Genomic DNA, 993,218 nt, shown 5'->3' on the forward strand with positions numbered 1-993,218 from the left:
TTGATTTACATCCAAACTTCTCTCACCATTTCCCCCAATTTCCAGAAAAGTAATACAAAGCTGCTGTAAAAGCCCTTGCTGCCTACAGAGACCTAAAGTACAAATTAAAGTTGAGGGCCAGGACGTTTGCAATGCAGTTCCTCGCAGAATCTGTCTCATTTTGCATTTGAGAAAAGATATGCTAAGATCGAAACGTCTGGTCTTCTAACTTTTTTGATTCAAAACATGTAATTGACACTGGTATAATAGAACGTTTGTACGACTGGACAGAGATGCCCATTTGTGCTCAGTCTTGTGTGTCCAATTTCCATTAAATATGTATTTGCATAGTTAACACTGCTATGCAATATTTTGCTTGCATAGCAGTTGCATAATTTTGTTCCAAGTTTTTGGGCAATATAATTGCGTGAAATCACTTAATATCCACATAAAGGAACACAGTGAAACAAATTCTTCAAATTGTCCTTTCAAATCATTTTAAGAGAAAAACGAAAAAATGTCCTAAAATAATCAGGATGGCAGTGGGTTCCTGATTACCTGAAGTGCGCTGAAAATTGAATAAAAATGGCTGTATTTTTACCCCCTTTTTTCTGAAGGATCTAAATTGTGTGGTTGAAAAGAATCTGGCCTTTTGTGTAGGCTCACCAGCAAACAGATGGCATGTACATAAACACTGTGCTTTCTGTAAAAGCATAAGTACATTAGTCCAAAAACGAAGTATCCATCACCAGTGTCAGTAGACCTTTTTTTTACTCTTTCCTTGATTAATTTCACATTTGCAACACATCCCACTTCCACTTTCCACTAACAAAATATTTCATTTACAAAAATGTGATTGGCTGGGGAAAAAACTCTGACTGCAGACATAAACTAGAAGGTCTAAAAACATGTATGTACTGATTTCATTTAAAATTTGTCATTGCTAATTTGAGATATTTAAAATTGAATTTAGACAAAAAATTGCTTTATCAGTAGGGAAAGGTCACTATGCCCATATATGGCAATACTCTAGACTGATAAGTGTATTTCAAAGGACAGTGTGCCCAGCTGAATGTGTATTAATGTCAAATAACTTTCAAGCATATAAGGCAGTGTGGAAATCAGAAATCCCTGTGCATTTTGCATTGTAACATGAGCTATTTATATTAGAAAGTGTTGTAGCACAATGTGATATTGTGTCGCAAAAAGTGATGTGATACAGGGGAATTGAACACACTTCATTGTTGTGGACACGTGTCGTCAGTGGCATTTGATGGTTAAAGTGCAAGTGTTGACAATTGTTTTGACTGATCCACTGGACCACTTCAATGAGGGTTTGACTGGCATTTAATCACCAGACCAAATGCTTGAACCTTTATTTAATTTTAATCCCCCCTTCCTTGTTCCTCTCTTGTTTTGCTCTTCACCTGTAATCAGCAAGTGTTCAGTGTTACATGTAGGCTTTTGTGTCAAGTTTTCTCTGTGTTAATTGCACCAATAGTCCTAACAGAGAAAACAGTCCTTAATCCTCCGATTTCACTATGATTTTTACATACACCCTTGGGGTTAGGATTAGACACAAACCTTCTAACAAGTTCTTCTGAAAAAGTACTGGTACATTTGTAATTGTAGATTTTGGGTCAGCTCGTAATTCTGACGCCTCATAGGTCCGATACCTCATAAGTCCAAAAACTGCGTTGAAAAAAGTCCCTAAGTCTGATCTGCGTTTTGTTAATTTGTCCTCCATTCTAATTGCTTTCTTTTCCTGGGACAGAAATGAGTACTTAGTTCCTGGACTCCATTATTATAACCACGATATGGGCGTAGCATAGAGACTTTTTCATATTTGTCCCCACGTGATGCATACTTAACGTTGCAGAAGATGTTTATCCAAGTTTGGTGCTAGAACCTGTTCCAGAAACCAGCTTGCTTTTATTTTGTTTTTTAAGAGTAGTTATTGAATACACATTAATAAAAAGCCCTTTCCTCATCCCTATTCTTTCACAGCGTATTTTTGCTGCAATTTCAAAAGTAGGATAAGAACCATTTTGGCTAGTAACATTTTAAGATAATTTATCATTTGCACCATTCTGCAGTCAGTCCACTTTGTGGGATGGGAATTCTAGAATCCATTGCACTTTGATACTTTCTCAGTGGATTGTGCAACATTATTTTCAAGCTTTTTCTCATCAGCCACTGCAGATAGTGCTTGTGGTTTCTTTTCATTTGAGAGAAGAGTTAATGAGTCTTTAAAAGATCAGTCACATTGCTTTTATGTAAAATGGTCTTTCTAACAGGCAGTTTGTCATTATTACCCATATCATGACTAACTAACGTGGCGAGCTTCTCTTTGCTATTATAAAAATCGTCATTTTGGGAGTTCAGTTCCACAGCGAGATTGCTCAGAGTTAGAAGTGTTAATAAAGGCAGCAAACAAATCTAGCAATTTGATGATGTCATAATATGGCTCTCGTTCCTACAGAGTTTCTTGACCTTGCGGCCGTAATAGGGGTTTTATAGCACAAGAACAGAGATAAAAATGGGTAAAGTACTCTGGACCAGCAAAAGAAACTTGCCACTTCTGTCAAAGGCCATACATAAAAACTCATTCCATAGAAATAGGTATGCTGCAGTACCCCTTACTAATCATGCCCAAAAGCAAGTGATTATCTTTATAACAAAGAAGAAATTGACATGCGCAGCAACTTGGTTACTGAATCAACAAAACATCCAACCCTAACGGTCCTCAATCCCTCCAAATTCTGGGGTAATTTTTTGCAGTCCTGTAGGGTCGGGATTCATTTACTTTGAAAAGGAGCTTGTGCTGCACCTGTGCATGTAATCATCAGTGTGTTATGTGTTAACATGTATAGGTCCAAAGGTTTAATATCTCCAGTCACCAGCAATTGCTGCCAATCTAAAGATAGCCAGATGTACAATATGTAATTTGGATCAGTGACAACTAGCAGACCACGTCCTTCAGCACTGATGTATTGTATTCACTATTTCAAAATGCTAAGCTTTTTCTTTGTTTCTTATCCACTTTGTTTAATTTAGGGACTCAACTTTTAGGGCACTGTACTGGACTTAAATCTTACATTTCTCTACTGAGGATTTTGTGTGATACTTTTTACTGTGGTTTTCTCTTTCTAGGTAACACCACTGAAGGGAATGTGGGAAGAAGTGGTTCCCACCCTCAAGGATGGGCAATTTGATGGTAATAAGTTCCAAACAGACTCTCTTCTTTGGGACAGAAAAATAGTCCTACTCTGTCCTCTCTCTTAAGAGAGTTTTTTGTGTGTTCACAGGTGTAAGAGGGAAAAAAAGTCATCTGTACTAAAACTGGCAAATGGTAAAAAGAGCAGTGCCCTAGAAAACAAAACACCCCCCCCCGCAAAAAAAATTCCATTCGTAAACGGGGCCATGCTTGGGCCACAGGCTATGGAAGACCAGGTGAGAACTGTGGCATCATATTTGCTGAGGTTTTATTATTGCACAAAGCAAATTGGTACTTTTTTTTGGTTTGACTCCAATCTTGGAAAGTGTGAATATACAGGTCTACCAGACTGTCAAGAAAATTCTTGTTTGCCATTGAATGTACAGTACCACACACAGTTCAAAGTACTGATTCTTGGAAGATAGGAAATAGTACAACTAGAAACAATTATTTCAAAACAAAAGAGGGAAAAAAACACCACTTTTAAAACATTGGGTTTAAACAATGCAGATGCATTTGAACGCGTTTGTCACTAAATTGGTTAATTAACAGAAAAATTGGCCTTGCATGACCTATTCCAGACTTGCTGTGATTCTTTTCCAAACACAAACCGCATCAGTTCTGACAGCAGGGCTGTCACTTTTTTCTTTAAAATGAGGAGAGCGTTTTGTGTGATTGTTATTTTTGACCCAGTCACCAGTGTTGCTATCATTCAAGGAGGGACGTTTGCTGCTAAAATTTGCTGAACTTTTTGGCAATTTTTTTTTTAATGTCTCCTCAGGGATTCTGTATGACACGTATCCATTATCAGAGGACACGTGGCACACACACCAGTTCCCCTTCTTGAAGAACCACGCCTATCGGCTGCTAAAACCAGGTGGAGTGCTGACGTACTGCAATCTGACATCCTGGGGCGAATGGATGAAATCAAAGTATCAAGATATAGAGGTCATGTTTAAGGTCAGTGGGATTTTTTCCCTACTCGCGTCAGTTCATATGACTGTATTGATATACGCAATAAAGCTTTAAAAACCCTTTACAAACTATTTACAGTGATGGCATTATGCAGATACCAAATGCTTGGACAAAAGTTGGACTTCGGAGTCTTGTATTTTTGATTAATAATACTACAGTGGTTGTGATCTTTTGCCTGTCATTACGCATGGAGAACCGAAGTGTAACACAGTTATCATGGTGTTACTTCAATACACTGACTTGTCACAAACGTTCATTGACTTGAAACATCCATTGCAAAAGCAGAGGAAAACAGTTTAGTGACTTTTTGTGTTGAGCTGTTACCTTGGCAACTGACAAAACATGACCTAGTCACTTGGCTCTTCAACATTGTTTTGTCATGCATAACTTTGCACAAGAAAAAGCAAGCACAGTCAGTGAATGTAGGGCCTCATTCCAGAGCTGTGAGGGGACAAATGATAGATTAGTTTTTTTTCTTGTGAGGAGAACAGTGCATTGCTAGGTGTTATACTCTGTCAGAGCTTTTTTACACCAAACATAGTCGAATTTGGGAGATGCTTCATGCAATTTTGTAAAAAAATTGTTGCTCACCTGGAGACTTCCAGCTTAATGTGTTGTGACAAATACCTACCTAAATTGAATGGAAACCAGTCTCAGAAATCTAGCAAAGATGGTGTGGAGTCTATATTTTCCCTCAAACCTCATGCATCTCCAGCATTATATTAATAAATAATGAATAGGTGCTTTCCTGTGGTGTTTTATAGACTCTTTAACCCTCCTCCAAAATAACAAAAAACACTCAAAACAAAAGTGAACGCATGTATTATTTTTAACCCTCGTGAATAAGTCATAGTAGTGCTCTCAACTATAACCATCTCATGGAGCAAAACCTGTCTCTGCTTTATTTAAAATCTAAAATCTTTGTCTAAAATCTAAACTTTGCATGTTTCCTTGTAGGAGACCCAAGTGCCCCACATTGTTGAAGCCGGCTTCAAGGCAGAGAATATCACCACGGAGTTGCTTCCAATTACCCCTGAGCCTGGATGCAAGTACTACTCCCACAAGGTCATGATTGCACCCATCATCCTCAAGTAAGGAATTTGACCCTCGCTTCATTCTGGTCGGCTTGAATGAAAGTGTCCATTAAACTTATGGGTGTTGTTAATTGGTGGTGGTGGTTGTGGTTAGTGTCAAGGGAGAGAAGAATTCTCCCCCCCCCCCCGATTTTAATTCAGGGTTTGGGTCTGTCATTATGCTTGAGATCTGTTGGATTGTGGCTGAATTGGAAGAGGTTGAGTTTGATGAAAGAATTTTCATATTACCACTCAGAGTTTATGAAGAAATAATTCAGTAAACAAAAGCTGCCTTTAAAAAAATCAGGTTCAGCAAATGCTGCTTCAAAAGGGGTTTGAGCTGATTAAGAACTTTCCAATGTTATGAATTGGAAATGTAGTGTACATTTTTGGCTGTTTTATTATTAACAATGCCTCACTGCCACATTTGTGTGTTGAAGCAGGATTATATGCACTGCTGAGACAAAATGATATGAACTTTTCACACCATGGTTGGTCTTTACAAAGCTGTACAGATGTTGTTTGTAACCCTTGATACGTTTTTCCTGCCAAAAATACATCGGGTCAAACTGAGCTTTATTCATTATTGGGATTATGAAAACTCTTTTGTAATGGTTACTGGGGCGCAACCATTTGTTTTGCTGCTGTTTGTGAATTTCACAGAGTGAGAACTCGGGGGTCGGAAATTCTGTTTCTTGTTTGCCATTCAACTTTGGTTGGCTACCTGCCAATCTCTGTGGAACTCTATGAACTGAAATAATCTTTCAATGAAATTTTAGCATACTGTACATGTATGTGTATTTGATAGCAAAAAGGGGAGTCACAACAGCTTGTTTTGCTGTGGATCAGGACACTGTAACACTAACAGGTTGTATGAATGCCAACACATTTAGTTAATACAATTATGTATTTTCTTGCTTCAGTCGAACTTTGTTAATAAGAACACCATTAATACATTCTGCTTGTAACAAGGACTTTTTCAGACACCGAACTTTGTTCTTCATTATTTCATTCCTAATAATACAAGGCTCCTCTTGTAACAAGGTAATCTGCCAAGTTTTCAAGGACCTCTTATTATTAAACCAAATTTGACTTTTTCCTGGCATTCAGCTTTGTTTTACTCCATTTCTTGAATCCACACTGAAAACAAATCATTGTACTACATGTATGGGTTCTGAACTGCCTGTATTTTCTTATGAAAGACTGCAGACACGTATTTCTTGCCAAAAGATGTCCTTTTTAATTTTCTATCAAGTAAATGTTTTATATTTAGAATGAAGGATTTTAAGTGCATATCCTACAGAACAAAAATGACTAAACTGCTTCTTTTGGTAATGCAGTGAATTTTGAAAGGAAACACTTTACAATGACCACATTATCATCCCCTACCCATGAAGGTTGATGCACCTTAAGCTTGCAGAAAGGACTTTGATGCTTCAAACCGTAACATTTAATCTGTGAAACATGCACAGTGTTCACCGAAGACTGTCATTTTTTAGGTTGCCGCACTCATAGAGAATGAATGTTTAAATGAAACTTGTCATGTTTATGAATTTCACTCACTTTTCTAGCATGGCAATTAAGTACAAAAAGTGACTTGGAGCATTCTAAAGGTCATAGCATTCCACGAATGTAGCGTATAAAGTGGACTAACTTAATTCTTAATCGCGCACCACCCAAAAGGAGAGACAACTCCAATTTGACTAGTTAAGCCCTTGAAGTTCTTGAAGAAGTTCTTAAAGAAGTGCTGTGCTGGAAAAGTGTGTTGGCATATGCACCGTATTCCAGTAATCATGAGACATTTCATAAAGCAGTTTTTTCTTGAACACATGTAGAGATACTTTCAGTGACAAGAAAAGGTTTAATCTAGTGATAGTTGGCATCAGAAGACAAGATAGTCATGTGTCTTGGAAGGAGAGTTTCTGTCCACTTTTTGGGGATTTTTAGGCAATACTAATTACTAGTACATTGAACTAAACCTGCATTATTTAAATTAAACGTTACAGGAATTGTCTTAAAATTTTCGCAGATTTTGTAAATTGGTTAGGAAAGAGTCTTTGGAAAAAAGGTGAAGGGCACTGACAGAAGACAGAGGAAAGGAAATCTGTCAAGTGCTGTTGGGGATCAGATATTTTCTCAAGTCTATAATATCTCTGCCAGGAGAGAAAGAAAGGTGACAAAGTCATTATTAACCGGTTCTTCCCTCTGAAAATGTTTTATTTAGACAAAATAGTGGCATCTATATTGCACATTTTGGGTAGACTCTTGGCGTCCTTTAAAATATTCAGGGAATTGTTTGAATTGAATTAAACTAATTGCACATGTCAGAATGTGTCGAGTATGGATTTTTTTGTAAGGTGTATTTCAGCTTAGGGTATTGCAGTGAATGAAAGACTGCGTATAATACAGACTTGGCGTAAAACAAGCCAACTGGTGGTTATAAAAAGTGAGATGTGGAAGACTGGGTCCACATCATGACAGCCAACATACTACTACTAACCTTCAATAGCCAGTCAACATGCTTATATATTAAACAGATACGTGTTACATACATGTGAGTAAATGTAAACTTCTGTCAGAAAAAGAGTTACTGTACATTTGTATGTCAAAAAAACTTCCTTGTAAAAATTCAAAGTTTTTTTGGTCCTATAGATAAATCACACAAACACCCATTGCAAAAGACTAAAACAGATGAATAAAAATATTGTGCGATATACAATACTTTCATATGATCATGTACACAGATAAGGCATGACCTCATCAGGTCAGTTGTACAGTGCGTAGGATATTCTAAAAAAAAAATCTACCGCTTAAAAGTACAACACCAGAAAACTTCAAATTGACTTTAAGTTGCTTCTCAGAAGTCCTGTGTTGACTTTAAGCAAGTCAAAAATTCTTAATTTGCAACACGCAAAAGTAAAAGTTTGAAATCAACAATGACAAGATACTATGTTTAACAAATTCCATGGTATCTATTTACATTATGCTGTTGCTCAAGGAATAGTTTAAGAAAGATAAAACACACCATTCATATCACAGAAAAATGTGAGGGCATATTCTCCAACTATTAAAAGTCTCTTAAACAGGTTGTTCAATTGTCAACATGTCAGTCACAATATGCTAATAAAACACAATTCTCTAAAGATGACCTTTGACATTATATACACCTTCATACTGTTTGACCCACATTCTACATTAGGTCATTCAGACTTATTCCCAAGGAAGCACACAAAACTCACTTGACTTGGGACCACAGAAGGCAGGAAGGATTCACTGTTGTCCTTTCAAAAGCTTTATTGTATTCTGAAAACACAATTCTCCATTCAGCTTGAGAGTGTATGTAAATTTAATGGGAAATTATTTTTTACTGCTTTAACAGAAATGGCAAAAAAGAATTTCACACAAGTTCAGACTTCACCTGACTTTTCACCAAAAACAACTGTCTCAACCTGTGCTGTATGTCAAGTTAACATATTTTCCAAAGTTGCATAACCCAAAAATATTACATGATGCTGCAAAAAAAATTCCTTTTGTCACTGTCTTCATAAAAAAATCTTCAAATCTTGTTTATACAGACAACATAACTGAACAATTCTTATACTCCATTTGTAATTTTAAAGAGCCAACCCTTCATTACCCCTCTCCCCCGGCCCATCCCACCCCCACCAACAGCAATAAAAACAAACAGAACAATGATAAATGCAACCCACACTAACACTGGAGAGAAATGGATTTTCAAAACCTCAGCTTTATGTGAAACGTCAGGTTTGAAGGTGATGAATTTATTCTAAGTTGAGACCCTCCTGTTCACAAAAATATAACTGGATGAAGAGCGGATTGAAATTTTGAAAGCAAAACTGTCGGAAGGTGACCATCAAAACTGGGACAGTGGAAATGTTTTTAAACAAAGATTCCACTTTGCAATGTGCATACAAAACCCGTGCCAGGTGCCTTCAAGCTGACTACAAGCGTTATTTTCAGCTACATCAGGTTGGAGAAAATGGACAACTTGGTATGTTCCTGTTGACAGGGAAGACTTTAACGCATTTCACCAATTCAGACAATGAATGGCTGAAAACCATTATGTAACCAGAGAGGGAGGCGAGGCCAGACTAGAAGCTGGAAACCAGAAAGCAGCTCAGCAGTGCTGCATTCAAACTGTCCACAACTTGTATCAATTTCAAACCCAGGTAGTTGATTTGTTTTTCATTAAGTTGCCTAGCTTCTTCAGAATTCTTTTCGGAATTACTGATGAGCAAGGGAATTTTTTTCTCAAATAAAACAAAATCACGATGCATCATTGCCAAAACAGGTTTGGGTATTCTTGTAAAGGTCCTGTTACAGAACAGGAAACAGAGTACAATAGGGACAATAGACCCCATGACAAATAATCCCCTGCCCCACAGGGAACACAATGAAGTTTGGAGGTTGAACAGGACAAAGGAAGAACAGAAGAAGGATGAGGGAGGGGGGTGAGGGGAGTTGCTGATTTGTCCCCTGCTTGCACAATGCTCTTGGCCATTTGTCAGCTTCTCTCCACTTCATTTTAAAGATTACTGGACTGAGCTGGGATGTCCCCCACAAACAAGGTCATATCTGTCTGGAAAGAAAGAATAAAATGAAACACAAAAGAGACCATTAAAGAGTACATGGTTCACTTCACCATTGGGGTGCATGGTCATTTGTTATTTAAATTGTCCATTGACAGACTATCCTTGATCAAGGTTTGTGCATGTATGCCCAGCACAAAATGGGGCCGAGGGGTACCCCCCCCCATGTCCAATCCCTCTAGATTATTGTTACCTAGCACATCCCCCCCCCAGAAGTCTGTAAAGAATTCCTGAGATTCCAATCAAACAATGACCAACACAAAGGCAGGGAGGGTTCCCTCGGCCCCAGGCCCCATATCGTGCTTCACATGTGTGCATAAGGCAGTACCTACTGCAGCTGGCAAGGACATTCACTTCATCCATTATGGTCATGGTCTTTTGTTATTTCAATTGTCCATTGACAGAATCAGTGATGATAGACTATCCTTGATGAAGGTTTGTGCATAAGGCAGTAGATACCTACTGCTGCTGGTAAGAACATCAACTTAACACCAGAGGTGACCGGCCATATGTAATTACACCAACTACATGTATATGGGCGGTGGCTTCGTTCAACTTCCAGAACTACTCTCACATGAGAGTAATTCTCAATCCTGATTGGCTGTGAAGTTTTTAATGGAAGTGTCCCTAGACAGGTCTGTGGCTGAGGGGCAAAATTTTTTTAGCAGTCTGAAATAGTGGGAATTCTTCAGTTGTCAAGCATCTTGAGCCAAAAGGCATTATCTTCAAGTTGCTGTCCACTCGGTTTGGCTTGTTCGCGATCCACTTCCATTCCAAGCCAAATCCACCTAATGCACCCAGTGCAGACAATCTATATGTAGGTAGCCACCACTGTCCCTCAATTACTCAAATAAATTGTATATTGACACCTGAAATAATTATAAAGATTCAATCTACCTAATTCTGTCAGACTCCAAATTCCTTCAAAAACCAATAGAGAAGAGAAACCATTGGAGCTATTAACTTTCAAAAGCTTTGAAGAACCTGAGGAAGACTTTCTCAGTGACGATACTTTACACTACCCCTTTCGAATAAAAAAAAAAATTGCCCATTGAGAATTCATGGTTTAACCTTTATTCACAACACCTGAGAAATTCCATCAACACCAACACAGATGAATTTTCATGGTGATAACGAGGATCACTTTTTTTTTCTTTCAAAAAAAGGTGGTCCCCACCTTTACAGAAAGAAGCTCCACCCCATTTTCTCCCTCCCCAAAGCTCAAACTTCCACTATTTTTCTTGAGTCTGCGACTTTTCCTCTTGACTATGCCCTTCGGAGGCAGTGGGTCAGGGGATGTGCGCTGTACCTGCTCCATGGTGGGCGCCGGCAATTTCTCCCCGGTGTACTGCTCATTCTTCTCCTTCTCACGGTCCTTAAGCTGCTGCTGGCGAGCCTGCCAGCTCTGGTTGATTTGGTCGCAGAGTTCCTGCGAGAGGAAAGAATAGGAGTTGACAACTCCAACAATAAACAAAAGAGGGTACTTTGCTATGTACATGCAGCAACGGCTTCCTGCTTTGCCAACATATCGCATCAGTGCACCAGACCATCTTTAAGAGCTCAACGTGGATGCATACCATCAACAATTAAGGCACATGAATTCAAAATTGTTTGGAGTCAGATGCCCAGCAACATGGCAAGTGCTCAACCTGTCTCCTTTTCTGTTTTACTTTTAAATTCAGACCTGTTTCAAGAAGCTTTTCTCGAAATAATTAGAGGTCACATTTTAACTGTAATAATGAACCGTTATAATAATGGACATTTATATAGTGCAGAACATAGCCACCATAAAGGTGTTCAAGGCACTTTGCAGAAACAAGCAAAAGTTAACAATTTATATGAAATAAAAACAAACTGTACAGAATGGGAGCAGACAAATACAACAAAACTGGAAATAAATACTTTTATGTCATTGCATATCATAGTGTACAATGCATTTTAGTGTTTAGTAAGCATGCTTTTCAAATTATTTATGAATCTTCTCAAGCAAACAGGTGCCTTGTTGTTAAAGTATTCTGAAAGATTAAGTTTATCTGATGAACACAATGAGATGAGTACATGTACATCTTTTGAAATTAACTGGACAATATTTGTCACTGAAGTCCAGATTAACATGTTTTCTCTAGAGGACGGTGAAATATTCACCGTTTATTTCAAATTTTAAGCACATCGCCAGTACAATCTAGAAGGGGTCATTATGGGACCAAGAAATGGGTTTGATCCAGTGTAAACCTGTGAGAAATCCTACTCACTGTATACTGTTTGGTGTGCTTCTGAAGCTTGCTGGTAACTCTTCTTGACTGTAAAGAGAAACACCAAACAAAATTTTTTTCTATATGAATTTTTGTAAAATCCCTAATACTAGTTTTGACAAGTGGGTGGTTCTACCAGCAAGCAAGGGGAAATCACATTAAATTCAACGACACCTCTGTCCTTGGAATAGGTTTAAAAGGTCACCCATAACCCCCCCCCCTTTGTACTGAATCTACCAACCGTAGCGTCCTTCTGTCAATGTGCAAAGTATACAGTGGTAACATTTGGGGGCATTCTTGTTGTAGAAGGTTTCAATAAAAATGCATTCACAGTTCTTCATTGACTGTACTGCCTATGGGGTCAGGTTTTTTGGGTTTTAAACAAATAGAAACTGGTGAACAAAATCATGCTCTTTGACCTCAAAGTGGTATTGCTAGTAGTCACAGGCGTTGGTACAAAAACTTAAATTGGGCTGACTGTGGCCCCAAAGATCTGACAAACCATGCATGGAAGAAATATGACCCCAACATATTGTTCTTGAAATTTTGTCAACTGCCACCGTGAAAAATTCAAAACCTGGGGGGCTTAGGAGGTTGTATCCCATCTGAATCAAGCAGTTACATATACACTTCAAAAAACAGATGGTAACCTCCACATGATGGCTAAGCTTCTTCAACAGACGTGATTTTGCAGAAAATTTTGCCAAAAAGAATAATGAACAGGAAATAGATGAACAGCATTTGTGGTGACAGCGCCCTCAGTTGGTACAAATTACCTAAACCAGTAAAGCAGGCACATACCTTCACAGCACTGGCAAGTATAAATATAATTTGCACCAGCAGCACCAGGGTAGCCAGTACGCAGATGGAGATGATGTCAAAGAGAGCAAGATCTTGGGGATCAAACAGTGAGGCCACAGCATTCTGGCTGACAATCAGACACTGCAGGATCAGCCCGCACAGCACATACTTGTCCTGTTTAACAGTCAAAAGTTGAGGGCAGTTTAAGACGTAAGCATTTAATGATTCACAAAAGCCGAGCATCCATGACCATTGATATGACTGGATATTGTCACACCAGAACCAAACTGATCACATAAAACAAGTGGTTATGTAAAGTGGATGTCAAACAATTTTTGGTGAGGTTCATGGTGGTCTTGGTGGATGAAATTGAAATGAGAAGAGACAAATACTTTACAAAATAGAGAACATAAGCAGTGAGAGTGTATCACACCCCAACATCTCTTCTGTAGTCACACATATCCCCTGAATGGAGAAGCATGCCATAATGACTTGATTCACCAGTACATAGACAGAGACAAGGGAGGAAGGGCAAAAGGGTCCCTTGTTTTCCCTCAGAAGAAAAAACAAAAGAATGAAAAAAGAAATCACAGAGGATGAAAGTTACCAATTTGAAGAAATCAAAGTTGAATTGGACCTCCTTCCACTGTTAATTCTGTATCGGTTCATCGATGTTGAATGCTTCCCCCCTCCCAAAAAAATTCCATTCCTTGGAAAATTGTGCTTTGCCCCCCCCCACACCTAATCCTGGAGACGCCCAAGGTTGAAGACCACTACAAATTAGGCCTACTGAGGTTAAACAGGAGTCCATGTTAATCTACAATATTTTTTGCCATTTTGCTCTCAGCTGGCCTCATGTGGAAAACGACAATGTGAAAAGAAGTGATGGCCCTTCTATTTTCCGGTTGAACCATAACATGAGGGAGGCTTTGTCTTGACCAACGGCATAGTCAAATTTTTTACGTGGGGTTAAAACATTTTTGGGTGGGGGCTATAAACAGTTTAATAATTTCAACATGTAATATTTATGGTTTTTTCTGAGGTCTGGGCTATTAAATTTGGGAGGCATTTGAACACATTTGGGGGGAAAAATTAAATAGCACCAAAACTACCTACTTGCTCTTTGTATTTAGAGGAGGGGAATGGTTCCACTTCCCCCCCCCACTACCTTTAGTAAAGATGCACCGTTGATCTTGATGCACAACAAGGTGACAGAATGTGCTCATACCTTCAACAGTTTGCGACATGTCACTTTCATACCTACAACTCTTACACTACAACTAATAACTTGTACCTTCATGTATCTATTCATCTATCTCCTTACCAGTAGTGTAAGATATGAGATGGTTGGCAGGCTCTGTGAGACCACGTACTTGAAGGCTATGGCAGTGAGCAGCAGAGTCACTGTTACACTCAGTCTATCTGCTGGCTCTTCAGGACTGACTGCGAAGCATGTGAAGCACAGCATCAGAATCAGCATCTGCCAAAAAAAGAGGACAGTTCAAAAATTCATTTAATCTGATTACAAGCATAACCCTGAAAACACAGGTACTGCCAAGGACAGATCCGGAACCAAATTTTCGGGAGGAAAGAGCAAATTTGTTTTTCAGGGAGCCCAAAAATTCGACCTTTTTTCATGTAACCTTTTATGGCCCTTCTGAGAGGTGAGACTTCATTGTGGAGGTTTACACACTTTTAAAGGACAGGAAACAAAACAGACCAAACAATTCGCCTCTCATTTTCAAACAACATTTTTGACTCCATCTGAGGGTGTCATGGCCATCACTGGATTCGTCCTTAAGTGTCACAAGGAAGGCAAGGGGCCACTTGCCCACCCCTTGGGGCAATAAAAAGAAAAAATGACATGAGAGGAGAGAAGGGGATGAAAATCACTACATTTTGTGAAAAATATTTTCCCCCTTCTATTGTTGATGGTTTATCAATCTGCTGTTAAGAGGTGCTGAACCTTTCCCCAATCCTGACTAACACTTAAAACCTACTGAGACATTAGTTTTAAAGAGAGGCTACAGAAAATCAAAAGAATACTAGTGAATCATGAATTCTGAGTGCAACAGAAACTTGTAAATTCACTTTTGAAATGTTCCATGAATGACTGTTATACAGTAGTTTCAAAGTTCTGAAATTGGAGCCATTTTAAAGGTGATTTCTTCTTTACTCTTACGATAATTTCTAACACTGTTGGTGGTCATCGAATAAAAATTTAATTGAGAAGCAGGTGATCAAAAATACTGAAACCTTCTTCAGTAGGTGTTCTCACTTACATGTAAGGTCTACAAATGTCACACGGGGTGAAGACTTGAAAAAGCTTTTAAAACTTGGAGGACGTGAAAAAGGCCAAACGTCCACATTTTTAAAAAAGTTTCGAATCTCCAGATTGAACAAAAATATCACTGGCACTGTTTTTTCTTCACAAAATGTCATGGGGAATGGAATCAGTTGTGCAATAACCCTCAAGGCATCATGACTCAGAGAGACTCGACATCACCGGATTTGGATTCAACGTACGTGTACACAAAGTTTGAGTATTGTCACCTCACCGACACGGAAATGAACTGTTAACAGACTGGTGGCACTTGTTGCTATTAAAATTCCTATCTCCTCCGGATGTGAGTGGCTATATTTAGACCTAGACTGAACAGGAAACAGCCCAGGTGGACTGATACACGTCTTCACCATCACCTTCAATGTAGCTCCTGTGCCAAAATGTCATGTTTGGGGTGTGGTGTCTGAGTGTCACCAAGCAACCAGTAAAAACAGTCTTGGAAAAGCATAAGTTACCACAAGTCGTGGTCAAAGTGTTACATGAATACAGCTGTGAATCCAACTGCATTACCACTCATCCCGCCATCCTTTGCTACTCTCTCCAAAATGAGTCAAAATGTGCTCAAAAGTCCTATCTTCCCCTCCTGCTCTGACACAAAAACACAACGTAAAATAAAAAATAATGAAAAATACCAAATACAAAAAAGTTTAGTTATAAAAAAATAAGATGGCATTCTACATCTATGAAGGTGCATCAATAACAATGTAAGGCATTACCCATGTGTTGGCCTGCCCACTATGATCAGACATTTTTAAATATCTGACGGGCCTGACTCCCCTTGGAAAAATTCCTGGATCTACCCTTACAGAGAGAGACAATGTGCAGATTTGAGGGGTCAGTCCAACTATTCAAGTACGTGGGAGCAAATAGAATTCTGAGAATGATATACTCACAAGAATGAGTGCCACGTTCCAGAGATAGAAGCCGCTCTTACGCCTGACGTGCATAGAGAGGTAATAGAGAGGATACTGCCGGTGCGAGCCCGTCTTGGCCTTGTCTTCCAGGACTGGCTGGGCAACGACATGCTTACTCAACACCCACTCCTCATCAGCTGAAAGACGGACAGAAATATTCATCACATCAGTCCAGTTTTGTGCTTCAGATCACCATTTGGTGATAATGTGTGTACAGAAATTCACATACCACATAAAGAACCCTTTACAGATGTACAAATTTGTAAAAGACAAAATTACTTGTTGAACAATTGCTGCTACAATTGGTCAACACTCCCTTGTACAAGGCCACATCTTGAAAAGATTGAGCAAGATATGATGGGGTTTTGTCCCATCTTTAAAGAGTTGAAAGAATGTTTAAAAACTTGAGCAAACTGCTTTGCAGGCATCAAAACTAAGTTATCAATGGTGCCACACTGCCAAGTGACATTAACTGTAGCCCATAGCAACTCTAAAATGCCAAGGTAGAGGATCTGTGGGAAGTTACTGAAGAATATAGTATATTCTGACATGCTGAATCAACTTTGCAATTTGCAAAAAGCCTTGGGATATCTACATGTACTTGAACTATGGACTAAACAAAACAACCAGGATGAACTAATGCTCACGGCATGTACATCTCTCACAAAAACAAAAAGTTCTACTAGATATGGCCGAGTGCAATCAAGTACTTTCTGTACAACCAAAAGATCAGTGTGTTTGCTAAATTAATTTACCAACATTGATACCACTCAACTACAGCAGCAATGCAGTAAGTTGTAAATCTATTTGTATGTTGCTTTTTCAAGAACATGTAAAACAAAAACTGCCACGAACTGCTTGCTGACTACAAGGACCTAAAATACAAATCCAACAAATAAGAGGGTCTGACATTTCAATCCTAACACAATCTTTCTTAAAGGCAAATGACAACTGGACAAAGACGAGCAAGTGAGGAATCTGAACTTCAGAAGGACAAATGGAAGGGGGAGATGAGAAAGCTTTATCAACCCCTCCTTTTTTGCTTGTTTATCTCTGTTTAGTTGTCATTTTGCCTTTGAGAAAGATTTCCCTAGGATCAAAATGTCAAGCCCTCCACATTACTTTTGTGAGAACTGGATTCTGAGCTGAGAAGAATATAATATGTTTATAGATTAATGTTATGTCTAGATTACAGACCTTGTGCAAACCACTGAACTTGGACTTACCAGTGAATGTGTCCAATCGAATGGAATCTTTGATATTCATGTCCTTGACAAACTCCACATCAGTAAAAGGCCAGTCTGACATTAACTTGATGGTCAGTTCCTTGAAGAACAAATAAATAAATAAAAATATAAAGTGGTTTAATCAATATTCAATGGTGAAATCTTTCTCAAAGGTATGAGAATTGTCATCAGTCTTCCACTGAGAGAACAGCACACTAGCTTGCACCTCACCATTTTTCATTGTATCGCACAGCACAGATAAAGATCCTTTCATTCACATTGAACGCCACAGGTTACTAAATGCGGAAAAATCTCGAGTTGATAGGTCATCATTTCTACAGCTTATACAGAAAGTGCCTTCAAAGTCTTTGGACTTTTTGAAGCATATCAAGAGTCTGAAGATTTTTGAACTGATTCCATACCTGTTGATCAAAGGGAAAGTCATGTAGTTTCATGCTAGCCTTGAAGGTGGCCTTCATCCGGTATGACACCTGGGCATCTGGGATTCCATCTGGCTCCCCCTCGGGGTAGATGACATTGTGTTTGCACACCATCTTGTCGATGCTCATGGCATTGAAGAAATACACACATGGGTTCCACTGCTCCTCCCAGTCCACATCCTTAGCAAAATGAATAACCACAACAACTCTAAAATGATCAATTTATCTTCTGAATGCTTTTTATCCATGTGTGTTATCTGCTTGTATTATTTTGCTATGTTTGAACTTCCCATACATGTTCATGTTTACTTTTATCCTTTATCCAGCACGCCCCACGTGTAGATTGTTTCAATTAAAATGTACATGTATATTAGTTTCTGTAGAGTCCTTTAATTTGTATTTTGATGTTCTATTGAATCATATTTTTGTAAGTTAACTCTTTCCCTGCTGTTAGACCTTTTTATTCCTGAAAATTAACAACAGTGATCTGGGAAAGGGGTGATGGGATCTTAATCCCGTCATGCCCCCCTCCCATAAAAAAGGGGAGGGGTTGCAAAATAACTGAACATTGGAAACAAAATTGTGAAGACGTATGTACTGGTACCATACATGCCATTGATCAGTCAAGACTTATCTGGTGATCATGACTGTTGAGATGATGATGACGTGGCACCATGCTTTCATGCAAAACGCAAGAATTCCTGAATCTGAGGTCTGGCTGCATTTTCATCATAATGGTTTTTCTTCTACCAGTTTAGTGGTTTTGCTCTTAAAATTGCTGTCCCAAATGCCCCTCCCCCATCTTGTATGTGCATGTGGCTTGGGACCCCAAAGAACTGAAGTATCCTGTAATGAAGGATGGCAGAATACATGTTAATGCACCGAAGACCGACCTCCCCTTTGCTTGTCCAGCATCTTACCTCCCTTGTCAAGCCCTTGACTGATGGCTCTTTCCAGGTCACGGCAAGGTAGATCTCAGCCGAGAACTCCTGCTTGACTGTGTCGATCTCACCAACACGGATTACATTGCAGCGGACACGGGCATAGATCTGGGAGACAATTAGAAAAGTTAGCAGCATTTCCACGATCTGTTCTAGGTAGAATAGATGAAATAAGTATATTGCTTCCTATCCCCCCCAAAAAAAATTGGAAATGTCATGTGCCCTGCTGCTTTCTTTTTTTTTCTCTCTCAAAAATATGATTCTCAAAGTTCTCATGAGGGCAGATTAAGGGAGTGGTTGCAGTGACTCACAGACCATCATCCTCTCACAACACTTTTCACTTTTGAGCTGGAATGCGATAGTGTGAATGTGTCATCAAAATCTTACGCTTAATGGTTTCAACACCTTGTTACATTCTGGACCTGATACTGCAGTAATCATGTTCAATTTAATTCGTCTGAAATAATCATTTGCAGAAATGAACACTATTGCGATTCTTCTAACTTATTTATGGGCCTGATTCAAAACTAAAGCATGCATTTTTTTCTCCAAGCCAAACTGAGCAGTTTCATCAGTACACTAAGCCCGTATTATATTGGGACAGGGTTGGATAATGGAACTTCCTGAAGACATGCATGTGTCATGCTGTCTAGAGGGTTAACTTAAAGAGCAGCCTATAGGACATGTTCCAATTAAAAATCGACCTAGAAAAAAAATAAAATGGTTCAAGCACTCGAGGCCACAACATAAGTCACAGAGTGATGTGAGGATTTTGTGAAACATTGCTGTTTGAGTATATTAGGTATAAGTGACATAAACTTGAAGTTTCACACTTGATAGTTATTCTTGCTTGACAACTACACTGTTCTTACATCTGTAACCTCCCCCTGAAGTTAGTTTGGAATATACAAGATCTCTCTGTGCTCAAACACTGAAGTTATCAAATATCTGGTGAGGGGTTTGTGTATGGTGTCAACCATGACTGTGATTATACAAGTCTAAATATTTGACTATGAAGGGGCCAGTATTGAAGTAATCATGCACATCAGAATCCACTTTTAAATAAAAAAACCTTCCTGATTAACTTGTCATAAGTTTTGGCAGAACCCTGGGAAAAATTGGAAGGAGTTAAAAGGAAAGAAAGGAAGTGACAAGCTGTTTTCAAAATTTTAGAACTTACTAACCTTTCTGCCGTCCTTGCGAGGCTTGTGCCAGACCTCAGCATCTTTGCTCTGGCAAGTCTTTTCTATCTCCTTCAGGGTTCCTTCGAGTCGGTCCAGGCTCTCCAAGACCTTGTTGCTGCATCCCGATTCCTGCGCCGGAACCCCAGACGACGGGGGTACCAATGGTTTCAGACTCTGATCCATGGGTTTTAAGTGGGTTGGGGCCCTGAAAGTGCTTTCAGTAACTTTCACCACTTCTCAAAACCTTCACTTTCAAGACTTTGACAGGTACAAGGTAATAATCTTTGATTCCAAGACAGACACTAAAAAACAACGCTTGCATTTGTAATGGTTCTTATCTTCTGTGAACTGCAATTTAACTTCAGAAAGTGCACTCACTGAAAAGAACCATACATGAGTTGCAATACTTTGATGGCTTGTTCACAGAATAAACTAAGATTTCTTTTGAACATGCAGGCTTCAGTGGCTTCTCCGGAGACAAACATTTCCCTGACGCCAGCAGTGCCACGAGGACCTGTCGTCCACACTCCTTCAGACTATCTTCTGACTTCTGACAAGGCGGGTCGTTTACCCAGTCTGCGCAGTTGCACTCTGCTGGGATCACAGCAGGACAGGTTGCGCTGGATTTGGCTCACTGGGACAAACGTCACTAACTTAATTGGTAAGATCCTTGACGTGAGTGCAGGAGACAGCAGACAGGATGTTCTGGTTTCTTGGCATTCAATCGAACCTCCCCTGAAAAGTTGGTGTTGCTACGTCTACATAAAACAGCACAGGGGAGGACATGGCTAAACGAGACATAGCACTCCCTCAACCTTCTGTTGATCCATTGGAACAACATCATGAGTAGCTGAATAACTACTGTCCCCTACAAAACCTCTCTTCATCACTAACCCCTTGCTCAAATGCCATTTTAAGCATTGCCTCTTTTTTAAAATCACCATACTACCAGTTTACATGTAATTCTAGATCACAGTCTTCAATCCCTGAGTAAACTGACTGGCCACCCAACTTGGCAACTTGGAATAAGATCATTGGAATAAGAATTGAATAAGATCATTGGATTAATAACTATGTTGGACAAGGAAAATAAGAAAAATTTATGAACAGAATGATTAAATGAGCCACTTCCTCCTACTACAGGGTGGTTAAATGATGATGGGAGAGTGACTCAGAAAAAGATAACAGCAACTACAGCAACGGCAAATGGAAGCCAAAAAAAAAGAATCAAAACATTCAGCTTGAAAATACTAAACTGCCTCATATTGGTTGTATACTTAGTACAGTTGAAGAAAAAATTGACAAAAACTCTGGTGACGCTTTGAAAATACTAAACTGCCTCGTATTGGTTTTATACTTAGTACAGTTGAAAAAAAACCTTGACAAAAATTCTGTTGACGCTTTTAAGGGTCTGACATTTGAGTGGTTTTGTATTGAACTCATGTTAACAATAGTAGTTACTTTATTGCTGGCATAATGCAATTTTCTTAAATCTGGCTATAAGTATTACCTGTGGCATCCAGCTTACAGGCTGAACTATTCTGGAATCCTTCACATTTTTTTCAAGAACAGGATGATAGAAGTTACTCATAAATGGTGGTTTCCTGGGCAGGGAACATTCATGCACTGCTACATGACATGCAAGTAAAACAGTTCCCATTTGGGAATTCTTCCCAAATGCTTCCATATTTGGCAAGCCTGTCAAGATGTCTGCCTGTCCCTGTACTTGCATACATGTAGGAAATTCCAAGTTTTCAGCTAACAGGCAAATTTAACTGTTGGCTCAGAGCATGACAGTAACAGGGCGCTGAGCAGCCTAACCAGGAGGGTCAAGTCCAAAGTCACATCCATGTCTTGTGTCTACGGCAATGTCTTAGTTTTAAGCGAGTGGAAAGTTTTAAGGTAGATTCAACAGACGGATTTCACATTAGCGCCGTCTGCGCATATCTGCATCGAAACCGAGGATCTCTGTGTTGAACTTGACCGCGCGCCTGCGGAGTCCACACAGTACATGGAGTATCCGGTTCGTAAGTGTGACGCCACTTCAGTTTAAACCATGCCCAGTGCATAAGATACACGACCATCACTGGTACATTAGTTCGCGGTCAATTGTCGTTATTTATTCTTTTGATTTTACGTGTCGAGTCATCCTGAAAGATTCTTCCACAAAACTTTGCAGCCTGAAAAGTCTGAATTTAACATACCTTTGTGTATTTTGTGTCTTGACTCCTTACTTTCGATCGTCTGATCATATTAAGAATTGAAGCTGACACATACAGCCTCGTTTTCAAACGCAGAAGTGCGCAGATCGACGCTAAAAGCGTCGTATTGGGATCCATCTATGCTTAGCTGCAGGTGACAAGTCCATTTCAAATTTAGCCCCTACGCATGAGCCTATTTCCCATGTATGTACATGTCCTTTCCAACCTACATGTATTTTCCCACAGGTGTATATGTCCTTCCCAACCTATTTTCCCACAGGTGTACATGTCCTTTCCAACCTATTTTCCCACAGGTGTACATGTTCTTTCCAACCTATTTTCCCATAGATGTCATGCTAATTTCAGCCTGACCTTTCAAACACAGCTACACCCCCTACAAGTGCTTCCCCCTATGGGGGATACACTTGTAGGGGTTTTATATCATATAAGCAATATGTCAGACTTCTCCATTAAATGGAAAGAGGAAGCAAGTATTTCACAGCATGGAGCACATTGTCTAGAATGGACATTTATTGCGGCCGAAGTCTTGGCTGCTCTTGACTCTGCAAACAGCAGAAATTGACAAATCCTAAAGAGATTCTTTGAAACACTGCAAGCATGAGAAAATACCTAAACTTGGTGTAAAAAAAGCTTAACATCTGTCTGAAATGTAAAATCTTATTTGGTTAGCTTCACGTTATTCTGTACAGTTCATTTTTGCTACCCACTGCTGTTTGAACCTTGTGAATAGCATAACACTCCTAACTGGAGGCAGAATTCCCGGATCTCTTCAAGATTTTCGTCACCGTCTTCAACATGAAAATTGACAACAGAAGACTTTCTGCAATAACAAAATGATGGCAACTCAAGCAAACTTCTATTCCTTCCTTTCTGCCTTTATTATTGTACATCCCAAAGGAAATTCCTAGACAGAGAAACACTGATATTACAAACCACTGAAAATATAACAAGTCCTGTTGTTCAATAAGTTACGACACACTGTTCTTTCCATAATTTGAGTCTAACTGGTACACTTGTGCATATAAATTTCACAAAATATAGTTCTCTATTATTTATCCTGAATCGATAAGAGATACATATATTGGTCAACTGAACCTCTGTCTACAAGGCACAACACATCACATTATGTAAAAGTGGACAGATAAGTACATTGTATTACAAATGCAAAATGAAAAGAAGTAGTCATAAATAATGCAGAGGGCACTGTGAAAGACCTGCTTACAAACATCTCCAAACCTGTTCAGGTGCGATCTTTGTTAAATTTAAGTGTCAGTTTTGGCATGAAATAATATATGCAGCCTCTGCTCGTAATACCATACTGTCTCTTCCAATTGTGGACAATAAATCATAAACACATTACATAAAATACAAAATTCCAGTCTAACAATTAAGTGAATTGTATACAATGGGTTGTTGAATTGATGCATTTCTTTGCAAGAGGATGTATACCATGTAATATTTATCTGAAGCTTTGTTATAAAGGAAAGTGGAAACAGTGCATGGACTGATAAATTCTTCATTCCATGAAAGCACACAGCCAAAATAGTGCATGTGCATGTACTTACAAATCCTCCTCAGAAACTACAGTTTTGGGGGAGTTCCTTTTTAAAGTTTACCCAAGTCATAATTTGCACCTGGTGCTTTCTCTAATTAATGGAAATTGGCAGATATATGTTTTCTATCTCTATTCTTAAAGTTACATATATGTTACATCATGGAGGAAGGACACAGAAGGAGTTTGAACTGTCCAGACTACAACATCTGGCCGATTACCACTTTCTGGCATGCCCGGTATGTCCATAGCCAGAGCGCAGCGCACGCCTGCTACCCACCACCTGTTTTGCAACCATAAGCTCCCTTTGTACCCCATGATCGTCGCCGCAATTTTTCGTTGGTAATCTGCATCCCTAAAACGTTGTGTACTGCAGTATAGGAAGTTGAATATTCATGCCATCGTTGGTGCTTGATATGAACCGACAACATCATCAAATGTAGTGTTTGCGCAGTTGCTTTTATTAGGCTGTATACCCGAAGTGTTCATGTGCAGTTGTTGCCCTTATCGAACGCTTTCTTCTGGACTTCTTTTAGGAATAAATAGCCAAGCTGTTTGTAAGATTTTGTGTTTTGTTTGAATCATTTTTATTATGGCATTTGTACAAAGGTGTATTTTATGAGATTTCACGATCACTCCTTGTGATGAAATAGCGCATTTTGTTCCCAATGAGCTGAGCTTTCCAGAAGTAGTGAAGATTTTGATGGCCAGTCTTAGCCAAATTCGTACCTCGTCTTTGACACTGATGTATATTGGATGGAGGAGACTAGAATTACAAACTTTGCATGGATAATGAAACAGTGTGTCAAAATTTAAAAAGTTTATTTATGCTGGCAAAAGTAGGTCTAATATCAGGAATTTTTCTCTCTATTTCCTGGTTACATCGATAGTTTGTATTTAATTGCAAGCAAAAAACTACAAGTATTGCCAGGATATTACTGGCCCCACTTGTCCAGCTAAGATGCAGGCAGCAATAAGGCATTTTTGGAATGTTTTCTGTTATTCGGCAGCGACCATCATTGGACGCTTTGAAGTGCATGAGTTACAACTCCTTCTGTGTCCTTCCTCCATGGTTACATATGATAATTTCTCAAGATAATGCCACTGTGTTTAATCCCTATTAAGAAGGGGATGTTTCCAAAGCTAGTTCATATGAAATGTCACCATCATTAACCCTAACAGTCCTGAATCCTCCAATATCAATATGATTTTGCACACACCCTAGGGAGTTAGGGTTAAAGAAGCACTTTAAAATAGAGACATCAAAGAAGATGACATAAGATGCATAAAAAGGAGGGAGCGGAAGTTGCTTAACTGTTTCACCAGGAAAAGTGTAACAATTTTGGAGCTCAAGAGCAATTTTCTGCCAAGAAAAGGGACCAAAAGTGAGACAACATACCAGTACCTATCATCAGCATAGAGATGACATGTCAGAAAGTGATTTGATTTTCTTTGTTGACAGTCTACAGACTGAAATTGGCTGTAGAATGGTCAATTTACTTATCAGGTAAAATAAATTGAAGGGAGTTCATCCATCCCAATGAAAGAAGTCTTTAAGGAGTAGTTTTTCCAACGATATACTGACTTGAAAAAAGGAAAAGAAAAAATAGATGCCAGTAGTTGAGGGGGCCTGTCTGGTACAGTTTGACCTTTGGGTTAGAAATATGAAAAGGTCACATGAATGTGCATAAGCAAAATAATATGATCATATTCATATGAATGATGGGTCAGGTACAAATTATGGTACAGGATGACCTTTTGTAAGGGATAAATAGGAATATGAATATCATAGGGTCAGAAAGTCTGGCACAAGTTGACTTTTTCTAAGGAAACGATGACACAACCAGTGGAAATGTGTGAATATAGAAGGCGTTTGGGTAAAAATTATGGTGCACATTGGCCCTGATTTGAGTAATGCCAAATAAATAATAAATAATAATAACAATTGGGGCCTGGCCAGAAGTGAGCGTCGATCAGAGACAATCCCTAGACAATGGTTGGTTGGCTGCCTAGGCAGGTAGTAATGATCGTATTGTGTAGAATGAAAATCAAGGGTACTTCAGGAGAAAGCGTCAATTACTTGGACAATATTGACTCCTGGGAGATCTTAGATAATCAGAACTAATTGAAGTGCGTGTGTGTGGAAGCGGCAACAGGGGAAAATTACCAAATATACACTTTGGATGATCTTGGTGAAGATTTTTAGAGTTGAGGAAATAAACTAGACAATTTTGTGAGAAAACAACATCATAATGTCTACCAGAAAACCTATGCAATCAGATTAGTCGAACCAACTGAAGCAAACCATGGTTTTTTGCGATTACATTATTTGGTCGCACAAGTATCGAAGTTGCAGCTCTGTCACTCGCGGCAAATCTTGTGAAGGAACACAATCACGAAAAAGTAGAACTTGTATGTGAACCACGGTAAGAACTCCTAAAAACTCTTGGTTTTACAGTCACTAATTTACATGTATATCGACCTAAAGAGGAGAACAAATACAGTCCAAAGGCACAGTGCTTTAGTGCCCTTATTCAATGGAAAAATCATCATTAGAAAAATGCTACGGTCGATACGTTGATCGTAGGGTGTCAACAACGTAACATTACTTACAGCGTGTAGGAATTTCTGTGTCCAAAGTAATTCAGTGATCCATAAGCTGACAAACGAATTATGATTAATAAGAAAGTAAGACTTGTAAATGAAGCAGTGTTATCATAATAAAAGCTTGTTTTTCTATTAATCAATCAATCTATTTTTAGGGTTGATGTCATGATCTATGTTAAGAAATGATATCTTTTTTTTTGGCAATGTGCAACATGTCAAAATACCCCCTTCTAAAATGGGATAAAAGCCGTGTCAGAGGCGAAGGGACATCATTCTGGTCTGGAGTAGATGAGAAAGATGGCTTGTCTCAAAAAAACAAGCAACAGGTCGCCAAAAGTAACGCATTACCTTCATATAGAATGAGTTATAGCTGGAATTCGGCCAGTAGTCTTCACGCAGTCTCAGAATTTCGCAATGAATTGGAACAGGTTCCAAAGGCTCAAGTGCCCATAGACTCGAACAAACCAAACATGATTAAATTGGAAGGATAGAAGAAACTGGCATTGTTAAAAGAGAAAATGACAATACTATTGAAGGCACCAGAGAAAACTATTATAGATTTAACAGTTTCTCAGAGACTGAAACTGAATGATGATTGATACGTGGTTATCAAAAAGTTTTGGGATACGTAAAGATAAGAGATTATCATCAGACCAAGCAGAAGGGCATCCCATTGGCTCCCGGACGAGGGATTAACCTCATGGTTCCAGAGTGGGAGTGTCTTAAAACCTTGATACGGGCCATTGATGATGCCGTCAAAGAAGTACATGTAGATGATGCTTGTATTGGATAGAATAAAGCTGAAGTGGAAGATGTGCTAATTGATAGCGTAAAGTTGGTGGGAAATTTAACAAACGACAAAGACGAGGAGTGTTGACCCCTGGAGACCCATTTCGCTTTAATGCCTTCATCACCATCGTTATCTCAGCTGCACCTTCAACCTTATCATTCCATCATTATATACGCCATGGCGTAGAAGTTTTTTGGCCCAAACTTTGACACGGTGGAGGATCGGAGGATTTCAGAAGATTCAGGATGGTTCCTAGTGAAAATGCCTGGGGGGTTAAGGGTTAAACTGCCAACAATTCAGCAAGAAGTGGAAAGAAATGCATCGATTCCTTCATCTAGACTTCGAGCCTCAGTACTACCACAATTCTGAAACTGCGGTGTTCCGCTATTCAAGTGAGATGCTGAAGTACAACACTTGAAGTACTTGGAAAACAATTACAATTTCCTTTCCCAATTAATGCAAATACATGTAGCTAAAAAATATTTTGCCAAACAAATTGAACATATGGTTAATGCAGTAGAGAAATGTCAGTTCAGGCATTTTTACATACAATAGGATATCTCTACAAGCATGAAAACAATCATATGCTCTACAGTTCCATAAAAATTGGACCCAGTGAATTCCAACTTTCAATATCTCTGGTTACATAAATATTAAGAAAAATCAAAACATTGCACCAGTAGCAAATGGAACTTTTTTGGCATTATAGTCATAATTCTTGGGCTCTCACCTCAGCTTGAGCCGATGTCTTCCTTGTCAGTTGACTCCTGGTTCTCTTGAGTAGAATGGACCTTGTTCTTCTTGAGTCTATTTCCTCTCTTGCTCCTCACCTCTGCCGTCTGTTTGTCATTTCCTTTCTTTGCCTGGGCTAGACGTACTTCCCGGTTCTTGTTGATTCTAGCATTCAGCTCCTTTTTCAACAAAAAAGTTAAATAAAATTAGTCAGAAGCCAGCGTACATGACAAACTCAATCAGTTTGTAAAAGTTGGGGAACAATTACGGTGTAACGACAGATTGATGAGGCAGCATAGTACATGTACTGGAGTAAACACCCCTTGAAAACATGGGTCGCACAACATTAATTAGGGAGGCAGCTTAGAGTGTCACTTAAAGAGCAACCCCAACGGTGGACGAAAATAAGAAATCTGACCGTTGTATGTTTACTTGGATCCCATTATAGACGTCTATTCCACATAATCCCTATTTTTTTCACTACCAGTCAGGTTGCTCTTCAAACACCACCTGCAAGTGAGCTTTTACGGAGGGAACATCTGAACAATTTCACAGAAGGAACACTGGATATTTAAGAGGTAAATCCATCAGTTCAGCTCCAAACTGAACAGAAAAATGACCAACTGCTAACATTTCATTTCTAGGACATTTTGTAAAGGTGTTCTAAAAATCAGGTGAAACTTCCAGTGTTCTTGAAATTCAAACTTTTAAATCTGGTGGGAACTGAGAATAATACAGAAATGCAAGGAGGGAGGCAATACTTAACAACGTAACATTCGCGGAACATTTATGGATCACCTCCCTAACTTTTGAGTTCAGGTCTAGCACAGTTCTAAGCACCTTAAAAGGTAGATTTGTTTCTGTAAAAATTCTAAGCAATGTGACACATCTGGTGACAAATTTTTTTTTTATCAAGATGACACTGCGTAACAGAGCCAGACTTTGAAGCTTGGTGGATACGTTTTTAACGTTAAGGGGGAGCAAAACTTAATGGGCAGCCAGGCAACATTTACAGGTTGGAGAATGCCAATTTCACTCAGCCTCAATCTCCTGTCAGTACAAATGAACAAAGGTACTGATGCAAGAGGGTTGTGTCAAGCCAAAGAACTAAAGACAGAGATTGTTTCTCCACCCACCTCATATTCCTTGACTGCTGTTTGTATAATATGGTCTGATCTCCTCTTCTGTTGACAAATTAAGAATGAAAATAAAATCTGCGATAAGATCAAATACATCCAATACCACATTCAAAAACAAGAGTTCAAGAACCATTTCTGTAGTCACCCAGGGAAGGATTAAAGGAATACTTTTTAAGAGGACATAACTCCAGACTATTCCTGCAACAAACTGCTTGGAAGTAATAAAACTGAAGATATTTTTCTATCCCACGGATATCCCTCTCAAAGCTACCACAGTAATGAAAAAGAAATAAAGATGCTTACGACAATGCACATGTAGATTACAGCACCAACATGGACAATGACCAAAAGACCAACCATACAGTAGGCTGAGATGGCATCAAATAAAGCTCTGCTGTCTGGAGTAGCAAAGGCCGACGCCACTGCATTTTGGCACACTGCGGTACATTGGAATACTAGACAGAATATCACATACTTATCCTGCAACAGACAGAGAGAACAGGTAGAAATGACTTGTTGATTCATGGTATTAACAGAAAATGCAAAGCTGCATTGCACAGAGTGAATTCAGATGCTAAAGTTGCTGGGACATACTCAAATTTGAATTTGCCAAGAATCAAGTTGCACATTATTGAAAATGGCTGTCAGTGGAATGACTCTTGACTTCACCTCAGCATGCAGTACCTGAGACTATTTTATGTAACCATGCAGATTGGTCTTCCTATTTAAATTCCCTCTAGTGCTGATATTTGGATAACTTCTCCATACAGCGCATGTTCATATTCCACCATGAATGAAAGGGTCCATGCAAAATTCAATTATTTTACAGCCACAGAACAGAAACGTACATGAACCTTTGTGTTTCATTATTTCCAATTTTTGTTTTCCTATTATGGATAGGTTGGAATCTGAGCCCAATGTCACAGCATTGCTTAGCACACAATTTCACACTAACAAATGCTCCATGTATTTCATGGCGACCACAAGCAGTTAGCAAAGCCAAAGGCATGCTAACCTTTGAGGACAAATTTGCTTAAACTTAGTGACATAATAGGAATCTCTATACAGACAACCATTACCACAACCACGCCTAGCACCATCATGAAATAGAGCTAAGGTTAGCAAATTTGTCTGCTAAAGTTAGCATAACCATTTTGCTAACTGTTAAACAGCTCCGTGAAATTGGGCCCTGTTTACATGTTTACTTGTTCCGATTTCTGTATTCATGACAAAACTGATGACGTCTCAGGCACAGAACCTCCATTGTTCATTGGCTTGTTCACAAAAACTGTTGGAGATGTTCATATTTTGCTATATAGTAAATTTTGGCTTCTTTGTTTATTTATTATTGTGTGTAAGTGTGTGGCAATATTACAAAGATCTTAGGTTTTCAACAAGCAAATGTAAGATTCAAAATCTGAGCATCAAAGGAAATAAAACTGGAAGAGTGTTTTCCTTGATACATCACATTGAAAGTGCCCTCACTTGTTCAGAAAGCTGGGAAAATTTGTAATGTTTAAATGGATGTCAAACAATTCCACAAAATGAAGAAGAGAATAAAGACATGCATAACAAATTCAGCGCACAAACCCTTCAAGTACAAATATGAATGACCAAAATGTTGAAAATGTCAGCTTGGAGGGGACTGGAAAGGCACTAGAGACGTTGTGGCATACGCCAGAAATCAAATTGGCTAGACTCACCAGGAGTGTGAGGTATGAGATCGGTGGCAGGGCTTGGGCTGCAACATACTTGAAGGCTACGGCAGTGAGAAGCAGGGTTAAGGTCACACTCAGCCTGTCTTCTGGTTGGTCAGCACTCACGGCAAATGATGCGAAGGACAGGCACACAATTAGCATCTGACCCCCCCCAAAGACACCAGAAATAAACATTGAGGGTATAAACAGAGTTAGAACATCTGAAGCTTAGTGAAAAGTTAGAACTAACTTTAGAGGATTGGCTCTGAAAGATCTCATTTTGGTACAAGAAACATGGCTTGAAATGACATAAATATAATTAGTACTTGTACCGTTTCAGTCATGTTGAAATTTGTACACAATTATTTGTAGGAATTTGCACAATAAACTTTGTTCATGTACAGGTACATCACTTGATGGTAAGGTACCAGTACTTAATGTTTGAGGGTACAGGGAAACAAAGCTATGTAATGTGTGAACATAATGCAGTAAACAACAGCTTAACATGAAGGACTGGCAGTTGGTTTTTTTCAGAAAAGGAAGGAGTGGGTTGAAAAAATGCAAAACACTTCTCTTTCATGGAGCAACACTGCAAAACAAGTCTTACCAGCACTAAAGCTAGATTCCAGAAGTAGTAGAGAGCTTTCCTCTTGGCGTACATGGTCAGGTGGTATTTGGGGTATACCCGATGAGATCCTGTGTGAAGCTTGGTTCCTCTAATTGGGGTGGCTGCTACAACAGGGCACAGTTCCCACTCATGGCAGCCTGTTGAAGAAAAAAAATGACATTTTATGAACCCATTCAAAGGATGCGACTGTTCTCAATGGTAACACCTGAGACTAATATGCATCCACCTCAGCCAATGCGGGTAAGAGAAGTTACAAAGGGCATCACTTATTTTTTAGGAGAAACAAAAAAGAAATTCATTCGCTTCATTTTCAATCCAAATAATTTTTGCTAAAGAAAAAGAAATTGACTGGATCAGGCTTGCTCCCACAACCGTTTACGGGATTTAGGTGGTTTAACATTCAAATCCTACTCCAGTCAATTCATCCAACCTTCATACTACACATACTTTTTACTGAAACAGGTGGTCACATGAGGTCAAAATTACATTTCTCCATACAAATTTGCAACTTTTAGATTCCGCTCTTTAATCAGCTCTGAGTGGCTCTGAGCGTGTTTTTATGTGAAGATGACGTTCTTTTGGTAGAAACTCACCGTGTAGGTGTGCAAGTTTATGCATGTTTGGTGCAGGGCACGCTGAGAACATGCAATGAATTTATGTTGGAATATATGGTCTCTGCGTGTGCACTGAACGTGCACAGGAACCCTGTTGGAAAACGTCTTACCAGCCTGTCTTTCTTTCGCCGGTGACGGTGCACTTCAACTCAGGGCGGATTGCCTTTGAAATTCTGGTTTTGCAAAGAAAGAAGCTTTACCTGAAAACACATCCATACGAATGGAGTCTTTGATGTCCATGTCTTTGACAAATTCAACGTCTACCTCCGGCCAGTCAGACATTAGCTTGATTGTTAACCTCTAAGAAAAGGACGAGAACGATAAGTGTGACCAACCATTCCAAAACCAAATTGAAGTAGTCACTTCATATCCCTGAAGTTGAGGAATGTCCACTTTTAAGTTCCAAAAACTGTCACTGCCCATAATTAAAGCTTTCTGCTGACAGAATTTAGACTGTACTGATCACTTTAGAGTTTAAGAAAAAGAAATTGGAAAAGAGGAATTGTCAAACATCACAATTACCTACTGAGTGGCAAGAAAAAACACAAAATGAAGGTGGCTGTAAAGACACGTTCATTTTGCCAATTTAATTGGCCACTGTGTAAAAGTTCCACAATTGTAACCCTGAAAGGGTGGTAAATTTATACTTTTACAGAAAATGGCAGAGAAGTAGCCTGATTAAAAAGAGACAATTTTAATTACAGGTTTTGCCCATACAGTTTAGCTGCCACAGGGGTTGGTTGTGTGTGAAACTTGCAACGAGTAAACTGCCATCTGTAGGGGGGATATTTCTTACCTGGAAATCCACAGGGAAGTCGACCAGGTCCATCAAGGTCTTAAACGTTGCTTTCATTCGGTATGTCACATAGGCGTCAGGCACCCCTTCCACCTCGTCCGAATGATCCAGGATCCGGTGCTTACACTCCAGTGAGTGAATGGCTTCGGCATTAGCAAAGACAATCCTGGGGGACCACATCTTTTCCCAGTCCACATCCTGCCATACAGGTTGCCACGGGGAATAGGTGGGTAAGTCATTAGAGAATGCCGGACAGGATAACTTAAGTTCACACATTGTTAAGTGGTGTACATGCACTGTACATGTGCTGCTGTAATCTGAGGACTCATGATATGAATGCTGAGCAGCAAATCTCAGCGTTTTTCTGAGAACTTTCAGTTATCGACATTAACAGCTTCTGGAAACTGTTGGGTGCAATCTTTTAAGGTAGTATTAAGGTTTTGCATACTGCCTTGGCCAATTGATTACCTTGGAATTTACAATGATGTATCTCCTACATTCAATGGGCCAGAAGAGCAGGTGGTGGGTAGATCCATTGTGTTAAGGGAAGGAATAACACAGGTACATGATGATACGTGACCAATATGCAGTGTTGTACAGTATTCAAGTCCATCACAAGTCCTTCCACAAGTCCCTTTCATTTGTATAGCTTGTGAATTGGCCTAAGACTGAATGACTTTTGCTGGACTTACAGGGTTTTGTGATGGGCTTAAATACAACACTACCGATGTGTGGAGTCACTTGCCATGGCCCTGGTTCTAAAGTGACAACATATATTTGGCTAAAACATCCACACACATAAGCACTTTGGCTCTCCATCCTTATCCCACTGTTAGCATGGAGTGTAAATCAATATCCAATTAATTCCTCCAACAATGAGTAACAATTATTGATTTAAACTCTAATCCCTTGCACAATGCATGCTAAGGAGTTTGCTATTCAATGCACTAAAAGCTGAAAAACAAGCCCAAGATCACAGTACAACCTCAGCCATCATCAAGTATGCAAATATCTTCTTGCATGTTCCTGCACCTGTTTTTATCTCAGGACTTAAACTGAACCCCAGTTATATGATCCAGCAAGAAATGAGACCGAGGGGTATCCCCCAACATGCCCAATCACTACACACACTCTAGACTATTGTTACCTAACACATCCCCTTAGATGTCTGAAAAGAATTCCTCAGACTCCAGTGAAACAATGACCAACACAAAGCAGGGGGGGGTTCTCTCTTTCTCGTACCTCACTTCATATGACCCCAATGGACCACTGATGAGTGGAAGAAATCCCCAGAACCTAATCCAACAACCTTCAGATGGTGAAGTAAAGACAAGACACCCCCTCAAAAAAAATTGTGGCACAGGGCAAAAAGAAAGGGAAACACAATGCATAGAGCCACCAGAGAGTCTCTCTGGCCCAGTGCATATTTGGGAGTTCTTTGTGAGCTCTTTGTAAAGTTACAAAAGCTTTTCTTAGCCACAACACAGTACAGGCATACATAAATTAAGAAATCCTCTTTTCCTGCAAACACATACATGTATGCAGCAAGGCATGAGACGGAGAGAACCCCCTCTGCTTTGTTTTGGTCATTGTCTCGCAGGAATCTGGGGAATTCCTTTCAGACATCTTGGGGGGGGATGTGTTAAGTAACAATAGTCTGGAATGTGTATAGGGATTGGACATGTTGGGGGGTACCCCTCGGTCTCATTTCTTGCTGGGTATATGCAAACACTGGGTCTTTGAATAGACTGGGTCACAATCAAGAGCCAAGCCCAAGAATGGCACCCCATTGCTTGTCTAGTCTCTCACTCTCTCAGTCCCCAAGGAGGAAGCTCATGTACAGAACCCGTTTTTTCTTACATCTTCTGGTGACAATGTGTGTGGCTTCTGTGAGAAAATGTGGCCCAATTCAGTGGCATTTGTCATCATTGCTGAAGGCGATATAGCATTAAAAATTTATTTTAAATGTTGAAAGATGACAGGAGAGTGAAAGTCCACTGATGCATTCAATCACACTTTTGGGACAAATCACACAGCAGCATCGTTTTGTACTCATTTCCTACATCACATGACAGGGTCTTGGGTAAGAGTTCCATACATATGTACATGTATGGACATCACTTATATTCCAAGCAGTGGTAAAACAGCCATCAGAAAGCAACTGCATGTCCTACAATGTCAAATTTAGCAGGAAAAATATTGAAATGTTTATAAATTAGAAAATACCTAGAATTTTTCAGACGAGTCTCGTAGGGTTTGTGCACAGGGTGTCATGCGAGGTCCAAGTGTGGATTTCTTTCTGGGCCTTGACACTTACTTGTGTGCGCCCATTTTACTTGTCACAATCACCTTGAAACCGTGAAATTTTTGAAACTATTTGGATGTCAAACTTTGCCCAACTGTCCTACCAGACCCAAATATTCATGTAAATGTTTAAATACACAGTTCAAGAACACTATTGGTCCCCTCACCTCTCTAGTGAGTCCCTTCAACTCTGGTTCTTTGTACTTTACTCCTAGAAAGATCTCTGCATCAAACTGCTGTTTGACGGTGTCAATTTCCCCAACAGAGATGACATTACACCGGATACGTGCATATATCTGGAAGAAAAAAAATAATTCAGAGTATTTCAACAAATTACAAGTTGGTCAATGTACAAATTGATCGCCAAACGAGTTTCCGGAAAGTAACCACGCGAGCGGCAAATCTATTTTCAGCCAGAACCATTGCAAAAAGCTTATTTTCTAATGAAAAATTCTTCAATTTAGATCACTTGGTTCATAAATAAGAATTCCAATGAATTTTTTACAAATTGGATTTTGTGTAAATTTCGACTCAACTTTTTCAGCTGCACAGCGCGAGCCATCAACAATACTACTTCGTGTTGCACAGCTGACGAACCTATTACGTCACATACAATTCAGCAACGTCAATATTCTCAACCTTATCCAGGTTTACGAATCGCACACTTGACACAGTTCATCTGAAATATGGCAAATTCATCTGTGACATGACATTGTACACGAACATGCTGGGCACAAGCACAATGGACCTCTGTGCTGTAGTTGGGCCGGCCCAACTATAGCACGCTAGTTGGGACAGGCACAACTGACACTCAGACTTTACCGTCACTGGCCTGGCAAGGTCAATCTACCTTTCGTTTGTCCAGCCGGGGTTCATGCCAAACTTCGGTGCTGGAGGTCCTTCCGTTCGCTTCAATTTCTGTCAGTTTGGACTTAAATACTGACAGATTCTCTAACACTCGATTCCTGAACGAAATGTCCACATTTCCCTCTTCGTCAACCATATTTGAATGAAGTTATATCCGTGACTTTAATAGTCTTGCAATGTCTAGAATTGTACACGTTGTCATGTTGTAGCGGCGGACCAAATAGCGAGTTGTGGAAACCAGCCGGGCGGCGCTAGGCGACAAGCTTCAGGGCACGACTGTAAGGCTAGACTGGCTTCCTTCCCTTTCTTCTCCGTTGCGAACTCGGACATTGTGCGTACACTCCAGGGGGGGGGTCCCCTCACCCTCTCATCCTAGGCACCAGCTTAGAGTTTGAAAAAGCCTTGCACTTGCAAGGCGATAAATTCACTTGATTCCTCCTCCACAAAAAGGATTTCCTGCTTGTGCCCCTCCGTTGCCAGAGGGCGCCGCTCTGCCATCTGCAACGTAAAAAGTGAAAGGGATCTGGATCTCGATCAGTGGTCCTAACGCTGCCACAAAAATAAGAAACATTGGAAAACGTGAATGTTCCAACAAAATTCATTTCCTTCTACTGAAAAGGCGAAGGATGTGAACAATCGCTGTAGGTTGGGATGAGCTGCTTGGCTACTTGCAAAATAAATGCACATGCAGTTATAGGAACTACATGTAGTTTGCATAATAGTGATGTTACACTGTTACATGTATACTGTCGATAATCAACTAAAACAGCAGGTAATAGGTCTTCTGATAGTTAAGTGGACAGGCGTTGGACGTTTTCGTCTCCTTGTGTGTGTGTGTGTAAATCAAGACAGTAGAAAGGGGGAAAGGCATACTGAGCAAGGGAAGGCAAAAGGTTACTAAAGAAGGGGTGGGGAAAAAACAGCCTTGATGACTTACAAAACGACATGAACAGAGCACGAATGCTGAAAGCGAAGGGGGGTGTCAGATAAAGACCTGGCCAGGGAGGGAGGAAAAAACACCGCCTTGATCAATTACCCTGGGTGGAGGGAACATTAAAGGCACCCACAGCAAGATGATGATGGCAAATTGGAAATTATTAATATAACATATAATGTTGGCTAGTGGTAACAGACCGGGGAATTCGAAGTTTACGTTGTTTCTGTAACTGAGGGGATTTTCTCCTTACCCGACAGCTTTTCTTACCCAAATAAAGACACTTAAAAAAAAAACAAGGTTTCCTCTATTTTTTGTTTTACTCGGTGAAGTAAAGGACAAACTATGACACAATTTTAGGAGAAGACAACATTAGCGTTGGCGCACTAAGCCTGAAACTTTGTTACTTATAGGCCTAATAACCATTTGTACGAGTAGAACATTATACTGGTTATTTCAGCAGTCAACATTTAGGATACAAAATGGTTATTAGATGGTCCCTAAACTGAGGACAGTAACGATTTATGAAGAAAGGGTGATGACAGTGTTATGTCAAGGCAATCCAAGATAATGCTTTAAACAAAAAGTACAATCATGAATGTTTTTTAAATACCCACGCACGAAAAAATTACTCGGCTTTTTTTTCTGGATTGGAGTCTTTGCAACCAACACTTTCAGAATTCTTTTATCACTGTTGTTTGATAACACGAGAACACCGACAACACAGAAATTCCATAGGGGCCGTCCATAGTACGCATGAATTGGGGGTGCCGTTGCATACACCATGCGTCAAGAGGGGAAGGGGGGGTCAAGCCACTGCGTATCGCGTATCGTACGCAAACCAAAAATTTGCCTCTGATAATTTTGTAACACGTCTTGTATTTCACATGCACGCAAACAGGGGGAGGGGGTCTGAAAAGTTCGTGCGTAGGCCTTACTTTAATGGACGGACCCTTAATGGGCAAAACGAGAATTTCTGCAAGTTTCAGCAACACCAAATTTGAAAATGATGCATGGAATAATGCCCATCACCCTCAAACAAGAATCATACACACGACTCCTTATACTTTCAAAGAACAGCCATTAGTTAGGCCTACACATTCGTGAGACTACGTTTCTTATTTATTGTGCTGGAAGCAAAGGGCTTTATGTAAAGCATCTTTCTTGAAATTCACACCAGATGTGGTTTCAGGGCGTTGGAAGAAGATTCGGTGTTGCAGGCCGACTCGCATAATAATGGCTGCACTCACCGATGTCCAAGTCCTTGGTTTGTGTGGCATATCATGAAGTTCTTCATCATCCGATCTGCCTAGCTGGCAATTGATGAGGTGCTATGATTCATCAGCTACTTGTTTATAACTCCGCCCATTTTGAGTCAAGGTTTTGGGAGAAAAAAGGTGAAAACCTCAATACATTAAGATTGCGTCCCAACTGCACATAAATCAGCTGAGATCATGCATGTGTGTTGTTCAGTTATTCGCGAGACATGGACGCAAAAGGAGCTGTTCACCTTGTTGCCGGTTAGTAAAACTACGATGTCTGTATATTGAACTCAAAGGTAGTATTAAGCCTAATTTAACATTTTAGTTCTGGAAAAAAAAAACACTTCAGACGCATGCGTGATCGATGTCAAGTGGCGTCTTGGCATGTTTCGTGCAGTGGCGCAATTATGGTGAGTAGCCTTCGTCATTTTAAAGGGACCATGTAATAGAAATACGCTAAGAAAATCCTTGATTTTGATTCTTTGTGTTTCCATTAACCATATTTTCAATTTTTGTTTCGCTATTTTTTGCATGTATTTTTGGGCGTTTTTGGTTTTGTACTAATGTGACTTTGCATAATCGTGAGCAAAACTAATAGAATCCGAGGCACTGAACCTCAGTGTTGCATTTTTGCATACATCATGCTCGATTCTTTACACTTCGCCATCGAAGATTTCCATTTCTGTCAGCACTTTATTATTGTATAAGCACATGGAAATCAGCCAGCTAGTAACATTTGTCAGGAATGTTTGCAAAAATTCAAATTTGGGGTTCAAACTTTGAACATAGGAACACGCAAACTGATGAACAGTATCTTCCTGGGTTTATAACACAAACAGCGCCTTCATTTGTTCCGACAAGCTTACTCCATTTTGAATGTTTAAAAACGTGCACTCAACAGTTCACTTAACTCCAGAAAGATTTCAAACAGTTTAATTACACTGAAGAAAAGTTTAAACATGGGAAAAAAGTGATCTAAAAAAAACTTCATTTGACTGTTCCTTTAACATTTCAAACTAAACATCAAGCAGCAATGGATCCCAAGTCTCCTCTGGTGACAGCCCTTATAATGTGACAACCATACGCGTTTTTAATTCGGAGGCCCATTCTTGACAGTTTTTGTACGCCATTGTGTTTTTTAAAACTCCAGATGAGAAGGCCCATGGAAGGGGCCGCTCTTTTTACAATAATTAACGTCCAGGAATACGTTTATGCCCATTTAATGTTTGAAGTTATCTTGGAAGAAGCATAACATGTCACAAGCAATTATCGCCGACTGTACACAATGCTACCCGTCATTGTGGAACTCCAGTCATCAGCCCCGTTACCAGCTTCAGGCATTAAGGGGGGGTCACAGTATCAGCTAGGGGCCACATCACATGAACAAAGTATATTTTTCGTGCTTCTGCTTCTTATTGGTGGGGGCAGCTTCCCGCCGGGGGGAGCAGCCCCCTCCCCCCGCCCTTAGTGACGGGCCCGGCGGGCATCCGACCTCGAAGGCAAAGCAGGATAGATGTCTACGGTTAGTACCCGAGAACATTTACCGTAAAGAGGAAGAGGTGTGCTGTTAAAAGTCCATTAAATGGGGCAGCTGACAGTTGGTGGCTATTTTCATGATAACCTAGTTCCTTTAGCCGACCGATCCGCAATTTTGCCAAAATTAGAAATGATGAAATTGGCGAAATGGGGAGTACACAACGATCTCACAATGCACTCCTCCAGCGACGCTCACATAAAATAACGCTCACATATAAAGTGAAGTATTTTAAATCAAACATTACTCCAAACCTCATTGAATTTTAAGGAATTTAAAGCGCCAACATTACCAGCTTTCTTTTAAGTTGATTCTTTCGCAAATAAAGAAAAAGGGCTATCATTTTTAGAAAAAAAACCGGACTCAAAACCCGGAAGCGCAACGAAGTGGTGCCACATTTTTTGACCATTTTGTCAAACTTTTTTAAAATCCATTTTGCGATAGCATTAGCAGCTTCCTTCGTTTTGTCATCATTTCACGGTGTTAAGAACTCCGCTCGGTAGATCTTAATCGAAGCAGCAGGTTACACGAACATAACATACATGTGACTATGACTCGTATCCAGTAACAGGCCGTCTCCATCTTGCGGACTTTCGAAGTTTAAAAAAAATGCCTGCAGTCTGACGCCCATTTGAAAATGTCGTAATGCTCAAACTTTTCTCATTATAATTTCCTCTTACACAGCACTAAAATAATACCAGAGAACTGCGAACAAAGAACGCCTGGCCAGATGCCATGGCTCTTCAGCAGACATTATCATGAGTCACTTCCCAAACCGTCTGAAAGTTTCTTCAACCCAAAAGCTCCTCTACGTTGTCTTTCTACCTTTTGCCCAGGTAAGATACAAATTTCACCAAATTCCTGAAAATGAAGTCAGATTTTGAGAGGCCAGGGTGAGCAACAGTCCGTGATACCGATGGCTGAGGCGTCAGTTCACAGCACTAGCGGTGTACGTGGAGAGGTCGTCGAAGAGCCTCATTCACCAGAGCTGGAGAAAACATGTTCGAGTTCTTATCCACCGGGGGAAGCGAAGAATCTGCGTTGCGGTTGGAAATCATGGAAACCTGCCTGCTTCCAGCGATGCAACACACCTCCTTGGTTGCTAGCCTGCATTTGTTGCGCTGCCATGGTCCAAGGTGTGGCTGTCAACGGTCTCATCAACTCCTCCATGAGCAGTTTGGAGAGACGCTTCGAGCTATCATCCTCCAAGCTGGGGCTCCTGCCGTCGTTCTACGACGTCGTCGCTGCGCTCTTGCTCGCTCCGGTGGGCTACTGCGGAGCGCGGGGCAACCGGCCCAGGTGGCTAGCTGCCGGTCTGGTCAGCCTGACCATCGGCTCTTTCGTGTTCGCCTTGCCGCATTTCACTACCGACCTCTACGAGTTTACAATCAGCAATAAGAGCGACGTTTGCTCATTGAGGACCAGCTACGGCGAGATGGCTCAGCGCCAAGTGCATGCCTCGGGGCAGTGCCTTCCGGAGGACGAGTCCAAAATCTCCAGCTTGTCGCGATATTGGTATGTCTTCATCCTTGCCAACCTGTTCTTCGGAACAGCATGTGCCCCTCTGTACTGTCTTGGACCAGCTTTTATTGATGAGAGTGTCAAGATGGAATCAGTTGGTCTTTACCTCGGTGAGAAATTTATTACAATTTCACGGACGTTTCTTCGTGCTTTAAAAATTCCCAGTGGAAACCAATAACCCATCAAACAAATGAGACCTTAGATTTTTTCCGTTTAGTTAATATCCATAAAAAATATGCAAACATGAAAGAAAATACACCGGAAGAAAATAAAACTATTAAAGTTTCAATTTACAAATTAAGCCTAAAAGAGGCCCTTTTGACCTTTTCACAGCCGAGAGCAGATTTCGCCTCCTTCAGATCTGGGCTATCCAAATACAGAATTCTCTTTTTGAACGAATGATTTAGTTTTGGTGATTTATAATTCACATTCTTTCTCACGTCAGTTTTTCCATGTGTAATGTACATATAAATTATTCTTTACAAAGGGGATTCAGAACGTTATGCTCACCCGTGTTTTCGAAAATTGGAGATTTAATGACTACAGCGAATGGACTCAAAGTGAGTAATAAAGGAAACTACAGTGGCCATTATTCATAAACGCCACCAACTCCTTTTCCCGATGACAGGTATCTTTTCGTTCTGCTGGGCACTGGGACCAGCAATCGGTTTCACGGCAGCTGGTATCATACTTGACAAATTATTCACAGATTTCTTTGAGACAGACACATCGAGGTAAGTTACCTAATAAATTTCCACTTTTTCACAGCAAACTGCCAGTATTTTTCCAATTTCGACAAACATCAAAAACATTTTCTCGTAATCATCAGGCAAGCACGTTTAAATTTTCAGCTGACAATACTAAGACTTACGGATCAGTATAGGATTTCCTTTTGGAAACATTTCATCAACGTGACAGCCACTGTTACAGCGAAGACAAATACAAATCGTTAGTCATGCTGACTGTGACTCATTCTTGCCGTGGCTACTGCAGACGACGGCGCAGACGACTCCGTCTAACTAAAAATGTGACAGAGAATCTGAAAATCGGGAGGGGGATTTGCATTAAAGGCGTTTTGTTCCGGGACCCAGAAAAATCTGAGGGGAATTGGAGCTTTCTATCTGTTGGATGCTGTTCTACTTTAATCTCTGGACTACTCGTTCAACTTGAAAAACTTTTTTTCTGGTTTGCTTTTCTCCCAGTTTAGGAATCGATTCGTCCAGCAGAGAATGGATAGGGGCTTGGTGGGTGGGATTTCTTCTTTGTTCCATGTTCGCTCTCATTCTTACAGTGCCAATTAGTTGCTTCCCAGTCGAGCTCCCAGGTAATTGTTGTTTCTTTTAGTTAGAAAATTCGAAATTAAAACTAGTTGCTTATGCTTCCCACTTTCGTCTCTTCCACAATGACAAAACATTAAAGGCAAAATTGTGCAAGACATATGTTTTACACTTCAATTTCCAAGTGAAAAAAATTCTATCCGGAAAATTGACTTAAAGAGGGAGCTGAATAACGCTAACCGCAACACCATGAATTTGTCTGCATTTTCCCCCCAGGGTTTTTTTTTGGGGGGGGGAGCACTCATCAGTGATGAACTGATAAACCATTAACAGTGAATGGGGATCAATTTTGATTTTTATTTCAGCAAATGGGTGTTTTCATCATCCCTAACAATGCCCATGTTCAACACTGACATTATTGGTGTTAGGTTTGGCCACATGGCATCCTTACTGGATGATGAACCCACCAAATTCAATTTTTCTCCTTTGCCTGCTACTCTGCAGAAACCCAGAAACACCGAAGCAAGCGCTCATCTCAGGCACACACAAAATCCGGGGTGGAAATAGTCAGCAGGGCAGACTTCGGCCTGACTTGGCGAGATATGCCCACGGCCACCAAGCTCCTCTGCCGAAACCCCACCTACATGCTGCTCAATCTAGCCCTGACAGCAGACGTGATTTTCCTCTCCGGCTCCCAGGCCTTCCTGCCTAAATTCCTGGAGAGCCAGTTTGGAGTCAGCTCTGGGGATGCCAGCCTTATAGTTGGCAAGTTTTTATGTTGGGTGGAGGACATGGATTCCCTTTGTATTAAATTATCCTCCACACGCCTGTTCAACCTTTTCTAATCTCTCAAGTCTATTGGTCAGGCAGCACAGCAGTACAAAACAAACTCTTTTTTTTACAGGAGGCAATCTGTATTCTTAATATATAACACGTTAAGTGACATTACATGTACTAATAAACTTCCCCTGGATAATATGGTGTTACTGCAGTGAAGCAGGATACCTTGCAGTTGCAGAAATGGAGGCCCGATTATAGACAGGTACTACAATGCCAAATACAGGTGATGCAGGGGATACCAATAAAAACCAAGAATATCTATTTTGAGTTTGAGTCCACAGTGATGTCTTTTCTAACACCACATTTCAAATTATTGCGATGGTGTCACTGATGGATGAAACTTTGTCACAATACGGATGTTTCACAATAGCGCACCTCCATGAGTTTGCAAAGCGTTGGCCAATCTTGAAGCACAAAATCTGTTGACCCAATGCGCATTTGGAATGGGTTGACAGAATTTGTGAATTGTGCTGGCCAACACGTTGCAAACTCTTGGAGGTGCACTATTGTGAATCGCCTGTATCGTACACAATCCGGTTCCTAAGTGACTTTGTCACAAAGGCAGACGCGCCACGATTTGCAGGATCCAATTGGACGATCGCTGAAGTTGCGTGTTAACTTCTGGTTCCATGGTTCCATGTAAGCAGCGATCAATGCATGTAACTCTATGTGCAGTGCATGTGCAATGGGCGTGGTTTAAACTGAAGTGATGTCACACTTACGAATCGGATACACATTACAAATATACTGGGCATTTGGAACCAAGCCAGCATGTGATGGCTCATTTGTACATTTCAGTCATGTCCTTACATAATTGTGAGTTAATGTCTCTCTTTACAACAGAGTAGAAGGGAACCTTCCAAGGGTTTATTTTATGTGTAAAAATACACACAAGGATTTCCATCCTGGATGCCTCAAAATGTCTGATTCTTTCCAGGTGTAATTGTCACAATTGGCGGAGGTGGCACAGTCCTGTTCAGTGGCTGGGTAATCAAGCGCTACAACATGAAGATACCGGCACTGCTGAAGCTCTGTGCCATAGTCACAGCCGTGGACGGCGCCCTCATGCTTGGGTTACTTCTGAGATGTGATGAGATACCACTAGCCGGTGTCTTCAAGGATTACCAAGGAAACGGGTATCACTCATTCTACACAAACTCGTATTAAGTGTTGTTACTAACCATGGGAGGGCACACATACAATGGCGCACACTGCTACATTATGGATGGAAGGCACTCAGAGCTCTCATCAGATTGTTTTGGTAAATCCGCACAAACCCAATGCAGACCTCTTCTTCACTGAACTCTCCTGTCTCAGGTCATTATCAGGTGTGTCGCTTGACAGTGCCTGCAACGCAGCATGTGACTGCTCCACCGAGTTCTATGTGCCAGTATGTGGCAATAACGAGATGATATACTTCAGCGCTTGCCATGCAGGCTGCAGGAGCTACAATGACCAGGTAACTTCTTATGTCTTGGCCAGAAAGTATTCACTTAGGGAAAGGGGAATGCATGAAGAGAGACAAATTTCTGTGCTGAATGTCCTCAAATCCGAGGCAAACCTATATTGAGGCACTAACATCAGAACTTTTAAATATTCTCTTCCCAGTTTCCTTGATAAATTTTTCTCACAGAAAAGATGAGCTGATACGAATTTCCCCAACACACACACTGGAGTTCAACAGAAGGTTTAATGCTGATTTGATCCCTTTCCAATTGTCGTAGAGGAGAAAACTGATCCCAGTTCAATTCCTGTTGAATCCTTACACACTGGAGTTCAACTGCAACCTTTGGCCTCACTGAGTGAAATCTTTCCCATGCCTTTTATTTTTAATAAATAAAATACCCACAACTTTTATGTATGTAAGCAAAATAGAACACTGAGTATTATGCATATATGTTGGTGTAAGGGCAAAACCCGTTATTAAAATAAACATCTCCCTGGTATAAAATACATCTTTGAAGAAAAATATGGGTACCAAAATGCGATTGAAGTGGTACAGTTTCTAAAGAGCAATACCTTATCCTTTAGATCTTCCAGTACACAACATTCTGCATTCCAAGAGAAAACAGAAGGGTTCCTGGTTCAATCCCTGTTCAATCATTGCAGTGAAGAAAACTAATCCCAATGCAGTTCCTGAAGTGAAAAAAAGACTTAATCCTGGTTCAATGCCTGTTCAGTCCTTACAGTGGGATAAACAGAAGGCTTAATGCTGATTTGATCCCTTTCCAATTGTCATAGAGGAGAAAACTGATCCCAGTTCAATTCCTGTTGAATCCTTACCGTGGGAAAAACAGAAAGTTTAATCACGGTTCAATTCTTGCTCCATCATTGTAGGGGAGAAACATTAGAAGGCTTAATTCCGATTCAAACTCTTTTCAGTCCTTAAAGTGGAGAAACAGAATCCTTAATCCTGGTTCGAAACACCAAGCTCTGATTGCTCTTGTATCAAAAACAGAAACTGGGATATCCTCTCCGAAAGGCTCGCTTGCGCTTTCTACATCGCTATGAAATCTGATTCCTCAGTGGTTACTTTATTTCATTCAGACTAACAGCTACGTTGACTGTGCATGTACAAACTCTAATGGCTCTATTGCTGGGATGGCAACACCTGGTCTGTGCCACACAACTTGCAGTCACCTCTGGCTGTTCATTGTGGTCCTTACTGCTGTTATAGTATTTTACGTCTTTTGTGGTGTTCCAGCGTTGAACATTATACTGAGGTAAGACAGGTGCATGTACACGAGCTGGCAAGTTTGGACATTGTTCGGATAGGAAGAAAAATGTCACTTTTTTTTTACAAGGGGTGTCTAATCAGGATATAGATTCTGTACATTGTAGCTGTTCATTGTTTGAATACACAAAGTACAGTATTGATTGCTTTGACTTCTATGAATTCCAGTATTAATGAGGCAGTTCATGTTTTAATAGTTGGACAAGATTTAACACATTAACTGCTAACTACGAGCATACTCGTAGTAACAGGTGTACCATATTTTGCCACTATGAGTATACTCAGAGGAAATAAAAGGCGATTGTAATTTAAATTGGCTACACTGGCATCACTGAAGAACACAACAAGTATGCTGCTGGCAGTGTGGAGGATCTGTAAAATGCTCATGTTAGAGTAGACACCTGAAAGGTACCTATTAAATATGCTCACATGCGCACAGTATGCTTGGCAAATGGGAACGGCCATTTGAAACTATGTGCTGCAGTCAACGTGTTAAACTTACAACCTTTCAGGTTGCTAGACCATGCTGCTTTGGTTCTGGATCTGTCCTTAACCAGCACAGAGATTGTGCTGGTTGAGGGCAAATCCAGAACCAAAGCTCCTTTGGGGAAGGGGAGTGGGCCATTTTTGGGGGAGCGGGGTGGAAGGTGGGACCAAAAATTTGAGTTTTTTTTTTTTTACTTTTTCTGGCCTTTCTGAGGGGTAAGAAAATTTGGGGGGCTCTTTACATACTTTGGAAAAGAAGTGAAATAGTCTCCCAAAATTTCATTTTTCTCATCCCCCACCCAAGTATGCTTCTGGGGTTTTTTTGGAGGGGAGGGGTGTGGCATCATTTACGCCCCCCCCTTTGTCAGTCAGTGATGCTGTTTGGCTTCAGATGCACCCTACAGCATCATCCTAAAATTGATCAGAGAAAAAACTATACAAATAATTCTGAAAACTAGATCATTTACTAGCAACAGCAGTAGATGACACAGTGCTATGACACAGAGTACTACATGCATGTACTGTGTACCACTCATTTTGTTCCAGATGATCTCCAATGTTGCAAAGAAATATTGATACTTGAGAGATGTGTGTCCACTGTACATGCAACTACATGTACATATATCCAACATTGTTATAAATATTGTTCCCAAAAACTCGTTTATCATTACATGCATCAGAGTGCTTGTATGAATTGCTGGTGTCTACAGTATTAGTTAGAGCCAGGATATCTAGTCACAAGCAACATGCCACAAGTTAACAACAAAATATCAGCGCTACTTCTTCTGTTTCAGATGTGTGCCAGATGGCCAGCAGGCATATGCTCTGGGACTGCATGGCTTTCTAGTCAGGTCTTTGGGTAAGTGCAGCTGGCCCGTGATTAATCATTGCCATCACTGCTCCAGGAAATGTCTCTGGGTGGACTTTGATAGCATGACTCACAGTGGAAACAAGCCACATATTTCTGTATCCCTCGTACGTACGGTACCGTATGGGAACCCGCTGCAGTTGACAGTCATGACATTTTTGGCTGTTCATGCAGGTCTCTGGTTCAACATTCAAGGGGTGACTGTGAAATCCACACTGTCTTCCCTCATTCACGATAGTTTATCTTGACAAATGACATGAGTGGCTGCTGTTACTTTAATATGCTACGGCCTCGGCATAATGTACTGTGGCCTTGGCACAAAGTGCTGTAAGTCATTCACGAAACAACGTTTTTACAGCAAAACCTTCTCCGAAGGTACATGTTCAAAGATTACTAGGTAAAAAAATTACTTCCACTGAAACATATATGTATCATTTCCATTTACAATGACACTCTTTTCATTACTAATCTGATTCTCTTGCCACATCATAGTGATAAATGTATACATGTACATACACGTACATGTGGGTCAGCAAAGATAGTCCCCCCCTCCAATCATTTCCTGGTTTGAAGGAGCACTCCTGTTAAAATTTTATTTTCCTGTCACTATTTTTGTATTGTTTGTTTTGACTTTTTTTAAAGATAAATTGTACTCCTGGCAAAAATTGTTTAATAGACATGAAGTGACATGTATTTGGCTTGGCCAATTACAAAAAGTCCATGTTATGCAAGTGATTTTGTGATCCTGTGTTGTTGTGTGTTGAATCTTAAGAAGGTTACTGCGAGGAGTGAGAGTGTGTTTTTAAACATCAACTTTAAATACTTTTTCTTGATAAAGAAGCAAATCCTGTCTCACCTGTTTTGGGGAAAAATTACATAGATAAACCAACTTCTTCATATGTATTTGTTTTAATTGTAAGTTTGCTAACACTATGAAAGTTTGCAAAATTCTAAAAAAGTTTGCTAGCACTAAGAAAATTTGCAAAATTCTAAAAAAAGGGGGGGGGGAATTAGGATATTTAGGATTAAAGGGGGTAATCACAGGCTTTCTGTTTATTGGTGAATGCCTCTTAAAGCCACACGTATGTACATCATGGACGATGGAGTGCGACTGTAACATATAATACAAAATGCCCAAGTGTACAGTGTTAGCTAATTGAAGCAATTTATCTCCTTTCAATGATCTACTTTCTAAGGATCCATCCCCGGACCAATCATATTCGGGTATATCTTCGACACCGCCTGCACGCTGTGGCACCAAGAATGCGGGGAGAGGGGACAGTGTTGGTTCTACAATCGCGCTGATCTCTCACTTTACGCCACCGTGCTGGGCATGATCATTAAAGGCGTGGTCTTCATCTTCTACTGCCTAGCTTTTGCTTTCTACACCCCAATCTCATCTGAGGATGCAGCGGACAATGCGAGTAGACAGGATGCTTGTAGACAAGTTGCTCTCCAAGTCAGTGTGTGACATGGGCATTCTTGAGGGAGGAAAAACTGTTTGAAGTTCCGTACAAAAACTTCCTATTACAAATTACTTCATATCAGTGATGGAAGAGCAGCCTAAGAACTGGCACTATGCAGGAGTTCAGAGAATTTATCATCTGATGAGGATGAAGCTGCAAGCCACCCTCTTCAACTTTTTCCAGGGACGGTTTTCTCTCCTCTGCGAAGTATTCTTAAAATGAGCACCATGGTTGGGTGCAATATTTTATTAGTCATTTTAGCATTGAGTACCATTTGACATAACTGGAAACAGTAATTCACCGGTCAGTCTTATGTGCCTTATGATGAATGCATACGGCAGGAATTCATTTGATTAATCTTGATCACTTGGAAAAGTTGAGAGAGAAAAAAACCCAGCACATATCATGGAGTAGGATCCTGTGTACACATGTTTGTGCTTTATAATTGGTGTAAGTTTTCAGATATCAAGTCAACTTATTGTCTGAAAAACTTATTGTCTGAAAAAAAAATACATCTTGAAAATTATTGTCTGAAGCATCATTTCTGCATCACTGCAGGTTAAAATACATTGTGTCGTTGGCAGTCAGAGGTTTCATATGTATACTTCACTTTGTTTCTAAAAACAATTCAGAAATAAACCAAAATATGCAATACACTGGATGACGTGCTTGTACATGTATGTCCTTACCTCTCTAATTTTTCTTAAGGCCAAGAACACAAACTTTTTGGTGGTATTGAGTGGATTTTAGAAAACTTTATTTTTTGTAAACTGTGATGACCACATTGTCATTGAACAAAGAGAAAAGCACAAGTCGGTGACACAATACATGTATATAACTATCCAAATTCAAGAAGGAACTTTCTATAATGTTGGTTCCTTGGCAAACATCAAAATTGTGCATGGCTTTTCAGAAATCAATTGATTCTAGTGTGACTGTATTTAGTGAGTAGAAAACACTTCACATTCAAAGCATAATTTTTGCGGCATACCTCACAAAAGTAAGCTGATTAATTTGAAGTTTTATCATGCTTTGGTTCAGAAAAACAAAAACAAATAAAAAAGTATAACATTAGGCCCCCCAAAAGTCTCTGGTTTCTGGTCAGCGCACGCAACTGCCATAGACCTGCGTGACGGCAAAATAAAAAAGTTTTTATTTGGTATAAAATGATGTCCACAAGCTGCCCAACTTGCTACACTGACCGGAATCCTGCTACTGCGTAATTTTAACGTGTTTTTGATGGGGTATGGTTGAGCAATATGTCCAGTAAAGGAGTCCCTTTAGTTTCCCCATACATTTAGTTGGGCACTCTTTTTCAGATGACGTCATTTTTGTACATCTGGGAACCAGACAAATGATGTGGTCTTATGTCCTGTGCACATGTACAAACTGAAAATGCTTTCAAACAATAAAAGCGCAGGGGCCAGTCTATTTTAGTGTTGGTAGCGGCAGGCGTTTCATGTGCATGCAGTCGCAATGGACATCGCGCATTATACATGCATAATTTCCAGAAAAAAAATTTTAAAAAAATGCAGGTAAAAAAAAATCTACGTCGCCCCACCACTTTTAGAGCCAGCTCCTGACTAGAAACTGGAGACTTTTTGGGGGGACCTTAATGGAAGATTGATGGCACTTTCTTTCTATACTTGGGACTTTTTTTGACGATCTTTTGGGGAAAAATGAAAACCTACATGTACAGATGCTTTATGGGCCAAACACTTGGAAAGCATCGGAAATGGCAAACTCTTAATGCTGGTGGTTGGTCCATAGAGGGTGCTGTTACCTCCGTATTTGATGGTGTAAATCACTACAGATGGAGCCAGCTGACTGGACAAGCGGAGAACTCCAGAACAGACACATCCAAATGGAAGAGTCACAGGGAGATATCAAATGTTTGTGCAACTCAGGGCTACTCCAGCAGGGCCCTGCTGAACCAAGGGGGTCTTTTCTTTTTCATTTCAACGATCAACTTCTCCTTGTCCTCAGGCCTTGCCGTTTCTCCCTCGTACACGACGACGCTTTCCTTCTCTGGGAGCATTTGGGTCTCGTCTAGCTGGCCCATGAGTCGATCCCTGATTTCCCTTGTTTCCTGCCTTATTCTGATCAAGCAGTGTCTGGAGAAGGAGCAAGAAATATAGCGTTTTATAAAGGTCCCATATTATGCAGGTTGGTGTCAGATCTCCAGGTTATTCCTAGCACTTTGGGCCAGGAGGTGGGTGTAAGGAGGCTTCCCAGGAGAACCAATTGAAAAGAAACAATGTAACCAACAAATTGTTACATTTCCAATAAAAACTTAACTTCTACATATGGCTCTTGACGACACCTCCAATGGATTTCGATAACATCTGTATAAACAACTTTGTCCCATAGGCATAAAATCCAAGTTTATAATGATTATCTACTATGCCGAGTGAATTCCTGGCAAAACAACACACATACACAATTACCCATTTAGATATTCAAGAGTAGACATCAGTTGGGATTTCCATTCCATCTGCATTTAGCAGTTTGATTTCCTAGTAAGCAACACTGCTACAAGTAACTAGGTTCCCTTGTGGATTTTTAAAAATTATGCTTCTCGCTTGAACAAGTGTCATCCCCAAAATTTCTCTAGAGAGCAAACAAAAATGAACATTTGGACTTGCCCGCAGAGGCCCCCAGTTATCTTGCTATGGCTACAAACTTTCCAAGTAGACAACTTCTCTTTTGACATGTACATGTATTCCAAATGTTGAACTCACCCACAGAGAAACCCGATCATCCTGGTGTGACCACAGACTTCACAAGTAGTGAACCTCTCCTGGGGTATGTGTTTAATCAGCTTCTGTGTGTCCCTTCGTCGGGTGCGATTGCGCTGGATGGAGCGTCTGTGCTTGGGTACTGCCCACAACAGGCCATCGAAGATGCTCGCTAGGCCTCCACCACTGTCTGCTGCTCTGTCCTGAATTAACGCTGGACCTTGGATTGCGAGAGCTGGGCCTGAAGTAAAAAAAAAGTGCTTTAGTTTGTACGACTAAAACCACAATGGAACCCCTGATTGTGGGAAAATTTGCAGAATAAAATCACACCAACTTCACTGGCTCTTCAGCTGACAGACTTCTCTACATGTTATTTTTCATGCTCAAGGGAAAGGCAAAGTCCTCATTACTACCTCACTAGCCACGCTTGAGATCTCAATTCAATTGACTTAACCACTCACCAGCAGTATTATTTTTTGGCTGAAAATTCACATTTTTTTCAAATAAGCCAAGTTATAGCGGAACACTATTACTAAACAACCAAATGCCACAAATAGGCCCTACTGATTTGTAAGGGTCATTTGAACAGTATTTCTGATGTGATTTGCAGAAACCCTTTACACAGTGAGCTTTGTCATTTGGGTGCAAATATACTGCAAATTAATATGGGCAAACTCGTTTTCAGATACACTTATATTACATTAACGATTCCAGGTTGTCTACAACATGAATCTAGGCTGTCTTCAATCACGAATTAAACAGATCTGAAAACACAACAGCGTCCAGATCAATTTGAAATTGATTTGGACCAAAATGACGAAACTTATCACGTGAAGGGTTTTTGCAGGTCACATCACATTTGAACGAGTACATGTACAAGTACATTATATCTAACGTAACTTCTTATCTGTCAACAGCCCAGGATGCCTCTGTAGAGTGTTATTAGCTATCACAACAGGCTTTGCACGGCCAAGAAGTTCAGGTTTAATACACAGTCTGCCTTCACAGACTCCTCAGGCTTTGTGTGTAGACACACATGTACAAGACAAATGGGGGATGAGTGTGTTGAGACATTATCCGGACATGTGTGGAGGAAAGCTTGATGCTCAGCAGAGCTTGTGTACATGTATATCATGGACAGCTGGATCATGTTTGCATGATCCCCCCCCCCCCGCATGAATTAGTTGATCAGACAAAGCTGCACGATCGGTTAGTACGGTGTATTGTGACACCACCTGTCAATTCTTCCATCCAGCTGATTTCTCTAATTCACACTACATGAAGTGCTTAATTGTTTTCAGGTCCAAGATTTCTAACAGAACGGACCCATAGGGCAGCTTAATTGACCGTTCATGCATCACAGTTTACTTACTGATAAAACAGCAGTATGGTCAATGCTTTTATTGCTGTCTGGTTCCCAGACCAAAGACATCCAGACTGCTTATCACCCGTTAAATGATCAAGAACGAATCAGTGTAGAAAACGAATGGCCATGTTGAGACGACAGAATAAAGACCAAAACTTCACAAGCATGTCCTAAAAAGTGACATTTAGCTAAGGAAATTGTGAAGCATTTACTTAGAAAACATTTAGTTTTTTTCAGAAAAGTCTAGGTTTGTTTATAGGGGCATCAAGCGTTTTCCACAGGCCCACAGATGGAACTCTTTCCTGGTGATTTAATAAACAGATTAATCAGGTCAGTGAAGCCGGATACCAAAACTGAAAAAAAAATACGAAAACAAAATAAGAAAAATATCATAAAGCTTTCTCATCAAGTTCCCCATTTTTTTGGGTGGGGGGAGAGTTCCATAATACAGACACCAGTTATAATTCCCTATAGGCTACAGTGACCTATTTGCCATAAAGCAAAAACATACATCCAGAAGAGTTTAATTTAGGAAGGAAAATACCACTGTCGTTTACTGAGTAAACACGTCTCATAAGGTTTGTGTATGGGGTGTCAAGTGGCATCCATATGCAGAACTCTTTTCCGAAGGTAGTCTAGAGGACTGGCCCTCGTCTGGGGCTAGTCTCCGGGCCAAACTAGTGGGGGAAAGAGTTCCATATACACGGATGCCACTTGACACCCTGTGCTAAAACCCTATGCCTATGAGACTGGTCCGAAAAAGAAGTGTTTTCTTGGTATACAATGTGGTATTTTCCCTCATAAATTGAACTTTTCTTGACATGTTTTTGGTTTCTGAAGGCTATTAAGTCACTGTAAGGAAGAACTACTGGCGTCCTTATATGGCACTCTTCCCCTCGTGGGGTTACGCATGGTATTACTAATACGTTTGCTTAATGCATTGTAAAGTGACAACGGTTCCCAAAAATTCCAAATACTGACCAAACCTACCTTTATTACTACCTAAATGCCAAGTTAAACTGTTGGGGCTTCAACGATATTTCAGACTCCAAAATTTGTCAAAATCTGAGCATTTTTGATGCCTCCTCCCATTCAAATACACGTGCCTAGATTTCCCTAGCGCAATAAGTGTATGGGCGATCATGGTCCTCCAAGACACATGCATGAGTGGCCTATCCATGGTTTGAGCACAAGACTCGTTGATGTGACGTTTGGGAGTTCTACCAACGACTGTTTCCCAATCAACTAGTCTTTTGCCCAGACAACGTGGGAACGGGGCGAACGTCGGACCCCACAGTTCCAGGGGTACTATAATTCCACTCTAGGCGTGGAACGTTAGTATGACAATCCCGTCCAAAATAAAAAAACAGGAATACTAATGCTCCACTAAGTACAAAGTAGAGCTAGGCCCTATGCTTGTAACACACTCGAGCACGGACGGGGCGATGTGGGGATGGGACGAAGTGGAGATGGGGCGATGTGGGTATGGGGTTAAGTGGGGATGGGACAAAGTGGTTAGGGGGTTACGTGGAAATGGGGTGAAGTAACTGTAGGCCTAAAGCCTAACGCTCCAATCAGTATAGCCCCACTAGTGTGGCACGGACTCTCACTCCCGATCCATCCTTAGCCACACATCCGTATGCGCAATTTCGTGTCGGCGTACTGAACATTTTCGGCGGACCCACTTATTATCATATCAAGACATACGTAAACTGTTTGACATAGAAGAGCCGTCGAGACGATGAGGGGTCAAGGACGTATTGTTCAACGATCTTATTTTAAAGATGGCGACTGAGAGAGCGAGCCTGTTAGATTGAATGGATAAAGGCAAAAAGACTGTAAAATACCTGAATAATGTGAGTGAAATCATTCAATAAATGGTTTTTAGAAAATGGAAAGGTCAAGGATCATGTTCGTGTGCAAAAGAAATTGCGCCCACGATGATAAGTGGGTGCGCCGAAAATGTTCAGTACGCCGACACGAAATTGTGCATACGGATGTGTGGCTAAGGATAGACCGGGAGTGACTGTGCCACACTAGTGGGGCTACACTCAGTTGAGCTAGACTTTTTGATAAGAATGAGCCTAAATCATTCTGGAAACAATTATAAAAAGTCCTTACCCAAGGGTGGATTACCTCCAAATCTCTCCCAAAATCTTAATTCCAACTCTCGGAAGGAAAGGTGAAATTTTTGAAGGATTCTAGACAACTTATTCATTTTCCAAATTACAGCTCTTTGAGTCTTTGCAATCAACCCGGTTTGTGGTTACAGCGCCCTCACGTGCTGAATGGAGAGTCAGGTTCCCTGCTTTTTGCTCGCATGTTAACTATAGTTGAATGCGTCTGGTAGCGTCTGGTTGCAGAGCAGTTATAGCAAGATCATTCATTCACACCATGACTGAGCGATACAGTTTTTCCTTGACAACTTTTAGGTAAATTTCCGATAAACCGATTTTATAGTTAATCCAGGCTGGAAGATTGTATATCATACTTCTTTTAATTTCATGTGGAAAGATTATATTTCTTTTTTTTAAGTTGGTTTTTTTTCTCTTTAAATTTTTTGTCATTAGGCTATTTGCAAAGTCATGAGCACGGCTGTGCCTAGCCCAATGGACTCCCTGACCGTACTACGTTACGGAAGGAAATGAAGACAACGTCCAACCATGTTTTATTCCTCCATGGTCCAACCTGGGCTAGGCTGTGCCCTGCTTACCTCATGATGTGTAATATTTTCTAATAAGCCTTTTGTGAGTTAAATTTGAATAAAATCTGGTGTACTGAGTTCTTTAAATTCACGTGAACATAACAGTAGGGACAGAAATGGGATTTTTGAAGTTGCTCTATAAGCTTTATGACTGTGTTGTGTTGAAAGAGGGGATAATTCTGAGCACATTGATACCAATATGTCTGTATTTGGTCGAGGCGTTGCTGAGATATGGCGATTTGAATTTTCTGAAAATGGGAATTTTTCGTTCTTTTTCTTAATGGAGATCTCATTTCAATGCCTACATCTGTATCTTTTGAGAAAGTATCTTTTAAATGGTTCAAATTACATTTATTCAAGGAATCGTTCAGTAATTTCTCTCATGTGCGGATGAAACAATCTCATTTCTCTCAATGCCTACATCTGTCTCTATTTTCCCTTGCAGCCCATCTGGGAAGCTAGTACAGATTGAGTATGCCCTAAATGCTGTGGCAGCAGGTGCCCCCTCTGTGGGCATCAAGGCATCCAATGGCGTCGTCATAGCAACAGAGAAGAAGCACAAGTCAGTTCTGTACGACGAGCACAGCGTGTGCAAGATTGAGAAGATCACCAAGAACATTGGCATGGTCTACAGCGGCATGGGCCCAGACTACAGGTATGGTTGCTGCCTCTAACTTGAAACTTCTTTATTTTAGCGAGCCAACCTTTCCTACCTTACCTGCCAGTTTAAAGGGGATGTACCCTCCCAAAGTCTTCAAGTTGAAGAAATGTCATACCTTGTCAAAAATATTAACATAAAATAAATGATTGGATTAGAAAAATTATAAGATTGAATAAGAAAAGTGCAATGCTTCTTGGGGGCGCTTGGGATTTCTGGCAAACACAGATGCTCAGCTCTCAGAAAAATTATGGTTTTTCAGATTCCAGGATACAGTTACAGTCACACAGAATCTGGCTGCAATTTAGGCATAGCTAGAGTTCAAGGCCTTCATAGTAGCAAGGGTGATTCCAGTTATGTTTTATAAACATCACCGTTCTTGAGTCCACCAAGAGTGTGGGTCTTGAGTGGCAGTCCGCCACTTTTAAACACTCTGGAAGCAAGTTGAGGGCATTCTTCATTTCTGATTATATCTGAGAAAGACTGGAGACCTGGCCTCATCCCGCATACAAAGAGAGGCAACACCATCAGGGCGTCCAAAGTCGTGTTGGTTCTGTTTCTGTTTGTTTCTGCTTGGTCTAGACCTTAGGTACAGTAGGTATATACATGCTCACCAAATGCACTGCCATTTTGTGTGCACATGGAAAATTCCCTTTTTATAAGTTGACTCCCATCAAAAGTTATAAGAGCGATTCAGACTATATAATATGATTGGGATATTGAGGGCCATGTTCAGACTATAGCTGGAAGAGATTCTTCAGTGGAGTGGTCACACAAACTCTCTTTCCAAAGAATGGTGACAGTGGAAGTAAAATTTCACGAGCACGTGTGAATTTGGACATTGCTGTGGACAGGTTATTGGTGAGACAAGCTCGGAAGTTGGCCCAGGGTTACTTCTTGACGTACCAGGAGCAGATTCCAACAGCTCAGCTCGTCCACAAAGTGGCAAATGTCATGCAGGAATACACACAGATTGGGTAAGTTACTCGACTGGAAGGCTTGTAGTCCTTCCACAAGTACCCTTCATAAATCCTTTCACCAAGAGCAGTGATAAGAAACAGAGCAAACAACAACGAAGAGATGCTTTTGTCACAGTTCATGTCAAACGCAAACTTGCAGTCATGTCCACTACAGTGCTGCAGACTGCAACACTGTGATAGTTACTATGGGGGTATATTTGTAATGGGGACAACTTTGTCCCCACGACTCTGTCCCTAATTTCCTAACTGAAGAAAGGGTCCCCACAAGGCGAGGCCACCCAGACATAGGCGCACCTACACACCCCATACTTGTTCCGTTGTCATGGAGACAAACACGATAATATTACCTATTTTGTGGCAACCGAAAACATGGGAACAGAGACATGTCCCTGCAACTTGGTCCTAATTTGTCCAACAGAAGAAAATGTCCCCTTAACGTCGTGAAGGCCTGTCCACAAATTCCTTCAACAGTTAATATATGCAGTGCCATAACTTGGCAGTCTTTGTTTTTATCCTCATCCAGCGGTGTGCGTCCGTTTGGCGTGTCCCTCCTCGTCGCTGGCTGGGACGAGGACGATGCCAAGCCCTTCCTCTTCCAGTGCGATCCTTCAGGGGCCTACTTCCCCTGGAAGGCCACGGCCATGGGCAAGAACCACATCAATGGCAAGACCTTCTTGGAGAAGCGGTACAACGAGGACTTGGAGTTGGAGGATGCAGTCCATACCGCTATACTCACTCTCAAGGTAGGAGGGTTGTTGTCGTCAAGACACCGTAACCCTAAAACAGTGTTTTTTTCCAGGTTATCTGGCAGCTGGGGGGGTCTTGCCTGTTTTGTGTTTAAAATCTTTGAAACTTCACATGCCCGCAGCCTTTCATCAGGAGTACATCATGTAGAGTTCAATTGGTTCAAGAGTTTTGCGCTGCAGTATCGCAAATGTAATTTCTTGGGGGGCGGGTTAGGTGTCAGTTTTGACTGTATCTGCAGACACTGGACCAAATTCATTTCATAGTTCAATTTCCCTTTTTTTTTTAATCTGACAGGAAAGTTTTGAAGGGCAGATGAACGAGGATAATATAGAGATAGGAATCTGCAACGAGAGTGGATTCCGCCGACTGGAACCAGCTGAAGTAAAGGATTACCTAGCATCAATAGCATAGCATCATCATAGCGTCAATTATACGACCAACACCTGTAAAGTACGTACATGTAATGTAGACACTTGCACTACTGATGTGAGTTGCCTCAGGGAACCCACATCCTTGTTACTCAGTAGACCCCTGTACTGATGACGCCACACTTTGTGTGTGTGCTTTACTATGGTTGTCAGTGGGCCATGGGTCCCCACTGGCTCCATAGGAAGGTGCGTGTAAACCACAGTGCGATGCCATCTGCACTTACGCCTATTCCTTTTAGAGATTTGATTTTGACATTTTAACAACATATGATTTTTTTTTCAACTTTGTCAACACAGCTTCAAGTGATATTTGACCACTAACTCATATCAGTGTTGTATTCGAATTGTGTCATACCGAGCCATTCTCGCTAGACAAACACGAATATAGATTCTTGTTTATAATTTTGTTAAACTGATGCAGCAATGACCTGAAATCCCTGTCATTATGAAGTTTGATACATTTTATTTTTGAAGACGCTTACCTAGGCACAGATTGCTACGTTTAGGAACCTGTCTTATTTTGGCCTGTTCAGCTTTTTTAGCCTGTAGGCACATCAACAAAGATGCCAAAACGTCAATATGACCTAAACCCTCAAGCCATTGATAGCTGAATCCACAGACAAGTAGTCTGCTAGACTTTCTGCCACTGTCAGTCATCAGTCACATGCAATGTAACCTCAGTTTTTGTATTTAAATGCTGTTCATGCGAACTAAGGAGCCCACTTTGGTTTGTAATTTTGTCATCTGAAAAGTTTGAAAGAAAATAAAACTAATTAATACAAGATGATTTTTCGTGCTTTATTGCTTTCTTTATGATAAACTGCCAAACTGCTCCAAAGACGCTTTTGAAGCACGCACAACATTTGGACACGTGATTACAAAAATCAGTAGTTCTAAGTGATATTCTGAAACTTAGTTTTCCTTTGTAAATCACAGCTACCAAAACAGTCGATTTTTGCACAGACTGGCAGCATGCTGTTGGAAAATGTCAAACAGTGGGGGGACTGGATCAGGTCAACATCCCTTTCTCTTCCGTTCATCTAAAATACATTACATTTAGTTTGGTCCAAATGGTGATCGCTTTACAATCACTAAATAAAGGAATAACTGATGTAATGACCGGTCTGGCATTTTTCATGCCCTGTCTATCCTCAGAGGCGGAGGTAGCAAAATGTTTTCATGACGACGACATTCAACCAAATGTGACTGGATCACGCAAACATGAGTCTTGATGCCACAATTAGGATAATTTTGTTTTAGTATCCAGGAGACAGAACAAATTGAGTTCTATGTCTTTGATCTATTGCCTGTTCTGGCATCCTGATGAAAGTGGACAATATATTGGTGAAAAATGTTGAGGGTTCCTGATGATTTACACGGTGCAGGATTCTCTCCTGGGCCTTTCATTCAAAGTTGCGCTGGCGACTCGGTGCTCATTTTGTTAGGTAACCTAGGTTGGGTCACAAGTGAACTGAGGTTAAAGTTTTGAGTGCTGTGAGCTTTTCTGGAGGACATGAGATTGTAGCAATACTTCGACAAGGGGCACACCCCATGTGACGTGCCTTGTGGCATCTAAGAGATGCAAGTGACCTCACATTCTGTTTGAAAAATCCTGTCACGCTACATTTAGACCAATAAAAATGCATCATGAAAAACATGACACATCAACCATGTCAAGGTTAGTACTTCTTAACTGTAAACTCGAGAACAGGCAAATATGGGGAGGCATCACATAAAGCTGCAGAGTCTAACATCTACATTTAAAAGCAACAGTTCTTTCTAAATTGTAGCATCAATATATCTGTATTAACCCCTTCGCTCCGGGAGACGTCGACAGCCGCGGCTTTGTGTGAGGATTAGTGCATAGCACACATATATTCTATTCATCATGCACCTGCGGTTTCAATGTGGGCCTGCGCTGGACAGGGCGTTGCATACTGGGCATACCACAGCCCAGCAGTCCCAGTCAAAAGAATCCCGGCATGAAGGGGTTAAAACAGCAGCACTTTTAATTAAGTACAAAGGTAGACTTTGCTCTTGATTTTTACTAATAAGAATACAGAAGACTTCATCAGCCTAAAGATACTAGCACCATTAATTTCCTCGGCAGCCTTTAAAGGGGAACACATTATTGAAATCAATTATCAGGCAGTTGTGATTTTCTGTCATGGCAGTTGACAAAGGAGACAAACGATCCCAAATTTCGCCTGGATCCTGTCAAATGCTGATGAAGCTTAGTTCACTGTGAAAATGTGCAACGTTCACCCGGCCTACCTTGCATGAGCAGGAAGGCCTGATTCCCCTGAGTGTGTGCATGTAGCAAAGCTACACAAAGAGTTTTCTCTGTCTTTCTGTGTGTTTGTTTAGTTTGTATCTCCCCACCCCATCAGAAATGACTGCCATGACACAACTGCTGAGAAATTGTCTGCCTCTATGAGAAGCAGACAGGGCCGACTTCCACCCCGAATTGTTGCTTGGCTCTGCCCACATCCAACACGGCAAAGTCAACCAAGGGTAGACGTTCGGTTTTCTTCGTGGTGAAGGAGACGGTGGTCTTGCCCCAGGTGTTGTCGTGCATCTGAAACATTTGCAAACACAACGGGCAGTTAGTGGTGACTTTGTCGTGAACCAAAGCCATGGAGGAGTCATATTAGGAAGTGAGGCAGACACAGATACCTACCGTGCACCCGTCTTCTCCTTCCACTTCATACTGCAAGTCTTTCCGGGTGTTCTTGATGTTCATGCGCACGTCATTGGGTCCCACTAGGGTCAGAGCTTTGACCACGCTACCGGCTTTGTTGGCCACGGCGTGGGAATTCCTGCAGTGATAGGTGAGGTTCTGCTTGGCCTGAGAGTAGATGAGTCGCAGGAGGGTCAGCTGGACGGGCTTGACGCTGTAGCTGATCTGCAAGGAGAGTTAAGTGAAGAGAATTTGAATTGAGTACAAGCTAACGGGTTGTGATCTGAATGCATCTCTTTCTACACGATATTTTAACAAGCAATGAATGAAATCCTGGCAAAACTGGATGGGAAATCTTCAAGACTAAAAAGTACTGCAATTACCACCACCCCTTTTTAAAACGAGTTGTGGTTACACTTGTAACACTCCTCTATTTATATCTGAAAGAAAGCCTTTAGGAATGCCCCAGCCATGACTAAAAAAATTGACAGTTTGCAAGCTTTCTGGAGTAGCACAAGCACAGATAATTTTGTAGTTTAACTTGGGTCTCAGCTGCCATCTCCACGTATATCAGGGAGTAGGTGGACAAGTATGCCAAGTACAGGTTTTTCAATTGTGAATTTTCTTTCATCTCCCGGCCAGATCTCTGTCTGAGAAAAGCCCCGACATTCGAACACTGAAGCAAACTTACAATGGAGCCATTCCTCATGCTGGAGAAGTCGACTGGTTCCTCTGTGTCGCCAAGATAGTAGGTGGCCTTGGGGATCTGAAACAAAGCCCAAACACAAATAACTGCAGTGAAGACCCCAAAAGACCATCACAAGACCGCAAGACCTTCACAAGACCTCCAGTCTGAATTCAAATCACAAGCTATTCAAACGAGCAACACCAAAGCAATCCTTTGTTATGATTCTTCATAAGTGATAATGATTAACCACTACCTGCCGGGGACTCCGGAATCGGAGACGTATGGTTTATATGCGTGGCCGGGGTCTCCGAACTCGGACAAAGGAAACAGGGCCCTGTAACAAAAGACCGTACTCCGAACAAAAGACCAGGCTGCTGGGCATTACCGACATTTTTCACTCTCAAAAAAGGTGATTATCCAGCCTTGTTTTGAAACCGTATACCAGGGTTTGGGGCATTGAGAGCGAGGGGATTACCACCAGGGACAAAAGCGCTCCACCACCGCAGCGATGAGCCACACAGCACCGCTGCACGCTAATCTGGCCCCTATTGAAAAGAGGTCAGCAGTGCACTGAGCCAGGTTCGTGAACAAAAGACAATTATACAACACCGCACAATCCGGGCTCTGTTTACAAGGCTGCTGGCCTGGCTGAAATACTTGGGAGTCGATGAAGGTCACCTGTCAACTTAGAGTAGTGCCTAAAGATTACTTCGTGCAGCTATAAACAACCGTTAAATAAAATGAATTTTTGAAAGATTTTGAAAATGGTAAAAATGATAGTCATGCCGGACCAGCATCATCAACATTGAAAAATGCCCCGGCATGAAGTGGTTAATACGAGATAAGTTACCTTCGTCTCATCAGGGAAGATACAGGTGCCATTGGTCTTCTTGTCGCAGTAGGCCACAAACTTATCATAGTCGGAGCCTCTGCTGGGATCCAGGGTGTAGTAACCTTATAGTCAATACAGAATAGAGTTTTGCATTTCTTAAATATGCTGGCCATCTATGCAGCAGGCACTGCAAGCACTGTGCCTCAGGCTAATGACAAGATTGGGGGCCTACAACACACACACACACACAAGAAAAGTTTCAGCATCTCCGATTTTTTTTAGGGCCGAGTCAATTGGAATAATTCACTATTAAAATATTTGTCCTTCAATTTGATTGAATAGCCGAATATTCAGTCGTACCGACCGGTAGATTGTAGATGAACAAACCACATACAAAATCTGTTGCAATAACACAATATTACATTATGATCAATCTAATAGCTTCTCACATCTAGGAGTATCTCCAGCCACGATTTAGCAAGATTTAAGAGATGAACAAGACTTCTTGCCCTGTACAAAATTTCTATTCCTTTTAGAATTGTTTAAACGCTTTTCATTTGAATCTGCTCGATACAGGCCTCCAAAGTGCAATTTTTCTCATTTAAAACTAAAGAAAATTTTCCCTTCCTTTTCATGAACTAAAGCAGTGCATGAGCTATGACAGTCATGTACCTAGGGCTGACTTTACCGGTAGGGCCTACACCGGTACTTTGGCTTATAAAACAATCTTGTCTATTGCCTGCGGAATATTCAATCCAGCCCTAAATCCTTGTCTTGGGATCCACAACTTCTGGTACACTGTTACTAGACATTTCTGAACACATGGTGTTTCGTAGTGTGTCCATTTTTTTTTTCTGTCCTGAAGTTTTGTTCTTGATGTCAGGGGAGAAAAGTATTGAGTATAAACCCACGATGATGTATAAACTTCATTTTCTAATGTAATCCCACAAGAATCTGGCAGTTTACAATTGAGACTGGTATATTCGCCCATGGCAATTTTAAAGGAGAAGTTCTAAACTCTTCAAGCAGGGGAGGATTATTTCTTGAACCAGCACTCACCACTTGGAAGTATGGGGTGGCACCTGAAGAGATCCTTGCAGGAGCGGGCTGGATACTCTGGCTCACCGTTGGGTAGCAACAGCCTCTCAATGCGGTTCCTCAGCTGGATGATGCGGGCCTCATAGTCATCCTCATCAATGGTGGCATCATCTCCATAGTACTGGCAAGACAAGAAATTACATTACTGAATGGCAGAAATTGCTGGCCTTGAAAATTCCTCAATCAAATTTTCTCGCCTGACTTAAAACAGATGAATTCAATTTCTGCTTGTAAAGCACATTCTTTACAACCCAATAGAAAAGTGACTTGCAGAATTTTCATACATATTTCTATTACTTTGAGATAGTACTCTTTCCAACTAATTAGAGCCCAGTAGACCAGGCGTCACAGCGGGCCCACTGCGTATATCAACAAAAATCCTTTTTGCCTTTCCACAAAGTTGTGAAATTCTTTTATAATATTAAACTTGCTTGAAAAATTTTTTGGTCTGTTGGTTTGGTATTAAATATTATATGGTATTCAAAATTGGGAACTTATTAAACATGAATTTCAGCATCTAAGGGACATACAGCGCATTTAAGCACCATCATACATCAAGTTAATTCATGTTCCCAAGAGGGACTTTGCAACAGGTCTTGCAACTTACAGTAGCGTATGGGTTGGGTCCCTTGTCGACCTGGGCAGTGGCATACGAGCCAGAATAGGCATACTGCAGGTCAAACGATGAAACAAAATCCACACAGTGAGAAAGCTGACAGTGAAGTTGTGAGAAGGAACTTCCACAAGTGATTAAACAATGGTAGTTTGTTTGGAATGCCAGGGGATGACGGTTGACCCAATTTTGCTTTCTGAGAAGTATTTTGCGCACAGAAACAAAAATTCATTGAGAATTTTAAGAATAATTTGAAATAAAAAATAAAAAAGTCAATATCCCTGGTGATTTCTGTCATTTCCTGCACATTTAGGTTGAAAACTATTACAGAGAATGTAGGCCAACTGATAATTTCTGCACTTTTACATATAAAGATGACCTTGACATTTTTGTTGAGACAAAAGTAAATTCTGATGTGCAGTAAATTGCCCACGTTTACTTACCCCTGAGTAGCTGAGAGCTCCCTGTGAGGCAAGAAAAAAGAATTATGTTTGGCTTTTTCCTAAGAAATAATACAGTTTATACCAATATGTGCCACTTTCACATAAAAATTGCAAGAAACTTCGGCTTTGATCATTGATGACAGTTAAGCAAATAGGCCAGCAGGGGTTTATGTGTCGATGGAAAAGAGGGGGGCTTTGTTACAAAGTAATGACATCGTGATAATTAGGCCGACATCCTACATACATGCTCATCTGCATATGGTGCATAGCGCCACACAGCGCACATGATCTGGGTGCAATCAAACCCAAAGGGTCTTTGCATGGGTACCGAGTTCATGTTTTAAAAGCAATAGCATTCCAAAGTCCGCCATGCCTCTCTTGTTACACATGAGGGATGCTATATCCACAGAGCCCATGAGCAGAACAAGAGTTGGTTCAAAACCAAAGGTAAGTTCAAACCCTCCAATATATGTAGTTACCTCCCAGAACCACTCTCAGCTATGCCCTACCACTTTGTGACTGTAAGAACCTAACCATACACTGCTGGGGAACCCTGTTTTGGGTACCTTGGACTTATATGCAAAGCCAGGCTGCCTGAAATCGGACAAAAGAGCTGGGCCTTGTAACAAAAGACTGTACTCGGAACGAAAGACTGAGTTGCTGGGAATCACCAACATATTTTCAGTTGTCAATAGTGGAGGAAATCTGTCATTGTTTTCAAAGATTATATCACTGTTTGTGGCATTCAGCACGAGTGGATTACCACCAGGGACAAAAGCACTCCAGCCCCCCCCCCAACGATGAACGATACAATATAGCTGCATGCTAATCTGGCCCCTATTGAAAAGACGCCAGCAGTGCACTATGCCGGTTTCGGGAACAAAAGAAAATTACATAACACCACACAACCTGGGCTCTTTTTACAAGGCAGCAGGCCTGGCTGAAATACTCAGGCGTCAATAAATGTTGTCTGTCAGATTAAAGTAGCCACCATACAGTCATTTGTGTGGGAGTAAATGAAGTTTAAATGATTTTTTAAAGAATTTTAAAAACGGAAAATCTTGAAAATCCCCCAGTTTTACGTCATGCAACTTCAATTTACACCCGGCAGCAAGTGGTCAAGGTAGCAAAGCTTATAGGTAGTGAAACAGCATCAGGAAGGAAGGCTTGACTCACTGGTGCTCCGGCAGGTCCTGGGGGTCCTGGGGGTCCAGCTGGTCCAGACCTTCCAGAAGGACCACGTTGGCCCTAGAAAAGCAGATTGACATTATGATTTCAATGAAGGATTAAACATAAAATGAAACTATTTTTCTTGATGTTTGCATGTTGTTATCTCACGAGCTCTTTTCTTCTTTCCTTTTATGTAGCCTCTAACTTTTTGAGTAGTTTTTGTCTTGCTCCAGTCAGGCATGGCTGCCATTACAAGACTGAAGTAGCTGACAACAGTGTTTCAGATTTAAATTCAGCCTCAACCATTTTAGAGCAGTTAGACCAATGGTTGATTCAGATCTTGGGGCAAACTAAATTCTTTAAAATACTTTTTGAAATGCAGAACTGACAGATTCAAGCGTAGCTTGTTTCCCTTGTGTGGCAGTTGTCATTAGAATTAAATTAAATAGTACTTTTCAAGGCTGAATAACATTGATGATCAGATCAGACTAATGACTGTTTATTTTTTTCTTTGAATATGTTAACGTGAACCAAATTTGTAACTTCTGGAAACAAATTCTCTCAAAGTTTGAGTTCATTGAAAATATCATTATTTCAGTACCATCACTGTATTCCACACTGTAATTGAATTTCATGCACAGATGTGTTACGTAAGCAGTTAAAAGAAAAATGAATTAAAACAAGCAAAAACCATCACCAGGACAGGGAAGGCAACGGACATCCTTGCTCCCACTCTGCGGGTAGATTCCAACCAGTCTAAGTGGAGATTACGTTACTGCAACACTTACCCCTGGTCCAGTCATACCGCGGGGACCTTGCACACCGTCCTTACCGTTCCTGCCGCGAGCACCATCGATACCCTGAAAGAAGAAAAGCAGGTATCATCAGTGAAATCATAGTGGAACATGCCAACCAGGCTCCCGGACGATCACAGTAATGATAACAGAGGGTTCTGAATAGACGAGAGACAAGTTACTCACTGAAGGTCCAGCAGGGCCAGGTCGTCCGTTCTCACCACGGGCACCAGTGGAGCCCTTGCCAAGAGAGGGGGAAAAAAACAAGAGAAATAATCCAGAAATGAAGACAGCATCTCAGGGATTCACAGAGAAAATAAGGCAGTGAGCTGAACCACTTTACCGATGGCATTATTTTGGCCCAAAATTTCGACCTTTGAAAAAGAATACCAGCCAACTTTTGATATACAGCCCAAAACCACAACTACTGACTTGTTGGAGTCATTTGAACAATTTTTTTACATATTTTTTACAGCAACATTGTATTTCTCAATACTCCGGGGTACGCCCACAGACCAATATGTAACCAGCTCATCAGCAGGAAAGGTGTATTGTGTCACAAATTGCTAATATCCTAAGCTTTCATTTGATATATAATTCATCACAGTGGCATTTTGCATTTTGGAGTTATTTCTAGCTGCATATTCATATAATTTCACTTTATCACGCATGCTTTTTTAAATTATGCCCTTTAAACATAACGAACAGAAACATTCAACTTAAATTAGACACTCTCTTGGTTTTCCTTAGCAACAGAGGCTTTCTGGTCAAGCAATTGGCTTCAAAATATTTCCAAATATTTTCACCATTGGCACATGGAATAGGCCATTACGCCTTAATACACCTGTTTGCAGAGCGGGTCATATATTTGCTACCATAACAGGCTGTGTGCGGAGGCAAAGTCTGCATCCACAAACTTTTCTAAACTTTGTGTGAGTGTGCAGAACAAAAGGAGGATAAGTATGTACAAAATATCAGCCACAAGTGAGTCTAGGTGTGCATGGATCAGTTGTCTTCGTATAAAACAGATTGCCTGGTCATGATCACACAATCATGATCACACGATCACAATGACGTGGCATCGCCCTTGCAACATTCATCCAAATTACTCTGTATCTACACGAGTTGCTCTATGATGTAAGAACTTTTCTTTAAGTATAAAAATACCTTTTCTTGAAGTATAAAAATACCAGTGTGACAAAGCAAGTGATAATGAGATCAACAAAGCCGAATGCTGGCATTCTGAAGGTTCTCGACTCACTTTAGGCCCAGCGGCACCTGGTCTGCCTGGAGGTCCACCCCATCCCTTATGTCCCTACAGATGAAAATGGAATAAAATGAGTCAGAAAATGAAACAAGTAACAGGCATGCAACTTCGTCTTTGACCAAAAAAATAAGGAAATTCCAATCTGTACAAGACGTTGTGCAGTGTTTTACAATTTTCAGTGGAACAAATGTAAAGTGAAAATGAAGAAATTAGCTGACTCGAGGAAAAGCTGCATGCCTGGAGAAGAAAAATCATCCCAAAATATGTAAGGCAACTATCGACATCACCCTTTTCACATGCTACATTTTCAACAGCGTATCTCCTGTAGTCTTTTTCAACACTTATGCCTCCAATTAAGCGAGGTATTACACAGCTTACCGTTGGCAATGTTTTAATGCATAAAGCAGATCATATCAAGCTTACCTGGACTCCTGTGGCGCCAGTCTCTCCCCTGGCTCCAGCTGCTCCAGCTGGCCCCTGTGACCACGATAAGAATCGGAACAAAGTTGGAGCAAAATGCCAAACAAAATAAGAACTTGGGGAGACCTGGCTAATGAGGAACAGTTGAAAATAGCCAGGCATGGTCATCAGACCCAGCATTGTCCAGGTAGATGCAGAACTAGACAAAGTTGGTTTGAGGGAGCCCAGCTATTTTCAAATTGTTTGCTGGGAAGGGTCTTGGTGGAAGTTTGTTAGAGGCCATGTTTCCCAGACCTCAGTTCAGTTCAAATCTTTTATTCTCCCCAACACATAGATGAATAGAAAGAATTAGTGAACACGTTATACCTCCGTACAAAAGCACCTGATCCCACTGTCGTCAAAAAAATTAAGCGATCAAAAACGAGGTAGAATTGAAATTGAAAATGAGACTCACTGCCGGTCCCATGTCACCGTCAGGTCCCTGGCTGCCTCTTGATCCAGCGGGTCCAGCGGGTCCACGAGCTCCACGCTCACCTGGACCGCCACTTGGTCCTTGTCGGCCCTGGCAAGAGGAATGTCAATAAATGCATTTCCTCCATGTCAAATTCCACTGAGTGGATTGGGCAATGCGGTGCCCCCACCTGTTGCTGCACCTTTGTTACTTTCGAGGCTTGCAGTAGAACAAAGACAGAAATAAATCTGCTCCACGCAGGGATAAGGGATGGTGTAATTTTACACAGCAAGGACCCCCTTTGATGGGAACTCACCATGTAAGCTTACAGGCTCAGGCACATTTGGCAGGCGGACGCACTAAGCATGCACGGCCAATTTCTGTTGGAATATACAGTCTCAATGTGTATCCAGCACATGTCATGAAACCTCTCTTAAACTTTTCTCTTCTTTGGCAGAGAGGGCCGGGGATGCCTCTTGCAACAGCAGATAAGAAATTTGCAGATAATATTCATGTTGTGTTCTCCCAGAACTGTCCATCGGTGACAATGCCAAAGTTCTCAGGTTTCCTCAGTACCGGCAGCTGATTGGCTTTTCTGACTACACTATAAATTACACCGAAAGTGCTTTGAAATACTTAAACATACTTGAAAAATTACATAAAGTAACATTTCTCCGTCAGCAAGCGGCACAATGTCCAAGTTAATCTTACAGGCATTCCGGCACTGCCAGCTGCTCCCTGGGGTCCTTGAGGTCCTTTGTCACCTTGAGGTCCTTTTCCTCCCTTGGCACCCGTTGCTCCATCGGAACCGTCTCTGCCCTTTGGGAAGCAATCATCAGTAGGTTTAAACAATCAAAAAATGTTGAGGGATAATTTCCTTCTGGGCTTCTTATCAATGCAAATTCATTGTTTGCCTTATTCTCATCTGTTCGCATTATTATAGCACAAACAATTATTCAGGGATAAAATGATTAGCCCATTACAACACAGATAAACATTCCAACTTGCTTGTGACTGGCTCTTAAGTGATTTTTGCATAGAACAAATTTACGGAGATGTATTTCCACTATGCAACAGCTCAATGAAATTTTACAATTATGTTTATGTAAAACTTCCTGCTTTTAGTACACGAACAACATCAGTGTTGTTCTATGTAGTTAGGGAATGTTCGGTGACAGTTGGATACACTGGTAACTTCAAAGTGCTCTGAAACATTTTAAGATAACTGCATAAGTCTTAACTAACATCAACAAAATCCAGCTACTCAGGGTTGCCCACTTACAACAAATGTGCCGAAAAGTTACAGCCATGTCTACGTTTTATGGAATGACCTTTAGTTGAGTCTGGGTATATCTGCCTCCCGGTTGTGTATCAGGAAACCAAAAAAGTGACCATCGAGGATAAACTCACGTCAGATCCGGTGGGTCCGCGTGGTCCCTTGAGACCCTGGACTCCTGAGGATCCAGGAGCACCGTCTGATCCTGGAGAGCCACGTTTACCTGGGGCTCCATCAGCACCCTGGTTAAGACCAAAAAAAAAGCACAGTCATCAGTCATGGACACCAGGCAAGATCATAACCTGCATCACTTCCAAGCTGCGTGTTTACAATTTGACTAGATCCAAAGAATGAGATTTATTTCAGTGAAGTTACAGCGACAAACTCCTGTGGTATGTACCAGTTGTAGGACAACACACAAACTGAGCGGTGTGGACTGATAGACTACTGAAGCTGGCTAAGAATTAAGAAGGAATAGAACAAAAAAACGAATGCAGGACCACTCTGCCACTGGAATATCAAAACTCAGCATCTGATTCGTGTGTGTTCACACAGCTGCATAAACCACTTTCTTTCAAGTTCAATCCCACATAAAACACATCAAGAACAATCTAAAATACACTGGATTCCAAACTAGAAAATCAAAATTTTCAAATGACACACACCCTTGTTAACCACTTCATGCCGGGGTATTTTTCAATGTTGATGATGCTGGGCCGGCACGACTATCATTTTTTCCGTTTTCAAAATCCTTCAAAAATTCATCATTTCATTTAACGGTCGTTTGTAACTGCACCAAGTAATCTTTAGGCACTACTCTAAGTTGACAGGTGACCTTCATTGACGCCTGAGTATTTCAGCCAGGCCAGCAGCCTCGTAAACAGAGCCCAGATTGTGCAGTGTTGTATAACTGTCTTTTGTTCACGAACTTGGCTTAGTGCACTGCTGACCTCTTTTCAATAGGGGCCAGATTAGCGTGCAGCGGTGCTGTGTGGCTCATCGCTGCGGTGGTGGAGCGCTTTTGTCCGCGGTGGTAATCCGCTCGCTCTCAATGCCCCAAACCCTGGTATACGGTTTCAAAACAAGGCTGGATTATCACCACTTTTGAGAGTGAAAAATGTCGGTAATGCCCAGCAGCCTGGTCTTTTGTTCGGAGTACGGTCTTTTGTTACAGGGCCCGTTTTCTTTGTCCGAGTTCGGAGACCCCGGCCACCCGTATAAACCATACGTCTCCGATCCCGGAGTCCCCCGCAGGAAGTGGTTAAAGTTTGAAAAAAAACATGCAACAACGTACATACGCATCAATTTGAAAAGTGTAAGCAGTACTTACAGGGCGTCCAGCAGGGCCAGTTGGTCCTGGGGCTCCCATTGCTCCCATGCCACCCTAGGGGAAGGGACAGGGGAACAAGAGATTACTATTCATGAAACAAACGTACCAAGATTAAGAAATGAAACCAGTGATTGTGTCTATTTGATTAATTTATCACATGCACTTGCACTAGCAAAACAGATATGCAATAAACAATAAAATAACAATGCATTTCCATGCAAACAATTGATCTTATTTAGCCTCCAAATTTCCTGGAACTTTTGAGCTATGATAAAATTTAAAAAAAAAACCAGTGAACTGTTTTTGAAAAGCAAACAAATATTTCCACTGCTTGAAATTATTTGTGCTAAACCGCCCTCTAAACTTTGCCTCTGGATTTTATACATCATGAAAATGTTCACACACACAAAAAAAATAATAGAGCTTATGAAGGCATCTGTGCTGGATACTTACAATTTGTCCGATTACACCAGCAGGGCCTGGTGGTCCAGCAGGGCCAGGAGCTCCCTTTAGAACAAAACAACAAACTAAAATGATCACTCAAACCAACTTGGGGTAAATGCTGCTCACATTTGAATGCCGAGTCTGTTTGTCCATGCCAGGTTCAACTTTGCTAGTGTTCTGTCAGCATTTCCCAATGACAGCTGGTTTGCTACAAAGCCTAAAAAGGAAATGACACTTGACTGTCCAGAATAAGAAATAGTGATTTCCGCTGGTCACTTGTGAAATCCATTCGAGAGAGCAAATTGGGCAAGGGACAATACTCACGTCAGCTCCATTCCTGCCGTCATCACCGCGTGCACCCGAAGGTCCTTGGGGTCCTGCAGCACCACGGATACCTGCTGGGCCTGAAGAACCAGTCTCACCACGTTGACCCTAGAAAGACAGTTGTACACTGTGTCTTATATTCAAGTGCCAAAGAATAAGATTTCAAAACAGGAGATCAACAAAACTGTGACTCGCTTCTGGGCTGATAATGACGATCACAAGTAATGCAACTGCAGGATTCAAGAATGCGACCTTTGGAATGCCATACTGCTGCAAAATCTGACACAGAAGAAGGTATACTTACAGGTGCACCTGGTTTGCCACTTGGTCCAGGCGGTCCAACCTCTCCTCGTGATCCCTGAATGCAAAGACAAAAGAAACGAGTGACGTTGTTGATTGTGAAACAGGAAAACTCATCCTCTACCAAATCCTGCCACTTTATGCAGCTTCATGACATCTGAATGGATTTCTAGATTTCTACTTACGGGTGCACCACTGGGTCCAGGAAGTCCCACTGGTCCAGAATTTCCACCGATGCCCTTTGAAATTCAAAATCAAGGCTAAAGATTAGAAACAGTCAGCATTATGGGCATTAACAGACAGACTATGGTGAGCAATTACTGACAATCCAAAATTCTCAGGTATGAAATGACACAAATGATTGATGGGAATATCATAACACCCTAACAAAACCAGCAAAGGCCATGACAGGCACAGAAATGGCAACCTGGCCTATGACACCCATCGTTCATCTTGTGCATTGACTTCAACAGGTTCCAGCAAGAGGTATGTACATACCACTGATCCCGATTCGCCTGGTTCCCCGCGTGCTCCCTGGGCTCCGGTGGCTCCCTGAAATCAAGCGATATTTCCAGTAATACCACAGAACCTTAGTAAATGGCTTCTTAATGAAGCACAGTCTCTTCTCATTCAGCTCAGAAGGGTTTCTTTTCTCAGTTTGGGAATTCGGGGAAAATTTTCATCTTATAAAGGAGTGGGGGCCTTGAATTTCATCCCAGGATTTACTTACCGGAGCGCCAGTACGGCCTGGTCCACCCACTGATCCCTGGACTCCCGGATCACCAGGATTTCCTTTGGGTCCCTTCTCTCCACGAGCTCCTTCTGCTCCTTGTGGTCCCTGTGAATAAAACAACAGAAATGTCAGGTTGAGGAAGATGCCGCGATGATTCAAACAAAACACTGCTTGCATAAGTTGAAGTCAAGATAAACTGTAAGCAAATACATGTTCTTAAATTAAGGATATCATCTGACAGGATGAGTTTTACCTGTCCTCCTGGGATGCCTTGGGCTCCACGATCGCCTGCTCTGCCTCTCTCACCCTGTTTTAAAGGATCACAAGCAAGTCGGTTTGACTGCAACACTCTTTATCTCCGCAATTTTAATCAGCCCCTACCTTTTTTTTATCCATTATCCAAACCTGTCCTCAATCCTCCAATTTCAATACGAGTTTACTTACGTCCTAAGGGGTTAGGATTAAGAGTAGCCTGAGCGATTCTACTGGTCAATATTGCCATTTGGGTACAAAGTCAGCAACACAGAAGACCTAAGTTCAGGCGTACAACTTGGACTTTGACAAAAAACGAGAAAATTCCAATCTTTACAAGACTTTGTACAGTGTTTTTTCAATTTTTTATGGCAAGAGCGTGAACTGAAAAATGAGGAAATCAGCTGATCTGAGGAAAGGTTGCATGCCCGTGAGTTTCAATACTTGCACAGATGGAAACCCTATCAACAGTGGAAATAAGGGGAGGGAGGCCCCCACTGAGAGTTCGTGGCATCCTTGGATGACCCCCATTAAAATATTGGAATGCGGAAGCCACTGTTCATTTGCTTTCCATGTCTCCTTGAAATATTGTCGGGTTTCCTAGGTGACCCCTCAAAAATTTCACTCCAGTTACATCACTGCCTGTCAAGGACTAAATTCACCCTAGAAGCCATGCCTATCGAGTAATGACTGGGAAACCCAATGAACAAGTTCAGGAACTAAACTAGATTTTACTTCAACAGGTGGAGGACCAGTTCAGAATACAGCCTGCATACTAGGTTGAATGTGCAATCCAAGCTTCCATCCATTACGCGACAAGTGAGGCACCAAAAGAAAATCGGGGAAAGAAAGTGTTCCCCTTTATGCAAACAGAACGTAAGACATGAGGCAAGTTGACCACAGAAAGATGTTCAATGTTGAGACTGCTGCGAGCTTACGGGATTTCCTTTGGATCCAGGAGGGCCAGTTCTGCCAGATCTTCCAGTACCTCCCTGCGTATTAAATACAACAAACATCCAGAGGGAAAAAATAAAGCCAACACAATATGTCCAACATTCAGCGACGGGGCAGAAGTGGAATAGGGCCAAGTTCACACGCTGCTAATTTTGTAGCACTTTGCCATACTAACTTTTCTTGCGAGCAGCCTGTAGATCAGCAGACGTTATCGACTAGTAAGATTTATTCAGATTAGACGTCATAAATGAACTCTTTCGTTTTGAGATTACCTAAAATGAATACCAACCAACACCAAGAGTGATAGGAACCTCGTTCTCTGCCCCACCTGAGGAGAATACATGTAAAACAGCAGTATATGGTGTATGACAGCCATCAATGATCATGCTACACTGTGGGGGGATATTGTACAGGGGTGCAGTTGGTGTCAAGGCACTGCATTTCCCTGATGTGAGAACGTACCGCTTCACCACGCAGTCCGGGAGATCCCGCTGGACCGGGAGGGCCAAGACTTCCCTGTGAAGGGAAAACAATCACAGGAAGATGAATCATAAATCTCCTCTAATGAGCATACAACTGAAAAACCACAAATGTCTACAGTTCTTTCAATGCAAACCAACCCTCCCAAACGTAAAGTTGTTTCTAGTGCCCTGGTGCACAAAGGCACTGTGAGACGAGAGGGATTTGTAAATGCCAAAAGTTCAAATGTTGCTTCAGTAAATCTTTTCATTTCCAACTATATACATGTACTGGAAATTACAAAAAAAAAGCAATTTTTAGAATTGCTAAATGGGAAAACTGCTTCAAAATAGATGCAGTCACATGAAAACTCTCAAAATGTGATGTCACCAAAATAGAACCAAAACTATTTCTGTGCCCTCATCTCTATGCAAGAAGCAGCTCCACACACTCAGCTATTATGACTTATTATGATTAATTTACGACACATCTGCAAAACAAAGTACAAATTTGATACAGCGGACTGGACTGACCTTTTCAAATCTATACACAAAAGCATCCTGTTGACATGTTCTATCCTGAGCACTGTTTCAACTAAGTGGGGTTGCCTTATATGCTACATTTTGACAAGATATTTCCTCGAGTGAGCCGTGAGCATGCATTAGACATAAACTCGGCTAAAACGTGAGAAACTGCAAAACGTAGGTTGATTTTTCACAGGAAAAAGTAACAATCTGCCGATCTCTTTCCTACTTGTTTATCTCTGTCTACTTGTCATTTTGCCTTTGAGAAACATTCTGCTAAGATCAAAAACTTGCGCCCTCTGTCCATTGCCAGTTTGTGTTTAAAGTCACTGCAGCCAGCAAGAAGTTTGCGGCATTTGTTGGATTTTATATTTCTGGAAAAAAGTCAAAGAAGAAACTATCGGAAGAGTCATCAATGACTTACCCTCTGCCCTTGATTTCCTGCATCTCCACGCTTGCCTGTTGCTCCTTTTGCACCCTGCGCAAGAAACAAAAAATTGTTTTCACCATCACTGGCCATCATTCTTGTCAAGAGTCAGACCAGGATTTTTTCCATGGGGTAGCAGGACTTCTTTTATTTGGGGGGAGGGGTGGGTAACGTACTGATAAGTATCAAAGTGATAAACCACAGATAGAAAAAAGAGGATCAATTCCAAGGTGTTTTGAAGCAAACTGGTGATTTCCATCAACTTTTGTCCTTTGTTTGTTTCGCTCACTTTGCCTTTCGATTCTACTCTTTTTTTCCTGTTTAATTTTTTTTATTTCCAGGGGTGGGGGGCTGGAGGGAGGGCCTTCCCCCTCCCCCTCCTCCCCATGCCTGTGATTCTTGTGGCCATCACAGTTTCTGTCCATCTCACCGTTACCATCACTGTCAACATCAACAGTGGATTCACTCAGTTTTCGGGCACCAGTGAAAGCAGAAGTCCATATCCATAGAATCCAATAACAAATTTGATTCTTCTGAAAAGGATAAACAGCAGGTACTTACAGGTGCTCCAGCATTTCCAATAGCTCCAGCACCACCTCGGTCTCCTGGAGCACCCTGCCAAGTAAACAAAAATAAATTCATGATAAATGTGAAGATAAAAGTGCCACATTGTACACACACTCTATATTTATTTGCTCTAAGGAGTCCATAGCGCAGTCCAAAAAGTAAGTCAAGATGAAGGCCCATGCTTTCTGCATGGTAGGTATCATTTACTTTCCACTCGCAGTCCAGTTTCCCATGCACACCCATGAGAAAGTAGTTTTCCAACCATGTGGTATTCCTGCACACTACAATCATCCAGTAGTCTGACTCAGTAGGCACAAAAATGAGCGACAGTGCCTGTTCCATGGCTCTAGCTTTGAGTAAAACTGTGACACTAACTAGTGTGGCAGCATTTCGCCCACGATATAAATGTCACCAACAAAACTTGACGCACTTACGGGGAGGCCTGGGATTCCAATGCGTCCTACATCCCCAGCAGCTCCCTTGTCACCCTGGAAGATAAAGAAAAGGGCAGTTGATCCTATAAGTTGTCTACTGAAAACAAAAATCACGGACCTTGATGATTTTCAAATGGCTTAGTCCACACAAGCTGGCATTTATGCAGACCTTTTTCTTCACGGGTCCGTAACAGGCACGTAAGGTTACTGTTCGCTGTGTCTACAACCCCTGGATACGTCCTGCAGCAACACAACTGCCCAGATGGCAAGTTTCAGCAGTTTCTGGGCTACAGCCTCCAGAAGTGCATGTGCCGTGTTAAGCCACAGCCAAAGATTTCAGGAAAAGCCATGACTTGGTCTTCAAACTAGCTCTGTAACATGTGGAGCCTGGAGCACACATCAACTGTGCTTCTCTTGGGTTGACTATATTTCTGTATAAAAATGCCCACTGAAACCCACAGAGTGGATTGGGTACAGTGCCCTACCGGTTCTCCGTCACGTCCATCACGTCCATCAGCCCCAGCATCACCGTCTGGTCCTGTAGCTCCAGCCAAGCCCATTGGTCCTTGAGCACCACGGTCACCCTGAAAGAATTTCAAGTCACTTATTATGAAAATCGCCAACTGCCTTAGTATGACACTTATCTAAACTAAAAGATGTTGGATAGAAAAAAATCTTTAAGTACATACTTTAATTTAAGGTCAAACGTATCAGTGCCAAACAAGACAACAAAGAATTTCTTCTGAAACACTCCTTCGATGATTTTAAGGACATTTTGACCAGCCAGAATTGGTCCCAGGGCACTTCCAGTGAGTATAGACAGACTTACAGCCATTCCCTGTGGTCCACCCTGTCCTGGGGGTCCAGCTACACCGGCAGCACCACGTTTACCCTGGGCTCCACGTGGCCCTGGTGCTCCAACTCCACCCTGGCCAAAAAAAATCAGTGCCAAACAGTACCAACAGTCAGAACAGAAGTCTTTCAGAATACTCACGGCAATATTGAGAGCTCCCAAAGTGCTCAAAACAAAGGGGCTCATTTGAGTTCTTAGCATCTGTGAGTTCTGTATTTCTTGGGAAGTGAATATTTCTTGACATCCGATTACCATTTTTGCAGACTAAGGAAACCCTACCGGTGTCCAAATCAAGTATTTCAACTGTCCTTACACAAATTGACGTGAAATGTTTGAATATTCCAACAACTTACGTTGGTTCCTCCAGGTCCGATAGCTCCCTGTGGTCCGGCATCTCCACGCGCACCTTGAGCTCCAGCAGGTCCAGCTGGGCCCTGAGGTCCAATGTCTCCAGGGGTACCCTGACAGATCAAACAGAAACCTACTGATCTCAGCTTACAAAGAATGACAACTTTTGTACAGGCAATGTCACTGTCAATAGTTGGCATTTGTATCAAGACACTGAGTGGAAGTCTGGTAACTGAATTACTAAGTCTCTAGCCTATCCATTGCTGACGGTGAGTGTAGGAGTCCAAATACATCACTCCACTGCAAAAATGGGAGAAGTCACAGAAACTTGATTGTGAGATCTAATGTCACTGTTGACTACAGTGAAAGCATCAGTTTAAAAAATGTTACAAAAAATTTTAAAGATTGAAAGAGACAAAGACCTGTTCCAGTAAGGATTTATCGGCAATTGATAATTATTCACTTTTCCTCACTTTACAGGAATACATCAGGAGTAAACTATACAACTTGGGCCCAACGTATCAAATCAAAGCAAAGTCATGTTTTCAAGGATCATATTAATGAACCCGGTCAGCTGCGGTCAACTTACACTCGCTCCTCTTGGTCCAACTGAGCCAGGGTTTCCGGTCCTTCCTTCTTCACCCTGTACAGAGGTAAACCAATCAGCATAAATGGATGGACACTGACATCGGGTTCTGCAGGTGGGCTCAAGCTAGGACAACTACAAGTGTGCCGAACACAGTAGATATCACTAATCATCAACCCGAACTCAACTCAAGCAATCATCATTAATAGGATCTGTTCAGAAGATGTCAAAGTACCACACGACCACAGAGTTTCCTCAAGACCGGCCACCACCAGAACAGGCAAGCAGTTGGTCAGCAACCGTACATCTTACATCATAAGCTGGACAGTGGGACTTATTTCCTCACAAAATTACCATGAATTCTTTATCCAATGGCATAATGGTCACTCATCACATTTTTCTGCTCAGTGCAGAGTAACTTGGCACAAACAGCATGAAATGTTGTGTAATGTGAGAACTGGCTTCACCTGATGTTGACCCAACAATCTACAATGAGCATCAACATGGACAAGCAAGCATATTTGTGAACATTTAGAGGGTAACAAACCGTTCAGCACGACTTTCCCAATCAGAACAAGAAGACATCTCCAAACAGATTTCAATATATGAGGTTCCGATCCTGTTTTTCAAAGACTCAATGAGCTGGATCAACTCACATCTGCTCCTTGGGCTCCAGTTAGGCCAATGTTGCCTCTCGCCCCCTGAGGACCCTGTTGGCAGAAATGAAAATGCAGAAACTTGGCCAATTTGGGTATTGCAATTGCATGCCAACACAAGATTCAAAGATCAGAAGTACTAAGATTGAAGCTGCAAGCCTACATGTCAATGAGAAATACTGATTATGCACAGTAAAGTGTGCAATGTCTTCTTTCAAATTTTGAAAAAAATGCAAAAACTAAAACAGATGTGTTAGAAGAGTTTGAGCTCAAAACGAACTGGAGTTGTTGCTTTCTGTTCACGCTCAATTAAAGGGCAGGATGCCAAAAACTTGTTCCGTTTGGGATGACAAAATTATCTGCACTAAACTTGATTGCACATTTCCAATTTCATATCACTTGCCAAAAGCAGACAACAAAACACAACGAGCGGATAGAAGTTTTTTAAACATACATTCGGCCCAGGTGGTCCGGGCTGTCCATCGCTGCCAGACGAACCCTGTGAAATGAATCAAAATACAATCCAAACGATGAAATGAAATGCAAATGGATGTGTCAAGTAGTCATGCAAGTTTTGTTGGAAAAACTGACTAGGAAGGCAAACAACACTACCGGTAGACAGAGATCTGGAGTTCAGTTTCAAATTACAAAATATTTGTCCAACAGCTCAGAAAGCTTCAAAACTGATGTAGCAAGCATAAAGTTCTGGTCTGACATCTGAGGGAGTTGGTGATTTTCAAGGTTGATACATACAAACAATGGGTCAAGTCAAAGTGAAAATGGTGGGAATATTAAGTTAAGCTCCATGAGAAATGTGCAAACCACTGTAGTGGCAGCAGAGGAGATATACAAGCAATATTTCCATTTGAGAAGGATTCAGCTGCAATAAAATGTCAGGTCCTTGAACTTTGTACAGTCTTGTATAAAACTACTGCTGTTTTTTTTCAGTTAATAGAGAGGGTATTAGATGTTTTTGAGCACCAAATCTCTATTGGTCCATTGTCGAGAGGAAAAAAAAAGCAAAGAACAACTTACAGGTGGTCCTGGCTTTCCCGTGTTGCCATCTCGTCCAGAGCTTCCGGGTCGGCCCTGCGATAAAAAACACAAATCAAGGTAAAAGAGTGAGTAGGGAAAGAACTTGCACCAAAGAAGCTGAAGGAGAAAAACAAACACCTGCCAATAACAAACACTAGCGTTAAGTACAAAGGTACAGACACTGAAATACAAACAACAAGAGGGATCTACCTGGGCACCGGGGGCTCCGGCATCTCCTGTACTTCCAGCCTGACCCTGTAAATCAGTTCAGAAAAAAAAATGATGTTTATTTTCAAATTACAAGTAGGGAAAACAATTGAACTCTCTCTTTGAATTGAACAGAAAATTACAGACGGATTTCATTTTGAAATTTTCATAATTTTTGAAGCCTTTTATTCTTTTTGATCTATTTGACTGCTTTATTTCTGCATCTGTGTTTCACTGTATTTTGCAGTCATTCAAAGAACAAACGAACCGGCCTTTGGGTTATTGTTACCACCAAAGGACCCAAAAAGTTAAGACTGCTTTTTCTAATCCAAACCTATTTCGAATGGCCTATTTAATTGTCTTTTTCTCCACACTATCCAAATAATTATTTTACTTATCGTATTTATGACGTATTTGCCCTCGTATGAGTGTTCTTTTTTTTTAGTTGTATAAAATTATGACAATGTGTAAAAAGGAAACAAACTCCCTACAATTTTGTGATCTTTTCTTTACAGCCAGTCTCTTCTCACAAAGATCAACATGTGACAGTTATTTTTTCAGTGAGTAAATTTTAACATCTAACATATATGAGACATCTGCTACTGTCCTTGACCCAATCTGCCGTGCTGCTTCACTCCACACTAAACCCCGTCCAAAACAGAAATTCAAAAACAACACATCACTGTTTACACGGCTCAGGGCGACATTTGTCCAAAAGAAGGCTTAAGGTTCCTCACCCCGTCTCCATTGTCTCCGGGAGCTCCAGTAGCGCCTTGCGGTCCAACATCACCCTGGGAGACAAAATAAAAACATATACATGCATTTGATACTGACAAGTCTTGGTGCACACACTGGTCGTGCTGACCACTGCACTGGCTGAAGTTAGGAGGAAGTCAATGGACATAAACAGATGCAAAGGCTGAGAAGGGGTGCTGGAAAAAAAATTGCAGCTGAGAAGATTGATTTACTGACTTACACTAGCTGACTGAAACCTTCCAACACTTGAGATGACCCAAAACTATAATCACTGGGTTTGGTACTAGAGCCATCATATCAGAAGGCTGTATCACTTGTCACTTCCTTGGTCTTCCAAATCATCTCTTACATGATAATATTGCCAGGCAACACCAGACCACCCACTATTTCTTTGAAATTCAGTTTCAACTGATATATTTTAAGGAGATCTTGTTCTTACAGACTATGATTTTTGTTGTATTTCTATTCTGAGCACTAAGAACTGTTGGAGAAACTACAAGGTCTCAAAGAAAGCACTGTACAATGCTGTTGAGAAGATGATTGTATTTGAAATGAATCTTCTTATTAAAAGGAATAACTTGCAAATTACAACGTCTGAGGTATATATTTACTTTCTTTTCAACAATTGAATTATTTGTAACCAACATTCAAACACATAACAACACATTGTTACACTTAAACATTTTAATCTGAAATTTAAAGATGAAACAAATGTCACTGAATCTCTGATACTTTTATTACAATACTTAAATTAGTCGAACTCATCTACCTTGGAAACTTCTGTCAACAAAGACAAAATCTGATGTTTATTGTATTTGATCAGATAGCCAGGCCCCAATTTTACTTCCTTTCAGCTGAGAACCAGTGCAGAGTGAAATCAATCAATAAGGCATTTGGGTTGGTAACCTGTTTTGTTTAGCAACAGTTTCCGTGCTAAGTAGATTTGTTTACTCAGTATTTTTCAAGACACTGGACTAAATTCAACTCACCCTCAAGCCAGGAGCACCAACAGCACCTACAGGACCTTGTGAGCCAATACTTCCCTGCAAGAAAGTGGTGCCACAACAGAATCTGTCGCTATGCTGGTTACAATCTTTTTTCAATGTGTAAACGTCTAAACTAGTTCTTTTAATGTTACTTTGAGGGGGAAGAACAAAAAAAATTCCAGAAATGAAATATACAGAATGAAGTGAAATCAAGTAAATGGGTTGGTGCTTAAGATTTATGCTGAGCGAGGAATGCTTGTGAAAGATTCTTCAATAGGGAAGTGTTTCTGACAGGAATTCTTTCACAGGGTTGACATTTAGATATTGAAAATATCTGCTGAAATGTCTGTCATATATTATAGGAATAACCCAAAACAGCACAGTCATCTGTTCTGGATTTACCTGTTGATTTCTTCTGTCGAACAAGATTACCAAAAGACAGATACGAAAATGAGGTACTGCAAACATTCAATTATAGTTTACTTACTCGGGCTCCCACTGGCCCTCTTGGGCCAGTTCCTCCAGCCGGTCCATCTGGACCCTACCAAATGTGATTGATAGAGGAAAGTGTCACATTAAATTGTGATTATCCGTAGTGCAATTTCAATACTCAATGAAAGAGATCAGGATGACAAGAATAAATTTAAAGAAAATAGAAGAAATCTTAGAAAAAACGTTCCAGTAAATGTCAAATAAGATGGCCACTACACATTCTGACTGTAGTGGCAGGGTCACTGGGATCTACCAAAAAACGGAACAATTAAATCCTTCAGCGTTGTAGGATTCTGATGTTTTGGTGACTGCAGATTCGCCACACAAACTCTATAAATAATGATCACTGACAGACTTCCCCAGCAACCGAGCTGCTATCTGCTGTACAATTTGCCAAGAGAAGGTAAGACGGTTATGTCCACAAGTCTTGGCCATGGCTGGCAGGGATGCACGAGTCAGCAACTTATATCTGTTGCAAGGTTGCACTCAGTCAGAATTTTACTGAAATACACTGCCAAGCTTCCTAAGCATGGAAAACTGCAAAGGATCCAAAGTACACATATACAGACATCAGATATAGGCTTAACCATTCAACGAAAAAGGAAAACTTCCTGGGCAAACTGACGCTCCAAGATTATTTACTTACCGTAGCGCCCTCGGACCCATCAGCACCAGACTCCCCAACAGCACCAGCAGGTCCCTGTCCAGAGAAGAAACATGGGTGCATCTTTTTATCTCCTGGGGGTAACTTATGACCAATCATGCACAATTTTTCTAATACTGGATAAATGTTACATGCAAATATAGACACTGCCAATTAAGCACAACTATCATAAACACTGCACACAGAAAGTTTCCATTATTGTTGACATTCCAGATTAAGATTTTACCAAGTTCCAGTGCGTGATGTTTTCAATCCAAGAAATGTCAATCCCAGAGGCCAAATAATTTCTCATTGACTATAGCATTTTACACAATGATTCAATAATTGTTACTCTTTAAGTAATCTTGAAGAGTACTCTAAACATTGGGGGATGGTTACCTTGAGACTCAGTATGACTATCTTTAAAGCACACTAAAAAGGGATTTTAGGTGTGTTATTATTAGTATCTTGTAATAACAGGCTTCGGGTTCCAAGCATTAATTACAAACGATTCCGGCCAATTTATCAACGCTGAGTGGGCACCACTGCGCAAAATGTTCGAATAAATAATGCAACTCACAGTCACACCACGAGAGCCGTCAGCACCACGAGCTCCAGCCAGTCCAGGGTAGCCTTGGCCACCGGGCTCACCGCCGGGTCCAGTGGCCCCGCGGGTACCCTGTGTAGAGGGAGTAATTTTGCGAGTCAATTAGCTCCATACTTCACAACAATGAACAAACAGAGAGACAAAATGAGAACAATTTAACTAATTCTATCTGTTTAAAACCACATGCGCCCCTGATGTGGAGTTACAGCAAATTCCATGTATAAGGGTACTGGAACCCAATCATTCAGTGACTTGCATGTGAATGAATGTTCGTGTTACCTAAATTTATACTCGCCTCTTTACTTACACCCAGTTTTAATAACTTCTAATTGGCAAACCAATGAAGAATACCAGTTGACCAATCTTGGAAGCACCGAATATTAAAAAGTCTTGCCGAGGCATAACCCAGCAGCAAACAAAATTTCATTCAATTCTTTGTGAAGCCATGAGCACATCAGGGGTGCTACGAAGGGATTTCTTCCTTGGATTGGTAACCTTGTAAATTTTATACGTCTGCGATCACTTGTAATACACAAGTTGGAATACTTTAACAGTTTCTACAGTAATAAACTAACTTACAGCAGATCCTCTTGCTCCTGGGGCACCCACTGGGCCAGAGGGCCCTGTACCACCCTGTAAGGAGAGTACGTATGAAGAGGTTGATTTAAACTCAGTGCAAAAGCGAGTACAAAAGTGTGACAATCACTGGGGGGGCGGGACTACTCTATGATCACAAAGTGTTGAAGTCTTTCACACTTTTTTCTGCAAATATGAACTCCATGAGTGGACCAAATAAAAGGCGGCAAAAAAATGAGCTTAAAAGCATGAGGTCAACCTAGCTAGCAATCAGCATTTTGACTCTGCAGTTGTGAACTTTTGAGTGGGGTAACAAGATGGGTTAAAGGAACATGCTAGGCTCACCACATCACCAATTTGTCCGGCAGCTCCATTCGTTCCGTCATTCCCCTGGAAAACAACAGATGGCAAAGATTTTTATCAGGATCAGACAATGGAAAGTGAGAAGGGATGGACTTTCTCATGAATCCTTCAACTGCGCAAGGACTATGTGTTGAAGCTATTGGCGTCCACACACAGAGAAAACACACACATGGCATTTTTATAGCACACACAAATCTCTTCATTTATTAAGAATAAATTCCGTGATAACGTTCAAAAGCACTGTACATTTAAGACACATTAAATTACAACATGATTGAGCCCCACTACATGTAAAATGGGTCTCAGGTAGCCATCAAATGGCCCACATTTGCCCATGGTGCAAAGCCAGAGATGTAAAGTGTTGATTTGGAACAGGAAAGAACAAACTCTATTCGCATATGGACCAGACATGAATCAAAACCCATGACCACAGTTGTGAGAGGAAAGTGCCGTACCAACTACCCACCCAGGCCACCCAGTATAATAAACTGCTTTCATCTTTCTCCTAGATTTTATAGTTTTTCTCCTAGATTTTATTGCTTGACTGCCTTTTTGACTCCGTCTACAAATCCCTGTAAAATCTATGGGGGAAAAGGGACATAGGACAATCGAAGCAACTTTATGTCTGTGTAGTCATTAACCAACATGCTATTTCTTAATATGCAACACAGACAGAACACAAAGAGAGTAAACAGAAAAATTGAGTATGTGATTCAAACCTTTAGTAAACAACACATAAAAAGTCAATGTGGAAAACTTACAGAGGCACCGGCTGCTCCAGGGGCACCATCGGATCCACTCTCACCACGCTGACCTTGGATGCCTTGGATGCCCTGATCACCCTGAGGTCCTGCATCTCCCTGTCGGAAGGTCATCACAACAATGTTGATTCACAAACAACGGAGTATAACCACAAATGATGTCATACTGACCATCTGGCTGCACAAACCACCACTGATTCCATTGTTGCCGATTCCTCTTTGTGAACATTGTGGCATTTTCACCTGTCTCAGCTTTGTTAGCATCTCTGGATTTGCCAGATTGTGATTTTCATTACCTCTCCTACTGACTTTGGGGGTCTCAGATCGTTGTACTAGACGAGCAGTACATGATCAACCCAAAGATTGATGGATATTTGTAAAGGCCAAACAATTGTGGGCTTAAATGCACTTCTAATATGAAAAGATGACTGAGATGGGACAAAGTTATGATTTAAAAAAATCCCATTCATATGCTAACAGGCGAATAAGACTACTGCTGTTTCAGACATTATGGGGCAAGTTTGATGGACGACCAATTGTCAGCTACATACTTGTTGATTTCCCTGGTAACCCGAGTATAAAATATATTCTGAGTACCAAGCAAAACTGACCGGGGGTTAACAAATGATCGTCGCTTGAGCTGCTCTTTGGTGATTTTTCCGAACCTTGCCAGAGAATACTGACCAATGTTACACACTATTAAACATTAACCCTCTTTCCTTTCTTATCCAAATCATCCATCCATGCTTTCATTTCCAAAGAACTACCATACGGTGCTGCATTAGCCCTTTGTAATGACAAATAACGTTGCCAACAGTATGACAGTAAATTACATAGAGAACTTTAATTTTAGTGTTTAGTATTTCCAGTATGATAACGGGATGTGTAATTCAAACGCCAGCAGCCGATTTCCCAAATGTGGTAAAACTTTGAACCGTGCATATGCCTTGCACCACAAATTTATGCAGTAGCTGTACAATACACTTACATTCGATTTCATGAAAAATTGCATAGGTGCACTACGTTTTTAATAATATTAAATTTCTTGGATGAGGACAGAAACAGCTTTTATGATGGCTGTTTCTTTCCAGTTTAACAGCATTCATCACACAGTTGTTGAACTGCAGTTCTCCAATAGCCAAATAAGTTTTTTATTACCTTCTACAACAAAGGTGTACATTCTCAAAAAAGCCTTGTTAAGTTCGGCAGTGATGAGGCTTAACCGAACATGATAAGCTCGTCAAATTGTTCATTTTCACTTCAACTTACACCACCTAATATGATTGCATAAGTTACACCATAATCTGTCGTGTAAGTCATGGACTTATGCAGTGCATAAGTTCCGTAAAATTTGTTGAGCAACTTACGCAATAAAATGTGGCGTATAAAGTGGAGTTACACCACTGTGTAAAGTTTCATGAATCGGGCTGCAGAACTAATAACCAAACATTCAAATCTCTGTACATTTTTGATAATCCTTAATTCAGAGACTCACAAGAAGTCATCCACTTGAACAGAATGTTATGAATACTTTGAAGAGAGCATTCTGAATACTTCCATCTTTGACATGACAAACTGCACTTTAAAATGTTCACCCACTTTAATCATTCCTTCTAAGCCAGTGTCTGTCAATATTTGTTTACCTTAGCACCAGCCATACCCATTGCACCCATGGTTCCAGGAGCACCCATTGGGCCCTAAAATGGAAAGAGGTAAAGTTAAAAACAAGAGCAATACCATTAACAGCAAAAAAAGAAATGGGGTTGTATGTCTACTAAAAGTTAGGGTTGCACTGGTGTTATGTCCGAAATGTTAGGGGTGCTTGAACACCTACAACACCCCTGTTCCTCTGGGCCGACAATTTTAGCTTTACATATAGATGTTTGCACATCAAACACTTTCCACTAAGAGCACGCAAACAGTGTTTTTTCTTTCCACAATGCAATTCATTGTTCAAAAGGTGAATTAATCCTCCCTCCTCCTGGCATTATTTTCTCCATTTTCTTAGTTCTGTTTTCTCCTTTCACTCATTAACACAGTGCAAACATTGAGGGGGCTTGATCAGATCACAAAGATGGCAGGTACAATAATATTTTCTACTCACAGCATTGCCAATATCGCCATCACTTCCGTCTTGGCCCCTCACACCCTGAATGACATAGTCAGGCGAACACAAAGCATTAGCGCAAGTACCAGAGAGAAATATTTTTACGTTCAAATTCAAGCAGCATCCGTATTGGCAACGACAATGCATCACTGATTTGAGATTGGCTGTGAAGAATTTCAAATATTCAATTTTCAAAAGAATCCAATCCAGAGTTACCTAAACTTAGGGAGCACTCTTTAAGTGTAAATTTATACTGTTCTCAATACAACTAAAAATTCTATCATCTTCTTCAGTGATAATTCCAACATCTACAATGGAGCAAAGGTGCACTGCACGTATGGAAAGCAAGGTGTCCAAACAAACAAGTGGGTCAATTTTTTTTCCGGATGAAAATGTCCCTTTTTAAAATTTAATAACTAACCACTTGGGAGCAAAACATGAAACACATAAAAGGTATTTTCTAATACATCCGGATAATTAAAAAAAAGGGGGAGGGAGCGTGCCACTATTTGATAGTGGTCTTTCTTGTCTTGAACAGTTTCAGATGATAAAAGGTAATCCTCTGAGGTCACCGTCAGCACCAAGTACTGGACAAGTCACTTACAGCCACGCCTCTGCCTCCACGCTCCCCTCTCTCTCCCTGTGCACCACGGTCACCCTGAGGAATAAGCCATGAAAGATAAGGAATAAGTAACAAATAACGGACTACAGGGATGGTGCAGGCGTCCCTGTTCTACACAAGAATACTGAAAAACATGCTTACTGTAACTGAGCATCATTCTTTAACTTTCTAAAATGACTTTTTTTAACCGCATCTTTAAAAACGTTGGAAATTAGAACATTTTCCAGACGTTCTTGTTATCAACCCCTCCCACCAAACAAAATAAACTGATAAAAATTCAATTTTTCTCCATAATTTTAGTTTTAAAAACACGTTTGGGTTTTTTGTTGATGTCCCCTAGATATGGCTGTGGTTTCCGGGAGGGTTGTGTTATGTGCGTGGGACGATACAAATTCCCTGATGACCCCACAGTGTCACTGTTTGGCACTTTCCAAATGCTGTTCACATAGGCTGTGCCAGCACAGCTTAACAGTTGACACAAAAAAGTCTCTTTATAAATGACTGTTTTACAAGACCTTTTGGTGTCTATGGCTGTCACCATGACACAAAATTTCACATGCCTGTTCTTCAGAGACATAATAAAAATAATGCATATTCCTGAGTGCAACGGTAAGAAAAATCTCATGAGATCATAGACTGAATGTGGTATTCCATGGTGAGAAACCAAGGGAATGGAACATTCAATCTGTCACTGAATGAAATTATTCTTTCCAGTGCACAACAATCATGTTTTTGTGCTGCGTTATGCAACACCTGAATAAATCTTTTGTAAACTCCGAACAGGTTGCCACTTTTCCAGTCGGACGTAAAATCTTGACATGAAGTTTCCATGTTTCTATTCAGTTCATGCACGGATGTTCCTGCCTGTCACGGCTTCCAGTTTGCTCTAATAATTTGACAACCAATTTAATTTGAATCTGTCTGGCAAAAGTACAACCTTCACTTACAAGTTGAGATATTTCCACAACAGACAGAAAATGGAATGGTAGTTTACGTCTATTTATCAATATCACCATAAATGTTGTGCATTTGTGTGACGAGCCAAGATGGTGCCTACTGCAGTACAGTGGTACATTTCACAGCCTGCCACTGATTATACCAAATAATACATGACACATGATCCACAACCCACCAATCATATGATGGGAATTTATTCAGGTGCTGCATGAGCACTGGTGTCATCCTCACTATCTAAGAGTCAAGCCAAACCACGTGGATAGTTGTCTTCTCAGACTCACTCTCTGTCCTGGAGCTCCAGCAGGTCCAACTGCTCCAGACGCTCCGCTGTCACCAATGTCACCGGTATCACCGCGTGCACCCTTGCGGCCGCGAGCACCCTGTCCCCCAGGAAAAACCCAGATTAAACAGACATTTAAATAACAAAAAGGACATTACTCGTGAAAACAACCACCTTTTTGTGGGACCAAAAACATCACATCTATGCAGACTTATCTCAATAAATTTGTGCTTCTTCTGCTCTTTAGAAGGACTCAAGTCTTTCTTGAGCTGACTAAACTCACTCTCGGGAAGCTTGCTACACTGAAATACGGGATGCTTTGTATCCGCTTCTTGGATTGCCACGATACCGTTGTCGAAAGTTTTAGACTTTTGTTCTTAATCAGTTTTCTTTTGGCGAGACGAAAAATCTTTTTGATTCACTAAAACATCAGTTCTTACCCGCCAACCTTTGTGTCCCTGCTGTCCTGGATTTCCGGGCATTCCCTGGGGACCCTGCTCAGAAAAGAATTTTGCAGGACAATTGTAAAGAAAACACAACATCTGAATTCAACATTCAATCACGGGAGTTGCCAATTTGCTTCCAACAATGCAACGTCTGACTAAACATTATTCCAGTGTTGGGCTGATGTTCAAAACTTGCTTGTTTTTTCATACCTCAAAATGGACATCACAATCTACATGTTCTTACCAAAAGTCGAAGGTGTTAATTCATTGTGACTCATGTTATCAATTTTAATTTCTTAAATGAACTCAAGCATTGACATTATGCGTCAAATAACACTTGTAACTGTAAAGATAACCATGGAAATTGACTCAAACAGGAACTGAACTTGCAACCTATGGAATACAGCACTGGTGCACTACCAACTGGGCTATCAACCATATGTTGCCGGTTCCTCCTAATGTTACTTGGAATAAGTTACAGTAATGGATGAGGCCAAAGAAGAGAGATACGAAATGGATGTTATAGAAAAGAACCTCAAGGTCCTAAAGTTTCAGAGGTACTGTTGCATACAACAAACTGAATGCCTGTCAGTCCCACTGGCAACTGATTACGACAAGTGCGTCTCACCAGGAGAAAGATATTATTGAATGAGTTCAGAAATGGCATTAAGTGAAATAAAGAATCAAATTCAGAATCAGTGACTAGATAAGAAGCCTTCAAAAAAAAAGAAAGAGATGCGGGATAAGAAATTGGCCAAGAGGAATTCTACGCACCTGGGCTCCCACTGGACCAGCAGCACCAACAGAACCAGTGTTTCCATTACTTCCCTGAAAAAAAAAGACTCTGTTGACAAATTCCAGCTACATGTACAGGATTTCGGTTGGCAGTCATCAACATGGACAAAAGGCAAACATTTACATGTGCTGACTCTAATGCCCAGTATTGGTGAGAAAAAAGTTACATTGGAGCACTGCGTGAAAAAAAAAGGGGACCCGAAAATGTGCATTTAGATGAACCTCAGGCCATAATGTAAAATTTACCACCTGGATATCTTGCGATAAATTCATTACATCATGCAGTGACAAACAAGACAGTATTTCATTGTAGCCCCAAGTTCATTCATCCTAGCTACGAGAATGCCATCGTCGGCTCTTTTTCTTTGCCCAAAGGCATAAAGAGCACAGATTCCTTGCATCTAGCATTCATTACGTTGGCCCTCCAGCTTTAGGGATGTTCTTTTGGTGGAGCAGTATATTCCAAACTGAAGGGAATTTTGATGGAGAGAGACCACTGTTTTCAGGTGGGAATGTTCAGCGGAGCAGAAGGCAGACACAGGACAGGGCCGAGATACAACTTTTCATAACAATAATGCTGAAAAGTCATCCAGTGGTCTGTGGTCATTCGTTATTTGTGCTCCTACCTGACATACAAATTGGAATTCTGGCTTGGGATAGTTTGAGCTGCTTCTGTACAAGTTTCACAAAATGGTTTGATGCAAGATACAACTAAGTAGGAGGGGTTTTCAACTGTGAGGCTTACATCTCTGCCATTTTCCCCGTCAGCTCCTCTCGGTCCTGCAGGTCCAGAAGGTCCCTGCATGAAGATAAAAAAGACAACACACAAATTGGCATGTTAACCACTTGCTTGCGGGTGGGATTTGAATTTGCATGACGCAAACCACGGGAGATTTTCAAGATTTTCTGTTTTCAAAATTCTTCAAAAATTATGGCTTCATTTACTGGACTTTTACACCCACACGAATAACTGTCTGGTTACTGCTCTAATCTGACAGACAACATTTATTGATGTCCAAGTATTTGTTTCGTCCCGAAACTGGCACAGTGCGCTACTGGCGTCTTTTCAATGGGGGCCAGATTAAGCATGCAGTGGTAGGTATTGCTTATCCAGGAGCGCCTTTGTCCCCGGTTTAGTGTATTGAGCCTATGTGCCCGAAACCAGGCTCCCCACCAGCATATGGTTAACTGGTGAAATGATGATGCCTGATGCCCCTTTTACTCAAAATTGCTGCTTACATGAAAATTATTGTGTTGTAAATAAACAAGAGGTCGGCAAGAAGTCTTCTCAGCACAGATTTTTTTCCCTCGTGTGCCGTGTCTCAACAATGACTTAGCCGTATACAACTTCAAATTCAAAGACAGAAATGCAAACTGGGTCACCCTGATATACTTACAGGTCGACCAAGTGGGCCTGATTCACCGCTGATTCCCTGCAGTCCAATAGGTCCCTAAAACACCAGCAAAAGCAGTAGTTTAATATTGGAATCTGAATCATCTTAAAATATATCAAAACGATACGCTTCCCAGAAGAGTATAGGGTTGTGCTGAATATCCAAATATCCGAACATTTGATCGATTATACGATCGAATACTTGAACATAATTTTCTGAATTTGAATATTCAAATGCAAAAACCATGAAAAGGAAGGGCAAATTTTCTTTTGTTTTAAATGAGAAAAATTGCACTATGGAGGCTTGTTTCAAACAGATTCCAATGAAAAGCGACACTAATCTTACAATTCAAGGGGTAAATTATTCATTTAAAAAATGTGAAAGGAATAGAAATTTTCAACAGGGCAAGAAGTATTGTTTGTCTCTTAAATCTTGCTAAATCATGGCTGAAGATACTCCTAGATGTGAGAAACTATTATATAGTGATTATAATGTACAATTGTGTGTGTTATTGTAACTGATTTTGTACATGGTTTGTTCATCAACAATTTGCCAGTCGGTATGACCAAATATTCGATCAGGTTGAAGGTTGAATATTCGAATAGTGAATTATTCAAATTGACTCAGCCCTAGAAGAGTGCAAAAACAACTATTACAAAACATCCAAACAAGTTGAATAAGGAGTCTGCTTTTAATAAGAAACTAAAGAAAAGAGATAAAAATCATTTAAGGGGGGGAATATTCATCTTATTAATTTTTTTACCAAATCGTCAAATTCTCTTTGAATTAAAACGTTCCAGAAATGTCTCAAGACATGATGTGATGGGAAAATCCCTACTTGCTCATTTTATAAACCAGAGGGCTCTGCGTCTTTGTTAAAGCCAAACTCTGCAAACTGTAAAAACAAAACCAAGTAACTTCTTTGTTGCACTTGTACCAAAAGTCCTTTGGGAGATGTACAAGGAGCTATGCCAACTTACCCTTGCACCTGAGGCACCGGGGAGGCCCGGGGGCCCAGGAGGACCCTGTCAAGAAACAAGTAATAAAACAAATCAGGATTAAAAACCACTGACAACTCTGAAGAGCCTTTTTCAAATACACACCAATTACATGATATCTATCTTGTGCATGCACGTTTGGGTGTGGATTGTGAGAATGGCATTGAAGGTTTTGATCCTACTTCTGAACTCTAGAGGAATAATCTGAAATGGGTCGTCTTATATGAAGAAACTGGACAGTCAAAACAGCAGGATTAAACGAATCAAATTAAATAGACCTGTGCAAAGGTTGATGCCAGAGGACAGTTCCATTTTTTACAAATGACATTCCAAATGTTTCGTAATTTTTTCATCTGTTTTGGTTGTGCTGGCATCCTTGCCATCAGTGAAAATTAAACCTGTACGGATAGCGTGTATACGCAAATGTTTTCTGGAATATGGAGTAGAACATGCATTGCTTAATTCCTTCAACATTTAGTGTGATCAATTCCAATTAATACAACCACCTGAAGGTCCTTTAAATACGAGGCAGGTGTGGAAGAAATTCACCCTGCCATTGTTGGGATGCTCTATCAAAGAGGCCTCACGCAGAAACTTGCAAGCAGAGATCATTCTCCATGCTTTTTTGAAATTACATTCGTTCGTTTTGAACTGTGTGACACAAATAGTTACCATGTCAATATCACCAAAATGAGACATTTAATTTTTAACAATTGAAAATATCTAGTTGTAGTATAATTAATTAGATATAATTAAACATGTGATAACTGAAGTTTATGAAACAAGCAGAATTATTCTGAATGCCAAACATTGTAATTCCAAATAAACTGTTAATATAAATTCTAAATAAATTGCAACTATAATGATACATACAGGCAGGAACAGCCTGTACAAACAGTGCTTCCAATTGTTTTTTTCAATGACATTTCAAATGTGCTCCACCGTTTCCTGACCTGTACAACCTGCTGAGGGCCAGATCCATAACCGTAACCATAGCCAGTCTTTTTCCCAGAGATGGATCCGATGTTGGCTGGGGCAATTGCCTGCAGACAGAAATGGGGGGGGGGCGAGAGGAGGAAGAACAAATCAAGCCTGTGAAACACCTTCCAAGCTGCCCTGATGCACGGTGCCCAGTGTGTGGCTGCATGAACGGAGATCACTTGAGGGATCTGTGCTACGAACTTTCCTTGGTCTCTTTCTGCACATCTTCGACCTCTTCATTAACATATGAAAACTCTTGGAAATCCTTTTACAGTTAAGTGAACAAGTAAATTTAGTTTAACATGAAAAATTTGCCAAGCTTTGCCAAGGAGTGAGGGTGCTGTTGCTGCGATGTAAATTACCGGAGATACTACTCAGTTCACATACTTTCGCGTTCGAATTCTGAAACATTTCTGAGAAACTGTTTACTGGCTTATTGCCATATACTTTCACAATAAATTGCCAAAGAAATGGAAAATTACCACAGTAAAATAAAACCAAATTCTGACAGTTTTTGTGCACGAATCAATGCAATATTGTGGTTCAGTGCCAAGGACGACAGCACAGTTTTCATCATGAATATACAAATTTGCATTAGCACAAAAAGATTAAAAAAAAACAGATGAAGTTACCAAACATAAATCACAAATAAGAGTAATTGAAACACACAGGTGTAATGTCAAGGATTTTAGTTTAAAAATTGCATTTCTTGGTTCATTTAAATGTGTGCTTCCATGTTTGGGGAAAATTTCCAGGTTTTGCTCCGTCTACAGAAATGATAAAATGGAGTTTTCAATTGGTAGCGCATCGTGTTGTTTGCAGAAAAAGAGATTTTGGGGCAAAACTGCCAGAGAATTCTGTGTTTTACAGAGCTAATGCAACAAAATGATTCTACACATTAAAGCTCCCAATTAATCACTGTTTTTTTACAGACAACTTGCTTAAATGACTGAAAAACTCTTTGGGTAGCATACATTGCATTCGGTAACTTTTATGAATTCTCACAAAAGTAATACTTGCTCACATTAACTCAACTGCATGATCACTATGATGTAAAAAGTCTCTCATATATTTGATGTTTAAATGCCATGAATTTTATGCACTTTTTCAAGGCCTTCTTGTGCAAGGTTGTTTTTGTCGGATTTTTCTTGTGGCTGGTGTGGATAAAAGCCACCAACAGGTTGCATGCTCTTACCTCTCCAGGGGGACCAGGAGGGCCTGGTACGCCGGGTGGGCCAGGGTAGCCGTTTGGTCCGTAATCTCCATCTGGGCCCTGCAGAGATGCAAAAAACTGGTTGGAGTATCAGATTGCATGCAATGTTCAGAGTTCAACAGGTGCTGGGAACATGCAGGAATGGCCTCCACGATTCAGACCACTGAATTTTTGGTTGCTGTTTAAGGAACTTTCTCCAGAATCTCGCTACATTCTTTTAAGTTTACACTTCTTCACGAGGCATCTCCAAGCTGAGATAGACTGGAGATGCCTTACAAGTCTTACAAGTCTGGCGAAGGTATTGAAAGCAAGCTGAGTACCTTGCTGACATGGGCTACATTTTTTTAAAGAGCCAGCATGTTGAATTGAAAGTATTTTCTATCAAAAATGGAGTTTTAACACTTTTAGGAGTCTGAAGTGTTGTACTTGCTGTACCGGCATAGTTTTCAAAGAGTTGGAAATGGTGCCCCCCATCAATGTATATCTCATTAAAACCTGCCTTAAATCCTGGTGCTCCCATGAGTCCTGGGTAACCTGTTGGTCCTTTGTATCCCTGAAAAACAAGACATTGTCACTAATCAGTAACATAAAATCACCATGACAGCAGTCATTACCTGAAAACAGAGTTGTAGACTCGAGTCACTTGACTTAGACTTAGTTGCTATTTTTGTGACTCGTGACTTGACTTGTAATTATCAGTTTTTGACTTGTGACTTAACTTGGACTTGCACATTATGACTGGTTACCAAAGTAAGTCAGAAAACTATTCAATCGAACCAATTACAATTTTAAACTAGGCCTACGTCTTGGGTCCTTAAAATAATGTTTCATCTGCCGAAGGCCACGTCTGAATCACTTAGCTGTTGTAGTCTTGTATATTATTTTGTTTGGCAATGCGTATGTTTTTCATTATTTTCCCCTCGAATTCCCGGGGAGCCAATCAACAGCTTCGTTTGAGCCTGAAATGAATTACTTATATCGGCTCATGATGCCACTCATCCAGATCTCGAAGGTGGAAAATTTCAGCGTAAAATGTCACGTTCAGGTGGTTGTAACATGCCTTCAAGATACTCTAATAGATAATTTTTATAACAACTACCCACATTCAGATATCTGTAGAGTATTCATCCTGTAAATTTTCAGTATGGGGGAGAAATGGGCCAAATTCACTGTACTAAACCAAGTGAAGACTTTGTACATTGTAACCGTACCGTTTGCAACAATGTGCAACCCGGAAAAAATTTAAAATGGCTCAAATTTTTGGGTTATCTGGGCACATCGGAAGTTCTTGGCTACTGCCCCAGACTTTGGAATGATATTTGTGTTTAACTCAAAGTGTTTTTAAAAAAGTTACACATGATGTTGGCTGATGTTTCAGTTTAAATCATCTTTTGTGAATGAGAAGCATATTAACAGGTTGAAGGTTATTTACATAACTTCCACTCATCATTGCTCAAGTGATATGAATAATGCATATCCTATCATTATTACCATAATCTGTTGCCACCCCTGGTAAAACAAATTAATTATCCAAAACCTTCCTGTGTGGTTCGTGTTGCAGATCGCAGAATATGGAAGGTCTTGGAACCAAGATTAGGCTGTGACTTGAAATCACACATAGCGCAACTTGACTTGTACAAAAAGACTTGTGACTTGCTTGTGCTTGGACCAAATTAACTTGTGACTTGACCTATGATCAAATTACTTGTGACTTGATTTGTGATTGGACCAAATGACTGTCTTGTGACTTGACTTAGACTTGCAAAATTAACTTGTTAACACCTCTGCCTGAAAAGAAATCTCACAGCAATGAATGGACCATACTTTCGAAAGGCTGCATTTTCCAGATAAATACAAACTCAGAGGAGAGACTTATGTACTAATGAAAGTGCAAACATTAAAGTAAAAAAAAAATATTTTATGTCACCTAGTATCTTTCTCATAGGTCAATGAGATTTTTTCAGACATGTATCTACATATTTCCAATGCTAGATGGTGCACTTGAAGCATTAGACTGCTTAACTTGTTCTTCTGACAAAGGGGTATTTTCCATTTCCGAAAAGGACAGAGCCTAGTAGTCTACACTCTCAATACAAGTACCATTAGTCTATTCTCATAGGAAAAGACTCAAATGGTCGAGTTCTCTAAAATATTTACCAACAATAAGGCAAATCAAAGATGCCTCTGTGACTGAGTGCGTAGAGTAAAGTTCACTGTAAACTTTGTAGCAGAAATATTTTGGCTGTGAGTGGTTTTCTTTGGAGGGAGGGTTGGGAGTGAACACTGAAGACATAACAATACTGAACTACACTTATTGTCCATTCACTGCTGATCATGGAAGAGATGAAAGTGAAAGTTAACCCACATCAGCATTCTCTGCCTTTAAAATACATCTGTGTTTGATTGGTGTATGAGTCAATCAGCTGGATAAAATTAGCACCAGGGCCCAATTTCATGGCACTGCTAAACAAGTGATTTCATCCCAATGGAGGCTCCATTTATTTCATAAACAGTTAGCGTAGCAAAGGCATGCTTACCTTGGAGAAAAAATTTGCTTAATGCAGTAACAGAAAAATTAGATTCTCTGTGCATGCGGAGCTGTAAGCTCATCCAAGCTAAGCACTGCCACAAGATATTGCTATCAGTAACTATAGCATTTCTGCTACCTGTTAAGCAGGGCCATGACAGTGGGTCCAGTCAGCAACTGTGTCATGTTAGCCTAGGCCTTGGGTTTGAAATAAGAGCAATTCTCAACTTACTGGAGGGCCTGCTCTTCCTGGAAGCCCAGGTGGGTATGGGCCAGCAATCTATGGATGGGGGCAGGGAGGAATTGAAAATAAAATTGAAAATTATACATCAACAAAGACAAGCACAGCAATGTGAAAAGAAAGACTGGTTTACTTCCGTCAATGGACAAATTTGACCTATATTTAAATGTAGGATAAGCAATATGAAAAGACATGGAAAAGTGACTCCAGTTGAATCTGATCTTCCATTTGATATAGGCCTATACTTGAATATGACACTTCTTCCTATGTTTAGCTTGCCATCATCAGTAACACTGGAAAACCATCCATGGGCAACATCCACTCGCTGAGTCTGTCTGTTTTAAAGTCTTACCTCTAATTGCTCGTGTTTGAGGTTTAATAAATAAATGAAACACTTCAAATGCAATTGACCATACGAAGAGTTGAAATGCAAAAACTGATTAACATCAATTTAACACCCCCCCCCAAAAAAACAGGAAAACCCATCAGAAGTCTGAAGATATGATGCAATAGAAAGTGCCCAAAGCAATGAATGATTGTGTCTGTTTAGAGCTGGTTCTCTCAAAAAGTGAAAAATGAATTGATCTATTTTTGTAGGTAAATTCTTTGCACTGTCCTGAAAACAAAGCTTTCTCTCATTTTTTTTAATAAACTCACAGGTGGTTGAGCCGATTCTCCTGGGTACCCTTTTGCTCCTTTTGGTCCCTGTGATGCACAACAGATCAACAAAAACCATACCTTAGAATCAACTGTAACTGACTACGATCTATTATGTTGCTTTCTTTTTGGCCAGTGCAAAAATTTGCACTTCTCGGCAGTTATTGACAGAATTTTTGTTTGTGCCTTGTGCTGGTGAGGACATATTTGAAAACACAAATTTTTCTTTGGCAAAAAGTCAGTCAACTTATATGAGAGGGAGATATCAACATATCCCATGCCAACCTTAAGTCACAGCTGAACTTCAAAAAGAATCTTTCACACTGTGGATGAGGCCTTTACAAAGAATACCACCTTCACCTTGATTTCAAGATCTGTACGATGGACCCTTAAGCTTGGAAGTATCCTATTATTGCAGTCAGAAAACCTCAAAGTAATGGCAAACTTTTGGTTGACTTTTCGCTCATCTGGGAGCACTGGGGCAGATTTGACATAGCCATGAGAAAAACGTTCATTAAAAACTTTTGGCCTTGGAAGTGGACAGAAAATATGGGGGATAGGGTATCACACAATTCGGTTCTATGTATTTGGTCATTCCAGTCACAGCTGGGGAATACTTACCTTGACTATTTCAGCTGATTATGATTACAGAGAAGTACAGATGGGCAAGGCAAAAGAGAAGCAAAAGAACAAAAACAAGGCAGTTATGAAAATTCAAAATAAAATGGAACAGTAAATGGAACATCAAGTTACAGCCAAAAAGTCTTCAGTAAACCTAGAATAGATTCATTCACAACAAGGACTGTCCGCCAGAGGTTGCACTGATTCCAAGATTACACAACAATCACAACAAATGTTCTTTCACTTAATATATGATGAAGTATTTTGAACTTAACAAAATGAAAACCTGCTCATTCTCAGGGAGGAGACCCACGCTTTTAACAAAAAAGATCTAGTATAATAAGTAGGTCCAGTGATTGCATGCACACCCGCGGTTAAATTGTAAGATTAATCAATGGGAGGCTCCTAATGATAAAATATCTAACTAAAAAATCTAAAAGAAAAAGCAGGCAAATCCACAAGACACCAAACACCACTCCTTCCTGGAGCTCACGTCTACCTTTTGCACACTTCAGCTTTTACACCTCCTAAGGGAGTCCTCTCGAGCTCCATCAAGAGTGGAAGTCCAACGAGGAGTATCGAGCCTTCTGGATCTCCACACACAAATACCCGCCTCCTCTTCACAAGGAACGTCGTTCCTTGTTGATGGCGGGCCGCCAGGTTGTTGAAGGTCAGCCGGGAGCCAGACCTCAGGTCACGGCTGGCCATCTCGGGGGTAAGGGTCTGCCTCTCCAGGATCCGGCGTCGTCCACTTCCCTCGGGGTCGTTGGAGACGTATGACTCCAGCTGCCACAGGTTTCGGCCCGTGGCATCGCCGCTGTTGGGGTTAGAGGTCACCGACACGTCAAACTCGATCTCGTTTGTTTGGTCGTCAATGGTGAAGTCACTTCCAGCCAAGGTGGTAGTGTCAATCGTGACGCCTGAACATATTAAACAGAGTGAATTACCATTTTCAGGGGAATGAAGTAAACATTATGATGCGAGAAATCCGGTAAAATTGCTTTCACTTGAAATGCGAGTATTAAAAGTACATCAGTGTGGTTAACGAGACTACAGTAGATTCCTGTTATCGCACTCCTAAAGGAACTGAACTGAAGTGAGTGCTATAATCGCACAGTGCTATAACTGACTGGACACGCAACATGTGCAACGCACATGTGCGTTTATGTACATGTACATAAGTGTAGTATAGTTTGCATGCGATGATGGGAACTTGCTCTTTATTATTGTTAATTTGTTTCGTTGCAAATGTGGGATACATGTAGAAGATCGAAAATTACCATACTCTCTAAAACCAAATTACATGTGCGTGTGTTACGTGCAGTACAGATACAGGCCGGCTAATTGCGGCGGCCTCGCGATGCAGTTTGGCAGATTTTCAAAGCATCTGACTTTCCATGGTAAGAAGCGTTGCAATTGGAATTGTTTTACACGCTTAATATGGTTCATGGGGCCTAAAATAGCAAGAGCTATATCCTGAAAAGCGTTATAAACAGTAGCGCTATAACCACAGAAAAATGTCCACGGTGAACGAGTGTGCAGTTGGGGAAATGGAAAAAGAGCTTTATATCAGCAAGAATGTTATACTAAGGAGTGCTATAATAGAAATCTACTGTACCATACCTCTCTATGTTTACCATTTTCTGTTCCTTCTTAGGGGGCAAAAGATGTACGTCTTTTCAGTGGTTGCCCTGAGTGAAGGTTGTTATCTCAAAAGAAGCCTTGCACTCAGGCATTTGGTCCGAAAAATCTTTCTGAAAATGCAGACATTCACACTTCGAGTGTGAAAGAAAATGAATTATTTGGTGGATGCAAGTTGAATCCACAACAAGCCTTCACCACCCTCCCATCATCTGAAGTTGATTCAAGGCGTAAGCTATGCAAATAAATTGATATCACAGGATTGCCCCTGTCATCGTTTATCCCCTTTGATGCTTGCGACTGGACATGTAAAGTGACTTGGATTGACTTGTGGTGGCCGTCACCACAAAAGACTGCTGATGAGTCATTGGCATTCCAATAGATCGTACCATCACCTTTGGTGCGGAAGCATTTCCTCAAAACACTTCTGTCGGGGACGGGTGTGAACTGGAAATCTGGATACGCCCTTGGGTTCTTCCTCAGCTCCGAGCACAGGTAAGGGACCTCCTGCACGTCAGCCCCCTCATGTTGAAGTTGGCATCCACCATCTGGAATGGGATGTCCTCCCCTGGCGTCACCTCCTTGTCCTGCTGGTAGGGGCTGAAGACCTGCCGCTCCTCGTTGAGGCGCGGGCCCACGCCGTTCACGTTGCTGCTGCCGTACAGCGACATCTCCCACAGGTTGGCTCCCATGGCCCCCTCCACTGTCCGGAGTGGTCAAGGCAGTGACATCGTAGATGACACGATTGGATGGGGGTGTTCTCTTTCAAGGTCGTCAGATAGCTGTCAGAGATTTCGAGGCACGCACTTTAACTCCTGCATACAATGAAGTTGAATGGAACTTGCACTGTCATCCACTCCATCAATCATTTTGAATCAGACATCTCTATTGACAGCTATGGAGACTCACAGCACCACTTACTCAATAGCCACAGCCGAATATGCCATGATTGAAACTCAGACTCGACAATTCAAGTACTCCTTTTGAAGGTGACAAGTGTATCATGTACAGTTAAACTACCATTTAAAACCAGCCAAAGGTGCATATTTATAGGGTTTTATTTGATTGCCCCATTTGAAATCCTAAGAGTGTCTGTATAATCCATACCTAACCAGGAGTTTGTTCTCCACCCTGGAGGCTCCGGTGCCACCCCGGTGGTCTGCAAGCTCTGTCATTACACTATATAAAGTGTTTTTTTTTTAATTTGCTCCAGGTGGGTTTTGTGGGGATGTTGGGACATTCTCAGTATATGCCCACATGAAATAATAGACATGACCAAATGTGTTTGACTTTGCCCAAACAAACCTTTACGACACTCTTCATCCTTGCACTTGACGATGACATCATCCCCGCCGGCAGTCTGGAACTTAAAGTCTGTTGGGCCCGCCGACCCTTGGCAAACTCCACGCACAGGTACTGGAACTCGGACTCGCAGCCGATGGCCGACAGGTCAAACTCAGTATCCACCCCAACAAAGTCGAGGGGCTGGCCAGCCGTCAGGTCACGGCTTGACTGGTCACGGGTCAGGATCTGCTGCGTGAGTCCAATCTGCTTGCCCTTGCCGTCGGGCCGGGTGGGAGCCGAAGATGCCCACTCGCCACAGGCCGTCCCCACTGGCACTGCCAGCTGAAGGTCTAGACTCCACGCCCACGTTCAGCCTTATCGGTGTGGGGGGTGCCAGGGGTGACTTTGCTGGTGGGTTCCTCCATGGTCCAGTCCATATCCTCAATGATCACACCTTAGGTTGGGAAAAAAGGCGCACAAAAATGAAAACAATGGAGAAATCTGCATGTCCATTTCAATAATCGGACGTTATTTCCAATCAGATTTCTCAACACATCTACAGAATCTGAGCAGCTGATAAGGTATAACGTTTAAATCTTTAATAGCAACAATTTTCTCAGAGGCTGGGTAAAATAAGAACAGTAATTTAAAAGCCAAAAGCTGCAGATGAAGAGAATGCTCGATAACCAAACGGAGATGCAAAAGCTGGGTTTGGCAAAATACAAACTAAAGAAAAAATTTTCATGGAAATTATTTTATATCCTCTCACTGTATGACTGTCTTTAAATAAAAACTGTATTTTAAGTTACTCTAGTATCTGCAACTTTTGCCATTAATACGGTAGAAGCTTTGCAGAGATACCATTGTGAATTATCTCTTTTGTGGGTATGTGTGGTTCTGAAAAGATTCAGTACTCTTAAGTTTAGGACAGTGAGCGCTCTGTCCGTTGTCGCCATTAAACTCACCATTGCACATTTCATCAGGCACCTCCATACAGTCTCTGAGTACTCTCTCGTTGGGGACGGGGGGTGAGCTCAAAGTTCCGTGAGGAGCTGGGGTTGCGACTAAACTCGGTGCACAGGTACTTCAGTCTCTTGCAGTCGACGTTCGTCATGTCATACTCGGCGTTTGATGGGCTGGAAGTTCAGGGCATCTCCCTGGTGTGGCCAGCTCGCGGCTGCTGAAGTAATCCGACAGGACTTGCTCTTGTGGGTTGAGGCGCTCACCCTGTCCATTGGGCCGTTCGCTGCCATACAGATTCAGGCGCCACATGTTGCGTCCGAACATTGGTACACTTTGATCAGTTGGTCTGCACAACGGTATCGAACTGGACGAGGTTGTTTGGCTTTCCCTCGTACAATTCTGCATTGCGGAGAGTGGAGTCCACACCAGATACGTACACACCTAGCAAACAAGCACAAACCCATCTTTCATCATGTAGTCATTTGAAATGGAAGTCAGTTTCTAATATTAAACATGCCCCTGAGAAAAGGCACACATCACACATTCCCACTGCTTCACTTACAATCTTTAATACAGGGCTGTAAATGTTCACCACATAATTCTTTTTGAGACAATTTGCTGGGCAAACTTTGCCTCTGAATACCACACCTACTCAAGGTCACAAATACCTTGATGGAGTCCATTATAAAACGGAATCTCACCTCCACAATCAGCAGACTTGCAGTTGATGAGGGTATCCCCGGGGCCGGGCTGTTTTCAAACTTGTAACTGGGGTTGGCGTAAATTCCTTTCTCGAACTCCAGGCAAAGGTACCCGTACTCCCCACAGCCCAGATCTTCCATGGGGAACATCGTTGTTGACGTCATTGAACTGAATCGGCCCACCTGCCGGTGAAGGGGTTGCCTGCCCAAAGCCATCGAGAATCTGCGAACGCTCCGACTGCCTCTGGCCCGAGCCGTCCGGATTTCGACTAGCAAATAGGTTCATCTTCCACAGCCCCGTGCCCTCCAGCTCACGGCTCTCTGGTGTTGTCTGGACATTGGCATCAATGGCAAGAGGGGTTGGCATTCCCATCTGCATCTGACCAGGCTCATAGGACCAATCCATGTCGGTGACAGTCACACCTTAAGATTAAAAGGTTCCATGTAGTGGAAATTACTTGTCTAAATCTGAATTGAATGCAAAGCTTCAAACTAAAGAAACAACTTAATAGCAGCTTCCTTAAAATGCAACAGAACCATAGGTGCTTGGTGAGAATATGCACAAAAACTTTCATTATAAATTTGTGTCAATCTCTTTAAACAAAACAAGAGATGGAAGTTTATCGTCAATAAGAAATCATACCGTTGGCCATGGAGACAACGTAAGCAAACAGACCTGTCCTAGGTTTAGTTGAAGTGGGAGGTAAACAGCCACACAGAACAAAAAACAGAAGCTCATGGCCACTGCAAAAAAACAAATATGCAGGTTGTAGTCAACCCACCTTTGCATTTGTCTCCAAGCTCGGTACAGGAGACCAGGGCCCTCTCGTTGGGCACGGCTTCAAAGTTGTAATTGGGTCTGGCATCCGGGTCTTTCCGCAGTTCAGTGCACAGGTACTTGACATCCTCGCACTGCAGGCCATCCATGTTGAAGTTAACCTGGGTGTTGGGGAAGGGAAGGTCCGCGTCCATCTCTAGGGTCTGATCCCTCTGGGGCTGGCTCAGGACCTGCTCCTGGTAAGCAAGCTTGCGGCCACCACCATCAGGGTTAGCGCTGCCGTAGAGGCCCACCTTCCAGAGATTGGTGCCGCCCACTTCGGTTGATCCCTCGCCCGTGATTCCGGTGATATCCATGGCGAGGTTGTTGTCTGTCCTGCCCTCAACCACATAGCTATCATCCGCGATGGAGGACTCCAGTCCAGTGAACACAGCACCTAGGACACAGTAGAAAAGTTTAGAAGTCATTCAACTGAGAAAGACCTGCAATAGCTCAATAGAAAGTGAAACATTACATTGTGTAATTGTTGGAGCATAATTACTGTCAACATTTATAATGTACCTCTGGCAATGTATTCCCACTGAAATTTTACTGTCAATATGTAAAACATGGACCCATTCGCTAACTCACTCCCAACTTTTCCTACATTTTAACAATACAATGGGAATATTTGTTTTGTTTAACGTCCCCACATAAGGAAGTTTGCATCTTACGTGCTGAACACTCCTGTTTCTTGCAAGATGTTAGAACATTAGTAGATGGCACATCAGAGCGGCCAACAACCTTAAACTTGTAGTCGGGGTTGGGACTGTCCCCCTTGGTGAACTCGGCACAGACGTAGCCATACTCATTGCAGCCGATGGAGCCAATGTCGAAGTCCACCTGCTGGTCTCGGATGGCCATTGGGGTGCCACCCATGAGTGTGGTGCCTGCCCCGGCCGGGTTGAGGGCCTGGCTGACGTAGCCAAAGCGGTCCGAGGGATCGCCATCGGGGCTCCTGCTCCCGTACATGCCCATCTTCCATAGTCCTGAGCCAGACAGGTCTCGGCTCCTTGGACTGGTGATCAATTCCCCATTGAAACTGACCGGTGTTTGTCGGCCAGGTATAGGACTGCCAGGGTCGTAATCCCAGTCAAACCTCTCAGCCAGAACACCTGAGCACAGCAAACAAAAATGTGGAACAGAAAATTAACGGTGAACATTGATGGGGTTAGTTCCATTAGTCACACCACCAAGTGACACATCTTGATAATTTCATGTCAACAAGTGAGATAATATCTCACTCATTGGCATGAAATTATTGTTGCATAGATTTTATGCAAGAGACAAGTTACTTCACATATGAATTTACCCCAGCAGGTCAGTTCATGGCTTAAAGGACAATTTCCCCACCTACAAGATAACTATGAGGTGTCACACTTGTTGTAGATGAAAGGAACTAACTGAACCAAAAATCTGTCAAGAAAAAAAGAGAGGTTAATGCATAGTTTGTACTGTAATGCTGATGGCCACAGGTGGTGCAATTGTTACTTCACGGGCAAACTGTTTGAGTGCCACGCTGGAATGGGAGAAGCACTTCAAACCCCTATCCCATCATCATTCATGGCATGTGAAACCATCTTGACTGAATCTGTGAGGGAATCTGGGTTTCAGCTAGATGGGTTTCTCCACATTAAATACTGACATCTGGTAGGCAGTATTGGTGTTAGGGCTAGGGGTATCTCCGTCTCGTTTCCGGCAAGCTTTTAGGTTATCAAAATATATGCACGAGAAGTGCACAAACCTTCAACAAGTGAGGTGCCAGTTTTTTTAAATTGAAGGCAGATTTGGACACCCCTGTGCTCCAAAGCTCGGTAAAACCCAAAGGGGGAGGGGGAAGAAGGGGAGTCATCTCCTCACCCTGGCAGAAATCCTCCGGTACCTCCATGCAGTCCCGCAACACGCTGGGGTCATTCGGGACAGGGGTCACCTCGAAGGAGACAGAGGCTGAGGGACTGCGGCTAAACTCTGTACACAGGAACTTGACCTTCTGGCAGTCCACATCGGTCATGTCGTACTTGGCCTGTATGGGCTGGAAGGATAGGGGGATTTCCAGGGACCCTCAGCGGGGCGCCCACTGAGGGATCTGCTGAGCACCTGCTCCTGCTCATTGTAGCGAGGACCGAGGGGCCGTCGCTCTGCTCGTTGCCGTACAGGTTCAGCCTCCAGAGGTCACTGCCAACCACCGGCCGGCTCTCGTCTGTTGTCTGGACGACGGTGTCAAAGGTGATGTCATTGTTTTGCTCCGCCCTCAACAAGACCACCACTGCGAAGAGTCGAATCAACACCAGCCACGTATACACCTGGGCAAAAAGAAAACAGTATCAGAAAACTACACGTAATCGCCATATCAGTTTTAATAATCACTTTAAAAAACTACAACCCCAGCCCATGTCCACAATGAGGATGCCAATGATCAGAGGAAACATTTGCGAATAATGATACAAATGACTAAATGAGGATTCTGTCATGGGATTCAGAGCATAGGCTGGACAACTCAGGGGACAGGACAAATTTATCCAAGCAGCAATACCAGGATCAAGGGTAAAGTCTGAATATTTTTCTTGAGAATTGCTTTCTGTATCACTTTATACTCCCTGTTATTCCCATCCCTTTTGGTTAAGCGTGACGGAAGTGCAGTTTTAAATGTCTTTAATATCTGTGTTAAAATTGTGACAGCGAAATTTGAAAAATTCCAGCATTGTTTTTGTATATAAATTTAATGCTATACCGAGGTTCTCTCTCTGGGAAGACATCACAATTTTGTTTAAGTATATGGAAATATTTAGTGTAATAAACCAAAGAGGCATCCGTAGACCCTTTAAAACATCAAAAGAATTAACATGGTTAATTTAGACACTTCCAGGGCTGCATTTTAAAAAAAGGATCTGCACAGACCCTTCAAATGTGATTAAAACCTTTTATTCAACGCGGACCTTGATATTCTCCAGAAGTTGATTGCACAGTTTATTGTATGATGCAAGAGTAATTATTTTTAGGTTTTTTCTTCATGCAAACTCACCTCTGCAATTTTTCCTCTCTGCACTTAATGAGAGAATCCCCACCATCTGCCGTGCCAAATTTGTAATCCGGATTGGGACTGTCCCCCCTCTTGAACTCCAGACAGAGATACGGCAAGTTGGGACAGCCGACCTCCTCGATTGGGAAGCTCGTGCTCACATCTGAGAACTGAATGGGATTGCCGGGGCTGCTAAGAGGTGTGGCCTGGCCCCCCTGATCCAGGATCTGTGTCTTGACTAGCTTTCTTGGGCCGGTGCCGTCCATGTTGCTGCTGCCAAACAGGTCCATTCTCCACAGACCGGACCCAGACAGTTCCCGGCTGTCAGCAGCAGTGGACACAGAGGCATCAATGGTCATGGGGGTAGGGACTCCGTACTGCATGTTGCCAATGTTTGGAGTCCATTCCAGGTCGGTTACCTTTACACCTTTGAATGCAGACCACAACTTATACATGTACATGTATGTAGGTGCCCATTTGCCTGGGGCCAATTTCATAGAGCTGCTTAAACACAAAATTTGCTTAAGCAGGAAAAAACTTTGCTTAATAAACAAAGGTTGCCAGCTCAAACTCTATCTGTTAGTCATGCTAACCAAAAAACAGCTAAATACGATCCCAAAACAATATACGTAACATGGAGTTTTGGCTGGTTACCTGATTCATCAAGTAAGGTTTTTTAGTGCTTAAGCAAATTTCATGCTTAAGCAGCTCTATGAATTGGCCCCGATCACAAGCTGAAACAGACGGTGACGTATCTCAATGTATGTGAATTTAGAGCACTAAGCAGTTGCGGTTGTTAGGAGAAGTTTTTATACTTCAACCAGTAACGAATGGTATTATTTCACAACAAACTTGTCCAAGGTGCAATATTATTTTGGGCAAAAAAATACCAAGTTTTTTTAACCAACAAGGTATCAAAAACCCGGTCCCTCATGAAGTTGGAATTTTCAACAAGAGCTAAGTCTTGGTGGTCATTTGTTTAAGATTTGGGTGACATTCAACTAAGGTACATTTTGTTTTTACACTCTCAGACAATATTGCAAAGTGAAACCTGATCATTACAACACCTGACTGGTGCAGGGCTCCACGCACGCTCAACCCTCCCATGCACCAGGTAGTTTTAAGTTTAATTCCACTTTTATACTGACACATGGAAGTTTGACAAGGTGAACACAATGGAAAATTCTAGGACAGGTAAAAAAGGAAACAATTTCAAGAAGTTGACAGCGTATGATAGAGTCAACCGTACCTTCACACTGCTCAATCTCGGTACAGCCAGTCAGGGCAGGTTCCCCAGGATCACCCCTTAACCTCAGTTCGGTGTATTGCTGAGACAACTGAGGTGCAGGACCCTTGTCAAATCTGGCACAGAGGTACCTGGCCTCACTGCAGGTGCGGCCGGTGAGGTCCACGGCATACCGGATTCTGTTGAAGGTGAGGAGCTCACTGGGATCTTTGTCCAGGTTTTGAGACTGCTGCCCCTCGGTCAAGACATTTTCCACATTGGTGCCCTCGACAACACTGGCCCCATTCTCGTCACTGCTCATCCACATCCTAGCTGTCCACAAGCCCTGGCCGGAGACGTCTGTGGTTTCTTCCGTGTCCGCATAATTCACGTTCAGATCCAAAAAGATGCTTTCTACTGCATTCTCTCGAATTACAGAGCCGCTTTCCATAACTGGCTCGACATTCTGTACAATCACATTTGCTGGACCTATTGCAGGGCAGGTAAGAAAAGAAATTGCAAATTTTTGACCCAAGCCAATGCCTCTTTCTGCAGAACTGATTTATTCTCAGCACATTACATCACACTGGCCGACTCGGTGAAGTGAGGCATTGTGCACAAAATAACCATTCCACAGAATAACAATTAGACATTTAAAAATTAAGATCTTGAATATAACCATCTGAAAACCAAAGAGCAACCTACCTCTGCAGTCGGTCATTTCAGTGCAGCCGGTCAAAACTTCCTCCGTGGGAACAGCTGAGAAATAGTACTCTAAATAGTCTTTTTCCACTGCTGGGCTTGGGCCTTTGTTGAACTTGGCACAGATATATTTGGCCTCTTTGCAGGTGTGATCGGTCAGGTCAAACCTGTAGCGTATGCCACGGATGGTGAAGAGCTCATCTGGGGACTTCTTCAAGTCCTGAGACTGTTGCCCTTCCGTCAGTGCCTCCTCCACTACCGTGCCGGAGAGTTCATTGGACCCATCTGCGTAGGTACTCATCCAAAGCTTGGTCGTCCACAAGCCTTCACCAGCTATGCTGGTGGTTTCTCTTGTGTTGAGATACATCACGTTCAGGTCAAGGCCAATCTCATTCTCGATTCCCTCCTCAATAGAGGTGCCAGATGCCACCTGCGGTTCCACATCTGTCACCGTTATATCTGGATTAAGTGATAAAGGGAAATGGTTTAATGCAAATTCTGCCACATCCGATGGGCTTCAATTGTAAGAGCACATTACAGAATAAACTCCACTGACTTGACTAAATGCAATAAGCATATTTATTTGCATATAATTGCAATGGAAACTGCCCTTAATCTGAGCTTTCCCAAAGTTGTGACCAAGGTTAATACATCTAGCTGCTGTTCAACCGGTTATAAATTTGCAAGGCTGGTCCCACAGTCCAAACATATGCATCATACAGGTACTACTTTGACAAAGGACTGCATTCCCATTGTTTCATGCACAAAAAAAATATTAGCTGCTCGCTGCTATGGACAAACAATCTCGTGGGCTTATTAGCAACAAGCAGGATATCCTGACAAGTTGGCTGCATATTAGACAAAACACAATGCAACCAGAGTCACCACAGGTCACAGTCACAACTGTCCAGAGCCAAATTTCACTTAGCTCCTTAAAGTTAGCAGAAAAGTTGTGCCAACTTCAGCACAAAAATTTGCTGACCTTAAGCGCTGTTTCGTGGCGGGGCTATAGGCTTTGTGCTAACAGTTTTGCGTGCATGGAGATTTCTACTGTTTCTACTGTTCTTCCTCAAAGGTTAGCGTATTTTAGCTGTGCTCACACTGCTTACAGTCTTCTTGACTTCATGGAGATCGTAAGCAGTATTTACATGGAGCCTCTGCTTATGGAAAATCATGTGTTGAGCAACGCCGCGACATTACGCCCAGGTCTCAAAAGAGGTCATACCGCGGTATATGTACACTATTGGAACAGGTGAATTGTGACAAAGACATCACTTTGGATTATTTGGCAGCTCCTGTTCCCAGAGAAGTGAGAAGTGGCAATTGACTTTTATGATCTGACTTTTGATCATTAACTTTCAGGTTGTAATTTTGACTATATAATGTCTAAATAGTCCTCAGACTTACTAATGTCACAATGTGGATACTGCACGCATCATACCTTTATGTTGCAATTTTATGCAAAAGAGGCTGCATGTTGCAATTTTATGCAAAACAGGCTGCATGTTGCATTTTTATGCAAAACAGGCTGCATGACATAGTCTACAACAGTAGAGTATAAGGAATGTGAACATCCTGTGACATATATCTTATTACTTGTACAAATGCATACCAGCATATGAAAAAAGACTTGGGGCATTTACATGCATGTCATTGACATACACAGTCCAGGGGTTTAGACAACATGCATATTGGCGTACCGGCATATAGGCCTACATGTACGCTTCCCGACTTGGAAATGTAGTCAAAATATGCAGCGTAAAACCTGATGCAGAACGTAAAATACGCAGTGATTTCTACTACAGAAAGAGTACCTTAAGTTTCCATATTTTTCGTGTTTTATCAATTACGCCCAGCCCAACAGAGTAACATTTGTAGCGGACACTACTGAAATCAATTTGTTCATGTTCATCTGTGTAACTTGGAAAAATGGCACGCCAACAGGGAACTCACAAAAATAACCAAATCAAAAATCTCAAACTAAACCGAGGATCTTTGAGGGAAAGGTCACAGGAAACTGAATTAATAGGGACTCAGTCACCAAGATTTGACTTTAAAAAAAGGACAAAAAGAATTTATTAATGAAAAAGTACTGGAAAAAACAGGACAGAAAAACCAAAAGGACTAAAAGACTGAAAAGACTTTAACACCAAAACACTAAAAATTTTAAAAGGACTAAAAACGAACACGGTGTGCCAAAATAGATCTAGTGACGAGAATTTGGCTTTCGATCTCTTACTCTTTAGAAGCAGACAGAAACCTGACTTAAGCAGAAAAGCACACTCCAGTGAGGAGGAACAAATGAACAGTGATAGTGTCTCTGCTGGTCTGCTCTTCAACTATAGTGGTCAGAGCACGGGGGTTCAAGTTATGTGGGATGAAGCAAGGGCCAAAAAATGCGAAGTTTCGATCCGCTAAAAACGGGCATTTTTTCAAGTGGTATTTTAGAGGCTTTCCGGTACACCAATAAGAAACTAGCTTTTATTTTTGGAAAATTTGGGTCAGAAACACCTTAGAAAGATTGAGTTTTAGACTGTGAGTGTAAGAGCATTTCACTGCCAAGCAATGAAATGCACCGTAATTTTCCGAATGGCCACGGCACCGCCAGGTGTGTGCGCACGGCGGCCGGTCAACGTGACATCTGCACATAGTAGCCTCACATGTGTCGCTGCACATGAGTGGATACGGACTAATGTGATTTTGTCTTTGGTGCCATGAGTTCATGGTTCAGCGCTGTTTTTTACTATGTTTTTCAAGAGAAATAGCAAGTATTCTTATATTTACTATGGCAAAAGGCCTAGTTGTTCTTGTTGTTTTCTTTTAATGGCGCTTTCAGCAACTCAGGCTATTTGCGGCAATAACTGTACGTTTATTCATACACTTTATTCATCAGCATCACATTACGAAGTTAGGAAGAAGGTCCAGTTTTAGAGGCAGGAGGAAACCGGAGTACCTGGAGAAAACCTGCTAGAGCGAGTATGGACTGGAAACCAAATGCTCTTAAAGCCTGGGCCAAGCCGGGACTCGAACCTGGGCCTCATTGGTGCAAAGCGAGGAAAGAACCGCTACGCTAACACGCTAACCCGCTCCCCCTTCAAAAGGACTAACTCGCATAATATTGGTACTCAGTTCCTCCGCCTCTTGGGGAGTACAGTACTCTCCCTCTCATGAAGAAGAGTACAATACAAAACAATGCTGAGGGCAAAAGAGTACTGTTCTCTACTCTAAGCAAGGAAGTGGGTGTTGTACTCATGGCTTGAAGAAAGTTATCTAAACCCCTGACAGTCAGTTCAGTTTTTTGTGGACCGTTTTGCAAGCAAACGCCGCATTTAGTTTTTACAATGCCAAATGTCCGTGATGATGTGCTCCATTTCTTGAGCAGGAGGGGAGCTGTTTAGTCTGCAGGCCATGACCTTGCATCACAGGTGCATCATCATGGAAGAACACAGAGACGTCAGCAATATGTCTTCCAAGCTTCTGCAGTTGCACTTGGAGCACTTATATTGTGCATGCTGAGACAATTCTCCCTCCAGCCTGCTTGGCCTGACATTTCTCCAGTGTTTAAGTGCTAGAACCTATTTGTGCATGCATACACCGGCATGCATGGACAGGTACATGGGTATTTAAATAAGTCAACTTCTGCATCACAGATTACATACGGACAGTATAACAATAGGCTGGTCACTGTAAGACTTAACCAGTAATCTTCGCAAGCGACATTTAAACCAACTTGCCCATTTGCTCACTCTGTGTGTACGTACATGCCATAGTTTATTTTAATTTTTTTTAAATGATATTTTAAAATGCAAATTATCATTACACTTTCTTTTTGTGCCACACTTGCATCTAGCCTCCGGGTAATGCTGGTGTGTCGTGCTATATCAAATCTGAAACCTACACCCAAACAAGACCAGGCATCTTGAAATGCATTTCAATTAAACAGAGCAAAACGTTAGAAAATTCAAGGGCTTAACACAAGTCCATAGATTAAGTGCAACAGCAGACACTTGCTAAAAACCTACTTACATGCATCTATTCTGCATCTATCTGTACTATTCACAAGCTTGAATTCTCTTTAAAAAATTACAACAAAAAGTTCCAACACAGACAGAGGGAAAGGTCAGGAGCTTGGCAGGTACCAGGATATTCACCAAGACACCTGCTGACATCGTATCAATTTACTGCATGGTGTTTCATGACTGCCAAAGCCGGCTCAAAACTTGTACACAAGTAATGCGTACTATGATAATTGGCATCACCAGGATAGGGTTCTTTTAAGGGGGGGGGAGGAGGAGACAACATTTTTCTAAGAGGGCAGAACTCGGTCAGGGGCAAACTGATAAACTCTCGACAGTAAAAGTAGGTCAATTCCACTGTCTTTTCAAGAAAGTTGGGGAATTTCACCCTCTTTTCTACCTTTTTCCATTTCTACAGCAAATGTACATGTAAGTTCTTTTATACTGCATGAAAGAATCACTTTGTCATATTGTACATTTTCTAGTAGCTACATCTATGACAAAGAATCCCAGCAGTGACTCTTGGTTACATTTCTAGGATCATCTCAGGTGGACACTCTCCAAAGTGCATAAACAGCACAAGTAAACAGATTTTATTTGTAATTCAAGAACACTGCTGTGTTCTGTGAATTGTTAGTTTTCAGGAGGTTACGGTGAAAGATTTGGGGAGGTCTCTTTGGTTTGCCAAACATTAGATTCCAGTGTACGAAAAGTGTGTTTCAGCCACAAGATGTGATTGACCTGGGCAGAAAACCACATACACTATTTAACCCAAATTTACCCCCTAGGGCGTACATAAAATCTTACCCATATAAGAGGATTGAGGACTGTTAGGATTAATGTTACCCCCCTTACCATCTTTAAAGGTACAGTCCATCATCTGCTCTTATCCAAAATGTAGCTGTTGAAATAATTGTTGAAATCCATGCTTTATTTTAAAGATGGGTTGTGGGCCAGACTAAATTCCCTGTGAAATTTTGTCGTTCTGGCAAGCTGTCATGTTGAAGAAAATAATGAAAGAATGGCCATTTTGGACACGTCATTACAGTAATCCATCGGTTCAGTACATGACATTGTGCGGCTCCTCTCAACTAAACATGAGATCTCGCCCAAGATCCTGAATTCAGGTGCAATTCGAAACACAACTCGAAAATCAAAATGCTGGAATAGTGTTTTTCTTTAGTTATAGTTATAACTGAATACAGTTTTCACTCAGCTGAAACTTTATCAGGTTTGTTCTTAGTCACTCTCCTTTAGATTTTGAGTAATTTTGATGCCTCAAAGGAACAAAATGCACAAATGACAAATGGACTGTACCTTTATACATATTGTATAAACTTACTATAAGGGCAGGCTGCACAGCATACGTCTTCAAATTCTAGTGGATTGGCACAGGTCGGGGGCTGACAGGACACAAACCGGCAACTAAGTGTGGAATTGTTGCATGTGCATTCCGAACATTTGTCCATAAAGTAGGTTTCACCATGGAGAGAGATTCTCTGATTGTTGTCCTTGCATGGAAGTCGCTTCGGATACCCATCCTCCTTAGAGCTCGAAGCTTGAAAATCAACATCAAAAAGCAAAACAGTAAAAAATTTTTTTAGCATTTGGTGTCATTACAACATAAATTGTTGATTTCCACTACGGGCGCCAATCAGTTATTACAAGGGCCTCTTTGGTGAAATCAAATTAGTGCTTGAAACGAAACCCAATAGGCATCTTTGACGGAAATCTAAAAATGGCATGAATACACTAAAGTTCCTACTGTGCAAGTGCTAAATACACACAGAATATATACGTTAATAGTATACTGAAAACTAATAAGAAACAAACAGCCTCGTGCCATTTCCCTAAGACCACAAATGGCACTGTAGAGGAAGAAGTCTTCCATCCTTCATGATGGCAAATAGCTTGTCCCATTTTTGAAAATGGTTGCCCTAACCCTGCTACACTGTTACAGTACCATTTTTTTTCACACTGCAATTACAACTAGAAGGCAATTTAGTCATGAGCGTTACTTAAGCATCAGGGTAACCTTTTCTTTTTTCTTCGACTTCCCCCAAGCGTCAGAAAGGTGAGAGTACACATAACAATAAATGTTCAAGTTGACAGCCCCAGGAGCACAATAGGGGTGCAGAACACATTTAAGCATTGCCAGGGTCAGTAGGTGAATCCCCCAACCAGAAGTGGTCATGTATTTTAACACAGCCCCAAACTTACACGAGGATGAACTTGAGACATCGTCCTGTGCCTGACAAAGGGCTAGCAGCACCACAAACAGCAAAAGCCAGAGGCATAGGCCTTTTCGGCCCACAAAGCTATACATGGCCAAGCATGTACAATCTCTGTGCACCGGAACCAAAAAGTGCAGGCGAGGCAAATTTTCAGCAGCTAATACGCTGAATCCCCACTTGTTGTGGCTCACCTTTTATAGGATTATTATGGGATGGCCTTGCACAGATCAACAAAGTTCTAGCCAATGAAAAGGCTGCTTTTCCTCCCTTGAGGGCAAGTACATCTGATCATTTCACTACTTAGCAGACTACTGATGACACGATTGACCTGAAAGATCAAGACACCCGATGCGAGTATCATTAAATTACTTTCTGGAAGTTTTATCCTAGTCTTTTTTTCCTTCTCCCGTGCTACAAGCTAGGAGGTAACTTAAGTGCTGTGCCAGAAGTCAAAGTTTGCACAAATGCCAAGGAATTCAAAACCTTGACACTTCCAGGCCATAAAAACACCAGCATATTGAAAGAAGAAACCACAAAGCAAAAGGTCAAAAACATGAAAATGAAGAGTGTCTTTTATGTTGAAAGGAAATGCCTTTCCAGTGGAACTATATGATACAGATAACATTCTGAATGATGTACTTGCCACATGGGAAAATGACAACAGTGTAAATCTATTAAAAATGGATCGTGCATTTCATACTTCAGTCATTTTATTTTCAAATTGAGTAAAGGGCCTGATGTTTCAATCCCTGCAGCATTTTCATAAAGGCAAAATGACAATTGTTCTTCTGAAGGATGTACTTGTTGCTTAAACTCCCTGTTTGTTTGTATCATGCATTCCTCTGATAACAAAAACAAAATATTATCAGTGATTTGCAAACTTCAGTTTATAGATAAAAGCAGGGGATATGTTCAGATGCAAAATACACAAATTATCACTAGACTCACGTGACTTTAAATTATCTCTTCAGGAGAAAGCATATTAGGATTCCAAGATTGCATTCTTCAAATCACTGGCAATGGTTTCATGGGCAAAAACCACAAGCAGGCCCTCCCTCCTATAAGGGTGCAGTGTCCCAATTCAAGGAAAATTCTCCGCCAGGCCGAGGCGCACAAAAAGTACCCCCAGAGATTGTTTCGAAAAGAGAGGTCTGTTTGGGCCAGGAAATGGTGGGATTGTGTCAGTATGGCTCAGGATCATCTCTGTAGATTCAGGGGCACCCATCTGGGGGCAAAGCAGACAAAAATGGGATTGAAAATTAGTCAGAAGAGCCCGAGGAAGGTGACGGATGTCATTTGAAAAATGGCCGCTGGGAGGGCTTGGCAACATTCACTTTTTGGGGGGTTAGTTTGTTTTGGGCGGATAATTAAAAAATTCATTGGTTAACCTACTAAAAATTGAAAATCAAATGAAACCTGAAGGACCAAACAACATTGTTTTTTGTTGAGAGGCCTCAGGGACTTCAGTTGCCTGCCATGGGGCTCCAAACTTGGTTGATTTTACACTATTTTCAATGGAGCTTGAATTGGTTCAGTGCACCCATAAGATGACAAGACAGCTGCGGTGGTAATGTGGTAATGGGCAAAACCACAGATATTTACCCACTGGCATCTAGGGTTGTTGACAGAACAGAATGCCCAAGTCAGCACAGACACTCAACCACAAGTCATTAACCCGCCCAGTCCACACCTTAGACATCCTAACTCACAGGGGGACTTCTATGATAATAACAGCAACTCATTATTGTCCATTCACAGCACCTGTTGCAAACTATACAAGGAAGATTTCTGCAACAGATTACAGACCAACATTTACAACTACATATTTGCACCCATCTAGCACTTTTATTGCAGATGAAATGATGCACATAAATTTGAAAAGAGTCACTTCTTGAGGAAACTTAATTTATGATTTCAGTGTTGCTGCAGTATCAAGGAACAAGCCTGATGGTATGCAGAATAACTCGCTGAAATTGGGGGGGGGAGAGGGAGCGTTGCAACCCCCTTCAGCTGGCAATAAAAAATTAGGATGCTAAAAGTTGATGTGACCAAAACGGAAATAAGTCTGTAGAGGCCAAGACAGTTACAATGGTTGGTCTTGGGGGGGATTAGTAGCCTCATGAGGCTATTTGTCCAAAACTAGTCTGAAAAGCCAATCCTTAGGTTGGGCACAAAAAATACATGTGAAGGCGAAGCACGTGAAATGAAGTAACAGCACAATATTAGTAGGTCTTGTAAATCAATCAACAAATTATCTATACCTAAATTATCTATACCTTGTCAAATTTTGCAACCAACTACAGAGCAAACTGCGTGGGCATATGTCGAATACATCTTGGGACATTTGGGTGGTTACAACGTCCCCAAATGTACGGTGTCTTGGGTTAAAGCGCATGATTCCTCACATTCATTTGTTCCCCCCCCCCAAAAAAATGTAATTCAAATATTTTTGGAATTTTTTCTTCCAAATGCCCTTTATAAAAATAATAACTTCACAGTGAGTTCAGTACTGCAACCACTATATCTTCAACATAAGATATATTTGAAAAAAAAAATATCAGTTTCTGAAAGCAGCAATTGATCCATCCTACATACCTTAGATAGGAAACCCTAACCCTAAAACATCACCCCCCCCATTTACTGACAGTTTGATCCACAACTGTGAGACATTTGATCTTTCAACATTTTATTCAAATGATTTTAAGTACCATCAAATGACTTCCAATTTCTTCTTGAGTATGTGACAGCAGGTTGTTTTTTTGTGTGGCCTTTTTGCCTTTGAGAAAGGTTCTGCTAGGATTGAAACATCAGGCCCTCCTACTTTTGTGCAGAGTGCACTTCGAAATTATCACTCCTCCTGCTTAAAACTACCGCAAGACAAGACAAATTCAACAGGGTACATCAGATTTCACTGAGTTTCCACTTAAAGAGGTTACTTTCAAACCCTTTTTTATCTGAAGTTAGAGTGATTTTCACTCTAAAAATGTCTAGTCCCTGCTTTTACTCATTGGAATGAAGAGAATATAGTGTCGCCATCCAAAGAAAATCTGGACACAGCATTTAGGGGTACAGTCCACTAATTCAAGCCCCACTGAAAACAGTGTGAAATCAGCACTGTTCAGGGCCCAATAACATGCACGCTAACATCCCTGAGATTTCTGAAATACAAATGAAATTCTTGTCTGGTCACTAATCTTTAAAGTTCTTTTCAAATTTTTTGTGGGTTAACCAATTACATATTTAATTATTTCCACAAAACAAAATCACCCCCCAAAAAGTGATTTTTCCGAAGTCAGATTGCAGCCATTTTTCAAGTGGCAACCCTCAACTTTCTCGGGCACTTAGGACCATTTTTCAACTGCAGCTTTAGCCATTCTGCTCTCATATGAAAGCTCAAAGACCCAAGGAGTTGATCCTGGCAACGATTTACACAACCTCACCACTCTTGGGGCCAAACAATCTCCTTTTTCAAAAAATACAGTGGGGGCACTTTTAATGCAAATGAGCTGGCCAGAAATTCTCACTTGAATTAGTGGTCTGCACCCATAGGCTGCCCTTGTACGACCTTAGGGGTTGTGACTTTGCCTTGGACCCTAGGGCATAGGGTACATCCCAAAGTTCATGGTGTTAATTATTTTGAGAGGTAATGCAAGGTTTTTCTCGTTAATCTGTCCACTCCCACAAGTGCTAGAACTCGGACAGCTAAATTAGGAAAACACCTGTTTCAAATCGACTAAATCTTTTTAAAATCTTAATAGTTTGGTAAAGACCAGTGTTATGTACACACATACACATTCTTACTGGGTTTGACTACTGTTCAGTGTGCTGGAAGTTAAGATGACACACTTTTGCATGCAATGTTGCACATCCACTAGAGTGATTGTCCGGTAATTACAGTTGCATCTGACATGTATTTTTGAAAATTCACAAAATTCTGGTAAGCATGCACACTTGCCCAGTGCATAAATAAGAACAGTAATGCTGAATAAAACTGCAGTATTTCAATAGTTGTTGAAGGACACCTAAATTTGATAACTTGACTTGCAACCCCTATTTCGCTTTATTAAGTTCGTGTACATTTACATAAAGCAATGGAAACACATGCCACCCTGATGGCATGTGTGGGCAACATCACAGGAAATTTGGGTGAAAACTTAATTTAACGACATTGATTTCTACTGAACTCTAGAACTCAGTAAGGAACCACACAGCTGCAGAATTTCAACTCATATTTTGGTTGGGTCAATTACAGGCAGGATCACGTAAAATCCGCAAGTGCTGTGTGTAAGCCCATGGTTTATATCACAGGGCTTGTAGGCCTCTCAGTGTCCAATTCAATTAGATTACATTTATGTCTTCCTCATGGCAAAATGTAACTATTAACAATGTATGACATTAGTAAGATTGGAAGCTTTGAAGATTTGAATGTATGAGATAATAGGGCACTAAAGGAGGCAAAGCCTTGAGAGCACAGCTTGTGTCAAGCACGCCATCACAAGAAACAAACCAACCAATACAAATGAGGAAACAACAAAATACAGACAGGGAAAACACTACATATGTACAACATGAGCATCAAATAATGAATTCATCAAATGATGAACGCCAGGGCTATGGCAGGGGATTACATGTATACCATAGAGCTATCAATCACACAATAAACAAGGACCCTAGAGATTACTGATGCATGAAATGTATTACATTGATTTGTTTCAAGATTATTTGTAACTTTGAGGTGAAATTGATTACAAATGCAGCACTGAAACTGAACTAAGTGAGACAAGATGTGTTTGTGGACAAACACAGAGCTGTTTTGGACTTTTTCCACTTCATCATTTTTGTAAGGGAAAGTTTCCTCTGATTGTCTGAAATTTTCACAGTAATCCCCAGGCGAACCACTGAAAACTGAAGTCTTTCTCCGTAGGATTTGGATAAGACTTTAATCTCATGTCATGTGGACCCTGATGACGTAAGCATGACAAATTTATTTTGACAGCCCCACAGGTTGAAGGACTTCATATGCTCACAATACAAAGTCACTCAGATGTTTGAATGCACCAGTCTTTGACTTCAGAAAAACGTGTGCAAAACCTATGCAGAAAAACTGCAGCTTTAAAGTCATGTCACGTGATTTGTGAAAAAAGTATGAAATATTATTTGATATTTGGACTCTTGGTTGTATTTGTAACCGAACGAAGACAAAAAAATATGATCTCTTTTTCGTTCTCATAGTGATCCTCAGCTGAAGTTCAGGACTACTCATTAAGATCGATAATACTGCGTTTTCCAAAAACATGCACAAAACCTATGGAGAAAACTGCAACTTTAATCTCATGTCACATAACCCCTACCCCTGATGTCACCGTGACGATTTTATTTTAACAGCCCCGCAGGCTGATGGACTAATACAAAGATTCCCACTACTCGTTAAGATCGAGTATTGCATGGTACAAAAACATGTACAAAACCTATGGAGAAAAATTAAATATTCAAAATTCAAAAAAAAAATCACATGATGACATCATCATGACATCATTTTTTAAATATCTTCTTAGCCTTAGGGTAGTTCCTTATTGTAACACTGATGAGGATCTAAGATTGCTAAGTAATAAAAATGGTGCCTCGAATTTATTTACAAAGTCAATGAGAAAAAACTAAATAGTTAAAAATCAATAATAAAACAGTGACGTCATCATGCCAAATTTCTTCTAGGACCGTCCTTGGATGGTGTTTCAACATTGTGGCAAATTAGAAGTCGATCGGATTTATTATGGTACCAAAGTCGACTGGCTGAAGAAATAGTCTGAAAAAGGAAAAAAAAAGGGGGCGAAAAAAAAAACTTTGCCGACGCAGCTTTAAAAAAGATCAGTTGGAGGCAACATTTTTTTTCTTGTTTGCTTTTGAACATATGGCGTCCCAATCATCGGGACATCAGATGAAAAAGAAACACTTGGGGGCTTTCGACAGCAAACAGCAATGGCACGTGCATGGCTAGTATCCGTCTGGGTCGAATGCTGAAACATGAGGTCAAACATTGGGGTGATGAAAGTCAAAAAAATATGTTCAGAGGGGCAGAGGTGGACACAAAAGCAAGTATGTCCCCTTGCTAGCAGCAAGGTATTTCACAGGGCTTTACCAGAAGTGTGCATGTTATGGAGTTTGGTTACTGACAGAACCGCAGCTGTATTTTAAACTCAGAATTAGCCCGATGTAAAGAATTTTGCCAACATTTCAGTAACAAATCATGATCTAAGTACTTAGCATTCACAGGGGTAGCGGATTTGTTTGGTACACATGCACACAACATCTACGTCCATCTAAACAGGTTTGCTAGAGGACTGGACAGATAGGAAACAGGGTTATTCCCTGTCCTTGTCATTCTTTTGTACTGAACTGCCTGTGGGTAAGCGAGAGTATTACATTTGTAATACATCTGTACTTAATCCATCGTTTGAAGGACAAACACTCGTCACAATGAATGTGTGAGGACCAAAACACTGTTGGAACACACAAAGTCCCCTACGGTCGTAAGTTTACTGGACAAAAGCAATTCTCCTCTTGATGCGGTGAGGCCTAACTTGACCTACACACGGGTCTTTGCCTCACGATGAGGCCTTAGAGTATTCATCAAAATGAGGTTGTGGTGAGAAAATTCAGAAATATCGCACAAATGACACTCAGAGTCATTATTCCTTCACTTGGCGGGAATCTAAAAGTCTGAAATACATCATGCTTTTTTCAACGTTTTGGTTTTTCGGCCAAGAATAATATATCACACAGGTGCTTAGAACCCCCCCCCCACCTTCAAAAAGAGAACAAGGTACGCACTATTTCCAGTCAGACATTAGGTTTCAGGATACATGTTACAGCCCTATTTGCTCAAAATAATGATTTATTTGATGAATGATGTGAGGCCGACTGCATAAATTCATACCTGATTTTTCGGGGGGGGGGGTGTATTCTTGCAGTAGAACAGCTGTTGTAGGTCAAACATTATAAATAAATCAGAGACTACCATATTTTTGGGGCAAGTTTCTCCTCATACCTACTTGAAATAAAGTCCCTACTGCATAGATTTCAGGGTACCTCTTTTCAAGCTATTAATTAATATAGTGTTTCTGTCAACAACCCTCCTTGGCTTGAACATACATGTACAGATCTGTCACATCTGTTAATATTGTTGAAGACATCAAATTCTTGCTTTTCCAGGGACAAAATATGAGAAAAAACATAACCGGTTCAAGGTTTTGTATTTTTATACCAATCCTGCCAAAAACCAGCTCCCTCTTCCAACTAGTGACATTTGCTTTCATGAACTTTGGTATGATAAACAACTGCCTTAGGACTGTACTGTTGAAGGACATTCTCACCCTGTGTCATGCAAGGGCAAACATCATTGGGCTTTTTTTTAACAACTCATATTCAGCACCCATTAAAGGGAAATATTACTTCCCAAAACTATCAATCTAATTTCTTGTTTCATCAGTTCCCTAGTGCCATCAGGATCAAATGACTGTTGTGGATGTTTTGGACATGAAGGGAATATTCCACATTCAAAACACACAAAAACCAACCTGTTGGGGTCCAGCAAACGTCTCAAGTCCAACCCAAGGAGAATGAGTGGAGAGCATAATAATGTTATGCAAAAGAGACAAGAAATGGGAAAAAGTGCTCAGCATAATTCAGTGCTGTAAAAACGGAGATCCCAGATGTCACTCTTTAACTGAAGTAACTGAATGCGTTCTTGAATTTCAAGCCTCCTGCTGTGATTCCTAGGGTTGACCTATATACCTCCACTGTGAAAAATCCTCGATCGAGCAATTCCAAGGCGCACATAAAGAGAAATGCTGATTGGAATAAAAAGCCACTTCCACTGACTGACCTGTATTTCCAGTCAATGTCCTTTTCTGGTTATTACTATAAGTGTAACATAATTGTCTTACTATGCTCCCGCAAAAGGCAGCCATGAAAGCGTCACATCAAGAGACAAGGGAAGGTCACAGAAGAAAGTGCATTCAAAAACTTAGACTACGAATATGTTTTTTGGAAAGATTTGCATGCATTAGTTTTTGCATGTGAATTCATACTTGGTTAGAATAAAAAGAGCATGTTACTACTAGTACTAGCTCCCCTCCCCCAACTTAATTAGGGCATAAGGTTTTCATCTGTTTTCTTTAAAGTAGAAAAAATCAGAATTTCTTAACAAAGATCGATATTCCGACAGATTCTGCACAGAAAAGTAGAAGGAAAGTTGTGGTCTACTTCATAGAACCATTCAAGTCAGACTTATCGGAACTTTTTAATTTGCACAAACCTCTGGTATCCTTTTCTGCACACTACGCACACTGAGTGACCTCTGGATTCCAATGAATGTAGTCCATTTTCATACATGTATAAAATTGAGAAATTTGAAGCCGAATGGCCAAAACCACGGAGAGTGTACAAAATACATTCACATACACAAGAATTACAAAAAACAAACTAGACCAACACACAAGTCATGTTTCAAATTCAATACATGTATTTCCATTTGAGTTGACTGAGACAGAGCCGACCACTTACATCTTTCAGTGTTGCACGGTTGTACGTGGCCAGGCCCAAGACTAGAGTGGGGATGGGGGGCCTGAATGGACCGGCCAGTCTCCTCCCTCCCCTAGCAGTTGGCCCCTCCATCGGCAAAAATCCATAAGCATCAAAATCATCCATTTTTCTGGTGATGTACCCCCTTTGCTGGTGCTGTAGCCTCCCACTACCCTAAGCTGGTGACTGGGCTGGCTTTTTTAAAAGCACAATCTGTCTTAACACTTAACACTAAGGTCACTACGTGGCTCAGTTATAGCATACTACGTGCCTAATAGGCAGCCACCAATTCACCACATGTCCATGGAGAACAGCCAGAGTTAAGAAGTGTTGTAAAGAGGTGTTAACCCCCATTACTTCATCCCAGAATTGCTCAAGGGTTTCTAAATTTTCAACTTAGTCTTCTGGATCTATATGTGAGGGGAGTTGAAAATGGAAGGTCTTCCCAACTTTTGAGACACGTTCTTCTAATATTACATTAACCCTTGCCACCTGGCATATCATTTGGCTTACAAGACTCGTCAGTACTACAAAATACTACGTAGCAGTCTGAGCCTGAAGGACCTAACCCAAAATTACTACTTCTGGCTAGGGCACTTACATTGTTGCTAGTACAGAGAATAAAGTCACAGCATCGAATGGTACATTGTCTTATCTGTTGTATTTCATGCCTTCAGACAACAGTTATATTAGGTCATTTCTGCATACAAGCGACAGCACTATAGTTATATGCTACATTTTACTACTAAGTAGTGATTTTTAGTATTATGTAGGGTAAGGGTTAAAAAACTTGTCCCTACTAAGAATTCCACATGCATTTCTGTGTGTCCTCCACAAAATGACTACCATCTTTAAAACATCTTGAGAAACAAAGGTTTCCCGGAAGGTGAAGACACATGTAATTCCAGACAAGATATTAAATAAGAAATTTAATAATGAGTGGAAAAAAGTAGACTGGAGATATGTTCCAAAAGGACTGCAAATGAATCTTTAACCTGCAATTACTTTGTTGGGTCTACAATAGCAAGCATGGACAGAATATTTGAAACTCACATAGTTTCTTTGCTTCAGTCTCCAACAGTCCAAAGAAAACCTATTTGTAACTTTTACAAGGCCAACACAAACTGTAGTTGGTGCCCCACAAATCACGTACAAATTGCGAGGATACAGCTGGTCTCTGGCCAACTCCTGCAATGTCGTGTGAAATCGGTGCAGCCTTCAAATGTAATTTCAGACCTTGTACATGTTCAGGATTGACACCAGTCATCCAGGTCAAGAACGCAGCTTTGAAACTGGAACAAACACATTCTCAAGTCAACTTGGGAATTCCAAGGGTTGGTTCTGAAGGACATGATAATCTGGCTTGAAGCCATCCATGTACCAACTACCCAGTGTAGATTGATCAGACTGAATTATATCCAAATGTTGGAACTGCTGGCTCACTCTGGGCCAAGATTGATTGTTGCAAAAATATATCATGTAATATGGACATGTAAAGATACACATTTTGCAACAAAGTCTTGGACAGTATGGTTTATGGGTACCCCTAGAACTATGGCCTTATTAATTAAGTAGTGCATATGGGGTTCGTCAGCTTCTAGGGGTACTGTTCGTAGCTGCAAGGAAATGGTATCCAACTCGGACTGTGGCCTCCAGTATTTTGTTGCCCTATAAATGTAGTTGGGCTGAGCAGTCGGAGGTTTCATCTCTAAATTTCAGTGAGAGACACTTCCAAGTGGCTGCTTCTGAATCACTTGGCTACAGCTTGAAATCAGACACAACCATAACACAGCCACAATGCTCTTTTGTAATCCTTGCTCTATGACTCAAGCCAGAGGTGTAACAAGGACTAAATGTCTGGCGGGGGTATTCGTGGGAAGCCCCATTTTTCAAGCAGGCAGCACAAGAAAAACCAGCAGCAGCTGAGCTACATCAACCCCAACAAACTAGAAAAATAATAATAAGGCCCTACTTTATTCGGCATGGATAATGTAATTACACATACCAGATATAAACATAACATAGCATAATAAAAAAACAGTGAAAAACCACGGAAAGACACATCGCAGGGAAAATGCAAGTACAGTGTAGGACTGCCAAGGATAAAAACAAAATTGAAACAAAACACTGTCCCCAATGGGGCAGGTCTCTCCAATCCTACACAAGGACTTGATCTGGAGAAACAAATATTGCACGAGGAAGGTTCCATGGCAGAATTATGGGAAAAGGATAGAGTGAGGTCATGGGGGAGAGAGGTGGAAGGGATTGAAAAAAGTCAGCAAGAGAGAGGGAAAGAAGAAAGGCTACAAAAAGGGAGGTGAAAAAAGGAGAAGGGAAAGAGTTTCATATACAACACCACTTGACATGTTGTGCACAAACCCTGTCGGACTCAAAATTCTGAGTGTTTTAAACTATGTGGTTTTCCCCTCCTAAATTGAACTTTTCTGGATGTTTTTGCATTCTGGTGGCTATTTAGTCACTGCACGGATGAATTACTGGCGTCCGTATATGGAACTCTTCCCGGGAAAGGAAAACAGAGCGATAGTCATACAGGTGAAGCATAAACTCAGGCAGCAAGTAAGTAGGCCTAACATTTATCGATATCAGGAGTAGGTCTAGCCAGAGTAAAAAGGCCAACCCCAAAAAGCAGATAAAAAGTTAAAATCCCATGTTGTCAAAAAGTAGGTCACTGGAAATGGGACAACATCCAAAACTGAGACAACAGACTACAAGTTAAATTAGGTTTTAATTCCCACATAAAAAAACAACAAAACGGGGCACAGGCATTAACAGGACAGGTGATCCATTTCCTAAACAAAATGACACTTGAAACAGGAATAGAATGTCTATGGCGATACAAAAGGGTCCCCGCTGACAGGTATAAATATTCTATTCCCAGTCTCTTTTTCACCTATCCTGAAAATGAAACAGAAAAAATCCTAAAACGACTTTTCAAATTTTCACTGAAAAAAAATTGGCGAAGAACAAACCATGCAGCCGACTATTTGACGAAGCATCCAGCCAGATTCTGAATGTGTCGCTCTGAAAAAAAAAAACACGTGGTAATGGAGAGGGCGCTGTCGTTAAACCACTGACCTAAATCTTGCGCGTTATGCGCAGTGATTTGCGGGAAAGCGTACCACGGCGACGGGTCCGGTAATTCAAGTTTGGGTAGCCTTTGATCAAGGCGCCTGCGGCGAAATGGTAGTTGCTCGACTGCGAGGCTAGGAGCTGGAGGAGACGAGTTTAAGCGCCAAACAAGCCCACGAACAAGTTTGGCGCCGTATAGCCTTTCTTCGTGCGTTGGTTCTTAAACTAGTCTAGCGCCGATCCTCGCTCTTGAGTGACTATCCATTTCGCCGCAGGCGCCTTGATCAAAGGCTAAAGTTCGCGGGGGGGCCTAAATAATAACCCTGGCAGGACGTTATCTTTTTGAAAGAATTCCATATACGAAAAATTAGTGGAGTCCGTATATGAAATTCATTGCAGCAATTCCATTTCCATCTCAATAAATAAAAATTAAGTGTGCGCAAAACTCATGAAAAGACATTTTAGTACGGTCAACGTAGTATTCGCACTCTGGAAAATATTACGCTAACAACAAAAATGCTGTACTTCAAGGGATGACTTGCCGGGCCATGAAAATTTGAAAAGGGGGGGGGGCACCATTGTTCTCAAAATTGTTTTCCCTTTTTGAGTGATATTGAATGCATTTTAGTCATAAGTCTGAAAAATTCTTCACAATACACTAGAGTATTTCGCTCAACACAAAAAGTGTGTGTGGCCGGGGGGAGAATGATTCAATAGCCACCCCCCTCATCCTAAAAAGTGGATATATACCTCCTATCTCCCTCAGAATTACACCCGTGCTCACTAGTACAAAGATCACAATGGTCCAGTGGATACTGCTGTTGACATGTGAACAAGAGGTCCTGGGTTCCAATCCAGCCATAAAATATTACTACTATTATAATCTTCTTGACACTAGAATGTTCAGATGTACCTCATGACTTCCCAGTAGAAAAAGCATTGTGGTCTAGTGGATACAGCGACTGACTAGGGACTGAGTGGTCTTGGGTTTGAATTCCAGCCTTAGAAAATACTTCATAACCTCCCAGCAGGAAGTACAACTCGGTGGTTAGTGGATATGGCTGTCTTGAGAGGAAGAAGTCCTGGGTTCAAATTCAACCTCAGAACAATTGTTCATTGCTGTTATTTTGAGTAAGTTACTATCAGATCGTTTAAATATAACCTCTTGACAGTATCAAAAACAGAGTACTGCGGTGTAGTGGATACAGCTGCTAACTCGGAAGCAAGAGGTCCTGAGTATCTTATCAAACTTCATTACTATTATTTTAAATTTCCTGTTATTAGAGGATATACTTCATAACCTCCCAGGTTTGAGAAGAGCTTGGTGGTGTAGCCAATAACGCTGCTGGCTTGGGCACAGCTGGTTGTGATGGCCAACATTTCTGTTTTCTTGCACTTTCCCTTTTAAAAGCTATCTGCAGTATATTCTGTATGATGACATCACCAATATTTTGTGTGTGGTGCAATGAAATTGAGGGCGCTAGAATTTTAGGATATTTGACAGCAGTCACTGATAAAAAATGAATATTCACTGATATCATCATGTTATAGGGAAGCTTTATTAACTGAAGACAAAAACGGGACAGAACACAACAAAGCTTAGAATACATGTGTGCTGGACTGAAGTAATGTGAATGCTACAGTAGACAGTCAATGTTCTCTTCACTGAAACAGAGTCTCCAAGACAGAATGTTTCAGAAAGCTAACACAACCTTCCAAAAATTTTTTACAAATTGGAAATTTACCTGTTTTATGTTATTTTTTTAAATCCACGTTATGTTCATTTGGAAAATGACGGGAAAAAAAACAGGTCTCAAAATTGCCTACTATACTTGAAGAGGGGTCTTAATTTCAAAGCACATTTTTTTTTTACATATATTTTCCAAAAATAAGGCAGGTTATAAACACCTTCTTCACGGTTGGAAAAGTGAAAAGAGAACAGAGGCATGTTTTTTGCACCCCCTATTTAAACAGGAACATTTAAACAGGGGTTACCCACAAAAATGCAAAACCAGAAACGTTTACATCTTGGATGGACAAAATAATAGGCAGCAGACAACACTGTCGACAGATGTTTTTACTCCATATTCAGAAAGTTTTCCCTTCTGCTGCTCTCTCTCTCTTTCTCTCTGTTTACGTTCAAGGAAAGAAAAAAATTTGGTTCAATGCATGCAACAATATGGGGCTAAGGGGATAAGAACCAACGGTTTTGTTGGTTGGATTACGAAAGGACCAACCTGAAGAAAACTGCTTCAGAAAAAATATAAAAATGGACAACTTTACAATAGTTCATTCCGAAGCAGGTTATTTAATGTTTTGAAAAGAAAAGGACAGATTCTATTTCACTTTTTCCTGATGAAGTCTTTCGAGTCACCTGAAAGATATTGACGTTATTTTTGTTTTCTTGACTCATTTTTTTATTACACTATGAGTGTGTAGAAAGTATGCCCTGTGTGTCTAGAACATCGTTAGAAGCAATCGTGAGAGGAGAAATTATTTTCAAATGATATTTTCAAGAACAACTAACTGATAAAAGCTATGAACTTTCATTTAAACATTTAAAGCAAACTGCTCTTAAAAACTCTGTCTTAACTGCTTAAAAACTGGACGTTCCTGATTTGAAAGCAGTATTACAAAATGCAACTCCAGGTAAACAGACAGATGAGCTTGAGCTATTTATCCTAATGTTTCGCAAAACTTAAGCTTAACACTGCAATGGAGTTAACACTTGGTAGTGGGTGTCTATCTACGAGAAGCAGACAGGGCCGACTTCCACCCCAAATTGTTGCTTGGCTCTGCCCACGTCCGACACAGCAAAGTCAACCAAGGGTAGACGTTCCGTTTTCTTCGTGGTGAAGGAGACGGTGGTCTTGCCCCAGGTGTTGTCATGTACCTGCCAAGACAGTGGGTAAAGATTTGAGGAAATCAAGAGGAAGATAGACTTTGGAAATATTGTTTGCGAAGTTGCTCGGATGCAATCTGTCTCTTGCTATGAAGACATCCATATCCAAACCGATTCACGAGGTATGTCACAAACAGGAGAAATGGGCACTGCTAGGAATGGAGCCTGATTTTATTGATATCAGGCTTTGGAAATGTTGGAGTCAACTGATGTTTAAAAACTCTCTCTAAAAAGTCATAATGAAATTTCAATTACAATGTTTTCCCACTTAACTCAAACTTTAAAAGTCAAGTCAGAAGTTTTTTATTTGAAAAAAAAAAATTAAAATGGTATTTGAAATGGCCAGGTCTATATTTTACAACCTTAACAAAACCCAAAACAAACAAAACCCAAGACGTCACAATCGATGTTTGCCCTACTCAAGTAACCAAAAAAAATGTAAAAAAAAATCTTTTTAAAGGTACAATTTTTCTTAGAAAAATTGCTCACCAGTGAGGGCGAGTCAATCAATAAAAAATCTTGCTTAGACAAAACTACTTAAAAAAAAAAAAGTAACAATGGCGGTAGTGGTGTTAAGTGTCACCATCAACAAGGTAGCTTAGGTACTCTCGAAGGAATGAATAGATTCTGAAATAGTTTGTACTTTATGAGGCTCCACAAGCAGGCCAACAGCAGAGGCATAACCAAACGGGAAGATAAAGAGGTCTGCCCTCCTCTCTCATCAAGGCATACATTCCTCCATCTCCCAACCAATTTGGTTGAAGCTTTGTACGACCGACTGAACGGCCTCTTGATCACTTCACACTCACTTCCATCTCCTGTGTCCTAACAAGCATGGTGTTCAAATGCATTCTAGGCAAATTCTGCATGCAGTACGGTGGGGGGGGGGCATTTATCCTCATGCCTATTTTTACACACGGATGTTTGAACTAGTCTGCAGAGTCTGCGGCCGTGGTTACAACAAATATCACTCCACAGCATTGAGAGGATTCAGAAATGTGCGGTGGGGATAATGTTTGGATCCTCTTACACAAGAAAATGATGAAATGATGATGTGGAAGACCGTAGAAATTCCCTTTGTGTTTCATTTATGGAAAAATCTTTAAATAAAACTGATCAGTTCACAGATTTCCTCCCTTCTGACACCGTTGTCTGGACCCTCAGACACAAAGCTGAAATTCCTGAATTCCACTGTCAAACCAACAGGATGAAGAGTAGCACCTTACCACACCTTGTCCATTGTTTAAATGTGTGTTGATCATTAACACTATGATTCTTTTTGTTACTGTCGTGTTTTAATGTCATGTCTCATTGTTTTGGTTTTTTTTGGCCCTTTTAATTCCTTTTTTTGTTTTTCTTTTTTTTTTCCTTGTTTGCCCCTTTTTATGCATGTAAATTTATAAATACTTTTATTAAGATGCCTTTTTGATTGATTTAACGATATAAGTTTGTTTTATATATCATTTATAATATTTTGATACTGTAAATTCACCGACAATACGGCCTTGTGTTGCTCAAGGTGGATATATTAATAAACAGTCATTGATTGACTGATTGTCTAAGAGTTTTTTTAACGATGATGTTGCGAGAAATCTTGACTGAATGACCGCCAGGGGTCAGCATTTCTAATGTCCATCTCTGTTCAAAGACTGTGGTTGTGACATCTTGGTGTTTTGAAATTAAGGCAGAATCCCCTAATTCCTATTATTTACCTGACACCCGTCTTCTCCTTCCACTTCATACTGCAAGTCTTTCCGGGTGTTCTTGATGTTCATGCGCACGTCGTTGGGTCCCACTAGGGTCAGAGCTTTGACCATGCTACCGGCTTTGTTGGCCACGGCGTGGGAATTCCTGCAGTGATAGGTGAGGTTCTGCTTGGCCTGGGAGTAGATGAGTCGCAGGAGGGTCAGCTGGACGGGCTTGACGCTGTAGCTGATCTGCAGATACAAACGGATTGAATGATGGATTTCGGATCACCCAGTTGGCAACACCATGGAAAAAGGTGGCCCAACATCAACATCATTAAGGAACACATTTGTCCCAAAGTGAGGAATGGTGTAAAGAAAAAAAAACAAATCTGTCTTAAGTCAATCTAGCTCATCAGGCCAGCATTTATCTCCAATTTCAGAACCATGAAAAAAATGAAAATATGTATGTTTCCCCTAGATATGTTAGCTCGTCCAATTTGACAATGGGATGGGGGCATATTTAGTGTTCTGAGCAAATGTAAGACTTATTTGTGTAATTTTATCCACGCAAACTTGTGTGTAATTTTATTATTTTATAATTTGATCCTGTATTTCAATTTAGCATCTTCGGAAATCTGACTACAATGAAGGGTTCCCCTGGGTAAATAACAAAGAAACAAATCAACTTTGATCACAGAGCAACAAATGAACTCCCAAAGCTTTGAAATTATCTCTCCTCACCTACATGTACATGTAATATCAGTCTACATAGAAACTACTGTAGTTAACAAAAAACAACACTAAAACAAAAACACGAAACAAGAAGGTTGCAATTTAATTCTCCCTGACCGTCTCCAGAAATAATCTGTCAATGAAATGGTTCCTGAACACGGCAAAACAATTATCATCGCCTCACCTCAGAGCCATTCCTCATGTTGGAGAAGTCGACCTCCTCAGGTTCGCCAAGGTAATAAGTGGCTTTGGGAATCTGCAGATTGCACAACAAATGGTACAGCAAAACAAGAAAGAATTCATGAAAGTTGCCTTTGTTCTTGTTCCTCAATGAAAAGGGCCTAAATGCTTCAACTTCGTGATAATGAATCCACATGTTCCTGTTTCAGAAAGTGGAGGTTTGAGACCAAATTTTTGTTCATTTCCTATGTTCTCTTCAAGTACATGCAGGAAAATAAATGCATCCGACTTTTAATTGTATTCAAAAGCCTGTGTATTTGCCAAATGTCTAGTTTTCCAGACTTGAGGCTAAGAAAACCCCGCAATTTCTTGTCAAATACTTGTCAAATCAGTAATACCCTCCCTTTAGAATGAGGATTGTTAATCAATCGAAGAGTTCTGAGGAGAAGCAAAAGATTCATTTTAGCGGGTAAATGTCGTGACTGCGCATCTCACCTCCTTAGTATCTGGGTAGATGCAGGTGGCGTTGGTCTTCTTGTCACAGTAAGCAACAAATTTGTCATACGGAGAGCCTCCGCTGGGGTCCAGGGTATAATAACCTAAGATTTAGCACAGGAAAATTTTAACCATGCTTTTTTCTTGGACAAAAGAATCTTCTCTATACTATTTACTTAGACGCCAACCTGCCCATTCTCAGTGGGGAATAAATCAATAAATTGTAAAGTGTTTCATAAATAAACAGGGCCTTGTATTAGTAAATATACACAAAGTCATTCCTTATGTAAAATACTAAAAACCTACCGAGCTCATAAGCAACATTTGTCCAACAAACAGGTATTTTGATTTCCACAAGGACTCTGCTGATTTGTTGACATTTTTCAGCGAATGCATGGGATTTAAATGTAGACATTTCTGTCACTGAACAAAATGAGTTTGTTTACTCATGACGAAGGTCTGAAATGCATTTGTACCTGTGAGATACTGCATTTACACAACAAAGAGCAAAGAAATATAACTAAAGCCATCAGCAAGGCTCCAGTGAGCATCTGAGTTATTTTTTCCAATTTTTTTTCTCATTAACCAACTCACCACTTGGAAGTATGGGGTGGCACCTGAAGAGATCCTTGCAGGAGCGGGCTGGATACTCTGGCTCACCGTTGGGTAGCAACAGCCTCTCGATGCGATTCCTCAGCTGGATGATGCGGGCCTCATAGTCATCCTCGTCAATGGTGGCATCGTCTCCATAATACTACAAGTCAGCAATGAAGTTTTCAAAAGTAACAGATGTATCAAAAGTGCACTGATGCACATGCACCGATGTTCAACAGTGACTGTTGAAGTACACAGAAATTGACAAAGAAACACATTGTAATAAGAAACCTGCAATGCTGACACAGCTGGAATCGGAACAGTAGACTTGTGACCGAGTGCCCTTGGCGGTGTCCACTGCATGCCACACACTATACGTGCACACTGGTTCTCACGTATATCATGCCAAGTGCACACAACTGCTTTTCAGTTGAATAGGCACAAACCTGCAGTGTCTTTGCATAGGTATTTGGGAGGGGATCTATTTCACACTATGAGCAATCTTAAAGACTCAAGAACTAGAATCTCCTAGAGTTACAAAAAGAAAAATTGAGACGTAAAGTGCTTACAGTAGCATATGGGTTGGGTCCCTTGTCCACTTGAGAAGTGGCGTATGAACCAGCGTAGGCATACTGCAAAGATGGACAAAAATAATCACATAATGAGCAACCAAAAAAAATGCAACTTTAACATGAACTCCATGGTTAAACTCACATTGCATCTTTTTATATTTCTTTGGGGTCTGCACATTTCATTCAAGACACTTCCTGGAGGTTAAGTTTGCATTTGAATAAATTCTTTGATTTCATTTACAATCTCAGGGTATTGTGGTAGACTGTGTACTGATACATAATCCCCTGCATCGAAAGTATCATAAGAAAAACAGGGGAACAAAAATGAGACGACTCACCCCGGAATAGCTGAGAGCTCCCTGTGAGGAAAAATAGAAAAAGTATGAGACTGCTTGTTTAAAGCAAAGTGCTTCATCATTATATCCTTGACAAGAAAGTATACCGTTCAAAAATAAATTTGCTAAATAGCATTTATAACCGATGCAACAAGCTAGTCACTCACAGGAGAGAAGTTCCAAGGATTCATCATGCAAAGATGCTCAGTAAAGACCCGATGGGCCTTATTCACAAGGCATCCATTTTTGATCATGTTCCCTGAATGTATCTTATTCAATGTAACCTTTCAAATGGGTCGGTGCCAGACTGTTTTGGGTTCCATTGCCTCACTTTTCCTTTTAAAATTACTTAAACATTTAGATAAAGTCTTAACAAATCACACATTTCAAATTATCTATCACTGAAAACAAAATTAACCTGCTGCTTTGTTTTTATTCTCATGTTATCAAAAAAAAAATGTTAACCTCACTTTCAATTCAATATGGCCGACTCATAAGGCCAATGAAGGGATTTTAAGTCTTGCACTTGACTTTGGATAGTGACTGGACAGTCAGGAGGGTAAACTCTCTCCACCTATTATATCCAATGCATACAAAGCAAGTGGTTCTGCAAGATGTATTGAATTTCAATTGGTTGTATTTATTGTCTATTTTAATTTCATGCATCTATTAACATTAGTCGCCACCTCCAGTCAAATTTTTTTTTTTAATCCGAGGTCTTGGGACACAATATAACATAATTCTAGTGAGCAAAGAAAAAGCAGTCTGTACTCAGGTGGCCAAGTTGACTTACGGGTGCTCCGGCAGGTCCTGGGGGTCCTGGAGGTCCAGCTGGTCCAGACCTTCCAGAGGGACCGCGTTGGCCCTGAAAACAAACAATTTTGATAAGAGATCGTCAAATTCTATGTTTTTCTTCACACATAAAAGAAACAGAAGATTTTGGAAACAAACCAAGCTACAGGATGGAGCTGGACTTCAAACCAGCCACCTAAACCAGCAGTATCAAACAAGTTTACACCCACTGTGAGACACCTTGTGCAGAACAACATCTGTGGGCTCCTATAATCTCAATTAAAGACTGACGACTAAATATTCATTGCCTTGCTGGGAGAGCACGCCAGTTGTACAGAAACACAAAACGGCAACCTGTGCAAGTGAGGATGAACTCATACAATGATTAAAGAACCTCTACAAAGGTTTCAAGAAACAAAAAATGACAAAATTCTGCCTTAAAATTTCATCACAGGACTGGTCTACAAATATTCTTCTTTTCTAAAGTGATACCAAGCACTTACCCCTGGTCCTGTCATACCGCGAGGACCTTGTACTCCATCCTTCCCATTTCTGCCTCGAGCACCATCGATACCCTAGAGTAGACGGAATGTCGACATCAGTTAATCTCTTGCGCCATTAAACACTTGAAGCATAGATAGATCGGTTCAAAGCCCACAATAACAACAAGCAATAAAAGTGACCGATTTTTTAAAAAAAATTCCTTGAGATGGTGAACTTTTTTTTCAGTGTTGCCAGTCACTACACAAAACACTGTGATACAGAAAATGAGACACAAAATTCAATTTATTTTAGAAATACCAAATAGATAATAAAGCAGCAAGCTGAATAACATCAATTAGGCATGAGGTGAGGTAAATGCACGTTACCCTAACCTACAGACAGGAAAGCTTTGAGCCGAGTTACTGCAACACAGATTGGAAACAAAACTCAACATAAAAGCAGACCACTGTGAGACAGGCCACAGTTTACTTCACAGGGCCACTTTAAGCTTATGTGAAAATAAATTTTGAAATCTAGCCTTCAGATTTTTAAATAAGACATATAAATGATATTGATAATATTACAAGTTTCAAAGCACTGATTTTATATTATATTCTTGTCAACACTCTGATCACGGTGCTACGCAGCCCTTCCACATTACTTCTAGATGTTAGTACCTGAACCACAACATAAGCAACAGACTTTTGTAAACTAGTTGCCAAGTCTCGATGAAGTTATGCGTAGAGAAAGAAAACTTCACTTACCGGGGCTCCAGCAGCACCTGTTCGTCCGTTCTCACCACGAGCTCCTGTTGGGCCCTGAGAAAGAGAAATAAGACATAGCATTCCACGATTAATCTTACATCATTAGATATTTGCCATTTCCTTTAGTTACCTTATTCAGAACATTCCCCCAAACCCTGGACATCTTTCCAGTTTCCGCCTAGTTATGATTAGCGCTGTCAGCAAGACACAGCTCTTTCCAACAAGGGGAAGGAGAGAACTCTGAAGACAAATGACACTGTGTTCAATTTGGAAGCTTGCATATTATGATCAAATCAGAGGAAACATGTTTTCCTTAGAGGCACTCTTTAATAGTAACAGACTGATCAACTGTGAACAGGACGAGTGCATACTTTTTACTGGCACGTTCCGTCCCCTAATGCCTTTCTTTTCCCTTTTGTTTCCTTGTTTTTTCCCTCCCCCCTTTTTTTTAAAAGGGGCCACGGAGCCCCTCCCACCATGACTTCTTCCACAACCGGAGCAATGAAAAGCAACATCTGTCAAATGCAACAGATGAATTCATCTGGCAAAGAAGCCTGGTTAAATAATGATGTCAGAAATGGCCTTGCACTGCTTCCCAACCTTATGGCTTGTCATAGGTAGTTTAAAGTTGGGATTGGGTTCAATAACTCACTTTGGGTCCCTGAGGTCCTGGGGCTCCAGGAGCACCACCCCATCCCTTGTGGCCCTGGAGAGAGAGAAATGAAAAGGCAAATTGTTACTCAATATCCCAAAACAACTCAGAAGGTGAACGCTGAGGTAGTACTCAATTATGGCAGGACATACTTATGCAACCTAAGTATCAAACCCTGCACCTTCTATGGTTTTTACAGGACTTCCAACACTACTGCTCGTCTAACTGAAACTTTATTTTGGGTTTTCTTTCTCCTTGAAGGTTTTCTGTTTTATCAAAGTACATGAGCCACAAGCTCTTTTCAGCAAATTACGGTGTTTATGCTTGTAAGCAAGTCTAACTGTTATTTTGGGGGCGTCAGTGACCACAGAGCTAGGCTTATCGGCAGTCGCGCAGAAACTGCAACAATCCCAGTTCCCCACTGTGCTAACTATCTCCATTGAGATGTTGAACCCACCTGGGCGCCAGTCGCACCTGTCTCTCCTCGTGCACCAGCAGGTCCAGCTGGTCCCTGTGAACGAACCAACAGACGAACAAGTGAAAATCTATTCTGACCAACAAATGTAGGCTGTCGCAGCAACGTAAAAGAAACGACAGAATAATTCTGCAATGACGACAATGCTTACAGCCGGTCCCATGTCACCATCGGGTCCCTGGCTGCCTCTTGATCCAGCGGGTCCAGCCGGTCCACGAGCTCCACGCTCACCGGGACCACCGCTTGGTCCTTGTCGGCCCTGGCAAAAGGAATCACAAAAGTGGCACAGCATGACAATCAGTAACAAAACATTGAAATTATGCATCGTTATTTGCTCTGCAAGTCAAGATCACAGGTCTACTTATCAAAGGGCGTATAGTCCCAAAAGTTTGTCCCCCAGTTAGTTCCATTCCAGCATTCACACAGAAGTATTCTTCAGTCTACATAGGTGCTGCTTTCGTCCCTACAAACTGTACAGGAACAGATCCAGGCATTTTGAAAACGAGGGATGGGTGCAGGACACTGCTGTAGAAACATACTCCCCACATCCATCTCTGCTCTATAAAACCTAATTTTAAACAAAAGATACGACTGTGATTTATGTATACAACAGAGTACCGAAGTGTGACGTCACTGTGAACCAGAAAGTGCAGTGCAAACGAATGGAGTACGTGCGCGTGTTGGTTCATGCGCTGGTTATCGCGCTAATGCCTTTTACACATTAATTGTGTGCGTGACGTATTCACTTCGGTACTCTGTAACACTTTCTACTCAAAAAGCGAAATTCAAGTAACTCTTACAGGCATTCCGGCACTTCCAGCTGCTCCCTGGGGTCCTTGAGGTCCCTTGTCACCTTGAGGTCCTTTTCCTCCCTTGGCACCCGTTGCTCCATCGGAACCATCTCTGCCCTTTGGAAAGCAATAATCAGCAGGTTTAAGCGATCACAAAAATGACAAATTGATTGCAGAGTCAGAAAATAAATGCGGTTGGCAATGCCAGATTAGGGCACTTATTGCTTCAATTATTTCAAAGCTAGTCAGGAAGGGAGTTATACAAATGTTGCCAAGCTGCTGACAACAAATTTTATTTTGTGCTGAGGTTTCTGTGCTTAGTGGGTTAATAAAACTAGACCCTCATCTCATCAGTTGATTTTTTGCAAAGCAAGAAACTGTGCCAAGTTCAACAAGTTTAGTGACTCCACATAATGAATTCAAGCCATATTCACGGGTGGCCTCATGACAAAAATGTAGCCCAGTGAACAGTGCCTGCATCTGTGTATCATGTGAGGACTGTAAGGTGCGCGTACTGTTCAGATATGTTAGAAGATATTCACTCTCAGAGTAAACTCACGTCAGATCCGGTGGGTCCGCGTGGTCCCTTGGGACCCTGGACTCCTGAGGATCCAGGAGCACCGTCTGATCCAGGAGAGCCACGTTTACCTGGGGCTCCATCAGCACCCTGGTATAAACGCAAAAAAAGCAAAGTCATCATTCAAACCAATCGCTGTTGTAACTGTGTATCCCTGCCACCTTCACTGTCCACCGTTTGAACCGAAGCACATAGGTGCATGTGTTTCTCAGAAGCGTAATCACAACCTTTCTGGCGCTTACACCATCTACAATAGGTGGAAAGATAACTGCATGAACTCGGCATCCACTAATGTATCTTGGAGCTGGCTATAATTATAAAACAATTCAGGAATTGAAACAAGTTAAGTAAAGAAATGAGTGGCAGGCCATAATTCCAGATCAAACAATTCAATACTACTGAATTTCAATCTGGAAAGGTTTAAGAACTTGTTCGTAAAGTGAAAAAAAAAGCCAATTAACCATGAGTAGTACTTACAGGGCGTCCAGCAGGGCCAGTCGGTCCTGGGGCTCCCATTGCTCCCATACCACCCTGGGGGAAACATTTGAAGAGGAAGAGTGATCAATACAAGTTTCATCACTCAGACATTCCGTAAAGAAACAAGTCAATAAAAAGAATCACCTGACGTTTCTTGATTTGCTACAGTAAAAGGATAAAAGAAATATGCAAAGATGTGTCTTCTCTACTTTTCTAAGGTTCCTCTTCCTTCTGCTGTAGGTAGCTCTAATCCTCTAAAACTACTTTCCTGAAAGGGGATAACCTTGTGTGCACAACCTGCATTACACAGACATAGGCTGCATCCGAATCTGTTGTCTAGAGATAGGTCTAGGTCTTCGCTCCATTGGAAATGCGGGGAGACGAGCAGACAATAGACCTAGCTGAAGCACTGGAAGTCCGTTTCAGACACGGCCTTACATACATAGAGGTCCACACTCGGTTTGCTAGGTTGGCACGTCACAGTTAATGCAAGGACATTTCTATGATGGAAAAAAATGAGATACTTACGATTTCTCCGATGATTCCAGCTGGGCCTTGTGGTCCAGCAGGACCGGGAGCTCCCTGTAGAGTTAAAAAAAATTAATTTGAACCGTTGGAAGAAGCACAGATTGTAGAACCAGTTAAGTTGTCAAGTTAATAACAAGAAGTATTTACCTGCATAGTATTAACTACTTGAAGTCACTGGGATTTTGCCAGGTACAGAACTGTTTCTATGAAAGGCAGAAGTGAAAGATTTGTTTTGGCTACTTCACAATTTCACAATGATTCGTTTTGGCTACTCCACAACTTTCATCCCCTTATAATATGGACGATTCACAATAATGCACCTCCGGGAGTTTGTAATCTTTTGTGAGACACCCAAACAAAAGGCAACAACTCCTGTTTATTTTTTACTGCAGTTCATTGGCAATGTCCCTCTCACAAAGCAACAGAAATGGTGGCAAGTTCTTTACAATGACTTAGTTTTTAATAAATATAATTTGCGTACGTGATTGGTTATGTACTCGCACAGACGGCGAATGGGTCGTATACGTTTATGGTTCCACGTTCGGCCTTCTCTTTGTCAGAACCGTATTTCTGTACCTTATTTTAACGTTTGTGGTAAGTTAACTTAAAGGAGTTTTTTATTGAATACTGTTAATCGAGTACGAGTACTTTGATGCTCGAGTACAATTTTTGCATGTGGAGTTCCGAGTATTTTATAGCCCAAGTACAAGGACTGTAGTTCAAGTATGAGTACTTGGATGTCTGAGTACAAGTATGAGTACTCTGAAAACGGTACTTGAGTAGTACTCGAGTACGAGTACTACAACACTGCTTTTGTGTCACATTTGCACGTTTTCTCTATCGGACTATATATTTCAGAGATTTTTTCTAATGCCTAAAAGCTGGTTTGACCTGTCCCCAAAGGAAGTACTTACTGTGCATAAGAGAAATTCTGGCTTTGCAGGAACTGCTTCTCGCATCAATTTAAACCGGGCATCGAACAGTACTTACATCTGCTCCATTCCTGCCGTCGTCACCACGTGCACCGGAAGGTCCTTGGGGTCCTGCGACACCACGGATACCTGCTGGGCCTGAAGAACCAGTCTCACCACGTTGACCCTAGAAAGACAGGTGTACATGTACTTATCTTTAGTCAACAGCTAAGCAAGGATCACTGTCTTCATCAGCAACCATATCTAAGGTGAAAGTGGCTTCCAAAAGGTTCTGCCATCACAGTGGAATGCATATTAAGCTGCCAATTGAGAACTTATAGGTTAAACTGTCTCAAAACAACACGGATTTACTTGGCGCGGGTTATCAGAAAAATAATGGCAGTAGGACTGCAAGCGAAGCCATGCTCATTTATGCATTTGTTGTTTTAGATTCAACCTCTCATATTTTTGGCAAACAATTGGAAAGAATTCTATTTTTCTCCACAGATCAAGAACTTGCAAATGTAGCGCACTCTCAGTTCTTGATATTTGCATGGCTTGATCCTCCACTAATAATCCATGCTGAGCTTGAAAAAGGCTGAATTTCAACTTGTCATTAACAGAGAGATTTGCAGTGAAGCTGAAGCAGGCCGTCTTTCTGAATATTGCAGCATTTGGTCCCTCACGCAGACTCTGGACAACGCACCCTGCTTCCCATTCAATTTGTATGATTGTTTGTTTGTTTTAAGTCTCAATCACAAAACCAAAACACACCCAAGAAAAAAAGACAAAACAAAACACAAAATAAGGTCACACTCACAGGTGCACCTGATTTGCCACTTGGTCCAGGCGGTCCAACCTCTCCTCGCGATCCCTGAATGCAAAGACAAAAGAAACGAGTGACGTTGTTGATTGTTAAACAGGAAAACTCATCCTCTACCAAATCCTGCCACTTTATGCAGCTTCATGACATCTGAATGGATTTCTAGATTTCTACTTACGGGTGCACCACTGGGTCCAGGAAGTCCCACTGGTCCAGAATTTCCACCGATGCCCTTTGAAATTCAAAATCAAGGCTAAAGATTAGAAACAGTCAGCATTATGGGCATTAACAGACAGACTACAGTGAGCAATTACTGACAATCCAAAATTCTCAGGTATGAAATGACACAAATGATTGATGCGAATATCGTAACACCCTAACAAAACCAGCCCAGGCCATGACAGGCACAGAAATGGCAACCTGGCCTATGACACCCATCGTTCATCTTATGCTCTGACTTCAACAGGTTCCAGCAAGAGGTATGTACATACCAATGGTCCCGATTCGCCTGGTTCCCCGCGTGCTCCCTGGGCTCCAGTGGCTCCCTGAAATCAAGCAATCAGATTAGTATTTTCATCAATACTGTGGAACTCTGCTTCATTCCCACAAAAGATTAAAGGTACTACAAAATGTTTGCCAGCACATTGAGACCATCTGTACTCTGAACTCGAATGTCTTGGCCAAGAAAGGTGAAATGGTGTTTGTCAACCCAACTAGGAGAATCTTCCAGGGTGCTGAATACAATTCAATGAAGAACACGATCCTGTGATATCCCCTCACATGCGAACGAGAGCTGCTTGTCCCTCTAAGAGAATTCTCAGAAAGCGATGGCATGTCATGTTATTTACTCACAGGAGCGCCAGTACGGCCTGGAGCACCCACTGATCCCTGGACTCCTTGATCACCAGGATTTCCTTTGGGTCCCTTCTCTCCACGAGCTCCTTCTGCTCCTTGTGGTCCCTGCAGACAAACATTCAACACAATTGTCTGGACTGATTAGGGAATGGAAGGTTTTACTTAAAGACTGTGACAAGAATCAGCAGCCATTACTGCGGTGTCTCCACGTGTGTGAACAAAAGAGATGCACGTTGAATGTTTCCTCATCAGGCAGTGGGAGCAAGATGTGTCGTTTAGGAATGCATGGCTGAATGTTGGAGACACAACAAGTGATAGCGTCAGCGAATCGGTCTATAAAGAATGAGTTCCAAGTGCTTACCAGCGTCCCCTCGTCTGTTCTTAATTTTCACTAGTGTGATTAAACAGTTCTAATATTATACAGGTCAGTTTCTAGTTTAAGACAATGACATAAGAAAGGGAATTTGATGCCATAAACACCAACAATAAAATTTTACCTGTCCTCCTGGGATGCCCTGAGCTCCACGGTCGCCAGCTCTGCCTCTCTCACCCTGTATTGAAAAATAAATAGTCCGAAAATAAACAGATGGTCATACAGCAGGAAATGAAACAATCCAAAAAAATTTGCTTAGCAATAGCAGGTCATGGGCCAAAATGCCCTTTCCGGTTCCAAGGCCAAAAATTATTTCAAGGTCTAGTAGAACCAGCATAAATTTGTTCCGGAAATTGGTGAATTTTGAAAGGCGGGGGAAGGCTGGCACCAAATGTGACTATATAAGGCCAATGTGCATTTAGATATACATCTGTAATGTATATTACATTCCTTCGGAATCTTAGATCAGAACGACATATTTATTGCTTTTTTAGTGTTCTTGCTTTTTGATTTTGACATTTTGGTTGTGGGAAGTCCAAAAAATTCTTCACACACCTCCCTAATTTTTTTCCTTGCAATGAAAACAAGGGGAGATGATTCCATAGCCCATTCCTCCCCCCCCCCCAAAAAAGTGGTGGAAATATACCCCCATCCCCCCGGATTGACGCCCATGTCTGGTAGCCACCACAGTCAGGCTAAAAATGGGAGGAATTCTTCCCATTTCCGAAATTTTCCAAAACCAGCCTATTTTTTCCAAACTTATTTGTTGATTACTAAGTGGTGTCCTCAGTACTCACGAAAAGTGGCGTAATGAAATTTCAAGGTTTACAGTTCAAAAAAGGTTTCCGAAATTTCTCCGTTATTTTGCCTGCGGATCTCCGCTCTTACAGAATTTTGCTTACCAATTACATTGACGTTTCTATGATCATAAACATTTCAACGTGACATATGCATGCTGCATCTAAAATAGAAAGTGGGTATCTTAAGAACGCTGAAACTTTAATGATATAGCAGGGAACCAGCCAACCAAATGCCATGCAGTATATGATGCTTGTGACTGGCTCACTGTTGTCTTTTGGCTTAGGGTATAAGTAAACCCAGTGGCATCTTCTGCTTAAAAGTGCTATGAAAGAATTCCTAGATTTCTTTGTTTGGTTGTTTTCTTTCTTAATACTTCTCGGTATTTAATCATTTATTCATTCATTGGTTTCTAGAGGTCCCTTTAAGAAATTTACTCACAGGGTTGCCATCAGGTCCAGGAGGTCCAGTTCGTCCAGATCGGCCAATGCCTCCCTAGAGCAATACAAGAACTTTTGTGAACTCTCGGCCAACTTTCAGCATTTCCTTTTTTCTCACTTTTCAATTAAATACAATCATTTCCATTTCTTCTTGGCGAAATGATAAAAAGGCAGTTGCTGCTCTTCCACTTTGCTTTACATTGGCTGTTAAAAATTTGTCACATCTCTTGTTTGATCAAGTAACTGCAACTGGCATATTACAAACACTGTTTAAAAAGCAAACAAATGTAGGATTATTATGGATTTTTCAAGCTTCCACTTTACCAAATACCAAAAGTGATGCTCGATGGAAAGGTTTTCCTAAGAGTGGCATGCATATAAGTAAAATGTTTGAGTTTATGGAGACTTTTTTGGGAATAAGGACATTAAACCGAAATTATGGCCCTATAAAGGGAGCCAAAACAGGAGAAAACAACAGAGAGACCAGCAGAGAGCATTTGAATAAGGAAGATGCAGACAGACAGATATGCAAAATAGACCAATGAACATACCGCATCTCCTCTCAGTCCAGGAGATCCACCTGGTCCGGGGGGGCCAAGGGGTCCCTGAAACAAGACAGGGAACAAGACCAATTAAGTGTTGATGTTAACATGTACAGCAATGTCACCGCAATCATACATGTATTGAAACAAATAAAAACCTGTCCAATGACTGTGTGACCGGCAAATGAATGCACAACTACACAGACACAAACTCTGTCACAGATTCAAATGTGATCCTTTCACAAGTCAAAAATGTAACGTAGCAACGGCATTTTACCAAGGCCTTGTACTTTTCATTCTGTATCTAACCACTGTTTGAAATCTTTTTATTGGCAAGACCTGTTGGGAAAAGAATGCAAATGTACTTGTATTCAGCTTTGAAAAGTTTTGTAAAGTTTTGGATTCAAAAGCGAAACAACTTGCAGCAAGACTGGATTTTTGTTTTGGATTTTTTTTTCCACATTTGCCTCACTGGGCACAACTGTCTCCGATATGTGTCCGTTGTTTTTTTTTGTATCTATCTTTAAAAAACCACATCGTTATTCATGTGCAAGCAGATGCCTGGCTAGGCTAGGACAAAAGTCCACTTCAAAAAGAAAAGAGAAACTATCTTAAAATCTTCCTTGATCTATGCTTGAACGTCACACTAGGATTGAATTCCCTGAGACAAGCAGACTGGTTCAAGACAAAAGCTCCATCACGCGGATGACAAGACAGGACTCAAGAATGCCAATGTCTTAAGTCAAGTTAGTTAATGCTGGGGGAAAAAAATTTCTTCTATCTAGGTTGATGAACAAACAACGGATTCCACTGATCTGTTGAGCAGTAGAACTTTTCAGATTGGTGCTTAAACCCCTTCGCTACAGATGACCGTTACTACAACACCTATGTGTGAGCATTAGTGCATACCACACAGACAGTCTATTCACCATGCAGCTGCTGGTTCAATGGCGCCGGCTGCTGGACAAAGCCCTCCATTCATGGCACGATTAAACCCAGCAGTCACGGTCAAAATAATCCTGCCATGCAGGGGTTAAGGACTTACCCTTTCACCTGGCTGCCCGGCTGATCCACGCTGACCCGTTGCTCCTTGTGCTCCCTAAGAACACAAAAGATCATTTGCCTCAAGTTCATCATGGAAACACAGACACAGGTTTAATTTCAAGGGCAACCTGCTATAAAAATTGACATTCCCAAGGCAAAGCCGAATAAATACCGGATATATATCAAGTTTATTTGCAGAAAACGTTTTTCTTTTTACATATATAACATTATAAAACACTTCTGAAATTTCCAATCAATTACTCGTTCTTGCATCTCTGATCTCAAAAGAGAATATAATTTCGTGGACATAGCTATGGGCATTTTGGGGGATAGTTTTCTGACGGATTCAAATTGGTACTCACAGGAGCTCCGACATTACCACTGGCTCCTGCACCACCTCGGTCACCTGGGGCTCCCTGCAAATTAAAATGAACACTCATGAAAAGAGGAGGATTTTAATTCACTAGAACATCTTATCTTTCACATTTTTACAAAACCCCCAAATGATCTGAGCATTAATTGACAAATGCTGGAACAGATCATGGAAATTTGACTTCTTGCTCATGTGAAATGGTGAGTAATGCACAGAGCCTGTCTAGGCCACCCGGCCACAGAGATTGACCAGTAGAAAGTAGACACTAAAATCTCTATCCCTCAGGAAGTTGGAAACCAAATAAATCTGGAAGAAATCGGTACATCAGTATTTATTCTTCCACAGATGAAAATCATTCCAAAGTGGTCATCAGAGGCAAACATAAAGGTGATTTTTGAGAGAAACGTGGAGGGGACCAAATGCTCTGTAAAGAAAGAGAATCAGTGGCATATTCGACGTTAAAAAACATGCTGATGTAAGCTTACCGGAAGGCCCGGGATTCCTATACGTCCAACATCACCAGAGGCTCCCTTGTCACCCTACAGAATGAAAAACAAATTATCCTCTGCAGTGAAAGCAGATTCTTCACTGTCCCCTATTTTTGCACTCCATTTGAGTTTTCAACGACTAGCGTTCCTGATTCAGCTTTTTTCTTCTCTTGTAAATGCATTTGTCCCTGGGCCCTCTGGGAGAACACTCAGGGCTGCCCAGGGATAAAAGATCATTGACAACTGATGGGACTACCCTGGTAAAATTTTTTAAAAAGTTAACTGACGTGTTAAGATTGTCAGTACTATCGTTTGAAAGATTAACCTTCCTACTTGACAAGCACCGTCACAAATTCAGTCCTCTTCCCCTGCTACAGTACATACACAAGTCACATTTACATGTCAATTTTGCCTGCAGGTACAGACTTGTCTACGTTGAATGCTTGCATACAGAAGGGTTAATTAACAATTAACCCTAACACTCCTCAGTCCTCCAACAGGTGAAGGATTGAGGAGTGTTAGGGTTAACAATGAGATTGTTGTCAGCGGAAAGCAGGAGCTCTGATGCTTTGTTTGAACGTTTTAGGGGAGAGTTTTTGCGGTCAAGGATAATTTATGGAGGCCAAGTGTGTTTTTCCAAGAGGCCCCATCACTGCCTCCCCTCCCCCCCGAATTTTAAATCACAAGAAGGTCTTGAAAGGTATGCCATCTTGAGGGTGTTAGCCAGCGTAAGGGGTAACAGCGATGGATGCAAGTGGGTGCCAAGAACTTAAACCAGAGGTTTCAGACATGTTTAAAGGCATTGGAAAATTTACGATCTGGATCTGTGTGATATGTCTAGGTTTGGGTTTGCATTGTGTTTTACTTAACAGCATCAGATATGCACCCTAGTTTGGTACCAATCGGTTCATATTGCTGTGCAGCCCATACGTGTTAGGTAGAAGCAGATCACGAAATCACAAGAGCATAGGGTTAACTTACTGGTTCTCCATCGCGTCCATCACGTCCATCAACCCCAGCATCACCGTCTGGTCCTGTAGCTCCAGCCAAGCCCATTGGTCCTTGAGCGCCACGGTCACCCTAAAAGAATGATAAGTCCCAAGGAATATTTTCAGGCAATCTTTGTAAACATTAAATATGATTCAAGCTAAATGTATCATGCCTACCAAGGCAAGCGTTCGAGGCAGTTCGTGGAATTCTTATAAAACAATCCTGAGATATATCCGATTTTTTTACAGGTGACAATCAGTCAAAGAACACTTCCAGTGCGAAAAGATGGACTTACACTCATTCCCTGAGGTCCCTCCTGTCCTGCGGGTCCACCGACACCAGGAGCACCGCGTTTGCCCTGGGGTCCACGTGGCCCTGGTGCCCCAACTCCACCCTGGCAAAATATGCGACACAATGTGCTTGAGCATAGGATGTAAGTAATATCACAACAGGCCTCACACATACCATCGTTCAGTAAAGGAAAATGCTGCTCAGTATTTATATGACTTATTCTCTCTTCACACGTAGTAAGGCTTTATGTTCAGACAAGTAACGACTACTATGTGAAAGTTCCACAATCGCTTTGCAGAATGGAAAAGTAGATTACAAAATAGTAGAATAAAAGAATAAAAGTAGAATACAAAAGTAGATTATAGTGAGGGTAAGCCAAGGGATGGTTTACAACACATGCATAGTTGACGTGTATGTTGATCCTTACGTGTGAGCCTGGTGAATGGACCAATAGGAATTTGACTAGCAATCCTGAGTGTTGTTAAAAATAGAGTAGAAACGACTGAAAACACAGGCAGACTAATGGAGAGTCCAAGTAACAAGTGAGAGAAGCTTTACGTTGGTTCCTCCAGGTCCGATAGCTCCCTGTGGTCCGGCATCTCCACGCGCACCTTGAGCTCCAGCAGGTCCAGCTGGGCCCTGAGGTCCAATATCTCCAGGGGTACCCTGATGAAACAACGAGCAAACTTTGTAAGCAATTCATCCGGAAATCTTTGCAGCCTTACAACGGCACCTTTGAACAATACATATCAGTGAGTAGTTCATCTGAACCGATGGCGCCCACTAAGTCACGTGACCTATAGTGGGTAGTACATATCAACAAACATGGCGTCCACAAAAACTGAAGTGTTTCATTGTATCATTTACCAAAAATAAAGCCCACGGCTGGTACTGTACTCAGACTACTGATGTGTTGGGTACTACACCTTAACTTGACTTTATTGTTTGTCAACAACACTCAACACACACATAGCTATGGGGTTGACATCCGTTATAGGTCACATTATTTAGCGGGCACAATCGGTCTATTTGATTGTAATTTTGCAAATGAAGTGAGCCATTTTTACCTCCAGAAGGCATCCCAGTGAACTCCCTAGCTACAAGCTTTGTTTTTGACCAATATGAGTCAATACCTTTCAAAGAATACCTACATGTGCATAGATTCTTATAACTTTCTCCTGCAATCTTTGTCCAAGAAAATCACCATTTGTTGCTTTAGATTCTATTTCTTCAATCCAATTACCGAATATCAAGATCCTTGGATGACATGACGATAAAAAAAAACCCAACTCTACTATACTCAGTTCCAAAAAGCTTTAACGACAAAAAAAAGCAGAAAATTGGTGAATTCTGAAGGAATCTTACAGCAGCGCCTCTTGGTCCAGTGGCTCCGGGGGATCCCGTCCTTCCTTCTTCTCCCTGTCAGAATAAAAGGGCCAAAAAATAACATTTACAACATGACACGGGTAAAGTCAGATTGGGTTTGGATTATAATGTTGTTGGAAATATGAAGATCCGTTTTACACAATTTGAGTATTCTTTAATATGGACACAACTCTGGTAAAAATTAGTCAACAAGAAAGGAACTTAACATTACTTGGTGAGATGCAATTTGAAGGAAACACACAACTGACCCAGAGAAACAGTACAGGGTATACAAATGCTCATTTCTCAAAAACAAAAGGAATAGTGAGACCCCCCTTCCATGATTGATTCACCCTTAGATAAAACCTGAACGACACCCATGCCTCCAGACGGGATGGAAAAGGTACTTACACCTGCTCCTGGCGCTCCATTGAGTCCAACTGAACCTCTTGCCCCTTGGATACCCTTTTACAAAGACAGAGAATTCTCAAGATGTCATTGCTTGATACAAATATTTACTGGGTGCTGTTCTTGTGTTTGGATTGGGGAGCAGAAGTCAACCTGAAATGTGAGATTCAAAAAATCTAACCCCATCTCTTGGAAGGAATTTCCAAGTTTTTCGGAAGGGTTTGAGACGAGGAAAAGGGAGAGGGAGGGGTAAAGATGAAACGAATCTGGGTCGGGGTTCTATTCCATGACAGCTGCTTAGAACCCAAACCTGGCTCAGTTCTGGGGCCAATTCATAGAGCTGCTTAAGCACAAAACTGGCTTAAGCGGAAAAAACTTTGCTTAATAAACTAAGGTTACCAGCTCAAACTCTATCTGACTGTCATGCTAACCCCAAAACAGCTAAATAAAATCCCAGAACAATATACATCACATGGAGTTTTGGCTGGTTACTTGATTTATCAAGCCAGTTTTTTTCACGCATGAGCAACTTTTGTGCTTAAGCAGCCCTATGAAATTGGCCCCTGAACCCATGGAACTTACATTGGGTCCTGGTGGTCCAGGCTTCCCGTCACTTCCTGCTGACCCCTGTAGAACAAAGACAGCCATTGAACAACATGCTGCCGTCAGTCTTACTAAGGAAAACAGAGGCCAGCTTGGCCTTTCAATAAGCTGAGTTGGCATGTTGGTCTCTGTTCAGATGTTGATCACAAGTGCAAAATCATAATAAATTCTACAGACTTATTTCAAACTCACTTTTCTAAAAAACCTCCTAACATTACTCAGCTCAGGAGAAGGGCAGAAGCAAATTTTCAGAAGGGGGGGGAACTTGTTTTTCTAGAGAGCCATATCCTTGGAATTTTTTTCAAACAACCTTTAATGGCTTTTCGGGGGGGGAAGGTTGCATGTGGGAGGCTCTGTACTCTTTTGGAAGGAAAGTAACAACCAAAAAATTGCCTCTCAGTATTGGCAGGAAGTGGTTTCCTATTATAATATTCCTGATTATAAGCCTATCACTGATTAGCAAGTGAATTTACTGAGCTTTATCACTTCCTGATAATCAGCCCCTTGACAAAAGACTCCAAAGTGCCCTCTGTATGCAAAGGAATACTTACAGGTGGTCCAGGCTTTCCGTCATTTCCAGTGCGACCATCCGATCCTGGAGAACCCTGGAAGAAACAAAACGTCACTCAAAGAGGAAAATCCCATGCAATAAACAGTGTGGTGATGCCATGTGCTCAGTGCCAGAACCAAAGGATGATCATTCAGGGAAGTGTTCTTTGTGAGCACACTATGAGTGCATGCTTCATCCTCATTCCTGAAACTCTTCCAAATGAAGAGAGCATCCTTCTCTCCTCCGGTTCCCCTCTGAGCCAACATCTCTGCCTGAGAGAGACTATTCCTTTGCTGTACCCAGGAAACGACCCATCCCTATATGCGGCACCACCATGCAGAACTTCAAACACTTGACATCATTTGTGGGGTCTTTGCTCATTTTCCTCTGAACACCTGCGAGACTGCAACGTCATTGCTTGAGTGTTATTCATGCGCCAAGAATGGCACTTAGCCATCCCTTATGTCTCCCTGTTTCTCACCTGGCTTGGCAGTGCGGGACGCAACTTGGTCTTTGACAAAAACAGGAGGCAATTCCGATCTTTACAAGACTGCATACAGTTTTTTTCATTTTTAGTGGCATGAATTTGAGTTGAAAAACGAGAAAATCAGCTGATTTGAGGAAAAAGTTGCATGCTTGAAATCAAGGGAAAAACTTTAAACACAAGAAGACAGTGCTATTAACTTTTCCCTCTGGAAAACTGCTAAAACTTTTTTAGCAAATTAGAATCATACCATTTGTCCGGGGGCTCCAGGATTTCCAGATTGTCCTGGGTTGCCCTAAAAGCAAAAAAAAAACACATGAGGGAAAAAGCATGGATCTTTAGTCAAATTTGTAGCCCCCAAAAATGCCCACTTTTAAAGAGGACATAATTTTTGAAGTATCTTTTCGTTTCAGACAGCATGTGCATTTTCCTTTTGTTCAATGGATAACACTCTTACAAGGTTCCTGCCCCTCTGATTGAACTAGAGAACAGCACCAGACAACAATGGTGGGGTGCTTGAAACACCCCATCCCATTCGGGGTGTTGGAACTGTATTCAGCTACCGCCAGCCCGTCACTTCGACTTTAAATTGAAGACATGCACATGAAGTCGGGAAAGCATTAATTTCATAGAAATCTCATCATGAAAAAAGCACTATATACAATTAATCTTGAGGGACAGGTGTTTGTATCACTCCAATTATAACTTCATGAATAATATCCATTATTTATCATGAAACTTTCTTACCGCATCTCCCTTTTCTCCTGCAAGACCGGTGCTACCTTGTCCCCCGATATTGCCCTGCAAAGAAAAACAAGAAAGGAAAAAAGAAAGTGTCCGCAATAGTACTTGCACAGAGCAGACAGCATGGACACTTTGGCAGTTGGCAACATGGACCGTGAGAGAAAAAAGCGTTTTCTCCTTGGTATTGATTCAGTAAGGTCAAATTTGTCTTTACATATTAGTAGAGACATTCAAGGCGTGTAAGATGGTTCCAGAGATGGTTCTGATGAAACATGTTTTCTTCATCAAAGGCCCAACGGAGATGCACCAAGGCTAATGTCTTGGAGTATCTACAAATATCTGCAAGTCAGCTCAGCTCTTCAACAGTGGCTTGTCATCTGGAAAACCAGACTTTCAATGCTGAATCTTTTCTGAGAGGTCTACCGTTTCTCAGCAACCAACTGTCGTTCCGAAGTGCAACTTTATGAGCACAACTGAAGGAAACAGTTACGTACATTTTTCAAATGGGAGAAAAACAAGTTATTTGTTGCATTTCCTAAGAAGGCATTTCGGGATTCTTGCTGATTTGATTCGCATTAATACATCTGTATGTAAGGGACAAATTGAAAATTAAGAGGGAACTTGAAGTTTTACGAGGTTTACAGGATTTTGTGAGGTGCCTCTGGGTAAAACCTCGAGTTACCCCTTGTTTAATGTTGCATTCTTTCCTGATTGCACATCTTTAATGGTCACAGCCATCACAACTAGATTGCAAACTAATTCACAAGTGGAGCACGAAATAGGAGAAAGCAAATAAGAGGGAAATCCCTTGCAGCTTGTTAAGAAAGCCCAAGATTTGCCTCAGGACTGGGCGACTTGTCACTGACTTGGGAAGATTTGTGCTCTACTCAACCATGACACTGGTACACGATAAACAGCGCAATAAGATGCAGCCTTACACAAAGATTAAAGAGAAAAATGCACTTGAAAACAGACGTGTGCACAATTTAATTGACCAAACTCTTTAAAATCGAACAGCTCTTGGGAACTCTGCTATTAATAAAAGTCGCATGGCAAATATCAAAGAGCCTGAAATCTCACCCGCATTCCCATCGCACCAGCAGGACCACCCGGGCCTGGGGATCCAATGCTACCCTATGAAAATACAAACAAGGAAAAACTGGATCGTCAACGACAACTCACATAAACCATCTCTGATGGAGAGAACTGCCTTTTATACTTATCCTTAGACAGTTCCCTCCAGTTAGAAGTTTTCAAAAGCCAGACATGGATCTACTTCTGTTTACATACTTCGAGTAGGGGCAATGGCCAAATTCCCAATATATATTAAGTAGAAATACTGCCTAAAAATAAAGCTTCGGAAAAAAATAGGTTTAACATTTATGTTAGAGTTAAGAGCAACACCATTTGATATTTGGGATGGCAATGTGTTTGTGCCATGTACAAGTTCAAGTAACAACCATGGGCCGTGTCCGAGACGGGCTTCCAGAGCTATGGCTAAGTCTACTGTCTGGGCGTCTCCAGGTGCTTTCAATGGAGAGAAGACCTAGACCTCACTTTACACAACAGATTCGGATGCAGCCCATACGTCACTTACTGGTTGATTTTCCCTGGTTACCTGTTCACTTAATAAAACCTGGGTACCAAGTCCAATTGACATGTGGTGAACCAGGGTGGTTTAACAGCTTGGTAAAACTGGCCCCTGATGAGGCCTTATTAACAAGCTGAATAATTCTTCCAAAAGGTTTTCCCATGCCATACCACAGGGTATGGACCAAATTGTTATACACAGCAGCATGAGGCCGGACTTAGAGACTCCAATGGACAAAACAAATACACGTACATTACAAGTCCTTGACATAATGGTCCCAACCCTCTAAACGCACAAGGCGCTGGTTTTTAAAAGTCATAAGAGTGACAGCTGATTATGATTAACTTGCTTGGCCTGTGTTCCTTTTAATGTACATACTGTGTCCCATTCACAACCCAAATTTCAATGATGATTTTGCCACTTTTTAAGGGTATTTATGTGCATTCAGAGTTTTGTACAAGTTCAAATTTGCATAGTCGAGAGCACCAGTGAGATATCATATAAAGTACACCACTTGGAGTTGGTGAGAAACTGATTCTTGCCAAGTTAGCACGACAGCAGTGCAATTCACATTGGTCCAAGGCCCAAACAGACAAACGCCAATTCTGTGTGTTCGCTCTCCTCATCAACACCATGGCGTCAACTCTCCAGATTAATTTTCACAGTAATTGGGAATTCAGCAATGCAAACAGGATAAATGATCAAGGTCACTCCAAACCATAAGCGACAATGAACAAAAGTCAAAATGCTAAGTTATAACACGTTGTTGTCACTAGATAGGAAACTAAAGCAACACTTACACGGGCACCGGCAGGTCCACGGGGACCAGTAGAACCAACAGGACCGTCAGGACCCTGTGTGAAGTGAGACAAGCATCAACATGGAGACTTATCAATGGAGATGCTTCAGGTATGACATGAGAATAGAAATCCAACTGTCACAACAACTGTGGTGTATCATTACAGGTAATTATGGAGATATTTTTTTCCAAACACCCATTGTGGGCTTTTTCTATGCCTTTGACTCTTGAATGATACTTCCATAAGTACCTTTACTGACATATTCCGCATCCATGTTTGTTTTCCACTTTTTACTCCTTTGTAATTTCACTGGACATTTTCTTGAAATGGATGCACGTGGACACAAAGCATACTAAACATGTCTACTTTAACCTCCAAGGCACTTAAACGTTACTCAGAGGGCTATTGAGGAGCAAGAGGTAAAAAAGAAACGAAAGTTTGTCTGGGCCCCCCCCAAAAAAAAACAGATATTGTGTTAACCCTTTGGTGGCATTACCTCAGCACCTTCGGAGCCGTCAACGCCAGGATCACCACGGGGACCTGGGCCTCCCTACAATCACAAAGGAGAACGAGGAAATGAGCTATTCAGTTTCTTTGAACCCTTTCGGCAAATTACTAAAGAAGGACGCACATCTTTGGCAACAGTTTAAACAACAGTAATTGAAACAAAAGCGGCAATCAGAATTCTGGCACTAGATTACTAGCAACTGACCCAAGAGCACTGACAACACTCTTAGAAATGAATGAATGATCCAAACCGTTCCATCCCTTTGCAAGGTGGAGATATTTTGGGTGGGAACTTCAGGCTGACAGGTTCATTAGCAGGACAATGAAGGTATGTTCTTTACACAACTTCATGAAATACTATAGCCAGTTTGAATCACACGTGCTCCAAGCACCAGGTAGTTGCGCATTTCATCAGCTAACAGGTTACTGGGGCAGCAGCCTTGGGAGAACACTACAGAATGTAATCTGCAATGGATTGTTGGTATGAGCCACAAACTGAACCAAGAGAGGGTGCAGTTTTCTCAGCAACGGCGGCTCCTTTGGTCAACACTGAACTTCGCTGCTCCACGAATAACTATGAAATGCATGCGTTGCAGTCATATTGCTACCAACAAAATGAACACTCCCCACCAACATGGCTCTTGTCAACCAATGAGGGGGAGCTTCTCCTCAAGGTGGATAGGATGTGAGCTGTCTAGTTCTAGAGGTTCCATGGCTTTGGGTGTGACTTGGAAGAACAGACATAAGAAGACCCGGCTTCTGTTCTTGAACACTGGAAGTTACTGCTCTTACCAGCAGCTGTGGATGTCAGTTTGTTTGTGGTTTTGACATCCAATGCACATTTTTTCTTTCTTCATAAAATGGCAAATTATGCAACCTGCTACAAGTGTTGAGACAAGCAGCCTTCTTACGGCTTGTCACAATTCTCATTTAATACTACTCACCGTCACGCCACGAGAGCCGTCAGCACCACGAGATCCCACCAGTCCAGGGTAGCCTTGGCCACCGGGCTCACCGCCGGGTCCAGTGGCTCCGCGGGCACCCTGAGTGCATCAACAAAAGTAACACACTACTGACTGCATCAAGTGAAGTATGACTGGCATCATACTTCACTTCTGATACAGAAACATTAAATTACTGCTAATTGCGAGTGGGGCCTGTCACCTATCGTACTACACACAACCACACGGAAGAACAAATCACGACTCTTAGTTTCAGTGTTTCTGAATTAAAGACAGATCCTGGGCCTGATATTATGGAGAAACTTTTAAATCTAACTACTACAATTATCTCAGAGCGCATCTAAAGAATACTGTGTAGTTAGATTCTTCATGTACAGCAATTATGTTCTGGCAGATCAGGTGGATTGCTGTACTTATTTGACTATGATCCTGAGAAGTTTGCCTATAGTATGGGTAGGTTTCATTTCCCTGACCTGCAAGAGGACTTCAACAAAGTCAACATCTTGCTGAAGTCTGAAAGCATTATAAAGATATACTACAAAGCGAGTTTATAGCAGAAACTGACTCATCTGAGTTTTCATTGAAAAAAGCTGGCAGTGAGAAATGTTGACTTACAGCTGAGCCTCGAGCGCCAGGTGCACCGACAGGTCCTGCAGCGCCTACTCCTCCCTGAAAGAGAAATGCAGGGATTGGGTGTTATTCATCTCCCAGGATTTAAAACAAGTTGAAGTGATTTAAACCTGGGCATTCATTATCTAGGATAAACTGGGTCAAGTCCACTCTTGAAAGGCATCTGATTAGAAGCAAGATTAGAACTCTGGCACTTGCAAGCAATAATCATGTGCTCGTCTTTGTGAGTTGGGCACTGTGTACAAACCAGTACCTTTGCAGATCTGAAGCATCATTGCTTGTGCCCCAGCACACAGTACCAGCGGCATCAAAAGTTTACTCTATCAGTAATTGGAAGCCTCTTGTGAGGTAGTACTTGTAACACAAAAAGAACACTGAACTAGTAACAACGTTATTGCAGATGTCTAGATATCCAGACGTTATGCAGGAACAGCAAATATAATCTTCTCGCAGCAGCAAGGGAACTGTGCTATATACCAGCACCATAGGACGTTACCACGCAGGACAAGATTGAGAAATGCTTACCACGTCACCCACTGCTCCAGCTGCACCATCCTGGCCATCGTTTCCCTAGAAAATAACACAAACAACAAATAATAAGAGTAAAACGATCTCTGAGCCAGAACTGCCTTTTTGGGTGAAAGAGCAAGTAAGGCGGGCCTTCATAAGATAAGCAACTTTTAAAAGTGGATTTATTGTCTTTGACGGTGAAAGAGGTTGTTCAAATAAATTACAAACTTACAGAGGCACCATTTGCTCCAGGGGCACCATCGGATCCACTCTCACCACGCTGACCTTGGATGCCTTGGATACCTTGATCACCCTGAGGTCCTGCGTCTCCCTGTCGGAGAGTCAATGAAGGAGAAATTGGATTTGTTTTTCCACAGGAGCAAGCTCAGCATTTCGACAACGAAAGAAACATTTTTTGATTTCAAGTGGGGATGCACATTATCTTTTACAAATCTTTGCACTGGGTTACACTGCATAGTTTTCTGCTTTTTTAACAACTTTTGACGAGTTTATTCAGAATTAAAGTCTGATCATGAACATTTTTGCGTGAGCAAATTCGCTAAATTTTTCCAACAAAATTATGCTTTGTGTTGACTACTCAGAAAATGTACATCGAATGTAAAGATGAACATGAAAATGACTATTGTTTCAAATGGAGAAATTTAACAGAGATTCATCCAATCACCTTGGCACCAGCTGCTCCCATAGCACCCATTGGCCCAGTACCACCTTGGGGTCCCTGTATACAACCAATACCAAGAAGATTTCTTTGTTATGTTACCGAAACATCCTGGATTTATACTTGCTCACTTGAGCGAAGATGAACAAAATTTGGAAATATCACCCATTCAAATTCAAATTTCCCCCCACATTACAAATGTGATGCCCTTAATAAATTAGTCAGAAAGTGTTCCATTTACTGTGAGTACATCTGGCAATGTCTTGCTTTCTTGTTTTCTGTAAGCAGTCCTTACAAACTCAAGAACAAAACCATCAAGGCAAACACATACCATGCATAATACATTCTATCCAACGACCCCCCCCCTTCACAAAGTCTGACAATATCCAGTAGTTCAATTCCGGTGACCATTTCCAGCGAGTATAGGTACGAGAGCCACTGTCACCTCCCATTCATTTACCGAAATCTTTTTAGATCTTCAAAACTATTCTTTTTCAATAGATATGTCCTAGGAAGTGGCCTTGTGAATTAAATGTTTGAATTGGTTGATTCAGAATCATAACTGAGGGCACACGCAAGGTCTGTTCTTACAGCATTGCCAACATCACCATCTGAGCCATCTTGTCCTCTCACTCCCTGTTTTGAGGAGAAAAAAAGAGAATTTAATCCAACATCTAAAGCTACTGTACGAGGCTTGATGGCAGTGAAAGTGATAAGAATGCTCCATAGGTTAGTTTTTACAGAATTCAGGAAGATTATTGGAGAGATAGGGGTGACATTTAAATAGTGAAGTTCTGAGCTTGATCAAGCCTAACCTTCAATGCTATTTGTGCTGAAAAATCATTTCTGTAGGAATTTACAGGTCAGATCCAATACAAGGAATCCTGTTACTGACAAGAACTTGGAGTTTTTGGAACAATTCCGGCAAATAAACATCTTTATTCATTTTCTATGTTTGTGAAAAGGACATTCCAACAAAGATGTATGTTAATGAACTTTTCAACAATAAGAGGTAGACAAATGTGAACGTACAGCAACACCACGGGCTCCACGCTCTCCTCGTTCCCCAGAGGGGCCAATGTCACCCTGAAAGAACACAAAAAGATCCATATACTGAGTTTCAAAGCAACACATCATGAAGCGGTTGACACAGGTCATTCACTGTGTTGTCCAAAGAGGTTCTTAAATTGATTGAAGTTTTAATTGGCCCAGCGATTGTTTTTACCACAAACTGTGCAACAATAGTGGCAGGCCTTCGGTATCAGAGACACAGACTTTTAAGTTTTTGACGGTTTACTCAGAGACCTTTTTATAATGACAGTTAACTTTATTAGACTAAAGAAATTGTAATGTCCAGTCATTCTGACAGTTTGGAAGTTTTGTGTCGACACCAACACAGCCATCTGAAGTCATATCAGTTCCTAGCCATTTCAATTTTTCCCACATTCTAATTGGCCTAATTTTCAAGCGCGTGGACAATTTATACATGGCAAATGGAGACGTTTATTTATTTTTCAAGCACGAACACATCTAAATTAGTTCATAACAAGGTCAAGGGTCATCAAGACACTGACTCTCTGGGTTTAACTGTACATCTGAGTATGATAAGATACAGGCCATGCCCAAAATGACTCGGCCAAAGCTGTGAGAAATAACACACATGCATACAGAAGCCACAAGATAGCTGCTAAATATGCGTCTGTACCATGGCCTGACACTGACGTATTTCAGACTGAGCCACAGGGTTTGATCATGATGGCTTCTTCTCTCCCGACTGCAAGAAGGAAGAAAAAGCCTCACCCTCTGTCCTGCGGCTCCAGCAGGGCCAGTGGCTCCGGATGCACCAGAGTCGCCAACATCTCCGGTATCCCCCATGGCTCCCTTTCTGCCTCGAGCACCCTGATCATTGACACGAGCCAAACACAGGACGGTTAATTATTAAGGCTGTGTTGAATACTGAACAATGATCCTTTCTTTGTCAAGACTTCAATTCTGGTCACATCCATTAACGGTATAAAGCACGATTGTAAACATTAGTGTGAGCTCTATCCGTTCTTGTTTTTTACTTTTATTCCCTACCTGATTGTACGGAAGCATATTGCTGCCAACACAAAAAAATTATTTTCACTTGTTTTAACAACTTCTTATGTCATTTAAACAACTTATCATTTCATTTAAACTACACAGCTATCTCATTTGAATGCAATATCACTATCTTGTTATCTCTAATTATAGCTCATTTGAGATAATAAGACATTCAAATGAGACAATAAGTCATTTAACCAAGATAATAAGTTGTTTAAATAAGATAAGTCATTTGAACAAGATAACCTTTTTTTTTGGTCTCCATTTACTTGCATTTTGCCTCTCCAGAAACACTCTGCTCGGATTGAAACAGCATTACCTCTGTCTTTTTCGATGAGCGTATTTGGGGTCACTGAAACCAGCAAGCAGTTTGTTACAGTTTTTGTGCTTTGTAAAATTAGGTCTCCTTTGTGGCAATGGGAACTGGCATAAGTTAAGGAGCTTCAAGTTTGAATAGAAATGTAGAGTCATATTTTTATTATGTACTAAATTGTTTCCTGGGGTCCTTTTCTTTTCAAGGGTGATCATGAAAATGGAGGAGCTGTTTATGTCGTGGCATACAGTAGCAGACTATACTGCTTTGACACAAAGGACAAAAGGATGTTGGGAAAAAAAACAAGAAAATACACCCAATTTTGGTGCCAACAATTCTGCTTCTGTATTGGTGAATGCTGCTGCATTAATCCTTGAGGGTAACCACCTAGGAGACAACAGTCATTAAACACTCATCCCCAAAAGATGACAGCAGAGGAAGAAAAGTTCAGTCACCTCTTCCCTCCCCCACCCCCAGGGCTGCTGATACTCACCCTCCAGCCTTTGTGGCCCTGGGCTCCTGGGGCTCCTGGCATTCCTCCTGGACCCTGCCATAATCAGAGGAGGAAACTACTTTTTAATTGAACTCACTTCCACTAGGTTCAGGCTGCACTATACAGGCTCGACGTATGAAGAAAAAAAGAGTGCATTGTTCACAAGGAGTAACATCCTAGCAGGCAGACTCCCTGTCTGGGCGAGCACTATGTCAAACTTGTATAGTATGCTAAAAAAATTGAAAATACTGGCTACCGGCAGTCAGAGTGAATCACAGGCACAGAATCTTTTGGTATTGTCAGCAAAGATTTCTTCACTGCTGTGAACAGAGTCGAGAAATTGAACCACTTATTACGCTCAAACCTCCAAAGTCTTCACATGGGGGTCCCACCTCTCTGTCCTTGATTGACATTTCAACATTGCATAGTTGAACCATTTTTAATACGGCCAAAACCAAGTAACATCCAGCGTCATAGATTCCTTCTTTTGAAAATAACCCAAAACAACACACTGTGATGAAAAGTACCACTTAAGTGACAATTTAATTACTGAAATAATCAGGTTGAGCTTACCGTTGCTCCCAATGGACCAGGAGCACCTGCAGAACCACGGTTGCCATTGCTTCCCTGAAAGAAAAACATCAAACCAAGCCACAAAGTCATTGAGCGACCAACTGTGCTACTCCATCATAACTAATGTTCAGATAAAACAAGAATACTCGCTTCCAGGGCACCTCATTTTTGAACTCTGATCTCCAAGTACTGAAAGGTTTCAGTAGATGTTATGCAGTTGTTATGTCTTTGTGTGTGTGATGTGCAAACCTACTCGAGTCCCACGAGTTTGACTCGGGTAGGTCTGCACAGCACACACACAGATATAACAACTGCGCAACATTATACTGAAACCTTTCAGTAGTTGGAGATCACGACTGAGACCACTGGGTATCAAGACCAAGACCTAGACTGGCCTTGAGACCTACAACACTGGTGCATACATCCTACTCACATCTCTGCCGTCTTCCCCATCAGATCCACGAGACCCAGCTGGACCTAGGGGCCCCTGGAAATGAAAAGATACAAAGCATTCCAATCACAAACCTGCTGAGAAGGAAATTCTAGTGTCACCCCAAGAGACATGAACAGGCAATTCTGGCCTAAACTGAGAAATAGTGCCCAATACCTTCTCTGATTTTTGCACAGTCAACGCAGGGCACTCCCAAATGCCACATCCCGACTAGCAAATGGATCCAATCAACGCGAGCCCAGATGTCCAGGGGATTATCCGGTTCGTAAGTGACTTTTTCATACACATGTACACACTACTGATTGTAGGCTCCCCACTGGACGGACACATTAACTTCCAGTTCCATGGTTCCATGTAACTCTATGGGCATCTGGGCACGGTTTCAACTGAAGTGACGTCGCACTTACTAACTGGATAAATTGTGATCCGTTCAATAAAAATGAGTCACGAGTCTCCAGAGCTACTTTTGACTTTTCCATTGTATTAGATTGAGGAATTTGACCTCTTTCTTTTGATGCGTCACTCAGTTTGGTATGATGAAAATGGGCGTTGTGTAGATGTCAAAATGTTGAGGATTCCTATTGCTCAAATGCTGTGCAAGATTCTTTCAAAGGCCTTTGACTCAAAAGTGGCTGTGGAGACGTGACTCATTTTCACAGAGCGGGTCACAATTGGGTCATGATTTCAAGCATGAACTTGGTAATAAGTGATGTCCAAAGTTGTGACTGTGGCTTGCATTACCACATGAGCCCATGAGTGCCACTGGGCAGCCACTTCAGCCACTTGACATACATGCTGTGGCTTGCATTCCACATGAGCCTATGGGTGCCACTGGGCAGCCACTTCAGCCACTTGACATACATGCATGTGCTATTCCAGCCGCAGCAAGAAGATCTAGATGTAATACTCACCACAGGTCCAGGGGGACCGGAAGATCCCTGCACACCACGCAATCCCTGAGGACCCTGCAATGGTACAAATTTTACTTAAAATACGGGTAAGAGCTGGAAACAAATTGTCATTCAAATTCACAACTCTATTTTGTTTAAAAACAATCTGCAAGAGTCAATTCAGCATTACTGCAGATTTAAAAGGTAACAGATATAGAAAAAATTTAGTTCACGTGGAGTATTTTAAAATAACAATAAATACATAAGCCATTTCAAAAACATTGTGAATTTAATGTTTACCCCATTGTGACCCCAAAATGAATAAAAAGATCCAGCATTTCCCCGCCCACAAACAAAAACCCTTTTGGCCGTTCACGCTCCCAGGCTGATTGGATGACGTTAATGCCAGAACAATGACTGGTACAGTGTAAATGTACGTTGCGCACAGTACATGCAGTATCGCACGCTTCGATAGACTACGTTACGTATGGTGTAGCTTGGCCCACAGGCAAACACTGTCTCAGTTCAAGAAATACATGGCAGGACTGTGCCTTTCAATTTCTACCTTGTACTGCAAAAAAAAAATCTTCCTTTTTAAATTTTTCCTCAAGTTGTTTGAAATCTCTGATGCAATTAAAGCAAATCCAAAAAGCACATTTTGAAATCAATCTATATACTTCAATATTTTATCAACCAATTCAAAAAAACTTTTTGCAAAATTTTCATTGCTAAACACACTTCAAAATCTCTGGCCTGTGTCCATTTTCACATTTTTACAGAAAAATCTCGTTTTCACTCAGTAAAGTCTCTAATGAAATAGGCAACATATAATCACTGAACCAAAATACTCACACGATCACCAGGACTGCCTGGTGGACCAGCTGGACCAGGTGGTCCCTGAAAGGAGAAAAATTTGAAGAAATCATGAATAAATTAGGACAATATGAACCATGTGAGAATATCCCCAAAAAGTTTCTGCTGTGGTCTCCGTCTATCAGAAAAAATCCAGATGAAATGCAAGTCTCACGTGGAAAAAAACATAAACAGTCTAGACAGAACAGGGAGAAAGATGATAGAACTTACTAAAATATTTGCAAGATACACAAACATACATCTGGCAATATGAGCACAAAACTAAACATATTGGCAACACCTGCACAAATGAGTAGGGTGAACAACTCTACACCTCCTGTGCATTAAACAAGAAACCCTGAGTGAACTTTATCAACGTTTCTTAAACTTACTCAAATCTTTAAACAGCACTCAAAAATGATCAACAGTTACCTGCACCACTTGCTGGGGGGCGTAGCCAGCACCATAGGGAAGGTTCTTTGACCCGTATCGTTGTTGGTAGGTGGGAGCGATGGCCTTTGAGGAGGGGAAATTAGATATCACACAAGATTAGAATTCCCTTTGACAGAAAAAACAAGACTAAAAGCATGACTCCAAGATATTCATTTCCTGGGCATCCAGCACCCTGAGGTTTGCACATTTTTCTTGGAATTTGAAGTGTGAACCTCAGAGTGAACTTCATATGTTTAACAACAAATTCTGCAATATACTCTACAAAAAATAAGATTATCTAACGCAACAGTTGATCCCCAGTGCTGACGTTTGAGAATAGTGCTCCAAACAGTGAAATATGGAACAAAACTGAAACACAGATCTGCATATTTTCAGTGTATAAACAGTCTCATAAGGATGTCCTGCCACACTGCAACAAAGGACATGAGCGGCAACGAACGATTAATACTTTTTCAACAGTTAATTTAGAACAATATTTAACGCTTCTCTGTCAAGTAAACAGGGGATTCTGAATCTTATTCTAACGCTAACTTGGCATAAAACTGTCAACCTGTTCCCAATGAGACAACCGATGTAGTGTACATCAACACAGGACATTATTCAACAACCGATACATGCGCTACAACTATATAATAAACCTTGTCTTTCCTGTACACTCCAAAAGACTTTTTTATCACACATGCGAGCTGACAGCCTCTTAGAAAACTGGAACTTCTTCAATTCTTTTGGGGGTATTTTTAAATTGATGTAAAAAGCAGACAGAAATCCAGTGCACTTCTTACCTCACCGGGGCGGCCTGGTGGACCAGGTGGACCTGGTGCGCCAGGGTAACCGTAGAGACCTGGGTCCCCTTGGGGTCCCTGGGAATCAATGAGTTAACAGGAGAAAGGGCTTCATTCGAGAAACGGCCATATTGGATTGTGACCCCTTAAGTCCAAATCAATTTACTGGCCATTTTAAAATCATACGTCCATCCTCACTTTGAAAACTTTGAAAACTATTTTTCACTTGGGACAATAAAGGAGACATGATTTCTTACTGATATTTCGCACTACTTTTCAGACCGTAAGAACGATAACCTTTGACCTTTGTTTTACAACTGCTGCATCACCTTCATCCCAATGCATATTAAATTCCAAGCGTAAGAATATAAGAAATTTTGAAACGTGAACAATACAATGTTCAAGACCCACCCACCAACCGCTGTTTGGTTCTGTCCGGAGAAACTATGAGCCCCCCCCCAAATACAAATTTCATCCTAGTTTTCACACTGATCTACAGGGGCATACCTTCAGCCCAGGTGCTCCACGCTGGCCAGGATATCCATTGGGTCCCTTGTATCCCTGAAGGGGAACAGAAAAAGCAGGAGTGGTTTGTGTTTCCCACTGCTTCAAAATCTGATTAGGGTACGATCAGTGTTAAAGGTGAGACCTCGTAACATCAACTTAAGACCTACAGTATGAGTTCATGTCAGAAGCTATTCAAATGAACTGCAATAGAGAGATTCTCTTGTCATCTTTCACCTTGCTAATGCTTGTTACAAGAATAGGGCTAGCTACAATGTACGTTTACATAATCCACTGGACTTTAGTTTAGCATTATAATTTCATTCTGATTTAATTTCAGACGCGTGAACACTGTTTGTCATGATTAAACAAGTGATCCGTTAATGAAAAAAATAAATCAGACGACTCATTGACTTGTGACTGGCCATGTGAATGGTCTTTGTGAATGGTACTGTGACTGGCTTTATGTCAGGTTTTTCTGAATAGTCTTATGATGGTCTTACTTACAACGATGGGTACAATTCAAACGTGAGATAATGTATGGTTTTTTTGGTGTACATCTACAGGCACTTATCTGGAACCAAGGAAAAGTCTTCAGGGGAAATGTCTTTAGAAGCAGTTAACAAATCAAGTGACCTGTTTGAAGTGTAAAAAAATGCAAGAACACATTGCAGATATAGTTGATTCTCTCAACTTACTGGGGGTCCGCCTTGACCTGGTAGTCCAGGAGGTCCTTGCATGTACTCCCTCTGTGGAAACATTTTAGGAAAAAAAAGAGAAGTCGTGTGCAGGTAATCTTGAGTGGCCACATTACAAGAATACAGCCAACATTTGTTTGGAGTACAGAAAAGTTTTGAGGAACTGACCATGAGAAATTTCGAAGGACAAATCTTTTGATAAGCTCTGAAAAAAATAATCTTACTTTCTGGAAACATTTCTTGAACAACATGATTATACAAACATCCTCAAGGAAGCATGGGAGGTTCTGTATATTTTCTGGAAGTGCTTGCAATGTCAGCATAATTGCAGATACCCTTTGGAAAATTTTCTTCAAACAAAATTCCATGCAACTGCATTTAAACCAAGAGGGCCAGTTTTTGTAAGGGGAGCAGGTGCGGGACTGAACTGAAAGAGCCGAGTCTGTGAACTTACAGGCATAACAGCTGGCTCACCAGGGTATCCTTTGTCTCCTATCGGCCCCTTGACAACCTGAAACAAAAGGAGGGTAATATACATTAATTTATTTATCACACTCTACGGGAAAGAACTACAGGTCTATACCACAACCTCGTGAGGACACGTGCCGGAGAAATGATGAAGAGGCTGATGAAACCATCGGGAGATATTTCTTTTTTTTTTTGTGATTAATTCTTAATCAAGTGCCACCTCCTGCTCGGTATTTATTTGTCCCTTTCTAACTGGAAAGGGGGCATTAGTGTCGGAGTAAAAGTTATTCAAATTAACTGTGACAAATAATCCATCTTTATTAACCCTGTGCTGGGCACTACTGATTTGTTGCACTAGACTAATCTACAATTGTGTTGCTGCTTTTCTGTTTGGATCAAACATCATCGTTGAACATTCACTCTTTTCCAAATAAATGTCTTCCTCTAATCCTGCACGTTGACATCCTTTTCTTCCCTTTCTCTTTCCACCTGTTAACGATTCACTCTACAGTTACTCACCTCAGGAGCTGATTTGAGCAAATTGGATGAGAACAGTCCGGGGAACATGAAATAAGAGAAAGGAAAAGAGGTACCATGTAGAATTAATGACAGCAATCAATTGAATGTTGCTGCATTCACAGCTACGAATACATGCCCCTTGACACAAATTCTCACAGATTAATTTTTGCTCACAGGTTTCAGTTTCTAACACGTATGCATAAGAGTCATGCAAAAGTTTCATGAGGCTTTTTGAAAATTTTAAAAACGTATGATAATGCCGTTCCGAAGTATTTTAAAAAATTCTATGATGGTGACTTCTTGCAAGATTTATGTACACACAACCGTAGGGCCTAGGCTATGAGCTGTGTTGAAAGTTTTGCCAAGCCGAATTAGTACTAAATGCCATGCTTCTGCCAAGCTGAACTTAAGGAACTCGGCTTATTTAAGTTCGGCACGGCAGTAGCACAGCGTATAGCATAGCTTAACAGTACTATAAGACTGCATAGGTTGGTAATGATCATTCTTTTTTATTGCATCTAAGTGTAATATGCTCTGAGGAGGGGGAGCTGATCTGCTTCAGGACTTGAAATATGCACAAAGAGGTGTAAACACAACAGACAACTTATTGAGCAAAACTATGACTTGACTTAAGATGATCCTCAAAGAAAGAAACAGTATACCTTTCACACAGTTCACCTTTTGACATCTCTGCAGAGAGCCTTCTCGTGCTCCACTAAGAGAGTAGTCAATGGAAGGGTTGTCCCCTCGCTCCACCTTCACGCAGATGTACCGCTCACCCTCATCGCAATACAGGTCATCCTTATTGATGCGGGCTGCCAAGTTATTGAAGTTCAGCCTTGAACCTGACCTTAGGTCACGGCTGGCCATCTCGGGGGTCAGGGTCTGTCTTTCCAGGGTCCGGACGTTGCCTGTGCCGTCTGGGTAGTTGGCCAGGAATGTCTGCAGCCGCCAAATGTTCCGTCCAGTGGCATCGCCACTGTTGGGGTTAGAGTTGACTGACACGTCAAACTCCACCTCATCTGTGTTATCATCTACGTCAAAATCACCCCTCAGGTCGGTGCTGTCAATTATAATGCCTGAAAAGAGCAAAATCTATTTCAAACATGTATGAGTTCAAACCTTTCATCATAAAAGAAATGACGCAAGATATATTTGAATTTTATTTGAAAAAAGGAGGTAAAACAACAAGATGCTGAAAACACGATCTCCAAACTATGGTTGGTGTGATGGTATGATTCCTTTCACTTGCTGGTTGTATGCCAATTTGAAGGAATCTTAAAACTTGCTGTAATGGCACTTATCCCCATTTTCTCCAATTACTCTCCACCTTTTGGCAACTGTTGTTTCCTCTCTGTGCAAATTTGTTTCACAAATTGAGTGTCATACCGTCGCATTTTTGGCGGAAGCACTTTGTCAAGACGGACCTGTCCGGCACAGGGTTCAGCTCAAAGTCAGGGTCAGCCCTGGTGCCCTTGCGCAGCTCGGCGCACAGGTAGCGCACCTCCTTGCAGGATAAGCCCTGCATGTTGAAGTTGGAGTCCACCATGCCAAAGTCGATGTCCTCGCCGGGGAAGGCGTCCTTGTTGCGCTGGTAGTTATTGAGAACCTGCCGCTGTTCGTTGAAGCGACGGCCTACCCCGTTCTCCGAGCTGCTGCCGAAGAGGGAGAGCTCCCACAGGTTGTCCCCATCAACGCCACCACTGTCGGGCGTGGTTTCAGCCGTCATGTCAAACATGACCCGGTTGTAGGGGTCATTCTCCTTCAACACGGAGTAGTCATTGCCCACAACATTCAGATCTTCAATCTTAACACCTGAAAGGATTTAAACAAGACTGATGCTGTCACTGCACGGGGGAAACTACCCATCGTTCCAGATGGGAGAATCTGATGGCTTAATCATGCTTTTATCACATGGGAGGTGAAACTAAAAGTTATCCAGAAGTAACATTATATGCTGATCACCTGCAAATGTACCATTGATAAGATATACGTGTACATCATTTTGGAATGAACCAATCCTTTTAGCCCCTGCACCATGGCAGTTTGAAGATTCACAGTCACAAGGCTTGTTGTACTGCCTTTGAGACAGACTCTGCTAAGATCAAAATGTTGACCCTTTCAATCTTTTAGAAGAACGTTTTTAATGTCTTAAGTTTTTCATTAGAACCTCCTTGGTGCACTGCAAAACACATGAACTGAAAGAACCATCCAAAGCAAAGCGTATGAAAGATTGACCCTCCTTGTGTTGGTCATCTCAAACTCTCCATTCTTTCACAGTCCCAAAAGCTGCCGCAAGAAACCCTTAAAGCTATTGGTGCAAGATTACCGACAGGTGAAGCCTTCTCAAGCACCTACCCTTGCGGCAGTCTTGGTCTTTGCATTTGGTGATGACCTCTCCCCCATTAGCGGCTTGAAACTTGAAGTCAGGCTCAGCTCGCAGGCCCTTGGCAAACTCCAGGCACAGGTACTGGTATTCTGTCTCGCAGCCGATCGAGGTCAGGTCAAACTCGGCATTGATGTCATCCAGCTGCAGGGTCTGGCTAGCGGTCAGGTCTCGGCTGGAGAGGTCTCGGGTCAGTATCTGGCGCTGGGGTCCGATCCGGGGGCCCCTGCCATCCGGCCTGGTGGAACCGAAGAGGCCAACCCGCCACAGGTTCTCTCCACTGATGCTGCCAGCAGACGGTCGCGGCTCCACGTCCACGTCAAATCTGACCGGGGTTGGACGGCCGGCTTGTACCTTGTCGGTTAACACTTGCATCTCCCAATCCATGTCATCAATTATCACACCTTAACAATGCAACGGAAAGGAAGAAAAACCAACGTGTAACAAACGCCAAATAAATGAAACCAAAACAATCAATCAGTGCTGTGACAACTTACTATGCAACTTCAAAAATCCAACTGTAAGGGTACTGAAAATATTCGCTTAGGGGTAATTCAAGATATTAACGGTCCATTTTTGTGTCACATTTGACATATGATTTTTAAGTTTTTAAGAGTGATGAATTAATGCAAATTATCTGCCAAACAAATAGTGACAGTTCAAAATCAGTTCCGGTGATATTTCCACGTCAAACAACAAAGGTCAGACGTAACAAGGACACAAAAATTCACACTTTTGGGCCCCTGATTTCTGGAATTACTCTTATTTATGTTCAGCAAATTGTATCTTTTATAAGGTGCACTTCATAAACATCTCTGTATTGGGACTCAATATCCATCAATAACTTTGGCAACAAGGTCCTATGGTAGATCAAAGAAAAAGGCTCAGATGTAGCAGAAAAGCAACAGGCTTTGTACCCAAGAATTCTCTCTCCCAGTTTTAAGTAGAGGCTGGCAAAAGCCAGGCTGGACCATCATCAGACTGTCACTGATTCTTGTTGGGGCCAATTTCATAGAGCTGCTTAAGCAAAGAGTTTGCTTAAGCACAAAATAACTTTGTTTAATAAACAAAGGTTACCAGCTCAAACTCTATGTGATTGTCATGCTAACCAAAACACACCTAAATACCATTCCAAAACAATAATACATCACAAGAAGTTTTGGCTGGTAACCTGATTTGTCAAGCAAGGTTTTTTCATGCTTAAACAAATTTTTCACTTAACACAGCACTATAAAATTGGCCCCAGTGCTAGTAAAGAGACACCGTATGGTTTCTGTACTTTCAGTCAAACACTTTGCGGAGTGCATCTGAGAACCCAGAATTCAGATGTGGGATTACCATTGCACATTTCATCGGGCACCTCCATACAGCTCCTCAACACGCTGGCATCGGGTACGGGGCTGAGCTCGAATTCCACGGGGGACTCAGGATTGCGGCTGAACTCCGTGCAGAGATAATTCAGTCGCTTGCAGTCCACGTCTGTCATGTCGTACTCGGTGTTGATGGGTTGGAAGGTCAATGGGCTGCCAGGGGTCGTCAGCTCCTGGCTGCTGTAGTAGTCAGACAGGACCTGCTCCTGGGGAGCCAGGCGAGGGCCCGAGCCGTCTGGCCGCTCGCTGCCATACATGTTCAGCCGCCACATGTTGCGTCCGACCAGCGGCGAGCTCTCATCGGTGGTCTGCACAATGGTGTCAAACTGGACCATGTTGTTAGGCCTACCTTCATACAGATCAGCACTGCCGAGGGTGGACTGCACACCAGAGACGTACACAGCTACGTAAATATGATGTCAAACAGGGGCAAAGATGATACCATCACAGTCATTACTTCAATGGCAGAGAAGGACAAGGAAAGTGCCCATGGCAACAAATAAATGACTCTACAGAGCGGCATTTAATCTTTCCATCTACAGCGCATGGTGGCCTACAACTGACCTACTGCACTAAAAAGGAGATGAAAAACATCCAGAAATCATTTCACATACTTTCCAGCTTGTCGAGAAAGATTGCAAGTAATCGTACGGCATTATTTACATACATTTAATAGAAATGATGCAGGTGGGTTATGGTTTCAAGTCCGTCAGGAGGACAGAGTGATCTTACTTCTGCACTTTTCAGGCAAACAGTTGATGATGGATTGTGCTCCCGTTGTGGTGGCATAGCTGTAATCTGGGTTGGCGTTGTCCCCCTTGGTGAACTCCAAACAGAGGTACTTGTACTCGCCACAGCCCAGATCGTCCAGTGGGAACCTGGTCTGGATGTCGCTGAACTCCAGTGGACCGCCCCCAGCTGAAAGCGATTTGCCCTGGTTGAAGCCGTCTAGGATCTGGGTCCGCTCGTTCTGGCGGACGCCGCTGCCGTTCATGCTGCGGCTGCCAAAGATGTTCATCTTCCACAGCCCAGTGCCATCCACCGAGGGGCTGTCGGGGGTTGCAGTAACCTGGGCATCAATGGTCAATGGGGCAGGTAGTCCATACTGCTGCTGTCCCACCTCACGAGACCAACTCATACCAGAAAAGGTAGCTCCTGTTTACAAAATGAATACAGAACCCATTTTTCATTGACACTCGTACAATTTGACCAATTAGAATTAGTTCAAAAATAAATTTGTCTAATCCTGCTCGCTAGCCATTATTTTAACTACGAGCAGGCCTTAAACTTATTGGATTTGGATCCGCTGTGTGAAAGAAAAAAAGGTGCAAAATTCCCTTTGAAAACTTACTGATCAAACATCATTTCCTGACTGGTTTCCTAAATCTAATAGATGCCAAACAATGACATTAAGATCTACCTGGATACTTGACACACATCAGGGCTCAATCAACATATTTCAAAATAGTCCTGTTCCATACCTTACCAGATTCTTAAATAACACACTCATAGATTGATTGCATTTTTTAAAATATAAAAATATAGTACTTGTTTTATCAATGTTGGTCTTATTTATAGTCAAAAATAGTGGGACATTTTGTAGGTTTTTAGTTTCTTTGTAAAATGCAGCTGTAAGTTTCAATGTGATGTTTCCTGAACTTTTTTTCTAAAGAACATTTGTTGTGTATTTTTAAATGTAAATGTATTTATTGTACTTGTATGTTGGATATAACCACTTCACAATTTAACCAAGAAAGAAAGTTGCAATTAAGTGGAAATAAACCAATAATAATAATCATTCATCCCTATTTTTATACTAAAACAAACAAAATCTATCCATTAAAATTATGTCGACTACAATCACCTGTCATTTCCTTCAAAACTTTGTTTTTGTATTCTGTTCTTATAGTGCAGGACTTTTTGTAAATGCAAACACGAAACATCTGACAATTTTTACCCTCAGAGAAAAGTTAACATTTTTACAATCGCCAACACAAGTCCCATATTTCTGGTTGACAATGCTATTCGATTGCCACTGAAATGTAACAGGGAGAACATCTTGCAGGGTCTTCCAAGGTCATTCAAAACTGCCCTTCCCTCAGCCAACACACAAGAAACTGCACTTTGTGAGCCTCACCCTGGCAGTTTTCCAGCGGGGAACAGCCAGTTAGGGCTTTCTCATTGGGCACGCCCTCCAGCTCAAACGACGAATACTCTTTGCTCGGCTGGGCATCCTTGTTCTTGTTGAACTTGGCACAGAGATACTTGGCCTCTTTGCAGGTCTTTCCCGTCAGGTCGAAGTTGTAAGGGATGCCGTTGAGGTTGAAGACTCCCGAGGAGTCCTTCACCAGGGACTGGGAACGCTGCTCGGGGGTCAGCACCTGCTCCCGCAGGGTCCCCCTCAGAGGACGTGAACCGTCCATCTGACCGCTCAGCCACATTTGGGTCGTCCACAGGTTTTCTCCATCGACGTTGGTGGTCTTTTCTGAATCCACGTAGCCCACAGCCATATCCACCAATACCTCGTTGGAGTTTCCCTCCTTCACTACGGTGTTCTCTTGCATCCTCGGAGTTACACTGTTCACTTGAACCAATGCTCCCCCTACAAAAAAGAAAAGAAAAAAGGTCATTTGATGAAGTAATCTCTGAATGAAAGAAAAATCAAATTCAAGTGAAACTCATGCACGGACTTTAAGTGTTCAAGACAAGTTGAATACTTATATGAAGATCTTACATCGAAAAAGCAGATTCACAAACACAATCAAGTGGTAGTAAATTTAAACCCATCACAAAAAATTACTGAATTCATGAAATGTTGTATTAGATCCTAAATATAAAAAAAAAGAGGTACGATTCATGTTTGAATTCTATGACACAGCTTTTTCACCACTGGCATTGTGATAAAGAGAAGAAAAGTGAGGATTTTTGTTTGCTCATTGTAATCGATGAACCAACCTTTGCAATCTTCAATAGGACTGCATCCAGTCAGCACATCTTCAGAGGGCCTCGCCTCAAAGTGAAACTCCAGGAATGACTTCTCCACCTGAGGGTTCTCCCCCTTGTTGAACTTGGCACAGAGGTAGCGGGCCTCGTCGCAAGTCAGGTCAGACATGTCCACCTGGTACCTGATGTCATTGATGTAGAAGTTGGTGGAGACAAGCCCCTGTTTCCTCAGATCCTGGGACTGCTGGCCCTCCGTCAGGACGTTTTCCACATAGGTGCCCGGCAGCTTGACCGACCCATCCTCCTCACTGCTCATCCACATACCCGTCTGCCAAAGGCCCTCGCCAGTGACGCTGGTGGTCTCTCTGGTGTTGGCATACAGCACGTCCAGATTTACTGCCAGATCATTCTCTGCTCTACCTTCTTGAATGGACTGAGCTCCAGGAAGCACGGGTGTCACCTGCTGCACAGTCACATCTTAGGAAAACACCGAAGGAAAATAAAGCAATGTGTCCTTGCATTACAAATACATTTCACAATTACCTGTAATTGGCTAAGCTTTCCTATTCATCCTTAACAACACTAACTCAATAAAGCATAATCCTCCCACGTATTAATAAAAGTGAAAGTGAAGTATTTTAATCCAAGTAGCAGTTCCCCATAGAGCAACATACATTTACCATTTCCTCCTGTTTGCACATCCATCACGGTACTAAATGTACACATCCCTAATTTGATTGATTTGTAGGTTTTCTTTGCATGGACACCAGGCATGTGGCAACAGCGGCATTTGATTGGAACCTAGCAAATAACATCTAAACCCATTATCACGTCATGTAGGGTAATCTTGGAAATGAATGCCACATATACTGAATGGCCAAAGGACACATTCATTTCCAAGTTTACCCTACATGACGATGTTCAGATTCAACCGATGCCACATGCATGTATCAGCACAAGACCCTGACTGCAACACCCTTTTTTGGTAACACTGTTTTTGTTTGTATGCGAAAGAATAACCTGAGCCTCATTTTGATTTACCGGTATCAGTTTGGCGTCCTGATGAACAAGACCATTTTGTTGATAGTCCCTAATGGTAACTTAACAAGTGTAAGAGTCTTTCAAGGGCCTAGCTCAAAGTTGTGCCGACAACTTTGGACTCATTTTGCTAGCTGAGGTCACAAATATTCCACTAAACTTACTGTATTACGTCTTTGGCCTAGTAATGAACAACAATGGAATTTAGGGGAGAGGGAAAGAAGCTTGGCTTACTGTACGGGCAAGCTTTGCAGCATTCCCCGGGAAACTTGTACGGCTCTCTGCAAGTTGTCGGCTGGCAGGACTCGAACATGCAGTTGAGAGTGGAATTGGTGCAGGTACAAGACGAACACTCAGTCATCTTGTAGGTTTCTCCGTGGAGGGATATCTTGCCTGCGTTGTCCTTGCAAGGCAAGTCATCAGGTGGTTTCTTTGCTCCTCCTCCTCCATCCTCTGGAGAACTCGCTGGGAGAGAATTCAAAACAAACCGTCAGAAAGAACTCTTGCACTGTGAGAGAGGCCACTTCAAATTAAAACTAAAAACAGCTGGCAACAAGCTGAAATGTAAAAAGTTCCCATACTTTTGTACAGACCAGGCATCCAAAAAAACTGATATTTAGGGTCAACATCTCAACAAAAAATGCTGAAATCAGCTAAAAAGCTGAATTCTCACACTCCTGAACAATATAAGAAAATAAGAGGAATTTGCTGATAGTATCCCATCATCCCGGAATGTGAAATATTTCACTAAAATTGAGCAGTTGATGTCACAATATACATGTGCCAGAATGGCAGTGGTACCATGTGTACGAAAATACAGACCAGACACTGTATCCACTTGAATAAGAAATTTGTCCATACTGAAAGCAAATAACCACTGATTTGAATTGTTGGTTTTGAAAGGGCATTTTCTGATATTCTCGGTCATTTGCAGAGTCCACTGCAACAGAAGAGTGTTGAGCAGCATCCAAACTTTGCATCCTGAGCCGAGTCTAGGGAGCTGAGTCTAGGTCTTGGGCTAACAGATGCCATTATAACTTTGAATGCCTTTTTGAGATGATGTCCAAGATAATGTTCAGTCTTGTACGTTTATGATTGCCATTAAGACCAATGGTGGATCAAGGAGTGCCCACGGGAGCAATATGACCCCCCCAAAAAAACATAAAATTATGTTACCTAAAAAAAAAAAGAGAAAAAAAGCTTTGTTTGCCTATTTGATTTCTCTTCCTTCAAAGAGTGTGTAAAAAGTCCCTACATGTTGCCCCTAAAATAGAGACTATAAAATGGTACCAACAAAATCCAAAATTGTTTTAACCCCCTCCCTCCCCCCCCAAAAAAACCACATTTTGTTCTGGATGTATCTTTAACACAAAGGACAAGCTGTTGCTGCAATTCTTGACTCCAAACCAGTAGAAGGAAACTATGATCATACTCTCAAGTACCTAGCCCCTCTTGCCAGTTCATGCTCTGATTATAAATCACTGGCAAAATTGTTTTCTCAAATTGAGAGCTACTTGTATGATGCACGTTCAGACTAGGTACCAGAACACCAGGTAGTTGATGTCGCAAATCTTACCTGGTACATTGTAACTAACTTTATAAATTAACGGTGCTTTTAGTATCCTGAGAGAGTATCGATGAGAGAGGGAGTGGTTATTGGGAACATTTAATTATAAACCAGACTACGTGGGACACCACGTATATGTTCATCTCTTTTTTCTTTCTGGTTTTTTTTCTTCTGTTTCATATTAGAGTGTACCGAGTTTTGCCACTTTCTATAAATATGATAAAAAAATGTGACACCACATGCTAACCACCTCTATGGCTATGCCCGTCATGTCCGAATGACCTGGCAGAGGCTTGATATTAAACACAAACCAATGGGTCTGGCTGCAGCCACTTTGCCATCCTGATTGACCTCTGTCAAGCCCCCACCCCAAAAAAAAGTGCTTCACACAACCAGAAAACTGACCCAAATGTAAACCAATTTAGCAATAATTTTCCAAACTCACAATAAACAGATGGCAAAGTTGGACCCCAACAGCAGTCAAACAGTTTGTTTACAATTTGTTTGCCCACCAATAACTTAAGCTCTGAACAGCACAGCTGATACACTAGTATATGTCACTACAAAATCGGAATCAATAAATATTCAAATCACTGCACTTTCATGAACTCTTCAAAATCGTTTACCATGCAGGAAAACTATGTTGTGTCGATAGTGACTAGACTATACCTTCAATTTCATGCATTTCATCCAAACCTCCCATCCAACATTGCAAGATCTCGAAATGTTAGGGCGACACATTTTATACCTATTAAATGCTTTTATTTTTTAAAGAATCAAATGTTTCTGTAATAATAATGCACATTCAAAAAATATGTCCAAAAAAACTAAAAACAGAAATCCCTTACAACTGAATCACAGGTACTTTCATCCACTAGCACATTTTCCCCTGTACTTTAAAAGTCCATTTGATATTTACCCATGGCAGTAGAATGGCATGACGTGCATTCCACGTTGGCAGGGTCAATCAGTTGCATACAAGTGAGCTAGCTACTCCCCTGCCATTTCTCGTTCAGTCTTTCAATCACCACATCTTTGAGGTACATGTACTTTTAGGATCAAACTAAAATGACCCACTCGGTGCAAGTTTTTTTTTAACCCTCATATATACGCACATTCCCTTCCACACTTTGCCCATAGTTGTACATGTGCTATAAGAATAAACACCAGGGAATCTCAGCATGAAACATCATAACCATTTAGCACCAGCATCCCCTCAAGAATCTTATTTGTTAGCAAGTGTAACCCGGGAAAAATCTCCAGTGAAAGCGAAGAAGTCTCAGCCGAGGAAATCTTTATAGCGCATTGCCACGCTGGATTGCAAAACCTGACCAAAAACTGCAAATAAGCAAATCTGTACTGAGTCTCTTCCAAGGCAGACTGTATTCAAATTACGTCTCTGCATTTGTGTTGCTGACATATGCAGTTTTTCTTCTTCCGACTCTCCTTGTGCGCGACCTTAGTGCACTGTGAACTGCTGATAGTGCTGGGTCAACCTCAGAGACAGTGGAGGGTTAAAAAAAAAGTTTGCTTCAAAGATTTAAAGGGGTGGCCCAGGCTGTAATGGGACAAAGTTTATCTACAAATGTTGCAATACAATGCTGTTAGTATTAAAACTATGGATTCTAAATGAAAACAAAACTGCATTATATCACTTAAAATAAACTACATAGTCCACTCCTTTTAACACCCTGACCAATTCCTCTTGCATTTACAAAGACTGTAGAGTAGTGAGACTACATGAATAGAGATTATTCAAGTTCACTACTTACTTGAGTCCTAATATAACTTTCATTTTTCAGCGATCCATTTAGTATTAAAATAGACTAGACAATTTATTTCAATTAGTTGCCGTTATTAGGAATGGAAAAGAGTTCAGATTTAACAATACTAAAAAGATGACAAAGCAACATATGTAGTTTACCTAAAAATGCAGAACTTGTATGTACCTTTTATGTTAAAGACAACCTTGAGCACATGTTGCATTTTTCCTGGTAACATAGAAAACAGTGTTATACAATGTGCTTCTACTCTGGGGAGGAGGCATACAATCAAGAAGTACATTGTAAAACAGACAGATTAAGCAACCAACTTACAGGATGAAGATGATGATGATGATGCAGGTGATCCTGGAGACTGGCAGCTGATCCTCATCACACAGAAGACAGCCAAACAAAGTAGAAGCAAGCCCCACCTTGGGCGGGCACTTCGGCCCACAAAGCTATACATGCTAGCTCTCATGTACAATCTTTGTGCACCCTAAAGCTGAGGCAACTGAGACCCAATTGCCTCCTCAGACAGCTAGGGGACTACACAGCCTTGGCGACAAGTCAGTGGGCCTAAGAGTGAGCTTTCGGGGCTCATTCAGCCCATGTCAGCCCCTGGTCTTTTAAGGGACCATTAGTATTATGGGATGGAGTGACACTTAGGGGGGTCGGACCTTCAGCCAATGAGAAGGGATCTGCTGTCTTGGCAAGGGGAGCAAGCCAGTTGCTGAGAGCATGCAGAACCCAATGGGCAAGGCTGCACTCTCCTCAAGGGGGAGCAGCCAAGTTGTTCCAATCCCTGGTAAAAATGACTCTGTTTTTTAATCCCTGAAGTTTGAGGCCCAGGTCAAGGAAAGGCATGTCAAGCCCGAGAATTAATGCTTCTCTGCTTACCTGCATTAAGGTTTGGGGGGAAAGCACATGTAGCAAGGGCAGATGACTGGCAACTGAAGTTGCTTCAAAAGCCAAGGGCATTCATGTTACATCGAACAGTGGCAATATAAAATAACAAATATGCTTTTAGCTTCGGGACAAATCACAAACACACATAAAATCGACAAGGGAATATATGTAAAGGTTGAAGATGGACTTTGAACAAAGTAATTACGTGTACCTAAAGAGAGGGTGTTTCCAGAGTAATTTTTTGTACGTAAAAAATTAACTCTTAAAACATTACCTTCGCCTGATATGACTGTTTAGATCCTACACCCTTTTTGCAAGTGGTCTTTTGTTTCCAAAACAGGAGCAAAAATGTCCGATAGCATTACGAACCGTGGTGCCAAATGGGAAATCACAGTAAATTATATGAATTAGGCACAAAAGTACTGCTTTCCACCCAAAAAGAAACTGAATAATGATTTTAAAAGCACCTTCCCAAAGGTATCGTGCAGTGTATGGTGTACCCAAATGATATGCATTTATCACTGAAAACAGATAAACACGTGAAGCGACATACAGCTGGGGCAAAAAGTTAACATACACTTGGTCGAAAACAATGATTTTCCTAAATTTTTTCACTGTTTGAACTTTTTTGTGCTCGCTAATTTTTTCTCTACGAGGTCAGACAAACTGTATCCCAACTTAATGCCCAGGCATAGTGTGTACTTCAATCGAAAATACACAGAGACATTATTAGGCTTCAAAAATTAATATTTCTGAAAAGTCATTTTTTCAAAGAAATTTACATCTACCCCCCTCCTTATTGTCGTTCAAAAACACTTTAGAAAGTGGTCCACAGCGACTATGAGACGTGACAAAAAATACAGACAGTGGCACTACTAAATATTAGGGTCGGAAAATGTAACATGTTGATTTTTGGGTAAATATAAATATGAATCATGTCTCTGGGTGTTACTTGATGCCCACAACATGTACATGTACATTATTAAGTAGAGATCTATCCTGTCTGTCCTCATGAAAAGAAAAGTTGGTAAGAATGAGTGAAGTTGTGAAATTTAAGGAAAACTGTGTTTGTTCTACCAGGTGTATACATGCCCCAACTGTACCGGTCGGTGTGTGTACATGTAGATCAGCCAAATTTTGAGTACAACTCGCTTGGAATATGGAAATGGCAGTTCTCCTGATGAGCACGCAGGAAAAGACTCATCTTATAAGTATTCTGTTGGTCATGGAAGGTCATAGAAGGAACACACAGCAAAAGTCCAGGACCGCATTTGTACTTCAGCAGTGTGTCTGAAGCGAGATGATCGAGCTCATAATTTGGAGAAACAGAACAACAATTTCAGAAGTATTACATGGTGTCCTGTTGAGGCAAACCTCCTGAGAGTGAGGCCCAGTTTGCACCCACCTGTCCCGCTTTTATTCAACTCATCTGACAGGTTTTAACAGAGAAGCTAATTTCTCTACATGGCTATCCAATTTCAAATCATTTTCATACAGTGGAAGAAACATATACATATTAACAAGAATTCAATTATAATTAAATGAAACACTTGTACCGTCCACATATTTCTCACCACTTCACAAATCAGGACTCCTACTGAGTAAGTACATACAAGATTTTGGCCTAACAACACCCCTCCCAATAACATGTAATTAGTGGTTAGGTGTGAAACTAATCAAGGTTACATCATTAAGTTTATGGACTGCTTTAATTTCCTGACCAATGACCAACGATGCAAAACAATACAGTTTTTCTTTGTCTAAATTTCAAGTTTACGTTTTTCGCAATACTAGTATGTCCACTAACTGTGAAAATTGTTATCTCTAATGAAATCAAACATTGAACAAATAAATAAATAAAATATTCAGAATCACAAGCTTTTCCTTCACTGATAAAATGTCCAGAGTTGTGCAATTTTCAGTTTATGTTACAAGTGCACGTTTTAACTAGGAAAATACTTTCTTGCAATCCCCACTAGCATTGATGTAGCTTCTAATTTCCAACTGAAGGAAAAAAATAATTGGGGTTGCCTACCAAGAAATCACACCGGATTCTTTATAGAACCATAGTGCCAAACCAAAGATATTTAATTTCTTAAGCATCTTTGTACCCAGTAAACAAATTCCAGTGCCTAAGAAAGTGTCTTCATCTCTTTTTTCGCACCCCAAAAACACCAATTATAAATTTCACTGATCCAAAAATGAAACCAAGCAACCTGACCTTAAGAATGCCTTTACTAAGGTAGTTCCCTGCAAGGCAAGGCTAGTCCCAGAGGTACATGTACATGTACACCACCACTATACGAAGAAAAAAAAGCCAAAAAAAAACAAAAAAACAATTGCAACATGTGCAGAAGGGACCTTGTTTTCTCACACAACCAACCAGCTACATGTGATAGTATCACACACGTAAGTAAGTAGACTCGAGGGAACACAATTAAAGTCCCAGACTGACCTCCAAAGTCTGGTTTTGTTTTCTTTGCATGAAAATGCAGCCTTACAAGATTGAATCATGTTCTATGGAATTTTACTGGACTTCATGACCATCAGTCTTTTTGGTCACAGAAATTTGGCAAAGCTGGGACTGTTGATGGCACCACCTGTACTTTCCAATCAAATTCCTGGCAACCACTGAAGTCAATGATAAAATGAACATTATGAACGTGACATTCATGACCCACCTCCAAACTTGAGCACAACTGTGGCAATTTTATGCTTTTCCCCTGGTGATTCTGCTTGACACTTTGGGGTGCCCTGCCCAATTCAAGGGAAATTGTCTGCAAGGCCAAGGTGCTCAAAAAGTACCCTAACAGTTTATTTGAAGAAGAGGAGATTGTATGGCCCAAGAAATTGTGGGATTGCGTAAGAATTGCCCAGAATGAACTCCCCAGATTCAAGGGCTCCCATCCCAGGGCAACACAGAGAAAAAATGCCATTGAAAAATTGTGCCAAGAGCCAGAAAAAAGTGGAGGGATGTCATTTGAAAAATTGCTGCTGACAGACTTGGGAACGTTCACTTGGGGGGGGTGAGTTTGTTTTTGGTGGATAATTAAAAAATTTACATTTAACCTACTAAAAATTGAAAATCAATTGAAAGCTGAATGACCCCCAAATACATTGTTTTTGTTTGAGAGGCCTGAGGGACTTCGATGACACACACTGGGGCTGCAAACGTGGTCGACTTTACACTGTCTTCAATGGGGCTTGAATTAGTTCAGTGGGCCCTTTGGCGTGAACGGAGGTCAAAAATCATCATCAATCACCCACCTACCACCAGCCATTAAAGGGTAATTTCATGTGCTGGGTTTATGTACAATCAACCAGGGTGGGAGGGTGCGCTTATGAATACACCACAAAAAAGGTACAAATCAGTAATAAGTGAAATTAAAAAGAAACGAACGGAAAACCTTAATAGTGAGAACTTAACTCTGGAAATGGTGGTTCACAAAGTTATCATGGCAGGGAAGACTGACCTTCTGGAAGCTTGTTCAAGGCAAACATGTGAAGACTTATCATTTAATAAGGCTCATCAATCAGAAAAGAATAAAGTCCCAATTGCCAACCCACACCTCCTTTTTAGTCCTGCCTTTATTTGTGTTCCATGTGGCACATCAAGTAGAATGCTAAGTACTGCTCAAGTTTAGTTTGAGTGCAGCAAAACCTAAGGTGAAACACTTGAGGCACAAAGCTTGGTCAGGAATTTGATGCTTGCACTGTAACAAGGGACACAAATGTTAGGTGTCGCATTGCACAACTGTAAATCAAGTACTATAATTGGCCTGATACCTAGCCAAGTCTACCTTTTCATGATGGTGAATTTACAAAGTGTGATGTTACCCAAGAAATCAGGCACATGGAGAAACAAGACAGGAAAGTGTCATTACAGAAATGGCTTGAACACATTTATTAATTGAGAACAATCAATACCATATGCAGGGAAAAACTAACAGTTCAACCACATAATTCGTAAACAAGAAATATTGAAATCTAGGTATTTTGTCTCATTGTTTCCCACTCTACCCCTGAAAAATTGAAGGTACCATATATAAAAATGCCATGTCTCACATGAAAGCAGACATTACAGGGATGTGGTTTAGTCTGTGCCGGGCAACTGGCTCAACGGAAATCGGATGTCAATGTCCATTACTGAAATCAAGCAATGCTGATTGGCAGCAGCACTTAAATGGAAAACTGTAAATTAACGCATGTTACAGGTTTGAATTTGTTCCTTGCTAACACTGATGCAAGTTTGTCTAAAGAAGGGAAAAGCCCCTCCAATTTTTTTTTTCAACTCATGGGTCTTGTCCTTTACTTGGGAGATTATTCGGCCATAGACCCCGCATACTGCATGTGAAACCATGCAGGAAGGAAAAGCCCAACCCTGGAAGTCAAGTCAAGTGACCTACATGTATAGTGGGTATAGAACATCAGCAAACACAGTGTCATAAGTTCATCCCAAGTGTCATTCACCGAAGACAAAGCCAAAATTAACAGTTGGTAAAATACTCAGACTACTGACGTGCTGAGCTATACCAAGAATCGGCATTATTTTGGAAAAAACACTTGTTATTTACATATACCAAAATAAAGCTGACAGTGCAGTGGTGGAGTACTCAGACGACTGATGTGTGAATACCAAAAATCAGCATTCTTTTTGGTAAACAACATTTATGACACACTTTGCTGGGACGGACACCCTGTTTGTTGATGTTTGATACCCATGAGGTCAGGTGATTTAGCTGGAACAATTGGTCTAAAGAGCTCTTTTCGGACCATCCCAATGTTGGGGAATGGAATATGTCAGCTGTCCCAAGCCAAATGCACGTAACGACATTCATTGTAAGTACATCAGAAAAGTTTCAATTTTCTGCAATAAAAGTTTTGTCTACCAGTACAATCATTTACATGTATAGTTCCCGCATCATGAGTGTCTTTCTGAGTGCAATGAGCACATTAACCCTAACTCCCCAGAGTGATTTACTAGTAGAACCTTACTCATCCCTGCAAATCCGGACACCATAAACTGTGTACATAAACAGTTGGACTCAGTTTATTTGTAGTACATCATGCATGCCTAATCCAACAGCAGTGCAATACCCATCTGAACAGGGGAATCATTTCGGTTACAGCAAAAATGTCATTTATACCTGTCATGGAAAAATGGACATTTCAAAAGAATGGCATTAATATGTCTAATTTTCATAAACTTGTGTCAAAGTAACTGTATGACATATAAACTGGATAAACTCTTGCAGGCTTGTTGTGAAAAAGTACTAATATCAGAGAACTGTCCAGGGTACTTCCCCCTCAGGTCTCCTTCCTCCATGGTTAGAGTTCACATGAAATTGGAGTTCATGCTGCGGAGAGTAGACCAATGATGCACAAACAAAGCACTCTATGTCTAGAGGCAAAGCTACTTGAACAACCAAAGCCTGAATATAGTGGACAATTGCAACATGGTCTAATTCTCTTTGGGAAAAATCATGTCAATTTTTTTTCAATAGGATTCCTGTTCCTGCCCTTTCAGTTCACACACGTGTCAAAAGGCTGGGGCTTTGTCGGGTCTGAAATGAGGGGATTATGAAAACGTCAACTGGTTATGGATGAATTTAAGTTTCCTCCATTTCAGTTGGGTCAAAGGCATCAGTCTGGATTACGCCTCCAGCTCAGTTTGTTTTTCTAAATGACTGATATAGGTTTGCCTCAAACTGCATGATGCTGCATGTACATGTACAATTATTGCAACTACAGGTAGCACACACTTATGTGAGAAGTTGCAAAAGTTGCAGAATCTATGTGTGCAGAGGTGGTTCCTCTTGATCGTGTTGGTTGGAATCAAGTTTCTTGTTCATCTGAGCTCCCTTGGGTGAAAAAAGGGTTAAGGGCATGCCAGATGATGCATCCAACAGACAGGTGGGGGAAGGGGATTAACTACCGGTGCTCACAAGACCCATGTAAAATATAAGTGGGAAAGCTTCAGGCACGTACATGCGTGCACAACAACATTTTTTAAGAAGCACCGGGTTGTAAAAGGGTCATCCAAAATTTGTCACGTACTGAAAAGCAGTAGGGAGGATCATACTGTTCGCATACAATTACACTCACAAACACGCAAATCGAGTTAAACTGGCTATTTGGACCAACTTGTGATTAAAATGGGCATGTATGGATTTTTTCACTGTAAAATATAAAAAGCAAACCTCAAAAAATGATTTTTATGAAATTAAGACGTGTATTGATACAGATTTACTATGTTTTTCTGAATATAATCAGTGCTGCATAGCACTGAAACGTGCTTGCTTGAGGTCCGAATGTAAAAAGAGTGGTAAAGTAAATTTATATGCAAGTGAATTAATTTGTGTCCTGATCATAGAATACAGCTGTGACAAGAACCTGTGTACTTTAATTTTTTTTCATAATTTTCACATTAAATTAATTGTTTATTTTTTAATTTTACTGTTTTCAGGTAAAGTTTGGGACTGTGAATAAAAAGAAGCCTCATTTCAAATAAAACATAAGGAAGAACAACATTTTGTCAAACTTATCACAGTTTTACCTAAAAGACGATACAGACCGAAGCAGGGTGAACACCCACACAAATGTTACCATGGTAACCTCTTGAAAGTGTTGAGAATTAAGGTCACACTTCTCGGTCCTCTAGCATGTGTTAAAGCGGTTTGGACTCAAGGGAATATGTATATTAACACCTCTGCTTTGGATTGTCATTTGCAGATCAACAGGACTATGAGGGGACCAACACTGTCCTGACCTGCACCTGTTTCAGAGAAGCCAACCAAAACAAGTTTGATTTCCCATTTCTTTTTCTTCATTTTTCCCTTCTTTTTCCACAGCAAATCCTAAGGGATATGTACATGTTTCATCCGGCATATCCATGCACCAATCCAATTCCAATTATACTCATCATCCAACCATCTTAGATGGAACTTCGACCATCATCTAATTTCTCATCGATTTGCGACAAATGGCTTGTTGAGCCATATTCTGTTTAAAGCTACATGTATCTTCCAGCAGGATATTCCCCACCCTGTCCTATGTTGATTCAGACATACATGAACAAGTAACCTTACTATGTAAACTGGATACAAAAATTTAAGGGTCAATTTACAATCACAGCCAACTGCACAAGCCTGGGCTTTAGTTAGCAGTGTATACAGTACGCTGCAGGACAGGAAGCATGTGGAATGACCCATACTACCCATAGAGGGAGTGCAACAGTTTTGGATCTCTTTTTAGGTCAAACAAAAGAATAGCTGTGTTTCTTGTTCTCGACCCAACCTGGGAAATCATGCGAAACCTGTGTCTTTTAATTCGACAACTCAATAAAATATAAAAACTTATAGCGCCTTGCCCCGAGCCTAATTTTATGTACATCGTCCTGTACATTGTATTGTTTTAATTTTTTTTTTGGCATGAGATGGACAGCTCTTGTGTGTTTGTATTTCAACAACCAGCTGCTTTCCTACTCAACCACGGCACTGATAAGTAATATTGACGTACACATGTACAGTATTAATCTGACACTGACTTAGTACCTGCTAAAAATACACATCCCCCTTAACAATACAGACCATCATCCGACTCTTATTTCTTGGGCTATAAAAATTTAGAGTAACAAACAGTTTACCCAACCAACCACCCTAATATATTTTCAGTGTAATAGGAAACAGAACTAATGTTTGTTTGGCTTTACACAAACTACTGTACTGTCCTGTCCACGGTATTTCTATTACCAAGAGGCATCATTTCATCATTTCCTCTCCTTTCTCTTGACACCAAATATTACACAGACTCAATTCAAAGGGACAATTCATCTCAATTTTCATAGAGGCAAGGAAACAAAGAAGTGGAAGTTAACGGCCGGTGGGCAGGAGAAGATGCTTGTAAAATCGTAAGTTTATGGTATTCCCGATACTGTGTAAGCATCATCATGCTCGCAGTCTTCATAATGCATTACGGCATCACGGACATTGGTGACCTGGAGCTGCCTCACACATGAACAAAATTTTTACTTATATGAACAAAGTGATATACGGGAAGAACCACCAACATAGGGCTGGGTACCGGTAGGTCAGTTGGTGAAGCACCCGAGCAGTGTCTCAGAGTTAATAGGTTCAACTCCCACTCCAATAAATTTCTCGGCTTACCGGTGGCATAGCCACAGGGGGGACCTGGGGGGGTACGTGCCCCCCACAAATTCCCGGTGCCCCCCAGGTGCCCCCTCCCCCACTGAAAAAAAAAAACACAGAGAAACGGATATTGAACGAGGCTAACAAAAACTTGCCCCCCAAAAAACACCACTGAAAGCTGGTGCCCCCCACAAGTTGCTGGTGCCCCTTTGTGCCCCTTCCCCTACCTATAAAACCCTACCTATGCCACTGCTGCTTACATGTGTCTTTATAGTCAAAATATTTACTGGTTGATATTTGCAATTGTTGCTAGTTACAAGTAACCTCATGTGAAGGGGCAATTATTTCACTCACTGCAAATGTACATGTGCTTTTTTGCACTTCTTTGCAACATTTATTACAAAAGAACCAGAAATTACATGTATGCCAAATTCCACTGTGCTCTATGATTCTGTTAAAGCAAAAATACTACTTCTTTAACAGACATTAGTTTTTTTTATTGCAAACAAACCTCTAAAAAGGACTTGGTTGCAGCAGAATTATTTATGTATACATGCAATGATGGGCTGCCCAGATGGACACATTCTAGGCCTACATTTCAAAATGCCTGGCGTTGTGGGTGTACAGAGTCCCCTAAGGTAGTGTACTTAGACGCTTCCCTCAACTTTTCTCATGCATTGTTGCCAAAATTCTACACTGAAAAACACCAAATTCACTCAGTTCGACTTCAGTACTGGTAACATTACAAGAAAGAATGCTGCGTCCTACCTCAACAACTTTCATCTAGGCCTAGCAGGCTAGCACCTCAATAAAGATTAGTCATTGCAGAAATGCTGAGAAGACATGAATCTTGGACAGAGAAATATTTCCAATTTTTTGCTAACCATGGCACTGGAGTCCGGCAGGTAGAATTCTTTCCCTGAATACATAGGCTACTGTAGAATCTTTATGACTGCGCTGGAGTCAGGAGGTAGAATTCTTTCCCTGAATACATGTACATGCTGTTCAAAAACAGTGGTGTCTGAAAGCAAAGCATGTAACTCAGATCAGTGAACATTCCCTTATGTGGTGCACTTTGATTGAACAAATCTCTGAAAATCCTACACTAAGATAAAGACATTGTTTTAGTTGTTGTCCATTTGCATTCTCGCGGTCGGACGTTGTCGCATTCTTTGCACTCACGCTTAGGCATAAGGGCAACTCTCCATTCACTTTGTACAGGGATTTGCATGTTTTCCTCCTTTTTTGCTCCAACAGGCTAAAAACAACTGACACTTTCCAGTAGTGTGGGAGATATTCATGTTATCATTGTGTATAAACAGTGAAATTTCGGGCAGATTTGATGTAAAGGTTAAGAGTTTAGGCCCCCTGTCAATTATTCAAATTTTCCCCATAGACAGCAAAAAGTGTTTTTGCCCCTTTCAGTTTCGAATGTGAAATATGGAATAGCCACCAACTGACCAATCAGAGAGAAGAATAAAGACTCGCTGATGTCATCCCAACTGCGAGAATACCATGAATAGGCCTACCCAATAATAAGTTAACAAGAAACTATATTTTATTTTGGGGCGCATTTAAACGAGTTCATTGGGAACTTTCATTTAAAAAAAATCGGAAAATCAGGCTAAAATAGGATTTCATTGCAACTTTGAGTAGCAGAATTGCTGACTCGAGTCATGTGACTTGGACTCAAGTCGGACTCGAGTCGCTATTTTTGTGACTTGACTTGTAAATACCAGCTATGACTTGTAGCTTGGACTTGCAAAACACGACTTGCTGACACCACCGTTGCGTAGCAAGTAGGTAAACTCAAGAATTATGAACAGAAATGTTGAGAGCTTCATGAAATTTCACATGTTGTGACATCTGAGGTAACAAATGCTCCAGCAAGGCACTAACGTTAGAGGGCAGCAAAAATCGCAGTGTGTACATGTGGCTGGGCGCCGTCGCGTCCAAAATGAACAAAATGCCAGTGGTAATGCCACACTGTTGTCATCACCTGGCCATGTTGTACCGCAACTTTAGTCAGATATCTTGTATCTTTACCTGTCTTAGGGTCTCACCCACCTTGAAAAACATGGAAGTCCCGTGAAAAATAACTGAACAACCATGAAGCACCTGAAGAAAGCTGAACTAAAGGGCGAAACAGACCACTTCGTGATTTACAGACATGACAAGTGGAATCGATTTTTTTTATCTTCACAATAGAGGGCGTCTTATCAAGTAGATTCGCGCGCAGAAAAAAATCCATTAATTTGATTGGATAAAAGTTTATGTCCCTCCCAAACCCCTACCTCCACCCAAAAAGAGTGTCCCTTCTCCCTGGTTTTAGCCCCTTTTGTCCTTCCATAATGTTGTTTGAACTTTAGAAATTCTGCTTATTCGGACAGGTTTTCAGTTTTGGAAAGTCATGTGATAGCTGACTCTCCCACGGAGATCAATAGGTTCGCTTTACACGGAGGCTATCCATCCCATCAGGCCACTGAAGTTCAGTACGGGATTTCAAGGACCTAGGTGAAAACTCAAGCTCACCAAGTTTCCCTTTACATTTATGTCAGCATACGACACGATTTATAGTCTTCCATTGGAAAACTCTTCTCCCATTACTCCTCTCGATGAAAACCATGACTTGAAACTGAAAGTTCTTGAATTCTTCCTCAAAATTAACAAGCCCTTTGTTTGATTGCGTTTCTGTTCCCTCTGAAGTACAGTACAGAACGCATAATTATCAAGTATGTAGACTGGTTTTCCACAATAGACTTGGTGAAGTAGCATTTGAAAGACACTGAATCCCTTCTATCATGGGCATAAACCCAGGGGGTATGTATCACCTTACACTTTTGGGCAGGTGGCTATTGAATCATCCTCCCCACACTTTTTGTGGCAAGCAAAAAATTAATGCCGATTGCCGCAGAATCTTTCAGACTTCCATGACTCAAATGCATTCAACATCACTCAAAAAAGGGAACAATTTAAAAAGCCATAAATATGCCATTCTGAATACATACCAAAGATGCAATAAATATCACGATCGACCTCTGTGGAGTCACCACCTCCCCCTTTTCAATTTGTCAGGACCGGGCAACTCTTCTCCCCCCACCTTTCCTGTCTCCCATCCCTCCCTCCCCCCCCCCAATTTGTGGCACAGATTTGCTGTACTGCCCTCTGTGTAAGCTAAGCAAAGAAAACGCCAGATTGACATGTATAGTATTGAACAGAAGCATCACACCAATTTTTTTTTATCATAGGGAAGCTTTATTCTGACTATATAAAACAATGAAAGAAAGAAAAAACACAGAAAGCAGCAATGAAATTCAAAAACTCACTTAACGCTGAGCTGAGCAGTTAGGGACCTTTCAAAGCCAAAGACCATGTACTTTGTATTACCCCAAGCTGGAAAAATAGGGTATGTTTACACAAAAAAGTGCTTTTGTTAATGACAATGCTGTGCTAAATGAAATGTTTAATTTGAGGTTTAAATGCAGTGACCTGAATGACACGTGCATATGTGTTGAGATTACTTCAACAACTTCAGTTGCGGTTCATTTGATGTCTTGAAGTTTTTCTAGATGGAACCAGTGAAACCTTCCCAACCAGAGACTTCCGACTGCCTTTTGAGGAAGCAAAGACACAACTAGGAACACAAAAGAAACACACACGGGAGAGAGAGACACGCACACAGTTTCTATTATCTATTCAGGGACCACCCCCAAGCATTCACAGTCTAAGCTACATTTGCCAGCCTGTCTGCCGAGGGATTCTAGCACCAGTTTTTTTCGGTTTTTTCTTTTCAGAAGAAAATAAACAGGGCATAGGAGGTTCACAAAACACAAGTTGCTGTTGCCCGACGTGAAATTTTCTTCACAAAACACGAATACCTTCAAAAAAGTTCTTCATTATTTTTTAATTAATGATATAAGAAAAGCACCATCAGTCAAAAACCTCACTCGTTTGTCAATTTTTTTTAAAAAGCAAATTGTTTTCTCAAAAAGTGCGACTCCATCACAATAGTGAGAGGTTACTAATTTCCTACAGGCAGGGTTTGTTTTTTTGTAAATAAAGACTTCCCTATGCATTAATGCTGTGATTTAAACTCTACACTATTACGGAGTCAGCACTTGGTGGTGGATGTCCATCTACGAGAAGCAGACAGGGCCGACTTCCACCCCAAATTGTTGCTTGGCTCTGCCCACGTCTGACACGGCAAAGTCAACCAAGGGTAGACGTTCGGTTTTCTTTGTAGTGACGGAGACAGTGGTCTTTCCCCAGGTGTTGTCATGTACCTGATGTGCAAAAAAGGTGCACATAAGTTCATCGCATCCTTGACAATGATTGATACTACGAGATGCACTCACAACATTGATATGAGGTTGCCATAATTTGGTAAAGTGTGAATCCTGTGAACAGCAATATTTTAGAACTGTTTACATTTACTTCATCGAATATTATATGTATTCTCCCATAAAATTCACCGTTTATATGAAAAAAGTGAAGTTATGTGAAGAAAAGGATTATTTACCTGACACCCGTCTTCTCCTTCCACTTCATACTGCAAGTCTTTCCGGGTGTTCTTGATGTTCATTCGCACGTCGTTGGGTCCCACTAGGGTCAGAGCTTTCGCCGTGCTACCGAATTTGTTGGCCACGGCGTGGGAATTCCTGCAGTGATAGGTGAGGTTCTGCTTGGCCTGGGAGTAGATGAGTCGCAGGAGGGTCAGCTGGACGGGCTTGACGCTGTAACTGATCTGTAAGGAGAATGCAAAGAGGAAAAAAAATCAGTCAGCAGAGTCTGGGGACCAATTTTGGGCCTCGTCTTAATCAAAAGGATGAGTCCATGGGAAGTGGCTGTAACTGCTGGGCCATGATGTCCTTAAGTATTTGTCATCTCCAGCTGCAGCTATTAATTTAAAACAAAAAATTTAAGCACTGCTGTCACTGCAAACAGAAATTGTGCTGTGGTACGGCAGCAAAATTTCATTACCTCTAGGCATTTGTTACACATTAGGGATATGTTTTACCATTTATGCTAATAGTCATTACACACTAGGGATATGTTTTACCATTTATGCTCATTAGAGGTTAACTACAGTTCATGTTTTTAACCTGTGTAAAAATTAATGGATGCTCTTACAGCAGAAACTTTAATGCAGAAGAAAATTTAACTTGCAGGTATTAAATTTGTCCACCTTACCATTGAGCCATTTTTCATTTCAGAGAAGTCAATTGGTTCCTCAATCTCGCCAAGGTAATAGGTGCCAAAAGGAATCTGGAGAAAAAGAAACAAACTCAATATTTGTTTTATTCAAAATGGGATGAACCACTTTCAATGAGTAACTGTGATCAATGCAGCTGTAGAATACCCCCTCTGATCTCATTATCCATTATACTTTGAAAGAAAAACTGACGACTCTGTCATCTTTTCCTGCGATGCGCCTTACCTTCTTGTTATCTGGGTGGATGCAGGTGGCGTTGGTCTTCTTGTCACAGTAGGCAACAAATTTGTCATAGTGGGATCCCTCACTTGGGTCAAGAGTGTAGTAACCTGCATAACACACAAGCACGTCGGCATTGACAGTGTGCCGTTATTAGGGCTTTTTAACCCAGTACCAGTCTGTGGCAGTGATCAGGGGCAATTTCATGGAGCCTGAACAGAAGATAAAGTGTTTTGCAACTTTGTGCCAGGCAGTTGAGATAAAATTGCAAGTAATGACCACCACATTCTCTTGTTTATTTTGCTGGTTAACCCTTTAACCTTAGTTTGTTTCAATTAAAGCTTTTTTGTGCTCAGACATGTTGGATCCAGGGTGGATTGCAGTTGGATCCAGGGTGGATTGCAGTTGGATCCAGGGTGGATTGCAGTTGGATCCAGGGTGGATTGCAGTTGGATCCAGGGTGGATTGCAGTGAGGGTCTTAAAGTTGTCTTTGTGTTCTTTAAGGGCATGTTATTAATTAGTCTATAAAGTTGGACTACTGAAAGTGAAGATGTACAGCCAAATTGTTTACGGCCAATCTTAAAATGGTAAGACAGCCTGAGGCTGGCTTCAAATGGTCTGTGTTTGGGAATTTTCAAACTCACTCTCTGGGATGTTTAATTTTTCAGCTGGAATGGAGGTTTAATAATTTTGAATGGAAGAACACTGCATCAAAAAGGAGATAAACGATGACAATAAGTTGTGCTGCAAATACAAGTTTCCTTGACGTGGACTCTGCATTTTTGACAAGGCAGGAATACCACAATCACACTTAATACTCTGTACATATGCACCAGTGGATTCATCAGCTGGTGCTGGTGAGCACATAACTCGCACATACTGTACATTAGTACAAGCGCAGTATTTACCCCATTCACGAATCATTACTCCAAAGAGGCTAATAATAACAACAGGGTCGGCTGTAATCAAATATATACAGTTAGCCATTTAAGGCTTTACTTTTGCAATCTGCCCATGGGCTGAAAGTAACGACTGTGGCTGGAGATGACACATGCCTTGACAGAGATATGGGCTATAGCAGAAGCCACAGCCTGTTTCTACAGGCATGTGCTTGGCTCCTGGCTGATTGAGACGCAGCCCTGAAAAGACTTAAGGGAGGTCTGTAAAACAAGTCCAGTTCGTAAGAATGGACTTGCAACTTGAGAGTAGACCTTACCACTTGGGAGTATGGGGTGGCACCTGAAGAGATCCTTGCAGGAGCGGGCTGGATACTCTGGCTCACCGTTGGGTAGCAACAACCTCTCGATGCGGTTCCTAAGCTGGATAATGCGGGCCTCGTAGTCATCCTCTTCAATGGTGGCATCGTCTCCATACTGTAGTTACAGATGATAAGAGACAAGGATCAGCCAACTGCAAGCTAATTTAGTCAGTTAAACTGTGAAGGGCGTCTGTTTTCCCCAGTCACATTGACTGCATTACACACAGATGCAATCGACACCACTTCATGACAATTAGAGCAAAATCAAGTTAGCCACCTTTCCACTGGTCAAATAGACAATTTGCTCATAAAAGCCTAAAACAACAAAGTGCACTGTCAAGTACGAAATTGAGATGGTACAGCCAGTACAATGGCTAGGACAGAGTGTGCAGAGTGCAGTTTCAGGAAGTCCCTTAAAGTGGCTATCAAGTGTCAATACATCCATAATTTTGTAGAGGCTTTGACAAGCACTCTAATTTAGACCCGCACTGATGTGACCCATTTGTTTTTTTTAAACAAATGACCCAATCTCTCATTGTGGGGGGAAGCCTTTAATTAAGCGAGCAGTCAAAAGGACTCACATAGCCAGCGTATGGGTTGGGTCCCTTGTCGACTTGAGAAGTGGCATACGAACCAGAATAGGCATACTGTAGAGAAAAAAGAAGCGTAGTTATAGTAACTTGCTGCATTTCAATAAAATGGTACGGAAGAAAACAAAATTTCTTATCATGAAAAACAAATCTTATTTTGTTGGACTTGATAATCTTGACGCTTGCGAGAGTCAAAACGCTTTGTTGCTATGTTACAAACAGGAATGACTTCAGTCCTTTTCAGTGTAATGAGGTATGATATTGCTTGTGTGCACGGGATGTGATCAGCCAGAAATAAGAAGAACACAAATACTTCATAATTTAAATTTTTTTCTGCATAGAAAACAACATTGGCAGAAACACTTACTCCTGAATAGCTGAGAGCTCCCTGGATGGGGGGAAAAGGACAAGAAACATGTTAAAATAGAACATAATTGTTGCAATTGGTGCATACATGATTACTAAAATTGCTTTGCTTAGTTATTATTTGAAATGTGTGTAGTGCAAGCACAAAGTTACCTCTAGGACAGCTAAAACCACATACAGGTTGAAACAACTTCTTGCAAAAAAATTGCAGTAAGCAAATGTAAGTAACAATCAAGTCACGTTTTTTTTCTGAGCTTAGTAAATTTACTTTCTCAGCAAGAAACAGACAACTGATCATAAGGCCACCAAGAGCACACTCTGTTGCTATGAAAGTCCATCTAACAAAACATATCATTTGAAGAACTAGAAGCATTACTGCAAACTGACTTATGGGTCATTTGCGGTTTGGCAGCTTTCCAGAAAGAAAGATTTTGCAAGTCAAAGTTGTGCAACTCTCTTTCAATTTAGCTCTTTGGGCAAAGGATTTGCTTTTTTTCTCTTTGACCAACTAAAACAGATCTTTATCCACAGCCAAGGTTTCACTTACAGGTGCTCCGGCAGGTCCTGGGGGTCCTGGGGGTCCAGCTGGTCCAGACCTTCCAGAGGGACCACGTTGGCCCTGAAAGAAAAATCCGATGAACTCTATACTTATTATGGCCAATGCAACTATCCTCCATTTTGATGTTCAGTAGTACTAAAAGGTTTTTGAGCCTTTACCAACCATTTAGTCCCTGGTGTTTTTGGAGTCACTGCTACACTTCCAATACGTTCTCCAGTTTTAAGTTTATTTAGCCGCCCTGATTGAATGCTCTCTGAAGACTTAAATCTTGTTTTTTTATATTCTTTTTTAAGAAGGTGAGCTTCTACAAAACCAATGTTGGATAACTTACTGCTGGTCCAGTCATTCCACGGGGGCCTTGTGCACCATCCCTTCCATTTCTACCACGAGCACCATCAATACCCTATTCAGAGAAGACAAAAAATTGCAAAATACATGTAGATTACAAAAAGTATACAAATTTGATAGGATCACTGGATTAAGAATATTCAAAAGATGGAAACCTCATCTTTTATATACAGTTGCTTTTTTATTCAAGCAGGACATCTCAATAAACTTGTCAACATAAAAATAAACTCTTGAAAGCATGTCAAACATTACAACTGGATTCAAGTATAATCCAGCATGCCATCTTTATGATTTTCAATTTTTTTATTATCACACCAGTTGACCAAGGTACTAGCAAAGGTTTGATGATACACCAATTAAACTTTTGTGCGCCATCCTCTTTCAAAATCATTATCTGCTTGAAAGCTATTTCAGCATGCCTTTACGACTGAATCAATCAAGGCTTTGCTGTATATGATTCATCCCTGTCTCAGCTGTACCACCTGTCTTGCAAATTAAGAATTTGGAAATTTAAGTACAAATAAAAGTCTCGTCTGTGTCATCTTGAGAGAGATTTGTACAGGTTGGGACTCACAGCAGGTCCTGCAGGTCCAGGCCGTCCGTTCTCGCCAGGAGCTCCAGTAGAGCCCTAGACAGAGGGAAAACGAAAATCACAAGGTTTTGCTTTTAGGGAGTTAAGACAGTTCTTTTCAGACATCTATACATAAACAGGGTTTCAGTAGACATACATGCTGCCTTTACCCTGATCCGGATATTGTAATGGCAGCTGATTATTTCTGAGGCACTGTAAAACAGCTACAACATTCTTGAACTATTTTGCCAACTTCCAATTCCTTGGAGTGCTCAAATTTATGATCCAACCTTAAACGATGTCGTATTTGGATATTATCCTTCACATCTATTTACTGTGGCAAACGACAGCATCAGTATAAAGCCACACACAAAACACCTGTCATCTTTTGTTTTTAACACTCCTGCTTTAAATTTTGATCATCCTAGTACTGAGTGAGCAAGAAGTGAAACTCGACCTGTGTACTCTTTTGAATCTCTACTTACTTTGGGTCCCTGGGGTCCTGGGGCTCCGGGAGCACCTCCCCATCCCTTGTGGCCCTGAAGAAAAAAAAAACAACACCCCCTGATGAAATCAGTTCTCCAAGCTAAGCTCTACATTTCCATGTGACTGTCATCAATGCTGCACATAATCCGAGTTATGGTGATATACTCAAACGCAGTTTTCAATCGTGATCAGTGGCAGCAGATATGGCCTTGGTATCACTGCAAAGTTTGCCAATCCTTGCGCAGCGGTCAATGGCTGAAAAGTCAATTATGCAAAGATCAAGTAGGAGCAGAGACTTGGGGGACTGCAGTTTACCTGGGCGCCAGTTGCACCTGTCTCTCCGCGGGCTCCTGCGGGTCCAGCAGGTCCCTGTAAAGAAACAAAAAAACAACCAAATGAATGTAGGGAAAGCAAGTAGGCAGTGATTGCCACTGAGCAATTCTACTCATGTCATTCAGTTTCCTCACAAAAAATTCAATTATTAAAATGATAAACGAAACATTTTCCCCTGATCTGAAACAAAATGATTGACAGTCAACCCCTGATCTGAAACAAAATGATTGACAGTCAAATAAAGCTGCATTGCACAAAAAGCCTTTTTTACTAATTTTCAGAAAAGTGCCCCCCTTAAAATCTTGTCTACTGGTCTGGCTGCCGACTTGCCTTTCAAAATCTACAAACTTGGGTTTTGTTCTTAAACACTCTTATTTAAGATTTTCATATTTTTTGTTCGTTTCTTAGCTGGGAAAAAATACACAGACACCTATAGAGTGCATGAAAACTCTCCTTCACTTGTTTAAGACACTATAATATGGAAAGGCTGAAAAATCATGTACTTACAGCTGGTCCCATGTCACCGTCAGGTCCCTGGCTGCCTCTTGATCCAGCGGGTCCAGCGGGTCCACGAGCTCCACGCTCACCTGGACCACCGCTTGGTCCTTGTCGGCCCTGAGGGCAAAAAAGGCCACAGGAAACTGGTTTGGAAATTGGTCACAAGTAATCTCAACCTTCAAAGAGTATTAAAGAAAAAAAAAACAGAACCTGGCGAGAGCATGCAACATTAACAAAGAGTATTTTTTCATTCATGCCATCAGTACATTGAGCAAAACCATGAGCTTTCTTTGGTGAATCTCACTGCATGCGAGATGACATGGAATACTTTAAATGATGCTTGCAGAAAGAACCAAAAAGGCAATTTCTTGTCAGCAAGTGGCAGAATTTTAAGTTAATCTTACAGGCATTCCGGCACTTCCAGCAGGTCCCTGGGGTCCTTGAGGTCCCTTGTCACCTTGAGGTCCTTTTCCTCCCTTAGCGCCAGGAGCTCCGTCTGAACCGTCTCTGCCCTGTGATAATGGAACAACAGTTTTGGAAACAGTATTACTCTGTGCTAAGAATGACACAATCACTTTGATTTTTTTTGGGGGGGGGGTGGAGCTTTGTTTCTCCTGTAAATTATTACTAAGTGCTTATCGAGAGTTTCTTAAAAAAGAAAGGTCTGAGGTTCGGAGCTGAATCAAACAAGTCTTTGCACGATGTGATTACTGTCCTTGGCAAAAAAAAAATGCACGACTACAAACTTACGTCAGATCCGGTGGATCCGCGTGGTCCCTTGGGACCCTGGACTCCTGAGGATCCAGGAGCACCGTCTGATCCAGGAGATCCACGTTTACCTGGAGCTCCATCAGCACCCTGTGAGGAAGGAAAAGATGAAAGTTATCCAAGTTCTCAATTTATTTGATTTCTGCTTCATGTAAAATTCCCCCCCCCCCAAAAAAAAAAAAACACCAAAACAAAACATTGTGAGAAATGGGAAGGGGCAAGAGAAATGTTATCTCTCTTTAAGAATTTGAAACAGCTTTATTTGCAACGATGCCTGTGAGGAAACAATACAAAAGATGTACTGCAGTGAATTTGGGAGTCGGGTTGGCAACATAGTTCTTTCCTTGTCTTCCACCTCTATGGTCCGGGGTACAATTCCTGGCCCGGTCCATACGTCGATTGGGTTTTCAGTCCCTACCTGACTCTATGGGTTTTACCCAGACTGTTCCTCTGGGGTTTTCCTCCAACCTCTAAAACTGTAACTGCTTCTTACTGTCTCCCCTTTACTGATGTTGGTGAATGTAGGTCGTTTGGCGGCTGCCCTAGGTGCCCTTGTATGCCATCAGCTCCACCATGTTTAAACGTATTCATTATTCCATGTCTTTCATTGTACAGCACATTTGATCGTATCTACATGAAAGTTGCACTTTATAAATGAATAAATTATTATTATTTATACTGCAGTGAAAGGGTGGCAGAGAAAAGACAAAGCGGAACAACTTAGGAAGTTAAAATAAACATGTGAAATAAAAACAGTCTGAATAGTACTTACAGGGCGTCCAGCAGGGCCAGTTGGTCCTGGGGCTCCCATTCCTCCCATGCCACCCTAGGGGAAACATTTGAAGAGAAAGAGTGATTGGTAAGAAGGAGTTTCATCATGAAGATATTCCATCAAGACAAGGGAAACTGAGTCACCCAAAGTGTTACCTGAATAATCATGATTTACCACAACCCAAATATATCAATGGTTTAAAGAAAACTGGTTCAAGGTCTTCCCAGTTTATTGTGGCATGTGCAATGTGTGGTGCGTCTGTGTGCAGTGTAATGTTGTGGAGCAATGTTGAACAAGTTGCTGTCTACTCAATCACAAGTTAAGTTGCATATTGAACCTCAAATCGGGTCTTAACCACTACCAGCCGGGGACTCCGAAATCGGAGCCGTATGGTTTATATGTGTGGCCGGGGTCTCCGAACTCGGACAAAGGAAACAGGGCCCTGTAACAAAAGACCGTACTCTGAACAAAAGACCGGGCTGCTGGGCATTACCGGCATTTTTCACTCTCAAAAGTGGTGATAATCCAGCATTATTTTGAAACCGTATACCAGGGTTTAGGGTATTTAGAGCAAACGGATTACCACAGGGGACAAAAGCTCTCCACCACAGCAGTGATGAGCCACACAGCAAAGCTGCATGCTAATCTGGCCCCTATTGAAAGAGATCAGCAGTGCACTGAGCCAGGTTCGTAAACAAAAGACAGTTGTATAACACCACACAATCTGGGCTCTGTTTACAAGGATGTAGGCCTGGCTGAAATATTCAGGCGTCAATGAAGGTCAACTGTCAACTTAGACTAGTGCCTAAAGATTACTTGGTGCGGCTATACAGACTGTTAAATGGAATGATGAATTGTTGAAGGATTTTGAAAACGGAAAAAATGATAGTCATGCCGGCCCAGCATCCTCAACGTTGAAAAATGCCCCGGCACGAAGTGATGAAGCACCAAATTTGCAGGATGAACAACAGGTGTCCCAAGACATCTGATAAAAAATGAATTCCATGACTTTTCCTGGACTTTCCAGAACTACAAAATGACAATTTCCATGACATTCAATGTCACAAGCTGGATAACTGCCAAAGTCACTGCTAAAGAATAACACCAAGACTTGTAAATTTACCCTTCTTCTGTTACAGCATAAAAACATGTAAGTTAAAAATGCCCCTTGCATGATTTTGATTTCCATGACTTTTTCCATGACTTTTTTCCTCTGACTTTTTTAGGGCAACTTTTCTCCAGGGTTTGTCACAACTTTCCATGACCCTGGGAACCCTGGAGAATGGCAATAATTCATGCTACCTTCACTAGTCATTTGAGAGGCTTGTGTGACATGACTCGAGACTCTGACTTGTAACAATTTGATTCAGAGTCTGTCTGTTGGGCCCATTCATGTGATTTTTCCAGCCCCCCCCCACAAAGGAGATCACCGTAGTGTTGTTTTCAAACTGTTCAACACAGCGGGATACTTACAATTTCTCCGATGATACCAGATGGGCCTTGTGGTCCAGCAGGGCCGGGAGCTCCCTGTAGGTTACAAATTTTTTTGAAATGATGAAGATTTGAACCATTAAAATAAAGCCAAAAAGCCAATGTGTCAATCACTACTTCAAGCCATACCGCAGCTCCAAATTGTGTATACATGTATTAGTTCGAACAAGGCTCGAATGATGGTACAATACTTTTGCCTTAACGTATTTGCTCAGAAGAGTTTTTAACAGCCTCTTGATCAAATGCAGCAATTCACAGTATGTCAATGCCAGGCAATTTGTTATTCAAACTTTGGTATCAAAAGTAAGTTTAGAAATCCTAAAGGATAAGGAAGCTAATATAAGATTTGGATTCTCCGTGAGGTTCTTTGAATCTCTTGCATCAGTTGTAACACTGTGACGTTTCCCTGTATCAGCGCGAGGCACATTTTGCCATGGGCCAAAAACTTGCGAGTCGCACGATGAATTCTTGCTTTCTATTGACCCATCAACAAGGCATTGAGCCTGGCTAACTTACATCAGCTCCATTCCTGCCGTCGTCACCACGTGCACCGGAAGGTCCTTGGGGTCCTGCAGCACCACGGATACCTGCTGGGCCTGAAGAACCAGTCTCACCACGTTGACCCTACGGTGAGGAGCGAGACACATTAGTGAACGATGAGACACCTATTTTCTTATCGCCTGCTAGCATGGGCATCACCAGGTTTTGGGGGGAGGGGCTTAGGACTCTGCTGGAACCTTTCTAAAATAATTTCCGACGGCTTGTCCTCTTGAAATATTGATTTCGTCCAATTTCAAGATGACAGGCAGTACATGGGAAATTTTATTCTCTGTGGTATCCCTTTATCTGTGAAAATTGGACTCTGAAAACATGGCTGTGATCTACGAGTAGTTTGTCAGGGTTTGTGCCTTGCAGTCAAGATGCATGGCAGGGTTGTGCTGAGGACTACACCTTTGATAGATATTCACTTGGTGAGCTATAAAAAGGGCTCTTGTTTCCCTCTTGGTCATTTCGTGATGCATTTTGTTCACACAAACAAATGTCTCTGTAACAACTGACTTCTCAAAGTTTTTTTGCTCACTGGTTACTTAAGTTACCTACCGGAGCTCCAAGCTTGCCACTGGGTCCTGGGGGTCCAACTTCTCCTCTTGATCCCTAATTTTTTTCAAGTATGAGGAAAGATTTTTTTCAAGTTGAAACAAGGTTGCAATTTTGCAAAAGACATTAGATTTTACGTTATTAAAGCCTTCTTGTTAGTACCCATTTTGTGGACTGAATGATCTCAACCAGTACATTTGACCATTCAACAACAGTTTTTTATTTCAAAGCAGTAACACTACCAAAGTTAAAAGAAAAACACACTGGCTAAGAAGTGAGTGATTTGGAATTAAGTTCAACGATCAGCTGCACAGTTTACTTACAGGGGCACCAGTGGCTCCGGGCATACCTATGGGCCCAGAAGGTCCTCCTGCTCCCTGGATGCAAGAGACAGAAACAGGTCGGTTAAAACTGATTGGCATGTCGATGTGTTATCACAAAAAAAGGGAGAGAAAAGGAACTACGGAAATAAGAGGTTCTCTATTGAGTGTTTTTCTCTTTTATCTGTAATGTTTAAGCAGGTTGGCGAGGAACTCCTGAAGCAGGGATATCTCAGGAAGAGGTACTGTAAACTATGTCTTGATTTTATACTTCTCAAGGCACTACATTCTTTGTGCTGAAGTCATTTGTGGTTTTTAGTGCAACTCGGAGAGGTGATGCCACTTGTTTGGGAAATGTTGACATATTCAAAGCACAAAACTTTGATATTTTCAGAGCGCCAAAAAAAGACCCAATAAAAACATACACCAGAAAAAGCGGTTGCTTTTAAATGCCGACAGAAATCTTCTTCTAGCGACAGTTACGCTTCCTGCCTTTTTTGCAAGTGTCACACATTTGTGCTTTAAATTGTTGAATGCAAAATAGTGGCGAGGTTGGTTCGGTGACTCCATACATGACAGGAAACCTAAGTGTTTCTGAATGACAAGCTAACCTTTACTGGACTTCCAAAGACCGAGAAAAACACTGTTATCATTAACAATTACAAGGACACAAACCTGGCTATGGAGTGAAGGGAGGTCAATCCTTTAGATGTTACTTACCACTGCTCCTTGTTCACCCACATCTCCGCGGCTTCCTTGGGCTCCTGTGGCTCCCTGAAAATTCAGGAAAGAAACAGTTCAGAGAAAAAGGGAGCCAATAGAAATGTGGGGAAACGGTAGCTGAGTCTCTAATCCAGGGTGAAGGGTACAAAAATACACGATACGCAATGAAAGTTTGAAATTGGGAGTAGACCAAAAAAACGTGTGGGCTACACTGTGTGGGAGTTACGGCCATTTTTCCACCTCAACTATTTTCCCAGGACCTCTACATTCAGGTAAACGGACAGTCTATTGTATCAGTGGATTTACTCACAGGAGCGCCAGTACGGCCTGGAGCACCCACTGATCCCTGGACTCCTTGATCACCAGGATTTCCTTTGGGTCCCTTCTCTCCACGAGCTCCTTCTGCTCCTTGTGGTCCCTGTGAATAAAACAACAGGAAGGTCAGGTGGAGGAAGATGCCGCGACGATTTAAAACTAATACTGCTTGCCTGATCCTAACTCAAAATAAGAAAATAAGAAATAAGAAATGAAAGAAAAAGGGAATTTGTAGATGGGATGTGATAATTTTTACCTGTCCTCCTGGGATACCTTGGGCTCCGCGATCACCTTGTCTCCCTCTCTCACCCTACAAGGAGCAAAACAACGCAAATCAACTGAGTAGAAAATAACTTTGCAAAACTTAGAACTCTTGAAGCAGCGTCACTATCTGAATGCTCGCAGTAATTCCCCACAATGCAAGTAGTAAAAAAGGCAGTCAAAAGGGCTTCAGTTAACAAAGAATTTCAATTCATTTTACTTGGTTTGAACAAATCAATAGTTGAGATACTTCAAATTGCAAAGTATTTGTAGAAAACTAACTATAACATGAAGTATTTCACATTTTGAAGAAGGAAACAGTTAAGGTTTTTACTTGGGTATCTTTGTCACTTCTGGGAAACATGCAGGGATGCAATCTCAACATTGAGTTTGAAATCGAGGGATGAATCTTCTTCGTTACTTCACCTAGCAATGCACTAGGCCCTAAAGTTATATCATATATATGAGAGATATTTCAGAAGAAAAATCTTCTTGCTGTTGAGAGTTTGAAACACTTACAGGGTTCCCTTTAGATCCTTGGGGACCAGTAGCTCCAGATCGCCCAGTACCTCCCTACAAACCCAAAAAGAAATCCAGATATTATCTGTTACATTCTGAATGGGACAAATAACAAATTTAGTCAACACGTATGTGTATGAATGCACTAAATGACTGACATGTTTATGTAATGAAGACCGTTTTTCTCTATCTTCGCCAGCACAATTTTTTTAGCGAATGGCACAAAAACCACTTGTTTGTTTGCCTCTGAATACGATTCACAGCTGGAAAGTATTTTTCAAAGGTTTGAAACTCTGTAAAGACAATTTGAAATGCAAGATGGAATAGACAAAAGGATGACGGTACTTCAATGATGCAATTCACCACGTTTGAAGGGAGCACATGTATGAGATACAGTAGTCAAGAATTTTCACAAACGCAACAGAAAAAAAAAGTGTAATAACTAAGAGAGGTTTGCGGGTGTGCCATGTGACTTGATCCCTTCTAGAAGTCTGGTGGTTCTGAAAAGAACCTACGAGTAAAACCTTGACGTTTCAATGAGGATGCTCTCATCGTCCTCAGGAGAAGTGTGACAAGAAAACAAAGGACAATTGTATGGAAATGCTCTACTTACAGGTTCACCCCTCAGACCTTGGGATCCTGGTTGTCCTGGGGGACCAGAGGGACCCTAGAGTAACATAGCAAGGAAAATTCCTATTGTGTAAGAATTAGGCCTTGGAACAGGAAGAACTGTGAAGTGTTCAAAAATATTATTACACAGAAGATGCAACTAAACTAATTTTGAATGTACACTGTACATGTACATGCAACACAGCATGTACATGTACAGTGTACATCACAATTTAGGCATGGGCAGAGATCCTGGGGGGATGGGGTGTACACCCCCCCAAATTTTGACAAGGGATTACCAATATAATTAACCTGCCCACAATATTCAAGCCACTGACTATGCGCACTCTTAGCCTGCACCATCGACTCCAAACTTGCCGGCAACACGATCTCACCTGGGATGGAGGCCATGCTGAGCTTCTGCAATCACACCCCCCCCCTTATGTGACAAGAAATCTCTGCCCATGTTTTTAAGATATGAAATCAGTGCTACATAGATTTGTAGACATGTTTAACTGATCAAATATTACCTGCAGATTTTTATGCAAATCAGTATTTTTCTCTTTTTTAGATCTATCCTTTAGTCAAAAAAATTGTTTACTTACTCTAGATCCTGGACTTCCAGATGGTCCACGCTTACCAGTTGCTCCTTTGGCACCCTAAGAAACAAAAGTTGGCATTGATGAAAAAAAAAACAACTTGCTGCCACCCACACCTAATTGGCTCACACAAACCGGTCAGAATGATATATCATCATCATCGACATGGGCAGGAAGGAAAATGAAATGAAATTCCTGGAATGGACCCAAAATGCAACATGAGAACTGGAAAATTCCTACTTACAGGCGCTCCCACATTTCCAATGGCTCCAACACCACCGCGGTCTCCTGGGGCTCCCTGTCAGAAAAAGAGAACGACGGGCGTGAAGGCGCACTGTCCTAAATCATCTTATCACATTCACAGATAATGAATGTCTTGGGGAAGGCATATACACTCCTTCAACCCTCAGCAGTTCTGGCCAAATGAGCATCTTTCTTTTTTTCATTTTCATGCAACACCCTGAACAAAGGCTTTAAAAGATGGCTGAAATATTGCTCTCTCAACACTGCTTGTAAAAGATCCATTTTTTTCATCTGTCAAAAGTACCAGTAGTGTGGTGTTAACAACAAATGTTGTTTATCAGACTTACAGGGAGGCCTGGGATTCCAAGGCGTCCAACATCACCAGCAGCTCCCTTGTCACCCTGAAAGGCAAAAAAAAAAAAAAAATTTCATTATTTCTTGATTTCTTTCTTCCTCTTTTTCTCTAATGTGTCTAACATTATTAAACTCAGTACACATTAGGCTAATTTTTTTTACAGGTTAAACTGTAGAGTCAACAGTCGGGTCAAAATTTGTCCAGAAAATTAAAAAAAAAGTGAAAAACACTAGCAAGCAATGAAACCAAGTAACACGAGAGGACGGTGTCTTTCAAACCTGGCCACTGGTTTCACAATGCAATCGTGCTGTTTCAAGTACATGCACACTCAATAAGGCTTACTGGTTCTCCATCGCGTCCATCACGTCCATCAGCTCCAGCGTCGCCGTCTGGTCCTGTAGGTCCAGCCAAGCCCATTGGTCCTTGAGCACCACGGTCACCCTGAAAATTAGGCAAATAAAAAAAGCCTCCTAGCACTCTCCCTCTGACCTTTCAACTAAACCTGATTTTAAACAAAGCAGATATTTTGCTGTTTTAATAAGAGGGGTTATTGCAAGCCTAACATTTTGTACTTTGCCTCATCAGGGATATATTGAGATCTCAGTCATTTCCTCTTTTGAAACTTTTAGTGTATAAAAGGCTTTTGAAAAGGAACACTTCAAGTAAGTCCAGCAAGGGCAGATCCAGAACCAAATGTTGTTTTCTGGTTTAACTGTAACGGCGGGGGCCCAGAAATTGGGAAAATTTTTTCATGAGACCTTTTATGGCTTTACTGGGGGGTAAGGCTACATTTGGGGATTTTTATATGCTTCGGGAAGACAAGAGAAATGAAATATAGCAAAAAACTGCATTTCTCTCAGGTGTTTTATTTCTTAATTTGTTGACTCCTTTTTTGGGGGGGGCCTGAACCCTGTGGCACAGTCCCCTCATCAGACCTGCCCTTGATGTCCAGACTGTGAATGCCATCTGAGACAAATGATTTCTTGGATTGGAAAATCTTTTACAAATCTAAAAAATGAACACATACGGTTGCTCTAACTTCTTTCAAATGATATCACTCGATGCAGGAACCAAAGACAATAGCACGAGGTGAGACTTCTGAAATAAAGTAAACATTGTCCTTACAGCCATTCCCTGTGGTCCACCCTGTCCTGGGGGTCCAGCTACACCGGTAGCACCGCGTTTGCCCTGGGCTCCACGTGGACCTGGTGCTCCAACTCCACCCTGGGGGGAAAAATGCAACACGACTGTGTTCAAATATACGTGGCAGGTGATGTTACGTGGGAATGCTTCTTTGACACACCAGCTAACGTACTATCGCAACACACCTCACACATGCATATGGCATCATTTACAGCATGAAAACACTGCTTTATTCCACCCTGGATATATTTGAGATATATACAAACTGAACACACGTTTGGCCAAGTGGTTAGGGTTTGTAGATCCTGATCATAGGGTCAGGGGTTAAAATCCAGCTGGTGGCAGCATGTTGTGATCCTGGGCAAGTCACTTTACCCCTATGTGCCTCTCTCCACCCAGGAGTAAATGGGCATCTGTGAGGGCAGACAAGGTTATGTTTAGCCATTTGCACAGAAATGGCAGCACTGGGCTAGTATACTCCTCAGGGAGCCGAGATGGTTTCAGGAATGTTCAGATGATGTGTGAGCCTAATGTGCAGGGATAAGAATGGGGCTTTGAAACATTGTGGGAAGCACATTACAAATGTTGTTATTATTATCATCATCTACTGAGATGTACTTGCAAAGAGAAAATGGGTAAGCGTATCCATCTCTCTTCAACAAGGGCAGCTGTTCATAGAATTCCTTCCTATCAGGTAACCAATGAAAAGCAAGACAGACAAATCCAGGATGTGATACGGGTGTATGTATCTGTTATACATAATGCAGCTCTGTTGAGAAGCGTTAAGTTTGGGGTCACTCAGAGGTCCACTTGATCCAACACAATGCACATGACATAGCATTTTCTTCAAATTCTTTACTTGGCTGATGATGACACTACTTAGGAGCTATATAATTGGTCATTATACAGGGATCAGACCTCAATCACATGCGACAAGGGTCTTGAAATCCACCTCTGCCACCTTTTGCTTTGCAAACTGGCATTCTTTCATCGAACGGTGAGACAGAATGAGACATGCAGCTGGGAAAGACAGACCAACTTACGTTGGTTCCTCCAGGTCCGATAGCTCCCTGTGGTCCGGCATCTCCACGCGCACCCTGAGCTCCAGCAGGTCCAGCTGGGCCCTGAGGTCCAATATCTCCAGGGGTACCCTGACAGATCAAACAAGGTTGGGCAGGATCAGAACCATAATGTAGGGCCCCTCCGAAAGCTGAGAGAAAGTTTTAGGAAATTCCCCCCCCCAAAAAAAATTAGTCTTTCCCGGTATGTTTGCCTCATGCACTTTCCCTGTGCTCTTGTGGCTAGCACATGCTCACTTTTAGCCTGTACAGTTGGTCAGCTGGGCAGTGACCCAGTTGCCATGGTCACTTCCTTCTGATTGGCTAAGGCACCCAGCAGGAAATGGAACTTCACCCTCTTTGTTCACCTTGGCGGTCTCAAGCATTCCTTGATGAGCAGCCAGTGATTAAAGACGTTGTCCAGTTTTGCAACAATTACTGATGTTTGCATAACTTTGCTCATTTTCAGGTATGTTCATTTCCTTTCACTATACATGTATCTCATATTTTAGACTTAGTTGTATTTACGTAATTGTAGGATTGATACTGTTTTGTCTTTCTTGAACCCAGTGATTTCAGTTAAAATTTGGCTTAAAAGAAAGCAAAGCAACTAGAGAAATGTTTAACTTTGATTTGTGTTTTCTGAAACTTCCCAAATGATAGTTTCACGGGAAACAGGAAAAACAAGGATTTTGGTTCCAGTTTTGGAAAGTTTGAGGAAGTTTATTTAAGTTTCCAGTAGGAGATGCCAGATGTTGATTGAGTTTATATAACCTTAGAAAAGTGACAGGTTTTAGAGTGCCACTTGCCAGATTATTACGTTGATAAGAGCGATTTCTCATACTTAGAGGTATTTCTTTACGTGCATAGAGGATGTGGACGAATGTGTAATTTAGTACTTTTCCACTTGTTCATAACTTTTGAAAGTGTTGAATTGAGTGTCCGCTCTCGTCACTTTCTGGAGAAACTCAGTAGAGTTGGACCATGCATTTTATATTGCAAGTATATGTACAGTGTCTGTGGCTATCGTACATTGGACAGGAAATGGTCCAAGCAGAGATGAGTCACGCATTCCTGGAACCAAGCCCTAGCTCATTAGTATGCGGGCGAGGGTAGGGGAGACAGGATGTGCCCATGTGGTTCACTGGGTAGTGACCACAGACACTGATTGAGATAAGAGGTCGTTTATCTTCGACCATGTGCTTATATGGCAGCAGCTGCAAGTGCCAAACCATGTGAAAACTAGTAGGGCCAAGAACACACATTTTTCTTGTGCATATTTAATAGGATTGACTTCACTCTTATTTTGGTTCACTTACTTGCGCAACTCAGCCCGGTGAAAAGACACAGTATAGTTTAAGGATCTAAATGAGTATTTGACAATTGTGCTCTTGCCATACTTCTATGCATGTATGAAAATTTTGTGTATTATGTTTCTTTCGTCCATTAGTTAGAGTTTCATTTCTTTGGGATTGAATGTACTATTTAGACCTTCTGAATGGTTATAAGTTTGAGCGATAATTTGTTAGTGCGAAAGAAGGTGTTGATTACATGATGAAAGATTGCTTGATGAGCAGCCAGTGATTAAAGACGTTGTCCAGTTTTGCAACAATTACTGATGTTTGCATAACTTTGCTCATTTTCAGATTACCTTTCCACCAACCCCTCGGGGCTGGCTTACAATAAGAACCAAAACTTATTCCCTCAAGCCTGGTCTTCTCAATACAATGCCCAGTTTCAACAAGAACCCCTCAATCAACCACTCTCCAGAACACAATTTCGCAATTTACATACTGTATTTTGTATTTCACTTTCCTGGGAAGATGGTGAAGGAGAGAGGATTTCCCTAAATGTTCCAATGAATTAAACGAAAACATGTCTTGTCACCTGACTAAAAATAATACAAATCTAGCATATTCTACCGAGAGATACAAATAACTTACAGCAGCGCCTCTTGGTCCAGTGGCTCCTGCAGGTCCGGTCCTCCCTTCTTCTCCCTGCAACATAGGACAGGTAATCAAGATCATCATTTCATGACCTTCAAAATCGCGAGTTCCTAAATCTAAGCAGCTGCTGCTACCCTTCAACTCCTGGTTGAGCATCATCGTGAATAGACAGTGGCATGAGACCTCTGTCTTTACCCTGCGCCCACCCTTTTTCATTCACCGGTTGCTTCAGGGAGGGACACAGAGTCCTGACAGAACGATGCATTCACAGCATGAAGTGGCTGTTGCTGGTCAAGCCGCTAGGCTCGACTAGGGTATGGAAGGAAATTGCTTGTGTTAAACCAACTAAAATCTGAGTTCAAGGAGGGAAAACTACTCACGCCTGCTCCTGGGGCTCCAGCTAGACCTACGGCGCCTCTAGCTCCTTGTAATCCCTACACAAGAGATCAAGAAAAAACAAACGCAGGGTCGTTACATGAAGCTTAACCATGCCAAGCAGTGACAACACAAGTGCAACAATCACAAATTATCCGACGGTGCACGTAACTAATGTTCGAGATACATCACACATGCAGAAAATACATGTTTAAGATAGTTGTAAAGAAAGGGCTCTTGTTTTCTGCCAAGTGATAGGTATTTTGAAATAGTGCAAAAATCTTACACTTGGGCCGGGGGGTCCTGGTCTTCCATCACTTCCACCAGGTCCCTGTGGGAAAAAACATAAGAAAATCGTAATAACTGAAGAGGAAATAATGTAGGCATCTTTGTTATCAGGGTTGATGATTGGTTACCAAGAAAACTGGGTAACCAACAGGAAGGAAAGGGCAATAAAATTAAAACACTTAAACAATTGATGACAGTTGAAAGTCAAATTATTCTTTATTTCAAAGACTAGTAGAAAATAAATTATTAGGGATAAAGTATATTCCTCCGAAGTATGACAAATCTCCCTGCAAATATGGATCTTTTGAAGGATGGGAAATGAACTGCCCTTTTCCGTAAAAAAATGGCCCAAGCGTTTTACAAGTTGGCATGACTCTCTGGGATGAAAATACTTACAGCTGGTCCTGGCTTGCCGTCATTTCCTGAACGTCCATTGGATCCAGCAGAACCCTGCAAGTGAAAACAACATTGATGTAAAAAAAAATGGATTACTTTTAGCATTTCCGGTTCAATATCTCCCTGATGGCTGAGCGAAGTGGATACTCTTGGAATGTAGGCACATGAGCTGAAAGGAAGGCACTGACAGACTGAAGAAGGCTCCTGATGTGACAACCTACGCTTTCATGAGCTGGAAGGAAGGCACTGACAGACTGGGGAATGCTCCTGATGCGACAACCTACGGTTTTTAAACTTCTGCTACATAAAATGAGGTTGCGTTACCAGTGGCTGAGGGTTTGAAATCATAAGACCAACTATTTGTTTCTTACCCTTTGTCCAGGTGCGCCAGCATCACCGGTACGTCCTTGAGCACCCTGGTGAAAGAAGAGAATGCAGAATTCAATTTTTTTTCTACAAAGTGCACAAGTGTCTAAAATGCAATTAAATTGTCCAAGCCATACCCTCCACCCCAAATTAACTTCCAATAAAAACAGAGGCACGTTGCTGTTTTGTAATGGAACTCAGCACTGCTTGACTGCAGAGATTTAAAGGAAAGATCCCCCACCCGTTTTCTTTCTTCTTACAAGACAGATATAAGACATCTGAGAAAAGATACTCACCGCATCTCCCTTCTCTCCAGGAGCACCTCTTGCCCCTTGTGGTCCAACATCACCCTAGAAAACAAAACAGCAATCCCAAATAAATGCTACCACCAATGAAACCAACAGCGGAGGAAAAAAACAGTAGGGGCAAAAAATTGGTGAGTGATATACAAAATACAGCCAACAATTTGCGGATAGAAACATGTTAATGGCCAAATTTTATTAAACTGCCCCCTCACCAGAGTTCCAAATGATTGTTACTGGTTTTCTGGTGAATTTGTTCTTATAAATATTTATTGGGCAACTTTCCCTTCCGTAAAACTCCTCTGAATCGACGTGGCAGCTATCATACCAAACTGTGACATGAAGAAGGCAAATCCAATTAATGTAAAAGGAAGATCAACGTACTCGTATACCAATGGCACCACTTGGCCCAAGAGGTCCACCAGGGCCGATACCTCCCTGTTAAAAAACAGAAAACACAGAGTTTCAATCAACAAAATGGTGGACTTGAAAAAACTTTTGGGTAGATACGACTAGGGCTTAAAAAACATCTGAGTGTACTTACACGGGCACCAGCAGGTCCACGGGGACCAGCAGAACCAGCAGGACCATCAGGACCCTAGACGGGAAGAAAGTTAGATAAAATGTCGTCAATAACTGGTACAAATGAAATACTTGTTCCTCAATTACGATTTCCTTTTAGCAACAGTCAAATATTTCAATTGACATGCCAGTGTTCAGGTTCTGGTTCATATGACCTTTGTATTTATATCAGTGTTTGGATTCTAGGTATAACGAACATTTCATGTGGGAATTTACAAGGGAGATTACTTGTATGTCGCACGCTGGCAAACACAGTTGAGCTTGCACTGGCAATTGATAAAAACTTGAGCGGTGGAAAGTAACATAATGTTTTGTCAATGGTCATGGACTTCTGAATATACTTACATCACCACCTTCACTGCCGTCGGGACCAGGTTCACCACGAATTCCGGCTGCCCCCTAAAACCACACACAAGAAACGTTATCAATAAACCTTTCTCTTGCTATGTCACAGCTGAAGTTTCTGCCTATCCGCGACAAGTAAAACTTTGCCAGCCATCAGTGCAACGGAACAATCCAGAAAGTGTGGAGAAGATACAATCATGAAATTATCAAACGCTGATGAATGCTACGACTAAATGCTCAGTGAAAAGGAGGCCCTCACAGGAAGGAATGGGACAGATCAGTCATTTCAGGCAAAAGCTGTGGCAACAAGCCAAGGGTGGTATTCCTGCAAACTTTGCCTACCCCACCCCCTTACGAACAGAAGGCAATGGAAACTGGTTGGAGAGGGACTAGAACTTCCAACTACCCAGTTTGCTACTTGGTCCAATGCGGGCAGCCTCACAAGAATAAGTCAAGGTCTTTGCTTAAGGAATTACAGTCATACTTATGGAGAAAAAAATTCAGGAAACTGTAATTGAAAATTGTGCCCCCCCAAAAAAGCCACTTGAGATAGATTTGGCACCACTGCAGTGCAGCTGTGAGTCAACTCTGATCGTTTGTTTCTTTCGATTTTGTTTCTTCTGATTTAACACTTTGATATGGCAAAAGATCAGAAGAATCCATAAGTAAAACCGGCTCGGAAAAAAGTATCATACCTTGTCAACCTCCAACCAAACAGCCCCACAACTATACGTAGCAATGCATCATGGCTACAGCCACAATTCAAGGGGAAAATGGAAACCCAAATGCAAACCCTGACCAGACACTTGTCAATCCAGCAACAGGTTAAAGCACCAAAACTTACAGTCACACCACGAGCACCGTCAGCACCACGAGATCCGGCCAGTCCAGGGTAGCCTTGGCCACCAGGCTCACCGCCGGGTCCAGTGGCTCCACGGGCACCCTGTGTGGTACAGATACAAAACGTAAAAAAATTGGTAGATAAACAAAAATTAACAACCTGCTTTTGAAAAGTACAAAGACTGAATTTGATACTATGACAATTCCTATTCTTTATATAAACCAATGACTCCATATGATGGTGCTTTCTAATCTAAGCATCAGTGTTTGGGTTGATTTAACACTACCTTGACAGCATTCTAAAATCAGTTACCTGCTGTAACCAGTCTGGTGATAACCCAAAAAAATCAGTCCAGAAATTAAAAAAAATTAAAAAAAAAAACCTTACCATCCTATGATTTAAACTGTCAAATTCCTTCATAAAGCCCATTCACATGAGAAGAAAAGGAAATATGTCACAGCACTCAGTCACTAACTATTCTCTGTTATTCCTCAATACACACATTGTTGCGGGTATCTACATAAAATAGTAGAGCTGGTTCTGAGGAGCCATTTCTAGCCCCTTGTCAGTTACAATGGTTAACTTACAGCAGGTCCCCTAGCTCCAGGTGCACCAACAGGGCCAGGGCCACCAGCACCGCCCTGTTAAGAAACCAAAAGGGGAAGAAACAAATTAGCAATCAGCCTTTGTGACCTTGTCTTTCTCAGGGCACAATGTTGTATGCCAGCAAGATTCCCTAAGCAATGAAAAAATTCTGGGACTCTTCGTAATTTTGTTGTCAAGAGGAATTACCGAGCAAGCTTAAGACACAACGAACACTGTGGTATTCCTCTTGAAAGTTCCACACCAGATCAGATTTCACAAAGCCTTCAACTTGTAATTAATGAATCTTTAGGTAAAATCCTGGCCATGGCCAACAGTCATAATGGTCATTAAAGGCAATAACATTTGTTTTGAGAAACAGATTTTCATTGTATCAAAGCAACAAAAGAGAAACAGGGGTTATGTGTTAACGCATCCTCAGGGGGCAATAGTTTTGTATCACTGGAAAAGGCTCAAGCAAACTTTTTGTGCATTCACTGTAATTAAGTTGACATAACAAAATTGCCTCCAAGATGCCATGGAGACATTAGCAATAAATAATTTCTATAGTTTCACTACAACGAGAGAAACTTTATTATCAAACTGGCAATGCCTACCACATCACCGATTGCCCCAGCAGCACCATCCTGTCCATCATTTCCCTGCAAAAATGAACAAGGGGAAAAAGAGACAAGATAAATAGTACACAACAAAAAAAATGCTCATAAAGCGACATTTTATCTTTAAAAAAGTATACCTTGAAATAGTTTGTGGTTGCCTGCTGCTACATCCGACTCAGACGGGCTAATCAGCCCTTGCAAGCTTGCCGGTTTTAAGTGGTTAAGATGTCTGCACAAGCAGGAGGTCATGGGTTCGAGTTCCACGTAAGTGAGCTTGTAACTTTATTCACAAGCTCTTTGACAAACAGTAGGTGTACAGTGTTTTGAACATGCATCAGTTTATGGACAGAACTCAATATTAAAATCGACACTTTATCTGTTGCTTCCAAAACTCAGTTTATGCTGATTATAAGGCTGTGTTTGATGATGCTACTCATATTAACAATACTGCACTCCTGCGTGAACCAGCTCCAGCACAGACCTTTATGATGAAGCTGCCATGTTTGTCTAGTTCCATGTAGACCCTTGGCAACAGTTATACAACTTACATCTTGATAAAAGGGAACAGACTATTATTTCCTTATAGCCTTAGTTTGCTTGCGTTGCTTAGAATGGGAGAAAAGCAGCTTGGCTGCCCATTGATAGAGGTTTATGGGGGACCACAGTGCCAGGTATGGGACACATCACAGGTACAATACATGATTTTGATGATTATGGCTGTAGTCAATAGGAAGGGGGCTGCTCGCCTGGATGGGGCCTGTCCCCCCTGGGCCCTGTACTACACCTAACCTGTGACATCATAAAAAGGAATTTTTTTCACCACAAAGCTGATCGAAGCTGCGTTTGCAATCGATATATAATCTCTGTCCAACCCCCCCAAATGGCCACCAGGAAACAAGCTCTCTGGGAACAGGCACTTACATTAGCACCGGTTGCACCAGGGGCGCCATCAGAGCCGCTCTCACCAGCCTGACCTTGGATGCCTTGGATGCCCTGATCACCCTGAGGTCCTGCATCTCCCTGGAAGGAGGTGAGAAAAAAAGCATGAAACGTGATCACACCAAACAAAAGAGTATGGAGTACTTGCAGTTAAGTTCAGCTGCAAATATGAAAACTTAGAAAGCAAATTATAAATATTTAAGTTAGTAGCCTGGTGCCAGAAAGACAATTTTCAAAGATTGACACACGTGCATTTGCATGTGAAGATATACCAGTACTTACAAGACTTATGTGGGCCTCATCAAAGTTACCAGGTTAACAATCATCTGTTGATAAAACCTGATTGATTCTAACTTTGACCTCATTTTCCCTAGTCCTGTTGTAAATAATGAAGGTTTTCATTCAAACATAAATTTGGAATATAAATTTACAAGAAGTGTCTATTTTCTATCCAGATTTTGACCTTAGAACTGATTTTTAAGTAAGATTTACTAATATTATGAATAAACAAAAAACAAAAAAAACCCAATAATGAATCAAACGCACCTTGGCACCAGATGCTCCCATAGCGCCCATTGGTCCAGTGGCTCCTTGGGGTCCCTATAAAACCAAGAGACTTCTGTTACTATTCTGTATTTGATGACATTGCCTGTGAGACAACATGTACAGGTCACTTGGATGAACCTTCCTGCAGAAATGCACATGTCTGTCTGCCACGGCTGTCCTCTGACCTGTAGCACACTGTTTGAAGTGTGTTACATGTACATATAAATGATGGAATGTTTTCGAAGGTATGGAGGAAATTGGGTTGAAAAGAGTATTTATGTCCAGGTGAGTCAGCTTGTTCTATTAGCTTTCAAATATTACTGATTGTTTGTCGTGAATCAAATATAACTTAACATTATATCTTATTCACAAGCAAAACTTTTTGGAGGTGTACACTGAGGATTAGTGAATGATTGTGAAAGTCTTACTCAGTTTTCAACTATAAAAAGCATCATTGATTTATTTGGCCTTTCCCTTGGGGTGGCTAAAAAAACAAGATTTTGAGGATAATGGCACCCAGTCCCACTGTAATGAAAGTCGTCCAACATGACTTAAGAAGACACTAGAAATTAATACTTACAGCATTTCCAATATCACCATCACTGCCGTCTTGTCCTCGGACTCCCTGTTTGAAGAATGGAGGGGGGGAACGAATGAAGATCATGAAATTCTCTGGAAAGGAATTTAATTGAAGAATGCATATGAATCCACTTATATTTTCAACAAGGAATGGCGAAACTGTCAGACTTACAGCAACTCCACGAGATCCACGCTCCCCTCTCTCTCCTTGAACTCCGCGCTCACCCTGATAGAGAAAAGGAAAAAGTTTCAAGTTTGACGTGAAGCAACATCAAGGGATCCATTGACAATGAACTGTCCACTAATGATGCATTTGCTGACATGGGTTTTGTAACCGCCCCATGTTGAAAACACCCCTCATCCGCAGAGAAGAGACAGGCTAGTGAGACGTTTTTCCATCAGGCTTGTTTTCACGCGTTGCGCACATGCAAACACAATGCCTTCCAACAGATATCGCGTAAGCTTGCTGCATCCTGCGCCAAATATGCTTAACTAATGCCCATTTGTAAAAGATCCCCGATACTATGCAAAAGCATGCCCTCTGTCGTTTCCGCTGGGAGTGGAAAATTCTTGGCTGACTTACTCGTGCTCCAGCGGCTCCAGCGGCTCCAGCTGCTCCACTGGCCCCGCCGTCACCAACCTCACCAGTGTCACCACGTGCTCCCTTGCGGCCGCGAGCACCCTTTGCAGAAAGCAAACAAAAACAATGTAACATTCTGCACAAGTGGTGCACCCACAGCTAGCTTGCCACCACTGCATTCCACACTTGTAAAAGGCAAATTGCAAATAATGACTGGCCGGCTTTATGGCGAGGAGTCTCTGAATGACAACAGGAAAAGAACAGTTTCACTGATGTCCAATCTATCCATCTCGGTTGTAACAACAGCCATAAGGGCATGGCCGACTTTTAAAGCATGATGTTCAACAGACATACATTCAAGATTGAAAGAGTTATTTCCCTAACCCATCCATTCTTTTGTACGAAATACCAACTATGGTAATATTGACCCTAACCCCCTAGGGTGTATGTAAAAATCACATTTAAATCGGAGGATTCAGGAGAGTTAGGGTCACAAAAAAAAAAAACTTCCATTGCTACTCTAGCTGATTATTTTTACATGCATCTCCTATGCTTGGATTATATTTACTTCAATGACTGTGGGCGAGTGAAAGCGTTGGCATCCAAGACACTGGACAGAAAGTCCAAAGCTTGAAAACCTGAAATCGTCGCTGAGGATGCATAGGTCCCACAACAATGGTAATGCCAAAAACAAGGCATCAGACTTACTCTCCATCCCTTGTGTCCTTGGGCGCCTGGTCTTCCTGGGTAGCCAGTGGGACCCTGTAAACCAATAAGAATTCATGCTCGTGATCAGTGGTAGTTCGGCACCTACCGTGGAATTCAACAATTCCATCGTCCAGTTTCCAATTGACGACAACTGAAAAATTGGCTTTTGTCATTCACCAACACACGCTCAGAGGAGCAAATGGTACCTCTTCGAAATAACTACCCATGTGAAATATTCACTATTTGTCAAAACAGTACAGATCTCTGATCACTTTAAAACTCTCTCTTTTTTTTAAAGGCTCAGAAAATTCCCCAGTGGCTCGCTGCAAGGCCTTACCCGTCTTCCAATTGCTCCAGCAGGGCCGATTGGACCAGAGCTACCGTCACTTCCCTGCAAGAAAATGAGGGACATTTTACTCAGTGGCATCTCAGTTTCCACCTCAGGAAAATCACGACAAAGACATGACTTACCAACACAATCAGCATCATCGTACCAACGTACTACTGTACTTTGTCCTCTTAATTTTCCGAACAATATGATTTGAGTAAGAAAATCAAAATGGCAATAAGATCACAGAATATATTACGACAAACAGCAATAACTCTTTCCCACCTTTGGTAAATTATTGACTAAACTTTGCTCAGATGAGCCGGTGTCTAGTAACAATGACTTGTCAGACTCTTCTAATTACAAGATTTAAAAAAAGGTCTTACGTCTCTGCCGTCATCACCATCTTCACCTCGTGGTCCTGGTGGTCCTGAAGGTCCCTGGAGAGAAAATAATCAAATTTCGTTTGAATTCCCCACTTCATTCACAAGGGCAGATCCAGGAATTTCAAAAGGGGGCGTGAGTAGCAATGGTATAATGCCCGTGAGCATGTAGCATAAAGCCCTTATGGCTGATTCACTTCCAAGGTTCAATGTTTATTCTGCACATCTGGCTTCCCTTAAATAGCATTTTCCAGATTGAAATCATGGAAAATCAAGAAACAGAATCAATCCTATTGAAAGGAATGGTTTCCTATCCCAAACGTACCAAATAACCGAACATTTAAAAAAACTTGTAGCAATTTATTATTTTTACACAATGTGAATATAATGGCAATGCCAATGATTCAGGCAAGTTCCTTTTACATTACAAGAATACATGACACTTCCCATAGAAACATTTTACAACACAAAATATCGAGGTCTGAAGCAAAAACAGGATGACAGGGTGAAAAAGGGTAAAATGCAGCTGTGGGGATACTCACAGGTGAACCAACACTTCCAGTGTCTCCCTGAACACCCTGGAGTCCTTGAGCACCCTAATAAGGAGAAAATAACGAAATAATGAAAGATGCAAGCTTGCTTACACATTTAAAAAAAAAAAAGACAAAGGGATATCTTGTTTGTTTGTTTGTTTGTTTGTTTGTTTGTTTGTTTGTTTGTTTGTTTGTTTGTTTGTTTGTTGTGAGCGTAATGTAATAAACTATTCTGATGCACTTGTACATTAAGGATACAAGATTTTAAGGGAAAACTTGACACCTGAAGACAGAGAATCGCTGAAAGTTGAGGGGAATGTCACTGGGGATGAAAGTGTTTTTAGAGGTGCTGCCTATGTCAACAAAGAAATCCAGAATGGTGAGGCAGAACAGAAGAGTTGTTTTACTTCAAAATTGGAACTGATCAGTGCAAGTCATGGAGTAAGGTTTGGTTAGTTTTGGTTGTCTTATCAAGCTAGGCAGTTTTTTTTTTGACGGCATTTTTTTATTGGAGGGGTGTGTGGGGGTGATCCAGGTTGGGCACTTGGGAAAAGAAGGACCTGTTCAGATGCCATGCACCCTCAGGTTTGTCTTCCCTTAGGAATTCACACAGAGCACACTTGAGTTCTATCTCTCCGAAGTTTAACACGAGTTTGTTTCACCCTTGACAAGTTAAGTGACATGCTGTGAACATGACAAACTTACACGTTGTCCTGGGGCTCCCGGAGCTCCGGGGGGTCCTGGTGGTCCCTGACAAAGACGAAAGCAAGAACAAAAGAAGAAGGAAGTAATTCTTAACTGTATAAATGTAACTGGTCATAATCCTAGAGTATGCTACTGCTGTATAGTGGTGTAATTGTAAAGCCCCCAAGACGACAGGATGTTTGCCCCTATGAATTTCATCCCACAAGACCAAACTAGAATTCAACGTTTCTAGGCCAACTGGGTGGTTCCAATTTTGTATGAATATTAATAATAAAATACCAGAAAAGTTCATTCTGATCCCCTTGCGCCATATCCTTCCTAAATATTACTCTGTGCCGAATGCAAAATTTGCCCAACCATATTGTCTTTAGTATTCAGCCACTTTTTGAAGCAACCAGCTTATTCATGCTAGTGAATCTTTTGAGTTACTCAAAGAGAACATCTCACTTGGATGAGTTGTTGTGGTGCATATCCTCCAGCCGCATATCCGTAACCTGGTCCCTTGCCGGCATAATATCCTTGCTGATAAGTTGGGGCGAGCGCCTGTACATTAATCAAAGAAAAATTAATATGTTCTTTCCCTTTAAGAATGTAATGAATTTGGTCACTTTAAGAGAGTTACAATTTTAAATGCTGACACCGCCTACTGTAGGACCTTCAAAGTCCACTTGGTCACTCAGTTCAATGTAGTTCAATTCCTGATTAAAACGATGCCGCAATAACATTATGTACTGTAATTCTGTTTCCTTGTTGGAAATTTGGCTTTCTTGCAGTGTTGCAGTGCCCTTTGTTCCAGTAAATTTTGTACATCATTTACACGTATGTAGTTACACTTGTCAAAATGAAACCTGTACTCATGGGAATTATCCATGTGTATATGTAACTTCATTTAATCAAAGGACACTTGCTTTACTCACAACACATCCAGTCTTTGGCGACTCGGTCTTTGGCGACTAGGTCTGTCATAATTCCATTGTTAAGCACTGGAGACAGAACTAACTCTCATGGACTGAGGGCTTTGCGAGTCAGATTTGTTTACAGAGTAATTTAATGCAAGCATGTGTCTCATACTAGGAGAACACTCTCTTGTGACAAACGCATTCTTAAGTTGAAGCCTGAGTGCATATTCTGGCAAGTTGTAAGCATCACATTGGTACAAAGAACGTCCTTCAACGAGAGAGAAACAACCCGCAAGCTTCTTCTAGTAATGGCCTCTAAGTCTGGTTGCTGGATAATAAGAGCCCCTACGTTATGATTTTTACCTCGCCAGGGGGTCCAGGGGGTCCGGGGGGACCTTCCACTCCGTTATATCCCTGTAGTCCAGGATCACCTCTTTGTCCCTGTCAAGAATGTCATGAATGCATACCGTTCAATAGAAGCAAAGGCATTTCTTTTATAAAAACTACTATTTGCTGGTTGACTTCAAGATGTACAAGAACACTCGGTTTCTCGTAAAATCCACGTTTAGTCTTCCTCGATTGAAGCAGCCGACTGTAAAAATCATGAAATTAAGTTGAATTTGTAGTTGGCGGGTAAAGCAGCAGATTGTAGGTTCAAATCCAGCCTGGGGTCATGGTGTGAGTGCCCTTGGGCAAGGCACTTTGTCACTCACTGCTTCTCCCCACCCAGGAGCAATTGAACATCTAATTGGAAGAAGAGCCCAACTCTAACAAACCCTTTTTTTGAGTTCAGAGCAAAAAAATGAATATTTTTGAAGGAGTTGCATCAATTCACTCTCCTAAGCCAAAATGGTGGACTTGGGCCTTTCTATCAATGAGGCATTCAGTTGGGTACCTGTGAGGGCGGAGTTGGTTATTGTGGTTGATTTATCTGATTTGTGCCAAAATGGCTTCGTAGAGCTGTATACTCCCCACGGAGCCGAGATGATATTTGAAATGATTAAAGGGGCCCAGTGAGCAGGGGTAATAATGGAAAATACTTTGATCTTAGTTAAAAGTGTTATATAAGAACCCTGTTATTATGAATGGATGAATTTTAACAGAGTGTATCACTGGTTCAGATGAACCTTGAGTCAATAAATGTACCTCCAGAAAACAAATAAGTGTGTTCCAGTGGACATGCACAATGTGTTAAACAAATGATTTTAACAATGAACTCCCATCCCTTACCGCCCACAGTGGGACTGGGGGAAAAAAGGATGTGAGAGCTTACCTTGAGACCACTTGGTCCCATACGGCCAGGGTAACCTTTATCGCCGCTAAATCCCTGAAGAGAATGGAATTTCAGATTGTGAACATCTCAACTGTTTCATGCTGCGGTTTGTGGCAGACCTCTAAAGCTTACAACTGCGACTGAACCCCAGTGATGAACAGGAAAGGTCTTGAGTACACCACAAAGTTAGGTATTAAATTCTGTTGTTACAATACTTTTTTGTCTTTTTGTATAGAGTTCAATTAAAAAATCAATTCATCTAGAATGGAAACGAAAATAACCCTTCACAAAAATTCAGCTTCCTAAAACAAAAAACCCACAAAAATCTCAGCTTCCCAGGAACAAAAAACAAACAAATCTATGAAACTCAACAGGTCTGGACTTTCTGATTTCAATGTAATTTTTTACATCACCTTGGGACAGGGCTCTTAAGAGTGAGCAAATAAAAAGAAATTAATCTCAAATTTGGAGGCAAAATTTTACATACTGGTGGTCCAGCAACACCTGGTAGGCCGGGAGGACCAGCCATGGGAAAATCCTGTTAAACAAATAGAAAAATTACCTTCAGTTACAGCGCAATTTATTGTTTCCAAAATGTAAAAAATCTAGAAGGCTGGAAATATCCAGCGTTCCTGTCGATGATTTCCTTACTTAAGGACAAAAACGGGGGCACTTCAAACATAATCAACAGAACAATTTTGAGCAAATCTTTAGAGGACAAAAGCAGGTTAAACCTGATGTGACTACACTTTTTGACTGGTTCTTGCACAACTTGTACTAAATGCCCAAACAAATATCTTCTACAAATGGGCACTGTATCATTGGATTTGGGTGGCAAGAGGTCTGGCAAAGCATTGGCATTTCTTTCAGAATGGGAGTGACAATTTTGTGGTTTGCTTTTTCAGATGCCATGTCAGGCTGCACAATTGGTGACCAACAATCAAGTTACAATCATATCAGGGTGGAGAAACAATTCTTAACGTCACTGTATACTTACAGGTACACGAGCTGGTTCTCCTGGATATCCCTTGTCTCCCCTTTGTCCTTTTTCGGGCTAATTTGTAACCAGGGGAAAAAAAAGAAACTATCAACAAACATAAATTGCAACAACAACAAAAAAAACTACCAACAAACATGAGTACTTTTTTTCTACAGGGCAAACTTGATTTGTCTTATGATTTCAACTGCTTGTTCAAAATGGTATGGTATAGATTCTCAAATTTGCTGTCAGTTGAATTTGAAGTGCTTGATACTAATAACCAGTGATGTAGTCAATTACTTTTTGAGAACCAAGTTCTCCACCAAATATTGAACTAGTTAGGAGGGAACAAAGCTGAAGTACATCGGTATTTGATGGTACATGCATATAAGTAAGATTACAAAGCAACATAATGACTTCAGACTATCACTGTTTGATTAAAATTAACTTTTTAGGACAAAAGTACTCGGAAAGTACTCGGCCGAGTACTTTTCTCCTTAAAACTTGAATTTTACACAACTGGGAGTGTCTGAAGTCTAACATTTATTTTGTAATCTTACCTTTGCACATTTACCATCAAATGCCTGTGCACTCTGACTTTGTTCCCTCTTACCCAGTTCAGTATTTTGCGGAGAACGTTGGTATTCGGAAAGTACTCGACTACAACACTACTAATAACTGCAAGTGAACTGAGCAACAACAAGTTTGTTTCCTCGTATTTCATGCCGTTGGAGTTAGTTTATCTTTAAATGTTGATGATTACTTTACTCGTATGTATGAAACAAAGATACCAATGGCCTACCTTGACAGCTGTGATCATTTTAAAATTGGAGCAATCCACGAAGAAGGTTTGAAGGACATGAGAAGAAAATAAATAAAAAGTCACAAACACAATCAAAGAGATCAATCAGACAACCTGAAATATGACTTACACTGTATCGACATCAATCAACGTACTGACTTTGATTTGTCAAATGCTTTGAAACTTGTGCTAACTTCATTACAAAGTGTGGTCACACTAGAACACGTTTTATACACTAAAACACTTCAGATCTTCATAGGTGACCTGATGACACTCTCGCCTTGCGGACGCCACGTTAGCCTCTTACCCTTGACACAATTTAGTTTTCGACACTTCTTCAAGGCACCTTCCCGTGATCCCGCCAATGTGAAATCAAGAGTGGATGTATCCCCCTTGGAAAGCTCAACACACAAATATCCACCCCCTTCTTCACAAGGCAGATCCTCCTTATTGATGCGGGCTGCCAGGTTGTTGAAGTTCAGCCTCGAGCCTGACCTAAGGTCGCGACTAGCCATCTCAGGGGTCAGGGTCTGTCTGACCAGGTTGCGGCGAGTCCCTGTCCCGTCGGGATAGTTGGAGACAAAGGTGTTCAGCCTCCAGAGGTTCGCTCCGGTGGCATCACCACTGTTGGGGTTGGAGGTCACACTGACATCAAACTCGATCTCAGTGGTTTCTTCACTGATGTCAAAGTCATCCCCTCTCAAGTCGGTACTGTCAATTGTAATACCTGGAAGATTGCAAGAAATTAATTACGCTGAAAAATATTCATCCCAAACACTCAATCCTTCTGGCTTGGAAGAAAGTTTTACTTGTTTAACGACTGACTTTAATTTCAATTTAACAATGAAGAGCACGTGACTAGCGCACTCCTCGAAACACACTTCACAGAAGAAAGAGTACACGGCAATACAAAATGAGTTGAGAGGAAAAAACATAAGGAGACACTGTTTGGCCTATTGCTAAGACATGAATCTCATGCATGTGGTAGGCACTTTTTCATTTTATGCATGCACTCTATCAAATTTGATGTGTTGGTCGAAAAGCACAGCACCATAACATTAATGGGTTCTGACTGTGGTTACCTGATTCTAGAAAGGAAAAATTGCAGGGCTTTTCCATTTTGAACAATGCTTTTTACACTGAATAGCACTTTGTTCTAAACAATATCATACCATCACATTTTTGACGAAAGCATTTCCTGAGAACGCTTCGATCGGGCACAGGTGTGAACTCAAATGGCGGGTCTGGTCTGGCGCCCTGATTCAGCTCAGCGCACAGGTAGCGCACGTCGTTGCAAGTCAAGCCCTTCATGTTGAAGTTGGTGTCCACCATGCCAAAGTCGATGTCCTCCCCTGGGTAGGCATCCTTGTTGCGCTGGTAGTTGCTGAATGCCCCTCTCTGCTCGTTGAAGCGACGGCCAGCACCGTTCTCGAACTGGCTGCCGAACAGGGTGAGGTCCCACAGGTTATCACCATAGACCCCACCGCTGTCGGGGGTGGTGACAGCAGTCATGTCAAACATGACCCGGTTGTAGGGATCATTCTCTTTCAAGACTGAGTAATCATTGCCAAGGACATTCAAACCTTGAACTTTCACCCCTTGAAAAGTAAAAGGAACAATTGTTTTTTATGAAAACTTGTACAAGAAAGCAGTATCCACAGAAAACTCAAGCCTGAAGATGAAACGTGACTTGGTCTTCAAAGAAGGAAAATATTTTCAGGAGAAAATTTTAAACTGGGATAACTACAAACATACCATCCTAAGAGACACAGAACTTCATCTAGTGATAAGGTTTGGTTGTCATTTTTGATGACATCCAGGATTTACAGAATAAGAAAACTGAGCAACAAAGATTAGATCAGACTTGAGAAACAAACTAAGAACTGGTACTCTATCCGCTTAGAGCTGGTACAGGAGAGGGGGTGTTTTGAAACGGCTAAGATGGTCCTATGTTGGGATGTCCTCAACAATGCCAGTTAATTTCTATATGAATGTACGGTTTACAAGTATGTGCCTGCGTGACTGCATGCATGATAAGCCCTTTGTAAAACTTCCCACTAAGCTTTCTTGTCTTTTCTGGTCAGAATGCACTTCAACGTGAGGCAGATTAGAGAAATAGAAGAATGTGCTAACCTTTACGGCATTCTTGGTCTTTACACCTTGTCACCACCTCTCCACCACGAGCATTCTCAAACTTAAAGTCTGGCCGAGCCCGTAGACCCTTTGCATACTCCACACACAGGTACTGGAACTCTGAATCACAGCCAATGGCCGACAGGTCGAACTCTGTGTCAATTTCAGGGAAGGACAGGGTCTCGCCGGCCGTCAGGTCCCGGCTGGATTGCTCACGGTTCAGGATCTGCCGCCTGAGTCCAATCTGCTTGCCCTTGCCATCAGGCCTGGTGGAGCCGAAGACACCGACACGCCAAAGGCTGTCACCACTGGCGCTGCCTGCTGACGCTCTTGGCTCAACGTCAACAGAGAGTCTAATCGGTGATGCCTGACCAGAGACAACTTTGTCGGACAACACTCGCATGTTCCAGTCCATATCGTCAATAACAACTCCTGATGACAATTTTTGAAATGACAAGAAAATGCTTCAAATAACTTGCTCCCTAAATGAAGATAGGACAACAGAAGATAGAAAATGACAACTTCAGGGGTATGGTAATTGTCTTGAATCTCTGGCATCATCAAAGGAGATCATTTTTCTGAGATGGCTTGGAAAATCTAACTAGTGTTTTGTTTTCTTAGACCAAGGGTCCCAAGTAAGATTGCAAGTGATTTATCTGTGATTCATGGTCATCAGCCTAAATCTTTCTCAACGTGACTCAAATGGACTTACCTCTACACATGTCATCAGGCACCTCCATACAGTCTCTGAGCACTCTCTCGTTGGGGACGGGGGTTAGCTCAAAGTCCCGTGAGGAGCTGGGGTTGCGGCTGAACTCAGTACAGAGGTACCTCAGTCTCCTGCAGTCCACCCCTGTCATGTCATATTCGGTGTTGATAGTCTGGAAGGTGAGAGCTTCTCCGGGAGTCATAAGCTCCCGGCTACTGAAGTAATCAGACAGAACTTGCTCTTGAGGGTTGTAGCGTGGGCCCTGTCCATTGGGGCGCTCGCTGCCGTAAAGGTTTAGTCGCCACATGTTGCGGCCAACCATTGGGATGCTTTCATCAGTAGTCTGAACAAGGGTGTCAAACTGAATGGAGTTGGCAGGTTTGCCTTCGAACAGATCGCCACCAACCAGCGTTGAGTCCACACCAGACACATACACACCTGTTGGCCATCATAATAAAGCACTTACACAATAGAAATCAACAATTTGCCATGTAGTGTTACTGCCTTTCATTGCTGATAAAACTACCTTCAGGAGTCTTCCATGATTGAAATCACTATCACTCGACCAAAACATGCAACACAGCACTTGCACAAAGTTTAAGCACCAGCTTATTCTGAATCTAATCTGCGGGAGGTTGATACTCACCTCCACAATCCACTGATTTACAGTTGATGATGGAGTCTCCTGGACCGGCTGTTCGGAATGAATAGCGAGGGTCAGCATAATCGCCCTTCTCAAACTCCAAGCAGAGGTACTGGAAGTCCCCGCAGCCCAGATCCTCCATGGCAAGTCTGGTGTTGACGTCATTGAACTGAACAGGTCCCCCAGCCGGCAAGGCTTTAGCCTGGTTGTAGGGATCCAGGATCTGGGTACGCTGCGGTTGTCTCTGGCCAGAACCATCAGCATTGCGGCTGCCGAACAGGTTCATCTTCCACAGCCCGGTGCCCTCCAGCTCACGGCTCTCCGGGGTTGTCCGCACTGTTGCATCGATGGACAGGGGGGTCGGCATTCCATACTGCATTTGGCCAGTCTCGTAAGACCAGTCCATGTCAGTAACTGTCACACCTGAACAAAGGACAAGGTGAGCAGGATGGGGGAAGTTTTAATATCTTTATAATTTACACCTCCCACTGCCTAAACAAACAAGGTGATCAAGCGAGTTTACACTGGTGAATTGGAGGTCATGGGTTCAAGCCTGTGAATTTGTCCCCGATCTCTTGGCATAGCTGAGTACAAAGAGCTAATTTAACTTCAATCAACAGAGGGGTCAAATCTAATGCCCCAAACATCATCATTTGTTTCATACGATGCCAAACATGCTTAGCAAGAAGACTCTACAACAATTGCAAGAGTTATACTGTACAAAAAGAAAATAATGGGTTACAAAAATGACTTCAGTTTTGCAAAAATGCCTACCTTTGCATCTATCTCCAAGCTCAGTACAGGAAACAAGGGCCCTCTCGTTTGGCTCAGCATCAAAAGTATAATCAGGATCAGCGTCACGATTCTTGCGCAGCTCTGTGCACAGGTATTTCACATCTACGCACTGCAGCCCTCTCATGTCAAAACTGACTTGGGTATTGGGGAAGGGAAGGTCCTCGTCCATCTCTAGGGTCTGATCCCTCTGAGGCTGGCTCAGGACCTGCTCCTGGTAAGCAAGCTTGCGGCCGCGGCCATCACGGTTGGCGCTGCCGTACAGGCCCACATTCCAGAGGTTGGATCCCGACACTCTAGTGGACCCTTCACCGGTGACACCTGTAATGTCCATGACCAACTGATTGTCTTGCTTCTCCTCAATGACTGGACCATCTCCTCTAATGGAGGACTCCAAACCAGTGAACACAGCACCTAAAATGAAACCAAATGCAAATTTTATTTTTTATCCAGTCAGACAAGACATATCTCACCTTTATGTTTAACATCTTTCATTTAATACCTCATGTTTCACTCTCTAATTGAAATAATCAAAGCTTTGATTCAACATTTAACTTACGAGCTGAGCACTTCTGTTTCTTGCACGATGTCAGAACGTTGTCGCTCACGTCAGTCCGGCCACTGACCTCAAATCGGAAGTCTGGTTCAGGCATGTTTCCCTTGGTGAACTCAGCACACACGTACCCGTACTCGTTGCAGCCGATGGAGCCTATGTCAAAGTCTGTCTGCTGGTTCCGAATGTACATGGTGGACCCACCCGTGAGTGATGTTGACGCCCCTTCTGGATTCAGGGCCTGGCTGACGTAGCCGAAGCGGTCCGAGGGATCACCATCGGGGCTCCTGCTCCCGTACATGCCCATCCTCCACAGCCCCGAGCCGGACAGGTCTCGGCTACCACTCCGGGTGCCGAGTTCGGCATTGAATGTGACGGGTGTTTGCTGACCGGGGATGGGATTTCCGGCATCGTAACTCCAGTCAAATCGATCGGCAATGACTCCTGAAGAATGTAAACAGACAAAAACTGTTTCAAAGGATCTCAATTGAGACCAAGCAGATAAAATGCTAAGTGACGCTTATGGGCAAACAGAATAACACGCCAAGCCAAAAACACGCCAAAACACTAACCGTATAGGTCACACCAGAGTAACCAAACATGGACAGCAACAATTCTGAAGTAAGGGGTAAATTAACAGGTGTGTTAGAATTTATAAGGTCCTAGATAACAAACAGTAACTGTGTACATATGGACTGTACATGCATGTGACCAGTTTCTCTGTTGAAATGTATTTGTGTGTGCACTGTGCACCAAGTTGAAATTTTTCTCCCAACCTTTTTTTTCTTTGTTGATGAGGGTTGCCTCTATTCAGAGCAGACTTCCTCATGAATTATAGTGATGTCACTGTGAACCAGAAAGTGCAGTGCAAATGAATGGAGTACCCGCGCATGTTGGTTCACATGCTGGTTCTCATGCTAATGCCGTTTACACACTAATTGTGCACATGACGTATTCACTTTGGTACTCTATAGACTGTTTAATACAAACCTGAGCATTCTGCTGGTACACAACTCCTCATGACATCCTCATTGGGTTCGGGGGTCAGGGTGAAGTCAGGCTGGGGGTTATCCCCCTTCCTCAGCTTCAGGCAGATGTACTTGACATCCTCGCAGGTCAGGCCCGTCATGTCAAAGTTAAAGTCCACATTGCCATAGTCCAGCCGGGTGCTCTCGGCCGGCAGGAAGTCCATGTCGGCCTGCTGCTGGGTGAAGACCTGGCTCTGCTCCCCGAGCATCTTGCCGGAGCCATCAGCGTTGGGGCTGCCGTAGGCACTCAGCGCCCACATGCCATTCCCGACAATGCCTGTGCCGCCACCTGTGGCAGAGTAGGAGATGGAGTAGGGGTTGCTGGTTCTGCCATCCGCTACCTTGCCACTGTTGAGACGGGCGCTAGTACTGGATATTGTGGTTCCTGTAAAGAGAAGTTCAATCGAGGCATTCATCATTATCGAACAAAATCGTCTACTTTAAATGACCTGCCAACAATTACAAGCAATAACACCACTCATTCTTTTAAACACTATGACAATTAAATGCTTAAAAACAAACATAATATCAAAGTTGCTTGTGCAATGTCAGTAATACTAATACACACAGTAAAGACATCAAACACAACTCCCCATGAATCCTGTACTACATGGCTTCATGACAGGCATGAACATTTCATCCTAAACAGGTTCAGTTGAATGATTTCTACAGTCTTGTGGAACAACAAACTCAAGACAATGATGTTTAGTTGGATAATTAGTTTGTTTATTTCACAAATACTTCAGTAGGATGAAAGAGAGTACAATGCATTTTGACAAAGGTTACACTGACTGAACAAAGTGTCATTCGTGCGAGTGAAAACTTGCTGGGTGTACATGTTCTTATAAAATATCAGACTTGTAGCTTTTAAATCTCTTTAGGAAACTTAGAGGTTTCTGCTGCATAATACATGTGCTCTGGTAAGTAAAAAAAATCAGTTTGACGAATGGAGCAGTGGTGAATGCAGTGAACAATACCATGATGTTAAGTTACCGGTATTTATACAGTGATCAAAATTTCTTGGGCAAGCTTTGGATGATCTGCAACATGGAGAGTGCAGAGTAATCCACGATATAAATGAAGTGAATTCCATGCAAGACTAAATTTCCAATAACATTTTAGAAACGGTGCACACATTACATACACATACAATACAGAGCAATTTAAATTCCTGCAAATGATGAATAACATAAAAGATAAAAAGTTTCTAATGTGCTGGTAGTCCACAAATTATGACACGGTCACGATGCAGCCCTGAGGTATATGTACGGACATTCATAACAAATTCAAGAAATTTCAATCACTTCAGTCAGACATAAACACCAGCAAGCCAAACACCGTCAATGACTGCATTGAAACTCACCGCACATGTCCTGTACCCATGTACATGTACACTTAGTGGGGGTTGGCAGTTAATGTATGTAGGTTTTCAGTGCCAGAATCAACTTTCACCATTATATATGCAAAGTACTTGCATTTGACCCAATTGCACTTGTTGGTAATAACATGTATGATGTCAAAGACAACATAAAAGCTCAAGGGAATCTTACTTCACAGCAGTGACAAGTAGATTGAAAATATACACATTTTCGGTTTCATGTTAAAAGCGACAAGACCCGTTTTTTTTCAAAAATATGAAATAGAACAAACCTGCTCTGCATTCCTGCTCATTGCAGAGAGTCATTGTGTCACCTGAGGGCAGAGCTGAAAATGAGAAATCGGGATTGGGCGTGGGGCCCTTTGAGAAATCATAGCACAGGTAGTTGAAATCGTTGCAGCCCACGGACAGCCAATCAAACTTGGCCTTGGCACCGGTGAAGGTCAACTCGCGGGATCCCCCAGGGGTCAAAGGTCGGGCCTGATGGGCGGCGCTCAGGGTCTGGCTTTGGTAGTCAAACTTCTCCCCTGTGCCGTCGTCATTCTTGCTTCCAAAGATGCCCAAACGCCACAGCCCGGATCCAGCGATGTCGCGGCTCTGGTCGGTGAATGTTGCAGTGGCGTCGATGGTAACATCCGCCTGCCGGCCTACCACTAGACTGTCAGTTCTCCCACTGGCCCTTAAGCCACGGATTGTCACTCCTGCAAACACGTTGGGATAAAAGTTGTCTGGCTGTTGGACCAAGTTTCTTTTTTGATCAAATAAAAATTATACTAACATACTTCATGATACTTATGTTTGGCATGTATCTACATCAACATAACAGAAATAGTACAAACATTTGAAGGCATAAAACTTTTTTGTGTGTGCCATTTCATAAGAAACCAAAAACAAACGGAGGAGAAAATAATCAAAACTGAAAATACGTTAAAACAGATGCCTCTTTTACTGAGAGGAATCAAACATTAAAACTGCTACATACTTGTCATCATAGTGCTCCAGTATAACATTAGTAAAATGAACATGTCGAACAATGACAATTATTCATTCCATTTGTGGTTCATGAATGGACTGACAATTTCATGAATGGATTCACAGATCTCAATGAACATGAGTTGAACCAACATGAATTATGGAAAAAACAAACAGATGAACAACTGTACATGAATGGCATTGGTACAATGAACACATGGAATGAAAAAGAAAGAATCATGGCCTGATCAACCAGTATCGAAGCTCTACACCTGCAGTTCCCGTTGCAAATTATGTGCACTTCCCCCCAAGCAAAACCTAACAGAAACTTACTCTGTAGGCCTAGGTACTGTAGCTCAAGAATGCTTCCACTATTCCGTTTCTTCTTTTCTTAACATTTTAGTTCTCATGTCTTTTTACATCAAACTCACCAGTCGATAATGATGCTAGTCAAACGGCTTGGCAGTATTGCCGCTTTGGTTGATTCGCAAAGATAGGATAAGCCCGTGCATCCAGCTATAGCAGAGCAAATTAGAATAGACAATCTGTTGCCTATTGTCCTTGAGGAAAAGAAACTCTTGGCAAAGAACTTATACATTTTGCTGCAGATAGTCTTTGGAATTTCTTTCCCTTCTGTGAATTTCCCTCATTAAAGATTAAAGAAATTTCTTGTGAATGAAAGTCGTTGGCATTTAGTCAGTGAGAATACTTCTTGGAGGTGAAAGTTTTCAAAATATGAAGAGTGCATTTAAATGTGGAAGAGGGCTACTTCCTACAAAAAGAATGACCAATGTTTCTTTTATCTCCTACATTACATGGGAAAGTGATAACACTAACATAGTGACAGTGGAAAATGAATTGAAATTATTATTTGTGATCGGATATCTTTTATTATAGACATGATACATGGAGTTGAACCATAATGAATGGACGTGTTGAAGTACAGATACAAAAATGTACAAAATTCATGAGGCGACCCTGTGTGTATGTGAAAACTAATGAATCGAAATGAACAAAATGACAATGGAAAAGTGGACACATGAAATTGTGTTTCTAGAACACATACCCAAGGTGAAACAAAACCTGTCAATACTTATCGCAAAGACCTGAGTCCCAAGACTGTCAGGTCGATGGTGAATGGATGGTGTGAAAGTGCATTTTGAATCTACAATCGGGTGATCATGGGAGGTGACGTCATGGGAAAAATAACATGAAATGAAGTGAAATACTGTGATGTTAATTACTCATAAAAAGAGCACCTGAAGGACATTTGAGATGCAACTTGAATCATGGGTATGATTTTATTTTGTGCACTTTCAAACACTTCAAAGGGGCAGAATCATTTATTAGTGCACTCCAGAACATTTCCTGTGCGCGAAATTATCTTGAGCGAGCATGGAAAATTTAGTCCGAGCACGGCAAATGGCTTGGAGTGCACAAACCAATGGATGAAACCCTTTCTTCTTGAAATCCTCTATGATTGGCTCTACGCAGATGACACTTTCAGTTTGAAGTTGAGTAAAAGACATTTCCCAAACGTGGCTATTTGACCACCAAGTCTTTGATTTACTTTCAGGGTCTAAATTCATCATTTACGCATTGACTTTAGTTCTCTCTTTTTCGTTTTTTCTGACTTTCCTTTTTTTGTGTTACAATAACAATTGACACAAGTCAAAGAATGAAAATGTGTTGAAAAAAAAATGAAAACTCAATTTACGTTAAGATCATTTGATTCGGATTCCTTGAATATAATGCAGGTATCAAAGATCAGCTGATGACTTAACACATGAAAATGACACACTGGCAAACAACAGACCATTTAACTGCAAGGTGATAGAGTTATATGGAGTGGTTTCCTTACCTTGACAGTTCTGTATTTCAGTGCAGCCAGTCAGCACATCCTCCGATGGTCTAGCTTCAAATGCAAATGGCAAGAAGTCCTTGGCCGGCTGGGGGTTTTCTCCTTTGTCGAATTTGGCGCAGAGGTACTTAGCATCATCGCAAGTGTGCCCCGTCATGTCAAATTGGTACCTGATGTCATTGATGTAGAAATTGGTAGCCCCTCCAGCCTTGGACAGGTCCTTGGATTGCTGACCTTCCGTCAGGGCTTGCTCCACCACCGTGCCTGACAGTTCACTGGACCCGTCTTCATCGCTGCTGATCCATAATCTAGTTGCCCACAGGCCCTGGCCTGTAACACTTGTGGTCTCTCTGGTGTTGGCATACAGCACATCCAAATTCACAGAGAGTTCATTCTCTGCCTGACCCTCCCTGACAATACCACTCCCACTGATGCTTGGTGTAACGTCATTCACGGTCACATCTTCGCAGAGAATAAAAATGGTTACACGGTACATGAAACTGGATGTGCCACTTTGTGACCACACCAACAAATAACCTGCTGCAAGTAAAAGGTGTGGGTGTGCAGTGATTCTCTCAGCTGTACATAATTCAATTCCAATTACACAACGGTTTGACATTCTTGGAGCCAAAATATTTTCTACAGATTGCAAAAAGCAGTCACCAAAGTAGAGAATTCCTCATATTTTTGAAGAGGCTTATTAATGCATTACTTTGAGACAGTATTGTCGTTGATTTAAAACACTGCTTTCCTGGGTTACTTTTCCAAGTATTCACCTCAAAATTTGTCTCTCTAAAATCATATCCAGAGTGTTTGGAGGAAGGGGAAACACTTACTGTATGGGCATAGACGACAGCATTCACCAGGAAAGTTCTTTGGCTCTCGACACGTTGGCGGCTGGCATGATTCAAAGGTGCACTTCAGTGTGCCATTGTTGCAAATACAGGAGGAACAGTCAGTCATATCAAAACTTTCCCCATCACTATAGATATTACCAGAGTTGTCTTTGCAAGGTAATTTTTGTGGATACGGTGAAGTATTCGAGTCAGCTAGAAGAAAAAATACATATTAACAGATTAATCTTAGGGAACACTGTAACATTAGCCTAACCTGAAAGCCAACAACTGGCCTTCTGCACTGTTTCCAAATGTGAGGATTGTTCTCATCCCTTTGATTGATGACAATGAATGATAATAAAGAACACTTTAAGTAATGAATACCATTATGGACTCCGAGCACAAAACAAAGACTAGGGTGACACATCAAGGCCATATGGCTACAATGTGTGGTGACCCATGTGGTCTTGCATACCCACTGTCCCATCAGAGGGCACTGGATAAGGAATTGTGGGTAGCTTAATCTCCCTACCATCAACAAATAATATCACATTGATTAGCTGACCCACAACCGAGCTGTCAACAAAATCCCTCCAGTGAGAGCTCAAAGAATTGAGAGGTCATCAATGCCTTTGGATAGGGTGGCAGTGCATGTGACCTGTGTGTACATTCCGATGAAAATTTTTTTGCCTTTGTGTCTTACATGCTCTGGGCCGGGTGTGTGTGAGCCCCTTTGTTAATGCATGGAGTTCATGATCGCGGGGTTATTGTACCAATAGCAGCGTTTCCCTGGCGGTTTTTACATTTTTGCCATGCCTTGATACAGGTACTCCACAACCTGTTCCTTATGAGTGTAATCGGTGTGGGGGCCATACTATTAATATCTGTAAGTAAAACTTATTGGTACACATAGTTTTTATCTGCCCATTTTTACAGCGAGAGCGGGTAAAGTTATCTACTGTTTCGTTTGAATTACAACTTGTATGACAAAGTATAAAATATTTAGGGCGTTGAAACATTTGCAGAAATTATAACCAAAGGAAGAAGACTGCTAATGTGACTGGTCTCCATTACTCTGTTTTGTGTCATAATGCAGTTGCAGTAGTACAATTTGAGTATAGTAAAAACTGTTCATTGTTAACTTAGTCAGTAACTGTCGCGATTTTTTTTAAATCAAACTTGTGACCCTTGAAGATTTAAAAAACCAAAAGAACTGTATAATTCCGAGCAATGAAGAATCATATCTTGCAATAAATTTCAAGGTATTCACTAATGCCTTTGCTTTTAAAATGCAACATATCGTGATGTTGTGTAAGACTAGGAAAACTGTAAGGGTAAATTCCAGACTGACAAAATGGTAAAGTTGCTTTCTTTCCACAGAATAAAAAAAAATGTAAAATGTCCAACTTACCTTGAACTTGCATCAAATGGGTTTGCAACATGAAAAATCACAATGATGAAAGTAAACAGAGCCCTACATTTTATAAATACAAACACAACTTGCTTCAGTCTTTACAAAAGACTGTTAACATTTCAAAAAATGTAAAACTGAGTTATTTCAGTCTTGAAAGATAAGTTTTTCATGTAACTGGTTACAGGTACAACCTTGTCTTTTCTAGTTCTGTAAAACACAGTTAAGCGAGCGTTTATTATTAGTTGGTGCTCCTTTATTTCTTAAGAAAAATATTTAGAGGGCACAAAAAACAAAAACAAAAAAAAACAACTTTTTACACAGGTCTCAAGAGAGAGAGACACAAAGAAGGGTCTTTAAGTGAGGGAGGAATACCAAAAGCTCTTTTTCCAAAAAGAAAAATGACGTATACCTTATCGCTAGCACTAGCCATTAAGGATCAAAGCTCACAAAATTGAATTCGGGGACAATGCCGCCTGTCAGACACCAGAGAACAAAATAAAAAACTTTTTTCCAGCTCCGAATCCAAAAGGTGGCAGATCCAAGCACCAACTTCAAAAAAACTCTCCCCTTTACAGGATAATCCTCTTAAGAATTTATGCTGATTAAACTTTCAGAGAATTAAAAACAAAGAGTCAGGAAGTACATTCTGAAACACTAGACACATTTGGTATCAAAATGCGCCAATGTACAAGTATATATTGTAATGCAGATCAACTTCTAGTTTGCACATGTATGCCTAGGCAACAATACAGTATTTACACCTTTGATTCATACGCATGTTTGCTTTTTTGGAAGCTAAAACATACTGCAATTAACATTTCCCAAATACCACGATTTCAGCATTTTTAACCTTGCGAGGGTACCCTATAAAGTCTGTCCGCTTTCAATCGCACAGTTGTTTTTGTAATTGGCCACTAAGTTTGTACCCAATGAGATATGAATAAAATTACTCAAGCGAGTCCACACATAGACAAAGACATACATGTGCATGTATGACCTTCCCAAGTCGGGCCAACTTTGAAAGATGCACTGTTCTCACACAGCTATAGGTCCAACTTGAAATTACAGAAACACACTGGCAAACTTACATTGTAAAACTGACCCTAAGCACTATGTGCAAATGGTGTCATTTTCTCCAACTACATTGCATTATGCTGAACAAGAACTGAGAGTTGAGAACTGAGCAGTGTACTGTGCTGAAATAAGCAGGATTCTGACTTTGGATCTTTGACAATCCAAAAAGATTACAACTGAGCCAAAGTATCATCCCAAGAGAAATAATACTGCAAAAAAAAACAGATTCTTTCACAACTATTTTTCCCCGGCTTTTGGAGTTCCACACTATTTAAACTTCTGCACTTTCCAACATTAAAAGAATCATTGCTGGAGCAATGGGAAAACACAGACGAGGGCAACAGTGTGCTTTCAACGTCAATGACAAGATACTGTAGAAGCTTGGTCAGTTTTTGTTTTGTTTTTTGTTATTTGTATTCTGATGGAGAAATTGCCAAAACCAGTGTGCCACAGCTCAGATAAAAACAAAAAACAATTTGAGGAACAGTTTACTGTTCTAGAACCTTGTTTGTCAAGGTGTATTAACTCTGACTTCCAACGTGCACCCAGAGCAACTTCATTCAACTCGGTCCTAGTTCGACATTTTCCAGTAGCTTTAAGATTAGAAAAACTACCAGGCTGATGAGACATTTACAATCAGTCTAAAAATATAGCACATTTTTACCACGTTTTTAGTACAGTTTCAAAGCACAACTTCCATATGAAGAACCATTACATTTTAAGCCTAGTTTTCATATGTTCGTAATGAACGCAGAGAGCTTGCAAGATGTCAAGACATACACAGTCACTGGTCAGAAAGTTCATAACTTCAATTGAAACCTGCCCCACCCCCAATATTAAATAGAAAATTTGGCATCCAAAACTCTTAAAGTTTTGTTTAAAGTGCCTTTTCAGGTGGTTGTAGTACTCCTTGAAGGCTATTAATTTGATAGTTTCATTTGCGGCCAATTATAGTAGGCCCCTATACTGCTGGAACAAAATGGGCAAAATGCCTAGTACTTTAGGGACATCCTTGTTTGCCTGTCATGCCAGTGTGTATATTTCTATGGGGATATTCTTTGTGCCAGCTATCCTACCCCTAGAAGCTTAACACAATTAGCAAGTTGAACATGATCCAACTTCCAAACATTTCCATATAACTGTGTATCACTGGGGACAGTTCAGCACTGCTCACTACATCTCTTTACACTGACATGTAAACTAGGCTTAATAGGGCTAGCTGAATTGATCACAATGTTTATTTGCTATTATTGTTTTTTGATCCTTCCATTTTAAAGTTGTTTCTTTTTTATTTCCATCACAAATAATTTCCAATTGTAAGTCAAGAGATACATATGACATACTACCTACTTAAACTTTTTGATAAATTTCCTTCATGATTTAATTACCACATCAATTCTAGTGTGACCACATTTTTGCAAGATGTTACACTGATTTTCAATGCAAGGAGCTATAAAATTCAGTATCGGTCATTCCATCAAAGCTAAACCAAAACTTTTGAGAATATCCAAAGCCCAGTTGCTGATCTAATCAGGAAAAAAAATAGGTAAAACAGAGAGTAAGTGTTAAAACCACAAATTCCATTAAAAAACTGGCAGAGCAAAAGATTGAGAATGAAATGCCAAATTTATTATCTTAATTTAGAAATATGAGTACGTATGAATGGTTAGGTGAAATGCAAAGCAGGAGACTGACAATGACATAGAAGTGCTAGCAACAACGAATATTTGTGTAAAGATATGAGTAATTGAAAGTGAATAATCAGTTTTAAAGAGCACTTAAATAATACTAGTATTTTAATATATCAGTGAGACAGCCAGAAGAGTACTTTATGTATAGACACAGGCACATTCAGGTAAATTTCTATTTTCTTTACTAGTACTTCCGTTTCTTCTTCCTTGTGAACAATTTAAAATAAAAGGACTGACTGTAGTGGTCTTCTTTGATGCAAACCTCCAAAATGCACTTTTATGTCTCTGTTAACTTCACTTCCAATTTTTGTTTCACGATTTCAAATAACTTTTTGGTGCTTTTTTTGTTTTTATGCCGGGTGTTTCCATATTCATGAACAAAACAGTGATGTCATGCCAGGAAGAAACCTAAATGTTGCATTAGTTGGTGCGAAAAAAATCTTGCATTTTTAAAAGATATTGCTGGCCTACATTTATTCTTCTTAAGTGATTTGTTTTGTAAGTACATAGCAATGAGCAAGCAATGATCCATTCTTTGTGTTTTCAGCGAGTCACTTCTGGGTTCACAAGTTGAACAGAAAACTTAAACACTGAACCATGCCTTCCCTAGATGACATCACAGCAACAGCGCCCTCTGAAAGCACGAATTATTGTCAATGTTAAAAAGTGCACTCTTCAATGCATTTAACCCTAGAAGGATATCAAATTAGTTTTCACACTGTGAAGAAGAGTATAATATTTCATTGTGTGTGACAGAAATAAGTCAGTGCGGTATTTCAAAAAGCCAAGGTCTTTGGGGAACAAAGCGAGCGCGAGTCAGCATATGGCTGCGCTGATAGGACAGACTTCCATGCACGCGTGTAGCTGTTCCCACATAGCCTTGTACTGGGCAAGCACTGTTAGAATACAGAAGTGCTTCATTCATTGCAGCTACACTTTAACTACGCGCAAAATATTTCATGAACAGGAAAACAATTGGATTTGGGGTGTGAACTCAGCCAATCAGTCACATCAGTGGTGAACGTCAAAGAAGGCCAAAGATGGACTCTCAGTGAAATAATTCAACCTCTGCAATCAACTCAAAGAAAAAGGAAAACCTATAAAACCTTTAATTCTGACTTCAGTATTCACTTATAAACAAAGAAGGCAAAAAAGAGAAACACGTAACTATGGTATTGGCAGATATTTACCATAAAAGAAAATGCTGACATGACAAATAAACCACCAAACCAACAAAAAGGACATGGACAAATGAGCAGAAAAACAACAAATAGATAAATGGACATGTAAACAAACAAAACACATGCACAGAAAAACACTCCAGCAGAAATATAATGAAAGGTTCAAGCAGATTAAAGGGCAGGTGCTTAACTCTTTTAAATGGTTGCATTATTCAATAAATGAAATACTTATGTTAAAAATGATGAAGAATTTGGAGGAATTGCCCATTAAAATCATGGTAAGGCATTAAAAGTCAAAGAATATTGGGCAATATTGGCATTGTGTACCACACTCAAGCTCACACGCGAATGTGAGAAGATTGGTGCGACTGTTCACATTCACAACTGTAGCTCTTTGAACAGGTCTTCTCTACATAAAAATCACAGCCGTTCAGAACGTTCAAAAATTTTCCTCTCATACCGAGAATACTACTGCAAAAAAACATGCAAATATGTAAGATGGCAATTGCTATATGGCATGCAAAGCTCATAGGGTAAGAAAAGTAACATGCAAAGAAAACTTTGAATCTGAATGAGAGAATCACCCATGCATGAATGGTACAGTCTTGAATCAACCCTTTACTTTGCTGAGTATTCAAAAAGACATCATACAAATGTTTATAAATTAAAAATACAGAGAAAATAACGTCTGAATAAAATGTTTATCCAGTAACCTGTATAATCACTGCTGGACAGCAGCAGGCTTTTACTAAAAGCTAGCCTGGCTTTCCTCTCCTTACATTTTGACTTAGTATCTTAAGAGACACTCAATGAATGCTGGATAATTGTCATAAACTGTTTTAAATACTACTTTCTGAGGTTCATCAGGAGGTTTAACAGCTATAAAAGGGTTGAAAGACAGGCACAAGCTAACTTGTATGTCTACTCTCATGCATGCTCATGCAGAATCATTGAAATTCACAAGGATTTTGAATATTTCAGAATGAAGTGTAGACGTAAGAAAATCTCAAGACTCAAATTGATCAAAGAATAGATAGCCGACAGAAAGTCTAAACATACAAGTGACAGTATAGAGCTGATGCAGAACAAACTGTTGCAGTTAAAATGAAAAAAAGTACAAGCCAGAAAAACAGAAATGTTATGATCCAGAAAAATAAACTGAAAAACAGAGGAAAAGATTCAGAGGCTCAGAGAAACAATGGCATTCATTCTCAATCTCAGTCATCTCAAGAAATCAGCACAATTGTGTTTTGATTCAAAAGTAATTCTCATTCAAATAGGAAGCTAACTTGTCCCAGTCTTACAATGCTGCACGCTGCTGTTTACTGGGGTTGTTTAATTGTTTTGGAGAGATTTCTATTTTATTCAGTAGTTTTAAAGGTGGAACTATTAGAGATGCACCTTGAAAGTACACATTTACCAATTTTAAGCTTAACTTGAGGCTGAAATCAATTGCCAAAATATAATAAAAATTCATGAAAAGCCTTTCTCATTATAAGGGTAAGAAAAACCACTGATTAAATAAGATCTTTTAACTTCTCTTCTGCATGATATTGCTGCCACCACAGAATAAAAATGTTTATATTCATTTTTGAATTTGTAAAAAAATTTGAAGTGCATTTTCTTTTTGTGACAGAAAAATAGCTTTAAGCATCAGTTCATCCAAAAGAATGTAATTATAGAGTGAGAATGGCTTCTCATTTGAGGTTTTACTTTCTGTAGCACTTAGGCTGGGTCTGAAATGGGCTTCCAGGGCTATGGCTAGGTCTACTGTCCGGATGTCTCTGCATATTTCCAATGGAGCAAAGACCTAGACCTAGCTCTAAACAACAAATTCAGATGCAGCCTTAGTTGCCAAGAAACATGCACAAGTCAGTACGCTCATTCAAAACTCAAAGTATTGCAAATTAAATTTACCACCATGTGCAACTTAGAAAAATAGACTATAAATCCCATGCAAATTCAATGCAACTCAATACAAAAGCTGAAGTCTAGCAATTACAAGCTGTCCATGGTTCTGTTTAGTGTTTAAACTAGTTTTAGACATATTTTCAGTAGGCCCACCTGATGCTGAACAAAAAGAAGACATTCAGGTTTTTTATGTTAATTAGGGTTCCTAACATGATTTTTCAGTTTCACATAACAAGGGCAGCCACTGTGAAACTGATTGAAATTGTTGCAGTCCCCCCTCTACCACCATCTGAAGTACATGTACATGTGCTGTACATAAACAGTATATGTACTGATGTTTTTAGTTTCACAGCTTGCTCACTTTCACCATCTCCCCCACAGCACCACCAGCATTGCTCATGGAGTCTCCTGTGATTGGCTAATGGTGGTGGACTCCAGCAGAGCTCCTCCCCGCTAAACTCCTGATGCCAGTCAATCAGGAAGCAAATGCCAGGGTCAACAAGTCAGGCCCCGCCCACATACCACTACCAGTGACTGCTTCATTCAAGGTGACGCCAGTGAACTATTGGGTCATACACGAATACGTGGAGATTTGAGGCTTCCCACTGCCTCTGTTTGTAAGGTGGATTGGAATTTGCTTTGCTGTACTCTTCCTATCATTGTGAAGACATTTTTCCTTTCTCATTTCGATCAGTTTTCATTAATGTTATAGTCACTTAACTTTTTAAGATTTAACTGTTGGCCTATGGTTGATTATGTACAAAGCTTTTTCTGTCCAACACCTGCCTGTGCGTGATGAAATTTAACACTTTTTCAATCCTGAATTACTTTACATGTAAGTGATGAAATAGCAATCCTCAGAGGATATAACAGTGTAATTTCCAAGCCCTTCCTATTTGTGCTAATATAGCAAATTCCTGACTATTGCAAGGCTAGCAGTATGACCAGAGAATCTGCAGGAGTCAGCCATTTTTTATCTCTTGCCTCTAGCCTGAAGCCCCAGCTATGACCTCAGAGGAAGGTCAACTGTCACACAAACAAAAAAGAGGGGTCTGAAGGTGGCTAGGGATAAAAACTGCAAGCTGGCAATTTCTGTCAACAGCACAGGTTGTTTAAATGTTTCAGATGGCTGTACAAAAATCAATGACAATAACAATTACTTCCAAAGGCACCAGACAACAGACTCTGATATTGCATGTTTTCAGGTTGAAAAACTGCATTCATCTTGTTTATATTAAAGTTTACAGAATGCAAAATCTTTCAAATGAGAGAAAATCTTAAGAATTACAGTACCCAGTTCCTCATTATCTTAACATTTAAACTGCATAATTTATTCACAGAGCTTATTTCGTATCCTATACTACAAGATCAGAACAAGGCCACAGAAGAACAGTTCCTAGCTCAGTCTTACGAATAAAAGTGGCACAAACTTATTCCCTAATTAGTGGACTTTAATTTAAACACTTTGATCGGTGAACAAAATGACTCCTGAGTTTTCACAATACCAACTTTCAAAGGCAGTGAAAACAAACCAAACATGCACGTATGATGTAGCCAACCAAAAATCAATTGGGCATGGAATTGGAGAATATAAAGTCCACGCATGTAACAAAAGACAATTTAATGCCATTTCAGATGTTGGCATTTTTAAATAAGTACTTTTGCAAGAGGCAGTCAAACTGTAATTTATACCTCTTCCTTAGGTTTCTTAGGTTACGGTGTGCGACAAATCAATTTAATAACCAAACCACGGACAGCATGAATTCACAATTTGAAAATAAATGTGACCTGCCACCTAAGTATTTTTAGTTTTGCATTTTTTTTGTTTGTTCAAAATGCAATGACAGAAGAGTGTCATGTATTCGGTTTTCTAGTCACTTAAATTTGATTTTAGTGACTTTTCCATAGTGGCAGGTGACAAATGTTTACAAAAAATAAAATTTCTAAATATACATGCCAGATATAAACTCAGCAAAATTAACTAAATGGAATACAAGTTCTTCAAGAACTAAAAACTATGTTCATACGATGGTGTAACTAAATATGAAATGCTCTGTTACAAGACACCAAAGAAAATAATAAAATAAAATAAATAAAAGTGATGCAAGTTACACGCAGGTAACTGAAATAAAAATTAACTATTCTACATGTACTTCTGGTGACATTTCTTATTCTTAAATTTAGAAAGAGAGCATGTACACACAAGTGAACTTAAAAGACCATCATGCATGAGGGAAACTCTGTCAAATTTTGAACAAAATAAGCAGAAGAAGAAAAGGGGAAAAAAGAAGACTTTTAAAGGCAATTAGAGTATTTTTTCAAAGAGTCTTCATGCAATGTGATTAATATTTTCACCAAAAAAATGGTTAAAAACTTACATGAGCTGACGCTGCTGCTTGAGGATGAACCCTGGGCCTCAATTGTCACGAAAAGTACGGCGGCAAGGACCAGAAGGAGTCCCCACCGATGGTGGGCTGCCTGGCCCACAAAGCTATACATGGCTGTACAATCTCTGTGCGCCAAGAATCATGCACAATCTGGTTCGCCAAAAAAACTTTCAGCTGCTCCAAGCTCGGGCAGCAATGTTGGCAGCCTGGTTTTATGTGGCTATTATGGGATAGCTCCACTGCCACATGGCCAGACCTTTCAGCCAATAGGAAGGAAGCTGGTTTTTTTTCATTGTGCTGATGAGCGGGGGCATCTGATGCCTTGGCAGTGCCCTGCATGCTGCTAGTGGGAGCCTGACTGGAAGGGCTAGGGAAGCTAGCCCTACACATTTCACACTGGAAGTTGACACCTGTGGTGGGGGTCATCCTGCCTTTATGGTGCATATCCTCTATTCAGTTTGCGTGCCTCTGCCGTTTGTCCAAGACTATCTGTCAAAGAAAATTATTCATGAGTTTGGAATCATCAAGGCAGTTTTCTGGTTGATTTCAGTTTGGTTGATTACTGTTGTTTTAAACACTTAACCTGAATTGTTACCATAGTGCTACCATGCTCACTTGAGTGCAGACCAAAAGACACACATTAACTTCACCACATATTCCACCTGACAAGAAGGGGAAGAATGCGGCTGGTTTGCTAATTTCTAGACTGTCTTTGTTAATTAAAAGAGGTTTTTATTTTGTGATAAATTTCATCTTTAATTTCTTAATACACTGCTGGGGTGAATGTCCTCTACTGTTTTTTTTCACAAAATATATACTCTCATACACTGACAATATATACAGGCCCACAACACAATTAGATCACACAATTTTGAAGAAACTGAAGACAAGGTGATACTCGACATTAGAAACACCACCAGCTTCTCCCCATAATAAGGCAGATTATAGACATGAGCAGAAATGCACTGTAAGACACTCTCTTTTGTTGATGGCGATCTGAAAGAAAATCTGGGAATTTCAGTTTTGACAAACTAAATGACCTCACTTTGTCATCTCCTCACTGTAACATCACGTCAGTTGGTTCTTCATTTTCAGCCACCCCCCCAAAAAAAATTAGGAAAAATCAGGTAATTCAAACCAAAAGGGAAGAAAAAGTAATTCTAAACTGCCCAGTGCACAGCTTCAAACATTTCCAACGTTGCTGTTCAATCGTTTTAATCCCTTGCCTAACTGTTGTAGTTTGGGGTTGAAAGAAGTGTCCGTACACAGGTATACCTTTTTAAATTATAGTCTTAAAAATAATGGTTCATTTTATTAAATATACCTGCATTATAAGTACTATATTTGTACCAAGTTTGAGCAGAAAACCATAAGTCAACCATTGGTTAAATTTGCTCGGTAAACCAGGATACATTCTGTAAGTTATTCTCTAAGGAAATGGATAAGTGGTCGACAAATGGCTGCAGAGTGAACTTGATGCTAGCTTAGTAGTACTACTGTCAAATGAGGAGCAGATTCAGGATTGTGGAAAGTGATCTAACTTAACATGTAAATGTAGTTCCGTCCCTACATAACAGATTGAAATTATACCATCTCTTTTCCTCTTGTTTTACATTTCAAGACTTAATTTGTGCACAAAAAGTTTCTCAAGAGGTTTTAATATAACCTCTTACCAGGTCTACACCTGCCAATTAAGAGGTGAAAAAAAAGACAAGCAAAATGCTACCCATGTTAAATTGTGTGCAGTGTACATGAATTCTCTCAGTATCGACTTAATCACTTTAACTGGTAGCTGAGGGCCTAAATAAAATGATGTCATTTCTAACTACAGAAAACAAGGAAAACTTTCTTGTATGCATGTTTAATAGTTTACAGAATTTGAAAGTGTTTGAAAGAATATCAAATGCAACAATTCAAAGGAATACCTGTCAATGCATACATTGGAACAACACAGAAATTAATTTCCAGTAAACATGGGCAGGCCTTCAGTGCACTGAGGGGACAATATCTTTTGAAAGGAAACTTAATTTAAGCAGTTAATAATCAATTTCAAGCTGCAAAGTTAAGTGACCATTACATTACTGGTTGGTAGTCAAGTTTAAACACAATTCCTACAATACCAACTTTTATCCCAGCTTACGTGTTGAACTTGGACAATAGGCTCAGATCTACAAAGGTGGGTCGAATTAATCAAATGTTGGAATTTTGAAAGTCTCAAAAATTGCTGACTGGATTCAGAAGGGGTAAAAGCAAATTGCATCATCCCACTGAGGACTTAGTTGAGTATGCTCTTTTTAAATATTGAGAGAGAAAAAATTACTTGAAAGTTTTACAAAATATTTGAGAGTTGCCATGCACATAATTATCAGTTCACCAAGCCAGACTGGCTGACTTCAGCAATTCTAGAAATGGCTGACATATACATGTACACTGTGTACCACCTACCACATTAACCTTCCCAAATCTCCACATGTGCAAACTGCTGAGGTACCCGCCAAGGCCATGACCCCAGCGTTTTCAGCAAGGTGGCATAAACTGCATTTAATGGCAAAGCCATGCATGATGTCTGGGAGCTGGGGAAAAAAGTTTTCAGGAGCATAATCGAGAGGGTGTTTAATCTTAAGTTCCTTTTTTTTGGGGGGGGGAGGCAAGTAGGGTAGGGTGAGGTGAGTTCAGTTGGGGAATCCTTCCTTGACGAACAAGGGCAAAATTAAGAACCAAGTTTTTGAGGGAGGGGACCATAACTTTGATGGGGGGGGGAAGTTTGACAATTTTTCCAAGTACATGTACATGTAATTGTCATGGTGTTTCTGAGGTGTGAAGCCGAATTTGGGGCCGTCTTTTTCTCTCTATATTTATACCATCTATTTGACCCAAAACAAAAACAAACACTCTGCAAGGAAATCAGTCCCAGGTATATGGTTATACTTGTCAACTTTATTGCCCTGAATGTGTGCTTGTTTTATAATTCTCAAACCAAAATTCTCAAAGCATGCTTAATTCTATTGCAAATATTGAATTTTGTCTTTGAGTAGTCAATGAAAATATGATTCCCACACATGCACAGCACACACATATTATGTTTTAAATCTATAATGACTTCAAGGAGAGATGTGGAACAAAGATCACAGGTCTTTTGTAACCATCTTTAAACTACTCACATGGTTCATAAGCTTCCAAGTTGCAGCAAAGACAGACCGATCCCAATAAAGAAAATGGCAGTAGAACGATTTTCAAAGTGGCAGGCCTTTTGAGACCATCAGGCATCAGCCATTAATAGGCCGATCCATTAAGCTCCCCCCTCCCCTTATAAGGCCTGCAAAAATTGTCTATGGTAGCGGTCCTAGCCAGTTCCCATAGAGTTGTGTGTAAATTCAAGCCACAGCCAAGTGAGTATGACACGGCCTGGTATCCTATTCACTGTAATCGATTAAACAGGGTGGTACCAGACTATTTGTGGTTCCGTGACTTTTTTATTTTCTAAATGTGGCTTCAAATATTTAAACACACCAACATTTTAAATCCTTCATCAGCATAAATGACATTGATTTGTAATGAAGTTTTATGTCAGTGCTTTCATGTTTCATTCTCTGATGCTAAAATAAAAAGTTAACCTCCCTTTGAACTCAGTACGGCCGACTCGGACACTCGTGAACAAGACCAATTGAATGAAATTTGTCTTGCGAAGTCATTAGTGTTATGACTTAGTTCAAGTCTTCCTAGCTTGCCCTTAAGTTTTTCAGCTGATCTTCAACCCGGACTCGAACCCTAACCTACTTCAGATAGCCTCAACACAAACAAGAAAAAGAAATTGATACATGGTTAAGAGAGTTCTAAAATGACATGTAAACAATTAAGCAAATCTGTTTCTTATAGCTAGATCACAACCTGCCCTACTTTTCAGCATTACTTTATTAATGAAGCCTGTGTGAACTTAAAGTGTCTGAGGTCACATTATTATGTAGACAACGATGTAAGTGTACTGGTACCCTTCGGCAATTCTGCTACAAATGTTATGCCTCTCTGACAACAACCAAACTTTGGTCACCCACAATATCAAAGGTTTATTAAAAAATCACAGTGCAACTAATAAATGAATTGAGTGATTAGTTAAAAGGAAGAATCAAACACTTAACATGTAACATTAAAAAAACACTACAAGACGTCAATTGTTAAAAAACATACATTTCAAAAAGACCCAAAATTGACAAGATGAGAAGATAAAAATTAGAATTTAAAAACAGAATTAAAATTAGTTAAATAGTTGATCACTTAAAAATTGAACATAAAATATGTTCTACAAAAGAATTCAAGCGCAGCTACTCTTATAAACCCCGTAAGAGCCAATTTTTTGGGATGATCTAACCAAAGAGGGCCGAGTTCTTATGTTTAATCCTTTGTTTCTCTGTTTTTTGTCCACAACATGGCATGGTCATGGTTAGAATTAGCACTACATGTTTACGGTTTCTGCTCAATTTGCCAAATTTTCTCTTATTTAGTGAAGTAGCAAGCAGGGGTTTCTCCTTTTCTTGCAATATATAGGTGGCCTACCTCAGTTAAGTCTTTCTGGCCAATGCTACCACCATACACTTCTTACCAAAAAAAAAAAAAAGAAAAAAAATCTAAGAAAACAGAGACACAAATATCAGCAAATTTGGAGAATTATTTTATCTTTGGATTGTACTGTCTGCCCATGAAGGCCACATTGATGTAATGATTGAAAAATGGTATAACTCCTCTAATAATGTTACTCTTTCAACATGATATGGTAATGTTGGTATTAATTTCATTAACTGTTTGCTTACTTGTTTTTAATTTAATGTAATGTAAAGGTGAAATGTAAATTGGCTGTAATGTAGGATGATTACAATGTAAACACGGGCTAGTGTCACGTCTTAGTAATAAAGCCAAACTGAATGAATTATTGGTTAAAGAGGAGATGGGTTCAACTTGAAAGTACCCTGTAAATGCACCACAACAGTGCTTACACAGTGATAGAACTTGCACCACAACAGTGCTTATACAGTGATAGAACTTGCACCACAACAGTGCTTATACAGTGATAGAACTTGCACCACAACAGTGCTTATACAGTGATAGAACTTATCCCTACACCCTATCTTATTATTATTATTGATCATGTATAGTAATGGTACCGAGGATTCCTGAAAAGCTGAAGCCTAAAGAAACCTGTAGAGAGGAGTCAATGAGAAGCAGTTAGAGTTTAGAGCTGGGAGGAAAACACCATAGGAATATTCAGGGTGAAATCCAAGGAATCAGGAATGGACTGAAAATCCAATCCACATGTAGGCTGAGCCATGATTCGAACCCAGACCACAGAGGTGGAAGGCGAGGAAAGCACCATTACGCCAACTTGACTCCCCTAGAGACAGTCAGCAATGCTCTTGTTCATACCCTCTCATTGTTTTCATAAGGATCTCATCAGCACCTCAGGAGGAACTTCCTGTCAGTAAAGGAGTTCAGGAGATGTAACATCTGTGACCGTCCATGTAGTTGCCAAGTCCCTTATTTTGCCTCTTACTGTCAAAACAAATCTGACTTAACAGGTGGTGAAATGGGGAGGGGGGCATTTTTTGACGGGGGCCTGGCCTTCCACTTTTTTCAGGACGTATAAATTGGGTGGGGCTCCATGGATTGAGCTATTAATGGCTGATGCCACATGATTTAACAACTACCCCCCCTTCAAAAATCATTCCGCCACCAGTGAGTGCCACCCTGCTTTTGGTCATTCACTGTCTTTTTAATTCTGTATAAATCTCACCTGGACTTTACTGGATGGGACAGACTAGCACTGTATTTTTATGTGCGTTTTATACCCCCATAAGATATTAGAGAGAAGTGAATTTAATACATCCCCTGTCATCAGTGGCGTGGCCGGGGGGGCATGTGCCCCCCCAAATTCCTGGTGCCCCCCCCCCAAAAAAAAACAAAACAGATGAATCAATCGAACAAAACAGTAACAAAAGCTTGCTCCCCATAAAAATGCAACACTGAAAGCTGGTGCCCCCCATAAGATACTGGTGTCCCCACCCCCACCAGGCAAATCCTAGTTACACCACTGACTGTCATGCATCTGAAGACTGACCAGATTGTCTCAAAGAAAGGGGTGGGGGAGGGCAGCAGAATCCATCCCCCCAAATCTAGGCTGTCCAATGTCTGAGCAATTGACGCTTAATATGCATGTAAAGGCATTCATCCTGAGAGCTTCTGTGAAGACCAAATTCAATCCAACAAAGGTTTGCTGTTATGATTGATTGTCCATGTCCACCTGTATGCACTGAGCTAGTCAGTGGGAAAAGCTGACATTTTGGGGCTGACCTGTCTCTGAAAATTGGACGTTTTGCGAAAATGATATGTATGATTTTCATAAAACTGGTGTCAAAATTATTGTTAAGACATGACTGGAGGAACATATGAAGACTTGGCTCAAACATACAAAAAATTATGACAATATCAGAGAGGGTTTTGTGCACTGATTTTCAGATGGCAGACAAGCAAACTGATTCCTAGAATATTCCTCTTGGGTCAGAGATGCAGGCAGAAACATCAGTAGACCCGTACGGTGTAATGATGCTACTAATTTATGTGGCTTACTGTGATAGGAACAGTTGTTATATTTTGCATGTTTAGGGCCTCTTTTATATCTGGTATATTTTCTTTCTTTAGGACACATGTGGACTATTATATAAGTTTAATAGTTGGCTACGACACTAGTCAGGTTGGCGTAGTTTCTTTCCTCACCTTTATTCACCTTTGTGGCCCAGGTTCAATCCCACCATGGGCTAGTGCTTTCAGTCCCTACCCGATTCCGTGGGTTTTACCCCAAATATTCCTCTGGGGTTCCTCCCACCTCTAAAATTGTAACTACTTCTCATTTTCTCCTCTCACGAGGTTTCTTTTTAGATTTTTTTTGTCTTGTTTACGGTGCCAACCTTAACAGTATCAGCCCTGGAAAATTCGTACACGCGCAGTTGTAGTTCGTCCACAGTGTCACCAGCTAGCTTGCTCGAGTTGTTCATCCAGCATTCACTCTTTGAAGCATGCAGAGCTTCGTACCTTTGAGCACTAGGACAGTACAGCGCCCCCACGTACATGTACGTGATACGCCCCGCCGCGCCTTCACATGATGACCTCTAGGTTCCAACCAGGGTTGACGAAATCCCAGGCACAAGTTCTTCCACGAACTGTCATAGCTTTATCATGGGGATGATGCAATATTTTTATCTCAACATTTCCAAGATCAATACATGTACCCAGAAATCCAATGGCCTGGTGTACTTTATACAGTCACTAAGACCAGTGAAAAGGGGGTTACCATAGGCATCGTCAGTGAGGGGGTAAAGCTCTTTTTGTTTAGGGATAAAAATTTCAGCGACAAAAGGCTAACACATCAACAGTGGTGCATTATCAAATGAACTTGTGACAATCTATCAGTCTATCCTTTTTGCTTTTCTCAGAATATATTTTTCCTTTCTGATATTGCTCGGTTGCTTGGTTGACACAGATACGTGCTGTTAGTATCATGTATAGAAATAACTGATGAGATCAAACTATTTTTAATTTTTGGTTTGCTATGGCCCCTTTCTATTTTTCTAACTTTTTAGTTACACTTTTTTGGTTAAATTTGTTGATATACAGCCAATCAGCTGAAGCCAAGCCATTTTATAGCAGGTTCAATCCTACTGGCCATTAAAGAAAAAGTTGTGGGGTGTCTGTTTCTTTTCTTTCTTTTTTTTTTTTTTACTAATAACAAGAACAGGTGGGCTTCTGGCTGCTAAACTTGGCAAATGACCAGATGATAGACATGATAGGAACACCTTTTTTATGCAGCCATGTAAACCATTCAACATAGAAGTATTATAAGCTTTGAAATGTTTCATTTAATCTTCTCGGGGAGGGGGGGAGGGCAGGGACGGGGGTCACAACTTTTTCCATTTTTACCTCACATGGTGTAGACAGCAAAACAAATACAATGATTTCTTTAAGGATAAGCAATGACGACCAAAATAAGAGGAAGCTTGAACAGCTTTTCTTTTTTTTGCAAGCAATGAGCAGATACTAGCTGGGCGTATATATTCATGCAAGAAAATCCTCCCCAGTTCACACTCTATTTTGGGGATTTCAAGAAACACACACACACTGAAGTCCTTAAATGGACACAGTTTCAAGACTTGGGCCAAACGACATGGCTGTGGTGCTAGCCTGCAATCAATAATACGTGTTACTGCCAGTGGTGATGTTTGCTTTGCATCAGATTGAGGAAAGACGTCACTAATATTGTTAACCCCTTAAAACCTTCAGATGAAAGAAGTGATAAGTGAAAACAAATAGTTTGTTCTCCTTCGCTACACATGCCAACACTTGAAACTGATCCAACTTCTCCTTCGCTACACATGCCAACACTTGAAACTGATCCAACTTAAAAAGCAACAGCAGAGAAATAGAGAACTAAGAAATAAGAAAGGCAAATTTCAGACTTTGTAAGAAGCACCAAAGGTCATCCTCGTGGAAGACATTTGCATAGTGTATTATTCCCCTTTTTTTGCAGCAATACTGTTCACCATTAAAATTACAAACTTCCACTAAACCCACTGTACATCATGCATGCTCTTGTTCTTAACGGAATGAGGATAAAGTTGATTGTTTTTATGAAGGTGTAAAAACAAATGAATTGGAAAACGGGTATAAAAAAAGAGGTTAAATTACTTTGGATTGTTAGAACAAATCCATAATTGAGTCAACCTGAGTCTCCAGTGGCTGCTTCTATGGTAATATGTTTTTGATAAAAAAATTACAATTGTTTTTTCTTATTGGGCATAAGTTGGCAAGATTTGGGACACTTTGGCAAGATTTTGGACACTTTGACCTGCACTTTGAAATCCAAACACTGAAACATCAGATTGTAATGAAAAACCATTTCATTTTTCTTCTCATAGTCACTCAGGGTTAAGTTTCAAAGTACACATCCTTAATGTAACAAAGAGTCTAAATTCTAAAGAATCTCCCTAAGCAGAAGAGATTATTTTGTGTTAAATCTGAGCAAAATTAGTTTATACAAGAACAGTTTTAGTTTTCGTTACTTCAGTACTTCTAAGTCTCCTTGGCAGGCTGGGCAACTGATATATATATATGATTTCATTGTTCAGAGATGTCTCCAACTTCAACTATTCTGAAAGGAAGTGTTGCATTTTGGTGTTTAATGATCTACAGTACACTGTTTTGGATTCTACTTGACAGTGATGAGGTATGGGGGAGATTGAATACTTAAAATTAAGAGAACAAATACTTAAAAGCACCTTTGGAAAGATTTCGCATCCAATTCTTTCGAACGACAGAAATGCACATCAATCTAAAGGAAAATTGTTTCATTTTCAATTTTGGGAAGGTCGGTCCACATTGCGCTGATCTACTCGCTTATCACTACATTACTGAGTTCACTTAAGGTGGTGTGTTCTCTAAAAGAAGGGGGGAATTAACATCAAACAAACAAAAAATTGCCTAAAAGTAAACAATGACCGCTAGCACCGAGACACATTAAGTTCCCTTTTTTTTTGAGAAGCTACTATTCACACAGAAATTTATGTGGTTGAGGTTTTTAAGGTAGCAGTCTACACAAAGCACACAGGCTCTATCTCCCAACCGAACTGCTGGTCTGCTCCACCGACATCACTGGTAGCTACATCAATGATTGGTAGACGGCTGCTCCTTGTTGATGTGGTGTAGCTCACTCTTGTCGCATGCCATTCCCCATCCTTAACCTGAGTTAAAGTTGCAAGATATAAAAAGACATAAATAAAAACAGTAGAATTCCCAAGTCTATGCATTGTTTTGCTTCTTGGTTTGTAACCACACAACAGAACAATTCAGAGAATTATGCTGAAAGGGTTAACTCAGAAACAAAAAAGGATTCCCCCAAAAAAAGCTGGATACGCCACTGATTCCCCAATGTGTCACTGCAGTTTACTCAAAGGCCTCCATGTCTGTGGAGTTGGCATCTGTGTTTCAGGACCCACCTTGATTTATTCCTTACGAAATGATTCAAGGAAGTGATTCCAATTGAAGGAAGTTTCAGCCCGACAAACTCAGATCAAATGAATTTAATCGGCTTTGGGCTCATTCAACGCGATGTTGTGATAAAAAAAATCAAAAGCCTTAAAGTCCCGACATCCTTGTTTTTAATTCATTGTGTTGTTTCTTAAGGTTCTGGTGCTAATATCTAATAATTACCAATGTTTTCGTTCCTATGAAGTACTGTTAGTAAGGCAAAAAAAATCCCAGCTCTTGGATACACCAGCTAGGGGCATTATCACCTCTGTTACAGGCCCCAAAAAATAAAAAATACAAGAGAAACCCAGAGAACACGTACCGAGCATCCATCCTCTTCCACCTCGTACTGGTTCTTGGGATCTTCACTATCTTCCGTAAGTTCAATGTTTTCTATGCTGGTGAGGAGCTTCAGATTGGCATTGGAGTTCAGGCAGTGGTAGGTGAAAGCCTGGGAGACTGTGGTGGTCAGTAGACGTAGGAAGGTCAGCTGAGACAGGTCGGTTACGTTGTACTCGATCTATAATATGAGATGCAGGAGAGATCAGGCATCAGGCACAATAGGTGACCGAACTGTAATGCTGTAAGGTATGGCTATATGAATCTTTGTATTTAGAATGTTTGTAAGACTCATCCATGGGAAATGGATGTAGGGACTGGCTGGTGGCCTCGTAAGGTTCATGTGCTATTTCTGGACACAGCCGAGTCATTCAGAAGAGGCCTCATGTCGTTTGATGGTGAAAGGTTGCGCATCAAGAGTTTCACTGCAGTGCCTCTGTGGTTAGGAATTACTACACGTGGAAATAAAACGGAAGATTCTCTCACCATCTTGCCATTGTTGACGGAGTTCATGTAGACAGTCTTGGGAGGACCTACATGCCATCTTCGTTTTTCATACTGAGAGCGAGCAAAAGGAAAAAGCTGACAGTGAGACCTATCTGAAAAGCCTCCATACAGCTACAAGGTTGCTTGTAGAGACTGACATGAAGTGGTAATTTAAGAAAGCAAACTTTCCAAAAGGTTTCTTCAAAAAAGACACAATACATATCCATAAGGGTCCACACATTTTTGTTATAATCATACATAACAAAACAATTTTTCACATTTTTACCCTTCAAGTAACATCACGTGTTCAACTGTCTACTTTCTCTCACTGGAAAAACAATTGTGCAGGAAACAAAAATGTATTAAACCTACTTCTGCAACCTTTGGCTCCACACATGATTCGCTGCTTGCCTTGTCGCAATAAACCCTGATGGCATCAGCAGTGCATCCCTGGTTGGGATCAATGTAGTAATAGCCTGAAAAAAAGAGAGCATATGGCTGATGGCCTTGGCTCAACTTTTCCCTGGTTCCCTGTACTTCAATGTACACTTTACTTTTAGGGGAGGTGGGGGACAATGAATATGATGGTACTTCTGGTGAGAGAAGACAGGTCTTTTCAGTCCATTAATCACCCTGTCCCTAGCTCTACAGTCCCTAGCTGCACCCTGTTGCATCAAATACAAACATCAAGGAATACTTTTCACTCGAGAAACAATAAAGCATAGTAACTTGTGTACTTTACGGGACTTGTCCAGCAGAGCTAAAAAGTGCCCCGCTGATGACATAAGCTTGCAAAACTTAAACTCATAACAAAAAAAGAAACAGAGAGCAATAGCACAAAACTTACCACTGGTGAATTCGGTGTTGCACAAGAACAGGTCCTTGCAGGTGCGTGCTGGGTTGGCCTTGGTGCCGTCTGGCTTCTTGAGGTCGTTGATCTGCTTGTCCAAGGAAGCCAGGACCAGGCTGATCTCCCTGTTGTCCATGGGCTTGGCCTTAGCTTTGGTGGCAGCATCTCCATACTGGGGAGAGGAATAAACCAGTGTGCAAAGGGTTTAGAATTGATGTCAAGAATACTGAGACAGTTCCAACTCTTCTCTTCAAAAGTGAATGCTTGAGATTTCTAATATGATTTGATTTTGTGTGGTTTACATTTTTGCTTCTGGTAAGAAATTCATTGACACCACAAAATATGTAGAATGCCACTGGTTAACACTGTTGCATATAGCATACTTCATGTGCTCATGGAATACATAAGCCGATACTTTTAGGCACAGGGCAAAGGAGAAAACTGCAAGAATTTAACCAAACTTGCTCCAGGCAGAAAGCTTCTCAAAGCATCATAGGCAAGCTTCATCCAACTGTCTATATATTAGGTGTATTTCTATCGACAATCAGACCAGAAAATACATGTGCTTGTTACTTACATATCCCGCATATGGGTCAGCTCCCTTTCCAACGCTGCTGGCAGCATACGGGTAGCTCAATCCATAGCTAGCTTGCTGTATTTAAAAAGCAAACAGGGCAACATTGAAAACAACCATGCAGTTATTTTGCTTTCCCTCCCAAGAGGGTGACACTTTATAATCCATTTTCAATACGGTTGTTTCAAAATAGTGCACCACCAGGAGTTTGCAATGCGTTGGCCGATCACAGTGCACAAAATCTGTCAACTCAATGCACGTTTGGAAAGGGTCGGCAGATCATTTTGAGCGTTGTGATTGGCCAATGCGTTGCAAACTCTTGGAGGTCCACTACATGTATTGTGAAACGCCCATGTCTCTGGTCATCCACTTTTTACTATATTTGAAATGAGTTAATCTACAAGAATCAAGGGTAATATAGTTGGTCATAAAAAAGTTCAATTATATCCACTGTTGACAAGTTAGACCAATGGCAAGCTTTTGTAAGTTAAGAAAAACCATGTAATTAATGAAACGGATATGCCGTATGCTTGCACAAAGTCTACTTACCACTTCACCAGGAGGTCCCTGTTGAGGAAAGACAGGTGAGAGAAGATATAAAAATTAGTGACATGATCTGGTAAAAGTAAGTCGAGGGGAGAATTTTTCTTCTGTGATCAGAGTTTACAAGGGTCTCCCAAAAAAATTTCAGGCTACGAACGAGTTTGTAATGTATATCTAAGATATACATGTGTACATGTGTTTAATGGTTGTTGACTGAATGGGGCAATGCATCTGATAGGCATTTTTGGGAAATGAACAACTTTTCTTTACCCATTTCCTGTTCATGTAGCATGCAGCACTATGAGCATTTTGGCAGCAGAACTTAGGTTGAGGAAGGAACTGTCAACACTGTAAACTGACAGTCTGTTTCTTACCACTGCCTATTCAAATCCTAACGGAAAGAAGGTATAAGCAAACTTACTGGTGGTCCAGGGGGTCCGGGAGGTCCTGCAGGTCCTTGAGGCCCATCCTCACCGCGGGGTCCGCGTGGGCCCTATCCAAAAGAAGAGAATATTGGATAATTAGTCATTCAGTTGTACTCTGGAGATGATTATATTGTGATATAATTGCCCATTTGAGATAAAGAGAGTTGAAGAGCTGGATTCCTACCCAGTGCTGTGCGGTGTGACCAAAACAGTTGTATTAGCACCTAATGTTTAATTCTTATCGCCAATGGCAACCATGATATGTGCCCGTTAGTGGCCCACCTTCACAGTTACATTTCACCAACGATCGCTGCCTAGTTTTCTTCTACGTGCACCATGTCTCTATAATCACACGTTTTTTCTCTGTCTAACTATAAAACACAGCATGAGCCCACGTTAACTGCAATGTGGCTTGTGTGTACACACGTGCATGTACAGGTACTAGGTAACCAAGTCAACTGGTTTGCGGTCACCGGTCACACGCTGCAAAGATTGTGTGTGGGGAGCTGAGACCTTTCGCGTATTCATGATGCACTAGCAGTCTATACATGCCACAATTCCAGGTCCGGTCCCAGGTATGAAATGCTCAAATGAAAGAGAATAAACATGCCTAGTCTTATCTTTCAGCTTTTTTTCACATATTTGGTTACCATTTTTTATTTATTCCACAAGACAAAAATCCAAAGCCTGTCTGTCCAGCAGATAATTAACAGAATGTTTCTGTGTGTTTTGTCAGATTTTGCACATACTGTAGGCCTAACTTGTTTATTTTGCAAATGTGTGTACAGTGTGTACAAGAAATGGACCTGGTGCCTAACTTTTTTTTCTATGAGCCAGTGGCTCTTCAATTAAGCTCTGTGTCCACCTGTTCCAAGTGTTTTGGGGGCCTGACAAGCTTTTATTATGGTGTGTTCACACGACTATTGAAGTTGGAGTACTACGGCAGGCTTTTAGGAGTAAGCAGTTTTTTGTCACGTGCAAACATGGACTTTCGTGTTCTTTACATTTTGAAAGCAACACTCTGAAAGTAAAGAAGGCACTTTTTCATTGGGAAGGATTCAAGGAAACTGAATTCTCCAGATTTGGACCATGTGTGGGAATAAAACAAAACTACATGTACTTTAATTTCCACATGCAGTAGCATGAGAAGAAATGAAACATTTGAAACATTATCTGAGGAAGATATACTTCCTTCGGACAACCTCAAACAGATTGTTATCTGCTCTTTAAGGAACACTCACCTCATTTCCAACATATCCACGGCCACCGGGTGCTCCGTCCTTACCATTGGCACCTCTCTGTCCTGGGGCTCCCTGAATAACAAGAAAAATTGAGGGAAACAATGAAATTTAACATCTCAGGAAGTTCTGCTTACCAGGTAATCTCGCTGACGCCCTGCAAAGCTAAATTTCTGAGGAACTGCCAGCTTTGCATCAAAATAATACTGAACCTGTTTTATTTTGGCAAAGCTAGGAATTGGTCACAGGAGGTCAATTTTGGATGGCATGTTTTGTTTTGTTTTTTTTCATTCGGAACTCTTTGCTTTACAAAATTTCCAAAGAGGGCGTGAAGAGTTATATTGAAATCGGAGGACTGCTGATAGATAGGATGAAGATCCAAGTCTGCAACACCTGAAAGAAGTGTGACTACGGCTACTTACTCTTGGTCCGGGAGCTCCTGCCTCGCCCGCTGGGCCAGAATCACCAGCAATACCAGGAGGTCCTTGGATGCCTGGCAGACCGGGCATGCCGGGATGTCCCTTTGCTCCTTGGGCACCAGTTGCACCACGGTCACCCGCTGGTCCAGCTGGACCAGCAGGTCCAGCAGGTCCAGTGTTTCCACGCTGTCCGGCGGGGCCAGCTGGTCCAGCTGGTCCTGGGGCTCCAGTGTCTCCGCGATCTCCTGCAGATCCAGCAGGTCCTGGGGCACCGGCGATGCCAGGAGCACCGGGTGCACCTTGTGATCCTGTAGGTCCTTGGTCACCCTTGTCACCACGAGGGCCGGTGGCTCCAGTGGCACCATCATTTCCATTCTCACCCTGATAAAGAGAGCACAGCTCAGTCTAATCACTTCAGATGATGCAAAATCATTGACACAATTTAGTAATTACATGGATGATTTTACCAGTTAGAATAGCAAGCGACATGTAGGGACATTATTTCATGTGCCCTCTCTATCCACACCACCAATTAAAGAACTACCCAAGCCACTGATTAAAGAAAAGAGTGTTGAGACTTACAGGGGCACCAGCATCTCCTGGAGGTCCAGCAGGTCCAGGGGCTCCGGGGGCACCAGGAGATCCACGCTCACCAGGAGATCCATCATTGCCTGAACGGCCAGCCTCTCCTTGAGCACCAGGTGCACCAACAGGTCCACGAGGTCCAGGAGCTCCATTAACACCCTGTATTAGGATTGAGAAATCATCCAAACTAGGAGGATGAATTGTCTGGAACACAGTCACATAGGCCCCAAACTAAAGTAACAGCTGTTACAAAACCTGGCTTTCCAGAGGACTTACGTATTAAAAATCTAATCCTACGTCATTTAAAGGATCATTTGGAAAAATTTTTAAAAGGTTTTCAATTTGTCTGTTCATAACTGTTGACCTTGGGAAAAAGGACAAACATCCAGGCTTTATCAACATCGCACAGAGATGTATTCACATATCACAAGAGATTGTAGAAATTATCAACATCAGCCATGGGGACTATAAAACAATTAATATATTTTACTTACAAGGTTTCCAATCTGTCCTGCAGGTCCAGCAGGTCCTGGGGGTCCTGGTGCACCCTGTGATATGGCAAGAAATGACAATTCTCTAAACACAGTCCAAAAATGCATGATCATTCACCTGATACCAGGAGGAAAACGTGCAGGTAAATGCTAGATCAAAGGGATTATCATGTGATCAATATGCAGGAAACGGTGCCTTACAATATTTTCAGTGAGTCAGGTTGCATAAATGGTCTATAATTTTCTCCAGTTGGATTGAAGTATTCCTTACAGACCTTTTTCAATATTTGCCACTACTTGCCAATTTTAGGGTAATCAACTGGGCCATATGGACACCCTCCTTGTGAAGTGATTACTACGAACTATTAAACAGAATTGGGAGCTGCACATGGGCAATGAGTATTAGGATCAAACTACAAAGCAGTGGCAAAGTTTGATCCAATTTCAAGGTTTAATTCTAATTTTTAACTCACAGTGGCACCATCGCCTCCTCTGTCTCCTCTGTCTCCTGGAGGTCCTGGAAGACCCTGAGGTCCCTGTTCACCTGGGCGTCCAGTGGCACCAGACTCACCACGTGGGCCCTGACAGCAGAAAATTGAACACGGCAATATAATGTGAATTTTGAAGAGTCCAAAAAGTATTTAAAAAACCAGTGCCCGTCTTTTTTCCCTGACATCCTGGGTTACATTTCGGCTGTAAGAAAAATGATTGCCACCTGATATTTTTTTTTTGTTCAGTCAAACAGCATATGCAGACTAGACAAAAAAACTGCTGTTGAAATCAAGTTGGAATTCAATCTCAAACTTACTGGGGCGCCATCATTTCCAGCAGGTCCTGCGGGTCCAGCCGAGCCTTGGGGTCCCTAGGTAGACAAACAAAAAAGACACAGCTTCTTGACTCGGAGGGACTGTGAAATGTCCAATTATGTTCAAGGATTTTTTGCATTCAACTAACGGCATAAAAGAAAAACAGCATTAGAAATATTGAATTCTTTGTACGTTTTTTTCATTTCAGGGACCTGGGCATCGAAGCCTTTGCCAGTGTATGAACTGACAGTTGTCTTCACTGTCTCTCATTAAAGTCTGTACATCAATTTATGAACAAAACTGCAAACAATCTCCACACAAATCTAAACAAACAGTTTATTCATTGTCTCTACTAAGACAATAAAAAGGGCAAAGCAATGGTGACTCATTTCAAACACTTCGGTGTTTCAGAGATCATGGCTGAATACAAGACAAGGTGTCCAGAGCTTGGGCTAGGTCTATCCATAGCGTGCCCCTGTGTAATTCCAATGGGCAAAGACTGAGACCTAGCTCTAGGCAAACAGAGTCTGATGCAGTATCAGCCCACTGACAGGTTTTTTTGGGGGGGTGCAGATACTTACAGCTAGTCCAGGAGCACCGACTGGTCCCATTGGTCCTGAAGGTCCTTGGGCTCCCTGGGAGATAAAATACATAGAACAGATTATAATTTTCAATGCAATAATGTCAAAACTGGTGGGTTTGATGAGAGGCCTCGGACTGTCGGAGTGATGAAAACCAAAGTGCCTGAACGTTTTGTCTGTTGGAGAAAATGCTCAAGGTAATGGCTCCTCTCATGGGTGTATTTACTCACCTGTGCTCCAGTCTCTCCACGATCTCCAGGTGCTCCAGTAGCTCCAGGGGCTCCCTACAGTGGAGATAAAATCAATCAATCAATTGAGAACAATTCAATTTTTTCTAAATTTGCAAAGTTAATGGTGATAGTTTTCAAAAGAAGTGCCAGTGAGTTTTAAAAATTGGAAAATTTACATTTGTAAAGACACTTGGATGCTATGGCACACACTTGGTGCACCAACAGTAAGAATGTTTCGTACTGGCATATTTCATTACGGTTTACAGATTTCACCTAGGTTGAACATCTGCAACTTACAGCAGGTCCAACATCACCAGGGGCACCAGCAGGTCCTGCAGGTCCTGGTTCTCCCTTGTCTCCAGAGGGTCCATCTGGTCCACGAGGTCCTTGGGCCCCGGGACGTCCTGGTCCACCTGCAAATCCCTGAGGTCCGGGCGGTCCCTGTGCTCCTTGGACTCCAGTATCTCCGCGGTCACCCGGGGCCCCAGCCGGTCCTGGTTCACCCTGGTCTCCTGGTTCTCCTGGCATGCCCACAGCACCAGATGGACCTACGGGGCCCATGGGTCCAATGGCGCCATCAGATCCTGAGGGTCCTGGGGCACCGGTAGGTCCAACAGATCCAGTGGGTCCAGCTGGTCCTGGAGGTCCGGCGGGTCCTCGGTCACCTGGGGCACCCTGTGGTCCTGGTGGTCCCTGCAAGCCTGGGTCTCCCTTGGCTCCAACATCACCCTTGCGTCCATCAGAACCACTGCGTCCGCTGGTACCCCGCTTACCTGGTGGACCAATAGCTCCTGGTGGCCCCCTCTCACCCTGGCTTCCACGCTCACCCTATGCATGCACAAACAAGCACAGGATTTAATGAAATGCTGGCTTTAGTAAAGGCATCTGGTGGAATTAGAAATAAAGGCTCACAATGAATACAACATGCAAATATTTAGATAGCAATTCAACTGAGGAACCGGAAAATGACATCCGTGCGGGCAAGAGTTTACAACTTAATGTAAACTCAATCAAAAAGTTGGAACAAATGTATGGGACCAGAAAAGATGGGAAAATTGCAAATGTGGGGAAATTGGTTAACGAGAAAAATGCTCTTTTTTGAGGGGATTGGGCTAGTCAAATGCCCTTTCAAAAAAGGTGTCAGATAGGACAGTTACTTACTCGTGGTCCAATAGGTCCAGCTGGTCCAGAGTCTCCTGGTGCTCCAACATCTCCTGCAGGTCCTGCATCACCTGGAACTCCAGTTGGTCCAGGTGGGCCCTACGTAACAATTGAAACAAAAAAGTTTGAAAATCGTTCACAAAACCTTAACAAAATTTCACCGTGTGCCAAAAAAAATGGAATTTTGCATTCCAAGAACGCATACATGTTACACATTTGTTTAAAAAATAATTACCTTATAAATGAAAAACAGTTTATGGTGAATTCTTTGGGTAAATTGTACATCAGCTGACAAACGCATATATGCACTATACACATATTTTGAAAGGACAGTATGCCGGTAGAAATTCAAAGGACATTATGTGAGTGGAAACTATTTCCCTCGAGGATTCAACAAAGCAAGCTCAACATACCATTGGTCCAGCGGGTCCTTGTGCACCAGCTGGTCCTCTATCTCCAGTGGCACCAGTTGCGCCAGCTGGTCCAGCAGGTCCAGGGTTTCCTTGTTTGCCCGGTTCACCCTGGTATTAAGAAAACACTTTATCAAACAGGCAACAGTTCCATGTAAGGCAATACTGCTAGCAATTAAACATGTCTAATACAAGTGAGATCACATTTTTCACTGGTCAATTCACCATCATTTGTCCGATTGTACAGGACTATTCAGTCCACTTAATGAAATGTGATGACCGGGAAGTGGGAAGTTGTACAAAAAATCCTCTTTCGTGATACCTCTTTTGCGATACTGAAGAGAGGCTTGTGCATTTTAGTTGGAACAGTGGTACGGGTGGCGTAGCTAGCCTTTGCTAAGGGATGCACGGCAAGGGAAAAATGGTAGTAGGGCATTCAAACTTTGCACTTACTGTGGCTCCTTGAGCTCCCTGGGGTCCTGGTGCACCATCAGCTCCACGGTCACCCTGGCAAATTGGAAAGAAAAATTGTCATTAAGAAAAAAATTTCCAAATTTCAAATGGTAGCAACCTCTTGACCCTCTATGCATGTGCAAAATGTTGACCCTCCTATGCATATGCAACATGTTTACACCCCCTATGCATATGCAACATGTTGACACCCCCTATACATATGCAACACGTTGACACTTTCAGCAGCTGCAAAATTTAAAGTCATATTTTCCAAACACTTGTGCATAATTTTGCTTAAACTGTTTGTTCCCTCCTACCAAGAGCTGTTGAATGGTTATACCCAATGTGGTATAATAAGTTATTGGTAGAGCAGCTGCTCATTAAACTGAAAGTCGTACGCTCAAAGCTGTTACGGAAAATACAACAGACTTGAGAGTTTAACTTACTGGTGAACCAGTAGTTCCTGGTAGACCCTGGATGCCTGGAAGTCCGCGTTGTCCCTGTGCAAGGATTAAAAAAAGGAAATTGAGTCTTAAAATTTTTAATACTTAGTAGCCATGTTTAGAGCCGAAGGCAATTTAAAAATATTTTCAATAAAACCTTGGATATGTTTTGATTTTTTTAAAATACTGCCTGCCATTTAATATAGACAACCCCCCCAAGCTAAAGCCGACACAATCTGAGTAACTTATGGTTCTGAAAGAAAGCTGTACAACAAAACCAAAAATCAAATAGAACAAAATTAACATACCTGGGCACCTGGGGCTCCTGGTCGTCCGTCATCACCAGATGGGCCCTACAATTCAACAAAGTATTGAGGAATGAGAAACGGTATCAAACCAAATCCTTGAAACTAAACGTAACCGTCGTATACCGTTTAATCGCGAACACTTTTAACAGTACTTGGTTTCTACATATGTGCCATGTAAACGTGCCAATCTCACAGCATTTCACAGGATGCCCCCACTATGTGCTGACTTTTTACAGGCAATCACTGAGCTTCTGCAGTCCACCATTTCCTGTTGCCAAGTGACATGACTGCATGATAACAAGTGCATGGAAGCTGTAGACCAGTCCCACGTGCACAGGTTGATCGAGGATGAATGTGGAAACCAACAGAGATTTCTAGAGGGGCGTTCAGACCGTTTTTTCTGTGAACAACTCACAATGCAACTAATTGCAACAAATGTGCAAACTTTAACTTAATTCCAGGTTCTAGAACCAGGACAGTAACGGGCACTGAAAATCTCAAAAGCTTTTGATAAAGTACCACAAATAAATAATGAGAAATTTTACTAACGGGTGGTCCTGGCTTGCCATCACGTCCCTCCTTTCCTGGGGCACCGGTCAATCCCTTTGGAAATTAAAAACAAATGAAATGATTGAAAAATATCATGTTACACTTAATAACAATTTTGACTGAAAGTTGCTTTGAGGAGAAAAAAACATGATTCTCACAATCACCCAAAAATCATTCCAAGTTATTGCATTCAATGGGATAAAAAGGTCATTGATACTTACTCTTGGTCCTGCTATTCCTGGCTCTCCTGGACGGCCTGGCTCACCCTGTTTAAAATGCGAAATAAGTGAACTCGAAGTAAATGAAAATAGACAAGCCGAAGTTTTTTACTAAAAATGTCTGTCATAAACCAAGAATATAAGACCAAATTTCTTGACTGAGGCTCCCTACGACAACCAAAAAGCACCATTCCCCCCATTTCACTCTCAAACTCTGCTGCATCATTTGTGGTATAAGGGTTAGAAAAAAGGTACAAAATGCAACAAAATTGATAAAATAGATATTACAGAACTTACATCGTTACCCTTGGCTCCCTGCTCTCCCCGTGGGCCTCTCTCTCCCAAGTTGCCCTAAAATCAGAGAAGACAGCCACGTCAATGTTCATAATTCAGCAAGCTTCAGTAATTAGACGATGGACTGAATTTTGTGGACGTAACTTAAATACAAAGGAGAAACAGTCCATGCAAAAGCACTGATCCATGCCTGCTGCAGATCTACTAACCTCATGCCCGACCAAAACTAGCTAAGATCACTTGAATGCTTTTGACATTACATTACAGGACTTGATCTGAACAACAGCCACGACAGCTAGTGGTGTTATCGCCCTTCTTACAAGCCAATTTGACTGACAAAAAATTGCCTTCTTCACAGCCAGTTTTGCCCTGCCCTATGACCTTAACCGTCCGCACCCTTTTTGCAAAAACATCCATTAACCCCATAATACGCCTCGATTCCAGTTAAAATACACACTGGCACTGCATTTTTTGGATGTCATGTAAGCGTGATTGATGTCTTCAAATTTCACTAAATCAGCCACACACGGGTGGCTGACGAACCGAATTTAGCTTTGCAATCCCAAGTGCAATGTATGAATACCAGAACTATACTGCACAACTTGCACATGTTCATGTACATAGCTGTATGCACTACGCATTAATTTTGAGTGTGTCAATACTTCAGGAAGCGCCACCCATGCAGCAGAAATGAATGTCTACATTGATTCACTCACATTCTAGTATGTGTACGAGTGGCAGATCTTATTTGTATTAAAAGTTAAGTCACTTAACAAAATACACATTGTACAAAAGGCACATTGACGTATGCGCTAGGAAATCAAGAATAATCGCAATATGTGAGCACATGTGTGGTGTTCCAACTGTCAAAAAGTTTTTAAGAACAACATATTGACTTCTGTGTTTTCTGTGTTCAGAAAAAATGGAAAAATACCCTTGTGCCCTAGTTGTCAGCAATGATGCCCTCTGTAATTTTGCACGATTCAAGGCCAAACAGCCACTTTCCCTAAAATTACCGAATTCAAGGCCTGACATCATATGTGCAAGTGTATGTAACTTAAATATCTTTGAAAAACTGCAAAGAGCATGGAAAATTGAGTCCGAATTGAATAAAGAGAAATTCCTTTAGCTTTGTCTGAAAGCTATGGCTGTGGTTAACACAAACACACAGGCACCCATAGACACCACCAGCTAGTGGATGCAGCAGCAGCTCCCCATGAATGCCTACATGTACATGTACATTTCATGCAGCCATAGCCAGATGAGATGAACAAGGCCTTACCTTTGGTCCAGGAGCACCAGGGGCACCAGCAGGTCCCATGGGGCCAACAGCACCCTGATAAAGGGGAAAAAACAAAAACAAATTGGTTCAATTGTGCCACACGCCTTCCATGAGTCTTCCACTACTTGAAGGGTTTCTAAATATCATCTGAAAGCCGATTTAAGTTAAGAGAGAGAGAGAAACCTGGTTCCAATTTCATGGGAAATCGATTTGAATTTGAAAGACTTTTTTGTCTACGAGTCGCTTTAGGTTTTGACACAATTCTAACCTCCTTTTATGCTCAGTTGATGTTGCATTTGTGTATCCATACACACAACTCTTAGGTTCTGATGAAGCTTTCAGCTGGTAAATTATGTGTTTCCAATAAGCGTAAGCCTTCTCATTTACGAATCCCTCCCCCAAAAGAAAATGCAAAATCAATAAGATACTCACACGTTCACCAGGAGGTCCAATGGGGCCAGTTGCACCAGGAGATCCCCGAGCACCCTTGAGACAAAGGAAAGGTGAAAAACAAAGAATTAAAAGATATTTCGTTTGATCGCTAAATGAGTTCAACACCTCGCACCTGTAACTCACATCTTTTGTTCCTTTTTGTTTTGTTTTGTCTTGTTAGTGATTACATTTACCAATGGATTTACAGGTTCATTGCCATTGCCCTTCCCCTCAAGTAATGACTCATAAACTGTGGGGAACTAAAATTGTGGCAAGAACATGAAAGACACCATGCCAACGCTAAACTTCTCCTGTGTTGTTGCTACGGGGTATATGCCATGGCAAATATGAAATTTCTCTTACTCTTGGTCCATCCTGTCCTGCTTCTCCAGGGGCTCCTTGAGGTCCAGTCGCACCAGCAGGCCCTTGGGGTCCATCCTCACCACGATCACCTGGTGCACCAGGTGCTCCTTGGTCTCCCTTAGCACCTGGGGCTCCTACAGCTCCAGCAGGTCCTGGGGGTCCAGTGGGTCCCTGGAAGCCTGGCGCTCCCATTGGTCCAACAGCACCAGCAGGTCCTTTAGCTCCAACGCTGCCATCACGTCCTGGGGATCCCGGAGCACCAGGGGCTCCAGGAGAACCATCAGATCCACGTTCACCTCGTACGCCCTGAACACCCTGAGGTCCGCGGCCTCCTTGGCTGCCAGCATCCCCCTTGGGTCCCTGAATTCCTGGCATGCCGGGAGCACCGGTGGGTCCTGGTGGTCCAGATGGTCCCTGTGATCCTGGTGAGCCATCTGCTCCGGCTGGTCCTTGCTCACCCTGAGATCCTGTGCGTCCTCTCTCTCCTTGTGGTCCAGCTGGTCCAGGTAGTCCTGGGGCTCCGGAGGGTCCAGTTGCACCATCTGCGCCGCGGTCTCCCTTTGAGCCTGTGTCTCCCTTCATTCCGGGTAGACCAGCAAATCCAGCATGTCCCTTCATTCCTGGGCTGCCAGGTCTGCCTGGAGCACCACGTGCTCCTGTTCCTCCTGGTGGTCCAGCAGGTCCTGGGGATCCATCTTTGCCATCATCACCCTTTCACAACCAAACAGACATACATTACAGACCATGAAAACTTCAAAGGCACTGGAACAGGCAAACTGAAAATTGCTCTTTCTACTCTTCTGAGACAGCCTTTATACCACCTTCAAGTATAAGAATGTTACAGTTAGCATCATGTGCCCACATGCACAAGAGCCACCAAGAATCACAATAAAAAGTGACTTTCTCATGCACAAGCCCTCATTATCAAGAGTTTAACTGCATTTCACTTACATCGTTTCCATTTCTGCCTGGGGGTCCTGGGGGTCCAGCAGGTCCTGCCGGTCCCTGAAAGTAAGAAAAAGAATACAAGATGTTTCATGACTGGTATCCTATCAAAGCAGTTGCAACTGGAGCAAAAACCATTTACACACAAAAACCGTGGCTAATTAATCCTTGAATATCATTTTCAAACAATCATTTACTATCCAAGAATATCTTAATCTAGTTGTGTTTGTGTGTCTGATCTTTCAGGGATCTCAGGGAAGGGAGTGGGTGGGAAACAGGAAAGCAAGGCGGCCTTGAAGACGGGGGCCCCTATAAGTCTCCACCATTTCTTTTTGTGCCCTCCAAGTGGGCCATTTCCAGCCAGCCTACCTACCAAGAAGGTCCCCCACAACTGTCTTAACTTGTACATGAAAAGTAGGTTTCTTAAACTATCTCTGAAACTACGTCCAACTTACAGGGGATCCTGGTTCTCCAGTTGGGCCAGCGGGTCCTATCATTCCTTGTGCTCCCTGAAACAAAGAAGTGGCAGAGGTACAATAACATCTTGCTTTCAGTTGCCCAAATGCTGAAATACAATCAATTTTCTTACACACTTGCCTATTTCTTGTTGAGAAAGCATGTGGGTTCTCAATTTTAGGGATTTTAATTATTGTTCATTGATAATTAATTATCAATGAATAAGAAACTAACAGAGAAGAATCTGTATTGCACACCATAACTTGTGTAAATTACAACAGGTAGACTTGAATGCAATTCAAGCATCCTTAAGAAGATCTTGTATATAGTACTTTTTGTCAAAGATCTCCTTAAACTTACCCTTTGACCTGGGGAACCAGGGAGACCACGTGGACCAGGGGGTCCCTAAAAATAAAACAAGAAAAAATGAGTACACAAATAGTATATATTTATTAGGCCAATTTCTTCTTGCCAGGAATTCCTTGCTGAAATATTTCCATTCCGCAAAATAAATACGAGAAAAAGTTTCTAGCTTTGTGCAGAGAAAAGGTCCACTACATTTTGCCCAAACAGCTCACCTGAAGCCCAAAAGCATACATCATTATCATGGGGATTCTCACATTTCAAGGACTGCTAATTAATAAAAGGTGGGATGTTGCCAGGGTGCTATTTTTCAGCTGCAAAGGGCTGACATACAGGTGAAAGCCTGATTCAAGCTAGAGACATCAACTTTCTGGAAAAGATCACGAAATTTCATTCGAAACGGAGGAAGTAATTTGATGAACCATTTCGAGACTTGAGCCGGGTGGGTGAGGAGCCGATGATCACCACTTATGAATAGAAATTAACATGACTCTTTAACGGGAGATTTCTGTATTAACTCACCTGAACAGAGGCTTGAGGATACTGGTATCCACCAGGTAGAACACCCTTGTAGGCTTGCTGTCCAACATTAGCACTTGCTGAGATCTACAAAAAAAAACAAACAAAGAACAAAAAATAATATTAAACTACAAATGAGTATAAAACGCTTAAATCCAAAGTGATGTTATAAAAAAAGCCAATAAAAAGCTTTTGAAGGCATTTCATTATGATTTTTTTGTAATAAAATCAAGGATTCCTAAGATGTGCCCAAGGCATTGTAGTTCCAAGCCTGAAGAAACCTATAGAGAGGAGACAATGTGAAGCAATAACTCCTAAGAAGCAGGAGGAAAACCCCAGAGAAATATTCTGTGTAACACCTACAAAATCAGACAGGGACAGAAAACCCAATCCACATGTGGAATTATTCAGGAATTGAACCTGAACCAGAGGTGGAAGGTAAGGAAAGAGCCACCACGCCAACCTAAATCCCTATTAAACTGACCGACATTTGCACAATGCTGGAGAGAGCTTACCGTTCCTGGGCTTCCTGGTGGGCCTGGTTTGCCTGGGGGTCCAGGCAAGCCAATCATACCTCTGACACCAGGGTCTCCCTACAGGACAAAGAACAAAAGATTAAACACATATCAAGGAGTTTTTTAACAGTGACATAGGATTCAACGTTACTGAAAATGACTATTAAAATTTGTTGTCATCATGAGCAGTGAAGAAGACATCCAGTTTTTGCTTTTCTCCTTCCTTATTCTCTTGAAATAAAAGCCTGAGCAAGAAAAGACTTCAGTGTTTCTTTACTCCGCTATTTTGTTGGTTAACTGTACTAGGCTCATTGAATTTATGTGTGAAACTGACAGCCACTCAACATTGTTGAAGTTTTCTCGCTGAATTAAATCAAAGCGCTTTGAGATGTCCTGAATTCGTCTTTGGAGTAAATCATTTAAACAAACTTAACACAGAAAACAAATGCAGAGGAGTCCTCTTGACCGCATCAGAAAAATGAAGAAAGATTCTTAAAACCTGTAACCACATACCTTCATTCCCTGTGGGCCTTGTGGTCCTGAATTCCCAGAGTCACCACGTGGTCCCTGAATGAAAGTGACAAAAAATTCTCAGAAAATCTGTGTCTAAACTCTGCCGTGGCTAATACTCAATCTTGGGTTTTTTTTAGGGCGAGGGGGTGGGGAAGTTACTTACTTCTCCACTTCGAGCTCAACCAAAAACCACGTTGGCCACGTCTTTGGATTGAACTTGGTTTGATGAATCAAAAGCTTATCAAAACTACAGTAAATTGTCTTTGTATTGTTTCTATAATGTACATGTATACACTATTAAAGTACTAAAGCTTACAGTTGGACCACGGGGTCCTGGTGCTCCGGGAGGCCCGGTGATACCTCCGCCGATCTATTAAGAAAAGAAATAATTTAAATTAAAGTTCTATCAGACAAATGCACAGACCAAATTCATGTGTCAGCCATCTTGAAATGAAAGTGAGGTCAAAAAAATCCTTTCACGATCCTGAGGAATAAAAGTTCATTACAAATTGAAGTTTCTTTGCATATTTTAACTCACCCCACTGCCAGCCACGAAGGGGGCACCGGGCTCACCCTTCTGTCCCCGCTCTCCCTTCTGTCCAACCTATCAACAGTGGTAAAAAGGGGGGAAAAAAAGAGAGATTAGTTATCCAAGGAATAAAATTACACATAACAGTTTGTGTTTTACCATGGAAATGCAACCCTAATTTTTGCTCACAATTTCTGGACAAAAAGAACAGAAAGATTAGGGAAAGATTTGATATTTCACATTATGTGAGAAAGCAAAAGGATGTTAGTTTTCCTGAATCTTTTTATCCAACTATTTTCAGCATGATAAATTAAGACAGTATTTAGGCGAGAGACTTACCAACTTACTGGGAGCTGCAGACAGTAGAAGTGAGGTAAAAAAGCACCAACAGGAGAGGGGAAATCGGAAACGGAAATACAAAGAATGTTCAATTTGAGAACAGAATAAACTACAGAGAAGAGGAAAGCTCTTCCAAGACTCTGGCTTCCAATTTCTTTTGTTCATCTCAAGGAGGGGCTGGGTATCTTTTTTATCTTGAAGAGAATAGGATTCAGGGCATGATATTTCACATGAACATGGGAGGACACACAAATACATGCAGAATTCGACAAATAAAGCAGGAGTACGGTGAAATTTGGGGAAAAAAAATCTTCTGTCTCACAAATATCTTGCATTCAGCCACCATGTGACACTGTTAGTTCACTGCTATCACACAACCATACTTTCACCACATTGCTCAATGTTTAGACAACCAAGTAGGCATTTAGATCCAGCTGAGCCACGAAGTGTAGCTGCTCTGATCCTATGCCACAAACTAACGTTTTTTTGCGCAGCTAACTTTGCGGCAGTGGACCAGGGCCTCTGGCGAGGCCCCCTCCAGGGTAAACTCTCGCGAGGGCCGGTTTGCCTTATGCAGGTTGACACAAAGATAGTTGTCCTCCTGGCAGAGGATCTGGTCGCGATCCACCTGGGCGGCTAAGTTTCTGAACGTCAGGATGGAGCCCGCTCGTAGGTCCCGGCTAGCCATCTCGGGCGACAGTGTCTGGGTATCAAGGATGTTCTTCTCCTCTGTTCCCTGCCTGTTCTTGGCAGTGAATAATTCCACCCGCCATAGGTTGTTTCCACTGACCTCGGCACCATTGCCACTGGATACCACAGTCACATCAAAGTTAAGATCATTAAGACCAACATCCAATTCACTGGGTCCAGATAGTTCTAAACGTGTACCCTCAATAATGACGCCTGAATATATCACAAAAATAAGCAAAATATCTGTAAGTTTGATTTCAATTCAAATTTTAAAGATATCATCTCCTAATTTAAACTCTTTTTTTTTTTAAGTTGTTCATGTTTCGAAAAATGACTGATATATCTTTTCTTACCATCACATTTTACTTGAAAACAATCAGTTAGAACACTTTGGTCAGGAACGGCCACCAGGTCAAAGTCAGGGCTTGGATTGTCATGTTTCCTCAGCCTGGCGCAAATGAATCTGACATCAGCACACGCTAATCCCGTCATGTCATAATTAATGTCCACGTAGCCAAACATGACGGGCTGACCTCCGACTGCAGCTTTCCCCTCTTGGTACCGGGAAAAGGTATACAGCCGCTGGGGGTTAAGTTGGGTGCCCGTGCCTGTTGGGTTCTCACTGCCAAATAGTGTTAGTGCCCACAGCCTGTTGCCTTCCACAGAACCACTGTCTGGGGTAGTGGCCGCAATGAGCGTGAACATGACACGATTATAGCGGTTGCCCTCTACCAAGTGTGCATTGGTTCCAACAACCTGGGTTTGTATTCCTCCAATTTTGACAGCTGTTGGAGAAAAATAAAATGAAAATTTAATTGTTACAACCCAAATATTCCGCATCCTAGGAATTTGCTAGGAAATGACACCTGATGAAACAATGCATTGCCACCCGTAACATGCTTTAAGATTCTCTAAAATACATGTTCCAATTATGACTTTGTACCGTAAGGAAAGGTGTAAGTTGACAACATTCATGCACTTACGTTTTTTGCACTCAACCATCTTACAGTCCACCAGTGCATTTGACCTCTGACCTTCCACTCTCATATTGAAGTCAGGGTATGCCCTTATCCCTTTGGCAAACTCCACACAGAAGTACTGGTATTCCAAATCGCAACCGAGACGGCTGAAATCGAACTCGGCTTGTACGTCACTCATTTGCAGGTAGGAGCCTGGTGTGAGACTGGCAGAGGCTGTTCTCCTGTCCAAGATCTGAGCCCGGTAGCCGAGCCTGTCACCTGTGCCATCCTCATTTCGACTACCAAAGATGCCGACACGCCAGAGCCGGTTGCCCGAGACTTGTGCACCGCCCGGCAGTGAGTCCACACGGACGTTGAGGGAGAAATCTTGGTTTTGGTCGTTAGTCAGCTTGCCACTTTCCATGGTCCAGTCCATGCTGCTCAAAACCAGACCTACGTAAAAGACACCAACAACGCAGTGAAAACAAATTCCACATATGCTGCATATCTGAATGAGGCAGTGGAGATCAATTAGGATTTCCATAAAGACTTAATCGGCATTCAAATGTAACTAAACTAGATTCATCACCTGTGCATGCTCGTGCTGGTATGGGAAAGCAGCTGGTCAAGACTTCATCATTTGGTACGGCCATTAGCTGGAAGTCTGGGGAGGATGCCGGGTCCTTACTCAGCTCAGTACAAAAATGTTTCATGTTGGTGCACCTGACCCCTGTCATATCAAAGTCCACCCTGATGGACTGGAAGTCAATGGGGTCTCCAGCGTGAGAGAGAGGCAAACTTCCATGGTAACCTGCCAGGACTTGGGATTGGAAGCCGTAGCGCGGGCCCTCACCGGTGGGCTGGCTACTTCCAAAGACGGCCATGCGCCACAGATTAAATCCCTGGACACCCCCACCCAAAGGTGAGCTGGTGGCCTCGGATGAAAACTCAATCGTGTTTGTTGGGCTACCTTCTCTGAGTTCAATGACACCTGGTGTGCTGGTCAACCTAGTTAGATACACTCCTGACAGATTAAACAATCCCATATATATATGCGATTAACCAATGGATCTTACTTAACATCTATCCTTAAAACAACACTGAACTAACAAAACAGAAAATAAACCACATTTTAAACCATTTTTTCCCCTTTAAATCTTTCAGACAAATGCAGCTTATCATAAACATATCTCTTACCCCTACAAGGTTGAGGTTTACAAGACACTAGTGTGTCCTCTCCTGACTGAACCTTGAAGGCAAAATCAGGCTGGGCTGATTCCACCTTGTCAAACTCCAAGCACAAAAACTGGAAGTCAGAACAGCCCAGCTGGCCCAGATCAAAGCTCACTGGGACGTCAGTGAATTGTAAGGGGGAGCCACCAGTCAGCTCCTTGGCTTGCCGGTAGGGGTCCAGAATCTGATCCATGCTAGCCAGCCGCTGGCCGCCTCCGTCAGCTTGCCTGCTGCCAAACAGGCCAAGGCGCCATAGCCGCAGGCCGTCCACGTCCCGGCTTTTCTCTGTAGTTTCCACGGTCACGTCAAGGCTCACCATGGCTGGCTGGCCAGCTATGTAGTCTCCCACCTCATGGTTCCATTCCAGCTCCGTGGCCACCACCCCTGGTGTCAGAGAAATGGAACAGTTAATTGAAATGGGATGCTCGACTTTCAAAAATAGCCTAACGTGGAAGTTTTGACAGGTGTTGTGTAGCACTGTACTCTCTTCTTAGAGGATAATTTTACTAGGTTTATTGGCAATCTGCTGAAATTGATTACCAAAATTTAACTGTTTAAGATTTCGAAATAAAACTGCTTCCAATGAAAAAACAAAAGCAACTGTTACCTTCACATCTGCTTGATATGTCCACACAATCAGTCAATACATCTTCATTTGGAATTCCAACCACCGTGAAGTCCATTGTTGAATCATCATTCTTTTCTAGTGTTAAGCATACATATGGTGTCTTGGAACACTCAAGTCCTGACATATCCAGTGGCACCCTTAGATCCATCCAGCTCAGATCACCGGCTGGCTCCAGTGGTTCATTACGCTCCTCTGGTGAAGTGAGGACCTGCTCTTGGACAGCATACTGCCGGCCTCTACCTTCTTCATTTGAGGAAAGGTAGGACTTCAGTGTCCACAGGTTTTTCCCCATGATGGCACTGCTCTGGAGACTGGCAAGAGCGAGGACAGACATGCCGACCTCATTGTCTGGACTGTCTTCAAAGATTGGGTTGTCATCTGTAAATGCTGCATTCAGGTTGATGAACTCCGCTCCTTTGCAAAAAGAAATAAAATGTTTAGCATTTAACCATTTTTGAAAGTCTGCAACGAGACTTTTCGTGATAACCACAGTGACTGTTATCAACAAAAATGATACAGTTGCTTGGAAAAGAGAAAAAAGTTGGGACTCACTAGCTTTGCAGGGTGCTTTCTTGCAGGACACCATTCCTTCAGCACCTGCATCACTTCTGTGGTCTGTCACACTGAAGGTAAAATCCGGATCAGCTGCATCACTTTTTGCAAACTCTAAACACACATACTGGTAGTCAGTGCATCCAACTGTTCCTGCGTCAAACTGTGTGTTAATGTCAGTCAAGTCTAGATTGGCTCCGGATGATATTCCAGTGCTGGACTGATCGCGGTTCAGTGTTTGTCTGACATAGTCGTGCCTCTCTCCAGAACCATCTGGGTTCCTGCTTCCAAAGAGGCCGAGCCGCCACAGATTTTTGCCACTGAGGTCACGGGTGTCATCAGTCGTAGAAATGCTCGCCTGTATGGAGAATGGGGTCTGCTGGCCTGGAATGATATTACTGGCTTCATAGGACCAGTCGATACGGTCTACTCTCACGCCTTTGCACTGCAAAGGATTGCAAGCCTTCAAGGAGTTCCCCTCTGGCACGGTCAGGAGGTTAAAAGTCGCACTTGGTGAGGCTCCTTTGCTGAGCTCGACACACAAGTAGTGTGCCTGACTGCACAGAACATTGATTAGGTCATGCTTGTACTCCACGCTGCCAAAGTCGAGGATCTGTCTAGGTCGGAGAGTAAGATCTTCCTGAGGCTGAGTAAGAGTCTGCCTCTGCAGGGCTAGCTTTGTATCTAACGAAGGGTCAGGGGTCACGTAGGCAGACAGCTGCCACAGCCCTGAACCGGCCACACCCTTCGAATCCCTGCCTGGTGTGGCCCGAACGAGAAGTCTCAGCTGGTTACCAGAGCCTTCCTTAACTTCATTATTGGTCAGTACTGCAGAAAGGCCACTCAGGATCACATCTGTTGGTAAAGCATAAAGTAACCAGCAAATATTAGAGCAAATATACCACGATGTATATATGATGCAGTGTAATTCCAAGGCTACTGATACAAACAATGTATTAGAATTCTTAAGCATTACATAATGTCTTACCTGCAGTACATTCAACTTCTAAGCATTCGGTAATTGTTCTGCCACCATCTGAAATCTCAAACTTGAATCCTGGAGCTGGACTGTCACCTCGGGCAAATTCAGCACAGAGGTGTGTGAATTCTGAACAGCCGAGTGAGCCGACATCAAAGTTGGTCTGTACGCTGGCAATGGATAGCGGCAAGCCACTTGCAAGGGGAGTTCCCGCTGCCCTGGCATCCAATATCTGCTCTGTATAGTTGAGGCGTGGGCCAGAGCCATCGCTTCTTTGACTAGCGTAAAGGCCCATGCGCCAGAGTCCAGAGCCTGACAGCTGCCGACTGTCCGACATTGCAACGGTGGCATCGACGGTGAGAGGACTTGGTTGGTTGATGATGGTGTCACGAGCAGAGTAGCCCCAACTCAGAGACTCAGCTAAAACACCTTTTGAAAATGACAAATGTAAAAAGCTTCATTAATGAAAACAAAAAGAACTAGCATAAAATCAGGTGAATATCAACTTAAAAGAGCTGATGTTGTGAAAGTTGGAAGTACCTCTGCAATCCACAGGTTGGCATTCTGTCAAAACACTGTCATCAGGCGTGGCTTGCAATTGGTAATCAATGCTTGCTGAGGGATTCTTGCTGAGTCTGGCGCAAATGTAGCTGATGGAGGTGCAATCCACGCCCATCATGTTGTAGTTGACGTTCAGGGGTCCAAACTCCACCCGGCCACCCGGCTTCAAATCCATGTCTGCCTGCCTACCAACAAGAGCTTGCTCTTGTGGGTTGAGCTCGGGCCCCTGACCGCGATCGCTGTTGCTCCCGAACATGGTGACCCGCCAAAGGCTGGAGCCAGAAAGGCCGGAGGAGACCAGGGAGGAGAGGGCAGACACATTGAATGCCAACAGATTTATAGGGCGCTCTTCCACAACATTACCAATGATGGGAGTGGACACAACATCAATAATATCGACAGCTATGAAGAGAGAATGTAGAATAAGCTATGAATTTAGCAATCCTTCCACTCTCATTCAATGGCAAAACATTTTGATGCAATTTCTAGACTTGAAGTCATTTCATTTAATAGCAAGCATTGAATACGGAATAATTCTTACCCGACTGACAGGGCTGGCGTTGGCAGTTGATGAGGGTGGGCGTTCCAGCTGTCGTAAACATGTAAAATGGTGGCTGTGGAACTCTCCCTCTGGCGAACTCGAGGCAGAGGTACAGATAATCAGAGCAGCCCACCTGGCCCAGGTCAAATGAGGTCTGGACATTGAGCAGGTTGAGTGGAGTGCCGCCCATCAGAGGCTGGCCGGCAGTCTGTTCATCAAGAATTTGCCGCTTCAGGCCAGCTCGCTCTCCACTGCCGTCCTCGTTGCGACTGGCAAAGAGGTTGAGCTGCCACAGGCCCTCACCCTGGACATCCTGTGTGCCCTGTTTGCTCTGGATCATGGCATGGATTTCCATACCTGTCTCTTCCCCGAGCATGACAGGATCACTTTCGTACAGCCAGTTCATTGACTCAAAGAACACACCTTCAACAAAACACACCGATAAATACTTTTTAACAAAACATTTTGAAAATTTGGGCTGATATTTGACATAAACTTGGCTGGATTTCAGATTATTAACTGCAGCAGCATCTGAATTCAGGAGAGAAATGTAGACAATACATGCATTGCAGCGTTAAACTCACCATCACAGTCCAATCGTTGGCAGCTTGTGAGGGTAGTCTCGTTAGTCTCAATTTCAAATTCCACAGATGCCCTGGGGTTTCGCTGGAGGGATACGCAGACATACTGCACCTCTCCACAGCCCCGCCCTGTCATGTCCAGGTTGAAGTCTACATTTCCAAAGTTCAAGGGCTCGCCCGGGAGCAGAGTAGTGTCTGCTTGCGCATCATTCAAGACTTGCCGGTTCTCTAGGTACTTCTTGCCCGAGCCATCCGGGTTGCTGCTTCCAAATGCAGAAAGCTCCCACAGACGATTTCCGGTTACACCCACTGTACTGCCATCAATTGACACGCCTAGTTGAATACGATTCTGGGGGCGGTCATCAACTACTGAGCCAGAGTTCAGTGTGGTTTGCAGTGGATTGAATTTAATTGCTATTCAGAAAGAACAAACCACAACATCTGTGAATTCACTATTCACTTGAACAAACTTCAAATGCGGACTTCATGAAAATCATTTTGAAATTTCTAATTGCCAAAATGCTAACAGTATGGCAGGCATCAAATCTTTCATTTAAATGAGAAAAATCCATAAGCCACGATAAAAATGATATGGTTCTCCTACCAGACGAGCAAGTTCTTTCTTGACATGTTATCAGTGTGGGCTCCTGGCTGACTGTGAAGAAGTAGAACTGTGGTCTGGGTCGGTTGGTTTGCCCAAACTCCAAGCATACATGCGTCCACTTCTTGCAGCCGATGGCACCAATGTTGAACAGGCTGATGCTGTCGGGGAAGACAAGCGGATTCCCGCGCCAGTAGGCTAGCCCCTCCAGCTCTTCATTCAGAATCTGTGAGTCACTGCTGAACCTTTCACCATTACCATCAGAGCTCTGACTGCCAAAAAGGCTGAGTTTCCACAGCTGCTCACCAGACACGTCCACGCCAATGTCTGCGAATGTAACGTTGGCATGCACAATGACAGGACTTTTCTGGCCGAGGATGATGTCCGTGGTGTCAAGCCTGAACGAAAGGCTCTCAGCATACACACCTGAGATACGGGGAACAAACATTAGACAAATTACTTTTGAGAATTATTTCATAAATACTCATACAACTGTTTCCAGAGATGATTAATGATGGCACCAGCAAGTTGAATTTTTGAAACAGTATTTCAAGCGTACCTTCACAATCTACTGGTTGACAGCTGGTAAGTGCCCTTTCATCAGGCTGGGGTACCAACGTGAAGTTGAGACTAGCACCAGGGTTACGGCTGAAAGACAAGCACATAAACCTGACTTCGGCGCAGCCGAACTCTGTCATATCAAAATTGAAATCTACTGGTCCAAAGTCCATCTCCCTGCCATCAGGCGGGAGAGTTTTGTCCTGCTGTCGCTGTTTCAACACCTGAAACTGCTCACCATACCGCATGCCAGTCCCATCGCTGTTGCTACTGCCAAAAGACGACACACGCCAGAGGTTGCTGCCAGCTACACCAAGATCTACACTTTGTATGGCTGCATCCATGCGGATCCTATTAATTGGACGGTTATCAACGATTGATCCACGGCGCAGTTGGGTAGTTAGTGGCTTGACCCCAACATCTGTGATCATCAAAACATACAGACAACTTTCAAGTCATTCTAAAAATTAAGAAGATTCTTGAATGGATATCAACAGAGGGCATGCTTCTGAATTGCAATGAACAAAAGCTGAAAAAGAGAATTAGGTAATTCATGGATGTAATAAAAAGTGTGAAGATTCGGACTTACTGCCTGTGCAGGCTCGTTTCTGACACTGTGTTAGTGTTGAGGTGCCAGCTTTCGTGAAGAAAGAGAATTGCGGCCTGGGGGACTCCGCTTGGCCAAACTCCACACAGAGATGGGTGAAGTCAGAGCAGCCGATTGCTCCTATGTCAAACGTGATGCCGGTCTCATTGAAGTGTAGCGGGGACCCCACAAGGCTGTACTCCAGACGTGCCTGCCGCCGGCTCAGTATCTGCTGCAGACGGTTGTAACGCGGCCCCTCACCCGTTGCAGATCTGCTACCAAAGAGGCCAAGTTGCCACAGGCTGGACCCCGAGAGGGAGCTGCCCATGTCAGTCATTTGCACAGTGGCGTCAATCATGAGGGGGCTGTCCTGCCCAAGAGTGATGCTTACAGGCCGGTACTGCCAGCTTAAACTCTCTGCATAGACACCTAGAGGTTAGAAAAACATGTACAAAACTTTTCAACTGCAAAGTAAACACATCAATTTCAAGAAAAGCCTAAAGCAGGGAGTCATCAAGCTCTGGTTTTAAAGTTTGAACTTTCTGATTTTGAAGGATTTCAGTAATGTGTGGAAGCAGTCAGCATGAAGTGTAATGGCAGTAAGGCCATTCTCAGTTGATGAACTCACCTTCGCATTCAAGCTCCACGCATCTGGTGAGCCCATCCTCTGTGGCCAAGGAGAAATCCACTGAGGATCTGGGGTTCTTCTCCAGTGTAAGGCAGAGGTACTTCACCTGGCTACAGCTCAGTGCAGTCATGTCGAAGTTGAACCCCACATTACCAAAGTTCAGTTCCTGGCCCGCCTCCACCCCCATGTCTTGCTGAATGTTGTCCAACACCTGGGCCTGTTCGTAGTACCTCTCACCACTACCGTCTGCATTCTGGCTCCCAAAGGCCGTCATGCGCCACAAGTCATCACCTGCAATGCCTAGTTCTGGGCTGTCTACAGAGCTCTGAAGTATGAATCTGTTGGAGCGACGACCATCCATAATAGAGCCCCTCACAAGCTCAATTCGAAAGTTTTCCAAGTTCAAAACTGCAAGAAACGAAAATGGTGCATTAATGCATCATTGAAGGTTCTGGGTACTAACATTTATATCACTGCAAAATGTAAGAGCTGATTATTTCCATAAAAAATGCAGCAACACTAACCTGATTCACAGGTGCTTCGTTTGCAGACAACCAGGGAACTGTTTCCAGTCTCAAACAGCAAGTAGAAATCTGGTTGGGGATTGTCACCGCGTGAAAACTCAACACAAAGGAATTGGAATTCTCCACATCCTAGCCAGCCCACGTCGAACTCTGTGGTTAAGTTGTCAAATTGGAGGGGAGACCCGGAGCGCATCGCTGTGGCAGTTTGTTCGTCAGTCAGCAGCTGTTCAATAGGTGTGAATCGATGCCCGGTTCCCTGCTTGTTTTTACTACCAAACAGGGACAGCTTCCAGAGCTGGGCACCCGTGACGTCTTTGCCAGTGGGTGTGAACTCCACCACACTGCTAATGGTAAGGGGACTCTTAAGGCCCAGTGTTACTTTTTCAGACAAGTAGTCCCATGACAACTGGCGAGCAAACACGGCTATGAGATAACAGAAAAAAGTCCAGTTCACTCATTTAAACTTTGCGAGATTGGTCTTTGTAGACAAATACAACAAACCATTCACAAATTTGTTGATCTGCAGTTACTACAAAGCACAATTAGTGGAAAGAATTGTTCCATGCCAACTTCTTATTGTAATCAATTGTAATTGTAATTGTGTTTATCCAGAGAAAAAACATTTCACTCACCATCACACTCCGTAGGTTCACACTGGGTCAGAACTCTTTCATCTGGGACTGGACGCAGGCTGAAAACGGTCGTTGCCTCCTCCAGTTTGTCAAACGACAGGCAAATGTACCTCACCTCACTACAGGTCAGCCCGGTCATGTCAAAGTTGAAATTAATTGGACCCAGGTCCATCGGCTGCAACAGCTCCAGAGTTAAGTCTCGCTGTTCCTCACTCAGAACCTGGGACTGGTAGTTCAGTTTTGGGCCAAGGCCCTGGGGTGAGCTGCTGCCAAAGGCACTGACGCGCCACAAGTCTTTCCCAGCTGCCCCGACATTGCCCCCATCGACCTCCATTGTGATGCTGAAGAGGTTGATGGGCCGGTCATCTACTACTGATCCCATCTGAAGTTCTGTGTCGATTCCGATAATATTAGATACTAAAGCAGACAAAGAAAAAAAAAAGATTTCAGGACTATTACTTTGTTGCTGATATGCACATATTTCAAAACACAATAACAGTTAATTTGGTTAATCTGACACAGCTGACAAGTAATTTTGAAACTGTGTTACCTGCTCTGCAAGTTGCCATCTCACATAATGTTAAAATGTTGTCATCATCCAGGTCATCCAAGACTGAAAATGTGAAATCTGGAGTAGCATCATTCCCCTTTGTTAATTCCATGCATGCATAATTGAAACCATTGCACCCAATAGCTGCGATATCAAAGTGTGCCATGGCCTCCGCGAACTGAATGTCACGCTCTTCACCAGGCATCAGGGGCATATCAGCGTCAAGAGCCTTCAGCGTCTGATTCACATAGTTGAATCGCTCCCCTGTGCCATCTGCGTTCCTGCTGCCAAAGATGCCCAGGCGCCACAGGCCTGTGCCAGACACGCTGCGACTGGTGGATGTGAAGTGAGCGATAGCATTTATGAAGAGAGGGTTTGCTTGACCAGCAATGACATCCGCAGCTCTGTAATTCCATGTTAGACCTCTGGCAACAACACCTGATAGGAAAAAAGAAAAGACCATAATAACTTTGATGCTGGACTTTGCTAAACACTGAAATTTCCACATATAAAAGGATGCCGTGTTTATAAAAATTTTATTTGCATATTCTGCTTAAATTCTTACGTCAAGTTAAGGTAAGTACAGTCTGACTAACAAAACAGGAACTCAACAATTTTTTTACTTTTTTCAGAGAATCTTAAGTTGTTATAAGTAAATTTTCTGGGAAGAGGTTTCTTCTGAAATTTGTTTGAATCAGGAAATAAAAACTTAATTAATCCTGAATCCTCTGATTGGCAGATATGGATTTGTTACAGGGCTTCAAACTCTCGCGCCTTGAGCACGAGACTGATACGTTATTTTCAAGGTCTCGCATTCGCACTGTCTGCTCTTTCTCAAAGTTGGCAACTATGCTCTGTTTGGAGTAAAAATCTGTGACTGAAAAAATTTGTGTCACACATACCTTGGCAAGGTGGGGAAGGAATACATTCAGTCAACACTTCGTCATCTGGCTCTGCACTGAAGAAGAAACTGGGATTTGCTTCAGGTCCCTTCAGAAACCTCACACAGATAAATTTAGCAGAGGAACACATCTCGCTTGCCAAATCCATGTCATAGTTGATGTAACGGAACCGGAAAGGACTCTTCTTCAGCAGTGAGGTGGACTGCTGTTCCTTCGAAAAGGCCTGCTCAACAAATGAGATCTTTGGCCCCTCACCACGGGGGCTTCGACTCGTCCATACATTTAGCTTCCAAAGCTTCTCTCCACGGATTGCGGTGGTGTCCTTAGAATTCACAAAGCCAACCTCCAGGTTGAGCTGTACGCGGCTGCTCTGTGATTCAGTGACAGAGGCACTTGCCCCGGTGAGTTCAGGATTTAAACTGGTTATAACAGCATCTGTATTAATGCAATGGATCGTTAGTTAATTGGCAGTCAGAAATTTACCCATGGGGAAAAAGTAGTTTCACAATGCATGACAGTGAAATAACTGTTTAACATCCACTGCAGATATATGAAAACTTTAATTAAAATGTCGAATTTTAGAATCATTCTGGAAATGTTAATGCATACTAATGAATTCTTGTTTCAAATTCAAATGTATTATCATGTTGATATAATGCCAACACTGAATCAACTACAGATGGGTTCAAGTGTCAACACTTACAAAAGGGGCACATTCTGCAGCATTCGCCGTCCAGTTTGATCGGGTCTGAGCAAGGCAGATCTTGGCAACTTTCAATTACGCAATTGGTGGTGGAATTGTCACAAGAGCACGTTGTGCAATCGTCGTATTTCCATACTTCCCCATGCATGTAAATCTCGTTCAGATGGGGGCACGGTAGCAAAGGCTCAACAAACGAAGAGCCAAGAGAGAATGACAAAGTGGATGCCAGTTCGGAAACGGGCACGCCCCCTGTGGATCGTATACAATGAAGATTTTTGGGCAGCCATATGACAACAAAATGTTGCCTCATACTCTTCTTGAGGAATTCAGGCAAACAAATACAAGTACACACAGTTAGCATGTTGTTCAAAATTTTTATTCACTCTGTATCTTTTTTGTACCTAAGAGTTTACACAAATGATAGAAGCCTTGGAGTTGTAATTCCTGATTTTTTGTGATATCTCACTTGTGTAATTTTAAGGAATGGTCTTTACCAATAAAAAATCAATCAGAAAATCATTTCTCTATAATTCTTTGAAACCACTTCATCCAACTGCGGATGGGTATACTAAAGGTACTTTTGTAGACGTAATATTTCCCATGGTAATACCTTAAGCAAGTGTGAGTGACTAACTCCAACAAATAATAATCATTTCAGATGCAGTTAGGAACATTATATTTCAAGTGAAATTTTCAAATATTGAAGAATACCTTGCCAAATACAGCTTTTGGCATATTGATACCCCCCCTCCAATAAATAAACATCTCACTTTCACACATTCATAAGCACTCACACTGCACTTTGTTTTCTCTCCGAAAAAAAGGCAATATGGAAGAGGCATGATTGTTGCAGACGACAATGGGGTAAAACACAGAACAAAGACGAGTCCGGGAATCAACAAATCCAATAAAACAACTAAGGGGGAGGCATGGGATGCAAGGAGGGTGGATTGGGAAGGATAACGTGCATGTTGCAGTGACCCCACTACATTTTACTTCCTTTGCTATGCCTCTCAGGATGTGACCAAGATTGTGCAATGCAAAATGTGAATTGTAATGGTGTTTAAAAATGTTTGGTATGAGGTTGTACATTCCAGTGATAGAAATTTACAGCTTGAATGATTAAGTTTAAAATCCAATGATTTCTTTTATCAACCCCCCCCCTTCAGTCATCTTTCACACTAGGATCAAGAGTAGAAAGAATTATTTAAAAAGTAAACTTCAATTGAACCAAATTGAAAAGAAATTTACAAAATGGGTACAGCTGACCACAAGAGGGCAGATGCGACAGGTTGGAAGGAATCAGTTTGGTTGGGAGGAAGTGAAGGTAAAACAAAACAATTAATATTGTGGATTTAAATCACCATGTACCAAAGCCTTGATCCACCAGCTGAGGAAGAGTAAGAGAGAGCAGTCACATGACTAGGAACAGACAGGTCACATGATGGGAAGCCAGAGTCTTGGAGAAACATTCCTCTAAATTTAAAGACTCATTCAACAGCTGCTGTTAAAAGTCAACTAAAACCAACAAAAATAACAGTGAAAAGGAAGTTCTGGTATGAGATAATCCATCTTGTTTGTAACACATTTTATTATCAGGCGTAATGGTATTTTGAGTTCAAACATGATACTTCAAATTTATTTGAAGATACGTGTATCCAGAAGTTAATACCAATTTTGTATGGCAAGAGGCCTCGTTGTGCAGACACCAATAATTACAACTTATCATCACATATTTAAGCAAATCCTATTATGAAATAGACATGCTCAAACAGCGCAGGTTTTTGTTAACCAAAACAGAATTTATCAGATTTCACACTTTCCATGGAAACTTTTGTTGACCATTACAAAATTTGTTTGAATTTGCACTAAACTAATTTGTAACAAGCAGACAAATTTACAGCAATGATTACAATGTCTGAAATTCTTTTATTGTTTAAAAAGATGGATTACCCACCAACTTCAATACTTCAAGCGTGTAAATTTGGGGTTAATAACGATGCAGAAAGGAACTTAAAGTGCTCATTGGCTGACCTGCTTGTGAATCACATGATTTTTTCCCCCAATCAGAGTAAAGTTCATGAATTCACTGTGTGAATCTTGTGTTACTGGTGGTTTGTTATCAAAAGGATAGAATGGCAGAGTTGGGCTAAGTAAGAATTTCGGAAAAATTAGAAATCTTTAATCTCCTTTGGAATTAGGAGCTGTAATAATAAAATTCCCAAATTGTGCAACAAATTCGGACAAGCTGATGATGATAATTATTTTGAGTTGCTGTTGCCAGACAATCAAAACACTGTAAATATTTATTTTTGTATGGCAAACATATTTTTGAGAAGTCGTGCTTTTCAAATGTGAAATTCATGCACTTTGCAAAGACATCACATAACAGACACATGCAGGTCACATGCTTTTTTTTCTTGCTTTTTTTTCCCATGCTTCACATTTTAGCAAAGTGAAAACTATAAAGTTAAATTTTCATTTAAATTAAAAAAAAATTTAAACATGCCTATCAGATTTTGCATATTCATTACTTTACTAAACATATAGGACAATACCAAGCAATTTTACACGCAATCATGCACAAATTACATCGACAAAAATCATAATGTAAATGGCAAATGACTCAAATAAAACTGATGACATAAAACAAAGAAACAATACAAGTCAATCTCATGCATGGCAGATACAAAAAAGGAAAGTCTTGCTTTTGGAACAAAAGGCTAAAATTAAAGATTTTAAAAACATGCAATACTTTCTGGTCCGTAGAGAAAACAAAGACAACAAGCTTACTTGTATGCTCAGCATGCACAATCATGCAAGGGGTCAGTGGAACACAAATCAACACCAGACAGTGAACATTTGCCAGTGTTAAGTCTTGTAAATAGGCCGCCAAGCATGACTGACGATATTTATCAGTCTTAAAGTTGAGAAACTGACCAACTTATAACGTGGCAAATGTCCACTGCACCATTTTCAGCAATGCAACATCAAACCAAATTATCATCTTGACACTTGTAGCCAGAATATAAGAAAAAGGCTCTTTTAAGCAGCATTTTTGGGGGAGGGGTAGGGGAGCCATAAGGATCCTCCCTAGAGGAGGCAAGCCTGGCATTTAATGTTAACATGTTCCTCTCTTCGGTTCTGAAATCTCACATCAACATTGTTTTCAAATATTTTTGCTTGAAATGTTTGAAGAAAGTTAAGAGACTGAAACATCTGATTGCAAATTTCTAGAGAACTTAATAAAAACTATCCATTTGTCAACTAAAGAAAATGAATGGAACAAGAGCTGTTAAAAGCTGCAGACAATGCTACAAATTAACTGAGAGAAACAAAGTCATTCAGCCCATCACAAGAGAAGTCAGCCGACTTCTGTACTGAACTTAACACAGACATCCTATCACAGGCCCCATAATTATTGAACCCCAAAAACTGCTGAGAAAAACTGCTGAGAAAAGCTCCTTCATTTAGCAAGGTGCTGACGGAGCAACCCTGGTAGAAAAGAAGAAAATCCTAAGTCCAGGGACTTTTCCTTGGTGTGCTGACCTTGCACAGCAGAGGTCCCCCCTAACTCCCCACAAACAGCACCATTACCTTTACCTTGAGCTCCTCCTTGAGTTTATTTTATTGGTTTATGCCAAGTCAGCAGGGTTGCAAAAAATGTTTCCTGATTGGTTCTTGGGCTGAGGTCAGGGGTCGGGGTTTGGGGATCCCACAATCTGTCCGCATTAATCATATTCCAGTTTAAGTGACAGGTTTAATTCGTTTCCTGTGCACTGAGCACATTGTCAGTGGGAATTCAAAAACCTGATATTTCCAAATGCAAGATCAATATTACCCTGTTTATTATGTGGTAAACCATCATGCTTCCACTTTGACTTACTGAGTTGAAAATATTTCAAGTCTAAATTCCAATATGAGGTGACTTAGGTAAGGGATTAGTGTTTTTCATAGGTGCTTGAACGTTTTTGAATGGGCCAAAAATATCCCCTGCAGAGCTCACATAGACACTTGTCCAAAAGAACAATCAACATCAAAACTACCCAGATGGTTGAAATACTTACAAGGTCAAGGGTCAAAGTAAAGCCTATCACAAGAATGTACAGAGGCCCCCAAAAAAGCTGATGCAGCTGAATTTTGCAGTATTCTAAATTCTTATTCAGGTTTACACAATATTTCTCAAACAAGCGAGTAGTGTATTAGAAAAGACTGGAACTGCAGGCTTAAATTCTTTGCCTGAACAAAAATTCTCAAGGATTTCCCAAGATTTTCACAAGTTTCATATTTCTAGTTTGGAAAAGAAACATCGACCTGCTGCAACTGCTGAGCAAGCAGATTACTACTACCAGACATAAAAAGAGTGGGCGTCAGTGAATGAAATATGTCATAACTCCTCCCCCTCATGAATATACATGTAGCCACAGCCACAAGCAACAGTTAGTCTTCACTTCAGCACATACAATTCAAGCATTGTTTTACCACTGTGATCATGCCCTTAGTGATCAATAAAATCAATGTCTGCCTTGGTAGCTCTGTTTTGTCATCACATTTCTGCTAGAATCATGTCAGCCTCAATACACTCTCACTTAAATAACCCATTTCCTGATTAAGGAGCTTAGAACAGGTTGTCTCATGTTAGATTTGTAAGGAGGTAAATGTATGACTTTTAACTTGCTACATTTATATCATGATCTGATGGAAAGTAAAGTTTAAGGCTTTGCTCTTAAAAGATCGCCTGATTTCCACACTACACTCATTATGTAAACAAAGTGACAATAAATCCTTTACAGTCACATGCAAACTTGGCAGAAATAGGATACATTCTTTACCATTGCAATACAGATGTCATTAAGTACAAACTTCAATTTCTCTTCTCAAAACAAAATGGCCGACATCTTTGAGAGTGTTGACACATTATTTGCTTAAGACTTTTCTTAAAATTCCCTGAAAGTTTGTGCTTAAAAAGACAACAGGCTGACGATCAGGGCAAAGTAGCAATTGACCTCCATTTTTCCAACTGCACAATCCTACTGTCTATTTTGACAAACCACTTGTATATAAAGTCTACTGCCTAAGCTAGAGTATACCCAATCACACTTGGAATTTATGGTATCAAAGTTACTTCACAACACGAATAGTTATGTTTAACTAGCCAAGGCTTTTGGGGGAATAGGGGTTGTTGCTGAGGCCAGGGGAAAGGAAAACATGCAGATATAATTTTCCAACATCCCTCGAAAGACCAGGTTCTTTAAGCATGCAATTATCAAACGGTTTTAAAGCATTATTAACACAGAAAGTAAAGGATTATGGGGTGGATGGGTGTTTGACACACAAGTAAGCTCACTTCAACTTTTTTTACATCATCATGCATGAGATTGATTTTTCACCAAATTCTGCCAAGCATTTTTATTAAAAAATCTGTTCTTCAGCTCTGAATTTTTCATAGACGGAAAAAGAACTGACTTACCTCTCTGAGCATTGGCTACCATGAAGAGGACAACAAAAACCAGAAGTAACCGCCTGTAGCGGGAGGTAAGTTCCACAAAGCTATACATGGCTGTACAATCTTTGTGGAGTGTTCACTTAAAACAATAACTGAGCGGCCTCAGTTCACTTCCCAGGCTGGGGCTCTCAGACACAGGGAAGCACCGCTGGGTTTTATCCCGCAATTATGGGATAGCTGACATGGGGGGTCACTCTTTGGACCAATCAGAGTTGCCCGATTTTCTCCGGGCACAAGGCTTGCACAGTGAAGACCGGGGCAGTGGAGCTAGCTGGGTGCAGTATGTTGCACTCTTTCAATCGAGAGACTCTACCAACTGGAGTCGAAGAGCAGAGCACTTGCTCTTGTTGCCCTTGTCAAGTCAGCAGTTCAGATTTGGCCATCTAGGCTATCTTGTCTTTCTATTACAGCTGATGCAATTCAACACTAATATGGAGTCCCATACTGTGTTTAGTGTGTTTAGATATAGATTAGTGACTCAGATTGTTTCCTCCTATGTGTCATTAAGGCATTACTAAAAGTAGCACATATGGTTCCCCAGATATTAGAGGATAAGATATTTAAAATTTAAAACAAACACAAACTGCTTTCAGACATTTTTGAACTTTTTTTTTCTTGTAAGTCATTTCTAGAAACTTGTCTCTTTAGTTGATATTCTAATTTTGATACCCTAAAGTCATTTCCATATCAAGTGTGGTCTCATGTCATCATGTGTCATACTTATTGGCAGTCAATGAAAAACGGAAGTGGCTAACAGGACCCCCCCTGAAATTTTTCTTAGGTTGAAATTTTATGAAGCACTTCCATGTAACCTCTCGGCACTGTGAGAATACACTGTGGCAGTAGAATGCCCATTTCAATGGCAAGGAATGACCCCCCCCAAAAAAAATTGTGAGGGAAAAAGGAAAACGAGTACTGTTTTGCACTGGTTTTGTGAAATTTATTTCACCGTTTAGGTTTGCTGCTCATACTAGTCACAGACCAATTGAAAACAAAAGTACAAATTGGGTGGCAACAACTTTTGTGTTGATTGATTTCTGCAATTAGGAAGAAATAATATTTGTATGTCTCTTCTAATTAACTAGGTGTTTTAATTCTTTTTTAATTTCTTGAATTCAAAGAATTACCTCCTTCTAATTCCCAAAACAGATACGAGTTTAGAATGTGCTTGCTTTGATTCTGTGTTACTTTGAAATATAATTTTTGTTCTATTGTTTGAAACAATTTTCAGATATTTTATATGTGTAGGTTTTGTTCTCAATGTTCTTAGTTTAAATCATTTTAAGAACTTTTCTTTTTAAATAAACCATCACCAAAAATAAAGCATATCAGAATATTGAGTCATTTTATGAAAGTTAGAACTAGGTTATCATTTCATGAACATAGAAGTCCCTTAGTCTTCCTCAAATTTTCAAAATCCCAGGGTAGTTCTTTCCTGGCCACGGAAGAGATAGAGGAATTTTGACATTGAAAAGCCACCACAGTCCATCATCCCCTGGCTACCCTGTTTGAACATGAGAACCCCCCCCCAAAAAAAACTAAAAGACTGTCCTCTTTCTCGTTTAGACCAATCTATATCCCCAACTTTTCCCTGATGTGAAGCATTTTTCTCAAATTCCCTTCCTTTCTGTGACTGAAAAGGGAAAAAGTAATTTTCCAGGTTTTCCCTGATTTTTAGGATGACTTGTATGGAACCCTGCAGGAAGTCAGCCACAGAGTTTGTAGAAGTTAAAGTTTGTGGAACACTGGCCACTTTCCTCTTTTATCTGGATCCACCTGGATCCCGCATTCTGCTTGGACTTCTATGGACCAGGTTGAGGAATTTTAACTCAAATCTGCACAGGTCTGGACATCACAAGTCTATTCTCTGCAAAATACGCAGTTTCACACTGTGTGTTGAAGTGAACTGTTTGTACATGTACATTTTTGTACATGTACAGAAATGTACATGTACACAGGAGAAACCAAAGTTGTGCATCAAACATTTACATGGGTGCAGTCAGTGACCACTCATTGAAAATGTCGAATCCAATCTTTTAAATGGATAAACCCAGCATTTTAAATATCACATATAAACAATTACAGAATTAATTCAACATTTTGAGTGTTTATTAAGTATTTTCCCTTGATATTTTCATTATTTACAATATTGAATAAACAGTTTACTTTAATGTTGAATTTAAACTCTGAAATGTTGGATTTTACATTTGAAATGTTGGATTCAACACTTTAGAAGAGTGATCACCGACAGTAATCTTATAAGTGTTAATCTGACCGTACTCTTGTAAGTGTTGGATTCAACACTTTAGCATATAGAAGGGCATGTCTGACACTGAAACCACTGTCTAGGGTCAGCATAAACAGATTCGTAATGGGAAAATGTAGGGTTTGGAACTGTGGATAATAAAATACCTACAATTATCTTTAGTATGTATGACTATGTCTGAAATTCTGAGTTTCAGACACTCTCCTGACATTCAATTCCTCTGATTCATGTAAGAATTCTTGTGTTAGAAGATGTTGAGTTTCAGCTATCTGTGCATCTTTAATTAGTACTGGAAAAATTTCAATGGAACACAACAAGTCTGATCATTACTGAACATTTAATTTGACCGTTTACGAAACTCTACACAAGTTGCCAGTTTTTTCACGGGTGGGCCATATCATATAAGGCAATTCGAAAGTGACTGCACTGGGAAAACTTTACTTTGATATCATTTTGTGAAGAATCATCTAAAATTGGAGAGGGAACATGATTTTTATTCTAACTCAGTTCCTCAAATCAGTTACAATCATATCTGGATTCAAATCAAGTCCAAGGACAAGAAAGTCCATTGGATGTTTCTCGTATGGACATCAACTTGTAATCCCTCTCAACATGGTCAAAGCAACTACTGAACATATACATATGTAAGTCAGTATTCCACTGCATCAAATCCTCCTAGAGCTCAATAATTCAATTTCCTTCTACCTCTCATAACGACATATTCCTCATCAAACTTGAACTTGAAGGCATTCACATGGGACATTATGGGCTGCCACTTAACTTGCAAGGAAAGGAAAGTAATCAATTTGATTGATAAAACACGCCTTTTCTTCTGCTTAGATTGCTAAGTGAGCAGAATTTGTGACCATAGCCCGTTCTCTTGAGAGCTTGTCAACTTTTTTTTTTCTCCCACTTGCTGAATCGGCCATTTTGATCTTGTTCTTTTCGTTGCTCTGGTTTCAGCTGTTCAACCTTACACCTGACCTTGAGAGGAAAATGACAGCCCAACTAGCAGGGAACACATCTGAATAAGAGGCCTGTGCAGAGGGTATTCTTGGCTATCTATGGCTATCAGTGAAGATGTGCTAGTGATGTACTAAAATTAATCGAGGATTGGATAGTAATTTAAATACACACTTACAAGGCCATATCCAGAGTAAATATTTCGGGGGTCAAACTTTCTTTCGGTGGGGGGTGGGGGGGAGCCAAACATTTGATCACCTCTTCTAGCCTTACTGTGTTGTGAAGGGACATTTTAGAGCTTTTTACAAGCTTTTGAAAGATAAAGAAACGATATAGACCCACCAAACACTGTCTTTCATTATTAAAAAACTGGGAGGGGGTGCAAGGCCCCTGTTGGGCCCCCCTTCTGCCCTTGCACACATAAAACAAGAAACTAGTTACACAATGATAAATCTTAGTGTTAAAATTGGTGCTTGAAAAGTAAAAGCTGCTAACAAAGCACAGAATCCCAGATACTTGACTCCGAAAGACAGCAATCCTTCAAAATCCATTAAGTGGATTTTTGGGATTTTTAGGGATTTTGGTTGAGGAAGACGAAGTGCAGCCATTATTTATACTGCACATATTGGACTTGGCTTGGAAGTACAAACATTGTGACAGTTGCTTGATACAGACAACAGTAGTTTGGAGGATTCAGGAAAGTTTCTGGCAAAAAGAACTAAGCAGCTACGGTTCTAGGAAATTCTCTTGCTTAACAAATATTTCTGCAGGATAACATCCACTTCATAAAAAAATACACTTCAGGAATTCCATTTGAGAGGGGCATAGAAAAAAAATAGCAAGTCAAGCTCAACACAGACCTCTAATGGCCTTACACTATGTGTTCTAGGTTCGAATCCTAACCAGCCAAACAAGCCGACTGAGATTTAATGCAGTTCCCACCTGACTGAATGGATTTCATTTTTTTAAAAATCTGAATTTATTCCCCCTTTAAGCATTTTCTTTACTGTCCTCTCTCTGCACGTCTCTTCAGAATCATGACCCACAATGCCATGAAAACTTTACAAGGAATTCTTGGGTTTCGTTACCGGAAAGTTGGTTGTTCATTGTAATTGTTTGAAGTCAGCCAATAAATGTGGGAATGAAATGACATCTTAAAAATCCAGATTGACCGAATAAAGTTTGCTTGCTTCTTAAGTATTAAGTAAGTGCACTTTCACAAAGAAAAAAAAAGAGGTTTATGAAACAGGAGAAAAGAGCTGCTGAAAAACAGCCCATAAACTAGCACAGAAATATTTACAATGGAAGACTTTTCCAACTGTGATAGAAGAAACATTGGCAACATACCAGTAAGCCCAATGAGGGCACCCACAGACCCAGTCCCACACCCACCAACTCAACACTAACACAGGTTTAATTGGATTAAATGTCTTTAGCATATATTACAAAGACACAAAACTACAAGTATCACGGAGGAGATTGGAAAAAATTGAAATATGCACAAAGTAATCGGGGGGGGGTTGAGGGCTCCACAGCAAATAAATGTGTTTGCCTACATGTACCAACACCCCTTACAATACCCATTTCTTGTTCTCAATATCAACTTTAAGCCTGAAATCAGGACAAATCTGATGAAAAAAAATCCTGAAACCAGGAAAGATCCTAACAAATCTCTTCCTGACTATTGTGTCTGACAACAATCACTGCTTCATCCCAGTGTTGTTTTTAACAGGTCTGTTAGGATCAGACAATGTAGGATGAACACGGAGAGGCTGAGGAATTCCTTCATACCTACGGCCATTAGAAATTACAATAGCAATTTTTCAAGGTAGGGCTACTTCTAGGTTTTTAAAGGGGATGGTATTCTGTGTCTAGGGGTATTGCTTTAGTGCTATATATTTCAGTGTATAGGTAAATATGGTTTTATTCGGACTGTGTCGTTGTCTATCTTTGATTGCATTTTTCTTTTTATATTTTAATTTAGTGGTCTAACTGTGACTTCTTGCTGTGGATTTTGATCTGTGTTTTTATTGACTGGGACAACAATTTCATGTTTCTTACATGACTTTTTAATAATTGAATGAATGAATAGATGGATGAAGTACGACCCAGACTGTACTAATTTACTGGCACTGAGCAACACATGCTAACAGGTCGGGTCAAACCCAACTGTGCTGCAATTCAAAGTCATCAGAGTTGCAAAAATGCCTTTCTAAAAAGGTCACCCAAAGGTCAGAGAGTGAAGAATTGGTGAGACATCAAGCTAGGACAGATTCACCCTTGACCTTGGGACAGACTATGGTTCTTTGGTTGGCTAATTTACAGATCCAGTTCAAGTTTCTTCTTTTTTTAATTACCTCAAAAACTTAAGAAAAATCTGTGTGATTAAGACTGATTGAATGATTTAAGAGTAACATGGCAATCCTTAAAAATAAACTCCATGTTTTATGAAGGGCTGAAGAAACTTCATGTGTGGGAATGAACTTCAGCTGGGAATGATTAAGGTAAGCAGGCCACTTTCAAAAACAAAACAACAGCTTCTGTCCTCCCGAAAATAACCAAATTCAGCACACTGCAGAGCTGAAGTTTATAAAGTTCCCAAAGTTTTGAAGAGAGCGCATGTACAAAAAAAGCTGACATTCAAAAATTGTAACAAAAAAGCTGAAATCAGCTAAAAAGCTGAATTCTCACACCCCCGAGTTACTTTAAATGACAAAACCAAGTCAATGTAACCACCACCCTCTCAAAGTTTAGGTCATGGTCTGGTATCTTGACCCATACAACTGGTCATCCAAGCACATTACTCATTGCTGATCCCTTCCTGAACTTCAGAGTGAAATAATCAGTTCCTAAATTAGCAAAAAGACGGGAGTAAGTGTAAATTCATATCAACCTATGGCAATGAAGTTAAATCCATCTTCTATCGAATCTTCAATCAAATCCTGATCCTCCTACCAAAATACTAACTCTGACATCATTTCACACTGCTGATAGAACAAAATTGTAGCAATGAAACCTAGTAGGCCTATACACGTCATCAACCTTTACTTTTGGGCAGAAGGAAGAGATGATAAAATGTTTAACACAAACAAGGTACACCACCTCCCGTACCGTAGTTGTGGGGACATACACTCAGACATTTCACCTATTTTGTGGGGACTGAAACTCAGTTCAAATTTCCCTAACAAAAGAACTTGTCCCCTGAACTCGGTGAATGCCTACCCAACAGGGAGAGCAAATGGGGTGCACTAGGGAGGAGATTAAAGCCAAACAACATTAACAATTTCTTCATTTCATAGTTACGGTCTTTCTGAAGCTAAATTTTTAAACACTTGGGAGAGGAAAGGAAAAACTGTCACAAAGTCACTCTTCCCTTTTTATATTTAAATCCCCCCAAATTGGGCAGGGGGAGGGGGGATGGCCCTAACACCCACCCTACCATGTCTGCCTGTGTGGCTGGCGGAAAGGAGGGTATGGTGGAGTTCTTAGAGTAGGCCTAAGGGTTCCCAAATCTTGAAATACTATAGGGCAATTTTTTAACCCCTACTTATGACAATACCAGCTCCAAACATATCTAGAATTTCTGCTGACAATAAAGATTGTGATTTTTGATGTGGCAACCGCCATGAAATACACAATGATATCCCCAAAGGCAAAAACTGCAAACTTACGCAATTATTACCGATTGTCCGAGGCAGATTTTTTTTTAACATCTACGTCAGTGTATTCTACACTTGTCATTTACATGCACCTCTCAAAAGTCAATGCCTTTCTGCTACAAAGCCTCAAGATTTTGTCACAGAGAAAAAGTCAAAATTAAGATAAAAAGAATTTAACATGATGCTGAAAAGTAAGGAAAATACATGTACAATACATCTAAAGTGTCACTGCTATAACAATTTGTTGCTAACAACTGAAATCTTTAAAATAAAATGCTGTATTCAAGATCCTTTAATAATGCTAACAAATTCTAAAACCATGTTCTACCCTTTCAAATAAAAGGGCCAAAAACTTATACTGTACCCACTCAAGGTTTTTTTAAATACTTTTGAACCTTTCCAGTCACTGAAGAATCCTTGCTGTTGGATGGCTCATGCATGGCTGCCATCTCTAATAATTATGTTATAATTAAGTTTATTAGTGAAATCTTCTAAACCCTCAAGTAGAGAGATCACTGCTTGTCCCATAAACCATTTCAGTATACAGCACAGGAAACTGTCAAAATGCAAGAAAGTAACATCACAGCCCCAACAAGACTTCTTTTCTGACATGGTGATTCTGCTTTCAGGCCAGTACGCAGGCCCTAAATTGCCTGTGTGGACCAAATCACAATATACATGTACTTCTGTCAAATTCTCTGCTATGAGACCATTTTGTGGCACATGGACTGGGTGGTTTGTAAAGGAGGAGGGAATCTACTGGCAGGACTGCCAGCTTGTATTTCTGAAAGTATCGGACCAAATGGGGCCCTCCAACTCCTTCTATTTTGCGATGGAGTGTAGGCATAAAGTTTTCAAAATTGCATTGGGCCTCATGACTGTTTTGAGGATGATCATCTATGGAGAGAAATATCTTCATAAGTCATCAGTTAAGCCACTAAAAATTGAAGGAAAAATGAAAGATGATGAGATAAGCTTTTATTTAATATGTTTCTTGATGGAACATCCTGGGAAATTTGTATTTTTCCTGATGTTTTGAACTGGGGGTTTAATCACTGTTTCCAACCTTTTCTGGCTCCTTGCCACAGACAAAATGGCTTGGCTTGTTCCATATCAACCATTTGTGCATGCTCTTTGTCAAAATGCATGAAGCAGTATTGATACCCACAATAAGCCCCTATTTCTGACACGGTTAATGCTAATACATGTACAACATTTCTGGCTCCTGGCCTGAGACAAAATGGCATGTATCTTTATGTAGAGCAGAACGTTAATGAGATGAGACAAGAGTTTAGCTGAGTCCTCCCCCTCACACAAACAAAGTCATTACCTCCTCTGGCCTGCTATCTTTATGAGATTAAATGAAACACAGCTTGTTGGGTATGACGGTGTCCGAAGTGGGCTTCCAGAGCTACGGTTAGGTCTATTGTCTGCGCATCCCCGTGTACCTAGACCTAGCTCTACTGGACAACAGATTTGGATGCAGCCTGAGTATTTATCTGCTGACTACATATTCTTTTGACTTCACTTCATGAAATTGTCTTCAAATTTCTTCATTTACCAGACTGAGGCTTCCACCCCTCCCCTAAAACTGAAAATAAAACCACAGTAGCTTATATTTGTAAATTTCCTCCCTCCACCTCATCCACCTCTTCCCTGTAGTCCACTTTTCTGAACAGAATCAATTTAAAGCACTTCTGACAGGTTGAATTTAATCCAAACTACAGGAAAATAATAAAACTCATCTATACTGCAAGACCGGGACTTTCACTTGGTACTAATGACGAAATAGTAATGAAGCCACCACTATCAAGTGAAGATTTCCTTTTCTTTCAAGGTTCTTTTTTGTTGTCCATGCAAGAGCTGATCTAATGCACATCAGCTTGTCTTTTAAATTAGTTACACAAAAAGCGACAGACTGATGACCTATCGGTATTAGCCAGGAAAACTAAACCCTCATTGAAAGTACAATGACATCATTAATTACCTTTGGCCAACACCACGGCAATGCAATAGGAAGGCTGTAAGGCCACATGGGGCAGAGTGCCAAATTTCAAGGATCACATCAGCAGTTAAACTCCCCCAAAGTGCAAAACTTTAGAAATATCAGTTGGGACTGGCATTGGAAATCATTTCAGGATCTGCACCTAGATGAACTTTTCCCCCCTGATTTCTGAAACAGGCATACAAAAAAGCCACACATGCAATATCTACAGGGCTGCTGTGGTGATGTAACCCAGTGCTAAATTTAAACCTTAACTGCTCGCAAGGGATGGCAAATCAACCTTAAAGTGAAGCATTCGGCATAACAAGATTTGCATGTGAGGTACATATGGGGCTACGGTGTACTAATCGGAGTGTAGCCTGCTTTTGGGCACCTGTAGAGGCAGGTATGAAATTAGAATGTGGGGGGGGGTTGGCAAATGTCTGGGAGGGGGATCCTGGGGTGCAAGGGGGCACCAAAATATCCAATGACATAAAGCTTACACATAGATTGTGTAAATTTTAGAAGGATGGCTGGGGGGATGGGTGGTATGGAGCTCTGCCAAAAAGCCCTGTTGGTGCTCAGTAAGTGTCCTTCGATCAATATCCACTGTCTCATTTTAACATTACTAACAGGTGTACAGTACTTCTGCATTAATGTCCATTACTAGTATAAGAATGCTCAAGGAGAGGATAAAACCTATGGTGTCTGAAAATAGATCTACTGCCTTTTAGTGCATTTAAATGAAACAGTGCTGAATTATCCAATTCTCATCAATTCTTTAATTACACCTGTAGACACAGGTATGTATTTAAAAGGTAGAAGGGGGACACTATTGCAGTGACATGACTAAAACACCTGTGTGGGTTAATAATCAATTATCGGTCTACTCTGAGGTGCACTTTAAGAACCTACACAAGACAGACCGCTACACTAGTCTACAGAAACTGTCTTGCCTTGTTTCAAGCCAGAGACAGTGACAATATGCTGAGGTGGCCCCTGAGGAGAATTCACTGCTGACAGGGCCAACTTTTTTTTTTTTTAATAATTCTAGATCGTCCCTTACAGGATAAAATTGCTGAAATAAGCAAGATCTCTGTCTCCCTCTTCAACTCAGAGACCTTCAACTGGGTTAGGGAAAGGTGACTTCCAGAAAGTTAGTGGTGTAAGTACCACAAGCTTGCCCACTAGATTCAACCACAATGCAGAGACAGTAATCCTGACTGGGCGGCATTTTTAGTATTTGTTCCAACAGAAATATAGAACGTTCAAAGTTACTGAAGTCCCAGTAACAAGCAGCAGAGCAGTTAATTATCACAGGTCTGTGTAACATTTTGCTCATTTTAAAATTTTTTGGGGGTTGGCATTTATTCTGAATTAAATCCGAAGCGCAGGATGCTAACAAATTAGATGTGACCATTCTACACTTTTAAAGTTTTTTTTTACAGCGGAACATGTCTTCACCACTGCCAACAATCACGTATTTAAGGAATTCTGTTCTTCCCAATATTCAAGTCTTCTTCAAAGCACCAATGTTAATAGCTGAAATCAGTCCAACTCCAAAATGGCCTTTGCATGGTACCAATGACATGTTGAAAAATCAAGTAGCTTTGTCTCTATTTTGAAAAATAAGCAAAAATATCTAATGGTCCAGGACCTTTGATCTACCCAAATAAATGAAACACTGAAACAGATATCTTAAAAAGTTTAAACAAAACCCTGTAAAAACAAAAAGTAAAAAGCATGTTCTACTGTGTCCTGTCACTGCCTAAGGGCACCATTGAAAAATTGCATTAAAGGATCTTTATTGAAAAATGCTGGCCACCCAAAAAACAGTTTTGGAAATAAAATAGTCTGGAACATGGTCCACTTCAATGAAAAAAAAAGCTTTTTGCTCAGAATAAGGCCCCAGCAGTATTATCAAAAATAAGCAACTGCCGTATCAACCTTTTAACACTGAGCTGATGATTGGAAAGTTCAATCTCATTAACTGTTGCTATTCCTGGGTACAATCTTATCTACCTCAAGCAGAACGTGACAGTTCAAAATGACAGACAATTTATGCAAGGAGGGAAAATTTCAGTAAGCAGTGGGGCAGTTCATGACCCACTTTGTTTGCCTCCACCTGCAGTATAAATCTGGCCAAAAACCCAAGGACTAATCAAAGTCTGGTGGGCTGTGAGTTACATGCACCATCAACCTGCCAGCTGTGTCTGCAAATCCAATCGGCTCCAGAGCCCAGAGCAAAGTCAGCAGAGTTTTCAGTTTTCTTCTTGTTTGTTTATGGCAGGCAGTCAGGTTGACTTTTCTGTCTTCCTGACCTCCTGCTTGAAATCTCAGCTGGTGTTAAAGCCAACAAGAGAGACAGAGACGACATCAACTCCCAGGGTACTAACTGCCAAATGGGCAGACCATTACCACGGTAACGCCCGAATCCCGTCCTTCTGGAGACCTGTGGTTTCTGCCAAATAGTGAGACAAACAACCTGTAAGCTCTGATCTGCTGTGGTTTGGGCTAGGATGGCTCCACCGTTGAGGGCGCAATAGGGCTTTGATGGTGACACTTTTTTGCTAAACAAAGCACTTAAGTTAATTGTAAATCCACAACTGGGCTCAAAGAGTCACCCCAAAAATCCAGCCAATTTTTGTTTCTTCTTTTGAAGTTTCAGATGGAACTTCTCTTTCAAAAGATAATGAATCATGTGGTAACAACAAGTACGTGTATAATATATCAAGGTTTACACATTGAGTATGGGGAAAGACAGACTATAAAGAGGAAAGTGAGTGTGAAGGGTGAGGATATTTTCAGATAGCTTAAAATCCTCAGTCCTCAGATGAGGGAATGAGGACTGTTAGGGTTTATGGTATCCATGCACATTGAAGAATCCCCCCTCAAGCCAATCAGCAAAAGAGAAACAGGTGGTTAGAATCAGGTTTTTGCATATGTTCTGTGTGTACGCAAAGGCCATACATGCCGGCGTTACTTATGCGTACTCAGCGTGCTCGGCATCAAACGCGCATATACTTGCACGCCTTATGCCGTGCCTATGTGGTGAGTACCAAAAAAGCACGCCCTCTTTAGTTCCACTAAACTACAAGCCAAGAATTACTGTGCTCTATTGCAGCACATACATCTTTCTCCACTTGACTCTTTGTGCCTCATCTCCGTTTAATGAAACTGTTCTCCCTTCTTTAAGTCTCAAAAAAGTTTTGCAAGTGAGTTTCTCACAAATCACAAGGGACTCTAATCATAACAAGAGGCCTCCATCGAATGATCCCCCACACATTTTGGTTAACCATTAATTTTTACTGGAAGCTCATGAGTGTAAAATAAACACACCTTTAAACCCCCCAAAAAGTTTGCTTTTACAGCTGATGAATGATGACAACTCAACATTACTGCTCTGTTTAACACCATACTTAGAGCTTCGCTTTAACAACAAAGAAATCCTTCACTAAAGGTACTTGTTTTGGGTGCCATAATATGCCAGAATTTCTTACTTTTCTCTACAAGAATATCCAGATCACCCGATTTCATCCAAGCAATGAATTGACAGATGAAACACGAAACTGTTCTTATTCCCTCAGCAGTTTGGTAGGCCAAGCGAAGGCAGGACTAAAAAGTTGCTGACTGAAATGTTAAATTATGCACGCCACTCATGTCAAAGATGCAAATGCATGAGTGGGTGTGAATAGATTACAGAAGGTACCACCCCCACTGTTCCTGTCACACAGCAATGCAGGGATCACGGTCATATGGAACTACATGTACATGTACATGTACATGTACATGTACATGTACATGCAGAGACTGGATTTTAAAATGTTTTTTAAACTCAAAAGGGATGAATTTTTCCATTCTACACTCATCAAAAGAATACCTGTTGTTGTTCCAAAATGCAATAATTAACGACACTAACATTATCTTCCCAAAAGCCAACATATTGTCAAAAAGATTATGATTTTAAGTACTGATTACATTTGATCCGAAGTATAGTGAATTACAACTGGCAAACACTACAAATTGTGATATATATAAAACATTTCAATGAAAAGTTTCTTCAGTTCATTAGTAACTGTGAGTTAGCACCATCCTTAACAAGATCTGAGCTTTCTTTCCCAGCCCTCTCACACGGTCTCTGGATGAAGAAATTTCAGTTGCAGTTATATGTGGGATTAATACAAGAAATCCGCTCCATAAACAAGATTATAGAGTCCGATATCAATGATGACAGAAAAAAGATGGTCAAGATTTACCGATTTCCAATAAAATGTGATCTTTTTCTTTGGAGGTGATGGTGGTGTAATGTACGTGTACGTATGGTGTACGTGTATCTGTATGTTCAAAATCAATAGTAAAAGCTATAGAAGGTACATGTACATGCAGTAAAGTTTACACAAATGTTAATTTTGCTGACATGACAAGCAGAAACACCCAGGAGGTCAGGTTTGTTCCACAGGGGACCATAAAAAATAAGCTGAAATTCCCAACGATTTCAAATGTCACCATAAATCACATCACAGAGTGGACGGGGGTCATATCCCAATGACCCAGCCTTCTGATTGGCTCTTTAGTTATTGTTCTTCCTTGAGAGATGAGGTTACCATGGAAACCTAGGGACCTGTGACCTCTTTTGGTTGGGGGGAGGGGGTAACCCTGGTGGGGAACGTGATGGCCTGAAGGGATGTTGCTAAAACAGAGGACTGGTTGAAGCCTGGAGGGTTCAAGGTTGAAGAGGGGGAGAGGAAGAGTAATACACAGCTGAAGCTACAGCTGAAAATTATCTAAGCCACTGGCTAACAAATGTAACCACTTCCGGCTGTAGCCTGTTGGTTTGCACCCAGAACTGTCCCCTTCCTTTGAAAAATTCTCTTCTTTCATACACACTACTGGGCCAAAAGTTACTAATATCCTTTCCTGTAGTACAGTATTGTAAGTTTGGTTCCTAACTGCCTCAAGTCTTTAGTCCCTAAAGGCTTTGTCTTCAACTCTCTTGGCCTTTAATAATGAGGCAATGCCCCCCACTCCCTCCCCACCCCCACCAATAGAAATCCTCACTATATCACTGGAGCTGGCGGTGGTGGTTGGGGGATTGACTTTCTCTGAGTTTAGAGGGAAAAAAAACGTGTGTTCACCCAGAGTTGAAGGACAAAGCTGTGGCAGGCTGCCAGGTTAGAGGCTAGCCTTTACAAGCCAAGGCTTTGACCAGTTCCTGGCCATGATTGGCTAGGGTTCAGTGGCATTGTCAGGGATGTGCCAACTTTTCAAAGTGCTGGGTTTCCTTGATAAGGATCCTCAACGACCAGGACCCTGGAAAGGTAAACCAAAGTTCAAATGTTCTTTCCAATAAAAGAGAAACTGAAAGGAAACAAAGAAGATTCCATCAAATCTCACTTCCGCTTTCTTTTGCGTTAAACCTAGTCTAAAACCTGAACTCAAGAACAACTGTCCAATTATGATTCTTTGGCTACTAATTCAAATTGAATTATGACTCAAAGTCATTACTCTTTCCCATTACTGGCCATGATCATAGCCATATATTAACCCTACTGTGGACACATGCCAAAGAATGTTGACAGGATGATGGAAATATTCTGCCTGCAGGCAACCTGATGACACATCCCATCAAAGTTCCAGCCTAACGTCACAAATTTGGTAGACAGGGTCAACATGGGGTGTCCTAAAAAGTGCTAGAGGGAGAACAGGACCCAACAAATTGGAAGTCAAAGAGCACCAATCCTTCAACTTATTACTAAAATGACCAACACAATACTAAAATGACCAATCCTAAAAAAAAAATTAAAAAACAAAAACCAAAAAAATTTTGAAGCAGAAAACAATTTATCTTAGAGGTCTGCAACTTCACACCAGCACTGTTCATGCATACAACTCTAGGCAGGAAAGTTAGTACAATGAGATACTGCCAGTTCAGACCAGCTCAATTCTATCCCTAAAATCAGGTGATCAACTCAGACACGACAAAGCCTCACCATCAGCCATCGGTCAGGGCCGACTCTCTTCCACTCACTTCCTCTTTGACATCTCACGTTGGGGATAAATGAAAATCCAGGTGACTCTCAACAATGCAATTTTTATCATCAGAGAGCATTTCTTTGGTGTTGGAGGGAAATAGGTAATTTCAAGAAACAGAACAATGTCTGGCCTCGGTGAAAAGGTCAGCTATCAGAAAAGGCCGTCCCCAAAAATTGTAGAGAACAAGGTCTTTATGTTTCCTGAGCTAGAAGTAGCCATGGGTTCAGGGCTTTCAATCATTTAGTCCATGTGGTAAAATCATCAGTGGGTACATGTAGATGAATAAGGATGGCTCAATCTGCCTAACTTTTCATCAAAGCTTGTGGTAGTACATAATGTTGCCTAACTCTGCATGCATGGTGATCATCCGTGATCTGCCTAACTATCGTGTGTTAGTACACACTGTCATACAGATTACCGTAGCTTGTATGGGTGTAAGCACAGCAGTTCAAAATACACACGTCTTTTCCCACCAAGTAATCAAAAGTGCCATGCATAATATGGCCCAATGACTACAAGAAGTTGTGCCTGTGTTAAATTGGAAAAAAAAAAAAGAATCATTAATTTGTACAACACCCTGGCTTTTATAACTGTCAAATTTGATCCTTACAACAAACAGTGAAATTTTCTGTTAGAGAATCAGGTATTAAATGTCCTGCTTGTGTTTGTTGTTGGAGGAATTGGCAAACTGGCTTTGCAATGAAAAGATGAAACATTCAGCCCCCAAAAAACAAACAAACTCCCAAAGCACTACGTAGCAAACAATTTAAACAACACTGTTCACATTTATTTGCCTTTAAATCTCACAGTTTTGGTTTCGGATGAGAGCAGTATTCCAGGCATTTTGTAGTCCAGAACGCACCAGGACTTCACAGCAGGTGCATATAGGAACTGGCTCGCCTTCGTAATAGGTGGCCATTGGAAGTAAGTAATACAAAACCAGCATTGCTCAGTATCAGTTTTTGTTTTATCATAATTTTTTTGACTGTTATGTACCAGAAACTTTCCAGTGTTTGCTCTGTTGTAATTTCAGAAGTTCAAATTATAAAATAATCAACCAGAAAGATTTCCTGAGCAAAACTTAAATTGAGAAATCTGCTCATTATAATTGACCGTCAATTATTTCAGTGAAACAAAGTCAATCACAGAGAAAGCACAGATGAAAATGCTGACTCAAGACCCAAGGATGTTCCATTTGCAACCTCCATGACCTCACCATTTCAGAACAGACACTGACATATATGATTCGGTTCCTCATATGTTGTTCTATGTTTTGAGACGTCCTTTGTGTTTAATGACTACCGATTGTTCCCTGCAGACATCAGTTTTTCTGTCTGGTTTAGGAGTTCACTGGCAAGAAAACAAGCCCAGTCCATTTAAGTTTCTCTTAACCATAACCGCAGAGTCTATAAAAGTCTATAAAATCATGGGATGATTCCCTCCTGCCACTCTACCATCCTAGATTGATTTCCTTTCACAAAACAACCCGGAAAATTAATTCCACTGCAGTGCGATTTAGCCTGTTATCATTTACAATTGGCGTCCAATGGTTAGACACATGGGGGCGGAAGTACGATCAGTCTGGGCTAGTTGTGGGAAAGTCTTGTTCCAGACCCAAATGTGCCTGCACTTCTGACCTAAACCACTGTGGGCCAGTGTCAAAGGTCAACAGTCCTATGAATACCAGCTGGAAAACATACAAACTACAAAAAGATTTTTAAAATGACCGATTGAGAAATTCAAGTCTCCTTTTTGTTGAAATTGTAATATGCATATGGGTCATTCCATGAAGTTCAGGCACAGCCTGTTATGGCGTCCCTTGTTACATCAGCAACTTTTATTGCCCAATATTTTCACATTTCAACAGATTAAGTCATTATTAATTCGGCAAAGATGAAGCACACCACTACAAGAACCTAGCAAGATTTGTTTGAAGCACACCATTACAAGAACCTAGCAAGATTTAGAACAATGTCAATTTAGAATCCACATGCAGGGAGAAAAGATGTTTATTTTCATGATGTAACAAGGGACGCTGTCACAAACTGTGCCCGAACTTCGTGGAATGACCCATATACTTGTAGGTCTTTGATGGATACAGATAAAAAAAAGCTGAAGAGAACTTGGGGAGAGGGGGCGGATAAATAAATCAGTGATGAAAATAATATGCCATATGATAATTTGCCTGATCAACCCCAAAAGACAAATTATGTTGAATTTTGAACATGAGGATTATTCTGAGAGCACTTAAAAAATACAATTCCCATCACAATTACAAAGGATGGTATTACTCCGAGCACTTCTTCCCCCACATGTACATGTAGGTATTTTCAAAGGTTAACAGTGATTGAGTAGCCTTAGGAGTGTGTTGTGGTGGAAAAACTGCTACGGGGGACAGGGCAAAGTATAAGATTTTCCCAACAAGAAGTCTGCTGTACCAATGCCAGAGTTTGAAATTCAGCCAGAACAAGGAAACCCCCTGATAATGTTGAAAAACCTCTGTTATTAAATTTGTTCTAAACTTAAGCACAGTCACATTTTACAAGCTTGGTTCCAGATTGAACAAAGCCTGTCTTTCTTTCTGTCTTTCTCTTGCAAGCTTTCAGAAAAAAACTCTGTCTAAAGCCTGGGTTCTGTATGAAATCCCCAAAGCAGCTGTGCTTACGATCTGCTGTTGGGTCACAGAGAGGCATGGGAATTAAACTTTAAAAGCTGTTTGGCATTTGTGGTGGCCTCAAGATTAATAGGGTCAGAGTCGAATGCTGCCCTCAGCTCCTTGAGGCAGATGTGTGGGGAGTTGGCTGCCACAACAGGTGGAGGCTAAAACTCGTGCTTCTGTGAAATTTGGTCAGGCCATAGAAAAAACTGATGCCACAAGTTAAAGCAGTAGGCTTTGATATTGTCACATCAACAATTTTTTTCTTCAGAGGTTTCAAATAAGCTTAATTTGATTTTACCAGAACAATTTGCCAAATATTACAATTTCATGAAGCGCTAATGCCATTTAGATTTTGTAAGGTGCTGTAGTGTCACTTGTGTATCTACCTTCACACGCTTTTGACAGGAAAAAAATAGCTTTCACAGACCTGATCATTTTCTTCTCCAATCCCGACTATTAATCTCTCAGTAAGTCTTTACAAGAAGCTAGAAACAGGGAGGGAGGGAGGCAGACAGTAGCAGAAGGCAGAATGGAGATTCAAAGGGAAATTTAGGACACTGAAAAGAGGTAAACTTGGAATTGCAAAATGGATTAAAAATACAACACTGGGGAGGTTGAAATCAGAAGTAGTGCAAAATCAGGATGATGAAAATATAAGAGAAAAATTACTGAATAATTGGTTACGGAACTATCACCAGTACAATTCTCATTGGTGTCTACTGACCTACAGTTTTGATCTGCAACAAGATAAAAATCCTTCTGCCTGGGGGCACCGAGACCTTTTGGGTGATCACTAACAAACAGTCTTATCAGCAATCTTGATGAGCTTTTCAGACTGCTGGCATCTGGGCAACAGTCTACCAATTTTTATGAAGGTACTGGCACTTCCTAGTTCAACCACCGGGGATAATTGAGCCGAGGTTGTTTTTTTCAAACAGGTCCTCAACCTTTTTTGTTTTCCAGGAAGGGTGGACAGGTTGGGAAGTCCTATAGATGCTTCATCCTACAAGAGTATCATATTACTTTTATTTAATCCAGACAGTGCAGGTTACATATTTTGCAAAATCTGCAAAACTGGAGAAGCTCGATTCTGGCACCAAGATAAGATCACCATTGTTCAGTCCACCCCTGTATATTTAACCTACATGTCCCACTTTCTTCCCTGGTTGGGAAGATGGAAATGAAATTAACATGAATTTGCTATTTCTGAGATAAAACTGGATTCAAAGGGTCTTAAAAGCAAGGTCAGAACTGATGGCATGTCAAAGAAAAAAAACTCGTACAACAAACCTGTTATAGTGTTAAATCGTTCCAGATGCTGGCAATTATTATGGAGAAATCACCCCCTTGGGAACTCACATGATGACAGAAGAGTGTAATATACTTTCAGCATTATAGCATCTGAGTTTGTGTTTCCTACTTTAAACAACCTGTCTCTGTCTTCTACATCAAGGTGAGAATCAATCACAATCGTTGTCTGTGGAGTATTCCAAGCAATTTAAATGAAAACCTGCCAGAGGGAGCAGTGGTGTATCCACATCCTGATGGGGGGGGGATTTTTTGGGGGGGAGGGTGAATATTTATCATCTCTAAACAATCCTATCCCTCTCTTCCAAAAAAATGTGATAGAGTTGTTCTTAAAACTCCTGCACTTTCAATTTCTATTAGAAAAATGTTTCCATGTGTAACTCTCCCCAGAATACACCTCTGGATGGAGACGAAGGAGCAGGTACATGTACAATGCTGTGTAGCCAAAAAGACAAACAAAATATCAGTCAGAGGAGATTGTTTGCGAGATCCAGAAGAGCAAGAATAAGGAGAAGATCGAAGAATGAATGTGAACTGGCACATTCTAACGGCAGACATTAACAGTGAGGGAAATATTGTAAAAGGTTGGGAGAAAAGTCCCATTGTCTAAATAAACAATATCTCTACTAAAAGGCCCCACAGGATAATACGCGTGTGCTAAGACCTTAGCGGCAGACAAACCTGAACAATTCATCCGTCAATAACTAGTTTTCATTTCCTGTTCCATTTTCTGGTCTCTGAAACGTGGGCCAACCTCCTCTGCAGTATTTCCTTAATAAAGTTTTTCAATAAACAAATCCAATTTTCTTTTCAAGGTAAAAGGGGTTTTCCTCCCACCTCCAAAGCTGTAGTTGTAACTGCTTCTCATTCAGTTATTGTTTCCTGTCCACAGAATTCTTCAGGTTTGCGAGCTACAGTGCCTAGGACACTTTTGAGGAATCCTTGGTGTCATCATGGTGTCATTACCAGAAATTAATCACAATTGTGACTTTTCTTCATCCAGAAAGAAATAATGAGACGAACCAAAAACGGACTTGGGCTGGATTCAAACCCATTATCTTATAAATACCGTTGCAACGTCTAACCTAGGAGAGACAAACAGGCAAAACATTCTGACCCCAAGCATGTATTCAGCAATTCCCACAACCAATTACCACCTTAGGTGGGTGGTGTCTGAATCAGTTACAGTGACGCCCACAGTAAATGTACCAATACTAGCAAAGTGCACAGGCTATTAACTTGTTGGTGGAGGGTAAAACAAGTCACAAAGTGCTCCTGGCAAGGAGTTGGCAAACACAAAACATCTTGAATGGTGGACCATAGACCCCCTTCCCCCCATCTGAGATCAGCCTTGCATGGGTTTGACAGACAAATTCAGGATCAACACTTTTTCGGGTGTATAAAGACTGGTCCTCCTCAATTCAAACTGCATTAGCACACAAACAAGACACCTGTTTCAACACAGCCAGGAGCTGTAATGGTGGTTGCAGAAAAACAAAGGGCTACTAATGACCGGTCATTTAAGTCCACATTTCAATAACTCCCTGGTGCAAGTGGTGCACCATCAAGCAGCTGATGATGACTGATATTTTCAGGCCAATGGGTATAACCTCGGAATCTGTGTGGGGGAGGGGGGGATGGGATGGTGGCCTCATCAAGAGGACATCATGACAAACAGAATGTCCAGGTGACCTGACGAGGACAATTCTGGCAGGCCAGCACTACTGTCACTCTGGTGACAACAAACACCTGTGTTTTTCAACCGAGTTATTCTTCCTATCTTCTAGGGGATTGAGGAGTTTTGCCAACAGTCTCTGGATTATGATTTTGGGGAAACTGATGTGTACAGGTGGCCCATTTGATTTGCTTAATTAATCATGAGAGTTAAGACATGACTCTCTATGAAGGCTTTAAAGAAGCATTAAAAAGTAAATTCCACTGAAAAAAAAAACCCCATTGACAGGTGCAGAGTACTCTTTGTCCCCTGCTACAAGAGTTAGTGATTCTAGTCTGAACTGTACTAAATCCCCAATGCCGCAGACTGATTCTTCTTTTATCCGCCTGGATTTTCCTTTCACAATTGTCTCCATCACCAAAAACTGACATTTTTTTTCAATGCCTCTGCTCACAATTTCTTGGCTGCATTGAGGTGAGGTGATAAATTTACTCTCCAGGGTGTTTGACTTATCATGATGACAGTACACAGAATATACAAAGAAAAAGAATGGACGGATGTTGGAATTGGATGATGGTGCAATAGATTTTGTACAAGCACAGAAGATTAAGGGAAGAATTACCATTGTCCTTTTTTTCTCACAAACAAGTAAGACCACCACTGGAGGCACTATTGAGTTGCTTACCCCCTACAGAAAACATGAAATTCTAAGAATTTCTAGATAGCTTATTTAGTCATATGTTTGGTATTGGATGCACTGATGAACAAACCATGGGTGGCAGTGCTGACAGATCTGCCAATCCGCACAAGAATTCGAGACGATTTCGAAGAATCTCTGAATCCCACAACAGAGCAGACAAAACAGGTACATGTGGCCTCCTTCAAATGGCAATGCACTTGAGGTTCAGACCTCTTAAAACAACAACGGTGGAGGAAAACATTTGGTCATTACTGTCCCACCATTCCGGAATTCGAGTCTGTTGAACAACTGCATTGAGAACGTGGCACCGCATGTAGGATTGGCGGTACATGCGCTCTTTTTGCTCAGGATGAGAGTTAACAAACGATCAAGCATCCAGGAAGAGTTACCGACTTCTGAACTTTTGATGTTGAAGAGTAACAATGGAACAAAAGAATGGATAAAATTGATAAAAAGAGACACTAAATGTATAAAGCAACCCAAAAAGTATCGGGACCTGGACCTGAATTAGGTGGTTTGAAGAGTGCTGGAGACAAACACATTTCTTCTGCTTAGAAACGTCCGGTAGCAATCACAAGCATCGAAAGGTTATTTCAACAACTATTGAAATGATGAATTTCAGGCATTTTTCTCAATCATCCATTTAACTCAACTAACATTTGAGTATCACAGCCCAAACGACAATTGTTTATTTCAACGGCATTCCAGAGTGTTAAAAGTTTCTTCAAAAATGGGGCTCAAGAGAAAATATACTCATGGTAGCACTGATATTTTTTCATGATAGCACTGATATATATTAAAAAAAAAACCAGACTAGGACCGTTTTCCAATACTCAACTTCATCCCTGTCTCAGGCTTCACCTCCAAAACCAATGCCTGATTGTGGGCCTGAAGCATTTAACTAAATCGAAGTACTGTAATGTTTGGTTCTCTTGTCTTTTATTTGATGTTTTGTGGCACTATCAGGCTAACTATTGTGCTTACAACTTCAAAGTCAGGTAGTAAAAAACAGTTGAAGCCTGAGACGGAGCCGAAGTCAAGTATTGGAAAACGGCATAGGCTAACATTTGTTGAGATTAATGCTTAAAAGTGAATTTCTGAGGGGAAGGGGTGGATTGTAGAGACATTCCATTTATATTGTAATAGCCCGACTCCAAGATTTTCTTGCGGAGAATGTGGTAAACATATTTTATCCAAAGTCTCTGGGGAAAAAATCAAGTTAGTTACCACATAAGACATAACACGAAGGACACAAAGTCAGCCGGGGCATGTCGGCATGCCGCCCTGTTGAACTTGAAACCCAGCCAGCAGGAGGTGGGAAGAAATATGGCCATCTAATTGATCATTACCACCAGAAGGACAAAGAGAGTTTTGACAACCAGAGGGGAATGGAGCCTCCCCCCCCTTGTAAGCTAATGCTTTCTTGCCAGATATGAAGGAACTTGGACTCGGATGTGACTCCCATCTACATTCAACCTTGGCCAATACCCACATACCTCCATTTCTCCCATCCCAATGAAAATGTTCAAAAAAAGATGAACAGAACTTGTTTCCAGACACTGTCAGTTGTGTATTCAGCAAGGCACACCCTTTCCCGTCCGGTTATGCCACTGCATGTGATCCAGAAATTGTGCCTCTCTCAGCTTGAACATTCCAGAAGGGTGCAGGAGTTCACTCCATTAAAAAAAAATGCTGAGTGTGTTGTGGCAGTGTAAGGTCATTTCCAAATCCCCAGGAGCAAGGCTGGTCTGTCTAGACAAGGCAAGGATAGGAAGAGAAAACTGAAGGAAGAGTGGTAAACCACTTTATTTTGTACAACATGCAAGATCAGCTTGGCCGAGAACACTTCGAGCGTAAACAACATTGACAAGGTCAGCCTTAATTCTGATACACAAACTGATCTTAAATCTGACATTCCATTACACCGAACGAAGAAAAATCAATGGTTTGGACCTATGAAAATTCACCAATGAAATCTCCAACAGTCTGAGACTAATGTAGATGGATAAATAAGTCGTTTGCCCGGAGAAGTCGTTTCCTATGAACAACTCATTTGTTTCCTGTTCATGCATACATTTTTTGATGTTCTATATTTTCCCCATCCGTGGACATCTTGGAAGTTCTTAATTTCTTCCCAAGAACCTTCTACTGGTTTCAAAAAAGGACAACAGGTGTGGGGTGAGGTGGGGGTTTGGCAGTGATGAATAAGGTCATCCCACATGCTTTTCGAAATATCACCCCCACTTGTCAAAATTCAATCAAGGAGCTGCAAATATTGGCTCCCAAGCCAGCCAAGCAGGTTTAGCCTTCCTTTAATCCTCACCACCAGTGTGAGCTCGGGGAAGGAGGGGAGTCCGTCTCAGCAGACATACACCACATGTTGCAGGGTCCCCTGAAACATGAGCCGCTCCAGCATTAAAATCACTCAGCTTGAGTTTCTGTGGCTGTTTTTTTCTCTCCCTGGGCCAGCTGCCCGCCTTCTGTCAGAACAAAAAAAATACTGTCTGCATTTTTTCCTGTTCTTTATTTCTTTTTTTTTTCTCTCCCTGTCCAGTAACAGTATACCCTGGAGCCAACTCCAATTAATTTTTAAGGATTTTTTTCCCCTTCGTTTTTGAGTGCTTTTTTTTTCTCCCTCCCAGATGGCCCGGCCCTGCTGATTTAAATCAACTTTGACCCTGATGTGAGAAAGTTGCAAAGCTGGCAGGAAATTTTTTCCCCAACTCCTGGCGCATGAATTTACTGATGCTGACTTCATCAAGTCAATAAATTACATCATATTTGGACATTGCTACAACTTTCAAATAAAATCTGAAAAAAAAAGTTCAAACTCATTTTTTTCAATTGTTGATGGAAGACAATAAATCTTTGAGACATCGGGCGAAAGCCTTCAATTTGAAGTACACCTGAAGAGAGTCAGGCCCAATTCACTTGCTCACATTTCTGCTATATTTGTTACAAAAACTAATGCTGCAACAATGCCTAACCTCAGTTTAAGCCCCTTCATAAAAGAAGAGGACTAAGCTTTGGTAACTACATTGATTTGTTTCGTCAAACAATTTTGTTCTCACTTTTTCTTTAATTAATGAACTTTGAAACTTGTACAAAAATTAACCGGTTATCACCAGGTTTGAACAAAAGAGGGCAGCAAACAGGAATTTGGATTCCTCACAAGTTTGGGAAGATCATAATACTTTGAAAAATGGAGGGCAGCAAACACAAAATATGGTCTGCCAAGCTAGTTCCACTGGTTTAAAATGCTGTTGGTGAAGATGAAGTGGCTAAACTCCACGGAGAACAATTATATTTACAGCATTGTGACACTGTAACAGAGCATTATTAATACCATAATTTCAGGGCGTTGTAATGTCGTAATGCAAATATTTACTGTGTTCATCCCTTGAATGTGAGTGCAGAGACAAGCACACATATGTAAAAAAATGCAGGCCTACAAGCAGAATTGAAACAAGATGGATGTATGCCCAGTATATGTTGTAATACAATGTTATAACGCCATGAAATTACGGCATTTATAATGCTCTATTACGGCTTAAACCAAGGCTGTTACAATACCATATAAGGGCGGTATACTTCCTTAGGTTTCTACAAATGAATTCTAAATGCCGTATAAAGGCATTATCATGCCGTAAATTTAGGGCATTATAAGGCCATATTAAGGTATTGTAATACTGTGAAATTCATGGCGTTAAAGTAACAGGGCATTATAATGCCTTGATGAAAACAATTTGTTCTTGGTGGAGATCAGCCATTTTGAAGACATCGGTGAAAAGAAATTAAATAAATGGAACATGCTGGAACATTTCAGGAAGAATCTCTTTGCATTCTTTGCTGATCTTTTGCCACACCAAATTGTTGTTTCCATTTTCTGGTTTCGGATTCTGTCCAGAATGCTGGTTTGGCCGCTTTTTTTTTTCTTGTGGATGTCTTAGGGATGAAAGAAATATTTGCTTAAAAATCAGAAAATAATTCTAAAACATTTTCCATCTCCAAAAATGTGCTTTAAAAACTGTAGACCTTCCATGCTTGTACTTTCCCCGAATTGGTGTGAGCACAGAACTCACAATGGAACAGATGGATTTATTACTCCAGTTTTACCAGACAGCAGACAAGATTATATCTGCAGTAAATGTAAGACATGCCAAAGCTGCGCAAGATTTGAGAACATGACACAGACCACAAAATAACCCCCCCCCCAAAAAAAACACTTCCAAGTACGAACAAATGGACGGCTAGACAGAAATGTTGAGAAAATAAACAGAAGGCCCACCAGAGAACCATTCAACAGACCAACTCTCCAAAACGGAAGACCACCATGTAAAGGAAATTCAGCTTGACTATCACAACATCAGCAACAAAATCCAACCAACCTGAAAGACCATCATATTACCCATTTCTTGCAGTACTACTGACAACACACATAAAAATGTAAAAAAAAAATCTCTTCATCTTCTGAATATATTTATTGTTGAGCTGATTATTTGAAAACTAAACATTTGGAAATTCACTTACTTTTATGAAAACTTGTTTATGATACTTTTATGAAAACTAAATATTTGGGGATTCGGTTACCTTTATGTTGAAGTGTGCCTCATACTTGAAAAATATTGTAGAAAATGTTGATATTTCCAGGAGAACACAGTACTGTTCTTTAACATTTAACAAAAATACAACATTATTAATGTGCTAGAGTACAAAAGTAACTGTTACATGGTACAGATATCTGATTTTACAATGGATATGAACAAAAAATGAAACAAGGCCTTTTCATAAGAACAAAGTAACAGTGCAGACAATACATGCGTCAAAATGTCTTAACACCGGACTTAAGCTAGGGAAAGTTGGAGAAATTGGAGAAACATGATTCTGTGTGTGTAAGGGCTACGTAATGCTGTTGGTGTTACTTCTGAGAATGCTTTTTGGAAAATGCTACTACCAACAAATATTGGAGAACTGATAGGACATATTACAGTCACACGCTATTTCATTAAGAAATATCTCCTGACATCTTATACTGTGACATTTCAGTACTGGTGCGATACGTAGCATACAATTTAAGTGCTTAGAATATTGTTACCCCCGATTGAAGAGCTCTCATTTGACTCTAGATGACTCATACATGGCCCCATTTCAAAGCTTCAACAGACATTCCCAGGCAATGATCAACCATTTTCAAAACTCTTTTTCTGCCCGCATGGGCAAGTGTCATATCCTAGACTTGAGTAAAGTGCCTTGCTTGAGAACACAACAGCTGTGATTCATGAAACAATTCAAACAAATTCCTGAAGACAGTAACACAGGAGGGAAATCATACCTCCCAATAATTGCATAATTACAACATCCAAGCAAGGAAACGTTAGTACAAACGCCATGGAAACCCAACCAAAAGGATTACCAACACAAAAAGTTAACAACTTAACCACTTCCTGCTGGGGACTCCGGGATCGGAGATGTATGGTTTATATGCGTGGCCGGGGTCTCCAAACTCGGACAAACGAAACAGGGCCCTGTAACAAACCACCGTAATCCAAACAAAAGACCAGGCTGCTGGGCATTACCGGCATTTTTCACTCTCGAAAGTGGTGATAATCCAGCCTTGTTTTGAAACCTATACCACGCTTGGGGCATTGAGAGCGAGCGGATTACCACCGGGGACAAAAGCGCTCCACCACCGCAGCGATGAGCCACACAGCACCGCTGCATGCTAATCTGGCCCCTATTGAAAAGAGGTCAGCAGTGCACTGAGCCCGGTTCGTGAACAAAAGACAGTTACATAACACCGCACAATCTGGACCCGTTTACAAGGCTGCAGGCCTGGCTGAAATACTCGGGTGTCAATGAAGGTCACCTATCAGCTTAGAATAGTGCCTGAAGATTACTTCGTGCGGCTATAAACGACCGTTAAATAAAATGATGAATTTTTGAGGATTTTGAAAATGGAAAAAATGATAGTCATGCCGGCCCAGCATCATCAACGTTGAAAAATGCCCCGGATTGAAGTGGTTAAGCAGCCTGTTCCAGTAGCACTGCCCCCCCCCAATGCATCCACTGAGTAGTCTTCAAGGGCTTCCAGCATGGATTATCCCTTTCAGATTTCACCTATTTACAATCCAACAGAAATTGATTCCCCATTTACATTGTAATCAGATATATAAATACCCACCATCGCAAAAGTGGTGCATTTATGTGGAGTGGCCGGCTCAACATGTACGTTTGTCAATAACCTTAATATTGTCGGTACAATCTTACAGAAGTGCACATAGAACTAAGCCAGTAAAGTTAATGATATACCAAAAAAATTTACTCTACAATATTAAAGGAGCAGTACACTCGTTAGGTAATTGTACAAATTGCATTGCATCATATTGTATTCATAGCGCAGCTTTAAGTGAGAGGGGTACAACAGTATTCAAGAGTAAAGTTCTGCATGAACTTTAAAGTCAAGATCCTGCTTAGGAGATTCCAAATTTACCAGTCAAAATGACATACATTTGTATACTGGTGACGTTGTAGACTTGAAGTATTCTAGAAGATACTGAAAACCGTCGTTAACCATCATTTGTCATTTACAGATCTATAAACTTTTTTTGTAAGTCTACACTTATCTTGGACCATTTTAGGGCATAACCAGATGTTCTCTTGATTTAATTATCCTCAAAATTAAACTTACCTAGGCATCTTCCAAGCCTGAAACATCCCCCCGACAAAGAAAAATACAAAAGTACAATTTCCTTCAGAATACAAGTCTGTTATGCTCTCAGAGAATATATAAATATAAAACTTTGATTATGCATAGGTTAATGTGATAGTCTGAGTAAACAAGTGCATAAAAATTGATGAGAGTGACGGTTACAAGGGGGTGTGGGAGTACCTTTGGTCAGTTACATGTATTTGTAAAATATATAGGTATTCTCTTGTACAGTTTTGCTGTTGGAATTTACTATCTGCTGAGAGTGGGGCACAAAAGGATTTAATTAAGGCACAAAAGACCCCGTTATCGCCCACAAGCGTCAAGACCTTCAAACACAGCACCCCTCCCATATTCAGGAAACTTTGTATGAAAGAGGTTCACCTTTAGTACTTCTGGTTAGCAAAATGATACACCAATGGGGTGCTTTGGGCCTCAGGAAGGTGTTACATAATAAAACGACATCATATACCGTATCACTAAAAAAAATAACCAAGTTGACATTCAATATCCCCCTTCCCCACAGAATCACGGTCTATCAAAAGTGATATGAAAAGTTGGAAGTCAAATTGATTAGTAAAGAAAAAAGGTTAATGAACAACATACATTATCATGATATAAAAGCACAATTTAAGGCAAATAGTTTATTTTCCAATATTGGCTTAAGAATATGAGATGTCACTGAAAAACTGATTGACCAGTGATGAAAAAACAAAATGTTTATTCTGTTCTTTCTTTCTTAACTTTCTTTGAAAATACGGTTTCCTCAGACTTCAATGCCTACCTGCTCCCACCTATGGAGAGAGAACTTACTTGATATCAATGCTCCCACCTATGGAGAGAGAACTTACTTGATATCAATGCAAGCTAGGCAACTCTGCTAGCAACGGTATGATCCTTTGAACAAAATGTTTTCTGATCGAATCAAGCCAGCATTGTTGACAAAGTCTGTAGCACAAGAATGATGAATGGTTCTGTGAGGCCCGCTCACGAGTCCCAGGCATAGTAACATCACAACCTATGCACATTCACTATTGTGCGTGTACAGTAAAAAGTGCACTTGAATTAATTTTCAGCACGACCGAACCATTGGGTGCATTCGCGCGGTTACTCCTGTTAACACGAGCAAGATGCGTGCACATTACACTCGGGTACAGCAGTATATTCTCGCTGACCCTCGGGTCGTACTCCAGCCGTTCAAGCACTCAGGAGTATGCTTGTGTTCATGCGAGCAGCTCGCTCTAATGCACCCATTGAGTCTTCGCATCAGGAATACAGGAGAGCATGGGCACATGGTGGATACATTGCTAAAAGTGTCTAGCAGTTATTGTCTGTACTTTCGCCAAAGATGAAACTATGACTTGGGTCCAAACTAGAAAGGAAATCCCTTCCACCTTTTTTTGGTGGGGGGAGGGCTATAGCTAAAGAAATATAAATCTTACAAGCCATTTTCCACCCCTCCTTTTTTGGGGGGGTGTTACAGGTTCGATACTGGCAACTTCTATTATTGCCGAAAATACACTTTTGATACCTTCTACGTTGACAGTCAACATTTCAAGGAACAGCGAGTTAATAATGTTCCATCATGAGTTAGTACAAAATTTGTTACATTTTAGAAACTTATCAAACTTAACAAAAAATGATGCTATCTAAATGGAACATTTAATAGCAGAAACAAAATAATCTTTCAAATTTCAACAGGCTTCATACAATGTTCTCAATTACAGAACAAACTTTACAAATGTAATTGTGCACACATCCGGTGCAAAAAGGTCTTTTGCAGCCTTTACTGCAACGTTTTAAATTTCTTTCAAACTGTTACCAACCAAATCAAGTTGCTGCGGAGTTACATTTCAGGGTGAATGAAAGCATGCATCAACGGATAAGATGTTGAAAAATGTGAGAGCAGGTCACCTGTGACTGCCGCCAGGGGTGGAGAGCGCCCTCTCTTGATTAACAGGAGCTCAGATTTTTCAGGGGATCCAAATCAGCCAAGGACAGATCTGCGTTGCCAATGGTCAACCCACTGGCAAAACCTTCCTGTTTGTGTTCAGGCAAAAATATCAGGGAGAAATTTTCACAGAATAATTTGATTCGACAGGCTGCAATGGATTTCTTTTGTTCAACATGATTTCAGATTAAATATTACGTGCACGGTGTGGGGCAACCAATAGCTACATGTAAATGTCTTGCAAGTAAAAATGTTAAAATCAGTGCAACAGTGCCGTTTTCCAATACTTGTCTTCGACTCCATCTCAGGCTTCAACTGGTTTTTTTACTACCTGACTTTGAAGTTGTAAGCACAATAGTTAGTCTGATAGTGCCACAAAACATGAAATATGATGCAAGAGAGCCAAATATTACATCACTTCAATTTAATTTAAACGCTTCAGACCCAGACGAAGCCTGAGACGGAGATGAAGTTGAGTATTGGAAAACGGTCCAAGTTTTGTTGGACTCCAATGTTCACAATACGGGCACCCCCTTGACAACTTTTCTGACACTGTTGTAATACATTCACAATTAAAAGCTTGCTTGGGAGGGATTCACATCCACAAAGTCCTGCTTAGAAGTGCAGACATCTTAACCACTCGGCCATTGAGCTTGCCGGGATCAGATGGCTAGCTTGAATCCAGTGAACCAACGCACAGCAAGTTGTCAGAGCATAGACCTGGAGGAAACAAAAACAATGGACTGCCTACTCTAATGGGCGCACTGCGCATTGCGTGTGTACATGTTCCGTCGGCCGGAGTTGCCTGCACAGGAAACTTCTGGTTGATCTTTGAAGTGTTGTTCATGTGTAATTAATGATTGCGACCGTCACACTCATAATTTTGCCTGGGAATTTTTAGTTTTTCATGTTTTCCGTGGAAAAAAATTGCAATATGGACATGAATGGATGAGACAGACATCATACAAGTATGGTATGATATTCGGTATACCACAGAAACTCAACCCCCTTATTTGTGTCTTTAGGCACTGCTTCCAACAACTGCACAATTATTACTTGGAAATTTATGGCATTTTGTGTAGTTTTTATTTGCACAATGTGTGCGCAGCACAATTTAATATACGGACGACAGCAAAACGGAAGTTGTCTGTGTTGGTAACTTCAGCACTTCCGGTTGACGCAAGATCGACGTGCGCTCACTAGAGTTGGCAGTCCACTGTTTCATTTTTCCTCTAGGTCTATGGTCAGAGACATTACATCAATTATGAGTTTGTAACAACCCTCTGACAACAATGACAACAGTGTGCTTATTTGACTGGTGTAAATGCATAGATGGATAGCAGGGTAATAGATACATTCAAGGGCAAAACCTGGTATAAAATCTGTAATGTGCTTTGGAGATTCTTCATTTTCGTGTTGACTTTGGCCTTCAGTTCTGCTTACAGATGCAATGATAGACGCAACTCTTAAACCCAAGCTGCCGTGCGGGGGGAGGGGGGGATCCAGAGAATGTTCTTTACCTGTAACTCTTGGAAGTGTTGGACGTCCAAGTCTTGGGAGGACCCAGACGAGGCAGTGGAAAGGAAGGGATTGCTCCTGGCTACCCCAAGAGTCTGGGGCTGGTTGAACGGTGCCTGACCAAATGGGTCATAACTGCTGTTACTTCCTTGAGAATCTGGAAGAGAGCACAGAGAAAATTCATTAGGCCACGGTTACTTTCATATTTTATCTCCTCAGCAATTATGTTCCCAATTTATGTCGGGCGCACAGTTGACTAGAGCAGGATTTGAGCATTCTATCGGTGCTGTAGTTCAGACTATCAAAACAGACCTAATTAATGGTGGAACCATATTGATTGCGTTCCCTGAATCTATTTTATTTGATGTAGTTTGTTACATGGGAGGGTTCAAGAGTTTGGGATTCCAAGGTTCATTTTCATTTTTTTCAGTGTTTTGGCTTAAAACACTGAAATACATTTAGTCACAAATATAAAATTATTAATCGCCATACACTGATATTAGTTTGTAATGAGCTTTAATGTCGTTCGTTTTATTTTTAATCTCAGGTTCAAAATGAAAGGTTAACTCAGCTTTCAATGCCTCATGAATAAAGTCTATTCAACTCGAAGAGTGAAAAAAAATGCATCTCCCCAACTTCTGGATCCACTACCAACAAGGAACCATAATGGAATCGCCCATAACACTGCCTGCAATCTTCAGTAGGGCAGTACAGAGTTGCGGAAATAAAATCTCACTCCAATAAAGGTTGGCGTCCAAATTATTGGCCATCGCTGGAAACTGCACGTTCACCTACGGACGCCATCAAGTAGTGACTTCATCCTATTCCTATAGGCACCTGTGTTATGGTTAGCCATTGCCATAGCCTAATGTTTGTTCAGTCTTACGTTTCAGTACAAGTGAATCGACTTCGTTTCCCTATGCGGTTTGTTCAGCACTCCTCACCTTGTCTAGATACTGGAGTGGCTCCTGTGGTGCTTCGTCTTGCTCGACCCAAGGAAGGAGGCGGGGCCAAACTCGGCACTGCTGAATCTAAAAGAAAATAAGGAACAATTGACAGAGATGTCACGTCTAACTCTGATGGAAATATATCATTAAAATTATTGCCATCATAACATCTCTGAAAAGTCTATCCACCAAGGAACCTCCCACCCGTCTGTCTCTTCTTTGCTGGAGAGGACACACGTCAATTTGAGGCTGGATAATCCTCTCAAAAGCCTTGGTTTAACAAAAAAACGTGTCTCCTGACCAGACACAGCAATTAGCCTATGCCTTTTTGTGACTCAAATTCTGTGTCCAAACTAGGGCAAGCTTGAGCGATGACTAAACTAAACTTTAACTAACAACGCCCGAGTGATGCATGCTTTGGATTATCCAAAATCAGGTCCCCAGGCATAGTCACACCAATATTTACACATAGCCCATTTCATGTATCAGCTTGGAGGGAACCATTCACATGCAACTTCCACAACAAAAGTTACTTCCAGCCACAGATGAGTACGGTCAACTCAGCTAATAACTTCCAAAGGCACATTAGTTACTTACAGCCACAGATAACTAATTCCAGCATGGCAAACTTAACTAATAACTTCCAAAGGCACATTAGTTACTTACAGCCACAGATAACTAATTCCAGCATGGCAAACTTAGCTAATAACTTCCAAAGGCACATTAGTTACTTACAGCCACAGATAACTAATTCCAGCATGGCAAACTTAGCTAATAACTTCCAAAGGCACATTAGTTACTTATAGCCACAGATAACTAATTCCAGCATGGCAAACTTAGCTAATAACTTCCAAAGGCACATTCGTTACTTACAGCCACAGATAACTAATTCCAGCTAGGCAAACTTAGCTAATAACTTCCAAAGGCACATTCGTTACTTACAGCCACAGATAACTAATTCCAGCATGGCAAACTTGGCTAATAACTTCCAAAGGCACATTAGTTACTTACAGCCACAGATAAGTTACAAATTTGAATTGAAATATCCCCCATAAAAACAACTGCTGAAAGTCCACGCGTAAAAGCTTTAATTTATTCTAAAGCGTTCTTACTTTGGCTGCTAGGCGATGCAAGGCCATGTGGTCTAGGTCTACTTGTTACAGAAGTTCCCATTGGTGCAGCTGCGGGTGAAAAAAGAGGATGATTCAGATTCTCAGTGTCCAGCAATACAAATGGGGGTTGCTCTTTTAGCAACACTCCAACTGAGGAGCAAATAAAACATATGAGGTTAATTCTACAGACCTTTTCCAGTGATGTCGCGATCGTGCTGGACCTATGATGAGTTGTGATGGTACATGAAAGGAATGCATAGTGTTGTGATGGTAATCTACCTATTCAAGATAAACTAGTCAAGCATGCAGTGCTCGCAAAGTGCCCTGTCTAACACATGCAGAGAGTCAATTAATGAGGGTGTGAAGACACTTTAATAATCACAATTTTGAATATTTCCATCATAAGACCCATTTGTAGCCAATCATGCAATGGTCAATCACGCATTAGAAGTATGTCGGAAAAAAGTGCTACATCTACCGGTATAGGATCATTATACATGTCGTTTATAGTTCGACATCGACACTACAGGTATTGCAAGCGATCAAGTGATTGAACTTGAAGATGGTCAGCGACCTATAACCTTTCATGTTTAAAGCAGAGACAGTATAATATGATAAATAATATTAATATATGTAATATATATGATGAATGTGTTGTACATTAGGTCAGCATGAACAGGCAAAATTGAGTGAAAACATGATAGATAAAATTTGAATCTGACCCAAACCTATGCCCGATTGTCTCCAAACTGTATGAATTCTTTTGGAAAAAAAATAGTTGTGAGAACTCAAAACTATTGCAATGTAGGAATGCTTATTTTACAATTCCGATTTGAATGTAGAAATTAACCCTAACAATCCAAAATCCTTCAAAGTCCTCCACGCAGTTTTGGGGGATTTTGGAGGATTGAGGCTACATGGCAAAACTGCACTGCTAATTGCGAAGGATGCACTGTCTCAAGGTTGTGGGTTAGACCTTGTGTTGTTTATGTTCAACCATGCATAAATTCATGCCCACTTTGCATGTGAAATCCTCCACACTGCTGGAGGATACCATTCACACTGCATCAACATAATGAGAGGAATTGAAAGAGGAATTTTAAGGATCGAGACAGTGGGCATCCCTCCACAGAACATATTCGAAAAATATAGGAGCATTTTGGAGGATTGAAGCTGTACCCAATTTTACATGGTGGCAGTTGGAGGATTTTGAAGGATAGAGGGTGTATCCTCTGAAAAGGGCCCAGGTGGTTAGGGTTAATACAGTCATGGGAAAAGCATCATGCATCTTAGTCATACAGGGCACTCTGACTCGGCAGTAAAAATGCACCATATGAATTTCAAACTGAACCAAACCGATCCAAAAATTGCAAAAACAACTCTGAAATCAACCCGCCCCGGTGAGAGCCTACATGTACTCAACACAACTTAATGATAGTGGTGCATCTGCGACTTCTAGTTGTACAGTGCTTGTGAACACCCCAAACTGACAAGTACTGGTAATTAAGGGGAGGTTAAAAAAACCTTGAAGCTTCAAAACAGGGGTGATCCCAAAGCAAAGCTAATGTACATTTTCAGCAAGCAAAATTCCCTGAAAATTTCGGCAACAGTCAAAAGATTAATCCATCCCTCCTCCCATTTCTGTCCATGAACAGCACCTGTTTAAAAGATGTCATCTTCACCAATCAAAAGCTGACTAAAATCCTGTTTTACATTTCAGTGACTTAAGTACACTGAGCTCCACCAACACTACTTCACATGTGCACAGGATTTCAAGGTCCAATCATTCTTTCGAGCAGATCGAGTGCATGTTTCACATTACTGTAGAGCAATGCACCTTGACAGAGGAAGATTCTTCCCCTAAAAGGAATGGAAGTTAAGGTTAGCAGGAGCAACAGACAGACAGGTTAATAGATGAAAGACAAACTACAAACAAACAAAACAACAGAACTAGAAAAGGCCTATACTTAACGGGTAGTAGCAGTACATGCAGGCACTGTGAAAGAGCGTGGTCTGCCCCTGGAACCAAGGGATGGAGGGTGCTCCCGCGGTATACCTTGGGTTAGTACAAAAACAATGCAAGAGTACAACGAACAAAATCTACAGGTGCAGTGCTAGTCAAGAAAGGAACTTGGAAAGTGATGTTTTTTTTTTAACAAAACATCTCAGTGATTTCTGTTGAAAATGCTTTGCACTTGTTTGGCAACTTTTATCTGATAAGGTCTTGTATACTGACTGTTCAAAAATTGAAGATACCATTACAAACACTCTGTTTACAACGAGTAAAAAAGACAAATGCCACCAGACCATTCCGGAGCAGGAGAGTAGCTAGCGAAAAGATTGCGATGCAGCAACAACAGGGTAAGGAACTCATATTAAAATGAGCATATACATGTAAAATAAAGTCAGGATACTAGACATTCTACCAAGTTAAACTTGCAATTTTTTTTTGCAAATGCCTTTTTTAATGAATGTTATACACAAAAACTTAATACAATGTGCATGGAAGCTAAGAATCTGCTTGTAGCAACCCAGTCATTCTGCCCCCCCCTTCAAGAATGACAATTTCTGCAGACTGGTTATCCTTCCCAAAGTGATGAGTGCACCCACAATGACCACTCAAACAATGTGGCTATTAACGTCAGCAAAATTGGGGTAAATACAACAAAACACAGTCAACGATTCAATGTTAGAGAAACGGAAATGTTAAGTTAAAAATGAAATTATACAAATAGCAAGAAGTAAGATTGTCAGGGGGTTTAGAAATTCATGCAAAGCCTTGCTGTCTCGGGGTATGAGAATGACCAATGTTAATATCATCATCCACCTGACAGGGCAAAGAGTGGTTTATTTTAATATCCGAATGCACGGAGAAGGGTATGACACTCTAGGTGTACACGTACACGCATTTGAGGGCTAAACCGGTCTGGTTACCCAGAGTGCAGGATCTGTAATGCGCACAGCAAATTTTATAAAAGAAGTGATATATAATCAAGAGTGTCACCAAGAGCTTGCCATGGTGAGGCCTAATTAACGGTGTATTATGGGAAAAAAGATCTGGGTCAACATGATGTTTAAGGGCAGGCCAATTTTACCCCTTTTGGGCATGCACAAAAAATAAGGTTGGATTTTTTGTGGGTACGTAACAATTTCAGGCTTTTTCATATTTCAGACTGCTGAGAGAGTGAAGCGAATTTGACGCAACAAAACATTTGCAGTGAAACTCGCATGCGTTGAAATGTGTTCAACCTTTGCATATTCGCAGGCAGGAATATTTGATGTCGTAATCTGGCATTCGTGTTCAATTCAACGCCACGTACTGCATATACTAGCTTTTTTGTGTACTTAAAAGGCTCCAAGTGCACTTGTGCTCGTCCGACAGTGTACACAGACAACGAATGGGCAACAATCGCAGTATCATCAAGATGCCGACTGTGAAGTTGAAAATGGCCTCTTTAGGATAAACATTTGGCCGCACACTGTACTACAAATTGCCCATATTTCAGAAACTCTGAAGAAGTTGCCCGACCTCAGAGGTAAAGTCAGTCAAGATTCCGAGTTTAGTGGATGGTTGGAATCATTACCAGGGCTCTGGACTATTTCACCGGAGGCCACTCCATTGGTTGTCGCGGCGTCGGATGTCATACTGGTGGGGGTTACAGCCTGTGCTCCCACCGTGGCTGCAGCAGCTGTGGGAGGAGAGGCAAGAGGTGGAATGGCTCCAGCCGGAGGGGGTGGGTTCTGATACAGGGGCGGTGGCTGGCTGGGTGAAGCCATGAGATCCTGTTTGATCCCAAAAATAGAGAGAAAAAAAATTAGTCCAGGGTGTGATCTGATACTGGAGTGAAAGCACCATATTTGTGGATGTACCATGGAAGCAGATTCTTCAAGGTGTTGGTCCTGAGGAGAAACCGTGGTGGGAGAAGGTCTGGAAAGGGTGCTCTGTTTTGTCTTCAGCAAACTACTGGAGTGATGCAGGCATAGCTGGTTATATCAGGTGGCTGGGGTCACTCAGGCGTGGAGCAAAAAATGCTTGGATACTGAGGCGGCATGCAAACTATTGAGGCACATAGGGGGAGGCTGGTTGTTTACTGGAGTGTGTCATTATACACAGTTCCGTGAAGAACCAAAAACTCTACATATTGCACATTAGCACTTTTTTGTTGTAACGAGACACTGTAACAGTTACCCCAACAATCACAGATTGGGGTTACCTAGTTGAACAAATCAAGCACGAGTGAGTTTCAGCACATGTAAGAGATTGCACAGTTCATGTCCCACCAATGTAAATCTGGTAATTTCCTTCTCATTACTGGAAAGAGTTCGAAATAAAAAGCTGATGAGATGATATAAGATTATGAGGTCAGGAAAACTAGGGTGTACAGAAACCTTTAAGTATCATGCAGTATTTCCTGAAAAACGTGTCTCGGTAAGAAGTTTTGAAATAACAAATTGACAAAATTGTGCATTTTCCTTATTGAACAGATTTCCTAGCCCTTGGCTTGAACTTCTATAAGCGTTATGAAATTTCTTGTACACATCACTGTGAAATGGTCAATTGAACGAATACCTCGTTTGGAACTGTAACTGAGTTCCGTGCATTAGTCAGTCTAAAGGGCAGTTGCGATCAATTTGTTTTGGTATAAACCTTCAAAAGACACCTTTGTGTATCAGTTTAGCTAACCGTTATTTCACTGCCTTTATGTTACTGCCTTCTGTTTTATACTAATGAGGATGTCCATATTAATGAGCAAAAGTGTGATGTCATCCCGGGGGAAAGCCTCTATCTTGCATTGGTCTGTGCACCAAAAAGTCCTGTATTTTTGAAAATTTTGCTGGACTAAATTTTCTCTTTTCAGATTAATTGTTGCTGATGTGCATACTAATAAGCAAGCATCAATCCCTCTCAGAAATGCTTTAGTACCTAAATACTGGCTTCACAATTTGAACAGAAAGCTATGCACTGAACTTTATCTTCCCTGAATGACATCACAGCAAGAGCACCCTCAGGTGTCCTGGAAAGCATGGATCATTATCAGTTTTTAGAAAAAGTGCCTTTTTCAATGCATTACCAAATGGGAATGGAAAACAGTATCCATACACTGAAGAAAAGTACGAAGTTGCAGAAATTGTCAAAACAAACTCATTGCAGCTACGCTTTAAGTAAAAAAATGGTTTGCAACAGCACTACGCAAGAATATTTCTTTTGTGAGCAAGCGTGGTTCTGAAAAGAACTAGAGGCTACACAACGTTTCAGACAGTACGCTCTGCCCATCGTCAGATTTCCCCAATTTCCGGCACAAATTTAAGCCACTCTTCTACATATTTTGAAAGAAAGAAGGTTTTGTTTCCATCAAAACACAGAAAAAAGACAGCAAAATGATTTAACTCTGCTCTTTGCACTCGGCGACAGTGTCCAAAAAAAGCCACTGGAATAACTTATCCTTGTGCAGTCAGGTGTTTCAATGCTTAGTTTTCGGTTTTGTTCTTACTTCACAAATATTCAGACAGACTGTGTAGTGTTTGCCCAAATCTGTGTTTAACCCTCTTAAGCACCTTTAGGAGTGTTGGCTGTGACAATCCTGCTGTTGTTCCTCCCCCTCCTGCTGCTGCTGTTGTCGCTGAGTTGGTTTCACTGTAGGGTGGCGGTTGCTGTCCCTGCCGCGCCTCCAACTCCACAATGCGCATCCTAAGCTGTGTGTTCTCTGTCTCCAGCTCCCGCACCTGTTGCAACAAGAAAGCAAAAACGGTCTACTGGTCTGAGATATGTAACTGGGTTCTGAGTGAGGAGCTACATCAAGGTCACTGAGTATCACTGACTGACGGTCACTGACAGGTGCATCCTCCTCCGGAGGAAATTGTTTTCACTTTAACTTTTACTTGAGTTGGTCAAGTGCACTCAGGTCTTGACTATGTTGTGTGAGAGCAAATGCGTTTACGAGATGCATCCTCACTTAGCTCTGACGGGCAGATCACCAATCTGATCATTCGACTGAAAATTTTATCAGGTATCAATAATAAATCTGTTTCATTTGACATTTCACAAATACCTGGATCATTTTGAGATTTGGATGGCCGGGTACGGTAACTTTACGACAAAATCTTGTTTGGGGATTCAGGTTTTGAAAATGCCATCGAATGATATCTGAAATATATGTCTCACCTTCTTCTGCAATGCTTGAACTTGGGAGCCTATGCTTTTGCCAGTTGTCTGTAGGAAATGTTGGTAGGCCAAGTCAAAGGCCTGACCGACAGTAAGCGTTATCTCCTCAGCCTGAAAGATGACCCCACAGGGTCAAGAAAGACAGGGGACGACAGAAGGAATAAACTTTTCAGTTTAAAAACTGACAAAATATGGATAAAGCATAAGTTATTTCATCTGCATATCTCTATATGAAAAAATTAGTGCTGGCTTCCGTATGCCAACCTTCCAATCTTATGCACGCTAATCTGGCCCCTATTGAAAAGAGGTTAGCAGTACACTGCGCCAGTTTTGGAAACAAAACGAAATTACATGACCCCCCACAATCTGGGCTCTTTTTACAAGGCTGCAGGCCTGGCTGAAATACTCGGGCATCAATAGATGTCGTCTGTCAGATTAGAGTAGCCACCAGACAGTCATTCATGTGGGTGTAAACGTCCAGTAAATGAAGTTATGAATTTTGAAGAATTTTGAAAACAGAAAAAAATAAAATGTCACCCAGCCAAGCAGAATCAAAATGGATAAATGGGCCCGGCACGAAGTGGTTAAACTTTTCAAAATCTAAACAAAACTGTCACAGTACGGTCCACATTCTTTCGTAAAGGGAGGTCAAGTCTAAAACCTATTCTACTGCTGCATGGCCATCTCAGTTCAATGATTTATTTCTGCAGCAAAGGGTAATGAGGAGTTTAGAAACTGCAAACCACTGCGAGCGTTGGAAATTAAGGTCCTTGGAAAATGCTAGCATCACTCCAGAGGAAAACCAGAAACCAGTTAGAATAATGAACCTGTTCCACTACCATAGCCAACAGAATTCTCACAGGTACTACACTATAGAGTACCAAAGTGAATACGTCATGCGCACAATTATTAGTGTGTAAAAGGCATTAGTGCAAGAACCAGCATGTGAATCAACACGTGCATGTACTCTATTCGTTTGCATACTTTCTGGTTCAAAATGACATCACACTTTGGTACTCAACAGACAAATGAAGTGAAACGAATTACAAGCCATTACTGTGGACCATCCTGTGCGCATGCAGGAGACACATGTACATGTTCACGCACGTTACATTCCTCTCCGACCAACTGAGTGTTGTGACTTGCCAAAGCAGCGTGCGCTCTAATGTCAAGACGTGCGCGAGTGCAATGACCCCACAGGAATGGCGTCTCCTCAGATTTGTCCATAGAGCGCCTACTCCTCATTCCCACATGGAGAACCGTTGACACCTTCCTGAGTGCAGACATTTTGAATTCATGTGCATGTTTGTGTGGAACATACCGTAAGGAATCAAGATGAAACATATTCTGAATAATGTACTCTTAAAAACAATGTGCAAGTACAACATTCAGGAACGACGTATGAGTGTATTTTCCACAGCATGACGCATTACAACGCCTCAGCAAAATTCATCACCAGCTTGTAGGTGCAAGCATTTTGTATCGACTTTGATCATGCATCCTTTTAGAATACAGATGTGTATGCAAATAGTTACACAAAACCTTCCAAATTTCAAGTACTTCCATAGGTTTGTACACAAAAATATGAGCATCTAGCACAGCGAGTCCATGCTCTAGTACACAAATATTGACTGCTTCAAGTGGTATATAGAAAAACTAGCTTCCCGTGGGGGCCCATGAAGCATTCTTTTTGCCAAGGCAAAATAATATGCTTCATGTATCACTGAGGAGACTAGTTTTACTATACCAAGAGATAAAGCAGTCAATGTTTATTTTATACCAGTAACGTCTCCCCAACAGGTTTACGCTATGAGCTGCAGAGGTGGTGACAAGTCCAAACCAAGTCAAAAGTCAAAAACTGATAGTTACTTCACGTAAAAAAATTATAATCTTTCATCAAAATAGTGAGGAGAGTCTAAGTCAATTGACTTGAGTCAACAACTCTGATAAGCCAAAATACATGCCTGGGTACCCCTGGGTACAGTTCATGCCGTTTCGTTGCTACAGACAAAGTTCTTTGGTGGTCGCTACGGGTATAGCTCTTTTTCCAGAGCGAGGCTGCATGTGTACAGTTTTTTGGAGTGGTGGTGCAAAAATAGTACAACTAGTGTCATGTGATGCACTTTCAGCCAATCAAGACATACAATGAGGTGTAATGATAAAAAAATATCTATGTACATGTAGCTCTGTGGCACTTACACATTTTTCACTGTCCATGACATAGCAGACATTCTTGTTCGTCGCCTCCTGCTTGCAGATGAAGGCACATATTCTCTTGTCCTGCTTGTCGTCAGCACAGTAGGAGATGCGATGCAGAGGGAATGTTTCCAATCTTACCTGCCATGACAAAGAAGAACATTGGGTCTACTGCACAATTAACCCTTACCCTCCTCAATCCTTCACCTGTTGGAGGACTGAGGAGTGTTAGGGTTAAGGTACAAAGAACACCGAGCACTGTCTGGCAAGCAAGGACTGAACAGCTGCACATTGTATGGTAGGAATCTGGAGACTTTTGGGGAAAAGACTTCACTGGATGAGTTCCACAACTGTAAAAGATGGTGTGGTCTCCTTAAGAATGCGAAGAGAAGGTGCTCCCATGGCACGTTAATAATATGCTTGGTTCAAGCATGAATCTATTACAAGTAAAGAATGCTAACTACATGTCATGACCCGTACCCCAATTCACAAAAGATGTTTTAGATGCCTTTGTACGATTTACGGTCATCATAATCTTACAAAGCACTGCATTCATGACAAATCTTGCAAGGCATTTACCATGATTCACGGTAGATGATGCCATCAGTGCAGTTTTAGCACAGAAAATGGCTGTTAAATATCACACTGTACATGTAAATGTCTAAATTACGGTAACAATGGAAATGAAATTACTCCTTAATTTTATGCCTTGAAATGGACACTCAGGTCTCTTGTAACACTTCTTTACAATCTCTGGTGGTCAACGTGCGTAATGTACAAGTTGTACCATGAAACCAGCACACAGCGCAGAATGGCAATATTCATCCATCGGCAGCTCTGATCTCTACACACTGACCGAGGGCTGGACACCAATGGGCGTCGTTTTCAGAGGCCTAAAAGAGCTCATGAGCTAAACAAAGTCCCACAGGAACACTCAAAAACCTGAATCATAACTGGCTCTCCTCCTTGAGCGGGACCAAGACAGGGCGCATTTTTAATGGAGGGAACTGTGCTTTGCTGTTTCACAAACCACTGTGAAATGCTCGAATTACGGTCACATTGCTACCAACGAAATCAACACTCCCAACCAACATGGCTCTTTTCAACCAATGTGAGGGTGCTACTGCTCAACTTAAGTTGTGTCGGGACTCTCGAGGGCACTCAATTCATGTTAAATTCATGTTAAATTACGTCAGCGGCGACTAGGTACCAGTACCTTGGACTGTCTGTCTTGGATGGTGACGCCCATGGAGGAAATGGTTAGCTCAACTTTGGGGGGTTTCTCTCCCTCGGCCCGTTTCAGCTGCTTGGCAAACTACAAGGAAGAGGGTAAAAAAAGGAATGTGTGCTCACTTCCTCTGCTATAAACTAGAAGAACCTCTCACATGAAATGGGATACTCAAGTACAATTTTAAGCATCCAACCATGCTGTGTCATGTTAAAAACAGGCTGTGATCATGCACAAACGGTATATTGCATTCCATTCAGTTTTTTAAGTAACCCGACTATCTGAATTTTGGTATTTCTTCAGAGCACTAGCACGTAAGAACAGTTAATGATGCTCTGAGACTTATGCTTTGTTTGGAAGCTCGGATAACCGCTAGTTTGTGAGAGACTTGGTCACTTTCTGTGCGAGCATCTTGCATGGTGTGTGCCACAAATGACCTCCTTGCATGGTGTGTGCCACAAATGAACCATCCAAGGAAATCAGAACAAACTACACTACCGGTACATGTACTTGATGTTTACATCCGTGTTTAAGGAACAATTGGAAATTAAACAGTAAAACTCACATGTGACACTCTCAGCAAATGACAAATTAATCACAACAATATACATGTATCTTTGTGAGTGAATGGTATTACATTAAAACATTTGTATTAATATGCAAGTGACATATACATGTAACTGTGGCAGAAAGTGGTATAAAGACATGACACCAAGTGTAAACTGTAAGTTATTGTTATCATGGGTAATCAGTATGTGAAGAAGGCTTGAAGGGACATGTACACAACCATTTTATGAAGAAGCGCTGGCTCTGAACCAGTGCTCCTTCCATCAGGTTTCTCGACCAACCTCCACCTAAAAAAAATCCCACAAGCCCCCCTCCTCCCAGTTTTTGGCTACGATTGGCATTACAATTTGCATTCAGAAAAGATTAACAAACATTCCTGTCCGAGTTTGCACAGACAGCAGCCCTGTCACCTACTTTCTGACAGGGCACAATTTGCAGAAATCTTGCCATTTGTATATTAGTCAACAGAAGGCACCATCTGCCAATATTTGAAAGGAATTATGTTCATTACATGATGCAAATATGAAGTGGTTGTGAAGTGTCCACAGATACCAGTAACAGCGACATTATTAACAACCCGAGGATGTAGGCACCATAAAATGCATCTCTCTCAACGGTGATAAAGTGAAAGGAGCGACAACACTAAGATGTCCCCGACACCTGTCGCTGTCACTGACAGGTACCTGGCCAAGACTAAAAACAAAAGGTCATGCTTAAACATTTGTCCTGTCTTATGAAGGCATGAACAGTGGCTGCACTAATGACACATGTACATAGCCTACACAAACACCTACGGTACAACTACTGTACAGAACAAATACTACCTGTATGTAAACAACAAAGAAACACAACGAAAACAAAACAAAAACACACAACGTAAAGCAGGAAGTGAAAAAAATAGGAAATTTGGACTATAAAAAAAGCAAATCTTATGAATTTTTTTGTACACAGAGTTTCATGAGATTTTATGAACAATATCGGTTGATTCTTCACATCAGTTAAAAAAAAAAGGGTAACGTTCAACTCTGCCAACATACACATTGTGTTACTTCACTGCCAGCAAACACATCTGTATTCAACAAAATCTACACAAACAGAGGGGACAAAACAAATGGAATGTTTAGAGTTGCAGATTAACGGTCGTGCTTATCTCGATGGCTTGCTGCAGGAATAAAATCATGGTTTACAACTTCACTCATCCACGTACATATATGGCAATAAATATGTGCCAAGAGTTGCACTGGACTTTGAAACACTGTTAAGCGCATGAAAATTTCACATACATGTATACACATACATGTTATCAAACATTCTGACCTGTAAACTTCTGTCACAGAGGATACACAGGTACAATGTATGATGCATCCACACTTTGCAATCCATGTACATGTACTTGTAAACCAACCCCATTTGAGACTATGGATTGAGATTTATGTGAAGTTATGAACAGTCATAGCATACATGTATGTGCATGTACCAGTATTTTTTTTTTGGGGGGTGGAGAAAGTGGGTAAATTCTTGGAAGGGCCCTGGTGGGGTGAATTTTTTTCCACAAAGTATAAATACTTCATCACCCCTGGACTTTTTCACCTTGTAGCCAGGGAGCGTCAGGGGCTTCGTTCTGCATTTTTTTTCTCACAAACTTAGACAGAGAAGAGAGCGAGAGAGAGACGCTAAGAAGGACTTGTTAGTGGCAAATCACTGAACAGTTTCAATGAGGTCACTCAGGCGTATGTTACACTGAATGCATGCGAAACATTCATGAGATAACAACATGCATACCTGCAAGCATGGGAAAGTAACAACTGCTGCAAATCGTACTGCAAGAAGTTATCCTTCTAATGAAACTTATTGAAGTTTCAACTTCCTTTCATCTATGGCATCAGTTGTCAACACAAAGTTTATCATTAACAGGTAGGGGTACAGGTAACTTCCTAAAATACATGACACTTGATCCATACACATACATGTAAATTTGTCATCTTTACTGCAACCCCCTTCAAATCTGAAGACTCCTCTTTGATAGTGAAAAAAATTCCAGCCTATACATGCAGCAGCCAAGGTACTGTACCTGTAACTGATTTCCAGAACTGTTTCATTTTATAGTTATGGTTTCAGTTGAAAGAAGTTAGTGATGTGCTTAAAACATGCGAGTACATACACAGTCACAGTTCATAATTTACGTCAGGCATGCAACTTGGACATTGAATAAAAAGAAGAGGAAATTCCAATCTTTACAAGACTTTGTACAGTGTTTTCCATTTCAGTGGCATGAGTGTGAATTGAAAAACCAGGAAATCAGCTGATCTCAGGAAATATTTTATGGCTGACACATGTACTACAACTGAACTCATACTGATACGACAATGTGTTTGTACATTCATGGACAACATCCCCCTCCCAACAAAACAAATTCCCTCGTTAACAGTTGTTCTTGGACAAAAAGATTTTATTTCAAGGAAATGGTAAGAAGAAAGGTTACAGGTGCATTTCAAGGGAGACATGTTTTAATTGTCAGGGTGGCTTGAGTGGAAAGTATTCAAATTGAGGAACGAGGACTTAGGTTCAGCTAGTTGAGTGACAGTATTTTTAGTAATTTTTTTACATTTTGCAAACAGTGGCACTTGAATGACTTTAAACATGGTGACCTTTAACCTTCTGTAGTTGGTTATTACATGTACAAAAATATACATGCTGATTCTCAGACTTACTTGCATCATCCGGGGCAATCCTTGAGTGTCTTGCTACAAATGAATGCGGGTTTACCACAAAGAAATGAAATGGAGTGAAATTGAATGGAAAAAAAGAAAACCACTTCTGCAGGCTGGCATTGAAGTCCGTTATCTGAAACTGCTAAATAGCTATCTTCCAGACAGGCACTTGGTTAAATGATGGGAAATGGATGCTTCAATGGCTGTTGTGTCCTTGAGCAGGTATCCTCACAAAAAACTGCGTCTTTTCAGCTAAGAGCAATTGACCTCAGAAGTAGGGTTCTAGAGATATTTCTCGTGTCATTTTTGTCACCCGGGATGACTTCAGTGCCCACTTTTTATCAATTTCTTCCACAGCTGTGATTACAGACAAAGATTTACTAAGCACATTCTTAGGAATAAGATCTGAAGCTTTGCACGGTAGACGTGTGATAAAGTAAGCTTTGCTGTAACACCATGTGGGAATAATAAATTAAGAAGTGTGGTCCTGAACCAAAACATTCTACACCACCAGTTCTAATCAGAACAACACTTCTGAACAAAGATTAATCCCATACAGTGTCTTTGCAAAGCTTACCAATCGTATTGCACTGCATTTCTGAATGAGTACAGCACTAAGCTGGCTATAATAACAGTAACCACTTTAGTTCATCAAAAACTTGATTGCTAGAGATACAAAGCAATCAATTTTTTACAACTGAACCTACAAGTATAGTCGAAACTACTGAACAAAGGATTTCTCATTTCTTGTTCGTTGGGGTGAAAGAAATTTTGTGAAACTTCCAAACAAATTTCAAAACATAGTGAAGGTGGACATGGTACTCGACATACATGTACGTATGTATAAGAACACGTCTTGTTTACCAACAATTTACCCATACAAAACAGAGTAATGCTGGGTTAACATATCCACATTCTTAGAATTTAAGCAGGTTTTTTTAAAAAGGAAATCATACCCCATTGACTGCAAATGTGTGTGTGTGTGAATGACAGCTATCCACAGAGACTGAAACCTTGAAAAAGCCAAAACAAAGGTTTTAAAGACCCTGTTAAGAATGTCCCAAGCCTAAAAGCAGAAAGTAAATTGAACAGGAAACACTACAAAAGTAAATGTATGTGTACGCACAGTATTAAATGGACCCACAATTGTTGCTGTATTTCTCTGGGGCACTGGATTACAATGGTTTGAAGTACATGTATGGTCAGCCGAGGACGACTTTCCTACATACCCTGGGCACGTGCATGCAGGGAATAGTCAGAAAGGAATTACCTATTGGTGTAGCCATATTTTGCAGTTTGTTCTATAAGCCTGTGCACTACCCGAGCTGAGTTTATTTTGTCCGGGAAGATGATGTAAAATTTTACCCATTAGTCTTAATACCCTCAACCAACAGAATATTGGAGTCAAGAGTTTTTCTCATAGGAAAAAACTAGCAAGCAGCAAGAAATGCACTATCCATGCCAAATGCAGCAAGATTTCCAAAGCACCCCAAGGGTTAGGGTTAAAATGGAATCAAATGGAACAGTTGACACCAAAAAAAAACAAACAAACAAATGCACCATAATCATAAGCAAGAAGAGAAACAGGCAAAACATGAAACCCTCAACCACTGAAGGAAACCATAGCACTTTTAAAGCCCATTTCAAACACGCCATAAAACATGAAATTGACCAAAAAACTGATCACTTACATCAAATTAGCAAACAATAGCATTGTGCATAAAGAGGCCGTCAAGAAATAACCCTTGAAATGTGCTTATTTACAATACCCCTTAGCATTTTCACAAGGAATCTTCCCCTGTGCCAGTAATAGATTTCATCTTCTTTGTGTTTAGTCTTTCAAGGACATCATGCCCTCAAGTAAAGTACTGTAAAAATTGGTTAGTCTCTAAAAATTCCACCTGCATTATGCCATGTCTTTGAAAATTTTGTGGTCGACAACCGTACGAGTCTGAGGTTATCAAATGCTTCATTGGTTCAGCAGTTCAGATTATTGGTATGGTGCATCTGTCAACTGCCATCTGCTTTCGTGCAAGCATTTTAATTTTCATCTGACAATCTCTTTTGGAATTTCACAAGGTGTGCGCATTCCTGAACCTTCATAACAAGTATGGTACACACTCATTCGATGATGTGATTAAAGTTACATGTACATGTACCGATATATCTGTAAGCGGCAAGACCTGTACATGTCCTTTCATTTAAGGAATCAGTTGAAGCATTTTCATCATGTACCTTTAGTTTCCGGACAGCTTCTCTTACAACTTCAGCACCTTTTGGTTGGTCAACCTCCATGTGTCCAAGGAGCTGTAAAAGAGGTAAATATTGTTCATCCATTACTGAACACCTATCTGAAATCCCTTGTTTTTTTTTTACTGAGAACCTTCAAGAACCCTTCCAAATTTATCACGAGAGTGTATAAAAACTCTGAGGAATGACACTTGCATGGATTATCAAGCCCCAACTTATCTCCAAGTAACATAAAAAAAGGCCTGGTTTGTGTCTCTGCGAGTCCTGTAAAATATTCCCCAACCCCCCCTTTGATTTTGAAGGATCTTTTGAGATCAGGGTGACATGATTCATTAAATGAACAAAATACAGTTTTTTTGGGGGGGGCATGGTGAAACAAATGGTAATCCAAAATTACCTAGGACAATCTGATTTTTATTCACTTATTCACTGTGCAGTGAACTTTTGTACCTTTTTCACTTTAAATATGTGAGCTAATAATGCACTGACCTTAAGTCAACATGAAGAGAAACAGAATCTTCTTGCTCTTCAAGCATTATTTTTTTTACTATTTTAAGATTAACAACTGGACTTAAGTTTCTGAACAAAAACATTTCAAGTACATGTATATATTTCTGGCTTACTTTCACTATTTCAAGTGGCAAATGGTTGAAGCATTAGTTGCCGTTGTTTTCATGCCCAGGTCATGACGATCCCAAGTGACCCATGTATGTGCCAACCATATCAATTCCACTTTGCCTGTTAAACATCCTGCCCAGCTTATTTACTCATACAAATACCTCTCACATTACAAGTTGTTACAGCAACGGAAGCATTGTTCAGGAGAGACTACCGGTACCATCTACCACAGAGCAGTTATCAGTCGAAACAATCAGAATAGTCACATTGGCAAACAATTAAGATTAATTGTTCTTAGATTGGAAGTGCCAATTTATTGCCAGAATCAGATGTTGACATCACTGGCCCTAACATCTTGGGTTTTTTGCCAGTTTTCCCGCAACCTTCAAAATTCTTCACATTGAGGAATCAAACCCCCCTTTTTTTGGTTCATCTGTCAAGCCCCTTGTTTTGGTATTCTCTCAAGGGAGAAAAAAATCTTCACATGCACTTTTTTGAAAACAGAACAGACTTTGGAAAGATTTTTATACAGACTCTGCATGTACAGACCTACATGTATACAATGTGTCATACCTTGACATTGTAGACAACATGGCCATTTGTTAACGATGATGGTGGATGAACCCATCTTTTTCCTGGACAAGTAAACAAAAAGATACCGTAATGATTCAGATTCCATGACTACAGCAAAAGATATTATTAAGCCTAATGACCAGCATATACATTCAGGTTAGGATTTTTTTAAAATTTAGATAAAGGTTTACATATATTACTTAAGCTTACCCTCATACATGTACATGGATGTAGGCAGTTTACTTTGAAACCTTCACGATGCTGCCTAAGCTGAACCAGTAGTTACCCACAAAATGCAACCATGTCCGTGTCGGATATTCCAGACTTCTCCATTACCAATTTTTAATTGGTGATGGAGGCTTCGTCCAGGACAATTTACTCTGGTTGGCAGTACCAAATTCAATGTGCTCCAATCATGAACTCATGATTCTAGACAAATCAAGGAAAATCTAGTCGGTGGAGTCCATCACGAGTCTAGTCACGAGGGTCATTTCAGTTGTAACAATAACAGAGTAATGCTTTTGTCGCGGTTTATCCTACATTTACCCAAGATCAGATCTACCTCAAAGATGCAGTGCAATTGATGTTTCAAGTTTCCTTTTCAATGGTGACTCATTTTTGTTAAGAACACGGCAACACGGCAATAACTCAAAGAGAATTCCTTTCTCAAAAATGTTCTCAATGAACAAATTATGGGTTCATGATTTGTACAGAAAACATGCACAGCAATCAGTGCCTTTCCTGAATGACAATACAGCAATTCATATCCCTTATGCGGTGGAACTTCCACTGTTTGTGTTCAGGGCAATTTCACTGTTGTCACTGCACATTAACACCAAAGCTTTCTGCAGACAGAATTTAGACTTGGGATCACTATGCGGTTAAACTGTGGGGCAGATAAATGGTCAAACACCTGTCTCAACCTGGTTTTGGAATGATGGGTCAAAAATGATTCCATCAGACCGCACTAACACTGTAACACTTTGAGTTGTAACATTTGCCGCAACTCTCTTTACCAGAAAAAGTGACTCCCACATATTCGGTTTGGTAATATCCATTATGCTGGCGTTTATGGTTGGTTTATATGCAATGAGCTTCCATGCATCGAAGATTTCTGAGATCCATGTACAGGGAACCATTACTCCCCTTTCCATACCTGTCTGTTTGGCAGAGCTTTTCTTATTCATCATCACTCTTGTTCCCGACGCTGAATTTTTCAGGCTCTCCAAGAAGGTCTACATACATGAATAGTCAAATCAGCATCTGGATCAAGAAGAAAACAGAATGATAACGATTGATCAGAATCAAACCAATCACCAGATTTTTTCAAAATTAAAAACATTCTGAATGCTATATTTAGAAACCTTTTGTACTTCTCTGTCCGTTATAACCATGTGTGACTCTAAGAGATCTGAAATCTGCAACAGATTAATCAGAGATGCTGAATGCATAATAGTATTTATTCATGAGTCAGCCGTATTTAATTAAAAGTGAGATAAATCTTCATTTTGGGAACCTGGGAGTAAAAATAAAAGCAATTAAATTAACAAGTTCATTGCAAACTAATGACAGTTTACACTGATGAACAGTGAAAAATGAAAATTTGTGATTAAAAAAAATGAAAGTACAGTAAGGCTTGGAAAGCAGAAATAATCTGGCACCACCCCATTTAAAAGATAATACTGAATAAGACAGATTGCGGGAACATGATTAAAAATGGCTTCACTACAAATGAGGTTTACTCCACACCCCTCGCCCTTTGGCATTTTGACTGGGAGTCTTCCTAAACCCTCCAAAATCTACCACTCTGCAGAACCTCAAAAGACATTTTCTATGGCCTGGTAAAGAGCCTTCTGTTGTAGTCAAACCCAAACAATTTTCAGCATATTTGTTTAAAAAGATCTGAATAACTCTTCATTATTCCTTTGCAGACCACTGTGGGAATAACAGTGCAACCAAGGTTAATCTAATGTCAACAAGTCTGCACTTCATTAAAGAGCGAGAGAAAAAATGTAAATTCATTTCAAGTGAAACTGGAGAAAAGCATACCGAATACAGAATGAAATTGGTCAACTCCTTGGTTAGTGTACAAGTTGCTTAGTTTATATGCAAATTCTTAGCATAACTACACACATGTGCACCGTAACACTATTCTCCAATTATGGGCTGAACAGAAGTCTGTCCTGGGCCAATTGCACTTGATACAGTGTCTGAACAGACCATGCAACACTTGTGATGAATTATTACACATGTTCACATCTGATAGCATTTTGGATTGTCTGAAAAAAATAGAAGGAAATAAACATTCTAGAATATCCGAATAACTGCCTGTGCAAGGTAAGACTAAAATGCTGGAAATCTTGTCATGGAAAAAGCAATCCACCATCATGACTCATGACTAAAATGCTCCACTATTTGTGACTAAGTCGGTAAAAAAAAAAATCATAAGGCAATTTTTTCCCCAGATTCCCTTTAAGGCCTGTTACTCAAACATGGCTCTGGCAATTGTGACTTCATTTCATGGAGGGGGTCTCACAGGTACATGTATTGGGTAAGTCCATTTTCAATAAACAAGGAAGTACTGGGCTTTGGTTGCCATTGACCTTTTGTATGGAACAATATGAAGTCACTGCACTGTACATGTTCTACATGTAGACATAGTCCAAGTTGTGACAAAGTCATGTAAAAAATGAGCAAGCACAACTCCTCAATAAAGTTCTCTTCTTATGAACTTCTCCCCTCTCTCCTGGTCAATTTATCCAATGAAAGCAAGTTTACATGTACATTGATTAACAACTTATGAAATTCAGTCTATACACCTAGTCTTAAGACTTGCATTTGAACTTTGGTTCATGAACTAAGATGGGCTGGGGATGTCCCTGTCCCTGAATCAGACCTTCCAGCTGCAATGACCCTTATGCTGAAATGTATGTATACAGCACTGTTTATCCACTTAAGCCCACAACACCAACTTTAACTGGGTTACATGTATATCAAATAGATCAGTTATCTGTGGTCAGGTTACATTCACACTCACAGCCTCAGAAAACCTGCAACTGGATTTCCATGATTCTAATATCCCTTTCAATGAAGCCTAATACGAGTACATTACATGTAGCACTGTTTATTTGATAGCATTGGGACCTTGAAAATGTATGTCGAGTAAAACCAGGTTTACAAGTTCAAAGTATCGGTGTACCCCTACAGGCTTACATAACACTGCCCCTTTAACCGGAACCATGCTCTCCTCATACAACACTGCACTGCCAAAACAGGCACTTTGTCCTCTCAGCTACATGTACATGTACACATGTACCAAGGTCATCCAACCCATTGACCCTGAGACAGCACCATAGAAACTGCACCAATTCCTTCCCTGTTCTAAGACCACAACATCTATAAATGTACATTAGGTCAACCTCTGCAGCCTGGACCAGGTCAAGCCCATGTGGGTGTCAGGTTCGGAGCTGCCCTGCAAAGGTCAAAGGCCTCTTGTGGGATCAGCCCGAACAGTCAGGTTTCTAAGGTTTGCATGTGTACACTGAGATCAATGCACAAGAATGACTGTGTTGCTTTTCAATTCAAAACAGTATTTGATGATGGCGATAGGTACAATAACATGTTTACTCTTCTTTTTCCAGTGCATGTACCGGTACATGTACCTTCAGCCATGAATAAATTCCCTGCTTAATTTAAATGAAGTGTTACCCTCCTCTGGCACACCAGTGATCCTCATTAAGGCTGCTTCAACTGAGAAAAATCCAGATGTTAAATCATTTATTTTGCTGACACCAAGCAGTGGTGAATTGGATTGAGAGCCGCACTTTAAAAAATAAATCCTGAAGGTTATTCACCATGCCAATTCATAATCAGTTAACCGACCCTTAAGCTGTGCACTGTACCAACCTTTGCCAGTTACTTTTTAAGCTTGAAGGGAAAACATGTTGTCAAATTCAGGCTGACAATCCTGGGCTCTCTCCAGTATATATCTCCAGTATATATTACTAACATGTACATGTATAATAGGCAGGAAGTATGTGTGGGAAAACATTTTTACAAAGGGATGGGCATATTGAATTGAACAAAAAGTGGACTCATATTTTTTTCATTTTTTGTAGTTTCAGTTAAACAGTGACCAATCTGTGTAGGGGTTAGATGATCCATGTTTGGTAAACTGAAGATATTTTGAGATCTGAACATTCTCACGGTGAAGGGTAGAGCACGCTGCCAAAAACACTGCCTCTGTATACCGGTACATCGGTTCTTTTCACATCACAACCCTACTTGCTCACAAAATGGATATTTCTTCCATGGGCGTCACCGCAAGCTGTTCCACAAAGAGATCTTTCATTTCTCTTGCAGAAGATTCGGTGAGATTCGGCAGGCTTTAGAACTTGTGGCACCGAATTTTGCTGGGACCGGAAGGATACATGCAAAATGCACGTGGACAGATCAAGTGTCAAGAGGTCTGCCCTAGTAAGCAGGTTATGGGTTTCAGTTCCACCTGATTAAGCTTGAAATTTTTCCCAGGGTCTTCCGACAATTGAGTTTAAATTAACATATGTACATGTATCTGTACATGTAAAATACATGCAACTGTTGTGTGATTAGAGTTATGTAACAGTACCTACATATTCAAGCAGTTCTATTTAACCCATGCTTACCTACATCATACATGTACTGGTATACCTTTTAAAACTGAGCAATATTTGCTTACATGAAACAGCATACTGTACACGTAACACAGCAAAAGGTGACATGATAAAAGTACATGAAATGAAAATGTTCCAGCTTACAGTGATGCCCTCAACGATAATGATACCGAACGTGATATTGCAAAGAGTGATGCAAAAAAAACATAATTCTGTTCGTTCATCATAATTACTGAAACTAGAAACTATACCCACTTTTTTTTTTTAACTGACAATCATGAACTGGCCGAGAAGGTCAAAGAATACCAACATTGGGATTGCATAGTGTTCCGATTGAATTGGAACTTTTCCGGTTATTTGAGTTTCAAGGCTTAAAATTCGGAATGTTCTTATTTCTGTAAAAAGGGAAAAATTTTTTTTTAAATGGGAGGGGAACCATTTGTCAAAATGGCAGTTGTTACCACAGAAACGCATAGATCACCATATCACTTTCAGAACTACACAAGCATTTCATTATCGCACGGTGCCCAACTAAAAATCAAAACTATGGGCAAATTCACCCCTCGGCAGGGAATTTTGAATGCACAGTAGAAGAATTCCCATCACAAAATTCTATAAAGGATTAAAGCTACATGTATTTCCGTTACACGTACATGCTTAATTTGGCCCATTCAAAACAGAGGAGAAACAGGAATGTGGCATGTAAATTCACAATGACAAGAGAAAATTTTTGAAATCCCTTGCCCTAAGGCAGGGCAAATATGCCTGTGACAGGTACTAAGAAGAAAGAGTAATGTTTATGTATCCTCATGCAGAGTTCTAGCCCAGCTACCTGTACACCGTAACTCTATAGGGAAAAATACTCTGGTAAGCCAAGAACATACACGTACATAATGTGCAGTAGTTGGCAGGCCTTGGCCATCTGTTTTGATGATGGGAGTTGGGAAAGAATTCTATTCGAATGGGCTTGTTGACAGTTAAAGAATGACATCAGAAAGAAGTAAATCAATTACAAGTCAACTCATGTTTATAAAGTGTTTAACCCTGACCATGCTCTATCCAACAACGATTTCACAAATAAAAACTTTGTCCAGTGGGTTGGGGCTTCAAGTGTCTCAGGGCACTGAAAAAAATCATAATTCCAAAGGAAGGACCCTAGTACGTGCACATGTAGGATTGTATTTTCAAGAATAACAAGTTCGAGTCAGCAGCAAAAATGCAAAAACAGACTTCAATACCATCTTGTTTTTCAGTTTTCTTTGTTATGTAAAAAAAAAAATGAAATGATAGCCAGGTTTCCTTGTGAGTTACTAACAATGCCACTTTCCGTGGCTGCCTGGAAGGGCAATTTTTTCCCAGGCAAGGTTAGGGGCATTATAATAAAATGGGTGTATCTTAACCGTGCCTGTGCATTTTTCATCAAGGAAGGTTGGGGGCAATTATCTTAAATGGGGTACACAAACTTTCAAGCATAAGATACAACAAAATCGCCCTTTTGGCAGACTTGCAAGGTAGCTCTGTTAGAAGAGCGTTATACTTAGAACCAACAAGCTGGGGGTTCGAGTCTGTATGTAGTAATTTTTCTTGGTAAGGAATTGGTTTGTTGGAGGATGTTTTTATAATAGTTAAGTAAAGCCTGACATTTACCTTAGCACTTAAGTTTCTAAGTGTCCACTAACCTGATCGAGCTTGCAGTTAACCATGCCCGCATATGATAATTACCCCTAACCTTCCTAGGAAAAAATTACACCGGACGGACCTTTATAAGCCTAGCAGAGACGCCATGATCCCTGAACTACATGTAAACTCCTCCCCAAAGTCTATACCATCCACTGCTTACTGTGCTGCACACTTCAGAGAACTACGTACTTCCAGAAATGTAACATTTTTGCAAATCTTACAGACAGTGATGCACAACTTGCCATCAGTTTCAGCTATTGCAATTAGGCCTATGCCAGCTTACGCTGTCCTCACAATTATTTATGCAGCAAGATTTCATACATCATATCCAGATGAGGTTAGATGTCTGCTGGGAAGGTTTAATCACCTTTTATATCAAAAAAATGGAGGAAGTTATTATGTATTTTGCCCATCCACACCATAGAAATTCAAAAGCAGGTACCCTCTCATTGTCAGCAGCATGATAGCGTAGCCAATATTAGAACAACTCCCAAACATTTTTTTGTTTTCCTGTTACCAGCAAATGAAAGCTGTACTATGATTGGCTGGAGAAATTGCAAAAAAAGACCCCTGAAATGACTGCTTACATGGGTGCAAGGTAAAAATCCCATGAGAAGAGTGTGACAGTTTGACCTTTACCTGGCTAAGAGACTGATAATGTGGGACGGCCTAAATGCATCTATTCCAGTTGACCAATCAAGATGAATAAACCTCTCCGGCTGACACCTGTCCTCATCAAGAAGGATGTACGAGTTGCATAAAACCTTGTACTGCAAATATTTGTGTCAGCAGAGCAAATTGGCACAATCAAACATATCAAACATGTCAAAATAGCCAAAACTTGGAGAGTGACTCTTGTAAACGTAGTGTATGTAGGCATACACCATCTCTTAAAGTAAGGAAAACTAAAAACCTTACAGTTAGGTTGGGATAGAAAACCAAGAAATGTTTGATTAGGCCTATATTATACAGCATGTGAACAGCACCTTTGACATGTTTGAGAGTGATTTACAACCCAAGCTGTCCTATATTAACATGCCCAGTGGCAGCAGTGTTATTTACTGATGACGATAACGGAGGCAGGCATGAACAAGGCCAAGCAAAGCTACAAAACTAGGCCTACATAAACAGGCCTGGTACAAAGCCAACTCGACATCTTCATGACATCGACAACTCGATGGCCAAGGCAGCCCAACCACTGACCACGTTATGGTCAAAACCATCAATCTTAATCATCCACAAAATGTCCCCAATTTCCGAAGAAAATCTGTGTAATTTCCGCAGGATACAGTACCTGTACTGTAGCTTCTGCCAGTTTGGACTTCCTGCACCGGATCTGAACATGCGTCAAACGTTTATTGATACAAACATGTTACGACGACATCCGGATCCGAGCACGAATAGCACACGCCTCCACCTACACTAACATGAACCCCAGCAGAGCTAGAGCTACTTGACCCAAACGCAAACCACATTGCACATTGAGTCAAGTGCGCGTAGTCTTGGCCCCCAGACCCTGGTGCTTGATAAGAGATCACGAAAAGCGCGCCCTCTAACGACCCCACGCATAAATGACAGAAAGTAAAATACTGTATACGGCAGTTTTCGCTCGTTACCCAGCATCCGAACAGGCGACGCGTGACACGCTGGCACGTTAGCCATCATCAGTATTTCACACTTGGGATATCACAATCATGGCCAACAACGTGGGCGCCCTTTACGACTATTAGTAAAAAAAAAATCAAACAAAAATAATACATACAGTGTATATGACTAAACTAATACATATATATATAGAGAGAGAGAACGAAAGTTAATTAAATATATATATAAAAACGAAAATTCAAGAACTTCAATCAGCACGCATACTCCCTTATCGTATTCAATCCAGAACTGGCGCAGTAACAGGCCCATAAAATACTTTGTAAATGTTACTATTATTTTCATATTTATTTAAGCGTTCTATTATAATTATTATAAAAGACGAAACTGGCAGAGTGAGAAAAGTATAAGAGCTACAAGTTGCCATCCGGCAACCTACACAAACCTGAAGCGTCAAGTACATCGCACCATCCAAACGGTACAACTGTACTCGGTAAGAAGCATGCAGCGTTGGTTCTGGTGCAGTATCTTTTCCGCCGTAGACTATGCAGATGCAAAGTAGATGATAGATCTAGAGATGTGCCTCCAACGGGCACACAAGGCACATCTGGAATAGAAATGCATAATGGAAGGGACGGATTGGACAATATCTTATACAGCATACAGAGTTTGCTGACACTTCGACAGCGACTCGGTTGTACAAAACCCTGCCACCAGAAAGAAAATTGGTAGTTCGAGAAACTCTGTCAATGAGATGGTGAGATCGAGCAGCAGATGACCAAACAGGGGCACAATTATAGTCCAAATGAGAAAGGTCAAAATATCGGAAACAAGTCGCATAAATAGTTGTGCCGCCAAACAATTTGTAAGCTTTCCTCAAAATCCCAAGCTTACAAGAAGCACGACCAACACTTTTTTGGCCTGAGTCACCGTATTAGACGGGACGGGTTGCCGGTGAAAAAAGGGGATGCGAAAAGGCTGAGAAAGAGATGCGGATTTGTTGGCCCGAGTCACCGTGGCAAACGGGGCTGATTGCCAGTGAAAAAAGGGGATGCGAGTAGACTGAGAAGGGGATGCGAATTCGTTGGCGTGAGTCACCGTGTTAGACGTTGAAGTTGACGAATGTGGCGCTCAAAATTTAACTTTGGATCAAACTTAACTCCTAAAATGTCAAGATCACCACACTCGTCAAGCGCTGAACTGCCAATAAGCAAAGTCCCGTGTGCAGGAGGGCAGTGCTGGATCGCGAAACGCACAGAGTTTTCGGACTTGGACGCGTTCAATTTCATGTTTCACTTATCACACCAGGCTGCGACGGAGACCATTAAGTGACTCACAGACAGCGCCTGTATCGAACTCTCTAAATGTCTAGTATACATGTAGAATATCATGAGAGAATAACCTGCTGATATCGGCAGACGAATTTTTGACTTGTATTAACGTAGGTGCAAGTTTACAAAAGGGATAGGGTCATGCCATGTGGAAGGGCAAATTGCATCCTCAGGGGTGGTACGATGGGGATGTGACCGCGGATGTTTGAATCGATCGTTTTACATAGATTTGTACTGATCATCGGAGCTCGAGTGGCATTTCATCCTTGTTTTTATCAGTTTTTAATTTCTTTTTAATGGTGATATTTTCACTTTTTAAACGTAGCAAACTGGACGAAGCCGGGTTGGCCGACAAGGCTGAGTGTCAACAGACACGTGATCACGTAATCATGGCATGTGCACAGACACTGCAGGTGTTTAATTTTTACTGGGCGTCGGAGCTCAAGTGGCGTGTTATCGTTTTTATAATTGTATCCCTTTTTATTCATTTGTAATGCCGGCATATTAACTTTTCCAACGTTGCGAACTGTGGAGGAGGCTTGGAAGCTGCAGGGCTGGGCTGACAAGGCTGAGTGAGTGTCAACAGATACACGATCATGCATGGGTATATTACCGACAGGCAAAATGTTTGGCTAAAGCAGGCCTGACGTAATGGCATGCGCAAACGTAGGTGTTTAAATCGATGGTTTTACATGTTTTTTTTTTTTTTTGCTGAGCGTAGGAGCTAAAGTGGCGTTCTACCAATATCATATTTTATCCTTTTTCAATTTATTTTTTATGCCGGCATTTTAACCTTTTAAACGTTACAGACTGTGAAGGAAGCTCGCCTTGGCTGACAGGGCCGAGTGAATGTCAACAGACATCCGATCATGAGGAATGACAGGCAAATGTTTGGCTAACGCTGGCCCAACATGATGGCATGCACAGATACATTGATGAGAATTAACGTCAAGGATCCAAGTTGTAATGGTAGGCCTACCCGGTTGTTGGTAGGAGGGATGGTGGTAATGTTGAGATGCTTGGTTTCAAGATTGCCGAGGTCCACGTCTGTACTCTTGCTCATTCTTCTTGCCCTGCCCTTGCCATTTCTTGCCCGTGCCCCTTCTTGCCTACGTGCTATCTTGCCATTGCATCTTGTTTCTTTGCCTCTTCTTGACATGCCACGTTCTTGCCAAAGATTGCTCAAATCTTGCCATTTCATGCGTGTTTTTCAGGCCCGTAGGCTGGTGGGGGGTTTCGAACGAACCTCCCCTTCGCTTCCGAGTTCCGCTCTTTCTCTTTTATTAAATATATAATTGTAATTTACCGTAATTTTCGGAATATAAGCCGCAGTTTATACATTGATTTTCACGCGGAAAATGTCTCTGCGGTTTATAATGAACTGTGGGCGGTTTATACGGCAACATTTAAGAATGAAATCAGTCATTAAACGCTGCGCCATGCCTGCAGCGCAGCCGGTCCCCGGGCCGCCGCCGCCGGCCAGCCACGCGTACCAGCGGCGCAGCGTTCCGGGCACAGGGACAAGGACAAGTTTTCATTGGTTACCGTTCACATTGGCTCTACTCACGTGTTGGAAATGAAAGAAACCAGTCCAGAAAGACTGAATAGACTTGTAAATGCACCGTAAGTACTGCTCACACCTCACAAAGTGGCGCAGACCATATGGGCACTTCGAATTTTCGCTTCGAACGTCTGTGTATGGAGCAATATTTTACCTCCAGTTTCACAAAAGGTGAAATTTAATCAGACTCCAAATATTCTGATTCATAAATGTTGATTTCATATAACCACTACAAAGTTCCAATGACATATTAATTAGGTCCGATTTTATTTCCGAAGTGCAAAATGAAATGCGCCTCAAAAATTTTTTTTTACATTTTTAGTTGAGTATTTAGTTTAGGTCAGTGGAGGTAATTATGATTTACTAGAATTTATCACTTTTTTAGAACTTCTGAATTATTTTTTTTCTGATTTTTTAAAATAATTACAGTCATACCATTCACTCGTCACTCAGCGCCAAATTCAAGGTCCTGAGTGAAGAGCAAATTCATATAACAGGCCAATTTACAACACGCCGTGAATATTGAAAACTGAAGTAGGGGGACTTTGCAAGTCTATACATGCGTCCTTCGGTTCACGACAAACATGGAACTTTGATTTTGTGTTCCAGAGCACAATATGATAGGCCTTTGTATAAAAATATGTGTTCACAGTACCAAAAGTTCCACTTTTGGGTTTAACCCCCTCCCCCCGTCTTTGGTCAGACAACGGGCCTGTTTTTGCCATGTCATGTTCTTGCCGAAGAACGCTCAAATCTTGCCATTTTTATGCCCACTTTACCATGTCACGTTCTTGTCACAGAATGCTCAAATCTTGCCAGTTGTATGCCCATTCTACCACGTCTCGTCCTTTAGATTGCTCAAATCTTGGCACTCATGCCTGTTTCGCCACATTGCTATATTCCTGCCAAGAAATACCCAAATTTTGCCATTTTGTGCATGCTTTTGCCATATTGCCGGTTTCATACGTTGTCATGCACTGTCTGTTCTTGCCATATTAAAATGTTCTCGTCATTCTTGTCATTGTGTCTATATTCTTGAAATGCATGTATTGCCTATATCAATACATGTCTTGCATGTTGGCAGTGGGCATATGTGATATTCTCCATACTGTTCCAGGATATCATTCACACTGTCATAAGAGTTCCTGGAGGCTATTGAAGAATTGAGGCAGCGGGCACCCCTCAAAGGAACATATTCAAATGTTGAGGATTTTGGAGGATAAAGGCCGAATACATTTGTTTGCAAGGATAATTGGAGGATTTTGAAGGATTGAGGATGATATAGCATAAAGGCCAAGCAAGGAAGTGAGGGTTAACATATACGCAAGACAAAGCTTGTCAGGTACGGCAGTGGATTGGTAGATAGAGGATGCTTGCTCAGACAAGAAGGATGCATGAGGCATGGAAAAGAAAAAAAATGCAACATATGGAGGTACAGTTTCACTAATCCGCAGGGCATGGAAGCAGGAGTGGGGGGATGCCAAAGATCCTCCAGACATGCAGTGTCGCTGGTGCCCTGCAAGGTTGGACCGTGTACCGTGCAATTTAAGGGCCCGGGCCCCGCCGGGTTCTTCGCAGGTCCGCAACACCTTCAGGTGATGAATAGGCAACACTGTGTCCAGCCAACCGTCGACACGCCCCTCTCCTGCATATGTACATCAAGAGTCATAGTTACAATGAAGAGATAAATATGGGTTTTCCAGGCCAATCCCAGCAAAAAATCGTTCAGTTTAACATAGGGCCCATTCAATTTCGTTTTAAAAAGAATGATCCTTTACACGAGCTTCATTCAATAATAAACAGCAGGCAATCGATATCGCAATGGAGCATTCTTCACGGAAATACGTTCATTCAACTTCCAAAGGTTGTTTCGTTCATTCACATTCGCCAAAGGCCTAGAAAGAGTCAATAAGTAAGTAATTAGTCAATAAGTAATCTAGTTTCTCTTTTGTCAATTCAAATTTGTTCCAGTGATAAGGACTTTTGGGATATATAAATCTGATTTTCAAGGAAATTCAGGTTTAACGATGGATCGTGATTTGTCAACGCGACTTTGTGCCCAAAAAATGTGGGTTCTTACAAAAGAGTGAGGTTCACAGAAAGAGAAAACTGGTTAAAACTTGTTAGGGTAATTACGCAGAGAAAGGCCTTTTAGTGTTTTAGTGTTAATCCTGAAGTTTCCCCTGAATTTTTGTTAACTTTATAGGCACTTTTGGAACTGCATCAGTGCTAATAGGAAACACACACACAAAACGCATCAGTGCACGCCAAAAGAGCAAAACAAAACCTTTCTTATTTAACTCAAGAAAACAGGAGTAGATACAAACACAGAATAAAGGATACCAAGGAATCATTCACAACCATCAAAAATGATTAAGGAACAAGCTGAGCATCATACACATGCACAATGACTTGCAGTAGAAGACCAACGGCATTAATATTCCTAAATTGAACACTCTGAACGCGAAAGAGATTTACTGTAAACGAAAAAGAAAATCACGCGCAGGTAAAAGAACCCGTACGCGTCGCTTAGTTTTAATTTGACTTCACTTATTGGAAAAAAGTGGCAGAGATTACGCTGAAGAATGGTGACAAACTGTGCCCACGAAAACGAATTTGAGTATCAGAAAAAAGAAAAAGAAACCCCCATACAAACAAAACCGTAGCATCAGTGCAAAAAATGAATAGGTAATGACGAAGATTAGTGGAGTTTGCTGAAATTGGCCGGGAAAACCTATTTACGAGTTGTGGATGTACTTGGGGATTTGACGGCAAAGCTGTGTTTGCCCCAGTAAATGAATGAGGGTCATTTGAGTATCTGTTAAACTGAGCACCTTTTGTGTTTTCTTCCACTTAAGCATGAAAAGGTCAACATCATTAGTAGCATATACTACATGTACATGAATCACAGGTCAGGGTATTTGCCTGTTTTATGGAGGCAAGTATTGAAGACCTTTGCAGAAAATTAAGCGAAGTCTATGTAGAAGGGTTTCTTGTGGGTGATAAATAAAATGTATATGTTCAGTTTTTATTTTTGGATTTCAACAATGTGATTTCGCTGCACTTGAGTGAAAGGTGGAAACACCAAACAAACGGGCCCTGTGCATCATATACGGCAGTAAATCAAAATTCTACAGAGAACAAGGTTTTGGGCCACAAACAGCAGACGAAGTGAGTAACCAGCAGTTACTAAGACGGGGGTTGGGGAACCATCATTGCAATTCAGAGAAAGTAAAGTGCATGTGATTTAACACTCCAAAGTCAAAGTGCGTATGAAATTTTTACAATCAGAAGAAATCACCCGATTCTTACAAAAATATGAAGGCCCGATGTACATAAGAAATAAACAGGATACCGGGTTGCTCTGTTAGCCGAAGAGTGCAGGACAGGTAGTCAGGCCTGCGGTCGTACGTCGCTACTTGCGTCCGATTGGTTTGCTGATGGGGTGTGGCTGGCCGACTTGGCGGGTATCAGGGCTTGAACTTAGGCAGGGACTTGCTCGAAGAGTCGTGATGTTGGCTGAAACCGCAATGCCTCACTCAAGTGAAGTGCCCAGGGTGTATGACCACACCCAAGCAGAATGCCCATGTAGGTTCGAATGCGGCAGCTTGGCCTTCAGCGACATCAGCAGTCCACAGGCCCAGAGTAGTTTGGCTAACAAAGGCCTTGACATGGGAGGGTCTACCCAATTTATAATGTACTTATACATACCATTTGTTCACTCAACTTGGCTCGATACAAAGGAAATAGTTTTAGGGATTTTTTGGCCCTGGCAAGGGGCTGACGCTGGCCCAGCCAGGCTAGGAGTGAGGAATTTCAATCCCCGACTGTAACAATAGTTATTTTCAATTTGTCACAAACGGTGCTGGTACATGTATGGCAACGGCACATTTATTGCCTTGTACCAAAAATGTGTCATGCATGTTTGGAGCTTCCAGAGGGTTGTACTAAAACCAACCAATTTTAATGAAACCAGGTTGTTGTCATGAAATGTAATAATTGGCAAACTCCGCAATCTGCAATTCTGTATGCACTGGACTATGCAAGACTATGTAAAATCACTTCTCAGGTATGGTTTGCTCTCTCAAATAGATTTAATTACGGTCAACGAGGTTTCCCCTGAAGAAACATTTTTATTTCCAAACTAATTTGGAGGGATCAAGTCAACACGAAACAATTGTGTGCTAATCTGCTCCTATGCACTCTATCCTTCGGCTGAAACAATTTCACTTTTGAGAAAAGCAAGATGTGGTACAATGTACGCTGTACTGACTCATGAGAGTCATTCGAATTTCGAACAATATTTGCACTCTATTTCTTAATTCAATTTCATATGTTGCAATGTACAGAGGGATATTTGCTACCACAGCAGGCTGTGCACAGATTTCTTGGACTTTGTGCCTCTTCCAAACAAATGGGGCGGTGACTTGGGGAATGTGTGGTGGCTTAGCCCCTCACCTGTCCGTAAGATGTAGACTGGGCCACGTATACAAACAAGATCAAATATATTGCGTTCGTTCCTCCCTCCTTTCACCAAGAACTACGTGGGCCTACTGACGGTTAGTTCCCATCAGTTTGCTACGCATCATCTCGCCTGACGTTTACGTCAGCCAAAATTTAGATTTGCGTCAATTACCTTCATGATCATGACAACATAGCATAGGCCCACTGCATTTCTATTGACACACAATCAGCCTTGTCTGCTAGGCCCCATACTTCCACATGCAGTAAAACAATTCAAAGTACGCATCCCGTAATTTACACTGACGCATAAAATGGTGCTTGTCCCCATGGTATCCGCCGAGAAGGGAAGGGGCACACGCAAAAAAATGCGTAAGAAATACGTGTGCGTAAGGCATTGTGGGTAACTTGGTAAAATCACTGCACACGTTGTGCACGTGGAAATTTTGACGCGCGTTATTTCAACCTACTTGGCTCGATAAAAATGTCACAGGTCAAGTGAGCAATACGCGATCTGCATTATATGAAAAGTGCGATGGGAACCAGCGAATTCTTTTGCAAACGGTCGGTTTGTGCATGTACTTGTTCCCAGGATCATTGAGGTGAGTTGTTATGTTCAACGTGGGTTTCGCCGTTTTCAACGAGGTACGGTCAGCGTCTTTAATGGTGCCTTGTATGTGTACGGAATTCGCTCGATCGTTGCCCAGTGCCCGGCTGATGGTACGGAGGCGTAAATAGGACATCACTGAAAAAACGTTGTGCCTGCTATTTCGCCCGGGCGAAATACTAATCCGCCCGGGCAAAATACTAATCCACCCGGGCAAAATACTAATCCGCCCGGGCGAAATACTAATCTGCCAGGCGAAATACTAATCTGCCGGGGCGAAACAGGCGAAATATATCCTGGATACGCTTCCGTACTTAACGATTTATTTCAAATCTTTGGTTATCTTGATCAATTTGAATGAATTATGAAAGAATAAAGTGTAGTGAGAATGTTTTCAGCAACGAGGAAGAAACAGAAAAATATTGAATTGATGACCGCCGCTTTTGTAACTCATTAAGCTCGCACGCCTGGCAGATATTTACCTGTAATACCCTGTGCGTTGTTAGCTGTGCATGTGACCCCGTATTTCCTTCACAAAATTCTTTGCAATTAATGCCATCAGCCCTTCCGCTGGGCTCCGACTACAAGCACCCCCCACATCGTTGTCCCAACTGTTGGTGGCGCCCTTTCGTTTTTGTAATTCACCAAAGTCTTAAACCCAGAGTGATAATTACGCATAGTGAAGCAATATTTCCGTTTGGCTGCTGACTACAGCCATGCTCGAATAGATCATGCATCGTGATTCGTATAAATGAATATCACTGATGCAAAGCCGGTTATTCACAAAAGCACTTTCAATTCCCTAACTAAAAATGCCCGGCATTCCGAAAGGATTGTTACGATTGTGTCGGCTGGGGGGGAAAGGGGGTCGAGGGCCGACAGTTAATCTGCGTAACAGTCAAAAGGCAAGTCATGAATCTGAGGCGACAAAAGATTTGGCCAACGGGGCAGCAGCTAGTTTTATGCTGGATAGAGCTGCAAAACAGGACTCGAACAGTGAGGCGGACGATCCATCGACGAGCGGTACATCTGCGGGCATGGCATTTTCTTGTGTTTGGCGGCCGCTAGCTTGTTTTGAGAGACAGCACAATGGTAACTACGTAAAAGAGAAAAATGCAGCATCGTGACACCTGTCAGTCATTACATTTACACATGTACTTACTACACCTGTCTGCCTGTACAAGCCTACAAGTACAACTACTAGCCCAACACGTAGGGCTGTGGTGGCTCTCTTTTACAATCTGTCTCTTATCTGTTGCCACCACAGCCCTACTTCGAGGCATGTCTTTAATGCCTGAATTTCAAATTTGAATCCTAATATCGTCGGAAATGAAAATAACTCGACAATTTTACTTATACCGGCGCATTCCTCAGAGTTTGGACTTTTATACAAGCACCCTAAGCCCTCCCAAACCGTATAGTTTTTGATGAATCGCACCTTGAAAACTGGGCCTATAATATTTATATGCTGACCATGGGTGGTGGCCTTTGAAAAAGCGAATGCAGCACTTCTTTCGTCGGATTTCAAGGCACACCTTGCGTGACAGAAGAACAAGGAACTGGTGAAATTAATTTGAATAACATTAATATGCATGTCACTGTATCATGCTCCACACACTTGCTGTGGCGGACTGTACACTAGCAAAGTGCATGCACAACTAAGCAATACTATGACAACTTGAATTATGCATCTACAGCACCTGTCGAGTGCCTTGACTTCAGGTGCAAGAAGCGCTGCTTTCGTTTTTCAAAATGGCGCCGTCCATGGTGAGCATATAAATATCACAGGCCAGGTTTTTCAAGGCGCCATACATCGGAAAATATAGGGTTTTAGGAAAGCTTCAGGATGCTCATATAAAAGTCCAAACTCTGAGGAATACGCCAGTGTAAGTAAAATTGTCGAGTCCTTCTCATTTCAGAAGATATTAGGATTCAAAGTTTGTGACAATCCTGCAGTTTGCATTTCAGGCATTTAAGACATGCCTTGAAGTAGGGCTGTGGTGGTGACAGATAAGAGACAGATTGTAAAAGAGAGCCACTACAGCCCTATGTGTGGGGCTAGTACTTACAACATGTACAACTTTTAAGTTTATTCTCCTAAAGTCTGGAAGTTGAAACATCATCCATGATTATTCCGAGTAATTTGGACCCTACAAATCACTTTTCAAACACTTAGGCATAGTTGGGCGATAGTAGGGTCCAAGTACCTTCCATAGGCTTTTGCTTCCATTGATTCATTTTTCTAAAAACAGCTCATACCCTGAATCAAAATCCTTTGAATTCACCTCCAAAATGATCCTTAAACTGTCTAATCACCTGGCTTAGGATCAAGCGAGAATCAGAGATTCCAATAATGATGATAAGGTTTAATCACATTTAGAAAGAAAAGAGAAATTTACCTTTCAAATTGGAAACGGTCTTGTAATTGAGCGCAATGTCGCCATCTTGTTCAAAAAGCAATTTGAATTGTGCATGTATATGTATGTTCATGTCCTGGAGACGACGTCATGGCACGCTGGCCTAGCGGACCACTCACAAAGAGCATGGCGTGTTGGCACACAGGCACCAACAACTAATTCCTCAGCGCCTCATGTCTGGTAGCTGTGATCACATGGAAACTGACCATGTCATGTAGGATCATGTGTAACTTCCATCACACTGCTCTGTTGTACACGCTCTTTGATAAGAGCTCTTTGCATGTTAATTTGTAAAAAAAAAGAAGACACCCTAGGATGAGTGTTTGAGAAAAGAAGTTGTGCATCCCAGCAGTAAACGTTACATGTCATCTGAAAACAGGGTAGCACCCTAGGTAGGGAGGAATTTTCTTTTTCTTTTTTGGGAAGCACTTTTTTATATTGATTCAGTTTTCAGCAAAGTGTTAACTAGTTAAAGATAACAACAGGAAAGATTGAGTGCCTTTTGTTTCAAATGAAATTAACCACACTTAAAAGGACAGTAGTTACGTGCATTAATAAATCCATTAAAACTGTTTGCATGACGTTCAGACTAAAGTGGACACACTTTTTCTTTTTTAATTTCAAACTCTCAAGTTCACTCCCTTAAAAAATAGGGACACTCTGACAATGTAGGATAGGTACAAACCCTCCAAAAAACAGGAAGCTCATTTTATGGCCTAATCACATTCCATCTGCATTTTGCAAAAGCTAAAGCACTCGTTAATTTTCCTTGCTTGAATTTACATACATGTAACAAATGCTTGTAAATCTGAGAACATTTTTGTACTCTTTTTCCACTCTGGTTCAAAATTAGTATGAGTTACAGTCATTTATTTGCAATATCTCAAATACATGCCCAAACAACATTTAATTTAAAGAATTCAATTTACATTAGAAGTCCATCAAGGAAATTAAGAGTACATTCAATCCAGTTTACTTTACTCGCCTATCAAAAAAGTTATATTTGTTGACTGGTCCACTGAAAAATTATAGTATCACAATACGTAAAACCATAAGACATTAAAATCACATTGAACCTTGTACACATAAAAACATAGAAATTATTCAAAAGTTTATGCCAACATATTGAAAATATGCACCTATACTTTAACAAATTGACCTTTTATTCTCTTGACAGATTTGAAGTTTGCATTGATTCTGCTAAATCAGCCCCTGACTGAGCTACGGCAACAGCTCAAACTTGTATGGAGTCGATCAGTCCTGAAGGCTGCAGCAGATGGTGGCTCAAATAGACTGTATGAGTGCATGATGGGAAATCATCAGAGGTGTGTACACATGGTGGTTATATCCGGGCGATTATTTAGAAACGTTTTGACAGGTAGCATGGCGAAATGTAAAAATGATGGATAACTGTGGTAATATATTAAAAATCCGTGCATTCATTGCCATAGCTACACGTATTACTCCATATACCTGTTCTTTTGTTTTTCAGTGAAAGCAGAACTTCAAACTGCAGCGTAGAGATATCCAAACTTCATTGCCTTTTTGTATTGTTACACGTAAACATCTGCAAACCCTGTGGGTGCTTTAGAAGAAAGAAATTGCAAACTGTAAACCAGCAATACACGGCTGGACATTTACAATATACTGGAGGCTGTAAGTTTGAATTCATTTTCTGTGATCAACCTACATGTAATAATGCTTTGCACGCCAACTTGTTTTTTTTAATTCCTGTTTTGCTTCTAGCTATATCCCAGATTTAGTAACGGGAGACTTTGACTCGATAAGACCAGAAGTTCTTCTTTACTATCAGAGACGGGTAAGTGTCCATTGATGGATGTACATAATAGATATGTGCCACACTTATCCAGAAAACCTACAATATTGTTATCATTCCTGCTCACCAAGCCAAGAAACGTACCTAAATCCATCTCAGCTCCCTGAGGAGTATACAGCTTGTTGCTGCTTCAGGCTCAAATGGTTCATCAAATACAAAAGTCATCTCTATCCCTCCCAGGTACCCATTCATACTTCTGGTTGGAGAGAGACAAATCAGGGTAGAGTGACTTGCATACCCTTTTCCCAGCTGCTGGATTCAAATCTATGAACCTTTGATTGGGAGTTGCTTAAAGTGATAGCATGACAAAATTTGATGAAGTTCCCAGACACTCAAGGTGGTGTATTTATTCAGCCATAATGATACAGGAGAGTGGCCACCTGAGGCACGGTGTGTTAGTGCGCAGTGTACAATATAGTTCCTTGCTTAATATTACAACATTGCTAACCTAAACCACTGGGCCACCCCCCCCCAAAAAAAAACCAGCAACAAAAACAACAAAATAATCTCAGCATGTGATCAATTTACCAAGGAAACCCCCAAAGTCGTAAGAGAAGCTTTGTGACCACGAGGAGTTTTGGCTGCCATCATTGGCTGCCCACATTGGCCTTGCTTCAACCCAACAAGAATCTGATAGTCACTCAATCTTGAAAGTTTCAAGTTAACCTCATTGGCAAAAACAGAAATTGAAAGTGCTATGATTCATCTTTCCAGTGTCCAGTTTTGGGAATTACAGAAAATCTTTTGTGTTTGTCACGTTGGAAATGCTGGAGATTTTCTTGTGCAAAATTTACCCTTGCTTTTACAGGGAGCAAAAATAATTGAAACCCCTGATCAGAACTACACAGATTTCACCAAGTGCCTAAGGATCGTCCTGGATACGCTAGAGTGCAATACCCTTAAGGTGAGCATGTCTAGATTCAAGTACCAGTTTTGGCACGTTCAATCGTAAGGGGCGTAAGAATAGGGTCTGCTCTAAAAGGCAACATACCTCATGACTACACGGTTTCCCCAATTGCAGCAGGCGAGTGTTTGGTCAGCAACGTTATGCTGCAAAGCAAAACAGCGAGGCTTGTTTCCACACGGAATAACCAAAAAGTCTTCATCCAATTGCGTATGTGGTCACCACTTGTGCCATGTGATTGTCACTTTCATGCCGATCTGGAACTTGGTTCTGGGTCCACTGTTGTCTCCTAATGTTTGCTACTATGTTAAGTTTGAAAGGCTCGCCTGTAGCCTAAATACTCTGTGCGGCAACACGGTCTGTTGGCTGAGATTTTTTAAGGGACAGAATAAAGTCTTCACGGCTGACTGTTCTCCTTCGCCCATCTTTGCTCCAGGTTGAAGCTGTAGTGGTGCTTGGCGCCATGGGTGAGCGATTTGATCAGACCCTTGCCAGTGTGAACACGCTGTACGAGGCCAACATCAACAGTGAGCTTCCTGTGTATCTCCTTGCTGACAGATCACTGGCATGTCTACTCAGGCCGGTGAGTAAGAATGACCCTGTGCTTTGTTGCTTCTGAATTTCCACTATTTTCATCTCCTTCCTATGTGGACAAGAGATGGGGTGGTTTCTCATGGCAAAGGTGTCCCTTTGATTTGACCATAGTTGTGGGATTACACACTTGTTGAACAATAGTTAATTTTCCCTGATACTTATTAAATGGCATTCAACCTCAACATGAGAGTTAAGTACTTATGCTGAAATTGCACTAGAGTAAAATTCTGCAGACAGTCTGCTATTCCGTACTCTTAATATTCTTGGGATTCGTGCCTTGAAAATCTGAACAGAAATTGCTTGGTGTAGTTGGGGACATTTTCTCAAGAAATTCTCAAATTTTATTCTGAATTCCTGACTAAAGAGTCTCCCAGGAAATGATTTTATCTTCCCACAATTAAAGACCTTTGTTTTGCTCTTCTGCATTTCTTCATTTGATAGGGGAAACATGTGATTGAGGTCAACACGGGCCTTGAAGGCCCTTGGTGCGGTTTGATCCCCATTGGCAACAAGTGCCGACAAGTTACTACCACCGGGCTGAAGTGGAACCTAGGTGAGAAGGCCGGCACGTGATAAAATGATTCTTCCATCTAAACGAGCCCTCCATTAAATTTCTGATGCATCACAGTTCTTTTTCACTATGCCTGTTCCATCCAACATGTCATTAAGAAAAGAACAGTGATAGTGAAAATATTTGGTATTGCGACAGCACATGCCCAAAATGAAGAGCGTTGGAGGTCATTTGGGAACAGCAGTATGCCGAACAGGTTCATGCCTGCTCGATTTGTTCTGGAATGACCTTGCCTCACTGACACTTTACTGCAGGCTGCTTATAACCAGAAAACTTGGTTCAGAACCGTGAGAGTGTTCCACAGCTTTTACCTGGATAAAGCAATGGATGCCTTTGAAGTTGGCATGCTTGCTGACAACGTTTAAAGATGACTCTAGTCCTCCACCGACATTGGTTCGAGTATGGGTCCCAGTCTGCTGCTGAGTGGAACTTGCCACTCACAAAATCATACAGGTCTCGTTCAGAGATATAATGCATGGGTTTCCATTGTATCCATGTAACGTAGGATGTTTATTTTTTTAATAACTTCCTATCTTAGCACTGCGAGACAGCATTTGGAATCTTAAAAAATTGTCCTGTAAATGATCGTGTGTACCTGTTAGAAAATTGTAATTTCCCATTCATGAAATCTTTGGCCTTCGAGTCTCAGTGCGTCTGTTGACTACTTTTCAGGTTCATCCAATGCACCTTTCTGCCAGCTGTCAGATTATCGCCAAACAGTGTCCGGGGTGGTCGTTAAAGTTGTTGTTACTGTCTGCTTGTCTTTCCAGACCACCAGCCGATGCAGTTTGGAGGGCTGATCAGTACGTCCAACACTTATGCCGAGGGGACTGAGACAGTGACTGTCCAGACTGACCAGCCGCTACTCTGGACAATGGGATTCAAGGATGACTTGTCTGTGCCCAATACCAAGAAGTCAGACTCCTTTTAGGCAACAATTCATATGTACCAAATTCCTGGGAGCTATTGTGCAAATTTGGCAAGCAAAGTGAGAGTGTTGCTTTGCCAAAACAGGTCTTTCATCACATGGCTGTGGTATTCTGTGTTTACATATCTTGTTTGCTGGAATTCCCAAGTTTGTGTACATTTCTTTATATTTAAAAGCCCCTTGAATTTTGGTGAAAACAAAAAAATGAAGAAAAATTAAGGAAAGAATTGTTGGGGAGACATTCTTGCGGTTGGCATGATATCATTGCAGACGTTTAACACGCGGCAAAAGGGCAAATTTACCCCTCTTGCTATTCAATAATTCCCGGATGTCCGACTGCAAGAATTAAAATCATTAACAACATCCGCTATGGTCCCCGGGTTGTGGTGTAAAATGCAGGTCACTGATTTTGGCCTGGCATTCTCTGGTATGTCAGGACACTCAGGGAACATTGAAAAGTTTGCTTTGGGAAAACCTGTGGGTTAAAATTCCATTACATAATGGACAAACTTGCATAAAATTATGAAAACCTGCCTTTGAACCAAATGAAGTTTGACTAAAAACTTGTCTGCACTTTCCAGGTATGATGTTTAACCTGTTCTGGTGTTTGGAACGTTTAATTTCGTAATCACATGTCACAAATCATGCAGTGCTGTACAATCTTTTTTTCCCCTCACATTTGCTGGGTAATGGTCAGACCAGTGTGTCACACTTTGATGTAGCAACTCAAGAAAGCTATGGTAGCCTTGGTTTGTGTGCTAGAGTGGGCCTTTGGGTTGCTTTGGCATCCATTTGAAAGTCTGGGCACTTTTTTGGCATGGCACTACTCAGCCAGTGCAGTGTTTCCTTGGTCATGTTACAAACGAAAGTGATTGGGCCTCTTATTTTTTCACAGGTGACATGACCATTGAAAACTGAAATATGTTAAAATAATTAAACAAAATGCTCTAGAAGAAAAAAAGTTAATGGAAAGCATTTTTTATATATATTTTATTTTGATGGTATATAAAAAATTTCAGACAAATTTCCTGAAAACATGATATATCTCCTGCTAGACGTAAAGCACATGTTCATATTTGTCATGTCTGTATCAGAGAAAGATTTTACTAGTTTATTTTATCCTAATAGGGGATATTTTTACACAACAGGGTTGCAAGTTAAATACTTGAGTATGTTTTCCATTATGCTATTTGTTATTTTCTGTTTTAAGATCCACTTTTGAATTGTGGCACTTCAGACAGATTCAAGTGTTGTCCACAAAATAAAAATTGCTGCTTTACAACTAACCGGTCAAACAATCAGGGCCAAATTTCATTGCACTGCCAAGGACACGATTTCACACTTACAGAGGTTCCATGTATTTCATGAATACAGGAAGCAGTAAGCACGGCAAAAGGCATGCTTACCTTGGAGGAAAATTTTGCTTTAGGTAGTGACAAATCAATGGAAATCTCTCTAAGCCAACTGTTAAGCAGCCACATGAAATGGGCCCTGATGTCAACTTTACATTAAAGCTCGCTCAAACAGTCAGGTTTCCTGAATACAGTATTTGCCAAGGAGTAAGGGGTCCAATCAAAAGGAGCTGGAGTACCATGTGACTTCACATTTTCCCTGAGATAGACATGGGCAAGCTTTTTGTCAGCAAGCTCACATCATATGTTGTAAGCCAAGGGTAGGGCTCATTGTCACTGAACAGTGAATTTTTATCGACTGCCATGCCAGTCACCACTTTTACAGTTGTTGTTATTGTTCCAATCCAGTATTGGATGCTATAGCTCTCTGGTTTTGTCTGACTTCTGCCATTTGTAAAGCTTCAAAGGCTTGCCTACTGGGCCCAATTTCACGGCATTGCTAAGCACTAAAGTTTACGCTTGCAGAGACTCTTGTGTATTTCATGAAGATTGTAAGCAGTATTCACAACAAAAGGCATACTAACCTCAGAGGGTGAACTTGCTTAACTGAGTGAAGTAACAATAGAAATCTCTGCGTGCGTGCAACTGGAAGCCCAATCACGCCAAGCCATAAAATAGAGCTTAAGGTTAGCAACTTTTTCTGGAATAAGCACTTTTCTGCTGTTAAGCAACTCTGTAGAATTGGGCCCTATTAAGTGCCGTGCGTGGCACCGTGGTCTTGCCTCATAACAGTGACAGTGCACACCAGATCGTGTGTCATTGAGAGCGCCCTGTATTTGTCCCATGAAATGGGTCTGTTAACCTGTGACTGATATATATATATATATAAACTTTATGTAAGTGTACTATATTACATGTAGTCTCCAAAACCTCAGGGAATTTTGTAGCACAATAAAATGCATTTTGAGAATCTTAACTTGTGACAAAACAGTAGTACATGTGTATTACTTTGGTTAACCAATGCAGCATTTCTGGTGGGACGTGGTTTTTAGTTAAAAGGTTGCACCATATGTGTTAGTGCTAAGGTTTTGTTAAAGTAATTCTCATCAATCCAGATGATTCAACTTTGTACTTTTTGATTTGAATGCTTAATAACCGGCTACTTTTGGTGTCATTTGTTCCTGGTTGCAACTACATGTACTTGTCAATATCTGAACAAACACAAATAAAGCATCAATTGATTTTCTGACAGATGGGTTTAAGTTCAAAAGAGTGTTTTATTCATGTGACGTTCTACATAGAAACAAACTGGTTTTATGATGTAAAACATGTAAGGGCAACATCCAATGCACCTGTAGATTCCTCTGCCCGACCTAATTGTCTCAGGTCTGCTGTTGGACTACAGAGCAACAATGCTGCCTTCTTTCCTGGCAAAGTGAGAATGTGCAACCCTCCCCCAAAAATTGATTTGGCAATATACTATTTAACAAGGACAGGAAAAAATGTAATGGACACAATTTAAAAATTGGAGTTATTGATACAATTATTTCACTAATAATCCAGGTTACAAACAATGAAATACCACAGATTATGTGTGAAAGTGAGCTGCCAACCATGTTTTGCCTGTCAACAATGGGCCATTATAAAATAAATCTGAGATTCAGCTTAGTGTTTACGACTCTCGAAGCCAGGGGCATCAGAAGCCAGAGTTCCTGCTTTAGCCCAGGTGTGCTTTTCATTTGAATAGTAGAACCAGAACCTGCACAGATGGGTCAGAGCCTAGACAGGCACAGGAGTTGGATTATACAGTTTGAGCCAAGGCTTCAAGACAGTGGCCCCTTGCTTTGGTCTAGTGAACTTTCACGTAATCAACATCGAAACATCACCAAAATGCTGATGTCTTAAGATGCTAGCTAAATTATCAAAATCTGTTTGCTAAGGGTTGCAGTGGTGTAGGGGGTGTGTGGCAGGTGAAGCGTGGCCAGCTGCCATCATGACGTCGAGATGCTTGCTCAGGTATCTATCTTATTTAACAGGTGGCGTTCTTCACGTCAGATGCTCTATGATCCTCTGAAAGGTAAAAAAAGAGAAGATTCAAAAAATAAATGCCTTCACCCTTTTTTAGCAGAACTTGATCAGTTTAACTACTTTGCGCCAGGCCCATTTATCCATGTTGATTCTGCTGGGCCTGGTGACTTGTTTTCAAAATTCTTTGGCCGGGATTCTTTTGACCGTGACTGCTGGGCTGCGGTATGCCCAGTATGCAAAGCTCTGTCAAGCAGCAGGCCCACATTGAAACTGCAGCTGCATGATGAATAGAATGTATGTGTGGTATGCACTAATCCTCACACAAAGCTGCAGCTGTCGATGGTTCATGGGATGAAGGGGTTAAAAAATTCATAACTTCATTTACTGGACGTTTACACTCACACAAATGACTGATGGCTACTCTAATCTGACAGACAACATCTACTGACGCTGGAGTATTTCCTTGTAAAAAGAGCCCAGATTGTGCAGTGTTATGTAACTTTCTTTTGTGTCCAAAACTGGCACAGTGCACTGCTGACCTCTTTTCAATGGGGCCAGATTAGCGTGCAGCGGTATTGTATTACTCATCACTGGAGAGCTGAAGTATGTTTTGTCCCCGGTGGAAATCTGCTCATGCTGAGTGCCACAAACAGTGGTATAATCTTTCAAAACAATGGCAGATTTCCTCCGCTATTGACAATTGAAAAAATATTGGCAATTCCCAGCAACTCAGTCAACTCAGTATGGTCTTTTATTACAAGGTCCAGCACTTTTTTCTGATTTTCGGCTCCCCGGCTTATACCCAGCAAGAAATGAGACCGAGGGGTACCCCCCCAACATGTCCAATCCCTATACACATTCTAGACTATTGTTTCTAAACACATCCCCCCAAGATGTCTGAAAGAAATATCCCAGATTCCTGCGAGACAATGACCAACACAAAGCGGGGGGGGGGGGGTTCTCTCCGTCTCATACCTTGCTGCATATGCCCCGGCTTTGTGTATAAAGCCTATGTGCCCAAAACTGGGTACCCTGGCATGAAGTGATTAAAGATCTCCTCATGGATGGCTCACACAAAAACAAAAGCAACCCGGTGATGTCAGATCAAAGATTCACACAGCGACTTTGAAAAGGTTGATCACATTGAAACTCCAGCGAATTTGCCGCAATGGCTTCATGACATCATATTCGCTTTGCTTTCATATTTGCTCTAAGTATGACCCAGCCTTCATTCTCAGCTCTGATAACATGCACTTATCAAATGGTCATTTCTGGTCATTAAGAAATGCTTACAAGTATCACCAGAAACCACGGCGCCATTTTGAATTACTGCAGCACACATTCCTCACATTCATACACAGAAAACTTCACAGATGTGACAGGTGCAGACATTTTAAAGTTACACGGTGTATTCGTGGAATACAATTGAAACAAGATTAATGAATTGTGATGGACGATGTGCTCTAAAAGCAACGTAAGCTTAACATTTCCACGGAGAGTTACTAATTTTAAACTCCACCGTGAAAAATGCTTCAACTTCAGGTATTTTTCATATCTATTTTTCATGTGACTAGACTGGGTAGAAAACACTGCAAGAACATCTCCACAAGTGCAGATATGACAACAGTGTCTGCTGTGCTGCTTGAGAGTAAACTATCGTATCACAGATGCCACATTTTGGAAACTCTGTGGCTTTGAGCTGAAAGATACAGCGGGATGTCTAAAGTAATTTGCAAACTTACACAATGATATTGTTGATTGGAATGTGTATTAGCTTGACAAAGAACCCGATAAAGCCCATGATGCAGAAACCAATGGCTGTCGCGATGGCAATCTTCTGGAATTCTACAAAATACAAAGAATTTTAAACGAAGAATGCACTTTAATTTAATAAAATTAAAATCTACATTGAGGAATGCTCAGTGTGATAACAGAGTCTAAGTATAAAAATGACACAAAATATTTTTAAATGTAGCTCTTCTAATGCCAAATCGTAAAAAAATATAAAAATAGATTTTCATGGCACATAATGAAATATAATGAAAATGCTGGCATTGCTATGCTAGTGCATGAACCACTGAAGGGTTGGAGCTACAAATCTGATTGCCCAAGGTATCTTGCTGCCCACCTTTTCTGTCCGGCTTGGTACATCTTTTGACCAGCCTGACGGAGTCCTTGGCAAACTGTCTGGCGGGGTCCACCAACTGCTGAATTTGATCCATGGCTGCTGTTCTGTTTGATGTGGCCAATCTAAACATAACAGTATCACACCAAGAACAATTTATTACTACATGTATCTTAGGCCCGTGAGTTCCCAGGTAGTAGAAATGCACTGGCCACCAACATGACAAAATAATAATTAATGTTCATTGAGAAAAAGGTTCTTTTCACATCGGGCAAAGATGGGACTTTAATCAGCGGTGCATCAACCCCGATGACTGTTTTCAGTACATGTAATGTGTTAGCTGATGAAATTTTCTGTCTACGTGATGTAATGGAATAGGAGCCGCGCTGAAGTTGGTCATGGTCATCGACACGCAGTTTGACCAATTAAAATTCATATTTCATTCGAGATCAAAAGGAAACCAAAAGAAAGAGATGGAAGCCACGTTGTCATTGGTAAAGCTGCCATACTGACATAATGACCTTTCAACTGACATGACTGGGTGAGCAGCTGCTGTCAGTGTTCCGTGGTGAGGGTAAGGAAAATTCTTGTAAATTTTCACTATTTTAATGGGCTGTAATGTAAACGACCCCCACCACCGATATGAAAACGTATCCTGGAATATCTCGGGAAATCTTACGGGGTAAACAGCAGTAACAGCAGAGAAATTCCAGCTCAATTGCGGAATACCCGGCCACCCCCTTACTTTTTTCTTTCTTACAATTTAGGATATGCATATTTTTAATTTTACATTTTCTTCATATTTGTCTGAAATTCCTGAAGAGGCTATAATTAATGGAAAGAGTTACATACATGTATATGGACAACATTAATTTTCCCTTAACATATTATAACAGACATTACAAAGTGAAAACATCCTAAAATTGAAATATAGCTGAGAAAATTCTGAAGCATTTACTTAGAAAACTGGTTCTTTTTTCAGAAAAGTCTTGTAAGTTTGTGCACAGAGGCATGAAGTGTTGTTCGTAAATGGAACTCCTTCCAAATGAACTAGTACTAGGTATGCCAAAATTGTGAAGTCCACGAGGTTTGTAGAGTGAGTTGGCACTTTTCCCTCCTGATCTGAGCATACACGTAGTTCTTGAAATAATGCACATCGCACGTGTACATCATGTACATGTACACTGCTTGACAGGCATTTGGATTCTCCGGGCGCCGACTGGGTGTTATGTTGCCTGCCTGTCACGTCTACGGTCCATTTCTTGTCTTATCAAAGGCTCTACCTGAGTCAGAACCTCTTTGGACAATTTGTACATGTGTTGCACTGATATTACAATGACTTTATGTCCAAAAATAATTTGAAAGTCCATACAAAACGATGCAAAACCACGCGAGAATGCGTGACACAAGAACTTTGCATGCCCCACACTGGTTGTCACAAAGCCCTCTGTCAACGAAAGCAAAATGCTACTACTAACCTTACTTCAAGCTGCAAAGTTACAATAAAATGTATGCTACTATGAGTTATAGTGGAGCTTGTTTGCCAATAGTTCTGCTCACATAGGAACGGCTGCAACGAGTCCCACTGACACACATATGAATATTGATATTTCACTGGCAGCCAATCACAGCACAATGACTGCATGGTAAGATCTGTATACACTGTACGCACACACGTATGGGGCATACACGTGCAAGCACATTTACATGTACGTGCACCATTACAGCGTTCGAGTACTGTGGCATGTCGGTCGATAGGAAATGAAAAGAAAAAACAAAAAGGAAAAATCAGCACTTGCGAAAGGAAGAAAAATAAGGAAATCTGGCCCGTCAATTGCTAAAAAGTGGAAAGTTAAACTTGTTTTCTCTGAGTTGCCAACAAAAATTTTAGGGTTTCGCTGAAAAACTAAGGTCAGGTAGTTTTGGCCTTTGCAAGTACGATTCTCCTACTGTTATTTGGTTACTCAAACGTTGATGTTTTTATTTGTTGCAAGTCTTATGCCTCTGTTACTAAAGAACAGAATGAACGATAATCGGTGGGGTGAAGTGGAAATTGGGGAAGTGGAAATTGGGCGAAGTAGGGATGGAGCAAATGGAAATGAGAAGTGACCGACACCCCGCCATGCCGCCTAGGAGCTAGCCCCACTAGTGTGGCACGGACTCTCACTCCCGATCCATCCTTAGCCACACATCCGTATGCGCAATTTCGTGTCGGCGAAATGAACATTTTTGGCGCACCAACTTATAATCGTGGGCGCAATTTCTTTTGCTCACTAATATGATTCTTGACCTTTCCGTTTTCTAAATACCATTTATTGAATGATTTCACTCACGTTATTCAGGTATTTTGCAGTCTTTTTTCCTTCATCCATTTAATCTAATCTAATCCCCTCATCGTCTAAACGGCTGTTCCATGTTAAGACATGTAATAAACGGACTGAGCGATAAGATACTACATGTACCAATGGACTCTTCCAAAACTTGGGCAGCAGTTCAGATGTCTTGACATGGAACAGCCGTTTAGACGATGAGGGGTCAAGTGACGTAATGCTCAACGACCTTATTTTAAAGATGGCGACTGGGAGAGTGGGCCCGTTAGATTAAATGGATGAAGGAAAAAAGACTGCAAAATACCTGAATAACGTGAGTGAAATCATTCAATAAATGGTATTTAGAAAACGGAAAGGTCAAGAATCATGTTAGTGTGCAAAAGAAATTGCGCCCACGATTATAAGTTGGTGCGCCAAAAATGTTCATTTCGCCGACACGAAATTGCGCATACGGATGTGTGGCTAAGGATGGATCGGGAGTGAGAGTCCGTGCCACACTTGTGGGGCTACCTAGGAGCCTACACTGACCACAGTCACGCACTTACGTTACAAGCATGACATGTAGGCTATGCCAGCTGTGCGAAGACTGGGAAATTAGGCAAATTCTTTCAAACAAACACAAACAATTCTAACGAGTTCCACAGTTCAGGTACCTTTGTCTGGTATCCTCCTTATAGAGTTGCTATTACACACAAATTAAGCATGAAATTTGAAAACTAGGACATTTCATAGATATTATTTGATACTAACCTCCTCAGGTCAACAAGTTACACAGGGCAGAGAACATCGATGACGTTGCACTGAAGTGCGCCTCCAATCGGTCAAAAATTTCGAGTCATGTTTCCCTGGTACACGCCCGAAACATAAACGCGGATGACATCAATGGGTTTTGGATACCAGTTTTCAAAAACCGATCATATCCGGCCGGCCAGGAGTGCGGTGTGTGCATAGAATAATTCAAAAAGAATTAGGATTGACAATTTGTAGCTAGTATCTTTTGAGAAAGGAGATTGTCTGGCCGCCAAAATGATGAGATTGTGTACAATAAATCGTTGCCAGATCAACTCTCTTGGTATTTGGGCTTTCATCTGAGAGCAGAATGGCAAAAAAGTACAGTTGAAAAAAGGTCCTAAGTGCCCGAGAAAGTCGAGAGTTTCCACTTAAAAAATGGGCGAAAATAGACTTCAGGAAAAATCATGTTTTGGAAGGTGATTTTGTTTTGTGGGAATAATTAAAAATGTCGCAGGTTAACTCACAAAAAATTGGAATGGAAAGATTAGGGACCAGACTATAATTTAATTTGTGTTTCAGAAACCTCGGGGATGTTGGTAGGTATGTTATTGGGCCCAGAACAGTGCCGATTTTCAATGCAATGTTTTCAATGGGGCTTGAATTAGTGGACTGGATCCAGAAGGCGCTAAAGAGGAGGAAAGGTTATTAAATGTATTCTCATTTGAGAAATCCTCCAAGGCCACGACTATAGCCTTTATTCAAGTCGGTGTTCAAGAGTGTTCAAAACATTTCGCAGTCCGCGCCTGATGATTTATGGTGTCTGGAGTAAAAACGGCTGCTCTTAATTCTCACTAGCGAGGAACAGACACTGGATGCCTTCTGGCTATGAAAAGTGGATTCCTAAGACGTATCAGAGGAAGATCTCATTAAGAAAGAATATCAGAAACTTACACAAATGAAATACCATTTTGACTGGCTAAACGGGCTAGGACATGATGGTTGTTGAGCCCATAGTGCCCTTTTTCTTGGAGTAATTATTAAGCAAACGATAAAGCAGACCAGGGGAGGGGTTTACAGATGGGGTCAAGTTTGGGTGAAGATAAAATGAGACGACAGGCAGTGTTCAAATGTTACTTAATGTAATAATGTATTTTCAATTCTGTAAATACCACATTGAGTCTAGGATGAAAATAAATTCCCTGCATTTCAAGTTAATCCAAGTACAAAAATGAATCCTCCAAAAAGAAAAAAAAAAGTTCAACACATCAAGGTGTATCCAGTATAACAAAACCAAACAGAATGGGTGAGGAAAACAGGTGTTAACATCACACTTGAGAAGGTTGGCATGTTTTGAGACCAAACTTGAGGCATGCACACCCCCTAAATGTGAAAACTGTTCACAATTTATTGAAATAACGCAAGGTTTGCTGGTAGATGTCTTGGAAATAATTCAGCAAAAGCGACTGGACCACAGCAACTAAATATGTGGAACATTCTTTCCTGTCATCCCCGAATAATTTCTGTCATGCAGTTTCAATGCATCAACTCTCCACATGTCACATACTGCCTGCCAATTTCTTCATGGCTTCTTCCTCATGGGCCAACCCTGGGGACAGAGCCAATTGAAGAACAGAAGTCAGAAAGTGATTGTCTCCTCTTACTTTGATATGGCAACAAAACCAAACCCTGTTGTTTGATCAACCTTTTGGGGGCTTTTTTTGGGGGGGTGCAAAAAGTTCGGCAGTTCAATTGCTTCTTTGAAGCTCATGCCTTCTAGCTAAACTTCAAGATTGTCAGACACAACTGTCATGGGTGAAAGAACCACATAACCAACTAAAAAACAAACAACAAATCATAACAGAAAACAAACAGTATCCCTCCAACATCAAGGGGCCACGGGTATAAAGCAAGGGTGAAAAAAGGAAACAACATGACGGTTATTCTGACTTCAGATTACGAGCAGAATTTACAGTGACAACCTCAGAGGGGTTGTGACGTGGTAGGAGCTAGCAAACTTGTCAAAAGGAGCAAATAAAAACAGCAATACTAAAAAAGAGCGACAATTTGTGTTGCACACAAAATACAGTTGAACAAATGCTGGACACATCTACATGCATGTATGACTTTGCAAAATGGGCCTTCTCATGTTGACAGGGGATGGATCAATGTGTCTTCACTGTGACAATTTCCTTTTTTGTTCAAATGTGCAGGAGAACAATCCTTATTGCTACCAAAGTTGATGCATTACAATATACATATATATTTTTCATATAAAACGTAATTACACAAAATACATTTTTCTCCTGAACGAACCAATCATATGGTTCCCTAATTCCAATACACTGGTTTTTCCCCCCCAAATATAACAAAAATACTATCAATTCTTATGTAAATTCCCTCCAACATGTTGCATCAGTGCAGAAGATATAAGATGAACAATTTAAAACAGTTTGTACAGCTTTTTTGTTGTCTGTTAATAAATGTATACATTTCATTGCATTTTAGACAATCTTGCAGCAAAAATAGTATATGTGATATAAAAAAGCGCCATGTTGGAGGCATGTAAGCTCTCAGTTCGACGGACAAAGTGAACTATGTTCATTGCTACCTGCTAAGGTATAACAGCATACCTTCTGGTAAGTCTTGGGCTCAAGTGTCAAAGAATTAATCAGGCAATGTTCATCTGAAACAGACCAATAAAAGCCCCCACAATTACCACACAACTGTTCAAGTTTTTAAATACGTGAACATGCAACCTTTTTTTTTGGCAACTAGACTCTATCGGGTTAAGTTCAGTTCAGAAAGTGACGATTTCTTGAGGGTGGACAGGAGGGACCGTAAATTCAATCAAATTCATCTCAAACTTGCTCAACTGTAACAGTAAGGGCTTAAAATTCGGACAGAAATTGTTGACTACCATTACATTTTTCAGCCAGCAGATTCTTCCAAAATCTGTGAAATACTTTTTTAAAAAACTTTCTTCAGTTTACTAATGAATACAATTTGACAAACAATGCGTTGCACAGGAATACCGAAATACAGAAGAGACTAAAAAACCCCCACACAGTCGACAGAACCTTTTCAAAACTCAACATACCTACAATATATTTGAAAAAAAATACACAACTGAACATTGGATTTTAGGAGCTGGAAGATTTTATACCCAATGTGGAAATTACATGTGTAAGCAGTCACCAATGCCAACCCCCTTCCAAGTGAAGCACGTGTATAAGGCAAGAGACAAGTTTAAATTTAGTAGAAATAATATCTCAACAAATTCAATAACATTGGCAAACTAAAAATATGAAGGTTAAAGGTCACACACTGCACTCCTATCAGTAATGGGGACAATCTGTGAAGTAGAGAAGGTGCTCTTTACTTTACTACGATGAGAGAGGAGTAGAACCGTGCAGCGTACATATTTACCCGGAATCAGCTGAAAATGACTCACTAAGCATGATGGAAATGCATGTACATAATTTCCAAGCGCACGTCTCACTTCAGCTGCTGCAAGGTTATTCAGACACTAAATACTTATGAAATCACTGGGCATGGGCAGAGCTGTTTTTATAGGGAGCGTTATGACATGGGTGTCACAACTGTTCCAACCAAAATGGTGGATTAGGTGTCAGTGCAAGCTGAAAGCTGTACTCAACACATAATGAACAGCCGTTCTGGTTCCAAAGTCCGAAGGTGGCGCTACTCTCACTGTAAAGGGCTATGGGCATGGGTGTACGACTACCACGTCCATGCCAAAATGGCGACTTCTGTTTTTTTTTTCAGCCAAACAGCTTATGATTTCAAACCAATGTACATGTACAGAATGTGATCATTGTGAAGACATGGGGCCAAGTAAACAGAAATATCATTGCTTTTTAATGACAGCTGGACAGGCAAGTTATGTGAAAGAAACTTTTACCAACACTTGTCAGCATACATACATTCCTTTCTGGTTGTATTCACCTTGAGAAAAAAAAGGAGAAACCTTTACACACGCAAGCAGAAAAGACCTATAAACAAATAATACAAAAACATTGGCTTAATTTGAACATAAACAAGAGAGACAACAAACATGTTTATGAAACACTAGTTGATGAATCTGACTCTAAAAAGTAAAACATTTCCAACAAAGCAGACATCAAATTTGGTGAGGCCTCCCCAATGTACATGTGTACCCATATCAATGTCCAAATAAGCTCAAGTTTAGACTCACTAAATACTTAAGATCTGTTCTTCTTTCCTTTTTTTAAAGAATTCAATAGCTGCTCTTGGATGAGTTACACAGGCAACAAACGCATGTATGTGTCCAACTGAGAGATAAGCCAGTGGATTTTCTGCACATACATTTCTTGTAACAGAAGATACAGAATCAAGATACAAATCCAAGCCAAATCTGATTGGATCTAAGAATGAAAAGGACCAAAGCAGCTTGTTTGAGAGATTGGCAAACTCAGAATTATAACCCGGGTGCCATTTTCCAGAAACTTTTATTGTAGCACAATATCGATTTCCTAGTCTTTTTTTTGCTCACAGAATTATTTCTACAGTTGCAATCCGAGTATGCATTTTGGTTTGTTCTGCATACACTCTTTCAGATATGGCTTCTTCGGTTTTGTTTCCTATGGTCTGGCTTTTCTCAGATCTAGTCAGAAGTGTTTTTAAGAGAATCCGTTAACATCAGTTGATGCAGTTTACGACCAACAAGAAGTAGTGTGGGTCAGCGCTGTATATCACGTGACTGTACTCGCTTTCGTTGTGAAGTTTGATGCCACTGAGCTGGTGGCCACACTTTCAGTGCTGCTTTCGTGGGTGTGTGCTAAACTTGTAACATAACTGAGGTGATTCTGACCGGCAGAATTGATGGTGGCCGAGTTGTTTGTGTTGAAGGCAGTCCCTAGTGTTTTGGGCAGGGCCAGATCAGTGGCACTTGTTGGGAAGCTAAGCTTCTGGGTGAAATTCATCTGCGGGTAGAGGGTAGGGGCATGGTTCGGGGTGTGGCTCGGGGTGGAGTCTGGACTGTGCTGATTCATTACACCCAGCAGGCTGCTGTTGCCCAGCAGGTGTGCTGTAGGGGAGGGCGCCACGCTCCAGGTCTGTCGGAAGCTTGGGAGTGACATCTGCTGGTTGTTGCTGGAGGTCAGCGAGATGGCCGGGCTGTGCATGGGGCTGGGCTGCCCGGCCAATGTTCTGGGCTGCTGCAGCATGGCACTGCTGATCTGTGCACCGTGGGGTGTCAGCACATGATGAGGTGACATAGGGTTGCCGTGGGGTGACTGCGGCGAGTTGGCTATCTGCCGCTGCAGGTTCAACATTGCACTATTCATCTGGACTATTCCATTGCCCATGAGGACGGGGTTGGGCATTCTCAATGGCTCCAACTGCTGGCCGTGCAACTGCCCCACTGGCAAGGCATTCTGATTCTGACCCATGAGGTCTCCGACTCCGCCAAAATGACCCCCGCCGTCATGGAAACCAGCCTGTCCTGACATGTTGGTCATCACATGCAGCGGGCCAGCTGCTTGAGTCACCACCATATTACTCGTCGACACGCTGTTGGCAAGGTCTACTGGGTGGTGCATAGAGGCTCCCATGGCGTCCACCGAATTCTGGCGCATGGTGTCCTGCAGTAACCGGTTTGCAGCTGACTGGAGGTCTTGCGGCAGCCCGTCCATCCCATCCTGGTCGCCCGAGTCGCCGCCGTTGTCCTGATCGTCAAACATGGCATTGCTGGTGGGTAAATGCCGGTCCATAGAATGCTTGGACAGCTGGTCCAAGGATTCCTGCACTGAGTTGACTGTATTTGAGACCTCCAGGATTGCCCGTTCTAGTTCCTCCTGCTCCTCCTTGGTGGGCATTGGTATGGGCATGTAATCACCATCTCCATTCTTACCAGCTGCAGATACAAACAATCAACGATTCTGGATTCATTTTGTAGCCCATGGCAATGTGTTCAAATGGAGTTCCCACGTGTAAACGTATTCTTTGAACTGTCATAGGGCCGTAAGCCAAACACTTAAAATCAAATGCAGAATGGCAAAAAACTAACCTCATTAAAAATTCCAGCTCAATTTACTTTCCAGAAAGCAGAGAAAACCTACGTGCCCAGTGTTTTAAGGTCTACAAATTCAAGCCAATGGGATCTTCAGGCTTATCTTCGTTAAACTGTCAGCGAAATTCTTATCCCCAAAATATGACTGACAAAGAAACAAACATACAGTAGTACAGGTGATGGCAAATGTCAATTTCTCACCTTCTTCGTGCTCTTTGACGAACTTTGTGAACTCCTCCGACTCAAACAGAGCCAGATCGGGGATATCCATTGGTAACTTGGGCAAGATCTCCGACAGGTCACTGCCGCCGGCCTCCGAGTTCAGGTCCGAGTTGTCAGCATCCGAGGTCATTCGCAGGTCCGAGGTGTCAATGCCCAGGTCAAGGTTCATGTCGCCGGGGTCAATGTCTTCTGGAAGGCTCGGGCGTGACATGACGATGTTGAACGATGGTGGCAAGCCGCTGTTTGACTGGGGAACTGGTAATTTGTTTGTGTGGCAAAAAAAAGGGCATGATCAGATTGCCATTTTCCCCCTTAAAATTAAAGGGTTGGCCACCAGTAGGCACAAGAAGCCACAAGTAATTACATGCATGTATAGCATTGTCCATACTGTGACAAAGTAGGAATTGACAACAGTAGGCAAGTTCAAGTGACAAATCATCTGTTGACCACTTATCAACTTTCCCCAGTAGCCTGCCTGCAAAAGATAATCCTGGATACCAAACAACATCTGCAAAAGGTTAACAAGCGATCACTGCTCAAACTTGCCTGGTGTTAACTCTGTCCCCCCTTGGGTATGTGAAGATTTTATTGAAATTGGACGAATCAGGACTGATAAGATTAAGTGTTGGGTTGTAACAGTGACTATCGACAAGTGTGACCTTTGGCATCTGCTACTGAGACCACTTCCTTCTATTCCCCCTTCCATTTTGAAAAAACAAAAACAAAAAACAACAACAACATCCTTTGGATTTTGGTACTGGAGTGTGGTGCCCTACTTACCTGCTGGAGGTATTGGCTTCTGAGGTCGCACGTTGCGACGAATCTTCTTCTTCTTGTTGGGTCTTGTCAGCGCAGAAGGTTTTGTCTTCTTTCGAGGCTTCTTCTGCTTCGGCTGCAGTCGCTGCAAAGGTCAGGAAGACGGTGGGGTTAAAGTTCAAAAGACCTCACAGCAAAAACAAACCTTTACCATGTCAGTAACCCTTCAAGTAAATCTGGGAATCAAGGGAAGCAATAAGATAGGTGCAACTCCGCAAAAAGAATACAACAGTGCGCTTCAGTGCCAGTGAAACTATTAGTACTGTAGTACAATTACTTGGCCACTGCGGTCAAATTCTATGGGCTCTGGGGGAAAAAAAAAGTTGAGATCAACTCGACAAGTGCAGAGGACTGGTGGTGAGGAACACTGATTGGCAATCTTATGGCTGAAGCAATTTTGTGGTGTGGATTCAAGAACATGCTTGGACTCGGCACATTATCCCTCGGGTCAAGTGAACACTATCACTTGCCTTTCTCCCCTTCTCTCCAGCATCACATGAGCATAATGGGAGTGGGGTTTGTGATCACTGTGCGCATGGACGATTACAGAGGGACGTTGCCAGAGGCATCCACTATGTGCTATGTGTGTTCCCCCGGGGAGCCCAGATGGATCCAATATTAAATTAGCCCATCGATTAGGAGTAATGGCATCATGTGCAGTGCTTTGGTACACCGATGAAAGCACTATGTAATTTACTGATTTGATTACCGCATGCTGCAGAGCAGGAGCAGGTTCCTTAAGCAAGGTCAAGCCCAAAATAGGCTTCCAGAGCTACACCTAGGTCTACTGTCAGTGCCCCTCAATGTATTACCAATGGAGAGAAGACCTAGACCTAGCTCTAAACAACAGATTCAGATGTGGCTCAAGAACAGGTTACCAGCCTGAATGTCATAGCCTCAAGACTGTGCTCTATTTCCGATCAGAGAATGCTAAATCAAGAACTAGTCATTACTTCAACTACTTTCATTTCCCTGTTCATTATATGTAGACATTTTTCTTCAGAAAATCTACACAGAATGAGGTAAGAAGAGCATGCCTTATTTGTTTCACAAGGCCTCTGGCATCCCATGCTCTCTTATCAGAGCCTGTATCATGCGCATTACACATATTTTGCATCAGTGAAATAATGCCAACCTACAGCCAAGATGCTCACTTTTAAGCTAAATCGTATACTTCCAATGTCAAAACATTGACAAGGCCATTAAGCAGTCAGTGCCTGGCAGAAGTAGGTTTACCAGAAAGGAAAGAAAGCATGTGTGGGCTTTGATAAGAACCAGTCCATGACCTGATGTGGCTCCTTCCTACTTGGAGTGAATTTGGAACCCTCAAAAAAGAAAAGATTTCCCTAGGCTCCCCCAACAAAGCTCACCATTCTCTTGCTGTGTTCAAGACACAAGGGGTTGTCGTTCTGCATGTCGAAGGCAGGCTCTATGCAGCGGAAGCCCCCTGGAAACTCCGCTGAACACTGGTGGAATAACTCCTGGTGCTCATCCTCCAGTATGTCTGAGAGACGGTGCAGTTAAGGAAAAGGCCAAAAAAAAAACCCCAAGTCTGGTGGAAACAAGACTGACAGGAAGTCACACCCTGTGATACAAAAATCTTTTTTTGTGTGGATTTGTGTGAGTTTGAAAAGAACCTCGAACAAAAAACCCTTATGCTCTGGACAGTAGGCTGTCTGTCATCAAGGGACTAGTGCTAAGAACTTAAATGATCTTCTTACATATAATCCTGTAATTAATCATTCTTTCTTCAGTGTTAACGTGCAGCACACAAGAAAACAATTCCACTTTGAAGACTCACTTACAAGCCTATCTCACTCTGATTCACAAATCCCTCATCATAGAATGATAACGAGAGGTAAAACCCCAATCCTAAAAGCAAAGCTCTGCTGGTGCACTACATCATGCAGTGCTTCTACTGGCTATCATCTGGATAAGGATACGTCTATAGCAGTGTCTCGAGTACGGCATGGCCTCCTCCTGACATGCCTCCCCGCCCTCCTCTTTGCTGATGCAGGTCCTGTCTGGTGGGAGCTCTACCTTGGGTCTGGTAGAAGACAAAATAGATACAAACTGAGTATGCAATGCAGGCTCTCGGTAACAAGACACAAACACCGTTGTAGTCTAGTCCATCGCACGTCCTCTCACAAGTCCAGTCACGAGTAATATGGTGAACAAATGCTTTTGGCTTAAGATTGGATGACTGGTGAAGGACTTGCAATGGGCTTGACTATAAAACAGCAAGCGCGAAGGCCAATGGTGGTCTATTGAAGTAAGAGCACACCAGCTTGAAAATTCCTCAGTACTTTCTAGGGGCTGTTCAGTTAAGAAATTTGTCAAGCCTCTTCAGAAACGAGCAGCAAGGTACAGTGTTAATGCAATGCATACCACTTGTGGCTTTGCTCAGTGCATAAATTTGATAAGCGTTCTACTTGCTTAGGATGGCAATGAAACTGGGCCTGTGTCCACATTCACAGAGCTAAGCACAAATCAGTGCTGAAACAATTATGCTAAGACAGGCAGTACCACCCAAAGGGTAAGAATTACTAGCCCCAGGAACATGTTTCGTGAAGTTTGATTTGTCATAAAATGCCCTCTGTTGGAACAGGATGCCCACCGGAACCAATAGATTTATTCGGTCAGTGGTTAGAGCACTTAGACCTTTTCTTAGACCTGAATGAATATTGATTTTTGTGAAATATAAAAAAAATTGGGATGGCATCACTGCCCATAACTTTGGTACGCTGATGGCATTAATGCCCTCATGTTTGGCATTAGTGCCCTTTATTTCAGCCAGTCCACCAATGCCCTAAATAAAATGAAATTCGAGGCCTGCTACAAGTGACTTCTTCCTGCAATATCGCTTCGCCAAGTCTCCATCCCTGTTTGTTTAGGGTGTCCATCAATCCCTAACTGTCTGACTGGTCGGCACCCACCTTGTCAGTGGCTGCCTGCGCAGTCCCAGCAGGGACACTGCAGTGCCAAAGGAGTGCTCCCTGGCCGCCTTGATGAGGGCCAGGCACAGCCTCTTGGCCCTGAGCCGCTGGTTGCGCTGGCCGCGGTCTGACTGCACTAGACAGGCACACTGGCTCCTCAAGCGGGCACTTAGCTCGTTCAGACGCTCCTGCCTGGTGGGTCTGTCTGGGGAATTACTGCAATGCAAATCGAACCAAGATATCCATTAAAAAACACTCACATCTGACAAAGTTTCAGTGAGAACAATAAACATTAATACTTCGGTTGTAGATAAATAGATTTGACATCTCTTCTTAAGAGGTCCTTTGCGAGTGCTTTACCCTGAACATGTTTTGCCTTCTTTGAATTACAGCACTCAAAACAAATAATATCTAAGTAACATGCTAAGTACCGTATATTTTAAAATTCCACATATAAGGCATTTATTTGTTCTATTAACATGTGTCTCTGTGGTCAAGATCAAAAGGAACACAAATTCCTTCTCGTTTCTTAATTCTGAGCATGGCTAGATCTCTGCTCAGGATGACCTCTGTCTATTACTGTGAAAGATGTAAAATGGTATAAGCAAATATTTAAAGACTCAGATTTAAAGACTCAATTTTAAAGGAAAGGAAAGGCCACAACACACGGGGAATGACACAGCAAGCTCCTTGTATGAGCACAGCAAAACAGGCTTCCACATTTAGTTACGTTACACACCGCTTAATTACACACCGCTTAATATTCAGCCGCCGTTGAATGAATACATGTGCAGTCTGTGTAAAGTTCAAGTTGACTGCTGTAGGTTTCCTGGCCAATTTCAGCAAAAAAGTAATTCAATTTAACACAGGGCCCATATAATTTTGTTTTAAAATGAATGATCCTTCACACAAGCATTTGAAAATTCAAAGCAGGCATTGGATTTTGTCACTGAACATTCTTTCGGGAAATATGTTCATCCAAATTCCAAAGGTCATCTTGTTCATTTACATTCGTCAAAGGGCTCAGAAAGAGGTTGATCAGGCATTCAACTTATTCAATAAGCAATCTTATTTCACTTACAAGTGGGAATTCAAATTTGTTCCAGAAATAAAGGCATTTGGACTCCTATATAAAATCTGATTTCCAAGGAAAAAAAGGTTTATAACGGTGGACTGTGGGACAGCTTTTTGTCAAAGTGACTTCATTAAAAAATTAAAATTGTGGAGGCTGGGTTCTTACAGAAAAGTGAACACTGCAGAAAGGGAAAAACTGATTAGCGCTTTCCTGGGCAGCAATGCAGAGAAAGGCCTGTAAACAAGTTTTTTCTTTTGTCTCTTTGCGTGTTATAAGGTTTGCCCTAAATTATTTTCCCTGAGCTTTTGTTAACTTATACTTTTTTTACACACAACAAAGAGCAAACTGAAAACCTTTCTGATTTGACTCAAGAGACAAATGTCCATACAAATAAAAATTAAATGATACAAAGGAATCATTCACAATCATAACAAAAAAAGATTATGGAATAAGAATATCATACACAAAGACTTGCAACAGAAGAATGAAGGAATTAACTTCTCTAATATGCCCGAACTTAACGTTCAGAATGCAAAATAAATTTACTGTCAATGAAAAGGAAAATTACACGCAGGTAAAACATCCTAAGCCTATATGCCTTGATAAGTTTTAATTTGACTGTACCTATTGAAAAAAGGCGGCAGAGATTACACCGAAGATAGTTCAGCTCTGAATGCCAATCAATGAAGTGGAATGATGGAAATGAAATATAATGGCAAAGCTAGAAAAAAAAAAGAGTGCACGAAAAACGAATCTGAATGTCGGAATAAGGAAAAAGAAACCCCCAAAACAAACCAACCGTAGCATCTGTGCCAATGTGAAAGCATAAAATGCTAAAAAGGAGTGGATTTTTGCTGAAACTGGCCGAGAAAACCTACACAAAAGCCAGATACCGGTATGTACCTCATACTGATTTCACTACTGCTACAGTCAGGGAATCTGGGCATGTATCTGTGTGGAAAGCATCTGTCCTCTTCATCTTCATCTGATGAGTGTTCTAAACCTGTAAAAGAGAGATAAAACAAACTTTAATGACACCCGAACAAGCATTCTTTTCAAAACATCACTGCCCTATGGTGTATGTAAAATCTTACACGGATGACCCCTTTTTGCTTGATGCAAAGGTACTGAGGGATGTATACTACGGTAACACGAGCAAGAAATCGGATCTGCTATGATTTTTTATTTTCTCATACATACCAGTTCAAGTACATGCATGTTGTGAGTTTGGCCTCCTAGCTTTGTAAACAGGGGGACAGTGTGTCCAACCAATATCAACCTCGACCCGATCCCATGGTTGGGGCCACCCTGTGACAGGAGCAAGCAAGGACAGGAACGGCATCCAAGCCCAAATATTGTAACAGCATTCTTGCCTTTCCAATGCTGGCAGACCACAAGTATGCATGCATGCATGCCATCACTTCATACCCACATGTTTCCATGTGCAAACCAGTCACCCAAGTAGGTGCTGCCATTGCTAGCCTTCCAGTTTGGACAGGAGGAAACTATGAAGTCACATACATTATCATACAAAACATTTTTTTTTCTGGGCAACACATACCTATTTTTTGCTACAAAAAGCAACCAAAAACTAAATTAATATTTATAGCCTCAAATGATGAATTCAATTCAAGTGGATCTTTCCAAGCGATTTGACTGTCATAATGGCAGAATTGACTTTTTGCCATGTCACTAATTTCATGGGAAGTAATTTGGTTGATTGGTTTCAGACAAAGTATGGATTTCCAATTTTACCGCAAATTTGCTGATAACAGCAGCAACAGTGGCAGAACTCTCCCACACAAGTGCAGGCATACATGTAGCTGGGAAAGTCAGGTTCTTCATGCATCCCCTACACAAATGTACATGTATGTACCAGTATGTACATGTACATACAAGGTACTGCAAATATATATATATATTTATATAAAAATGAACAAACCATGGATGGCAAGGCATCATTCCCTTTAATCAGTGCAAAAGGAGCAGCAAGCAAATGTATGACTTTCCCACATGTAACTCATGTACATGTTCATAAATTTAAACTGGCACTTACTGAATGTCATGTTGAATTTGAGTTCCTAATCTTAACAACAAGTAGAACTGACCACAAACAGGGATTTTCAACAGAAGCTGCAATTTTGGGTTTACACTCTACTTCAATCACTGCACAGCAGCCACGTTAGCTGATTAAACTGTTGCAGTATACATGTATGTACATGTATATTGTGGGATGCCTGCACATGTTAAACATGTTGTGTATATGTTACACTGTACATATGAAAGTGAAACACCTCTTTGGATCACTAAGTCCTGTGCACATGCACAGGTATACAGTACATACATAGTACTTTTCAAACCCACCCCTTGTCGGAGTGTTTCCAAGCCCACTGCTAGCTGGGCTAAGTGCCCCTGAGTGATGACCTCAATGACCTCCAATCAAATGACCTTTGGGTTTATTCACACACCCAACCAGACAGGGTGAAAAATGTGCACTATCATGAACCACAGTTTAGCATGACCTACTTTCTGTATACATGATACGAGCGGGTTTCACACTTGTTTGGCTGTACCCCTGTAATTTATTCACCAGGGTTGTTATTCATACTTGGGTATAAACTTACCCAGAGAATCGGTTTCACACTTCCAAACTTCACCCAGGATATTTAGCATGCCCACTTTTGTGCAAAGCTGAGTAATTTGTAACCGTGCTCACAATTCAGTCGGGGCAGCCCGGAGATAATAATAATAAATAATATGTACACTGTCCATGTGCATGCAATTTAAGTACAGACACATACCCGTGACATGTCATGCGTGCAGCATGAGGTCACAACTTGTGCCTTACAAATAATAATGGCGTTTGTATACAAAAAGACTGGTGTCCTCTATATGAAATACATGTATAAAAACGACAAGATACCAGCCACAGTGGACATCAGCAGCACCAGGCCTGAGGCCATGGAGATGAGGGCAGCGCTGGTTGCGCATGTGCCGTCCTATCTATTTGATGAGAAAATCTGCGTTGACGGAAACCCAGCGAACGTTCATACTTCCGAAGGTAACCCGATGAATTGTCTCAAGGCCACTGTTAACCCCGAGATTGGTGGGTTAACCCACGTTGCGAGTAGGGTTAAAACATAACCAGGTTAATTAGTAGGATTTTGAGGCAGTTAACCTGGAGAATTTCTAACCCCGAGAAGGGCAGTGTGAACACTTAGAATTACCCAGGTATTCTCAGGGTTATTTTTTTTTTATAACCCCCAGAATACCCCGGTAGAAGCGTAGTGTGAAACCAGTTACAGGTACCTTGTTATGTTTACACGGGTAATTCCAGAAATTATGGGTCCAAAAGGGTGACATTTTTGTGTCCATGTTACATGTACATCTGACCTTTGTTATTTGACATGGAAATATCAAAGGAATTGATTTCAAACTATTACTGTTTGTTTGGTAGGTAATTTGCATTAATTCATCACTCTTGAATTTCCAAAATCATATGTCAAATGTGACAGGGACACACAAAAAAAGGACCCCTAATTTCTGGAATTATCCACAATTTACATCATGTGCATGTACATTTACATTGTACATCACTTGCCTACTAACTGACGAACTTTAATTTGTTAAAAAATACCAAATCAGTTCCACAAGGCCCTCCAAATACTTGTTTTCTATTTTATACCCCCCAAGTTCAGGTTGGTAATTTTATATATTCTTTATTTTTTTGGGGGGGGAGGGGGAATGGTTCTGTTGTCAATAAAACATTCTTTAATAGGGCTCCCGAAATCTCAGGGCGGGGTGATTATGATAGCCAATGTTTCTTTTTTCACACATGTACATGTGACAAAATCAGATTCAATATTCATAAAGAAATAAATATGATGTGCTAGGTCGGTCTTAAACGTTCATTTAAGATAGGATCAGGAGAAAATGGACATTGATAATGCCAAAGGTGAAGGCAAGGGACATTTATTATACTATTTTGTCTAACAAATTTTTAAATGACCGCAACGGATAAGAACTGGGACTTTTATATGTTTATTTTTTATACGAGACCATTCCAGCGGTAAACTGTAAGGCGTGCACAAAACAAATAGTGATACATGTACATGAACGTGCGTATTCACTGCAGTCTAACAAGAATATTAACTACAAGTACATATACTGTATTATACGGATACTTTGCCCTTGTGTACATGTATTGCATATATACATGCAATATGTCATATTACCAAAAAAATCTGTTGTACATGTATACTACATGTACATGATGTCCAAGGCAGCTTCCTGGAACTGTTAATACACATGATCAGAGTTGACATTTAAAGGTGTGAGGGAATATAAAAACGGGGAATCCCCTTGAGGCTACTACAGAAAACAGGCACTACATGATGCAGCACAAGTAGCTCACTATCTAATTTTGGCATACACAGTATGCCACCTGTTCACCACATGTTTACTGATACAGTCAACGTTATAAATGAATGTGCATGGTAGGGGATGTTGAAGTCATGAGATGACATTTATTTATGAAAAGGTCACTCGAACGTGTGTGACTGAGTCTGCGAACTGTAAGCAATGCAAAAAAAACTCAAAAAACCAAGTGCCCAGACATACATGTACATGTATGGTAGCGACAGGAACCCCACATGTCCATCCATGTACACTGGTACCTGAGTACATCTGTGACCAACTGTCCAATTTGGATGCACATGTACATGTCGGCTGCATACATGGACATGCTGGCAATATACATCTACGTGTACACATATTTTTGTACATGTACGGGAGTTGATGTACACACACAAAGTACATGTACAGCACTTGTACATGCATATTGTGTACACTTTACAACATGGAGGAATAAAAATTACATGCACGACATAAACGTACATGTACATGTATTTGTAACGACAAAAATGTTATGTCTAAATGTGAACAAGAACTTTGAAGAACAGCTGTGTTCACATGTACTGGGAACTAGAAAAATAATAATAAATAAAAAGATTTTATAAAATAACAAAGAGGTCCTTTTTAAATTAGGGACCTACACGATCGGTATTGCATTCCATTTGAAATAATTTGGCATACAGGATAAAATGACAATCTGAAATACATGTCAGACAGTTTATGATTAAAAAAAAAGGTTTTGCAACAGGCACATGGACATGTGCATTTTGAAGTGATCATGTAACCAACCAGGGTTTCCCCTGGGATGCTGATAAGTACAAGGTGGTGAAAGACACTCGGGGCAATTGGAAGTATTGCCAACTGTGGCAACATGGCTAAGATACATGTACATGTACATGTATGTACTCCCATGGTACATTGACTACCAATCCATTTCCTGTAAACAAATACCGGTAAATCTTGTATTTGTAAGCCGAACGTTAATTATTCCAACTCATTTTCTTATTTCTCTGTTTGCTCTCTCTTTTTTTTTTGGTGTGAGGTGGCAATACTGGCCCCCAAAAGGCTGAGGTGGTCAGTGGTCACTTACACGTACATGTACATCTCTGAGGTGGACTGCCTGCTTGAGTACGAATTGGGCAGTGGAAATCCTGTCATCAACACTGACAGATAATTCTTGTTTAACACTGAGGCGCATATATACGGTACACCAATAGTAGCATGCAGCACATAATTATTATGTTAGGGAGTAGGCCAAGCATTTGTTCTAACTCTTGTTCAATTACACTACATTTGAGTGACATAACAAGCCCATGCAACTAGGACAAGTGCTCTTAAACGTGTCTAACCATCTGTTCTATTTTTAGGGAAAGAGGCAATTATCTTATCAGGTTGTCAGATCTCGGGCGTGAATTTTTGATTGTCCCCTACACATTTTGATGTACAGGTATACTTATTTTGGATTAAACACATGCCATTTGGTTCCAATTTACATGTATATTGTATAATAATGGTATTTATCACATTTTGTGTGTAATTACATGCAAGTTAACATGTTGTTTGAATAATCTCACAGGAGCAAGGTTGATGAGGATACTAGGGTTTCATTTTTGTTCTTGTTTGGAATTTCGGTCCTTTTCTAGACACTTAGTTAATTATGCCTTTTTTTCTTGCGTTGTACTGTATCTAATCACACTTCTTACAAATGGTTGTAAATTTTTCCTGCTGAAATAAATAATGAATGAATGAAACTACTGCCCACTTTCCACACTAAGGATAACTCCGGTACATGTACAAACATACATGTACATGTATATGTATACACATACATGTACATGTATATGTATACACATACATGTACATGTATACACATACATGTACATGTATATGTATACACATACATGTACATGCATATGTATACACATACATGTACATGCATATGTATACACATACATGTACATGTATATGTATACACATACATGTACAGCGTATACGCATGCTCTCATGACTTATTTTTGAAAACTGTTGCAGTGAAATCAACACATGGTTATAAACAGTAATTTCACATTCATTAAAGACTCCCCCCTCATTCCCTGAAAAAAAATCACCTTGATCCAGATATTATGATATATGTACACGTACTGGTACAAATGTACATGTATGGTACCAGTATGGTTACATATGCTGGCACTGGAAGAGACTGTGACCCAAGCGGGACATCAAACTAGCAGGTGTACAGTACATGTACGTGCACTTTGGTGACCTACACGTAAGGTAATTCACAAGCACAAAGACGAATTAACCCAATAAGACTGCTTTTTTTTACAATCCTGTTGATGAATGGGTTGGACTGACTGAATCGACTGCTGGATCACACTACTCTAGGCAAAATTTTCACAGATCACAAATTCTAGAATTTGAAGGTAGGAAATTCACGTTTGTTACTGGAGGTTCTGTCTTGCAAACGTACATGTACATGTATGAAAAACAGCTTACATAAAGAAGCCCTGCTTTTCAAGCTGGAACAAATTTGATACATCTAATTCTCCATTGCTGGCTGAAATCCAGACTGTTGGACAGCACACCGCGACATGTCCATGGAACTTCCCCAGAAGTTTGCTCTACTAGCAAGTCTTAGTCCTGGTCTACTCTGAATGAATATTTGAATTACATTGTAAGAAAAACAGATCTCTTGAACATTTTTATGTAGTACTGACAACTGTACATACATATGGCTACATGTACATAAAAGGTGCGTCAGGATCAACATGATTGCAAATTATTTTGGCACAATCTGACAATTAGGCACTTGCTTTGTGGAATTGGGTTAGTATACAAACTTCAGATTTTTAACTGTGAACTTTGCAGAAATTCAACAACGCAAATAGCACAAGATTTACAAGTATCGTACCGAAGGAGTCTAGTACCGGAGTCTGGATACAGTACGTGCCACTTTAAATGTTTATGTACACTGGTAGTATCAGTGTCCATGTAAAGTATCAGTCTGATACCCTGAACCTATTTAAGCACCATTTTACTGTGTACATGTACATGCGCCTCAAGTCAAATCTTAATTCTTGCTGTGCTACGCCTTACAAAACACCTCGAAGGCTTCAAAGAATACCCAGCTACATGTACGATACATGAAATTGATCCGTATTGATGTTACAAAAACACAAAAAAGTCTACATAACGTTGGTTACTTACCTAATGAAAACAGATCCAAGCGTCTCTCTTCTTCCTTTTGATAAATTTCTCGGAGACTGTCCACAGATTTCAGTCCTAACTTCTTTGTATACAACGTCCTGGGTTTCTTGGTTTGGGCTTGCACAACAGAGGCACTTAGTGGTGGGAGGTTGGTCACTGCAAACGGCAAGTTGGTGGTGTCTGCTTTCGTCTTGGAATGTGCTAAGTGAGGCGGCATGGAGGGTAGATGGTCACTGAAGTCCGTGAACAGCGAGGGCTGGGAAAGACTGGAGGATGGGGTTGCCAGCGACGGGGCAGGTGAGGTAGTGCACTGATCGGGTGACTGTGGTTTGCCAGGCTGCTGCAGCCTGGCCTGCAGTTCCCGGTCCCGCTGCAGTTTTAACCGCGCCTTGTTCTTCTCCAGCTTGTCCCGCATGCGGTCCTGCAGTGTGGACTGCCGGGAGCGGGATCTTTTCTTTGGCTTTTCGGTTGTGCCGCCATCTTCGGGACTATCGCGGGCAGCCACAGGGGGAAGATTCACCGTCTCTGCTACCGGTAGGTGAGGCGAGGACCTCAACAGCAACTCCAGGGAATCGACAGTCAGAGAGTTGTCGTTCACTTCCGTATCAGCCTGGGTCACATCCAACTTCTTCGATCGGTTCTTGTGTTTCTCGTGCTTGCGCTTGTGCTTGTCTTTCTTCTTCTTCTCCTTGGGCACTTTCGGCCTGTTGACACGTTCTCCAATCATGACATTGTGTTCCTCTGTCCTAGTGTCATCATTCTGCTCCATGGGAACATCTCCCGTCTTGCTCTTTTTGGCTTTTTTGGGGACCAGGCCCAAAACCTGCAAGTGGCTGACACAGTATCTGCAACAGAAAACATGCCAAATTGAAGCTTTTTATGCCTCAAATAAATGAACGAATGAAATGAATTGTGTGACCACAGCAGGAGAACACTCACCTGTCAATGACCACACCTGATCATGTGCGTTCAATGTTACGTAAAGTTCCCAGCATACATGCATTTCACACACATGCAGGACATTTGATATTGAAACTGGCACTGTGCTTGAGGGTCAAATACAGTGCAAATGCAGTGATGTCTTTAATACACACTTCCGGAAATCTTGCACAAACATCTGCAGAGTTGGTCGTCACAATGTCTCGTGTGGAACTGTGCAGTGACAACAATTTGTACATGTATGTCCAGGGGCCATTCTTCTGAGGCTCTAATGAAGTAAATCTGATGTCTGCAGAAAACTTTCCCATCACACTTACCTACCCTTTTGATGATTGTCAGTAGAAAGACTGTAAGATGTAACGTGGGAAAAGTGCAAAGTCATGCTACTTTATTTTTCCAATGTGTCACCTTAGTCTACGACAGTGAAGTTGTGACAATGTCCTGACTCAGTGTCACTGAATGCATCATGAGAGCAAGGCACTGCCAAGTAAAATAACTTTAGTGCGATATAAATCAATGTGCTGTGTACATAGCCGCCATTCAAATTTTTTTTTTCTTTTTTCCAAATTTTTTTGACCACCCACCCAAACCCATTTTTGATCAACAAACAAGTGATTTTATCATCTAGTATTAAAACTCCCGGTCATTGCATTGCATGCATGTACTGTACATGTACACGTATCTTGGCACATGGGAAGTAAATTTATACATGAATGTGTCTCTGCACATGCGTGTCCAGTTCGTACATGTTGTACCTGATTGCATACCACAGTTCAGGCTAGTCAAAGTTTTTTGTTGTTGTTTGTTTGTTTGTTTAAATCAAAAATGATCTTTTTTCAATCTTTCAACAATATTGATCTTGCAAGAATCTGTTCGACTTGAAACTACCACTGTAAAACCACTGCAAAACGATGGGCCCTACTCTAACCCTAACCCTCCTAAATCATTTAAAACTCACCAGGACAATTGAAAGTATTTCATACGATTGAGGGAGGTACATGTACATCCTTGTGAATATTACTTTACATGAGGCTCAGCACTCTTGAAAAAAGGAGGTACAAAGAATTTGTACTGCTTCCTGTAAAGTGGAAGAAACGTCAGAGAGGTTCCTGACAAAATTCCCCCAACTTAGGCTGGTGTGTACATGTATGTGTAATGTCTCTTACTTTGGTCATTTCATCCAATGAAACTAGGTACAGCAAGACTAAACTTTTACCTTGGAAGCAATTATGGCACAGAGTGCTCAATTCTGTCTATTCACAGTGGTCCAATTATGCAGCTGATTCAAAATGGACTTCAAGGAAATTATCACTGTAGATACAGTACAACATCTAAAAGTTTAAACAAAACACATCACAACTTACAACGGAATTAAGTCCCTGTTTTCAGCTCTACCTACAAACTGTGACAATGCCCCCAGTTTTGTCATCACTCTTAACACCCTACGCTTTTTTCTCGGGCCCTTCTCCTGTATCATCCAAAAAATCGCACGTGCAGTCCCACATGTTGCTGCTAGAATGCAGCTCCTTCAATCCTGCAAAATTCCTGCAAACTCTGGATAAGGAATAAGTGGTCAGTTACGGGTGGGTCATAATTCTTGCACTCACGGGCCATTTGAGGGGAACCCTACATTATGGAATACGTACTTGCTGTCTCCCCCTCGCTTTATCGGGTTCGTGCAAGGCAGTCCGTTATACCGGTTGACAAATTCACACTGGTAGTAGGGGGCCGACTTATCCTCCAGAATGTGACGGATGCAGAATGCGTAGCCATTGAGACGGCGCTGTTTGCAGACTTTGGTACTGCAAGAGCACAGTGGTTTCTGGTCTTCTGAGAAGTGGATGTGCTTGCCTTCGTACATTACTTTCTAGTCAACATTGGCTGTAAAATGAGCATGAAACTGAATTACAGAGAGTTACATGTAGTACATGATAGCGGTGACAACCTCCGTCAATATTGCATTGCAGGGCTTCATTTGTACATGTACAATACTGACTATACTGTGCAACAGCTGGGAGCAGATTTTGATTTGGCATTACAAGGTTTACGTGTAACACTCAGATGTTTGAAGAGTGTCAATGGAAAGAATTCCATGTCAGATCATAACCAGGTCACAATTTTTGAGTTAACTTTACTTTTTAATCCTGGTTCCTTGAGATACTGTATCCCTTTCCTCACTAAAGTCCCTCAAAAATAAGCAGGCTCCCCTTTTTAAACTCTGTGGTGTTTATTACAACACTAAAAAATGGTGTTGGTCTACTGTGGTATTCTTCCTGTTTCACTAGTGATGTAGGGAGAGAAAGAAAGTGCCATCAAACTGACTGCTTCTAGTTCATTTGGAATGAGTGGTGCACTAATGTAATAAAGCGTCAACAAGTGTCACCAAGTGTCAAAAAGTTATTCAAGCACATTTATGCAAAAATTTTATATTTACAATATTAATTAGGCTTCTTCATATCATATCCAATATTTATCTAAAATGATATTTGAGTGTGGAAATTCGACCGACAAATTCAAGCCTGTTTGTGCAACCCAACCAGCTGCCATCTTGTTTTCCCGTGGACAGCAGAGAAAGGAAAGATAGTGGACCACATACATTGTGAATATTTTTCATTTTCATGCCTGAATCTGGAAGCAAAATCACTGTCTCTTTCACACAGTGGCGTGTGCACATTAGAGTCTGTTAAATATAATACAACCACTTTAAAATCTTTAAAGGAGATTTTCAAGTTGTTGACGCTTTGGTGACGCTACTTGTGTGTGTGTTGACGCTAAATAGCATGACTGCCATTTTGGTCACAAATTATCGCGACAGAATCAAGCATTGCATGGCACACAGGGCATGGCACAAAAATAATAAAATTTCTCAATCTCATCCCTTCCGATGGATATTGTCATCAAAATGTTTGGCCTGGATGGCAGAATCATTAGAATGGAACAATGAGGAATTACTGCTGACCCTTTATTTTGCATTTGAAAATTATGAGTTGTGTAAAAGGTACCAAATACTTCCTCAGAGATGACAGAACAAAAAACTACTCTTTACAGTTCTCAAAGACTTTGATAAAGCTCAAATTTACCTTTTTTATAAATACACCTTTTTCACCAAATTTGGACAGAAAAGTTTTTATTTCTCCCCCAAAAGTTTGTTACACAACCAGTAATCCCTAGGTAATTATATGTTTTTTAAAAATGGGATTCAAAATAACAATCAATTTATATTAAAAATACCGGTGATACTTCAGGCTGCATTTGTAGGAGAAGGGCGTAAGATATTTGAAAAGAAAATGTAACCACATCCCCACGAATTTACATTCATTCATTATCTCGCGCGCGGAAGTCGGACCCCGCCACCACCAGACTAATGTTCATGTACGTGTTTGACTCCGCGTCACGCACTTACAAACTGGCACCCAACTAATCCAAACGCAAGGCAGATTATGTGTGAAATATTCTCTATTATCGACTTCCTAATGTTTAATTACTTCCTCAAATAAGCATTGGTTAGATTACTGACGTTTTATTTTCAAAATATTACTGGAATAGGGCAAAATATCTGCAGCCAAACGTTCAGATCATGTCGAGTAAAAAATACGGGCGTGGACACGGGAATTTCCACGCAAATCATGTCCGTTTATGGGATTTTTCGCACAAATAACCTTCATTTTCCTGACTTTACAATGACCATAATCCCCCAAATTGTGACTCTACTTAAACAATAACATTTACCTTTTAACTTACCGTTGAGATTATGTGATATTTTTGGGAGGTACGGTGAAGAAATGTGACGGAAAATTTGGCACAGTCGGGTCTTTCAAAATGGCTGCCGTGTATGCGTGCTGCGTTTGTGCATAATTTGGCTGGCGCAAGGAATGACATCAAACAATGCATGTGGCGACACACAACACACAAGACTATCCAGCCGTCATCGACATGTGGCTTAGGCAGGCTTAACATGCACATCCATGTTTCACTTCCTTCGTGTATTTCAACTTACTTTTGCATCAAAAAAACACTTAAAAACCGAAAATTCGCCAACAATGTTTCTTAAGTGCATTTTAAAGACAGCCATGCTAAGTTTTGCAGGCGTTTTTTAAGCTCAAAAGGGATTAATCGGGATAAAAAAGTTGTCTTGGATGATGTACCCTTTCGGTGACCCTAGGCATCACAGCCTCAACCATAGTAGATAACAACTTTGTACTTAGCGGTTTTGCGGCAAAAACGTCCAACTATTTGTTAAACCCGTGATGGTAGCTTTGGTTTATATTCTGAAATCTGAATTCGTGGCATGACATAACTGAGCTCGTCAAAATAGCTACACAAAGTCGAACTGGCATGTTTATAATGTGTGCAAAATGTGTTCCAATTAATGCTGTACTGATATACTGCCAAAAACACCATTTCACCACAACACTTAATCCAAAGATGTATCTAACAGAAATAATGGATAGTAGTAAAGTGTTCTTGTGATTTTTTCATCAAAAGAAGTGATTCAATTTGACGAAAACATTATCTTTTCTTATCTATTGTATCTAAAAGATTATAGGTCATGGGTGAATTGATAATCTCCATGCTTGATTGCGCTACACGCACCCCATAACCGCCACCCCGTTATCAATATGCAAATTACATTTTGAGACTAATGATTGGACGAAACCACAATAGGAAACAATGTCATTGGTCGCAGGAATATGTTTGATGAATATTCAATAGTGGCTAAGAGATAGACTTCGCACACGTCTGTTCATGTTATCGTAGTGGGCCAACGAGAGTGAAATACAATGTAGTCCGTGGCGAAGTTTTTTCCTATGACAAATGCTGAAACAGCGTTCTTTTACGCATTTTCTATTCTGCAGAATAACCACATATCCGATCAAGGAATAAGAACAATATGTGAAGTAATGATTAACATATGTTAAATAATATTCAAGCCTCCTGTTTGCCGATGACCCTTTAGACTTTCATTATATTTATTGTAACTGTTCTCTTCCGGTGTATCTCTCTTACACATGTATTATTTTGTATTTATTGTGTCTCTGGCAATTAATTTAAATTTCAATTAATTAAAATTCTTATTCAGTTATGCACATTAGTTTATTCATTTCCAGTAATTTTATATTTAAATATTTATAAGTTCTAACTTTTGGCTTCAAATACTTTTATATATTAATTCTTTTATTTATATTTATTTACTTTGTATACAACTTGATGAGGAGCGACAGATCTCTAGCAAGAGTGATTGTTATCGCTTTTGCCTCCCCTAAGCCCATCTTGTATGTGATGGAAAAGAAATGGCATGAATAAATAATAATAATGATAATAATAGTTGCTAGTTTTTGGAAAGTTGAGGCTGCGGCTAGAAATAACACGTACGCTTGTACATGAAGAAGCCAGTAGCTCGCTAGCGGCTGCAGCACATTCTCCTCCAGCTACGTACATATACATGTACATGCACATGCACAGTACTGTACATTTTAATTAAAATGTATAATGTACATGTACATGTTCGTGTATACATGTATGTGTACATGTACATATACACACACTGTTGAGCTATGCATGGTGTGCAAAATCTGACCCTCAGACAAAACTGGCAGCATTCGAATCTGTTGTCTAGAGCTAGGTCTAGGTCTTCACACTCCATTGGAAATAGGCGTAGACACAATAGACCTAGCCATAGCCATGGAGGCCCGTTTTGGACACATTTCGTCCAGCCATTCTGAAGCAGCGTTGGAAACCACGTGTTCAAGCTCCGACTGGAAACAGCGAAACCGAAGTCTAAAGCGAACCGACTCGTTTCGAAAACGCTCTAAGCGTACGAGTAATAAAGGATCTCAATACGACGCTTTTAGCGTCAATCTGCGCATTTCCGCGTTCGAAAACGAGGCTGTATGTGTTAGCTTAATACGATCAGACGATGGAAAGTAAGGAGTCAAGACACAAAATACGTAAAGGTATGTTTGATTAAGACTTTCCAGGCTTCAACTTTTTGCGGAAGAGTCTTTCATTTGACTCAACACGTAAAATCAAAAGAAAAAATAACAGCAATTTACCGCGAACTAACGTACCGTACCTGCGATGGTCGTGTATCTTGTGCAGTGGGCGTGGTTTAAACTGAAGTGGCGCCCACACTTACGAACCGGATGCAGCACGTGCTGTGTCGATTCCGCGGGCGTGCGATTAAGTTCAACACAGAGCTAGAGAGCCTCGGTTTCGATGCGGATATGCGCAGATGGAGTTAATGTGAAATCCCTCTATTGGGGTACAGGCAGTCCACTAATTCAAAGCCCCTTTGAAAGCAGTGTAACTTTAGCACTGTTCACAGCCCAATAACATGCATACTGAAATCCCTGAGATTTCTGAAATTAAATTATTGTCTGGTCCCAAAACCTTTCAGTTTCTTTTATTTTTGGTGGGTTTACCAATTAGTCTTTTAATTATTTCCACAAAACAAAATCACCTCCCGAAAAGTGATTTGTCCGAAATCTGATTGCAGCCATTTTCCAACTGGCAACCCTCAACTTTTTCTTGGGCACTTAGGGTATTTTATGACCGTATTTTTTAGCATTCTGCATGAAAGCCCAGAGACCCAGGGAGTTGATCCTGACAACGATTTACACAATCTCATTATTTTGGGGGCCAAACAATCTCCTTTTACAAAAGATACCGGGGCGCACTTTTAATACTAATGAGCTTGAAAAAAATTTCTCACTTGAATAAGTAGACTGTACCCATATAAAGGGCCCGGAAAGAGCGGGAGCTTATGAGACGCATGGTGACGTCATATTTCACGCGATTCCCTTGCCACTAAAGATTTTCACTTATTTTACTGAGACCCATCACTATGCAAGCTCCACGCACGGCATAGACGCATAATGCACTGAAGAGCACCTATCAATTTCCCTATCACTCCTCGGCAACTGATATCCTAATTATTTTTCATTGAAATTCTAAAATGTAAGTCATAACCACATGCAGAAAATAGAAAATATAGTGTATGCTAAAATAGAAATATAGTTTGTGTCGTATGTGTTTTTATTCATTTGTTTCCTGTCTGTGATTTTTTTTCCACCGCCAAGAACCACAGAGGCAAGCCGTGCTTTCTGCGGGGGGGGGGCCGCAACCTTGGACTTTTCTTCACCCCGGCCCCCGAAAAAAATAATAAATACCTAAAAACTGGTAGGCGCCTCTGTCTTTATACACGGGTACTCACTCGCTGTGCACTTATCTGGTTTTTATTTTTTGTTTAGACGTTGGAAAATTCCAATTATGCAAGATTTGAAATAAGACATCTCAAGCTAACAAGTGGGCAATCTCTGTAACCTAGCTACTCCCCCGGCTATGGCGCGCCTGGGGCTTACTCCTTCGATGTCCCTCCCCGCATGCCCCACTGGTCACCATCAACATCACCGAATTTATTGACATACATGTAGACGGATGCAAACTAGGCTTTATGACCCCAAAAATGATTTAGTATTTGAAATATTGAATCGCTTTCCTTTTTTTACCCTCCAAACCATTTTAAAGTCATACCATTAATCTTCATTTACATAACACGTCATAGTCATACCCGACATGCCCGAGGCAGATCCACTTGTGCACTTGTGTTTACAAAATTGATCGCAGTCAGGTGCCCATCCACTTGAACTTGAACACTACACGCACTACGTAAATTGCCAGTAATGTCAACGACGCCTGGTATCATGACGAGGAAAGGGGTTGAAATACAGTCTGGTACCGTTCTCATATGGGGGGAAATTATCAGACTGGTATATGGGATCAAGACAAGCTTGCCCAATGTTTTTTTTATCAGCGGTGCTGTCGATCTCTTGCGGGGTTTACAGTAGAAATTGTTGTAATTTCTTGTTTGTAAACTACCTGTATTAGGCCTACGTACTTCTTGTAAGTACAGAGCTTTCTTTCACTATCATTGTGCTTTTTGTAAAATGGATGATCATGACAGCAATAGGCCTATATTTGGACGGAAGCGAAGCGCGAATTCCTTCCTCCATTTTTTAATAATATCAGATTGGCCTATATTCATCAATTATTTCTGGTAGGCCTAGGCCCTGTTGGTAATGACAGTTGACACCAAGGTTCCCAAGGATTCCTCAAAAGTGCATGAGGCACTGTAGCTCGCAAACGTGAAGAAAGCTGTCCTATCGTGCCTAAATTAGCTTGCTACATGTGTCGTCATGGCCATGCATTTCTGTCTACATGGTTTAGGCACAGTTAAACGCAATCTTGACTCTTGTAAGTTTTTTCACAAATGCCTGCCCTTGCTTTGAGTAGAAATAAAGTTACATGTAAGTTAAGTTAAAGTTAAGATTTAATGTAGGCCTAGTCTCTCCTGACTTGATAATCCTACGGATGGATTTCATTCAAAGGCACATCGACTCCGGATGGAGTGCAATAAATTTGTGCAGATTAACAGCTCAGAATACCCTGCCACCCTGCATGATCCACCTCATAGCCGGTCGGCGTAGAGGTTAACTTTAAATGTCACACTGTTCTCGTGGTGATTTCAACCTCATACCCATGTAGCCAGTCATGCAAGTGATTTCAAGTGGTGAGGTGTTCTGCAATCACTTGGAAACTACATTTACCTTCTTTCTAGTGAGAGAAGGGAGAAGCTGGGAGAGATCATCATTTGGATGATTATTTGTGGCATTAATAATTGAACATATTAAAATTAGTAAGGTGTGTCAGGGATTGAAGAGAACAATGCACAATCATTTTTTTTGAGGAGTCCAGATCTGTTTAGTTGCGATGTATGCAATATTACATTTTTTGTACCTTGGAATGTGCCTCATTGAAGCACTTTATTCAAATAGTGTCATGTGAAAGATCTTTGAACGGCAGATTAGGCGTGTTTGAAGTCGCTGTTTAAACATTTGCATGGCCTCCAGGACGTCCAAAGGGTTTTTAGACAACACTCTCGCCCACACTTCAACCTTGTTAAAAATTCTAATATTTCAAGTTCTCCTCAGGTGTTTGAGAGTGATGCCCAGCAATGCCGACCGACCAGACTAACCTCAAGAAGGCCAGCAAGCAGCGTTTGTCCATCCGACGCAGCATGCGGGACAGTGAGGCCGCTGCCAGACAGAGAGGCTCGGACGCAGGGGACAGCATCCTCCCCCAGGTCTACCGGGCCCGCCTCTTCAAGCTGTTTGGGCAAATAGAGCATGAATTTGAGGGGCTGTATGCTGAGAACCTTCAGTGTAAGACTGAGAGATTTCTGTGTCTGTGCATCAGAACTGGGGGACCGTGGTACCCATACGATGATGTCTAGAATGGGGTCTAACTTATGGAACTGGGTACCTGTGACCACCAGTACAAATCACCTAGTAGCTTTTTGGACAAGGGAAAAGGGAAAGGCTTTTTAAAGGTTTTATTGGAAAAGAATTCTAAATAGAAAAGCAGGTTATGAGATGCTGAAACAGATTCCTTGTTTATGTCCAAACGCTGTTTATGAATGTTATTTAGGTTGAATTTGATGCCGGCTGACATTTTCATAAATGTCTTATAAGCATTCACCCATTAATACTTTTATCTGCAGTGCAGGACAAAGTGGAAACATTGACAGAAAAGCTGGAGGTTCTGCAGAGTGGCAAAGTTCCAGTAGTTGAAGGAGCTGATGGCATGGATGGGGGTACTCGTGCAAGTGTCAAGAGCAGAGGTTTGCTCAATTTATGATGTTCATCAGAGGCAGCTTTTGAGCTAAAGAACTTTGGCCAAAAATGTCCGTATTATCAAATGCTATCAAACAATAGGCAAAATTAGGCCGCCTTTTGAAGGTCCATACCACCCTTTGGTGCCTCCAATTTGATATTTTGAAATGTACACACCTTTTGTAAAAGTCCCAGTTCATCAGCTTTCAGTGTTCGAGAAAATGGGTGCACCCCCTAGAAATTTACCCAAGCACTGGGCAATATGTCGCTTTTTTTCTTACAGCAAAATTATACTATGGTCTAAGGACTCTCATAATGATGTGATGCCCCCAAAGTAACGGGGTCTCATTAGATTTAAGTCTGCTTGGTAAATACTCGCATTTGTACCTTGAAGAAACCCTTTATGGGTAGATTTTTGTGTCTGCGCTATTCTTGAATTGCAGCATCCAGTCAGTTGTCCAGTCTGATTCTGAAGCCCAAGCACAAGCCAACCACAGGCAAGGTAGGTCCCCAAATGATACAGATGACTATCGGCTTACACCACCAGCTTAGCACAGAATTTTACCAAGCAAAAAAAAACAAAAATAATATAAAACTTGCTTACTATTAAGAGTAGGTAACTGACCAAAATGTCATGTATTATTTGTATTTTTGTGACTGGTTTCTAGTAGATTTTAGCTTGGCATTTGCTGAACAGTTAGTGTCAACTGAGCACTTCCTGAGTTTGGGGGCCAAGGAGTGCATAATTAACATAATTGTCAGTGATTTGTACAGGGGAGATGCTAATTGTGAAAGAACTTGATTTGAAGGAGACCTTTGTTCAGTATCTCACCCTGTTCCTTTATTATTGTGCCACCCTAGCAAAATGACCAGTTCATATAAGAAAATCTTTCATTGCGATAATGCAGGCGGGTGGAGAGGAGCAGGGTTGCTTTCGGCCCTATCTCTATTTCTCATCAAACTTAGAAAAAATGACTGAGATTTGATCCAAACATGCCCTCTAGAATACGGGACGTTTACCCCATCAAATAGTCCCTCCAAAACAATGCAAGTGATGTACTTGTTTGTACGTGACACATGATTCCTATGTACCGGGCACGTATACAAGGGTTTCATAACTTTTGAACAGAGATGGAGGCTGCTTTGGAGACTACCAATGTTAGGCTAGCTTGATCACTCGGTCAGTGCTGCTGGGTTTTTCAAATCTGGGTTTTCATCTCCATCGTTGGTCTCAAGCCACAATTTTGTTAACTTACATGTGGTCCCTAGAGTTGAGACCCACATGCTTAACACAGGGCCATCGTCCACCACCAAAAAATCAAGTCATCTAGTATGAGGCCAAGGTTTGGAGCTCTTTATTACATTTTAACAGCAAATGCTCAAAACTGCTCGTAGAGCTCAAGATGAAGTGGAAGACAGACAATATTTGGAAAACCTCTTTAGTTTGGCATTATGGATGAAGTACAAATAGACTTAATATCCAGCCTGTTGTCAATTTCCTGTGAAATGAGAGTTGTAACAAGTGAATCTAGTCTTTTTTTTTATTCCTTACCTTATTCAGCCTTTTTATGCTTGTCACTGAAAGCAGAGCTGTTTTATAAATTTGGTGAATTGGTGTTACTACAAACAGAATGTATTCAGCTTCAAAGGAGCGAGCACCTCAGGCTGTCAGCTGGTGCGTCACTTCAGGGGTCATCGCGATGGTGTTTGGGAGGTCAGCCTGTCCAGAGGGGAGACACCATTGCTTGGAACAGCCTGTGCAGGTATGTATTTATTCAGAACTCTGTTTGAATGTCTCACAGAGTGCCAGATTTATAGTGGTGTATTTCAGCTTGATTGAGATTGTGCCATTACATGGTCGGTGTTGTTTGTTACAGATCGAACAGCAAGACTGTGGTGCATTGAGACAGGAGCATGCGCCCTTGAATATGTCGGCCATCTTGGATCTGTTAACTCCATTCGGTTCCACCCTACAGAGTCACTGGTCCTTACAAGTATGTTTTTTAAAATACCACTTAATGGTGGTTTTTCTACCCAACAAAACCTTTCCCAAGATCTTTGGCAAAAGTTGAATGCTATTCTAACCATAATTTGACATTCATGAACTAACTGGGAAATTTTGATCACTCGTGGTGGTCAACAGACCCTTCCCTGGGTGGAGAAAGCAAGGCAGTTCAAAAATGCTTGACTTGTTTTATGACTTTTAGACCAACAAGGTTTTTATGAATGAGGATAACAGTACGCGGGAACAGTTCTGGACACAGTGTTTAAGAGTAGTGTGGGGTTTAATCTCTGACGACAGGCTTTACCTTCAACTAATGGCATTATCAGTGACCAGACCCAAAGCTAGTTAAAAACCACGGTTGCAATCATTCTAGCACAGTGTCGTCCCCTTATTTATTTTACATGTCATTCAAGCCAGTATTGAAGCAGTGTGTAGTGCCATTTTGTATCTCGGATGAATGGAATTCAGTTGGTACTCCACACTGTCATTCTCACAGGTTCAGGTGACTGCACAGCCCATGTTTGGAAGTCCACTGTGACATTACCCCAGCCCACTCCGGCTTCCGATGTCAGTGTAAGTTCATTCCTATAGTGGTAGCATTCCAGCATAAAGTGGCCGATGGATAGGTGCTTTGTTATTTCGACAGCGTGAATGGATACAATTGAGCAGTGGCCAATTATTACAGTGGGAGATGCCGTGTGCACAATAATTTGGGACTTAATATGTGCAATAGATTTTCATTTGAATGTGCACAAGCTGCCAGCATTTTCTGTCGGCAGCAAGCCTATGGCGGCAAGGGCATTCAAGCGACTTAGTCAAAGTTGAGGGAGGACTTTGGCACATCAATGTAGTTGTATCTGCCAAAAAGATTTCATATTGTAAACAAAGTGACATGATTTTAAGCTTTGTCTTTATTTGGGGTTTCCGTCTCAGCAGAAATCATGCCCATCTTCAGGTGATGATGTTGATGGATCTGATAAAGAGGAACCTGATGGTAAGTATTAGATGGAAACATCAGCAAACCTTCCCAGTTTGTTGTCTTCTTTTACTTTTCTTGTTTGACCTTACATTCTCAGTAGAGTCTGCATGTTTTATTCCGTAGTAACTTAGTTTTATTTACAATAACTTAGTTTGTCTACTTGCTGTAGTTTCCAAGGACACAGTTTCAATGCGGGCACCTTCCAACCCTATTGGTGTTTACACATATCCTATTCCATGTGATCCAAGTAGAGCAAAGACCACAGTATTGTAAACTTAGTAGTTCCCCCCCCCATTCTTTGTACAGGACTACAGGATGGTTGCAGCCACTGAAAAGCTGCATCTGAATGAAATCAAGCTAAAACCACTCCGTGCCGGTGGCAGTTATCAATGTTGATGATGCTGGGGCGGGATAATTATCATTTCATTCTGTTTTCCAAATTCTTTAAAAATTCCTATCTTCATTTACTGGACGCTTACACCGACATGAAGGACTGTCTGGTTTCTACTCTAATCTGATAGACAACATCTATTGACGCTAGAGTATTTCAGCCAGGCCTGCCACCTTGTAAAAAGAGCCCAGATTTTGCAGTGTTACATAATTTTTTTTTTTGTTCAGGAAACTAGCACAATGCGCTGCTCACCTCTTTTCAATGGAGCGCTTTTGTCCCTGGTGGTAATCCGCTCACTCTGAATCCCCCAAACCGTGGTATACTGTTTTAACCCTAACACTCCTCAATCCTTCACCTGTTGGAAGACTGAGGAGTGTTAGGGTTAAAACAAGGCTGGATTATCTCCACTATTGATAGCGAAAAAATGTTGGTAATGCCCAGCAGCCTGGTCTTTTGTTACGAGCACAGTCTTTTGTTACAAGGCCTAGTTCCCTTTGTCCGATTTCGGAGACCCCGGCCACACGTATAAAGAATAAGTGTCGAGTACGGGAAACCCCGTTGGCAAGTGGTTAAGGCAAATGGAAATGTGAAAACAGAGCGAATTTGATGTCGCAAAACATTTGCAGTGAAATTTATTTGAGCTGAAATGTGTTCCACTTTTGCAAATTTCCAGCATGGATATTTGATCAGGTGTCACAATTTTTGCGTTGGTGTCAGCTTTCATGCCAAGCAGGATGTGGCCTTTACTTACCTGCGGCTACTGGTAGCACACTTCTATGGGAAAAAGACTGCAGCTACCAGCCAGTGATTTTCATGTTACTCTATATTGGATGCACCTATCTGCCTTGAACGGAAGTGCCCCCTCATCAGTTGAAAAGAGTCACATTGGTCGGGTGTATTCATTTCATTGGTAGTGATGTGACTGTAACAGTTGCATTTCCTAGTCATTTGTGAACCAGCAAACTTCAGTTCCGACCAATGGAACCTCTGTTGCTGAGAAAATAGCGCCCTCTCTCGATCCATCTTCCCAGTTGGGAATTTTTTTTGTGCCCAGTCGTGTGCCTTTTGTACTCTTAGTTAAAGAGCCCCCATTCAGAATGATCAAAATGTTGTCTTGTCATTCAGAAATTGTTAAATGCCAATTGAAAATTGCTATTCTTTTTTACATAAACTGCCTAACTTCTTGATCTGCACTGAGTGTGTACCTGGATATGTAAAGATAATGATTAGCAGAAAATTTAAATAGGGAGAATGGAGATACATATTTCTGGTTGTAATGGATCAGAACTTGTTAATTAATAGTAAGAATGGATTTACCTGCTTTCTTTTGTCCTTGAAGGTGTTGAGAATGAAAACATTGTCTACGTGAAGTCGCCGCAGGCGCAGCTGGAGGGCCACTCGGGGGCGATCATCTCGGCCGATTGGCTGGCTGGCGGCAAGCAGCTGGTGACAGCATCGTGGGACAGGACAGCCAACCTGTACGACGTGGACACCGGTGCTATAGTACACACCCTCACAGGTGCGTTGCATTCCTTTGCACGTTCCACTCTGTGCATGAGCAATCGAGGGCGCTGTTGTGTATTTGAAGGGAGGATTTCCTCTTGAAATGATTCAGTTGCTGTGTGTCGTTGTAGGGATAAGTACATGACAGAGCTTGTTATTTTGTTTTGGTCGAATAAATAATATTATTAATTATAATCCAAATCATGTTGATATCCTACAAACTCAGATACCAGGAATGACAAAGAATTTTTTCTTAAACTTGGCCACCTGAAAAACCCTGAAAAAGAATATTGGCTTAAAAAAAATCTTCCCCAGAAAGATTCAGAGACGTACCGGTACCTTACCAGCCCCGGATGTTCAATTGAAAAATTGAAGCAGATCATTTTGTTGATGTCCATTAGGCCATGACCAAGAATTGACCCACTGCTGTGCATCTCCGTCCCAGAAGCTGGTGGTGACCTCCTCCGCTGACACCACGTTTAGACTGTGGGACTTCAGGGATCCCAGCATTCATTCTGTCAACGTCTTCCAGGGACATACTGAGTAAGCCCCGCCCCCTCAAGAAAATAGGGGCCCTTTGGCATATTGTGAAGTCTAGAATAAATTTGGTATGGACCAAATGGTATGGAGTTCAGGGTACATTTGGTGTGTTCCAAATAGTATGAAGACCAAGGAACAGTTTGGAAATTCTCATTCCCAATGGTTGCCAGTGTAGCATCAGTGTTAGACCATGTGGATGTACATATGTCATTGAAATGTTGCAGAACTTTGTGAAAAAAACAACAAACTCCACTCATCTTATGAACTAAATTGTCTACAATTTTCCCCATCTTTTTTGTCTCATTTGAAGTGCTGTTACATCGGCAGCATTTGCATCAGGCGACAAAGTCGTAAGCGGCTCAGATGACCGATCGGCCAAAGTCTGGGATCTGAAAAACATGAGAACGCCCATCGCTATGATCCGATCGGATGCAGGGATCAACAGGTGAGGAAATGGAAAATTGGCCACATCCGAATTAAAGAAAACGTTGTGGAAATCAAGATCATGCAAGGGGTTTTTTGACGGGCCGCTTTTGACGTGATAATAGATTGATGATAAATTTACAGGCCAGATATCGTTGTCAATCTGTAGAAGTGGCTATGGCAGTCTTCTAGTTCATATTAACATCAAACACTTTTGCAACATTGCAGTAAATGTCATAGAAATTGTCATTTTAGTCGTGGAGAGTTGTGGAAAAGTCATAGAATTTTGTTTTCCGATTTCTGTGGGAACCTTGGTGGAGGTCCAACAAAAAGCGTCCAGTATGAATGCTTGGCTCAGGATGGGTTGTTAGGTGTCCTCACAATCTTGTGTCGTAAATTACCGTAGATCCATCTTACATTCTATGTGCATGCAGGCTTTCCGTCTCCGCAACCAACAACGTGATTGCCATTCCACACGATAACAGACATATCCGTCTGTATGACCTGAATGGCGTGCGCCTGGCCCGGATGCCACGAAACAACAGACAGGTGAGAAAGAACAAAACACCTTGTGAAAGATGTAACAAACATGTAACAGGCATGTGGAAGACATGCAGAGAATGAATGTATGTTGAATTCAGGATATTTGGACAGGGACATGTTCAGCACAGCGTCTGTGGCGATATAACATTTGTATATCTTGACTACTTTTCAAACTGTTGCTGCTAAATTTTGCGGCCTTTATTTTCACCTAGGGACACCATCGTATGGTCTGCTGCACTGCTTGGAATGATGAAGCAGCCTCCTGCAATCTCTTTAGTTGTGGCTTCGACCGACAGGTCATTGGATGGAAGGTCGGTATTCTTGCCTCTTAATAACTTGGAAGGTGTCCAATCAGAAGACATTGTCCAGTGAACTCATGATCTGTCAAGCCTACAGTTTGCTTGGTGGTTGTTGGACGGGAAATTTGTTGGTGTAGCTTGAATGGTGATTGACCAAAGAAAAATGTAGATCCTAAATGTGATCAACCAATTATTAGTGGGAAAGGTTGTTATAGCAAGTAATACTGACCAATAACCGAGTAGTGTTGACCGGCTATGCAGGTCCATTTGCACAGGTTGTTGAAAAATTCACCATTTGGCCAATTAGCAAAAAGACCCTTCAGTAAATTAGTTCACATCTTGTAGCTTTGATTGTCCAATGAGGAAGAAGCTTGAATAGATGAGGTTTCAATTAGCCATCTAAGTAATTAGAATCAGCATAAATGACGAATCACTTCACATCTTATAACTTTGATTGTCCTATGAGGAAGCAGCATAGATAGTCAGGTTGTTGATCAGCAGTCTAAAGTGGTCAGGTGCAAGTGGTAATACAAAGCTTATGTTCTGGAGATGAGCAAAAGCTTGAAATTAATGTGTATTGTGCCCAAACCTTTTGCCATTCAGTGAAAGAGTAATGCCATTGTATGGAGATGTATTGTGTTGGATATATGTATTGAATGATCATGGAAGGACATCTGCATTTCAGGTTTTTATTGGGTGGGAAAAATGTTGGGATTGTGGTTTCCTTACAAATTTTAGTCTGCTGTTGACTTTTACCATTTCCAAAGTGAGTGTGTACATGTATTCTGTTTTGCCTAGTGCAGCTTGTATGTGCTTTACTGTTTTAAGTTGAAAAGTTAACCCGCACAATATACATGTATTTCAATACAAAACAGAGGAAGCAAGTGCTTCCAAGCAATATTCCTAATATCCGATGACCAACTTTGAAAAACCTGGCAAAATTGTTACGACACGAATCACAGTTCAGCACTGAGAATTTTCTGAAATGCTCATGCAAAGAACCCCTTGCTGTTTTTTTTTATTTATGAAAGGAATTCTCGTCAAGTAAACTTTAGGATGAGAATAATCGACCTCTGTACTGATGATGCCACATGTTGTTTATGTATGTGCTTTCCTGCAGTGCTCAGTGGACCGTGAGCCCCCACTGGCTCTGTTGGAAAGTGCACGTGTGAACAAAGTGTGAGGTCATCGTAAATAGGCCTTTCAAAGATACCATCACTGCCTTGGCGGCCCGGTAATGAGAACTACCAAGCGACGATATGAATTGCTTCACATTCATCAAATATCATGCCATCCAAGGGTTATGGGATTGGGGTTAGAAGCATATGCAACCGACTTCCGTAGAGAGTGAATAAAACCTGTTCTTGCCTCAGTGTCTTTTTCAAAGTTGGCAAATCCCATTATGAAGAGTATGACTTCAAGAATGTCCTGTTGATGTATACTGTTGCGTAATGTTAGACAGTCCGCTGAGGTTGGTCACTCAAAAGAATTATTTTAATAGCAACTCTGTCTACACATTTAAAAGGCAGCCCTATAAACCCAATAAGATGCAAGTTTCATTTCATGAAATCTTGCTGGAATAAGCATGGTTATGGTGCATGTGTATTCTTAGTGTGCAGAATTCGTGCAGAAAATCTGGTAACATTAGAATAAGACAAAAAGTTTAGATCTACGTGTACAAGTGGAACGAGATGAAGGAAAAAGGCAAAGTACATTTTTGAAGTCCTGTAGCTCAGGAAGGCCAACTTTTCTTAAATTGAAGGAAAGAATGGTAATTTTTATTGTTTATCGAGCACTCTCTGTCAAATACATATGAACATGTATGTGTATTATACACCAGTGGCTTGGAATAAGAATATTTTTATTTTTCTGTTGCTTTTGTTGCAAGCCAAGGAGAAATAATGACTTTCATGTTGTAATCGATTTGAATTTATTGTGCAGAAAAACACATACAGAAGCCCAAAATGTAGTCTTTCCTTTTTCATTTGGCATTTCCTGTTAATGGGGTTGAAGGTATCTTTCCGAGTTATTAAAATGAATTGTACATTAAGCAAATCATTTGCAGCATTGTGATCTTAAAATATTCTTCCACCTACAGCAACGTATTTGAAATATTTGACACCAAAAATGTAAAGCACTTACCGTGATGGGGACTGAGAAACCAGGCCAGGGGTGCAGGAATTGAAGAAAAAAACCCTGAATACCCTGTGCAGATATACGTCCAGTAAATTGGCTATTCTGTTAGTTCTGAGCAAGGTTGGAGGTACTATCCCTCCCCCACATAGAGGTACTTTGTCTTTTTTGAGAAAGGTTCTGCTAGGATCGAAACGTCAGGCCTGGTATCTCATATTTTGAGATTTTTTTTAATATGAGAGAACCATTTTTGTGGACCATTTGATTGCCTGTTTTCTCCAAGCACATTCGTATCTCAGAACAGTTTCATTAAAAATCTCTATTTGTTTCATGTACATTGTGTAGAACTGTAGTGAACAGGTGGAGAGGTTCGGGTAAGACATCCTTAAGTATTTAGAGGACTTTTTGGGCCAGGGCTGAGTCACAAAATGTAAAGGAACATCCAAAGAAAGTGTGAGCAAAAAATTTAGATTGAAAAAGATTCCACATTGTAAGTGAAATGATTCCCCCCCCCTTTTTTGTTTCAACTGCATGAACACATGAAGTCTTTTTCAAAATCAAAAGGCTTGCAATTTGTTACAAATGAGGTTTTCATTTAAATGAGGTCTTTTTTCTATTCGATTTTCCAATTCCAACCTTGGCCAGGTTTTCTCAAAACCAGTCAGAATTTCTTTGGTGTACATAGTGAAAAACTTTATTACTGTATATACGGTGAATAAATTAATCTATAATGAAGGTATGCAAAAAAAATCTGTCTATTTAGATTTAACTGCTGAGTGCACATTTAAAAGAACTTATTTTGTGGCCTTTAATACACTATACAGGATTTGATGTTAGAATAGCTCTGTCACCTCAACGCTAATGCGAAAATATGCTGTTTCAGCTGCTTTGATAATTGTTGTTTGTATTAAAGATACTTGGACAAACTAGAGCTAAGAAGTTTCCGCCTATTTGAATATTGTCTCAAACCAGTCAATCTTCTTTGTAGAATTCATACATAGTGGGTATACGTGAATTAGATATTAAATTGGAAGTTTTCTTTTTCAAAATTTAACCATACTTTTGGTTAATGCCCTGATACAATATTCTCTGAGAAAAAATGACTACAAATACAGTAATGACAAACTAAAACACTCTTGACTCGGCTTAAAAATTTAATATCTCTATGTACTTAATAGTCCTGTTGCTCTACAATATCCTCTGTAACAAATAGACATTCATGACAATGGCTTGTGAAACGGCAGGAGGTATAGAAACTACAGACGGTTAACCTTTAAACTAAAAAAAGGACAGAAATGAACACTTGAACATCCTGGACTGTTCGACTTCACAGAATCAACAAACATGCACTTGAGGCTTTGCAATTAACCAACCTTGTACAATTCCTAGGCTAAACATGATTGAACAATCACATGGAACAAAAATCCTCTTTTTTTCATGTTTATAAAAGATACATGCAATACGTGTTTTAAGGCCAATTTTACGGAAAAATATAACAAGATGAACCTATAATGCTGAAAATATTAGAATTCTGTTTTAACCTGCATTGGTTTTTATTACATGAAGTACCAAGGAAAAGTTTTTCAAAATGTTTTGTTTTTTAAAAGCAACTCCTATCAAAATAAGATAGTTGTAGTGGTTAAGTTGTTGGAAATCAGTATTTTGTTACTAGAATGCAGGTCGGAATTTTGATTGGAACTTTCATCATTTGCGTCATTTGTTTCAAAAGGCAATAATCTTGTCCAATGCAATTTGACTATCTACCTGTGTTTCCTGTGTGCCAGTAAGGAAACACTATTTATTCAGTGAGCCTGACTGCACAAGTTGGTGACTCCAATAAATGCAGCAGAGAGTCATGTTAGAGATTTATTGACAGAACAAGTCACACTTGTTCATCTGCTGCAAATCAGAAACATTTTGCAGCCGAATGGTAGCGACATTATACTGGCTAGTCTCTCACCAATGAAAGTCTGCCGCACATGTACGTACAGATGCTGCATTTTGTACAGGGTTATATCCAAATCCAATATTGTTCAACTGTTGAATCTCATTTTCAATTTGATCCGCAAACCATTTTACAGCAAATGTTATGAGGGTTGTCTAAAACACCTTACTCAATCATGGCTTGGTGTGATGCTGAGGATTCACTTGCTGATGCAAAAATATTCATTAACATGTCGGCAAGATTGTCTTTTAATTTTTAAACTTGGAAGTTTTCTGTTTAACATTGTCAATTTAAAATGAAGGATCTGCAGCACTCTGTTTATTTTCACACTAATTATTTTACAATTAAATGTACATGCAAATACACAAGATCTGGTGTTCTAACATATACATGTGATCAGTTTGCAGTTGCTCTCAAAATTAACATGCACCATAAACACAGACTGGAATTTCTCTGAGGCATAAATTTCCTTTGCGATATATACAAAGTTTAGTGTTGTTATTCGTTAATGGTTCAATGACTCAACTATCGCTGTCAAGGTTACAGGAAAAAACATGTTACCAGCACGCACCACATGCACATGTAGAAAGCATACAATTGTTGCCTGGTTGTGAAAGGGTCCATGAGATTTGTACACCTGAGGGGGAAAATGGCTCCCTCGGCTTCACCTCGGCTGCCCTTTGCCCCCTCGGGTGTACAAAAATCATGGACCCCCTCACAGCAGTGTCCAACTAAAATATCTCTCGTTTTTACTGTAAAAAAGAATGCACCATCTAATCACAGGAAAATAAGAAAAACTAAAGCGGGAAAGAAAATAAGGCCCCAGGGATATCCACATTTATAATTGCTAAAGAATTACTGAGAAAAGTATTCTTGTTTCAGGTTGGACTAGTACCGGAGATCAAGAAGAAAATTACCTCTAAATAACACTCGTTTCAAACGAATTGAAGCTTCCCCAAGATTCCCTGCCAAATCAAGTCTGATGCCTCGTGCCTGAGTCTGAATTATTATATTCAAGTATTAATTTTTATTCAGGCCTGGGATCTTAAATCATACTGATTTTTTTCCAGGGAGACCATGCTTTTCTCCAAACTTTTTTTTCTGAGTAGAGCTGACAATTAAATAAGATTTTGACTGATTTTATTTCTGGAATTGGTCAGCAAAATCAGTGCAAACACTTACCAGTATATTTGCCCTTGAAGTCTCACTACAAAAACTGACCGAGTATTATGTAGTATGTGTGAACGTCAAAACTTAAAAGAGTAACAGGTGACATTGCAAAATTTATCTGCAGTTCTGAGTTATACAAATAAAGAATATGTACAATGTATACGTGTCTTTGCATTGGCACTTACACACACAGAGGGTGAACACTAGACACAAACATAATTATGGCCAACATCAAAATAACTGATACACGGTGTACAAGAACATGTTGAGCCAATGCTTTGCACAGACAGCTCCTTATGGAGATTAAGTCCAGCAGTAGCTTTGACATGTGTGATGAACTCTAAAAAACTAAAAGCATTCAACCCATGCATGAATTTCAAACTTGACCAATACCGAAAACCGACAATTTGGGAAAAACAATTCATTTTTTGTGTCAAAATGTGGTACTTTTTTCACAATCACAACTTTTCATGTTCATAAACAAGTACACCAGTAAAACAGAAGTAAAATTCATTTGGTCCCCCTAAACTGACACTTAGACATCAGCTTTAGAAAAAAATTATATTCCCCACTTGGCCCGCAACAAATCTGATTTACCATAAAATGTAAATAAATTCTGTGCACAAAAAACAGAATCCAGGAGACAATTGCCTTTTTTTGCACATAATGACAAAAGGACACATTACTGCAGGTGCCCTACAGCATTCATCAATTCTACATGCATCAGACAATTTAAAAACCACAAAGGCAAACATGTAAACACGGTACATGTACCATTATTGCCAAAGGTCCGCACACTAAAAAAGAACACTAAGGACAGATTACGACTGGACAGTATTTTATCCAAGACTAGACATAAAATATTCTTTTAACGTTTAAAATGTGCTCTTCATGCTTCAGTATTGCTACGGCCCTGATAATAATGAAGACTAAAAAAACAACAAGAAAATAAAAACAAACATCGGTAAAGATTGCTACTTTGCTTAGTGTTCAAATTACACTGAACACTTTCTGTCCTTGAGAGAAAACGTAAGTGGTGAATGCTGTGGTTCTGAGTGCCTAATGTATTGCCAGTGCATGTACTTGTCAGTAACTCACCTTAGAACAAAAAGTGAAAAAAAAAACAAACTTTAGTAAACAAACATGTACATGTATTTACAAAAATGCCCATTAACTAAGGGCACTGCAACCTTCTTTTGATTAGCAAGTCTAACATGTACGTGTACCTCAGGATTCCAGGTTGAATTTAACTAAAGAAAAAAAAGGACAGTTGAAATCTGATAACACGAAGCACAGCCGCGGAATTCCATCAACAAAGACTGGACAAATATGAGGTTGCTTAAGGTCACTGATTACTGATCAGTGGTGGCGGTGTGTCACAATACAGCAATGTACAGCAGGGGACCAGCCACAGGGCATTCATAGAGCAGTGGCACGGTTCCAACTCTCGGGTAGATGGAGTTTGCTATTGGAACATGAAGGACATTTTCTCCCCCAGCAGAACTCTTCAAGGCCAAACTTAGAGGAGTTCAGAAACCAAGCGAGAGCACCAATGGGCATCAACATGTATCTTGTTATGCATCCTCCATGGTTTGTGGTAATCAAAGGTGAAACATTCAACATGCACAGGAGCATGTACACTGCCTGTATTGGTTCATTTACATATCACTTGTGTTTTCTCTATAGCTATATTTTGGCACAACACATGCCAACTTTTCTCAATAGTTTCCAAAATGAGAAGACTGTTCCAAAAGCTGAAAGTCTAAATAGTTTGTGCTACTACACGAACTCATGTAGAAAATGAATTCATCTACAGTGTATGTGAGGTGACATTCGTGTGCATTATTTACATGTACTAATCACGTACTCCAAAAGAAACTAACATTGTCTGTTTCTGTATAAACATATGATGATCATAAACACATGCATCTGCAGTAAGACGTGTGTGTGCATGTATGTACGTGTACAAAAAGCAGCAGGAACATAAGAAAGACCTCTGTATCTTTGTGAGAACACATGGCAGAAAGGCAGCACAGAAATCAATGCTTGTGACATCTCTGTAGAATCTAATCTAGGGTAATGCTGACAACAAGCTCTTTTACTTTGTCCATTCAGCAGAATAAAATAAGGGACTTTTGCCTTAAGCCACCAACAAATGACAAAAAAAAACCTCCGGGTAAAAACACCAAAAACTACACAAACAAAAACTGTAATGCTTTTTTTGTGTGTCGCTAGTTGCAATAATCTCTTTGGTTCCATCGTACTCAAAGCTTAACGTCTACAAATTTTCCCTTTGGTCCCCAACATGTGAAATGCTGTGAATTCATTTCAGTAATTTACCAGTATGTACACATTCTCCCAAACAGCTACTCTCTCCTCAGTAGCTGAAAAACTTTCAAAGATGCCAGTGCCTGTCATCAAATATGGTACCTGCCACGGGTTACAACCACAACTGTTGCTAGGAATTTGGGGGGAGGGGAGGAGGGAGCTGTGTGGCTACTACCCCATGTGCTCTATCTGGCCTCTTCCCGTCCCTCTCTTTCAAGATTTTGTCTCTCTTCTCAAAAGGCATCTGTACTGATGATGCCATGCTTTGTTTACATGTGCTTTTCTACGGAATCAGAGGAGGCCCAAGTTCTGTCAAGTACAAGAGAAATGTGCGTACGTACACTAAAGCCCCTCGTCATCAGTACAGAGGCCTATTCCATTAGAAAAGGACAGCAAAAGTTGTCCCCGACATTCCAGAAATTTCTCCAAGCCAGAAAAATCTCGTCCCAAGAGTCATTACCACATGAAAACTAATCATAGGTCCTCCAAACCAACAGTTTGGGTCCAGTACTACACCTGTTGTGACAACAAGCCATTTACAAAAAAGACAGTAAACAAGTCACAGTGTTTTGTTCGAACAGACGGACCAAATGACAGTCTGGGCTAACGGAGATTGAGAAGATATGACCTATTTGAAATAGCTGGCCCCGTGCCATCCCCTCATATCGGCTGAAAGGATGGTATTCATTACATGGTGCAGGCCATGCTGAAGAGAGACCAGTTGTCGTTCTTGCCAAATGATCAAATGTTCCAACGGGGAATTCGTTGACATTCGATTCCCATTCTATCAAGTCAAGCCATGGAGCTCCATAGTCAAGCCCATGCCTTAATATGGTCGCAGTGTGGGATGGTATAAGCGGTGCAGATTGAATCCGAAGAAACAAATACATGTAGTTTAATCCTCAAATACACGAAACACCCCCCTCTCTTTGGATTCATCAGCTCGCCACACAAAACAAGATGTCAATTGTCATTTTGTGAGTTGTTTGCTCCATGATTAAATGCCAAGCAAGCAGTTTTACTAGGGTTGCGTACTTTCCATGGTCTCTTTAAGCAACTGATAACTTCAGGCAAAATGTCATAATATAGGAGGAGAAATTTTACACCTGACCCTACATGTACCAACTGATTTGATTAACCCCTTTGTTGGCTCGGATAACCGCAGGTGCTAATAAACGGTTCTTTGATGGGTTTCCCATATCATCAGTAGTGAAGGACCAGCATATATGAAGCCTGTATCAGTGTCTGTAAACACAGAACATGCAAGGGAAAAACAGCCCACCCACACTGAAACATACATGTACATGAAACTTCAGAACTCGAGAACCATGGAAATTATTTTGATGCTGTTTTATATAAAAGTAAAGTGGGTATTGCAATGAAGAAATAAATTTGCTCATCAGAGACAGCATTTCTCTGAGCCACTTTTAGGGGCATAACATGGGTTGTAACAAACACAGAAGCTCAACAACAGGTAATTTCAGCTGACAATCGGTTGCAGGCAATTTAAACCGCGACTTCTTTAGCTTGTTAAGCAGTAACCTGTTTTAGAAAGGCATGTGCTTTCAGTGCAAGTAAAGTTGTGTGATTAGCACACTTGCGAGATTGACTGCAGGAATGAGAGAGAGAGAGAGTGAAGTAAGGTATCTTACAGAAATTTACAGAAATTCAAGCTTAAGGGGTAGGGGGAAGGAAGGATGTCGAGGGTGGGGCCAGGGGAGGTTTACTCAAACAGGTCTTGTTCCATGGGCTTCTTGATCCAGGAGCCAAGCCCGGCCTTCTCAAAAGCCTTCACCATGACCACCTTGGCCCGATTGTAGTCCACTGCCTGTGTCTTGGCCTCAGCGTAGGTCTTGGGAAGGGAGGCCAGCGTCACTGCACCACCGGCAAGCTTCCCGTGCAGTTCCTTGAACTTGGCAAACAGGGCGCTCTTGCAGAGGCGAGAGGGCTGGCCGCCCTCCTGCTTGCCCGTGGTGGCGTTGATGACCTCCAGCTCTGGGTCGCCCAGGGCCCAGTTGACGCTGAAGTTGGGGGCCTTGCCTGGCATGCGGCTCTGCGTGTTGCTGACGCCGCTCAGCAGCGGTCGGTTGAGGCGGTAGGTGGCCGGCAGCTCCTCCAGGCAGCCCAGACGGGAGTAGAGGGCCCGCGACAGGTGGTCGGAATGATAAAGGGAGCCCAGGATGACACTGTTCAGGTAGATGGGCTCCACAAAGTGACTGAGTAGTGACCCTTGAATGCCTAAAACATTCCACCTGGACAGAGAGAATGAAAAATAAAAAAAATCCAATTAACGTAAATACAGATTAACTGGGATTGGTAAATCCCAGGAAATTCAGGAAACAAAAGTTGACTCAACGAGCAGGGTACATGTAAATTTGCATCTTTAACATAGATGTACAGAAAAAATCAGGTGGGTTAAATTTAACAGTGCTGCTTAACAGTATGCATGAAAGTCGTGCTTATTATGTGACTGAAAATGCTGCTAAAGCACTATTTCATGGTGTGGGTGTGCTCATAGTGGCATGTACGGTACATGTATGAAGGTTGGCATTGTTGTCATGGAGATGAGCAACCTTTCCTCTGGGACATGCTTTTGTAGTGCCTACTGCTTAACAGTTTCTGTGAAACAGACGGAAGCTCTGTTATCGCCAACTCAGCTGTAATGCAGTGCTATGAAAGAGGGCCCAAGTCTCTATGTTTGCCATTAGCAAGCAATCTTATAAGTTGGTATGTTACATAGTAAAACCTCATTTTTTTCAGGAAAAAAATACTCGCACAGCAGGTCATAGGTACATGTACATGTAGTGTACATGTACATGTACATGCACCTGTACATGATCACGCTTTACAGCAAAGCCAAATGTTCTTCTCTCAGAGACACAAAACCCCCTCCCAAACTACATGTATGTACCGGTAGATTAAAGCTGCCTAAATGTAACCTTGTACAACGAACCCCATGTTTGCACCTTCTGTACTTGAAACTGTTTTCCAAAATCGCACCGTATCTGTCTTGTTTTTCCAATGGAGTAGGGAGCATCACAATAAAAATATCATAGAGAGCTGAGATCTTTGTGCTGTCTGGCCAAGATCAATCTAGAAATCCCTAAATACCAATTCACCTCACACCTGCTTTGCTCTGGCTGGTATCTAGACATTAATCTGTCACTTGGTAAAGAGCCATCAACTAGAAGTTCATCAGAGGGGTGGGTGCATGCCGGTAGATCTACCTGACCATGTTCATGGATAATACGTTGTGATTAAGCCCACGTGTGGTGATGGTAAGCCCCATTAGGCGCCACGTCAATATTTGGGCCAGGAATTCTCAGCATGAGCTCATGGGAAAAAAAAAATCTGACAGTCAAGATGCAGTCTAGTTAAGCCGTTGATATTTCCAGTAGAAGTTTGGAAAAGGACATCCAATGAAAGGGCAAAAAAGACAGTGCCTGTAACTACAAAGAGACCCTTCTTTGAAAACACCTGTCACTCCATGATGATCATTTACCACAATGTCACTGACATCAATTAAAACATTTTACTGGATCATAAAGAACCCTGCAAGTACATATAAGTAGCAACGCCTAGTCGTAAAGATGAAGTGCCATCAAATTTCAGATGTCCTTTGCTTCTTTTAAAACTGACAGGTAATTTTGCAAGTTCTGCTGAGGCCCTGGAAGATAAAGTCTCGTGCACAGACTGGAAGGACAGGGCACTCTCACCATTCCTTGAGTAAGTTCAAAGATGATGTGGGACGGCCTGGCCACATGATCTTCTTTCATGTACATGTACCTTACGATCAACAGAGGATGCTCAGCCCTACACTGTAGCTCATGTACAATATACGTACTGGTACATACATGTACATGTACATGTATGTACATGTGTATGTGTAGCACTGTGCAGATTGGAAACTGTACCGTACATGTACATGTAGTTGCGTACATGCATGTATATTACATTAGCCATACATGCACAATTTTAAAGTTCAAAGCTCAATGTCTAAATTTTATACATTTGTATTTGTCTGGTTTATGTGAGAATTTAACATGGTATGTCAGCCAATGAATATGGAACAAATCACACGTTCTTTAAGTTTGTTCAACCTAACCCCCTAGGCTCCTGCACTAGAAAGCATACTGAACCTCACAAAATCCAACAGGTTCATGTACTTGTCTATGTACTTGTACATGCAGGTTAGTGTATCAAACCTGATAAACTCCAACAGAATGAGCCTGTTGGAGTTTGAGTGATATGGTATGGATGGGTCTATGCAGTAAAGGATGACTTGCACTGAACAGTACCAAACCTGACAAAATCAAGTGTAGTCTAACAATTGGTACAGCAAGTCAGACACTGCACACAATGACTCCTGTGTGTTCCAACTCACATGGATTCCAATACCATCTCCCTGGGCTTTTCATCCCAAGTCTCACGAATTTCAACAAGTTCATCAGGTAAGGTACCAAACCTGCCAAAACCTCCTGTTGGAGTATGGCAGGTTATTTGGGGTAGTGAGGGTTAAAAGGCTACATGTGTACCAATACTGATTTCTGTGGATACTGGTCCGATTTGGAAGAAAAATATTACAGAACTTCGGGGACAAAAAGGAAGAGGCCTTATGTTATTACTTAACTGTAAAACATCTCCACCATCAGGTATACAACTGTACCAGTAAGTACATGTACCACTTGGAAAAAGTACATCCCGGCACCCGTAATTCTACATGGAAACCGAGCCCGTGCATGAAATACCGGTAGACAGAAAATTAAAAATAAGAAATGTCAGGATAACAAAATGGAATTATGAGGAAATTCTTGAGTACAGTAATCCAAAAACTGGGACATTAAACTTCAAAGACTGAGAAATATGCGCAACTGCACAGCAGCCCGTAAATCTCAGTAGGGATCAACACTATAAATGTTTGTGCAAGATTACCAGCTTCCCCACAACATGCTGGGAATTTTTTCTCCTTTTTGTTTGAGTCACATGGCTGGTGTACCTGCATGCACATGGCGCACATTTGTGAATGCTCTTGCAATATATTACACATACTTGTATATCAAATGTACGTGTACATTTCGAACAGTCAGATGTTTCACATGATTTTCTGGTTTGGGCGGCAATATACATGTACAAGTTCGGCTTTTGGAAAAATGCCAGACAAGACAGGCCCCCTGAGACAGTCAATCACGAAAACATCTCTATTAACATATTTGGGGAAAAAATGCTTGGTCCCAGGTGACCCGCAAATGTTTAGAAATTATTGGCAAGCATGTTGAGCCTTCATGCATGCCCACATATTCTTCATGTGCATATCCCATGTACATATGCACCTGTACCATGTGTACCGTACGTACACGTACATGGACTGGTATAATCATGGAAGTGGGATGAATGTTAAACTAGTGATCACGTTTCCGCACTGAATCCCAAAACTATATTTTTTTAAGGATTTCTTTGCAACTCTGTTATGAAACAAACAATGCCAATAAAACCTGATTGACTACAAGGCAATTAGATTCATGATCCAGTGTTCTCCAACCTACATGTACATGTACTTGGATGGGAATATAGTCTGGAGGCTCAACAAGTCTTGACTCATCCCCAACCAGCGGTACCGGTGGTGGTCAAGATCTAAAATCTGGCCCCTAAGTTCACAACTTTGGGTGCTACCGATACCCGGTACATGTCCACTAGACATTTCAAAATATTTTCATTTATTTAACATTAATGATGAAATTATTTGAAATAATGTACATGTAGTTGTCTGTAAATAATGTACATGTAGCTGTCTGCATAGGTTTAAAAATTAAATTGCTTCAAATTTTCACTGGAGAATATTTTTTTACCTCTTACTGGTACACCCCAAGAAAAGTACCTGATTTTAAGTCTAAACAATGGTAGCTTCCTTATTGGGCCAATACACCAAATGCTTTTGCATCCCGCTAGTCTGCATTGTAATTTCTTTTTTGAACAATTCCCAGCATGTTTAAAGTTTTGAACTTGGAGAACACCGTGATCATATTAAGTCTGTAACACAGGTATGAACATGTACATGTACACGTAATGTGCAAAATAACAAAAACCGTCTGGAGTGGAGAGTCTGTTGACTTCAATGAGGCCATCAAATTGTTGGAACATGTACATGTAACCCTAACTTCCCTCAACATTAAATCGTAAGAGTAGAGAAAGACGCATGACGAGACAAAACAAAATCACATACATGTACAAGTATGACTTGGCACCTCTTAAAAATCTGATGCACAAACATATTCTGCCACTATGGAAAATTCTGGACGACCAAGGGATATTCCAACATGTAAACCCCCTCCCCCAAATTCAAGATTTATAAGATTAATGTGTACACATGCCAACATGTACACTGGCCAGTAAGCTAGGACTTAAGACTGCATGTACACATACATGTACCCTGTACATCTGGTGCCTGTACTGTACCTTGCATCTTTGTATTTGGCTTAAAGCAGGGATGCTAAGTTTGGAGGAAATCCCCCAGTCCGATATACCAGTAGCTAGTGGAAAATCATCGCATAATCACATTATGCCCCCCCATTGTGGCGGATGAACTGTGCCAGCTAATGTACATGGTACATGTACACATGACCAGTAACAAGTGTGCAATTTAATGGCGAAAATCTGTATGTTGACGTGATGTTTCAATTTGAATGTTTATATATGTGTACATGTACATGTACGGTATGTAAACCTTCATGTTTGGACTTGTACCGGTGAGTGCATGTACATGTACAGTGTATGTCCTGAATACAAGGCAAATTTGTGAAATCAAACAGTTCTGAGGATCGACGACCACAAGCTTGTGGTGATACAAACTATTCTAAATAGTCAAATGATTTTTTCAAAAATTAAAAAAAAACTTCCACTTAGAATTTAGGATTATTTCATATTGAAAATGTACCGGTACATCTGTGACCTTGAAAATCCCAGCCATGTCTTTCACTATAACAAATGTGGACAAATATTGGCCAGGTACCGGTATACGGCACCAGCGTAGGGCTGAGTCAATTCGAATAATTCACAATTCGAAATTCGACCTTCAGATTGTTGACGATTAAACCATGCACAAAATCAGTTGTAATAATACACAACTGTACATGTACATGTACACTGGTACATGTACATGTCTAACCCATATAATATCTTCTCACGTCTAGGAGTACATGTCACTCCAGCCAAGATTTAGCTAGATTTAAGCGACGAACAATACTTCTCACCCTGTTGAAAATTTTTATTCCTTTTAAAATTTTTTTAACCCTAACCCCCCATAGAGTACAGTACATGTGTATGAATATGTACAATCATATTTAAATTGGAGGATTTGGGACTGTTAGGGGTGAATAATTTGCTTTTTGAATTGTAAGATTGCTGTCCCCTAACATTTGAATCTGCATGACACAAGCCTCCACAGTGCAATTTTGTCATTTATAACAGAAGAAAATTCCCCCTTTTCATGAATTTTGCATTCAAATATTCAAATTCTAAAAATAATATTCAAATATTCGATAATCGATCAAGTATTCGGCTATTCGGCACAGCCCTGCACCAGCGATAAGACACTAACCAATTTCCATCAGCAATGCCCTCTTCAGGTGCCCGGCATCCAAATATTAAATCTTAGTGAGTCTGTATTGATGGATGGGCTAATACAGGCAACTGGATTGGCATGGCAGGCTCGTTATGAAAGGAATTTCTCATCTAGCCATCTACATCTACATGTATCTACCTATCCTGGGGACGTGCAAAAACAATACTGGGCATGTAGTTTTGCTCGTACAACATCTACCTGGTACTTAAATCTTAAAAACTGATTGACAAATCTTTTATGCCTTCTTCAAAAATAACGGGTTCAGTAGAAATAGGGTCTCAGACATCACCAAACATGCCAAAGGGTATCAGTCCCAAAACGTTTATTGTAAGAGGGAAGGCAGCTTCTAACCTTTGCTATCAAGGGGCTGTCGGACGTTTTTCATTGTTTTGATCAAGCCTTCCTTTCCATACAGGAAGGAGAAGATTAAAGCATGAGGGTTGAGGAACAGGAAAGTTCAATGTATTATGGCTTGTATGGATTTCAAATGGACATTCAAGAGAAAAGAAAAGTTTGAGCTTACCGAGCCAGTTTGTCACTACATGACATGGTTAAGAGCCGTTCTCCTTGTAGCACACCGTCCCACGTCTGGATGACCGGGCCAGACCTGACTGGAATAGTGCCCTCCCCTGACTCAATCTTGGTGCGTAGCTGCCCCCGAGCCTTGCGGTTTGGGTGCTTGTCAGTGGCAGGGTTGTCCTCCCCTGTCGCCTCATGGGGTGAGAAGATGCGAGCATCTCCGCAGGGTGAGGTGCTGATGTATAGGTGGAACTGGATCCCGGCCTGGAGCGTGTAGCCCCTACCGGAGGAGCTGGGCACAAAGATGGACTTCTCCCCCTCGTTCTGGCTGACGAGCTCCAGCTGGGAGTAGAGGAACCTCAGCAGGCAGCGACGGGAGACGATCTCGGCGTGGGAGTCATTGACAGCCAGGCCCTGATCTGACATATATTCGCCATTGATGCACTTGGTGCCTGAGCTGATGCTTATGACCTGGGCATCCTCAATGCCTTCCCCCTTGGTCATGACGAAACCAGCTGCCACTTTCCTCCGGGCCATGTGGCTGGACTGTCCACTGGTCAGGTCCGTAAACTTACCCTCCACCAGCGAGTGCACTAGGTCGGCCAGCACCTGGGGGACGTGAAGCTGGAGGCCATCGCTGGGTATGGGCTGCAGGCCAGGTGCTATGGCTGGCGCAATGTTGAACAGTGCTGCCAAGGCAGCCTGGGCTGCCCGAGCCTTTGCCAGTTTCTTGCTGCGTGCTGAGCCCTGGAATTTCTGCCCATCCACAGAGACGGCCATGATGAAGTTCTTGGCATGGCTTTGGCCCGACTCAGAGATCATCTCAAACTTTACACCCTGCTTGAGTTCATTCAGCATCATGATGGGATTCTTTGTGGTGTCTGCCTGGAGCTGGCCAGAGGGAGGGGCCAAAATCCGGCTCCCATTGGGGGACGGTGGATATTCCATCCCAGGGGGCGGGGCAGGGGGTGGGGTGTTAGGCTTATCATTCTGGAACATGCTGAATGTTTTGGGGGTCTCAAAGCTGTCCGAGGTGAAATCGGAATTGAACACTGGCTGACCTACCACCCTCAGCACCTCGGATGGGTTCCGGTGTTGCACAAAGGACTGAAGGACCACCTCTGCAGCGGTCATCTTGGCCAGTTTCTTGGACCGGCCCACGCCTTGGTATGTCTGTCCATTAACCTCCACTTCAACGGTGAAGCTGGGGGCATGCACTGGCCCCTCCTGCGTGACCAGTTTGAAGACCAGGCCTGGCTTGATCTCGTTCAGCTGCATGAGGGCATTCTTAGGCATGGGCGGCCCCCGAGCCCGTTTCGATTTCTTCCTCTTGCTTTTTCCCTTCTGCAGTAAGGTGCTGACATCCATCATCTCTTCGTCGGTGTCTGGGAGACCCCTTTTAATCCCCTTCAGCTCCTCCCCATTCTGGTTAGCCTTTTCCTCCATCCCGGGGTTGTCTTCTGCTACCTGCATGGTGTTGATGTTCTCCTTCATGTCAGGGTCCGACTCAACCTTGACTGTTACTACAGTGGAAGACAACAAACCAGTGAAAACAATAAGTCTTGTGTATGTTAACACCTGTAGGTTAAAATTCATTCCAAATTCAGATTTTTAGCTTGTTAGCTGTTTCCTACAAAGTACATGTACCAGTACAATCTAAATGTAATCCACGCACTGTAAGGTGAATGCAACTCTTTCCAATATTTCCAGAAGGTGCTGTGAGGTAATTCTTGCACTTTGAGAATAAACTTACCGGTATTTTGAAGAATTTTGAGTGATCCATTAAAAACCTCTTTTTTCTAACATGATTCTTTTCTTAGAAAAAGGAAGGACACTTTCTACTCAATCCAAACACCACAAACACATTCGTACATCTTCAACATATGTTCAACTAGAAGACATTTCCACTAATGTTGGTCATACATATATTTCCAAGTCTTCACATTTATGCCCAACACACAAGTCCAAAGTGTGCTTCTAAAACTTCACGTAACATGTATGTACATGTACATGACGTAGCTCCCCCAATTTTTAAACTAGAATCTCTCTATGTCAGCTCACAGAACATTCAGAGCATCAAGAGGTTCCTGTATATAAACTGATGCCAGTTGAATCGTCCATAAGTAACGCAATGGAGAGGAACATGATGCCAGCCGTGAACTCTGTGATAATGTCAGCTACGATGACTGGGGCCTAATAATGATGCAGCTGGCCTCACTTTTCAAGTGGAATATTATGGTAGAAACACTGCATTTCCCTGTGCAATTAACAACAGATGTCCATCCGAGTGTACAAGCAGAGGCGTACTTATGGCGTGCCAGGGAGAACGATTCAAACAGGGAGATGAAGTGGTCCCTGCAGTGCACATTCACACCATCAGGTTTGGAGTGCATGTGTGCATTCTCAAAGCCTCCCACTTGCTCGTTTCACATGCTGCAGATACTTCAACCCACCTAGCCTGTTGTCATGGCTGCGCACAGTTATCGTCTGCAATCAGAACAAACTGCGCCAGTTATCAGCCCATTCAATGCCCAACACTTTTAGGCCCGTATATACATGTACATGTGTGCTAGTGAAAGCTCACTGTGCAGGGTAGTCTATTTTTAGATTCTCCACCACAGACCACAGGCTGTAACTCATTCAAATTGGCAGGTGCATGAATGAATGAATCGTGCTCCTATTCGTTTGGGATAAGACTATTTATACATTACAGTAAACACATCAGCATCCATGCATGGAATCAAACAACAGACCAAGTACATGTAAAAACTGGAACATTAAACCAGGAAATGGATGAATCACATCAAAACATGCAAAGCAGCAAAACATGTACATTCTCTGCAAGGTGATAGTTTGTTTCTATTTCAGGCACTGAACTGAAGCGCAGGCCAGTAGCAACAACTCTAGTCAACTAGTGAACATTTGGTACATTTGTAGTTCGGATTGCAAGTTTCTGTGATCTGTTCCAACAACTACCGGTACATGTACTGGTAAATCATAAATGTATTTACCGTAGGCAACAATTACAGTCCATTTTTTCTTGTCAATTACATTGTACGGTAGCTGCAGCACTTTTCACATCCAAATCACTTTCCAACACTGCTATCTGCTTCTTCCATTATATTGACTTCATGTTAGCGACAGAAAGTTTAAACCACTTTATAGTAAGGACTACAAGCACATGACAGCTCAGCATGCAGTATGTACATGTACATGTATAAAACTTACCATTTGACTTCTTATTTTAGACCAAAACAGCATAAGTACATGTACCGTACATGCACATGTGCATCCAACATGCACTACAAGTGGGATACCTGTAGATTCTCAAGTTCAACGAACATCAGTCCCGTTTCCCAATTCCATTTTTTGTTTTCAAAGTTAATTTCCACTGAGAACCCGTTTGGTTTGGTCTCATTTTAAAGTTTCCCAGCGGGTCTTTGTTTGACTCTGTTCACGCTGATTTTCAGGAACACAAAACCGTAAGAATGCAATTTATGAAGCTTGGTTGGAAGCCTTTACAAAGTTGCTCATCCGGGTAATACCCTTGTTTGCGGTCAAGGACCACTTCCAAAACCCAATTTCTTTTTTTTCCTTCTTACCTAACCTGCTTACCTTTCTGTTGTTCCTAAAGAGTGTTGCACCACTATTATTGAATACAACATGATAAATTAATGCAACCAACCTTGTAAGTTCATGTACTGTACTGTACGTGTACAAGTCAAGTGTACTGCATGGAATTAAATTTCAAACTTCCAAGGCTTCACACTTCCAGTTTTTGTCCATACCAGAACGTGTCTCACTTCTGACTTCCTACTACCGTTCCTTTTCTAACATACTGATACAAGCTGAAATTTCACTTTCTAGATCTGCTGATTAACAGTGTACTTCCAATATGACTGACTTGCCTCAAGGTAATTAATTTTAATTACTTGATTTTGTTTTAGGATATTGATACTGTCAAAAGATTTGCTACATGTACATGTATGTCATCATTTAACTCAAGACCAACAGAACACTACATTTTATGAGAAGAAATTCCTCTCATCCTTACATTACGACAGTGCACATGTACATCTATGTACATGTAATACATGATCGTGTTGTCTGAAGAATTACCAATGTACATGTATGTACATGTAATACATGATCATGTTGTCTGAAGAATTACCAATGTACATCTATGTACATGTAATACATGATCGTGTTGTCTGAAGAATTAATTACCAATGTACATCTATGTACATGTAATACATGATCGTGTTGTCTGAAGAATTACCAATGTACATCTATGTACATGTAATACATGATCGGTGTCGCCTGGAGAATTACCAATTACGTACATGTACATGTATGTACATGTAATACATGATCCGTGTTGCCTGGAGAATTACCAATTACGTATATGTACATGTACGTACATGTAATACATGATCGGTGTTGCCTGAAGAATTACCAATTACGTACATGTACATGTAATATATGATCGGTGTTGCCTGGAGAATTACCAATTACGTACATGTACATGTACATGTAGATGCGCTTGCAAGCTGTTTTCTCCAAGTACTGTAATTTGACAGGGGCTGTTTGATCAATGTGTACTGTAAAGGTGCACATGTACTGGTAGGCTGACCTTTATAGAGTAATAAAACTTAATTGAAGTGCAGTATACATGTATACAAATCAGATGGCTATGTACTGTACATGTAATGTACAAGTACATGTACATGTGGTTGCGTATAGTACATCTTTATGTGTTATACATGTACATGTAAATTTGTACTTTGACATGCCGTACATGTTTGTACATGTACATGAACAAATTGTCTGGTCAGATGCCCATTAGTTCAAACAGTACATGTGCACATGTTGAGTGTACATGTACCTGTACATGTATAACGAATACTACCTACATGTACATGTGCATGTATGGTACATGGTCATGTACATGTATATGCATCCCTAGAACTACAGCACATGTACCAGGCTCCTTGTTCTGCCTTGGTCTAGAGACAAACAACGAGAAGCCTCTTGGTTGCTGGGGTGGGAGTCTATACTTACAGCACAGTATAATAATCTGTACAGAAGGTTAAACCAGAAGCAACATGTACCGGTATGTACGTACCTATCAATCATCTCACCAAACTTACTCCTCGAAATAAACTTACATGTTCACGTTAAAGACTAAACCCCTCTCCTCTCTCTCTCTCGCAAAAATCATCCAACGCCGTTACAGATACAAAATGGTTATCAACCAATACTGCAGGGCACGCTGGTTGACTTTGGATCCTGCAAACACACTTAAGTTATAAAAAAAGGGATGTTGAGAGCTGCTCTGAAGTACTTCCAGCAGATCCAGCTTTTATGACAGGGACGCTCTTCCAAATAATCCTGGGAACAGAGCAAACATATAAACGACCTTGACAACCAAATGGTGCAGCTCTCAATGTTTGACCATACAGGCTTCTTCACACATACACACACTCACACCGGAATACTGTACATATGGTTGTTTTTAGCGTGTGGGTTGGGACAGGAAGCTAAATCAACATGACTGTGGAAGACATCTGACCTCAGATGACCTTTATATTGCAATCAAAACTAAGCCTACATGTACATGTACCGGCACAGCATCTGGATGACTTTTGTAAGTGGTACCATACATGTAAGACAGTTTTGTGGTACGGATAACCTAGTCAACTAAGCTTTTTGGGGGGTTTGTTTTTTAGTCAAACGGCCAACGTCAAATTTTCTACAGCCACATTCGGCAAAATATGTTTGAGTGTGGTACACATTCTGGTATAAATAATGAAAATGGAAAATGTAGAACTACAATCTGTTAACTACTGGTAGGTTTTTACACATATACTAATAATAATAAACTCAACACTTACCGGTACAGTACCCTGAAGTATAAAAACCATCACAGGATCACTGTTGCAGAAGACATATTTTTTGCCTAGCTAAAAATCTCCACCAGGAGATCCTACCGGGATAATATTGCAGGGCATTACTACAAACACAATTATTTCTGGGGCCTAATCAATAATGAAATTGACGAGATTGTGCATCCCAAGAGGTGGAAACCATCACATCAGCCATTAACATTCTTATGACAAGAGTAATTCATCATGCTGATGTTACACATATGGAAGCATTCGTCAGTAGTTCTAGTGTGCTGGTCTAGGCTTTGAACCATTGTGTATATGTACATTGTAGTGCATGGCGTACATGTTACTGTAGGTCCCTAAATTGTTACATGATTGGCTACTTAACTACATACATGTACATCTGTTAGACCACAAAGCTACATGAACGAAACTTGCGCTTTGTAACGGTGGTAAATGTCAAAGTCATGGAGAATCAACACAGCAAGGTTATAGCTAGAAAATACTTGAATGAGATGCACTGTGAAAAAGTGATGAACCGATGGAAAGACAGTGAAGTAAAATTTGATGCAAAGTTTAGAACAAGCACTGCAAGGTACAACCGTTAGATACCAGTATTGTAACGGTCTCATCCATCCGCCATGCTTTGATCTTCGGATTGTAGCCAAACGAACCCAAACTGTGACCCCCCCAAAATGTACATGTATGTGCGCAGTAATGCCCCGTCTTGTGTTCACTTTATGGATGTGCTGAATTCAGACAATTGCGTGCATGTACGTTACACCACAATTGGTTGCACAAGTAGCAAACTTCCGCAGTGCATTGGCACAGTTTTCAAGCTTTAAATTGTTTTCCTGCTTGCGGTTGGAGATACATGTAGGCAAGTGGGGTAAAGAGATCTGTCCAAGATCACTGCATACCAGATGCTGGCTTTGAACCGCTGACCTTATAATCAGGACTCAAAAACCTTAACCACTAAGCCAAATGTTCCTACATGTAACAGTCAAAGCAACTTACACTGTACAAGAGGCAAAAGTCAGAATAACATGTGGCCCAAAAATGCTTGCATCCAGGGAGCCTTAGCATCTTACATGTAGCTTCACAGTCAACATCTTGCTTACAAGTACATGTCCAATGTACAAACACATGTACATTACACTGTAGTATAATGTATTACATGTTCTTTTTTGTTTTTGCCACGAGGCACCATTCAGAGAAAAATCATACACTGGGTGCCAAATACTGGTCCTGGCAAACTGTCTGCAAAATACATGTACATGTATATACTCACTGTTGTTAACAAATCAGATTACCTGCATGTACATGCACATGTACCGGTACTGTCCCTAATCCTCAAGGGCATGTGAAAAATCATTCTGGCTACTGACAGTCAAAAGTTGAAGGTTGTTAGGAATACTTACAGCACATGTACATGTACGTCAAACTGTGATTGGCTTATGCCCAAATACATGAAGCACTGGCTACTCTGTCCCATAAAGCATTCCCTTCTACTCACATCATGTGAAATGCACATTTGTGTTAATTTGAAGGCCGTTTCATATTAAGCATGAAAGCGAAAGTAAACATAAATCCAGGATCACATGATATTAGATCCAATAAACCTTTCTGATGTTTGCAGTGTATCATGGGTTTGGATGACAAACAAGAAATGCATTTTATGCAAAACCCTATGAGAAAAGTGTCCTAAAATGTTTATCTACTTCCATTTTTATCACACACAATCAAATTCAAGCCATCCTCTTCTCACTCATTGTGACACTGTAGATTTGGGATTTAGAGATATTCAAAGACTTCAAATTTTAAGGCTTACCAGAAAAAAGTAAAAATTTATGGAATCCCTTTACGAACACCAGTTTTTGTCATGGACCATGTCTGAACTGAGATCGTGAATATTGATGAGCTAATATTGGTCAATCAGAATCACCACTTGTAGCTCATTCATCCCATATTGACCAATCACGTTCGTTTCCAGCATTGAGTGACTGATGCCCTGAAGAGAAGACAATTAAGGGTGATTTTTTTTCCTCTTACATTTGAAAATTTGTTATTTTGAAAATGTTTCCTGCATTATCTCAGTTTTTCCCAATGCTTGTTTTTTCTTTGTGCGTGTTCCACCTGTTTGTATTAAATGTGTCTGCAAAGTGTTGTGTCAAGTCGAATAAAATTTTTGTAATACCAATACTATGCCAAATTGTTTTCAACAGTTTTTTCTCACATTTTTACCTGACAAAGACAGCTCAAAATGTTTTTCACAAGTGCCTTGTATCCTAAATTCCATAAATGCTGTGTTGAAATAACTAAATACGCCCGTGAACAACACATTGTTGAGAAAAATTCCGCATAGTAGGACTTTCATACCCTGGATGGTAGTCGCAATGCAATGTAGACGTCGCCCAACCTGGGCTAGGTACATGTACATCAGACAGTTAAGGCCCATTTGGGAGATTAATTCGGAAGATTTTGATTCCCTGCCTACATGTAGGCCTGTGTGCTATTGAGTGAAATGAATTAATGGAAGAAAAAGCCTATGGATGGTACTTGGACCATGGAGATTTAAAAAAAGACAATCACCCGACCATATCCAAATGAAAAAAAAATGCGATTTGTGGGTTCCAAGTTACTCGGACTAGCCAATTCCGGGAATCCCCGGCCGTGCACAAGATTGCAGGAACTGAGGAAGGAAAACATGCAAACCGACCAACTTGAGTGAGAGTCTTTTACTCTTTTTCGTCCAAACATATCTCACCTTGCTCAGCTTCTGCCATGAATCTGTCAACGTCTCTGCCTGTATAACGAAAAGCCTAAAACGTAGATTTTCACTTTATTCACAAAAGAAAGAGAAGAAACATGGAAAAATCCTTCTCTAACACTACAGTAACAACAAGGTCCACTAGTCCACGCGTAACGTGCTTTCTAGTCTGGCTCTCAGAGTTGAGAGCGCATTGTAATATATTCAGTGCGTCAGAGACCAGACTATGGTGGCCGATAAACAACGAACAATAAATAAAAATAAGATACTATTGGACAAACGCCATCTCATTTGGTAAAAGGGTTTGCGGTAGCACCATGAAACTATCACTTTTGAGCTGGCGGTAAATGGAGCCAAGCTAAACTCATTACCAGCACTGAACACTGGTACCTTCACTGCATCAGAGTTCTAAGCCATCTTTGTAGGCCTACCGCAAGACATCAGTTTCAACATTGACAGCAGCTTCTCATCCTTGATCCTCACATCCCAGTCCAATGGGTCTCCTATACCCTATTGGACAAGTCCCCTGCCTATGGGTCTCCTATACCCTTGGCAACCTTCACCCATCCCACGCTCCCCTCATTCAGACTGTCACACCTCACTAATCTGCTATTATATTCCTTGTTCTGCTTGAATATCTCCCCTTAATTGGTTATTACTAGATTTAATTTCCGTAAAGCAGATGCATGTGATCTTCAGATGACCTTACAATACATCCCATGGTGCTTATTAGAAGCAACTGTGAAGAAGCAGCTTCCCTTTTTAATGATTTTATTGATGCAGCTATCACAGATGTTGTGCCGAGAGTATGTTGCCCAACTCCTCCATGGTTTGATGGTGAGGTGAAACGCCGGCTCTAAAAACTGCTGTTGGTGATTTAAATAAATCAACAAATAGATCCTAAGTTGGCATCCTTTCTACACCTTACCGCCTCTAGACATCGTATAAACTGCTTCATCATTGGAACCTCTGCAGTCTCCTGACGACCGACAGAGCATACAGTCTGTAACGTATATTGAGTAGCCTCCGATTCTCTTCACAACACACTTAATACTCAAAAGAGGCTTGCAGATATGGTGCTACCACATAACATGAGTAACTATTGGAGTCCGTCCAACAGACAGGCTAACTTAGTTTGCTCCCCTCAATGTGCAGGTCACATATTCATAATCCATGAAAAAAAAATGGCATGTATGCATTAAGCTTGAAAACAGTGGAGCATTATCTCACATTAATGAGTGAAAAGTAAACTCTGTACTTGATCATTTAGATGTGGAAAATTTCAAGATCATGGTTGTTTTCATGAATTCCTGCAGAAACTATCGCCTAACTATTGAAAACAGTGGCCCTCTGCAATACGAATGAAAACTTGAGTTGTCCCACTGGTCGAGTTGTCAGATACCAGAAGAGTCCATACGTATAATGTGTACATCGGTGGGACAGTTGTTAAGACTCGACATTGTGCTCTGGGATGTGGGGTTGAACATGGGTTGGAATCCCATCCAGAAAGAATGCATGTGGACTGTTTTTCCCAGAGCACTCCGGAAGCAATGAAAACACATTATCACACAGGAGTCGGGATAACATAGAGTATATGCATGTATGTTTCATGTTAGACAATGAAACGAAGGAAAACGTGTCCCCACCAGTGCAAAAAAATGGTGCATGTGTATATTTCTAATAGAGATATCTCTATTTCATGATTAAATGCTAACTTTGCATGTCTTCAATTTGGGATTAATGTGAACTTTGAACGCCATAACACCAGACGTGCATAACATAATCGTATCAATTAATTAACCCTAACAGTCCCAAATCCCCCAATTTCAATATGATTGTGTTTTTTTGTGGTTTTTTTTTTTTATGTGTTTTTATTGGAATGCAAAGTTAACATAAAACGGTGAGATAGAGATATCTCAATTTTGGTAACCCTAACCCCCTAGGGTATACACCCTAGGGGGTTAGGGTTACCAATATTGAGATATCTCTATTTCACAATAAAATGTTAACTTTGCATGCCATAAAAACACTCAATCTTCACATATCAAGTGCATTAAAACTTAATGGTTGCTTTCTCCGTAAAATGCAGGGTGAAAAGCAATATCATGGAAATGGTCAAGTGGTTTACTAGTATTTTTGACATACGTGTAGTTAGATAGTGGGTTTAATTTCCAATGGTGACTTTTGGTTTCTCCTCAATACTCATGCTGTCAGGGAGTAGCCACGAGAGACAATCTGAGGCCGTGTCCAAAACGGGCTTCCAGAGCTATTGCTAGGTCTATCGTCTGCATGTCTCCACGCATTTCCAATGGAGCGAAGACCTAAACCTAGCTCTAGACAAGAGATTTGGGTGCAGCCTAATTCACCCTCTCTGCAGCTGGAATACAGCCGTTTCACAATAGTGCGCCACCAAGAGTTCACAACGCGTTGGCCAATTGCAATGCACGAAATTTGTCAACCCAATGCGCATTTGGAAAGGGTCGACAAATTTCGCACGTTGTGATTGGCCAACGCGTCGCAAACTCTTGGTGGCGTTGTGAATCGCCCGTATTGTCCATAACTAGCTCCACTGTATAGGTTCTGGACTCATGGCAGACTAGGAGGCCAAGGCTTAGGGGTCCGTCTTGGGTCTGTATAACAAAATCTAGCAACTTTTTGTGTATGAAGTTCAGTGCCCTGTTAATAAACATCATACATGTACCTAAACACTAAAATTCCTTTAAAATTACAATAACAATGGGTATAAAATTTAAAATGATTTGGTAAGATTTATTTTTACTTATTCATTTCTGCATAGAGACATTCATACAAAACAATCCAAATATCATTGAGAGGACACATAAAACTGCAATGGCGAGAATAAACAAGGACATGAGCCCCCCCATTAATCAGCAGGAATGTACACAATCACAAAGCCTAACAAAGGAGGATTACAATTAAAGAAAAAACAAGACAAAGAGATCCTTGATAGTTTTCTCTCAGAGTGGGGTGTGCAAACACGCTTACAAATGGAAGTCACAAAGATTATAAGAGAGGGAAGTGCTAATTAATCATAGATTGGGCAAGTAGAGTGTAAGGGTTATTAAGGTTACCCTGCTGCCTAATTAAACCCCTACTGCCAACTTCTACACACACACTACATGAGTAATAAAAAAACCTTCATCTTCTTAAGACAAGTCTTTTTTAAGTTATCATGAGTGACCTATGGCAGAGTTCTCTCCCAAGTTCAATGGAAATAGTTCCAGGAAAACAATTTCATCTAAAATTTAAGAAACTTAACTAAAACTAGGCCCAGTCATTACTAAATGGCAACAATAGTAGTGGTCCCGGCAGTACTTTGTTGCATCAAAAAGATGTAAAAAAATCCCTCTTCAGCAAGTCTTCTTTCTACATGTATGAGTGCAACTGATATATTCAATGAATACAGTTCCGGATATGTTAATCCATTTATTACGCTTCTCTGCGCATGATAAAAGATGACCTCTGCTGTTTTTCACTGGGTAAGGTTTATTGAAATCTTTTAGCATAATTATACAATGAAAAACTGAAAAAAGGAGACTTTCAGGCTCATGAGAATCAAAGGATTCAATCGATTTTTGCTTTCCATGATACACATTGTTTTTAAAGTACACAAAAATCTATTCAACTCTATGGGCACGCACTAAATGAATTAAAACTGGTATATCCATACAAAAATACATCTCAAAATATATATATACCATTCAGATACAAAAAATTGAAAAAATATCGCTAGTAATATTTTATAAATGAGAATCTGTTGACACATTTTCCCAATCAGGTATTTAGTACTTAGTTATTTCAGTCAGTAATTTCAGTGCAATTTCAGTGTCTAGTATTCAGTGTCATTTTCGGTCACAGTTCTTTAGCAGGTACCCAGCTTTATCAGGGCCACAGGCAGAATTTTATTACACAGAGTCAAACACAAAATAGGTCCTGTGCAGTGTCAGTTGTTTGTACATGTTGCTTGACTGAGGCAATGGGAGCCATTTGAAATGAACGACATGCTCTAGCCTCATGAGTAAACTATAGGCCAAACACCTTCAAACATGGAGGTACATGTACATACATGAGTCTGTTGTCAATATAGCCCTTCTCATTTTGCTATTTCAAGCAGATTTTGTCCGCAAGGACATTCCAATATGGTGGGGTAGATTTCCAGAGGCTAAGACCATGTCTGAAAGTCAAGGCTTCGGCTTGGAGTACCACAGCTGGGATGGGCAGGAAGAGCCCCAAGTGCACAAAATTCCTACAAGGCCAAAGATGGAAATCTAACCATTCTGCAGCATATGGTTGCTGATCAAACCTGCCCCCCCCCTTTGTGAACATCATGATCTGCATAGAAATTGGATGTAAAGACATCAAGTTGTCAGTTTTTATGGAGCACCACACAGCTTACACTATAAATGTTTTGATGCCTTTGTCACAACAAACTTGAACAGGCGCATTCCAATGTTAGCAAGAGCTGGGTATCACTTTGTAAAATGGTAATTGTCTGACAAACATCACTATCAATCACTTACATGTACATAAACACTTTCAAATAAAATGAATACGCCGTAGTCGTATTTTGCCTACCATTGGCTGGTAAAGCTACTGCTGGTGGTCAGTGCAATGGCAAAAGAATAATTCCTAATTCTGTATAAAACAACCAAATAAGAGTCAATATATTACTAAAACATTCCATATAAATGAAAATACAATCTTCTGTGTAAAGTCGATCATCAAAAAAAGTGGTAAACTTTGAAGCAAATCGGACACTAACTGATATTTATGTAAACAGATAGACGGCACGAAAAAGGTTGGCAAGAAAAAAAAATTACATTTAGCGCTGCAGAAAGAAAGTAAATTTCTTAAAATTTTCCTGAAGGTGCATTCTTAAAGTACAGTGCAATGGCACACGTGGATTCTATTACAGGTTTTAGAGAAGACAACATCTTCTGTTAAGAAACACTGGACAAGGCTGTGGGCCCCATTACAGGTCCTCCAAGAAGCCATAATTCAAAACTACATCCATGTAGAATACCAACAAAGGCCTTTCAGTTATTTTACACTGCACCTGGTTATAGATGTATAGGTTTGCATTAGTACTGATGTGAAGAAGGACCATACGAAAACAATTTCTTTGTCGCAGTGCACTGAATAGCTTGTGGGGGCCATGCCGAGACCTGACAAGGAAACGTCAATCAACCCCTGACTAATTAAGCAGGACTTGTAAAGCAAACAAAGAGCTAACTGGAATCAAAACGCTGTTCCCTGTCCCTCACGTCATTTTGCTTTGCTACTCTCAAGGAAATTAATATTTATACTGAAGATTTTTATTATTTTGACATCAAATATAAAAATACAAAAATTGCAGCATTATTTTAGTGCGATTTGAGCAGTTCAAAATCTGCACGGTGAGTTGCGAAAGAAAAAAAAACTTCATATGAAAAGATGGGATTAACGAATCAAATAAGTCCGCTTTTAGTAATTGAAATACCCAAAATTCATGTTAACAAAGAAAACTGGAGAAAAAGATTTTAGGTGTCATTTTTGTTGAACCAATTACTAAAATTAAACAAACGCAGTTCAAATACAACTTGGGCTGCTTTCTAGAGAGTGGCTCCCACATATTGGGTGATTTTAGGTAATTTACTCTAGATGGCTTTGGCTAATGGCAGTGATGTGTTTGTGGCAAACACGTAAGCCATAGCTAGACGGCGTATAAAATATGCAAAGAATACAATGTGTCCAGGGCAAAGCGTACGAGTTGCTGGTTGGATCACAAAGTAAATGGTGGACGAATCACTATTAATTAAGCATACAATGAACACGTTCTGAGATCTTTCTAAATTTGCTTAAAACAGTTGTTGAACTCAATTCGGTGTAATTTTTGGGCTAAACAATGTCTGAACGCTTCAAAGTTGCACTGAATCAGTTTTATGTCACAACAAAAAATGGTGACTTGACCTCGGAGGGCATTGTTTAACGCCAAAATGAAACAGCTTCAAAATTTAGTACGGTATCTGGACAGCTTTAGCTAAAACACTTCAAGAACTCTCACAAGACGGTTCCCTACTAACAGCAGGTGAATAGCAAGAAATGCTTTTGTTACAGTTCATGACTGAACAGTTTGCACCTTAAATTAGACTTGGATATTTGTGACTACTTATGAAGATTTGTGATTACTCATGAAGCAAGATTCATGAGACTCCTGAGACTTGTGAAGAACTCTGAAGTTCCAGACTATGACTGGAAACCGTAGCGTTCAGGCATTGTCTTAGCCCAAAAAGTACACCAAATTGAGTGAACTCTGAAGTTTCAACACCAGTGGCAGGTTGAATGTGTAAATTCCACACAACAGAATTCAACACACATTAAACCAACATTTGAAAGTATAACACAACTGTACATGGACTCTTTGTTGCACGGCAGTATCGGTGGGTCGATCAAACGTATCCCGAGATTTCTTTCAGAAAGAGTAGCCAACCTTTTGTCTTTACAGGATGCTGCACCCCCAGCAACACTTGTGAGGGTAGTCCGGGGCGTGGACCTTGTGCTCAAAGCCATAAACCCAGAATCGGGTGCTGATGTTTTTCCAGTCATAGTGGGCCTCAGTCACGGGTACAGAGCGAAGGGTCTGACGCTGGGATAAGAAGCAGAACACAGAAATGGACAGTTGCAACGACTGATTCTCTAGCAATTTAGAATGCTGCTATTCATTACAATCCTCCAAGATCCTTTAAAAGTCGACTGGAAGGGTTAGGAGGACGTCGCAGGATTAAGGAAAAAAGAGCCCGACGGTTACAATATTCCATGGAGCTCAAGTTTGGGGTTCCTTGACAATTAAAGCCAAAAGAATATGCCACTGGTTTACAGGCAGGGGTTTGGGGGATTAAGGTAGTCTCCTTACCTCCACTGATGAGACAAATCTGCAACCATATATCTCCAGCAGGGGTAACGTAAGCAAATGAAATGTGAACAATCTAGTTACCAATCTGATGCCCAAACACGTACTGAGCTGTTACTACTTCAGGCTCAAAACAGACCACTTTAAAGTGGACTGGCCACTGAAATGTGGGTGTAACTTGAATTAGGCTTAGAACAGCACACTTTAATCTTTTCAGCACTTTGTTCATGTCCTGCGACACTGGCCACAGATTCAGCACCTGTTGTCATCCTGTCAGTCATACGTCTGTCATACAGTTGTCACAAGTCAAACCACAGGCACATTAGTCACGAGTCAGTCAGGGTTTCTCCTGACCATTCAACTGTGAGGCAGTCAGCCTCACTGATCTTAGTGACCAGGTGACCACTTCAGGCTTTTCTGTTGAATTTCACCACCTCACACTTAAAATAGACACAGATGGAAGGGAAATGCCAAATAACTTAAGATATTTGGAAATAGATCGGTTTCAAATTGTTCAGAACGTTAAAGACAGACACAGAATGCGAGATCAATTTTTTTAGAGGGAAAATTTGGAGTGAATGTACAATTAGACTATATAGAATTTACCTTAGGCCTTTCTGACAACACCCCCTTTTGTTTTAGGCACTAAAATTTTGGCAACATTTGTTTGACCACCTCACACATACCAGTACCCCAGGAGAAACCCTGAAGTTAGTTAATAAATCGTGTGCTGAAAGTCAGTCAAACGTTTTTCAAGTTAAGTCAAATCATATATCAATTAAAATTCAAATATTTATTAAATAAAGTTAAATATTAAGTCAATCAAAATCCAATAACACCTTAACAGCCCTGAACCGCGCATCAATTGTTGTTTGCATGAGTCCATCTGAAGTCGAGCCACTTTGAGTCAATACTCCAGTGCATTACAATTTAGAGAAAATATAAAGGGGCTTTGTTGAATCACACTGTGGAACTGGGGTCGGTATTAAAGATAACATTCTCACCTGTTGCAGAGTCCGAGCATTTGGCCAGGCAGAGCGATGTCTTTCAACAAGACAAGCTGAGTTCTGGTTAATCTCTTGGACAGGGTACTGGGAAATAGGCCACACCTATTAACAAAAAATCACAATCATGTTATAAACATTGTGAAAAATCTCACTGTATACTATTTTAGATAACAACCTTTGGTATTTTTATTTCAAATTTCTGTGTTAATCCTTCAACAAAATTTGCTAACTTTGAAAAGACTAAGCCACAGGAATACAGGTAATTGGTTCGCTATAATTGCTACTAGTTATCAGATTTCAATGTTTTTGGAATAAAAAAAGAAAAAAAGCAGAAAAAAGATTATAAAACCTCCATGATAATTTCAATGAGACATGTGAAGGTGTAGTTCTAGATTTTTTTTTTACAATGGGTGACTGATAGTTGCCAGTAACTGTCGATCCCACTTTAAGATTTGCTTAGACGCATCTTCCCAACACTTACATAGGGCAAAGTCTGCTGGAACACAATCTGTCCACTGACTTTCCTGATCAGCTCATCTGGCATGTCCGTGTGCTCCAAGATGTAGTCCTCTAAATTGTTGACACTGGGCCATAGTGAGAAGAAATACAAAACTCTGAGCCAACAGTTAAACACCAGGACAAAGAATGCTCCGTACATCTCCTCTATGCCACGATAAAATGATCACTTCCAATACTTGACCAACGTTGATAGGGTGGTCCCCAATAGTGGACCGCACAGTACACACTACCGTCAACTTGCTTGCTTTGGATCAGAATTTGTCAAACTGTATAACCAACACCCCCCCCGCCCGTTTTTAATTAAAACTTTCTCCTTGGAAATGAGCCTGTCTGGTATTTCGAAAAAAGCAATGGCATTTCAGAACAAAGTCAGCATGCAAAGTCATGCATGCAAGGCGTCTCTTATGTTACTAAGCAAAAACTTGCTCCGAATCACGAGGTATAGCAACAGTGTCTTTTGCATGGCAAATTCAAATTGTTATGTTCACTTGAATTTAAAGAACTCAGTGTACCAGAATTTAATCAGACTTAACTTGCGAAAGGCTTATTCAGCATCTGGGACACTTTCTCATGTTTGGTCAAACGCAGCTACAAGATTTTATGCACTGAGCCGACAAACTGCAGTTACTGTGTGTGCGTCATGGCAATGCTTGTAGGCTTTTCTATTGGCAATTTTCCAAACATGCATCTTCACAAACGTTGTTGGAAATGGCCTTCTATCATTGTTTTCTACCAAATGACAGCTTACCAGAGAGAATCATTTCACATGGAGTTTAGTCCCTTAACTATCTTGCAACAAGAATGATTTTCGACACTAATATCGTCCCTTACTTTATGGATGACTGCAAATGATGGCCGGTACCAGTAAATTGCCTTTGCCTAAAGAAAAGGGAAACCAGAAACTTGGAACTTACTAAGAGATGGTCAGAAGGATGAAGTGACGCAGCTGTCGGTAGCCTGTGCAGGTGGGGCACCTGACCGTACCGCTGCCCCAGCATCGGCTACAACTGAGAAACGGGATTGCAAAAACAATCAAGAAATGTGACCTCCCTCGCAGATTGGCATAGACATAGGAAAAAACAAATGGATGGTCCAATTAAATCAGAAGCCTGAAAATTCTTTTTGATCCACCTGCAACTGGCAACTTGCCAGTCGGTTCATTGCTGAGGGAAAACCAATATGTGTAACTGTATTTTAAATATAAATTGGGGATACCCAAATTATTTTTCTTCTGGGCATCTGCAGAAATTTTACACCCCTTCTGATTTGTCAAAGCTTTTGCATATGGCAACAGCTGCAGCTGCACAGGTCAAATGAAATCCAGCAACTGAAGTTTACCCAACAGTGCAGCAGTGCAATATAACAGCTTAATGATACCAACTGACAGCAGGATCTCAAGGTTTACAAAGATTTTTTACAAAAGGTATGAAACACTCTCACTACCTACCTGCGCGTTCCACTCCCACTGCACACGGTGCAATTGTCAGAATGAGATTCACCGTCACGGTAAACTGTCTGATGGCCACTTCCATGACAGAAGGTGCAACGATCCTAAAACACACGACACGGACACTGTTAGATGTCGATCAGTGTTTGTTTGGGAGGTCGATGATGGACCCCTTTGCACCTCTTGGCCAGCCCAGAGGCATGAAAGTATGACAAGGAGTGTGGGTTCCTTTGCCATTTTGCCAACCCAGCCCTAGGCAAGTTCCTCTAGGCATGTACATGCCAATCAGCAGACCTACCATTGGCCAACGTCTCATGCCCGGTAACAATTCAATAAAGTGAATTCGACATAAGGTTTGCAGTAGAATCACGTTAGTAACTCTCTTCTTGGAGTCATGTGGATCTCTCTAAAATGGACCAGTTCTTAGAAGTGCTGCATTTGGAAAAGAGATTTAAGTTCACTTGTATAATGCTCCAGCAAGCTTTTCCTCTTGGTCTAGGACCAGTCCCACTGTCTGTTAAACATCACGCTTGCCAAACGAGATGCTTGCCAGTCTATTGGAACATCTAGTGCCAACATCAATTTGTGACCACTTTTGCCCCTGTAGCTTAGTTACAAAATGCATCCTTACAACACTGGGCAAAATTGACTGGTGGTTAATTACCAACAGTGGCTTATAGAACCTTGATCCAGTCTGCCAGCAAGTCTACCCCCTAGCCCACTATTAGCCACCTTATATGCCATGAGTTGAAATATCCCCCTCATCTGTGAAGAAGAGAGAGGCGGGTGGGAAATATTTCAACTGGGCCCCTGCACACTCCCGGTGCACAGATGAAGACTGTACATTCAAACAGTATCGGACGTGTGACCATTGGACAGCCAAATGTGAATGAATCTGAGTGTATGCTCATCAAAAGACCACAGCTGACATGTATAAACTCACTCTCTCTTGTTCCTGCTCAGAGGAGTCAGGAAAGTTGGCCTGCCAACCCATGCAACTGCAACATAAGCCTCCTAAACATTTTGCGAAAAAAAAACCCCAAACCCTCATGTTGTCTGGCTTCCCAAGCAATTATATGCACACATTTATGCTTACACGTCCCTGTCCGTGGCAGATGCTGCACGTCACAACACCACGCCCAACACAGTAATGACACACCTGTGGGCAAAAAAAGGACCCAAACAAAACCATGATTTGAAGTCTCTCTGGTTTCATTGGTTCTTATGTTATATGATACGTTAGAAACCCACAAAATGGTACTGGCGTTCTACCAATTAGGGCTCAATCGTCAACATATTTCAACAAAAATTATTTCAATGGCATTGGATCGACCCTTTATCGCATGTAAAAGTTCCTGGGATATCCTCTGCCGAGGGAGACGTTTTGAAAACTCACCAGCAAAAAGGGATATTCTTGTGACAGAAGTTGTGCGCACAAAGGTCTGAAATCTACTTGCCTGGAACTGTGCTCTAAAAAATCTTTCAAAACTGCATATAGATGTACATCATATAGATGTGGGAGCATGTGGCCAAGTGGTTAGGGTTTGTGGCTTTCAATCATAGGGTTGGAGGTTCAAATCCAGCTGCTGGCAGTATGTTGTGGCCCTTGGCAAGCCACTTCACCCCTGCTTGCCTCTCTCCACCCAGGAGTATAAATGGACTGGCATCCCATCCAGGGGGGGGGAATAGAAACATTCTCAATCGTTTCATGCCAAATAAACAACGGCCTGATGAGCCAAATTGGCTCGGACCAGACTTGCTTTTATAGATGTACATAAAATGCCACAAGTAATTTTAATGCTTCAACATGATACCAAGACCAATTCCATCAAACTTAAGACGCATTCAAATTAGATCAAATCAATCGCTTAAACCAAGCTGAATCTATGAGCAAGATACTGTAAAACAAATATTGACCGCTTTGTCTCATGGTGAAGTTAAACTAGACTCCCCGAATGATCCATGGAGGGTTATATTTTCCTGAGGTGAACACGGGAAGCCAGTTTCACTACACTACTTGAAACAGTCGGTAACAGCATATCTTGTCATAAAATCTATACGTTGTCCTCCCTGACCCAGCATATTTGTATACAGTTAATGAAACTTTTAAAACTGTTAGTCGACCCAAATCAGAAATGTAGCATTTCTCGAAAACAGGACATCCAAATTTTACCAAATTGACCCTTTTGGGGTTCTGACTCACAGTGACGACAGAAGTGTGCGGGACCTCTAACTTCTTCTTGTGAGTTGAGAACATCTCGTCCGGCTGGCATACTACGGACCATGGAGGCGGTGCTGAACCGTTCTCAGGGCCGTCCACAAAACCACCAGAGTAAGGCTTGAACTTACGACTGGTGGACCTCTCCTCATTGAAAGTTTCCAGCTGGTACTGCGAATGACAAATCCGGCAAAAACAGTAAGCAAGTCTGACACGTTTCTACCTAGACCACCAACAGTTTGGGAAACGTGCCGTACATTATTCTAGCTGGGAAGTATGTAGGAAAGTAGATATACATGAATGTACTAGGATTGACTGTACAAACATGATAGTCATTCACGAACAGCAATATTCCAAGTTTTCCAATGTCAATCGTGAAGCACATTTCCTGCAGAGCACACACTTCTCAACTAAAACCTCTCCAAATTACTTTCTTTACTTAAACAGATTAAACTCCCTCACGCTGCCTCTTGCTCTGTGCCGTCTCCACCAAGAGGAGGTGGTACTTTTGACATAGCAGTGGCATCCCTTTCATCTGAGAACTCACTGATTGTGCACAAAGGTTCAAGCATGCCTGGTGCAGGGTACTCTGAGCACACGGCACCCAACTTCTGTTGAAAAGTACGGTTTTCAAGTTTGCGCCGAACACATGCAAAGCCCAGTCAAAAGACTGGTGAGAGGGTGCTTTTATTCGGAAGGGATGTCCAACATCCCATGAAACTCAGGTAGTGGTAGAGATGCCAACTTACGTGGAGCGCGTGGGTTGGTATGATCTTGGAGATGGTCATATTCTTGGCAGGTCCGGAGCCGTAGCAGCAGTGCTTGCCAACATGGTCCAAGATGGCTGCCCTCACAACCTCTTCCCCGATGCCTTCATTTCTACAATGCAAACAGTATATCCATCAGATTGAAAAAACATTCTGTGCACTGCAAAAAAATTCACAAGCTTACTCGGGTGGAACTCGAACCCATGACCTCCTGCTTACTAGTGCAGATGTCTTAACCACTTGATCACCGAGCTTGCCGGGTCGGCTGGCCGGCCCGAGTCTGGTTCCAGTTGGTTCGAGTCCCACCCGAGTAAGCTTGTGAATTTTTTCGCAAGCTCTTGGACAAACACTGAGCATACAGTGTTTATCAATATATACGTTGGGTAAAGGCAAAACCCGTTATATAAATTAACATCTCCCCAATGCAAAAATACATCTTGAAAACACAGAGTCCTGTTAGCATAAAATTTCAATGCTCGGCAGTGCTGTTACAATGGGCCCTGTTGTTGCCATTTAGTGTTTACACAATGCATCGCATGATGCCCCACACAACAGAAAGCAGAATCGGATTGGGGGGAGGGGAGTGTAGGGTTTTTAGGAAAGAACACAAAAACTTGCTCAAAGTTCTGAAATATATTCTGAACTTGCTCAGGAATGCAGGGGACAGCTTCATAACATTCATCACAGGGCACAGGAAGGTCCCATAGGAAGGATAACTGCAGTCAGCACAGGCATGGGAAAAAACTTACATGCCAACCCTCTTTCCAACTATTTCCTGAAAACTAGATCTGTGCCTGGCAGACCAACAATTGTTCAACGTACAGAGAAACTCCACGTCAATCTTTAATGGCTCATATGATCTTTAGGAAATAACCCTGAAAATACTCAGTGACATTGAGTCCTTGCACAAGATAAACATGACACTACTATTAAACAGCCCATGCTGCATATTGTTGATGGGAAAAGAGAGAGCAAACCCGGTGATGACTTTCGGTGTTTTTGTTCCTACCATTGACACTCATGCATCTATAGACCTAATCCTCCAAGATCCTTTAAAATGCAACGACAGCTTTTTGAGCTTTTTTTGCTGGAATGAGGAAAGAAAAGACAGCACTCTATTTGAATGCAACATATTGAATACAGCTTCATTGTTTTACTTACGATTCAAAAACTTCGGTGGGACGGTCTCCTGATGGCGGTTCAACTGCAGGGGGTGGCAGAGGTGGCCCTAGAAAAAAAAACAAGTTACCCAAAAGTTTCATTTTGACAGCACCTTGAAAGACAAAAATAAGTCAGGTCTAAAATGCCCAAGCAACGTAGACTGTAGCTGGATTGATTGAAACTATTGGGCATTTGATAACCTGGGATATTCATATGGCCTGGCTTAAATCCAATGAGGTGGCTCTTACCATCACTGAATGCCACAGTCTCATACCCTCGCACAGACTGCAATGAATTCACATCTGGGTTCCCTCCATCGCCCTCAGTGTCAATCTTAATGCCCTCCAGGTTGGTGGCACCTTTGTAATATCAAAAAGTATTTAGTCAAAAACTCCAAGACATTACTTCAGATTTTCTAGGCTGGTAATAAGCAAAGACATTGGTTTCCAAACATAGAATTTGCTCTGTAACAGAAACAGACAGACTGTAGGAATGTGAAAACATTGACCCTAAAGTCTCATAATCTGGGGTTCCTGCGGTGTTCAAAGACTTTGTTGAAAAATTACACCAAAAAAATGAAAACTTGTCCTTCGCATAAATAAAATATACCTGGAGGAGGTTGCTGTGGAAACCCCTGCTGTGGTGGAGGTGCCCCATAGCCTTGCTGTGGTGGAGGTGCCCCATAGCGTTGCTGTGGTGGAGGTGCCCCGGGGCCTTGCTGTGGTAGAGGTGCACCGTAGCCTTGCTGTGGTGGAGGTGCCCCATAGCCTTGCTGTGGTGGAGGTGCCCCGGGGCCTTGCTGTGGTGGAGGTGCCCCGGGGCCTTGCTGTGGTGGAGGTGCACCATAGCCTTGCTGTGGTGGAGGTCCACCATAGCCTTGCTGTGGTGGAGGTGCACCATAGCCTTGCTGTGGTGGAGGTGCACCATAGCCTTGCTGTGGTGGAGGTGCACCATAGCCTTGCTGTGGTGGAGGTGCCCCGTAGCCTTGTTGTGGTGGAGGTGCCCCATAGCCTTGCTGTGGTGGAGGTGCACCATAGCCCTGTGAAGGTGGGGCACTAGGAGCTGTCCCATACATACAAAACATGATTTCAAAGAATATCCACAGAGAACAAGCATTGGACAGCCTTGTGAAACCATTACACTTTAAAGTGCTGGATAGCGCATGTTTAATTCAGAATCAGCAAAATTGGTACCATTACAGCAGTGCCAACCAGCCAGTATTGGCAGGTTCCTTGATCAATTTTCATTTCTTGCCCAGGTGGATTTCTTTCAAATGATTTCTACACAGTACATTTATTCATCACATGGTTTTTACACTAATAAATAAGGAAAAACTCTAAACAAATGGTACAGAACAATATGCCATACCAAATGACTGCCGTACACACTGACCATAGTTTACGGCCCTCACGTGTTTGTCATAGCATGTTCTAGTGCACTACAGTGCCCTCTATTGGCAGGTACATGCACGTGCAAAGACAATCTGAATATTAAAGACCTGAGATATGTATTTTCTTTCTGGGTGTTAATCGATTTACTCTCCTTTCTCCCCCACCCCCCCCCATTTCTCAGCAGTCCTGATTATTTTCTTTTATGTGGGCTGAAGGTACTTACGCAGATAACCCTGATGGGCCATATGATTTTCTCCAAGTCTCAAACAAAAGGGGAACGCCTGTTTGTCTCTTTTCGCAATTTAAAAGTAAAGAAGTTGAACGGCCAAACGAGAACCCTGGTGGAAGGGAAACACAAAAAGCAATGTGACATTACACAGCATACTGTCTGAAGCCTGAAGAAAACTGCCTTGACCAGGCAGTCAGAATCAATATTGTTATGCATCTCTCTGCCCCAGAATGATAATGGGACCGGTCAATAGAAATTACTGGCATATTCCTTGTGCACAGCACATTGTGATATCATACACGAGTCCCTAAATGCAGGGATGTCTCACCAACCTGCTCTCAATCATTGGTACCCGTGCTGTTTCACCACTACAGCTGATTATGGTGGGAACAGTGAACTGGCATGCACGTACATGTTTTACAACAAGGTGTTGAAGTCCTTTCATTTTTGTGTCAGCAGCTAAAATTTGTCATGGCGATTCTATGTGTACATCCAATCCATAAGTTCTTAATTAACCTTCGGTTAATATTGAGCATGATGCCACAGTCATCTACCAAAATGATTCCAAAAGTTAAAATGTAGGTCTCCCTTGGAGTCCCCAAATATACAATCCCCAGACTAAGACACTCATAGTTTACACTTAATTCAAGACATTTCAGATGAGAGTATTGCAAAAAATCAAGACAATTAATGGTATATCACAATTATCAAGTCAACTGCCTTGATTTTGGGTTTATGATATTTTAAAGTGTAGCAGCAATGAATTTCTTTCTTGGACACAATTTCTCCTCAGCTTTACATGTATACTCATGGAGAGTCAGGTTGGCATAATTCTTCTTTCCTTGCCGTTCACCTCTGTGGTCCGGGTTCGAATCCCGGCCTGGTCCACATGTGGATTGGGTTTTTCAGTCCCTACCTGGGTTTTACCCAGAATATTCCCCTAGGGTTTTCCTCCCACCCCTTAAAACTGTAACTGCTCCTCACTGTCTCCTATCTACAGGTTTTATCAGGCTTGCAAGCTTCAGTGCCCAGGGTACTTTTGAGGAATCCTTGGTGTTATTTATTAAAAACTATCAATGACATCCCTTGGAGGTTAAATACACTGAAATGTGCACAAGTTTCTTAAACACTTTCCTGGATAACTGAGGGCACTACTGCTTTGATGTCATGCAGGCTGTAACAATAATTCATTTGTTTATGAAGTGCAAATTTCATACAATTATAACAATTTTTATAAAACATGCCGTACAATGCAGACACTGAACTACAGTGTGGCCAAACTAAAGCCATAAAAGGGCACCTTAGACAGCCACAAAATAGCCCACACCTGTAGAGAGGAGACAATGAAAGGCAGTTACCATTTTAGAGGTGGGAAGAAAACCCCCGAAAAATATTCTGGGTAAAACCCCCGGAATCAGGTGGGGACTGAAACTAGGGAAGGCAGTCACCGGTTCAGGCTCTGTAGCCGGCAACGAGGTGGGATTTAGTGGCCGGGTGTGACGTACATGTATTATGCAACTGTGCCAAAGATAGTGTTCCACTTGATGTTGCCTCAAGGAATATAACATTCAATCTGTTACTTAATGAAACTAGTCTTACCACTGCACTCATAAGCATGTTTTATTTGTATGATATTCAGTGATAAATTGGAAGTTTTCCTTGATTTTTGAGAGTTTTCCTTGATTTTTGAGAGTGTGCTAACCCTAGGAAATTAAATTCAATGTGCACCTGTCCTAAACTGCTTCTCAATCCAGCCACCTGCTACATGTAGCTATTGCACTTTATGTATTAATCTACATGTATGCACTGCAGTTAGTTGCAATTTGCACGAGGTAACATAGTCAACTCATCAATCATCTCTTCCCTAAGCTTGCTCTTGGCATCAATTAAGCAATATTTCAATATGTACCGTGTTCCTGACTTTGTGCCAATTTATTGTACCGCCTAGTCCCTCCTGAGTTGATTGTATCAATGGATTTCCCTCAAAGGCTAATCAACCATCCTACCTCCACGAATCAAGTAAGCTTAAGCATGGAGTATAATAAATTTGCTATGATTCAAGACTGTGCTTAAGTCTTAACAGTTGAATCCCCAACTGTGGTCACAGCCTAATGTCCTAATTTCGCCACCTACATGTAAGTCTAATTGGTTGTCACAGTGTGTGACAAAATTAAGGGACCTGGCAACTATATGATCACAATTCTTCCATGGGCCTATAGACCAAGCAAATAACCCTGTCCTGTACTATGGGATAGTCCAAATAATTTGGACTCTACAAAATGCCTTTTTTAACATTTGGATATGGTTGGGCACTTTTTGGAGGTGAATTTGTAGGATTTTGATTCGGGATACAAGTTATTTTGAGTGAAATGAATTAATGCCATGGGATTAAAAGCCTGTGGAAGGTATGGACTCTACTACTCGCCCGTCGCCCAACCATGTCCAAATGTTAAAAAGGCGATTTGTAGAGTCCAAGTTACTCGGACCATTGATGAGCCCAATCTGGCGCCGGGTACAGCCTCGGCCTTTGCCCTTGACATGCACGAGCATGATGGGCGCGCAGGTAAATGTACACGCACGTAGACCTACGGTACATGTACCTCGGTCCATGGAGGAATGCCATAACCAGGCATAAATTAAGTAAGGTTTAAGTGTTAATGGTTAACCTGGTGAACATGGTGTGAATTAAGGTGGGCCAGGCATGCTAGGGCCTACTTCCTCAAGTTCCTGAACAGGAACGGTGCCTTACTGTTCATGAAATGATGCAGGGTTGAAGCCTGAACCATATGAAAAATTAAATTCACATTAGAAACTGTGAAGACATCTGCACAAAAAGACAAGCCCCACTTGCGAGAGAACTGTTTTCATCAATTCTGACAAACTCACCGACACAGTCACTCCGAATTCCATGCGTAAACTAGACTTGCAAGCGGAAGTTTCCGTTTCGATCCGGCACCGGCTGCGCCGCGCCGCGCCGGCGCCCGACGCGACCTTCGCATGCGCAACAGGGCGCGGCATTTGGTACATACATACACTGCACATTGTACACTTCATGTACATATACTTCGAGTTCATTTAAAAATTTTCGAGTGGTGCTGTAAATGTATGGCGAGCAAAGTTGACATTTAATTCCTAGACGTGCAAAGTTAACATTTATTCCCGAAATAGAGTTATCTCTATTTTTAATAGAAATATCTCTACCAGGAATAGACATATCACAAATAGACAAATGTACATCACACATGTAGCGAAACTCAAACGCTATGAAACTTTTTGTCGCCAGGATTTTTCGAGGAAGGCTATCCACTTTTCTCAGGGGAAATTTTTCGGGGGATGGCAAAGCACTCATCAGCTCCGAACTGACAAACCACCAACAGTGGGAGGGAGTTAATTTTAAGTTTGGTTGTTTTGTTTGTTTGTTTGTTGGGGTGTTTGTTTGTTTGTTTGTTTGTTTGTTTGTTTGTAGCAAATTGGTGATTTCCATCCCCTCTCATCTCTTTTTCTCCCTTTTTCTTTCCCCTCCCGCCTTGATTTTTATTTCAAATTTCTTCCATCCAGGGTAAGGCCCCCCGCAACACCCATGCGGTGAAAATGCATCACTCCACTAAGTCGTCAAACACTCTGGGTTCTTCTGTTCACTTTAAAAGCAACCGACACAAAAGACTTACAAATTACCCAAGAGTTTATTTTCATTTTATATACCCCGCAACACCCATGCGGTGAAAATGCATCACTCCACTAAGTCGTCAAACACTCTGGGTTCTTCTGTTCACTTTAAAAGCAACCGACACAAAAGACTTACAAATTACCCAAGAGTATATTTTCATTTTATATACCAGAATTGCATTTCAGACGAAGCTTAATTGTATAAATTTAAACAGACAATATGACATGAATTTTTTTTTTCAATCATGCGAAAGGCGAAGGGTTTGCAAAATAAATTCTAATTTCATTTGTTCAGCAAACTTTGACGAGAACACCTACTATTTTAAAAGAAACTCGTAGGCCGAGAATGGGAAAAATTGTAGGATCTCAAGCACACTTTTAATAAATTGAAACGGGCGTGTTGATCAACAAACAGTTATTTTCCTTTAAGAGAATTGTTTCTTTTGTATAAAGAGTTACAATGTAATTAAAGACTTGAAGGGCCCCAAATTCAAGCTTGGTCTGGTAGGTGACACTGACGACGATCCCAGGCCCAATGCTTCAGGTGTTTAGCAGATGTTTCTGGCAAACAGTAATGTGAGATTTAAGAGGACAAAGACACAAAGCCTTTTTTTGTTAACCATTTATTTTCATTACAAACTTTCTGTAACGTGTGTTGTATGCATTTGGAGTAGGAAGCCAAAGAAAACTTGAACCTGCATAAACATTGCCACTGCTCTTGAGAAAATTTAACAGATTGGTTCATTTGAGGGTCAGTTTCATTTTCATATTTACTCAACTTAAAGGATTCTTTTGAAAGGTCAAAGGTACATGGGATACCCATGGATGTCGGGGGAAATCAATTCAATCTATAAAATATTGTTAATATCGACATTGAAAGCAACTTTATGTTTTTCATTTAGGCCTGCATGGCCTCCCATTTCATGTTTCAAATGTCCGTACTTAATGCATACATATTACACAAGCTTGGTCAACATTAAATCATGTTAAACAGTATCAACATGATAAAGGAACGGGTGAAACAAGCAACGGCAGAAGTAAATCATGTAGAAAGTGAATATCTCTGTGTTGGTGGGTCGTTGTTATGCGCTTGTTTACACGAGTTGTTCGTGCGCGCAACGTGCAGTTGAGTCTTAGATTTACTACTGTACCCGGACATAATTGAGTGGCCGTACACTACACGTTAATAAAACTCGGTAATCAGTGCCCGGAATATCGATCGTCGACGTCGTCGGAGCATGCACTGGCATGTGTGTGATTGTGTAGACTGGAGGTGGAATTCATTGGTGAGTTTTATCACAACTATTCAGTGCATTTTCGCGTTTTAACAATCGTAACGAGCGTGTGTGGATTTTATGGTGTATACATTTGGATATGTGTCGATACATAACATATATTAAGAATGACGGGCTCACGTGCTTTGACACAGACTTGCCGCGCCTTGACAAGTTGATGGTCCACTTGATAATTGTCGATCACGTAGCCCGGGTTGGACGACGTCTAAATTCAGTGCATTGCGAGTCGCGATGCCGTCCAACCTCGGGTAGTCGATCACACAATTGTGTAATGTTTGCTTGTGGACGCAGTTTCGGATATCAGTCTTCGCAGAATTGTATAGGAACGGATGTAACTTGAAGCATGAGAGAATGCAGGATCAGCGTATTGCATTACTATGCGCAGAAATGGAAAATTTTGGTAGAACATGTTCAAAATAATTTGCCTCGCTGATTATGTGTCCTTGCTCTATGTGAGTGACATTAAAATAAAACATGAGGAGTGGCTCCTGTTCGCATGAGTCATACTGCAGCGTAGCAGAAGCTAGCCAGTGGCTGGGTTGAGATGCAGTGTGGGATGTACATGTATGTTTGTGTGCATTTACAATTTACAATTTCATGAATTTTACTCAGCAAAGTCAGTTTTTGGCAGATATCGGCGCATTACAAGTGTTCTGTATTATTATTATTAAATATAAAATGATCTGAGACATCAGATTTATCATTTGATTTTTTTGGTTATTGATAATTTGTTCATAACAAGAAAGTTGGGCCACGCTAATTAATCTATATGGGCTCAGTGTCCATCATGTACATGCAGTGGTTTTAATTTAACTCTGCCACCGTAAAACGTGGCTGAGCCAGAGCTGTTTAAAAAAGCCTAAAGTAGAGTAGCCTGGTTAAAACTAGCCCCACTCGTAGGGCTGTAGTGGCTCTCTTTTACGATCTGTCTCTTTTCTGTCGCCACCACGGACAGAAAAGAGTCAGATTGTAAAAGAGAGCCACTACAGCCCAATTTGTGGGGCTAGGTTAAAATCTACCCCATCCCACTTTTCAGGGGCAGATCTATCTAGCTTTCTGGAGACAGAAGTTGATATTTGAGCGCTGTGTTCTTGCTATAGAGGGGACAAGGGTGTTGTTTCCTTCCTCCCCCCCCTTCAGAAAATTTTGAAATCTATGATTCCATTCCTAGGGTTCATAGGTAATTTGAGAGTAAGTATGGGACTTTTTTAGTCAAATATTTAACCTTTCATTTATTATTTATGGTCTCGTTTTACATTTGTCCTGCAATATTGTCGTTGATTGAATTTAGGAACACATTCTACAAAATGTACTAAAATGAAGGGTATATTGCAAACATTTAAATTTAAGGGGTAAAAATAGTGTCTAGCAGCATCTATTCACAGCGGACTGCTGTGGACATCTGATGGATACACATGTATAAGTCCTGCTTGTAATACAGTGGCCTTGCTTGCTGAATTTAACAGGATTTTGCAGCAAGGTTGGCTATAATTTACGTATTTAAGTACAAATCCCCTTCAATGAGACCTTCAGTACCTAGTATTGATTAGAAGTATGTGTGCATATGTGTTACATACAATCTGGGTTGGCAGGATTGTTTCTTTCAATTCAAGCCACTTTAACCACTTGCTGCTGAGTGGAATTTGAAGTTGCATGACGTAAAAATCAGGAGATTTTCAAGATTTTCTGTTTTCAAAATTCTTCAAAAATCATAGCTTCATTTACTGGACATTTATACCCACACAAATCCGTTGGTTACTCTAATCTGACATCTATTGACGCTTGAGTATTTCAGCCAGGCCTGCCACCTTGTAAAAAAGAGTCCAGATTGTGCAGTGTTATGTAACTTTCTTTTGTTCCCGAAACTGGTGCAGTGCGCTGCTGACCTCTTTTCAATAGGGGCCAGATTAGCCTGCAGCGGTATTGTATTGCTCATCCCTGGAGCGCTTTTGTCCCCGGTGGTAATCCGCTTGTGCTGAATGCCACAAACAATGGTATAATCTCTCAAAATAAGGACGGATTTCCTCCGCTATTGACATCTGAAGAAAATTTTAGCGATTCCTAGCAGCTCGGTCTTTTGTTCCGAGTATGGTCTTTTGTTACAAGGTCCAGCTCTTTTGTCTGGTTTCAGGCTCCCTGGTTTCGGGCTCCCTGGTTTTGGATATGAAGTCCGAAACCGGGCTCCCCGCCAGCATATGATTAAATTAGCTTTTGAGTCACAGTGTATGAATTACAGGACTTATTATATGAAAATTTTTTAAAAAATTAAAAATTTGATCCGAGTATAAAAAAAATCGGATTTAAGTAAAAAACATAATTTTTTTATAAGAAATGTGCCAACCTTGTTTTAGGCAGTAGTATTTTCAACGTAAACATAGAAGGGGCCTGCATTTTCGCATCCTTCGCACCACCCACAAGCTTCATCCCTGGCAGAATGTCATAAAGATGTCTCTTCTGTGAAGAATATCGCTTATGAAAGAGTTGATATCAAGAGAGTTTTCTTGATGTTTCAGACAACATGCTTTGTATGTTGACATGGTAAGCTTACAGTTTCATATTGTGTATCCTTTCTACCAGGGTTCTTGTTTGGCTGTTCATCCTCTTGCCTTGAAACTGCAACAGGAAATAAGGAAGAGTTCCTCTTTCCTTTGAGACTGAAAGTGAAATCATGGCCCAACAAGGTTATCCACGTAAGTACTTAAATAAAAAAGGAAAGTAATACAGAAATCTGGGGGAGATGGTCTGGCTCTGCATTTTTCACAGCCGGCAAAGAGAGAAGTATCTCCTGTCTGCTTGATGGTCCCGATAGTGCTGTGTTCAAGTCCATTACTAGTCCTTGCATATCCAAGTATATTACAAGTCCATCACGTATCCATCACAAGCCATTCAGTCTTAAGCCAATTCACAAGCTATTCAAATGAACAGTGGCAAAATCTTTTTTTGTCGTTTTTCGCCCTGTGACGTATTACTGGCATTGTGAAGGGACTTGTGAAAGGACTTGCAATGAACTTGACTCCAACATTGGGTGTCGATTTTACAAAATGCCCTTGCAGCACTTACATAGGCCTCAAAGCAGTGGTTTCATTCTTATTGTCTATATCTGGATTTAAAACTGCCGGAATTGAGCTTTTGTTTTGTTTTCATTCTTCAAGCAATGTGTCATAGGAAGTGAACGCTGCATGTGTATGCACAGCGCCTTATTGAAATTTTATGAAAGAAATCCACAACCTTGAGTGGGTGAGACTTGAAGCCAAAACCTCACTCTCACCAACAATACTTGACCAAAGAATTTCCTGCTTTGTGCTGCTCTGTTACAGTTATCTGATACTCAATATGAACTGTTAATTCAAAAAGAAAGGCAATTATTTCTTTAGATGGGTATCCTTACTCACAGTTCATCTTTACATTCCTGTGTTTCATTCTGGGACAGCTCCTGGTGCCCCACCTCCACAGGGGTATGGTGCACCTCCACCACAGCAAGGCTATGGGGCACCTCCACCACAGCAAGGCTACGGGGCACCTCCACCACAGCAAGGCTATGGTGCACCTCCACCACAGCAAGGCTATGGTGCACCTCCACCACAGCAAGGCTATGGTGCACCTCCACCACAGCAAGGCTATGGTGCACCTCCACCACAGCAAGGCTATGGGGCACCTCCACCACAGCAAGGTTATGGGGCACCCCCGCCACAGCAAGGTTATGGGGCACCCCCGCCACAGCAAGGCTATGGTGCCTCTCCACCACAGCCTCCTCAACCCCCAGGGGCCGTTCAACAGGGATCTCAGCAGCAAGGTACTTTTTCAACATAAAGAATACTAGTATATTGCTTCCAGATTTTTTCAAGGTTCTGCAAACAATTTCCCTCATATTACAAGACCATGGGGCTACTGTTTGCCTGTGCATACGGCCCATTTGCTGTTAAAGGGAATCAATATATCTTGAAATTTCTGCAAAGTATGTTCTGTGTACCTTACGAGGTTCAAAATTCGAGGTAATGCTGTCAAGTTATTGTCTAAAGACATTTCAATACTCTGACAGCCTGGACTCCAAACGCTGTCCCCGAAGGTGCCGCCCCTTACAAATTTGACAATGCAGCGGAGTCTGACCCCGAGGATGATGAGAATGCCACCGAGGGAGATGAAAAGAGCCCAGATGTGACTTCATTAGAGCCTGTGCCTGGGTACGAGACCGTGGCCTTCTTTGACGGTAAGGATCACAGCACTGGAATTTGAGTCAGGCTATGTGCAACCCATTTGAATATTCACTGAACAGTTGAGAGAAGGCTTATTTGAATGCTTTCCAATGCCTCCAAAAATACAATTATTGATTTAGCAATTGTGGTCTTGTCTGATCTAGGACCTCCTGTGCCTCCCCCTGCGTATGAACCCCCTTCAGAAGAAGATCGTCCCCAAGAAGTCTTTGATTCGTAAGTAAAGAGTGACTAGAGGGCCATCTTCTCTTGCCTTATTCTAGCCTTGTCCTCCATAAAGTTCTGTGGATTCTGAAGGATCTGGGATGGTTGATTCCATTTTTGTGTAATGGAATTACAGAAGTGAATACACATTTTGATAATAGACTGTATCCTTGTGTCGGCCATTTTGGATTGAAAGTGAGATTAAGTTTTTATTTTGGGATCCTGAGAGTAAAAATAACTGCAACAACATGAAAAGTTCGCGACAAATTTATACTAGTGTACATTTAGAATATTTTGAAATATGTGATAAATGCCAGACTTACTAAAAGTGAGGTGTGGATCCTGAAAATAGTCTGGCATCATTCCATAATAGATAACAGTGAATATGATAGAATCAGGGAACAAGATCAAAATGGCTTCCCATGAATAATGTCTTTTAGAGATTGCAGATTTTGAGGCCCATGGCTACGATGAGCAGCACGTTTTCAATCTGATGGTTGTTTCGTCTGCATTGCAGAAAGGAAGGTATCGGGGAAGAGGCCGTGAGGGCAGCCATTTTGGCCTTTGTTGACAAGCACTGCTGCTACGGCTCCAGACCTGCCAAGAACATGACCATCTCCAAGATCATTCCAACCCACGCACTCCACGTAAGTAGGCACCTCCACCAGTGGGTATTGATGCAGTGGGTGGAGCTAGGCGAAGGACTGATGAGGCAGTCAAGAATTTTAGTGATTTTCTAGTCATCCAGTTTTTGTTTTCTATATTATAGCAATATTTTTTTCCTGGAGCACTCATTGGGGTTTCCAAATCTTTGGATGCATCTGAAAAAATGAGTGATAAAAAATTGGTAATGCTTTTGATCTTGTAAAACAAACAGAAGGTAAACTTGTAATTGTGAATAGTGTGTTTTGAGCCCTTCAATAATTGTGCTTCTGGAACTGCCTTTGAAAACTTGAAATGCCTCTGTTTATGTTTTTTTGTTGTTTTGGCTGTATTTGTTCCGCAGTACCAGCTGGAAACCTTCAATGAAGCGAGATCCACCAGCCGTAAGTTCAAACCTTACTCAGGTGGTTTTGTGGACGGCCCCGAGAACGGTCCAGCACCACCCCCCTGGTCCATAGCCTGCAAACCGGACCAGCTGTTCTTCACGCACAAGAAGAATCTAGAGGTGCCACACACTTCAATTATCAAGGTGAGGCCAAACCACCAAATAGCCAAATTTGTAACACGTTGGTGTCCTGCTCCCACGAAATATCACATTTAATGTGGGGTGACCAAATAATCTTAAATGTTTCACTGATTGGACACAAACCTGCTGGTTCATGGAGGGAGGTTTCCCAGAGCCAATGACATAATTGTACATTGCTTTATCTTCTTGAGCTGAAACATTGGAGATACATAAAGGATGAATGTGTCTAAGTTTAAGCGAAGGGCAAGTATGAGTGATGAATGTTTGTCAACCAGTGGTCGAATTTGCCTGGTACCCATGATACAGGTTTATATGCTGTGCCCAGGTTTCCAGGTAAACGTGGATCAGTGGTCAACGAGCAGTCATTGTTCCAACTTGCCCTAAGTGTCAGTAACATTTGTCATTGCATGGCAAGGAGAGTGTTGGGTGATGTACACTTGTTCACATTGCAATGGTGCTATACGAGAAATATTGCAGGGTTTTGAAGTATCCCTTAGCATCAGGATAGAAGAAATCAAAGAGATCTTAAAATATTTATTTGTGCTTGTTTTGTTCCACAGATTTGCCACCGCTGCGGTGGGTGTGGCTTTGTGATGTGTGGACGATGCCGTGGACGGGGACGGGTAAGAGGATCAGCGTACATGAAATTACTTGGGGAGCAAGAGAATTCAAGGGTTATTTGTGACGTGGTTGGAAGGCTTGAAGTTGTTGTTCTATTGGTTTTCCAGCCAACTCGTTTGTTTACTGGTTGGCTACGTGACAGACGTGTCAGTCACCATTGGTTAACCACAGGTTAATTTTAGCTAGTACTGTGAGGGAAAGAGTTTTGCTTAAGTTACCAGGCAAAATGGATGGGTGATTGCTCAGTGGCTTGTGATAAATCTTGGCCGTAGACTCCCCCCAGTAGTCTGGTAAATAGCTTGGTTTGACGTGCCTGATGGCTGTAACAGTCTGGCTCCTGTCTCGCAATACGTTTTATAGCACTTCTTGTGAGTCTCACTGAACCCAACTGGAAACTGATCATCCTGGCCCAAACAGTGTGAACAACATGGACTCCCAAAGGATGTTGATGATAACAAATAGAAGTTGCTGAAGTCTGTGAGATTGAAGATGTTTTTATTTCTCAAATTCTGCCTCATTAAAAAGCGTTCACAGTCAAACAGGAGGTTGGTGAGAAAAATCCTGCTGTTTGCACACAAGTATCTTTCCACTGCAAAATACTTCCCAATGATGAGCATTTACTTCACTTGAAATGCTTCACGGAATCAAAGCATTGAATGCTGGCTCCATCAGATGGAAGTTGGTAACCTCCATGGTTCGAAGTCAATTTTTTGAAAAGATATTCTCAATACATACACTAAAGGTGTACCATCTGAATTTGATTCTTCACAGAAGTGCCCACTTAGAATTCTGTATGATTATATCACCTTGTCTTATTATTACTTCTATCTAAAAGTGTTGCCCCTCACTTAAAAAGTCAACCTGTGGGTGTATTACCCAGTGCCCTCACTTTCCAAGGAACTTGGACAAAGTTATACCAATGAGCCAACTTGCCTTGATGACCGCCTGGCATTTAACTCAACGACCACTTCATTTTTTTGATACTTAAAAGTGCATCCTGAATACCTTCATCCACCTTTCAAACTGGGACTGGACTGCAAGTCTAATGTCTGTGGGAGGTTCACACTCATGCATCTCTTTCATGGTTTATGCAGTATGTGAAGAACCGTGCCATCTGAAAGCCACGTGTAACGCACTATAAAGAGAGCTGTGTGCATGATTCTATTGCAACCTAAATGATTGCCTTTGTTCTAAGTGTTACCAGGCACAGGACTGGGGTACTTGGTGAGCCTGTGGATTTGCATGTATGCGCTGACAGTTTGCCTTGTGGAACCGGTAGCTGGGTTGCATTGCTGAATGGCGAAAGGAGCCCACAATGGAGACTGTGCAGACTTTTAAGCAGGCATTTTAAAGCCAACTGGGCTGGCCCAACAGGCTTCATCAACCTCGGGAAGAAAGGCAGATCAATATCAAACAGTTTTGATGTCATTATTTGCAGGTTCGTTGTAGCTCTTGTCATGGAAGTGGCCGTCGGACTGTTCACCGCGATGGTAAATCCCAACGTGTCAGCTGCACCTGGTGCCATGGATCAGGACGGCGTAGGTAGGCTAAGATGAAACTTTACGCCTTTTGTAAACACTGTCGTAACTACACAGTTCTTCTGCATCAATTTTTGGCAACATCTGTGCCAGGCTAAGAGGAAGGTCACCCATCTTGATTTTTTCTGGGTTCCCATTCCTCAGGTGCACCCGTTGTGGGGGTGATGGTAGGGTCACATGCCCCACCTGCACAGGCTACCGGCAGCTTCGTCACTTCATCCTTCTGACTGTCTCTTAGTAAGTCCCAAATGTCTGGTTCCCTTTTCGTGAGGAAGCAGTAATCAAGTCTCCTTCAAAAATGAATCCAGTCTTGCATTAGTCCAAACAAAATAATAGTTGTGCTTCTGGTTACCCACCCTAAAGTAGCACATTGTTGCTGATCCTCGTGCTTATTTCAGAGGTGTGAAATCTCCGCTTTTTCGTTAAGTATGCCAAATTTCATTTTCCACTTTTTTGCAATCGACAGGCTGGATTTTCCTTGTTTTTCTATCTTGCGTAAATGCCGAGATTTCCATGTTTTTTCTTTTTCTACCGACGCAACACGATGGCCAGGTCAAATTTTGCAAGTCCTCGTTAGGACACCAAACAGTACTGGAGCTCCATAATGCACGCGACTGAATCTACTGTACATGCACACGTACAGTATGTGAGTACAGTGATACATATCTTTGCGGCTCAAAGCGCAAGCCTTGTAAGTAAACAGCATCCGGGGACCATCCGGTCATTGTGTTGTGATTGGCTGCCTATGAAACATCAATATTCATACACATGTCAGCGGGACCCATTGCAGCCATTCCTGCGTTAGCGGAAGTAGTGACTAACAATCCCCACTATAACTTGCGGTAGCACATATTTCACTGTGAGTTTAAGGCTTGACATAAGGTTAGTACATTTTGGCTTGTGCCAAAAGAGGGTTCTTTGAGAACTGGCAGGGGGCGTGCAAAGTCATGCATCATCGCACGGGTTTTAAGTGCTCTATATGCATTGTTTTGTATGAACTTTCAAACAATTTTTGGAGATTAACTTAGCAAAATGTCAGTGCAATACAAATGTATAATTGTCTGGAGGGGCTCTGACTTAGGTACAGTCTTTTACTAGACTGATCCTCAAGTTACGAATCCGCGGGAAAAACAAAGAGTGGATGGAATACACCTTCCACCATCAAAATCACTTTGAATTTAAAAAAAAAATAAAAAATTTCCCACCTTAAAACTTTTGACCCTAAAACTTTAGAAGAAAAGAAAGATACTACCCATGTACTTGACCATTATTTTTTCAATGCAATAAGAAGCACAACTATTATTTTTTTTGGCCTTAGGTATCTAAGGTTCAGTATTTCAACAGTGCATGTCAGGAAGCGTGTCCAAGGTCATCCAGGAAGAATACACAATTGATCTCTGCCCCATCAGCATGCCATTCATGTTTGCTGACTTGTGCACATACTTTGTACTCAAATGACCTTGCGTTTTAAAATACTGAACTGGCCCATTATCAAGGAGCATGATTAATAAGCCATTTGCGAGTTGAATTTGAATAAAATCTTTTGCACACAAAATCACTGCACATAAACATAACGATTTGAACTCCCCAGACTAAACACACTGTTGCAAAACCCCATGATTCGGGGCAAGCTTTCGCATAGCGACCACCATCTCTGGAATGGACTGGTTCCTTTGTGCCCTTCTTATCCATTGAGAATAGTGTATTGTTGCAAGGCGTCTCTTATGTAACTAAGCAAAGCTTGCCCTGAATCATGAGGTATAGCAACAGTGGTTTAGTAAGGAGAATTCAAGTTGTTATGTTCACGTGAATTTAAAGAACTCAGTGTACCAGATTTGGGTCAAAGTTAACTCGCAAAAGGATTATTGAGAACAATGGTCAACCATAGTTTGACAAAATTGCGCACGTTGACAATGGTTGGTGCACTCAAGTTGACTGTTTTGGACCAACCTACTGGAGTTGATAAAATGTTCAACTTAATCCAAACAAGTAGATACATTGAGCAATCTTTGACCTATTTGTAACCAGTGGCTCTGAATCTTCTATTCCATCTTCTCTTTACTGACTAGCGTCAACAATTTAGAGGACTATATCTTGGAGCGCTCAGACATGCCCGACGAGTTGATAAGGAATGTCAGTGGACAGACAGTGTTCCAGCAGACGTTGCCTTTTGTAAGTGTCAGGAACACATCTAAGCAGTTGGGCTGATAGAGGATTTTGGATCAGTAGCCCCTTCTCCCTCCCATAAAAACTTGCTCCTCCCTCCAGAATTAAACAAGAATGCACATCTTCTCAAGAATTTTGAACAATGCAAGGCATGTTATTAAAAGAAATATCCTCAGGATTTTGTTACCCCCTCCCCATACAGTCAGCCCCTGGCAGTGGAGGGGGGGGTGGCCCCAATACTTTTCCAACGGGGGCATGCCCTGTCCCCCTTTTTGTTGCAAGTCCTACAGTAGAGTAGGGCTTGATACCCGATGGTCTCACAAGTGCTCCCCTACTTTAAAAATCATTGTGGTGCTGTTGTAATCAGTCATCAAAACAAAAAGGTCTAGAACTATACACGCCAGCGTGTTTCAGTGGAGAAATCGAGGTTAGAATCTTTCCATCATCATATTGTGGGAAGTGATGAGTGTTCCAAAGAAATCTGAAAACTAGCAACCAGTGGACAGGAGCCAGTTATGTGGCTTGATCTTTTTAAAGCAGATTTCTGTGGAAGATCAAAAGAAGAAAATGATGAAAAAAATACAGAAGATGCACATCAAAATAAATGTACATGTAAGATAGTTAAAGAAATTTGTAATGATGTGATTGTGATTTTGTGTGAACAGGTGTGGCCTATATCCCAGTATCCTGTTCAAGAGGTTAACCAGAACTCGATTCGTCTCGTCGATAAACACCGCTCTGCCTGGCCAAATGCTCTGACCCTACAACAGGTAAGGATGCTGTTCTATTGAGAGTTATTTCTCCCAGTCTTGTAAGTGAGAACGCTTCCCTTTCATGCATTCTTGAAATCAAAAATGTGCTAGAATATTAACTTTTAAGGGAAGAGGCTGGACTGTAGCATTATGCAAAATGACTACGTGGTTCATGGTGATTGACAAGTCAATGGATTGTTACTCCTGCAAAACTGTCCCTGTTGACTTCAAAGGATCTTGTACGGTTAGAAGTTAACAGAACCATTCTAAACTGCACTGCTGACCTCTGATCAGTCGTTGTAAGTGTCCATTCTGTTATCTGCTTCTTATCCCAGCGTCAGACCCTTCGCTCTGTACCCGTGACTGAGGCCCACTATGACTGGAAAGACATCAGTACTCGCTTCTGGGTCTACGGCTTTGAGCACGAGGTCCACGCCCCAGACTACCCCCACCAGTGCTGCTGGGGGTGCAGCATCCTGTAAAGACAAACGGTCAACCAAAAGGGTCATCTGGGGTCAAACACAGGTCAGTTAGACTCTTTCTCAAAGGGATTTTGGGATATGTGTCGGTATGCATGGGCAGGCTTGTATTCGAGTCACAAAACATTGATTCCACGTCCGATTCACATAAGTCCAAGTTTTAAGTCACAAAGGCCAAGTCCAAGTCCCGAGTCACCTTTATTGTTGTATTGGAAAAACATATTCAGGTTCTACAAATGTTTCATTTGTAGAAATGCTTTCATATATACACAGACCAAACTGATATCAGATCTTTGTCAATTTCTACGGTGTGAAATTTTTAAATTAAAAATGCCGTTGGTGTTGTCGTTTCAGAGTTCTTCACAAGTCTATGATTTGCTTCAGAGATAATCCCATATCTTCATGAGAAGTGAAAAACGGCCAAGTCTGAACGTGAACTGGAAGCTGTTCAGTCGTGCACTGTAACAAAAGCATTTCTTGCTGTTCGCCTGCTGTTAGAAGGGAACCGTCTTTTGAGACTCTCTGTGATGACTTTTGAAATATTCTTGTGAAGTCTTTTTGGAGGAGTCAAATTTATTATTACTTTCTTGGTTTTCATGTGCCAGGTTCACAAAGGATAACCCTGGACAAATAACGTAAGTCATTAACCTTGTCCTTAAACCTGGTTTAGTTGTCGGTATAGCCTTGGAGCCAAAAAGCCCTAAAGTCACCCAGTGATGGGTGTCCACTCTCTAAAAGCAACCCAAGTTGTATTTCAGGTGTGATCTTTTACAGTGTTAGTAATCAGTATAACAGTCCTAGTATATTGTCAGTACAAATGTATATGTTGTTTTTCCATTCTTTCTTGTTGCCAAAGACTTACTATTGTCATGCATTTCAGATACCTATTTTAATTATTAATTTGAAGACAAGTGTAAATATTTGTTAACCTTGTACATTGCTGAACAGTGCCTTTTTAATTTGCTAAAATCCATTGAGTTGTAGCATTAGTGGGTGCTATTGAGTACTTCTGCGCAACTGTAGATTTAAAATATCTCTAATTGTTTTTAAGTGATGCTGTGATGTTTAGACTTGTAAAATTAATGTCAAGATGCTCCAAGTCTTCAGTGTAAAATATTGAATGCCTCAAGAGTAGCTAAGCTAATTTTGTGACAGGTATAGGACGGTGCTCCACTGCCTACACTACTACCTCCACTACTATCTCTTTCCTGTTTTACAAGCACTGATTAACAGTGATCGATCCATGTTTCCTCACCAGATTTGTGCCAAAAAAAAAAAATCAAAATCCATCCACCTCCGACAGGCTGTAATAGCATGGAGATCGAGGACAGAACCCCTAGTCGTGGTCCTGTATATCTTTTACTGCAAGATCCAACAGACTTTTGACTTACAAAACTAGTCAAAGTAAGCTTGTTCCAAGGCCGGCTGATTTTACATCAGCCAGTTGATTGGTCAACCCTCACTGACGAGACCATTTAAATTGTCGCTGTACATCTTCAGCTCTCTTAATCATGGTAGTACTTGTGCAGTGGAAAAAAAAAAGTATGTAACCGAGTGCAGTGTAAAAATACAACCTGGATTATTGTCCTTAATTAGTAGCCTTATCTATGGTGGTCGATCTCGGTTTGGTTTGTCTTAGGGAAAGAGAACCACAGGTGCAGATGTCTGTAGCAAACGAATCACTTTACCTTCCATGCATACACAAACCAGTTGTACGTCTTTGTAAAAAATACCTATTCCAAAGTCGTTTGGGGGGCAGTTATTCATCTCCACTGCTCGCTCCCAAAGAAATTGTCCTCTCGGTGTGGGGCTGACAGAGCACCCTGTCATTGGAACAGTTTTGCAGTGCTGTGTTGGGACTGTTCTTAGTGTGAATGCAAGTCACTGTTGGAACATACCAGAGGCTCACCAATCCTGTTTAAATATTCCTATCAATGAAATTTGTCTTTTCAAGTTTTGAGACTGTGCCATTGTACCCAGACACTCAACAACTGTATACACATTCTACATATATCAGGATCCATTATTGTTCCTGTTATTTTTTCCCCCAATTATCTGGCCTTAAGCTTTCTTCCGAGCATACCCCGGAGGACTCGACTCAAGTGTCTGAGTTCTTCAATATCACAATACCACTTGTTTGTGCCAAGTCCTCGGTCATAAGGAAAAAGTCAAATGCAGCTTTACATGGCCTTGAGTTTATGATCCCCACACAAGCCATTAAATCTGAGGTTAAAGCTCTTACTGTTGGTGTGCTGTTCAAATCAATAATGATAACATTCCAAATATGTTGGTCAAGGCTACTTTACTGTTTTGGTTCTTTGTTTTCGCAGTACTAATATCGTGGGTAGTTTCAATGTGCATTTGCCAAAACAAATACATTTAAAAGTAAATGTAATATATCTTTTAAGTGTGCTGTATCTTTCAAATAAATATGTAATAGTACTGCATATGTCCAGCATTTGTAGGGCATACCAATTTGTAAAAGGTTTACGCATGTGGTGTTGTGCACCAGTATGGCTGGGTCCTTGTGGTCTGTTTTAGTAAATTGTGATGTTGCATAGCATGCATTTATATTGGTCATTGGCATTCATAGTAAACAAGGCGTCTGCCTAATCCTGAAAGATGCCATTTGGGGTTACATGTATATTGACAGCTTTTCGGCTATTGCTGTGTGTTCTTGGTGTGTACGTCAGACTCAATAGCCGTTCATTACCAACATTATTGGCAGGCACAGGAGGTTGTTGTTGAGTATTAAACGTAAGACTGCATCTGAAAGAATTTGCTAAGGTTAGCAATAACATGTACATGTACACCTAGAGTGGAAGCCATGTCTCCATGTTTTCAAGCGCATCGATTAAGCTTTAGCCACTAGCACGCCACTGCTCATAGCCATTTAGAAAATCTCAAATCTCTGAACATTGAATGCCCACTTTGAAAGCAGCTTGAGTTGTATTTGAACCATATCTGTATTATCTTCGTTCATTGTACATTGTGTGATGACCTTTATTAAAGAAGTTTCATTTCTATAAAGATCATTTTCAAGTATTTTAAGATTAATTAATTTTTGTGCTATACTCTCTTCGAAATATAATTTTTAGCAAAGGTACTCCTTTAGAAAATGGCGGTTGTTGATACTTTCTAACTTTAAATTATTACGTTTTTACATTTTAATTTGAATCATTTTAGAGTGGAGCAATTTTGTGCACTTGTGACTATTGACTTTAAGACACTCCAGACTTCCAGACGTTACTTTCTAACACATTCTTGGCCTCTGGAAATCTGCCCCACCGTATAAGGATGTCATTTGAAATAATAAATGGGTTGGACGTATGTACATTTTCCTCCTTGCAAGGTGTTTGGCCGTTTTACTCGTGAGACAGAGTGAGAGCGTTTCTGTCACTCAAAGTTGTTTACTTCTCAGTCGAACAAAACGTGCAAACAGCTGACAGCGTGCGGGACCAAGTTGTATTTGACTTGGCGCACGGGCGTCCTTGCCAAAGGTGGCACCAAAAGTGCAAGTGTTTGAAGACACGGACGAAAACGGACACTGAAATTACCCCATTTCCTCTACGGGGGCCTAATGTACATGCAAGTGAGTGCTTGCTTGTTTGCTTAGTGCTGAATAATGCCCTGATTTATACAAAATAGGCCAAAACTAGCAATATTTTCGCAGCTTGTTCAAGCATATTTTACTTGGCGGTGCACTAAGTTTAATAATGCGTGACATAAACTTGAACAGGTTTTGATAAGGGAATATTCGTTTTACTTAGAACGGGTGAGGAGAATGGACGCTGATAGGCCTAATGGTCCGAGCCGAAGGCTTATTTCCGTTCATAAATACCTTTTTGACTATGATAGTCAAATAATGTTTAAACTGTAAATTTCCAACGACTTTTTCAATTATCTATTCTTTTTCGAGCATTGCAATAGCCACAATTTGTCACATGTACCGCTAGCGAGTAGTAAAAGAATCCCTTTATACTAAAATATAGATTTATTCGCACTCTCCAAATGCTCATTGATATTGCCGGTCATTTATAGGAAGCCTGCGAGATTGTGAACGCAACCAGTACCACGCGTCTTTGGCGATATATTTCAAATCATCGGTTATCTGATCAATTTTGGAGGAACGAATAAGTGAAAAAAATTCAGCAATGAGGAAGGAAAAGAAAACTATTGAATTGATAACTGCCGCTTGTATCTATATAACGCATTGAGCGAACTTTTGCACCAGGCAGAAGTTCACCCATATTGCTCTACGCGTCGCTAGCTGTGACCCTGTGTGACGTATTTCCTTTACTAAAATCTGTGCAAGGCCATCAACCCTTCCCATCCCAGCGCCCGCTTCGGGCCGCGTTGGACGATGAGTGAATTAACATCACAATGGCTGGGTTCGGGCGGCTTGTTCTCGTATGTTCACGAATCGCTCGATTTGTTGTTCGTTAGTCGGCCGCTCGAATGCCGGGAACGTACAACCGGTTTCGCTGGTTGTTGCATGCAACATGGTGGCATCCATGTGCGTTCTTGCAGAGTAAACTTTAGAATGCTGGGCTGAACTCTTTTCTAGTTAAAAAAGAACATTCATTTCTTTGCTACGTAGAATAATTATTGTTATTTTTGTAAAACTTCCCATTGTCTCCGGCTTTGTCATGTTTGTGAGCCATCTCGCAGTTTTTTTGCCGTTGTTCAAAAATCAAAATCTCACGAGGTTTTGCTTGTGTTCCTGTAAAACCCTGACGAGGAGGTGGTGTGTGATCCCGTTCCGGGAACAGTGTTCTTGAGTCCTGTTCCCGCCGTTAGACCGCGAGAACAAGAAAACCGTGTCAAAAACAGGCCGCCCGAACTCGACCAGTTAGAGTGGAGATCCATTCTGAATCTGAAATTAAGTGTCAGTAAATGCATGCAAAAGCTGTAAGTGGTTAAAAGGACGTCATAAGAAATTTACAATGCATTGTGCATGGAATGAAAAATTCAGTTGATACTGGATCTTTAGATTAATAATGAAGTAAATGTGTTGCAGTCTTTTGGAGTGCAATCCGTCAAATACTGATTATTAGGACGTGAATAATGGCGTTTCACAATAGTGCGCCTCCAAGAGTTTGCAACGCATGCGCGAAAGCTGTCCACCCAATGCGCGTGAAAGGCACAGACGTGTATAATAAAATCTGGACTGTCAGCTTATAGAGTCATTGAATCCACTCGCGGCCATTTTACCGAGCCGAATACAATGCCCGCCTTTGTTTTTCCTGACGTCAATAGAAGGGAGCCAACCCACGCATTTGTATTCGGCTGGTTGGCTGGTTGGCTTCTTCTTCATACAAAGGCGTTGCAAGTCCAGGTTCTTTTATATACGTCCGTGGTGAAAGGGTTGACAGATGCGCATTGTGATTGGCCAACGCGTTTCAAACCCTTAGAGACGCACCATTATGAAACACCCGTATTATGGGCACAGACATATAAACGCACAGACCACCAGATCATATTAAAAAATACAGAAGTATTCTGTGATCTGCGCAGTGCCCGACTAAAATCAAAACTATGGGCAAATTGACCCCTGTGGTGTAGGGAACTTATACGCACAGTTGAAGAATTCCAGCCCCAAAGTTCCATGAAGCCGGTTTTCGACTTGTGAAAAAAATCCTCTATTTACTTCATCTGTAGATTCAAAATGATACGTTTGCAACATCTGAAAATAAGAGACAGTAGTGCCGAAGAGCAAAAAAAGTAAACATTTTGGGAACAAGTGTAAACAAGTGCGTTCGATTAGCCTCCCTGAATACGCCAGTGTTACACACAAGGGAAGCCTCGAAATGAGGCTAATCGAATGCAGCAGTATATTCGCAAAGGCATTCTGGGAAAAAGGTCAAGTCCCCGCCACGTTCCATCATGCTCATGCACGAACTGTCAATCCGTGACGTTTTACACTCGAGCAGCCTCCAGAGACCCGCTCGCCAGAGTGGCGGCTGACACCAGAGCAGGCACAAAGATCACGTGATGGCTAAACGAACGCTCTCGTGTAAGTTTGACTTACACGTGTAAGCTAATCGCACGCACTCAAAGGCAATTGTTTCGTTGCGAGTAATGCGCATGCACTTAACGCGCTGCTACCATTGTTTCGCCCATTGTTTGCCCATACTTTTCAAAATCACGGTTATACGCGCATGACTGGCGGTCTGTGCGTTTATGTGACCGTGTCCAAATCACTTGGCTAAGGCCGGAAATTACACACATCTCCATGGTAAATGGCCGCGGCCACTACCATAGAATCGTGCGTAATTTCAAGCCGCAGCCAAGTGATTCGGGCACGGCCTCTGTCAGTGAGTTTGAGCCAGTTCACTAACGTAACTGACGTTACGTTCATGTATATTCATCCCGAATAGCCAATCAGCGTCATTTTCGTATTCTACACGACCAGGGCTTGTGAAGGAACGCGCACGCTGCCTACGGAGTCGAGGATGCGAATGGCCTTGCTCTTTGAAATAGGCCTACCGAACAGGCTCATTATGCTTTCGACTAATAAATTGCTCTCGAGATTCTCCACGGATCGGATTTGTGCATCTAAAGAATGCCTTCAGAAACTGATCAGTGGAAAAGGTGCATTCGACAATTTCTGTGCAAAATGAAATCGAGTCATAACTTAATAACAACTCGAGTGTGAGGTTTTACCTAGTCTTGGTTTCAAGACGTTAGTGCTTGATAGCGGACACCGTGCATAGTGCGCCCCCTAACGACTCATAATTAGACTGTGCGTGGGAATTTTGCAGCAGCGTTTTAACTTGTTCTTCATTTTCCCCTCGCTTCCAAGGGAAGCAATCAGCACTCGCTAAATTGCATGCATGATAAATTTTGATGACCTCAATAATACAGCATGGTAAGGTCACATGCATCATGGCTGTCTGCAGTCGGCCGACAACACAGACGTTCGTACGGAGTTAGCACGGAGTACAACAGGTGATACTCAGACCATGCTCAGACTAGCCCTAGATTATGACAGAGGATGCTGTTCTTGGTGACCCATAATCATGTACAGTCAGCATGCCCTCCCCAGCTAACTAAAGCGTCCTTAGAGACCCATTCGAGGACGGAGTATCCGGACTGCAAGTTGGTTGTCGTTTTCTTGCTGCACGTGTAGGTTTATTTGCCGCCTGTGTGAATAATTTGGCCTCAGGCAGCACAATTGAGTTGCAAAAAAAGAGAACGTACTTCTTGCGCGGTGTCAGACAACGATTTTGTTTTCCCAGCTTTTCTGCCACAGATATCGCAAACATGATGCGATGCAGAAACAACTGTAGTCCCCGATGGTATCTTTTAGAAGAGTGGCAATTTCATGTCCAGCATGGAGTGAAAAATATGTCTTAATCCCTTCCCTCAAACCAGACACCATCGACAGACGACAGGGTACTTACTCGCGTGAAGCCGACATGTTGTTCGAACTTCGAAGTACATGTACATAATTATAGTACCAAGGCTATATAAATATTTAAGAAGATCGGTCATTTGCATATAACTGCCGCACCCCCATTCCTGCAAGATTCCCCAGACGTTATTGAGAGTAAGTAAAAACTAGTTGGGCGAGGGCTCCGCACTCTTCAACAGAAATAAGACAACTATCGATCACTGACGTCTTGGGCCAATACTAGGTTTTACCTTGTTTTCCACCGCTTTTTCTGTCCTTAACTTTATTGTTTGCTCACGATGTCGCCATCGCTTTCTGCATCCTCGTCTGAAATATCAATGTCGCCACCTGCATTATTTAAAAGGCTGCGGATGCTTCCACTCTCCATGCTTCAGTTATCGACCGACGTGTATGATACATGACTATCCTTACAAAGGCCGCGCTATATTATGCCTGTGCTTTCAAAACCAGGACCAACTTAATGAACGCTCACTTTCCAGAATGACATGCCTAGACCCTGAAATTATTTTCACTCAACAGTGCGTTGGAACATAGTTGTCGATCGCTTCACTCAGTTTGGGGTGGTGTTGGTCATGCATTCCAGCAAAGACCAGCACAGCTCTGTGATGAAATCAAGTCTGCACTTACGTTGCCGGTATCGTCCCCACTGATCAACGCGATGTGGGTATTTTTTTTGCATTATGAGAATATTAATACTCCCCAAATAAATATTATTTATATTTAAAGTGCAATTGAATAGGATGGTCTGCTCATGCGTGGAAAAACTTGATTTGCCACTGACGTCGTGACGTGACAACCGTACACACGACAGAGCGCAGTGACGTTTTTAAAAAGGCGTACATATAGCTCCCACCGCACGGAAGGGCATTCAGTGGATGGATGGAACAGGTTGTATTTTCATCGAACGTGAGTGAAGATATCAACCATGACTCTGTCGTATGCTGTCTGTGTATTTTTCGTCTTCACCGGTGCTGCGCTGTGCGCTGTTCCACCGGCAGCTCAGCTGTCGTACGCTCGGCAAGGCGACATTATTTTGGGTGGGCTCTTTCCTCTACACTTCACCGACTGTGATGCCATCCCGACAATGTGGTCTCTACAGCAAGCCGAAGCGATGGCTTACGCCGTTGACGAAATCAACAGCCGAATTGATGTGATGCCAAACGTGACCTTGGGCTTCGACATACGAGACAGCTGCAGGAACGAAGACCTGTCCCTCTGGTCAGCCCTTTCTCTAGTCCAAGGGAGATACCCTGCCAACGACGAGTGTGCTTGTGCAAATTCGTCCCTTAGGCTCCCCGGGCATGTGGTCGGCATCGTCGGTCCGATGACGAGCATTGCTAGCCTCACCGTGACGACGGTCGCCGACCTGTACGACGTACCGATGATCTCCTTCGGTGCCACGAGCGACGAGCTGAGCGACAAGAACCGATTCCCGTATTTCCTCCGCACAGTGCCCCCGGATCGTCTGCAGGCCCAGGCCATCGTGGATCTGATCTCCCACATGGGCTGGGAGTACGTGTCCATCATATACCGGGCTGATACCTACGGAATTCGAGGGGCTCACGCCCTGGAGAGTCTTGCCGAGGGGAGAGGGATATGTGTGGCACTGTCCCTGCCCGTACAGAAGTATCCGACGGACTCTGAACTCGAAAAGGTCGTAGCCAAAATCATGGAGGTCCACAAGGCTCGTGTGCTCGTTGTCTTTGCCGGACTAGCCACCGCGAACGCGGTTGTTGCAGCTGTAAGGAAACATGGCATGGAGGAACATTTCATTTGGATCGGCAGCGAAGCATGGGCACACGGTGTAGGTCGTGACGACTCCGGCAATACACCACCCCTGGGCACCATTTTCGTTCTCCTTTATAACCCAGAACCAAAAGGGTACTTTAAGTACTTTTCGAGTCTGGAGAGGAAAGCCGTTGTGCAGAATCCTTGGTTTGAGATTTTTCTGAACAACTGGGAGTCAGTCAATAACTGTACGGTGTGGGTGGATGAAAGGTGTCGGATACCACATCGGGATCTCTACACAACAACGTCCATCATGTCTCCTGTCATGGACGCGGTTTACGCATTTGCACATGCTTTACACTCCCTGCTTAATTCGTCGAGTTCCGGTCTTGTGAACGGGGAAGACCTTTTACGCCATCTCAAAGCGGTCACTTTTCAGGGGGACAGGGGGAGGTTTGAATTCAATTTGGATGGATCCGTAGCAGGCAAGTACCTCCTGCAAAATGCTCAGATAGTCCAGGGAGAGTTCCGACTGGTCACGGTCGGTCTTTGGGACGCAACAGCTCCTGAACGGTTGACATTTCACGGTAACATCACTTGGGCGAGCAGTTCTTCTTCTGTTCCGGTTTCGACGTGTAGGGACGTCTGCCCCACTGGATCCAGGGTCATTCCGTTGAAGGAGAAATGCTGCTTTGGGTGTGCCGCGTGCGCGCCGCACGCCGTTGTGTTCAATCACACGGAGTGCATCGAGTGTGAGGAGACAGAGTGGCCCGACGAAAGACGCTTATCTTGCATCTCGGTCATCCCAGTGAGAGCTGGATGGACGCATCCACTGCAGCTGACTATCCTCATCCTGTCGTCCGTGGGTTTTGCGCTGGCTGTGACCATCGTGGTTGGGCTTTCCTGGTACCGTAACCACAACGTCATCAAGGCGACGAGCAGGGAGCTCAGCGGCTTCAACGTCGTGGGTCTCATCCTTGGATTTGTGGCTCCTTTCATTCTGATCGCAGAACCGGCTCCCTCCACCTGCTGCCTGTCCCAAGCAGTAGTTAGCCTCTGCTTTACACTGGCCTATGCTCCAACCCTGCTCAAAGTATGCAGGATCTATCGCATCTTCAGGGCTGGTAGAAAGTCGGCGGGAAGGCCAGGCCTGATTTCTCCATCAGTGCAGCTCGCTATCGTCTGCCTGTTGATTTTAATACAGGTAATTATATCCTTTACAACTGCCACATTAATCCCATCTGGCAGTGGTATATACCCGTTGTCAACATGGATTTTGTTTGATTTCTCTTCATCTTGAGTCACCGCTTTAATTCTATAGTAGTTTTCGGTTCACTGTTACATGAGACCGAAGAATATACTGCAAAATGATCTGCAAATGGCATTTATATCGAGCGAATAAAATGGAAATAACTAAGACATTTAAGTAGCGGCCTATCCAGCGGGGCCTGGGAAAACTCTCTCCCCCCTCCCCTTCGGCACGCTGGCATTTTTTTTTAGAAAGAGAGAGCGGCAATTTTCCAAATGCTACGTCTTTCTGGTAGGGAGATTTTGTCTATGGATAAAACCAATTGAACTTCAATTAAAAAAAATGCACCCCCTTCTGGATTCAGAACCTTGGTACTCTATTACATCCAAGTCTCACAAATCTACAAATTCCAGGACATATGGCAAGAAAGTGAAACACTGTCGCTGTATGAATGACCACCAGTCAGTTGCTACTGTATTTGCAGAAAATGAACCGGTGATCAGGTTTTCGTAAGCAAATTTGACGAATAGAAGATGTGGACAAAATAAAAGATGGTGCGTGGTACAAACTAAATAAGGAAATTCAATCTTCTCCCTCTTCTTATGGGAGTTCGCGTATTTCCTTGAATGTTTTTAATCATTTACTGTCCTGGCAATATTTAGTAACATCTACGCGTACCTCACAAAATTTCCTCACGGGTAAATTTATCAGAGAGCTCCAACCAATTCTTCATTTTCAGATTTTCCCAAATTCAATTTATATGTATGGCCTGGAAATACTTGGTTTCATTTTTCTTTGGCCAAAATTCATTACGAAATTTCCTGACGGTAAATTTCCCAGGCAGTTTGTGTGGTTTTTCCAAAAACTCCGCGTGACTCGCTTCGAGATTTTTTCCTGCCCTCATGCAAATCCACACGCAGTAGCCACCAATGTAGCCCTGTAGCTGCGGTATCATACTCAACGTGCGTCTTCTGCCCATGATATTGACCATTTTTGTCCAAACACTACCTGACAATGTGACTCAAGATAAGTTTTTCTCATACAAATGCCCATATTATAGTATTACTCTTGCGTCGTTCATTTTAGCCGATTTACGATGCATGCTGACTTCACATTTTCCAAACCTGATGGAACCTTCTTTGAATAGCCACGTTTTATGCTGATTTCGAATATTCTCAATAGCTCGACGGTCACGTTTCTGTAGCTTTTTGTTGGTATAACTCGAATGGCTGGGATTGCTTTCGAAATACAGAGCTTGGCAATGGAACCAGGTGTAACTCTCAGAACAGAAGACACGCCTTGCACTTGATTATTCTCGCAGAGGGCCTTTGTTGCCTTTCTCCTTATTGAATTTTTTTTTTCTGTTTAAAGCGCGGTGCTTTGTCCTTGTATCTGCTGTAAGTAGGGCCTATAGAGTCTGTCAGTCTTTGGGTGGTGGGGCGTTATGTCGTGTTTTACCCTCAGAACTGCAACGTTGTTAGAAGGGGGGTCGCACGCTTGTTTTTAACATGTACAAATTAAGTTTGGTGGCCTGAAAGCAATAGGATTACGGGCGCCCTCAAATCAACCAAGTCCTGCATTCTTTAGTTTGGGAGTAGATTATGGTCTTCGGTATTTATTCCAACTTATCCATAATCTTTATTCGAAGAGGAATAGACTCTACCCAAATCACACCTCTATCTGTGATATGAATAGCTGTCACTATATGTACCATTGCCTAATAGAACTTCATGTCCATCGACTAAATCAGTCTCAGTGAACAATCATTCTTCCGAATGAGGGGTCACGTTTGCCGTTATTACCAAAATGGTTAGAGGGGGTAAAATGGATTTGAGAATCTCCCTCAATCGAAGGAGTAATCACCGTAGCTCTGAAATTTCCCAGTTGTGAGCACGTATCACTTAGCCCTAGCAATTCATTGAAGATATTCATGGCGCCCTCATTGTTGGTCTTACTCACGCCTAACGCTCGTTTGGTTTGATCTGTTGAATGCATTTGTTTATGGTCGAAGCAGGAGATTATTCGTCGACCCCTTAACTTACCTCAAAACATACCTGTCGACAAACCGTCACGAAAATTCACCCCTACCGTTAGGACCCCACTTACCCCTAAATTTCCATTGGCAACAAAGGGTACAGTTAATGGGATAACGACATGTTGTAGCTATCAATGATATTGTCCCGGGAGAATGTGAAAATGTTGGGAGTTTTAATCAGTGTGCTATCGTGGATACCCGAGAATGTCAAAGGTGCTGTGTTTCGAACTCGTTCATTTATTTGTTTGCCATTTTGTTTACTTTTTTCCTAAAGGTGTTCAATACTCAAGACACAAAATACACTGAAATCAAACTTAAAATGCACTCCAGCTTGTGATACATGCATAGTCTCAAAAGAATAGGAGCTAGGGTATAGGTATCTATTTATAGAAACCGTTAAGTAGACTTGTTCAGCTATCTTTAGCCATGTGAGTCTGCGCACTGTTGCTGTATTTTCTCGTCTGTGCTGTTCTGTTACTGTTATGTTGGTGCATCTTATTCGAGAGAGCAAAACAACTGTTACAGGCCAAACAAAATCCCCCGCGTTTCCATTCTCTCAGCTAAAGGTATATGTTAAGCCTGCATCCCACTATTTGTTCATTTATGTTTGGGGCCAATGTAGAATGTATAGCCTTTTTAATGCATAAAATGAAGTCTGTGCACGCCACACACAGTCACTTGTGGGAAAAATGTTGCTTTTTGAAAATTCTTCTCTCAGTTTTGTATGACTTGAGGAAGATGTGCCAACTATGAATCACTTCTCAGCGTATCCCCGCGCATGCCACATTTTAAAATTTCATTTTTTCCCCTGTCGCTCAACACGATGAGGACTTAAATCACCAGAGTCTATTCAGACGGACCTGCAAGGCACATGAGATCTTACGTCTTGGCTTCTTGAACCAGATGAAAAAAAATGCTTCGATTGCACTCTGGCTAAGAGCAAGTGAAGTTATCATTGTTTACAGACTGGAAAAAAGGTCTATGACACCCGATCTCTGTCACCCATCGCCGTAAATAAACGAGGCTTTTACAGCACTATGCAAACATTTGAAATGTGGAAATAACGTTATAATCGTGTTAAGTGATATAAATTGGCCAGGCTAATAGCAGAATGTACTTCAAGCTTAGTTTCATCTGGGGAAAGAAATCAATTAAGCTTTCCTAATCGATCGTTTCCAACAAGAACGAAACTGAGAAAGAAAGATCTGAAAATTAAAAATAAGAGCTACAAATATCTCTGCTATTTCTTTACGTTCTTTACTTCCGTTCCACACAAGCCATTGGATTTGGGTTAACGAATACATTTAAGCACTTTGTGGAATGGTTTTCTGAGGCGCTTGGGCCTACGTATAAAGTTGATGTTCCGACGAATGCTGAAGAACATACCAACACCCACAATCAGTATCTTTAAAATAATACTGATCGACATTTTGTTTCTAGTAATATTTTTCTATTACAAATCTCACTTAAAAGTTTGCAACTTTATCACTTTGAATAAATAGCGCAAGTTGTCTCAGGGTAAATGCTTCTCCAGCGAACACGCCAATAACATGCGAGAACAGGATGGACAAACTCCATCTGATACGAGAAACCGGTACTCGCAGAATGCACAGGTGTGTTTACATATCTCCGTCCAAGCAACATTTCCGGGCTCGTGTAGATTGTGGTAGGGATGCATTTCCAAGCTGGGGTAGTCTTCTCCGGGGATCGCACGGAGAACGCCTCTAATTGGCCTTTATGCGTGTAAGTTGAACAAAAACGCGATTCGCTACGTTTAGTGAAATAGAATGACGTCAGTTGACTTGCTAGCAACCAGTTGGCACCCTTGGTCTCTTATTTTGATCCTTGCCGTTCACTGTGAGAATTATTTTGACGTCTATTCCAATGCGCAGGTCATTTGCGTCATCGTGACGTCAACTGTACACCCCTGCCAGCCCCAACTCCTGGTCCACACGCCTAGGGACGGCCGTATCGAGTTGTACTGCTCCATCGGCAGTGGCTTTCTGGTGTCCAGCTCCTACAACTTGGTGCTGATCCTGACCTGCTGCGTGTTCGCGTTCCTGGCCCGCAAGGTGCCCGACAACTACAACGAGTCCAAGTTCATCGGCGTCAGTGTGTACTCAACCCTCGTGGCGTGCCTGGCAGCCATAGCCGTTTACTACACGTCCCATGATGCCTTGCAGAAAGTAGCCGCGATCTGCATGGCTGTGCTGCTTAACGCATACCTGACGGCAGTCTGCTTGTATGTCCCCAAGCTGTACGCCATAAGATTCCTCCCGACTACACTGCAGTCTATTGGCGAAGACCGCAGGGCAGGCTCGCGTAGGCAAGCGTTCCTTTCGCAGTCTATGAGCGTGAATAGTGTCCACCCAGGTCGAGAATAAAACCATCTAAAATATGACTAAAGGCAAAAGGAGCTGGACTAATTTGGGTTGTAAAAACGTCCCCGAAGTTATGCTCACATTTTAGGCCTATAGTTACAAAAAAGAGTTCGTGAATCTGGTCAAAATATAATGTATAATATCACAATGTTGTCAAGCTTGCTCTTTGGAACTCTTGTATTCACGACATTGCACCCCTCAAGCACTCTGTCACTTATTATATCGGATAGGTAGGCCTTTTGAAAGCAGCCAATCAATTAACAACTGGCTATTCAATCATTGTCATTTGGTTCGATTTTGCCTCCGCAAAATCCGTATAAGGAAAAGAAGAACCCCTAACCGTATCTTGACAAAAAGAAATCAAACCTCTCCTTCTGATTAAATAACTTAGCCCTAAAAGTGCCCGGGATGGATCCCTCCATCGTTTCTCCGACATTGTCCCATTGCAATATACTTTTGCCGTACCGAGTTAGGAGTCTTTCTGGTGATGTCATTCCCCCATTCTGCCAACAATTCTTTTGTGAAAATCGGACGTATACCTTTCTCGTGACCCGCCCATCGGCCAAAAGCTTTGTCCAATGGCGCGCTCAAGCAGGCCGACAAGCGTGAGAATGCATAAACTACATGTAACCCAATAACAACACTCCGTCAAATTAAATTGAATCTTTGCAGATGGACTTATAATGAGTGTTTCAGACTGTGACATGATCCGAAAAAAAGTCACGGGGTTCCCTGTCACCCCCCCCCAAAAAAAAAAAATTGAAAAGATATAAAAGAAACTCTGGAGAGCTGTGACCTAACAGAATTGTATAGTCACTCAAATAGACGCTTAAGTTGCGATGTCTCGGAGCTGCCCCAGGCTCCGTTGAACAACGGGAGACAACTCAGACCGTAACTAATGTGGAACTCCCTCCAGAATATAAGCCCCTCCCCCACCTACAGCACCCTGGAAAGTGGAAGCAAGTAGAATACCCCAGTAGGAGAAAGGGGCGACTTAAGTTGATTACACAGAAGGCGAAAGATGGAGACAAAATCACGATGTCTATTGTATCTCCTCCTATAGGATTGCACTTCATGGCTCTCTGCCATGTAAAAAGAACTATTTTCTGTCACCGAGCCCCAACAAAGGGGTCTGTTGAACTCAAGCCCTATACAACACCCCCGTTCCACAGACACGCTCGAGCTTGGCTAAAAAAAATTAAAAAAACCAAGAAGCGTGCCGCAGAATTTTCTCCTGCACCGCAGAAGCTTTTCTGGAGTTTCCCGAATCGCCACAAAATTCACCCCGCAAAAACGTTGCTAGAAGTCCATTATCTTAGCTCAATTGAGGCGGCAACGCGGATGATCGTATAGGTGAGGCAACAGAAGCGCCTCAACAGCGCCTGTGAAGTGCCTGTTATTTCTCTCCGGTTCCAATAGCTGTTGCTGGACAACGGTAACCTGAAGAAGGGCCACCTTATTCTTGACATCCATCTCGGGCAGAGGCTGGGGCCGGACTGACAGCGAACCATGGATTTCTGCCGCTTTATATATACAAACGGCTTCAGATTGCCCCCAAAGCCCACTATGAGCGCAGCTTAATCACTCCGATCGTATTGCAATCGAAGCAATATCTTTATCATCGTAAATACACCGTATCTGGATCGTGGGTACTGTATCCGCAGCGCCTGTGTGATCGCCTGCGATCACCTACGCAATATGGCGCGATTGTGGCAAAAGCACCGCGGAACTGAGGCAGCATGCGCGTCCCCAGAGCAGCCCAATTGTATTACAATAACATCTCAGAGCCAAAAATTGGCTTTTCGGGGTGATTCCTCGGCGATTTACGAAAATTGTATAGAGCGCCATGAGTGCCAAGAACGCACTGGAAGCGTGTCGCTGTGGGATGGAGGCAAGGTCGTATGTCCCATTGGCGTTTTAGAAAACAAATCTTCGGAATATTCCATTGTGCAGCACAGGATCTTAGGATGTCAGAAATGCACAAAACCGAACCACACGAAAGCCTTAAAATCTTTGTCTGACTCCCTTATTTGATGTTTTTGATATTAATTCTGTTCTCCGTTTATCCTATTCTATTCTATTTATTTATTTATTTTATTATTGTGCTTTACTTACTGTCCATTTTATCTGAGCCAAAAAGTTCCAAGGGCAAACGTCTGAAAAGAAAACTGAGTATAAAGAATTTTCCAGTATAGTTACGATGTTGGAATGAAATGAATATATATGTGGTTTAATTATCGTCTTATGCTCTCAATTCAGAAAGTGGGATTACTGATTTTACTTTTGTTCAACGCCTTTTGCCGCTAGGAAGTCTTGACGAACCGTGGGGGTATCTAAAGACCTGAAGAAGACGACAAGATATATTAAAAGACAGGCGCTGATTCTTTTCACTTCAGACATACAACTATACCTTCCAGTTATTTGTGCACTACACTAATGTAGAGAATATTGTAACGGCAGCCGCCAGCTGCAGGCTCAGGGCCACGAAAAGGATGTAAACTGTGTTTTTCAAGTGCAAGATGGTCTGTTGGGAAAAGGGATTTTCCCCTTTCATTGTTCAAGTCTGTTTGCACAATGGTTTTAATGTAATTTTAGCACAGCATCTAATAAAGTCACTGCACTGCTGGGTAAAAGAAAATTTGTCTTCGTGTTTTCTGTTAAGAAAGGTGCCGCTAAGTTTGAGTTTTCGAAATCCACAAAACTTTGGCGCTAAATTTGGAATTAACTTTACTTTGCTCAAAACAGACCTTTAATATTTACATTTGTAATCATCTAACAAACCATATAGGAAAACTGATAAATGTATTATTATTATAAAGATTATTATTATAAAGATGAACAAAGAAGTTAACAACAGCGGGATTTGACCCTGCGACCTCTGGAGCGTAGTGGTGCTATACCAACAAGTGGCCCATCCAGCTTTTGTGTTGAGGAGGGGGAAAATTCAAAATTGAATGCGGCTTTGGGCTCATTCGACATGATGTTGGGTATGCATGGTGTTCTAAAGCGGACAGGCAAACGTTGTGCGTACGAGTTCGTTTCGAAATATGGTGCCTTGTGGAGACTTACGAGAATCGGTTGAATAGGTCTCCACAAGGAATTTCTAAAGGTGTATAGGTCTCCGTAAGGATTTCAAGAAATGTATATTTGGAAACTGATCAAAAAGGATTTTTATGTCTAAAAATCTGTCTCAAATTGTGTTTTATATGAGGGACATTCGGTCCAAATTTCAGTCCAGGAGAGTGATTCATGTTGAAAAAGGAGCAGTTTAAAAACACCTTTTCACACGCGACCGATTAGTACAAGCACGCACAGTCACACACGACGTTGGAACTCACAAACAGGACGTTCAAATTCACACACACGACGTTTGCCAGTCCGCTTTAGAACCCCATATTTAGGGGAGAAAAATACCAAAAGCCTTACTCGCGGTCCCGACATCCTTACTTTTATTTCACGGTGTTGTTTTCTTATTGTGTTGGTGCTAATATTTGATAAATAATATACCGATTACTCTCCTACCCATGAAGTATTCGTTGTGTAAAAAAAAATAATTAATTAAAAAAATCTGCGGGGGCATGTTTCATAGGCCCCAAAATGCCAGCAGAATCGTAATTTGTAATGTTGTGAAATGCTCCGTTATTTTGAGCACTTTGTGGCCCATGAAATTGAACATTTGTAGCGAAGAAAGGTGGAAGTTACCAATAGGAATGTCAGCTTGTGTCTGATTGCATTTTGGATGAAGTCGAGGCCCTAAAATGATATTTTTACCATGGAGTGTAGGCATCACTTTTCAAAGTGGCGGTGGTCTTCACGACTTAAAAAGTCATCGGTTAAGCCAGTAAAATACAAAGGAAAATGAAAGATGAGGAAATGAGTTGTAACTTGATGAGTGTCTTGAACATCTCAGAAACTTGTGTTTTTCATAATTTTTTTAAAGTGGGGTACGGGACTTTATTCACTGCTCTGCAACCTTCTGCCCAGACATGATTCGAAGGGATGAAGTCTCACAGCCCGAATACATAAACTCATTCCAGCTTCCTTGTTTTGGAAAGAGCAAAGATGTGACCATGAATGAAAGTGAGCAGTTTGTGGCATGATATTATCTGACAAAGCCGGCAAAAACGCTACAAATATATTCACAGTAAGTATGGCTTGGGTTTTTAATGAGCATACATCGGATCCCTTCGAAAGAACCGTTTTCAGAAGAACCGTTTCAACCCGCGTGTACTTTCTTGAAGATTTATTAAATTGCAGGAGTGAATAATGTGCTCTGTGGTTAGGCTCAAGTTTTGATGGACATGGAAAGTCACTTCATCTTTAAATTCCTTAATGCAATAGGCCTATTTGCAGATGTATAATGTTGCACGGACGCCTAACTTGCGCGTGCGGAGAACATTACAATGTGATGTTTTGTGCAAATTATGGGTATCATTTCCATGGGGTTCATTTACCGGTCGTGCGGGACAATCATGTTACTGCCAGGAAAAACGTGATAGACAAATTTTCGAGAAGAGGCAGAAAATGTGGACGTCAGCGCCGGAATAATATTATTGTGTGTACTGAGAACAGCGATGCGTGTGGGCTCTGGTCACTTTGGCAAGAACTACGCTTGTCAGTAAAAAAAAATGCTTTTGTCATTCTGCTCCGTTCGTCATCCGAACAATATTTTGACAAGATATTTGTAGGCTTATGGTGCTAAACAAGACATGATTGTTTCCCTGAAAACTAATTCTTGTCTTGTCACACTAACAAGATACTGACGCGCATTTCTTAAATTCCTAAATTGCGGGGCTCTTAGAACTCTCTTATACACAATATCTTAAGTGTAAAACTTGTTATCAGTGAACTTGGTGGACAAAGTTTTAGCCGATTTACGTGGGTGCACCCTTTAGTAGGTTCACGAATGACAAAACGCACGCGTTATGGTCGCATTGCTATACCGACAAAACGAACAATCCCCATCAACGTGGCTCTTTTTAACCGATGAGGGGGTGTTTCTACTCAAGGTGGATATCGCTCACTCTTTTGGAGCCCGAAAGAGTGAATATCAATCAAAAAGTGGAGCCACGTAAAGGACAAGTCATTCCCAAGTGATCCTTTATGGCTCCTTGGCAGAGTAGAAATTTCACTCTTTCGAAGTGGTTTTATAAGGGACTCACTCTTTTGGAGAGTGGGTTTTTCAATCTTTTGACTTTAGCGACGTGAATAGACAATCTAAAGTGTGTCTATACGGTTTGTCTTCAGCTAGCTGTTACTATTGGAAAGTACAAATTCGCATTTGTTCGCATTTTCTCGCTTTATGGACTCAAAAGTTTGCGCATTTCCATGGTCGAAGCCGATCCCAAAAAACTCAGGCTGTTTGTTTTGTCGCAGATTCTGATTGCAGATCCAGTGATCCAGATTCGAGCAAAAACAAAAAGCTGTTTTCAGTTGGTGGGGGTGGGGGGGACTGCAGATTGTTACACGGCATGCCGGCAGAATGAATTTATTCATGTATCGACGACAGGTGGAAATAAGATGTCAAACTGCAGGAACGAACGTGGCAAGTCCATCTTTCGATGTTTCAAATTACTGAAGAAACTCAGGTTTTTTCGCTCTATCCCGCCATCCATTAGGCACCTCGCCATTTTGTAATCCTGCGTACCTTTCTCACCGGCAGGATCCGTTGCCTAGAGCAGCTATCGGTGCGTCAGATCACCAATCTCGACCGGAATCTGTGCGAAACAAACTTGAGATTCATATTATGTCAGAAAGCATTTTGCTCTACCTTGCAAGGCACGTATTTATATACAGAGTGGAATAGAAGGGGAATTGAACTGAAGGAAACAACATGCTCATATCAAAAGCAGCGCAGTCGAAATTTTAATCCACCAGGGCGAAATTGGTGGAGTTTGAAGGACTGGACATGCACTTAAGTCTTTGTCAACTGTCTAGCAAAGTACGGCTCAAGAATTGAAAAAATGACGCACAAGAAAACTGGCATCAATTTTATCAATCCTTCACGAATTTCAAGAAAAGTGACCAAAAACTGACAGCACAGAAATTCACTTCAGTGTGAACGTAACAATTGATTTGTACGTATCCAAATTATACTCCAATAGGAAAACTAATCATGCTCGTACAAAAAGGTGCGGATTCTTTCCTCAGAAGATAAACAAGCTCGGCGTCTATAGGCTTCTATTAAGTGTGTGTTCAATACAATGACAATGTATACACACGTGCCATAACTTATTATTTTAAGGATTTTGTTTACACATGTACCTCGTACCGTCATCTCCTCGTTGCTAAGTTACTCGAGCACGCAACACTGATCTTGACCGACGGAAGAGAGGGAGGAGGGTTTGAGGTTTCTGAACCCGTAACTGATGGAAAGTCGCGAGAAAAATCGTTCCTAATCGAGTCGAGCGAAGGCTTCGTCTGCAGGCTCTGCACTCTATTGACCGACGTTTAATTGCTGCCTCCAAGAATTGCTCACGTGAGCTGGTACATCATTGATGGATCGGTGATAGGATGGGTTGTTCAAATATCGCATGCGACCAAAAATTCACAGACTTGGTTCGTGAGAATAATTACCATTGGTGTGTTTTAATTGATTGCAGGAGTTCAGCGTACCTGTAATAAAGTATCAATATCGCTTCAAATCCCGCGCTTTCCCGCCCTATGAGATAAACTTGGGCCTCTTGTGAGGATCGGATGTGCACAGTACTAGTTAAACTAGTAAGCACAATCTTTGCGAATGCAGAAAACTTTGCTACGGTTTGGGAAAGTGTACGGGGGGATACACAACCAGGTTGAGAGGCAAGGGGCAAGACTACCGGTAGCCCCGCTTCCCCCGTTCGGACGTCTTTGATGGCCGGCTTCAAGTTATTCGGAGTTAACTGGAATGTTTACTGAGCGAGCAAAATGTAAGACCATTTCCAGCAAAACTGTCGAAGTAAGACAACGGGGGTAGAGTTCACTAAAAGTTTTGTTTCGGTCCCCTCCTCAATGGGTACATGCAGCAGGATGCTTCTTTATCAACACACGAGGTGATCGATGCAATGGGCTTGGAGCAGAATTAGATTTCTAATAGTTTCTGAAAAATAAAGAAATTCCAAATTGGACAAAATGTTCTGAGTGGGAATGAAAATCGTACTTGTTTTCAAATGGGTTAGGGCTATATAACTTTTCTAGCCGTAAAATGTTGATTCTGATTTCAATTCTGCATTTTTTACAGACTTAATGGCGAAACAACCCGGGCAACAAAATAAAACTATAAGTCTTCTTAACATCAAGGCCCAGGCTACACGCCGTATCGCTGCCATGCCGACCTGAAATAATTTGAGTTTTAAAAGTTCAGCACAGCAATTGTACGACGTTTGACGCCAATTCGGTTAGGCAAATGGATTCATCTCGGCAAGTCCGATAGGTTCGACGGAGTATACTGCCTGTCGTTCCCAACGGCGACGGGTCGCTCTCAAAACTTGCTCTTTATCAAGTTCGGCACGGCAGTATAGAAGCCTGCGTAGCCCAGGCCTTAATCAAATTAGTCAAGTGCCAGAAAGAAAAGGCGTTTTCAAACCATCAGTTGAACTCGTTCACTACATAAAACTGATACAGATTTGATCAACGTCAACAGTAGGACAAGGAAAATAGTTTAGAAGCGAGTTTCCAGAGGCAGTTTCCGTTAAGACTTCTCTGGGATTTTGACACTCCCAGTATAGTAAAAGCCTGCTGTGCTTCCTTGAAGGCCAAGTACAATAAAAGGGGAAAAGCCCTATGCCGCGTGCATTTAACTTTAATTGATTGATGTTGTGATCCACGGTTTGAGTCATGGGTTGTGCGATAGGGCTCTCAGAGGGTAAGGAGGCACTTTAATAGTCCCACCCGGAAAAATGACAAATAGCAAAAGAAAGGACAAAAAATGAAAGGTGATGAAAATCACCGATTTGCTATAGAAACTTCAAAATTAATATTGATTGGCTTTTAACTGTGTTTGGCTCATCGCTATGAGGGATTCTCCCGGAAATGCACCCCCTTGAAAAATTGCCTCAATTGTCAATTCTCGAGAGTGTGCATATCAAGAGAAAAAGCTAGAAAACGAATCTTTAAACTCTGACAAAAGAACATCAATATTTACTGAATCTAGCTTCACCCAAACTTGAGCAAGAAGTTAACTTCAACTTGCATCACTGTTAAACAAAGGTAATTAAGTTACATGTATTTATAATTCAATCGCAGTCCATTAACTTTAAGCGGTGCCGTCGATGATTCCTTCGGCTTAAATTTGTGCCGAGGACTGAGGAAGATGGGGATGACTTCTCGGTCGTGAAAACTCGTTAAGTGCAGCGCTAGATCATGGATGAACCATCAAGGTGAAGTTCATGGATTTCATCTTCTTTTTGTATAGATTCCACTGTTACTGCATTAATGATTTTCCTGCCATATTATAGACAATGGATGTTTATTAATAAGCAATACCGCAACCAATAACGCGTAAGTCAAACCGATCATTTTATACTCTTTGTTACAGTTCAGCACAGTGTTCTCAGTTCGTGCCCTGCATGAAGTAACACTATGCAGAGACCATAATGTGGGCGTCGTAAAAGGGGCAATTCGCAGGCGGGCATTTGGCCCCACCTCCAGAAAAGAACCCCCCCAAAGAACAAAAGGAACAAAAACGAAAGCAACGGGTAAGAGAGGAATCAAACGAGATAAAACTCGCCAATTTACTTGAAATGCCTCAGAATGTACCCTCTTTTAATTTGAGGTCGTGTTCATGCAAAAACACCGTTTTCTGGTTGCAGGCCAGTAAATAAACTGCCATATACCCGAACTTAAAAAAATCAGGAAAATTACTCACGAATTTCTCAGGCGTTTGAGACGCACGTCAAATTAAAGCCCAGTTTATGACTTTTCATTTTCCTTTCAAATTTCCATTCATTAACCGATGACTTCTGAAGATATCTATTTCCACGGAAGGTCACCCCTAAAATGCAGTCTTGAAGCCCCATGCCATTTTGAAATACCGATGCCTACACTTCTCGAAAAAATAGACCGTTTTCAGGCACTGGTTCTTCCAAATCTCACTCAGACTCAAGCTTGTACTCTCTTTGCCCGCCTAAACCTGTCTTTTTTACAAATCTTCAAGTTCATGGGACACAAATGCTCTATTTCGTAGAGAATTTGAGTGCATACAAATCATGATTTGGCGCGCGCAAGTAGTTTTCGGCCTACGTATACCTGTATCCTTCTGGGTGCAGACCACTAATTCAAGTGAGAGTTTCTAGCCAGCTCATTAGCATTCAACGTGCCCTCCCCGCCACAGTATCTTTTAAAAAAGGAGATTGTTTGGCCCCCAAAAATGGTGAGATTGTGTAAATCCTTGCCAGGATCAACTCCCTGGGTCTTTGAGCTTTCATATGAGAGCGGAACGGCTAAAAACTACGGTTGAAAAATGGTCCTGAGTGCCCGCAAAAGTTGAGGGTTGCCACTTGAAAAATGGCTGCAATCAGACTTCGGAAAAATCACTTTTTGGGGAGTGATTTTGTTTTGTGGGAATAATTAAAAATGTATTTGGTTAACCCACAAAAGAATTGAAAAGAAATTGAAAGATCAGTGACCAGACAAGAATTTCATTTGTGTTTCAGAAATCTCAGGGATGTTGGCGTGCATGTTATTGGGCCCTGAACGGTGCTGATTTTACACTGTTTTCAATGGGGCTTGAATTAGTGGACTGTACCCTTCTGCCTGATTAACAGCGCCCTCAAGTGTTCAAATTTGACACATGCGCAGTTAAACGTCCTCTTTAGCCCAACATGTCGAAGAGAGGTTAGTGGAGAAGTTGTCTTAATTTCCAATCGTCTAACATCGGCCTTCACCGATTGTCTGTGCCTCTAATAAACGCACCAAATTAAACATTTTGTCATACCGATGATGTAGACTTCACTTGTCATCCGTTGGAATCGTAAATGAATCAATACTTTATAATGGTTTCTTGTAGTTGTACACCAACTGCGCTAAAGTTCCGCACAACTGTGTAATACATTACGTGCTCCCTCATTGTAACAAAGTAATTTACTACTTAAAGCCTATACAGGGACCAGAAAAATTACTTTGTGATAACAAGGACTATGCAATAAAAGGAGTGGAAAGCTCTAGAATTCAAAAAAGCGGGATTCTCAAATTTTGCTCATTATTAACAGCTATTGTTATGTTATACGACTAGGCCTAGGCAAATCAATGCCATTTTCCAACAGCCATTTTACAAATTGCAAAAAAAGAAAAGAACAACCTCACTTGCCGGGAGTAGATTGATAACACTCACTGATCTGTGCTAAATCAGCAGTCATTTTTTGCCCTAATATAAAACAGCCGCCGGTATTTTGACAATTTTCACCTGTTAATTAACACAGGTGCTTTCACACTGCTCCCAATTCTTTGATCCCGATTCGTGTACATACAAAGCATTTGGAGTGCTGAGACAGAACCTATCTGGTCAATCAAATCGTATGCCACATGATCATGACCGTGACTTAAAATTAATCAAAAATAGAGGGAGCTCTGCGAGAGCACTTGTGTTAACATACATGTACATGTACCCCCAAGATTGTGTACGTTTTCATGACTTCGATAAATCTGGACCCGTCTTGCACTTGATCCTGACTCCCTTAAATCTTAAGCAGTGGGAACCCTGAGAAAGTGCCTGTTTGGTCCACACACCAGATAGTCATTGGTTGATAGTCATTGAAATACTAACGGCTATTTCATGTCATAGCAAAATTAACGACGATGCAGTTTTAGTCGTATTACTTGGTGGATTTAATACTACAATGATTTAAAGTTGGGAATAAGATGAATTAGTTGCAAACGTCTAGAAATCAATTTTTCCTTACCGGCATTTTGCAGGACGTGGTGGTTCGTCTGGCTCCAAGTTCCGTATCTCCCTGGGTCTCCCAGTGGGAGCGGTCATCAACTGCGCTGACAACACAGGTCAGTGACACTCCAACTATGCCCTCTTTTTTCCCAATTAATTAAAGATGATCCTTGATTCTAATATAATCTTTGGAACAGTGCAGAAATGTGTTTTCATGTTTCCCTGTGCTAAAAGTAAGCTGACAGTAAACGAATCTATTTTGAAGCACAGTTGCCTCCGAATTAAGATTCAACCTAAGTCAGCAGAAGTCATATTTTGAGCATAGAAGAGACAACATTTGCTTAACCCTCCTATGCTGAAGTCACTCTTTGGGTCATTTGGTAAACACCTCAAAGAAGCACAGCTGTGTTGTGTTGTGCACTGCACCAACAGTCCCTCACAGGAATATCAGATTTCACTTTTGTGCTGCCCAACAACTGTGCTTCCCTGTTTCATGTGCATAATTGCGCTGTAAACCAAATGCAGTGAAGAGGACTGCACAAAAGACCCTGGGTCATTTTGTGCTGGCAACCACCTGTGTACACACTGAACCTGTGCATGTTTGTGTTCCATATAGAAAATACATGCACGAGAGTGACTGTGGGCACTCATGCATATCTGTGCTGTAAAACCAAAGGAGGGTTAAGAAGCAAAATGCGATTTCAGGACTAGATGCTTTTCCCCTTGCTCTCCACTGAAATAGAAAATTATTGGCTCTTAACCTGATGTGCAAGGGGCCTTTATTAAGCACACATTTGTTGGGCAGAGGAACAGTTTCATTAGGGTTGCTGGACCAAATGTGAATTGTTTTGCCTGTATATGCGGTTGATCCCAAGAATCAATCCATCCAGAAGCTGAACAGATTCATCTTTGAAATGTATCGTACAAATTTCCAGCAGGAAAATAGCTTTAAAAAGTTTTCTGTTTTGGCAGTTAGTAAAGTAGAATAATACGAGTATTTTGATTAAAAAAATTTATAGGAGGGAATTCATTCCCAGTGTGTCTTTGTGTGACTTACAAGATTCGTTGCTGACTCTATTTGCCATCCAGGCGGTAAGAACCTGTTCGTGATTGCTGTCAAAGGGGTGAAGGGTCGTCTGAACAGGTTGCCAGCGGCAGGATGCGGTGATCTCTTTGTCTCTACCGTCAAGAAGGGAAAACCAGAACTCCGAAAGAAGGGTGAGTTTAGGTGGAAAAAACTTCATCCTGTGGGGTTTGCATGTTATCTGCGGCTGATCGGGGTCACTGGCATGTTCAAATGCATGAAACATGTCGACTTTCTTCAGATCCAGGAAGCACTGAGACTCTGCTGCACATTTTTCTTTTTGGGGGGGGGGCAGTGTCTTAGTTGAATTACACAGGAGACATTAAAAACAGGCACAAATATGGTAGTACTGCACAAGACAGCCTGTTCCCTGGCTGAAAATGGCTGCTGTGAAGCTTGACTCGAATAATGTAATACAATGATATATCACATGATATACATGTAAGAAGATAGCATTCTACATCTGTCAAACAGCATAGATTGCTGTTATCTATAAGGTGAATGCTTACCCTTAAGAAATAATCCTTGTGGTATAGATGAGTTGAAATAAGTCCGAATGAATGACAAAATTACCCATTCCCTGGGATGTTGGAATACTAGCAACCCAAAGAAATGGTTCTACAATTAGAAAATGTCCCCGTAACATCAAAATGCCACGAACAGAGAAATTTTAGGAGTCAAATCAGTAAAGTTTCTTCGCCACTATTTGTGTTTCTTGTTTCAGTCATCCCGGCGGTGGTTATCAGGCAGAGGAAACCATTCAGGAGACGCGATGGAGTGGTGCTGTACTTTGAAGACAATGCGGGGGTAATCGTCAACAACAAAGGAGAAATGAAAGGTGGGCTTTGTTAGTCCAAAACTCAAGTGTCTTATTTGACGTGGGAGCCATTAAAACATGACTTTGGGAATATAATTGTCCGGGATTGTGTTTACGTTGATACTGTGAAATATGTTAATAAAATACTGGCGAACTGACCTCCAGGTGCACCAATATCCTTCATTTCTTGAATGGTTTGGTGTCTGTGCCGTTTTCACTCACAATGTGAACAAAAATGTTTGGTTTCTAGACACATCTTGCACATAATATAAAAAGAGCCTGCCCCATGTCGTGCCATACAGTAACAGCATCTCCGAGTCTGGATTAATTGTGAACATGTCAATGCATTATGTAGCAAAAACTCTTCCATTTCAGTTTGTTGGGTTGGTGTGTTAGTTTGTTTCCCTAGTTGTCAAAGCTTTCAGAGGATTAAAGAGGCAATTGTGTGATCTCAGAAAGCTTGCCCCAAATGCTGAAAACGTTTCTTTTCCATTGTTCATCTGTACAAACCATTACGCGTGGAGGAAAAACAATTTGCCTGTTATCCTCGATGCTGAAAGATGATTTAGATTTCCACATCAGTTATAACATGTATGGGCTTTACGGTACATGCGGTGTTCTGACTTGTCTCACATCTGTATTATTTTGTTACGCAATCTATTGAAGACATTCATGTTTTTTTGTTTACTGTTGTGCAGGCTCAGCCATCACTGGACCTGTTGCCAAGGAGTGTGCTGACCTATGGCCTCGTATCGCTAGCAACGCCGGAAGCATTGCCTGATGAGTGGCTCAACGAGGCCCAGTGTCCCCCATCCCATGTGTTGGCAGTGAAATTGAAGTTGACAGAAAAAAAAAATCGCTTACTCGGTACTTTTTGTCACGTTTGGGCCCGAGTCCCGTACAAGTGTGATGTAATGGGGCAATTTCATCATTTAACATTTCACTGCAGAATTTAACCTGTGAGTCAACATCACACATCGTGGGTAAAACAATGTAGAGAAGTGCTTCATATGAATAAAGACAAAGTGAAACTCCCAAACAGGCTTTGCATTGCGTTCATTATATTTTGTGCGTCAGAGAAGGGCATCTGTAAGTTGAGCAGAATGAGGAGGAAGATGTTCAGGGAATCCAGACACTTCTAGGATAAATACAATCTTTACAGTTAATTTTGTGAGTAGGTAAGCTGGTCCCTGGTCCAACTGGGAGAGACGACCTCAAGATTTCATAGCACTTCAACTCGGCTCAATACTTTCTGCTGGAGAGCACAGCTGGGGTCGCCTTGTAAAACAAGGATCAAAGCAAAAAATTGACATTGGGAGCATTTGGGAGCATTTCTGGTTTCTGGGGTATCTGGTAATGTACTTAAAAAACTAACACACATAAAACACATGATTATTATTCACAAGTTATTTTCGGTACATATCGAACCCAATTACAATATCTGCACATCAAAAATAGCGTTAGAATTGAAACATCTGTACAATTATAAAAACCTGACAATTCCAAGATAATACAGGATTTTAAACAAATTTTTCACTATAAACAATGGGATCCATCAAATGTCAGGGTGTCTAGTGGCATCCATCTATGGAATTCTTTCCACCTCCCAGATACACATAAGAACTTGGTATACTTTCTTTTTGGGTACTTTTCTTTGAATTTTATTGACGGCAATGCGGGGGGAGGGGAATTAAGGAGGTAATTTCCCTTTAAAAACACAAGTTGGAATAATAAGTCCAGAAAAATCACCAATTTGCATAGAATACCACAGATGTGATCCCCTTTCCACTGTTAATGGAGTATTAGTTTGCTGCTGGTAAGTGCCTTGGCCCCCCTTCCCATGAAAAAAATCCTAACGATGCCTGTGCCCACTGTCGCTGCCGACTATGCCACATTTAAGAAAGTAAAACACGAGGCTACAATCCATGCAGAAATGGGATCAATTTGGTGGGGGAGATGCTCATTACCAAGAACACTGTACGGAGGTACTCGGGGGGGAAGAATATATGCTCAGAAACCAGTCGGGTGATAAACATCGCAGGATGTTCCGACTGGTAACTTGCACCGGTAACCTGTACCCTGAGTGGAGCCAAATGTGTCAGTCTTCAGCAAGTTCGTCTGCTGCACATTTTTGTCAAGTTGGACCCCTTCTTGCTTCATGAAAGCACTCTTTTGTCGTCATAGAGGCACTTCCTGCATATTATTCCTTGAACTGTTTCTTTTTAACCTCTTTCTCAATGTCCTTCATCCCTTCCCTCAGTTCTTTAGCAAAGTTCTGTGTGAAAGATGCGAGTCTCGTGCCCTTCTCTTCCCGCCGTCTGGTATCGTCGGCCATCTTCTTGAGAATCTCAGATTCTGATGCTTTCTCAATCGCTTCATGACCTGCATTGAAGTATACACTGTTAACACTGCCAATCAATCTGCAATTTTCTTGAGATGTTTTGTGTCAAAGAAAAAAACAAAAATCCATGATAGGGCTCATGTCCTCCCTCAAAAATTGTCAAGTACCAATCCCTGAAACCTTTCCTTACTGTTACAGGTTAACTGGTTTACTATAACAACCTGCATCAACAAATGTATTGGACCTTCCCAATTTCTTCCCCTATCATTCTACATACAGTATAACAGGTTTTGAAACAATCAGCTTTGAACAAGTGGTTATGCTATCATCATGACTCGGGAATTTGGAATACCCTGGTAACATGTTACAAAACTTACTCATAGCCTGGGCTTTATTAATGGAGTATGCTGTTATCTGGGCTATTCTCCTCATGACACGAGACTCGGCGAGCTGGAAGTAGCAAAAATAAAAGGGAAAGGAAAATGACGAGGCTCAGGAAATGTGCCGTGCTGTAAAACGGTTGATGAAGTTTATGTTCTACCTAATTACGGTTCAACAATCAATACAACCAAGTTAGATAACTCGAGCTGATTGTAAATTATGTATTGGAGGTAATCCACACATTAATTACAGACCTACTGGCACATGACTTGAGAAATAGGTGATTGTTGAAAACATGCCAGTCAGACTTACCTTTTCTATAAGTTGCTCGTTATTTGCAAGATATCTGAAAGTGAAGACGTAACAAATTGAGAACCATGAAACTGCTACAATGGCTCCAAAATGTTATTGTTAATAAAAATTCTTAAATTCTCTACAATCAATTTAAGATCTTGATAAGAAGATATCTTCATTGCATGAATGCATAACTGTTGCTTTTCTGAAGTTTTAAATCAGTGCTTTTGTCAAAATTGTCAAAGATTTCACTCTGAACCTTGAGACAGGACAGGACTAGAACATGTCCAACTTTTTCATAAGATGAATCACTCGGTAGTCTGGTGGTGTGACCGTGTAGAGAGGATAAAAAGAAAGAGAGGCTTGGCACCAGACGTTTCTCTTTACAGAGGACTGTACTCATGCAGCATCAAAGCAATGATGGACAGGTGGTCTCTTACGCCAGTCTAATTTGTTTGCACAGCATGTTTATACTAAGAAATATGGAAGGGCTGCGTAACACCGTGATCAGAATATTGACAAGAATATAATATAAAATTATAATCTGCTTGCCCTGAAGAAGGTACTCAGTTACCGAAAGCTAATTATATTCTTGTCAATATGTTTATACTATTTGAGTTTAAGAACTCTCATTCACCAAGTTTGGGACTGGACTAGGTTTTTCAGGCACCACAAAACCAAAGTTGCTAAACCATTCTGGCCTGATGAAGGGCGTGAGTCCTGGGGAAAAATGCAAAGGAAGTCTCATGATGAGTGACTTTGAATACCTTAAGAGAAATCTAAGAGGCATGGTGCCTGCCGACCACTTGCTTGTTCAACTACTTGACTTCAGGTGCTGACATTCAAGGGATCATGAACTAGCCGGCCTGGCTGGTTTCTTGCTTTCAAAGCATTTGGATGTTGGCTGAAATAAAAGATAAGTAGAACAAATTGAAGAGAATGCCAAAATGAATTTCAAATATGGCTGCTTCATCATATTCATGACCACGTGAATAAATAAAGCGGTATATAATACAGATTAGTTGAGTTGAAATAAGAATTCAAAGCATGAGTTCCATATTCTTCAACAAGCACAAGTTCCAGCTCTGAGTGTAATGTCTCCGGACTATGAAAACAAGTCCATTCAGTTTACACGTACATGCCTAATAAGTTAGGGATAACTGAAATTGTCTGGAGAAAAACTCATGCTTTAGCCTTTGTAAGTCACGGGTTTTATTCATAAAATAGATAGGATTTATATAACTTGAGAATTGTGGTGGCTGGATATGTAGCTCTTTCTGTCTTCTTGTGTCTACTGATCGCACTCAACCAAAAATAAATGAATAAATAAAAAAATGTTAAAAAAACTGATGATAAAAAATTACATAAAAACTCTTCCAACTGAAAGAGTGGCCAAAAGTCTCAAACGTTTTCAAAAAATAGAAAGTGAAGGTTTGAGTTCCAACATGATCATCACAAATGTCCCCTGAAGTGGCATATCAGCCATCAGAAAGTGACATGTCCTAAAATATCATATTTAGTAGGAAAAATATTGAAGAGTATACTTAGAAACCACTTAAAATATTTTCAGTCCAGTCTCATACGGTTTGTGCACTGGGCGTCAAGTAAATGTAAAGGGATGTCAGTGTATGGAACTCTTTCCAAAGTGAGTAATATTTGTTACTCTGGCGTGCTTTTCCTGGGCATCTATTCTAGATGTATTGAGGCAGGGATTTGTTTGAATTTCCCAACTTCCTCAGGTTAGATCATGTAGATTGCACAAAGCCGTGCCCTATTTCTGTAACACTCAATGTCCTGCGGGGGAGGGGGGCACGAGGTAAGTAGTTAGGGTTTGTGACTTCCAGTCATAGGGTTGGAGGTTCGAATCCAGCTGGTGTCAGTATGGCAGTATCCAGGCCTGTGTCATATATATGATGTATGTAAATATATCACCCTGGAAATATTGTCACGCTTCAAAGAAATTATCTTAGAGTTAATGTATCTTTTCACAGATGACAGTCTGAATCACACCTCCATGTTAAGGGGATTGTGAATTTGGGATACCTACATCTTAACTTTTGGATTCCCCAAGGTACATGACTGTGACATATGCTCAATAACTGTATAACTATAAGCCTTATCGCTAATGTCATGAATGAGTAATGCACATGGCTGATATTGCACAACTGTGGAAAGGCATTGTATTTGTAGGAAGAAAAAAGGGGCAATGTTTCCCCTTTTTTCCTTCACATGAAGCCTTTATACTATTGTGCAAAATCACTCTTGCAGTATTACCAAGTCTTATTGCTAATACTAACTTAATAAGGCTTAGGCCTATCAATTATGATGTGAAAAGACAGCATACTGCCTGCTGTACTGGCATGGTTTTGAGTTTTGAGGGAAATTATGAGGGGAACTGTGGGTGTTAAATCATGGCTACCTCCATGGTTAAATTTAACACGACACACAGTGGAATCAAATTTGCATGGCTGGTTTATCACTAGGAAAGTAACATTTTCTCACGACTGAGAATTTGAAATTTCCAAAAAACAGGGCCAGGGCAGTTCAGAGATGGCATGGTTTTTTTTTGGGGGGGGGGTGACCGGTGTTACACAGATTACAATAACAAAAACTTGGGGGGTCCCCAAATTCACAATCCCCTATGTTATGATGTACTATCCGTTTATCAAATTGAAGAATACAGGAAAAAAGACTCACTAGCAACGTACTCGGATCTTACGGTAGACATGGATAGCAGAGTATGGTATAGACGTCGTTCTTGGCTCGTTCTTGTGTCGAGATGGATTTACAGTCACTTCGCCCGTTTTCCATTTCGCCCATTTGCTACTTCGCCCATTTGCCACTTACACCGTTTACCACTTCGCCCCTTGATTGCCATTTCGCCCACGGGCCAGTTCGCCCACAGCTTAAATTTATCGAAGTTGGAAAGCGCCATGAAGACACGGACAAACAACTACCCAACCCCCCAGAATTCTTCCTTAACGTCAACAAAGATAAAAGATGGGATGGGAATAACAGTATGGTTGTTTTTGAAATGTCAAGAGGTTTTCTTTTATGTTAAACCAGACCCACACCCAAAGTCTGCCAGCCTAACTGCACTGAGGAATATTCAACGTAAAGCGGCTCGCCTTGTAACCGGAAAGTACGCGAGATACGCCAGTGCAACGACCATGTTGAAAAAACTACAGTGGATGCCCCCAGAGTCCTTGAATGGAGCCAACTCCCCCACCTTCGAAACTTTAATCCGGCCTGTTGGCCATGGATATTAATTAAGTCCCTTTTAAACCGCGCCCACCCTCTTGACTAAATTGTTGCCTGCAGTGTTGCCAACTTTCTAACACTACGCATGCGCGTTTGTAACCCTTCAGGCCTAATCTTAGGTCCAATCATACTTCTAATTAGTGTGTAAATAATCAGCTGCTCTCCTAACCCCGTTGTTGCCTCTTCCTTATTTGTAACCTCATTTTGTGTTCGCATTCAGTTCATGCAACCTGATGTTAAATATAAGCCTACAATCAATCACCAACACAGCACAACGGCGAAAACCTGACATCCAGAGCATAGGCCTAATGCGCCATCTTCGGCGCAAATTCAAATTGTAGGCCCGACACTTAATTAAGTCGGCCTTACATCGCAACGTGACGTCAAATATTCAAACCAATCGCCAGTGTTGGCAAACGTACGGCTGGCACGCCGACTTCAGAATGCAAACCGCACGCTACATCTGCGCAACGTCAGCACTATCTCGTCGACGTCAAATAATTCAACCAATCACCAACGTCGAGGGTGTTTGCGCACTACGTGTACGTAGCAGAAGAGCAAAAGCAGATTAGTGTCTCCAGTGACAACATAAAAGTACCTGACAGTCCAGAAAGTAGGCCTATTAACTTCACCTTGCGTTCTTAAAATAACCAGGGTAAGACTTCGTTTAGGTCACGACTTCTACTTCGGTCTTGTCTACCCTGCAAGGCTGCGTCTGACTTCGTTTTGGCTTCAGCGCTCAAAATCACACCTCAGTCGTGTGTGACGGCTTATAACAAACTTCCTTGTGTACTTGTGACTTGAACTGTGATCAGATGACTAACTTGATTTAATGACTTATGACTTGGCTTAGACTTGCAAAACTGACTTGTGTCTCGACATGGACTTACAAAAATTGACTTGCTACCACCTCGCGCGCCCTGCTTGCTTGAGAAAGTTGGGCATGCAACTCTATCATGCCGGGACATGCATACCACGCGAACTTGTGCAAGTGGCGCGCTGACGAAGTCCGGTGGCGCGTCTTTCTAGTGGGTACCGGTGAAAATATAAATGGGCAAAGTGGCAAATGGGCAAAAAGCCGCATGGGCGAAGAGGTATTTGGGCGAAGTGACTGGCACCCGTCGGGATTCTTGTGTCTCCAAATGCTCTTCCGGATAAATTGCTGTCAGGATACCAGACTTAAATCGCTGATGTAATTGTATAATTATACTACTTTATTAGTCGCAGTTCGTGTCAGCATTCGGAGTTACCGTGCGCTAACGTGATATGCAGAAGATGTTGAACTTTTCAGAGCACGAATGAGAACGACTTGAACAAAGACCTCTGCATTAAGAAGTCAGCTAGCTGCTGTCCCCAGTGAAGTCTGTGTGCTTTCGACTTAAGCGAGAACATTTAGCTAAAACTTGATACAAATGGGTTTAGGTTTCGAGTTCCAGAGTTTTGCTTAGCTGAGTTCTATTTGTAGAGTGTTGTATGAAATAAGTACGTAGCAGAACGGAAATAATTTTCCAGAATATTCTTCCCTTTCTGAGTCTCGAGCTCGCTACTCCTTATGTACTGTGCACTCAGTCAGTGCAAGTTGCAAATGACTGAATGAGGCATCATTTGCCTTTCCCTGTTCAATCCACACTGTCCATGTTTCATAGGCTGACACACAACCGCTTTCGTCCCGGTAAAATGGCCAAACTGGAAAGCCTGAACTTTGACAATCTGGCCCTTCGTTCTCTGCCGATTGACCCAGAAACCGAGAACTTCACCAGGAGTGTCAAGGGGGCGTGTTTCTCCAGGACCACCCCTGACCCGGTTGTCAATCCAGAGACGGTTGCAGTTTCCCTGCCGGCTCTCCACCTGCTGGATCTGGACGAGAAAGAGTGTGACAGGTCGGAGTTTGCCCAATATTTTTGCGGGAACAAGCTCTTGCCCGGCGCAGAGGTGGCTGCCCATTGCTACTGTGGACATCAGTTTGGCTACTTCTCTGGCCAACTGGGAGATGGGGCTGCAATGTAAGTTATCCTGTTGACTTTTTCCAGCAGCAGTAGAGTCCTCTGTTGATGGCCTACTCTCAAGATTCCGTGATGGATACATCACATGCACGCATTGACTTGTTTTTACCTTACTGGTATGGCACAGACAAATTTTTATCGGAATGTGCATCTTTTCCATGATGTTTTTCTATTTCTTTTCACTCAGGTATTTGCAAATATAAAATTTAAATCAGTCGATTGGTATCAATGTATGTTGTGTAGGATCAGTTGATCAGCATTACTGTGGTACGATCGTTTTGCGCTGTCAGTTTATCCTGTGTAAAAACTCGGGCATTACTTCCCGTTGTTGAGACAATCTTTCACCAGGTGTGGCAGAATGATTTTCAAAGGGGTAGGCTGTTGTGAGCTCATCACACATTAGCCATTCATTGACTGATCCACTAAGTCCCATCCTGTTATTGGACCTGCCAAAAAAGGGGAAGGGGGAGCCCCCGTCGCGAAAATGGGGGGAGGGGCCTTCCCCCTGCTGCCGCTGCCAGTGTCTTCCACAACCATGAATTCGAAAGAAAAGGTGATTGGCTGATGGCAGAATCGTTGGCAAATCGTGCGACACGAGTGACAGATTAAGTAAAGATTGATCAGAACCAAAATATACAAAATAATTTATACTTTGTGTAAACCAAGCACTATTTTAAAAACAATTGTAGCCCGTCAAGATTTGATGACATTCAATTCAAAACAGTCTTCTGCATTGTCAATTGATTGTTCATTTGCAAGTTTGCAAGTGGAAAACTAAACTGGCTCATGAGTGAAGCATATCAGTTGCCTGATGGTATATAGAGGATGATCCTGTATACCCAGACCTTCCTTTGTGATTCTTTTTTACAAATGCGAGAGATGATTTACTGTCTGTGTGTATGTCAACTTGCCAAATTTGCTAATGATTGCATTGCATCACAGGTACCTGGGAGAGGTAATAAATTCGGCCGGTGAGCGTTGGGAGATTCAGCTCAAGGGAGCAGGGCCGACCCCTTACTCCAGGCAGAGTGATGGGAGGAAGGTACTTCGCTCCACCATCAGGGAGTTCCTGTGTAGTGAGGCCATGCATCACCTGGGTATCCCTTCAACACGAGGTGTATATCAAATCTTGTTGTATATGGCAGTATTTGTTATGTCCAACTATAGCATCTGTCCCAATTACAGTTGGGACTGTCCCAAATGTTGTATAGTGTGAACCAGTGTGTGCCGTAGCCTGTGCCTAGTTTTTATTGGTATCTTAAGGCCTTTTCACACGAGTGCTGAAACCACACATCTGCGACAATCAGTGCCACAGTGTCTGTGTCTTACGACGTGTAAGATTTCTTTGCGGGCTTTCACATGGTGCAATGTTTATCACGTAACTGACGTTCCTCGTTTTGCCATGATTTGCAATTGTGGTCAAAGGTTAAATTGCATCGCTGGTACTTTGCTATGTTTTTAATGTTAGAATCATGCGGTACTTGCAATTTTCCCACCATGCATTTGTAGGCAATGCGTTCTTCATGGGATTCGATCGTTCATGTAGTTTATTGCGTGTCTGTACTATGTTCCGTTCTGCTAGCCTACATGCTAGATTAGCAGTCCAAGTGGAAGGAAGATGCAAAGACCTTCCATTTTTCGACATCACAATTTGGAGTAGCCAACCGCCATTCTAGAAGATGTCAACCAATGGGTGTGCATACGTAATGAGATTCAACTCAAAGGACCCTTGTGACGATCACATGCTCTGCATTCACATGGATGATCGCGGTGATCATTACACAGTTTTTGCATTGATGCGAAGTTTTGGAGGAGGTCTCGATTACCGCGACAATCGCTCGGGCCCTGTGCTATAACCGTGTGATTTTTTGACAGAGGTCGATCTTCACATTGCGGTATCACTGCAATTGTAACATCAATGTGATTTCATAGCATAGGACCTTTGTTATCGGTGCTCTTTTGAAAAGGCCTATGGATGAAATGCCAGGTTGGCATGTTTTGGATGAATTCTATCAGATGTGACCTGCAAAAATCCGAAGAAGATTGAGAAATTTGTGATGCTTTAATTGGGCCTGTCCCAACAGTAGTTTGGATTGATGTGATACAGGTAGTTGGGGATGTAATGTATGTAAGTTCAACCGACTGTATATGTGCCCTATTAAATCAGTTCCATTCTGCTTTTCAATTTTAGCCGGTTCCTGTGTCACCTCTGACACCAAGATTGTTCGGGACGTGTTCTATAGTGGCAATCCCATTAGAGAGAGAGTAACTCTGGTCCTACGAATTGCACCAACATTTTTCAGGTGAGAAAATTTGTTTTTAAAAAAGACTTTCTTTTTTTATCACAAATTAGACTTTTTGAATAATTGAAAGAATGATGAACAAGGTAATATGATAAATGATACCTTGGCTCCTGACCGATTTTACACTTAGAAATCATTTTGGTAAATGGAATGTGACAACATCAGGATCATCACCAAAAGGAAATTACCCAGCCCCTCCGCAGCCCCACCTGATCCTGCCCAACACCATCCCACCCCACCCAACTCCACCCCACCTCACTGCACCTCGACCCATCTGACCTACCCCACCCTGCCCAATCTCACCCTGCCCCTCCCTGTAGCTTAATGACAGACACTGCTTACCTTTCTACTTGGTACTTTGTTGATACACGTCCACGGATTCTCCCGTCAAGGTCTTCTAATGGTGTTTCCCCCATCAAGAGCTTTGAAAATTTTGCACTGCTCAGTTTCACTTTGAAATTGGAACTCACGACAGGTACTCCCAACATTCTTCATCTCTAGATTTGGTTCGTTTGAGATATTTAAGCCTGTGGACCGGATGACTGGTCGTGGTGGGCCGAGTGTGGGAAGGAAAGACGTACTGGAACAGATGCTGGAATATGTTATCAAGACGTTTTTCCCAGAGGTGAGTCAATCAGTGATGATGTAGCTTGTTGATGATTTGGTTTCACAATGGCAACAACTTTGGCATGGCTACCTCAGTTTCTTGGTGGGTGAATTTGTTCTTACTTGAAGAATTACTAGATCTTATTTTTTTCTACAGGTTTGAATTCTGTTAGATTCAACAGATGAACTACATAGTAATGTCCCAATAGGCTGTGTGGAGAAGCCTTGGATAGGCTTAGTGTTAAACTGTTTCATTTCTTTCTTTGTTAATTAGATCTATGAGCAGCAGAAGGATAACGCACAGGAGCGTTATCTTGCCTTCTACCGTGAAGTCATCAAGTTAACAGCACAGCTTGTTGCCAGATGGCAATGTGTTGGCTTCTGTCATGGGTAAGTAAGCAATACCAGAATTTCACAAGGAATGCGATATACACCGGGGCGACTACTGGGTGGGTGCTTGTCCTTGTGGGTGTGAACTGCAGAAGGGTGCTGAATGATGTACTTTGATGTTGGCCGACTGTAGGATGCTCCGGAGTTGGTGGGAGGTGGGTCCCAGGTACGGTAGACATACTGTGGCGGTGGGAGTTTGGGGGGCTTTGGATGAAGGTGACCCTAATGCCATTGGGGATGGGGGACTTTGGGTATAGGAGACCCTAACGTCCTGGGGGAAGATTTGGAAAGGTTGATACATTGGTTGCGGTAGCCGTTCATCTTGAGGGTGGACTTGATGTGGTGGAGTTCTTGGCGTAGGTTGTTCTGGTCGCAGATCTCGTAGGCTCTGCAGACCAGGGTGCGGTTGACTGAGGTCTTGATGGCTGGGTGGTGGAAAGATCTTTGGTGCAGGTACCGTGGTGTGGGTGGGCTTGCGGTGGACACGGTGGTTGAGGGTGCCGTCTTGGTTTCTGGATTGGTGAACATCTAAGAAGGAGAGGTGTCCGTCTTGTTCTTGTTCCATGGTGAACTTGATATTAGGGTGTTACTGATTGGGATACTCAAAGAATTCTTGGAGGTGATCTTGACCATGGGGTCATATGACGAATGTGTCGTCAACATAGCGCAGTCAAATGGCGGGTTTGAAGTCGGAGGTGAGGAGAGATGATGTTTCAAATTCTTCCATGAAGATGGTAGGACCGGGGATATAGGGGATCCCATGAGTGTGTGCTTTCTTTCACATTGCATGTGTGTATGTCAGTACCTTGGTTTGTACACATGTATCTAAGTGTTCTTTTTGACTTTGTGTGTCATTTTATCATTCAATTAATTTTGATATTTTTATCAATCAATTTTACATAACCTTTTTGTATATATAGTTCCTTGTAACTTATAAAGTTTTAATGTTATAATTGTAAAATCAAACTGAAATTCAGCCTTTAGCTGCAAGAGTTTGGTTAATAAACCATAAATAATAATAATAATGAACACTTTCGTCCACTTGACAGCGTGTTAAATACTGACAATATGAGCATTCTTGGTCTGACCATTGACTATGGCCCATATGGTTTCCTGGACGCCTATAACCCAGACCACATCTGTAACACTTCAGGTAAGGTATTGCCCCGTCAGAGGGATGTTCTCAAAATTGCTTATTTCTGACTTTGTTAAATTCAAGGATTTTGAAAAGTGATTTAATCCACTTGGAATATGCAAATAAGAGCAGCAAAGAAACAGCCGTCATTCAGCTTGAATAGGCTGTGTTGAAGTGATGAGATTGTGCATGTTCTCTTACTACATGTAGATCTGTCTGGATTCACAGACTTCATACTTTGTGGTTTGTAGTTTCAGTTTGGACTCTGGAGAGTAACTCCGAACCTGAGAAAACATTGGGGCTACATTTGCTTCAGCGTCTGCTATTTGCTGTTCGCACGCTCTCGCCATAAGCATGCAGAACCTCGATCTGGCAGCTTTGAACAATAAATATAGCTGGTTCAGTGATTCCTGTGTATGTTGCTTAGTAATTGTTGCGCGTGCTGCATTAGTGACCTCCAGACACCCCTGTCAAGAGCAAGGGACCAGCACTCATTTGGAGACAGCTGCACAGCGCCGGCAACCTGCTTAAGCCAAGTGAGACAGGGGCGGCCGTGGATACACCTGGACAAAATTTCAAAAGGCTGCATTGACGCGATTCTGACGGGAATTTACAAGCTGCCATTTTGAGGCTCTGCATGCCCATGACGGCAACGTGCAAAGAGCAAATGGTGGTTGAATATAAAGCCTGTCCCCATTATTTGTTGGTCACAGACGATGGTGGTCGATACACCTACATCAAGCAGCCGGCCATTTGCCGTTGGAATCTGGAGAAGTTTGCCGAGGCAATTCAGATGGCACTGCCAGTAGACTTGTCCAAGGCAGAGCTGGGACTGTACGACGAGGAGTTTGACAAGTGCTACATGCGCCAGATGAGGAACAAACTGGGCCTCCTGAGGAAGGAGTTACCAGAAGACAAGTAAGGGATGTGTTGGAATTACAGGTGGTTGATACACCTACATCAAGCAGCCGGCCATTTGTTGGTGTAAGGGATGTGTTGGAATTACAGATACACTTAAAACAAAAATACATTGGCAAAGAGCCAACTATTGTAATGGTAATATAATGCCTACATTACTTGGCATTTTTGGGGGTTTTGTTCATAAACCAATCATTTAAAGTCCCCGCAAGTCCCTGTAAGTCCATCACAAGTCATTCGGTCTTAAGCCAATTAATATACTATGCAAATGAGCTGTGATAAAAGCATTCTTTTGTCATTATTCGCCCTCATACCTAAGACTGGCCTTGTGAAAGCACTTGTGACTGGACTTGTGAAGGGACTTGTGAAAGGACTTGTGAAAGGACTTGTGAAAGCACTTGTGACTGGACTTATGAAGGGACTTGTGAAAGGACTTGTGAAGGGACTTGTGAAAGGACTTGTGAAAGGACTTGTGAAGGGACTTGTGAAAGGACTTGTGAAAGGACTTGTGAAGGGACTTGTGAAAGGACTTGTGAAGGGACTTGTGAAAGGACTTGTGAAAGCACTTGTGACTGGACTTGTGAAGGGACTTGTGAAAGGACTTGTGAAGGGACTTGTGAAAGGACTTGTGAAGGGACTTGTGAAAGGACTTGTGAAGGGACTTGTGATGGACTCAAATACAACACTGCTAGTAAGAACTGTAATCAAGTACTAAATCTTCGGACCAGCACTGCTTGAACAATTCTACAAAGTGCTTAGCAAGTAGTTTGTGACAACTTGTCTTTGAAGCTTAGTTCTTCTTCTGATCCTAAAGAGCCTCCCATCCCCTGTGGTCAGAATTTACTTTATAATGCCTGTACTATGTAGCTTTATCCACACCAAAACATATCTGGCAGTAACCTTGGCTCTGGGAAAGTACGGTGCTACAGTTTTGCAGAAACTACAAGAATACTTGAATTTACCAACAGGGCCCTCGTGGAATCGTTCCTTGACACTATGCTCCAGACCCAGGCAGATTTCACCAACTCTTTCCGGTGTCTGAGTCGACTAAGACTACCTGGCTTTCCGGACAGTGAGACGAGTGGTGACAATGATGATGCTGTAATGATGTACCTGCTGGCTCAGTGCAGCACTGCAGAAGAGATGAAGAAATCCATGACACCCCGGATGGATGCCAGGTTAGGGGGACAAGGAGGAGTTTCTTTTGGAAGGGGTTGGGGCTTGGGAAGACTTCTAATGAAGGGTGTTCAAGGGTTTTCAAGGGTTTTCAAGGGTGTTCAAGGGTTTTCAAGGGTTTTTAATTCTTAAAATCAGACTCTGGAGCTGATCTGTGGGTGAGATTTGTCAAGATGTTTCCTGATTTTGGGATTTATCATCAGGATATATCTAAATGAAAAAAAGTCAGCATTTTTTTAAACAATCTCTTTTAAAATCCCGAAAATCCTGAGTATTTCACTGTGATATTTGACATTTGAAAGTTTCTATACCATTAAGCTTCCACTGTTTTGATAGTCCCCTCAATCTCAGGTGATTCCTTTGTTGATATTTCAGTTTCCTCCAAGCTCACCCGTAGGGCCTGCTGTTTGAGAGCCTAAACTGTGGGGGGAGGTTTTCATTACATAAAATGGACATAGCCGATCCCAACAATACTAGAATATTGACCCCAAAATGGCTCTGCATATATTGTATTTGTAGGGGGTGTTCTCATTTGTTACACGGTCCACGATATTCATCCCAACTCTTCTATGGATCAGTCTGTGAAGATGTCATTGCTGTGGTGGCACTGTACTCACAGGCATATTTTTAAGCTTGATTTTTAAGCTTGATTTAGCAAGTAGTTGCACCCCGTTGGTCGAAATGGCGTGCAGTCCTCGCATACCATATGTCCATGAGCATTGAGCAACCTGAGTAGTGGTAACCAATCCTGGTTGCAGAATTACCCTAAAGTCTCCCACATCCACCAGTAGGATTTCATGGGCTTTTGTATGATTCAGGGAGGTACGCCCTAATCCCTGTTACTTTATGTGGAACGGAACTCAGTGCCCTACAAAAGCTCGAAGTGGTGGCGATTTCCTTTAGAGTGGAAGACTTTCAGGCTGCAGGGAATGTTTCCAGTGAGGTGCCTTAGAAAGAGTCAGGATTGATAAACACCTGTCTTGGTTTACCCCACAGAGAGTTGCAGATGATGATGATGTTGATGCAGATGAACCCTGACCTCTTGGCGCAGCTGGGAGGGGGACACAGGCGTCTCATACAGGAACTGGAACGGATGGAGAAAGCAAAGGAAATGAAGGTCAGTTGTCACCCCTCGTCATTCACCATCCAAGATTTGGGGAGGCAGTTTATTTGGGGATATTGATTTGAATACACTGGTTGACACCTGAAAGGAACAAATATTGTACCTCCAGACAAGCCTTCAGCTCTCAATAGAGAGTGGAAACCATAAACAGCAGCACCTCCAGGTTCATCAGAGACTGACGAATCACTTAAGATGGGGGGGGCTTCTTTGTTTCAAGTTTATTTCAATTACTTGTAGTGTGCAGATTTTTCACGTACATGTATTTGGTTTTCAAAGCTTGGTTCATGCGAAATAAAACCTGACAGTATTTGTTGAAAAGTAACATTTCAAACATTAAAATTCCAAAGTTTAACCACTCCCAGCCGGGCGACCCGTTTTCGAGTACATAGGCTTTATATGCAGAGCCGGGGAGCCGGGAACTGGGACTAAAGAGTTGGGCCTATAACAAAAGACCGTGCTCAGCACAAAAGACTGAGCTGCTGGGCATTACCGACATTTTTTCGCTCTCAATAGTGGAGATAAACCAGCCTCGTTTTGAAACAGTATACTATGGTTTGAGGCATTTAGAGTGAGCGGATTACCACCGGTGACAAAAGCTCTCCGCTCCGCTGCACGCTAATCTGGCCCCTATTGAAAAGAGATCAGCAGTACACTGTGCCGGTTTCGGGAACAAAAGAATCTCACGTAACACCGCACAATCTGGTCTCTTCTTCCAAGGCTGCAGGCCTGGCTGAAATATTCAAAAGTCAATGAAGGTAACTGTCAGCTTTAGAGTAGTGCCCAAAGAGTCCTTCATGTAGGTATCAACGGCTATTAAATGAAATGATGAATTTTTGGAGAATTTTGAAAACGGAAGATCTTGAAAAGGACCCGGCATCTTGTCTTGCTCAAGAAAAATCCACCCGGCAGCAAGTGGTTAAGATCCCAAAAATATCCAGTTGGAAACTCTGAAGTTGTGTTTTGTGCTGTTTTGACTCAGTAAACATAACAAAAATAGAAACCAGGTCTCATTTGTATTTACTGAAATGTTTTGCAACCTTTAGAATCTTACTCAGGAAGAGAAAACCAAGACTGACCGAGCCAAATGGGAGGCATGGCTTGACTCCTACAGGAAGAGGCTCATCAAGGAGACAGAAGGGCTGGACAGTGAGAGCGCCCTCGGGGAGTTCAATCAAAAGAGGGTGAAAACCATGAACGCCAGCAACCCTAGGTTCATCCTGAGAAACTATATTGCACAGAATGCAATTGAGGCAGCCGAGAAAGGGGACTTTACTGAGGTGGGTGTGGCCTATGAGAGGGTACAGTAGATAGAGTGCTGTATGGTCTACATTTTTGACAGGCACTAGTTGAAAGGGTCTGCAGGTAATGCACAAGGGTGTATTTTTGAGGGTTACATCGAGCTCACCCAGCGCATATGCACAGACTGTACATTCCTACAGAAATTGGTTGTGTGTGCTTACCTGGCTAACCGCCCTTGTTTCCATGTATAAAGATGCCATCTCTACCTGCACGGAGCGGAAACTCTGCCTGTGTACCATCAAATGTTGAAAGTGTTCAGGGTGTCCAGTACAGGTGAACGGAGATCGCCTCTTGTGTCTTAAAATGCAGTGTGGTTAAATGTGGATTTGAGAAAACTTTAACTGTGGTTAGTTTTTGAAAGTTGATGTTTTTAAATTTTGTCTGTTGGTGCTCAGGTTCAACGTGTTCTGAAGCTGTTAGAAATGCCATACAGTGATACCGTAGACCTTGGTAGCCTGGCAACCAAACAGTCAACATCAAGTGCAACTACGGACGAAGATGCTGGTGAGGCTTTTGTACTGAGTGATTTCACTCAGGTTGTTTGTTCATTTCAAATCAATTTTTACATAGGGTGTTTTGCTATTTATCGGCAAATATGTGTAAACTCTATTCTCAGTGTTTCCGAAGGCTTTGTGAAAAGATTTTTGTTCGCAAGCCCTTGAAAAATGATGAAAATAGAGTTTTATAAATATATGGCCTGGTGTACAAAACACCCAATTTCAAAATAACCTCTCCCCAATATAAAAAAATGAAAAAATAAAAATTGCTTCTTGTAAATTTTAAGTGAGCTTATGTCACTGTTTGATCTGTTATTGAAAGTGACAGGTATATTTTATTTGTTGGCTATTCTTATGAATAGAAGCCTTTAGAGATTTTTTGAGGGCTTCGTGCACATTATGGAAATGAAAAAGTAACCAAAGTGAGCCCTGTGCCCAATTTTTCTCCTGAGTTGATAGGAGCACAAGCAGAAATTGAGAGACTGCTCCAAGGCATTGCTGTCGGCTGGATTTGAATCTTGAACCTTTCAAATGAGAGTCAAGGGTTTGAGCCACTGCGTGGGGTTTTCACACGATTTTTTACATCTCACAACTGCAGGTGCCTCATCATCAGTTGGGTCATGTCAGCCAGCAGTCACGCCTATCAAGAGTTGTGCTGGGTTGGCGTACGACAGCCGACCGCCCCAGTGGGCGTCTGAGCTACGAGTTACCTGATCCTCGTAAACTGTCTCAGTGTTGAAAATGAGGTTGCAGCACAGCACACATCAACATGGCAATAAATGTGTCCCCTTTTTCAAAATTTTGGCTAACAGCATGTGTACTTTGTCAGCAAGTAATTTTGATTTCTGTGCAAAGGTATCACGCCCGAGCCAGGATTCTGGTTTTAAGACTTTGGGCCTGAATTTCTGTGCAAGTTCCTGTAAGCACAAAATTGTGATCATAAGCCCTGAAATTTGTCTGTACTGGTATGATGTTTGAGTTTATGAGCTGCAACCTTTTCACTGAGACTTGCGATAAGTCAGAACCTACTTAGCACACAGCGCACGTGAAATTTCTGAAGGAAAACCTTTTAACCTTACATGATGTTTATTTACCTTTCTTGACAGCAAGTTTTTTTTTGTAATGGGTGTACAATACTGCCATTTCACAATAGTGCACCACCGAGAGTTTGCTACGTGTTGGCCAATCACAATGCGCAAAATTTGTCGACCCAATGCGCGTTTAGAAAGGGTTGATAAATTTGGCACGTTATGATTGGCCAACATGTTGCAAACTCTTGGTGGCACACTATTGTGAATCGCCCGTATTAGAATTGACCATTGTTTGGTGTGTGTGTGTTGTGTGCTAGCCTATGACAACACAGGTACAAATCCAGAGCATGCTGGGATACCTGTGTTTGATAAAAGGTGACTGGTTTATCACTCAGAACCTTATACTGATATGTTCATGAAGAACGTTAAAATAACCAAATATTTTCACCTGGAGTGAAGACATTATGACTGTGAAGAGATTATGACTGCTTTGTGAAGCTGTTCTGAATTATTTTGAATTCTGTAAATTATTTCACTGCTCTGAAGCTAAAGGGGGGTGGATTAGAAATTTACAACTTCTTCCGATGTCTTCTAGTTTAAAGTTTCAAGTTGAGTAATTCCATGAATTTTCTTTCGATTTTTAATTACATTTTAGTGGCTTGTACAATATCCGTGCAAGATCCATATCTTTTGAAGTGATGTAAGTAAGTTTTCGTTCAAAGGGAAATAACTGTGATGTAAAGGACAAATAATGAATTGAGGCTGACAAAATCGTGACAAATTTAATCATCATTGGTACTTTTATTTGGTCTGACTTCGGAACATGTAAAAATGGCTTGCAATGTATGCAACATGTATAGAGATTTTTGTTTTCATCTTTTGTGATTCAACTATATATAAATCCTCCGTGCAGCAAACTACCAAGGTGTACATGTAATTTAAGTGATGCATACTTACATGTATGATGTCACACGGAATGTTGAAGGGGTAACTTCAAGTGGAAATCGTACAAGCAAAATGTAATTTTACTGCCCCACCAAACCAAAGATAACATATATTGACCTAGTATGTGCAGGTGCATCATACTTTTGCTTGGTTTGATGCCACAAATCTAGCTGTTCCAGCTGTTTGAGATTTTGTTTGCCCTTTATAGATTTGTAACGCACAACAGCTCTTACATACGTGTATATGTCATAAATATAGCTATAAATAGTGAAACTTGATAAAATATCAAATGTAGTACTAATTGAACTAAGTACATGATTGCTTATAAGATGCAGGTATTTTACTTAACCACAACGTATCTCTGAAACCGTGAGTGAGACCCATGTTGGCATCTGAAAACAGCCAATTTCCATGCACACAGTGGCTTGCACACATGTTACTCGGCATTGTCTCTGACTAGAGTTGTTATTGAAATGAAGTCACCGAAGTCACCCAATTTCTGCAAATTTGTGCAATTGCTTCGTTTCCCTGAATTAAAATTGCCAGTGATTCCTTCGATTTCAAACAAATACTACAGTATATCCCGTGGCTGTGGTTGTAGACCTGACCTAACTTGGGCGTATGATTACTGACCACTCAGGATGCCTTCTGGTGATAGAATCGTACAATAACTGAACTAATGAACACATATCGACATGATTTGCACTAAAATGCCAATAGCCAGACAAGAGGATTGTTCATTCTTTTTAACTGAGTCCACCCTTGCCCCCAAACATCATTTTGTGCATTAACAAAGCTGAATTTTGGCAAAGTTTAATCCTTGCGCGCGTTACTGTTAACCATGCAGCTGCCAGATACAAGTTATTTTGACAGACCTGCTTGGTACCAAAACTCATTGAAGGCTAAAAACTTGCTCAGGGGAACAAGTTATCAGCCTAAGCTATCCTGCATTTTTCTGACTTGCTCTCAGCTGATTTCTGTGAAGCATAAAAATTTGCTCAGGGCTAAATGGCTTATTTTGCTTAGGCCCCTAGAAGTGTTATGCTTCCAGTTTGCTGACTGACCCTATTTTGATGGCATGAAATTGGAAACAAAGATAGAAAAATGCATCAGATGTTGTTTTTATGTGGCACATAATGTTCCTTGGACATATTTATGCACGCAACTAGTACCCTTTAAAGTGTTCATTTCATTTGAGACAAATCAGCTGGGGAAACAAGGGGGGGGGATTTCCTAGCTACCTACCATGTTTTCGGATGCCATATAATAGGAAGCAGTGGGGAGGGGCAGCTTGTAGCTTTATGAAATTTGGCAGCAGGGCATCTCAACTTACAATCCTCTTCCAACTGGGCCTAACTTTACAGAGCTGTTCAGCAGGAGAAATTACCCCACCAAGAGCATGCCTTAACCCATAACTTAGATTTGTGACCAAAGAAAACTGCCTTCATGGGAAAATTATTCAATTGCTTTAACTAAACTGACCTTGACCTTTAATCTATAAAGTCTAAAATTGATGGCCCTCCAAAAGGCACCGAGACTAACAAAGAAAGTTGGAAGCTGATATGCCCTTCTTGTTCTTCTTGAGTTATGGCGGAAAACCGGTCCTATTTTAACCATACTGACCTTGACCTATTGGGTCAAGTGGCTTTTGAAGAACACCAAAACCAATGTAAATACTCAGTCTGAAGTTGATATGTCAAACACACGAAAGGACAAAGCAAATGTAGCAAAGCCCCTCCAGCTTCACTGGTGGAGCATAATAAAACTTACTCCCAGGGTATCTGAATGATGTTGCGACAACTGTCTTAGGCTTGCAACAAAACTACAACTCAAGAGTAAATACAGTCGGATGCAAACCGTGGTCAGTGAAGTAATTGAGGATTGCAATGTTCAGTAGACATGAACTATGTGACCCAACCCAGGAAAAGAAGCTGGTAGTAGCTTGTGTAGTTTTTCAGGCCCTTTGAGAAATCTTGTGTAATGGAAGTTTGTAGGAACTCCTAGCGACAGGAGTTCATAGATATATGTAATGTAGTAGAGTTCTACTGTAGTTGTAATCAGCTCATACGTTCTGCCAAGACCTCCAAAGTGAACTTAATCTTCTATGTAGTACCATCTCATATCTCCTCCTTGAGTAGTGTGATTGCCACGTTATCATGGACTCCTTGCAGTAAGAGTTCCCCGTCGTAGCTGATGACCTTCTTGCGTTTGGCCGCTCTCAGAGTGCCCACCAGGGCCTCAAAGATATTGGCACATCGGTCGTCATTGAATAGCACTCCAAATGTCACCACCGTCTTGCTATCAGGTCCTGACAAGATAAGATGGTGAGACTTCTTAGCAACAAATAGTGACTGTACAGGGGTATTCCAAGGATCTTACATACCTACATGTACATATCTGTTTGGACATAGCATTGTGATAGATGGACTGATTAGGTACAAGGCGAAATAAACAAAACGTTGTTTCCCGTTGTTTTTTCCTGCCTTATCCCCAAACGGTTGAAACATATTTTTCAAAATAAATCTTACAGTAGACACATAAATATCAGTAAAAAGAGTCCCAAATATTCATCTACCCTCTTGAAAAATCTCTACAATAAAAAAATTAAAAGTGATTTCCTTTTCCACCCCCCCCCCAAAAAAAAAAAAAACTGGAGGAGGAGCTATTTTTTTCACGGCCCAATGTTGGACTCCACGGATTCCTGTGTTCTGGGTGATGAAAAACTTAGAACTAAATTTATTTCAGTGTGACTATTACCGAGGCAGATCTTCTTTGCCATGGTACAATTCTTTAATGGCAGAGTCAAGTTTTCACAGGTTCTCAGAATCACACAAACTCACTACAGAGATGTACTGTCTCATAGTGTCATAGCAAAGTTGACATCCATAGATGCAGTTTCATAAAATGATATCCGAGCTCAAATCAAAGTTTAGGTGTATTTACTCTCCACCAAATAATTCCAAATATCTGTAATTCTGCCAGCTAAGACAGAGTTCCAAACACATATCGACCCTTTAGAAATATACCTGGTGATCCAAGCCGTTTAATCTCCTCTATCAGCATCTTGACTTCATGCTCAACATTCATGATTGATAATTATCTGCAGAAACTGGAAATCCAAAGCGAACTAAAAATTTATTCTTAATAGCAAAACAAAATTCAGAAGATATTCTAAGCGTGAAAAAAGTTGTGTATAAATTTTCCCCACCTGTAGCACTGTTAAGCGCAACCCCGAATCTTGTCCAAATTGATTGCACTCCCTTCTGAGTTGATTATCCAATGAATGAATTTCGTTCATAGGCAAATCAACTCTGGATAAAGTACAATAGAGTTGCGCAAGAATCAAGATTGTGTTGAATAGCACTTCTAACTGGTTTAAGAATGGCAGTTTCCATGATATTCTCATTTTTATAACTTATGATATAAAACGCACTCTCCAATTTGACTTGTCCAGTCTTGTGCCAATTTCTGGAGCATAGTGTAATTGGTGAGCAAAATTTTTATTGTCCTCCACGCACCAGTAGGACCTAGGCCTATCTTGTTTTGTTATTCTAGTTGTGTTTTTTTAATAACTTGTTGTGGGGGTGGGGGATAATTATAGACGTGAATTTCCCGAAATAACTTTTACAGTAATAGAATCGGTATCTCCACATTATGACAAATAAGTACCGGTACTAGGCCTAAGCATAGGCCACATGACGTATCTCAGTTAGCCTAGGCCCTAGTATTAGGCCCAGCTGATTAGTTAAAGTGATACCCTAATCATTTTCAACTTTGTTGCACAGGAAATCACAGAATCGGACTTGTGGAAAGAGTAATGTATCCAGCCACCATGTCTCTCGAATTTAAAAGGCGACAAAATGTTTGAGAGTATTACCTGAAAACAACTTTCCTTTAGTCTTCGTTTAGACGATTTCAATTTTTCCCACGGCTTTTGATACGTACGTACATGTACACGTACTAGGCCTACGCCCCTGTTCAGTGTCGTCTGCTCCGCGTAAAAGTCAGCTGCGAATCTCTTCCGGATCTTTGCATCATGGGATACTGTGATAAGCGCATGCGTAAATGGTCCCGTCGTTTAGCTGGTTATCGATCGATGTCAAGGTTTCAAAAACACCCACACGAGGGCAACTACCAGCGAAATGTCAATGTGATGTGCACAGCTACAGCTCGACCGTACCGACGAAATATCTTCATATGCACTGACTGTGTACAACTGCAAGTTCAGTTAATTGTGCAGGAGGTACTAGGTACATGTAAACTCGTTGGAAACCGGGATGTCAAGATATATTTTCTGTTTCTGAAGACACATCAATCCCAAGAATACACAAGATTTGTGTACCTCCGAAACAGGAGTGGTCTTAGGGGAACAATGAACGTTCACAGCCTGGAGATGCTGAATTCACGCGCAATTCGCGAGGAAATTCAGCGATTCGAAAGTGTCCACCCACATATCTACGCCATCTACGACCTTTTAGAGCAGATAGAAGATCCCATTCTGCAAGACCAATTTCGTGAGCATGTCGTCTGTATCGAAGGTAAGTTATTCCATCATGGAGCTGAACATGTGTATTCGATGGTGTTATATACATGTACATGTAGGCCTACCATGACCATGAAGATGATGTGTGTAGACTGAGATGTAGACTGAGATTGTGCTGTCACTTTAGTCCCGACCCTCAGTTTGACGACACTTTTGCCATTGAACACATTCCCCTCACAACATTGCAATTTGTAGGCCTACAAAACTTTAGAACTGTTGTGGTCATTCAGTGCCAGTGGAAACCTTTTAGCGTAGAAATGAAGCTGCTTATCATTAAACACACTGTCATGACTGTAGTGTGATTGGACATACTGCAATGTTCGTTAACCCTAACACTCCCAAATCCTCCAATTTTACATACACCCTAGGGTGTTACGGTTAACAAGAGGAAACCTGTAGAAATTGCTGTACAAAAACTACAAAGTCCCGTGAATAAACAGCATACCGGTACTGTGGTAGGTCTACACAACATCCAACATGTCCAAAGAGGACTTCAGATTCCTAACTTACACCATACATGTATTGTACTGTTGAGGGATGATGCGGCTGAAAAATGGTTTAGCTGAATGACACATTTAGTGTAGCCTAGGCCTCATTGCAAAATGAGTGCTGATTCATCCTTATTAAACAAGGACATTGTTAAAACTCCCAATGTCTATTTCACCGATACATTTCCATTGACAGATTTTTATAAAGGCCTGTTGGACCACTAGTAAATTCTGAAAAAAAAGTTGGTTTTCTCTAGTCTCCCTCAGTACATGTATGTGCTAAGTTTACTGAAGTTGTTGGAAAAATGTATTTTATTGATGTGAGGTCCCCATGGGAGAGATTATTTCTTGACTTGTTCAATTAGTCATGTCGCAACACAAAGGGTCCATGTCATACTTGACAAGTAATTGTAACATTGGTCCCAACTATGGATGATCCAAAAATACATGTACAGTTGGACAATGATACCAACTACGGTACTGTACTGTCGTGATTGCATACTGTGCCACAGTTGGTCCAGCCATCAAACGCTATTCAGGAGTGGGTAATGAGTAAGCCAGGATCTCCCTAGAGTTTCTGTCTGCTGACTTCTGAAGGATCTTACATTAACATGAAATTAACAGTAAAAGGATGACCAGAAGCAGACTACATGTACATATAGTAACTTCAGAAAGGATATCCCCTCGTAAAAGTTAATTTACATGTTATGTGCACTAACGTGTTACCCATTGTCTCCTTTCAGTTTGGTTTGAAGTTGTCTGCTTGCACGGAGACCTTTAAACTAAGATCGTGAACAGAAACTGTCTATGATATGTGTCCCAAATAAACACTGTTTTGTGGATGAATTAATGATCCACTTTTTGATTGTTTAGAACTGCTCCTTTAATTTTTAAGACATTTACAGTGATGGAATGCGGGCAGTTGGGGCCCTGAAACATGTATGTTTCCCAATGTGTACAGTTTGGAATGTACATATACATGTATTGTAATGCATTATGATTTGTTGTATTTGTTTTTCAGTTGCCTACTACATAGGTAGATTGTATGTAAATGTACAACTGGGACATGTATATGTAGTTTTTTTTATTTCAAATATCATATGTGCATACCTGGTCTAGAGTACTCTGGTGTTGAAGTGTGACATCATTTTGAACCCTTAAGTGTAGTGCAAATGAGTGCGGTACACATGCATTGGTTCTTGCGCTAATGCCTTTTACACACATAATTGTGTGTGTGATGTACTCAGTTTGGTACCTGTATACCTGAACTGTGCATGAGCAAAATTGGCACAGTTGCAGGTATCATCCCACCTGCATCTACAGGCACTTGACGATTGTGTCTAATTGTTTGGGCTGTTTATCTTATCTTGTTGGAAACGCACCTTTTGATAATTGTGTTGTTCTTTACGGTACATGGTACACGTACTGATCACAGCAGGGACTGAACTAAATGTATGTAATTTGAACTATTTTCCGTACGGTTGATTGCCTGTCCATATGGACATGTTTCTTTGCAATTTTCATTTCAACACGAATCGGTATATTGCTCTTACACGTATATGTATATGATTTAACAATCGTCTGACGTCTGTCCCAAACCATTGCACACATTCACTAGCTTGTCCAGTGGTGTTCAGGAAGATACTTGTGCCGAATATCCTGATTTTCTTTACTGACATTTTTCCCAAGGACACCGTTGATATCAGGCGAAACAGTAGTCCTAAAGTGATGCATTTCATGATAAAATCAAGGGCTCTGAAAAAGCTCTACAATCAGTGGACTGATTTCCTCCAGCAAACCAGGGGCGAGAACAACAAGCACTAGGTGAGAATTTCCTGGAGTTCAAAGTGCTGATGGATGCATTGGCAGTCCGTCATTAACACTTGATAAGGAATGACTCATGAGGCTTGTTTTGACAGATTAGAGTGTTCAGCTCCAGTGAGATTGTTTGGAATTTACACATATACATGTACCTGCAAGATAGATGAGCTACTAAATAGAATAAAAAAATGGGAATCAAGTTCATGTGCATGGGTGCCGTAAAAGTATAAAGAACTTGGATGCTAACTTCAGCCTGTTTGGAGGAAAGGATATGAAATTGTGAAATACATTAGGAAAAGTTAATTCATTTTACTAAACGGTAACATCTAGTGTGCGCATATTGCACGGGACTAAAAGTTACTCTCCACTGCTTGTAAGTGCTGTAGACTTTTTGACAGACAGAGACCAATCTACCTGTACACTTAGTACGTTTTGTATATAGGCCTACATCTATTGAATTTCGGTGAGCAGTTCTCCTACATGACACGTACATGTACATGTAGCTGCCGGCAATGTTGAAAATGGAGATTGTAACCAAATGATTGAAATTCCTGTATATTACATCTCTTTGATAACATTGTACAGACTTGTAAAAATCTGCTTATGAGCCTGAAGGGAAAAGGACTGTAAACTGAGCAGTGTTTTTGTGGATTCCCCTGCCCTAGTACTTTAAAGCATTATGCATGACAATGTGTCATTCAAGGCTAGTTGGGATTATCGGCATACCTTGTGGTTGTCTGACCATGGCAGGATGAACTGTGCTACATGTAGAGTCTGTGAAACCGTGTGGGCAGATGGTCCCAGGAAGAGAGCCGAACTGAATAAGCTGCTTGTGAGTTAAATTTGAATAAAATCTGGTACCCTGTGTTATCTGATTGCATAGAAACATAACAATTTGAGTTCCCCAGACTAAAGACATTGTTGCTATACCTTGTGATCCAGGGCAAGCTTTTGCTTAGCAACTGCCATCTCTGGAATGGACTGGTTCCTTTGTGCCGTTCTTATCCATTGAGAACAATGTATTGTTGCAAGGCGTCTCTTATGTAACTTAGGAAAAGCTTGCCTGAATCACGAGGTATAGCAACAGTGGCTTTAGTATGGAGCATTCCAATTTTTATGTTCACGTGAATGTAAAGAACTCAGTGTACCAGATTTTGTTCAAATTTAACTCGCAAAAGGCTTATTGCTTTCATAGTCTACATATAAATGGAATTAGAAACTCCGGTAAAGGTTGAGGTGTGCGGGTTAAAATTGGCATTGCATTTTGAAGGGACTGTCTAAAGAGAAAAAGCCTTTTATGCTTTTAAGAATGCACTGTTGGAAGCATACATGTACATGTATGAGGTTCAAAATTATTCCCATACTGCTGTCCAAAATACGTACATGCACCTGTACCTTTGAACTTGCCTCAGAAATGTGCAGGTGGGCAAGGACCACCTTTAAACAATTAAAGCAAGATGTGTCTTATTGCACTGACTGAAAAAATGAACTGTGATGTATTTGGGAATCATCAAGTGGACTTACTGGCAAAGCAAAACAAGATACAACAAGGAGCTTCAGTGTCATGCTGAGTATTTTGTCCTGCCCATGTTTACAGGCTTGGTTTTCATTTTCCGAGGGGGTTGTGTTATAAAGTTTTAAAAAAAACCCTTTTTTGTTTAAACTGTGTCATTGTGTGTGTACAGTGTAAATTAAGTTCATGTAAATTAAGCCGACATTTAATCATGTCTAGAATTGTTTAAACTCAAAGGCTTTTATGTCATTGGAAATGAAGCTTTTCTCTAAAATTTACTGTACATTTTTACCACTTGTGGTTGTGCCAAAATTGACAGAGGTTCTGTGTACACAAAAGTTTGTTCACAGCATGCAGTGCCATAATCACCTGACCCTGGTTTGTCCTGTGCCTTGCCTGAACCTGTGGTTACAGAGCGAGAAGATGATCTATGGTTACTGTAGGAAAGTATGTGGTACTGCAGTACCCTCAACAGCATCAAACAGGAAGTCAGCTTGTCTATTAACTGAGTTCCTGCCGAAGCATGTGCCATTGGTAGGGACGGTAGTGTGACATGGACATGGAATAAGTACACAGCTTCACTTCCGTTTTTAATTAATATGCATCAAATGAGGCATGTCTTTTTGTGGAAAAAACTAGACTAGTAAAATTGGACACGAATGCAATAACCAAAAAGTAGTGTAGTGTTGTAAAAAAAGAGTGTGAAACAGTATGCCGTATCTGTGATCCAAGTAAGCAAATTAATTTTTGAAGGTCTTTTGTTCAAGCTACAGTGCCTTGTACCTACCGGTAGGTGTAAATAGCACATAAACAATAGGCTCAAGCAGGAAGTGGTTCAGACATACATGTAACTTACAGCTGATGGCCCTAATCGTAAGGTTCACTTGATATTTTGGGTTACATTCCCATTAAAACAAATGAGGAAGATAATGCTGAAAGTTTGAAACATTAGAAACATTATCCTTTTCATCTCCAACATGTTGCTCATGTGCAGGTGTACATTACAATGCATATGTGTATTCCCTTTTTAAAAAACCCATTGTAATATTGTAGTGTAGTTCACAGCTACTGTCATTTGCAAAAATTTAGGACCATCCATGCAAAATGCATTAACCTGAAGAAAAAGCAAACTTAAACCAATCAATCATGGCAGCTTACATGTACCGGTACTTGTATGTTTATTTTCATGTGTGACCTCAGTTTCTTGGTTAAACAGCTACATGTACATGCATTTGACTACATTTCCCTGATTTGAAATGTTAACAGTCTAATATTTAGTGTGCCCTCCTTTATTTCTGATTACTTAGACTGGCTTTTTTAACCCATGCTGCCTTACAGATAAACTGTCACACAAGACCTGCCTTTGCAAAAAATTCCATTCAAGTGGGTATGATAGCATTACACTGATGTTATGCAATATGCACCCCTGTAAAAAAAACATATTAAGTAATCATTCAATGAGACAATGTAATGCAGGTCCAGTGACATAAATACCAATAAAATTCCAGGTGGTCTTAAACTTTTGCAAATGACTGTACAGTACTGTACATATACATGTACATGTACTGGTAATACGGCATGTACATGTAGGAGTACTGGTGCATACATTTAACCGTCCAGGTAGGTGATCATGTGACTGTCAATGATGCGTACATGTACCTGTGTACCAGTATATTGCACCTTTACTGTTTGAAAGTGGCTTCTAATATTCACTGCTGTTGTAATTTTTTAAATAAAGGTACACATGTACAGTGTACACCAGTACAAGTTTGCACAGTGTTGTAACGGGTACATTGTAACTTACATGTATGTCTATACATCATTTGCAGGGTACAGTGTAAGACAGTAGTTTATGTGGAGCATAAATGTACATGTACCGGTAACGGTACATGTACATGTACCGGTAACGGTACATGTACACGCAAATTTGGGTTTTGCAATGAAATCTCTCAAAATCAATATTTTACTGGTACCTTCTATTTCGGTACTGCATTTGTTTGTGTTGAACATCTGGAGTATGGAATGCTGATGAATTTTTATGTGTTTTTCATTTTTTTTTTCAAAAAATCATTCACATTTCTCAATATCACGAATCTGAGAGTAGCTTGGGGTAAATAATTCCATTAAAAAAAATCAATCATCCCCTTATTAGTTTGCATAGTATTGAGATAACCAGAGGCTCTAAATTAACATGCAGCAGCACTACTTGTCAGCTTGTGTTTATTTTTAGAGTTGTGATAAATTACACGCCCGTGCCTTTTGACCGTAAGGCATATTTTTTTCTTACAACATAACTTTTCCCCCTTGGGTTTGCACACAGTCTGATAATAATCTTTGCCTTTCAAAACAAAATTCATATCTTTATTTTTATTGTCTGATTGTCATGTTCGACTTTCCTCTTTGGAACTGTGTGCACTGGCTTGTACTCTGTGAATGGGAAACTGTGGAGAAGTACGGTAGTAGTGGAAAAGTCCATGAAAGCTTCAGTTAATTTCAACACTGAAATCACATTCTGTTCTAAACAAAATCTGTGTGGATAATGTCTGCAAACACGTACATGGTTACTATTTGTTGTCTTCTTTTTACAGGCTTATTGCATTCTATTTGTCTGTTTGTCCATTTTTGTCCACTTAGTGCCTGTGATTTTTAAGAGAGACAACAGATTTTTTGATGCAGAATATACTGTTGAGTTTCTGTACTGCAGTAATTACAGAGTATTGCTCTTACCATTTAAGTGACAGCAACCACACTAATATCCTTAGACATCAGTGTAATTTGTGTCTTAATTTTCGTCCTGTTTCTTCCCACAAGACTTCATTCATGGCACTTCTATGGTAGCCCCAACTGGAGCAAGGGAACTTAGCAGGCTGTATGATACTGCATACAGTCTGGATGGCTGCATCCAGATATGGGGTAAAACCTACCTGTACCGGTACAAGGCACATCCCAGGAGTTACGTACATGTACTACACCATCATTATTTTGGGCTTGTTACCCTATATTTCATAGGCGAAGTGGAAAAATAATTAATGAAACCATAGAATGTGTTTATCATTTAAGCAGTCTTCAATTAAAGCCCCCTGTGGATGGCTCCTTGAACCATTTTGTCTGGAGAGTAAAACAGGTTGCAACTACATGCACTGTGGAGGGCTTCTCCCTGCACTTACCTTCATATTTTCTGCTCCAGGGATTTCTTGTCCCTGGGCCTTTTGTCAGAAGGCTGAAGGAACTGTAATTTGTGGCTGAAGGCATTCTCTTGGCTGCACATTGCTGATAGGAATAGGGGAAGGAGGGCTGGGGTCAACAACTCTTTGCAGGGTCACCAGGGATCCATCTAGAAGAAAGAATGAAGATGGGCTTTCTGTGCTGTTTAATTTAATATCCAGTTGATAGCATTTTATAACGGTACATGGTACCGATACATAAAGAAGAGACGGTGGCTCAATTCCTCCTGGAGTAAAATTTATGTTCGGGTAGGAAAAAATCACTGCCCCTTTAGTGTATACAGTTACACATAAACTGCATGTACACATCTTAATTTTGAACTTTTGAATAGGATAAATCATTCATTGCCATGCACTACATTTTCATTCTTTTTTTAAGCTTTCCAGTGTTGTAAAGTGCATGGCATGTATGTGTGAATACATTTGTTTACTTTTCAGCTCTTACAGTTTCAAATGTGTACCAAATTAAAAAATGTTGTTAAACTGAATAATTAATTTTTTTGTGATTGAAAATATTTCACACCAGCCTTAGCTGGCGTACAGTACCATGTACCGGGTGTCATGCTGTTGCGGGGCTAAGTTGCAGATAAAAGTCCTGTAAAGATAATCTCAAGATGCTTCACTCAGTAGTCTTCACTACATACATGTAACTGGGCTTCTTGCTACCAGTAAATGTTCATTTGCTAACTCACTTTGACTAAGGTGCTGAAAGCATCAACACAACTGAAAGTGGCATTTCTGCAGTCTTGTTTCCTCCAATTTCTCACAAACTGGTGTGCAACATTGTGCCATGTTCTGACAAAGATACATGTACCTATACAGTGTGCATTGGCACAAGTCAGCATTTGGAAGAAGATTGTACAATGGGAATCACAAAAGACTTTTGAAACTGAGAAAAAAAACTTCAAGTCCTAAAGTTAAGCCCATTTATCGCCGGGCTGTCTTGATGGAATAAATAAAAAGAATACGATCTCCTAATTTTAAACCTGTTTACTACCAGCGTGTTTGGAAGGAATGAAAAATCGGATGTTTGGGATAGTGCAGAGGTCAGCGGTCCAGAGACTGACCTTCATCCTTTTGTCAGTTCACCAAATGTACATGTAGACAAAATGCCTGGAGCTTTGTTCATCCCTGAAAAGCTCCAAACAACTAGAACAGCACTGTCTGGCACAGTGGCAGGATAAACACACACTGAGACAGTCCTGTGCCCCATGGATTGTCTACAACCACACTTTCACTTGGGGGTGGGGGATACAAAGTTCATATTGTGCATGGACTTGTTTTTAGTGAGAGCTGCAGGCCAACATGTTAAGTACATTTGCCTGTTGTGAGACTATGGGTCGGGCTCATTCATGAAGAAAAAACATTCCTGAAGTGTAGATTCGGTGACTCATATATTGCCATGGGTTATAGGTCCATTGATTCACTGGGAAATGCATGGTCTGATGTGATTTGGATGGTTTTGGAAGCTGGTTTTAATATGCCAGTGTGTCCATATTCAAGTATGGTAAACTGTTGTGGTACTTCTGTACGTATGTATGCCTAATTACTTTGCAACAGTTGACATGTACATGTATACAGAATATGTTAATTGTGTTAATTCAAATCTATCAAACGGGTTACAGGTTAATAGTACTACAGTAACTTCAGTAAGGATAACAGCTCAGTCAACAGATTAGATCATAAAAGAGAAGAAGTTTGAATTGGAAATCTTTGGAATGAAAGTAGGTCTTTTAGGTTAGGTTTCAAATGTGTGACCTGCCTTACATGTAATTTACATGTATACGAGTACGTTCGTATTTCATTACATTAAAAGCACCAGTCTGTCTGGGAGAAAAGTCTGTAAGGTTTTCAACTTGAAGGCCATTTCTGAAGTTACTTTGACAGGTACTGTACCAGTATTAATATGAAAGACAACAGAACCTTTTTGTCGCTTCCGTCCCCCCAGTACATGTACGCTTATTGTCATAGTATAGGACTTCCAAACAAGTTACATGTACATGTACATTCCGCTACTGATTTGGATACACGGATAGCTTCAAAAAGATACATGTACTGTATGGCCAGCATGACACTGTGCCTCCAGAACCTCCAAGGTTTTGAATTCCATGCTTCCTTATGTACAGATACATGTACTAGTAACAGGAAAAGAGAGAGGGTTCATGGTTTTGGAGAGTGCAAAGTACTGGTACATGTACAGTGTACATGTACATGTAATAATGTGCCAGTAATACAGTACATTGTACAAGTACAGGTCTACATGTACATGTGCCTGTACCGGGTACCTCCATGAACTTGCAGTGTGGTTATATAACTACCAGTACTGTATAAAGTGGGGGAGGGGTGGTTGAGATGGAGGGATCCTGGATATTCCAAGGATCAATTTGTAATACTGAGTTTGATGCTTAAGTTAAAATATTTTGTCAAGGTACAAGTTTTCTGTACATGTACATTGTAGCCGCATTTTGGTGGATTTTTCTAGATTGTGGAAGATGCCAGGCTTACATGCATACATGTACTTACATGTACATTGTACATTGTAAGTGCTTACATGCACATGTGTCAAGCATGGACATACATGCACATGTATATGTAAGAACCTCCAGAACCTCTACCAAAAGTATGATACCGGTAAAAGCAATGAATACTTGCATGCTTTCCTGTTAAAATTGCAGTTTACAAATACATGTACCTGTGCATCTACATGTACCTGTATGCACTGGTAACTTGCAGTATCAAAACAGTCAGGAGTAGAGTTTAAATTCCCATACCTGATGTACCATACATGAACACATAACAATACAATTTCGATTCCCTTGGTCTCCCATCCCTGAAACAGCTTATTTGATTGTGGACTTTGTTTGAAAATTCCAAGCGGAAATGTTTGTGTAAAGTGACGTGTCTTTTGCTGTTCTGTGTAATATGTTTGAAGTAAAGCATTGCAGTACACCTCTGCTACTCAGTGTTATGAAAAGCCATTGGTGTTGGTCGCTTCCATGTGAGTGTGCATGTGCAGTACAATGTGCACAAGATACATTAAGCCTTCATGTATTTATGCATTTGTCCACGTTCATACCTTTGGTAACCTTTTAGGATCCCATGTTATCAATTACCGCACTCTTCTGTCAGAAATGCAAGCGTGCGGTATCTGGACTCATTCTGTTGGGTTTGACAGGTTTGGTTACCATGACTGGCCAAGCATGTAGCCTCTCATTTTCTTGATGACATGCCCATTTGCACAAGAATGTCAGGGTGTGCAGCGGCGCATTGTAGTAGCATTAGCGAGCCAGCTAAAGTAAAATTTTCTAGGTGCGGGTCCTCTCCAGATTGGAACCAGTGATCCAAAGATGAGTCAATATTGGATTATTTATGCCCGTCTAAGGGCACTGTGGACGGTACTGGTATTTGCACAATATGCAGTTTTGATGCAGCCCAAGTAATGATTAGTTTGTCCATGAATTGAGGCTATTGAACATTTATAAAAGACTTCTGAATTGAATTAAACATGGACCATATTTGTACTGAGTACCATACATGTACACGTACATGTACTATAGCTAGGGAACCTTTCAAAACATGCTAAATACATGTACATGTACATGTTTCCTTTTTCATGTTTATATGCGTTACGTACATGTATGCACATGTATACTGTAGTTCCAGTGCCCAAACTCCAGTTGCCATCTTTGGACTGAAATTTAAAGCTAAAGTTTTTGAAATAAGAGTCTTCAATAACTGTCAGATATAACGTGACCCAACTCGGAAAATACATACAGCTGTACAGTGTACCAACGCCATTGATTGTTTTAACATCATTGTCGATGAATCATGTACATGAACAGTATGGTACATAAATGTACATGTACATCCCTAACAATCCTGAATCCTCCAATTTTAATATGATTTCGCACACACCCAAGGGAGTTAGGGTTAATTTAACTTAATGCAAGAAAACCAAAATTAGAATTTGTAAGTTTACTGTAGACTGAAATGACACTTTAATTTATAATTATTTTTTCATACCTGCACTCAAATCCAAGAATTTAAGGCTTATTGCTATACTCATTCAAATGTGTACATGTATGTACGGAACTCTCAGAAGCATATTACATGTATTTCCGAATATAAGTGTAGTGAGTTGGCTTTTGAAAATAATGTAGTGCCGATCAAAGTACATTATGGACATAAGTATAATATAGACGAAGATTCCATTCTCTTGATGCATGTGAAATAGTGTTGATTTAACGACTTTACAATGCTCATGTCACCAGAGGTGCTTGTACTTTGTCATTATCAATGTTGTATTCAGAGTGACGGGTGAGTAACATACAGCACTGTGCACACCCATATACTAGTAGTACGTGTACCCTCTTTCTCAGAAATGTGTGTGGGCAGTTCTTAAAGTACTGTATCTTGAAAGTTAAAGCAGTATACTTTGATAATGTGAACTGTTCCATGCTTCTGTGGACAGTCTGTACTGTACCAGTACATGCATAAGGCCAGGTATTATGTGAGACAAAATGCACCCTGCTTATCTGTTGCTTGCTGAAGTTGCTCTACCAGTATGAATATATTGTAGAATGTACATGTGCATGTACCAGTACATGTAGAGTATAGGCCTACATGCTCTAGCGCTGACATTCACACATGTGTTCGTCAGGTTGGGATCTGCATGTTTAGTGTATTTCCACAGTGTTGACAGGTCAAGGATAGTGATAGGGGCAGCTGCAGTTACCCATAGGGTTAACCCATGGTTAACCACAGGGGCTTGTTGTGTCTGCTACATGTACATGTATGTCTGTCAAACTGCAATGTACACATGAGCCTGTCCACCAAATATATTCATGTACATGTATGTATATTTATAGTACGTGTAAATTGCATGATCACTTGCAAACATACATGCATACATGTACGTGGTACCAGACCGTTGTGTGCCGCCCGTATATGTAGATGACTATCCCTCTTCTTGTTCCTACATGTACGATATTTCCCAGTAAGAGGACCATAAAAAAATTAGCTCTTGAAGGCAGTGTTTCCTTTTTTTTGGTAAATTGTCCTCTGTCAGAATGGATGAACGAATAATGACGGTTAATTGTGTTGATGCTCAGTGTAAAACTTACATTGTACATGGTGGGCCTTGCTACTAGTTCTCCTATCATGTTTATACAGTTTTGCAGTCTTCACAAGAATTTGATGTTAATTAGAGAAAGTTACAAATTGAACTTGATCACTGATCAGATACCCATCCTTTGTAGCCAGTACTGAACTACGATAGCACGAGAGTCACTTATCCTTTCTCGGTATACTGAGTTGACACATCTGTACAAAAATTCGAAGCTGATTAAAAATTTTTTTAAATGCATTCATGCATTGCTTGTGCATCTGTGAGGCACCTTTTGTAAAAGTGAAACTGTGGTTTGTCTAAGACAGAAGTAATGTAGGGGCCAAACTTTGTAGATGTTAGAAAACATGAAACTTCATGTTTTTGGAAGGTACCTGTTTTGGGAATGGGGGGATGATGAGAGAGAAATATTGCCTCTGTTGTCAATTCAATGATTTGCACGCTGTTGTTATAGGCCCTGCATGCTTTCTCACACCTATGTTTTCTTTGAATTAGAGAAAGTATGACAACAAAAAATTTAGAGAAACACATGTACCTGTGCAGGTAAAACCAGTGTTTAATGATTGTCTCATTGTTCCACAGCTTAACAGTAACCCTAATCCTTTGTTCAAACAACCATAGTTTACAGACCTCCAAAGTCCAGTTTAGGGTATTTAAAGATCTGGTGGCAACAGTGTCAGAGGCAAGGACATCCCAACAATGAGGAGTGGCCCTTCTGTTGACAGATGGTCTTGGGAAATTTGAACAAGTGTGTTTATTTCTGTGAATCAGTTATATATATGTATGTACATTTGTGTCCATCAGACTTGTCACATGTCCTGGTAGACTGGTAGTGCTGGAATTATGTGAAAAGCCTTGTGTTGAGAACTTCTTGTTTGAAGCTTCTTCTTGAAGCTTTGTATTAAGAGCAGAAGTTCAAAAATGAACGTCTTTGCTGGTAAATGTTTGTTGAATTCTAGTGATGTGTGCATGTAGCTCATGCTGGTTAGTGAGTTACATGTACCGGTAAAATACATGTACAGTATATTTATACCTGTATGTACATGTACATGTGTACATGTGTACATGTGAAAGGTTTTGAATATGGTACCTACATGTAAGTTCCAAGATAAGAGAAGGAACTTTCAATATACGTGTTCCTCTTGCAAGTAAGTAGTTTCCAATTATCTGTGTGTAGATGTGGATCCAAATCCTTATGCCAGTTCAAATGGATTAAGTGTTAGCTCTACATAACAGCTGTTGCAATTCTGAAGATCAAAGGTGCAATGAAACTTTCATTCTGAAGTTCCAGTCTACAAGCCTCTTCATGCTACCATAGTACTCCCACGCTCAAGCCTAGTCTGTGGTGCACTCCAGCGTGTGGCTGGGAATCAATAATTGATGTCCTGAAAGAATGCAGTTCAATTGGCAGTGAGAAAATGCCAATGATTCCATTGTGCAGGAGGTACAGTACAAACTTGTGTATGTGATGCAACCTGCCCCGATCAAAGGCCATGGACAAAGTGGTAAACACAGTTGCCACATGGCAGATGTTTCTTGACATAAACAGACTGCCGGAAAGGGCTAAATGAGGAGGCAGGTACATGTACATGTACCGGTATGAACATGAATCACTCTCCACTCACAAAAGAAAACCCCCAAAAGAAATTTCCTACCCTTCTTATATGTACATTCCAAGGCCATTTAAATTCTACCATTATAATGTACAATAAATGTAATCAATTATAGGGCCTATATAATGTAAAATAAATGTAATCAATTATAAGGCCTGTATAATGTACAATAAATGTAATCAATTATAGGGCCTATATAATGTACAATAAATATAATCAATTATAGGGCCTATAGTATGTACAATAAATGTAATAGTAAATGTAATAAATGTATAATGAACAATAAATGTAATCAATTATAGGGCCTACATGTATATAATGAACAATAAATGTAATAGGGCCTATATAATGCACAATAAATGTAATAAAGTTAAATTGCATCTGATGTACCGCTGGCAAACCTTGATGCTTGCATCAAAACTGTGCTTATAATATCTTTAGTTGATGTAGCACTTTGTAGAGCACATGTACATGTTCATGTACATGTATTATAACATGTGTGTCATGAATATACATACAAGTACATGGTATGTGTTCCAGGGTTTATAGAGAAAATCAATTTTACTGTACTAGTAAACAAACTTTAATAGCTAAATTTTGTATGTACCGTATCAGCATTCAGTGGACTACAGGTAGGATAAGACACTTCCAAACTGAAATTAAAGTCAGTGTTAAACTTTTCAGCTAAAAGTGCAACAATATAACAATGTGTTAACTGTTAATGGCTAGCATAAGCAAAGAACCAGAAACCCATGTTTGTCTTATTTAATTTAGCCTCTGGGTGTTTGAGAAGATTAATGCAACATACCGATCGATGTAGTTCACTATTCTTGTTATGAAATTACCATGTCTGGAAGTCTAACAGTCATAGGGTAGTTGGGACAACCAAAAAACAAAAGTCACTCTCAGAGCTTTTAACCATAACCAATGATTTTTCCATGTGAAAAATGTCCCATCGTTCACATGTGTACAAAGGATTCAAATTTAAATTAAGTTTTGAAAGGGCAACTGTCTCTTTTGTAGACTTACATGTACGTGCTCATGGCATGGTACATGTTCATGTACCCTGAGTTAAAAAGCTTCATTAACCCTAACCCTCCTCAATCCTCCAACAGGTGAAGGATTGAGGAGGGTTAGGGTTAATTTAAAGACTTAACATGGAAAATTACTGGTGATGGAAAAAGTATACATGTAAGTACAGGTACCGGTACAATAAGCGTACTAGTGCATATATACACCTGTACGTATGCATTTTTTTAATGCATTAAAGTGTATGGAGCACTTTCTGCTGTACATGTATGTATTTCTCTCAATAAGATAATCTGATGCAATGCAAAACTTAACACAAAATTGTACTGTTCCCTGTACTGTTTCCTGTCACGTAGTATACACCTGGCTTATTACAAGTTGTTTGCTATCGTTCCATTGTGACAACTACTGGTATTGTACCCATAGTTAGTGGTAGGGACCCACTGCCGGCCACAGCCACCATGGAATCAAGCAGTGCGTTCCCACTTGAATTGGGAAAAGGTGGATCTTGATCCAGCATTTTGGTGTGATTGTTATCTTACTGCAACGAAACCGCAAGTCGCGTTCCCACTAGCGCTTGATCCACCTTTTCGGACGGAAATGTAGAGCCGGAAAGGTCACTTAGTTCGGTATTGTGCATGTGCTAGCTTGCTGAGTGCGCGCTCTGTGGCAGTGTGGCGTGCTTCGACCCTTCGGTGTTTTGGGTGCGGAGTTCTACTGACGTGACGACCTTGAATCAGACCGAATGTTCCGTCTAGTACGTTGTCTCTTCAAACTTTGCTTCTGTTTTTGGTACTCTGTCACATGCTGGGGGCTATACGCTAACACGGAATTAGTTTTTGATGGAAAGCAAGTGAAATTACACAAATGAAAAAAAGTTAAACGGATGAATGCGCAACGAAAATTGTGAAAGGGCAAGGCACACATCGCGGCATGCATGCATTGCGCATGTTTGGTGACACATTTTGCTAGCCCGTAGTTCAGCAGTTGTTTATTGTGCATGCTGCGCACGTTAAAAATTTCACATGAGCTACATGCCAAAAACGTATTTCTTTGTTCATCAGACCGCAAAAGTTTTGCGCCACTCGTGCACGGACGGATGTTGACAGGTCAAATTACCGGATCAGATCCACCTTTTGTGTTCCCATCTGATCGTGATCCGCCAATTGCAGGATCTGATCCACCAATTGGGGGATCTGTATCCTGCTCCAGAGGAGGATCAAGAAAGGTGGATCTGATCCTGATCCACCTTGCAACGGTTAGTGTTCCCGCTACACACAACTGCCGGATCTGATCCACCAATTGGGGGATCTGATCCAGCAATTTGGCAAAAGGTGGATCAGATCCCCCAATTGGTAGATCAAGTGGGAACTGGCTGAAGGTTTCCTTCACAGTTTCATGATCAATACTGTCATAAGCAATATTCTAATCCACTTAGACTGTGCAGCAGATAATCACTCAATGATTGGCCTTCTGTCCCACCTTGAACATAAGCCTGTTTTGTTAATTTGGCCTTGAAACATTATGCATCCAGATAAAAGCAGCTTGATCATGAGTGAAGTTGGGAACTAACGTTTGTTATGATTATTAAGTGATAATTTCAACACATCACCTGTTTTTTCTGTGTACATTGCAAGCATTAGTCAGCAGATTACATGTACACTGTAGTACATGTACATGTACATACATGAACATCTACAGTGTAGCAGCATTGCATTTTTGTATCTTTTCCACTGGATACATGTAATCCAAGAGGCGTGAGAGACAAATTGGACATGTACCGGTACCTGAGAAGGAATGTTAGTCGTTACTGATTTTGATTAATTATGTACGTACATGTACATGAACTTTGTATAATGTCAGTGCGATGTTGCACATGTTCTGTACATTGGGGACAGAAGGCATGATGATGAACTGAGAGCTGTGCTGCCATTGCAACATATTATTGAATACAGTGTACTGCTACTACTAGTGCAACGTATTATTACTTTGTGAACATAACATGTTTATCATTGTTTAAAAAAGTCGCTTTGGAGCAAGGATGAAGTTCCAGAAGTTAAGACTGCATCATATCTGACAGAAAGAACAGAATATTTTTCCATAAGAAAAATTGCAGGTGCCTGCAGATTTGGTTACCATTGCCCATTTTTGCCCTCATAAATTTGTGTGCACGTGTGCTACATGTTTGTTTGTCCTAAATCTAAATAACTCAGGACAATAATTCAAGTGAATAAAATGTTATACATATCATTGCATTTGAAACACCCGAGGGACTTATTTTTCAGGGGCTGTAAACAGTTGGACTGAGTTTGAGTTCTCCAGATTTTGTGGAATGCCACTGCTGTTGATTCTGCTAGCAACCATCATAAATAATTCCTGGGGAAATGTTGGTGTTGGAAGTAGGCTTGTGTCAACAAAGGTGAAGTCATCAGAATTTACATGTACATGTATATGTTCACACAACAGTTTCTGAACTCCAGGTGTTCACTTGGGTGCATCACTGTCATTCCCATTACAGGGTACAGTTTGGTCATGTGTGCTTGCCATGTGAACATCTTTGCACTGCATTATGCTCAAGGAAGGTTGAATACAGAATTCATCAGGCAGTTGGGGGGGGAGGCCTCGACAACAGCTTGCCTGCAAATTGGACATCAATTGATCACATGCTTTGTTGCCATTTGCAGTTTTGTTAGTCGTCAGTTCTGTCCTCATTGGTCTTGCAGATGTTTTGGACAAGGTCTGGCTTAATGATGGGTAGTTCCATGACAAGGCCTAGGGTCAGATTTCTGTCAAGAGTATTCAGTGACATTTTTCAATTTCAATAGGGACTGCCTTGAGTTGTCCAAAGCAATTTGAAATTGCTTGCTACTGAATGGTACAGTCTGTGCATGTGCATGTTACATAGTGACATGTACAATGTACATGTTCATCTGTAAGTGCTCTGTTGTGGGGTAGATTGCCACATTTTATTTGTGTATCACACTAGCACCAGTACCAGCGCACATTCTTAGGATATTGTGCATGTAATTGCAGTGCATGAAAGTGCACAGCACGATGAACCTGTACGTTACACATGTACCAGTAACTCTCCTCAATTTTAAAACTTATGTCTTCTCCACATTTCACAGCCTATTGCCAATGAATACATCAACCGTACATGTACATGTACAATAACCCTAACAAACCTCACAGCAATTTATGACAAAAATGGTTGTATCAATGATAAATATCTCTTTCTGTTTAAAGTGGTAGCATAATAAAGGAAGCTACATTTTCCCGACAGTTGGATGGTGAACCATTTTTAAAGCTATCACGTAAAGAAGAAACAAAGACTGAGTCCCTTTAGCCACTGTGAGTGGCATTGGTCCCATTTCCTCTTTCCTGTTGGCTTTGGTGGCAACTTGTGTGTTCTTTTCCTTGCTGTCAAGTAGTGGTTGTGGGTTTTAATAACCAGAAACTAAACAAAACTCAGAAACTTGTTCAAAGTCAGAGAATTCAGGAGTCAGGTCGGCGTAGTGGTTCTTTTCTCACCTTCCGACTCTGCTGCGGTGAGGCTTCAATTCCTAGCTCAGTCCACATGTGGATTGGGTTTTTTAGTTCCTACCCGATTCCGTGGGTTTTTCCCAGAATATTCCTCTGGGTATTTTCTTCCACCTCTAAAACTGTGTAACTACATGTATGTCTCATTGTCTCCTCCTTTCAAGTTTCTTCAGGCTTGTGAACTTCAGTGTCTAGGGCACGTCTGAGAAATCCTGGGTGACATTAACAGAAACAATAACAACTTCTTTCCTGAAGATGTTCTGAATAAAGAACGAAATATTGAATCAAACATAACAAGAAGAATATGCATAGTGTAGATGTACATGTAACAGTACCGCTCTCCTTCTACTGTACACACTGTTGTACATGTACAATGTACCACAAATGCACATTGCTGTAATCCTGCTCAGTGACAGTGTACAACACATAAAGTCTTTAAGAGTTGATAATAATTGTGCCATCAGACTATTAGTGGGTCATTACCCCCCCCTCTGATAATTGGCACTGTACTGGTAATTAGGTGGGGACAGTGTAGCCTGCCATGTTTACAGGTATCAGTGCCCACTGGTATGTGCCATTGAATGGAGCCATGATAAACAATTAACATGCTCATCAACTGTTTGCTACACTACAGTGTGTTACATAGAAGCATGGAGCTATATGGAATGTAGTCTTTGAAGATGAAATTCCATACAAACTTGAGATACTGCCGGCAGATACTACAGTACTAGTACCAGTTCATGTACATGTATGTATTATTTCATGACGCTGTTTTTCTTAATACAAACAAACAAAAACCAAACATGTACATGGTACGTGTATCTACCGGTACATGTACCGTACCTGAATACATGTATGTTGCTGTTCAGCCAGACTTTCGAAGAAAACCAAACCTCCCTCCTAAACCTGCACATAAACATACAAAACCAAACATGTGCGTGTACATGTACTGTATCTACATGTACCGGAGCATGTACCGTACCTGAATATTTTGATGTTTAGCTAGATTTTCCAAGAAAACCAACCCCCCAACCTGCACATACTATGTGCTGCACCAGTACATTACCTGTACATTTGCATATTCCTTGTCTAGTGCCCCACAGCTGCCTGTACAAACTATGTACATTTTATGTGCATACAAGTACATATAGGTACAGTGTACGTGTATGTGTATGATGTGTACATGTACATGATGTGAATGTTCACATGTATACACACATGTACATATACACAGGTATATGTTTCCTGGTATATTGTATCGATACCGGTACGTGTACTTAAGATGATATGTACATTGTACAAACAGATGCACATAGCATGTACTGTAGCTGACACCAACTACAAGTACATGGAAATTAACACCCTGCCAAGGCTGCCTGTCCTGAATCCTCTGGTTTGAGGATTGAGGACTATTTTAATAGAACGCTGTATCATAAATATGGTGTGGTGTAACAGAACATGCCCTGTACATGTACATGTGTCTACATCTACATTGTTCATGTACATGTATACTACCGATGTGTATTCACACCCTTATTACCCGTTTATGTGTTTGGTACCAAGGGAGCAGATGTGCAGCCTGACTCAAGAACGGCTGTCACACCTTTTATAAACACGCCACACCATACATTGCGCATATTTCACAGTTACATGTACATGTATACAGTACTTATAATAACACCCATAGCTGCATGCATGTGCTACACGTTTTGTGTATGTATACATGTACATAAAATGTACCGGTACATGTATAGCGCATGTAGTACTCTTGGTTAATCATAATTCAGCTTGCCACAACCTGAATGCGTGAATAGACTTCAAACAGCATCCCCCACATTTTTGGTACGCATACAGCGTATGTCGGTAGTTTGGAATCCCATCTTTTAATCCTATTGAATTGTCCAATCTAATTTATGGTGGCAGCGCATCTCTTTCGATGTCTGCATCTCATCCTTTTGATCCATTTTTCTCCTTTACAGGATTGTGTGATTTTACCAAGGAGTCTATTTTGGGAAGTCGTACATGTTGGATCCAGATTGAGATTCAGGCGTGGATAGGGGGCCAGGGGTTAAGGGGTCAACCCCCTTGCTCATTGTCATTTTTTTGGGGGGGGGTCGGGGAAGCCTACTGGCCCGGGGTACATGTACGTTACATAACTTCCAGTTCCATGTTGAAATTGGCAGTTAAAAATCCTTGATCTGCCCTCTGGGATTGCCACTGTCCCATTTTCCTGGTGGGTAGTACACTCGTCCAAAATTTTGCAATGTTCCAATCTGCTGTATTTTCCCCTGAGTTTCATTGAAATTGTTGCAGTAATTCATGTGATGTTGGAATCGTGCCCAGCTTCACACGTACATGCATGTATGGACATGTATGTGTTGACAGTCAAAACAGGTGAGCATTTTTGTGGCATATTCCTAGAGTGTGTAAGACAACTCAGATACATGTACAGATACATGTATCATTTTAGGTAGTGTGGGCATGGAGTACATGTACTTGCACATGTTCATGTATGCACTTGTACATTACAGTATTTAATTAAGCAGTTTGCCGCTTTCTAGGATAGTTCGGCATCAGTTAGGAACATTGTAACAACTGAAGTCACTTGTGTTGCGTAGAATCAAATGGTACATGTAGATAGAGTCACGTGGCAAGGGTCAGTTGGTTTTGTAATCTGTATTCACATTCTCATAAAATGTGCTTTTCTCATCGGCAAATTTTAGAGTAACTTATTACTGGTATGAGGCTGGCAGAAAGGTAAAATTCAAGAACTGCTGTGACCTGCATGTATGGAAAAGATAGCCTGATGTTTCGTTACTACTAGAATCTTTCTCTAAGATTCTGTTTACTGGCCTCTCTTGATCAGCAAAAGGGTTGTTGTGAAATGTTTCTTTTGCATACACCCTTTAACCTTACCTCAAACATTGGAAGATGTTCATAATGATCAAGCACATGTGACTGTGCCAAGTACACTGCATGTACATAAATGTGTACATGTACGTGTACTTAGCAGTGTATTCACGGGTGCCGCTAGAGGGAGGGGGGTGTTGGGGGTGTCACACCCCCCCATAAGTTACTTTTGTTGGCAAAATCATGGTTTGTTGGCAAAATAACAAAAAAGTCAGGTACATGTGTCTTGCTAGGGAATCAGACTACAGTACACTTGTTGTACATGACCATTCAAAATGGTCTAGCGCCGGCCTGTGAGTGTATTAAACCAAGGAGGACTTCTACAGCATCCCCTGGTAAACCCCCTTATTCTTTGCTGTCACTCACGTGCCAAGTCCTCGCCTGAGTTGTAGGAAGACCATTCATAATATGTTAATGATGAGTCATGCAAAAAATCCCGCAAACACTGGACTGATAACCCCAATCCTAATGCAAAGAGAAAAGAGTAGATCGGATTACACCAGGTTCATGATTCACACTGTTCATTGTTTTTAATGGGATTTGGAAGTAGCTTCAGAAACATTAGAAAGACATGCATCAACCGTTAGGTACGGCGTATTCCTGTACTCCATTGTATATGTAGCTGCGGGTCATGTGGCTGCTCGATTACCAAAATAACAAGAACATGATGTCATCACTATTGAAGATGTTAAATGGTTTGTGCAATGATATTATTGGTATGTACATGTACATGTATTTAGTAGGCTTTTGGACACACAGGGCTGGTGTACATGTACATGTACATCTACATGTATGTTCATTGTTCAGTGCATGTACCGTACCTCGTGGTACAAAGTTCCACAAAATACCAAGTTACATGTAGGAATTGGCCAAAAATATAAAGGAGAAGTCTTCTCTTTACCATCTAGTTGCCATTAAAATGCTACCATCCCGGTTTACTGTGTGTCACTACTGAATGTTTGTCCAGGGTAAATTTTGCTCCATCAACAGATAGGCCAAATATTCGTCTGCTGCCTGGCAGCCTTGTACAGTTCAACATTCACATTGGCTTGAATACACTAACTCTTTAATTTCAGAGTTCCCATACGTACCAGTGATTGCATTGCACAACTTTGTCCAGAGTCTGTTTGTTTCTTTTTAAGGCATGCACTTGCATAAAAACAAAAATGCCCCCCCCATGGCTGTGTACATTTTTGTGAAATGTAAAAGGTGATGCAGTACATATATCACCGCATGAAAGGGGGAACAAGTCTCATTTCTTATGGCTGTCTGCTCTGTTAAGTATGTATGTTATCAGAACTTGTGTATGTACATGTACCTGGTAGTCGGCGGTACATGAAGGCCTACCTACGGCACATGTATAAGTACTTACATGAAGGATGATGTTGAAAAATGTGTATGTATCGATGCACACCAGGATGTGGGTCATTAACCCTCCTATGCAAAGATACATTCTTGACAGAGTTGTCATATCAGTCAAAATTAGTCAAATTTCCCACGTGTCTGTGTACAGGGGCAAATCAAGTGGAAGGAATTTTTTGACGCTAATACAATTTTTACTGCTGTGTGCACATTCTGAAAAAAGAGCATTAACTGCCTAGCTTCGGTTTATGCATTTTCTTTGACGTACGCATTGACAAAATGTTGACACCATTTGCAATTGACAATGTTTCCTGTTTTCTTGTTGTACAGGTCACAAGTGAATGAGTCAAACAGTACCATATGCAACTAATGAACAATTAACAGCACAGTATAATAGTGACGGAAGTGGGGTACTCGTACAAACAATGAGTTGCAATGTGCTAAATTCAACAAATCACTCTTAATACATGTAATGGTACATGTAAGTCATCCTTCCATGTTCTGAACCACCCACAGAGTCTCAACCAGTCTACCCCTGGTGGTATGCAGGACAGACTTTTTACAGTCAAGTTGAGAAAAATGTTAAACCCAGACACAGCATGTACATGTACTTGTAGAGTGGAAATGGATATGTTGACATAGCTTCGAGCAGGTGAAATTTAATATTCTGCCAAGCGCATTGAAAAAAAAAAACATATATATCAGTGAATGAATAGGAAGAGGGAGGTTCAAATTAATTGGGATCAATACCTGGGCTGTACGTGTGTATGAACGTAGGGGCATCCAGGCCTGTGTAGCTGGAAGCTGTTTACGTGCTGTGCTCACCCCCACATGCTACCCACCATTCATACAACCAAACAGGCCCTCCGGCTCACAATTTGTACGGTCATCTAGATCACCAGACCCGAAGTGATTGAGTTTTGGTTATGCACTTCATCTAGATTTGAGAACTGGATTGCTGGTGTTCTGTTTATATGCTGATGGGTCGAGACATATTGAAGAAGTGTTTCGTAGAACAGGTGCATGTTGCTTGTGCAATTTATGCACCCATACCAGTTAGTGTATGAATAGTATGACAGTTGATAATGTGTATTGCCTAGTGGGCATCTACTGGTTCCAACCTGGTGCTTAAATGCTTACATGAACAGTGCGCTACGAGTATGTGCTCGTTTTGCTGGTATTTTGCTGTAACCCCTGGGCCATTTTTTTCCAATACTCAGCTTCGTATCAGTCTTAGAGGCCTCATTTCTGAAATCGATACCAGCTTGCAGGCCTGAAAGACCCGAGTCAATAAAAAATACATGTACTTGTACTTCAGTATTTGGGTCGATGTCACATAATTCAATGTTCCAGTTGCTACGTGTTTCTTATTATCGAGCCAACTAGTTCAGAGTTCTGGAGTCCAAAAAAAAAAAAAGTGAAGCCAAATCTGGAGATGAATTGGAGTAGTGGAAAGTGACGCTGATACATGTTCATGTAATTGGCCTATGTAAGAATAAATTCAGGTTGGTATACTGGTGCGTTTCCTTGTCTGAATAATTTTTTTTCTGTTTGGCTACTCCAGAGTGTCAAGATAAACAGAACCATTGGGTGTGGTTTGAAAAAAAACAGGGGGGGAGGACCAAGGCCTGTTCATTGTAACTGAAATGTACCCCAACTCAAGGCCTTGTTCCTCATTGGTAATGTTGGCTTGGGCCACCTGCTGGTACGCCTCCATTTCTGCCTCAAAGATAAGCTGGATCACCAGGCCCATGTATAGGATTAGCCCCCCCATCTAAATGCAAGCCTGTTTTGGATTAAGTAAGCCTGTGACAAATCAGATTGGATAGTCTGAACACTGTCCTTGTCTGCACATCCCTATCCTGTCCAGACTGATCAAACAGTGATGTGTCAGGACTTAAAAAGAAACTACCCGTGAGGGGTGGAGTCTGTGAAGGGCAGGGGGTGGACAATCAACCTTACTCACTAAAGTTTTTGTGTACTGAGGTGTGCATATTATTCACTTTTATGCGTTCGTCATCTTTGTTGACATGGAGATAGCCTTAATTCAAGATATGGCCTTTTGTGCCCCGTCTTAACAACATAATCCGTTTGGAGAAAATTACAAGATTTCCCGTAATTTCCTCACTCCACCTTTAACGTGGATCCCATATCCTCGCTACACATCTTCAGGGGTGGGTGACTCACATGTCTTAAATAGAATTCAATTGACCGTTAACAGCTCAGGTTCTGAGTTCAGAGCCCAGTGCGAAGGCTGGGCTGTGTTGACAGACCGTGGGATGTATTACGGCACTATTTATCGGGACGTCACTTCTGCATGCGAGGAACTCTTGCAGATGGGTTCACAGATGGACTTATCCCACTACGGAGCCCTCCTTTATTGGCTTGGCCTGTGTCAGAGGGAGGTTTTTTTGTTAGGGGAGGGGAAGGATATTCCGTAGTAGCGTACCTGTATGTGTATATGTATATTCCTGCATGAAGCTGAATGCACTTACATCTGTGTACATGTGCAATGTGGACATTTATGAGTACAGTGTGTTTCTGTCACAGTAACACCGGTGAGTCCAGGGCCCAACTTTGTAGGGTTGCAAAGCCCAGGATTTTCAGCAAATGGAAGTTGCGCCATCCATTTCGTAGACAATTTAAGGAGTAAGCACACAAGACAGCTCACTAACTTCAGCAGCAGAATTTACTTAAAACCATGACGTACCGGTAACCAAAGAAAGCTGCATGCATGCGTAAGCGGCAGTACAATCTGACTGTGATATACTGTAGCGCTTAAGCTGGCGAAAGTTTACTGTTATAGTGTAGCGCAACCTTTCTGCTGTGCATTATGCAACCCTACGAAATTGCGCCCAGGATAACATGCATATTGGCCGGATGCTCAGTAGCTCCAACTCTTACAGGTCTGGTTGGTTTTTTTTTGGTTTCAATTTTGTTGTAATGATGTCACATTGAATCCCTCAAACTAAATACATAAATTGTGAAATGTTTCTCTAAAAAGGAGGAAAAAAGAATGACTACATGTTGTTGTTTTTGGAAGTGTGTGTTGCTTCCAAAATGATTTTTAATTAGTGAGTTTCTACAAAATTCTCTCCCTAATGTATTTTCCTCTACATCTTTGATACATTATCGGGGCCCAATTTCATGGCGCTGTTTACCGCAAGTGAAAAATCGGTGCTAACCGTAGCAGAAAATTCTGTGCCTACGGCAAATGTATTTCACAGGTTAGCGAGGAATTTTGGCTTATGCGCATGTGTACATTCTGTACCTAAGGATTCTGTGCTTAAAAGGTTGGTGCAGAATTTTTCTGCTTGCATGGTTAGCGCAGAATGGAAATCATATGTGAGGAATTTCCCAGTAAGCAGTGCCGTGAAATTGGGCCCTGGTGGTACGTGTAGTTTGATGATGAAGGAACATACCAGCTCATCTTCGTGTGCCTGGAAGGACATAAGTGCCTAGGCCCTTTTGCTGGGAAGCATGATCAATTTAAAAAACTTTTCCTGGCAAAAGGATGTATGTATGCAGCTGTTTTATTTCAATGAAATATAAAGATTTCTTCACAAAAAGATTACAAATAAATTTCCCAAGTCGTTTAATAAGTTGTTCAGTGGTTGCATTTTGTACAGCCTGTGTTGATTTTGTAGTAAATTTTATCCATTTTTACTAAATAAAGAGAGTGTGTTTCCTACGCCATTTTGCCAGGGAACAGTTTTTCTGCTGTGATTATGCTTCCTGGCAAAAGGGTGTAAGCAAGCTTACATGTACGCCCTTTTGCCGAGCACATGTGTACATGTACATCTAGAGTATGACATGGTCAAGGTACATGTACCTTTGATACATGTAGAGATCCCTGCCTTGCCTCTGTAAAACTTTTTAAAAGAGACTCAGAATTGTTCAAAATTTTAAACAGGGAACATGTTTCTATACATTTACAAAAGTTGAGTACATTCTTCTTCTCTCCATGACAGATTGAAGTATAGGCATGCCAAATATTAACTACCGGTAGGACCAAAACTGAAAAGAATATCATACAAAATAATAGAACATCGCTTTGCTGTCTAAAGAGGGCGCTGTTTGCCATGGCAGTGTCTCTTGTGAAGCTTCTCATCTGGTTTCTTTACTACACATGTAGGTGTATGGAAATCTGTTGTGGCGCCCTCTGCTGGATAATTTCTGATTGTTATTTTCCTTGAAGTACTTTTGCATTTCATCATGTTTGTCTCCATCCTTTTCCATTATTTCCTGTAAGGCACATGACTAATTTGGGAATTTCAAAGTCTGGAAATGATTGCAAATGGCACCAGGGATGGAAATTGAGTGTATTTTTTTTGGCAGGGCATCTACTTAAGCTGTCAAGATTGATCAGTGAGTGTGCACGCACATGTACTGGGGTTGATACTGGATGGTTTTATGGCATAAACTATCAAGATGAAGATACGTCACTTTACATCAAATTCAGAATTGTGAATTTGTATGCCAATTTGAAGTACAAGTTCACAAACTTTCTGTCACTTCCTAGTCAGTGCAGACCCCTCTTGGTATTCGTATAATGCACAGATTTCCTTTGCTAACATGTATCGGTACATATACGGTACATGCAAATGTACACATATGTATGCACATTACACAAGGATTTTTATGGGAGAGACAAGCAGTGTACATTTGATGGCATGTGGTAGCTTTAATGTCAGCCTGTAATATCTGACAGTGATGAAATGAGTGTACAGGTGTACCGTACTCAGGTTTACTAGCACTAACAGGGTGTCTGGATTTATGTGCGATGTACATGTACCCCCTTGGGGCGAAGTCTCTCCATAATCAGACCATCTCAGAATCACTTTTCCAGTGCTTTGGGAATCCAGGTAGACAAGACAACATGCAGACCAGGCTGCCTGAGCAGGATACAATGTGCCTGCATTCAATTTGAATACCTACGGGTACTTGGAAGATTCATACAATTTAACTACAGTTCTCGTTTGTTTTGGCTTTGCATGGCCACCGCTCGTTGAATGAAGAAACTCAAAATGGTATTGAGTAAAACTGTTCTGGGCAGTATGGTACGGTACATACATGTACATGTAACTCTGCAGCATGAGATCTGAAAAAAAGTGTTGGTATCATAGAGGTGTATGTACATGTACCGGTACATTCACGAATGTTAATTGACTTGTCAGTTGACATTGCTGAGAAATCGGTGGTACAGGTACGGTACATGTCCATGTACAATGTACCGGTTCTGTATGTGTACATGTGTGTACAGTTCATGGGCATGTACATTTGTACGACTTTTGTACATGTACATGTTGCAACAAGTCCATGTACATGTACATGATCTACAGGTATTAAGGGAGTGTTTGTTGTCGCGCACTTAATGTCGAGTACTGAAGTGTGACGTCATCTTGAGCCTTGGAGTGTCAAGCAAACGAATGGAGTGCGTGCGCACACGTTGATTCACACGTCAATGCCTTTTACATGCATACATGTACATACATGTAGTTATGCTCATGACATATTCACTTTAAAATTATTTTAAATGAAATGTTACATAGACATGTTGGGTTTAAGTTAAGGCTTTGACATGGACAAATGTCAAAAGTGAGGCGATGCTGTCAGCTGAAGGTTGAAAATGAAATATTATTCTGGAAAAATTTCACTTCATTTACATGTACGTAAGTCCTCACAAGATTTGAGGTGATGAGCTAACATGAAAATGCCCTGCTGCCTCATCACAGTCATAGGCATCGTAAAGTCACTGCTTTTCAGCTTTGGGAATCTTCTGGTACGGCATGTTGTGCTCACCTTCTAGAGTCTTCAACACGATAGCTACCTAACGTTTGCTTGGGATATTTGAATGACAAATGCTGTATTTGATGCACCTGTCAGTGAAGTTATGCACCAGTGGTCACTTGGTTACATAACAATTTTCTTTATGTCAATATTTGATTTCCCTATTGACATTTGAATTTTCTATTGTGATATTGACATGGCTACATGTAGGTGGACTTTTGCTGAGGCTTTATCCTGTTGTGAGGACATTTGGTTGGCCTATTGACATTTGAAGTGCCTAATTTGACATTCCGCCTAATACTGTGGATATTTGCCCTGAAAAACCTGTAATAAGTCATTAGAAGATGATACCTTAAACAGTGTACAGTACATACACGCATAGTGTACAACGTAAAATTTACCCTAAATTTACCCTCATACCACATGACCCACATGAGGCTACAGCGGCACCGTACATGTAGGGATGTACACTTTCAAGGGATTCAAATGATTGCAGATGGTTGTTTTTCTGTCTTCAGGCCTAAGTTTTATAGTGGTGCCAGTTGCACTTTGAAAATAAAGCAAGAAGCTCTGAATGAAATTCAAACAAAGTTTTGCTTACATATACATGTATATCGTTGGCATGACAAACAAAAGAGCTGAACCTTTTTAAATGTAACTACATTGTATCTACTTAGTTTTTGTATCAGGGATTGAATAAAAAATATGTTGGGGTTCCGTAGGAATGCAGATAAACAAATCTAATAGCGCCGCACCACACGAACACTGAGCAGCGCTTATGACTGTAAAACACATTGCAATCCCTCCTGTTGCCCAGGGTGTGCCAAGTGCCCCATCCTAGAGGATGTAATCCCCTGACAACCCCCTTCCCCTTCTCTGTTATTGTACCTTATAGAGAGTTAAGCAGTTTGCCTTAATACATCACCAGTTTGGGGATCCCACAGTTCCCCCCCCCCAGGGGTTGTTATCGTTCTGAATGGGCTGTTTTGTTGCTCTTTTTTCTGTCCTTAGGTGACCCATCCATTTCTGGCTGACATGCCGATGACATGGACTGTACATGTATGCAGCTATTGTAATAGTTGACTGTTCATTTGGTTAGATCTCTTGTTCAGTTACAGAAAAGCCCACAGGGCGGTGCATTAATGTCCAGATCTGACTTTTTTTGGTGTGTTGAGATGAATGATTGATGGTCTTTCACTGAAGTACTGTACCTGCGCTGTCATTTTTGGTGAGGCTATGAGATGTGAAAAACGTCCTGTGAACACTGAAAATCAAATTCACAGTAATGATTTTTTTTCATATTTGGTGGTAACATTGTATAATATCATGTGCTTCTGCTGGTGGGGAGAGGCATGAAAAAGACAGTAGCAGAAAAAGAAATTTCTCTTTCCTGTGATTTAGACGTGGACATTAGAATGCACAATGTTCATTGCGCACAAATTATTTAATATGCGTGGAAGTTTACATTCATGTACGACGTGAAGACAAGACAAATTGTACATGTACAGGGAACCTGATATGGCATTACTAAAAAGGCATTCCAAACAAAACCAATGAAGCTTTAACAGTGTGCCATACGTGCAATTCATCACTGGTTTTTGGAGAGTTGGAAATGTCATTTTGTTGAGATTTTTACATGGTGTGCATCCACTGGAAAAAAACAATGACAGATACTGTAAGTCTGTATGCCACATGGGAGCTTACACCTGCCACTGGTGTTGTGCAAGGTACAGGCACTTGTCAGTGTTAGTGTTCCATTGTTTACATGTCCCCATGCTGAGGTCATCTGTGTTGATGGTCAGTCGCTGGCCATCAAGTCAGGATGGTCAGTGGTCACTTGGTTGGACTGTTCAAAAATAGGGTTCGACATTTGTCTTTGGTTTCATTTGTGATGTGCGTGTACGTAACTTTAGTGACCTTTTCAGTAGGATCTGAGTGTCAGGTGTTACACACGTGAACACTTTGACGTGTATGTTACAGTTAAACTGTGACATTCCACTGAATTGGATGATACGTATTGTCAACATCGTTCCTTTGCAGAGTGTGGTTTTACCGACAAAATCTGCGCTTGTCTATTGCCACATTCAAATAGAATTGAATCAGCAGGTTTTGTGTTCATGCCCAAAATGGGGGTAACATGCATACAGTACGGAGCAGTTGATTAAGTACATGTGAACATTGCAAAGTTGCCAAAGTAATAGATTGAATTACCTTCAGAAATATTAGTTTGTTTTGGACAAGATGGATCGCACATAGATTCTTCAGTGTACACGTATATCATGCCGAAACAAAATGATGGCTCTGCCGCTTGAAGTATCGGTACCCATTCTGCAGATCAATACAACAGTAAAAGCCAGCCTTTTGATTTAATGATTTGGCCTCTTCCATTGTGGGCTGAGGGGAAGAACCCTTTATAGAATCAGGGGCTTATCTGGCCCATGGAATGACAGACTTTGATGTAATAATTGGTACATTGGGTTAGAAGTAACAAAGGACACTTGACACTATGTCACCCCCCCCAGTCATATTCAAATGAGGCATCCTGACTGTGCCAGGTTCGTAGGGTATGTTTACACTAGCCAGCTAGGTTTGCCTGTCAAACTGCGTTCCTCACCTCTGCTGAATAGTGAACAGTGTGTGTCGGTGCATTTCCAAGCAGGAGTGGTGAGTCCATTCACCGACAGAATAGAATACACATGTGCATTATGGATGCCTCTGTGTGTATGTGCGCAGTGTGGATAGTGAGATTGGCATAATCAGAGAGGTCTTGGGGAATGAATCCCCATTAGCCTCTGGAGATTCGAGTGTTACACACTGTACCTCAGTGCCTCGCAGATGATGACGACGAGGACGATCAAGATATTCATTGGCACTTGAGCATGTGCAGTGCTTGCCGAGTGACAGGGCACTACCACGAGTCCATGTATTTCATACCATTCATGTTTCCCCCAGTGACACCTGCTGGCGATTTCTGAATGGACAGCGTGCCGTGGCCGGCATTCACGTCCCCTCCGCGTGTGTGTACTGCCAAAGGGGTTTTTTTTTAATCACGTTAACCGAGCATCAGCGGACACAAATGGAACGCCTGTGCTAAGCGGCTCATAGCTGGTCGTGCAATTTTGATTTATAATTATTAGTTTTTTATTATTGGGCTGGATGCCGCATCGGCCTTCCTCCATTACCATGAGCTTTCGCAGGAAGAAGAGGAACAAGCAGCTAAGAAAGGCGAGATGCTACAGTGAGATTGACTACGGTAAGGCATCTAGTCATGGCTGTCAGATGGTGTGTAATGCCTTCTGTATGCACAACACTTTCTCAATGCACACGTACACATACATGTACATGTACATACACGTACATGTACGTGTATGTACCATGGATATTTAATTGTACATTTTGTTTTGTGTAATATTACATGCCTAAGGAAAGAACAGAGTAGTCATAGTTTACATGTGTTTTTTACACATGTTAGTTTTTTTTTTTACATACCACACATGTACCAGAACATGTATTGGTAGTGTACCGGTAGTTGGACCATGTCTGCTGTTCACCACTCTTCAGTTAAAAATCTTAGCACTTACTTGTACCAGGTGTGCCTTATCTGACCATGGAGGAAGGACACAGAAGGAGTTTGAACTGCCCAGGCTATAACATCTGGCCAATTACCACTTTCTGGCATGCCCGGTATGTCCATAGCCGGAGTGCAGCGCGTGCTTGCTACGCACCACCTGTTTTGCAACCATAAGCCCTCTTTGTACCCCATCATTGCTGCAATGAAAATCTACATCCCTAAAATGTTGTGTACTGCAGTATACTGGTAGGAAGTTGAATATTCATGCCGTCGTTGGTGCTTGATATGATCTGACAACAACATCAAATTCAGTGCTTGCACAGTTGCTTTCATTAGGCCGTGTAGTGTGTACCCCAAGTGTTCATGTGCAGTTGTTGCCCTTATCAAACGCTTTCTTCTGGACTTCTTTCGGGAATAAATAGCCAAGCTGTTTGTAAGATTTTGAGTTTTATTTGAATCATATTTATCACGGAATTTACACTAAAAGGTATCTTATGAGATCTCATGATCACTCCCTGTGATGAAACAGCGCATTTTGTTTTTCGTGAAGTTAACTGTCCTGTGGTATTCAACATGTTGTTGGCCAGTCTTAGCCAGACTCCTACAAAGATTTTGAAAACTGATGTTTGGAGTGACAAAATAAAATTACAAACATATGCATGGATAATGGAAAAGGGCATCAAAATCTTTAAAAAAATATTCCAAACGACAAATGTAAGTCTAATGTTAGATATTTTTTCTTTCTGTTTCCTTGTCACTGCGATAAGTTGTATTTAATTCCAGAGAAACCACCTCAAATATTGTTACAATGTTACTTGCCCCACTTGTCCGGCTAAGCTGCAGGCAGTAATCAGGCATTTTTGGAATATTTACTATTGTTCGTCTGACCGGGCGGCGATGATCATCGAGCACTTTGATGTGCCAGAGTTGTAACTCCTTCTGTATCCTTCCTCCATGATCTGACTACTCTGTAATAATTCAATTCAGTTGACTTAAAAGCTACTAGTAACCCACAAGTTTGCAGTTGTTTTGTTAAATAATTATTTCTTCCTTTTTGATTATGTTTTGAATGGATGAATTTAATGGCTGATGTTTCTTCTGTCATGCTCACTGATTTTACAGAAGGTTTAATTGACGACAGTCTGTCGTGAGGTCATCAGTAGAAAAGGATATTTATGATGCATCCTGTCATTTTGTTTTAACTAAAAACAGACTGAATGGTTCGCTTCACTGGCTCTTTTGTGGAATAGTTTCGTTACGTTGAAGATTTTTTCTGCGAGATATTTTTGAGTCTTGTGTGCCTTCTGAAAGGAAGCCCTAATTTTCTCAAAGTGGTTTCTTTCATGAAAAGGGAAAATCACCGAATTGATTGACTAACCTAGTAACTAATAATCCCTCTTTTGTGGGAACAAGCCACAGTCACTTGAGCTCAGTGTTTTGAGTGTCCATTTTGTCACCAACAAAGATCACGTGGGCGCTCCACAAAGTGCATTGGTGTACATTACATGTATGTGTAGGTGTAGCTCTGTGGTATTCCAGTGTTGTGGTGGACAGAGTGACCAAGCCTGGTTGGAATCCAGTGGTTGAATGTGTTTGCTTTACGCACAGAGCAAGGTTACTCTATGCTTTGTGCCAACCTTTCTTTACAATGACCTTGTTACTGTGACACCTGTCATTGCAGGGGCTTACTCAACTGGGGTTCATATTTCAGGAATTAAACTGTCTCATTGAACTTGATAGATAGTTGTACCACATGTTGCAATTGCTTAGTGCTGCCCCAGTTGTGTGGAACATGTTTGTGCCTGTCGCATTTCCCCCAGGAATTTTTTTGAATAATTAACTCTGTGCTCTGGTGGATGCGGTTGAGGCTCAATATTTTTCAAATTCTTTTTTACACCGTGTATTACATACATGTGCATATTGCACTGTGCCATTATTGAAGCAAAATTTGAATGTTTTTCTCCCATTTTAAGATACAGATAATAGCATTTGGTTTTAGAATTTTTGATTCATGTTAAATAAAAAAGGTACTGGTATAGGGGTAGATACTGACACCATTTATTCAGTATTTCTGAAAATTTGTCCCCCAAATTAGTTTTGATTGTACAGGTGTAAAGATCTGTACCTTCATAAATGTTAATGTAGCACTGCACGTCTGGATTTTGTTTTCTTTTCACATGTCTATACATGTACTGTATGTGCAGTACAGTGCATTCTCACTGTACCTACATGTACGTCATGTGTAACCAGTCCTTATTAAAAAGACAAACTGAAACATCATGCAAAGTGTTAGTTAGGCATCATGTGGGTTAGAATGGGGCCAAGTTGGATCAGCGACCACTGGCCAGCCTGTGCTCGATTTTGCTTGGTATCCTACCGGTGTGTATGATAGATATCTTGGGGACCAGACGAAATCAACCAGTGGTTGGGCTGACAAATAACCTGTGATCCAACTTGCCTCCAGGCACTGCACAGAAATTTGTAGCAGTTGGAGAGCAAATGTGCAAGTGCTGGCATGGGTTCTCAACTCTTATATGTAACTGATAAACCTTACCACTTGCCAGCACTGGTTTGAGATAACAGTGCCATATTATTGTCATCAAAAAGCCACTGATAGTCGGGTAGTACTCCTTGTACATGCACACCATGCTGACCTTCTGGAGTGCCTGCCTAATATCAACAAAACCTGAGGCACCTGTTGACATAAATGCCGTTGCAGAAATCTTTGAAAGTTGCCCACAGTGTTCAATTTTTGAAAAGATTGTATTTGTTCCATATGCAGCCTTGTTCCCTATGCTGTAAAGTAATAGCCAGATAAGCATTGATTTTTTTTTGGCTAAATAGAATTTCCAAGATAAAGCTGAATTTGTCTCTCAGAAAGTATTTTTGAGTTACAGAGCACTTTTTGTTTATGCAACAGTATTTTATCTCAAAACACATAGCACTTTCGTTTACAGAACCAGCAGTTCCAGGCAGAGAAAAAGTCCAGTGTTCATATACCGGTACTTTCAAAACCCAAAACAAAGTGTGTACTTGACTGTGAGAATTTGGGCAGCGCATTGATAGTGGCTGCGGTGCATTGTACACCTGGGTTGTGTTTTGTCACCACTCTCGATGTGCAGGAAAATGCTATGTGCTCATTACTCCCAGATCACATCGCGATATGAACAGCTTTACTGGTACCTTTCTTGAAATAACTACATACTATGCAAGAGTACATGTATATCGGGACCCCCGGCCTGGTTGAGAGTATACATGTACATGTACTGTTTCTTTACCCCCATTTCGTACTCCTGCTGTTCAGGCACTTAAGAGTGTACTCATGTCAACATGAGACAAATGGTGACATCCAGTTTTCCTTGGAACTTGTTATGTTCTTCATACATGTTCATTTACATCTGCACACAGATACTTGTAGGTTACAGTGTGTGCCTATATTAATTGAGCAAAATAATCCCCGCATACGTGTACATGTACAGTGCAGGAGATGTAGCAAGTACTATATCTTTATAACACTGCAAATGACAACTTTTATTTTGTTGGTTTAATGTTAGGTTTTTTGGGGGGGTTGGAGTGAATTAAATCACTGATTGCTTGAAAATGATGTTCTGTTCAGGACTGAATGCCTGATTGTTCCCTAAAATGATAGTCAAATGAGGCATTTTGTGTTATTCTTGTCTTCAGAGGGGGAAGTCCCTTGTCAAATTTTCAGAATTTGTGGTTTCCTTTTAAGTTTATATCTATTGTGATTCTTCCTCTTGAAGTGCTTCCTTCCTTTTAACTGCCAGACACCCACATTATGAGGAACTACTATGACAGTCAAGTTGCCACAGATTTTGTCTTTGTCTCTGTTCATCTGCACAGCTGAGCTTTAAAAACACATAGTGTAACATTGGCTGTTGGAAATCATGCAGGCAAATTATTAATCATTGTTACTCCCATTGTTTCTAATTCAAACTAAGCAAAACAATTGTCCTCTCTAAATTAAATTACTTGTAGTGATCACACTCTAAGTATCTGACAATATGTTAAGTAGTTTCACTTCGTACATTGTAACCATTTCTTGCATTTTGCTGGCCTTGACTAAAATCCCATAAAAAACTGACAGACTTGACCAAGTGGACATGACCAAGTGTGAAGCGAAAATACTGACCAAATAGAAATAAATGGTGAATATTATTGTAATGTTTGGAAATAAAAATCCATGCAGGAGTCATGCTTGTTAAAAATACAATTTAGAAGTCGAATGAAAAGCAAAAAATCAGTAGTTTTACCCAGTGTCCTCTTCTGCCAAATTTAAACTGAGAACTGAAGTTTCCACTGGTACAGGAAATTGATGAAAATCTCTTCTTTTTCTGTTGTCTCAACAAATTAATCCAGTGGGAGTGAAATATCTGAATTTGTGGTACATCCAAATGCCACTTTTTACAGCAACATCTGGCCACAACTTTCTGTGACTTGCCCATTCCTCCTACTGCAGCTGTCAGCATCAGGCACATTGACCAGCAATTTATAACCATTCAGCTGCCCTTTGTGCCCGAGTACATGTACACGTATATGCAGTTTCTGCATATTATGCACGATTTGTCAGAGGCCAGCCACAACATTCAGTGTCTCTGCAAATAGAAAAGACCTTCCCAGTTCTGTTCGTTATTGACCACGTTGAATTGTCGTGAAGGCTCGTGTCTTAAGAGCTCTTTAACCATCTCTTTACAGCCCAATTTGCCTATTCTCGCAGTTTAGCCACAAAGAAGAAAGATTTTCTCCCCAGAATTGTTGGTTTCTCTGTTTGCTATTGCCCTCCACCTGTTTCAAATCTGAACATGGAGCATAGATTTTAAAAATCTGAATCAAAAATTAAAATGAAAAAAGAAAAGGAAAAAGGTTTGACGTTTTGTTTTACATGTACATGTACCAGGTAGATGACTTTCTGGAGGTCAACTGCTAGTGTAGTAAAATGGCTGTACATGTAAAAAACTTCCCCTGCATGAAATTTGCGGTAAAATTGGACGAAGCAAAAAACATCACGTCTGTACGGTACTTGTATACGTATACTTGTTCCTTAGCTGTAGGGACTATGGGCGTGTCGAAATATCGATTTTTGGGGGATCAGAACTGTTACCTTCCTATTATATGAGATTTGGGTAATTAACAGCCCCGGTACAGTCCTGTTACTGTATGGTTAGAATGTCTATGCATGTACCTGTATACATGTATATTGAACTTCTGAAACGTGGATTTGCATAATTTTCTCTGGACTTAATTCAGTAATCAGTTTTGGTTTTGAAGTGTTTGGTTTTAAGATTAGTTTCAAACACGAATTTTGACTGGTGTTTGGTACTTACTGGTACAGTGTACATGTACATGTAACTGGCTATCACCACCCTCAGAATGGGTTTTCTACCGTTATATGCAACAATCGTAAATTTCAAGCAAATTTAGACGAGTTCTTGCTGGACTACCATTCCTCTATGGTAATCAATGCCATCTGCCCACCTGCCATAAATGGTTCAGTGATTCAGTCCATGGCAAATTAACACCCTGGACAGCTGAGTTACTGCGTAATTATTTATGGTTAGCGGTTATTTATTTATTCAGAAACGCAATATTGATAATGGTAGGACCTGACCACCACAACCTTGACACTGATACTGTGCATGGTGCTATGGAGTGACCTTTTTTGTATGGGCTTATGTAATATAGATCTACATTTTCATCCTGAAAAATGCTTCTTTCAGAATCATGAGCATGTAATTTTTTGCAAAGTTCCAATATAAACAGTCCGAAGGTCCCCCCTTTTAAAAACCATATCCTGTAGTTGCATATTTTCTGTGTAAATATACGGTACCCTGCGTTCTCTTTCAGGGAATGTTATCCTTTCACCCATAGCAGTTGCATTTGAAGTTTACCAGTGAAGTATGGGGTACACCTGTGCTTTGTGATAATGTACGACTTTACATGTACTTGTACTGGTACGTGCACAAAATGGCAGAAAATGCACCAAATTAGGACCAAATTCCTTTCATAAGTCCCTTCTTGTGTTCTGCCACATGCAACATGAGTTTCTTGATCTGTCCCATAAAACATGTAGGCCTACACTTTTAGTTGTATTCACATGTACACGTATTCAGTTCCTGTTCATGAGATTTCTTCTTTTTTTAGCTCTGACTGCCCTCGTTTAATGGGCAGATTGTGTGATTTGAAAGCTTCTGAAGTATCCTTCCATCTTTTTTGTCTTGGTTTCCCTGTATGCTCCACTGGATATCAAACCATTGGGAAATCACAATATTTGCATTTCCGTGGACAAACCCTTGGCTGCTTCATACTGCATGGGACTTGCCGTCCTCACCGAGGGTTGATTCCCTTCAGTCTTGGGTTTGAATGTGTTTAGATAGATCAGAGATCCTTGCAGATTGCTAGCACTTGGTCAATATGCTATCACGTTGCCCTTTGGGGCTGGAACCGCTGCCTGAGTCATCCCGCATGCTGACGTTGTGTCACTGGAGAGAAGGGGATTGGCTAGGTTTAATTTTGGAAATGCTGTGTTAATTTGCTTTGTGTTTTTCTCTTTCATGTAACCTCAGTTGAATATTCACGTAGGCCTACATTCATGTACATGTACATGTTTATTTGATACATGCACTTGTAAATGTACAGGAGTTACAATGCTAGTATACATTGTGTACATGTACGGGTACTGTATCGCCTTTCATGTATGTGCGTATGTGGCTACTCTCGAAATTAAATTCATAGCATTTTAAAGTTTCATTCTGGTGCTTTTAAATATGTAGGATAATGTTTCAAATACATGTACTTCTGAAGTTTTGAAGTTGCAAAAATTAGACTCTTGAAAAGTGCTTCGTGAAGATGAAAAGTATGTGTGACGCATGATCCGGAAAAGGGAAATATTTGGAAATCCTTTACAAGCAATTTACATATGTACATGTACATATACCCCTACATGGTTACCCGGTATGCACTGTGTAGTGGCAACTTTCAAGTCTTGAAAAGTCGTAACGATATCTTGAGGCAAATCTACCTGTACGCCCACTTACCGGTACATGAATGTGTACACCAGCATTTCATCAAAACAGCACTAAGGGTAAAAATCAGGATATAATTCACCAGTGTTCTCTGATTTGATTCTGATAATCATGCCCTAGATCGTTTTGAAAAAAATAATAATAATAAATGGGCAGCCTCCATGCTTCCCTTTACAATGTACACGTACTCTCCCCTGATAATCTGGGAACATACAATGTTAATGCACCTGGCATCTATGGTATGAACTGAAGGAAAGTACATGTACATTTTCCGGCAGGCAAAGAAGCCTGGTAGTAATGGATGCCTTTTAAACTCTGGCCCTTCCTTGCCCCTAGTCCTTGACACCGAGATCAAAAACTGCAATGCCGTTGTCATAATTCTCTGCTCTTTATTGCCCAGATTGTCACCATTCTGCACTCTTGCAGACGGCCCGGTTGACAGGGTCAACTACATGAAGACATACCCATTACTACCATCTTTGCATTGTGTGCTTAGGCTGCCATTCCTGACAAACAGAATGCTCTTTGTGACATTCATATCTCCGTCGACGATTTCCAAATTTGGCAATAAAATTCTGAATGCCTGAAAAACTTGAAGGAATCATCTCACAGTGTACTATGAGCACAATATTTTTTTCCCATTCGTTTCGGATCATATTGCTGCATAAGTGAGTCACCAATCTCCATCTACATGTGTGATATTTGAACTACACACTTGGTAAATATCCCCAGCAATTTAGCCCTGAGAATGAGACAGTTGCTGGTTGTAAGGTAACCGAACTGCAAACAGGAATCGGGAATTGCAGCGGCTTGATAAATTACGTGGATTGGGCCCTTTGATTGTTTGGTTTGAAATGCAAAATGCAAATGAAAAGAGACTAAATTCCCTTTAAAGCAATTCTTTGATTGCTTGGGTTTTTGCACAGTCTCCTTTACGTTGAAACCGGGGGCAGTATTTCTTTTAATGAGTTGTAACTCCATTGCCTGATTGTATGGATTAAATTACAGGATACTTAATCTTGGTTCCAATCTGAGTTGTTTTTAGTTATTAGTGCATTGACTATGCTGGAATTTGAAGCCATTATTTGGATAGGTCTAGACATGGAGGAAGGAATTTTCCTTCCTCCGTGGTCTAGATAATCACTTTATCAAGTTCCCTAAAATGTGAACTTTCAGTGAATAAAGCCCAGCAATAGGGCATAAATACATGTAGTGTTTATTTTATTTTATCTCTTGCATATTTATTATTAATCAGAACACTGGTAGTGTAGCCAGGATTCCAGGCTTGGTAGAAGACCTTGATAAAGTGTTAGAGAGCAGACTGTATACATGTACGTATACATGTACATTGTACATGTATGTCTACAGACTGTACTGTGTAGGCCCTTCTACATGAGTGATCAGCCATAGTGATGGATAGGACTATCTTTGGGGTTAGACTTAAATGTCAGGCAGGAAATGTGACTTTTTTGAAAATAAAGACCAGAAAAGATGATGCTTGCTTTGTATTCAGTGTCGCGTGGGTATTCAGCTGTGCCGTGGCCAGAGTAAGAAGTGCCTGCACTCTGAAACAAGGAAATTGAACTTCAAGTGCACTATTGCACTTAGGATAGAGGATATTTCATGAAATTACCTTACATGTACATGTATGGTACCGGTACACTGTACCTCGAAAGAAAGGGTAAAAGCAACATGCCTACCGGTAACTACGTGTGCACATACATGTACGCGTAGTTGCTGTGTTTCCTGAAAGGCTTTCTCGGAAAAACCTCATACCGGTAGATTTCTTTCGATTTCTCTTGAAGTACGGTAGCGTATTGCGTGTGCTGGTGTTTCAGATTCACTTTTGTGCTTCAAGGAATGGCAAAACGAAGCCCATTAGACCTTGTTTCATTTTCAAGTAAAGATTTCTGGGAAAAATCTAATGCTACATTGAGTGTTGTGGGAAATATGAGCAGTAATTTTTGAAGTCTCTAGCATTTGAGGTGCGTGGAACATGCTAAAATTTAAAATCAAAAGAAAAAGTCAGTCAAAAAAACAAAATAAATAGTTAGCAGTCATGAACAGATTAAGGTGCCATAGTGTGCTAACCAAGCACATGTACATGTACATGTACGTGTATAATTAGTGAAATTACCAATACATAAATTTACATGTTCATGTGCTTGTAGTCTGTGCATTTTGTATATGGCACGTGTACATGTCAATTTCTACATTACATTAGGCTTTGCATTTTTTGTCCTGTCAACTCCTACTAACGTGAACCATAGCAGTATATTGGTGATTGACTACATGTAGTGGTACACATGTGTATTCCAGACTCTCAGCATATGCTTGTACGGCAGACCGCATGCCCATTCCTGTAATGGATTGATTTTCCTGAACGTGAGTCCAAGTCGACTGGGGCTGAACATTAAGTCACAGTCCATGTCAAGAGGGCACCATGTGTACACTTGCCTCGCATAGGCCATGTGCTCTCGGCGTGTCTCAAGTGTTTCACAGAACGCACCATATGTTCAGTGTCTGTCGAGCACTTGGCATTTTGTTTCTGATGCAGAGAAAAATAGGAAGAAAGGCGTCTTTGGGAAAAACGCCTTTTTGAGGGAAGTGATTCAGTGCTTTGCAGTGATGGAACATGTGTTTAAAGAGTGCAGTGCATAGATTGTACAAAGTTGCATAAAGGTTTTATCCCTCCACCATAATAAACCGAACTGATGATTAACTGTCACTAAATAAGAAAACTGTAAAAACAAGCAGTTAAAAGAGTGTGCTGTTTTAGCAAACCTTGGACACTTGCACGTACTGGTACCCACGTGAAAAATACAATAACATATATCGACGTGTAGGTGAGACCTTGCAGTCAGTGCATTCCATTGGAGCAGCTGTCTTTGTTTAAAATCTCTTTTATTATGGACAACAATACGAGCAATTGCACTGACAGTGATGGGTTTACAAAGGAATAGATACGGGTGCTCATGCACATTACTGGTACCTTTACCAGATGGTTGCTTTCACATTTGCGATCCACAAAAAAGTGAAAATGAGTCTTAAGTCGCCAGAGCAACTTTGTCACCCACAGTATCCACTTTCATCAGGATACCAAACTGAGTGATACATCAAAACAAAAAGCTCAGTTTGCTCTTCCCAATGCAAATGAAAACTCCAAAAGTGGCTTTGGCGACCTAATACTCATGTTCACAGAGTAGGTCACATTTGTTCTTGTTCAAATGCACATTTAGGGCCTACCAGAACTGATACCGTACCGTACTTTGCAGGTGATTCAGCATCGTACACAGAAGTTTTAGCTGTGTTTTGGGATCAGGAACAGCTTTCAAATAATGTCTCAGAATCGAGAAGCTCTACACATGTATGTAAATTTCATCCCAGGTAGAGGTCGTTTTCTTTCCAACCCTTCAACTGAGTTCATTTCAGCAGAACACTGGCCAGACGTACATGTGTGCTTTGTGCACACGTGTTTGATCAAATGATTGGGATGGTGTGTGAACCGAGCTTGTAAAGTTTTTCGGCAGTCACCAGAACATTATTTCATGGCTGAAACTACACATCTGCATCGTCTGCCCCGACTGCTGGGACAGCCAGCCAGAAGGTGGTTTAATTAAATCAGAACCCGCAGTCTAAAAAAAAAAGAAGATAACAGAGAAGAATTGTCTGGTGGATTCACAACAGGATAAATTGGCTCCATGGTAGTGACTAGCAAGCACAGTGATCACTTGGTGCGTGGAAAATAATTAGGTCAGTGTCGACAGAAGGGAAATGAAGAGGCGGTGAACTGTGCACACAGACATGTGCGTAATTTTTTTTCTTTTTTGGTGTTCAAAAGGACTTGCCCAACTTCATTTTATTTCAAAGGGTTCATGTGAAGCGAGAGTGCTACTTTTTTTGAAAAATCTGTGGAAGTCCATATGGGGTTACCATAATGATTTCAGATAGTTGCTGATTAAAAAAAAAATACATGTAGCACTCTGTCCGAAAGAGTGCTGTGATTTTTCGTTTAATTTGATCTGATTTCAGGAGAATCTTTACCTGAACATTTGCCTCTCCGCCAGATATGTGATTTTGCATTTTCCCCCTGCCAAAAAGCCCCCTCCCCCCAAAAAGCCTAATGTCTTTCTTTGATGTACATGTATGTGTACATTACAACATAATTGATGTGCATTTTTTTAAAATGTGCACACACCCTTTTTATTTTATTGAACAACCTGTCTTACTCAATTTGAGCATATACTGACTCATTCCCACAACTCTAAGCAATGTTTCCACTTCATTTCAGTTGTGGCAATAATTAATCCCTTACATTAAAAAGAAGTAACAAAACACATCGCAAAGTCATTGGAAAATGAGGTCAAGATTTGTTGTTGGTTCCCCTCTCTTTCTTGCAGGTTTTGTTGTGTGTGTTTTTTTTTTTACCTTCTCCTGGTTTGCCAGAAGGAGAAATCATATTAGTGCTGCATGATGGAGCCAGTGTGTTTGTGCACACATGAGGCATTGTGAACATGAAAAGACGGTGTCGGACAAGACTTTGCTTAGTGTACATTTACATGTATGTGCAGCACATGCCCTGGTGCATGTACATGTACAGTGTATGTCATAGTGTGATGTTGGCTGTACTCTGAACATTGAAGTTCACCACAAAAATATTGACGCAAGGGATTGAAAGGAGGGGTCTGAAATTCTTCCCTACGGTTACAGTGCACTGATTTATTAAATCTACATGCATAGCACATGTGTATGTCCAGTTGTCCACAAAAGCTTCTTTTAAGTCTCGCAATAATGACACGACAGACTATATGAGGCACTTTATGCGTAATGGCTGTAACTTTTTTGTTCAATTTTTACAATTTAAAAGTTGATTTTCTATCGCTGTAAGTGTACATACAGGCCCATTGAAGACATTCTGGTTTTAAAAAGGTGAATATATCGGCATTCTCTCCACCACTTTCAATAAATGAAAACTTATTTTTTTCTATCTTGTAATTTTTTTCGGGGGGGAGGCATGGTTTTGGAAAACACTCATCAAACTTGAAGTAAACTTTTTACTTTATAGACAGAAACAAATATCTGTTAATAATTCATTGATGATTTTCCAAAATCGGATTGTCTAATTGTGTCCGTTGCCTTGCTGGTAGAGAGGAAACTACTTTTTTGAGAAATTAACTGCAGCAGTGCAGATCCATGGGAATTTACCACATGTATTAAGATTTATGTGTCAGTTTTGTATCCATGGTGAAGGCAACTGTACCAGTCTGCCTGTAGTCTCTGTAATTGCCAGAGGTTCTCAGTTCCTCAGTTGGACATGTTTGTGTTCAAGAAGTTTCCTGCGTTCTTTCCTCTCACTGTGATAAATTAAAAAGAATAATGTAATTACCTACATGTACATATGTATATATGCACAAGCAGTGTCACTTGGGAAATACACGAAGGACTGCCAGCCACACTGCACAGCACTCTAGCATGTCCATTCAGATTTGTTCTTGATCACTGCCATATGTTCCCATTACCCAACACCCTCTGTGTAATGAGAATGTGTGACCGATAAATCCACTGAGCCGTACTCAGGGCTTATTAAGGAGACAGGAATCAAGCAGAGAAATCAGTGATGAGTCTGGGGTGGGTACGTGCGTGCGTGTATCCAGTTTCACGGCAGGAAGACTCTTCAGTACAGCACACTTGTGTACTGTTTTCATGAAATACGCCTGGATTCCACATTGCATGCAATGTACCGTATTGTGCATGTTGACCACTTGGAGCAGTTGTACACATGAGATGGCATCGATATCTGTTTCACTCATCACTTAGAGCATCGCTGGATAAGAGTAATCCAATACTGTACAAAACATTACGTGTACCCTGTAATTGCGCACAGGTGCAAAGTCAGCACCATCAGGATTAACGAGAAGAGGCAGTGAGATCTACGCGTACTAAGGACAATCACCTGTTGTAAACTATATTCAAGTTGATACATATTCTTTCAGAGTTGCAGTGTAATATATTCATGTACACGAATTTTGATGAAAACTTTAGTTTACCATATTGTTTCCAGAAGTACAATGTGTTATGATGGACGTGCCCATTGTCCGATTGTACCGGTACCCGGTATGGCACGTAGCAAATGTAGTAAATGCATTCCTGACCACTTGCTATGTAAACAGCTATCAAAAAGGCATGCCTTCCAGTTTCTGAACCCTTAGTGCATCCTTTTCTTCTACAAAGACACACCATAAAAGGAACTGAGTTGTAATGATGATATACATGTACATGTATATGTTGACGCACAATCTGTTAGCCTAAATTGCACCCATGTTGTATACCACTCTGACATATTTTGTAAACACATCACTTCCCATTGCAGGACAGTGTAAACACAGCTTGCATTTCAACTGTGGGCCCCCCCTTAAATTGAGAACTTTTAAGAAAAACTGTCCACAGATATTCTTTGTGTGGATTAATATACATGTATGCCCCATGATGGCATTCCTTTGTGTAGACACCAGTGGTCTAGAAATGTCAGATATGATTGAATATATACTTGTAGACTTGATATTAAACATGCGCCACTGTCAGATACCGGGTACTTACAAATATTAAGTCCTAAATTTGAAGTGAAGTTTTCTTTGTTTCTTCCTCATTTGCTTACAGATTCCTTTGTGAACAGTCAAGAATGGACGTTGAGCCGGACAGTGCCAGAACTCAAGTTGGTGAGTAGTGCTCATGTTTCCTGATGCTGGAGGTTTGGGAAGATTTTGCAGGCTGGTGGAAAGTTAGAGCTCATCAAGTGTTTCCGTAGGGCAAAGGCAGCGATGTTACTTTACAAAGGAGTTGAAGTCAAGGAATTTGCCTGTGAGTTCCTATACAGTGATGGACTTTTTAGAATCGCTGACACAAGCCAAAAGTCAGATTGAGTTTAGGGTCAAACCGGTTGCATGCATTACATATACATGTACATGCAGGGTCTAGATGTTGCACAGAAATTGTACATGTTGAAGAAAGATGAAGACTAAATCCTGACCGGTCCATCCACTGTCCTCCTAGCCTCCACCCAGGGGCAGTGGTTATGCACCTGTCATTAATTACCCTATGTCCTCCCTAATGTCTGCCTTGTGTTCATTATTGCTGATTGGTTTACATGAGACCTCCCCCCTCCCTTGGATGGTCAAGAAACTGAGAGGACAGTCTGAAGTGGTGGCACATCTTCCCTCCTGTGCAAGGTCACCACTAGTGAGTCACTGGAGAGCGTTGTCACGGCAACAGGAGAGGAGTCCATGTGCAGTTCAAATTAGGCTTGCTGAACCAGTAGCTGGCATGCTGTCTGTTGGAGATGAGATGAAATGACTTTTTTTGTGCCAGTTCAATTTCCTGTCAGATCTATCAACACGGATCGTTACAAAAAGTGCTTTTATGTTCTGGGTTGGGGCACACATGTACATATGTAAAGTTATCCATCAGGGAGTGCAAAGCTCTGATTGCATTCTGTGCTGTACATGCCTGTGAAGCGCATCAGCTACTTGGTACATGTAGTAGCACTGGCCTTTGTATGAAATGTACTCAGCCTTAAAAGGAATCCGCTGTGTGGATTATTGATCACAGTATGCATGTAAATATTTTGGGTTATACATATACATGTTTATATATAGCTACAGCACCATCTGTTTTTGTTTGGAAAAAAATGTGTTTACATAGATGTACATGTATTTTGAAAATCATTAATGCGCTGGCACCCAGGGTAATGGTCAAAATTTTAGCCGAATGCACATTTTTGCAGCCACTTTCTGAAAAATGCAATTTTGCAAGTTTTAAAATGTTTCCCATGTGGCTGAGGTTTTGACAAACAGCTGGAACCTGCCTTCAAACATCAGGGTAAAAGCTGATGTCTACATGTATGCACCTCCTGTGTTAGATTCAATCTCTGCGTTTTGGCGCCCCTCAAGCAACAAAAATGCTCATTTTTGTAAGCACTCCAGCGTCATTTGGGCATGGGTGCTCCCTTATTCAGGGGCCTACATGCGTATAGATTGGCCAAGAAAGAGGGTGCAGTCAGTCAACCTACAGGTACTTTACTGTAAGATGCGCTCGCACTTGATTGTAAGCAACATAACAGTGCAGCCCCTCTCTGCTGATCTTGGCAAGACCCGGTATTCAAAGGAAATTGCATCGGTTGTGACATCATATCATTGTCACTGTTTGGCCTTGCAGGGTGTGGTAGGCAGCCTAACCAGTGGCAAGTCAGCACTGGTTCACAGATACCTGACGGGATCCTACATGCAGGAAGAATCACCGGAAGGTAGGTACCAGTGGTACCCCGTACAGTTTCAGGAGGGTAGGCTAGTGCCCAAGCCCCAACCCCTCCCCTCCCCCCACCCAAATAAAAGGAGGCAAAAAGACCTCCAGGGACTGCAAATTGGAGTCTGAGATTGGTAAGTCAATTTTAATGTGGTATTGAACAGGAGACAGTGTAAACTGTTTACATGTTGATCTTTGCCAACATGCTTTCCTTATCTAACAGAGCCAGAAATGGTAAGTTTTCCAAGAGCCAGCCTTCAAAAGAATTTTTTTAACTGGCTTTTTTTGGGTGAGATATGAACCCACAACTTCCTCCTTGCTTGTGTGGATGCGTTGTCACTCAAGTATCATATTAGCACTTAGCTTTTCCGGTTGGCTAAATAACGAGTAATAAAGTACTGTAGTCTACCTACAAATGAGTTCTCTACACAAACAAGGTACCGATGTACATCTCTAAATCATAGCTGACACTTTTTCTTTTTTCCCCTCACTGTTTTTCATCCCTCCAATGACAGGAGGCCGCTTCAAAAAAGAGATCATCGTGGATGACCGGAGCTACCTCCTCCTAATTCGGGAGGAGGGGGGGACCCCCAGAGCTCCAGTTCTGCTCCTGGGTGGATGCTGTCATCCTGGTCTTCAGCGTGGAAGACGAGATGAGCTTCCAGCTCCTCTACAACTTCTACGCCAAGATTGCCCACTACAGAAACACGGCAGACCTGCCCATGATACTGGTCGGCACTCAAGGTACATGTACAGCTATGACAGAGCTAGGGGTGTGCATTTGTGGGTATTTTTGGAACTGGGTACCCATTATATCAATACTAGATACCTGGGTACCCTTAAAATATAAAGAACACTTAACAAATGTCATTGCGCGTGATCCCAGCAGACCATTTGCCCCAAACAGCTCATTTTTTCGTGCGTAGAAAGCAGCACCTTTTTATTGTTACCTGCAATTTGTAACAGAAATAGCTCTGTCAGTCTCTGAATTGTAGTTACTGGTACGTGTATGACCCCAGGACCGGGTTTTTCAGTGGCACAGTGATTTTTCAGCCCTTCACTGTTTAAGTTCGCATACATGTTATATGTGGAATTTTTTGGGGGGGGGATACGGGTACCCAGCTCCAAAAAATGGAACTGGGTTTTGATAACAGGGAGATACCTGGCACAGGCCTAGACAGAGTGGTCCTGTGGGTGAACTGTTACCCCATCAGAGTGTAGAATTGAAAGATTAATGTTCAGAGACAAAAAAGAAATGAGCAGGTTTGTCCTTTGGGAAGCTATCCACTAAGACTGAATTTGAAATTTGGTCTAGTATGGTTGTCCAAATCGACACTTTTGGAGACAGGATTTTTAAGAAATATGAGCAGACACAAGAGCAGGCTCGGGTAAAGTCATTTGTATTTACTTCAATTTACACACTTCAAATAATGTCCTTCTGTGGCATCCGCCATGCATGTACTTCTAAAAAGCTAATTAATTTGCCGCTTGCCTTAAAATCATGATGGGGAGAAACTTGTCAATTGTTTAGCAGAAAGGGATGGGCTTGAAAAATATCTTTTCCAGATCTCAGAATTACATTTATTGTTTGAATAAGATTCTGCAGTTCTTCGTTGGGCCTGGCTTTTTCCAGATCTCTGAATTATATTTATTGTTTGAATAAGATTCTGCAGTTCTTCGTTGGGCCTGGCCTTTTCCAGATCTCTGAATTACATTTATTGTTTGGATAAGATACTGCAGTTCTTCGTTGGGCCTGGCCTTTTCCAGATCTCTGAATATTTATTGTTTGGATAAGATTCTGCAGTTCTTCGTTGGGCCTGGCATCTTGTAATATTGTGCTGACATATTGTCAGTATTTTATTGGTTTACCTGACTAGTATTGCTCATGTGGTTGCTACTACCAACAGGGCAACTGTTAATTTCCCACCCTGCGTGGTAATCCCATCATGCATGCATGCAAAGGGGGCCAAAAAAGAGTGCCTGAACCCATATGCCTTTTGGTCTGGTTTTCAAAAAACCCTGGCTCTTGAAAAATTAATTATCAGATGCGCCTGTTGCAAGGATTTACTAAGAAAAAACATCAGAGGGTACATCAGAGCTTTGAAGATGAATAATGGATGTTTTTGGCATCCCTTTGGTGTATGATTAATCTCCCTATTGATAGACCTTTGCTCTGCATTTTTTCGTCTCTCCTGGCCAGTGCTTACTTAATATAAAAAAAGAGGCGAGATGTTCGATGACTTGCAAAGGTTAATCGACAGCTAATGTGGAAGGCTATGTCCAAAAGGCATCGTAAGGCAGATATTAACCCTGCCAGTAGTGCACATCTGCATCTGCATTATACGTGTACATGTATACTCCCTCCTGTTTTCTTCATGCTCCGCCTTCCCTCTTTTGCTGTTCCATGGAACAAATTTCCTGAGATATGACTCAGAGGTTCTGCAGTGACACAGCAACGGAATATGGGGAAGGTTTTTTTTTTTTGGGTTTCATTCATTGTACCGGTAGCCTTCGGACTGTCTCTGTCGAAGAAGGAGAAGTGGCAGACATGATGGCAGTATTGCTGGTAGTGCTTAGAGTTTGTCACGGCTGTAGCCCTCGCGATGTAAAAGGGGAGGGGGGTGGTTGTGGTGGGAGTTATGCGGATGATGAATCATAGAGAAGTGAAGAGATGTGGAGAGTTGACAAGACTCCAACATGCGATCAGTGCATGTTACATTCATGGTGATTTTTGAAACGGCTTACATGTATATGGGTAAATACTGGACGTTGCTGGAGAGAATTTGCAGCAACATTTTGCATCTTCTGTCTTTTTTACTGATCTGGAAGACCATCATTTACTGCAAGGATGACATTATAACCAGAGTTCTTAAATTTAGTCCCATTCATCACATGGTTTAAACAATAAGAGTGTTCCTGTAAAAAATAAATAGCTCAGTCACAGAACAATAAACACAAGATTCTCATTTGCAATATAAAATGCAAAAACATGTTAATTCCTCGATGATAATTCACTGATTACAATTTGAAAGTTATGTACCCTATTGCATTATTCTTTATTGTAACCTTAAATTATTCTTTATTGGAACTTTTCAAGGGGGACATCTTAAATGTGGCACACACTCATACATGTAGACACATGTACAGTGTACATGTAGGGGTACATGTACATGTATGTCATTGTGCACACTATCCAAGCATGATGAAAAATGATTATTCCATATCTTCTTAGCAATGAATAGTGAAGAAAGATGAGAGACAGCCAAGACACCTCCATTAATTCTTGATCAAAGAAGTGTGAGGCTGTTTAACTCCAACTCTATCTCTGGCCTTTCCAGTCTTTGCTGAACTGAATCACTTGTGGAATAATCTGTATACATGTATGTACATGGTCATGTACCTGTACATCTATCAAAAGTAATCACACAGAGGCAGCAGGGTACAGATCTTAATCCAACAATTCCCTGGGTCATGACTTGTAATAAGGGACCCTCCCGCTGTCATGAGCTTCTGTCGGTCGTGCATTACTCCAGTTGGGTGAAATTCAGGAGTAGCAGTGATGTGAAAATTGCCTGCTGTTTGACAGGGACATTAGCCTCTCTGTATGTACTGTGTGCGTCTCCCTTCATCTTGGTGGTGGGGGCTGCCGACTCTCCCCTCCAGAGGTCAAGTCAGGGAGGTACAGGTGATTAATGGTGTAGGACAGTCATTATCCAGGGCCTAATTCAACGCACTCCCATTGGACGGGTCCTCATTAAGTGAGTGTGACATGTGGGCGTATAGGCCTCTGATGAAGATTAGGGGAGAGCGTGGAGGAAGGAACACATTGGGGAATGGAATTGAATAGATGCAGGGGGGCTCTTGACTAAATCTTACATTTAGGAGTAGAGAAGGCTTGAACCAATTGATTTTACTTTTTGAATATTGGTATGCCATTAAATGTCAGGGAACAGAATTTGGAAACATTTGGGTATTGGAGAAGGGGATAGATTTACAATTGTTTGGTACATTTCATTTTGAAATTTTTGAAAAGTTAAAGAGGACTATACATTTCAACCCCAGCAGAATCATTCAAAAGCCAAAGGCTAAAGAGATTCTGCTGGGATCAAAACACCAGGCCCTCTTACTTTTCTGATCTGTATTTTAGGTTGTCGTAGCTAGCAAGCAGTTTACAGCAGCTTTTAAATTTCTGTTTTTATTTGAAATGTTGTTTTGGAGAATGGAAATGCATGTACATATAGTAGGTGGGAACCCTTTAAATTCACACACTCGATTGAGGCTACATGTAGGCTTCAAAAAAGACCCCCATCATCCTGTCAGAAAGAACTACACAATTTCCAGCACCCTGTAATCATTTTCTATACCGGTTCCAAAGCTCTGCACTGTTGTGTCACATGTCTTTTCCTCCCTTGTATATGGGTGAATGTATTAGTGTTCTTTCGATAGGTTTCCCAACCTGCATGTTGCATTCCTCCTGTAGAGAATCCACTGCTCTTCTGGAGAATAATAGGTTTCTTTTCTTCCTGAAGTTTTTGTCCGTATTCTAGTGTCTGTAAGTTAACCCTCACCTTCAAGGACCCCTGGCAATTTGTTTGAAGACTACCATAGAAAAAAAAATGCATGAAAACCCTAAACGTGCAACATCAAAACAGCAGAATAAACACTGGCAAGCAGAACAAACACGTCACATCCGGGTATATACACATGTATGTAAAATGCTCCCACTTATTTGTATTGTCTTTATGGGCTTTTCATTCAGAATTTGAAGCAGATTTACATGCATTTGTCTTTAGTGTTCACTGGAAGAATAACATTTTCCCTGAGCATTATGCACAACATAGACTCCTTGTTGTCATGTACATACGGTTGATATAATATACATGTACATAGATGTGCATGGTTGATGTACAGTGCAAGCCAAGTATACGTACGTCTACATGTAGTATAAAAAAGACTGGTGAATTTTCCTGGATGTGTTTTTTTTTCCTACTGTCTTGCTCCCGGCTGTGTTTTTTTTTTCAATGTGTACTAATTCCTTTGCTATCAGTCCCTCTGCAAATTGCATTTTAGCCCTTGGGCACCGTGATCAAAAAGATTTGGCCCCAGTTCCAGTCCTGAGAATACAGGGGAATTACAATTTTTCCCTGGGTGATGCTGTAGAAAAAGTGCAATTCCCCCTTCCCCCCGTAAAACTAAAATATTAAATGTGTTTGGCCCTAAAAATAAAAGAAAAAGGCTGGGAACAATATTGTAGAATTTCCATATTTTGTGCCATGTAAAATTAAAAGAAAATAAATGAAATAAAAATGAAAAAAAAAGTGACTCTTTTTTTTTTTTTTTTTGCAGATACACATGTACCGGTGTGTATATTAACACTGGATGTGCATTTACATGCATGTACATGTACATGCATATATGTACCTGTACATACTGTACATGTACATCATTAATATTCACCTGCTAAAATAGGAAATGCTTGTTGCAAGTGATAAGACATTTCTAATCACCAGTACATGTACATGTAATTAGGGACGATGACAGTTTTGTGTTGTCAAGGTACCCGTAGGGTATGTGTGTTGTTCATTAAAATGTATGTCCATTTAGAATAACATGTCTGTATTTGCCATTGGAAAGGGAGTACCGGTAGGTACTGGAAATAGCTACATTCGCTTTACGTTATTTGAATGTCTGCATACTCCTACATTGTACATGTACGTGTACAAACACAGACATGTCCCCATGGATATTGTTAATGGTCACAATGCTAAATCTACTGTTCTGATGTTAATGTGAAATACATGTAAATTTATGCCGGGCAGGTTTGATGCCATAATGTATTCACGGTAAAAATTGGACTTCACCGCAAAGACATTGGCCATAGATACATGTACATATATACGTGTACGTTGTGTTCATAGAAAGCTTTCTATGTGTAGTTTTGCCTATTGTGTATTTCTTTTGCATAATAACAAGTTTAACTTAACCCTCACTTTCTGACAGCCCAGTGGCTTGTGTCCAGGTGTTCAAGCATTTTGGGAAGATTGAGCAAAGGAAGAATTCATCAGCTCTTTACCCTCATCCTATGGGGGCTCGACAGAATGGGATGTACTAGAGTACACAGAGTCAACAGTGATGTCTTAGTTGACAAAGTTGTGTAATGACTGGTGTTTTTTTTGCTTTCATTTGTTTCAGATACAGTCAGTCAGAGCACGCCAAGGGTTATTGATGATTCCCGGGCGAGAAAGCTAGCAGCTGACCTCAAAAGATGCCCTTACTATGAAACATGTGCAATGTACGGTCTCAACGTAGACAGAGTCTTCCAAGATGGTGAGTTGAGAGAAATCACTTTGAGTGGTGAGTTGAGTCACTGCCTAGTTGGGATTTTTGGAATCCCTATTGTAATCCTCTCCGTTAACACACACCTGTACACATGTACAGTACATAGGTAGGTGGGTGTTCTTTTCGTAGGCTGAATCTCCCGTATTCTCTTCATTTAGGCTTGCCTTTTCACAAAAATGTCTCATCGTTGGCTTCCAAAGAATGACCACGTGGTTGTAGTGATTACTGTTACCCATGTGTGCATCTTGTGGAAATGATCACCTTTACATGTACTTGGTGAAAGGCTGATTCAAACATCTCCACATAATGAGTTGAGACACTGTCTGGTTGAATATGGGAAAATCTTTCTCATGGTGAGATTTACCTTTGTGTGCAACAGTAACCAGACATTTAAAAACCGTTCTTAGTGGAATAAGAATGCAATGGAAGAAGAGTAAAATGCCGAGTAACGAGGGTAAACTAGTAACTTGCTGAGTAAATTCCATCTTTTTGTTTTTGTTTCGTTGTCAACAAGACTGTTTACTGTACATGTACTGGTACAGTATATAATGAATCACTGATCCCTTTGACATACTCATGAAGTTTCACTTCCGGGTGTATGTACAGTACATGGACACACACACGTACCATACATGTACGCCGAAATGAAGAGAAATTAACGGACAGCATTTGGAAAATTGGTGTACAGCCAAAACAAGTAGCAAAAAAGGGGATAAGTCTCATCTTGTGACTGGTTGTTGGCAGCGGAGTGCCCCTAGGCACACAATCTACAAAAACCAATGGCATCCATGCGTCTGTGTATTAAATGTATTAACGCAGAATCCCAGAAATTTTTATGGCGGTGACAGAATTCCCATGGGCCCAATTGCTCATTGCTGGTATTGGACAAATAGGCTGGACCCCGTTGAAGAAGCCTTTGTTTGTTGGAGGCAGCACAGAGGCAGGTTTGTTCAGTGGGTTTTTTTACCAGCTGCAGCTGGGGAAAAGGTTTACCCAGCCAGAGGTTTGGCTGTGGTTTTTGTGCCAAGAGAATTTTACTCAACCTGGTCTGTAAAGCCAGGCCTAAAGGCAAGCTCTCCAGTGATGGAATGTCCATACTGGCTGTTGCAACAGGAAAAAAATCCAACAAGGTCTTAGCTTAATCTTTTCCCCCTGTGGAAAACTTTTTTTGTGTGCTGAATTGTAGTGCGGATGTGGGTTTTCCATATCCACCATAGAGTTAGATATAATAATATCTAACTCTATGATATCCACTGAACTTGTAAATAAGAAAACTTTCCTTCAAGTGATCATGCCTTGGTTCTCTTAGTACATTTATATGCATTGATTACACTTGTTCAGGTAGAGGTATTAAAAATAATTTTATCCTGGATGGCAGTAGAACACTCATGACAAGGATAAATGACTTGGGTTATTGAATCAGTCATGCAGTATTATACATGTAGTTGAGTCTCCATGTCCCTGCAAGTCCATCACAGGTCCATCAGTAGCCATCCTGTTGCACATGTGAAGTCGCAAGCCATTCAAATGAACTGTGACAAAAGCATTCCTTTGTTACTGTTCATCGTGTCGCGTGCGACGGATCTCATGAAAAGACCTGGGACTGGTTTAGGATGGACATGACAACAGCACTGTGCTGCATTGACTGTAGAGCTAGCATACATATACGTGTATGATACATGTACATATGCGCGTTCATGTAGCTGTTCACTCAGGAAGCCCCTCCCTCCTGGAGGGGGGAGGGGCTTAGAATCGGTGTGTTACCCGTACATGTAGTTGTTGTGCAGTGAACTGGTAACTAGCCCTGGAGAGATGTATAGTGTGCAGTGGCTGACACGGTGATTCTACCTTTGCTGGAGGGAGTTTGGGGCTTTGTGAGTACAGAGAGAGTAACATTGTGTGGAGATGTTTTTGAAGTACCGGTATATGTACACTATATGTATTTTTTTGTCTCTTGTAGAGGTCGGTTCATTTAAAGTTGAAGTCTGCGTCAACCTAATAGCCCAGTGTTACATTTATTTTACTGGTAAACCTACAATGTAGTGCTTGGGTAGGTCAGAAGGTAACACCGTGACGCCAAGGAGAATAGCCGGCACAGAAATACTTGTATTAAACCTGACCCACCTCAATCCTCCACAACCACCCAGACGATTTTGGAGGATTGAGGATGAATGATGATTTGAACACTGGAGGATTTTGGAAGATTGAGGATAAATGCCAGTTTAAAAGCTGGATGATTTTGGAGGATTGAGGATGAATGGTGAATGAAGTACTAAAAATCAGTCACATAGTGGTGCATATGGTCACACATTATGCTGTTTACAATATACATGTACCCAAGGACAGTATGTCCCATTGTTCACTGCTGCTGGTGATAAATCACTCAATCCTCAACTGCAGTGTGTTTAAACAAAAGCACATGTCTGCTTTGTTTATGACAAAAGTCAAGCCCTTAGCCAACTCTGCCAAAAACCAGCTTCAGCCCAGCAACCAACCTGATGTGCCTAACCCTCCCCCTCCCCCTCCTCCCCCCCCAAAAAAAAAACCAAAGTAGGGCCAGGGAGGATTTTGGAGGCTTGAGGATTCGGGTATCTTTCATTTTGTGCATAAGCCAAGAAAATGGAGGATTTTGGAAGACTGGGGACGAATGTAGTTTTTGACATTGGGCAATTGGAATATTTTGGAGGATTGAGGATGTGCTGTTGTAAAAAGGCCCTAGTGGGTTATGGTCAAGGGCAATTCCCAGCAAAAGTGGAAAGTGGTCACACTGTTAATGACGTCATTTTTGTTAATAATTCATAAACAAAAAAGATGTTTTGTGGAATTGTCTGCGAGCTGTTTTCTCCAATCTTTACCTACAGCTGCTCAAATCATCCAAGAGCGAAAGCACCAGCAGTTCCTGTCTCTAGGACCCCTGTCCACCTCCAGCTCCTCCCTCCCCAGCACGCCCCACTCCGTCCGAAGCAACAACTTTGGCATTCCGGGGCCCTACCCCCAGGGCTCCTCAAACACGGCCCCCACCAGTACTAACCACTCTAACAGCGGGGGCGGGGCGCCACCTACGCCCACTGCTGGCCGGAGGAACCTGAGCGGGGGCAGCCGGGAGGGCAGCCGGGATTCGTCCCAGCCCAGCCCCAGCAGCACGCCCAACTTCACCCGAAAGTCCAGACGGAAGTCCAACCTGTTCACGGTAATAAATAGACACATCATTGGCAGTGGCAGTTTGTCTAAAAGTTGGCCTCGTCTGTCTTGAATTTTAGTCTCCTCTTTAATGGGGCTTTCCAGTGTAGTATAGAACATCCTATCCACCTCAAGCAGAAGCACCCCCGAATTGGTTGAAAACATTGGTCGGAAGTGTTCATTTTGTTGGTAGCGATGCGACCGCGATGCATACATTTCCTACCGATAGTTCTTCGTGAACCAGTGAAGTTCTGCTCTGACCAAAGGAGCTTCCATTGCTAACAAAATACTGCCCTCTCTTGGTCCAGCTTAAGGCCCATTGTTGAATGAATGTGATGAGATCAGAGTTTGGAAAATGGCTCAATAATTACAGCTACACGTACTTTGACAGATGCTTCTGTTTGTTGGCATGCTAGTAATGAATTGGATATTGCATAAGAGTGTATTGCAATCCATTACAAAGAAACACAGAAGTCAGTAACAGAGCGATTGACTCATCATCTGGAAAACTAATTGAATGATTTTGATGCCACTTTTTTTTATTCAGGGTGGTATAACTTTTAACTCCAGATTATCCCTCATGGGTCATTCCTGGTGGTTTCTGACTCAATCGAGGCGTCATGCTTGCATTTCATCAACTTTTAATATTGAATGTTTTGGAAGGAAAATTCAGATAAAGCAGTTTCTTGTTTGTCCAAATGATTTAACCTGTTTCCCTGTTCCCACCCAAATAAATACCCATTTGCCTGCGTCTCCTTGTAGCATGCCTGAAGTGCTGCAATGGCTATCATGTGTGCTTGTATCACAACAGGCTCCATTTCTAATCAGGCTCCCATTTTGCCCATTTCACAGCAACCAGGTAAGGGCAAGCAGCCAGAAACCAAGAACGGAGCTGAGCCAGTCGCCCGGCCTGCTCACGGCATCGGCAGTGGGAGGAGTATCCCCATCATGCAGGTGGGTGGATTTTGAAAGCATCGTGACCCCCTTTAAGGCTGGTTAAATGCTCAGCACAGAATCAGTAGAGTAAAACCTCAAGAGATGTGATACCATCTTGTATTTTTTCTATGAGTTTGAAGTGGCCGCACTCAGACACGCTTGATTGCCGGCAGTGCTTTGAGGATTCTTGACGTCAAGTGCATTGTGTTTTGCATATGTTTCAAATCCTTCACGTCGCAAACAATTGAGAAGTACCGGTGTATTCATGACTTGTTTGCTTTCGTTCTCTTACAGGGTCTTCTGTACAAAAGGAGTAGTAAATCACTCAACAAAGAGTGGAAAAAGAAGTATGTGACCCTATGTGATGATGGGAAGCTAACGTATCACCCTAGTCTACACGTAAGTTGGTTACCCAAAGTGTGATAACTTACGGTAGTAATCAGTTAACCAGGGGTGAGATTTGTCAGGATATCTCCTGATTTCAGGATGTTTTTGTCGGCATTCCTAATTTCAGGATTTTTCAAAGATTCCTCTCACATCTGGAAAATCATGGTTTACCACCATAGTGTTTTCACATTGAAAAGTTGACAAAGAGCACACGTCACAGATCCTGTGCTGCTGTGGGGGCCCTCAAACCTTTTGGTTATTATTTCATTGATATATCATTTTCCTCCAATCTCGCCCCCTGGTCAATGACCGTAAACAACTGTGACAAGTTTTGTCCACCTGTGTGCTGCACTTTTGTGATGAAAATAGTATGCAGTTTGGCAGTGGCATAAATAGTGTAATTCGTTTTGATAAAGTTCACTCATGATGATTCTTGGACTCATGAAATTAGAGCATCCAAGACATGAAACTGTACATTTGTTTTTAGGCTTAAATGTGAATATGGATAGCGTAGCTTTACAATCTTCTCTTACATGTAGGTGTTAGTGGCATAAATTTACAGTAACCCTTTGCCCTAGAGCTTTAGCAGAGCTCAAAGGAGTGATGTCATAATGTATTTGGGAATACTTACCTCTACAATCATTGCAAAGAAAATTGGTCAACTCTTATCCCATAGCAGAAAGTTAGTTTCAAGTTTGTTGAGTTATTTGTACACTACTCTTAAAGGGTTTTTTCTATTAACCTTCTACTTTTAGGACTACATGAACAACACACACGGCAAGGAAATCCTGCTGATGAACACCACTGTCAAAGTACCAGGCAGGAAGCCACAGATTGTGCGCAATAACCCTGGCGGGTCGCCCAGCAAGGGCAACCCAGGCAGCAACGGGATCGCCAACAACATGCGGGCCATGACGATAACAGGTCACGCGGGTACAAGAATAGTCTGGATTGATCCTTAAAAAAACATGACCCTGTCTCTTTGGTTTTTACTAGAAATCTAAAATCATACCTGAATCTCAATTTTGGAATGTTTTTCCACTCTTACGTTTGTGTTTTTGTTTGTTTGTTTATGTATGTCTGTATTTGTCTTGTCATTAATCTATCTGTCCAGAGCCTATTGGACAAAAGCTTTTGCTTCACCTTTGACTTAAATGTTGCCAACTATTTAAATATTACAACTATGTATTGATCATCTTCATTTTAACCATGTACTGGTCAGCTTGAAAATAAATACTTTTCTCTATTACTTTGTAAATCAATGCTAGCAACGAAATATATTTATCTGTATTATGTTTTTGTTCGCCTGGAACTTCCCAAGGTAACTGACATTTACCCTAACTCTCCATGAGCTTTCAAAGTCCCCAGAAGGTTTTGTCTGATTTGGCAGGATTTAGGAAGGCACAGCCTCAGCCGCTGTTTACTAACTTGGGGCTTGTGGGTCCTGGGAAAATGAAATAGGAAGAATGGTGTTGTTGAGTTTCTCCACTGTGGAGGATTTGGGAGGACTCTTGAGAGGCCTTCAACTGTAAAAGCCTGTGGCTTTTATAGTTAAAGCTCATTTTTCCCTTTTTAAACTTATCTTGTCGTTCTCCACACTTCAGGGATTAAAAAAAAGAAGAAAAAAAACCCAACTTTGTTTTAACAGTTGGTTTGTTTTTCTTTTTTTGTTCTCAGGTGGAAATACACATGCCAATCAAGCAGCCTTTGCCAAAGACGGTGGTGTAAATTTCCATTCGTTCAAGGAGCGCCAAGAGATCAATGCCAAGTCCACGTCCTTGCCGCGGGACACAATCTTGGACTCAGTGGTCATATCCAATTCCTCTGTCACTCCAGGTGAGTGAATCTCGATGTCAAGCTGCTAAATGCCATCCCAGAATGTTCAAAAGAAGATAAATCAAGAACAGCTTCTTGAAGATTAAGATGAATTTACCCAGGGGATTGGCGTAGCTGAAGATGGAGAACTCAGTGCAGGGTATCAGTACACCAAATAAAGCCTTTTAACAGTATCTTTCACTCAACGTAGGGATCAGACTTCCCTCAAATATATCAGCATTGTCTCTGTTTGGGGCTTCATCTTTGATATGAAACCTGCTTCTACACTGATTCTTTTGAAGGTAAAAAATGGAAATACTTCCATCTTTGGGTCACTAGCGCCTAGTTTGATGCTCTTCAAAACTTTGAGTCGAGCTAAAGCTCCTAAGACAAGGACTTGGAAATCAGGCAAAAGCTGGAGACAAAAACCAGGATTTGGAAAACTCCATTTGTAAACAGCGATTACATTACCCTCTTGACCCGTGACCCAGGGTCAACTCTCAAATTTTTATGCACCATGTTCTGTTTGTACAAGTTTTCCCAAACCAGGTCAATCAGATTTGAGGGGGGTATCCAATCGGATTCCTGAATCTTCACTAGCATTTTCTGTCCGTGTGTGGATGTATGATGTGAACTGTAGCCCCCAGTTAAGTGGTTACAGGGGTGTGGGCTTCGTGCGTGGCCATCTTTCAAGAAAAATGGGACAGTGGCTGCTAGAAGAGAAACTTTATGGCCATTTTCTGCCAGGCGTACCTAATGCTTTTGGGGAAATCAAACCTCATATTGCATGCTGCATTGATAGTGTGCATCAGCTGTAAGGCTTGACTTTTGAGGATTTCCAACGGCATTGTACATGGTTGGATCAGTAGTATGCTTTATGTACATGGCCACTAAACATGGCACTGTCGTCAAATTATGTCCCTTTCCCGTACTTTTTTTTTATTCCACCCCCCCCAGAAAAAACTTTATTTCTTGTCACTATCTACGCAGTTTCTTAATGATAATTGTTAATAGTTAATCAAGTATTGATGGCTCTTATGCATTTGATGTGAAAAAGTGCAGGAAACCTCGACAGATTCAAATGTTTGCTTTTGCTTGACCCCAGAAATGCACTTTGAAAATTCTATTGTGTGGAGAGGATACTCAAACCACATAATTGAAGTGCTGTTTCCGTTTCTTCCTCTGAAATAACAGCCAGTTTTGTTGCTTCTTAAGGCATGCTTTTCAAATCCTTCCTTCCTGATTTATTTAGACTCTTCCCTTTTGTTTCGCACCAGTGTATGGCTTCTGTGTTCAGCCAAGGGGTTCTCCGACTTTTTTCTTTTTCACGAATGTGTAAGCAAGCATTTAAGCGATAGGATGGAGTACACATTTTTGAAAATAGTGAGAACGTCATATTGGCCATCATCTTCCTGTGCATTCTTTTGGGAAGGGGGTCAGTGAAAAAAGAGTACGTTTTGCCTTCTCGCTGAATTGACTTGTTAAATTGAAGGGGAAAAAAGATTTCTGTTAGTAATCATATTCTGGAAAATGAGCGTGATGTCGAACACACGGCAGAACATTTTTTTGTTTTTGTTTTGTTTAAGAAATACCTGTGTTATTCTTGACTGCGTATGTGTTATAATATACAGACAAAGGGGACACTTTCAATAGTATTACAGGTTTTGAAATATGTATGAAGGTTTTATTGTACAGGGAAAAAACTCTGTCACATGTGTGACATCAGGCTCATGTTTCAGTTAATGGATAATCAAAAATTCCACATCCCAGACCTGAAGTGACTTTTCAGTGGCCAAGTGGATGTAAAGAAACGTATCTCTCACACTGTGCAAACTTTACAGCCGTCGGAGCACCGGGTTGTTTCGATGACAAGTAGCTGTCCTTGTGGCACAAACAATGCCTGATGGATTTGCAGGGAATGATTTCATGTCGACCACAGTGCATACATGTATGTGTACGTTGTAAATCACCTGGCTAGAGCTTTCCTGGGGTTGGTTGCCGAATGGTTGGCGTGTATAAAATATCAGTATGTTTTGTATGTTCAGATGTGTATATATTGATATATATTTCACCGGATTCCAAGCAAAGTACACAGGTGTGATGAGGTGTTCAGGCACGGAGAAGGCGTTCACAATTTATGCCATGAACAAATAACAATATTTTTGCAGATACTGAGCAGATACTGAGATGCTGAGATATGCATGCAAGTGCCACCTGAATTCTATTTTGAAATTGTTCACATGGATTCAGTAATGATTTATCCACTTCTTGTTCTCGCATGTGGTTTGGGTATCCTCTCTACGTGTGTGGCCTTGGGTAAGACACGATTCCCACATTTTACACCGCTGTTTCAACGGTTCTCTTGCATCATGCTTGGCGTGGCACAGCATGCAGTTTGGCCTGAGAGGCTCTTTTTTTCCCGGTTTCTTTGGTTTTTGTCCCTTGAGAAATGAAAAATTGGATGGCAACTGGCGGATTGAATGCTCAAGCACAGGAAAGACAATTTGAGACTTAGTTTGGGGATTTGTGCAGTGAATGTCTAACGAGAATCATTGTGTAGAAAGAAATAAGCACAGCAGTGAGATCTTTCCAACGCGTGCAGCGGTTGTTATGATAATTGATGTGTGTGACATCTGGTGCTGGCTAAAAAGGAAATCCATTCCCTGTTCAAAATGGAAATTGCCAAAGCAATTCAAGCAGAAAATAAGATTTTGTAAGTGGCTTTCAAATTAGACGGCTGCACTGAATTGTAATTATGTAAATATATCACGTTGTTACAATGTTGTTGAGGCATCCTACCCTTTTAATGTCAGTCTCAAAGGAAATCAATTTGGCTGTAGTCCTTTGTGTGTTATGGACTTACACATCTCATACTGAGTTCAGTGGATTATTTCAGGAGAATAAAGAACTGTCTTGAAATGGCCCTTCTTGTTCATCACTCTTCTGGACTTTGCAAGTGCATATTTGATATACAGTCGTGATGAACTTTGTATACTAAGCGGTTTTTTAGGGTTTTTCTTTATACTAACATTGATTGACATGATTAACAGTGAATTATTGCATGATGTGGATTGGTGTGTGGTTGAACAATTTACGAATGTTGCATTAATTAAACGAAATTGAGCCACATGTTAACTTTTTATTTAAACTCTGGGACTGATATTTTGGATTTTGTCGCTGTTTTTTGAAATGAAAAATGTTTCAATGAAAAATATTCAGGATTTCGATGACATCTAATCTGAACTGAAATTGCAGACCTTGAACTGTTGCAGCATTTTGCTTTACCCCACCAGGAAAAAAAAGTTGACAAATGAAGATCAGAAAAACTTTTGAAAAGATCACTTGTGACTTGGGAATATTGTTGCCTCTGATATGGCCACCATTTTTCATCACACGACAGAGCGTCGTAAGCTAGATCCCTAATCCTGTAAGGAACTGTCTGCAAACTGAAAAAGGCTAAAAAATAATTCTGTTCAACATGGTACCTGTAATAATCAAGCAGAGGCCATTCATGTCACATTAGTCACGGGCTGGCACGGACCTCATTTATCTCTTGGTGTTTACCTTGTTTCCGAACAAATTCTTTGTAACTTGGCCCATGATTTTTAAGTTACATTTTAAACAAGCTAAAATTAGGAATTCTTACAAATCTTCTTATTCTAATGTGCAAACTCCAGCATTAGTCATTTATAAGTTGAATTCTTCATTTTGCTGTGTCCTCTGTCATTGTAGGTATTTCTAATGGGATGGATGCCCCCATGTCCTTCCCCCAAATGGGCAACCTGGTAGGCGGCAAGGAGTCATCCAAGAAGAAGCACCGACGAATGAGGAGCTCAGGTGGCGGCAAGAACCTTGACACGTCCAATCAGCAGGAAGGTTAGTACCTGGAGTCATTTGAACTGTCCTCTTATTAGTTCCGTACTGCGCTGTTTGGCGCAGCTGGAAGAGTTCATCCTAATGTCTTTGTTGCTGAAGACTCGGAGTGACCCTGGACTCGAGCCAGTCTGCAGAGGATGGAGTCTTGCTTGAGATAAACTCTCAGAAACTTTACAAAGACCTGGATTAAGACTTAACTCGACCCTCTCGGCCAAAAAACAAACCAAATGTGGATTTGCTTTGTTGCTGACTAGTGTTTGCCTTCAATTTGCCAAAGTTTTCACTTCACCAATATACATCAATATCCTAAGCAGTACAGCCTTATACTTTATGAAATATTTTTTATTGAATAAGTTCTTTGAGGGTCAAAGGAATGTTTTTTGCACACCACCTGCTCCCAATTTCAATTTTCATATTTCCTTTACAGATGGCGATGAGTATGAGTTTGTCATTGTTTCGCTGGACAATAGACAATGGCATTTTGAGGTCTCTTCAGCAGAGGTGAGTCAAGCGGTCTTGATATGAAGTAGATCAGCTTAGTGCTTGATTTCAGTTCAGCCCAGTCCCACATCTGTGGAGCTACTCAGCAAAAAAAAAGCAGTTAGTGTATTAAACAAGAGCAACTGATGAGCTAAACCAGCCATGGGTTACATGTTTTACCTTATGGGGAGTGTCAATTTGATCCCTCCCCCAATGAAAGCATCCTCCTCCTCTAAATAGGGTTAACAAATATACTGAGCCTGGTCAACAGTTTGTTTTGGTGAGCAACCTTTTTCAGTGTTTACTTGGATAGCAGTAGGTAAATGTGTAGTTTTACCAATCCAACCAAACCCCCCAGAATAGCAACTTTGTGACTTCTGAAAGTGTATAAAGTACTTTATGTTGCTATATTAGGAACGTGATGTGTGGGTAACAGCGATTGAACAACAAATCCTTGCCTGTCTGCAAGCCAATGTGAGTGCCAAAGGGCTGATGACCAACGTGGAGAGGTCAGCTGCGGTGGAAGCCATCCGCAAAGTGAGGGGAAACAACCAGTGTGTAGATTGTGGAGCACCAAGTAAGTATGCACGTGTTGTACAAGGGGGTGATGAGAGGGCAGGGGAAGGGTACAGAGGGGTAGGGAGGGGTGGGGGGAGGGGTGACAGGGGGTAGAGAGGTGTGACTGGTGAGGAGAGGTGATGAGGGGGCAGGGGAAGGGTTGATGAGGGGTGGGGGAGCGGTGCTGAGGGGGTAGGGAATGGTGATGAGGAGCTGTGAGAGGTAATGAAGGGGCGAGGGAAGGGTTGATGAGGGGGTAGGAAATGGGCTGGGGAGGGTGATGGAGGGGTGAGGAAGGGTCATTAGGTGCTGGGAAAGGGTAGGGAGGGGTGATGGAGGGATGGGGAAGGGTGATGAGGGGTGGGGAGCGGTGCTGAGGGGGTAGGGAATGGTGATGAGGGGCTGGGGAGGGTGATGGAGGGATGGGGAAGGGTGATGAGCTGCGGAGGGGAGTGAGGGAGGGAAGGCTCTTTATAATTGAACTCTTTGATACATATTGGATATGAAGTTGTTGAACATTCAGTCCTGTGCTGTTGACAGAGTAGGATCAGAGTGTTTGCAGATCAAGTTTTTCTTGGATATTGATAAGAGGAAGGACAGCTCGCCTAATTTGCTTATGGAGTGTCTAAAAACAGAGCTAACTGGAGATTTCCCTGTTTGGATTGCCCCTGGCTTTTAATAGTGCAGCGAGATACATTGGATGTCTGTCCAGTCTTGTTTATTGGAAATCGTTGTACTGTATTCAGCCTGGGAGTTAAGAGGTTAACCTGTTCAGTGTAGAGATAATCATGGCAGATGTACATATGGAGAGGCCGAGGGTACAGGAACCAAATCAGTGGCTTGCAGTTTTGTTTGCAATAAAATTTAAGTTTCCTTGTAAGTTTCAGCATAAAAAGTACTGTAAGCGTGATACATCCTGAAGTTGTAGCACCAAGAGAATCTGTCCTGGTGGATACACATGCACTTTATAAATACCCCGTTATTATTAAATGCTTCTGAATTTGGTGTTTATCTCACAGCGAGAACTTTTCCTCCTCAATTTGCTTTGTGCCCCACATTGTTCTGTAAGCATGTGGCGTTGATTCTTGAAAGTAAATTTTGATTTGTGCATCTGCATTTTGAAATGCCTACCTTGCTCATGAAAGACGATTTCTACGCACTCACATTCGCTTGCATACAGGATGTCCTTCTTGCAGACAAGTCTGGAATTTCTCAACCATATTTTTCACCGCCTTACCTTTTCAGATCCTGATTGGTCCAGTCTCAACCTTGGAGCGTTAATCTGCATCGAGTGCTCAGGAATCCACAGAAATCTAGGCTCTCACGTCTCCAGAGTACGTTCCTTACAGCTGGATGAGTGGCCGTAAGTACACCCCTGAATATCTGTGTTTTCCTTATGGGTCAAAGAGAGGGGGCCTGCATTTTCCATACTGCATCCTTGAGTACTTGCACCAAAGCCGGTGTCATTTAATAGACACAGCTTTTTACCTACCAGGGGCCTGAGAGATGAATATCTTGCATGTTGCTGTGGAGGTTTATATACTCTTTACTGCCATTTCCAATGTGCGCCAGAAAGCTTTTAAGGCAGTTTCAAAGACATTCATATGAAAAGAGATCCAGTAAGCCCTGCTCACCACACACATCAACCACCAACACGAGATCCTTTCAAATAGTATACTGCCTGATCCAGCTGTGCATGTCATATGCATATACATTGGTCGTATGGTTTGTATACATGTCTGGTCAGTGAGGGATGGGACTCGACCAGTTTGCACCGACCTGGCTTTCTGTGTCACCTTGAGCTGAAGCCCTACCCCCCCATCAGTTGGTAGGGAGTATTCATTTTGTTGGTAGCAATGTGACCGTAACGAAACCTTTTTGAAACACAAAGGAGCTCCCAAAGTCACTTTCTAGATGGTCCAATCCCGCATTAGTCATATACACTCACAAAGTTGGAGAAGTTTGTTGAAGTGGACTGGGTGTTGAACTTGAACTTGAACAGGCTGTTATGGCAGCAGATACCTCTCCTTGGGCACATCCTGGAGTGTTGAAAAATATGAGGTTGCCGTAAGAAATACCCAGCAAATGCTGTTAACTGACTCTTGCCTGTCAGTATTTTTGGCTTTTGCCTGTATATCCAAAGATAGTCACCGTATCTCGCCTTTTTCAAAGATCAAAATTTTTTGCCTAAAACTCATGTTGTCAGCATGTGGTTTATGGATTGGTTTATTTCTTGTCTGTACTGTGACCTGTTAACACACACATGCTTGGTTCGCATACTTAGCATGGACATTCCTTTGTTCTTCTGTGGTTAAGAAAACACAAGGAATATGTTCCTTTTTCTCCCCCATTACAAGCATTCCTTCGAGTTGGATTTTTGATGATGATTTCCAGGACTGTTTCTCTCCATTTTGCCGCAATAATCCTGACCCCAGAATGCCTCTGAAACTGTGTTCGAGTGAGGGGGAAAGACTGCATGGATGCATGCAAGTCCACACAACGTTTTCTAACCCCACATCCTGTGGACTTCTTTTGTGCCGAGGGTTCACACTGTGTGTGTCGTGCTTGCACACCGAGAGCCTGGTTGTTTTTACGTGGATTTGGATCTCGATCAGTGATTCGAAGGCTGGTGCCTTCTATCCATTAGGCAGGTTCTGGTGTCAGTGAACAAACATCGGATTACTTATTGTGATCCAGATCCTCATGAAACAAACAGACCCGGAGCTTGACAGTGACACTCCTTAACCACTACCAGCCGGGGACTCCGAAATCGGTGCCGTATGGTTTATATGTGTGGCCGGGGTCTCCGAACTCGGACAAAGGAAACAGGGCCCTGTAACAAAAGACCGTACTCCGAACAAAAGACCAGGCTGCTGGGCATTACCGGCATTTTTCACTCTCAAAAGTGGTGATAATCCAGCGTTATTTTGAAACCGTATACCAGGGTTTGGGGTATTTAGAGCAAGCGGATTACCACCGGGGACAAAAGCTCTCCACCACCGCAGCGATGAGCCACACAGCACCGCTGCATGCTAATCTGGCCCCTATTGAAAAGAGGTCAGCAGTGCACTGAGCCAAGTTCGTGAACAAAAGACAGTTGTATAACACCGCACAATCTGGGCTCTGTTTACAAGACTGCAGGCCTGGCTGAAATATTCGGGCGTCAATGAAGGTCACCTGTCAACTTAGAGTAGTGCCTGAAGATTACTCTGTGTGGCTATAAACGACTGTTAAATGGAATGATGAATTGTTGAAGGATTTTGAAAACGGAAAAAATGATAGTCATGCCGGCCCAGCATCCTCAACATTGCAAAATGCCCAGGCATGAAGTGGTTAACCAGAACGTGCGTGCAGTTTACCCTCCTTGCTTGTCAGCTGTGGATAGGCAACACAGTGCACTTTTCAGTTCCAGCTCAGCACCATGAACGGTTTATCCATTTTTGATTGTCAGTTGTCGTTTCTTCATCCTTTGGCATCCTTCTCATTTTTTGGCCTGCAGGCCTGAGCTGACTGCTGTCATGCTGTCCATAGGCAATGCAATGGCCAACAGCATCTGGGAGGGGTTGTTACGGAATCAGACCAGGCCAGCTGCCTCCGCCAGCAGGGAGGAGAAGGAGAAATGGATACGGGCCAAGTACGAGAAGAAGGAATTTGCCGCTCCCCCACCGTTCACTGACAGACCGCTGGGAATGGTGGGTTTGTTATAATTCCCTTTGTTTTACCCCTGTCTTAGAGTACTGTATTTTCATTGGCCTAAAATGATCACATGACTGGGCGATAAAAGTGCATTTTACCCTCATCCTTATGCATATCACATCATTGACTAGTCCACGCCTCACAGTCCAGCTGCAGCCGTGACTTTCTGGACACGGCTGAGGCACGGCTCTGAATATCTCCTGTCTCTGTCATCTGCAGCAACTGATGGAGGCGGTGATCAAGGAGGACGTACGGCTGGTCACGCTGGTTCTCATCCACGCCAGTCAAGATGATGTCAACTATCACTACGGGGAGGGTGACGGCCGGTCAGCGCTGCACCTGAGCTGTGCCATGGGGAATGTGGTCATTGCACAGCTACTGGTCTGGGTGAGTGGGCAAACACGCATCAAATGTCTGAGGAAGACTGGTCAGAGAGCATAAATATTGGGTCCAAAAATTGGACAAGACTTGTCGCAAAGCACAGATCCCATTCACCATTCTGGGTAGGAATAGCTCCATGTACCAGTGTTATTCATTTAAACTTGCACACGTTTTGCCATGTGTTTGCATAGGCTGATTATCACAGCGTAACCGATCCATGTCCTTGTCTCTGTAATGTTTGACTAAAGTTGCACTTCCTCGCACGTGTACATTGCAGACTAGTGGTCACCTTTTTTTGGTAAACTGAAGAAAAGATTGGTATGGGGTTGGAGATAATATGAGTAGAAATACAGCGATTATTTGATTTTTGAAGCCTCCTGTTTCTATCATTTTCTATTACTTTCAGGTATAATTCTGGGTTTTTTTTTTTAAATTTCAGTACAATGCAGATGTCAAAGCAGTTGATGCTGATGGTAGGACAGCCCTCGCATATGCACGCAGCGTGGGGGCTGACGAATGTGTCAAAGTCATGCTGGCCAATGGCTGCCCGGATGACGGTGGCGACATGAACGTCAACAACAGTGCCCTCCGGAGGTCATATGGGAAAAACCACCCTGGAAAAGTAACATCTAGCGTCATCTGACGATGATGGAAGATGGCGTTTACATGGAGAGATGCTCGCATGTATTTTTGTGTATGTGTGTGTTTCATGTATTGCTTTATTGAAAGCTCAGGGCGATTTTGGGCCACTTCGTGTGAACGATTTCACATCTCATGCAGTTGTCAGTTTTGCTGAACAATCACATTTATTGACCCTTGCCTTGTTTGGTCGCCAAACTGCAAATTACGGGCACTTGGGCGGGCTGAAGTGCGTTCCTCAAGTTTCTTTTGTAACTTACATAAACCTTGGTTGCCAGCATCGTGTGCACATTCAGTGTGAAATACCCCAAGTCCCGCTTGCCTGTTAGGCTAAATTGTGATGCCCGCGTATCAGTTCTTGTAAAAACTTCAGCCCAGCCCTCCAGTGCCCTCCTGTGGGCTTTTACTTGTTGGCCAGTGGCCACACAGTGTCCTTTACTAGTTTCACACTGTTACGCCATGTAAAGGACTGTCCTCAGCGGCAGTGGAACAATTTCTAAAAGGGGGGAGACATTTGTGTGACCATCAGGCATTAAAGGACACGCTAAGAGGAGGGGTCATTACCCCCAACTAGAAAGGGGAGGGGGTAGTAGCCCCCTGGCCCCTCTGCTTCTGCCACCAGTGACTGACCCTGGGAGAATGGTTTTTTTTTTGGTCTGAAAATAGAACTGCCAAATGTTTGTTATAAAAGCGGCACCAGGGCTCATGTGACAACTTTTGTTTGAAGAGTTTCTTGCACACCAGCGTGACATTTCCCATAAATGTGTAACGTTTGTGGAAATAATGTCTGGAGGAAAAGATGTAATTTTTTTGTATCACCAATCCGTGTCAGAAACCTTGCTTCAAGTAATTCTAGCTTTGTCAAAGTACTCACCAGAGAAGAAAAAAAATCAGGATTTTGCAGGATGTCAAACGGGTCATTTTTCTGACAGCACTCAAAAAGTGTAATCACTGTGAATGTTATTACAAACCAAACATGTTTGCATTGTTTTTCCATCAGTTCGGTTTTTTTTTCTGACTGAAAAGCTTGTGAATCTAGACCCTACAAACTGACAAGTCAAGCGTTGGTAAGAGGTTGAAGTCACTGTTGTAAGTGGGACAATATCCCCATTGCCACTATCCGGATGCAGAAGTGGCGCAGAAGCTTTTTGACATCTCCAAAATCAGGTTTCTGTTTTTGTTGTTTTTTGACTGCGGCACTATGAAACTGAAAAAGCATGCCTCACAAAATTGGGACGAGAATGCTTAAAAGTGGTTCTACAACCAGTGTTTAAGGTACTTGTGGCTGTAAGCCTGAAATTGAAAGTAAATATGTTATATATGACAACAAATGTATTATAAAAATCATTGACTGTACAGAGAATGCTATCTATGTGGTATATATACTTTGAACTAATGACGATAACATGATTAATTGTAAAAATACAAATGTCGCATGATGTTATCTAGTGTTACAATATGTGATTGGCTAGAGGATTTTTAATGTGAGTGTTACCACATGGTTGTGTAGTGTGTCAGGTGACTGGAATCACATGACTTCATTTGAAGATGGTGCTGAAGTGTCAAAGCCATCTTGTGCAATGGTCAGTAGACCAAACTAACGGCGGTGAATTTTTTTTTTTTTTGTACAGACTGATAGATTTCAAGTCCACTGCCAGACTTAAAATTGACCCAAAGGTATTTTTTAACACTGTTAACCACTGTTTGTAGTAGTGATTTGAAAAGAAAATAAAAAAAAACTTATTTATTTTTTTTTCCTTCTGGCGTGAATTGTGACTCGCATGGGCAATGCAACTGTAGAATAGATCTCTGTAAAAAGGCGAAACGAAAACACTCTGAAAGCCTGTCCTCAAATCATTTTGTAAATTTTTTATGAAATGTTCTTTACCAAATTCCGTAAGCAAAGTAAAGTAAAGTTGAAGTGTGTGTTAGGCAGGGCACTTCAAAAAGGTTCATGTGAGAGATTTATCACATTGAAATTCGCAGCACTGTCAGGTTGGGGGGGGCTACAGGGCCCATTGCATTCCCAGTCGGAAAATGAAAGGTCTCACCCTAAGAGAGGCCAAACAAAGAGTAACAAAAATATTTCCAAAAAGTTGGGTGCTCCTAAAAAAAAAGTTGCACCCCCCAAATGGCCCTGAATCCACCCTTGTTTCAGGTGCGTACTTCACTGCAGATATGGCAGTGGTGGCTCTTCATGGTTATACATGTATTTACGCCTCTTTGCAACATTACCAAACTTTAAAGGAACCAAAAAAAGTTGGGTAAAAATTTGTGAAACTCTATTTTGGTCTCACAAAATTAAATGTGCATATTTTGACAATGTCAGCGTCTCTTGACAGGGCCAGAGTTTTTGTGCCAAGAATTTTTCACAAGATGGATGCGAGTTCAAGAATATGTCAACTACAGTGAAAATGCACACAGAAGAACATGCTCCTAATGCATTATTTTTATTCCATTGTACATGTCATATTAAATGTAACGTCTTCAGTAGGTTTTGGTCAGTCCAAACAAATTTGTCAGATTTTAGGGTTAAAAAGAACACGATCATTAAAACAAAGACACGGCTGTGGTAAATCGACAGTTCAAGCTATATTAAGTACACATCCCAAGTTCAAGGAAAACACATTTATATTTACCACTTTGTTTCAAGACACGTAAGTGATCAAAAGTTTGAACAGGCCTCCTGACTGGTAATGCTGAGGGAACAACCAGAAATTGAGAAATTTTAGGGAAAAACTTCTTTAGCATGTTTGACCATCTGTCGTAACAAAGAAGACCAAAGATTAGAAGTAGACTTTATTCTTGAGTGAGCCATATTAGATTGAAAGTGAAGTTAACTTTTCATTTTTTTTGAAGCTGGGAGTAGAAATGCGCGCAATGAGATAAAACTTCATAGAAAATTCACACCAATTTGTGCTGATAAAAGAAATTGAAATTTGTGCCACATATTAAAAAAAAATAATGTGAAGCTTGGAATGCAAAACAGTCTGGCACTACCACATTTAAAAGATTACTTTGAACGGAACAGAATCTAAAATGGCTTTCCTTGAATAACGTCTAATTGACGAACAGGTTAGGTGGGAAATGTTTCAGCAGTTACTTAAATGGAAACCATTGCAACCCGTTAGATTTAGTGTAAAGAAATGTCGCACAGTAAGAGAAATTAGTTGCTGTTCTCACTTCTGTTATACACGTTGTACAGAACAAACCAATTCTGTCCCACACAAATCACTGCAAAGCAGAGGTTTTGAAATAAAAAGTGAAGGAAAACTTGAAGAAATTTTCTTGTAGGGGTGGGTGGCATATTATCTCATTTATTTATTATGTAGTAATAGATATACTATATGCAATGAGTAAATACACGTGTACATTTCTCAAATGAGGAGCGATGACTAATTGAAACAGGTAACAAAGATGAATAAACTGTGAAATGTTCAATTCCTCGTCTGTCGTCCTTTTTGCTCTTTCTTTTTACTCCTCTTTTGCTGATTTTAATTTTAACGTATTTTCTTTACAGTACCTTGTAGTTTCTTGGTAGTGTTAATTTCCTAAACAACATCTACACATAGTGGCTCATTTTGTGACATGATTCCGTTTTATTTGCTCTCTCCTAATACACTCTCACAAGTGGATGTTAATGACATTGACAGAAGTCGTCAAGCACAGACCTCTACAGCCGAGAAGAGAAGGCAGTTCCTTGCAAAACAAAAGCACTACATGCACAGTTACAGTAACAGCATTCAGTTCTCATGGCACAGGTGACGCTGGATTGCGAGAGTTTCTCATTCTCTTCAGTTGAAATAAAAGGGAATAAAAGCTTCACAAATATGAATGGGTTTCTACTGGAAAGTACCGGGAGATTGGATACTTTCCGTCTTCGAGGTCCTTCCCGATCAGTGGCAAGTGGGCTTCCGTATCGGTAGACACCTGTCATTTCCTCGACCCATCAATGTGGTTGGAACTTCAGCCCATGTTCTCCCGATTGCCGCAGCCACGTTTGTGAGCTGTTAAGAATCCAAGATAAGCTGATTCATCATTCGCAAAAATTTATCGAAATCGGTCAATGAGGGCAGCAGACAATTCTTGGCAAAAATGTGACCTCATAGGACGGACTCAACTTTCCAGACCAGAATACATAATTCCGGGAAGAAAGTTGATTTGTCCAAGCAATCAACCCGCAGTGCACAGTGAAAAAAATTGTTGGAACGGAATACCAACTTTGACGAAGTAGGCTAGCCTATTACCATGGACAAAAACTACCCCCCAAAACAACCAAACTGGCAAAACAGATAAAAGACTAGGAAGAAAATCTAACTTTCCCAGTAGGCAGCAGGCCCTTAAGACAAATCCCAACCCAACGTCAACCTGTTTCGCGTCACCTGGTTTTGCTCGTTGTCAATGATAATACGTGCATGTTTCACTTTAAAACAGGATTTATCAAACAAACATCAGCAAATACAGCTATCGAATAGCCAATGGTAGGACAACTACGTCTTTTCAGACAGACAAATTTTTATAATGGTGCAAGAAAAATATCATTACCAGTCAGTGTTTTGTTGCTGATCCTCTGGGTCGCCACCATGCCCGTGGCCAGTGTTGTAGTCAAGACAATCACAAGACCAGACACAAGACCAGTCACAAGTAACAGGGTGAACAATGACAAAGGATGCTTTTGTTGCAGTTCATTTGAATAGCTTGTGACTTGAATTTACACTGGAGGTCTTGTGCTGGTCTTGTGTGGTCTTGTAAATGTCTTAATTGGTCTCGACTACAAGACTGCCTGTGGCCAACGACCTCGAGTAGCCAATTCTCTTCCTGAGTGTATTCTGGTTCGAACTGACAAGGTAATATTTCTTGTGCCTCATCAGCTTCTTCAAAGTCGCTTTCGTCAAATGAATAAGACGAACTTGACAACTGATCCTTGCGATCGGAAAAAGCATGAATGCTGGATTTATCGTCGCTTGAGTCTGACATGATGGCACACGCTTGCGCTACTGCATTACGTACATGTCGACACATTGTTGTGCAACATTAAACAGTCGCCCGATAAAGGACCCTTGCCGATGACGTCACGATTCTTGGGAATTTCTTCAGACAACTTTCGGTGCCAGACGGTGGTTGTTTAGCTTTTGCTCCAAGAAGAGAGTGAAATAGGGTTGTGAAAACTATAATTTTTACATATTTCTGCGCATTTTGAAATTATGCAGATGTATATCTTGTTATATGTATGTATGCTGTATGTGTTGATGCTTGTTTTACAAGAAATCTTCCCAGCATGGCCCATCCGCTTTAAGGAGCTTCAGTTCAGCATCTGAAGGTGTCTTTCCATATGTAAGTTTTGGGGGTGCATTGCGTGAACGATGTGTCCATGCGTGTCACTTTCATGGACGCAAAAATCGACACCATTAACATAACAGGTGTGCGTTGTGTTCGGCCGTCAAAATCGCCTAGAGAGTGATCTTGACGGGTAAGCAACGCTTGGCGCAAGTGTTGACGGGCATCTGGAAAGGCGCCTTAAGGCATCTCAATCTTCAAATTTCGACCATCAAGTAGCATCAAGCCCTATGTAAAGCACATGTGAAAAAGAGACTGGACTCCAACTTCCTCAATCCTGCCGAACAAATCCTCCCAGAACTTGATAGATTTTGAAGGATTTGGAAGGCTTATAGATGAGTCAGTCTAATGTATCACATGGGTGTGTGTGGGTGGGCGATTTCGGAGGTGGCAGTGTCAATGGACGGATTTCCCTTCCCTTCACCGAGTTCCATCTTTGTCAAAGAGTCAGTGTACCAATGGTTAACTCACTGTCTTTAAAGTCATCCCATTCCCTGGCCTTCCTGAGGGCTTCTGGGTCGTCTCTCTCGATGGCTTCCTCCTTCTCTTGTTCCTTCCTCTCTGCCTCCTCCCTCTGGCTAACTGGAGTTGGGTTCCTGTGTAATGGATTTAGAGACCAGTAGATCTAAAAATGTGGTTCTACTTTTATAAAATCCAATTATTTGAATTCCAAACAGCTTCAATCCTTCAAAAGACTACATCTTTTGGTCATCATCCAGGTAGGGGAAAATTATTAGGTAAGGCTGCATTTAAGAACCCAAATTAACTGGTTTTCATTGGTGGAAACTTTGCATCTGTTAGCCTTCCAAAATGCTATATGTGGGGTGTGGATTTGGGCGAGAGCTTCAGTATTTTTGTAACAGCCAAGTCTGGCCTGAAAGTGCCGCGCTTTATCACCGATATTACCGTTACACTTTGACTTCTATGACTTTTAATAACTCACTGTGAGTTTGGAAGTATCTTCCCTTCAGTTATTTCTTTTTGGTAGAATTCTTCCAGGGTCATTGTAGGGACGCTGGGGTAGCCGGCACCAAACACCTGGGCCTGTATGGCGTCCCTCGTGAGAATGAACGGCTTCATGGGCTGTGGGGGTAGAGTGCAGCAATGAATTAAGACCACGATCACTGTGAAGCTGCAACCTGGGGGATTAGTGAACTGACTAATAACATGCAGAATGAGGTAGGCAACACCATCAGACATACTGGCCAATGTTTTGGTTGGGAGTCCATGCACAGCTGCACCTCCCAGCAAAAGAATACAAAACCGAAGGGCACATGATGAGTGTTGCTGGAACTGGGCACCCAGGCTTGGTTGTGTTTGTCATAGATTGTACACATTCCGTTGAAAATCAGCCACACCTGCTGCATGTGTTCCAGCACAGGTGTGCACTTCTTTCTTCACAATTTAATTAGCCCTTAAGAACAAGACATTATGGTTCCACAATGAAACATCTTCCCACAGAATGAGAATGTCAACGTGGTAGAGCATCATATTCGAAAAATGACTGACTCACGAGGAAAAGAACGAACCATACGATGATTCTGTGTGTTCCTGTTCTCAATCAATTTGTACAAATCATGTATGCTGGGTTTATGTTCTCAGTATGGCGAGTACAAGTGGTGAGTACGACAGTTCCATGCAGAGATTTCATGAGGCGAAGCACACAATTTTTTCCATAAACTGTGCAACATCTTGCTCATAACGAGGCAAATGTTAGGTCCCAATTGTCGTAATTCTTTGTTTTCCATACCTTGTGAAACATGGCTCTTAAAGGCCCTGCAATACAAGGTTCAAGGACCTCATTCAAGAGGGGGTTCGACTGTGTCTGTTTTTTTTTTCTTCTTCACCTGTCTGGGTTTCTCTTTTGGTGGTTCGGGCTCTGCGTTGGTACCCTGCTCTTGCCTAGACTTCATCCTAGCCATATGATGCAGTATTTCCATCTCCTGCTGGATACCGGCTAACTCCTCCAGTGCTGTGCCCACCCACTTCTTCAAGCACAGGATGTAGTACTCTCTCTATGAGACAATCCCAATTGCAAAATGATGGGCTCTTTGGAAAGTGCTGCTTGCTGGCTCACCTTACATTTTTTTCAGGGGGAGGGAGAAGGGTGGGGGGTGGGGTGTAGGGGCAGAGATAGGTTGGTGAAAGATCACTGTGTCTTTTCTGGTAACAACGCCTGACGCACAGGTTCCAGTCTCACTGAGTCCAAGTTTGGCATCATAGACTTTTAGCACCCAGAAATCAAATTTGCCGTTGGGGATTAAATAATCTTTGGAGGAATACTCAACTGTGTCAAAGTAAATGTACACAAGCAACTGGTCATTTGGCAAAGTTTTTACATCCAGTCGGCCATTTACAACACCTGATGTAATGCTGATGTATGTAAAAGGCTAAGCATTCTTTTTAATTTCAGGCAATTTTGTATAATACTGTACGTCCAATTTAAAAGTACTTGCAAAAACAATGTCATCTGGCAGTGCTGTGCCAAAGTAGTACTGTTTCTGTTTATTCTACAGTTGGATCTTGATGTAAAGGGCCCTCCAATAACACACACCATTACAAAGAGCAAATCTTATAATTCCCATTGGATTGGATTTCTAATCAAGGTTCTGGTTAAAAAAAAGGTAATTTGGCAAGTTTCAGCAATCTTGTTGTAATGAAAGTGAACAGTAATTCTATCTTGCACCCAACACTAATCCCAAAGTAAGAAGGCGGACCCAGTGACATAGCTGCCCAGAATGACCGATAAACTGGACGGACGCTGTGCTCTGCTAATACCTGCACATCTTCTGGCTTGTTTCTCATCTCAGCGTGAGCACCCAGTGCCTTCATCCTCTTCTCCATCTCCTTGGCTTCCTTGTAGCGGCGGATCTTGTCCTCTCTGTTGGCCTGCATGGCCATCAGGTCTGGCCGCCCCTTTGGTGGGTGTGGTCTGGGCTCTGGATCCTCAGGAATCTCCTGTGTCAGGGGGATACGGGCAATTGACAATTGAAACAAAAAGTAATGAGCTTAACATTAGCACTACCAGTGCAGCAAATACACTAACTTTACGTTTGTAATTTTAATGACCAATGTTGCATCTGATCTGAAAGACTTCAACAGAGGCTTAAAGGTCATGTCATCTACGGACTCATGTTTAATTAAGATTAACCTTAACAGTCCCAAATCCTCCAATTTCAATATGATTTTTACATACACCCTAGGGGGTTTAGAGTAAATTCAAGACTTTGTCAGAATCCTTCACAGAGTTCACATATATCTGGAACTTCCATAATATAAAAGAATAAAGTGATATAACAATATTCTGACATTTGTAACAACATTCACAATTCTTTGACAAACTATTCAACTGTCCTTTGTTTTCTGTCTGGAATAGCCTTTAACACCAGGATTCAGCCTTTATCTCACCATCTACATGATGTTTGCTCATTGAAAGCTGCAAAAAAAGTATGAGCCTCCAATGTTCCCGAGGCCAATGGTTTTACATATTACATGCCTCATGCAAGGACTATTTTTGCTTGTACCTGACTGCAAAAGGTTGGTGTGATAGCACCCTCGTCAGTACAGGCACTGAGACAATAAGTTAGACTGGCTAAGATGAGCTCACCTCTTCCGTCACTCCATACTGCCTGCACCGTCGGAGGAAGTCGGTGAAATACGTCTTGCTGCGCTCCACCACCGTCAACCTGTCCTCCTCGGTGACCTTGAGAGACAGACACCCTAGGAGTGCTGGCAGTAGTAAGTACCTGGGAAGAGGAGGACAAGCGTCCCTTGACAGTCAGCAACTGTACGATGTATGTGAGTAACTGCGTAAATAGAGTGCAACAACTGTTTTATCATGTGCCTGTCTTGATGGAACTTAAGGGCGATCTTAAGGGCGAATCTTTGAACATACATGTAAGTGGTTACCAGTCCCTACTTTATGCTATAGATACAATGCAGGGGGATACATGTGCGTATGTATGATATCATACAAAACTGGCTGATGTTATGTGTAATGGTGAGTGAGCCATGCATTTTTGTTACCCTGTCAGTTAATCATTTTGGGCAAATGAAAATGCAGTATTCAACACAGATGTACGGCATGTCAAAATGGATACAAACTTTCTGGCTGGAGGGTTTGGGGCCATTGTAACGACAAGGTTAATTTCAGAAAAGCTGGATTTGTTTTCACCCACCTTATATCTGTGGTTGGCAGTTCCTCAAGCTGCTCATTGGAGCTGAACAGATTCAGTTGACTGACCATCACTGTGGCTTGCTCCAGCATCTTAATGGCCTTTTGCAGGGTATCCTTAACAAGCAAATCAATCATTGTCAACTTCTGGTGGAGGAATGTTTCCGGGGAAGAATTCCACACATGGACATCACTAATTCTTCAAAGCCCAATTGCAGGCCAGTCTTCATGTATGACTGGCTTCCAGGATATGAAGTCATCCAGCAGTCCACTGTAGGATGGCTTTATATCCAGGATGTCAGTTGCGATATAATTGAGGATGCTGTGCAACTTGGCTAAATTTTTCAGTAAGTGACACATAAGTGATTACGTATCCTAAAAAGTCATACATGTATTTAACAGGGGAAATATTTAAGTTTTTAATTCGAGAACACATGAAGTTTTTCTGACCAGTTTCATGGAGTTTGTGCAAAGGGTTCCAAGTGATGTCCAGATATGGAACTCTTTCCATTTATATATCTTAAAAGAGACAAATACAAACTAACAGGTTAGTTACTGTGTAAGGTGGGTGTAACAGTCGATCTCAGTGATCACCTGATTTCTGTGTGACGGCTAAATCTGTTGGTAATTTCACCTTCAGAAGATTTTATCTCCTGTAAAATTCACAGCTGTGGAAGACTGTGCCAAAAAAGGGAAGTAAAATCTCTGTGACATCTGGAAGCTCTGTAACCTTTCAGAGTGAATTAATGCAAAATCGCTACATTGCGACAAGTCAACGGTGTTTTCACCTCGCTCTGACCTCAAGTTGCAAAAGCTCCTGGATAAATGCCTGTCCATCCTGCCATTCTGTCAGACGATTGTGCTGATTTTACGCCCAAACTATCTGTCCCAACTATAGTTGGGACTGTCCCAACTATAGTGCTGCAGTTGGGCTGGCCCAACTATTGTTGACCAATTTCTATAGAAATTTTCTCAACCTTATCCAAGTTTATGCATCTTACACCTGACAAAATTAATCTAAAATATGACACTTCATCTATGACATGACATTGTAAGCAATATGACCTTGGCACGTGCTGGACACATGCACACTGGACCTCTGTTCGGACAAAGTCCCTCATTTCCATGTGACCAGAACTTGAAGTGCTGTTCTCTGGCATTAAGAAACTGCATATCTGTCATGTAGATCTTTGATATGTGTAGTGGGGAAACACTGGTAATACTCTACCTACATTCAGTGTTGGCCATTGATGAATACCATGGTTTTCAAAACTTTTGTCAGGCTGTCAGTGTGTCAGTAATACTTATGACCAGACAGTTAAACGTCAACGACGGGCCCAGGTCCCTTATTTCACCACTACACGGACAACACTAATTAGGCCTAGGCTAGCCTATGTTGTAACTGTTATAACAGCCGTCAGAAAGGGATAACATGTTCTAAAAAGTGAAAACTAGCTAAGAAAATTCTGACGTACTTACTTAGGTTTGTTCAGTCAAGTCTCATTCCTAGGTTTGTGCACGGGGCCTTAGAACTCTTTCCATATAATGTTAGTGACCGTAGGCATGGTAGGCCTACCTCGGTCATTTGCGATTTGGCGACTTGAAACTGCCGAAATATTCTCAGCAAAAAATCTTCAAAAATGGGGTGTCAAATAGAATAGTATATTAGTAAAGCCTCACCTGATAAGATTTCGAATTTGTTGGTTTATCAACATTGTCCAGTTCTTGCTTAATTCGCCAGGAATCTTCGAAGATTTCCGACAACTTCGGAGCCTCCCTGGCGTCGTCTGCCTTTTTCTCCATTTTGAATGGCGCCCTCTACAAGGGTCATATGAAAATTAACTCCCGTCACTTGCTCACGTACCGTAAGTACGCAAGGCCGGCGACTGGCCGGCCGTTCAGTTGGACACGACTCCCGGCTCTAGCCCAGCGCACTAACCTGACGACAGTAATTGTCATTCGTTAGATACATGTATATCTGCGTTCTGTCGAAATCCATCTGCTCCGATGTAGCAAATGTACGAAATCGCTGTGGAAGTACAGTTTTTTCGCAGTATACTTTCTCAACTTCGTTTGAACGAGATATATCTTGTCCAAAGTTCGTCTGTACGAAGTATATTATCCAGTTCGTTTTTATGAGATCTGTTTTTAGGGCAATTGTTTCCATTGTTAGAAACAAAATGAATCGTTTACGAGATATCGATTTGATTACGTTTATATTTCAAGTTTCATTTTAGGCCTGTATCTCATAGAAACGAACCGGAACTTCACAAAAACAAACTTGGAAAAATCCATCTCGTTACCGGTACACAAGCAAGCAAAGAAATGAATTATTTGAAATCATAAGGATACAAATTTGATTGATCTTCGTTTTGGTGTCAGACCAGTACACTGTAATTACGCGTCATGGACGTCATAGCTGAGCTGATGAAACAGGTTTTGGACTGGGTAGGATTTCAACAACGAAATCCATACATACAATTCATTACGCCTCTTGAACACCATATTCAAAGTTGCTTTCAATCTGGGTAAATACTCACGTTACATACAAACACACTGGAAAAGCTAAAAGAATGCATTTCAGGAAGAAATGAATTCCAAACCTATAATTCTTTTTCAATCTGAGGGACAAGTCTTGTTTTGTCTGTGTCCATGCCCTGCCCCTCTCCTCGGACCATGTAACAGGATGGTGTGTTGAGGTGAAGGAACAGGACATGCTGTGCTTGAGCAGTGCGCAACGCAAAGTCACCGTTTTTATGCTTTATGCTATGAAAATAGCCACTTGTTTCTGTTTCTGCGGAAGACATTTCTATAATTTTATAAATCGAACTAAAATGGTAAATTTATTGCTTTGTCATAATTAATTCTCAAGGTTCAGCCACAAGTTGTGTCTTGTACTTGTAGTACTGCGTCTAGCAACAAAGTCACTGCCTCGTCTATTGGCAATTGACACCAAGTTTAAGCCCATCTATTTTAAAACTTTGGCCGCCAAAATATGAAATTAGAATGGTAAGCAATAACCGGCGACTAAAAATATACCTCAAAACTATGTTTGCCCGAACCTGGATCTGCCCTTTCACTGGTTCAACGTTTCGCTTCAGATTCAAAGCCCACCGGAGAGCTTCCATTCAACTGGACAGGAAACTATAAAATTGCAACGATGATGTACTTGTACTTAGAGATTCTGACAGTGGATATTTATTGCAGCTCCAATTCCTATTTGAGTGGTAAGCTCATTGTTATTCAACTTCCAATGACGCACATGCGAAGCCCAAATGCTGAATCTAGTTTATCTGAAGTGACAATGTACCGTATCGAAATGGTCAAGTTCTTTAAAGAAAATTCGAATGCCTAACCTATGCGCTTGAAGTAACTTCAATCCGCTGATACGTTTCACAGAGTAGACCCCACATATGTTACGATTTATCGTTATTTATGCTCATGTTTTTCTTTGTCACTGAACTTCCCATGTCTAAATTTGTTTCCTACCCCTTCTCTGGTGTCACCCCAATGTATCGCGAGCCTGTCAGGGGCCACTTCCTGTCCAAGGGGTTCATGGTCCTCTGCACCACCTCACGTGCCAACCGTCGGCACCACCAAGCAGCCGCGACTACGCCTGCCGTCCACCAAACAGAAAGCGATAGCAAAATTCCGCATGGACAAGTTACTCTCCAACAAGCCTCGTCTTCTGAGAAGCGACCAGGCTGTCGATTATTATCCGCTTGGGTTTGTTGCCGAGAATCCCAGCAGCATCCATGGGGAAGTTAACTACTATCTCCCCCTGGGTGTGGCGATGAAAGCCATCCCTGAAGATGACAGTACAACTATAAATGAGAATGGGTGCGATCCCCCAAATATGTCAGCGTTTAAAACAGCACCGACTCAAGGACTTTAATTGTCATCTCCGACCACGATGATACAACCCCTATAATGACAAAGATCTGCCACTTGGCGCAGCTGTGATAATGGCACTTGGTGTGCCGTCGTCTATCTCAGTTGACATTCGTTTTCAGCCACAAGAGCCTAAAATGGCAGGCGAAAGACCCCTTTCCTTTGAGATCTCAGATCAGCAGAGTGGGGCACAGACAATCAGAGCGAACACAATTTGAACCGAATAGTAGAGATAGGTCTGGTGCAGGCCGAGACAGATATTATGGCAGATGAAACAAAAACTGTTAGACAATTGCTACCCAGCATACCGTCGTGGCTGTGCCCCCACTTGGAAGCAAATCCCCTACGAGGGATGGAAACGAAGCTCGTGGGCCGGAACAGCTACCCCTCGCAGAGCTGCTTCAGCCCTGGGGAGACCAAGGAAAGAAGTCAAAGAAGAAGGAGGAGATTGCAAAGTGACTCTCTAAGTCAGGAAGAAGCCAAAATCCTTATGGGGGCCGGAGAGAATACTATTCACAAGGATCCCCTTACAGCTAACCAGAAAAATCTCCCCAATGTATATGATCTCAACCCGATTTCAGGTCAGCATGAGGACCACGTGACTGAACGTCGGCCTGATAAAGATGCGGCAAAGATGGAAGCTGGACTTGTCGATTATGTCGGAGATCGCTGTTCGACAAACGCCAACGCTGTGCAAGACCGTATAACGGGTGGAGATGACAGAAGCTACAGGCTCCACGAAGCAACCAGTGCAATCGTTGAGGAGCCATGAAGGAGTCTAGATTTGGATAGAAACGCCCGACTTTGAGGTTAAAACACAGTAAACCTAAATGACTTCAGATGAGATCGGCATCAAACAAACCTATACTGGCAATAAACGGTAATACCAAAAACATGGCTAAAATAAGTGGAACTTTGAGGAGGAATGAATGCCAAATGTGGGCCCGATGATCCCAAAACTATCGTCCTACATCTGTGAACTTGTTTTTTCAGGCTATTAGTACCGGCATATATAGATATTTGTGTGCAGACTAAAACTGGAATATGTAGAATATAAAAAATCATGGTGCTTGATAAAACTGATTTCTTTGGGGGGGGGTATGTGTATGCTTTTGTATGCATGTATATGTAAGGCTTGTAATTACAAACTTGCAAATGTCATCGAGATTTTCATACTATGCTCGACAAAATTGGCCAAGGTTATCTTTGAATTTTGTACCGAAGAGGGTGACATTGTACAACTTTATCGAAGTTCGAATATTTACTCTGCTCTTCGGTACCATGCAGTTGGTTTTTCGGGCAGATTAAAATCCGATCAAAGTACCTCGTTTACCACGATCTGCACATTACTTTACAAATTCAACAAATCTGTCCAGAGAGTAGCTAATTTGAATATTTATTTCCCACTGCTACAGTAAAGTCCAGTCAGACTGCCCCCATTAAGTTTCAAAAGTAAACAGGTTCAGGTATTTTAGAGTCCGACAAAAACGAGCTGAGTTATAGTTTTCGCTGCGGCATAAAGTTAATACCGGCTTGGCAAACGTGCCTGTGTGCGTGAGAGGCCCAGAGTGATTTGGGCAGAGCCCTACGTTCTATTTTGGATTTGTTATTTTGTTTAGGGCCTGTGTTGAGGTCCGTCTGGGCCTAAACTCTGTGAGCTATGCAGCTTTTGATTGCTGTGTTCTGTTCGCTTCTAGTTGCAGGTAAGGCCAGCTTGCCTACGACCGAAACTCCCTGAATTGTTGCTGTGATTATAAAAGTGACTTCGTTATAGAACAGCACATGTAAAGATTTTTATGCTGTCCTTCGTCATTTCATCAGCACAAATGACAATCACGCCAAAACTCGTTTGCTGTACCTTCAAAATTTTACCACGACATATAATACAATATATTATGATAAATGTATGCACTAATTTCAATCACTACAGGGACGCGCGGCATACTCTATATTTTAAAAATCTGGTGAATCACATTTCTTTTTTTCCAGATATATGTGCTTCAAATAATATCCTTAATGAGTTTTACCTGCCCAACAGGTGATTATTACTTAACTGCTCGTCCAGTTGTCGAGGAAGAAAAATTGCTATTTCACAAAGAATTTGCTTTAGAAACCCTACAAGCAAAAATTGAAATTATACTTTGTAAAATCGTGTTAAGCGATTAAACCTCTTAAAACACTCTCTTTTTTATTACGTTCAAATATGCATTTTTAATTATTGAACATGCTAAGTACTCTGGGTAATATTGTGCAATTAAAATATTGGCGTTATAGGAATTGGACGTGTAATGTTTAGCTCCTTCTGTAACATGGTTGAAAGTGACAGTGAGATTATGTTTAACTGCCAGCGGCCATCTTAGCTTCAGCCTCATGTATTTCATTGTTGTATTGCAAATGACACACACTCAGTTTAAGACATCGTTTAATACGGAGAACGTCCAGGGTAGTTTTTCGAGCACGCGATCCAGAACAAGTGACACTCAATTTTTACAGTAGGCTCAAGCAAATTGATATCGGTCAAAGGACATACGATAATTTGAATAAAATGGAAAGATATCTTTAGAATGGAAATAAATACACCACTATAATCATTTGATTAATAACAGTCAAAGAAAAATGACAAAAATGTGCACGTTTTTATTTATTTTCCAGGAATTAGACGCGTATACGTCTAGACATAATAACAAGTGATTGTGTTGAATAGCACACTTGTTTTTTGGAGTTTAAAAGATTGGATTGACTGAAAACATACTTTCGACAGAAAAATGAAAAGAAACCAAAATGTTGAAATACACGTTTAAAAGCAGTTTGGGACAAGAGAGGGGTGTATAGTCCACCCTGAGCTGAAGTGCACCCTCACCGATACCAAGTTTTCCAACCGGGTTCTTGGACGCGTTCGGCGTGCACGCGAACGTTCCCGCAGATAACCTATGGATTCCATTTCTATGTATATTCCAGACCAATCTCGACTCCATGGGCTGCGTGTGCGTTCCTTCACCAGCCCCTGGTCGTATTGAATGCGACACTAAATGACGCTGACTGGCTATTTAGGATGATATGATACATAAACGTAAAGTCAATCGCACGCGTATTTCAAAAGCTACACGCTCGCGTCCACGTATTCTCCTGCACGTCGCGCACACGTAAATGTTCGTCGCGCGTAAACACACTGACTAAAGTTCTAATTTAACTATCCCAATACAATACCAGGGGTTTGATCGCACAAGGCATGATGGGAACCAACATGGCGCGGTAAGATTCTAGACTAAATTCGTTGTGCGTACTCAGCGTGCTCGCGTCAAATTCGTATAAACTTGCGCGCCTTTGCGGTGAATGCGTACCAAACACAGACAGATAAACGCACAGACCGCCAGTCTTGCGCGTATAACCGTGATTTTGAATAGTATGGGCAAACAATGGGTGGAACGGTGGATGGCAGCGTGTTCGGTGCGCATTACGCGCAACGCACTGATATTGCCTGTATTTGTTTATATGCGCTTTCACATATGTCCACCTTTTTAGCTCTTCGATACTGCTATCTATTCTTTTCAAATGTTGCAACCGCATTGTTTTGAACCCCTATTAGCCAGATTAAGTAAATAGAGGTTTTTACAATAAAAAATGGCTTCATAGGATTTTATGGTGGAAATTCTTGAACTATGCGTAAATTCCCTATACCAAGGGGTGAATTTGCCCATAGTTTTGATTTTACTCGGGCGTTGCACAGATCACGAAAACCCCCTGTAGTTTTGAATAGGACCTGGCGGTCTATGCGTTTATATGTCTGTGGTACAAAAGGACTAGTTTTATTTCAAAATAAACCCCCTTTTATTCTTGCTCGGATAGACTTGTTTCACGAATCGGCCATGTTGAATTGAAAGCGAAGTTAACTTTGATTTGGAACCTAAGAGTAAAATGAAAACAAAATTAAATAGCAGTTGGGAACAAATTAATGCCAGTTTACGCTGAGTTTTGAAATGCTTGTTTTAAATCTTAATGTTTTAGGCATGGGCGTCGCTGGGGGGGGGGCATATTTCCATTACATAAAAAAAAATCACAAAAAAGTTAGGCTTGAAATCCAAATGCTCTGGTTTCACTCTGATTCCTCCACTGAATAAGATTTATATTTATATTTAGGGAATATGGTTTCCCGTGAACAAGGTCTATTAGCATTGGCGTACCTGATGAGTGTGTGAGGGTGCACCGCACCCCCCCACACAAACACACACAGGTGACGAATCATGCATGTGCTGTCATTTTAAAGAACATGGTTACACCCCCAAAATATTGCATTTCCATTTTGGTGTATATTGCTACACAACTTCAACTGATTACAGCAGTCCAGGAAAGTTAAGCTTAAGAGTCTTTTTGGAAACTTTGTGTGTATTTCAGACCAGGCTGAAATCAGCTACAACAGTACTTACCAAATTATTGCATTATACCATTAAAAAAAGAAACAGAAAAAAGCACTTTTAATTTTAAGTTTTTAATTAATAAGTGTGTGAAATTTTACCGAATTTACTGATCAGTGAGCATAGAAAAATTTAATCAATGTTAAACTATGCTACTCCAACTGACCCGCTTCACTGATAAATCAGGTGACATGAAACAGAATGTGAAGAATACTTGACCTTCCAGATAGTGATCATACGCCTGTTACGTCAAAATGGAGAGAAAACCCCTCGACATGTTGACCTTTTTTGTACTTTATAGTTATCGTTGGTGCCTTATCGCATGGAGTCCTCACATGCAAAGATGACAGTGGTACTTGGAGGTGTGGAACCACTTAACTCCCTACCGATAAGATTCGTGCTTGGCTCGGCAAAATACCTGTGATTCACAAGGAGATCACGCCCATACAGAGGCTTGCACGAGTAGACTCAATCGTGCCTTTAGCCTCAAAGAATAAGTGTCCAAAGAACACAAAATCTGCGACGAAACGGCTAGTTCCGTTTTGCAAAAGTTTCAAATTGGTCGCCTTCCCCCGGAAAATATACGTACCTCTCTGGATACGGCATCCCGAAGAGAGTCTCCCTCAAAGAAAACGTTCACCTTGTGGCTGTATTTTCAACTATGCTGTTTTACTGTATGATTTAAATCTATCTAATTTTGAACTCTATTAGCTTTTTATGATCTATCGAGAACCCTGTTCAGGCAATACAGGCGTTTCACAATAGTGCGCCGCCAAGAGTTTGCAACGCGTATGCCAATCACAATGCGCGAAACGTGTCGACCCCATAATAGAGATCAGAGCAAGAGGTGACAGGCCCATTTTTTTTACGTTACACCAATTTTTCCCGAACAGGCGAAATGTTGTTTGATTACGCTACAGTTTAACGCGCACGCGCACTTCAACTCAGTGCGCAATTGTACGCGTTTCACGCGCTCGCGTAAACATCCACGACATTCCAAGTTGTTCTTGCCTTATGCTGGCAATTATACTTATATTCTTTATGGTCGACCCTTTCCAAACCCACACTGTCGGTCGACAAGTCCGGACGTGTCCAACCCCTGTAAAAACATATATATAGCTCTATGGTCCAACATCGACTCTATGGGGTGCGTTCGATTAGCTTCCCTGAACACACCAGTGTTACAGTCCATCCGTGACGTCATTACATTCGGGCAGCCTCCAGAGACCCGCTCGCCAGCCGGGGTAGTGGTGGCTGACACCAGGGCAGGCACAAAGATTACGTGATGGCTAAACGCGCGCTCCCGTGTAAGTTTGACTTACACATGTAAGCTAATCGAATGCACCCATGGGCTGCTAGCCACATCGCACAAAGCATGGTGGGAACCAACATGGTGCTGCAAGATCGAACCGTATAACCGTGATTTTGAAAAGCATGGGCAAACAGTGGGCGAAACGGTGGACGGCAGCGCGTCCAATGTGCACCACGCGCAACATACGTACATTGCATATCGCCACTGAAATCAATGTGTGCAACCAACCCATCCAAACGCGCATTACGTACAATGGCCACCACGTTGCAAACCTTCGCGGCTTACTTTGATCTCTCTTTATAATGATGGAGATTAATGGCGGTGCACTATTGTGAAACGCCCGTATAACTCTAAAAAGGAAAAAAAAATCAAACTGAAAGTATTTCTCTCTTGTTGCGCCGAATACGGGTGATTCACAAAATAGTGCGCCTCCAAGAGTATGCAGCGTGTCGGCCAATACAAATGCCCGAAATCTGTCGACCCAGTGCGCGTTTGGAAAGGGTCGACAGATTTGCGCGTTGTGATTGGCCAACGCGTTGCAAACTCTTGGAGGCGCGCTGAACGCCCGTATTATCCAAACTTCCCAAACATTGAAGGCATTTGCAATACATAGTGTTGTAATAGCAAGTTGTCTTGGTGGAGGCGCCTAATTATTGCCTTATTTAATGTATTTATCCAAAGCTTTAAAAAGCTTTATTAAAACAGCGTAAAAACATACTGAAATGCAAGAAAAAGCAAACAGAAACAGAAAAAAGTATGGCAGAGTATGGCATTAAATACGTGATGCATTGGACATGCTGGAATGCTGCAGCTGTCCATAAGACTTCGATCATTTGGGTCGTAAAGCTAATCATGTAGGCTTACAAGAAAGACATAATTTTTGACACTGAACCCATATGCTTCGGTGTGTTAGTTTAAATTTGCCAGGCGCAAATTTAGGTTGTCAGCGAAGCCTTTGCCTGTAACTTTTACATGTATGTTGATGTTAAAGGGAGTTGGCATTAGAGACTTGTGCTAATGTACATATTTTACAATTGTGTGTGTAACATTATTGTGCCTGACCACAAACAGGAAAAAGGGCCAATACCCCAGTTAAGTGTTGGAAAATAAATATTCTCGCGTGTTAAATTGTATAAAGAATATAGGCATTTAGAGTTCCAACGCAGTGCTTGCAATATACCAACCTCAACTGCACCAAAAATTCTGCACCTCACACCAGCATAACAATTAAAATGATTACGCACGGACGTGGGCTTTTTTAAAATAAGAATTTTTTTTTTAACTGACATTAATTTACTTCATTTGCAGCTGTGGCACAGAGTGGGGTTGTCAAATGTGGAGGCAGTTGGCAACAACTGAACGATAAATGCTTCTTGGCTGTGGCTGACTCCAAGCTGAAATGGCAGGACGCCCGCGCAAACTGCCAGAGCAGAGCCGGTGCTGACTTGGCTATCATTCCGGATACGGCAACAAGCGTAAGCGGCATCGAAATTACCAGTGGCGGATCTCGGTTTTGAGACAGTCTGGGGCGGCGTTGGATTGCAGGGGCGGATCCAGGATTTTCCCAAGGGGGGGGGGTGAAGTAAAGCAGCAATGGTAAAATGCCCGTGAGCACGTAGCACGAAGACCTAATGGCATTTTTGGTCGCCCACGCCCACCTGGGTCCGCCCCTGGAATTGAGATATTTTATGATTGTGGATTTGTTTTTCATTTGCAAAAGGACCCCCCTCGAAAGCACGGTGCCATAGTACCACAGGTTCTAAAAACGGTGGCTATAATGTCCCCCTAGCCCTTTGGGTTGGAGTAACTCTCCCGGTAATTGCAGTTCGTATAATTTGTGCCTGCATTTCAAGATTTCGAATTGGCCGGGAGGGACAGAGAGAGGTATGGACGTCCATTTTCTAACCCAATTATAAAGAGCATACATGGGTCTCAAGATTTCTTAATTTCTCCAGAAATTGGTGAAACTCTAATCCCCCCACGAGGTTACAAATTTCTGTCAGAATATTTGCACTCACGTTCAGTCCATGAAGTTTTGCCTTGCTCAGCACATGCACAATGTACTTTCTGCGCAGAACAATTTTTTTATTCGCTGCATTGTTTCAAAGCTGGGCCTAATTGTTTTCGTTGACAATGAAAATGTAATAAATTGGTTCACAGCAATCTCGTCTTTCAGGCCCTTTTTAATACCTTTTTTGACATTAGAATTTGTTGATGTCGATGCTGTCAGGCGTCCAATCAGCATACTGGGTGGGTTTGCACGACCTTCCAAATGAGAAGGATTTCAGATGGGTTGACGGCGAGACACCAAGCGATAAAACGTTCACGTAAGTCAACAACGAATGCAGTCATTGTATTGATTGGTCGGAAGCTAGAACTTAGGAATCCACCGTCCTTTTTGCGATATAGTATTTATCAAACTTTAGATTACTCCACCAGTTAGAAGTTAACGAGACCTTTTTTGCAAATTGATAGTTCAGCTTTCGTGAAGATGACGTCCCTTCGACTTCATATCTACATAATGACACGTGCCAAACGAAAGACATTGTCACTTCATTTCCACAGAAACATCTAATAGGAGCAGAGGGGTGAATGATATCCATTCCTTAAGATTTCTACTTAGGACTCTAGGAGTATTTTCATTTTAATTCTACTATGGTATTCAGGTCCATGGGGGGTGCAGGGGTGCACCTGCACCCCCTACGTGACTAAAATGTCCACTTTTGAAGCAAGAAAAAAAAAAATTGAGCTACAGTAGAACGTTTTGTGCAAAAGAATGCCGCGCGCTTCGGTATTCTTTCGCCTTGGTCAATCCCCTCTTTGGGAGTTTATTTTAACCACCCAAAGAACTATTCCTACGACCTCATGAATCCTGCTGTTTTTTAAAATAAAAAGCAAAAGATTTATGCTTGGTCCGCTTTGTTGAGGATTCGCACCCCCACGAAAAGTTCTAGTTACGGGTCTGGTATTTACTTGTTGTATGGGGTTAATTTATTGTTTCCATGTTAGTTCGCTTTTAGTGATTCTGCAGGTTTATGCGCAGTTTTGTTTATTGTTTATCTTTATTTAATGTTTGTGGCATTGTTTTTGTTTATTTATGTTTGTATTTGTTCGAGATAATAAATGAAATGTAAAAAACAAAATCTTGGGGGGGGGACATAGGCCCTACATCGGAAGGGCAAAAATCTTCATGCAACATCATATTTTTTTCTGCAGGGCGAGGAAATGCACAGAGCCCTGGAAATTTTATATCAAGAGATTGAAATGATATGACTGTATTTTTACTGCGCTTGAGAAGTGTCATCATAATAAACAGAAATTAAAAATCATGTCAGATGGCACTTTTATAGCTCCGTAAGTATAGTGTGTTGTTTGGTCCACAATCTCGGTTTAGTTTCGTCATCACCTTCTTCCAATTTTTGTCTCTTTTGACACGGACACTTGTATTGAACTAATGTTCAAACAATGAAATTGTTTTGGGTTGTCATAATAAATCAAACAGTGATTCGTTTTAAGCTAAAAAAAAGTTGGTCATAGGGGCCAACAGGCAACCTAGCGGCACACGTAACGTGCGCTTGCACGTGGTTGAAGCTGCTCGTAGGAATCTATGCGATGACGGTGGCCAAAGCGGTCCACCCAGCGCGGCCGTGCCCTAGCCGACACGCGACACTATCGACGAAGTAGTATGTAGGCTACCTCTATGGTGTACAGGGCTGTTTTCCAATACTCGACTTGGGCTCCGTTTGAGGCTTCAACTGTTTTTACTTCCTGACTTTCAAGGTTATAAGCGCAATAGTAAGTCTGATAATGCCACAAAACATCAAGTAAGTTGCAAAAGGGCCAAACATTACAGTACTTTAAGTTAAACGCTTCAGGCCCACAATCAAGGATTGGCTCCCTATACGAAGCCTGAACGGAGACGAAGTTGAATATTGGAAAACGGCGTAAAAAGGAGGTCTACCGGCGAAATGGTACGGTGTTGGCGTATTGGAAGTAGGCCTTGTAGCGTAGTCGTGCCTAACTGTTGGAATTCGTCTGGGAAAGAGTTCCATAAATGGACATATCACTTAACACAAACCCTGTGAGGCTAGTTTAGAAAATTCTAAATGTTTCTAAGTGTGTGCTTCACCATTTCCACAGCTACGGTTGAATTTTAAGGACATGTTATCACTCTGTGGTGGCTAGTAATAATGGAACTCTTACTTCAGCGGGCGAGTCCGATGGTCCCATGAACAAGCTTCTGGGAATAGGCCTAAGGCTAAGTACAAGGCTGGATCTTATCCAAGGAGTCAGTTCAGTTTTTAGGCTTTGATACAGGGCCTAGGCGAGGCCTGTAAAATGTACATGTATTTCATTACATCGACATGCTGTAAGGCTCTCTGAAGTCTGGAAATATCCCTCGTTTCTTGTGTTAGGCTAGACATGTTCCTTGTTGCTCTTCACTGAGGTAATCCCTGTGGCGTTCCAGATTGCTGGAGGCTAGTAGATCAATGTTGGGCTTGTAGATATTCCCCATAGCTCTCCGGTGTACTAAGACTAACACAAACCTGGTACAGTTTTGTTGCAGGGTAAGCCAAAGTCCAATTACAACATCAAGATGTTAGTTTTGGTTCTACCACACGGAATACTGTAGGCCTTAGTAGTTTGGATTTCTGTAAGTTTGATGTATGATTCAATGTGGAAGTGCCATGTTCTTTGTTTTGCGCTTGAGGGTGCACAATATTAATTAGAATGTTAACTTGACCATCGTAGCAACTGAAAAAGGTTATCAGCATGTGTCCACATACATAAATTGCGAGTCGCAGAGACCTGTAGATGACCTTTGACCTAGCTTGACCTTTTTTCGGAAAAAAATCCACACTCCTTGGCCACTTTTCTATGAGGATAGTACAGTTGTTATAGACTAATGTGGGCCTATAAAACACTGACCTGCAAAATTGTAAGGAAGTTGAACCGTTGCTAAACCCACTGTCTTCGGAGAGAAATTTGCCGGATGTTTTGAGCACTATTCTACACGATCAACTACATGTTGGAGGCTGCCATGATGACTACAGAAATGGAATGACTGTGAGGGAAAAGGTTATTGCTTTTGTGCAGGAAATTAGAAGGGGCCCCTTCTTCAACAAACTGAACCCCAATTCATATCTCTAGCCCCTCTCATATTGTTGCCCCCTTTTAAAATCATTGGGGTTAAAAACATGTCCCAAAAAGTGGCCAATGTGTATGTTACTGCAGTAGTAGTGTTGTGTGTGAGTACACAAACTATACCCTACCGAAGTATAAAAAATGAAAGAAGAATCAGAAACAAAGGGTATAAAGTTTCTTCAAATTTCCAATATTTTCTTATCCAAACTGATACGTGTACCGGTAAGTATTCAATGTAACTTGTTTTTTTATGAAGAATTTTCTATCCAACCCTTAAAAAATGTTTCGTAATTGTAAGAACATATAATTTGGAACCAGTTCCTGGCATCAGTGGTCAGGGACTAAGTCACTTTCCGATGTACAGTCCAAGCATTTCTGCTTTTAATGATATTTAGATCTAATATGAATTGTACACCAAGGACTGTAGTTCAGAGAGTTGACAGAGCAGCTTGGATGTACATGTAATGCTTCAGTGATGAAACTTAACTGGGCCTTCGGAACCATGGCAGACCCATAGCAATACCAGTTTGACCCTGACATGCTTGCTTCGTCTTCAAGGAACTGGAATCCCGGTGAGCCAAACAATGGTGGCTGGATTTGGGGAAATGAGGACTGTGTAACTTTCTTACCGCCGAGTGGAAAGTGGAACGATTTGAGTTGTAATGACAAAGAGGCGTTCATCTGTGAAAGAAACAGCAGTAAGTGTCAAGCAGTTGAATTTTAGATTTGCTTAATTTGATTCTTCTTGCAAGGTTCATTTGATCCTGGTTTGATGGTTCAATTTTCAGACCAATACAAAGCCTGTGTGATACAAACTGTGTTAGCATGGTTACAGACAGTGTAAATTACTTGTAGCTTGTGGCATGGCTATCTATACTTTCAGGACACCTCTAGATTTGTGTTCCACTCAATTGCAACATTTGTAGAAGTCTAAATATAAATTACTTTTGTAGCTTCTGGCAGTTGTCATATTACAGAAATGAAAAACTGAGGAGGCATTTTGGGCAGAACTTTGAGTAATATTGGAATAAAAACGATTTAAAAATGTTTAAATTTCACGTTAAATATTCCTTGTAGAAGTTTATGAAACAGGGTTGAAATGCAACAACGTATACATTAGTTTGTGCACACTTATTAATGGATTGTGTGTTCCATGCATACACAGCCATATGGGTGTCGCGAGGGCCAGGTGGCATAAAGGGGAAGGATACTTGCCCCCTTTGGAAAAAAATTGAAATTTGGGAAAGGGAAAAGAAAATTTGAGTGAAATAAAAAAAGGGAGGAAAGGGGCTGATGATATCACCAATTTGCTTGAAAATACCTCAGATTGGCCTCCATCTACCATGAATGGGTTACCAATTTGATGCTAATGAATACTTCCGCCCCTCTGTGAAACAAATCATTTTGCCCCCGTGGGTAAAATCCTAGCGACGGCCATGTATACCATGTATACAGTGTGTAATAAACAGCACCCTGTAGTGTTCAATGATGTCCACTCCCCCACCTTTGAAATTGTTCAAAGTTGGGATACGGAAAAATAATCCCAGTTACCCTCCCGTCTCCAATGTGAAAACGGGGGTAAATCCAGGATTTTTGATGACTTGAGTGTGTTTTGAATTTTTTGGGTTTGGAAATTGGAGGAAGGGGTGTTATCTCATGTATTTGTTGCTCTTGGTGAAGCCATTTAATCACTTTGTTCAACTGTCTACAAAAAACAAGACCCCCTCATGCTTTATGTTTTTTAGGGGGCATCTAACCTTTGACATAGGTCCGTTTAAAAAAATAGATTGGCAATGAGCCAAACCCCCCTGTAGTACCTGCATTATTTCTGGATTGGCACAGAGAATGAAGATAATAGGCGAGGTGGAATTTATCCTGTACGTGACTAGAAGCCCCTCATTTAAAACCCATAAACCAGTTGTTCATTTGGAGTACACTGTACATGACTTGGATTCATGACTGTTTTCTTCTGGTAGCCTCCATCCCAAAATGTGATGAGTCCCACGGTTGGAGAAGCTACAACGGCAAGTGCTACCAATTTCTCTACAACCAAGTGACATGGCAGACGGCCGAAGACACCTGTGCCTTCTACCCAGGTGGACACATAGCGTACGTCAAGAGCCTAGAGGACCAGGCATTCCTGGACAACCTCCAGCTTACGCATGGGTACAAATACTGGATTGGCCTGATGGTACGTTTCATGCAGAGGTTTCTAAGGTGCTACTACGACCGATTTATAAGCTATATTTCAACTTGTACCTCAGTTTTGCAGGCATTTTCATGATCGTTTTCTTGTCCTGGTTGAGCAGGGGCAGATTCAGGGGGAAACGGGGACCAAGACGTCCCCCCCACTAAAGAAGCCAATAAAAGGCTTTTTTAATAATTGGAGAAAGACCATATTATGGTTTGTTTCCTTTCTGCTTCCTTCAAAAAGCATGTAAAAAGCCCCCAAATGTAGCCTCATCCCTCAGACAGGTCATAAAAACTTACCGTGACATGAAAAAACTTCCTCAATTTTGTGCCCCAAAACAAGTCCCCCTTTCCAAGAACTTGATTTTTAAATCTTAGATTTTGTCTCCTTGTACCACATCTTAAGGCTGAAGTTTGTTAATGATTCCGGTAGGCAGGTCTTGGTGAATGGGCCTTAAAAGTATTTTTTGGCTCTTATGTTGAAACATCTGGAAACACGAGTCAAAATAACCAGATCAGAACGGTCATTTATATTGATTAAAAGGGGGTACCGAATGATGGTATCACACGAATCAATTTTATTTTAGTAATGTATCACGGACCACTTCAAGAGAGACAGCAGACCATCTGAAAATGATCCCATGCAGAATTTCTCGGCCTCCCCCCATCCGCAACATATTGTCTGTGAAATAAGCAAACATTTATTTGTTCCCAGTCCACGAAGGTTCCATTTACACTGCACCTTAGCTTTTGAAGATAAAAGTGATTACACTTCTCTTTGATAGTGAAACAGTATTGTTCTTAACGGTTTAGAGTGTACTACTATATAATCCCTTTACAGGCAGAGAGAATTGCTCTCAATTTCTGTGGCAATATGTCGCAAGCCATTTCCCGGATTGAGTAGCTGATTTTCTTCTGAGTTCCTGATGGTAGTCAGGGGCAGGTTTCAGTTGTGCTTAAGAGGCTTTCCTACTAAACCGTAGTGCACAGTCAATAAAACTATCGTTTCCTGTCATTTGGCATTTTTTTTGCAATACAGGATGGTGCTACGGACGGTGAATACCAGTGGTCAGACAAATCATCTTTTGACAAGGCAAACTCGTTCTCAAAGTGGGCTAGTGGCCAGCCAAAGAACAAGTATGTGGACAGGACACTTTCTCAGAGGGAAACCTCGTAGACCATTGGTTCGCTACCAGAGGGTGGGGAATTGAACTATGAGGCACTATTAGGTCAAGGGAATACGGGATCAACTCTTGGTCAGTGTTCATAGAAGAAGGCTGGGTTTTCTAGGAGGCTCATCTGCCCCTAAAATTTGTCTCATCATTTCCTCACTCCCTCAAATTGTTATAAGAAAGTTTAATGGTGTCCGCTCTGTCTGAATAAAATGTTTTTAAAACCAGTTCATGCCAGAGAATGTATAAGAATGATCTGGCTATATGCTTTTGCAAGGTCGTTGATGAGTTATTCCATCAGGCTTACTGTGAGGTGGTGTTAGACATGCCTACAGGGATCGCACTTCAGTGGTTCCCCAGTTTTACGCAAAAACATGCAGTCTGGCAAGTCCATGGAAGCAGACTGTGCTTTGTGCCTAACTCGATCAGCTGTACAGGCAAAGTTTTCACAGGGCCAAGGTTTTGGAAGTAGCAAAAGGCCAAGTTTGGGTGAAAATCTCACCCGACTATTGTACAAACGACTTCTCAGAAGAGTCAGTATTTGTGGTGTTTGGTTCGATTTGAAAAGTTGGCTGATACATCCCGGCTTGTCAATATGTATTGGGCCAAAAAAACAATACTCTCCACAGGTGGTCAAAAGGTAGGGGAGTCAGCCTCAGTAATCATGAAGCGTTGCGTGCAGCTTTTCTTTGATAACTCAGTTAATTCATTTGATTTCCAATTGTTGACCAGTTGGTATGGCCAGGAGGGTGACTGTGGGAGCGTAGACACCAGCGGGCTCTGGACTATTAGCAAATGCACTCAGAAGATGGATTTCGTCTGCGAAATACCAGAAGGTGAGCTTCTACTTCTGTCGGGGGAAGGGATGTTAAGTCGAGAATGCTTCACCCACACTTTGCCAGTCAAAATCTAGGAATTTTTCCTGGTTGACGTATTGACTGATTAGTACTGTGCAGGAACAAGGGCTGACCGGGGCATCAGTGTATGTTGAAATGCGCAGTCTTAGTATGTGTTTGTGTGTCAGTTTGAAATTCTTTTCCCCCTAGCAGCCTGTCTCTCCTTTGCTGGTGATGAGGGGGCTGTTCATTTAGTCAGAGTGGAGAGCTAAGAGGCTGTATGGGGTGCAGCCTGATGGTGTTTTCTTTGCACAGTTTTGTGATGAAAGTGGGCAAATTGGATTACCAAAATGATCCTTGAGCACTGTGAGCATTTAACTTTGTGCCAGAAACAGAACCTGTTGGCCTAATGCCTACCACCAGTAACTTGAAAAAAGATTGTCAATTCAAGAACTACAAAAATCCTTACTGATTCCTTTGCACAAGGTCCCTAGTTATTCCATAATGTAGTTGTCATAATGTGATTTCATCTCCATCATTGAATTTCAATCATATTTGATCAAAGGACTTTATGAGGCTTTTTTTTTTCATTACCAGTAAACACAAGCCAAGTAGCTCAGGAGAAGGCTACGTCTGAATACATGTATTGTATCTAGGGTTATCTGAAGGAGTAATACTGATTGCAGACAACATGGGCACATGTTGACAAGAATCATAGCTGTAGCCATGGAAGCCCAGTTTGGACCCAACCTCACCAAATGACAGGATCCTGCAGGAGTAGACACATACATCAATTCTTCCATGACCCAAACTATTGCCTGACACATATTTAGAAAAGCTGACCAAATTTTTATCACTCGTGCTGATGGAGAAGAGCATTATTTTAGTGGAAACTGGTTGAAGCCCAATTTTTTGTTGTCAGGTGCCTGCGCTTCAGGATGGTATTTGGCCAATGGAAATTGCTATCAAGTCAACTCTCAAACACTCCGGACATGGACGGATGCCAAAGTATACTGTGAAGCACAACTGGCCTATCTGACAGTCATCAAATCGTAAGCATTATTCTTTCTCCAAACAAAAGTTTAGATTTGTTTTCATTTAAGAAATTTTGTGCACGTTGTAGATTTTTGTGGCTATGAGAAACTAATTTGCTCACACAATTTGCTATTGTTTGGGTCCAAAAATACTGTTCAGTGCACAGGAAATACTGAACAATCTTCGTAATAACCTAGATCATGTGCATGACCTGTGATTTATAATTTGTACACACAAATCAGCATTTCTTGGGCAGAAGTTAGGCATTCGAAATGAGTCACAGCCAAGGGAAATTATATCCCTCCAGGGCTACACGTATGTTTTTCATGTCATTTAAAAAAAAATTCCATTTGTCATTTTCCTCTGGGTATGCATTTGATCAGGGATGTGGAGAACAACGCGATCAAATCTTTCCTGAGTGACCTGCATGCCTTAGGTATCAACGAGGTCTACATTGGAGCGTCAGGTTTGTTGAGAACAGTTATATCACAAACAGATCAACACAACTGGAGAGTATGCTCTTTTTTCATGCCATTTTCATTTGCATGCTCAAGAGAAACAGCCCATTGATATTCACCTGTTAGAATAGCACATGTGCAGACTTGCTGAAACATGAAATGTGCTCATGTCAGTTTCTTTGCTACTCTGATAGTTGGTTTGCTCTTCATGGGTTGAATAACTGACGTAAACGATGCATTAAAGATGCTCAGAGCTTAAGAGTTAGCGAGAAATGATGCCGTACCCATAAATCATTCAATAATTAGCAGCCTTTTAAATGTTGCAGCAAGTGAAACAGGAATGTATCTCTCTGACATACAAGATATTCATGTAGATCAGGTGATCAGGTTAATAATCAATCTTTTAGTACTGACAAATCTTCTCCCGTCAGTGTCAAGCCCTCTGCAAACCCCTCTCAGCCCTTTTCGTTTATCTTAACATTTATTTTGTACTAACCTGTAAGCGATCTCCAAAACTGACAGATTTGGAAACCGACGGCACATTTTTATGGGTTGACGGCACCTCTGCCACTGACCAGTACACTCACTGGGTCAGTGGACAACCTCCAACGTCACCAGATCAGAAGAAGGACTGTGCTTTCATCAACACAGGTTTGAGATTTCAGTGTATTCAGGGTAATGGTGACAAATTCCGTACAGGTTTGCTTGATGTTCTTTAACTGTTGGTATTTTGTAGGTGCCAAAATGGCGCTGTGTACAAAAAAAAATGTTAATGAAAGTAGTAGACAGAATAATTGCATGAGGTAACAGATTGAAGGTTCGCATCCACAAGATACAACTGGGTGGGAGGGAACATTCAAAGTGCCACCTCAAGACGTTATTCCTTTCCAATGAGACGACTCATTCTTTGCATTTTTGTCTCTTTTAGCTGATAGTCAGACTGCCAAATGGAGAGCTGGGGACTGCTTTGCACTTGGAGCCTACGTGTGTCAAACAAAAGCGGGTAAGTCTCTTTACGCAGTGACCGTTGCTATTTGTGGCTGTGGCTGTGCCCTGTAATGTGCATATGGTGGAAAAGGAAGACGTAGCCATAAAAATGCCTGACCTAATGTGGCCACAATGAGCCTCAAAGTGGCAAAATCTCATATCCTTGTTAAGACGTCTAGAAAACAAACAGATTTTCTTCTGAACGAGGCCAGTGAACTACTACAGAACTGTTGCATTGCATGAATAATAATTTCAATAGTAAACATTCTAAACAAACACATGGATGGTAACTTTTTTTTGTAATATTTTTGTTGACAGGTGCTAAGATAGAGCCAGTGCCTACCAATCCCAGTAAGTCGAAGTATTGCATTAAATTAACTTGTTTGGACACAGAGAACATACGTTGCACCCTTTTAATCGGTCAGCAGGGCGAACACTCTGATATGTCCCTGCAAGAAAAATGTGGGGCTCAAATCTGTCACCTATGCCCTCCTCACTTACATAGAGCTGGATGACAGCTTGAAATTAATTAATGTTCTAAGAAGAAATCAAGAAATTCATAAGGAAAACCTTGAAGTTGTAGGTTTATCTTGGAAATGATAACATAGTGGTTGCATAAACACACTTGACCAAGGATGTGATTAACCGATAGATAGTTTGTGAAACTTTGTGTAGTGGTCTTCACCTCCTCATTCCAAGAGGATTTCAGAAAAGAAAATTTGGATCTCAGCTACAAGTTTAACATGCTGCACAGAATGTTAAAGGAAGACATATTTTTAAGCAATATGTGGGGTATGGATATCACAGATTTTCCCGGGGGGGGACTGATAAACAATTATCCGGGAACGGGGCCCCTGTTTCTGTTCTCTTTTTTTGTCTATTGATGTTTCTGATGGCACATTCTGTCGTCTCCTTATAACTGACTGGGCATGCTGACGAAAACACTGATTCCGAAGAAGATTTCACTTGGTGGCACTACAAACCTTCATCACTCTGTTCTGCCCACCATGCAAATCTTGTGATCGTACTTGTCTTTTATGCAATTTTTTTGCATTAGTGCTTTTTGTAAAAATGTCTATTTACAGAAAATTGTGACCATTTATTTACAAAATTGCTTGTCTGAAACTATCTGCTAAAGATTTCTCCTTTCTTTCTTTGTCCTTTTTTTCCCCCGACAGTAACCAACCACTGTGATGGACCAGGATGGAATCTCCACAAAGATTACTGCTATGATATCGTCCTGACCAAAAAAACTTGGGCTGATGCTGACAAAGACTGCAAAAACGTGGGTGCTGAATTGGTCAGCGTACTCAATGATGACGAGCAATCTTTCATGTCTGGTAAGACCAATCATGCACAAGAAGAAAGCAGTATGCCTGGCTGTATTTGATAGAAAAGTGAATTCTTGTTCCAAGGAGTTTCTTGGTGGTTTGTACAACTGCAGCATTCTCTAATGATTGCTGAAGTGAATAAGTTCATGGACCCATGTGTGTAAAGGTATTGCCTCTAGAATCAGCGCTTGAACCGGTACATGTGCGCTGTCCATTCGTTTGCACTACACTTTCTGGTTTAAATGATGTCATACTTTGGTACTCTACAGTGCACTCTCAGTGACCCGTGTTTACTTAATGCACATCTGCCATGGTCTTATTGCAAAAACTGCTATGCCACTTACAGTAATTAGGTATGGCCGCAGAGCTGTGAAATGCTTGATTGGAATGATAACAACAAGAGGGAGTCATGTGCGAAGATATTATTACGGTGTTTTTTATTGTTTTTTTTCTAGTGCGTATCAATGTGGTCAAGCAACGTGTTTGGATGGGACTAAACGACAAAGCCTCTGAAGGGACCTTTGTCTGGACGGATAACTCCAAGGTGAAAGTTTTTCCTTGTACTTTCATTAGCAGTGTGTTTCTCAAGATTTTTTTGAGAAAGCTGGTTGAGCCTAGAAAATCTCTGGGGGAAAATGCCAGATTTGCTGGTGGGAAATTATTTTAGAAAAATTTTTGGCAAGAGATTTATCTGTTGTGTGTTGTTTTTGGTCCTGTTTATTTTGCTTGAAAGAAAACCAGTGCGGTAACTATAAGGCAAATGGTCAATTGAATGGTTTGGTATTTAAACAAACATGTTTTTTGGTTCACTGCCAATTCAAAATGAGCACATGAAATTGCTAAGCTGCACAAAATTTGCAGTGGTGTAGACTATGGTTCTGTCCATAGGGGTTGACTGCTGAAGTGCTGGATGGCGGGGGGAATAATTAATTTCCCTTAAAAACTATGAAACATTATCATTTAAATAAAAACACTAGGAGGCGCTTCATTGGGATATAGTAGTTTCCAGTGCCAGGGCTCAAATTTACAGCTTTTAATGCAAATAATTCACAATAATTTCAATATAGCAATTAGGGATCTGGTTCCTGTTTCTGCTTCACAGGTGTATTGATATATAATGCTTACATTGAGGCTGAGTTCATGCGGCTTGTTCTCGTATGTTCACAAACAGCTGGATTTGTTGTTTGTGGGCTGGTCGCTGGAACGCTAGGAACGTACAACTAGTTATTGCTGGTAGTTAGTGGCAAGTAACATGCAACATGGCGGCGGCCATGTATGTTACTTGAGAGTTATTGTTTGGATGGGCTGAATTCTTTTCTATTTAAAAAGGAAAATTCATTTCTTTGTTATGGAAAGTAATTAATGTTAATGTTGCAAAACTTCCCATTGTCTATGGCTTTGGAAGCCATCTCTCTACTTTTTGCCGCTGTTCAAAAATGAAAATCTCACAAGTTTTTCCGTGTGTTCCGGTAAAACCCTGACGAGGAGGTGGTGTGTGATCCTGTTCCGAGAACAGTGTTCTTGAGTTGTGTTCTTGCCATTTGAGTGCGAAAACAAGAAACCCGTGTCAAGAACAGGCTGCCCGAACTCGACCTTAGGTATAGAGGGATCCCAATACGACGCTTTTAGCGTCAATCTGCGCACTTCCGCATTTGAAAACGAGGCTGTATGTGTCAGCTTCAAATCTAAATACGATCAGACGACTGAAAGTAAGGAGTCAAGACACAAAATACATAAAGGTATGTTAAATTAAGACTTTTCAGGCTGCAAATTTTTGTGGAAGAGTCTTTCAGGATGACTCCACACGTCAAATCAAACAAAAAATAACGGCAATTTACCGCGAACTAACGTACCTGCCATGGTCGTGTATCTGCATGCGCAGTGGGCGTGGTTCAAAAGTGGCATCACACTTATGAACCGGATACTGCATATACTGTGTCGACTTCGCGGGCGTGCGCGACGGAGTTCAACACAGAGAGCCTCGGTTTCGATGCAGATATGCGCAGACAGCGCTACTGTGAAATCCCTCTATTTGTCATTTTTTTTTCCCATTTGCAAAATTTTCAGTGGGGCTGACAAGTTTTCATGGGGTTGTGTTCTGCCCCCACACCCCACTGGCTATGCCGCTGGCAATTGATCTCGAATGATGTGAGTTCAAGGTTCAAGGCGCTATGTATGTTTTTTGGGTGTGTTGTGTACATAGTGCGTTCACTTTCATGGACATAAAATTGATTCCATTAACATAACACACGTGTGTGTTGCATTCGGCCGTCAAAATCGCCCCGGGTGCGATTGTGACGGATACTCAATGCTTGGCGGAAGTGGTGATGTGTATATGGAAAGCCACCTTCACACTGCCGTTTTTGATGCTGGATGCTGGAGTACTGTGTCTCTCATTTTGGTTGCAGTTTGTTTATAACAATTGGGCTAACCCTGGAAATTTGGGCACCGATGACTGTGTGAGCATGGAGGGCCAAACCACAAGCTACGGACTTTGGAAGGTGCGCTCCTGCAGCGAAAAGAACTACTACGCTTGCAAGAAAGATGCCAGTGAGTCAGTCAAAATGATTACTGCAGAAAATTGAAAAAAAGTAGTTCTAGTCCCGGGTTGCTTGAGATTTGCATGTCTCTCCATTTTAAAAGAGAATTTAACAAGATTTGAACTGGTCGGAGAAGAAAGAATTAGGATGGATTCTGAATGGGGCATGCTTATAAAGCACCGGCTTCTAAATGTGGATATTCAACCGAGTGCAGGTTACACCATTAGTGAAACGCATCACAACTGAAATTCATCACAGACCAAACTCATCACAGACCAAACTCATCACAGTCCAGACTCGTCAAACAACTCGCACTCAGAAATTGTAGAATCCTTGCAAAAGTAATCAAAGTTTGGGACCGTAGGCATTTTGTTATGTCCATCTCAAGTGACAGAAATGTTACTTTTGTCTCAGCAACTTTAACTTGTTATTATGATTGAATTCACCTATCACCTGTCATCCACCAATTTGCCTCCCTGGCAATGGTCAATTAGATTCCACCTGCGTCAGGTGACACCTTTAGTGTCATTCCAACTCTTGACTTCGTTTATTTTTGTCAATGTTTTCAGTCAAAGGGCCTGGACCAAGTACCCCACCTCCACCAACAGGTAACCCATCTCAGTGCTGTAACACTGGCTCACCAGAATGTCAGTTCTAAAATATTCCAAATATATTGTCCAGTTGAAATGTCTGTCTGTTATACATGTAGGTATGTATGTGTAGCATTCTGTCCTTTTTTATCTATGGTAAACTGCCCCCACCCCCTCAAACAAACTGACCCAAGTTTGAAGGATTGTGACATCAACAACAGTGGTGAACTTAGTCGCTGCATTGTGAAATACAGTAATCTAGAAAGGTTCATGCGAAACCTGTAAGCATTTATATTTATTCATATGACTTTTGATCAATTCAGACCGGATTTTGTTTCTCTTTTCACATTTGCTAGACAGCTTTTTATCTGTTCAAATAAATTTTGTTTGTCAATTCCCACAAAGCGACTAGCTCTTCCTTTTTTCTCCCTCGATCAGTCATTTATGATTCCCGCTGTGGCATGGGCTGGGAATTCAACAAGAAGTCTGGCAAGTGCTACTACTTCCAGCCTTTTGAGTGGACCAACTGGTTTGGAGCTCGCTACAGTTGCCGTCTACTGGGTGGTGACTTGATGAGCTTAGTAGGGAACGACGACTTGGCCTATGCAACCAGTAAGTCGGGAGATAACTTCCTTTATAGCCATCAAAACTTTTTTGAAACAATTGATATAATGCTTATGAGGAGACTGCTTGGGATAGCAATACTTCAGTATGCTTGTATGTTCATCACTGGCCAATGCCACCCCGCTGCAAACTTTTAGCTTAGAGTAAAAATAACTTCCAGTGAAGAAAAATTTGTTTACTCAATCCGTGGGGCATATTTTAGTGTAACCACAAGGTTTGTCCAATTACTATCACCTGGATATTTGTGCAGACTTGAAATTTCCCAGTGCCTACTGTTATTTATGTGCAACTTTGCAACAGGGACTATTCGGGTCAATTTCTCATCTTGGAATGAAACACATTTCTCAACATTATTGCTGGTTCTTTCTTGATTGCTCAACAGGCCGCTTGAAGACCACCGGCGGAGGTGAAACGTGGATTGGATGCAACGACCTTGGCAGGGAGGGCGGATGGGTCTGGAGTGATAAGAAACCATTTGTAATAATCAACTGGGCTGCGGGTAAGGGAATCGGTGATCGCTACACCTCGTTAGACCAATGAGGCAGTCTGACTTGGTTGACGTGGAGGCTGGTTTGTTACTCGGCAACCGATAAATCAAATGTCATCATCACTGCAGTGGTACCACATCACGTATGTGCAGTGGCCCCTCGTGTGTTTCCAAAATGCCTATTTGTCCATTACACTGTTATGAGTTGCTAAATGCGAGCATGTTTAATGTCAACTTCTTGTACCAGTCTGTTCCATGATGTATTCAATCTGGAATAAGTCCTGAGAAAGTTATCTGTCTCGAGCCAAAAGTCCCCCCCTTTGTTTGAAAAGAGCCATGTTGGTGGGGAGTGTTTGCTTTGTTGGTAGTGACGCGACTGCAAGGCATGCATTTCGTTGTCATTTGAGAACCAGCCAAGTGCAGTTCCTTTCATAGGGGGAACTGCACTTCCGTTGGTTGTCCATTCTAGCATAAGAACAGTCAATTGCAAAGGAAATTGCACCCTCTCTGAGTCCCGCTAAGAGATACTTAGATGTCACCATTGACGTATACACCGACAGAATCCTAGACTTTGAGAGGGATGGGGGAATACATAAAGGCTCACATTTCTTGAATCCCAATTCATGAACTTTTGAACCAAATGTAGTTCTTTTACCTTTTCAATTTGTACTTGTAATATTTATCAATACCTGTATCACTTGCACATGAACAAAATCTCGAGTCCCTGAGGTATCATACAATGGTCCACATGGCAGTTAAACCTTTCCTCCATTAATGGGGATGGGCTGTGCTTCTTGCTCAAAGATATGCCTTGTGGCATTGTAATAGGATTGTGTTTATGTCATGTTTTTATTCAACACTGCAATAATGAAATTGTAAAGAGATGTCTGCCTAGTGTAGGGACATTTAATTAAACATGGTCATCAACCGCTACAACCCCTCCAGTAATGTTCTCAAAAATTCATTGCACAATGTTGTTACAAACATGTGTTGCCATGACGCCTAAAGACAGATATGCCTATTATGTCCAAATTGAAGCACAACTTTCCAGTAACATGATTACATTATGTTTTTACCTGGTTGGTGTGAGTTTGTGTAGAGCTTTCCCTGTCTCACCTGCCTCAAGGATGGTTCGTAAGTGGCATAAAAGTGAACACAGATGAGATCAGTGATGTGTGATCAAATAGTGAGACTGAAAATTAGCAATTTCGAACATAGTTTAACTCAAGCAAATTTTACAGAATATATTTTGTTTTGTCAATTAATGGCTTCGCGTTTGCATTCTCCTTGAGCATGAACCAGACTTTATAATTTGGTACATTTTATGCCCTAATTCTTGTAGGTCAGCCAGATAATTGGCAGGGCTATACTCAGATTGGGGAACATTGCTGTACCTTTTACAATAATGACGGAACCTGGAATGACCAATTCTGCGAACATGGCCTCGGCTATAGCTGCAACAAAGATGGCAAGTTCATGAAAAATTTTTAAAAACAATTTTTTGTACACCTTGTTTTGATTTTTTAAGTCCTTTTGCTTTCTCCGTTTGTGGACATTTGTGGTTGAAATGTTCTGTGCTTGAAATCGTTTTACTTGAATTAAGGTCAGAATATGTTGGACCCAAGTATTACTCGTAGAAATGAGTAATTTGAAGTCACCAAGCATATCCACATAATTAGCCATTAAAAGTATTGAAGATTTTCCCGGATTGGATTTCAGGGTGTTTTGCATGATTTCTGTTTTGTACACCATTTAAAAATATTTTATATTGAAACTCTGTCATGTTCCTTTGCATGTTTTGATGTAGATTTTCTGAAATAAAGTTTGTTAGTAATACCCGGTAACTTTCAAGCACATTGAGAATTCAAAGAGTTACAGGGTGTGGCAGGAAATCTGAAAGTATACCACAAGTTCTCTCTGTGGCTGTGCATCACAAATTGATGCCTGAGAGCACCAGACCACTTGATCTCAAGAACCAGTTTTAAAATGTGGTACTGTATACCAGTAACCGTAACTTCAAAAGTTACTCTGTGATTTTAGACATGGTTTGTGTGGGAAAATTTTAAATTAAACCAAGCTACATGAATGCTTAAAACATATTTTGTATTCATGTTCCAAGTAGGTGGATGAGCATTTTGTGAAGAACTTGAATACATTTTCCATATGTGTTTTTACTCATTTCTTTGAATTTGGGATTAGGTTTATTTTGGATTAGGTTTTACTTAAATGGGGTGTCTGTTTGCCGTACTATCCATAGACTCTTGCCATTTTAGATCATTTATATACAAATAATTAAGAGCCAATTTTTTTTGGTTCTTGTTATTTGACACCCTAGCACACTTGTTCATCGCTGTCCAATTGTCTTCTGCCTTTCAGACATGATCTTCAAGTACTTCATAACATTCTCGGAGAAGAGAATAACGGGCACTCCCAACAAAATGATAGTGAAGGACGCCTGGCCCAAGGAGTGCGCCCAAAAGTGCCTGGACCTGCCCACCAGCACCTTCTATTGCAAGTCGTTTGACTACGAGAGAGCCACCCGCACCTGTTACCTCTACAAGGTGGACCAGGCTACGGCTGGCGGACTCATACCGACCTTTGACACGCAACACTTTGACTACTATGAGCGAGGTAATTTATGACAACCCAAGGGTTGTTCTGTATGCCTTTAGGACTTTTGGGTAGCGTAGACATGGCTTAATCCTTTCTTTATAATGTATGAAACAACTGTTAGGTAATTCTTGATGATGGTTGGAAACTTTTAAGCGACTTTAGAGGGGTTATTGTAACTCTTTCAGAAACATGCTTGAGCCTTGTATGTGTAGTCATGGAAACATTAAGGCAGTGACAGAGGTCATGTTTCGATAAAACTTTGGGAAATCCATTAGATTCAAGTACATCACAGTACGTCTTGTTTTGTTACCGGTGGTTACAGTGTGCACTGGATGAAGCAGGGTGGCAAGTCTTTTAATATGGCTGTGTAGGATTGTTGCAGGGTGGCTTAATTACCTGTCTGAACCACTCAGGGAGAACACTGAGGATCGACTCATTCATTTCTTGTTTGGGGTTAGATTGGTGTTTTCCCTAATGGAGCCTAGATGTTGCGTGCTCATAAAGGGGTGAAAAATAGTGTCAACCTCTCCAGTGATGGATTAAAATTGTTACAAGACCAGACACAAGACCATTCACAACACCGTTCCAGGAAGACTAGTCACAAGACTATGCATCATAAGACCAGACACAGGACCAAATGCAAGAGATGTCACACATGGGTGAACAGTGACAAAAGAATGCTTTTGTTGTAGTTCATTTGAATAGCTTTTGACTTGAACTCAGATTGGATTGAAGTCTTCTTTATAAAGACGTCTCATTTGACACCCCACCAAGTAATGGCTTCCCTTTGCTGCCCTCACGGTGTATGCACACAGCCAATGATATGTCCTGATCCACTTGTCCTGGCAGATTTGTTTGCCAACCCTCCGCCTCAGCCCACACCGGTGCCGTCCAACAAGGGCTGTCCCAAGGGCTGGGGCCGGTACAAGGAGTTCTGCTACTACGCCAACACCAACAAGTTTGATTTTGCCGGGGCAGAGGCCGAATGCCAGAAGCTTGGAGCTGAGGTGACGTCCATCAATGACGTCAACGTTAACAACTTCCTGCGTGCATTCATCTTCGATCAAAGTAGGTTCAGGGATGAATTGGAGGGATTTATTTTTGGTGGGAGGGACGCGCGAACTGAAAATAGGTATAAACGCAGCAGCACATCCATCATTTTTGAAAGGAGGGGGCACACACCAGTCCAGACAAACGTAGAAGTCAAACATCCCCAGTGCACCGAAGTAGTAACTAGCTGATGGTAGAACGAAGGAAAAAGAAAAGGCACAAGTTTTAAAAACTCAAAGAGTGGGGGGGGGATTTGCCAATTATACCGTGAAGATGACGCTTGATGCAGATTTTGCAGGTCCCATGATATTAATTGGTAACTTGAATTTCTTGTTTCCATGCTTATCAGTTGCTTTATTATACCCCCTCAGACCAACAGGAGAATCGCTACTGGATCGGACTGAATGACCGGAACCAGGAGATGTTGTATGAGTGGTCCAATGGGGAACCGGTGCTCTTTACAAATTGGAATGCCCAGGAGCCAAATGATGCCAATGGAGAGGACTGCACTGAATTGTACATTGATTCTGTGAGTAGGGGAGTCAGGATAGCGCACTGCTACTCGTAATTCTCAACTTCCACACCATGTGATCTAGGTTCGCCGAGGCTGACACGTGGACCAGGTGTTTTCAGTTTCTACCCGATTCTGTGGATTTTTCCCAGAAAGTCACTCTTGAGGTTTCCCTCTCACTTCTGAATCCGGAGTATTGACTTTGACACGGTTAAACTAGTTGAAAATTGCAACTACAAGTAGGCATAAGAGAGATCAGAAATATTGTGCAGAATGGAGAAAAAAAACTTGATTCATTGGAGAAAGAAAACGTGTAAGTTGATTGTAACTTTCAATATTTCTTTCCCACACAGGGTTTCTGGAATGATGTGCCCTGCAAGGGATACACCTTCAATTCAATTTGTCGGAAACTTGTATCCACTGGAAACCCTCCTCCACCACAAGACACTACGTGCCCGTCAAGTGGTGTAAGTACATGCTCTGTCTCGTCTCTTTTAAGTGTTGAAAATCAGTTTCAGATTATCTGAAAACAAACAAAAGTTGAGGGACTGCAGAAGTAAACTTGGGAGCGGAAATTTGTTTAAAAACAAAGTAAAATTTTACCTTAAAGAAAAATCATCATTTCCAAATTGTCTCAGCTCCATACGTTATTTACAGGTGGTGGTCGTTCTGGGATGAGGTATTACTTATAACCTTTTCAGTGATAGAGATAATCTAGTGCTGATCCGATAGTTGAACCAGAATACAGAAACAGGAGAGGAAAACTAGACACTCTTGAAATGAATTATTAGTTCTGCTGAACCCTTTCCTGTACTTTTGTGGTTTATCTTTTTGCAGGATTCCCTTTGAAATGCCATCCTCACTGTTCCCTCTGACTTACTCTGGTTACTCACCGAAGTTTTCTGCAGGGGAAAAAAACCCCTGTCTCTTCAAGTTGTTGTTGTAGCCGCAGTATGTAGATTTAGTCATGGGCTTGCCCACCATTGATTTCTGTACCTCTAATCACCACTCTGCACTTACAGCCACAGAGAGTCCAGAAATGGGCTCAGGCTCATCAGTTTCCTTTTTGTTTGGAATGTACCTATGGGCAAGCGTTGGTGGAGATATTTCTGCTGTGGTGTGCATAGCAGCACCGTAGCCAGCGGTCTCAATGGAGGAGGGGTGAATGGGGGAGCTGGGTGTTACCCAGAGAGGGGTCTCAAGTCCTGGCATATTCTTAGTAATAAACTAAACTATTGTTTGTTTTCCAAGTTTCCAGAGGTGGCAGCAAGAGGACAATATTTTTTTTAGGGGGGGCATGCATCCTCCAAGCCTCCCTTGGCTATGCTACTGGCATACCTGCCAACCTGTCGTACTCCTTCCTGAGGTCAGGCATCACCACATAATAGATCAGAATTTTAAATGAACTGAGGGCTCATTTAAATACCTTTTAATCTATTGTGTGATATTGCCTGACCTCAGGAAGGAGTACGACAGGTTGGCAGGTCTCCACTGGTGCATAGATTCTTTGTTTGCATCATGAGCAAAGCTACAGCAAAGGGTTCATGAGGTCAAAGGGTCCAGTGCACATGAATGTCTTTCTCCATGAAAGATTTTCAATTTAATATGCAGCAAAGTTGTCCTCTTTCACCATTTAAGGCTCACCAGTAAAGTATTACTTGGAGTTTTTTTATCATTTCAGTCTAATTTTAGTTTAGATTTACATACATTTGGTATTTGAATTTTTAATTCATGACATTTTCTGTGTTAATTGGGAAAGTAATTTGAATGAGTTTTGAAAGTCCAGAGGCACACAAACTTCTAGAGCATTTCACAACCAAGTGACAATAAAGCAACTTAATCATGATCCTTGCTCACCAATGTCTTTAATATTTTGGACAGAATTGGCTTCATTCTTGGAGAGACAGATGCTACCAGGTCAATGATTTCTTGCGTTCCTGGGCAGATGCCCAGGTTGCCTGCCAGAAAGAACCTGGAGCTCAGCTGGTTGTTGTTGAGGACAGGTATGCAAACTGTTAACTAAAAGTGAACGCGGCACATTTTTTTCACTTTTGCCGTCACTGAAGTTGTAAGTGATTCTCATAATCTTGTGAGCTGTTTCTCATTGGGCAGTATGTAGTGGCAACAGATTTTCTTTTGGAGAAGCTCTGTGAAAGAGCACATTGTTCTTCCCGCTGGTGCTTTTTACTAAAAGATACAAAAAGTTGTCCCCGAGTTGTAAGTGGAAATGGCCCCATGCCATTTGGCCAAAATTGGGCCCCCTGGCGTAGTCCAGCTTTGTTGTATAAACCACTCGCCAACATCGACCCTCCACTTATTGTCCTGCAGGATGGAGCTAGCTTACCTGAGTGGAGTTCTGGGCTTGTATGAAATGCAAGATGACTTCTTCATTGGTTTTAGTGACAGCAGAGTGGCAGGCTATTATGAGTGGTTGGATGGCACGCCGATAACATACACCAACTGGGGAGACGGTCAACCTGGTAAGGGGTTTACTGCTCTTCCTTGCAAAGCACAACATCCTGCTTGATACAGTATGGTGGGAGTGAACCTCAAATAGGATTAGTAAACAAAATATGACTAAAGCAGATTTCTTCAACACATCTTCTGATGTAACTTGAGTCTTTTAAACATGTAATTGCAAATATTGTTTCTTTATGCGCGGTTTGTGACTAAGTCTTGAAGAGATCAGATCTTATTAGCCAAACCAGGGTCTCACGGAGGTCTTAGCCTTAAAAAGTCCTTGCGACAATCTCAGCCTGAACCTGAACTGTTTGTATTGCTTGAAAGGTTTGTGAAGCTAGCCGTTGATTTCATGAAACTTGGCTTGACTTTGCACCATGCATTAGCCTCACATCGCAAGTTTCTGGCATATATAGCGTGCACGAAATGCGAAAAGTTGCTCAGCTGTTCAGTGTTAAAATTTTTATCTGAAACATCTTGGATGAGTGCGATTACTGCTTTTATGTTCCTTTTCGATATCACAGCTGTCATCAGTAAACAGTTGTTTACATCAGCTGCACCGATTACATTTTGAAAAGTTTGTGTCATTTCTTTGTCAGATCCAAGCACCAAATCTGGAAGTTCTATCACAGATAAACAAGTTTTATTACCTCAAAACTGTGTACCTGCCTCATGTAATTCTTTCAGGTTGAAAATGACGAGCCTTCTCTGAATGCAGTTAGCGTTTACATCCGATTTGTCTTATACAGAATATGCCACCTAAAATCCTAAAATCATTTCATTAGTAATGCCTTGACTTGTTGCAGGGGATGCAGACTTACCAGTAGGTAACTTCATGAAATGGGGGGGAGAGTTGTTAGATCATCAGGCATCAGCCATTAATGGGCTGGTTCATTGAGCCCTACTCCCTTATAGGACCTGCTAAAAGTGAGGGAGCCCCCTTCCCACTTCTGCCATTAGTGGTCATGGGATCTGCAACTTATGGTGAAAAATGAAGCATAAGTGAAGTTATGGCAAGGTGTAAAGTTTTGCAAAATGGGCAGCAGTTTCTAGTTTGACATTAACCCCAGTTGGCCCCCCCGGAAAAAACAGGACATACATTGGCTTTGTTGACATGTTCACAGATGACCGACAGGGCCACTGCGTTGCCATAAGCAGTGGCAAAGAGGCTGGCTACTGGGCCGACCGCGACTGCACGCAGAAGCACAAATTTGTCTGTGAGAAGGCCCGGACTGGTTATCCGCCCATAACCCCCCCTCCTGCGGTAACGCCCACCCCACCGACGGACACGGACTGTGCAACGGGATGGGTTGGCTACGGCAGTCGATGCTTCCAGGTATGCGAGAGAAAACACTCGCTGATCGTGTCGATATCTAATACTCTTGCACATATGCATATAGATCAATTAAACTCCGTTAAGGGGCATTATTTCTCTTTGTGTGGGTTCACCAATTTAAGTAACTCCGTGTGGACAGCATTAAGTTGAAATTTGAAATGAAAACGTAAAGAGAGAAAGCTGATTTTTTTATGAATTCTTTATTTCCCTTCTTTCCAAAATCGTGTGACAACCCCAAATTCAGCCTCGCTCCTCAGAATGGCCTTAAAGGATTTCCCAAATCTTTGTGGTCTCCAAAAACAATTTTGGCCTTCCTGAAAATTCAATTCTGGATCCACCCTTGTTGGGGGAGGGTTTGAGGAATTCCTCCTAAATGCTTAATTGTTTCAGAGTTATAATAATGATTAAGTTTTCGTATCGGGTTCATGTTCTGCATTTCAGATTTTTGAGCTCAAGAGCGATGACGAGGCAGTGAATTGGGACACAGCCAACAGGGAATGCGAGAATATGGGAGCTAGCCTGGCCAGCTTCCACCATCCCGATGAAGAGGCGTACTTGACAAGCAAGCTGTAAGTTGGCCAAGATTATCACTGCAGAGTGAGGGTTCGTTGAACACTTGAAATGTGTCAGACCTTCTGAGGGGCACACTTCTTTCAGATCAAGTTCGTACTATGGTAAACATGAGTGGTGACGTCAAGCGATCAAAATATTGAAAACTGCGAGAAATGCTGCAGTTTCTGAGATCACAGGAGATTTCTCCCCAGCAGCAAATATGAGGTAAAGGGGTGGACGGGGCCTCTCTTTATTCATAAATCGGTAGATTTTTTTTGTCTGCTTTTCACTTTTAAATAGTCAGTTGTAAGTTTAGATGTATATGTGCCATTTGTAATAGATAGGACCCACAAACTTGCAATTAATATCGGCCTTTCTGTTGGAACCTTTTGGTTTGATTCCTGCCTACTTGCAGATACGTTTCTCCACAGGTTAAGTTCCAACAAAAGGTAACAAAGACTTATGAGCACTGCTTTTGTTGGAATCTTTCAAACTTCTTAAAGACTATCTGCAATCAAGTTGTTTTAATACAAACCTTTAAAATGTACGTTTGTGTGTCAGTTAACCTTATTTTCAACTTTTGTTTCCCCATTTCAAAGGGTATTTTGCTGCCTTTTTGGTTTTATGCAAATGAATATTTCCATATTCATGAGAAAAACTATGACATCATCCCAGGAAGAAGCCATCAAGTTAATACTGATTCATACTTTGTGTGAAAGCAAATGTGAATTAGTGATGTCAGATCAAATATTGGCATTGCGATTTTGTAAAAGTTGAATGCATTTCAATTCTAGCGAAATTTCTTCACAAAGTTGTTGTGATGTCTAATTCCCATCACTTTTGCATTCGCCTGAATTCTAAACCAGCCTTTGCATTGGGTTGTACACAAAAAAACTCTACATTTTTTAGAATTTGCCAGACTCAGTTTCTTTTCTTGAGTGACTCATTGCTGCTTATGTGCATAGCAATGAGCAAGCATCAATCCCTCTCTCAGAAAAGTTTTCAGTAAGTAAGTTCTGTGCTCACAATTTGAACAGATAAGCCTCTGCACTGAACTGTGTCTTCCCTAGTTGAAATCACAGCAACAGTGCCCTTGGTCATACAGGAAAGCAAAGATAATCTTAAGTGTTCACAAAAGCTGCATTTTTCAAATAACCAAGTAGGAATGTAAATGAGTTTTCATAGATTGAAGAAGAATACATGTTGAAGAAAAATGTGTCAAGAAAACTTCATTGCAGCTGCACCTAAACATCTTGTCAGAGTTCCTTAGAAAAACAATCATCATATGTTACATGTTTGTCCTTTTCAGCTCTCCAAAAGGTACTAGATGGTTCTGGATTGGATTAAATGACCAGCGCTACGAAGGAGGTATGTTATCTTCTTTGCCTGCACAAGTTATCGTTTGACTATAAATGTTGTGGCATTCACAAGAATTAGTAGTGTCTGAGTGATTCATGTAGGTTAAATTTGGTTGCCTTTATGTAATGCACTCCATCATCATTGGTCCATTTCGAATGATACTGTTGACCTTTAATCATTCCTTATCATTATTCATTTATGCATATGAGTTGGCATTATGCAACATCTCCATACAGTGATAGTCGACTCGTAACTGGGCAAACGCCTCTTCCATTGACCAGGTGGAGGGAGAGAGGGTTATTGAGAAATTCTAAGAGTCCCTTCTCTTCTAGACTTGTGAGGCCTATCTCCTTGGTATTACCTCGCTCTCTAGGTTATTCTTGGAGTGACGGCACACCAGTGGAGTACACCAACTGGGGGGCTGGGGAGCCTAACGACTACGGTGGCTGGGAGGAGTGCGTAGAAACGGACTTCAAAGGAGGGAAATGGAATGACCTAGGCTGCTGGAACAGACGGAATTACATATGCTCCATACCCAAAGGTAAACAATGCCCAGCTGATTGTGTAAACCAATTTTGTTTTCTTACATGCACACTAGGAGGATTTCTGTTTCCAAAATGTCTTTTTGATATCTTGCTACAATCATATCAGGAATGTATAAGGAAGATCATGTCATAGTACTTTCGTACATCGTTTGAATTTGAAGGATATTTTTTTTATGTGCTCTCTGCAGGCAAAATGACGATAACGACCCCAGCACCAACAATTCCTACAGGTAAATCTTTGATAAAGTAACACTTACAAATTTGTGTTTTCTCCCAAACAGTTGATGATTGAAAGAGAAATTTGTTATTTTTCTCAATTTTTCAAAGTTACCTTGATTTTAGACATAAATCATATTACGAGATTCAAAGTAGGGTCAATTTTAATAAGGGAGTAAATATGTGCTTGGTGGTCGGAAATAAGCTTTTAAGATCAGCTCAGGAGAATGGACGTGGCTGATGCCGAGCCACAGACAAGATCATTATCAATGTGATAATGAAATCATTTCAAAAATCCTGCTGGAAGGAGTGCTCATAGTGAGAGAAAATGACCGGGTGACTGTGTCCAAGTGTCTTAACCGTAGTTAAGCAGAGTAACAAACTAGGTATGTTAGACAAGAATGGATGGGTGTGCACACATGCATGTATACCGTTTCCGTGGTCATGGGAAACTACACTCGTCATGTACACTTCCCAAACAAAACCAAGTGTCCCCTCAGTGCTTTGATGGCCTGGGCATACTTTCTCGTTTAGGCGACCCGTGCCCCGGCTTCCCACAGTGGGTACACCTGAATCCGAATTGCTACTACTTCAGCACCAACACGGACGGATTGAAAGACTGGTACGAAGCTGAGGAGTTTTGCCATAAACAAAATGCTCACCTGGTTTCCATCCACGACAGTACAGAGCGCAATTTTGTTACCAATCGGGTATGTTTGAACTCTTTTTATTTTTTTCAGAGAGGAGGACATTTTCTTTCTGAAGTATTGGAAACCTTTGCAACCATAATAGTTATATCATTTCTCATCTATGTCTAAAAGTGATTTAAAAAAAACGATTTGCCTAATTTGATACAATTTCAGAGAAGCTCAGGGTTACCAAATACTTCAATGTAGGGATTGTTTAAGAAATAATAAAAAAATGAGTTTAGATTGAAATACTTGAATTGCCCCTTATCGTGCAAAAGGCAACCAAGTCATCTAATCACATTTTTCAATGTTTTGACACATCTAGAGAGTGAGAATCATAGTTACTACTGTTGACAGTCTGCACAATTCCTTAAAAATTGACACGGTATGGCTTTTGAAGAACATTTTTTGAGTTTCCCGAATGCCGTGTAAAGAGTCTCAGAGTAACAGTGTTGGCCCAATATCATATTCACCAGCCTTGCTTTCAAGTACAAGTCCCTTCACAAGACCAGTCAAAAGTCTGTTCACAAGACTAATCGTAAGCAAGAGGCTGAACAGTGACAAAGGACTGCTTTAGACTAGGTGCATTTGAATAGTTTCTGACTTGGCTTATAAAGACTGAGTGACTTGTGAAAATGATTGAAGGGACTCATGATGGACTTGCCTATAATAGTGGATTTTTACAGAATTTGTGTTGAAGGGTAAAAATCGTAAGTTGATCATCAGGGTTGTTGATTTGATTAAATCAGTGATTTAAATCAAGGCGTTTTAAATCAGACAACCCTGAAGCTGGTCAGAGTCATCTAGCCCTAACCCTGTGCCTCATCGAAAAAACATAACCGACAAAACTGAACTGGGCCTTCTTCTTGAAATACTCGAGAATGACGTTAAGTATCTGGTAATACATGTTACATTTCATACGTTTACATTTTCATTATCATATGTCAAGGGCCGGGGGAGAACTTTCCTAGTTATGACTCTTTCTCTCACCGTGTCTGTCTGTCTTTTGGGTAGGGGGCTTATGGTCATACCTAGCTGGATGGCATTCATTGTTGTACATAGTGTTCTTTTTGTTTTTGCAGTTGCCCATCTTAGCTGGTAATTACTGGTGTGGACTCAGAGCAAATAACACTCACCCAGGAAATCATGAGTAAGCACTACTCACCATCAAGCTCGTTAAATATTTAAATATTATGGCAATTTCAATATGGTTTTTTCATTTTTATTTTTATTTGGCAAACAAAAATCTTGCATAAATCCACTTTCTCAGTCTGGTTTGAAAGGGTCCAACAGATCACTGGCATCGGTAACATTTTGCACAAGATGTGAAGTTGGCATTTATGTTACGAACAGCACAAGGCTGCATGATGGTTTCTCAGCTTTGAATCCTTGGCGGCCCCGACTAGCCCCAGACCAAAGCTTCCATGCATATCTGTTGTCAGCAAAGCATTTTCTCAACTCTTGCGTTTGCAGTAAATTCTTCATGGTTTTGAGTATTATGTATTCAGTTGAGCTTCACTGTACTGTAAATTACCCCCACCGTACAAATGACTAGGGTTGAGAAATGGGGAAGACTTATGTGAGAGCGTATTCTTGTTCCAGTTTTGATCCTCTCAGACGATTCCGTTACGATTGAAAAAGTGGTCAAATTGAGCCCATCCATTTTTCTCTTTATGTTTGAGACAGCCAAGGAAAGAACAATTGAACTCATAAGAACTAATGTTGTTTTCGAATACACAAGAAATATTACATTTTGACCATCCAAATTGCACTGTATATTGGCCATGACATCATTGCGTAATTTCATGCAAATGGTCACACAATCACGAGCACCCACATGAACAAGTATATGTATGTACATATGCAGTGCGTCAAGGTGAAGCTATGTTGATCATGCACACATGGGTTCACTACCACACTTTCCTGCAGTCAGGCTGCAACCACACAGTGTTTATTGCAGACAAACCACACCGCCGTAAATCAGACCCAAAAGTGGACACACATGGCCATGTACTGTTTGAAGCCGTTATCGCCGGTCGTTTACCACTGGAGAGGCCGTAAACTAGGTGGGGTGATCTTGAATGCTAACCCGGGAAACCCAGGTTCGCAAAAGCCACATTAGACTGGGTCTAGTAATGGTTCAGATATTCAAATGTTTAGACTGTGTGAAATCCGTAAACCAATTTAGTTGTGACGTTTTCAATGATTGCTTGCATTGATGTTCTTTTTTGATTTAGATGGTCAGACGGAACTCTTTTGGACGTGAAAAATTGGCAGCTTTTGCAGCCAGACACCAAGAATGGCGAGGAGCTGTGTGTCCAGATGCGAAATGATTTAGGTATTTGATTCTCTATGGAGGTAAAATGTAAAGGAATGTATCTAGTCGTAGGCTGGATATAACTTGGCCAAGTCTTGTCGTCTATTTCTGGTTTCAGTGGCACAAAATGAATGAGAGCTATTACATTTCTGTCCCTTTCTTGTCAAGATGCTGCTTTGCCATTGTGGGTTTGATGTTGGGCTTTTCTTCCCACCAGTTTGTGGCTTAGTCTGTTGGAATTGGAGATCACTGCACAGGAACCTCTCCTCTCCAAGTGTTAATCCTCATTGGCTCAGATGGGCTAAAGGTGGTTGTAGCAACCATGAAGCTACTGTGTCAGAGGCTAAGAGAAGGCAAACGCCGATAGGCTTAGCCTTTTTTTCTCTCTAAGTTACGCAGAGATAATTGGAGTGAAGTAGATTGCTCAAGGACATATAGGAGTTGGATAGCAGTTGGTGTTGAGCCTTCGACTAGCCAATCAGGATTCAGGAAGGCCCAAAGTACCAGCAGGCAAATAAAGAGTGCTTCCTGCAGCAGCCAATTCATATCACTGAAATTCAAGCACATCCATCTTTTATCACAGTAGCAGCTAACCACAAGGCTACAGGTCATTGTTACTTCTTTGGTATACAAATTATGCATGTATGGAAAACCCTGACCGAAGCCGTGATTGTGGTTATGGCTATTGCCTATAGCAGGTCTTGGCAAAACTTTACTTATGGACCACATTGTGTTGTCACAAACAGGTTCCAGTTTTGTCCAGACGGGTTTCGCATTTCCTCCTTTTTTTCATTTCCAAAGTGATATTCCTCAAAGGCAAGTGGCTGGATACCAACTGCGGTCTCAAGGCGCGCTTCGTCTGCAAGAAGAACGTGGACGGCACGTCCCCCACCCATCCACCTACCAGTCCACCCACAGGGGGATGTCCCACGGGCTGGATGAAGTACAACAACCGCTGCTACAAGATGATGGGACTGGGGGGCCAACAAGACCCCAAGAAAAACTGGCAGGATGCCAAGAAAGAGTGCCAGAAGACAACGGGGGCTAACTTGGCCTCCATACATAGCACTGAAGTGCAGAGTAAGTATATCTCATTCCTTTGAATTGCCCACAGATCAGTGAGCCTGCCCCTAAAGTTAATTTTTCGGGGGGAGGGGAATAAGTACTCGGTGTTGCTTTTAAAATACAGCAGCAAATTTCAGGAAAGTTTATGCAGTGCCCTAACTTCATGTTGCCATATTTTTACTGCATAAGTTGAGCAACAAAATCATGAAATAGTGCAGTTGTCCACTGACTAAGTCTGGGACTCGTGCAGCAAATTATGCCTTACTTAAGTGCAATCATAGTTTATGTTGTAGACTGAAGAAATCAAATATAATGAACGATTTTACTAATAAAATATGTTTGTTATAGTAAGCCTTGTTGAGAGGATTAATGGAAAACTGATTTGAGATTTGCTTCCCAGTTGCAACTAAGAAAAGACAAACACTCTATTGCATGGTGGGTGGAGTGTTTAATGACTGCTGTGGTACTGATGTGATCATTCACATCCAGGGCATTTGAAAGAATCAAAATTTTGTACGGCTGAGCATTTTTGTGTGAAATTGGCGTTAAGCACATTGTGTAGCTATACCACACATTTATGGTATGAGACTCACACATGGTGCAAAGTTACACCAAGTGTCAACCAGGAACCATAATTATATTTTGTGTATCAAGCCTCTTGCAATACTTAATACCAAACAGACTCTTAAACTCCAAATTGATTCACCAAAAGATCTGTACGAAAGCCCAAATTATAAAGTTTTCGACTTTTCACAATGGTATCCGAACACACTTCATTTTGAAACTGCAATATGCCGTTAGAAAGGAAATGATTGGATGTAATGTTGCATTGCTCATAGCCCTAACAGTCCCACATCCTTCGATTTCAATCAGGGGGTTTTGGTTTAAATGATATTCCAAATGAATGCAAAGCCCTGTTCCCCTTTTCCAGTATTTTTTATCCTTGACTGTTTTTGCCATTTACACTTGTCCTTTTATCTGTCTTGTCGGCATTTTCCGTCCTCCCCAGCTTATTTGACCGCCAACATGATCAACGCCAATGGTGACGTGTGGATAGGGATGTCTGCTCTGGCAAGTGGCAGCAAGTTTGTGTGGACGGACAGCAGTTCGGTTGATTTCGTCAATTGGGCCATTGATCAGAATGATCAAACGTCCTTCCTGGTATGGCACTGCTACCCAGTAGCACTCCCATATTTTGTCTCGTTTGAAAAAGTACCTAGGCGGTACACTAAATTTCAAAGCTGTGCATCAGGAAAAGGGTACTCAAATACCCAAATGATGATGTCAGAAATGTGGTCCAAATGATGTAATCAGATACCTGAAAAGACCTATACAATGTATCTAATAACATTTCAGACAAAGAGAAAGAAAGATCTTATGTTTATGGCCAAGGTTGTTGGTAATTTTTTGGGGAATTTGCAATTTGAATTCACGCTTACCATAACTTGCATTTTTGAAGTTTGAGGTCATGGTGTCTGTGTACCTTTTCTTATTTCAGTAGGCTATATGGTTCCTATGCTACCCATAAATTCAAACCACTTACCACAGACGATCAAAAACTTTGACCAAATTGGTACTAATCGGTGGTGTGTGGTGAGTTCCCCCACTCTGTCCACACTGATCACAATCTCTTGTTTTTTTAATTTTTGCAAAATCACTCCAGCCTGGGAATGCCTCGGATTGCATCAGGATGATGTACGATGACAGCGAGTCGGGCAAATGGCTGGATGAGGATTGCAATGCTCTGCATGGCTACCTGTGCATGATGAAGCCAGGTAAGTGTTGAGCAATCCAGACGGATATGGAAATACATCATTCTGAAAAAAACAACATGAACCTCATGTTAAAAATATTGTGCTCATATGGCATTTATTTGTATAGAATAATAGCACCGACTCTTGATTTTAAAAAATCAGTGCATGGAATCACAGGCATCACAAGGGATGGGGTCAGGAGGGGGGCACTTGCTCCCCTTTGGGGGAAAAAGTTAAAATCAAAGCATTTCATGGATTATATACAACTATTTCCAAACTCACTGTGAGATGTTAATTTTTTCAAGAGGTATAGACAGTGACATTTAATTATGTTGCAGTTGGTTTGTTGGTCCTAGAATGCTAGGGCATCAAGTACAGACAACATTGTGTATGCAGGACGGTAGTTTCCAAACACACGTCTCCACCTGAGAGATTGAGAGTCCGGAGGAAAATGCCGAAGCACAGTGCATCATGAGGCTGATAAAAAGCCTTTTACAACAGAAGAAAGTGCACCTCTGTGGATCCAGTCTGCCCTGCGGGATTGTCTGTTCTCCTTCAAAACATTTTCTTTGTTGTTTTGAATGCTTCAGATGACCAGTATCCAGACAACCCAGTTACAAACCCATGTCCGGGAAAAAATGACTACACGAAGTTCGGCGATGTGTGCTTCAAGATTTATGTGGACACAAAGAGAAAATTTAGTGACGCAAAAGCCCAGTGCATTGCAGATGGAGCCAATCTCGCATCCATTATGAATGGCTACGAGCAGGCGAAGCTGCAGTCGATGATGAACGATAAAGACAAACCAGGGAATCTCTGGATTGGATTGTACGATGATCCGGTAGGTTGAATGGTTGGTCTTCACTTTAGCTACTAAAGACAGGAAAGTAGATAGAAAAAAGCATGACAAACACACGTTTCAATTTCCTTTCTGGTTTGCTGAAGTCCCCTCATATAGCCACATGTTGATACCTCTGGGGTGTTATTAATTGTGTGACTTGATCTGAACACAGGCATGACATCCACAGGCATTGATTTTGAAGTGGAGTGCTGCAATGAAGACAAACTTACATATGCAGACTTTATTGTGCCCATAGCATGTCTAAATGCCCACAGAGTGCTGCAATGAAGACAAACTTACATATGCAGACTTTATTGTGCCCATAGCATGTCTAAATGCCCATGGAGTGCTGCAATGAAGACAAACTTACATATGCAGACTTTATCGTGCCCATAGCATGTCTAAATGCCCATGGAGTGCTGCAATGAAGACAAACTTACATATGCAGACTTTATTGTGCCCATAGCATGTCTAAATGCCCATGGAGTGCTACGTCTTGGTCTCTGACTGCCTGAGGAGTTTAACCATTTTCAGACCCTGAAATAGCCCAAGTTGTGACACAACTCAATCACGTCCTGCATAATTGTGTTTGAATCTCTGCCCTCTGAGAAAGGGTACATGTTCCATTTTGTCTCACCTATCCCTATCCAATTAAGGACCAATAAATCTGATACAAATATGGGACCGGAATGCACCTCAGAATAAGCTGAGCTATATTGGTTAAATCTTTCATGGTTATGTTATTGTGACACAAGTAAGAACTGAGTATTTCACATCAAACTGTTAATGTGTAAACACTTATGTTACAAAATACAGGCATTGTAAGGTCAAATTTTTTCCCAGCTCTGTAACTGTTACCCCTACCAGTAACAATTAACATGATTGTACACCTGCTTTATTTCCCGATAGAACACTGGGGTATTTACCTGGTTGGATGGATGGCCGGTCCACTATGACAACTGGGGATGGTTTGATCCAAAAGGCTTTAAGTATGCCATCATGAAAGAGCAGGGTTTTTTGTACGAAGCTGGCGAGTGGAGCAATATCTTCAGTGATACTGTCAAGCACTTCGCAGCTTGCAAGTACAGTACAGGTGAGAAGGTCATGGAGATGGTGAAATCGATTATGCAGAAACTTTAAGCCAGGATTTATCCCTATTAGGAGTACGTCCAACCGCAGAGTGTGTTTATGGCCATCATGTTTTTGCGAACATGGGTGAGTCACTTTTAATTTCTCTGCTTGGTAATTGGAAGGTTCGTGATTGCGATTGTGTTGTAGCGCTGCGCTGATGCCGTGCAGGCTGTGTAGGTAATACAAAAGGTCAGACGTGGACAGATGGCATACGCTTGCCCTTGGTTCACTGTATACTAAATGCAGTTTCTGAAACGTAAGCACATCGTTTTGTTTGCTGATAAAGCTGAAATGACAACGTTGTTTGCTAAAACTCAACACAAGTCTCAAGAATGTCTCCAAATTATACCTCGGTTCATTTTAATCCAGTTGACAGAAAGTATCAAGCATGGCAGTGCATGGTGTCAGACTTGTGTGACTCGTGACTCGTGACTCGGACTCAACTCATATTTTTAGTGACACAGACTCAAGTCACTTTGATAAATGACTTTAGGCTGCGGACTCAAAGTCTCCTTGCGTGACTTGTGACTTGGCAAAAATGACATTGTTGGGTTGTTTTATTTCCTTGAGCAAAACAGCGCCTGATGTGGCTACTGCGGTACACACATGGTCGCTGATGTATTGATTGGGGACATCGATGTACCGAAAAATGTATCCCATCCAATCTTGATACTGCATTAACACGATGAAATATTCAGTACCAGACTATTCTAGAGCTTTCAATCATGTGTATTGGTGTTCGAAGATTCTCAGTTGCAGCTATTCATGGGTTAGATGGTCTGATGTCAGTAAGGTCTGTGCATATTTGAAAGCATGAAGATTGATCATGGAATCCATTCCAAAAGTAGTCATTTTTGGGTTTATGAAAAGAGAGATGCAAAGGGAAGATCAAGCACAGAATGCAAATTCTGTGGGAGAAAAATATGGGGGAAAAAAGTTCCATTGTTTCCAGAACCTGAAAATTTTTTCCAATACAATAAAACAGGTGACTCATGACTCGGACTTGGACTCCACCTTTGTGACTTGGACTTGGACTCGACCTGGATGTTTCGTGACTCAAATACGAGTCTGCAGGGTGTTAGCACATTGCCAATTAAATGCTTTATATCTAGCTTCAAGGTTCCGATACCAATTTGAGTTCTCTGAGCACCCAGGATTGATCCAGAACCAGAGTTGTGTTGTCTTTTTATTGGGATTGGATTTGGAACTTTCTCTACGTAACCTTTTATGAACTTTTTGAGGGAAATGAAATAATGCCAAAATGGTCTCTCTGTCATCATAAAAGAAATCGTTTGGGGAGGGAGCATGGCACGCACTGCCTAAAGCCCTCTCCCTGGATCTGGCAATGGTGAGCACCCAACTACCGTGTACAGGAACCTGATCCAAGAAACAAAAACCATCAAAGCATTGCCGTATAAAAAACTGTCATTGAGCCTTTACTCCGTCAAGTTTGTATTGTTCCGACAACTTTGCAGCCACGCCACCACCCCCTGAGCCCACCGTGCCTGGGTACTGCGAGCAAGACTGGACGGCCTTTGGTTCCAGCTGCTACCGTGTTGGTTCGGGGATCTTCGCCACGGGCTCGTTTGGCGACGCCGTCTATGACTGTGACAAGAACTACGGCGGGGCCTATGTAGTCACCATCGGCAGCAAGGCGGAAAACTCCTTTGTGAAGAACCTTGCCCAGAAGACGTTTAGCGTTGATAGGGTGTACATTGGAATCGACCGTACTAACAATGGTAAAATTGAGCTCTGCTGGTATTCAAAGAATTGAGCCGTTCAGACAGTGTTGTAATCAAGTTCACACAGGTCCCTGCAAGTCCGTCACAAGTCCACTGCAAGTCAATAAGTCTCGGCCAATTCAAGTCACAAGCTTGTGAGTTGGCTTGACTTGTTAAAGAACTTGTGATGGACTCGGATATAGGGTTGTGCTGAGTATTCGGATATCTAACTGATTGTCAAATATTCGAATAATCATTTTTAAAATAAAATGAATTTTGTGAGATGAAACTCAGTAAAAGAAGAAAAGGATAAAATTCAGTTATGTTTTTACAAAATTGAATTCTTGAAGCACATTTCCAGGGATGCCCGAAATTGTTTTTTATCAAGTTTTTGGTCTTTTTGTATGTAAAAAGTTACATATTTACTTGAATGAAATTTAAAACATTCAAGTAATCAAATTAATTCAGGTTTTTGAGAGCTGATTGGCCTTTATGCCAATTCTTGCCTGTCCACCTTGCCGTAATACAGGAGGCTGGGAATGGGTAGATGGGTCCCCCTTGGTCTACGTCAACTGGGCAGATGACCCTGACAGCAACAGCGGCAAGAACTGTGCTGAGATGAGGTTTGATGCCAACGGCAAGTGGTATCACTTAAACTGCAAATTGAATAGCCACTATGTCTGTGAGAAGCCAAAGAGTGAGTACTTAGTCATTGAACGGAAACATGTAGTGAACATGCGGCTCAACTCGTGTTCATACACTTTACTATGTTTTACAAACAAGGTTCAAGTACTTGTAATTAAAAGTGACAAAAAAGAGGTAACTTTTCCATTCTTATAATAGTCTTACATATGTATATTTCAGAGTGCGCTATATTTCTTTTATCACAAAAGGTACAATTTGTCAAAGAGCATAAAAAAGAGTACAAAATTTTGTCTTTTACAGTTGACCCCAACAAAGTTTGCAGAAATATTGAGCATTAGACAAGCTTCTTATCATGATAAATAACTTAAAAAGAGTAACTTTATACCCCAAGAAAAAGTAGAAACGTGTTACATATGTTTGTAAACAGAGCAAAGGGGACAATATTGTTCAGGTTTGGATGATAAATATGGAAGTTTTCATTTGCATAAAAATCAAAATGCTGGAATTTTCCCCATTTACTGCCACAAAGAAGATGGTCATAGTAAGTCATAGTAACATTGCAAGAAAGCTTTCTCTTTTGAAAGGGAACATGTCAGCTTGGAATGAGCAGTGGTCTTGTTGAAACATTGCATTGTATTCTAACTTATGTGTTACTTTATAATTTCATGAATCCAATTTAAAGAAAAAACATTAGACCCCAAATTTAAAAAAATGACCCTTGTGAGATGAGTTAATCAAAACAAGAATGTTTGTGTTGGAGAGATCATAGGCAGAGGGACAGTCCAGTTGAAGAAGACAAACGACTTCATTAGAATGCTAATGTCCAGAGAGGGGCAGTGATTTTCCTCAAGATTCAAGATAACAACAGAGTTTTGATTGTGTTAAAATAGGGTGTCACCTGGCTGTGTTGGAGAGGTAGGACAGATGTGGCCAAACATTAATCAAATAACACAGTGTCATTTTTCTTCTCTTCTTTTCAGTGCAAGTATTCACGACTGAACCGCCTATTGTCTGTAAGAAACTTTGGTTTGCTTTGTTTTTGTGAATCCCACCATCTCTTGAACTTTTTCATTCTCAAATGTGAAGAGCTCACCCAAAATGGGTCTTACGCCGTTCTTGCGGTGATCTTGTTTTCAGTTTGGCTTAGAAAGAGCAAACTGAGCTCATATTGCGCCATTATGTTTGGAATGCTTTTAGAAAAAGAAAAGGTGGAGAGTTCCGCTGTTGAAAGTCATTCTGTAAGATTCTGCAAAATTTCTCTTGCACCTTGTGATTCATTGTCTTGGTTTGACATGCCGGGACACAACATCACAGTGTAAAAATCTGTATTGTAATGGTTGGCATATACAAACACATAGAGACACAGGCAGCTTCAGGCAACAGAAAAAAGTACTTCTAAATAGGAAAAGAGAATGAGATGCTTATACATAGTTAAAATATTGTAGTTGGCTGAAAATTCATATTGGCTGGAAAAATGTACCAGCCAACCTAATGAACAGCCAAATGTGACTCGATCTACAAAATAGGGTAATAAGTCGCGCAATGCCAAAACACGTAATGGCCTCTTCTATTTGGAGAAGGCAAAATTTCTTCAAAAATGTGATTTTGTGTTTTTTCATTTAATAGATTCTATGATATTTATATTTTCAGAATTTGTGACTACAAACATGGATACTGACGAATAAAGATGAAAAATTGATCATTCAGTTGAAAATCATATATATAGCATTGTGTTTCTAAGTGTTACACTTAACAAGCTTTTTCTTGAAAAGTGCTTTTATTGAATCCAATGATGTGGATATACAAATGTCTATATATCTCCGGAACGCAGTGCACTACATGGGTCATTCATATATCAAATTGTAACTTTTGATGTGCAAAATCCAGCCATATATTAAAGAACTCATAACCTGAATCTGGCAACTTGTTACCCACTTTTCTAGAGCGGGTCACAAATTCCACAAAAACTGAATTGTGAGTCGTTAAGAGAGTATGTACGATATTTCTTGCCACCATCTTATATTTTGCAACACTCCGCAATGCCATCTCGGAGTGATACTTTGCTGCAACAGGCTGTGGACCACAGTCTTCCTCTACAGACTTTTTGGACATGGTGTGTGGTCATAAAACAAATGGATTAGCATATATACATCTTGGCTGGAGGTAATTTGTGGCATATGTCAGCCAGGCCTGTGTGTACCGATGGCCGGATCATGTTAACATGTCATGCATAACAAAGTGGTTATAAGGACGAATATTTTAAATGAGTTGCAATAACTTAAAGTTATGATGCCTATCATTACATGTTGCTTTCTCTTTCCAGTACTTGGCGGACTGTCAGTGTGCATTATACACCATATTTATCCCTCTCTCTGCACCCAGAAATAATTTGATCATCTCTACTCCCTGGAGGGTTAAACAACCATCAGTGCAATCATTTCAAGTGTTAATAATTTAATCAACCAAAAATAACCCTCTCTCTGCTGTCATATAGATGCCCATATTTACTCCTGGGTGGAGATACTTATGGTGACACACTTTGTGGTGTTATTACATCCTACTGTACCCTTCCCTGCAGCACTGCACTGGTCCTTTTCTTTGTTATGCATGGTATCCCACAGTTCAGAACTGTTCAACCGGCGAGACTGACTGGAAGGAAATGGATTCCTATTGCTACTATGTCAGCAAAGATTCCAGGAGCTGGCATGATGCTGAAGCCTGGTGTAATGAGAAAGGCGGCTACTTGGCGTCCATTCACAGTGACAAGGAGAACCAGCTCATCCTTGCTTTGGTGAGTCTCCTTCCGAGTTCCATCTTCATTTTCCCAGCAAAAGTGTTAACTTGAACCCTCCTTAGAGTGATTCCTCACTTTATTTTGAGAACCAGTTCATCCTTGCTTTGGTGAGTCTTCTTCTGAGTTCCATCTTCATTTTCCCAGTGAATGTTAACTTGAACCCTCCTTAGAATGATTCCTCGCTTTATTTATTTACATATTAGTAGTTGTTTTTACATTTTGTGACTTTGTCTAGATTTTTTTATTTAGGTACTTTTAAAAGAAAAAGCATTTGTAATATAAATGGTGAACTGTGATTCTGTGGAAATATTATCAGTATAAATTTGTTGCTTAATTGTGATATTGCGAAACATGAATTCTTTTTGGTTTGTGTATAGAGCAGTTTTGTGGAGCTCTTATTTTTGATTGATATTGTGAAACTATACTTTGTGTTGAAAACTTAATATTTTAATATGCATTTTTACACACATGTATTTTTAGCATGAGAGCCATTACTTTTTCTGTTTTGTATACATTGTATGCAAATAGCAATAAATGAATTTTTGTATATACATATTTGTATTTGTAGAAGGAGAACCAGAAGTGGTGCACTCTCTCCTTGGCTTCACCTCGGTAGACAGAATGCATCCTAGATCAACCCAGGAAGCTAGTTTACTGTACCTTCCACAGTTTTCAGTTGTTTGATTGATTATAAACCCTGTATTTTTCAGAGCTTCACTATATGGGATTGCTCACTATTTTGTCCCTAAATCTGTACCTCTTCCAGTTCCCCTATATGTATCAGAAGAGTTGGATAGGATACAACAAGCTATATGATGGGAGCGGCTTAGATGACTACCGGTGAGTATTTGCATTAATCCATGTATATACCTGCAGTTACCAGCTGATCAGTTTCATGAAACTTGGCATGGCTTTGACTTTCACTGACTTGGCGGCTTAGATGACTACCGGTGAGTATTTGCATTAATACATGTATATACCTGCAGTTACCAGCTGATCAGTTTCATGAAACTTGGCATGGCTTTGCACCATGTGCAAGCCTTTATACTCCATAAGTTTGTGGTGTAGCCTAGCACTGTTTGGTCGATTTCATCATTTCTGCATATTAAAGATCTGTCAAGAGGATGATCACTGCTTTTACAACAGCTTTTCCTTTTGATGAATAGCCATCAAAAGTCATTAGATTAGCTCAGTCTGCCATTTTGGAAAAGTTTTTATCTTTTCTTTGCTGGAACTGGAAAGCAAATCTTGAAATTTTTTCCTATTTGAACAAGTGTTTGATTAATTAACCCCCAGCTCAAAGTTGTGCATTTTTGTGTGAACTGTAATGAGTTGAGCACTGATAAGTAAACCTTACAATGAACATGAGTTAGTTAAATCATCCAATTTCACTTTGTTCATCATAACTGAAAACGATTGCATGAAAGTACTGGCAAGCAGCTATAGGGGCCATGTTAGGGGCCGTCCATAAAGTACGTTTGCATTGAAATGCTGACTTTTCAGACCCCCCTCCCCTGTACGCATGGCGTAGGCATTGGTTCCAACCCCCCCTCCCTGTGTACACGTACGTATTTCACGATTCCGGAAGATGCTGCCGGTGTTTGTGTCCTGAGTAATGTTGCAGTTTACTAAAAATGGGCGTTAATTGGCACGAGAGGATAAATGGTACGGTGGACGATGGAGAATACTGTGCTTGAATTTCGATGCACAAAAGCTGATTGTGGTATTTAATTGGTATGAGAAGGTGTCTTGATATCAGGATTCATTAACGGCAAATTTTCAGTCTGGCTTGAATCCCCCTCCCCTCTGTACATGTATACAACGGTATTAAGCCTCTCCTCCCCCTTTGTGGGTACCAGTACATACTTTATGGATGGCCCTTAAGCCCCTTATGTCGGTACTTTTTGCACTTACCTTGGCTATTTGTGTGATAGTCACTTCTTCACAACCCTTGTCTCTTGTGTTGCTTTCAGATGGACCGATGGGTCCAATCCGTTGGACTACACCAAAGGCTGGGGCACCGGCCAACCAGACGACCAGATGGACTCGCAGAAATGTGCAAATATGGTTTGGGGTAAGAGCATTGAAAAGGTAGAGGAAATGGCTGGAAAGCCCCTTGCAGGAGAAAGCCCAAATGGTTTGCTGCACATAGTGGTCATCGGCTGAAGGAATACATTCCAGTGTTACAGTCGAGTCCATCGCAAATCCATCACAAGTCACTCAGTCTTAAGCCACCCCCCCAAGTGAACTGTATCAAAAGTGTACCTTTGCCCTATTACTTGGAACTGGTCTTGTGAAGGGACTTGTATAATGGACTCGACTGCAACACTCATACATTTCCATTTTCTCTTTGCAATTTTGGTGTCTTTGTGTAAGTCCTCTAGAAAATCCAAACAAGATCCTTGGAATATAAGTTTAAATATAGCATGATATCGCAAACTGTACACCTTTGGGTATAGGGACCTGGGAAACAGTAAATAGGAGAGAAAGTACATGTATGTTATTTGAATAGTAATATTTCTGAATAAGCAACAGTTGGTGAATGGTAAAATTGGTGGCAGAAGTGTGATAAATGTGAAAAAAACAATTTAAGTATTGTTTTGAATATTGAATTGAATTGTGTCATCTGGTTTCAGACGGTACCTGGGCAGATTCCAACTGCGGCTCTTTGGAGAGATTTGCCTGCAAGAAGAAATCAAACAGCACAAACCCGATTGTAAAGCCCTCACCCCCACCGCAAGTTGGCAACTGCCCCGATGAGTGGTACAAATTAGAGACCGGCTGCTACCAGATCAAGGGCAGCCAAGCAGACTTCAAGAATTTTGCAGATGCGAGAGCAGATTGCCAGAAGCAAACAAATGGGGATCTGCCATCTATTCATGATCAAGGAGTTCAGTGTAGGTCTAATAACACATCTTGAAACATTGAGATAAAAGGTTGTACATAGGTCACAGAAGTCTGGTTGAAGTAGATCCTGCTTTTATTTGTAACAATGATAATTGAATTAACAGTGGTCTGCATTGATGCACTATTTATTTAAGAAATTTTTCAGGTTTAGTATGCAAGCTGATTTTATTTCAAACTTGGGAGACAGCTGACAGGTTAGCATTGAGAATGACATTCACTGAGTGTGGAAAATATGAAAAAAATCACGGGGCTTAACGACATCCCGAAGCTGAGGTTTTGGAGTGTATACAATGGATGAACTTTAACAAAAAAATGAAGCAGAAAGAAATCCATGGAATATGCTTATATGTACCACACTTTTGCATACACTTTTGTGCACTGGCGCATTGAATGTTCCTTCAACCAGTGGGGTGCTGTGACTCACTGAATCCACGCTGTCCTAACGTCTGAGACTGTTTTTTTTTAAAACAGTTTTGACATTCTTATAGAAAATAAGGAGGGGGGTACTGTCTACATAGTGTGATCACCTTGAAAGGTCATCGGCCATTTCTCTATGACAACTTTTACATTATGGCTTAATTTTCAATAGCACTGTTAACATCCTTCATCAAGTTTTACACCGGCAACGTGTGGATCGGCCTGCGTGGTGGAACTGCTGGTTGGTGGGGATATCATTGGGTTGATCAAAGCAACGTGGACTACGAGCACTGGGCACTGAACGAACCCAGCTTTTTCTACGTAAGTTGCAACTGCTTCAGTGTTTTGCTTTAATGCAAGAGAATGTGTCAAGCTGCAGCCAATATCTGTGCCAGTAAATGGAGGACTTGTAAACCCACCCCAGCAGTTTCTGTATGTAGTACCAGAAGGAGGCTAATGCCCATCCCCGTGTTTCTGTGATTTCTGTAGCTTTTGTACACACACCGAAGCTCAAACTACTTGGTAGAGGTGGAGCCTTTATTTGACTAAAACTAGTTTGTTCTGTTATGATTTCATAGTGATTATCCGGTGATTTGGTCCTTGCCACTCAAGAAAGTTTTCAGTTTCGGAATGTCGTGGATTATTTAAAAATCTGTATCACCAGAAAAGTTGAACAATTGACTAGAACGTCTAGACACATCCCGTCTGAGGCAGGTATACCTCCGTGGTACATACCTCTCAACCACTGTCATCAGCTTGACAGGGACTAACATTTCAAAATAATTCACATTACAAATTCTTGATGTCAAGGAATTGGTAGTGCACATTGCTGCAGATCTGGTTGAATGCTGACATAATTCTTTCAGGACCAAACCAAGTGTACAGTGATGGTGAATGATCCAGACTTTCCGGGCCGTTGGGATGATGTTCCTTGCGACGACAAGCACGGCTATATCTGCTACCAGCCGCTCGGTGAGTAGGCCTGTTGCAAACTTTGGCTTTTCCTTTTGATTTTTTTTGGAGCTCTGGTACAGAGAAATCATATTCATGATGATAATGTCCGTTCCAATCTGCCAAAACTGAGCCAACCTGATCCTCGTTGTGCAATTTAAAAAAAAAACGACTGACTTTGATGAACACTGGATCATTGAAGAAAAGTTGTGCTACTTAATTTAATTTTCCTAAAGTTGCCAACTCAAATCCTGCTCCGTTGGTATATTTGTCCATCTTTATAAACTTTAATGAACGAATGAAAAGAGTCATCACTAAAAAAACTGGAAAAAGTCAACAATCAAGATTGGGGAAGGTTGAAGTGATGACAACCAAGGTACGTAATCAGAAAGGTTGCTAAAGAGTCTGGGAGCATCCGGTCAAAATGAGTCTTCTGGTGTAATGAATAGCATGTGAACATACAACCACAATCCTGGCGACCATGAAACTGTTGTCATCTCAGCATCAGTAATTGGTCAGTAATTTTGCTGCCTAGATGCATGAGTGATTTGAGCCGAGACAAATTATCCTTACTTGGGCAGTAGAATGCATGCATACATTTGTGAGATAGTACATTCAAGGGAAAAAGTACATCCGGCTGATTTTCATCTGTGATTTTTCACTTAACATTGTAGAGAGAAATCTGACAGCAGTCCTTTCCATCCCAAGGAGATATGAATGTTACGTACGGCAGCCATCTTCCCACTTAGTGCTTTTTGTTACGGCAGATATGTGCAAAAGGTTTACTTTTTTACGTAACTTGAAATTTAAGCTTATCTGTGCATGCTTTTTAATTTTTTTAATCTATGTATCCCTTTTTAAATTCTGTTGTAAAACTGCTCTGCAATTCAGCCCTTGGGCTGCTATTGGCAGTATGAATTAAATAAACCAGCAATAATAATAATACTTGTTTATATCCCTATGGAACAAAAACACTGACCGGGAAGATGGTTGCCATGCATAATCTTTGTAAAGAAGAAATAGGTGACAGCTCTTTGTTCTCGTGTGTTTATAATTTGTTCTTTTCTCTGAGAATTCCTCAGATGATTAGGCCATGTGGAGGCACGAGAAGACCGTCTTGACTTTGTGATATTTACCCTTCGAAATGTGTCGGGTCCACAGATCCAAACTTGCCGACTGAACCGCCTCCCATCAGCACCTGTGTCCGGAGTGGCTACGAGGCTTACTCTGATGACTGTTTCAAGCTGAACACCACCCACGTGGCATTCCAGGACGCCCTCAAGTCCTGCGCAAGTGAGGTGGCAGCCCTAGCCACTATCGTCGACGGCTATGCCGAGTCTTACCTCGTCAGCATGCTGTACGCAAACGGCCTGCAGGCAGCCTGGATCGGCTTCGCTGCCAGCAATGTAGGCTTAACCACTTTGAGGATTTCTCTGAGAAGTGCGGACGTTCATGGGCTGAATTAACCTTGGTCAACAAAGTAATCCGAAGAGTTTCTGCAGTGATATCGTGCGAGTGTGGTGTCCCACTGCAACAGTGGCTTCTGATTCTGGTCATGGGTGTCAACCTTATCTGTGAAAACAAAGCTTGCCCATTTTCTGTTGGTTGGTCCTCAAGTTTGTCTTTCTTTTGTCACCTTAGTCCTCACTAGAACCATTGCAGAAGTCGAGTCCCATCTTTAAGCTGGTCACAGATGGCATGGAATAATAAAAAAAATCAGTTCTTTGGAATTAGCTTAGGACTTGGTACTTGGATGACTTACAATGGACATGTGATTAGACATGTTAGGAATTCTAAGGACGTATGAGGACGTGTGAGGACATATGGGGACATCTTAGGACATGAAGATTTGTGGTGACCTGAGGACCTAAGAGGGCATGTTACGAACTCTTTAAGACACTTGAGGACATGTGGGGACCAGGCAACTTTTACTCTGGTACCTTTTGTTCTCTTTTTGCAATTGCAGAGCACAGGCAAATTTGTCTGGATGGACCAGTGGCCAGATTCGTACATTAACTGGGGACCGGACCAACCCAGTGATGCAGGGAACTGCGTGGTGTTGACGGACCAAGCTGTCTGGATGAACACTCCATGCTCGGAGACTTACCCTTTTTTCTGTCGATCCACAGATATACCTTGTAAGGTCCACCTTTCATTTCAATCATAAGAGTAACTATAATTTGTACTTCTAAAAGCAAAGTTATCCGGCAGTGCTGCTACTCAAGGGTCTATCACAGTGATTGCTACCCCCCCATTCATAAGACAAGATCAATTTTGACAGCCAAAATATCAGAGCACATTCGGCCTCTGCTCTCTCGGGTACCTATTTTCATGCTTCTTGACGGAGACAGTTAAGTAAGGCGTAAAGTGACTTGTTCAAGGTCATGCCGTCCAACCAACTTGCTGGATTCAAACCCCTGACACCGTGATTGGGAGGCACACCATCTACAATCATAGATTTACAGCTTCTCCCCAAATACAGGGAAATGCTTATTTGTGACCAATGTCTCACTACATCACAGCCACGACAAGCTGCTACTAAAACTTAACAAGGATCCTCGGAAAAAAATTTTTTCTATGAAACGTTTTGACCAGTCATTGATGATTTTTTTTTCAGACCAGCTAGTGTAAAAGCTTAAATGGTATCATCATCCAAGAATGCCAATATTTCAGCCACATCGCTTCCATCTTGAGCTGTCTGAGAAAATTCATCCGAATATGACATGTATTTCAGGAGAAACAAGGGTTTATACAATGCTTCTTTTCCTCCCTTCTCCACCCCAGTTGTACCTCCAACCTGGCCGCCTGCCCTGCCAGGTACTTGTCCTGAGAAGTGGCTCCCCTATGGCGACAACTGCTACCTGTTTGATACGGGCTCTGACCTCGTGTCCTGGTATGAGGCCATCGTCAAGTGTTCCAAGGACTACGGGGGCTCCCAGGTCCTGTCCGTCCACAGCAAAGGGGAGAATGCGTTCATCCAGAGGAACACGAAGAACAGCTTCTCTTGGTACGGCCTGTGGCTGGACCTGAGTCGTAACAAAACTGGTGCGTACGCTGATATATGCTGTTGTGGAATTACAAAACTGGTGCGTACGCTGATGTAGTGCTGTTGTGGAATTACAAAACCGGGTGCGTACGCTGATATAGTGCTGTTGTGGAATTACAAGACTGGTGCGTACGCTGATATAGTGCTGTTGTGGAATTACAAGACTGGTGCGTACGCTGATATAGTGCTGTTGTGGAATTGGATGAAGGTGGTGGCAGATGGGGGGGGTTAGACAGTGCCAGAGGTTTGTTTCAGCCTGGGTCGTACGTATCCTGCATGTCACGCCACATATATGTATAAATAGCATCTTTTGGTGGTTGCCTATGCTTTAGCGCAGGTGGGCTTTTGCTGTATGAGATTTTCATGTGAATGAATCTGACCTAGCTCTGAATGCATTGACATGTTTGTGCTCGATCTGGTGGCTGTATAGGCACATTTGTTGGCTTTTTGCCTGTTTCTGGTTTATTAAAGAGAATTAGCAATTAAAAAGGTTTGAAGTTGTTTGAGTATGGAGGCCCCTACTGTCCAATTCCTCGGATAAAAACTTGAATTAAGATCTCCTTTACTTGGCCTAATGCATGCACACCAGAAGTTTGTGTCACAATTGTCCATCGGCCTCATGCTTGACACTGGTATTCTTTCCCTGACCAATCCCCTTCAGCAAGCAACCAGTACGAGTTTATTTGGAATGATGGAAGCCCACTTGATTTTGAAAACTGGAAATTGGGGGAGCCCAGCCAGCCGAATTTCTTCAGCAGAGACTGTGCCTCATTGAACAGTGGCTACGGAAAATGGGAAACCCAGAGCTGCTCCTCCAATCATTACTTTGCCTGCCAGAAACCTAAAGGTATAAACGGTCAGGAGGGATTGTTATTTCAAAATGCAGCACAATACGGCTGTTTCACAATAGTGCACCACAAGAGTCTACAACACGTTGGCCAATCATAACACGCGAAATTTGTCGACCTTTTCAAAACGCGCATTGGGTCGACAAATTTCGCGCATTGTTATTGGCCAACACGTCGCAAACTCTTGGTAGCGCACTACTGTGAAACGGCCGTATTATTCTATGACAATCATTACGATGGTCTGACCACAGTTGCAACAATGACACTGCAGTCCGTTATGAGCTTTGTATTTGACATACATAACTGAAGTTTGGGAATTGCACAGTCTTTGAATATATTCAGTGTTTGAATATTCTAAGTCTAAATGAGAAAGAGAACTCTTCAGCACTTACTTTCTTGGCTGTGTAACATGCCAGCTGCACAATTTTGTACTCGTAATCACCAGTCTAGCTAGAATGGCAAACATTGTGAACTGTGAACTCGGGCCCTGATGAAACCTTGCAATCAGTGAGATGATAGTTGGAATAGCTGGAGTGCTTATGCTTGCTGTGTGTGTAGAAGCTTGCACACTTACATATTTGTGAACACACCTGTGGATGTGTTGTTTTTAGTCAAATGGCTACACTGATAACTGAAATGTATCTGCATTTATATTGAGACTCACCATAATTTAGTCCTTACAAAGTTCTTAAACTAGTAAGTGAAGGCCAATTTTGTGAAATGCTTTTCTTGAAAATTCTGTTTCATTTTTCAAAACTTCTGCCTTGTAAGTCTATAGCAGTCTTGTAATGCTGCAGTTTAAGTCAATCTTGCATTATCATTCAATGCATCGCTCTTTGTAGGTATTGAGGAATGGATTTGTTGAATTTAATTTGCCCATGGTGCAGATTCTACCAGTTGTCATTAGCTCTGAATTTTTTGGAAGACCTTTTTTAAAGGGCCTTATTTTCATTGAAGGTAATAAAAACAATACAATGAAAACATTTCTGATTTTTCTGTTTTCTTGCCTTTTTTGATTCACAGTTCCAGTTCCAGGTAAGTTGCTGCCTGATGATTATATGATTTGTAGAGTAATTTTTTAGCATTTTGACACTAATTTGATAAAATGTCGCCACTTTTGTTGCAAACTGTTACTGCTTTATTGCAAGGTGCCATATAATCTGATATTTTCACTGACTGCTCATTGAAAAGAAGCAATCTCATTTCTGGACCTTAGTGTGTAGCCCGAATTGGAATGGAGGGTTCTTTAGTTCACTTTATTTGTTGTAAAATGTGCTCATCAGTCGTGAGCAGCCAGAAACTAGGACTAGCTTCACTGGGAAACAGTGTGCAGTCCCATCCTGAATTGCAAATGAGATGGTTAAAGCAGAATTTTCCCCAATGCTCTCTAACTTTTAGTAGCTATTTTTTCAATATTTACTCAAGGGCAGATCCAGAACCATTTTTTTGGAGAGGGATGGACGGCAAATTTGTTGGGGGAGGGGTGCCCCCAAAATTGGGAGTTTCCTTGTGAAACATTTAATGGCCTTCCTAAGGGATGACGTTAAATTTAGGGTTTTACGTAGTCTTTGGACGGAAAGGAAATAAAATTGTCCCCAAAATTTGGCCTTTCCTACATTATTTCTTTAATTCTTAAACAAAATAGCCCTTAGTTACATCCACCCCTCCAGATCTGCTCGGTATTACTCCAGTTTCTTGGACCATTCCAGAATCTTTTGATGACGCGTTTCCTTATTCATCCTTCTTGTTGTGTGTTTTCTGTCAATAGAGGGAGGCTGTGAAAAAGGCTGGTTCCGTATGAACAACTGGTGTTATGGAGCATTTGGCAGGAGTGAACCCACAATGCAAACATGGCCGGATGCTGAAGCAGATTGCAATGCCAAAGGTGGCAACTTGGCAACAGTGTATGGCCAAAATGTCCAGTGTAAGTTCAGAATCTTGTCCTGTGCAGGTTTTAACAAGTTTTAAAGGGTCATTTCAGACGAAGAATCAGACTTGTTTTGTCAGTATTTTTCCGCTGAAGGTATTTGATGCTGTGAGCTGAGGGGTGGAGCTTGTCACAGACATGTTTATTTTGCAACGGAAATTGGTCTTACTCTTGGTACATTTGTGTATCTCCATTCCAATTTGTTTAGCAGAAATTATTGATTGATCTTCATAATGTTCGGTCCATTTGTGGTGGAACACAGAAAATGCAAGCTGTGATCAGCAGAGTTCTTTGTTACAATTTTACGTCATCAGTTGACCAGCGGACAGTCATAAACCTTACTACATGTACGTGTATTTAAGAATGGTGCAGATCAGCTTAATTGTAGTAGGGGTCAGGTTGAATGGAGAAATCCCCGCATTTTATTCCAAGTTATACACAAAAAAACTGAAATCACATCATTTACTACAGTTGCTTTGACGACTGAAAAAGTAATTGCTTCACAGCTGATTAATTCTTGCTTTAAAAGCTATCGCAGATGTGATGTTGATTCTGAGAGGCATTTTTTAATTAAATCTGACAAACTTGAGATTTGTTCAGAGTTTGTAAATTTGCACCCTGAAATTGCGTTACGATGTCACAATTGTTTACAATTCAGGTGGGTGTTGTGTTTGACCTGGTCCCAAAGATTCTCCAGGTTGTTCTTCCTAGCTTTCAAAACATGGTCCTAAGTTCCTGCTTCCAAAAGCAAAGTGCATTCTAACTCTTTCAGATAATTAGAAGTCATACATCCTTCTACATTTGCTAACATAAAATCCCTCCATGTCTTCAGCTTTACTGGAAGGGATGATTGCAGAGGAGAGGCGGACATTTGCGTGGATTGGGCTGAGCAAGAGATCCACTGGATTCTTTGAATGGGCAGACGGAACACCCTTCCATTTCAAGCAATGGGACAAGAACTTCCCTGACATGTCGGTAAGCATTTTTAGTAATGAAACCTCATTTCCCAATTTATAGTTCCCTGTGACAAGTCTCACAAATCCATGCAATCCCTGAGTCGGGTCTGTTTCATCTGAGCTCAATACTCCAAATGTCATACATAAATTGTGCACATGACAATCGGCTGTCTTGAAATTGCAGTGTACAAGTGTTCATTATCTGTACATCTCTGATTTCTTCAGACAGCTGTAAGCTGCAAAAATGTAACACTGGAAAGTATTCAAGGGCTTGGAAGAGAGTTAAAAATTCATTTAACTTGAGGTCAATTGTTTAAACCTGTGTCACTGTCCATAGTGATTGAGTCTTACATTTTCAGTCACCAAAACGTGACTAAATTTGCTTTTCCTACGTAGTTTAAGTTGTAATTTTGACCCACAATCCCTTAACCAGGCCAGGAGTAGGTAACTTTTATGTTAACAGATTCTCTCTCCAGACCATACTCGAAGGTGATCTGAAGTTAAAATTTTATCTGTAGAAAGTTTAAATATAATTATGGGGGATGAAAGATGCGGAAGTTTCTGTGTTGGTATGAATATTACAATGCATTGGTATTAATTTCCTAGGTAATGGCTTAGAATTCCTCAAGTGGGGCCCAATTTCACGGCACTGCTAAGCACATGGTTTTATGCTGACAGAGGCATCGTGTACTTTGTGGAGACTGTATGAAGTAAGCACGGCAAAAGGCAAAGGAAAACTTTGCTTCAATTATAGTGACACAACAATGGAAATTTCTATGCGCAGCAGTAAGCACAACCACGCCAAGCACTGTCATGGAATAGTGCTTACGGTCAGCAAATGTTTCTGCTTTAGTGAACAAAACCTTTCTGCCAACTGTTCGGCAGATCTGTTAAATTGGAACCTCAAGGTCTGAGAATGATTGAGCACCACTGCTGAAGAAATGGAACTGTTATGTGTTGTACACAAAGCGATGGCAATACATGCCAGAGAATAAAATGGATGACCATTGCTACAAAGTGTGCGCAGTCATACTCTGTTATCTGTCTTTTGCTGTCTATCTCAATAGAACAAAGATTTCAAGTGTGTCCGGATGAACCAAGACCCCATTTACCCAGGCATGTGGAGCAACAGCCTCTGTGGAGACGAGGGGCCACACTCAAGTGCCAGAGGGGGCTACTTCTGCCAGAAACCTGCAGGTCTGTCCATTGCCAAGTTCTGAATAGACTCGTTCCACGACATAAACTAGAAGCTAAAACTGCAGAGAAACGATGCTTGCATGCAGGCTGTACAGTGTGTGTTGAATGCCTCTTCTGCATGCGGGGCATTAAGATGAACAAGCCAAAATGCACGTCCCCTTGCGTCCAGTTGTAGGTTGTGAGTCCCGCGCATGAGAGTGTGATACAATACAGTAGGTGCGTCTCCTAAAACAAGTCTGTATAACTAATATTGAAAAGAAAACTCCATCCGCAGATGAGTTTAGGATGCTTTGTTGCCTATGAAACTCAAGACTTCCCTTTTGGCCAAAACCACTGGACGAACTTCGCTGGCTCACATCCAGCCATAGTTTGAGCATTTTGGAGCAGACATGATTTCCAGTGAGAGCTCAAGAGAACAGTCAAGGGCTATAAAGATTTTATAGATGCTAATTTTATTGAGAACATTTCCAGCAGTTTTGCAGATGTGGCTTCCCCTTTACAAACAAACAAAATTGATCACTTATTATGAGGGAAGCCATGACCAAGTCTTTGGCCGCCTCTAGAATAACCAAGTTTAGAACTAAAAACTATCTGCACCCAGATTTTTATGAGATTTAAGTTTAAAATTAAGACAGGAGGTCCTGGGCTCAAGTTCAAGTTAAATAAACTCATTGTTTTTCAGTAGGCCTTGGAAGAGCCCAAGTGTACAGCTTTTACAACACATCGGTTTAGAGGAAAACATCAAATACAAAAATTAATTTACGATTTGTTTTTCAGTCATCAGTTGACTATAATAGCCCCTCTTTCCTTTTCCCTATCTGTTTTCCAGATCCTAAACTGCCTCATGACCCCACGGGTGATACCTGTGACCAGAAAAACTACTATCGGTTTGACAGGCTTTGCTACAAGGCCTACTTGGGAAAGGACCAGCTCAAATCTTTTGATGATGCCCTGGCCCAGTGCAAGCAGGACGGAGCCTCGCTGCCCAGCGTGGCCAACGGGTACCAGGAAGGCTTCATGGAGACGCTGCTGTTCTACTACACAATCAAAGATGCCTGGATAGGGCTCAGGAGAGGGGTAAGTTTTCATGTCCAGATTAGCTGGTAGTGGCTGACAAAAACACATAGGTCTATGGGCAGGGGACTCCATCAGCACATGTGCCATTCCTGGCTATGGCTAAGCAATTAAGACACAGCCTGAACACTGTGCTATAACTACTGCTTGTTAAATGAAGCAGATGGCGGTCAACAAGAACAGAACACAGTGCAGATTTGCTTAGGCCTGACTGTTTATGGAAATATCTCTGATTAGAATAATAAGCATAAATTTGCAACACCCCTATTCACTCTAACTTCATGCAATCCCTCAGTAACAGTGGAGAGACACTGGTGGGAATCATTTCATCTGATTGCCTAGTGCACTTGCAGACTTTACATTCCAACAGACACCGGTAACCCTTGCTCAGCAACCTGCAGAAACCTGTGCATGGGAAGTGCATTGAGTCCTTGCTGAATGACCGTTGTTACAATGTAAAAACACTCCATCTCGTGGCCCCTTGCTCACGGTGGAGTATGGAACAATCAAAACATTGTCAAGAAACTACATCTTTTAGTTTACCAGTTAATGCTTCGTTGTCATTCATGTTATCAACACCTTGGAATTTTGGACTGTGCTCTTGCAGGCTAATGGCAAGTTTGGTTGGGTCAACAACAACACCCACACTTACCGCAACTGGGACAAAGAGCCCGACCAGGGGACCAACAACAACTGTGTGCGAATCACCAACCGCCAGAAGTGGGAAGGGGTACCTTGTGACACCAAGCATAACTTCATTTGCCAGATGGGTAGGGTCATTCACCCTGGACGGGATTAAGCATTCCCTCGGACCTTGGGCCTTAGCTGGTCCGTCCTAGTTTCATAGTGAAACAGTTTCATAGTGCTGTAAGCAGTAGAGCTTTACAGTTTGTGTTGATGGCGAGCTGTGCACTAGCTTGTTTGAATTCCCTTTCCCCACAATTAAACATTCCAAGAGAACTGCCGAACCATTAAGAACTGTGCTGTGAGTCACACTTGGGCATTTTCGTGGGCCATCAAATGTTTTGCAGGCCCCCAAACTTTTGGCAGGCCTTACTGTGCCTATTGAATAGTCTGATCCTTTGCATTTACAAAAATAAATTGGCCCTCATTTCCATCTACCCCCATCGACGGTCATTGACTGCCGTACTCCATAGCTATGTGTACAGTGGGTTTGAATATTCAGCTGATTCTGAGAAGGTCGGTGGTCACTTGGCTAAGACAACTACCATAAGAGGCTTAGGTTTGAATCACAGCGAAAAAAAGCTAGTGAATTTCCCTATATGCTCTCAGAATGGTTGGATTAGATTGCAATTTGCAATAATTTTGTATTAAGTGAAGGGTAAACTAGATATTTAAACCTGGCCCACTTCAATATGAAGAGTTACTGAAGGGGAAGTCCTACATAAAGTCACTCTTGATGACAAGGGCTCATAATTATAAGTCCTTCAATCTTTCAAGTAAATCGCTGTAAAGTTCCTTGTTCAGGCAGTTGTTCCAACATGTCTTGTACTGTTTGGTCTGTTTTGTAGTTGATACCAACCCACCGCCACCAGGGACTACTGGTAAGTGTTCTGATGATGAATACACAGGGCAGTGTGAGAATGAAAGCATAAACTTTATTTAATACTGGGCATGGTGGGTGAATGAAATCTTGTCGATTGTGCCAAACCACCGCCACCACACGCATCGGCTGTAAATAGATCCAGCAAGTTTGAACAGGACATTTCCAATGGTCTCCATTTGATGACGGAAGGTTGTGTCGGGTTTGAACGGAGCGACTGTCATGGAACAGTGGCTGTCTCCAATAGTTATCACAAAGCATATACTGCCATTGGTGGGGGCCACCACAAATCACTAGTGATAGGATTACCACAGTCGGTGGATTTGTCTAGTGTTGTATCCAAGACCTTGATGTCCGAGACCGAGACCGAGACCTACTCCGTCAAGACCGAGACCAGGTCTCGAGGTTTACAACACTGGATTTGTGTATAGCTGGCAATGTTACACTAATGGAAATCACCACCGTCATTCATCACAGACTCTTACTTTACTTCAAGCCCCGGTTTGTTATGGATGCAGCTTGTCATCCGTGCACAGAACCCATAGACAGAAATGCTGGGGAATACTACAATTCCACACTAAACTTTGTAGTATTGCAATGAAATGAAACCTTGCCTGTTGATGGTTGCCCTAAACAAAGGCATGGGTCAACTGGGAGCAACTCCAGCACAGGGCTGAGTAGCTCAGTTGGTAGAGCATTTGTACTGTTTTCTGGAGGTCGCAGGTTCAAATCCCCCTGCATGCACTTTTTGTTTATCATATAATTACTGTGAAAGAGTATGCAAAGATGGAAGTACAGTCTCTCTAAAAAAAAGAAGCTCTGTATAATTCAGGCAACTCACTTTTCATGTTGTACTTTTTTATTCCTAGTATTGTTTATTCTGCATTTCCAGTAAAGCAAACGCTGTATATTCAAATGCACAACTTTAAGCTCTCTCAATTTCTTTTATCTATAAGCTGGTGGAACACAAGCAACATTGAATCAAACAGGTAACTCATAATAAGACAATCCAATTTGTGACTTCATGACAACTGTTGTACAGACACTCCGGCTTTTTTTCTGGAGCCTTCTTTTAGTTTAAATAAACACTGAGCAACTGTGTTTACTTTTTTATGTGAAATGCAGATTTTCAAGTTCCTGTATGAAAGTTGAAAAACAGTTTCTGAAAGATTCGAAATTCTTTGAGGACCTAAGATATTTGGAACATAAGTTGTTCCATATAAACTCGTTAAAAATCATCTGTTATTGGTGAGTCGGTTGCTTTGGCGGGTCATTTATCAGGGATAATTATAAACCCTCATTTCTTTTCATCCTTTTGTTGGATGCATAGTCTCCCAAAATGATTGGTGTGATGGTCCAATTTATTATAAGAAGAAAGTTGAAACATTTTCTGTTGCATGTAACATCAAAATAAACTCTAATAAACTTTTTTCTTCGGATGTTTTGAACGTAAATTTGCATTCACAAATTGGAAACTCTTGTGAACTGTACTTCATAGCTATAAATGGGGTCCCTTGGGGCCAGGAACAGGAATGTTCCAACTTTCACCCCCTCGAACTAAAAATAAATAAGACAATTGGAGAGTTCAGCAGGGCATTGTGTGTCTGCCATTATGCTTTCTTCCATCAAACTTATTACGAATTCTTCTGCACTCATTGCTTCTAATTGAATGCCATCTCTTTCAGGCATGAGCAAATTTATATGTTTCAAGTTTCTTTTTTCTTGACAGAACCCCCACCAAAACCAACGCCAGGCCAACAAAGGGGTAAAGTGTTTTTTTTTTTACTTTTGTCGTTTTGAACCTATTTTCCTTGCAGACGACATCACGGTCTTCATATCTTCATAAGCACAAAAAACTTTTGAGACAATTTGAATGGGCACTCTTTAAAATACAGAATGTCGTAGAGATCAACCGACAGAGTTTATTTCGTCTCAAGCTCCCATAAAACTGAGGAACTTCATCTGACTTATTACTGAGCTAAAAGCTTTAAAGCCAGGGTGTTAAAAACCAGGTGAAGCCTGAGATGAAGACAGAGAGGCTACCTAGCGTTTGAACCTCCCCCTGGTATCTTTCTCTGCTTTCAGGTCTTGGAGGGGGTGCCATTGCTGGCATCGTCATTGGTACCCTCGCTGCCGTAGTGCTCCTCCTGGGACTCGGCTACTTCCTCCTGAAACATCGCCAAGTCGCGCTCAAAGCCCCGGATTTTGGCAACGCCACCACCACCGGCTTTGACAACGCGGTGTATTCACCCTCCGACGATGACGTCAGGTTTGACGGCAAGGACTCGAGTACCGCCTAAAAATTGCAGAAAACGAAAGGAAAAAATATCAAGTTGGTTGGATACATTTTGGTGATTGAAAAATTCAGAATAATTTTTACTGTTGTGGAAAGACTGTGGAATGGTCTAGCTTGGGAAAGCTTCAGAAATGTCTTTTTAAGAAATCCGAATGTTGCTCAATAAAAATGGGAGTAGATCTCGTACATAATTCTTGTTTGTGGGATTTTTTTTTGGGGGGGAGAGAAGAGGTGAGTCTTTAACCTATAGCTGTAGGGATGTTGACCTTCCCAGTTCAACTGATATTGTATTCTGTGTTTAGAACAACTTTATTACTTAACTCGTGTATATGAGTCAACCAGAGGACTCTGTATTGCATGAAGCCTGGCATAGGAACTGTTCTGTTTGCTTTATTGGAGATGAAGTGTTTACTGTCGATAGCTGGAATTGGTTAAAACAGTATTGCAGTGTTATTAATGCCTTGTTCCTAACTGATTTTGATGCAGGACATGGGGAAAATGATCAATAAATTTGTTTTGTACGAAATAAATGATCAACTTAAAGAGTATACTAACTCATAATTGCCTCCTTAGGTGGGTACAGATTCTTGAATTTTGTTGCGCTGGTTTACACTTTTTTATACGTCGTGAATAATGTAAAATATGCAGAAAGACGTCCAAATTGTAATCTAATCATTTACGTCCTTCTATTGAAAGAAAAAACTAACTAACTGCAGAACCCGGCGTTTTCTTGCGCTGTACCAGAATTGCAACTTTGTTATGACATCAGCTACACGTTAGCTATTTCCGTATGCAGAGTTGCAGTCTAAAAGATGTGAAGTGTGTATAAATTGTCTCATTAACGAAACATGAGTTTAGCTCCAAATTTGTAGTGTGTTATAGTCTAATCAAATATTCATATCAGTACTGTGATTAATAAAAGTACAAAGTATACGTGACATGATTGTATGATTATGTAGAAAACAGGAAACCTAAGCTCGTTACACAAATAAATCATTTGTTGTTGCAAAATCATGACTTGATTGGCCTTGCGAAGTAAGCGACAAAGATAATTAAAATTGGAGCAGATGTCGCAGTAGCGGCAGAATCCGCCTTGCGGGGTGTTTGATTTGTTTTGTTTTGTGGGTACGGGGTCTTTCAGTTCTTTCCGGGGAATAATCGGCTGTCAATCTGTGAAGCTTTTGAGGATGAGTGTAAAACTAATTTTGAGATATGAAGAGGGACAGGCTTCGGTTTTGAGTCTGTAGCTTCAGATTTGAAGTCTAGGTTTTTTTTTAAAGTATGGACAAACAATTGGACAAACAATTGCCTGTATTTGTTTACATGTGCTTCCAAAATTAATGTTCAACCTTTTTTGCTCTTCTGTGCAGCTATCTCTTCTTTGCCATGTTTTTTCGCATAGTTTTGAATCCCTATGGGCCATATTAAGGAAAGAGAGGATTTGTTTACAATCGAAAAATGATTTCATTGAATTTTAATGGATGGAATTATGTGTAAATTCCCTATCCGCCCCGAGCTGAAGTGCACCCCCAATCGGCAAAAGAAAGACGGGCAGTACAAGTGGGTTCTTGCATGCGTTCTGCGTGTAAGGGTGCATTCCGCCAAATCTTGTTTCTGCGCGCGAGCTCACTAATATTTTGTGATCCCACGGGATTTTTACAATAAGATTGGCCATAATCAGGAGGCATCATAGAAATATTTTTATCAATCCCGAATTTAGGACTGATTTCTTTCACAACAGCCCCAAATTGCGGACCGTTATTTTGGACAGAGGCAGGCAGCTATACAATTAGCGCTTAGATTTACTGCTATTTTGGGGGTAGGGCCTATCCTCGTTCAAAGGCGGATAATTTTTTTTCGTGGCTAACCCCCATGAAATTGAAACGAAAAGTGATCTTCTGGCCATAATTGTGAATTTCAAGTGAAAAAATGGAGGTCAACCTCTTCACGAGAGTCAACACTGCAGACACTTGCCTGCCTCATGGCGAGCCTAGGTATGCGGTGAGTACCACAGACATTTATTTATGGTTATTTATGTTTTTGGTGAGTACCACTGATAGAGATCAGTGGTGAGTGCCAAAGATAATAGTGTAGCGCCGCACAGCGGCGCTTCGCAGCGCTATACTATTTTGTGAGTACCAAAAAACACGCCCTCGTTTCTTCCGCTCGGGGTTGAATTTAGTCGGGTGCCGTCTCAGCTACGGTACCCCGCCGTTGTTTTGAATAGGAGCTGTCAGGGTTAATACATGTACAATGTACATGTAATGTGGCTGAGTGCAATGCATGGCTCTGTGCATTTTTATTCCTCCGTGGCGTGACTAGAAAACGACGTTTTGAGGTGTCTCCGGTTGTTGGAAGAATTATCCCCTTGAGGTTTGATTTAACGGTTAGTAATTAGTTTTTCTTAATCCTAAATGTAATACTGAGTTGTAATGAGTTTAGTGTAATTACTGTAACGTACTAATGCCATTGATTGTCATGAATGTATCCTGTAGATCTATGTTACACTTTGCCAACTATTTCGGACAGTCATGACCCTATGAAAGTTTAGCCTTCAGGCATGGAGGCCTGGCAGGCAAGTGGCCTACATGATGTAGGCACACACCCGCTGACGACTGTTTCCTGAGTAGTGAACATTCAGTAGCAACCCATGACCACCTGATCCATTGAGTTGTTCAGCAGACATTGTGCTATTCAGGAAACAGTCATCAGTGCACGTGTGCCAACACGGCATGCTTTTTTATGAATGCTCCGCTTGGTTGGCTGCGCTGTAGCGTTGTCTTCAGGACATTAACATACAGTTCAAGACAGCAACATTGAGCTTGAGGACAAGACTGTTTCCGATTTGAAGGCGACATTTTTCTTTCCTCCCTCATGTGAGTAAACCTTGTCATCATTATTTAATCCTAAGCCAAGCGTATTAGACAGTTTAAGGACCAGTTTGGAGGTAAATTTGGAGAATTTTTATTTGGGGTATGAACTATTTTGAGTGAAATGAATTAATTTTATATAACAGGTTTTGCCCTTACCCAACGCATATCAATAAGCACTGTATGCTCAGTGCTTGTCCGAGAGCTTGCGAAAAAAACCTCACAAGCTTACTCGGGTGGGACTCGAACCCACGACCTCCTGCTTACTAGTGCAGATGTCTTAACCACTCGACCACCGAGCTTGCCGGGGTCGGCTGGCCGGTCCGAGTTAAATGAAGCAGCGGGTACCGCGAACTATTTTTTCAAGATGTATTTTTAACATCTCCCCAACGCAAAAATACATCTTGAAAATAATTTTTGCGTTGGGGAGATGGAAGCAAAATCCTGTGGAAGCATGGTGGAAGGTACTTGGACCCTACTATCGCCCGATCATGTCCAAATGTGAAAAAAGCGATTTGTAGGGTCCAAGTTACGCTGAGTATTGTAGGGCCTGCTTCCCGAACAGTAAGGCACTTGGCTACTCTGTAGGCCTTACTCAGTCCTGATGGTTCCATACGCCAATTAGAAAAGTGTCCCTCAGAGAAAACCTTTCTTTATCAAATCTTCCGTTAAAACCCCTAATAATAGGTAGGCCTCCCCTATGTCAGGCATGTGTGTATTTTGTAGGGTGTGACCTACATTATTGCCAAATAAGGAGCTTTTTCCTACCATTCTGACCTCTCATCCCTCAATGATCTGTATGCTAAGTTCCAAAAATGGTTAAAATGAGTTAGTGTGGTTCCCTGACCTCAGATTTCTCTGATGTCTCTGTACATATCTTACAAGAGTAGTCGGCCGGGAAGTACCGTATTTGGTCTGGTATCTGAAGCAATGTAAACGTTCCTTACACTGCGCCTGTTTTTGTAACATGATCTATGACCAGAGAATGCAGGTGTGTGTGATTGTCTAGGGATAATTATTTTGCCAATAATAATGTAGGCCTAAGTTACACACTACAAAATACACATGTGCCTAGTAGTTTCATATACACGTACATGTAGGTTACCTATTATGGGTACGGAATGAACCATCAAACATTAGGACTCGGGTCTACGTAGTAGTGCCTTACTGTTCAGGAAGTAGGCAAGTCACATGCAGGCTAGTTGAGATATAGAGGGACATGTATACATGTTATGGATTTGACGCTTTACAATCACTTTGCCCCATTTCCACGTCACTCCTAACCACTTCATCACCCCAACAACTTTGCCCCATCCCCACTTTGCCTCATCCCTACTTCGCCCCATCCCCACTTCACCCCATCCCCAATTCGCCCCATCCCCACTTTGCCCCATCCCCACTTCGCCCCTTTTCTACTTCGCCCCATCCCAAAATCACCCCAAGCCCACTTTGCCCCATCTCCACTTCACCCCATCGCCACTCCGCCCCATTTCCATTATCGCCCTATCCCCACTTCGCCCCATTTCCCCTTTTCCAATTCGCCCCATCCTCACATCGCCCCATCCATGCGTGAGTGTGTTAAGCTGCTTCACGTACGAACAAGTTTCGTGCGAGAATTTCCCGCATGCAAATTACGGGAACAGCGCCGCTTATTTAGACGTCATCGCGAAGCGCTTGCTTAACGCACACCACTCGCCTTTGGCTAAGTCCGGCCCGAACTCGGTTCTGTTTTATGAACTGAATCTGCTTGCCCTGAAGAAGGTACTCAGTTACCGAAAGCTCGGCAATCACTTATTTCAGAGCACTGATTTGATATTATATTCTTGTCGTTATTCTGATCACGGCGCTACGCAGCCTTCCATATTTCTCTGTTTTATGAATGAGCTGATTATGCATCGGGTTCTACACATGCGCAGTATTGATATGATTAAAAGGTAAGATGGCTGCTTTCAGGCGCCGAAGAAGCGTCATTATCGGTGAAGTTGCCGGTGAGTTATGGCAGTTCAAATTTTTTTGCGTGCTACTTTTTTCGTCTTCGAAGTTCTTGGCGTCTGTAGGTATCCCTTTTCTGGCTCTGCAAAATTACGTTGAAAATCAAGTGACTTCTTTCTTAATAGCATGGTAATAGTTTATTTGTCACTCTTTCAAATTGATATAAAATAAAAGGGTGGTCGGATTAAAAGCATGAAGGTTACAGGCAATATTCATAGTCCTTTTGACAATTTGACTGCCAGGATTTGGTAATTACTCTTAAGTAGAAATAGAAGAAGTGCTGTTGTGATGAAACACGTTCATGCTGCACATGCATTTTGTACTTAAAAGAGTCCCCAAGCTCAAGTTCAGAGATCGATTCTTCCTTGATAAATTGACTTCCAAGATTTCATTTTTTCACTCATGTGTTGTCTATTCCTGCCTCCATGGCTATTGTGCATATGTGCTGGGGCGATTCCAACCCCATAATAAAACATTTCTGCCATTTGCCCTCGTTGAGTAGGCGTGCTTGTACACTTTATTTCCTTTTCTCGGAAAGATTTGTCCACCAATGCTATTTCGTAGTGATCCCTTTTAATGAGAGCCGTTAGTGAGAAAGTTTCCTCTTTGTGCAAGGTAGATACAAAATTGATCCCTTCCTCTTATCCCTCACTATGTGTAGAAAGGTGTAACAAAGTTGCAAAACTCTTTACAAGGTGAAAGACTTAACAGTGCACGTATGATTTCAATGTTTTTCCCATGTAGACGGCCCAAAATAGTAGACGGCACCAGTAATGACCCTTGATTGACCCAGAGACAAGGATTGCTAATTGTACATGTACATGAAAATTTATTTCTTACTCATTTACATTATTTACCCCGATACTATAATGTTTCACAAAAACTATCTTGGCTGATGTTGACATCCCTAATTACTAGACGCATTGATTTCTTTCTTTCCTCACAGGTCTCCCATTTTGTGCAACTCCATGTGTGAGGAAGACCCCTAGCCCTGTAATGAACCTGCAGGAATATGAAATGGATATGATGGACGTTTTTAATTCCAAATGTGTGATGTGCTTGCTTTATTGTTGTCAGTGAAGTCCTAGATAAGGTAAACAAATAGTTCTGCTTCCGATTGCACGCCTCTCAAAAACAGGGTGCGTTGGTCGGGATTTTTTCTGGGGTGGGGAAATTGTTTGTACTGATTGCATGCCCTGTTAAGTTACAAGCAGATGTCCATCTGGTCCAATTCCGTTTGTGTTACGAATGGAGTGGAAAAAACGGACATAAAAAGCCATGAAATTTGCCTTGAAAATTATTAAATATATTGTCGACAATGCTTTTTAGATGATGGACAATTCGCACCACAATTATGTACGAGGCTACAAGGAACTTGCAGACAACGTTCGTATGCCAATGAGTGAAAAGCCTGGTTTCCATGTGGTCGTTTGTAACGCACACGGTCTGCAAGACGTCAAGACGCAGACAGTCGCGGATGAGACGCAGTGCGACGTCATCCACCCAAAAAATTAAACAAAATGGCGCCCGAGACTCGGAAAATTTTCGCCAAAAATAGCTTTTTTAGGTGGCAATGTTTCCTTTTGAATCCAAACTGATACTCTAGTTTGATGTGATTTGTTAATGGTTAGCTATTTTGTTGACGAATGGGGCTGCATGCGCTTGTGAAAAGGAGAAAATGGACAAAATGAGTGATACTAAGCGACAGAAACATCGTTGTACCCCCGTCATACCAGCGTGTGTGTTTGTATCCGCCCTGAGCTTATAGTGCACCCCCTATCGGCGAAAAGAAAGACAGGGGGTTACAAGCGGGTTCTTGCATCGTTCTGAGTCTACGCAAAGGCCATACATGCCGGAGTCAATTAGTTATGCGTTCATAGTGTGCTCTGCGTCAAAGGCGCATGTACTGACATGTACAAACTAGAAGAATAGCAAGTATCAGACACTTACTTTCTCAGAACGCAGCAGAGCAACTCATTCATGCCTTTATCACTGCTGAACTTGATTTTTGCAATAGCCTGCTCACCGGTCTTCCGCACGGTACAATTCATCGTTTGCAACTTGTACAGAACGCTGCCGCACGTCTTCTAACGAGCACCAAAAGAACAGCTCACATAACTCCCATTCTCAACAAACTACATTGGTTACTCATCAAATACAGAATTCAGTTCAAGATCCTCCTTCTCACATTCAAGACACTCCACGGCTCTAGTCCCCTTTATCTTGCAAACATGCTGCAACTCCGCTCTGTCAGGCCGGGTCTGAGGTCAACAAGTAATACCCTAGTTGATCCCCGGACTCGGCTGGCCAGTGCCGGAGACAGGGCTTTTTCTACAATTGCACCACGCTTATGGAACTCACTCCCGGATCATCTAAGACAAGAACATGACATCAAGCAATTTCAGCATAATCTCAAAACATTCTTCTTCTCACAAGCTTTTTCACTATGAATGCACAATTGAGTTTTTCATTTTTCCACCTAGACCGGCGCCTCTGAATGCTTTGCAGATATAGTGCGCCTTATAAATGCTTTATTATTATTATTATTATTATTACTGCAAAGGCGGACGCGTCACGATTCGCAGGCTCCCATTGGACGATCGAAGAAGTTGAACGTTAATTTCCGGTTCCATGGTTCCACATAAACGGTGATCAATGCATTTAACCCTATGTGACGTCACACTTACGAACCGGATACTGCGAGTACCAAAACAAACATGCCCTCTTTTGTTCCGCTCGGAGCGGATAGGCCTACTCAGCGACTCGACGCAGACAGTTGGCAAAGTTGAACTGGGCTCAAATTTGCCGATCCGGCTGGGGCTGGTTTGCAGTATCGATGACACTTCCATTTGACATATTTCCATTTGTCTGCGTTGTATTTTGCGTCTTGATTGCGTTGCTCTCTGCGTTTCTTACATCGATATGGAAACCAGGCTTAATGCAGCAAGCTAGGGGCCGGCGGGTGATGAACCTCGTGTTGCGCCGTGCGGCGGGAACCAGCACCGCATCGCTTAAGCATATAGATCATACGTAGGCAAAACATGAATACAAGCGTCTTTTTTAAGTGCAATAGGCTGTTTGGAGAGTTTACGTGGAGACAGAAAATATACGGAATTGTACAAGTTCATTCGAAATTGTTCACCCACCAAGTGTTCTGGTCGCGCCGAAAAATTATAGTCGGTCAGAAAACCGGAAGCAGAACTATTTCTCCGTGTTCTGTATGAAATTATACTTCACCATAACTTATAGTTTATTTTCTGTGGTTTTAGTCAAAAGTAACTTGAACGCTAGATTATATATAAAACTGCTTTATTTTCATTATCAGATTATTTTATTTCAATGAAGATCAAGTCAAATCAAGTTAAGTTTTCTTTTAAACTCAGATATAAATTTAAGGGAGAACCCCGGCAAACACGATTTCTGTGGATCAGCCAAGAATTTGGAATTTGTGCTTGTGCCCTCCTCTGTGTTAAAATATGTGATGTTTTGAGAACATACACGTATGTGCCCTCAGGTTAATGGCATCAACTTTAAAAACGTGCCTCTGTTTTTTTCCCCATTATCTTCGTAAATAAAACTGCTGGCTGACGTTCTTGCAAGGAGGTTGTTAAAGTTGATGTTTGACGTACATAAATTTTGTGTAGATACAAATTTCATAGCCTGTTTGAAAAAACATTCTGAAAAAAAATGGTTGAAACCATGACATGTAATCACTGGCTTATTACCTCGCCTTCCGAATTCCATTAAAGGAAAAGAAAAGTTGCACCATTGAATCTGCCTTTTCGATGGCTTCAATCGACCTAGGCAAAGTAACATAATCATTACTTAAAAAGTGCAGTTTTATACTACAACACTCCAACCTGAATGAGTGGTTCCTCTTTTTGCATTTCAGAAAACGTTTGTTTGCTGCTCTTTTTCTCTCTGGTGACCTCATTTTACAGATATGAAACCTAATTGTAAAAATGCCCATGGCACGGTCATTAAAAATTGTGGAAATTGATAATCCGATGACAATAAATGTTTGTACTGCTTTTGAACAATGTTGGTTTTGTTTCATATTTTGTCACGAAAACGCAGGACTTTGTATTTGATCGCTGCCAATACAAGAGGAATATTGTTACTGTAAGAGGAAGGCCACGTGTGGTGTAAGAACAATTGAAGCAAGGAGTTTTATTTTATTGTAAAGCGATCTTTTTCGACCTGCAGCTCCAGCATCCTATATTCCATGCATGTACAAACTACACTATTGGCTTTTCTTACTATTTATGCAAATTTTATGCCCCAGAACTGAAAACAAGGTTGTAGGGGACTCCGCGCTGTCGGCGAACATGGCGAAGCGTTGTTCAGTGCCGTGTTGTAGCAATCACGAACGAAAATCATCGGCAGAAATTAGCTTTAATAGATTTCCTAGCACTGGTTTTTTTCTCATCCTCTTCAAGTTCTGTGCACATCGTTCTGGTAATTGTCGATGCATCCAGACAAGTGCTCAGGCGATCAAAGAGACCTGGCATCGCGGCAGGAAACACGTTCGCTTTAAAGTACCAGCAAAACAACCTAAAATGAAACTCATTCCATGAACACAGAAAATACACATATATTAAACAAGATACTAAACTAAGTTCTGTGAATTAATTTGAGGAAATCTTGCAACATCGATTTTTTTTTTCGATCCGTGAGGTCACATACTTGTGCAGTCCCCGCGGGATGAATAAACTGGTTGCCAACGGTGGGAACCAGCGCAGCATTGCTTCACACGTGTAAGTTGCTTTTCAAATGTTGCACATATTATTGGGAAAACATGTAAACTCAAGCGTTATAATACGATTTATTTATTTGTCATTCTTATATTTATTAAATTTGTTTGCGAAGTGGCATGGGGCGAAGTGGAAATGGGGTGAAGTTGGAATTGGGCGTAGTGGTTGGGGGCGAAGCGACCGACACCATTTTCAAATGCATACAGTTTTACGTGTTTAGATGTGTCACACAGTATTTGGATGGTCTTCGTGACACACATTGTGTTTTATTTTTTGCTTTATTATAGTCAATCTGAACAGCAAAACTACCAAGATGCTGTGTTGTCAAGCTACTGAGAGCTAGTACTTTAAATTTGCAACCATTATATATTGAACTTGAACGAGCTTGAAATAAATGATCTCAGACTGGATCTGACGTGGAACTTACTTGACAGATTCAGAAAGAATTCCGGCCAGAAATTTGTACCAATCTTACAGCTGCTGGCTACACAGAGCTTTTTACTGGAATTTTCAATGGAGGTGCAAATATGCACTCATTTTAAGGCTGCACACTCAGGCGACGGCAAATGACTTGCATGCTAAAGTTTAAATTGATAGTGCTGATGACGGACGATGAACCTATTAGCAAAATACTAAGTTGCCTTTACTGAGTACCTGTCTGTTAATGAAGTGTACGAACCAGACAAGTCATCCCTTTTTACCGCAGATTTCCACGGACAAAATCTCAACATGAAAGCTCTCCTGTCCGTGATTTGCCTCGGATTTTTAGTGGGCAGTTCACATGGTAAGCTTTTGCTTTCTTTGAAAATATTTCCAGAGGGTGCATTATTTTATGTTGTACAACTTACTCATGTGGATTGGTAAACTTGGAGTTAGAAGTCTGAGTTGAGCTCGTCACTACTTTTACTCCTATGATGCTGGATCATGTGGAACGAGTCCAGTGTCATCAAGTGGTTTTCCATTTCGGTACAGCTTGTCAGAAAAAGCGTTGTAATAGAATCAGTGTGGCCATGGGAAATGTAACATTACCCAGTTAAAATACACATAAACCATGTTCTTAAACAGGCCTTCCATGATAGATAAATGCATGGGAGTAAATCCCGGTGGGGGCGGGGCGATTGGGGTATATCCCCCACTCGGAATACTCCCCACTGATTGTGAAGAATGTTTCGAACTTACCAACGACTAAAATGTATTCAATCACCACTCAAAAGAAAAAAAAGATTAAAAAGCAATAACCATGCCATTCTGATATAAGATTCTGCGTGAATGCAATACATACATGTATCACAGAGGTACATCTGTGTCATGAACATCACCCCCATGGTGTATGGTGTCGCACCCCCCCCCCGCATTTTCAAATTGCCATGGTCGGGCAAGTTACCATAATCGTGATCATTTTATGGTTATGAATCGGGAATTATTTTTTTTACTCAATATTTTCGACAAAATTTGCTCGATTCTTCAGAGATTTATTCAGAGTTTTTAGAAGGTCAACTAATCTTAACCTCGCTCTTATACAAATGCCAGCGATTAAAAAAAAATCAAACTGTGGAAACTTATGGAGCCCTTCACACACACACAAACTAAATTGTGCGCATGATCTCATGTTATCGTGCAGACGATTTCATTTCATCCCATCATGCAAATTTGCATTGCATGGCACAATGCACATTATACACAAACCATGCAAGAAGTATACTTTTCTACAGGCACGTGCCCGCCGACGGGGACCGGGCAGTACTTCCAACTGGGCCCTTGGTGTTACATCGCTCAGGGAATATCCGCTGATGAACGGGCTAATTTCACTGAAGCCAACGAGGCTTGTAAGGCCTTGGACCCTCGCGGTAAAACAGGCACCTTGGCTGTCATTAGTCAAGTGGAAGTGCAGTGTAAGTTTGTCTCGGTTTAAAAGCTCAATTTGTTTTAAAACGTCTCTATCACGTGATGTTCTTTGCCACGTCATAAGCGCAGCTTTTCCCAACAAGGGGTTGGCAAAACTATGGCTGACCGAGAAAGCAAACCAAACGAATACATGTAATTCCTAAAGAGTTCAAAAGTCTCACACAAATTTCGAAACAAAATGAAAATACTTCTACTAAATACGACAGGATGACTTAAATTTGACAAATCATAATTTTTCCATTATTCCACTTGCCCCTACTGTTGATTTTGGAATGCTGCGAATTTTAGTCTCGCTATTCTGTTTGAATTGTTGAATCCTTCTCCACAGCTCTGCTCACAGCCATCTTGGGCTTCGTGTTTGACACCAACTCGTGGATCGGTCTGTCCCAGGGTATCTTCCACGAAGATGAGCCTGGTTTCCAATGGGTGGATAAAAGCGAGTTCAGATACCAAAACTGGGCACCTTTCCAGCCAGATGGTTTCGGCCTCATCCCTGGATTTGTAAGTAAGAAAAAAATGTGTAAAACCGCAAAAGGTTTTCCTGATCACTTTTTGGACCAGTCATTACTCCCAAACCCCTGCTATCATGTAACGCTAGAGACTGTCTTGTTCCAGTAACGGTATACTGTCTTCTTTCTGCCCCTGTACCGACATTTTAAAAGCAGCTGACACTTGATGTCTATCATTCAAGAGTAATAATTAGCTGTCTCATTGTTATCATTTTGTGAATGTTTCTGTCGGACAGGGGTGTACATGTAGATCATTTCGACGACTGGGGAATGATAGATAAACATTGCTCTGATCACTTCTCTGCTCTTAACTTATAAAAAGGGATTAGGAAAAGTGAACGAAGGCAGCCATAGACCTTTATCATGATGCTGTCATTTTTTTCTTGCCACAAGTGTACTAAATGACAAAAGTAAGGCCGTAGCCGAATCACTTGGCTACAGCCGGCATTTACACACGACTTATGGGAACTGGCCGCGGCCACTGCCATAGACTCGTGCGTAATTTTCGGCCGTAGCCAAGTGATTCAGACATGGCCTTATACAGCTTTTGATAAAAGGAAACAGACTATTTTCCTTGCGGCTTCATGTGGCGGAGTCAATTTACATAATTCCATATTCGATCTTCAATTCGACCGAATATCCGACTGTTCGTTCGTATCGACAGGCAGATTGTTGATGAACAATCCATATACAAAATCAGTTGCAGTAACGCACAAAATTGTACATTTAATCACTGTAATAGCTTCTCACGTCTGGGAGTATCTCCAGCCATGATTTAACAAGATTTAGAAACGAACAATACTTCTTGTCCTTTAAAATTTTGTTATGCATAAATTAAATTTTCAATCGTTGTAAGATTTCTGTCGCTTTTCATTCGAGTCTGCTTGAAACAAGCCCATACAGTGCAATTTTTAGCATTGAAAACAAAAGAGAATTCTCCATTCGTTTTCATTAATTTTGCATTCGAGTAATCGAAATCGGAAAATAATATTCGATTATTCGATACTCAATCGAATTTCCGTATATTCGGCGCAGCCCTACAGCTTCATAACGGTTGCTTTGCTTTCAGTAAAAGAGATTGCACTGTCCCATGATAAAGTGGTAGGTTCGTCTGCTGTTTTGTGTAATCATCCCTCCGTAGAACAACGCTCTTACTAGTAGCAGAGATTTGACCGTGCATTTCTTCTGAGCATGAAATGTTGGCGTTTCCGTTGACAGGGAAGTGACTGTGTGGAATTGTTCAATGACCGCGACCACCCTGGCCGCTGGTATGATGTCCCGTGCTCCAAGAAAAATGCCTACATTTGTCAGGTTAAAGCACGTACGTGTTTCAGTCATTAAATATTTTATACTGATAAAGTTGGAATGCTGCTTTATTGTGAAGGATCAAATGTTGGTTCAGTATGACAATCATTTTATTTTACACTTCTGAATGTTGTACTAACAATCAACTTCTTTGCTTTGATAATCATCTTCCTGCTGATCCCTGCCAAATCATATAAATTTCGATATTGTAATCTGTAAAGGCTAAAACCTGCCATACAGCTTCAATTTTTGGAAAGGCAACCACCACCAGCGCCGCCGTTGCTGCTGCTACTATTATTAACGGTTTTAATGCATTTGCTTAATAATACTTAAAATGGAAAATACTTGAAACCAAATGTTAACATTTATCTGTTTATTCAGTCGATTTGGAAATACACAACAGATCATCCGAGTGCCTGGCAAACTATACCGACTATTTCTCCTCATGCTTCCGCCTGTACACGAGCCCTGAGACATTCGATGAGGCAGAGAAGGTGTGTCTGACTGACTCCCCAGTGGACAGTTTCCTAGCAACCGCTGACAATGGCTTCGACAATGCCTTCATGGAGTACATGTTGTACCAGCAAATCGAGAACGGGTCCATCTTCACAAACAATGCGTGGATCGGCTTACGGAGAGAGCCGGTACGAATGGTTCAAAGTGTTGTTCTGAATTGGGCCCCAAGCCACTTGTCCCATGCCCCACGCAGGCCAATATTTTCCATTGTTTAACCCTCAAAGAGCCTTTCTGTTTGTATTTTGCTGTCTCAGTTATGTATAAACACATTTCATTGAAACCTGTATAAACATGGAACAAAAACAATCTCCTGGGAGGCAAACATGAATCCTGTGAGATAGGCCGCTTTGGGGACCTGCGGGAAGAGGTAGTGGATCATCCCCCTACTTTTTCGTTGGAAGGGGAAAAAAAGCGAATTTTGAGGTATTTTTTGAACTTCCCAGCAAGCAAAATACATTCAGTAAGTACTGAAAAAGGAGTAAAAGTACAGAAGCTTTAAAATTGCCGTTTTGATGCAAGGTGTAGGGGTGTAAGTATGCCTAACGTGTACGTCGTGGAGAGCGAACCCTAGTGTCATGTGGTGTCCAGCGATGCTCCCCTGCTTTATGGATTTCTACGGTCAAAGATTGACGCCATCGTCTATATTCTGTGGAAATTTCAATCCAATTTGAAAGAATATCGTATACATACAGGCATGCATGTCTTGATTTTGACCAAAGAAAAAAATAAGAATTTTTGGGCCTTTGAGTTGATAACTGACATTTTCCAAGAAATATACGTTTTTGAGGGTAAGACCCTTATCCCTCATTTGTATCATTTATCGGAAAATAAAATCGATTTAAACTGGACCGAGACCCGTAGTGTAGTCGAGACCGCCACAAGACCAGCCACAAGACCAGCTGCAAGTGACAGGGTGAACAATGATAAAGGAATACTTTTGTTGGAGTTCATTTGAATAGCTTGTGACTTGAAATCAGCCTGGTCTTGTGTTGGTCTTTTGCTGGCCTTGTGTGGTCTTATGAAGGTCTTGAGTGGTCTTGACTACAACACTGATCGAGACATCCTCCCCTGCAGTTTGAATTGACGCTCTAAATCCATATAGTAATACAAACTCAGTTCAGACCTAATCTGCATTGTTGCATCAATCAGGTGACAAACCAGCTGAAATGGTTGGACGGTTATTCGGTAACATTTACCAAGTGGAGCAAGTATGACCCCAACGATAACAAGGGTCGATTGAATTGCACGGTTATGGAAGCCTCGGAGGAGGGAAGTGCTTGGTTTAACAGGGACTGTGGACGGGAATACCCATTTTTCTGCAAGAGCCGAATCGGTGAGTATTTTGGGGAAGAAGCCCGGCCGACATTGCATATACGTTGGAGAAAAAAATGGAATGAGTGCCTCCAGTAAGCCTTTGCAAGTTAACTTTGACCCAAATCTGGTACACGCAGTTCTTTAAACTGACGTGAACATAACAACTTTAATTCTCCATACTAAAACCACTGTTGCTACAGATGGATTTCAAATTGGCGCCGTCTGCACATATCCGCGTCGAAACCGAGGCTCTCTGTGTTGAACTTCCTCGCGCGCGCTCGCGGAGTCGACAAAGTACATGCAGTTCGTAAGTGTGGCACCACTTCAGTTTAAACCACGCCCACTGCACCAGATACACGGCCATCGCAGGTACGTTAATTCGCGGTAAATTGCCATTGTTTTCTCCTTTTGATTTTACGTGTCGAGTCATTCTGAGAGACTCCTCAACAAGAATTTGCAGCCTGAAAGTCTGAATTTAACATATTTTTATGTATTTTGTGTCTTAACTCTTACTTTCAATCATCTGATCGTATTAAGAATTGAAGCTGACACATACAGCCTCGTTTTCAAATGCGGAAGTGCGCAGATCGACGCTGAAAGCGTCGTATTGGGATCCCTCTATAACTCGTGATTCGGGGCAAGCTTTTGCTTAGACGCCTGGCAACAATACATTGTTCTCAATGGATAAAGGCACAAAGGAACCAGTCCATTCCAGAGATGGTGGTCGCTATGCGAAAAGCTTGCCCCGAATCATGAGGTATAGCAACAGTGTCTTTAGTCTGGGGAATTCAAATCGTTCTGTTTATGTGCAATCAGATAATTCAGTGTACCAGATTTTATTCAGATTTACATATGCAGCAATGTATGAGACGGAGAGAACCCCCCCTGCTTTGTGTTGGTCATTGTCTCGCAGGAATCTGGGGAATTCCTTTCAGACATCTTGGGGGGATGTGTTAAGTAACAATAGTCTGGAATGTGTATAGGGATTGGACATGTTGGGGGGTACCCCTAGGTCTCATTTCTTGCTGGGTATACAAATTTAACTCGCAAATGGCTTATTCTGTATCACAATCACTGTCTCGTAAAGAGGCGAAGTTAGTTATTTCCAAAAGAGTAACATTTGGCAGGCCGAGCCCAACGTAGACTCATTCGAGTGTCCGCCTGTTTCTAGCCCATATCCCTCAAAACTTGCAATTAATTTTTTACCAGTGCAACCAGCTGTCCGATCGAGCCAGACCCTTCTCTTTAGGCCCCTACCGCTGAGAAAATCCTAATCCGGCCAAGCCCTGCTCAGTCTAAAACAACTCACACTTTTCATGTATTGCCTGCAACTGGGGACCCCCTATTGTTTCTCTTTTGTTTGTACTTTAACTTTTTTAGAAGACCACCCATATGTTTTGTACACAGTTGTCAATCGGGGACCCTCTGTCAATTGTGGACCTTATTGTCCTCTATTGTTCAGGGTCCCCACTTGAATGCAGAAACAAACTCATGAACCCACACTAACAACCACGTGCACTTAAACTATGCTTTATACAACTATCTCTCTTTTAATTTTTATTAGCACATATTCAGCTCTTTCCAGCGCTACGAAAATGGTGCTGGTACCTTTGCCAGGGTAGGGCCCATGCAGCATTGGTGCCCACTTCGGAAGTAGCTACCCCATATGCGAGCTTTTAGTTCACTCTACCAATCTCTGTACTGTAGGAGGCCACCACCCCCCAACCGCTGCACCAATTATTAATGGAACATGTCCCGACAGCTGGGAGTCCCATGGCACCGACTGCTACCTGTTCAAGCCCTCATCCACTCCGCTCAACCGCAACCGAGCGCAGTACGACTGCTTCCTCAACTTCGGATCTCGGCTTGTCAGCATCCACACTGCTCAACAGAACGAGTTCATCCGCAAGAGGGCGGCAGACGCGGGATATGCGACCGTGTGGATCGGATTAGAGAGAGACTACAAGAGTAAGTTTGTCCCGTTTCTAAGAAGCCCTATTTTGCAGTTGGGAAATCATCTGGCAGAGTTTTCATTTTCTGACCCCCTTCAAGCTGGTAGCAGTGCAGCGAGCAAAATTTTATGGCAGTAAGTCACTTGTTAAGTAGCCGTGATGTAACGTCTGTTGAGAATTAGAAGACTTGAAATTTCTTTTCTTCTTTTTGGGCAGCAGTGCGCAACAGTTTTAGATGGGAAGACGACTCGGCTGTAAATTATGATAACTGGGCGCCAGACGAACCAGGCGTGCATGACGAACAGAAATGTGTGAGGATGGAGATTAGGACAGACGGGCTGTGGAAGACTGTCGACTGCAGTCTGATCTCTAGTCATGTCTGCACGATGCCACAATGTGAGTGAATACGAACAACGCATGGAAATACTGGATCCGTGTTTCTGTAATAAGATAAACGACAAACTAAAGTCAAAAGCTCTAAAATTCTGGGTCAAAGAAAGCAATTTGGCATGAAAATGTCGCCGTTCGCTGTAAAAGAGACTCAATCACGATGCCATGCTACAATGAAATCTTTATATCAAAAACCACATCAATGCTTCGATTTTGATTTAGTAAAGCACCACCTTTTGTATACATTCACCCATGCCTGTATTTGGAATGCTAGAATGTTTGAACGTGTTATGAATCTTTTGGTTCCCACAGATCAAGAGGACGACCCCCCTCAATGTAAGTCCATCTTGTTGGCAGTAAATTCCAAGGCAGTTGCCTTCCTTATGTCACAATGAGTTTGGTTTCGTCCAAACTGTCCAGTTCTGGCAGAGGCCCCAAGTTCTCATACCCTGTCACACATTTGTTTTGAGTGCACTTAGGTATTTAAAGGGGGACATAGGATAATAAACTGGAAATAATTCAAAGAAAATTCAGTTTTAACAAATTGGAAGTCATCAGCGAAATTATACGAGACCGTCAGTCGCAAAAAAATCACAAACGACGAAAAGATAATTCATGGTAAAAACTGAACACTGTAATAAATTGTTTAGCATTCATTGAATTAACCAGCATTCAAGCTTCTGCATTGATTATATGTGTATAAACATTTATTCTTCAGTCACAAAAATCGCCAAGAATTGCAATATGTCTTGCCATGTCTTCGTCCCCAGTGGTAGGCGGAAATACGAGTTGAATAATAACATACTTCCCCTGGTGTCGCCTTACAGCTACCAGTGTCGTATGCAGGTCTTGGGTCGGGGGGGGGGGGTGGAGGCTAGTGTAAAATGAATATCGGTTTAGCAAGAAACGCGGTGGTGCCGTTTTCTAAACTTTTCGGCGCTTTCCATTTCTTAAATATGGCAAGAAAAGGATGTACTGTGTGTACTGTACGGGCATGAAACCGGACACATCACCGAGGACGCCCCTGACCTTCCTTCGCCTCTCTCTTTCCCTCCCCAGCCACGGTGTGCTCTGAGACACCAGGCTGGGCATTATTCGGCGACTATTGTTACTTGGTGTCTGACCCCAACACACACCAAGCCACTTGGAACGAGGCCCAGCAGCAGTGCAACAGGCAGGGAGGGTATCTGGCGTCCATCACCAGCCAACCGGAGCAAGACTTCATCAACAGCATGGTAAGGACGATCAGCAAGTAGTGATGTGCATGGGTTTGGGTTGACTAGGCCAAACTGAACCGAAACATATAAGGCATAAACCGAATCCGAACTGGAACCGATCTGAATTCTCCAAACCGACCCGAACCGACAAAAACGTAACCGCACTAAAAAATTGCCTGGGTTACATTTTAACCTAGGGAAGATTTGAAAACCTCAAAAACTGCATTCAGCAAATATTGTAAACATGTTCAATTCCAAAACGTCAGAATGATATCCATTAGTACTCTGAAGAATTTCAACTTGTTTACAAACTGACTGAGAGAACATTGTTAGAAATATCTGAAATTGGGAAAGGACGTTTTTTGTAGCGTGTTCTTTCATAGGATTAATTCATAGCATTGTGTGTGAGATGAAGACGCAGTTCTCTGCAAAATGGGTGCAAACCTCATCAAGTAGGCGGCATCGTAGACGGCCAAACACCTATTGTTTGACATTTTCGTTCAGAACGCTCATTATATCGTCGGGTCAGTACTATAAGGTCGTTATGGCCTGTAGCACTGATGATTTTGAAAATAATTTTAGGGCCCTATTCTAAGCATGAAAGAATATTATAAAGGAACGGATAATGTTCCACATTATTTCATTGATAAAAATCATTTTGGGGGACTGTTTCTCAAATCTTCACCAGGACTTTGCTTGTATTTCAAGTTTTAAAAATTTCATTAACGACCTTTTAGTGCAAGTATTTTGTTAATGACCTTATAGTACTAATACGACGATGTGTTTTGTAATCGTTAACCTTTTTATTCTCTTCATTGTTGTGTATTTTCGGTAGCGTCTACAAATGTCTCCACGATTCTGGATTGGTTTAAGGGAGACCTCTGTCAACACTTACGAGTGAGTAGATTACTCAGAAAAGAATCATTCTTTAGACTTGTGATCAAAGATCTTAGACGCTATACGATCTTTGCTTGTGATCACGGAATCGCCAAACTGTAGATGATTACTGCTAATTGCGTAGCCAGGCTCTTCGGAGTTAGGGAAGGGGAAGCAAGAGTCCCCCTTCCGGCACTAAAAATAAAATGGCGACAGCTCCCTACGAAAACTTCCAATATTCCAGGGGGTGTAGGGCAAGAGGGGCAGCAGTTCCCACGGAGGGGGGGGGGAGCAGTTTCTCCACTTACTACCCTTGGCCCCGCCACTGATCACTGCTCTTGTATCCATAGCTAAAATCATTAAACAGCAAATGAAAGAAGCCATCAAAACTTACTTTGGTTACGTAGTTGCCGAAATTGAAAATTGACAGCTTCGCTTTATTTTTCACGAAATGAATAAATAGCACAAAACCCCGTAGACAAGGTTTAATATTTTCTGTCTCTTTAAGGTGGTCTGATGACGTAACGTCTGATTTCCGTTTCTGGGACGAGGGGCAGCCTAATGACTTTGCTGGTGAAGAGAAGTGCGTCGAGATGAATATGATGCTGGGTAAATTGGATGCTTCTTTTTTCTCACTGCACAAGAAACAAGAAACAAAGAAGCCAAATAACAACATAAGAAAACGAAACAGATCAGGAAATCAATTGACGATGTATCAACGACAGCATTTTTTTCTTCCAAATATAAAGCATCGCTTAGTAAAAAATAATAACAATAATGAAGGAATTTTGTAGATGATAAAGTAATTATTCCCTCTTTCCTCTTCCAAAACAAAAACATAGGTGGGAAATGGAATAACCTGAATTGCGGGGTGAAACAGAACTTCATTTGTAAGAAATTTCAGAACGCCACCTCGACCATTGCCACGCCCACGGAAACGCCCATCTCCGGTGGATGCCCCGATGGCTGGGTGCAGGCCAAGGCGAAGTGCTTCAAGGTGTTCTCAGGAGCTAAGAACATGAAGACGAGAATGGACGCCGCGGCCGAATGCAGGAAGTACAATGATGGGTCCTTGGCCGTCATTCTGAACGTTGGGGAACAGGGTAAATGTTGGTTAGATGTGGCAGCCGATAGGTTTGAAATGGCGGCCGCCACAAATGGTGCTAATGAGCCATGTCGATATTCCAACAGCACACACCCACAATAAAGCGTGTTCGAGGTCATTTGGAAGCGAGTGAGAGGTCTGCTCAATCAGGGAAGCCCGTCGCGAGTTTGCGTGCATGATTTGTTCCCGAATGACCTTGCTTTTTTTTTGAAATACCGAACTGGCTCATTCACGCGTTAAAAAGAACAGTTTGCATCCTGTGTCTTGACATTATCCAGCTGCTGTGGAGAATAGCCTTACTTAGTCATAACCACATGAACCATGACATTTAAGCCCGTAGGAATCATCAAAGCTATCGTTGTTTCAAGTCAAGTCTTGTTCTCATGTTCGTGAGTAAAGGACAGAAATGCCTAGTGCCTTCTAACTCTGTTTCTCTCAGCGATGCTGACGACTTTAATGGAACCGTCTAACCAAACGCTCTGGATCGGCCTTAGCAACATCGGCGCGATCGACCAGTTCCATTGGAGCGACAGCTCGCCCCTGGACTACACGAACTGGTTAAGGGACGAAACACCTATAAACTTGGTAACGTTTGGTACACTGGTAGAGCCTGCCCTCTTGTTTAAATGAGATGTTCTTTCTCTGTTTTTTTTCTGGCTGATAATTTTCAGTGTTTTTTCTTACTCTGGATAATTACGGTTTAAATCTGCATGCTTCCAGACAGGCAAGTTTTATAAATGACATTTGGATTGTCTCACAAGACGTCATTATCGCTCACGTGATACCTCCTTCTTTACAGATTTTTATCAACAGAACTGCCCTTGAGATGAGATTGAAAACGAGCAAATTTCATTATAAAATGCAATAATGTATGTAAAATGCAATGATGTATTGTAGATTTTAGGCTTGTAAACATGGGAGTAGATTCAAGTTACAAGCTTAAAATTCCTGGTTAAACTACTCTTTTTGTTTCAAAATCGCACCAACAGCTGCACTTACATGGTAAATGGCATTAAAAAATCAAGCTTGTCCCCTAGGGTAAAGTTAAAGTATAGTTGTACTGACCAACCTCAATTTTACGAGGTTACTGATATAGAGCATATGTGGCGTATCTATTCATCGATGTTTTTTCGGAGCATTTTGCACGTACGCTGCGTTTGAAAGTTTCAGGGATAAGCTAGAGGAATTGATTTGAACTGGCTTTTTTTACTTTGAAGGAAACCATCTGTGTGGTCATGCGCAATGACACCTTGGACCCAGGACGATGGCAAGCCATACCTTGTGAAACCAAATCCAATTTCGCCTGCACGACAGATGCATGTAAGAAAGACCAGAAGATTCGTAAACATTCCACTGTTATGATTGGTGTTCGTATAACGTTTGTTATTCCTGAAAATTAAGAGGTATTGCTTTTGGATGGGGGACAAAGGAAATTACAAGTATTTGTCAGATTAAAGTTCCTGGTAAAATGTCGAGAGAGCGGTTGGGTTGATTTTAGCGACATTATTGATAAGCGTGCTTCACAAAAGTCTTCAGGTTCAAACGCCGTTACGAATTCAGTATAAATCACTTATATTCGTTCAATTTTTCCAGCGCCGGATTTCAAAGTTCAACCAGCATACCTTCACAGCTGTGACCAACCGGGATACGTCAGCTTCCACGGCGGCTGTTTCCGGTACCACGCCACACCTATGTCATTTGATGATGCCGTGGCATTCTGCCGGTCAGACGGCAACACCATTGCAACCATCAGGGATGATTACGACGGCGCACTGACCAGGCTGATGCTTTACCTGAACGACTCCAACCATGCCTGGATTGGACTGAGAAAGGACGAGGTGACTATGATTAGCCAAACCGAACAGATCTGAACCAAGATAAGGAAACGAACTACTTTCGTTAACAACTGTATCGGAAGGGCATGGATTCCAGTGGAAGAGCTACAAGAAACATAAGAACTTACCGACTCATTTTGTATCGTGATTGGTCACGAACTAGTCAGTGGCGTGCATTATCTTTGTTGTCTTGCTTTCCACGGCAAAATAAATATATCCATAGCAACCAAAGTATCTGTGCTACACGCATCATCACTGGCGTTGCGGGCAAAGGCATAGTGTGTGCGTTCGCCACGGGAAAGTAGAATGCTTTGTGGATCGACGAGGGAGGCTGATTACAAGACCATTCGAAGTTGTCAATATTTGTGTACTATTCACACCTCTCTGTGGTATAGCAAAGCACGATTTTGTAATCTCGAATGTGTTGAACGGGAAAGACGAAAACATAAATGTATGACAGGTTCTTAGACAAACTTACCCTTCAACCTGAAATTAAAGCTGTATCCTAAAAATCAGCTTTTTAATATTGGCTACAAATTAATACAGTCTCTACTGCGATTTTATTCCAACTGAACCTGACTGATTCCAAACCGTGTAGTCAAAAGTGTCATCATCAAACATTGAACTTGTTCACTTTGTTACCACCTGTGTTTGGACAGGAAACGCACGCCTTCCATTGGCTTGATTCCTGGCCGTTCCTGTACACAAACTGGCTAGCCGGTAAGCCCAGCGGGACCAACGCAGTCGGTCATGGGTGTGTAGCCGTGGATACCAAGGGATTCTGGTCCGACACAGCATGCTCGGAGAAGCACGCCACCATATGCAAAAACACCGGTAAGTGAAATCACAGCGGATCCTTTGTTTCCTCGTTTCTAAAAGTGCAATTAGTCCTCGAGGCCCCCCACCAAAGGTGCACATTTTCAAACTGTGCTGAGCAGTTAAGCAAACTCTGTCTAATCATCCCTTCGTAAACAAAGTTATGGCAACTGTGTTTAGGAGGTTAACGTCACAATATGGGCATGTAATCTTTAATATTGAGAGAAATATGTGTCGAAACGAATTATTTTCGAACGATACCACTTGAAAGTGAGAACAAATCACAGCAAGATAGGCCTAATGGTGCCCACTTTGCAAAAAATATCTGTGGTTGATTGGAATGAGATTTTCCTCGCAAATTAATGCCGATGTTTTCTTGTATGGGGGCCCAAGGTGTAGAACGTACATCATCGTTTCGACATGCAGTGCAGTAATGTGCACTTTGGGTAAAAACAAACTCACATGACCCAGGTGCGCATGCGCATGAAACAAAGCATTGACAGCGAATAACATTCAAATTGGAGGTTGAAATTCCATGTAAGGCGAAAGGAACTGAATTTCTTCAGCGTCCAATTTATTTCCAAGGAAAGGTCGCCGTTGTTCCTATGTAAACTTGCGCGTTTTCTGTACAGCTTCACCGCCATCCACTGCACCGCCGTACGTGACAGGTTACTGCCTTGATAATTGGATTGCATGGGGGAGCCATTGTTACCTCTTGGTCTCCAAGACGGAGGAGACAGAGTCAGGGACTTGGGGCCATGCCAGCTCAGTCTGCGACTACCAATATGCTTGCTACCTGTCCACCGTGCACAGCGAGGCTGAGAACACATTTCTTATGGAGCAAGCTAAGGCCGTAGGCGGAGGGACTTTTTGGATCGGAATGAGCCAAGATTATAAAGGTACTATACGAGACTAGTTGGCCAGTCACTGAATCCAGTGAATTTGATTAAGTTATTTGACATAGATACGTTAGTAATTCATGAACAGGATAGCACACAAATCGAATCAAATTCTGTGATATGAATATATATATAAAACGAGCGTTAGTACACCGATACTTTAGGTTAACAAGTAAATGAGTTTTCTTTCAACAGGAAACCTGCAGTGGGAACCAATATTGTTCGAGACACGAGAGCCAGTCGATTATGTCAACTGGGAGACGCCGGACTCTACCGCCGGCCCAGAACACTGCGTTGGACTCAAGGCCGGTAAATGGGGAATGGTCAACTGCACGTCTTCTGCTGGTTACGTGTGCAAGAGGGACCAGAGTGAGTCCATGATGGGGGAAACATTGTTGGGCATGTGCAGGGTGCATGACGAAGGGAATAAATATGTCTGAACCGTGCGTTAAAGACCGGCTTAGGAGAGTGGAAGCGACGCGCATTATCAGCGTTTAGTCTCCTCAGCTATTCTTCAACGTTAATTTAAGAAAGGCCAAGTACATATTTATTCCCATTCATAAAACCGTTTTCGTCAGAGAGTCAAAAGAAGTCAATAAATGATGGATTTCCAACCATTTTGATCTAGAATTTTACTTTCATTTCTCCGAACTCCCCCGTCCATTTATGGTGAAAAACCTTGCTTGATAAATCAGGTTACCAGCCAAAATCTATGTGATATATATTGGGTTGAATTGGTATTTACCTGTCTTTTGGTTAGCATGACAATCACATAGATTTTGAGCTGCTAACCTTTGATTTTTAAGCAAGGTTTTTTTCTGTTTAAGCAAATTTTGTGCTTAAGCAGCTCTATGGAAGGGTGTCAGCACGTGATTTACGCAGCGGGCATTATCACTTCTCAGCGGGCATTATCAAATGTTAATACACGGTCACGGGGGACGGTGTTCACTGTCCCAGGTATTTATGAATGTGTAATAAGGCGGGGGTTGAAAGGCAGGGATGTCACCCCAATTTCACTTTTAAAACGTTTCAACAGTGTGTGTACCGATATCATTGATGCTGCTCTAAGGCGCTTTTTCATATGCGCGTCAACACTTGCTCCAGGCGTTGCGTATATCCGTTAAAATTGTTCCCGGGGCGATTTTAACTCTTGAAAGTAACGCACATGTGTGTTCTGTTAATGGAGCCCATTTTTGTGTCCGTGACGTGAAAGTGAAACGCACGAACGCACACACAAGTGTGTATTTGCCTGCAAGTGGGGACCCCCTATTGGTCCTCTTTTGTTTGTACTTCAATTTTTTTTAGAAGACCACCCATATGTTTTGTACACAGTTGTCAATCGGGAACCCTCTGTCAATCGGGGACCTTATTGTCCGCTATTGTTCAGGGTCCCCAATTGAATGCAGAAACAAACTCACGAACGCATCAAAGCAACAAAAAACGTACATATTGAATGGCACCATTGTGCTGAAGCAGAGTATTACTGTATTATGGATTTCTCAAATATTTTCTCATCTTTCTAAAACTGATTAAAATATCATACAATTGCCAAGTACAAAGCATGCAGCTTGCAACATTCAGTAAGCCTACAAAGAAAAGACACAAATGTTAGATAAAATTCTATAACAGACTGGTCTACAGGCGTATCCCGAACCGAATTTTGAGGGATGACACTTTTGTTTCTGGGGGACGAAAAATGTACTGGGTACTATTTTTGTTTTTCTTAAATTGAAGGCTAAATTTGGGATGTTTTACAGACTTTGGGGATAATGGAAATGACTTTGAGTTGTATCGCGTAGAACTGCAAGTTGAAATATGTTGGGCCAAATCCTGAAAGCTAATATACCCAATTCGTATACCCATAACGCTAGTCACGCTCAAGGCTAACTCACATGGAAGCCGTTGTTTGATTTCAGTGCACTCAATCGTATTTGCATTCTTTGATTGATTTTCAGTTGCACTTCCGACATCGAAACCAACGTCAGGTAATGTTTAAAACTACGAGCTTTATTGTGTTTATTTTGCGACACAAGCTGTTGATTCCCTCTGATGTCGTTGCTACTGTGAAGCCGCAATTTTGAGAAGACCTTCCATTCAATACCAGCCTTTCCCCTGAACAGCATTCTGTTTTCTGGAGGATTTGTGATCCCGCAAGTGCAAATCAAAAGGCCTATTCACCGATTCAAATTCCCTTTTTTTAATGTGGAGTTCATATGAACCATATCCTGATATAGTTGTGGGAATTCCAGGGCATGCAGCTTCTGATTTGAGCAGTGGAGGCTTTTTTTTAGCCTACTGTATCTTACTCATTCAAAATGTCTGTTAATGAAATGCTCAATGTGTATCTCTTTTTATCTTTTATTTTAGACAGTAAACTTTCCCCCGGTGCCTTAATTGGTCTGATAGTTGGAATAATCTTAGGAGCGTCGCTGTTGGTCATTGGACTGGCTGTCATTTGGACCAAATTCAGGCGAATCAACACGAACACGACTAGCTTTGGCGTCAGAGATACATCCCCGATTGTAAGCGATCCTCTGCTGACCTAATTTTGATGAATGCAATTAGCTGGCAGCTAAGATTATTCATGTCAGAAGATGCCAACTGTCATGAAGTACTGAAATTCGGTTGTGCATTTCTTTGCCTGTATTATTAAACTTGACTAATGTTTTAATCGGTACCGGACGTGTTTCTTGGCTTGGCTTCTGACTGATTAGGCCGATGCGCAATCCGCAGGTCTGGCTGCAGTGGCAGTGAAGATCTGGTCGGGGTTTAGTGCTGCACTAAACCACATTTCATTCACTCAATAATTGCTACGTACAGCAAAGGACACGTACATACAGACTTCATCTCGCTCCAAAACCATTTGCGTTCGATGAAGCGCTTCCTGTTATATTTAGTTCTGCACCATTCATTTAAACTGTTGTCAAGGGTTTGGTTAAAAATACATGGATGCTGTCCTCTGCAAATATTGATTTTCCAATGTGCGCAATTGTTATCTTTCTTCTGATGTTTCAAAATTGGATTTCGTTTTCTACACAGGATTTCTATCAAACCATGAATCAAACCAAACTACAGTACATATAAACTATTCAGAAACTGGTGATGACATTAAATTTCTAGGATATAGAAATTGACCTTGGACTTGTGTTTAGATAAAAGAAAATAAAAATTGTTTACCAAGATTAATAAAGGCTAGTCGACTTCAAGGGACAGTTCACATTTTGCAACTACCCAAAATGTAGCCAACAAAGTCACAGAAAAAACTTCAAGTGATCGGATCGCGGTCACTCACACCAGCTTCATGCCCACACACGTCTTAGGCCTATAGACCGATTTGCTGACGCCATTACTGCGGTGTACCTTTCCCTCACTCAGGCGCACATTCCTAAGCTCGATGAACCCTTGTTTTTGGTTAGCATTGCGCTCCCGTTGGCTGATGAAGAATCATATAGGGCGCGTTCGAGCGAGCTACTCGCGTTAACACGAGTATACTTTGAGCGCTCAAACGGCTGGAGTACGACCCGAGGGTATACTCTCACTAGAGGGGGAGTATACTCCTGTGCCCAAGTGTAATGTGCACGCATCCTACTCGTGTTAACAGGAGTAACCGCGCAAACGCACCCTCAATGTGCTCCTGATTCTTGCCACTGGATCGGTCTATAGAGTTTTTAACTCGACACACGTACACTGTGCACAGGCGGTACATGTACGTATGCTGGGTCATTGGAGTTCAGTTCGGCAGTAGACCTCATGAATAATTCATGTTTTTGACTCACCCACCTACGGAAAAATTATTCGCAAGCGTTCCGTTGAAAACTTACAGGGGTGTGATTTTTTATCATTTTCTCTCAGGTTCTCTGCTTTTGTTCATTTTTCTCTTTAGAAAACAAGGTTTTTAATCTAAGTGGGATTTTAAGTGCTCTGTAAAAAGACATTACGATCGTGTTTTGTGCTGTTTTTATAGCAAAAACGATCAAATGGGATTTTTTAAGAAAAAATGAACAGAGCCAGAAATCGCACCCCTGTACTTTTTCAATGGCCCGCTCTTACTTCTTGCCTCCAGGGCCATTTTTGCGCTTGCGTGAAAAATTATGAATTTATTAGTAAAAAGGTCTATTCTTTGGCTATTAGGTTTGTAAGTGTGAAAAAGTTAAAAAGTTTAAACCACGCCCACTACACATGCACTGCACATAGAGTTATGTGCATTGACAGCTGTTTACATGGAACTGTGGAACGGGAAGTTAACACGCAACTTCAGCGATCGTCCAATGGGAGCCTGCAAATCGTGGCGCGTCCGATCCCGAGTGTATGACGAAGTCATGAGCAAGACTGTGTTGTCTTGAGGTTTTAAATGAAAACCAAAAGTGCTGTTTAACACGAAACAGGCACTAACCATTTACAGCACCGATGTAAATTGTGATCGATAGTAAGATCTCTCCGCATAACCGACTAATGATAACTACAGATGTTGAATTTTCCCATATGCTGACAAGTTTTAACCGAGATCATGTTTGGTTCACTAGCAGTGAATAGAAATATGTTGAATCCATCAAATCGATTATTCTACCTAATCCTTAGGAAAAAAAAGCTGGAGATTCTATAGCATGTACTCCCACACCAATGTGAGATCACTTTGTAGTGCCATTGAGGCACTTTCAGCTGTAGAGCTTCATTACCGACGGTTCAGACGAATTACAGTTTATTCCCTGAAACCATTGTCAATTTAACTACATATGTGCACGTCGTGTTCAGTTATTTTTATCGGTTAAGACTTTTTAACACCTGATCGTTCCGCAATAGAACCAAGTTCGTACATGTTCCTTCTAATTTGTATGTGATTTATCATTTTGTTCACCTAGCTACGTTTCATTTGTGTCGTGCATCAGTTTTGAGTCTATATGGTGTCAAAGTTGCGACGGATTTTTACAGATGCATACACTTGTGCCAAGTCGCTTCTTTCTTTGTGCTTGTTTATGAGGAGGGGCTCTCAAAAATCTGGAAAAAGCAACCGGTAAAGTACAAACCACTTGCCCTTAATCTCTGGAGTACAAACCCTTGCTTTTTAAAATTATATACACTTAGGCGGTTCCTAAATAATACGTACCCCGCTTCTTAAAATCTTGACAAATAGCAGTTCTGGAATTACCAACAGTATTTGCTAAAGTAATCATAGAACCTATACATAGTTTCGGGCAACGATATTGCGATGGATCGAGGACATTGATAATAAATTTTCAGAATGATCCAATAGAAATAAAAATAAATGCTCTTCAAGACCCGAAAAAGAAAACCGATAAATTTCATACAGATGTTAAACAAGTTAAAAATGTACCGTTTTCATCGTGTCCAAATTTGAGATAAAGTAGACTTAACACCATGCCAGTACCATTTGACAGTTTCAAGTGGGTGCCTTTTGCTTGCTTGAAATCTGCGAATCACCTTTAGGGACAATATCTTAATATCAATATCTTTACATACCTTGTATGAAAACAGTCTCCTGGTGCTGAGTGTGCTTTAACGTAATCTTTTTGCTATACTGATTTATGAAACTGTGTTGGACTGTATAGAACCCAGCGAAACTGACTTTGGGCAACCAGGATTATTAGAATTTTAAAAAGTACCAAACTGGCGCTTACCCCGTTTCAGATATAGGTGTTCGTAAAATAAAGCAATCGCATGCAACTTGGGGTTAATTGGTTTTTCACGTAACTTTGTTTTAAAATTTCATTTTCGATTTTTCGAAGGCAGTAATCGTTTTTTTAATGAATATATGCTGATAATTTACTCCGATTATTTCTTGTCTGTGGATTAAATATACACACACAGTCTCTCGACGTGTGGCAAATTATGTAATGGTACCGCACTCAATTCCGTGTGTGACCCGAGTTTCACCCAGTCCCTGTTTAATGACCTCACTGTAGTCCAGAATGTTCTCGTTCTACGCTCTGGAGGTTTCCTGTAGGATTACATCATTTCTAGTTGTGTAGTGAACATTCTAGAGAATTCTTGTTAGATTAAGTAATGCTAAGAGGTCTATTTTAAGAAACTTACGTAATGAAACAGAATTTTTAGAAGAATTATAGACTATAAAATACGGGTTCTGGTAGACGAGAGAGAGACACGCACACAGCTAGAGAGATTTTAGAAGGCAATGCTATACCTTACGCAGGCTGTGAGAAGTCTTTGACTTGTTGACTTCTGCACCATTTCAACCTGTGGTGGCGAGTCGTCTGTGGAGCGACACTTGTAAGAAAAGTTCGTCCAGACCGAGAGTGAAATGCAAAGCTAAATCTTGTTCCAGGAGAGACAATTTGTGAGCTGAATCAGTTCCAGTTTGTGGGAGCATGAAGTCCCGTATTTGCAACGGTCATCACGCCCTCGCCGTTAGGTCTCCAGTCCGGTCATTCTTATTCGACGTGGTCTCTGTCTCCGTTAAAGCTCATTTCTGCACTGTCAAGGACTGGACTGTTTTTTGCCATCTGTGGAGTCCAGCATTCTTCACTGTATTGCCTGTGAAGCTCTCGCCCATAAGAACACCTTGTTTATATGAGATAGTCCTTATCATTGTTAACTAGTTTTAAGAAGCATTTTCTTTTTTTTTTACAGTGTAAGATTCTCATTAAATCATACTTGTTTATATGCTCCTTATATCAGTGTTATCTTGTTTGATTTCTTTGTTGCATCGGAGAAAATTCAAGCATTAGACTAAGTGCCATTCTTAAATAGTTCGGAGTTTTTGGGATCGTAACAAATTGGGGCCCGCTTGGGAGTGAACAAAAACAAGTCAATTGCTTCTTTCTAATTGTCAAACAAGGTTACACGCTTCTTTTTACTGTTGCTATTAAACTGCATTGTCAATTTATCATGGCTTAGTTCGATGCACAAGCTTTCGTTTGGGCTAAAGATTTGTCATACGGTAAATAGCAACAGCCTACAAAGGAAGAGTTGCACGAAGTCGGTAAATTCCTTCATCTAGAAATTTGGCGGGCTGTCAAGAAACCCAAGCTAGTGAGTACTCTTGCCGAAAAATTGAATCTTGAAATTCAGGATTCTGTGCAAGCTACCGGTAGGGAAAATGAGCTTGCCAAAATTCAGCTGGAAACAAAAGGCTCAGACTTGAGTTCAAAAGGCAAGAAAGAAGAAAAAGAAGAATGAGAAAAAGGCAAAAGAAATAGAAAGGGAACGAGAAAGAGAAAAAGCCAAACCACCAAGGCTTGAACTCGAACATGAACTTAAGATGAAAGAACTGGAGTTAGGAACAATCAAAGAAAAATTCCAACTGACTTTGATCTAGCTAAAATGTAGGGTTCAAAATTCAGTGAGCAGGGTGTTGAAACATATTTCCTGTCTTTTGAGAAAACTGCCCAAAAGTTTGATCGGCCCGAGAAGTATTGGCCTTTGCTTTTGCAAAGCACATTTGTGGATAAGGCTCAAAACTTCCATGCCACACTTTTGGAGGAACAGAGTAGTGAAAATATATACTACTGTTAAAAACAACTACTTTGACTGCTTGAGAATTGCTTCCTGAGGCCAATAGGCAGAAATTTTGAAAAATGACTAGATCATATGGCCAGACCGTTGCCGAATTTGCTAGACAAAAGGAAATTGTTTTTAACCGATCGTATCGTTCTCTCAAAATTGATGAGTTGAAAGAAGTTGTACTCTTCGAGGAATTCCAAAATAGTGTCTCTCCAAGTATCAAAACACAATTGGAAGAACACATCACTAACGTGAAGAAAGCGGCAATTGCGGCTGATGATTACCAACTTTCGAATAATTGCCATTCTTAAATAGTTTGGAGTTTTTCTGGATCGGAACAATACGTAGATAGTAAATGTCCGGAAATGTTGCCTTGTTTTTTGCTGGCACGATTTATTGATTTGCTTATGATAAAATATAAAGAATTTATTAAAAATGTCATCACCACGTAAAAACACAGGCTATCTTGTGTAGTATGAAAGGATGAAAACTAACTCTACATTCTACTCAGCCTACGCATCATGAAAGGTTTAAGCAAAACCATAAAGGCGGCTTTCCGTGTACGTTTTTGGGGTGCGTTGCGCATACGATGCGTAATCAACTCCATCGACGTAACACACGTATGCGTTGCGTTTGGCCGTCAAAATCGTCCGGGGAGCGGCGATTTTGACGGATATGCAACGCATGGCGCAAGTGTTGACGTGCATGTGGAAAGGCGCCTTAAATGTGCCGTTTACGTGTACCGAGTAGAGTAAACTATTGCGATAAGGATAGCTTGAACTTGATAGCCTAAAGGATAACATGCCTTCATTCTCTGTTGTTTGGTCAAAATGGTTTGGTAAGATATAATGTTCCAACTAGAAATTAAAATGATAAATCAGCAAATCAGAATAAGATGATTCGTGAAATCGCATGAAGTAAGGAGTTCTTACACATAATGTAGATTAAAGACATGCGCAGTGCACGGTTCATATTTTTCTCAATTGGTACCATTCATTTCGTTGTTGTACACCCGTTCACCGGGAGAGAGGGCTGTTTTGGCGAGTTTCACCCGCGTGCCACTTAGCCCATCTCGGCTACTCCCACCTCAGTCTGCATGTGGATCAACGTGTCTGACACGCAGGCTGTTTTGGGGTTCTTTTTCGGTTCTAGTTTAACTCTTCACACATTTGAGGAACATTTTCGGTAAAATTGAAATAGTGCTCCAGTGAAGATTACGTGGTAGAAAAGTAGTGGACGTGTAAAAGTTTATACAACAATGAGAATAGTCACTGGAGTTGTATCAGTACCCAGGTCATATTATCTCAGCCCGTTGATCAAAAACAAAGTTGAAATGCCCTCGGACCTCTGCCCCTCGCTCTTTGAACTCTGATAACATGCATTGACTTCAACAGTAGAGGTAATTGTGTCGATTATGCGATCACAGCAGTCTTTCTTCTTGTTTTTTAATCTCAAAATGTTGTTTTATGCTGAACACTTAGATAATTATAAGTCAAGCTGCAAAATTGGCGATGATTTTAATCTTATTAATATTATGTCAGTGTAGTATTAAATGCGGATAATGAAACACTACTCACGGAACGATGTTATTGTGCAAGAAATTTCACAGAATAAGTGGAGGCTGCGACTCAAAAAAGTAGACCAAATTACATTGATCCAAAATAATCGAAATTTTATATTTTACTGGTGGTGTGGGTTGATTAGCATAAAATATGATTTTTATTATACATTTTGTTCGATAAAATAGAAACAGGTAATTCAATATTTCTCAAGTACAAGGACATTCACTGAAGCCATATCTTCAAGCAATGTGATTGGGGTATATTTTGCAGGAGGCATTTAGGGACCCTCAATGGGTTTGGTCACAGTTTAAAGACTGACCTAGGCGGAATATCACCAATTTTTTCCGTCTTTAATTTCATGGTGGGGGGTACGGTATTCGAGTGGGGGTCCGTGACTTCCCTGTGCCCCCTCCTAGTAACGATACTGCCTTCAAAAGCACGAGAGCAAGTGAATGTGGTTTAGTCTAATGGATGCATTGAATAACTTGTACTAAATTATAGGACGTTTGATAGGACATAGGATTCTACATCTAATCCAAGCATTTCCCGCCAAACCTGGCTCATTTTAGAAAAGAAACTTGTTCATGTTTCGTTTACTGGTATTAAAAGGTGTACAGATCTATATAAATATTACTTTGTAGCAAGGACTTTGAATTGTTACAAATGAAATGCCACTTTATTATCAAATGCAGTTATGCAGAGATGACATTAGGCCTATGGAGGCGTAATGGGGCACAACGGTAAAACAAGACGAATGGATATGGAACATCTTTCATGGCGTCTAAACCAATTTTTGGAAAAAAAAATCCCGCCAGAAATCTGTTCAAATCTTACATCTCTTGGAAACACAGAGCTTTTTGCAGGAAATTAGTGCATACTTTCAACGGAGGTGCAGATACACTAACAAAAATATGCCATCATTTTAAGGCTGTGCGCTTAGGTAAAGACAAATGACAAAGTAAATGCAAATATGACTATGGACTTGCATGCTAAAGTTTAAATTGATAGTGCTGATGATGGACGATGAACCTATTAGCAAAATACTAAGTTGCCTTTACTGAGTTAATGTTACTCTGTTAATGAATTGTACGAACCAGACAGGTCATACCTTTTTGCCGCAGATTTCCACGGACAAAATCTCAACATGAAAGCTCTCCAGTCCTTGATTTGCATCGGATTTTTAGTGAGCAGTTCACATGGTAAGCTTTTGCTTTCTTTGAAAATATTTCCAGAGGGTGCATTATTATATGCTGTACAACTTACTCATGTGGATTGGTACACTTGGAGTTGGAAGTCTGAGTTGAGTTCGTCACTACTTTTCCTCCTATGATGCTGATCGATGTGGAACGAGTCCAGTGTCATCAATCAGTCTCTCATATCGGTGCAGCTTTGCAGAAAAAAGTGTTGTAATAGAGTCGGTGTGATCATGGGAAGTGTGACATAACCCTGTTTAAATCAGAATGTATCATGCCCTCAAAAAGGCCTTCCGTGATCGAGAAATGCATGGGCGTAAATTGAAGGGGGGATGGGGGTATATCCTCCCACTTTTGGGAGGGGGATGGGCTATCATGTGATAGTATGTGATTATGTTAAAGGTTACGAATTGGGAATTTTACTCAACTTTTTCAACGAATTTAGCTGAACACTTCAGAGAGTACATCAGAGATTTTAAAGGATGAACTTCTCTTGACCTCGTCTTATATAAAGGCCAACGATTAAAACAATATAACAAAACCCTGGAAACTTATGGAGCCTTTAGAGGGACATGTACAAAAAACCTAAATCGTGCGCGTGATCTCATTTTATTGTGAAGACGATTTTATTAGCCTTGTCATCCCATCATGCAAATTTGCATTGCATCATGGGACTTGGATTACAATCAAAAATGCATATTATGCATAAACCAATGGAGGAAGTATACTGTTCTACAGGCACGTGCCCGCCGACAGCGACCGAGCAGTACTTCCAACTGGGCCCTTGGTGTTACATCGCTGGGGGAATATCCGCTGATGAACGGGCTAATTTCACTGAAGCCAACGAGGCTTGTAAGGCCTTGGACCCTCGCGGTAAAACAGGCACCTTGGCCGTCATTAGTCGAATGGAAGTGCAGTGTAAGTTTGTCTCGGTTAAAAAGCTCAGTTTTGTTTTTAAACGTTCCAACAAGTGGTTGGCAAAACTGGCTGACCGTGAGTGCAAAGAAAACGAATAATTCCCAAAGAGTTAAAAAGTCTCACAAAAAATTCGAAGCACAAAATGATAAGTACTTCTACAAAATACGACAGGATGATTTAACTTTGACAAATCATAAATGTTTATTATTCCACTTAGACCCCATTTTTAATTTTGGAATGCTGCGAATTTTAGTCTAGCTATTTTGTTTGAATTATTGTTGAACCCTTCTCCACAGCTCTGCTCACAGCCATCTCGGGCTTCGTGTTTGACACCAACTCGTGGATCGGTCTATCCCAAGGTATCTTTGACGAAAATGAGCCTGGTTTCCAATGGGTGGATAAAAGCGAGTTGAGATACCAAAACTGGGCACCATTCCAGCCAGATGGCTTCGGCCTCATCCCTGGATTTGTAAGTGAGAAAAATGGTAAAACCGGAAAAGGTCCCCGGCGATCACTGACCTTCAAGAAATTTCTTCAAACCCATTAAGGCGAATCTAACGACGGCCTAGTGCTGTAGTCGAGCCCATGATTTCTGAGGCCAAGGCTGAGTCAGAGCCATGGGTCTCTGAGCCCAAGGCCAAGACCGAGTCACAGCATTCGAGGCCGACGACAAGGCCACAGTCTATTAGGCCAAAGTCAGTTACAATGCACCCACGTGTAAAAGAGTAACTTTTAACGAAAGACATTTGATTTCCATACTGCGTGTTTTACAGGGCCCAAACATATGCAACTTGTCACTCCCCAATGATGTTTGATAAATATCTGCCATTAACCTTTCATTGCGGGGGGTCTTGTTGATAAGAACACTTCAATTTTATCATTGTTATATCTCATAGCTGTCTCATTCACTTTGTGGACCGCACATTAACTCCCAAACCCATGCTATCATGTAACTGAAAAAAAAACCAACCGATGGCCAAAGTAATGAAAATATAAGACAGCAAAATCCCCAACAGTGTTGGATTAAAAGACAACCTGGACTGGCAAGCTTGTTATATAGTGAACTGGCCCCAACGTTAATAGTTTAATCCAACCAACTCTTCAGCGACGCGGACGTTTTTGCTTTAGAAGTAACGCTAGAGACTGTCTTGTTCCACTATTCCAAAGATGGATTTGTTTCAGTGACTGTAACTGCCTTCTTTCTGCCCTTGTTCCGACATTTTAAAAGCAGCTGATATCTATCACCTGATATTTATTATTCAAAGAATAATTATTACCTGTCTCATCATTATCATTTTGTGAATTTTTCTTTTCGACAAAGGTGTAGATCATTTCGACGACTGGGGAGTGATGATAAATGAACATTAACAGAATAAGGGGGTGTGGGAAAAGTAGACGAAGGCAGCCTTAGACCTTTGTCATAATGCTGCCATTGCCATTTTTGTCTTGTTCCCTGTATACTAAATAAATGACAAAAGTAATACAACTTTTGATAAAAGGAAACAGACCATTTTTCCTTCTAGCCCCAGGCCGTGTCCGTGGCTTCCAGAGCTACGGCTAGGTCTATTGTCTACGCGTCTCCACATATTTCAAATTGAGTATGGATCTAGACCTAGCCCTAGACAACAGATTCGGATTAGCCTCAGTTTGGTTGCATTGCTTTTACAAGATGGCTGCCCCATGATAAAGCGCTAGGCTTGTCTGCTGTTCTTTGTAATAATCCCTCAGGGGTCGAGTAGAACAACGCTGTTACTATCAGCAAAGAATTTCTATTAAACATGAAATGTTGGTTTTTCCAACAGGGAAGTGACTGTGTGGAACTGTTCAATGACCGCTACCACCCTGGCCGCTGGTATGATGCCCCGTGCTCCAAGAAAAATGCCTATATTTGTCAGGTTAAAGCACGTACGTTCAGTCATAAGGTTTGCAAACTTAGTGTAACAGTGTAACAGATAAACCTGCTATGCAGCGTGACCTGTTAGAAAAGGAAAAAAGACCATTTGAAAACGGTTTAAACGCATTTGCCTTGTAAAACTTACAATAAAACTACTTGAAACCAAACGTAAAAACCCTAATATTTCCATTCAGTCGATTTAGAAACGCACAAGAGACTATCTGAGTGCCTGGCAGACTACACCGACTATTTCTTTTCATGCTTCCGGCTATATACGACTCCCAGGACATTCGAGGAGGCAGAGAAAGTGTGTCAGACTGACTCCCCAGTAGACAGTTTCCTAGCAACCGCTGATAATGGCTTCGACAATGCCTTCATGGAGTACATGTTGTACCAGCAAATCGAGAACAGGTCGATCGTCACAAACAATGCGTGGATAGGCTTACGGAGAGAGCCGGTACGAATGGCTGAAACTATTGTTCTGAATTGGGCCCCTAGCCTACTTGGGCCCGATGGAGGCCTATATTTTCCTCAATTTCCCAGGGCCATATTTAACCCCCTAAGAGCATATCTGTTTGTCTTTTGCAGTCTCAGTTGTCTATAAATTCATTTCAATAAAACTTAGCATAAACTTTGAACAAAACAATATTCTATACATAGGGGCATAAATCCTGTGAGGCGGGCCACTTTTGGGCATGCGGGATGAGCTACTGGATCCCCGCCACATTTTCAGTTTTGTGAACTTTTCAAGTCAGTAGGTATACACTTAAAAAAGGGAAAAGTACAGAAGCTTCGAAATCGCTGTTTTGATGTAAGGTTAAGGGGTGTAAGTATGCATGACATATACATCATGGGCAGCGAACCCTAGTGTAAAGTGGTGTCCAGCACCCCCCCCCCAATTTTTGGAGTATTTAACCCTAGGTAGTTTTTCATCCCCCAGGCCAATCCCCGGCGAAATATTGACCCCATCGTCTACACTTGTGGAAAGTTTCAAACTAATATGAAAGAACATCGTGTGTATGTGGGCATTTACATGTACGGCCTGATTGCAACCAAAGAAAAACGCAGAATTTCTCGGCCCCCTGCGTTGATACTTAACATTTTGCAAGAAATGTACGTTTTGGGGGTAAGACCCTTTATCCCTCATTTTCATCATTTATCTGAAAATAAAATCGATTAAAACTGGACGGAGATATCCTCCCCTGCAGTTTGAATTGATGCTTTAAATCCATACAGTAACACAAACTCAGTTCAGACCTAATTTTCCTTGTTGCATCAATCAGGTGACAAACCAGCTGAAATGGTTGGACGGTTATTCGGTAACATTTACCAAGTGGAGCAAGTATGACCCCAACTATAACAAGGGTCGGTTGAATTGCACGGTCTTGCAAGCCTCGGGGGAGGAAAGCGCTTGGTTTGACAGGGATTGTGGACGGGAATACCCATTTTTCTGCAAGAGCCGAATCGGTGAGTATTTTGGGGAAAAGGCCCGGCCGACATTGCATGTACGTTGAAGAAAAAAAATGGACCGAGTGCCTCCAATTCTGAATCCTCGTCACTATCTCATAAAGAAGTGAATTACTTCACATATTAATGTTGTAATGCCTAAGTCACATCACATCGTGAAATCTAGTTACTTCCAAAGAAGTAACATTTGCCAGGCCCAGCCGAACTTAAACTCATTCGAGTATCTGCCTAATTCCTAATTCTCCCTCAAAACTTGCACTTTTTATCGGCACAACCAGCTGTCCGCTCGAGCCAGACCTTTCTTTTTACAGCCTAGCAAGGCCTAATCTGGCCAGGCCCCGCTTAGTCCACCCCAGTCAAGACCAAGCAAAGGCGAACCTTAAAATGTAATGTGGCGCAACGCCCTCCGACGAAGGCAAGGGCGCCCTCCTCCTCAAGGCTGACGGCGGACAGCACGTACTGGAAAGTCTCTGAGCGGCTAGAGACGAGTCCGTTGGAATGGAAGTATATATACCGTCCCGGTCTGTTGACTGGGCTGTTAGGCACCAGAAGGTCTGACGTAATTGGCCCGGTGCCTCGTGACGTAACTAAAACAACACGTGACTCACAAAATAAGACGGCCTGAGACTCGGAGTAACGACCCTTGGATGCCTGATTCGTGTACAACAACAAAATGACATGGTTTATTCATTAATGCCCCTCAATCTTTCACACAACCAATACACCAGTATAGGGCGGTCTTAATGGGAGGACTGTGCGACTAGACTTTGCCTGGAGCAGTGGGCCCCACAATTACTTGTGTGCATCTAGTGCCACCGGGACCTGAATAAGTCAAAGGGCTATCTAAGGGTTACGCCACTCACGAAAGCTCCCACAAGGAGCTTTAGATCTTACCACACCACCAAATAGCCCCTCAACCTACCAAGCCCCTTAACAACATACGCACTACTTGGGATTAGTAACTAGCCACGCTAACGACCCAACGTACGAGGGCCTCACCTTCACGCTCTCTCAGTTGCTTGCTCTGCCTACACCAGCAGGATCAAACCAAATGCAAGGTTCTGCCGCAACACGTGCTCCCGTCGCGCCTTATATAGCCTCGCGAGCTGGCCGCTGCCGCGACTACGCTTGCGCGCGCGCTGCATGTTGTTAAGCAGTGACTTCTGCTAACCAATCGCCCTACGCACGAGGCGGAGCCTATGCGCCGTGCTCGCTTAACACACAGCTACACAAAAGTATACATGTACTGTACATCTGCCCGCCTCCGTTACCGTGCAGAAGCGCCATCTATAATCTTATCCAGCGCCTGTGCCTAGCGCCCTCTGTCGCGTTAGGGTATTGTAATGTAAAGTAGGTTTAAACGCAGGAACAGACAATCCAATGGGCACAGTTGGCATTATGCCCAGAGCCTACACACACACACCCAAGTGTGTATTTGCCTGCAACTGGGGACCCCCTATTGGTCCTCTTTTGTTTGTACATTAACTTTTTCAGAAGACCACCCATATGTTTTGTACACAGTTGTCAATCGGGGACCCTCTGTCAATTGGGGACCTTATTGTCCTCTATTGTTCAGGGTCCCCAATTGAATGTAGAAACAAACTCACACCCCCACCCACCAACAACCACGTGCACACAGATTATGTTTATGTTGTATCTCTCTGAATTTTCGATTTAGGGAAAGCTCAAAGTAGTTGGCACATACACAGGTAGTTTATGTTCATTTATATTATGCAAGGCTCCAGCTCTTTCGAGAGATATACCTTCTGCAGGGTAGTTCCTTTGCAGCATTGTGCCCACTGTGGAAGAAGTTACCCCACATTCGAGCTTTTCGTTCACTCTACCAATCTCTGTACTGTAGGAGGCCACCACCCCCCAACCGCTGCACCAATTATTAATGGAACATGTCCCGACGGCTGGGAGTCCCATGGCACCGACTGCTACCTGTTCAAGCCCTCATCCACTCCGCTCAACCGCAACCGAGCGCAGTACGACTGCTTCCTCAACTTCGGATCTCGGCTTGTCAGCATCCACACTGCTCAACAGAACGAGTTCATCCGCAAAAGGGCGGCAGACGCGGGATATGTGACCGTGTGGATCGGATTGGAGAGGGACTACGAGGGTAAGCTTGCCCAGTTTTTAAGAAGTCTGATCATGCAGTGAGGACTTCCTCTGGCAAAGTTTTCATTTTGTGAACCCTTTCCTGCTGGTAATAGCGCAGTGAGCAAAATTGTACGTCAGTAAGTCACTTGTTAAGCAGCCATGTCTGCGGATGCATTGAAGACGATCGACCTTGGACTTGAAATTTCTTTTCTCCTTTTGGGCAGCAGTGCGCAACAGTTTTAGATGGGAAGACGACTCAACTGTAGATTATGATAACTGGGCGCCAGAGGAACCAGGCGTGCATGACGAACAGAAATGTGTGAGGATGGGGACTAGAACAGACGGGCTGTGGAAGACTGTCGACTGCGGTCTGATCTCTAGTCATGTCTGCACGATGCCACAATGTGAGTGAATATGAACAACGCCTGGAAATACTGGATCCGTGTTTCTGTAATAAGATAAACGACAAACTAAGGTCAAAAGCGTATCCGCTCTAAAATTCTGGGTCAAAGAAAGCAACTTGGCATGAAAATGTCGCCGTTCGCTGTAAAAGAGACTCAATCACGATATCATGCTACAATGAAATCTTTACATAAAAAACCACATCAATGCTTCGATTTTGATTTAGTAAAGCAGCACCTTTTGTATACATTCACCCATGCCTGTATTTGGAATGCTAGAATGTTTGAATGTATTATGAATCTTTTGGTTCCCACAGATCAAGAGGACGACCCCCCTAAATGTAAGTCAATCTTGTTGGCAGTAAATTCCTAGGCAGTTGCCTTCCTTATGTCACAATGAATTTGGTTTCATCCAAACTGACCAGTTCTGGCAGAGGCCTCAACTTGAAGTCCATTTGTTTTGAGCGCACTTAGGTACTTACGGGGCAAGGAGAGAAGCAATGAAATGTAAAGGAATTAATTAAAAGAACAGTATAACCATTCAGATTCAACAAATTGGAAAACATCTGCCAAATTATACGAGACCTTCAACCGGGAAGACAACTTATAAGATAATTCATTGGTAAAAAATAAATTGTTCAGCAAGCTTCTGCATTGACTACCTTGTGTTTGAACATGTATTCTTTATTAACAATGGTATGCGGAAATCCGAGTTGAGTAACATACCTTCCCTGATGTCGTCTTACGACTACCGGTGTCGTATTTAGTTTTTTTTTTTGGGGGGGGGGTGTTGCAGGATGGTGTAAAATGGATACTGGTATAATAAGAAACGTGGTGGTGCCGTTTCTATACTTTCGGCACTTTCAATGTCTTAAAAATGTCAGCAAATGTCAGTTGGGAATGCGCATAATAGGAATGTGCTATGCAAGGGGCATGAAACTTTCCCCCGGACACGTCACCGAGAACTTCCCTGACCTTTCCTTGCCTCCCTCCCCCTCCCCAGCCACGGTGTGCTCTGGGACACCAGGCTGGGCATCGTTCGGCGACTATTGTTACTTGGTGTCCGACCCCAACACACACCAAGCCACTTGGAAAGAGGCCCAGCAGCAGTGCAACAGGCAGGGAGGGTATCTGGCGTCCATCACCAGCCAACCGGAGCAAGACTTCATCAATAGCATGGTAAGGACGATCAGCAAAGTCCTGTTGGTTGATACTGTATCGAGCACCATCCAATTGTTCTGAGGTGAACAGAAGTACCCCCTGTATACGCATACATTTCATAGTCGTTTGTGAACCCGAAGGTGCAGGTCCCACCAAAGGAGCCTCTGTTGCTATGAAAATTGCGCCATCTCTTGGTCCAGCTCGAGGTTCATACACCTCAAAAACTGCATTTAGCAATTAAAAACTGTCTCGGCATATCACTTGTAAACATGTTCGGGAAACAAACATTTCATGTTCAATTAAACAGTGTCTCGCTATATCAGTTGTAAACATGATCAGGAACCAAACATTTCGGTCGAGTTCGGGCGGCCTGTTCTTGACACAGGTTTCTTGTTCTCGCGCTCGAACGGCGGGAACACGACTCAAGAACACTGTTCTCGGAACACGATCACACACCACCTCCTCGTCGGGGTTTTACAGGAACACACGGAAAACCTCGTGAGATTTTGATTTTTGAACATCTGCAAAAGGTAGAGAGATGGCTTCCAAAGCCATAGACAATGGGAGGATTTGCAAAATTAACATTAATTATTTTCCGTAACACAGAAATAAATGTTCCTGTTTATATAGAAAAGAATTCGGCCCATCCAAACATTAACTCTCGAATAACGTAGTCTACATGGACGCCGCCATGTTGCATGTTGCTTGTCACTAACTACCAGCGATAACCGGTTGTTTGTTCCCGGCGTTCGAGCGGCCGACCAACGAACAACAAATCGAGCTGTTCGTGAACATACGAGAACAAGCTGCCCGAACTCAGCCTCTATTCAATCTCTGCAAAATGGGTGTAGACCTCCGGCGGCATCATAGACGGATAAACATTATTTTCTTCAGTGCTTTGTATTTTTTGGCAGCGTCTACAAATGTCTCCACGATTCTGGATTGGTTTAATGGAGACCTCTGACAACACTTACGAGTGAGTAGATTACTCAGAAAAGAATCATTCTTTAGACTTGTGATCAAAGATCTTATACGCTATACGGTCTTTGCTTGTGATCACGCCAAACTGTAGATGAATACTGCTGATTGCGTAGCCAGGCGCTTTGGAGGGAAGGGGAAGCAAGAGTCCCCCTTCCGGCACTAAAAATAAAATGGCGACAGCTCCCCTCGAAAACTCCCAATATTCCAGAAGGTGTAGGGCAAGAGGGGCAGCAGTTCCCAGGGGGGGAGCAGTTGCTCCGTCTGTACTCCCTTTGGCTCCGCCACTGATCACTGCTCTTGTATCCATAACTGAAATTAACAGCAAATGAAAGAAGCCATCAAAAATTACTTTGGTTACGTAGTTGTCGAAGTTGAAAATTGACAGCTTTGCTTTATTTTTCACGAAATGGATAAATAGCACAAAACCCCGTAGAAAAGGTTTAATATTTTCTGTCTCTTTAAGGTGGTCTGATGACGTAACGTCTGATTTCCGTTTCTGGGACGAGGGGCAGCCTAATGACTTTGCTGGTGAAGAGAAGTGCGTCGAGATGAATATGATGCTGGGTAAATTGGATGTTTTTTTTCTCGCTGTACAGGAAACAAGAAACAAAGAAGCCAAACAATCACATATGCAAACAAAAAAGATCAGGAAATTAATTGAAGATATATCAACGAATTTTTTCCCCAAACATGTAGCATTGCTAAGTAGAAATTTTCAAAATAAAAATCAAGGTATTTTGTAGACAATAAAGTAATTATTCCTTATTTTCTCTTTCAAAACAAAACATAGATGGGAAATGGAATAACCTGAATTGCGGGGTGAAACAGAACTTCATTTGTAAGAAATTTCAGAACACTACCTCGACCATTGCCACGCCCACGGAAACGCCCATCTCCGGTGGATGCCCCGATGGCTGGGTGCAGGCCAAGGCGAAGTGCTTCAAGGTATTCTCAGGAGCTAAGAACATGAAGACGAGAATGGACGCCGCGGCCGAATGCAGGAAGTACAATGATGGGTCCTTGGCCGTCATTCTGAACGTTGGGGAACAGGGTAAACGTTGGTTAGATGTGGCAGCCGATAGGTTTGAAATGGCGTCCGCCAAAATTGGTGCCAATGCATGTGTTGGAAAAAACGTTTGTATCCTATCCTTTGACTACGGAAGCATATTTAGGACACAAGTAAAAAACCTTTTTTTTTTCCTTCTTATTTGCCTGGGCTGAATACTAATTCGCCTGGGCACACTATAATAATCCTTCCGGGAGAAATAGTGGGTCAAACTTTTTAATCATGTCCTAAATACACTTCCGTACTTGTCACTATCCGGCTACTATAGAACTCAGCCTTACTTAAGTCATTACAATATGAATTTTGGCCCATAGGAATCATCAGAGCTGTAATTGTTGAAGTCAAGTCTTGTTCTCATGTTTGCGAGCAAAGGACAGAAATGCCTAGTGCCTTCTAACTCTGTTTCTCTCAGCGATGCTGACGACTTTAATGGAACCGTCTAACCAAACGCTCTGGATCGGCCTTAGCAACATCGGTGCGACCGACCAGTTCCATTGGAGCGACGGCTCGCCCCTGGACTACACCAACTGGTTTAGGGACGAAACACCTATAAACTTGGTAACGTTTGGTACACTGGTATGTGCCTGGCCCAATGGTTTTTATGGGTTGGTCCTTTCTTTTTTTGTGGACAATAAATTTCCCCGACTTTTCTTTCTCCTGAGAACATTTGCCCAATAGGTCAGAGTGTGCATTATTAGGGACAGGCAAGTGTTGATTGTCTCACAATGACGTCATTGTCGCTCACGTGATACCCCCTTGAAGGTTCATTCTACGTAGGTCATTATCTACAGAATTACCCTTCAGAAGAAATCCAAAACAAGTAAATTTGTATTATAAAGAAAACAATAATGTTCAACATGTAAAATGCAATACTGTATTCCAGATTTTAGGCTAGTAAAAATGGGACCAGCTTATGCAGGTTACAAGCTTGAAATACTTGGTTAAACAACTGCAGTTTATCGAACTTTGTTTCAACATCGCAACCAACAGCTGCACTTACAATGTAAATGGCATTAATAAAAATCAAGTTCCTGCCCATGGGCTTAAAAAGAAGAGCTGTACGGACCGTCTCAATTATATGAGGTTGCTGATACAGAGCATTTGTTGCGTATCCATTCGTCGGTGTAATTTTCGGAGCATTTTTGCTCGTTCGCTGCGTTCGCTGCGCCAGAAGAAATTGATTTGTTCTGGCGATATACTCAGTCAACTACTATTTCATGTGATTTGTTTTTTAACTGAAGGAAACCATCTGTGTGGTCATGCGTAATGACACCTTGGACCCAGGACGATGGCAAGACATACCTTGTGAAACCAAATCCAATTTCGCTTGCACGACAGATGCATGTAAGAAAGACCAGAAGATTCGTAAACGTTCCACTATTATGATTGGTGTTCATATCCAAGTATGACTTCGTTATTCCTGAAAATTAAAAGAATTTGCGTGAGTGTGATGGAGGACAAAGGGGATTACAAGTATTCGTGAGATGAAAGCGACTGAGTTGATTTTATCGTGAATATCGATAAGCGTGCCTTACGAAAGTCTTCAGGCTTTAAACACGCTTACAAATTAATTACACAACACACTCTTTAAACTTTTTTCAGCACCAGATTTCAAAGTTCAACCAGCTTACCTTCACAGCTGTGACCAACCGGGATACGTCAGCTTCCACGGCGGCTGTTTCCGGTACCACACCACATCTATGTCATTTGATGATGCCGTGGCATTCTGCCGGTCAGACGGCAACACCATTGCAACCATCAGGGATGACTACGATGGCGCACTGACCAGGCTGATGCTTTACTTGAACGACTCCAACCATGCCTGGATTGGACTGAGAAAGGACGAGGTGACAATGATTAGATCCTTCCAGTCAACACTGAAACTATCATAAAACAAAACCAAAAACAGTACAAAACTAAACAACCCCCTAAAAAAATGAAACGAACTACTTTCGTTAACAAGTGTACCGAGAGGGCATGGACTCCAGGTAAGAGTGCTAGAATTCTGTATCTTAATTGATAGAGAGCTAGTCAGTGGCATTCTGTGTTTGTGGTGTCTTGATTTCCTCGGCAAAAAGAACTGTACCCGTAGCAATCAAAGAACTACACGCATCATCACTGGCGTTGCGTTTAAACGAATATCATGTGCCTTCGCCTTGGGAAAGTAGAATGCTCTGTGGATCGATGAAGGAGGCTGATTACAAGACCATTCGAAGCAGTCAATATTTGTGTACTATTCGCCCCTGTCTGTGGTATAGCAAAGCACGATTTTGTGATCTCAAGTGTGTTGAATGGGAAAGACAATTAAAAACAAAATGTATGGCAGGTTCTTTGACAAACTGAACCTTTCAAACTGAAAATTGAAATTCTGTATCCTAAAAGTCGCTTTTTTAATGTTAGCCACAAATTAATACGGTCTCTACATTAAACGTCTCATGCACAACAATGTGCGATTTTCTTCCAACTGAACCTGACTGATTCCAAACCGTGTAGTCGAAAGAGTCATCATCAAACATTGAACTTGTTCACATTTTTTATCGCCTGTGTTTGGACAGGAAACGCACGCCTTCCGTTGGCTTGATTCCTGGCCGTTCCTGTACACAAACTGGCTAGCCGGTAAGCCCAGCGGGACCAACGCAGTCGGTCATGGGTGTGTTGCCGTGGATAACAAGGGATTCTGGTCCGATACAGCATGCTCTGAGAAGCACGCCACCATATGCAAAAACACCGGTAAGTACAATCACAGCGGATCCTTTGTTTCCTCGTTTCCAAAACGTCAGCGCAAGTGCAATTACTCGCAACTGTCAAAATTGTGCTTAGCAGTTTAATCACAGTCCTTCTCATCATCACATTGTAAACAAAGTTATGGCAACTGTGTTTAGGAGGTAAACGTCACATGTCAAATTCCTAACAAATATAAATTAGTATGTGCATTTCATCTTTACTGTTGAGAGAAAAGTATTTTGGAATGGATTTTTTTCGAAGGATACCTCTTGAAAGTGTGAACAACTAGAAAAAAACATCTAATTACCAGCAAAATAATGGTGCCCATATTGCTAAGAAATATCTGTGGTGTTTGATTGGTATTAGATTCACTCCACAAAGGATAACGTTTTCTTGTATGGGCGTCCAAAGTGTTGAATGTACACCACAGTTTTTTGACATGCAGCGTAGTAAATTGCACTTTGTAAAAACAACAAGCATGACCCTGGTGCTCATGAAATAATGGTGTCCACATCAAAAGTATATACCAAGATGAAAATTACTGTACATGTAACGGCAAAACTACTTCATATATAGAAAAATGGGGGAATGTCCTCTTTGCAATGGTATACAGCTTGTGATGTTATTGATACAGATGAGTGAACAAACTAGACCGATGTTAAGGGTACTGAAATCGGCACTGTGACAAATTTGCATATTTGATTAACAAGGGTAGACCATGCAAGTATGCAGAATATGAAAGGCTTTTGCTTTAAGAACACATTCTTGAAATCAAGGAGTCTACTTGAATGAATCTAATTTGCTTTGTTTTCACTACTTATACCATACGTTTAATGTTCTGTGCCCTCCACATGGCTACCATTCGTGGAAATGCACATCTGACATTACATTTTAATGTAATTTTCTTTTTATCTCGGTATACTTTTTATGTGGACACCCTGTACAGAGCATTGACAACAAAATAGCATTTATAGTTAGGTTGAAATTCCATGTAAGGAGAAAGGGACTGAATTTCTTCAGCATCCAATTTATTGTGTCGCCGTTGTTCCTATGTAAACTTGCGCGTTTTCTGTATAGCTTCACCGCCATCCACTGCACCGCCGTACGTGACAGGTTACTGCCTTGATGACTGGATTGCATGGGGGAGCCATTGTTACTTCTTGGTCTCCAAGTCGGAGGAGACAGAGTCAGGGACTTGGGGCTATGCCAGTTCTATCTGCGACAAGCAATATGCTTGCTACCTGTCCACCGTGCACAGCGAGGCTGAGAACACATTTCTTACGGAGCAAGCTAAGGCCGTAGGCGGAGGGACCTTTTGGCTTGGAATGAGCCGAGATTTTAAAGGTAATATAATGAGACTAGTTGGCCAGTCACTACATCCAGTGAAATTGATTAAGTTATATAGCATAAAGACTTCAGTACTTCACAAACAGGAAGGAAAACCATTCATGGAACACAAATTCTGTGATACAAATATAGGCCTATAGAAAAAACGAGCGTTTGTATGCTGATACTTCAAGTTTAACAATTAACTGAGTTTTCTTTCAACAGGAAACCTGCAGTGGGAACCAATATTGTTCGAGACACGAGAGCCAGTCGATTATGTCAACTGGGAGACGCCGGACTCTACCGCCGGCCCAGAACGCTGCGTTGGACTCAAGGCCGGTAAATGGGGAATGGTCAACTGCACGTCTTCTGCTGGTTACGTGTGCAAGAGGGACCAGAGTGAGTCCATGATGGGGGAAACATTGTTGGGCATGTGCAGGGGGGCATGACTGTGTAATAAGGCGGGCGTTGAGGCGGGCGTTGAAAGGCAGGGATCTCACCACCATTTCCATTTGATGCAAAATATGGGACGGAGAGAACCCCCCCCGCCTTTGTGTTGGTTTGATCGGAATCTCAGCAATTCTTTACAGACTTTTAGGGGGGATGTGTTAGGTAACAATAGTCTACAGTGTGTATAGGGATTGGACAGGTAAGGGGGGTACCCTTCCGTCCCATATCTTTCCTGGTATAACCATTTCACTTTTAAAACGCTTTAATACTGTGTTTACTGGTATCGTTGATTCTTCTTTAGTATTTTGAATTCTGAAGCAGGGTATTACTCTTTTATGAAATTTTTAAGTAATCTCTAATCTTTCTGAAAGAAATTAAAATGCAATACCTTTACCAAGTATAAATTATGCAGTTCCCCACATTCAATACAAAGAAAAAACACAAGAGTTAGGTAACGTATAATTGCTCGCAGCATCTGTAGAATGGTGTAAGGGCGGATCTTGAACCAAGTTTTGAGGGATAACACTTTTGCTCCTGGGGAATGCAAAAATGTAATATTTTATGCGCCTTGTGTTTTTCCAAGCTGGAGGGCTAAATTTGGGATGTTTTTCAGACTTTGGTGATAATGGAAATGACTTTGAGTTGTATCACGTAGAACTGCAAGTTGAAATATGCTGGGGGCCAATTCCTGAAAGCTAATATACCCAATTGGTATACCCATAACGCTAGTCACGCTCAAGGCTAACTCACATGGAAGCAGTTGTTTGATATTCAGTGCACTCAATCGTATTTGCATTCTTTGATTGATTTTCAGTTGCACTTCCGACATCGAAACCAACGTCAGGTAATGTTTAAAACTTCGAACTGTATCATGCTTATTTTGCGACACAAGCTGTTGATTCCCTCTGATGTCGTTGCTACTGTGAAGCCATGTAATTTTGAGAAGACCCTCCACTCAATACCAGTCGTTTTCCCTGAATAGCATTCTGTTTTCTACAGGATTTGTGATCCAGCAAGTACAAACCAAAGGCCTATTCACCGATTCAAATTCCCTTTTTTAATGTGGAGTTCATACGAACCATATCCTTTAATACTTGTGGAAATTCCAGTGCGTGCAACTCCTGATTTGAGCAGTGGAGGCCTACGGTATCTTACTTATACTCCCAAATGTCAGTTAACAAAATGCTCAATGCGTATCTCTTTTTATTATTCTCTTAGACGGTACACTTTCCCCCGGTACCTTAGCCGGCCTGATAGTTGGAATCATCTTAGGAGCGTCGCTGTTGATCATTGGACTGGCTGTCATTTGGACCAAATTCAGGCGATCCAACACGAACACGACTAGCTTTGGCGTCAGAGACACGTCCCCGATTGTGAGTGATGCTCAGTGCGTAAGTGAGTAGCAGTTGGCCATCCACCTTATTCTTTGGCTCTTGTGTTGCCTTGACGTTATTTAACTGAGGACTAAAAGCGTTCTTTAACACAAAATAGGTGTTAGCCATTTACGACATTTATGTACTGTAATTCACAGTTTGATTTCTCCGCATGACCAAATTATGATAAATACAGATGTTGAATTTCCCCGAATGCCGACAAGTTTTAACCGGGATAATGTTGGGTTACTTGCATATAGCAGTGAATATAAGTGTATTTTTGTGTGATTTACCATTTTGTTCACCTAGCTACGTTTCATTTGTATCGTATCAGTTATGAGTTTATATGTTAATGCCGTCAAAGTTAGCACGAATCGTTACAGATGCATATACTTGTGCATAGTCGCTACATTCTTTGTGCTTGTGTATGAGGAGGGTCTTTCAAAAACAAGGAAATCTGGCAACACCGATCAGTAAAGTACGAACTACTTGTTAATCCATAGAGGAAGGACACAGGAGTTTGAACTGCTCGAGCTGTAACATCTGGCCTATTACTGCTTTCTGGCATGCCCGGTATGTCCATAGCAAGAGCGCAGCGAACGCTTGCTACGCACCGTCTGTTTCACAACCACGAAACCCCTTTATACCCTTTGATCGTCGCCGCCATTTGTCGATGGTAATCTGCACCCTTAAAACTTTGCGTACTGAGGTATAGGAAATTGAATATTCATGCCTTTGTTGGTGCTTGGTATGATCTCATGACAATTCAAATTTAATGCTTGCGCAGTTGCTTGCATTACGCTGTGTGCTCTAAATCTGTATGTGCAGTCATTGCCCTTAATGAACTCTTTCTACTGGAGTTCTTTTGGGAATAAATTGCCCAGTTGTTTAGAAGATTTTGTGTTTTGTAAATCATTTTTAATATGGCATTTGTACAAAAAGGGAGCCCTCCCTGTGATAAAATAGCGCATTTTGTTGCTAATGAACTAAGATTCCCAGTAGTAGTGAACATTTTGTAGGCCAGTTTTAGCCAAATTCGTTCAAAGTGCTTGAACACCGATGTATTGGACGGAGGAGAATAAAATTACAAACGTTGCATGGATAATGGAACAGTGTATTACGTTATTTACGATGGCAAAAGCAGGTCTAATATCAGGAAGTTTTCTCCCTTTATTCTATGGTCACATCGATAATTTGTATTTTAATTGCAATAAAAAATACAAGAATTGCTGGGATATTACTGGCCCCGCTTGTCCGGCTAAGATGCAGGCAGTAATCAGACATTTTTGGAATGTTTTCTATTATTCATCTGACTCGGCGGCGACCGTCATTGAACGTGTTCAAGTGCCTGAGTTGCTACTCCTTCTGTGTCCTTTCTCTATGGTTAATCTGAGCAATCTAAACTTTTGGTCTTAAAATTACATAAATTTTTAAGCTGTTGATAAATAATACACGGTCAAGGTTTGCCCTTTCCGTTTAATAAAGCTTTTTTAAAGATTTTGACAAGAATAGCAGTTAAGGATTTACCAACAGTATTTGCTCAAGTAATCGTGTATTGGGTCAGTATAGTTTCGGGCAACGATATTGGTGAATCAGGGAAATTGGAGGATAATAAATTGTCATACTGATAAGAGAGAAATAAAATACATTGCTCTTCAGAACAAAAACAAAAGAAACAAGAAACCCAGAAATTTCATACAGATAATTAAACAAGTTGGAAATATACCGTTTTCATCTTGTCCAAATTTGCGATTAAGTAGACCTTACACCATACGGTACCATTTGACATTTTCAAATGTGTCTCTTTTGCTCGGTAAAAATTGGCCTGATTGAAATCTGCGAATCACCCATGTAATCGTAAAAAGCAATGGTTATTTCAGAAGCGTAATATATTTATTTGAAAAACAGAAATTTTGGTTAACGATTGTGCAATAATAAGGAATAAAAACAGTCCACTGGGTGTGTTTGAACTTCCTTTTTTGCTGTACTGATTTATTGAACTGTGTTGGTATGCACTAAACCCAGCAAAACTGACTTTGGGCAACCAGGAGAATTAAGAATTCTAGAAAGTACCAAACTGGCGCTTACCCCGTTTCATATATAAACTCTACAGTATACGCAATGTTCGTAACAAAAAAGAAATGGCATGCAACTTGGTGTTAATTGGCTTTTCGTGTAACTTTGTTTTACAATTTCATTTTCAATTTTCGAAGGCAGTAATCCTTTTTCTGAATGTATATGCTGATAATGTACTCTCAATACTTACTCGTGCATTAAAGACATGGACAGTAAATGTCTTAAAATATTGCCGTTTTTTGCTGGCAGGATTTATTGATTGCTTATGATAAAATATAAAGAATTTATTAAAGATACGTCACCAGGTAACTGAATGGCTATCCTGTGCAGTATGAAATGATGAAAACTAACTCTACATTCTACTCAGCCTACGTGTCATGAAAAGGTTTAAGCCAAACCATATTGTACCGTTTACGTGCACCGAGTAGAGTAAACTATTACGATAAGGATAGTTTGAACTTGATAGTCTGAAGGATAACATGCCTCCATTTTTTCTCTGTTGTTTGATCAAAACGGTTTGGTAAGATATAATGTTCGAACTAGAAATTAAAATGCTAAGTGACAAATCAGGAAGTCAGAATAAGATGATTCGTGAAATCGCGTAAGAAAGGAGTTCTTACACAAAATGTAAATTACAGTGAGCAGTTTTAAAGACATGCACATTGCCCCGGGTTCTTAACTAATATTCATTTCATCGGTTCAGTATATTTTCTAAAAATATCAGAGATGAGTGTCACAAATATACATGAAGTATTGTGTGAACCAGTTCTTAATGCTGTTAGCAAAATAATGCAAATTAAATGGAAAGATTTTATGGAAAGACAATAATTGAATTATTGGACCAAAAATAAAGGAAACAAAACAATTAATACTGATACATTTGCTCAAAGAAAAAAGAAATTCTTATACAACTGACTTTAGCTATTTAGAAAACAAACTTTAGGATAGACATCTAACTACATCATCATTAACTCTGTTGCTCCCCTCGGTAAATGCAGGCAATTTCGACAATAGATTTAACCACTTGTTTTCATGACGTCGTCTTCTAAAAGAACAGATGCATTTGCTTCTTTGTTAACATTTAGACTGTGGCGATGAACACAGAAATCAAACCTTGCTCATAACGTCCCACCCGCTGCAAATACTAAACTCCCGATCACAACCAAGCAAGATTGCGTCATGTGAGAAGGGACTGAAATCTCTCCACGTAAAATACACCCGATAAAAGTTCTCTTCTTGGTTTTACTTAATTTCACTTGTAGGCCTATGTTCTGATTGTAAAACAGAGGCTACAGACAATACTGTATGGCGGGTTTCAGGAGCTATCGCGTGATTTCATTTTGGAGGAAATACAATGTACATATGTATTGACTTTAAGTTCCCTATCCCAAACCAGACTTTGTGTTTCAGTGCTTTAATATTTCAAAGAATTCTGCAATTCTAAATGAGCCAATTCAAGTTATCCAGCACTGGCACCCTCTTCAGGCGTCACTCATTGTACCGGATGACACCTCTGGGTTAGGTTTGACCTCTTCCAAGGAGGGCGTATACAAAACGTTGTCGAAGCTGGTGCTGGACGGCAGTCCGGGGTCCTCAATGAGTCCCTTGGGCTGGCGATTCTTCATAAAGAAGTAGCCGATCCCAAGGACAAGAATTACCAACAGCAGCACGCCGATGATGATGCCAGCTATTGCTCCACCGCTGAGGCCTGCGTGGAAAGCGCCCAGTATGAGTGAGTTAGGCGACAGAACTGTTCAGAAGATCCTGCAAAGCAGTGCGCACCCAGGATTTGTCGTTGTGGGTGGTGTGGGACCAGAATCTCCCTTATAGCTGATGATATCCCCTATCCCGGGGGTTACGCCACAGAGGATGTACGGTTTTATCGTCACAAACGACATGACAACTGGGGGGGGGTCAAGTCCCGTTCCTCTCTGGTAGGTCAATGTCACAGGGTCATTTTTGGTAACGTAGCCCCGAATTTAACTACCACATCAGTGAAAAGAACGATCCATTTTGGATCCATTTAGTTTTCAAATTGAACGCCTTTGGCATCTTCAAGGAACTACTGTATCTTTACACCTGTCCTACTACAAGTGCCGTGGATTCTAATGTCGCCAAATTTGTTGGTGTGTCATGTCATTACTTTATAAACACTGGTATTTTGAAACAGAAATTGATCATCAATGTCGCCCATGTACATGTCCAAATACTGGTGTTGTGTTTGGGCAGTAAACGTCTCAACTTGGGCGAGCTCAAAATTTAGAAACTTGTAGTTACCTTTTTGTGGCGATGGTTTTGCCACATCTGCAGAAAAAGAAGAACAAATTGCTTTAGTTATAAAGGACTGTAAACAACAACCAGTTTTAGGCCTAATACAGGTATAAACAAAAATCTTGAAATCCAAGGCGCTGCTTTCGCTTTAAAATACTGTTTGGTTTAGTCTTAGACCAGTCCAGTGATCATGACAACGCTGTGATTGGTCATTCGGACTGACCCCGCCAATTAATGGTGGTAAACATTAAGATAACTATTGTGCGAAGCCGCTGTTCTGTGACAGTCACATGGTATAAATCCACCGACAATGTTCAGTGGAACCTTTTAAGATCATTCATACAGCATTTGTTCATTTAAAAATGTCATAACTGGGGTACAGGGGGAGACACGGACATTAATTACCGGAGCAAGAAAATGAAAAGAAAATGCCATGAATGACGCTGTCCCATTCTCACTGAATTTCTAAACACTTGCAGTACAAATGCCCCCGTGGAGACCTCTTAAAATCTGCAACACTTCTTAGCCTAATAGCATCTTCTCACCAGGGGTGTCAAAATGAAATTGGCCTCTTATCCAGTTCCTGTTCCTCGTTAAAGGTCTACAAGCCTAGTTCTGTCCAGGGTAATATAATTAAAAGTCCATATTTAATCACACCTGCTTGAAAATGTAGGATTTATCACACCAGCTTCCAAATGCAGTATTTATCACACCTGCTTCCAAATGTAGGATTTATGTATTTGGAGAAGGCATAACGTACACATTTTTTCGGAACATTCGTTATAACCGCCCACATACCTTGCTCCTTGTAGCATTCGTTATAACTGCCCACATACCTTGCTCCTTGTAGCAGACAAAAAAAGCCCCATAACTGCACGACAGCGTCTCCCACTTGCCGTACGCTTTAGGCATTAGCACGGCACAATCGTTCCATTCGTTTTCAGCGGGTTCCCCAGTAGCCCAGTTGGTGTAATCAATGGCGTGACCATCGTTCCAAGAAAACTCGTAATGCCCTCCTCCTACGGACAATATGCAGACAAAAACTTCCAATTAAAGTGTATATCTTTGAGATAACTCAGGTTAAAATCGAATTCTGGATTGAAGCATTTTGTCAAATAAAATCGATTTTTTAGGCAAACAGTGTGAAGCAATCAGTAACAGAGGACGAGTTAGTCTTGGATTTCAACTTAATTCTCTTCCACTCTTGACCATCAACAACGCAGCCCATATACAGATAAAAAAACCACAAACTGGGAGTTGCACAAAGACTTATTATTTTCAAAACCGCAAGAATGCTGGAAACGTTTAACCTTTACAACACAAAGAAGGACTTTGAATGCAGCTTCTGAAGCTTTTTTTGATACTGAACAAAACTTAGCACTTTCGAAAATAAAATTCAACCCATATTTTTCGCTATAGAAACCAATAGAATTATGGTGAATGTAGAATATCCAACTAAAACCACACATTTGCTATACAAACCCATATACAAATGTGGAACATTCAAAGATGAAACAATGTGAAAGGGCCATCGACTATTCAACTCAACTCATACATTTATTGTACAAACCGGACATTCCACCTCACATTCACTATACAAACGTATCTCAATGTCGAATATCGAACATTAAACTAGATATGTAATTTTTTATATGAAGTTTTTATTCCATTGGTTTTTACTTGTGACACGTATTTTCACCTGTGATATGTTGGTAGATAATAATATGACAAGAAATTTAATAACCGTGTAAATGATAGTAATTTTATGACAAATATATTTGCAAACAATTCAACTCTATCCAGGTTTCTTAAATTGTGATCTCCTTGTGATATGTTTACAAATAAATAAATAAACTTAGATAAAAAATATTCATTGTCATTGGATATCGCATAATATGGACAATCGGGTAAAGGACAGTCATATTAAAGGAAACCTGCGAATGACAGTCAACTGCCAAAATGTCAGTAATACACCGTCCAACCAAATCAATTTACGTCAAGATAGTTACTTCTTAACACCTACCGACTGGTTCACGGGAGAGATCCAACCATATTCCAGACCACTCGTAAGAATTTTCCGGTCGAAATGTTTTCTGGACAAAGTTGTTCTCGGCTTGTGTGTGGACCGACAGCAGTCGACCGTTATGGTCTTTCTCACACTGATGTTTTGCTTGATACCACGATTCGTAGCCTAAGCTGCTAGTGTTGAACTGGTAGCAGTGATCATGGAATGGCAGCCAACCGTCTGGACACGTGCCGGGAAGGGACGGATTCGTTGGCCGCAGAGCTGTGTAAGAGAGGCCCGAGCAATGAAAACACTGAATCCTGTTATGCAATCACCAAAGAGTTTCCTGACAAGCTGAGAGAAATGTGTAGCGTAGATAAACTGTTTGGACGGATAACAGCGCTTGAGATGAATCCAGCGCCGTCTCATCGGATATTCCTTTTAATGGAGGAAAGCAGTGTGCCGCCATTAGCGAGGGCCGCCGCCAATAACCAGTGGAAGGGCCATCATTCAGACAACATGTATTCATTCAACTTCTTTGCCTTTTCAAGGTGACCCCAGCAGATTGCCAGTAATTTCCTTTTCCCTTTGACACATATAGGCAGCGGCCTATTATCTGACGATGAAAAAGTCTTCGAATATCCAATGAAAGACGCTTACGTGTGGCGGTGGTCGTCCGGCAGACGAAGGGCATTTTGGCACCACAATCCGATGTCTCCCAATCCGTATTTTGTGTCAACATTGTGCATAGACCGTTTTCCTCCATGGGCTGGCTCCAGCCCCAGTTTGTGTATGTGACTGGCCAACCATCTGCCCAACGAAACTGCCTTGTATCCTGGGAAGAAAAAAGATCCTTAAAGGATAAAGGAGCGGTGTCAAATTGACAGAGTAGAATTTATGTACTGCAGAACGCCCGTTAGGGTAAAAAGCAGACCTCTAAAGTAGCAACGTTTCATTGTATCAAAAGTTGGTATTGGATCATGAGCCGGTAAAGAATGTAAGATGTCCATCGTATATAGATTTTATCAATTTTGAAGGACGATATTATCACAAAATCTGATATTTTTATAAGTTATGTGAAGAGTGGTTGAGCCGGATCCACTAAAGGTGCCTTTCCATATGTGCGTTTTTAGGTGCGTTGCGTACACAGTGCGTTCATGCATTCGGATTTCACGGACACAAACATTAACATTAATATACCACAAGTGTGTATTGCGTTTGGACGGATATAGGCAGCTTTCTACGTGCGTGTCAACACTTGCAGCGTTGCGTATCCATCAAAATCGCTCCCAGGGCGATTTTGACGGACTAGCACAACGCACACGTGTGTCATTATAAAGGTGTCTGTGAGAAGTGAAACGCATGAACGCATCATGTGCGCAACGTATCAAAAAACTTACATGTGGAAAGGCGCCTTCTACAACACCTGGCGCAAGTGTTGACAAGCACATGGAATTGAAAGGCGCCTTTATGTACCAGGGGAATTTTTACACAATTTGGAAGAGAAGGGAAATGAAATGTAATTTTTTACCAGCCACCATTGTCATTTTGAAATTCTTGGCGGTAGAGTATGGCCTCTTTTGTTCCCCATGAATCCAGACATGGTTGCAGTTGTAATGTTACTGTGGTGGTTGTTTTGATATCAAAGTATGGAAAAAATGCATTACGACATCAGCGCTGAAGCCAATCCAAATGGAATCCGGCGGAGGCCCGTCCTGGTTCAGCATGTTGTACATCACAAACGCCTCAGCGTAACCATCGATTATCGTAGCCAAGGCCGCTCCTTCGTTGGAACAGGTCACGGTGGCATTGCCAAAGTTCAACATCGTCATGTTGATCTTGAAACAGTCCTCGCCATATGGCATGTAATCCTCCAGAGGGCACTTACCGACGTCAGGGGGAATGCTGGTGGGCAGACTGGGATCTGGAAACAAGCGAAACCCCCAAATCCTGAGATAGCAAGGCCCTCTTGGACTCTTTAAAAAGGTATTTCTTCATTTCAAACCTTTTTGTACATCCTTTAAAAGTTACCCCGGTTGACGGAACCACACCGTTGTAACTCCATTGGTTTGCTCCATCATTTTACCAAAGACCTAGAGTTAAGCTACGCTGTGTTTGTGCAATAAAATTGTTACCAAGTGGTTTGTAGCAGAGATAGCCGTGTTTCTCTGAGCAGTCGATGTCATTCCATCGGCCCGGAAAATCGGGGTCCTTCGCCATAACAACACAAGCCTCCTCACCAAACTGTATGAAAGTGAGAAAAATATAACCTAGCTTTTCATCATCCTGCCACCACCACCACCATCTTCTTGAACCAGTAACAACCGTCTGGATTTAAAATGACCATGTTTGAATGCTTGAATCCGAGCGCAATAACAGGATTGAACGAATGAGTAATTTTGGGGCATCCAACTTACTATTTCACAGAAAATTGTACGGATTGCTGTTTGCTTGACGTCTTTTAACATTTTATTGAATATTAAATCATCTCCCATTACTGACAATGCCCCAAAATGGAACACACCATAACACACTCTAATACTGTACAACACCTGAATAAAATCTCCCTTGACTGGTAAATGGAAGATCAATATTCGGAGTCCTTGGAACATTATTCATTGCGTGTGCAAACCACAAAAACAGTGTACGTGTAGTTGGGTACGGGTTCACTTTGACCATACTAACTTGGAGGCAGAGAGAACACACAGAAAGTAAAGTTCAAGACCTTGTCTTCTTCAAGGGGCAACTGAGCTGGAAGTCCATGAAGGATTCTTGAAAAAGAAAACCTCTGCCAATGTTTTTGTTAATCCTTTAATCAAAGTATTGTAATATAGAAGACATGTAGGCATATACCTGTGAGTATATACCTCAAGATTTAACAGGGAATTTACAAGTACAAGTTTTTGAGTAGGCTACAGAGATATAATTCATCAAGTTTCACTGTTCCAGCCCGCGGATCTCTTTCAATGTTAACCAATTCCAACGGCAAAAGAAACGGCAATCTGAAATTGGGATACTTACAAATCCATCCGGTTGGTTGTTGGCCCAGTGAGTGTACATCCTCTTGCTTTGATCTACCCACAGAAAACTGAAGTCGTAAAAAGTTCTTCGCAGTCCGATCCACATATTGCTAGGTTGTCCCTTGAGAGCTGTTGTTAGAAAAGCTTTGGAACAGAAGGATAACAGGGATATAAGTTAAGGCATAGAAAGTTTATAAGGTATCTGCCAAAAAATACATCTTCAGCCCTGCCTGATATCTTGCTAAACTGGGAATAACCCTTAAGTCATACGTAAGCTTTCACGCAAGAAAGATAAACATGTAAAAAGGTTGAAAATAGTTTTAAAATAAATTGTGTACATGCACGTTTCCGTTTTAAGAATTTTGTTGAAAAGTAATATATTGGGCGTGTTCCATTTTTCGGGGCGAGGGTGGGGTTGGAAGAGGCTACTTTAAAAGTAAAAACTGGATCCAACGCTAATATTCGGATGAACTGCTTTAGAAATGATAAATGTAGGAACACAATGTTCAATGTGAATTTATGGTGAGCTTTATTGAAAGTCAATAGAAATACTGCGAACATTTTACCAAAAGGGCGGGAAGGCCCATAGACGGGCTGGGGTACAGTTCATTTTCCTCTGGCGTTCGCTGTGAAACTAGAATACAGAATTAGGAACGGATACCACAATCCAGACGGGGATAGTCTAGACAGTGCCCATTACCGCGAGCTCTGCTAACGGAGACTCACACTGGGTTAGCTGATTGTGTATCGCAGCTAGGTCGCCTCCCTCTTCCTTCAGACAATCATTCCGAGATTCGTTCCACGTCTTGCTGCCAGAGCGGAATTGGTAGCAAGCCTTACCCACCTTCAGCCAGTCTTTCGGACAGTTCCCCTGCTTGGGCGGCTTTGTTGGTTTCACAACAGGCGTCTTGCTGTCGAATTTTCTCTTGCAAGTATAAGCCAGTGACTTCCCGCAATTACTGTTTTCCCATTTTCCGTCTATGGGTGACAAGAGAGATTGTAAGGCTCTAAATTTGCATCAGAAAAACATCGTCTTCCATTGTTCTATTCCAACAGTTTTGTTATTTTACACCTGTCTGATAATGGGTCGTATGAATAAAAAGTAGCATTTGCTATTACTACCATTTTTGAAGCATTTACTCGTGTTTGTATTTTTCATACGAACACGAGTAAACGCTTCCAAATTCTTTTAGTTTAGTACAATTGCATTTTAAGCTTGTTTTGACATTAAGCAGTTGCTTCATTTTGAATGAACAAAAATTAGTAGGTTCTACAAAAACTGGAGTATTTACTGGACATTTTTCAAGACTGGATCAGAGCAAGCTTGAAAAAGAGAAGCATTTATTAATGTTCAAAATGGCAGCATTCATGAATGTCATTCGAAAGGAAAAGCTGTATGCCTTTAGGAGGGAACTTCAAAAAACGAGATGCAGGCAGTTGTACCGATTTGAGAGTGGCAGAGCAATTTTTGTCATCTAGGTTTTTGCGATCAAAGTTACTGCCATCGTGCTTATCTGCCATGCTGAGGTCTCAAGATACGGCACCATGCTGCACTGTGTGCATCCGTACATGCAGACAACGGAAGCCCTATTGTGCAAAACCATTCGGCTGAGCAGTCAGCCACAAGCATAAAACATTTGCTAATATTTATACTAGTCGATGCTGAATAGTAAAAGAAACATTTTATTCCTACAATTCAAGCATTTGCTTATTCTTAATGGTTTGACTTATCAGTAAATGCTTTTGCTGGTTGCTTGCACTTCATAGCATTTGCTAGTTTTTACGACCCACTGTCACAAAAGATTCCTTAAAGTGCACACGGCCACTTAGAGCTGAAAACAGCTCATTGTGCGTTTTCAAAGTTATATTAAGACAGAAAAAATGACACCTCTAAGAAAGCCTATGAAATAGGCCAAAAAGGATGAAAGAAAATACGCAGGCATTTGTAGGATTCGTATTTGGGCGGAAGAGGGCTCTGTAGGGACATGTTTGACTCTGAGCGGGTTTACGGCTGTCATGCGCATTGACTAAGTGTATATTCTTTTTTCGTATTTCTATTTTAATGGCCAAGAAGGGGTTTAATCCTGAACCCCCAGTGCTCCCGATATAATTTTTAAACTAAACTGTCAAGTTGAACTGAAGGCGGATATATCGTTCATTCCGTGATACATGTAATCACACATATGGTGCAGTTATTTTCGTCTGCACTGTTACGATCTAACAGATGAATTCCTTCAAGATGGGCTCCTTACTCCATCTCATCCGGACACACGTTGCTGTATCCTGTTGATCATTGGGTTGTCCGTGGTCCCAGCCTGGGTAATCCACATCAGTTCCATCAGTCCAGCTAGAAGCAACGAAAACCTTCATTTAGTGGGTAGTGGTGCTGCATGTAAGTCTGCCTTTATCTGGTTCGAAGTGACTTTGTCATGCACTGTCACGCACTAGTGGTTACAAGCTTCTATTGAATGAACACTTGAGTTACGAGTTAACTTCGGGCTCCATGGTTCCATAATTCCATATGTGCAGTGGGTGTGGTTTAAACTGAAGTGACGTCACAGCTTCAAACCACTGACTTCCATGGGTGCTTGCGCTATAAAGCCAAGTCATTATAACGACTGGACTTCATTCATTCTGTAGGGTTGCTAAGCTGTGGTTTACTGTATCTTAATATTTTAAGCCAAGTTAAACAATAAAGGTAGGGCTTAGAATGTAAATAGTCTGGCACCATCCCATTTGACACGTTACACTGAACAAGGTGCATCCAGGGAACACGATTGAAAATTACAGAATTAAAAGTGTCTTCAGGAGTTCAGCAACTTACCCATAATCTGTACCCAATCCAAGTTCAGAAACTTCATGTAGCCCAATCCACTGTACGTAAGCAAAATTGTCTTCTCCCTAAAAGAAAACGGGAGAGAGTGAGAGAAAGAGGAAACTAATATTAAGATTGAGAAAAAGTACAGGCCCAGTCACGCGTTGTCGCTTAGCAACCCAAACTTTTGAAGGGATTACTGAAAGTGCCAGCATTTTAGAAACGTTGCTATATACCACCTCTGTTTTTTTATGAGGGAAGCAAGAAAATTCTTTCACGAATGAAATAAACTAAAACAGTCACTTTATAAAGAGGAGGAAAACCACATTTTATCATTTCTGCTGTTCTTAAAATAAAAACAAAGATGGACCACGTTCTGTAGACCCTTTTCTCCAAATGGCTGAACGTTTGCTCTGTGGGAATTATGAAATCCAGCACCCCCGTCAAGTTTGTGAAATTGCCACATAGAACAATACATCTGTTCCTAACCCACCAATTTCTTTACAAAATACTGCTCAGCATCTGTGTGCACCGACACAAGGTAACCGCCTTTCGTGTTACAGTCCGCCTCGGCCTCCTCCCACGATACAGAGTCCGACACATGTAAGTAGCAAAAGGTATCTAGTTGTTTCCATCCACTGACGATAAACTGGTTGACACAATCCTTCGCTGTAAAGGTGACGTCATGAAAATGTATAAAGACCAGTGGAAAAGGATTTTGGAAGAAACCTCATGTGATGACGACAAGTCTCCACAAAATGTATGAGACTGCGCTGCTCCTTTGCACTACAGTTTATCAAAACGACTTGGGGAGGTGGCCAAAAAATGAAGGGAAAAATGTTATCCAGATTGTACTGATCCTCGAAAAAAAGGACTTCTAAATTTCCTAACGGAAAAGCGTGAAGAAGGTTCACCCAATCCTCCCAACCACGTTTTTGTAAGTAATAAGTCTTTTGTGAGTTAAAATTGAGTAAAATCTGGTACACCGAGTTCTTTAAATTCACATGAACATAACAATTTGAATTGTCCATACTAAAGACACTGTTCCTATACCTTGTGATTTGGGGCAAACTTTTCCTTTCCTTAGTTACATAAGAGACGCATTGCACCGACAGACCTTTTCACTAATAATTCATAATTATGCACGCATGCGCACAAATAGCCTTGGCAGCAAGAAGTGTATTAAAGCGAGCCATCGAAAAGGGGTGCAATTTTGATGAACATTTCTCTCAGGTTTCCGAGCTTTGTTCATTTTTTTCTTAAAAAAATCCTATTTAATCAGTTCTGGTATTAGTTTCTAATCTAAGCGGGATTTTAGTGCTCTGTAAAAGGCTTTATAATTGTGATTTTTCCTTCGCGCAAGAGACCGCCGTTTCTTAGTATGCCCCCTTCCATCAAAAGTAGCATAAAATAAAAAATGAAAAACTAATTAATACACCTTTGTTATTTCTAAACAGTACTTTGGTAGTGCAAGACTTACGTTTAAATGGTGCTTCTGTAGACGTGATTCGTGCTGTACGAGGAAAAGCGAAACATGTTTAGTCTGGATACAACAAGCACAGTGTGTGGTTATCCTTTTTGAAATGTTGGCTGCATCAGGCTTTCTGCTGTAAATGTCTCGCATTATGAGCGGTGGTAGGTACAGTCAGATTGTGGGTACGGTCAGAGCTGTTGAATCTTCCAACATACGCAAAATATACAGTGGTTTTATCAAGACAATCACAAGACCATTACGACCAGTAACACGTAGCAGAGTGAACAATGACTACCAAATGCTTTTGATGTAAATTCATTCAAATTGCTAGCGACTTGAACGGAGATGGGAGGTCTTGTGTGTTTATCTGTTGTGGGTCTTTATCAAAGTCACTACGACATTTCTACAAACTGCACCTGAAACAAAAATGGCAAATATCGGGTATTAGATAAGCAAACCAATTTGAAATTTGCATACACATATGTTTTGAGCCTGCTTTTGGGAGACCGATTTGGTCGTCAAATAAAAGTTAAAAAAGAGTCTTACTCTTGGGCTTTTCGCAAACAAAGTGGCTTTTGATATCACAAGCAATAGTGTCCCACTTTCCCTTAGCGGAGGTACGTATCTCAACACAGCTGCTTGTCTCATCTCCGTAAACGTTTCCAGCCCAGTTCTGGTAGGCCACTGGACTATCATCCACCCATTTCCAGCCTCCTGTAATTCCAACAATAAAAATCACCAAAGTCGGCAATCAGCAAAATGTCAAGAAAACCAAGAATTAAATATCTGCCGGGAGTAGAAGCACCTTTTCATCGGTTGAACAGAGCCATTTTGGTGGAGAGTGTTCATTTTGCTGGTAGCGACCCGTAGCGCGTTCATAGTCGGTCGTGAGCCACTAAAGTGCAGTCCCGACCAATGGGTCCTACGTATTGCGCCCTCTCTTGGTCCAGCTCGGGGCTCATACACCCATCTCTGCAATTGATGGTGGCTTAAACTGTAAACTGCATTTTTCAAGTAATTTCCCTCGATGCTTATTGGCTAGGAAAAGTGAGAACCGTGTGGGAAGCTCGTTTAAAGAGATGTATAGATAAAACACAGTAGATGCAAGTATTAACGATGATAACACGATTTCAATGTTCTTCCCGTGCAGTTGATCGTGTGTGCTGTACAGAAATAGAAAATGGCATTATTTAAAAACAAATTCGACTTTACACTGTAAAGTCGAATTTGTTATTTTTATTTAATTTTTAAAAAAATAATGTCATTTCTTCGGGATGAGCGTTGGCTGCACTGTTTTGGCACACGGTACGGACGGCTCATCTATCTGTTTGTGGCGCTAGGGACTAGAAACTAATCAAAATGGGCTGAAATGAATTTTTTTGCTCAGCCACTCCTTCAGTCTCGAGCTACAGGCGATCTCAAAAATGATTATTTTTAACACTGTACATATGCAATACAAAACACTCCAACGACTGCAGTTTAACTATATTTAAATTTTTTTTTGTCACTCACATTCTGCTCTTGTTGCCATGATGTTCACGTTCAGTGACATCTCATTCCATAATGTTCATCTGCATGTTTCCCTCCGTACGGGCAAATGAAATCAACTACAATATTACCAGTGTTGCCTGATTCCAAATGGTGGGTTATAATTGGTCTAAACCATCCCTCGCTCGGCTGACGTTGTCAAACTATAGACCTTATTCACCCACGTGACTAAACGTAAACCATACCTTCACATATGGACTGCCTTGGCAACGGTGATCGCAAATATTCCCACGGGCAGCTTCAACCACGTGCAAGCGCACGTGCGAACGCTGCATGCTTGACTAGTTTATCTCGAATAAGTAGATTACCATCACAACACGTCATAGGTCCAGCACGATCTTGACATCACAGGAAAAAGGTCTATAGTTAACTGTTCTCGTTCTGCAAACTTGCCCCAAGTTTTTTAAGCGTAGGAAAATTCGACAGACGATCTTTGTCAACCATTGGCCGATTTTGCCTGGCACCCAAAATATATTTTGTGCAGATATAGTTGGGTAAATCGGCCACTGATTTACAAGTGATCGTCCCACGGACTTGTGTAGGGGAGCAAAGCTGACGCACCTTCCCCATTACAAATTCTTTTTTAGCAGGCATGTCTTGTCCTTCTTCGCCTGTTTTCTTGTCTGTCTGGTTACTAAATTATCTCAAAGACAGAAAACATTTTCCCAGATAAGCAAATATATGCGGTAATCGTAATGTTCCGATTTCGCCCCCATTTCTGGCGCTCTCTTAGGATATGCTGTATGCGAAACCTACATGAACGATTATGTCGTCCCTTACCATTAGGCCCTCGTTCAAGGCCAATCAAAATCCAGCTGATGCCGGGAACGCCTTTCTGGGCCAAATTTTGGACAAACTGGTTCTCGCCCTGGTTGCTGATGGTGGCCACGTACGCTCCTCCGTAGTACCTGTCGCAGTCGTACACCGCATCTTTGAAAGTGGCTAGTTCGTAGCTGCCCGTGCCCAGGATGTAGCAACTGCCACCGTACTCTGCCCATTCCTCTTCACAGAATCCCGGCTCAGGCCCCGGAGTAGGCGGCGGGGAACCTAGTTGATGATAAAAACTTCAGAGTTGAGCATGAAGTTCTTATAGGACTTGATGCAGACATGAAAACCCGCACCTGGAAGGCCACCAGGTAGCAACTCAAACCGTTTCACCTGGTCAGTTCTAAATAAATGTACGTATTTCAAACTCACCGGTGGTGTACTTGCAGGCCGTGTAATACTTCTCGCTGCAATCAACATTCTCCCAAGAGCCACTAATGTAGAAATAATAGTCATTTTTCGTCAGGGCAGTGCAGTTGTTGCCTCTGGGGTCATTCCATCCCCAGAATTCGATGAGGAAGGGCCAGCCGTCCAGCCAGGTGAAGAGCCTAGTAGCCTGCACAAGAGAACAATTACAACACTAAATCCTACCTACTGACATGATGTCACAAAAGAACTGCATGTACGGGAGGCTTTTTATTGTACTTAATGGAACACTCCCTGTCCTTTTAGCCATTTTTGCCTCGCTGCCGTCCAGAGTGAGATGTTAACTTCGTCAGCTGAAAATAGCTCTACCTATTGTACTCTGAAAAAAAAAATGTATAATTCTACAACGGAAAAAGTATTACCGCCGGAAGTCATAACAGAGTCGAGCGCAAAATGTGCGACACCCACCAGGTCGTCGTACAACCCTATCCAAACGTTGTCATCGGCTTCCATTGCCATCGTCACCAGCTGCGACTGTTCGAAGCCATTTCGGACTGAGGCCAGGGTAGCGCCGTCACTGTCACAGTATGCCTTGGCTCCATCGAAGGTCCTCTTCTGGCTTAAGTCGACCTTGAAGCAGGCATCGCCATACTTGGTGTAATCGGCCAGGTTGGGGTTGATGTCCGAGCATGAGGGTGGTGGGGGCGGCGTTCCTGAGATGCTGTCGTCTGTTGGTGTAGCAAGAGGTTTCTAACATGATCAGAACGACACAACCATGAAAGCAAAACAACGGCTTTCTAACTACCTGTATAATAAACTAGGCTTTGACTGCAAAGTGCCACAATACGAAATATGCTGGTAATACATTATAAACATGAGCACAGAATGAGAAGGATCGGCCGAGCTGGCTTGGGTGGAATAGTGCTATAGGATTCGTAAAGATGGTGTGTGTGGTTCAAGTGGACGGTCCGCTTTTAGTTCCTTTTTTGGGGGAAAAGTCATTTTTAAAGAATTACTAAACTTTTGGCCAGGAGTTTTGGAGCTCAGTAACAAAGCCAGCTTCATTGTGGCTGAACCTAAAACCACAGGTCGTGCCCAAGTGATAAAAAATGGTCCACAGGGCTGATGAGTTTGTTCGGTGAAATGGAATGAACAAAACAGAATGAAAAATAGGTGCGGTCATCAACCCGTCTCGTCACACATATGTTCATTTGCTGCTTGTTTTCAGTATTTCTAGGTCTCTAAATAAAGTACAGGCCAACATTATATGCGGAGTTCATATTTGCCACCTGATAGCCAACCATTAGTTTATATATATGTCGTAGTTGACATGACTTAGCCAAGGGTAAATCCAGACTGAACTTTTTTGGGGGGAGAGGGAGGGAGGCAAACATGTTGTCCGGGTATTCAAGAACACTTTGGTATTGTATGATGCATTACCGTGTATGGCCCCTCTAAGGGGTGAGATTAGCTTCCGGCTTTTTACACCCTTTAGAAGGAAAGCCAATTTCTCTTTCTGAAGGGCCCTTACATTGGCCCTCGTTATTCTTACTATGAAAAAAATATTTTTCTTCATCCAACATCGCATTCAGTGCCAAATACAGGATTACAGGGCAGGATTGTAATTGGCAATAAAGAAGACAATGCATGGAGAAATGTTCAGTTTTTGGACATCGGAGGAAAACTCGGGATGAATTTTTAGGGAAAAGCATAGAAATTGGGAAGGGACTGAAACCTCAATCCACATGCCGACCACGGCGGGATATTCGAACAATAAGAGTACGTGACTCCTCCCCAATCCGTCGATGACACTTACCTGGTTCCCTCCTGCAAATGTAGCTATGGAGAAGAGAACAATCCTCGGCAAACCAACGCCCACTTTCCACGTCCTCGTGTTTCATGCACGCACAACCCTCCGTTATGTTTTCGGACTGTGAATTTGACGTTAAGACAGAAATTGTTGAAGTTAACATGGAATCCACACTTGCCCGTTAGGTATCGCTACTCTTCAAAAATGCACAGAAAATTAAACCACCTTAGAAAAATGTTGCATTCCGGACACCACTTCGTCACTTGTGGAACGAAGTCTCTACTGTTAAATCCTGTATTAAACCATGGCCATTTGCAATGATCCGATACAGTGGCAGTAAGCACTGTGAAAGGGGAAACAATTCCGTGCAGTCCCTCATTAGAACAACTAAATTTGTCAAACGAACTCCAGGTCAACAACATTTTAGAAGTATTTTCTGACAGCGTTGTTCAGTCGCAGATACGGCTCTTTTCAAAGATCCTGCAAACTGAACGAGGAAAACATGACTTCAGTATGCAACATCTTCCTGCAGCCTCTATTCTGTCCGGCAGTATTACCGAACTGATACTGCTGTTTTGATTCCGAGTGATTTATACGTGTGTTGACTTCTTGATTTGCAGCAGTGCGGTAGACGGCAATTTCATGCTTACATGATTATTATAACCCCGTTTCAGATTCCTATTTTCTATAAAAAAACAGCCTTAATAATTGAGCTCTGGAAGTACGTAGTACTCAAATGAAATCACCCCCGATGAGTCAGCATTAATGTGGACAAACAGTGGCCAACATTTCCAGGTGCGATAGTCCTACTTTGATTAAAATGATGCTCCTGTCTTAGCTGTACAAAAACGAAAATCATCATATTTACATAATAAGGCTGATTGTACGCCCAGACTAAGACATCCTTTGAACTGCTGTCTGCCCACACGTAGGTGCCTTGGTTTTCGATGTTGGACATTCCAATCCACACATCACCATCAGCGTTGATCATATCAGCAGTCAGAACATCTTTAAAACAAGCAAATATTTGGATTTTCAACTAGAAAAAGTAACGGGGTGGGAAGGAACAAATTGGGTCTGTTATTTCCTTATAACGAGTTCTTAGAAGACGCTAAAGTGTTGGGTGAAGTGTCTGCTACTATGCAACGATCGGAAAAATTGCAAGGCAATCACATTTGCTGGTTCAAATACACTTTAAATATTCCAGATTTGAGCCTGCATACCAATGAAAGTTTTCCTCTGGTCTGTCAGATTTTATTCCAGGCTTAAAGAGTAGGAAAACGAAGATACAATATACATACATCTTAAAACTACCAACATCGGCTCTGATATAGCCGTAAATCCCAGTCTGCTGTGGATGGGGAAGGGAGTGCTTAAGTATGACGAGTTATTTTCGGAGGTAAATACCAGTCCGGGTCCCCCGACAATTCACCCGATCCTACTACCCACAGCTACTTATAAGTGAGGCCTATGCAGCTAAATGGCCATGCTCTAACTGTGGTGCTAATTTATTATGATGCAGTAGACATACTTATAAGTGAGGCTTGTTCGAGCCTTCTGCTTCCAAATTTTTTGACGCTGACTAGCCTCACGTGTAAGTGTGCCACTGTATTGCATCATACGATAATATATTAGCATCACAGTTCTTGCAGGCTATTTTGCTGCACAGGCCTCGCTTATAAGTAGCGGTGGGTAGTCGGATCGGGTGGACAAATCCTGTGTGCGCTACTGGGGGCCTACTTACTATGCAAAGACGCCCTAGTGGCAAAAAGAATCTCGTTTCAATTTGCAGTGTTCAACAAGGTTAGGCTAGGCTTGACAAATGACAGCGACGAATGAAGAGTTTGGTATATCAGTGCCGGTATACAGCGACGCTGTACTTTAAACTTCAGTCTTATTTTATAGTGGTGTATCCACATCTTCACTCGGGGAAACCAAATTGAATTTTCATTACTAAAAATAATGGTCCAAAGTTTTCATTTGTAAAAGAAAGCACATTCGAAACCGATCTCAAAAGAAAGGTAGCAGTTATACCCTCTCAAGAATCGCTGGTGCTTTCAATTCAAATAACATTTGGAAGGGAAAACTGTGTTCTCTACCAGTGGCGTATCCTCCACTGATACGCCTCTGGTATCCTATGCGAGCAACTCCTGCTTACTGTGGACTTCATAGCTGTGCACCGACGCAAAGAGCGCTCCACTGTCCTCGCACGCCTTCTTAGCGTCTCTCCAGTTCTTCTTGGGGTCGCTTTGGCCGCCCATCCCCATCATCTTGTAGCAGCGCCGATCGCTGAGCTGTTTCCACCCTGGTTGACACTTTCCACTTGGGGGGTTGGTAGGTGCGTGGGTAGCTGGAAGGCCGTCGAAACGCTTCTTACAGATGTAAGGACCATACTCCCCACAATTGTACGACATCCATTTGCCCTTCTTCGCTTTTTAAGGTGAAAAAGGAGACCAGCAGTAATTTAGGATTAGAATAATTGCTACATATACAAAACAGAATATGCAAAGTCCCCGTGAGGAAATAAACGGAAGCCTTTCTTACTGACCTTGGTCAATCACTTCATTTTAGCCACATATTGTTGACAATATGTCGTGTTAACTCACTAAGCCACATAGTTATTTACCCGAATCTTCACTAATGATCTTTACACAGAGCTTGTCGCCGTATCCTGCGTCTGGTTTATCCAACCAGTTTTGATAGTCGTACGGGCTGTGGTCTTCCCACCTGAAATGTCCAGAGGAAAGCAAAGTACTCGTGATCATATCAATATTGACAAGTCGGACAAGGTCAAGGCAGAATTGACCCTATCCTGACGCACCCCATCGTCACCTGAGCTCACATCATATTGCAAGCAAGTTGGGAGTTTGAATGGTGGAGAAAACCTTGAAACATGCGGCAGCACCATGTAAGAAATATCTATTATGTGAGTTGTTGAGGTTCTATAAAGGAGATGAGGGACTCAACGTTTGGGGCAATATGCTTGACTCGTCGTCAGGAGACGTAACTCGTATTCCTTAAACCAGCCTACTCCTACTATATCCACACCCGCGATTCTCGACTTGCGATTCAACCAAACCCTGACAAAAGCATCCGGGTTTTCCATTACCCAACAGGTGCTTTAGGAGAAGTTAAAGACTACCAAAACATGGGCATAGCCCCATTCTTGTGGGTGAAGGGAGAAGCACTCATCATGACAACCGACTGCCAAGCCATCAATTGAAGACGGGGCATGAATTTAGATAATCTGGAGTACACTGTCAGTCCCGTTCCTCCTTTCTTTGCTTCTTTCGTCATCGTGTCACAATGCGACTGTCACAGACTTTTCAATTTTCCGATGCGATTTCGTGAAGGTGGTATTTGGTAGTACGAACGATTTAAAAAAGATACGAAATGAATGTGAAAACAATATTTATACATAGAGCAACAATAACAAGCACAAAGGTGATCATGGTAATTTAGACCAACAGATAGTTACAGTAAGCATACAGGAAGTGCAGTAGGTTTTAGTAACTTATCTGTGAAGTATATTTTGGGGGTAGTGACTCGAATGGTTCATAAACTGCCTTCACTGACTCCAATCAGACGTGAAATAATCAATGATGTCACATTAGGTTTGTTTTTACCTGCGTTCTCCTTTCGGAGCTAAGAGGATCTCATCCCTACTTGGCTCCCAGTGGAGCACATTGTATTCAAAGCATGACATCATCGTCATCTCTTACAGTTCTTAAATATGTTGCAGAAAGTTCCCCCTCATTTTATTTTTGCGTAAAGTTGGTAAGGTCTGTTTGGTTTTTATTTAGTTTTAATTCATTTCCGTAAGGAGACAACCAACCATGGGCCTCGAGCTTTATCAAGAGCGGGAGCTATTTCCTTAACAACGGTGGTTCCTTTGATACTATCTGCGCATCGTTGGTTCACAACGACTTGGAAGCACTAGCGTCGCAGTCGCATTGCTACCACCAAAATGAAAACTCCCCACTAACGCGGCTCTTTACAACCGAACAGCGAGTGCTTCAGTTCGAGGCGGATAATCCTTGCACATTAGAATTTGTACCTAAAAAAAAAAACTGAATGATTCAAACTTACTCATGATTGATCGGATGTGTCAAGTTGGATTTCAGACCATTCCAGTAACCATTTTCATCGTTCAACTATTAAAAGGAACATAAAAATGGTTTGGAAATAAGCCTTTTGCGAGTTAAATTTGAATAAAATATGTGAACTGAGTTCTTTAAATTTACGTCAACATAACTATTTGAATTCTTCATACTAAAACACTGTTGCTATACCTCGTGATTCGGGGCAAGCTTTTGCTTAGTTACATAAGAGACGCCCTGCAACAATACACTGTTCTCAATGGATAAGAACAGCACAAAGGAAGCAGTCCATTCCAGGGATAGTGGTTGCTATGCAAAAGCTTGCCTCGAATCACCAGGTTATAGCAACAGTGTCTTTAGTCTGGGGAATTCAAATTGTTACGTTTATGTGTCATAATATAACTCAGGGTAAACGAGATTTTAGTCAAATTTAATTTGCAAATGGCTTGTTGTCAAAGCAAAGCGGTAGTTGTGGAAGAAATACACACAAAAAAATCTGTAAAACGCTTTCGGGAGTATTTTTGTGACCTTGACCAGTAACGTCTTTCCACTTTGGTTACTGGTTTGCTGTTTTCACGACTTCTGTCATGCCCGTGTTGGGTCGTTGTTCCGACCAAACGAAAACAAAGGGTTTTCACCAACTTAAGCAGTGTTCGGCACTGGTTAAGTTGGTGGAAAGTAATCAGACAATTTTCGTCCTTAGTATTAGGTGAAATATGAATCTCATGATTTTTCGTTCCTCGTAACAGTGAAAAAAGAGTACTTTGCCTGAAATGTGAAGAATGCTAAATTTTGCATGAAAATGACATTTATTGGTGACAACGTCATCTGCCAGCTTGTACTTTGTCTCTCTCTCTCTCTGATGACTAACCGTTCTGGTAATGCGTTTTGGGGGCCACCCCAGTTATTGCTCTGACGTCACCAACGTGTTTTTTGCTTAGAGTCACGAAAACACGCTCTCGGTATGTGCGATCATGGCTTGGTGGCCAATTGTGATTGCGCTCGTGCCAGCCTCGCATTCAATGACAGGCAGACAACGCCTTGACTGAAAGCTACTCAGAGACATGTATTAAACCTACCCGCTTATTGATAAAGTCGCGCTCGTCGTCGCTGTGGATGGACACGAGGTGAGCATCCATTTCATGGCAATAATGGTTGGCGCTATGCCAGTCGTCCCAATGGCTCGTGAAGTAGTAGCAGTATGGTGCCAAGTGGAACCAATTATTATCACCATAGCAATCTCCACCTGACAGAGAAGGAAACAACATAGGTATGTATCACGGAGAAGTAAGCAGTGTTGAGTTTTCTAAAGCCTGTGAAAACATTTTGACTCCTTGTGACACTACTGAATTCCTTTTCAGTTCACAGTAGGCCTAATAATGGCGCGTACAAGCTAGGAATATCGTTTAATATGTCTAATGAGAGAAAATTTCTTAATTTTTTGAGTGAATGATAATAATAAAATTAAAAATGACAGACTCTATAAACTGACGAAGACTCATCTTACCTGGTGGTGGTGTCGGGGCTGGAGTTGTGACAACAGGTGTACCTGAGAAGAGTCAAAGAAGTAAGAAAATATTCTATATGACTAACAAAAAGCCTACCTGTTCGCTTCTTAAATTAGACAAACGAAAATTACACACCGAATTTGAATAGCCCAGGCAATTATCCTTCTCTGAATGTAGACATGAATCTATGGCGTTGCTGTAGCAGAATCCTTGCAAAGGTATTTTGGTTGGAATTACCGATGTCACTGAGTCAAGAATGGACCGATAAACTACCGCTGCTCTCGACGATTACCTTTGGGGATGGAGCAAAGGTAGTTCCGCTTGTACCAACAGAAGAGGTCGTTCCACTTTCCTCCCTTCAAGTCTGTCTCGACACATTCCTCCTGGCCACCGTAGTCATTTGGCTCGCCTGGCGCCCAGTTGGTGTATTGCACTGGTGTACCATCGCTCCACCTATAACCTACCGAGCGACCGTAAAGAGGGAAATAGAGTCACACCGGAGCATTGAGGGGCTAACGAACGGATCGGGTTCAAAGGTGGACCCAGAAGCAACTATTTTTGGAGGGCAAAAACTCTTGGCTGTCTTTTTATATATATCCTGTTGCTAATAGGTGGGGCTAAACTGGAGGGGTGTGTGTTAAACACTCTTGGGAAAGAGGGCAGTGATATACTTCCGAAGTGGGGGGGGGGTGGCCCGTGGCACCTCGGACCCTCCATTAGCCATGTTTTCACATAGTAACCCTCAATATTATTGCGATTTCACAAAACGTCTGCACAATGATTCAATGAAAATCTAAGATCGTTGAGGCTACATTGAATATATGTCAAATATCGAAGAGGATATATGCAAATATTTCCGTTTTTGTTTCGTATAGAGATCACTGGTATTTACAATATTTAAAAAAAGTAAAATTACAACACTGCAACACATCTGAAAACGAATTACTTGGCTAGGTAGGATAATTTATAGCGGTTACTGTAACTTTTATAAGCTAGGGGCCTAAGTGATTGCCAACTTTACAATATCTTATCTGATAACCTACCTCCCTCGTTTCGCTGATCGTTCAGTCCAATCCAAAATCTTCTCTTCAAGTTAAGCTTGCTGAAAAAGGGTGACATCGCTTTGATTAAAATGATTTGAATAAAATCAGTTTCATCTCTAAAACGCGTAAACTAGTTTTTCGCTGTACAGGATCTACATTCAGCTACAGCCCTTTTCTTTCAGGGGATTTCTTACAGTTAATGATCCCTGGCACAGAAGCCAGAGGCTAACGGCTGTAGCTACTTCCCATAGACGTATGTGTCAATGCCAGCCGCAGTCAAGAGTTTTAGACCCAGCCTCTTAAAGGACAACACCCCCTTGCACTGGTCGATTAAATTCCTCGCGCATTGATTACACAATGATTCCACTTTTGACAAGAAAGGGTTTGTATCTCCACACGTGTACATTTTCGTCATATTCCGAAAAATATATGCACCAACTTTTCCTTCCAAGAATTTCAAGGTGCTTGGGTAATTTACAAAAGAACAATGTGTTTTCTTAACTTCCATGACTCACAGGTTTTTCACCAAGAATGCTTCTTCGTCAGGATGATGGAAACTTGCCAAGTGTCCGCCAAAGTTAGTGCACACCCGATTAGCCTCGTCCCAGTCTGCGGCGTCAGAGCCTTGGTCGAATTCGACCGCCTACAAAAACGTATACAGGAAGAGAAATTTACTAAAAAGCGAGATCTTCAAATATGTCTCTTATCAATATAGAATGATAATTTAATGCACTATTCCGAACAAAAGCGAAATCTGAAAGTGACACTTTCGAACTTGTAAAGGTATATAAATGAAGTTAAGAGTATCATTTTCTCGTACTTTGAAGCACCGTTGGCCGTAGCCTGTCCAACCCGAAGCGCAGTCTTGGCTAGACGGCGTAGTAGGTGGATTTACAGGGGGTGGTTGAATGGGCGGTTCACCCGCCTTTGCCTTCTCGCAGATGTAACGATACTGCTGAGAACAGTCTCTGTCAGCCCAGTAGCCTGCGTCTTTGCCGGAGCTCATAGTTACACAGTGACCCGTACGATCATCTGAAACCAGGCGCAAACAATTTTATCCTAAAGCTTACTTTTCACTTTGGTCGAAAACAAACTGCTTGGAGGGGTAGCAAGTTGCACTGCATAACAACTTGTAGGCCTATACAAATACAATAATGTGATCGGTGTCGCGGCACATTAACTCACCTGGCTGTCCCTCGCCCCAGTTGGTGTACGTGATCGGAAAGCCATCCATCCACTCGTACAGTCCGGCGGTTTTACTGTCACTGAGAGCGATGAAAAACTCGTCACTTGCTTCCATTCCCAGCTGGCCACTCAGGAAAGCTTTTTCCAGTCTGCAAAAAAACCAACAAAAAAACAGATCACTTTTTTATATTAAGAGAAAGATAAACGAGGATGAGCACCTTTTCTGATGATATTTTCAAGGTTAACGAAAAAAAACGGCTCCTTGCACTAGAAATAAGCGGACGATGAAACATACTGAAAGGATGAACGGCAAGACCAACTGTAACAAGGGATTAAAAAATCACTGGGAACTAGAAAATACCAAAAAGAATGCAAAGAGCAAAACTACGATGAAACATAAAATAAGACAGATATCAGTGACGTCATTTCCTGAACAGATTCAATGAAACCGGTTCTGGTCATAATGATAATGAGTAGCTCTTGTCAGCGAAAACGTCATTATTGTCAAAGATATGGACAAAATCCATTGATAGTTACGGTGATGAAGAGAAAAAGTAAATATTTTATTGACCAAATGAAAACTCATGTTTTGACAAGTGAATTCTTATCGTTACAAGAAATATGGCAAATCAAGTTTCGTTTTGTCGACATAAGCTTTTGCTCTGAATGTATATCGGCAACAGTTAATGTAAACTGAATATGTAATTCAATTAGCATTTCTCCTTAAGTCATTTGTTTTGACGACTATCATTGGGTCTGGTCTAGCGGGTCTAGTCTCTACATCCTTTCGGAACATAATGATACACCTCTCCTCAATGACGACTAGCTGGGCACCAGAAGTCTTCTTACAGTTGGTACTTGCATCAGCCCACGAAGCTTTGTCCTTACTGAGCAGGTAACAGCGATTCATCCATGATACCCAACCCTGGAGGAGGGAAAACATTGCATGAATATATTGAAACTCCACTGCCAAAAACTGTTTGACACTCTGTGATAGCTGTACAGGAAATAGTGGTCCGACGAAGCGACTGCGATTAGCACACGGTGACGATAATATCTTCCCAGTTTCTGTAGCGTGTAGGGTGATACACGTGTCAAACAAAATTTAAACTCAATATCTCCATCTTGTCCATCAATATTAGTCGGAGGCGTATCCAGGTGCTGCGTGTGGGGAAGGTGCAAATTTGGATGTTTTTCAGAACGACGCTCAAAATGTCTTTTATCCTTATGATAATCTCCACTACCCGAAAAGCAGTAAATACCGTTTCGAAAGTGTAAGCAGTTTGAATTCCTAAAAAGAGAGGGTGTGTATTTTTTTTGGTACTCACATCATAGACACGCCATGAGGCGCGCAAGTATATGCGCGTTCGACGCGGAGCACGCTTAGTCTTTGCGTACACGTAGAACGCGTGCAAGAACCCGTTTGGAAAACCTACAACCATCTGTCTTTCTTATGCCGCTAGGGGGTGCACTTCAACTCGGGGCGGATAGGCCTCTGTACCTGCTGGATACACCAGCCACTATCTTCGATCATTTAATTCGCTGTCACTTTCTGGTCCTAAGCTACAACATAAGGCGGCGAAACGGACTCCGGTTGCTTTCTGAGGAACACATATTAATTTTTTGCAGATGTAGAGCCTATCATGGGACTTATTTCCCTGAACAAACAGAAGAAACCTCAGCAGACCTCCAAGTGTTCCATCAACATTTATTATTTAACCGAATAGACTTGATGACTTACAATTGGGCATTTGCCGTCGACTGGTGGAGGAGGGTTGCCAGTTGATAGACCTTGCCGACACAAGGAGCTTCGGTCGTAACCTTTGCATGATAGATCATTCCAGTATCCCTGTGGAAGGTGAAAACAGAAAAATCATTATTATTATTCCCGCTTCAACATTTTTGGTCCAAACCTCCCGCTGTTTCAATAGACAATAAAATGTATGCCAAACCTCCTTTAAAGACTTTGGAGAATGAGAAAGGAGATGCACCTGCTTGCAAACTTTAAAATAAATAAAATCTTTGCTAAGAAAAACAGTCGTAAAACAGTCAGTGTGCACAAACAATTACCGACCTTTATTTAATCATGAATAAAACAGAACTTTATTCTGACTTAGATTATTCAAGACTAACTGTAATCTGGTGATTGTGTCTCTTACGGAATGAATATATAACTCAATGCAGTCCTCTCCGTTGACATTGTTGGGTTCATGCGCGTTCCAGTTGGTAAAGGTGACTGTGTCACCGTTGGACCATTGGTACAGCATCTCCTGGGCTCTGTCGTTCAATCCAATCCAGCAGCTGGTCTCCTTTTGGTCTGTCCGCAAGCATAGAAAACTTTGAAATGTGAAGTATTGAACACCATAATGCGAAACAATAATGAAAAGAAAAACAATACTATACTCAAAACATAAACAGGCGCAGGCAAAGCCAATTAGCGAGAACGTACTTTTCTCATAGACGAATGCTTGGAGGAAATGATTGACGTTCCTGTCAACCACCGAAGCCAGCATGGCGCCGTTGGGGCAGGCCTGTTCGGCTCCATCAAAGTCATCTTTGACAAAGCTGACGTAATAGCAGTAGTCTTGGTATCTGGTCCAGTCCTTGGGGCAACCCATCGTTGAGGGAGGTTGGGTTGGTGGCAGGGGGGGCTGAACGCTTTGATCTGGGAAGAAAAAGGGCGGGAGAGAGAATAAACTTGATCAGCTTAAGAAACCTTCGCATCTTACCAAAATGCCTGAGGACTGCAGTTGTTTTGGGATGCAAAGGGTGCAGTGCTTTGAACAAACGTGTTCACCTAAGAGTAAAAACTTTAATAGCAAAAGAGGCCTCAGCTTCTCAAGAAAATGACAGATGACCTTTTTTTCATGGAGTGCAAGAGATATAGCATTTTCACCCTGTGCTTTCGAAGGGACGTTCTGGGCTTTGTACAAAATTAAGAAGTATCACACATTACGGACTTCAATCCAGCCAAGAGACACATTGCCACGCACACGCACACTGGCGCACCATATGAGGTGCAATACTATAGACACAAATTCGTCATATTTCATGTTCTGGACGCCGAGTTTTGTTGGCAAAAAGTCAAGATGCCAATAAATGCAAGTCTTTAAACGTTCTTTCTCAAACACTGAGTATACTCACCTCTTTCGTAATGATCGAAGTGCTGAGAATCAAAAGTTGGTAGCAACGAACCCGGTGTCTTTGCCAATTTCCGTAGGAAACAGGTCCTACCCGCTCTGTCATAATCGAATGACAGACACGTGAACGACTTCTCCTGAACACACCGCTCGGCGCATTCTCTGGGCCATTTGTCGACGAGCATCAGGTCAACATTTGCATCAAACTTCTTCTCAGTGTAGGTGATGAAATACTTGAAGATGTATTCTGTAACAACACAGGAAACATGCAAGAGACAGGCAATAAGATAAAATGAAGAAGTTGTGCATTAACTCCCGGTTCCATGGTTCCATGTAAACGGCGATCAGTGCAAAAAATCTATGTGCAGTTCACGTGCAGTGGGCGTGGTTTAAACTGAAGTGACGTCACACTTACGAACTGGATATGCATGCATTTTGGACTCGTCCATGCATCAATGCATTTGCCTACTTAAAACCAGAAGGCTATAGGAGTGGGAGTAAAGGTGAGTATTGTGGTGATGCAACTATACCTGGTCGGTTTGGGGTTGAAGGAATTGATGTTGAATGGAATCAATATTAGATTTCTCCAAAGAAAGCATTATTCGCATTCAAGTTTTATTGCGTGTGGATATAACTGCCCACATTCTGAATGAAAAAAGATGAAGACGTTTTTTCTCTTCCTGAAAGTTTTATCCACATAGTGTTGTGGTAGGCCCTACATCGTGTCTGACGTCTGTTCGTAAACGTAATTATCTTACCATCTCGGCTACAGCTGTAACCATAAGAGAGGTAGCAGTCATGGTCGTTCCAATCACCCCAGTAGTTGTAGATCTGGCAGCAGTGTTGGCCCCCTGAGTAGTAGTAGTCTAGATTGTTTGGCTGACCTGCATGAAACGAGGTAACGGAAAAGAATTACTTGCTAGGCTTAGCATTATCTGTGAAAATGCGCGATGGGCGAAAGTGCAATCAGTACTTTGAGTAAAATTCAACATACAATACAACAAATGGTTTGAAATATTTATAAGGTACGTATTTTTCACTACATATTTTATTATGTCATTTTCGAAATCGTTCTGGTAGCATTATTTCTAAACGGCCCGTGTACAATGTATCCACTGATTCAACAACTTTTTAAAATTATAATTTAGCATTACTTTCAAGAGTGGAAAGAAAGACAAGGGTATACAAATCAAGGCTGGATTTAGAACAAAATGTTGCAAGTAGGCCAGTCAAAATATAATACATTTTTTCAGTAAAGGACAAAAGATTAACTAGAAGCTGTTGCGCTGCTGATTTCGTTGATTTTTGTTTTCTTGGACAATAATACAATCATACGATGGTAAATAGCGCTGTATACCTGGTGCCCAGTTGATGATTGAAAACGGCTTTTTGTCACTCCAAATCCAGCCACCTTCAATACCAAGGTCGTTGCAGCCTGTCCAAGAAAGTCCAGATCCGTAAGACTTCAAGCGACCTGTAAAAGGACAACGCAACATCTGAAATCCTACCAAAAAATGACGATTAGAAATGCTGATCAATTTTAGTTACTTTCAATACGGGCGATTCACAATAATGCGCCTCCAAAAATTTGCAACACGTTGACCGATCATAATGCGCGAAATCCGTCGACCCAATGCGCGTTTGGAAAGGGTCCACAGATTTCGCGCATTGCGATTGGTCAACGAATTGCAAATCTTGGAGGCGCACTTTGGTGAAACGTCCGTATTGATTTTTTCCGTTAGGTCTATCACAACTTTTGTTCGAATATATAAAATTATTCAGAACTTTTGTATTGCTTCATAATGAATCAGTTTGTTGATGTTTTCCGTTGCAAAACCTGGTGTGTACCGATTCCTGATACCCTTGTACTGTAAAGACCTTTCGACGCTTTGAAGCTAACAAATTAATTACTGCTTCCTCTCTGAACACGATCAGAGTGCATTGTGCTACTAAACTCAGCGTAAGTGTATTAGGCCTATGCATTTAACAAGATAATAATCATAATTGCAAAGGTTTGTTTCATCGAGCAGCAAAAGCATACGTTAATATTCAACAACTCCGAATGCTAGGCCTATACCTTTTCCGAAATATCCCGTGCAAGCGCAATAATACATTACACACGACTTTGCCAAAAGATATTTGCACAATAAGGCTTACAGCCAGGACAAGAGACTGATAAATGTGGAAGCCCGAGGAATTTTCTGAGAACTTTTGGGTTCTTGTCTGTTAAATAACTTGCCATTCCAGCTGATTTGAACATGAAACAAAATTTGCTTACATGATTTATAAGAAAAAAATGCGACGACCATTACAAACAGTACAACCCACAACCACCACCACAAACACAATAACCAACAATCAAAATTATACAACCACAGCAACGCAACACCATCACAATCATCGCAACAACCACAGCAACCAACCACGACACAACAAACAACTGTAACTACAACCACAGCCTGAGCCAGCAATAACCACAACACCTGCAACCGCCATACACACACTGGGGTCCGCTCGAAGGTTCGATGCGGTACACGGCGCATTTAATAGGTGGGGATCGGGGGTCTTGATTATCAAACCTTACTTCCCTACTCGGACTACTGAACATTTGAACCACTATCGGGCAGTCACCGACATAACCACAACCACAACAATGACATCTACAAAACAAAATAAAACATATTATACAAGTGCTGGAAACAATTTAAATATTGCCGAGCCAAAATTGACTAACCCGCCGCATACTTCAAGTCGTCGTTCCCTTGAAAGCTGATGAGGTCACCTCCTTCCTGACGACACTTGTAGCGGGCATTAAACCAGTTCTCGTAGGCAGTTGGTCGGAACACGAAACACTTGTCTGACTTTTTGTCGTATTCCCATCCATTACCACATCGGTCGTAGATACCAGCTAAAGCAACGATAACATTATGGTAATACTTGTTCACAAGAAATTTACAGAGTGTAAACAGAAAGAAACATAGAAAGGTCTAAATTGCGAGGATACTAATTTAGCTACGCACTGCCTTTACAATTATAACTTGACGTGCATTGTTTTCTTTTTTCGATACCACTTCAAAACTTAGCCTTAGTGGACATCTGAAATGTGTTTTGGAAAAATGCTTCGCATGATTTGAAAATATCATTCTCCTCATTTCATCACTTCATTCCAAAGATTCCGAGGTCTTGTTTCGGCTCAACACCCACCTGTTGGTTTTGGGATGGAAGTTGGCCCAGCTCCACTTTCTAGAAAGTAAAATGAAAACGGGTCATTGTCAGGAATGGCTGTCTCGGGAGTTCCTCGTTCGGTGTCATCAAACCAGCAAGCATCATAAAGAGACTAATTTGCAGGTCTATAATGGAGTTCTAAAATGTTTGGTTCAATCCAATCATAAATCAAAAGAAATACTGCCATGAGACCAAGACTATTTGCCTCGATAGTTTCTGACGGAAAGATTATTTTCTTCGAGGACAGGAATATATCCAGTTGTTGCAACGCGTGGAAATTCACTGGCAGTGGCTGCCTGAAAATTAGGGTTCCGAAATCAGGTATACAGTGTCGATGCGATGAGTTCTTCTTATAGACGATCATTTGGTGCCAAGTATTACTCCTTGTTAAGGTAGGAAGACAAATTGGGTTGAGTGAATCGAATAATGCACTTTTTTTCAGACATCAATTTGGGTTGACTGAATCGAAAAATGCACTTTTCTAGACATCTAAAATTCACGCTTCACTATCTAACTGACGGCGCTTTTGTTGTGATGTCATTAAATAAAAGAACATTTATTACAGCAAAACTTCACAAGTTTCGAGAGTTTTGTGCACAAATCAATGTAGCATGAGTTTTCCTGATTGGAATGACATCACCGTTTTGCTTATCAAGAGTAGGGAATTTTTCATCAGCACAAAACAAACATAAAAATACCAAAACACTCTTTACAATAGCCGGAAATTAGGTTGATTGGGACACAAAGATACTGGTACATTTTCATGGTAGGGGCAAAGGACTTGTTTGTTTAACAGGGATATGGATCTCGATCAGTGATCTGGATCACGATCACGATCCATCGTTGGTTTGCGGACATCAAAATCCCTTCATGTTTGGTGTGAAACAAACAGGCCCAATGTAGGAGCACTGATTGCAATCCGGATCCACGTGGAGCTAACAGGCCCTGGATATAGGTGATTCCAGAGCTGTTCCCACATGTAGAAAGAGCTGCAACATGAATGTTTCAATTTTTTTGGACCAATCAGCATACTGGCTACATGCTTAGTGCACACTCAATGAACAGCCATTTTGCTTCCAAAGTCTGAAGTTGGCAACTCATGCAGCTCTGGGAAATTTACAGTACATGCACGCCATCAAGAGGTTTGCCATGGAAAGGCCACTTTTGCAGTAGATGGTCTGCAAATTCTATTCGTCAGCTGCGCGTAGGGAACTTGAATTAGTCCCGAAGTTTGTTCGCCATGGAAGATTACTAAAGACATTTCGAGTGGTAGTTTTAACAAATCCTTCTCTTTTCTATCACATTGAATGTTTCCGTCCATCAAAAACTTCCCCAAGATATCTGACATACGCTCAAATACAAATCGCCGCAAGGCAGACATGCTTTTGTCGACCGTAAACTTGAATAACAGCCTGTCCTTGGCAACATCTTGGTAGTGCACTAGATTGTGAATCGCCCCCATTGAAAAGAAAAAAAATTCCCCTGTTGAAAAAAACAAAAGCATGGCCGAGTTCCTTCAATGCGTCATAGAAGGTCCATATTTCGTGGCAGAATAGATAAAGCAGACGCCAAACATATGTATTCTCTCAGATCGTCATGCAATGTACTACGCCTTCTGGTTTTCACTTTTCCCTTTTCAAACTTACTTGCTTGTTTCTGGCACGCGTAATAATTTAACTCGGTACAGGTTCTGGTCTTCCAAAGACCATAGTTTGTCGTCCATCCCACCATGCTCACACAATCTGCAGCGTCTGGATATCCGGGAGCCCAGTTATTATAAGTACCGAGCTGCAAAATAAACACATAAACACGAAAACAATCTTGCAACACGAGGGGCTTTTAATGCAGCTTTTGTGCAACTTTACACAATTCCTATTCGGCTTGGACGTATTGAATATGGTTTCTTTTTAAGATTTAAACTTTTAAATGCTTTTCTGGATGAAAGATGTTGCTGGTGTGATTTCATTGAGGGCAGCTAGCTCATTGCCACAATGTACTCACACAAATATTTGTAACCCGGGGAATGGACTGTGATAAATACAAAACCCTTTCCCTATCCAAACAGCGCCTTTGTGTTTTGTTCATTTTTCATTCTCAAAAGGGCATAAGGTCCATTTATGAGCGATCTTATTTGCAGTTGTGAGTCGGAGTAACTGAGATTGTTACGCAAGAAATGCAACTGCGTGAAAGATTGCAAATTATTTCTGAGTTCTGAACGTAGGCTGTCCAGTGGCGTATCCAAGATTTGGAGAGATGGGGGCATGGGGATTTTCCTCAAAACGATTGTTTGATATTTTCACCTGTCCACTTCTCCCAAAGAAATATGGTGGTATCGTTTCGTAAGTGGGTGCGTTTTTGATAATCCCTAAATAAAGCCAAATGCATGGAATTGCCCATCGCTTTCACTGGGTCATATTACGGAGGGTGCCAGACTTAGTCCTACTTTAACTCTTGAAATGAAAATGCCCTCTCTACGTGTGGGGTTTGAAGGTCACACATGCCTTCAAGGAGATAATGCCATACACACGAGTCACTTTAAAAGTTATGAAAGCCTCAAAATGGTTTTTGCTAACTATGGAGTTCGGAATGACAGAATAGGAAATCGCCCCTTGCTCTTTTTTAAGTGCTGATGCTTTCAATGATTGAAAAAAAATAAAACAAAAAACGTCCCGACGAGCAGAAAATCAGATTTCCTTACCGGTGTTTTTGCACTGTCTGACCACTTAAAATTTGTTTCACTGGCCCTGTCATTTAAACCCAGCCAAACACGGAACTTCACCACGTTAATGCGTCCTGCAGATGAGAAGTGCAAAAATGGAAATTTCGTTTTGGAAACCGAACCGAATTTTGAGGAAATTCCGAGACTTTTTGGGCATTTCAATCAACATCCTTTTCTTTTCCGTGGGTAGAAGATCCCCTTTTCCCACTTTTTTTAAAAGGTTGTATTTTAGTTAAATATTTAGTAGTACGCATGTTAGTAACTGGTGTTCTGATAGCCTCGTGGGATTTTTAACACTTTTGGAATTATTCTTTTATTTTTGTACCAACGGCCAACTATACTTTCAGCAGCCACTTAACGGAAAAACACGACTATGACGTCAAGACAGAAGACCCTTTAGGCAAAAAAGCTTACCAGACATAAAGGATTGCACGCCGTCATCGGGAACGCTGACCAAGTACCCGTTTTCGTTCTGGCAGGCTTTTTCAGCGTCAGTCCACGTTTTTTGGGTCAGGAAGATTTTGTAGCATTGGTCGCCGTAAACATCCCAGTCTGGCTCATCACAATAGTTAGTAACTATTTGAAATGAAAACATTTTCGAGATGAAGATATAACGTCGAAAATGAAGTTGATATAACCCGAGTAAGTGGATGAATTTTAAGCGAACTTGGCAGTTTGCTTGGAAAACAAAAAGTTTAGCCCGTTGAATGTGCCATTATCCACCTTAACCTTTGTGTATGGCGTGGCAAACGTGATATGCTCTCCGTTTATAATTATACCGAATCTAATTTGGTATTTTTAAATTACACTCTTATAAATCCATATCTAATCAAAACAATGAAACACATTAGTAAAGGTCAGAATATTGGGATGACAGAAATATAAATTTGAAAACAGGGGAGCTAAATTTGAAAAGGAATATGCCTGCTTGAATTTAACACCTAAAATGGACAATGTGATAAAAAACTACCAATTGAGCCTGCTTACCTGGGCCAGGCGGTACATATTTCAGGGCTGTGCCTGTAATGAAGCATTAAAGTACATAGTTGAATCAGTTGGGGATTTAGTCTAAGTCAAACGAAGATCTGAACCTCTATCTACTTGGGTCGGGAAGGGGACAACTCCCCTCTAGATTATACCCAGCAAAAAATGAGACCGAGGGGTACCCCCCAAACATGTCCAATCCCTATACACATTCCAGACTATTGTTACCTAACACATCCCCCCAAGATGTCTGAAAGGAATTCCCCAGATTCCTGCGAGACAATGACCAACACAAAGCAGGGGGGGGGTTCTCTCCGTCTCATACCTTGCTGCATATGCTGTGGATATGCCACTGTACACCAGGCACGAAATGGTACAGAGGGGTACCCCCAAACAAGTCCAATCCCTATACACACTCCAGCCCATTGTCACTTAACACATTCCCCTTGATGACTGAAAAGAATTCCCGAGGTACCAGTATAACAATGACCAACACAAAAACGGGGAGGTTCTCTTTGTCCCATAGTTCGCTTCATTATGTGCCACTGTACCACTAACCGCAGTCAATAACAATGGCATCAAGACAAATCGGAAAGTTACGAGCAAGCAGAGATGGATTTAGACCAAGATCAGGACCAAGCCTACAACTGAGGGCCAGGTATTTAAATGTTTAAATCTCACCTTGCATTATTCTGCAAACAAAGCCTCCCAGCTGATAACAGTCCCCGACTTTCCATCTGGCATCCTGGAAGTCACCTAAATAAGGAAACGCCAAGCTGAGTATCGGAAGGATCCGTATCAAGAAAAATAACGAAACGCCTTGAATCGCGGGTACTGACTCTTGCTCCATACACTTACATAATGATTAAGCATTTACAGAAAGGGGAGGGGTGTCTTGAATGTGCAAGGGGGGTTGTCTCAAACCGAGGTGAGCCTGAATATAAGTCGGTCACATTTTGTAAGAATTTGCTTTCAACGAATTAATTAACCAGTCGTAAGAAAAAGAGAGAAGTAGGCAAATATGTCTCATTTAAAAAATAGTGAGAGTAGAGAAGGGCGCCGGATACGCCCCTCTTGATTCGCAACTGATTTAAATGTAAACATGAGTAGATGAATTCACTAGTGCACACCGATGGACGACAGCTGAGATGTTAACTCTCTGTAGATGAACCACACTTCCTAAGTCACATGACTGCAACCACAGAGAAAGCCGTGTCTCCAGACCCAAATCTGTCTCCATCTTCTGTGTAGTAGTAGTAAACCCATACTCAATACTCATTTTGGTTTATCATACGTTTACAATTAATTCAAGTGTCACAATAAAGGTGAAGACATGATACATTGGCTTTCACTTTAAGAAACGGTTTCTAATTCAGACTCGTCAGCGAATTTGAGTCGAGAGAGAAATTAGAGCGGGGGGGGGAGATAAACATTCATCCCAATCGCCACTCATCAAAAAGTTCTTAGTTTGTATGTTAGTAACTATACCTGTTGGGATATAGGCGCAATCCTTTTGGCCGTTCATAAATGGAGGTTGTGCTTTTTCCCAATGCTGATAACCGTTGCCCAGGTTTGTACCGTCGACAGCCCATTTGTACGTCCCATCTGATCCAAGATCTGCAGAGCAAGCGATTTTACGACGAGAGTCATAAATTTGGACGCCCAGATTATTTTCGACGTATTTGGGTTTGTTGGTTAAGGTCTTTTTTGTCTTTAGTTGGGATTTTTCTTTGGCTTTATTTTATGAGAGTAAATTCAGATTGCACATTGTGGAAGGAACTGGCTCGTCTTTAGAAATGGATTACATATCGTGAGGAGATGCACAAAACATGATTTTATTCTATGCATAGTTTTTATTGATCCCTGAAAGACAAAACATCTGAACGGCTTTCTATCATACTATTCGTATACTGGTGTTGGAGGTTGACATTTTTGGTGTCAAAGAGGTACTTCAATTTAAGTACTTCACTTTAGATTCTCGAAGACAGACAAGCAAACCTGATAATCCGAAGAACATATACTGAATGCCATTGCTGTTCATATCCTTCAGAAAGGTTTTCAGAAAATTGTTTTCCACATCCCTAGTGCAAAAAAGAAAAACATAATTTAAACTTATACAACGAGGGAATAGTATTTAGCGTACTTTAACTCCATTTCTTGAAAAATTATTTTGTTTTAAAAATAGTAATTTTAGTGACATTTAATCACAATTTTTACATCCAGTTCTTGCTAAAAACATAAAGACTTAATGCATTGGACATCACAATGATACTGTAAGATTTCTAACCTCAAAAGTAGTTTGCTCTTCAAGGCTAATATGGGAACACCTTAGATATCATTTGTCAGGGATAACTAAGATTCTTTTTTGTAAAAAAAAAAACAACAAGAAAAGTAAAAAATAATTACGGAATAATCTTAATGCAGATAGAGACACACTGTAAATAAAGTAAGGTAAAGTAAATGCATGCGCCGTCGTGAGTTAATCGCGAGTTGGTGATAAGACTGATCAATACGCTACAAACAAACACAAACTGACGATTTAATGGGAGTCAGATAAGCTCCTTGTGCGCTGCAGAAAGCCTTCGCATCTGTCCATGTCAGGAGGTTGTTTGGATCTGCGTTGCTTTGGTAACACATTCCCCCGCTGAGATGCCAACCGACTGGGCAGGTACCTGGAAACAAAGACAAAATACAAATTGATTAAGTACAGCTCGACAGACACCAAAGCTTTATCGTGTAAGGAAAAAGAGACATGATACATCAGCGAAGATGTTTTTGTGATTTTTTTCCTGCACATTCTTTTTCCTGTGCGGACTCAGGATGCAGGTCGTTGCAGTTGTCTCGTCGCACATTTTGATGTGCATGTCATGCACAGAATGCCATTTTTAGAATGGTTTCCTCACCTTCTGCAATTGAGCAAACAAACGGACGTGTGCCTGAGCACTGATCTATGGTCCAGACTCCTGTGGAATTGACAACTCCACAGTCACCCTCCTTACCATACCACCTGCGGGACAAAAGAGGCCACTCCAGATAATATTCATGCTGGATTTTACATGCAAACATGGGTGCGTGCCGGCTATCACCCAAATAACTCTTAGGGCACGTTTTGGACCCACTAAGACGTATACATCTCATCCCGTTGCAAAAGGCCCTTAGACCTTTTCACTAATAAATTCATACTTATGCACGCATGCACACAAACGGCCTTAGCGGCAAGAAGTGTGAGCGAGCCATTGAAAAGGTACGGGGGCGATTTTGATGATCATTTTCTCTCATGTTTTCAGGCTTTGTCCATTTTGTTCTTCAGAAAATACCATTAAATTCTAATCTAAGCAGGAGTTTTTGGTGCTCTGTAAAAGGACTTCGTAATCGTGATTTTTCCTTTGCGCTCAAGATCACCGTTTCTTAATATGGCCCTCTTCATCGTAAGTCGTATAAATTACATTTTTAGCGTTCTTGGATCAAAAGTTTGTAAACACGTACTAATGTTCAATGTACATTGTAATGTACCCATTCGATTCGCTGCTTTCTGCACTTGGGAAATCTGAAGAACCAGGTCTCTTTCTCTTTGGAATCTGCACTTTGTCTTGTCGAACAACCCCAAACACAACAACTGGATACCGTTTCTTTTGGTATTACTCCAAGCTAGGACCAGGTTAATGTTTCAATGTAAGCTATACGTACAGTACATTGAACATTAGTACTTATTTACAGTTGCACAGGTAAGCTCCAGGAACACTAACGATGTAATTTATACTACTTATGATGGAAGGGGCCACACTAAGAAACGGCGAACTCGAGGGCACAGGAAAATCATGATTTTGATTAATGATTGTTTCTAGAGCTGTTGAAATTACTTTCACCCATCAATGGCACAACCGAGGGCGGAGCATTGGAAACGACCCCCGAAATTGAACGTCAGTCCCCATGCCTCAAGCATTATGCCTTAGCTCAGAATCTGGTGATACAAGAGCTTTGTTTTGTTACATGTGCCATGATAAAATCCCTTCCCCCCAAAATATGCCCCTCTCGTGTCCCTTAAGTTTCAATTTCTTTACGTGAAATTCGTGAACATATTTCTTGCAGAAGGATTTCCCCAATTAAACTTTTGTTTTTGTTTGTTGGTTTTCTTTTAGTTGGAAACCAAAGAACACTACGAGGTGGAGGTTTTACAAGACGATTAAAACATTTGATCAAAATGCCCTTACTGGTTTGTTGGCTGGTTAGCACCCCATTTACTGAACATATTTGGATCAAAGGTCGTCTTGTCCGACCACTGATATTCGCCATCTTTTCCGTTTTCCTGTTCGTCAAAAGAATTGGACAAAAACAGTATCCGATACGTTATACGTGTATCTCTACATTTAACATTATATCCAAACCAAAACCGATTTAAATGTGGATTACACCATGGGTAAAATCAGAATACATTGTTTGCCTAAGCCACATTATTGTTACCAATTCGCGGCAGCCTGCTATTGAAGTAATTCTCTGTGATTTCGTATATTTCTTATGACACTAATTGAATATCTTTTTGGTGCTCTTTTTAGTATCATTTCACATATTTTGCCTGTTTCCCAAAGTACATTATGTACAGTTTGCACATAGTAACTTATATAAATGCAACCACACAGTAGCCAGACAGTAAGGGGCAACTACGTAGCTTAAAACATCAAGAATGTTGATTACACAAACATGATGTTTCCCTTCAGTTCAAACCCAAACCGAAATCTCAACCTATGAGCCTAAATTGAAACACAACCGACACCATTCACGCACAGGGTATGTTGTCCGATAGCCGTCGTTTTGGTATGCCCCAATTTCAACAATAAACAGTCGACTACCATATAATCCCGAAATATCTTATTTGAAAGAAAGCACACAACAGCCTCAGTCAGTCTGTAAAATATTTCCGCAAAGAATGCTGCAGTTTTCGAGAAAACAGACCCCCCTCTTTTTTCACGATGGTCGACCGACCATCGTATAAGAGTTAATTTCATTTCGCACATCACATTCGTTACCAGGCGCCAATTTTCTTGAACGTAGTGTTTGCAAATGTTATGGGAGTATCCATTAATGAACGGGTAGGCATAATACTAAAATCAGCTAAAGATGTACCAGCAGAAATTCAGCAAACGCATTGTGAACCGAAATTATAAGAAACTGAGTGTAGAAAATAAATCTGATTACTGTGAAGTTAAATTTGAAAGGATTTTCTTAGCGCGAAAACTTGGGAATTCCAAATCACTCCTAGAGCATAATGGCATGATCTAAATACGTGGCATTTTCTGAGCTGCCTAGGCGAAGGATTTTGGTAAGCAAAAAGTACAATTTCCTCACTGCCGTGTTTCAAGACATTTTTTCTCTTTGCTTATGATTATTAGTCAACTAAAAACGTTTTTTAGACTTTCATTGACGTGTAAACTGACGTGATCGCGCGCGCACGTGCAATATCATATGCTCGTTTCAGTGTCACGGACACGAGTCGACTGCATTACTGCGTGAAGTTTTTCACGAACACGCAATGTCAAGTTTTAAATTGTCAAGGAGGCGCATTACTCCAAGGTAAATTCATTGATTTCTCCTGGCCGTTGAAAACTGCTCCCTTTTAAGGGAAAGAGAACCTGTCATGCCTGTTCTCCCCACCTTGATCCCGCGGGTGTTGTTCGCTTACTACCAACGCCAGGTAGGTCTACTTCATCGATTTTACTTAAGAAACTTAACAAGATCTTTGATTTAATGATTGAAAATGCCGCTCTGTTTTTCACAATTTTTCACAAAGCAGTTGACTCAAAAATGAAACAAGTCAGTCGAATGTAAGTTTCAGTGAATCGTATACACTGTAATCAGCCAATCTTGTGAAATTATAAAAAAAACCAATGGTGTACCCTACCTTTCATATATGTTCCTCGTTATAGTTATGGTTATTGACTATCGCCACCTAAATTAAGATATTAGCAAATGTGAAAAACCCCCGGCATAGGGCTAGGTAACTATGTTGATAGAACGCTGGTTGTAGGTTCACATCCCGCTACAGCCAATTTCTTTGTTTATTTTCACGTTTAAAAGAGACCTATATGAAACACCTAGTCAGTTTCCCTATCATGACTTTTTTGATTATACGTCATCTTGCGTCGTTTTTCAAGGTAATGGTTAAACAAATAAAATAATCAATTGCTCAGGTTTTACAATGAATATTTCAGCCAAATGCTCAGTGTGTAGAACCAACACCATGGCAACTGACGTCACACTTCGGTACTCGATATGATTTCTCTTACATATGACGTGACATTTGGTTTGCGCTCTCTCCCTCTTCATTTCAATACCTTCTTTAGTCTATTAGAAATTCCACCAAAGAAAACGTATCTACCTTATCTTGCAAACCGATCCAATAGTCACTTGTGTGCGCGGCTTGCAAATTGTCCAGATACTTTTGGTCGGCTGCAGACTTCACAGAAGTTATGTGACCACCTTTGAAGTATTTACACGTGTTTTCGGCGCCCTGCCACGTTACACCCCTGTTAAAAAACTGGTAGCATTTGCCGTTGTAGTTCGTCCAGCCGTCTGCCTCGTCGCATACTGGACTTACATCTACCGGGAAAGATAAGAGGAGTCGTAAAGGAGACATCTGAGACATCAGGATATAACGCCAAATGCCAGAATAAACCGAATTTCATTACTGTGAATGAAACAGTGTTCAGTCGGTATTTAGTGAACGACACTGCACTAAACACAGCGCCAAGGTTGTGCCCAATATAAGTATATTCTAGGTTAGTACGCACTCTTATGTTCCGATAGTATTCTGCACGAATGAGCATGTTCAACATCTCTCGGGGCTGCAAACACAGTTAGACACTGTAAACCAGTTCACTAATAAACTCTAATTTATGTGTGCATGCGCATAAATGGCCAGTGGACGCAACAACCTTGAGAGGCCCATTGAAAATGTACACGGCCAAAAAATTCAACTCATGTCCTCTTCAGCACTTTTTTCAGTTTTATCTTCGGAAAACCGCCTCAAATCATTAAAGCTAGTACTTTCTGGTGTAAGACGAATTTTTGTTTCGTTCGTTCGAAGCGCACAAGTTCGAAAGAAATCAAGAGGGTCACATTCTGTGTGAGATATAAAACAAACTGCGCGATACGTTTGGGCACCATCCACCATTCTCGTTCAACGACGTTAATTGATGCAACATGTAATTGTTTCTTCTTTTGACGAGTGCTATTAAGGGAGTATCCGTGTGAAGTGACTGCTGTTTCCATTAACTCCATTTTTCTACACGTACAAGTAGTGGATATAGTGCGAGTAGTACCCTGAAGTAATAATGGTTTAATTGGACATGATCGTAAAAGGACTGCTGTTGATTTCTTTTGACCTCCTGTACAATGTGAAATCCTTTTAGACCAGAAAGTAATTGATAATGATTTTAGTGGGTTTTCCCAAAGATAAAGTGAAAAAAGTGCAGAAGCGGTATGCGGGATTTGATAATGCCCCATGAATGGTATTTGATGCCTCACTTACTGGAACTTCTACTGCAGATGTAATACTTAGTTTTTGAGCAGCTATCATCGTTCCATTTCGCCGAACTGGCATACATCGTGACACAGTCTTCATTACCAGAGTTGTTTGGCTCGCCAGGATTCCAATTTCTGAAAGAAACAACTAGAGCTATGAGTTATATCTGACATTTGGTTTTGATGTACACTACTAAATCAATAGTTTTACATAATGATGACGTCACACTTTGTTTATATGTGCACTTTCCTATGGAGGCGTTGGGAACAATGGTTGACGTCATCAGTAATGAGGTTAAATTCCAATGAAAGAGATCAATTCAGGTCTGGGAATGTGAATCGTCAATATACTCCCCTGGAATACAGGTATGCCTATTCAGTACCATATTGTATTAAATGACAATGACCCTTCAAGCCAGAAACCAGAGAAGTCTCACCGAGTGAGGTATTTGGCAGTAATTTTGAAGGCTTTGCCCATATACGTAATGATTAGTGAGTCAGCCAGCTTGGAGTTTCAACAAGGGCAGGTCGTCGAAAATCAAGCGCTCGATGTCGGGCTAGAGCTAACATGTTCGGCGCATGTGGGTAAACATGCGGGTATTGGTGTTCTCAAATGACCTGCCGTCAGTACGCTTCATTTTAATGATCTGCCGGTTGAAATATCGAACTGGCTCATTAATGCACATTAGCCGTACATCTTAAAACCCCTTTTCCTGGTCAAATTATTGTCCAGAAAGGGTCAAATACGACCCAAAATGGGATAATTTTTTGACCCAGAAAAGGATCACGCCAAATGGGACCCGATTCCGGGTCAATCTGACCCGGGAGTTTTTTGAGTGATATAAGCTTACGTGTAACTGGAACTCGTAATAGGCGTCCCGTCTATCCATTTGAACGTGTTCTCCGCGATCACGTCGTGCAGTCCGATCCAGAACTGACCACCGACTCCAGTGAGAACATTTTTCAAGAAAGTCTTCAGGGAAATTGGATACAAATTAGTCATTGAAAACTGAATTCTCAGTTGCAACACCATTTGTTTAAATATTTTCCTCCCTCCCTGATTTTTTTCCAAACAAGATAAAACAGAAACATAATTTAATCCGAATGGTAGAAAAAAAACGTGCTCACAAAAATAGCGTAAAGAGGTTTTAACATATAGTGAAGAGCTAAAGCATAGGATTTGTATTCAAAAGCATGCATATGGACGATGACAAAAACTACTTCAAACTGGTTCAACATAATACGCAAATTAAATTAATGATTCAGGAAACGTTAGCAGTCGAATTTATAAAATATGCGTGATGAAGATAAACTTAGAAGGTCAGTTTTAGGTGATTTGGCAAATTAAAAGTCAATTGGTGATTCCAGCTTCAAATAACCATGACTAATAATGTCTTTGGCTAACTTCTTTGCTTTTTTCAGTTGTTGTTAGCAAAACTGGAAATTCCACACATATTTTAAGCATTGGAGACAGTTCCAGTGATTGATTAACCAGATTCATTCGCTCTCCAAATCATCTTCTTGTTCCACGTTTCTACAGGATAACCACGGAATGGCTGTAATGATTATTAAAGTTCATAGTCTAATACATAATCTACAAACTTTAATTTCTACGGTAAATACTGAAAAAGAACTAACTCATGAATTGTTTTTGACCAACGACCTTTTCAAAAGTTTCCCATTTGGTAAGATGTGTGAAGATGAGTTTGTTTTCCAGCCATTATTTTACTGTTGAGCCCACGTCACAAGCCATTTTCCCGTTGATTCCCAATGACACTATGCATGCCCCTTACCGTAGTTGCTGCGTCAGGAATGATGGCGAGATTTCCCCCTTTCTTTTGGCATCTCTTTTGGGCCGTGCCCCATGTGCTAAACGAGGAAACCACTAAGAAGCATTTGTCGTTCAGCTGTTGCCAGCTCCCTCCACACTGCGGCACAGGAGGATTTTGAGCGGTGGCTGCACAATATAAGCAAAGAGGAAAACGAAATAATCAATTGCATTGCATTGAAATGTCCTAACAGACACAGACCTCGTGGAAACCATGTTTAGCCCTCAGCTGACAGAACAAATCGAATTCGGATTATCCGTAGTGTTGACGACTGACTCGGGTGGTGTGAATCTGTTTTGATGGGGGAAGGGGAGGAAATAACGCAGTGTAACAAATCATTTCACTCAAATATTGAAACACTTTCATTATCTTGACTGTCTTGAGATACCTTAGGCCAGTGGTCTGGATTCACAGTGTTCAGCACCTTTAGGGCATACCCATTCGAATGAAGTCAGGCAGGAGGGGAGTTCAACATATACGGCATCCCCTGCACTTGACTCTGCATTTTACCAAACTTGAAATGTTACCAAACGAGTATTATCAACAAACATTTTCCCATGTGCAACCTCTTCCCTTTTTATCCCAACGTCCCTCCACAAATACACTGCCCTAACTATTAAGAATAGTTTAACGGTTAGTTTTCAAGAACTGCAGTATAGTTTCGAGCATGTTTTAAGTTACAGCTACTAATATATCGCTTTTCTCAAAGTATAGTTCTTAAAATCCACGAATGCTCCTGTTTAGTTCAAGTACTTTTCTAAGACAGCCTTAAAATACACATATTTCTGACCTGAGTATCCAACACCGACTACTTGTAAGAAATTCTACGCAAATAGAAGAAAACGTCAAACAAACCAAAGGGAAAAATTCTTAATTCAAACTAAAAACAACAAAATAAAACAGACAGAGAGTGAATTTTAAGAATGAATGATAAGATTCTTGAGGTGATAAATGAAATGGTCCTCTCTGGATGGAATAGAACGTTCCGTGTACAACCGCATTAGATGATTCTCTTTGCGGGGATGTGAAACATTCAATGTTTGCTTTACACAACGCTTGAACACATTATTGGTGGGCGTAAACCTTGCACCAACTAACACACGTCGGACGGTCAAAGGTGAAGAAATGAAATAAAGTCTGCTGAAAGATAAATGAACAAGCTGAAGCGATATCTCCCGCAAGTAAATGTAAACTTCAGGGCATTGTACAAAACCCGTTTTAGAATATTATCCAAGATCAAAGTGCAGTATATTTGCCATGAGTTTGAAATTCGTCTGTAGAAATTCATCACCACACGGTGAAAAGGCCTCAGCAATGGGAATTTTGGTGGAATTTAGGATTATACACATCATTTCATCCTCCCAGAAACCTGCACACGTACATTTGGAAGTAAAACTTCATGCATTTTTAGGTCCACGGCAGAAAGTCTGAGATTTTGTCCCACGGTGAAAGAGAAATTGGTCCTGTTTAGTCGACAATGTACAAAGTTTGTAAGGACGGATCATATGGCAGGGACAGACAGAACCAGATACTGCAGTTCTTAACTAGAAAGCTAAAAGTTTTCCCCAAATTTTTAGCAACTTGGTCTTCTTTGTAAAAAAGTACTGTTCATTTTTTTGATGCTAGAGTGCTCTCAAAGGTCTCCGTGCACGTGGGAAATAAATGAGATTGGTACAATCTGTAACACTTGTACATTTATGATATATGAATAACTTTTCAAGAATGGGGATATTCCTTTTATCCAAAATAGCTATTTTTATAAACCAAATTACCAGGCAACAATGTTGCAGTACGAGATGCGATGCTTCTGGCAAAATTACATAGGTCGCCAAGTTATCTTGATCTATGGTAAAATACCTCACCATTTCTGCTACAAATTGCTTTGGGCCTTGAAACCATTACTTCCATGGTCGAATGTAAGCTTCACATTTCTGATTCAAAATGAAGTCGTTTAATGCTAAATATTTGATGAAATCTGATCCCCAAAGCTGTAAACTTTATTCAAGGTTGATTGGTGAAAAGTACTCATTTATGCAATTTCATCTGTTTTAAAGGGCAGCTTTTCTTATTATGTCCACATATACTGCGCTCGTCCATGTACATACGCACAATGCACTTTAATTGTTCTGTCGGTTACGTCACAACCTAAAAGGGTTCTTTATGCATCAGGTGAGAAAATTTGCTTGCAAAATACAGTTTTTTTCTTTTCGTGCATGAGTACCGAAAACGTAATTTCTTTGGAGGATCTGATCTGAGTAATCCTGAAATTGAATGTATATTCCAAGCATGGCGTTGCCCTGTTTTAATGACTTCGGTATTGCATGGAACCAGGTACAAACGTCTTATCTGCATGTCAAGTGGTATTTACCTTTGTCAGGTAAGCTTGGCTTGATTCCTAACTAATTACTAGTATTGGCATGAACAACTACAGTTCAACGTCCAAGCAGATATCATCGATAAATACGATATAATTGTATGGAATTTGACGGGCTGTTATCTGAGCAGACTAGCTTTTTTGTAGGTTTCTGTACATAGGCATAGTTGTCTGTTCGTTCAATCAGCACGACAGATGAACAAGCCTATTTTTCTTTCGATCTTGAGTTTGTTTTGGTTTTACCTTTTAATTAAAATGAGACAAAAAATACTAAAATGAATAATCCTGATTGACAAATTTACTTGTCCTCAAATTTGTTGAAATTCCTTCCCATTTTCACAAAGAAAAAAAGTGGCCCCATTCATGATTTGTTTCAAATTTCTTTTTTTTTCAAAATTAACCTGGGAATGTGATGAATACAATTTTGTGTAATCTTTTTTGTAACCAAATCTCCTGAAATCAGCAAAGATGGGCAAAGATGAACTACACTGCATTTATCGTTTTCAGGAAGATGTTTTCCATAGTTAGAGCGTTAGCAATAACATGATAGGGACAAAGTTTACTCCGTAATTGTATACAAATATAAAAATTAGCACCTGGCACGCTCTATGGCAAAAGCATTTACTTTGTGCCGTTTTCACAGAGACAATTTGTCACACGAAGTATAGTGTTTTCATGAAGAAACAAAAGTGCTTCTTTACAACATAAACACATTTTTATTGATTTCTATAAATACTATTTTGTAGTCATCTGTCATTTCAGATCTTCCTTCCATTAAGTAACATTGGTTAAGTAAAAGGAATACTATGTACCGGGGAAACGGTGATTGGAAAAGATACAAACTTTAAATGCGATTTTCTCAAAACTTAGGTGTCCCTCTCTGGCAAGATTTTTGTCTCTTCATGCAAACGTTGGCAAATTTAGGGATTGGACCAAAACCTTACACCAAACCTAACCTTGAAAATTTATTGTGTGCAGTTAATGAAAAAACACTGATACATGATATATTGACGAAAACCTCCATCTGCAGTTTCTGAATCAATGAAAATCTCATCCGAAATGTACCTAATCTTTCCCTATCTTATAGTTACACCTTTTGCTTTTGTCCTCTTAGAAAGTGGCAAGGTGTGCCTTCATAACACCTCGAAATTTATTCTCCGATAATTTTGTCCGGAACTGGAAACTACTTTTACGACAAGAACGTCAAGTTACGCCCAGTGGGCTTGTGTGGCGCATTTGTGGCACAGATTCTACAAAACTAAAGCACGTATGTATTTTGGACTGCATCTTTTTTTAACGACTGTTTATTACTAAAGAAAACATGAATAACGCTTACACTTTGATTGTTTTCGAGAGAATTTAAAAAAACGGGTGATGGGGGAGGAGGGAACACGACTTGAAGCTTTTTTGGTCGATACAGTTATCTGCAACCTTTCAGGTAAGCGTCCATCAATCCTCGACGAGACGCAGTTATATGAAAACATTTTATCACGTATGAACGTAATGTGAACGCATATGAGTTTTAAACTGCTGCAATCATCTCAAAAATGCAGTTTACACATCGAATTATTTTCGAAGGTTTAAGAGTTCGAATGAAATCAAAACCGTCTATTTTTTGCCGACATCCCCGTTTAAAAATGCTCTGTGCTTCGGCTGGTACAAAACGTGCACGGCAAGGACCATGTTACTTAACCATTGAGACTGTGCTGTACATGTATTAGGATTTGGCATTAGCTTCAAAATGACGTGCACATGCGTATTTGTTGCAGCACCATGAACGCAGGTGGGCTAAAACTCGCGGTTTCAACCTACGGCGTCTTGCATTCAATCGTGTGTTGACTGTCTTGTACCCTTTCACCGTGGCGTGATCGTTAAGGTTTGGTTACCCAAACATTTTCCACATGAGTATTTTATTACAAGTTTACAATTAATAGAGATGTTGTGCACGTCTTACCAACTGCCAGCAGGGAGGTGCATAGAAGGATACACAGTCTCATCGTTTCCAGCCCTCCATAAGCCACAAAGAGGAAAAGTGTGATCTAGACACCAACACGCTTCTCCGGGGGGCGTGTAAAGCTCGTCCCGAACGTAGACCAAGGCGATATGACTGGTGAATCAAACCTCGTTCCTATTGAAAAACCTTGATTATTGTAAATAGTTGATAGCAAGGAGCTCAAAATCCACCGGACTCCTGTCCCCAATAATTGCCAGGTTTTGGGGTCTATAATGACCCAAAACAGAAATTAATGTGTTTATTTACGCTATCGCGTATTTGCACATCAGAGATGACAGAAGGGTCGGAAGATCTATCTGCCGAGAGTTTCTTAATGGTAGGTTTTTAAAATGAATTGCTCTCGTTTGCTCTGGAAGAGTTAAGCAAACAGCTCTACTGGAAATATATGGAATTTTTTTTAATATCATTCGTGAACATGTAAATAGTGACAGGGAGTAGGCTACTTGCTAATTTTTCTGTTCTTTGTTTACTGTGTGTACAAAGAAAAAGGAGACAACAATAAACGAGCACGGGACGCAAAGATGTGTGAAATAATGGAAAAGAACCTCTTAAGGTTTACCAAGTACAAGTATCGTATGACCCACCATGTGCTGGTCTGACATCGGTAATTATTCAAGACTGAGACAGCGCTAGTAATGTAGAAGTTTCGCTAATTTCTAGTTTGCAAAGAATATTGAAACTAAGGCTAGTATACAGGACGTGCATATTTTAGGGTGAAGCAAACCACTTTATGCGTTGGCAACAAATAAAGCAGACAAAGAACAAAGCTCTCAAACCAGCTCTCTAAAAAAAATAACAGGGACATATTGACGAGGTAGACTGGCTCCTTATCAGCACTGAGCTGAAGGGGTGTAGGAGCTGAAAACTGTGATGACGACTACAACGGAAATACGGATGTATTTCAGATACTGGATTCTGGATTCTGTTTTTGGATTGATTGGTCCATGTTTTCAAATTCGTGGATGCATTACATACTGAACGAGAAGTCCTCTTCCTTTGATCAATTTCATTCACAGGTCCGCAATGTCAGATGACCAGTGGTCAAGACTACTTCTACCCATGATTTAGCTGTTCTTAATTTGCTACAGAAAAGGAACAAAGTAAGGTCATTGATGTATACAACGATCCTTTGTGTATGGGTTTTGAAAAATATATAATCTGGAAAATGTAACTTCACTTATGGTCATTCCCTTAGCATTCAAAGACCCCCAAAATGTACCAAGTCTTGGGCTTATGTGGCGCATTTGTGGCACAAGTTTTACAAATCAAAAGCACATATATTGCTGGGACTGCATCTTTCTTTAACAGCCGTTCATTACTAAGGAAAAATACCCTAAGGCAGGTGTTTTAAAGATATATTTAGGAAAATGTAATTTTACTTATCGTCCTTCTCTAAGCATTCAAAGACCCCCGAATTAGCCTCACTCCTCAGAAAACCCAAAAAAAGTTAATAAAAGAAATTATATTTTTAGGGCCCAATCAAACAATTAAATTGATAAACCATAAATAAAACCCTCCTTGAACTTGTTTCTGGTTCTGGCACTGACAACGACGAAGGTCTTAAGTATCTTTGCTTTGAGGCGAATGGTGGCGGCTTGGAACTTTTTTGGAAACAATTGTCCATTTCTTTTTCTTGCAAAGGGAAGGAAGGTGCCAGTACCGTTCCTGAACTTTTAACGCAAATTCTCCTCCTTTCCCTCCGTTAAATATGCTTCTGTTCGCTTGGGACTAGAGTCTCTATAGGCATGTGTCTGCCGAAAATTAATTTGATCCTCCAATGAATAATCACTAAGGGCGTGTCTAATCAGCCAAAAGCCTTAGGAGCGGCCTGCCACGGTGCATTCAGCGCCTGTAGCCATTTGATTCCACAATGGTGAGCGTTATTTACAGCTGCAGATAAGTCCATGTTATTGTTAAAACTATCCAATAAAAGATGCAGGTGAAGTCTCTGTGTAGGTAAAGGATCGTTACGATATGTATATACATGAAGGTGATGAACTTTACTACCAGCAGCCTCTGTAAGCTCAGACAAGCTAGAATGCGATACAAAAGAAACGTTTTGCCGGTACCAATTTGTCTTCTGCAGATCCTTTGTGCTTGGGTAAATCCAAGAGTGCCATTCAAACATTCTTATCTCTGGGTCCTGTGAGACGCCGAAGAGGTTCATTCGTCGTCTTTTATTGGTTATTAAAATTTAACTTGAAGGTTCAAAGCTCCTTTTATTAGGACGGAAGGTACTTCAGGGAGTGAGGGCACATTATGCAGCCTCACTATTGAAGAAATCCCGTGTGGAAAGAAGCAAGATGAACTACCAGTTTGTCTTGCTTTTTTGGTCTTTATTGGCAGCAGGTAAGTTGCGTTAACAAACTGTGAGATTTCAAAGAATATTCTTGAAACTATTACTTGGATTGCCCTACCCGTAGACTGTACTTTTGGCATTTTGTGATCGGGTCTTCTCAAAAGCTTTGCACAGAAAATACACTCTAAAAACTTCTGTGTCATATTGACCCCGAATTGGGTCCCATTCAGCGTGACCATTTTCTGGGTCAAATTATGAACCAGAAAGGGTCAAACAAGATCCAGAAGGGGGTCCTTTTTGACCAACAAAAGGGTTACGCCGAATTGAACCTAATTCTGGGTCAATCTGACCCGGGAGTTTTGGAGTGTACCTAAAGGCTTCTGCGGGCTGGACCCGAGCTGCACAGATATAAGAACGCTGCACGGTCCAGTCAGCTTTTATCGAAGTGCACCAGCTAAAATGCCTCTTCTTCGCAAACTGACGACTAAAACTTCCTTCGAATGTTCTCTGTCTTTGAACGTATAGTTTTACATCAGTCAGTCCATAACAGATGAGACTCACCACACAGGATGTATAGTGACATCATCATGTAAAGTGACAAAAGAAGCACCCCTAAATAATTGTAATCGACTGTTGCTTTTGGTACCAAATGGAAACTTAGAATGTTATTTTTTAAGACTGAACACTTGATGTAAAAACTTGATGTTGCGTTTCGAAAATAACCTATATTATGTAATTCAACAGACTTGCTGCTATTAAAAAACACCCGGATTCAGAAAACTTGGACACTATCAGTATCGATATGAAGTGTGCGTCAACTTGATAAGGGTCTGGCCGTGCAAATCATTATTAGTTTGGTCAGGTCATTTCTGACCTCGTCGGCCATACCACAGACTGCGTCCACTGCAAAGGAACTGGAGCAACCATTTCATGCACAGACTGTACTCGCAGAAATAATCAAAGAAATGCAAGTTGGAGTTTTTTGTCCTATTTAAGGAACTCGGGATATTTGTAAAAAACCCTTTTCAGTTGACATTAGTTGCTTTGGCTAGCCACTCAAGCTCAAACCAACATAACGTTAAAAGTTTTTTTTTTGGGGGGGGCAAACAATAAGGGGAGGGGGAACTTTTCTTCTTCATATTCCTTTAGATTCCTTTAGTAAAAAGTTAGTAAGATCTAGCTCTAATGATCCGTACCTGGCTCAGATGGAAAGACAAAATCAATATCTAACGTGTCACTGTGTGATTATGATCATGCACGTGTATCGGGTCTCTTGTTCTTCGAATTGTGTTGACACAAAACTCGACTTTGTTCCAAGATGTAAAGTTACTTTGTATCTGGCGGGAGATCAGCTCTGAACACGATCTTACGTAAATGCAAAAGAGGTTTTTTCACATCTAAATTCTGTCCGATATGAGAACAAAGATTACGTTTGAGGAAAAAAGCACGACCAATCACTTGTGAGGGTTCTATCGTCCGATTTCTATGTTTATTTATGAGAAACGAGTCCACAAAGTTCTTTCAGCTTAGACGTTTGCTGTATTACAAAAGTATATTACTTATTAACGCCAGTGCTCGGCTAGGGGGAAACACAGTAGACACAACATCACGGTAAAGCAGGCAAATACCTCGAAAGTCATGTACCTGAAAACTTACATCTTTCAGTATCCTCTCCGAGCCAAACAGAAGAGGGTGTGGTTTTTTTTGGTACCCACTGGATAGGCGCGCCATGAGGCGCGCAAGTATATGCGCGTTTGACACGGAGCACGCTAAGCACGCGCAACATTCCTGCATGTATCCGGTTCGTAAGTGTGACGTCACTTCAGTATAAACCACGCTCACTGCATATGCTCTGCACATAGAGCTACATGCATTACATGGAACCATGGAACCGCGCAACTTCAGTGATCGTCCAATGGGAGCCTGCAAATCGTGGCGTGTCCGCCTTTGTGACGAAGTCACAAACCAGATGGTCTTTGCGTGCACGCAGAACGCGTGCAAGAACCCGCTTGTAACCACCTGTCTTTCTCTTCGCTGATTGGGGGTGCACTTCAGCTCGGGGCGGATAAGACGACAATGGATACTAAATTGTTTGTTTCATAAGTTTCATAAGGTTGTTCCCAGTCGGTATGAAATCTGTAATTTTTGTCTTAATTCACCATTTAAATGCCATGAATGGATCATGACGTGCGCCAGAAGTGACGGGGGATTGTTTGATAGGAAAGACGGGAATCTCCAACTTAAACCTCGTCCCTCTTTTCACTGTTGTCCACTCCACAAGAGAACAAAACATTTTCACTCATACTTTGAGATGAGATCCGTTGAGAAGAATTTGATTCATTGTCCGGCGTTGGCTAATTATGTATATCTGGTTGTACAGAAAAGCTTTGCTCCTAGCCTAAGTCGTTAATTGTGTAACTCTTAGGATGGGTATGCAACTATTTTTTTTTCATTCACATACGGTGCATGCACATCAAGTCATACACACACATAGATGTGCAATGGATTGTAGGGCACACACACTGTCTTCATTACCTCATAAGTCCAAAAGGATTTATATTAACCCTCTACCGTGGGTTAAGTTAGCTGTGGAAGTTTGTCAGATTTAAGCTATCAAATGCTATCGAAATAACTGTACGGAGTTGGGGACTTTTTAAACCACTAAGAATTTCACTGTTTCTTCAAATGAAGACCACGTTTACAACTGTACAAATAAGATAATGTCACAAGAGAGGTTTCATCGAGGCCAAACGCATTGTCGTACGTTGTTGACTTACAACAGACGCTGCTGTCATCTGCGCCGTGTGATTCACAAATGCGGCTCCTGTAAAATCAGTCACATAAAATAATACTTTGAAATCTTCTTTTCTCAGAATGATCGCTTCTGTTTGTTTCAGTCATACGATTCATAATGCTGATTCTTCGTAATTGTGATGGTCATAAATATATTTTGACGTCCCCTACTTTTGAACCAACAGTTTCTGTCGATGGTTGCGGAGTTGGCTGGGTGCAACACAACAACCTATGTTATCAAGTAGTAGCCAAGAGGGCTGATTGGCTGACTGCTCGTCAAAATTGCCACACCAAGGGAGGTGATCTTGTTGTCATACCCAACCAAGAAACAGCGGTAATATTTGAAAGCTATCAACGACAACGTGCAGTTTTTGTTTTAAAAAAAATGAAGAACTACAATGGCTGAAAATAATTTTGTTTTTGGCTCCACATATCTAGGACCAACCAAAGGCTGATGGGAGTTTAACAAACGAATCCTGCCTAAAAAGTTGTTATTATTTACTTATTGTCTTCGCTCTTTTTGTTTATTTCGGCTTTTATGCTGAAAAAAAAAACGATTCTGGATCTCTTGACCCCTTTTATAGAGCTTCTTAAATGAAACGCTGGCCGGAGTTCAAGGTTCCCATTGGATAGGCCTGCATACCCGCAGCACATCCCCGGATTTTGTATGGGTGGACGACTTGACAAATGTAACCGAGTTTTCGTGAGTAATCCCAATCAGGAATTTTATCAATACTTTTGAAATATTTTCATAAAACATTCCAGTGGATTACAGTAGTGTGAATGTTATCCTAGCTTCATCCCCTTCCATTTCCCTAAACCTTGCCCAACCCTAAACCATCCTCGAACCTCCCCTTAAAGCCAAAACGATCTTAAGTAATGTCCAGAAAGTAGCCGGAAAACGATTCAAATTAAAGCATCAAAGCAGTAAAATACCAGCCAAATTCCTGGAAAGGAATTCCAAAATCGTCTTGATCTTCTATTCAAAGTAGATTCGAAGTTGCCTGAATGTATGATCGATTTCAAACGGGCAGAGAAATGTACATGAAATTCTCCCCAAAGAGAAGAACCGACGAGGCTAAAAGCAGACTGCGTTTTAGGATCTTTGAATTTAACAAGAAGTTACCACCCCAGTTTATACATTGAAAATATAATAAAATTTCCCCACCGTGTCTGTACCCTTTGGTGTGTTTTCCAAGGGGATGTTACCGCTATGTTTTGTTCTTTGAAAATCTTAAAATAGGTTTTCAATGGTCTAAACATGCATTCTGGTGTACATGCAAAGGCAGGTGCCTATAGTAAAACCGCATGAGCACAGAGCAAATCAATTGGGCAATGCCATAAATTAGCGTCCCTTCTACTATAATAACTGCTATCTACTGTGCATGGTAATTAATCTAAACATCACACAACGTTTGTTTATGGTATAACTTTCGCACAAGGACAACGACAGCATGTATTTGTCATAATACCGAGTCAGGAACCTAGCAAATTGTACGAAGGTCGGTGGTCGTAAGGATATTGTAGTGATAAGACTTTAAAACGGAGGAGGTTTTTTTTAAATATATGTCTTAGACCGTTTTCTAATACTCAACTTCGTCTCCGTCGTAGGCTTCGTTCCCAAAACCAATCCCCGATTGTGGGCCTGACGCGTTAAAATTACGTTGGATTACTGAAATTTGTGGCTTTCTTTCATCTTGTTTGATGTTCTGTGGCACTATTAGACTGGTTACTGCGCTTACAGCTTCAAAGTCAGCTAGTAAAAAAACAGTTGAAGCCTGAGACGGAGCCGAATTGAGTATTTGAAAACGGCCTTATTTTCATGACATCATAGGTTCATCAAGGAAATATGTGTCGACCTACCGACGCCCTCATTCCATCCTTTCACTTCCTCTATAAATTAATGGCCTCTGACTTGTATGTGAAAAATTTATTGTTGGTAATGTGTCACCCTACAGCAACTGGGCTCCCGCTCAACCGAACTATTCGTCTTTTTCAAGTGAAGAATGCGTATACATTTCAAGCGGTTCTGGTCTGTGGTACTCTGCCAGTTGTGATTGGTTGTCTTATCCTTACATCTGTCAACGCGAGATGGGTAAGTCACTCTGTTGGCACACTGATACCGTCACGCCTTGAACCCTTAGCCCAAACCCTCCACCATGAAATCCAAATACGGTTTAGTTGAAATGTGTTTAACTTCTTTGACTTTGCAGCGCGAACATTTCCTTCGTTATCAAACAAGACAAAGAGACCGTACGCGTTCGCTTTTGATCGTGCTCATCAACCCACTTGCTTTTCATGGCGCGCAGACTAGCATTCCCCTCAGGGTCTGTTTACTCAATCGCAGGTATTCTACCAAAGTGTGACGTCGTCAACGGCTGGCGAAGTCACAATGGCAAGTGCTACAAGGTGTTGAATGAAAAGCTTAAGTGGCAGAGCGCAGAAGAGTCTTGTGCCTCTTATCCAGGCGGCCATCTTGCCTCGGCTAGTAGCCACGATGATGTGATGTTTATTACCAACATGTGGGTCACATCTGGCTCATCATTCTGGATTGGACTATCAGATAAGGTCAGTCAATCACTGAATATTAAGTTCAAATTGAATTTGGCCTTGTTGAGGAGTGCGATATATGCGTCTTAGGTAACGTATCCGACCCGAGCAGAAGCACCCCCCATCGGTTGAAAAGAGCCATGTTTGTGGTGAGGGTTCATTTTTGGTAACGTACCAGTGCAGTTCTCACCTAAGGAGCCTCCATTGTTGGGAAAATTGCGCCCTCTTTTGGTCCCGCTCGGGCTTCCAAGGAAGATCTCAGCGGAGAAACCAGTTCAACAGCCAGCTGCTTTACATGGAATTGTAAGCCATACTCTTCTAGAAGGGGCGGGGGGGACAGAATTTTCACAGGAGGAGCAGTTGCCATTCTTACTCCCCTTGGCTACGCATAATGCACGGCTTTTTGAAAAACCTATTTTAAATAGGTACGTCTACACTCAAATGACGCATATCAAAACAACAACCCCCAACCCCCATTTTTCATGGGGGGGGGACAAATGTTTCTACACAGGGCAGTTGCCCCCCACCCCGGCATCCCCTTGGCTACGCCCCTGACAATATCTCTACGGACATTTAAATAAAAAGTCAGACACATGGATATTCAACATGACCAAGGTGTAGAGTTACTGCGTCGGCTATGCACAAATAAGGGCGCACCTAAAAGCAATCTTCTAAAATATTGGCCTGGGTTCCACTGCTGCCTCCCAAGTCTGGATTAATTCATTCCGGACCTCAATGAGATTTTCCATTTCGGATCAAGCAATATTTTACATCCCATAAAAGGAGCTGACGTTTCTGTCACCGAAAAGTTAATTCAAGAGGAGCTCAGTGAAATCACGAAATTGAAGCCGGAGACAGGAGCAAAAGATGAACCAAAGGTTTCGGAAAATTGCATTCTAGACACTCATGGAGCAGAAGAGGCGGAGTGACTTTACGCTTTGTAGGAAGTCTGATGTCAGTCCTACTAAGGACCAGATTTAATATTATTATTGTTCCCTATGTAAGCCCTTGGTTTTGTAGGTACAAGTATAAATCCCATCTTCCTGTTTATCATTGAAGCCTCGCTTTTCGTGAATATGCTGAAATCTTCAAGCCATGAACAGGCTAGTTTATTTTCCCCAAGTGGAAAATTTAGATGTAAACTGTTCTTCTGTTTGTGTGTGAATGTAACTATTAGTAGACACTACATTTTTCTACCGCCACAGAGCGAATTGTTTTCACAGCCCTCGCCCAACTTTCAAATCTCAGGTTTTTTTTTCAATAAACGACCTTCTTTTTTTCTGTCCTACAGAATCGCACTGTCGCGGGGGACTACGTGTGGTCGGATGGTTCCACGTACACTGACGCGTACACCAACTGGGAGAACAGTCAACCAAACAATGAGTAATCATTAGCGTCTAATGGCCCACAGAAGAGCTAAAACGCTACGATGCGAGTTGAGTTGGGAAAAACGGCCAAATGCCGTTCTTCTAGGCGGCGATATATTTTATTATACAATATTCTGGTATACAACAGATGTACTTTCTTATGGGAAAATGGTTTCATTACCAGTCTTGTGAGGAGACTAATCGTCTCGTCTCGTGGAAACTTACCCTGCATAGATGTTTGACTTAACATCCCTTAGAAAAATTCCCCGAGAGCCACAGTTATATAGCCTTTTTGTTTCCCCGGGGCCTTGTGCAAAAATTCGCTTCTTAGTCAGCAACTATAAGCACTTTTCTTGCGCTGGTGAGGTACACATAGAAGAGCGGGTTGAGAGGGTTGATTATTTTGGAGTCACACGTAGATAACATTTAATGAAAATTTCTAGGGAGCAGTTCATAGACAACCAGCCACCATTACGCCAGCACTTGTGTGAAATTTTAAGCCTGCTACAGTTCAAAAAGTATTCATTTAACGTTTCCTGTATTGAACTGAGGTTTCAGTTTGACCGAAATTGCTGTATGGTTTGAGAGTCTATATCAGATATGAATTGACTAATAGATAATTTCATGAATTGTATATTTTTTATGTGAATAGTTCATTCACAATTTCAATATTTACCTTCGAAGAGATTTTCGCGAGGAATTGTGGAACTTTTACAAATGCTGACAACGAAATCTAATAATTGTTTCTCATTGATCAATTGCCTTGATTTTTTGAAAATGCTAATTTCAGTTACTTCGGCGATGGTGGTGACTGTGCAGTAGTCGGGGAAGAAGGCGAATGGCGTATACGACGATGCACCGCAAGTTGCAGACACCTATTGTGCGCTATATCGGAAGGTTGATAGTGTGTTTGCCTATTGGACTGTCTTTTAATCTTAAGAATTTCACCCAGTTTAAATTGATTGTGAAAGAAATACATAAAAGGACACCTCACCTTTTAATTAGTGCTACTTTCCTCTTTTTTACAGGCACCTGTGCACAAGGATGGCATATCGTAAATGGGCACTGCTATCAAGTAAATTCTTACGCACGTAAGACGTGGACGGATGCTAAACGTCACTGCGAGGCGCAGGATGGATACCTTGTGACTGTTCAGGGGTAGGTACTGAGTATGGGTTTGGGCTGTAGCAAGTAATTACTTATTCATACACGGAGCCTGAATAATTCAGTTACAATTTCTTCAGTGTACTTGCTCCTACAGATATGTATGGGGTCCTTTGGATATCTTTTGGCCAAGAGTTGGGTTCTTAGAAAACCTCATCAGTAGGACTATTGTATTAACTTGCCTTTTGTAACCATCGTCCGATTAACTTAGAACTATTAGCTATAATTCTAATTGGCTTTTGTAAATGCGAAGGGGATGTATTCAACGCTAGAAGAGCATGCACAGGTCTTCTTGCTCTCCACCATGCGCTTTGAGACATTGATACCCACCAACACGGCTGTCGCACAATAACTGATTTGGTGCTCTTTACATCTAACTCTGCCATGTAACTACATTATTCACATCGGGTTAATGTTTCTCGTCATGGTCTCTTTGATGTTCAACTCCTCTTCACGAGGGTAAACCTGACCACTCTAGGTCGCAATACGCAACCACCTCCAGACGGTATCTTTTTCTATGCAAATTTTACTTGTTAAAATCTCTGGCAAGCTACAGCCAGGCTGAGTGTTTTGACATAACATGAGCTTAAGAATCTATTATTGCATACTCTTGCGCAGCTATTGCCGCAATGGTTTAAACAAGGAACACTTACAGGTACGAGGGGCGGACATTTCGATGCATTAACCAACATTGTGTGAAATCATTACTTATAGCCACTATTTTCCTGTTTCGTTGCGACCCGTCGTTCATTGGTTCCGAGTGCTTCAATCTCTTCAACCGTTGAGGAGTGTGAGCACTGGTCACAACTTTCTTCATTCCATCTACTAATTTTGGAATATGACAATAACGATTGTGTAAATGATTCCTTCAACTGTTCAGTCTAACTGTGATAACTTGATCTGTGGTACTCACCAGTTTTGTATTAACTGCTACGAAGGAAAAAATGTTTCTTTTGATTTTACTGTTTCATTTCTGTGTTTGATACCGAGCTTCGGTTTCACAAATTTGAACCTGAGCCCGATATCAAACACGGAAATGAAACAAAGGTCCGGAAAAACCGTTTCAAATTCGAAGATAAGTTATCTTCGAATTTGAAACGGTTTTTCCGGACCTTTGTTTCATTTCCGTGTTTGATATCGGGCTCAGGTTCAAATTTGTGAAACCGAAGCTCGGTATCAAACACAGAAATGAAACTCAAAGTAAAGACCCTTTATCTTTACAGAGCTCCATTTTCCGCTGGAAAAGTACAGCTATCAAGTTATCTAATGTACATTAAGCAAACGTTTTGAACTATGTTTGGTTGACAATCTCGACAAAGCCAAGATTAAGTAACGGTGCTAGAAAACCAGTGACACCGACTTAAATTCAAATGACACTTTTTGTTTTCTCAGAGATAAATGTGTAAAATGTATTTTCAGGTCTTTCGAAACAACGCTGATTCAAGGTTTCCTGCAAGATCTGACAGATTTGGGTGTCAAAACGCTCTTCATCGGCATATCAGGTCAGTCGGCCCGTTTTGCTGGCATAAAGCCAATAAAATGCAACAATTAAATGAAACTGAGAACTACATCATTGCAATTTGGGGAAACTGTGAGGGACAATGATGCTTATTTATTCATTAGATGACATCGATGCACGGTTTATTCAAACAAAGCACAGCGAATGGTGCAACAACAAAATGAAGATGGTCCGAAGATTATTACCTCAGTTTGGGTTGTGGTAACCTCCAGTCGTAGAGAGCCTGCTTCCGAGACCACAATCACTCCGTCGAAAAAGGTCAACTTTAACCCATCAGCTTCCAGCTCTTCATTACATCCTCATTAGGCTTTGCTATATCTACATTCAGTTTTCTGACCCAGTTTTGCTACTCACAATGAATGCTGACAGGTTTCCAAAATAATAAAAATGTCATGGAATTTTCTTCTTGCCGGAAAACTTATATGCCAATACCAACCATTGGCTCGTCTTTGGCCTTACAATTGGGGTCAGCCATCACCCTCAAGATATAGAAGATTTACCCCGTAAATTTTCCGTTCTTATAATCTATAAAGTCATCTGTGGTTTGTTGCTAACAAACTGCTTGTTTACTGCTTTGACGAGCAGACCAGAAGGAGGACGGTGTGTTTAGGTGGGTGGATGATGCCCCAACAACATACGACAACTGGGCACCGTCTCAGCCGATGAACACAAATCACACGGACTGTGGATATATCTTTACTGGTTTGTTTCATCCATGTTCTTTGGCATATCTGTGCATTTCACGTGTGTTTCAAGTTTGTTAAGAAAAAATATCAGAAATTGCTTTAAAGCCAGTTTGAAAGAAAAGTTTTAAATTTTTTGTTTCATTTTGGTCAAATATTTACCGTAGGCAATTTAGCTGCGGAGTGGATGACTGGTAATTGTTTTGAACTTGGTGCTTACATCTGTGAGATATCTGCAGGTATTGTAATAATTCAGTCCTCTTTCTGTCTAAGAACTTAATAACAATACAGATTTAAAGACTTTTGATTCGCCAAACAGTAACAATTTGGTCGTGTATTTGCTAAAATTGGTATGTTTGTTCTTATTTATTTACAGGTGTTCCCGTAAACCCTGTGCCACCTGAAATGGGTGAGTTGGGTATGCAACGTGAAAGGAAAATACTCCTACATTACAACGTTTTGTTTGACTTTATGAAAAAATCCAATCAAAACTGAACGTTAACGTTGCAATAATAAAAAATACAGATACTCTAAAAGCTCCATTGCTTTTCTCTCTTTATTCTCAGAAACGGGCAAGTGCGAGCCTGGATGGGCTCTTCATGGTAACTTTTGCTACGAGTTTAGCCTTGAAAAACAGACTTGGGCAGATGCCAATACTTCCTGCGTGAACTTGGGAAGTCAGCTGGCCAGCATACACGGTGACAGAGAGCAATCGTTTTTTTCAAGTGAGAATCCCCATTATTAACTATTATACACTAGTGATCGAGTTTGTGTGGCGTTGGTTTCATCTCAGGTAATGCTAATATAGTCTTAATAGGGCTAAAGATCATTACCGGTTCACCCAATTTGTTCCAGCTCGCCTGGACGTCATTCAAGAAGATGTCTGGATTGGTCTTCATGACACAAATGTTGAAGGAAACTTTTACTGGACAGACGGAACTGCAGTAAGTATTTTATCATTCTGGCATCACAATTCACTTTCACTTTGTTCATCTTTGAATCCTATCTATCACTTGGCGCACACGACCGCATGTATTGACGTCAGTACTGGCGGCTAAAAATTCAGGTCTTGTCTCCAGTTTCAATTTTATCAAGATTTCAAAATACATTTTTGCATTATATACTATACCTAACCATATAGATTTAGCTAGGTGCACTGTGCACATGGAAGTGAAGATGATCGGACTAGCTTGTTGGAAGGAATCAATACAAAATTAGAGTCTTTGAAGTTTATAGAGGTTTGTAAAACTGGTTGGAATTAGGGTTATTGATCGAGCAAGCTTTGTTCACAAAGCTTTATGACAGTGTCTCCAGAGAAACGTCAGATGGCAGTGGCATTTTTATAATGTACTGGACAACGGCAACTGTCACTTTGGTACCCGGGGGAAGAAATGCGCATTTAGGAAAATTTCAGAGTTTCAGCCCATTTCATCACAAGTTGACTGGCAGTCAATAGAATTCTAATGCATCGGTTTAGGCGTACCAAAAGAGCAGTGAAATGCCTTTTGGAAATCTGTAGGGCCATCAAACTAAAGTGCTTTTTCTGAAAAGTAAGAACGCTTGCACTGCCTGAAATGTCTTTCAAACTGGAGAATCTGACATTCTCATCTAAGGAAGCGTACTGTTTCCAACGCGAAACAATTATTTATCTTGTTTAAACAATATAGTTATCTCGTTAAACGACTTATTATCTCGTTTAAACGACACAGATATAGATATCTCGTTTAAACGAGATACTAAGTGTTTAAACGAGACACGAAGTCGTTTAAACGAGAGCCTAAGTTGTTTAAATGAGATAACTGTGTCGTTTAAACAGGATAACTATGTTATATAAACGAGATAATAAGTCGTTGAAACGAGATGAAATAATTTTTCGCGTTGGCAGCAATACACTTCCGGACTCATCCCGTTTGAGCCAATCATAGAGGATTTGTTGTGTGAGAGACAGCATTTCGTTGCCTTAGTTTAGCATGCAGCTACGGCATTGTACGTGGCTTCTGACTTTGTGCATGTTTTCTCTCTTTGACGACAGTACGATTACCAGAACTGGAGGACTGAACCTGAAAGTATTTACAACGACTGCGTGAGACTTAGGGGAGAGCGATATCTTGGGATGTGGGAGCCAACAAACTGTTGGAGGTCTTACAGATACGTTTGCAAGAAGAAGAAAGGTAAGAAATATTGGAAAAACCAGTGCAAGGTGGCCATCATCGTGGTTTGTATAGTAATTTACCTTTTAAGCGGCTATTCAGGCCGACAATCTGAGGGGGAGAACGGCTCTGAAATATGTAACAAATAACAATCTGCGAGATTTGTGAAAATCAGCGATCAACGGGATTTCTCAGAGCTTTCGCCGCAGAATTCTGCTAACAACATGCTACCGATTGTCGCAAGTTTGTTTCGTTTTTTGCTGGTTATACAGCTAGCACTTTTTCCTTTTTTTTCATCACACAGTCGATGATGGTACTGTCCATACACCTTCGCCTCCACCAACGTGTAAGTAATAAACAGACACTGGAGAAAACATAATTACCCTTTAATGAATGAAAGGCTTGATGCAAATCTGGAAGTTTTCAATATTTTGTAATAGATTTGTAGGCCTTCTTACAACAGAGCATTTTTAAGCAATTCATTCAACCCAATTATGACATGGACTCGTTTTCCTTCTTCCATTTGGCTACTGAACTGAACCGATCTTTTTCATCAATATCTGTACCACTCCCGGTAATAAATAGACAGACTCACTTTATTTATATCAGCTGACTATGAGTTACGTTGCGGTATGGGCTGGGAGTACGATGCATCTACTAACACATGCTATGTCTTTCGGCCGCATCTCTTCGAAAACTGGCATGACGCCCTCTATCAATGCCGGGTTGAAGGCGGGGATCTCATCAGCGTTACGGGACCGGAGGACCAACAATTTATAAGGGGTGAGAAAGTAGTGCCGTGGGTGACAGTGAGGCTGACATCTTGAAAATACTCACCTGAAGGAGCACGTCCGCAATGGTTTTCAGGCTGTCTTTCATCACCCATTGTCACTGTTGAAGCAGAGGCGTAAATCTGTGACAGGGAGTGGCAGGGGGATGGGAGATTTCTATAACCCCCCAAAATGTGTCGTCTCTTGAAATTCAAAAAGCGGAATACAGACACACACACTTTGATACAATTTACGAACTTATGCAAGCTCGAACCTTGAACTAAAAGTGTACAAGCTTTGGTACCGTTTGTTCTCAGATTTTCGGTAAAATTTATTACTTGTTTTTCATTTTGGAAAGCTCTCAAATAACCTCAGAATTCATTAAAAAAAAGTCCCCCCAAAAGGTGGCGTTCAAATGGTTCATCCCATTACCAAAATGCTAGGGGATCCGTCCTCCTTGGAACCCCAGAATTCATTTCCCTGGTCGACAACATACTTATGCACTGAGTCCTTTGAGAGATTCAGTTTCACATTTACATTCTGCAAAGCCTCCAGGGACTAACGGAATGTTCCATAAAATTGCACCTTTAAATTGCAAATATTTTAAAGGCAGTTATTTCTTTTTTAAGACCATATGCCTGGACAATTTTACACCCCTTAACTGCGTCAAGTTAAGGTGAAAGTATACGTTGCTGTGGTAATGGAACCTGTATCCCCAAAATAGTTGAGCGTGTGCATTATAAAGCTTACATGAATTTAACTCAGCAACAAGACTCACATTTTACATCTTGTTTTCATCGTCACATTTTCGAAACTCGCTATTTGCAGGTCATTTGCATAATTCTGGCCAAATCTACACCTGGATGGGTTGCAATGATCTTGGGAGAGAGGGCGGCTGGGAGTGGAGCGATAACTCCCCGTTTGCCTTCATCAACTGGAATGCAGGTGAAACAACTGCCTTAGTGTTTAAAAGCAACCTTCTTCACTGCTAGTAAAATATCTCGGTGATTTGAATGCGGGCAGACAGGCCTACACCTTTAGGTTTAAAACTCAAGTCGACTACAGCTCTCTTACCAAACATTACCAGCCACTGGGTTCCAGCTGCCAAATTTAAGAAAAAGCTTAAGAATTACGTGCCTGTAAATGCACATCTTTAGCTGCCACTTACCTTTTAGATTGTTGTTTGAAATAAAATATTTTTCACCAGTTGCTCATAATTACATGTGTTGTCCAAATAGTTATAGTTTTCACAATTTGATAACAATGGTGACTGACAGAAAGAACCCTAACAGTTTTGATTATAAATGCTACTTACAGGCCTTTCTTATTTTGCAGCTCAAAATGCCATTTGCTTGGATGATTTGGGACCTAAATGAACAGATGGACTTGAACCCTTTGTGCAGGTGCCATTCCCACGTACCTTTGAAGTCTTTCTTTGTAACAGGTCAGCCAGATAACGGGGGTGGAGCCTCGCCTCTCGGCCACCACTGCTGTAGCTTCTTCAGTAATTCTGGTACCTGGGTCGACCACCAATGCGAACAGGAGCAAGGATACAGTTGCAAGCGAAAAGGCAAGTCACAGAACAGACTCTCAGAGGAATATCAAAATACACGTCATAGCATATATGCCTCGAGCAGAAACACCCCGTTATCGATTGAAAAGAGCCATGTTGGCCAGGAGTTCTCAATTTGTTGGTAGCGATGTAAATGTAACGCATGCATTTCATAGGGGTGAACGGGTTAGCGTAGCGGTTCTTTCCTCGCTTTGCACCATTGAGGCCCAGGTTCGAGTCCCGGCTTGGCCCAGGCTTTAAGTACATTTGGGCCGTTTTCAAATACTCAATTGTCTCCGTCTCAGGCTTCGTTATCAAAACCAATCCCCAATTGTGGGCCTGAAGCGTTTAAATTACATTGGATTACTGTAATTTTTGGCTTTCTTGCATCTTATTTGATGTTCTGTGGCACTGTTAGACTGATTACTGCGCTTACAGCTTCGAAGTCAGCTAGTAAAAAAAAGGTTGAAGCCTGAGACGGAGCCAAGTTGAGTATTGGAAAACGGCCTTGGTTTCGAGTCCTTACTTGCTCTCGTAAGCTTTCTCCTGGTGTTCCGGTTTCCTCGTGCATTAAAACTGGACCCTTTTCCAAACTCCAAATTGTGTATGCTGATCAATAAAATGTATGATTATCAATAATAAGTTGGTGTGATGTTTCCTGATGGAGGCTTTGCTGATTCAGATTCATAGTTATTCGTAAACTAGCGAGGGGCAGTGACCAAGGAAGCCTTAGACTGGTTCCCATTCCGTATGTAGTCTCTAGGCTTGGCAAGGATAGGTACTTGTGTTTTATTCACGTGTAAACGTGATTCATGTTAAAGCATTGTTATTGCCCTGACAAAAACTGACAGGGCTAATTGCACACGTTAAACTGCAGCTTGCTACCGGTCCCTATATGGGGACGGGGACATCGTCCAAAATAGCCTCCGTTGGTGAGAAAATTGCGCCTCTCTTGGTCCAGGTCAAGGCTCATAGACTTTAATGAAGTACGCTGTATGTGCTGTCCGAGGTACATTTGAGTGGGAATGTGTAAACATTTCTATCCACAGCTTATATCTTAAAATACTACAGTACATCAACCCAGCGGAAGCTACCCGATCACAGTGACCTGACTAAGTTCTGGTATAACGTCTGGCCAAAGGACTGTGCCCATATCTGTCTGCACGTGACAACGTGTCTTTCCTTCGATTACCGGCGTGAGCACCGGAGCTGCTACCTGAGCTCCCTCGATGCTGCCTCGGCGGGAGGACTCGTTACCACTGAGCCTGGGGATCACTATGACTATTACGAAAGGGGTGGGTGCATTTAATCAAGGTTCCCGGATATATAAAGATAGATCAGGAAAACCTTCTTCTCTCGGTTAAAAAAAGCTAAATTAAAAACACATTAATGTTAATTAATGTTGTTAATGTTGTCCACCATCCCATAACCAACCACCACGGGTATATCCTTGTTACATCCCAAAGACAAAAGATGTTAACAAAAAAAAAAGGAAAAAAAATAGATGTAATCTCCTTGAGGACGCTAATAGAACATGTATTTGCATTTCGTAACAACAGAATTAGAAGTGGAACAATCATTTACCCATAACCAGAACTAACCTTATTGGATCTTTTTAAAACATGGCACATTGAATGTTCATTAATGTCTCTTTTAAAAAAGTCCTAGCTTGCCATGAAATACAACCCCGTAGCCCTACAACAAAGAGTCGCATCTCTCTCCTCTTTCAAATTTTCCCAGATTTGACGGTGCCATCCCCAACCAGACCTCCCCCGCTGCCCAGCGAATACAACTGTCCGCCCGACTGGGGTCGCTACGATGGTCACTGCTATTCCCTGAACACCACCAAGATGGACCTATTCACGGCTGAGTCCTCTTGTCGCAGCGTAGGGGCGGAGTTAGCTACCATCGAGGACAGGAATACCAACAACTTCATACGAGGATATATGCACGAGGGTAATAAGTGTCCATTTTGGTAGACTTCCATTTTTGTCGATAGAAATCAGGTGATCTCGAAATCCCTTTGCATCCTCAGACACAAGACAGCTGTCATTTTCAGAATGTCGTCAATGTTTCCTGGACGCTCTTGTGTCTTTATTGTTAAAAATGATTCTGTTATCTGCTCAATAGCAGTTTTATAAATTTCACAGTCATCATGCAACAAAGCTTCCCTGGTGAACGACTATTTTTACCTAGCGTGAATAAATTAATTGGTTACAAATGAGGTGTTGTTTTTAGTGACAAAACTACAGTATTGACCAACATTTTTAAGGGCACCTGCCACTCTGTCTGTGAACTCTTGCCTCCCCTTCTTGTCCCTTCCCAATAGAAAGTAGGAATTTTTGGAAGGCGGGAGCTGGCGCAACGCGATTTGTAGTGTGTTGATTTGTGTTACTTTGGTGTTGACATATTTAAGAAGGTTTTCGAAGGAGCTATCCATTGTAAAACTCAGTGGCATAGCCAAGGGGGAGGGGGACTGTCCCCTGTTTTCCCTTCCAAGAATTTGCAGAAGTGTCTCCTAAACATTTGCGTAAATGTCTCTTAAAGGGTGCAAAATAGGGAATTCTTTCACCCTTCCCCCATAATAGAGAAGAACCTTTCTAAGACACGAAATTCACCACACCCAAACCTGTTCAACCTTCTCTTAGGCCTAAATTGTAATCATCATTATTATATCTTAGCCTTGTCCTGTACATCAACAGAAATGAACAAAGACGGCGATGACACGCCACACTTAACTGTATGTCCCACTTCAACCGTTTATGTCTCGTCCTTGAAACCATATCCTTGCCCTTTGTCATGGAAAAGGAAAAATCTTCGAATTTGCTCTTTTCTGTTGACAAACAGTGGCACCATCGGAGAATCGTATCTGGATAGGGCTGTCCGACAGAACGTTGGAGGGATGGTTTTCATGGTCAGACGGTGAACCTGTCACCTTCACTAACTGGGACTCTGGCCGGCCTGATAACGGCGACGAAAACGATTGCACTGAGATGCGTATTGATTCTGTGAGTATGGTGGTAGTCTTTTTACTTTGGCTGTTTACAAGGCATTTATGCAAAATCTCGCCTTTTTCACATCTTTAGGAGTTCTGATTCATGCACCATGGGTGCGTGTGTCCTGCAGGGGTAGGTGACATTTTGAACTAGGAATGGGCCATTCGATCGCCCCCGTAATATTCGTGTTATAAAAATAGGACATTAAAGGATGTAGAATTAACAATAAAAGGGTGAATTATTTTAGAAAAAGTCCCAAATGTCTTGAAACTGTAGACCTGATATAAAGTTAAGACTGTAAAGCGCCGGAAACAATGATGAGATTGGACTATAACTATGAGCCTAGACCAAAAAAGGCGCAATTTTCTTAGCAACGCAGGCTCCATTGGTGGGGACTGCACTTCGCTGGTTCACAGACGACTATGAAATGCACGCGTTTCAGTTGCATCGCCACCAACACAATGACCGCTCCTTTATAACATGGCTCTTTTCAACCTATCGGGGGGTGCATCTGATCAAGGTGGATAGCCTTGTTGTACACAACTTTTTGTTGGGGGGGGGGAGAAACTTACATTAAATTTTGAACTTCCAAAAAAAAGGCGATTAAAGACATGTAGATACCACAGTGCCACTTATGGTCCAAGGGTGTTCAGCTCTGACATTTTGAATGATAGACATCAAGATAGCTAGAAAGATAGATAACGTGACATTGCTGTCACAGTGGTACCTTTTCAATCCGCTACAGGGCTATTGGCGTGACACTAAATGCACTGGGAACTACTTGAGCGCACTGTGCAGGAAACCTATTGACTTGGCTCCCCTACCTCCCGTTGATGATTCGTGTCCAGATGTAAGTGTCAGGTTGCCAGCATGGAACATTTTTATAATTAATGTGAAACGGACAGTGATAATGTTCAGGATCATTTTTCAGGAATACAAAAAAATTGTGTTTTCGTTATGACGTTATTTGTCAACAGAGTTGACATCCTTAGCCTACGCCACTTTAAAAACAATTAATGCTAAATAGTGTTGCAAATTATCGAATAACATTGTTTTGAAAAAAAAAGTTCAAGATAAAAGGTTTTAAAGAAAATGTCACCGACATATTCCAGCTTTGCTATGTAGACATCAATCTTCAGGAAGCAATTTGGTAAAACTCATTGAAAAAAATGCAGCATCTCTCATACCCACTTTGAGCCTCTTTACGCTACTCGCGTCAGTATCTCCCAAGGTTGTAATCTGCCATGATGTAGACGTCATTTGAGTAGTTGTATGACGTTGACCAAATCATTTGCATTTACTCTAAAACGTCTACGCATGGAGTGTTTTATGCCAGACAACGTTTGGCCGAGTTGTGATTCATCTCGGCTAATTTTAAGTGACCTACATCCCTTGCACTACCTGTTGTTTGCAGGGTTGGATACCATGGATGGATAAATGTTACCTAGCTAACCAGACAAGGGCTGCATGGGCTGATGCCGCAAGTATGTGCTCTACAGAAGGGGGACAACTTGTCGTCATTGAAGATGGGTGAGCTTTAACAGTTTGGGAAGGATGTTGAGGCAGCATGTTTACCACTGCCACTAAGCATTCTCTGTCATTTCCAGATTCATCGAAATGTTCAGCTGCCGTCACAGCGAAAATGTATCTATGGTTTGCTCGTTGCTATAGAATTATATTTATTTACAAAGTACTCAAGTTGTCACTATTATACTCCGTGACATTAATTTGTCCTAGTTGAAAGTAAGACTTTGTGATCCTGGTGATGTAATCTTTGTTTGAGGTTTGGGGGCATGTGTTTTTGGCTTCCCTTGGGTATTATGCGTATCATGTTCGTGTTCATTATAGAGCCAGTATCTGTATTTGTTATCTCTAGGTATGAGTTGGCTTTCCTCAGTGGTGTCTTGGGTCTGAAGAGGTGGGATAATTACTTTATCGGCTTGAGTGACCTTGCAAGTCGCGGCTATTATCAATGGATTGACCAAAGTGAGGTCACGTTTACCAACTGGGCCAGCGGGCAGCCAGGTAAAGTACCAATTGCTCCTTTTTATATTGAAAAGGTAACACTGATTTGTTACGGAGTAGTACAGACTTTTCTATCAAAAGGCTCCAAATTATGACCTAATAAGCTGCGTGATTGCCACTTTTTCACAACCAAAACAGATGACTCAACGGGAAACTGTGTGACGATGAAGTCTGGTTCCGATGCCGGCTATTGGAGCGACCGATCGTGCGAAAAAGGCTACCTCTTCATTTGTGAGAAATCCCGCATCGGCTGGCCCACCATCACGCTGCCAACTGCAAACCCACCTACTCAGCCGTCTGACATTGGCTGCAGCCCAGGATGGATTGGTTATGGAGACAACTGCTTTAAGGTTGGTCTTTTCTTGGAAGAAAATAGAATAAGGATGGAAGAAACGGAGACGCAGCAATCTTTCCCGTTTCTGGGCAGCCTTTGACAGCGGGACTATAATTTGCTGCCCTCGTGAGTTTTCTTCCTCGTGACACTTTGCCAACTCTGTCAGCGGGATTATGGGTGAACCATAGGCCCCATGCATGCCCAAGTGAATTGGTCTTTGATACCTGCATTCCCTAGGCCCTGTATGTGCCGTTGTTTATTAAGCTCTATGCTGTGCCATAGTTGAAGGCAATTCACAGTGCTTGTTAATGCTGAAGCCGTGAGATTTTTTCGACGCTTTCCCATATTAAAATAAAAGACTAAAGAGGGAAAGAGACGCTGGAACTTTTTGCGTGTGCGTGGAAGTTGGTGTTTGTGTTTTATTTTGGTGGGCCCTCAAACGTTTCTATAGATAGGGAAATCCCACAGGAATTCTGGACTTGTTTTAGGGGCCGAGAACTTGGTAAATGAAAATAAGGGACCTTTCACTTGAAATATTTTCCCATCTTTTACGAAAATTGTGAAAGAAACTTGTGTTGCTAATTTTCTTTGTAGATTGTATTGTCAAAAGCAGTATTCAGGCAGACAATAATATCGGCAGGATATCGGGAAAAAATGAGTCTAGAAATAATTCTTTGGTCTCCAATCTTTTACAACAGGCTACTTTAATAAAGAAAATCGTAATTTCGTTTTTGATTTACTCTGTTTCCACTGGCAAGCCGTTTGAAATCAGTTCAGCGCAAGATGGGTCCACGTGGGTAGAAGCTTATACAGCGTGTGGGAGCTTTGGCGCCAGCCTGGCTAGCTTCCACCACCCAAACGAAGAGAGACACATCATTGACTCATTGTAAGTTGATGTCATTATTTTGAACTTCATTCTTACTGCCTAAATTCGGCATTGTCATGAGCTTCACGAATATTCCAGTGTTATATTACGCGTGAAATACATGTGAGTCATGGAAGGATGTTGTTATCTTTTTCAGCACACCAACTTCGGATCGTGGGTTTTGGATCGGGCTTAATGACTGGAGAAATGAAGGCGGTATGGCGTTTATATTTTAAAGCAAAGAAATGAAACTCACATAGAAATATGTAACAATCACGTCTCCAAGACGTTAAATTTTAAAGAGTTATGCAAAATTAACGGAGGTCCAGTTCTGCCAATCGGTATTAACCGATTACAAAATTGCAGAATGACTTTCTTTTGGTAACAGTCTTCATCACACGGTTACTCTTTGACTCATCCTTAGAAACAACACAGTAAAAAAAGTCATAAAGATACAACGTATATAGCAAAGTTCGTCCAAAGTTGTTATTAAAGGGAGTCACACTTCTAGGAAAGGTATTATAGGTTATTCGGTAATGAAAAAAATACAGGTGCACAACTGCCCTGTCAAGGGTTGCTTTCACACAAATTGTCTGTCCCCTTCTGTGCAACTGTTTTCTTTACACAAGGATCCATTTTGTATGTTACTTCAATTTAGAAAATTGCCGTTTTGTCCTATCTGCTCAGGCTATGAATGGAGTGACGGCTCAGTGGTGCAGTACACTTATTGGCATACCGGACAACCCAACGACAGCGGCGGGCGAGAGCAGTGTGTGCTGACCTTTCTCTCAACCACGACAGGATGGTTCGATGCACCTTGCTATCAAGAGCTGAATTTCATCTGTAAAATGCCCAAAGGTAACTGCAAGCCATTTTCCACATGTAGCATAGATTCATTTTTAAAATGTTTATGTATTGAGTCTTCCATTCCGTTCTACTTGTATGCCGAATCTCCTTATAGTCAGTAACGTGCGTATTTTGTTGTGAATTATGTCTGAAGTATTTTAATTTATGATTGAAGTACATATTTTCTGTATTTTTTTCTGTTTTGAATTGAATCTGTTTTCTGGGAGTTTTCCACATTGTATACATGAATAAGGCACTTTCAGCCGTGCTGTTTTCGTGAGGAGATTTAGTTGATGGCGATAGATGGCAAAATGAAGCTTTTTGACATAAATTCTGTGAAAAAAGCTCATTTTAAAACTTTTAATTTCATAGGTCATAGTCTTTTTTTATTTTTTGTGATTCTTTGATCTGTTTTGAACTCCCTAGGTGTCGAATTAAGAACAACTTCTACACCAACGTTATCTCCAGGTATGTAGACAACTAAGTTGGTGATAGGAATAGGGATGGGAATATTCAGGAAAGCAATTTCAAGCTTGAAACGGAATACTCCTAAAAAGTAATTTGGAGTGAAAAACATTTATTTCGGTGAAGAATACAAAAAGCACTGAAACTGCTGACAAACAATTCAAGTGTTAGGTTTAGCACATTGTGTTCATTTTGAGCACAGAAAGCAAAAACGCATTGTGTTTCACTTTATAAAATGAAAAGGTCACAATGACTCGTCATTCACTCAATATAGCGCAATCTACCTTGTCAGCACAAAGAATTACCTTGTCGTGCATGGTGATGAGCTAAATCCTGTCATTTTTAAAGCCAACCAGTAAATCGTCTCTCCTATAATAACTTCTTCTTTGTGAATAATGGACTAGTAAACCTTTGTTTTTGAACTTAGGCGAACCCTGTGCCGATGACCCCACCTGGATCCACCGATACCCGTATTGCTACTTCTTCAGCTCTTCGTTTGAATTTGACGGCGTTCAGGACTGGCATCATGCTGAAGCCTGGTGCCAGGCTAAGAACAGTCATCTTGTGTCCATTCACGACTCAGCAGAACTCAGCTTTCTTCTTGAATATGTGAGCTCACGAAGAAAGTGTTAGATAAATGGATGGAAAACACATTTTTTGTGCAACAAGATGGCCTGTGAACAGGAAAACTATGCCTTCCTCACACGTTTCAATCTCGTTGTGAAAATGTAGTCTTGTATCTTTGTATAATAATGTTGAAAACGACAATTCCATGTGTATGAGTCTTCCTCTTTCGTGGGAGTGTGTAAATTCGTGAAATATAAAGTGCAATGCCAAAAAATTGTAGAAATTCAAGTTTATTAGTATAATTTTACTAACGTAACTATCAAATAACTTGATTCGAGTGATATTTTCAACCCAGAGCCAGCTGTTTGCCTCATATTTCTGGATTGGTTTGAGAGAGAATGGCTCCTACGCAGGACACTATGAGTAAGTATGAATTTTAAACTGCTGGTGACATTTGACGATAATGCAGTTCCGCTGTTGTATTGGTTTTAAAAAATGGAGCGAAATCGTGCGGTATCTCACCGGTATCCCTGAATGTGACTGATAAATGCAACTCCTAGCTCGTATTGCTAGGAGAAAAAACTTTGATCCAATCTGCAGGTCGAGGTTTGAAAGCTAATTTTCCAGATGAATCCGCAGTCACAGGTCCAGGACAACTCGCGTATACTGTCTGTGACGACAAATCTGATTGTTTGCACTTTGACCATAAGCTGTGATTAGTTTTATTTCCTTTTTTGTTTACATTGTTTAGATGGTCAGATGGCAGTCTTTTGGACTTCGAAAATTGGCGTTCTGGCCAGCCGGATGATATGAACGGTGAAGAGCAGTGCGTGGAGATGCAGAAATTTTTCTCTTGTGAGTTTTGTCTTGTTTGTAAGGGAAGACGAAGGTGCACAGAGAGGTTAATGCGAATTTATTCACTGATGCTAAAGTTTCTTTCTGTTATAAATACGAAACCTTCTTCAACGATTGGGGGGAAAATTAAGGTGTATCTGGGTAATATTTTACTTGCACGTTTTAAACAGGATTGAAAAACTATGGCGATGTTTCCAGATGGAATCAAAGGTGCAGCGCTTTCTGGAAAATCTGGAAAACCTTCAGTGTTCACTGTTGGAAAAAAATTAAGAGGAAAGTTTCCCTGCTGATATTTAGCTCCTCCGGGCTGTTGGAGTGACAACAATTGTGGTGTCCAGAGACAGTTTATCTGCAAGCGTAACGTAGACGACCCTCCTGTGGCCACTCCGGCGCCCACAGAGGTCCCGGTCGGGGGATGCCCGACGGGTTGGTGGAAGCATAACCATCGGTGCTACATGATCGGCGGGAAAACCTTCAACACGCGGAAGACGTGGCACGATGCCAGGGCGGAATGTCAGAAGACGCCAGGGGCCAACCTGGCCTCCATACACAATGACAATATCCAGAGTGAGTTCTTGAGGGTGCTTAACAGTGGCCAGTTTGTAGGGATATTTAAGTGCATTTAAAGTTCCTTTTAAGATTTTTCAACATTAGAGTACAAACGATTGAATGAGAACTTAACGTGGCGATTCACAGGAGAGTGGTTCACTTTTCTTGGACAGTAACGAGTAAATGGCTATTCAATCAATCAATTTAATCAGTGGATATATCCAGCGGCGACAGCGGGTTTGCATTGGGCGACTGTCAAGGAACGCTCCGTACAATAGTATTCTAATACTGGCATGGACCGAATGAAACTAAGAACAAAGGAATGAAAGAAAAACCATTTTTCATTTATATTGAAAATGAAACAATCCTTTTTTGATTTTGGAATCTGTACATTTTTCCCCCGAGCGGCCCCCTGTAAACGTATTGTCATTTTCTCCATGTAACAGCACTATTGGCTGCTTTCTTGACTACCACTGAATACGACGTGTGGATTGGGTTGTCGTCTTTGGGGACCAGTGGCAGGTTTCTCTGGAACGACGGGAGTTCCTTTGACTACGAGAACTGGGGATATAACGAGCCTGATGGTTCCAATGTAAGCTGTTTACGAAGTGTCATAAATAGATTGTTCGGAGTTATATTAATTTTACTTCCACATTAAGATGTTTATCATGAGGTCACAAGGGGATGGGTGAGGCGATGGGGGCACTTTCCCCAAAAAGAATAAATTCGAAAAGTAAAAAAGAAAGAAATGTAAAAAAAATGGAAAAATGAATAAGGAATGAAGTAAATGACCAAAGGGATGAAAATCAGCAGTTTGCTTAAAAAAACACCGAAAATGACAACCTTAAACTGTTTATGGTTTACTAGTTTGTTACAGATGATTGCTTCCCCTCCTCCAAGAAATTTCCCCCGGGATAAAAAATGCCCCCCCCCAAAAAAAAATTCGGTGACGCCCATGGTTATCCTTGAGGTGTAGTATATAATGGTATATGTGCACAGTGTATTCACTTGGCCCATTGTTATTAGAATCCCAATAAATTGATCTTATTTTAATTGGATCGAATGTGCTTTATCACTGTCACCGTTGCTTACGGTGCTCCAGTCACAGAATTCCACGGACTGCGTCAAATTAATGAACGAAGCGGAAGAGACGGGCAAATGGAATGACGAAGACTGCTCAAAGCGCAACAGTTACGTGTGCCTCATGAAACCAGGTGTGTATCTATACTCATCGTGTCGAAACTTTAAGCAATGTATTATCGTATTATGTGATGTAAATGCCACTGTAATAGTGAAACTCTTTGACGATAATGCATTAAAGACAGTGTTTTCCAGTTGCATAAAACAAGCTCAAACTTACAAATTTTCTTAGGAAATTATATATATCGTAACCGACCTGTGCCAACAAACTTAGGGGAAAAGGGGGAAAAGTGCTCTCCAGTCTTTGAACCACAGACTCACTGTATCCCGTTCGTTTTCCCTTCACCTACTACTCTTAACTACGCAAATCAGCTCAACCGGCATCTCTTTTTACTTCTTTTGCGCCTAGGACCCTACGTAGTGCTGTTGAAGTTGCTCGTAATTCATGTGCCTATTGTAAGGTTTTATGCTTGAGCTTTGTCTGGTTGGATGACATGTTGCTGCCCAAGTCTACTCTGTTAGCTTGCTCTATTATTGTTTGGATCGGAAGGAAGGTTGAGCTGATATTGATTCTATGTACACACATCGGGCAAAACCGTATGTGAAGCTTTAACTGTAAATATCAATAGGAACCACCTTGACTGTATAGTGTTGTTCGGTCGGCCAGCTTTTGAATAGCTGGTCGAGGTTTGTTTGGTTAAGCTTGGTTGAGTTTAAGATTGGTTGTAATTGTGGTAACAATAGGGAAATGTTAAATCTAAACTTTGCACAAAAAAAAACAACTTAAACGTGTGGCTCATTTCTTGCAAGATCCAACAATTCCAGAAACAAATTTCACCCTGCCTGCCTGTCCCTACAAGCCCGGTTACATTTACAATGGCAAGGCCTGCTTCAAGCTGGATACTTCGAAGCGACGATCCATGGGTGAGGCGAAGCAGTACTGCGCTGATGATGGAGCTACGGTAGCTTCTATACTGAACGGCTACGAGCAGGCCCTGCTCCAAGCCATGGCTAACGAATACGCCAACGGGAGTGTGTGGTTGGGCCTGGAAAAAGATCCCGTAAGATAACTCGACGAACACACCCTTCCTCTGCTCGACGAAAAGGATTTATACCAGAATTTTATTTCCCAAACACAATATACTTTCAATTACTTTTGAAAAACCCTGAAATAGTTCTTCAATTATAAAATGTTGAGGTAAAAAGAAGAAAGGCAGGGTGTCCCTAAACTGATTTCTTAAGTCTACTGATTAATTTAACCATATAAACCAGTCGAAACTGACTTCTGGCAACCAGAAGATGGTGCAATTCCGTTTCATCGCGTTTTTGAAAATATTTCTTAATATATAGAGACTTCACTGATAAACAGGCACTTCCCCGTGAAACCAAATTTAGTAAATGTAAGCAAGAAACGTGAAATAAACTAGCTGTTGCAACCACATACAGTGCACAGGACTTAGCCAATAGTGGTAGGTGGAACAGAGCGTAACAAGTCATTAAAGAAAATATAGTGACACGAAAAAAAAACCTTGAATTATAGTACCTGTAATACTTATGCAAAGCAAAGTAATTCTTGCTTTCGGTGTTTAACAATCACGAGGAGCTTTCCCACAGGCCCACGGAGCTCCTGAAAAGTTAGCAGAAAAGTCATGTTTACTATTTTGCTTGTGCTGCGTAATGTGGAAGTGCTTACCCTTGTGCGTATAGAGATTCCAATGTTACGTCGTCAAATTTACCTCCTAAATGAGGGTGCCTTCTGATTTGCTGTGCTTACTACTTACGGTCTCCATGAAAAACGCAGAGCCTCAGCATCTTGTGTGCTTTGAAGAGCTGTGATATTGGGCCGTGCCCTCACCCATCTCAGAGAAAGAATTTAATACAATGTTTGAGGCCCTGTGGCGTTGTTGCGGAAATTTCCTCATTTATTTGCTTTATTAACCCTAACCCTCCTCAATCCTCCAACAGGTGAAGGATTGAGGAGGGTTAGGGTTATTTTAAGGTTAGTTTGGTTACGGGTTTGGTTAAGGCCTTGTTATGGGCATTAATTTCAACAAATAGTGAAAAAACAAAGGCATTGAATAATCATATACCGGTAAATGTGTTTTTATGCTACAGACGACAAATACACTGAAGTGGATTGACGGCTGGCCTCTCCACTACTCAAACTGGGGGTGGGGCTCTCCCAACGGGGCTGACTGCGCCATCATGGCCAAAAGAGAATGGTTTTGGGAGGACGGGGAATGGATGACAGTGGGCTGTGTCTTCCCACGTTACACAGCCTGCAAGATTGCCACAGGTTAGAAAATTATCGTCAGCCTTGTTTCAGGGTTACTAACCAGGAAATCTACCATCACATTATTTGAAACAATGAAGTCAACTTCTCGTCAGCTTTATGAGTGAAAAGTAATTTCAACTCCAGTGTCAACGACAGGGACCCCAGTTGCGCATCAAAGGTTTTCCTTTTAAGACAGGGCACGGCATAAACGTCCCGTAGAGACACAAGCTGTCCATGGTCTGATGTCCATTTTCTTCATTGCATGTACACACAATAACGTATTATGAAGATAATTTTGAGGGATTACATAGCTAGTGTTTGTTAGCAAGGGAAAGGTTTTTCGGGGTTGGGCAGGTGCTCTTTGCTACAATGCCTTAGTATCCACCATGGTAGCCTCTGTGATCAGAAGCGAACTGTGTATGTTGCCCTTGGGCGGACAGTCTTTATTCCATTCGCCGTTTATAGATGAACTAGAACAACTAAGACACAAAGTACCGGTAACCAACAAACAAAAATTACGAGCATACGAGCCAACCGAACCAAAACAATAACAAGACCGCTGCTCTGTATAATATGTATGAATATACCATCAATAAGATCACTTAAACTTTCTCTACCTATAAACCTCAAACTTCAATACTTTTCCGGAACAAGTAGAATTCAAATCGGAGCGGTTTCATTGAAATAACGATTTGAAAAAAAACCAAAAAACCAGTTGCGTCAGGACAATTTCAAACTTGAGCAGATGGTCGACACAAATGACAATAAGATCAGTGAATCGTCAACAGCAGCACCAATCGTTAGCAAGCATGCAGCAAAACTGTCGGCGATGACCAGGGATCAATGAATTCGGATAATTGTTCTATTTCTGGTACTACAGCTTTGCCACCAACTCCCCACCCAACCTCTGCTGGCTACTGTCCCCCTGGTTGGAAGGAGTTCGGCTCCGGTTGTTACGTCGTGCCGTCTAATATCTTCAACCAGAAGTCCTTTCCCGAGGCGCGCTATGACTGCCAGTTCAGCCGCGGAGCCGACCTGGTCATGATCGACAGTCAGGCCGAGAATCAGTTCGTGCGCCAGCTGGCTGAGGAGAGGTTCGGGCTGTCTGAAATCCTGCTTGGGTTACACCGCAATACACACGGTAGGCTAGAACCACTGCCAGCGTGCAATGTGAGCCGCATCCAAAGTGCTTGACTACTAGTTGAAATACACATGCGTCTATTGGGGAATGCACAAAGCAACTAGCTGAGTGCTTCCTTATGCATGCGTGTTTTCATCAACCATAGCCAAAAAAATTGGACACGGTTTGACTGCATCCGCAATAACCCTTCAAAAGTACAATCTTTGAGCATGTATTGGGCTATATGCTCACTGCCCGAAGGTCTTCATTTTACCTCAAGTTTCTTTTTGTTTGGTCCGTTAAACTTTTGTTTGGTCTATTAAAACGTTCACGAATAAACGTAATTATGATATTTACTTAGAATAGTGTGGAATTGTTCACTCTTGTGACGTGTGGCAAAAACTAGCATCTTTCTTTTATACACTCACAGGGGGCTGGGACTGGATAGACGGCACGCCTGCATCCTACGTTAACTGGGGAAGTGAACGGCCGGCTACGGTTTCCCAGAACTGTGCCATGATGCATCTGGACAGCCAGGGCAAATGGTTCGGCACCAGTTGCTTCGCTGAAAATCACTACATGTGTGAGAAGCCCAAAAGTAAGAGATACCCACCACGGCGAACTTTCTCGTCTTGAACTATATCAGTCCTTGTCTCTCTTTAGGTAGCTAAACGAGCGTCACGTGAAAATGCTGTTAGTAGTGAGACTCTGGAGTTATGACGTTCGTATTTCAGGTCATGCACTCAAAAGGATGAAAAAAAACCTTTAATCAATTCAATGGATGGAGAAACTCGTGGTTGTTATTATGCATATTTTCTGAGGGAGTGAGGGCATATGAGATAAGGCTATCCGACAGAAACCCTTTCAAAATATTCTGTCATGGTAGGGTACATTTTTAAATGATTTTTTTAAATGATTTTTTAAATAGAATTAACTAGGAACTTAAAATCTTGTGGGTGACGTTTTAAAACTCCGAGAGAAGATTTTGTGTAAAGAACACGAGTAGCTGTTGCTTTATAATAAATTGCTGACAGAGGTATACGGCCCATTCAATCTCCCTCATATAAAAGTTTTGAAAAAACCCAAGTATCTATTTTAAGGTTATTTCGCATCTATCAAGAATTTATGGTTTTATATTAGTGCCTTTACATGCATGCAAAGTTTGAAAAAGATAAAAAATGGTGACAATTGAGTTCTTGGGGACACCCCCGGCTGTAAGATGGTCCAAAAAGCCTGGCTCCACAGGATTAAACTGCTTCTGGAACAGCTCTTAACTTGCTGTCACCACTCTCTTGCAGTCCCCTATTCATCAACTCAAGTGCCGACGGTAACTGGGCATGTCACCCTCCCGTATTCCTCAACCAAAGTGCCAATCAACGCTACTGGGCGCGCTACCCTTCGTGAGTACATTATATCAATGCAGTTTAGTAGCTAATACACAAATACAAACCAAGATGCTTGAGAGGTGACATTTAAAAAGTCGCATAATGCAGTTGGAGTTGGTCTGGCGCTTATGGGTTGTATTATCTCCATGCATATTCCAGGGAATATTGCAGGTTTATCTTGTCTTCTAGCATCAGTCACAATTTCTATTAATTAATAACCTGTTGAGACTTTGACGCTAATGGAAGATACGGTAATTAGCTTCAGCTCCATGGGAAACTCTTGAGCCTGCTTTCTTGTCTTTTGTTTTTTAGCCCCCCTCAGCCCGCCAACTGGAATTGCCACAACAGTCGGAGGTAAGCAAGGAGATGAAACAAGATTTAATACTTTATTTCATGGAATAAGATGCTTATAGATTAAAATATAATTTCTTTTGTGTAAGTTAGTGTATTAAGATTTTATTGGGTTCTAATGTATTGATTTTATTTAATCCCTATTGGTTTTCAAGTACATTTTGCAGTGTTCTCCTGACAGGCACTGTTCGAGTTCCAGGCTGTTGAACAGTTGGAAAAATGAACGTTTCATTGTTTTAGACACTCTTGAGTGAATAGATACTTTTGGATTTTTGACAGAATTGTCCTTTAGGGAGTTACCTTTTTTTCGTTGAACTTTATATGCCTCGCTTCTTTGGCTGTTTACAAGCTCATTCATGAATAGAGTTTACCTTCTTTTGTCTCCACCAATGTTATAGATAAAAAACACTATAAAGAGGCCGTTAAGGTGTGTGCCCAAACCCCTGTTGACATCGTTTTCGTATTCAATATGAAATAATTATGTTGCTGCTTTATGAAAGTCAATTTTGTGTGAATTTTTTGGCCAACAGGTGTCCCTTGCACAAGCGGTTGGATCGCACGTGGTGACTACTGCTACTATATAGAGACTGGTAACCGGTTGGATTGGTTGACGTGGAGTGAAGCCGATGCCTTTTGCAACAACCATGGCGGTCACCTGACCTCCATCCATTCCTTCGCAGAGAACGACTACATCAGAAGTCACACCTCGCCGGTATCTTTAACACAGCCAGCTATGTTGTGCATTGATGGATTGTGTGAAGTCCAATCAAAAGGAGTGTGGCCCGGAAATCATTTATTTGGCCACTTCAGTCACAGAAAGTTCACATGACTGTGTGCGTTTATCGTCCTACAGTTGGATTACGGATTCTGCCTCAGATTATTTGCCCTCATGTACCAATACTTTGCAATTTCGTCGCATAATTATAAATACATTCATTCGGCAGTGTTTTGGCAAGAGTTTTGTTGGGCAGAGTGACAACTTGACAGTGCTCGATGATGGCCACAAAATAAGAGAATGTTTATTGTTGCTCTATATTAGAATACAGGCACTACACTGTGAAGTTGTGCTCAGCTGACCTCATTTAAGTAAGAACTTGGTTTCTCTAGCAGGTGAACAAGAATTACTGGATTGGCTTGAGGGAAAAAGTGGCTGGCGGTGTCCATATGTAAGTCCAGATATCCTCTAGGAGCATAAGAGAAGAACTTGTTTGGACAAAAGAGTTTAAATGTAATACGAGAGCGTGTTTGATTAAAAACTTTCCCAGAATAATGCATAATTGTTTTGGTTGTTCATTGGACGGAATTTTTTTAATTGATAGCTGGTCAGACAAAACGGAGTTTTACTACGATAACTGGAACTCAGGTGAGCCCAATGACCATGCAGGGGAGGAGAAATGCGTAGAGATGTACCCGACCAGTAAGTATGGCCTATAGGCCACAAGGTTAGATACACAGTTTTTAATTAAGATTGTTTGCCCTTTTTTGAGATGCCTGATATTAATTTTTGAAATTATTAGCCTTCTTGGTAGAAAATTGATCACCATGATCTTATCATATCTTAACCAACATCTTATCTGGCAGCTGCTGGTTCGTTTAGCCTGCGTGCAGACAGTTAGGAATGGCTGCGTACGTGATTCTAATTCAATTACGCGTTACCAAGTGGACCCTCCGCGTTACCAACTGGTCCCTTACTTATTAGCTTGGCAGACGCATTACGTAATAAGATAATGTATTACTTCTACGTCCTGAATATTGACATTTTTGTGTAAAAACCCTCGAAGGTAGTAGTGGGTCTTAAGTGAAGGTAGTGATTTCAGTTTGATCCCCTTCAGTCTCAGAGGTAATTGTTTTCCACGTCCTTCAAATCTGCTTCAAGCATTATTTTCCCAACTTGTTCTATCCCCAAGGCGGTAAATGGAATGACATGGCCTGCGGAATACCTCAGCCGTTTATCTGCAAGAAGTTGGCCTCCAACAATGACCCCATCCCTGTCCCTTCCCCCTACCCACTCACTGGTGGCTGCGAAGATGATTGGTATCGCCTTGGGTATCAATGTTACAAACTATTCGGAGACTCGGTATCGTCTCCTGCGCTGCCGTACAGAGAAGCCAGAGATGATTGCGTCGATAGAGGGGGAAACCTTGCTAGTGTGTCCAGTCAAGATGTTCAGAGTAAGTCAAACTCACCATGGCGTTGGTTTGTTGCGTTGAAAGGTCTTTGACACGTGTCTGGTTGTATGTGCTGCAATTTTGCCTCTTTTGAATTAGGTCTTGTAAAGAGTGGCCTACATGTACCTTGAATCTTTCCTTAAGTGGTCTCCAGTACCACATTTTCTAGGTATTGGTAATGATCGAGTACTGTCAAGAAAGCTGTGCGTCTGTCTAGAAAGCTGTGCGTCCCTTTAATGAAAGCAGAAACAAATAAGTAATAATGATGTTTCTGATCTGGAATGGCAGTTTTCCTGACTGCGCTGATGGATCAGCTGAGCAGTACTCACTGTTGGATGGGACTAAATAGATTGGTTGATGACTTTCATTGGACTGATGGGTCACGATTGAACTTCACCAACTGGGCCCCGGGAAATCCAGCCGTAAGTGTGAAACCTCAACTTAGACACTAATCCTGCTTGGATGGAAATTGTTTAGTTTGGCCGAAGACGTTTAGGACTGAAGTATAGCCTGATTTAATCCTCATTGAAGTAATACAGCGGTTCCACAACAGAGCTAATTTTGGGAATAAGGAATCAAACAGGCTAGGTAAATTTTTAAAAGGGAACATGAAGGGGTTATATTTTTACCCTAGGAGCAAACTATGTTATGCAAATGTATTTGAGGTTCCTTTCCAACATTTCCTACTTTTAATTCATCTTCACTTCCATTACGTGCACTAAGTTTTGAGTTTGTTCCTTCAATTTGCGATGCACCGTCAACCAGTCTACCCCCATCACACCGTTTATGTGTTTATTTATGGCCAGTTTGCATAGACGAGCGAATACTGCACAGGGGGTGGAGGGAGATGGTATGCAGAACCATATTTAAAACTTAAATATATGGCAGAACTACTTGTTATGCAAATAATAGATCCCTGAATTGGAGTGTGGACAGGCTGATAGGGCAGACATTGCGCACGCGTGTTACTGTTCCCAAGAGACTCCCAACACCCTTCATTCTGTAGCATGCATCACTGGAAAACTGAACTAGCTTATTGCGTCTTACAAGACGAATAGTACTTGCACAACGTGGGAGCAAATATATGCATCAACCATGCCAGTCAGTCCGTGACGCCATACCCAACGGTATCCACGCATGGACAGAACATTCAGGTTTCAGACTGCAACAGTTCATCGAGCTTTGCTCGCTCTCACTGGAGACAGTCTTGTCTTGCGTGAAATCTTTCTTATTAGCAATTTAAATTGGCTCATAAGTATTCCTCAGTAGAGTAATCGTCTTTAATTTAGCTATCAACATTTGGTTTACTGTGATTTTTTCTTGGAAAACAGCTCCAAGGGGGTTGTGTCCACATGCTGAAGGGCAACATTACCACTTCTGGACAGTGGGCAAATATCGAGGGATCTGCAAATGAGAGTTACATTTGTCAAAAACCACTAGGTGAGTCACAAGAAACGTTTCAAAAACAAAATCAAAGACGCAGATATTGCAGGCTTTCATTGTGTCTGCATAAAATCTACTTTGAGTCATGCATTGTTCACAATTTAACAAAGCTACGATTTCCATCATGAATCTAATCTGTCGTACCTATTGTCCTTGCTGTCTCCCCACAAGAAGTAACCCACATTTTCACCTCTTATTTAGTGCTGATGGGAATGAATTTTCCACTCATTAAAATGCATGTACAAAAAAATAAAAGGACCGCGCAAAGAGAAAGTTCCAAAATTCAAAACTACCTGTTCCCTTTTCGCCGATGTCCAGACAAAAACCGTCCAGATACTTGGATCGATATACCTTGTGACATTCCGGGCTACAGTTCTTTCGGGCAAACCTGCTACAAGGTTGACTCGACACCAAACAGCTACAACGAGGCGGAACTCAACTGCCATGGAGATCCGGGCACGCTTGCCTCCATCGGCAACCGTTTCGAAGAGGCGTTGATCCGAAGCGCACTGACCTACCATGGCATCGGTGACGCATGGATCGGGCTCAAACGAGATGTAAGGATTCGTAGCGCATATTGAGCACGGGGCAATGTTTAATTCCCACTTCAAACCATGACGGATAACCTCGGCCAACTTGTCAACACTCTTAGGCCTAGACTCTACACCGTGAATACTGCCGCGCCGAACTTAATCAAAGTGAGTGGGGCATTAATGCACAATAGCGTGGCATGCCCTGTCAAGCTAAATAACTTGCTTTGCTGAATGCAATTTGCCAAGCCGAACTGGCGATAAACGCCGTGCTATTGCCGTGGAAACTTTACAAAACAAATTAATTATTCAAGTTCGGCGTGGCAGTAACACGGTGTATAGCCTAGGCCTCACTCTTTCAACTGCATGTGATATTACACTGAGTTCGCAATATTATTAATGTGTGCTGTGTTTGATATTTAGCTTCCTCCTTTTTCGTCTTGCACTGTCCAATTTATTTCATCTTTCATGAATTCATTCTGGATGTTTCTGTCATTTGGAGGTGGGAATATTATGTTAGTTTATTCATCAACAGAACAGCGGCACTTTCTCGTGGCTGAATGAAAACCAGCTGTCGTACGTGAACTGGAATCACAACGAGCCGAGCTCGAGGGAGGGAGAAGGATGTGTCAGAATGCTCCCTGGAAAAGTGTGGGACAACACGGCCTGCTCGTCCAAGCGTGCCTCGGTCTGCCAGATCGGGGGAGGTACGTTAATTTATTTCCAAATTTGATCAATGCCTTTGTAATTAGGAAAATCCATTCTGCTTCAGCGAGAGGACAGTGGGGACATATAGGCAGGAAATTCTAGAGGACTTGAGGTGGCGGCCCTTCGGTCGTCGGCCTAGTGTTTTTTTCATTGTAGGGTATCTTGAAACTGTGTTTTGTTCTTTCAATAAACCCGGGGCAAAGTACTTAATCAGGGATGTGTTGAGTGACAACTCGAAAGCTTTTACTTCAACTTCACCTCAGCTTTTCTTTCTTTTGTATGGATGTGGTTCAGGTGCGTTACGTGTTGAGACTGCGAACTAATAGTGAATGTTTACGCCCCTGATTTACCTCTTTGCTCATCCCAAACTTTTCGACTGGTTGTCTTGTAGTATCTCGCATTCCCTCGACTAGTGCAACACCGCGATACTGTGGTGTGGCGGGCTGGGAACAAGACGGCAGCGAGTGTCTTCTCTTCAACACCGGACTGACGCGAGTCTCTCGCGATGAAGCCCAGGAGAAATGCAGGCGGGATTATGGAGCCGTCTTACCCGCGGTCCACAGTGACGAGCAGAACGAATTTATTCGGAGCAACGCCCGGACAGACAAACCACTGAGTTCGGGAAGGGTGTGGCTTCAAATATACAGGGATTCCGAAGGTATTTATCAAAACAGTCGGTTTTTATCAGAATGACATCCTCAACCTGAGTTGAACCTTTTCATTTTCACACACCTTGAATGGCTGCATGTACTTTTCAGTGGTTCAGTGGTTTTAAAGCACGTCATATACAAAAATGACACAAAAAGGGGCAAGATCTTTCTTCCCAGTTGGTATTGTTTTTGCTAGGCTGACATAAATAAAATAAATTCGTCACTAAGACGGCGCTGACGAAATGGCGTGCAGTGCATCTCAAGAACGCCCTCATCGAGAAAGTGGAACTGTCGTTGGGACTGTTTAGGGAAGTAAGGGGGAAAACAGAAATTACATCTCTCAGTCAAAAACACTGTTTTACTCAACAGTATGCGTTTCCATTATGTTAAAATATCTTTTCAGCTGTTCTGTTTGCAAATCTAACCAATACCATTAAAATACTGCCGAAGAAAAATATGTACTGCTATGGCATAAAATCCTGCACAAAATATTCCGGCAACATTCTTGAAAAAAAAAGCTACATATCAAAGAATGAAAATTATGCCTTTTGTTGATAATGTATTTTTTCTTGTCTCTGGCAAATTCTCAACTGAAGTGTGATCTAGATTCCAGAGTGAAAGTGCACTCCATTTCAGTGAAAATTTGTTCCCTACGACTGAAACTAGGGACAGGATGAATTTGAGTAAAATTTCCTCTCTCAACTGCCCTGCTATAGATTCAGATTTCAGTCGAGTTTCCATTGAAAGTTGTTGTGTTTTCAAAATAAGTCATTCTAAATTCGAAATGATCTGTACTTTAAATTGTTTAGTTTTTAGTTTCAGTCCCTGGAAACGAGAGTGCGGTAGCCAAGATTAGAGGCGGTCAGGAACGTTGCCATCTACGGGTGCACAGGCCGTCTGTAATCTGGTGGCCGCTTGTTTGTTCACGAAATAATGTTCTTGTATACTTTGTGCAATTGTAAATTATTGGTATAAAATAATTGAAAGAAATTTAAAAGCAAAAAAGTGTTAGATCTAACATTTCAATTGGAAAGAGAGATGGGACAATAATATATCAACAAGTGTACGTAAAGCGGATTTTAAATGTTTGGAAGGACAAATGTCAAAATTGTCGAGGATTAAAAATCCTGATATTATATTAACAGTCTGCAGCTGTCACATTTAGTTTCTTCGGACATTTATTTCGGTGACTTTTTTGTCACTATGTGCAGGTGACTTTGTGTATAATGACACGGAAGGGAGCAAAGTGGACTATGTAAACTGGGCCATCGGTCAACCTGATGGTCAATCAGTCGGCGCGGACTGTGTGGCCATGGACGTGAATGATGGGAAGTGGTCTGACGAATTCTGCGATGTCCGCAAAGCCGACTGCGTCTGTCGGCTGCCTACTTCTAAAGGTACTGGATATCGGATACCCATCCTCTTCACCGTAAAACTACACTTTCCGCTCAACAGAGTAGCGTTACTTTCAGACCAAAGGTTTGGTTTAACTTTTGTATCAGTATCTGCAGAAGCACCCCCTCATTGGTTGAAAAGAGCAGCGTTAGTCGGGAGTGTTCAATTTGTTGGTAGCGATGCGGCCGTGACTCGTGCATTTCCTGGTCGTTCGTGAACCAGCGAAGTCCTATTCCAAAGGAGCCTCTGTTGCTGACAGAATAGCACCCCTCTCTTGCTGGACACCCGAGGCCCATTCGTAGTGCTAATTTAAATCTCGACGTTTGTAGTTTTGCAGTCAGTCACAACGAAAAAATCTGAAATGTAGATTTTTTTCTCTTGCGATTGAAAATGATTTTATGCAATGAAATTGTAGGTGTAGATCTGAAAATGAGCCATCATGTTTGGCAATTTGCAGAACTCCATGCCCATCCATTTCTCAGGCATTCAGGATTTGAATAATTAATATTCAGCAATTGTGACCAGTTTGAAAACTCGCAATGCACCACGTACACCCTGGAACCAGGTAGTTGAGGCTTATTGTGACTCATGGTAGAACTGTTAACTGCTTTAGTTATTCCACAAAAATTTGTTCAATTTTGCCAATATTGACAGAAAATAAATACTTTCATACTTATTTTCACTAAATTTCCACTTTTTATCAATCTGGCATTTCAATTTCATGCTGGGAACAAATCACCATTCGTTTTAAGAAACAGTTGGATAAACTATTAAGCGTTTGTTGTGTAGATGAAATACCTTGTGTATATCAAATCATGACAAGTGATTATTTTATTTCGTATAGGTTACCCTAAGACGGAGCTACCTTACACTTCAGAATTCGGTATGATTTAGTAATTATCTTTGGTTATCAAAAAGCTTGAAATTGAAAAGTTAAACCATGTGCTTTTTGCCGTGTTGAGGAACAAAATTGTAACCTATGTGCATACACTGGAATGATTTCTATCCCATTAAACCAAAAACAGTGCAGGGATGTATGAATTCCACCACTGTACGAAGATGTAGCCGAGTACGTAGAAAACAGCAAAGGAGATAACACTGGGCTATGGCCTTTTTTTCTCTTCTCCAGAAACAGGCAAACCAGGCACACTCAGCCCGAAACCCCAAACCGGAGGTGAGATAAAAAAAATAAAATAGAACACACCAAGATTCAAGAGGTAGCTAGCCTTACATCTTTGAATTTAGTATGAGACAAAATTATTGCCGTTACAAGAAACAGTCCTTGAAGTGAAAATGCGACTTTTGCACAAGGAGAGAGCGGTTGCAGTTACAACCTTGACATATTTGTATTCATTACATCTTGTAGGTGTCCGTGGCTTGGCCCAAATAAGTCGCCCTTGCACCTGTGTAACGCATTATCCATGAAGGCCTGGCCTACTTCACCAAACCTTGACCAATGCCTATCGATCCTTTTTCTTACAGGTCTGTCAGGCGGGGCCATTGTGGGTATAGTCATTGCTGTCATCATTGTCGTCGTCGCAGGCCTTGTCGCTGCATACCTCTTTCTGGGTCGCTGGCGCGGCAAAGGAAACTTTATGGAAGACCGCGACGTGATGTCTACAACTGGCTTCGAAAACGCTGCCTACTTCTCGAATATTGAGGTTGATGCAACTACGACTTGAATGGTCGGTCACACGTTATAAAAACTCCAAAGAACCTAATGTGAGCATCTTAGTTGCTTTTCCATAATGAGACTGAAAACTCATATTCCTGCTCTTTGTCACAAAATCATTGATCAGTATCTGACGTCTTCATATTTTGAGATTCTTAAAAGAATCAAATGTGTATGGAAATGAAGAAATAATAACCGAAAGAATTAATGCATTAATTAATGCGTTCAAGCTATAATCACCGCGTACAACATGTGCCCGTATGAAAATAAGAGGGCGCTGTTTGAAACTGAAAACTTAGTTCGAGTTTGGGCGGCCTGCTCTTGACAAGGGTTTCTTGGTCTCGCGCTCCAACGGCTGGAACGTACCCCAAGAACTCTGTTCTCGGAACAGGATCACACACCACCTCCTCGTCAGGGTTGAGATTTTGTTTTTTGAACAGCCCCAAAATAATTGCGAGATGGCTTACGAAGCCGGACACAATGGGCAGTTTTCCAGAATGAACACTAATATTTTTTCATAAAATAGATATGTATGTTCCTGTTTGTTTGAAATCATAAGAATTCAGCCCAGTGATCCAAATATTATCTCTCTAAGAGCGTACATGGACGCCGCCCAGTGTTACCACCGCGCTCTCTCGCACGTGACAACCACATTTTTTTCCATTTGATGAAATTTCCATTCAATAAAAGTATAATACAGTTTCGGTTTGAGGTATCAAAATTTACGGGCAAAATGTGAATTATTTTCTGAAAGGCTGGTGCACTTTTCACATCCGTTAAAGAGTATTTTCCCCATCATGACGTTCAAGTGCTATTCCTAAATGGTCGGGCGCTTTGCGCGCGACCCCTACATTGAATATGCCATTGTTTGAGAGGTCATTAACAGGGAGAATTATGTACATGATGTGCCTATATCAATTACAACGAAAGCCTAGACCAGAGTGGTGAACACGCTGCTTGCACCTTGTTTCTTTTACTTCCTAATGGCTTGTGGCTTATTTACGCAGATTATTTTATACACTTTATTTGGTTTGCTGTGCCTAATTGAAACCCTGTTTGTTGGTTTGCTGGTTAGGGATGAACAATACATTAGTTCCATTTTTTACAATTAGTATTGCAATTGCGTTTTTTTTTCAGCGAAGGTTAATTCCAAGGTTTCTCAATAATTTCGTGGGTCCACGTCATTGCATTTGACCAATTTCATAATTCCAAGACTCCACTGTATCATTTTGCTAGTAAAGAAACGTCATCGCTGTTCGAACTCTTAGCCAGAATTCAAATCGGAAGCTGCCTTGCTTAGAAAGCTATTGGTGTGACTATCTGTCTGCAACATTCAATACTTTTGTTTGTGTTCTAATTGTGATCTTACTGTCCATCAAGAACTCGTTTTTAATCCATCAATACGCTTAAAAAAGCCACAAAATAAAGCAATCTTTTTTATTTAGAAAAAACATAAAGACTGTTTTACGATCTAGTTTCATTGTAATGTAGTTTTACCCATTTTTTTGGGAGAAATTATGTTAATTTTTTTTTCTTCGACAAATTCAGTAACATGGTCTTGCTTTGAAATGTTGTCGAAGTTGGCATATATATGCCGATAGCATGATAGACAAAGAGCTAGATACTACTTGAAAACATAGACAGTACATGTATATGGCTATGGGCGTACATCCCGGGGGATGAGGTTATATACCACCCCTTAGGGATTGGGGGATGGGCTATTCAATCATCCTCCACTTTTTCGTGGTGAGTAAAATAAAAGGGGATTGTGAAGGGTTTTCTGACTTCCCAACAACCAAAATGTATTCAAAAGCACTGAAAAAGGGAGAACGACAAACAAGCCATAAATATGTCATTTTTGTAAGATTCAGCATAAATCATATAAACATAAAACATATCACATCTGATCATGAACATCTGTGCCTAGGATATTCAAGAAAAGTGTGGGCAGGTTTGTCTATAAAGTAATGTCACATGAGGTTTCCTGGCTCAGACGCATGGGTCATTGGGGCACGCACCCTTTGCCCAGTATATAAGTTAGAAGTCTGTTAGACCCTATTTTGTTCTTGAGAGCCTGAACGGCGCTTTGTTGATACATTGTTTATTATCGTGGGACAGGGTTCAAGGCGAAGCAGCTAAACTTCACGTTTTAGGGCTTTACAGCACACTGTGTGTGTCAATAAATCGCTGCGCTATGAGGCCGGTGTAGAAATCTATCCCTAGAGACTGTCGGGGGACAGAAGTCACTTTGGTTTGAAAGACCAGAACGGCAAGTTTGTTCAGTGACATGAGTTCAGTTCGTCATTGACACCACGAACTGGCACGCTCAGGTGTGCGTGCGCGAGTGCGCGCGCTACACTTATGTGGTTTTTACTGCCAACTTGGTAATTTTCGTTTTCACAAACTGATATCGGACACTGCGAGACTTCCAGTGCGCAACCCAGTGCGCAAGAACTGATACCTATATCAAGTCCACCGGTATACACTGGGCAACAATTATAAAAATGGATTGAATTCATGTCAAACCTTTCAAAGCATTTTGTTCCCGGTACAATTTTACAGCAACATGCAAAGGGGTGTATGGTGCACTATTTACGACACGCATTTCTGCCTCTCTATAGCCTCTTCCAAGGCGACGCAACTACACGGTACGACGACTCCCTTGCGTCGTGCCGTCAGGTTGCACCGTCGCCTTCTTGCCATTATGTTTGTACATACACGACGCTTTGCATTGTGCGTCGTGTCGTGCCGTTGCTCGTCGCATCGTGCTGTCTTACGTCCTTTCGTTGTTGCCTAAACGTTTGGTCGTTCCTTCCGTCGCCCATCCCGTCGAACCGCCGTGCGTCGATCGCGTCGTGTATCATATCGTGCGTCGCATCGTGTATTATGTCGTCTGAAGTACGACGCGAAGCACGACGAGACGTGTCGTGTGCTGTCGCCCTTTGTTTCCTGGTGTTTGTAGAATACCAGGTAGCCAGAAGGTACAGTGCGAACGAAAGGAGTACACGCGCGCGTATGGGTTCTCGCGCTAATGCCTTTTCAAAAACTAATTGTGCGCGTGACGTATTCACTTCGACACTCTATAGAGGCGCCCTTCACTGTTTTCTTTCATTTCTGTCCCCGTGCTTGCATAGTACATGTACATGCTATTCGCCCTTTGCACGCTCCCGCCATGGGCATGCAGGGCCTCGAACTGGCAACTTTTACAATTGCGTCAGAAACGCGTCAACGTAGCTTTTGAAATATTGTCCAATCGTATGGTTAAATGGTAGAGGAACTAACGCAGCATGCCCCAAATTACTAAACAACATACACGGGAATCATTACGTAAAGCTGCAAATTGAGGCTATGCATGCCCATGGCGGCAGCGTGCAAAAAGCAAATGGGTAGCAGGTCTTGTTTCTGTTGTTCTTTTTCATGCATGCTTTCTAGCATTGTGTTGTCATTAAGAGTGAGTTGTTGAAGAAATTTTTTTTAATCAAATGTAATTAGAAAGAGTGTTACGACCAACTACCAGTGTTGTCCTCAGGAAATAAATAACATCAGCCACAACGTCAGCCACAACAATGTTTTAGCTTTTCCTGCTCTAATTTTGATCCTTCTAATAACTATTTCTAATCCATTCTAAGATACAATACATCAATCATTATTACGTGCTTGCAAAAATGTAACATGCGGATCTGAGGAGAAAATTATGTGCAGAGCCAAACAGAGTTGAAGAAAAGACACGGCCACAATGATAATAGCGTCTGTACAATGTTTTATTGAGAAACTCGGACCAATATCATTGAAAGTGTGGTGCTGATGAAGGTAACGAGGAAGACTGACCTGAAAGAAGACTAAGACGGAATATTCTGATGGTATTATCGAGCAGGCTTGGAGGTAACTTCCTTAACTCGTGGTCAAACTTGCGGCCGTTCAATTGTAGACAAATTGTCTGGAGGATTGGGAGTACTACTTGGAAACTGCAGGGATGGACTACAGAAAAATACCAGTATCTATAACGTTACAAATCTACCACAAATGACAACTTAATTGACGGTATTGAAAAGAAATCAGTGGCTGGGTGACGAATTCTGGGCTTCCATTTATTATGAGAGAGCAGTTCCTACATATGCAGATTTTCTTTTTGCTCTTTTTTTCAATAAAATATGACAGAAATGAATCATAATCGATGAATGGACGAGATAAAAACAAGAAAAATCAACACCAAAGAGCGAATAGCATTTAGGCCTACTTTGAAGGCACGGGGGGGGGACGTCGACGCGATGCACGACACGACGTTCGACGCAACGCACGACTGTGCGACCTGACGGCACGACGCAAGGGAGCCGTCATTCCGTCGCGTTTTGTAGTTGTGTCGCCTGGAGGGAGGCTAGAGAGAGAGAGAGAGAGGGAGAGGGAGAGAGAGAGAGGGAGAGGGAGAGAGAGAGGAGAGAGAGAGAGAGAGAGAAATGTGTGTCGTAAATAGTACACCATAGGGGTGTCAGTTCCTGAAAACAAAAGTCAATCTGGCGTCAGTGTCGGATGTGCGTACGAGCTGCCAAGTGAAACCGGAGTTGAAGATTACGTGGTTTCCACGAACTGACTTGCGGATGAGTTCGTATAGTGACGGTGACGAATCCAAAGAATTGTAGAGAATAGGCTCATTGTGGGAGGGGTCCGTGAACAGGATCATGAAGTTGTCCGAAGTCATTGACACCACGAACTGGCACGCTCAGGTGTGCGTGCGTGAGTGCGCTACACTTGCGTAGTTTTTACAGAACTGGGTAATTGTCGTTTTCACGAACTGATACCTTACTGAAGAAATACACTAGGCAACAATTATACGAATGGATTAAATTCATGTCAAACCTATCAGAGCATTTTTTTTCTCCGTACAATTTTGCCGCAACATGCAAAGGGGTGTCAGTTCCTGAAAACAATAATCAGTCTGGCGTCAATGTCCGATGTGCACGCACACTACCAGGTGAAACCGAAGTTGTTGATGACGCGGTTTCGGTCCACGAATTGACTTGCGGATGAGTTTGTATAGTGTCGGTGACGAATTGTAAGAATTGTGGAGAATAGGCTCGTTGTGGGAGCCAACGAAAGGAATGTAAAAATGCGCCCTTGTTAGACGTGTATAGGGGAGACTGAGGGTTCCGTGGACAGGATCGTGAGGTTGTCGGAAGTGAAAACTTATTTTATCTTCCCGCACACTAATTTTCAGCAGACCCTTTACTGAGCGCTAAAGGAGCACAAAAGCAGGTGCTACTCAGGTATACAGAGTCGCACATACCGCACATTAATTGCTTAAGTGCCTGCAACTGATCACGGGCGCCTGTTGTAGATTTTTAATGTGAAGTCAAGGACTACTTTGTAAAGCACCAGGAATGGTCGATTTAAACCACCGCTCAGTGCTTCATCTACTACTAAAACTGTGATGTTAATTTATTTAGCATCCTGGGTGTAGACTGGAGGACCACACTAGACTGGTGTAGACAGATTTAACACCGTAGTTTTTGCAGTGTTCTGTGATTAAAAACGACCAAAATTCTCTGTGATTCTCCATCAAGATAAGACAAATGAGAAAGCAACGTTTTATCCCTAAATCCTGTCATTATAATAGAAATAGGTTCCTATTGGAAATATGGGCCATTAAAAATAGTGCACCTGCAAGAGTTTGCAACGCGTTGCAACGTTGCCCAATCACAACGCGCAAAATCTGTCGACCCTTTCCAAACGTGCATTTGGTCGACCGATTTCGAGCATTGTGATCGGCCAGTAATAAATGATAATATGTATGTTATACACCATCAATAAGATCACAGCTGTTTTACCTGATAACCTCAAACTCCAATATTTTTCTGGAACAAACAGAATTCAAATCGGAGCGGTTTAACTGATATAACGACTTGAACAACATCAATGGCATCAAAACAATTTGAAACTTGAGCAGATTGTCGACAAGAGGTTAATGACAGTAAGATCAGTGAATCGTTGACAGCAGCACCAATCGTTAGCAAGAATGCCGCAAAACTGTCAGCAATGACCAGGGATCAGTGAATAGGAGTGATTCATAATGGTGCGCCTCCAAGAGTTTGCTACGCGTTGGCCAATTACAATGCGCGAATTATGTCGACCCTTTCAAAATGCACATTTGGTTGACAGATTTTGCGCATTGTGATCGGCCAGCACGTTGTAAACTCTTGGATGCACGCTATTGTGAATCGCCCGTATCGAAAAGCTAACTGCCAAGAAAGTACAGCCAGAGACGCCTCCAGCCTCCTTATAACAAGGAGTGTACTAGCGGGCTCATACTTCAGGCAAACGCGGGGGCGAGGCGAATTTGCCGTCATGAAACATTTGTAGCGAAATAAGCCGAGTTAAAATAATTACTGTGTTCATATATAGCGAAGTTGCAGCACACTCATTGTAGATGTGTATTTGACGTCACAGTTTTGAGTTCGTGCCAAGTTTTGCGACAAGTATGATTCAGCCTTTGGGTACAAAACGATGCATATTCATTGTATCAAAACCCCACATGGTAAAGTTATCTCGTACATATCGTCGATTCCAGCCAGGAGAACTGTAATTTGTTTGGATTGATGCACACCAGAGGTGGAACAGAGGTTGTGCATCTCATATTTTTTTCTCATCAATGGGCATACAAGTATAGCAGACAACCCTTTGACGTGTTTTTGAATTCCCAAACACTGAAATGTTCTTCCAAGGGTCCTTTCGTCTCCTTGCCCTAGGTCCCGTCTAGGACCCTGAAAAATCGTCCGATCAACTCTCTTTGGTAGTTTTCCAGAAAGTTTACCAAAAATTCATTTCCAGGACAGCACTCTCTCAGGCAGCATCGTACAACAACTCTCTGACGACAATGGCACTGATGTCCAATTTAGCTGTGATGGTAACTTTAGCATTTCTGCGTGGTAGGTAGCCAATTCATTTTTCGTTTCTTTTGATGGGTGTGGTTGGGTTTGACCATTTTTTCCAATGTGGGAATTCATCTGTACCTGCATGCTGGTAGAACTTAGCTGTGGCTTTCACGTAAGTTGTATAGACTTCCCCGTGGGGGCACGTTTTCCTGTTGAACCCCTTCTTCAAACAGGGAAAAACGTCCAGGTTTCACTTACAGTGAACACCTTCAACAGGAAAGAAGAAAAATGAGACAGTGAATATATTTCCTTGGATATTGGTCCCTTGGAAACAATAAATAAGCTCAATGCAAAGAATTTGTACAGTGTTCCCATCGTACTAATTATTGCCTTGAGAAAGCGTTTTAATAGTGAAACACACCACTCTGATGTTGCTAACAATGACATATTGTACCCTAAGGGCCACCTTTGAGCATTTCTTGCACTTCTTTAATTAATTTGTTCCCATGATTGGTCTTTGCCAAAGGTTTTCATCTTAGCTACAGTAATGACGAGTGAAAGGAATATATGGGATCACTGACATCTAATTCCTATAAATCATTAAGCGAATCACCAGTGGCATATCCAGGTTTTGAGTCCGCGATGGAAAGGTATAATTATTTTGAGGCGTCGTGCAGTACATGATTTTTTGGCAAAAAAAACTGCGTGAGTTGCGCTTTAATTAAATGTTCATCAAACAGCATATTCCTGGGAAAACTAATATCCGTAGTAAAAAAAGTGTTAAAGAATGAACAATTACTTTAAAATCAACGTCATGCTGCAAAAAGTGACAATGCTGCGCAAGTAACTGAAATGCCTTAACTTTAAAATGGGGGGTTCCTGTTCACTCGTGGAAATGCCCACTCCAGTCCTAGAGAGTGTCCATTCGGCTTACACTCTGAATTCACTCATGTCATGGGCTGCTGTTATTTTCTCCTCAATGTATAGAACTTTGCGTTGGTAATCCCATTAGTGGACCTGAGTGGGCTGAGGTGCTGAGGATTGGCACGAGAGTGGCTCGAGGACCTGACTGGAAGTGGGGAGATCAGGTATAATGTCCCACCTAAACGGTTATTGCCAATTCATTTGCACGGTGGTGGCACATGAAAGTTAATAAGTATGAAAGAACTTATACATGGCACCGTGATATTTAAAACTTTTAAAAAAACTTAATCTTCGCCATTTAGCAGTTCTTTGAAAAACAGCAAACACTGTACGCATGCAGTCGACTATTAATTGCTATTTCTTTTTAGTTATTAGGATAATCTATACGGAGGATGCAAAACAAAGTTACAAAGCTTGGCGAATCCAGTATTTGTTGCGGGGGGTGATTCAGGCAATTTTTTATGGGGGGGTACATAGAGTTGTCGCCATTGTTGAAGCTTATTTAATGCATGTTTGTTCGTTCTTGTCCAAATAAGACCTTACATGTTTTATGCTTTTAAGTAGAGGAGTCTTCCAAAGTTTAATCGTAGGCCACTTTTTACAAATATCAATGTGCGGGGGAGTTGACCCGTGGATCTGCCCCTGGAAACTCACCCACTTTTATCTAAAATTTTCGAGGGAAAATACAGGTTGAGCAATGATTAAATTTCCGCGTCTGTCCATTGGTTTTCTGTCGGTCCATTTTGGTGGCTTTCATAGGCCTAATTAGTTTCGTTGATATTTGACAAATGAGTCCGTTAGAAAGCTGGGCTGGGGGTTTTCTGCCTAAATAGACCGGTAACTTCTGTTTGTGTACATGTGCGCTCTCCCACGTCACGTCATTATTTTTTACGTCTATTCAAATGCCGACTCTCTATGTCAGGATGGTTCACCGCCTGGCGAAGGTAATATCGTTGCTGAACTGAACAGCAACGGGTGGGTCGAAGTACGCTGGGACGCGGGCAACAGAAACAGCTATCGTATGGGGGCAGAGGGCAAGTACGACCTGAAACTTATCGAGGATGCAGCTGTTCGCTTGGTGAATGGTACTGATGAGCTGAGCGGTCACGTGGAAATCAATCACGATGGCACCTGGGGAACAGTGTGCGACGTGGGCTGGGACATGGGGGATGCTAACATCGTCTGCCGTCAGCTAGGAAGTTTCTTGGAGGCAGTGGAGATCAAGACGGGATCGTTCTACGGGGAAAGTGATCGGTCGATCGTGATGAGTCGAGTCAAGTGTAAAGGCACAGAGAGTCGGCTGGCTGACTGCCCGTTTGTTTGCACCAGCAATCATCCCTGTGATAGCGCAAAGCTAGCAGGGGTCGTTTGCCGACCAAAACTCAGTAAGAGAGAATGTCCACCCTTTTACTTCTACTCATTAGGCTACTTTGTAGACTAAACCATTTCAAGCTAATATAATAGAAACTTATGCCTGATTTTTATTAGAAAGTCATCTTATTTTCATATCATTATTTTTAAATCTATACAAATAAATCATCATTAATTGTCTCGTCAATGTCCATCAATATTTTTGTCACCGTTCTAAATCCTGACAATAACCCCAATTACAAATCCTTTAATGTATCAAATGATTTTTCATATCCTTCAACTGTCAAGTTTTTCTTATCCAACTCGACTTTTTAATTTTTATTTGAACATATTTTTTGGTCATTTAATTTTGACAGATACTGTCCGTTTGGTTGAGCGTTCGAATCCAGTGAGTGGCCGCGTAGAGATCTACCGTGATGATGCATGGGGAACAATTTGTGACAATGACTGGGACATTGACGATGTCCAGGTTGTCTGTCGTCAACTCGGGTTCCCTGGTGCAGTGGAAGCGAAGTCCGGTGCTTACTTTGGCCGGGGAGACGGTCCAGTACACATGGAAGGCTTGGCGTGCGATGGCTCGGAGGAGCGACTGGCCGACTGCCCGTCTCATTGCTGGGAGGAACCAACGTGCGGGCACGGGCAAGATGCAGGAGCTGTCTGTCAAGATGATTAGTAACAGCAGAGAACTATTGCGAAGTTATCAGTTTGACCTAGTGTATATACTCATTCATACTGACTCAAAGTGTAGCTCGAAAAAACTGCATGTATTAATGTTTAAAACATAAGACACACGAAATTTGTCTGCAAAGTAATGGCTTTTTACAGACCCTTTTACTTAGGCTTGATATCAAGTTGTTGGACAGCGCAGTCGCAGGCAAAAAACAAGCCGTTCTGCATGGGAATTTAATAGTTCAAGTATCTGTCCATGATACATACACAGTGTAAATACAACGCGCCCCTGTATTTCGAGCAGGTGTATCGGCTGGTAAGGAGTCCATTAATGGCGAGGACGGTAGATTCGTCCAAATGGACGAGGCGAAGCCGAACCCATTCACATACATCTGAAGTTCCGAGTCTATTCTCTTACTTGAACTGGGTACTAATACAAATAACACAAATTAGATTTGACGATTTTAAAAGTCCATAAAGAGAAATGAGCAGTGAAATTGAGAGAGTAGAAGTGAAATCAGTGAAAGTAGATACGAAACAAAGTGTTCAAATTACTGAGAGACAAGGATAAAATGTACACCATAAAATATCCTTGATGTAACAGGAAAATCGAATGGATTTAGTTTCGAAGAGCAGTTTTACGAAAAGATATGCATGTAGTTTAAGCTTTAGTAGATATGGTGTATTATTTTGTCGTTTTAAATTTTCGGTATTTTCCCGTTAACAATAAAAGAACTAAAATCAGATCAATTTAAAAAAACACCCCGAAACTGTACATTTTACATAAAAGACTGGACTGTAACTTTTCAACTTAGCAGGCTGGCGCATGGACTTGTTTTGCAGGGGATGTTCACAATACCTGTAGATTCTGACACTAATCAAAAGTTCACAGTAGATTCCTCGAAAAAGTGTAGATATGGAGAAAATATTCTACATTTCACTGAATAGAGTGACTTCACTGGAGTGTCGTTTAAATTCAAATAAAGTAATGCAACCTAGGAGCATGATTAAACTTCACTTGGACTTTAAGGAATTTCAAAGGTCAATTTAGACGCCATCTGTCTCCACCTGCCTTGAAATATTGTCAAATGCTGTAAAAACTTAGGCAGTTCAAGTTTAAATTTCCTCCATGGTATAACGGAACGCAGCTGCACTACCACAGTACAGTAAAGATTCAGTGCTTCATTATCTCCTGACCCATTTCTGATCAAAAGCAATGTTTTGGCATATCACAATTTCAATAAAATACTTTTCAGTTTAGTACAGGTAACATTTCTGCCAAGTTGAACCTTCTGGTTATTTATTTATACGGCTGAGTGCTAATTTTGTTTCATGTTTATTTCTATATTTTCTAAGTTCATATCAGCAGGGCAGTGTGTTGTACGACTACATCAAAATATTAGCCTCCAAATTGAAATCTAAAGTTCCATTCTTTACACCCCAAAGCCCGTATTTCCATTGTTGATTGCAGATATCACAGTAGTTTCTATTTACTTGCACTAAGTTCAAGGTATGAGCAATTTTCTTTATACTTCCATGGGTAGTTTTCATTTTGAAATCTGAGGTATGCATGGTTGTATAATCCCTCTCCTATGTCCATCACACGCACGGACGTGTATAATAAAATCTGGACTCGCAGTGCCCTTAATCAGCTTATAGAGATCGTTGAATTCACTCGCGGCCATTTTACCGAGCCGACTACAAAGCTTTCCTGGCAATGCCCGCTTTTGTTGTTCCTGACGTCAATAGAAGGGAGCCAATCCACGCATTTGTATTCGGTAAAATGGCCGCTGGTTGACTTCTTTTCATACAAGGCTTCTTTTCATACAAAGGCGTTGCAAGTGCATTTTTTTTTTATATACGTCCGTGATCACACGTCATCCAGTCCAAGCCTGACCAAAAGATGTTTAGATGAACTGTCACAAACGTTTCTTTGCCACTGTTCACACTGTAATATTCATGAGTTGTCTTGTAAAAGCATTTTTGTGATTGGCATTTTGAATGGTTTGTGATGGACTCGACTACAGTGCTGCTGTGAGGCACCTTGAATGGACTACGTAAACAAAAATACCAGTTGTACACCTTTTGAGTTAATTTTCCTCAGTCATGGCTGCTGAGAAAAATTAAAAATTGGAAAATTGAGGACTCTGATCTAACACTGTTAGCTGAAATCCCAGAAGGGCAAGAAAGCGAATTTGTCTTTTAAATTTAAGCAGTGTGAAAATAAGATATTTAAAAGCCGTTAAGAGTGTTGAATAAAAACCTAGATTTCACGAAGTATTTTCTTTAACACTTAGTAGGTGAAACCTCATAAGTTTCAATTCCTAAAAGTGCTTATTGATACAATGTGCATAGGGGTATTTGTATCCGTAGGCGATATTTAAATCTGTTTGCATGCATTCAAGTTAATTAAAGCTACGAAAAAATGTAAGGTGCATTTTTGGAAACCTTCATTAATCAAAATTATTTTCGGGTTACCCGATGATGTTGGCTGGTTCGAATCAGATGTAGCAGCGGGTACCACGAACAACTAATTCAAGGGTGGATTTGCGCCGGGGAGAAGTCCTTGTAAAGAAGTCGTTTGAAAATAGTAAAAAGTGACAGGGACGTGTTTGGTCATATATGTTGTCTTCCTTTTGTTTAATACAGGTATGGGGATTAAAGGGTCAAGAAAAGGGCAATTAAACCGGGAAAATTTGACGGGCTACGACGGGCTAGAGGGAGCAAGAGATCAGGCCTGGGGCAAGGGGTTGTCCCGCTGAGCGTCTAGACCGAAGGCCTAACAAAAAAAAAGAAAGGGGAAGGGTGGATAATCAACATATCGGCAGTTCTCATTCTTTTGCTTGAGCTGTTGTAGATTGCCTTTTGGCAGTCTCTCAAGTCAACTCAACATGACAACTGTCCTCAAACCTTAATTTGTTGAAGAATAAAGACTGTTCCCTCGCGGGATCAAACTCAAGAAATGAATAGAACTTTCGCTCATCGTAAAGCTTGGCCATGACGGGAAACGTTTGATGATGAATGGTAATGGTTGCGGGCTCCTGATCCCCTTTCAGTAAGTGGAAACTCCGCTCTCCCTCCCAAGAGACCGAGGCTTGGAGCCTCTCTCATTGGCTGGAGGGCTTACACGTGAATTCCAGACGCCCATTCGTGATTGTTGCCCCAAATCTGTCACCCGTTCGAGAATTGACGACTGTGTGCGTGAGGATATGTCTTATCCAGAAACTAATGATCAGTAGTAGCCACCGTGTTTAAAGCCTCGCACGCATACGTGTACGTAGTGCAACGATTATGGACAGCGTTGCGATTTTTCTGGGTAAAAGGTTAAATCCATGCCCCTCCTTTCTCTATCGCTTGCGCGGGCCCAATTGGAAACACAGAAACTTGAAACATCCTTACAGTCGGAACTGTGAGCTGCCCTTCCGGAATCCATGACTCAAATTTCAGGAAATCAAACAATGGGTTTGCGCGAGTCGAGGCTGGCACAACATTAATGTCCTCCTTCGAGGAATGTGCCAACTTGCCCTTAAGCTGCCCTCCCAGCATGTGGTAAAAACCGTATTATCAAGACAATTAAGCTGAGAACCTTTCTCATTGGCCATGATACTAATGGTCCCATTATAAAAGATCAAGAGCTGGTACCGGCTGGAAGCAAAGCCAGAAGCTCACTCTGAGGCTTGCTGAAGATCACCAAGGCTTTGTTTTTAACTAGCTACCTATCTTAAAAGTCAGTATACTATTGTAGAGACAACTTGATTGAAGTTGTCTCGGTATTAGGGTGTTCAAAGTTTGTACATGATAGCAAGCATGCATAACTTTGTAGGCCGAAGTGCCCGCCCCTGGTGGAGCTGGCTCCTACATTGTTGGGCTTCTTTCTGCGTGATTTGGGCCAGTGCCCAGTATCATGAAGATTCATCATCACGTAAGTAAGCCTATGCTCAATCGCTTCATTTTGTAACGCAATACTTGTATTTTCTGCATAAAAAAATTCATGTGAGTCCACCTGCGGGGAAACACTGTTGCACTAAGAACAATGCAAAAGAGTTAAAATGTACGGACGAATCCTAGCACGTCCGCTACGGTTAGGTCTATTTTCTGAGTATCTCAGCGTATTTCCATTGGAGTGAAAACCTGGACCTAGCTCCAGCAACTGCCAGTCTCTGACCGCTAGGATTTGGATACGGTTCATGTAATCCGACTTTTAAAAGTCAAGGTTTAGGTTTCAAACGCCGTTGTTCAAACTTTCTTGTAGAGGTTTAGACCTACTCCCACACAGGGCTGTATAATAGACATATTATTTGAATATTGACTGCTTCGAGTGGTATAGTAAAACTAACCTCCCGACATAATTCATGGAGCATTCTATTTTCCCGAGGTGATCCATGGAGCATTCTATTTTACCGAGGCAAAGCCGAGGCAAAATAGAATGCTCCATGGATCACCTCGGGAAACTAGTTTTACTGTACCGCGAGAAAAGCAGTCAATATTTATTTTATAACACCTCCCCACAGATTCTCCACAATTTAAACTAAAATCGATAATGAAACACCAAACTGGGATTTACATTCATCAAATTTAATTTAAGAATTCCAAGCAGAACAGCAAGGTTTGAATACATTAATTCACCAATGTTGTTCACTATGAGCCGAAATACACGCCTATGCTTTCGTTGCTTTTCAGAATGAGGCTGCATGGTTAAGTCTTTTTGAAGCGGTGGTATAAAATAGTAAAACTAGCAAACGTCACATGACACACTTTTGGCCAATCAAGATACAGAATCTGTGGGTGAGGCGTTATAAAAACACATAGACCACCAGTCTTGCACGTATAACGTTTTTAGTTGTGTATTTCTCATGGTTTTGATCGTGTATTTCTGAAGAACGGATGAAGACAACGTTTGTAGTAGGGTTTTCACTTTTGAAAAAACAATTTCTTCAAATGGTAACAGCCGATAATTTTTAAAATGCCCGCCAGTACGTGTTCCACATGGAAGGAAAGAAGACATTTTTGTCAATTATTTTGTTTGAACAATTTAAAATTTAGTACACTATCTCCAAAATACCCACTGAATCTGGCTTTGTTTTCTTTAATTAAGAAGGATCTGACATCAGCAGTCCTCCCAATAACTTGCCTTGTAAGGATTACACTGGTAGGAAATACTACCACGGAGAAACTTACCATATAGACAAGTGTACGTCTTGCACCTGCAATAATGCCACTGTCAAGTGCTTGTTCGAGTCCTGCCCTGTGCCCACCTGCAGACGACCAATCAGCTTTCCTGGAGAATGTTGCAGACTTTGCCCGTATAGTAAGTCGCACTTTTCAAAATTGATCTGATTTTGCGAGTGAGGACAAAAGCTAGATTATTATGTCACTGAATGCATTGAGATAAATCTAGTAAAATATGTTACTTTGTTGCAATGGTGTTCTTGTAATGGTCATTATTTTAAAAAGTTAGTCTCCAAAATTTCTCCAAAATATGCAGCATTGAAATTTTCCAGGTTTCACATCCAGTCTTCTTAGTTAGTGGAAAGTCTGGCTAATCTTTGGGAAATCCAGGGAGATGGGGGTGCGTCCTACCCACTTTTTGACAATGGGATGAAATATTGAAACATACCCCTTCGGCCACTTTTTTGTGGTGAAAGATAATTTAAGGTGATCTGTGAACATTCTTCGTACTTGCCAACAACCAGATTGTAATCAATAGCACTGAAAATGAAGAACAACTCAAAAGTCATAAATATGCCGGTTTCATGGAAGAATCTTCAGGAGTGTAATACACGTACCAAATCTTCATCTGTATCTTGAACATCGCACGTTAGTGTTAAATGGGTGTCAGGACCACCCGGCTTGTCAAATTCCAATGGCTATGCAAGTCATCCCCCAACTTTCGGCACAAATTTACTCCACTGTTGCCTAGAGCAGTGCTCTTCAATATACTTCTGAACGCTCACTGCAAGTACTGACTGCTTTCATTTTCTGTTTGTGTGGCAAGATATCACGGTGAATAAGGTGAGACCCGTGATACCTCGATCCCAGTCCATTCAAGAAGGTAGAGCAGAGAATAACCTGACCGTAAATCTGGACGTGCTGTATGCCAATACAAATGATACCACCAGCGTGACCGGTCAGGGCCTCTGGCAGACGGCCATGTGGATAAGCAGTATGGAGGATGGGTCGGTCAAGCTGCCGGGTACCTACGTGGGAAACGTCCTGACGGAAGGCCAGGAGTCTCTGGATCTGAGAAAGCGAGGGTCCATCTCCACAAACTTCTACATCAACGACATAATTTACCCGGTGGACATGTCGAACCTGACCTGTGAGGAGGCCCGCTACCTCTGTGCTAAATTCAACAGGGGGGAGAACCCTCAGGTGGCAAAGTCGTTCCTGGCGTTTCACTTTGAGGCGAGGCCCTCCGAAGATGTGCTGACTGGATGCAATTTCATTGAAGATTGCAAAGGTTGGTTAATTCATTCACGAGAGCAAACAAGGAAGCATTTTGTCGCTGTGTGAAACATATAACTTCATTCTTAACAAATGCCAAAAATACATTTCGTATTACCAATCGTTGATTAATTTCTCCAACAAATAAAATTTCACTTCTTTTAATCTGAAAATTGAAAGGGCCTTGGGACTTAACAGAATTTTGGAGACGGATTATCTAGCCAAGTTCAAAGCACTTGGCCAAGGCTAGACACGGCCAGTACTACGACAGGAATATCAGTCCTTCCAACGTTTTTAGTTGTGTATTTCTCATGGTTTTGATCGTGTATTTCTGAAGAACGGATGAAAAAAACGTTTGTAGTAGGGTTTTCACTTTTGAAAAAAAAATTCCTTCAAATGGTAACAGCCGATAATTTTTCAAATGCCCGCCAGTACGTGTTCCACATGGAAGGAAAGAAGACATTTTTGTCAATTATTTTGTTTGAACAATTTAAAATTTAGTACACTATCTCCAAAATATCCACTGAATCTGGCTTTGTTTTCTTTAATTAAGAAGGATCTGACATCAGCAGACCTCCCAATAACTTGCCTTGTAAGGATTACACTGGTAGGAAATACTACCACGGAGAAACTTACCATATAGACAAGTGTACGTCTTGCACCTGCAATAATGCCACTGTCAAGTGCTTGTTCGAGTCCTGCCCTGTGCCCACCTGCAGACGACCAATCAGCTTTCCTGGAGAATGTTGCAGACTTTGCCCGTATAGTAAGTCGCACTTTTCACAATTGATCTGATTTTGCGAGTGAGGACAAAAGCTAGATTATTATGTCAATGAATGCATTGAGATAAATCTTGTAAAATATGTTACTTTGTTGCAATGGTGTTCTTGTAATGGTCAGTATTTTAAAAAGTTAGTACGCTATCTCCAAAATATGCACCTGTGAAATTGTCCAGGTTTCACATCCAGTCTTCTTAGTTAGTGGGAATTCTGGCTAATCTTTGGGAAATCCAGGGAAATGGGGGTGCGTCCTACCCACTTTTTGACAGTGTAATGAAATATTGAAACATACCCCCTCGGCCACTTTTTTGTGGTGAAAGATAAATTAAGGTGAACTGTGAACATTTTTCGTCCTTGCCAACAACCAGATTGTAATCAATAGCACTGAAAATGAAGAACAATTCAAAATTCATAAATATGCCGGTTTCATGGAAGAATCTTCAGGAGTGTAATACACGTACCAAATCTTCATCTGTATCTTGAACATCGCACGTTAGTGTTAAATGGGTGTCAGGACCACCCGGCTTGTCAAATTCCAATGGCTATGCAAGTCATCCCCCAAACTTTCGGCACAAATTTACTCCACTGTTGCCTAGAGCAGTGCTCCTCAATATACTTCTGAACGCTCACTGCAAGTACTGACTGCTTTCATTTTCTGTTTGTGTGGCAAGATATCACGGTGAATAAGGTGAGACCCGTGATACCTCGATCCCAGTCCATTCAAGAAGGTAGAGCAGAGAATAACCTGACCGTCAATCTGGACGTGCTGTATGCCAATACAAATGATACCACCAGCGTGACCGGTCAGGGCCTCTGGCAGACGGCCATGTGGATAAGCAGTATGGAGGATGGGTCGGTCAAGCTGCCGGGTACCTACGTGGGAAACGTCCTGACGGAAGGCCAGGAGTCCCTGGATCTGAGAAAGCGAGGGTCCATCTCCACAAACTTCTACATCAACGACATAATTTACCCGGTGGACATGTCGAACCTGACCTGTGAACAGGCCCGCTACCTCTGTGCTAAATTCAACAGGGGGGAGAACCCTCAGGTGGCAAAGTCGTTCCTGGCGTTTCACTTTGAGGCGAGGCCCTCTGACGATGTGCTGACTGGATGCAATTTCATTGAAGATTGCAAAGGTTGGTTAATTCATTCACGAGAGCAAACAAGGAAGCATTTTGTCGCTGTGTGAAACAGATAACTTCATTCTTCACAAATGCCCCAAACTACATTTCGTATTACCAATCGTTGATTAATTTCCCCAACAAATAAACTTTCACTTCTTTTAATCTGAAAATTGAAAGGGCCTGGGGACTTAACAGAATTTTGGAGACGGATTATCTAGCCAAGTTCAAAGCACTTGGCCAAGGCTAGACACGGCCAGTACTACGACAGGAATATCAGTCCTTCCAACGTTTTTAGTTGGGTATTTCTTATGGTTTTGATCGTGTATTTCAGAAGAACGGATAAAAAAAAGTTTGTAGTAGGGTTTTCACTTTTGAAAAAAAATTCCTTCAAATGGTAACAGCCGATAATTTTTCAAATGCCCGCCAGTACGTGTTCCAGATGGAAGAAAAGAAGACATTTTTCAAGATGTATTTTTGCGTTGGGGAGATGTTAATTATATATAACAGGTTTGCCCTTACCCAACGTATATTAATAAGCACTGTATGCTCAGTGCTTGTCCGAGAGCTTGCGAAAAAAAACCTCACAAGCTTACTCGGGTGGGACTCGAACCCACGACCTCCTGCTTACTAGTGCAGATGTCTTAACCACTCGACCACCGAGCTTGCCGGGATCGGCTGGCCGGTCCGAGTCAAATGGAGCAGCGGGTACCGCGAACAATTTTTTTCAAGATGTATTTTTGCGTTGGGGAGATGTTAATTATATATAACAGGTTTGCCCTTACCCAACGTATATTAATAAGCACTGTATGCTCAGTGCTTGTCCGAGAGCTTGCGAAAAAAACCTCACAAGCTTACTCGGGTGGGACTCGAACCCACGACCTCCTGCTTTTGACATTTTTGTCAATTATTTTGTTTTAACAATTTAAAATTTAGTACACTATCTCCAAAATACCCACTGAATCTGGCTTTGTTTTCTTTAATTAAGAAGGATCTGACATCAGCAGACCTCCCAATAACTTGCCTTGTAAGGATTACACTGGTAGGAAATACTACCACGGAGAAACTTACCATATAGACAAGTGTACGTCTTGCACCTGCAATAATGCCACTGTCAAGTGCTTGTTCGAGTCCTGCCCTGTGCCCACCTGCAGACGACCAATCAGCTTTCCTGGAGAATGTTGCAGACTTTGCCCGTATAGTAAGTCGCACTTTTCACAATTGATCTGATTTTGCGAGTGAGGACAAAAGCTAGATTATTACGTCACTGAATGCATTGAGATAAATCTAGTAACATATGTTACTTTGTTGCAATGGTGTTCTTGTAATGGTCAGTATTTTAAAAAGTTAGTACGCTATCTCCAAAATATGCACCTGAGAAATGTTCCAGGTTTCACATCCAGTCATTTTAGTTAGTGGGAATTCTGGCTAATCTTTGGGAAATCCAGGGAGATGGGGGTGCGTCCTACCCACTTTTTGACATGGGATGAAATATTGAAACATACCCTTTCGGCCACTTTTTTGTGGTGAAAGATAAATTAAGGTGAACTGTGAACATTTTTCGTACTTGCCAACAACCAGATTGTAATCAATAGCACTGAAAATGAAGAACAATTCAAAAGTCATAAATATGCCGGTTTCATGGAAGAATCTTCAGGAGTGTAATACACGTACCAAATCTTCATCTGTATCTTGAACATCGCACGTTAGTGTTAAATGTGTGTCAGGACCACCCGGCTTGTCAAATTCCAATGGCTGTGCAAGTCATCCCCCCAACTTTCGGCACAAATTTACTGCACTGTTGCCTACAGCAGTGCTCTTCAATATACTTCTGAACGCTCACTGCAAGTACTGACTGCTTTCATTTTCTGTTTGTGTGGCAAGATATCACGGTGAATAAGGTGAGACCCGTGATACCTCGATCCCAGTCCATTCAAGAAGGTAGAGCAGAGAATAACCTGACCGTCAATCTGGACGTGCTGTATGCCAATACAAATGATACCACCAGCGTGACCGGTCAGGGCCTCTGGCAGACGGCCATGTGGATAAGCAGTATGGAGGATGGGTCGGTCAAGCTGCCGGGTACCTACGTGGGAAACGTCCTGACGGAAGGCCAGGAGTCCCTGGATCTGAGAAAGCGAGGGTCCATCTCCACAAACTTCTACATCAACGACATAATTTACCCGGTGGACATGTCGAACCTGACCTGTGAGGAGGCCCGCTACCTCTGTGCTAAATTCAACAGGGGGGAGAACCCTCAGGTGGCAAAGTCGTTCCTGGCGTTTCACTTTGAGGCGAGGCCCTCTGACGATGTGCTGACTGGATGCAATTTCATTGAAGATTGCAAAGGTTGGTTAATTCATTCACGAGAGCAAACAAGGAAGCATTTTGTCGCTAAGTGAAACATATAACTTCATTCTTCACAAATGCCCCAAAATACATTTCGTATTACCAATCGTTGATTAATTTCTCCAACAAATAAAATTTCACTTCTTTTAATCTGAAAATTGAAAGGGCCTTGGGACTTAGCAGAATTTTGGAGACGGATTATCTAGCCAAGTTCAAAGCACTTGGCCAAGGCTAGACATGGCCAGTACTACGACAGGAATATCAGTCCTTCCAACGTTTTTAGTTAGGTATTTCTCAGGGTTTTGATCGTGTATTTCTGAAGAACGGATCAGAAAAGCGTTTGTGGCAGGGTTTTCACTTTTGAAAAAGTTCTTTAAAATGTTAACAGCCGATAATTTTTCAAATGCCAGCCAGTACGTGTTCCACATGGAAGGAAAGAAGACATATTCGTCAATTATTTTGTTTTAACAATTTAAAATTTAGTACACTATCTCCAAAATACCCACTGAATCTGGCTTTGTTTTCTTTAATTAAGAAGGATCTGACATCAGCAGTCCTCCCAATAACTTGCCTTGTAAGGATTACACTGGTAGGAAATACTACCACGGAGAAACTTACCATATAGACAAGTGTACGTCTTGCACCTGCAATAATGCCACTGTCAAGTGCTTGTTCGAGTCCTGCCCTGTGCCCACCTGCAGACGACCAATCAGCTTTCCTGGAGAATGTTGCAGACTTTGCCCGTATAGTAAGTCGCACTTTTCACAATTGATCTGATTTTGCGAGTGAGGACAAAAGCTAGATTATTATGTCACTGAATGCATTGAGATAAATCTAGTAAAATATGTTACTTTGTTGCAATGGTGTTCTTGTAATGGTCATTATTTTAAAAAGTTAGTACGCTATCTCCAAAATATGCAGCATTGAAATTTTCCGGGTTTCACATCCAGTCTTCTTAGTTAGTGGAAAGTCTGGCTAATCTTTGGGAAATCCAGGGAGATGGGGGTGCGTCCTACCCACTTTTTGACAATGGGATGAAATATTGAAACATACCCCTTCGGCCACTTTTTTGTGGTGAAAAATAAATTAAGGTGGACTCTGAACATTTTTCGTACTTGCCAACAACCAGATTGTAATCGATAGCACTGAAAATGAAGAACAATTCATAAATATGCCGGTTTCATGGAAGAATCTTCAGGAGTGTAATACACGTACCAAATCTTCATCTGTATCTTGAACATCGCACGTTAGTGTTAAATTGGTGTCAGGACCACCCGGCTTGTCAAATTCCAATGGCTATGCAAGTCATCCCCCCAACTTTCGGCACAAATTTACTCCACTGTTGCCTACAGCAGTGCTCTTCAATATACTTCTGAACGCTCACTGCAAGTACTGACTGCTTTCATCTTCTGTTTGTGTGGCAAGATATCACGGTGAATAAGGTGAGACCCGTGATACCTCGATCCCAGTCCATTCAAGAAGGTAGAGCAGAGAATAACCTGACCGTAAATCTGGACGTGCTGTATGCCAATACAAATGATACCACCAGCGTGACCGGTCAGGGCCTCTGGCAGACGGCCATGTGGATAAGCAGTATGGAGGATGGGTCGGTCAAGCTGCCGGGTACCTACGTGGGAAACGTCCTGACGGAAGGCCAGGAGTCCCTGGATCTGAGAAAGCGAGGGTCCATCTCCACAAACTTCTACATCAACGACATAATTTACCCGGTGGACATGTCGAACCTGACCTGTGATGAGGCCCGCTACCTCTGTGCTAAATTCAACAGGGGGGAGAACCCTCAGGTGGCAAAGTCGTTCCTGGCGTTTCACTTTGAGGCGAGGCCCTCCGAAGATGTGCTGACTGGATGCAATTTCATCGAAGATTGCAAAGGTTGGTTAATTCATTCACGAGAGCAAACAAGGAATCATTTTGTCGCTGTGTGAAACATATAACTTCATTCTTCACAAATGCCAAAAACTACATTTCGTATTACCAATCGTTGATTAATTTCCCCAACAAATAAAATTTCACTTCTTTTAATCTGAAAATTGAAAGGGCCTTGGGACTTAGCAGAATTTTGGAGACGGATTATCTAGCCAAGTTCAAAGCACTTGGCCAAGGCTAGACACGGCCAGTACTACGACAGGAATATCAGTCCTTCCAACGTTTTTAGTTGGGTATTTCTCAGGGTTTTGATCGTGTATTTCTGAAGAACGGATCAGAAAAGCGTTTGTGGCAGGGTTTTCACTTTTGAAAAAGTTCTTTAAAATGTTAACAGCCGATAATTTTTCAAATGCCCGCCAGTACGTGTTCCACATAGAAGGAAAGAAGACATTTTTGTCAATTATTTTGTTTTAACAATTTAAAATTTGATACGCTATCTCTAAAATATCCACTGAATCTCGCTTTGTTTTCTTTAATTAAGAAGGATCTGACATCAGCAGTCCTCCCAGTAACTTGCCTTGTAAGGATTACACTGGTAGGAAATACTACCACGGAGAAACTTACCATATAGACAAGTGTACGTCTTGCACCTGCAATAATGCCACTGTCAAGTGCTTGTTCGAGTCCTGCCCTGTGCCCACCTGCAGACGACCAATCAGCTTTCCTGGAGAATGTTGCCGACTTTGCCCGTATAGTAAGTCGCACTTTTCACAATTGATCTGATTTTGCGAGTGAGGACAACAGCTAGATTATTATGTCACTGAATGCATTGAGATAAATCTAGTAAAATATGTTACTTTGTTGCAATGGTGTTCTTGTAATGGTCAGTATTTTAAAAAGTTAGTACGCTATCTCCAAAATATGCACCTGTGAAATTGTCCAGGTTTCACATCCAGTCTTCTTAGTTAGTGGGAATTCTGGCTAATCTTTGGGAAATCCAGGGAGATGGGGGTGCGTCCTACCCACTTTTTGACAATGGGATGAAATATTGAAACATACCCCCTCGGCCACGTGTTGTGGTGAAAGATAAATTAAGGTGAACTGTGAACATTTTTCGTACTTGCCAACAACCAGATTGTAATCAATAGCACTGAAATGAAGAACAATTCAAAATTCATAAATATGCCGGTTTCATGGAAGAATCTTCAGGAGTGTAATACACGTACCAAATCTTCATCTGTATCTTGAACATCGCACGTTAGTGTTAAATTGGTGTCAGGACCACCCGGCTTGTCAAATTCCAATGGCTATGCAAGTCATCCCCCCAACTTTCGGCACAAATTTACTCCACTGTTGCCTAGAGCAGTGCTCTTCAATATACTTCTGAACGCTCACTGCAAGTACTGACTGCTTTCATTTTCTGTTTGTGTGGCAAGATATCACGGTGAATAAGGTGAGACCCGTGATACCTCGATCCCAGTCCATTCAAGAAGGTAGAGCAGAGAATAACCTGACCGTAAATCTGGACGTGCTGTATGCCAATACAAATGATACCACCAGCGTGACCGGTCAGGGCCTCTGGCAGACGGCCATGTGGATAAGCAGTATGGAGGATGGGTCGGTCAAGCTGCCGGGTACCTACGTGGGAAACGTCCTGACGGAAGGCCAGGAGTCTCTGGATCTGAGAAAGCGAGGGTCCATCTCCACAAACTTCTACATCAACGACATAATTTACCCGGTGGACATGTCGAACCTGACCTGTGAGGAGGCCCGCTACCTCTGTGCTAAATTCAACAGGGGGGAGAACCCTCAGGTGGCAAAGTCGTTCCTGGCGTTTCACTTTGAGGCGAGGCCCTCCGAAGATGTGCTGACTGGATGCAATTTCATTGAAGATTGCAAAGGTTGGTTAATTCATTCACGAGAGCAAACAAGGAAGCATTTTGTCGCTGTGTGAAACACATGACTTCATTCTTCACAAGTGCCAAAAACTACATTTCGTATTACCAATCGTTGATTAATTTCCCCAACAAATAAAATTTCACTTCTTTTAAACTGAAAATTGAAAGGGCCTTGGGACTTAGCAGAATTTTGGAGACGGATTATCAAGCGAAGTCCAAAGCACTTGGCCAAGGCTAGACACGGCCACTACTACGACAGGAATATCAGTCCTTCCAACGTTTTTAGTTGTGTATTTCTCATGGTTTTGATCGTGTTTTTCTGAAGAACGGATGAAGAAAACGTTTGTAGTAGGGTTTTCACTTTTGAAAAAACAATTCCTTCAAATGGTAACAGCCGATAATTTTTCAAATGCCCGCCAGTACGTGTTCCACATGGAAGGAAAGAAGACATTTTTGTCAATTATTTTGTTTGAACAATTTAAAATTAAGTACACTATCTCCAAAATATCCACTGAATCTGGCTTTGTTTTCTTTAATTAAGAAGGATCTGACATCAGCAGACCTCCCAATAACTTGCCTTGTAAGGATTACGCTGGTAGGAAATACTACCACGGAGAAACTTACCATAGGGACAAGTGTACGTCTTGCACCTGCAATAATGCCACTGTCAAGTGCTTGTTCGAGTCCTGCCCTGTGCCCACCTGCAGACGACCAATCAGCTTTCCTGGAGAATGTTGCCGACTTTGCCCGTATAGTAAGTCGCACTTTTCACAATTGATCTGATTTTGCGAGTGAGGACAAAAGCTAGATTATTATGTCACTGAATGCATTGAGATAAATGTAGTAACATATGTGACTTTGTTGCAATGGTGTTCTTGTAATGGTCAGTATTTTAAAAAGTTAGTACGCTATCTCCAAAATATGCAGCATTGAAATTGTCCAGGTTTCACATCCAGTCTTCTTAGTTAGTGGGAATTCTGGCTAATCTTTGGGAAATCCAGGGAGATGGGGGTGCGTCCTACCCACTTTTTGACATGGGATGAAATATTGAAACATACCCCCTCGGCCACTTTTTTGTGGTGAGAGATAAATTAAGGTGAACTGTGAACATTTTTCGTACTTGCCAACAACCAGATTGTAATCAATAGCACTGAAAATGAAGAACAACTCAAAATTCATAAATATGCCGGTTTCATGGAAGAATCTTCAGGAGTGTAATACACGTACCAAATCTTCATCTGTATCTTGAACATCGCACGTTAGTGTTAAATGTGTGTCAGGACCACCTGGTTTGTCAAATTCCAATGGCTATGCAAGTCATCCCCCCAACTTTCGACACAAATTTACTCCACTGTTGCCTAGAGCAGTGCTCTTCAATATACTTCTGAACGCTCACTGCAAGTACTGACTGCTTTCATTTTCTGTTTGTGTGGCAAGATATCACGGTGAATAAGGTGAGACCCGTGATACCTCGATCCCAGTCCATTCAAGAAGGTAGAGCAGAGAATAACCTGACCGTAAATCTGGACGTGCTGTATGCCAATACAAATGATACCACCAGCGTGACCGGTCAGGGCCTCTGGCAGACGGCCATGTGGATAAGCAGTATGGAGGATGGGTCGGTCAAGCTGCCGGGTACCTACGTGGGAAACGTCCTGACGGAAGGCCAGGAGTCTCTGGATCTGAGAAAGCGAGGGTCCATCTCCACAAACTTCTACATCAACGACATAATTTACCCGGTGGACATGTCGAACCTGACCTGTGAGGAGGCCCGCTACCTCTGTGCTAAATTCAACAAAGGGGAGAACCCTCAGGTGGCAAAGTCGTTCCTGGCGTTTCACTTTGAGGCGAGGCCCTCCGAAGATGTGCTGACTGGATGCAATTTCATTGAAGATTGCAAAGGTTGGTTAATTCATTCACGAGAGCAAACAAGGAAGCATTTTGTCGCTGTGTGAAACACATGACTTCATTCTTCACAAGTGCCAAAAACTACATTTCGTATTACCAATCGTTGATTAATTTCCCCAACAAATAAAATTTCACTTCTTTTAAACTGAAAATTGAAAGGGCCTTGGGACTTAGCAGAATTTTGGAGACGGATTATCAAGCGAAGTCCAAAGCACTTGGCCAAGGCTAGACACGGCCACTACTACGACAGGAATATCAGTCCTTCCAACGTTTCTAGTTGTGTATTTCTCATGGTTTTGATCGTGTATTTCTGAAGAACGGATCAGAAAAGCGTTTGTGGCAGGGTTTTTTACTTTTAAAAAGGTTTTTAAAATGTTAACAGCCGATAATTTTTCAAATGCCCGCCAGTACGTGTTCCACATAGAAGGAAAGAAGACATTTTTGTCAATTATTTTGTTTTAACAATTTAAAATTTAATACACTATCTCTAAAATATCCACTGAATCTCGCTTTGTTTTCTTTAATTAAGAAGGATCTGACATCAGCAGTCCTCCCAGTAACTTGCCTTGTAAGGATTACACTGGTAGGAAATACTACCACGGAGAAACTTACCATATAGACAAGTGTACGTCTTGCACCTGCAATAATGCCACTGTCAAGTGCTTGTTCGAGTCCTGCCCTGTGCCCACCTGCAGACGACCAATCAGCTTTCCTGGAGAATGTTGCAGACTTTGCCCGTATAGTAAGTCACACTTTTCACAATTGATCTGATTTTGCGAGTGAGGACAAAAGCTAGATTATTATGTCAATGAATGCATTGAGATAAATCTTGTAAAATATGTTACTTTGTTGCAATGGTGTTCTTGTAATGGTCAGTATTTTAAAAAGTTAGTACGCTATCTCCAAAATATGCACCTGTGAAATTGTCCAGGTTTCACATCCAGTCTTCTTAGTTAGTGTGAATTCTGGCTAATCTTTGGGAAATCCAGGGAAATGGGGGTGCGTCCTACCCACTGTTTGACAGTGTAATGAAATATTGAAACATACCCCCTCGGCCACTTTTTTGTGGTGAAAGATAAATTTAGGTGAACTGTGAACATTTTTCGTACTTGCCAACAACCAGATTGTAATCAATAGCACCAAAAATGAAGAACAATTCAAAATTCATCAATATGCCGGTTTCATGGAAGAATCTTCAGGAGTGTAATACACGTACCAAATCTTCATCTGTATCTTGAACATCGCACGTTAGTTTCAAATTGATGTCAGCACTACCCGGCTTGTCAAATTCCAATGGCTGTGCAAGTCATCCCCCCAACTTTCGGCACAAATTTACTCCACTGTTGCCTAGAGCAGTGCTCCTCAATATACTTCTGAACGCTCACTGCAAGTACTGACTGCTTTCATTTTCTGTTTGTGTGGCAAGATATCACGGTGAATAAGGTGAGACCCGTGATACCTCGATCCCAGTCCATTCAAGAAGGTAGAGCAGAGAATAACCTGACCGTAAATCTGGACGTGCTGTATGCCAATACAAATGATACCACCAGCGTGACCGGTCAGGGCCTCTGGCAGACGGCCATGTGGATAAGCAGTATGGAGGATGGGTCGGTCAAGCTGCCGGGTACCTACGTGGGAAACGTCCTGACGGAAGGCCAGGAGTCCCTGGATCTGAGAAAGCGAGGGTCCATCTCCACAAACTTCTACATCAACGACATAATTTACCCGGTGGACATGTCGAACCTGACCTGTGAGGAGGCCCGCTACCTCTGTGCTAAATTCAACAGGGGGGAGAACCCTCAGGTGGCAAAGTCGTTCCTGGCGTTTCACTTTGAGGCGAGGCCCTCTGACGATGTGCTGACTGGATGCAATTTCATTGAAGATTGCAAAGGTTGGTTAATTCATTCACGAGAGCAAACAAGGAAGCATTTTGTCGCTGTGTGAAACAGATAACTTCATTCTTCACAAATGCCAAAAACTACATTTCGTATTACCTATCGTTGATTAATTTCCCCAACAAATAAACTTTCACTTCTTTTAATCTGAAAATTGAAAGGGCCTTGGGACTTAACAGAATTTTGGAGACGGATTATCTAGCCAAGTTCAAAGCACTTGGCCAAGGCTAGACACGGCCAGTACTACGACAGGAATATCAGTCCTTCCAACGTTTTTAGTTGGGTATTTCTCAGGGTTTTGATCGTGTATTTCTGAAGAACGGATCAGAAAAGCGTTTGTGGCAGGGTTTTTTACTTTTAAAAAGGTTTTTAAAATGTTAACAGCCGATAATTTTTCAAATGCCCGCCAGTACGTGTTCCACATAGAAGGAAAGAAGACATTTTTGTCAATTATTTTGTTTTAACAATTTAAAATTTAATACACTATCTCTAAAATATCCACTGAATCTCGCTTTGTTTTCTTTAATTAAGAAGGATCTGACATCAGCAGTCCTCCCAGTAACTTGCCTTGTAAGGATTACACTGGTAGGAAATACTACCACGGAGAAACTTACCATATAGACAAGTGTACGTCTTGCACCTGCAATAATGCCACTGTCAAGTGCTTGTTCGAGTCCTGCCCTGTGCCCACCTGCAGACGACCAATCAGCTTTCGTGGAGAATGTTGCAGACTTTGCCCGTATAGTAAGTCACACTTTTCACAATTGATCTGATTTTGCGAGTGAGGACAAAAGGTAGATTATTATGTCAATGAATGCATTGAGATAAACCTTGTAAAATATGTTACTTTGTTGCAATGGTGTTCTTGTAATGGTCAGTATTTTAAAAAGTTAGTACGCTATCTCCAAAATATGCACCTGTGAAATTGTCCAGGTTTCACATCCAGTCTTCTTAGTTAGTGTGAATTCTGGCTAATCTTTGGGAAATCCAGGGAAATGGGGGTGCGTCCTACCCACTTTTTGACAGTGTAATGAAATATTGAAACATACCCCCTCGGCCACTTTTTTGTGGTGAAAGATAAATTTAGGTGAACTGTGAACATTTTTCGTACTTGCCAACAACCAGATTGTAATCAATAGCACCAAAAATGAAGAACAATTCAAAATTCATCAATATGCCGGTTTCATGGAAGAATCTTCAGGAGTGTAATACACGTACCAAATCTTCATCTGTATCTTGAACATCGCACGTTAGTTTCAAATTGATGTCAGCACTACCCGGCTTGTCAAATTCAAATGGCTGTGCAAGTCATCCCCCCAACTTTCGGCACAAATTTACTCCACTGTTGCCTAGAGCAGTGCTCCTCAATATACTTCTGAACGCTCACTGCAAGTACTGACTGCTTTCATTTTCTGTTTGTGTGGCAAGATATCACGGTGAATAAGGTGAGACCCGTGATACCTCGATCCCAGTCCATTCAAGAAGGTAGAGCAGAGAATAACCTGACAGTAAATCTGGACGTGCTGTATGCCAATACAAATGATACCACCAGCGTGACCGGTCAGGGCCTCTGGCAGACGGCCATGTGGATAAGCAGTATGGAGGATGGGTCGGTCAAGCTGCCGGGTACCTACGTGGGAAACGTCCTGACGGAAGGCCAGGAGTCCCTGGATCTGAGAAAGCGAGGGTCCATCTCCACAAACTTCTACATCAACGACATAATTTACCCGGTGGACATGTCGAACCTGACCTGTGAGGAGGCCCGCTACCTCTGTGCTAAATTCAACAGGGGGGAGAACCCTCAGGTGGCAAAGTCGTTCCTGGCGTTTCACTTTGAGGCGAGGCCCTCCGACGATGTGCTGACTGGATGCAATTTCATTGAAGATTGCAAAGGTTGGTTAATTCATTCACGAGAGCAAACAAGGAAGCATTTTGTCGCTGTGTGAAACATATAACTCCATTCTTAACAAATGCCCCAAAATACATTTCGTATTACCAATCGTTGATTAATTTCTCCAACAAATAAAATTTCACTTCTTTTAATCTGAAAATTGAAAGGGCCTTGGCACTTAGCAGAATTTTGGAGACGGATTATCTAGCCAAGTTCAAAGCACTTGGCCAAGGCTAGACATGGCCAGTACTACGACAGGAATATCAGTCCTTCCAACGTTTTTAGTTGGATATTTCTCAGGGTTTTGATCGTGTATTTCTGAAGAACGGATCAGAAAAGCGTTTGTGGCAGGGTTTTCACTTTTGAAAAAGTTCTTTAAAATGTTAACAGCCGATAATTTTTCAAATGCCCGCCAGTACGTGTTCCACATGGAAGGAAAGAAGACATTTTTGTCAATTATTTTGTTTTAACAATTTAAAATTTAGTACACTATCTCCAAAATACCCACTGAATCTGGCTTTGTTTTCTTTAATTAAGAAGGATCTGACATCAGCAGTCCTCCCAATAACTTGCCTTGTAAGGATTACACTGGTAGGAAATACTACCACGGAGAAACTTACCATATAGACAAGTGTACGTCTTGCACCTGCAATAATGCCACTGTCAAGTGCTTGTTCGAGTCCTGCCCTGTGCCCACCTGCAGACGACCAATCAGCTTTCCTGGAGAATGTTGCCGACTTTGCCCGTATAGTAAGTCACACTTTTCACAATTGATCTGATTTTGCGAGTGAGAACAAAAGCCTGATTATTACGTCACTGAATGCATTGAGATAAATCTAGTAACATATGTTACTTTGTTGAAATGGTGTTCTTGTAATGGTCAGTATTTTAAAAAGTTAGTACGCTATCCCCAAAATATGCACCTGTGAAATTGTCCAGGTTTCACATCCAGTCTTCTTAGTTAGTGGGAATTCTGGCTAATCTTTGGGAAATCCAGGGAGATGGGGGTGCGTCCTACCCACTTTTTGACAATGGGATGAAATATTGAAACATACCCCCTCGGCCACGTTTTGTGGTGAGAGATAAATTTAGGTGAACTGTGAACATTTTTCGTACTTGCCAACAACCAGATTGTAATCAATAGCACTGAAAATGAAGAACAACTCAAAATTCATAAATATGCCGGTTTCATGGAAGAATCTTCAGGAGTGTAATACACGTACCAAATCTTCATCTGTATCTTGAACATCGCACGTTAGTGTCAAATTGATGTCAGCACCACCCGGCTTGTCAAATTCCAATTGCTGTGCAAGTCATCCCCCAACTTTCGGCACAAATTTACTCCACTGTTGCCTAGAGCAGTGCTCTTCAATATACTTCTGAACGCTCACTGCAAGTACTGACTGCTTTCATTTTCTGTTTGTGTGGCAAGATATCACGGTGAATAAGGTGAGACCCGTGATACCTCGATCCCAGTCCATTCAAGAAGGTAGAGCAGAGAATAACCTGACAGTCAATCTGGACGTGCTGTATGCCAATACAAATGATACCACCAGCGTGACCGGTCAGGGTCTCTGGCAGACGGCCATGTGGATAAGCAGTATGGAGGATGGGTCGGTCAAGCTGCCGGGTACCTACGTGGGAAACGTCCTGACGGAAGGCCAGGAGTCCCTGGATCTGAGAAAGCGAGGGTCCATCTCCACAAACTTCTACATCAACGACATAATTTACCCGGTGGACATGTCGAACCTGACCTGTGAGGAGGCCCGCTACCTCTGTGCTAAATTCAACAGGGGGGAGAACCCTCAGGTGGCAAAGTCGTTCCTGGCATTTCACTTTGAGGCGAGGCCCTCCGAAGATGTGCTGACTGGATGCAGTCCCATTGAAGATTGCAAAGGTTGGTTAATTTAATTCATTCATCCACGAGACAAGCAACGAAGCAAAGAAACAAAAACACGCTTAAAAATCAAACGAAAACCGTCTCGCAATTCTTCATATAACTCTAGACATAGGTATTAGAGACATCAGAATGCAAAGATTTCGTATTTGTCTATCTTTTTTTAAGGTTGCTGCACAGATCAACTTGAAAGCGGGGAATCTACACCGCTCAGTGAACCGAATGGTGTCCCACTGTTTCAGATAGGTACAAGGGTGGTGCGTGGACCGGACTGGAAGTGGGGAGATCAGGTAGGAAGGTAGTGAAGTCCCTTTGAGCACAATGCTTGGAAAACACCCGTACTTTCCAGCAAAACCCATGCTTTTGAATATTAAAGAAACCTTATAGCTCAAAAGTGTGATTATTTAAAATTTTACTATTCACTTCTAATAAAGCATTCGCTGAAAACTAAAGCGTTGTAAGGAGGTGGCAAAATTGAACAGACAAGAATAAAGAGAAAGAAATGAATAATACGTGTGGAGCTCATGTGACCCTAGCTGGAATTGGGAATAGACGGGGGAATTTAACTTTAGACCGATGAAAACTTGAGGTCAATAAGATAAGATGAATGAAAATGTATTAAAAAAACTCCACCCCAACACAGTTTTATTGAGTTAAAATAAACAGCATCAGCCTAATTCCTTTTCTTTTCAAATACTAGCCCAGAATACTGGTATTTAATTTTATTGCCTGCCACTTGCTGCGTAGTCAAATTACATCTTTCTTTCAAAGGATGGCTTCCCGCCTGGTAAAGGTACTATCGTCGATGAATTAGAGAGTGACGGTTGGATCGCTGTACTATGGGACGCAGGCGAAAGACACTTTTACCGAATGGGAGCAGAAGGCAAGTACGACTTGAAGCTGATTGAAGATTCGCGTGTTCGTTTGGTGGATGGTGTGGACGAGCTGAGCGGGCACGTGGAAATCAACCACGACGGTACCTGGGGAACAGTGTGCGACGTGCGCTGGGATATGCGAGATGCCAACGTCGTCTGCCGTCAGCTAGGAAGCTTCTTGAAGGCAGTGGAAATCAAGAAGGGATCGTTCTACGGGGAAAGTGATCGGCCGATCGTGCTGAGTCGAGTCAAGTGTAAAGGCACAGAGACTCGGCTTGCTGACTGCCCGTTTGTCAGCACCAGCAATCATCCCTGTGCAAGCTTACAAGTAGCAGGAGTGGTTTGCCGACCAAAACTCTGTAAGAAAAAACTAACTTCTACTGGCATTTTTTGTTTAACTAAAATAGGAAGAAATAGGATGTCATTTTATTGTTTGGTGAAATATTTATCATGACAAGACGAAAACTATACATTATACAGAAATTTTTGCTGCTTTCTCATTGTAGCCTTCAACATTTTTATTATTCTTATAAAATCACAATTAAAATACGTGTATTACCTCATATAGTGATTACCAGATTCGTTGTGTGGTCATACTTACTCTTTCTTACAAATACCGTTACTGGTTTATTTCAAAGTTGTCCTAACTCGATCGTTTGTGATGTTTCTTTTTATGTCATTTCATTTATTACTTTTCATAAAAAATAGTCTGTCATCAATTTGAACAGATTCTCTCCGGTTGGTTGGGGGATCCGATCGTTTGAGAGGCCACGTAGAGATCTACCTCGGTGGCATTTGGGGTACTCTCGGCGATAACGACTGGGACATCGATGACGCCCGGGTCGTCTGTCGTCAGCTCGGGTTCTCCGGCGCGAGTCAGGCCATGTCAGGTGCTCACCAGGGAGACGGTCCAGTCCACATGGACGGCTTGGCGTGCGACGGCTCGGAGGAACGACTGGCCGACTGCCCGTCCTACTCCCGGAAGAAACCGGCACGGGTTCGTGCTGCGGATGCATGGGTTGTTTGTCGTGGTGATTAGTGACAGCTAATTAGAAGAGTTTGTTTTTAGTTTCACCCAACGTTGTAGGAGTATCACGCTGGAACGCGAAGGACGTTGTTTGAACGATTTCTGTTTATTCTGGGCAATGTACAGACGCTTCCGCTTGTCTACTAGATCGGCATAATTATTTCATTAGCCGGCACTTTCCATGTTACATGCGAGAAAGGCCCTTGTGTTTGTATGGCATAATTGCCTTCGTTTTGTTGAATGATAGAAAAGCTTAAAATCAATCAGATGGAAAGGTTCTCAGCAAAAAAAAAATGTATTTTAGCGCTCCAAAAAGTTTTAACTGATAACATTCTCACCAAATGAGCCAGTGGAAGCTGCCAAAAACCACCACTAACTGACTGCAAGTGCAGATCAAGAACTTTTTAATGTAATTTTTCAAGACAACCAGCTTGCGTTTGCAAGAATAATGGACTACAGAGGGATTTTACGTTAGCGCCGTCTGCGCATATCCGCATCGAAACCGAGGCTCTCTGTGCTGAACTCGATACAGTACTGCGATGGTTGTGTATCTGCATGTATATTGCATGTGTACCTGCAGAAACACGACCAACAATTGGCCTTGGACCACATCAACTCTCAAGCCGCATGTCGAGTCATCCCGAAAGACTCTTCCACCAAAGTTTGCAGCCTGAAAAGTCTGAACTGAACATATCTTTATGTCTTTTGTGTCTTGACTCCTTACTTTCAATTGTCTGGTCGTAGTACGACTAAGAGTCATGAGCCGTATAGGCATTATGCACAGTGTCACGGTATATCTCGCCGCTTCGTTGAAGATGTGCGTTTGAAGCTGACACCTACAGCCTCGTTTTCGAACGGGGAAGTGCGCAGATCGATGCTAAACGCGTCATATTAGGATCCCTCTATTTGAATGGTGCCTTCCAAACGGCTCTATGTTACCTTGCAGAAGGGCATGCAAGAATTTCCAAATGGCAATGCACTTCATGTCCTTTTCAAGGGTGGTTATCTTTGGAGGGAAATCTCCAAACACCATGCTTAACCCATCAAAACTTCAACAGAAATTAGAACAGGGGAAAAAATCGATGTTTGTCATAAACACGCTGAGAAAGTCACTATTATTTCTACTAATTTTGTTAAATGTTTGTATTTAAATATCGTTGTCCGTCCAACCCAAACCAATCAAAACGAAAGAAAGTAAAAGTTACTTTAATCCCTTTGTAGTTGTAACCCTGGATGCTAGCTTCCTTCTTGTGCCCTTATTCGATTGCTCATCATGCAGAAAATGATTTATATCGCTTATTTTCACCTTGTGTTACTGTATCTTGTTTTATAACTTGATTGCTGTGAATTTATATCGACTTTGCATCAAAAACATCGCCATCTTTCAATTTTTATAAACATGCATAGAATGTGATACTGCAACTGCATATTGCATGCATAAGCTTTTAACGTTATATTTTGAACTTTGACAAAAGTAAAGTTTTCGAATAAGTCACACCTGGAACAATTGCTTTACCAGACACTGCATACCAAATCGATTCTTAATTGAAAGCGGCCCCGGGCACCAGATTTTCTCCTTACAGATACATGCATGTTTCCGAAATTCTTGAATATACAACATGTTTTGATACCGTAGAGAGCGTTTTGAAAGGGCGGACTACTCGACAACCTTGGAAGGGTGTGTCTGTCTGGCGCAGAGGCGCTTTCAAAGAGGATTGGGATGATCTTTGAACTGGTAATTACATTTGTTATCCATTGAGGTGCCTCATGGTTATTCGTGCCAAACTACTGACAAAGATAGGCAGTTCCTTTTGATTTAATGCAATAGGTACATCGTTAATCCTTTCTTTGCTCTGAATAAAATAAAGTGCATGAATTATTGTTTTTCCAATTAGATTTGTCTGTTTTGTGCTCGTCGTAGTCTGCTCAAGTATCCACAAACCAGCTTTGTACATGTAGGCCCTATGTCAAACGTGTAGACTTAAGTCACTTGACATGGACTCGAGTCGCTATTTTTGTGACTTGACTTGTACTTGCTACCACCTCTTGTGTGTGTTCCTTACTCGAATCTTCCGCTTGTTCTATTCATGCACTAGGGGCATTCAATGTATTCAAATGTATTTCGAGAGTGTGCCAAATCCAATGAAAGATTAATCATGTCCCCTTCTCATCAAAATTTCCCAGTGATGCGAACATAAGTCGCCGTGTAGGCCTACACTCTTTGATCGTGCACATTAAGCCCAATAAATGGCGTAGTTCCCAACGTACCGGAGGCATCTTAATTCTTGTTGAATGCTGAATTAAAACAGAGTTGTCATCGAGCCACCATTACGTCATCACAAATCAGCCGCGCGTACGTCATGCAGTCGCAAGTCAACTCACGGGCTATTAACTTGAACTTTGACAAAGGAATTGACAAAGGAATTCTCAAATTTTGTCATCCGGAACATAACCCCAATTAAGAATCCTTTAATTTCTTGAATGACTTTTCATGTCCTTCACTTGTAAGTCTTTCTTTTCCAACTCAACTGTTTGATGTTTTATTTGAAAATATTGTTTGGTCTTTTCTTAAATAATGACAGGTCCTGTATGTTTTGTTGGTTGTTTACATCCATTGAGTGGCCGCGTATAGAGATATATACCGCAATGATGCTCTTTTTTGCTCCTTTCGCTCCTTTCATTTCTCTGTAAGGTCTCAATCCTTCTCATTTGGAGGTAAAAATTAAAGATTCACCATGATTACTATTTCTACGGTCAGACCTTATGCTTGTCATCAGTGTGACACAAGCTTTGAACGTAAATCTAATCTATGGAGTCACAGAGAAAATATCAACGCTGAAGAGGAATCAGACATGAATGAAGTTGACGATGATTTGGAATCAGTAAAGGAGGAAGAAGACGACATGACCTCCAATCGGATGAAGATAGTACAGAATTGGAAGACAATGTCACCTACCAAGATTGGTTGGGAGGGGCAGATAATTAAATAAGGAAATGTGGAATCATGATATGACAAGTATATCAAAGGGGGTATGGATGAAGATCAAGACAGGCAAAAGGCAAACAGGACCCTTTGGGTAGTAAAGCAAGACGTTTTCAAAACTACAAGGAGTTTTTGTCAAGTTACCTACACCTGAAAAATAATGAAACTCATCAATACTTGTAGACGATCTCGAAGATAAAGGCATGATAAAGGCATGGAAGTAAACAAAGCCTTGAATTGGGTCAAACAACGTGTTAAATTTGACGAAGAGGAAAATAATTGGAAAATATCAATGATTAAAGACTAATGGTTTCAAACAGAATTTTCAAAATTTTGCACCGTATTCTCGTCAACTAACACTGTGAACAGCAAGAAGCAGTCGCTCTGACGTGGCCGACTGGTTAAGCTCGCTGTTACCCGATCGTCAGGCGGTGGGTTCGAATCCCAGTGGCGTCTTTTTATTTTCCCCATGCTTGCTGTTAGTAACTATAAGAGACGCCAATTCACCCTCCTCAAATACCAGCAGTACCTTAGCCTAACGGATAAGCTCTGCGGCTGGCACTGTCCGCGAAGTCCAGGTGAGCGCCTTAGTACAGGTTCGAGACGTATGGCCGACTCGGCGGCCAGGGCTTAGGGGCTTGTCTCGTTTCCTCCCTTGCATGGCCGCTCGACCCTTTTTGGGGTAACATGGATGGGCAGGGAGGAGGTGCGGTGGGCCGGGAACCCCGAGAGCCCAGAAGAGTCCTATATGGAAGCCGGTAACTGCGATTCCTTGCGAATTTCAGGAGTCCGTGCGCCTGAATGCTTGGTCAACACCGCATAACTTTTGCTTTTTTTTCCCACTCACCACGCCTTTTTTTTTCCTCATTCCGCTCAACCCACCAGACAATTTAATAGGGTTACAGTGAGCTAAAGGATCACTGCTGATTTCCCTTTATTTATAATCTAAATGTCCTAAACTTTCGACGATAAAACCGGTTCCAACCGTGTTTGGGTCCATTTCTTCTAAGTAACCTGAATATAATAAAAGAAATGGCGTGAATCTTTCGTAATTGACGGATCAACAGTAACAGATCCATGGGCGGCATAGTCCTGCGGCACTCGCCTCTTTTATGTCGATGACATATTTTTGCACTCATCTCGTCCGCTTTCAACAGCAATGTTGCAATCGCCGCTCTTTCTTGTGAATGCTTGACACATCACTGGTCAGACAGGTCTGCCCCCAAAAGACAACTGACCTCCAAAATGATGAAACAAATTCAAAATAAACGAGGAATCCGGAGTTGTTGGGATTTCAACAGAAGAAAATGACGTCGAGAATCCAAGAATATCAAATCTGTAAAGCTTTTGAATTGGCCCCATTCTCGCCGCAAGAGCTGCAGTCAACCTCTGTCTCGGGCGCACAGTCCATTACCCCCCCCCCCACGGTAACCCACGCTACCTTTGATTTTGATCTGACCGAAACCCAGTGTCATTATTTGTATGATTATCCCGTGCCTCGTTGGCCATAAGTTTAATTATTATCGATATTCGAGTTAGAAAAAATGGCACGGCAAACAGTCGCCTAATACTTAGTCAAGTAGGTCCCTTTCGAACTCAGATAGGTACATGTACTGTCAAAGTACACTGCCATTTCTCAAAAGTTTCTCGAAATCAAAAGTCTGGTGACCTCACTGTCAGTTAGGTGCATGAAAACGGCATGGCGCAACCAAATAACAGCGTATTTGGAGTAACCGTAAAACTTCGCAAGAGGTTTTGTTCAAAGAAATGAAACAGATTCACCTGCAACTGGTATTTCTACTCATTACCATGTGGTGGGAGGGTTGTTTATCAATTATCCTAAATTGGCAGGTGTCCTTTCAAAGCCACGGGGAAAGGCGAATATACAAAAATGCAATCTTGAATTTCCAGTGAAAAAAACGGAGGCCAACCTCTTCACGAGAGTCAACGGGCGGCGCTATTTCGGCCTGATTTTGCACTGTTTTCTATTGGCGCGTATTTGGTGTAGTGCCACCCTAGGGGTCGGTACAGTCCACTACTTCAAGCCCCACTGAAAACAGTGTAAAATCAGCACTGTTCGGGGCCCAATAACATGCACGCCAACATCCCTGAGATTTATGAAACACAAATGAAGTTCTTGTCTGGTCACTAATCTTTCAAAATCTTTTCAATTTTTGGTGGGTTAACCGATTTCACTTTTAATTATTCCCCCGCAAAACAAAATCACCCCCCAAACAGCGATTTTTCCGAAGTCTGATTGCAGCCATTTTTCAAGTGGCACCACTCAACTTTCTCGGGCACTTAGGACCATTTTTCAACCGTAGTTTTTGGCCATTCTGCCCGTATGAAAGCTCAAAGACCCAGGGAGTTGATCCTGGCAAGGATTTACACAATCTCACCATTTTGGGGGCCAAATAATCTCCTTTTTCAAAAGATCCTGTGGGGGCGCTTTTGATGCTAATGAGCTGGCTAGAAACTCTCAATTGAATTAGTGGTCTGCACCCCTAGAGTTACATGCATGGATAAAATATTATGATCACCGTTCGCAGGCAACCCTGGGACCGGAAGTTAACGCGCAACTTTAGCGACCGTCCAGTGGGAGCCTGCAAATCGTGGTACGTCCGCCTTCGTGACGAATTCGATACGAACCGGATTGCCTGCACGTCGCGCACGCGTATGATCTGCGTCGAGCGTTAAGTCCATAGAGCGAATACAAGCAGCTCTGTGCTTCAGCCTCGCCCTGATCCCAAATACATGTCGTGGCACATCTTTAGCTTACGCATTTCCAGGGCTTTGATCGCGCAAGGCATCGTGGGTGGCACCCAACTCACGGCGCGGCAAGATCGTACAAATGGCCGGCAACGGGGTTGCTAAATGATCTCTGTGCTAGCCACGGACTTATTATACGCCTGTCTGCGGTGCCAGCGCTACCGCACGCCGCGGGATAGCTTGCGGGCCGGTATTAAAATAAACTGCCATATCCGACAGTGATAAATACCTGAACTTCAAAAAAATCCTGAAAAATCTTTCCGAGTTTCTCGGCGTTGGAGGCGCACATCAAGTGAAGGTGATATTTTGTTTTCTTTTCCAATTTCCCTTCATTAACGGATGACTTTCCAAGACTTTTTTCCCGCGGAAGGTCACCCCAAAAAAGCAGTCGTGAAGCCCTTCGACAGTTTGAAATATCGATGCCTGCGCTTCCCGAGAAATAGACCGTTTCAGGCACCGATTTCTTCCAAATCCCACTCCCAGACAAGCTGGCATCCGTCGGCTTGCCTAAACCTGGCTTTTCTAGCGATCTTGCAGTGCATGGGCCACAAAATGCTCCGTTTCCTAGAGAATTTGAGTGCATACAAACTGTTAGATCAATTCGGTCTTCAGAAATGTCTCAGTTGGGGCGATCTCAAATGGAAGATGTTTCGTCTTTGTTGACCATTATCAAACAGCAGTGGGAAGAGTTGACCAATATTTTATTTGGAATAATGTTGCTGATTCCTGCTTTCCGACCATATTTTGACCAGGGTTGCTGACTGTCAGCCCTGCAAAAATTAAGTTATGGTCTGACACGTAAATGGTTCTTTTCTCAAAGGAGCTGACACGTTTTTCAAACGCCTAGACATTTTCAGTGAATGATTGCACGTCAGCGATCTTTATTTCATCGTGTAAAGCAGAAGACGCAGGATATTTCTTTCGATGTGTAATTTGATGATATCTGATCATTTCATATATATTTGATAATTTGATGATAAAAATGTAAGGGCACAGACGTGGCTTTAATGAATTAATTATACGCTAAAAAGCCTTAAAATAACTAACTCCACAGACTTTTTCGGTGGCCGTACTCTCTGTCGCTGTGCGATTATAGACTGAGCTACTCGGGCACGGCAGTGTCGTGTAAAAGTGGGAATCACGTCGCCAAAATTTGAACTGAAAGTTCTGAAGCCCACCTCGTCGAATTTTCAAAATTTTGCACCGTATTCTCGTCAACTAACGCTATGAACAACAAGAAGCAGTCGCTCTGACGTGGCCGACTGGTTAAGCTCGCTGTTACCCGATCGTCAGGCGGTGGGTTCGAATCCCAGTGGCGTCTTTTTATTTTCCCCATGCTTGCTGTTAGTAACTATAAGAGACGCCAATTCACCCTCCTCAAATACCAGCAGTACCTTAGCCTAACGGATAAGCTCTGCGGCTGGCACTGTCCGCGAAGTCCAGGTGAGCGCCTTAGTACAGGTTCGAGACGTATGGCCGACTCGGCGGCCAGGGCTTAGGGGCTTGTCTCGTTTCCTCCCTTGCATGGCCGCTCGACCCTTTTTGGGGTAACATGGATGGGCAGGGAGGAGGTGCGGTGGGCCGGGAACCCCGAGAGCCCAGAAGAGTCCTATATGGAAGCCGGTAACTGCGATTCCTTGCGAATTTCAGGAGTCCGTGCGCCTGAATGCTTGGTCAACACCGCATAACTTTTGCTTTTTTTTCCACTATCCACGCCTTTTTTCCCCCCCTTCATTCCGCTCAACCCACCAGACAATTTGATAGGATTACAGTGAGCTAAAGGATCACTGCTGATTTCCCTTTATTTATAATCTAAATGTCCTAAACTTTCGACGATAAAACCGGTTCCAACCGTGTTTGGGTCCATTTCTTCTAAGTAATCTGAATATAATGAAAGAAATGGCGTGAATCTTTCGTAATTGACGGATCAACAGTAACAGATCCATGGGCGGCATAGTCCTGCGGCACTCGCCTCTTTTATGTCGATGACATATTTTTGCACTCATTTCGTCCGCTTTCAACAGCAATGTTGCAATCGCCGTCCCTTCTTGTGAATGCTTGACACATCACTGGTCAGACAGGTCTGCCCCCAAAAGACAACTGACCTCCAAAATGATGAAACAAATTCAAAATAAACGAGGAATCCGGAGTTGTTGGGATTTCAACAGAAGAAAATGACGTCGAGAATCCAAGAATATCAAATCGGTAAAGCTTTTGAATTGGCCCCATTCTCGCCGCAAAAGCTGCAGTCAACCTCTGTCTCGGGCGCACAGTCCTTTACCCCCCCCCCCACGGTAACCCACGCTACCTTTGATTTTGATCTGACCGAAACCCAGTGTCATTATTTGTATGATTATCCCGTGCCTCGTTGGCCATAAGTTTAATTATTATCGATATTCGAGTTAGAAAAAATGGCACGGCAAACAGTCGTCTAATACTTAGTCAAGTAGGTCCCTTTCGAACTCAGATAGGTACATGTACTGTCAAAGTACACTGCCATTTCTCAAAAGTTTCTCGAAATCAAAAGTCTGGTGACCTCACTGTCAGTTAGGTGCATGAAAACGGCATGGCGCAACCAAATAACAGCGTATTTGGAGTAACCGTAAAACTTCGCAAGAGGTTTTGTTCAAAGAAATGAAACAGATTCACCTGCAACTGGTATTTCTACTCATTACCATGTGGTGGGAGGGTTGTTTATCAATTATCCTAAATTGGCAGGTGTCCTTTCAAAGCCACGGATTAAACTTTTTCCAAAACGTAGTTTTGGAATAATTTTCAAATAATATGCTTTTAAACGCATTGCTCCTTGTACTCAATAAACTACCACCGATAACAAGAATACCGCAAATAAAGGGCGCCCTCGAAGGATAGATGTTGCTCTTTTTATTCTCTCCTCTTGGTAAACGTGACGCCACTTTAGTTGAAAGCAGGAGCTCATTAATATTTTGTGATCCCAAGGAGGTTTTACAATAAGACATGGCAAAATCAGGGGGGATCAAAGAAATCTTTCTATAAATCCCGAATTGGGGACCAACAGTTTGCAGTTCGGGGTTTTTCTTTCGCAAAAAGCCCCAAATTGCGGGCCTAGTTTGGATAGCGGCGGGCGGCTAGATTCAGAGCTGAGTGCGTAGTTTTACTACTATTTGGGGGTACTCTTCGGGGAAAGGCCTGATTTTGCACTGTTTTCTATTGGCGCGTATTTGGTGTAGTGCCACCCTAGGGGTCGGTACAGTCCACTACTTCAAGCCCCACTGAAAACACTGTAAAATCAGCACTGTTCAGGGCCCAATAACATGCACGCCAACATCCCTGAGATTTATGAAACACAAATGAAGTTCTTGTCTGGTCACTAATCTTTCAAAATCTTTTCAATTTTTGGTGGGTTAACCGATTTCACTTTTAATTATTCCCCCGCAAAACAAAATCACCCCCCAAACAGCGATTTTTCCGAAGTCTGATTGCAGCCATTTTTCAAGTGGCAACACTCAACTTTCTGGGGCACTTAGGACCATTTTTCAACCGTAGTTTTTAGCCATTCTGCCCTCGTATGAAAGCTCAAAGACCCAGGGAGTTGAATCTGGCAAGGATTTACACAATCTCACCGTTTTGGGGGCCAAACAATCTCCTTTTTCAAAAGATCCTGTGGGGGCGCTTTTAATGCTAATAATGAGCTGGCTAGAAACTCTCACTTGAATTAGTGGTCTGCACCCTGACGCCATTTCGCATTTCTCCATGTTTAGGAACACTTATGACTTGCTTCCAGTAGCTCACCCCCATCTCTCTAATTTTAAGTCCTGGTTCTCGGCAATTTTTTGATCACCGATTGATCAAAGATGTCTGTGGAGGGCGCACTTTCCTTTCACAGCTCGGTATGTGCGCACGTGACTCGACTGCCACTGCATATCAGCGTACATGTACATATACTATTTACATGTAAATGTTGTGAGTAGCATTTTGTAAATTTCAATCATTTTTTATTTTTTTACCACGATCACTTTCGATTATGAAATCTGTACGTTTTGTGGATGATCCGACTGTCCTATGTTTCTTTATCATATAATATTACCTATATTACCCTCTAGCGTATGGTAGGCAACATCATGATCATGCATGTCATGGCTGCTGATTTCTGAGCTGATTCCAGGGAGGCGATTTTGGCAAAATTAAAACGGCAATTTTCCAGAGTTTAACCTGGTGATGTTTAGCCAAAATAGCCTCTCGGCAAACACTTTACTGTTGAATACCGCTTCTTTTGTTTTTAACGTGTTTTGGAGGTGTTGACGGTGTGTTCACAGTCCATCACGTCCGTTGCATGTTGAGCATGTTGAGTATATGACCGCGCGGCAAAGTCTGATTTGCGGAATATAAATATTAGGGCCTCCACCGCTCCTGTATTGAAACCAGTGGATGAAAGATAAGAATTAAAGGTGGCCCACTCAGACATAAGTATACCTACAAATAGTACAATTTACAAACAGTGATGAGCCGTGTCTGTTGTTAATGGCAATGGCACTGCAGACCTTGGGAACTCAGCGGATGACAAAATATGAAGAACATGACATGATTATACTTACCCCCAGAACTGGGGGCGGGACGTCAGACTCCACACTTCTTGGGATAGGCCTACTTAGTAATCGCCTCTTACATTTTGACTTACATAGTCCGCGAAACAGTCATCTGGTCATTGAACCCTTCATATCATAATAATAAGCTTCTCTTTCTCATTGATTGATTTCACTCAAATACTAGTAAGCCTTGCTCCCCAAAAGGTCATTAAACTATTAAACATAACTATGGGGGCTCGTCATTCTGACAAGATACAAGACTATCAGATTTCTTCCCTAATCCCCCCCCCCATCCATACAGTACATATACATGTACATACTATATACCTCCACAACACTGGACATGATACCAAGCTTCAAACGGAGTGTGACCACGATGGAGTGATCTGACATACATGCACAATGTCAATGGCTAGAGTTTATAGTTCTCAGTTTGTTCCTTGATTTTCCTGTCAAATTTAGTCTGTGGAGACACCGTTCTGGTGTCTAACGGAAAGACGTGAAGCCGAACAAGCTGGTGACTTCCAGAAGCATATGTGCTGCCAGAGTCACAAGTCTGAAGTTAATACATGTACATGTATAAGGCACACTGAAATATTGATGCTGATGATGCTTTGTAAGTGGTATCAGAATCATTTGTTCTTAAGGAATTGACAACATTACTTCTCGGATTAAGAAATGTAATGTTTGTGGGTGTTTTTTTCCTTTTTCGGCAGGTTAATAAACCAAATGGAGGTCCAGAAAATCAGCATCAATGTTGGCCTGTTGCTTCTTTTGTGGTTGTGCATCAACTTCAGGGTCACTTCAGGCATCCAGAAACATGTGCAGACCCTGCGGAATGGGAACGAGCAGTCCAAAACTAGCAGCTGGTCGCGGGTCCGACAGCAACTGCAAACGGGCAGGGAAAATCTTGCCCACAGGAGGGGTTTCTCTCAAACTGTCTTCACCGACTGGGAGGACCAGACACCTGCACTTCTCCCTGACCAGCCGGCCCAGCCCTTTAGGCTCTTTACCCTGAACGGTGTCATCGAGTATCCCAGTGCCCTCTTGTCCAACACGCCGATGATCTTCCACACCTTCAACAATCACTCGGGTTTCTTGGAGTGCCTGTGGACCTCTGAGAGCTCCCTGCAGACGCTCATCAAAGGGAGACCCTCCAACACGCATTTTGTGTTTCTGCCGACCAGCGACGATCCATTGAAGGAGACCCTTTGGATGAGGGAACAGATTCAGGGAACAGTGGAGAGAATGGGATTACTTGAGTAAGACTGGATATCATTTGAGTGATACTAAATTGGGTCATTTTAATATAAAATGTGGCTGTCTCCCTTTTGGGCCTCCCAATGCCATGGAAACAATTGCAAAGTATGCTTCCTATACACACTGACGTGTACCAAGAATTTAAGAATTACATGAGGCCCCCCAAACAATGCTCGGTCTCTGGTCAGACCAAAGATTCAGAATTGATGCTGCAATATGTGTTTTTCTTTGGGGGGGGGTTGATGGGGTTGGCTTTTTAAGACTGGCAACGGAAATATTTAATCAGAGAGCAAAGGCTAGTAGTAGCACGTCACACGTCATGCCGCCATTGTTGTTAATGAGCTGGCTGCAACTTTGTAACCTACCCATGGTCTACTGTTTGTGTTCGACATCAACATTAAGCAGTCGTAACGGATCTATCATCGGGTACGAGCTACCCACGAATTAGTTTTGTTCCTTGAACAAATTGCCCTTCTGACTTGTGGACTTGTGGCTGGGAATCAGTCTACTCGCAAACATTCAGGCAGTGCGGAAATAAAGGGCGCTGTTTTGAAAATGTTGAGAAAGAAATGGAAAAAAATAACATTGATGGGCATGTCAAAATCATTGCGTGAGCTGACCAGAGACCCACTATTTTTGGGGGGGGCCATTTTGAAATCATAATTCAATCTGTCTGAGGTTCAAATCCTTTGTTTTTTTTATTAGACTGAGTCAATTGAAATAATTGAATATTCTGATATTTGACCTAAAGTTATATGTACACAAGTCTGAAAATGAAATGTTGGTATTTGTAGGTATACCTAAAAGTTAACATACATGTATACTTGAGTAGGATACAACTGACTTCCATTTATACCTCTTCTCTCTACCATAATCATCCGTTTTTTCCATTCCTACAATTATTTCAACCAGTTCCCCTTATTTCTATCAAATGTTCCTGCAGCTGTTTCACTTACGGTGACTTTATTCACAACTCCACTCATAACACATGAATGATGTGACAAAATTGGTGGGTCAAAAGTTTATGTACATGTTTGCAAAGGTGCCTTGTTGCATGGCTGGCTTTTAATAGAAAGGCCTAGAATACTCTGAAATGGCCCTCTGTCACTGGTATGGTTCCCCCCCACCCAGTCTTATCTCCTGAAAGACGATTCAACTTAAATTTGAAATTGAAAACTATGCCCTGTTTTCTGATGATGTCAAGAGAAACACGGTTCTTTTTCTCATTCCATGAACGGGTAAATTGACTGTCTTTAATACAGGAGGGATGGTGGTTTACAGTCCCAGTTTCACTTTGCTGTCACGTCGTTGTACCAGCTTGGTAATTGGATCCCAGCCTTGCTTCAGCAGTGGGCGTGTCAGGATCATGGGTGTGGCTTAGCACAGGTTGTCTTCCAGAGTGCGCCTACTTCATATGACTCGAAGGAAATCTCCAATCAGATCAGTAAGGTTCTCTCTTGGGTTTCCATACATGTGCCGAGCCGGCTTGCCTTTGATTATATTTTCATGATCATTCCAACAGTAATTAAGTTTGAAACTACTATCCAAGGACTGTAACAGAACTCTAATAAAACAAAAGCTATTATAATTTGCCCAGATTTGTCATAAGTTGGTCATGGAAACCACGTTTTGCATACTGTTTACAAAAATCATCCATAAAGCCTCTTTTTCCATAAACACATTTGTATATATGAAGGCATAAGCAGTTGGGCGTCTTGGAATTTTGTGATGAAGAATTTAATCGTGGCCATTGTCAAAGTTTCACTGTTAATTCATTTCCAACAGGTGCACCAATTGTGCTGAAGCGTCTGGATGCAAGATACGATTGGCTTCCTTCCGTGGACAAGTTTGGCAACCAGACAATTCCCGTGGTCCCCGCCGAAAATGGCTGTAAACCTGACAGCAGAGTGGCCAAGAAGATCGCCGTAGTGATGGCAGGAAGCTGCAGTTTCTCGACAAAGGTTGGATTGGTGGATTGACACCTAATGATGACATTGTAATTGCCAATCATGGCTTTGGATAGTTTGTTCTTAACTTATCGAAAATGGAAGGATTGAAATGTGAGATGAGTGTTGACCTTACAAAAGTCTTTATTGCCATTTTGGTCCCCAGGTCAGGTATGAACTTTCAATCTGTATTTCCCTCACTCTTTATATATTCTGTGCATTCATACAATCAACTTGGCTCCAAAAAGTGGCAGTGATTTTTTGTAAATGGCAGCAAAATTTTTAATGAAAACATGATCCCATGCAATGCAAGAGCTCACAAAAACGAGACAACGGAGAACTAGGGAGGGCTTGTTTTTTTTATTGGAAGTCCAATCGAAACATAAGGGGACAGGATGCAAAGCCAGACGGAGAGGATGGAGAGATTGAAAAGTCCCTCACTGTGGTGTGGGCTCGAACCAGTTCAAACCCATTGTCATGGAGATCTTTTTCAGAGACATGGAGATGTTTTTTTAAGAGACAAGGTATGTTTTGGTAATTGTGCACTGGTCGGTGTTCTCATAGAGAAAAGATGGGGTTTGTCATTCTCCACCTGATCAGGAGTCTAAAATTAACTCCCCCCCCTCTTTTTTATCAAGGGGGCGGGCCGTTTGATCATTCACCACACACTCGCTTTTTGTGTGGGAAAAATGCATATATATTAGGGTTTTTAACTTTCCATTGGTTAAAATAGAGGACAAAGAGTACAGAAACAGTTTGAATGTGAAAGTTAGGCATGAAAAGTGTGAAAATATTCAAATGGTGTACATATCTACCATCTTGAACAGTGCCCTCTATCTTCATATAACGTGCCATGTACATGTAGCCTTCCCCTACCCTTCTTTTGAATGTCCGTAGCGGGGGACAATGTCAGAATTGTGGTCATAATCCCCCATCTCCTCCTCCCCACTGGTCAGCATAGATATTTATGCTGCAGCAGCCGATGTCATGAAACTTTATGCAACGGCGTAACTCCACTTACGTCACATTTTATTTCGTAAGTTGCGCAACAAATTAAGACCAATTTCACGAAACTTACGCACTGCGTAAGTCCACGACTTATGCAACGAATTAGGGAAAATGAATGGTTTGACTTGCTCATCAAGTCCTCATCATTGCTGAACTTATTAAGGATTATACGAGAAACAAACAACTTTGTTCCAGAAGGTAATAATAAACTTGTTTGGCTGTGAGAAAACTGCAAAACAGTTTGTCCGGTTCCGACGAAGAAAAGACAAAAACTTTTTCAAAATGGCGGGCCGATACGATTCAGTGACTGTTTGATGACTGCTGTTACATTGGAAAAGAACAGCCGTCGTAAAAGCTGTTTTTGTCCAAGGAATTTAATATTATTGAGGTGTGGCGCATCTACGCAACTCTTCGTGAAATCAAACGTAAGCATATTGCGCAACTACAGCATAAATTTGTGGCGCATGGCTTTCACATGGTTCATAGTTATGCCGAGTTTCCTGAAATCGGCTGCAGATCTGGTCATTTCTTCCTTCTGTCACCCTTCCCTGTTTCTTGGCCTTGTGCTAGGTCACCACAATGGAGCAGTCTGGTGCAGCAGGGGTCATCGTCTATGCGGACCAGGGCCAGCCCGTGCAAGATATGAACTGTGAAGGTGCTGAATGTGATTCCCCACCTGCTATACCAGCTACCATGGTCCCCTTCAATCAAGATTTGGTCACGCGGTAAGTGGTTTCATAAATGGAGCATCCAAACTAAACAAATTGAGTTGAAATGATCCATTCATGCCCAATTGCTTGGAGTAAATTTGATGCTTGAACTGTTGGGTGAAACAATATGTACATGTACACGTTCCTTGCAAGTGCTTGAAAAAGTGCCAGGGTATGGTACGTTTATCGGCAGTTTTCACCCATGTTTTACCAGGCTGTTGCAGTTTAACATCATTGGCTATAAAATCACTTCCATTTGAAACGTACAGTAGGCAATTCCTGATCACGGCACAGAAGTTGTTACTTGTAACATGCAGTAAATTACGGTAACTTGCATGCCTAAAAAAACCCTTTTACTTTCTAGAAACTAAATGGAAGTCTATTTTCACTGTGTGGCATTGCATTGGCATTGCATTTTTATTACAGTGTGTCATTTCTTTTCAGGTTGCAAAAGGAGAAGCTGTACGTATCTTTCCAGACTACTCCAACGGACAATTTTTACTTTGGGATCAATGCAGAGGGGCTGCTTCAAGAGATGGGCTGGCTCTTGTACCCCTCATTTCAGTTCTTCAACTGGCAGGCAGAGTGGTATGTAATCAGACAATCAATGTGCAACACTGACAACTGTTGACCTATCCGTTCTCTTGAGCTCCCTTGAATGCTCCACAGTTGTCCTCAGTTTCTTTCAGTGCACTTTTTTGTACTTTTGTTTGAAGTTGTAATAGTACAAGTTCTGTCTTTTTCGATCTTGTGAAATCCTCCACAAACTGTTGATGGATATCATGGTATCTAGGAGGATGAGAGTCTGTGGTCTGGCCCCTGGACTCCTAGCAGGAGCTGGAGGTAACACTGTGTGAACCATTACGAGGGCATAGCAAGGGTGCATGGGGTTTGATTTTCATGAAATTGGTGTCAAAATGGTGGCAAGGCACTAGTAAATTTCCTCAGGGCTTGGCACAAAGCAGACAAAGGAGTTTCACTATCTGAGAAAATCCAGTACATTCTACCCTCCCCCTTGCCCAGCATTTCCAGTGTTAATCTCACACAAAGCGGCAAAGTGACCCAGTACTAATACAGTTTATACTAGTTTTCATAGTCAGTGAAAGAAAAATATAGAGATCAAAGATTGAGCCATCAATTGTATACATTTATGAGGCCCAGTCCTGAACCATCAGTGAGGCACAGTGTGCAGCATGTTCCTGCAAATTGAATGTGTGAACCTCTTGCACTTTCATCGGATCATTTCAGGTTCAACTACAAGTCTTCCCTCCTGCGTAATCTCTCCAGCGAAGCGCTCGTGATCCCGGTCATCAAGAATTCCCTCATGCAAGGCAATACAGGAGTTGTGAAAGCTATCCAACTTCCATCATTACTGAGTAAGAGGAATAACATGGTCATGTACCAGCCAGGTGCCCAAGACATGCTTGTTGACAGGCGCTGATTGCACTGTAAAGAGTGCATCTAGACCAAAGTGTTCCCTATGAAGTATTTCTTTACAGATCTTGAAATCAGCCAATGTATTTGTTGCTAATCTGGTATATTTTACCTACAGTTTCCAGGAGTGGCTACGCTTGTCAGAGCTCTCTCTCATTGCAGATTGCTACTTTTGACATGTTCCCTGATTTTCAAAGTTTCACTGCATAAAAAAATTAACTTAATAGAACATTTGAAACATTTTGGGGGAGTTGAAGGGGGACGAGGAGTTATACACAAAGGTAGAAGAGTTAAACTTGTGTTGCAGATTTGTATGAATTGAATCATTACAAGAAGACCACAAGTCATATAATCTCTAGCATAGTCACTTTCTGCATAGCAATGTATAAGCAGGGTACATCACCCATCATTTGTTAACTAACTTGTGACTGACTGGTGCAGGTGCCTCGCATTTGATTTCATCATTACTCTTTTTAGTAAGATGGAATTTGCGCTGAGAGATGTGTTTTGCTTCTGTTTATATTGGGTGTTTGGGGGCTTTATAGCTGACGTATACATGTGTATTTCATAAACACTGTATTCTTGATGTTGTCCAAGGTTTTGTGAGAAAAAAACACAAGACGACATTGGTCAAGGGTTGACACCCAATACAAAATTAAGTCAACTCATCTTTGTTAAATTTGTATTGATTAATGTTTTGTGATTAGTTTTAGCACTGATTGCTTTTAATCTGTGACTTTCAGAGGCCAAGACTGTGTGTTCCTGTGTTGAGATCTTTTCTCAGTCTTGAGGAAAAGTTTGTCACTTAGCAGAGTACACATCCTAACCTCATGTTCTCTTTTTGACCATTTGCCAGAGTTGTCCCAGTACAACAAATTTGAGCTTGATGCATCCCTGTCTTGCCCTGGAACAAAAGACGAGAGTTGCCCACCCTGGGATCACACTGTGCACCTCTACCTCTGCTGTAATGAAACCTCCCCTTTATGTAACATGGAGCTAGGCAGATGGATCACTCCATTCAGGAGGTTAGGGGTGAATTCTATTTATTTTCTTATAATATGCACATATCATTACATATCAAGAATAAGCATGGCTTGAATACATGTGTCATGTGTGTTGTAATTTCATTTTTTGGTCACAAAATTGGAAGAGATTTATTGACCAATGTGACTAATTTTACTCCTAGACGGATTGGCCGATGGTTGACCGATGTATCACCCTTGTTTCCTCTCTTCACCTCGGACACGTGTAACTTCACAATGAAGACGGTTCCCTGGGCAAAAGCCTGGGAACCATCCCTTAATTTACGTTTTTCCAAGGACAGCTCAGGAGGTAGTGTATATGAGTTCTTTCAAGTCCCATACAGGCACGGTTGCTGAAGACAAACTTACTGCTTTGTGTACAGAACTCTTCATATTCAGTGGTATTGTTCCAATGTAGTCTACCGTCTTGAAATAAAGGTGAACTGCAGGCATAGAAATAACTGACTGAAGTTAACATTTTGACCATGCAGCCTTTTGTCCATTTTGTCTGGCAATACATAACCACCAGCTGCCGTATTGCCCTAGAAGAATCGTTTACATATCCTCAACTTTGAATATAATAATGTCACATAATCTTATTCCACTAAGGATTGTGCCAGCTATTCAAATATTTAGGTGATTGATGGATGAATGTTTGAAAAGTATGCAATAAGATTTGAAATCACATTTCTGAAGGCAAAATCAATTCAACGGAAAGGAAAATATAGATTTTGTTTTTTGTAAACTTGCATTCTCTATATTCCAAGGTTTTACAAGTAAACATACAGGTACCTTTGATAAATGGCTAACAAGAAATATTTCTGAGAGGGATTGAGCATCATATTACGGTTTTCCATAATTTATCAAAATGTGCAATCTGTGGTAAAACTTGCTATTACCAGATGCATGAGGAGGACACAAGTCCATTTTTTTTATCTTGTTGTGCTAAACTCGGGCCCTCTGCCCTAAAGAATGTTCCTGTTGTTTCAACAGGTACACTGAGACCCTACAACATCACGCCCTTGTTCCGAGGAGGAACATTTGACAAGAACTACAACAAAAAGTACAAACCACTTTTCTTCACAGTGCCTTCTGATGTAAAAAAGGTAAAAACAAATAGGAATATCAAACTTCTTCACACGGACAGCAGCACCTGAATTGCAGGGCTCATGCATTGGTTGCCTTGCTTTGGAATTCATGCATGTAATTTCAAAGTCGGAGGTGAAAAGTTTCATTCTTCAAATCATGTGGAAAATTAAATTTTTGGGTTTCTCCGGGGCTCCGAGCGAAAACAGGTCACATGTTGCTGGTTTGTTAATATCTATTTGAAAGGTTCTTGTAATTTCACTGAAGTTTGGTATAGAGATGGTATGGGTGAAGACATTTAGTGTATCAGTCGTGAACTCAGATTTCAGTACGTGCATGCTGTTTTGAAGACTACCAGTGCAGTCTATTGTCCAGGGCCACTGTGGAATTGCTGTCCTGCAATTTTCTGTGGTACTATGTATGAACTATGCAATATGAGTTACGTTTTCTTCGATTTACGTGCAGGTGCAAGTTTTTGCTGTGATCACGGGGCACGGCAGTGATAACAATGGCTGTGGGGAATTTTGCGTCACTTCGCATCACTTTGTCATCAATGGACACCATCATAACATAACATTCAGTAATGCTGGTAAGACCATGTTTCCTTAGAGGAATGCGAAATGGTTTTGAGAAGGAAGCAGGGTTGAACGTTGTTTGCATTTGCTCAGGAAATGACACACCTTTTCTCCTGTTCGAATAAGTAGGGTTGCAGCTGGCAAGTTTTCAGTCATGGCCAATTCTCAGCCAAATGGACTTTATTGGCAGCCACTTTCTTCGTTATGCAGTGCTTAATCCATTTTTTCCCTTCTGGTTGCTTAGGATTGGAGCTAAAGCTACGGACTAGGTCTGGGTTAACTCTCTATCACAATCACTAAGAATAGATTCCAAACTTTGCTCTGTCAGAATTGTAACTTTACTGTCTCTTAGTCATATCTGAGTTTAGTTCCCCAAAGGTCAATTCCAGACATCAATCAACTATTCATTTAATGGGACAACTCTAATGCAAGTTCGAAGATGGAATAATTCTGGGAGGAAGCATTTTTGTAACGACAAATTGAACTGATCTGCTTCGTGAATACTGTGATTGTAACTCTGAACCGAGTTTTAGGTGGTAACTAGTCATGTTGAAGAGAATGTAGGAGGTCACTTCTACCGCTACAAGTACATTTTTATATTTGTGTTCTTTTTGTGGAAGGGTTTGTCACCTTTTTTTCACTGTTTCAGTCAAGACCATGACAAGACCCCACAGGACCATCACAAAACCAGTACAAGGCCTCCAGTCTGAATTCAAGTCACAAGCTAATTGAAGCTATTCATAACGCCAACAAAAGCATTCCTGTTGTCACTGTTCATGCTGACACTGGTGACTGGTCTCACGTATGGTCTTGTGACTGGTCTCACGTATGGTCTTGTGACTGGTCTCACGTATGGTCTTGTGACTGGTCTTACGTATGGTCTTGTGAGGATCTCACATATGGTCTTGTGACTGGTCTCACGTATGGTCTTGTGATGGTCTCACGTACGGTCTTGTGACTGGTCTCACATATGGTCTTGTGATGAACTCAAATACAACCGATGGTCTTGAACACAACACTGCTTTTTTCGCCTGTGAAATTTGGAGCCAATTCTAAATGGAATAACTCCTGGACTAAATCAGAGCCACTTCCGAAAAAGCTCAGAGTTGTCTGAACTGGAGCAATCAAATCCTTATCCAGTGGTCTTGGGTTCATGTCCAGCATCACTCATTCGCCCCTATTTAGAGTTCATGATACTGTGCCCACCGTAATGCCATGTAATGCCAACCTTACACCCATCAGGCACCGAACTGGGCTGCGCCATGCGAACACCAACCGGGGTGGAGCCCAACGAGCACGGCACTTGGCTGTACGGCCGCGATGGATGGTGTGACGGCAGGGAAGTGGACCCCTGGGTCTTCGATGTCACCGCCCAAGTGACGAGTGGGCAAAATAACATCACATACTTTGGCTGGTTTGAGGGCAAGGATCCCAACCCTACCGGGACCCCTGGGTACATCATTATGTACTCATATCTGGTATTCTATAAATAATTTCTGTGGAAAAAGGTGAACAGGTGACATTGTTATACCTTGAATACTTGTATTTTCATTGGTCCCTAGGGGTTATGTCACTGGTCAGTGAAACTGCATATTATTCTCGTGGTTATGCATATCACGTCGTGATATCATAGACTGGTCCCCACTTGTGCAGTTGATAGCAGTAAACTGTAGTCGGAGCAGTGCCTGCAATAGACTGGGCTGCGTACATGTACATGAAAGGATCAGCTGTTGATGGAACCCTTCAATTTTTTGCTAATGGCTGATCTTTGCCATGGAGTGATTCTGCATCAAATATATTCACTTAAATTTCATTTCTATGTATTTTTAAAGTTCCTTAACGATGTTTTTAGGAGGTAAAGATATTGTTTGCAGCAAGACATGTGCCACCAGCACAAGTAAAATGACATACTGAGTCCTTTCACTTCACAAAAATTACTGTGCAGCAGTGGACCAAGACTCTCGTCATTTTGACAAAGTTTGAATTACTTTGGCCTGTGGAGATTATTACAGAGAATGAGCCAATTTGGTATCCCACAGTGCATACCCATCTGAGACTATTTGGTAACAGCAACAGGCGTGTGCAGTAATCTGTCCTATCAGCAAAGGCGTACACCAACTCAAGCACATGCTTTGTTCCCAGAAGACCCTGGAATACCAAACTGGCTCATAAAGACAGAGGTATTAAAAAACAATTATTGACTTTTGTGATGTGGGATATGATGTTTTTCACACCCTCGGGGAACCGCAGTGCCCTCATCTTCACCTCAAATTTCACGAGTCCCTCAGTTGCTAAAACATCATATCCCACATTACAGCAATCAGTAATTAACTATTGGGTTGTGTAGTCTTGTATGTAAATTCTGAATTTTCAGAGTTGCAGCTAGTACTTCAACTATCAACTTTACTGTCATTAAGATGGCTTGGTACAGAAAAATGTATTTAATACAGGCACTAGACAGTAAATATGGTTACTTTACCAGAAGAAACAAAAGGCTTTAGACAATCAAAATTTTGTACCAACTAAAGTTTTCAAAGACAAAAGAATTCAGGAAGCATTCACCAAGAATTTTTCAATACCTGTAGAGCCTGTCTATTCCAAAGGTTTCATGAAATATTTCAAATATCCAAAGTTTGCTATAGTGACTTTGTTTTTTCAGTGTTGACTTTATCTGCCATGCACTGGCAACGTCTCTGTCTTCTTGATCACAGCTAACAAATTAGATTTCAGTCAATATTTTAAGTTAACAAAATGCTCAAAAAGAAATTACATCTCTCCTACTTTTGACTGCTTTTAGCAGCAATATTTTGAAACAAACTGCCGTTGACCTAATATAAGCAATTCACTACACAGTACACCACCAACAGTGCATATAATCACTTCCTCACTTTTACCCATGGTGTTGTCACAGGTTCAGAGGGGCACGTGTAATCTGTGGTAATAAATTGACAATCCCAGGATATTCCTGAGGTGTCCTGACCAGGCCAAGAGGTCATGCAGTAATTAAATTTCCGAATAAATTCTGTTTAAATCTGTGGCATTCTACTCCCACATTTCTTGACTTCCTTTCACAGAACTTACCCGACTTGAGCCAGTTTGTCAGGCAAACAACAGAAGTCATGACACCTTTTCACGAGTACAGTAGAAGAAACTGTCAAGTCCTCTTTCATTTCACTGATGGTGTTCTTTTCTCTGAAATTTGCCCCTTTTGCTTTAGTTTTCTTGAATGGAATTTGAGCTGCTGTGGTGTGTCTTGAACTGGGAGATGATGTGATTGATTTCCTCAGAATGGATCGGTTACTGAAACCAATGGGGATAGCCATGATGACTTGATCAGCTGAAAGGCTGCCTCGAAATGCATGTAAAAATGAACTGGAAGGACAGACTGTCATGCATGTGATGTGGGACTGTGGGTGCCTCAACTCTTTCATCTTTTTTAGTAACTCCTCTGTTGTCTGTTGCACTTTGACAGAATTCCCGAGGTTATTTCCATTTTCGATGATTTCCACTTCTTTCAACATACCTCTGTGAGGTTTACCCAGGCTGTGTTGCAAGTGTGTCTGATGATGTATGCAGGTACAAGCCACAAAGTGCGTGTGTTTATGACATCTTCCCTGACAACACAACACATATACATGTCGTGCTGAACCCATTTACATGCATGCACATCTTGCAACTGTAAGCAAGAGAACTTGCAGGAGAGTTGACACTGTTCGTCACCTCTTGACACAACGTAATCTTGACCATCACTGGACCTCTATTTTCAGTTGGCCTGTCAATCTGGAGTTATGGTGTACAAATTCATCTTCAGACTGGCCCCATGTCATGTGTTTACATGTTTACATGCATGTCCTCTTGTCAAAGTTTGCGTGGTAGCACAATATTTAAAGTAAATAAGAAACCCGGCACTAAATGCGCATGCCAGGCTTGAGCAATTAAGTGATGAAGTGCCAGAAGAAGTGCCATCTCTCACCTTTGGATATTTGTATTTTGATATGAGGGAGTCAAGGATGTCGACCCCACTCATGAGACGATTGTACTGCTGGGCTATTTTTGGCCGTTAGATGTCTATATGCATCTTGAGGCTTCCCTCACAGCACGCCACCTTGTCAGTGCTGAGGCTCCACAAATGATAACACCAAAGAGACAGCTTTGTTGTCATACCATCTTACTGCTACCTCATTCTGCAAGAACTCCACAGGTACAAAGTCATCAGCCACGTTAAAGTCCAGCTTTAATCAATGAAATTATACTTTGTAGGGGAAGGTCATTTCTCTGTATGTTACATCAGACCTCGGTGGAAACTTGTGGACTGTATTGTTAACTGTACGCATGAAGTCTAATTCTTATCATAGGGATATAAGTGCTCCGATTGTTTTTGGCTTTCCTATATCCTTAATACAGGCCTGTATGAGAGAATCATGATCCGGTGCAATCTGCCAGTCATTACGTGCTACTAATTTGAATACAGTAGAATACTCAGGTCTTTGTACTTGTATATCAGTATTCATTGTATTTAGCTTCATGTATAACTTGGGCTTTCAGCTGTGGCAATTGAGCCGGGATTCAAAGATATTTTGTTGAGGTGAAGTCCAACAGATAATTGATATCGTTTGTCCTGATCCTGCTTTTATGCAAATCCAAACAGACAAGAGCCATACAGTGTTGATATAGCCTCGGAATATCTGTATATATTTTTGCTCATTTGAATGGAGGCTGGCGTATACGATATTCAGTAGAGGTAAAGCATCGCCTTTTAAAGTCTTGTAACCACTTTTATATTGTTTCTCTGTGTATAGGAACAGTATTAATTTTGTAATTGGTTTTGGTGTCGAAATGTTTAAAGAATCATGAGCAATTAGACTCAAAATGGCCCTCGAGGGAGAAAAAGAGAGTGTATAGCAACATGATATTGGGCACATATTCTTGAGAATGTGGGGTTGAGAGTCTCAGGTTGTCAGGGACAAAAATTCCGGGGATGGGGGCATATATCCCCCACACTTTTTGGCCGGGAAAGGGCTGTTTAGTCATCCCCCACATTTTCTTGGTGAGAAGTACAGAAATGTATCCATTAGCACTGAAAACGGGAGACAAGTGAAACAAAAGGGCTACAAATAAGCTGTTTTGATGTAAGGTTCAGGGGGTCAATATACGTTTTAAAGGTGTACACCTGCATCCTGAATTGTGCCCCGTAGGGCCACATGGTCGTTAGCACCCCCCCGGTTTACAAATTTCCAGGCACAAATTTGTGCCCCTTGAGTTTGTTTTAAGATGAGCTTTTGGAGTGTTTGACCTGGAATGAAATTCGTAGCAGAATTCTGAAATACAATGTCTTGAACTTAATTCAGGATTTGTCAAAAAGGTTAAATTATTACTCGAGTTAGACTCGCATTTGCTCTTTCTTATTTTCATGAATATGTAATTAAATTTAAGCTCCGTCAATAAAAACAGAGTCGCCGGGGTGGTCTTATGGAGTATTGTGAAATGTCCCAACATTGTTCCTATTGTGAGAGATGGACTGTGAAAACAGAAGCAATCCCCGTGGGCCTAAGCTGGAACAGAAAACAATCATAAACTTGCGCGTGGTAATAGTTTTAGGAATTCTGAAACGTCAAGCAGGCTTTTTAGTCTGACAATGATGATACGGTGGAGGTACATGTGGGAAGTTGGCTTAAACCTGAATAACTAAATACTTCAGAAAGGAACCTTGAAATAACTTCTGACAGTATTCAGTATCTGGGTATCCTGTATGACCAGCCACAGTGAATGAGCGACCCCAACAATATTTAATTAGAAATGTGTTGCTCTTAAGTATTGTCCATCACTGTGCATGAAGAGTTTTGACTTTAACTGTAGGTTTTCAGTCGGTGTTTCGTTTGTCTTGTCTTTTGGTGTTATGTGTAATTCTTTCCACGGGCAAAAATGTAAAAACAAACCAATGCAGACACACCAGTGTTTCCTCAAACCGAGATGAAAAAGTGCTGAGTCATTACCGCGATTCTTGAAACTGTAATAACCACTCGGTAATTTCAAGGGACCGTGCCATGAATTTTTCTTAGATTTACGTTTTGTGCAAATTTCCACTGCTCTGAAATGCTTGTAAACTACATGTATTTGACATCCATTCTTGTTTTTTGAGGAAGCACATTTTTCAGCATATGACATTATCCATGCTGCTCAATCCCTGACAAACGAAATCACTGCTGTGATGTTATCCCAAGCCTACTCTGCTCATTTTATGGGGGTTTCTGTTCATGTTGTAAATCCGGAAATTGGCTCATTGAAAATATCTATGCGCAAGTTTTCTTTACCGGCCTACTGTCAAGAGTTAATCACCCGAAGAAAAAACATTTAAACAACAAAATACATGTACCACAAACTGCTGTAGCGTTTGTTGCTGATGTCAATCTTATAATGAGGTTTCTTCCTTGGATGACGTCACACTTTTGCTTGTGAATATGCAGATTTGCTGAGCGCAAGCCCCCAGGTTTGTTGACAACCAACGTGGGGGCAAATGCAATATTATACTGGCAATCTCTCACGAGACGGGGTCTCGTTCAAGATACACCATCGACTCGAAGACCACAACCCGTGCATTATTTGAGGACTTCCTACAAGCCTGTCAAGATGTGTGCACACTCCCGTCCAAAACTGGTCTGAAGAGGCTGCCAGGGCTTCCAGGATAGCGAGCAAGAGTGAGCAATCACCAGACCCCTGCGAGAGAATGCCAGATCATGCCATGCAGAGCTATAGAACCACCCCAGAACAACTGCTGGGGTGGTTCTACAGCTCTGATTAGACGCACCTTCCTATAATGTACAGCCGAGGTGGAGATTGAAGGAAGAGGATGTTGACAATTTCCATCTTCATGCCAGACTTCGGTTTCTTCGTAACGGAGTGAAACTGAGACCAGTGCATTTGTCGTCACAGGAAAATCAAAGTAATATGTTTCATGTTTCAGTGTTCATACAAGAATATTCATAAGTTTGATTTACTTATCTGTCAGTGTACGAATTTGAGGAGCTAAAAAATTGTTTGAAAACATACTTTAGCATAAACTAAAGTCAGTGCGAAAAATAGAAAAAGAAGTTGCTTTTTAAAAGCACTTTGACCCTAGCCAAAAACGGTACAGATTGAAATGGATTAGAGTAGCACAATCACGAAATAAAGTTGCAAGAAAATGAAATCTAGCGGTACCAAATCCATGTCGGTTTCCACAGTTGTTAAATTAGTGGTTTTAGGACGAAACTAACAAGCATACAAAGAGCGAAAAGATAGCCTTGCAGGGTAGATTTCATCTTGTTCAACATTGCGATGTTACATAGTTGCGATAACAAGAAAAGGCAAAAACTGCACTGTCACAATCAGACTGCCAGTTGAGAAGAACTCTGTCTAAATTTGGGCAATAACTTGTCGGTGGATGGTCTTTGAAAACTTTCTTTTCCACCATCACGCAGGTATCAAACACTTAACTTCTTTTTCTTCCTCCATGAACCAACAAACACGATTACAACGTTACTCCCCTTCAAAAGTAATGGGGAAATTCACATTTAAAACTAAAATCTGACACAAACCTAGAGTGACATTTCTGTGCAGTTCGGCCACCCATACAAATGACAGACAATTTGAGAGTAGTCTGCAGGTGTTCTTATTCCTCGGATGATGGTTTCCCCCAAAGCTCACTTCGCTCGTCCCTGGTTCTACAACCGGCACGCTTAAATACGCCCGTTTTATTATAATTAGGCCTATCACTAATCCTCCCAGAAAAAAAAAATTACGTTCCCCGCGCAGGCTAGGACTTTGGGCTAGGCACGGTCACGTGGGGACGGCCGAGTGGAAAGCGCATGAGTGCTGTACAGACATACATGTCACGTACGCGCATGCGCGATGGAGTGGCTAAAACTTTTGACAAATCAAATTCGCGCCATGTCGTGTCGGAGAGTACCCAACAACAATTGCATTTTTTTGAACTTCAAAAACGGATATGAAATTAAATTGCGGCATCCTGTCATTTTTGTTGATCACATCAGCCTTATTCAGAGTTCCAGACAGCGTGCGTGGTAAGTGTTAAGTTGTTTCTCTTTTCAATATTCAGGAGACTGTACCACGCCTGGCCGTGCACATTAAGTACATGATGAATGCCAAATGAACATGTTGCGCCCTCCATAGTAGAGGCACTGTCTAACGTTAGGTCGACGAGTTTATGTCCGCAGCTACATGTAGGCCTAGCTACACTTTGTGGAAATGGGCAACATTCCTGTAGTATCGATGTTTAGTCGTTCATTTCGATACTGGGACATTGGTCTTTTTTCACGAGCGATTAGCAGCGTAGATTTACGAGGGATTTTGTCGTGGCGCATGCCGGATATTATGACAGCCAGGTAAGGTTCTCCATGTTAACCCACGGAGGTAGAATCACATGGTTAACCCTATAGCAGGCCACGCTGTCCTTTGAAGAAATAGGCGAAGGGCTTAGGCTGTTCCTTGTACAAGTAACGTTAGACCACTGTAGACTGGGACCCCGCATTTCAAAGATCAATGTTGCTGTTTACTTGTGAGTTGGCCTATGACGACATATGGATCTAGGCCAAGTTTAGCTATTGACATGACCTGTGGATTGTGTGGCCTGGGCCCCCCAGTTTCTGTCAGCCACCCGAGAATTCAGAAGCAACGTCATATTGCAGTGACCCTGCCTTGGCTTTGTTTTGGAAATTTCGAGTTGTAAATTGTGAGAAAATGTAACTTTCTTACCGATAAACCAGCCAAGCAAATTTGAAGCTGCCTTAAAACACTCGTAATTTCCCTCATAATTTCCCTCAAAACTCAAAACCCTGCCTGATTTTCACAACAACGACCCCCTCGCCATTGTTGAGCATGATGTCATAGTCGTCTACCAAGGTGAATCCAAAAGTGAAAATGTAGGCTTAGGTATTATAGGAATGGGGTCCCCAAATATACAAGTCCCAGACATTAACCTTTGCCTAAGTAACAGTTGTTAGACAGTTTGTTGGGCAATTACATGTCTCTCAATAGGCGTAACAATCATTGTCAGATGGCCTTTGTTTCATTTTATGAATTTCCGGCATAGGCTTTGGCCTTTAGTCACTTAGATGTCATTTAGATGCTAGGCTAGTGCCATATCACTCAGCAATATTGCCATAAAAGACCCATCTTCTCTCTTGAAAATATCCATCATGCTAATAAAAGAGGAAATATGCTGTTATCTAGAAACTTTGACAAGAACCATTTTCTTTTTATGTACTTGGCACAGCAAGTCCCCATTCTCTCCATATATCATCATTGTCAAATGTTGGAGCAAAGGGCTACATATGGCTTTCATCTATTTTTAATTTCGTTTACTTTGTATATTTTTGAAAATTAAGGTTGGACCCAAAAATCCTACTTGAAATGTTGTCCATGGGTTAAAGCAAATTGATGCTATACATGACGCTTTGCTTAATTTGTTTTCCTTGTCTTTAATAGGTCAAAAGTATGATTGTAGCATTTGTGGATGGCCCCCCTAAAATCTGAAAAGCTTTGGACCTGTGCATACTTTATAGTTTACCCCCCTACATTACTCTGTGACTGGTGTAATCACCTTCAAGGGCTCCACTCTGGGGATACATCATGTATCATGTGCACGTGCACAGTTTAGCACATGGATGTGCCCATGTTCTCATCATGGATACTTTCTTCTGATTGTGTACTGACCTACAGAGAATGTTCATCAGGCACATTGCAAGAACAGCATTCAAGCATGTATTGTATCCCTGTCTTTTGCCACATACGTGTACACATAGGTTCCATCCATTTTGCTCTTTGCATGGCCAAGATCATTTGTGTACAGTTGTAAACTGTCAGCCCATTGCTTTCTGCATTGACAGATCTCTCAACCGATCCAACTTATGAGGGGTGTTTTAAGGAGGATCCATCTAGGAGGGAGTTTGTCGTCGCTGGTGGCAACCATGATTTCAACGACGTCAACCCCAGACTCTGTAAGGCGCTGTGCAAGTCCATGGACTACCCGTACGCTGCTCTGCAGGGGGGCTTCATGTGTCTCTGCGGGGAGACCACTGGTGCCCACAGCAACGGGTCACAGTATGGCTGTAACCTGCGATGCGCCGGTAACCCAACTGACTTGTGCGGGGGGCTGGACTACAGCAGCGTGTACAGCACAGCGACGTCAGTAAAAGGCATCACCATAGTTGATCCAGGTATTAAAATCAATTTATTGAAGATGTATTTTTTTCATAAAAGAAGAAGTTAGAAAAACAGTAAGGTGCCTGTTTCACCTTCATGCTAAATGATTCAGATTTATAACAGAAATGTTCTCTGTTGGGTTCACAATATGTAAATTGAGGTTTGTTTTTCAACAGCCTGGTGTGGATTCTGTAAAATGTCATGTACCCTCTTTGAAACTAGGAAAGTGACGCTGCCTAGATTAACAAGTAGCAACCGGTGACCCAAAAATTTTGGAGTGAGGTCACAACTCCTAAAAAAAATATGCTTTGACATGCAATTGCATTTTACTGTGTGTAGTGGCAGATCTAGGTTCATACATCATAGGGACAGATACGTGATTAGTCTGTGTTTTTGCATATCACTGATTGTAACGAGCCAGGATCTGCTCTTGTCTGTGTGCTCCTGTGTTGCATATCTGCATAGTTGAAGGTGCTCCTTGTTAGTTTTTATGGATGTGTGTGCATATATTGATGTTTGAATGTACACTGATCGATACATGTATATAGATTCATAGGTAAAATCACACCAACTAAAGTAGTGTCCAGTGTCTTAGCTTGGATAACTTCACAAAGGCTTATGTCGTACTGCGTGCCAATAGCCCCACCCATCATCAGACTTTCAGAGGCAGTCCATGAGGATTACCCACATTTTGGCTCAGGCCACGCAGCACCATTTAATTTGGTTTCATCTCGCCGTACCCAATGCTGGCTGAATTTGATTCAATTTTTTTCACTGCCATACAAGGGTACATTGAAGTTTTCCAAGCGACAGTCATAGACACAACGCTAGAAGCTGGATCTGAGAACGCTGTGTACAGGTTTGACTTTGGAGACTCCACCGGCATTGCAAACAACACCCCTGGTCCTCAGCCCCACGTGTTCTCCGAAGTTGGGGTGTACCTTGTCAAAGCGTGGGTAAAGAATGATGCATCGGGACCTATTGAAGCGCGGAGGGAAGTCTATGTGGAGGCTCCTGTATCGGGCAAGTACACTATGGTTGGCATTGTGAATTACAACAGAGGCCAAAGTAGCAGAGAGTGGTGCTGACGATTGACTGGAGTGTTTTGCAACAGTCGCAACGTGAGCGTGACTGTGCTCGTAAAGGCGTCAGTTGCTTCTCAAAACTGGGGGGGGGAGATAAGCTTGAATGAAACTAATGCCGGTGTGAAATGCGAAGCCGTAACAGCCCTATATAACCTGTAAGGGTCCTGGGGAAACTGTGGATTCAAGATGCTTTGTGGTGCTCTCAGAGGCAGCTTCTGACCACTTTAACTAAGCTTTGAGCTCATGCTTTTGCAAGACTTATTTCAGTTTTCAAATAATATTTATCTGAGTACTTGCATATGAATCAAATGTTGGCCTACTCACCCTACATTTTTATATAGGGTCTAGAAGAAAGTGGAGGGGACAAATGATATGATGTTGCCCCAACTTTAAAAATTGGGGGAAATCCTCCCCATCTCCCACCTAATGACACCCATAAACACTTGACATGTGTCACGAGGTTATACTCGGTCCCCTTTTTTTTCTTCACATGGGACACGTGACACATGTGAATTGAGATAGTGTTGTTTGAGTTGGCTTTGTTTAACCAGAATAGCTGTGTTGTAGTCGAGACCATCACAAGACCAGACACAAGTAACAGGGTGAACAATGACGAAGGATGCTTTTGTTGTAGTTAATTTAATAGCTTGTGGCTTGAATTCAGACTGGAGGTCTTGTGCTGGTCTTGTGAAGGTCTTAAGTGGATCTCAACTACCACACTGCAGAATAGTTTATAACAGAAATTATATATTCCATAGCCAGATAAATGAGATACCAGAATTGAGACAAAATGTACAACCACTGTATATGTACTCAACTACTGTAAGTACTGCTTTTTCCTTCCTTTGCAACAGATCTCCAGATGGTGTGTCACCCCTTTGTTGAGGTGAGTTTCCCATTTGAGTGCACAGGCAGTGCCGGACAGGGCAGCAACATGGAGGTCAGCTGGAATTTCAATGATAACTCGGACAAGGTTGGAATGAAAGTTGGAGGTGTGTACATTCACTCGATCAAGACTTGCATCTATTTCAAAATCAGTGCATTGTTAAAACGGCATGATTCATGCACTGTTTATGAATACCAAAAAAAGACTACACCTATCCTGTTAAGTCGCGCGTTAGTCAATGAGGGTGTTATCATTCATGTCGTTGCCTATGGCACCCATCAGTCCTCTAGGGAAATAAGCAGTAGGTCTGCAGTGAACTATTTGTCAGTAGATGCCCCTCCAAAGAACTGTGGAGAGCAAATTGGTAAATGTTCTGTGGTTATGCAGTTTGGTTCGCTCAGCTTTAGTTAGATTGCAGTTAAGGAAGGAAGGATTTGGGTTGATGTTGGGTCAAACGTTCCAGGGTGAATATTTTCACTGTTTGCTACAACTCGTTTTTTTTTAGAGATTGTTTATTTTTCTTTTTCAAGTTGTGAAATGAGTGAGAAAACTTCAAAATATTCACATTGGATTTTCTGAGAAAAGTCTGCCATTTATGAAGAGTAGGCTTATATGCCCCTTTGTTAGGTACTCGACAATTTGACACTGAACCTTGTACATGTATGAGTTTTCAGTTTCCCTGATGATGAATACATGTAGTAAGCTTGCTTCATCCTCATCTAGATGCTCAGAGGTTCTCAGTCGGCTTGCCAATCCCCAGGCGGCTAGTCTCTTTTCAGCCACCCTTAAATCTCCAAGGTGTGTTCCTGATTCCTGCTCTGGAGTTCAGAGAAGAGGCTAAGCTGGAGGCCTGGGAGGTCTTTGCTGTGAAAGAGGGTCAAGTCAAATTGCAGGTTTGCTTTGTTTGTGCTCATTTCAAATTTTGAAATAACTTATTTAAAGCTTATATTTTATGAATGTAAGAGTTTCATAATTTCATGCAGTTTCCTTGCAAGCTAAAAACAATTGCTAATTAAAACTAACCCTGATGGCACAGAAAAAATACATGGTTTTTATGCTTTGTAATTTTGGCACGGAGACACTCTTTCAAATATTCCTATCAAATGTTAATTTACAGATTCCCGGTTTAAGGCTTAGGACAGAGGCTTCTTTTTAGGCAGAAGAGATTTTATTGTCAAGATTTTTGCCTGTCTTTCCTAGGTTTACCGGCCACTGTGTGGAGAAAATGAGAAGTACTGTGCCCAGAATAGAAGTTGTATTAGCAAGTACCATCCCTGTCCACCGTACACAGAGTCACCTTGCCTGAACAAAACAGCATTCTGCCTGGAAGCCGGGACATGCCAGCCTTTTCAAACCACTTACAATTTTGCAGAAACCAACTCTACCATTACCTTAGCAGCGTGCGAGAACCAGACCCAGGTGACTGTTGATGCTAACAAAACTGAAACTAATGGAAGCAACTCCTCTGATGTTCTTCCTCAGATGTGCAACTTCTCTGTGCCTTATGTGAGAGTACCAGAGCACACTTACGGCTCCTGCTCTTACCTGGATGTGCAACGCAAAATGAAATTGTCATACCGTGTAATTGGGCAGACCATCGTCTACTTAAAAGAAGGATACAATGTATTTATTATCAACGCATCCGATCGCTATGCAGTCAGGCCCCATGACTGGGTTGGGTTTGGACCATACCAGAAGAAGTTCCCTGACTACTACCCAAAGGCAGCCTACCCGCTCATCGGAGAGATCGCCCACTATCCAACAGATAATGAAACGGTCTTCTTTAAGGAGCAAGAGCTGCTGTCCACAAAGAGGGAGGTTGAAGCGGGTGGTGTGGAGAAGTTGGACATGGCGTTCTACATCAGGGCTCACATCTCCAAACCCACAGCGTCCTGGGTCTCTCACAGCTTCAGCAGCTCAGGAATGTTTGAGATCAATGCCCGATACAACAACCTGCTGGGCAGGGAGGTTGAAGCCCCTCCCCAGTGGATCGCATCTCAATACCGCATCCTGTCCATCCGGGGGCTCCACTTCACGCGGGATCTCGGCATCTACTATGCCTGCACTGATGCCTCATACACTATGCACGTGGAGATTACCCAAGGCACCTATGTGCGATTCAAGTGGACCTTCCCGGATGCATCGTTCAACACCAGCCTTCCCTTCCTGACCAACAGCATCCAGGACGGACCAAATGTCAAAACGGTTGACACCCAGAGCTACCTTTTTGCTGAAATTGGCAACTACACAACCCATGTCAGGGCCTATAATAACGTAAGCTTTGTGGACATTGACCTGTCCACAATAGCTAGATACAGAATCACGGGATTGAATGGGACAGTTGAGCTCTACCCTAGAGACAACACCACAAAAGACTGGAACCTGATTCTTGCAGGCTGCTGGTTCAACTATAGCTCCTTCATATTGACAGGCAACGTGGTACAGTATCGGTGGTCCCATGGTGATGGTACCATTTCGGGCGGCTGGAGTTTCAACACCATTCACAACCACTACTACACCGATCCAGGCGTTTATTCAGTCCACATCGAGGCTGACAACATTGCCAGCACGCTAGACCATACCTTCCAGGTGACTGCTGTCAAACCTAATTACGTCCGGGCACCGGAGTATGCGACCAGTGAGATAGCCACCCTGTTCTTCTGTGAGGTCACCTGGCACTCGGGCCAAGGCCTGACATTCAGTTGGGATTTCGGTGATGGTGCTTCAATCATCATCAAAGACTCGGGCCACGTTTGGCACAACTACTCCACCTTCAACACCTATCAAGTACAGTGCGTTGTCAGTAACTACCCTGCAGTGTCTGACACCAAATCAATCATTGTGCAAGATCCAGTAGAAGGTGTGGCTCTGCACAATAAGACTGAGGTGCTAGCGACGGGTGACACCGTGGAATTCACTGTCAGCTGGTCCAGGGGCAACGACGTCCACTTTGAGTGGTACTTCGGCGATGGTGGAGAAGACTCAACAACCACACCCACAGTGCAGTATGTCTACGCAGCAATTGGCTACTACAATGTCACTGTCAATGTCTCCAACGTAGTGTCCTGGATGATGTCAGAGGCCATCATTATTGAACTCCAAGAGCGTGTCACCAGTGTCCAAGTGACGGCCAGCAACAACCTCATTCTCCATCCCGTCAAGGCAAGTGTGACCATCGGAGCTGGCAACAAAGTATGGTATGACTACAACTTTGGGGACTTGTTTAACGTCTCCGGCAGACCCAACACCAGCTATTTTCACTCCTACAGTCTCCCAGACACCTACACAATCACAGTCCAAGCCTACAACAATGTGAGCGAAGAGATGGCAGTGACAACCATTCAGATTGACACCAGCATTACTGGTACTGTCCTGTACCTCACAAGCCCACATATCCGAGCCCATGTCTTGGAGGCAATGTGTGTTGCCAACAATGGCAGCAGTGTCACGATGACATTTGACTGGGGGGACGGTGCTGTCTCAGAACCATTTGTTGGAATCTATGATGGTAAAGGATCGTACTATACTGGTAAGTAATGAAACCTTCACGCCAGACTGTCTTGGGGCTGTCATTGCTCATCCTTGCAAACATCAGAAAAATTATCATCCACAAGTATTGTAAATGAAATAATAAATATGTGCTTGGGCAGTCTTAACCATATGCTGCCGGGAAACCCGGTTTCAGGTTCCTTGGGTTTGTATGCATAGTCCGAAATGGGACAAAAGAGCTGGGCTTTTTAACAAAAGACCATACTCGGGACAAAAGACCCGCTCCTGGGAATTGCCATCGTTTTTCAGCTTGCTTTTATCGGAGGTAATCCATCATTATTTTGAAACAGTATACCACTGTTTTCGGCATACATGGCATAGCGCATCCGCGGATTAGCATCGCAGAGAAAAGTGCTCCAGCTCCCCATCGATGAACGATCAAGAAGCCTAAACTACAGCCTGACATGGGCTCATTTTGAAAAGGTGCATGGAAGATTTTGACTGTTCTTGACGACGTTACTTCTCAACAAGCCAATTAAAAAAGCCTGCCTAGCTGCAGCATTATGGTCCTCACAGCGCTGCTGCCCTGCAGTGTCAGTTTCAAAACGCTAAGCTGAAATCTGATTTTGTCTAAACCTGCCCCCTAGGAACCCACACCTATGCATCTGAGGGCACCTTCAACATCACTTGCTACGTTGAGAACCCTTGGGCAGATGCAGTTGGATTCCATGAAGTCATCGTCCAGGAGGCAATAGTGGGGCTCACATTTGAACCTGAAGTCGCTGTTAAAGGTACATTTCAGTACCCGTTATTGCCAGATAAGCTGAATAGATTTCATTCTTAGCTACATGTATTGACCCAAACCCCCCAGGGTGTATGTAAAATCATATTGAAATCAGAGAATTCGGGACTGTTAGAGCTATGATGGTAATACCTGATACCTGACTCGGTGCAATTTATTGACTTTAATCAATTAGCTCAATTGATCATGGAAGGTCAGACCCAGCACTAGCTACGGCTTTTATACATACATTATGACCTCATCGTACTAGTATTTTAAATAAGGTTATGTTTACTTTTAATTTGTACTGGATTGAGGATAGTATGAATAAACTTGAAACTTGAACATTTGGGATTCAACAGTTGTCCAGGTTTGGAACTGTGGCAAACAGTTTTCTAGGTCATTTTTGGTAAAAGCAATGATAAATTTACAGACAGTTCTGTACTTTGGTGTTCCTCTGGAATCATTATGTATTTTGCAATCTTGCAAGTTGCCTTCAGACCTAAGGCTTTGACCCCTGGCTTCTATTCTTTCAAACATGAAATGAAGCCAGAATTCTACACCCACTCCATTTCTTGGGCACTGGAATCTCAACCTGGATGTATCCTTTCTTATGCAGGTGAAATCTTTGAGTTTGTGGTGGCACCATTTATTGGTGACAGTCGTGATGTTCTATTCTACTGGGATTACGATGATGGCTTCCAATTCACCACAGATGCCTTCACCCATCAGTATGTTTACCGTGATGCCGGTAAATATTAAATACCTTGAATTTCACCTGAGAAATACGTAAACAAATGAAAGGTCTCACAAGTCTTTTTTTTGTAAACATATGTTGACTTATAAAGAGCTGAACATCTTCGTTTCGTCCTGTGTTGAAAGGTCAAAACACGAGATAATCAGTAGATGGATGGGACATGCCTTTCAAGAAAGTAATTGCTAACACCTTTTTCAAAATTTTCTGGGATATTTTAGGGTTGGATTTTGCCTTTTGAAAGTTTAAGTACCAAGAATCCATGTCGCATGGATTCCACAGAGTGTTGGCATTCAAAGAATTCAGGAAGTTTTCAGGCAAAAATGCTTCGAGAGTTTGTTTTGTAAAAATCGCAAATCATACCTAGATGATGAGTTTGTGATCCCCTTTTTTGAAATCCCCCAACTTCAGTTCCCTGTTCTTGCTGTGTAGAGTCCTAGAAAAAGAATAAGGGTTGTATTCAAGTTGATTGCACTAGCTGATCTGGAGCAAGGGTAGGAAAAGTGATGAGCAGTCCTGCAAAAGCTATATGAAAGTACAAGTATGAACAAAGCCATAAGCAGTGAGCACCATCTCTGAAATGATTCACTCTGAGTTCCTTGCATAATTTTAGGAAAGATCGCTGCAGCTTATTCCCCCACTATGAAGAGTAGTCTATCAGAGTGCACTTTGATTTGATTGTTGTCCAAGGGCTATACAAGGTGACGGTGCGAGCTGAGAATCTGGTCAGCCAGTTCTCCACCACCCAAGACCTCTACGTCCAAGAGCACGTGGAGGGACTGAGACTCCTCGTAGAGGTGCCTCCCGTGATGCCCTCCCAGCCCTCCCTAATTGCCTGGGACATTGAGTATGGGACAGAGGTGCTGTATTCCGTCAATATGGGTAAGTGGAGAGAGAGAATTCCAGAACAGATGGGAATAGCCATGCCTCCTGTCTGTCATAGGAGACTGAAGATGCAGGTGAACTGTGAAGATAGCTCCAGGGAATGGGCTTTGGCCATAAGGACAAATTGTGGCATCATTTAATCTGTAAACATGGTCACCATTTAGCAATGAGCATTTCCAAAAATAGCTCACCATCATGAGTGATTCAATACCACATGCCATCATTATTCCCTTGAATCCACCCATATATGAGCATTGCAACTTGTTACCCGGTTTTACCAAAGTGAAGAAAATTTCCCATCTGGACATTGACCACTCATTGCTCTTAACAGTTGGGCCTTTATTAGCTCCCTGTTTTTTAAGCTTGATGTGAAAATACCTTGCGCCAATCACTCATTTTCAGAATTGGGAAGGGGTTGAATTAATCCTACCTGATGACTTACCAGTACTGACCTACACTTTGTTTATTAAATCAGAAGAGAAAAGACAAATCAGCGAGCTCATGAGCACAGTTTTTGATGTTCATCATCATTACACAAAGGAGTGTACATATTTTTAAAGATCTGTTGAAGATCAGGTCACCATTAGCATCTTTACATATTAGCATAAAACCAAAGTTCCACTCCTGATGAGGTTTGAAAAATTAATGAAAACAACTATTATTTTGATACAGGTGATGGCACAGAGCCCCAGGTCTTTGAGCAGACCAACGTTGGCAAGATGTGGTCCCTTGACTACACCTACAGTGAGCCAGGGTCCTATCAAATCATTGTCAGAGCATCCAACAAACTCAACTCACTCAATGTATCCACCGTTGCCCACGTCGAGTACCCCATTGAGGGTCTGAGGGCCTACATCCGTGGAAACAAGACCACCCACACTGATCAGTCTGCCTACATACTCATTGAGATTGAGCGTGGCACCAACGTGGAGTACACCTGTGACTACCACGATGGCTCCCCGCCCATAACCACCACCAGGCAGTACTGCAAGCACATGTTCATTGATTTGGGGCACCACCTGGTGACGGTCGAGGCCAGGAACCATCTCAGCTACGACGTCGTCCAAGCCAACGACACCTACTATGTGCTCCTGCCTCCGATTCCGCACGAGATCAAGGGGCTTGCAGTTGGTGCTCCGCTTGCCACCGTACGTGGCCAGATAACAGTTTTTCAGTTACAGCGTTACCGAGGCAACCGCTTCAATTGCACGTGGGATTTCGGCGACAACACCACCATCTTGGATTTGGATCAGTACTACGCTTACATACCAATAAACCACACCTATGACCATGTTGGAGATTACACGATACAACTGAACTGCACTAATTTCTTCCATCCTCCTGTCTACGCTTCTGCCAAGATTGTCGTGCAGATACCCCCAAAAGGTCTGAACTTGACCAGCAGGAAAGTCGGCCAATTTGGCAAGGACCTAGAAGTTAACATTAGCCTGGAGGCTGGAACGGATGTTGAATCAAATATCGAATTCAACGGTAGGATATATTCCATTACCATGCAGGGGTTAGCCGGCTCTGTGGCCATACCTGGAGACCTGGTCAATGTGTCAGGATGGGTTGATGTTATCATCACTGCGGAGAATCTCGTCCCGCCACTGCTCACCTTACGAGACAGGATCTATGTGGAGGCTGAAATTACAGGCCTGGAGGTGTGGGCCCAGGAGCCATATGTAGCTGTAGGCCAACCTGTTACTTTGCATGTGTCTCTGACGACAGGAACCAATGTCATCCTGGAGTGGCATTTCGGAACCAATTACGTCGTTACTTCACATCTCAATTCCACAAACACGAGTCTGTCTGACAGCAAACAGCACCTCTATCCAGCCCTGGGTCTCTATGCTGCGTTCATTGTTGCCACCAATGTAATCGGCACGAAGACGCACACACCTGTTCTCATAGCTGTCCAAGAGAAGGTTCGAGGCTTCAGCATGACAGTAGACACCCCAGTTGAGTACCCAGATGGGAAGATCACTTTCAGGGTTTTCTGGGACACACGGGTCCAGAAACTCCCCACCAATGCCAGCATCACTTTCGACTCTGGTGAGCAGGTGCGTCCACCTTCCTCTGTCGAGCTTAATAACCTCGAGATCATCACCTGGATAAGGCATGATCTCACTGTTGGGAGCGACTGCAGTAACCCAGAGGAGAACGAAATCAACCCTTTATGCAATGCTACTTTCACCAGCACCCACGTAACTGATGCCAAGGTCAGAATTTTTACCATTGTTCATGCCTACACTCCAGGAAGATACTCGTCTGCCGTGTCAGTCCACAATCTTGCCAGTGAAGAGGTTTTCCCAAGAGAGGTTCAGACTGAAGAACCCATTGTCAACTGTAGCATAACGGTCCACAACATTGATAGGCTCAGTGTGAAGTATGGAGCCAGAGATGGCGGACTGGAAGAAAATTATTTCCCTGTGGAATTCCCCATCAGTTTCAAAGCCCATCTGGGGCAAGGGACTGCCGTGATGTACTTCTGGCGATTTGGTGATGGTGAGATGTCATCTGGCACAGAAACTGAGCACCAGTATAAAAATGCAGGAAGCTACGAGGTCCGGCTGATCACCATGAACATCTTTGGCAGCAAGGATGCCTTCAAGACAGTTCACATGCAGGAGAGCGTGATTGGGCTCTTTGCCGCCCATTCAGGACCTGTGGCTTGGAACAGACCGATCGCTGTCATCATATTTGCCGCTCAGCCTGGCACAGAAGCAACTTACGCTCTCCAGATTGGCAATCAGAGCACCGTCTACCTGCTAGACCCACCTGTCAATGACGCTGTCGCTATCACCTTGGCATTGGAAATCATGAACCCCAGTATATTTCTCCCATTCGATCCCTTCACGCACTTCGTCACAACATACAACCTTACTTTCAATGCCTCGGGAGACTATGAGGTCATGGTGACGGGCACCAATTATGCCTCTTCCCTCAGTATTGCAGTGCTCCTCCCAGTCACTGAGGATTCCTGCAGGTTGCCCGAGGTCCTCATTCGAGGTGGAAGTAAGAATGTCTCCGACCCCTGGCGAGTTAAGCGGAGCCACCTCATAACCCTGGTCTCAGAGGTCACTCTGGACTGTTCATCTACCAACAGAGCCCTCTTCCACTGGGATGCTTACATTCTGTCCTACTTTAATAGCCGGCCACTTCCCGCAAACCAACTCTTCAGCTATCCCTTACCAACCAGCATCCAGACCACGGAGGCAGACCTCATCATCCCTCGTCGCACCTTGGACTATAACACCTATCTGGTCCAGTTGACCGTGACGATGGATGGCAATTCCCGTGTCCGCAATCAAAACCAGACCTACCTGGAGGTTGTGCCCTCGGACCTAGTCATCAGCATACAAGGCGGCAATGCGGTAACTGTAAGCTGGAATGACACAATATCATTGGATGCTTCAATGTCCTTTGACCCGGATGAACTTTACGAGTCTGAAAACTACACAGTTGGCAATATGTCCCGAAATGAACCTAGCCCCTTGATGTTTGTATGGTACTGCAGGCTTCCAGATGAGCTTTTCAGTTTTGAAGAGGAGTTTGTGGCTCCAAATCCAAGTGGTAAGCATATACTCTTCCTTGATATCAAATGCTTTTATGGAAAAATCTTAGTTTGAAATAGCACTCATTGAGAAAGTCAGTATTGAACTTCATGAACTCTGGGTGTATTTTACTTAGAATTCTTAAGAAACAAAAGGGAAAAAAGAAGGTTGACAAAGCATCTGCAGAAGTCTTTTTAAGTCTCCAACTATTAAAGATATAAGATCTACACTCCCTCCACTCGGTGGAGGACAAGATTTTTCTCTAACATTCATCAAAATTCTACAGCAGAGAAATAATCGATACAAATGGATTTTTTTATCAAACAAAACTTGAGAAGACTGTTTGAAATCCATATACATGCCATAAAGAAGCTCAGTGTCCAGGAATTTCATCCTGCATCCTAGAAAACTTCAGAAAATGACATCATCAAACATTAACTCCATAATGAGCAGGTCAGATCACCAACTCCTTTTATTAGCATCAAAGTAGTACCTTTAAAGCATCATGCAAAACTGTCACTCTCTCTAAAGTCAGCTTTTACATTTTTGCTTTCATGCAGCATCTGGTTGCTTTGGTAATGGCCCGGATACCTATATTGCCATGGGAACCACAAAATATAGTGTCTCATTGGAGGATCTCATCAGGAGCAGTCATTACATCTTTGCAGTAATCGGAAGCAAAGAAGGAAGGGCTTCGCGATACTTCACCCAAACAGTTACGGTGGTGGACGGAGAACTTTCCAAGCTCAAAATCAGGTATAATTTGTTTTTGTTGACCAAACACTTCTAAGTACTTTATTTCAGCTCCATACGCCATCAAGCACCATGAGCAAAGCAAGAACTTCCAAATATATCTTTTGCTCAGGGGCAACAAACTGACTTGCAAAGAAAGACTGTGCCCTCCCTGCTGGTACCTTGCATCTTTTTCATCTTGGTGTAAAAAAATTCCGAACTGGAAAGTGGGAAGGTGGGTTGATTTTAATGAGGACACACACAGGTACCTTGTTCCTTGAACTGGGTTTCATCTTGCAACCTTACTACCAGGAGTTTATTCTTTCCACCGTCATCCTCTCTAGAGTGGTGTAGCTAAAGGGGGTTACCCATGCTTCCCAAGCTGATATCCATGTCCCCCCCATTGAAATCTTGAAATAAACAAACAAGATTAGGGTAAGTGACGAGGTTCTTATACATATCGATTAGAAAGATGAACAAAGAAATTTACTTGAGCAGGATGTGAACCTCCAACTTGCAGAACACGGTACTGGCACCCTACCTCACTCCCTGCTGGCAGTACAGTTCCTGTTAATTCACTGCTTCCCACTAGTTACATCGTGTATTTGGGGCATGATCTCTTGCTTATATGGTGTTTCAGGTTTTGTATCTTCTGACTATCCCCCAATGAGGATGTTGACAAACAGGAAGAATCGCCAAACCAGTTGGTCAAGCGCCGATACGGTGCCCCACTGGTTCAAATCCCACTCCTGTCCATTTCTTTGTTCATCTTCATGACGAAAACTAACACGAGCTGCAGAACTTGCTTTATTTTCAGTGCCCCTTTGAAAAAGATTGTGTGCACTCCAGGTAACTTTCCTCCCCCCCCCCCTCCCCTCCCCTCCCCTCCCCTCCCCTCCCCCTCCCCTCCCCTCCTCCCCTCCCCTCCCCCTCCCTTCCCCCTCCCCTCCCCTCCTCCCCTCCCCTCCCCTCCCCCTCCCCTCCCCTCCCCTCCCCTCCATCCCTGGCCGTTCTACCACACTTAATTCCATACACCACTACATGCCTCCCCCCCCCGTCTGTCTTCCTCCACCGTCAGGTGCGTGCGTAACTGCGGCTCCAAGGTCAACCCCCAGAAGCAGCTGGCTCTAGCAGTGGTGTGTTCCAACTGCGGCAACAAGACCACTGACCTCGACTACAGGTGGAATGTCACTGGTCTGGACGACAGTGGGTCCGGACAAGGCTTCCAAATGAGCACAGACACAGTAACCGGTACGGTTGTGGTCGGAAGTGGACATACACGTGGACTGAAAACGTCGACATCCATGAAAAGGAACAGTAGATATTTTGGGTGATCAGCTACAGGGAAAGAACGGTTAACAAGAACCAGCACAATCCGAACAATTGCAAAAGGAAACGCTCTCAGTCCAAGTGTATATAAACATTTGACCACAACTCTCTACATTCTTGCTTTTAGTGCAGTTATTACTGTCCGACAACCTTGGTTCCTGTTTGATTCAGATGTCACTGTGCCATGGATTTTCCAAATTGAGTTTATGGAATAACACATTGTTTCCAGTGCGGTAATTGTGTCCTTAACTCATTGTTATGCATTTGCACCATTGTTAAATGTTTATTGAATGCACCTATGTCAGTGCGAAATGGAAATCTTTGTCGGTGCAACTCTTATTGCGTTACTGAAAAAGGGTAAATATATTTTAGTTGTGTTTGCTCAAATGATGCAAAAGCGTTCGTAGGTTGACAGTCAAAAGGGAATACTGAAGTCAACTCATTTTTTCAAAACTTGATTCAAATGTTCATATAGTCAGAGTTTTTCCTCAGCTTAGAGTTCAATATTTCTTCTGCAGATATAAGAAATCACCATTTTTGTAGCATTTTCCAACTGATTTATAGATTATGTAAAACTCACCTCATCATTCTCTTTCCTCCACTCGACTTCTGAGCGAACAATTTACTGTTTTAAAATGCTTGTCTTCTTTGTTTTAAATTCATAGGTGGCGGTAGCCCATACCTGGTCATCAAGTCATCCATCTTCCTTCAACACCTGTCTGCCAGATTCTTGGTGACCGTCGCTGTGCTTCATGCACGGCACAGGAATGCAGGACGCTCAGAATATCACTATCAGATAGGCAGTGTCCCCTCTCAAGGAACCTGTAGCATTACTCCTCAAGAAGGCAGGGCACTGAGCACAGAATTCATCATCACATGCACAGGTAAAGTGCTCTTGACTCTACACCTGAAATTTTCTAGCTAAACAAGATAACAACAAAGTCATACCTCATTTGTGTTAGTTTTTGCCATTTATAAGTTTGACTTGAAAATTTGATATGAAGTAGGTCCGGTAAGCATTCCTTCATTAAAAATGTTAACTGCGAAATCTAACCTGCTAAGTTTGCCACATATTGTGAACTGAAAACAGCAGAATTTGTTTCAACCTTATACCAGGTTTCGATTCCGAAGAGAAACCCCTCCACTACGAGTTCCTATACAGCACCGGCAGTGAAGTCGCAGCCAGGGTGGTGGGATCTGAAACATCTGATGAGACCTTCCACTTGCTGTACTACAGTCCCGAGGGGGTGACAGCACCCCTCACACTACCCATGGGCAGGGCAAGCAGGTCCTACATGGTGGACGTTCACGTGGAGGTGATAGATGGGCTGGGTGCTAGTGCGCACGCTCAGCTTCAAGTCAAAGTGAGGGGACCATCTTGGAAAGTCACTGTCTTTCAGATTGACTGTTCAAAATGTTACGCCCACTAAAGAAGTTTCAAAGGGCCCCAACTATAATTTGTAATACCACTGCTGAGCTGTTTTTCTAGTCTATTTATCAGCAAAATAATCTCCACCCTGCTAGGTGTTTGTACCGTTTCTAAAATGCTGGAACTTTCAATTCCTAAAAAAAAAAAAAAATTGCAACATGTCTCATGGAGGCGGGGACTTGCCCCCCTCCGCTTTTCCCCTCTGGGTACATGACTGCAGAGCTGAAAGGAGGAAGTGGTGGAATACTTCTACCCACCCACCCCTTCTCCACGACGTTTTGGATTCAAATGACCATCATTTCTTATTTAATAGGTTTTACCACCACACGAGTCCGAGTTGGGAGCCGAGCTAGCTGCCCTCCAGCGAGGGAACACCACCAGCACCTTAGACCTGTACCTGGAGAGGGGCGACATCCAGTCAGCTACCAAGGCCATCAGCGCCCTCGCTGCCATCCTCAACGAGCAGGAGGAGGAAGAACAGCTTGGAGGGGACGGTGACAGAGGGAACACCAGCGTGGACACATGGCTGCAGCAGAAGAGTGAGGTAAGTTGCACTGGGGTCTTTGCTTAGTACTTTCCAGTGTTTGTGCTTCTGATGATATAAGGCAATGACAGAGACTTTCTTTGGGCATCGAGGAAACTGATCTTAGACAGTGGGATCACAGTAAGTAATCACAGGGAAAACGTTCAGACCTTAAAAGTGAATTTAGGACACTGCAACTTGAGAAGCCAAATTTCTGGATATAAAAACTACTGAGCAGTGTTACCATAATTGGGATTTCAACGAAATGTTCATTTTTATTTTGAAATTATTTTACATCTGTTTTTGCAACTGAGTCTTTTTCTGACCATTTAAAACTGCAATTTTAAATTGTCTTACATTTATGACACTTTAATCTTTCTTACAATGATTATTTGATGTTTGGAAATGCCACAAGAATATATTGCTCAATTTCTCTTATTCATCCACTTATAAGATTCACCAGAAACAATCAACCAGAAACTGGACTTCATGTGTGAATCTTTTCCATGCTAGATACGATCCAGACTAGTGGAGAAACTAATGCAGGTTAGAGTGTTGAATCTGGATTCAACCAAGCAGACTTCAGCCGCTATCACTCAAGCTATAAGCGAGCCTGCCGAGGTCACACCCAAAACTCAGGTAGGCCAAGTCTAGTATCTTTTACACCTCAAATCCATTTGGGGACAGGGTAAAGTTTGGTATTATCAAAGCATACTGAAGTATGATTCCAGATCGGATTCATAAAATTCAAACCACAAGTTTTTGCAAACACATCAAATTTTATAGAACGACTCCTCACATTTTAGGGAAATCGTGTAGAAATGTTGGATTTGGTTATTCAGAAAACGTTTACCGATGGTGTTAGTCATTTCTTTTTCGCCATTTTGCCACTGAAACACGGATTACATTTAGCTGAACTACAGAGAACAAGTCTTTCTTTTTGAAGAACAACTTCAGCCCTTGTGTTGAGCGTTGAAATATCAGAGGGAATTGCAGTTTGTCCCACATGTGCAAATATTGCATTCCTGGAAATCCAGGGATGTGATCCATCATGACAAAATGTTTTTGAATGTTGATAGCTTAGTGCTATGAGGTCATTACAGGAAAAATGGAATTTTTGAATATACTCTTAGGGCCTTACTCTGAGCGTGACAGAAATATTTTATTGAAATAGACTGCAATTGTTTTGCTTTTATTTATTAACCACTTGTCGCTGGGGTTGCCGGTACTGGAATCGTATTCTTTATACGTGTGGCCGGGGTCTCTGAAATCGGACAAAGGGAACTGGGCCTTGTAACAAAAGACCGTACTCGTAACAAAAGACCAGGCTGCTGGGCATTGCCAACATTATTTTACTCTCACTAGTGGAGATAATCCAGCCTTGGAACAGTGTACCATGGTTTGGGACATTAAGCGCGAGCGGATTACCACCCGGGATAGAAGCACTCCACCACCGCAGCAATGAGCCAGACAGCACCGCTGAATACTAATCTGGCCCCTATTGAAAATAGGTCAGCAGCCCACTGTGCCAGGTTCATGCACGAAACAAAATTATGTAACACCGCACAATCTGGGCTCTTTTTACAAGGCAGCTTACCTGGCTGAAATACTCCAGCGTCAATAGATGTTGTCTGTCAGATTAGAGTAGAAACCAGACAGTCCTTTGTGTGGGTGTAAGCATCCAGTAAATGAAGATAGGAATTTTTAAAGAATTTTGAAAACAGAAAAAAAGTTGCTGTTCTGAAGTGTTTGTTGAACATTCATTTGCAAGTTGGAAATGACCACTTTTGTTATCCTAGATGCTAGCTGCTAATTCGTATTTGGAGATGGTCAATGTCTTGAAGGAAGAACGTCAAGAGGGGACAAACATTGACGTCATTGAAGATGCATCCAGACACTTCTACTCAGGTCAGCAGTTTGACGAGGCTCAATACGGTTCGTAAGTGACTTTGTCACAAAGGCAGACGTGCCACAAGTCGCAGGCTCCCATTGGACAATCGCTAAAGTTGCGGTTCCATGGTTCCACGTTAACGGCAATCAATGCATGTAACTATGTACAGTGCATGTGCACGAACTGGATAAAAACTTTGTACAGCTCCTGATGAGGCTGTCCATTTTTTTCTGCTGAGACGAACCTACCAAATGGAGCAAATTCTAAATCAAGAGGTGGCTCATGTGTGGTCAGATGATAGCCCTCAATATTTATATGAAATGAGCCTGCTCAAAGAGCGAGATTGATATTTCAACAGCATGTGCCCAAATGAAGCACCACTGCATACATACTCAAAAAACATACTGAATATTTTTGAAATCAGACAGCCACCAGATGATCCATGAAAATTTGGAGAAAACCCTCTTGGTACAGGGGAGAACCCACAAGCAACTCCACCTTCATATGGCCTGGGTCGGGAATCGAACCCTGGGACACGGTGGTGAGAGGCGTGCGCCCTATGCACAAGCCACCCATGGCCACCCTAAAGGAGATCTCATAGCGTATGCCTTAGGCATGGATGAAGTTGTAATTGGAGCTGTCCTTCTGTCCTCCACAGGAGCATCCAGCCTGCTACAGGCTGCAGCTGCCCAGGTGCAGACGTTCTACAACCTCCTGGAGAACCATCCGGATGACTGGGAGGCCTTCTGGAGGGTGGAGGGAGCAGTGTTCAGCAACATCACCTACCCAGAGAGTGTGGCATTAACGCTTACAAGGAGCTCAGGTGATCTTGGATATGAAATATTTCAAATAGAGTCTTGACGGTGGTGTCGTTGGGAGTGGTAAGCTAGACTTGGATTTATTTCAGGGCAGGCACACTTGAACAATGTGCGCATCGTGAAAAAGGGCTTATAATGGCTCCACCTATCTGAAATGTAGAGCTGAGTGTTTCAGAGAAATTTGAGGAACCTTAGAGCTGGATTTTGAATCCTGGCTTAATAAAGCTCCGGAAACTATCATCCTGCATGATGGAAGTTAAGAGCTCTTTTCATGGCTGCTTGGATGCAGTTTGAGCAGCGTTTGTATAAACTGACTCATCACACACTCATATCAGGTAGTCGGGTGTTATGTAAAGACTTTGGGAAGCTACGCTGTAGCACGCATTAAGTTAAAATGTAACTTTCTAGCCAGTCAAACTGGATCAGGAAATGAATGTACAAAGAGTCGACTTCGTGTCTGATTTTACTCGTTCAGATACCGTTGTGGATTTGAGCGTGCCGGATATTGACATCATAGAACAAGACCCTTGGGTGCCATTCCAGCTTCGAGAGGTATGGAAATGGGTAATTATACATGTAGAAGATAATGGCAAGGTAATATCGTGCCCAGTGGAGCGTCTTGATTTTACAGAGGGAAGAAATGAGTTCTTGTGGAACTTCCAAAGTGCCCCAATTTGTCAGGTGGCATGCCTAATTTCTTTAAGTCAGTGGCAGTGACTTAACCCTTCAGCAACATCATTACGTTTAGCCAAGAACCTGACTTTCCCAAAAAAAGCTATACTGCCAACTGTGTATTTTCATTAATATGCATAAACTGAGGCAGTAGGATGCAGTTGAGAACAAAATTTTTTGTCCCTAAGTCTTTCAAACCTGTTAGTTTATTTAGTTATATTGTTGGGTGTGTTAGAACAGCTTCCAGATGTCAACCTGGACCTGACCTAGGATGTCCACATGTGCTGCATGTCAAAGAAGTAAGACTGTGGAGATGGTTGTGAACCCAGATCAACTTGTGATCTGAACACATTTGTAAGAGGTCAGTGAAAAGTGAGAAACAAACCAAAGTTCCAACTTTTCTGTACAGAGTCGCAGTGTCACCAAGAAGGTCTTCAGCATCCTCGAGGAGGTCTCCAACACCATCCTGAGCAGCAAAGTCCCCGGCGAGCCCTCCACCGTCATCCAGACAGGGCCTATGATGCTCACGCTGCAGCAGGAGAACCTGCGGGAGCCTGGGGTCAGGTTCTTCCAGACTGCCGACGGGACATGGTTTAAGATACCCGAGACTGCCATGGCTGAGATTGCGAGGAAGTACAATCGGGATATCATCAGCAGCCAGGTGAGGAAAAACTTCAACAAAGCTCAATTCGTGTAGTTATATCCATAATTTCACGCCTCTATAAAGAGCTCCACAAACAAGAGCAAATTGGCTGAACCTGAACTCTTCCGTAATATTTCCAAGGTTTGGGTCACAGGTATTAGTGTTGTCTTATATTGACTTTTTAACTGTTACTGTAGACAGATATCAGATCCATTCCAGAACTTTCCCAAACCTCTTACCGAAAAGCGCAATGCATGCCAACAGCAGGCTATATTACACTCCGATACTTTTGAAAACTACGCAACGGTTAGTATAAAAAGATAATTGTCATTTCATACTGGATTCATTCAACAGCATGCTATTCAAGACTGTCACGTAAATGCTCACATTTGTCAAAATCATTTTGCAAACTTGTAAAATCCATTTCTTTTTGCATCTGGCAGGTTTTCAGTGTATCTGAGAATCCTTACTCATGGCATCTGAGTGCTTATGACATCAAGACCTCAGTCATTGGACTGAGCTTGAAGGATGATGATGGTTAGTGTTGCCATAGTAAACCAGGAATAATGAGGACCATAATGAATAACTGAAGAGTTTGTTTTCAAAACCACGATGAAGTACTATTTGAAGTACTATATTTTAGTACCTTTTGGAATCCAATCCTCTTCTGGTTGCAAAAACTCAGTTTCGACAGCTTTATATATAAACTTTAATGAATCAGTACAGTGAAAAATTGCACTTGTGGACACCTGGTGTACTGTTTTTATTTAATGTTTCACTGTTGATGAAAACAAATACATTTTTCAATTGCATATGTGGCAGAATGGAAATAGACCTTTCTGTTTTCATTCAAATGCCCAATTTGACAGAAGATAGAAGGATCATACTCGCTGCAAATCTACTGAAACTTGCACAGTTCACGCCAGGCATGAACCAGCCTTGACTAATTTGAACAGCTGATAGCACTGCCTGATATGTGGTGATCAACTCTCATCTTTCACAGGTGAGGAGCTGATTGTCACTGATCTCTCCTCCAATGTTGAGATGCTGATCCCACGGGGAGATGAGGGCACCATCCGCTACGAGTCCATGACTGCCTCCTCCACTGAGCATCTCTACCTCCACTTCAACCTGACCGACACCCACAGCTCCCTGCACATCGACATCCAGGTGGCCAACCAGGAGATGAGGGAAGACCCCCCGAAGGAGGTCTTCTTAGAGGCTGTCCTCCGTTACGGTTTCTACCCTACACCGGAGGAGTATGATCTCCGGATCACCCTGCCCATCCCAGAGTGGGATCTGTACTCCTCTGGCTACAATGAAACGCTGAATGTCACTGCCAACCCCTATACCTGGTTCATCCCAGAGAACATGCTGTATGCTGTCGGGACCTACTACCTCAGTGTTAGGCCCCTGGATGATTCCAATGGGGCCAGCTCAGTGTCTAGAGGCATCAATGCAACACTTGGAACAGCAGACAAGGAGGTCATCGTGGATATCAACATCCAGATCTACACAGCCAGGTGCATGTACTGGTCCCCTGTGTATGAACAGTGGTTCCCCTACGGTTGCGAGGTATAACAAGACTTCAGAAAATAAAACCAATTTATCGCTTCACAGCTAGCACTCTGTAACAGCAGTGTTAACTTAACAGCTTCTGCTTTTGATGCAAAACTTGCTGTGTCAGTCGTCAGTATAATTGAAATTCTGTGATTCATTTTCTTTTTCATCACAGGAATGTTACAAATTAAAGGTACAAAGAGGTTATCTGTAATGAGTTTATAATTTAAGAAAACATTGCTAAGCTGAAACTAGTAACATAATTCTTCCTGTTTTTTTTAAGCAAAACCATTCTCTGTTCCTATTCGTTAAATATCCTGTCAGGTTGGATCTCTTACCACTGCCGGTTTTACCCACTGCCTTTGTGATCACCTCTCCTCTTTCGGTGGAAGCTTCTTCGTCCCACCAAACCGCCAAGTGTTTTTGGTTGAGGTGGAGGAGGAGCCTGAAGTGGTGGACGATAGTGGGAGGACGTTTATCATTTTGTACATCGTGGGCGGTGTTGTTGGGTTGTTCCTTGTGGCACTGGCGTGTGCATTCAAAGCTGATTGGCAGTTCTACAGAAAGGTGAGATATATACATAGTTCAAGAAAGTTTCAGTGTATGCAATACACAATGTTATAGTTATTAAATGTTTTTCATTTTATTATGACATGTATGACAAGCTGTCGATGCGTAGGCCATATTCTAGTTCTGCCCAGCTTTCTTGTTTGGCCCCGTACCTCTCTGTTTTGTTCGACTGATCAAAGTGTTTGTCCAAAGCCGTTTTCTCTATCCGGTCTTCAAATCTATCCGAGTCTCTAGGTGCCTCCTTACCATGAGCAGAGAGAGGAAAGTTTCTCTTCTTCAACTACTCATCAAGTCAAGCTTTCTGTTTGATAGGAAGGCAGACATAGTTTTTAAAATTTATAGTCGTTATTGCCTTTTTTGAATAGTTATATGGTGACCTGGAAATGGAAAAGTCTTGTTACATCATAACAATCTTCACTGGGATGGATCTCAACTCGGGAACTACAGCAAAAGTATGTCCTGTTCTCTATTTCCAGCCAGTTGAGAAATGTGCTGAATTCAAATGGAACTGTACAGTCTCAGCCTTATTAAACAAAATTTCCAAAATAGTTTCAAGATGTGTGATTTCCTTCACAAGGGACAACTAAAGATGAGAAGCTGAACAACTGTGTTGATAGCCTCTTTTTATCTGATATCTCATGTTTCATTTCTGTTCTTAGGTATTTCTCTGCTTGCATGGGAAGTCGGCCACCTCTGAACCGATAGAAATGGCCAGTCCAAACAACACCGCCTTCAAAGGCAGTAGTGTGGACACGTTCTTTGTGACAGTGGCAGCAGATGTGGGCAAAGTTGAGATGATAACCATGTGGCATGATGGCCAGGGCTACAGTCCACAGTGGTCAGTCAGTTACCCGTTTCTTACTCCAGAAATCCTGGGTAGTGAAGGTAGCAGGGTTCACGATCAACGACGTGTTGGTCATGTTGGTGTTGTTGCACCGTACTTCACCATTGCTTCTTAACTGTATCTACAAAATCTTATCACACCTCTCATGCTTGAACAGATAATATTCTTGGCCAGATTTTTTAAGTAATTGTGCTGATGTCAAACCCTTTTTTCAAATTTGCTGTAATGAGCAAGTTACTGTGACATATGTCATAACTGCCTTGACTTTGTAACACTAAGGAGTCTGTGATACTGAAGTGTTTGACAGACTTTTGGTACTTAATATATGTTTAAGAAATATGCAACACTTTTATTCTCAGATGCCATGAAATTTCGTTTTCTCACTTTCTCTTGATTGATTCCAACAAAATTTGTGCTCTTCAATTTGAAGTACAATGGAACATTTTAAGACCGTTTAAAACCTTCCTTTATTTCCCCATGTATTTTGATAGGCACCTTAGTCGAGTTCTGGTGCAAGACTACATAAGTGGAGACAAAGCCTACTTCCTCTGCAACCACATCATGAAGTCCACTAATGAACCAGTATCCTTCAAAGAATCAACGGCCTCACAGCTTGTCCATCGTCACCACCTGTTCATGACTGCGCCAAGCTACCGACCTCTCACCAAACACTTATCAGTGTGGAACATGATCACCAGGTCCCCCGTTTCTCAGTTCAGTCATGCCCAGCGAGTAGCCTCCTTTTTTGCACCGCTTTTTCTGTCCATGGCAATCGTGACCTTCCTGAAAGGGTTTCTACAGCCCAGCGAGGAAGAACCAACAGACGGAAGCATCTCCTTGAGTCTAGACATGACAAGTATCATGATTGGAATAGCAGCAGGGGTTGTAGTGCTTCCTGTTTACTATCTTCTCATATTTGCCTTCAGTACCATCAGACCTCGTCTGCTAATCAAGAAATCAGATGAGGCAGAAACAACTCCAGAGTCACCTCCAGCTATGCCAGCAGCGGAGAGGAAATCCAAAGGCAGGCGTTGGAGGCTTCCAACGAAGGCAGAGGAAATCAAAGTGGAGATTTCTGAGACATCGGAAAGAAGACTTGAAAATCTTGGTGCTCTGTCAATCCCAGAGGAAGAGAAACATGAAAAGCAAGAGACAACCAAACAAGCCGCACTGGTTGGCATCCCAAGAGTGCTATCCTCTGCCAGTTTCACATCAGAGGACTGGTCAGATTATGATGAAAATTTTGAGGATGCCCAGAAGGACTTGCCTTATAACATCAACCAAAATGCCCACTTGCCTTTGGATGGTAACCCAAAAGGTGTCAGTTCCCCTGATGAGAGCATTAACCAATATACTAACCCTTCATCGGGGAGTAGTGATGAAGGAGATTCCAGTCCCGAAACTCCAGGTCCTAGACCCCTCCAGTTTCCTTGCAAAAAAGGTGGTGGGCATTCAAGATGGTCCCTGTCCAGGCACAGCAAAAAATCCAGTTTAAAGGAGGCTGGCAAGGTTCCAGAGTCTCAAGGGGGTGCTCACAGAGGAGGTGGAAATGGCCAGCATATGACCAGGTCTCTAAACCTGAATTGGAATCAAAACGCCTTGACCGAGAAAGGTTTTCCCAGCCCAGCAGGTGGCATAAAACATTCTGTTAAATTCCCTGGAACATCAAGGAAAATGAGGAAGGAAAGAGAACTCCCGAAGAACGTCGAGGATAAGGGCATCAAGGTTGTTGATGGGGTTTTGGAAGGAGAGGAAAAGGGACTCGGACTGAGGGGATTTTTAATTGGGTGTGGTGAGAAAAACCTTTTGCCCTGGTGGACCTCGGTCATCCTTTGGATTGTAAATTGGATCTTGATTGGTGGATCTGGTGTGGCAACTGCCTTTCTGACGCTTGACTATACAGCCAAGAAGGCCGTCAACTGGCTTGTGCCTGTTGTGATTGGCAGTACTCTAAACCTGCTGCTCCTGCAACCCATCCTAGCATTCCTCAATGCTGTATTTCGATCTGTCTTCCTTAAGCCAGACTGTCTCACCAGGGCATCCACCTCATTTGAATCAACAGCCCCCAGCTTCCATCACAAGTCTTCTCCAAATGTAGATGCTGAAAAGAAACCTGAAGCCAAATCATCCTGTCTGCTGAGAAGCCATCACCTAAGAAAACTTGAAACCTCTACTCGCTCTAAAACCAGAGTGCTAAAATCTGTCAAGAAGCATCTTCCTGCATGGCTATTCCTCGCTTTAGTCATCTACCTTGCCCATGGAAGGAGAAGCAATAATGAATACTATGTGGCATTAACAACGAAAAATATGTTGATAAATGGAGCAGAGCATCGGACGCTATCCTTTCATCAGGTAAAACCATTTTAAAAAATGCTCATAGTTCCTAATTTTATCCCAACTAAGGGAAGGTTGAGATCAAATTTAGATAAAGGCTTTATTTTGTTTATTTGCCTGAAAATTATACGTAAAATGTGATGCTTTGTGATCAAGATGTGACAGAGTGAAAAATGAAATGAAAAAAATATATATTAGTTTCATTGTACTTGTGTTTCGTTCTGTGACACCCTGCTTTCAGTCAGTAGAGTGAAAAAAATGAATTGTCCCAGGAAAACAATTAGCAGAAAAGAGGTAAATCTCATTTGCTTAGACTTGCCTCATTTGTCTTGATCAGGACTGTTACCAATCAGAACTCCAGTCGTGACTGCAAAGGATAAAAAATCTTCTAGCTGTGTAGGAGTCAAAAAAAGCACTCACGAATGGTTAAGATTTGATTTGAACAGTTGTAACTAGTGAGGAACCTAATTTGATTTAAATTTATCCAAAATTTTTAGAAGATTGAATGCATTTTGTCTTCAAGCCCCACGTTCAGACTCAAATCTGTGCCATTAAACTTTCTCAGAAACAAAAGAAATACATGAGCAAATGTGTTAAACAGACTTGTCCATTTAGCTACTGAAAAAGCCCTAGACGTTACTCACTGCCCTTGCCTTAAAGAATAGAGATGCTGTATTTTAAATTTGCAATCAAGACAGACTTTTGATATCTCAACCATGTTGATGGTGACACTTTATAATCTGGCTTCATTACTCTGGATTTCCCTTGATTATATTTTCTCTCAGGAGTATGGTCCTTTATTCTTTTCAGGATCATGCTCAATTTGAGCTTATACTGTGATGATATGAATGCCCATTCACTCCAAAACCACTTTACAAATCTTTGGCAGTGTTCATGATGCCGATGTAAATTACCCTTGAAAGCATGCCCTTAGGGTGTCACGAACTCACAAAAATGGTTTAATGGAAGAGCCATTTGTCACGCATAGTTGACCTAAATAGGCTTGAAAGCCTTGGAAACCTACACAATCACGACATACCCTTTCTCCCGATTTTGACATATAAACATTGTACCAGATAATCATTCCTGTCACTTTATTAGCAGAATGAAGTCAAATGTCGCACTACAATATTGTATTTTTCAGCAACACGAGAAATGACCTCATGTTACGTTCAGTTAAATCATTTAAATTAGCCCTCAGACTTAGGATGAAGGTTCTTTGTTTAGAATAAAGTTGACTGTGATGCTTTGTCGAAAACTGTTCAAAAATGGTAAGTGTAATTATAATTATATGTTTGGTTTGACAGGTGCACAAGGTTGATCAGTTCTGGCAGTGGGCCAGGGAGACCCTCCTTCCTGGTCTAGAGTCAGTCCTGAATGCAAAGAGGAGCCATCAGCATCTGAAGCTCCTGGGTACTCCCCAGCTGAGACAACTCAGGGTGAACAAGACCTTGGCAGGTATACTAAGAAAAGCTGTACAGTCAAGTCCAGCGTCGCCAAATCTGGGCATGATTTTTATTGCCATGAAAACGCTGCAGAAAAATTGGCTATTGTATTCACATCATCACGTCCTGGATTAATTACTGTTGACAAATGAAAGTTTGACACCCAACTTTGATGTGTAGGACCCTCAAGTGAATTTATAGGCATGATGAGTGCACACACATTATTTTTGTTTCAAAATTAAGAGTTATTTTTACCATGCAATAAGTGTCTTATAAGTACCATATCCACCGCAATTCCTCACTGGAAGAGAAGAGACACAAATTTATAAAGTTGGTAAAGTGAAAATGAATATTATGTCATCTAGTAAATTGTTATTTATATTTCAGACACGTGGGAACGACACAACTTTATAAAATCAGTGAAGTGAAAAATGCAGTACAGGTCACCCAGTAAATTGTTGTTATTCTTTATACTTCAGAAATGTGGGGAAAATTTCACATTTCCCAAAGGGAGATATTGCGTTTTGGAAAGAAACTTTTCAAATGCTACATTTTGTACATTGGTGTTGAAATCTTTCCAATACCTTTAACCAGATGCCTGTCGAGACACTGTCTCTGAAAAGGTCCTCTTGAGCTCCTCAGCCCTGTGCAGTTCTGCTTACTCCCCCCTCATCGAGGACACATCTCAGTACCTCGGCTCGTGGCAGCCCACTGACAGAGACATCTCCCCTGCCCTTCAGCCTGTTGGCTTCCGCTTCTACACCCAAGAAGACTTGCAGAGTGCACCCTACGGTGGTAAGTATGCTACGTACCACGGGGGAGGCTATGCTGCTGACTTGACGGGAGGATACGAGGGAGCAGTCCAGATCGTGCAAACCCTGGAAGCTGGCAAGTGGATTGACGGATACACCCGGGCAGTCTTTGTGGAGTTCTTACTCTTTAATGCCCAAGTGAATTTGACAAGCATAGTGAGGCTGGTCATCGAAGTGCTACCAACTGGTTTTCAGGAGCCTGCTGTTCTTGTCGGAGTAGTCAGGGTTGGAGAGGATGCTGACTGGACCAGCACCGTGTATCTTGGCTGCATAGGATTGGTAGGCTTGTCTGTGTACAGCATGATGTTTACTGAAGCGCACTGTATGCTGAGATGGGGTAGGACCTACTATACCTCTCTGAGACACCTCACTGGCTTGCTCAACTTCATGGCTGCTGCCATAGCTGTCGCGGTTCTGGCTTATCAGTGGATGGTCGCTGGCAAGGTGACAGTTTCTAAAGCTTCCTTTGGTACGTTTATCAACACTGCAACATTGCTGTGCTACACATCCATGTCAAGTGGCCTAGTTGTCTTCACGGCCATGATGAAAGTACTTTTTCAGCTGCACTGCAGCGAGCGGATGACGCTCCTTCTCCAGTCCTGCGAAGCCTCATTCCTGCAGGTTCTGAAATCCCTGCCGGTGTTTGTAACCATGCTGATGGCTTTTGTTTTTGCTGGATGGACCCTGTACAGTGGGCACATTGACAGCTTCCACAGCCTTCCTAATACTGCTGTGGCCATAATCAATTTCTTCCTCGGAGGCCTTCCCATTGAGGCCAACCAACAGAAGACTTTCCCCATCTTCTTAATTGTACTTCTAGCTTTCGTTGGATTCATCAGCCTCCTGACTTTCACCGTCGTCATCCTGCAGACCTACAAATCGGCACGCTTCCACAAGATCCTGTCTCACTTTGTGGACACCGGCTGCCTGACGAGAGACGTCCGCACGCTGAAAAGCCGCTTTCTTGTCCAAAGGACTCACCGCAAGATGGAAGTGCGCAGGCACATCGTGCTGCGACAGTCGCGGTATCTGAGGAACCGACAGCCGGTGTTTGTGCCGACGTTGGCGATGAGTCAAATTGAAGAGCGTGTTGAGAGGCTGCTGCAGAGGTCTGAGGAAGATAACGAAGTTCTCTTTGCAGATCCGAGAGTGCTTGTCAGGACTGTCGTTCGGGAGTATGCTCTCCTGAAAGCTCTGAAGAAGACTGGATCAGTTGAATAAAACACGTCACTTTTCTTTACATGCTCACAGAAGTTCATTATTTGGCATATGTTTGGTTTGATAGAAATAATGTTGGAGCCCGTGGCTAGGAGAAGTTCAGTTGGAGACCATATAGTATGCCAAACATAGTCCGAATAAAATAGGCACATTGGCTTACGCTTTTTAAAAGTGATATCATTGAACAAAATGAGATAGAGCTCGAACTTGTTTTGGTTGAAGGAATTGATTCTCAGCAACTTTAAAGTAATTTTAAAAATCCGATAAATATCTACAGGATTGTAAGAATGCTGAGTAGATGTTAACCTACATACCTGTAGTTGTGCATTTAGTTGTGCTTTGCGTAAAAGCGTATTTTCAGGGGATCTTAAAGTGGTAAAAGAAATGTCTAGTGCCCTGTCTTGCCACTAACACAATCACCTTGAGCATCACATATCACGTTGGTGGAGAACAGTTACTCTGTTATTCCAGTTTTTTCCATGCCATCAAGATATCACGCTGCCCTCTGCTGTCGCCTTCACTGCTGTGCCGTCCAAGGTAATCATCCTCCACTGTATATGAGCTACGATGTAAAAGCAGTTTTAAGTTCCCGAGTGAGCCCAAGCGGCGATGTGTTTGGATGAACTGATCGACCTAGGTATATACAAGAAAAGCAGAGATATCCCCCAGGAGGCTGACCAGAGCGAAGAGTCCCAATCTGCAACTTCACGAACCCCCTCAGCATGTATTTTCTTTCCAAACACTCAGATTCCTACCCACTTGTGAAAGCTCGAACGCTCGCTCCAAACCAGTTCCCCAGGCTGAATATTATTGTGCTGACCCTTTTTCACCACACTGTAGCAGGCAGATTCAGACAAGACCCAATTACATCTTTATTTTGATGGCCATAATTACACCTGTTTACACATCTAAAGCACCTGTGTGAAATATTCTTATTGATCTTGTTTTAAGAAGGATAAATGGAAAGAACTTTGACTGAAAAAAGTGTGGCTGAAAGGCATTTGAACTAATTAAGGAAACAAGTGATCACAAGTATAAAGAGATTATGGCTTTACGGACTTCAAAGATAAAATTGCAGGCCGGTGTGCCAAGAGAAGAAACCTTTAACTACTGGTAAGCCAAGTTTTGGTGGACATTTAAATATTGACAGTCAGATGCGTAATTCAGTCGCTTGTTGAGGAATAGCAGCTGACGTATCTCGGTATGTAGAACCCGATGTTGACTCATTTGACTCAAAGATTGTAGGCAGTTTTGGCTATTATAAATGTTTGAAATTTGCTGTTTTCATTCATATGTTAAAACTTGAATTAATGTTGACCAAATTGTTTTTACATTCAAGTGTTCTCTATCTGTGGCAATTTGTTAGCGGCAAATGATGGTTTACTTACGATTGGAGTTACAATAATGCCTTGTTCTTCCCGGAGTTGTTCAATATGACACTTCTAAGAATTATTGACAGAAAGTATGATTCCTATCACTGTGAAAATGCATACCATGACAGTTAATAACATTTGTTTTGAATAAAGTCACCTGTGTGTCATCACCATCATATATGCTTCCTAAGCAGATAGTGTGGCGTAGAAACGGACGATAAGAAATCATGCGAGTGTTGGAGACGTAGCACAATCGGAAAAGAAAATTCCTTTCGGATGTACATGTACTTCGTTATTTTGCGTTGATTCCATCTCGTCTTCTGTCAAAGAAAATACGTGCCTCATGTCAAAACTGGTGACATGCAGGTGGGTGGACCGGGTGAGTTAACCACAATAAGTGATGGAGTCTGTACCTTTGTCCCGTTCCGTGATTATGATTCCTATCTTTTGTGGATGTGGGCAGACTAGTAAGAGCCTTCCTCTTTCCTATTTTTTCTAAGATCAAGGCGTTGTCTAAAATGATAAAGGAATTCTGTCCATGTGAACAAATTGTCACTTTCATAATGAGCATTTGAGATCTCTACAAAATCTGTGATGACAACTTAAAAAAGAATTGTCTACCCTTGCAAAAAGTTTATTTTTTATTAAACTGTAAAGTAAACCTGTATCACAATTCTTCAGTGCATATCCCGTCTTGCTTTTAAACCGTTTATGAAAAGTATCTTGAACAGTTAACTGCAAACTCATGCGCTTTCATCAGATCATCAGTTATTGTGCCAGCAATAATTAGAAATCTTTCAGCCTTTCGAGTAGCCACTCAGTTCCTTGAGGAACGCGATATTGGAGCTGGAGTAACAGGAAAAACTTCCTCTCGGCATCAGCTCGTACGCGAAACTCGAGCACAAAATCGTTCCTTTGAAGCTGGGCGCTTTTGTACAACCGCTTACGGTCATTAGCGTATACCCTCATTAAGCGCTGGTTATCAAGCATCGATATCTATGACGCGGGAGGTTCACACCTCGCTGGCCGGGCATTATGAAGGTTCTGAAGTCCCGCCATGGCAACGTCACAAGCGGCATCCCCCTTCAAAAGACGCAAGAGGTGTAGCACATTGTTCTCTCGTAAAATGCGTGTAATTTAACATCGATCTATTTACCGCCATTTCGTCATTTTTGTATGCTCGCCTCCAGCGAACTGTGTGTGGAATAGATCGAGTTCAATACTTGGTATATCAGCTTGAGTCTAGTCATTAAATAGTGGCTTGCTGAGCAGCATTACACCTTGAATGCAATTGCAGTCTATGCGTGTTAAGAATATAAGGGATTTTTATGGGATTGGCCCAGTCTCGGTTTCATCTTCGTCTCCAGTTTCGTCTTCCGTCCTATATCGAGTCAACGTACAGGCCCATGATGTTCCAATCAAAGGAGAATACTTCATGTTCTGGGTTGATAGCATGTAATTCGATACTCTGGTAGTATCCGACTTACTAGTAGGATAGCAACTTCAAAGTCCAGGAGAAAAATCACACGAAGCTATACAAAAGCGAAACCAAAACTTGTCGGTGTTGCATAACTTAGGTCAGTAGTTATTTATTACAGTTTAACTTTGGTGCTTTGACGTTGCATTATTATTGGGTATTCCCCCCCCCTTTTAAAAATATTTGCACATCACAGCCCGCACTTTAAATCTTTAACACTCCGAACTGATTATTTGTTAATAAGTCGTTGTGATCCGGGAAGTAGGGTTATGGTGAAGGGGGATCAGTTGCGCTGAGTTGGATTAATTTAAGGGTTGATTTTCACCAAGTAAAATATTACTTAGAAATGTTTAGAGTCGGGTTCCTTCTTCGTCATAACTGTGAACTGTGATGACATGATACTCGATTGCATAAACCGCCTTGTGACAAGAACGTCACCCGGAAACCAGAGCGTCACGTCACACGAGCTGGGCGGATCGATACTCCCACTATCGCGAGGCTGGAACGAATGGGGACTGGCCATCGATCACCCAAACACCTTGAGTCCTTCCACCACACCAAGACGCCAGCCGGTCCAGAAATTACATTACCCTCTTGTCAATCAGTTGAGGGGCACAGAAGGGGCAAGACCTCGGTACCCTGCAGAGGATGTCATCATCAATCCTTGGGGTCCGACTGCGACATTGCGAGAAAATTGAATTCAGAAACGTTCCTTTGGAAATGATATAATATGGCTTCTTTATTTCAGTATTACATGTAATTTATTACCGAACGTGTTCATTATGAATATCGGTGAACAGTGTTTACAATAATTATGGAATGTCTGATAGTTGAGACCTTTTTCAATGACGTTGGTGTCATATGAAATGTGGTTCCCACGTGTTTATGTTTTCTGTGGAATCCCAGCTTTATCTGAACGCACCAGGTGTCGTTATTCTGTACAAATAAGTTATGCGCATTGAAGTCACTGAGCCATTTTTTTTTATGGTTTGAACAAAATTGTAACGTCAGCTTAAACGATTTACATTGTGAATCTGGTCTCATACTGTGCAAGAAACATATAAAGTGTTTTAAACGCCAGAGGCTCGATGCAAACAGCAAGGAAGTGAGGGGAGACTGCAATTGTGAAGATCCCAGATATCCAAATTTAGTAATCTGGATTTGTAGATTGATTTTTGTCCGGGTATATCGTACCGACTTTGGCGCAGACGATTTAATTGTAGCTGGACATGCAACATTTAAATTTTTGCACTGCTATTTTGAACACTGTACTTGTACATTGTCGATCGACAAAGGTGTGATGACAGTCGAGTTGGCACAGTATGTCTTCGCACGCCTTGGCAGTTGGATGCCCCAAGTTGGAATCCGGCACTGTGTACCACGTGGGTTCCATTGTCTGCCAGCAGAGACAAAAGAAAACAAAGTGATGTGACTGCCTTGCTAGCCTAACAAGATGGGTATTTGTCTCAATCATGTGAACATCTGCCACACATAGCCATCCAGCCCTTATCTCCAATTCAGAGGAAAGCAGAGCATCGCAGGAATGAGCGTCATAAACTGTTACGTAAGTACCTTCAAAATGTGTTCCACACGGTGTCTCGTGATTTGCAAAAGATGGCTAGTTGGAGCGGTTTTATTCCTGCCTGAAATCGATTCTTCCCACTTTACAGTCTTTCTGATATCCCTGAGTTGGTTCATCCATGGCTATTTATGGCTGCATTGGTTGAAGGTTAGCATAAAAATGTCAAAATGCCCTTTGTTGGAAAGAGTTTCTTATCCAGATATCACTGGACACCCTGCTGTGCACAAACCCTATGAGACGAGCTTGAAAAATTTCTGAGTTCTATGCGAATGTTTTAATTTTCCCCGCTAAATTTGGCCTTTTTATGGCATGTTTTTACTTTCCGATGGCTAATACTACTACTTGGGAAAATTAGTGCTCTCTGTGTATATCTCCTTTGTTAAGATGAAATCGATAACTACGTTTGTGTTGAAAAAGTATTAATTCCTCAGAACTATTCGGTGTTGGATGGTATGGTATTTTCGTTTCAATTGAAATGATAGTTGGTGCAGTATGTCACTTGTACTTAAGAAAATATGAACACACTGATTGCACTGCGCATGACTTGGTGTGCAGACCAATAGCCAACAGATACATGGGAGAGCTGCTGGTCCATTACCTGTAGCTTATGTGATAAGCTTACACGGGTAGCTATGACCCAGTGATGGTCGTGTGTGCTGTCTCAAACAAGCGAGACGGTGGGGACAAGGTTAAACCCGCTAGTAAATCTTAAGAAGTTAATCGAACACACAGCATTTAGATACCGGTAAGTAAGCGCGCAGATCTAACAGAGTCCAAATTTCAAATCATTTTTGTCGGTTTCACTCGGTGAATTGCTCGTGCAACGCACGCGTGTGATCTCATGCATGCGTCAATGACACTTTTACATTTGCTTGTAGCGACTATTGCGAGCGACAGGTCAGACGGAAAGTGCCGCCAGAGATTATCTGTGAATAGCTTCAAAAACTCAGTCTTTGTGCCACATGGCTCGAGAAAAGCAGCTGTACAAGACAAAAGAGAGCAGTTGGCATGAATGAAATGCCTACAGAACGTCCATTCAAGATGCCGAGCGGATTCTATTTACGCAAAATGATCCGACAGAGATACCACATAGCAAGAAACTGAACATTACGGTACTTCATAGCTGCTGTACGGCAGAAACATGTAACCCACATACCTGTTCGTTTAGTATTCAACATTCGTCATACTGATTTTGGTATCCAGTGCCTGCCTTTCAAAAAATTATAAACTGGACAAAATGTGTACCGCTGATATCAAGTCTGTCAAATGAAGCGTTTGAAGACGTTTTTCTTGAGAACCTAATCGTTCAGCCACTCGCTTCCTCGAGACTTACATTTCCTGATATGAGTAAGCCACAGTGTCCACTCTGTATTTCTTGAATTATAGGCCCTAATCATGAACAGCAGAGAGTGGGTAGGCATTCTCTTACCAGACGTTCATCTGAAATGTGCACTTGCTCTTTAATAAGCTGAAATCTCACCCGTCTAAACACACTACCGTAAAATACTTTATATAGGAAGGGCAAATTCCGAATGGCAAACCGTGATAGCACCACCTAAACGCAGTGCTTTAAATTAGGGACAGGCAGTTGTCGAAAATACTGTTTATACCTCAAGTTACAATTTTCAAAGGGGTTTCGTGTCGACTTAGCACGGTCCGATCTGCAAGTGTCAACCATTATGCATCTCGCCCATTCCCAGAGAAAGCTAAGTTTGAGATGGAACAGCGAGCATTTTCAGTGTTAGGTTAGTTCTGTGAAATAAAACAGAAATCAATTTTCCAACCATCACTCACTTTCTCCACCCTCCTTACCAAACAGCCCCGCAGGATTTCACAGAACATCAGTTTCCACTCTACCGATGGCTCTACCGACGTTCTTCCCTCCCAAATTGCGTTTTGGGACACGGGACACCTGGCGCCCTTCGCGCAGCTGGCCGGCGTGTCGGCACGTACAAGTCCCAGATTCCGACTCTTTGTGTTCATGTCGTTTCCCGCCCAGCACGCTCCCTAGGATCTTCTCTCAAAGACTCAAATGACGTCCGGTGAGATTTCGCACTAGCGGCTGTGTGCGACTTGGAAGGCGGTCGTTATTGAATGGCGCGTTATTGCTTGCATCTAACAAAACAGGGTTATACCAAGTATATTTCCTTTACAAGGAAAAATTCCAGCAGTGCACTATCGCAGTAATATACGAAATCATTCTGTCATCCCAGGAGCTAACAACCTCAAGGCGATTTCCCTGGATGTTCAAATCGACCAGATATTATTGTACCAATGATCATAAGCTATTTCATCAGTAAGCTGTTTTTCTTTCCTCGCAATAAATGCCATACTGATAATGTTTCAACCGGCGGGATTTTCTTTGTAGTTTTCAGTTCCATGGGCTACGTGCACATTTACCCTTATCCCGGTGTGTGCGCTAGCACTGGGTCCATCCATGGTTTGCAACCTGTGATCGTGAGCGCTCGCGTAGGTATACACTGCGTCATACGCGCGTGAACGAGGCACGCATGCGGTGTGCCGTCAACTTCATGATTCTCTCTTCGCCTAGCGGCTGGCAACAGGCAAATGCATGAGTTTCACACTTTTTTATGAAGGCAATAGAGGGATTCCACATTAGCTCCATCTGCGCATATCCGCATCGAAACCGAGGCTCTCTGTGTTGAGATTCGTCGCGCGCGCAGGCGGAGTCGACACAGTACATGCAGTATCCGGTTCATAAGTGTGATGCCACTTCAGTTTAAACCACGCCCACTGCACATGCAGATACACGACCATGGCAGGTACGTTAGTTCGCGGTAAATTGCCGTTACTTTTTTTCTTTTGATTTTATATGTTGAGTCATCCTGAAAGACTTCCACAAAAAGTCGAAGGCTAGAAAGTCTTAATTTAACATTCCTTTATGTATTTTGTGTCTTGACTCCTTACTTTCCATCGTCTGATTGTAAAAGAATTGAAGCCAACACATACAGCCTCGTTTTCAAACGTGGAAATGCGCAGATCGACACTAAAAGCGTCGTATTGGGATCCCTTTATAGTACGTCACACTGGGGGTCAGTGCTACAGACACGCGAAGCACTGTGGGTTGCTTGCTGCCCACGTGACAGCGAAGCCGAATCAAAGTAAACTATGAGTGTTTTCGAAACGATTGGATTCGGCTTAAGCTGCATCCAGATCTGTTGTCTAGAGCTAGGTCTAGGTCTTCCGTCCATTGGAAATGTGTGGAGACGCGTAGACAATAGACCTAGCCGTAACTCCGGAAGCTCTTTTTCGGACACGGCTGGATTTCACTGGTTCCAGCCATTTTGAAGCAGCGTTCGAAATCACACGTTCAAGCACTGACTTGAACCAGCAAAACCAAAGTCTACGTCCAAACACTCTATGTCATGGTGATGATGATGATGATATCCAGCGCTAGCACAAAAAATGGCGACACCGATTAAAGTTGCGAACAAAATGTGTGTTGTGTGTGGAATATCTGCCTTTCCTGCTGGAACACGCGGTCTATACGTCTGTCAGCGCGCAGTTTGTGAACTGAGCGAGTGATCAATTCCCGCCAATATTCATTCTTACAGAAAAATCCGTAATTTTTATGCATCAAGCGAGAACGATTCATGACCTTACGGGCATGCAACTACAATATAAAAAAGCAGTGTCAGACCAAACAGCGACAACTTCGACCACAAAACCCAGCCAAGAATTATTATGGGTTAAAGGGCGTAGAAAAATATTTTGGTCATTGATGGCTCAAAGCGATTTGCCCATCCGGACTCCCACTGTGGGCGCTGGGTGACGAGCGAACCCCCCATGTGGTTGCAGGCCAGTGATTAGGCTGAAAATTGCTTGCGAGGGCCAAATCACAATTTGTGTGCATTCCAATTCCGTACGAAATAAAGCATTTCGTGGCCCATATGAACTTGATCATTTGTAGAAACGACTGGTTTAGGCGACCACAATGAAAAAAAATTCCAGCTTGTGTTTGAGTTGAGATTTGGAATAAATCACTACCTTAAACTGGCCCATTTGTAAAAGGTGTAGGCATCGATTTTTCAAAATGGCGAGGGGCTTCACGACTGCTATTTGGGGGTGACCTTCTGTGGCAAAAAAAATCTGCAAAAGTCATCTGTTAATGAATGGAAATTCGACAAGAAAATCTATACTCATAAAATAGGCTTTAATTTGATGTGCGTCTGGAACTCCGGAGAAACTCGTACGTATTTTCCCCGATTTTATGAAGTTCAGGTATTTATCGCAGTTGGCTATGGCAGCTTATTTAGTGGCCTGCAACCACGGACGTATATAAAAAAAAACTGGATTTGCAACGCCTTTATATGAAATAGAGGCCAACCAGCGGCCATTTTACCAAGCCGAATACAAATGCGGGGATTGGCTTGTTACTTTTGACGCCAGGGACAACAAAGGCGGGCATTGCCGGCAAGCTTTGTATTCGGCTTGGTAAAATGGCCTCCAGTGGATTCAATGATCTCCATAAGCTGATTAAGGGCATGGCGAGTCCAGATTTTTTTTTTTTGTATATACGTTCGTGCCTGCAACCCACCACCGGGAACATTGCTAGGTAGCTGAGCGCCCTCTCTGGTTCACACAATTCGCTGTATATGCACTGCAGTTAAGCACACAGTCGATGCATCTGTCCCACCCAGCCGTCAGAAAGATTGCGAAAAACACTATTGACAAGACCTTGGAATGCGTGAGTTTGACGAGATGGTACCACAGTTCGCATTGCTGCACAGTTCCTGGGTCGGACTCTCAACAGTCCCGGTATTGATCCTTGACTTCTCGCCTTGTTCAGGCACGCGTTTTTGTTGAAAGGAACACAGGTGCCCTGTATTGTATTGGGCGGTATGCTTGTGTCACTACAAACAGGCAAAAGCAATGATCAGTCGGGTTGTTACACACTTGGGGTTGTTTTCCATTTTGTTGGTCTTGATTTTGGTCTTTTTAATATTACAAGCATATTACTATGCAATTACCCGTTGATGTGACGTACATTTGTTTCTGTTATCAACAAGCAGTTACATCGTCAGTTTTATACGGTCGCAGAATGGACCTCAATGAACTGATGGGTTTAGGATCTGAGAGTGTGGAGTGGGTGTAAACTGGAATCTGGATTGTAAATTACTTAGAGATGACTGTATTGACTTTATGAAAAGTTCTGTACAAAATAAAGTCCATACCTGTCAATAAATGAAAATTTATTCGAGGCACAAGAAGAAGCACTCCGTGCTATGCATTTTGAAAAGGGTGCAATTTTACTAAGTACATTATGCACCTTAAGCAATACTATGAAAACCAACGTGTGGAATGTTTATGCATTATATATTTTATTCCGTCAGTCAGCTGCATATGGTAAAAGGAATGCGTGTGTCGCAGTGAGTGCGTGCACTTGTAAATTACGAATATTTCTCAACCATTATCAGTGCTTGTCATGACAGTGTTCATTGAGTTTCTCTGCTATTTCCAGTAAACATCAAAGTGGTTCCTTTATTGGTTTCGGGGAATGCAGTCAAATAGGCCTATGCACCTTTGGACCAAAGCACAACTGGCGTGAAAATGGCTAGGATTTAAATCTGGCTGAACCCTACGCTGTATGTGATTGTAAACGGTTAATGTAATGGGAATAACATCTTTTTTATCGTGCTCACATCCAAAAGTGCATTCACATTGCTGAAGCAACGCAATTACCCTGTGATATGATCAGCTTGTCCCATCCATCAAATACGACACGAGAGCATTAAAAATCACTGCCGCCCAAAGAGCAGCGATGTTTGTTTTGGTATTTTAAACAAATACCCATAACTGCAAGAACAACCTGTAATATCGAAGTCCTTTCATCCATAGAAAAGGTAGATGGCATGATTTTGCTTGGCCAAGCCGCGACCCAACGAACTTTGTACTAAGGCCATAGCTACCGTGATTTATCGCAGGTCATTTAATTTGTGCTGAAATTTTAAGTGTTGCTGGAATGAATTTTATTTCAAGTTTGTGTTCTTCTGCGATGTACAAAAACTCTTTACACTTTTATTTAGTTAAATGCATTGAAAAGTGCACTTTTTCAAACAGTTAAAATCATCCATGTTTTCCTACACAACTGAAGGCGCTTATGGTGGGACGTCATCTGGGGAAGACACAGTTCAGTGCATAGGCCTTTCTTTTCAAATTGTGAACCCAGAATTTACTAACTGAAAACATTTCTGAGAAAAGGATGGATGCTTGCTTATTGCCATACGCGTAAACAAAAATGAAAGGGGAAAGAAAAGAAAACTGGTTCCAGAAAAATCTACAAAAATGTGTGAATTATTTTGTACACACACCAATGTAATATTGAGGCTTTCTTCCTGAGATGACATAACAACTATGCTCATGAATATGGGAATACTCATTTACAAACTAAAAAGACTGTATTATACCCTTTAAAATAGTGAAACAAAAGTTGAAATTGAGATTCACTGAGATACAAGGGTGCCTTTTGAAGGTTTGTATCAAAACCAATCGATTGCAGCTACCCTTCAAGAACCTATTAGGCCTGTGTTTTTCCCAGGGGGTGGGTGTATTTCTCCTTCCCGCCAAAAGACTATAAAATGACCCCAACTTTAGTCTTCAGCCTCCGAAAAGCTTTAAAGATTACATAAAGACATTTTCTGAAATGTTGCCTCTCCCCATCCCAAGACAATATTGGCCCCTAACGAGATGGTGGCTCAGTTGCGATACAACATTTTACATGATTTTGTAAATGATATTAGCTAGAGAACTGCAAGAAAATATTTCACGATAACGTTAAACTTTTAATGGCAGTTAAAATCCCCATCGAGCAATGCAAGCAGTACCCGGAGATGCCTGCTTGTCGTTAGCTTGACGCATCAGACAAATGTCTTTATCTGGCCTTTGAGGACTCATTAGCGAAAGCCGTAACCTGCAAATTATTGACAATAGCTGACATGGTCGAAAAATAATAATAATGTACTTCAGCATAACCTATTTCGGGTCTCAAGTTGACTGACGAAAAATGTCTGAAGCTCCTACCCAAGAACGCAGGTGTCGCAAGTCAGGAAGGGATGGAGGAAAGGGGGTAGAAAGCATCAATGCATCTTATTCACAGGGAAGTCATTTGTGATCATGTTATACCTGAAACCATCTCGTTCAGTCAAATAATTATGTTTATTGTGGTTGTGCCAGATGATTTGGGGTTCAATGCCTCCAATTCCTTTTTTTTTTAATATTGCTTAAAAGTATATAATTGATCACAAAATGTATATCATCAGCGCAAATGACATTAATTTGTGATGAATGTCCGCCTCATTTCTTTCATATTTTTGCTCAGGTTCCCAAACCGAAAAGTTAACGTTGCTTTCAGCTTAATATTGCCAACTTGTAAATTAACCCTAACACTCCTAGGCTGAATCCTCCAATTTTAATATGATTTTGCACACACCCTAGGGAATTAGAGTTAAGCCAATTAGCTCGAAAATGCCTCAAAATTGACTCCTTCCATTATAATTAGTTTGACAGCTTACTGCTGATGAGTGATTACCCCCGGCAATATTCTGGCGACGCCCATGCTCCCAATAATGGCCCAAAGAAAATAATACCCGCTCGCAATTAACAAAAGTAAAAACACAAAATGCAGCTTTACATTAGACATTGCAGAATGTCCATGGCCTAGTTGTAATTTTGTGGAAGGGTTCGTATGTTTTCATCAGTGAGTTTTCAAGTGTCTTGTTGATTGTTGGCACATTTGGAGGGCACCAATTGAGATTTCACTTGTTAGGTTCACGAGCTGCTGCCAATCCACTTGGTCTTGTCATAGACCATTATCTGCATCTTGTATAAACCACTTGAGAGATGATTTTATTCGAGATTTAATTAATAAATGTACCTCGGCATGTTGTTGTTAAAAACTGACATTTTAGTAGCATGGCGAAGCTGGTTATTTTTTTAATGGAATTGCGAGTCTGCGTGCTCCTCTCTGCAAGAAAGAGAATGAAGCAATAATGCTTGTCCTCGGATCACAGACAATGCAAGAGTGGTCAGATTCCTGAGTCTGCCATCAAACATAAGTTTCAGAATTTGTGGAATGAGTACATGTATAGATTATGCAGAAAGTGAAACCGATCATTACTGTGGTCTAATCCTTGACAATGCTACAGCAAAACGACCTGAAGCTGCATTCAAGAGGTTGCCCCAAGTAAGGCCGTACTTTCCCCGCTTCGATTGAGGTACTGTGAGACTGATTAGATTTCTAATGCATTTTATACAAATAATTTGCAACTTGAATTGAGCGTGCCGAAAAATTACATTGTTTCCACTGTTATTTCTGATCGTAGTGAGGAAGTTCTTGAAACGATGAATCTATGAATTTAGAATTATAATACAACCAATGTAATGATCAGGGTGTATAAAGCAAAACTTATAGACATTTTTAATTTCTGTGTGGGAGGTAAATAGCATTGTTCTTAAAAGAGTTCATGAAACTAAATATCTATGGAGTGATCATTAACGATGAGAAAAAAATGGACTGATCAGATAGACAAGGTAGCGGGTACTTTGTTGCAATTACTTTCTTAATTATACACCATTTTTAGAAAATAAAATGTGCTATTTTTTACCGTTTTATCACCTTTTTTCTTCATTTATGTTCATGCGATTAGAATCCTCAAATTCAAGGCCTTAAGCCACATTTACTTTTTTGTATCTCCTGTGTATGTTTTCATCATTCATGTCTCTTTTTAAAAATATTTATTTGGTCATGATCTCACTTTCAGTCCATCCATTATTTTACTTTTTATTTGTTTTACGCGTTTAAGCTACAAGTTTTCATTTTATTATCTCCTTTGTAATTTTATACTTTGGGGTAGTAGACCATACAAAGTGTGAACTGGCTTCCAGATTAAAGAGACGAAATTAATAAATGAAAAAAGGTCCTGTCAATTAAATACTACAAAAGGTGCCAATTAGTAAGTGCCTTGCACTCTCGAGTCGTCGTCGTAACAGGTTGGGGACACCTCTTGCAGAAATAAATCAGGCTCTCTCATTTGTTGGTGACAGAAAAAAAATCTTTCAAGTTAATGACACCTCGATAGAAATAATGTGCCAGTGTTCAACGGAGCGTCAGTTCATCACCTATCATAAACCTCCAGGGAAAAAACAACGCCTGGTGATTAGTCTGGGAAGTCGCTGAGCCGTAAGTGTTCAACCGAGAACGGACACAGCCTAACGCTGTCTACCTCCAGCGATGCTGAGTTTTTTTTTTCAACTCCAGCGGTGCCGGCCAATTACTTTATTACCGGGATCAGGTGGGCCGCTGACCGCTTACAGAGCTTCATCCTCCTCACTCGATCTCGTCGCTACGCGCGGTGCGCAAGAACCGGCAAGCATATCGTTTGTCTTTCTATTTCAACCTGCCCATTAAACACAAGTTAACAGCTGGGCCAGCAGCTATCTTGCTTCCACACTGGTGGTCCAACCCCTGACTGAGCTATGACAGACGATTCCGCCGACATAACAGAGCTATTGTCCAAATGATTGCACTGTTCACAGAGTGCTGCGAATGACTTCAGACATTTTATATTCACATTCGAGTAAAACTTCGCGAAATCCAATTAATTTAACTTTTACATATAGCAAATTTTTTCCACCCCGGGTTAGCCGAGTATCCATTTAAAATTTCGCTTTTTGTTGACAATTTTCAGTTATGAAAGTGGTCTGTAGAAAATACACACAGGCCTGTTTATGTTCACTCTTCAGATATATATTTATCGACCATGTCAGAATCCCGATTTGGTTATTCCACAGAACCAGTTGTGCAAGCTCGAGTCTGATCCAGCACACCTTCCACTCGTCACTGATTTCGCGGACGGACAAGCAAGCGCTGTGTGGGCACACTTCGTGAGTAATGCGCAATAAATTATTTGAGTTTAGCAAAGGGTCATTCAAATAGAGTGGCGGTAATACATTTCGAAGGGAAAGTTGAAATAGGTCTGATGACACGAATTAACACCAACTATGTATATGTACGTCAAGGGTAGAATTCTTTGAAATAGACTTTGAAATAGTTTCATAGTTTGAAAAGTTTAAATTCCCAAAATATCGAGACACCGATACCACACACAGTGTGCACACTGTACTGGCGTATGTCAGTTTGTTAGTCTGTTTCCAAGACCAAAAGAAACCGACTGTTTTGAGATCAATACAGATCAATACAGATCCGGTATTTGTCACGATGAAACGGGACGAATTCTCCAAGTTTCCGAAACTTTCTGAAGATTGCCGACATTTTTGACACCCATTTTTACTGACATTCGGGAACTGTCAATGATATCCACAAATATCTGCCATGTATAAATGGATTCACTTTGCTTATTTCCGCATGCATCCCCATTCTACAATAAATCAAGTGTTTGTTTTTGGGTTTTTGTGTGTATGTGCTTTATTGATCTCAACTTTTGCACAACTTTGATAACCTTGACTGCTTAAGAAATGACGGGCATGTGCCCGTTGCATAGAAAATTAGAAGGGAAATGCTAGACATGACGTCATACTCTATTTCAGAAGGTGGTGGCTCCCTAGCGTTCATTGATAAGGCAGGGAACAAGACCGATGAGCTCACGAAAATCAAAACTATGATGAGTTGTACGATTATCAGGGTGTTGGGATTAAGATGCAAATCAAAAAGGCTTCGGCTTTCCGATTGATATCTTTCCGTCACTCCCAACAAAAAACGTTTCCTTTGCAACTCTATCCTGCAATCATAGTAGAGAGATTTTGACGATAAAGGCTTTGGTCAAACAATGGGCTGTTTAGGGCAAGGTACTCTGGAATTTCAGTTTTTTTAAAAGGTTTTTTCCCTCAGGGGTTGCTCAGATACGAGCTCTTATACCGCAACCTTAATTGAGGAAAATAATGGCATTTTTTCTGACACTCGACTTGAAGTGTTTCGTGAGATATACAAATTTAATGCGTACAAAGTGGAGGTTCATGTGAAAAAGGTTTTTTGCGATAAGTGCTGCAAGTGACGATAATACTGTGTTGTTTCAGTGACTTCATGTCACATTAAAACCGAGAAAAGGCGATCAAATATATCATTTCACACGCCTTCATGTAATATCTTGCTTTGACACGCAATGAATTCTCGACACATCGTGGATTAACTTGGGAAAAGAGTTTGTGCAACCTCCTATTTTCCATTTTAAAGTGTTGAAATCCCTTGTTCGTAGGCCGTTTGACATAATATCAAAACTATTCCATACTTTTCAAATAAATAATTGAATCGTGTCACTGAAAGAAGGAAAGCGGGGTTTTCTGTTTTAATTTGCTAACTCAAAAGAATTTGTAAACCTTGCTTTCTAGCCTACTGTCACGTACTTTTATTACATCACAAAAAGTAAATTTTACAACATCGAAGTATACAAAATTCTGGCAAACTTTGGTGCAAATATACATATGAACACTAAGGTTTTTTCTGGGAATGATATATTTTTTTTCTTGTGAAAAGGCTTTCCTTCAGCATAAAACCCAAAGGCACCAAAATGCCCATGAGAATGGCAAACTGAAAATTAAAGCGAGCGGGAAATCATGGAACATTTGCGTGGATTGCATTAAAACGTATACTGCATGGATCCTAATTATGAATTCTCTCTTTTTTGAGAACTTTTTGATATATCAAATGTTGACAAACAACAATAGATATCCAGTGGTTGGCTCATGGGTCCTGTCGGGTTAAATTTGTAACACACAAAAGTTGACAAACCGTTTTAGAAAATCAGCAACACTTATTGATGCATTTAGGCCCATAGTTCTTTTAGCATTTGAACGATCTCAAATTCCTCAATATTAGAAGACAAAGACACAAAAATTACCGGAATTTATTGATTGAACAGGTCTCAAGAACTGCTCGTGAAACGACCTTGCCAAGCAAACCCATGATGGGTTCACATTATTACTACACATGGCACTCAACTGCCAATTTGAATTTCAAAGGCGATTTATTTTCGCCAAACTATACTTCACTCAGAGATTGTGATTCAAAGATGTGAACCAAAGTCTACCATTAATTTTGCACTCTCAGACCAGATTGTATAGATGTAGGGTGAACTGTAGAGATAGCGATCCTTCTATACATCAATCGCCTTCTCGCTAAAAGTGCTTGAATAAATTGTATGAATTCCAAGTCAGGTGATTGTAATGTTATTAGTGAACGACTCTTTAAAGATAGCGATCTTCTTTTTCTTCCGTCTTCCCAAATGAAACATTCATCGTTTATTCATTCTCATGAATGCCAGATGTGTCAGAAGTCCACATTTTGCCATGGGGTACATGGGCGAACTTAAATTGCAGCTTTGGAAAAATTAATGGAACAGTGGCTGTGACTTTATAATCGTCCGAACATTCACAGTCATCAATCATAATCGAAAAAATCTACGCTAATAAACATTCTAGTTTTGCTGACAGGCGAGTGGAGTAATTCACCAGAGTCATTGTATGGGGCACATTTATCGCCCAAATTTGACGCTGAAATGGAAAAGAAACACATTTTCGCCTCAAAATAAAGATCTATGGAGTCAGGTGTGCATGCATGCCTTACATTAATCTGCTTCCGTGAATTGGGAGACTGACAATTTGTGACGCACGTCTTGTTTCAAGTTTCAGCGTGCTTACCTCCCTCAATGAAACAATCATATTTTGCTCGCTTTGGCAAATGCCAACTCACAAGAAGACGAAATTTTGCCATTGGGGAATGTTGGCAAACTGAAGTTACAGCTGGCGAAAATTAGTGGAAAGGCGGCAGTGAAATTTTTGCATAATAATCTGAACATTCACAGTCATTATCGGAAAGTTTTCATCAAATGAATATTCCAGATTTGCTGCTGGACAAGTAGACTTATTCACCAACTTCATAGCGCGACACATCATTGTCAAAACTTGATGCTAACATGGAGAAGAAACACTTTATTGTCTCGAAATCAAGACCCATGCAGACAGGTATGCTTGCTTCACATTAACCTGCCCCTGGAAATCGGAGAAAACGACAATAACACTCCGTGTACACAGTGCGTACTGTTTCAAATGAATTCCGCAAACATCGGATTGCTTTGAAGAAAAACGTTCTCATAGTCTCATTTAGGTCTTCTAGATATTTCCTCACTCGTACAGTCTGCGTGCTTGAGGCACATACGTCCATTTCGAACAAAATTTGAACAAAATCAGGTACATGGAGTTCTTTAAATTCATGTAAACCTAACGATTTGAATTCTCCATACTACAGAAACTGTTGCTATTCCTTGTTAATCGGGCAAGCTTTTGCTCAGTTTAATAAGAGACGCCTTGCATCAATACACAGTTTTCAATAGAAAAGGACACAGAGGAGCCAGTCCATTCCACAGATAGTGTTACGCAGAAGCTTGCCCGAATCACGAGACATAGCAAAACAAATAGCCATGGAATTCAAATCGTTATGTTTATGTGTAATCAGATAACCCAGAGTACCGGATTTTATTAAAATTTAAACCGAAGTGGCCTATTCGAAGCCACCCCCCTTAGCTTTCAACCGTGAACTCTGACTGTTCTCTTATGTGCGTACATGAAACCAAAGACCAAATTATGGGAATCATCCTACAAAGCTTTTAAAGGTTTATAGGATTTCACTTGGAGCATATTTTGTGCATATTTCTACTCCTGATTTACAATTTCATAGCGTCCCGTTTTGGTTTATCTTATTAAGAGGGTATGTTTAACAAATTCACATTTCACACTATTTCTGAAAAATACAAATAATTTTAAACGGAACACCAAAGTAGCACTCTGTGGTCCTTTAAACTAAGGTATGGATAAGTTAAACAACGCCAATATCTAACAGCCAAACTTATCTTCAAGGCCATGCAGTATATGAGAAAGAGGCTAAAAAGTCCTTGTGTGGTGGCCTTGGAGGGCAATCGCCATCGTGAATCGTGATTATTCACGCATATATTCACAGCTTTTGATGTCCCTTCAAAGGCACCGTATCACCCATCGCCTCGTCTCTCTCATAATGTTACCCATACCCCGCAGTCCTTGCACAGCGATGTGGAACAAAGGTATCTCATCGCATCATTCAGACCATTGACCGAAGCGCAGGCCTAGGGCCCGGCATGGCTGGTAGAAATCGTAAATAGGGACATCCACAGCAGCTTAGCTGGAAAGTGTTGAGGTTGAAGATCACTGTGTCGACTCTTGAGCTTGATGCCAAGAGATCGTAGATCGCTTGGGATGAGAATGAACAAACAGAGTCTTTTAGTTTTAATTGAATTTCATAAACCCCCGTTTTGTTGCATTTTTTAAAATATAGTTTTAAATAAATGGCATGCTTCTGATTTGTCCAAATCAGAATTTTTGTAATTCATTGGGCATACGCATTGGTGTATGTCCTATAATGCATTTTAACAAGTATTGCCTCGTTTCTATTACCCAAATCAAAAGGTAGTTGGCAAGCCTAATAGTCTGGGAAGCATTGTATTATTATAAGTGAATTCTTAATATCCATATCTTCAAACTTTACTTAGAAATCATACGTTCTTGAACAAGGCTAAAATGTTGGTGCACATGGAAATAGATGGCATGTGTGACTGAATGTTTTGAAGCCTTTCTGTAACATCTCAAGGCGAAACATATGCAAAGGGATAGAAATCTGGCACCGATAGCGTACTCGTTGGAAAATGTTGTATGCCACGGCTTTGTTCCCTGATTTGATTGGCTGCTTTGAATATATGAGTGTTAGCTCGCTCTGAGCACAGGATTCTGTGGAAAGTGCATGGATGCATCCGTAATTGCACTTGTATAACTATAAAACTCTAAGTTTTGAAATATGGTATTTTCCAAAGATATTAATCTGATTAATTTAAAAGGCAAGCCATCTCTCTAATTCGACTAGGTTATTGATTCACCATCATGTCAGTTTGCAGAAAAATCCCTGTATGAACACGAGACTCATTTTTCTTCGCACGACCTACATGATTGTCAAAATCCAACCGGTTATTTACCACACTTTTGGTTCAAGCCAGGCTCGTCTAGTTTCTTGCCTTTTGGCCCTCCGAACCCAACCTGCATGTAGTCGACCTTCTCAAAATCACACCAACGCAAACACCCGTCGAATGCCTCGCTCCCTTGAGCAACCCGGCAACCCTAAATCGTTTAAAGCCTGGTCACTCGTCATGATCTTAATGACCGCGACGCACGTTTACCCTTCCCACACGGTGATCCAATGGCTATGGTTATCGGACTGTGCTACACTTGCAAGTAATTTTTTTCGATGCTTTTTTATGAAATAGGGAAGGCAATCGAAGTGTAACAAATAGCTCCCGGTTACGGTACGCCCATTAGTGTCGCCAGTCAACCAATCGAAATACAGCCTGGGGAGTAGAGATGGTTTGATTTCCTTCTCGGAAGTATCAAAGATGTTGGTGGGATGTAAAATACGGATGATGCAATGAGCGACAAGCTGTTTGAACATTTTGGACGTTCATGAAATGCCCCATGCTTTGATATTACAGTGCAAATATGTACACCACCACAAAGCTACTGCGACTGTCTACAGAAGCATAGATATCGTATCAGGCATACAAACGCTACGTACTGTCTCTTTTGTAGTTATTCAGAAGTTGATAATCGTACTGGTCGGATCTATTAATCTGGTCGAGGCAAGTAATTGTCAAACTTTAACCCATCCAATGGCTACGGAAGCCGAATGGTGCCAAGGGATAGGATGCGAACAATTTGGCACAGCGCGATAATATTTTGGCACCATTTTCTGGTGGCCGCCAGTTTTCTGGATCCGCTGAGCCTCGGTTGACTCCAGCCAAGGCATCTAAAAAAAAGGATCTTCTACTGAGCTTAGCAGTTGCAAGTCATATAGGCCAAGACCTATCCTTGAATTATGTGATATGTTGTTGCTTGATAAGTGGCGGCCGCCCAAAAATCGTGCTAAAATATTCAAGCGCTGTTTGGAAAAAAAAGCACGTGCATCTAATATCCCTTGGCACTATGCTGCCTCCGTAAGTGAGCTTTATAAAAGTTGTTATGGTGTATGTTCGAAAGCAAAGCGCATTACAAAATTGCAAAGCAGGGGACATCTCAACATGGACACCGTCATGCCCGTCGCAAATTGGCCGTTGTTCTTTAGAATTCGTTTGCAGATAACCCAATCTTCATGGATCAGAATATAGCACTGATCGAACAATGTTACAAAAAGATCTTTTTTACACCAAACCTGCAAGAGAAATGGGAATTATGGATATTTGTGAATGGAGTTTTGTTAACGTTTGCTGTAAAGAAAGTAAATTGAAAAAGAGAGCAATCCTGCTTTGCCCATTCCAGAGTTTTATTACAAATCATATGTCCATCTCTTTGAAAGGTTAAAGCAGTCCAACTAACGCACTCTTCATTCTCCGGAACCCGAAACCTAATCACGCTACAGCAGACTTGTTAACAAGACAATATTCAACTGTGTTTGACACGGTGTTTCACCACCAATAATTGATTTATGCGACTCTGAGAGATTGTTTAAAAGAGAAATAGAGGAAAATTACTAACGCTCTTTGTCCAGTCATGAAACTTTAAACCGAGCCCGAAGGTAGTACCCCTAAAGGTACAGTAGTCGTTTTTCTTGAATTCACAACAAAACAACAGTCCCCGATATGGAATTTCTCTCCGTCCACGGCACCGACGATGGTGTTGCATTTCTGAATCGCCCAAAGTCAGACCACGGTAATTAATCAATTGCTTTATCCCCTCTCCTCATTGGAAATCTACCTCCTCCTTCATGTTGAATTTCCCGCTATCAGGTGACAAAGCCGTCTTGTGTTCTCCCCCAATCTATTTTGGTCTGAAGATGAAGACGATGTACGAAGTAAACGATTTTATCGACTAGCTGGAACCCGCCTGGAGTGCGTCCTTCCTCAAATAATGTAGTCGACTGCGTTATTAGATACTTGGTTAATGGTTGCTCTCTGGGCTTACGTCCTGATACGTGACCTTTTTAATTCTGTGGAGGCGGCCAAGTGCGGTTCCCTGCTCCTGGTTGAAGTCACTCCCCTTCTCTTGTAATTCTATATAGTACTTTGCTTGTCACGCAAAGCATCACTCTGCTTGCTAGACGACATATTTTGTCCAGATGAGCATATATTGGGGACAAGTCTTACTTGAAGCACGAGGTTGCAATCTGCAAAAATTTCAACCATGTCACGAGACTGGGAACTCCTTGCAAAGACCAATCAAATACAGGCTGGTTGTTTTGATATAGCTTATTGTGTGTCTCACCGATGCTTTTTTCCTGTCATTCTTCCCGTCTTGTGTGTTTTCGTTTGTCTTTTTCGGTCCTCCGGCCACGTCCCTGCGTTATTACACTCTTTGCCTCTTGCCACGCCGTCTCTTCGCAAACAGATCAACATGTTTCCCTCTCCCGTCACCCCGAACAACATCCCCCAGTGTCTCGTTTCCATCGGAGGTGCATCCAAGCTTTGGGTCGGGGCCGGGGGGGGCAAAGTAGATTTTCTTTCTCATTAAAACGAAAAATTTTCATCCCTAAAAGAGTTCTCCTCCGAAAGGTTTTAGTGCTGTTTCTATAATGCTGTTGATTTCAATTCCTTAAAAATGGCAACTTGTCGCTGGGGGAGGGGCAACTTGCCCCCGTCCCCCGGCTGGATACGCTTCTGCCCTCCATGGAACAGTAAATGTGGGGAATTTTGAATTTTCACTGTTTAAAAATGTTAATCAACCCACACGGACATTATCAAGCTATATTAGATGATTTTCATTTAACCGGACAAATATTTCAAGGCTGATAATTATAATAGATTTATATTTCAATGCTCTGGCCTTGCAGTAGTCTTGTTAACACTTAACTCTCGACACAACTCGCTCTGCAAACCTTGGGAAATGCTGAATTCGTGACGATGCGTGTGAGCGAGCTTTTACTAATTTAATGGCTTTTATTTTTACGTTTTCAGCGTACTCGTTTCTTTTTATTGGTTTTTGAGTGTGTATTTTTTGTACATGATGGATTAGGCCTTCAAGTCTAAAGTTTCTGTGAAATAAACCATGATAAAAAGCAGGTGGTCATTGCAATTACAAAGTCAGCCAATTTTAGTGTGATTTTATTGTAATTCTGGCCATTACAGGAGGTAGAACTTGCGTCTATAAAGCCTGTAATTGCTTCAAATTCTGTATGTGCGCCTTTGCATATCTTACGAGGATGCTTCTTTTCAAGACACTCTACCAGGCGAAGTGCTGAACAAGAGACATTGATGAAATGGAACAGTTTCGCTTTGGTTAAACTCTGGTCATAAACTTCAACGGTGTTCGTGTAAAAGCAATGCCCCAGGTCTGTCGCCTTTGACTTTAAGTGAAAGGGTTATATAAGGATCACACACATTGCAGTTTCTGTCCGAACGTGACATTGCCGAGGGACGTGTTTAAAATTTTATGGATGGTTTCTGGTTAAGATGCCATGGAGTCTGGTTTCTGTTTAAGATGCCATGGAGTCCTTACACGACGTGAATGCATTGCTTTCAGCAGAGACTAAACGTGCATTTGTAAAAGCAGATTATTCAATCGACCGGAATAATATCAAATTTCAACCGCCTGTACAACGAGACACAGTTCTGTGCACTTTCTGAACTGCCAATACCGTGGTATCTCAACAATGAGGCTTCCAACCTTGACATTAAGATCTCCGTGGCTCATCTCCGTCTCAAAGATTGGAGTTGCCAAAACGTTCGGAGATAGTTCAAATTGACGTCAGGACAAATTTTTTTCCATTACAAAAAGAATGAGAAGAGAAGAAAAGAGTTGGGAAAACCTCATGATGAAAAAAATATTGTTTTCACATTTCAGAGTGATCGCAACACCAGTGGAGAAGAGCGTTGAACTTGTCACAGTGTCAGAACGAATTAAGAGTAAACATTTGCACACGATTTGCCGCGGATATCGTTTGGCGCTGCAGTTTTCTCGAATCCCACTGGCCGGGACTCGTCTTTATTACCCTAGACGGCCAGCCCAGGGTAATCATGAAGGCTGTGCCGAGATTAATGAAATAATTGAGGCTTTCGGATGCTGTCTTCTGCCTCCAGCTAAAAATTGAGCCGGCAGAATTTCTCCCAGAATATGAACATGTGCGTTGCTGTCGCCATGGGGACTTAAATTGTGCTCTTCCCGTTTGCTTGGCAGTTTATTTATTTTGTACGTCTTATTGTTACCGCTACTCTGTTAAACTTATTTGTTTTCTTGATGACACTTTTTCATTTCCTAAGTATCTCTGTTGGTTTGTTTAATTTGATCTAGCTAATTAGGTTATAGCAAATCGGTAATTCAATCTAATTCAAAGAGATTAAACTAATTCAATCTAATTTCTACTGTTGCTTTTAAAGCTGTGCATTTGCATAAAAATTAAAAGGAAAAATTAGAAATAGAAAAAAAATAGAAATGAAGTAGCTGGTATGTTTTCATATATTTTAAGAGGAGGAGAAAATTGCACAAAACATTTTCCCAAGTAAAAAGCACAACATGGAGCCTGAAGTGGGAATATATCTACCGTGTTAGATGGAACGTATTCAAAGTAGTCGTGCTCTTTGATGTTTTGTTTCTTTTTTCATGATACACACGATGAGCAGGTTTAAACCCCTGAAAGTAACAGAACGACTCCCCCTTTTCAACAACTGTAATTCTATACGGGTACACATACTTTTCAACTCTGGCCGTGCACAGTGGACACAACTTAGACTTCGCGTTCCAGCGTTGACCCAATTGGCACTGTTTGGCTGTCAAGTGCGGCTTTTTTCGTCGCATGGAAAGTGTATTTACGATACCCTGACATTGCAAAGCGTGTCTTGCGCGCCGGAACCCAAATTAGATGCCGTATCTTTCTCCAATTTCGCCAACTGTGTGCGTAACATAAACCCCAATTTTCATTTGAAGGTCCGTCCTAGCCGGCAGTGTGGTGGGCTAATTGCATTTTCTTTGTCAGTCCCGACTCCTTAGTCTCGTTGCTTTGTGGTTGAAATCAGGGTAAAAGCGCCATAATGTTGTTTGCATGGAGGTTGAGCGAAGGATCTTTATGGTGATGCGGGGAGACGAATTTAGAAAGCTTTACTTTTTGCTGAGCACATTTCTGGTCGGGTTCGACCGATGTTATATCGACTGCAGGATCACCCCAGCAAAGCTGTTGTTGTTCTCAAAGTTCATCTTATTTTCCCCGTCCATATTGTCCAGTCAAGGATACCCTAAAGGCACTGTAATCAAATTCTCCACTTTTCTTTCTTTTCTGACTTCAAATGATGCATTCTATAAGCGATTTTCTATCTGTCTACACAAATTTATACATGAACGATTTTGATGCAGGATTCTCACTTGGCCGACTCGGTTCTAACCTTTATACGGTTTTGGGGATGTTCAGTGCCATGCAAAAGTTCGCGAAAAGAAATTCTTATGCTTCACTGCCATCGTGCATTGTTCGCCAGCTCCAAAGTCAACCCCGGATATTTTCAAAGTGTGGTCACTGGCCAAGATGCTGCACCGGCTGCAGTGTGCTGTCCTCATAACAATGATGTTCTGATTACTTAGCAGCTAAGTCCAGCTAAGTGTTGGTAGACCTGCCCTTTCGTCTTTGCGTAGATATGCTGGGAAGAAATAATACACGGTTAAGAACTTGTCGAAAACCCAGTTTTCGTCCTCAGAAACCCAGTTCGTTCTTAAATTACTCAAAGAATGTTAGATGCTTTAGGTTTTATTCCTTTTGACATAATTCCAGCAAGGCCCAAATCCTTCGAAAATGTGTCAAGGCTCGCGTTTCGTATGAAATACTCTCGGAATTACACAGGGGAGATTTGAATGGCACTTTAATGGTAAATCATTAAGTGACATTTGTCTGGTTTCCAGAAACTGCATCCTTCCTCAACTAAAGCGTTACCCAAGTCGAGGTCCTGATGAGAAAAATCCACACACGGAACGGTAGAGGCCGGATAACGACGACTCGCATGGGGAGAACCAAGGTCTTCCATGCATTCATTTGACTGAAATCCTGGGTCTTAATTCAGCGTTCAGGTTTGGTGACAACAGCTGACGTCAAATGGAGATCCAAAGGGGGGGGTTATGGGGCCAAACCTGCCCCTGCTCTTACACAAAAAAATAAATTAATGATATATTAATATTGATGAAATAAAAAAGATGGCCCGACACCCCCTCCGCGAAAAAACCCTGGATTCCCCCGGAGATTCAAGCGAATCGACCATGAATAGTGTATTCCTGTTGGCTGTGTTCTGGCATTGTTTTGTTTGGCGCACCCCCAAATGTTAAATAGAAATATGGTTGTCAATCAATATTCAGACTCGACATTCACATTCGACAGAAATAAAAATCACCATGGGTTGTTAGATTTTACTTCAAACTGTACATTTTGTTTAATTTGTTCAACGAGGGTCGTATTTCCATTTAGTTACAGTGAAGGCGTTATTATCTCGTATGTTGATAGCTTATTGGTGAGAATTTATGAGTGCACTATAAAAGTCCTTTGCGTTGTTCTGACGCCAACCCTAGTTTTACCAGCCACCGGGATAGGAACAGGATGACTCAGACTGTGGGAAGTGGAAAAAGCAGACCTTATCGTTTCTTCAAACTCGTTGCCCATCATCAGAATGATACAAGACTAATCTGGCCAAAAGTTTGGTCATGAGTAACTCCCGAGTGTGACGGGAGGAAGGATTGGATGTGATCGCCTTGAAAATACTAGGTTCATGAAGTCCCTTTTATGTTGTTCTTACACGCTATTGCAAAGTACAGAAATACAAGATAATTGACGGTTAAGCAGCCTCCAGCAAACTTTCTCAACTTTTTCAGATATTACCTTTGATGTGTTGCCAAATTTACGTCATCACACACTGCGGTTGTGATGCCGAACCATGTATAAACCATACACCTTTATTTTTGACCAAGAAAAATCAATTGCCCGCCACACCAAAAGGGAATCCTACCGTTTCGGCCCGAAGCTCACCGAGATTGTTTTCGTGTAGGGCAGGCTCCTCTCCAGCGATTCATTACGCCGTTAGTTTCGCACCTTTTGCCAAGCCTATGTTTCAACTCAGATGTAATGTGTCACTTTTAAGGCGAGTGATGTCGCCCCGGAATCACCTCTTTCTGGCTCTGTGATGTATGATAGCAGTGTTGCGGAGATTGCTGTGGAGTTCCAAGGTGTGTAGCTGACGGCAAACGATGGAATCACGGGTGTCAAACTCGCATCTATGCTGTACTTAAAGATCCGCGATAAATTATCTTGGGGCAGAATTTAATTACACTTCTGCATTTTGTGCCCGTGGGGTATAATTACTTTGGGGTTGATCCATTTTCGCCCATTGATTCTCCATACCTTTATCATTATTTCAAAAACCGTTTGATCTAATTGTAACGTTGTTTTTGTTTTAACTTTACGTTCTTACAAAGTAGATAATTTTCCAATGAAAGCTCTAAAACGCATCTTGTTATGTCAGTTATCCAACCATCAGACATCATATGTTTAAGAGGGTCTTTGGGGATTCTTGCTCACTGTGTTTCCATATTCATGAGAAAAACTGTGATGTTATTGCCGGCAACGAGCGAAAGAAGTAGGCACCAGAATTTTTGGTTTTAGTGTGGCTGATACAGGAAAAATTGGGCACAAATTGCTACCTTGAGGCTTATCAGTTGTCACAGAAATGTGTGATAACAGGTGGGATGAGTGCCTAAAGTGACGTCATACCTTCTGAACAGCGCCCTCGTATGTTAAGTAATGCATGCTTGGACATTGGTTGGTTGATTGGCTGCGTTGGGTCCAACAGGGTCATGCAGTCCACATTTTGGCCTGCTTCTAATAGGGTTGTCATCCCTCCCGCCATCCAAGCCCCGCCTCTGCTCCAGCGCCCTCGTAGACGAGTCTTTACCACTCCACCCGCTCCTCACAGTTCCACTGCACTCCCTGACCAGGGATCCTAAACTCTCAAATTTGCAATTCTTTAATGCGATAGCAAAATTCTCCGTTGTTTTTCATACACTTAAGAGGCCTAGCCTCTTGCTTGAAAATTTGTCAGTGTAAAATTTCTGTAACTGCACCTTTAAACCCATGGTAATTTGGGGAAACCAACCTGGAAAGCTTTTTATACCGCATGTCAGACCTGCCTGGTCAACAAAAGTGCACGAAGTACTAGACAAGGCTTCTACTGCGCGTCAATGTGGAGCTGTTTCTTCTGGCAGTTACCTCTGTACACATGCAACATTGTAATTTAGTAATCGTCTTCACTAAATTTGGATAGTAGCTGTAAAATAATTAATCAAAAAAGCACCTGATGATAACTATGATTGAAATTTGCAATGCAGCCGTTAATGGAGAAATTGAACAAGTGTATTTATCGACTCCTACTTCATGAAAATAACAACCAGTAGATAAGAGTAAGATGAGAGAAAGGCCTTTCCAAAAATGGTTTTTCATTTATCATAAATCTTCCATTTTTCCCCGGTGAAAATAATGAAGGCAAATCGACAAATACAACATAGATGCTTCTAGACTGACCGCGCAATATGCAAACTGTGTCTTTTTACTAGTAACTGTGTATGCTCGTTGTAGATAACAGAAGGGTGTATTGACCAATCACAAGAAGTTAATCAAAAACACGTGACACACTAGACTTCAGCCATTCCTAAACATCTATGTATCACCGCTTGACTTTTTAAATCATGACCAGTCACCCTTTCATTTGTTAATGAATCGGTTTCCTCGATGACCTTGACCGCAAAAATGCTACCCTGGAATTCCCACCTCTTTCTGAGACGGCATTCGGTTTCGAAAATGGATTACAAATTGATCACAAATACAAAAACCCATGTTTTATACCGTTGCCAGTTTGTAATTAAGATACTCAGATTTTATCAACATGTTGATGCCTCTGTCTTGATTATAAGGACTCCTAACGACCCTACCCACCCTCACCCCCACCCACTCAAGAGCAGGAACTCGCGTGGGTGATAAGCCCCTGACCGATGATCCTCTATAAAAACTTGAAAGCCATCAGCGAAAAAGCAAACTGCCCTTGCTTGTGGCACAGAGCTTCGCGAAATAGCTGCTCCATTGGAGCGCACACGAAAAGATCTCTCCTAGTTCTCATTAGACTCGCTCTCCAGCCGAACACATCTTCGTCCCCTTCCAACCTTACACCACGCAAGAAGCACATTGGCGTTGTTCGCGCATCGCGCATCACCGGTGGTACCCACACAACACAATTTAACGCTCTGGCATCTGTTTCTCTCTCTTTTTCCCCCTTGTTTGCAAGAAGGAGGAACTCAGGTCCCGCGATAGCGTGGGACGAACCACATCTGCTTTGACGCCCTGCCGCACAGTCACGCCGTATTTCACCAGAACCCACCAGTCAAGGGCTCCGGTTTAGCACATCCGGCCAGTCGCAGTCGATATCGGTACCACTCTCTCGTTTCTTCACGCCTCCCAATCTTCGGTCGATTTTCTGGCCGACACGATTTGGCTCGCCACCTTGCACGTTGCCGGTGTGTACGCGTTTGAAACCATCTCTGGCAAATTTACGGTGACTGTGCCGTGGCTGGCTGTGGACTTTTTTCTTGACTTCGCGCAGAGACAAGAGACTTGATTCCGAATTGGCAGATCAGTTTAGAATGGGGACGAACGTTTGTGTGCTTGTCCTACTGTTGATGGCGATGATGACTGTTGTGTACTGTACTAAAGGTAAGAAGCTCTTTCTCTTCTGAGCTAATTACTATTTTATAGTGTGATAGAGTCGCCATACTGTGACCATGTTACCGACTAGAATTGACTTGTGGAGGAAAATGTGATATTATTTGGATGTCCCGCACAATACAAAGTGCCAGATTCTTTGTTGAGTAAGTCTTTGTTGAATGTGTTTTGAAGAACCATTATGAACCTACCATAGGTAATGTCAGAAGAAATAAGAGGAAAATGAAAGAATCAAAACTTGCTTTCTTTCAACGGTCTGTTTACTTCGACGCGTGGATAGTGATGGAGTATGATTAAATAAGAAATGTTGCCTTGCAAATCGCAGTAATGGCGTTTTTTCTTAAGTGGTATTTTTTCCAATTAAATGGAGGTTCTTTGAACCGTGTTTGATTATAAGGACCAAGGCAGATCCAACGGAAGCTATCCCCCCGAGCCATTTTTCATTTAATGACGAAACGTGCATTTTGTCGTCTTATTCCTCTCCTTTCCTTCAAAAAGTATGTAAAATGTCCAAAAATGTAGCTTCATCCACAAGAGGTTACATCAAAATGTTTTCATGCATACCACCCCCCAAAGAAAACAAGTTTGGCCCCCCAAAAATTGGTTTTGGATCCACCCCTGGTAAGGACGGGATTCTTCTCATCACTTACTGAAAAACAAACAGCCTCGACAGGGATGCAGGCCAAATAATGCCAAGTGCTTGTAGTTCAGTGTGTAGAGTGGGTTGAAATGTTATTAGGTACAAGTTGCCTAGACCCGAAACACTTTAATCTTGCTCCGCTTCGCCGACAGGTTGTACAGTTGTACAGTATTGATCAGGGCATAATTGAATCGAGATCCAAGGCCGAACAAAGCCACGACGGGAAATATCTTGGTATTCCATCTTGCGAGCCAGCGTGGTTATTTCATCTTGCTCTGAGCTGATCAACTCCGTGATGCGCATATTAAACGCGCAATTTCCCGTAGACAGTTCACCAAGGATGAGCAACGAATTCCCGTCGCGGGTTCTTCGCCTATTTACACATAGGCGGGTGTCACACGGTGTACTTATGATATAAGTTTTGTGAGCATTTTCATGTCTAGTCAATCGTCTTTCAAAGTTACGTCTTCTTCAAAATACATTAAAAACTTTGTAAGAATGACACGCCAATGAAATGCGACGGCCACCTCGTCTCAAGCTTGCTGTAGATTCTGTGCTTCGTCCTCATTTATCTCTTATGCGAACTTAGAATAGGTTTGGTCTCCTGTATCTTTCACCTTTTGCTTTGGGCCCAAAAATCGTCATTGGCGTAACGAGGGTTTAAATCTCCAGGGCTCAAGGGTTGCATTGATTTTGGAAGGGGCACAGCTTGCTTTTAGGTGCATTGGGGATGCACCCTGATGCAGGCGTGTAAAATACAAAATGTTCAAACGGGTAACCTAAGGGTTGACCTATATCTAGATAAGGGAAGCAGGTGCCCACTGTAGTTACCCCGTGGTTACATAAGTGGGAAAGATCTAGTGACGGGGGGGGGCAGAAGCAAAAGGCACCACTGTCGGTCGAGTTATTGAAAGTGATATCTCGGTTGTGCTAGCGAACCTGCCAGAGATTGCTGGCAGTGTTTCAGATAAGAACCCCCATCATCCCAAGCAGCAACATCCACATGAAGCATGGGGATGATTAGTAATAAGCATTCCACAGCACTTGTGAATCTGCTCCATTCCACTTGGCTCTGTTTGCTTTGACAGTGACCTGCCGACAATGATACGAAACAATGTAGAAAGTGATTCATCCGCCAATGCGGGAAACAAGCCACTGCACTTCTCGTCTTGCTTAAATTGCTACCCCTTGAAACTGTCCGCGACGCCGTCCTAAAAATTCTCAAGAGTTGTCGAACGATGTTATCAGTTACAACTGGATGTTTCATAAGACAAAGGCCCAGTAAACTAACGCGTGGCGAAATAAGGCATTTAGATGCTAATGGTAACGTTGAAAAGCAAACAGCAGCGACGCTGCAAAGTACAGTTCACCAAAATACCAATTTCCGGACTGCAAGCGAACCATTGTGTTGAATTAATTCTCAAATCCTACTGGAAATGTAATGGGTCAGCCTCATTTTTCCGCCGCCTCTGACTGTTGTTTTTTGTTGTGGTCCAGTGAAGTATAGTAAGGCTGGCTCATACAGGCAAACATTTCATAGGTATGTTATCAGCCTATTTAAAAAAAAAACAAATTACCATTGCGTGATGTTTATTTCCGTACTTTTAATTTATTCTTTAAAATATTTAGAACCCATAAAATCATACATTTTTACCTTAAAACAGCCGTCTCAAAGCTGGCGACGGGATTTCATTCCTCCCCATCTAAAGACTTCGGCTGTCCCATGCCTGATCTTTCCGAAACTTGGGATGTATTTAAAGACATTCATTATCGCTACAAATATGACGTTTGAACAATGTCCAATGCATGCGGTTTGTAACGGTCATTTGAAGTTTGTGGCCGAGTGTGTCATCACACGTGCATTGAACACGTCAGTAGGAAACGGCGATTTTTTTTACTGAACTGTCTTGGCAAACTTCGCTTTGCAAAGAGCGGTAAGTCTGATTTTCAACGATATTGGATTAAAAATGACCACAAGACATGACTGAACAAAAAATCTCCTGAAGGCTCGGCGCGTGAATGAAATGCACTTGTAACGACACAGGAGAAAATAATGTTTCACATTTCAGTGGAGTACGTTAACTATGTGGAGGGGGGGCATCTCTCGTTGGAGTCATGTCTCCTTTACTCATACCTAAGTTCCTTGACTGCACGCTTTACTGTAATATGCTCACAAACCGTTACCCAATCCATGAAGTACCCTCTCTACACAACAAGGACCCCTAAGTTCTCTTTCCCCGCAAATTGGGACACTACTTAAGCCGTCGATTTGTTTTCTGAGTGTACAAGTTTATCGATATCCTGCTATATGAACGGAAAACATGGTCGCCTAAAACTCTCAAAACGACGTGTTTGATATACCAGAACGTCTTTGACAGAAACTGTACCTGTCCTTAACACTTACGCTTATACTGTAGGCAAATGGATGACCCGTAAAGAAATCATTAGCGGTGCGTTAGTAAACTACAGTTTGGCAAACACAATTTCTAGGCCAGCCCAATATCATTGTTTACACTCATGCACTTTTCTTTTCATTGCAAAAATTGTTTAGGTCGGGGAAACATTTTAGGCAATTCAAGCCTCTTTTGGTTTATATCCTGAACAATCTTCTATTTAGGATGGCATTATCTTCAAAGGGGATGGTTTATCATCCGTCCACAGAAAGACAGATCTTCCAAAGTAACTGTATCAAAGAAGTATTATTTGAAGTGTCTTTCGGCGGCTGTTTTTAGAGAAGTTTATTGTAACTGATCACAAATGTCAACAAATGTCAATAACATGGAATGAGGGGGGAAAATCTGCTATTAAAAAGAATTCGTTATAACATTTATAAGAAACTTCCAGGACCTATGAAGCGCCCCAATTGAGCATGGACCACTTTATACTGAAATGCTATCGCTACTTAAAAATCAAAGGCATTTCCGCTCGTAAATGATGAAATCTTGGCTTCTGTCGAACTCTGTAACTTGGGATTAACCACCCTCAGCAATTATAGCTGGTAAATTTGCTTCAGGGGACTCGCGGGAGAAACTCCAAAAGTTGGCCATATGCCAACTAATGAAGATTTCGCCACAAAACCGGTTGGTTGCCAAAATATTCAGTACATACAAGCATTAAGAAAGTTTTGTAAGCATTAATAGCGCAGTCACATTCCTTTTCTTGCGGTTAAAAGAAAGAGCGATTTTATGTGAGAGTAGTAAAATGCTCGCAATATTTTTTTATACATTATGGGGGGGGTGGGAGACAGTTAGCATGGGAGTGTTGCTCGCTATCGCCGTAATGTCCATTCAGTTGATGGATTGAACGAGTTTTACTGATAGTTCAGTGTGTGTATTGAAAAGCCACCCTTCAAGCAGAGGGGAACCTATATACAACCGTGCTTAATAATCGTCTCATTTTATTCTACACAGATCGCCAACCAAGAGGGTGCAATGCCATCTGCATGTTGAAGTCATATACACATCCGGGTGAGTTCCCAGATCTACAGCTAGCAGCGAATTCCCACTGCCAGTCAAGGGCAGATCCAGAACCAAATTTTCGGGGGGGGCAAAATTTTGAAAATGTTATGCAACCTTTTATGGCTTCTCTGAAGAATGAGGCTACAGTGAGGTTCTTTTTACACACTTTTCAAATGCTTTTAGAAGGAAGGGAAAGGAAATCGCCTTTCTCTCATTAATTATGTTTTCCTTGGGGGCATGGCCTCCATTGCCCTCCGTCGCATCCATCCTTGGCCTAATGGAGCTAATTATTTGCCTATCAGTCGGAAGGCTGGGCTTGTTAGGCGATAAGTGGCTACAAATTGAGTTTTCATATGACGTTGACTGACCGTCGATCGGGGGTGGTAGTAGTCTGGTTGCCAGACAAAAAGATTCCGACTATTTTGGAGAATCGTCAGGTCCAGTAGCCGCTTTGGTGAATTCCTCTTAAATTGTCCAAATCTTCCGAAATCCATTTCGATGATCAGGCGTGAGCAAATTGCTTCTCTTTATACATTTCACCGCATGCAGCATTATTCTTTTTAGTACTCTTCACTCCAGCACAACTTTGTTTAAAATAAAACTGCCGCATGCACGCTGTACATCTGAAACAGTATGGGCATTAAGTCCAAATGATGTAAATAAAAAGATATGATATCCAGAATGTGACATACAGGAAATGGGAATGCTTTTTTATAGCCAGTGCAAGTTCGCCATAGCTATACGTACAGGTCAACGTGTACGTAAATGTGTACACGTCAGTGCTTGTTGACCTTGGCAGAACCATTGGCACGTAAACAATTCCTAAAATTTAATGAAATATAGGCCCGGGTCTAACTCTCAGATATGATCATGCTCAAACGTCTTGTAGCCGCTTCTTGTTTGCATCTCAACGAGATGAGTTATCGAGTAGTCAACTCGATCCGGGGGAAATCTTGGAGTAGAAGACCTGGCCGTCAAAGCTTTCTCAAATTGTTGTCGGTCAAGGTGTTGATATGTCTTGGCAAGACAAGTTCAATTGTCATTTGGGCAGGGAATCAGTGCATGAATCTCTGGTCCATTGTTGGTTTAAGTACTTGGACGCTTATGCGTGTAGTACTGATGGCGTGCGATGACACAGTGGTTTTCAACATCTATATTCAGTTCTGGAACAATATCATGGAGCTGTCGAGCGCAGGTCTTAGTTAAGCACAGAAAATATGTGCTGAAAAAACTGGTAACCACCCAAATTGTAATGTATACACAACTGGAATACTCGCGCTTGTTGGTTCACGAGCTGGTTCCGAAGATGCGCTAATGCCTTTTACGCGCACTCTCATGTGTGTAAAAAGCATTAGCGCGAGTACCTGTGCGTGAACCAACGCGCGCGCGTACTCCATTCGTTTGTACGGCATCAACTGGTTCTAAATGACGTCACACTTCGGCACTCTATAGGGTACCGAAGTGGCTGTGTTGTATTTGAGTCCATCACAAGTCCAGTCATAAGCAACAGGGTGAACAATGACAATGCAATGATTTGTCAGTTCATTTGAATAACTCCTAGATCGGCTTAAGAATGACTTGTGATGGATTTACAGAGACTTACGGGGATTTTTGATGGACTCGTGTACAACACTGTGAAGTGGGACAACATTTGAACAAGGAACTTCAGTGCCAGCGCATGGAGTACGCGCACGTCAGTTTACGCGCTAATGCCTTTTACACAAATAATTGTGCGCGTGACGTATTAACTTTGGTATCACCACATACGCGTACAGAATTCGTTTGCACTACACTTTCTGGTTAAAATGGTGTAACACTTAGGTATTCTAAATTGTCTGAACTAACGTGAGGAAAACAAGGGGGTCCTTTCTTTGCACTGCTGACCATCGTACAGCAAAAAGTATTTTGTGTCTCCAACATTTTGAAAAAAGTGTGTTAAGTATTTTGAGTCACAGAGTAAAACGATAAGGAACAGTAAGTTTTTTATGAGTTAACCCAAGTAAATTAAAGAAATACAAAATGTCATATAACTTAAAGACAGGACAATTACAGACAGGATAATTGATGATTGGAGTAAAGTTCAACAGGCTACAGGAAGACGACCATTAATAAGCCATCTCTTACATCTACCTCCGTCATGAAATTAATATTTGTTGACAGTTAAAGCTAGAATGATTTATTGATATTGAACTCATGAAAATACACCGTATGATAATATCCATCAAAAAGCCAATAATTAAGGGGCATGACACATTCCGAAGTTTAATGTTTATGGCGCTACATGAAAATTGGAACAGCCTGTCAAAAGTAAAAAACCAAAAAAGCTTGCCACGCTGCTTCAGTACTTGTCCTTTAGATGAACATTTCAAAGAATTCTTTTTCTCAGGTACGTAGTCAAGGGGTCTGTTTGTTTCACACGGATTTTTATCCCGATAGTGATCCTAACGCTGGTCCGCACCATCCATTAGGCAAGTTTTGATGTCCGTATACCAACGACGGATCACGGCCAAGGTGAACGCGGTCAACATTTCTGTGCTTTACTAGGCAAAATGCGGACTATCACTGTGTCTGCATGATCATCCACGCGAAGAAATATTAGCACTTAAGAAAAGGAAGTCAAAGAAAAGAAAAACTTGTGCCTTAGCAGTTTAAAGTGCAGATCTCTTGGAAAAAATAGACATTTAGAGTGCGCATGTGCAGATATTAAAAGCTTCAATCGTAAAGAACGCCCTCTAGTATTAGATTACCCCCCACGCAATATTTTGAATGGCCACCGTCTGGAGAATTTCAGGGGTCTCCCGATCTCATCTCCCGTGGTGAAAACCGATCTACTCCCTTGCCCATTCACGTAGTGTTCCCTCGCTGGAGGGGTAAAAGTGATACTCCACATAAATATTACTTTGGGTTTTTACAACGAAAACCACCCCTTAAGTTGCTTAGTAGCCCGCCAAAGAAGCTTTAACAAATCAACCTCCATATTGCGTCCATAGTTCGTTTTATTGTGAAATCAGTGACAGTGCATGCTTGACAGTGCATTATTCCCCGCCGGGACGGTAATCTCGGAATCGATGAGATGACTACAATCCCAAGTTGATGTTCACTTTACCCTGCAAGTTAGTACGGCGTTAATGTTGTACTTACTGGTTTTTTAGTCGACCCTATACCCTTGGAGGAGTCGATATCTGTGCTTCACAGCACTGCCTCATCGTATACGAACCATTATCACTCTATCGTCACCCGAGGCAGAGGTATAGACGGCCTGATAATGCGCCAGTGGCGACGTGAACCACGACATGATCTTCTCTACGTCTTAACGGGTTTCCCGCCGGTGTCCCCCGTCGAATTCCAGTGGTGTTACCAGAAAATCTCTACTTTTGGCTATTATTTCAAAAGAAAAAATCCGCGGGGCATGTTGGCTTTTCGTTCCCCTCCTCAAAGGTATTGATCTTTCGCCGTGCCGGGCCGACGAGTTGGTCAACAAAACGGAGAGGTTGTGGTGAAACAAAAGAGGTTTTGCTGCAATTCACTGAAAGACCTAAAAAGGGTGTGTGTGCCAGGACGATAAGAAACACGTACTCCCGAGAGAGACTGCGTCTGTCTCACTGAGAAGTGCTCGGATCGTGGGTCGATTGTCACAAGAAATCTACAGTGTATTTGCTGAGCACTTCTGCACTTAAAGTTTGTGATCGCTTCCACAACTGGCTGCATTTTTTTCTGAGGCCGAATGTCGGTGTTTAATACGACAGAAAGGTGTTTTACGAGGATGCTTGATAACGCTGCAGAATGAGATCGCGATCATTGTATACGCATCTTGATCATTACAGTTGTGTATTGAATCAAATAGCAATTAAATGTAATCTAATATGTCTAAGGTGTGGATAACATTTGATCGCTCTCCTGAAACCACTTTTAACGTAGATCCATTTCAAATTAAATCACGTGGGGAAATGTTTGAAATCGAACGACAACCAATGTAGTCAATATTATGCGCTCAAGTGGCGCATTTCATTTCCTTCTTCACAGGGCCAACAACATAAATTCAATTGTGGAACACATATTGGGTAACTTTCTACACTTAATTATAAGACTTTTTTGTTAAGTCCTGTCGAAAAGTACACCTTTTGAACATATACAATATTCCATGCTTCTCCCGACAAAATGTTGCTTGATATCATGTTAGGTTAGGAAGACGATGCTCATTTTAGAGATTTTCTCGTTGAATAGCCTTTATTCGTGCGAAAATATAAACGTCAACGAATCAAGAAAAATGGAGACAGAAAAGTGGTCAAAATTATTGTAAATTATTCCGTTGCAATAGCTGTTACAATAAAGATTTCTGCCCAAAAGGATGTCACACTTTACTTGAGCAGAAAAATCTCAAATACACTGAAATGCACCGGCTCATTGAAATTGGTAAAAGTGATACTGAAAGATACGATGAATATCGGGAAGGAAGCATGCAAAAGGACTGTATTTGAAAAGTGACATTCCTTGGGAAGGAAGGAAGGAAGGAAGGAGAGCGACACTGTGTTTACAAGAATATCAATCCTCAATGTGCGACCTAATCTCCAGGTGCATCTTCTTTGTATTGCCGGTGATAGAAGTGAGCATACTTCCATTCACATTTTGTACGTCCTGCTTTTTTTCTCCTTTTAATCAATCCGTTCGTGTGGGACGCAGCATACTTACTCCTAATACTGACGTGGTGACAGGTTGACATCTACTGTCTTTGTCGGCTCGCCTCGTCACATGAGCCAGAGGTTGCCTGTTCTTGGGATGTTTTCAGCTCCGATCAATAAGCTGCTCCAGAGTCACATTCTTGGGTACGCACCATGGATTCTGATGGGCGAGATTTACTACATGGTAAAATTAAACCCGGCAATTTTCCGCCCTGCGTGCGTAGTAAGCTGGGTAAGAAGGCTACACGGCAATGTTGTCCTTATAGCTCTTGGGTTTAATTTATTTATTTTTTCAATCTTCAGGGGAAATTAAAGCTTTTGCACGACCTTCCTGACCTGTTTTTCTGGTGAAATATAATCCGCTCATTTCCCGTTGTTTACCGTACCTGATTTGAGGCCTGCTCGTAGTAACTTTATGTTCACACCATGTTTTCTTTAATACAACTTTCAAAGAACTGTGACGAAGGAAATGTTTCCTTGCACGAATTTTCGGCGTGTAACTAATCATACGACACGAAGTGTGCCGTTGTTTCACATTAAACCATCAAAGGTACATTAACCGAATTGCCAACAAGCAATAGCTTAATCAAGCAAGAGTGCAACCGACGTAATGTTCCCTCTGAATACAGGACACAACCTGTCCATGTTTAGTCCGTGACCCGAAGCCAATTATTGTTAACCAAAGTGATGACTGAGTTTACCGTTAATGTTCACTCTCATCAACTTACATCTGTGGTCGCCGGAGAGGGAGGCGGCACGGGAAAGTCTGGGGTCCTTGAATGAAACCTTACGTACCCAAAATTGAAATTTATTCCAGGTCTGAGGTCTCAGTCTGCAAAGTTTACAGGACACTCAATGCAAAGCAACTAAATTGTGTCTCCCCTTACAAGTGGAACGAAGAGCAACTGGTCTGCTGCCACCAAGTGCTGTGTCAACCCCCCCCCCTTGATCCACCTTTGATATATCAAGGCCATACACAAAAATAAGCCCCTTGAGTTTCCCCTACAGCAAGGGAAAAATAACGGTGCCCTAATGTAGTCTTTTATGTGCAAGAGAAGTGTATACATCAATGACGTGAAGTTTCGTAAATTGTCGGAAGAAAAACGGAGGGACGTCAGTGATGACGCAGAGGTTGGCCCCAGAAAACTGTGAACTACTGCTCTGTACGTTTGGGGGAAAGGGGCATTCTTACAAGTTCAAAAGTCGTACACTCCCATGACGCACTTGGTATAAAAAGCACACCGATGCTGGATTTTGTAGGGAGTTAAAACCAGATGCGTTGTCGGTCTTTACTTGTTATGAACCCCATCAGCTCCGACCAACCCCATACCTGTGACTCTACTCTGAACCACGTGCAGTGAAATGTAGTACCAGTACTGGTCAATCCCAGCAGAGGGTTCAGACGTTTAATTTCCCCTCCTCTATAGCTGGACGGTCAATAGGCTCGTTATTTCACCAAATTTGTTCTGTCAGAGCATGTCTACACTTTCAGAAGGGTATTAGCAGACTCGATATTTGTCCTCGGCAAACTGTTCTTGAATAGTCAGTCGGTGAAAGAAGTCTCGTGTGGCAGGGGGGTCATCTGGGCCTTATCACGCGGGCGATGATCAAATACTCGTAATGGAGCGGTTCTTGGCAAACTGTGAGATCGATCCCTACTTCGCCCCGAATCTTGAACGATGAGCTCGATAAGGATTTGCGAAGTAACGAGCTGAAAAATGAAGCCAAGCTCCTTCTGTGGCCACCTCTATTTTTATTATGCCTCTAAAATACACAGTAAAGAAACGATTATCAAGTCAATTAAATTGCTAAAAATAGCGCAAAGCAACGTGAAATACTTGCGCACTTTAAATTTTGGAGCCTTCAATGATTTTGGTTTCGCGCAATTGCAATCTTTGGTATGCGTTCAATATATTACACATATCCTCACAAGAGGTCAGAAAATCTGCAGCTGTCACACACACTTTGGTCAGTAAAGAATAATACTTCAGCATTGTTTGACATAACAAACGCTGTTACAGCCACGCTGGTCTTGATCATCTTACGTTTCCGGGTCGTGTCTTACCTCTTCACACGACCATGCACGTGTAAATAACCTGCGTGTGTGATTGCAGACGCCTTTTTCGCTTGTGGTATTAAAACAAGGAGGCGCGAAATGGACAAGGTCCTCAAGTTCAATTAGGCTGGTTAACGTTCCCGCCCATTTCAACTATTGCGTGTTGTGTATACTTTACGTGGTGACAGTGGTTTTTTCAGCAGTTCAATCGAACTTCAGCGCACTTCAACAATAGCTTACTCAAAAAGCTTTGATACGGTACGCTGTTCCATTCCTGGAAACTACCTGCCCATAATTTAAATAACTGATTGATAGGTCAATTTTGAGTTATTAGTAATCCATTCTTTCGTTTTAAGGCTGAAGGGAGAAAAAATTATGACCTAAAACAAAAAAAAATTTTAAAGTCTAAACTGCCCTTACTGTGGTCATTTACAAAAAATGAGAGAATTTTTACATTTGCACAAATATATATTTGTAATTGTCTTAACGCCGGTGTTTGCCGTCACTACGAAGGCTGTGGTCTATCATATTTTCGGTTTCGTAGCTTTAACTTCAGACATACAATGTTTCACATGTAAAATCTCCCGATGGCCATTCTCTGCCAATAAATAAGGGTACTCCATGAGATTTGTTTTATAACAAAAATATTATGTACATCAATATTATGGGAAACGTTGCTCCTAAAGTCTCAGGGGTATCTATCGCAAAACAAACGCGGATATCATTGACGCTATTCAGTTCATGCGGCAACACGAAGTGGAGACTTAAAAAAATATCCCACAGTGAGCAGAAGACCAATTGGTGGAAAAAAAGGCTTGTGATTTCTAATGCGAAATAAATAATTTTTATATATATGGTTGGTCTTAAATATTGCCTTTACCTTTTTGTCTTTAAGAACTTACAATGTAAACCCTGTTGACATTCACTACTACACCCTTATGTACAATGTATGTGTCCATTATCGTACATACTTCAAGCACGGGCGAATGTGAACAACCTCTCAGTACAGCCTTTTATTTCACATCTCTCTCGAGCAAAGTGGTATGATTTAATGGGTTTTGTGCATTTCCCGTTATGACAGAAGTCTATCTGACAATGCAGCCACGAAAAGCTTGGAATAGTTTCACTTCAGGAAAACCAAAACAATTCTTATTTCTTATTTGCTGCACTACCCAAAGGTGTAGGGGTTATAATGTGGACACTATAGATTGGCTATCATGCGGGGACGGTTGGCGATGCGTGGATGTCAAATTCCATATCGCATGGCTCCATTCGAACCTCTTTCGTTTGGTATTAACTTTTCAAGGCCGTCATATTTCGTTTTATCATTTGATCGTCGCTATGAGTACCTTTGGTTTTCACCTGTTGCGTGTAATTTCCGCTTAATTAGAAAGTTTTAATGGTTGGTTACCGCAAATTCAAACTTTTTCGTCGTTTTGCAAACTTCGTGGAAACCCTTGAGAGTTCGTAACTTAGGCTTAATGCCAAATGGTCCTGTCTTTGGTAATCTGAAAAAAAATCTGAATTGTATTGCTTTCGAATATTCATACGAAAATCCCGCACAAAGCGAGACATTTACAAGTCTTTCTATTTTTTTGGCTTCGCTTTCCAATCAGCAATGGTGAATAATTCCCAAAGGGGGGTTGATAATGATCGCATCGCGACCAGAAATATGACCGAATTAAATCACCGAAGCCTTGCTGACAAAGACTCCAAGCACAACGTCTCCCGTTAATTAAAACATGAGCCCTGGGGCTGTCGTTTAGCAAGTCGCTAGGGGGACATTGGTAAGGCTCGGTATTAGTGAGTCGTTGCCCTAAAAAAAATGGGGGGTCGGGAGAGGTGATTGCCCAAGGCTTGAATGCAGGATTAGTGTAGGTAATGGGATCACATCTTCCGTTGTTGACACTAAGTGTCGTGGAGGTGCTGACATTCATCATTTGACATTGAAGAAGAGGTCTTGAGTTAGCGGGCCATCTTGGTGACATGTAAATAGAAAGTTCCATCTGTAATCTGCAATGCTCGCAGACGTGATAGATTTGACTGCTGTTGCATCACTGGCATAGATACTATAGGGTCGAATTTTTTGAAAGGGCCATTTATTGGACATTATTTTCTACACAGTGAAGTCAGTAGGTCTGTTCATAGTGTTTCAAACAATGCAGAGTTTTTTTTCTTGTGAACGTCTGGGGCAGGTCAGAGGGCAGGTCAGAGGCCTTTAATAAGCACCCTGTAATTATACTAATTTGTCTCATCCAGAGTATTGTCAGGATGTTCCAAACTAATCGTTGATACACTCTTTATATCCTTTGTTGGAAACGAAAACGACTGAACCTTTCACCATTACTGGAAAATTATGGTATTAAAATGAGTTTGAATCAATACCTCAGACTGGTGCTATGGATATGCGAGGGTTTCACTGGCAGATACTCTACGGTTTATGCATTTTGTGTGTGTTGTGTTAGCACATCAAGAGATATAAGCACGACTTTTTTAAAATTAAGTTTCATAATTAACGTCGAGGCTCAAACATAAACAGCAGCATGTGCCGAATTACGACATGTACATGCATGTTATTCACTCTGGCAGCCTCGTTCATGAAAATTGTAGTCCGGTTATGCCATCCAATCTGATTAGAGCTAAGTTGGAGGACGCCTACGCCAGGGGGTCGATGGGGAAATATACGGCGACATTAACAAGAGGGACTTCATTTCCCAGAGAGAGTTAGAGAGGTCGCGCGTGAAGGAATTTGAAGGGTGTGGTGGGAAAAACTGAGACTCAAGAGACTCTCTTTTTTTCTTGTAAAACGGCTATGCCTTTTTATTCCTTCATATTAAAGTACACCGCGGTAAACTATCAGAAACCATAACACAGAACGCACTTGAGCAGCCGGACTTGTTTTCTGCGCAGGTTTCACCGCAAGGTGACTCAGCAAATTAATTTCAGCAGGTCTAATAGCTCTTAAACATCCAGCTGAGTCCTGGAGAGAGCATCGCCATCAATTTGTCTTGCGAGGGTTTCGTGTATCACATCGAGGACGATTGGATGTGCTGTTCATTTGAGGGACCTGTGTCGCCTCTGGGGTTATTCAAATCGAAAGTTTCTGTGACCGAAATTCGTCAGTAAGATGTTCATCAAGAGCGGAGTGGAATCCACAAAGTAGATGTTTTTCATTTTGGTTTCACATATATTACAAAAAACGTTCTTTTAGAGATCACACAGATTATTTCTTTCCGTCGCGCCCTCTGGGGTTCGATAGAATGGTGTCTTGTATGTATGTTTACACCGAATTCTTAAAGCTTGAACATACCAGCTTCACGGGATATCTACTTTTGAACAACATGTTAAGGGATTCTAAGTTGGTCAGGCAACCATATAAAAAGTTTTAATTCATCCAGAACAAAAGTGACAATTAAGTACAAGAAGCCAGATAGTTTGTACCAAAGTTCCTAAGATCCTTCGTTTCTCGGATTTGAAGGAGCAGTTGCCAATTACTAGCGGCTACACTATACAAGGACGAAATAATTTTTAAAAAGCACTGCTTCTTTAAAGGTAAAATCGGTAATTAAAATTATCTTTTTTTGCTCTGATCTGGGGTCGGACCTTGCCAACCACCTCGCTACCCACCTCGCTACCGGTATTGCTATGGACACAGTGCGCGTCACAGCCTCCGTAACAGCCGGACTCTCGCGTATGATTCATTTCAATTTCTCGCTGGACGAAGAAGTCATTGTTTTGCTCAAGCAAGCGCGAGTTACTAAGAAATATAACAAAATACTTGAATTTTAAATTCCCGTGCAGTAAAAGCTAAACAGTCATTTTCATTTCCAACGTTACATTTGTCATATATATATGAACGAATGTCAATTTCTAATGCATACCACCATGCTTTGTATCACTGACGAGCAGTTTGGCCGTAATGAAACAGCAGCAATACTTAACTGTTCCCCAAGGCGATTCCCTTGGTATAGCCAGAGTAAGATTTGCTCAGCTGCACTCCTAATTCAGTGTGTTCCTTGTTCAATTTCCAACACGATTTCCGTTTCTTCTCATTGTACCCTGTGAGGACCCGAAACACCCATCGATCACACGTACACCACACCGTCCAGATTAGGTGAAAAGGAACGTCCAAGAAACTGTTACACAAATATTATGATCCAGACGTTGTAATTGAAGGTCTTTGACGACCGAAAAGGCTTGGTAATGATGTCAATCTTCAACAGATATAATTGATGATTAATGTGGGTTACATGTTTTCTTTTCTGTTTTTCCCCCTTGTGTTTCAACAGCCGGCAAGAGAACGAAGTCAGTCGACCTCAATCAGGAGAGCTACCCTTGGAACCAGGTGGGATAATTTTATCAGCACCGTCGTCTGGTCTTAGATAACGTGATTGCATGACGCAAGTATTTTCTTTTCAAAGCTTGATTACTTCATTAGTGGGGAACTTACGTCAAACTTGTTGTTTTTATCAGTCCTATGCACAGTCGTGGACAGCGATCTTGTTTTGGTAACCTTTCATTGATCTCCCTGTGGTATCAGCAAGAATGTGAGGTTTTTTTCATAAATTTCCGCATTGTGGTGTTTTATATTTTTAATTTATTCAGTTCCGTGACACCAGATTATCGCGTCGTTCTAACCAAAAATGAACATGTGAAGATTTCTTTTGCTCAGTATGGCAGCATAAGGATTAACCAGAGAACACTAAACACATGTCGAAGATTGCAGAATCAAAAACAAATGAGCCCACTTTTTACCTTGGAAAATATTGATTTAAAAAAGAATAGGAATTGTTCCGGAAAAACAATGAATTTAATAGTTGTATCTTTTCTCAACTTCAGAGAAAGATTGCGGTTAACTGCCCCTTCATCTAAACCCTCCAAATTCTTCTCCAGTTGGGCGATAGTGCCATCATCACATCAATGCTTATACATTCTGTGCCTATGTGTTTTTTTTTTTCGTTTTTCGTTTCTCACAGTATTATTTAGTTTTAAAACCTGAATGGATGCTGTAACAATGTCATTATCCTTCAAGCAAGAATATTGTTTGTATCAAAAGTGGTATTCGTACACGAAGTTAAATATGTACAAATTAAGAAGACGTATTCTTTTCGGTACATTTTACGTGTGCAAAAGGAATTATCGACCAACATGTGATTGGTTGACTTAGTTTAATTTGATTCTGATGTCAAGTCCTTTCATAATCTTCCTGTTTGTATACAATGTACGATGCAAGATCTGATGCAAAAAAGCTTCTCATCTGTGTTATAACCAACCAAACCTTTTGCTAAACAGTTCATTCATTAGTTTACTTTTTGTCTCTGGAAGATATGGGCGTGAATCTATTTGGGGGAGCAAATTGTTTCTTTTGGCGTTAAGTGATTTAACCAGCCAGTCGTGTTAATGTAACGTAGCGATTAATCACCTCGATACTACTTGAACCCAATAACACTGGGTGTCATAGTAAAATGGCAGATCACGGATACCAAGCAAATGAGTGCGTATGAAGATACAAACCTGAACTTTGTCTTTTCAAAGTGTCAAGTCAACAGCAGCATAAATTGACCTACATGTATACGGAAATCTAATTAAAATATTGATGTGAAAGCGAATACGCCAAGTGTCAACGTATTGGATACTGATAGGTCATATATAGTAGATGCTTTTGCCACATGGTATATATCAGTGCGTGAATGAACCTAAATAGCAAACTAATTATGTAGCAAACAGTGACACAGGTTACTACACTGAACTCTTTCAGATTGTTTTTTTACGAAAAGCTTTGCCGTGTAGCCTGTGCTAGGCTATATTTATGTGATTAAAATTTCGACTAGGAAAACACGCCGTTCCCCATATACATTGACAACAGAACTTCATTTCTTTAATGGAGAAGCATGAGTGCAAATTTGAATTGTTTCTAATCACACTAAATTTTGGGGATCAATGCCTAATTCAGCGTAATTATGTTGGATTTAATTTCGTCTAGTTTTAACAACTTGAAAATAATGCATGGCTTGTTGAACTGGCTTTCGTGTACTGTAAAATCTGCCGTGTTTTTCAATTTACAAGTATCATTGGTCACAAATTAGTTAATGTTTTACTTTAACATACAAATGGGCTTCCATTTCGGAGAATTCATTTTAGTGCCATTCACTGTGCACGTGCAGATTGGATTCAGTTCCCGCCATTTTTTGTTGCCAGGTGGATGCTGCGCAAACCCATACAGCTGACGCCATGACGAAAGATCAAACGTCAACGTGTATATTCGACGAAGTACTGAAAGCGCTTTCGCCGCCATGGCAGGAGCGACTACTATCGGTAGGTGCCAGGTCGTTCATCTGTAGGAAATGTCTATTTTTCAGAGACCAATATTCGGTGATCAGCAACACGCGACTTGAAAACAGAGGCTGGGCACAGATTTCTCAGTGGTTTAGTGGTCGAACCAGCTGTGTGGCCTTTACATAGGCAATTAGCTGGCCTAGTTTTGTCGAAGGTCTTTTCGTCGAAGCTTCTGCCGAGAGGCCAGATTCTATCGTCACCTTTGAGACACCCTCGTCTCTGGCCATTTCAAGAACAGAAAGGAACGAGTACTGGGGTAACAATTAATGGAATGATTCGGTAGCGAAATTGAGTCACCCTTGCGTCATCGATCAACTTGAATGCAACCACTAAAATCGCCAATATTTGTGTGGACAGTCCCTGACTCACGAATTGTTTCAAGGGTTTTATTTTTTAAGTATTAGCGGGCATACAGCTATGGCCTCCCTGGAGCTGTAAACAGGGGCGAGATTTATGGAACGGTTAATCCTCTCAAAACTTACTCGTCGCCGGCTATTCACAGAAATACGCGTTTGGTTGGAATGATATCCACCTTCAAAGGAGCTTATAACATATCCATAGTGTCGCTTTGGGGCTACAGAATTGTCAGTTGGGAATGTACTGTTATAGAGAGCGTTGCAAAAACATCGGGTGTCACAGATTCCCAAGTTCTTGCATAATGGATGCCATTGGTGAGGGTTTTGGGGTTTGATAATGCCTCCTCTCCCTAGTGGATTATCTCAAAGCCACAGTCCTTGCTTATCAAATTTTCTGTGGTGTGAAAACATACGAAGAATCACCCATTCTCGTCCAGGTATTCAGAGTCATTTTTAAGGTGCCCTTTTTGGTTTCGGTTTTGACCGTTACACAAGTTTTACTCCGTTCTGATGTGATTGTGCGTGGAGATATCTTATTGAAATGTTCCTTAGATCATGATCCACTGTTTCCGTACCGGTCAATGCATTAAAGTTTAGAATTTGCCCTGAGGGCTACCGGTTTGTCTAACACAGCTTTTCTAATAGCTGTTCCCTGGCACGAGTCTTCCTTTATCCCAAATCCACCGACTTGAGCGTTGAAGGGAGGTTCTTAGTGAGAAACAGAGTGACTGCATTACCTTGAGCTAGCTACCGATACTTCAAAAAATATACACAGTGTGTTATCCACTATGAGCACATCCCTGCCGTCTTCCGCAGCACTTCACAGTCCCCAACCTTGCCCTCCTATTTACCTGCTGTAGGGTAAGCACTTACGACATGTCCATTAAGCGGACCGTAGAACCAAAATTTGCAAGACGATCGCCATCAGTGAACCGAGGGAGGGAGGACACTGTTTGCATTTACATCATGTGTTCTGACGTTGATAACAGAACTGGTGTCAGAATTAGACATTGACGTGAAGTTGTCGAAATGTTCATCACGTCACCACGCAAACTAAGATATTCTAGTCCCCGGGACGATTTGGCTCTTGTTTTTGACCCGCTCCTGTCATTACTTCGTAAAAAGCCGGGCAGATGTTTTAAGTGGAAAGGAATTTTGAAGAGCAGTGCCTTGAAAATAGCAAGATAAATGGCTGGCATTTTTATCCGCGCCCAGTTGTTATAGGCAAATTAAATGAAATCAAATTTCAATTCTTTTTAACAGCAACATCCCTGTACTGATAAGATGTCATGCGGAAATCCGTGTTGTTGAAGTGTTCCAATCAGAAAGTTGTGTATCATATGAGTTTATAATGTGAGGAAAGGTGAACCCCAGGAGTTAAAGTTATAGAAACCATAGTATTTTTTTTATTTACATTGTCCGCCAAATACCTAATTTTATTTACTTTTGGTGTCTACGATATCGAATATCGGTTTCTTAAGTTTGGTTGGCGGCATGCACAGTGCTTTAATATAGTCATAATTATCACTGGAACTTCCCGCGTGAGAGATTGCCGAAAGCCGCTGAAAGCTTGAATGGACAATTAACAACGTACAAACTGACGCTTAATGTAGGCGTTTGGCCAAGTTGCATATCACAGTCCGTGGATCGTTTAAGACGCTAGTTGTCAGTCAGTCACTGAACTCTTCGCCTTTCACTGACACGAGAAAAAAAAACGCGGGAGACGTTTACACAGCACTAAAGTTTGGGTTAAGTGCGAGCGTGTTGTGGTTAATGCCAAATTCATCACTTCTTTTTGGCGCAATTTCCCGATCTTGACAAGTATAAAAATGATGGAGGGTTGGAAAAGGAGAGCGGATGGCCCAGGCAACGGACGGCACACCACTCAGACGGCAGGAAACATGTCTAGGACAATGATGGTTTAAAGCTCTTTTATGGCTGGCAGGCAGGTAATTTAGTCAGTTCCATTGGTAAACAGCCTTCCGGCCACAATGCGCTTTAGAACACTGTGCCTTCACAATGTGCGCCTGTGCTTGTTCGTGGGCACGTTCGGCTTCAGGTACTTTTATATTTCTGCAGGGAGCCGGCTGGTGGGCCATCCAGATTAAACATTCCAATCTCGTTTGTCAGTGGAATTAATTTGCTTGGTTGCATTTTGCATGACAGTGGTCATGGTAGTTGTACTGTGATTGGTAACACTTCCTTAAGAATGTTATTGAAACTTAATGTTTTGGGGAAAGGTTTATTTTCTCATCAAATATTTCAAAACACAGAGTGACAGTCAATCGACTCAAGTGACGTCATATTAAGAAACTGAATTTAAAATAAGAGCAGAATCGCTTTATTTTGCTTGAATGTAATACATTTGAACATTCTAGTCGATCATCAATGTTGCTGCTTATCACCATCCTGCCACCATCATCATCTTCAAAGTTAGTACGTGCTAATAATGATATTCATCCTTCTGTAAAAACTGGTATTTGTCAAAGTTTTACCAGTGGGCCTAACATTTCGTAGAACTGACAAACGTGTTGGCCAGTTTATTTAACCGTCCATCCTTATGACTAAGAAGTCATTTTTAATACACGTGAAACTGTCACCCATTTTAAAAGTGCAATGAAAAGGGAGTTAATTTGTAATAATTTTCTCCAGCCACATTAAAACGCTGTTAATCGAAACCCTCGCGCCCGCAGTGTGTAAATCAACACGGGAAGGAATGCTCGATTGAAACTGTCACAGGTCAGGCGTTTGCATGGGCTTTGTAATCACAGCTTCGCCAGAAAATTTACGGACCAGAGTGGACCACGCGCAGCGTTCTGGCGCCATGAATACGCCCTCAGACGGCATGCAGCAGGGAACGGAAGCTCCAGAAAACGAAGGATACTGCATCTCCTCCATTGGGTTTACCAGAGTATTGTGCATTGCTTAACACCGAACCACCAGCACATACAGCAAACATTCAGATTGGAAAAAAGTACAAATATTTTGAGGCTTTCCGTGCAAGAGAATATGGTTGGAACCTGGCGCAGTTGTTTACCTTTGAAGTAATTCACAAGGGCATGAATTGAGTGTGATAACGAATTATCACTCTCACGAGCGATTGCATTCCCTCCAAAGCCAAGTTCCAAAGTGGTTTGTCCATGAATGATACTGTGCCTTGAAATGGATCGATGGATTTTAAAAGAAGTGTATCATACCTCATTAAAAAAATCCTCCAGAGAGTGAGGGTCGACAAACAACGAGTTACCTCTTGGTATTAATGGATCATTGTCCGATCTATATTCCTGCGGTGCTTGACATATGAGTTTAATTTTGATTGAAGGTCCAGAAATCAATTTACAACAATCTCTTTGAGACAGAGCAAACACTGCAGATGAAAAAAAGGCAGATGTTTTAAATGCTCGTCAAATATTGCCGGACTATCTTGGTTATTTTGTATGTCACTGGTTGTAAGGTATAATAAGTCAAACACCTGAGTGTGGCAATATCTGTGTTGATGTGCACGACGAGACTCGATCACGGTTTTTTTTTTTAAGATTTTATCTAAACCCATCGCCAAATAAGAAACAAAGCTTGGGTAATTTACAAACAACGCCCCCTGAGAAGTCTTCTCTGATTCGGTCCTGAGATGGCCCAATTCCTGAAAACAGGGGTTGAACGTGCTGTCATGGAGTCCAACGTCAACACGGCCAATCTATAGATGGCTGGTATTTGAACCCGATGCCCTCGTCACGGTGACAGCGCGTGGTTAGACCGATTACCTGACCCCAGGCTATACGAATCCCCTCAGAGGTTAGGCTTAAAGAATACTGATTTCATTTTCCTTTTAAGAAAGACGTTCCCCGTCGTTCCTCGCTAACAAAAAGCCCCAGGAAGCTTCGTAAGAAATTCTAAAATTGAATCAGCAAAATCGAAAATCTTTGAATTTAAACACCAGCGAGATAAGATCGCGAGAGAGTTGAATTAGGAAAAGGAAATGAGCGGCGAAAAACAATCCTTTGCCTTCAAATTGGGTTGACAGTCGCCCAGAATTCTAATGGCAAACAACTTTCTCCTTGGTCAGCCGCAAGAACGTTGATCAGTGAACATTGATCCGGCCTTTCTCAGGGCCTTCTCATGGGGATGTACCTTGAGGGGCTTTCTCACGCTTTTTTCGGAGGAAGTAACATGAAATAGACCAAAGAAAATCTTTCTCTCATTATTTTTTAATCAAACTTTTGGACTCCTTTTTTGGAGGGAAGGCCCCCCCCCTCAATGCGCCAATGAGTGTGTACTGGTCTCATTGAAGAAAATTGTAGAGGGCGTTTTTGCTGATAGTTCTCTGGGTTGTGCGTCATTGCCGGGAAGACTCTCAAAGGCGTGAAGTTGTCCGCAGAATAAACACATCGGTTACAATATCCGGTGACCAGTGCTGGCAAAATAACCATATCATCTTCACTCATCCAAGTTCCTCTTTCGTGTTCTGAGACGCGCTGAAAGGCCCTGTGTACATTGAGACCGCGGGTAGTGTGTTTGACCACCCTTAGCGCTTACTATTCCCTCCCCATCAACTCACACACGTACACCATCTCTCCACGATAGGTCGCTTCTGTATACCCTGGGGGTTACTTCGGCCGAGCACCTGCTGACCGCTTCCAGTTTCCGTGCTAAGGTCTTCGCCCAGTATAGTGTTTGAGGAGCAATATTGGTGCCGGTGTTGTCACCTTTGCATTTCTCCCTGTCGACAGGTCCGATATCAGGAAGCCGCACGAAGTTTCCCTAGTGAAGAGTTCAACTTCAAAAAGAAAAAAAGAATTAGGGCCTATGATCATTTGCCAGATGCTGTGTTTCCTTAATTTATAAAGAGCTCCAAGAAGGTTAGGGTTCTATCAAATGGATAAATAAGCCAGAGCCTAAAATTGTGACTCTTTTGCAGAATAAACATGCAAGTACAAAATAACGACAAAACAAACTGAAATACAACGATTCAGAGGTATTCTTTTAATTTTATGGCAAAGTTGCCCTTCCCACGTGTCAACCATCAAAAGACATCACATTACTGCACGCACAGCAAAACCAAGAGTGATGCATGTGCTTTTGCTTATTCGTATCGCCCATAGTTCCGACCGCCTTCACAGGGCACCGAGATGGGACAGGCAAATGTATAGCTCATTATGAACAATTACACAGTTGAGAAGTTCTGTATGCACGTGTACTGATTAGGGCAGCCAGTAACCCACACTGCTGTGATAGTAACCGACACGTCTTTAATGGCTGTGACGTATTTCATTCACAAATATTTGTGCAAGGCATTAAAGTTTGCCCATCCCAGCGCCGTTTTAGGGCGATAGGACTAGGCGACTTGCCCGTATATATAGGGAAATGGAATGGTCCAAGTTCTTGGCGTTTAATTAATTATTTTCTAACCTGAAGTTGATAAACTTTAAAATGAACAATCACTCAGGTCAACACTTCCGTGTTCTTTCGTAACACACACTGCATGATACTTCCTTTTATATTGATATTTCCTCCAAAAGATTTGATTTGTGAAGGGGATTAGCGGTCACGGATTTGGTGCTCAGTCGGTGATTGGTCAGGTTGTTAATCACCGCGGCTGGCACTACGCATGCGCGTAAAACACTATTGTGTACCACGGACGGGTTAGTTGTCTCGTCTTCAATATGTAACATGATGATCGAAACCGAGAAAATGATTCTAATACACATAATACTAGCATTGCTTTGGTAAAATATTGTCAAGTCGAAGGACCGTGAACACGGCTGTCCACTGACGGTCATAAAGTCTATGCCCGTCAAAGCCCAGCGCCCTTTAAAAGTGGTAAAGACGAGTGAAATGTGTCCTGACTCTATGGCTGTGGTACCAGTGCATGGTCGGAATTAACACCCATCTGTGGTGAATAGGTGCAGTATACAGCCGTTAGGCAGTGACTTCCATAAGTGCGTGTATTTTAGCCAGTCGTAGACAAGACCCAAGTTACCGGTACTTCCACTGTAAAAACTCGAGTCGTCATGAAAATTCGCTCAAAATATTGCAGACTCCACTTTTGTTGCCGCTTTTCATGATTCTCTCTTGTAAGTGATAGTGTGCATGCTATGTCATTTCGGGCCGTTGGATGGGGTTATGATTGGTCTCCTGCTTGGCTTTTTATGCCTGTGCATTTTGTATATGAAAACACGGGCACTAGCCGTGTTCTTCACATTATACAATGTATACCCGAGCAGCCATAGCCTGTAGATTTCTAGCGTCTAGAAGTATAAGGCACTCCTGCTGTCACACTTAAGCCCGGTTAATTTCTCGGATGAGATAACTCCTTATGCACTCGACCCGACGGTAATCGTTCCACCCTCGCGTATTTATTTATCCTCCGAAAAAGGCGGGAAATGGGGAGATGATTAGGTCTTTCCGGGGTTCTCAATTCAACTGAATTGCCTTCCGCTAAAAATAGCTTCATGCGGTCACAGGAACTATGGGATGGGTCGACTTTAAACCCGGCACTTGGGTTTTAAAACTGCATTAAACATGTTTGGTTCTTCTCAAAGTTGTCATTATCTGGTCATCAGCAGCACTGCCGATAATTTATTCAGAGTATCATAATCATAATGACTACACCCCTCAACAGCCAAACATTAAGAGCTGTTCATTTTCGACATTTTTTGTTTTCTTTTATGAGTTGTTTGTGGGTATATTTTAAAGAGTGCCAGTCGCCAGGCTATAATCTTTCTTGGTACCAATTTAGAGTTGCTGCAGTTATGTGCCATTCGTGTATCCGTTGTATTTGCTCATTCGGGTGGTAAAATATCCTCTATTACGTACTTTCATCCCAGTAATAAATTTTTCAAGATGTGGACTTCCTGGTTGTGGCATATGTTACTGTCTTTAGATGTGAGTGTCTAAAGAAATCGGATTGCAGTTCCAAAACTTCCAAACGTCAGTATTGTTTTTATTTATTTTTTTCCCAGCTTTCTACAGAGAGAAGAAATTATCGGAAGGGGGTGTTTAATCAAGTACTTTAACAGAGGATCTATACAAGCATGTTTAGATTGCGAATTCTAATGAAGCGGCTTCTCTTTGGCAAGATGACTAACAGTTTGCCGTCTGAACAGGTTTGGGCTGTGATTGAAATCAAAAGAAATACACATCAGACAGGTGGTCTAACTGTCCAGAGAGGCTACTTTAAAAAATTGAAACGAAAGAAATCCGCCAAGACACCGCATCATAGAATAAAAGACTTGGGGATATGTCTGAGGTGTCAGGCTTGCTGTGAGAGGCGTTCTTGTCAGCTTAATCATTTCTTTCCATCACATTATAATACCCTTTGCAATCATTTGTTATCGCAACCACGTGTTTGGAAAAACACCTGCGAGCGGCTGGAAAGGAAGTCTAGTGCGGTCCACTCCATCACATTCAATCAGACTTTCCCGCCAAAATGCATCAATCTTTAATTATACCTCCACTCTCCACACAGAGCACACCTGTGTTCCTCCAACACGATGACGTATGGTTGATAAAATGAAAGGTTTAATTATAACCGACGTCACAGCAGAATTTTTTTACGGGAAATGATTTTATTTAAGATAACATAATTAGTAATCCCAATTGTCAAGTGAAACAGTTTTGCAACATGAATCAGTCGACATGCAGAGGGTGGTAACATGCAGTCCATTTAATTTCATGCCTTGTTGCCTACTATTGGTTCATAATTAAAGGGTAAACAGTGACTTTTGTTAATTTAGCAACTTTTAAAATATTTTTGGGGTCTGCATTATTATTATTTTTTGCTATTTTAAAAGCCGTATTGGTGTTTTCTTAGTATTTCGTATTCATGAGAAAAACTATGATGTCATGTCGAGAAAAGAAATTTATTTTCCCATTGATCTATATTGTCAATTTTCATATTTCGGAGGACTAAGTGTTCTTTCCTTTTGTACTTCGTTTGTTTGTAACTTTATAACAGTAAACCAATCTGCAACCCCTTCTCAGATATGTTTTATTGAGCTCATTTCGATTTCACAATTTGAATAGAATTAAGCCATCACAATGTCAACTGTGACTTCCCTGACATCACAGCAACAACGCCCTCCGCTGTCCTGAAAAGAATGGACAATTTTAAATGTTCAAAATGTGCATTAGCTCAAAATGGCTGTACTTATAATTTCCATGCATAAACGAGTAGCATGAAGCTTCACACAAATAAGTCTGAGAAAAAGTCATTGTTTGGGCCGTTGACGACCACGTCACACTTTTGTCACAGAATTGTCACAAACTTGCAGTTCGTCCGGGGAAAAATTACACATAACTTTTCTCTGCACTGCATTTTACATCACTTGACACAGGAAGGAAACGAGACTGGAACGATTACTGGAAGATGGTTGTTCTGCTTGTCAGCAGGTGGCAGACATGACGTCATTTAGACAAACTGCATGCATAGGTGTTGCGAACTATCCATTCAGACTTAGTCCGTTAGCAGTCTGTTTGCAATAATCTCTTGCCTCTCCAAACCAATGAGTCAACAGTCCAGTTTCGTGCTTGGCACGGTGGAATTCGGTTCACCTGTACCTGACACACTGTACTTTCTACTTTCTTGATTTCTGTCCGTGCATTGAGTTGAGCAAGGGCGGATCTAGAACCGCTGGGGGGCAAGATTAATACTGTATCGTAATCTTGATGACCTTGATGATGGGTACATCTAAATTTCAGTACTTTTTACACGCTTTAGGTCTAGGGGGATTAAAGCAGCCCGTCGTTTTCTTGAAAATCTTCCCTCTTTTTTAAGAATGACTATCCTCCGTATCCGCCAATGTAAACGACAGGAATTCGTTTTGTTAGCCCTGCTTAAGTAAAACTAAACAAAATGAAACTGAAATACACATGAACACTACTGTAGCGCTCATGCATGACGTTATCTCCAATGGTCTTCTTCTAAATTGCCTTTCGTACATAATTTAGAAATGTAATGTAAAGACTTTCTAACAAGATTATTAATTGTTTGAACGAACGTACTCTCCCTACAAATACTTCTGAACAAATAAACGGTATTGATGTGCCAGAGTTTTTAATTTGACGGTGATCTTTTCAAAATTAATTTCTCCCTTCCGATGCCCTTGTTCATGGCCTGAAAATAAATCTGCCTTAATTTGAAGCAGGAGAAAATTTATTTGCCAATGGTTTGGTCAAATACAGACGTCCTGAGAGCGTAAATGCTGCGCATTTGGAGATACTTGTGTTTGAGAGGTTGAGTACTTTCAAAAGTTCGGCTATTCGTTTATGCCATCAGGACATCATCATTGATAGAATGAAAATTGTGTCGTGGCGTCAACTTCCTAATTCCACACAGACGTTCGGGATCTTGGTGATACGTGTGTAGTGAAATAATGTTAAGACCCTTTTCATATTGTTTTATCTCGCTATACTTTACTTGAGAATTACACTTTGAAGCCAAAGGCAACTTTTCTCATTTCGCCTGAAAAGTTATAAAGCTGTAGTGGTCCCTCAAACGCCAAAAACTGGGTTCATTGACGGTACCTCACGCTTGCTTATACCAAAAAGTGCTTCCTTCACCAACTAGCTATCGAAGTTCAAGTTTTCTCAGTGATTGCAAAGTTGGTATATGTCAATGCATTGGTGCGTAATGTTCTTCAACAACACAGCGGGACGAACGCTATCTTCATGCATCGGTACCTGCAAGTCGATTGCAGCAGGAAAAGATGGATGACTCACTTAGAGATCTTCAACATACTCTCCAGTCCCGTTTGTTTGAATTCCCCCGACACGATAACTATCAGACACTTAGAACGCTCCTCGTTGAAGCGAGAATGCATCCAAGATATATCTTGGAAGGGCTCTTAATGCTTTCATTTTAGCATCGGTGCAGCGAATCGAATGAGCCAGTAACATACAGCCGACCGATTTTTAGACTTACGTTTTCGGTTACAGAAACATAATCTTAATAGGACTCATCAGAGCTACGGTAGTTAAACCCGTGGCAACCTGTACTTCACAACTGAAACAAGGTTGCGAATTACGTAAACTAGATCGGCAAATAAAAAAAGAACGGATGGTTTACGACAATATCATAGTGACAGCGCCCTCAACCAGTCAACAAGCCGCGCCGGTGTAGACTGTAAATCTGTCCCCCGGTAAAACTGTCCAGGGGGCAGAATTACCTAGGTAAGAGTGTCCCCCTAGCCTGGTAAATTAGTCCCCCTCCAGGTTATTTTGTCCCCTACATGTAACCCCCTCCCCCCGTTTTGCGGCTGAGAAATTGTTAGTTTCATGTGAGTTTGTTGCATATAGTCCACATGAAATTACATGTAGATTGTTTAGCCCTTCATCAAGCTGTCCAAATTGGGGGTATCAGATGTAAAATCAATCGCGCTATATTTCAGCAAGAAATCGGAAAAGGCAACGATCCGTATTCTGCAGGCTTCTTGCACGTGCAGTAATTATTTATAGTCACGGACTGTCGGCACGTCACGGTGTAGGTATCACGGCTGATTTGTAAAGGAAAACGACGGCTCAAATCTTTACCCTGGCATCATGTCATTCCGTGCCTCGGCGCTCGAACCATATCCAGTAGTTCCAGTTCATAATGTCAGGTTTGCTTCCAGCCGGGGGGTAGAAGGGATCCGGGCGTGATGTGCTGCAACGGCCCGTGCGCCTATTCCACTCATTAAAAGGGGAGTTCATAAAGAGCTGTTTCAATTAAGGCTACTGTCTCCAGCGTTTCCATTTTCTACAAGGACTCGTTCTATTTTCATTGTGTGTACACCAGCACCATGCCTCAAGAAGATTCTAGAATAGGATTCCCATTCTTGGCTTTGCGATCGTGCAGTGAATCCTACATGCCAATACGCTTGCACACGCTGCGCTGTGATCTCCTCAAATAAATACCCCCAGAATCCATGCATAACGATCTAATTTGTAAAAAACACAACTTTACCATTGAGTTTCTATTCGGGACATGTATGCGTAGAGGTCTCACCTTTGATCTAGGCATTGGACACCCACGTCCAGGATAGCCCCCCTCATCCAGTCGCCGTATTTTGACTTATGGAGCTTTCGAGGAAGAGCACGGTGTCTGTCCAAACGTTGTGCGAAAACAGTTGAAAAAAGTGCTATGCAGTTCTGGGTGATAGACTTGTGACGTTGCACGGTGATACACTTCTAGGGGAAGGGACAAATTATTGGGCATGGGAACAGATTTACCTAGAGGGGACAGATTTACCTCAAATGTGTCCCCGGGGGACAGATTTACCGGGGGGGGCAGTTTGACCTTTTACACCGGCTTGTGTGTCCAACTCCAGTAAGAACACGAGTTACCTTAACTGTCAGACTTTAATGTGCTGCAAGGGAAAAACCACAGACCCCTCCCTTTTACGGAGAATATCTAACGAAAAAAGTTAACACCAATCTTACTTTAATCAGAATACATGTAGTGGAATGAACAAAACTTCTTTTCTCGTTCTTCCTCGTGAAGTTTAGTTTGCATAGTACTTCCACATTGCCATTGGAAAAGCTTTTGTCATATTATCCTGTCAATGGCCATTCCTTGTCGTAAGACGTTCATTATTGTAATGGCTGTATTTCTCGTTTGCCTTTGGTCTCCCCGATGCAGGTGTTAGAGGGCGCCCTCATGGAAAACAAGGGGGAACCGAACAAGGATGGCTCGTTTGACCACTGAGGAGCGCCGTACACCACGATGCCACTCATTATTTTCATTGACTAGGATCGTGGCTTAATCGGATTGGTTCGATGACTATATAATGTCGAGATTATATTTTACGAATAACGAAGCATTATAAACACTGTCCTCAAGAGTACTAGACGACGGAAAACGCCAAGACATTCTCCTGAGCATTTTGGAAAATATCCCAATGTTTTCTTAATGTGAATTTTAGAACATTGGTGAGAAATAAACAGTCAAATTGGTATCTTTTTTACAATTGGGATTTCTTACTTTATTGCTTCTGTTGAAATTTTCCAAGCGTCGTGATTAGTCAGAAATGTTTTCAATTTACAGCTGCCAAAATTCTTGCGATGTTGCAATCTTACGAAATCGTGACAGAAAACCACGCAGTCAAGAAGCCAGTGAATTTGACCATACAAATGTGACACAGAAGTAAACTGTTCCCCTTAACAAGTACTAGAAGCACTAGAAAGTTTTGGAGAATATGCTCAAGTTTTAATGTGAAGTAATTTGCATAAAGAAGGCTCTAGTGTACATATTTCCCAAAGGCTATTTCTGTAAATATTTGTTGGTTCTATTACAACTGATGTTAAACACTTGCGCCTTACGGTCTCTATGTATTTATCCAAGCTGACGGCATCGATGAAGCTTTTCATTTAGAAAGATACAGTGTAAGGTCACACTACCTATATTATGTAGTGGTCAGTAATATTATATTTTGTTCCCTTAATTCACATTTACAATCGAAGTGTCTCATCTGAAAGCATTCATTAATGTAACATATCCCCTACATGTAATGGATTGGTAGCTACATCCGGTGTGACAGCGTGAGTGTGGTGATGATGGAGTGTAACATTATTAGCATCTTTGTCACTAAAGTGTTACCACTGTGTTGATGCTTTCCAGAGTTGCTCATTAAAACTCATAGTACCGGTGTCGTACTGATTAATTTAATCAGATTTTCAAATTTACATTTGGATCAATAATAGCCAACAGATTCCCCAGCCCTGTTATTGAAACCTTGTAATTACCAACCTATGTAGTGAGCAATTACTATGAGGCTATTCCTTGATTAGTTGGATTGGTGATCAAAGCATTCATATCTGTAGTTCAAAAAATGTTTCGGAACTTTCATATTGAGAGTTTGGGTAGTGTGTCCTCTCCAGAAACGGCCGCTTTTTTCCCTTCAAATTCAATTGAAATGAAGTACATACGAAGAGTTCGTTCGGGCATAGGCAATTCTTAGGGATGGACCAATGCAATGGCAGTAACAAATCTAGAGAATTCCACATACTTGTCTACGTTGTGAACAAACATGAAAGTCCCACTATATGAGTGAGTTTTCTTTCCCGCGTGTCGGCCAAGGAACTGAGCTGTAGGTAACACATTGCTTACTACTTCGACAAGATAACGAATGTTTTGTCACGTGGCTGAGTGCATTATGTGGTGTCGCGGGTTGGCAGAAAGGCTTCCCTGTTGTGTGATTAAGGGAGGTGTCGAGTGTGTGGATTGTGATCCCAAGGTGAATTTTGGCGTGACGGGTGGGTGGGGGAGGGTCCCCCGCCGAAGGCATGCCCCTTTGTGACCCAGATCAGAATACAGAAAAGAGCCTTGTGTAAAATGAAACGAATAGAGCGCCCTCTGATTTTATGCGCGCCCCCTACGGCTACAGCATGTCAGATTATTCACTATTATTTTGTACTATCGCATTTGCAAGTCGCCAGTCGAGAAAAGAACTTATTGCTTTGGCAACCACGCAAGCTGTGTCTCCCTTTCCTGTATAAAATTAAGTAAAGATTGGTTGCGAGAAGAAATCTTATCACTCCCATGTAGTTTTGTGGTCATCATTCCGTTCCTAAATAGTACCAGCTGTGACAATTATGGCGAAAAAGTAAAAGTAAAAATTTAAAAGTTGACTAAAATGCCACATTGTATGGCGAAAAAAATCGCTTGCGTAGATGTAGTATAGCCAAGATACATGTATGCAGTTTCATTAATTATTGTCAGAGGCCTTATTGCAGTAGTGGAACACGTTACGCCCCAATATCGCAATGGATTTGGGCTTGTCCCAACCGTAGATGGGACTTGGTGGGACACGATGTTTGTTTATTACGCAACTACACTATGTACTTTCCCATAGGGAAAGGGTTAATTGCCAGTCTTGAGAGAAGACTAGTCTTCGTGCACGCCTCTTGGAAGCTGGCTACCCCTGTTGAAATGTCGGTCTTAACTTCCCTTTAAAAAAAGAGCCACGATTATAGCCTTTATTCAAGTTTGGTTATCCCAGCGTATTATGTAGAAATATCTGCTGTTGGGACAGGCCCTAACTATAGCTGGGACAAGATGCTAGAAGTTGGGGCGTAACAACCAGATTCATAATAACATTTATTATTATTAACGTTACATAATAACGTTATTGTGTAACCAGTGGAGGAAATAAGTAAAATATTAAAATGCGTAGCAGTGACACGGTTTTGGCACTTGTTCGTGTGTTCGCGACAGAGTATTTTATTTAGTCTGGTTAAATGAATCAAGTTAAACTGAACGAAATAAAAAGTGACATTGTGGTCTCAAACGAAAAGGCCTTGATCAATGATGTCTTTAATAAGGAAACTTTGACACCAATTTTACAATGCCCACTATTTTATTGGCTCTTAAATGCACACTTTTTCACTGGGAAAAAGTGCTGATGATTCCAACCGTAATTTAAAAAATTGCTTGTGGCCTTCAAAGTGTCATCCAGACTTGTTGAGATCGTGACATTTTTTAATCCCAAGTTGACGGGATTCACGGGTAAGACGATCAATTATCAGGAATTGGAGACATAGTCAAATTGGCATGTCGACTTGTAAAATGAGGTAATTTATAACAATGAACTTACATCTGGAGATTTGAATGTCGTCGTTACCAAAACATTTGTCGCTGTAAGAACATCATCACTCTGTGATAGTTAGCAGGATGTCATCTTCATAACTCAGGATGGCGTCATCATTATAAATTAATCTCACCCCTAAAAAGTGTCAGATGTTAAACAACTCAAATGGCATTTTCAGTGCTCCATAGGTGTCAAGCTGCAGTGAACCTCGATCTATCACGACAGGAACGAGACGAGACCCGCTCCTCCTACACACACACCTCCGTGCGCTCCGTATAGGTGTGTAAGGATGGATGAACTCCCACGGTGTGATTGCAATGCGATGCACCGCTCCATAAATAATGCAAGAATTCAGTTTTCATTCTTCACTCTCTGTTTTATTAGGACTAAAAACCGTAGGGATAATAAAGAATAGGTTGAGATGCCGCCTTAAACCTGCCAACCGTAGTCTGCTAAGGACACCTTTTTCAAGGTTATATGCTCCATTTGAGCACTTCATTTAAAAGTAAATTAATCTGGTGTGTGGTCTTTTCCCATTATTGTTAGCAGTGGCGTCACGACGGGGGAGGGGGGACGGTGGACATGTGTCCCCTCCATATTTGAAAACTTTGAATAACGTCCGTTGTAATGCAGCTCCACTTAGGGCTGTCCGTAAAGTACGCAGAACAACGCACGAGGGGGGGGAGGGTTGGTGCCGTTGCGTACACCATGCGTACATAGGTGGACGGGGGTTCAAGCCAGTGCGTATCGTACGCAAACCGAAAATTTGCCTCCAATGAATCGTACATATCAATCAACTTTTTCATACAAATAAATACTAGAATCAGTTTTTGTGCGTCGAAATTCAACCGCAGTATTCTCCATCGTCCACCCTATCATTTATCCTCCCTTGCCAACGCCCATTATCAATAACCCCCAACATTACTCATGACACGAAGACCGGCAGTGTCATTGTGGAATGCGTATGCATGTGGGGGGGGGGGCTGGAGCCAATGTGTACTCCAGGCGTACGGGGAAGGGGGCAAGTCGGGAAAGTCGGCATTTCGCGCGTACGTATATGGAAGGCCCCTTGTTTTCTATTAGTGCCCCCGATTGCTTCCCCCGGAAATTAGCCTCGTTATGCCACTGATTTTTAGCTGTCAGTAGCTACGTCCCTACCAATGTACTGATATCTATATAGCCATTACTTATCCCACATAACAGGATTGAACCTTGAAAGGGGGTGGGAAAACCTCAAGATTTCATTTAAGAAATCTTTTAAAGGATTTCCGACATTCATTCATACATAGGCTACAACAGCTGGACCAAGGGGTCCATATTTTCCTCCTTCTAAATTTCACTAGCCCTCAAGGTGAGTCTTTGACAACACCCTCCCCTGGTCTCCGTGATTCTGCAAGCCCAATTTCCTAATCACAGAAAAGTGGCATAGAAGCCTCTCTCAGACTTGGCTCAAGTCGGGTGCCATATAATTATATTGTTCGCACACCATCGCTGACTTCCAGCCGTAAATGTTCGAGGCAATCATGATAAAAATGTAATGTATTTCCTGTTTAGAGAGAATGTGCACATCGCAAGAGACAGCTATTCTATTAATGATGATGTGAGCATCATTTATGGGTAATGGCGCGTACCGAGGATATTGTGCGACTTTTAACCTCCACCTGGGACGCCACGCAATCGTTTCCACCACTCCATCATTTTGCTCGAATGGAGCGTCTTTGTAGTGTAGAAAGTACAGGCTTTTCGTTACGTAAAGCCGAAACCAGTTCCTTGGTACAAATGTAATGGTGGAGAACCACGTTGTACTGTGGTATAAATTTTCAGCCACAGCCATGGTCACCTCCTTAATTAGGCTACTTCGGGATTTATGGCCACGACATGAAAAAGCGATAGTGATATGCATGTTGGCTCATGGAGACAGTGGTGATTTTTATTCACTGATTGTACGTGTATTGAACGCGTCACCTCAAGTGGAATTACAACAGAACCGGCCGATCTTCCTGAGTTCAAGGCTCTATGGGCCGATAGACCTTGCCCTAGAAGAAAAGACTGTTAAGTCCCACCAGAGGAATAAATGTGGAATGATAACTCGGCGAGTGCATTAAGGTCAGAAGTACGTACTTGGCATTTTTTTTTCAAATAGAAATGATCATTCCTTAAGTTTGGTTTCTTTGTTGTTGTGTTTTCGAGATGCAGAATCGGACGCTGATGTTAAAATTTTGGGAAGTGTATAAAGTGGTAGATATGTAAACTTCACTTTTCATTTTTTTTGTCGGCTGTAGCCCACTCGAAGCTTTTCTTTTATCTTCATAAATTGCCTCCAAGTGAAAGCTTTGTCAAAAGTTTATGAAAAACCTTAAAGCATGAAGTGTTCGATTTTCGACATTTTAAGTTCATAATTGTGGACAACACAAAAAAAATTAAACTGACAGTTGGACTGTTTGGTCATTGAATGCTGTCAAATACTTTAAGGATAACCCAAACTACTCGAAATTTTCTCCAAAAACAAGAAATCGAAAAAACAGTCGGTTAATCGGGTTACCTCTTGTTCAGGTTATGCGTCATTGTGATAAAAGAAACGCAAAATGGCAAAACAAAGTTAGAGGTCTGATGCCAGAAAACATTTTAATCAATTCCAATCGCAATTAAAGGTTTACAGCAAAACATTAAATGGTTACAGGTCAGTGCACAAGTGCAGCGTGAGAAGGCGTACCGACGACCTCACTTTCAACGTAACTTGTCATCAAAATTCCACATGAACTCTCTTCATAGCACGAGTGTTTGCGCTACACAACGTTTGTCATGAAAGTCAAGAATTGCACTTGAAGGTATATGTACAAACAATGATTACTATTTCAGGACCCATACCCCTGACCAAGTACCACGTGATTTCGTTCCCTGGTCACGCCTTAACACTGTACAGTTTTGTTGTTAGTGCATCGTCTTAATGTTGTTTAGGAAAAAAATGTTGCATCCTTACTCCCCTTCGGCAGTTGTGTACAAAGTCTACGGGGGTGAAGAGAATTTTCGAAGTATTTCCCAACAACATCGGTAGGCCTAAATGTTTCTCAGTCCATAATTCGTGTCTTTCCAGCATTTCTGTAATGACTGAGTGTTATTGTGATGACATATGAAGAGAAAAGTGGAGTCAGGATGCAACATTTTAGTCGTTGTTTATAATCACCATATAAACTGCAAGAGTTAGATCTTTTTATCAAAACGCCCCAGAGTTTTATACCGAAAGTAAATCAATGCAAGAATCTTTAGGGAACATTTCGCTAATTATGTAGTAGGCCTGTTGCCGTCATTGAATGGATGCCAGTGATGCTTTACCCTCTCTGGTTCGAATTTAACAAATATAAGTAAAAGCTCAGTTTTAACTCAGCACACAAAATCTATACTTTCAGACGGAGAGTATTATTGCACTCCATGAACCCTCCGAAAATCCTTCTTGGCAAAAAGCCCTCTGGTATACCCTGACATCATTCAGGTGTTTATTATTTCCCCCCTCCTCCGGTCGTCAGTGGTCGTAAACAAGTGTGGTTTACTATCTTGAAAACTAGAAGTACAAGTTTGTGCATCGTGGTCCAAAGTCGTCACTTTTTTTCGGTTAGGAATTTTAAGGCAAAAATATGTAAGGATAACCCAACTTTACGTGTGGTGCGTTTATAACGGTTTAAGGCAAGATTAAGAAAACCCAGACTAATCAAGAATAGTTATCAAGGAGGTGGTCTCACATTTCAATTAGCAAGACCTTCAATATTTAGCAAGACCTTCAATATTTCATGGCAGAGTATCAGTGGAAAGAATGAATTCCTAAAAATGGCCAACAAACGGCCAAATCGGGAATTTTCAAACCGAAAATATTAAACAATTATCTAAATGTTGCAAATATAAATAGCAGTCGGCGAGGTTGGAGTTGCTCCAAAATGTGAAAAAAAGATGATCTCATTTTCAGAAACTAGTATCGTCATTTTATGGTTTTTATATGCCAATATCAAGTCCCTGTTGTCTCAAAGTTGAAAATAAAAGCAAGCAAACTTCAATTGATAGATCTTTCTCATTTGAGTCGGTGGCAGTCTGTGTGTTGGTCCTTCCATCTCAATAGGTGGAATGCGTCACGAATAAGTGCAGGATCTGTGAGGAGAAAAACATTTCCTGTACAAGTTTGAAGCAATTGATAAGTCAGTTTTTACGACAATTTATGGGTTTAGATTATGCCAACGAAATACATCGGGCCGTATGTCCATCTGTCAGAACTCCCGGTGACTTCATTTTTTTCTCAATAATCCAATACGCATTGGTCAATTCCACCTTGCATATCACTGTACAATTTCTGTATCCGCAACAATTCAGGTTTCTTGCTATGCAAACTTTATCCATGCGTGAAACAATTACGTGCAGCATCACACAAGCCGTAGAGATGTTTTAATAATCAGTCTGTCATATCATAATTGTTCAGTCGACACTGTGGGTTGGATTGAAGGCATTGGGAGCTTTGTAGGCGAGACAATTAAACCAATTTGGCAAATTGAACGCTTTTGTCTGCCTACGCAGAAAGCCATCAGAAAACAGACTTAATGAAATTGTTTCATCAAACCATCCATAATATCCAATGGTGCATTTTTTGCTTCACCTCTTCACTCCTACATAATTACGGTCTATTATTATATTCCCACTGTGAATTCTTAACCAGCATTTCATGTGAAATTTAAACCAATTTTGTGTCTCTCTGCCAAAAGTGGTGACGATTACGCACAAGCATAACTACCGTTTTAAGAAATCTCTTGGCTACATGGGTCTCTTCGTTGAATTGTGCTGAGATTTAGTACTGAAAACTAAGATTAATTCCGAATTTCAATAAGAAACAAGTGCAGAGTTTTTCATAAAAGAAAAGACAACTGAACAGTTTAACCGCCAACCACTTAAGACATGTAACGTTGCCAATTTTTACAACGTTCAAGGTCAGCAAAACAGGCATCCGGTATCATTTATAAGCAGGTTTTGTACTTAAATAGGCATTGATTTTATTTCCTCTCCATTAGTTCTCTTTGTCAGGTCCTTTTCGGTTTGCAATCCATTTTCATTTTCACATATTCCCAAGCAAAAAAAGAACGCAAGGAAAGAACTAAGTCCATCCATGCTCTCAACACAGTCTAACGAACCCTAATAAGACGGTATATCACATTCACTTTGACAGAAGTAGGCAGGATTTCAGACTTTCAAAATTAATTGAAAGCCCGCTCAGTGATAATGATGTTCTTCTGAACGCTGTAACCATGTGGAGGGCTTTACTGGCGTTAACTGATTGATTATCAGCTTGGGTGGAATGATAACACCCTGCCCAAGACATGGGGGGAGAAACACTTTTTCCCCATAGGGGATATAAACTTTGACAACTTTGAGCGAGAAATGGCCACGTCGCTTCTGCCCTTGAACATCTACTACGGAAGTGTCGCCAATTCGTATTAACTGCTAATGAATCAGCGAGTTTAACGTTTCCCGAGTGGCCAATGTTCCGTTGAAACGTGGCAAAATAATGTCATGTAAAAAATTCAGATGTGTGACAGTGAGCTATTCTCCTAGAAGTCCTTATCTTATTACAATGTAATGGATAGGTGACGATGTACTATTAAATAGTTCCCTTACCTGAAGTAATTCCGCCTTGCAATCATCAGGAATCATTACGTAAATATCCCTCAGTTTGCAAGTTGGTTCTTCCGACTCATCGGAGTCCTGAAACAGGACATAAAAATAAGGTTTTTGAAAGTTTAATTTTCTTTTGTTTCCTTGCGCTTTACATAAAGCTGGCAAAACAATTTGATTACATATCCTTACAGAGGAATGTTCAAAGATTGCATTTATCAACTATAAACAGCTCTTCAACATGAAAAGGGTCTTGAAAAGCGTTCTGCGTAACAACAAAGCGACGAGTAACCTTGGTCCTTTTGCGTTTTCCTTTGTTCGTTGATGAATCCCTGACGCTGTAGTGCGTGCGGTATCAAACTCGGATAGGTCATTTTGTCGTTTCTGCATGATTTGAGTAACCACGTAACCTGTTGCCTTGGCGATGAGAGTTTTCTCTTGATTGAGCTCGGCTGGCGCAAACGATGGCAAGCTGTGCTTGTGTTGGGGCTTGTGTGTTCAGAGAAGAGGCACATCACGAAGTCCGGATTGCCAGTGGCGGGAACGCGTTGAGTTCAGCTATCGATTACTGTACGCAATCTGAAGATCTTCGGGCACTGCATGCTTGGTTAGACCCGATATTTACTTTCGATATGAAATAGAATCGTGAAGGGGTTGATACGCTTCTTACGGCCGACCGCCCTTTTCGGTAACGAGTTTATTCAAGGTGTGCTATCTCGGAAGAAATAGCGTGTGACACGTCGCATTTCCTGAAGATGATTACTTCATCAGAACGGAAAATGAGACCATCTCAGGCCCGAAGGGGCTGTTTGTTGTTATTGTTTTGATTTTGATGATTCTCTTGTCTGTTCTTTTCTTTCTTTTTCCGGTTCATTTCGGCGCTGTGCGGTTCCAAATACTGCACTGGTCTCTCAGATACAGAACAAAGGGCAAACGTCAGCACGGCTACTCCTCGTGATGGCTCTTGAAGTACTTTATCATTTAAGTACTGACACATGCACACGCGTGTTAACGGCCTTGGTCTGGTCAGAAGAGAATAGCAGAAGAGTCATGGCGCATAGCAATTTAAACTCGAAATCTGTAAGGAGCATTCCCAATAATGACATCGGGTCTTCCAGTCTACCCAAATGAGCCAAATGACCCCAAATACGAAAGGTCCAGAAGCCCTTTAACCCTAAAAGAGCCGGGGCGGAATCCACCCCCTCCCCCAGCTTTTTCCCAATACTGCCGCAGCGTATTTTACTCAGGATTTGGGCCTTTAGGAGTTTTTAGAATACCTCTTTGTGGTCATTTGATACCAACTTTGTGAGAATCAGACATACTAATCTTGCCCAGCGAGCATTTCTCCGAGAGCCAAAAATGTATACTTTTTCCATTGCGGTGCTCAATGCACGCAGGCAGGCACGCATGTACCCTTGAACTTCAAATGACCGTATCGACAAAACCATACGTTTGATTGAGTTCAATCTTCACAAGTGAAGTTGCCAAAAGAATGAGCAAAGCACAGCCACGTTTTAGGGGCGGAATCCATCCCCGGCTGTGAGACTGGCCAGAGTAACCCGGCTCTTTTAGGGTTAAAGGATGACGGGATTGTTAAGTGCTTTCACGTGCACATGTAAGGGACTCGCACAGCGCGTGGCAGTCATGTACTCTCACTGAAGTTGGGCCTTTGCCTTTTAGCACATCATGACGTCAGAAATCCAGTTGGATGTGACCCAAGCCCCAACTCCACTGTCGTTGTCGTACTTGGGCGCCGTAAGTTTAGCGTGTGTCCACCTTCTGATCACGCACACTCCACACCATACTTGCACGAACAAATTGCATACGTATTCTTTGCTTCCCAGAAGCGATCATTGTGTTATTTTTCAACATAACACCTTTGGGTAACAAGGCTTGAATGAAGGCCAGATTATCATTACAGCTGTTTTACTTTTAAAATACGTTTTTATATATAATTTATGCTTAATTAGTTTTAGTTGAATGCTAATTAGTTTATCGCTGACAAATTCCTTTTTTTCTAATCCGTGGTTCTCGAGTATTATAATTGGGAAATACAGCCCGGAATTTCAACCGGGGAAGCTTCCATGAGGTTTCTTCTAAAGAGTGGCAATAAAGCTAATTCACATAGGAAATTGCAGGGCAAATCCCCAGACTGGTGTGTAAGTTTAGAAAAAGCACCTCTGGGCGTCGTTTCTGGGTATCAAAGCACGCAGAGCGTCCCATCACACCGCAAAATTACATCTCCAACAAAGAAATGCTCTCAGGTTCACCAAAAAGTCCCGTCCAACTAAAAAACGCATGCACAGCCTCCATTGGGCTTCAAGTCAATTCCTTCTGTGAGGGTCGGTAGCCTTTCCAGGGACACCGTAGTGTTGTCTTCTGGAAACTTCTGGAAGGCGAATTACCGCCCAAGGGCCTGTCGCCCTTACGCAATTTAGTCCAATTATATTGTAATAAAGTCTCGTTGGAATCTATCATTTATGTGCCAATGTAAAGGTAATTAACCTACAACAATTTTCAATAATTAATATTGGGTCTAAACTTGCGCGTCTTCATTTTGCAACATTTTTGGTATTGTTCTACCGTATGAATATTATAGGGAAATGTGTCTTCCGTACGCCGGACGAACGCTCGCTCCTTTTCTGGCTGACACCGAACGGTGAGACAAGCGTTTTTAATGGGGCCTATTTTTCTGCTTTTTGTTTCTCACATATGCCATTGTTGTTGTAATCTTGAGGTTGGGAGAGTGCATTCACCCTCCCTACGATTGCTGGTTGACTGTCCAGCCAATTGGACGTCTCCTAAATGAGATATTTTGTGCCCCAAAATCCTGTCAACAATTCTAGCGATCACATGTGTGTTCATCACATGTGATCGACCGTTCGTTGCATGTGCGACCATATGTGTACCGTACTGCATGCTCATGTCATGTTGTGCTTTTTCCTCTGTACGCAGCCACTGTGTAGAGCGAGGGCGGTCCCGACCGGCGTCCGGGGAATTTAGATTAGGAACTTAAGAAGTCCGGGGAATTAAGATTAGGAACTTACGAAGTCCGGGGAATTTAGTAAGTCCGTGGAATTTGAGGTTGTGAATTTAAGTCTGAGGAATCTGAGTCTGGGAACCTAGATTGTAGTTTGTAAATTTGGGAATTCGAGTTTAGGAATTTTATTTCGGGACATTTGAAGCATCCTCCATTAGAGAAACCTATCTTTGGGGAATTGTCTTTTGTATTGGAACCTTATTGGGGTAACCTTGTCATCTTTTTTTTGTGATCTGGAGATAAGTCAACAAATATTACAGTGAAGTTAAAACTGCATACTAGTGTGATTGACGATTGATTATTTCTGGTCTGTTGTCTGTTTCCCTTGGAGCATCCGGTCATAAAACACTGGCGGACTCACCACAACGAAGTGCAAAACTGCACTACCCTGTCCTGACCCGTGGCACTTAATTGTTGGATTGAGCCAAGTCACTCTCTTCAATGGTCGCTTCGAAGGTGGCTCAACAACCAACTTTTTGAGGCACCCAAGTTTTTCCGGGGTAGGGGCAAATATACAGTGAGGGTCTTTATGTAATCTCGGTAGCCTTTCTATAACAGATGAGGCTTAATTTGCGGGCTTTCTAGGCAATTAGCAGAAAAACTGAAAACGAATTCCCCCTCCCCTCCAAAAAAGAAATTGGCCTCTCCTTAATTTTAAAACAAATGTCCTTCTTTTGATGGAAGCCGTGATCCCATTATGCCTCTTTCTACCATTGTTCGCTTTAACTTCACTAAATTCATACCCGCCGGTAACACTTCATCAAAAATCAAAGTTTTATGTGTTTTGCTTCGGTTGAGCTTGGTTGCCAATATCGTACATTTTTTCTTACCAAAGAGGGAAATTTTACTCTTTCCAACTGATACAGGGGAGAAGAAAATTTAGACGTTAAATTCACTGATTCGAATAGATGAGTTTTCACAGAAGTGATTCCTACCTAACATTCTTCAATCTCAAACTAGAGTAATTTTCATTTCAAAATTGTGTGTCTTTATTTCTGGTGAAGAGCGAAATATCACCGTTAGAGGGCCTATGCCAAGGAGAATGGGTTCTGGGTGGGCTGCGTTAGAATGGGATGGGGTGAGGGTGTGCCAGTGGTCAGTATTTTTCCAGTCAGTCACCTTTGTGGCTTGATAATTAGAGGTCCTTACAAACCAAGAAATCAACTTACCCCAACCCAGTCAAGATTCTGATACACCAGTGGATTTAAGGACTGCTCGGGCGAACCCCTCTTAACTGTAAAACAGAAGGGAAGAGAGTTCAGCGGAAGTCATCAAACAAATCAAAATTTATGTCGAGACAAATAATGACCAAGTTTACTTCCCTGCGTCATGATTAGAATGAAGTGGCTGACAGCTATGCTGCTGTGAACCTACGCACAAGAGTTCGTATGTGCCATCACCAGCCACCTCAACACGACAACAATGATATGCAAAGAAAGTGTCCGTGATGATCACTCCATTCTACTCGTTCACTTGTGGCAATTAATGTTTAGAAATACTCAGGCATCACATGCCAAACAGAAATGAATTTCGTCTTTGTAACTTAAAAAGCTGTTTAGCCTCTCCCTAGGGGTTGACCAGCGGTATCTCAACGTATCTTTAAGTGTGTGAGATATCATGTTCACATTTTTGTAGCCTTAGTCAAGGTGGCACCCTTGATGCTTACATTCAACATGACAAATATTAATACGCGTGCTAGTGGTAAGGTAGTGGCCTTTCTGTGTTACCAGTACATGAGTACACCGGGTACCACGCGCGCCTTGACTAAAGACTAATTATTATTATTATTACGGGGGGGGGGGTTACTGGATGATGTATCTACTTTCTGACGCGTTAATTGCTTTAATGCTTTATTAAAATTTTAGTTTTGGGTTACTGAATAATAGCTTGCAAGGGTTTTTGTTCTCCTCAGTCGACATTAATATGAATAACACATTGCATTATCAAATGAATTTTCAATAACTAAAAATAATGATAGTTGTCTTTCTCTGACCGCTTACCATTAATATTGTTTAGCTGCAGCTTTTCTTGAAAATGTATTTTGCTCCAGCATCAAATATTTATGGAGTGGGTGAAATTTGTTAGCATTCTTGAATCTGTGAATTCTTCTTGTATTTTTCTGCATAGTTTGAAAACCACCGGCAGGAAAAAACCGCGACATGGCGTAGCAAGAGATAAAAATCGCTTGAAGAAATCACGGCTTGTAAATATCTTCAAATTGTTCCAGATACATTTCTTTGGAATGCGTCCAAAGGAATCCAAAGGTGAGGATTCTTTGACTCGAATGGGTTCAGACGCGCCATGTCCCTCCCTCCACTGCTGTTCATTGTGTATGAGAACTAAAAGGTTTATATAATTTGTCAGACAGCTGTTGACAGCTGTAGGCCTAGACAGTGTCTACTGATGGTAGACATTGTCCAGTAGAGAGTGTCTACTTGTGGCATAAAAAAGTTTACTTTGATAACGAGGAGTTGTTAAAACTTAAGTTAAACTGAAAGTAAATTGGTTAAATGCAAATTTAAAAAGAAAACTACAAAACAATAACAATAATCCGTTACAATTAACAAATAAATCAGTAATAATGACAAAAAGTGACCACGAAATTGAAGGAGTATGTGAAATAATGAACAGGAAACATGAAAAATAGAAGTGACGTGAATAATAAGCTCGGTAAATCGAAACCTTCAGAGAGATTTGCAACCCTTCGAACGTCTTAATCGATGCACTTAATAAGAGCGTTTGTCACAAGTTGTGTTTAACGCAGTAATCAAATGTCCCAACTGCAGTTTTTATGTCTATCAAGTCCACTTCGATCCGAAAGTGTTTTTACATGTAAGAATGTACAGTTAACTGTACGTTCTGAAAAAGAATGTTCGGTTTATGTACATTCCTGAGGATAATCACATCAGTAGTTTAACAACAGAAAACTTGTTTCACAGTCACCTGATGCATTTGGTGACAGCTGCTGTGAAACGCTTCAATGACTAGGGGCAGTCTTTACGACGGCTGTTTTAGTACAATTTCAAAGCATGAAACATGTTATACCTAAAATTGTTATACCCTAAAAACGAAAATGACTCCTGGATTGTTCGATTTTTCTCTAAATCTTTTACAATGTTAGTCATGACTCCTTCCCATGACAAATGCTAATAATAAAAATTATTCCTTCCACCTGGGGAAAACCTGACTCAAGGCCGGTTTGTTCTCGATGTGAAAGTAAACGCGAAAATGAATTTGCCGACAACGCACACACGAAACCCTTGCAAGATTCGCCCTACATGCCTAAAATTTGAAATATGTCCAGCTTCTGTGAACAATACGGTGCGAGCAGGCCTTTCGATAGATTCGATTCGATAGATTTCATCCGCCTGTCAGTTTATCGATCAATAATGGATTCATACACCAGTTTAAGTAATTGTAAGTTTGAATTTGACAGACATATGTACCGTCTCTTACACAACAAATATTTCTGACTTTTTACAGTCTATAAATGGCTTTGTATTTGGAAGGCATAACTAACACGTCTTTTCAGGTTTAACTTTGCATCATGAGGCAAAAACAGGCGGTAAAGCGAAGATCCATCAGGTGATTGCCAGAGTAGCAACGCTCGGTGGCTGCGAAACATTAATGCCTAGCGCAAAATTACACACTTCCAACACAAAAAGGCGAAAGATCGATTCATCGCAATGTACACGCAAGCAAATTCTACAACAACTAACTCATAAATAAGGATGCTTTAAGTAGAAACTTAAACATTTTAGAAATGAAACAATCCGCTTTCAATGTTTTGAAATGACCTGTACACCTACAGTATCCGGCATGGCATTTGGCGAACTGATTCTTCGTCGATTTTCGTTCATTATTTTAAAATGTCCATTAGAAAGAGCGTATTATGTTCGGTGACCGCCTTTTCAGGGCGGAAAGCATACTGGGTTTAGTATAGCCTTTAGTCAAGGCGCGCGTTGCTCAATTTTTCAGTCTGATATATATCACGGGGGTGGCAAAATGTTCAAGTTCCTTTGTGTCGGGTTATAGACGGATCCGGTGACCATAGTTAACTATCATTGGTTATTTGCAGTGTGGCCCACGCAAAATGGCAGAAACCATAGTGAAAACTATTCTACAGTCCGTAACAGTTGCTCCCCGTACAAAACCAAACACAATACTTTCCGCCTTGAGGGCCACGGTAAACGTCCAGGGAAACGTCGCCCCATTCCAGACAACACACTGCAGTGGTACTGTACTCCACACACGCGTTCTTGAGCTTGACGCGAGCGTGCATTTGGAAGGTTATCGCACCCTATTGGTGGAGGAGGCAAGTAACACGCTTGTACAACCAGTCCGTGGACATTATGGGCGTCTTTGATTCACACGGATCTCAACCTCGTTCCCATGGGTACGATCTTGCCGCGCCATGTTGGTTCCCACCATGCCTTGCGCGATCTAACCCCTGGTACTGTATTATTTAAATATGCTACTATGGTTGCGTTCAATTAGTTTACACGTGTCAGTCAAACTTACAGTCAAATTTACAAGCGTTCCATCACGTGATCCTCGCACATGCTCTGGTGTCAGCCACCACTACCCCGGCTGGCGAGCGGGTGTCTGGAGGCTGCCCGAGTGTAATGACGTCACGGATGGATTTTTCGAGCATCGACACGATGGAACGTGGCAGGGACTTGACCTTTTTCCCAGAATGCCTTGGCGAATACACTGCAGCGTTTGATTAGCCTCGTTTTGAGGCTTCCCTTGCGTGTAACACTCGTGTATTCAGGGAAGCTAATCGAACGCACCCTATATGGGATATTTAAATTAGCCCTTTAGTCGGTGTGTTTACACGCGACGCAGATTTAAGCATGCATGACGTGAAAGAAGATATAGGGCGCGAGCTTGTAGCCTTTAAAATACGCGTGCAATACGGGTGCATTCTACCGATGCTGGTATTTCTGCGCGCGAGCTCATTAATATTTTGTGATCCCATGGGGTTTTACAATAAGACAGGCCATAATCAGGGGGGATCAAAGAAATATTTCTATAAATCTCGAATTTAGGACTGATAGTTTCCAGTTCGGGGTATTTCTTTCACAAAAAGCCCAAAATTGTGGACCTATTTTGGATAAAGGCGGGCGGCTACATTCAGAAATGGGCGCTTAGTTTTATTGCTATTTTCGGGGTATCTTCGTTCAAAGGCGACAAAAAAGATTTCGTGGCTAATCCCCATGAAGTTGAAACGAAAAGTGATCTTGTGGCCATAATCTTGAATTTCCAGTGAACAAATGGAGGCCAACCTCTTCACGAGAGTCAACAGGCGTCGCTATTTCGGTCCGATTTTGCACTGTTTTCTACGGGCGCGTATTTGGTGTAGTGCAATCACAATAAGGCGCCTCCAAGAGTTTGCAGCGCGTTGACCAATCACGACGAACAAAATCTGTAGACACAATGCGCGTTTAAAAATGGTCGACAAATTTCACGCATTGTGATTGGCCAACGCGTTGCAAAATCGTGGAGGCACACTATTGTGAATCGTACGCATTGACTTTACGATATCTCCATTATAGTCTATAATGGAGATCAATGATAATTATTCATAGCCAGTTAGAGTCATTTTCGAATTCTACACGATCAGGGGCTAGTGAAGAAACATGCAGTCCATGGATCTCGATCAGTGATCCTAACGCTGGTTCGCTTCATCCACTATGCGAGTTTTGGTGTCCGTAAACCAACAAAGGATCACTGATAGTGATTCGGATTTGTGTGAAACAAACGCAGCCTCAATCACACCGCTGCAAAGGCTCCTTATAGATCTGCTTTGCCAAATTGCACAAGGCTTAGGGTTTCCGATATCGAAGTGGTTAGGGAGTTATTATGTTATCAGGTTTGGTCATGCACGTGTGGTCATGTTTTGCGCTGAGCCATCTCTATGGAACATGAAACCTTATCATCGGATACGCAATTAGAAGGTATAATATGTATTTGTATCCAATAAAAGATATAACTCCGTATCATATCACCTCATTATTATAAAGCAGTATCCAAAAAGAAAATAATGATAATAAATTCTGAGATTAAACTCACCCTGCCCCGTCAAGACCCTCAGGCAGTCTTCGGTCGTAATGCCGTCACGGCAGGGAACTGCTGAAAAACCACAAGTGGTGAGATTAGACTTAAAATCCGCAAAAAGTATGTCAAGTTGAAAAGCAACTCAGAAACACGAATGGCTGTGATCATGATTCCTGTTCCCACATGGGATTACAGGATCAACGAAGTGAGGCGTCTTATCTCGAAAATGGCACACTTAGGTATAATCACGACCAGAATGGCTATTTAGAGCTTAAAGAATGCTCTGTCCTTGTTGTCTAATTTTGAGGTTTTTGTAAGACTGCCATTCCGGACGTTCCCAGTCCAGAATGCTCCCGGCCAGCAACTAGGACAATACACTCCGCATTTGGGAAAATGAGTCCTCGTCAGCTAGAACATTTTTCCCGCCGTTTGGTTTATTTACAGGCAGTTTCATACTAATTTAATATTTCAATAAGAGATACATTTCATATTTTTAAAAGTATCTTAACGGCAGGAAAATTGGCTAAATATGGATAAAAAGAAGTAAAAACCTATCTTCACATGAAAATTAATCCCTACGCTGCGATTGCAATTAACCCTAAAAGAGTTGGGGCAGAATCCGCCAATCTCGAATTTTTTCCGATGTGGCTGCAGTGCATTCTCGAAACTTATCCTTAAAAAGTTTTCATACTAACTCTTTGAAGTCATTTTGACACCAATTTTGTGAAAAATCAAACAAACTGTTCGTGCGAAGCGCGTATGTTTTCTGAGACAGGTCAGCAAAAAATGTATAATTTTTCCGCTGCGGTGCTCAATGCACGCGGGCTGGCACGCGTGTAGCATTGAACTTCAGTTGATCGTTACAACAAAACCGCCTGTTTGATTTAATTTAAACTTATCATTTTTAAGATAAGGATGTTTTGATGTGCTTGTTGATTTAAAATAAATCACGCTTGGCACAGCAGCGTTATTAGTTGGGTGGAATCTGCCCCCACCCGACTGTGTGATTTTGTGCGGAAGTATTCATCAAAGTTTATGCCTACTTTTTCCAACTCCGACCAATTCCATCATATGAACGTGTATCAAAAAACAGCGGCGGTGCTCGCGGAGAAAATTTGGAGAGGTAAGTGCAGTAACTAATATGGCCCCATTCATCCCCAGTTTACAGCTATCATAATGGAACTTACGTGAGGCTGTTGTTCTAACGGCTAATAGTTGATGAAGAAACAGCAACAACATCAGAAAAGTCCAACCTGATTTCATCGTCATCGTTTCTGAAATGGCGAAAAAAGAGCCCGTTTGCGCCTGACTATTTAACACCTTAGCTTGAACTGCGGGGCAAAGTTGTATCGAGATAGAGCAGAAACGAAATCCAAACCACGGCGAGATATGGAGCAGACGGAGGCTGAAATAGATAGTAGATGACGAGGTTGAAGTTTGCAGGTGCTGTATATCCTGCGATGCTGTCAAGAGATACCAAACCAGTGTGGCTCTCTCTTGTAAGAGTGTGAGTTTTATATAGCCGCAGACATGCAACGTCGATACGCATCTGACGATGTACGCTGTTGGAGAATTCACCAGGACGTTAAAAACAGGCGTAGCCGTCGGCTAAATATATGAGGGGAGCCAACAGGCGTAAGGTGATTTGGGCTTCTCTGGCACCGCACGCGTGTTTGATGCGACGTAAATATCGCTAATGCTAACTAAATATTGACCAGGTTGGAGTGCGCGTTATTTTGTCCGAGTTTACAATGAAAACTAGCGCCCAGCTGCTGGCCGAGTTCTACGCGCAACTCTTTTTGACGAAGGAAAAGAGAAGAACGTAATTAAAAGAAGTCAGTGTTGGCTTTGGAAATGAGGTCAGTTCTCCACCGCTATGGTTTCCTCCTCACAGTTCGTGGTGTTGAGTTTCAAATTGCTTGCGGTTTCAAATTATTCAAGTTAATTTGGTGGTTGACGCAATATTTTTTCTGAGGAAATTTATACGCGTTGCGTTTAACGCAGTTTTAAGCAATGTGGCCCTAGAGTGTGATATTATCAGTTATTTAACGAGTGTGAGTAGAACAATGTAATGGGTCTGTGTCCCGTTTTCACGAGGCCGAAGATATACGGGACACAGACGCACTTCGTGTCACAGGAGCTCGTATGATAACTAACAGACCTTCCATTTCTCATTTGTAACGGGTTCATTCGTAAAAGCTGTTCACACGAAAGCAAACACGAACACACTATTGTGACGTCAAATCAAAACTTTGTGCTCCTAAATCGAAAAACACTTACACAACTGAAGCGAGTTTAAACGCAAGTGTTTCATGACGTCAAGTCCAAGTGCGCTTTCGCATTCGCCTAAAGTATGAACCGGCCTTAAAGAGAAACCTTTTGAAGATGTGCACTTAAAGAGCTGCACGTGTTTTTACGAACTTACTTCTTCGCTTTTGTAAACATCGAATGAAAATGATTCAACGAATAAATTAATTATGTCGTAAGTGATTAGAAATGTTGATTGTTTTTAATCATGAATTTTTGCCGGGATGGACCATCAACGACAAATCACGCGTATCTGAAAGGCGGAGTAATATCGGTGAATCAACAAGCGAGCGCCGAAATCTGTAGAGACTTACTTCCGGAGGCGAAATCCTGAAAAACTGATTTAGAAGATAACTTAGAGTTGCGTCGGTGCATTTGATCTTGTCTACGGATCAAGACCGACAACTTTAAGTAAATTCCTGTCTCTTATTTAGGGTTTGCGAAAGAAAACCTCATTTTGCGGACTTGTAAAATTGCCCGCAGAGAGCTGTGCCTTCCTGTATTCTGTCGAGTTGTCTGAATTCACAGCAAGCTGGAGGCGCTTGACAAATGGGGTCGGAAAACCAAGATGACCCCTTCACACCATTCTAAAACTGCGTTGCTGGAAATTAAGAGTGGTTGATATAGAGAGCGGTCTACGGTTGCTATTTAACGACGTTGAGTTTTCTTATTGAAAGTCACACTTTTATCGGTGAGTAGATTGAGCGTATTAAGTCACGGGTGAATGTCAATTTTATCAGCACGGTCTGGTAAATACTATTGTTTCCTTTCACTGTAACTTTTCCTGCTCGTCCCAAAGTTCGATCGGATTGGGTTTTTTTCTCAGCTCCGGTAGGTGTTGGAAAAATGGGGGTGGGGACGGGGGTTGTGGGGGGGTGACTTGCCCGGCCATGGAAACTCAGAAAGCGGGGATGAGGGTGCTGACACCGTTTATGAGACTAGGGGGCGATGTTCACGATACGGATTTACATCTGCAATATTTATCTATGTATTGCACTCCTCCAGAATCTTACAACGAAGCGGTATATTTATAGTTTTTCACTTGTTCTTCTTTTTTGTTTATTTTAAAACTTCAGACATTGAAAAACACTAAAGGCTGTACAGGGGCTGTCTAGGAAATACAAATGTCAAAAAACCTGTCATCCAAAGGTGTGTGTAACCAGGGCTGTCTAATGCATTTTGGTTGTTGGGAAGTCTGGCAAAATCTTCACGATCATCCTTAATTTTTTCTCACCACAAGAAAGTGCATGGGGGTTAATTCAATAGCCCATCCCCTTGTCAAAAATTGGGGAGATACAATGATAACCCAATTTCCTGAGATTTACACCCATGCTCGGCCCTCGACCGAGGTGGGCTCTCAGGCTCGTGCCGTGCGCGGTTTACCTACCCTTAGACTGGACGAAGCTCGGCCAAGTCCGACCGTAGCACGGCTAAGCTTTGCCAGCGAAGCCTGCCTCAGCTCAGCTCCCTGTAAAGTCTTCTCCGCCCCTCTTGTTTTTTTCGTTCAGTTCACATTGTGTCGCCTCAACGCCCGGGCAAGTAAGATTTCATCAGACAGATAAATTCCATATGATCATAATTTATTAACTAGAGGCCAGGATTCTATAACAGGACGTATGTTTTCACTTGGGACATTTAGGTTGGTAATCCGATCTCGCTGGGAAAAGGGTTTCTCGCCTTCCTTCGCCCTCCAGCGCATGGGACCCCTCGTGTTTTACAACAAATATTAATATTTTGATAATATTTCTATACCAGTATTCAGCTAACTAGCCAAAAGCCTTTTGCCATCGGACACTTACGGAAATGTGGCATAAAAACAACCCGCTCCTCCCAAAAAAAAGTGCTCGGGGAAGCGGAAATAGAACTGATATCTCTGTTCACCTTTTGTTCGCGGGTACTCGCAGTCTGAACGGATGCGCCAAGCGAAGGGGGGCAGGTGATGCAATGGGCCCAAACAGCCACAGGGCACGGGCATGATTGGCCGGGATGGGACAGGTCCGCGAAGCCGTGAAATGAAGTCATCGATACCGGTGAAAAGGACACTGTCTCCAGGGCTGAAATGGAGGGGGGGCGAGTTTGACTACTCCCTCCAAACCCTGTTTGATGCGTTACGATTTCAGGTTTGCCACACCAAGTAATTATGTGAGAAACTTTCTGAGTCATGGTGTGTTTTAAAAAAAAACAGTGATCAAGAGCTGCTGGTGTCTTGATATAGGATCACACACGTGGACCTATGGCGGTGGATTTGTAAGATGTAATTAATAGACAATGTTTGCTTTTTTTCATTTCTGTAACTACTATTCATTCAGCTTTCCTCGTGTATTTATAAATGAAGGAAAAAGGGGCACAGCCAAGATTTTTGGTGGGGGGTTCCGGTAATTTCTGTTCGTTCAGGGGTAAGTAATTGTCGCCGTTGGTAAATCCATTTTAATTAATCCCTTTGTTTTGGCCTTCATCGTACACACAAAAGACCCCCACATGGTTTTTGCGGGGTTTTTTTGGGTGGGGGGGTCTTCCAACCTTTAGACGTCGACCTGCAAAAATGGCAATGCGCAGCAGGGGTTGAGGGGTTTACCCCTGAATCCCCCTTTGGATCCGTGCCTCAGGTATTTACATATTCTTACTTGAGTCCCGTCTCATATGACAAGCAGAAAAGAGACCGTATTATCGACGTTTGTTATCAACCTAAAACTGGCAAATTAAAAGGCAGATAAAACAAGTCTGAAGGAGCATTTTTGGAGATACTATTAAACCGCCACTGCCTGGTGTCAACTTACGTTACTCTAGTTTTTGACCCATCTCTAGTAAAGCTAACTCAATTAGAGTCTTTTCTCTTACTCAAGGTCCATCCCCGTAGGAAATGTTATCCGTGCGATTGTATACAACTTGGCAATTCTCATCCACGCCCCGAGGCCTTGACTGCTGTCCCGTACCACTAAATTCAACTTTCAGATTTAAAAAAATCCCCATTGTATCTGAACATGGCTCACTTCAAGAACCTGGCAAGGCGAATCTCGGCCAAAAACAGAATATAATCACCAACATCACCTCAGCTTGATATTTGACGCCATTGTTGACAATGTATCAAATTATCTCTGACAACAAGTGAGTTTTCCTCTGATACAAGTATATTCAATACCAAAATGACCTCGCCCCTTTGCCTTGCATACGTTTATGTCCAAGAAGGTGAAGTCCAAAATTAGAAATTTTAATTCAATTGATAAACATGCATTTGTGATCCTTGTTTCCAGAATAGGGCCACATACCGATGTGTGACCCCATTTTCCTTATTTACTGTGTAAAAAACAAACATGGTGATGCATAGAAATCATTCGATCTGTTTGTGTTCTTATTTCTTTGGCGCCAACTGTTACATAGTGAACTGTGTATCAAACCAACGGACAGTTTAACGTATGGTAATATATCCAGTGTCCAACGAATGTAACCAGCATCTTCCTACGTCACAAAGATTTCAAATAAATCCTGCCCCTTCTTGGCAGAACAAGCACCTGTCTATTAGGGCCAACATGCGTCTTTCACAAATAATACCGGAGTACAACACACCTGACCTCTCGAGAATTGATCTCCTTGTCTCCTCATTGAATTATTTTGCCACCTGATGCGGTTTTCTGACTGCGCGTGCCTTATAAAGGGTAGCTGCAATCAATTTCTTTTAAAACAGACGTTCAAAATGCACCTTGGTGTCTCAGTTAACCTCATTTTAAACTGTTGTGTCACTATTTCAAAGGGTATTTTACTGCCTTTGGTTGTTTTCTGCTCACCAGTATTTCCATATTCATGAGCAAAACTGTGATGTCATCCCAGGAAGAAAGCCTTGAATTGTACACAAAAGTCCTGCATTTTTGTAGATTTTTCTGGACTAAATTTTCTCTTTGTTGAATTACTGATTCATGGTTGTTTATGTACATAGCAGTAAGCAGGTATCAATCCTTTTCTCAGAAATGTTGTCATTAAGTAAATTCTGGGTTCGCTACATAAACTATGCACTAGATGACATCACAGCAACATCGCCCTCAGCTGTCCAGGATAGCATGAATAATTTTAAGTGTTTGAAAAAATATACACTTTTCAATGTGTTCAACCAAATAGGAATGTAACAGAGTTTTCATACACTGTAAAAGAGTACAAAGTTGCAGAAAAATTTTGTCTATGAAAAATACATCGCAGCTTCACTTATCTGCATGAGTCAACGACGTGTTTGCCCGTAAATCCATTTGAAGAAAATCAAAGGATATGGCCTCAAATGGTCGTTTTAACAGATTCAAAACTTGTGCATGTATGGAGATCTCTGCGGTATTCTTGTCATGAGATTACTGTGGATGGAACAGCATCGAAATATTTATTTGCATGGAAGAATAGGACATACCTGTCAGCAATAGGATAGTTTGAAATGTCCCAATATATTTCTTTCCATTCTCCGGGGGACATTCGCCCACAGGTTAATGAACTCAATAGCCATAATTCAAGGCCCCATCTCCCCGAAAGAAAACATGCATTCCTTCATTAGTGCAGCGATGCACGAACTCCCCTTTTGTATAATGGACTCATTAAGGTGAGTCGGCCGGCATTTCCCGCCAAAACGGACAGCTAGCGTCGAGCCGCGTGGACTGGCCTTCTACCTGTCGGACCAGATTTCCCGCGCTTTTCTTGATGACACGGTTGTTCATTTAGCTGCGAGTGGCTTGTAAGTGCGACTGATCGCCGACTGATCGCCGCTTGTTTTGTCATTCTTATTATATGTATCTTTTTCTGTTCTGGTCAGTGGTCGTGTGGGATGACGCTGAGTGGCTTACATCTAGCCTATCTCCCATGCATACACACACAAAGATGATCTCAGAAATCGCATTGGGAGCAATGGAAATTTGCGAGTTTTACATAGGAGTATAGGGAACAGAACCAGGTATAACCGAGTACGCGACCGTTAATATCGGAAACTTGTTTAATTGAAGTTATGGGGCCGAGAACGTAACAGATCTTTCAAATTGACTTGTCAGACAACAAAAAAAAGGCTTTAAATGGGTGGTTTTTTGCAGAAAAATGGTTGAGCAGTCTTCGAGGAATGCCAAAACTGGTCTCACATTCAATTTTTCAACCTGTGACACTGTCGGAATGCAAAAAGGACTTACTTATACCATTAGGGAAAGTGAATTGGATTGACAATTTCAAAATGAACGTTATACATTGTACTTTCATTTCTCACCGTGAATCTTGTTTCCCTATAGTGTCCGAGGGTTGTTGAGAAGCGTTTTGGTCCCTAGCAGTTTTGAATGTAATTTAAGCTCAATTATTTTCGAAAGTCAATTTATGGCTTACTGAAAGCTTAATTTTCACGAGAAAATAACATTTCAGTAAGATTTTTCCGGAAATAATTTGCAGGCAATATCTCTTTACATTAGCACAATTTGTCAGCTTCTCTTCATTACTTTGCATTCAACAATATCCTCGCAGCTTTGTGTAAAATCGTTTCCAACTCAAGGCTTCGATTTCTGCAAGAAGGTGATTTAATATCAGTTGTCAACATCAGAATCCCTGCAAGATTGAACTCAAAAACAAACTCCGAGACAAAGTGACTCTAGCAAGCCTCCAGAAGTTTTTAGCCATCTATTTTTCTGTTCCAACACACACTTATCTGCGTTACATCAGTGCAAAACATGATGCACTGTATTTGCGTACAAGGACTGCAGCAGGGTGTGAGGGCGTGAAACTGACGTAAGTACCTTTGACATTTGATTTTTTTTAAATGAGGACAAAGGAAGTCAAGCATACATGACGTCGCCCACGGGTGTTTAAAAAAAAGCCTTCCTGTCGGTAGTGCCAAGGTATTAAAATACATTACATGAAGAGAATATATCTTTAACTGGGTTCGTACAAAGTTTAAAATTAACGTATTTTCCGGATTTTGTTTCTATCAACCTCGCAATCTTGTTTTGACATCTCCGTCTCTTTTCAATCTGCCGCTTCGCACAATGCCCCGGCTACGCTGTAATGTTACCGATGGCCCTTACACGCTCATACATAGGAACAGAGCGTGAACGTCTAGTCGTCATGATAACTGTCCATCGGAGACACTGACACCAAAATGTTGGCGGACTTTGTTGCCTGTCAATTATAACACACACCCTTAAATGTACATTGAGATTAGAGAGCTGCTGGGAGTCTGGAGAAATTTGGACTCCAAAATAAACTTGCACAAAGCTGTGCGATCTTTTTAGGAATGTTTTCTAAAAAAAATATTTTCGCTTTTTTCCCGTTCTTCCGACGGCTGTGCATCTGTTGACCAAAGGTAGGCTGCTGACACATTGCACCTTTACCATGGGAAGTGAATTGGGAATACGATTCCAAACCTTGTCAGAGTGATTAAAACTGGGGGGAAACTGTTATCAACTAGCTTTGAAGAGGAAGTATCAATGAGAGGATATCCTATCTCTACAGCATGTTTAAATGTTTCAATCCCACTTTGTGGAGGTCGTCATCTCATGATAATATCATAATGCAACTCTACTTTCGAGATGTCATTGCCTCATGATAAATGAACTCAGAACGCCGACATCTTGTCTTTAAAATTTCGTCCGGAGATAAAAATGAATCCAACGGCACCTCCAGAGCTCCGTAGCCCATATCCAGACAATTCGAAATGATGCTGCAGTGATGCCCCTCTTCTTGTATCACTATAGCGCAGTGCACCCCCCCAAATATATATATATGAACAAAATCAACCGCACTTGTCCCTCTCATCACTTGTTCGATGGGAGAGATAGATGATCACTCATCGCAAAAATGCTAGGGAGTCTGCATAAATCGACGGAGTGTACTGTGCCATGGCCACGCAGGGAAAGTAATTTTCTGTACATTTCCACTTCTCATCAAACGACTTCAATTGAATAATCTATGATCTTCATGCAGAAAAAAACAAATTGCCGAAAACCCGGCTGTCAAAGCTAAAAACCGAGTCAGGAAGCCACAGACCGTGGTGGTAAAAAAAATAGTAATAATCCAGCGCTAATGCCAACTTAATGTGTATTTCGTTGCATTATCTATCCCCTGGGCCGTCCGCGGACAATGCTGTCCTCTTTGCCCATTGACTTGTTGGTAATGGCATCGTGGATGATCGGCGATATACAACAGGACGTTTTTGACAAAGCAACGCCAATGATGTACGACTGAAATTTCTACCGTGTTTACCTCATTACTGCGTGCTTTGTGTCACGGCGTGGAGAAATAAGGCTCGATGGTGTCGGCAGCAGTGGCGTGTCCATGTTTTGAGTCCTAAAGGTGGGCTTATTTGTAACACAATGTTGTGTATTTTTCCTTCATTCGTAGGAAAATTCTCCCCAGACGAAGGTGTTGTTTATAAATTGTTGATCTTTCAATTTCTTTGATAACATGAGTAACACGTCTCTCGTTGGATGTGAAACTGGTCCACAGATGGTGGTACTCTTATTTCAGGCGCATGTCCAGGGAAGTTAGGGGTCGAACCTCCTCCCTGCTCTGAGACAAAGAAAGGTTTTAAAAAATGAGGAAAATAATTAAAATAAAATAAAGGTGTATAAGGATTAAGTGCACCAATTCCATAGTAAACAATGTATGCCGTGTAATGTTACATCATCGTTTCCGCTTTTCCGTAAAAATGATACATAAAAAATATCTTCGGCCTAAGCTGCCTCCTCCCCCCCAAAAAATTCTCAGTTTCATCTGAATGCCGTCCGCTTACCCAAAAAAACTTCTGGTTAAAAACATTTTAACAAATTAAGGTCATTTTGTAGTATACTGAAGGTTTTCTTCAAACCGGAAACTGCCAAAATGCAACAACTTCCGATTTCCATAAATTGCCGTCGCTGCTATAGCAACGTTGTTGCTTCTTCCCATACTGCGAAAATTACCTGCACATCGGTTTGAAAGGTGTAATTATCAAAATTGCATCGTGTTTTCGATTTTAGCGGCAACCGACCTGTGATTTCGGCCCCAGTCTCGCTAGGCTTATAATACATTTCCAAGAGCAGTACCATTATTACATTCTGTCCAGTTCAGCCTGGTGGTGTGTCCAGCCGGGGAGGGGCAACTTATCCCCCCCCCCACATGTGGTATTTTAATTTTTTTAAACGAAGATGCAAAAACTTTACGAACAGAACCAAAACCTTCCTAGGCGATGATTCGCGTAAGGATGAAACATTTGGTGGTCGGTTTGCAGCCATAAGATATCGAGATCATGAGCGTACGAATGGCACATTAATTCATGTGACCAGGTATGGGCCTACAGGCAATCAGTACAATGACTTATTTGCATCACTCGTCAACAAAATACATCTCTCTATTCCTTCTTCAACACTTTCTTTTTTTTCTCCCTTCTAAATTCTTCGTAGCTGTGATTCTGGAAATGGTTAAACAATATTCTACCGAAAATGAGAACTTCAAATCATTAAAAGTTGACCTTTCGGGATGGGTGTGTTTCGGTGGATGTTTCGGCAACTGGGTTGCGTAAAAGGTCCTGAATGCAATAGTGCTGTCGACCAATAATTGTTATTTCTAACCAATGCTTTCGATTGGATTCCATACGCAAGATCGCATAAAATCGTCATGTACTAGGCATGAAACACACACCCCCTTGCTTGAAGCTGACTTTGAGGACGGATAGAATTCAGACTAGCCCACATTGTTACATTTTCCACATTCAAAACGCTCCCAGCTCAATCTCCCTAAATTTGAAATCCCATAAAATGATCCAAATTGCTTAATATTTTTACTTCAAGTGGCGAGTAGTGACTTCACGCTTGATTGCAGGTGATAACGTGTCTGCTTGAAAAGCACCGACTACTCGATTTCTTGGCAATTCGTGATATTTTGTTTTTCGGTCATTCTCGTTATCTCTCGAGGAAGAGTAAATTTGCTCTAGACCTTGAGGCACCTGTCTACACCAAGCACTCTCTTTTATCCCAAGGGACTGATTCAAATCTTTCTTGAACATAATAGGGGTTCTTCACCAAATATTTGGCACACAGAGTACGGTTTACATGTGCTTGGCTAATATAAACCATATAGTCTAAATCCCCGCTGACCGAAGCGCTATTCCACCAGTCATCTCTACCAGGGTGAATGGTAGGTCTGTATTATTTTTCCGGTCGATTCTGCTCTCAAAAACTCTGTTAATTGTAATCTTCCATGGGCGTAAATCCGGGGGGATGGGATACATACCCCCCACTTTTTGAAGGGGGGTGAGCTATTGATTCATTCCCCCTCCACACACACACACACACTTATTTTGTGATGAGCAAAAAGTTTAAAGCGGATTGTGAAAAGTTTTCAGGATTTTCCAACGCCTAAAATTGCAATATCATTAAAGAGGGAAAGCAATTTTTAAAAAAACCCATAGATAGGCCTATGCCATTCTGATGTCAGATTCAGCATGAAGTTGATACACATTACAAATGTATATATTTACCACGAACATCGCTCCCTATATAGTGTATATGGTGCCCCCCCCCGCTTTTCAAATTTCCATGGCCGGGCAAGTTATACCCCCCCTCCAATTTCCGACACAGATTTACGCCACTGTGTTCATCCTACTTCTTGGCAGAAAGAAACCTGTCACCTAGCCACTTTGTAGGTCAAGCCAAGGGGAACTTCATCCTTTTCACAATCAGCATATTACGTAGAAATATTTTTGCTTCAGGAAACTCCAAGATAAAGGACATCGATTTCGCCGGCCGAGCCTGTTGGGCAGCATCCGGGAACCCGAGGGAGATCGCCCGGTGTAAACTTCAATTCGATCACGGTTCGATTGGCCAACCGTGCCCCCCAGTCCACGCGAATTACTCCCCAGGGGTCAGTTGTATAGTGTAGATAGTCGACGGTGCTACTATAACCTGTTAAATTGAAATCTCTCCCTCCGTTTAGATGGTAACTCTATCGTTCACATGATCCTTGGAGAGGGCAAAGCGTTTTAAGATGAGAGATACGGGTTTGCTGAATGAGATCTGGGCCAGGTAATCGCGTGGTTGGTTAGGGTGTGCCCTAAAATCTTAATCCGCGGCTACTCTATCCATGATAATTATGGGTGTAGGTCGCATAACATGAAGGAGGGACATCCCCTCGCTTTTTGGAGGGGGGTGATCCCCAAATTTTTATTCAAAATAGGAGACAGAAAAAGAGAATTTGAGCAAGGATCGAGCCAGTATAGGAATAAAGGTTTACTAAAAAAATTTCCCAGTAGAATCGTCAGAAAGACTAAACACATAGCTATGTAGGTGTGTTATGAAAAACATTCCAATGCTAGAATGACGTCTACAACTTCCCAACACAGAGTCCATCATCATCATCATCATCCTACCTACAGACTATATAATCTCCATTGGGGATACCCACTTCCATATTGAATGCAATTCATGACCATCGGCACTCATTTTGCCAAAGAAATTGAAGTTGTTTGTCGCTTGGAGTCGTTAATTTTCGTAATGAATTTCCATAAAATTATTATAAAAACGTCAGGCATACTTACAAGAGTGAGGTTTTCATTATTGGGGACGGCTTAGGCAGGCGAGTTGATCAGTGAATTAAGTATGTTTTGGATAAAATGACGATTTTGTGCTATTTTCGAACTGTTTCATGTCAACTGCTGGACTGACTTCCAAATACACACCTGTATGGGTGTTTTCCCCAAGAATTCGTGCATTGTAATGCCTGTGGCAAAATACACCGACAAAACAGGAAAATACATTAAGAAAAATCAAGTTTATCCATTGAAGAGCTTGCCTCAATATATCATGGGAAATTCCAAGGTGAACACGTTTTTGTAAATTTTGGCCCCGGAACTATACCTGTAAATTTCGGGTACCGAAGGAGTGTAAGAGGATTTATGAACGTCAAATAGATACACAAATTGGAAAGTGACTCAATTACTTGTATTGTACGAATATACGTGCAGTTGAAAAAATGCTGTCAAGTTGACGCATGGTAAGGATTTGCGGATACAACATGGGATGATCTCTTCAAGAAGAGCTGGGGTTCGGAAGAGAACCAGTGAATCTTAACTCGACGTACGTTTTGACTAGGATGCTCTAGCCATCCTTAGGAGTGTGCTGTCCACTTGATTTCATTTCATTGTGAAGTAAAGGTTAAAAACTGGCCAAAACATCTACCAAATTTAGCCTTTATATAAGTCCAAAATTTACATTTCTAATCTTAGATACTGGTTCTGAACAAATCTTTAACAATATGGGCACAAAAAATTGAAATACATATATATATACTTCTGCGTTCAAAAGGCACTTTCGTTATCCATTTTTTTGGGGGGGGAGCAATCTCTTTACACGTAACTTGTAGAACGATTTTAATTCCTCGAATGAGAAATATATGTCATGCAAGAAATGTCGTAAACTATTGCGAAGGGAAGAGATACACGAAATTCAAATGCGATGATCTCTATCTTCTGCTGCACCTGCCTATTCGGTGAGTTATTTTGATGCAACATCTTTTAGCACATGCCCAGCAAGGAGGAAGTGGCTCGTTGCTGCGATAAGCCCAGCTCAGTAATTGCATGTCTAATTTCCACTCTCGAGCGATACCAGCGCTCAGCGTCAAATATTCATGCTGTCTGGGGAACGATATCATCCACCGAGAAGCGACAAAGTATCCATTTAAAGAATGCACTTTGCATTTGTCTCTGTCACCGAATTCACAAGAATTTCTGGGTGGCTTTCAATCATTCGACAGGTTTGGTCGTTTCGTCCTATTTGTAGCCAAATAGAAAAATAAAGTAATGGTCGTTCGTGGAAATTCAACTGTTACAAATGCTGTGGGGGCACTGTAAAAATGAGGTGATTGTATTCGTCAATTAGTCCTGCAAGTCACTTTATCAAACACGGTTGGTCAATTTATAAGCAAGTTATCAGGCGAGGTGACAGACCGGTACCTTGGCTTTATATGGAGACCCGCTGTCCAGTTTATAAGCGGATAGGATGACGAGGAATGAAAACCCGGAGACACATACATACAAAATGCCAAATGTGGACGCGGCTGATGACCTTTAGCACCCCCGCCCCCTATCCGGTTCGCAAGTTACTTCATCACTCCTGAGCATCGCGCACGCACAACTGATTACAAGTTCCCCTTTGAGGAGCACTCAAGCAGCGTTAACATTCACCTCAATGCTACTCCGTGTGGAGTGGGCGCGTTTTAAACTGAAATGATGTATTATATGACGCCACCACGCGTCATGCATGACCTGCACATCAGGGACTTCTTTGTGATGACGTCAGACAATATTACGAAACACCCGGCTAAACCTCCGTCATCTGACTAGCGAATTGCTAATCACGTGACGTGACATTCAGATCACTGATCACCAAATCAATGTGTACGTACACGATAACTCGGAATTGCACTCCGCATCCATACAAGTCGGGGATCGGATTGCCGCACGTATATGCGCCGCGCGCTAACCATTGCCCAGACGAAGCCCCCACTACTATATTACCGTGAATCGGAACACATTTGCACAGATAGACATTTGCACATGATAGTTATCGTGTACGTACACGGTAAATATCATATACGTACACAATAGGGGCGAGAAAATTTTTATTATCGTGGCGGTAATACGCTTCCGTAGTCACACGACGAGGGGAATTTATCTGTAATTTAGACACTCATAAAGATTTGCTAAAGTATGCACTGATTCGAAACGTGACAACTTCGTTTCGCCATTTCATGCCGGCTTCTTGTACGCAAAGAGAATATTCTATAAAACAAGTAATGTTTCGCATTAATGCAATAGACAGAATGATTCAATTCCATGACAGATCGAATGTTTCATTTGTAATAGCATATTCTGTCACCTTATGACAGTGTTCTTACTATTGCACTTATAACCATTCTTTATTATATCGAGTAGCCTATAACGTTCATACCCATTACCAATGTAACTAACCCAAAATCATCATACGTTGCTTGGGATATATCCGTCCATTGTTAAAACTTCGTTTCTGTCCCACTTGTGTATTTATTTCTCATTTTAGACGCCCGAAGGTCAAGTTCTATTTGTCCACAAAAATTAACACCTTTTAGTTTTTCGTGTCATCGTGTTTTCGTTTTACGAGTAGAAAACAGCCCCGATTGCGGATTTTATTTTTTTTTAATTATAGCACTTGACTATTGTGCAAGTGATGTTATCGCGAATCCTAAGTACAGATTAATTCCAGCGATTGTTGTTGTAATGCCCAAATAAAACGTGTTTGTTTTCCAAGGAAGAGCAGTACCCAGGGACTCAAAACGATATCTGTACAAAGTAAAGCAACGTTACAGAAGCCCAGGAGTGCCGCCAAGTATATATTTAAAAAATGAAGTATATTTTCCCCTGTTCTTTTTTACCAGATATATTTTCACAAGTTCGTTTGTTCCAGGCATATATTCTCCATTTCGTTCCTGTGAGATCTATAAATGCAAACATATTTTTGAAACAATCGTTTTTACGGGATATATTTTCCCAAGTTCGTTTAAGTAGAATATTTTACAATTCGTTTTAATGAGTTACATTTTTCAAGTTTGTTTCGGTGAGAAATAAATCTAAACCTGACAATGTATATCTCGTGCAAATAACTTGGAAAAATATACAGCTCATAAAAAAACAAACTTTATCAAAAAATATATCTCAAAGATTTTTTCCATAAATAGAAACGTTTCTAAATATAGATCTCACAAGAAGGAACTGGAGAATGTATATATGTCTCGAACAAACGAACTTTGACAAAATATATCTTGTACAAATGACATCATCAAAAGATTTTTCCATAAATAGAAACGTTTCTCAATATAGATCTCATAAGAAGGAACTGGAGAATGTATATATGTCTCGAACAAACGAACTTTGACAAACTATATCTTGTACAAATGACATCGGAAAAAAGTATATCTCCTAAAAACGAACTTCGAAGAAATAATTCACATGATGGCACTCAAGGGCTTCCGTAAAACGTCGATTTTGTTTTCATTCGAAATTTCTCAGCGAGACGGGCCCGGACTTTGGCTTAGATTTCCCTGGTGCGTTCCACCGACCTCCCGTTCAACCCACCTGCGTCGAATCGATGCATATTGCAACGTGTAGAGATATCCTAAATGGATGTGTATCCGTCTCACTAGTATTATTTATAAAGCAACAAATTGTCGACATCTTTCTGAAAACAACACCTGAAACCTGTTCAATTTCCGACTGGTCAAGCGGTGGCACCTCAGGAAACAGCTTTCTTCTAATTTCCCGAATTCTCCCCCGGGGATAGCTCGCCCATGTCCCCCGTTAATTCATTGGTTTCCCTCGCATTTTGGCGTGGATGATTGGACAAAATGCCGTAATTTGAGACTTGCACCGAGATTTTAAAACCGTCCTGTTTGTCACCGTGTATGCGCCACACCTGGCGTTCCAAACCGATTTTTGGGCTGGGGGGTCGATGAATCTACAGTGCTATGGGGCAAGGTCTGATGGGGCAAAATCTGATGAAAGCTACAGACGATGTTCACTCTTAAGCATTATCACGCCCATGTTTGTAGGATGAAACAGTATCAAGGAGACAGCTAAATCAATCGTAACTTGTTCAGGAAACTGATTCCAAAAGTAAGTGGGTCAGACTCCATTTGATAGCCCCGTTGAAACTTGTACTTGACCCGGCCGGACAATAATTTGTGAACATAGCCCCGCAGAACGACGTGCCGGATAAGGATTTCGTGCCTACAATGGGCGATTGCAGCTTTTCAGCTGTCAAAAAAATGGACGCAACGGGGAGTTGAAGGGTTTTATTTTTTTCAATTTCTTTGTTCATCTTTATAATCATTCATAAGTCAGTTTCCCTATATGATTTGTTTCAAATTTGAATTTTTACGAGTATCATTTCGTATTAAAAATCTGCCTTGAGCAGAAGCACTCCCTCATTGGTTGAAAACTAGTTTGGATACCAGAATGATTTCCACTATTCTCGTCGAATCAAAAGTCCGGTATCACCCACTGTCCACTTGACCAAACCAGAGGAATTCTTCCAGTTTTCAAAAATAGCCGAAATATTCTCAACTTTTCCCGTCCACTTTCGAATAGCATCATTGATGTTCGGGAATTTCCGGCCGTGTCTGTACGCACAATGAGATATTTCTTTTTGTTTGTTGCTCACATGTTGCTCCCTTCGTGGAGTTTCTTGCATGTTTTCGCCAACATTAACAGCTTGCATGTTCCTCTAAACATAGGATCCACCCAGGGCTTCCTATGTGATCCCTGATGTTGCGTCATGATCTGTTTATATCCGCTGGTGATACCTGGCCAAATATTTTAGCAAGCCTCGTCAGGGAATCTTTGATCAGAGAACCAGACTAGTTTCAAACGCCCTATGTTGGTCGGGAGTGTTCGTTTTTGTCAACAGCTACGCAACTGCAACATACACAATTCATATCCTTTACGAACCAGCGAAGTGCAGTTCCTATACCAAAAGAGCCTCCGCTGCTAGAATAGTTGCGCAGTGTCCCAATTCAAGGAAAATTCTCCGCCAGGCCGTGGCGCTTAAAAAGTACCTCTGCAGATTCTTTCGCAAAGAGCTAGGGGTCTGTGTGGACCAAGAAATTGTGGGATTGTGTCAGTATGGCCCAGAATCATCTCTGCAGATTCAGGGGCACCCATCTGGGGGCAAAGCAGACAAAAATTTGACAAAATTTGTCAGACGAGCCACAGAAAGGTGAGGGATGTCATTTGAAAAATGGCTGCTGAGAAGACTTGGGAACATTCACTTCAGTGCACCCTTCACACTGAGAAGGGCTGATGACTTTGCATAGATTTTGTTGAAGGAAATACGTCACACGGGGTCACACTGTGACTGTATCAAGGACATGTTTTATCATATATTCGAAAATTTGCCGATGGGAAAGCATTGCCATCGGCGAATCAAAAAAATTAAATAACGCTTAGCTAACAGGAAGTGATAACCTCGCGGTCACAAGTCGTGGAAAATGTAGCCAATCATGGTGCAAAGCCATCAGCCCTTTCCCAGCCTCTAGCCCTACGTGGGCGATAAGCAAAGGCGTCACATTGGACTGGAAAGAATCTGGTTTTAACTGAAGAAGATGTAACTCCTGTTTCTTGGAACTGCCATTGGTTATTAATAGAAAGTTTTTTAAAAAATCAATTTCCTGTTATTTAAGACAGGCTTGAAATCTCAATAGGGACTGCTCTTATACGCCACAGTTGTGGTTTTCCTACAAGTTGCTGCTATAACTATGCCTGGCCATAAGTTAAAAAAAAAGAAAAAGTGTCAAAAATTCCACGCAGCTATCAAAACACTACACGGGCTACTAACTATATTAGTTGAAAATAATAACCCTCTTTGAAATTGGAGAGACAAATGTATATTTTGAACGAATTTGAGGTAAAATCGATCATTTCTAGAAACTTTTGCTGCCCATACAAACTGAAGATTGGCAAATTGAGATTGGTCTATTTTTCGAGTGAAATTAATGATTTAAAGCAATGAATAATATCCCACGCGTCTAGGCCAGAAGCTTCCGATCAAGCATCAATTAAACCAAGCGATAACAAAACGACTGGTCAATGGACTTATCAACCAGCGCATCCAACCGACCAATCGAATCAGACCAATTCGAGAGATAAAGAGCTTCTCGGCAACCTCGTCCGTTTGTTAACCATGTGTCACTTTTCCGGGGGACTGTGGGCCGCGCGCGTAGGAACGGTGGTTGGTTTGTTCATTCAGTTTTCTTCTGCATGCCACGTCGTCGTCGTAAAGACGTCCATCTTGGAAAACATTTGGCGGTCACATGCATTATTTCTTGCACTGGTGATCTCTTTAAAAGCAGCCAGCAGAGGTCATTGAAGCCACTGGGCGGCCATCTGACCGTGCCAAATTCAAAAGCAATAAAAAGGCTTGCAGGCTCGCCATTAATCAAAATGTTCCTGGCATCATTTATTTATTTTGTTTATTTATTTCATTTCTCGGAAAACACAGGTAAACAAAAACAGACAGTAAAACATAAATGTACATGATGGAACAAAGGACAAAACACAACCAGCCCCGGTAGATTTGCCCAGAAGAAAAAATTCCTGTCGAGGGCTCTCCAGACTGATTGGCTTAAAAACGTACATAAAACACTTAATTGATATAAAAAACGCTATTCAAGAAAGTTACATATATACGCACATGTCTAATTAATGGTCCGATTTACTGTGAATAGAAATATTAACACGATTAAGGTATAGGTATTAGCTTAAGGATAATGGAGTGAACATGTACTCAACCTGTAGTTTGAGGACTGTTCAGAATACATGTACCGGTAACTGGAAGATTTAGAAACGGTATTTGCCAGGACACAGTTCACAGCGCCCTCTTTGATGCATACGCGTGTACACGAACAAGCGTGTCCGCCCCAGCCGCCCTCACCGGCGTTCAGCGTGCACACGAATTCCAGTCTGATGAGTTCGTTGCGCACACTTCGTTTAGTGGAAATCGCTCGTCGGTGACATACTTAGATTGCATGTATTTATTTACATGTACTCTCAAATTATGTTTCTTTTTTACTCTTTGGTACTGCTGTCTCTTCTTTTAAAATGTTGCAACCGCATTGTTTCGAATATGCATGGGCCAGATAAGTAAAAAACGATTTTTTTTCACAATCGAAGAATGGCTTCATAGAATTTTGTGGCTGCAATTCTTCAACTGTGTGTAAATTCCCTATACCAAGGGGTGAATTTACCCATGCTTTTTTATTTAGTCGGGTGCCGTCTCAGCTATAGTACCCCACCGTTGTTTTGAGTAGGAGCTGTCCGTCTAAGGGTTTATATGTCTGTGGTACCAAAGGACTGTCATTTCATTTCAAAACACGCCCTCTTTTGTTCCTGCTCGGAGCGGATAAAGTTACTAAATTCCCGTTAAATTCCAAGTATATTTGGTGGACTTGTGAATAGGGACGTGCGCGCACGTCTCGATAGTGCACAATATACGCGCTGTGTCATTGTCTGCCCTTCCACTTTGCGACGCCTTACCAGATGCAGAGAGTAAGCATTGTGGAACGATATTTACAGATTCTCTTCTGATTGCCGACCTTTGTGGTTCTCTTTCTTCAAATCTTCTTATGAAACGATGATGTAAATGTCTCCAGTTTGAATGCTGACACCATTACCTGTGGGGTTAATTAAGATTTCAAACTTTACATGGTGGAAGTTACATGAGACGTAGGCTTGCGGGTAGACCCATAAACAGGGCCCGACGTATACTCCTTCATCATACGTCGGGCACTGTCTACGGGTCTAGCTTGGGGGTACGCCATGGAATCAGTCTCTTTTGGAAGAGGTGTGGTTCTTAGAAAAACCAGTAAGTGTTAACTCGATGTTTCGGCTAGGTCGGCTCTGGCCGTTCTCACCTGTGGGGTTGTTGGCCATAAAATATCTTGGCTTCAGTGCCAATAGCTAACCCGTTTTCGCCCTAATTTCACAATTCACCTACTTCCCATGACAATCACGAAGAGAGACGTGGTCATACGTAGCATTCACAGTCATCGCCGTTTCAGAGCACCACTTGTTAGCACCATTCGACAAACTACCCCAATGAGAAGAAGGACTCTGGCGGGAAACATTTCTTTACATTTGGTCACGCGCGTCCTCTTGCAGTCTGGGGCGGATTCTCTCCGTGTTTGTCGACAGTAATTGAGCATGATATGGTCCACGTGACAGGGGCACCCATTTCTTTCGCAAACACCCGAGCGTGCCCAGCTTTAAAAACCG

At 41.5% G+C, this 993,218-nt stretch overlaps 40 protein-coding genes and 1 pseudogene across 85 annotated transcripts in view; 19 read left to right on the forward strand and 22 right to left on the reverse strand.

Annotated features, from left to right (window-relative positions):
* LOC147798276 (guanidinoacetate N-methyltransferase A-like) overlaps window positions 1-7,574 on the forward strand; it is an 11,818-nt pseudogene extending 4,244 nt beyond the window's left edge. The window contains exons 3-5 of the transcript XR_015426146.1: window positions 3,133-3,196; window positions 3,978-4,156; window positions 5,129-7,574. The product of XR_015426146.1 is annotated as a guanidinoacetate N-methyltransferase A-like (transcript). The remainder of the gene's footprint in view (window positions 1-3,132; window positions 3,197-3,977; window positions 4,157-5,128) is intronic.
* A 940-nt stretch (window positions 7,575-8,514) lies between these two features.
* LOC110978079 (uncharacterized) lies at window positions 8,515-20,956 on the reverse strand. 2 transcript variants are annotated; one of them, XM_022232752.2, is made up of 10 exons: window positions 19,957-20,956; window positions 18,752-18,880; window positions 17,814-18,011; window positions 17,392-17,491; window positions 16,145-16,302; window positions 14,232-14,387; window positions 12,908-13,081; window positions 12,107-12,154; window positions 11,164-11,283; window positions 8,515-9,840 (listed from the first exon to the last, which is right to left on the reverse strand). In XM_022232752.2, the coding sequence occupies exons 1-10, from the start codon at window positions 20,137-20,139 to the stop codon at window positions 9,835-9,837; spliced, it is 1,272 nt and encodes a 423-aa protein (XP_022088444.1). In that variant the 5' UTR covers window positions 20,140-20,956; the 3' UTR covers window positions 8,515-9,834. The 2 variants fall into 2 exon arrangements, with proteins under 2 accessions (XP_022088444.1, XP_022088443.1); XM_022232751.2 differs by having other exon boundaries at window positions 8,515-9,844; window positions 19,957-20,952.
* A 2,076-nt stretch (window positions 20,957-23,032) lies between these two features.
* On the reverse strand, window positions 23,033-36,364 carry LOC110978080 (gamma-aminobutyric acid receptor subunit beta-like). Of its 5 annotated transcripts, XM_087140028.1 has the most exons (10): window positions 35,860-35,991; window positions 35,205-35,333; window positions 33,202-33,226; window positions 32,734-32,931; window positions 32,138-32,237; window positions 31,303-31,460; window positions 30,702-30,857; window positions 29,302-29,478; window positions 28,996-29,043; window positions 23,033-28,038 (listed from the first exon to the last, which is right to left on the reverse strand). In XM_087140028.1, exons 4-10 carry the CDS (start codon window positions 32,911-32,913, stop codon window positions 27,859-27,861), a joined length of 999 nt encoding a protein of 332 aa, XP_086996154.1. In that variant the 5' UTR covers window positions 32,914-32,931; window positions 33,202-33,226; window positions 35,205-35,333; window positions 35,860-35,991; the 3' UTR covers window positions 23,033-27,858. The 5 variants fall into 5 exon arrangements, with proteins under 5 accessions (XP_086996154.1, XP_022088447.1, XP_022088445.1 ...); XM_022232755.2 differs by lacking the exon at window positions 33,202-33,226 and having other exon boundaries at window positions 29,356-29,478; window positions 35,888-36,364; XM_022232753.2 differs by lacking the exon at window positions 33,202-33,226 and having other exon boundaries at window positions 35,888-36,361.
* A 1,721-nt stretch (window positions 36,365-38,085) lies between these two features.
* Window positions 38,086-49,487, forward strand: LOC110978085 (solute carrier organic anion transporter family member 4A1-like). 2 transcript variants are annotated; one of them, XM_022232771.2, is made up of 10 exons: window positions 38,086-38,510; window positions 40,319-41,265; window positions 41,784-41,889; window positions 42,358-42,479; window positions 42,937-43,197; window positions 44,210-44,408; window positions 44,590-44,731; window positions 45,820-45,995; window positions 47,287-47,351; window positions 48,557-49,487. In XM_022232771.2, exons 2-10 carry the CDS (start codon window positions 40,551-40,553, stop codon window positions 48,829-48,831), a joined length of 2,061 nt encoding a protein of 686 aa, XP_022088463.2. In that variant the 5' UTR covers window positions 38,086-38,510; window positions 40,319-40,550; the 3' UTR covers window positions 48,832-49,487. The 2 variants fall into 2 exon arrangements, with proteins under 2 accessions (XP_022088463.2, XP_086996583.1); XM_087140457.1 differs by having other exon boundaries at window positions 38,086-38,358.
* Window positions 49,488-49,566: 79 nt separating this feature from the next.
* Window positions 49,567-55,214, reverse strand: mrpl32 (mitochondrial ribosomal protein L32). The gene is made up of 3 exons (XM_022232773.2): window positions 55,052-55,214; window positions 51,568-51,805; window positions 49,567-50,940 (listed from the first exon to the last, which is right to left on the reverse strand). The coding sequence occupies exons 1-3, from the start codon at window positions 55,146-55,148 to the stop codon at window positions 50,736-50,738; spliced, it is 540 nt and encodes a 179-aa protein (XP_022088465.2). The 5' UTR covers window positions 55,149-55,214; the 3' UTR covers window positions 49,567-50,735.
* A 4-nt stretch (window positions 55,215-55,218) lies between these two features.
* Window positions 55,219-59,231, forward strand: psma2 (proteasome 20S subunit alpha 2). The gene is made up of 5 exons (XM_022232772.2): window positions 55,219-55,362; window positions 56,080-56,289; window positions 57,147-57,269; window positions 57,796-58,015; window positions 58,314-59,231. The coding sequence occupies exons 1-5, from the start codon at window positions 55,268-55,270 to the stop codon at window positions 58,428-58,430; spliced, it is 765 nt and encodes a 254-aa protein (XP_022088464.2). The 5' UTR covers window positions 55,219-55,267; the 3' UTR covers window positions 58,431-59,231.
* LOC110978061 (uncharacterized) lies at window positions 59,232-100,277 on the reverse strand. Its single transcript, XM_087140456.1, has 60 exons — window positions 100,135-100,277; window positions 99,636-99,649; window positions 99,015-99,062; window positions 98,349-98,396; window positions 96,089-96,142; window positions 95,572-95,649; window positions 94,349-94,438; window positions 93,378-93,422; window positions 92,401-92,454; window positions 91,749-91,802; window positions 90,983-91,036; window positions 90,203-90,256; window positions 89,764-89,862; window positions 88,508-88,561; window positions 87,901-87,945; window positions 87,440-87,493; window positions 85,797-85,895; window positions 85,018-85,062; window positions 84,676-84,729; window positions 84,070-84,168; window positions 83,493-83,546; window positions 82,842-82,895; window positions 82,358-82,411; window positions 81,350-81,403; window positions 80,616-80,660; window positions 80,406-80,459; window positions 79,825-79,869; window positions 79,371-79,424; window positions 78,718-78,771; window positions 78,134-78,241; window positions 77,757-77,855; window positions 77,413-77,511; window positions 76,928-76,981; window positions 76,488-76,541; window positions 75,924-75,977; window positions 74,979-75,032; window positions 74,501-74,554; window positions 73,564-73,617; window positions 73,308-73,415; window positions 73,076-73,129; window positions 72,763-72,816; window positions 72,582-72,635; window positions 72,278-72,385; window positions 71,963-72,016; window positions 71,510-71,563; window positions 70,314-70,421; window positions 69,615-69,722; window positions 68,907-69,014; window positions 68,456-68,509; window positions 68,027-68,080; window positions 66,952-67,005; window positions 66,760-66,831; window positions 65,978-66,049; window positions 64,802-64,822; window positions 64,353-64,415; window positions 63,707-63,866; window positions 62,666-62,769; window positions 61,819-61,893; window positions 61,128-61,352; window positions 59,232-61,025 (listed from the first exon to the last, which is right to left on the reverse strand). Exons 5-60 carry the CDS (start codon window positions 96,107-96,109, stop codon window positions 60,879-60,881), a joined length of 4,008 nt encoding a protein of 1,335 aa, XP_086996582.1. The 5' UTR covers window positions 96,110-96,142; window positions 98,349-98,396; window positions 99,015-99,062; window positions 99,636-99,649; window positions 100,135-100,277; the 3' UTR covers window positions 59,232-60,878.
* Window positions 100,278-101,951: 1,674 nt separating this feature from the next.
* On the reverse strand, window positions 101,952-107,198 carry LOC147798277 (uncharacterized). Its single transcript, XM_087140460.1, has 7 exons — window positions 106,902-107,198; window positions 105,716-106,156; window positions 105,007-105,438; window positions 104,225-104,647; window positions 103,526-103,964; window positions 102,582-103,014; window positions 101,952-102,091 (listed from the first exon to the last, which is right to left on the reverse strand). The coding sequence occupies exons 1-4, from the start codon at window positions 107,050-107,052 to the stop codon at window positions 104,280-104,282; spliced, it is 1,392 nt and encodes a 463-aa protein (XP_086996586.1). The 5' UTR covers window positions 107,053-107,198; the 3' UTR covers window positions 101,952-102,091; window positions 102,582-103,014; window positions 103,526-103,964; window positions 104,225-104,279.
* Window positions 107,199-108,059: 861 nt separating this feature from the next.
* Window positions 108,060-116,414, reverse strand: LOC147798278 (uncharacterized). Its single transcript, XM_087139945.1, has 5 exons — window positions 116,224-116,414; window positions 115,346-115,561; window positions 109,991-110,446; window positions 109,310-109,774; window positions 108,060-108,487 (listed from the first exon to the last, which is right to left on the reverse strand). The coding sequence occupies exons 1-5, from the start codon at window positions 116,327-116,329 to the stop codon at window positions 108,060-108,062; spliced, it is 1,671 nt and encodes a 556-aa protein (XP_086996071.1). The 5' UTR covers window positions 116,330-116,414.
* Window positions 116,415-129,447: 13,033 nt separating this feature from the next.
* Window positions 129,448-167,353, reverse strand: LOC110978064 (uncharacterized). Its single transcript, XM_087140455.1, has 58 exons — window positions 167,254-167,353; window positions 166,800-166,850; window positions 166,105-166,158; window positions 165,598-165,675; window positions 164,795-164,878; window positions 164,363-164,407; window positions 163,532-163,585; window positions 162,603-162,656; window positions 162,170-162,223; window positions 161,597-161,650; window positions 160,506-160,604; window positions 159,738-159,791; window positions 159,297-159,341; window positions 158,712-158,765; window positions 158,259-158,357; window positions 158,042-158,086; window positions 157,502-157,555; window positions 156,869-156,967; window positions 155,914-155,967; window positions 155,418-155,471; window positions 154,107-154,160; window positions 153,030-153,083; window positions 152,533-152,577; window positions 151,800-151,853; window positions 151,228-151,272; window positions 150,649-150,702; window positions 150,238-150,291; window positions 149,431-149,538; window positions 148,877-148,975; window positions 148,573-148,671; window positions 147,589-147,642; window positions 147,093-147,146; window positions 146,732-146,785; window positions 145,696-145,749; window positions 145,146-145,199; window positions 144,031-144,084; window positions 143,531-143,638; window positions 143,170-143,223; window positions 142,857-142,910; window positions 142,676-142,729; window positions 141,935-142,042; window positions 140,945-140,998; window positions 140,417-140,470; window positions 139,922-140,029; window positions 139,372-139,479; window positions 138,723-138,830; window positions 138,554-138,607; window positions 138,097-138,150; window positions 137,445-137,498; window positions 136,701-136,772; window positions 136,199-136,270; window positions 135,409-135,429; window positions 135,068-135,130; window positions 134,499-134,658; window positions 133,905-134,008; window positions 133,414-133,485; window positions 132,522-132,746; window positions 129,448-130,800 (listed from the first exon to the last, which is right to left on the reverse strand). The coding sequence occupies exons 1-58, from the start codon at window positions 167,335-167,337 to the stop codon at window positions 130,654-130,656; spliced, it is 4,167 nt and encodes a 1,388-aa protein (XP_086996581.1). The 5' UTR covers window positions 167,338-167,353; the 3' UTR covers window positions 129,448-130,653.
* Window positions 167,354-167,472: 119 nt separating this feature from the next.
* On the reverse strand, window positions 167,473-179,480 carry LOC147798279 (uncharacterized). The gene is made up of 10 exons (XM_087139946.1): window positions 179,187-179,480; window positions 175,758-175,988; window positions 174,498-174,962; window positions 173,680-174,144; window positions 172,275-172,697; window positions 171,511-171,945; window positions 170,145-170,576; window positions 169,176-169,601; window positions 168,449-168,865; window positions 167,473-167,519 (listed from the first exon to the last, which is right to left on the reverse strand). The coding sequence occupies exons 1-10, from the start codon at window positions 179,329-179,331 to the stop codon at window positions 167,473-167,475; spliced, it is 3,486 nt and encodes a 1,161-aa protein (XP_086996072.1). The 5' UTR covers window positions 179,332-179,480.
* An 11,658-nt stretch (window positions 179,481-191,138) lies between these two features.
* Window positions 191,139-223,883, reverse strand: LOC110978062 (uncharacterized). The gene is made up of 58 exons (XM_022232733.2): window positions 223,735-223,883; window positions 223,225-223,275; window positions 222,738-222,791; window positions 221,828-221,905; window positions 221,013-221,108; window positions 220,566-220,610; window positions 219,870-219,923; window positions 219,331-219,384; window positions 218,954-219,007; window positions 218,617-218,670; window positions 217,912-218,010; window positions 217,501-217,554; window positions 217,330-217,374; window positions 216,750-216,803; window positions 216,186-216,284; window positions 215,262-215,306; window positions 214,650-214,703; window positions 214,066-214,164; window positions 213,222-213,275; window positions 212,839-212,892; window positions 212,679-212,732; window positions 212,289-212,342; window positions 211,998-212,042; window positions 211,627-211,680; window positions 211,229-211,273; window positions 210,948-211,001; window positions 210,565-210,618; window positions 208,607-208,714; window positions 207,546-207,644; window positions 206,763-206,861; window positions 206,413-206,466; window positions 206,067-206,120; window positions 205,829-205,882; window positions 205,228-205,281; window positions 204,615-204,668; window positions 204,091-204,144; window positions 203,830-203,937; window positions 203,517-203,570; window positions 202,800-202,853; window positions 202,480-202,533; window positions 201,895-202,002; window positions 201,361-201,414; window positions 199,888-199,941; window positions 199,098-199,205; window positions 198,752-198,859; window positions 198,357-198,464; window positions 197,832-197,885; window positions 197,516-197,569; window positions 197,034-197,087; window positions 196,443-196,514; window positions 196,100-196,171; window positions 195,554-195,574; window positions 195,178-195,243; window positions 194,555-194,711; window positions 193,344-193,447; window positions 193,097-193,171; window positions 192,426-192,650; window positions 191,139-192,189 (listed from the first exon to the last, which is right to left on the reverse strand). The coding sequence occupies exons 2-58, from the start codon at window positions 223,264-223,266 to the stop codon at window positions 192,043-192,045; spliced, it is 4,089 nt and encodes a 1,362-aa protein (XP_022088425.2). The 5' UTR covers window positions 223,267-223,275; window positions 223,735-223,883; the 3' UTR covers window positions 191,139-192,042.
* A 455-nt stretch (window positions 223,884-224,338) lies between these two features.
* Window positions 224,339-245,305, reverse strand: LOC147798280 (uncharacterized). Of its 2 annotated transcripts, XM_087140453.1 has the most exons (12): window positions 245,073-245,305; window positions 235,424-235,636; window positions 234,588-235,049; window positions 232,027-232,455; window positions 230,339-230,761; window positions 229,355-229,792; window positions 228,778-229,209; window positions 228,007-228,426; window positions 227,364-227,798; window positions 226,652-227,083; window positions 225,691-226,116; window positions 224,339-225,245 (listed from the first exon to the last, which is right to left on the reverse strand). In XM_087140453.1, the coding sequence occupies exons 1-12, from the start codon at window positions 245,191-245,193 to the stop codon at window positions 224,764-224,766; spliced, it is 4,713 nt and encodes a 1,570-aa protein (XP_086996579.1). In that variant the 5' UTR covers window positions 245,194-245,305; the 3' UTR covers window positions 224,339-224,763. The 2 variants fall into 2 exon arrangements, with proteins under 2 accessions (XP_086996579.1, XP_086996580.1); XM_087140454.1 differs by lacking the exon at window positions 232,027-232,455.
* Window positions 245,306-253,097: 7,792 nt separating this feature from the next.
* LOC110978065 (uncharacterized) lies at window positions 253,098-290,862 on the reverse strand. Its single transcript, XM_022232735.2, has 38 exons — window positions 290,684-290,862; window positions 272,806-272,819; window positions 272,476-272,541; window positions 272,254-272,307; window positions 271,938-271,991; window positions 271,425-271,502; window positions 270,913-270,996; window positions 270,388-270,432; window positions 270,027-270,080; window positions 269,578-269,631; window positions 268,627-269,337; window positions 268,264-268,317; window positions 267,832-267,885; window positions 266,553-266,606; window positions 266,259-266,303; window positions 266,038-266,091; window positions 265,489-265,533; window positions 265,184-265,237; window positions 264,738-264,791; window positions 264,288-264,395; window positions 263,875-263,973; window positions 263,011-263,541; window positions 262,714-262,767; window positions 262,484-262,537; window positions 261,905-261,958; window positions 261,570-261,677; window positions 261,100-261,153; window positions 260,603-260,764; window positions 260,024-260,401; window positions 259,605-259,676; window positions 258,360-258,431; window positions 257,945-257,962; window positions 257,399-257,473; window positions 256,819-256,993; window positions 256,344-256,447; window positions 255,972-256,043; window positions 255,469-255,666; window positions 253,098-254,860 (listed from the first exon to the last, which is right to left on the reverse strand). Exons 1-38 carry the CDS (start codon window positions 290,769-290,771, stop codon window positions 254,711-254,713), a joined length of 4,254 nt encoding a protein of 1,417 aa, XP_022088427.2. The 5' UTR covers window positions 290,772-290,862; the 3' UTR covers window positions 253,098-254,710.
* On the reverse strand, window positions 272,826-290,677 carry LOC147798281 (uncharacterized). The gene is made up of 21 exons (XM_087140452.1): window positions 286,585-290,677; window positions 285,214-285,462; window positions 284,511-284,945; window positions 283,609-284,046; window positions 283,059-283,475; window positions 282,427-282,849; window positions 281,903-282,310; window positions 281,278-281,703; window positions 280,690-281,109; window positions 280,134-280,556; window positions 279,533-279,943; window positions 278,949-279,371; window positions 278,387-278,809; window positions 277,856-278,275; window positions 276,868-277,722; window positions 276,295-276,729; window positions 275,652-276,071; window positions 275,044-275,478; window positions 274,479-274,907; window positions 273,849-274,280; window positions 272,826-273,708 (listed from the first exon to the last, which is right to left on the reverse strand). Exons 2-21 carry the CDS (start codon window positions 285,359-285,361, stop codon window positions 273,281-273,283), a joined length of 8,649 nt encoding a protein of 2,882 aa, XP_086996578.1. The 5' UTR covers window positions 285,362-285,462; window positions 286,585-290,677; the 3' UTR covers window positions 272,826-273,280.
* A 25,566-nt stretch (window positions 290,863-316,428) lies between the features above and the next one.
* Window positions 316,429-354,821, reverse strand: gulp1 (GULP PTB domain containing engulfment adaptor 1). 5 transcript variants are annotated; one of them, XM_022232701.2, is made up of 16 exons: window positions 354,645-354,821; window positions 348,886-349,047; window positions 341,663-341,769; window positions 340,507-340,568; window positions 339,301-339,372; window positions 337,066-337,098; window positions 333,776-333,874; window positions 332,563-332,700; window positions 330,364-330,474; window positions 329,757-329,924; window positions 327,785-327,983; window positions 326,173-326,256; window positions 324,201-324,269; window positions 323,086-323,172; window positions 322,144-322,298; window positions 316,429-320,712 (listed from the first exon to the last, which is right to left on the reverse strand). In XM_022232701.2, exons 3-16 carry the CDS (start codon window positions 341,694-341,696, stop codon window positions 320,626-320,628), a joined length of 1,398 nt encoding a protein of 465 aa, XP_022088393.2. In that variant the 5' UTR covers window positions 341,697-341,769; window positions 348,886-349,047; window positions 354,645-354,821; the 3' UTR covers window positions 316,429-320,625. The 5 variants fall into 5 exon arrangements, with proteins under 5 accessions (XP_022088393.2, XP_022088392.2, XP_086996584.1 ...); XM_022232700.2 differs by lacking the exons at window positions 348,886-349,047; window positions 354,645-354,821 and adding an exon at window positions 348,133-348,318; XM_087140458.1 differs by lacking the exons at window positions 348,886-349,047; window positions 354,645-354,821 and adding an exon at window positions 347,825-347,848.
* Window positions 354,822-355,329: 508 nt separating this feature from the next.
* On the forward strand, window positions 355,330-366,254 carry LOC110978055 (thiamine pyrophosphokinase 1-like). 5 transcript variants are annotated; one of them, XM_022232710.2, is made up of 8 exons: window positions 358,391-358,538; window positions 359,120-359,209; window positions 359,995-360,142; window positions 360,564-360,636; window positions 361,463-361,558; window positions 361,995-362,141; window positions 362,594-362,705; window positions 363,494-366,254. In XM_022232710.2, the coding sequence occupies exons 3-8, from the start codon at window positions 360,123-360,125 to the stop codon at window positions 363,652-363,654; spliced, it is 609 nt and encodes a 202-aa protein (XP_022088402.1). In that variant the 5' UTR covers window positions 358,391-358,538; window positions 359,120-359,209; window positions 359,995-360,122; the 3' UTR covers window positions 363,655-366,254. The 5 variants fall into 5 exon arrangements, with proteins under 5 accessions (XP_022088406.1, XP_022088405.1, XP_022088399.1 ...); XM_022232714.2 differs by lacking the exons at window positions 358,391-358,538; window positions 359,120-359,209 and adding an exon at window positions 355,330-355,401; XM_022232713.2 differs by lacking the exons at window positions 358,391-358,538; window positions 359,120-359,209 and adding an exon at window positions 356,286-356,395.
* A 6-nt stretch (window positions 366,255-366,260) lies between these two features.
* LOC147798282 (protein transport protein Sec61 subunit gamma) lies at window positions 366,261-372,343 on the reverse strand. Of its 2 annotated transcripts, none has more exons than XM_087140265.1 (4): window positions 372,237-372,343; window positions 369,160-369,281; window positions 368,774-368,876; window positions 366,261-367,073 (listed from the first exon to the last, which is right to left on the reverse strand). In XM_087140265.1, the coding sequence occupies exons 2-4, from the start codon at window positions 369,251-369,253 to the stop codon at window positions 367,064-367,066; spliced, it is 207 nt and encodes a 68-aa protein (XP_086996391.1). In that variant the 5' UTR covers window positions 369,254-369,281; window positions 372,237-372,343; the 3' UTR covers window positions 366,261-367,063. The 2 variants fall into 2 exon arrangements, with proteins under 2 accessions (XP_086996391.1, XP_086996392.1); XM_087140266.1 differs by lacking the exon at window positions 372,237-372,343 and adding an exon at window positions 372,140-372,162.
* A 997-nt stretch (window positions 372,344-373,340) lies between these two features.
* LOC110978092 (INO80 complex subunit D-B-like) lies at window positions 373,341-395,995 on the reverse strand. Of its 2 annotated transcripts, none has more exons than XM_022232786.2 (10): window positions 395,605-395,995; window positions 393,522-393,756; window positions 390,937-391,781; window positions 384,220-384,319; window positions 382,242-382,457; window positions 381,249-381,352; window positions 380,676-380,809; window positions 379,270-379,390; window positions 378,469-378,744; window positions 373,341-378,111 (listed from the first exon to the last, which is right to left on the reverse strand). In XM_022232786.2, exons 2-10 carry the CDS (start codon window positions 393,734-393,736, stop codon window positions 376,949-376,951), a joined length of 3,174 nt encoding a protein of 1,057 aa, XP_022088478.2. In that variant the 5' UTR covers window positions 393,737-393,756; window positions 395,605-395,995; the 3' UTR covers window positions 373,341-376,948. The 2 variants fall into 2 exon arrangements, with proteins under 2 accessions (XP_022088478.2, XP_022088477.2); XM_022232785.2 differs by having other exon boundaries at window positions 395,617-395,994.
* A 3,636-nt stretch (window positions 395,996-399,631) lies between these two features.
* Window positions 399,632-411,293, forward strand: LOC110978058 (WD repeat-containing protein 37-like). Of its 3 annotated transcripts, none has more exons than XM_022232722.2 (13): window positions 399,632-399,777; window positions 400,856-401,096; window positions 401,435-401,554; window positions 401,990-402,048; window positions 403,177-403,309; window positions 403,424-403,540; window positions 404,048-404,124; window positions 404,485-404,545; window positions 406,261-406,440; window positions 406,826-406,967; window positions 407,275-407,409; window positions 407,822-407,936; window positions 408,143-411,293. In XM_022232722.2, exons 2-13 carry the CDS (start codon window positions 400,889-400,891, stop codon window positions 408,260-408,262), a joined length of 1,467 nt encoding a protein of 488 aa, XP_022088414.1. In that variant the 5' UTR covers window positions 399,632-399,777; window positions 400,856-400,888; the 3' UTR covers window positions 408,263-411,293. The 3 variants fall into 3 exon arrangements, with proteins under 3 accessions (XP_022088414.1, XP_086995883.1, XP_022088413.1); XM_087139757.1 differs by having other exon boundaries at window positions 404,488-404,545; XM_022232721.2 differs by having other exon boundaries at window positions 399,634-399,777; window positions 400,866-401,096.
* Window positions 411,294-411,503: 210 nt separating this feature from the next.
* On the reverse strand, window positions 411,504-432,781 carry adarb1 (adenosine deaminase RNA specific B1). 6 transcript variants are annotated; one of them, XM_087139753.1, is made up of 4 exons: window positions 432,598-432,781; window positions 426,250-426,429; window positions 423,947-425,465; window positions 411,504-418,057 (listed from the first exon to the last, which is right to left on the reverse strand). In XM_087139753.1, the coding sequence occupies exons 2-4, from the start codon at window positions 426,308-426,310 to the stop codon at window positions 417,529-417,531; spliced, it is 2,109 nt and encodes a 702-aa protein (XP_086995879.1). In that variant the 5' UTR covers window positions 426,311-426,429; window positions 432,598-432,781; the 3' UTR covers window positions 411,504-417,528. The 6 variants fall into 6 exon arrangements, with proteins under 6 accessions (XP_086995879.1, XP_022088408.2, XP_022088409.2 ...); XM_022232716.2 differs by lacking the exon at window positions 426,250-426,429; XM_022232717.2 differs by lacking the exons at window positions 426,250-426,429; window positions 432,598-432,781 and adding an exon at window positions 429,111-429,440.
* A 2,564-nt stretch (window positions 432,782-435,345) lies between these two features.
* LOC110978111 (protein SSUH2 homolog) lies at window positions 435,346-451,293 on the reverse strand. The gene is made up of 13 exons (XM_022232826.2): window positions 451,136-451,293; window positions 448,244-448,358; window positions 447,239-447,691; window positions 446,878-446,988; window positions 446,630-446,696; window positions 445,451-445,580; window positions 444,687-444,872; window positions 443,580-443,642; window positions 442,484-442,587; window positions 441,951-442,043; window positions 440,999-441,101; window positions 440,515-440,619; window positions 435,346-439,246 (listed from the first exon to the last, which is right to left on the reverse strand). The coding sequence occupies exons 2-13, from the start codon at window positions 448,263-448,265 to the stop codon at window positions 439,100-439,102; spliced, it is 1,584 nt and encodes a 527-aa protein (XP_022088518.2). The 5' UTR covers window positions 448,266-448,358; window positions 451,136-451,293; the 3' UTR covers window positions 435,346-439,099.
* A 1,799-nt stretch (window positions 451,294-453,092) lies between these two features.
* Window positions 453,093-467,704, forward strand: LOC110978110 (protein SSUH2 homolog). 2 transcript variants are annotated; one of them, XM_022232824.2, is made up of 14 exons: window positions 453,093-453,201; window positions 455,788-455,900; window positions 456,641-457,003; window positions 457,250-457,417; window positions 457,568-457,637; window positions 458,143-458,272; window positions 458,632-458,817; window positions 459,375-459,437; window positions 460,874-460,977; window positions 461,118-461,210; window positions 463,043-463,145; window positions 463,805-463,909; window positions 464,227-464,416; window positions 464,725-467,704. In XM_022232824.2, exons 2-13 carry the CDS (start codon window positions 455,879-455,881, stop codon window positions 464,371-464,373), a joined length of 1,554 nt encoding a protein of 517 aa, XP_022088516.2. In that variant the 5' UTR covers window positions 453,093-453,201; window positions 455,788-455,878; the 3' UTR covers window positions 464,374-464,416; window positions 464,725-467,704. The 2 variants fall into 2 exon arrangements, with proteins under 2 accessions (XP_022088516.2, XP_086996405.1); XM_087140279.1 differs by lacking the exon at window positions 453,093-453,201 and adding an exon at window positions 453,407-453,774.
* A 4,881-nt stretch (window positions 467,705-472,585) lies between these two features.
* On the forward strand, window positions 472,586-480,394 carry LOC110978073 (metabotropic glutamate receptor 4-like). Its single transcript, XM_087140522.1, has 2 exons — window positions 472,586-474,719; window positions 478,692-480,394. The coding sequence occupies exons 1-2, from the start codon at window positions 472,713-472,715 to the stop codon at window positions 479,181-479,183; spliced, it is 2,499 nt and encodes an 832-aa protein (XP_086996648.1). The 5' UTR covers window positions 472,586-472,712; the 3' UTR covers window positions 479,184-480,394.
* Window positions 480,395-488,913: 8,519 nt separating this feature from the next.
* Window positions 488,914-492,978, forward strand: rpl23 (ribosomal protein L23). The gene is made up of 5 exons (XM_022232847.2): window positions 488,914-488,993; window positions 490,071-490,154; window positions 491,128-491,256; window positions 491,847-491,960; window positions 492,638-492,978. Exons 1-5 carry the CDS (start codon window positions 488,981-488,983, stop codon window positions 492,718-492,720), a joined length of 423 nt encoding a protein of 140 aa, XP_022088539.1. The 5' UTR covers window positions 488,914-488,980; the 3' UTR covers window positions 492,721-492,978.
* A 353-nt stretch (window positions 492,979-493,331) lies between these two features.
* On the reverse strand, window positions 493,332-498,056 carry LOC110978117 (protein NCBP2AS2 homolog). 2 transcript variants are annotated; one of them, XM_022232850.2, is made up of 5 exons: window positions 497,664-498,056; window positions 495,723-495,859; window positions 494,974-495,007; window positions 494,658-494,730; window positions 493,332-494,321 (listed from the first exon to the last, which is right to left on the reverse strand). In XM_022232850.2, the coding sequence occupies exons 2-5, from the start codon at window positions 495,743-495,745 to the stop codon at window positions 494,140-494,142; spliced, it is 312 nt and encodes a 103-aa protein (XP_022088542.1). In that variant the 5' UTR covers window positions 495,746-495,859; window positions 497,664-498,056; the 3' UTR covers window positions 493,332-494,139. The 2 variants fall into 2 exon arrangements, with proteins under 2 accessions (XP_022088542.1, XP_022088541.1); XM_022232849.2 differs by having other exon boundaries at window positions 497,653-498,055.
* Window positions 498,057-499,421: 1,365 nt separating this feature from the next.
* Window positions 499,422-512,756, forward strand: selenoo (selenoprotein O). Its single transcript, XM_022232881.2, has 12 exons — window positions 499,422-500,219; window positions 501,162-501,334; window positions 502,411-502,522; window positions 503,024-503,147; window positions 503,403-503,518; window positions 504,568-504,671; window positions 505,367-505,571; window positions 506,540-506,749; window positions 507,744-507,864; window positions 508,914-509,147; window positions 509,565-509,673; window positions 510,265-512,756. The coding sequence occupies exons 1-12, from the start codon at window positions 499,810-499,812 to the stop codon at window positions 510,378-510,380; spliced, it is 2,034 nt and encodes a 677-aa protein (XP_022088573.2). The 5' UTR covers window positions 499,422-499,809; the 3' UTR covers window positions 510,381-512,756.
* LOC110978124 (costars family protein v1g158749-like) lies at window positions 511,479-515,678 on the reverse strand. Of its 2 annotated transcripts, XM_022232862.2 has the most exons (3): window positions 515,520-515,678; window positions 514,669-514,751; window positions 511,479-513,950 (listed from the first exon to the last, which is right to left on the reverse strand). In XM_022232862.2, exons 2-3 carry the CDS (start codon window positions 514,727-514,729, stop codon window positions 513,760-513,762), a joined length of 252 nt encoding a protein of 83 aa, XP_022088554.1. In that variant the 5' UTR covers window positions 514,730-514,751; window positions 515,520-515,678; the 3' UTR covers window positions 511,479-513,759. The 2 variants fall into 2 exon arrangements, with proteins under 2 accessions (XP_022088554.1, XP_086996588.1); XM_087140462.1 differs by lacking the exon at window positions 515,520-515,678 and having other exon boundaries at window positions 514,669-514,769.
* A 154-nt stretch (window positions 515,679-515,832) lies between these two features.
* On the forward strand, window positions 515,833-587,346 carry LOC110978059 (arf-GAP with GTPase, ANK repeat and PH domain-containing protein 1-like). The gene is given in 18 exon segments (XM_022232728.2): window positions 515,833-516,180; window positions 561,872-561,930; window positions 563,426-563,513; window positions 564,028-564,092; window positions 564,094-564,256; window positions 569,705-569,839; window positions 572,713-573,041; window positions 573,884-573,985; window positions 574,262-574,366; window positions 575,110-575,287; window positions 576,032-576,190; window positions 579,902-580,045; window positions 580,473-580,546; window positions 580,940-581,102; window positions 582,329-582,446; window positions 584,583-584,775; window positions 584,999-585,166; window positions 585,600-587,346. Coding segments are annotated over 18 exon segments (2,613 nt in total). The 5' UTR covers window positions 515,833-516,014; the 3' UTR covers window positions 585,804-587,346.
* An 887-nt stretch (window positions 587,347-588,233) lies between these two features.
* Window positions 588,234-604,469, reverse strand: igbp1 (immunoglobulin binding protein 1). Its single transcript, XM_022232729.2, has 9 exons — window positions 604,203-604,469; window positions 596,991-597,249; window positions 595,315-595,427; window positions 594,744-594,882; window positions 593,915-594,094; window positions 592,984-593,151; window positions 592,080-592,219; window positions 591,608-591,732; window positions 588,234-589,806 (listed from the first exon to the last, which is right to left on the reverse strand). Exons 2-9 carry the CDS (start codon window positions 597,111-597,113, stop codon window positions 589,766-589,768), a joined length of 1,029 nt encoding a protein of 342 aa, XP_022088421.2. The 5' UTR covers window positions 597,114-597,249; window positions 604,203-604,469; the 3' UTR covers window positions 588,234-589,765.
* LOC110978072 (uncharacterized) lies at window positions 600,713-664,194 on the forward strand. Its single transcript, XM_087140463.1, has 61 exons — window positions 600,713-600,904; window positions 606,234-606,400; window positions 607,131-607,252; window positions 610,629-610,768; window positions 612,047-612,261; window positions 613,300-613,397; window positions 614,165-614,268; window positions 615,191-615,320; window positions 615,687-615,769; window positions 616,284-616,412; window positions 616,690-616,764; window positions 617,067-617,099; window positions 617,927-618,088; window positions 618,535-618,623; window positions 620,488-620,629; window positions 621,189-621,227; window positions 621,648-621,821; window positions 622,216-622,332; window positions 623,663-623,788; window positions 624,697-624,951; window positions 625,783-626,001; window positions 626,355-626,512; window positions 626,848-626,961; window positions 628,376-628,497; window positions 628,823-628,974; window positions 630,079-630,290; window positions 630,732-630,859; window positions 632,152-632,210; window positions 632,575-632,742; window positions 632,935-632,976; window positions 633,497-633,672; window positions 634,734-634,801; window positions 635,889-635,989; window positions 636,770-637,048; window positions 638,043-638,194; window positions 638,697-638,808; window positions 639,378-639,628; window positions 640,538-640,721; window positions 642,235-642,498; window positions 643,010-643,177; window positions 644,106-644,138; window positions 645,747-645,916; window positions 646,686-646,759; window positions 647,893-647,993; window positions 648,556-648,816; window positions 649,416-649,564; window positions 650,110-650,215; window positions 651,356-651,600; window positions 652,161-652,332; window positions 652,979-653,239; window positions 653,902-654,087; window positions 655,112-655,123; window positions 655,857-656,012; window positions 656,848-656,990; window positions 658,039-658,168; window positions 658,998-659,245; window positions 659,850-660,012; window positions 660,775-660,807; window positions 661,763-661,795; window positions 662,536-662,571; window positions 662,892-664,194. Exons 1-61 carry the CDS (start codon window positions 600,862-600,864, stop codon window positions 663,104-663,106), a joined length of 8,499 nt encoding a protein of 2,832 aa, XP_086996589.1. The 5' UTR covers window positions 600,713-600,861; the 3' UTR covers window positions 663,107-664,194.
* Window positions 664,195-665,345: 1,151 nt separating this feature from the next.
* Window positions 665,346-694,005, forward strand: LOC147798283 (macrophage mannose receptor 1-like). Its single transcript, XM_087139661.1, has 23 exons — window positions 665,346-669,057; window positions 672,642-672,721; window positions 673,425-673,502; window positions 674,431-674,610; window positions 674,952-675,124; window positions 676,351-676,453; window positions 676,819-677,081; window positions 678,103-678,286; window positions 679,975-680,235; window positions 680,436-680,615; window positions 680,922-680,945; window positions 681,669-681,844; window positions 682,662-682,723; window positions 683,211-683,311; window positions 683,545-683,805; window positions 684,247-684,392; window positions 685,025-685,127; window positions 685,401-685,645; window positions 686,302-686,476; window positions 687,091-687,357; window positions 687,553-687,726; window positions 689,313-689,342; window positions 689,725-694,005. The coding sequence occupies exons 3-23, from the start codon at window positions 673,448-673,450 to the stop codon at window positions 689,901-689,903; spliced, it is 3,342 nt and encodes a 1,113-aa protein (XP_086995787.1). The 5' UTR covers window positions 665,346-669,057; window positions 672,642-672,721; window positions 673,425-673,447; the 3' UTR covers window positions 689,904-694,005.
* LOC110978083 (macrophage mannose receptor 1-like) lies at window positions 689,746-715,425 on the forward strand. The gene is made up of 22 exons (XM_087139660.1): window positions 689,746-689,879; window positions 697,520-697,597; window positions 698,330-698,509; window positions 698,806-698,978; window positions 700,312-700,414; window positions 700,598-700,860; window positions 701,687-701,870; window positions 703,732-703,992; window positions 704,201-704,377; window positions 704,692-704,715; window positions 705,378-705,553; window positions 706,450-706,511; window positions 706,980-707,080; window positions 707,307-707,567; window positions 707,995-708,140; window positions 708,824-708,926; window positions 709,185-709,429; window positions 710,138-710,312; window positions 711,384-711,650; window positions 711,858-712,031; window positions 712,897-712,926; window positions 713,301-715,425. The coding sequence occupies exons 2-22, from the start codon at window positions 697,543-697,545 to the stop codon at window positions 713,483-713,485; spliced, it is 3,345 nt and encodes a 1,114-aa protein (XP_086995786.1). The 5' UTR covers window positions 689,746-689,879; window positions 697,520-697,542; the 3' UTR covers window positions 713,486-715,425.
* A 323-nt stretch (window positions 715,426-715,748) lies between these two features.
* LOC110978128 (lymphocyte antigen 75-like) lies at window positions 715,749-763,405 on the reverse strand. 2 transcript variants are annotated; one of them, XM_022232869.2, is made up of 53 exons: window positions 763,245-763,405; window positions 758,881-759,044; window positions 757,939-758,060; window positions 757,095-757,222; window positions 755,943-756,163; window positions 753,781-753,875; window positions 752,473-752,576; window positions 752,106-752,241; window positions 751,568-751,650; window positions 751,058-751,186; window positions 750,251-750,325; window positions 749,573-749,605; window positions 749,000-749,161; window positions 748,565-748,659; window positions 747,513-747,654; window positions 745,846-745,884; window positions 745,376-745,549; window positions 743,999-744,115; window positions 743,400-743,525; window positions 742,646-742,888; window positions 741,951-742,166; window positions 741,661-741,818; window positions 741,243-741,350; window positions 740,308-740,426; window positions 739,502-739,650; window positions 739,137-739,348; window positions 738,832-738,959; window positions 738,317-738,375; window positions 737,566-737,733; window positions 737,273-737,314; window positions 736,845-737,011; window positions 735,755-735,819; window positions 734,292-734,392; window positions 733,824-734,096; window positions 732,534-732,673; window positions 731,672-731,786; window positions 730,324-730,583; window positions 729,862-730,045; window positions 729,445-729,711; window positions 727,663-727,830; window positions 727,123-727,155; window positions 726,136-726,311; window positions 725,652-725,728; window positions 725,080-725,174; window positions 723,554-723,805; window positions 722,829-722,971; window positions 721,943-722,051; window positions 721,475-721,731; window positions 720,468-720,642; window positions 719,826-720,089; window positions 718,639-718,821; window positions 717,809-717,835; window positions 715,749-717,239 (listed from the first exon to the last, which is right to left on the reverse strand). In XM_022232869.2, the coding sequence occupies exons 1-53, from the start codon at window positions 763,285-763,287 to the stop codon at window positions 717,013-717,015; spliced, it is 7,548 nt and encodes a 2,515-aa protein (XP_022088561.2). In that variant the 5' UTR covers window positions 763,288-763,405; the 3' UTR covers window positions 715,749-717,012. The 2 variants fall into 2 exon arrangements, with proteins under 2 accessions (XP_022088561.2, XP_086995785.1); XM_087139659.1 differs by having other exon boundaries at window positions 717,170-717,239; window positions 718,601-718,821.
* Window positions 763,406-765,537: 2,132 nt separating this feature from the next.
* LOC110978107 (macrophage mannose receptor 1-like) lies at window positions 765,538-805,947 on the forward strand. 3 transcript variants are annotated; one of them, XM_087139722.1, is made up of 55 exons: window positions 765,538-765,653; window positions 768,582-768,730; window positions 768,981-769,099; window positions 770,355-770,491; window positions 770,744-770,964; window positions 772,238-772,329; window positions 773,104-773,210; window positions 773,342-773,471; window positions 774,897-774,979; window positions 775,582-775,698; window positions 775,847-775,918; window positions 776,056-776,088; window positions 776,246-776,404; window positions 776,535-776,623; window positions 777,712-777,850; window positions 778,134-778,175; window positions 778,439-778,612; window positions 779,428-779,544; window positions 780,044-780,169; window positions 781,201-781,446; window positions 781,892-782,107; window positions 782,999-783,159; window positions 783,893-783,997; window positions 784,562-784,677; window positions 785,024-785,172; window positions 785,311-785,522; window positions 786,265-786,392; window positions 786,529-786,587; window positions 787,059-787,229; window positions 787,644-787,685; window positions 788,110-788,291; window positions 788,605-788,672; window positions 789,001-789,104; window positions 789,402-789,671; window positions 790,100-790,245; window positions 790,756-790,867; window positions 791,604-791,854; window positions 792,909-793,089; window positions 793,949-794,209; window positions 794,619-794,786; window positions 795,487-795,588; window positions 795,886-795,927; window positions 796,455-796,636; window positions 797,032-797,090; window positions 797,244-797,341; window positions 797,832-798,095; window positions 798,381-798,514; window positions 799,424-799,532; window positions 799,854-800,092; window positions 800,601-800,772; window positions 801,165-801,431; window positions 802,635-802,820; window positions 803,663-803,701; window positions 803,948-803,992; window positions 804,301-805,947. In XM_087139722.1, the coding sequence occupies exons 1-55, from the start codon at window positions 765,608-765,610 to the stop codon at window positions 804,498-804,500; spliced, it is 7,638 nt and encodes a 2,545-aa protein (XP_086995848.1). In that variant the 5' UTR covers window positions 765,538-765,607; the 3' UTR covers window positions 804,501-805,947. The 3 variants fall into 3 exon arrangements, with proteins under 3 accessions (XP_086995848.1, XP_022088512.2, XP_086995850.1); XM_022232820.2 differs by having other exon boundaries at window positions 797,035-797,090; XM_087139724.1 differs by lacking the exons at window positions 765,538-765,653; window positions 768,582-768,730; window positions 768,981-769,099; ... (3 more) ...; window positions 773,104-773,210; window positions 774,897-774,979.
* A 2,318-nt stretch (window positions 805,948-808,265) lies between these two features.
* LOC110978108 (scavenger receptor cysteine-rich domain-containing group B protein-like) lies at window positions 808,266-816,751 on the forward strand. Its single transcript, XM_087139751.1, has 5 exons — window positions 808,266-808,372; window positions 811,231-811,410; window positions 812,344-812,444; window positions 813,203-813,665; window positions 814,008-816,751. Exons 2-5 carry the CDS (start codon window positions 811,359-811,361, stop codon window positions 814,322-814,324), a joined length of 933 nt encoding a protein of 310 aa, XP_086995877.1. The 5' UTR covers window positions 808,266-808,372; window positions 811,231-811,358; the 3' UTR covers window positions 814,325-816,751.
* Window positions 816,752-817,955: 1,204 nt separating this feature from the next.
* On the forward strand, window positions 817,956-840,179 carry LOC110978070 (uncharacterized). 12 transcript variants are annotated; one of them, XM_087139735.1, is made up of 22 exons: window positions 817,956-818,246; window positions 819,416-819,628; window positions 820,316-820,780; window positions 821,318-821,530; window positions 822,215-822,679; window positions 823,653-823,865; window positions 824,549-825,013; window positions 825,549-825,761; window positions 826,439-826,903; window positions 827,439-827,651; window positions 828,334-828,798; window positions 829,337-829,549; window positions 830,233-830,697; window positions 831,233-831,445; window positions 832,130-832,594; window positions 833,130-833,342; window positions 834,027-834,491; window positions 835,027-835,239; window positions 835,922-836,386; window positions 836,555-836,676; window positions 837,158-837,620; window positions 837,990-840,179. In XM_087139735.1, exons 1-22 carry the CDS (start codon window positions 818,225-818,227, stop codon window positions 838,298-838,300), a joined length of 7,020 nt encoding a protein of 2,339 aa, XP_086995861.1. In that variant the 5' UTR covers window positions 817,956-818,224; the 3' UTR covers window positions 838,301-840,179. The 12 variants fall into 12 exon arrangements, with proteins under 12 accessions (XP_086995861.1, XP_086995851.1, XP_086995855.1 ...); XM_087139725.1 differs by having other exon boundaries at window positions 817,956-818,242; XM_087139729.1 differs by having other exon boundaries at window positions 817,956-818,242; window positions 835,030-835,239.
* Window positions 840,180-847,849: 7,670 nt separating this feature from the next.
* On the forward strand, window positions 847,850-863,120 carry LOC110978103 (uncharacterized). Its single transcript, XM_022232814.2, has 12 exons — window positions 847,850-847,982; window positions 849,322-849,867; window positions 851,128-851,309; window positions 851,651-851,826; window positions 853,390-853,544; window positions 853,974-854,117; window positions 854,778-854,905; window positions 855,820-855,988; window positions 856,150-856,295; window positions 856,979-857,091; window positions 857,537-857,660; window positions 858,889-863,120. Exons 1-12 carry the CDS (start codon window positions 847,978-847,980, stop codon window positions 859,137-859,139), a joined length of 2,139 nt encoding a protein of 712 aa, XP_022088506.2. The 5' UTR covers window positions 847,850-847,977; the 3' UTR covers window positions 859,140-863,120.
* A 2,428-nt stretch (window positions 863,121-865,548) lies between these two features.
* Window positions 865,549-897,632, forward strand: LOC110978115 (polycystin-1-like). Of its 3 annotated transcripts, none has more exons than XM_022232845.2 (28): window positions 865,549-865,706; window positions 867,531-867,860; window positions 868,633-868,869; window positions 869,786-869,923; window positions 870,541-870,710; window positions 871,018-873,346; window positions 873,954-874,097; window positions 874,707-874,838; window positions 875,532-875,723; window positions 876,399-879,302; window positions 879,844-880,039; window positions 881,094-881,266; window positions 882,010-882,228; window positions 882,461-882,708; window positions 883,087-883,317; window positions 883,810-883,935; window positions 885,096-885,204; window positions 885,846-886,010; window positions 886,481-886,557; window positions 887,087-887,338; window positions 887,764-887,857; window positions 888,324-888,895; window positions 889,205-889,447; window positions 889,816-889,902; window positions 890,110-890,288; window positions 890,786-892,646; window positions 893,936-894,086; window positions 894,668-897,632. In XM_022232845.2, exons 1-28 carry the CDS (start codon window positions 865,631-865,633, stop codon window positions 896,104-896,106), a joined length of 13,074 nt encoding a protein of 4,357 aa, XP_022088537.2. In that variant the 5' UTR covers window positions 865,549-865,630; the 3' UTR covers window positions 896,107-897,632. The 3 variants fall into 3 exon arrangements, with proteins under 3 accessions (XP_022088537.2, XP_086995847.1, XP_022088538.2); XM_022232846.2 differs by lacking the exon at window positions 865,549-865,706 and adding an exon at window positions 865,846-866,027; XM_087139721.1 differs by lacking the exon at window positions 889,816-889,902.
* Window positions 897,633-924,605: 26,973 nt separating this feature from the next.
* LOC110978132 (uncharacterized) lies at window positions 924,606-956,995 on the forward strand. Its single transcript, XM_022232874.2, has 5 exons — window positions 924,606-925,295; window positions 929,355-929,411; window positions 940,427-940,482; window positions 942,336-942,452; window positions 954,444-956,995. Exons 1-5 carry the CDS (start codon window positions 925,226-925,228, stop codon window positions 954,507-954,509), a joined length of 366 nt encoding a protein of 121 aa, XP_022088566.1. The 5' UTR covers window positions 924,606-925,225; the 3' UTR covers window positions 954,510-956,995.
* Window positions 956,996-959,989: 2,994 nt separating this feature from the next.
* LOC110978137 (uncharacterized) lies at window positions 959,990-973,846 on the reverse strand. Of its 2 annotated transcripts, none has more exons than XM_022232886.2 (5): window positions 973,324-973,846; window positions 972,152-972,211; window positions 967,246-967,310; window positions 963,040-963,126; window positions 959,990-961,527 (listed from the first exon to the last, which is right to left on the reverse strand). In XM_022232886.2, the coding sequence occupies exons 1-5, from the start codon at window positions 973,403-973,405 to the stop codon at window positions 961,492-961,494; spliced, it is 330 nt and encodes a 109-aa protein (XP_022088578.2). In that variant the 5' UTR covers window positions 973,406-973,846; the 3' UTR covers window positions 959,990-961,491. The 2 variants fall into 2 exon arrangements, with proteins under 2 accessions (XP_022088578.2, XP_022088579.2); XM_022232887.2 differs by having other exon boundaries at window positions 972,152-972,208; window positions 973,324-973,821.
* Window positions 973,847-993,218: the final 19,372 nt, after the last annotated feature.

This window comes from Acanthaster planci, linkage group LG08 (genome assembly GCF_054643075.1).
Source record: "Acanthaster planci isolate LZ-2023a linkage group LG08, COTS_SCS, whole genome shotgun sequence".
In the NCBI taxonomy this organism is placed as follows: domain Eukaryota; kingdom Metazoa; phylum Echinodermata; class Asteroidea; order Valvatida; family Acanthasteridae; genus Acanthaster; species Acanthaster planci.

Bases quoted from the DNA above. Each gene is read 5' to 3' on its own strand.
- LOC110978062 (XM_022232733.2), bottom strand. From the start codon at position 223,266: ATGGCTGGTCCTCCCGGCCTACCAGGTGTTGCTGGACCACCA. The intron at 220,611-221,012 runs GTGAGATGTTCT...CGTCTTTGTCAG, and splicing joins CACCACAACAACTCATCCAA to GGACCACCAGGACCCCCCGG. The intron at 197,886-198,356 runs GTAAGTACATGA...GTTTCTTTACAG, and splicing joins ACGGTGACATGGGACCAGCT to GGACCTGCTGGACCCGCAGG.
- LOC147798281 (XM_087140452.1), bottom strand. From the start codon at position 285,361: ATGCATGGGGAAGTATGGAAATACGACGATTGCACAACGTGCTCTTGT. The intron at 276,072-276,294 runs GTAACAGTTGCT...CTCTGACACCAG, and splicing joins CATATCAAGCAGATGTGAAG to GGGTGGTGGCCACGGAGCTG. The intron at 274,908-275,043 runs GTGATGAATCTA...TCTTTTACGTAG, and splicing joins ACCAGCACGAGCATGCACAG to GTCTGGTTTTGAGCAGCATG.
- LOC110978092 (XM_022232786.2), bottom strand. From the start codon at position 393,736: ATGTACGAAGGCAAGCACATCCACTTCTCAGAAGACCAGAAACCACTG. The intron at 380,810-381,248 runs GTATCCTTATCC...ACCGTCTCTCAG, and splicing joins CTCGAGACACTGCTATAGAC to ACATACTGGAGGATGAGCAC. The intron at 378,112-378,468 runs GTGAGAAATTGA...TTGTATCTGCAG, and splicing joins CGTCAAAGAGCACGAAGAAG to CTGGTAAGAATGGAGATGGT.
- LOC110978072 (XM_087140463.1), top strand. From the start codon at position 600,862: ATGCAGCTTTTGATTGCTGTGTTCTGTTCGCTTCTAGTTGCAG. The intron at 637,049-638,042 runs GTAAGTATATCT...CGTCCTCCCCAG, and splicing joins ACATAGCACTGAAGTGCAGA to CTTATTTGACCGCCAACATG. The intron at 651,601-652,160 runs GTAGGCTTAACC...TTGCAATTGCAG, and splicing joins TCGGCTTCGCTGCCAGCAAT to AGCACAGGCAAATTTGTCTG.
- igbp1 (XM_022232729.2), bottom strand. From the start codon at position 597,113: ATGGAGAAAAAGGCAGACGACGCCAGGGAGGCTCCGAAGTTGTCGGAA. The intron at 592,220-592,983 runs GTGAAGAAGAAA...CTACCCCCACAG, and splicing joins CAAAAGAGAAACCCAGACAG to CCCATGAAGCCGTTCATTCT. The intron at 589,807-591,607 runs GTGAGTTAACCA...GATTCTTAACAG, and splicing joins ATGGGATGACTTTAAAGACA to CTCACAAACGTGGCTGCGGC.
- LOC110978108 (XM_087139751.1), top strand. From the start codon at position 811,359: ATGGCACTGATGTCCAATTTAGCTGTGATGGTAACTTTAGCATTTCTG. The intron at 811,411-812,343 runs GTAGGTAGCCAA...CTCAATGTATAG, and splicing joins AACTTTAGCATTTCTGCGTG to AACTTTGCGTTGGTAATCCC. The intron at 813,666-814,007 runs GTAAGAGAGAAT...TAATTTTGACAG, and splicing joins CGTTTGCCGACCAAAACTCA to ATACTGTCCGTTTGGTTGAG.
- LOC110978115 (XM_022232845.2), top strand. From the start codon at position 865,631: ATGAAATTAAATTGCGGCATCCTGTCATTTTTGTTGATCACATCAGCC. The intron at 874,098-874,706 runs GTACATTTCAGT...TTTCTTATGCAG, and splicing joins ACCTGAAGTCGCTGTTAAAG to GTGAAATCTTTGAGTTTGTG. The intron at 885,205-885,845 runs GTCAGCAGTTTG...TGTCCTCCACAG, and splicing joins ATCCAGACACTTCTACTCAG to GAGCATCCAGCCTGCTACAG.
- LOC110978085 (XM_022232771.2), top strand. From the start codon at position 40,551: ATGGCTGAGGCGTCAGTTCACAGCACTAGCGGTGTACGTGGAGAGGTC. The intron at 41,890-42,357 runs GTAAGTTACCTA...CTTTTCTCCCAG, and splicing joins TTTGAGACAGACACATCGAG to TTTAGGAATCGATTCGTCCA. The intron at 44,732-45,819 runs GTAACTTCTTAT...TATTTCATTCAG, and splicing joins GCAGGAGCTACAATGACCAG to ACTAACAGCTACGTTGACTG.
- LOC147798282 (XM_087140265.1), bottom strand. From the start codon at position 369,253: ATGGATCAAATTCAGCAGTTGGTGGACCCCGCCAGACAGTTTGCCAAG. The intron at 368,877-369,159 runs GTGGGCAGCAAG...TGTATTTTGTAG, and splicing joins TACCAAGCCGGACAGAAAAG to AATTCCAGAAGATTGCCATC.
- LOC110978137 (XM_022232886.2), bottom strand. From the start codon at position 973,405: ATGACGATGAAATCAGGTTGGACTTTTCTGATGTTGTTGCTGTTTCTT. The intron at 963,127-967,245 runs GTAAGTTGATTT...GTCCTGTTTCAG, and splicing joins AGAATCTTGACTGGGTTGGG to GACTCCGATGAGTCGGAAGA. The intron at 961,528-963,039 runs GTAAGGGAACTA...TTCTCCTCACAG, and splicing joins GCAAGGCGGAATTACTTCAG to ATCCTGCACTTATTCGTGAC.
- LOC110978055 (XM_022232707.2), top strand. From the start codon at position 357,213: ATGCCCGGCATTCCGAAAGGATTGTTACGATTGTGTCGGCTGGGGGGG. The intron at 360,143-360,563 runs GTGTGTACACAT...TTTTGCTTCTAG, and splicing joins ATGATGGGAAATCATCAGAG to CTATATCCCAGATTTAGTAA. The intron at 362,142-362,593 runs GTGAGTAAGAAT...TTCATTTGATAG, and splicing joins TGGCATGTCTACTCAGGCCG to GGGAAACATGTGATTGAGGT.
- LOC147798279 (XM_087139946.1), bottom strand. From the start codon at position 179,331: ATGAGAGCTAGCATGTATAGCTTTGTGGGCCGAAGTGCCCGCCCAAGG. The intron at 172,698-173,679 runs GTGAGGCTCACA...TTTTGTAAACAG, and splicing joins CCCGCTGGAAAACTGCCAGG to GAGCTACCTTTTCTGGTATG. The intron at 171,946-172,274 runs GTAAGATCACTC...ATATTTACGTAG, and splicing joins TTTGCCTGAAAAGTGCAGAA to CTGTGTACGTCTCTGGTGTG.
- LOC110978070 (XM_087139725.1), top strand. From the start codon at position 818,116: ATGATAGCAAGCATGCATAACTTTGTAGGCCGAAGTGCCCGCCCCTGG. The intron at 818,243-819,415 runs GTAAGTAAGCCT...TCTTTAATTAAG, and splicing joins TCATGAAGATTCATCATCAC to AAGGATCTGACATCAGCAGT. The intron at 822,680-823,652 runs GTTGGTTAATTC...TCTTTAATTAAG, and splicing joins TTTCATTGAAGATTGCAAAG to AAGGATCTGACATCAGCAGA.
- LOC110978064 (XM_087140455.1), bottom strand. From the start codon at position 167,337: ATGTATATTACCCTCCTTTTGTTTCAGGTTGTCAAGGGGCCGATAGGA. The intron at 145,750-146,731 runs GTAAGTCCTTAA...GTCTTGTTTCAG, and splicing joins CCGGGCAGCCAGGTGAAAGG to GGACCCCTTGGCCCCCCCGG. The intron at 138,831-139,371 runs GTAAGAGTTACT...TCCTTTTGCCAG, and splicing joins CTGGAAGTGCCGGAATGCCT to GGCCGACAAGGACCAAGCGG.
- LOC110978117 (XM_022232850.2), bottom strand. From the start codon at position 495,745: ATGCCTCTTAGATTTCTCTTAAG. The intron at 494,731-494,973 runs GTAAGTCTGACT...TGCTACTTCCAG, and splicing joins ACGAGCAACTTATAGAAAAG to CTCGCCGAGTCTCGTGTCAT. The intron at 494,322-494,657 runs GTAAGTTTTGTA...ACTTCAATGCAG, and splicing joins TAATAAAGCCCAGGCTATGA to GTCATGAAGCGATTGAGAAA.
- LOC110978080 (XM_022232753.2), bottom strand. From the start codon at position 36,040: ATGGTTGACGAAGAGGGAAATGTGGACATTTCGTTCAGGAATCGAGTG. The intron at 32,238-32,733 runs GTAAGAAATATC...TCCTTTTCTTAG, and splicing joins ACTTCCCTGTGGATTTCCAG to AGGTTAACAATCAAGCTAAT. The intron at 30,858-31,302 runs GTAAGACTTGTT...GGGGGGGGTCAG, and splicing joins GGAATCTAGCTTTAGTGCTG to ATGCTAATTGTGTGCCTGTC.
- gulp1 (XM_022232701.2), bottom strand. From the start codon at position 341,696: ATGATGAATAAGAAAAGCTCTGCCAAACAGACAG. The intron at 332,701-333,775 runs GTACTGGTACCT...TTGTCATGGCAG, and splicing joins TCCAAGACAGACAGTCCAAG to GTAAGATTGGAAACATTCCC. The intron at 324,270-326,172 runs GTTAAGTATAGG...TTTCACCCGCAG, and splicing joins TGCATGTACTGCTACTACCC to CTGCACCAATGGGAACTTCT.
- rpl23 (XM_022232847.2), top strand. The intron at 491,257-491,846 runs GTGAGTTTAGGT...TTCTTGTTTCAG, and splicing joins ACCAGAACTCCGAAAGAAGG to TCATCCCGGCGGTGGTTATC. The intron at 491,961-492,637 runs GTGGGCTTTGTT...ACTGTTGTGCAG, and splicing joins CAACAAAGGAGAAATGAAAG to GCTCAGCCATCACTGGACCT.
- LOC110978124 (XM_022232862.2), bottom strand. From the start codon at position 514,729: ATGAATGTTGAGCATGAAGTCAAGATGCTGATAGAGGAGATTAAACGG. The intron at 513,951-514,668 runs GTATATTTCTAA...TTATCTTGTCAG, and splicing joins TAAACGGCTTGGATCACCAG to GACCTGATAGCAAGACGGTG.
- LOC110978111 (XM_022232826.2), bottom strand. From the start codon at position 448,265: ATGGCCCATCAGGGTTATCTGC. The intron at 446,989-447,238 runs GTATATTTTATT...GATATTACAAAG, and splicing joins TCCACAGCAACCTCCTCCAG to GTGCCACCAACCTGGAGGGC. The intron at 445,581-446,629 runs GTAAGTAAAACA...TTTGCATTGTAG, and splicing joins CCCACCGAAGTTTTTGAATC to AAATGAAGGCATCGGGGAAG.
- selenoo (XM_022232881.2), top strand. From the start codon at position 499,810: ATGAGGCATCATTTGCCTTTCCCTGTTCAATCCACACTGTCCATGTTT. The intron at 506,750-507,743 runs GTTAGGGGGACA...TTTACCCCACAG, and splicing joins ACACCCCGGATGGATGCCAG to AGAGTTGCAGATGATGATGA. The intron at 509,674-510,264 runs GTGAGGCTTTTG...TCACAACTGCAG, and splicing joins AACTACGGACGAAGATGCTG to GTGCCTCATCATCAGTTGGG.
- LOC110978083 (XM_087139660.1), top strand. From the start codon at position 697,543: ATGAAAGCTCTCCAGTCCTTGATTTGCATCGGATTTTTAGTGAGCAGT. The intron at 709,430-710,137 runs GTGACAATGATT...GTGTTTGGACAG, and splicing joins TTGGACTGAGAAAGGACGAG to GAAACGCACGCCTTCCGTTG. The intron at 712,927-713,300 runs GTAATGTTTAAA...TTATTCTCTTAG, and splicing joins GACATCGAAACCAACGTCAG to ACGGTACACTTTCCCCCGGT.
- LOC147798278 (XM_087139945.1), bottom strand. From the start codon at position 116,329: ATGTATAGCTTTGTGGGCCGAAAAGGCCTATGCCTCTGGCTTTTGCTG. The intron at 110,447-115,345 runs GTAAGTTTATAC...CACTTAATCCAG, and splicing joins CTGTGCAGCCTGCCCTTATA to ATATAACGGTGACAGATGTG. The intron at 108,488-109,309 runs GTACGGTTGACT...CTGCATTCAAAG, and splicing joins CGAGATTGAGCAGTGTGAAG to GTGTAAAGGTAACCGACCTG.
- LOC110978058 (XM_022232722.2), top strand. From the start codon at position 400,889: ATGCCGACCGACCAGACTAACCTCAAGAAGGCCAGCAAGCAGCGTTTG. The intron at 404,546-406,260 runs GTAAGTATTAGA...TTGTCCTTGAAG, and splicing joins TGATAAAGAGGAACCTGATG to GTGTTGAGAATGAAAACATT. The intron at 407,410-407,821 runs GTGAGGAAATGG...ATGTGCATGCAG, and splicing joins TCGGATGCAGGGATCAACAG to GCTTTCCGTCTCCGCAACCA.
- LOC110978073 (XM_087140522.1), top strand. From the start codon at position 472,713: ATGACTCTGTCGTATGCTGTCTGTGTATTTTTCGTCTTCACCGGTGCT. The intron at 474,720-478,691 runs GTAATTATATCC...TCCAATGCGCAG, and splicing joins GCCTGTTGATTTTAATACAG to GTCATTTGCGTCATCGTGAC.
- psma2 (XM_022232772.2), top strand. From the start codon at position 55,268: ATGCGTCTGGTAGCGTCTGGTTGCAGAGCAGTTATAGCAAGATCATTC. The intron at 57,270-57,795 runs GTAAGTTACTCG...ATCCTCATCCAG, and splicing joins CAGGAATACACACAGATTGG to CGGTGTGCGTCCGTTTGGCG. The intron at 58,016-58,313 runs GTAGGAGGGTTG...TTAATCTGACAG, and splicing joins CCGCTATACTCACTCTCAAG to GAAAGTTTTGAAGGGCAGAT.
- LOC147798277 (XM_087140460.1), bottom strand. From the start codon at position 107,052: ATGACCGATGTGGACTGCCAGAAGGTCAAGTTCCTGTGTACAGAGTTT. The intron at 106,157-106,901 runs GTGAGGAGATGA...TGCTGTGCTCAG, and splicing joins ACCGGAGGATTTCTGCCAGG to GTGTTCTGGCTGAGAGGTTT. The intron at 104,648-105,006 runs GTGGGTTGACTA...TTTAATCTTAAG, and splicing joins GCTTGGAGACAAATGCAAAG to GTGTGACTGTCACCGACATG.
- adarb1 (XM_087139753.1), bottom strand. From the start codon at position 426,310: ATGTGCACTGCAGGGACCACTTCATCTCCCTGTTTGAATCGTTCTCCC. The intron at 425,466-426,249 runs GTACGCCTCTGC...CTTCCACTGTAG, and splicing joins TTCTCCCTGGCACGCCATAA to TAACAGTCAAGGTTGAGTCG. The intron at 418,058-423,946 runs GTAAGCTCAAAC...CTCTCTGTCCAG, and splicing joins TGTAGTGACAAACTGGCTCG to GTGGAATGTTTTAGGCATTC.
- LOC110978065 (XM_022232735.2), bottom strand. From the start codon at position 290,771: ATGTATAGCTTTGTGGAACTTACCTCCCGCTACAGGCGGTTACTTCTG. The intron at 268,318-268,626 runs GTAAGAGAAATT...CTTTGTCTCAAG, and splicing joins CAGGACAGGATGGACCAAGA to GGTGCTCGGGGATCTCCTGG. The intron at 256,044-256,343 runs GTAGGTTTAATA...GCTCGCTCTCAG, and splicing joins TGGAGCCAAAGGTTGCAGAA to TATGAAAAACGAAGATGGCA.
- LOC110978128 (XM_022232869.2), bottom strand. From the start codon at position 763,287: ATGAGACTGTGTATCCTTCTATGCACCTCCCTGCTGGCAGTTG. The intron at 735,820-736,844 runs GTAGGTTTAATA...TCCTTTTAATAG, and splicing joins GCGACTTTATCAATAAGCGG to TTGAACGATGAAAATGGTTA. The intron at 729,712-729,861 runs GTGAGTTTGAAA...ATCATCAACTAG, and splicing joins GGCCTGCAAGTACACCACCG to GTTCCCCGCCGCCTACTCCG.
- LOC110978103 (XM_022232814.2), top strand. The intron at 851,827-853,389 runs GTTGGATTGGTG...GCCTTGTGCTAG, and splicing joins GCTGCAGTTTCTCGACAAAG to GTCACCACAATGGAGCAGTC. The intron at 855,989-856,149 runs GTTAGGGGTGAA...TTTTACTCCTAG, and splicing joins TGGATCACTCCATTCAGGAG to ACGGATTGGCCGATGGTTGA.
- mrpl32 (XM_022232773.2), bottom strand. From the start codon at position 55,148: ATGAATAAGTTGTCTAGAATCCTTCAAAAATTTCACCTTTCCTTCCGA. The intron at 51,806-55,051 runs GTAAGGACTTTT...TTTTTACTTCAG, and splicing joins TGGAGGTAATCCACCCTTGG to GCCCAGCTCTCGCAATCCAA. The intron at 50,941-51,567 runs GTGAGTTCAACA...CTCCTTCTCCAG, and splicing joins ATGATCGGGTTTCTCTGTGG to ACACTGCTTGATCAGAATAA.
- LOC110978110 (XM_022232824.2), top strand. From the start codon at position 455,879: ATGGCCCAACAAGGTTATCCAC. The intron at 457,418-457,567 runs GTAAGGATCACA...TGTCTGATCTAG, and splicing joins GACCGTGGCCTTCTTTGACG to GACCTCCTGTGCCTCCCCCT. The intron at 457,638-458,142 runs GTAAGTAAAGAG...TCTGCATTGCAG, and splicing joins CCCCAAGAAGTCTTTGATTC to AAAGGAAGGTATCGGGGAAG.
- LOC147798280 (XM_087140453.1), bottom strand. From the start codon at position 245,193: ATGTATAGCTTTGTGGGCCAGGCAGCCCACCATCGGTGGGGACTCCTT. The intron at 235,050-235,423 runs GTAAGTGTTTCC...TTCTCTGCGAAG, and splicing joins CTGTCGTCTATGCCCATACA to ATGTGACCGTGAATGACGTT. The intron at 230,762-232,026 runs GTTTGTTCTATT...TTCTCTTTACAG, and splicing joins TGAGCAGGAATGCAGAGCAG to GAACCACAATATCCAGTACT.
- LOC110978061 (XM_087140456.1), bottom strand. From the start codon at position 96,109: ATGGGAGCACCAGGATTTAAG. The intron at 76,982-77,412 runs GTAGGGCACTGT...TTTATCTTCCAG, and splicing joins ATGGACGTGACGGAGAACCG to GGTGACAAGGGAGCTGCTGG. The intron at 73,618-74,500 runs GTAAGCTCGCAG...CCTTTAAAACAG, and splicing joins CTGGATCCAAAGGAAATCCC to GGTGAGAGAGGCAGAGCAGG.
- LOC147798283 (XM_087139661.1), top strand. From the start codon at position 673,448: ATGAAAGCTCTCCTGTCCGTGATTTGCCTCGGATTTTTAGTGGGCAGT. The intron at 686,477-687,090 runs GTAAGTGAAATC...TTTTCTGTACAG, and splicing joins CACCATATGCAAAAACACCG to CTTCACCGCCATCCACTGCA. The intron at 689,343-689,724 runs GTAATGTTTAAA...CTTTTATTTTAG, and splicing joins GACATCGAAACCAACGTCAG to ACAGTAAACTTTCCCCCGGT.
- LOC110978107 (XM_087139722.1), top strand. From the start codon at position 765,608: ATGAACTACCAGTTTGTCTTGCTTTTTTGGTCTTTATTGGCAGCAG. The intron at 769,100-770,354 runs GTGAGTAATCCC...GTCACCCTACAG, and splicing joins ACAAATGTAACCGAGTTTTC to CAACTGGGCTCCCGCTCAAC. The intron at 798,096-798,380 runs GTAAGTCAAACT...CTGGAATGGCAG, and splicing joins GTCCAGTCAAGATGTTCAGA to TTTTCCTGACTGCGCTGATG.
- LOC110978132 (XM_022232874.2), top strand. From the start codon at position 925,226: ATGGGGACGAACGTTTGTGTGCTTGTCCTACTGTTGATGGCGATGATG. The intron at 929,412-940,426 runs GTGAGTTCCCAG...GTGTTTCAACAG, and splicing joins GAAGTCATATACACATCCGG to CCGGCAAGAGAACGAAGTCA. The intron at 942,453-954,443 runs GTAGGTGCCAGG...TCCCCGATGCAG, and splicing joins GGCAGGAGCGACTACTATCG to GTGTTAGAGGGCGCCCTCAT.
- LOC110978079 (XM_022232751.2), bottom strand. From the start codon at position 20,139: ATGGATCAGAGTCTGAAACCATTGGTACCCCCGTCGTCTGGGGTTCCG. The intron at 16,303-17,391 runs GTAAGTCCAAGT...TCCGTCTTTCAG, and splicing joins TCGATTGGACACATTCACTG to CTGATGAGGAGTGGGTGTTG. The intron at 14,388-16,144 runs GTGAGTATATCA...TTTTTTTGGCAG, and splicing joins GGAACGTGGCACTCATTCTT to ATGCTGATTCTGATGCTGTG.